Below are 1,097,570 nucleotides of genomic sequence, written 5' to 3' on the forward strand. Positions count from 1 at the left end.
GCAAAAACGGCACAGATGCGTCACGCATCTGTGCCGTAAAAGTAGCGCATTGCTGGAGTTGCGTTGCAAGCCCGATGCAGCTCCACCAATGCTCTGGGGGGCCTATTCTTTCAATGCTGCCTCAAGCCTTACGCCTGCTTCAAGCAGGTGCAGGGTTTTGACGCAGCATTGGCTAAAAGTGACTGAGTGAAATCTTGTAGATTTCACTCAGCCACTTTTAGGAGGCGTTCCCCCCCCCCTGCGCAGGAACGCCTCCTTATGGCGCAGGGCTTTACAACGTGACTCATCTCCCAGATGTGTCACGTTGTTAATACCCCGCACCATGGCGCATCTTTCGCACCGCCGCTGCGTCACAAAAGTGACGCAAGGGTGGCGCAAAAGAGGCGGGAGGGGCTTGTAAATCTGCCCCTGAAGGTTTTATTCTCTTTCCTTTCATGTGCATGATTATTTACTTGTGTATTTTATTGAAGGCCTGATCGTTATATTCCAAGTCATGATGCACATTTGGACGCATTTGGAATACCTCGGTCTACAATGCAGCCTGTTAAAGCTGCTGAGCTATGAAACTTCTGTTTCACTTGGAACTGCATGAGCACCAAGGTTTCCATTACCCAGTTAGGGTTGAAACTCCCACATAAATGTGTGATTGTGATGTTGAGCATTTATGGAAAAAAAGAGTAGGATTCAAAAATTCTAAACTCAATTATCGAAATCATTTGGTACTAGTGCTTGACTGCAAAAAGTTCGTCCTTCGTGAAATAGGTTCTGACCCTTCTAATCTTCCTGGATGTTTGCTTTTTGGACTACCCAGTTTTTGCATTCCTGCTGTGAGTCACTGCCTGTAAACTGTGCTAAACTGGATTTGGAGTGTAGCCACCAGTGTCTGCCTTTTAAGCTAAGTCCCTCTGCAGTGCGTCTGAGGTAAGAGGATATAGGCTTATGGGCTGCTTGCATGTGAAAGCGGGTGCATAGTTGAGTTCTTGCTGAGCAGCTTGGTCCTTAGTCTAACTCAATCCGGTAGTTGAGTTCTTGCTGAGCAGCTTGGTCCTTAGTCTAACTCAATCCGGTATCTTCTCCAGGTGGCCTGTTGCAGAGAGATTCCTTCATAGATTGGAGTTCACCTGTGCAGGCCTTATGATATGAGTGGGCATTCAGTTTTAGTATGTATGTCTGTTGTAATGTACTGAAAAATGTGTGTGCTGCATTGTACCTTATAGGTGACAACTGTGTCAGAGTACAGTTTCACCATAGTTTGAACTAGAGACGGGGGGCATATTATCAAGGACAGGCGATACATTATCGATGCTTTTATCGGCAGGAAACTGCTGATAAAGCGGTGATAAGGTCCTTGATAATATGCTCTATGAATTCCAATCGAAGCCCATGTTAGATGTGAAGACATGTAACATGGGCTTCGATTGGAATTCATAGAGCATATTATCAAGGCCATTATCGCCGCTTTATCAGCAGTTTCCTGCCGATAAAAGCGGCGATAATGCATCGCCTGTCCTTGCTAATATGCCCCACGGTTTCTGCACCAATCTTATAGTAAACAAGTATCCTATGCTCAAATGTAATGTTACCTTTGTTATACCTGCACTCCTTGGGGCACTTCAAGTTGTTCATAATTCTCTGAGGAAGCTCCTTATTGATATTTATGTTGATGCTGTGATGATGTGTCACCCTATGATAGGGCAGAGGGTCTGACCTTATGGAACTTTTCATCCCTACTTAAAAACATCTGCACAGTGGAGAGAAAGATAGAGAGAAGATGGATTTTGCAGGACTCTGAAGAAGACTAGAACCCTTTGTGGAGTGCTGGTTCTCTTTGGACTTATATTGATTGAGACTCAGTAGGTCTGCCTCTCTATGTCCATTGGTGCTACCCCCTTACACCTTCTTGGAGGCAGAAGAGGGATGGACCTGATAGGGCAGCCTGGAGGCAAAATGACACATTTTAAACAAATAAATGCAAAAAAAGGACAAAGCCCATGTTACATAAAGGCAGGCATTGTGGGTTGAAAAGCTGAGTGAGAGCTTGCCCACATAAAGCTTTTGGGTATCCCAGAAAATATGTATAATCAGTTTGTTGTGTTGCCAGAAAGGGAGGGTGGGGCACCGGCAACAGTTCCACCACAGGAACCTTTATTTGAAAACATGCCATGTAATTCTAAGTTTCCCAGGGATTTGTACTGGTGACTCTTGGATCTGGAATGTTTAGGGGGATTTGTGTTGGAGGGACTGTTGCTGTTGAGTTCTAAGTCTGTTGGCAGCTCTGTGAAAGTAAAACGACTTAGGTACACATAGTTTGGACTCATTGAATTTTTATTGGTAAAGATAATAGTGAATCAATGCATTTATTTATTGTAAGAAATTGGGTTATCAGATCTGCAGGGTGTGAGTCCTGCGCACGTAATAGGTCTGAAGTTGTCTCCCTCTTGGGAACCAAGAATTCCATTGTAGCACTTGACTCTCCCAAGGTAGCAAAGCAGAGCAATCCAAGGCCTACACAGGGCAGGTGGAGTGGGCTAGTAATCTCCATCAGCTGGCAAAGAACCACATCACCTTCTTAAATAGGAGCATAGGAGGAAAGAAAAAACCAGAACGCCCTCTACTCATAAACTTCAAAGACAAAGACCTGGTTAAATGCTAACACATATATATTCAATGGGCGTCACATCATACTTCTTTGGCAGAGCAACGCTGCTACCTAGTCATGCCCAGCAGCATGACTAGATAGCCAGTGTTACCCTGTTAAAGAATTACGATGTAACGCTCATTGAATATATATGTGTTATAACCAGAAAAAAGAACATCAGCACTCGGGGCGGAGCTTGCCGGCAACGATGGCCGATGCTTGAAGTGAGAGCTCCGTGCCGTCACTCCTAAATATCCTGAATTCATCCTGAACTAGCCGAGCCCCGTAGTCATCTGCGCTGCCTACTGGCCCCCGGAGGGTGCCCGACCGTAGTGGAGAAAGAGCGAGGAGATCCTGGACCGGCGCCGCAGCGACCTAGGCCGCTAAGCTGGGCACTGGCTTAGACACCACCCCGGAGTGCGTCACTCGGCGTGCGGCCACTGCAGCGCCCTGAGACGGGAGAGCCTGCGCCACTAGAACGGACCAGGAACTCACAGCGAGACACGGCAACGGCTGCAAACCTTCCTTTCTCCCCCCCATCGGAGAGTGTGACGGGGGACGGGGGCGATTACTAGCTCCTGCCTCATTGCACAGTCGAGTGGGAAGAGACGACCGTCAACAGAGGAGCGCCACTACGCTTTGGCAAACACTTGCACGGGAAGCATCGCCTACCAGTCCGGCTGTGAGGTGCGTGGCCATCTCGGCACGACAGTGAGTGTGGGCCCGCCTGGACCCTGTGTGAGGCCTGGTGAAAGCAGGGAACACTTGGAAAGGCCCGACACGTGGCAGTAGGCCTGACTCTGAGTTATTATTATTATTATTATTATTAAAACACTTATAAAGCGCGAACGAAGGCCCTAGGGCATCTCGGCGCTGAGCTTTCTGCAGTGTTTAACCAGCAAGGGAAACTAAGGTCTATTGATTAAAAAGCCAGGTCTTAAGTTGCTTGCGAAAAGACCAGAGGGAGGGACTTGTTTTGATAGCGAGTGGAAGGGTGTTCCAGAGTTTCGGTGCGGCTACAAGGAATCTTCTGTCACCCCAGGCGACAGATTTGGTGCGTGGAACCAGCAGTTCGTGTGAGCTGGATGAGCGTAACGTTCTCGAGGGATGGTAAGGAATGAGGTTTTGGGTGAAGAAGGCAGGTCCGACCTTATGAAGAGCTTTATATACTAAGCAGAGGGATTTGAATTTTATTATTTTCCTTACCGGCAACCAGTGCAGCTGTCTTATGGTTGCTGACACTGATTGGTGTTTTGGAATGCGCCCAAGTAGCCTGGCGGCTGCATTCTGGATAATTTGCATTTTTTGTAGCACCTTCATCTGGGCACCCAAAAACATACAATAGTCTAAAGTAGACAGGACCAGGGAACTAACCAAGGTTTTACCGGCGTTCTCAGGTAAGAAAGGCATGATTTTTTTTATGAGCCGTAGTTTGTGAAAGGCTGAGGAGGAGATCTGATTTGCGTGGGGTAGGAAGTTCAGGCGGTTGTCGAACATAACCCCTAAATTCCTCACCTTGTCAATCGGGTCTGGGGGCTGACCCATGGATGACGGCCACCAGAGGGGGGACCATTCCGGGTATAGGTTGCCGAAAATGACAACTTCTGATTTATCGGAGTTCAATTTCAGGCAATTGGAAGCCATCCAGGTCCCAATTGCCAACATGCCTTGATTGAAATTGCTGGCAATTTTAGGCCCGTCGTTCTTGACGGCGAGGACCAGTTGGGTGTCATCTGCGTAGGATGTAAGACTCATCCCATGTGCCTTGATGACTTTGGCAAGGTCCGACACATAAATATTAAATAGTGTCGGACTCAGGGATGAGCCTTGAGGAACTCCGCATGGCAGTGACAAGGGGGATGATTCAAAAGGTCCGATCGTGACAATCTGGGATCTGTTCGCCAGAAATGAGGCCAGAAGTTTCTTGGCGTTGTCCAAGATGCCCATGCTTTCGACACGATCGACCAAGGTGACATGGTCGACCGTGTCGAAGGCTGCCGATAGGTCCAGCAGGATCAAGACTGCTGTTCCTCCTGCATCCCGGATGGCTCTAATGTCGTCCGCCGCCTTAACCAGGGCGGTCTCTGTTCCGTGGAATTGGCGGAAGCTGAACTGAGACTCATCCAGTAGCTTATGTTCCTCGATAAAGGACGATAGTTGAAGGTTCATGATTTTTTCAGCTATCTTAGCCAAGAGTGGAAGGCTAGCAATTGGACGGTAACTTTTAAGTTCCTCCTTATCGAGGTTAGGTTTTTTAAGGAGAGGTTTTATGAGGGTCTTTTTTAAAATCTCTGGATAGACGCCGGTACAGAACATAGAGTTGCAGATAGCAGTTATAGCCGGGAGAACCGCTTCAATAATCGGGCGTAGGACTTTCACCGGGCATGGGTCTAAGGCAGAGCCCGATTTAATGGATGATATGATGTTCCGTACCTGAGGGTAAGCAGTGTCTATGAACTGCAGAAAGGTGGGGCCATGGTGGAAGGTGGGAGGTTTCGGCAAGTTGAGTGTATTGTTTGCGAAGACCCGATAGATGTCCTCAACTTTACTAAAGAAAAAGTTAGATAGGTCGTCGCATAGAGATTGGGAAGGGGGAGGAGTTAAATCGGTGGAAAAACCAGTTAGCTGTTTGGTGGTTTCATATAATGATTTGTTGGAATTTTTAGATAATTCTATTCTTTCACAATAGTATTTTTTCTTTGCCTCGCAGATTAAAGTTTTGTATTTAGCCAATGCTTCTTTATACTTGGATTTGGCTTCATCAGTATAGTCTTTCCGCCAGTGCCTCTCTTTGTTCCTACACTGCTGCTTATGGGTACGTAGCTCCTCTGAGTACCATGGGGCCAATGGGGCAGATCTATTACGGGACCGTTGTTTGACCTGGACTAGCTCTGTGGCCGCGGAACTTACCCAGTCGTAAAATTGGGAAGTGGCAGTATTGGGATCGGTAGCTAACAAAGGGGTGGAGTCGGTGAGGAGTGTTTCCAGCCTTGAAGTATCTATGTCGTCCCATGCTGGGTAGGGTTGACGGGGGTTGGGGCCTGATTTACCAACAGGAGAATCCTGCACTGACAAAGATGCCAGGATGAGATGGTGATCAGACCAGGTGAGGGGAAGAATTTGGGTGCCTTGCAAGCCCGCTACATTGGTGAAGATGCCGTCCAGAGTATGGCCTCCTTCATGCGTGGGGGAGTTAACCAGGGAGTGGAGACCAAAGGTGGTCATGTCTGCTAGGAAAATGGCAGTGTCAGGATTATCTGGTATGTCAAAGTGAAAGTTAAAATCACCCAAAATCGTGAGAGAATTATCAAGGGCGGATGCTTCCAGTATGGATCTAAGATCTAACATAAAATCATTCCTAGGCCCTGGGGGGCGGTAGAGGAGGATCCCTTTAAATGTGTAGGAAGGGGACAATTTTATGGAGAATTCTAGGGCTTCACACGAAGATCGAGTGATAGTTTTGGTCCTTACGGTGAAGGTATCACAAGCAATAATGGCGATGCCGCCACCTTTTTTCTTGATTTGTCTATCCAGTCTGTATGCAGCGAACCCGCTTGGTACAGCAATCACTAGATCTGGGTCGGACGCGTCGTCCATCCAAGTTTCCGTCATGAAGAGTAGATCTATTTTGTGATCAATGATCAGCTCGTGGATGTCCTGACGATGCTTGCCTAGCGAGCGGACATTGGTAAGAGCGATATTATAGGAAGTCACGGAGTTGTACTTATTACCGGGGGGCGGCTTATAGATAGAAGGTATAAAGGCTTTGCATCCCGAGCAGTGTGTGACTGGGCTAGTGAGCAGGGAATAGGGATTAGATATGAGGCAAGCCTGATGGGTCGGGGGGCATAGCTGATAGAGCTGCATGGCAGAGTAGTAGCCTCTGGGGGGCAAAGGATGGGAGCCAGGGGGGGTGGCCCTAGGCCCGGGCTAGGCGCGGACGGGTGCAGACAGGCTGCGCGGTCGGGCGGGTCTGTTGTTTATATTCATGATTAGTGGGGGCGGGAGGAGGGTGGGAGGGGCGCAGAGCTATCCGGCCAGCCTTCCCTGTCCAAGATGGTGCCTAAAGTTGTGCTGAAGGCTTCCCAGCGCCTGGTAACAGCGGCGTTGTGGGAGGCAGAGTGAATGAGCCTCCGCGAATTAATCTCGCCTTGAGGTGGGGGCGGGTGTTTAAAAGAGCACAGTTAAAATATAATACAAGTTTTTAAAACGCGATTATCACATCAATCACATTCCAATACAGAACAAAAGTGCAAGAGAGCGTAGAATACCTCCGGCTTCCGCCTCAGAGGGAAAACAACAGAACCTCGGGGGAGTGAAGGGCAACGCCCTTATATATCCTGGGAGGGCGGGAGGGGCGCAGAGCTATCCGGCCAGCCTTCCCTGTCCAAGATGGCGCCTAAAGTTGTGCTGAAGGCTTCCCAGCGCCTATGAACAGCGGCGTTGTGGGAGGCAGAGTGAATGAGCCTCGGCGAATTAATCTCGCCTTGAGGTGGGGGCGGGTGTTTAAAAGAGCACAGTTAAAATATAATACAAGTTTTTAAAACGCGATTATCACATCAATCACATTCCAATACAGAACAAAAGTGCAAGAGAGCGTAGAATACCTCCGGCTTCCGCCTCAGAGGGAAAACAACAGAACCTCGGGGGAGTGAAGGGCAACGCCCTTATATATCCTGGGAGGGCGGGAGGGGCGCAGAGCTATCCGGCCAGCCTTCCCTGTCCAAGATGGCGCCTAAAGTTGTGCTGAAGGCTTCCCAGCGCCTGGTAACAGCGGCGTTGTGGGAGGCAGAGTGAATGAGCCTCGGCGAATAATCTCGCCTTGAGGTGGGGGCGGGTGTTTAGAGGAGCACAGTTAAAATATAATACAAGTTTTTAAAACGCGATTATCACATCAATCACATTCCAATACAGAACAAAAGTGCAGGAGAGCGTAGAATTCCTCCGGCTTCCGCCTCAGAGGGAAAACAACAGAACCTCGGGGGAGTGAAGGGCAACGCCCTTATATATCCTGGGAAGGCGGGAGGGGCGCAGAGCTATCCGGCCAGCCTTCCCTGTCCAAGATGGAGCCTAAAGTTGTGCTGAAGGCTTCCCAGCGCCTGGTAACAGCGGCCTTGTGGGAGGCAGAGTGAATGAGCCTCGGCGAATTAATCTCGCCTTGAGGTGGGGGCGGGTGTTTAAAAGAGCACAGTTAAAATATAATACAAGTTTTTAAAACGCGATTATCACATCAATCACATTCCAATACAGAACAAAAGTGCAAGAGAGCGTAGAATACCTCCGGCTTCCGCCTCAGAGGGAAAACAACAGAACCTCGGGGGAGTGAAGGGCAACGCCCTTATATATCCTGGGAGGGCGGGAGGGGCGCAGAGCTATCTGGCCAGCCTTCCCTGTCCAAGATGGCGCCTAAAGTTGTGCTGAAGGCTTCCCAGCGCCTGGTAACAGCGGCGTTGTGGGAGGCAGAGTGAATGAGCCTCGGCGAATTAATCTCGCCTTGAGGTGGGGGCGGGTGTTTAAAAGAGCACAGTTAAAATATAATACAAGTTTTTAAAAAGCGATTATCACATCAATCACATTCCAATACAGAACAAAAGTGCAAGAGAGCGTAGAATACCTCCGGCTTCCGCCTCAGAGGGAAAACAACAGAACCTCGGGGGAGTGAAGGGCAACGCCCTTATATATCCTGGGAGGGCGGGAGGGGCGCAGAGCTATCCGGCCAGCCTTCCCTGTCCAAGATGGTGCCTAAAGTTGTGCTGAAGGCTTCCCAGCGCCTGGTAACAGCGGCGTTGTGGGAGGCAGAGTGAATGAGCCTCGGCGAATTAATCTCGCCTTGAGGTGGGGGCGGGTGTTTAAAAGAGCACAGTTAAAATATAATACAAGTTTTTAAAACGTGATTATCACATCAATCACATTCCAATACAGAACAAAAGTGCAAGAGAGCGTAGAATACCTCCGGCTTCCGCCTCTGAGGGAAAACAACAGAACCTCGGGGGAGTGAAGGGCAACGCCCTTATATATCCTGGGAGGGCGGGAGGGGCGCAGAGCTATCCGGCCAGCCTTCCCTGTCCAAGATGGCGCCTAAAGTTGTGCTGAAGGCTTCCCAGCGCCTGGTAACAGCGGCGTTGTGGGAGGCAGAGTGAATGAGCATCGGCGAATAATCTCGCCTTGAGGTGGGGGCGGGTGTTTAGAGGAGCACAGTTAAAATATAATACAAGTTTTTAAAACGCGATTATCACATCAATCACATTCCAATACAGAACAAAAGTGCAGGAGAGCGTAGAATACCTCCGGCTTCCGCCTCAGAGGGAAAACAACAGAACCTCGGGGGAGTGAAGGGCAACGCCCTTATATATCCTGGGAAGGCGGGAGGGGCGCAGAGCTATCCGGCCAGCCTTCTCTGTCCAAGATGGAGCCTAAAGTTGTGCTGAAGGCTTCCCAGCGCCTGGTAACAGCGGCGTTGTGGGAGGCAGAGTGAATGAGCCTCGGCGAATTAATCTCGCCTTGAGGTGGGGGCGGGTGTTTAACAGAGCACAGTTAAAATATAATACAAGTTTTTAAAACGCGATTATCACATCAATCACATTCCAATACAGAACAAAAGTGCAAGAGAGCGTAGAATACCTCCGGCTTCCGCCTCAGAGGGAAAACAACAGAACTTCGGGGGAGTGAAGGGCAACGCCCTTATATATCCGGGGAGGGCGGGAGGGGCGCAGAGCTATCCGGCCAGCCTTCCCTGTCCAAGATGGCGCCTAAAGTTGTGCTGAAGGCTTCCCAGCGCCTGGTAACAGCGGCGTTGTGGGAGGCAGAGTGAATGAGCCTCGGCGAAATAATCTCGCCTTGAGGTGGGGGCGGGTGTTTAAAAGAGCACAGTTAAAATATAATACAAGTTTTTAAAACGCGATTATCACATCAATCACATTCCAATACAGAACAAAAGTGCAAGAGAGCGTAGAATACCTCCGGCTTCCGCCTCAGAGGGAAAACAACAGAACCTCGGGGGAGTGAAGGGCAACGCCCTTATATATCCTGGGAGGGCGGGAGGGGCGCAGAGCTATCCGGCCAGCCTTCCCTGTCCAAGATGGCGCCTAAAGTTGTGCTGAAGGCTTCCCAGCGCCTGGTAACAGCGGCGTTGTGGGAGGCAGAGTGAATGAGCCTCGGCGAAATAATCTCGCCTTGAGGTGGGGGCGGGTGTTTAAAAGAGCACAGTTAAAATATAATACAAGTTTTTAAAACGCGATTATCACATCAATCACATTCCAATACAGAACAAAAGTGCAAGAGAGCGTAGAATACCTCCGGCTTCCGCCTCAGAGGGAAAACAACAGAACTTCGGGGGAGTGAAGGGCAACGCCCTTATATATCCGGGGAGGGCGGGAGGGGCGCAGAGCTATCCGGCCAGCCTTCCCTGTCCAAGATGGCGCCTAAAGTTGTGCTGAAGGCTTCCCAGCGCCTGGTAACAGCGGCGTTGTGGGAGGCAGAGTGAATGAGCCTCGGCGAAATAATCTCGCCTTGAGGTGGGGGCGGGTGTTTAAAAGAGCACAGTTAAAATATAATACAAGTTTTTAAAACGCGATTATCACATCAATCACATTCCAATACAGAACAAAAGTGCAAGAGAGCGTAGAATACCTCCGGCTTCCGCTTCAGAGGGAAAACAACAGAACCTCGGGGGAGTGAAGGGCAACGCCCTTATATATCCTGGGAGGGCGGGAGGGGCGCAGAGCTATCCGGCCAGCCTTCCCTGTCCAAGATGGCGCCTAAAGTTGTGCTGAAGGCTTCCCAGCGCCTGGTAACAGCGGCGTTGTGGGAGGCAGAGTGAATGAGCCTCGGCGAAATAATCTCGCCTTGAGGTGGGGGCGGGTGTTTAAAAGAGCACAGTTAAAATATAATACAAGTTTTTAAAACGCGATTATCACATCAATAACATTCCAATACAGAACAAAAGTGCAAGAGAGCGTAGAATACCTCCGGCTTCCGCCTCAGAGGGAAAACAACAGAACCTCGGGGGAGTGAAGGGCAATGCCCTTATATATCCTGGGAGGGCGGGAGGGGCGCAGAGCTATCCGGCCAGCCTTCCCTGCCCAAGATGGCGCCTAAAGTTGTGCTGAAGGCTTCCCAGCGCCTGGTAACAGCGGCGTTGTGGGAGGCAGAGTGAATGAGCCTCGGCGAATTAATCTCGCCTTGAGGTGGGGGCGGGTGTTTAAAAGAGCGCAGTTAAAATATAATACAAGTTTTTAAAACGCGATTATCACATCAATCACATTCCAATACAGAACAAAAGTGCAAGAGAGCGTAGAATACCTCCGGCTTCCGCCTCAGAGGGAAAACAACAGAACCTCGGGGGAGTGAAGGGCAACGCCCTTATATATCCTGGGAGGGGCGCAGAGCTATCCGGCCAGCCTTCCCTGTCCAAGATGGCGCCTAAGGTTGTGCTGAAGGCTTCCCAGCGCCTGGTAACAGCAGCGTTGTGGGAGGCAGAGTGAATGAGCCTCGGCGAAATAATCTCGCCTTGAGGTGGGGGCGGGTGTTTAAAAGAGCACAGTTAAAATATAATACAAGTTTTTAAAACGCGATTATCACATCAATCACATTCCAATACAGAACAAAAGTGCAAGAGAGCGTAGAATACCTCCGGCTTCCGCTTCAGAGGGAAAACAACAGAACCTCGGGGGAGTGAAGGGCAACGCCCTTATATATCCTGGGAGGGCGGGAGGGGCGCAGAGCTATCCGGCCAGCCTTCCCTGTCCAAGATGGCGCCTAAAGTTGTGCTGAAGGCTTCCCAGCGCCTGGTAACAGCGGCGTTGTGGGAGGCAGAGTGAATGAGCCTCGGCGAAATAATCTCGCCTTGAGGTGGGGGCGGGTGTTTAAAAGAGCACAGTTAAAATATAATACAAGTTTTTAAAACGCGATTATCACATCAATAACATTCCAATACAGAACAAAAGTGCAAGAGAGCGTAGAATACCTCCGGCTTCCGCCTCAGAGGGAAAACAACAGAACCTCGGGGGAGTGAAGGGCAATGCCCTTATATATCCTGGGAGGGCGGGAGGGGCGCAGAGCTATCCGGCCAGCCTTCCCTGCCCAAGATGGCGCCTAAAGTTGTGCTGAAGGCTTCCCAGCGCCTGGTAACAGCGGCGTTGTGGGAGGCAGAGTGAATGAGCCTCGGCGAATTAATCTCGCCTTGAGGTGGGGGCGGGTGTTTAAAAGAGCAGGCCAGGAACTACTCCAGACATTCAGAGGGCGAACCCACGGCGACAGGTGACCCTCCCGAGCTGCAACGAGCGACGGGTCAGCCCACGGTGGAGACCCGCTCGGCGATTACTAGCGGGGGCAACATAGGCAAGGGAGACCAAAAGCAGTCCAAACTGGAGTTCGAACAACGCAGAACGCGGCCCCCGGACACACAGGAATCATCGCCCGAACAACAGAGCAACAACCCGGTGAGCTCGTTTTACATGGACATCAAGGGCCTTCTCGTCACAACGGAGAAGAGCCTCCAAGATAGCATGACTGCGATAGGTACAAAACTTGATGCTCTCACCTATCGGATGGACCGAATGTCGGAGCGTGTGGACAAGCACGCGGAAAGACTGGATATGTCCGAAAGGCGCCTAACTGAGGTGGAGGAGGCCCAAATGGACCTGGACAAAGATCGCAATCAGATGGGGAAACTGTTGCAGGTCATACAGGATAAGTCGGAGGATTTGGAGGCCCGCTCCCGGCCATCGAACATCCAAATCACGGGTGTGGCGGAAACGACCCAGGTGGGGAAAATGGAATTGTTCGTCGAACGACTGCTCACCACGCTGTTAGGAAACAACGTATTTTCGTCCATGTTCATCGTGGAAAGGGCGCATCGATCGCTAGGCACGCGGCTGCAACCAGGCGCCCCACCGAGGCCAATTATTGCAAAATTACTGAACTATAGGGACAGAGAAACTGCTCTACGAATAGCCAGAGAAAAGGGGAAGTTGCAGTTCGAGGGATCGTCTATATCCTTATACCGGACTTTACGGCGAGGGTGCAGGAGCAACGTCGCCGCTTCGCCCCTTACAAGCAGCAGATTTCTTGGGTTGGACTACGCCATGTTGTACCCAGCAAAACTCTGCATAAACCGGCAAGGGCATTCCCACTTTTTCACTGACCCTAAAGTACTGCATAAAGCGTTAAAGACCTGGTCCAAGGACAGACGTAATAATTCTGAAGACCAGAACGACGATCAGGATCACGCCAGTGGCCTGGAGGATCAGGAATAGGCAACTGGGGGCCACCAGCTCTCCCTCATCGCCCCCTGATTTCTTAAGGGGGAGAGTCAGCAACTACGAGGACTTCGAGGACCCCCGGTGAGAACATTGCAATTTATGCTGGGGTTGGCTCCTCTGTACTTTCACCTTGGGCTGCTTGATCTTGGGACCACCTTTGATCTTGGGCAATGGACAGCCACACTGAGGTTATCCAGCGAGGTGGGGACCTGTATAGCTGCTGTTGGGATTCTGATGGGAGGCGGGGGGGGGCGCGCTCGATATGGGGTGTGAGTGCTGCAACAATAAGGGAGCGGAGGGGCTCAGCAGCTCTCGAGGTCGAGACGTGCTGAAGACATGCACCCTGCACTGATCTCGGCGACCTCTGCCCCAGGGCTGAGCGCACAACTGGACCCTACTTGGGACTCTTGGGGACATGGGGAAGGGAGGAGAGGGGATTGTTTTACCATGCTAGGCCAAGTTGGGGTTGGTCTACTGTGGGAGAAGGGAGGGGGAGCTATGAGACGAGGGGAAAGTTATGGTTGTTATGTTTTGTTCCGATGTGCCTTGCTTCGAAGTACACAAAGTGCTTGCTGCAACCGATTGATTGCCCGCCAGTTAGCCTGCCCTACACGTCTGACTATGGTATTAGAACCCGTGCAGCGTCCTCATGCCTGATGTAAATGGTGAGCGGGCTGACGAGAGGCCCATATCGATACACGCCCTCACATGGAATGTCAGGGGGTTTATTGATCACAGGAAACTTAGGAAGGTGTTATGCTATCTCAGGCGCCACAATATTGATATTGCACTCTTGCAAGAAATGCTACTCCCACTCACGAGCAATATGCTGCACACTAGAAGTTTGGCGGGGCATATAGCGGCGGCTGGGTTCACCACACACGCTCGGGGGGTCCTCACCTGGGTAAACCCAAAATCAGGCATTCAGATACAGACCTTGGGTGTCGACACGGAGGGACGGTATGTCATAGCGTCCTGTAAGGGGTGGGGGATGGACCTGTTGGTAGTCAACACCTATGGCCCTAATTACGACTCCCCTGATTTCTTTGATACCCTAGCCAGTGAGATAGCCAGACACGACAATCCACACATACTGTGGGGTGGGGACTTTAATTTGATGTTAAACCCAGACAAAGACAGGTCATCGGGACCCCTCCGTTGGCCCTCCGTAGCTGCACAGTCACTTACGGCGAAGATGGTAATGCTAGATATGATTGATGTGTGAAGGAGCAGAAATGATGGGCGGAGCGGTTTCACACACTATTCCGCATTTCACGACATACACACGAGAATAGACTACTGGTTTGTCACTGCGGGAATCAACCGATCAGTTAGGCAATGCAAGGTGCTCCAGCGCACTCTCTCAGATCACTCCCCCATTCTATTAACCTTGGATACCCCAGTGAAGGGATACGCACCGTTCATATGGCGCTTCCCGCCATACTCCCTGTTGGACCCGATCATCCGTGGTGAGTTGGCGGAGGCGATTGATGTGTTCTTCGAGAAAAATGTGAGGTTGGTGGAGGACTTCCAAACGATTTGGGAAGCGTTCAAAGTTTACATTAGAGGCATAGCGATGTCCAAGCACTCCAGTGTCCTGAAGGCTACCAGGGCCACCTTAGCAGATCTTGAGCTACGAATGCAGGCGCTCGAGGCAAGGAGTCGATCTAACCCGGATGACACCGTAGAGGGTGACAATAAGCACCTGCTGGTGGAATACCACGAGGCCGCGGACAGAGAGGTAAAACACTTAGGCAAGTATGCCACAGCCCGCACGTACGGCGAGGGAGAGAGACCAAGCTCAGTCTTGGCTAAGGTCATTAAAGGCCGAAGGGGAAAGGCGCTAATCTCAGAATTAAGGAACACGGGCGGAGATAGAGTGACGGATGAGGTGGAAATTGCAGCAGTCTTCAGAGACTATTACTCGGTGCTATATTCCTCCAAAAGTGGTGACATGTCGGCTGAAATTATGGATTATCTGGAACACATACAACTTCCGTTCCTCCCAAATTCCGACAGGGAGTTCCTGATGTGCCCTATACAGATGGACGAAATCAGAGACGCACTAGCCTCCATGAGATCGGGAAGTGCACCAGGCATTGACGGACTCTCAGTCGACTTCTATAAAGCATTTCAGGAACAGCTACTGCCGTTCATCCACACCCTCATGGAGGATATAAGCGTGCAAGGCACCATGCCCAGCTCCATGAGAGAGGCGATGATAGTCACCATTCTGAAGCTGGGTAAACCACACGACGACTGTAGCTCGTACCGCCCAATATCGCTGCTAAACATCGACACCAAACTATACGCCAAGGTGCTAGCGACTAGACTTGCACTTCTGGCCCCTGATTTAGTGGCCCCAGAACAGGCGGGATTCATCCCATCCAGAAACCTTACATACAATATAAGAACAGTGTTGGGTACCATCCAACATGTAAAGCAGGATGTACCAGCGGTGGCGCTCTTCTTGGATATGGAGAAGGCATTCCTTCTTCAGGTGTAATGCCGTATGGGACTTGGTGAACCCTTCATCCAAATGATAGGTGCACTATATGACGGCCCCTCGACTAGGGTCCGTGTGGGCAATGCGATCTCCCACCCTCTACTCATAGGCAGGGGCACCCGTCAGGGATGCCCTTTATCCCCTTTATTGTATGCGCTCGCTGCAGAGCCTCTCGCCTGTGCCCTGAGAGAGTACCATAGCCACGAGGGAGTGCAGTTCCCCACGTACAAAATAGTTGTATCTATGTATGCGGATGATACGTTGCTGTACGCCCATGACCCCGCTACCACGCTTCCCCCACTCCTGAGAGAGGTGGTTCGGTTCGGTGCACTGTCGGGGCTCAAAGTTAACTGGGCAAAATTGGTGGTGCTGCCCCTCACTCCGGTGACCACATGAGTGGAGACGGAGTACCCTGTCCAGTGGACGGAAGACCCGATTAGATACTTAGGGATCCAGATACACACGGATCCGGACCTGCTCGTCAGCCAAAACTACGGAAGAGCGATCAGTAAGCTGGAGGACGATATTGAGATCTGGTGCACACTGCCCCTCACGCTGCTGGGCCGCATAGCTATAATGAAGATGATAGTGCTACCGAGATTTTTGTTACTTTTTAGCGCCTTGCCAATTGTGCTCTCTAAGGCCTTTTTTCACCGCTTGACCAGCCTGATGATTAAACTGGCGTAGGCAGGGAAACAGCCGCGAGTCAAATGGACAATGCTCACTCTCCCGTACAACCTAGGGGGCTTGGCGGCGCCAAATCTTGATTTATACTACAGGGTGGCCCAAGCGTCACACCTACATACTTGGGTACATGGCGACAGCCAAATCCCACATGTCAGGATGGAACGTTTATTCGCCCATCCACTACCGCTCCCGGCAACGATCTGCCAACCACAGGATCGTCGGACGGGAATACTGGATTCCATCTCCTCTACCAATCACGCTTGGCACTCACTCCTGTTTTGTTAGGGAGGGGCGATGATTTATTCGCCGGAGATGCCGATAGAGTGGATGCGTTGGCTCCCGCCCGTGGTGGACAAAGCGGTCACACAGGAACTACCAAAATTGGGGCTGAGCAAGGCGGGTGACCTGTTCCAAGACGGCACCGCCAAAACCTGGGACCAAACTCGGGGAGATGGAGATGAACCACCGTTACTCCAAAGATTCCACTTCCATAGAACTCGGAGCGCCCTCTTTGAACTTCTGGGTCCGGATATGGCGGAGCCTCCGGAAGTCCCAGAACTATCATACGTGATTACACACAAAGAACCCAAGAAGCTCTTGACAAATCTCTACAGCATAGCTAGATCACATGGGGAACACCAGCTCATGAAAGCCCGGCTGGAGTGGCAGAGAGATTTAGGAGTGACGCTGGACGACGCAACAGGGCGCTACTGCTGTGAAAACACGAAACGTATTTCCCTAAATGGGAAACACCGGCTCATACATTTCAAATTCCTCCAAAGGGTGTATTACGGTATAAAGCAGGAATATCGACGGGATAATATCAACTAGCATAAATATCGAGGTAAGAATATCGATTTTCAAAAATATCGTAGTTGTAAATATCGTTGTTGTAAATATCGTTTTTTTAGAATGACCAAAATATCGTCAAAATAAAATATCGTTGTATAGAATATCGTTAAGGAAAATATCGTTGTATATAATATCGACAAAATAATAGAATGTGTTATATAAGTGTTTAAAAGTATGTTTTATGTATACATAATTAATAAAAAATGTATAATATTCTAATTATATTATTGAAAAAAGTAAAAAAATATAATAATAGTAAAAACTATAGGAGCGGGTTATTGGTATTATAGGGGATAAGGGTGGGTAGTAATTTAAAAAAGTAGTGTAAATAATTTGTATAGAATAGTAACAAAATTGAAATATTTAAAAAATTGTATTTAGAAATGCAAAATATATATATATTTTTTTTAATTAAAATTTCGTAATTTATTTTTATTTTTAAAAAATTTAGTAGCGGGTTGTTGTTGATATAGGGGATAAAGTGGCTAGTATATAATAATAATAAGTGATATGAAATGCAAATTTAAATGTAAATAAGATAAAATTAGAAAACGAAATTTTTAGTTTTCTTGGATTTCATTTTTATGTATTATGTAATAATTTTCTGATAAAGTGTGTGATTAATGTAATATCATGTTTCAAAAAAACAAAAGTTAGAAAAAAAATGAAATTCGAAATTTAAATATTTAAATTTAGAAAATTTAATTTTAAAATCGAAATTTATTCAATTAATAATATGTAAATAAGTGTTTGTTTATTATTTTAATGATCTGTTTTTGTTATAATATATGATAAGAATTATTTAAAAAATCTAAAACGTTGAAAAATAAATAAAGAATAAAAATTTAAGAAAAAAAATAATAATTTCGAAATTTCAACAAAAATTTTGTAAAAATGATTTGTTATTGTTATTATAGAAATAGAATATTGTATAGTTGGAATGTAATAGTTCATTTTGTAGTATCATAGATAATAGTTGTTAGTAATATATATTAAGTGTTCTTTTTATTAGAATAACATAAATGTGTTTGTGTACTGTCCAGCATTTTCCTGACTTATGTTTCATTGGAGTTAGAATAGTAAATTATTATGGTTTATTATCCAGCACTTTCCCTGAGTAATGTTATATTTGGAGTTAGAATAGTAAATTATTATGGTTTACTCTCCTGCACTTTCCCTGACTTATGTTGGATTGGAGTTAGAATAGTAAATTATTATGGTTTACTGTCCAGCACTTTCCCTGACTTATGTTGGATTGGAGTTAGAATAGTAAATTATTATGGTTTACTGTCCAGCACTTTCCCTGATTTATGTTGGATTGGAGTTAGAATAGTAAATTATTATGGTTTACTATCCAGCACTTTCCCTGACTTATGTTGGATTGGAGTTAGAATAGTAAATTATTATGGTTTATTATCCAGCACATTCCCTGAGTAATGTTATATTTGGAGTTAGAATAGTACATTATTATGGTTTACTATCCAGCTGTTTCCCTGACTTATGTTGGATTGGAGTTAGAATAGTAAATTATTATGGTTTATTATCCAGCACTTTCCCTGAGTAATGTTATATTTGGAGTTAGAATAGTAAATTATTATGGTTTACTGTCCAGCACTTTCCCTGACTTTTGTTGGATTGGAGTTAGAATAGTAAATTATTATGGTTTACTGTCCAGCACTTTCCCTGACTTCTGTTGGATTGGAGTTAGAATAGTAAATTATTATGGTTTACTATCCAGCACTTTCCCTGACTTATGTTGGATTGGAGTTAGAATAGTAAATTATTATGGTTTATTATCCAGCACTTTCCCTGACTAATGTTATATTTGGAGTTAGAATAGTAAATTATTATGGTTTACTATCCAGCTGTTTCCCTGACTTATGTTGGATTGGAGTTAGAATAGTAAATTATTATGGTTTATTATCCAGCACTTTCTCTGAGTAATGTTATATTTGGAGTTAGAATAGTAAATTATTATGGTTTACTCTCCAGCACTTTCCCTGACTTATGTTGGATTGGAGTTAGAATAGTAAATTCTTATGGTTTACTGTCCAGCACTTTCCCTGACTTATGTTGGATTGGAGTTAGAATAGTAAATTATTATGGTTTACTGTCCAGCTCTTTCTCTGACTTATGTTGGATTGGAGTTAGAATAGTAAATTATTATGGTTTACTATCCAGCACTTTCCCTGATTTATGTTGGATTGCAGTTAGAATAGTAAATTATTATGGTTTACTATCCAGCTGTTTCCCTGACTTATGTTGGATTGGAGTTAGAATAGTAAATTATTATGGTTTATTATCCAGCACTTTCCCTGAGTAATGTTATATTTGGAGTTAGAATAGTAAATTATTATGGTTTACTGTCCAGCACTTACCCTGACTTATGTTGGATTGGAGTTAGAATAGTAAATTATTATTATTATTATTCCGAGTTTTGTATAGCGCCTGGTTACCAATAGGCATCCCCGCGCTTATCAGAACATAACACAGCTACAAGAATGCAAGGATTAAACAGAGAACAAAAAAGTTTGTAAAAGTTTACGAAACCTGAAGAGACTGGCTTCGGAGCGCAGTTGTAGGGGCAGTGAGTTCCACAAGGAGGCCACATTTATTGAAAACCTTCTGCCCCCAGTTCTTGCCTTTTTCACCCTGCCAACCTGAAGGAGATGTTGGTGGTCAGAGCGGAGGGAACGAGAGGCCTTATAGGGCTGGACCATCTCCTCAAGAATAGGTGGACCCACCCCGTGCAGGACTTTGTGGGCGATGCAGAGTGACTTGAATTTCACCCGGTCCTTCACAGGGAGCCAGTGCAGTGCCCTCAACGCCGGGCGGGCAGATTGCCGCCTAGGGAGACCCGTCAAAAGCCTGGCAGCCGCGTTCTGCACTTGCTGCAGTCTGTTCAGGGTAGATTCGGGTGCGCCCAGGAAAAGCGCATTGCTGAAATCCAGCCGCGAGATGATAAGTCCCTGGATGAGAAGCCTTCGAGTGGCCACTGGGAGCAAGGGCAGAATCTTCTGGGCTGAACGGAGCAGGCCAAAGCACACGCCAGCAGTCTTTTTGGCATGGGTTTTAAATGATAGGTCCTGCTCCAGCCATACCCCCAAGCTCTTGATCTCCTGCTTGGGGGGGGGCATCGGTCCCAAACAGTCTGGCCAGCTGCTGGGGGGCAAAGATGGAGAGGAGTTCCCCAGCAGCATCAGTTCCGTTTTGGAGCCATTTAACTTTAGGGCTGAGCTGCACATCCACGTGTAGATCTTTTCAAGACACGTGTGCAGCCGGTCGGGATGGTACGCCGACTGGGAGAGGCCTACCACCAGCTGAGTATCATCAGCGTAACTGATGATTTTGATACCCAGCGGCCGTACCACATTCTCCAGGGGGGCCATGTAAACGTTGATTAGGGTAGGGCTCAATGAAGAGCCCTGTGGCACACCGCACTGGAGAGGGGTAGAAGATGATTTTTCCTGGCCTTCCCACACCTCAAATGTACGACCTTCCAGAAAGGAGGTGAACCATTTGAGGGCCAAACCCGTGACCCCCACCCCTGACAGCCGTTGGAGAAGCACCTGATGGTCCACGGTGTCAAAAGCAGCGCTGAGGTCCAGGAGGATCACTGCCACTGATCCCCCCGAATCCAGCATGCTCCTCGCATTCTCCACGACCGCCAGCAGGGCGGTGTCGGTCCCCTGACCGGGGCGAAAACCCGTTTGGGAGTCGCCCAGGAGGGAATTGGCTTCCAAGAAGTTGGAGAGGCGGCTATTCACCAGCTTCTCAGCCACCTTACTGATACCCGGTAGCAAAGAAATAGGCCGATAGTTGGCGAGATCGGCGGGATCGAGGTTAGGCTTTTTCAAAAGAGCCTTAACCACCGCCCCTTTCCAACTGGGGGGGGACCACCCCATGGGCGAGAGACAGGTTTATCAAGTCCGTAGCAGGGCCAACGATAGTAGATGACACCTGTTTAAGATATTTAATAGGTGCTGGGTCTTTCGGGGAGCCGCTCTTCATAGATCTCAGCACCGACAAGACTTCCTCCTTAGTAACTGGACCGAGGGAAGCCAACTCCGCCAATGGTGACTCAGGTTGGGAGCTGGGATTGTCCTCCAAAGAGGAGATCTCACCTAGCCGGGGAAGGGAAGCCAGTATGTTGTCGATTTTACTTTTAAAATACGAGGCCAGTTCTGTGCATTTTTTGCAAGGGTCCTCGTGGAAAACCTGAGGGTCGGGGGCATTGAGTAGCTCCTTAATGACCCTAAATGACTCTTTGGAAGAGTTGGCCGCAGAGCCAATGCGCTCTTCAAAGAATCCTGATTTTGCCACCCGAATAGCGGATTTGTACCTGCTCAGGGCCGCACGATATTCTTTACGATTCGCCTCACTCCAGTCTCTCCTCCAGGACCGCTCTAGCCTCTTACATCCTTTCCTCAGAGTTCTTAATTCTGATGAATACCAAGGTGCCGAGCCCACTCTCTTCCCCCTCGTAAGTTGTTTCTTTTTGGGTAGGAGAGTGTCTAGAGAATCCACGAGCCAGGTGTGGAAGTTCGCGTCAGCGACTATCGGGTTGGCTCCCTGAGAGGGCTGCGTGGCCTCCAAGTGTGCCGCCCAGGTGTCAACTGGGAGCCTCGACCAGGCTCTCTCCAGGGTGTGAACCCGTGGGACCACCGCAGCTCGGCTGTCGAATTGCCATAACGCGGACACCAAATAATGGTCTGTCCAAGGTAGGGCAAGAGCCGGAGATGGAGTAAGATGGTCCAGGTTAGAAAATAAGGGATCAAGCAGGTGGCCCTTCTCATGGGTCGCGCCCGAGTTGGCCAAATTGAGTCCAAAAGATCTGAGATCGTCGAGCAGATCGACTCCTGTGGCATTGGCTGGGTCCTCAAGATGGATATTAAAATCGCCGAGAACAACAATTATTATGGTTTACTGTCCAGCACTTTCCCTGACTTATGTTGGATTGGAGTTAGAATAGAAAATTATTATGGTTTACTGTCCAGCACTTTCCCTGACTTATGTTGGATTGGAGTTAAAATAGTGATTTATTGTTGATTACTCTGAAGCATTTTCAATGATTTATGTTTTGTATGTATTTTATTTTATATGATTTTATTAAAATGTATAAATATATTTATTTTAAAAAATTCATTTAAAGTTATAATCATAATATTTTATGTAATGTTGTAATATTATTTTAAAAAAAAAACAATTATTACTTTTTTAAATATTTTTACATACATATCACAAGTTTCAACATTTATTAAGTAAAATAGTTATTTAGTTTTGTACAATATTTTTTTATTCATAGTTTCATTTGTTGATGCAAACATTTATATAATTTGAATACATTTTTTTTCAATTATTTGTTTACAATTTACATTGCAATTTTTGCTATATATACATTTTTATATTACATTAATTAGTATATTAAATTTTAAATTTATTTATTAAAATGTAATATGTTAAATAATTTACATGTAATTGTATTTTCCAAAAATATGTACATAAAATAGTGCATCTTTTTGTACATTATAAAAAACAATTAACAATCAGAAACATATTGTAATATACAATAATTAATACATAATTATATTAAAAATTTTATTGTATATTTTACATTAATCATATGTTTTTTCAGAATAATAAGAAAATAATTAGTAAACATGGAAAAATAAAATGCTATTTCTCACAATTTTTTAATTTTAACATGGGTATTTAGTCCTATTTTTGTTTTTATTCTGCTGCCATTTTCTTTTTGGAACTTTACTTTTTAGTCTATCGACATCGTTGTTTGGGTCATTTCAGAAAACGGAACCTCGCGGTTGGGAGCTGCTTCGTGTTGGTGAAGGTAAGTTTATTTTACATTAATTATAACTACATTTTAAGGTATTTTAGAGCTAGTTGTAGTGTGTACGTGTCGATATGTGTTGTGAATTACAGTTTATGTGATAAGTACGTGTTATTTCAGGTCGTTATTCATAATGTACTTTGTTAGGTATAACTCATGAAACTAAGGTTTATGTATTGTATTAATGAATTACTTCAGGTGTTTTCCTATGTTTTATATGTAATGTTTAGGCTTTGTGTCTTTCGTATGTATTGTGGGTGGGTTTTGTTTGTATTTATTTACAGGTGTTCGTTTTGGTGAGCAGATGGATTTTATCTCATTATTTTTTTTAAATACAGGTAAATGTTTAATTACATTTCCTGATTTTTCGGGATTTTGTAAATTTTTTGTCATGATAATTTTTCGGGTTTTTAATGGTTCCATTCTTCAGAGGATTGCGACGTGGGACCCTTATAAAACAGTTGTATTTTTGCATTTTGTGGGGATTTTTTTAAACTATATGGATTGATTTTGGATCTATTCCTGTGGAAACAATCTTCTTGGAATATATTCTACAGCAGCAGAACCGTAAGTTATTATTATTTTTAATTTTGGGGTGGATTGTGCTATATTGTGCATTTTTGTTTAATGTTATTTTATTATGTCTTGTAATAATATATTACATTTATTTTTATATGACATAATTTAACTACCTTAAAAAAAAATGTTTGCTTTATTTATTATTTGCAACTTTTTTAGGTATTGCTTGTTAAAGGATGGATTTTGCTATTAGGTCTAAGTATTCTAGACCTTCGATACTTGGGTACATTCTGTTTTTTTGCTGTAAGTATTCGTACATATTTAATGTTTGTTTACTTAGTTTAGGGCCGATTTTAGATAAAGATTGCTCTATTCTGAGTTCTTGGTAGTTTTGTTCTTTTTTTATGCTTTGGATTAGTTTATGAAGTGTGGGTTGTGTTCTTCCTTAAGTGGCTTGAAAGGCATTATGCCATCCTTCGACTGCGTTGTTAGTTTTTGCTTTCTGTGCTATAGTACTAGCATACACATTCCACCATGGAATTTGAAATTTAGGTTGTCTGCGGTGGCCCGAATGATGTAATCTTCCCACCCAGGTATCTTCAAAATAGTCTAAGAAGGGAGTTAATTTTTTCTCATTGGTGCGGTAGAAAGGGCTGTCAAGTAGTAAATTGTAGTAGTTAGCAACTTCTGTTGTAGGCACATATGCCAATGCAATTAATTTTTTTATCTGATAAGCAAAGTTACTGTTTGTTGAATATTCTATGCTTAAAGTAGATTTTTGTAAGTGCCTCCATATACTTTGGTTGTAGTGATAATACCACCCTTGTATAGAGGTGTGGGGATATATTTTAAAGATAGCTTGAATCATGGCTATTTCAAAGTCAATTATGATTCTTTGGGGATAGTAATTATCTGTAAATTCTTTGATAGTTGTTAAAATTTCAACGTAGGTAGCATTTGTTTTATTTGGCAGCAGAGTATAAATTAAAGGGATATTTGTTTCTTGGTATTCACCATGGATGGTGTAAAGTTGATAGAAAGGTTTGGGACATACTTTAAAAGTTCCGTCCATCATCCAGGTTTCACATGATTTTAGTTTTTGCAAATTGCTATTTGTTGCAAAAAGTAAAATTCTTTTGTCATGACTGTGGTTATCATACATTAAAAATGTATCTTCATTGTGTGTAATCGTATATTCAGGATATATTTTTATGTCTTGAAAAGTTTCAGGGGCTGGTGGAGTTGGATCAGAAGCACGTTTTGTTTTAGCTATTAATCTTTTCAAGTTGGGGATTGAAGGTAACTGTCCTGTTACATGTTCTGGCACTTTGCTTAAAACATTTTTCAAAGTGCTTGTTTCTTGTGAGCCTGTACTAGCATCTCTCAATGTCTCTAGTGCTTCTCTTACTTCGACTTCTGTTACATTGGGTGGGTGGTTATGCTCACGTACATTTACAACATTGTTATCAACAGTAGTTGCTCTACCATAGCATGCACTTGAGTAATATTTACTACATTTCCAATGGGTCCTATTCCCTTTGATTCTTTCTTGGGTGTAGGCGTAACCCATGTAGCTCAGCATTATTTTCCCTTTTTGAGAAGTAATAAAAGTAGCTCCAGTTGCCATGTCTAAGGTAGATCTGTGGAGACATATATATGTATATTTATTCAAATGAAAAACATTTTTTGAGATGTGTATATGAGAAGGAAAAAGTGCAAAAACGTACTTACAATGTTGTTTTCCTGCTAATTATATTATTCTTGTTTTTCTTTCTTGAGTTTCTCTCTTTAATGTTCTGTAGTTGTGGTAAAGAATAATACAAAAAAATGATTTAGTGTTATAGTTGTTTGTTTTTAATTTCTGAATTTTAATAGATACAGTGAGTATACTTACTTAATGTAGTAGAAGATGTTGGTAGTGTAGTTGTAGATTGGTAGATTAAGTTTGTATAATCTGTAAAAAAAAAAATTATTTGTGTTATTTATTGTATTAGGATAATAGTAGTTAATAACATATGTAGTCTTTTGCAAGTTTAGTTTGCTAATTTTTGAAATATTTCAAAGCTTTCTGAGTAGACATGGATAAGGCAGTTTATAAATTCCTTTACTTATTAATTTGTGGTGGTGGTTGATAGGTTTTTGTAGTTATATTTTAACAGAAAAGAAGACCAGGTTTATACATTAGGGAGTTCAGGTAGTTTTTGACAGGTTTGAATGATAAATAAAATGGGATGTCACTTACTTGAATTGTAGTATGCAGTGTTGTAGTCGTAGTAGGTGTGTATTCTCTTCTCTTCAGCAAGGTAACCGTTTTTCTCCAAGTTTGGGCCAAAAAAGGTAAATTAAGTTAAGTTTGTAATTGTATTTATAGTAGTGAGTTAATTAATGGTAGCATTTGATTGGTTCAATTAAATATATTTTAAATTCATTGGTTGAGAACATTATTTTGAATTTAAAAGCTGATATTTTGTAAAGAGTTTGTTGCATCAATAATTGTTTGCGAATTTATATTGTGAAATGTTTTATATGTGTTTTATTTTAATGCAATGAAATTATTAAAATGCAAAAATTAGTGAAATGTGCTTTAAAGTTATCCAATAAGAGTGTCTGATAGTGTTTGTTAATGTATTTATTACTAAAGTATTTTTTAATTTTATATATAAATAAATTATAGGTTTTGTATATACATATATGTGAGAAAAGTATTTTTTTACATTAAATTATTATGATAATGTGAATAAAATAAAGTTATTGTGTATATTTGTTTAGAATGGGACGATATTATTTGTATATTTATATAAGTAGAGAGGTAGTCGATGTTTGTGTTGTCGATATTATTGTAGAAGGTAATGTTATTTTACAGAATGTCGATAATGTAGTAGTCGATATTTAAGTAGTCGATATAAGTGTTAACGATATTAGAGTAGTCGATAAAAAAATATCGATATTTGTGTCAATCCTTGTTTAAGTATAGGATGACGATATTTTTGTAGACGATATATTTGTGACGATATTTTTGTAGGACGATGTTTTTGTAATCGATATTTCATCATGGAACCGTGTATTACACCCCAGCGTGGCTTCACAGATATGGGCTGCGGCCGGAGGCTCACTGCGAGCGCTGCCGGGCGGCGGACGCTGACTTCCTGCACCTGTCATGGGGGTGCCCTGGTATACAGACGTTCTGGCACGAAATCTTTGCCGAGATGAGCAAAATACTGGAGGTCGACTTGGACATCGATCCGGGAATAGCACTCATAGGCAACTCAAGGGGGCTCCCGGGGGCGATACGCAGACTCACAGATATGGGGATGCTAATGGCCAGGAAAGTGGTGGCCCAGTGTTGGATGTGAGGCCCTCTGCCGACTAAGGCCAGATGGGCTCGAGACATGCTGTACTGTAGCACACAGACGGAGACGTACAGTGAACTGTTACCCCTAAAAAGCAGCCCGAAAAACTTCTGGGCCCTATACCAGACCTATTTGCAGGGACAGCAATCCGAAGATGCGAATTCCTCAGACAGCGTTTCCCAAGGGTTGGTGGCAGAACCCATGAACGACATGGCCCAGAACACTAGCGCCAACGTGGTGTGACGAGAGCAGGTCTAAGTGCGTTATCGGGGGTGGGAGCAATGAGTGTAGAGGGGGAGGATAGAGTGAGATGTACACCAGCGGGGGTTCACAAGGGGGAACACACACCACACGAAGGTACCTCTAGATGCTGCACTAACACCTAGAAAGATGGCCTGGACACCTTCAGGGCCCTTTTAAAATGGCCATACAGATACTATCGGATACGGGGTCGGGTGTGGGTCGGGCTACTATAGAAGCGGGTAACACGAAATAGAGCAGGGAACTTTTATGAGGCTAAGGGAAGGGTAGGGGGTGGGTAGTTTAATGATGAATTGATTGTACTACTTGTGATCCGGCGGGCCCGGAGGAGTTGTAGGCCAGAAGCTGTGTCAATTGAAATTTCCTTTTCTGTGCAATAAAAACCACAAACCCCCCCCCCCCCCAAAAAAAAGAACATCAGCACTCAAAACACTCTTTCTTTAAAAAAGGAACAGTGCATTTATTTCACACACACTAATAAATACTATGCATTCTGTTACAATTGAAAGATACCTTCTTCTAAGCAGGAGTCTAGTAGCCAGTTCACATAGGATAATAAGGAAGATGTATTGCAGACGGTGTAGCTTAGGTTAGAGGACAAAAGTTACAGATAAATACCCCACCAGGAGCAGCATCCTTACTGCTCAGCTCACTCTCTCTAACTGACACTCTTACAGGTACAGGCACTCATCAAAATTCCATGACATCACACACACTGATTGAGCAGCAGAAAACAGTGAAAATATGGAGAGGATGCATTATAACCAACTCCCCACAAGGAACCTTCATTCACTCCAGTCTGCCCTGGCCAGGACTAAACGTATTCATAAAGCAAGGACATGTGGCCGCTCATTCGCCCACTTAGCAGAAAAGAAGTGGAATGAGCTTCCCCCAGACCTAAGACACACCTCCAACTACATCCTGTTCCGAAAAAAACTAAAAACCCACCTCTTCCCCAATTCCTAAATGTTTTGTCAGTGTCTGTCCCCAGTAGCTTCTGCCCTGGTATAAGTGCCTTGATATCCCTTGGGATGAGTGCCGCGCTCTACAAATACCACAAAAAAATAAAAAAAACTCCATGTTACACTCCATTCATTTACAAATATTTACATAAGGGACATTGAAATACATTTGGTGACATTCTGGTGTCAGACTTGATGCCTAGTAGGTCATGACTTCGCAAACAAATGATGGACAGAATGCTGAATAAATCATACATTCACCCCAGTCAAGAGATCTGGGTTAAATCCATTGTTCTTTCGCTCACCATGCCATCCCAGTTTAGACCCAGCCATATGCAAGTCAGTCTTGACCCTGTGCCTCATGGGAACAGTCCAGACCGAATTGCCAAGCCAGGTCTGCCCTGGACTGGAAACAAGCATCCTGGGACCAGTTTCTGGGTATTACCGTTCATCAGCCAGGCTATCTTGAATCTAGTGGCACTGTGAGCAAGGGACCCATGTCTGGGCATACCCATCCCACTTAGGGTGAACAGTGCTAAGCAAAAACGATGGATTTTGGGCCCAGATCTCTGTACTGGGGTGAATGTATGACATTGTTCTGCATTCTGTCCATCAATTGTTGTTTTTGCATTTGTCATCCCGAGTGGGACTTGTATGTCCAGACGTGGGTCCCGGGCTCTCCATGCCACAGGACTCAAGCTATCCTGGCTGAAGAGGGGTGAAACCCTGATACCAGCACTAGGATGCTTATTTCCAGTCCAGGGAGGACCTGGCCTGAAGTTCGGGTCGGACTGTTCCCATTGGGCACAGGGTCAAGACTGATTTGCACATGGCTCGATTCAAACTGGAATGTCATGGTGAGCAAAAAAACGATGGATTTAAGCCCAGATCTCTGTACTGGGGTGAATGTATGACATTGTTCTGCATTCTGTCCATCAATTGTTATTTTTGCAGTAGGTCATGACACCATAATCACAATACCTCCCCCCACTTATACCAGATACCATATCACAATATAAGGGGGTGGGGGTCATTTGAAATAAAACAGGCCTATTGGCTATGTTAGGGGATTCACTACATCAATATATGAGGAAAGTCTATTGGCGTTGTCAAGTGATCACCACAAAAAAATATAAGGCAAGGCTATTGGTTTTGTCAAGTGGTCACCACATTTAATATAGGGCAATATTCACATAATAGGATTCACCACCATAAAATCCAATGGAGTCAGAAATCATGTTTACATGCCTTTATTATTAATAAGCATTGCAATGTTTATCAACAAAATGCTTTATAAAGCATTTTGTTTTTAAAACAACATTAAAAATGTGCTGGAATATTACTTTTATTTCAGTTAAAATATTAGGGCACCCCATAAAATTGAAGAATATTCAAATTAGTGTGCATGGGGCATCACGGGGCACACCAGACGAAAACAATGAATTTGTTATTAGTGGACTTTGCAACTTTGTTTCTTCCTTGCAGCTTCGGGTCACAGAGGTAAGACTCTAAAATTTCTTTTTCATATAATGGGTGCCTCTATTCACGTTGGAGGCCATGGAAAGGGGGGAGTCCGAATGCCCCCGCTAGCACCACCAGCCCCCTCGTGGCTAGCCCACTCCAGAGTCATGCGCGGTAGCTACTCACTACTACTTTGCCCACATGTAGTTCGATGCTGATGGGTTTTGAATCACTGGTGCACCAGCCCTTGCAGACACAGGCACAGGGGAGCAGAGAGGCACTAGTCACACTCCGATAAATGTGGCCTCTCTTTGGAGTCCTCAGTCATTGGTCCTACTGGAAGAGGTTCTGTGGGACAGCATAAGCTGCCCCGTGGACCCCATTCTCTGGGTCTGGGGCAGGTAATATTGTCCCAGGGGAGTACAGGGAGGGAGCTCTATGACCGCCATACTTCTTGGTCGGATTCATTTCTTAACCACGCACAGACTCCCAAGCACTGGCCCACTGCAGGGGGTTTAAAGGAGGTGCAGAGGAGCACCTTGAGCTTCATTTCTTTGGGTGGCATGTTAAAATGGGCTAATCCTTCCATGGTGTATAATTCAGGCGCCATTGGGCCAATTTACTTGACCCTGAGCTCATTTTACTCCTGATGGAGAGCTCAAGTCATTTTCAACAGGCCTTTTGGACGCAAAATGATGTATTTTGTGGAGAACTGGTTATACTGGCTCCCTGCACTTGTCTTCTCCTTTCCTGGCTCCTGGTTGCACTCCCCTGCTGGTGTGGAGGGGGCCTTTTCCAGCCCCTCTACCACTAGCCAGCAGAGTACCCTCCTGCACACACTCCCAAGCCCCAGAGCATCCTGGCTGTCTTGCAGGGCAATTGGAGTGGTATTGGAGTCCAGATATTCCCCCAACTAGCCCTCTGGGGACATAAGGGGGCTGTTTCACTGACCCTTTGGATACCAATCTAGTCCTGGGAGCCAGCTGGAAAGACCTTACTCCATCAGAGGCATCATGTGGCTTCTCCTTTTAGCTAATCGTTAACAAAAGAGGGAAGTAGAGGGAATAGTGGATTCTGTCTCCCCTAGCAATTATCATAAACAAAATGGAATCCACTAGGTGGAAGGCGGTTGTTACCACAATGGTGGGGAGCAACCAGTGTTGTTAAAATACCCCTCACACACCAACAGGCCCCTTGGTGTCATGCTTCATCATCGGGGTCTTCGCAAACCTCTACGGGATGCGGCGTGCTACGACTTCACGACTACGCAGGAGCACTTTACGAGTGAACTATGTGTTTGGTGTGTGTGAGTACAAGAATGTGAGTGGTGAGGTGAAAGTGAAGAATTAAAAAATACCTGGCACGTGAGTACCGAAAAAATAATCAAACTCTGTGAGCATGTTTCACCGCAGTTTAACACCTTGCTGGACAGTGTAGACCTACAGGGAGGTAAACTGTGCTTTAAGGCAGATTTCTCCACTGTATATAATGCAGTGAAACACTACAGATTTTCCCAGTACACCTTAATGACCTATATATAAATGCCCACTATTACTATAAGGGCCACTGCAGGTCAGCACCTACCCTGGCAAAGTTCCTTCTGCGCCATGCTTTGTGCAGTTACCAGGCTGTGCACAAGTTTAGTCTGACAAGCACAGCTCACACACTTGCGCACATGAGTTGTGCGCACATGTCCATGTGTAATCAGCACAGAGCCCCTTACCCTAGCTACGCTGCACTGGTCTTCTATTAAGAGGCAGACACTGGAGGTAAAAATGTTCAGTTCAACTACTGAAAATTACGTTGGGTAGAAAGACTCACCAACAGTAAAAGTCCAATAATTGAGTGATCAAAATCAAAAAATCTGGGTAGACAAAATTGGTGGGATCGAATTTTGCTCATTAATCCCTGTCATTACAAGATGAATATCATCCTGAGAGTTTTTAGTGGAAGGGGTTTTGTGGTTTAGGATTCAGGGTTTTCTGAGGTATGAATGGCTAGCCGGTGTAACCATGGGTATTTCCATCTGCCAGCTTGTATATATTTGTAAATTAATGCATAGTATTGAGTAGCATGTGTGTAATAAAGCACTTTTCCTTTTTATATACAAATCATTGGCTGGACAATGATTTTTTTGGAGTATTGCTACATGCCATACAACTGTGGTAAATACCCGCATCACCTACCATGAGAAGGCGTTGGTTACTTTGAGAGACTTATATGCAACAAAGGGGTAATTGGTTCTCAGTAGAGAAAAGTTTTGGTATTATTCCTTGTGAACGACTCAAATCCTTCGCAATAGTAAGTCTGTTTCTTACTGGTCTCTTTTAACGTAGTACAAAGGTGTGCTATACAGCATAGAAACGTGCCAATGAGAGACTTATTAATTTGTGTAGCAATTGAGGTACAAGCAAACTTATCTGCTTGGGAGAGAGTCTATATTGTGAAGGAACACATTTTTCTAAATTGAATTTAGTAGTTGGTTTGGATGAGAACATGGTGAAAGGCAAGTATCATCTATCTAAATAGACTCCCAATAAGAAAAAGACACAGCGTATCTTAAAGAAAAAAATATGGGTCATAAATAAAGCTTGCCTCAGTGGGAATATATTGGAGACTTCTTTGGTCATTTTATTGTATTCACGTGATCAGGAATTATAAGTAGAAGGGTGCTGAAAAATACAACACTATTAAGCAGAAATGAAGTACTCTGAACCAGTTAGGCTTTTTTGAACACCAATTATTCAGTAGTTAGCAATCATACGTACATGCTTCTTCTACAATACAGCACGGACAGCGTTTCCTCGTAACACCTGAAAGATTGCCTTCTAACGAACCATTACGTTGCCTCAGGGGCGGAAACAGAAAATATCTGTACTTACCGCGGAAGCGGACAACCCTTGGTCATTTACCGGTGGAGCTGTCCCATGCAGCTAAAGAGGAGTCTGGCCATGGTTCATCCTCTCAGCCGTCACCTACCAAGCCAGACATCAGACATTGTTTTTCCCAGTTCTCCTCAGCTTTATCGGTCTTCCTCTTGGACTGCTTCATTGCACTAATTCCCCTGAAGAACTTTCCCCTCTCCGGTCTTCCTGTCACTATCTCCATTCCTCTCCCCTATTTTTTCTTCCACCCCCCTACCTTCCTTCCCCATATGACGAGGGTCTTGTTTAGGCTACGCGCTAACAACTAATTTGATTGTGTAATCTCATGTTTTCCTCCTCTGATGATACGTGTAACTGCAACTGTAACTGATGTAACTTCATAACCTGTAACCTGCGGATAATCATGTAAAGCGCCCTGATACCTTCGGGTCTAGCCAGCGCTATATAACACTTTTCAAATAAATAAAGAATATGAAGAAAGTAGGATAACCAGGTACACAGATTGGAATGTGTGATTCCCTTGAAGATGAACTAAAATATTGATTGGAGCCTCTTACACTCCCTGGATAAAGCTCGGAACATGAGTTAGAGTTTCTGACACTCCAAAGGTTACACTCGCAACATGGATTGGAATTTCTGGCACTCCCAAGGCTTACACTCGAAACATGGGGAGAGGGTGTTGTGGGAATCCCAATGTTATATTGGAAACATGGGATTGAGTTTCTGCTACTCCCAAGATTACACCTCAAACATGGGTTTGACTTTTTGGCACTCCCAAAGTTACTGAAAAACAGGATGACAGGATGGTAGCACTCCCAAGGTGTACTAGGACCACAAATTGGAGTTATGACACTCCCAAGGTACAATAGGAACACAGGTTGGAGTATCACACTCCCAAGGTATAATGGGAACACAGGTTGGAGTATCACACTCCCAAGGTACACTAGGAATACAGGTTGGAGTTAATGACATTACCAAGGATAACTTACAACATTGATCTCAGTACAAGCATCACACATGAATCAAGCACTTTGAGGAGAATTCTCTTGACAGTACTATTCACCAGAGAAGCTCAGAACAAAGGGCCTGAGTAAGAATTTGGTGCAACGGCACCGGCTCCACACCGGTTCCGCTGCAACAAACCTGCACAAGAACCGCCAACCTTATAACGTGTTGAACTCGTGTTACACAAGTTCAACTCGTGATACAGCAAGTTTGCCTTTCCCATGGCTGTGCCTGGAAAACAGCCATGCTGGAACTTTATGGGAATACAGACAGAGGGTACATGTTGTTCCCCAGTGAATTTACCCCCATGGCTAGGGGCCATGAGACCCGATAGGGCCCCGTAGTCCCTCCACCACCAGCCTTTTCATGGTGGTGCTCCCACCAAGAAATGCTGGAGGTGGATGAACTTTTAATATGCTGAGCGGGACTGCGCCAGTCACCTCTCAGCATATTGTGTTGTGGTGCAGCTGCTCCAGTCGTTCACTGACACAGCCAGCGGTACACCTACTGCACAAGTCTGGCAGTTGCAAGACCACCAGACTCGCGATCAGGCCCAAAGTCTCTAGTCCTTGTATAAACACAGTTCAAAGGCAACGGTTGCAGGAAGGGTCCGGAGCAAGAACACTCTTTTTTTATTTTTATTTATCAAAAATGCTGCAGATAAGATCTATCTCAATTAAAAAATAACACTTCAGAATAGCAGTTCATCAATTTACAAACTTTGAATGTAATAGAAGTTAATAGTGGGACTATTAACAATAATTGTGAATGATGTTTCATATATAATACATTTGGCTTGCCAAGCCCACTAGACTCGCCAATCCTGACTCTCTCTCAGTTCCCCGAAATTTTGTTGAAGCACTTATTTGCACCAACTCTCTTTGGTTGCAAACTCTCGTGGCTTTTCACCTTACACATTTTATATTGCCATTGAGTCATAGTGGGTATAATTGTTGACTTTTAATTTGCTAGTATTAAGGACTTTGCCACTAGAGTGGCAATGAAACAGAGTTGATTCAGTTCGGTAAGAAGATTTTTTGAACCCGATGGAGTGCCAAAAGGGCCCACCAGTGGGTCAGGAACAATCATTCGTCCTTTGAGACTGCTATTTCCTTAAAAATATTGGTCCAAAATACACTCAATCTAGGGCAAGTGAAAATCATATGAGCCAATCCCCTGATTCCGGCCCACATACAGGTGCAGTTTTCATAGGTAAGAGAGGTGGGGCGGGGAGGGGGGTAGAGGGGTGGGCGTGATCCGGGAAGTCAACAGATGACGGGATAGGTAAAATTAAATATAAAACTAAATAAAACCACTTACCTAGCACTCGCTGCATCGCCGCGCAAGGTAAGTGGTCTTATGCCTTTTTTATTTAATTTTACTTATCCCATCGTCAGTTGACTTCCCCCTACCCCCTCCCACTGCTCTTACATGTGCCGGCCGTGCCTTCCCACCTCTAAAGCATCTGGTGTCGGCTCCACTATTCATCAAGTAGATGTTTTCTGGAGTATAGTCTAACATCCATTTACAATAAATAGCCATGCGCTTAAAATTAGCCACACATATGGCTTTCCTACTGACCTGCTTATAATAATTCCATAGTGTTATAGTACACAGCCTCTGGTAGACAATATTTTACTTATGTGGTCGGGTAACAATTTTGGTCCTAGATGCTGAAGTAGAACTTTATACCATTTTCCAGTCCCCGATAGGAGAGAAATAAAGAAGACCCAAGATATTTTCTCTGCTATTTTATTTATCCCTATCGGGTAGCTGAAGCATAAATGCTGTATTTTAGTGAAGCTAAGAAAAAGGGTTGGACTAGATGATGGATTCTCATGACTGAGTGTTCACCATGAAATGAATTGACTGTTATGGAAAAAAAAATCTAAACCCCTAAAAACCCATAGCTGCCCAACAAATAAGCGAGGGGAAGAGTGTGATGGGAGATGGTGTCGAAGGCTGGGGAGAGGTCTAGTAGGATGAGGGCCGCGGTGTGGCCCTGGTCGAGTAGCATGCGGATGTCGTGGGTGGCAGTGAGGAGGGTGGCCTCGGTGCTGTGGTTACTGGGGAATCCGGACTGGGAAGAGTCGAGGATGGTGTTCTCTTCGATAAAGGTGGTCAGCTGGGCCTTGGCGAATTCCTCTGTGACTTTTACAGTGAAGGGAAGGGGAGAGATGGCCCATTGGGTCAGAAGAGGCTTTCTTGAGGAGGGTCTTGACCTCTGCATGCTTCCAGATGTCGAGAAAAATGCCAGATTTGAAGGAGGCGTTGATGGTCTGGCATAGTTCTGGTGCTATGGCGGCGGCTGCCCTGTGGAAGATGTGTGGCGGGCAGGGGTCGGTAGGGTCTCCTGAGTGGATGCTCTTCATGGTCGTTGTGGTATCTTCAGTGGTAACCAGTATTCAGGTGGTGATGGTGGGCTGGCTGTCTTTGCTGAAGGGGAGGGTGGATTTTGAAGTCTGTTTGCTGAAGTTGTCGTAAATGGCCTTGATTTTCAGGTTGAAGTAGGTGCCGAGTTTGTTGCATATTCTTGCCAGACTTATAACGGGTTCTCTATGTAGTCTAGGAATCTGTAAGGAAGAGGTGGAATCAATTCCAGCCACTTTTAACATACTATTCAAATAGTCATTATCTTCACTGAATGCCTTTTTTGAGGCAAAGGTTAGCCAATTTAACTGAGCTGCTTGGTAATAGGTCGTAAAACATAAAAGAGCCTAACCCCTTTCCTCTTAAGAGTAGAGAGATGAATCCTTGGTTGTTTCCTATGCCTAATAAATGTGCGAATGTCTGCATCATTGTCCTCAAAGAATGATTTGGGAATTTTGATCAATACATTAGAAAAGGCAAACAGAAATAAAGGTAACAGATTAATTTTCATAAGCAAAATGCACCCTTTGATCGTTGTTTAATTAGTGTACAAGCTTTGACTAATGCGGAGGCATGATTTAGAGCATATAGATCTCCAAAATTTGAGGTGACCTTAACACTTAAATATCTAATAGGGCACCCTGTTTGGAGAGTCATAGACATAGTGGCTGGAAAAATCTTGGGAGAGCTATTGAACAATAAGGCTTCTGACTTTGTCTGATTCATGTTGTAACTGCTGATCGGTGTAAATTCAACTATTAGAAGCGGGCAGGATATTCATCTCATTTGTGGTTACATATAACACAATATCGTTAGCCAACAGTTTGAGCTTTGGATCTCCAACAATATGTGGATTGATAATTTGATCCTGATGAGTAGCACAACATAATTTCTATAAATAGCACAAATAAAAAAGAATACATTGAGCACCCTTGACGAGTTCCACATTTGATGACTATCCTCCCAGCCAGGGAGTTATTAATAATAATACAAGCTTTGGTTCCAGAATATAATGTTTTCAACAGGTGCTGAAAATTCATCAGGAAGGCAAATTTATGAAGTATTGCATATAGCACTTCCCATTCAACTAGATCGAATGCTTTTTCTGCGGCAAGCATTATAGCGGCGGTATTAATGTTCTGGTTGGAAAAAAGTATATCGCTTGCACAAGAACATTTTTATTTGAGGGGAAGAACCTCCAGGATAGAAACCTGTTTTGGTCCCTATGAATGATTTACAATGTTACTGATAATATCCTGTTTGCAATTATCTTAGTGAATACCTTGTTGTCACTATTGAGGAGGCTGGGTGATATGAATTTGAGAAGCTAACCACTACAGAATCAGTAAAGGAGCTGGGTATAGAACACCCCTGAAGAATCTGCTTTAAAAGGTGCTAATTACTGAGAGAATACCTTATATATTCCTTAAAGTCATCCATTTTTTCCGTTAGCTTTAGCATTAGGTAGTGACTTAATCGTCAGTTGTACTTTTTGTTACTGACGTTATTGAGTAAGCCCGTTTCAAAGGTCAGAGTCGGCACTTGGATACCTCCTAGCCATTCATTAATAAACTCAGAGGAGCTCCCAAGGTATACTTGGAACACAGGTTGGAGTAACACACTACTAAAGTATACTAGGAACAAGGGTTGGAGTCAATAACAAGCCCAAGGATAACTCGGAACATTGATCTTGGTACAAGGATCACACATGAATCAAGTGCTCTGAGGAGAATTTTCTTGGCACTACTGTTCATCAGAGAAACATAGAGCAAAGTATCTACTCCTTGCATAAACACAGTTCAAAGGCCAAGTTGCAAGAAGGGTCCAGAGGAGGAACACTCAAGGTGAACTGGAGGGAAGTCACAGAGAGGTTACTTGAAGACAAGTCTATAGTTTTAAAGATACTGCTAACTACTAATAGTGCACACTCACCTGCTATCAAGTATTCAGCCTAGTTGTTCAACCTGTCCTAAGTTCGATGAAGGTCTTAAGGTTTTGACTCAGTAGGTCACCAGGGAACTGGAATAGCTGGAGGCGTAGACAAAAGATATGTCAAGGGAGCTGGAGCCAAGGGAAACACCAGAGGAGCTTTTAACTGTAGTAGAGAAGAGCTCTGCCCAGGTCTGGGCGATTCTTCAGGTGAATGTGTAGGAAGGAAGCTTGTTCCACCATTAGCGTGGGTCAAGGAAGGTTCTCGGGTTAGTGAAACTTGTTTCTTTTTCTCAAAGTGACTACCATCCGGTTCCAGGATTTATTTTCTTCTTCACGTTCCACACCAGGATTTCAAGAAACTGCAATATGTATAAATGTCTTTATTGTAATGGGCAAAACATACTTGGAAGGCTTATCAGAGCCGTTCTTTTCACGAGCACAGTGTAGGATTGTTCTAATTTGTGACATCTTGTTTTCATGTATTTCAGTATCCACTGCTCTGTGCTATGCTGCCATCTAGTGACTATTTCTCATTTTTTAGGGGATGTATTATTTATATAACAGTTTACAGTGTTTCAGTCAATGCTTCACTGTTCAGCATGCTTGTGGCAATTTTGAATTTTCACATAGCTGCTTGTGTACATTTTACGGTGGTTGTGCACTTTTGCAATGCTTACTTATGTCTTCCTTGTCTACAGAGCCTGTTTACTGTCAGTTTAATATGTTCGCAAAGTTTGTTTACTTAGATTCTATCTAATGGAAATTTCATGTTCATAGCATTCATGTTTCAGCTTCCACATGTTATTCTCCCTTACGTAAGGGACGTTTTGGTAATGTTTCAGTGGTAGCTGTACTACGTTCTCCCTTACATAAGGGAAGGTCATTGGTTGGGTACGAGTCCCTTTCCCTAGTGCGCTTTACGCCTCCCTTACATGAGGGATAGTCATGGGTTTAGGTACATTCCGTTTTCCCATAAGGCATTATAAGCGGGCCCTACGCGGGTTTGGAACCCTTACATAGGGTATGTTTTCCCTTATATGAGGGATGGTCATGGTTTGGGTACTAGCCCCTTTCCATAGTGTGCTGCACGCAGATCCCAACACAGGGGTGGGTTCATGGGTATGATTCCCACTTTTAGTTCTTTGTTTTGGTTACCTTTACACAGGGTATGTTCATTGGGTTTCTGCCAATTTAGATTACATTAGGTTATGGGTCCTTTCCCATTACATTGTGCATAACTCCTACACAGGGTTGGTGTGCATTGGTTGGGTCCCATCTATGCTATACATGGTCATTCCCATACAGGATGTGCATACATGGGGGTTAGACCCATAGACAGTGGCGGGGTGTTTACCTTTTGCCTTACACAACAACAGTTTCTCCATTTTTTGGGGGGGAGAGGATGGGTTACTGTACTCAATTTTTCAGTTGTTGTATTGATGGAGCGGTAATTTCTTCTGGTAATTTCTCAATGCAAAACCCTCATGCTACCTCTAATTTACCGCTCAAAAGGTGTTGGGCCCTTCACACCATGTAATACCTTCAGGAGATTTTAAATAAAGATGAACAGTCAAAATACAATTATTATTGTAAGCCAATAAAGAGAGTTGTTGAGTATTTAAAGGGTTTTATTTTCTAGTCAAAAGTTAAGTTTTTCTCTGACCCTTTATTCATTAGTAAAATATCAATCAGGTTACAGAATTTGGAAAACAGAAAAAATAGCATTAATAAAGAACATTTTACAGTCTGCATATAATCATTACATATAGGATAGAAAATGTGGCGCAAAATGTCATTCAAAATTCTTAAGGAGTTTCTAAGAAAAAATAGTCTTGCAAGGCTAATCAAAAATCAAATAGTTTGCAAAAATCTCCCATAAAGAGAAATAAATGCATAAGACAAATAAATCATTTCAGACCTAATTAATTAGTAAAGCATAACTGAAAGTTTAGCATCTAATTCTATTTAATCAGCTGTTCTTCTGCATCTGTCTGTGTCTAAAGAGCAAGCAGGGAGGGAGACAGCCCGCCCTTCACGAGACCTCAAAGGAATGTGGCCAAGATATGACGTGGAAGCAAGAAACCTCCCCCTGATACTCCTCGGACGCAAACCCTCAGCAATCTCCCGGGACGTTTCTCGTACCTAACCCATAGAAGCCTAAGCCAAAATGAGCAAGAAGCCAGCTGAGCTGAGAAAGCCCGCCCCTGTCAGTTTTTATACACAAAATTTTGGCAGACTACACAAAATGTTGCATTTCAGGAAAACCTGTATGTTGATTGGTTAGTCATGGTGGCATGAGTTCTCATCACCCTGACGCATTCTAAAAAACCTGACCATGCCAGTTTTTAACAAATGAAGCATACATAATAAATACATTTTATAAGTTTGCAACAATTGCTAGGGAAAATTTTCAATAGTCTTCCTTCCTTCCTGCCAAAGCGCAGTCAGATGGACACTTTTAACTAACACTGATACATTTGGCAGAATCACAAGGATGTACAGTTCAAGGTGTTCTTGACTTCTTGGCATGAGGAAAGCTGCCACAGTCTGCGCATGCTCCCTTCTCATTCAAAGCAAGCCATAGCTTTTGATGGTTTCACAGGCAGCCATTTAATGGTAGGCCCCAAAAATAAAATAAACAAAAAGATAATATTAATGTCATGTATAAATGTTTACCTAGCCAAGCTACTAGTGTAAAGCAGCTTTTCTATTATTTATGACAACATGCAAAATAAAGGTGCAATGTACAACAAAGAAAAAGAGGTGTTATTAACTGAAAATATTTATCAAAATATGCAACAAGTCAAAGTCTTTTAAGACAGAAATAGTGAATGTAGATTGCATGGGATGAGCTGGGAAGAGAGAAACATATTCTATTAATCTTCAAAGCTAAAAAGGCCACTTTTCTCTACACTGCAAAAACACATGTTAATTCAGCAAAAGCATTTGAGACTGAATAGGCCTCACTCATGTTTTTTTATGTGCCATGTTTTTAACTTGCACCAAAATGTGCGTGGCAATTTAAATGCAGTCTGTCTGAAGCACAAAAAAATAAAACAATGCCTGACTGCAGAGGAAATCTGCTCCATCAATCCACCCTTCTGATAATTCAAATCATAATAAAATGATTTATAATTAATCACACATTTCATTTTCAAAAGTGACTTTTTTTTTTTTTTTTTAATTGCAAAAGCTGAGCATATAACAATTTTACATCTATTTCTAAGGCAAACACAAGTCTATCTGTAATCAGATCATATATAGCCAAGCTCAAATGTTTTAGTGCAGAGTTCTGTAAGTAGCTTCTTGGAACAGTTAGTCTTCTTTAAAATAAGTAACTAAAATAATAAAAAAGGAATTCAACAGGACAGTTTCAGCATTTCTTTTCTCTTTGTCATCAGCTTGCCATCAGAATGGCTCATTGGCATTCTGTACCTTTTTCAATGCAAATTAGACTACTTAGGTGCTGAGAAACTCTGACAGAGCACCATCAATCTCTTGCACTTTTTCAACCAATGCCTTTCACTCTTATTTTCACTTTGATCAGATTCAGATGATTCACCACTTCATCTCTCAGACCAAAGCCGTTGCACCATCCATTATGCAGATCTTGTGTAGCAGCTGCAATCTGGTGAGAAACTGCACACTGTACATCAACCTGACCTACACAGCCATGGCTAGTATTCTCCTCAGGGTTTTCCACAAGTGCATTTGCATATGCATTTTCAAGCCACTTTGGTGTTGGTGAGACACCGTCTTTGGCAAAAGGTAACTCAGTGCTGCCATTGTGTTGCTTTATTATGCTTGACACTTCAGGCAGATAGCTGCAATCCATTCCTTGTCCAATCTGTTGTTCTGCACTCCTTATCTTTGAGACCACATTATGATCTGATTTCAGAGAAACTGGCAATCTATACCTGGGCATCAGTCTTTGCAATAACACTTTTGCCACTATGCAGTTGTCACTTTTCTCAAAAACAGTTATGATACAACCCTGTAGTGCTGTTTCAAAAACATTTTCTTGAGCCTCTTTTAATTCACCTGTGAAGATTCCATAGAATGTACATGCTAACAGAACACAAATGTGTGCAACTGAATTAGCATTTCTCTCTCCCATGACAACAGTGACTCTCATTTGAGCAGATATACTGCATGTTATGGTAAGGGCAATCAATTTCGAATTTTGGGCTGGGGTAATTACTAAAAGCCATGAAGCTTTGACAACATAATGTATAAGGAGCACAGCATGTGCTGCTTTTAATGTGTCACCTTTCAAACATGGGCTATCTACAAAATGGACATTGTTGGGCTGACTCAGACGTTCATCATTAAAGTCTGAATTTGGCTTTATGCATATTTTCATGATATTTAGACACTCATATTCAGTTTCATCACAAATCAAATAATTTGCTGACATTTCTGTGAAGTTAGGGTCAAAGGTCATTGGGCAATACATCACAGACCTTTGAACACAGTCATCTTTTTGAATAGGCAATGAGAGAGTGCAGCCCTCCCTCTCACTGCAAATTGGTATATTTTCTTTTAAATAAACTTTCATTCCTAGTGCTGGGGCGCAACATTCTTTCTCTTTCAACTCTAGGAATGTTTTTGTGCAATTGTTGTCCGATGGAAGCGGATCAGACACATCCTCATGTGTCAGCCTCAGTACAGGCTTAGCCACTAGGGAAATGTTTAGTAACCACTCTCTACAGCAGCTAACCATTCCCAAAAATGTCCTGACTTCTTTCTGAATTTGAGGTGGATTTTTCTTGGAAAACATTTCCACCCTTTCTGGTGACACCTTTCTACCTCCCTTTCCAATTTTGTGTCCCATGTATTCATCTTCTTTTTGACAGTACTCCTGACTATTCTCATGCAATGGCACTGTGACATGAACTTGGCAAAAATCAATAAAAGTAAGCCATTCTTCAGCACATGGAATGTGAAAAAATATTTTGGCTGGATTCGGTACCACAGGACAACATGGAAAAAAATATGCTTTTAATCTCCTGCACTATTCTGTTCTTTTCATTTATTTTCTGTGAGCCTGTGATCAGAAAGTTATACAAACTTCCAATCAATTCCATCAAAAATCCTTTTATTGGTAAAATTTCTGCAACTGATGGTGTACCTGAATACATGTCATCTGGTTCTAATTTTAATAAGACATGTTCTGCACATGTTATTAATCTGACATCCTTCTCTGTGAACTCTCTTATTTCTGTGTTTATTGTTTTTTCAAAATCAGAAGGTAATTTTTCAACTGTCTTTTCTGAAAATAATGCTACAGTTGTTTCTTGTTGGGCCATTTTAAAATGTACATCCTTATCAGGAAAATGAACATTATCTGATATACAGTAATCTGTGCCGTTTAATTTGCAAAATAATTGTTTTTCTGCTAGGCCTGAATCACAGACAACAGTTTTGCAATCTTCCTCAAATGGGCCTAATTTTCTTGCACATTTTTCTAAAACTGGGTTTGTAATTTTTTTGTTTAAAACTCTTGAAATTAAGTCTAGACTTTCCACTGCCTCCACAATGCACTTGGTAAATTCTGAATTGTGATAGTTAAAACTCTCATTTTCAAACACAGCAACCTGTTGGACTGGGTTCTTATTTTGTCTCTGGAAATAATTCACTCTTGCTCTGGACACCTTATTTAAATTAATTTTAGCATTTTCCATAATTTGTGGGACCATCTTTGCTTGCAAAATTCCTGCCATAGGTACCTGTTTCTGAACTGACATTTGCATTTGCTTAGCTTGCATATTTTGCATCTGCATTTATCCATGTTTTTGTGCATCATGTTTAAATTTATTTTTCTTCTTCCAATGCTCAAATCTGTCATAAAGATGGCAAAAGGACATATTTTCCAGCAGTACAACATCCATACCTGAATTTGCACAAATCAAACCAACTTTACTTCCATCCTGTGTTCTTTTAATCTGTACCCAATCAACATCCTTTGCTGGCACTCCACCCTTCAGGAAAATAATCACTGCTATATTTTCCTCCATAACAACAGAAAATAATGGTGCATTCATGCAAACCCTTTTCACTGTCTCCTCACCTGGCCTTTGCAAAACTTTAGATTCAAACCACAATTCAGTCTGCATGTCAATGTAAAAGAACATTTCCAAAATATTGCACAGCTCTTTTAAAATTTCATCAAATCCATCAACTTGTGAGTACCACAGCATAATTCTGTCTCTCAAGTGTGGGAATGTGTTCAGAAATGCTGCAAGTTCACTTTTATTCTGTGGCATATGAAAATGCACTTCTCCCACTATTTCTCTCAATGAGTAAGCAAAAGCTTCTCCCTCGTTCTGCTTATTATTTTTCTCAACTAAATCTGGTGGTTTCTTTTCCTTATCCAGTTTCCTTGCAAGGTCTGGTGGTTTCTTTTTCTTCTCATGTTTTCTTGCCCATTTGTCTCCTAATTTCTCAAACCCATTGCATTTAAAAACATACTTTATTTCTGCAATGTGCAATTTCATTTCTGAAGAACATATTTTCTCATTTGCTTCATCATCCATATGTACCCTGACACTTTTCTGAAATGGGAAACTTCTTGAAATATCAAATTTATAATTTTGAGCCAAATCCGTCAGGCCATTATGGGTAGTTAATGCACATGCAACTGTTTCCTTACTCAGGGAAATTAATTCTTTTTCCTGACACTTGTTCACATTTTCATTATTTAAACAGCATGGACTGTTATTTTCTCCATGTTCAAGTGCTGAATTTAAAACACTACGCTGTCTCTCTTTTTCATGGTCTGTGTTAATATGTTCCCCCATGTTTTCAATATTTTTAATCACTGCTGCTTCCTCTAAGCAGGTTTGAAAAATAACATTTTCAATTACATTTATTTTATTTGGGGCTGCAAATGTTGTAAATACCATGTTTCCCTCACCTTTCAGTGCTTGGGGTAATTTCTGTTCAATAATCTGTGTATTCTGAGTTTCTGAAATAAACTCTGCCATAATCACTCCTTCTGCAGTTCTTTGAACCTTTTCAGTAGGGACCATATTAATTGGGACAGTCATAATTTTTCTATGCATTATCTGTGCATCTGCAGTTAGCAATTCTTGGACTGAATCAGGAACATTTGAAGCAGTAACACCTGGAGGTATCACTGTCAGTGCTGAATCAACAGGTAATGGGTCAATATAAAATGTTTGCACAGTTTTCTCAATCTGTGTTTTTCTCTGCTCAACAGAAGCAGTAGCCACTGTAGTGCTTACTAGTACACTATTTTCAGTATTTTTAATGGGAACCACATAAAGTGGTGGACACTCAGTTAACAATGCATCCATTATTTCATCCCCTGAATCATTATTTATTTGAAGCTCTTTATCATCATTAATTCTCTTCTCCTGCATTTGGTGCTTTACCTTTTTATCCTCATTTGCTTTCTCTCTTGCTATCTTTTCCCACAAGCTTAAGGCCTCAAATTGTGCAGCTTTAGATGGTGTCTTTATTTCACATAAGACTTCCCTTAATTTGTCAATAATTTGCAATTCAAAAGTACCATGTTTTGGAAACCTCAAAACACCCTCTTTTTCAGTAATCTTGCACCATTGGTGAACCCACATACATGTATTTTGTCCCAAATTGGTAGACATAAAATGCACAGGTGTTCCTTCAGGAGCATCATCAATAAAAAACGAATTTTTCACTTTACCTCCTAACAGCTTCTTTAAGCCTTCAAACAATTTCATTTTTGCAATAGTTCAATGCAATTTCTTTTCTCCAAAGCTGTCAGTCTCAATTTCAGTCAGTTTTACTCCTACCACTGACCCTCCACAAAACCTTACTGCAATATTTTTCTTAATCAATAACTCTGTTAGTAACAACATAAATACATTCGCTACTCTGTCTATTGTGCTAAATAAAGGATAGATTTATATTCACTGCGAGTAACACATTCCGCTTACCCTTCACAAAGTAAGACCTTCCGTTTACTCTTCAAACACTACAGGTAAATCCCTTCCGCTTACCTGTCACACAAGCTCAGAAGAACCTGCTACTCCTTTGGACTTATCCTTCAGGATATATCTTAGTCCAAAGTTTCACCAGCGAACCCTTTTGCTGTCACTCAAGCTCAGAAGAACCTGCTACTCCTTTGGTGTGACCCTTTCTAGGTGATATCAGACCAAAGTTTCACCAGCGAACTCTTTGCTACAATCACTCACACAGAAAATAGTCCCTAATTTAACACTGCCAGCCCTACCTAGCTTCTCAGTGCTATTCCAACAGACGAGTAACCTCAGTGCAGTGTGGCTTCCATTTACCACCCGCTATTCCTTCCCGGGATTCCACAGGTGTGCATACCTGCGTGTTCCAGACAACATAGAACAAGACACTAACTTAACATGAAGAGTTAAAACATGTAATCAATAACCAAAAATTATGTCCTATGAAATTACCAATATATTTCAATAACACCATCAATTCAAAATTAGCAAAATGTCACCAACAGTAAAAAAATCTATACTATTTTCAACACTTCAAAAATACATACATGCTAGCATATTAACAACATTTCACAACCCTATTTATACTCACACCACTTCTTGCATCACCTTTCAGTACTGCTTTGCCAGTCTTCAGGTTCCGAGCATTGGAGTCAGGAATCAGGACTTGGACATGTATCTAACTTGGGCAATTATTTTATTTTCTTTCTAAGGTCAATGATCCATTAGTTGAGTAGTTGATGGTGAAATCAATAATCATTAATCACCAAACTAATCAATAATAACCATCCTCTGATTACCAAAAACTGATGGAGCGGTAATTTCTTCTGGTAATTTCTCAATGCAAAACCCTCATGCTACCTCTAATTTACCGCTCAAAAAATGTTGGGCCCTTCACACCATGTAATACCTTCAGGAGATTTTAAATAAAGATGAACAGTCAAAATACAATTATTATTGTAAGCCAATAAAGAGAGTTGTTGAGTATTTAAAGGGTTTTATTTTCTAGTCAAAAGTTAAGTTTTTCTCTGACCCTTTATTCATTAGTAAAATATCAATCAGGTTACAGAATTTGGAAAACAGAAAAAATAGCATTAATAAAGAACATTTTACAGTCTGCATATAATCATTACATATAGGATAGAAAATGTGGCGCAAAATGTCATTCAAAATTCTTAAGGAGTTTCTAAGAAAAAATAGTCTTGCAAGGCTAATCAAAAATCAAATAGTTTGCAAAAATCTCCCATAAAGAGAAATAAATGCATAAGACAAATAAATCATTTCAGACCTAATTAATTAGTAAGGCATAACTGAAAGTTTAGCATCTAATTCTATTTAATCAGCTGTTCTTCTGCATCTGTCTGTGTCTAAAGAGCAAGCAGGGAGGGAGACAGCCCGCCCTTCACGAGACCTCAAAGGAATGTGGCCAAGATATGACGTGGAAGCAAGAAACCTCCCCCTGATACTCCTCGGACGCAAACCCTCAGCAATCTCCCGGGACGTTTCTCGTACCTAACCCATAGAAGCCTAAGCCAAAATGAGCAAGAAGCCAGCTGAGCTGAGAAAGCCCGCCCCTGTCAGTTTTTATACACAAAATTTTGGCAGACTACACAAAATGTTGCATTTCAGGAAAACCTGTATGTTGATTGGTTAGTCATGGTGGCATGAGTTCTCATCACCCTGACGCATTCTAAAAAACCTGACCATGCCAGTTTTTAACAAATGAAGCATACATAATAAATACATTTTATAAGTTTGCAACAATTGCTAGGGAAAATTTTCAATAGTCTTCCTTCCTTCCTGCCAAAGCGCAGTCAGATGGACACTTTTAACTAACACTGGTACATTTGGCAGAATCACAAGGATGTACAGTTCAAGGTGTTCTTGACTTCTTGGCATGAGGAAAGCTGCCACAGTCTGCGCATGCTCCCTTCTCATTCAAAGCAAGCCATAGCTTTTGATGGTTTCACAGGCAGCCATTTAATGGTAGGCCCCAAAAATAAAATAAACAAAAAGATAATATTAATGTCATGTATAAATGTTTACCTAGCCAAGCTACTAGTGTAAAGCAGCTTTTCTATTATTTATGACAACATGCAAAATAAAGGTGCAATGTACAACAAAGAAAAAGAGGTGTTATTAACTGAAAATATTTATCAAAATATGCAACAAGTCAAAGTCTTTTAAGACAGAAATAGTGAATGTAGATTGCATGGGATGAGCTGGGAAGAGAGAAACATATTCTATTAATCTTCAAAGCTAAAAAGGCCACTTTTCTCTACACTGCAAAAACACATGTTAATTCAGCAAAAGCATTTGAGACTGAATAGGCCTCACTCATGTTTTTTTATGTGCCATGTTTCTAACTTGCACCAAAATGTGCGTGGCAATTTAAATGCAGTCTGTCTGAAGCACAAAAAAATAAAACAATGCCTGACTGCAGAGGAAATCTGCTCCATCAGTATGTTATCCGTTCTTTCTACTTTTGATGGTTATTTACCTGATGTTCTCTTAATTGCACATCCCTGGTTTTGAACTTACTTACCATTCTGCTGTACAACTGGAATAAAGGCACTAAGAACTTTACTCGGCTTCCAGTGTATATCTCTACCACAGGGTACAACACAATTAATGTTTCATTTTGTCAAAACGTGCACAAGGGAAAACACTCCAAGACCCTAGTAACTGCAGGAGCAAGGTAAACCATTGGTTCACGTGTTCAGGGACTGTTTGAAAGCTCAGGCATAATGGAATCAGGGGGTTTGGGGGAAAGATTAGGCATGTCATCATGGTGTTTCATAGGGCGCTGCTGTCAGGACTGAGCAAGGCACCCCTATTTTTAATCCTCCAACACTTTCAATTGTTCACAAAATCCATCAGTCCCGACATTTTAAACCCACCTGGTCCATGTCCAAGTGATGGTCTTCGCTCTTGCAGAGAACTCTGCTGGGGCGGTGGCAGCGATTTTCCAAGATGGCCGTCCGATTTTGTGCAAGGTTGTCGGTCTAGTGTTTCTGATTACCGGCGCCCACAGCTGTGTTTGCGGTCTCGTTACCTCAGAACTGCGCACTTCAACTGACTTTTGACTCGAAGCGGTTGCCTTTCTCTTAGCGGTGCTTCATTATAGCGATTTTAGGTTTCGTGAGTTTATTATTCTCAGACGAAGAATACCGAATTATTCCCAGTAAAATGTGAGTTCATTTCTCCATATATAATTTCCTTTATGAGGCAATTCTTGTGACATTTTGAAGAGAGAATAAGGATTGAATTAGCCTCCGATATTTTGGTTATATTCATATGCACAGCAATTGGAGAACAATCCTGTGAATCCAGTTTCTGATTTAGAGGTTTAGTAGTTGTGCAGCATTTGGGTTAAGTAGTCTAAAGACTTTCCAGAGAAGTGAGGATACCTGAACTAAGCTTATCTCTGGTATATTCGATTGAGACCAGTAATTTAGAGACATTGGGAGAAGACATCCATTGAACCTTACTGCGAGGCACCTCACATGAGAGTTTTCTACAAGTATGTAGGTGTGTGTTATATATACATCGCAGAGATCCCGCCTCACCTGGGTTTGGACGTCACAGGCTTGTGCTGTTTTCAGCTCTACGATGTACCAGAGTAATTTGGATGGTCCTCTACCCGCCTCGGAACGCAGGAAGAAAACCGGCAGTGGCGAGGTTATTGTAACCTCGTTGTGGGCTGCAGGCACTGTCCTCGTCGCCCCTGCTTAATGGACACTTGCAATTCGAGGCTGAGGTGTACTAGGGGAGCAGAGGAGGCTCAGTTGTGGACAAGCACACTGCTAAACGGAGCATCACATTTTGTTTTGTTTACACGGAAACACTTTGCTCCACTCCCGCACTCACGCACAAGGATATTTACTTTCTTCTATCCCCCCAGCACCAATTTCCTTGGTCCACTTACACGGGACTCTGGGACCTGTAGTTTTCCCTACCATGCGGGATGCTACACAGGTGTGCTGACATCAACGCAATTGGGGGAGGTGCGGACTCGATACATCGAGTTCAAAAGAGAGGCGGAACTTGCAGCTCAGTGACATTTTCCAGTGGAGGCTATGGGCGCTGAAGAAGGCACAACACCAGCCAGAAATGCATCCGCCATTATCCGCAATAAAAGCCTCCAAAAGTTTCCCCTGGGTCTCTGCTTTCTCCTTTCCAGGAAGGAGTTCACGCCGCACATACCTACGCGTCAGCCTGAGACGCCATCGCAGAGATCCCGCCTCACCTGGGTTTGGACGTCACAGGCTTGTGCTGTTTTCAGCTCTACGATGTACCAGAGTAATTTGGATGGTCCTCTACCCGCCTCGGAACGCAGGAAGAAAACCGGCAGTGGCGAGGTTATTGTAACCTCGTTGTGGGCTGCAGGCACTGTCCTCGTCGCCCCTGCTTAATGGACACTTGCAATTCGAGGCTGAGGTGTACTAGGGGAGCAGAGGAGGCTCAGTTGTGGACAAGCACACTGCTAAACGGAGCATCACATTTTGTTTTGTTTACACGGAAACACTTTGCTCCACTCCCGCACTCACGCACAAGGATATTTACTTTCTTCTATCCCCCCAGCACCAATTTCCTTGGTCCACTTACACGGGACTCTGGGACCTGTAGTTTTCCCTACCATGCGGGATGCTACACAGGTGTGCTGACATCAACGCAATTGGGGGAGGTGCGGACTCGATACATCGAGTTCAAAAGAGAGGCGGAACTTGCAGCTCAGTGACATTTTCCAGTGGAGGCTATGGGCGCTGAAGAAGGCACAACACCAGCCAGAAATGCATCCGCCATTATCCGCAATAAAAGCCTCCAAAAGTTTCCCCTGGGTCTCTGCTTTCTCCTTTCCAGGAAGAAGTTCACGCCGCACATACCTACGCGTCAGCCTGAGACGCCATCGCAGAGATCCCGCCTCACCTGGGTTTGGACGTCACAGGCTTGTGCTGTTTTCAGCTCTACGATGTACCAGAGTAATTTGGATGGTCCTCTACCCGCCTCGGAACGCAGGAAGAAAACCGGCAGTGGCGAGGTTATTGTAACCTCGTTGTGGGCTGCAGGCACTGTCCTCGTCGCCCCTGCTTAATGGACACTTGCAATTCGAGGCTGAGGTGTACTAGGGGAGCAGAGGAGGCTCAGTTGTGGACAAGCACACTGCTAAACGGAGCATCACATTTTGTTTTGTTTACACGGAAACACTTTGCTCCACTCCCGCACTCACGCACAAGGATATTTACTTTCTTCTATCCCCCCAGCACCAATTTCCTTGGTCCACTTACACGGGACTCTGGGACCTGTAGTTTTCCCTACCATGCGGGATGCTACACAGGTGTGCTGACATCAACGCAATTGGGGGAGGTGCGGACTCGATACATCGAGTTCAAAAGAGAGGCGGAACTTGCAGCTCAGTGACATTTTCCAGTGGAGGCTATGGGCGCTGAAGAAGGCACAACACCAGCCAGAAATGCATCCGCCATTATCCGCAATAAAAGCCTCCAAAAGTTTCCCCTGGGTCTCTGCTTTCTCCTTTCCAGGAAGGAGTTCACGCCGCATATATATATATATATATATATATATATATATATATATATATATATATATATATATATATATAAATACTTACCAACTGTAAGAAGGAATTCATCTCGCCTCTCACAGCTGCCACGAGTTAACAGGGTCAGCTGCTCTCATACTTATGGGAGGGCCCACAAACTGTGAGGAGGGAGAAGGTTCAATCCGGTGGCGTAAGGCGTCTGAGGAAGGCTAATGTAGCTGAAATGCATCACGCAGCGCCACAGAGTGAAAATAAAGATTTCTGACGGATTCCCCTGGTGTCCTTGGTCTACTTTCATCAAAGTGGTCTTTATTTTCATTTTTACGTGCCTGCCAGGAGCACGTTACAAGGACCCGTCCAGCAAAGAGTCTCGGGTTTCAGCTGGCAACAAACTCTGCTTTATCAAGGAATTGATCACCCCGAGACCGCCACGAAAACAGGCCATGCAAGTGGCTGCTGTCAGGAGGCAGCCTGTGACTTCACTGGAGGGGAGTGCTCACTGCAGTTGCTCTCCACGGCCCGGCCTGAACTGTGATTGTGGCTTGGGCGTTGGGGGCCGGAGGAAATCTTTCACATGCATACTACGGACGGCACCCGCCACTACATGGCCCCCCCTCACAAGGCATTTCAAGCGCGCATTGAAGCGCATCACTCACCCTGTTACGAAGATACTTTCCTGCTGCATGCTGGTAACTGTGGTCCCATACTGGAACACAGCTGCCACGAGTTAACAGGGTCAGCTGCTCTCATACTTATGGGAGGGCCCACAAACTGTGAGGAGGGAGAAGGTTCAATCCGGTGGCGTAAGGCGTCTGAGGAAGGCTAATGTAGCTGAAATGCATCACGCAGCGCCACAGAGTGAAAATAAAGATTTCTGACGGATTCCCCTGGTGTCCTTGGTCTACTTTCATCAAAGTGGTCTTTATTTTCATTTTTACGTGCCTGCCAGGTGCACGTTACAAGGACCCGTCCAGCAAAGAGTCTCGGGTTTCAGCTGGCAACAAACTCTGCTTTATCAAGGAATTGATCAACCCGAGACCGCCACGAAAACAGGCCATGCAAGTGGCTGCTGTCAGGAGGCAGCCTGTGACTTCACTGGAGGGGAGTGCTCACTGCAGTTGCTCTCCACGGCCCGGCCTGAACTGAACTTCACGAGACCTCAAAGGAATGTGGCCAAGATATGACGTGGAAGCAAGAAACCTCCCCCTGATACTCCTCGGACGCAAACCCTCAGCAATCTCCCGGGACGTTTCTCGTACCTAACCCATAGAAGCCTAAGCCAAAATGAGCAAGAAGCCAGCTGAGCTGAGAAAGCCTGCCCCTGTCAGTTTTTATACACAAAATTTTGGCAGACTACACAAAATGTTGCATTTCAGGAAAACCTGTATGTTGATTGGTTAGTCATGGTGGCATGAGTTCTCATCACCCTGACGCATTCTAAAAAACCTGACCATGCCAGTTTTTAACAAATGAAGCATACATAATAAATACATTTTATAAGTTTGCAACAATTGCTAGGGAAAATTTTCAATAGTCTTCCTTCCTTCCTGCCAAAGCGCAGTCAGATGGACACTTTTAACTAACACTGGTACATTTGGCAGAATCACAAGGATGTACAGTTCAAGGTGTTCTTGACTTCTTGGCATGAGGAAAGCTGCCACAGTCTGCGCATGCTCCCTTCTCATTCAAAGCAAGCCATAGCTTTTGATGGTTTCACAGGCAGCCATTTAATGGTAGGCCCCAAAAATAAAATAAACAAAAAGATAATATTAATGTCATGTATAAATGTTTACCTAGCCAAGCTACTAGTGTAAAGCAGCTTTTCTATTATTTATGACAACATGCAAAATAAAGGTGCAATGTACAACAAAGAAAAAGAGGTGTTATTAACTGAAAATATTTATCAAAATATGCAACAAGTCAAAGTCTTTTAAGACAGAAATAGTGAATGTAGATTGCATGGGATGAGCTGGGAAGAGAGAAACATATTCTATTAATCTTCAAAGCTAAAAAGGCCACTTTTCTCTACACTGCAAAAACACATGTTAATTCAGCAAAAGCATTTGAGACAGGAAGGAGTTCACGCCGCATATATATATATATATATATATATATATATATATATATATATATATATATATAAAAATATATATATATATATATATATATATATATATATATATATATATATATATATATATATATATATAAATACTTACCAACTGTAAGAAGGAATTCATCTCGCCTCTCACAGCTGCCACGAGTTAACAGGGTCAGCTGCTCTCATACTTATGGGAGGGCCCACAAACTGTGAGGAGGGAGAAGGTTCAATCCGGTGGCGTAAGGCGTCTGAGGAAGGCTAATGTAGCTGAAATGCATCACGCAGCGCCACAGAGTGAAAATAAAGATTTCTGACGGATTCCCCTGGTGTCCTTGGTCTACTTTCATCAAAGTGGTCTTTATTTTAATTTTTACGTGCCTGCCAGGAGCACGTTACAAGGACCCGTCCAGCAAAGAGTCTCGGGTTTCAGCTGGCAACAAACTCTGCTTTATCAAGGAATTGATCACCCCGAGACCGCCACGAAAACAGGCCATGCAAGTGGCTGCTGTCAGGAGGCAGCCTGTGACTTCACTGGAGGGGAGTGCTCACTGCAGTTGCTCTCCACGGCCCGGCCTGAACTGTGATTGTGGCTTGGGCGTTGGGGGCCGGAGGAAATCTTTCACATGCATACTACGGACGGCACCCGCCACTACATGGCCCCCCCTCACAAGGCATTTCAAGCGCGCATTGAAGCGCATCACTCACCCTGTTACGAAGATACTTTCCTGCTGCATGCTGGTAACTGTGGTCCCATACTGGAACACAGCTGCCACGAGTTAACAGGGTCAGCTGCTCTCATACTTATGGGAGGGCCCACAAACTGTGAGGAGGGAGAAGGTTCAATCCGGTGGCGTAAGGCGTCTGAGGAAGGCTAATGTAGCTGAAATGCATCACGCAGCGCCACAGAGTGAAAATAAAGATTTCTGACGGATTCCCCTGGTGTCCTTGGTCTACTTTCATCAAAGTGGTCTTTATTTTTATTTTTACGTGCCTGCCAGGAGCACGTTACAAGGACCCGTCCAGCAAAGAGTCTCGGGTTTCAGCTGGCAACAAACTCTGCTTTATCAAGGAATTGATCACCCCGAGACCGCCACGAAAACAGGCCATGCAAGTGGCTGCTGTCAGGAGGCAGCCTGTGACTTCACTGGAGGGGAGTGCTCACTGCAGTTGCTCTCCACGGCCCGGCCTGAACTGTGATTGTGGCTTGGGCGTTGGGGGCCAGAGGAAATCTTTCACATGCATACTACGGACGGCACCCGCCACTACATGGCCCCCCCTCACAAGGCATTTCAAGCGCGCATTGAAGCGCATCACTCACCCTGTTACGAAGATACTTTCCTGCTGCATGCTGGTAACTGTGGTCCCATACTGGAACACAGCTGCCACGAGTTAACAGGGCCAGCTGCTCTCATACTTTTGGGAGGGCCCACAAACTGTGAGGAGGGAGAAGGTTCAATCCGGTGGCGTAAGGCGTCTGAGGAAGGCTAATGTAGCTGAAATGCATCACGCAGCGCCACAGAGTGAAAATAAAGATTTCTGACGGATTCCCCTGGTGTCCTTGGTCTACTTTCATCAAAGTGGTCTTTATTTTCATTTTTACGTGCCTGCCAGGAGCACGTTACAAGGACCCGTCCAGCAAAGAGTCTCGGGTTTCAGCTGGCAACAAACTCTGCTTTATCAAGGAATTGATCACCCCGAGACCGCCACGAAAACAGGCCATGCAAGTGGCTGCTGTCAGGAGGCAGCCTGTGACTTCACTGGAGGGGAGTGCTCACTGCAGTTGCTCTCCACGGCCCGGCCTGAACTGTGATTGTGGCTTGGGCGTTGGGGGCCGGAGGAAATCTTTCACATGCATACTACGGACGGCACCCGCCACTACATGGCCCCCCCTCACAAGGCATTTCAAGCGCGCATTGAAGCGCATCACTCACCCTGTTACGAAGATACTTTCCTGCTGCATGCTGGTAACTGTGGTCCCATACTGGAACACAGCTGCCACGAGTTAACAGGGTCAGCTGCTCTCATACTTATGGGAGGGCCCACAAACTGTGAGGAGGGAGAAGGTTCAATCCGGTGGCGTAAGGCGTCTGAGGAAGGCTAATGTAGCTGAAATGCATCACGCAGCGCCACAGAGTGAAAATAAAGATTTCTGACGGATTCCCCTGGTGTCCTTGGTCTACTTTCATCAAAGTGGTCTTTATTTTCATTTTTACGTGCCTGCCAGGAGCACGTTACAAGGACCCGTCCAGCAAAGAGTCTCGGGTTTCAGCTGGCAACAAACTCTGCTTTATCAAGGAATTGATCACCCCGAGACCGCCACGAAAACAGGCCATGCAAGTGGCTGCTGTCAGGAGGCAGCCTGTGACTTCACTGGAGGGGAGTGCTCACTGCAATTGCTCTCCACGGCCCGGCCTGAACTGTGATTGTGGCTTGGGCGTTGGGGGCCGGAGGAAATCTTTCACATGCATACTACGGACGGCACCCGCCACTATATGGCCCCCCCTCACAAGGCATTTCAAGCGCGCATTGAAGCGCATCACTCACCCTGTTACGAAGATACTTTCCTGCTGCATGCTGGTAACTGTGGTCCCATACTGGAACACAGCTGCCACGAGTTAACAGGGTCAGCTGCTCTCATACTTATGGGAGGGCCCACAAACTGTGAGGAGGGAGAAGGTTCAATCCGGTGGCGTAAGGCGTCTGAGGAAGGCTAATGTAGCTGAAATGCATCACGCAGCGCCACAGAGTGAAAATAAAGATTTCTGACGGATTCCCCTGGTGTCCTTGGTCTACTTTCATCAAAGTGGTCTTTATTTTTATATATATATATATATATATATATATATATATATATATATATATATATATATATTACCTACTGGCTATCGCCAGTAGGTATATATAGTTAGAATTTTTTCCCTATGGGACTTTTGAAAATTCTATGTCTAATAACTTTGGCGTTTGTGGACGGAATCGGCTGAAATTTTCAGGAAAATGGCACATTTTGTTTCTGAGCAGCCCCTGAAAATTTGGTGGGGTTTCGTCAAGGGGGGGCTGAGAAAAAAGGGGGGTCCCAAAACGCGTTTTTTGCATTGAGTTTTCCATAGGGCGGTTGGACTCACTTTTAGCTCGAACGGCTGAATGGATTTGCACGAAACTTGGCAAAATTGTAGGGACTGTTAGCCCGATGTGCCTTTGCTAGGTCTCAATATATGTGCTCCAGTAGTTTTTGAGAAATTAACGTTCAAACCAAGATATATATCTGTAACAGCGCTCTGGGCAGCGATCCGGTCCGCTTACTTTTCGCTTATCGGAACTTTGCGCGCAGAAAGCTGATTGGCTCTCCGGTGTCTGTCAACATTCTAAACAGTCCGGAGCGGACGCCATCTTGTCTCTCGGTAGGATCGAGAGAGAAGAAGAGGTGGAAAACGAAGGGGGAATTTAATGAAAGGGGGCAAGGTATCCCCCTCTTGACCCCCTAGGAATGTTGTTGGGGTTATTAAAGGGTCCCGTGGGGAAAATAAAAAAAAAATGATTTTTCACGGTAGAAGCGCGGCCGCGAACTGGTAGCGAAACGGGAATTCGCCATTTTGTGCTTCGTAAATTAAATTACTAGTTATAAGTGGGTGCGGGAGACGTATCCTAATCCCCTATGTTTCCTGAGGGTGGGTGAGGAGGCTGATATATGTTGATACATCTCTTCCAGCGGCTGTGCGTGAGCTTTTTTTTTTTTTTTGCTGCGTGACAGTCCGGAGCGGCCGCCATCTTGTCTCTCGGTAGGATCGAGAGAGGGAAGAAAAGGTGAAAAACTAAGGGGGAATTTAATGAAAGGGGGCAAGGTATCCCCCTCTTGACCCCCTAGGAATGTTGTTGGGGTTATTAAAGGGTTCCGTGGGGAAAATAAAAAAAAAATGATTTTTCACGGTAGAAGCGCTTCACGGGCCGCGAACTGGGCCGCAAACTGGTAGCGAAACGGGAATTCGCCATTTTGTGCTTCGTTAATTAAAGTACTAGGTATAAGGGGGTGCGGGAGACATATCCTAATCCCCTATGTTTCCTGAGGGTGGCTGAGGAGGCTGATATATGTTGATATATCTCTTCCAGCGGCTGCGCCATCTTGCCTTTTTTCGAATGCCACAATTTTGTCGTGCACGGCAGCCATTTTAGATGCCAGGCTGGTTCCAGGCTATCACCTAACCCTGCGGATGTAGTTTATGGCCCCAGCTGTAGAGAATTCAGACATGCCAATCCTCCTGATTCAGGCGTGTGAGTACTGATTTCAGTGCTAGTCTCCCGCCTCCCGATTTCTGCAAGCAAAAACCCGGGGGCATATTACGAACAACTAGCGATAATTTTTGTCTCTAACTTGTTTAGAGACAAAAATTATCGCCGCACATCGGCGATTTTTATCGCAGATAAACCTTGCTATTATCGCAGAAAAGTCAGCGATATTCATGTATTATCGACCTAATGCTCTTAGCCATGTTATCCACCTCCCATTGAAAACATGGCTAAGAACTGCTCAGGGCAGGTGTTAGATTTTGGAGATATTCGCGCTTAGCGCGAATATCTCCAAAAGTTGGTAATAGAAGGTAGCGATGTTAGGGACTGTTTCCAGTCGCTAACATCTTGGCACGCCACTTTGCATGTCATTAGTGATAAGTATCACTGACATGCAAAGCGGGGCCCAAGATGGTCGCTATCTCCTTTTAGCTGTCACTAACTGGTGTTAGCGACAGCTTGATAATAGGGAAATAATTTTATCTCCGCTTTCATGGTTTTTAAAGCCAAAAAAGCGGAGATAAACCCCCTTGATAATATGCCCCACGATTCCTTGGGGGTTTCAGCTGAAAGGGCTTGGTATTGTGTTACATGGTAATTTTTCCATGAAACGTAAGAGGGTCGATGCAGGGGTTCTAGAAGAGGTGATAAACCATTTAAGCCTCATGAACAAGCGCATGGTCTTTTAAAGATTTGTGAAGTACTCGGGGCGGCGGTGTGTGTGTGCCCTCTTTCAGGAGCGGGCGGGGGGGCACTGCCAGCAACTTGCCAGGTCAGGTAGTGTTCAACACGTGCATCACCCTTTCTCTGCCTGCTATTGCGCTCCATGCTTCGGAAAGGTAAGAAAAAGAACGTGCATTTGAGTTTGAAATGTCCGATCCTGCAGCAGCACACTTCCAAAGCCCACACATGACAATAACCCGATTCAAGGCCCCATTCACCCGTTTTTAAAAAAATAGATAACACTCCAACAAAGTAAGGTTATAAAACTTTATTAACTACTAACTTTAACAAACGGAACAAAAACTAAAAACATTTAAACATTTCTCAACACAAAAAGCAACAATGGTTAGAAGCTGTCTTTTGTGCGAATAGTCCCAAGGCAGCACAACGTGCAGAGTTCTGGACGGCACCCAGGTGATGTCGCCTGGGTGCCGCACTGGTTTAGGGATCCTACAATGCTGCTCCGAAAATTGGCGTGGGGCGTCCCGGGTGGGGCGGGGGGAGGCCTCGTCAGTAGCGGTCTGTTGTGCGAATAGTCCCAAGGCAGCACAACGTGCAGAGTTCTGGACGGCACCCAGGTGATGTCGCCTGGGTGCCGCACTGGTTTAGGGATCCTACAATGCAGCACAGAAAAACAGCGTGGGGCGTCCCGGGTGGTGCGGGGGGAGGCCTCGTCAGTAGCGGTCTGTGTCCAGTGTCACATGGCTGACACAACATGTACGACAGGCACCCAGGTGATGTCCAGTAAACTGCCGCACTGGTTTTGGTATCCTACAATGCTGCTCCGAAAATTGGCGTGCGGCGGCCCGGGGGGGGGGCGTGGGGGAGCCGGCGTGAACGGGCCTCCCCAGGTGGCGGCCATCTAGCTGAGTTGCGCTCGCTCTTGCGGCCACAGCGTCTCGCTCACCATGTTGTTGAGTTGCTCCCACTCTTGCAGTGCAGCGATAGGCGGCTGCCACATGGCTCTTAAAATGGCGGACGGCTCCTCGGTTTTGGGCCTGGTCCACTGAAATGGCCCTGGGACACTTTGGAACTCGGACGCTTGCCTGCTAGGGCTTGGGCTCCATTCTCGAAAAGCGTCCCCTCAGCCGTGAAGATTGTATAAAAGTCTTGGGGGCCCCCGACTCCCGCAGGCTTCCGGTGGGGAGCGGCTGCCATGATTGCTCGCGGAATGACCACGACGGAGCCACGAGATGGTGGTGCTCTCATGCTGACGCCAGCTTCAGTCTGAATGATCCAGAAACAAGGTGGGGCTTTCATCGTTTGGGAAAAAAAAATGTTCTAAACCAATGAAAAGTGTTATTTTTAGGTCATATGACCAAGCCTTCCATCTTTAGGAAGCCAAAAGTAAAATGAACCAATGAAAAGTTTTATAAACAAGTCACATGACCTGTTATGCGACATAGGGCTACAAAAAGCGTAGAAAATCCGTTGGCACGTGAGGCGGCGTCAGTAGCGGACCGATGTGCGAATAGGCCGAAGGCAGCACAACGCGCCGAGATCCGGATGGCACCGAGGTGGTGTCCAGCAAATTGCCGCACTGGTGTGGCCATCCTACAATGCTGCGCCGAAAGACGGCGTGTCCAGCTGAATTGCGGTCACTGTTGCGGTACAGTGACTCGAACGCGCCGAGATCCGGATGGCGCCGAGGTGGTGTCCAGCAAATTGCCGTACTGGTGTGGCCATCCTACAATGCTGCGCCGAAAGACGGCGTGTTCAGCTGAGTTCCGGTCACTCTTCCGGCACAGTGACTCGAACGCGCTGAGATCCGGATGGCACCGAGGTGGTGTCCAGCAAGTGTGGCTGCACTGGTGTGGCCATCCTACAATGCTGCGCCGAAAGTCGGCGTGGGGTGCCCCGTTGGCTTATGAGGTGATGTCAGTAGTGGACTGATGTGTGAATAGGTCGGAAGCAGCACAAGGCGCCAAGATCCGAATGGCAAGTCCTGGATGTTGAGTGCCTCAGTTGAGATTTCTGAGCAGTGCTTGTAGGACTGTCTGAAGCTTATTTGCACCTGCTGCAGCTTCACTAGGTCCGGCGGAACTTTTTGCCTTTTCCTTTCTGCTTCTTTTCCTACAATGCGTTTCATCTGAAGACACGACCAGGTCCCTGAATGTGTGCAGGGGGACGCTATTGATTGAATGAACGCGCCGAGATCTGGATGGCACCGAGGTGGTGTCCAGCAAATTGCCGCACTGGTGTGGCCATCCTACAATGCTGCGCCGAAAGTCGGCGTGGGGTGCCCCGTTGGTTTATGAGGTGATGTCAGTAGCGGACCGATGTGTGAATAGGTCGGAACCAGCACAAGGCGCCCTGCACTGTTGAGCCTTTTTCAATGTCTGTTTTTTGTTGTTTCCCCTCCATCAAAAACAAAACAAAAATACAAGGCGCCAAGATCCGAATGGCAAGTCCTGGATGTTGAGTGCCTCAGTTGAGAGTTCTGAGCAGTGCTTGTAAGACTGTCTGAAGCTTATTTGCACCTGCTGCAGCTTCACTAGGTCCGGCGGAACTTTTTCCTTTTCCTTTCTGCTTCTTTTCCTACAATGCGTTTCATCTGAAGACACGACCAGGTCCCTGAATGTGTGCAGGGGGACGCTATTGATTGAATGAAAATGGCGGCTTGACACAAAGCTGACTCAAGCGTTACTGTTGGTGCTATACAGACAAAAATTGGTTTTCAGTTTGTACATTCTTCAGGTTTTTTTTTTCCATCCAAGTCTGATTGAGAGTTTGTAGAAAAATGGCTTCAGATTTTCCACATACTACTCTTCAACATTCTTCCTAAATGTAACAATGTGAAACTCACTAGGAGAACGGCTGTTTCTGTTTCCTTTCAAAATGCTGCCACCAATATTTTCTGAATGGAAGACACCATCTTGTAGCATAAAGGGCCGAAAGGGGTTCTGGTCTGGCCGATGGTTGGTGGAGACATTTTGACTATATCTTGGACCTGCCCGGCCTCGCCCAAAATGGCGCCGGTATAAATGGGACTCGTAACTCTTTGCCCGCAAATGTATATCTAGAAAATGTTATTGTAAGTGGCCCTGTCGTATTTTAATTACAAAATGTACGTCCACCGATTCCGCAACTGTTAGACACCTTTGTTCTTGTCACCTAATGGCCCGCTCGTTACGTTCTTCTACAGTGTAAATGTCTCCTCATCATATACGATTTCAATTTGCTCCGTGGCCGGCCCACGTGGTTATAGGCCCGTATTTGTATACTGACATTTTCACAATAAAGGTTTTTAAAACAAAACACGGTAGTAGTATTTTCATTTGTAAAGTTTTTACTTTTAGTGACTGTTTTCGAATCAGTAAAAGGCAAGTGAAATAAAGCAGTCCAATTACATGACGGATAAAAGGTATAATATGTAGGAACGCAGTAAAGATAAATGGTCAAGGGCAGTTGTGTTTTTCATGTCTGCAACATAAAGTGATCGATAAGAATCTGATAATCAGGCGTATCGGCGACTAAGACAGCAGGCCGAATCTCTTTTACTAAACGGCTCCGTCATGGAAGGAAGAAACGCCCTTTTTCTCGAAAAAGGAATATATTTTACTTGCAAGACAGTTGTAAATTTTCCGGGAAAGTACATTAGCCTGGAATATTATAACATATGTTTGAAAAAAAAATATTGTTCGAAAATAATAAAAAGCGTAATTTTTAGGTCATATGACCAAGATTTTCATCATTACATTAACAAAAGTAAAATGAACCAATGAAAAGTTTTATTAACAAGTCACATGACCTGTTATGCTTACGTTACGCGCTGCGCGCCGCGCCTCGGATCACTTCCGGGTGCGCTAACGCGGCGTGTCATAAAACGCATTACGCGACAACGTAGGTCAAGAATATAGTCAAAATGTCTCCACCAACCAGCGTTCGGAACACAACCCCTTTCAGCAGTCCAAAAAGTTCTGTTAAATGACAACAGAGGGGACAGGCAACAAGCACCATCAGTCAAAGAGGGGAGGGCAAGTTCTTCTCTTCCGGGTCATGTTGGGGCGCTACCGGAACTGATCGAATTGGTAGTCTACAGTGTTATTGGATGTTTCAGACTAAAGCTGGCGTCAGCATGAGAGCACTACCATCTCGTAGCTCCGTCGTGGCCATTCCACGAGCAATCATGGCAGCCGCTCCCCACCAGAAGCCTGCGGGAGTCGGAGGCCCCCAAGACTTTTGTAGAATCTTCACGGCTGAGGGGACGCTTTTCGAGAATGGGACCCAAGCCCTAGCAGACAAGCGTCCGAGTTCCAAGGTGTCCCAGGGCCATTTTAGTGGACCAGGCCCAAAACCGAAGAGCCGGCCGCCATTTTGAGAGTCCTGTGGCAGCCGCCTATCGCTGCACCGCAAGAGCGGGCGCATCTCAACTACATGGTGAGCGAGACGCTGTAGTCGCAAGAGCGGGCGGAAAACAGCTGAATGGCGGAAGAGGCACAGTGTAGCAAACGCGGGCGGAATGGCAACTAAAACGATAAAGGGGCGCCCCACTACAGCTTGTCTTCAGGTCAAACGGATTGTGGGACAAGGTCCAGAATTGAAGAGTCATCAAAAGGCAAAAAGTTCCGCCGGACCCCGGGAGCCGGCCGCCTATGTCGGGGGCGATCTCAGGCTACACCAGTGCTATAAGACTTGGGGAGGGTGTCGGAGCCAAGCGTCTTCTCCGAGTCCATGGCCATCACACCGCCCCTCAGGGGCCTCCGTCAAGCTGTTTAGGAAGGTAACATATCACATTGTTTTCTAATGCAGTCAGGTCCACAAACGACACTCACTTACTTTGAGAATAGTGAAGCTGCAGTAGGTGGAAATAAGCTTCAGACAGTGTTACAAGCGCTGCTCAGAACTCTTAACTATGGCACCCAACATCCAGAACTTATGCTATTTGAGAATGGTAGTGACATCGAAGCATCTCAGGGACCAAAACCATTAACGTACTTTCACGTATGAAAATCTTACTTGGGGAGGGGGCAGGAACGAAGCGTCCCCTCCCAGTCAGCGCCACCACACCGTATGTTGAAAATCTGAAGCCATCGTTCTACAAAGTCAACCAAACTTGGATTGAAAAATCTAGAAAAATGTACAAACTGAAAACCAGTTTTGGTCTGCATAGCATCAGTAACAACGCTTGAGTCAGCTTTGTGTCAAGCCGCCATTTTGATTCAACAAAGCACAGGCATTGAAAAAGGCTGAAATTCAGAACTCTAAACTATGGCACCCAACATCCAGGAGCTTGCTATCCGGATCTTGGAGCCTTGTGCTGTTTTCGATCTATTCACACATCGGTCCACTACTGACATCATCTTATAAACCAACGTTATGTAAATAGTTTTTTAATAAAATGTTTTACCCTGTTTCTTTGCTGGTGTGTTGTCTATATTTTTAATATTTGCATAGGGTTTGTCGTTATTTTGTGCGGGATGGGTGATGGAGCCGAGCTGTCTTGCAGCCCTCATGGTGTGGAGCTCAGTTCATCTCACTATTTTCGTATTTCTCAAGAAGGGTTGTTCCTAATATTTCTATTTTAGCGAGGTCAAAAAGAGATCCAATTAGTGGCCTACTGATTTTGCTCGATTACTTTTATTTTTTTACACGATTTTTCACTATCTGCAAAGACTAAACAGAGTATTGCGACTTTGTGCTTGTTTGTAAATAGAGAATGATCCAAAGAGAACCAATTCTAAAACAGTAAATGCTTGGACAACAATCAATCAAATGGAGAGACAAGGAGGCACGACGGATTACAACGGGGGTAAAGGCCTGCGTTAACTACCCTTCAGTATCTGCAAAGAGAGAGTACTACTAAGGCAAAAGAGGGGAGGGGGGGGGGGCAGCGTTCAAAGCACATCAGCGTGCATAAATACGAAAATGTTTTTATCTATCACGTACTTGACATTTTAAAGCTTTTCATATTTGCTATTAAAAAACCAATGAAATTCACAGAAAAAACCATAGGTTATAGTGGATATATAGTTAGGAATTTGCATTTACAAAACCTTGAAAATTCAATGAAAAAACCATAGGTTATAGGCCATATATAGTTAGGAATTAGCATTTACAAAACCTTATTTTACTCGCATAAAACCATTGAAATTCCATATATAGTTAGCTAACTATAAGCGCTAACTATATATCGCGCACCCGCAATCCACTGCTGATGATGTCACATATTACATCATTCATGACATGGTCAGTGACATCACTGATGACATCACTGATGACATCTCAAATGACATCACTGATGACAACTCAAATGATATCAATGATGACATCTCAAATGACATCACTGATGACATCACTGATGACAACTCAAATGACATCACTGATGACATCTCATTTGTCATCACTGATCACATCACTCATGTGATAATACAATGAACCTCTTCAGACTCTAATATAACCTTACATACACTCAGTATAAACAGACACTCACAGACTGTCACTCATCCATGGAGTTACTCACACACCTAGTCAGTCATGCAAAGAATCAATCACACCTCCATTTCCTCAACTATACAGTTATACACATCTTACTTATTCAAACATATAATAACACATATTTACTCTCTTATATAATCCCTGATACAAGCTCACAGTGATCGATACAGCCACTCACACATTCACTGGCTCTTATGTTCAGTTATTTATATATCTCAACTCTCACATGTATTGTGTTTTACATACGTACTTACTTGCACATGTAGCAATGAGAAATCCATTCACTCACCAACACACCCATGCACAGTCAACCGCCCATATAGCTGTTTCCACATGCACTCTTGAACTCATACTCCTAGTGAATCAACTGCTTACACATCTATGCACAGAGTCACGCACCTCCCAGCCACCCACACACACACTCAGCCTCCCATTCAAATATTTGGGCAACCAATCAATAACCCATATGGCCACTCTTATAGCTACTGATCAACACATGCAGCAGCTTACACAACAACAAACATACTGATGCACGAATTAAGACAGTTTAGTCACTAACCCATGTACTCAGTGAGACACATTTAATCACTCACTCATACAGTCAGTCATGCACCTACTAAATTCTTCATCCAGACACTTATACATCCACTCATTCTTCAATATGTGAAACATATTTAAACTTTACAGACACATACAATCACTGGATGTTGTGATCAGTGATGTCATCAGTGATGTCACTGACCATGTCATGAATGATGTAATATGTGACATCATCAGCAGTGGATTGCGGGTGCGCGATATATAGTTAGCGCTTATAGTTAGCTAACTATATATGGAATTTCAATGGTTTTATGCGAGTAAAATAAGGTTTTGTAAATGCTAATTCCTAACTATATATGGCCTATAACCTATGGTTTTTTCATTGAATTTTCAAGGTTTTGTAAATGCAAATTCCTAACTATATATCCACTATAACCTATGGTTTTTTCTGTGAATATATATATATATATAAAAATACTTACCAACTGTAAGAAGGAATTCATCTCGCCTCTCCTTGGATTTCTGCAGTGGGTTCCACGACGTTTCTAAAGAGAAAGAAATATATATATATAAATTACTACAAGGTTCTAGTAAGGTAAAAAAAAGAAGACAAGAGAGAAATATTAGTTTTTTTCTATTAAAATAAGGACTTGATGAAGCGACTTGCTTGAATTCATGAACCTCGAAATAATATTAATTAACTAATCAACTTCTTTTGTCTTATTAATCTGCCCCTTTTCCGACATTCTGGGTGTCCGACAGACGCTTGCTTATGTGTCTATTAATATTAATACGCTTGCAACCTAAAATGGCCGCTGCTACGCGGGAATTTAGACTGCGCATGCGTCGGTCATACCCATGTGACGTGACGTATTCAATGTCTTGGTGGGAAGCTAGTTGCACTTGCGCAATAGAACTAAAATGGCTGCTCTCTGTTCTCACATGCTTTAAGCTTGCATTGCTGCTTTTGCAAAGCTGTTAGTTCAAATAATCCTAATGCTATAGTCTATTATAAAGAATGGGAGTAGTATGGTGATTCATGGTACACAGTGAAATCATTTATTCTGTGTTCTAAAACTGTTTCTTTTCCATTTCATGTACACTTCGAAACTTGGCCTATCATATCACGCTGTACTCCATCTTGAATGAAACCGCGTCTGCGTGAGATCTGCAAGTCTCCAGAGCAGTGACCTTTGAATCCCAGCCAAGGAGCTGATTGGCTGAAGAGATGCTCCTGGGAACCTGAACTGCGACCTAGCTAGAAGAAGCTGAACTGTACTAGGATTCGATACACTGTTATATTCACCATTGTTAACCGAAGGCATTTGTCATGAGAACCCAAATTCAGTGGGCGGGAACCTTAATTTAAAAAGGAGACGGCGACATTCTGAAATATTAGGTTGTGTGATGACCTGTCTTCCTCCTTTGTCCAATCAAAATTGGGGATCCTTACACTTGCAACATTGGGGGCTGGTACACTGACCAGGAAAACAGTATAACTAGCCTAGGTTTAGCTAGATAAATTGTCCGACTTGTCCGAATAGCTGACCTGTCACTAACCCAACGTACTTTATAGGTGACTAAAAACAGAGAGCTGCAGAGCACTCTGTTGGGAAGTTTGAGAAACCCAATCAGGGTTTTGGGAAGTGAAAGTGCTGGCGAAGCACTTTGCTGAAAGTTTCAAGAACCCAGTCGGGGTTTTGACAGATTCCTTGCAGAGAGGGAGTAGCGCAGGCGTTGCAACTGAAGCTGCAGGTGTTGGTCGTAACCTTTGGTGAACCCGGTCCTGATCCGATTTCTGGGGTTATCCGGTCCTGACTGTCCATGAGCTGCACCTGCTCGCCTACTGGCACTTAAGTCCTTGGGGATCTTCCTGTCTTTTCCAACTGACCCGTTGCCAGGGTTGGTCTTCACTCTATCCTAGGTAAATATAAGTCTGTGTGGGTAATTATAAAGTATTTTACATTTCCTTTTCTAAATTCTCGAATATTGCAAAGTTTACTTCATTGCATATGTTCCTTTTTTTTCCCCGTCCCTTGGTAAAAGAAAATTCCATGTACTATTGACTTTAGCCTGTTCTAATTTTTCCAACCTATAGTAAATGCTAAATCATTTCTATATAGTATATGTTCCTTATCTTACCCTCCCTTTCAGGAGATAAGCTGAATTTACTAGTATGTTCCAAAATCATACCTACCCTATAGTATTGAGCTAAATTTAAATCTTGAATTGAAATAAGTTCTTCATTAAACTGCCAATTTTAATTGCGAAAGTCTTTGGGTTTAGCATGCTCCCTTTCTTTACCTTCCTTTAATCAAAGTTGCGAAAGATTGTTATCTAAATATAGCATGTTCCTTGTTCTTACTTTCCCTTGCAGTTTAAAGTTCTTAAATGCTTATTATACTCTATCTTATTCATAGCTATACGCTGTTTATGATTTTGATTATAGATAGTCTTATTTGTTTTAACCTCATGCTCATGACATATGATGATGAAGATGATTAGATAAAACTTTGAACCTACCCAGAGTCTGTGGTTATTTCATATTTTACAAATGTTATAAAATGTTCTTGAGTACCTAACTTCAAACTCAACTCCTTGATCCAATGTGTTTAAAGTTCCTAGTATCTACATTGCTAGGTTATAGATATCGGAATTAGAAGTATATGAATCACAAAATATACTGATAGTAGTGCGTAAGTTACCTGAATTAATGTTAAGGAGTGTAGTTTGAAATTATGGGCCCAGGTGAGTATAAGTAAAATTTCCTCGCTGGGTAACTTGCGCGCTCTATCAGACTAACCTTTAGTTTTGTATATATTCCATAGAGATGCTTCATACACGAAATTAGTGGGCAGACACCTTGTAGACAAAGACACAAGAGAACAGTTAGCCTATCTGCTAAGACAGGTAAACCAGTAGATTCAGTGAATAGTATAGTTATCTTATATGTAAATCTGCCAATTACTCTGTATATGGAAAATGCATTAGTTGCTTGTTACAGGAGAAAAGACTTAAGAAAAGAGACGACCAGTCAAGCAGAAGAAGACCAGGCGTGTTTCTCTTTATTCCGAATCCCCTTTAGCCCTCTTAGCTGTCAAGCTCTAATAGACCTTGGCAACTTGGGTTGGGGTTAGAGGAAATTACATCTGCTCCTGCGGAAGACAGAGTTCTGGAGTACAGGTGCTTGACAGATTGAAGTGCCACCTAGAACTCTTCTGCCCGAGCAAGATGGCAGAGGGCATAGATTTTAAAACCTTGGCCACTGTGTTAGATGGAATTCAGACACAATTAAATGATGCAATGACAGAAAACAAAGCTCTTAGAGAGGTCATTAGGAGATCAAACCAGGAAACTGAGTTTTTGCGAAGAAGGTTAGATGAGTTATCGGCAACAAATTTAGTGGGAACCAAGGAAAATAAGTCCTCGAATTTTGCCGCAGCTCTTTCAGCTGCAGAGTTGACCACTCAGGTAATTCATGCTATGTCCCCAACTATTCCGTTAGCGACTCCCGAAAGATTCAGTGGGGACCCCCATAAGGGTCAAACATTTCTGACGCAGTGTTCTTTACATACCTGTGTAAGCCAATAATTTTCAAAGAAGATCAGTCCAAGGTGGCTTTCATGTTGTCTTACCTGAGCGGAGATGTGGCGACTTGGTCAATGCCTTCGGTTTCTAACAATGACGCCATATTATATGATTTTGAAGAGTTTAAGAAAGAGTTCCGGAGAATTTTTGATCGAAGGTCAGTCGCAAATGTACTGATAACGAATTGTTGGATTTAAGGCAAGGTAATCGTGATCTGGTTGCCTATTTGGCGCAATTTAACAAGCTCATTTTGGGGACCAATTGGCCTGAAGCAAAAAGAGCATCGATATTTTACCGAGGGCTAAAAGACGAATTAAAAGATGGTCTGGCGCAGATACCTAAGCTAAGCGATCACCTGTTTTGTACATGAGCCTCGGAGAAGGATTAATTTTTCAGCGAAGCCTGACATAAACTTAATAAATAAACGTAATTATAAAAAATAAAAAAAGAGGGGTAAGATCACTACTATTATTCAGGGAATCTCTATATATCTTGAGTATATTAATAAAAAATGTATTTTAAAAAGAAATGTCTGACTCTGATTCAGAGCAGGCTAGCGCCTCTTTTCCCAACTTTGATAAAGAAAGCTTTAGATTAATGCTCCAAAGGTATTCAAGGTCATGCATGTTAGAAACCCTTGGACAGGTCATTCCTCATAAAAGACCTCCCCCTTCTCAAGAATACAAAACTAATGAGGTGCCTGCTTACGATGATCATGATTTGAGGGGTAAACAAATTTAAAAAAGTAAAAATATTGAACCATCTACCCCTATGAGAACTGGAGGTCCCAGCACCTCTTCAGATATGGGAGGTCTTAGCACCTCAAATCTAATTGGAGATCCTCGCACTTAATCTCCAAGGGTTTCCCTAGCGCCGCAACATCTGTTGGTGTTCATCGCGGCACAAATAACTCAGGTGTCCGTAGTGGCACAATATCTCATAGTGCTCAACATAACATGGGAAATGAAGCCTCTAGCATCAAAGTTGAATTTTCTGATGTACCTGACAAGTACATCTTGGATCTAGAAGAAGAAGACGACGATCTCTTCAACACAGAGGATGAGCCCCCTACATCCCCCAAAGACAACATTATTGATCCCTTAGGGGAAGAAATGTGTTCTGCTTTAAACCTAAAGCACCCAAGATCTTCAGAATGGTTCCCACAGGACCACGTTTCAAAATGTATTAAAAAATGGCTTCCGAATCTCCTAGAAAGGGAAACTAGGAATATTCTTAGAGCAGAATGCTCAAGACCTTCTATTGAAGATAAGACCTGTCAGACTCCCAATCAAGACCCCAAGCTTATAAAATTTATTTTTAAGCTCAGTCGTGACCCTAGAAAAATGATAGAAAAATCACTTAAGGGTTGCCAGGACCATGTTCTAGATGTCCTTGGCCCCCTTGCAAGAATTCTCGACTCAGCTGAAGAGCGCCATATGCATGGCACACCTCTTAATACTGATCTTATCAGAGGTTGGAGCCAAAGAACCTGAATACTCTAGGGCAACGCTAACGCGAGCATTAATGCTGAAAGGCGAAGACTAATTCTCTACAAAATTTATCCCAAGGTCTCCAATATGGCTGACAAAGAGCCATCTTCAAATCCAAAAGGCCTTCTTTTCGGAGAGGAGCTCATTAAGTCCTTCGTGAAATATGTCTCAACATTTACAGCCCTAGACAAGGCTCAACAAAATATGAAAAGGGTCTTTAACAATAACCTTTTTGGAAGGGCCAGAAGAAGGGGCCTTTCTTCCGGCCGGTTTAACCAGAGGCCCTATCAAAGATCCTGTGGCTTTGGACGGGGATACCAGCAATTCAGCACTCCTACCTTCTACCCCCAGTGTGGGAGAGGAACTTGTTCAAGAGGATCTAGATCCTGTGGTTCATTCAACTCCAATCCACCAAGTAACTCCTCCTCTCTCTCCTTCCCCCTCCCCCTTCTATCCCCTTAAAGGTGGGAGGCAGACTAAAGCTTTTTTCCAGAATTGGAAGTTAATAACTCAAGATTCATGGGTCCTGAACACCGTCAAGGGATTTATGGTAGATTTTGTTCATGTTCCCTTTCAAACCTCCTTTCTAAGAGACATACCTCTCTCCTTGGAGAAACAAAACATAGTAGAAGAGGAGATATCCTCTATGCTCCAGAAAGGTGTAATAATAGAGGTTCCTTTGGATACTTTAGCATTCATAAGTACATTATTCCTCGTAGACAAAAAAAGGAAAGGTTGGAAACCTGTAATAAATTTGAAAAATCTCAACAAATTTCTAGTCTACAGGCATTTCAAGATGGAGGGTATCCAGCTCCTGAGAGAACTCCTCTTGAAAGAAGACAGGTTGGTCAATCTAGATTTAAAGGCCGCATATTTCACCATTCCTATTGCCGTAATCCACCAACCTTTCTTTCAATTTATGTGGAAAAATCGTCATCAGTTCCAGGCCCTTTCTTTCAGACTTTCATCTGCCCCATGGTGTTTTACCAAGGTCATGAGGACAGTTGCCTCTTTTCTGAGAGAAAGAGGTATTCGCCTTATCATTTATCTCGACAAAATTCTGATAATGTCTCAAGACTTCAACAAATTCTCCAAGACCTGGAAACCGTAATGAATCTTCTAGAAAGTCTAGGATTCATTATAAACAAAGAGATATCTATCCTGACTCCCTCAAAATCACTGGAGCTCCTCGGGTTCACCCTGGATACCTCCAAGTGTCTCCTTCTTCTACCTTCCACCAAAATAACAAAGATCAAGAAAGAGATAAGAACTGTTTTGAGACAACAAGATCTTCCTCTGAGGGAACTAGCCAGACTTTTTATGTCTTCTCTCTTCTTCTATTCAAGTGATTTTTCCAGGCCCTCTGAATTATCAGGCTTTACAAAGCATAAAAGGGAGAGCCCTAAGGATCGGTCTCTGTTACGAATATCGAATTACCCTGGATGAGGATGCCAAATCAGAACTAATCTGGTGGCTGGACAACCTAGAATCTGGGAATGGCAAAGCAACCTTTGGTTCAGAACCAGATTTTGTTTTGGAATCAGATGCTTCCCCTCACAGTTGGGGTGCATGCCTTTTGGACCAGAACACAGGAGGGATCTGGTCTCAAGAAGAATCATCTCACCACATACATTTTCTGGAACTTACAGCTAGCCTTTATGCTCTTATGAGCTTCAAACATTCCCTCCAGGGGAGGTCGGCCATTTTAAAGAAGGACAATATGTCTGCGGTTGCTTACATCGGTTGGGAGGTACCAAATCTGCCGATCTCTCCAATATAGCCAGGAGACTCTGGATGTTCTATCTAGAGCACAAAATTGCCCTCAAAGCGGAATACTTTCCAGGGAAGTCGAACATCTCTGCCGATTGGAATTCCAGATTCCTATTAGATCACAGCGACTGGAAGCTCAACGTCTTTGTTTTCAGTTCCCTGAACAAGATTTGAGGCTGTTATAAAATAGACCTTTTTGTGAGCCGTCTCACGTCTCAACTAGAGAATTATTTCAGCTGGATGCCGGACCCCAGTGCTCTAGCAGTGAATGCCTTTCTACAACCTTGGTCAGGGATCAACGCATATGCTTTTCCTCCCTTTGCCATGATCCAAAGAGTCTTACTGAAAGTGTGACAAGACCAGTGCTCCCTTGTCCTGATAACTCTGTTCTGGCGATCCCAGGCATGGTTCCCCACCACTCTGGAACTTGCATACCATCTTCCCTTCCTAATCCCTTTTCTAGAGAATCGCCTTATTTATATTTATTTATTTTATAGCATTTGTAAGGCGCGCAGCTACCCACAAAGGGTTTCCCGGCGCCTTACTGACGTAAACAGAGATTCCCATCTCCTAACCCAAACAGGGAGTTTGAACCTTTGTGCTTAGAAAGTGTCAGGTGATCCAACGAAATCTCAGGACTTTCGTCATTAGCTGCGACTCTCCTCAGAGAGTCTTGGGCACCAGGCACTCTCTACAGATACAATAACATTTGGAAATTCTGGGTTTGTTGGTGCCTGGAAAGGAAGTTGGATTCCCTACAGGCACCTATTGTTGATGTAGTGAACTTTCTGGTCGAACTATTTGATAAAGGTTTAAGCTATAGATCTATCATTTGCTATAGATCTGCCATCTCTGCTGGTCATATACTTGTCAATGGGAAAACAGTAGGTAAAAATGTCATTGTTTGCAGAGTGATGAAAAGCATTCGACTAAGGAGACCCCCAAGACCCAAATATGATACCCTCTGGGATGTAAACTTGAATCTAGATCTTTTCAACTCCTGGCCTGATAATTCCCTTCTGAATAGAAAGCTTCTCTCCATCAAGCTTGCAACTCTTCTTTGTCTTATCTCCTGTCGTAGAGTCTCTGACGGTAAAGCCCTGCAGATCTCTAATAGATCTTATAACATATTTGGTGTCAAATTCGAGATTTACAGAAGAACCAAAACCATGTCTGATTTGATCTTCTATCCACGTTTCGATCCTTGCCCAAAAATTTGTGTGGCTGAGTGCATGAGAGTATACGATCAGAGAATGTCTAGTCTACGTCCTGTTGATGAGAAACAATTTCTCATTTCCTTTGTTAAACCTCATAAAGCTATAACCCCTACTTCCATTGCTAGAGGGGTTAAGACCTCCATGAGCTTAACAGGTATTGATTTAACAAAATGTCAAGCTCATTCTGTTAGAGGTGCTATGGCCAGTAAATATCTATGGTCTGGAGGTAAGTTGGATGACATTCTTTAAGCGGCCGACAGGTCGCTAGTACCTTTGCTCGACATTATTGTAAACCTTTTGAACATATGTCTAATGTTGTGTTACAAAGCTACCAACATGCATAATGTAGCCTCCGTTCTTATAATGAAATTGCGATTCTCCTATTACCATGAATAGAGAATATGTATTTCATTAAAGACACGGGGGCTGACATTATCCCACCCATCCCATTCCCTAGTGTTTGGTGATTTCTTCAACAAAGATTATTTGTTTACATTTATACCTATGTAATGCTTTGAAATAACTCTTATTTCCTTTTTTATATTGTCTTTCATATGGTTTGCTTTGTTCTAGAGACATTCATTGCTGTCTTTCTTTTCAGGTAACCCTTCTTCATAACCTATGGTCCTTTTGGCTGAATCCTTGTTGGGTTACTTCTTTCTTCATGTCTCCATTTGGATCCTTTAGAAGCCTTCAAGTCTTCAACCCAATACCTTTGAACTTTCTTATTTTTCCTTGCTTCATTTAAAAGAGGCAGATTGTTGTCAGCTCATGCCATTTACTTTATTTCAATGTTCTTTTCTGGAACTATTGTATTATGACGTATGCGGCTGCTTGGAGACTGCATTAAAAGATTTTGCATAATGTCAGCCTCCGTGTCTTTAATGAAATCCAGATTCTCTAGTCATGGTAATAGGAGATTCGCAATTTTTAAGCATTTTTGAAGATTAAGGCATGATAGGTTGAATGTTAAATGTATTTGCCTGTAATTTGTAGTTTGTTTGAGTAGGCGTGCGCTGTGCTTTTATCTAGAACTCTGGTAGGCGTTCAGAGGTTGATCGATGGGTTTGCGGTTTTTATTAGTAAGAGGAAGCTGATGATTAACAAGGCGAAAACATTCACAATGGTATGTGGTCCGAAATACAAGAGTCTGAAACTGTTCTTTATTGAAGGCAACAAAGTGCAAAACTTGGATAATTTTTGTTATCTAGGTATATCCTTTTCTTGCGATGGGAAATGGAATCACGTATTGTCTAATGTTTGGGCCAAAATGAGCAAAAGTATATACAGTGTTTTTAAATTTGCATCTAATCTGGGGAAGTGTTGCACTAAAGACATGGTCAATATTTATAAAGCAAGATGTACCTCTGTTGCACTTTCTGGGGCTGAGGTATGGGGACTCCAACCTTTTTGTGATTTACAAACGGAAGAGAATTATTTTACAGAAAAGCTTTTATGCCTCCCAGTTTCAGCCTCCTCCGAACTCATTCACTGTGAAGTGGGTCTTAACTATCTGACGGATTTAATAACTTTGAGACCCCTTCTGCTATGGAGATCCATATGGTTAAAGGAGGAGACTATTTTTACCAAGTCTATTATTAATGACTGCCTGCGATTGGATAACTACCTTAAGATCCCTTGGCTTAATTATTTAGCTAATTCTATCGGGTCATATTCAATCGAACAATCTTGGAAAATCGAAATGAAGTATCAGGTTTGTCAAAACAGGAGTTAAAGAGTACCTTCCTGTGCCATAAGAACGAACGCAGGCTGAAAACAGTAGGGAAGCAAGTCACGTACCAGCTTTACCATCTGCATATGGATACGGTTGGCTTCCAAACTTACCTTTCACTTGTCACAAGACCTTCCCACTGCTATGTCCTAACTAGAATGAGGTTAGGCCTTGTACACCATTTAGTAGCGTTCCCTACGATGAAACAGCACCCTGTCTCCCCATGCCCATGTGACAGGAATACTAAGCAGAGCACCTTGCACTTTTTACTTTTATGTGATTTGTATCTGTCTTTTAGAACTGCTTACCTTAAATCATTGTTTAAAAAATATGATGCCAAAACCACTAATGCTACTATGACCCTACTTTTCACGCTAAGAGAACCTGAGATTTGTTTTTATACTGCAACATTTATTTTAAGTTCAATTAACGCTAGGAAGAGTATGTTGTTCTAATGTAATTAATCACCCCCCCTTAAGTTAGGGAATGGTTATACTAACTAAGCACTTTGCACTTTGCATTTTCAGAAGCCTACGTGTTTTGGATTTTGTCGCCAAAAAACCATGTAATGCTGCTATGAGTTTATTGTTTACATTATGAGAACTGAAGTTGTGCCATTTTATCTTACTGAAAAGTTGCAATGAGTCTACTGTTTACATTAAGAGAACTTAGCGGCAGTTTCCTGCCGATAAAAGAGGCGATAATGTATTGCCCATTCTTGATAATATGGCCCCAGGTTTATTGATGTTGATTCTTTTATTGATTGTCTCTCATGTATTTTGATTATGTATTGTGCCTTTATGGTTGATTTACATCAACCCAATAAAGCTTATTGAATTGAATTGAATTGAATTGAGTAGGCGTACTATTGTTGCTACCTTGAATGCCTCTAGATTACTACTATAGTGAAGCAAGAACTTAACGACTTCCACAATGTCTACTTGTAGGGAACACTCATGATCTTCATTCTAATACTTGCAGGTCAGACTTCCACAGATGAACCGGACTATTTGCTTTTTGGAACCAGTAAGATATTTGATAAACGTTAATGTTCATAAGTAAGCCTTCTTGGAGAAAAAGTGGAACTATTTTAAGAGAAGTATGTCTAACAGTTTTACTTATGAATATAAATCTAAGAAACCTTGTCTTGACAAGGGACAGTTGCAAGAGGAGAAATTCCAGAAAGTGCCATCAGGTAGCATTTCTTGTTCTTAAGAACCTTTTCACGCATTTTCGTTTCCCGACCTTTAGGACTATGGCCCACATGCATCAAGCACTTTTTCATTCGCAAACGGTGCGATTCCTTAAAATCGGCCGTTTGCGAATGCAAAAGTGCTTTTTCAGATGCATCATTATTTTTTAATGAAATTCGCTGATTTTGCGACTTTCCAGAATGCGATTGCATTTAAGGAATCGCAAATTTGCGATTCCTTAAATGCAATGCATCATTCTGAAATCAAATTGCGAGAACAAGGTTTGGAAGTGCAAATTACCACGAGGTTGAACCTCGTGGTAAATTGCGAAAAATGTGTAAAATGTACTAATTTACATTTTAAACAATGTCATGTTACAGACACACATGTCCTTAGGACATGTGTGTGTGAAACATCCATTTAAAAATACATTTCAGGGGTGCAGGGGGGGGTCCTTTGGACCCCCCCTGCACCCATGAAATTTTCTAAGTGCCACTCGCAATTTCCATTGATTCCTATGGGCCTTTTGGCCCATAGGAATCAATGGGAATAGCGAATTCGCAATTTTGAAGTCACATAATATTTGCGATTCGGTAAAAATTGCGATTTTTACCGAATCGGAAATATTTTGCACTTTCTATGATGCATCCCGTTTTGCGAATCCATATTTGCGATTCGGTAAAATTCGCAAATTGGGAAACGCAAAACGGGAGTTTGATGCATGTGGCAGTATGTCTTATTATACGCCCTTAGATTTTGGAATTCAATTATTAATGGTACGTCATGGGGCGCTCAAAGATCCCCGTCTTCCATGAATCGCTTTAAGATGAGAGCATTCTTTCTCGAAAGCCCTTCAAACGCAGAACCATCAGGAAGGGCAGAGGGCTGAGGCGAGGCGAGCATCTGTCGGCACAGCTTGAGTGAGAGAACTGCGAAGAGGACGCAGCACTTGAACCAGGCACATCAATGGGAGAGATTTCACCAAGAAGAGGGCGGGAAATGAAAGAGGTGAGCACCGGGAGGAGTCAGCGTGTGTGGCACGAGTTGTACTGCGTCACTTCCCTTTGTCCAAACAGGTGCATTCCATGCCAGCAGGCAACACAAAGGGGGATTAGGGGGACGGCATTCTTTGTAGACCAGGAATGTTAGCAATATTGGGCAGTAGCGTGTGTGAAAACAGAAGGGAATATTTTCACAGAATGTCCACACAATCTTACCCAGTATTCACTTTTTTGCCGCTGCAGGTTTGTATATATTTATAATTTCTTCACGTTTTGCAGAATTAACTGTCCATGTAAGCGCAATGAAATGGAGCATTGTAGCAAAAACACAAACGAAGCCAATATTTGAACAAGTGGCGCTGGTGCCATAATTAGAATGCATAAATTATTCGTTTAGTTTCCAAGTTTTAAAATGGAAGTAAGCGGTCCCGTGGAGCTAAGCAGAAAGATTTCAAAAGGCTTCTATTCACAGACTTTATGGACTGTGTGCCTTCTGGATTGTTGATCACGCTTTGCAGAGCAAGTAGAATCAGGTGCATACTAATTTTCCCTCACAGTGAGAGAAGCACGCAGAGTTCAACAGGCTAGTAGGCATGTGAGCCAAGTATCTAATTGCAGTGCAAAAACTGGCTTACTGTGTTTGGGTTTCAACGTTGCCCTTTTAAAAAATATGGGTTCTATCATGTATTTCTTTGTCTCATTTGTGCAAATGAACAAATGAGAGGACAGTTTATTTGTTAATTAGCATTTTGCAGTCGGATTTAAATACGTGAAATTAATTAAACACTTTATAACGAAATGTATAATAAGTTAATTAAATGACTTGGAGTGATACAGTGGTTGGTGAAACAAGGCATAATCAAGGGAAAACATGAGAATCGACAAGTAATCTATGAGTAGTTTCTCTGTGTCCCATCATTGAAAAAAACATAAAGAACATCAGTTTTACCCATTATCTTTATGACCCTTGTTCTCTATTTCCAGTTATTACTTTTGCAGTGTACTCCACCTCCGGCCAGGAGAGAAAAACAGGAAGTAGTGGGTTAACCCAACCCAGGGATAGTATATACATCCCCCTTACTTACCCACATCACATCCTGTTTTCATATCCTGCCCTAGTTGGGCGAGGACACAGGACTCGGGGCACCTGTCAATATTTAGTCTCCCTTGTGGAGACGGTAATGGAGCAGTGGGTAGATGGCGGAATTTGACCCTACCTCCCTTGGACTTATCCCATTGCAAAGATGAGGTTGCGGGCACACAGGACATGGGGTGGGTCATGTGAGTCATTACATTGTTCCTCTACGACCTCGCTTACCTCCTTCTAGGGCACACAGGTGATTTGTTATTTTTCCTTGAGTGGCTTTATTCTCCTTGAGGCTTTTTTCCTGGTTACTTGGTGTAATTAGGTGTGCATGCGTGTTGGAATTCTTCACGCATGTGCCCTGTGTTTGATGGCAGTTGGACTAATCAGATGCGGAGGTGCTCTAGCTATTTAGATGCCATCCTTAAGAGTTACTTTGTTTCTGTACAACTTTTGAGTACAGCCTTAGGAGAGTTGCCTTCAAGTTATACCCTACGCCCAGTGCCTGTAAGTTAAATGCTACTAGTGGGCTGCAGCACTGATTGTGCCACCCACAAAAGTAGCTTTTAAAACCTGGCGTCGGACTGCCACTGCAGTGCCTGTGTGTGCAATTTACTGCCACTTCGACTTGCCATTTAAAACTACTTGCCACTTAAGCTCCCCTTTATTACATATGCCACTACTAAGATATGCCCTAGGTAGCTCTAAGGGTAGGGAACTATGAAAGTGGTAGTGACAAACAGCCTAATTCGTTTTTCACTACTGTGAGGTCTACTCCTTTCATAGGTTAACATTGGGATTTCCTTGCATACACTTTTAAGCTGCAAATCCCGATCATAGAAGAGTAACTTTTTCACGTTTCATATGTTTGAAATGGTATTAATAAATCCTACATACTGGTGAAATCGGATTTAGCAAAACTATTTTAGAAATGCCTCTTTTGGAAAGTGGATATTTCCCTGCCAAATTACTGCTCTGTGTGCCTGACAGTGTGTCTCCAATACACTTATGGGGTGGGTGACAGCCACACTTCCCTCTAGACAGCCACAACACAGGAAGGATAGGTGTGTCTGAGTACCCATCTATATAAAACTGCATTCTGATTGCCTTGCCTGGGCATGCTGAAAAGGAGGGGCTAACAGTTCACTTGAATAGGTAGTATCCTGACCCTGCACAAAGGGCTGATTTACCCCCACGGATAGCCTGACACACAAGATTGGGCTAAAAGGGGAGCCTGTGCACTCCAGAGAACTGCTTTGAAGTCACCCCTCCATCAAAGACAATTTTGAGAAAAAGTGATGGGTCTTTGACCCTCTAAAATCAAACACTTGTGGATCTTGAACTGAACCTGTGTCAGAAGGACTTATCTTTGCACTGTACACTTGAAAGGCCTGCTTTTCTTTTTTGTTTCTCTGCTGCCTGCTACCCTCTGACTCAACTGAAGGAGAGCTGGACTCTGCCTTCACTCCAAGTGATCTCCAAGGGCTTGTTGGCTTGACTCCTGTTGCTTGGGACTCGGGAAAATCAAAGTATCTATTCCTGCTGCTGTGCTTGGCTTACTGGAAGTGACCCAGATACTTGCAACATAGATTCTGACACATCTCCTGTCTGCGTGTAACAGAACCAGTGCATCAACCAGGCTGCAGGAGTGAAATCAGTGCATTGCTTCGGAACCAGCTTTACCTCTCAAGATCAACGCATTAGACACTGTATCGTTGCCAGTGCAGCTTGGTGAGAAGACGCATCCCCTAGACTGTATGGCAGAATCCAGCATATCGCTCTATGCCTCTCGACCCCGGTACCTGCCTTTGGAACTGATACATCGCCTTTATTGTGTGGAACAGATGACCTACCCCACAACTACCTGTTTTTCTCTGCTGGCCTGAGGTGGAGTTCACCTAAAAAATAATGGGGCATATTCCCAAGGACTTATTGCTGAGTTATCAGCACTTCATCACAGCCAAAGTGGCAATAAAATTATCGCCCCATTCACAAGCTGGTGCTAACAGCCGATATCACCAGTTTACCTGCGATAGCAACCGCAAAAAACGTTGCCACAGATGACACCGGCAATTATCGCTAATGATATGCAGAGTAGGCGTTCCCGTGCAAAAAGCCGCGATACCACCACTACGCAACATTGTCAATGACCAGCCAAATCGGCGATAAGATCAGAAAACAGGCGATAAGGTGTGTTAGCAGCAGGGATTTAACACCTGCTCTTACCTGGTTTAAAGTCAGACGATAACCTTCACCAGAAAAGGTAGCCCAGCCCAGAGCCACACCTGAAGAACAACAGATGCCATGGAGCCACTGATCATGCAGCTCGGACACTCAAGAAGGCCACAACACCCACCGCAACCACCCCCAGAAACCCACCCCCCCACCAGTGGCCATACCCCGGGCATCCCCCCAGACAAAAATATGTTACATCAACTTTACAAAATCATGAGCAAAACAATTTGCCTGATGTTGCACAATTACAACACTTAACATTCATGTGTGGTCAGAAAAAGGAGAATCACTTGTTCAGCTTTGAATTACCAAACAAAACATTTTATTCAAATATACTCTAAACAACTATTTTGAAGAGTCATGGCATATCTTCTCAGAACAATCTGTAAGTCACAGCCTGCAAGACAAAATTCTAGATAAGAAGGTGTGTCATGCGCTCATCAAAGGAGAGAGAGAGAGAGCAAAAAAGAGAGAGAGAGAAAGGCAGTGAGAGAGAGAGAGAAAGAGATAAAGAGAGGGAGAGAGAGAGAAAGAGAAAGAGAGGGAGAGAAAGAAAGAAAGGGCAAGAGAGAGAGAGAGAAAGAGGTAAAGAGAGTGAGAGCGAGAGAGAAAGAGGGAAAGAGAGTGAGGGAGAGAGAGTGGGGGAGAGATAGAAAGAGAGAGAGAAAGAGAGGGAGGGAGGGAGAAAGAGAGACAGTGAAAGGAAGTGAGGAAGAGGAAGAGCCGACACTGCGGACCCAGACCTCATTGCTCACCTGCTGCCACCCGTGTGTCTCCAACCACATGCCGGTATGCACTGCAGTCCACCAGGTCGTTTATCTGAAACAGAGTCCAGATTCATGAATGGCATACATACAATTGCAAATGCCATCATCGCTTGCCCGTCCCTGCGCACACAGGTTGCTGCACCCAGCACCTCCCGCCACCCAGCGGTGACTGCCCATCCCTGCGCACCCAGGTCCCACTGCTCACCTTCTGCCATCGGGTTGTCTCTAAGAGGGCCCACCACATGCCGGTGCAAGCTCCAAGCCTGGGGCCCGCGACCTTGGCAGCCTCCACCTCATGCAGCCCCGCAACGTGGGCCACCAGGTCACACACTTGATTCTGGGTCTTGATTTCGCTATGGCAGAGATCATATCAGTGCACACGGCATCATCGCAGGTTGCACACCCACTCAGCCCTTTAGGTGGCACTAACTCTGACCTGTGAGACAATGCCACGTGGCGGTAGGCCCACACTGTTCGCTGGCTCAGGCCTACACTGCGGTCCAGCAGGGTATACACAAATCCTTACCAGTCCGGGCCACCCGGACGGCTCATCATCGCAGGCTGCACACCCGCTCAGCACTTAAGTTGCCCATACCCCAGTGCACCCAAAGTCACCGTCCAGTGGCGCTGTGCCTGTGCAGGGCCGGGGAGCGTCTCAGGTTCGTCGGGAACACGTTCTAAGTTTGGGCTGCGATGTAGGAGAAAGCTCTCCTGCCGGTTCTGTTTCTGCGGATGCGGGGTACCTCAGTCAGGTTGAGGTCTGCGGAGTGGATGTTCGTCTTGGGTACATGGAAGGATACTATCTTGTTGAATATTTAGGTCCGATAAGGTATTTGGGTCCAATAAGGTATTTGGGTCGGATGTTGTGGAGGGATTGGTAGGTGTGGGTTTGAAGGTGACCTTCTTCTCGACAAGGAGCCAGTGGAGGCCTCTTAGGTGTTGGCTCATGTGCTCCTGGCTCGGTGTCCCAAGGACGAGTTTGGCTGCGGCGTTCTGGAAGGTCTGGAGTCTGCAAAGGGGAGTTTTGTTGAATCTGGCATAGAGGGGGTTGCCGTAGTCCAGTCTGCTGGTAATGAGTGCATGGGTGACGGTCCTTCTGCAGTCGGGGAGGATCCACTTAAAAGTCTTACGGAGGATACAAAAGCAGTTGAAACTGGTGGAGGCGACAGTGTTGATTTGGCAGTTCATGGAGAGGGAGGAGTCAAGGATGATCCTGAGGTGCCGAGCGTTGCCTGTAGGGGTGGGTGGGCTCCCGAGGGCGCAGGGCCACCAGGTGTTGTCCCAGGCGGAGGTGCAGGGGCCAAGGACGAGGACCTCAGTCTTCTCTGAGTTTAGCTTCAGGCAGCTGTCTTTCATCCAGGCTGCCACGATTCTTCATACCTTCCTGGAAACAGAGTCTGGTGTCTTCGGGATTCTTCGTGAGCGAGAGGATGAGCTGGGTGTCGGCGGCATACGATACGATGCTGAGCCCATGCTGTCTAATGATGGAGGATAGGGGGCAATGTAAATGTTGAAGAGCAAGGGACTGAGTGGAAATGGCGTCCAGCACGTGCACCCGGGTCACATATCCTGTGACGTGTGTGCTGGATGGGTGTGGTGTGGGTGTACACCAGCCATGAGGGAGTGGCTGTGGCATTCTGACAACTAGACCTGTGATCAGAAGATCACTACAGAAAAAGACCTGGGGCATGTAGCGTTGTTGTCCTCCCCTGTGAGCGTAAGCAGAGTGGGCTCGCCTGGCGTATGCCAGTCCAGCGTAAGGGTGTGAACAATGACCCCGGGGCTCTGGGCGTGGTTCAGTCCTGGGTTGGACAAGGAAGTAACTAATGCATGTGTCTCTGTTGTAGTGTCAGCGCCACCAGGACCACAATCGGCAATGGGTCACCCTATGACCCAAGTCCCACAACATGAGTAACATCGATGTAGGGGGGAATCACTGACCCTACATTCATCCATACTTCCACACTTGAAAGATCATAGAAATGACTCCTCGTGTGAATATGAATGTTTAATGCACATTCAGTGGAGTGTTGTAGCTGGAGCAGTACAGGGCCTTGCAAACCCCACTTTACATTGTGGCCCGTGGAGGGCCAACCAGAGTCCTTTAGGGAATGACAAGTTCATCGGAAGAGGAAGAGTACAGTCCGCAGTCTGAATGCTGTGTCATTGTTGACCAAACAGAATATGGCAGCCCATGTCGAGGTCCAAGGTGAGTGTTGCAGAGTGTATCAGGGAATAGTGGAAGGTGATGATGCAGAGGGCAGAACCAAGCAGAAACCAGCCATATGGCAGAGATGAATGCTACTGATTCCTTACCACGAAGGCAGATTCATCCGCATCTTCGTCCTCTGCTGTGTCATGTGCCTCACATGTGCGTGCTGGTGTCCTGTCTCCAGTACTGTGTGGCAGTGATACCTCAGGGGCCGGAGGTGGAATGTCTGCCACACTGTGTGGCACTGACACTTCAGGGGGCGGAGATGTGGATGGAGTGGTAGCAGTCGCATGCATCAGTGCCAGGCCTTGTGGCAGCAATGGCATGAGGATGATCTTTAGGGAATTGAGGAACTCAGCTACCTCCTGCTGGTGTGCAGCTGTGACACCCGCTCTTTCTGCTTTCATCCGCTCCATGTTCTCTATGATCCTCCGCATGTGTCCCAACTCCCGGGTGACATCGCTGGAGCCACTCTGACTAGACAGTTATTCTTGTCTCTGAGTCAGGACTCCAGTGATGTCAGCCATGGATCGTTGGAGACTGTGGGTGTCTGTTAGGGACTGTGAGTGGTCCCTGTCAGGACTTAGACACCTACGTATGGCATCTAATTTAGCTGCCATGTGGTCAAACTCCACCGCACCTGTTCTGCCAGCTTCTCCTAGCACCACAAAACACGGCCTTGGAAGGCCATGTGTTGTTTGTGGGGGTCCTGGGAGGTACTGTGGGGGTGGGTGCTGCCTACTGTGTGTTCTGTGCTGGGGGTTGGGTCTCATCGATGCAGCTGGGCTGCCCTGCTCCTGGAGGTGGGTCGACATAGCTGTCAATGAACACATGGGAGCGTCAGTGTCGTAGGTGAGGTGGTCCTCTTCGTCATCAGAGAAGAGAGGTTTGGTCTGCTCTGCAGGAGGTGTTGGTGAAGGGGAGATGCAGTTTAACATTGTGTTCACATGTATGTTGATGCATTTTACATTTTTACATATAGACAGCATGACATGGTACATTGTGACTGTTTGGGAGGAGCTGCCTATTTGATGGGGGACAGTGGACATTTCGACGACATCACAGATGTGTGTTTGTACTTGTACATTGTCAACTCACATTTCCCTGCAATGCCAAATGTTATTGGCCAGTTTCTAAACACACGCGGCACCAGTTGTGTCCTCTATTCTGTTGTGGACGTGTTGTGGTTTGTGCCACATTGTTGTCAATGTTGATGTGCTCTGCATGTTAAGTATGTGTGCTGCATGTCGGGAGAGTCGCCCATGCAGCTCTGATTTTGCTGCCCCTTATTCCTTGCATGCGGTGTGCCTTTGGCCTCTATGCTTATACAGTGCTGAGATGTTGCATACTTGGGTACATTGGTCTCTTGGTGGGATTGGGGGTCTGTGGCATGGTTTGTCAGCAGATGTGCTATACTTAATTGTGCATGTGTGCCATTGTGCCCATCTCCCCCCGTACCCCCAGTCCCTGGTCTTTACTCACTGTGGTGCTGTTGTGTCAGGTCATGTTGAGCAGTGCCTGGTCCCCCAACTCCTGCCACCATCTCCCCACTGACGACTGTGGACACCATTTCCTCCATCTCGTCCAGCTCCTCCTGTGGCGCTGGACTCCCACCTCCAGTCTGCTTTGCTGCCTTCCGGTTGTGGGGGAGTTTCTGCTTGGATTTGCGCTTCACATCATTCCGGTGCCTCTTGATCTCTTCCATTGTCCTCTTCAGCACTCCAACTGCATTCACCCTGTCCATGATATACTGCCATATTCCATTTTTTTTTGCCACTAACACAGTGGAGGTGACAAACAGTTGTTGATGGTGTTTGACCACCTCCGTTATCAGGATCCTGTTTTCCTCTGGACTGAACCGCATATTCCTCTTTTTCTTGTCCTTGCCCTTCTCTGACCCTGAGGTCTCAGGCAGGTCTTCTTGGGGGCTTGTGGGGTTCTGGTTGTCCTCTGTACTTACTCTGGCTACCTCTCTTGTCCTTCTCTGTTGTTTTACTCTTGTTGGTTTTTTTCTCTCAATTTTTATAGTGATTTTTCCCACCTGACGTGTGTGAATTGAAGGCCTGGCACAGCTTAGCGCTGATTTTATTATCGCGGTTGGGCCCATCGCAACTTTTTTCACGTTGGGGTTTAAATTTTTATCGTCGTCCCAGTGACCTTATCACGGATATTTGCCGCGTCATCAGGAGACCGCCGTGTTGTGAATAGGACGTTAACACAGAGTTATTTTCATATGATAGTTGGCGATATGAAACATTGCGATACCCGATTTTGGCGATGATTATCGTTTGTTCTTGAGAATATCCCCAAATGACTGTGACGAGGACATTAAGGACTAAGAATAATGAAATTTGCCAGTAAGTAACTAGGCATTACCTCCCTGCCCCTCTTGTTTTGCTTAATTACATTACGAGACAGTTGTGCCACCCTAGACACACCCTCTGCTGATGTTTTTCCTCTGTATAAGATCCTCCCACCCTCCAGATGTTGTGTGCTTGTTTTTGCTGGAACATACCCGGGTCAATATGTTGCAGCAACTGCAGTGTGTTGTTTGAAATTTAGTTTGTTGTTTTTCAGCTTCCCAGATGAGGAGATTCTCCTGTCAGACATCCACGTCACAGAGTGAGTGGGTTCCTGGATGCATCATTTTCTGAGCCTTCAGTTTGAAATGCATTGCCCAGCTCAGGTTAGAGGTATGTGTTACTTACATAATTTGCAGTAGCTTAATTACGCTGAATTGCCACTAAATTACATGAGATTCTATGTAAATATGTAAGAAGAGTAATTCGGCATTTCGTGCTTAGTGCAAAAATGTCCCTCAAAACGTACCAGAGGATGCATATTGCACAAGAAATGGGGCCAAATGCAACTGAACACTCATAACAGCACAATTTTCCCCACAACGTATTTCCAGCATTTAGTGCTATTTTCATAGCACAAAATGCACCCAAGTATCCATTGCATTTTGAACTAAGAAAAAAGAGCTGAATGGAAAGCAACCCAAACAGCAGAACAAGAAGCTGTTCGTACCCACTAAATTTGTTGTTTCTGGGCTTATTTTTATCCCAAAATTGCTCTTAATTATTCTGGAGGGCATAATTGCTTTATTGTTGATTATTCTGCATCAACGAGGAATGCAGTATTACCAAAATTACTCTGCGTAATTAAAATTGCTCCCAGGCATACTTACAGGCAGCTACTATGACAAGGTCAAAGAGTCTGTGCTTTTGCAGTGGCCACTTGCAGATCAGGGGGAAAGCAAACTTTCTTGAGGCACTATGACTACATGTTTGGGCGTGACCTCACCTGAGATTACCCTAACTCTTTTTGTCTCTCCTGGCACATACTGATATGGGTACACCAACCTGTCAACCACCATGGTGTGTCACCCAAATATGTCGCTCAGGACAGTAGCAGGAACCTTATTCACCTCAAAGTGGTGGAAGTACCTACTCCCACCCTCAGGGATCACCAGCATACCATGTGGACGTGTCTCACAGCAAAATGCTAAGAGAGCCTCCTCATCTGAGGTGTCCTCCTCTATGGCTACACTGGACAGCGCAGTGCTAACTACATTTTTGGAACATGCAGGGTCACATCTGAAGGGACTTTGCTGCAGACAGTAAAAACACACCCTGTTCTCAAAGAACCTTTTAAACCTTGGGTCCCACAACCTTTGTTTGTCACTCGGAAAAGTGCCCAAACTGCTATGCCTGCCCAGCTGAGGTGTAACAAGGAGCGATATCTTTATTTCACCTTGTTTTTTCCTCTTTCCAGCGAGAGGGAAATCTCTCAGCAGATTATTTTTTTGCAGGAAGGTGCACAAAAACAATCTTGCTTTCAACGCAGGCACAATGGTGCAAGAGTGCCTGTGTTGGTGCTAAGCAGCACATTCTGCACCTACACTGGGAAAAGGAAGGAATGTGTTTTATTATGAAAATACGTCATATTTCTTCCCTTTCCCTGGCCTGCAGCACAGCGCAGTAAGGTGACTTGCTGAGCTGGGTGACAGTTTGGTAAATACGCCCCATATTCTGTAAGATGTAGAAATCAATGGCTATAAATAAATTAGTCTGCAAGAAGCAAAGATTAGCTCTACCAAAGGACTGCTTAGTTAATCAATTCATGGTTCTCTTATGGCAAATGCTACTGCTTGCTTTGTATGCAGACAGGCATCATAGCGCTCTATCTGGGCACTCAAGGTCATGTTGGCATCGTAGAGAAACCTTAGATTTTTAATACAGTGTTAGTGGCCGTATTGAAGGCGAGTTAGCTGCTCCTTCATCTCCACTAATACTTCTCTTAGTTTTGCTGCTATCGAGATGGAGGTAGCTATTTTATACAAAGAATTATGTGTCCCAATAGTGGTCGCACCTCCACAGTCGCTTCTGTGTCCTTCCAGAATTTAATGCACATCAATGTATCTGCTGCACATGACTGGGCTCTGAACTGCAAATTATTCAATAGGTCAAAACGAGACGCCAATTATATATTAAAAAGTGCTGTCATGCACAGTGAGGCCCGCAGAACCATATTGGAGTAAATGTTACTTGGGAAACATAGAGACCCATTTGAACTTTCCGAGAATGGTCCAATTAAAAGGAGGTAAATTATGTTCTCTTTCGGGTGGGTCATGCGAAACTTTGTAATTTGTCATTCACACAGCTAATCTCTGAAGGAGGGTTGGGTGGTTGTTGCAAAGTCATCCTGTGCCCTGTGCACCCCCCCCCCCGTTTTGCTGACTGGTACTGGTGGTAACTGACTCTGACTTACCCTGGGCTCTCCCTAACTAGGGCCTTATAGGGTAGGGCATGCCAACCACAGGGGTACCCCAATCCATAGTGTACCATAGTGTATGTAGGTGTTTTCACTGTAGACATTCTTGTCTATAAGCCCAGATCCAGCCTTCCAGTGGTCTGTCCTGATTGGTCAGAGTTAAGTGGATTAGCGAGGCTACTTTGAAGAGGTGATAAAGAGCCCCTGAGTTTAACCAGCTCTGCTGGGAGGGCAGTGTTCTGTTACACAGGAATGCCAGAGCAGGTGGAGTAGTCGTAAACAATGGACTTCAATGAAAGGAGAAGACACCAGTGACATTTACAACCCTACTCTTTGAAACCCAGCCAGATGCTAGGCTTAAGGAAGGAATGAGCAGATGCAAGGGGGAGAGACTATGGAGATTAGCCATCCTCAACCTGGCTAGCCAAGCAGGCGACCCTCAACCACGAGTCGGCCTGCCGTCCAGGTTTGTCCCCCTGAAAAGCTCTGTAGGTCCGACTTCCAGAGTTTTACCAGGAGTAGGTAAAATCTGAGGCTGGTGAACCCTCCCTGAATCCGGCCTGGTGAAGAGGGACCTCACAAGAAAAAGTTCTGTAAAAGTTTCTAAGTCCGAACGAAGAAAAGGTGACCTGGAGCAACCGCGAGAGCCAAGCCACCTGCCTTCAACTGCGAGCCCGCCTGGATCCTTGGTTCATCCCACTGGAATGCTCTGGAGGTCTGACTTCCATAAGTTTGACCGGGAGCACGTTGCAAGACAATCCGGCGAATCGTCACTGAATCCGGACTGGCTGAAAGGGTCCAGAGACCCCAGGAAGAAAAGCTCCAGAAAGTTTCTAGGTCATCAGGTAAAAACTTTGACCGAGACCTACCAGGAGGGGTAGCTGCACAGGGCTCCATCGCGGTTGGCCTGAAACTTTGACTTTCACCCTGTCTATTGGGACCAGGTGTCCCGATAAGGCACTATAGGTTACTATCAGCTATATAATAATATATCTTTAAAAATTCATATCTCCTGTTCCCTACATTGGATTTTTGTCATTTTAGTATCATTATAAAGATACAAATATTTCCTATTTGTATAAACCAGTGTGGGATTTTTATTGTGCATTGTGTCTTAATTATTTACTTAATTGGTGTTTCAAATGCTTTACATTTCTGTATTTGAAGTTAAGCCTGCCTGCTCGGAGACAAGCTACCAAGGGTTGAGTATGGTTATAATTTTCTAAGACCTATTCTGAGCCCTAGACTGTGTTAGTGGCCTTAGTGCCAGCAGCAGATATACATTTGCCCCTACTAATAATCCACTTTCCAACAATTAGTGCTCAGTGGTGTGTATGAGGACTCGTGTTTAAAAAGTAAACCTTTCAGTAAAGTTAATTAAAATTGAAAAATTCCTCTAATTTGCCTTAGAACAAAACTTTTGAGTTAGATTTTTGGAATGTGAACTAAACTCTTTTTAATCCATTGTTTTTGTTTTTCTAAATTGTTCTACGTCTGTTGTGCCTAGTTGTTGTGAGACAAAACTAGGGAACCATGGAGCTGGACCAGGCTAAATTGTCCCAGTTCAGGTTGGCTAATCTTAGGGTACAGTGTAGGCTGAGGGGGCTCCCCTACACAGGAACCACCACTGTCCGTTGCAGAGAGAAAGCTTAAGGCTCAAATAGCTTTGATAACTTTAGAGCAGATGAAACTGGAATTGACTATGAAGAGGTGGGAGAGTGAGGAGACGTTCAAATGGTGGCCGTGGGCTCCCCTATACAGGAACCACCACTGTCCCTTGCAGAGAGAAAGCTTAAGTCAAGTCAAGTCAAAATATATGTTTATTATGACCATAGTCTTTAAACAATACAGTGAACATAACGCAGAATGGAGTATGCACCATAAATTCATACACTTATTTTTTAAAAACTTGACCATTAAAAAGATCATACACACCGTTATCAAAAGTACAAAAGTCAGTAAAATTACAATTATCTTAAAACTTATTTTGTATATTAAAACCTATTCACATTCTTACCACTCCAAACACTTTCATTCCGCTAAGATCCATACAGTACTACATGTTATTTTTTGGCTCTCAATGCACTCAGGGCCACCTTTATAAATTTCCCGAGGGCAATTGCAATATCGATGTAGGGGATTTCTGTTAAGAGGCTGGCAGCCTGCGACCTTGTTTTTACATCATATTTTATAAAGACTGGGCGCAGCCAAAGTTTTCTATGTTCTAGGAGTGTCAGACAATCTAACAGGATATGCAGCAGGTCTCCCTTAGTTCCCAAATTACACCTGCAGCGACCTTCCTGATCTAATATTTTTGTTTTAAGGTCTCTGCTTATTAGCCATGGGTTGATCCCAATTCGAAGCCTCAGGATCTCTTGCCTGAATCCACGATTGGGTAATATATCAAGGTAGGGGAACCAGTTTTCATGGGACCAAGCATTTAGCATATGCGCCACTGATTTTTTTCTTTGTTAAATAGCCTATATCATGCAATTTGGAAACTTCTTTCCCCCTTTGATTCAGATCACCTTTGGTACTAGGGATTTGATATGTTCCCAGGTCCAAGTCGATCTCTAATGAATTACAGATTCCCTTCAATTTTTCCCTACTGGCCTTCACCCATTTTAGCTCGCTTTTCTGAATTTCTTTGCGACACCAGTATGCTACTTTTTTACTTTCAGGGTCTTCTAATCTCTTCCAGAATCTGATCACAGCCATCTGGGTTAGTATCACCCAGGACTTTGTGCCTATTTCTATTCTGATGGCTTGTATCATAGCAGATTGGGGAAGTGATAGGAGCCTTTTTATGCAATTCCCCTCTATCACGTCCCAAGATCCCTTACCGCTCAAATAAAGGATCTCTGCGCCATACAAAACTTGGGGGGGATCATTGCATCAAAAGCTCTGAGCATTGGTCGGTGTGACATCTCACCATAGTCCCCATTAAACCTTTTTAGGCCACATATGGAAGAGAGTGCCTTCGCTTTTTGAGTTTCCAAATGGGTATTCCAATTTAGAGTCCTATCGAACCATATACCCAAATATCGGTACTCATTGACTGTCTCCAATTTGAGATCACCTATGTACCAACTGAATCTGCTTAATTTTTTCCCAAAGCATAGGGTTTTAGTTTTATCCAGGTTGATATTTCGAAATTTGCTGGCACAATATGTATTGAAGGCATTAAGCTTCCTTTGGAGGCCCCTCTCAGTCTGATCTACTATTACCAGATCCTCCGCGTACAATAGGCAGGGTATCTTGTTTCCATCCATTTTAGGGCTGGCACTACCCTCCACCTCTAGATGTACCGGGAGATCTGACAGGAAGATCGAGAAAAGCTGGGGGGCCAACACACAGCCCTGTCTTAATCCATTAGCAATGGGTATTTTTGGGGTCAAGGAGCCCACCGTATCTTTAATTACTTGCCCCCAGTTTTCCCTGTGTAGTTCTTTTATTATAGTAAGGAGGTCTTTTGGAATATTTAACCTCTTTAGGGTCTCCCATAGGCAGGCCCGATCCACAGAATCAAAGGCTGCTTTGAAGTCGACGAAACAGCAGCATAACTTGCCATTTTGTTCCGTCGACTTCCTCGCCATCGCCCATAGAGCAAATCAGTGGTCTATTGTCGAGTGGCCCGCTCTAAATCCACCCTGTTCTGTGGGAATTATTTGGTGCTCGTCTACCCATGCATTCAGTTGTTTCAATACAATTTTAGAAAACACTTTCTCACCTATATCTAGGAGATTAATCAGCCGGTAATTTTTTGGCGCCTCTTTGCTCCCTTTCTTGTGGATCGGCCTAATTATGGCCCCCTTCCAGGTTGGAGGCATTACCCCTTCTTTTAGGACTACCTGGAACATCTTGGCAAGGAATCTTGCCCACCATTTGACCTCGGTCTTCAGAATTATTGCAGGAAGATTATCTGGGCCTGCTGCCCGAGTTAGCTTAAGTTCTTTTATTGTGAGCTCAACTTGTTCTTCATTAAATTTAAATAAAATGTCTTCTGAGATTTCTTGCCATGTTTTGATCTCCATCTCCTCTCTGGGCGTCCTTGCTTCGTACAATTCCCTTATGTACACTTCCCATGCTGCCTCACTCACCACACAAATTAGTTCACCATCTGTTGTTCCGGCTGCAGCCTTTACTAGTTGCCAAAATTGCCTTAGATGTTTGTTCTCTATGGCTTCTAATTATTCTGACCAGCATTTTTCTTTATATAACCTTTTTGCGGAGAGAACCATTTGCTTGAATTCTTTTTTCTGCTTAACTAGCTGTTCCTGTCTCTCTTGTGTAAAGTTCTTTTTTTGTTTCCTTTGTGCTGCTCTTATCTCCCTTTTCTTATTTTGGCACGCCACAGAGAACCCTTTACCACGGTTTGATTGTTTTACCCTCATGGGATTATCCCATTTTAATTTTATCTTTAGGCATTGAACAACTTCTTCTAATTTTCCAATAAACAATTCCAGTTTTTTATTCTCACAGTTTTCAGGTGCCATTTTTGTTTGCATGGCCTTCAGTTTTTCCATATATTCCTCAGTTAAACGTGTCGTCACGCGTTTGGGGTACTCAACCTCCTGGGTAATCACTGTTTCTCTCTGTAATTTCCTTCCCCCCGATATTACTATGTGTAGGAGTTTGTGATCACTCACCTCTTTTTGATCTAACTTAAAGTCCCTAATCTGGTGAAAATTCCAGGCCTGCAAGAATATATAGTCAATTGGGCAGTTCTGTTGCCCTTGGATAAACGTTTTTCCTGCCGGTGAGTCTGACTCTGTTCTCCCATTTACGCAGTGAAAACTCCTCCCTCCTAAGGTGTGTATTAATTCTAGGTCTTGTTTCGAAGATTCCTCTGCTGGGAACCTTGCCGGGTTTATTCCGTATACCTCTAACTGTTCCCTATTCCAAAGGTCAGTCTTTTTTGGGTTTAGTTTATGATTGAAATCACCCATTATCATTATTATGTCTGCGGGATAATTTTCTAGAGTACTGTCTACATCCTCTTTAAAACACCTCATTTCCCTTTCATACACCTCCCCATTGTCCCACTGCATGTATACATTCATTAAAATCAACATTTTATAATTTAGATCCACCGTCATGAGTTCAATTCTACTTGATTGTACCCATTTACATTTTGTATTCAACAGTTTTATTTCCCTCATTACTTTTGTTGATACCAATGTCAACAGCCCCCCCGAGGGCCTCCCACGATTTTTCTTTATGGCAGGCTGATGTATCTGGGCATAACCGTCAAGGGTTGGGGTGTCGTCGCATAACCAGGTCTCTTGCAGGCAGGCAATGTCCACTTTATTTATGGATTCCTTTATATATTCCCATTTTTGCTCATTGCCTAGCCCATTTACATTCCAGGTTAAGAGACCTAGTTCTTGCGAACCCCCTCCATCCTATTCAACGTCACTCAAACCACCTTCATCATCTGTATCCACTGTATTTCTTTCATTGCTTTCTCCCTCGAGATTGCTATGTAACGACCAGTTACCCCATGAGGAATCATTCCCTGTGTTGTCAATTACAATGTTCAGAGTGCTTCGATCACCTTTTGATTCTTTATAGAGAATCACTTGTCTCTTCTGTAGCCCGGCATGCTGTTTTAAGAAGTTGTTATCTTTAGAGGTTTTTATATCTCTCTCTGGGATAATCCTTATTCCCTGTTTTGTTATCTCATTTGAGGCTTTCAGGATTGCCCTTTTTACCAGGTCTGAATAAAGGGTGATTTTTGTTATTTCCTTTCCATGCCTTTAATGAGCTTAAGGCTCAATTAGCTTTGATAACTTTGGAGCAGATGAAACTGGAATTGGCTGTGAAGAGGTGGGAGAGTGAGGAGACGTTCAAATGGTGGCAGTGAAAATGATGAAGATTTTGAGATGTCCAGAAGTGGTGGATTGGATCACAAACTTCCCAAGGGTATAATACCCAAGTACACCGAGGGGGGTGACATTGATAATTGGCTAGCAGCCATGAGGAGGGCCCTTAGAATGACTAGGGTCCACTCTAAGTATTGGGGCGCACTCTTGTGGGAGTTGATTCTTGTAGCTGAGAGGGATAGGCACCTGACCCTGAGCGGGGAGGATGCAGAATCATACCAGCAAATGAAGGCATGCTTCGTCAAGAGATTTGGTCTGACTCCAGAGCAGTACAGGGCAAAGTTTAGGGTTCAAAGTCTTGGGTAGACTTTGTGGATGTTTCAGGGAAGGCACTCGAAGGCTGGATTGTTGATAACAAAGTTGAGACATTAGCGGGATTGTATAATTTGTTTTTGAAAGAACATATTTTGACTCATTATGCAGAAGAGAACTTACATCAGTATCTAGTGGACTCTATGCTGACAGACCAGAGATAGCTGGGAGAAGCAGCTGATGAGAGGGTGAGAACCCGGGTTTCCATTCAGCACCAGGAAGGTGATCAGAATAAAAGGAGGACAGGTCCCTCCCTGGAGTAAAGCCCAGAGGAAATAAGATAATAAACAGAAGGAGTCTTCCAAAGTCCCAGAAAACCTAAACAAGGAGGGGGGCCCAAGCCAACCCAAATTCAAAGGTAGGAGATATCAGGAAATGAATGGTAGGTTCCTTGATCCCTCAAAGGTGGGTAAGTGCTTTGACTGTAACCAGCCAGGGCACAAACAGGGAGATGTATCTGCACCAAGAAGCTCTCCCCTAAGGGGACATCCACAGGAATTGCCAGTGTAAGTGTGGGGGTGGAAAGTGGTGCACCAGAGATGGGTAGTCAGGTGGTGGAAGCAACCTTAGTGTCCCTGGGTAGGATGAATATTGCCACCCTTGCTGCCCTGCCCAAAAATATGGAGGCAGAGGCCTAAAGTGACTGGGACTGAGGTCAAGGCTATCAGAGACACAGGGGCTAGTCTAACTATGGCCCTTGATGACCTGGTGAGTTTCACTAGGCGACTTTTGCAGACAGGTCTACCAAACCCCATCATATGGCTCCAGTGGATCTGGAATGGGGAGGTGTGACAGGCCCTATGAAGGTAGCTGAGTCTAAGGTGCTACCAGTCCAATGTTTACTGGGCAATGATCGTGGAGCCTCTGCGTGGTCAGAGGTAGCGAGAGGACTCCATATGAAAATATTGGAGCTCCCTGAGTGGGTATGTGTTGTGACTAGGTTACAGAATAGCCATAAGGGAATAGCTGGACAGTTGGACTCTGGAACAAAGGGCCAAGCAACCATGCGCAAGGGTACTGGGCCTAATGAACCAGCCCAGGGAACTTCAAAGGTGCAGGAAGAATCTAACCCCGATCGGCCTCTGAGGGAGGGACTCCCTCCGTGCCAGAGCTGTCTGATTTGGCAGAACTGACAGGAGCAGGTAAGGCCTCCAGAGAGGAGTTAGGGAAGGGACAAAGAGGCTGTCCCACCCTTGAGAGCTTGAGGCAGAATGCCTCTAAACAAGAAGAGCGGATGACAGTGGGTTTCATGGAATCTACTGGGAAGATAGGCTGCTTTATACTGAGGCCAAATACCTCAAGGAGGGGGCCACCAGGAGGGTGGTGGTGCCCCAGAAGTGCAGAGAGTACATCCTGACTTTGGGTCATGATATCCCCTTGGCAGGACATTTTGGATAGACAAAGACATGGAACCAGTTTGTGAACCATTTCTACTGGTCCCGTATGTCTGAAAAGGTAAAGGTGTTTTGCAGCTCCTGTGTCACTTGTCAGGCTAGTGGCAAGGCCGGGGCAAGACAAAGGTTCCCCTAATACCACTGCCAGTGGTTGCGGTCCCTTTTGAAAGGGTGGGGATTAATAATGTTGGTCCCCTGGACCCACCTACTGCATCAGTGAATAGGTGTATCTTAGTGGTAGTGGACCGTGCCACCCGGTACCCAAAAGCAATCCCTCTTAGAACCATTGATGCTCCTGTAGGGGCTAAAGCACTGCTTGGTGTGTTCACCAGAGTGGGTTTTCCAAAATAGGTGGTGTCAGATAGGGGCACACATTTTCTGTCCAGCTGGCTGACTGTTATGTGGGATGAGTGTGGTGTCAACTAGAAGTTCACCACTCCCTATCACCAACAAGCAAATGGTCTCGTTGAGACAGTCAACAAAATCCTGAAGGGCTTGATAAATGGGTTATCAGAGAAACTCAGGAGGATATGGGATGTTCTTCTCCTATGCCCATTGTTTGCCTACAGGGAGGTGCTACAGAAAGGGTTTGTTTCAGTCCCTTTGAGTTGTTGTTTGGGCACCCTGTGAGTTGGCTATTGTGCCTGCTGAGAGAGTCTTTAGAGAATCCCCTTAAAGAAGCAAAGGACAATGTGTTTGACTATGTGTTAGGCCTGAGATCTAGAATGGCAGAGTCTATGTACAAAGCACTGCCATGATCAGAAGGCTATGATTCCTGAGTATACTCCAGGACAAGTGCTGTGGGTGTTGAAGCCTGTGACTCCCAGGGCCCTCCATGACAAGTGGAATGGGCACTATCCATTCTTATAAAAAAAGGGTGAGGTTACCTATTTGTTTGGCCTTAGCACCCCCAGGAACCCTCATAGGATCCTACATGTGAATAGATTGAAAGCCCACCATGACAGGGCAGATATGACCATGTTACTAGTCACTAGTGAGGGAGTGGAGGAGTAAACTGAGCATGTGCCTGACTTCCTCTCCACTAATCTGCAAGATGGGTCAGTGGAGAGGGTGGTACTCTCTCCCAAGTTGAAAGATCTCCGACAGAGACTATAAGCAAGTGCTGGGGCAGTTGTCTGGCCTGTTCTCCTTGACCCCAGGCATCACTGAGTGGTGTGTGCACCACATTGACACTAGTGACAGCTTACTAGTCAAAATTAAACTGTACAGGTTATATGACCATGCCAGAGCCAGCCTCAAAGCTGAGGTAGTTAAAATGCTGGAATTAGTTTGAACCGTCTGAAAGTCCATGGGCCAGTCCAGTGGTGCTGGTACCCAAACCTAATCCACAGGGAGACCCAAGGTAAGGTTCTGTGTGGATGTCTTTGTTGGTAGCAGGATCGTTGTGTTGCTTGGAGAAGTTGATGGCCTTGGGTTGGGGTTTGACGTTTCTGTATATGTTGCCAATATTGTCATGGAAGCTGAGGGGTTGGAGAATCCTTTCACGATGTAGAAAAGTTATTTTCTATTATTGGAGCTTGATTCAATGCATGAAGCTAAGGTATTTTTCTTCAATTCTCTCAACTGTTTGTGGTAGAGGTTGAGGGCTGTCTTCAAGGTAGTCTTGGTAGTCGTGTCCTTACTGGTGTACTATCTCCTTACCAGCGTTGTCAGGGATCTGCAGTGAGACACTTACCAGAACCTATACGAATAGAGAAATTTGGCTCGCCTTCAAATGCACGATGTTGGAACCACAATTCCCATAAAGCAATGGGTTATTGTGTAGTTCTTATGAAAGTTGTGTTGGTCTTCAAAAGTAGACGTCGCACACCGGTGAGAGTGCATAATACTATCCAATCCAAAATTTATTTATTTTGGTCGATAACCATAAAATACATTACTACGATAAACAATATATAAAACAGAACAAAAAGTGTTAAAATCATGATAACATTTACACACAAACATTTAAAAGGAATATCAATCAGCGTTTAGTTCATTACTGGTTTCTAAAAAGGCCTTGCACGTCCACCACATAGAGGGAAAAAAGCGAGAGACAGTGTATACAATTGGTAGATGTGTATTATACTTCAGGAGTCTAAAAGTATCTTTACATTGCCTTGTGCTCAGGTTCCTACCCAGTTGTACCAGCCATCTTTGTCAATTTTTTTTGTATCCTGAGCAGAAAAAAGTACATGGAGTTTGGTCTCCTCTACACCCCAGAGCAAGGCAAGTGGACCATTTATTGGAGAATGCTCGTAATGGGCATCTAGGCATGACTCCAGATTATAGGTATCCTTAACATTCAAAAATGTGGAAGTAAGGAAACCAATGGCGGGATTTTCATGATATTGGTCAAGTTTGCCTCCCTTTAGCTACTAAACTACTGTAACCGTGAGATTGCACTGCAGGCTACCTCCGGACTGTCCCAGAGACTGCCTTTTCCTAAGGTGTGGAAACCTTTTTTGATGTGCACAAACCAGGCCAATTTGCTGATACTCGGGAGAACCAGAATTTCTCGCAGCTCTGTCCTGTATTTGGTCAGTTCAGGGGTCACCCAAGTCGTCTCCAAATTAGTGTTAATAATAATAATAATATGACATTTATTTAGCGCCTGGTTACACAGAGCTGTGTGTCCCCGCGCTTACTGCAATACAGACTCATCCGGAGGATGATACAGATAGGTAACAGAAGTTAGTGTTTAGGGAAAAGGTGGGTTTTCAGTTTAGCTCTAAATCTCGATTCGGAGGACTCCATCCGTAGATGGATTGGTAGAGCGTTCCAGGACTTAGTGGCAAGGTAGCGGAAGGATTTTCCACCCATTTTGGCTTTAGAGATGCGAGGTATTTTGAAAAGCATCATGCCAGAGGATCTCAGATCTCTAATCGGCCGGTGAATGGTGATGAGGTCTTTAAGGTAGCTGGGGCCTTTATTATGGGCAATACGATGAGCATAGCAGAGAGATTTGAATATAATTCTTTCTCTGATTGGTAGCCAGTGAAGTTTGGCAAGGGCGTTTTTAATGGAAGTTTTCTTCGGGAGACCGAGCACTAGTCGGGCTGCAGAGTTCTGTATGCATTGTAGTTGGTGAAGTACCTTCTGATTGAGACCTAAAAGGAGGACATTTCCATAGTCCAAGTGAGGAGAAATCAAGGCGTGAACTATGGTTTTTCTCGCTTCAGTTGGCAGGAGATCTAGTATTTTGCGCAGAATTTTTAGGGTGCTGAAGCATTTGTTTGTCACTTTGTTTACGTGAGCTTTACCTGAGAGGTCGGCATCCAGCATGATGCCCAGGTTTTTAACTTTCTCCACTGGCATGGGAAGTTCTCCCAGTTCACTAGGCCACCAAGCCTGGGACCATAGCGATGTCGCTTTGCCTACTATTAATACTTCTGTTTTGTCTCCATTTAAACGGAGGCAGTTGTTGTCCATCCAGGTTGCTATCCCTAACATACAGTTGGAGAAGTTGTTAGCACGGTCACTGCTGTCTGGAGTTAATTTAAAAATCAACTGAGTGTCGTCAGCATAGCTGACGATGCCCACTCCAAAATTCTCCGCAATGCGTGCCAGGGGTTCCATGTAGATGTTAAATAAAGTAGGGCTCAGGCTAGAGCCCTGTGGAACCCCATGGCATACACTGTGTGACGAAGACTGGAAGGGTGGGCAATGGAGTTGGAATGTCCTGTCAGATAGGTAAGACTGGAGCCAGGTGAGGGCCAGGTCTCTAACTCCTATGTCTGATAGTTGAGACAGCAGCGTTGAGTGCAGCACGGTATCAAACGCTGCACTTAGGTCCAATAGGACCAACGCTGCTGTCTCTCCCTCGTCTACCAGCTTTCGAATCTGTTCGGTTGAGTACAGAACAGCAGATTCCGTTGAGTGGCCTGATCTAAACCCTGACTGAGAGGGATGGAGGAGGGATTCTTTTTCCAGGAACTCCATAAGTTGTAAGTTGGCCACCTTTTCTATAGTGTTATATATGTAATTTTAGATTCCGAATGAATTTTCCAGAATCATGCCCTTATATAGGTACAATTCGCGTTGCCCTCATATAGGCATAGAAATCCAGCCCTTATTTAGGCATAGCCCATGCTACCCAAATACAGGCACGGCTACTTCCATCCATTCATCTACGTCACAACGATTTCTTGGAAAACCAGACTCATAAGCCGTTAGGAACTTCCCCTTGCCTAGATCTTAATTTCTCCAAAAACTCATTATTATGCATGAACAACTATTCCTTAGGGATTCATCCATGACGTTCATATGCCTGACTTTATGTCAAAGCTGGCATTACTAAACACCTTCAAGTTATAAATATACCTTCACTTGCTATGGCAAAGCACGGTGTGGTGCGAGGCAGTTCGACTACCTACTTGCCCGACGCAGCTTGCTACAGCAAGTTCCTAAGGAAGCTGACTCTCCAGCTGACGCACTGATAAAGAAGCTGACATCCTCCTGCCGAGAATCCAGCTCCAGTGATTCTGACTCCCCTTGCGGGGTGTTGGGAAATTGAGTCCAGAGACAGAGATAGCAACCTCTTTTATTCTAAGGTATGGAGCTGATTAGAACCTACAGAAACCGTTGGCAATTCTTGGCAGAACTAAAACTTATGCTAAGCAGCACTTACTTCTTCCCTGGTACTGAACCTAGGTTAGGTACATTGGGGTAGGCGTATTTTAGAAGCACCAGTTGAGTATTTTAGCCTGTGTTATTTATGTATGTATTTTTATATATATCATAGCAGCAGACAATGCTATTACAGTATTATTTTATATTACTGTTCTCGCTGTACGCACTATACTTTGCATTCTGTCTAACGATTGTAGCAGTTCACCTCTCTTACATGAGAAAAAAGAATGTTCAATAAACCTTTTATTGAAAAAGCCTGTCTCACTATTTCTCTGCAACTCTGTTGGCGCTAAGAAAATTCTTCGAATTAATACCACTTCCGGCACGAAAAATGGTTGCAGTGGCGCTTATAACATCACGCCTAGACTACTGCAACAGTCTCTATGCAGGGACTAACAGGACGGTTTGCCATAAACTACAAATGGTACAACATGCAGCGGCAAAACTTGTGCTGGGATGGAACAGAAAGTCACCCGCCACGGGGGCAATAAACGTTCTACACTGGCTGCCGATACATAAAAGGGTCCTTTTTAAAATTCTCCTAATCACTTTCAGGGCCTACTTTGGAAGAGGACCTGGCTATATTCAGCGCATGTATAAACGCTACACCCCTTCACGAAACCTTAGATCGGTCAAAGCTAACCTTCTTACCATCCCCAATTACAAACTAAAAACCAGAGGAGGGAAAGCCCTGGAGGTCCTAGGCTCAAAGGCCTGGAATAAATTACCTCTGTATCTTCGTCAAACACCTGAGGAAATAGTATTCAGGAAAAATCGTAAAACATGGATATACGGTATATCCGACACCCTATGTAAAAGCCTGATATGACTTAACACACACCTACCTCCAGCTAACGCTAAGTGATCCCTGTCTTACTGTGCAAATCTTGTCAAAGCGCAAAGATGCTCCTTGGAGTGAAAGCCGCGCTATATAGGAACCACCTACATTACATTACATTACATTACAGAAACGAAGCATGCACGATTGACTGAGTGAAATAGTTATCTATTTGTTTCCACGACTCTGAAGATATTTGTTCCAGTCCTAGGGAAACAAAGTTGTCATGTTTATGCAGTTGTCAGAAACAAATCCCTTCTTGTTTATCCGAGAAAGTTTCTAGTGACCTTTGAGTTAGTCGGCACACACAATTAAGTGTAATATACTCGATAGAGACATACTGACCTCAGTCCAATGTCAAATCTATAGTGTATATTATTCCAATGCGCTGAGCCTATTGGGAATATAGGAAATACACTACATGGCGCCCAATGGTTTGGTAAGGCACTAATTTAACGCTAGATACTGAAGTAACTCAGTTGTGCTTTTCTCAGAGACCCATACTCATAATACTCCAATAGACGTCTGGAGTGGGTAAGGGATAATATACGCCATAGCTGAGTAGGATGAAATCCTATGGTTTGGCTTTTTGGTTTGTTCAACGTTGAAGGATACAGTGTTCCAAAAAATTGTTCACCTTATCTTTGTTTCCTTGAAACTTGCTCTGCAATCTCTCAGTCAACAAAATGTCGAATAACAGCAACAAAACCGAAGCCGGTGGAGCTGCGGCTGATCCAGCCGATGCAGCTTTTACCTTAACAGGTTTCCAAGAAACCAAAGCGGATGCTATAGCAATCCCTCTAAATTTAGGGAACGCCATCACTATAAAACATATTAGACATGGCCGAACATCGAGAGGTGGTAGGGCAGTTTTTGTGATGAGGCACATGAGTATCACCAGACAGAGGTATTCTATTCTTGGATAGTCTTCCCTGAAGCAAATCCAGTAACACATATGTTTCACTTCTACAAAGAAGATGAACCACCAGAGGAATACATTCCTTTTGAGAATATTGAAATTCTACTCACATACCAGGAGCATGAGCTCTGATTTAAAGGCGCCTAAAACATTTAAATCACATTACTAGGCTCAATCCACTAGGTAGACCAGGAGTCACATGGCCGGTTTTAGCTGGCTATACACCACATCCTGATATTAATAATATGACAGATGTGGCATTACTTGCTCAACTTAAAGAGTTAATCAAAATCTATAGACAATTGGTTCAATATGTCATGCAGACTCTTACAGTCCAACCTGCAATAGTGATTCTGCAACATACATCTCACCAGGGGAATACACAAAAAATGACACCACCGAATTTACACCTAGTCATTGGTAAGTTACCTGCAAAAAGGGAACAAATTCCATTCTGGATAGCTCAAAAAATTATGCGAATCGAAGCAATATTTCCTAATACTAACCCTCATGAGAAACAGAATTTTAACAATCTGTTTACCAATGGGGATCGCACCACATCTGGAGGACTACAACACTTGGGGTACAGTCTTCGCTGCTATCTACACTAAAACACATGGTGTGCCGTCTATGGCGCTAATACCTGATGTCCTGAAACAGATTCAAAATGAATAGGGGACAGAGCCTGCTTTAAATTTGGGTATGAAACTACTAAAAGATTTTAAACAGGTCTCAGCAATAATATTAGCTCATATTAAAGGCGAAGCAGCATCAGTGGCGATCTGCCAAAAATTAAGGGAATTTGATGTAATTGAGCAACCACAAGAACTGGCCAGAATAATTAAAAAATCCTATGAAGAATTAGGCAGAGACAGTCTGGGTGGGAAACCAGTCAAACCCCAACTGTCTGAAAGTCCTGAAAAGGTCTTTACTAAAAACACTCCTACATCTTCTAAAAAGAAGTGGGAAAATAGCAAACAAACTTCTAAAGAGAAATGTTCTCAGTCCAGAGGTAGGTTTCCTCAAAAGGAGCCCTCTGAAAGGAGGTATCAACCTCAGAAATAGGAATAAATTGTGAAAACCTGAAAAAAATCAAGATACTGATACAGGTTCCTCTTGTACCTTTCAGACTTCGTCACAGAAAGACGTGTGAAGTCCAAAGATGATCAACACGTTCAGAAAAGCAAGAAACCTCAATTCACCAAATAAAAGGTAGCAGGTCTAAAAATCTGACATGCTGAGGATCTTGAGGACACAACTCAAGAATGGAGAATGGGCTCAGACAATGTTGGACAGTGCAGCAGAATTCACGTCAGCTCGCCAGAACCTGAAGGATCATCTGGAGACAGTGGACTTGAATGAATTTATTCAAGTTGAAACTGCAGATACCAGGGTTAGTTCTCCACATGGGTTATATGAAATAACACTCCGAATGAAGGGAGATATTCCAAGAAAAATAAAAGCACTCTTTTGGGAGCGACTTTCTAAGGGTTATGACATTCTTCTGGCTGAAAAAGACTGGCCACCACAATTTGTCAGGGATTGCCCACATGGCTAAGACATCATTATGCCAGCCTTCTCTAATCATATTCCAATTCATTTAAAGTATATAAATGCCAGGAAATGGGCAGTCACCCAAGCTCCTGCATTATACAAAAATCATGTAGGATGGGATGAGGATTCGCCTCACCATAAAATCCAGTTGAAAGATCAACCAACTACACAAAGGCAGTACCCAGTTAAGCAAGAAGCTAAAAAACAGGTCAGGGAGATATTAGTTCAACTTGAATACCAAGGGGTTATTGAAACATGCACCTCGTCAATGAACAATTCTTTGTTTCCTGTACCCAAACCAGACAACACATATCGTCTAGTATTGGATTATAGACATCTAAATTCTTGGTGCAAAACTTTTGCTGTACAAAATGCACACAGTACAGCACTAATGAATAACATTTTACGTAAAAAATATAAAACCACATTAGATATTTCTAATGGTTTCTTCTGTCAAAACATTGCACCAGAAATTAGGTATTTGAACGCTTTCTTAATTATGGGGACACAGCGTCAATTCTGTTGTCTCCCTCAATGATTCAAGAACAGTCCTGGGTTATTCTCAGCAAGAGTAACAGAGTTACTACAAACTTATGATGATGAAGCATTATCATACGTAGATGACATCTATCTGACAGATGACGATTTGGATATCCCCTTGAACAGAGTGAACACCATAATACTTAGATTCGCATCTGAGGGTTAAAAATTCAATTTAAAAAAATCTACAATTGCCCACCTCAACATCCTATTTCTAGGATATGAGTTATCAAGTGAAGGCAAAAGCCTGGCAGCAAACTTTCTAGAGAAATGTGCGCTGCTCCAACCTCCAAAAATACTGTAAAACGTGCAGTCGATTCTAAGATTCTTAAATTTCAGAAGAACCTACATTCTGAACTACGCAGAAAGGGTTAAACCTGTCTACGAATGAATAAAGCCTGATTTTAAAACAGTAAATTGGACACAAAAACACACAGAAATTTTGCGTTGACTCCAAACATACATGTTAGCAAATAAACATTTGCAAACACACGTAAACGTACGCAACTTAGTGATTCGAATCATTCCAGAACAATGCGAATACATGTACTTAACTTATAACGAAGGTGAAAAAGTACCAATAGCATACAAATCACATTTGTATACACAAGCAGAAATTAAATTAACTTCAACTGAAAGAATTCTGATAGCTGTTCAGAATGCTGTAGCAAAAGAAAGAGCCCTAGCACAGGGGAAACCAATATGGTGGTAACTCCTGTATCTGCCTTAGAAGCAGTGACAAAAGCGAGCATTCCAAATGCTAAAGCTTTACATCCAAGATGGATACAATGGGATAATTCTCTTGCTACAACTGATGTTGAATACGGTTTTCATCCATATTTAAAAACACAAGCATTTTTACAATACGAACATGTATGTCCTCTGCCTACTGAAATTCTGCCTCTTGACCAGTATGAATGTATAATTTATACTGCCGGATCAGCTCAACCCGCTACGGGAGTAAACAAGCTTATAGTGCTGCATGCGCGATCGTTAAAGGTCGCTGGCAAATTTAGACCAATGGTCACTAAAACTCAATCCTTAGGAGATTGTACAGCTCAGCGAGCTGAACTACAAGCATTCAAGATGCCACTTAAAAACACGAATCGCGAATTCCCCACACTCAGTGTGCAATTCATATTATTGAGTTCAATCTTACAATGAATACTTGCAAAGCTGGATTCAAAATGGTTGCAAAGATGCAAAAGGTGGCACAAGCAAGCATAAACTGCTTTGGGAACAAGTAGTTCAGTTACGACAAGGACTACAAAACACTCACGTGATACATACGCTGAGTCATCAGCGTGATGGCATTCACGTTGAAGGGAATTCATTGGCTGATGAAGCCGCAAAGGCAGCTGTGCAAACGGCTTCCATAGCTGCAATCACTTGTTCAAAAACCAAAATAGATATCAAAATAATGCTAGCTGTCAATGCTTCAAGCAAAGACAGTGGTAAAACATTACCCAAAGGGCTTCCACTCAAATACTCATATATAAATGATGCGAACAATGTTCCGTTTGCTCGAATCCCTGGAGTGCGTGATAAGGTAATTCCAAACATGTAACATAGATTAGGACTAATCTCAGCAGCACATGAAGGGCTTGCCTCTGCACATGCAGGTGTTTCTGCCACAGTGTCATTTTTAAAACAGAGATAATGGTGGCCGCGCATGAGGAAACAAACCAAAAACTATGTTTTGGAATGTGAAATATGCCCAAAGATGAAAGTCTCTACTGTAAAACGTCCGGCGCAGACGCCCCTGTTAATTTCAGATAAACCATTAGCTTGCATTTACCTGGACCACTGCGGTCCCTTACTGAGGGATGGTAATTACAAATATATCACGGTCGCAGTGGATTCAGACTGAAGGTTCATTTGGGTGTGGCCTCAGTGCTTGGCTGACGCTCAAACTGTTATAAAAGATTTGCGAGTCTTTATCTGCACATACGCAGTCGGCATGCTACATTCTTACCAGGGTCCTGCGTTTAGCTCTCAAGCTTACAAGTAGACCATGGCCAAATTGGGCGGTGCATTGCGGTACTCTAGTCCATTCCATCCTGATGGGAATTCGGTTTTGGAGAGAAAAAACCCGGGACATAAAGCAATCTGTAACAGCTAGGGTATTAGGTTTGGGTGACGGGTGGGTCAAACATCTCATAAGTGTCCACCATAGTCTTAACAACTTGCCAAGATGTTCTCTGGGGGTATCACTCCATATGAGGTCCTTTTTGGGACTAGGATGCTGGTTGCGGACCTTGATTGTCATACATCAGTGGTGGACCAAAAAGATTTTGATATCAAAGATCGTTTGGCTGTTTTACAGGACTTAAAAGAAATAAGAACTAAACAAAGCAAAGTGCTCCTGAAGCTAACTGCCACTGAGGAAAAAACAGCTGTCACAGCAAGGTCTGTCTGGATCCCAAAGCTTGGTGATCTAGTCAGAGTAAAGATTGCGGGCAAGAAGGAATTTGGACCTTCTTACAGACAACCAGTACCTGTCCTAACAATCCATGTATCAAGAACAGTTTTACTGCCGCCTCTTGCTGGTAAAAAGGAGAACAAGTTTGTGTCCATCGACCTGGTCAAACCACATAATGTGAGTGATACTAAGCAGTAGGCTAAGTGGACTCTTCCACTGTATTAGATGCCCTAATATAGCTACTATCCAAGAGGTTCAAACAGAGACTCATCACCTTTGAAGAATCTGCAGTGCAAAATGAAGGACTAAACAACAAAGCTATGGAACTTGTACCTCTTTAAACCCAAATAACAGTTCGTCAAGAAACACCTGTCTACAATGAAGTAACAAGTGATCAAGTGGTTTCAGCAAATTTAACGAATCCTAATGCAATCCCAACAATTGACAGAACTGCCTCTGGCTATTTCATAAACTTTGATACGTTTTCTGAGGATCCCAGCGAACCTGAAACGACGCCAGCAAAAAGAACTTTCAAAGAACAAGCTACAGACCTTTTTCATCACATGGAGAAGACTTATCTGGTTTCACCATGGATTAAACTTTGGATTGTGTTGGGTGTACTTTTTCTTCTACTTTGGTTGACTCTGGTAATAACTTTGGCAATGCTGATAACTGGAAGATATGTCACAATGGACACAGCAAGTAGGAACGTTAACTTACTTCTCAAACCACACAAATCAACCCATTGTGAACAAAGAGACTTGTCATCAGTGAACATCACAGCCGTTCCTATACCTGGGGATATAGTTTGGGACAAAACTTATTATGACATTTTTGGGCCCGTCAGAGCTGTTGAAGATTCCACACCAGTTCAAGATTTCATTAAGTGACTTTGTTTCATTGAGTACCTTTTATGATGATTGGGACTTCAAGACTGTTAATAATATGATGTCAGACTTAGAAATGTTTGCAGTGTTCACTAATCATGAATATTTAGAAGGTTCATGAGACTATGAACAAATGTATTGTTATAATCATTATGGTCATCATTTCTTGCACAAATCTGCAAATCCTAGAAATGTATTAATGTATAACCAATGGGAACATTGTCCTACGCCACCAAAAGGTAGCTCAAAAACATTTGCTATGAAATTCCCATACTTTTCAGGGTTCAATTTATCAAATGCTGAATCATTTTACTTTAAGAATGTAAACAAAACAGGAATGAAAAGTATGTGGACCAATACAAAACAGACCTATTCTGCCGCCTTTTATGCCCAACTGTCTAAACTAGGTTTTGACTTTTGGAAAGACAACATTGAGACAAAAACTGTCTGGGGTACAAAAGATTGGCAGGTTCAGGGGGTAGAAGCTTTGTTTAGAGCCTGCATCATCCCTGAGCAAATTATGTTTTTGAATGACACTGTCCAACAGACGTCTTGCCTTGGGTTAGCTAAGATAAAACACCTGAACAATCTGTCCATACCTACACCTACACCTGATAGCAGTAAAACTTCAGAGGGGGAGGTCAACGTACATACTATTATTTTGCATCACACCAGAACAGAACCAGATTGGAAAAAATTGTTAAAAAATGGTTGATCTGGCCCACAGACACAAACAACTGTCAAGATAGATTCCTGAACAAAACACAGGGTTTCACATTTAATAGGCCAGACCCAAGATATGTTCAAAGACAGCCTCCTGGAATAGTAACAACATACAGTGTAGGGAAGCTCTGCCTTGATTGGCTACATAGATCTACACTTAAGGATTAGCAACACTTATCTTTACTTAAAGATAGCGCTGATCTTAGGGAATTCTTGCTAGGACCAAAATAACTGCGTCATAAACATTTTATACATGCCGGTATCTATGCTGCTTATAATGAAGCATGGAAGATTACGCAAGCAGAGACTGCAGAAAGAATACGAGAAATTGTTTGTATTAATTTAGTGAAAACTCTCTCTGTGGTTGACAATGGGTTAACAACTCTGTCATCCAGGATATATTAATTGGAGAGCATAGTGTTTTCTGCAATAGACATCATGGAACAGGACTTGGTCATGCTGCAACATGGTCAGTCACAATTACGTTCTATCATGCTATTAAGCTGGACGTTGCAAAACCTTCCTTCAGGCTATGTGCCTTGGGTTTAATCAATACTACGTCACTGTTTTCAGAATTCAATTTCACTAATAAACAGATCAAATTGGCACAGAGGGGAGCAGACTATACAGTGCTGAGCATTGAAAAACTGGAAAGATTGCCATTTACGGTAGCAGAGAAACCAGCTTATGAATGGATTACACAATGAACAATGATTCTGCCTGTTACAATTTTCCAGTTTCAATATTGCCTAAAACACATACCAGCAGGCACATATGAAAGGTTGGGTAAAGAATACATCAAGACATCCTGGGAATTACCGTACACACATAGATGTTGGAGCGGGGGACGTGAAGTGTTTCTTAGCTGTAAAAACTGAGAAAACGCACTTAGCGGTTCTCTCCTTTGTCAGCGATGGTTCTTCTAACATAACAACCTATCCTGCCACCTGCAAGGTTCACCAGCTGCAGTGATTGATCCATTATTTGGACAGCTCTCGAATGGGAATTAGCTCATGTTGCATGATCACGGCTGCTGTGGCATGTTGCCAGGCATACAATATCTAGTAACTATGTCAGCCAGGGTCACTTGCTGTATGCAAGTATTATTTCCTAAAACTAAGACAGACAATGAGTCGCCTTTATGGCCTTCACTGAACATCTCTTCTATACAAATTGATACTTTAAGCAGAATGAAAGCCATTCTTTTCCAGAAAACTGTGCCACTGACCTCGGCCAAAGAGACCTATGATCTGCAAGTCACAAGGACTTCTGCCAAGATACATGCCCTCTTAACTACAAACTGCCCTATATATTTCTCGGAAATGTTAAGTCGTATCTTAAACATTTCTGATACGAGCGGTATTGTACATCTATTTAAGAACGTATGTTCCAGACTGTTACACCTTTTCAAGCAGTCCTAGGAATATTTCCAAACTTCATGCACTCTGTGTTTGGCGGACTGCCTCTCCTTTTGGGACTCGGTGCAGGGATACTAGTTTTGCTCCTACTGCTACGATATGGCAAGCCAAATCACCAGCGCCACTCCAAGCACCATAGAGAGAGCTCTATTGTAGATGAAGTGTCATGAGCGCATTGTCCAAATTTTGGGTTTAACTTGTTTACGAGAATTAAATACCACATGGTTTCTGTCATTCAGACCAATCTGGCACGATTGCATCTTACCTGTTCTACGCTGCCTGCTATGCGGAGAAGAATGTGTGCTCGACATCTGTCTAACACTCCCATCAGTCATGCCAATGGATGTGGATACTTTGCTGGACCCGGTAACGGCTCATACGCAGTGTTGTCCCCAGCGGCTACCAATTCTGATGACGGCATTCAGTGAGATCTCACAGACGCAAAATACTGATGCTGAGGTACGAGAGGAAACTTCAGGTACACAGGTACCATCCAATTTGAACATTGCTAATGCGACCAATGCTGAAGGCGATGCTTCACATCTATATGTGGTAAATCTTCTGAACGAGGTAATCCAACTGTCACCTACAATGATAGACACTTTTTTTACAGACTTAGAAGATGCCATGTTTTCTCCAAGCACTAACACTGACTTTTGAATTTGGCACATAGTGTTCTGAGAGACTTTGAATTTTACCTTCATTTTAAAAAAACAAAGAACTTTTCCTATGATTTTTTTTTCAAAATTTGTATTTTCTTTTTTTGGCACAAAGTAATGTGCTTATAGTAGAATTATTCGTAGAGAACAAGAATTATTTGAATATTTCCAAGAGACAATATTTGACCTTGTCCACATACAAACAGATTTTTGTAATCTGATATGAAATAGTTTCAGGCTTTTTCTTCTGTATTCATGAGCCATTTCATAAATGTATATTTTTATGATTCATTCATTTAGCATTCGAAATGTAAATATATGCTTCGAATGAAACATTGCTTTAATGCATACAGCACCGATGCATCTTTTTATGTGTACAACCAGTTCAAATGCATTTTCATGTATTTCGGGTGGGTTTTTTTCACACTTCATGTGTAGCTATGTTTTAGATATGTGTAACATGTTTATAATTTACTAATGTCGCACATACCAAAGTGGAGTGGGTGGTGTGTATCGATTTAGATTCCGTATGCATTTTCCCGATTCATGCCCTTATATAGGTATAATTCATATTGCCCTTTATATAGGCATAGAAATGCAGTCCTTATTTAGGCATAGCCCATGCTTTCCAAATACAGGCATGGCTACTTCCCTCCATTCATCTACGTCACAACGATTTCTTGGAAAACCAGACTATTAAGCTCAAGGGACTTCCCCTGGATATTGATTTCTCCAAGAAACTAATTATTATGCTTGAACAACAATTCCTTAGGGGTTCATTCATGACGTTCGTATACCCGACTTTACGTCAAAGCGGGCATTCCTAAACACCTTCAAGGTATAAATATACCTTCACTTGCTATAGCAAAGCATGGTGTGGTTCGTTGTAGTTCGACTACCTACTTGCACGACGCAGCTTGCTACATCCAGTTCGAAGGAAGCCAACTCTCCAGCTGACGCACTGACCAGAAGCTGTCATCTCCTGCAGAGAATCCAGCTCCAGTGTTTCTGACTCCCCTTGCGGGGTGTTGGGAAATCGAGTCCGTGAAAGAGATACCAACCTCTCTCATTCTAAGGTATGGAACTGAGAAATCTTTAGCAATTCTTGGCAAAGCTTAACCTTTGCTAACAGAGAAACACCTACTTCTTCCCTGGTACTAGACCTAGATTAGGTACATTGGGGTAGGCGTATTTTAGAAGCACCAGTTGAGTATTTTAGCCTGTGTTATTTATGTATGTATTTTTACATGTCATAGCAACAGACAATGCTGATACAGAAATATTCTATATTACTGTTTACGCCGTGCACATTATACTTTGCATTCTGTCTAACGATTGTAGCAGTTCAAATCTCTTGCATGAGAAAGAAGACTGTTCAATAAACCTCTTTTATTGAAATGCCCGTCTTTCTATTTCTTTGCAACTCTGTGGAAACGAAGCATGCACGATTGACTAGGTAAAATAGTTATCTATTGTTTCCACGACTCTGAAGATATGTTTTCAATTCTTGAGGAATTTGTCATGTTTATGTGATTGTCAGGAACTAATCCCTTCTTGTGTATTTGAGAAAGTTTCTAGTGACCTCTGAACTAGCCGGTACTCACAAGTAAATTTAGTATACTCGATAGGGACATACTGACCTCAGTCCTATGTCAAATCTATAGTGTATATTATTCCAATGCGCAGAGCCTATTGGGAATATACGAACTACACTACAGGTCCAACAGATGCTGAGGAGGCATATTTACAGAGATGCGGAGAAGGATTTTATTGATGAGGTAAGGGGATTCGAAGTACATATGACAAAAAATTGCAGAAATGCCCTATAAAACTGTTTTTCTGAGTCAGGTGTTCAATTATCCCAACACTAAAAGTATCTGAGTTCCTAAATCAGATATTGTCAGTCATATTTATATCTAGTACTGTGTGGACAATAAGCTCAAACAGCGATGTATCTACTCTTAAAAAAGTTAAGGCTTCTATGTTACACACATGTCCTGACTCTACTTCCTTGTAAAAATGATTATTTGTAGATTAATCTGTTATGTGGTGGCTAAACAGCTGTTTTGCTGTCCCTAACCTCCCACGCCCTGCTAGCCCCTTTTTCATGTCCTCCTGCTAGCATACCTTACATCCCTCCCCTTCATTTCCACCCCTCCATTGTACAAGAGCTTTGTTGCTTTGTAGCTAGGTTTGATCTAAATGCACTCTTACATCTAACTTTCACAGAGATTTAACTACTTAGAGTTGACACATTGTGTTAACTCAGATGTTGAGTCATATGGGGTACTTTATACCCAAGTGTCATTTTGTATTCACCAAGCCTATGATGTGACTATGGTCACAGGATCAATTGTTGCCTCTCCTGGCTTTAAGGGGAACTTAATTTTGGGTGTCTCCAGAACACTACACTATGGGCCGCATTCGTTTTAACTGTGTTCACTGCCTTTTTAAAATTTGCACATTTATCATCTTTGGTGTCACAGTGGTAATTGGGGGGCCTACACTCACCTGGGGAAGCCTGTGCTCGATCTTACAGCCTGCCTGCCCCAGTCCGACTCGGTAACCAGTACCGTTGAGCGGAGGGCGGGACAGGAAGAGCCAGGGACTTCCGACCACACGAACGGTTAGCGCTCTAGCTACCCAACAGGAAGGGCTATTTAGACGGCGAGGAGCTGCGGGCGCAACGCGGTAGAGAGGACGGTGGCAGAGTCTCCCCGACCCGCTTTGCGTCAAGTGAGCAGTTGTTGAGCGCTAGCCAGTCTATTGATTGTTTGATACTTGTTGGAAACTCTGAGTCCTGATTAAATTTTTAAAAACGAAGTTCCTGATTTTTAATGATATTATTGCCGCATTCCTTTTAACTGTGTTCACTGCCTTTTTAAAATTTGCACATTTATCATCTTTGGTGTCACAGTGGTAATTGGGGGGCCTACACTCACCTGGGGAAGCCTGGGGTCGATCTTACAGCCTGCCCGCCCTGGTCCGACTCGGTAACCAGTACCGTTGAGCGGAGGGTGGGACAGGAAGAGCCAGGGACTTCCGACCACATGAGCGGGTAGCGCTCTAGCTACCCGACAGGAAGGGTTATTTAGCCCTCTCGTCGTAACGAGCACGCAGCGATCGCGTGCAGGGTAGTGTCTAAGGACGCGCCTCAGAGAAGCCAAAGAGAAGCCCGTCTGCGCGCGACAGGACGGGGCCAGGGCCCATGGCTCATACTTTTTCTCTAAACCAAGGCGGGCAATCTTTGAAACTGGTGAGTTACTCTTCCCGACTCCCGAGCACTTTAGATATGCAGGGAGTTCCTGTGGCTGGTTGTGTAAGGGAGGGGGGGTCTCCCCCAGAGGGGCCGTTCTCATGTCGCCACTGCCATTTCCAGGCACAGTATGACAATGATGATGTATGTCTCCACCAACAAACGCCACCAGGGGTAGTATCTCACATGCAACCAGGTTGGAGAAATTTACTTTGCAACATAAGATCATTGCCCAAGCACTACACTGAGGTTTTGGACCTCATTTCAACTTATCAACCTGATCTCTGTTTTTTTACGGAGACGTGGCTTAAACCCCATTCGGTTCCCACTATTACTCTTGGGATCCCTGAGAGATACAAAATACTCAGATTAGACCTCCCCATTAAGGGTATAGAGACAAAATATCGACTCCAAAATATCGACTGGACATAATATCGAGTTTAAAATATAGACTGGACAAAATATCGACTGGACATAATATCGACTACAAAAATATCGTTTTTCAGGTAAGTGAAGTAATATCGACTGTATAAAATATAGATAGCAAAAATATCGATTTTTTAATAATATATAATATTTTATAGTGTATTTTTATGTAATAATATGTGTGAATAGTGTGTATTAATGTTATTAAATATTTTATTACATGAATTTTGTTTTGATAATAATTGCGTAATGTAATTCTGTAGCGGGTTGTGGGTTTATAGGGGAATAGGGTGGGAAGTAATTTAATAATAATTAATTAATTAATATATGTTTGTTATTATTTTTAATTAATAATTAATTGATAATTAATTAATATTAATTAGTTAATTAATTAATATAATTTTGAATATATTTTGTATTAGTAAATAATTGTTAATTAATTAATTGTAATTAGTTAATTACATTAATTAGAGTACATTTTTTATATATATAATTTTGTGTTATTTTTAAGTAATTAATTTTGATAAAATAATATTAATTATTAAAATAATTACACCTAATGTTCTAATATATTTACTTTATTGTTATTGTTAATTAATAATTAATTGGTAATTAAATAATATTGATAAATTTTGGGTAAAGGAGCATTTTTAGGGTTCAGGGTCAGTTTTCAGGTCATGGGTAAAGGGGTATTTTTAGGGTTCAGGGTCAGTTTTCAGTTCATGGGTAAAGGGGTATTTTTAGGGTTCAGGGTCAGTTTTCAGGTCATGGGTAAAGGGGTATTTTTAGGGTTCAGGGTCAGTTTTCAGTTCATGGGTAAAGGGGTATTTTTAGGGTTCAGGGTCAGTTTTCAGGTCATGGGTAAAGGGGTATTTTTAGGGTTCAGGGTCAGTTTTCAGGTCATGGGTAAAGGGGTATTTTTAGGGTTCAGGGTCAGTTTTCAGGTCATGGGTAAAGGGGTATTTTTAGGGTTCAGGGTCAGTTTTCAGGTCATGGGTAAAGGGGTATTTTTAGGGTTCAGGGTCAGTTTTGGGTTTTTGGGTAAAGGGGTATTTTTAGGGTTCAGGGTCAGTTTTGGGTTTTTGGGTAAAGGGGTATTTTTAGGGTTCAGGGTCAACAAATAAGATTTAAAAAAATTATTTTTATTATTTTCATTTATTATTTTATTATTATAATTTAATTTAAGTCGTTTTAAGTATATTTTAGTAATTAAAATTTAATATTAATTTAATTTAACACTGTTTTTAATAAAGTCGATATTTTTTACATCTATATTTTTGTTAACGATATTTTGTACTCGATATTTTTGTACTTACCTGTTTGTAGATACAAACTCGATATTTTGACTGTCGATATTTTGTCCACGATATTTTGGCAAGTCGATATTTTGGCAGTCGATATTATTTCAGTGATCCCCCATTAAGGTAGGAGGTGGCATAGATATAGTACATAGGAATGGTATAGCTATTTCCATTTTAGATCAGTGCTGTACCACGGATTTAGAATTGATGATTTTTAAGATCAGCACTTCAGCCATTAATAGCTGGAAAGGGGCTTTAGTATATCGTCCCCCTGGCCCCTGTGCGAAATTCTCGATATCTCTGGTGGAAGCATTGGCCCCACATGTTAATACAGGCAGAGACTTTTTATTGTTAGGAGACTTCTATATCTATAGTGAGTTGAAGGATAGTGTGGAGGCCCAGTCTTTATTGACGGATCTCTCACTATTAGGTCTTACACAGCATAACATCGGACCCACCCATCAGGCGGGTCATACATTAGACCTAGTTCTCTCTAACTCTTCTGCAATCATGTGTCACCCGCCAAAACAGGTTGGCTGGACAGATCATTTTCTCTTAGAATTTACCATGCCCAATTCTGGCAAACCTCTCAGAGACAATGGCATAAAGTGTATCAAGAGGTCTTCCAGGAGACTTTTGTAGTGCCTAACATCGTGCCGACTGATAATATTGAGGTGGCCTTATCCAAATTTGAACGGGTCATCCATACAGCAGTGGAACTTATTGCCCCTATGAAATCCTATAAATCTCGGCCAGCTCAAAAGCAGGAAGTTTGGTTTTCAGACTATCTGCAGGTTCTCAAACGAGCCGCTAGGAAACTGGAGAAGGCCTGGAGATCCTCGCATCAGGAGGCTGATAGAATTTGCTAACAGAGGGCGTTGAGCTCCTATCATAAAGCTATTAGAGCAGCCTGCAAGAATCGCATTGCCTCTCAACTTTTGGCTGCAGGTGATGCTCCCAAAGTATTATATCAGATCCTCCAGACCTTAATAAAACCAGTTGCCTGTGAGAGCATGGATATATCGTCTCAACAACTATGTGACGATATCTCATGTTTTTTCACTGAGAAAATAGATAAGATCTATGAAAAAATCACGGATTCTAATCTATCTATTGGCCGGCCTATAGCATTATCCCATACTGTGGATGAAGCAAGTTCTGGTATGCTCTCTAAGTTTCCTGACATCTCTTTGAAGGAGGTGGAGGACCTGGTGAGCCAAATTAAAAGTGGATGTCCGTCAGACCAGATCCCAGCCAGAATCATGCCGGTGGTTGGCAAGGATTATGAGAGCCTTCGGTTTCATCCCAGTGTCCTATGCTGATGACACCCAGCTTCTTTTCCCGTTCAAAACTCTTACTTCGGAGGTCAAACAATCTTTCTCCGAAGGTATGAAGGCGGTCTCTCAATGGATGTCCTCGAACTGCCTTCAGTGCTATGTAGGCAAAACGGAGGTCATGCTGTTTGGGGAGGCCAAGCTACTATAGGCCCCAGATTGGTGGCTGTCAGATCTTGGCCCGGTTCCTGAACCAAAACAGGTGGTGAAGAACCTGGGGGTCCGTTTAGATCAGGAGCTATCTTTAAAGCAGCATGGAAATAGTATAGTAGGATCCTGTTTCCATGTGATAGGACTCCTCCGCAAAGTATTTCCGCTACTCCTTGACTTCACAAGAAAAACTTTGGTGCAGGCTCTGGTGCTTAGTCGGCTCGACTATTGTAATTGACTGTTGGCATCCGTTAATGATGAAGTACTGGGCAAACTTCAAGTGGTGCAAAACACCGCTGCTAGATTGGTCCTCAATGCACCTCCCAGATCTCCCTCAAAACCCCTCTTGGAAAAACTTCACTGGTTGTCAGTCCGCCAAAGGGTGAAGTTTAAGAGTTGTTGTGTGGCCACAAGGGTTTACATGGACTAGGACCCTCTTATCTGGCAGAGAAATTCATCCCGTATGTCCCTGCCCGCACCCTTAGGTCGAGTAATCAGCTGCTCCTGCGAGTGCCCAGGATCAGAAAGGCTAGGCAGGGCGGCAAAGCCCTCTCAGTGGTTGGCCCTGCACTGTGGAATAAGCTTCCTCTTCTGTTGAGGCAATGCTCGGACCATCTGACCTTCAGAAAAAGGTTGAAAACCTTCCTCTTTCAGGTTTAGCACGGCTTGAATTGTCTTACTAGAATCCTTTCTTTTGGATAGGCTGCTCTCCCTCCATTTGCCACTGGTGTTTCTCTTGGGCGCAGAGATACTCCTTCGGGAGTGGATTCAAGCGCGATTTAAACCCACAAATAAGTAAATAAATAAATGGGCAAAGGAAATATAGAGAAAATTGAACTTTTTGATCGATCCAATACTAGACTTGGCAGGCAGGCCAGAACTGAGATGCTATAGAGACCGCCATTTCCTGTAGGATGTTGTGGTGGGCCATGCACTGGTTCAGCCATGGAGACCGACCCACCAGGATGAAAGAGACTATATGTTCACCTCCTATGTCCATGAGAGGTATTGCCACATTGACATCACTCTTAGGCAGGGATTTCTTTCACACCACTCCTCTACTGCTCGTTTGAGTGTGCGATTGATCAGTCTGTGGCAGGTGAGGGATGTCAGGGATGAGAAACTGCGTGCAAATAGGCCTTTGGTTGTTATTGGGCCCTCTGTTTAAACACAACTGCAAGCGGGACAAGACGTAATTCATAAAATAAGATGGCTGTTCAAGGATCTTACAATTGTTGTAAACTGTGTGGCTTAAAGCATCTCCCTGTAAGGTGCTGCGAGGGAGCAGGCAGGCCTGACTTACTCGTTGTTATTTATGTAGGCCTTGGAACCCTTAGGTTCCTGTATCAGTAAAACAGGGATACTTGTGGGACTGACACTGCGGCACTTGAGGAAGTAATAACGCCCTATGCGGATAGTATCACAGCCACCTTTTCCAAAGCAGCGGGCTATAGTATACATTGGCAAAAGTGCAAGGCCTCACGCCCAGCAGGCCTGGAGAAGGGGGAACCAGGTCCTCTGAAAGGCCAACACAAGTCCCATTCACAAGTAGAAAACAATCCTTTGTTCTTTTACTTAATGAAAAAAGTACCCAGGACTGTAGCCTCGCTATCAAAGCCTAACTGTGCAGCTTTCATCTAAAATGCCAATGCCAATGCCAGGGGACAGGGACGCCGGCAGTTGGTATGGTGTGCAGCTCACACCCATACAAGTCCATTTAGCATGCCTAGATCCAGCTCTCAGACACCTGGAAGCCGCTGGACAACCCCATTTATCTTTATAGCCAGTCCATGCTTCTTCATGGCCCTCCCATATCCCAAATCCTGGAACCGGGCCAGAACCCCGAGCAGCCAAAACGCTGAGGGGCAATTTGCATGACGCACCGGTGGCACAGCCTGCTATGTGATATTTACAACACATGTAAAGCAAGCTTGCGGGGCTTTATGTGTGCTTGTAAATATTGCCCCTTTTCACGCAACACTTTGCATTTTAGGGTTTGCTGTTGCTGTGGGTGTTCGCACGCAACACCCATGTCCACTGATGTATTTTCACATTTATGAGCAATCGTAAACCTGGAAAATGCATGAGGGATGCTACGCAGATGCGCAATAAGGAGAAATGTTTTCATTTCTCCTAGTTGTTTTCCTCTTTTAATGCGTGCAGCATTGTGCAGCACACATTGGAAGAGGAAATCACCTCAATTTATTGTTTTTGTGCAGGTAGGTGACATTCAACAAAAGCAATCTCCCCTTGACGCAGGTATCCTTGCACCATAGTGCAAGGGTACCTGCGCCTGCTCATGGCAGCAGTTTGTGCACCAGTGCAGGCAAAAGCACAAAGATAAGACATATTTTTGTAAATATGTTGCTTCCTTGGGCTTCGAAACTAAAGCAGCACCGCGCCGCAAAATGGCTTCCAGCAACACGCTGTGTTAGTTTCTCTTAAATTGGGGCCCTTATGGGCTTATTTACAAGCTCCTTGCACCACCGGTACAACACTTTACCCCATGTTAAAAGTGATGCACTGGCGGCGCAAGGGGCATGTACCTAAGCCCCTGAGTATTTTGGAAAATCCAAAATCTGGCTTAAACTCGTTATTATGCCCTATTGCAGATTCCGAAGCAGGTGGTTGTTTTTCACTAACCCGTATTATTCCGAGCTCAAACATAAGTGTGAGGAGAAGAGGTGAGGAAGGGAATGACGACAAATGAGGCATTCTGACTCCTGGTAATACCGATTCTGCATGTAATCCCTCACACTGACCTGCTTAAGTTAGAATATGGTTGCAAAAACTCCCAATGTTGACCTTTTATTTTATATGGCTATTTGCGGTAATCACAACTCAAGCATAAGTATGCGCTCAGACTAAACTGGGATGGCCTGTTGTGCACTTCCCAGTTCTTTTCCCCTTGTTGACCACCAGAAAAATGAGATGAAACGTGTGTATAGAACTGTGCCATGCGTCGGAGATACACTTGTGTGGATCGGTGCACTGACACCGCTGTGATTCCCTATTACTGAGTGATAAACTCAGGATAACACTGGGAATATACACTATATGAATGAATCAAATAAAGTTATTTGAACGAACGACACTGGTAATCCCACGCCTCGAAATTGCTATAACCAATTTATGAACTGTTCTATCACCAGTTTGATGTCCCCCAAGTCTTGTAATTAGAACCATCATTTCTGCTAAAAATTTACTATTGGCCCAAATCTCGCCAAAAATGTCACTAAACCTTGACTCCTTGGATATAGTTCTATCACTTAATGTTTTCTGGAACTCCCTAGTGATATGGATGCCACTAACCATCATCTTGTCGCTTATCGATTGACAATTGCACATATTCATATCTTAAATGGACTGTCCGGTGGTCCAGTTTCCCAGCATGCATTGGCTGACTGCCTCGCTTATAAGCAACTCTGGGCAGCCTTCTGAAAGCTCTCAAGTTCTAGGTGTGACACATACAGAGCCTTCATCGTTAGCAACTTTGGTAACTCTGTGTAAAGTATATCATAAGGAAGTTAGATTAACAAAATCAGCATTCAACATACTATCTGCATCATAATGGATTATAGATGGATGTAGCAGCTTTCCTCATGCAACTCATATATTGTGCAATTTAGAAGCAGGAATAAAAATTAATCACCTCAACGCAATTGTTGTAGAAGAAGGTTTCAGACAGTGTAAACAACAAAACATGATTAAGAAAACCAAACCAAATTAATTTGTTTAGCCTGCATACTGTAAATAGGTTCAATCAACTTCATGTAAATTCATTATCTAAATTATCATTTCATAATTCACAGAGAATGGAATATATAAAACAGAATAATGTGTTAGCGGTGCCACCTGTAACCCAATTAGTGAAATGTATGAATATTCAAAAGTAATTAAATAATAGATCATTTCTTTCTTTCTTGCTTTTGATTTTTATTTTGTCCGAGATGCTGCAGTCTGGACTCTTCTGAGAGAATAAGCAGTGTTAGGTATGGGTAAACAGGGTAACTATATAGCAGATTACTATTAGCCAAATTAAAATTAAACACAATATGGAATCTACCCTCTACATGTAGGCCAAATGACAGGCAGTAGCACCGGCGATGGGTGAGTGCGGTCCACCACCCTGCAGGCAGCATCTCCTATTGCATATATACGTGTGAGCCCTGGCTGTGGCCCCAGCACCTGTATACTCCACTAGCAAGCACATCAGAATATTTCTCTCAACTTCGGTATATTCATTAACCCATTCAAATGAGAAACACCCTCTTTCACGATTATCGCTGTCACAGATTAAAAGCTTCGAATAAACCGGCAGAAAATCCCAATTCCTCCATGCTGCACCAACACAGAACATTCTACGCAAACCATAGACATACCCTTGAGGTGCCAAGCCAATTGGAGAGCCATGTCTGCGGCTCAACTGAAACTCTCGTGAGCCGACGCAGTGCTCCCAGCTGACTGGGGACTCAGGTACCTTCTGTCCTAGGGCATAAGCGGTGAGGACCCTGGAAGACTAAGTGGGAGGGAACCCAGCCTCATACACTCACAAGCCTTCTTCTCAGAATTGTGGGAGGCCGAGCATCAGTGGTTGGAGTGAGGCAGGGCCCACAAGGATCTCTGGGGAAATGACTTAGCCCTGTTGGTGAGCTCAGATCCACGTACACAAGACAAACGATTCGGTATTGTGAAAAATGTGGTTGTTGGTTGAGGGGGAGTGGGTAAGCCCTTCTCAAGCAAAGGCCACAATCCCTGTAAGGGTGAACCACAACAGTCACTAAGTTAACCTGGTGCTTAAACTTCTGGTAGCTTGGCACAAAAGCAGTCAGGTTTAACTTGCAGGCAATGTGTAAAGTGTGTATGCAGCTCCTAAACATTTATAAAGTGAAAACACAACACAATAACAATCCCACACAATTTAGACAAGTAGAGTAAAATGTAATAAATCATTTGATACGAAAATGACAAAAAATCCAATCAGTAGAACCGGAGATATGCAGATTCAAAGGCCTAAGGTAAGAATAGAGCCTAAAAGCACAAAGCACAACTTGCAGTTATGCGGTCATGCGACAATGGGTAAAAGTCATAAGTTCAGGCCAACTGCGATGGAGCGCCCACTGGATACAGAAACCAAGTTAGTCCCACTGAAAAAGCTACCTTCTCAAATCTGGCACAAAGAGTCCACTTTGTGGATGAGGAGTCTGTGATGAGCAGGGAGAGCAAAGCAGATGGTAGTCTTTGTGGCACGAATAGCAGGCCGGGTGTTGCAGATAGTTGGTACTATAGCGCAAAGATCCTGTTGGTCATCATGGATGGTTGGTGCTGGAGCTTCACGCTGGAATTAGGCAGGTCCAGTTGCATGTCCGGGCAGGTCCAGTGCAGCAGGTCAGCTGGGTAGTTGCAGAGAAGCCTCTGGGGCTTGTGATGTCCTTCTAGCTCAGAACAAGGGGTCCGCTAACTAGCCCTGAGTCACTTAGGTAGCCTGGGATAAAGAGGGTAGGTCCAGTCTTCCTTCTCAAGCAGCAGGGCAGGCTTCTAACAGCATGCCGTCCTCTGACAGTAGGCCAGTCCTTCTTCTGTAGTGTCCAGAGGTCCAGGAGTGTACTGAAGAGTGGGTCTGAGGGTCCTAGGTTTATTGCTGTTGCCAGCTTCGAAGTGGCATAAACATCTGGAGTTTTCCCCCCACAGAAGTGTCTGGATTTTCCTGCTTCCCTGCCCTGGTCTCAGGATGTCTAGGGACACAATAGGCTAGTGTGAAACTCTTTGTGTGTGTACTGTGTCAGTGTCTTTGAAGTGCAAGTGAGGCTGTGCACAGCCCCACCCTCCCATTCTACCAACATGTGGTCCCTCTACTGAGTAGGTGTCTGGGAGGAATGCAGAAAGGGCAACTGCTAATAACACCTAGTCATGTGTCATAGGAAACCGGCTGCAGGAATGAAATGGCTAGAACAAGAAAATGGCAATTTTCTAATAGGGGCATTTTCAGAAGTGTGACTAAAAATTCTGATTTTACCATTAAAGACAATTTTAGATTACAGTTCCTTAGACTTCAAACCTGATATTTCTATCTGCTCCCAAACAACAGTTATCAATTATTAAATGTAACAAGGAGACCCAATGTTGTCCTATTAGAGAGGTAGGCCTCACAGCAGTGAAAAACACATTTGTGAGTTTTTCATTACCAGGACATGTAAAACTTAAAAGTTCATGTCCAACTTTTTAAATATGATACACGCTGGCTTATGTGTTATTTAGGGCCTACCTTGGGGTGACATATGTATTAGAAAGGGATTTTAAACTTGACAAAAGTATTATTTTGTCAAGTTCAAAGGGCTGTTTAAAATTTCACACAGGCTGCAATGGCAGGCCTACGCATACTTAAAATGCCTCCTTAAGTGGTGCTGCAGGCCGACTAGTAGCCATCAATTTACAGGCCCTGGGTACATGTAGTACCATTTTACTAGGAGCGCCTTAGTCAATTAAATGTCCCAACTTTACCATGCTGTAGGGAGTGAATAAAAGCACTATAGCACTGGCTAGCAGTGGTAAATGAAACTGAGTCTTAACGCCGACAAAAATGAATTTAAAAAATAGGTGGAGTAAGGCAAAAAAAAGTTTGGGGGTTGTCCTTCTGAGCGGGCCAAGTCCAACATGTATATTGGCTGACTACATATTAAGGAGACCCATCCCTTGGGATTACAGGCAGACCAGCAGTGCAGCTGGTGGTGGTGGCTAGCTAGAGACCTACACCGGGTGAATCCCTGCATGACATAGCCAATGTTTGTCACACTTGAGGGGGGTGGTGAAAGCCCTGGTCCGCCAGGCACTTGTTCAGCATCAGGGTACAGACCCTGAGCTGAGTCACCAGTCTCAGGCTTCTACCTCTCAACTGGTGGGAAGAAGAGGGGAAGAAAGGTGCTAACACGCTTGGCTATTGCCCCCCACTCTGAGGAACCTCAGAGGTGACTGGATCCTCAATGGCCTGGGGAGGGATATGGACCCCTCTACTCTGGTCCCCCAAGGAACAACTTAAACACACCACAAGGAGTAAAGGGTGATAAAATATCTCTGAGGGCGGTGGCACGTGCAATGTGTCCAAATACTGCCCTCACTCACACAGTTGTGTGACATGCTTCATCATAGGGCTGCTTCAAAACACCCCTGCACAACCCAACGCCTGGGGTGGAGCAATAGGGTAGGGGAAGACAAGACAAACTAGCTTGCAGGAACAACTGGTTCTGGCACTACCGCACTTCAGGAAACGAGGTGAACTAGATTCTGGGACTGGTAAGGTCCTGATGAAGGCTGGCGTGACCCTGCACTATGGGCACAAGATAATGGCTCAAACAGGTCGAAAAATTGACAGTAAGGAGGGGTGTAAGGAGCTCATAATCTCTTCCAGTCACCACCATCCTTCACGTTTTTAATCCTGGGTGGAGTGTCCAGGAATACATTTTACGCATAGCGACACCTCTGAGCTACTTTTACTCACACTGCACTTCCACTTCCGGTGATCCCAGTCAATGTATATATTTTTCTCTTATGTGTTGTGTCCTGTCTTCCCCAACCCTATTGCTAAACCCTAGGCATTTGGTTGCGCAGGGGTGTTTTGAAGCAGCCCTATGATGAAGCATGTCACACAACTGTGTGAGTGAGGGCAGTATTTGGACACATAGCACGTGCCACCTCACTGAGAGATATTTTATCACCCCCTACTCCTTTTGGTGTGATTAAGTGACTCTTGATGCTGACAGATATCAGTGGCCTCTGTTGGTTGCTGTCCTTATTGGCAGAGTTTACTTAGGGTTGGGGACAGAAGTCTAATCCAATTGGCGGAATGGGCCACATCGCTTTGTTGGCCATGGCAACAAAGCGATGTTACTGTCTGCCTACTGGGATGCAACCATGAGCAAGGTAAAGTTAGGAACTTCACAGATTGGGTCCATAAGTGAGGATACGAGTTCCTCCAGGGTTAGACTAGTGGCTCAGGAGATTGTAGCCAGGTAAATCCAACTTTTCAGAGGGGCATAGAACTGCTAATAGCCACTGTATAAGAGGGCCTTCGTCCAATATCTATCGCCTGAACAGGGAAGCTCATCAAGGCATTGATTAGTTTACCCTGGCTTAAGGCTGGAGGGGGGGTCTTGTTGGACCTTGCCTTTTTCACAGGGGTTGCCCCCAAACATTTTGCCTTCATCCCTCCTGTTTTCCAAACTCATTTTTGTTGGCTTTTAGAACTTTGTGTACTTTACAACTGCTAAGCAGTACTAAAGTACTTGTGCTCTCGCCTTTAAACATGGTGAAACTGGCTTACACCCAATTCACATATTTAACTTACTTATAAGTCCCTATTCAAGTGATACTAATTACACCCAGGACCTGTAAGGTAAATGCTACTCGTGGGCATGCAGCACTCGTTCTGACACCCACTTAAGTAGCCCTTTAAACATGCCTCAGACTTGCAATTACAATCTGTGTGTGCAGTTTTAAATGCTAACAAAACAAACAGCAAGCCAGCCATATATAATGTCCCAAAAAGTATGAGATCGAGAAAGCTGAGTCAATCACTGAAGGGTAAGCTCCAAAAGTGAGTATTGCCAAAGCACACAAATACATCCATCAAAAAAACTCAAAACTCAAAAAGAGAGGCTGGTTCCTGCATCTCCCCGAAATCAATAGTGTTCTGTTTTAGGAAAATAAACCCACTTAAAAAGTTTTCCTTCCTGAAATATCCTATGGCTGCAATTTACGTTATACCAGAGGAAGTCCCTGGCCTACCCTGCCCCATTTCCCACAAAAACCAGATAAGGACATTAACCCTCACTCAGTATGTCCTTTGAAAGATAAGGTTCAGACAAGGGCACCTTGCATCAGTTCGTCACACCCAGGATGTTCCAGAAAGAGGCCGTCCTGTGGCAAACCCAGCAGGGAAAACCCAGAATGTTCTTACATCACTGACTTACTTAAGCTGCCTGCCTAGCAAGCTAACCAAAAGGCAACAAAAGTGTGCAAGGAAGGCATGGTGTAAACAACCACAATCAATGAAGATAGGCACTGAACGAAACAACTATATCCAAACAAGCGCTGCTCTGATAGGCAAGCTGAAATGAAGAAAGGAGTCAACAGGTACCCTGCCTAGACATGGAAAGAAGTCTGGAAACGCTACTTTAAACCAGGTCTCCAGCCTAACTACCTACCCCGCCCCCTCCCGTTTAACCGCCTGCCTTAGGGAGCTCACCATCCCATCTAAGAAATAATATGAATCACAGTAATTTAATCAAATCAAAAACACATAAAGTCAATCAGAGCTCAATATCTGTTAGTATAACGATCATGAACAAAACCAATTTTCCAAACAGGCCCCCAGCCAGCAGGGAAACCGGGTCTCCCCAAACCAAGACAAAAGGACAGCACCTCAGACCAACGACATACTTCAACCAATCTGGGAAGACAACTCCCAACATTCAATCCCACCTGTACAAAAACCAGCTTAAAAACCCCTTCCTGGAGGGCGTGGCCAAGATGGCGACGGAGTGAGACGTATCTTTGTGTCCCTCCGGCGCCACACGGAATTAAGCTTTGTCTAGCACTCTCTTGGGGCACGGACTGACCTCGTCCCGCACGGATTACACGCGGGAGGGTGCCTGGATCTCACTGGATCCCCTGACCACCAACTGGGCCCTCACGAAACGGCGATCGCCGGCGGCCTGCCTGGCTGTGTTGGTGGCTCCAGCCTGACCTGCCTTCTGAGACACCCGCGCGCCGGACGCTGCCCTGGAGCAGTGGAGGACGTAGTGCGAGTCTAGAGGGCTCGAGACACGCTGCTAGTAGACACCTGCCGGGAGCCCGATTGCTGTGAGGAGCTTGTCGGGAAGAGGCGAGGCTGCACCCAAACCGCCGGCACGGAGCCTGAGGGAAGTGCAGACCCCCGGGCCTTGCTGAGTTGACGCAGCCTCTGTTCAAATCCAGACCGGGGCTTTCTGGCCTGTACAGGCCCCGACCAGACACAGGCCTGTTGATTCACTTGCTGGTGGAGGGGGGACAGGAACCACTGCTGCACCTCTACGTCCCCCTCCAACACCGGAGTGACCACCGGGACATTGGAGAAACGCCCCCAACTCTGTGACCACTGGTAAGGGGTACTTGGACAGACATAACGGGGCACGAAGGCGAGAGCACAGCGACCCGAGAACTCCGGGCGGGCGAGGCCCTACCCCCCAGCAGAGGAGCGCAGACTTCCCCACTCTCCCCGCCGCTCTGGATTTCAGCTTCCTGGGGCCGCAGTTTGAAACCCTGCATTGTAGGAGGAACCTTGCCTAGGGTCCTGGGGCATGCGGGTCACGCTTGTGGAACGAGCGGCAGCCAGCACAGACATAGGCCTACCAGGGCCTCCACTGAAGCCAGGTGCAACCTAGAGTGCTGAACTTATACCAGTCAGAGCCGGATCTAGCACGCTGGGCCTCTACGCATCACCATCCAGTGCGGGTAACTGACGGCGCATTATCGACCTCCCACCCTGGGTGTTCGCCCCTGCAGGAACTATTGGGCTGGCTCAGTCAACTAGCCGTGGACTAGGATACAACCTAGTGGACTCTTGTTCTGTCTGCCTCAGTGGGGTGCTTTGAGGGGCGAGGCCCCGTGATCCATGGAGCAGACGCAGCAAATCCAAGGCACGAGAAGCGACCCGCCTGGAGGCCTTGGAAGGGGTTGACCCGCGAAAGCCAGATCTACAATCCGTGGGGCCGATCCGTAGGGGAGTAGTCTGAACTGTTGGATCAGCAAACCCGAGGGTCCCTGAGCCACAGACATGGTGGCCAGACTCCGTAAGGATAAACCTAGCAAAGAAGGTTTGGTCAAAGGAGCACCCCCTATGTCGTCGCCGGGGCCCAGCCAGTTGCCCCAGCGGAGTGACGATGAGGCGCCAGCTACTGAGGCCTTCATGGTCGAACTCTTTACAGCCATCAAGGAGGACATCTAGGAGCTCTGCTCCCAGTTAGCGTCAGATCTCCGCGAGGGGAGGAGAGATGTAGACAGTATTGGGGAGCGTGTGGCTACCTTGGAGGAGCACGACCTGGGATTGGCAGAATACGTACACCAGCTCCAACAGGACGTACTCCGGCTCACAGAACAGAACCTAGATCTTCAGGCTCATGCCGAGGACTTAGAGAACCGGTCCCACCGGAACAACATCAGAATCCGTGTGGTGCCTTGGGCGGGAGAAGGCAAAGACCTGAGAGAATATGTAGATGCCCTCTTTAGGTCTATCTTGGGTTAGGAGGACCTCCGGGAGATTCGCATGGACAGGGTCCATTGGGTTGGATTGCCACGGGGTTCAAAGGCACCACCCCCTGACATACTGGTGTGTGTCCACGACTTCCAATTGAAAGAACGGATACTAAGAAAAGCACAAGAGGTCCCTCCCCTGCAGTTTCGTGATCATCACCCACAGTTATTCCAGGACCTAGCTGCCTCAACGCTGCAAAAACGACAGGAATTTCGTCCTGTCACCAATTTTCTACGGGACCAGAAGGTAGCCTATTCTTGGGGCCACCCCTTCCGCCTTATCTTTCGCTGGCAGAACAAGCTTGTTCAGGTCAGATCCCTCACAGCGGCCATGGAGATCCTTTGCCTGGATGACTCTGCTGTGGCCCCCAAGAACGAGGGATCCACCTCGAGGAGATGGCAACGCTCCCTCGCATGGCAGAGAGTGGGCCGAGCTGTGGCAGTGGGGAGACCAGACACTTCTACCAGCCTCCAGGAGAGAGGGGCGGCCGTGGCTTCTGTGGCACTGGTGACAGACCCTATATTGCAGGACGGGCCTTCTACTGAGTGAGGCCCTGAGAGGCGACACCGCAAGCGTCGGAGGGACACCTCTACACCAGGTACCGAGAGTAACCTATGTCACCCCTGAAGAAACTACTCTATTACGGGTTCTGGTGGGACGTTGACCACTTTTACAACCCCCGACCCTTACGGTCACTTTCAGGAACCTTTTTTGCAGGCCCTTCTGCCATTTTATTTTGCTTTGTCTGGCTGGGCCTGAATTCTTTAGGTGTTGGGGACGGGAGTGGGGGTGGGGGAACTCCACATCAGTCCTTGGGAAGGGGTGAGGGCCTGAGTTCTTTGGGTGTTGGGGGGGAGTGTTGGGGGTGGGAGGGTGGGTGGGAGGGAGCAGTGGTGGTAGCTGGGGTGCATTTGCAAACGTTCCTTTGCAGCTGGGATATGACATGTGTGGAGAATCAGAGAAGCTGAATGAGGGGGTCAATGGCACGGGAGATGTTCAGGGCTCTGTGCTCTCCTGGGGTGCCCATACTGATGGGGCGGGTGAGAGTGTGATGAGTCACGGTTGGGTTGCGAAGGGCTGGGAGCCCTCTTATAAAGCATGGTCTGTCACCTCATTTATGATGCCACTTACTTTGGGGACGTGGAATGTGAAAGGGCTGAACTCCACCCAAAAGCGCCAGAAGATCTGGAAATATATACTCGACCATCAGTTAGATGTAGTTGGCCTACACGATACCCACTTGGCTAGGCCGGAAGAATCCCACCTTAAACACAAGCAATTCCCCCTTATTTATAGGTCCTCATCCCCCACGAAACATAGGGGAGTGGCCATCATGTTCCACTCGGCCTTGCATTTCCAACCCACGGGAATCCATAGCGATAAGGAGGGCCAAGCTATGCATTTTTTTGGCCCTATACGCCCCCAATGTGGGTCAGAATGGGTTCATACAGGGACTATTTAAGACAGTTCTGGACTTTATTGAGGGACCACTGATTGTAATGGGGGATTTTAATCTGGTTTGGCAAAGGGACTTGGCCAGTACTCATCCCCAGCGATCTGACACCGGCCTGTTTTCCGCTGAGACACAACAGATGATTGCAGATATGGGCCTTGTAGATGGGTGGTGCTCTCTCTACCCGCAATCCAGGGACTATACCTTTTTGTCTCATGTCCACCGCTCTTACTCTCGCCTGGACCATTTCTTCCTTAGCCAGTCTCTTCGGGGGGACCTACACGAAGCCAAGATCTTTGCTCTATCGGTCTCAGATCATAGTCTGTTTGCTATCTGCCTCCGCTGGGAAACAGTCGATACCACCCACCGCTAATGGTATTTTCTGGCTTCCCTGGTCCGAGATAAATCCTCCTGCGTTGCGTTACGGAAGGCTATTGATGAATTCTTTGACCTTAACGACACGGGCGACACATCGATTTTTAATACATGGGACGCCTTTAAGGCCTCTATACGCGGCAGCTGTCTGGCGCTGAATGCGGCCCTTAACAAGCTGAGGAGGACAGAAAGAGAAGTTAGAGGAGGAGCTCTCTGAGCTTGAACAAGCCCATAAGCAGACCCCCTCCAGGCGATCCACGCAGCAACTAACGGCGGTCAGGGGCAAACTCAGGGCCCACTACAATAACAGAGCGGAATACACACTGCTGAAGCTAAGACGCCTCTCTTACTCTCAGGGGAATAAAGTAGGGAAACATCTGGCCCGACAACTCAGGGATAAGAGAGAGAAGGAATATATTGGGGGTATACAGGACACAATGGGGGCCCTGACGCACCATGATGGCACCAAGGCTGGTCTCTTTGGCAACTTCTACGAGACGCTATACGCCAAAGAGGCCCTGGACGTCAGGACACAAAGAGAGTACTTGAAAACGCTCCCGCTACCCCAGGTATCGGTGGAATGGAATGACCTGCTCACCGCTCCCTTCACCATAGAAGAGGTTCTGGCTGCCATCAGGGCCCTGAAACCTCATAAGGCCCCGGGAGCGGATGGGTTTACAGCAATTTTTTATAAAACCTTCGCCTCTGAACTCGGCAGCTTTCTGGCGCAATTATTTAATACCATGGCGGAGGAGGGCGTGACCTCGGGTTCCATGGCGAAGGCGATAATCTCGATCATTCCCAAACCTGGGAAAGGCCCGTCTAAGTGCTCCTCGTACAGGCCAATTGCCCTACTTAACCTGGATGCTAAACTGTACTCATCCATCCCTGCTAGCAGGCTCAATGATTTAATGCAGGCACTTATTCATCCGGACCAGTCCGGTTTCATCAAGGGGCGTCAGACCCATGACAATACCAGGAGAGTGGTGCATCTGATCGAGAAGGCCAATAAGTTTAAGATCCCAGCTGTTTTAGCGGGCCTTGACGCCGAGAAGGCATTTGACAGGGTGGACTGGGTATTCCTGTTTCAGACCTTAACAGCATTCGGCTTCTCGGCCAAATTCTTAACGATGCTTAGAACCAACTTCAGCTCTCCCCGATCTAGAGTCGTAGTCAACGGGCACCTGTCGGCATTCTTTCCACACTCCCGGGGCACTCGACAGGGCTGCCCCCTCTCCTCCTTGCTTTTCGCTCTGAGCATAGAACCGCTAGCTTTGGCAGTAAGGGAGAACCTGGATATTTGAGGTCTTCCCTTTACTGGAGAATCGCATAAAATCACCTTGTTCGCAGATGATGTCCTGCTCTCCCTCTCGGACCCCGCCCACTCTCTCCCTCAGGTCCAAGAGGCCTTAATGCGCTTCGAAGGAGTAGCTGGGTTTAAGATTAACTACGAGAAATCCTTTGTCCTCAACCTCACTCTTCCGCCGGCTGACGCAGTCCGCCTCCGAACACTCACGCCTTTACCCTGGACCCTCTCCTCTATACAATACCTGGGGATTCACCTGATCCCCACGATTGAGAGGCTCTACTCTGCCAATTTCCCCCCACTACTTACGGAAATTCAGAGAACCTTGGCTCGATGGAAGCCGATGTTCATATCCTGGCTAGGGCGGATTCACGTGATCAAAATGTCCCTTCTCCCTAAGCTCCTCTACCTCTTTCAAGCTTTACCCATTACTCTCGACGGGGATTTCTTCCGGCGCATTAAAACTCTGATGCTTCGCTTCATCTGGCAGGGGTGTCGGGCTTGGTTCTCCTATGCCACTCTACGCCATCCGCGGAAGGGAGGGCGGGTGGGTCTACCCGATATGCACTTGTACTATAAGGCGGCACAACTCCGAGTGTTGGTGGAATGGACCCAGCAAGCGTCGGAAAAACATTGTTTACACATGGACAGACGTATAGCTGGGAGGATGATCTGGGACCTAGTGTGGAAGCCCAAATGCGATAGACCCAAGAACGCCTACATTAGTACCCCCACTAGCACTACCCTGAAAGTCTGGGATTCGGTCTCTGGTGATGAGCGGTGGACAACTTTCCCTTTCTCCCTTTACGCCTATACATTTTAACCCCGCCTTCCAGCTGGCAGGGTGAGGGTCCCTTTGATAACTGGAGGGAGGGGGGCTGCCTAGCACTCACACACTTATTCCACGACTTTGCACCTCTCACTTTTGACAACTGTATGCGGGACTATGGAGAGAGATACCACCATGCCCAGCTCCTTCATTGGGCGTTGTCCCCTCATGAGAGACGCAGCCACCAGACCACTAACGCCCTTTGAGGTTTTTCTATCTAAGACCTCTACCACACGGGGGTAATTTCCTTTATCTATAGTCTCCTCCTGTCTACAGTCATATCCCCTAGACCTCGTTATATGTCCCTGTGGGAGGGGCTGCTCGGCCGGGATATCTTTGAAGTAGAGTGGTCCCACCTGTGGTCCGATATAGCGAAGCACAACCATTTGGTGTAACTTCTAGAGGCACATCTCAAAACAATGATGGACTGGTACCTATATCCAGCCAAACTGCGGCACATTTTCCCTGACTCTTCAGATAGGTGCTGGAGGGGTTGTGGTCTACTGGGGGACTTTCCACACATTTGGTGGGACTGCCCCATCATCTGTCCATATTGGGAAGAGATTCTTTCCCACATTAAAGAGATGCTGGGTTGCCCAATCTCAGACTCGATGGCCCACATCTTGCTGGGCCTTCGGGACCCGGATCTTGAACACCAAACCAAGGCTGATAAGAAGATATTGTGGCTATGTGTAGGGGCAGCCAAACTCACCCTAGCGGCAGCTTGGAAGAAGAAGGAAGCCCCTGCGATTTCTCTGTGGCATGCGAGGTTGTGGAGGTTGTTGAGTTTGGAGAGAATGGCCGACATCTTCCGAGATGATATTAAGAACTTTGAATTTCGCTGGGGTCCCCTGGTTCAGTTTCTTTCCAAAGGACCATCTTCAGTCTGTCCACCCAACGTGCGAGCTCTCCACCTATTTCAGCTGTGATTGTTGTTTGCTCCAGGCCAGACCTAGCCTTCGAGGCTTTGCTACCACCACTGGGGAGGGGGGAGGGATGGGGGGTTTCTGGTTCTTGTGGCATCCTGTCACTTTGAAGTAGCGGAAATATTGCTTATAGGGGGTAAGATAGACCTTGGCCCACTGACTCATTGCTTGGCATTGTTCCCCGCCTTTGCATGTGACTTGACCTCTGTTACTTACCCTATTGGGGACAACCTGTGAGGAGCTACCATTGCTTCCCCCTCGCTCAAACTCTGCTTAGGCCTGGACTCAGGGTGCCACTCGGGGGTCATGGGCTTTGTGCTGCTTTGATTCCATATCTGCCCCCTGCGCGGGAAGTTGTGCGGGATTGTCGCATGTTTTTGTTCTAAAATGCCAATAAAAACTCTTTTGACAAAAAAAAACCTTCCTCACTGGAAACATCACTTAGAATTGAGGGTAGTCAAAACAAACTCTTCCTCCAGCCCGAATATTCTACCCAAGATAAAGAGGACATCCTCAACACACACAGGAAATATTTTAAAGGTATTCGATGAGATTCCAGAATTAAAAGTAACATATCCTCAAATCTACTAGCAGTAGAATTTCAGCTAGCTGATAATCAACTTCAAATCGAACCAACTTTAACCACCTGAAAGTCAAAGGAAATCGTAGACCTAATCTACTCTTTCATTTTGTCATTTGAAAGCTGGGAAATTACGTTAAAAAGGCATCGGCCCCCCCAGAAACATTATCCGTTGCCACAAAAAACCACCCACCCTCAGTCTCAGGTTCATTAGGGAAGACAGTCAAATCAGTTTTAAGGGTTGCAAGAAGCACCTCCCTTGACCCTTGACCCTTGACCTCCCAGAAGTTCATCTCCTTGATATACCTCACACAGCTCAAATCACACCCAGAAGCGACTGGCTTCCCTCAATTCTAAATGCCCCACTGTCAACATGAAAAGACCCAAGTACCTGAATCAGAAGTCCTAAACATCTTAGCATGAAACGTAGGAGGGGCAAAACAGTTGCTACAAGATGGATCTTCCCCCAAGTCTTGGGCAAATGTTGACATAATTGCCTTCCAAGAAACTTTGTCACAGACAGACCTCCCGATAGAAGGTTTTCTGTCCTACCAAATCTTGGCAGCGAAATAAAAAAAACGGGGAGACCAAATGGAGGCCTTGCTGTATATATATCGCTCCACTCAATACAGAAGAATTGCCCGTTGTAGATCTATATTTACAAGTTCTTAAATTGAGTAATTGGTCACCGTACCACAGACCCCTGGTCTTATTGCTTAACATTTATCAATATATATACATCCCAATATGGCTAAAAAGAAAGTTTTAACAAGGAAAATATTAGCCAAAATTTCCAGCTATAAACAAGACATCCCCACATGGGGCATAATAATGACCAACGATTTCAATTTAAACTTAATGTGCACCTTGAAGGATGATGACACACTTAACTTTGACAACATCTTCTGGAATGTCTCAACCCAGGTTGCACCAAAAATCAGGCGACAAGACCAAATAGATTAAAAGTTTGCCAGATCATTGGAGTTCCTCAGAATGAGGGTGGTAAATGGAAGATTCTTAGATGCTATCCCGCCAAACTACTCATGCCATGGCCCAACCTCGCAATCATTAATCGATTACACAATTGTCTCAGTACCCCTGAATCCACTGGTTAAACACTTCTCAGTAGAATACAGTAAACATACTGATCATTTATGCCAAGCCTTGCGGATAGGAATAGCCCCATGGATGCACAAACCAGCCAAGCAGAAGTTGGTCTGACTACCACTACAAATCTAAAACAGGTACACTGGAGAACAGAAACCATAGCTGACTTAGTGGAACAGGGAGAGAAACTCATGATCAAATGCACCAACACTTCAGAACATTGCATAGCCGCCTGATCAGCCTTTCAAGAAGTTCTTCTAAACGCAAATTCAACTGCCCCAGCACGGATGCCCCAGGCCAGAAAGTCAGGAAAAGATCACAAGTTCTGCGCTCAAAGCAGTACATACAGTTGTAAAGGGCCCAAAAGAAACTAGACGGTAACTGAAAACACACCCCTTCAATCGCCTATTCTTAGTTTGTTTAGAAGGTCTCAAGACAGCATATAAAAAAACAGCTATGGGAAGACAAACGGGCAGTGAGGGAGGAATTTTGGGTGAAAACAATGCATGCCGCCAAGCATCACAACCCAAGAAGTTTCAGGGAAATGAATGGCCTCAACTCAGTGGCAAGAAGCATAAGCAACGCCAATATCTCGGAATCAACATGGTTTCTTTCATTATTACCACCTTTTCACTAAATCAACAGCACCATAGCCATAGCCAAGAATCTCTCAGATATAATCTCCCAGAATTTCTTTCTTCATCCCATCTCTGACTCAATCTGTGCTCCCCTCTAGTTGTACTGCTTGCTTATGTGGCTGATATACCTTAGCCTGTGCATACACTGGTTGCTATTGGCAAACAGGCAAGTAGCAATGTGTTGGTGAAAAGGCCCCCATCCTAGGGTGGCTGACTAGATGAGGAATGCAACTTGGTGTCAATCAACTTCAGTAGGAATACAGTACACAGATTTGTTAGCATAACAAACCTACCGACATATAAGAACCATTCCAAGCCTAATGTAGGCAATACTATGGGGAATTAAGTGATAGAGGAAACTTGGACTCAGTGTAGTGATGCTGACACGTTACTAAACACCAAGGTGTACCTGAATAGCAAAATATCAGCCGAGTCATTGATACTGGCTGTATTTTGCATTTATATGAGTCAACACATTGTTGGATTTAGCCCTCTCTGCAAGGTCACCCCTAAATATTTTGTTTTCATGCCCCCTCCACCCCCTGTTTTCTTTAATGAAGTTTTGTTGGCATTAGGACTCTCGACACTTTACCACTGCTAACCAGCACAGAACTCTATGTGCTCTCTCCCCAAAACATGGTAACATTAGACTACACCCAATTGGTACATTTAATTAACTTGTAAGTACCTAGTAAACATGTACCCAATGCCTGTAAATTAAATGCTACTAGTGGGTCTGCAGCACTTATTAGCCACCCACAAAAGACGCCTTTTAAAACATATCTGAGGCCTGCCACCGTAGCGCAGTATTAAACTGCTATTTTAACCTGGCAAAATAAATCTTCCTTTTTAATACTTAGAAGTCACCCCTAAGATTGACCTTGAAGGCTTATAATGGAGGTGCATTATATTTAAATAAGTAGGACAATTGGGATTAGGTTTTACATGTCTTGGAAACCTCCTACATTTATTTTCAACTTTAAGGCCTACCTCTCCCATAGGATAACATTGCATCACCTTATTGCATTCAATAAGTTCTAATTGAATGTAATTGATTGGGAGCAGGTACAAATATTATATTTTGACTCAAATTAATTGTAATTTAAAATCCTCTTCAATGGTAAGGCCGGATTTCAAGTTACAATTCTGTAAGTTGGCGTTTTCTTCCCCTAAACATTTTGTGCCTGCTCCCAGTGTCCTGGGTCACATTACTGTGATTGGCTCTGCTGTTGTGGTTTGTGTATTCAAGCCAGAGAATGAGACAAAGGGGACTGGCTACAGGCAGGATGGCTGGGGACAGAGCTGTCCCTGTCTGGCATTTCAACAAGATTTGCTTTCAGCACACACAAAGGAACCTAACACTAGTCTTTTGTCATCACAGGCTTCTTAGAGTTTGGCAGTGGAAGGGAAGAACATTCTAGAACCAGACATGGGGGGGAAAGTATAGGGAATTCCCTGACTTCAATGGCTAGCACAAGGTATAAATATTGGTTCTCCAGAGGTGCTCTTCAGTACACTTCTGGGCCTTCGGACATTACAGAAGAAGCCTGTCTTGTTCCACAGATGACTGTCCTGCTGCTTGAGGACTGCTTGGCCTCCAGAGGACTGCCCTGCTCTCTGAGAAGGGAGACTGGACCTGCTCCCTTCATCCCAGGCTACCTGAGTGAATCTAAGGGTCATTTGTATGATCTCCTGCCTGAGGTACAAGGACACAGTAAGTTCCAGAGGTCTCCTTGCAATTGGCCATCTGACCTGCTGCACTGGATATGCCTGGATCTGCAGCTGGAACTGCCTGAGTCCTGATCGACTCTTCTTGAATAAGTTCCTAATCCCCAAGACTCTACAGCAATGACAGTCTGCTGTGACTGATAACACAATGTTCCAGCAATGACTGTGTGCAAACCCTGATTGGATCTTCGTGCTACAGCAACAACCGTAAGCAACCCTCTTCCTGCTCCTCGTGGCCTCCTCCACCGCAAAGTGGACTCTTTGCACTATGGTGCGTCAGCTCTAGGAGTGTTATGTCAAATTGTGTTGGACCTCCTTGTTCGCGCCCGCAACCCCCCTTGGGGATCTCAGAACAGCATGACAATGCTGGAGAAGAAGTTTGAAGAGAGCAGGGATTGGGACCCCCAATGCACCGGATATCCCATTGTCCTTGTGTAAGGTGTTGCTTCAGGGGACACCTGGGGAGGACTAGCACGCTGGAACGAGAATGGCTTGGCTAAAATAGGGGATTTATATGATGATGGCTCTATGATTCCCTTTAGCGATCTTCAGGAGAGGTATGACTTATTAGGGGGGGGGGGGACTTTCTCTTACATGCGGCAATATCTCTGGGATGTCAATAGTGACAGCAGCAGGAAACTTTAAAGCGGTTACTTGCCTATATAGACGATTCAGACATGAGATGCTGCTGCCGCTGACTACATTGCGAAGTAGATGAGAAGAAGATGTGGGAGTGGAGATCCCAGACAAGGCATGAGCTGAGATTCTGGTGAGGGCATGGAAAAGTACTAGGAACACTTGTTTCCAGTTAGTGCACTTTTACATTCTGCAAAGGGCGTACTTTACTCCAGTGAAACTTAACAAAAATTTTAACTTAGGTTTCGACACCTGTCCACACTGCCGTAGGGAGGGGGCAGATTTTTACCAAATGTTTTGGAGATGCACACACTTGAACGCATATTGGACTGAAGTGATGGCATTCCTAATACACACACTGACCGAGACTTGGAAACGGCTATGGAACTGTGCATATTACATTGGTTTCCACATACGGCAAAAAATAAAATCACTAGCAAGTTCATAGATTTCGGACTCCTGTTACCTAAGCGCAAGATCTCTCTACATTGGAAAGCGCAGAGGGGCCCCAACATAGATCACTGTAAGAAAGAGTTCATCAAATGGGCAGACTGTGAGAGTGTAGTTCGGATGCAAATGGCAAAGAGGGTGGGGAGCGAGAAGGCCCTAGAAGTGGCAAAGACATGGAAAACATTGGTAGTTCTTCTCAAAATCCCTGACGACGATAGCGAGGAAGGTCCTAGAATGCCTGCCCCTGTAGTAAGAGACCAGATAGATTCCACATGAATCTGACTCATTGTGATAATTCTAATGCAATGTTGTAAGTATTACTGCACCTGATGACCACGTTACTTGGATTTAATACTGTTAGTATGTTGAGAAGATACACTTTTAAACACACATACTACAAATTATATGTAGAAATGGCCGTGGCATGCCGGGGTGGGAAGCGGATATTACGGGGAGTTAGTTTAAAGTTAAATTTTGATAATGACAGGAGTGAATGTCGTGACTATGATGTTTTCTGTGTGGTTTATTTTCATGGTCTTCATTTCTGCTTGAGTTAGAGAGTGGGTGGGAGAAATGATGTTCAACATTGCACGCTTTAAATAAATGTAACTGGTACATTGGTTCCAACACTCTCTCTTATTATATGCACCTTGATAAGGAAATGTACATGATGTGTGTCTGTGTCAATTGAAAAATACAATAGAAATTTGTTGTAAAAAAAAAAAAAAAAGAAGTGGACTCTTTACACTGGACTTTGGGTAGGTAATTTTTTCAATTCGACTTACATGGTCCCTGTATCCGGGCCGCAGTCCATTGCGGTTGGCCGGAATTTGGGACTTTCCTCTGGTCTAGCATGACCAGATGACTGTAAGTGGCACTTTGTGCTTTTAGGTGCTATAACTACTTAAAAGTTGCAAATCTATGGTTCTACTGATTGGATGTTTGTCACTCTGGTATCATTTCATTTATTAAAATGTACTCTATCTGTTTCTTGTATTGTGTTTTATTACTGTTTGTGTGCTGCACAAATATGTTACATAGTGCCTCTATCTTAAGGCTGACTGCTTTTGTGCCAAGCTACCAGAGGGTTAAGCCCAGATTAGTTTAGTAACTTTTGTGGTTCACCATGACATGGATTGTGGGTGTTGCTTGAGTAGGCTTTTCACCCCTCTGGACCAAAAACCCAATTTCTAACAACACCTGACTGCCTTGATATGTATGTTGACCCCTTATAATTAATCCTCATGTGATAAGTGTATAGTTGTTCCCACTGTGTTTGTATTGTGATGTTGAGAAACAATGTCATTTTTCAAAAAAACCTCAAAAAACAAAGACTCTTATATTGTAAAGGGGTATACTTACAGATATTATTGATGTAACCTGAGCTGGAACAGTAACTTGGAAATATTTAGACTACGTTAAGCTAGCTAACTCTTGTAATTGAGACGATCATTAATAAGGAGGGCAGACACTTCAGTGTAGGAAGTGTGTGGTCGGGAAGTGTGTGGTCGGGTAGGGGAATTTGTGTGATTAGATAAACTAATAGCTACGTAGCTACACCAATTAAGAAATAGCTACATAGCTACACAATCAAGTCCAATCCAGCCACACTTTACGCATTTACATCACCCACCCTAATGCAGTCCACCAATCCAGGAACACATCAGATAATATCAAAGAATGCAAACAGCCTAAAAAATAAACTTAAAAGAGGTGCTGTACTGCAATACACCAAAAACACTCCCCAAAAATGTTACTCCTGCAAAAGGGGCACTAAATGCAGCCTTCTGGGCCATCATGTGTATTAACTTGGGAATCATGAAGGGAGTCACAGAGGTCCCTTTGATTCACAAGGGTAGATGCTGGAAAGTGTGTATGGGCAACCCATATTGGTTAACGACACCCTGCAAGCCTGTGCAAATGTAATAATTGGCTTCTCTCCAGGAATGATAGTAATAGTGGGAGACTTTAGTTCTGTGATGGACCCCCAATATAGGCACAACATGCCCTCATAGGGCACCATTGATAACATCATTGGGTCCCAGTGTCCCATGGAGGATTTGGAATTCGGGAATTGGGGAACATACATACTAAACAGACTCCCATTGCTCATTCTCACAGCTCAATTATTTCATTATTCCTGACAGTCAAATTATCCTAAATGTCTGGCTCACACATCCTTCCCAGATGTTTATTGGAACAATTTTCTATAGAAATTTGCCTTAGCCATCCCATCACAGGGCCTGGAGAGTGTGGCACATGATCTCCTGGTGAATAGGAAATGCCTTCCTAACTGTGAAAACACAAGACAAGGGGAGAGGGACTGCAGCTTTAGAGCAATCTGTTTTCACAGTAGGAAAAAACTGGCAACCCCATTTTTAGAAAAGTCTCTCCACCTACTAGAGGCAACCAAACAGCTCCTTAGTCAAAAGATGGTAGATTTACCCACACTAGCTTGGGCAGCCTCCCAATACAAGTTTTATGAAGCAGGCAAAAAATCTGGCAAGCTCCTCTACCGGCTTTCCAATGGAGAAATAAAAGCTAGGATAATTTTTAGTGTCCAAGAAATCAGTGAGACCGTGCCACAGACTCCCTTAAACTTGAAAGAACATTTGCCACCTACTATGAGCAGCAATACAAGCCATGGAATCCCCCAACTTCAGAAATGCCAAACTCCATAGCAAAACGCCTAATACTACCTATGCTAAATGAGCAAGACTGACTTACATTAGGTGTGCCATTCACGAGCTGTCCCACGTTGGATGTCAAGAGTTGAGGGGTCAGTATCTGTCAAGAGCATCAACCAGCCTTGGCAACTGCAATCAATGTGGAAAGTGCAGAAGGTGTAGTGTCGGACCAGCAAGGTCAAGGGGACTCACCACAAGCAGTGGAATCAGGGTCCCGAGCAATCAGGGGAGCTCAAAAGAAATTAAAAAGGACCCACGGGCCGGTGGGACTGGAGTTGTAAGAGGACCTCGATCAGCTCACCAAAAGATGCAGGTCACGGTGCAAATGATGTGGTGTGGATGAAGATTTTGGTCACTGGAGATGCCTGAGGTTGGGGCTACTTGGAACCCGTACATCTTGGTGGAAGGAAGTCAACAAGCCTTTGCAACAGCAAGTCGACGTGGTACACATGGGTTTGGTTCCTGAGCACAGATCAGGGAAACTGGCCTCAAACTTGGTGAGAGGGCAGGCCTCGAGAGATGAGAAGAACCACCCCCTGTGTTGCTGAGCCTTTGGGAGTCTGTGGGAGTTCAGGATCAGCAGGCCGGTCAGCTTAGTTGTGGTGCCTGCAGATGCACGGAAGTGACTCCTTCACTTCAAGGGCGATACCTTCAGGTGTCTTGGATGCCCACAGGCCTCGGAAGTTTCCTGTATGGTGTACAGGCACAGACAATGCAGCAGACAAGCAGGGAGATGAAGTCAATCCCAAATGAAGCCCAGCAAAATCCAGAGTGCCCCAATGGTAGAAGTTAAAGTGGTGTCTAAATCGAATTGTGTACCGCAACAAATCTAGGGATCTACACATGCTGTGCTGTCCAGGTCTAGAACACTGGCACCGGGAGCACTGAGAGCCTAACAGAGGGCCTTTACAGTGCTTGGAATCACACCCCACACTGTTTACGGTGTGGAGGTATGATTCCAACATGTTTGATACCATATATGATAGGATTCGTTGCAGTCAATTTTGAGATTGTCATTGCGTAATTACGGCGTGCGGTATATGGCTGTCTCATTTACTCCCTCAGGAGAATGGACTGTAGGGGTGTCCTGCTCATGCAGGTGCACCCTCACACTTAGAACCAAGCGCCCTGCCTTCATGATTGCAAAGGCCTGCTATATTGGTGACTTATATGTTTTTTAAGTGCAATGACCCTAGATATAGGAAACCTATATCTTTCGTAAGTGGTGCTAGTACCAGCTTACATTTGAGAAAAAAAGCTGTAGTAAACAAGTTTTATAGTATATGCCATCTCCTATGGGGTAGAGACTTAGAACTATATAGTGTACATCACAATGTAAAATGACAATAATAAATATCAGAGAATATCATTTGTATAAAAATATAGTCAGTTTTATTTCTATTTTTTATCCTTTTTAGTTTTTATCATATATATTTTTGCAATTATAATTGATTCAGATATTGCTAATATTTCATATACATGTAGTGAGCAATATTCACAAAAAAGACAAAATAGACACAAATTATTATCAAATGACAAGATGAATATTGGGGACTTTTGAAGTAGGCAAAGCGGTGGGTTCCAACCCCTTAATCGATTATAATTGCATATAAGTTGATTACCGTATATTCCAAGTGTTGCTTATGAATTATTGCTAGGCCCCCTCCCCTTTGCCCATTCCTATCTTGTCTGGCCAAGATGTATCCTTGTGGAAGTGCTTTCACAATATCTGAGTTAGAACACTCATTCAGCCATGTTTCTGTGACAAACAGGCAATCTAGATTCATCTTGTTTAGTAAGTGTTGAATATGTAATGCATTCTTGGCTACTGATCTTGCATTAATAAGACCCCAGTTTAATTGTTTGTGGTGGATTTTATGTTTTACATCGGAGACCTGCCCTAAACTTCTACTATGATTACCCAGGGTAGCTCTACACGTACAACAAGTTAGTGGACCCTTTATAGTATCTATGTGAAACTAGTCTTTGCAGTATCTGGCCTGTCTATTAATCTCCATTAGGTCATTTCTGGTATATTGCAATGCTGTGCGAAAACCGGCAGCATCTCTGGCCCTGGCCGCGTTCCGGGCACGGACGGTCACAGACGGGCTTGCCTTTGGCACACCAGCAGCGCGTCCGCTACAGGTCCGGTGTAGCATGTGTCTGAAGTACTATTCCGGAAACCAACCACTAGTGCCGTAACCCGCAGTGGCGTACCGGAAGTGAGTCATTATGTCTCGTTGGGACAGCATTTCTCCGCTCAAATGGCCAGAAATTGCAGAGGCACACCGGAAATGCTGTCCTTGATTAAAGTGCTATGTGCAATATGCAAAAAAGTATCCCAAAAAATGCTAAAAAGGCCTATTGGTCAATAAAACTAAAACCAAGTTCAGATTAAAATTGGGCCCAGCTCGCATGTGCTATCAGGACCTCTTGTCCGCTACTCGTCCGGGTGTAAAGAAGGTTAAGGTAAACAAGGTTTGTACAAGTACTGGTGGTTAGAAGTGGACCAGGAGAGTAAGCAGGAGAAGGAGTAGAAGGTGGTGGATGGCAGTGTGTCAGAAGAACAGAATGTGGATCCCAGTATGGCACTGGAAGAGGGCGCTTTGGAGTTGGAATTTGGTGAGGAAGACATGCAAGGATTATGTGAGGAGAGATCAGAGAACACAACGATTCACAGTTGCAAAACCTAGTAAATTTGGAAGAATTATTAGGAAACTGAAGATTTTTTTAAACTACGTATGTGCATAAAACATTTGTTTTTAGGAAAAAGAGAATAGTGTGTGTTCTTTAGGTGATAAGTTTCCTTTCATTTTGTTTTGTTTCAAGTAAAAGGGGTACATTTCCACTTGTGAAATTGTGATGTAGAATTCTGATGCGGTGTTGTTCTACCTTTGTAAAAAGTGGAATGGAATGTGTTCGGGGAAGATGGAGAGGGAGCTGGTCATGTCTTTGTGGGCTGTGATATTCTTGTAGGAGCGGACTTGAATAAAGCTGTTCTACACCTCAAATTCCGTCTGTGGTGTTAACTACAGTCTCCCATTCTTCTGATCCCTATAATCTGAAGGGGAAATTATTTTTTGCAGTTTTTTAATAGCACAAACCTTGCACAAAGGCGAGGCACTTTACAACAGAACCATACTACGTTACATATTTTGCTTTTCTTCTTTCAACTCTGGGCACCAGGCCCCATCTAGCGAGAAGTCGGCTACATCTCCGACACCTTCCTACCAGCAAAGTGACCTTAAAAGCTTTTTTTTATCTGACTTAAGGTTCCATGGCAAGTACAAGAGGTTGCAGAGGACAGCTCCTCTTACCTTTCTCACCAGAGCCTTACCTATAACGGACAGATCCATTTAAGGACTAATGGCTAAAAAATATGCCCTTCTCTTGTATCGTGAAAAGATAATTCCTTCTAAGCATTTTGATTGCTTTCCCCATATTCCAACAAGCATTTGCAATGCAATAGGTCTCGTATTTGCAAAAGTTGGAGCTATTGGCATTGTAAATGACAATGTTTTTTATTCTTTTGTTTTGGAAACCTACAAGCCATGCATAAACATGCACTTTGTACGTATAGTCCTTGCTGACAAGAAGCAAGGCTGTCAGTAAAAGAGACTGCCAGCTTTGCTTCTCATAAGCAAGACTACAATTACAAAGTGCTTGTTTACGCACAGCTTGCAGGTTTTCAAACGCTTTTAATAAAAGGCATTGCCATTTACAATGCCAATAGCTCAAACTCTCGCAAATGCAAGACCTAGTGCATTGCAAATGCTTGTTTTAATGAACTGTGCACCTACAGATTTGACTCTAGTGAGTCTCTGCCTGTGGCGGCGCAGAGTACTGTGAGCCACAGCATCCCAATGCTAGCCGTGCCAGGGGAAGGCCAGATTCCGACAGAGACGGGTATCCCTGAGACAACATAGAAGGAACAGTTCCACAGTGTCAGGAAGCCACCCGAGCCCTGTGAGCCACGGATTTCTCAAGTCACCAGAGCCTGTGGCCGGGCAGAGAAAAGCAGTGAGCCATGGTGGCACAGAGCTACCTTAGACCGTGGCAGGGCATCCTTTGAAGATGAAGTTTCGTGCAGCTCTGTCCTAAATGCACCAAAATGATTACAAACACAAAATTGTTTTTCCGCATTCACACTTATAAACATTTGCATAGCTCCCACGCGGTTGTCTCTTGAGAGGCGTTGTATCATCTGTGCGTTTTCCTGCAGACCCCGGCCAGTATGCACTAGCTGTAGTGCAGTGTGAGGGCAGCAGCAGCCCAGACCCCTCTGCGGAGGACGCCCCCTGACCAGCTGTGCGGGGCTAACAGAATGCGGGTGGGATATTAAGCCGGCCTTTGATTAGTAATTACAGTTATATGGGAATCCCAGCATATGACATGATAATCCACATTTGTAAAGTGGCACAATCACCCGTAAGGGTCTCTAGGCGCTGGGGGCCGTCGGGAAGATTAAGCAAGCTATTGCCCAGAGTCATGATGGTAATTTGGAAACTTTACTATTGATGCCAAGCCCATCCAGAGATCAGCCCCATCCCACTTTAAGAAGGTTGCAAAAGTCCCTCTGAAGCCCCCTCGAAGGGATTCCTCAGATTTCGCGGTTGTCGAAGTGCACATAAATCTGTAAGGCGCTGCATAAAATCATAGCTCCCCGCCCCTTCCTCCAGGAGAGCCCCCTCTCCTGACCATTCACCCACTCCCCGCCTCGTGTTCATTTCTAGGCAGATGCATTCAGGGGCCAGCGGCGCTCAATGGGGCTGTGTGGCAGCTGCCCCTAATTGGCGTTAAAGCACTCAGTACTTGGGAGCATATGCGGGGAGGGGGCTCCCAAGTCCCATCGAGCAGCACACCCACCTGCAGGACCCTCAACCCGGAGGGGAAAGGCAGAGCAGAAGCTATAAGTGTCAGGGTGTGAGGGAGCGGGAACTGGTACGGACCGAGGGACATTACCCCTTGCATTCCGCAGGTGTGGGAACAGGAAGGGGTTAATGGAGACCTGCCTTCTACAGGCAGAGAAATCTCGCTATAAGCCCCACAGGCCAGGCCACGAGGAAGGGCCAGTTGTTTACAAATGGGAAAGGGTTGGGGTGATGCACACCCCATGGGTGGCATCGATGGAAGGACATTACCCCTGCATTCCACAGACAGGGCCCAGTGAGGGGGGTTCATGCACAGGTGCCCTCTACAGGCAGAAACATTGCACTATAAGCCCCACAGTCCAGGCCAAGAGGAAGGGGCAGTGGCTCTGCACTCTACAGTACAAATAGGAATGGGGGGATGCGCACCCCATGGGGGTCCTCGATAGAGGGACAGTGGTTTGGCTCCCCTCAGGCAAAGAGCCCGGAGGGGATCTTGGCGAGCTGCACTGTACAGGCAGGGCCTAGGATGAGGGCTGCGGGCATCGGACTGAGCGCCACACAGGCAAAGCCCCAGAGAGGGTGCTTCAAGGCTTTGCGCCCGCATGCAGGGGCCCAATGGGGTGTGAGGGGGCTCAATACCTCAGAGAAGAGGTCTGCTTGAATCTCACAGGAAGGGCCATGAGAGGCTGGGAGAGAGTCCCAGAGGATAAAGGCAGTGGTTTCACCCGGCATAAAGAGGCCACTAAACAGGGTGCATCCAGCTCAGAGAGCCTGCAGTGAAGTCTGCCCAACAGGTGGATCCAAGGAAGACAGGATCTCGCACAGCTGAGGCAATCTTTTTTCCTCCTAAAACAGTCTATAAATAGTAACATTTGTCTAAGGCTATAAGAGTAAATACATTTGCCATTCAGATCAGAGTGAGCGTTTGAACTTCAGACTGAGGTGAGCTGGGGCAGAGCAGAAAGTGTGTCCCTCTCAAAGAAGAAACCTAGGTTGGGATCCTGGCTCCGCACTTCATCAACTTGTGTGATTCTGTGCCTATCGCGCCTCCTTGTATACAGAAACATTTGCAGCTCTTTAAAATGTAAATATTGTTATCTAGCTAATTGAAAGCTTAGAGCGCATCAAACAAAGTTGGTAGACACTACTGAGAAACACTGCAAGCAAATGCCTACCACAACAAGCAACGTACCTTTCTTGGATTGAGTGTTTCCGATCCCTCTGCACGGGCAAGACACAGGAAGCCAGGCTGGACGGCCCGGGACTGCCTGCTTGAGGGCGGGGCCACCAGCACAGACAGGAAGCGGATGGGAGCCTACCAAGCGCTCCTGTGAAGGGAAGGGAGCTAGCCGCCTACGAATCCCGTGCAGCGCCACTACCGCGGGACAGGACGAGAGGAGTATGAGAGACCTGGTGAGTGGGGGCGTCAGGGTACATTGACGGCTAGACTGATAGACAGAAGTCATTAGGCGCGGTTATTAGGCACGTTCGGCACGTTCACAACACCAGAGCTGCAGCGCCCCGGAGAGTCTGAACATGTGATGTGAGCCCGCCAGCTGAAGCGCGTCCTCGAGGTGAAATCGCCAAGGTTATGCACGTAACCACCCCCTCTCAGCCATTCCCAGGAAACCCACAACAATAGGTCTTTCGCTGGAGCAGCGCTATGCGCTGCTAACACCAGCGAGACCTAAAAAGGACCAATCACATTAGTTCACAACAGCTGAACGGAAGCGCACAGGAGAGTGTGCACAGGGCCAGCAGAAGCGGCCCACCCACCTTATACTCCCTGACTCCAGAAGCTTTGGTATATTTCATTAAATCTTTTACTAACTGAATTCTAGAGCTGTATGCTACATTTATTTAAATGTAAACATGCCTTTACTTTTTAAATTGAATAACTAAATTGTTATATTTAATCTGACTCTGCTGTTCTGATTCATTCATTCCTTATGAGTGAACATTAATTTTGGGTTATCAGTACTTGAAGATAAATGTGAGGAATTGATCTATATGATTTTGATTTGAATTGTAGTTACAGTTATCCTATTCCTGGTCCTCATTGGGTAATGTACATTCCCCGAATATCCTACCCCTTTCAGCACAGAGCAAGATCCATCAGAGGACCACACTGAATGTATGTGTAGTGGAAGAATAAGTAGATCCATCAGAGGGCTCCGTAAACGCTACAGCAGTAATTTCATGGTAGCGTGTCTGATGGTTTACTGTCTGACAGAGTAGGATATAATGGGGATGCATATTGAAGCTCATATAAAATTGAGTCAAAGCTCAAGTTCAGTAAAGGTGATCAGGTACCGGTCTTGAAGAAATACGATGAGACAATGAAAGAGTGGTGTGAGTATTACTTGGGTTTGCACGTTGCTGTTGCTTGAAGCATGGATTGTGAAAATTGTTTATGCAATAATTTAGTGCTTATGCTTGAGCAAAAGTCTTTCCTATTGCTAAGTTAAAGCTGTTATTGGGTCCGAATTGGCCTTAAGATCCCGGGATATACACATAAGGGTGTTCTCAGTTTTGCATACACTCAGTAGCATACCTACCTACCTACACCTTTGGCAGCCTTGGAGCTCCCTTCATTTGCCGCCCACAATGGCCACAGGTAAGAGCGGGGGTGATGGCTATCCCTCACGATGGGCGCAGGTAAGAGTGAGGGGGTGCCAGTGATCCCTGCCTTTGCCGTTAAGAGCAGGGGGGAGGCTTCTGCCCCAAAAATCAGGCCACCTGGGGTGGACGCCCTAGCCAACCCCCACTTGATATGCCACTGCATATGCTTAGTACGCCTGTCTGCTGTGGTTTGAAGGTGCATATCACCAGTGCCACCATAAAAGGGAACTCTTGAGGGGGTGAAAAATTATAATCGTTAAAGTTTTTCATAGTGCACGGAACATAATCTTAAGGATTTAAATAAAGTCGCACTGATGAGATTTTCCTTGGAATGTGTGATAAATGACAATACTTTTGGAGGTCTATAAATTTCTTTTAATGGAGCAGACAAGAGTTTAATTGAGAGCTTTTTCTTATACCACTGCTTTCTAACATCTGGTGGTAACATTCTGCCTCGATAACGCTTTATCGGGGGAAGTAGCACTGAATTGTAACAGAGGGACAACTGCTGCAGGGAGCTGAATGACATCATAGAGTATCATGCAGTGATTGGTTGGTTGTTGTGAAGCCTCACTGCGATAGGCTGACAACGTCATAGAATGTTGCACTAGTATTGGTTGTTGGAATGAAAACAAGGAAGTATTTCCTAGAAATGCTGAGAGAAGTATTTGTAAAAGACAATTCAATATTTGTTGAGGGAAAAATGTAAATGTTACAAAATATAAAAACATTAATACAGGGAGTTGTGTCCTAGAGAAGGGGTACCAATTCCACCTAAGGTTACACCAACATTTATATGACCCAAGAGAGAGGATATCATACATGTACATGGTTAGAGAATAGGATAAAATATACAGGAAAAGATGGACCTTTACCTTTCACACAATATGGAATTTTAACATTGGAATACTTGAAAATTTGAGGAAACAGCCATATGGTTTTAAACCACTCCCAAGACCTATGCAATTTGAAGCTCTTGGAGAAAGAGAACATGTTTCCCATCAGAAAGAAAAACAAAAATAGCAGGGAAGGTGCAAGAACACCATAAATTAGTATGTTGAGGCTAGATGGGATGCACAACAGAAAGCATGGAGGACTGACATTCCAGAGGGAACACAACTATATTCTGTATTAGTTGCAGACTAGTGTGAAGGAGAGAAATGTAAGGAGAAGAAAAAACATTTTGAGGACTCTCAAACATTGACACTAACTGTGAGACTGAAATACATGATAAATTCTTAAATGAGTTATTGTTAAATCATTCCCCACCATACAACGAAGATCAACCTGAAGGCATGCTGGATTCCTTCACTGGGATTGTACAAAATGATGCCCACTAATCCCAATCCAAATAATCCTTTCCTAGTAGAGACACTCAGAGGAGCAGAATCTAACAATTCCATGGTACTGAATGCTCCAGATACTGTTTCAGTTCCAGTGACAATAGGACTTATGGTTCCACTTTATCAATCTGGGGCTAGTGGACCGCAAGTACATTCCTTGACTATCCCTATGAGAGGAACAAATGCTGTCCTTAGGAGACAGAGAGTGGAACAATTAAATCTAATAGCGATGATTTTGAATTCTGATAATTCCATTGGAGGAATAGGATTAGAATCAAGTGCAAATTCAGTTCATCTAAACGTTTTAAATGACCAAATGAGACTGACCCCATTTCCAGATTTAACTGAAAGAAATATAAAAACCACTAGCAGAGGGGCTCGAGTTAGAGCAGGGAGAACTTTACCTTTAGATACCTGAGATTCTGAATTACCTACTACCCGTTGTTTGGAGGGAGCAAGTGGAAGATCGCAAAGAGATATTACAGAACGACAGATAGGCCACAAGAACTTGCTGATTGGATTAGAGCAATAGCTCCATCTATGCTTGACAAAAACACAGATTCTCAGGGAACTACTGTTCCAAGAAATCAAAAAGAGAAACCACTCAAAGTAGCCAAACTTAAAGTGGAATTGGAAGAAATGATTCTGGGTACTGTTAGTCCCTCTATAATTATTCACTATCAAGATTATGAATTGTTATTTACTCGATGAGCCAGAATTACCCTTGATAAATCAACTGAATTGCCACGCAAATATGGGGTAGACATACAAAAATCAAAGTCTCTACAAAAAAACCTACCAATTAGATTTTAGTGATATAGACCTCGAGAACATGAAACCTTCAGGGAAAAGATTGCAAATTACAGGATTGTTAACCGCTCTCAGAAAATGGGGTTAGTTGGAAAAATGTGAAGGTAGATGGACTAAAATGAAGGAAACAAAGAAGATGGTGATGCTGATGTATCCAGTGTTTAAAGAAGAGAAAGAAAGATCAGGAATAAAAAGGCGTCCTATGAGGGAGGTGCCTGGGTGAGGCTATATATATGTTCTATGGATAAGGCCAGACATAGTGTCTTTTACTAATGATTTTGTTTTAGGTTTGTTAAAGTTTTGAAGGTTTTATTGAAGAATGTGGATATACTATTAGATATTGTGGTCCCAAGTGACTTATGGACCAAAAGTAAAATTGCTATTGATTGGCCTGGAACTGAACCTGCTAGGCATCCACGAACGGGTGCCTCATCCCCTCGGGTAATGAAGAAATACCATCAAGCCATTACTTATTTGAAAGGTAAAATCTCTCTAAAGGAAATAGATGGGATAAAGATTGACAGAACAACACAGGAATTGAAGGAGACAGTACAAGCTTAATATGATTGATTTCTCCAAGCATTCAAACAGTACAGTGGAATGGAGAATGTGACTGGAAATGATATGGGACATTTTGTATATCGGCTTGTGTATGGACTAAGACCTGAAATAAGTACCATGATACAGCAACATTTGATTTGCTAGCAAAGCAAACCGAAAGATGAAATTCTCCGATATGCCAAATATTGTGGAGATGAATTGTAATCTAAGCATAAGAGATTGAAAGAGAAGTTGATGTTAGGTCAAATGAAGGCAGCAAAGAGAGGTTACATGGATGTTGCTGGGGATTGCACAAACGTAGTACAAGGAAATGGGAAATGGTCAAGCAAATTCGGGAATGCAAGGAGTAGGATCATTACTGCTGCATTTACGCCTGCATTAGGACGCTCTTGCGTTTTTAAATTTCCCGTTTTGTCGATTATTTTAAAATTCATTTGCCTACAGTTTTCCCCTGGTTTTATCCCCGGATGGCATTGCCACACGATAATTGTACCCTCACCGCTATTTTTGGCGGGCCGTTCCCTTGCTTTTCAGAATTAGTTGGGCGCCATCTTGGGTGGGTGTTGGGGAAGCGCTGCACTGTTCCGCGCTCTAGCAGTCAGGTGGACTGGCTAGAGGCTGCTCCGGGCTCACTATTTAAGGAAGGCAGGAGGTAGGATCTCTCTGCTTAGGCTCATTACTGCTGCATTTACGCCTGCATTAGGACGCTCTTGCATTTTTAAATTTCCCGTTTTGTCGATTATTTTAAAATTCATTTGCCTACAGTTTTCCCCTGGTTTTATCCCCGGATCGCATTGCCACACGATAATTGTACCCTCACCGCTATTTTTGGCGGGCCGGTCCCTTGCTTTTCAGAATTAGGTGGGCACCATCTTGGGTGGGTGTTGGGGAAGCGCTGCACTGATCTGCGCTCTAGCAGTCAGGTGGACTGGCTAGAGATTGCTCCGGGCTCACTATTTAAGGAAGGCAGGAGGTAGGATCTCTCTGCTTAGGCTCATTAATGCTGCATTTACGCCTGCATAAGGACGCTCTTGCGTTTTTAAATTTCCCGTTTTGTCGATTATTTTAAAACTAATTTGCCTACAGTTTTCCCCTGGTTATATCCCCGGATCGCATTGCCACACGATAATTGTACCCTCACCGCTATTTTTGGCGGGCCGGTCCCTTGCTTTTCAGAATTAGGTGGGCACCATCTTGGGTGGGTGTTGGGGAAGCGCTGCACTGATCCGCGCTCTAGCAGTCAGGTGGACTGGCTAGAGATTGCTCCGGGCTCACTATTTAAGGAAGGCAGGAGGTAGGATCTCTCTGCTTAGGCTCATTACTGCTGCATTTACGCCTGCATTAGGACGCTCTTGCGTTTTAAAATTTCCCGTTTTGTCGATTATTTTAAATTTCATTTGCCTACAGTTTTCCCCTGGTTTTATCCCCGGATCGCATTGCCACATGATAATTGTACCCTCACCGCTATTTTTGGCGGGCCGGTCCCTTGCTTTTCAGAATTAGGTGGGCGCCATCTTGGGTGGGTGTTGGGGAAGCGCTGCACTGATCCGCGCTCTAGCAGTCAGGTGGACTCGCTAGAGGCTGCTCCGGGGTCACTATTTAAGGAAGGCAGGACGTAGGATCTCTCTGCTTAGGCTCATTACTGCTGCATTTACGCCTGCATTAGGACGCTCTTGCGTTTTTAAATTTCCCGTTTTGTCGATTATTTTAAATTTCATTTGCCTACAGTTTTCCCCTGGTTTTATCCCCGCATCGCATTGCCACACGATAATTGTACCCTCACCGCTATTTTTGGCGGGCCGGTCCCTTGCTTTTCAGAATTAGGTGGGCGCCATCTTGGGTGGGTGTTGGGGAAGCGCTGCACTGATCTGCGCTCTAGCAGTCAGGTGGACTGGCTAGAGGCTGCTCCGGGCTCACTATTTAAGGAAGGCAGGAGGTAGGATCTCTCTGCTTAGGCTCATTACTGCTGCATTTACGCCTGCATTAGGACGCTCTTGCGTTTTTAAATTTCCAGTTTTGTCGATTATTTTAACATTCATTTGCCTACAGTTTTCCCCTGGTTTTATCCCCGGATCGCATTGCCACACGATAATTGTACCCTCACCGCTATTTTTGGCGGGCCGGTCCCTTGCCTTTCAGAATTAGGTGGGCGCCATCTTGGGTGGGTGTTGGGGAAGCGCTGCACTGATCCGCGCTCTAGCAGTCAGGTGGACTCGCTAGAGGCTGCTCCGGGCTCACTATTTAAGGAAGGCAGGAGGTAGGATCTCTCTGCTTAGGCTCATTACTGCTGCATTTACGCCTGCATTAGGACGCTCTTGCGTTTTTAAATTTCCCGTTTTGTCGATTATTTTAAAATTCATTTGCCTACAGTTTTCCCCTGGTTTTATCCCCGGATCGCATTGCCACACGATAATTGTACCCTCACCGCTATTTTTGGCGGGCCGGTCCCTTGCCTTTCAGAATTAGGTGGGCGCCATCTTGGGTGGGTGTTGGGGAAGCGCTGCACTGATCCGCGCTCTAGCAGTCAGGTGGACTCGCTAGAGGCTGCTCCGGGCTCACTATTTAAGGAAGGCAGGAGGTAGGATCTCTCTGCTTAGGCTCATTACTGCTGCATTTACGCCTGCATTAGGACGCTCTTGCGTTTTTAAATTTCCCGTTTTGTCGATTATTTTAAAATTCATTTGCCTACAGTTTTCCCCTGGTTTTATCCCCGGATCGCATTGCCACACGATAATTGTACCCTCACCGCTATTTTTGGCGGGCCGGTCCCTTGCTTTTCAGAATTAGGTGGGCGCCATCTTGGGTGGGTGTTGGGGAAGCGCTGCACTGATCCCCGCTCTAGCAGTCAGGTGGACTCGCTAGAGCCCTACTTAAACCGGCTATTATGGCGTGCAGCGTGTGCGCGCTTCGTGTGCGCCGCAGTGATGCCGGAGTCACGCCAGAGTCCAGCCCGTCTGCGCCCGTCCGCGCTGAGGACGGGCTGGACAGCTGAAGTTATGGCTTAGATACCCCTGACCCCCTGTATCTTAGATATTCCATTCAGACCTTGCTTGAGCTTAAACCTCCTAGGCTCACATGTTTTCATTCATGTTCGCCTGACGATTTTCTACGCCCTTTATCGTGTGGATGCCGGAAGTCAGATACGGTAAGCTCCACCTTCCCTCCATCCAGTTATATGCCTAAACAACCCACTTCCCCCAGAGTTAGGACTTTGAAGGAAGATTGCATTCTCCAAATTGCCCGCTCGCTTATTAAAAATAACATCATGTTTAGGGAATTCGTATCAGACAGGAAGCCTTCCCTGGTTTTTGTTACGGAAACTTGGGCAAAGGACTCTTCCGGTCCAGATCTTATTGAAGCAGTCCCAGAAGGATATTGCTTGGCTCGTCAAGATAGACTGGACCGGGTGGGAGGAGGGCTAGCAATTCTTTACAGGGATCACTTTCACTGCCACACTGCCTCTATCCCTGACCCCACGGACAGCTTTCAAGCCCTATTCTTTTCCATAAAAAGTGCCCATAGAACCCTCTTCAACGGAACCTTGGCATATCGCCCTCCTGGTCCACATACTGATTTTGGACAACGTCCTAGAACCCTACTTTGGTCGGAAAGATTTCACGGTTCTGGGAGACTTTGATTTCCATTTAGAGAGGCACGACATCAAGGATATCATCTCCTTGCTTGATGCCATGTCAGCCTGTGGATTTGCCCAATTGGTTAAAGGGGCTACTCATCGAGCAGGCCACACGCTCGACTGAATCTTTTCTAATGACGAGAGGCTGACGATTAAGGACTTTATCTCTCTGGCATGGTCCGATCACCTGGCCGTTCCATTTGAGCTAGCTTGCCCACTCATCCACACGTCCAAAAATATTCCGAGCAAAAAGGAACGTCGCAGGAACTTTAAGAACATTTCAAATAGCTCCTTTACCCCATGGGCATTCAATCTGTCCTCACCTCAAGGGGAAAGTGTCTCTACAGCAGTCCTACAGTTTGAAAGGACCGTGACTGAGGCACTGGATGAATTAGCCCCGATCCAACTATGCCACCGAGCCAGAAAAAGGCCCTCAGCCCCTTGGTTCTCGGAACATCTTAGACTCCTCAGACAAGAAGTAAGGAGGCGGGAGCGACTATGGCACTCTGGATGGGATCTAAAGATAAGGAAGCTCATAAGACTCTGCTGAGGAAATATAAGGCTGAAATCATAAAGGCCAAACAAGAGCATTTTATGGCCTTGACAACCTCACTGTCCTCTCCTAAAGAGCTCTTTAGGGTAGTGGACTCCCTTATAACCCTCCAAACCCCAGATCCCGTAGTAGCATCCCAAGAGCTCTGCAATAATATTGCCTCTTTTTTCCAGGCAAAAATATTAGACATCTACTCTGCCTTGGAGCTGCAAAGATCTCTCATCAGTGGGCCTCCTGCCCTGGGGGCTATGGACCATGCCCCTGCAGAAAAACGCCGTTTGGGAATTTTAGATTCTTTTCCCCCTCTTTCTCTAGAGGTTCTGGATAGCCTCCTCAATAAAACCAAATCTGGCTCCCCTCTGGACGTATGCCCTCTCAGGATTCTTAAACAGTGCAGGGATACTCTCCTGCCCCCTCTGGTTGATATTAAGAATAGAGCCATGAGGGATGGCCTCTTCCCCACCCAATGGAAAAACGCGGTGGTAAAACCTTTACTTAAAAAGGCCTCCCTGGATCCTGCGGTTCTAAAAAATTTCCGGCCCATATCACTGCTTCCAGCTCCAGCAAAGATGTTAGAAGCACATCTTAACAAGCATCTTGCTGCTTTTGTAGAGAGCTCGGCCTGTCTTGACTCTTCCCAACATGGCTTCAGGAGGGAACACAGTACCGAGTCGGCCCTCACCATAGTGTTGGACAATATCCGCACGCGTGTCGATGGGGGCCAGACCACCCTTCTGATCCTTCTGGATCTGACGGCGGCCTTCGATACCCTTTCTCCCTCAGTGTTAACAGCTCGGCTGAGGGAGGTTGGGGTTCAGGGGGCAGCTCTAGATCTACTCACTTCTTTCCTCAATCATCGAGTGAAAAGAGTGAAGTTGGGGGAGTACCTATCTCCATCCCTGCCTGTGCAATGTGGGGTCCCCCAGGGGTCGGCTCTTAGTCCGACCCTATTCAACATCTATGTGACCCCACTTGCCAGGCTCATCAGATCCTATGGGATGGAGATAGTATCCTATGCGGATGACACCCAGATCCTTGTCTCTCTCTCCCAGTCAGGCACCCCGACTGCCTCCAATTTTAGATCTCGTATGGGGGCAGTCGGTCAATAGATGATCCATAATTCATTGAAACTGAATGGAGAGAAGACAGAGGTGATGGTGTTTGGAGGGAAAGATGACGTATGGTCATCCTGTTGGTGGCCAGACTCATTAGGAGTTTGCCCCACCCCTACCTCCTCAGCAAAAAATCTTGGGGTCATGATTGATCCTGCCCTCAACTTGGGCAAACAGGTCAGTAGAACCATCTCTACCTGTTGGGGCATTATCCACATCCTGAGGAGGATCAGGCACTACTTATCACTGCAGGCAAGGAAACAGCTTGCAGTTGCCCTCATTGGCTCCCGGCTGGACTACTGCAACGCGCTGTATGCGGGAATGAATAAAAGCCTACTGCAGCGCTTGCAGGTAGTCCAGAACGCTGCTGCCAGGTTTGTCCTGGATCTCCCCAAACGTGCCTCAGCTACAGCAGCCAGAAAGCTGTTACACTGGCTTCCTGTTGAGAACCGTATCCACTTCAAGACCCTATGTATGACCTATAGGGCACTAGCTAAAAATAGTCCCACTGGTGTAGGATCTATATTGTCCCGCTATATTCCCTCTAGGGATCTGCGGTCCTCTAGTAGACTTCTTTTGTCAGCCCCTTGATTCAGGAGAGCTAAATGGGGTGGCAGGGCTTTTTCCACCTTGGCGCCCAAGTGGTGGAATGCCCTCCCACTGGAACTAAGATCCTTACCCACTCTTCAGGCATTCAGAAGTGCTTTGAAGACGCATCTCTTTCTGCAGGCTTATCTGTAATGGTGTTGCAAATAAAGGGGGGAAGGGCGGATCACGTCGGGATCCTAGGGCTCAGTTTACCATTCAGGGACTTCTGAATGGAAGGTCCAGCCGCAGTCGGAGCCCAAAGGGACAATGTAAGGCAAAGACAGACTCGGCTGTTCCTAACGGATAGAGAGTAATAGGAGGTAGAGATACGGTCACAAAAGGAGAAAAGGTAGTGCTCAGTGGAGTGCTACCCTGGGTAACCAATATGTTGGTATTAATGTCCTCACACACCCTTGCGAGTGTCATGCTTCATCATTGGCGGTTGCTCCTGGTCGGGCAGGCGGTGCAATGCCCCATGGGCTCACCTCAAAGAGGGGCTCTTTAACGGAGATCTTTTTACCAACTGCCTCGGGTGAAGTGCGGGTGAGGGGCCAGAAAGGAGCGGATAGTGTAGGTACGTGAGTTAAAATGTGACATGAGGTACCTGAGATCAATTTATTCTGGTGGTCCCCTGTCACAGTTAAAAACAGTGGGTCGCCTATGATCGCTGGAATTTAGGATTCCATGTGTCGATCCAGGACTACAGATTTTATCGTGAGGTCAACATGTTTCTCGCTTTGCCCTTTGGCTGCGATTCTTCAGGACCTAGTGGTTAACATCTATCCTAAAAAAACTTGACCTAGATAAGTGTCAGTTTAAAAGGTTGTACTACCTGTATTGGACAACTCTTGCCTAATAGTCAAAGTGTCTAGGTGTCAACAGTACCCGGTAGGTTTTACTTCAAGGGGAAAGAACCATAGGGGTTTAAGGTTCCTGCTGCCTTGGTCAGCACCATCTGCCTACCCGGCCTACCGGGTACTGTTGACACCTAGACACTTTGACTATTAGGCAAGAGTTGTCTCAATGCTGTGGTGTGTTTGGAAACCAGATTGGGAGGTGCTCAAAAGATTGGTGGTTTCAATGCTGTGGTGTGTTTGGAAACCAGATTGGGAGGTGCTCAAAAGATTGTTGTTCTCTAGGTGGTCCACAAGTTGGCAGTTGATGGCCTTTCTGAGTACTTTGCTGGTAAAGGGGAGCAGAGAGATAGGACTGTAATTCTTGAGTTTGTTGGGGTTGGCAGATGGTTTCTAGAGAAGCGGTTTGACCTGCTGGGGGAATATGTACAAGCCCCTATTTACACAGGAATGTTCCTGTGGCGATAGGGGCCTCGCCTTATTTACAAGGCTGCATTAAGCCACTTATTGTGGCTTAACACTACAATGTAAATAAGGCCTCCCTTTCATGCTATGCTTATCGTGAAAGGGGTGGGCTGTGGGAGTTGTGGTCAGTGTTCCACCGCAACACTCATTGATTTTGATGCAAGCCCCTATTTACAAGGGTGGGGTAAATAGGAGACGGCACCAAAATTAAGACCAGGGAAACCTGGCTTCAACTTGGCAAAACGAGGAGAAATGCTTTATTTCTCCATGTTTTTACTTTTTCCATGTGTGCTGCCTTGTGCAGCACACATGGAAAAAGTAAAACGCGTTGGATTGTTTATGTTCAGGAAGGTGACCCGTCCTGCACATAAACAATCTTTAATAAAAAATGACATTCTGTAACTTCCATGTGTGCTGCATTAAGCAGCACTCATAGAAGTGACAAAACAGCATTTAAAGATTCTTTATGTGCAGGAAGGGACACCTTCCCCTGCATGCAGACACCATTGCACTATGGTGCAAGGGTTTCTGCATTGTAGCGCCAGCGCAGGGGAATATGCAAGGCTGCACCGTATTCTTGTAAATAAGGTGCAGCCTTGCAGTTCTGAAGTGGCAGAATGAGGCGTTAAGCCATGATGGCTAATGCCTCACTCTGCGACTTCTTTGTACATATGCCCCTTTGTGTTTCCATTTTTCGGAGAAGGTGTCCAAGGTGATGGATTTGTTGAAGATGGCGAGCTCATTGCTGATCATCTTGCTCCAGAGGTTGAAGATGTGGTGGGGACAAGGGTCCATGGGAGACACTAAGTGAATGTAGTTCATGATGGTTGCGGTGTTCTGAGTGGTGAGGTGGTCCCAATTAGTGCGCAGGTGGTCAGAGTTTACATCTGTGGAAGCATGGAGGCTGAGGATGTCAGCGGCAGTGGATTGGATTTCGAAGTGTTTGTAGATGGTGGAGATCTTCTCATGGAAGAAGTCGTCCAGGGTGTTGCAGAGGTCCTGGGTAGAGGGAATGATGGTTTTGGTGGCTGGTGGGTTAGAGAACTCTCTGATGATGTGCAGAGTTATTTGCTGTGGTTAAAACTGGATTAGATGAGTTCAGCAAGGGCGCTCCTTTTTCTCTCTTTCAGGAATTGATAGTATCGGTTGAGAGATGCCTTAAATTTGTTCAGTCTGTGGGGTCCTTGCTCGTGGGCCATTCAATTTCAAGTCACTTGTAGTTTTGTTTTGTGGTTCTCAGTTCTGTGTTATTTCAACTGGGCTGTATAGACGGTATCTTGGGTTTGGTGGATTTGACGGGCGACTGCTGGTGCAATCGTTATCCACATTTTCTGGGTTCATTTCTGGATGAGCAACATCCTCAAAAGAATTAATTAAGACAGTCTGTGAAGCCTGCAGATTACCTGGCACGTTCTCTAAGTTCACATTTTTCACATATGAATCATCATAGCTGGTCAAAACAAACGGCTTCAGAGTCTGGTACATGTTTAATTCTGTTATCAAAAACTTGTTTTCAAACCGAACATCTGCCAACTCCAGTCTCAGCTCACTACATTCTTTTTGTAAATGTTCACATTTTTGATACATGCTAGACAATACATGTTCAAAAACTTCTAAAAAGATTTAAAAACATAAAAAGAAAAAAGGAAAATCTTGCAGGCCCTAGCTCTAAAAGTGTATGTTTGTTTATAGTCCAAACTACTAATAGCACTAGGAAGCCATTTATGCCCAATAAACGAAAAGGAATGTCAATTTTGTATCTCAGTTCCAAAATGAGCTTGTTGGTAAAAAAGGGTGAAGTTATTCAAGCACATGACGAGCTAAAAATGAGTCAATTGTTTATGTGTCTTGGCTGGTAGACGCAACATTTTTGTTGCTTGCTTCCGCAGTAGACGGAACCTCGCAGAGTACGTCAATTGAGCACAGATGATCTTCCACGCTGTCCGCAGCTGGTGCTGGGGCAACCTTTGCACTGTACAAAGCCTTGGTGCCAGTGGAGGAGCCGGTGTTGATACCAGCAGGTGCAGTTACAACCTGTGGTGGCTCAAGGAATGCCACCAACAACATAGGGATGCGCTGAGGACACTTCAGAACATGGGCCGTTATCGGGTCCAGTAGAGCATTCACGTACGGTTGCGCACATGATGGGAGTGTCAAACAAAGGTCTTACATGCATTCCTCTCCAGAAAACAGGCCTCAGAGGGCAGGTAAGAAGCAGTCTATGCAGACAGGATCCAAGACTGGACCAAGATGCACTTAGGGGCATATTATCAAGGGGGTTTATCTCCGCTTTTTTTTGGCTTTAAAAGCCAAGAAAGAGGAGATAAAATTATCTCCCTATTACCTAGCAGTCGCTAACTCCTGTTAGCGACAGCCAGTAGGAGATAGCGACCATCTTGGGCCCCACTTTGCATGTCAGTGATATTTATCACTAATGACATGCAAAGTGGGCGTGCCAAGATTGAAGACTGAAAACAGTTGCTAACATCGCTATCTCCTATTACCAACTTTTGGAGATATTCGCGCTAAGCGCGAATATCTCCAAAAGCTAACACCTGCTCTGAGCAGTTCTTAGCCATGTTATCCAATGGAAGGTGGATAACATGGCTAAGAGCATTAGCTCGGTAATGCATGAAAATTGCGGACTTTTCAGCGATATTCATGCATTGCGGCGATTTTTATCGCATTTGCGATAAACCTTGGTAATACCAAGGTTTATTTGCGGTAAAAATCGCAGCAGCTCAGCGGTAAATTTGTGTCTCTAACCAAGCAATAGGGATAATCATCGCTATTGCTTGGTAATATGCCCCTTAGTTCTCTCAGGCGAGGCGTGCCTAGATGTTGTATCCTTTGGTCACCGCATTGCTGCTCCAGGAGCACTTTTTCCATCTCCTTGGTGACTGGGACTTCCATTGCATAGCAGATAGAAGACAATCAGGATACCTGCTTTTAGAAACAGGATCTGCGGAAGACCTCAAAAGATGCTTCCGAGTACGGAGTGTATGAAGTTTGGTACAACTCCAAGTACCGTCTTAAAGGTGCTTAGAAGTCCAGAACCTATGGTCTTAAATAGGTGGACAATGCCACTGGTATCAGACATGTTAAAAATACGATTTACCATTTCTACAAAATGGAAAGGGCAGTTTGAATAATAAGCACCTGTATCTCAGCAGTAGACCTTGCGTCTCAAGTTCAAAAATCTCTCGAGCGGAGTCTAAGGGCACAGACTTCTGTGAAAGCATGGCTTTCATTCTGCCTAGAGTATCAAACCGTATTAAAGAAACATTCAGTGAAGGCCATAATGGTGCCTTCCTGACGGTATGTGTCGGGGGAACCAATACTTGCATACAACAGGTAACCCTGGAGTTCACGGTTACCGGATATGCGATGCAAGGGAGCATTCTGCAGCAGCCTTGACTGTTCAGCATCAAGTAACTCCCATTCAAAAGTAACCCAAATGCTGGAGTAATCACGGGAGCTGGTGCACCTATCAGATGACAGGACAAATTCGCCACAGAACCATTACAAGCCCTAGGCAGTAGAATGTCCTGACATATGAGCAATCCACTTAAAGCGTTCTCACAGTTTGTACCACTGAGAAACACTTCTCAATCCCCCCTCCAGCATTGAAATCTGTATGGTAATTCCCAAGCTTCCTTAATGTAGTCCTTACCAATTTTTTCATATTTGCCTGCCTGCTTTTGTTCAAGACAATATTGAAATTGAAAAGTAGTGACCAGTAGAGCTATGTGGCCATGGATTAGCCATTCTGTGTTCGGGGATTCTGCCACAGTGAATGGTAATCTATCAAGTTTTTCGATACACAGCGTGTATATTTTGCTCCCCTTTGTGCCATTTCGATCTGTTTATCTGTTAGATTGTATTAAGAAAACAGAGACCTACTGTTTATAAAATACCAAGGCACGTAGCCTGCACACAAAGAATTGCGTCGATCTCAATAACATGATAGAGCATAACTGAGATTGCCCGTGTTGTAATATGGCCAAATCTTTTCTGAGATGTCTATCGCAGTAGATACAATGTGGCCTATGGAATATATCCTGGAAGTCAATGGTGTTAACCCATTGTCTACCACTGCTAGAGCTTTCTCTAAGTTAATATGGTCTATTTCCCGTATTCTCTCTGCGACCTCTTGTTGGGATACTTTCCAAATTTCATTGTAGACAGAGTAAATGCCAGCATATATGAAACATTTCTGACGTTGTTTCCTGGGACCTAGTAAAAAATCCCTTAGATTCATGTCCTGTGTGAGTAAGGATAAGTGTTGTTTCACTTCTGTGAGCGTTGAGGTTTTTAGCCAATTAAGGCACAACTTTCCAACACTGTAGGATGTCACTACCCCTAGATGTTGTCTCTGTACATAGTGCCGATCGGGCCTATGGGTACTGAACCCTTCGGTCCTACCCAAGAATCTAGATTGACAGCTATTGGAGTCTGTGGGCCAAATCAACCATTTCCTCCAATCGGAGAATGATCTGTTGTATTTTTTTATGTCATCTAATGTAACCCCTTCTTGTGATGTTTTATTACCCTCGGCAACTGATGGTGTTGGCAGTCCTTGCTTTTGGCTAGGCCAAGGCAAGATGTCTGTTGCACTGTCTCATTCAAAAACATTATTTGTTGAGGGATAAGGAATGCTCTAAATAAAGCTTCAGTTCCCTTCACTGTAGTGAGGATAAGGGGTTAACTGCAGACACTGCTATGTTAGCATAAGTGAAATACATGCTTAGACTCAATTTTTCCGCTTTTGCACACAACACTACATGGCTCTGTTCTCGTAAATAAACTGTGTGAGCTTCTTCACATGAGAACTGTCTGTTTTTCACATATCTAGGCTTGCACTGTGCTTTCTGTCTGCACAGCATGTTAAAGGTCAAATAACAATGTATGCTAATTCATGTTGATTAGTCCCATGCACATAGACATAACAGGAGGCACAGCTGCCCAAACTCAAACTCAGGTGCTTTTAATATTGCATGTGCATGCATGAGGAGGCACTTGGAGACAACCTTTCCAACCTCGAGGAACTGTGTTTGTCCTGGGATGTGATTCATTTCACCTGATCTTGGAGGTATGGGGTCCCCCATCAAAGCCTAGAGGTCTTCTTCTATTATCACCTAAAACTAGCTCCAAGCACGGGGAGGGTGTTAACTGTGCTGCAATCCTGTTTCCACTGTCATTATAATATGATTTCCCCTTTTGTGTTTTATGGAATTGTAACCATGCTGATTGTATTATTTTTTTGCATCTTTTTGTTAGTATTGGCGAGAGTACTGCATCTTAGAGCACATTAGTTAAAATAAACATTTTAAACTATATAGTGTTAGAGCGAAAGAGTGTTCTTGATTCCCACTATTCCTGAGATTTTGGGTCTGGCATTGTTTCAGGTTCACTTTGATCCAAAGAAAACATATCAAAGTTTATGAATTATAGCCAGAAGCAGTTTGATCAATTGTTGGAATTGCATTAGGATTTATTGAAATCTATGCTTGCTCTTGTCGAGGCATGTTGACGTAGACGTCTGAATTTGGTCTAATTGCAACTTGAGTGTTATTTTGAGTTTCATTTTGAAGTTGAATTTCAGGTTCAAGGAGGACGAGTTCCAAAGCATTGTTGCATAGTCCTTCATTCTGTATATGTGACTCTTTGAACGTGATGAGTCTTTCAGTTTGTACTTCTTGAATAGTAGTGAGCGGAGAGCGTCTGCTACTTTGGAGTCCACACTGCCTACTGCTGAGTATCGGCCACATATTGTGGTTTGATTAGGTTTATTGCGACAAATCTTTTCTCCTTTTTTCCGGCAAGAGGCAGATGAAGTACAGTACTTCATAAGGGGCTGCAGTGGTTCAGATAAACGCACGCGAAAGGGCATGGATTTGTGCTGGACATTTTACGGTAGACTGTCTGTTTTGATGACAGATATCACACTTTAAGACAAAGTCTTTGGTCTGCTTAGTTAACCATGGCCACCAGTAGAGTTGTTTCCGAAGGGAAACAGTCTCTGAAACTCCAGCATGTGTAGAACCTATCCCCTCATGTGCTGCTAGGATTGAACCTAACCTACGGTCCATGTTTGGAATTACTCTATCCCCACTCCAGGAATCTGAGCAAATGGAATATAATTTGCATCTAACTTGTAGGAGTACTTGAGTGGAAATCTTTTTGGTACTGCACTGCTGTTTTTGCTTGAAGCAATAACAGCCACCATAATCTCACAGTCTATTCTCATTTTAGGACAAGTGATTGCAGCTACGGAACAAGTACGTACAGCCCCCTTTGTGGCTTCACCAACCAGTGAATTCCCTTCAACGTGAATGCCATCCCACTGATGACTCAGTGTATGTATCACATGAGTCCTTTGTAGTTCAGATTTCCACTCCACTACCTGTTCCCATAGCATTTTCATTCTTAATTTAGCCCCCTTTTGCGTCTCTGAACCCATGATTGCAAGTATTCATTATATGACTGCACACAGTAAAAGGAATCGTACACAATTAGTGTGGGAATTCTCGATCCATATTTACAAGTACCAGTATCAGTGCTTTTAATTCTGCCAACTGTGCCGTGAAGTCTCCTAAAGATTGCGTTTTAGTGCAACTTGGATAGAACTTTCCATTCTGCATGCGACCTTTAATGATTGCACATGCCGCGCTATATTGTTGCTTACTCCCTATGCCCGGTTGAGCAGATGCATCAGTGTAAATAATATATTTATACCGATCCAGAGGCAATATTTCCTTAGGTAGAGGATATTCTTGTTCGTATTGCAGGAATGCATGTGTCTTTAAATTAGGGTTAAATCTATATTCAACATCCGTTGCACTAAGAGAATTAGCCCACTGTATCCATCTTGGATGTAAGGCTTTGCATTAGGAAGGCTAACCTTCGTAACAGCCTCTAAGGCCGGTACTGGGGTCACGACAATTATGCGTCTCCCTGAGCTAGTACTGTTTCTGTTGCTACAGTGGGTTGTACTGCAGTTAAAATTTTCTCTGTTGATGTCAAATGAATCTCTGTGTTTGTGTACAGGTGTAATTTGTATGCTGTTGGTACTGTTTCACCTTCATTGTATGTGGAGATAGGTTTACCCAGATTGACCCGCAATTATACGGATCACAAGGTGGCCTATGTTTTTGCGTGTTTTAAGTGTTTGGAAGCTATCATGTCAGCTTGTAAGGAACGTAGAAAGGTTTTACTATTTACGCATAATCCAAAATGGATGTTCAACCAAAATTTAGGAATTCCAGTATTTTTTTTTTTCTTTTTTTCGAAAACCTTTATTCAGAAAAGTAAGGAGATACATGCGCAGGCCCACAACCATCATGGCCGGCAGCAAAGACAATCGAGAAACAGGAGAAACTTAGGCCAATCAGCAATCAATATATGTTAAGGTACATCAGACGTGGTTGTGAGGCTCGCAACGCAGGATATGAGGTTTTCATTTTTAAATTTTAGAAGAAGAGTAGGGGCTGCAACAACATGGACATCACACCCTGCATGAGAGATACACAAAAGAGACGAGGGCAACGTACCCCAATTACAGTCGAAGATAGGCTATGACTACAGCAACTATATAATCTAGGCAGCCGCGGCGGTAATACTGAACAATAGGCAATATTACAATAAACAACATTTCTAAATATCACCCCAGAGAGCCCACCCCCCAAGAACGGAGAAACAGAGGCTTGTTGAGATGCCGGAAAAAGAAAAAAGGTGCAAGACCAAGAGACAGCCAACCCTACTAAAGAGGAAAGAACCCTCCCAAAGTCGGAAAAGAGCGATAGGGACCATAGAATAAAACAAACTAAAATAACAAACCCCCCCGCACCCGCCACCCTGCACCCCTGTAATGGCTACGGCCTAACCCACTAACAGCGTGCCTGTCGCCCCGGAACTGCCCCACAGAAGGGAAAAAGTACAAGAAGTGGAGGAGGAGAGAAACAGACACACCCCCGGACACCCGGTACCCCCCGCCGGCAGTGACCCCCCCCAAGAACATTCATCATCAATCAAAGCAAACATTCGGCATTATCACGGGGAGGACAGTCACCAATAAAAAAAACCCCACCCCACCCCTGGCCCGGTGAGATACTCGGTGCAGTTCCGGCAAAAGGGAACTGAGCAATCCCAGGAAAGTAGAAGTCAAACCTGCAAGTTTCACGGGGAGATCTATCGCCAAAGTCATAACAAAATTAATCAAAGGGAGCGTCTCAGGTGGTCCGAAGCAATGGCGAGGAGCAAGAACAACTCAAAGTCAAAGTCAGCCCTGACCAGTGCGAATCCGTTCCAGAGCACATTCCGACCAAGCCATATCCGACCAGAGGCAGACAAAGCGTCCATGGCAGTCCGAGGCATTGAAGATGGAACAAAGACCGGACACAAAATGGCGGCCTCCGTTATACAGACGGACCGGGACGAAGAAAAATGACAGTCCCCTTCGACAGGACCACGAGACTCGGCGTTGACGAACAGGACCTCCAGCGACGATACACCATTGGATAGGAAACGTGAAGGGAAGACCAGGCACTGTAGCAGATGAAGGAAAAGTGAGGCTGACTCCCACAGGAGCAAAGTCGGGCTGCCGCTCGGGCACCTTAAGATGACGGGTCAAACCGCTCGACTGGACCACAAGATGCTGTTCAGGTGTTACAGCATCAGTGGCCGGTCGCGAGCAGACATCATCCAGCTTTGCCGCCAGGGAGACACATGCGACGGTGAATTGCGAGTGGAGCGCCCCAATCGCTGCCATTACAGAACTCAATGAATGTGCGCCATCCAGCCCCTCCATCCCGGGGTCCAAAGGACGGAGGGGAACACAATCTCCAGCCCACATCGCCGGGCTCCGGGCACACATTTAGCGATCTCAACAACAGGGGCGCCCCGAACTGGCACACTCAACACAGTCACCGGCCGTGGGTGCAGCCCGTCAGCCCCCGGACTGGGAAACGAGGGTCAGGCACACAGCCCCCAGCCACGGTGCAGGAGGATCGCAGCACGTCACAATGTCTCTTCTCCGGCACCATCCATCAACGAGGTCACAAGTCGAAAGCGGAAAGAACTATTCAAATCTGAAAGACCGGCCACAGTCGCGGTCCCACAGCCGATGTTAATCAGTTCCCGCTCGGATAGTTCAAAAATCGAGGTCCCGGCGGCAGCCCGGGTGTAGGCCGAAAATGGGACACGACATAACTCCGTCACTGAATAAGGTAGAAAGTCCGGGACAACACCGTTGGCATCAGGTAACCTTCATACACCCAGGCACAGGGCGTGGGTAGAGGATAAACAACAGGATAGACGAGCCGCCGCCGGAGGTCGGCGGAGCCGGGAGCTTATGCGGCCATCTTGGTTCGCGGCGTAGCTCCTCCCCCCAGGAATTCCAGTATTGATTGTAAATTTTTCAATGATTTTGGAGGTTGGAGCAGCACTCATTTTTCAAAAGAATTGGCTGCCAAACTTTTTCCTTTACTTGAAGCTTGTATCCGAAAAACATGACACTGAGGTGGGCTATTTCTGATTTTTTAAAGTTACATTTGTAGCCCACAGATGCAAATCCCAAAATATTGGTATGCACCCTTTTCAAGTGTTCATCTAGGTCATCATCCGCCAGATGAATATCATCCACATAGGTCAATGCCTCTTCATCTATTTTTTGAAGTAACTCTGTTACTCTGGCCGAAAACTACCCTGGGCTGTTCTTATACTCCTGAGGAAGTCACCAAAATTGCTGCTGGGACCCTAGTGCTGAGAATGCTGCTAAATACCTACTTTCAGGGGCTATATTTAGGCAGAAAATCCATTTGAGATATCTAGTGTTGTTTTGTATTTTTTTCTGCACAATGTTATTCATTATTGCGGCACTGTGTGCATTTTGAACTGTGTGAGAAAGTGCCCTCTTTCTTGCATGGTATGCCGCCACATTTTAATATCTTGAAAAGGATGACATAAAATGTTTCAATAAAAAGCACTCATCCACATCAAAGTCAAGCTTCTGATGATTTTTTGAATACTCTTACCAATAGCTAGTGAAGAAACCACAGCGTTTCATGTTAAAGGAGCGCGTCCTTTGTGGTAGCACTATCACACTATTACTTTACACATTCCAGTGTGCCATGCCAACAAAACACTTCCCTGAAATACAGTCACCCCTCTAGTTGGGTGCCCTTTACCAGTGTTGAGGGTACAGGTGTATGAGCCCTGTACCCCTACAGTACCCAGGTCCATTCCTGGGCACTGTAAGTGCAGTGCTGCCATTAAGAGCATATGGTGCTGGGAGTTTGTCATTACGAACTCCACAGCACCATATTGGCTACACTGAAGACTGAGAAGTTTAGTATCAAACTTCTCAGCACATTAAACCCACACTAATGCCAGGGTGGGATTTAATGTAAAATGAACAACAGAGATGCCGCCTGAAACTCGACCAACTCCCAGTGACCTGACTGAGTGGCTGCCTTGGCTGCCACCACCAGACATGTTTCTAGACCCCTGGGACGAGAGCTTGCTGCTCTCGGGGGCCTGAAGCAGTGCACATCCTGGGACGAGATGCCAAGCCTCCTCCCCCAGGATGGGCAGGGTTTTGTGAGCCTCTCCAGACCACTTACTGTACTCAGCAACTGATCCCTACTGCTTCTACCCCCACTTTGGGAGGGAGACCCGGCCTTAAAAACAAAGTGAGGAAGAGAGGTGTGCCTACCTCTGCCAACTCCACCCCTAAGGTGGAGGAGGCGAGGTGAAACACAACCTCGAGTCCCCGCCACCTTGAGGATGAAATTAAATGAAAAAAGCATTTAAATAGCACAATAGCTACCCTGAGGCATCCCAGTGCTGCGGTGGACGTGGGCAAAAGGAGAGTACAGATGTTTGGAGGAGGTTATTGAATAGTAGGGTTTTTAGCAGTTTGCGGAAGGGGAGGAGTTTGGGTTCCACCCGCATACCGCGGGGAGGGTGTTCCATAGCTTTGATGAATTATAGAAAAAGGAGCGACCGCCACATCTTGCTCTCTTTATTTTGGGGACTAGGGCGTGGACGGAGGACGCTATTCTGAGCTGTCTGTTAGGTTGGTAGGATGTGATCAGCAAATTGACTGACAGCCGGGCCACTCTTCCAGAGTGCCATGTGGGCAATGCACAGGGCCTGGAATTAGATTCTTCCCCTGACTGGTAGCCAGTGCAGGCTCCTTAGTCCGAGGTTGGCTGAGTATCGACGGGGGGTCTGGAGGAGTGTGCGGGCTGCGCAGTTTTGGATAATCTGAAGCTTGCGTATTGTGGATTGGGGGGGCCCTAGATATAGGGCGTTCCCATAGTCCAGGCATAACAGGATAAGGCCCTGGACCATGATTTTTCTTGCCTGGAATGGGAAAAGGGGGGTATTTTACATAGCAGCCTAAGTAATCCAAAGCAAGAGGCCAAGAGTTTTGTCACTTGATGGTTAAAATTAAGGGAGTGGTCCAGCCAGATGCCAACGTTTTTAATCAGGTTTTTAGGTACTGGGGCGGGCCCGAGGCAATCTGGCCAAAGTAATTCAGAGTTGAAGGAGGGAGTGTTTCCTAAGAGCATGAGCTTGGTTTTGTCCCCATTGAGTTTTAAACAGGATAGTGCTATCCAGTTGGAAACCTCCTCTAGGCAACTTCTTAGGTTGCTTGGTGTCTTGTCTGGCTGGTTTAGGGCCACCACAATCTGAGTATCACCGGCATAGGTGATGATTTTTATGCCGAATGGGCGAACGATCTCAGCTAGGGGGCTCATGTAAATCTTTAACAGTGTGGGGCTCGGGGAGGAGCCCTGAGGTACCCCACAATTTAGCGGCATGCTAGTAGAAACAACATAACCTTCAAAAACCTGGGAGGGGCGGTCGGCTAGAAATGATTTTAACCAGGTGATTGTGCTGCCTGACACTCCTAAGTTCATGAGTCTGTGGATCAATATGTCATGGTTTACAGTGTCAAATGTGGCACTTAGGTCGAGAAGGATAATTGCTGCAGAGCCTCCTTGATCGAGGATTTTCCTGGCCTCCTCGGTTACTGTGATGAGGTCCGTTTCAGTTCCATGTTGGGGATGGAAACCAGTTTGTGTGGTTAGTTTCTAAGAACTCTACCAGTGCTGAATTGACACGTTTTTCCAAGATCTTACTCAGCCACTGGAGAAGGGAGGTCGGCCAGTAGTTACTAAGGCTGTCTTGGTCAAGGTTGGGCTTATTTAAGAGAGCCTTGGCCATGGCACGTTTCCAGGGGGGGGGGCAATGCCAGAGGAGATGGAGGCATTAAGCAGGTTGAGGGTAGTAGGAAGGATATTTCCTATGACGGCAGCAAGGCTTGAGGAGACGCAGGGTCTATGGTGGAGCCAGATTTCACCCGGTGCATAATAGGATCTAAAGTGGTAAGGTCAAGAGGGGGGAGGGAATCCAGGGTGGTTGGAGATTCAGATCCTGAGCTGGTGAAGGTAACCAAGGCTGGTTCGGACTGGGTAGGGGAAAAGGTGGAGTATATTTTTAGTATTTTCTGGTGGATTGTCGCAGCGGGATTTGGCATTGGTCGAGTTAGGTTGTTTCTGTTAGGATGGGGGACCCAGCCAACCAGGGACAGGCTCCTGCCCCCTCCCACTGTAGAGTGGCAGAATAGGTGTTGTACCCACTGCAGGGAGGGACCCATTGGTCCCTGACCATGGCCTATCTGTAACACCCCTACATTTAGTATTTAGGGGCACCCTGACCCTCCCCTCCTCACATCCAGCAACAACAAGAAAAGAAGAAGGACGAGAAGCTGTGCAGAGCTAATAAGAGTATGACACCCACTGACTTGGCCCCAGCCCTACAGGCCTGTCTCCCCTTGAACCTGCTCCTGCAAAACCCCGGCATGACCAGTGGTCTGCAACCTCAAAAACCCCATAGGACTTGCCTGCATTCACTTTCCAAGCTGTTTCTCCCGTGAACACCAGACGTGTTTAACTGCAGCTTCTGGTGCCAGCCACAAACCGTGAATCTGGCACACTCTTCACCCGCGAAGCCCGACCTGTGTTTGAGTGTACAAACACCACAAGGAGGTCCCGCCAGCAATCCTGATCCGAGATCCGGCAACCCCTGACATGCCTTAAGCCTCCAGACAATGTCTGCAGCTTCTCGAGAGGACCCCCTTACCACGACCAGAGCGGGTAAGAAAATCTGACGTGCAAAGGCACCCCTGCACCCGACGCCCTTGTGTGCCCAACCCAGCGATGCCTAACCATCCCTCTACATCCCAACTTACACCTCGAAGTGGTGGTCACTCCTGGAAGATCTTCGTCCATGAGCCTGCAGTGGTTCTTTGTCCCGGAGAATCCCCATTGAAATCAACAGGGCACCAGACCTCAAAACTGAACCCGGCTAAGGGTGCCCCTTTTGTGCTAACTTGGTCCCCAACTTGCCCTGAACTTTATCCTAGGAGCTTTGCTCCCACAACCCTGTGGCCTGCTTGCCAGCCGCCACCAACCGGAGCTCCCCATCCTCCATGGCATTGGGTCTCAACACTCTGCACCTGGCCGCCCGAGTGCCACTGAGGGTGCATCAACAGTGCATCACTGACCCTGGGAGACCCCTGAGTCTAACCCCAGAACCCTAACTCAAAAGACCTATTTCTTACCTTTAAACTAATAACTCATTTTTCCTCATAGGATAACATTGACACTTTTTCTCCCAAAAAGTCTTTGTGTCGACTTTTGAAAACTACAAATATTCCTTAAAAATCAGCTGAATAACCAAAGCGCATTTTCTCAACTGTTTTCAGGAAATGTCCCAGTTCTGAAACCAGGATCCAGCATTGAGTCGGAAAAAGTATCGATAACCTAACTTACCTGCTAAGTGAATTTCCTCCCATAGGATAACATTGGTGATTCTATGTGAAAAAGTTTCTGTCAACTTTTGAACTGCAATACTATTCTTTAAAAATTGTACCTTTAACCAAAACGCATTTACTCACCTGTTTTCAGGAAACGTCCAAGGGCTGAATCTAGGATCCAGTCCTGTGTTAGCAAAAGTAATCGGAAAAGTAATTCTCTGCATTTTACTTAAAAAGCCATTCAATTGAATGTACTATACCTGAAATGTGTTGTAAACTGCTTACTTAAAACTGTAACCAAAACCAGTACAAGATACACTGCAATTTTGAACTGTGTTCATACACGTAATTTACTACTGAAAAGTATTTTTATGCTTACCTGTACCAGGCTTGCTAGGTTCTTGAAATAAAACAACAGTATATATTTTTTAAATATAAAACAATTGGCCTAGAGTGCAGTTCTTGAGTGTGTGGATTCATTTACTGACTGAGTGTGTACATCAGATGCTTTACACTGCCCTCTGATACTGCCCTACTGCTCGACCAAGCTATCACTTTAGAGAGTAAGGTTCTATCTAACTTTAACCTCTGTCAAACCTCTGGAGACCCTTGGACTCAATACACACTGTACCTAACTTTGGTGCAGTATATATAGAGCCAGTTTCTCACATTGGTGGCAGCGGTGGGATACAAACTTGCATTTGTGGGACTACTTGGTTACCATCTGATCACGCAACAGAACTCTTAAATTGCCTTTAGAATTCTGATTTTTTTAAATTCCATGTTTTTCCAAACAACTAAAAGTCTTGTTAGGGCCTTGCTTAAGTCCCTTTAGAATTTTAGGAAATAAAAAGTCACTATAGTCAAGGGTAGAGGGGTTAGAACTTTCTGTTAGAATGTCTCAAAAGAACCCATCTATTAGTGAAGATAACCATGATAACATACAGGACATGGTTGAGGAGCTCGACCTCACCCCTTACCATCACCAGTCTTTTCAGGAGTTAAGGCCCTTATGTAAAATTAAAAACATAGCTATGGGCCAGCATCCAAACAAACAAAGGACACATATGGCTGAGTATGTTAAGGCCCACCCTTCTGATAATGGTGATGACCAACCAGAAGGGGAAAGAGGTGAGAAGGATGGAGATAGGTACCTACCTCCAACACTTCCTAGGGTTGATAGGGTCCCTGTACCCTTGACTCCAAGCATCAACCCCTGGAGACCTGGAGGTCATGCAGGTGGCCCAGGCTCTGGTGAGGACATTGGGGATAACCCCAATGAGGAGGACAGCTTTTTAGCAAGGCTAGCCAAAAGATTGGAACTAGAGTCCAGACTCCTGGCTCTGGAAAAATAAAGGAAAGAGATGGGTTTAGCACCCATCAATGGTGGCAGCAATACAAATAATAAGGATAAAGAGCGATCTTATGATCCTAAAAAAGGATTGTCCCTACATTTTAGGAGGGTGATGACATCACCAAATGGTTCACAGCCTTTGAGAGGGCTTGTGACCTGAGAAAGGTGAAGAAACCTTTCTGGGGCACTCCTGTGGGAACGGTTCTCTGGTAACTGCAGAGACAGGCTTCTGACCCTCTCTGGGCCAGATGCAGGGTCCTATGACCTCATGAAGAGAACTCTTATTGAGGGATTTGGACTCACCACTGAGGAGAACATAATTAGATTCAGGCAGCTCACAAAACGCAGAACCAGTTCTGGGTTGATTTTGTAGACTACTCAGTAAAGACACTGGATGGTTGGTTAACTGGACACAATGTGCATGACTTTACTGGACTTTACAATTTGTTTATGAAGAAACATATATTAAGTAATTGCATGAATGAAAGGTTACATCAGCATTCGGTAGACCTAGGTCTAATTTCTCCCCAAGAATTAGGAAAGAAGGCAGACCACTGGGTCAAGACTAGGGTGACAAGGACAACCACTGGGGGTTACCAGAAGAAAGTGTTTACAAAACCTCCCCAGGGGAAAGGTGGTGAGAATCCCCAAGATAAAAAGTCTGAGTCTTCCATAGGGCCCCAAAAACCTGCACTGGGACGTGGGCCCCAAACTACTCCCTATGTGCTACAGCCCTTTAAGGGGAATAACTTTGATCCTTAAAGGCCTGGTGTAACAACTGTAAGAAGTTGGGACACTTCACTGTAGACAAGTCTTGCCCTCACAATAAGGCCCCTAGTTCAACAAGTACAGCTACTTCTGGGGTAGCAAGTCTACAGAGGGGATCAGCAGTGTGCCCAGAGCAAAGCAGCAGGCACACCGAAGGCACACTTAAGCAGTTCTAGTTTCAGAGGGGGAAGTTGAGTTTGCCACTGTAGCTGTGTGGCCACCCAACTTAAAGAAATACTTACAGTACCCCTGGATTAATGGAACTAGGCTAGAAGCTCTGAGGGATACAGGTGCCAGTGTAACTATCGTGAGAGACACACTGGTTTCCCCAGAGCAATATTTGATTGGGCGTACTTACCCAGTCACCAATGCTGGCAGTGTTACCACTAATCATGCAATGACATTAGACTGGGGGAGGGGGTTACTGCCCTGAAATGGGTAAGCTTCCAGCTGCATGTCTGCTTGGCAATGACCTGGAAACCTCAGCCTGGGCTAAGGTTGAATTAAAAACCAATGCAGCAATGCTGGATATCCCTGAATTGGTGTGTGTAAAATCAAGAGCACAGAGCAAAAGGCACAGTGAAAAAGTAGAGTTGGAGCCTGAAAGTATGTCCCAACCCATCAAGAGAAAAGGTACGAAGACTGGGTAACCAGCGTCTATAAAGCAAACAAATCAAGACCCCTCTCCTCAGGGAGAGGACTTGGACACCCCAGAGGAAACTGAGCCTATGGAGCTTGACCCTTACCAGGTTGGACCCTCTAGGGAAGAGCTGTGCCAGGATGAGATTACTGTACACTGAGGCAATGAACCGCAATCTTGGAACTACCAGGAGAGTGGTAGTGCCACGGAAGTACCTCCTAACTTTACCTCATGATATCCCCCTAACTGGACATCTGGGCCAAACCAAAACTTGGAAAAGGCTAGTTAGCCACTTTTACTGGCCCCAGATGCACAAAAGGTGAAGGAGTTTGTCAGCTCCTGTGTTACCTGTCAGGCCAGTGGCAAGACTGGTGGCCACCCAAAGGCCCCCCTGATACCACTGCTTCGGGTGAGGGTTCCCTTTGAAAGGGTAGGTGTGTACATAGTGGGTCCACTTGAACCTCCCACAGCCTCAGGTAACAAATTCATTCTAGTGGTAGTGCATCATGCAACTAGGTACCCTAAAGCAATTCCACTTAGGACTACTACAGTCCTGCAGCAGCCAAGGACCTCATTGGTGTCTTCACCAGGGCAAGGTTTCCTAAGGAGGTGGTTTCAGACAAAGGTTCTAACTTCATGTCTGCTTACCTGAAGCACGTGTGGAAGGAGTGTGGAGTGCAGTACAAGTTTACTACACCGTATCACCCACCACAACCAATGGCCTTGTTGAGAGATTCAAAAGACATTGAAAGGCATGATCATGGGACTCCCTGAAAAGCTCAAGAGGAGATGGGATGTCCTGTTGCCATGCTTGCTTTTTGCTTACAGAGAAGTGCAACAGAAGGGAGTAGGATGTTCCCACTTTGAACTTCTGTTAGGTCATCCTGTGAGGGGACCACTCTGTCTTGTGAAAGAGGGTTGGGAGAGGCCTCTACAAGAACCCAAGCAAGACATTGTGGACTATGTGCTTAGCCTAAGGTCCAGAATGGCTGAGTACATGGAAAAGGCATCCAAGAATCCAGCCAGGAGCTTCAGAAGCACTGGTATGTCCAAAAAGCTGCACTGGTTGAATTTTAACCAGGGCAACAAGTGTGGGTGTTGGAACCAGTGGCACCAAAAGCACTCCAAGACAGATGGAGTGGCCCCTACCCTATCCTAGAGAAAAATTGTGACCTGGGCTCAAGCATGATACCCAAAAGGGTTATCCATGTGAACCGCCTCAAGCTCTATAATGACAGGGCTGAAATCACCCTGCTGATGGTGACGGATGAGGAACAGGAAGCAGGGAGTGAACCTCTCCCTGATCTCCTCTCCTACGGCCAAAAGATAGGTCAGTAGATGGAGTTGTCTTTTCAGACACCCTCACTGCCCAACAGCAGACTGACTTGCAACAGTATGTTAGGTTATTTTTCCTGACCCCTGATCTGACAAACTGGTTCACCCATGATGTGAACACTGGTCACAGTGCACCTGTCAAAAACAAGATATACCGACAGTCAGACCAAGTCAAGGAAAGCATCAAAGCTGAAGTCAGCAAGATGCTGGAGTTAGGGGTTATTGAACCCTCTGAGAGCTCTTGGGCCAGCCCAGTGGTTCTGGTCCCCAAACCTCATCCACAGGGTGGAAAGAGAGACATGAGGTTGTGTGTGGACTATAGAGGGCTCAACTCTGTCACCAAGACAGATGCTCACCCTATCCCAAGAGCAGATTAATTGATAGACAAATTGGGACAGACGAATTTCTAAGTACCTTTGACTTAACTGCATGGTACTGGCAGATTGGCATGGCCCCAGGAGCAAAAGAAAAAACAGCATTCTCCACACCTTATGGGCACTATCGGTTCACTGTGATGCCCTTTGGTTTAAAGAATGCCCCTGCCACCTTCCAGAGGTTAGTGAATCAAGTCCTTGCTGGGTTTGAGCCCTTAAGTGCAGCTTATCTTGATGATATTTCTGTCTTTAGTTCCACCTGGCAGGATCCCCTGATCCACCTTGGGAAGGTTTTAAAAGCCCTGCAGACTTCAGGCATAACTATAAAGGCATCCAAATTCCAGATAGGGCAGGGCACAGTGGTGTACTTGGGCCACCTTGTTGGTGGAGGCCAGGTACAGCCCATACAGCCCAAGCAAAATTCAGGCCATCCTAGACTGGGCAGCTCCAACAACCCAGACCCAAGTCAAGGCATTCCTTGGCTTGACTGGGTACTACAGGAGGTTTATGAAGGGATATGGGTCCATTGTGACACCCCTCACAGAACTCACCTCCAGGAAAATGCCCAAGAAAATTAACTGGACAGTTAGTTGCCAAAAGTCTTTTGACACCCTGAAAGAAGCAATGTGCTCAGCACCAATTCTGAAGTCTCCAGATTATGCCAAGCAGTTCATAGTGCAGACTGATGCCTCTGCTCTAGGGATAGGAGCGGTCCTATCCCAGACCAATGATGAAGGCCAAGACCAACCTGTTGCTTTTATAAGCAGAAGGCTTCTCCCCAGGGAGCAGCGTTGGAGTGCCATTGAGAGGGCGGCCTTTGCTGTGCCTTGGTCCCTGAAGAAGTTGAGGCCATACTTGTTTGGTACTCACTTCCTGGTTCAAACTGACCAGAGACCTCTCAGATGGCTAATGCAAATTAAAGGAGAAAATCCTAAACTGTTGAGTTGGTCCATCTCCCTACAGAGAATGGACTTTGAAATGGAACACAGACCTGGGACTGCTCATGCCAATGTAGATAGACTTTCCAGGTTCTTCCACTTAAACAATGAAGACTCTCTTGGGCAAGATTAGTCTCATCATTTTTCGTTTGGGGGGTTGTTGTGAAAGTGCCCTCTTTGTTGCATGGTATGCCCATACTTCCCTAATCCTGCATTGAAGCCTAAACCCATTTGGCTTCTGGTAAATCCCTGGTAAATGGTACCATAGGTAGTAGTAGTAGTAGTAGAACAGCTTTATTCGATTTCACAAATATATAAAATCATAAAAGCAACAGTTCATTTGTTAAATCATATAATCCAATGAATTACTAGTAAGATCAATGAATACATCCATAAAAAGTTTTAAGAACAAATTAAACTTTTCCTTTTCCTCAAAATACTTCTTAAAAAGCCTGTCATTATACCAACACAGTATACATCATTTAAAAATTGTAAGAACAATAGAGACGGGCGAGATTGACGCCATAAACCCTGTTTTAAGAATGGTTTTATCCATCTAGCCCTTTCTGCTGAATAAAATTTACAAAACAATATTACGTGCAATGTAGATTGATCTGATAGATTGTCACACGGGCATTTACAGAGCGTTCTGGACCAATCATTTACTTTAGGGAAGGTAATTAGGCGGAAGAAATAGTCAAATCTGAATCTTGTCAGGATATACCTATCATTCCCCTCCTGACACCAGACCAAGTAGGTTTGAAATGAGGCTGAGACCAGGGTGAGTTGGTGTTGTAATATAGTTTTTTCATTTAATTCCACTCCTAGTCTTAGCGTTTCAAGGTGATACCAGCAGAGTGACTTTAAGTCTTTCCTCGTTATGTTATGTAGGGAGTCTGGCTTATAATAAAACTCTGGTCTCCCCAAGTCACTTGTAAAGTTGCGTATATAAATCAGCCATGGGATCTTGGCGGCCTGATCTGGTCCCAAAGAATCTTTGATTATTTCTCTGTTTAAGACTAAGTCAGGTGAGGTCCAGGCTCTATGCCATAGCAGTAAGGGTTGCATGCTTATCAGATCGCTAATGTAACGGATACCCAATTCGGAATGACAATTAAAAACAGAAGTACTTTGCGGAATGGCTAAAATAAATCTTAAAAAAGCATTTTCTACCTTTTGAATGGATGAAGTGTCGTAGGCTCCCCAAACGCCTGCTCCGTAAATAGCTGTACTTATACACTTAGCCTGATAAATTTTTAGAAAGATTTCAGGGGGCCTTTTCCCCTTTTTTTTACCGAATATCATTAATGCTGCCGTTGCCCTTTTAAACATTAATGTCCTACTTTTTATAGCTAGTCCCCAGGATCCTGATTCTTCTAAAACAATGCCTAAATAGGAAAAAGTTTTGGCGGGTGCAGTTTTCTCGTTCCCAGCAAACAGGGGACAGGATCTATTCTTGCCTCTCCCACAGGTCATAACGAAAGTTTTTTTAACGTTAAGTTTCAGGCCCCTGTTGTCCATAAAATTTATGTAAGTATCAAGTGCCTTCTGAAGACCAATTTGAGTTTTCGCCATTAAGACGGCATCAACGGCATATAGGAGCGATACAATCTGATTATGGTTAACCTGGGGTGAGTCTCGTACTGTAGCCACCAATTCCTTTTCCAAATCGTTAGTATATAAAGTAAAAAGAAAAGGGGCAAGGCCTTGTCTGACTCCTCTCCTTACATGAAAAGGCTTGGTGCATTCACCTTTTAAAACGAATCTCACCTTGGCTGTAGCACCCGCGTAGAGTTGTCTTAAAAATTATATAAGTGCCTCATCTACCTTTAAGTCTGATAAAATCTGCCATAACCGGCTGTGGATTACGCAGTCAAAAGCCGCGCTTAAGTCAACAAACGCTGCATATAATTTACCTCCCTTTGCCTGAAGACCGCCAAAAAGAAAGGAAGTGGAGGACTAGGTACCTACCACATGACAAAGCGATCTATTGCTTGGCCCGGAAGAACTACCAACAAATTATTTTAAAACAGAAAACTACTTATTTTTCAGAAAAACATTTAAACTCACAGAACAAATCAAAAGATGTATTCAATATAGTGAACGATCTTTGCAACAGCGACAGAACAACTCCCTCGGTCACTCCTACACAAGAGCTCTGCGATTCCTTAAACCTCTTTTTTATAGACAAAATTACTACTATAAAACAGAGTATACTTAATCTCCCTGTCCCTGTTCCTTTGGATGACAGCTATTACAACTCTACTACATTAGATACCTTCTCTCCCATTGATACAAAAACATTGTCTGATCTTCTTGCACGTGTTAAATCTGGATCACCTGACGACACCTGTCCCCCACACATATTTAGAGAGGTGTGGCTAGACATTCCTCAAGTAGTTACTGCGCTGCTAAATGAATCACTTATACAAGGCAAGGTTCCCAGCAGTTTTAAGAACGCCCTGCTCATCCCATTGATTAAAAAACCAGGAGCAGACCCATTTGATCCGATAAATTATAGGCCAATATCCCTTTTACCTTATGCGTCTAAAATTCTGGAAGCCCATGTCTCCTCTTACCTGTCCAAGTTTATCGAAAAATCTGAATACTTGGAACCAAATCAGGCTGGTTTCCGTCCCTGTCATTCGACGGAGGCCGTGATCCTGGCTGTCCAAAACACTTTAAGATCTAATGCTGATAGAGGCATACATCAGGCTCTTGTACTCCTTGACCTGTCGGCCGCGTTCGACACGGTTGATTATACCATTCTTGTCAACCGTGTCGAACAGGCCGGTCTCAGGGTACCTGCCTTAAACTGGATCACCTCTTTTATAACTGGACGGACACAATCAGTGAGACTTGGCACCTTCACAGCTCCCAGAACTCCTACTACATGTGGGTTCCTCAAGGATCCTCATTATCACCTTTATTATTTAACCTTTACCTTCGCCCATTACTACACTCCTTAAGGAACTCCAAAGTTACTATCTACAACTATGCGGATGATCTCCAACTTGTCTTCCCTCTTAATACTGCAGATTCTGTGACAGAATTTCAGAATAGCATGACACATATACAGAGGTGGATGCACCTTAACCATCTAAAACTTAACCCAGGCAAGACAGAGCTGATCTTGCCTGGGAAAAGTGAATTGAACTGGGGCCCACGTTTTTGGCCATCTGACATGGGAGCCCCACCCACAAAATCCCTCTCTGTTAAAAGTCTGGGGGTCACGCTGATCGCAGATCTTTCATTGAAAGGACAAGTTGGAACAGTAGTCTCTGCTAGTTTTTTCCAACTTAAGAAAATAAAGAAAATAGCCCAGTTCTTGACACAATCAGCTCTCATTCAGGTAACCATTGCCCTTGTTCTTTCCAGACTTGATTTTTCCAACAGTCTCTATTTGGGACTTCCAGCAGGCCAGCTGAAAAGACTTCAGCTTGTTCAAAATCAAGCAGCTAGGCTGATTTGCAGACAACCTAAATGGCAGCCTATTAGACCTGGCCTGGAAAGATTACATTGGCTACAAAGGGTTGCGTTCAAGACTGGATGTATTATTTATAAAGCTTTACAGGATACAGGCCCAAAATTCATCAATAAACTCATCTCTAGGTACAACCCCTCATTAAACCTTCGCTCTGCGCATAAATGTTTTTTGGTTGTCCCGACCTTTAAGAAAAAACGTTTGGGGGGCAATTGCTTTGACCATCTTGCAGCCACCTTTTGGAATTCTCTTCCCCTGCCATTAAGGCAGAGTCCTGATCTTCTTACCTTCAGACACTCTCTTAAGACTTTTGCCCAGATGCATCAACCTTTTTAGGAAGTGCAAACGGTGCGATTCGCATAAATCGGCCTTTTGCACTTCCTAAATTGGTTACTGGGATGCATCAAGCATTTTTTGGAAATCGCTTTTTTTGCGAGTTCCAAAAAATGCGATTGCTGTTAAGGAATCGCACATTTGCGATTCCTTAACAGCAATGCATCATCCCCAAAACATTTGCGATTTCCAAAATTGCAAATGCAAATTACCACGAAGTTGAACTTCGTGGTAATTTGCAAAAATGTTTAAAAACGCATGAAAATGCATTTTTTAAACGTGTACGTTACAGGCACACATGTCCTTAGGACATGTGTGTATGTAACTCACATGTAAATGTCCATTTCATGAGTGCAGGGGGGGGTCCTTTGGACCCCCCTCTCCACCCTTGAAAGGCTTTGATGCATTCCGAATTGAAATTGCGAATTCGCAATTCCCATTCATTCCTATGGGCATTTCAGCCCATAGGAATGAATGGGAATATCGGATTCGCTATTTGGAACTCGCAATTTTATTGGAATTCGGTAAAAATTGCGATTTTTACCGAATTCCAATAAAATTGCGAATTTAATGATGCATTGCCATTTGCGAATCCTTAATTGCGATTCCTTATTTTTCGCAATTAAGGAATCGCAAATGACAACGTTGATGCATCTAGGGGCATGTTCTTTAAACAGGCTTACTTTTGGAGTATTATTTTACTTTGTGTTATGTTCTCTTCCGATAGCGCCATGAAGCCTACGGGCGTACGTGCGCTTAATAACTAAATTTTAACATAACATAACATACCATAACATATATTTTCCATGTAAGATGGAAAAATTTAGCACCTGCTCTACAGTGCCCCGCCCCTCCCTGAACCCATATTGTACTGGACTTAATACATTAGTGTCTTCAACCCATTGTTGGAGGCGATTCAAAATAACCCTGCCTGTGACTTTCATAAATGAATCAAGCAGGGATATTGGATGATAACAAGAAGGGTCATCCAGGTCCCCTTTTTTGAATATAGGGATGATTACTGACTCAGACCAGGTTTAAATAAACCCCTTCTCGCAGCTAGCTTCAAGAACTCGGGTTAATAGTGGGGACCAAAGCTCGACCAAGTATTTAAATAGATCGATCGGGGTACCATCGGGGCCCGGCGCTTTGCCTCCCTTACTTTCTTTTATGGCTACAAATACTTCTTCGTTACTGATGTTAATTTTAATTTGTGCAAATTTATCTGATCCCTCCTGGGTTTCGAGCCCCATATCTGCTATTTTATCTGTCTCCCGGGGTTACATACTTCTGAGAAGAAGTCTATCCATAAATCTTCCGATATGGCCACCTCAATTCTTGCTCCGTCCCCCGAGCTAAAAAGCGGTGCATTGACACCTCCCCAAAAGAGTGAGCTGTCCCTCTTTTGCGAGGCTTCAAATAAATTGGTCCAGGCCTGATGTTTGATTTCCCGCTTGCCTCTGTTTCTTGCTAAATTATATTCCTTCCTGCACCTCCTGACTTCTTCAGTATCCCTCCTCGAACTTTGTAGGGCCTTTTTTAGTTGGGAGTGGGCCTTTGTACAATTAGAGTCAAACCAACCGTTTTTATTGGGTTTGAAATCTCTATTGGGGCGGTTCAGATTTTTTTGAATTATCCTTGTAATGTCAGCAAAGGAACCCAATATGTTAGTATTTGATGCATCTTCCTGCAAGCACTTTAAAATTGGAGTTATTGCCTGCGTCATTATTTTCTTATTAGTGACGTCAGGGTCGCTCTTGGCCCATCGAAGGGAATAACCATTTTGTCTATCCAGAATGCACCCTTGAGTCCAGGCTAGGCTCTCTACCAGCGAACTTGCCTTTTTATGGGGGAATAAGATGTTGATACTAAGCGGGAGATGATCACTAATCCCAACTATGTGAGTGACGAAATCCGCTACCCAGGTTGCGTAAGAACGATAAAATCAATCTGGGTACTGTGTCCTCTTCCTACAAATGTGGGACTGAAATCAACAGTGGGCGTACACAACAAGTTTGCGAAACCTAGGTTATGCGTTGCCATGTCTTCATTAAAACTGTAACCCCATTGGAGTGGGTGAAGTGGGGCTGGTGATCATTATCATCGACCTCCCAATCACCACATCCGCACAAGAACTGTTGGCAGAGGTTGTGATTAAAATCACCACCCCATATAAGGATGGAGTCCTTCCCTAAGTTATCGCTTACACTCTTGAGATCCTCATTGAGGTCATGTAGCATATCACAAACTAGGCCCTTATCCAAGTTGTTATACATGTTAATAATTATTAACTCAACCAGTGAGGACACTTTGATAACAACAATTAGGTAGTAACTACACGATTTCACAATTTTTATCCCTGCAGCCTCCAGGAGATTAGTAACATACACACAGATCCCCCTTTATTCATCCCATGGCTCGAGTGACCCGCTGGAACATGGAACGTTTTAAAACCATCAAGATGAATTTCTTCCAAAGACCATGTCTCCTGGAGGCATAGGATGTCGAAGTTTCTAATAAAATCTCCCCAAATGGGAATATTAATCTTGGATTGAAGCCCAGATATATTCCAGAATGCTACCCTCGCCCGTCCCTGTACAAACGACCCTTGGGCTCCATGAGTAACCACTCTCCCCATCCCATACTCCTCCCCACTTGTTTCTCTGGGGACCGAGATGTTACCTATGTCACTGCCAGGTGTTCTAGAGTCTAATTGCGGCTGTTCATTCGAAAGTATTTTTTGTGCCTGTTCTAATATAACCATACCTGTATTAACATCCACAGGAGGTAAGAAATGGGGAGCGGCAATATTTAGGACTTTGTCAGTAACATTCCTATCCTCATGAATAATTTCACCCTCTTTTCCCGAGTCGTCTAAAATTGGGGAGGCTGGGTAGCTGGGTAGGGTTCTACATTCCCGGGTAGCCCGGACTGGAGTAGGTCAATCCACTTCGTCTAGCGAGTATAGAGGGCCAAACCTATTTGTGACTTTCAGGTTATACCTCGGTGGATTATTAAGAGGGTGGCCAAAGGGGGGGATGTTGAGCTTATTGGTCATTTTGGGTTGGTAGAAGAAACCAAGTGGGAGCACATTTATACCCACCACCCGTCTTCTATTATCTCTAGCCTGGTTCAAAATTTCTTGGACTAAGGGTGGAGATGCAAGTGATAAAACTATACAATCCCCGTCAAAGGACTTTCTACTTGGACCAAGCCACCTTACTCGTCTCACCATTTTAAATGAATGAAAAATTTCTTGTGTTAAACCCGTTTTCTGTCCCAGGAAGTGTATTGCTTTGTTTCTCAGCGTTACCCAGTTTTCCCTATCACCGTCCTCCACTGTGGGAACGTTGGCCAAAACCTGCGTGTAAGGGACTGCCGCGGGGGGAGATTCAGGTTGGGCAGAATATTGCCGTAATCTTGGTAGGAAAGTTTTCTATTGACTGTTTTTCTAGGTCCATCTGCAGCTGGCAAGGAAGTACTTTGCCCACTGTTTATATGATTGGCAGATACAAGGAAGCGATCTTTGCGCGGTTTGCTGGGCTGACTAGGCTGGGTGTTACTAACCCTACCAGGAACATCCTGTTTACTACATTCATCTTTCGCTTTCCCTGTAAGAGTTGACAGACTGGACTCTATCTGTCCCAATCTATTCCCCATCAAGGCTATGGCTTCTTTTACAAACATAGTGAGATCAGCTATTGATTTCATAATCTCTCCATATTCCAGGTTATTTTGGCCTTTGCTTAAACATTGATCACTAGTGGGTTTGGGACACACTTTTTTTGTTCCTTGCTACCTTTTTTGCCTCTTTCCCAATCTGGAATTTACTTTTGGTCTTTAGATCTTTTGGGAATTTTGGAGCTTCATGGATCTGGGGCGGTAAAATAGTAAGGGCAGGTTTCTTAGACACGCATACTCTTTTTTGGGGGGGTAGATCTGAACCCTCTAGGTCAATTGAAGAAATCTCGTCACTACCCTGCTGCACACACCCATTATGAAGATCGAGGGGGGATGCGTTTACTGTGACAATGGCAGATACATCGTTCGGTTCATTTCGAGCAGGATCAGTAATAATAGTGGCGGTCAAGCCAGACGACCCTTTGTTGAGTTTTTCCTCTACGTTAGAAATGTGTTTCTCTATAGCTCCTACTACCCCCGTCAGATATTTCATTAGGGTCGTACTAGAATCTTTAACATTGGACGTTCTCGTGCCCGAAGGGCTAGTGTGTAGCTTTCTTTTCCCTATTTATTAGGAGGACGATAAGTTGCAGCTATACCCTGATCAGTTAATGGGACTATACCCTTTATCGTTACTTCACAGGAAAGTATGGTAAGTACTAATATGCAAATGCCCAGCATGCCCACCCAGTTTTCGTATGCAAGCTATACAGAGTGTGCAAAGAATTGATCTAAATACATGGGGGTTATCTTACAGGGAAGTTGATAATTGCCACAAGCTTTCTTTCACAGTCCCCTGTTGGCCCTCTGAATTGTTTAGCAGACCCAAAAAGTATAGAGAAATACTGGCCCCGAATCAGTTGAGGCTTTAAACAAGTGGCAAAGTTTGTACACAAATATGACAATTACCCGGGTTTCAAGTGTTCCTTCTGATCCACAGCGAATAGTGGAACCAAGAGACCAGCCCGGCCTATGACAGCCTATGATGGGTGAGGACGGGCCAGCCCTTGGCCCGGGGTTGGCCCGGGCAACGCCCGCGCGCGTCCCGTGCTGCGGGAGGCGCTGTGATTTTTTAAGCGCCTCCGGGCACTCTCAGGTGGTGTCGCGGTGATCTCGCGATGCTGGGGCACCTGGGAGTTGAAGTCCGAGCCAGGATCTCGCTCCCTGGTCCTCGCTCCCGTCCTCTCTCCTCTGCCCTTTGCCTTGCCTCGGTGTTTCGCCAGGTGCTGCCTGCCACACAGCCGACTTTCAAAGTTTATCCCGTGCTGCGGGAGGCGCTGTGATCTTTTAAGCGCCTCCGGGCGCTCTCAGGTGGTGTCGCGGTGATCTCGCGATGCTGGGCCACCTGGGAGTTGAAGTCCGAGCTGGGATCTCGCTCCCCGGTCCTCGCTCCCGTCATCTCTCCTCTGACTTTGCCTTGCCTCAGTGTTTTGCCAGGGGCTGCCTGCCACACAACCGACTTTTGAAGTTTATCCCCAGTACCCAGGGCACTGTGACCAGAGAAGGCCCCTAACGGTGGTACCTATTGTGCCACCCTTAGAGGCCCTGTGCCCTGACACACACACTGCCTTTGCAGGCTGTGTGTCTTGGTGCAGAACAAAACAAAGAGTCAACATGGCACACATCCCTGTGTGCCATGCCCACAAAACACTGCGATGGCATACATCAGTCACACCTCTAGCTGGAAGCCCTATGCCAGTGGTGAGGGTACAGGTGCATGGGCCCTGTACCCCTACAGCACCCAGGTCCATTCCTGGGCACTGTAAGTGCAGTGCTGACATTAAGAGTATATGGTACTGGGAGTTTGTCATTGCGAACTCCACAGCACCTTAATAGGTACACCGAAGACTGAGAAGTTTGGTATCAAACTTCTCAGCACATTAACCCCAGACTGATGCCAGTGTGGGATTTAATGTAAAATGCACGACAGAGGGATCTTAGAGAGGCCTCCTGAAACTCAAACCAACTCCCAGTAACCCCCAGGATGGGCAGGGTGAATGAAGGAGAAGCTTCAAAGGCATACTGCCTTTTTGAGCCTCTCCAGACCACTTGCTGTACCCAGCAACTGGTCCCTACTGGTTCTACTCCCCACTTTGGGTGGGATACCCGGCGGGAAAAACAAAGTGATGAAGAGAGGTATGCCCACCTCTGCCACCTTCACCCCAAAGGTGGGGGAGGCGAGGTGAAGCACAACCTCAAGTTCCCACCATCTTGAGGATGGGGGACCCAGCCAACCAGGGACAGGCTCCTGCCCCCCTCCCACTGCAGAGTGGCAGAATAGAGGGTATATTCACCCCACGGAAGTGGCGCATTGGTCCCTGACCTTTACCTACCTATAACGCCCCTAAATGTAGTATTTAGGGGCACCCTGAACCTTCCCTTCTCAGATCCAGCACCCACTAGAAAAGAAGTACGAGAAGCCGTGCAGAGCTAACAAGAGGACGACGCCCATTGACTTGGCCCCAGCCCTACAGGTCTGCCTCCCCTCAAACCTGCTCCTGCAAAACCCCGACATGCCCAGCGGACAGAAACCTTAAAAACCCTGGCTGGACATGCTTGCATTCACTTTCCAAGCTGTTTCTCCCGTGAACACTGGACGTGATTAAACTGCAGCTTCTGGTGCCAGCCAGAAACCGCAAATCCAGCACACTCTGCACCCGCCAAGCCCGGCCCGTGTTTGAGGTCCCCCTGGTGATCCTGACCCGAGATCTGGCAACCCCTGACCTGCCTCAAGCCTCCAGGTGACGCCTGTAGCCTCAATCCAGAGGACCCCCCTACCACGACAAGAGTGGGTAAGAAAAACCGACATCCAAAGGCACCCCTGCACCCTACACCCCACAGCCTTGTGTGCCAAACCCAGCAGTGCCGAACCATCCCTCTACATCCCAACTTACCCCTTGAAGTTGTGGTCACTCCTGGAAGATCCGTGTCCCGAAGCCTGCAGTGTTTCTTTGTCCCAGAGAGACCCCATTGAAATCAACAAGGCACACGACCTTAAAACAGCACCCAGCAGCAGCTGCCCTAGCACCCCTTTTGTGCTAACTTGGTCCCCAACGTGCTCTGATCTTAACCCTAGGAACTTTGCTCCCACAACCTTGTGGCCTGCTCGCCAGCCGCCACCAACCAGAGCCCCCCTATCCTTCTTAGGATAACATCGGCCGCCCGAGTGCCACTGAAGGTGCAACATCAGTGCATCCCTGACCCTGGGAGACCCCTGAGTCTAAACCCGGGATCCTAACTCAAATGACCGATTACTTACCTTGAAACTGATAACTCATTTTTCCTCATAGTATAACATTGCCACTTTTTTCTCCCAAAAAGTTTGTGTCGACTTTTGAAAACTACAAATATTCCTTAAAAATCAGCTGAATAACCAAAACGCATTTTCTTAAAGGTTTTCAGGAAATGTCCTAGTGCTGAATCCAGGATCCAGCATTGAGTAAGAAAAAGTATTGATAACCTAACTTACCTGCTAAGTGAATTTCTTTCCATAGAATAACATTGGTGATTCTATGTGAAAAAGTTTGTCAACCTTTGAAATGGAATAATATTCTTTAAAAATCGAACCTTTAACCAAAACGCATTTACTCACCTGTTTTCAGTAAATGTCCCAGGGCTGAATGTAGGATCCAGTCCTGTGTTAGCAAAAGTAATCTGAAAAGTAATTAACTGCATTTTATTTAAAAAGCCCATTCAATTGAATGTACTATACCTGCAACATGTTGTAAACTGCTTACTTAAAACTGTAACCAAAACCAGTACAAGTTACACTGCAATTTAGAACTGTGTTCATACAAGTCATTTCCTACTGAAAAGTATTTTTATGCTTACCTGTCCCAGGCTTGCTTGGTTCTAGAAATAAAACAACAGTATATTTTTTATATACAAAACAATTGGCCTTGAGTTTAGTTTGTGAGTGTGTGGATTCATTTGCTGACTGAGGGGCTTATTTACAAGCCCCTTGCGTCACTTTTGCGTCATTTTTAACATTGTAACAATGACCAAAAGTGGCGCAAGGGGCTTGTCAATAACCCCCTGAGTGGGTACATCAGATGCTTTACACTGTCCTCTGATACTGCCTTACTGCTAGACCAAGCTACCGCTTTAGAGAGTAAGGTTCTATCTAACTTTAACCTCTGCCAAACCTCTGGAGACCCTTGGACTCTTTACACACTGTACCTCACTTTGGTGCAGTATATATAGAGCCAGTTTCTTACAATCTGCAAATGTCTTAGTGCAAGTGTTTAAATGTCTGTAATCTAAAACTAGACGATATGTATTGTAGGTTTCATGACTGGAAACAAAGGATTGTTCATTTTGGGAGGTCCATGTTTCAATCACCCCTTGGTATTCAAGTTGATCTAAGATCTCTCTGACCTGTTTTTTAGCTTCTGGCTCTATTGTGCAGTAGGAGTGTTTTTATAGGAATTTTGTGGTGAGTTGAATCTTCATCCCATCAAACATGGTTTTTATATAATGCTGGAGCTTGGGCTACTGCCCACTCCCGTGCAAATGTGTATTGCAGGTGCCTGGGAATATGATCTGAGAATGCGGGCATAATTACAGTTTCTCCTCTAGGGCAATCCATGACGAATGCAGGCTGCCAATCTTGTTAAGCTAACAGAATGTCATAGCCAAATGTAAGGTTCTCCCAAAAAAAACTTCAAACTTTTCTACACTTGTCCCCCTCCATTTGGAGCGTTATTTCATACAATTTATGTGGGAGACTTACCCTAGTATCACGTGATATAATAATTCAAGTCCGCTGTCACCAGAAATTCCATCAGTTCTAGTGAGCTATTGTTACCTCTGCCGCACTGTCTAGCATTGTCACAGCCCATTCCCCGTTCAGTAGTTGCGTCCTCAGAATTCTAGGCATGTCTGATCTTTAGACCTGCAACCTTCTTTTTGAACTGTGGCTTTTTCTTTGGCCTCTCTTCTTTTTTGGAGGTGTAATCTTGAGCGTGCTGCTTGTCTCTGGACCTTGTACGCTCGTCTTGTCTTTCTGACCGTCCTTCCCTCTCTGAGTTCTTTGATAAACCCTGAAAGGAACGAGAGGGTTTATCGTTTAATATTAGGAAACCTGATACCTGTCAGGTTTCCTAATATTATCCCTATTCCTGAGGTTATACCTCTTATTGGAGGGTTCCTGTGGAGATCTACCTCGGGATTGAGATCTGTTTCCCTTAAATGTTTGATGTCTGCTTTGAAGTGTCCTTTTCAGGACTGCCCATTAGCTATGATTTTAATGCTCTCCCACCCAAACTGTCTCTGCCTAATTCTGCATAAGCAGTTTTAATTATTTTAGGTACTTTGTGTTCCTGTTCTAAAGGACTGAACTCCCTTAGACGTTGGCGGATAGCCACTTACCCTGCTTCCCCTTTTATATTAGCTAAAATTATGGCTGATACATGGGCATAGTTACCTAGTAACTTCATCCCTAAGTTCAGAGCAGGCTCTGCCCCCTACTCGTTCTGTATTTGTCTTAATACATTGGTTATCACTGCTAATGAAGGAATACCATGAGTTCTGGTATATATGGCAGAACAGACTGTACCCCAAGTCATACAATCCTCTACTTGTAGTGTTATCCTCATGGGCAAGCAGATTGTTAGCATTCTGTGTTTTTCATATGGAGTAGTATTTAGGAATACTGTCTCTAACTGTGTTATTTTCTGAGCTACCCAGAATGGCATTTGTTCACGTTTTGTGGTCATTTTGCCCATTACTGCATGTAATGTTTGTGGTGTGATTTTAGCTGCTGTGCCCTGTAAATGAGTACCATTTGTTGCAACTGTTGCTGGTTGGACGGTGAAAGTCCTCATGATGAATTGCGTCATGTTTCTGTTAATTTTTATTAAATCCATGTGTTGGATGCGTAAGTCTCATTGTGGCATTGTTTCAATGTCAGGATGTGGTGTGTAGGCCTCTGATATCGACCATGTTGCCCCTTCTTTTCCGAGCAGGCCTAATCTTACACTTCCTCTTGTATTGGGTAAGGCGCCTTTAAACCAGAATATGTGTTCCTGGTACGTGAGTGGAATCTCTATGTCCTCGAAAGGGACCATATTCCACTGGTGCATCTCCTTATAGTATTGTAATTTCTGTGTTCTCGCATCTGCTGCCTGGAATGTAACCCATGAATACAATACCTCGGTTTTGTTTGATTCATGTGTGCCTCCATCACGAAAACTACTAAGCCACCCCTGGCTGATAAACCATTCTCTAGCAGTCTCAGGGTGACTGTATTTCAGAATTTTGGTCCAATTTTTATTGCGTTTGCATCTTCTTCTCCGGATGAGACATGTAGATCTGCTACTGGGTTATCTCTGTCCTCAGTCATTTTTGTAAAGAAGAAGTTTGTTCAAGGGAACTAAGATAAGGTTTTTATGCACAATTTTAGGAACCCCGTGTCCTTCAAGCTTGATTAACCAACAGCTAATAGATAGGATTTATAGCCTACTCAGCTGTGGTGGAGTTAGTCCCCACCCACTCCAGACGTCTCTGGTGTTTTTTGAGTAGGGGTCTCTGAGAACAGAACAACTGTACTACTCAGATTCTACTGTTAAATAAGTACCCAACCAATGTTGGGCACCATGTCGTGAAGTTCTTATATATCCTATATACGATCTGCGTGTTCGGATAACATAAACTGTTGGTTTGGTGGCCGACTGGTTCCGAGCACCCCCACCAAATATGTTAGCCTATTTGCATAAGCTAGCTCACAGTGCCACTAGAATCTCCTCTTATCGGGGAGAGAATAGTCTCTGGCAACCTCAGAACATGACAACCCTGATCCCTCAGGGTCGTGGAAACAATCTGCTACTTTTCGCTCAGTCACTCGTGCTTACTTAGATTGTCACAGCGATACACGGAATAAACAGTCTAGGCATTTCAATAAGGTTTTATTGAACAGTTGTTATTCTAATGTAGAATATATTTGCTGTGACAACCATTAGACAGGAGCAAAGATATATGGTTAGCAGTACTACGAAAGTAAAGGGATGGTACAGTTCTACCACCTTGCACTAATCATGAATATATACAAGTACATAAAACACATGATTAGAAAGTGTGTACTCCTACGATGTCTCTCTAACTAGATATATCTAAATGTACCTAGCATTTGTGTAGGTGTTATGCGTTATGTGCTGTGCCAAGAATCCCTCTAGGATCTAGTCAACCCCATTACCTGAGTAAAGCGATAATATAGGACCCCGACCTGGTCTTGAGTTGGACACCCCGCAAGGGATGTTAGACCACTGCCTCCTGGAGCGTCTGTATGCAGGAACCTCAGCGTGTCTAGTCAGTGTGTCAGCTGGCAAGTCACGGTCTCCTCTTTCTGTTTAAGCAAGACATGATGTATATATACCCACAGGTCTCCCCAGGGGTCCTACCTTGCGGTGTTATTGTTTCGGCCTACAGGATAACGTCGGGTTTGCACTTTAAGAAAGATATTATACAGGAGATGTTCGTCCTGCTGTGTGTCCTGCTGTTCTTCCAAGAAGCCTCATGCATAATTTATGACTTTTGAATCAGGGAAAAACCCACGTTCTGAATGCAGTGTTGTATCTAGGTAAAAAGTCATTACCTATGAATCGTTATGTATGAAATGTAGCGAAGTATATAGGTGAAAGGTTACAGTGTTTACCTGCGCCTATAGAGGGGACCCATATAGAATATACCAATGCTTGCGGGGGTTCACCTTGTTTGGGCATAGTGAGATGCATTTTGTTGTCTTCATTATCCCAGGCTGAAGCCGTAGTGTTGCTATGGCTCCAGTTGTTCCTGCCATTTAGCTATCACTACTGATTCGACCAGACCAAAAATTCTTGACTTCCACCTTTAAATGATCAATTAGGCTGGACATTATTTCAGGCACAACTTTGAGTTTTTCAATTACCGGGCTGCATCAACAGGAGGACTCCTCGTGGCCAGAACTTGGAGCTCTCACAATTAGTTGATTTAGCCTATAAAGCTCAGTGTCAATTGAGATGATGTAAGTGACTTAAGTTTTGAAGTCAATGTGCCGACTTCCCTATTGATCAGAACTGGGAGTGCTGCTGGGTGACAACACTGCATCCTTTGACCAGATTTCCAAATGCAAGCTTTCTATCAATAAGGGCCTCCTCTAATCCATTGAGGGGGTCACACCCATGTGGTTAGTAATGTGCCTCCAATGGTAGGGTAATTTCTTGACAGTCTCTTTTGATTTACAATAATTTGTCGGGCATTGACACAAACTATATTCAGGGAGAATTCACACCCCTCAACTGTATTACAATAAAAGGGCTGAGGAGACCACCATGTGCCCAGTCACAGTTGCCAGCTTAAAACTTTTTTCCCTGAAACCGTGCTGCAGAGTCTAAGTAGATCATATAGGAGGATGGATGCTCAGTTTCAGAAATAAATGAATCACCGTGAGCCGCTTTATTTGTCTGTCCATCGTGTATGCTTATTGCATAACTTATGAGAGATCTAAGTCAGTTGACATTCTGTGTTTTCCTCGTGGGATTGGTAGGCCAGGTCTGTGTTGTTTAGCTGATCCTCAATGAGGTTTATTGTGCTATCGCTAAGCAATCTTGGAGGTAGACATCTTGAATGAAAGCTGGTAACCTCTCAGCCACTGATCGTAGACATGAAGTAATGACTAATCCCTTTTTTCTGTCAAAATTTCAGGTGAAAAGGGGTTACCTTGCATGGCCACATCACTTGGTTTGTCGCCTGACTGGCAGCTCAATAGTTTACTGTTTATTTTACTGTTTGCTCCACTTTCTTCAGGCTGGCTGGTGGCCTCCTGCTTCTACTCTGCTTGATTACAAATATTGTGTACCTACGTGTGAGCCTAGAGCATTAACAAAAGCAAAAGGAACAATTTAATGGACAGAATGCTGAACAATGCAACATTCACCCCCAATCACAAAGATCTCGGTTTAATCCGTCACTCTTTTGCTCACCACTCCACCCCTTTTGGACCCAGCCATATGCAAATCAGTCTTGACCCTGTTCCTCATGGGAACAGTCCAGTCTGAACTGCCAAACCAGGTCCTACCTGGACCGGAAACAAGCATCCTGGGACCGGTTTCAGGGCATCACCACTCATTAGTCAGGCTAGCTTGAATACAGTGGCGCAGTGAGTACGACACCAACGTCTGGGCATATCCTTTCCACAGGGCAACAAAAGCAAAAGGAACAATTGATAGACGGAATGCTGAACAATGCAAACATTCACCCTGAGTTACAAAGATCTGGGTTTAATGAGTCGTTCTTTTGCTCACCACGCCACACCAGTTTGGACCCAACCATATTCAAATCAGCCTTGACCTTGTTCCTCATGGGAATAGTCCAGACCAAACTGACAATCCAGGTCCTCCCTGGACCGGAAACAAGAATCCTGGGCCCTGTTTCAGAGTATCACCCCTCATCAGCAAGGCTAGCTTGAATCCAGTGGTGCAGTGTGCAATAGCCCCTAATCTGCCCCCCCCCCCCGGGAAGGGGGCCACTAGGCACCAGGTTTTTTTTATCATTGGTGGGGGCTGCCCAGAATTAGCATGACAATATCCCCACCCCAGAAGATATTGCAACAGTCTTTTTGCCACCCATGGAGGCAAATGGGGCAATAGCCCCTTATCTGCCCCCCCAGGGAGGCAGAAAGCCCACTGGGCACCAAGGATAATTTGTTTTCAAAGATCAGGGGTGGGGTCTGCCCAGAATGGGTATGTCAATGCCCCCAGCACCCCTCAAAAAATGCCAATCTTTTCTGCCCCCTCCAGGATACAGATGGGGCAATATTTTTTCATGCATAGGGGGAGAGGGGTCACTAGGCACCATGGATTTCTTTTTATACTCAGTGGTGGGGGCTGCCCAGAATAGGCATGCCAATGCCCCCACCCCAAAACAATGTGCCACAGTTTTTTTGCCTTCCCCCGGAGGCAGATGGGGCAATAGCTCCTGATCTGGCCCCTCCCCCACGTGGGGCAGAGAGCCCACTAGGCACCAAGGATTATGTTGGTTTTTATTATACATAGTGTTGGGGGCTGCCCAGAATTGGCATGCAAATGTCCCCACCCCCACCACCCCAATAAATGACCACTGTTTCTCTGCCCCACAAGGGGCATTTTGGGGAAATAGCCCCTGATCTGCCCGCAACTAGGGTGGGGGAAAGCCCACTAAGCATTGACTTATTTTTGGGCAATTTACCTAGCTATGGATTTTGGGCCCTAGCGCAGCCACCATTTAGAGAAACTTAGCAAACCTGTACATTTTTTTAAACTAGACACCCATGGGGATCCAGGATGGGGTGACGTGTGTGCCTCTAGGCCTAATCCATAGGAGAGGTACCATTTTTATCTAGAGACTTGGGGGAATGCTGATTCTAAAACTTTCCACCACAGAAATGTGAGGAAAATGTTTTTCTTTTTAAAAAAGTTTTAGGTTTGCAAGGGATTCTGGGTAACAGAACCTGGTGAGAGCCACACAGGTCACCTCATCCTGGCTTAGCCTGGGTGTATAGTTTTAAAAAATGTACAGGTTTACTAGATTTCCCTAGGTGCCAGCAGAGCTAGGCTCCAAAATCCACAACTAGGCACATTTATTTTATTTTATTTTATGTTCTTGTAAAGTGCCTGAATAGACCCCCAAATGGGTATCTCTGCGCTGTTGTTGCAAAGGGAGTGTACTGGATAGGTATGTTACGATGGTGGTACGCAGGCAAGAGAGGCATTAATTACTGGGAAACAGGTATGTTTTCAAGGTTTTCCGAAAGATCAGGTGACTGGTAAGTGATCTTAGTTCGGGGGGCAAAGAATTCCAGAGTACTGGTCCAGCATGGGCCAGCGCACGGCCACCTTGTCTGGTCTTCTTTACTCTAGGTACCTGCAGTAACTGCTGGTTACTGGAGCGTAGAGAACGCCCGGGGATATAGGGCTGGAAGATTTCAGTCAGATATTTAGGGCCTTCCCCTATCATACTCTTATGGATGGTGCATAGGGTTTTAAACTGGACTCGTTTCCTCACTGGGAGCCAGTGGAGTCTAATCAGCAGGGGACAGGAGGGAGTCCTCGATGGAGCGTTCAGGACAATCCTTGCTGCTGTATTTTGGATTACCTGTAGTTTGTTAAGTTGTCCCTCGTTTGCTCCGAGGAGCAAACCGTTACAGTAATCCACCCTGCTGATGACAAGAGCCTGCACAAGCGTTTTCCTGTGATGGTCTGGTAAGTAGGGGAAGACTCGTCTTAACATCCCAATAGCCCGAAAGCAGGTACCAGCAACTTGATTTACATGATCTTTAAATGTGAGTTGCTGATCAAGTAGCACTCCCAAGTTCCTAACCGTACTCTTGGGGATGGGCCACCAGTCAGATGACCAGTGTGTTGACGCTTGCCGAACAGCATGACCTCAGTTTTCCCTACGTTACACTGCAGACAATTTGATGACATCCATTCTGCAATGGCTCTCATGCCATCTGCAAAAGATCTTTTTATTGCAGGTGTAAGGTTTTTGAAGGGAAAAAGGAGTTGGGTGTCGTCAGCGTACGACACCGGGGTGAACCCGAAAGATCTTGCTAAGTTGGCTAGGGGGGCCACATACACGTTGAAAAGTGTGGGGCTTAAACAAGAGCCTTGTGGCACTCCCTTGTTGAGCTCCCTATGGATGGATTTATGGGAGCCCAGCCTAACTTCTTGGGATCGGCCAGATAGAAAGCTCTCCATCCACGCCAGAGCCCCTCCCTCCACGCCTACCTCCCTTAGGCGGTTGAGAAGCACCGCGTGAGACACCGTATCAAAAGCGGCGGAAAGATCCAGCAGCACCAGAATCATAGAGCTGCCATCATCCAGTGCCATTTTGATGTTATTGGTCACTGTTTGAAGGGCTGATTCTGTGCTGTGGTTTGGCCTGAACCCAGATTGTGAGTAGTCCAGGCCTTCCGTCGCTTCAAGATGCTGGGAAAGATGGGTGTTCACTTGCCTCTCCGCAACCTTGCCGATGTAGGGTAGGAGAGAGATAGGTCGTAAGTTAGAGAGGTCTGTCCATGGGGATGCCGCTTTTTTTCTTATCGGGTTCACCACCGCCTTTTTCCAGTCTGCTGGGACCTGGCCTTTGCGAAAAAGGGTCAGTTTTCACTAAAACATTTGATGTGTCCAAGTTGCATTTTGGGCTGTTTCCTCTCGCAGGTACCAGGTCTACCCACACAAATGAGGCACCATTTTTATTGAGAGACTTTGGGGCATTCTGGGTGACTGGAATTTTGTGGCTCTCCGCAGATTCCCAAACTTTCCATCACAGAAATGTTAAGTTTGAGGTTTGCAAGGGATTCTGGGTAGAAGCCACACAAGTCACCCCATCCTGGATTTCCCTGGGTGTCTAGTTTTAAAAAATGTGTAGGTTTGCTAGGTTTCCCTAGGTGCCGGCTGAGTTAGGGTCCAAAATCTACAGTTAAGCACATTATAAAAAAGGGTCAGTTTTCAATGGATAAATGTGATGTGTCCACGTTGCATGTTGGGCTGTTATGTGTCACCGGCACTAGGCCTTCCCACACAAGTGAGGTACCATTTTTATTGGGAGACTTAGGGAAACATATCATAGTAACATAACATAAGTGTTATTGCCAATTGACTAGCTTTGCATTTCTGCCTTCCAAATGTAAGACAATGTGTGAAAAAGAAGTTAGGTTGAAAAATATCCTCTAATTCACATGTTTGTATGGGTACCCAGGGTTTCGGAGATGTGCAAATAATGACTGCTTCTAAACTCTATATTTTGTTCCATTTCAGAAATATATAGGTTTCCTTGGTAACTATTTTTCATTCTTTATATTTTACCAAATTAATTGCTATATATGTGGTACACAATGAAAACCCATTGCAAGACTCAGCCCAGTTATTGGCTCTAGGAAACTCGGGTTCTCAATGAACCTACAAGTCCTATATAGCCCTGCAACCAGCAGACATAATGGCATATTGCTTTTAAAAAAACTGCCATTTTTATAGGAAGTTACAGGTGAAAACGTTGGCACAAATGTCTGTTTTTTCCAACTCAATTACAATATTTTTTTATTTCAATTGTTAGTTTCTATAGAAAATACTTCAAGGATCTACACAAATGACCCCTTGCCGAATTCAGACATGTGTCTACTTTTCAGAAATGTATTGTTTTCGGGGATCCATTATTGCTTTCTTACCCATTTCTAACACTAACTGGAAGGAGGTTGAAAGCACAAATACATTTAAAAAAAGGCTATGTTCCAGTAAAATGCCAAAACTGTGTAGACATTTTTGCTTTCTGACAAAAGTCTGCTTGTACCTGAAAGCTAGGAAGATGGTGATTTTGGTATTTAGATTGGGATTTAGATTTATGGTAGCCAGGCTGTTGTCTCATTTTGCGGCTGATGGACAACAAATGTCCCTTTGGTCGTCATTCCGTCTCCTCCACCTTTCTCCATGTCTTTTTCCCAAGCAATTATCTGTTCCATTACACCATCATTGGTCCCCCTAATCCGAGTCGTCACAATGTGACTCTGTCCCACCCACCACGTCCTTCACCACGTTTAAAAAACAAAAAAAAGTGCTATTTTTTTGGGCCCAGGTCTTATGGCTCCTCCCCTCAAGTCCCGGTCTGTGTTTCTTCCTGTAGACAGGTAAGTGCTACACTGAAATTTGTTTCTATCCAGACTGTTTACTTTTGAATTTATGTTTTTGTGTCCGCTGACAACTTACTTTGTCTCACTTAGTGATCGAAGGGGTTTCTGCACCACTGTGGTTGCTCTTCCTATTCATGTTCTTGGCTGGGGCAGGGACCTCTTTCAGCGCACCGCAGCAGGCCGCTTCAGAACCACCTAACCCCTGCGGTGTGCGCAAGTGTGCACATTTACAGGGAAGGCTGCAGGCCAGTTATTCAGCAACCGTATCTTGTGTTTGGTAAGATGTGATTGCCCGAAAACCGGTATAGATCGGTAGTGACGCATTGCACGCTTTTTGTTCCTGGGCAATGGAGTATGCTGATTCTGGGAAGAGGGCTGAGAAGCTCAACAGTATCGGTGCTATGGAGGAGGAGGACACCCTCCAGATTTCCATAGCTCACTTACAAAGGCTAATCAGGGAGACGGTTGATGAGGCTGTCAATGACCCTCATTTAAAACGTCAGCGTTTGGATACTGAGGATGATGTTGATATTTCTCCTAAGGGGAAATATGTTCAAGGGAAGGCACTCGCTGAAATGCTTTCTCACATCCGTGAGGTGCTGGGGTTTGAAAGGCATTCTGTTGATGAGGATGGCTGTTTAACTCAGTACAGTGGTTCCCTGGAGGAGAACTTGCCTTTCCATGCCGTTCTTCAGACATTGTTCTAAAGGAATGGAAAGAAGTGGACAAACAGAATATTCCCAGGTTCTTGAATAAAAGATACTTGTCGGATGATTTTGAGGAGAAGTTACCCTCAAGTTCCAAAGATTGATTCAATTTTGTCCTCTATGGCTTCTTCCTCTTCTTTGTCCCCAGATGATTTCACTTGGTCTACCACTTGTGACTATATGGCAGTAGGTGCCAGTTTGAGCCATTTACTTCCTCAATGGAGGGTTCGGGTAACGTATCAATGGGTGCTTTCAGTATTTCAGAGGGCTACAAGTTTCCTTTTAAAGACCTCCCTCCTCTTCCTCTGTTCCGTTCTATGCCTCTGCCCAACAACACTGTGAAAAGGGATGCTATGCTGTTAGGCGTAGAAAAGCTGCCCCTAAAGAACATTAATATTCCTGTCCCTCCTTGTTAGCTACGAGAGAGTTTCTACTCCACCCTTTTTCTGGGGCCAAAGCCCAATGGTTCTTTTTGGCCCATTCTCAGTCTGAGGCAATTAAATAAGTGGGTAGTGTTGGACCACTTCCAGATGATCTTCTTGCCATTGACCATTCCTTTGGATGAGATGGGAGATTATCTGATGACTATGGATTTAGAAGATTAATACTTCCATGTGCCCATTCACCCCACCAGCCAGCTTTTCTCCTGTTCTATTTAGCAGAGTCATCATTTCCAGTTTCAGGCAATGCATTTCAGATTATCAACTGCTCTGAGAACCTTCACAAAGGTATTGGCTCCGGTTGTCACTCTTTTGCAGCTTCTTGGATTTTCTGTCTTCGCCTACCTGTATGACTAGCTAGTCTGTGCTTCTTCTTTTTCAAAGGCTCAAGAGGCAGTCCTGCCATCCAGGGAGCTATTCCACACAATAGACTTGAATTATAATTACCAAAAGCCACAAATGGCCACAGTCCAAATCTTCTAGTTCATTAGGGCGATCTTCAATACTCAGAGAGGAACTGTGTTTTTCCCTCCAGAATGGATTCTGTCCCTACAATTGGATCTTCTGACACTTTTATCTCATCTGTCTGCATCTGCCAGGTCATGGTTGAGGGTACATGGCCTGATGGCCTAAACAACAGCAGTGGTGCCATGGTCCAGGTTCCACCTGAAGCCGTTGGTGAATCCCCTCCTAGGTCATTGGGATCCCGCATCTCTGAATTATGACACTGTTTCCAGTGACTCTGGAGGTGATTCAGTTCTTCAACTGGTGGAGAAGGGTGTCCCATTTTGGTTAACTCTTCCACGTCTGCTTACAACGGATGCAAGTCTCTGTTGTTGGGGGGCTGTCCTTCAGGATTGGGAGTGCAGGGGGCTGTGGTCAGAGGTGGACAGGGGTCGTTCCTCCAACTGGAGAGAACTGGCTGTGGTTTTGAAAGCAGTCCAATTTTTTCTTCCTCAGTTGGAGGGGACATGCCTCATTATCCAAACGGACAATCAAGTGGTTCGGTCCTACTTGAATCACATAGGGGGCACGAAGTGTTTGCATCTGAATCAACTGGCAATCAAAATGTGTTCGTCTATGGAAACTCATTTGTTGTCCCTAAAGGCAGTGTTTATTCAAGGGGCTCTGAATTTTCAGGCAGACTGCCTGTGTTGTAATCTTCCTTCTTCTGTCCTGTTTCACCTGCAAGATCCTCTGTTCCTTCAGATATGCAACCTCTTTGGCTTTCCCTGGATATACCTATTTGAGTCTCCTCTGAACTTCGTACTCCTGGTGTTTTGCATGGAGATGGTTTACCCACAAACCTGGGTGGTGGATGCCCTGATGGTTCCCTGTCCATGGGGTGGTCTATATGCTTTTCCACTGATTCCATTGCTTCCAAGGGTTCTTCAGAAGATTCATGGTGAGAGCGTACCAATGATCCTGGTGGCACCCTTTTGGCCCAGATAGCCTTGGTTTGCTTCTCTGATGTCTCTCTCCAGTAGCGATTTTTCAAGTTCCCGTCAGTCCTGTCTCCCTTGTAGTTTCCAGTGATGTCTCTGACTCAGTTGCTCCACCTCAGTACCCTAACCTGCTTGGAAATTGAGAAGTTGAGTTTGGTGTCCTTGTGCTATCTGCCCTGGTGGCAGAATAGATTCAGCACTCAAGGAAGGATTCTACCAGGGCTTCTTGTAGAAAGCATTGGGGTTTTTTTTCTCGTTCATGTTCCTCAAAATTCTTTGACCCTGTATCTGTGCATCCTATCCAGATTTTGGATATCCAGAGAGATGGTTTTCTGAAGAAACTGCCACCTTCAACACTCGCCGCACAGTGTGCTTCATTTACATCATTAAAGGGTTGTCACAAGTGATTTGTCTGCTCTTACTCCTATGATCTATCGTTTGTTGAAGAGATTTTGGTTGCAGACCCCTGTTCCCCCAATTAGGGTTCCCTCTTGGGATCTGCTTATTGTGTTGAGGGATTTGCAGTATGAGCCTTTTGATTCGGCCCTGTTGGTTTGGTTCTCTGCTAAATTGGTGTTTCTTTTAGACATCACTATGGCTAGTCGAGTTTGGGGAGTTGGGGGTTCTCTGGTCATTACTTCTCTGTTTCTGCACATTTTGCCTGATAGTTAAGACCTTGACCTTGGTCATAGGCCTACACTCTGCCCGGCAGCTCCCACGCTCCAACGACGCTGCTGAGCCCCCTGCCTGGGTGTTCGAGGCTACTGTCCTTGACTGGGTAAATTGTGTAGCGTGGCCTGTTATTTGTGGCCACTTGTGCCCTGTTTTTGGCTTAACTGTGCCCCAATTTCTGTCTTTCATTTGTGTCTCGTTTTCGTTGCTGTGATTGCAACCCGATTCCTGCTGTCTCAACTGTGCCCGGATTTCTGTCTTTCAATTGTGCCTCATTTTTGTTGCGTTGACTCTGCCCCGAGTCCTGCAGTCTCAACTGTGCCCCGATTTCTGTCTTTCAATTGTGCCTCGTTTTTGTTGCGTTGACTCTGCCCCGAGTCCTGCTGTTTTAACTGTTCCCTGATTTCTGTTGTTCAACTGTGCCCCGTTTTTGTTGCTGTGATTGTGCCCGGATTCATGTTGCTTATTTGTGGCCCGGTTTTCCTTGGTTAACTGTGCACTGTTTTTGTTACTGTCCCTGCCCCTCTCTCTTCCCCTTGCCATACCCGCCGCTGCTGACCTGCGCCCCTCCCCCTTGCCCTCGCCCGCTTCCTGCCTCCCAGCTTAGCGTCCCTCCCCTCCCCTACATAATGAGGACCGCTGCATGGTCGCGCATCAGGCGCGCCCAGCGGGCGCCGGTGCATGACAAAGGCAAGCCCGTCGACCACCCGACTGTGGCCAGCGCCAGGAACCCTGGATCCCCAAGGCCCCGCTGATATGACGCCACCACCCTCCTTGCCCTCAACCCCGGAAGACACCCTGACTGCCAGAGCACCTTCTTAAACACCACGCATGGACCTTTTTCCTGCAGACGCTGCCAATGCTCCTGCTCCACCTACAGCGCCCCCAAGTCCATCACAGGCTCTCAAGAGGCCTGCGCCACCAAAGCCCTGACATGCATCCTCTTCACGTGCTCTCCTTCCACAGACACGCCGTAGAGATTTGGGACCTGATCCACTCCCTTGCGCCTGATGTCGCCTTCTTCACGGAAACCTGGACTACCACCTCCACCGGCCCGACATCGCCACCGCAATCCTCAAAGGCTAAAAAAAACAGAGAATGTACCGCCCTGTGTGCCCAGGAAGAGGACTCGCTATCGCACACAAGACCTGCCTCTGACTCTCCACCTCCAGCACAAGCAGCCCCCACTCCAACACGGAACACCTCCATTTCTAGATCCAGACCTCCCCAGGACCACGCTACGTGGCACCCTCGTCTACAGACCCCCGGGACCCCGCTGCCCAGCAACAACAGCTATCACTGAACTCGTCGAGCCCCATGCCATCACTTCCACAGACTACATCCTACTCGGAGACCTTAATTTCCATCTTGACAACCACAGAGACCCAGACTCCACCACCCTCCTCGACAACCTATCCAACCTCAGACTGAAGCAGCTCGTCAACACCTCCACGCACAGAGCAGGACACACCCTCGACCCCATCTTCGCAGGAGGATCTAACATCCACTTCAGCCAAACCACGCAGCCTCCCTAGACCGACCACCACCACGTGCATTTCACCTTCAACATCACCACCGCACCCACACTATCCCCCGCCCGCCTCGAAGGAAGTGGAGCAAAATCACAGAAGAACTCCTCAACGCCACCCTCCTCCTAGACCCCCCTCATCACCGCGACCAATGCCAACACCGCAGCCACCAAACTCCACAGTTGGATCTCCAGATGCGCCGATAAGATCGTCCCCCCTCTGCCACCCGGCCAAACCAAGCCCCACGAAGGCCGCCTGGTTCACCACCAAACTCCAAGTCGCTAGGGGCACCTGGAGACGCCTCGAGAAGACCTGGCAAAGCCGGAAAACCCTAGTAGACCTCAACAACCACAGGAGCACCCTGAAGAAGTACCACCAGCTCATAAGGGACACCAAATGGACCTTCATCAAGAGCAAATTGACGCCAACCCAACCAACGCCAAGGAACTCTTCAACGTCATCCAGCAATTCACCAAACCCCCCAGTGAGGCCACAGACATCGCACCTTCCCAGGAACTCTGCAACAAGCTCCGCTCCTACTTCCATCAGATAATCAAGGCCATCTACAACCACTTCAGCGACCGGACAACGCTCACCAGCCCTACCCCCTCCGAGGACCACCAGTCCACCATCACCACCTGGTCTACCGCCACGGTCGAACTCATCACCACGACCGAGATGAAATCCCGGTCTGGAGCCTCAATGGACCCCTGCCCGCCGCACATGTACCAGAGGGCCACCACCGCCATCGCCCCCGAACTACAACTGACCGTCAATGCTTCCCTCCAATCCGGCATTTTCCCCGACACTTGGGCACTGGTGGAAGTAAAACCCTTCCTCAAGAAGCTCACGGCTGACCAAACGGACCTGAGGAACTATTGGTCCATCTCCCTGCTCCCTTTAGCCGCCAAAGTCATCAAAAGACTTGTGAATGCCCAGCTGACCACGTTCATCAAAGAAAACGCCATCCTAGACACCTCCCAGTCTGGATTCAGCTGCAACCACAGCACTGAGATAACCCTCCTCGCCGCCACCGACGACATCCGCATGCTACTCGACCAGGGACACACCACAGCCCTCATCCTACTGGACCTCTCTGCAGCATTAGACACCGTCTCACACTCCACCCTCGCAACCAGACTACACAACGCTGATATACAGGGCACCACCCTCAACTGGATCCGGTCCTTTCTCCTCAGCAGAACTCAGAGGATCAGACTTCCCCCCTTCATCTCCGAACCCACAGAGATCGACTTCGTAGTTCCACAGGGATCATCACTCAGCCCCAGACTGTTCAACATTGACATGGCCCCTCTCGCCGCCATCGTCAAACAGCACGGACTCAACATAGTATCTTATGCCGATGACACCCAGCTCATCCTCTCCCTCACGAAGGCTCCTGATGACACCAGGATGAGCTTCCAGGAAGGAATGAAGGACATTGCGGCCTTGATGAAGGACAGCTGCCTCGAGCTCAACACCGAGAAAACAGAGATCCTCATCCTGGGACCCTTGACCTCCACCTGGGGCAACTCATGGTGGCCCTCCGCCCTCGGGTACCCCCCCACCCCAACAGACCACGCGCAGAATATCAGCATCATCCTGGACCCTCCCTCTCCATGACCGGCCAGATCAACGCTGTCGCCTCCACTAGCTACAACTGCCTCTGCAGCCTCCGAAAGACCTTCAAATGGATCTCCCCCGAGCACAGAAAACATGTCACCCACGCACTCATAACCAGCAGACTGGAGTACGGAAATGCCCTCTATGCCGGCATCAACAAGCCCCTCCTACAGAAGCTCCAGACCATCCAGAACGCCGCTGCCAGACTCGTGCTCGGGACTCATCGGCACAAATAACATGACGCAACACATCCGCGACTTACACTGGCTCCCCGTTGAGAAGAGACTAACCTTCAACCTTCTCACCACACACACCTACAAATCCCTCCACAACATCAGACCCAAATACCTCCACGAAAGAGTCTGCTTCCATGTACCCTAAAGAAACCTCTAATTCGTTGACCTCGCCCTAGTAGAGTTCCCCGGCATATGCAGAAGCAGAGCAGGAGGAAGGGCTTTTACCTACATTGCAGGCAAGACCTGGAACAAGCTCCCAATCAGCACCAGACGCGCCCCGAACCTGCACGCCTTCAGGAAGAATATAAAGACCCTGCTCCTCGAATGACTAGGAGCTGCCCCCCCTCATAGCGCCTTGAGACCCTCACCGGTGAGTAGCATGTTCTACAAACCTCCTGATTGATTGATTGATTGATTTATTGATAGTCATTCTCCATTCTGATCCTCGTTTTATTCCTAAAATTAATTCTAAATTTTATTTTGATCAGGAATTGATTTTCCCTGTGTTACAGGGTGATGATCTGCAGCCGAATCTTTCCTCCCTTTATGTTAGACGTACACTACTGTGTTATTCAGATCTCACTAAGGGGTTCAGAGTTTCCAATTCCCTCTTTGTTGCTTTTGGTAGTGTTAGCAGAGGAAAACAGGTGTCTATTTCTAAATTGATTTGATGGATTTGACAAGCTAATTCTCAGAACTCCAAGGGCTTCCAGCGCAATACACTGGAGAAAATTCTTAATGGGACAGTTCACTTGTGCATATCACTTGATGACCCTATAAGCCCTGATGAAGTTCCCCTTGAGGGAATGAAAAAGCGTTGGATGAGCGTTGCTTATCCATATGAAATAACGAAATTTGAAAAAAAGGATTTTTTGAAGCTACTTACAGTCTACTGGACTTCATTGCCTGGCGAACCATCACTTTTAGTGATCTATTTGGATCTGGTGGACAGAGGCATCACGCAATGGCTGGCGCTGGGGAGTATTGCGCAGGACCAGGATTTGTTGGAACTAACATGAGGTGCAGAGCTAGGAGTCCGCCCTTGAGATTGTGGACATATTCGTTCCGCCAGGTCTGTCTTCTTTCCCTGGGCTGAGGTTGTTGGAGTGTCTATTCAGGAAATTTACTATGCTGCTACCTGGGCAACCCCTCACACATTTGTCAAACATTACAGCTTGGATGTGTTGGCGGACACATCTGATAATTTTGGATTGAATGTTGTGAAAACAGCAATGTGGTAATTGTTGTGCCTGCATTAAACTTTTTTTGTATGATCGTAAGTTGGTGCATTGTGTTTTGTTCATGGCTTGTGACATCTTCAGGTTGCGACGACTGGGACTAGGTGGACTAATGAGAGGGTAATGACTCCATTACTTACTGGTAACCTTCATTACCACAAATATAGTCCCCATTGTCCCAACCAGAGCCCCTCCATCCCTGGTGTGGGTTTTGCACCTCCTTTCTCTGGTGTCTTGTTACTAACAGAACAGAATGCGGGGGAGGAGTTTTAAGCCCATGTAGGTACAGGATCTGTTGTGAGCAGGGTTGCCTCACATTGTGATGACTGAGACGAGGGGGACCATAATCAGAGTAAGGAAGGTTACCGGTAAGTGATAGAGTCATTCCCTTTCTATACTTTCTTTCAATTCCTCCGTTACCATTCTACCTAGTGTAGCATTCACGTTTGTTCAAAATGTCAAAGTGCATCAATCTTCCTTCTCAACTTTCTGCAACATACATTCTCTGAATTCAACTCAAACCTGCAGTTAATCTGGAACTGCAATGCAGGATTCTTTCTGGTATGCCTGTGCCACGAGTAAAAATACACATTGCATTCCATTCCTTTCTTATTCATCATTCCTCATGCCAGGTCCCTTCCGGTGGGCTTGGCTGAGCCTCTTCCAGAGGTCTACATTCAGTGCAGGAGGTACCCATTTTGTTAGGCTGAAATGGCAGCTTGCACTCCTGTAACCTGTCACCAAAATGTACCACAAGTTAGTGCGGGGTTCGTGAACATTCTTTGCTTCAATTTCCACTGCCTGACACTCAACCCTCCACTAAGTACATAGCAACATTAGGATCATCAAAATCAACATTAGTACACCATATAGTACGGTCCTCATAACTACTAATTAATGTATAGACTTCTTTATCTCATATTATACAGTGCAAATTTCCATCAATCATTTCTCGATACCCTTACCAGGTCTCGACGACTGCACTCGTCTGTCCCATGGATAAGATCCAGCCGAGTCAGTCCGGTATCCCGGGGTACCGGCAGATTCCTTCAAACCGCCGCGGCGGGAACGGCAATCCCTCTGCAGGTACACAGGGTCCAGATTAGTCAGTTCTTCGTCGGGCCCCTTGACTGCATCTTTTATTTAGTTTAGAAAGCTTTATTGAATAAAGATATACAATGTAAAGCATCATTACAAAAGTAAATGATACTGAAGAAAAGTGAGACATCTGATAAACCATAATGATTCAACAGCAAACCCCAATGCAGGGGTAAATAACTATACCAATAAGCAAAGCTTTTGTGGGTATTTTTCATGGGGGGAAAGGGGAAAAAGAAAAAAGAGAAAAGGACTGCATCTTTTATATTACGTCTGGAATGGCTTGGCGGGTCCCAGGCAAGCCCCCAACATGGAAGCTGACGTACGTAAAATCTGGCAAAAAATGAACACTTAACAAGATGGTCAGTGGTTGTCATGACATCTCAACGCCCTGCAGGAGCAAAGTTCACAGAGGCTGAAGAACTCGAGAAGTCGAAAACAACTTTGTAAGACATAAGACTGAATGCAAAAAAGTGGAAGAACATTTGTTCACTTGTTATGTACAAAATATGCCTTCTCAGGAGGCAAATCATTTCTCCATTGATCCTCACATAATTCTCTGGGGCAGCTGCGCTGTCAAGTCAGACCATAAAAAAAACAACACAGACTGAGCAGGCCACCCTTTGCACATGGAAAGCCCACAAAAAAAGACCTGTCTGTCCCTAACCTGTTCATGTTATATGGGAGCTGACTAGACACTACATATTATTCTTATCTGTCCAAGATGGGCAAGTTTACAATATAAGTATACTCATCCCCTTCTTGTATCCTTGAATTTAAAGAAGCTAAGCCAGCATTATTATATTTGCAGTTTTTAAAGAATCGTAATGTATGTGTTTATATCACATGTTTCTTAGCAGGTGTATATCGTGCTAATTTATGATTCCTAAAGTGATATGAAATGTGTTTTTAATGAAACCTGTACTTTTTATGATTTGCTATGTCAAATCGAATAAAGTTAAATTGATGATGATGATGCGGATGACTCGTCTGTCATGATATTTAAAGTGTTTATTTGCGAATACTTTACAATGGTACTTAAAAACTCAAGTTGTTAAACGTGTTGGACCAGAAACCAAGGTCTTGGTAGGGAGGCTGGATCTGTTTCCTACTTACAAAGTGATGTGAAGAAAACTTGATTTTGCTCATGAAAATATATTCTCCCATTCGACTACCTCAAACATCTATTTTTGAATACAGTCTAAATAGGAGGTCTCTATGATTCTTTAATCTTTTTTATTGTATTAAATAGTATTCTAATTGAATTTTAAAAAGATATCAAAACCTGGAGCATGTGTAAACAAAAAACATAGGAAACAGAATTACAGACCATCCTTATTCATGAAGCATTTGGAGAAACTGACGTTCATTCGAGGTAATTTTCAATAAATATTAATCAATATCCGCGCTGATTTTATACACGATTGTGTTTTTGTCCCCGGAATCAAGTACTCAATTGCTGGTGTGCCGAAGTGTCAGATTGTGAAAAGATCAAATAGTTGAAGAGGAAAAAAAATACCATCTGGTGGTTGGCGTGCGACATGGTACCTTGTTAAGACTGAGTGAGAACCGTACTAAGGATCAAGGAAGGAAAGGTAAGGCTGACTAACGCAACATCTGAATTCAAGTGCAGCTTTTTTATGAATAAACATTTGAAAATATTGAGAGTGGATGAGCGCCCAAGGTAGTATGTGAGACAAACAGAAATGATATGTGATAGTATGAGTATGAAATAAGCTTTATTTTGATAAAAACATATCCTAAAAGCGTGAGGTAGTACTTTAACATCATAAAAAGATTGTATTTACATTAACATAATTGTTTAAATAACAAATACCAATATAAAAAAAGACATGAATTGCATCAACAAAGATGAAAAACAGAGTAAGAGAATAAAAAGTACTTGCAAGTAATGGTGCAAAACAAATTATTGGATGTCGCTAAGCCTTTTCGATCTAATGGACCATGCCCATCTCAAAAACTTTGAAAAGCCACATACAGAAATTATATGTGATAGGGATGTCGGTCCCAGAGTAGAACCTTAGTTATGAAATGAACTGAAGTCATTTTAAGTATTCGGTCCCCGTGCTTTGATAGGAGCGCATCATGCTTTAATATTCACGTATGTGATGGCGTGTTTATGTTGCAAACTGCGCCTGTCACAAACCTATGTGGGAGGCAGCGTCAGGGCTGTGGTATCGGTCTAGTGTTCAGGTGGCCGGAACCGGAAAGGGGTAAGCGGAAAGGGCAAGCGGCCGTTTTGTTCTAGCGCCAACAGCATAGAGTTAAGACGTGGTCTCGGTGCGCCAAAGAATAAACCAAGTTAACCTACCGCAGTCTCCTGTCTTTATTGTAGTAAGAGTATCCTTACAATGGCGACGAGGCAAGGGATCTGACAAGAGAGCCCATGGTGTGAAGACAACCAGACTGTGGGAGGTGAAAACAGTAGTTCGGAGCACGGCAGAGGACGAAGGACAGGCCCAAGAAGAAGCGATTACGCACTCACGACAACAGCATGGTCAAGCACACCATTAAGCGGAACCGCAAGCCGAGCCCTAGCAGCACGGCGGCAGCAAGAGAACGCGAACAGATCGGCGACTCACCGTCCAGGACGCGAGATACCCCACTCCACTGTAGCGTGACACCCCGCGCACCACGCTGGCGGCACTGCGAGGCAAAGGGGAAGGAACGAATGTTGTTGACGGTACGGTCCGAGACGACCCACAAACGCCACAGCACACGGACGGTGCGGTTGGAGGCGGCTCAGCCGGCAGCGAGCACAGCGAAGAAGACGTGGGCGAAAGACAAGCTCCAGGCAGTCCGCCGGGTAGACCAGTTCCGACACAAGCAGGCCTAAGAGGGAACGGCAAGATGGCGACGCAGTCCTCCTCCTTAACCTAATTGGTACCATTCCTCCCAAAAAGGGGAGAACCCACAATGCCGTGGGAAGACTGGAAATGGTACTTTCTCAATTACCTGGACACGTTAGAAGAAGAGACTGGAGCAGCGTACGCAGTCCCCAGAAGAAGAAAGATCTTGCTACATAACTTAGGCCCGGAGGGGCTCAGAGTATATGACACCATCGTCAAAAAGGCAAGAGATGCGAACGACACAGACGTGTTCAGTCACGCAGTTGAAGACATTGACGCACATTACAGACCCGTAGTGTGCGTAGCCATAGACAGGCACAACTTCTTTAAGAGAAAACAGGAGGGCGGAGAGACAATTGATGAGTACGTAGTGGCACTGCAGAAATTGGCGCTTACGTGTAAATTTGGCGCGCTACACGATGATCTTAGAAGGGACCAAATCATAATGCACACGTCCAGCACACACGTGCAGGAAAAACTGTGGGTGAACGGAGAGGCCCCCTTGAAGGAAGTTTGGGCTCTAGTGAAGAAAGCGGAAATGTCCAAGAGATGCGCCCAAGCTGCTCGGAAGGACACCGGAGCGACGCAAACGGTCTGTAGGATTGTGACGCAGAGAAAGAATGAGAAGGCCAAGCAGAGAGAACCTCAAAAAGGGCAGACAGAACACTTACCCAGGGAGCATGGCCAACAGGACAGGAAGAGGAGGACAGCCATGCTGCTACAGATGTGGAAGCACGTCGCACTTGGGGAACGACAAAGTGTGCCCAGCGTTCAGGGCAAAATGTGCGTACTGCCACGTCTTCGGACATTACGAAAAGGTATGTCGTAGGAGATCGAAAGGAGCCACGGTCAGGTACATAGATCAGGAAACCCAGGAAGAGGAAGAGAACCAGACAGGGGAGGAGGATTTAGAGGAAGTCCTCTACATCGATGCCCAGATCCTGGACGTGGGGTGCGCAGAATTGGACAAGCCCAGGCTCGACATGCAAATTGGAGGAGTACCCATTGAGATCATCGCCGACTCAGGAGCCCCGATCACAATTGTACAAAGACAGGTATGGGAAGAGAAGTTTGAGCCGACAATTAAGGAAGAGCTGCGTCCCATGGACCTAAGACCGGTCACGTACACGGGAGAGAAAATACCAATGTTAGGTTATTGCCCTCTACTCTTTGAGTTTAGAGGTCGCCAGGTGGTGTGCAAACTGTACGTCGCGGAGAAAGGACCGTCAGTACTCAGGTGGAAGGATCAAGGGGCGTTGGGAATACTACTGAACCCAGGAGGCGTGAAAAATGTGATGCTGATGAAAGTGGAGAGCAGGGATGAGACAGAGGCTTGGCGCAGGGAATACCCCAAGGTGTTCAACGGACTGATTGGTGAACTAACTAAGTACACACACTTAATCAAGCTAAAGGAAGGAGCCAAACCGGTCATCCACAAAGTAAGGAACATTCCCTTCCGGTGCAGGGAGGCGGTGCAATACGGAATTCGACAGACTGGAAAAAAGTGAAGTGAATCAGGCCATCGAGAGTGCAGAATGGCTCTTGCCGTTAGTGGTAGCCCAAAAGCCCAACGGGAAGGTGAGGCTGTGCGTCGACCTCAGGGAGCTAAACAAAAACATCCTGATTGACAAGTTTCCCCTTCCTCGCATCAATGAAATGTTGGCCAAGACCAGGGGCGTAAAATGGTTCTCGACGGTGGACCTGTCATCTGCCTACCACCAAATAAAACTTCACCCATCATGCAGCCACCTCACATCATTCATCACACCCTTCGGGTGCTACAAATTCGTCAGGATGCCCTTCGGGCTGGCATCAGCAGCTGCCGTTTTGCAAAAATTGGTGCACAGACTGTTTCGCAGGGTGGAAGGCGTTCAGTTCTTCCAGGACTACATCCTGGTCATGGGTGCGTCTAAACAAGAACACAACGAAAACCTACACGCAGTGCTACGCACACTGCAAGAGAATGGATTGACGGCAGAGTGGGCCAAGTGCAAATTCGGGGTACCGTCAGTCACTTATCTCGGCCATGAAGTCAGCGAACGGGGCATAGAACCCAAGAGATCGAACATGCAGGCTATATTAGACGCACAAGCCCCGGAGAGAAAGGAGGACGTCAGGTCATTCCTGGGAATGGCCGGATACTATAGTAAATTCATACCTCACTTTGCCACTAAGACACACTGTTTATGCCAATTACTCAAAGAAAGGAATGGTTTCAAATGGAACAAGAGGAGCAGGAGGAGTTTGTCAAATTGAAACAGGAAATGAGCGAAACGATACCCCTAAAGGGGTTTGACCCGGACACCGAATCCATCCTTACCACCGATGCAAGTGATCGAGGCCTCGGGCGGTGCTCATGCAGAGATCAGGCCAGGGAGAAGTGTCAACGATCAGCTTCACCTCGAGATCCCTAGCACCCAATGAGGAAAAATTCAGCGTCATAGAGAAGGAGATGCTGGCTGTCGTGTGGGCGATGGAAAGGTTCAGACAGTATCTGTGGGGCGCTAAGTTCCTAGTCAAAACCGACCACAAACCCCTGGTAAAGGTTTTGACATCAAACGGCCATGCACATGCAACACCAAGGATAGCAAAGATGACACTTTGATTGCTAGACTTTGTGTATGAGGTGGAACACAACCGGGCCCGCAGAACAAGGTAGCAGACTTCCTGAGCCGAGCGGCAGCAAAGGAGGATGCAGATAGACAAGAATACTCACAGTGGGACAGCTATGTGGTTGCCACGGTAGAAGATATGGAGAGAATGATCATAGCTCAGGAATGGGAAGAAGCTTACAAGTCAGACGAGGACCTGCAGACAATAAGAGGGTATGTGATCCACAGATGGCCCGAGAAGAGAAACCTGAAGGAGACTTTGAGGAGATATTGGGAAGTGAGGGACGAGTTGTCCCTAGGCGAAAATCCCTTGTTTCTGCTGAGGGGCGACAAAGTGATCCCTCCCCAAGGAGTCATTGAACACCTAATGACCTTGTTACATGAGGGACACCAGGGGATCACCAAGACGAAAGCATTGGCTCGACAAGCCTATTGGTGGCCAGCCATCGACTCACAAGTAGAACGATTCGTACGACAATGCGAGTCATGCGCTAAAGCGGACAAGTCCCAGTCCATGATGAGACCGCCTTTAGGAAGGTTCCCGATGCCCGAAGGGCCATGGGAGATGGTATCGATTGATATAATGGGACCAGTTCTGAACAGCGAGGGCATTCAAAAGTACGCCATAGTATTGATCGACAAATACTCCAAATGACCGGAGGTGGTCATAAAGGAAGCAGTAGACACAGAGACAGTTATAGCCTTCCTAAGGTTCTTATTTGTCAAAGAAGGAATTCCGAAAACCATCATATGTGACAACGGCCCACAGTTCACATCAGGGAAATGGGAAGCCTTTGTAGCCAGAAACGGTATAGAGGTCAAACATACCCCCATATATCACCCAGCCGGCAACGGACAAGTAGAACGTTTCAACAGGGTGATCATGGGCACCATACAGGCAGCCATAAATGACGGATTGGACTGGGAGAGGGAAGTGCCAAAGATGTTGTGGGCATACCGAATCACACCTGGAAGCACGGGGTACAGCCCCTTCAAGGTACTTAGAGGGAGAGAACCATTTACCAAAGACAATACAGTATGGAGGAAGATGATTGTGCAAAGTAAGTGGTCTCCAGCGGTGGTCAAGAGAAATCTAGAGAGAGCACAGGAAGTGTACACTGAACAATTCAACAAGAAACGAAACGTACAAGGAGTATGTTTAGAGAAAGGAGATTGGGTAAGAGTGAAGGTGGCCACCATGAAGAGGAAAGGGGAGAGCAAATTCACTCCACCCCTCCAAGTTCTTGAGCCGTATGCCAGGTCGGTGCTACTCAGCGATGGAAAGGTATGGTTGCAAGACAGAATGGCGAGATGGAGCAAAATCTTGGAGTGGGGAGCTGAGACTGATGAAGGGAAAGAGAATGTCAAGAGAGGCATGGAAGAAAGAGATAGAAGCATGGAGCAGGTAGACGACAGTACGCAGCAAGTAGAGGAGAGAGAAGTTGAGGAGGACGGAGAAGTCAGAGGAACCTGGACAGGACAGGAGCAAGACTAGATCGGTGAAGGAAAAGTCAGGAGGCACCCAGGAAGGAACAGAGACAAGTGAACCAGGGTCTAAGGAACAGGGAGAGGTGAGAAGAGAAGAAGCGATAAAAACGAGGGCAGGAAGAACAATAAGGATTCCGGCGAGATTCAAGGACTTTGAAATGGACTACAAGTAAGACTGTTCCAGTGTTAATTTTGTTAAAATATTGCAATGCATAAAGGGGGGAGATATGTGGTATCGGTCTAGTGTTCAGGTGGCCGGAACCGGAAAGGGGTAAGCGGAAAGGGCAAGCGGCCATTTTGTTCTAGCGCCAACAGCATAGAGGTAAGACATGGTGCCGGTGCTCCGAAGAATAAACCAAGTTAACCTACCGCAGTCTCCTGTCTTTATTGTAGTAAGAGTATCCTTACAAGGGCTTTCAAGATATGCATCAAAAAACACCCCAATGTTGTCGAATGCAGGAATTTAAACTGGGCAACTGCAAATGCTTTGCAAAAGTCCTGTGTAGTTAAAGCTGGTTTGCGTTTTTTGGCGAGTACACATTTCTAAATGCAGACAAGGGCAGAATCCAGCGATCAAACTGTGGCACATTAATCACAGTCAATATTAGCCCTGTGCACTTAGAACCGACAGGTTTGAATGTGGGAACAGGATTACATGCATTTTTATAAGATCCACAAACTTCCCTGCTAGCACACGCAATGTGGTATATAGGAATACAGCAAAAAAGGTAACCTATCCGTGGAGAAAAAAGGTTGGGAGGAGGAAACCGCACCTCTAGTCCTCCTCAGTTCAGCCCTCAGTTCAGAGATCTGCAGAGGTGTGAAAAGCACCTTCCAAAGACCTAAAGTTACTCAGGCCTGCACCAGAACATGCCTGGGAAGAAAGGAGGAGGGGAGAAATAAAAAATAAAATAAAAGGAATGTCAGCATATCCACCCGCTGCACCTGCGACACTTGACTAGGCGAGGATAGCCAAACAGGACGCCTCTTACTTACGCTGCCGCCCGTTCCAGGCCCTATTCGAAGGAGAAGAGGGGTGTGCCCTAGTATGGTTTACGTCAAAAGGTAAAACAAGGGGCCTTCCTAGGGAGAAAAGACTCATCTGAAACAAAAGATGGCGATATCTCTTTTTACAGAAAAGAGAGATGACTTAATAGTGTTACATTCTGTTGAGGGGCGTGCTTTTGCTGTTAATTTGACATGTCATTTTATTTTGTCGTGTGCTCTGTGTAACTCCAGTGAATAATATATATTTATTATAAAGCAACAAAACTTTTAATAGCAGAACATTATCATACTAACGAGTAAATATTGGCTCCAACCAATCCTTTCCAGGATTTTTTTGGCAGGGAAGAACTTCTAGCCCAGAAGATGTTCCTAATAATTAGGTTCATAATCATTTATTTTTTAGCACATTCTTGCACAGGGTTAAAAAAAACATTTTTGAAGTGTCCTATCAGGAGCATTGCAATATTTTAGGGTTGCAACCAATACAGTTAATAAGAACATAAAAATCGTATTTGTGCCTGTAAACCCAGGAAGAAAATCCATCCCTCACCCTAGTTTACATGGGGTTTCCCTGTGACTTTTATGCTAAACTAGCTTGTCTTTTTTTGTTTAAATTCCATTCAATATTTTTAATTTGTGAGTTTGTAATTTTCCCCATTTTGCATTTTCTTTACCTCTGACTATTTCTAATACAAACTGCTTCACTAAATGCAGTAACATTGGATTCCTTTTATTTGTACATCTATACTACTATTATAAAGTAAGAGCTGGGAACCTTTGAGGCGGATAAACTCGGGAACCACAGCGCCAATCCAAACACCCAATACATCATTGGAATTGGCAGGGTCTGCAGAGTGACATAGGCTATATACCCCCAAAGAATATACGTTCTTTAAAAAATATACCTTACAAAAAAAAGTAGTCCCTTGGAAGTAGCGCCGCCGTGTGCGCAAACGTGATGACATATCAGGATCGCAAGGAGTACAGCCGTGGGGAGGAAAAGTAAAGACGGCGCGGAACCGACATCCGGTTCACTGAAATGTGCGGAGCCATGGGGAGGAAAACTAATGCGGCGTTCGGCGGGAGGAGCACGGAAGACAGCGGCAGCGACAGTGGGGACGCAAGGTAAAGGGACCTCCTGGAGCGCGGAAAGGAGCAGACAATTTGTTAAGTTTAGATAATTCCTTACTTTGCACCTAGCGGCGGTGACAGTGGGGAAGCGAGGTAAGGGACTTCCTGGAGCACGGAAAGGAGCAGACAATTTGGTAAATTTAGATAATTCCTCACTTTGCACCTTAAACAAGTGTTTTTGCATAGAATGGTGATAAAAAATGCCAATGCCTCCGATACCCTCTTCGAGTGCAGTGCAACCGTTGCAACTCTTGAGTTGGGAGCGGTTTCCCTTGCTATGGGCCCCGATACAGAAAAAAGTCTACATAATAAAAGGACGGTCACTGAAGCCGTTCCTTTTTTTGCTGGTGTTCACTCATAGCAACGCGGCCTGGCAGCACATTCAAAGACGCAATGCCGTGTGAGCGTGGTGATTGTTTCCAGGCAGCAAATGGGCGACGCTGTAGTGTAGTTCCTAGTTTCCCACTAGGCCCTGCGCATTGGAATAACATAAACAGTAGTATCGACGTGGAACTGCGGATATTCCAGGCCTCCACTGACTATGCTAAACTTAATTGGGTGTGTTACCAACTAGCTCAGAGGTCACTGGAAACTTTCTTCTCTGCATGGGAAGTGATCAGCTTCCCTGGCACAGACAAGAAGGGATTCAGCTTTCCAACAACCGTGCAACATGACAACTTTGCTCCTCAGATCAAGAGTCAATCTCTAGGGTCGTGTTAAACAATAGACAGGTATTTCACTCAGTCAGTTTAGTGCAGTTTACTTTCACGAGATGTAGAGAATAGAGAGACGGGCGTTTGTCAATAAAGGGTTAACATTTATTGGACAGTCTTTCTTCTCGTACAAGAGAAATGTATTGCCACAATTGCAAGACTTGTTATTATAAAAAGTACGTACAGTAAGATAAGTATTGCGAAATAAAACTGTAAAAGCATTGATATGGTTTCTTAGCCATACAATGGTTTAAAAGTAATAAAACTTATATACAATCATATATACATTAGGCTAACATACTCAACTGGTGCTTCTAACTAAGCCTACCCCAGTGTGCCTGACCTAAGCCTAACACGTGGAAGGGGAGTAAGTAAGTAGCTTTAAGTTAAGTTGGTTTTGCCAAGGTTTGCTTCAAGAATTCTCGTCTAAGGGTTTAGTCAACACCATACCTCTGAATAGAATGATGGAGGTCTGGTATCTCCTTCAGGGGGCAATCTCGATATCCCAGTCACCCGCGAGGGCAGACCGGAAACGCCGGAGCTGGATTTCTCTGCAGGAGAAAGGCAGCGGCTCTTCTTCAGCGCGTCGGGAGGAGGAGGGGGGACAGCGTCCGCGGCAGCTGGAATCTGCTGGATGTCTTCGCAGAGGGACGGCTGTTCAGCTCCTAAGCGTACTGCACCATCGTTCGCGCTTTAGCAGCGATAATGGTATCAGTAGCTTCACCACCAAGGGACAGCAGCAGCGTACTGCCTGCAGCAGCAATGGGATGCACACAGGCTGCACAGCAGCTTACAACAGCACGACAGCTTTTGTTGGTCTCATTGCTTAAGGCAACGTTAGTAATATTTATACCTGACAGGTGCCGGGTTTGACGCAAGTTTGCTGGACATAAGACGTCAATTAAAGATGTCACTAGGAAGTGATAGCTATCAGTTGCTCATTAGAGTTCCATTACTAAGTATCGATCAGGAACCTAGATAAACACGCAACACCCACTCCACGTTTTCATGTCCATCAAATTACTAAACCTAGAGCAATTAGATGCATGTGTAACATTGCCTACCCCAAAATACATAAATGCATTCGAAATAGGCGTATTTGTAATACGTGAAATTTAGGTACTGTACGTTTTTGAAGCATAGAAATCATTCAAAAAATTATTGCATATGAAATCATTGAACGATTATGCAAAAAGAATTACACATGAAGTATCTCTGACAGAAGAAGGGCGAGATAAATCATCACATATAAATGCATTGTAATAACATGTGCTAGAGGCTGATGTAATGTTGTTATGTCTCTAGATGTGTTTTAGAAATAGAAGTGTGAAGCTTCTGTTCTCTAAGAATAGTTTTTACTTTAAGCAAAGAATTGTTCGTGCCAAAAATGGGTCAATATTAAAAATGTCCAATTCAAAAGAATTATTGCTTGAACGGGGAAAAAGAGTTCCAAAGCTTTTAGCAGTTTTTGTTGATCAAAACTGAAGGCCGAATTCAGAGTTCATGGGAACGCTGTGAGTCGGAAAGCTTCTCAAAAGTTATTGTTTCTGTACGGGTGAGAACATCGTATCAGACAGGCTCTCAAAGAATTGGTCTACAAAATCAGGTGACAGTTCAACCAAATTCGATAGTGCTGTAACTTGGCAGGTGTGAGAATGATTGCTGTCATCGTAGTCAGGAGCAGCAATGCTCACAGATGGTCGTACCTGGGTGATGCTGCTTTTGTCGCTTGCTCCACTGATACCACTTGGTTGTAGCACAGGAGTCTCCACGAATGCCGTCATCAGGATTGGTAGCCGCTGGGGACAACACAATGCGTGAGCCGTTATTGGACTGAGCAAAGTATCGACGTCCATTGGTACTGCTGATGGAAGTGAAAGACAGATGTCCAACACGCATTCATCGCCGCAAAGCATACACCGTAGTACCGGTAAGATACAGTTCTGCCATATAGGTCTGAATGAAAGGAACCAGGTCATGTTTAGATCTCTCAGCCTGGCCAATCCAAGGACGTTAGTTATCCTGTCCCGGTAGCGCATTGCTAGGATTGTCTCTTCCATTCCCATGGGAGCTATGTCTGAGTCTCGGCTTGCCATAACGAAGCAGGAGGGTCAAAAATAAAATCCCTGCTACAAGTCCCAAAAATAATGGTATTCCGCCAAAAACAGAGTGTACAAAATTAGGAACGATTCCCAAAATTGCCTGGAAGGGTGTTAGCAGTCCTGTAAAGACTGTCTTAAATATGCCTGGGATGCTTGTGGCACTAGACATGTTAAGAAGTTGGCTTAGCATTTGTACGAAATGCACGGGGCAATTTGTTGATAAAAGGTCATGAACTTCAGTAGCTGTCCTTGCAACTAGAAGATCATACGTCTCTTTTGATGACGTTATAGGCACTGTTGTCTGTAAAAGTACAGATTTCATTAAAGTATCAATTCGTATAGAATAGAGATTCAGACGAGGCCAGATGGGAGTCAATGTGTCTGCAGGCCCACTTGGAAACAATGCTTGCATACAGCATTTGACCATGGATGTTACGCTTACTAGATAACTTTTCCCTGGCACAAGGCCACAACATCTGTGATCCGTTCTAAGAATGTAACTCCCGTTTGCGAGTTGCATAAAGAAGGGCTCTATCTGAGTTGCAGGTGTGACTAGCTGGTGGCATGAAAGGTTGTTAGAATTTCCATCACATGCTCCGTGTAAATTAATACCCTGACACAAAAGTATACCGCTTAGTGAATGTTTACAGTTGTCACCACTAAGAAATAAATTTTTGTCGCTGTCACTATAGCAAGAATATGTGTATGGTAATTTCCATTCTGATTTTACATATCCTTTACCCAATTGTTCATACTGGCCAGCAGGTATGTACTCAAGGCACTTTTTAAATCGGAAAGTTGTTATCGGAATTGTGATAATTCCGTGTATTATCCATTCAATGACAGGACTCTCTGACATTGTCAATGGTAATCTCTCGAGTTTTTCGATGCTCAGGATTGTATAGTCTGCTCCTTTCTGTGCCAAACTGATCTGTTTATCAGTAAGGTTAAAAATGGAAAATAATGACGTTGTGTTGATTAAACGCCAAGGCACATAGCCTGAACGAAGATTTTGCAGCGTCCAGCCTAATTCTATAATAGAACGCAATTGCGACTGGCCATGTTGTAACATTAGCAAGTCTCTGTCTATCACATCAAAGGCAGAGGATACAATATTGTCCAACGAATATATTCTGGAAGACAGAGTCATTAACCCATTGTCTACTACAGAAAGTGATTTTTCCAAATTAATACGATCAATTTCTCGTATTTTTTCAGAAGTTTCAATTTGTTTGACTTTCCAAGCCTCGTTGTAAGCAGCATAGATACTGGTCGCTATGAAACGCTTTTGACGCTGTTTGCGTGGTCCAAGAATGAAATCGCGCAAATCAGCACCATCTTTTAGTAAAGACAAGTGTTGCTTAATTTCAGCCAGTGTGGATGTCGTTAGCCATTCAAGGCAGAGTTTCCCTACACTGTATGTTGTTATAATCCCTGGATGTTGTCTCTGGGAATATCTCGAGTCTAATCTGGTCATTTTTAAACCCTGTGTTTTATTCAGGAATCTATCTTGACAGCTGTTTGTGTCAGTAGGCCAGATTAACCACTTTTTCCAATCAGGATTTGTTCTGTTGAAATGTAAAATTTTTGATACGTCTAACTCAATATCTGTAGTTGCATTTTCAGGTATTGGCTTTGGTATAGACGGTGTTTTAAGGTCTTTGATCTTAGCTAGGCCAAGACAAGATGTTTGGTGTATTGTGTCATTTAAAAACAACATTTGTTCTGGTATCATGCAGGTTCTAAATAGTGCTTCAATGCCTTGCACCTGTCAATCTTTTGTACCCCAAATTGTTTTCGTTTCAATATTATTTTTCCAATAATCAAAACCAAATGTCATCATTTTGTCATAAAATGCTTCTGAATATATCAATTTAGAATTTGTCAGCATTGTTTTCATTCCTGTTTTATCCAACAGTTTGTAATAAAACGTTTCTGCATTACTGGTGTTAAACCCTGAGAAGTATTTGAATTTCTCAAAAAATGCTTTAGAACTGCTTTTAGGTGGTGTAGCACAATGTTCCCATTGATTATACATAAAAACATTTCTAGGCTGTGCAGATTTATGCAAGTAATGATCACCATAGTGTGTGTAACAGAATAACTGCTCATAACTAGATGAACCTTGTAAATAATCATGATCTGTGAATCTAGCTGACATTACTAAATCAGACATCATGTCATTAATACTGTTAAAGTCCCAATCATCAGAGAATGTACTAGGTTTTACAAAGTCACTTAAGGAAACCTTTAGTTGATGAGGATACTTCAGGATTTCGACCGGACCATATATCTCATAGTCAGTTTTCTCCCATACTACCCCACCAGGTATTGGAATTGCTGTGACATTCACTGTTGACAGTTCTCTTTTCTTCACGTGGGATGATCTGTGTGGTTTCAGGACTAGGTTGATGTTCTGACTTGCTGTGTCCATTGTAATATATTTTCCTTCAATGAATTTTCCCAAACACAGTACCATGATGAGCCAAAGCAGGAGGAAAAATACACCTAGACCGAACCAGAACTCTAGCCAAGGGGAAATAAGGTAGATTTCTTTTAGTTGATGAAAGAGTTCCGTTGCTTTTTCTTTAAAAGTCTTTTTTGTTTCTGGCATCACTTCGGGGTCGTTTTGATCTTCAGAGAAGTTTTTGAAGTTGATGAAATAACCAGAGGCAGTTCTGTCAATTGATGGGATTGTTCTTTCAATCTGTCTTTCGGTTGCATTTTCTGATGCCACATTAGTGTAGACTGGTGTTGGTTCTTGACGAACTGTTTCAATCTGTGTTTCAAAAGGCACGAGTTCCATGGCATTATTGCATAGTCCTTCATTGTGCACTGCAGGCTGATCGAATATGATTAGTCTTTCAGTTTGAACCTCTTGGATTGTTGCAAGTTTGGGTATTCTGTTGTTTCTTGGGAGTCCACTGGGCCTACTGTTGATTATAGGCCACATGCTTGTGGTTTTACCAGGTCGATGGACACGACTCTGTTCTCCTTTTTACCAGCAAGAAGCGGTAGCACAACTGATCTTGTTCCGGTGACTGCCAAGACAGGTACTGCTTTTCTGTAAGAAGGCCCAAATTCCTTCTTAACCGCGATCTTTTCTCTGACTAGATCCCCAATCTTTGGAATCCAGACAGGCCTTGCTGGGGCTGTTGCTGGTGGTGCCTCGTCAGTGGTACTTGGCTGTTGCTTTAACTTTATGTTGCTTAAGGATTTTCTTGTTTCATTCAGTTCCTGTAAAACAGCCAAACGATCTTTGATGTCAAAGTTTGTTGTTTTTTCTTGTACCACTGACATCTGACTATCAAGGTCCTGAATACGCATTCTAATTCCGAACAATAGTTCGTATGGGCTGAAACCTTTTAGAGAATTTCTTGGCATGTTGTTAAGACTAGTCTGGACACTTATTAAATGTTTGACCCACCCAGCGCCTGAACCTAATACCTTCGCTGTTATAGATTGCTTTATGTCACGGTTTTTTCTTTCTACCACACTATTCCCTTCGGGGTGCGACGGACAAGAATACCGCAACCCAATTCCCATGCTAGCCATGGCCTCCCTATAAGCTCGAGAGCTGAAAGCAGGACCCTGGTCAGAATGGAACGTGGTAATTGCGTATGTGCCGATAAAGACTCGCAAATCTTTTATAACCGTTCTAGCGTCAGCCGAGCGCGGGAGGCCTCATTCTTTAAGTATGCTTAGCCTTAACTGTTAATAGGCCGCAGGATGGGGTGTAGGCAGCGTTACGCTCTTTCTGACTGGTAGCCGGTAGCAGGGTTCGCTACTGCGATCCCTATTGCAGTTTTCACAGTTGTTTGCATATATTTGGTGTTCTACACTCATTCCCGGCCACCAGAATACTGATTGCAATTCAGTCAGTGATTCCTTGATCTCTCTGTGCCTAGGACCCAAACCCATATGTGCGTCTGCTATTAAAAATATTCTCCTGTTCGTGTTTGGAATTACTCTGTCCCCCACTCCAGGGATTCGAGCAAAAGGAACGGAGTTTGCATCGATTATGTATGCATAATTGAGTGGATAGTTCACGGGTAGCGCTGCACAGTCGCCTTTTACGGTCGTTTTTACTGCCAGCATGGTTTCCCCGTCTATGTATTTATCTGTACGCTTTTTTGTGGCTACGGAAGCCGGTTTAGTTGCTTCCGCTGTGGCTGTATTAACCAATGAATTCCCTGCAACGTGAACGCCATCACGTTGAAGACTCTGTGCGTGAATCACGTGAGTCTTTTGTAGTTCTTTGTGTAAAAGAGCTACCTGTTTCCAGAGCATTTTATGCTTTATTGTGGCACCTGTGTCATCTTTGTAGTCGTTTTCGATCCAACTCTGCAGCTTATTGTTGTAAGAGTTGACGCAAAAATGAGAATCGCACACAATAAGTGTCGGGAATTCACGTTCTGCATTTTCGAGCGCCATCTTTAAAGATCTGATTTCAGTTCTCTGAACCGAACAGTTTCTTACAGATTCAGTTTTTGTTACTTTCGGTCTGAATTTACCGCACAGCTAACGACCTTTAATAATCGCACATGCTGCATTGTAGGATTTTTTCTCTACGTTGAAATGCTGTACAAAGCTATCTGTATAGATTATACAGGCGTATTGTGGGAGAGGTAGAATTTCGATTGGCAGAGAATATTCTTCTTCATATTCTAAATCATTCAGTTCTTCGAATTGCGGGGCGAAATAGTATTTCACGTCTTCCGCTCCTAGAGAATCTATACACTGTATCCATTTCGGATCCAGTGACACTGTAGGCAGGTTTACTGGGCTGAATAGCGCTTCGAAGGCGGATTCCGCTGTAAGGATATTAATCTGTTTGCCGTGTGCTAGTTCTCGTTCATTTGCTAATGCGATTTGCACTGCTTTCACAGTTCTTTCTGTGGGACTGAATGTTTTTTTCTGCTTGTGTGTACAAGTGAGATTTAATTGAAATTGGTACCTTTTCTCCCTCATTAGAGGTCAGGTACGTGAATCCGCATCTTCCTGGGATGACTCGGATTACAAGATCGATCGTGTTGTCACGTGTATCTAATTTTGTTTTTGCTAACATGTCTGTTTGCAGTGATCTCAAAATTTCTGTATGTTTTTGAGTCCAATTGATTTATTTAAAATCAGTTTTTATTAGTTCGTAGAGAGGTTTAACCCTCTCTGCGCAATTTAGGATGTAAGTTCTTCCGAAATTCAGAAAACCTAGAATGGATTGTAAATTCTTCAGCGTTTTTGGAGCTTGGAGTACAGCGCACTCCTCTAAGAAGTTGTCCGCTAGGCATTTCCCTTCACTTGATAATTCGTACCCTAAGAATAGTACTGTCAGATGGGCAATTCGGGACTTTTTAAAGTTGAATTTGTAACCCTCTACTGCAAACCCAAGTATAATGGTGTTAACTCTTTTCAAGTGAGTATCCAAGTCGTCGTCTGTGAGATAGATATCATCTACGTAAGATAATGCCTCATCATCATAGATTTGTAGTAACTCTGTTACCCTAGCTGAGAATAGTCCTGGGCTGTTCTTGAACCCCTGTGGGAGTCGACAGAATTTTTTCTGCGACCCAAATGCAGAGAAAGCGGTCAAATATCTGCTTTCTGGTGCAATGTTTTGACAAAAGAAACCATTAGATATGTCTAATGTTGTTTTATATTTTTTCCTAACTATATTATTCATTAGGGCTGCACTATGCGAGTTTTGTACTGCAAAAGTTTTGCAACATGTATTAAGATGTCTGTAGTCCAAAACTAGACGATATGAATTGTCTGGCTTGGAGACAGGAAACAAAGGATTGTTCATTTGAGAGGTGCATGTTTCAATCACCCCCTGGTATTCAAGTTGATCTAAGATCTCCCTGACCTGTTTTTTAGCTTCTTGCTTTATGGGATACTGCCGTTGGGCAGTTGGTTCACTTTTTAGTTGGATTTTGTGAGGAGGTGAATCCTCATCCCATCCTACATGATTTTTATATAATGCAGGTGCCTGGGCTACAGCCCATTTCCTTGCATATGTATATTTTTTGTGAATCGGAATGTGATTCGAGAAGGCTGGCATAATCACTTCTTCGCCACGAGGGCACTCCCTGACAAACTCTGGGGGCCAATCTTTTTCAGCTAACAGAATATCATAGCCTTTTGAGAGCTTATCCCAAAATAGACCTCTTATTTTCCTAGTCTTATCACCCTCTATACGCAATGTTATTTCGTATATTTTATGGGGCTTGCTAAGTCTGGCGTCGGCAGTTTCAACCTGAATGAATTCATTCGTGTCCACTGTCTCCAGATGACTCATCAAGATCTTGCGCGCTATACTGATTTCTGCTGCACTGTCCAACATTGTCAATGCCCACTCCCCGTTTTTCAACTGTGTCCTCAGTATTCTCGGCATGGTTGATTACTCTAATACTGGCTACCTTCTTTTTCTGAAATTGAGATTTTTTACTCTGAGCAGGTTCCTTGTCTTTGGACTTGGTGTGCTCTCCTGGGTCTGACCGTCCTCTTCTTTCTGAATTCTGTGGAAAAGATCGAGAGGGACGTGTATCAATACTTTGATATCTATCAGGTTTTTTCAGATTATCCCTATTTCTAAGGTTATATCTTTTCTCAGAGGGCTCCCTCTGGGGAGACTGGCGTTCTCGAGTCGGAGTTCTTTCCCTCCGTCGAGGAGACCTTCCTCTGGACTGGAAAACTTTTTCCTTGGGAGTGGATTGTTTATTTCCATCCCAGCTCTTTTTGAGAGTGTTTAAATTATTTTTAATAAATAATTTTTCAGGATTTTCGAGCAGTTGGGGCTTTACTGGTTTCCCACCCAAGCTGTCTCTACCTAATTCTTCATAGCATTTTTCTATGATTTTTGCAAGCTCAACAGGATCTTCTATAACTGTTTCCTTCAACTTCTGGCGAATCGCCACAGATGCTGCTTCTCCTTTTATATTGGCTAGTAATATAGCCGAGACCTGCTTGAAGTCTTTCAGTAATTTCATACCTAGATTTAAAGCTGGCTCTGGACCGTATTCATTTTGAATCTGTTTTAGCACTTCTGGAATTACCGCCATAGACGGAACACCGTGTGTTTTTGTGTAAATGGAAGCAAAGACTGTACCCCAAGTGTCGCAGTCCTCCACGTGTGGTGCGATTCCCATAGGAAGGCAGATGGTCAAGATTCTGTGTTTCTCTATAGGGGTAGTATCAGGAAATACTGCCTCTATTTGAGTGATTTTCTGTGCTAACCAGAAAGGAATTTGTTCCCGTTTTACGGGTGTTTTACCAAGACATGACTGTATGTTCTGTGGTGTAATTTTATTTGTGTTCCCCTGATGAGGGGTCAGCTGTGGTACATTAACAGCTGGCTGGACTGTTGCAGTCCGCATTACATATTGGACTAATTGCCTATGTATTTTTATTAATGTGTTTAGCTGTACTAACAGCTCTTCTCTAGACATTTTCACAATGTCCGGATGTGGTGTGTAGCTGGCTAGAACCGGTCACGTTGCTCCTGGTCTACCTAGTGGACCGAGCCTGGTAATGTGATCATTGTGTTTTAGGGCGCCATTAAACCAGAGCAGGTGCTCTTGAAATTTAAGTGGAATTTTAATCTCCTCGAAAGGAGCGTACTCTTCCGGGGGTTTCTCTATTTTGTAATAGTGAAACTCTTTTGTTATAGCGTTTACCGCTGGAAAGTTTATCCATGAATAGAATACCTCTGTCTGCCGATACTCATGAGCCTCTATCACGAAAATTACTGTACCACCTTGTGGTGTCAGTCCATTCTCTATAAGTTTTAAAGTTATAGATCTTCTTAAATGTGCCTGGATGATTATTGCACCCGGTACCATATAGTCGGAATCCTGCTGAGTTGCATTTACTGCGGCCCCAGTGGTTCCGTTATTTTCTGGCATTGTAAAAATGCAAGGTTTGCAGAGTAGGTCTCCAAGGAGACAAAGATTAGGTGCACAATATTTTGGAACACTGTATCCTTCAACGTTGAATAAACCAGAGCTTTACATAGGAATCTCTTACTACTGAGGTCGGGCGGATTTTAACCTTTCACCCACTCCAGACGTCTATTGGAGTATTTACGGGAGAAAGGGGTGTGAAATATGCACGACTGAGTTACTCTAACGTCTTGCGTTAGTTTATCACCTTACCAAACGTTTGGGCGCCATGTAGTGTAGTTCCTAGTTTCCCACTAGGCCCTGCGCATTGGAATAACATAAACAGTAGTATCGACGTGGAACTGCGGATATTCCAGGCCTCCACTGACTATGCTAAACTTAATTGGGTGTGTTACCAACTAGCTCAGAGGTCACTGGAAACTTTCTTCTCTGCATGGGAAGTGATCAGCTTCCCTGGCACAGACAAGAAGGGATTCAGCTTTCCAACAACCGTGCAACATGACAACTTTGCTCCTCAGATCAAGAGTCAATCTCTAGGGTCGTGTGAAACAATAGACAGGTATTTCACTCAGTCAGTTTAGTGCAGTTTACTTTCACGAGATGTAGAGAATAGAGAGACGGGCGTTTGTCAATAAAGGGTTAACATTTATTGGACAGTCTTTCTTCTCGTACAAGAGAAATGTATTGCCACAATTGCAAGACTTGTTATTATAAAAAGTACGTACAGTAAGATAAGTATTGCGAAATAAAACTGTAAAAGCATTGATATGGTTTCTTAGCCGTACAATGGTTTAAAAGTAATAAAACTTATATACAGTCATATATACATTAGGCTAACATACTCAACTGGTGCTTCTAACTAAGCCTACCCCAGTGTGCCTGACCTAAGCCTAACACGTGGAAGGGGAGTAAGTAAGTAGCTTTAAGTTAAGTTGGTTTTGCCAAGGTTTGCTTCAAGAATTCTCGTCTAAGGGTTTAGTCAACACCATACCTCTGAATAGATTGATGGAGGTCTGGTATCTCCTTCAGGGGGCAATCTCGATATCCCAGTCACCCGCGAGGGCAGACCGGAAACGCCAGGGCTGGATTTCTCTGCAGGAGAAAGGCAGCGGCTCTTCTTCAGCGCGTCGGGAGGAGGAGGGGGGACAGCGTCCCCGGCAGCTGGAATCTGCTGGATGTCTTCGCAGAGGGACGGCTGTTCAGCTCCTAAGCGTACTGCACCATCGTTCGCGCTTTAGCAGCGATAATGGTATCAGTAGCTTCACCAATAAGGGACAGCAGCAGCGTACTGCCTCCAGCAGCAATGGGATGCACACAGGGTGCACAGCAGCTTACAACAGCACGACAGCTTTTGTTGGTCTCATTGCTTAAGGCAACGTTGGTAATATTTATACCTGACAGGTGCCGGGTTTGACGCAAGTTTGCTGGACATAAGACGTCAATTAAAGATGTCACTAGGAAGTGATAGCTATCAGTTGCTCATTAGAGTTCCATTACTAAGTATCGATCAGGAACCTAGATAAACACGCAACAACGCTGCGTTATTCAAGGTGGTCCTGTCCCCGTTGCTTAGTTTGTTATGGCATAATTTGGTGGCAGGCACAATTGCTGAACGAAATAAAAACTGTGACAGGTGTCAGTATTGCAGGGGGCCCTGAAGCAGCCTTAACGTCGGAGCGGGCGGGGGCCCAGAAGCAGCCTTTTGCTCCCGGACAACATTGGGATGGGCTGCTAGTCTATACTACTATTGTAAAGGAAGAACTTTGAACCTTTGAGGCGGGTAAACTCGGGAACCACAGCGCCAATCCACACACCGATACATCGTTGTAATCGTCAAGGTGTGCAGATGGACATAGGCTTATGTAAACTTAATAAATATACGTTATTTAAAAAATTTACCGAAAAAAAGGAGTCCTTTGGAAGAAGCGCCGGCTGCGACGTGCGCGCTGACGTGAGGAGCGCGGGGAGGAGCGGCGTCCTGGAGCGCCAGGGTGACCGGCGGACATGGCGCGGGGAGGAGCGGCGTACAGGCGGTGAGGAGCGGAGGACAGGCGGTGAGAAGCGGCGGACAGGCGGTGAGGAGCGGCAGACAGGCGGGGAGGAGCGGTGAGCGGCGGATGAGGTAGGTTATTTATTTATTTAGTTAGGAGCAGTGAGCGGCGGAAAAATGAGGCAAAAATGACAATCGTGAGCAAGAGGAAGCAAACGGAGCATTACAAAAGTGAGCCAAACGGTGCATTACAGGAGGAAAAAGTTACGTGTGCAGGTTATAAAAGCGTACATCGTGAGCAAGAGGTAGCAAACGGAGCATTACAAAAGTGAGCCAAACGGTGCATTACAGGAGGAAAAAGTTACGTGTGCAGGTTACAAAAGCGTAGAAAGTAAACATAGAGGTATAGGAGGAAAAAGTGACGTGTGCAGGTAGCAAGAGGAAGCAAACGGAGCATTACAAAAGTGAGCCAAACGGTGCATTACAGGAGGAAAAAGTTATGTGTGCAGGTTACAAAGCGTAGAAAGTAAACAGAGGTATAGGAGGAAAAAGTGACGTGAGCAGGTTACAAAAGCGTACAAATTAAACATAGAGGTATAATACTGCAATATATGGAGGAAGGCGACGGGGGACCCATGGACAAGGTCGGGGCGGGCAGGGGCCCTGAAGCCTAATTGCTCCCAGACAACGCCGGGACGGGCTGCTAGTAATATATAAAACACGAAAACAGTAACTACATGGGCCTGAACGTACATACCATATGATCCCCTAAATAACCCTTTCTAGAATCTTCCCTACTCTACCCCTCTTTGCATCATCTCATACCTCTTTTACTATTCCGATCACTCAAAACAAGCCTTTCTAAACCATTCCCCATGACTCTTCCCCCTCCACCTCCCTTTTACTCATCCAAAGCCGCCTCCTACAGCTATGACCTCCAAAACAAAAACCAAAAAGTTCTAAATTCTTCCCTCTTTAATCCCTCCACTATTCTATTCAATCCAAACACTAGCCTAACAGCCCACCACTCAAATTACTTTAATATTTCCTTATACTAATTCACCACTAATCCTTTAAGGGTTCAGGAGTAACATGCTGCTCACCGAAAAATCGCTTCAATGCCTAGTCAGGACAAGTAAGCACTATATAAATGCAATTATAATACAATACATATGGTAAATAACTGTACTTCCTTCATCATCTCTGAAAATACAGCTCAGACTAAAACATACAAAATACGTTCTTCGTGGCAAACATCAATAGCCTCGCTGGTATTTGTGGTGCTGCATTGCCATCTAGTGGCAATGCAAATGAAGTACTGGTGCTGCTTACAGTATCTAATTGAATGGGAGACATTTCAGCAGTATGGTTTTGAGCCCTAACTCTTTCAGAATTGCTAACACTTTTTCCGACATGTATTTGGCAGAAATGTTTCGCCTGGCTTCCTTATGTTGGTATTATCCTTTATTTGGGGTGGCGATGAAGCGGAATTTATGGAATATTTTCGCAGTTTGGATAGCAATTATTTCAACGACCCATCCACACATACATGCAATAAGCAGGGAGCAATGTTAATTTCAGGGTACTTTAATTCATGAGAAATATGCGACAATCGAAATAACAATATTCAGAAAAAATAACTTCTTGCTTTCATCGAAAATACCGTAAATGGAGCATAACATATGGTGATATTTTTAGAGCAAAAAAAAAAGTTCCTTCACCAGATGAGACGAAAAAAACGCAAACAGTAAAATAGAGATTTCACATGCGAGGCTATCCCAAAAATGTAATGGAAAACGCAAATAGCAGTGAGAAGAAAGCGCAAAGACAACAAATGATGACTCCTAAGTAGGAGAAAAATAAAAAAGGACAAAAGTTATGTAAAGGCGGATAATCAAAACATACAATAAAGAATCTGGTCCAATTCGTCGAATTTTTAAAAGCAAATTGGCCAATTATAAAAGACAGTCCTGGCATTAATCATCAACCTGGAGAACATTCACTCTTTACATATAGAGTAACTCCTTGCACTGGGAACATGATTGGAGACATGAATGATCAGTCATTTTAAACTCAAAAAACCTTCCGAGTGGTGTAGCTAGACCTACTGCCACCCATCACGGCCCCTTGTTCTGGGGATGGGGGTAGTGGCATAACAAAATTTGAGGGGGCCCCCCTGCAAAGTACATATAGGGGGACCCCCCCATGTATCGCTGCCAAGGTTCCAGGTTGCATATGTGTGACAGTTCTACGTCTGGAGGGTATTTATGTGTGACACTGAGTTACACTTTATCACATGTCGACCCTTGACCTTGCTGGTAGGACGCTCCACCACCACACAGCTCCGCCTGTGTGTCCTGACCCTGCCCCAGCTGCCGCAGCTGTAGAATTTGTGGCCCTCCTGCACCGGCAGGCTACCACCTGCGCCTCATCCCTGGTGGCCAGTGGTAGGCCTTAGGTTTGTATCACTGTCGCTGTCCGTCTGTCTTCCCTGTACTGCCCATACTGTCTTCTGGTGTCTGTGACCGCTGTTGCCCGTCTCCCCCCTGTGCCTGCATTCTTATCTGTGCCCATTCTCTTGCCTTCTACTCCCCTGATTGCACTCGTTTTTCTTGCCTTCTGCTCCCCTGATTGCACTCGTTTTTCTTGCCTTCTGCTCCCCCGATTGCACTTGTTTTTCTTGCCTCTGCTCCCCTGATTGTACCTGTTTTTCGTGCCTTCTGCTCCACTGATTGCACTCGTTTTTCTTGCGCTCTGCTCCCCTGATTGTACTCGTTTTTCTTGCCTCTACTCCCCTCTGTGCCTCTGTGCCACTCATTTTCACCCGTTTTTTGTCACCTTTCTGCCCTTTCTTGGGACCTTTGTGCCTCTGTGCCACTCGTTTACCCCTGTTTTTTGTCACCTTTCTGCCCTTTTTTGGGACCTTTGTGCCTCTGTGCCACTCGTTTACCCCCTTTTTTTGTGACCTTTCTGCCCTTTCTTTTGACCTTTCTGCCTCTGTGCCACTCGTTTCCCCCCGTTTTCTGTGACCCATTCTGCCTCTGTGCTACTCGTTTCCCACCATTTTGTTTTACCTTTTCCGCCCTTTCTTTTGACCTTTGTGCCTCTGTGCCACTCGTTTCCCCTGTTTTGTGTGACCTTTCTGCACTTTTTTGTGACTTTTGACTCTGCTTGCAGGCAGGTCGCCCCACGCAGCTGCTCGTCAAGTGACTGCCTGGTTCCTGCCTCCTTGCTGTCTCCTTTTTTCCTGGGTTTTTCCCTCCCCTCTGCCCTGTGCACCAGTTAACCCGCCCCCCGCTGCTCCCGATCCGACCCCTACCTGCCGCTGCATCCCAGTGGCCCGGCCCCCCCTGCACACCCATTTGCCTCCCCATTTCCCACCTCCCAGCTGCTCCTCCCTCCCAAGCCACCTCATATGCAGGCCGAGAAGTAGCCACGCAGCGGACGTGCGCAGAGGGCGTGCCGCACCCATCAGCGCCTGGACCGCGCCCAGCGCCATAACCTCTGGACCCCGTGAACGCCACGACACCAGAATCCACTACGACGCCAGCACCCTCCTTGCACTCAACGCCAGCCGAAACCACACCTGCTTCCAGGCCTCCCCGAAACAGACCCACGGACCATTCTCCTCCCACACTTCAGCTTCACCTGCGACAGAACCACCAAACCTCCAAGGACTGGACCCAATCACCTCCGCTGCATACTCCTCAACACCCGCTCCGTATGCAAACACGCCGTCGAGCTCTGGGATCTGCTCGACACCTCCACCCCAGACGTGGCCTTCCTGACCGAGACCTGGTGGAACGACTCCTTGGCGCCCTACATCGCCATAGCCATTCCGGACAGCTACAAGATCACCCGCAGGGATCGCGCCAACGGAATCAGAGGAGGAATAGCCATCGTCCACCCTCAAGGTCGCCACCCATGCAGACGACACCAGCAACACCGCCAAACACCTGCACTTCAAGATCCACACCGAACCCAACACCACCCTCTGAGGAACACTCATTTACAGACCCCCCAGACCCTGGGCTCAGTTAAGCGACTCCATCGCCAACCTCGCCAGCACCCACGCACTCGCCTCCATGGACTACAAACTCCTCGGTTACCTGAACTTCCACCTCAAGAACCACAACAACGCCAACTCCGCCACCCTGATCGACAACCTCGCCAACCTGGGCCTCAGACAACTCGTCACTGCACCCACCCATGCCGCCGGCCACATGCTGGATCCAGTCTTCTCCACAGGCTCCCACGTCGCCTTCGACCACACCACCAGACTCCATTGGACCGACCTCCGCTGCATCCATTTCACCTTCAAGAAACCAACCACGCACCACCGCACCCAACAGCTAACTCGCCGCTGCTGGAGCAAAGTCACCGAAGACCAGCTGATCACCTCCTTCGCCAAGAACCCACCCACCGACCCCACCAACCCAGACGCCGCAGCCCGAAACCTCAGACAGTGGATCGACGACTGCACCGACACCCTCGCCCCGCTCAAGAAACCCTCCAACAGCCACGCCAACAAGAGATTGACCTGGTTCACCGACGAGCTCCAGAACTCTAAACATGCATGCCGGAAACTGGAGAAGACATGGCTCCACGAACGCACACCAGACAACCACGCAGCCCACAAGGACGCCACCCGCAAACACCACCACCTCATAAGATTAGCCAAGAGATCCTCCTTCAAAGACCGCATGGATAACAACGCACATGACAGCAAATAGCTCTTCAGCATTGTAAAAGAACTCTCCAACCCCAGCGCCAACGCCAACGACATCCCGCCCTCACAAGAACTGTGCGACTCACTAGCCATCTTCTTCCACCGCAAGATCGCTGACATCCACGACAGCTTCAACACCACGACCGCCCCGACTACGCCAGTCTCCAACTCCCCTGTGAACACCACCAGCGCCAACTGTCAACGACGACGAGGCACACAAGATCATGAACTCCATCCACTCAGGATCTCCGTCTGACCCATGCCCACACCACGTATTCAACAAAGCAGACACAGCCATCGCACCCCAACTACGGATGGTCATCAACATCTCCTTTGAAACAGCGACATTCCCAGAAAGCTGGAAGCACGCCGAAATCAACGCCCTCCTCAAGAAGCCCAAAGCGGACCCCTAGGACCTCAAGAACTTCCGGCCCATCTCCCTGCTCCCATTCCCGGCAAAGGTCATTGAGAAAATCGTCAACATGCAACTGGCCTGCCACCTCGAAGACAACAACATCTTGGACCCGTCCCAGTCCGGATTCAGAAGAACCCACAGCACCAAGACAGCCCTCATCGCTGCCACAGACGACATCAGGCGCCAACTAGACAACGGCGAAACATCAGCCCTCATCCTCCTGGACCTGTCAGCCGCCTTCGACACGGTCTGCTATCACACTCTAAAGACACGCCTCCTAGAAGCCGGAATCCAAGAGAAGGCTCTTGACTGGACCACCTCCTTCATCTCCGGCAGAACCCTGAGCGTCCACCTCCCACCCTTCCGATCCGAAGCCACCGACATCACCTGCGGCGTCCCCCAGGGCTCATCCCTCAGCCCAACGCTGTTCAACGTCTACATGGCCCCCCTCGCACAAGTGGCCCATCATCACGACCTCAACATCATCTCCTACGCTGACGACACCCAGTTCATCCTCTCCCTCACCAGGACCCACACACCACCAATACCAACCTCCACGAGGGAATGAAGGCCGTTGCCGACTGGACGAGGAGCAGCCGTCTGAAGCTGAACTCGGACAAGACAGAGGTCCTCATTCTCGGACCCACCCCCTCAGCCTGGGATGACTCCTGGTGACCGACCACACTGGGAACAGCACCAACACCCATAGACCATGCACGCAATCTAGGATTCATCCTCGACTCCTCCCTCTCCATGTCTAAGCAGGTCAACGTCATCACCCGGAGAGAGAGGCTTCCACCGCCTCTGGGGGGAGACTTAATGGTAAGGTGTGTGTGGAGCAGGTGGGGCGCTGAGCAGGGTCTGTGGCAGGTGTGTGAATAGTAGGGTAGGCAGAAAAGGCTCTGTGGCAGGTGAGGGAATAGTAGGGTAGGCAGAACAGGGTCTGTGGCAGGTGTGTGAATAGTAGGGTGGGCACAACAGGATCTGTGGCAGGTGAGTGAATAGTAAGGTAGGCAGAACAGGGTCTGTGGCAGGTGTGTGAATACTAGGGAAGGCAGAACAGGGTCTGTGGCAGGTGTGTGAATAGTAGGCCAGGCAGAGCAGGGTCTGTGGCAGGTGTGTGAATAAGGTAGATGGCTCATTGTGCGAGGGCACATCCCACTCCAGGGTCTGCAGGGGGCATGGGCAGGGTAGGTAGGCCTGTAGTGCAGGATCTGCTGCAGGCAGGGACAGCCTCGGTGGGGCCATAGTTTGTAGACTAATTTCTGTTTCTAGGTCCAGCTGTTCTTGCATGTAAGTTTGGCACACACGTGCAGAAGGATTTACTCGAACACAACTTTTGGTGTGAGCAGAATTACTCACAGGTGTTGGAAAAAGGCACGAAGTAGTAGTTCCTGGGCTGGAATGCGGTGAATGTGGACCCCGCAAACTTAAATCTTTAACTTACAACACCCTGAAAAAAGTCAACAATGTATTTGTGATGAGTAGGATTAGAACCTTTTCTAAGATGAGAAAGGCACCCTTCATTCAAAAACAAGCATTTGCTATGCAATAGGTCTCGTGTTTACGCAACTTTGAGCTATTGACATTGCAAATGACAATGCCTTTTATTTTTGTTTTTAAAACATAAATAAAAGGCATCGTGATTTACAATGCCAATAGCTTAAACTTGCGTAAATGCGAGACAGACCTATTGCATTAGAAATGCTTGTTAGTTTAAACTACTACTTTCAAATAAATCTTTCCAGTTTGTGGGCAAAATGACGCCACTAAACGTTAATGAAAATGAGAACCTTCTAGAAGAGCACGTAGGCCAAAGATCGGAGACTTTCCTTATGTAATAAAAACATCTCCTGCTCTGTGTGCCTTATCAGAGATATCTGCGTATTCGGATATCAAATACTATGCATACAGGATAATGTAGTTTCAATCATAGGTTTACTTGAAGTTTTAGTGTCTGTTCTGCTGCCGATCTTCAGCAGAGCCCACTGTGAACATGCTCTGGGGGCTGCAAGGGCTGCCTGGTCTGGCTAGTTCCTGCTCTGCAATCTGGGTGTCCAGGGCTGCAGGCCAGGCTCGCACTATGTGTCCTCCGCTTAGAGTTCACCCGACCCTGGAAAAAGGGATGCCCAGAGCTCTGGGCGCTTACCTTCTCACTTAAAAGCTGGCTTTCAACATGCTGCTAAGAGGGCCGTCCGTGCATCTGGTACACCTGGTCGTCCGGGTGTGGCAATGACCCTGATGTTACGTTTCTGGGCTTGTAAGACACCGCCCATTACTGCCTGTAAAGAGAGCCTTAGCCAATCGCAGCAGCACGGGGTCCCAGGGTCCGTACGAAATTACGAAACAAAAGGAGTGCAAGACATAACATTGTAGCAATCGGGCCCAGAGGTGATTTCTATAGCAACCATTGCTACCTTGCCTCAGGGCCCGGGCTCGTACTTCCAGGATACATTGTTAAGAGTGAATAGACGAGGGCTGACTATGCCGAAATGACCCCAAAGAGCTTTGGTAAATGGAGAGGCAAAAAATATGGGTGATAATCTGTTTTTATTGTGGTGATGTTGGGACATGCCTTTAAATGCGCTAGGCCAACCTGTGATACTTGCACGGCTGGGACACTCTCCGGACCCAGGCAGGAGCCTGGCTGTGCACAGTGACCAGGGGCCCCCCTGGAGATCGGGGCCCCCGCACCGCGGGGGCTGCAGGGGTTATTGTTACGTCCATGGATGGGGTGGAGGGGTTATGGTGGTAGTCGACAGACACAACGTGCTCACCTTCGCTGCCGCAAACAGAAAACCGCCCCTCAGCTACGCCACCGAACACACCTAGTTGAATAAACTGTAGCAGGGATTCCGTTCTCTTACAGAACTGTGCATAGATATCAGGAACCTCAGTGAATTAGGGTGACCCAAAACTCACCTCAGTATCCAAAATCCCCTTACCGAGCTAGCTACAGTGTCTCATTGGTCGTAACAAACTCCCAATGACTTAGACAAACCAGAACATGAACTTAGGTTACCTCAGGCATCGTGGAACACATGAACACTCTTTCGCTCTATAATTATTTCAAACCAGAACGTGGAGTAAATGAGGACATGTGCACTTTTGAAATATTTATTATTCAATGCAAGGTTCTCAAACGCAGTATCTTATATAATACAAAAAGACATATTATAAGAATCAGAGCTATCAGCATAGTTACTAGTCCATAATAAGCAAACAGTGATAGCATATTATAATGCTAAAATCAATAGAAATTAATAACACCTATTTCTCGCACTCCCTAATTAGCATACTATATTATATCTAAGAAGGCCTCATTCGGGTTTTAGGAGGGCGGGCCCATACCTCTAAATGTCAGGAGGAGAGGATCACATCATCTGCTGCCTGCTCTCTCCATGCGAAGGGTCAGGGAACATAATCCCCATTTTTAACCTATCATCCAAATCATTAGACAATCAGAGCGAAGCCTTGCTATCCAAGGGCCTCTCATTTGTGCCACATACAAATGTAAATATATTTGAACTGTATAAAGATATCATTTCATTCTTTAGGAAGATTAGGCTTAAGAAATTCTTTAGCAATATGGAAGAATCAAACATTGAACAAACTGATCGAAGTGAACTAACATTACCCTCCACTTTCTGTCCAGGTTTGGACCAAGTAGGCCCAGAAGTTACAGCCTTTGAACTAGTGGTCCTCCAAAAACTTGATAGGTCCCTCCGGTTTGTCCCTAAACCTCTCTACAATTTGAACAAAGAAGAATCCCTTTCACTAAAAGAACTATCAGTAGATAGGAACCTGATAATCAAAAGTTGTGATAAGGGAGGAGGTATTGTGGTACTAGATTCGGATCAATATGCGAACAAAATGATGCAAATGTTAGATGACAGTTCTACCTACACTAAAATTAATTCTAATCCTATAAATAGCATCAAAAGAAAGATTCAACATCTTACTGATGAGGCCTTAACAAAAGGAGACATAAACAAGAAAGATTATGAGTATCTGAATACCAACAAGAACAAGACAGCATGTATCTATGGACTGCCCAAGATACACAAGAATATGCAGGACCCTCCCTACCGACCTATTGTGTCAACAATTGGTACCCCAACTGAACCCTTGTCGAAATTTATTGATCATCACCTGAGACCCCACATACCCAAAATTAAATCTTATGTTAGGGATACAGGACATATGATCAACATTGTAGAGGATTTAGATTTTGTACCCAGTAGAGATATTTTGGTGACGATGGATATTGAATCTCTATATAGTAACATACCTCTAGACGAGGCAATTGTGGCAACAGATTGGTTTATTGACAGGCACAACATAATCTGCCCGAAGACGTTTTTAATCGACTGTCTGTTTATTGTTTTAACAGAAAACACATTTGAGTTTGGAGATACCTTGTATCGCCAACAGAAGGGCGTCAGTATGGGCGCATCAGTTGCTCCCTCAATAGCGAACATTTATATGTCTTCTTTTGAAGATAAGTTCATCGACAACGAGGTAGCCCCATTCTTTGAATCCATTTCCCATTGGTCCAGATACATAGACGATATCTTTTTTATCTGGACCAATGGGGAAGATTCCCTTTTGGAATTCCTCGAATGGATTAACTTGGCCAACACCAATCTTAAATTTACAGCCCAATACAGTACCAGACAGGTTGAATTTTTGGACTTATTAATAAGAGAGAACAACAACAAACTAGAAGTTGATCTCTTTGTTAAGGAAACAGCACGCAATACACTGTTGCATTTTAGTAGCTTTCACCCCAAGAGTCAGCGTGAAAGCATTCCATTCTCTCAATTCCTGCGTGTCCGCAGGAATTGTTCTAATCTCTCTGATTATGGCAGACAAGCGGCCATTATGCGACAAAAGTTTCTGGAACGTGGTTATCCACATAGATTAGTCAGGAGCTCTTACAAGAGAGCTCGCTTCTATGACCGCGACCACCTCCTGAATCCTAAACAAGCCCCTACTAAAGATCAACTTGTCTGCGTAACCACGCACTCTACACTAAATGAGCGCGTAAGACAAATCATTAATGCCAACTGGCATATTCTCAACTGCAATCCCACCTCAAAAAATGTGCTTTTAAAGCCACTTTTTGCGCATAGAAGGAACAGAAATCTAAAGGACAGAATTGTCCACTCTAGATTTAAGAAAACCGATGTTGCATCTGGCCCTGCTCAGAGATCCTTGATAAATAACTTACCTGTAGGAGGAACGGTAAAGTGCTCCTCGTGTAAGTCTTCTAATAACATCATCGAGGGAGAAGAGTTTATACACAATGGCTTTGTCTCCAAAGCAAGAGACATGTGGAACTGTAAAACTACGAATGTAGTTTATTTCATCAAATGCGCATGTGGCCTTGGCTACGTAGGCGAAACGAGCAGGTCCATACAAGTGCGTCTTACAGAGCACAGATCGGCAATTAGGACAGGTAAAATAACAGCACCACTGGTTAAGCACTTCCTTGAAAATCAGCATAAACCGGAAAATTGTAGCTGGCGCATTCTAGAAAAAATACGTATTGCAGACAGTAAGGGCGGCTGTGCCATCAGAAAGAAAAAAGAAGTTTTCTGGATTTTCGTTTTTAATACTTTTAAAAAAGGTTTAAATAGCGAAATTCCGTGGGAGAATGCGATAATCTGAATTACTAAAATCTACCTAATATATCTGCCGGCTGGCGGTAATCTTAGGTTTCAGTATGTATACATGCGGTTACATTATACGTTAGAATACTTTCGGAATATGATTACTTCATCTAATAGAGTAGACCCATACATTTGAGTTGACGGAATGAGTGCCCTCCCACTCTGTAAAACGAGTTGATCCCCATTGGACATTTAACATCACGAGACGCAACGTATTTAAACACGGCATGTGGTCGTCACAGGTGATACACCTTTCTAACGGTCCCGCAGTGACGTCAGCAGCTATCACGCGCAGCGTCCGTGATTTCACGGTAAGAACCGGCTAAGGACTTTTGAGAACCGTGTTAGATTTCCCTGAACAGTGCTGTATACATTTTCGTATACATTTAACTAAGTACAGCTTGTATATCTTCTTATCTTCTCTCTCTTGGCTATTTTCATGTAAAAGAGAGCCCTGAAGGACAAGCCAGTGAACAAAAAACCGCCAAGAAGAGACGTAAAGCTCGGTACTTTTGTCGACGGCTCCGAGACGCTAGCAGTTTATTAACGCAGCGATCTTTTGAACATGGTGAGCGCAATCATTTCGAGATTTTAAACATTCTCTCATAACTGTTTGCTATAAGCTATCGCCCCCCGCAATAGCCTAGAGACGTTAGTAGTTTATAAACGCAGCAATATATTAAATAGAGTGAAAACGGGCAAGATAGGCTTTTTGGCATTTCTGCTAAACTTGGACGTTAAAAGCTTATCGTCCGAGATCGTCAAAGATACAAGTAGTTTTCTAATGCAGCAATCCCTTAAATAGAATGAAAGCCATCATAGGCTTTAAAGCACTCTTTTAGTTTGGCTTTTTAAAGGTTTATCGCCGTTCACATCTCGATAACTCAAACCCTGTCCTTTTCCATTTCTTCGCAGTAACTTGCTAAAAAGAACCTGTAAATATAAAGTGGGATCGTGCAACGATATTTTAAACACACGGTATTCATCAAAGGAATAATTTCTATACTTAACTACGGTAAGAAACTAGGAAGACAACTAATGAAGAGTAGTAATTCATAAAGTTTTAAGTATCATGAATGTTCATTTGTAGTTTTCTGACACTATCTAGAACTTCAAGGGAAAGTGAGAAGCCTTGAGAGAACTATATCCAGTAATTTCATTCACTGTAAAGCCGCCGCAACAAACAAACCAGAATAATCTGTATTCGGCTTTATCTTTTATGATGTAGAGGTAAGCCTGAATGTACTACCTATAGACAATAATGTGTGCAATACCCTATTTTTTTAAAAATTCTTTTGAGTATCTATTTGCCCTAAGTCATCATGCTAGAGAGCAGTAAATGGTATCGTTGGAAGTCTTTACTGTATCGATAACAGGCCATGTTGGCCTTTTTTTGGGGTTTCAATTTACGTAACACCTTTTAAGAATTTTAAGAAGACTGGTATAGGGTTTTTGCCACCGAATCATTATTAGACAGGTCATTCAAGTCAAAATCCGTATCCTTGGTTTTCCGATGAGTATTTCCATAGATAGGAAATGATATCAGTGGTAGATTAAGCCACTAGTAACCGAGAATGGTAAGATGTTTTTAATCTCACAATTGTGAGTCAACACTTGTTTCCTTAGTTTCTCCTTGAATAGAGTAGGGAGTTACTACAACTGCTCAGATACATGTAAATTAGTTTTGTAACTTGTTTTGCAAATGATACATTGCTAAAAACATGTAGGGAGGGTCTGTTGCAATAGAATGTCTATGTATGGAAGAAATTCTTGTATAGGATGTATAAATTTATTGTATATGTATAAATAGAAGTTAATGTTAATATATATATTTTTTTCTATGTTTTTGTTATTAGGTGTCTTTTTAGGTAAATCTTGTGGCTCCTGAAGAAGGCGTTTCTTTGAACGCCGAAACGCGCGTCGAATATTAATTGCCACTTGTTCTTTGAATTTTTAAATGACTGTATACTATATTGTTGGTTAAGAAATTTCCTTTTTTATGTGACGATTTTAATATGAGATGGTAATGTGTTTAAGTGTCATATGGATTTAATTCTTTGTATAATTTTGTTGATTTTAACTTGTTATACCAATTAAAAGCGATATATAATTTTTTTAATATATTTGTTTGAATTTCTTTCTTTTTTGCAACTACCCTCTTGTTGTTCTTCTTATTTTCTGCACATGTTTGGTCTTTTTCCCTGAAGTACAAACTATCATATTTAATCAGGGGGTCCTTGTTACTTACATTATATTTCCCACAGCTTGTCTGTGTAGGGCTGTTCTTGTTGAAAAGAATTTTCACAAATACATTGTTAAGTATCTGAGCAGTTGTCTATTAGAAATAGTTACCTTTTCAATACCTAATTGTATATCTCTTTTTAGCCATGGCCAATTTCCAAACATTTGGGTTTAGTGACGATGAATTCGCTACATTGGTTGGCACTTCAGTTCCTTCTAATAGTGCCACCCCCACCACCATAGGTAACGATGAAGGTAAAAAACTCGTGGAATTAAAAAAGAAACTTATTCGAATGGAGGCCCATGGTGAGTTTATGTTATCTTATTTAAAAACTGGTATTATCCCTAATGGGTTAAGGGTCCGGAATGTACCAGGACTCTTTGTACACCATAGACCCTTTCTAGAGAAGTGGAGCCGCATAGCGAATAGGTGCTCACGAGATTTAATGATTCTAATTGTAGGAACATCAAAAGAATTAGCAGCGGGCATCAAAACTGAAATAGAGGAGTTAGAAGAAAAACTGAAACAACTTAATGGGGTAGATGAAGCCATGAGAAAGATAGAGGAATATAATAAAGATCTAGAGTCTTTTGCCAACTATCTGAATAAACGAAAAACTGACAAATTGAATAAAGATAAGAGATTCTATAGTGAAGAGACAGCATATCCCTATCTATGTAAAGATTTTTACCAACAAAATCAATATGTAGACGAATCAAGAAATATACAACAAAGGGTTAATAATTTCACAGATAGCTCAGACTCAGAAGGTGAAGGCCCCAATGGTAACTATTATGAACCCAAAGGAGGTTTCAACGCATATTCTGGCTCTAGACCCCAACGTCGTCCTTTTTTATCCAACAGAGGGCCTCGCCGAGGCCGTCCCAGAGTAAGGTTTCAGGGACAAGGGCAACCCAGGGGGAATTTCCATGCAAATCAGCAACACCAGCAGATACATCAGCAGCAACAACATCAGCAGCAGCAACCTTATCACCAGCAACAACATCACCAGCAAGAACCTCAGTTCATAAGAGAAACCCGCAACAGACAATATTGGGGTCAGGGAACATAATCCCCATTTTTAACCTATCATCCAAATCATTAGACAGTCAGAGTGAAGCCTTGCTATCCAAGGGCCTCTCATTTGTGCCACATACAAATGTAAATATATTTGAACTGTATAAAGATATCATTTCATTCTTTAGGAAGATTAGGCTTAAGAAATTCTTTAGCAATATGGAAGAATCAAACATTGAACAAACTGATCGAAGTGAACTAACATTACCCTCCACTTTCTGTCCAGGTTTGGACCAAGTAGGCCCAGAAGTTACAGCCTTTGAACTAGTGGTCCTCCAAAAACTTGATAGGTCCCTCCGGTTTGTCCCTAAACCTCTCTACAATTTGAACAAAGAAGAATCCCTTTCACTAAAAGAACTATCAGTAGATAGGAACCTGATAATCAAAAGTTGTGATAAGGGAGGAGGTATTGTGGTACTAGATTTGGATAAATATGAGAACAAAATGATGCAAATGTTAGATGACAGTTCTACCTACACTAAAATTAATTCTAATCCTATAAATAGCATCAAAAGAAAGATTCAACATCTTACTGATGAGGCCTTAACAAAAGGAGACATAAACAAGAAAGATTATGAGTATCTGAATGCCAACAAGAACAAGACAGCATGTATCTATGGACTGCCCAAGATACACAAGAATATGCAGGACCCTCCCTACCGACCTATTGTGTCAACAATTGGTACCCCAACTGAACCCTTGTCGAAGTTTATTGATCATCACCTGAGACCCCACATACCCAAAATTAAATCTTATGTTAGGGATACAGGACATATGATCAACATTGTAGAGGATTTAGATTTTTTACCCAGTAGAGATATTTTGGTGACGATGGATATTGAATCTCTATATAGTAACATACCTCTAGACGAGGCAATTGTGGCAACAGATTGGTTTATTGACAGGCACAACATAATCTGCCCGAAGACGTTTTTAATCGACTGTCTGTTTATTGTTTTAACAGAAAACACATTTGAGTTTGGAGATACCATGTATCGCCAACAGAAGGGCGTCAGTATGGGCGCATCAGTTGCTCCCTCAATAGCGAACATTTATATGTCTTCCTTTGAAGATAAGTTCATCGACAACGAGGTAGCCCCATTCTTTGAATCCATTTCCCATTGGTCCAGATACATAGACGATATCTTTTTTATCTGGACCAATGGGGAAGATTCCCTTTTGGAATTCCTCAAATGGATTAACTTGGCCAACACCAATCTTAAATTTACAGCCCAATACAGTACCAGACAGGTTGAATTTTTGGACTTATTAATAAGAGAGAACAACAACAAACTAGAAGTTGATCTCTTTGTTAAGGAAACAGCACGCAATACACTGTTGCATTTTAGTAGCTTTCACCCCAAGAGTCAGCGTGAAAGCATTCCATTCTCTCAATTCCTGCGTGTCCGCAGGAATTGTACTAATCTCTCTGATTATGACAGACAAGCGGCCATTATGCGACAAAAGTTTCTGGAACGTGGTTATCCACATAGATTAGTCAGGAGCTCTTACAAGAGAGCGCGCTTCTATGACCGCGACCACCTCCTGAAACCTAAACAAGCCCCTACTAAAGATCAACTTGTCTGCATAACCACGCACTCTACACCAAATGAGCGCGTAAGACAAATCATTAATGCCAACTGGCATATTCTCAACTGCAATCCCACCTCAAAAAATGTGCTTTTAAAGCCACTTTTTGCGCATAGAAGGAACAGAAATCTAAAGGACAGAATTGTCCACTCTAGATTTAAGAAAACCGATGTTGCATCTGGCCCAGCTCAGAGATCCTTGATAAATAACTTACCTGTACGAGGAACGGTAAAGTGCTCCTCGAGTAAGTCTTGTAATAACATCATCGAGGGAGAAGAGTTTATACACAATGGCTTTGTCTCCAAAGCAAGAGGCATGTGGAACTGTAAAACTACGAATGTAGTTTATTTCATCAAATGCGCATGTGGCCTTGGCTACGTAGGCGAAACGAGCAGGTCCATACAAGTGCGTCTTACAGAGCACAGATCGGCAATTAGGACAGGTAAAATAACAGCACCACTAGTTAAGCACTTCCTTGAAAATCAGCATAAACCGGAAGATTTTAGCTGGCGCATTCTAGAAAAAATACGTATTGCAGACAGTAAGGGCGGCTGTGCCATCAGAAAGAAAAAAGAAGTTTTCTGGATTTTCGTTTTTAATACTTTAAAAAAAGGTTTAAATAGCAAAATTCCGTGGGAGAATTCGATAATCTGAATTACTAAAATCTACCTAATATATCTGCCGGCTGGCGGTAATCTTAGGTTTCAGTATGTATACATGTGGTTACATTATACGTTAGAATACTTTCGGAATATAAACACTTCATCTAATAGAGTAGACCCATGCATTTGAGTTGACGGAATGGGTGCCCTCCCACTCTGTAAAACGAGTTGATCCCCATTGGACATTTAACATCACGTGACGCAACGTATTTAAACACGGCATGTGGTCGTCACAGGTGATACACCTTTCTAACGGTCCCGCAGTGACGTCAGCAGCTATCACGCGCAGCGTCCGTGATTTCACGGTAAGAACCGGCTAAGGACTTTTGAGAACCGTGTTAGATTTCCCTGAACAGTGCTGTATACATTTTCGTATACATTTAACTAAGAACAGCTTGTATATCTTCTTATCTTCTCTCTCTTGGCTATTTTCATGTAAAAGAGAGCCCTGAAGGACAAGCCAGTGAACAAAAAACCGCCAAGAAGAGACGTAAAGCTCGGTACTTTTGTCGACGGCTCCGAGACGCTAGCAGTTTATTAACGCAGCGATCTTTTGAACATGGTGAGCGCAATCATTTCGAGATTTTAAACATTCTCGCATAACTGTTTGCTATAAGCTATCGCCCCCCGCAATAGCCTAGAGACGTTATTAGTTTATAAACGCAGCAATATATTAACCCCTTCCATGCTGCTGACGGAACGGTTCCGTCATGCACTACAGGTGAGCTGTGCGGATGACGGAACCGTTCCGTCATGACTCCGCCCGCGCAAGGCGGAGTCAGCATGGGCGGGGAATTCCGCCCGCACGGAAGGGGTTAAATAGAGTGAAAACGGGCAATATAGGCTTTTTGGCATTTCTGCTAAACTTGGATGTTAAAAGCTTATCGTCCGAGATCGTCAAAGATACAAGTAGTTTTCTAATGCAGCAATCCATTAAATAGAATGAAAGCCATCATAGGCTTTAAAGCACTCTTTTAGTTTGGCTTTTTAAAGGTTTATCGCCGTTCACATCTCGATAACTCAAACCCTGTCCTTTTCCATTTCTTCGCAGTAACTTGCTAAAAAGAACCTGTAAATATAAAGTGGGATCGTGCAACGATATTTTAAACACACAGTATTCATCAAAGGAATAATTTCTATACTTAACTACGGTAAGAAACTAGGAAGACAACTAATGAAGAGTAGTAATTCATAAAGGTTTAAGTATCATGAATGTTCATTTGTAGTTTTCTGACACTATCTAGAACTTCAAGGGAAAGTGAGAAGCCTTGAGAGAACTATATCCAGTAATTTCATTCGCTGTAAAGCCGCCGCAACAAACAAACCAGAATAATCTGTATTCGGCTTTATCTTTTATGATGTAGAGGTAAGCCTGAATGTACTACCTATAGACAATAATGTGTGCAATACCCTATTTTTTTAAAAATTCTTTTGAGTATCTATTTGCCCTAAGTCATCATGCTAGAGAGCAGTAAATGGTATCCTTGGAAGTCTTTACTGTATCGATAACAGGCCATGTTGGCCTTTTTTTGGGGTTTCAATTTACGTAACACCTTTTAAGAAGACTGGTATAGGGTTTTTGCCACCGACTCATTATTAGACAGGTCATTCAAGTCAAAAGCTGTATCCTTGGTTTTCCGATGAGTATTTCCATAGATAGAAAATGATATCAGTGGTAGATTAAGCCACTAGTAACCGAGAATGGTAAGATGTTTTTAATCTCACAATTGTGAGTCAACACTTGTTTCCTTAGTTTCTCCTTGAATAAAGTAGGGAGTTACTACAACTGCTCAGATACATGTAAATTAGTTTTGTAACTTGTTTTGCAAATGATACATTGCTAAAAACATGTAGGGAGGGTCTGTTGCAATAGAATGTCTATGTATGGAAGAAATTCTTGTATAGGATGTATAAATTTATTGTATATGTATAAATAGAAGTTAATGTTAATATATATATTTTTTTCTATGTTTTTGTTAATAGGTGTCTTTTTAGGTAAATCTTGTGGCTCCTGAAGAAGGCGTTTCTTTGAACGCCGAAACGCGCGTCGAATATTAATTGCCACTTGTTCTTTGAATTTTTAAATGACTGTATACTATATTGTTGGTTAAGAAATTTCCTTTTTTATGTGACGATTTTAATATGAGATGGTAATGTGTTTAAGTGTCATATGGATTTCATTCTTTGTATAATTTTGTTGATTTTAACTTGTTATACCAATTAAAAGCGATATATAATTTTTTTAATATATTTGTTTGAATTTCTTTCTTTTTTGCAACTACCCTCTTGTTGTTCTTCTTATTTTATGCACATGTTTGGTCTTTTTCCCTGAAGTACAAACTATCATATTTAATCAGGGGGTCCTTGTTACTTACATTATAACTCTCCATGCGAAGCATCATCAAGAGTGTTTTTGCATTCTCAGTAACTCTATCTTAAACCCGTTAGAGCCCAATGTTGGCAGCAACTGTATTTGTGTTATGTCTAATGTAGTGCGAGGATCAGGCCTCCCAGCAACCTTGTGTTAGGTTATTCTTAGAGGGTTCAGCACTCAGTGTGCAGACAGTGTACCAAGTGTACCAAGCACGACTGATATCAGAGCAATAACATACTATTCTCAAATAAATCACATCTTTCGTCTAGGTTGAAAGCTACAATAACAATTATGTGTCGTGTGCAAACTGAAGCCGAAAGAAAATATGTCGTTTAAACATTTAATATACTCATGCTAACTTAACACAGTATATAGAAAAGCAGTAACTATATGACACCCCCCCAATGATCCGAGGACAGTCAAAAAAATAAGCCAATACTAGAATAGAGGCATAACATGAAAGCAGAGTTCAACAATATTGAGCCAAGCTAAATGTATGTAAATGTATATATAAAAACTATATAAAAATATGTACGAATGCCTATAATGGCCAAACAAAATGCAATTAAAAGTCTTCAACTCAAGGCCAAGCATAAAATTATTGGCCTAGATAATATAAAGTCAAATGTTCGGCAGAAAAAGGGCACTTTTCAAAAATACCAAAAAGTCATGTGCCATAATAATGAAAGTCTCCAAGGCATCTCATGATTGGACAGAATATGCAAAATAGGCAGCAACAGCCTCCAACATGAAATCACTGTTATCATCCGAAAACAGTTCAGCCATCCAATTAAGCAATGGGAAAGAACATACGTGCTCCTCCAGCACCGGATCCTCTAGCAACATCAGAGGACAACTCGTGGGTTCTCAAGAACGCTATGTGCCAGAAACTCATGCGCCGCTGCGGGTATGTCCCACTGACCCATTAGTCCATGCATCGCTGCCAAGGCCATAATCCTTTCGCCAAAACAAACCAACTCGTGAGCAACTACGGGGCCCATCAGGTGATTAAAATCGACGTCCGGAGATATCGGCAAGCAGAGACACAAATCAATGGCCCAGTCGAAATCGCAGCTCAGGCAATGAAACACAGGCTGGACACATGTGAAATAGGAAAATCGAAACGATAATCCAAATGCCGTGCTTAAAGTCGCAAGCGGCAGGGTGCCATAGTAATCAAGCATCCAGTTACGAAACAGTGTCAGAAGGAGCTGAGCGGCTTCTTGCGCAGGATGGGCATCCATGTTTTAGAAAGCAAAATGATATCAAAATGCCTGCAGCCAAAGCCAGCAAAACAGGGAATCCGCCAAACAAACTTGAAAATATAGAATGGAAGAACGCAGGGATGACACCAAAAACTTTTTCAAAGGTAGTCACGAGACCACTGCTAACTAATTTAAAAAAATGAGCTAAGCCAGACGTGGAGGAGGCATTAAAGGTTTGATTAACTAATTCGCAGAAATGAAACGGCAAGTCAGTATTTAAAAGTGCCTGCACCTCTGTGCGTCTGTTGGAAAGGGGCGACCACTCGGTCCCCCCGAACGTATGGCGGAGTACCTCGATCCCCCCGGGAAGCCATTTTTGGGCGGGAGGCGCGTCTCGGCTGGTATGCCCGAAGCGGCGTAGCCGGGGCGCGCTTGTTCCCGCCCTGGAGTGGGCTGGCCTAGACACCGACGTAGCCAGCCACGCCCTCAGGGCAGGCAGGGGCGGGTTTACGCCCGCCCTGAAGACGGATAAAAAGGGACGCAAGACCAGAAGACGTCCTCTTGTTCTTGTGCTCCGAAGCTGCACCTCCTCGCTACGCGTGAGCTCGGGACAGAACGAAGAGCCAATTTTGAGCGTTTTGATCTTTTTCTTTGTCTTCTAGATACTTCGTCGGAGGAATGCCTAAGAAAGGCGCAAAGAGAATGACGACTGATCAGATGGTTCGGGCCCTTTTCAAGGAGATGTCCGACATAAAGAAACGGCTGGCGGAGCGAGACGGGGAGGAGGGTTCGGGCCCTGCTCCGGCCGGAAAGAGACCTAAGAGGCCGAGAAGGGTTCCAGCCGGGGGAGACGTCCCAGTTCCCTCTGCCCCGCTCGAGGCGCCGACCCCTGTACCGACGGAGGGGAATCCGATCCCCGTTGTCGTCACCCCGACATCCAAAGAGGATATGCCCCCTGAGCTGGCAGCACAGCTAGCAGCGTGGTTGGGGGATAGTAGTGAGGGCGCCACGGCTGCCGAGGCACAGGCGCTGATAAAAGGGCTGCGTGAGAAAAGAGATGCAGCCAAGGGGACCGCGCCGGTGGCGGGGATAGACAAGCCGCAAGTGGCGGAAGCAGCGTCCAGTTCAGGTAAGCGACCATTGCCGATTGCAAGGGATGAGTCAGCACCCTCTCGTAGAGAGAGATTGGGACAACATGTGCCTTTAGCAATAAAGGAAAAGATTTGGGCAGGGGAGTATGTGAATATTTTCTCCTTGCTTGTCGATCATTATGAGGTGGAGCATGTTAAGAGTCAGAAGGACCTAATGCATCCGAGTGTTTGGCGCGCAAAAATGGCCGCCTTTAAGGTAAATGAGAATATTGGCAACTGGGGCAATGCGTGGGGTATTTTTACATCGATTTTAGGGGAACGCAGGCCCGAGTTGCTGCCCGAGTTTCCCATTTATCAGTCACGAATTATGGGTTACTCGACAGCTTATCAGGGTAACCATTGGTTCTGTTATGACAACTTGTTTAGGAAAGAAAAGGAACATAACAAAAGTTTAACTTGGGATTGTTACGATTCTGTGACATGGGATAAAATGAAAGAGTCTGGAATGTTGAGAATGCCATTGGTAGGAAGCAATGTTGTTGATCACTCCCGCCAAAATGTGGGGACGCCCTTTCGGTCAGGTACGGGCACTGACGATTACCCAGAACCTCCCGGCAACACAGGAAAAAAGGGTTTCTGTTTTAATTTCAACAAAGGAAAATGTACCAGGCCTCCGGGATCATGTAAGTTCAAGCACGAATGTAGCAATTGTGGGTCGTCCCATCCTGAGTCCTTGTGTAGAGCCAGAACGAGTGAGAATGGGGGTAAAGGAGGCGCCAAACAAGCCTAATATAGGCCGAGGGGCGCCTTTACCAACCCCGATTGATACCTTGGCGATGACTCCTTGGCTCAACGAGTACCCGGATCGTACTTCTGCTGGGGTGCTGCGGAACGGTTTTTCATATGGTTTCCGCATCCCGGTGGGGGACTTTCAGGGTATCGGGACGTGCAGAAATCAACTTTCCGTCTTGCAGCATACATCTGTAGTGCAGGATAAGATCCAAAAAGAGGTTAGCAGGGGACGGGTCGCCGGGCCGTTTATTGTGCCCCCGGTACCGTATTTTGTCTGTTCTCCGTTAGGGGTGGTCCCCAAGAAGGACCCTGGTGAGTTCCGATTAATCCATAATCTGTCGGCCCCACGGGGCCTTTCGGTAAATGATGCAATTGATCCAGAGGTATGTTCGGTGCAGTATGCATCATTCGATGAGGCAGTAGCCATTTTAAATCGCCTGGGGCCCGGGACGTTGATGGCAAAATCAGATATCGAGTCAGCCTTCCGGTTGCTCCCGGTACACCCAGACGACCAGCGTCTTCTGGGATTCATGTTTCAGGGATCATATTACATGGATAGGTGTATGCCAATGGGATGCTCTATATCGTGTGCATATTTTGAGAAATTCAGCACTTTTTTGCAATGGGTGTTCACGAAGAAAACAGGTTTCCGAAATGTGATGCATTACCTTGAAAACTTTCTGTTTCTTGGTCCCGCCGGAAATCCCGAATGTGCCCAGGCCTTGGCTGAATTTTGTGTGTTGATGGGTAAATTTGGCGTGCCATTGGCACCAGGTAAAACCGTGGGTCCCACGACTTGCCTCGAGTTTTTGGGGATCGAGTTGGACTCTAGTGAGGGCTGTTTCCGTTTACCGGCTAGCAAAGTGTCGAAATTCAGGGCAGCCCTGCAAGTATGTTTAAACGCATCTAAGGTCACACTGCATCAGTTGCAACAATTGGTGGGGAAGTTGAACTTTGCCTTGAGGGTGATCCCAATGGCCCGCCCCTTTTCCCGTTCAATTGCACAAGCGATGGTTGGCCTAAGAGAGGGCCATCATCGCACGAGGTTATCGGCCGAGGTCCGCCAAGACATGCGTATTTGGTTAGCATTTTTGGCGGATTTCAATGGTCGAGTCGTCTGGAATAAACCAGCCGTGTCCTCTGAGGAGCTTGGTCTGTGGACGGATTCAGCGGGAGGCATAGGTTTTGGCGCCATCTTCGGCACAAAATGGACGGCACAAAGGTGGCCCCCATGGTGGCATGAGGAGGGGCTGACGACTAATATTGCTTTCCTTGAACTGTTTCCCATTCTGGTGGCCCTGAGAACCTGGCCCGAAGGGTTTAAAGATCATTATGTCGTGTTCTGGTCTGACAATATGACCGTGGTAGAATGCATCAACAGTCAGGCAGCCCGTTGTAAACTGATTTTGAGGCTGCTCAAAGAAATCGTCTTGTTGTGTATGCAACTGAACGTGATATTCAGAGCAAAGCATGTCCCAGAGGTGATGAATCAGGCTGCTGATGCACTGTCTCGTTTTCACATGCAGGCTTTCTCGGGTTTCCTTCCCTCAGCGGACCCAGAGCCGGCACCCTTCCCCGAAGCTCTCTGGTCTCTCGGTGCCCCGAACTACGTTACCTCGTGGGAGAGAGTCTAGCACCCAGGACGAGGAAGGCATATGAAGGGGCGTTTCGGGCCTATTTAGCCTTTTTGGGGACTGAGAGAGAGGGGCTTTGGGGTGAAGAGGAGTGGGTTGTACTTTTTCTGATGTCCTTACGTAAGGCAGGGAAGTCGGTGGCTACGGCCCAAAGGCATCGTGCCGCCATTTCCTTTGTTGCCAGGGCCCATAACATCCAGGACCCGACAGCGTCTTTTGTAGTACGGAAGGCGCTGCGTGGGTGGCAACGCATGGAGGGTCGCAGAATAGATGAGAGACGACCAATAGGTCTGGATAGGTTGTCCCAGTTGCTGGCCACACTCCCTACCACATGCTCGTCTCCTTTCGAGACGTGTTTGTTCCGGACTGCATTTACGCTGGCGTTTCACGGGGCTACGAGGATAAGTGAGCTGGTTGCAAGGAACAAACAGGATGTGGTGGGGGGATTGTGCCGGGAACACGTTCAGATCAGGGGTGATGCAATGATTGTCTCCTTTCTCAGGTCCAAGACCGACCAAGATGGGAGGGGGGACTGCACGATCATTCGCAGGATCCCCGGGTCCTCCATGTGTCCGGTTCAGTGTTTAGAAGATTACCTAGCACGAAGGGGGGCATCATGGGGGGGGACATTGTTGAGGCATGCAGACGCCACCCCACTGATGAGGTTTCAGTTTCAGCGGGTGCTTGCAATGGCCATTGCCGCAGCAGGCTTGGACCCGGGCGAATTCGGGACCCATTCCTTTCGTATAGGGGCTGCCACTGAAGCTACAGCCAGGGGTCTTAACGTAGAACAAGTGAAAAGAGTGGGGCGATGGTCCTCCAATTGTTATAAGAGATATGTGCGGTTGCACATGTTGTGAAGCTGTAATAATGTACTCACGCTTCTTGTCTTTTGTTTGTTTTCAGTTGCGCAAGCCTACGAGGCAGGGCGGACTATGCAGTCGACCCAACACCAGGCCAGCGGTCAGACATCACCGGCTGTGAGACAGGAGGTGTGGGTCGTGGGCCACTCATACGTGAGACGTGCCGCAGACGTATTCAAAGCAGGTGACTTGATTCACGTACCTGGGGAATACGGGTACAGAGTGTCCTTCTACGGAAGAGGCGGTCTCTGTATTGACCAGTTTCAAGCATTTTTTGAGGGTTTGTTAGGGCGGACAAGGTCACCGCCGTCTGTAGTCATAATACATTTAGGGGGCAATGATTTGGTCACCACCGGTAGACGACTTCTCCTAGAGGCAATGCTGTCCACGGTAAGTTGGTTAGCAAGGAAAGTTCCGGGGTGCATAATTGCGTGGTCTCATATGATTCCGCGAAAAGTGTGGCGGGGGGCTATCTCGATCCCTGCTTTGAATCATTCTGTTAGAAAACTTAATAACAAAGTAAGTAGGTTGTTTCGTTCCAAGACTTTGCATTCGATCTCACATAGTTGTATTAACGATGACAGTATGTATTCGGGGGATGGTGTGCATTTGTCGAGGTTGGGAAATGAATTACTCATTGGAGACTTCTTGGCTTGGTTAAAAACGTTAAAACATGACCTTTAGGTAGGAGTTTTGTGGGGGGTCCGGATAGCCGGTCAACTATCCGGACCTGTGGCGGTAAGGTCATGATCGGTGAGCACTAATTAGAAGATCCCTATGAGTGGGCGTCACCCAACACGGATGGGAGCGCTCGGGAGAGGTGGCCATTGGCCCCTCAATGGGGAGGCGGTCCCGTCTAAGGATGGGTCGCCGGAAGTAAAGGAAAGGCGGTCAAGGCCCCTTCCTTTGTAGGAGGGGTTACAGCCCCCTCCTGGTGAATTTCCCGGGGCCAGTGTCATCTGCGACGGCAGATGCTGTAAGTTGTGTGGGGTGGGGGGAGGTCCACGATACCTTCTAGATACCTCACACGAGTCTTCGAACGACCTTTAAATGGCGTCGAGTCTTAAGTGCCCCCGTCAAGTCAAGGGAAATTGTTAGTAGTTGCACTTGAGGTAAGCCTCTGTGCTGTCGCCCCTCCCAAGTGGGAGGGGTAAGTCTGGTTAGGGATCTTGACACCGGTTATGACCTTGCCGTTGGCCCTTAAACGTTAGGATGTACAATTTCAGTATTTCTAGAGAATGTTTTGTAGGATGCTAGTTCGGCTAGGAGAACCTCTGTATTAGAGACTATGTTAAGGTTAGCCAAACATCGCAATGTGGTAATGAAATTGTACATAACATGAAACGTTTAATGTTTTTTAATTTTGTTTTAATAAATACGGCCGGGAGGGTCACTCCCTCCCACTTCCAAAAACTTCAAGAACTGTTTCCGGTTTCCCTCCTTTTGGGGATTGTGTTGAGAGGGGGTGGCGGGTATCTCAGCCATATGGAAAGGGGCGACCACTCGGTCCCCCCGAACGTATGGCGGAGTACCTCGATCCCCCCGGGAAGCCATTTTTGGGCGGGAGGCGCGTCTCGGCTGGTATGCCCGAAGCGGCGTAGCCGGGGCGCGCTTGTTCCCGCCCTGGAGTGGGCTGGCCTAGACACCGACGTAGCCAGCCACGCCCTCAGGGCAGGCAGGGGCGGGTTTACGCCCGCCCTGAAGACGGATAAAAAGGGACGCAAGACCAGAAGACGTCCTCTTGTTCTTGTGCTCCGAAGCTGCACCTCCTCGCTACACGTGAGCTCGGGACAGAACGAAGAGCCAATTTTGACCCACCCACCAGCCCCTGAGGACAGCCAGTTGATCTATGATAAAGTGAATTTTAAGTATGTTTTTTCCGTTTCGTTTACAGGTTGTGATGGTATCATTTTTATGTTGATCATAATAAAGAATGGTGCATTTTGTGTAGGTTTTTCGATTAAAATGATTCGATATGGTGTTGCATTTTTGAGCATGCTCTGTCGGTCGTAGCGACCAATGTTTTCATAAATTTGAGTAGAATTGTCGTATTTATTTTTTGGTAGGCGGTAAGGTCATGATCGGTGAGCACTAATTAGAAGATCCCTATGAGTGGGCGTCACCCAACACGGATGGGAGCGTTCGGGAGAGGTGGCCATTGGCCCCTCAATGGGGAGGCGGTCCCGTCTAAGGATGGGTCGCCGGAAGTAAAGGAAAGGCGGTCAAGGCCCCTTCCTTTGTAGGAGGGGTTACAGCCCCCTCCTGGTGAATTTCCCGGGGCCAGTGTCATCTGCGACGGCAGATGCTGTAAGTTGTGTGGGGTGGGGGGAGGTCCACGATACCTTCTAGATACCTCACACGAGTCTTCGAACGACCTTTAAATGGCGTCGAGTCTTAAGTGCCCCCGTCAAGTCAAGGGAAATTGTTAGTAGTTGCACTTGAGGTAAGCCTCTGTGCTGTCGCCCCTCCCAAGTGGGAGGGGTAAGTCTGGTTAGGGATCTTGACACCGGTTATGACCTTGCCGTTGGCCCTTAAACGTTAGGATGTACAATTTCAGTATTTCTAGAGAATGTTTTGTAGGATGCTAGTTCGGCTAGGAGAACCTCTGTATTAGAGACTATGTTAAGGTTAGCCAAACATCGCAATGTGGTAATGAAATTGTACATAACATGAAACGTTTAATGTTTTTTAATTTTGTTTTAATAAATACGGCCGGGAGGGTCACTCCCTCCCACTTCCAAAAACTTCAAGAACTGTTTCCGGTTTCCCTCCTTTTGGGGATTGTGTTGAGAGGGGGTGGCGGGTATCTCAGCCATATAGCTATGTGAAGGACATAAGTTTCACGGGCCGAGCTCAGGGCCACTTCCTTTTGAGACAAAAGGGCTCTTATTCTTCTCATACCATTGAACTCCGCTTTCAAGGTTGGGATGCGCTGCCAGATGGAAACATCTGAATTCCCATGTGTGGGAGAATATAGTACATTTTTGCAACACACCACACGTTCTGATACAGTAACCACATAAGCGATACCGACCATTAACCCACAACACTCTTCGTTATTTAAAAGCAAATAACTACCATTTGTCAGTAATGTAAATGTGGGAACAATCGCTGGTACTGGTGTGCCTTTCAAAACACAGGCTAAATTAGGCCAGTCCTGATTACAAGAACCGTGTAACTGGATGTGTCTGCATATTAATGAACGGTCAGGCGACTGCGTGCATTCTTCACCATTAAGATTCACTTCCTTTCCATTCTTCAGACATCTGTATGTGTATGGTAGAGACCATGCCTCATGGAGGATTGCGCTGCCTAGTGGTTCATATCGCCCTATTGCAATATACTGCATACAATTAGTGAATTTGTACAAAGCAAATGGTAATGTAATTAATCCATGGATTAGCCATGTTGCAGCAGCGGCTTCAGCTACAGAAAAAGGTAAAGATTCTAACTTTTCAATATGTAACATAGAAAATGATGCATTCTGCATTGAAAGCATGCGCTGCTTGTCAGTCAAATTAAATGGGGCAAAGAGGGAGGACACGTTCATGTAACTCCAGGGCACACGGCCCGCTTTAAGAGTCTGTAGTGTCCATGCAAACTGCATTACATAACGCAATTGATTTTGACCATGGTATAATACAGACACCTCATCATTCACAATGTCAACTACAGAAGAAACAATATTATTCAACGTGTAAATTCAGGAAGAAAGCATGTTAATAATGTTATCGACAACTGCAAGCACTTTTTCCAAATTTACTTGGTCAATAGCCCTTAGGCGCTTAGCAGCCTCAATTTGTGAAAAATTTCCGAATTTCATTGTAAACCACATAAATCCACCGTTTAGATCTACCATTAGCCGGGCCTTTTATAAAATCATTTAAATCCACATTATCATTTAACTGAGATAGATGTAGTTTAACTGCAGCTAACGTGGAATGTTGTAACCAATTCTGACACAGTTTGCCCACAGAGTAAGTCGTGACAGTATGGTCAGTTTCAAAACGGGGATCAGGCCTGACTTGTGTAAACCCTTCAGTCAAACCCAGAAAACGACGTTGGCAAGAATCAGAGCTTCTATGCCACATCAGCCAACCCTTTGGATCCAAACTGGACACATTAAAGGATGAATTTTGCAATAGAGTTTGTAACTCACGAATGGATAATTCAGTATAATGACCCCAACCTGAATATTCTTCCAATTCGGGGATAGTTGGTGTATTTAATTTTTTAGAAGTAGCCAATCCAAAGCATGTTGTTTGGGAAACAGTAGAATTTAGAAACAACATGTGATTCGGGATGAGACATGCACGATGCAAAGCCTCAGTGCCTTGTACCTGCCAATCTTTGGTACCCCAAACCGATTTAAGGTCAATTGTTTCCTTCCATAGCTCATAGCCATCCACAGCTAACTTGTCTAGAAAGGACTTCGAATACAGCAATTTTGTATCGGTAAGTCTAACTTTGGACATGGACTTTTGTGTCATTTTGAAATAAAATGACTCAGGATTTGACTGATTAAAGTCTGTAAAATAAGTGTATTTTTTCAGAAATGTACTGGAGCTGCCTCTTAATGGAGCTGGGCAATGTTCCCACTGTGTGTAATTTACAGCACCCCTTCTGGAACTTGTTTTATGCAAAAAATGATTACCATAATGTTGAAAGCAAAATAAATCACCATAATTAACCGAATCTAAGTATAAATCCTCAGCATCAAAGGCAGCATAATATTTTAAATAGAGAATAATGCTTCCACGGCTTGAATATCCCAATCATCAGAACGTATATTTTGTTTTACCACATCCCCCATGTTTACTCTAAGCACATTCGGAACATTAATCACTTCAGTGGGGCCATGTATTTGAAACCTAACCGCATCCCACACAATCCCATCAAGAACAGGCCAAGCAGTGATGTTAACTGTATTCAAGTCTCTTTTAAGTCTGTGTGCTGAATGTGAAGAGGAAAGAGGGGCCAATGTTCCATTAAGGTACCGAATTCCTGTTCTTTCTTTGACATAGTGGCCATCGATCAGACGGAAAAAATAAAACACAAAACCAATCGACATAAAAAGATAAACTGAAAATAGAATCACCCAAATGTATGTCCAAGGGGGAATCAAAAAATGTTTTTTAAATAAAGTGGCATAAATTGCAATATTTGAGGGTTTCTTCGAATGTACTGAAACAGAGTCAAAAGAGAATCTGGATTGTGTGGCCAAACGAGTCTGCAAATCCGGCATTGATAAATCAGTTGGATAGGTGTAGTTCAGCTCATCAGTGTCATTAACATGAAAAGTATTTAATAAAGGACTGGAAATAACAGGCATCTCGAGGGACACCTCTGGCTCAGCACCAGAAGTAATGGCCAACACAGAATGCCTCACCATGGAAGGACAGGATACCGCCGGTGTCATGCTATGAAGAATCGGCCACCCTGTGTGTCTTGACATTGTCAATTGAGATAAATCTGTTTTCCTTACGACCTGGAAGTGGTGGTAATATGACTGTTCACGTGCCCTTCACTCCAAGAACTCGAACCGGTGCACGATATGAAGGGCCAAATTCTTTCTTGTTATCAATCTTCTCTCGAACCAGTTCTCCAACTTGGGGTAGCCAGCCAACTACCGGGATCTGCAACGCATCATCCGAGGTGGAGGGCAATTGTTCCTTAACTAGACTGTCTCTGGTCTTTTGTAGATCCTGTAAAACATTGCAATGCTCATCTACGTCAAAGGCCGCGGCCTGGGCCTTGCAGCCTAGACCGTCGAGGTCAGGTACATGCATCTTGATACCAAAGAGCATTTCGTTTGGGGTCCGCCCACCCAGAGACCTTCTAGGGAGATTAGTAAGCGCACGCTGCACGCCATTGAGGTGGGCCAACCAGTTTCTGCCAGTGCCTATAACTCGAGCTGTCAAAGATTGCTTTAAGTCACGGTTCATTCGTTCTACTACACTGTTACCCTCAGGTCTGTACGGAGACGAAAACTTGACGTGGACCCCTAATGAAACCATAGCATCCTTATACGCCTTAGAGGCGAAAGCCGGACCCTGATCAGAATGGAAGGTACCACAGGCAAAAATCCCTACAAAGACACGCAAATCCTTAATGACAGTCCGTGAATCAGCGCTGCGATGGGGCCATACCCACACAAAGCGTGTGCATAAATCAACTGCTACTAAGATGTACTTATACGCAGTATCAGAAGAAAAAGGACCACGGTGATCTAAATAAACACAACCTAGCGGTTTATTAGATATGTACAACTGTGTCTGAGGCGGACGCGCAGCAGTTGAAGGTTTAATCTGCTGGCAAATGTCACATTGAAGGACATATTCGCGCGTCTGTTTGTACAGTCCCCGCCACCAGAACCTCTGTTGTAGCTGAGTTACAGTGGCTGAGACGCCCGCATGCGCAGACGCCACACCTTCATGCGCCGCTGTAATCAAAGTATTTACAACAAGGGGTGGTGAGGGACAGAGTCTCTGAATTAAGCAGAAAGCTCTCACCCAGTCAAGAGATCAGGGCTAGATCCAACACCGTTTTTTAGCTCACTGCACCATCCCAGTTTCAGAACCTGGCTGTATGCAAATTAGTCTGTTCCTGTCCCAGTGCATGATGGGAACAGGGCAAACCAAACTACAAAAGCCAATTCTTACACTGGGAAGGAAACAAGCTCCCGGGGACCGGTTTCTGGCATTACAGCCGTCTTCGGCCCGGTTTGCTTGAATCCTGATGGTGCAATGAGCAAGGGTCTCACATCTGAGAATACCCTTCCACGCTTAGGGTGGACAAAAATATTTACAACAAGGGGTGGTGAGGAACAGAGTCTCTGAATTAAGCAGAAAGCTCTCACCCAGTCAAGAGATCAGGGCTAGATCCAACACCGTTTTTTAGCTCACTGCACCATCCCAGTTTCAGAACCTGGCTGTATGCAAATTAGTCTGTTCCTGTCCCAGTGCATGATGGGAACAGGGCAAACCAAACTACAAAAGCCAATTCTTACACTGGGAAGGAAACAAGCTCCCGGGGACCGGTTTCTGGCATTACAGCCGTCTTCGGCCCGGTTTGCTTGAATCCTGATGGTGCAATGAGCAAGGGTCTCACATCTGAGAATACCCTTCCACGCTTAGGGTGGACAAAAATATTTACAACAAGGGGTGGTGAGGGACAGAGTCTCTGAATTAAGCAGAAAGCGCTCACCCAGTCAAGAGATCAGGGCTAGATCCAACACCGTTTTTTAGCTCACTGCACCATCCCAGTTTCAGAACCTGGCTGTATGCAAATTAGTCTGTTCCTGTCCCAGTGCATGATGGGAACAGGGCAAACCAAACTACAAAAGCCAATTCTTACACTGGGAAGGAAACAAGCTCCCAGGGACCGGTTTCTGGCATTACAGCCGTCTTCGGCCCGGTTTGCTTGAATCCTGATGGTGCAATGAGCAAGGGTCTCCCATCTGAGAATACCCTTCCACGCTTAGGGTGGACAAAAATATTTACAACAAGGGGTGGTGAGGGACAGAGTCTCTGAATTAAGCAGAAAGCTCTCACCCAGTCAAGAGATCAGGGCTAGATCCAACACCGTTTTTTAGCTTACTGCACCATCCCAGTTTCAGAACCTGGCTGTATGCAAATTAGTCTGTTCCTGTCCCAGTGCATGATGGGAACAGGGCAAACCAAACTACAAAAGCCAATTCTTACACTGGGAAGGAAACAAGCTCCCAGGGACCGGTTTCTGGCATTACAGCCGTCTTCGGCCCGGTTTGCTTGAATCCTGATGGTGCAATGAGCAAGGGTCTCACATCTGAGAATACCCTTCCACGCTTAGGGTGGACAAAAATATTTACAACAAGGGGTGGTGAGGGACAGAGTCTCTGAATTAAGCAGAAAGCTCTCACCCAGTCAAGAGATCAGGGCTAGATCCAACACCGTTTTTTAGCTTACTGCACCATCCCAGTTTCAGAACCTGGCTGTATGCAGATTAGTCTGTTCCTGTCCCAGTGCATGATGGGAACAGGGCAAACCAAACTACAAAAGCCAATTCTTACACTGGGAAGGAAACAAGCTCCCGGGGACCGGTTTCTGGCATTACAGCCGTCTTCGGCCCGGTTTGCTTGAATCCTGATGGTGCAATGAGCAAGGGTCTCACATCTGAGAATACCCTTCCACGCTTAGGGTGGACAAAAATATTTACAACAAGGGGTGGTGAGGGACAGAGTCTCTGAATTAAGCAGAAAGCTCTCACCCAGTCAAGAGATCAGGGCTAGATCCAACACCGTTTTTTAGCTCACTGCACCATCCCAGTTTCAGAACCTGGCTGTATGCAAATTAGTCTGTTCCTGTCCCAGTGCATGATGGGAACAGAGCAAACCAAACTACAATAGCCAATTCTTACACTGGGAAGGAAACAAGCTCCCGGGGACCGGTTTCTGGCATTACAGCCGTCTTCGGCCCGGTTTGCAAGCCGGGCCGAAAAAGGCTGAAATGCCAGAAACCGGTCCCCGGTAGCTTGTCTCCTTTCTGGTGAAGAATTGGCTTGGTAGTTTAGTCTGCCCTGTTCCCATGATGCACTGGGCCAGGGACAGACTGATTTGCATATAGCCAGGTTCTGAGCTGGGATGGGGCAGTGAGATAAATAACGGTGATGGATCAAGCCCTGATCTTTGGACTGGGTAAGAGTGGTCTGCTTAACTCAGACACTCTGTTCATCACCACCCCCTTTTCTAAATCGTTTTTGGCCACTATAGGTGTGGCAGGGTATACTCAGACATGAGTCCCTTTCTCACTGCTCCATCAGGATTCAAGCAAGCCGGGCCGAAGAAGGCTGAAATGCCAGAAACCGGTCCCCGGTAGCTTGTCTCCTTTCTGGTGAAGAATTGGCTTGGTAGTTTAGTCTGCCCTGTTCCCATGATGCACTGGGCCAGGGACAGACTGATTTGCATATAGCCAGGTTCTGACCTGGGATGGGGCAGTGAGATAAATAACGGTGATGGATCAAGCCCTGATCTTTGGACTGGGTAAGAGTGGTCTGCTTAACTCAGACACTCTGTTCATCACCACCCCCTTTTCTAAATCGCTGTAATCAAAGTAGCTCTGCGATCCGAGTTGGGAATTAAACGTTCGCCAACTTCAGGAATTTTCACATAAGGAACCTTATCGGGACTTAAGTGGTATGTGTACTTCGAAGGGAACCCGCAGGATATTTACCTCCCTTCTCAGTGGCAGCAACAGCCGCCAAGATGTCACTTACGATTAAAGTCGTCACACAAGGATCTGCGTACTCCAATGCAAGCATCAGAGCACGAAGCTCAGCTAATTGTGAAGTGCAGTCCCCAAGTGTCTGCGTGTGCACGACACTGGACTTGAACTCATCGTTCACCAATGCACCGACCACAATGGCGCATGCGGAAACGTAGGCATGTTTAGAGCCATGCTCAACCTGCGCCGAACCATCAGTGTAAATGATGCAATGGAAATCCTCCAACGGCCGCATTGCTAAAGGAGCCGGATGAACGAATTCATACTGTAAGTACTCCTGCGACCGTAAAGTGGCGTCAAAAATAAACGTGACATCTTGGGATGTCAAGGAAGCAGCCCATTGTATCCACCGAGGGTGCAAAGCTTTGGAATTGGGTACACTGGCTTTCGTAACTGCCTCCAGGGCAGGACATGGGGTAACAACCAACATGCGTTTTCCCTGTGACAGGGTACGTTCCTTGAGAATCGCCATCTGCACAGCCGTTAAAACTTTCTCCACAGTGGAAAAACGCATTTCAGCTGAAGTGTACAAGTGTGACTTGTAAGCTATAAGTACTGTATCTCCTTCATTAAAAGTTAGGTACGTGAAACCTACCATCCCAGGGACAATTCTTATCACAAGGTTGGTCTGGTTATCACGAGTCTGTAAATATTCAGAAGCGAGCAAATCAGCTTGCAAAGATTGCAGAATAGCTGAATGCTCAGGCAGCCAGCATGATTTCGAAAAAGATGGTTGTATCAAAGCATACAAAGACTTGATACGCTGGGCATATTCCGGAATGTATGTTCTCCCGAAATTTAAGAAGCCCAGTAAAGACTGTAATTTTTTCAGTGTTGTCGGAGCACGCAACTGTGTGCATTTCTCCAGGAAGTGAGGAGCCAATCCTTTTCCTTCATTGTTTAGTTCATAGCCTAAAAACAACACTGTGAACTCTGCAATGTGCAATTTTGCAAAGTTAAACTTGTAACCCATGTCTGCAAAGTTACAAATAATACTGTTCACTCGACACAGATGCTCCCAAAGCTCGTCGACTGTGAGATAAATGTCATCCACATACGAACAAGCATCCGGGTCGATTCTCTCCAACAGAGAGACAATGCAGGTGGAAAAAACTCCAGGACTATTCTCATAGCCCATTGGGAGACGCCGGAACATTTTTTGGACACCGCCGCATGTGAATGAAGTCCATTGGGAACGTAGAAAGCTACAATAACAATTATGTGTCGTGTGCAAACTGAAGCCGAAAGAAAATACGTTGTTTAAACATTTAATAAACTCATGCTAACTTAACACAGTATATAGAAAAGCAGTAACTATATGCCGCAAAAAGAAAAACGCCCGTCAGCTACGCCACCGAACATACCTAGTTAAATATGCAACAAAAACGGATTTGGAAAAGTGGAAACTGTAAGGCACAGCTTTCCAAACTTTTCATTTTGGTGACACACCTTTTTGTAAAAAACAAATCGGGGACACGGTAACGCGAGGAAGCGCAGCGAGCGAGCCAGAACCACCTATGGTGGGTTCGGGCCCCACACACACCCACCCCTCCCCACACACAACCCCACACACCCACACACACCACCCCACAGACACACCACCCCACACACACACATCCCACACACACCCACAGACACACCACCCCCCACACACCCACAGACACCCCCCCACACAAACACCCCACACCACACACAACCCCACACACACCCCACACACCCACAGACACACCACCCCCCACACACACACCCCACACCACACACAACCCCACACACACCAACCCCCACACACACCACCCCCCCCACACACACACCCCACACACCCCAATTCCCCTCCACACACACACCCCACCCCACACACACACACCCCACACACCCCACCCCACTGATACACCACCCCACAGACACACCACCCCACAGACACCACCCCACAGACACCACCCCACACACCCCACAGACACACCACCCCACAGACACACCAACCCCACAGACACACCAACCCCAAACACACAACCCCCACACACCCCACACACCACCCCACAGACATTAAAAAAGCCTTCTGTAACCTTGGTAACCTTTGTTTATGTCATGTTCCCCGTGCTGCCTTCATGACAGGTTAGACCAGGGGTACCAAGGGCATGCCAGACTACCCTTGATGGACATCCATGATTCCCACCCTCGTGGGCCCTCATGGAGAAATGAGGATGAGGTCAAATGCTTTTTTCAGGGGGGGAGTGGTATGGGGGGGGCAATGAAATCAGTGTTGGGCCGGGAATGAGGTAAACATGCTTCCACTGGTTAACAGTTTCATGCAGAATTATCCGACTGGCACCGTGCATGTTTCGTGGTACCTAATAGACTACTGCGCTGTCAGCCTGCTGACATATTCGGCCCATCACAGGCTCTCTGATATTAGTGCCGAACGTCAGTAGGTGAACACTCTTCCTTTGCATAACAAACTGCAACAGTGTGGAACAACCACCCTATCCACGAAATGAAAATCACTGTTATTTGGGGGGGGGGGGGGGGTTGGGAATGCAGCATAACACTCTGCTCCCATAGCAGCGTCTTTTTCGGCTTGACGAGGCGTTCCAACAGCTTAGATAAAATTTTGGCACATCAGTGACAAATAACAGAACAAGTGAAAAGTGAGGAAAGACCGGCGATGTCATTGAAGTCTATGAGAGGCATCTGGCTTGCTTTAAGGGTAAAATCACACCACGAGAGAGATCTGAGAGCGCTGAAGGTTCTGGTATGTTATACCGTATTTATATATCGCACGTACATCAAAAAGGTTTCTTGGCGCTGGCGCAGGTTTCTGGACTTTGCTGTAGAATGAGAGACAATCTCCAAATCAGGAGGCTACTAAGACTGCAGAATGACCAGAGAAACTAAACATTTTTATAAAGTGTGCTGTTTAGGGATGAACGAGTTGAGAAAAGCCAATCAGACCAAGATTAGGCCTCACATTCACATTCAGAGGCACACAAAATTCATCAGAATGAGGTAATTTCAATGACTTATGGGAAGTAATGCATAGGCGTTTTAAATCTGCTACTTTATGTCCTGCATGATTGGAAAATCTGGAAACGTAATTTACATGTGATGTGTAAATCAACGTGCACCGCTCTGCAGTGAAGGCGCTATAAATCTGCTTCTTGGAGTTTAGGAGTGCGGCTCTCTGTATGGAACTGGGCTGAATTAGTGCGGGGATCATGTTCAGTGCGGGTGCTGCCATCAATGATACCTCACAGAGCACAAGTTGTAGAAAAAGATCCAGACCAGGGGATTTGTTTAAAATGAGAGCCCCCCCCCCGTCGTGTGTGGCATCCCGGGCCCGCTCACAGCCGCAACCGAGCATTTCACAGGTCGTTAAAGACCTTGTGCATGTTAATAGGGATTTGTTGTTGTTTCACCCCCTTCTAGAGCCCCTGCAGCTCGACTCTGCCGATTCCCGGCAGACTTCAGATCATCACATCGCGCGACACACCTACATATCGGGCGCGACACAGTAATGTATCGCGCCACACAGTTTGGAAAGCTGTGCTGTAAGGCATGTATCAACAGCAGAAATGTCCAGGAATTTGAATCAAACATGGGAATAGAAGTTATCATCAAAAAAGTAAAGTACTCTATTTAACCACAGATCCCTGCAAGCTTCGTTATGTGGAGAGTATATTAAGTTCATTATATAAACTGATTTTAGAGCATAGGGCAGGTAAACATAAAGAAACAGTTACCCATTTGCCTGCGGTTATGAATGTATACATAAGCGTGAGCCAGACAAAATTTAATATTTTGGCACTGATCTACACATGAATGAATGAGGGGGAGATGGCGTGGGGAAGCTCCGACAGATGGAATCTGTCAGAATACACCACCCTGGATTATGGAGTGTTGGAACGTGTATTATTAGTAGAGGTAAATAATTATCTTCTACTGGCAATACTGCAACTAACACAATATAGGGTTCAGAATTGGTCTTAAAGATGTGTTCCCATGCTCAATCCTTGGTAGATTGGCTGCGGGCAGGCAGGCCCAACTTCAAACGCAGGTTTGTAAAATATTTAAAAACACCAATTCATTAAATAATTAAGAAATAACACACAATAAAAATAGGGAATATTTTTTATCTTTGAAATTACACCAAAAGAAAAAGTATCCAATGTAGAGAATCGGATATATGAATTTTTAAAGATTTGGCACTATATAGCACATAGAAACCTATTGCGCCTATTGGGACATTTGGTCGTGCTAGACGGGGACAAAGTAAAAGCTTCAGGCCGACCGTAATGGAGCCCTGCATGGCTAACCCTCACGGTAAGTCTCAGTCATCAAAGTTTTTACCTTCTGACTTAGAAACTTTTCTGGAGCTTTTCTTCCCGAGGTCCCTTGGAGCTCTCAGCTAGTACAGTTTTGGTGAGGGTTTGCCGATTGCCTTGCAATGACCTCCCAGTCAAACTTATGTAAGCCCGACTTCTGGAGCTTTCCAGCGGGGCAAACCTAAGATCCAGGCAGGCTCGCTGTTGAAGGTGGGTGGCTTGACTCTTGTGGTTGGTCTTGGTCACCTCTTCTACTTTCTTCTTTTTTTTATTTTATTTGCAGCAAGCATATAACAACACAGAGAAATTCATACATACAAGCAAGGATAATTAATACATTAAAGTAACTTCAGCAAGGCGATACATAAATCAAAAAACAATAAGGACATGTAATAGAAAAAGAAGAGGAAACAAGTATCATAACATTATCAGTCCCCAAATTCTTTCCACTGTCATTTTAGTTTGAAGACCCCTCATTGTTGCTAAAGCATGTTCCATATTATATATGTCCTTTACAAGACTCCACCATTCCATAACCGTCGGTGGATTATGTTGAATCAAGACCCTAGCTATTATTAGTCTGGCACATGAGATTAGGATGTTCAACAGATCACATTGGAGACTGTTTCCCCCAGACGTGCCCACAAGCACATCCACTGATGTCAATATAATTGGACATGCCAATTTTGTCGACACAACTTTAGTTACTCCATTCCAAAATTCAGTTAATTGCGGACAAGTAAAAAACATGTGATTAATATCTGCTGCTCTTAGATCGCATTTTGGACATTTCGTACGTTCACTGGAGTTGTTGTTAGTTGACCATTTAAGAATCCTGTCTGGCGTTTACTAAAGTTGGCATATAGTTTTAAATAACTGCAGCTTGAGACTAGAAGAGTGAACAGAGCGGTTTAAGCTATTTAAGGAAGAAGTTATCAAGTTTGGGGCCACATCAGTTTCCAACTTCCTGCTCCACTTATTAGCTAACTTTGCAGAATCGTCAATTCTATATCCAGTAAAGATTTTATATCCAATACTAATCAATGCTTTATCCGCTTCTCTATAAATACAGTTCCATAAATCAGAATCTAGAATATTAGTAAATCCAAGTTTCTACACAAAATAATCCCTAATCTGATAATACTTAAACCGCTGTAAGATTATAACACACCTTCAACCCTTCAAATGTATAGAACCGCTTGTGGTCATATATATCTCCCAGTTTTTTAATACCAGATTCTGATAGCACTAAACCAGCTAAATCATGAAAAATTCCTGGTAAACCCGGATTACGCCACAGGGGGGTTCTATGATGAAAAAGAGAGAATTTACTCTTTACAACAATGGAGCGCCAAATATTAACAGTGTCCCGTGCCGTCTTAAACTTCACACGTTTAAAATAATTGGGGTCATTTAATCTATAAAAGAACATATTTGCATCCTCACTTAACATGAATTTATGAAAATACAAACATTTATCGGGGATCATCAAACTTCAAAAACGAGTCAAAAAAGCAGACCAATAATAAGATTTAATGTCTGGTAGATCCAATCCTCCTTGATTAAAAGGGAGTTTAAGTAGTGTAACAGCCCGACGAGCTTTCTTATACCCCCAAATAAAGCTACTAATAATACCGTCCAATCTATTAAAGTAAGAGTTATTTACCCGTAAAGGGATAGAGCGGAAAAAATATAAATATTTAGGCAGTATCTTCATTTTGACCAGATTTATTCAGCCAATAATGCTTAGAGGTAGCTTGTGCCATTTTTTGAATGAGGTAGTAGTTTCTTTTAATAGCGGCTCATAATTTAAGACAGATATTAAATTAATATTTGAGGACATTTTTACTCCGAAATAGGTAGCTACATCACATACCCCCGTCAATGAGCTTGATGGCTTGTAATTCATAATAATTTGGCTTTTACCAGTATTGAGCCTGTATCCAGAAACCAAACCAAATTTCTGTGCCTCTGTTACAATGCCCTTCATTGCTTCTGAAACCTTAGTGGAATAGACTGCAATGTCATCAGCATTCACAGTTATTTTAAGGGAGTTTGAGCCTTTTACAAAAGGAGAGATCTGGTCTTGACTCTGCAGTGCAATCAAGAATGGTTCCATTTTAAGGGCGAATAACAGAGGTGATAAGGGTCACCCCTGTCTCGTCCCACGTTTGATCGGAAAAGTAAACGAGCATTTTCCCATATAGCAAACTTTACCAATAGGCTTATCGTATAGGGATTGGATCCACTTCAAAAATTGACCTTTGATACCAAAAGCCTGCAATGTGGCCCACCGAAAGCCCCACCCCACTCGGTTAAATGCTTTCTCTGGATCTAGTAAAATCATACCGAGTGGGGTTGGCTCGATCCGTGCCACATCGAACGCCGTAATGGCCATGTTGATACGTGCCGTAGTGTCCCTCTTAGGGATAAACCCATGTTGCTGGGGTGACACCAGTTGTGACATTAATGGTGCCAGCCAAGTCGCTAATACCTTTGCAAATATTATAGCATCGCAGTTTATAAGTGATATGGGTCTGTAAGACCCTCTTTCATAGGCTGGTTTGCTTTTTTTTAAGAAAAAATAATTTCAGTCGAGTTCCAAGACTTTGGCGCTTGCTCCCCATTCCCAATAGCTTGAATAACCTTAGATAATAACGGTATCAATTCCTCTGTGCAGGTTTTAAATAATTCTAAAGGGATTGAATCTTCTCCTCTAGCTTTACCAGATGCCAGGGAATTGATAGCAATTCTAATTTCAGCCGGTGTAATATCCATCGCTAGTTGATCCGATTGTTCTTCTTACATAGTCTTGACTCTATTTATATTATCTTCAGTGACCTCGCTTTCCGGTGTATATAGATCTTGATAATACTGGGCGAATTGCTCTTAGATCGATTTAGGATCCTGGAATGTTTGATTATTGGCACCTTTTATTTCCTTAATTACCATTTGAGCTCGGTCTTCAGCCACTTTATACGCTAAAATGTTGCCAATCCTTTCACCACTTTCATACTCCCCTTACTGAATCCCCCGGGTCACTGTATTTGTCACATCACTAAGACAGTTTATTTCCCCTGGTGTAGCGCCTGCCTTGGTAGGGCTGTTTCCTGAAAGTCCAAGGGCCCGATGTAGGTGGCAAATATCGGTCGGAAACGGCCGAATTCGGCCGTTTCCGACCGGTATTTGGCATCTTGAGATGTAGGGGGCCAGATTTTACAAATTCTGTAAATTTACCGAATCGGAAAATTGACAGAATCTGTAAAATACCGAATCGGTATTTTTACCGATTCGGTAATTACAGAATCGGTATTGCCCATTGATTCCTAAGGGCTTTAAGGCCCATAGGAATCAATGGGCAATATCGATTCTGTATTTACAGATTCGGTAAATACCGAATCTTAACGATTCGGTATTTACAGAATCTGTAATACCTACATCTCCCCCCCTTCATATTTACCAACTCTTAAAAACCGAATCGGTAAAATTCGGTATTTATGAGTCGGTAAATAGAAGTTACCTACATCTAGCCCTTAGTGCCATAGATTTAACACCGCCTTTAGCCTGTACCCATTTCCTTATGGAGCTGTTCTCCGCTATCTCTTTTGCAGTAGTAGGCTTTGGTTTATTTATAATCTTCTTCACCTTGTTCTTGACCTTGCCTCTTCCTTTTTTTATACTATTGATTTTATCTTTAGCTGAGCACGAGGGTATGCTATTGCCAGTGTCAGGAAAGTCACTATATTCCTCGTCCGTTTCTGTCCTCTCCACATGTTCTGCCCCCTCAGTCTCCACTGTCCCCTCGGCTTCCCTGGTTTTCTCCTCTTCTACCCCCGATGACTTCTCAGCTTCCCTTATTATCTCTTCTCCTCCCGTCAATAATTTATCACAAGAATCTTCTGGTATTTCTGTTAATAATGCTGATGCTGATATAGATGACGTTGTAACAAAGGAAATGCCAATACTGATACTTAATTTCAACGAAACAAGTTGCAAAAATGTAGAGACAACAGTTCAATACATCTGAATGCTATTGAATAGCAATTTATTTTAGAAAAGTTTTTTAGACAAATTTTAAAGTAATACTGGGGTTCAAAAGACAACATCAAATATCAAAACATCAATCATGAAAAGGACACTGGAGTGGGATAAAAAACCTCATACAAACTCTCATTCATAATCTTCAGGCATCTCACATTGATACTACTCGCATTCAACCAATCAAAACATGTACTCAACACCTACTGGACGGGATTTATTGAAGGAAACCAGTGGGCGGAGTACTAGGTCTGCTGTGCTATTCGTGGGTTTTTCAACTAAATCACAACAATACACCTCAGAACAATTCTAGTAATCAAAGAATTTAAATTTTAGTTAATAAAGTTTGAGGGTAAAGAAAAAGCAGTCAGGATGCACAAAATCCATTAGGGCATCAAGACGTCAACAGCAGATCAAAGGCCTATGCGTTTCAAATCCTCGATGTTCACAGGATTCTCATCAGGGCCAGTAAGCTCTGTGAGAAAAAGGGGAGAAACATGTGTCTAGTTGCTAATTTAAAAACATCAAGAATCAAGGCGAGCACTTCAACATCAAAGTACCCAATCAGCTTACCACAGTCTTATAGCCGGGCAGACTCGAGATCAAGGTGCTGAGTTAATCACCTGAAATGGTGAAGAAAAGAAATAGTTCGGGGAAACAAATTAAATGAAAATGGGGGTCTTTCTGCAGTGAGCAGCAATAGTAATGAAGACATTGCAGTGAGGTGTCTTACCTACACATGCAGGGACTGGATGTAAATTTATTGGTGTGAGGTTAGGTCGTAAAATGAAGCGTGTCCAAGGGCCTGAAAAACCAGACGTTTATACTGTAAATACGAGTCTAACCAGTAAAGAGCACTAGTTAACTCACATTTTCCTTCTATCACCGCACTCCTTCAACCCTATTTCTGGTCACTACTCCTAAAACCAGCGGTCCAATCTCCACTGAAGAAAAGCATTTCATAATAAACCCCAATGAAGATGCTTTCACGTTTCTAGAGGCAGACAATCAAGATATACCTCGCTCCTGTACGTGACTGAGCATTTTAATATCGGTTACAACACCTGACCCTTGGATTACAGGTACAAGTGATCCATTCCCTCTTTGATTACTAACCTTTGGCAGGGCGCTGAATGGATCAGAGCTTCTACCTTCCTCCGTTGTTTATACAGTCCAAAAGAAAATAAACAAGAGTCAAAGTCTTCACAAATCTAGCAGCAAGGTCCTGGCTGCAGCAACAAAGTCTCTCAATTGTCTGGCAAGTATGTTATGACATATGAGGATATTTACTCAATAAATTGGAAACATCTTGGGCATTCAGACAATTCATGGGAACTATAGTTTGTGTTCAGATGCTGAAACCATAAGTGTCCTCCAAAGATGCGAACTTCAGTTGTTTTTTAAACAATGGTTCTTATCTCATTTCAAAACCTATAACATCACTATAACCTTTGCTTTTTCAGTTAATTTCAGTTGTTTTAATGTATGGTAAGATCTGATTACCAAGGCTAATTATAACATCACTTTAACCTTCAGATTTTCAATGATTATGGGTCTTTCTTTTTTATCATGTATATGTTGAGTATATGCCCAACACCCTAAGGTAACCTACAACAAATCCCAATGCTGTGCACAGCCTTTTAACTTGGGGTCCCCAACATATCTCTGGTAGTCAGGTTGAGCCCACCTTGCCCCCATATGTGGCTTTTAATTTTTTTTTCAAGAACTCTGTAAATGAGTTCACAAGTCCTGTGGTGGCAGTCACTACATCCACTTTGCAACCAGCCAATCTGATCATTCAATACCAGACCAGTATCGAAATGACTGGTGGAAGAAAAAGCTCCCTCAGCCAATTAGAATGGACTATTTTTTTTGTACCGGGGAAGTCCCACAGGACCAGCAGTCTAGATACACTTAACTGTTTCTGAGGAATAACCCTTTCATGGCGACCCCACTAATTTCTTGAAAATCGCTGAACAGAAGTAGTTACCAATTTCACCAATGATTTCATTTGAGATGTAATAAAGTATTTCATGAATGATGTCATACAACATGTCATGAATATGTATTATGTGAGGTCATACATGGTGAGGGGACAAATTATAGTAGGTATATCAGTTGTGAATTTCTGTTCTTTTTTTAAAGTTCAGAATGTTATGTTGGCAGTGACATACTCACCTAACTCTAATGTCATTAAACCTTTGTTTTTTTTGTGAATTTCTAAGGGTTTTTAGTTCTGTTAACAAAATCTGATCTTTTTGGATCACTGGCATAATATCAGAATCAACAATATTGTAAAACAGAAATATTGTCTCAAAAATATCACGTACAAAAATATCAATTTCCTTTTCTTAAAATGGTAAGTATTAAATATTAAAAGAAACTATATATATGTATATATAATCATCGAAAAAAACATAGGTTTCAGGGGCGTTATAGTTAGCTGGACATTTCACTCATACAAACCATTGAAATTCCCCTGTTATAGTTAGTTCAGCTAACTATAACTCACGCACCCGCAATGCACTGCTGATGACGTCACATTTCACATCACTCATGACATGGTCAGTGACATCACTCATGACATCACTGATGACATCTCAAATTACATCACTAATGACATCATCCAGTGAATGTGTGTTTTTCTGAAAATTAAATATGTTTTATATATGTATATCTCAATGTTGCTGGAAGAATAAATGCGTATATATGAGTCTAAATGGATGATTTTTTTATTCGTAAAATTGATTGTATAACGGACTGATTAATTGTATCTTAGTGAATACATGGGTTAGTGAGTAATGTTTAAATATGTAAATATCTGTATCAGTCTCTCACTTTGTGTATAAGCAACTGCATGGGTTGGTAAATAGCTACATGAGTGTCTATATGGGTTATTACATGGCTTTTCGAGTATCAGTATGTCTGAGTGTCTGTATGGTTCAGTGGGGGGTAATACTTAGTGCATAGATGCATGAACGAGTGAGTCCCTGTTTGTATGTGTTGAAGACAGTGTGTGTGCAGGACTGTATGGGTGGATGAGTGTGTGTATGGGTGTGTTAGTGAGTGAATGACTGTCTCAATAGTGTCTTTATAAGTAACGACATATATTTTAAACTAGTATATGTGAATATTGGTGTATATGAGTGAATATATGTGAGAGTGAGAGATTGGAAGAGTTCCTGTATGAATAAGTATGTGTTTCTATAAGTGATTGTCCAAAAGAGTAAGTATGTGTAAGTTTCTGTAGAAGTAAGTGTGGTGGTGTGTGTAGAACTGTATATGCAAGTAAATGGATGTTTGATTCTTTATTAGCATGAGTGACTATGTGTATGAGTAACTCTATGGATGAGTGGCGGTGTGTAACAGGATCTATAGGTGTATGAGTACATATAATGAGTGAGAACGTGTATGAGTGACTTTATAGGACTGTTGGTGAACGAATTGATGTGTATGTAGATCTTAGAATTACTGAATAGGTTTTTGTAACTGGTATTGGTATGTCCATTGATTTGATTTTTTTTTCTTCTATTTTTGTATGTGTGTATCAAAGGTTCTATTAGGGTGGGAGGAGGTCTGCCATTTTATCACAAGGATGATGTCATCAATGATGTCATCAGTGATGTCACTGACCATGTCATGAGTGATGTAATATGTGACATCATCAGCAGTGCATTACGAGCGGGCGAGTTATAGTTAGCTGAACTAACTATAACGGGGGAATTTCAATGGTTTCGTACGAGTGAAATGTCAAGCTGACTATAATGCCCCTGTAACCTATGTTTTTTTTCAGTGAATTTCTAAGTTTTTTAAATGCTAATTCCTAACTATAACGTATCTGAAACCTATGGTTTTTTCAGTGAATTTGAAAAGGTTTTTTAAATTATAATTTCTAGCTTTAACGTGATTAAAACCTATGGTTTTTGAAGTGAATTTCAAAGGTTTTTTAAATGCTAGTTTCTAACGATGCCTATAGACGTAGGACATGTGAAGAAAGAAGAAAAACGCACAGAAAGAAAAAAAAGAAATGCAGAAAGAAGCAACAGAAGTCCTCAAAGATGAAGAAAAGTGCAGGAAGAAGGAAAACGTGCAGAAAGAACAAACAGAGGAATAGAAAGAAGCCTTGTTGCAAAATCATCCTGTACCCTCAACTTTTTCAGACGGGTACTGGTGGTAACTGAGTCTGAGTAACCAGTCCTAGAGCCAGTGCTATGTTAAAAGACACTTGGAATACAGTGAAAACACCTACATACACTAGGAAACACTATGCGTTGGGGTCCCCTTGTGATTAGCATGACCTCCTCTGTAAGCCCCTAGTATATAATAGGGTAGGGGGATTAAAACTAACTCTTAAAACGTGCCATGGGGTGCGTTTGCACACTGGTGAAGGGAGGGTGGGCCTGAGATGACATGTGTGCAAACACAACCTGTGGGCGTTTTAAGTTAGGGGATAAGTCATCTTGAATCCTGAGGGTTCCTGGGGGCTAACTAACCCACCAGGTATGTCCATTAGACACCACAGAGCTGTTTTGCAGCAGTATAAAAAGGGGCACAGCCTGAACCACCTCTTTGCAACGCAGTGCAGTGGCGCTTACTGGAAGTACTTGGTAGGGTAGTAAGCCCCCACGGACCCTCAGTATAGAAGGGAAATTATTTCTCCAACTTAAAACGCGCCACAGGGCTTGTTTGCACACGTCACCTCAGGCCCCGTCCCCCCCCCTTCACCACTGTGTAAACACGCCCTGTGGCCACTTTAAGTTGGGAGATTAAGTCCCCTTGAATCCTGAGGGTCCCTAGGGTCCAAATAGCCCACTAGGTACCTCCAGTAAGTGCCACAGAGCTGCGTTGCAGAGAGGTGTCAAAAGGGGCAAGGCCTAGACCACCTTTCTGTAAAGCAGTTTGTTAAAGCAAGGCGGGAGCCGCGACACTGCAGGAGCCGGCCCTGGGGGTGGCAGTCCCAAGGGCTGCCACAGGCTCCAGGAGGGGGGCCCCGGGGGTGGTGGTCTCCGGGGTTTGGGGGTCCTTAACGGACCCCCAAATTGAAATACTTAGTGCCACACAGAGGTGGCAGTCCCCGGGACATATGGGGGGGCTCAAGCCCCCCCCACTGGTTTATTATTTTTAAGAAAGCCCCAGGGTGGCAGTCCCCGGAGCTGCGGGGTGGTCACGAGCCCCCACAAATATTTTCTCAAAGCCCCGGGGGTGGCAGTCCCCGGGGCTTGGGGGGCCTTTGAGCCCCCCACCCAATCAATTCAAAAGCCCCGGAGGTGGCGGTCCCTGGGGCTGGGATGGGCTGTGAGCCCCCCCACACATATATTTCAAAAGCCCCAGGGGTTGCGGTCCCCGGGGCTGGGGGGCCCAAGGGCCCCCCATTACAATAAAAGAGTGCCACCAGGATTTGCCCCACTCGGGGTTTAAATATTAACAAAGTGCAGGAGCCCGTGCTTCGTTTTTTTTCCGCGGCCGGATCTGTGCACCCTGCAGGGATTTTGACGATTTAATTTTTTTTTAAAACATTTTTTGGGGCCCTGAGGGTCCTTCTGGGACCCCCTAAGCAGGCCTAGGGGGTCAGGGTCTTTCTACCCTGCCCTCTTTTCTTGCGTTGCGCATTTGTTTAACTGTGTGGTCATTCATTTTAAACTCGACCGACTGTAATTAGTAGCTGTCGCTCCTCCCTGGTATCTCCTCTTGGTATCGTAGCGCTTTGCTCCCCACTGCTGCCAAAAACAATTCTGACCAGCCTGACTCATATTTAATTGTTGCCTGCTCAGTTTTGTAGCGCTTAATTGCCTACTCAGTTTTGTAGCGCTTAATTTTGCTCAAGCGCTCGCATTGCCTATAATAATATTTGTGCTTAATTGTGAATTGTGCCTGTGTACTATCATAGCGCTCCACTGCTCGCATTGCCCGCATAGCTTCCTTAGTTTAATTTGTGCTGGATTGTGCCCATAGCTGCATTTTCACATCGTGCCCCAGTCTCGTCCTGTTTGCCTTGTTGTCGCTGCCATTTGGTGGTTGTGCCTCCAGCCCGTCCCCCCACCTCGCTCCCGCCTCCGAGCTGCCCCTCCCTCCCTCCGCCCCCTCCAATATCCATTTATGACAGATGGACCTACGCGCAGCGTACACGCGCAGCGGACGCGCCCCATGCGCACCGAAGGCGCGCCAAAGGTAAGCCCGTCTACGCCCGTCCGCGCCTGGACCGCACCAAGCACCAGACTCCCTGGTCCTCGCAAAACCCACTCCACATAACGTTTGACGCCGCTACCCTCTTTGCCCTTAACCCCGGAAGCACACCACAATGCTGCGAAGCTGCCCCAGGACACACCCATGGTCCTTTCGCCTGCCACTCCTGCAAGTTCGCCTGCACCAGGACCCACACCAAATCCACTACCTCCAAACACAGCTCCAACTCCAACCACCTGAAGTGCATCCTTCTGAACACCCGCTCGGTCCACAGAGACGCCACTGAACTTTGGGACCTACTCGACACTGCATTGCCGGACGTCGCCTTCCTTACAGAAACCTGGATGAACGCTTCATCAGCGCCCGACATCGCCATAGCCATCCCGACGCTTACAAGATCATCCGAAAAGACCGCACCAACCAAACAGGAGGAGGCATCGCCATCGTCCATAAGAACACCATCCGAATCACGACCTGCTCCGACGATAAACTAGCGACCGCCGAACACCTTCATTTCCAGATCCACACCGACCCCAGGACCACACTTAGAGGCACCCTCATCTACAGACCACCAGGAACCCGCACACAATTCAAAGAAGACATCACCGACTTTCAGCCCACATGCCCTCACCTCCGAGAACTACATTCTACTGGGAGACCTCAACTTCCACCTGGAAAAGAAAAACGACAGCAACACCACCACCCTTCTGGACAACCTGGCCAATCTCGGACTCAAACAACTTGTTGACACCCCCACCCACCTTGCCGGACACACACTCGACCCTATATTCACCTCCAGCAAACACATCTCCTTCGATTACACCACAGCTCTCCATTGGACAGACCACAACTGCGTTCACTTCAGCTACAAAAAGACCACGACCCACAACCCCCCACAACCTATTCCTCGAAGAAACTGGAACAAAATCACCACTGACCAACTCTTCACATCGCTAAACCAAAACCCTCCTGCCATATCATCGGACCCAAACCAAGCTGCCACCAAACTCACACAATGGATCACCCACAGCGCTGACGTATTAGCACCCTTGAAAAACCATCAGATCAAACAAGGTAGCAAAAAGGCCCCCTGATTCAACGATGACCTTAAGAAATCCAAGAAGTTATGTCGTACCCTCGAGAAAACCTGGAGAAAAACCCCAACCTCTCACAACCTGACCACCTTCAAGTACACCACCCGCAAACACCACCAATTGATCCGATCCACCAAGAAATCAGCATTCAAGGATCGACTCGACAACAACGCCCACAACAGCAAGGAACTATTCAACATCGTCAAAGAATTTACCAACCCCACCGCTGCCACCAACGACATCACTGCCTCCCAAGACCTCTGCGACTCTTTATCCTCTTTCTTCCACAACAAAATCGCCGACATACATAACAGCTTTGAGAACCAGTCCGATGAAGAGCCCACTCCACCCACCTCCGAACCAAAACAGCACTCTCACAACCTTTTCGCCTGGAACCCAATCACCACTGAAGACACCATCTGACTGTTGAACTCCACTCACTCAGGATCGCCAACCGACCCATGTCCCCACCACATCTTCAACAAAGCTGAATCCATCATCGCACCCCATCTCCGCGATGTCATCAACTGTTCCTTCAACTCCGCTACCTTCCCGGAAAGCTGGAAACATGCCGAACTCAGCGCCCTTCTGAAGAAACCCACAGCAGACCCCTCTGAACTTAAGAACTACCGCCCCATCTCACTCCTCCCATTCCCTGCCAAAGTCATTGAGAAAGCCGTCAATAGTCAGCTCGCCGCCTTCCTTGAATCCAACAATTCCCTCGACCCTTCACAGTCCGGCTTCCGAGCCAAACACAGCACCGAAACCGCCCTCATCGCAGCTACAGACGACATCCGAACGCTACTGGACAACGGAGAAACAGTTGCCCTCATCCTACTCGACCTCTCTGCCGCCTTCGACAGAGTATGTCATAGCACACTCGTACAACGCCTCAACAACGTCGGAATACAAGGAAAAGCTTCGGATTGGATCATCTCGTTCCTCGCCGGAAGAACCCAGAGAGTCCACCTCCCCCCATTCAAATCAGAGGCCACCGAAGTCATCTGTGGTGTACCACAAGGATCTTCACTCAGCCCCACCCTCTTCAATGTATACATGAGTTCCCTCGCATCCATCGCGCCAACACAACCTCAACATCATCTCCTATGCAGACGACACCCAGCTGATCCTCTCCCTCACCAAAGACCCAAACACCGCCAAAACCAATCTACACGAAGGAATGAAAGAAGTAGCCGAATGGATGAAGAACAGCCGTTTAAAACTTAACTCGGACAAAACGGAAGTCCTCATCTTAGGATCATCCCCCTCTGCCTGGGACGACTCATGGTGGCCACCGGCCCTGGGTAGAGCACCCATACCTACAGATCACGCACGTAACCTGGGCTTCATCCTAGACTCCTCCCTCTCGATGACCAGACAAGTCAACGCCGTCTCATCTTCATGCTTCAACATCCTACGCATGCTCAAAAAAATCTTCCGCTGGATCCCCACCGAAACAAGAAAGACAGTCACCCACGCACTGGTCACCAGCCGATTGGATTATGGAAATACCCTTTACGCCGGAACCACAGCCAAACTACAGAAAAAACTCCAACGCATCCAAAACGCCTCAGCCAGACTCATACTGGACATTCCCCGTCATGCTCACATTTCCGGTCACTTGAAGGATCTCCACTGGCTCCCCGTCAACAAGAGAATAACGTTCAGTCTCCTCACCCACGCACACAAGGCCCTCTACGACCTAGGACCCGAAAGCCTCAACACACGACTGTCCTTCTACACACCCACCCGCCAACTACGATCATCCAATCAAGCCCTCGCCGCAGATCCACCATGGGAGGAAGATCCTTCTCCTACTTAGCGGCCAAAACCTGGAATTCTCTCCCCACTCACCTCCGACTTAAACAGAACCACCTCTCCTTCAGAAAGCAACTAAAAACCTGGCTATTCGATAAGTAATGCACCCACCCTCCCTCAAGCGCCTTGAGACCCTCTGGGTGAGTAGTGCGCTATACAAATTCCTGAACTTGAACTAGACACTCATCTGATGTCTACAGCAAATGAGGCTGTCTCTTCAAAGATAGAATCTAGCCCCTGGCAGTAGAACTGTCCCATCCAGTGTCGTCTTGTAAATCTAAATATTAATCATTATTTTATATTGGGGGCAATTCATCCCCATTATCACCACTGTCAGCAAAACCTGCTTCACCTTAGTCAGATTCTGATCAAAAAGTTGCTGGAGCACCGGTGGGTTCATCCTAGGCAAGAATATTGTTTTTATCAGAGTCAGAATGTGTTAGGGCCAGGCATGTTAGATGAAGTGTTATGGGGTGCAACTTTGACCGAGGTGGAGACAGATTTACTTCAAAGATCAACAGGACAATAGGATCAGCATCCTCCTCAAGGATCACCAGCATCAGGTTGGCAGGAACGATGTGGATTTTGGCACCAGACATGGATTGGCTCTGGAGTCAGAGCTGAATCTGAAGTGGGTTCAGGAGGCATAGACAGCAGCAAGGGAGGACCTGCTGGTGGTAACACAGCAGTTCCTCTCTTTGCTCATGGCCCACCTGGAGATTAGGTGCAGGTCCTGGCCAGATGCAAGACCTTGCGGACAACCCCCACCTTGCACAGTTGTAGGCTGTGCGTAGTGGGGGATTGCCTGCAAGGAAGTGGGTGCATGGTCTGGCCTAAGTCCAGTGTGCAGCGTGTGTTGTTCGCCCATAGGTAGTTGAGCACATGAAGTCCTACAGTAAAGTCCCTGCTGCGCCCAGCAAAAAGCCATGCATAATTCGGGGTGTCACCCGTGGCGTGGTGGAATGCCAGGCCTGGCTTAGCCAAGTGCATGGGTTGTGCCAGCCAGGTCTTATGCCCAACGTCCCAGCATGGCCAAGGCTTGAGTGCAGCAGGGGAATAGGGTGATGATCAAAAACCCAGAAATTCACAAAAGATTTTATCTTACATAATAGAATCGCTAGAATTTCACTGAAAAAACAAGCACTGGCGTTGCCAATAGATCTCGCAGTAGGAAAGTTGGAGCTATTACAATTGCAAATAGCAATGCCTTTTATTTTTGTTTTCATTTTAAAAACATAAAGGGCTTTGTCATTTACAAAACCAATAGCTCCAACTTTCCTACTGCGAGACCTATTGCGCACTGCACAGTGTGGGTTAAAGTGGCACTGCGTGGGTGTGAGTACCTTTGGGTGAGTGGCATTGCATGTGTGATTGTTGTTGCGTGGGTGAGTGGCGTTGCGTGGGTGAGTGGCGTTGCGTGGGTGAGTGGCGTTGCGTGGGTGAGTGGCGTTGCGTGTGTGAGTGGCATTGCATGGGTGAGTGGGGCGTTGCGTGTGTGAGAGTGGGCTTGCGTGGGTAAAAGTGGCACTACATGGGTGTGAGTGGCGCTGCGTGGGTGAGTGAGGTTGCGTGGGTGAGTGGCGTTGCATGTGTGAGTGGCGTTGCATGTGTGAGTGGCGTTGCGTGTGTGAGTGGCGTTGCGTGTGTGAGTGGCGTTGCATGTGTGAGTGGCGTTGCGTGTGTGAGTGGCGTTGCGTGTGTGAGTGGCGTTGCGTGGGTGAGTGGCATTGCATGGGTGAGTGGCGTTGCGTGGGTGAGTGGCGTTGCGTGGGTGAGTGGCGTTGCATGTGTGAGTGGTGTTGCGTGTGTGAGTGGTGTTGCGTGTGTGAGTGGCGTTGCGTTGGTGAGTGGTGTTGCGTGGGTGAGAGGCGTTGCATGGGTGAGTGGCGTTGCGTTGATGAGTGGGGTTGCGTGGATGAGTTGCGTTGTGTGTGTGAGTGGGGTTGCGTGGGTGAGTTGCGTTGCGTGTGTGAGTGGCGTTGCATGTGTGAGTGGCGTTTCATGTGTGAGTGGCGTTGCTAGTAAGCTTGTTGACCTTTCCTTTTTCTCATTTTTGACTGATGAGTCTGACCTCGGAGTTTAATGTCCCAGGACAAGAAGAAAAGATTGTTGCCTTCTCTCAAGAATCCCTTGATCAAAGCCGACCTGCAGAAGGATTGCCAAACGGGCTGTACAAACGCTTTCAAATGTGTTTTCCTACTGTTCCTCAGTGCTCTCGGCTTGTAAGCCAGCTGTGTTTACTGGCAACGAACTCAAGGAAAACAAGTAGCAGTACTCGAGGAACTGCTGAGACCCACATCCCGTCGCCACAAACAATGTGTGATCCTCCCACCTCCAAAATGATCACACTAGTTCAAGTATTGGAAAAAGGCTCTGCAAGTAAAAATAAATGCACGCACGGAGACAAAGTGAAAAAAAAATGAGTTCGAGTATTGGAAAAAGGCTCTGCAAGTAAAAATAAATGCACGCACGGAGACAAAGTGAAATAAAGAATGGCAGCCGAAGCAAATACAAACAAGAAGCAATTGGCCACGGCCTGCCTGCGAGGCTCAAAGTGTTAGAAGGCAGGTCTTGGGCAGAGGCAGAGTACTGACTTAGGAATGACTGTGAGGCGCATTGGTGTGAAGCACATCAAAGGGCTTCTCCTCCCCTAATTAGGTGAGGAGAAGCCCTTTGATGTGCTGGGCTGGCCCTGAATGCGCGTGCATGTTTAATCACGTGGTTCACGTGAACTGCATGAAAACCGCGGGGCTGAAAGCCCTTTGGTTTGACGATGTTTTCGCCACTTGAATTCTCGCTCCGATTGATGCGCTTGCGCACATCGATAGGTCGCGAGACCTAAAAAACAAAGGTTAAAGTGATGTTATTGTTAGCTTTTGCAATAGGAGAAGAACATTTAAAAAACAAAAATACATTGAAATTCACCAGTTATCGTTTTCTTAGCTAAATATAACTTGCACCTCACAATGCAAACTTTTGACCTTATATATTACATCACTCATGAAAAAACATCACTGATGCCAAATAACATCATTGATGATTACAAAGAGGGGTGGGGTCGCACACTACTCACACACCGGCGGAAGTTGTCCCTGAGGACTCTGGTCATTGTAGTAGAGTGTTCGCGATGCATCTTGCTATCTTCGCCATCCCTGGACACGTGTTTCGGGTTATCAACCCTCGTCAGCAGGGATAGGCAGTGTTCTGGGGTCACCGATGGCTGCCAATATCTGCCAGGTATAGTACCACTCCGGCGCGTAGGTGCGGGATCCCGGGCTCGTCAACCCGCTGCTCAAGGGAGCTTTAAGTTACAAAGAGGGGTGGGGTCGCACACTACTCACACACCGGCGGAAGTTGCCCCTGAGGACTCTGGTCATTGTAGTAGAGTGTTTGCGATGCATCTTGCTATCTTCGCTGTCTTTGCCATCCCTGGACACGTGTTTCGGGTTATCAACCCTCGTCAGCAGGGATAGGCAGTGTTCTGGGGTCACCGATGGCTGCCAATATCTGCCAGGTATAGTACCACTCCGGCGCCTAGGTGCGGGATCCCGGGCTCGTCAACCCACTGCTCAAGGGAGCTTTAAGTTACAAAGAGGGGTGGGGTCGCACACTACTCACACACCGGCGGAAGTTGCCCCTGAGGACTCTGGTCATTGTAGTAGAGTGTTCGCGATGCATCTTGCTATCTTCGCTGTCTTCGCCATCCCTGGACACGTGTTTCGGGTTATCAACCCTCGTCAGCAGGGATAGGCAGTGTTCTGGGGTCACCGATGGCTGCCAATATCTGCCAGGTATAGTACCACTCCGGCGCGTAGGTGCGGGATCCCGGGCTCGTCAACCCGCTGCTCAAGGGAGCTTTAAGTTACAAAGAGGGGTGGGGTCGCACACTACTCACACACCGGCGGAAGTTGCCCCTGAGGACTCTGGTCATTGTAGTAGAGTGTTCGCGATGCATCTTGCTATCTTCGCTGTCTTCGCCATCCCTAGACACGTGTTTCGGGTTATCAACCCTCGTCAGCAGGGATAGGCAGTGTTCTGGGGTCACCGATGGCTGCCAATATCTGCCAGGTATAGTACCACTCCGGCGGGTAGGTGCGGGATCCCGGGCTCGTCAACCCGCTGCTCAAGGGAGCTTTAAGTTACAAAGAGGGGTGGGGTCGCACACTACTCACACACCGGCGGAAGTTACCCCTGAGGACTCTGGTCATTGTAGAAGAGTGTTCGTGATGCATCTTGCTATCTTCGCTGTCTTCGCCATCCCTGGACACGTGTTTCGGGTTATCAACCCTCGTCAGCAGGGATAGGCAGTGTTCTGGGGTCACCGATGGCTGCCAATATCTGCCAGGTATAGTACCACTCCGGCGCGTAGGTGCAGGATCCCGGGCTTGTCAACCCGCTGCTCAAGGGAGCTTTAAGTTACAAAGAGAGGTGGGGTCGCACACTACTCACACACCGGCGGAAGTTGCCCCTGAGGACTCTGGTCATTGTAGTAGAGTGTTCGCGATGCATCTTGCTATCTTCGCTGTCTTCGCCATCCCTAGACACGTGTTTCGGGTTATCAACCCTCGTCAGCAGGGATAGGCAGTGTTCTGGGGTCACCGATGGCTGCCAATATCTGCCAGGTATAGTACCACTCCGGCGCGTAGGTGCGGGATCCCGGGCTCGTCAACCCACTGCTCAAGGGAGCTTTAAGTTACAAAGAGGGGTGGGGTCGCACACTACTCACACACCGGCGGAAGTTGCCCCTGAGGACTCTGGTCATTGTAGTAGAGTGTTCGCGATGCATCTTGCTATCTTCGCTGTCTTCGCCATCCCTGGACACGTGTTTCGGGTTATCAACCCTCGTCAGCAGGGATAGGCAGTGTTCTGGGGTCACCGATGGCTGCCAATATCTGCCAGGTATAGTACCACTCCGGCGCGTAGGTGCGGGATCCTGGGCTCGTGAACCCGCTGCTCAAGGGAGCTTTAAGTTACAAAGAGGGGTGGGGTCGCACACTACTCACACACCGGCGGAAGTTGCCCCTGAGGACTCTGGTCATTGTAGTAGAGTGTTCGCGATGCATCTTGCTATCTTCGCTGTCTTCGCCATCCCTCGACACGTGTTTCGGGTTATCAACCCTCGTCAGCAGGGATAGGCAGTGTTCTGGGGTCACCGATGGCTGCCAATATCTGCCAGGTATAGTACCACTCCGGCGGGTAGGTGCGGGATCCCGGGCTCGTCAACCCGCTGCTCAAGGGAGCTTTAAGTTACAAAGAGGGGTGGGGTCGCACACTACTCACACACCGGCGGAAGTTACCCCTGAGGACTCTGGTCATTGTAGAAGAGTGTTCGCGATGCATCTTGCTATCTTCGCTGTCTTCGCCATCCCTGGACACGTGTTTCGGGTTATCAACCCTCGTCAGCAGGGATAGGCAGTGTTCTGGGGTCACCGATGGCTGCCAATATCTGCCAGGTATAGTACCACTCCGGCGCGTAGGTGCAGGATCCCGGGCTTGTCAACCCGCTGCTCAAGGGAGCTTTAAGTTACAAAGAGGGGTGGGGTCGCACACTACTCACACACCGGCAGAAGTTGCCCCTGAGGACTCTGATCATTGAAGTAGAGTGTTCGCGATGCATCTTGCTATCTTCGCTGTCTTCGCCATCCCTGGACACGTGTTTCGGGTTATCAACCCTCGTCAGCAGGGATAGGCAGTGTTCTGGGGTCACCGATGGCTGCCAATATCTGCCAGGTATAGTACCACTCCGGGGCGTAGGTGCGGGATCCCGGGCTTGTCAACCCGCTGCTCAAGGGAGCTTTAAGTTACAAAGAGGGGTGGGGTCGCACACTACTCACACACCGGCGGAAGTTGCCCCTGAGGACTCTGGTCATTGTAGTAGAGTGTTCGCGATGCATCTTGCTATCTTCGCTGTCTTCGCCATCCCTGGACACGTGTTTCGGGTTATCAACCCTCATCAGCAGGGATAGGCAGTGTTCTGGGGTCACCGATGGCTGCCAATATCTGCCAGGCATAGTACCACTACGGCGCGTAGGTGCGGGATCCCGGGCTCGTCAACCCGCTGCTCAAGGGAGCTTTAAGTTACAAAGAGGGGTGGGGTCGCACACTACTCACACACCGGCGGAAGTTGCCCCTGAGGACTCTGGTCATTGTAGTAGAGTGTTCGCGATGCATCTTGCTATCTTCGCTGTCTTCGCCATCCCTGGACACGTTTTTCGGGTTATCAACCCTCGTCAGCAGGGATAGGCAGTGTTCTGGGGTCACCGATGGCTGCCAATATCTGCCAGGTATAGTACCACTCCGGCGCCTAGGTGCGGGATCCCGGGCTCGTCAACCCGCTGCTCAAGGGAGCTTTAAGTTACAAAGAGGGGTGGGGTCGCACACTACTCACACACCGGCGGAAGTTGCCCCTGAGGACTCTGGTCATTGTAGTAGAGTGTTCGCGATGCATCTTGCTATCTTCGCTGTCTTCGCCATCCCTGGACACGTGTTTCGGGTTATCAACCCTCGTCAGCAGGGATAGGCAGTGTTCTGGGGTCACCGATGGCTGCCAATATCTGCCAGGTATAGTACCACTCCGGCGCGTAGGTGCGGGATCCTGGGCTCGTCAACCCGCTGCTCAAGGGAGCTTTAAGTTACAAAGAGAGGTGGGGTCGCACACTACTCACACACCGGCGGAAGTTGCCCCTGAGGACTCTGGTCATTGTAGTAGAGTGTTCGCGATGCATCTTGCTATCTTCGCTGTCTTTGCCATCCCTGGACACGTGTTTCGGGTTATCAACCCTCGTCAGCAGGGATAGGCAGTGTTCTGGGGTCACCGATGGCTGCCAATATCTGCCAGGTATAGTACCACTCCGGCGCATAGGTGCAGGATCCCGGGCTCGTCAACCCGCTGCTCAAGGGAGCTTTAAGTTACAAAGAGGGGTGGGGTCGCACACTACTCACACACCGGCGGAAGTTGCCCCTGAGGACTCTGGTCATTGTAGTAGAGTGTTCGCAATGCATCTTGCTATCTTCGCTGTCTTCGCCATCCCTGGACACGTGTTTCGGGTTATCAACCCTCGTCAGCAGGGATAGGCAGTGTTCTGGGGTCACGATGGCTGCCAATATCTGCCAGGTATAGTACCACTCCGGCGCGTAGGTGCGGGATCCCGGGCTCGTCAACCCGTTGCTCAAGGGAGCTTTAAGTTACAAAGAGGGGTGGGGTCGCACACTACTCACACACCGGCGGAAGTTGCCCCTGAGGACTCTGGTCATTGTAATAGAGTGTTCGCGATGCATCTTGCTATCTTCGCTGTCTTCGCCATCCCTGGACACGTGTATCGGGTTATCAACCCTCGTCAGCAGCGATAGGCAGTGTTCTGGGGTCACCGATGGCTGCCAATATCTGCCAGGTATAGTACCACCCCGGTGCGTAGGTGCGGGATCCCGTGCTCGTCAACCCGCTGCTCAAGGGAGCTTTAAGTTACAAAGAGGGGTGGGGTCGCACACTACTCACACGCCGGCGGAAGTTGCCCCTGAGGACTCTGGTCATTGTAGTAAAGTGTTCGCGATGCATCTTGCTATCTTCGCTGTCTTCGCCATCCCTAGACACGTGTTTCAGGTTATCAACCCTCGTCAGCAGGGATAGGCAGTGTTCTGGGGTCACCGATGGCTGCCAATATCTGCCATGTATAGTACCACTCCGGCGCGTAGGTGCGGGATCCCGGGCTCGTCAACCCGCTGCTAAAGGGTGCTTTAAGTTACAAAGAGGGGTGGGGTCGCACACTACTCACACACCGGCGGAAGTTGCCCCTGAGGACTCTGGTCATTGTAGTAGAGTGTTCGCGATGCATCTTGCTATCTTCGATGTCTTCGCCATCTCTGGACACGTGTTTCGGGTTATCAACCCTCGTCAGCAGGGATAGGGAGTGTTCTGGGGTCACCGATGGCTGCCAATATCTGCCAGGTATAGTACCACTCCGGCGCGTAGGTGCGGGATCCCGGGCTCGTCAACCCGCTGCTCAAGGGAGCTTTAAGTTACAAAGATGGGTGGGGTCGCACACTACTCACACACCGGCAGAAGTTGCCCCTGAGGACTCTGGTCATTGTAGTAGAGTGTTCGCGATGCATCTTGCTATCTTCACTGTCTTCCCTATCCCTGGACACGTGTTTCGGGTTATCAACCCTCGTCAGCAGGGATAGGCAGTGTTCTGGGGTCACCGATGGCTGCCAATATCTGCCAGGTATAGTACCACTCCGGCGCGTAGGTGCGGGATCCCGGGCTCGTCAACCCGCTGCTCAAGGGAGCTTTAAGTTACAAGGAGGGGTGGGGTCGCACAGTACTCACACACCGGCGGAAGTTGCCCCTGAGGACTCTGGTCATTGTAGTAGAGTGTTCGCGATGCATCTTGCTAACTTCGCTGTCTTCGCCATCCCTGGACACGTGTTTCGGGTTATCAACCCTCGTCAGCAGGGATAGGCAGTGTTCTGGGGTCACCGATGGCTGCCAATATCTGCCAGGTATAGTACCACTCCGGCGCGTAGGTGCGGGATCGCGGGCTCGTCAACCCGCTGCTCAAGGGAGCTTTAAGTTACAAAGAGGGGTGGGGTCGCACACTACTCACACACCGGCGGAAGTTGCCCCTGAGGACTCTGGTCATTGTAGTAGAGTGTTCGCGATGCATCTTGCTATCTTCGCTGTCTTCGCCATCCCTGGACACGTGTTTCGGGTTATCAACCCTCGTCAGCAGGGATAGGCAGTGTTCTGGGGTCACCAATGGCTGCCAATATCTGTCAGGTATAGTACCACTCCGGCGCGTAGGTGCGGGATCCCGGGCTCGTCAACCCACTGCTCAAGGGAGCTTTAAGTTACAAAGAGGGGTGGGGTCGCACACTACTCACACACCGGCGGAAGTTGCCCCTGAGGACTCTGGTCATTGTAGTAGAGTGTTCGCGATGCATCTTGCTATCTTCGCTGTCTTCGCCATCCCTGGACACGTGTTTCGGGTTATCAACCCTCATCAGCAGGGATAAGCAGTGTTCTGGGGTCACCGATGGCTGCCAATATCTGCCAGGTATAGTACCACTCCGGCGCGTAGGTGCGGGATCCCGGGCTCATCAACCCGCTGCTCAAGGGAGCTTTAAGTTACAAAGAGGGGTGGGGTCGCACACTACTCACACACCGGCGGAAGTTGCCCCTGAGGACTCTCGTCAGAGTGTTCATGATGCATCTTGCTATCTTCGCTGTCTTCGCTATCCCTGGACACGTGTTTCGGGTTATCAACCCTCGTCAGCAGGGATAGGCAGTGTTCTGGGGTCACCGATGGTTGCCAATATCTGCCAGGTATAGTACCACTCCGGCACGTAGGTGCGGGATCCCGGGCTCGTCAACCCGCTGCTCAAGGGAGCTTTAAGTTACAAAGAGGGGTGGGGTCACACACTACTCACACACCGGCGGAAGTTGCCCCTGAGGACTCTGGTCATTGTAGTAGAGTGTTCGCGATGCATCTTGCTATCTTCGCTGTCTTTGCCATCCCTGGACACGTGTTTCGGGTTATCAACCCTCGTCAGCAGGGATAGGCAGTGTTCTGGGGTCACCGATAGCTGCCAATATCTGCCAGGTATAGTACCACTCCGGCGCGTAGGTGCAGGATCCCGGGCTCGTCAACCCGCTGCTCAAGGGAGCTTTAAGTTACAAAGAGGGGTGGGGTCGCACACTACTCACACACCGGCGGAAGTTGCCCCTGAGGACTCTGGTCATTGTAGTAGAGTGTTCGCAATGCATCTTGCTATCTTCGCTGTCTTCGCCATCCCTGGACACGTGTTTCGGGTTATCAACCCTCGTCAGCAGGGATAGGCAGTGTTCTGGGGTCACGATGGCTGCCAATATCTGCCAGGAATAGTACCACTCCGGCGCGTAGGTGCGGGATCCCGGGCTCGTCAACCCGTTGCTCAAGGGAGCTTTAAGTTACAAAGAGGGGTGGGGTCGCACACTACTCACACACCGGCGGAAGTTGCCCCTGAGGACTCTGGTCATTGTAATAGAGTGTTCGCGATGCATCTTGCTATCTTCGCTGTCTTCGCCATCCCTGGACACGTGTATCGGGTTATCAACCCTCGTCAGCAGGGATAGGCAGTGTTCTGGGGTCACCGATGGCTGCCAATATCTGCCAGGTATAGTACCACCCCGGTGCGTAGGTGCGGGATCCCGTGCTCGTCAACCCGCTGCTCAAGGGAGCTTTAAGTTACAAAGAGGGGTGGGGTCGCACACTACTCACACGCCGGCGGAAGTTGCCCCTGAGGACTCTGGTCATTGTAGTAGAGTGTTCGCGATGCATCTTGCTATCTTCGCTGTCTTCGCCATCCCGAGACAGGTGTTTCAGGTTATCAACCCTCATCATCAGGGATAAGCAGTGTTCTGGGGTCACCGATGGCTGCCAATATCTGCCAGGTATAGTACCACTCCGGCGCGTAGGTGCGGGATCCCGGGCTCATCAACCCGCTGCTCAAGGGAGCTTTAAGTTACAAAGAGGGGTGGGGTCGCACACTACTCACACACCGGCGGAAGTTGCCCCTGAGGACTCTGGTCAGAGTGTTCATGATGCATCTTGCTATCTTCGCTGTCTTCGCCATCCCTGGACACGTGTTTCGGGTTATCAACCCTCGTCAGCAGGGATAGGCAGTGTTCTGGGGTCACCGATGGTTGCCAATATCTGCCAGGTATAGTACCACTCCGGCACATAGGTGCGGGATCCCGGGCTCGTCAACCCGCTGCTCAAGGGAGCTTTAAGTTACAAAGAGGGGTGGGGTCACACACTACTCACACACCGGCGGAAGTTGCCCCTGAGGACTCTGGTCATTGTAGTAGAGTGTTCGCGATGCATCTTGCTATCTTCGCTGTCTTTGCCATCCCTGGACACGTGTTTCGGGTTATCAACCCTCGTCAGCAGGGATAGGCAGTGTTCTGGGGTCACCGATGGCTGCCAATACCTGCCAGGTATAGTACCACTCCGGCGCGTAGGTGCAGGATCCCGGGCTCGTCAACCCGCTGCTCAAGGGAGCTTTAAGTTACAAAGAGGGGTGGGGTCGCACACTACTCACACACCGGCGGAAGTTGCCCCTGAGGACTCTGGTCATTTTAGTAGAGTGTTCGCAATGCATCTTGCTATCTTCGCTGTCTTCGCCATCCCTGGACACGTGTTTCGGGTTATCAACCCTCGTCAGCAGGGATAGGCAGTGTTCTGGGGTCACGATGGCTGCCAATATCTGCCAGGTATAGTACCACTCCGGCGCGTAGGTGCGGGATCCCGGGCTCGTCAACCCGTTGCTCAAGGGAGCTTTAAGTTACAAAGAGGGGTGGGGTCGCACACTACTCACACACCGGCGGAAGTTGCCCCTGAGGACTCTGGTCATTGTAATAGAGTGTTCGCGATGCATCTTGCTATCTTCGCTGTCTTCGCCATCCCTGGACACGTGTATCGGGTTATCAACCCTCGTCAGCAGGGATAGGCAGTGTTCTGGGGTCACCGATGGCTGCCAATATCTGCCAGGTATAGTACCACCCCGGTGCGTAGGTGCGGGATCCCGTGCTCGTCAACCCGCTGGTCAAGGGAGCTTTAAGTTACAAAGAGGGGTGGGGTCGCACACTACTCACACGCCGGCGGAAGTTGCCCCTGAGGACTCTGGTCATTGTAGTAGAGTGTTCGCGATGCATCTTGCTATCTTCGCTGTCTTCGCCATCCCTAGACACGTGTTTCAGGTTATCAACCCTCGTCAGCAGGGATAGGCAGTGTTCTGGGGTCACCGATGGCTGCCAATATCTGCCATGTATAGTACCACTCCGGCGCGTAGGTGCGGGATCCCGGGCTCGTCAACCCGCTGCTAAAGGGTGCTTTAAGTTACAAAGAGGGGTGGGGTCGCACACTACTCACACACCGGCGGAAGTTGCCCCTGAGGACTCTGGTCATTGTAGTAGAGTGTTCGCGATGCATCTTGCTATCTTCGCTGTCTTCGCCATCTCTGGACACGTGTTTCGGGTTATCAACCCTCGTCAGCAGGGATAGGGAGTGTTCTGGGGTCACCGATGGCTGCCAATATCTGCCAGGTATAGTACCACTCCAGCGCGTAGGTGCGGGATCCCGGGCTCGTCAACCCGCTGCTCAAGGGAGCTTTAAGTTACAAAGATGGGTGGGGTCGCACACTACTCACACACCGGCAGAAGTTGCCCCTGAGGACTCTGGTCATTGTAGTAGAGTGTTTGCGATGCATCTTGCTATCTTCACTGTCTTCCCTATCCCTGGACACGTGTTTCGGGTTATCAACCCTCGTCAGCAGGGATAGGCAGTGTTCTGGGGTCACCGATGGCTGCCAATATCTGCCAGGTATAGTACCACTCCGGCGCGTAGGTGCGGGATCCCGGGCTCGTCAACCCGCTGCTCAAGGGAGCTTTAAGTTACAAGGAGGGGTGGGGTCGCACAGTACTCACACACCGGCGGAAGTTGCCCCTGAGGACTCTGGTCATTGTAGTAGAGTGTTCGCGATGCATCTTGCTAACTTCGCTGTCTTCGCCATCCCTGGACACGTGTTTCGGGTTATCAACCCTCGTCAGCAGGGATAGGCAGTGTTCTGGGGTCACCGATGGCTGCCAATATCTGCCAGGTATAGTACCACTCCGGCGCGTAGGTGCGGGATCGCGGGCTCGTCAACCCGCTGCTCAAGGGAGCTTTAAGTTACAAAGAGGGGTAGGGTCGCACACTACTCACACACCGGCGGAAGTTGCCCCTGAGGACTCTGGTCATTGTAGTAGAGTGTTCGCGATGCATCTTGCTATCTTCGCTGTCTTCGCCATCCCTGGACACGTGTTTCGGGTTATCAAACCTCGTCAGCAGGGATAGGCAGTGTTCTGGGGTCACCGATGGCTGCCAATATCTGTCAGGTATAGTACCACTCCGGCGCGAAGGTGCGGGATCCCGGGCTCGTCAACCCGCTGCTCAAGGGAGCTTTAAGTTACAAAGAGGGGTGGGGTCGCACACTACTCACACACCGGCGGAAGTTGCCCCTGAGGACTCTGGTCATTGTAGTAGAGTGTTCGCGATGCATGTTGCTATCTTCGCTGTCTTCGCCATCCCTGGACACGTGTTTCGGGTTATCAACCCTCATCAGCAGGGATAAGCAGTGTTCTGGGGTCACCGATGGCTGCCAATATCTGCCAGGTATAGTACTACTCCGGCGCGTAGGTGCGGGATCCCGGGCTCATCAACCCGCTGCTCAAGGGAGCTTTAAGTTACAAAGAGGGGTGGGGTCGCACACTACTCACACACCGGCGGAAGTTGCCCCTGAGGACTCTGGTCAGAGTGTTCATGATGCATCTTGCTATCTTCGCTGTCTTCGCCATCCCTGGACACGTGTTTCGGGTTATCAACCCTCGTCAGCAGGGATAGGCAGTGTTCTGGGGTCACCGATGGTTGCCAATATCTGCCAGGTATAGTACCACTCCGGCACGTAGGTGCGGGATCCCGGGCTCGTCAACCCGCTGCTCAAGGGAGCTTTAAGTTACAAAGAGGGGTGGGGTCACACACTACTCACACACCGGCGGAAGTTGCCCCTGAGGACTCTGGTTATTGTAGTAGTACTGCCGCTGGCAGTACCACGTGGGGTGTGAGGCCCCAGAGCAAGTGGATGACGGCGCGCCTTCCCAGCTGCCAGAAGGTCAGAGGGGTGCTCAGCCTTTGACACAGCCCCGAGGCGACTGGGCCCAAGAGGAGAATCCTGCACTGCGGCCCCACGCGCTCCCCGCGCCACCAGTGGTACAGGAGGAAGGAACAAGCACACCCATGAACTGCGTCCTGAGGGGGCCCTGTTAAAGACAGCCCAGCATCACGCTCCCTGCAAGAGTATCCCGGCGGCCCAGTCGGTGTGGAATATCAGCCCTGCAGCTACTTACCCTGTGTACCCGAGGCGGTGAGAGACAACTCTTTTCCCCATTATGGCGTCCATTCCGCCAATTGAACCCTTCATTGTCGACGGCGCGCCAGCGGCCCTTGCCCCAAGATGGAAGGACTGGGTTGAAAGGCTACAATTCTACTTCGAAGGCGCAGGCACGGCGAGGGAGAGACGCAGGGCACTCCTCCTACATCTTGGTGGGAAGGATATTTATCGGATCTACAAAACCCTGACGGAAGCCACTCCTCACACATATGTCACGCTCCTTAACGCGCTCAATGCCCATTTTGAGCCGATGCAAAGCAAGGATTACGAGCGATTCATATTCCGGCAAGCGCGACAGGAAGCGGAAGAATCCCTCAACGCTTTCCATGGCCGCCTGAAGGAGCTCGCGAGCACGTGCGGATTCCGCGACGAGCAAGAAGAAATTCACGGACAAATCATCCAGGGCTGTTACTTCTCCGACCTGAGGGTGAAGATCCTCCAAGAGGATGGCAAACCACTATTGGAGATCCTAAAGCTGGGCCGCTCTAAAGAATTATCTCAGGCAAGGGCGTCTCATATGGAAGCAGCACTCCACAGACCAATTAAAACAGAACAGGTGCACGTGGCGGAACACGTCAACGTGGTGCGGCCCAAACAATGCCCGGCGGGGAGAGGAAGGCCGCTAGAACGCCGCAAAGACTGTGGATACTGCTGTGGCGCGCCACACAGAGCACAGGACTTCCCAGCCCGAGGAAGGAAGTGTGGGTCATGCGGGCGTATGAATCACTTCGCATCTGTATGCAGGTCGTCGCAGCCCAGACCTGAAGCTGCTCATGCTATACGGGAAGACCCCGAGAGCGAAGACATGGATGACGACACCCACAGCTACCCGGTACACTATGTGTTTGCCATAGACCAGCCGCTGAGGAAAAAAACTGCGACTCCCGAAGTGCAGAATAACGATACAGAACCAAGAGGTGAGAGCGACCATCGACACAGGTGCATCCATCGAACTTATGGCGGCAAACGTTTATGCACAACTGCGAGACAAACCGAGTCTAAAACCAGCGAAGATCAGAGTCTTTGCTTACGGCCAAAAGACACCCATACCGCTAATCGGGTGCACCCAAACGGAAGTACAACACCAGGACAAGAGAGCACCATCTACCATCTACGTCACCAAAGAAGGCAGTGGAATGCTACTCAGTGGCCAAACAGCAGAAGAACTTCATCTAATATCCTTCGCAATGGCAGTACTGGAGGAGGAACTCGAAACGATCATTGAAGAATTCGAAGACGTCTTCAAAGGCATCAGATGTATCCGTGGAAAGGAAGTATCCTTGCACATAGACCGATCCATTCAGCCGGTGGCCCTGCGTCATCGACGGATAGCATTCCATCTAAGAAAGAAGGTGGAACAGGAGTTGGAGAACCTCGAAAAGCAAGGAATAATCGAGAAAGTCAGTGGACCCACCCCCTGGGTATCGCCAATCGTGGTGGCGCGAAAACCCAAGCAGCCAGGGCAGGTGCGCATCTGCGTCGACATGCGCCTGCCCAACGCCGCAGTCAAAAGAGAAAGACATCTGACGCCCACGATAGACGACATCCTGGGAGAGTTGAATGGAGCGAAGTGGTTTTCCAAAGTGGATCTGAGGTCAGGATATCACCAACTGCCCCTGCACCCGGACTCTAGATACATCACCACCATCTCCACTCACGTTGGACTCCAACGCTATCGGAGGCTCAACTTTGGGATATCAAGCGCAGCGGAAGAATTCCAAAACACAATTCGAGAGGTACTGAGAGGAATAACAGGAGTCCTCAATGTCAGCGACGACCTGCTGATATACGCCGACACCGTGGAAGAACACCACCGGAGGCTCAGGAGTGTGCTGCAAAGGATTAGAGACTCAGACCTTACTCTACACAGAGAGAAGTGTCAGTTCCTACAGAACACCATCAGCTTCTTCGGATACACCTTCTCCGACAAGGGAGTAGCGCCAGACCCTGAAAAGGTGAAAGACGTGCAAGCAGCCCCCGCCCCGACCAACACGTCAGAAGTGTGGAGTTTTCTCGGAATGGTGATTTTCTGCGGGCGGTTCATCCCGGACCTCTCCAACCTCACAAGACCACTAAGGGAACTCACAAAATCCACCACCCCATGGCAATGGGGAAAAGAGCAAGAGCTGGCGTTCCAGAACACCAAAGCCGCCCTGTCCGCCAACACCACTCTGTCGTACTTCGACCCCACAAAAACAACTAACATTGTGGTTGACGCCAGCCCGTATGGACTAGGGGTGGTACTGACACAGAGCCAAAATGGAGAGGACTGGGTGCCTATAGCCTATGCGAGCCGCTCCCTAACGGAGACCGAACAGCGATATTCTCAAATTGAAAGGGAGGCCATCGCAATCCACTGGGCCTGCAGGCACTTTCACGTGTACGTCTATGGACATCCTTTCACTGTATCCACCGATCATAAGCCTCTGCTTCCCCTATTCCGGGGATCAGTCTCCAAGCCTCCCCCTAGAATCGAAAAGTGGATCTTACAGCTCCAAGAGTATGACTACAGGCTGGAGTTCAAGCCTGGTGCAAACAACCCGGCCGACTACCTCTCCCGGCATCCCCGAGCGGCAACCACACAGGAAAGGGAAGATGCAGAAGAAGCGGAAGAGTATGTAAGGATCATCCTGGAGCGCTCACGACCCCTACCCATGAGTATCGACCTGATTGTGGAAGCGACCCGAAATGACGAGGTCCTCCAGCTGGCAATAGAGGCGTCCCGAAACAGCGACTGGAAATCACTCCAGACTTCCCTAGTTCAGAGAACTCCCGAGGCAAGGAAGGCCCTAGAGGCGATCCTCAGGGTGAAGGATGAACTGTCGGTGGATGCCCAAGGGTGCCTTCTCCGCGGACCCCGAATTGTAATGCCAGCGAGTCTAACACAACAGGCCTTCGAGCTGGCCCATCGCGGCCACCAAGGGATTGTGAAAACGAAAAGCAGGCTCAGAGCAAAGGTCTGGTTCCCGGAGATGGATGAGAAGGTCGAACAGCTGGTAAAAGGATGCCACTGGTGTCAAGCGGCAGGTCCACCCGAGCCTCCGGCCCCGGTAATCACTGAGGATGATCCGACGAAACCATGGGAACGAGTAAGCGCCGACTTCGGACACCTTCCGGACGGCCGCTACATGCTCGTCGTCATCGACGATCTGACGAGATATCCCGAAGTCGAAATAATAACATCTTTGACCGCCAGGGAGGTGACTGCCAAACTGGAAAATATAATCGACACACATGGCATCTTTGAACAAATGAAGACGGACAACGGGCCACCGTTCCAAAGCCAAGAGTTTGCCGACTACCTCCAGGAATGGGGGATTCAACACAGGAAGATCACCCCCAGATGGCCCCAAGCCAATGGCGAGGTGGAGCGGTTCATGAGGACCCTCAACAAAGTCATCAGGATCGCTCAGGCAGAAGGAACACCAGTCGAGGGGAGCTCTGTATACATTCCTGAGGGTATACAGGCTACCGCCTCACCGCACAACTACTACAGCCCCGGGACCCTCGGCAATGGGCAGAATTGTCAGAGACACCATCCCTCATCACCGCACCTGGACCCCGAATGAGGCAGACCCCCAGCAAACACTGCGGAACAGAAGACGCTCGAATGTGTACGCCAGTTTTAGGCGCCGGGCCAGACAACCACCCATAGAGGAAAGAGACTGGGTCTACGTGAGGGACCGTTTCCCCGGGAGCAAGTTCAGACTCCCATTTGAGCCCCGTCCATGGACAGTCACTCGGCGGTCGGGCACGATGGTGACTGCCCAGCGCGACGGCGAGAGCGTCACACGCAACGTATCATTCTTCAAGCGAGCGGCCATCCCGTTTGGAGAACAACAAAATCAAGACCAGGACAGTACCTCCTCAAGCCCCTCGATGTCCGGCATCGGCTCCCCAGGGAGTGCGCAAGAAAGCCCAGAGGAAAGAACTGTGGCGAACTCTCAGGATTCCGGGAGATCAGATGCAGATAGCCTCCACCCCTCCGTTGACGGGCTATCACCAACTCCAGCCTGACAAGACACCACTCGTAGGGTCTTGTTCCGAGGGGAAGCTGCTGGCTATGGGCTGAGAAGAAACCCCGCGCCCTCTTCGCAGCTGGCGGACTTTGCCGTGGGCTAAGACTGTGGTACCTGATCATCAGACTGGTAACAGGCCTGCCGGCCATTTTGATTTATCACCTGTCCCTGGTTAACCAAGTGACTTTTGAGACAGACTACTGTTGTGGTTGTTCCCCTTTTTCTTTTGATTTAATAAAGGTTGAAAGGAGTGTAATGTTTGAAGACCGCTGGTATGCGGTCTAGTGTTTGCGCACGTAGCCGTGCGCTAGCGCGACCGTGACGTATCACGGCCGCGCGTACTATAAATTAAGAAAGGCGTGGTCACGGAACTAGTCCGGACCACGCGGAGGCTAAGAGCGTGTCCTGGGGTCATTATTCATCGCGCTGCGACTGGGGCGCCGCACGAGGCCTACAAAACCCTGACAAAGCCCTAACCTTGCTGGACACGGAAGCCCCAGCCGGCCCAAGAAGACCAGAGGTGCTCAAGAGACCAGAGTGACCAGCTAAAGGATAAAACTTGAAGATTGCTGCTGTTCGGGAACACCCACTGTGCATGGCAAGCAAACTCCACTTCATATCACTTTCTATTTTTGAACAATTCACATTACTCCTTTAATCTCCTCTGTGCAATGTTTAGTACCTGGTCCAGCACCAAGTGGGCTTAACATCTAGCAAAATATACAGACTTATATGTGATATTCTCTACTCTGTGTGTAGTTGTAGTTGAAACTCAAGATGCAGCTCCAGGTCACTGAACTTTCTACGTATCAACAGAACCGACACACAAATGCTAAGACACTGACATCTTTCCTTGCAGGCACCCCTGATACCTTTCTTTCTCCCATATGTAAGGTCATATTAGACTGTCTAGAGACTCTATAAAATGTGCCTTCCACCTTACAATTCACTTAGTTTCGTGGGACTCGACGTTAAGACAACATCACCCGTCGTCCTCTTCAATGACTGCTTATCGATGTCAAATGCATCATTAAGATTACTTACAGAGTTTGAAATATCGTCCACACTAACAATAGTGCAAATTTTTGTTGAAAACCCAATTACCTTGGGGATGAGCGTTTACTCTGTAGTTTGAAAATACCGTCTGTAAAAACTGCAGGTTTTCAGAAACTGTGGATTCTCTCTACAATATTTTCAGCTTGTGTTTCTATGGTATGGTGTGTAATTCGCATTCCATATTTCTGTGCCACAGTCTCTCAAATAACTTTGAAGAAACAACTGGCACCACTTCTGTTCAGTCCTCACTTATTGACCCCAATATACACAAAGATTATATAGTTTGTGTTTCCTCCTCAATGCAAGTACATAGTTGTCTTTTATTTTCCCTTCTCTCCCTGACTTCTAATTACCTAGTACCTCACATCCATTTACAGTCCCTTCCTTTTCACGGTACACTGAATTAGGCTTTAAGTTTCCTCTATCTTTGATCTTAATTATTAGTTTCTGTTCAAAGTATAAGCAGATTGTATGTAATTTTCAAATCCTCAGACATATTTTGTTTCATCCAGGGCTCGAGTCGGGGTACCACATGGGTGGACGGCATCCCCCCACTTATATTACCGGGTAGATGCCGTCCCCCCTGCCAAACAGCTGGACTTCACTCTTTGGCCTCTCTGGGACGAGGAGCTTTAAGAAAATAGATACAGGTTGGCCAAGTGGCTGTGCACGTTTATTGGAACAAGCCCACTTCCTCCAGGGACACGCTAACCAGCATAACTAGGGTCTGAGCCAGGAGTTTCATACAGTCTAGAATTGTGGCCGCGGGACAAACATCTGGATGAAAACCTGAGGCCCTACTGTTGTAAATCAACGGCGATTAGGTTAAGCATTATCAGAAGACATGCTTCGTTTTGACCGTTATCGTAACAAATGTGCCGACTCCATTTTGTATTTGCAGCGGCCATTTTGTATGCCATACATTGCCATGTGCTCGTCATGTGCTTAGTCCTACCTTCTTGTTCACCGCGCCTGAAGTTTGCCCGGCAACAGGCTATTTTTAGTATTCCTAGCTTCCAGCATGTCCAGACATGCGCAGTAGGGTCAACGACCGTTACTAATTGATTCCAGATAGGAATGTGTTTACCAGTTACTGAAGACTGTTAACTCCGCCCACTCATCCATTGTGCCTTCCAATATGTCCTTGTATGGTCATGAAACTGCTCTTTTCTTTTGTACCGCCTTCTCTTGGGCCCCTTCATTGTGTAAAAAAGGGGCCATGTGCTTTAGTTCGGGGTGCTACTCGATACAATACCGAAGGGTGTTGTGTGGACTGTAGTACCACCTTTAAAGGTTTAATAAACTTTGCTTTTGTATTTTCCAGTTTCATTGCCAACTTCTTCCTAAGCAAACACAACAGGTGATGGACCGAATGTGGATCAATGTCACACACTCACCCCAGTCCAAAGATCTGGGCCCAAATCCATCGTTCAAGCTAGCCGGGCTGATGAGAGGTGTTACCTCGAAACCGGTCCGGTCCTCGGATGCTTGATTCCGTTCTGGGAAGGATATGGCTTTTGTAGTTCGGACTGGACTGTTCCCATGGGGCACAGGGTCAGAGCTGATCTGCATATCGCCATTGTCTAACCCAGGGTGGTGTGGAGTGCAAAAAAACGATGGATTTGTGCCCAGATCTTTGGACTGGGATGAATGTGTGACATTGATCCACATTCGGTCCATCACCTGTTTTGTTTGCAATTGCCGCCATAAGTGCGCTGGGGATGCTCAGACGTGGGTCCCAGGCACTCCACACCACTGGAGTCAAGCTAGCCAGGCTGATGAGAGGTGTTACCTCGAAACCAGTCCGGTCCTCAGATGCTTGATTCCGTTCTGGGAAGGATATGGCTTTTGTAGTTCGGACTGGACTGTTCCCATGGGGCACAGGGTCAGAGCTGATTTGCATATCGCCATTGTCTAACCCAGGGTGGTGTGGAGTGCAAAAAAACGATGGATTCGTGCCCAGATCTTTGGACTGGGATGAATGTGTGACATTGATCCACATTCGGTCCATCACCTGTTTTGTTTGCAATTGCCGCCATAAGTGTGCTGGGGATGCTCAGACGTGGGTCCCAGGCACTCCACACCACTGGAGTCAAGCTAGCCGGGCTGATGAGAGGTGTTACCTCGAAACCGGTCCGGTCCTCGGATGCTTGATTCCGTTCTGGGAGGGATATGGCTTTTGTAGTTCGGACTGGACTGTTCCCATGGGGCACAGGGTCAGAGCTGATTTGCATATTGCCATTGTCTAACCCAGGGTGGTGTGGAGTGCAAAAAAAACGATGGATTTGTGCCCAGATCTTTGGACTGGGATGAATGTGTGACATTGATCCACATTCGGTCCATCACCTGTTTTGTTTGAAATTGCCGCCATAAGTGCGCTGGGGATGCTCAGACGTGGGTCCCAGGCACTCCACACCACTGGAGTCAAGCTAGCCGGGCTGATGAGAGGTATTACCTCGAAACCGGTCCGGTCCTCAGATGCTTGATTCCGTTCTGGGAAGGATATGGCTTTTGTAGTTCGGACTGGACTGTTCCCATGGGGCACAGGGTCAGAGCTGATTTGCATATCGCCATTGTCTAACCCAGGGTGGTGTGGAGTGCAAAAAAACGATGGATTTGTGCCCAGTTCTTTGGACTGGGATGAATGTGTGACATTGATCCACATTCGGTCCATCACCTGTTTTGTTTGCAATTGCCGCCATAAGTGCGTTGGGGATGCTCAGACGTGGGTCCCAGGCACTCCACACCACTGGAGTCAAGCTAGCCGGGCTGATGAGAGGTGTTACCTCGAAACCGGTCCGGTCCTCGGATGCTTGATTCCGTTCTGGGAAGGATATGGCTTTTGTAGTTCGGACTGGACTGTTCCCATGGGGCACAGGGTCAGAGCTGATTTGCATATCGCCATTGTCTAACCCAGGGTGGTGTGGAGTGCAAAAAAACGATGGATTTGTGCCCAGATCTTTGGACTGGGATGAATGTGTGACATTGATCCAGATTCGGTCCATCACCTGTTTTGTTTGCAATTGCCGCCATAAGTGCGCTGGGGATGCTCAGACGTGGGTCCCAGGCACTCCACACCACTGGAGTCAAGCTAGCCGGGCTGATGAGAGGTGTTTCCTCGAAACCGGTCCGGTCCTCGGATGCTTGATTCCGTTCTGGGAAGGATATGGCTTTTGTAGTTTGGACTGGACTGTTCCCATGGGGCACATGGTCAGAGCTGATTTGCATATCGCCATTGTCTAACCCAGGGTGGTGTGGAGTGCAAAAAAACGATGGATTTGTGCCCAGATCTTTGGACTGGGATGAATGTGTGACATTGATCCACATTCGGTCCATCACCTGTTTTGTTTGCAATTGCCGCCATAAGTGCGCTGGGGATGCTCAGACGTGGGTCCCAGGCACTCCACACCACTGGAGTCAAGCTAGCCAGGCTGATGAGAGGTGTTACCTCGAAACCGGTCCGGTCCTCGGATGCTTGATTCCGTTCTGGGAAGGATATGGCTTTTGTAGTTCGGACTGGACTGTTCCCATGGGGCACAGGGTCAGAGCTGATTTGCATATCGCCATTGTCTAACCCAGGGTGGTGTGGAGTGCAAAAAAACGATGGATTTGTGCCCAGATCTTTGGACTGGGATGAATGTGTGACATTGATCCACATTCGGTCCATCACCTGTTTTGTTTGCAACTTCTTCCTAAGGTCTGAGGACTCTGTGCAGAGAAGGGCGAACCCTTGCAATAAGTAGGTCCATCTGAGGTTTGCTTACAACAAATTGGCGCCCAACACGTGGGGCTCATCAGCTACTCGGCTGCCCGAAGGAGTGGTCGTGACGAAGGATTGGAATCTCGCTGCGGACGCATACGCATGCCAGAGGAGACCAAAGTCTTGGCATTAAAAGGCGTTTTTTCCTTTCTTTCCGATCTGACCATCCAGGTGGTGCCAGTCCTCGACTGAGATCTCTTCTGTTGGCTTGCCGTGCAGTGGCTGTTTGGTCAAATTTAGAACTTGGCAGTTGGAATCTGGACACCCTGTGAGTGGTAAGAACCGTTGTACCGTTGTCAAGCTAGCCGGGCTGATGAGAGGTGTTACCTCGAAACCGGTCCGGTCCTCGGATGCTTGATTCCGTTCTGGGAAGGATATGGCTTTTGTAGTTCGGACTGGACTGTTCCCATGGGGCACAGGGTCAGAGCTGATTTGCATATCGCCATTGTCTAACCCAGGGTGGTGTGGAGTGCAAAAAAACGATGGATTTGTGCCCAGATCTTTGGACTGGGATGAATGTGTGACATTGATCCAGATTCGGTCCATCACCTGTTTTGTTTGCAATTGCCGCCATAAGTGCGCTGGGGATGCTCAGACGTGGGTCCCAGGCACTCCACACCACTGGAGTCAAGCTAGCCGGGCTGATGAGAGGTGTTTCCTCGAAACCGGTCCGGTCCTCGGATGCTTGATTCCGTTCTGGGAAGGATATGGCTTTTGTAGTTCGGACTGGACTGTTCCCATGGGGCACAGGGTCAGAGCTGATCTGCATATCGCCATTGTCTAACCCAGGGTGGTGTGGAGTGCAAAAAAACGATGGATTTGTGCCCAGATCTTTGGACTGGGATGAATGTGTAACATTGATCCACATTCGGTCCATCACCTGTTTTGTTTGCAATTGCCGCCATAAGTGCGCTGGGGATGCTCAGACGTGGGTCCCAGGCACTCCACACCACTGGAGTCAAGCTAGCCAGGCTGATGAGAGGTGTTACCTCGAAACCAGTCCGGACCTCAGATGCTTGATTCCGTTCTGGGAAGGATATGGCTTTTGTAGTTCGGACTGGACTGTTCCCATGGGGCACAGGGTCAGAGCTGATTTGCATATCGCCATTGTCTAACCCAGGGTGGTGTGGAGTGCAAAAAAACGATGGATTTGTGCCCAGATCTTTGGACTGGGATGAATGTGTGACATTGATCCACATTCGGTCCATCACCTGTTTTGTTTGCAATTGCCGCCATAAGTGTGCTGGGGATGCTCAGACGTGGGTCCCAGGCACTCCACACCACTGGAGTCAAGCTAGCCGGGCTGATGAGAGGTGTTACCTCGAAACCGGTCCGGTCCTCGGATGCTTGATTCCGTTCTGGGAGGGATATGGCTTTTGTAGTTCGGACTGGACTGTTCCCATGGGGCACAGGGTCAGAGCTGATTTGCATATTGCCATTGTCTAACCCAGGGTGGTGTGGAGTGCAAAAAAAACGATGGATTTGTGCCCAGATCTTTGGACTGGGATGAATGTGTGACATTGATCCACATTCGGTCCATCACCTGTTTTGTTTGAAATTGCCGCCATAAGTGCGCTGGGGATGCTCAGACGTGGGTCCCAGGCACTCCACACCACTGGAGTCAAGCTAGCCGGGCTGATGAGAGGTATTACCTCGAAACCGGTCCGGTCCTCAGATGCTTGATTCCGTTCTGGGAAGGATATGGCTTTTGTAGTTCGGACTGGACTGTTCCCATGGGGCACAGGGTCAGAGCTGATTTGCATATCGCCATTGTCTAACCCAGGGTGGTGTGGAGTGCAAAAAAACGATGGATTTGTGCCCAGATCTTTGGACTGGGATGAATGTGTGACATTGATCCACATTCGGTCCATCACCTGTTTTGTTTGCAATTGCCGCCATAAGTGCGTTGGGGATGCTCAGACGTGGGTCCCAGGCACTCCACACCACTGGAGTCAAGCTAGCCGGGCTGATGAGAGGTGTTACCTCGAAACCGGTCCGGTCCTCGGATGCTTGATTCCGTTCTGGGAAGGATATGGCTTTTGTAGTTCGGACTGGACTGTTCCCATGGGGCACAGGGTCAGAGCTGATTTGCATATCGCCATTGTCTAACCCAGGGTGGTGTGGAGTGCAAAAAAACGATGGATTTGTGCCCAGATCTTTGGACTGGGATGAATGTGTGACATTGATCCAGATTCGGTCCATCACCTGTTTTGTTTGCAATTGCCGCCATAAGTGCGCTGGGGATGCTCAGACGTGGGTCCCAGGCACTCCACACCACTGGAGTCAAGCTAGCCGGGCTGATGAGAGGTGTTTCCTCGAAACCGGTCCGGTCCTCGGATGCTTGATTCCGTTCTGGGAAGGATATGGCTTTTGTAGTTTGGACTGGACTGTTCCCATGGGGCACATGGTCAGAGCTGATTTGCATATCGCCATTGTCTAACCCAGGGTGGTGTGGAGTGCAAAAAAACGATGGATTTGTGCCCAGATCTTTGGACTGGGATGAATGTGTGACATTGATCCACATTCGGTCCATCACCTGTTTTGTTTGCAATTGCCGCCATAAGTGCGCTGGGGATGCTCAGACGTGGGTCCCAGGCACTCCACACCACTGGAGTCAAGCTAGCCAGGCTGATGAGAGGTGTTACCTCGAAACCGGTCCGGTCCTCGGATGCTTGATTCCGTTCTGGGAAGGATATGGCTTTTGTAGTTCGGACTGGACTGTTCCCATGGGGCACAGGGTCAGAGCTGATTTGCATATCGCCATTGTCTAACCCAGGGTGGTGTGGAGTGCAAAAAAACGATGGATTTGTGCCCAGATCTTTGGACTGGGATGAATGTGTGACATTGATCCACATTCGGTCCATCACCTGTTTTGTTTGCAACTTCTTCCTAAGGTCTGAGGACTCTGTGCAGAGAAGGGCGAACCCTTGCAATAAGTAGGTCCATCTGAGGTTTGCTTACAACAAATTGGCGCCCAACACGTGGGGCTCATCAGCTACTCGGCTGCCCGAAGGAGTGGTCGTGACGAAGGATTGGAATCTCGCTGCGGACGCATACGCATGCCAGAGGAGACCAAAGTCTTGGCATTAAAAGGCGTTTTTTCCTTTCTTTCCGATCTGACCATCCAGGTGGTGCCAGTCCTCGACTGAGATCTCTTCTGTTGGCTTGCCGTGCAGTGGCTGTTTGGTCAAATTTAGAACTTGGCAGTTGGAATCTGGACACCCTGTGAGTGGTAAGAACCGTTGTACCGTTGTCAAGCTAGCCGGGCTGATGAGAGGTGTTACCTCGAAACCGGTCCGGTCCTCGGATGCTTGATTCCGTTCTGGGAAGGATATGGCTTTTGTAGTTCGGACTGGACTGTTCCCATGGGGCACAGGGTCAGAGCTGATTTGCATATCGCCATTGTCTAACCCAGGGTGGTGTGGAGTGCAAAAAAACGATGGATTTGTGCCCAGATCTTTGGACTGGGATGAATGTGTGACATTGATCCAGATTCGGTCCATCACCTGTTTTGTTTGCAATTGCCGCCATAAGTGCGCTGGGGATGCTCAGACGTGGGTCCCAGGCACTCCACACCACTGGAGTCAAGCTAGCCGGGCTGATGAGAGGTGTTTCCTCGAAACCGGTCCGGTCCTCGGATGCTTGATTCCGTTCTGGGAAGGATATGGCTTTTGTAGTTTGGACTGGACTGTTCCCATGGGGCACATGGTCAGAGCTGATTTGCATATCGCCATTGTCTAACCCAGGGTGGTGTGGAGTGCAAAAAAACGATGGATTTGTGCCCAGATCTTTGGACTGGGATGAATGTGTGACATTGATCCACATTCGGTCCATCACCTGTTTTGTTTGCAATTGCCGCCATAAGTGCGCTGGGGATGCTCAGACGTGGGTCCCAGGCACTCCACACCACTGGAGTCAAGCTAGCCAGGCTGATGAGAGGTGTTACCTCGAAACCGGTCCGGTCCTCGGATGCTTGATTCCGTTCTGGGAAGGATATGACTTTTGTAGTTCGGACTGGACTGTTCCCATGGGCCACAGGGTCAGAGCTGATTTGCATATCGCCATTGTCTAACCCAGGGTGGTGTGGAGTGCAAAAAAACGATGGATTTGTGCCCAGATCTTTGGACTGGGATGAATGTGTGACATTGATCCACATTCGGTCCATCACCTGTTTTGTTTGCAACTTCTTCCTAAGGTCTGAGGACTCTGTGCAGAGAAGGGCGAACCCTTGCAATAAGTAGGTCCATCTGAGGTTTGCTTACAACAAATTGGCGCCCAACACGTGGGGCTCATCAGCTACTCGGCTGCCCGAAGGAGTGGTCGTGACGAAGGATTGGAATCTCGCTGCGGACGCATACGCATGCCAGAGGAGACCAGAGTCTTGGCATTAAAAGGCGTTTTTTCCTTTCTTTCCGATCTGACCATCCAGGTGGTGCCAGTCCTCGACTGAGATCTCTTCTGTTGGCTTGCCGTGCAGTGGCTGTTTGGTCAAATTTAGAACTTGGCAGTTGGAATCTGGACACCCTGTGAGTGGTAAGAACCGTTGTACGGTACTTGCTGTGGGTTTTGGAAGCCTGGGAGTGGCAAGGCAGTTTTAGGATACGCTTGCTGTGGCAATTTTGGAATGACTATTCAATGATGTGCATGTGTATGTGTAATATATGTGTTGCAACACATATAGGCAGGTAATGAGGAGATTTTTCTCCATAATACGATTTTGATTTGAACGGCACAACGTATTACAGATACCTTAAGTGCTACTTTGATTATAATACTGCATATTCTGCACTATTTTTGGCATGCCTGTTTTAGCGCACTTTGTAGGATGTGTGCTTTTTTGAAAATAACCGGTTAAGTCTTGAGGAATCGCAGCCGGCTCCCCCAGAGGGGACACCTCATAGAGAGATGTACGTTAAATATGGTCTTTCTTCTATAATGTACAGCACGTTGTGGAGGAAATACATGCGAAAGGATACTGAGTTATGTTGGCCGAAGTATGGGTCGTTTGATATGCGGAAAATTAAGTATGTGGAACAGTGTATGTTTAAGCGAAAATCTAGACAAGATATGTTTGAGAGTGTGCGAATGTGGGTGAAAGAAGTACATGAGCCTGAGAAACGTGAGCAAGCGCTGATTGAGAAAGAACAGCGGAAGAATGTGTATGAACTAAAAAAGAAGGTGGCGAAAGAGTTGGAAGAGAGACAGGAGAAGGAGAGCAGATTACAGATATCTGGCCAATATGCTGTTCGACAACCTCTTTATCCTGTCCTTAATAAACAGCAAGATGATTTTTCTTTGTTAGATCGTCCTCCGCCTCCGTATATCGTTCCGTCCGCTCCATCTGGCGAAGATGAGGATTCCGGTGCGGAACGAACGAAACCAGATACCCACTCCATGATTCCGGTCGATCGTGCGGCTGAACCTAGAAAAATGGCTCGGCAGTCACTGTTGCTGTTTCGGATATTTTCGAGACTTTTAAGGGATGGCAAGATAGAGAGCAAATATATTTTACTGAACATTTTGTAGAAGAATTTGTTGATATGTTTCGAAAAGTTTCTGATGTTCTCGAACCTGATGATGTGGCAATCGATTGTAAGCAATTACGTAAAGGTCCTTTTCCTCTTTCCCAGGTGACTGATACGATCAGGCGGCTGGTTAAACTTCGAAATGAGGCTCTTCGGCTACGGGAGGAGAAACGGAAAGCTAAAACAGATGAACGAGCGGGATTGGTCGACGGGAAACAATCATCTATTTTCGAAACAGAATCGACCGAGATAGTGCATGCAAAGCCTATGCGAGAGGCAGCGCCTTTATATGTTCCTCCTAAAGGAGCGGGTACCAGTGACGATAAATATTTTGTAGATGTAAAAGGGAATTTTATTTATAATTGGGTGTATACTCCCTGGAATAGAGCAGATGTTATGGCGCTTAAAGCTGCATTGCCTGATCCGCGTAAAAATCCTGCGCTTTTTATGAGGAAGTCGAGGGAGCTTTAAATTCTTGTACCATGATGCTGGCTGCTATTTTTGTTTTTTTTGTTTTTGTTTTTTGGTAATCCTCATATATCACTAATGGAACTCTTGATGGAAAGCTGGCACCTCCATGTACCATTGGTCGTTCTGTACCGGCCCTCGTTGTTTACGGCCAAAAGCAAAGTTGTATGCCTGCATCCTCAAGTCGCCACTACCTTCCCCTCCATACTCCTTTTTTTCGCCGATCTTTGGGCACCCATGCAACTTAGGAGTCCAGGGAACCAGCAGGGCTCCAGACAAATCATTGGAATACTAATCACCGAAGTTGCCATGCCACCAAGGCCTCCCAAACATTGGTCTCACTCATGTGGTCACATGCCATATCTGATTTACTTGTTATCATGATCTGCCGTAGGCAATTAGCAAAGGTAGGGGGAGTTGGGACCTTCCATGCCCTACAGATCTCTCGCCTTGCCAGCAAGATGATGTAAAAAACAAATTTCGTGGGGAGATCGTCTACCTGATAAGTCGTGATAAGCCCTGATATTATAGTAAACGTTAAAATTGATATGGGCATTGAAAGGACATCTTCCAAGAATTCCCTTATCTTACTCCAATATTCCTCTAATTTGGGACAGTCAGCGAACATATGTACATCATATGCTTTCAGATGACCACACCTCGGGCAGTGGTAATCTATGTTAGAGTATTTAGCCAGTTTCTTAAGTGTTATATAAACCCTATACATTGTAAACAGATGGTTTCTTTTCAGAGCTGCTGGCTTAATTACAGCGTTTAACACTCTTAAAGAGTCGTGCCAAAGCTACATAAAGGACCCACTAGCCGGATTTATAGCGTTGCTCCATACTTTGCTAATTTCAGCCTCTGTCACCTCCTCACCCTCTAACTGTGCTGAAGACCAAAAAGATATTTGACTCTTCCACTTGCCCCCTCTCGTTACTGCATCAAATTTGGGATTAGGGGGATTATTATCCGCGGGTTTTACGGGTCTCATTGCCCACCACCCTGATAGTTGATAATATTTAAACCTGGTCAAGGTCCCCCTTGTTAGATTGGAGAGCATGTCCCAGTTTAAGAGCTGTCCATCTTCCTGCAGATCACCCCAGCATTCCACCCCAGCCTGTTTTAATGGTTGCGATAAAAGGTCATTTAGGCATGCTGGAAGTCCGGGAGAATCCCATATCGGGGCCTGTGACGCATAATAAGGGATGTTCAGTTTATTCTTCACAAATACCCAATTTTTCAAAGCTGTCCCCAAAATCTTCAACCTTACTTTTTTGAAAAATGTTGGGTCCCTGAACTTATAAAGAAAGAAACTCGATCCCCGAGGGACATCTTTTAACAAGGCAGAAAATAGCAAACCCATCGATGATTGGTCCAATCGACCAGCCATGGTTCTAAAATGCTTGAAGTGGAAAGCTTGACAATACAAAAGTAAATCTGGAAAAGCAAGCCCTCTTTAATTTTTTCCAAGCTATTCGAGGGCCTTTGGCATTCCAAATAAATGATCCTAATTTTCCTTGTAGTTTTTTTATTAAAGCTAACGGAAAAGATAAAGGGATTGCATTAAATAAAAAAGTGATTTTTGGAAGGATTATCATTTTCAAGAGGTTCACTCTTCCATAAATATTTAAAGGGAGAGAGGACCAACGTTGTAGTAAAGCAGTTATGTCTTTAGTGACTCTATCTAAATTAATTTTTGGGATATCTTCTATCTTATTCACTAGATGGACTCCCAAATACCTCATGTTATCTTTTTTCCCTACCGAGTCTGTCTGCTGGTTCCATTCCATTATTTCTGTTGTTTCTACATTGATAGAATACCCAGAGATTTTACCAAAGCCTTCGGCGAGATCTAATAATCTGGGTATTGCTTCTTCTGGATTTGACGTATACATCAGCAGGTCATCTGCATACAATGCAAACTTCAATTCCATGTCAGCGATCTTAAAGGGTTTGATTAATGGTTCTGCTCTTAACATACAAACAAAAGGCTCGATATATAAATCAAACAAAAGGGTAGATAAGGGACAGCCCTGACGCGTGCCTCGGGTAATGCATATCTGCTCCGTCAGGGAGCCATTTACTAAGACTTTTGCTGTTGGGGCTGAATATAGTAGCTTTATGGCTGTTATAAAACTTTTAGGGAAGACAAATTTTTCCATCGTCATCCAGAGGTAGTCCCAGTCTACCTGGTCAAAGGCCTTGGTGGCGTCGACTGCCACAATGGTCAGGGGCAACTTCTTCTCTTGAGCGACATCTATCGCTGCAACTACTTGAAAGGTCAACTCGTTGAGTTGTCTATCCGGAATAAATCCCCTTTGGTCGCAATGTACCAACGTTTTTACTACCTTTGCTAGTCTAGTTGCCAACACCCCTGCGAATACCTTATAATCTACGTTTAATAAGGAGATAGACCTATAACACTCTATCCTTCTCGGATCCTTATTTGGCTTCAATAGTAGTGTAACTATAGCCTCAGCCCATGATCTTGGAGCCTGCCCCCCTTGAAGTAAAATTTTGTTAAACAATAAAGTCAAAACACCTATTACCTGCTCTTGTATGATCTTGTACAATTCCACTGGAAGCCCATCTGGACCTGCGGCCTTGCCCTTGACCATCTTTAACAACTGAGTCCTCATTTCTCCTTCTCCTATTTCTGAACTGAGAAAAGACCTGTCTGAATCTGCCAACTCAGGGATCTGTGCATTAACCAGCCATATTTCTGTCTGCTGCCTACTCAGAGAAGGGTTGGTGCCAACCCTTCTCTGAGTAGGCAGCAGACGCTGGCTGATATTGATTTTTTTTTCGGGCTCATATTGACGCCCGCCATGTGGAGATCTGTGCATAAAATAGATGATAGCACAGCGTATGGGGCATTGCGGAAGGAGATAGAGAGGGAAGATATGAACAGGGAACCAGCGAAAAAGGCATGTAAATTGATTTTAGAACTTCCCGGTGCAATATTAGCTAAATTGAAAACGATTATTCCCCCTAAAAAGATTGATTGGACTATTTTAGCATCTTGTAAACAATAGACAGATGAATCGGTTTCAGATTTCTTCACACGTTTTGAGGAATCTTTTCATGATTTTAATGGCCAGTCGCTAACGGACGATACGTGCCGTCACTTGTTTGTAGATAAGTATGTTACGAATCTATTACCAGGGGTGGCTAGCCGCTTGAATGCTAGCGAAAGCTCTTGGACCACCTCTTCTCTGGCATCTGTCCTGACAGTGGCTCAATATTACGAGCATCAGGAACTAGAAGCGAAGGGCAATGAGGATAAAAAATCTAAGGAATTAAAAACAAAAGTTATGTTATCTCAGGTTTATGGTCCACCTCTTCGAGGTAACGATAGAGGCGGACGAGGATTTTCTAATTCCTCTTCTACTCGTTTCTCTTTGGCTATTGATCAATGCGCGTATTGTAGGAAATTTGGTCATTGAGCTGAAGAGTGCCCATTGTTGCGCTCACAGCGCTATGTCCGTGGCCAAGGATCCATGCGGAACCGCTCGGGGAACTCAGGACCCAGAGGTGCTATGAATGATCCTGCTAGGTTTGATTCTAATGTTCAGGTACAAAATGGGTTCAATACTTTTGATAGGCGAAACCAATACCAAATGTCTGATTATGCGCAGCCTGAGTCGCATGATTCTGTGTAGGATGGGGTAAGGAATCAGTTGAAGTTCCAGTAGATCAGAGGGATCCTTATGTTACAGCACATGTTTTGGGTTCTACTGATCAGTTTCTGGTTGATACAGGAGCTACTCATAGCACTTTGTCTAAACAATTGGTTCCGAGGGTTCCCCTATCTGGCTTAACGATTACATCAATAGGGTTCGATGGAACACCTTCCCTTGTCACAACCACTTGCATTTCATGTTGACAAGTTTGCTGCTCCATGCCCGTTTTTGCTTTCCCCAAACACTCCAGATAATATTGTGGGTCTTGATATGCTCAAGTATTTCAGAGCTACAATAAGATGTTCCCCTGAAGGAGTGCGTGTCATTTTGAATGACAATTATCCAGTGACAGATAGAGTTTGTATTGTTCAAGAGGATATTGCATTAGCTTCCCTACCTAACACTCTGTGGGCTACTTCAGATACCAATGTGGTTCAGATGGTTATTCCACCAGTGCATATTAGTGTAAAGGAGGGAGCTGTGTTGCCACGCCTGCCTCAATATCGAATTTCACAGGAGGGTGAGGAAGCACATATACGAATTGTGCAGGATGTTATTGAAGTTGGAGTTGTTGAGGAAGTTCCCTTTAACATTTGTAACAGTCCGATCCTCCCAATTTTGAAGAAAGACACTGATACTAGGATCTACAGATTTATTATTGATTTACGGGAGGTCAATAAGATAGTGGTACCGCAATATCCAGTGGTTTCTGATATTACGACACTTCTTACCATAGTTTCACCCACTGCAACCACGTTCTGTTATAGACTTGAAGAACGCTTTCTTTTCGATCCCTATTCATCCTGATAGCCGATATTTGTTCGGTTTTACTTTGGATAATCGATCATATAGATTTTGCAGAGTTCCTCAAGGCTATACTGAGAGTCCGAGTATTTACAGCTAAGCATTGAAAAGACAGCTTGATTCCTTTGTTCTACCCGAGGGTGTGGTGCTCATTCCGTATGTTGATGATATTTTGTTAGCAGCCGATACCCCTGAACAATGTGAGAAATGCACGCTGTCTTTGCTTTCTTTTCTTGCCTCACATCACTATAAGGTATCAAGAAAGAAACTGCAGTATTGAAGACCAAAGGTAACCTACTTAGGTCACCTTTTATCTAAGGAGGGGCGAGCACTCACATCAGATCTTATTCAAGCAATTCTAGACACACCAGTACCTTCCACACAGAAAGAGGTTCGAGCATTTTTAGGTCTTACTTCTTTTTGTAGGAAATGGATATTAGGATTTTCATATATCGCTAAACCTTTGTTAGCATTTTTGACAAAAGATACTCCAATACCCCTCCCTTGGATAGATGAATGTGAGAATTTTTTTCGACAGTTACGACAAGTTCTTTGTTCAGCACCAGTGTTAGGTACTCCAGATTACACGAAGCTCTTTACATTGTACGTACACGAGAGGGATGGATGTGCATTGTCAGTTTTAGTACAGACACATGGTGATAAGCAACCCCCTTGTGCATATTTTTCAGCAGTGCTTGATCCTGTTGCTCGAGCGTTGCCTGGTTGTTTTCGCTCGGTTGCAGCAACAGCTGTGTCAATACGCCAGAGTGAAGGGATCACATAAGCTGTTGGTGCTGGTACCCCATGCTGTTGATGCTCTTTTGAATCAAAGATGCAGCATTTAACTAGTGCTCGTCCGACAGGATATGAGCTGACGCTATTAGCTCCTCATATTACATTGAAGAGATGTGCAACACTATACCCAGCCACGTTGTTGCCATTTCCAGCAACTCAGCCTGAGGTGCAGGAAACACACTATTGTATTTTTCTGACTGAGGAACAGACAAAGGGTCGTATTGATTTGCAAGATACGCCCCTTCCAGATGTGGATGGAGAACTGTGGGTTGATGGGTCTTGTCTGAAGTTACCGGATGGTACAACTTCAGCCGCATATGCAATTACTACGTTTCACACGATAGTAGAGACAGCTCGCATACCACAGAAATCAGCTCAAGCAGCAGAACTGATAGCTTTGACACGAACGTGTGAGCTTAGTACAGGTTTATGTGTGAATATTTATAAAGATAGCCGCTATGCTTTTGGAGTGGTGCATGATTTTGGCCTGCTCTGGAAGGAAAGAGGCTTTCTGACATCACACGGGATGCACATAATGCACGGAGAACTAGTGCATAATCTTTTGACTGCATTAACATATCCAAAGGAAATAGCTATAGTGAAATGTAGTGCGCAAAAGAAAGTGACTGATAAGGTGGGACAAGGAAATGCATTTGTAGATCGAGTGGCATGTGAGACTGCGATGCATCCTAACACTACTTCTATGTATGTAGTGAAATCACAAGCTGAGCGGTGGCATGGTGCCAGAAAGGAAGTACTAGAGATACAGAGGACCGCTTCTGACAAAGAACGGGAGCAATGGTCCAAGGATGGAGAGTTGGATGATTAAGGATATTGGCGAAATAAGCAGATGGATAGATGGAAGTTGCCTATAGCTTTTGTACAACCTATGGTTCAGATGACACATGGGCTAGCACATGTTGGAGCTTCAGCAATAGTGAAATTGCTTACACAAGTTTGGGAGCATCCAGAAATTGCTAGCACAGCTAAGAGAGTAGTACAGTCTTGTATGATTTGCCTACGATTTAATCCTGGAAAAGGGACACGAACTCCAGCAGGAGGATTTGCTACACCGACTGCACCTTTTGAAGTTTTGCAGATGGATTATATTCAGCTTGAACACTGTAATAATTTGAAGTATGTCTTGGTGGTAGTATGTGCCTTCAGTAAATGGATTGAGGCATACCCCACCAAAGACAATACTGCAATTACTACGGCAAAGGTGCTTTTGAAGTAATTCTTTCCTCGCTATGGTGTTTGCAGAATTTTGTGGAGCGATAACAGACCTCATTTTGTAGGGGACATTATAAAGTATGTCCTGAAAGGATTAGGGATTAAACAGAAGTTTCATGCAGTATTCCACTCACAATCAGCAGGTTTGGTAGAAAGATACAATGCTACTTTGAAACTGAAATTAGCTAAGATACAGGCTTCTACTTCCCTGAATCGGCCAGATGCGTTGCCACTGGCATTGTTGTTAATCAGATCAGTGCCTCATTCTCGAACAGGTCCTTCACCTTATGAGATTCTGTTCGGCAGGCCAATGAATATCTGGGGAATTCCTAAACCGAGTTCTGTGTATGATGTACCTTGTGTCTTAATGAATGACTATTTGGCACAATTAACTGATAACTTGGGTTCTATTCATTAACAGGTTCGAGTAGCACTTCCTGACAGATCCACAGGTGAGGGCCATAACCTCCGGCCTGGCGACTTCGTCCTTCTAAAATCCTTCGAGAGGTCGAGCAGTTAGGAGCCAAGGTGGCGTGGGCCAGAGCAAGTGCTCCTTGCTACAAGAACAGGAGTCCAAGTCACGAATCTGAAGAATTGGGTCCATGGTACCCATTGTCGCCGAGTTCTCCCAATTTTGGTGGAGCCTGCTGTGTTGACCCACCACAGAGAGGTTCTGACTGCAGAGAGAGGTCGTGCTGTGACGCCTGACGGATCTGAGGAGTTCTTCCCGGACCAAACAGTTTCTGGAGCAACAAGATATAATTTGAGACTGAGAGAGAAATCTGCAGTATTATGAAAGTTGTCTGAGCATTCCCTGGGCCAGTGAAATGGAGAGCCGATGTGGCAGGGGTGGGGGGGATCAGCCCTGCATTAGAGTAGTGATACCCGGCTACCCAGGGGTAAGAGCTCTGACACCTACTTTAGTTTCAGGAAGATTTGTTTTGTGTTGTGACTAAAATGGAAAAGAAGAAGAAGATTTTTTGTGCTGTAGGGTTTTTTGTTGCCTTGGTGATTGTGGCAACAATAACATGGTCTGTTGAGGAGACAACTCCTGCTCGTGAGTTGTTTGTTGTTACTACACCTACACCAGAGGAGCATTATTTCTTTACCCTCCCATATCAAGAATTGAAACATCGACAATCTCATCTTAATAATACCTTCATTCAGATGTTGCATCACACCCACATCACTACGAACTCTACAAACTGTTGGATCTGTGGGATGATGCCTGCACATCAAAAGAAAGGAGGTACACCGTTTATACCTTTCTTTTTTTCACATAATGGCTCTGTCGAGCCTGGTATACTTTGTTCTTTGCGACTAGGAAGCCTACAGTGGGCAGACTGCTTTTCCAGTTAAATAAAGAGTGCCATCAAGACAAAGATGGGTATCCCCAAGCAAATGGAACTAAATGGGAGTGGGAGGAATACCGACCGGACAATATTTCAACGCCATATATCTTCACCAACACGAGAGACTCATCTAATGCCGAACATTTTGTCATTTGTGTTACTCAAACGCAAGCAGAACTATGTGTACAGAGCATTGGACATATCCCTGTGGGGGGCTTTAGCTTCACTCAACACTTATTTTGTGTGTGGAAATCGTGGATATTATCGATTGTCAGCTGGTTGGACCGGCATTTGTTATGTATCATTTTTGTTGCCCCCTGTGTTTCTAGCAGCTCCATTGTATCACCGAGATCTTAAATTGTTCAACAATATTACTGTAAATAGATATGAAAGAACATTGACTACTGATAATGTTGATCAGACTGACACCAGCCTGCAATAATATATAGATTTTAATTTAGGATTGTTCTTTTTTGTAGGTGCTGCATTAAACAGCAGAAAAATGCGACGATTGACTAGAGTAGTAGAAGCTGTTACCGATCAAACAGCTGTAGCCTTAGGAAATATCACTGAAGAATTGCATATTGCTAGAATTGTGGCTTTGCAGAATAGGATGGTGTTAGATGTCATGCTAGCAGATAGAGGTTGCATATTGTGTTTTAGGTAGTAGCTGCTGCATGTTCATACCTGACCACACCCCATCAGTATATAAAGCGATTAATAAACTTCATAAAATCGCTGCAGACCTTCACACAGAAAATGGTACATGGACTTTTACAGGGTGGCTTTGGACTCTGATTTCCGCCTGGGGATGGAAAGTATTAACAGCCCTATGTATAATAATTGCAATAATATTTCACCTGCTGTGTATGTATTCAATGCAGCCCGATGATTTGTTCTATGTGTGTCACTGCTTGTATACCAACTAAAAGTAATATTGCAGAAATCAAAATGCAGAATGATCTGAAAAAGGAGATAGCTAATATGATGGCCATTGATGTAAGAGATGAGTATCTGGCTTTTCATGGAAGTCGAATGTCTTCAGCTAATGCTGAAAGGGTTGTCTATTGTAAATCAACGGCGATTAGGTTAAGCATTAGCAGAAGACATGCTTCGTTTTGACCGTTATCGTAACAAATGTGCCGACTCCATTTTGTATTTGCAGCGGCCATTTTGTATGCCATACATTGCCATGTGCTTAGTCCTACCTTCTTGTTTACTGCGCCTGAAGTTTGCCCGGCAACAGGCTTTTTTTTAGTAATCCCCACTTCCAGCATATCGAGACATGCGCAGTAGGGTCAACGACCGTTACTAATTGATTCCAGATAGGAATGTGTTTACCAGTTACTGAAGACTGTTAACTTTGTTAAGGACCTAGCGTGACTTCAACACTATTGTTGTGTCACACCTGGTCCTTCATAGTGTTGAAGTCACGCTAGGTCCTTTGGTAACAAGGGGCCGCGACAGAGGGTACTCCCAGACAACTAGGGACTTTTTTGTGTTTTAACATTATCCTACCCTGTCCCACATTGGCATATAGGGGATCTCCCTCTTTTTTCTTGTAGACTGTTAACTTTGCCCACTCTTCGATTGCGCCTTCCAATATGTCCTTATATGGTCATAAAACTGCTCTTGTCTTTTGTACCGCCTTCTCTTGGGCCCCTTCATTGTGTATAAAAGGGGCCATGTGCTTTAGTTCGGGGTGCTACTCGATATAATCCCGAAGGGTGTTGTGTGGACTGTAGTACCACCTTTAAAGGTTTAATAAACTTCGCTTTTGTATTTTCCTGTTTCATTGCCAACTTCTTCCTAAGGTCTGAGGTCTGTGCAGAGAAGGGCGAACCCTTGCACTAAGTAGACCTAGCTAAGGTTTGCTTACAACACTACCTCTGTGGATAATCCCACAGCTAGGCAGCTTCATGAGTATGTTCTCCTTTTAAATCTGTCCATGTCTGTTGTGTCATGATTGTCTCCTCCTCGGGATCAGGGTGATGCTGAAAGGGGTCCACCTCCTGATTTCCCCACACTCTGACTATTACAACAACACAGAGCGTAGAGGTAATCAAGCGAGGGAAAGGTAAGGAAAGGGACAGGAACGGAAGGGATAGCTGAAATGACAAAAAGAAAGTATTAAAACATGTATCCTAACTACTCTCGTTTCATTCTCGCGAATGAACCTTTACCTACCCCATGAATCAGGAGGTGAGCCCTTCCTCTCTGCTTCATTTTTTCTCTATATAGATTTGCTTCCTAAAGACAGACCAAAGATTAATATATGTTCACATGCACTCTGAATGGAAATATCGAGGACACATAAACAGGTAGTGTACCCTTATTTCCCTTCCCTTGAAATCTTAAAATGACTCTCTCCAGTAACCCAGAAGCCCTAACTCATCCAGAGAAAACCAATGTCAATTCGGGGCACTGGAGCAGAAAGATTCAGTATAGTCTTTATAACGATACCAGTTCAAAAAAAAAAAACGAAACACATAAGATAACAAGAAAGTATTCCTAGCTGGGCCCAACTAAACCGAACACACAAAAAAAGATATATCACGAACAAGTCCAACCTCTTCCGAGGCTTACCAGAATGCAGACTTAACTCCTAACCAGCGCAAACCTTTCTGGTTCTATGAAAGGTATAGTGTATGGAACTCCATTAATTCGCCAGTCATATTGCACCGCTTCCAGAAGTAAGGAAAAGGTTTCACAGTGAGGATCACTGCATCTTTGGACCTAAAATCTTCCACTACGTGATGCAAAAACAAAAACCCTTTCTTGCTGCAACCGCAAGCGAGAAGGGCGCGTTGGCGGAAATGTAGCTATAGCTTTCTCCTCTATACGGAGTCCATGCTCCTCTCGTGTCTCTGCCTGAGAACACGCAGCACTAAGCCCTTCCTCGCTGCCGCCGCAAGTGAGAAGGGTGATTGTAGATTAAATGTTTTCCACTTGTCTGATTCCCCGAGCGGAACGTCTCTCAGACGATAATGCACAACTCCTTTCCCTGTGCAGCCGCTAGCGGAAAGGAACGGAAACAAAGTTCTTTACGCTGGAAATCTTCCAACAAAAGTCACACTGGTAACAAGTACGAAAGAACACAGAAGTGCGTTCTCAAACTCCAGAATTCCAAATGAGCAGCTCCTCAGCACGGAACCATTACAAGGTTCAGAATTGTAATCACATACAGCGCGCCCTGGTGTTCCGCTGTGGTATATACCCTGTACTCCTCCCACTAGGTTTCCATTCTGGAAGTTGTAGTCAGGTAGGCGCCATGTAGCAGATCATGACATGTTGCTCTCTCTTCAGCCATATCTTGCCCCTTATTTCCCCAACCGATGGTGCAAGCCACCTGTCGTGACGTCACTTCCGGCGGCAGCATCCCCCCCCTTCTTTTTTTAGGACTTGTGCCCTGGTTTCATCAGTGTTTTGCTGCGTTAGTTCAGAGTGTACACTGATCTGATATCAAAAGGGGTGGTTCTTTCACACCTAACCAAACCATTAAATAAAGTGTTGCAGCATTACTAGGCCCATCACTCTGTTAGTTTATCGTATCTTTACCCTGCCAAAGAGGGCCTCAGAGGGGTAGGGGTGGCCTCCCGGAGCCCGTAGTGGAGAAACCTTTGAGTAGCTGGTGGCCAAAGATCAAATGGCAGAGACACTGGCCAGGAGGATGAGTCGCTCCGGCTGAGCTGAGGGAGCGGGAGTGCCGTGCTGGAAGCCGTGATCAGCTGCATTAATGTGGTACATTGACAATAAGAATGACTACCCCTTGTCAATTGATTATTATTGTATCTTGCTATTCCAATCGGACCACAGATACTAGTGACCACATTTAAACACCTGCTTGTGATCTGTGACCCCTGAGTTTTCACCAACCTGATCCATCATTATAACCCTGAACTCTTCATCAAAGCACTTTTTGATTTCCCTTTCAATCCCAAAAGTAGAGGTTGCTAGCACAGATGGGGTGAACTGGGGCACTGAATGTGTCAGAGGTGCCTTTGCCACTTCATGTTCCTCCGTCTCCCCAACGGGCCCAAAGACTCCAGGTTTAGGAGATTTTCCACATGGCAGCATGGCAGGTAACTGCATCGAGGCGGGGATGGCAGTCAACACTGGAGTCTGAGATGGAGGCCCTGCTGAAAAAAGGACAACATAGATAAAGCACCTACATTACTGAGAGGCCGAAAGATTGGGGACTTTCCATAGCGGTGAGAGACTTAAGGCTAAGAGACAAGACCGAGGTAATAACCTCCAAAATACAAGTGGAGGCACTGTTAGCAGTCTGGGGTGTGGGGTCTTCCCTTGCTTTCCCTACCTGCCATCCACATTTTTAGTATCAGTGGAGGGGAATCCCAAGGAGCAGTCATTGGTCTGTGATACTCATTACCCTACAGTTAGCACTGACTGTTGTGCTTTTGCCATAGTGCTCGAAATTGGTGGCCACACCCTCATACTCCCCCCGGTGTATTCTTGATGAGACCAACGGAGAGATACCAGGCCCCTCCCAGTGCAGCAGTGTTTTCTGATCCTCTAGAACCATGGCAAAAGATAAGGACACTAAGATCTCTTGCCAAAGCAAGATGGACTGCCATATCAGGGTCATAACCCCTGGTGTGGACCAGGAAGAAGGGGCCCAGCGCATGGCCAAAAACACTACACTACTTCAGGCAATTTAGTTGTTGAGAGAAGCGTTGGAGTGTAGGATTGGTGAAGTGTGTGTGGCGGTCCCATGGATATGCCAGGACCTGCGTAAAGTAGCAGAACGTGTAACAGAGGCCGAACCAGGCTTTCGGAGCTCATAGAGGCATTGTAGGATCTTCAGAAAGGGGTGAGGGAACTAAAATCTATGCACAGTGATATTGTGTGGCGCTTAGAAGATGCAGAAAACAGAGCATATAGAAACAATCTCCGCTTCGTAGGTTTCCCAGAAGAGGTGGAAGGTACAGACACCAATGTGTTCCTGAATAATTGGTTAAATTACACCCTCCCCACTGATCAGTTCTCTTTGTGCTGTGTGATAGAGAGGGTGCATAGATTCCTTTGGTGGCAGACCTCCTCCCAGAGCCCCACCTCGACCAATAAGAGCGAAATTCCTCAGCTACCTGGACCAGGACATGATCCTCTGAAAAACATGCCACAAAGGAGTACTTCAATGTGACAACTCCAAAATGATGATCCAACCACAGCATCACACTTTTCACTCTGTTAAGTCCAGATTGAGAGCACTCTAATCACTGTTATTCTCTCTCTACGAAGTTGACAGCCCTATCCCAGGGGTAGTCCCTATTCTTTCAAACACTGGAGGAGGCCTGGCATTGGCTAATGTAAAGACCCCAGCTTGCCCCAAATCGGAGACAGGACACTGACCAACATCCACGTCTGGATATGGGCATGATGCTCGAGGCAATTGGCAGGAGAGGGGTAGAGAGACTTGTGTATTAATAAAGCACAGCAAGGAGACACCATATCCAAAAAGGGGATCAGGCCAAGGAGGGAAACAGCCACTTAATATAGAGTACGGAAGCAGACATACACCGGGGAAAACAAAGGGATTTGAACAACTAAAGACTTCCTCACTTGGATCCAGAGAAGACAAACTTTCCTCAGACACAGAAGGCCTACACCTTTTCGCAGAGGCGATCATAGAGCTGGAGCAGGATGCTGCCTACGAGAAGCCACAGACTGATTTCATTTCTGGACCCACTAGGATCAGACCCTTTAAAAGGCCTAGCTAAGCGGGAACCTTGAGCCGTTGACACACATCTCTTGCTTGCGCTAGCCCTGAGAGAAACATTTGTAGCGTAGAGATACAGAAAGTGTGTGTGATTGTGTTTTCCCCTTTTTTCTCTCTTCTTATTTTTTTAACCTTACTCTTTCTGTTGATATAGTTTGGATTGACCAGCAAGCATTTTCAGTTGCTGATTGATAGGCTAAGAATTCGAGGGTAGTTGGGTGGGCGACAAATTTCTCTGGCCAGACCTGCAACACACTTGTCATGTTGATGTATGGGGAACAGAGCGGAGGGGACGGGAAGGGATGAGGAGGGTGAGCCATGTAGAAGGTGTTTCATGTGGGGTAGGGGGAGTTATCAGATTGATCACATGGAGTGGACTTAAGAAAGATGTAGGCACAGCCAGGGCGATGGTGACAGTGGGAATGGGCAATACTCACATTTGCGGCAGACTGAGACAAGGATGCAAGAAGGTAGCACTTACTCCATATTGACCTGGAATGTGAACGGGCTGTGTAATAAAAAAAAAGAGGGCTAGTGGTTGGCTACATAAAAAGGCTGAGGCCCGAACTGGTGGTACAGCAAGAGATGCACTTGCGAGGCTCACATTGTGGCATTCTGGGTAGGGAGCGTATATCACTCTGGCACACAACGTATTTACCTTTGACTCCCACAGGGTTGGCATTCTCATTAGTAAAACATCCCCTTTCCATGTAAAAAAAATCCTGGATAGTCCTGAACAGCACATATGTGTCCATTACCAGAAAATGGGGAGAAAGGTCTGTAACTCTTATCAGTCTCTATGCCTCGCCTCTCCCCCCTCCCCCCAAGAATGCCAAAACGTACCATGGAGAAGGTGGCTGGAATATTGTTGGAAACTGCCTTTTCTGTACATTTGACTGAGGGAGATTCCAACGACGTCTTTACTCAAACCTGGTCGGCTCAAGCCATACCCAGGCTACCATGAGGGAGATGCCCCTGGCAGGGTTTGTGTGATCCATGTGTCTGTCTGGCTCTGGCACTTCGCACACCAGGAAAACCAGCATTACTCCTATTTTTCGAGAACTTATGGGGTGTTTTCGAGACTAGACCACAATTTTGCTTTGGCAGGGGAGGTGGTCAAGATAGACAGTGCGGAATACCTGGCAAGAGGTCTGTCTGACCACTCGCCCCTGTGGATCACAATCGGCGTGCCACGCCGTAAAATCGAGGAAAGCTGGAGACTGGATTCCTGGGGATTAAGAGACAACACTGTCTCTCTGTAGCTTCTTGTAGATACTGAACTGGATTTCAATGAAAATAAGGGCTCAGTGCATTTGACGGTCACAATATGGGTGGCTTATAAAGTAGTGTTCAGAGACAGGGTGCACAAAGAAAATATTTGGAAGGTTCCCCTGGTTATGTACACAGGGAGGGGAGCGAATACAACAAAAAGTAGAGACCCTGTGATTTGTGTAAGCAGAAAAGTCAGAATGCTGACTAGAGAAAACGTGTGGGGGAGTTATGCTTAAGGAAAAAAATGTACTGGCCACGGGATGTTGAACACTTAACCCGCTGTGTGTCACACCTCTAGTAAATAGACAATGTAAACTAGGAAATAAGAACAATTTATACAATTTATTGTGGTACCTCCCTACAGGGTTACACTCTAAATTAAAAACATTGGTTAAAACCAATTATCATCATTTTAGAAAAAACACAACATAGATATTGATTAAAAAAGACAGTCAAAAGCAAGAGTCGACGCGGCGTTTCGGTGGCTTTACAATCGTTGCACCTTCATCAGGACATATGGCAATATTTGACTTGTACTCTCAAATCGAAGGCTTTGATAATCGAAGACTTCTAAATCGATTTGGGTCTTATACGAATATATTTCATCTGGTGGAAACAATACCTTTCTTCATAATTTTGTCTGTGCTTGTAAATCGGCACAGAGGAGCCACCGTAGTTTACTTTGCGGCCTTTGTCAATTAAAATTGTTGGATCCCTTCTAATCCATGACGATACAGACGCGGAGGAGCAGGGAGGCCAAATTTATTTAATCAGGCTGGCGAACCAGAGGAAGTGAATCAAACCCCTCATACCGGATAAATCCACCTCCGATCAAGTAAAAACGAGCACTCTAATTGTGATTCCAATGTGAAGAAGGGATCCGACAATTTTAATTGACAAAGCGATATTTGCAGCACAGTTTATAACCGTGATAGCCCCCCTGATTCACAACAATCAATTGGATTTCATGACCAAGAGGTCGACCAGACTTAATATTTGTAGACTATATAAGTGGCTAGAAGTGACACGGAAAAAGGATGACCCACATCTGCCCCTGCCATTGTATGCTGTGCAGGCATTTGATGCTGTTCGTTGGCGCTTTCTGATGCAAGTTCTACTATGGTTTGGATTCAGCCCCAAATCGCAGGTATGGACAGAACTATTATATAACAACTGTGTCGCCACTGTCAGGGTGACGTGGAGACATTGGCTGAGTTTTCCATAAGGAGGGGAATAAGACTGGAATTTCCCCTCTCCTCATTAATATTTTCCCTAGTGCGGAAGCCGCTGGCGTGAATGGTCTGGGTCCACCCAAATATCTCAGGTTTCCGATTCAGTGACGATGAGATAGGGGATGAAAGGATCTCCCTCTGTGCGCTTATCCTTCTCCACATCAAACACCTTCCTGAGGTTTTCGGGCAGTATGAGTCCCAGGCAGGTTGCAACATGAATTGGGTTAAATCCTATCTTTACCCCATAGCGAGAAACATAGAAGTAACAGCCCTCCCAAGTTACCTCCAGGTAGGCAGAGCAGGGTTCCAATACTTCGGTGTGTAAGTGACCCTACACAAAGAAATTAGTTTGAATCGGAACATATGGATGGTTTTGGTGGTTCTGCAAAGACGTGGGGCTAAGGAAGTCCCTCCCTTCTACGCTGCTAGGAAAAGCAGCCATGAATAAGATGATGACCCTGCTGAAGCTCCTGTATGTCCTTCAAAATACTTATGACACCATTCCAGTGGAGGTCTTCATTAAGGTAGACTAGGAAGTCCGTAACTTACTATAGAGTGGAGGACACCCGCTAGTGGCACTCAAAACACTGCAGCACAATCAATATAATGGGGATATTTCACTGTCAGACTTACAGGCATGCTATTGGGCATCACACCTTAAAGCAATTAATGACTGGTGGCATGCAACGGGTGACCACCACACGTGCGCTAGAGTACAAACAGTTCCAGACTAGATCTTACTTACACTACTTATATGGCGGAGGGGGGCTTAGAAAATTTCTACCTGCAGCCCAAATGAACATAGATGCATGGGCAAAGTTAGAAAACATATGAGATGGGAAGGAGGGGTCACCCGAGGGACTCCCTTGTGGATGGGGTCCTTTCTAAAGAAGATAAGTACCCTGCCAACTTAGGGCGAACAAAGCAAACACAAGATGATGGATGGAGGGCTGAAACTTTTAAGACACTCATCATATTATCAAGCAATTGGTCAGTGTGGATGAGTCCTCCTCCCTCTTCGCCCAGGTCTATACTATAATATTCCATCCATGCACCCAATATCTTTTGGAATTTCCGGGGCATCGTCTAACTCTGTAGATGTTTTCCGCAGCCATATACAAATCCATTCCTGTTTTTCATTCAACAAATTGTTGGTAACTCTGGCACCTCAGTACCTGGCCATGTCTCTCTTTGCCACAATGAGGCTTAGTTTAAAGAATAGGAACTTGGAGCCAGTTTACAGAATAGGAACTTAGAGCCACTTATACAACCAGTATATTAAATATTTGGGGAGTATTGGGATATTTGTTGCTACTATCCGATTCAGCTTCCTTAGGACAGCTTCCCAATATGATTGTATTTTGGTGAAGCCCCATAGGGTGTGAAGGAATGAGCCCCTTTCCGCCCCACATCTGAAGAAAGTAGGGGATACTGCTCTGTTCATATTTTGCAAACTGACCTTCTCATACTCAATGTAAAATCTTAAATTGGATCAATCTGAGCCTGGTTTTAATCGCAACTTCTCTCTGGTGCATCAAGGCCGCATCCCAGTATGTGCCGTCCATTTCACCAATCTGTTCCCTTCAGACCCTTAGTCTTGTTATATTTTCAGGTGTGTTGTTGTTGATAGTTTTGTAGTCCCAGGAGACTGCTTTAGCCTCTATTTGCCCTTGGGGCAGCCTCCTTTGTAGTGGGGAATACTCAGGGATTTCTGTTGTGTCTAACCTCTCTGCCCTCCGTGCATGATTAAGTTGTATGCATGTAAAGTATTGCGACTTGCTCAGCTGGTATTCATTTTTGCTGGGAGGCAAACAAAATCAAGGTCTCTCCCTCTATAATATCCCCAAATTTGGTAATCCCAATCATATCCCAGGCCGTGAAACCCTCCAATTTTCTTATGTCCAGATGTGGATCCCTTGCTCACTTTGCCACTATATTCAAGCTAGCCTGGCTGAAGAGGGGTGTTACCCTGAAACTGGCCCCAGGATGCTTATTTCCAGTTCAGGGAAGACATGGCTTGGCAGTTCAGGGTGGACTGTTCCCAAGAGGCACAGGGCCAAGACTGATTTGCATATAGCTGTGTCTGAACTGGGGTGGCGATGGGAGCTAAAGAATGATGATGGATTCAACCCAGATCTGTGACTGGGCGTGAGTGTCCGAAAACTTTCAGCGCTCCATCCATCATCTCCTTGTGCTTGCTTAATACGATTCGGAAGTCATGAAATACTGATTACGTAGTTGCTGTTCATGATTTGACTACATGCTGTACTCAGATGTGTTTAGCACAACTGTATTTTCACTCCAATGCAGAAATGTTCACAGGTACGATGTTGAGCACCTGGTGTGGTTTGTCTCAAAAGGTAATAATATTCTTTTCAAAGAACATAAACTATAATGTTTTTCTATTTATTTGCGATAATCTGTTTGGAGACACCTTTCCAGCTCTAGCCGAGGAAACTACAACGCACTGGTCAGCAGGAAGAGAGGAACTGCGCTACATAGCACAAGGAATGTTTTAAGGCATCTTTCCAGCTCTAGTGGTGAAGTAATCAGGGTTCCCAAGGCCTACATGCTCCGAAGATAACCCACTTACACTCAAGAACTGTTGGCACGGAAACTGTAAAAGGCAAAGAACAAGTTTATTAAGACCCCATGGGGTGGTGGTACACTCAAACAGCACCCTTCGGTAATGCAAGAGGTATCACACCGAACACCGGTGTGACCCCGATTTATATACAGTTTTGGGGCAATAAAAGATAGGCGGCACAAGTTAGAACACATTTTAAGGACATATATGGTCATGTTTTGGAATACTGCCAGCTCATTGGAGGGGGCACAACTCCGCTGGTCAGTTTGGCGCACATTCCTAAAGGCTTACTGGTCAGTTGGGACTGCGCATGTGCAGCTTGACCAGTACTAAAAATAGCCTGTTGCTGGGCAGACTGAAGTGGTCAGTGGAACGGACAACGGACTAAAGGGCACGCCGGCCACGAGGCCGCTTATGGTCTAAGATGGCCGCCGCAACATTCAAAATGGCGTTTTCATATATAGCCAAGTTAAAGGAGGACAACGTGTAGGTTCAGCTAATCGCTAACGCGGCCATGCCAATTACGACAGACGACCCTTTTAGCGTTCAGCTGAATCTACCTCATAGTGAACATAATCAGGATGCTCGTCCTCGATGTCTATTAACATGATTTGTGTTACTTCTTTATGAAGCATCATTTTGTCATGAGCAAGAGCTCGTCTTGATAGTATGCAAGCTGATAGGCACATAGAACATAAGGCTGGGCCACATTGAATACATAGGCATATAAAAAACATTGCTCCCACAATTGTACATAGAATCGTCAACAATTTCCAGCCCCAGGTAGCAAGCATGGACCAGAACCATCCTGAAAGTGTCCAAGTTCCATTGTCCGGGTGTATCTCAGCTGCAATCTTGTGCAGCTTGGATATGGCATCATAAACAGATGGAGAATTGTCCGGAATGTATACACAGCAGCTGCTTCCGATAATTCTACATGCCCCCCCACGATCAGCCAAAACTACGTCCAACACCATCCTGTTTTGGAGCGTAACAATTCTAGAAATCTGTAGTTCCTCATCGATGTTGTTTCCCAAGGCAATGGCAGTGTCATTCGTTACAGCCTCAACAACCCGTGTCAGTCGTCTTATTTTCCGGCTGTTCAGTGCAGCCCCCACGAAGGAGAATAGTCCCAAATTAAAGTCCACATATTGTTGCAAGGCAGTATCAGTCTGGTCGATGTCATCCAGAACAACAGTCCGCTTAACCCTATTCAGGACGAAATCATGATATAAAGTATAATCATTGTGATACATTGGTGGGGCAATGAATACAGGAGGTAGTACAAACGATACATAGCACGTGCCCAACCATCCCAATGGAAGCTGATGGTAACCCTTCGTTCCACAAATAAAATAAGTATTCCGTGATGCTACAAATGAGATGCCATTCGGGCTGTCAAAAGTGAGAGTAGTGTTACATTCGCTTTTCCCTACTGCAATCGAACCCTTATTTCTAATGCACAAATCGGCTTTAGTAGCAATAACATTAATAACATGTGCGCTGGATACATTAACATTTCTCTGGTTGCTGTACACACGTGGGGCAGACACATTATCAGGCCTGTACTCCTCCCATTCAAATCGAGTACCCTCAGCCCGCGGAAACCCATCCTTGTCATGGGTGCATACTTTGTTCAAACGGAAAAGCACCCCCCCTTTGGTTGGCCATCTCAAAGTAAAGAGGAGGGTGTACCAGGCGTTGCATGATCCATTGTGCGAAAACGGGAGTGGAATGAGTGGGGTGCCCCCTCTTTTCTGGTGCCCTGGCAACATCCCACACACCCAGCAATTTGAGGTATTGGTCATATTATGTGTGTTATGCAGAATCTGAATAAAACTGTTATTCAGATAAGTTTGCCGATGCCGTTCTTCGTGATAGGGTAAAGTAAAGTGAAAATGTTCAGAGGGAGCCGGGGTAGTCGGCAACAAATGTTCACGTACAGGCACCACAAGTTCAACTACCCAGGCTATTACAGCTATTACCACAATAGTCAGGACAAAGAGAAAGGCACCCAATACTTTTTTGTCTCGTGATGCCGTTGATGCCATAGTTCAGAAATGTTCGTGCAAAGTCTTAAATAACACAAATTGTTCACAGAGTCTCAGATACACGTGCGTGTATACTTAAAAAAGAAAAATGCGGTGCTGAACTCCGAGGTAGCCGTTGTTTTCTTCTCCGGGCCAAGACGGGTGTCGCTACACTGGCAGAACTGATCCCCCCCCCCCTTGGAATTCCCGGTTTCCGTTTCACAAACCTGGAGCGGTAACCAACCAGTCATTAAAAAAAAAGACAAACAAAAATCTTCTTATCGAGGACGAAGGTTGTAGCGCTCTCGTCCGGCAACAGCGTGGTCCGGGAAGGCTCCCGCAACTTCGGCCGACGTCACAGCTGGGCTCTTTTCTTTCTCCAAAATCTCCTTGTAGTCGGTCAGCACAGCAGGAGTCACCAGATCCGGAGAGACACGGCGGCAGTGTGTCGAATGCACCCACCGCTTCCTGTTGGTCACTCGTACAGCGGTTCGGGTTGCAAGGAGGACCTGTTCGGGGTCCTTCCATCTGGGCTCCAGACTGCTTGCTCTCTCAAACGACCGAATCAGGACGTGGTCCCCAGGACGGAGATCATGGCCCTCTCCAGTAGAGTTGTCAGGGAGCGCTTCTCGAACCTGTTGATGAATAGAGAGTAAATCATTTGTTAATCGTGCCAAATAGTCGTTCATCATAACACAAGGCACATCATGTATTAGTCGCGGCTTAGGCACCCCCCAGATGTTCATGGGGCGCCCAAACACCACCTCATAGGGTGTAAGGCCAGTTCGTAAATGGGGTACTGATCTAAGAGAGAGCAGTGCTAGCGGCAAAGCGTCTGGCCACTTCAACGATGTAGACGCCACAATTTTGGCCAGCTTAAGTTTCAACGTAGCATTGTACCGCTCAACCAGACCTGCCGACTGAGGGTGGAATACAGCGTGGAACTTTTGCTGAATCCCTAACCCCTTCAGTACATACTCCACAATCTTTCCAACAAAATGAGGCCCATTATCGCTCCACAGAAATTTGCAAACTCCAAAGCGAGGAAAGAATTCCTTAAGCAACACCTTAGCTGTTGTCAAAGCTGTATTGTCTTTCGTGAGGAAGGCTTCAACCCATTTGCTAAAGGCACATACCACCACTAGGACATACTTCAGGTTGTTGCAGCGCTCGAGTTGGATGTAATCCATTTGGAGTACCTCAAATGGTGCAGAAGGTGGAACGAACCCTCCTTTCGGAGTATGGGTCCCCTTTCCAGGATTGTGTTGTAAACAAACCAGGCAGGTCTGCACTACTCTCTTCGCAGTATTAGCAATCTCAGGATGTTCCCAAACTCGTGTTAACAGCCGAGTGATTGCAAGAGCTCCGACATGTGCCAGTCCATGTGTCATCTGGACCATCGTCTGCAAATAAGCCGCAGGTAATTTCCATTTTTCCATGTCTTTGCTTCTCCAACAACCCTCGCCATCTAGTACCCCATCTGCTGCCCATGCCGCAAGTTCAGATTCAGTAGCTGATTTTTGAATGTCCAATATTTCTGCTCTAGCATCACTCCATCGCTCAGCCTGCGATTGTACCACATACATGGGGGAGCTAGTTCGGGACATAGCCGTTTGTCTTGCTATACTGTCTGCAAAAGCATTTCCTTGGCCCACTTTATCCGTGATCTTTTTGTGAGCACTGCATTTTACTATCGCTACTTTCTTTGGGCCAAGCAACGCATTTAAGAGATCACGCACTAGCTCTCCGTGCATAATGTGTTCTCCGTGAGATGTCAAAAACCCACGCTCTCTCCAGAGTAGCCCGAAGTCATGTGCTACTCCGAAGGCGTATCGGCTGTCTGTGTATATGTTCACACATAGACCAACACTCAATTCGCAGGCTCTTGTTAAGGCTATCAGCTCTGCTGCCTGAGCCGATTTCTGTGGTATCCTAGCTGTTTCTACCACTGTCTTAAGTGTCGTGATCGCATAGGCTGCGGAAGTCGTACCATCTGGCAGCCTTACACACGATCCATCAACCCACAGTTCCCCATCCACATCTAGAAGTGGCACATCCTGTAAGTCGACACGACCCTTTGTCTGTTCCTCGGTCAGGAAAACACAATCGTGATGTTTTTCTTCCTGACCCTCCTCGGCCGGATAGGGCAATAAAGTGGCAGGGTTCAAAGTAGCGCATCTTTTCAGTGTAATATGTGGCGCCAAAAGTGTCAGCTCATATCCTGTTAGCCGTGCACTCGTGAGGTATTGGGTCTTTGTTTGGTTTAGCAGAGCATCTACTGCGTGAGGAACTAACACCAGCAGTTTGTGCGATAACACTATTCCCTCACTCTGTCGTATGGCAACTGCTGTTGCTGCTACCGCTCGAAAACACCCAGGCAATCCTCACGCTACAGGATCCAGAATGGCAGAGAAGTATGCACATGGTCTCTGCTTATCCCCGTGTAATTGCACTAACACTGACAACGCGCACCCATCATTCTCGTGCACGTACAATGTGAAGAGTTTCGTGTAGTCTGGTGTACCTAACACGGGTGCGGAACAAAGGGCCTGCCTCAACTGTTCAAAAGCCTTCTGACATTCATCTGTCCATTCTAGGGGCATTGGTGTAGCTTTGGACAATAACGCTAGCAAGGGTTTTATGATGTGTGAAAAACCCATGATCCACTGTCTACAAAAGGACGTCAACCCTATGAAGGCACGTACGTCTCTCTGCGTGCGGGGGACTGGTGTGTCTAAAATCGCTTGAATTCGATCAGATGTTAATGCACGCCCCTCCTTAGACAACAGATGACCGAGGTAGGTCACCTGAGGTCTACAGTATTGAAGCTTTTTCTTCGAAACCTTATGATTGTTCTGTGCCAAAAAGGAAAGCAACGCAAGTGTACTTTGTTCACATTGTGCATAAGAGTCAGCAGCAAGCAGAAGATCATCCACGTACTGGATGAGAGCAACGCCAGACTGCAACTGAAAGGAATCTAGCTGCCTTTTCAAAGCCTGGCTGTAGATGCTAGGGCTTTCAGTATAACCTTGGGGAACACGACAAAATCTATACGATTTATTATTTAGCGTAAAGCCAAACAGGTATCTGCTATCAGGATGAACAGGGATGGAAAAGAACGCATTCTTTAAATCAATTACACTAAACGTGGTGGCCGTGGGTGGGACCAATGTAAGCAAGGTCGTAATATCAGACACCACCGGGTATTGGGGAATGACAATTTTGTTGATCTCTCGCAAGTCAATAATAAAGCGATAGACTTTGTCGTCAGTATCTCTCTTAAGAATCGGAAGAATACGACTGTTGCAAACATTATAAGGGACCTCCTCCACAACCCCTGCAGAAATTAAATCCTGAACAATATGTGTCAATGCAATTTCACCTTCCCTCGAAATCTTATACTGTGGCACTCGTGGTAGAGGGGCCCCCTCCTTAACAGTAATGTGTATCGGTGGAATACGCATCTCTCCCACATCCGTATCTGAGGTTGCCCATAACGTGTGCGGTAGAGAGGCCAAAGCTGAAATATCTGAGATGGCGTAAAACTTGTCGGGATCAGGATAATTGTCATTCAGGATAACCCGCACTCCCTCAGGAGCGCAACGTATTGTAGCTCGAAAATATTTAAGCAAATCAACACCCAGGATATTATCCGGTGTATGGGGTGATAACAAAAATTGACCAAAACTAAAGTATTTGTCAAGACATAGTGCAAGGGGCTTGGACAATGGGCTGGGGGAGGGTGTGCCATAAAACCCTACACATGTAATCATTTCGCCAGACAGGGGAGCCCTCGGAACCAAGTTTTTCGACAAAGCGCTACGTGTAGCTCCTGTGTCAACTAGAAATTGATCAGTAGAACCTTCCTTACCCCATCCTACGCAGTCCTATGCATGCACATAATCCTGGTGTTCCACATTCTCTCCCTCCGAAATCTGATATTGATTCCGCCTATCAAACGTGTTTCGTTCATCCTGGCCACGGCCCCTCTCCTCAACCCTTCCACGATCACTTCCGCCACCTCTCGCTCCCGTATAACCTCCTCTCGCCCTTCCGCCTCCTCGACCACGCTGACTACGCTGCTCACGAAGTACCGGACAATTTTCGGCCCAATGCCCAAACTCCTTACAATAAGCACACTGATCCTCCAGTATGTCCGTACGACCATACGACGTATTTCCTCCACCTCGTCTACCTCTATCATTCCCTCTACCCTGTGTTCCCCGAACCTGCGCCAACATCACCTTCGTTTTCAATTCCTTCGCCTTTTTCTCTACACTTTCTTTAGCCTCCAATTCCTGCCGCTCATAGTACTGAGCCATAGTTAACAAAGACGCTGGGGTCGCCGTGGCCCAGGAACTTTCACTCGACTTCAATCGTTTTGCAATCTCCGGTAGGAGATAAGCCACATACTTATCTACAAACAGATGCCGACCCGTATCGTCTGTTAAAGATTGACCACTGTAATCATGGAATGCCTCCTCAAAACGTGTAAAGAAATCTGAGACTGTTTCATCGGGTTTCTGTTTGCACGACGTTAGCATAGTCCAATCGATCTTTTTAGAGGGAACAAGCGTCTTTAATTTAATCAAGATAGCTGCCGGAAGATCTAAAATTAACTGACAAGGCTTACATGCCGGTTCTCTATCTAAATCGGCAGCATTTATTTCTTTCCATGTGCCCCCCAGTATTGTTTCATCATTATTTTTACGAATCTGCCTCCACATATCAGGTGGTAAAATTAGCCCAAAGAACAAATCTATATCCACAAGAGTCATCACACAAGACGAAATAGCCCCTTCCACCCCTTCATAAAATGCCGCCGGATTTTTCCGAAGATCAGGTAGAGAATTTTTCAATGCCATAACATCTGCTCTATTCCAAGGCGTGTATACCCAGTTATATACAAAATACCCTTTCGCATCCTTTGACGATTTATCATCATCTGTACCTTCCCCTTTAGGTGGAACATACAAGGGTGCGGCTTCACGCATAGGCATAACATGCAATGCAAAACTCTTATCTGAACCCCGGAGAGAACACTCCTTAATCTGCCCATTATTCTCCGATTCGGACTCCTTTTGCCTCCTTTTCCGCTCCTCCCGCAATCTGGTTGTCTCGTCTCGCAGCTGGATCAGTTGCTTGAATAGGTCGTCAACATCTGCAAGATCAAATACACCTTTAACCAAATTCTCACGATACACTGACAACGATTTAGGTTCTAACGTGTCTGAAAGTTCGCGATATGCGGCAACAACTTCATCCGCCAAACTAGACAGAAAATACATTAATTCAAGATCCGACCACGCCCTCTTCTCCGCAAGCAACTCATCCTGAGAAACACATTTCTTATTCACTTTACGAGCCCAACTGCGTAAATGTGCGGACCTCTCCGCAGTAAACCTGAGAGCAGATACCCCCTTCTGTTCCGACTTATCCTGTCCATCATCCTCCGAATCTGCAGCTGGTGCCGTCGGCGAAACGTACGGAGGCGGTGACCGATCTTACAATGAAAAATCATCAATGTCATTATTAAGGACAGGATAAAGCGGTCGGCGAATAGGAAATTGACCAGTCGTTTGCAATTTACGTTCCCGTTCCTCCCTCTCTTTCTTCTCCTGAGCCTCCTTTTCCTCAAGCTGTAAAGCCTTATCCCGAGCAGCCTTGCGCTGCTCTTTGTCCGCCAAGGCAACCTCACGCTTCATACGCTCACGCACCGCTTTCTCCCACATTCGCACACAATCAAACATGTTTTGTCTAGACCTGTGTTGAAACAAACATTGCTCCACAAACTGTACTTTTCGTAAATCGAACGACCCATGTAGAGGCCATTGCAATTCAGGATCGGCCTTTGTATACTTATGCCATAATTTGCTGTACATAATAGGGGGAAGGCCAAGTTTGATGTACATCTCGCGATTTGGTGTTCCCTCTGGGGGAGCCGGCTGTGCTTCCGCTAACCTAATTGTGGTACCCTCTCCAAGACAGCACATCCCTCGGAGTGTGCTGAAAACAGGCATGTTCGAAAAGTATCACGAAAGCGTGACACTGTACAAAATGGCACTTACAGTACTTCACACAACTGTGCCGCTCAGAGGAAAAAAACAAAGTTAGAGAAACATCTCTACATGCCTGCCTATGTGAAGTGCACTACACATATAAGTTCAAAGATCACAAAGTCACAATGTTAGCTAACTCAAATCAAAACGTAGATCGTAGGACTTCGGCAAGCGTCCGAGGACTACCTTACCGATCACAGAATCATAGAACTTCAGTAAGCGTCCGAAGACTACCTTACCGAACACAAATCATAGAACTTCAGTAAGCGTCCGAAGACTACCTTACCGAACACAAATCTTACCCAAATTCTCAAATGTCCAGATTCCAACTGCCAAGGTCTTGTAAGCCAAATCAGCCAAACGGCACTTTCTCAGCAACGCAGACACTCGAAAACTCAGTCGGAGACCGGCGCCACCTGGAAGGTCAGATCGGAAGGAAAGGAAGAAACACCGTGGCAGCCAAGACTCGGGTCACTCGTGGCAGCGCGCGTCCATGGCGAGTTTCCAAGCCTTCGTCACGACCTCTCCTTCGGGCATCCGAGTCGCCGATAAGTCCCTTCGTGGTCGCCAATTTGAAGTAATCAGGGTTCCCAAGGCCTACATGCTCCGAAGATAACCCACTTACACTCAAGAACTGTTGGCACGGAAACTGTAAAAGGCAAAGAACAAGTTTATTAAGACCCCATGGGGTGGTGGTACACTCAAACAGCACCCTTCGGTAATGCAAGAGGTATCACACCGAACACCGGTGTGACCCCGATTTATATACAGTTTTGGGGCAATAAAAGATAGGCGGCACAAGTTAGAACACATTTTAAGGACATATATGGTCATGTTTTGGAATACTGCCAGCTCATTGGAGGGGGCACAACTCCGTTGGTCAGTTTGGCGCACATTCCTAAAGGCTTACTGGTCAGTTGGGACTGCGCATGTGCAGCTTGACCAGTACTAAAAATAGCCTGTTGCTGGGCAGACTGAAGTGGTCAGTGGAACGGACAACGGACTAAAGGGCACGCCGGCCACGAGGCCGCTTATGGTCTAAGATGGCCGCCGCAACATTCAAAATGGCGTTTTCATATATAGCCAAGTTAAAGGAGGACAACGTGTAGGTTCAGCTAATCGCTAACGCGGCCATGCCAATTACGACAGTGGGGACAGCTACAAGGCCTACAACTCCCTGTCCAGCAGAAGAAGTTGTGTTACCCTACATAGCACCATCAAGTTTACCGCACTGCAGGACGTGCCTGGGCCAAGACCAGACAAGTCTGCTCCAAATCAATCAGTGACTGGAACAGACTGGGCTATCCTGCTTTCACCCATACCACGATAAGACCAGTAAGCGTAAGAGGGGCGGTAAATCCAAAAGTGAATCAAAAGGTACATTTATCTGTGTACTGGAACGTGCAGTGAGCGTAGTACCAAAAGAAATTGAACTAGCAGAGAGGTGCTTTTGAATTGAGGCTTCTATCCAGTTTTCACAGCAGATGGCTCAGAAAACGACGCAAATCCATCGGAACCCAGTGATCTCAGTAGCAAAATGTCATGAACTGGTATCTGGTATTTCCCCTTTATCCATTCAAGGGCAGGTACAAAGCATAACGTGGACCTATTAAAACTCAAAATATTGCAGGAGGAAATAATAGCGCCTCTTTAAATTAAGTTAGGGACCTAACACCCGCAACCAGGACACCAACATGGTGCTGGGTCCAAAATAGGGGCTCTATAAATTAGCTCCTTGCCCCACCTTTGGTAGCTGACACAGAGCAATAAGGCTTAACTTAGGAGACAGGCATGTAGAACATTTAAAAATACAAATACAGTAAATAAGTAAGACACAACACACAATAAAAATCCCACACCAATTTATAAAAATAGGAAACATTTTTATCTTTAACCCCTCAGGTGCGCAGGATGGAATGGTTACGTCCTGCCTCACGGTGCTCGTGTGCCTAGGAAGAAACCATTCTACACGACGACCAAATCCCTCTGCTGTAAACAGATGAGGGATTTTCTTTTCTTTTTTTCTGAGCCTCTGGAGCTGGGGAAGAGCTTCCCCATCGTCTCAAGGCATTTTGTTTTTTTTAGTGTAATGACGATCAACTTCAATACAGAGAAATTGAAAGTGAAAGGAACCAATCGGCTCATTTCCCTTTCACTGCTTTGTTGCTCGCTGGGATATCTCAGGCCCCTGAGCACCCAAACATATGGGAGAGGTATCATTGGGAAGGGGAGAATCTCACCTTGGCAATGGTATCCTTCCCTAGTGGATCATATCAGGAGGGTGACCCCCAAGCAGGGATCCTTTACTAGACACCAGTGAAGGGGGGACCGGCCTCTTGGTCAAGGGCCTTTACTCCCCCCTAATATTTTTTGGGCATATTCAGTCACGAGTACACGTATGCACTGCTATGCTCTGTCGTCTCTACTTTCCTCCAAGTCACTGGAACCTTCCTCTTTATTAGCTGCTGTCTCTCTCTGTCTCCACTCACTCTGCGCTACTTCTCCTTCTCCTTCAATCTTTCTCAGAGAGTATCAGCTTCATGGTCTTTCTTGGACTTCAAGATGGTGACTGTCTGCCTGGAAATAATTAATGGCATTGATGCTAACGGCTAGCTGCCGCCTACAGACTGACTGACTCACAGCCTATCACTTTCGCTAATATGGAAGCTTGTCCTTTCATGGAAAATTACGGCCAGTAACCTGCCGCCCACCAAATTCTTGTACCTCCCGTTACCAAGGACACGTTCCCAGCTGGCCAGCCTGATGTTGTGTCTTCGGAATGGAGAAAAATACAGTCTTTCGATAGGGGCCAGCCTGAGCCGGTTCTCTCCAAGCGAACAACACTTTGAAACTAAAACATTACACTTGACCTAGAAGCATCTCAAGCTGCTGGGGCAGAAAGCAAGATGGAGTCTCTCCCGTTTGAGGCCTACAAGGCCCGAAATAAGCATAACTCCATAGAAGGTATACTAACACTCTTGCAAAAGGACGGATTATCACTAATACTAATGAATCTATCCCCTAACTTAAGTTTATAAGCCCTGATCTAAGGAAAAGGGTACAAAAATGCATCACTATGCCTTATAAATAGGCCCTGTTTATAGTTCTAATCCCTGTACTAGAAAAGTAATAGGCTGGAGTCACCTTCAATCATTCTCCCTCAAAGGAGGGCCGAAAAAGTCGCTCAGAACATTTCACCCTTGACTCCAGTCTATTAATCATACTCTATATGGAACTAACATCTGTGGAAGAATAATAGGAAACAAAACTAACTGATCTATTCCTCCTGCCAAATCTACAGTATTGGAGTAGAGAAGGAATGCACTGAATAAAGCAGCAAATAACTACTAAAATACAAATAGAAATCATAATACCCCCTAATATCTGTCGTAGGGAATGTAAGTCAGGTAACCAATTGAAGAGCCAGTCAAACCAGCCCTGATCAATATGTTTTCTAACCTCTGCAGTCAAATCATGGAGTTTGTCAATATGGGCCTGGATCGATTTTGTGTGATCCGACAAGTTAAAACAACAAAGACCTTCAAAGTCAGAACTGTCGTGTCCATGCTTTAGCAAGAGATAGTCGATAGCCGCACGGTTCTGCAGAATTGCTCTGCGTTCACCCTGGGCATCTAATAGCATATCAGATAAAATGGTAGAGGTTTGGTTAATTGATTTTACCATCCAACAGGCCATTTTTCCAATAGACTTCGCGTTGTAAACAGCCAACGCTGGGACACCAATAATTGAGATAGCTAAACTAAGGTATTCAGATTTGGAATAGAGATGTAAGGAAGAATCACAGTCCTCATGTAACATCATAGAATCACGGACTACACGGGAATAGGTATTGGGATGTGAGGAAAACATTAATAAACTCAGTCTAGTGATGGCACACGGGCCTCCGGAAATATTTGCAGGAATATAGGGCCAAGAGGAGTTGCCGCAGGAGAAGAGCCCACCAGAATGTAACAGCATTGTACGGTAATGACTAGGAGCAACTACTATACTTTTACAGGTCATGTTATTTTTAACAGAAACACATGATTTTGGAGGTCTTCGTGAGCACAGTAATCGTTCATGAGCCGAAAAAGAAGTGGCGGCTCTCAATTTTAACTTTACACACTCAGTAATTGCATTAGGATCACAAGTCAAGAAAAAACACAAGTCACCCTGCGTGATATTATACGTAGTAATCTGAGAATTAATCGGGGGAATAGAGTCTGAAAGAATAGTACATAAGGGACAAAATTCATGGGCCGCGAAATCGCCCAGAATAACATTGGGTCGGGCATTTGATATATTGAAAATATGTTTTAGAGTCTCTAATGAGGCAGGGACAGCAACCAAACAGGTCGCTAAAATGTCAGTTACTGAACGCATGGGTGTCAGGTAAAAATGCGGAGAATTAGTAACTCGTTTGGCCAGGGTTATCCAAAAGTTTGATGATGAATCCCACGCAGCGAAGGAATGCGGTACTCAGGTTCTCAAATCAACCAAAGTCTGTGGGTTCCCTCCTCTCCCAACGTAGCAGACCAAAAGGAGTCCAATGCCGGCACATCCTGCAGCAGCAGTCCAGAGAATGATCTGAAAGAAAATCAAATACAGGCATTATTCATTCTTGTGGGTAAGATTTGTCAGCCGGGACAGCTTCCCAGCTATCTTTCCCTGGTCTCATCACCAAAATGGTGTTGTCATGACCGGTTGCAATAATTTCAGCTTGTTCAGGGGGATGTTTAGGCGATTGCACCCATATTCTCACTCCAGGATTATCAGAGGAACCAAATCCTTTTTGGCCTCGCACAGTTAGTAAAGTTGGGGCAGTGCCTTTCTGAATCTCGCCACTGAAAACAGGCATGATTAGCAATTGAGCAACTCGGTCAGTCTTTTGAATCGATAAATCAACCTCACTGCTATTCAGCAGGAGGACCTTAATCTCTCCCTGATAATCACTCTCAATCACTCCTCCGAGTACTTGAACACCTTTTAAAGCAAGGCCCGATCTAGGGGCGATCAGACCAAAACTTCCAGCTGGTATACAGACACCAACGCCGGTCTCGACAATGATTCGGTCTTTACTCTTAAGTACAGTGTCATTCATAGCATGCAGGTTCAAGCCTGCGGAACCTGGGGTTGCTCTGCATGGAGCCAAAGCTACGGGGGAAATTTCCCAGTACATTACAGTATTGCCAATGGTGTTGGGTTTCGCATCAACCTTTGGGGGAAACAAACGCATTAAAGGAGATTCAGCATGTAACAAGGGACGATTATTCAGAATTAACAATGCTTGAAATAAATATTCCCGCCAATTTTTATATTTGTCGTCAGTTAACTTTCGCAACTGTTCTTTAAGCAAACCATTCATTCGTTCAATAAGGCCTGATGCCTGTGGATAATAAGGAATATGAAACACCCATTCTATATTGTTTTCCGCACAAAATTCCTGTACCAATCTTCCACGAAAGTGGGATGCATTGTCTGATTGAATTTGAAATGGAATACCATAATATAATATGATTAATTCCAATGTTTTAATGGTATTTACTTGGGTAGCTTGTTTGCAGGGAAAGGCCACCAAAAGGCCACTGTAAGTGTCGACAATCGTACAAACATATTGACAATTCTTGCTCATAGGGAACGGGCCAATATAATCAATCTGCCAAATTTGAGCGGGCAATTTTCCTCGATGTAAATGACCTTTAACAATTTGTGGTACTTTTCGTTGTCTGGAATGTTGACAGATGGGACAATGCAGAATAGCATCTTTAATGTAATGTAAAGGAATATAAATACCTCGATCGGCGGCCCACCTGCTAGTGGCTCTCTCTCCAAAATGTCCCGCTTTCTGGTGGGCCCATTTCGCCAATCCCGCCAAATCAGAATCTTGCATGTCCACCACTGCCTCAGCAATTTTAGATTTCTCATCTGCAATGTTATGAAAGAATTTGTCAAGGGAGTCTATCGGGGTATGAGCATCCACATGAAAGATTGTCACAGTACTCTGTGGGAGCATTTCCCAAATTTCTTGCCATAATTCTTTTCCCCACAATTCTTTTGAATGCAATTCCCAATTATGAGAATGCCAAGTTGGTAACCATACCGCTAGTCCATTAGCTGTGGACCAGGAATCAGTGAAAATATGACGTGTGCCTGGTAGTTCCTGTTTCAAAACTTGGTAAACTGCATATAATTCAGCATATTGGTTACTCTTTCCTTCACCAGTTGTACTCAGCAATTTCTGTTTGATAGGATTATAGGACACTGCCTTCCAATGCCGTTTCTCTCCAATGAACCTCGCTGAACCATCCGTAAACCACACATGTTTTCTGTCCTCTGCGGAGAAATCATCAAATGGCTTACCCCACTTGACAGGAGATTCCTGTACTACAGGTACGGAGCAATCACTCCCAGTCTCATTCGATGCCGCCTGCGCCACTTGCTCATGTAATGCTGCCACACCTTTCGGACCCACACGTGCCCTGTCCTGAATGTACCATTTCCACTTAATCACACTCGCCTCTAGAGCATGTCCAATTCGATGAGTTTTCGGCGAACTCAAAACCCACTGCATGATCGGAATTTCAGGTCTCAGAATCACATCATGACCTAAAGTCAATTGCTCGGTATCCACCAGAGCCCAATAATACGCAAGCAACTGTTTCTCAAAAGGTGTATAACGCTCACCAGCCTCAGGTAACTTTTTAGTCCAAAAACCTAACAGCACTTTTTGTCTGCCTTGCTTTTGCCACAGACTCCAATTTGCATGCAGACCTTGTACGGACACATTCAAATCCACATCACCCTCGCCCACAGGCCACAGATCCAAGGCATACTGAATCGCTTCTTTTGCCAAATTAAATGCATTCTGTTGTGGTTCACCCCATTCAAACGCATGCTTTTTGCGAGTGACTCGATATAAAGGAGCCAATATCTGACTCAAATGGGGAATATGTTGACGCCAAAAACCAAACAAGCCAATGAAGCTCTGAGCTTCTTTTCTATTCCTTGGAACTGCAAAATCTAAAATTTTTCGTTTAACCTGCGGGATCACCTCTCTGTGACCTTCATGCCAATTGATGCCTAAAAACTTAACATTTTGAGATGGACCTTGTAACTTATCAGGATTCATTTCCCAACCTTTTTCACGTAAGCAGTTAAGGGTTTGATCTAATTGAGTCTGAACTTGATCCTGTGTTTCACCTTGAATTAAAATGTTGTCAATATAATTGCACACTTGAATTTGCGGGTGTACAGTTACTTCGGACAAATGCTCCGCCACCAGCCGGTGACAGATCGTAGGACTATGTACATAACCTTGAGGAAGAATCCTAAACGTCATTTGACGCCCATTCCATGTAAAACTGAATTGTTCCTGACACTCGGGGGCAATCGGAATTGAAAAGAAAGCATTAGCAATATCAATGGAAGCATACCATGTACCTGGATGCTTTTGGATTCTTTCAATTAAAGTAACAATGTCTGGTACTGCAACAGTCAAAGGGGGTGTGTGTTTATTCAGTTCTCGATAATCAACGGTCATGCGCCAAGAATTATCGCTCTTGCGCACGGGCCAAACGGGATTATTCCAAGCAGAAGTAACCGGAGTTATAACTCCTGCGTCAACCAAATCCTGAATTGTGGCACTAATCTCTTCATGGCCACCTGGAATACGATATTGTTTCTGAGAAACCACTTTTGTAGCTTGGGGAATTTTTATGGGGGTCATTCGTACGGGTCTGGACGATATGTAGTGTTTAGTTCCAAATTGATAACAACCGTCATCCAAATGCAAAGTCATTCCTTTTAAAATATCAATTCCAATTATATACTCCAAGAGTGGTACAACTAACACAGAATATTCTCTTCGGGGAATTCTACCTATTCTCATCTCAAGTGTAGTTTGCACTGCGGGAGTCTCCTTTCCACCTAAACCAGTAATTGTGAAAAATTGGCCTTTGAATTTCTTTGATTTACCATGAATTAAAGTGGCCTCCGCTCCTGTATCTACCAATGCTCGGGCCCTTTGGATATTACGATGTTTCCAAAAAATTTCAATATCTACACAGGGTCTATTATCTTTGTGAGCCCACCTACGTACTGGAGCTTGACCTATTTCCTAGTCATTTTTACTGCGTTCTGTCAACCAAGACAAATCAGGGTAAATGCTCTCATGTTTCTTGGGTATCAAAATATCCTGTTCATATCCATCTCCATTACAAAATGGATTTTTGTCATTTTCATAGTACTGTGAATTACGATCAGAAAGCCTGTGACGATCCTCCCTTCTCCTCAACTCAGGGGACTGATCCCTTTCATCTCTATATCTGTTGTAGACACGATCATCTCTCCCCCTTTCTTTTTCCCCCTCTCTCCCCCTTACTTTTTCGCGACGAGGGGAATCATCACGCTCATAGCGCCGTTCTTCACGGCGATCAGAATCCACACGACGTCTGTCGTCACCACTATCATCAGAACAACCACGATCACAATCATTCTTTCGCACACGACGGGCACCCTCCTTTCGATCCAAACCACGCTTACGAAACATGTCCCATAAGCGATTATTAGGTTCACCGTCAATGTCTTCTCTTTTCACACCATCAGCCAACAGTGCAAGAAACATATCACGTCTAGAGAATTTATAATCTCCAGCAGTACGACCCTCCGGTCGAGATTGCCTCTCAGGTTTAAACCAGTCACCCAACTCGCCAAGCTGACGGACAGATTCAAGCACCATAGACAAAGGATTGCCAGTTTGATTAATTAACAAAGTCATCATAACCTGCTTATAAGCAACAGGAGAAGAACGGATAATGCGATTCCGCACAGAAGATGTCAATAAGCCATCCAACAACCTGCCAGCAGTTTTCATCACCTCCTCTTTCAAACGCTGCGACGCATCGCGCAAAGTATACCACGGCTTGCCATTGACAGGCCAATCAGATTCAGTAGGGTATTTGTGATTACAGCCATCAGTCGCTAGTTGGAGTAGACTAATTTGGCCAGCACCATTATAATTTCGAAAATGGTCTTGTACAGTAGAATCGGAACTCAAAGAGCAAAAACGTAAACAATCACCTGCAACTAACATGATACCTGCAGCACCTAATTCATAAAGGCGCACCATCCACGTAAGCAAAGCTTCACCAGACCGTTGTCGAAATCGTTGCAAAATGTCACTAACTTCCTGTTGAGTAAAATCTTCAATACTATCCAAATGAACACCATTCGGATTACCAGGAGCCTGTTGTAATTTACGTCGAAAAAGCGGATGCGCAGAAACCTCCGGACGAGCATCCGAAGAAGCCCGGTCCATAGATTTAGAGGAACAATCAAGATTAGGTACATCACCAGAACAGGAAGAGCGACCACGGTCGCTAGAACCATCGTCTTTGTCACAAGAAGCAGATTTACAGTCACGTCCAGAGCGAGAAGACTCGCGCTTATCACTCTCCTCAGCCGAGGAGCCAGAATCATTTGAATCCCAGATATTACCATCCCACTCGTCGGGGTTCCAATCCAGTCCGGCTTTCGCCACGACCAGACGCACCTTCCGTTTAGAAACACGACCGCGACGGTTTCTATATTTGTATTTAGCAATTCGAACAGCAGCCCTTTCGGCTATAGTCTGATAAGTCTCAAGTTTGTCGGCAAGCAATTTATTTTGACATCGTAAAAGAGTATGCGCATTCTGCACCTCAACAAACTTTTCTTCAATATCCACAAATCGCTTCTGTAATTTCACAAATTTCTCATGAAGCATTCTGTATGCAGTCAGCACAATCCAACCTCTGCGTCCCAAAATAGGAAGCTCATCACCCTTCACTACTGGAGCCTTTTGCAAGCAAGAAACCACATGAGCAGGCTCCGCCAGTTCCAAACAAGAAGTCCAATTCTCACTCAAACCAGTAGAATCGGCCTACTCACGGGCCAAGGCCTCGTAAGGCGTTGATTCCCAGCAGGGAATTTCAACAGGCAATTTAAAAGTAGATTTCGATTTTCGCGAAAACATTTCGACACACAAAAAATATATACACAATTATCAACAAAGAAAATACGTACGAGCCGAGCGCAAACCAACAAGATCAAGACAGTACAGCGCGCACACAGGCTTCGTAAACAGTTTGTGACGCCAGATGTAACGACCGGATTCTCGAACCAGATGGGATCAGCTCCTGAGAGCCCCTCCAACCCAGTCGGAACGTACTCACCTCCCTCCTTAGAACGTATTTACAATGAGTATATGTATATGTATGTACATCTCGTACCTAAGGATGGGGAAAATAGCAATACACATGCATAGGTTTTCTACAATATCCCATTCATACCAGCTAGTCTCACGGCCACTTAGACCCAGACTAATCTACCCTGGGGCAGTTCTAATTATGTACCATTACACACTGATCACCATCAGTGCTCACTCGACACGCAATCCGGCGTGCCATACACACTGAGCTGCAGCCCCAGTGCTCGCTCTCTCTATTTGGTCCACAATCCGGCGGACCTACACACTGGTTTCCCTCCCAGTGCTCGCTTACTTACAACCCGATCCGCAATCCGGCAGATCTACACACCAGTCTCCCACCTGGTGTTCTCATTAACGCCGCTTACCAACGACGATCACTCTCCTATGAATACCTTTGGAAGGAATCTCTCATTGGCTACTCGGGATGATACTACAATAACAGGAATTAGCACAGCTTGCCAAATTGAATTATGTACCTTCTGCTCTCAGCATCAAATGGTCCCTCTCTCCCTCATTATTCAGTCACCTCTTACCTGACCGGGATTTACATCCGTTCATGAAAACGATGTCTGACTATGAGACCAGGTTATCCTGATTGAACAAGAATACAAGGCACATGTTGGTTCACTAAGAACTGGGGTATTTTATTACAATGATTATAAACACAACACTATACTATAACATATATCCTGCAAAGAAAAGTGAAAGGTTAGAATATGCACATGATAGGACAGAGGTCACCTTGTGAGCACGAAGTCGGGGTTCAACAGTCATCTAAGTTCCCTTCTCGTCTGTGCCTTGGCTCGTCTCGGAATCACACCTCAGGAGTCACGACCACACGTCTGCACTGCTATGCTCTGTCGTCTCTACTTTCCTCCAAGTCACTGGAACCTTCCTCTTTATTAGCTGCTGTCTCTCTCTGTCTCCACTCGCTCTGCGCTACTTCTCCTTCTCCTTCAATCTTTCTCAGAGAGTATCCGCTTCATGGTCTTTCTCGGACTTCAAGATGGCGACTGTCTGCCTGGAAATAATTAATGGCATTGATGCTAACGGCTAGCTGCCGCCTACAGACTGACTGACTCACAGCCTAACACTTTTGCTAATATGGAAGCTTGTCCTTTCATGGAAAGTTACGGCCAGTAACCTGCCGCCCACCAAATTCTTGTACCTCCCCGTACCAAGGACACGTTCCCAGCTGGCCAGCCTGATGTTGTGTCTTCGGAATGGAGAAAAATACAGTCTTTCGATAAGGGCCAGCCTGAGCCGGTTCTCTCCAAGCGAACAACACTTCGAAACTAAAACATTACACTGACCTAGAAGCATCTCAAGCTGCCGGGGCAGAAAGCAAGATGGAGTCTCTCCCGTTTGAGGCCTACAAGGCCCGAAATAAGCATAACTCCATAGAAGGTATACTAACACTCTTGCAAAAGGACGGATTATCACTAATACTAATGAATCTATCCCCTAACTTAAGTTTATAAGCCCTGATCTAAGGAAAAGGGTACGAAAATGCATTACTATGCCTTATGAATAGGCCCTGTTTATAGTTCTAATCCCTGTACTAGAAGAGTAATAGGCTGGAGTCACCTTCAATCATTCTCCCTCAAAGGAGGGCCGAAAACGTCGGTCAGAACAGGGCCTAACATTGATAGCCCTGCCTTCATCGCAGACCCCTGGCAATGCATTGCAAATGCAGGGCCTGCTACGGGCTTGTGAGGAGGTGAATTTAAAGCATTGCTTGACCTTCACCTGGACTGATCATGCGACACGAGACAGGCGCACCATGGAGCGGCTGCTAAACTGGGTCTTACAATATAAGACACAGGTTTATTGACTTGTGGCGGCGCGCTCACTCCCAGGATAGGGGGGCACTTGAATAGGGGCCAAACAACACCTGGTCGAGAATTTACTTCTGACTAATGATTCCAGATGTAGTTCCCTGGCTGGGGTCCATTGAACATCTCCCAAGGACACACTTGGATCACACCCCTATTCTCCTTGAGCTCAGAATCCCTGATATGTTGAATCGTTCCTTCCCTTGGTGTCTCCCAACCAATGCTCTTCCCGACCAGACATTCTGAGACAATGTTAGACTGAGTATTGTAGAATATTATTCCCTCAATTCACAATCTGTGTCCTCTGCTTCCACACTCTGGGAGGCAATTTTAAGGCTTACAATCAGGGTGTATGCATTACTAAGCAGGCTGGGGTGCTGAGAGCGATTAGAACACAGCTCACTAAGCTTGGATCTGATATTTGAGCCTTCTGGCTTTCTTTCATCTCAGGGGATGTGGACATCCTCGCTATCAAGTGGAAACTTGGAAAATATGAGAAGGTGGTTCTGTGAAAGAAGCACCATCTTGGCAAAGAGCTGTGGCATGGCACTATGGGGAGGGGAAAACACAACAAAAGCTGCACCGAGTAAAGTGACCGGAACTTAGAAAGTACTTGTTAGATTTGGGGGTCTCTAGTTGGCAGAGGTAGGTACCTTTGACAAATAGGGACCCTTGCGTCTAGTCAGGGTAAGGGGGTACACTCCTAAAATAACCCCTGCTCACCCCCTTGGTAGCTTGGCACGAGTAGACAGGTTCATCTCTAGGGCAGTGTATAAAGCATTTGTGAACACATACAGTAACCCAGTGACTACAGTACAGATAGACACCACACAAATTGTAGTATAAAAATAAGTATTTTTATATAGACTTAAAACAAGACCATGAACGACAAAAATCCACAATACTGTACTTTAAAAATGGTAGAATTAGCTCAGTTCTCATAAGATGAAAACTGCGACATGTTGAGTTCAATTTACCTTAGGATGCGTTACGCTATACAACAAACGTGTTGTAGGGAAGGTGATGTTTCAGTTCCTTACACACAAGAATAGTGATGCGTCGGGTCCATACTGATGCGTAGGGGTTGCGTCGGTTCTTCTCTGCGAGGGGAAGTGATGCGCCGGTGCAATGAACTAAAAATGGCGTCTTCTCTTGGTTGCGACACGATGCATGCACGGACGTCGGCCGTGCGGTGACTCAACAATTCTTCTGAGCCGCGACAGGCCCTGCGACATGCTTCCGGGTGATGCGGCGGCATCTAATGTGAAGTCGATCCTCTTCTCCGGCGATGCGAGGCACTTCGGCGATGATGCGACAGTTGCAGCGGTGGCGACAAGCTTCTCCGTCGATGCGGCGGCGTCTGATGCGACGTCGATCCTCTTCTCCGGCCATGCGACGACAGCGGCAGCAGCGGCTACACGCTTCTTCGTGAATTGCGCTTCAGCTCCTTGCGACACATAGTACCTCAGAAAGCCCAACACAACTGCAGGCACTTTCAAAGAACTCATGGGGAGCTGGTGAGTGAAGTCTGGTCCCTGAGAATTCAGCAGGAGGCAAGCTCTATCCCATGCCCTTAGAGATCCTTCACAAGTTGATGAAAGTACACACAAATTTCCTCACTCCTTTCTTTGGCAGCCAGGCAACCACTACAGGCCAATCCCTCAAGCTTAGGGATAGTGTCTCCTCAGTCTCTTTGGTTCCTCTCCCCAGCAAAGGTTTCTTCTTGTTTCCCAAAAGTGATCTAAAGTTCTGGGTCCCCCTTTTTATACATATTTTCTCTTTGTTCTCTGAAGGCAGAGAGGCCTTTGCCTAGTCCAAACCAGTTCTGGTCAGTCCTAGAGCACTCTGTTTACATGACATAGGACATACGACGCACCACAGGGGGTGGAGTCAGCATTGTGGACACACTTTTACAGGCTGCGTCTGTGGTTGGCACAACCAGTGCTGCAAGCCCACCAGCAGCATTTGGTTTACAAGCCCTGGGCACACTCAGTCCATTGTACTAGGGTCTGACAAGTATACCAAAACAGCCAATCATGGAGTCACTAATCCATACATCATTGTACAATAGGGAGAGCATATGCACTTTAGCGCTGATGAGCAGTGGTAAAGTGCCCAGAGTCATAAAACTGGCAGGAAAAAGGAAAGTTATTCCACACGTAATCACCGTCATTCATGCAGTTACTAGATAAAGGTGCGTCTATCGCCATGATCTTAGATGAGTATGCTCTTCATCCCGAGGTAGAATGAGCAATGTGTAATTTAGGCTTTAAATAGTATGCTAAGCCAGAGGCCTTTGTCAATAGGATGCACGCGTGCCCCTAATTGGTACTAAAATTGTATCCAGTGTCTGAACCGTGCCCTTGAAACCCATCTGTTGCATGCCTGGTCTTCGCGTCAGCCGGCAAATGGAACAGCCTGCGCTGCGGCCGAGCACCTGGGAATTCCCAGTGTCACAGTGAAAGCAGCTTGCCTGCGCTTGGATCGCTTCTCAGACTGCAACATAGGTAGTGCCGCTTCCGAGTGCGCATGTGCGAGCACCATGCACAAACACCTGGAAATTCCCGTTGTCCCAGTGCAAGTGGCCTGACTGGCCTGGATCGCGCGTCAGATTTCAAGCGGTGGAGGTGCCGTGTAGGAGTGCACATTCGCTAGCACCACCACCCCGTGTTATTCTGCCTCTTCATAAATAGACAGGCTGGAATAAGTCAAACAAAGACCATGCGTCTATATTTATAAGCTCTGATTTGAGAGGAGGAGAACAAAGGTGGAGGTTTTTGATTATTTAATATGCCATATCTATTTGGAACAGAAACAATATGGAAAAGGTGGTATATATGGAAATCAGCATGACTGAAATTAAGCGGTTTTAATTAAAGCTTCCTTGTAAACAAATCACCAAATTTAATTCCATACGTGTAGTACATTTGGTGGTGGGGGAGCGCTGATTATTAACGGGCATGAGTGGGTTCTAGATCTCATTTACCAATCTGCAACCATGGTATTTTATCGTTCAGTACCGTGTCCCATGTATGTAGGCGAAAAACCGATTGTTGTTCTCTGATGTGTAGAATCTTCTGGAAGTCTAGGCTTGTTCTAATCACATCAAGTACTACCCATCTCAAATCTATATCTGTGGGATTGTTTTCCAGGTAGTGTCTGGTCAATTCTATGTTGTTTTGTTTGCTATGCATCCCCCACAGGGTTAGTGTCCTATCGGTCATTGGTTGACCCATAGTGCGGTTTGTTCTTGGGTCATAATGGTGGTGTCCTGGCATGGACCAGTTCATCCCTTATACTTATGTTCCATTTGAAAGCAAAGATGGACGGTGCCCAGTGCTTCTTTGCCCTTTTGAGGATGTGGCAATGTTTCCCTATGATGTTCTGTACTTTATTGGAGTGTATGTGGTGACACATACCATTCTCTTGTTTTCCTTCTTTTTTTGTATCTCAAGTAGAGCCTCTCGATTGTTGTTCCTGGCTCTTTTCTTTGCCCTTCAGACCATTCTCTTTGGGTAATGACATGCTAGCAGTTTGTTCTCCCATGCCTCTGCCTGTTCGTCATAAGTTTCAATGTTAAGGGGAGGGGGACATGGCGGGACAGATGCTGGCCAAACTGCTGATAGTGACTATATCACAGAGCTACTTAATGACCAGCAGATTTCCCACTCGGATCCGGAAGTCTTTAGGCAAACTCTGCTGATCTTTCACACTAATTTTTACACCTCCAAGAATGCACATGACCCAGCCCAATTAGATGAGTTAGTGGACTCTATGTAGCTTCTCTGGGTCAACCATGCTTGCTCTGCAATATCTCGATACTTTGTTCTTGGCAGGATTCAGAGAATGCCTGGGGATAAAACACGAGGACTGGATGGCCTGACTGGTGCCTTTTTTAAAGAATATATCAGATCCCCCATACCTCCTGGCAGTACATGATGAGGCTCTAAGGTTGGGACATTTGTGTGAGGAAGGGGTGTGGTGCTGCGGCCAGGGCAGCTGACTACAGACCACGGGGCTCACAGTTTGATCCCCAGCGCCAGGTTAGCCCAGCACTTTGTGACTTTGGGTAATAGCTCGCTTAATCTTCCCGACGGCCCCCAGCGCCGGGGCACTGTGCCTGAAGTAGGTGCGTGCTTTACAAATGCTGGTATTATTGTTGTCACCATTTTAAAACCCAGGACACATTTCAACTATTGTGATGCCCTCTCTAAATGATTACCGTGGATAATAAAATTCCCGTTAAATTACTCGAAACACGTGTGATACCACTGCTGCCTGACATTGTCAGTCTAGACCAATCAAGCTTTGCGCCTGGGTGAAACGTGTCTCATAACCTCTGCATACCACCTGCGCTCCTGCCCTCCATAAACCCACATGTCAAGGAGGTAGCCCTCTTGCTTGACAACACCAAGGTATTTGAGGCCGTGGGGTGGCCCTTTCTTTTCCAGCCATTGGGACACCAGGGCCACAGCCCCAGTTTCATCAACTGAACCAAACTACTCTACACGCTTGTGTGTGCCAGGCTGCGCATTAATGGCAAAATTATGGCCCCTTTCCTATCACCAGAGAACCAGACAAAGCTGCACCTTCACAAACGGAGGACAGAATCCCTCATGCAGGCCACTGTGACCGAACCCCTGTGCACCACGTCATCTTGTCATTGCCAAGGCTTGTTGGCTCTGCACTCCATTGATCTTCCTTCTATAAGAATCTCCAGCCTCTAGCAGCTCATCCCTCGAAGGTCAGTGTTCTCAATGAATCCCTTGCACCGTGGGCCTCCATTTTTGGTGAGCTGCATGAGGTCCTCTTGTGACTCTTATGCCTTTGGCCTGTGGGTCCTCTCAAGAGTCATCTTCTGCTTTGGGGTGCTCTGTTGCTTGCTCAGGGCCTGCTCTGACTCTACTGCACTTGGCGATTTCCTTGGACCTTGCTGGTCCCAACGATTCCACTCTTTTGTTTCCCACACCAGTTCTGGCTACCAAGGCTTGTTGGTGGTCCGGCCAGACACCGACCACCTAGACACCGACACCCAAAGTGGGACAGCTCATATACAGCTCCTGGTCTTCATCAGTGTCACCTGGTCCCCACAGCTGCGAGACAAGGTCCTCATCAAATCTCTTAAACTCCCTGCCAGGGTGGGCATTGTGCTTCCTTGCCTCCTGGCCACCTCCGAGTGGCATAGACTCAGTTCCCTCTGCTTGCAGGTTCTCCTCTTCAAGCATCTATCCTTGGATTTCTCCAGACTTCTTCAGAGACTTCTCCAGAGGCCTTTTCTCCAAATTCTTCCATTGTAATTTACAGCAGGTTCCGATGTCACTTCACCCTTATGCACCTGGCTTCCCTGGTGCAGGTAACATGGTTCCTGGGGCATCCATGGGTGGGGTGGTTCTCCAACCTTTCATCCTCCATAGAGTTTTGTTGGGGTCCTCTGGGAATGGTCCTTTTTCTTTAAAACTGCAACGGTGACATCTTCATAGACTTTCACTGGGCACGCTGCTGTGTTTCCACACAGCCTCGTGGGGTTCCTAGGTACTTACTTTGGGTGGTTCTTTGTTTTCCCAGCTTCTCTAAGTCTTCTGGTCCAAGTCAAGTTTTTCCTTGCAGTTCGCATTCCGCTTTCTTAGTATATTGTTTGTTCTCCTCCTGGAGACAAGTGTTTATTTGTGCTACCTACCTGACTTCTTTGAAGTATTTTCATGTGTACTGTTGATATCTCCAGCCAGGAGATATAGCAACATGCTAGTGACTGTGTTGTGTAAAAAATACACTTATTTTTATACAAACTGTGAGGTTCTTTCTCCTCTAATCTACACTGTCGAATACATGTGGTAAAACAAGCTGCTTTACCATCCTTCAACATAAGCCTGAAGGCTGCTCATCACAGCTACCACATTGAGAGCTTTCTATGGTTATCAAACACCACTAAAATCACCATTAAGGGTGGCCTGGATTAGTGCAAGGTTCATCACTCCTTTGAGTGTACACATATACTAAGCCATCCTCCTACATTGGTGTGAAGCAGTTGGGACCAACGTCTGCGCTGTTGTACCACTTAATCAAGTGAAGGTTACATGAACAACTATTGTTAGCTAGGTACATATAAAATACTTTATCATGTAAGTCTACTAAACTTTTTAGATTGGTTCTCAAGGGTCTTAGCACAACCCTTTCTCCAATATTTGGAAATTTAGGATCAATTGGGTAGGTAGGTGCACTATATCACACTACATCTAGTACCATGTCTCAGGTTGGTGAGTCCAGTGGGGCTCACTCCTCTAGATACAGTGCTCTTAAATTTCAGGAACATTGGACCCTTGCTGCAGCTAGAAAATGTAAGACTGGTAGCAACCTTACCAAAGAGCAGCTTTTAGAGATGCTCCTGCAGGATAACCTCTAAAATCCTGATAGGTCAGATGGGCAGGATACCTTAGGTATGTGTGGTGATGCTCCAGAAGAAGAACCAGGGTTGTCCAACACCCATGACTCTGCTTCCGAGAATGTATAGGAGGAATCTGAAGACCCCTTACTGCTTTAGAGAGGGCCTGTAAAGTTCAGAAGGTTCCTCAGGGGCAGTGGGGCAGCTATCCTGTGGCTCTCCTTTGCAAACATAGGTAGAGACAAACTCTTAACAGCGAGGGAAGACGATGCAGATAATTACAGGGACACAGGTGCCAGTGTCAATGTAGTGACAGAGAAACTTGTGTCTCATGAACAGATTCTACTTGGTCAGATTTACCAAATTACCAATGCTAACAGTTTTAGGAGAGATCATCCCATGGCAGGTTTAAATCTCAGCTGGGGCGGGGTTACTGGCTCCAAGAGTGTCAGGTTCGTACTCCGGGCCCCCCCCCGCCGTTACCCCATACCTGGTTCCGATGCCGAAACGCACGGCGCCGCAAGGAACATGCAGCGTCCCCGCCACCAAGAACTACAACACCCAAGAGGCAGTGCGGGCACATGCGTGACGCATGCGAATGCCGGTCACGGCATAAACGGCGGCCACCAGGAAGGAAATGCGTCGGATATTGCTGGACGCTAGCGGTGCCTAGCATTCCTCTGGAGAAGTGCGAGGCCATCGCTTGTCTCTCTTTCTTGTTCTGGACCCTTGAGACTATTCTCGGACCTTTGTTGCCTGCAACGTTCGCAGAGCCTTCCGCCCTGCTTAGTTACCTCAGAGCCTACCTGCCAGCTGTCACGGAGGTTGCAAAGAGCGACAAGGTCTTTCACCTGCCCTCCCACGCAGATACCCTTCAGAGACAGCTAAGGGGTTTCCATGCAGTGACCATAACCGTGGGTTCCCCGACCAGTAGCCTGACCGTTACCCTACCGCAGCAAGCGGGACTCGAGCGGCATTTTCGGCCGTTTCTTTGCACAGTGCCCTCTGTTGGTGAGCTACCTGGACGGGTGCTCTTGCGGAGGACGGTTGGTTCCTACGGTTCGCTCGGCATTGTCGGCCGAGGAGGGGTTCCGCCAGGTCTTGCTGACTGGTACAGGGTATCGTTAACTTTATGTTCATTCTGTGTACATCTATATTGCTGATATAAGTTCTTTATTGAATGTGACATTAAACATCCCATCTTTTCCTTACATTAAGGTTGTCTGTGTATTTGTACGTGTTACACGCATAGGTCAGATACGTTGCGAACTGAACCTGCGCTAATCTCTGTGAGGGTCCTCACCCGCATCAGGCCGACCCTGAAGACCCAGAGGTTCACAAAGAGTTGTGGTATCCTCAAATCTGTGGACTGTCTACTGGGCAACGATTTGGAAACTTCAGCTTGGTGTTTACGACCCATGCAGAAATGATGGGAATTTCAGCCAGTGTCTTTGCTGTCACTAGGGCTCAGGCCAAGAAGTTAGGCACTGAGGGAGCCCTGGATTCTACAAAAACTGACCACCAGCTCCCAAGAGAAAGAGTAAGAAAAGTAAAGACTTATCCTCTTCTCAGACTGTAGGAAAGTATCCCTTTTTACCTGGTTACGCCCCCTCCAACTTTCTGCCTGATGAACAAGTTACATGAATGAATAAATGGATTTTTATATAGCGCATGGCTACCCGGGGAATCCCAGCGCTGCAGCAGGGCTGATGAGGGAGGGAAATGTCAGTATGGGAAGTGCCAGGTCTTCAGTTGTTTACGGAAGGCCAGGTGGTTAGGTTCCCTAAGAATGGAGAGCGGTATGGAATGCCAAAGCTTGGATGAGTTATAAGAAAAGAGACGACCACCTTATCTGGACCTCAGCCAAATGGAGCTCGTCAGAACGGAGACTTCTAGGGGGCCTTATAAGGTCTGACTAGGGCCTTGGTGAGGGCTGGGCCATTCCTCTTCAAAGATTTATGAGTGATACATAGGGCCTTGAAGTGGATTCTGTCCTGAACCGGGAGCCAGTGGAGGGAGCGAAGGGCGGGTTTGGCTGAGGAGCGGTTGCTGGTTCCTGCGAGCAGCCTGTCTGCCAAATTCTGAACAACCTGCAACTTCGTGGTTACTGACTTCAGGGCACCCAGATAGAGATGCCACGATCTAATCTGGACAGCATCAGAGCCTGTTTCAGAAGCTTTCTAGATTGACCATGGAGCAGGGAAAGAACTTTCCGGATTGTTCTGAGAAGGCCATAGCACACGGCGGCAGTCTTTCTAGCTTGGGTCTTGAAAGAGAGTTCTTGGTCCAGTCAGATTCCTTGGCTCTTTATTTCAGGTTTTGGGATGGGAGCCGGGCCCATTCTGGCTGGCACAATGTGTTAGATTTGAAGCTAAGCTGTTTGCCAAGAACCATCAGCTCGGTTTTATCACCATTGAGCTTTAGGTGTGATAAGCTCATCCAGTTGGTGATTTCCTTAAGGCAGGCAGGAGTGGCGGTCTGTGGGTGACTGCTCGGCCCGGTTCAGTGCTACAACCAGCTGGGTGTCATCAGCATATGCAACTATATGGACACCGAAGGGGGATACAATATCCGCCAAAGGGGCCATATATACATTAAAAAGAGTGGGCCTCAGAGATGAGCCCTGAGGAGCTCCACACTGTAAAGGGAGGGATTTAAATGAGGTATCACCTTCGAATACCGAATACATGAAAGAGACAGTTTTCCAGGAATGATTGGAGCCATGAAAGGGCTATTCCTGACAGTCCCACCTTTTTGAGGAGGTGAACCAAGGTGCGATGGTTCACCGTGTCAAAGGCTGCGCTTAGGTCTAAGAGAATTATAGTGGACAACCCTCCCTGGTCAAGGATCTTTCATGAAGTTTCCACTACCGCTAGTAGGGCTGTTTCAGTGCTTTGGTGGGGCCGTAAGCCTATTTGTGACGGGTGGAGATGGCCATGGAGTTCAAGGAGAGCAGAGAATAGAATGTTAACATGTTTCTCCACTATTTTGCTAATGCCAATGAGAAGCGAGATGGGGAGGTAATTGCCGAGTTTGGCAGGATCAAAATGTGTTTTTTTCAAAAGTGCCGTGATCATTGCTTTTTTCCATTCAAGGGGGAACTAAGCCTGATGTTAAGGAGGCATAAATCAGGTTAATGAAGGGGGGAACGATAAAAAGGTACAGCCGCTGGAGGATGTTGAGTGGAGCCAGGTCTACTGGGGACCCGCCCTTGACAGAAGATAGAATGGGTAGGAGTGATTCCTGCGTAATGGGTGCAAAGGTGTCCAGCAGGGGCTTATTCTCGTGCTGTTCTGGATTCTCAAGTGTGGACGTGGTGTAGGGGAGGTGGGGGGGAATTATGCTTCAGGATGTTTTGAACTTTGGTGAAGAAATCTGCTAGTTCATTGCAGCGCAGTCCCGAGAGGTCAGGTGCCACCGGAGGATCGGGGAGTTTGAAAAGTTTTTTGATGATAAAAAAGGAAATCCTGGGCAAGTGAGCTGATGGGGAGATTTTTGGTAACATACCTTTGGTAACGGTAAGAAACATTAGTTAGTGATAGATTCCTTACCTTAGAATTACCCCTAGGCGCCAGACTGGATACAGAAAGTTTGTCAGCAGTACCCCTGCGCATCGGTAGGTGTCGTTGTGCGGCTCCACGTACTTCGTTGGCATCCTAGTCGCAGAGATGCCGTCGCTGGGAGCTTAGACGCTCCCACGCCAGCTGACGTTAGTTCTGTATACGACTTTCTGCGCGGGAACGCAGACCCATGCAAGATACTGACCACTGGTGCATTAAAACTAGGGCCCTGGAAAGGATGACCTTAACTCTAGAAATCAGTTCGTAGAACGGGAAGGATGGGTGGGGCGGTAAGGAATCTATCACTAACTAATGTTTCTTACAGATATATCGTTACCGAAGGTAAGTAACTTGTTCATCTGATAGAAACAAGTTAGTGAAATATTCCTTACCTAAGAATAGATACCCCAGCAATACCAACCCCAGTGGTGGGTCCATGAACTAAGATCACACCAGAAAGTCACAGAGAACAGAACTTCCAAAGAAGCCGTCTGTCCAGACTTGAGTATCAAGGCAATAATGCTTAGTAAAAGTGTGCAGCGAGGCCCACGTGGCTGTTTGACAGATGTCTTGCAGGGGGACACCATCTACCAATGCAGTAGTAGCTGCTGTCGCCCTGGTAGAATGGGTGCGCAACCCCACCGGAGGTTTGTTTTTAGCCAGAGAATAACAGGCCTTGATACACAAGACGACCCATCAGAGATAGTCCTCTTGTGTACAACCCGGCCTTTCTTGGTTCCTATGTAGACAACAAAGAGCTGGTCATCCACCCGGAACTGTTGTGTGCGATTTAGGTAGAATAGAAGCGCACATTTCAGGTCCAGACGGTGGAGACTCTCTTTCTCTCTGGAAGGGTGCGGAGGTGGAAAGAAAGTGGGCAAGGTGATAGTTTGCCCGATGTGGAAGGCAGTAACAACCTTTGGAAAGAAGGAAGGATGAGTGCAAAGCTCAACCTTGTCCGGATGAACAGACAGAAAGGGAGGCTTACAGAAAAAAGCGTGGCGTTCACTCACGCACCTAGTGGAGGTGATGGCAACCAGGAAAGCAGTCTTCAAAGTTAATAAACGAAGAGGACAGTTGTGAAGCGGCTCAAAAGGAGCGCACATCAGATAAGTAAGAACTAGATTCAAGTCCCACTGCAGCATTACAAACATAATAGGAGGGAAAAGGTGAGTAATGCCTTTAAGAAATCTATTTACAACAGGGGTCTTGAAAAGAGAGGGCTGATCAGGGAGTCTGAGAAAGGCCTAAATCGCAGAAAGGAAGCCCTTGATAGTGCCCATAGCAGAGCCCTGCTGGGCAAGAGAAAGAAGGAACAAAAGGACTTGTGAAAGAGGGGTAGAAAGGGAATCCACAGCCTTTGCTGGGCACCATACCACAAATTTGTTCCACTTGCAGGCGTATACCGATTTAGTGGAGGGACGCTTGGCTGCCAGTATGATATCACAGACTTCAGGAGGCATGTCAAATGGAATTAATTCTTGACGTTCAATCTCCATGCATGTAGGTGGACGCTGGACAGGTTCGGTGGAGGACCCTCCCCTGCTGCTGCGATAGAAGATCTTACCAAAGAGGCAGTCAGATCAGGGGATCCATGCTCATACTGAGTAGCTCGGGATACCAAACTCTTCAGGCCCAGTCCGGGGCCACAAGTATAACTTGGGCCCAGTTGCGCCTGGTCTTCTTCAGCACTCTGGGTAGAAGTAGTATAGGCAGAAAGGCGTACAATAGACCGCAGCTCCACTTGTGACAAAAAGCATCACTGAGCGAGTGGCGCCTTGGAAATTCCAACGCGCAGAAGAGAGGACATTGCGAGTTCTCTTCGGTGGCGAATGGATCTAACAAAGGCTCTCCTCACTGTTGAAAGAGACCTTGCGCCACCTCCAAGTGAAGACGCTATTCGTGATCCATCATGCACCTGCGGCTGAGTTCGTCCGCCCTGGCGGTCAAGGAACCTGCCAAGTGTTGAACCGTCAAGGAAATGCCTTGACGTTCCAGCCAGGTCCAGAGACACAGAGCCTCCTGACATAGGGTCCACGACCCCACACCATCCTGTTTGTTGCAGTACCACATGGCGGTGGTGTTGTCTGTGAACACCTACACTACTCTTCCCTTGACAGCGGGAAGGAATGACTTCAGTGCAAGTAGGATCGCCCGGAGCTCCATAAAGTTTATATGGAGCCTGGACTCCGCCAGAGACTAGAGGCCTCTGATCTCCGCCTCTCCCATATGGCTGCCGATCCCAGGAGGGACACATCCGTCACCAGTGTGTGATCCACTTGGGGAAGGGAGAGGGATCTGCAGCTGACCCAATGTTGGTTCGGGAGCCACCGCAGCAACTGCTGTGCAGTGTCCTCCGAGATCTGGACGTGCTCAGACAGGTCCCCTTGATGCTGTGCCCACTGGAACTTCAGATCCGCCTGCAAAGCCCGCATAGGCCGTCTCGCATGATTGGTCAGAAGAATGCAGGAGACCATGAGGCCCAGCAGCCTTAAGGTCATCTGGACCGAAACCCATGACAAGGGCCGAAAGATCAGAACCATAGCCCGAATGTCCCGGACTCACTGTTCGGGAGGATAAACCCTGAAACTGTACCGTGTCCAGAACATCTCCGATAAAGATGGACTTGATCTTTGCTGACGCTCAATCTGCAGCGGTCACCGACATCTTGTGCCAATGCTGGACGGACCATGCACTTGTGGCCTTTTCCCTTCATATAGGTGACTACTCCTCTGAGACTTCGGGGGTAGGAGTGGCAAAACTGGGCAGACCCTGGTCTCGACTACTCAATCGCTCTCCTTTGCCTTCCCTACTACTAGACAGTTTTCATCTGAGCGACTCAGTGGAGGAAAGTTACTCTACTCTCTGCCAGTCGATTACTAATACGCTGGACAAGGTGGCCCCATTTCGTAAGTCCCGTGGGAGAGTGAATCGGCCTTCCCTCTGGTATACGGAAGAGCTTCGACAGCTGAAGCTGAGCTGTAGACGTGCGGAGAGGGCTTGGAGGAAGCAATATTTACCATCAGCAAAGGCATCATTCAGGCTCTTACTGCAGGACTACAAAGCGCAGATTAAGCTCGCTAAGGCGACCTTTCTGGAATCTACCTTGAATCAGGCGCCTAACAAATCGCAAGCACTGTTTAAAATCGTCAGGGACATGTCCCACCCTATATGTGCTGCTAATACGGTCCCTGTATCGCAGGCCCTGTGCGACTCCCTGGCGGGGGCTTTTGAAGAAAAAATTGCTAAGATCTTAGAGGGCTTAAAACATCCCATTACTCTCGACCTGGGAGCTCCGGTTAGCCCGCTCAGCCGACCCCGGCCAGCTGGCTCTTGTCCTGGCTCGGGAGCTCCGAATGGGTTATCCAGTCGACCCCAGCCGACCAGACCGTGCCTTCCATCTGCAGTTCCTGTCCTGGGAACTCCAGGTGATTTGTCCAGTCGACCCCAGACAGATGCCTTTGGCTCTGGTCTGGGAGCTCCGGACAACTCAACCAGTCGACCCCAGTTGAGTACTCTTGTTTTTAGTTTGGGAGCTCCGGTTTCCCCTTCCCGTCGACCCCAACTAAAATCCTTTCCTCGTCCCTCTTTTGAGGAATTTTGCAGTTTTGCTAACACGGTATCCTCTGGCTCTCCGCGTGATCCACTGCCTCCCAAATTTTGGAAGGCGTTTCAGGCGGAACTTTTTCAACCGTTGCATTCCATCTGCCTCCAGTCTCTGGAGTGGGCATACGTCCCTGAGTGTTGGAAGTTAGCAGTAGTGTCACCTCTGCTTAAGAAGCCAACGCTGGACCCGACCTGTCTGTCCAACTATCGGCCAATTTCCTTGCTCCCCTTTCCTATTAAAATCATGGAAAAATGGGTGACCCGCTCGCTCTCAGGCTTCTTGGAAAACATCGGGTGGTTCGATGAGGCACAGTTTGGCTTCCGCCCCGGGCACGGGACGGAGTCTGCGCTCGTAACCGTATTGAACAATCTTCGTTCGCGCGTCGACAGTGGTCGGGCAGCCTTCTTAGTGCTGCTCGACATGTCGGCCGCGTTCGATACGGTGTGCCATCAAACCCTCATCAAAAGACTTGAAGAGTGTGGGGTCACAGAGGAGGCAAGAGACTGGCTCATATCTTACCTTGACAGTCGGCAACAGCTGGTATCGCTTCCTCCATTCTGCTATGAACCAAGGAAAGTAGGGCAGGGGGTGCCACAGGGCTCGGCCATCAGCCCAATACTTATTAACCTGTACCTCCGCCCCCTGGTCCAGCTTATTAAATCTTTTGGTGTCTCGGCTTTTAACTATGCCGATGATACCCAGCTGGTCTTTTCCTTGGAGGGCGATAAGGCGGTCTCGCTGGAGACATTCCATCGCTGCATGGCAGCCACAGCGGACTGGCTAGGGGCCAACTCCCTACAATTTAACAGTGCGAAGACTGAGGTTCTTTATTGTTCCACCGATCGGATCTCGCGGACATTGCCAGAGAACTTTTGGCCAGCCTCCTTCCCCGAGCCAGTCTCGGCTGCACCATCCGCTCGCAACTTGGGGGTGATCTTCGGCCCAAATCTGCAGCTCGACCTGCACGTTAATAAAACCACGACCACGTGCATGATGCTGTTACGCATGCTGCGTAAAGTTCTGCCCCTTCTCCCCGCCCACGCCAGGCCGGAAGTAGTTCGCGGTACTATTCTAAGTCGCTTAGATTATTGCAACGCGCTACTTCTGGAGGCCCCAAAAAATCTGGTGGGGAAGCTACAACGTGTGCAGAACATGGCCGCCAAGTTGGCCCTCTCATGGCCTAGGTCCAGTTCTTCTACCCTGGCTTTGAGAGAGTTACACTGGCTCCCGGTACACCTGAGGGTGCTGTACAAAGCCGCGTGTTTAGTGTTCAAAGCTGTACACCATCAGGGCCCGATACCTTTGCAGAATATGTTCTCTTGGTATTCTGCCTCGCGACCTCTCCGATCCTCTTCTGCGCAGCTGTTGGTAGTCCCGAGGTTTCAGAGAGTCAGGATGGGCGGCCGCTCATTCAGTGTGGCTGCTGCCAAGCTATGGAACTCCCTGCCTCTCTCTCTGAGAAGCCACAGCAACTATCTTCTGTTCCGGAAAGCCCTAAAAACGCACTTATTTCCAAAAAATGCTGTGTATGTGAATAGTATTGTTGCTTAAGCTCAAAGCGCCAGGATGCCCTCTGGGTGACAGGCTTGCGCTCTATAAATATACTAAATAAATAAATAAATGAATAAATAAATAAAGAGGAGCATCTGAGAGGGAAACTAGTTGCGACTTCGGCACGTTGATGGAGAACCCCAGCAAATGCAGTTCGGCCGTAGTCTGGAGGTGAGAGACGACTGCCTGGGGCGAGCCCACCTTCAACAGCCAGTCGTTAAGATAGGGGAAGACTGAAACCCCTGATCTGCTCAGATGAGCTGCGACCACTGCCTTCACTTTCGTGAACAACTGAGGGGCACTGGTAATACCAAAAGGGAGCATGGTAAACTGAAAGTGCTCATGGCCTACCATGAACCGCAGGTAATGCCGGTGGGCTGGCAAGACTGGGCTATAAAAATAAGCATCCTGCATGTCCAACACTACCATCCAGTCTTGTGGGTCTAGGGCAGACAAGACCAGAGCAAGTGTGAGCATCTTGAACTTCTCCTTTCAGAGGAAGCAATTGACGTTCCGAAGGTCTAAGATAGGATGCAGGCCCTTGTCCTTCTTTGGAACCAGAAAATAGTGGGAGTAACAACCACAACCTACTTCTGGCGTCGGAATGCGCTCGATGGGCCCCTTGGCCAAGGGTGCCGCAACTTCCTGTTGGAGATGTACCAAGTGATCCCCCAACAAGCGGTGGTACTGAGGTGTCATGGCTGGAGGGGTAGTCTTGAAGGAGAGGGAGTTGCCCCTTTGGACTATCTGTAAAACCCACCTGCCCGAAGTGATGTGCGCCAGTAGGGGAGGTGATGGCGAACTCTGCCACCCACTGGGGTTTGATGGGCCTGAAACATCGGACTAAAAAGGTTTGGAGGCAGTGGCGGCAGGGGAGGTGGTGGACTGACCTGCCTGCTGGCCTCGTGCCCCACCTCTGCGGGTCCCACGTCCGAGGCGGCACTGAGACTGTTGGTGCGCATGCCTGTGGCTCTGAAACGAACGTGTTTAGGCGAACCCTTCCTTGGCCACGAAAGGAGCGAAAAGCAGAAGCAAAAGGAGTGCTTGTGGCCTAAAGGCCTAAGGACTTGGCCATAGCCTGTGAGTTCTTAAAATGCTCCAACGCACTGTCTGCCTTGTCGCCAAAAAGGTGGGTGCCATCAAAGGGCATGTCCATCAGAGTGTTCTGAACATACCCAGAAAAGCCAGCTGTCCTCAGCCAGGCGTGGCGGCGTAGCGCCACTGTCCTGGAAATCACCCTGCCCAGCGAGTCGGCAATGTCAAGGCCACAATGAATTGTGAACTTAGCTGCATCTCTCCCCCCAGCAATAGCTTGGGAGAGCACCGTCCGGGCCTCCTCCGGACACTGAGGCAGCACCTGTGCAACCATGTCTAACACAGAATGGGAATAGCGGCCCAAGAGGCATGCGGTGTACACAGAGCGCAGCCCTGAATTGGCAGAAGTAAACAGTTTCTTCCCAAACTGTTCGAGTTTCTTGGATTCTCTGTCCGGAGGTACGTAAGGGAATGCGCTTGGGGTTGCAGAGGCTTGGACAACCAAGCTCTCAGGGGTTGGGTGTTGGGAGAGGAAAATGGGGTTGCCCGGGCAGGGTGATGGCGTTCGGCCACATTCTGATCCACAGAAGCCCCTGTGTTGGGCCTGGACCAGGTGCCCAAAAGAACGTCCAAAAGTGCGTCATTAAACGGCAGCAGCAGCTCCGTGGAGGAAGATGCTGGCCGGAGTACTTCTGTCAGGAGGTTAGTCCTGACGTCCACGGTAGGGAGCTCGAGGTGGAACGCCTCGGCTGCTCTACTCAACACCACAGAATATCTACCACCCTCCTCCATAGCCATGGTAGGAGGAGACAGTGTTCCAGGTTCTGGAGTAAAATCCATGTCACCTGCATCCTCCAATTCCTCTTCCCAGTCCGGGTCTAACTCGCACTGGGCTGCGAGAGGGTCCTCAGACCCCTCTGAGTCTTCCCCTTCCTCCCCACCTGCCGGGCAGGTAGAAAAGAGGGAGGCAGATGGAGAAAGGGATAGAAATTCCCCATTGGCACGAGTATCGCCATCGATCGACACTGGTCCGGCGCCAGCTCCATGTGGGGGTGGAAGTTGGGGACGGCGTCGGCCATGGAGCCGGCCGATGCCTGTGGAAGTCCCGTTGACGTCTATGTTGGTCATACGAGGCCACCTGACATCAGCTGGGATCCATGCATGGATCCATGGGGTCTTGCGGCGTCGAGACCGGAGTTGTCGAAGACGTGAGGCCGGAGCAAGCAACGAATAAGAGAGAGGACCCCCAGTCGGACCTGTGGGGCCCGAAGGTGTTCCGGCGGGGCCTGATGGGCTAAAATGGTGAGCCATGGCTGACATGTAGTCCTGTAGCCGGGCCGGAGTCGCCGACGGACCAGGGAAGGGTGGGTAGGCTGTAGGCAACTGCGCAGGCTCCGCCGGAGCCACAGGGTGGTACCACCTGCACCCTCAGCCATGTCATGCGACAGGATAGGGGAAGGCAAAGAGCGACGGCTCTTCTTCGACTTCTTGTGCTTCACTTTCCCCAACTCCAAGTGCGAACACTTTGATGAACGATGGTGGTGACGGCTCCGCGACCGGTCCCTCGACCTTCCACAGGACCGGGATCATGAACGGCACGGAGCCGAATCCCGGGCCTACAGCAAATTTCGGAACCGCTCCCGCAAAGTTTTCAGAGCCATGGACTGGCATTCGGGGCACAACTCTGAGTCATGCTTGCACCCCAGGCAGTAGAAACATGGTGCGGGTCCGACCGTGCAAGGACAAGACGCGCAAGACTTAAAACCGGGCATCCCTATACACCAGGAGTCAAAGACTCAAAAAACAAAAGTCCCAAAAATAGCACAGTCAAAGAGTGACTGGGGGCACGGCTCTCTCCGGATCTGCGCTTTCTGGCACGGAAAAAGAAAGAACAGAACTGATGTCAGCGCATGTGGAAGTAGCTCCAGCGACGTCATCTCAGCGACTACGACACCAACAACGGACCCAGAGCCGCACGACAACGCCTACCGACGCATAGGGGTACTGCTGACAAAAACTTATATAGTATACAATTGGCATGCATTCATTTATACAACAGAAAACATGATTCGTTATGATCTTTTTTTTGTCTTTAATTCGAAAACTCCAGCCAAAACGTGTTTCATCGATAGGGGAAACTCCATGACTTCTTCAGGGTTAAAACTGTGTAAAAGGTACCATGGTTACCAAGAGCACTGTGACCAGGGAATGCCTCTAAGGGCTGCAGCACCTATTGTGCCACCCTTAGAGACCGTGCACCTTAACACCCGAACACTGCCAGTGCAGACTGCATGTTTTATTGCAGAGAAAAGTGAAGAGTCGACATGGCACGCATCCCTGTGTGCCATGCCTGCAACCCACTGTCACCGCTCTACAGGGTGCACTAGACCACAGGTGAAGGTCCAGTTGCATAAACACTGTACATGTACACTGTCTAAGTCCATTCTAACACAATGTAAGTACAGCAAAGCCATAAAGAGTATACGGTCCTAGAGTTGGTCATTACGAACTCCACAGCTCTATAATGGCTTCACTGAAACCTGGGAAGATTGGTAGCAAACTTCTCAGCACATTAAACCCACACTGATGCCAGTACAGGGTTTAATGTCATATGCACTCAGAGGGCATCTTAAAGATGCCCCACGAAAAAACAACAAGCCCTGGTGTGGTTACTGAATGGTTTACCCCATTTGCCACAGATAGACAGGTTTCTCGACCCCTGGGTTGAGGGCCTCCGCTCTCAGGGTCCAGAAATAAAGCCAATCCTGGAAAGAGGTGTCATGCCTCTTCCCCCAGGATGTGCTTGGTCCATGAAGGGGAAGCTTCAAAGGCCTGCTGCCTTTGTTAGCTGACCCCGCCTTTTGCTGCCCCCAGCAATTAGCTCCTACCAGGTTTGACCTCCACTTTGGGAGGGAGAATCAGTGGGAAAACCAAATTAGGACTAGAGGTGTGCCAACCTTTGCCAACCTCAGCCCTCAGGTAGGGGAGACGAGGTGAAGCACACATCTCAGTCCCCTCCATCTTGAAGATGAAGGGACCCAGACAGTCAGAGAGAGCCTTATGCCCCCCTCCCACTGAAGGGGGGCATAATAGGGGTTGTACCCCAAGAAAGAGACCCATTGGTCCCAACCTGCACACTCCAGTAACGTTGCTAAATGTAGTATTTAGGGGTGACCCTGAACCTTGCCGCCTCAGATTCAAGAAGAAAGAAGGACCGAAGAGCCATGCTGAACAAGGAAGAAGAAGACATCACCTGCTTTGGCCCCAGCCCTACTCGCATTTCCCGTTTGCAACCTGCAGCAGGCAAAAACCTGGTGCGTCCCTCAGCCAGCCAGAACCAGAAATACCTGCCCTGCCTTCACCAAAAAGTCTGTCTCCCATGAGCACCAGATTTGCTCAACCAAAGATTACAACACAGACCCTGGACCCAGCCAGCTCCACGGTTCTGCACCACTCTGCATCCGACACCCATGGCCAGAGTTCCAGTGGCCCAACACCATGAGTAGGTCTCCTCAGTGATCCCCAACCTACCTCAATCATCTTCCCAACACCTGCAGACTCAATTTCAACCTGAGGGGCCCCCGACTGCAATAGGAGCTGGTGAGAAAGCCCAACAATTAAAGACTCCCCCCCGCAACCGAAGCCCCACAATCTTGGGTGGCTCAACTGACAGTGTCAAGGCATCCCCAATTAACTTACCTGTCCTGACAGTGGTCACCCTCAGGAAACCTCCTTGTGCGAACCAGAGACCTCCATTAGAATCAACAGGGCTCATGACGTCTCCTTGGCACCCTGCATCCGGACACCTCAGTGCTCCTGTTGGTGCAGCTCCAGTGCTGATTGTTAGCCACTGCAGTACTGATCTTAACCCCAGGAGCTTTGCTCCCACAACCGAGTGGCCTGCTCCTGAACAGCCCCTAACCGAAGGCCCGCTAGCCCCTTTGGCTAACATTGTGCCTCGGCACACTGCACCCAGCCACCCTAGTGCCTTTGGTGGTGCAACTCGAGTACCTCCTTGAACTCTGGGAAACCTTGGTTCTAACCCAAGACACACAGCCTTGTAAGTTGTTTACCTACCTGCAAATCGGTAACATTCTTTTTCTCCATAGGAACCTATTTTGTGTTTTTCCTCTGAAATAATCTGTTGGCCTGTTTTCTGTATGTAGCAAAAGTAACTGTGCTTTGAAACATAAATAGTCTTACCTCTGTATTGTCGGGCCCACAGTGTGCTATCTAGGCATATCACCCCGAGTAGTCGATGTAACTAAAAAGTAACGCAAAAGTAATTCAAAGTATTTTCAAAGTATTCGGAATGGTTTTGAAAGCAAATACAAACCTCTAACAATACAAATTTAATCTACAATTGCATTTCTGTGTATAATTTTGCATTTGAAGTATATTTTACCTGCCTGTGCCAAGTCGTGCTCGGTTCCAGAAATAAAACATAAGTATACCTTTTTTATACTTACCTAATTGGTCTGGATTCTGTCTTCAAGTGTGTGCCCTCAGTTCTGGCCTGAGTGAATCCAATAAAGGCTTAACACACCCTCTGATAAATGTAACTCCTCAAACACACTACCACAAATTGAGCTGTTAGTGATTATCTAATTTAGCCTCTACTAAACCTCTGGGGGTCAACTAAACTCTGTGCACACTATACCTTACTTTGGTATAGGATATACAAAGCAAGCTTCCTACACAGACTGCCAGTGAGAATCAGTCTTCTGAGGGAGGTGATCTCAGCACCTCTGCAGGAACTGTCCCAAAGCAGCCGGGACCTGAAAGGAGAGAGCTACTGGGTGCAGTGACCTTCCAGGGAAGACTTGAATTTGGAGCAGACGGCATGCCCCTCCCGACCAACTCAGACGGAAGGCTGCTGCTGAGGAAGCAGGAAATGTCAGATGATCTCATAGGACTTATTGGGAAGATGGGCTCCTGTATTCTGAGAGTAGAGGCCCCATGCATGGTGCGACCAGGAGGCTGGTGATACCTCAGAAGTACAGGGGATTCTTATTGAACCTTGAACACCACATTCTCCTTGCAGGACATCTTGAGCACCGTAAGACTTGGGACAGTAGTGTCCCTCACTTTCACTGGCCCCACTTGTCTTAAGACAGCAAGCAGGGAGCGTGGCCTGACGCAGCCGATGGAGTGAGTAGCACTGAGCTGAGCTCCTTGCAGCCAGCCCAATCTAGCACCATCCTGAACCCCGGGTAAAAATACCCAGGCAGTAATCATGAACCAGGCACTGCAGAGGTGACTCTGCCTAGCTGCAGGATGTCCTTGTTCCTATGCAGCTCCGGAATCCTGCAACTTTGGAGGCGGCTTGGCTGCGAGGCAGACCAAAATGCGGCAGCCAACTGGGGTGACCTTGACTGTGGAGCAGGAGAGCAGTGACTGGGACACCCTAGGTTGTGGGCGATTGGCTCCATGGTGCCTCCCTGCCCCCCCCCCAAAAAATAGCGACTGCGACCATAGAGCGGTGACTGGCAGAGTGCAGTTACACTGGTGCAAACACCTGCAGTGGGTATCTAGGCGGAGCCACGGACCCAGCACACTGAGTCTGGCGCCCACCCCAAGTAAAAGCTGCACAAGGAGCTGCTGCGGGCCTGATCCTGGACGAGAAAAGGCGCAGATTGACAAAGGCGAGTAGGGCATAGTGGACGGCGGCCTTCTGCGTGAAAGTGGGGGCGAGCCTGCGAGTCTCTTCCTGACTGCGCACCGGTGAGTGTAGGTGGGACAAAGGGACTCTGCGCCACCCCAATGAGAATGTAGAAAGGGGCGTGTCAGCCGTAGGCCTGGGGAAGGAGGGCCCGGTCAGAGGCTCCTGAAGCCGAGCAAGGTCGCCAGGGCAAAGCATGCTCGGGGAGCAACAAGAGCTCTGTGGATGCCACGACTTACCCAGCTGACGCTCCCTTGTCCCAATGTGCTGCGAGGCGGGGAGAAGAGAGTAGCCACCCGTCTGTTGCCTCTCGCCCCCAGAGAGACTTAGAGACTGAGTTGGATCAGTGCCCTGCCCCTAAACTCATCACTGCAGAGGCCCACTGCCGGCGAGCAACCCTGTGCCCTATGAGAACCCCCACCCCGATTAGTGCGGTATACGCCACCTGCCCATGAACAATAAGGAGTAACTGGTACAAACCAAAAACAGGCTGTGGTACACAACATGGTGAGCTGCTTTCTTTGACTTGCCTGGGAGGACCCTAGGAGGCCGGGCCACAATCTTTGGCACACAGAGGAGTCCAAGGCCCTAGCCTTTATAAGAAGCACATGAGGGCACGCACAACAGACCATGTATTGCTTAGTTAGGGCCCTACCAGGGCTGGACTCACAATGAAAATGGGAAAAGCCTCTAGGAGAAAAGAGCCTGCTCAGGAGAGGGAGAATACAGGCCCCACCTGAGTGATAATCTTCCCTGCCAGCAGCAGGACCTCCAGCAGACCTCACATTACAGGATATATTGCAGGCCATCACTGCATCTAGGGAGGCTCTAAAACTAAAAATTGACGTAATTGGCTCTAACCTCGACCTTCTCAAAGACCACAGCAAAATGGAAGAGAAGGTGACTAATAACATACGCTTGCTCAATCACTCAATCAAGAACTTGTAGAGCGCACTACTTACCCATGAGGGTCTCAAGGCGCTGAGGGAAAAAAAGGGGGGGGGGCTACTGGTCAAACAGCCAGGTCTTGAGTAGCCTCCTCAAGGTTAGCAGGTCTTGGGTCTGTCGTAGGCTCAGTGGGAGGGTGTTTCAGGTCTTGGCGGCGAGGTGGGAGAAGGATCTGCTGCCGGTGGTTGTTCTTCGGATGCGGGGGACGGTGGTGAGGGCGAGGTTGGCGGAACGGAGCTGGCGGTTGGGGATGTAGAAGAAGAGTCGTCTGTTGAGGTAGGCTGGGCCGGTCTTGTGGAGTGCCTTGTGTGCGTGGATGCGGAGCTTGAAGGAAATTCTCTTGTTGACGGGGAGCCAGTGCAGGTTTCTGAGGTGAGGGGTGATGTGGCTGTGGTGTGGTACGTCGAGGATCAGGCGTGCAGAGGTGTTTTGAATGCGTTGCAGTCGTTTGATGAGCTTAGCCGGGGCTACCGCGTAGAGGGCGTTTCCATAGCCGAGTCTGCTACTGACGAGGGCCTGGGTGACTGTTGTTCTTGTATGTGTCGGTATCCAACTGTAGATCTTGCGGAGCAGCGAGGGTGTTGAAGCAGGAGGAGGAGACTGCATTGACTTGCTTGGTCATGGAGAGTGTTGAGTCGAGAATGACTCCAAGGTAGCGTGCGTGGTCGGTTGGTGTCGGGGCTACTCTCAGTGCTGTAGGCCACCAGGAGTCGTTCTAGGCTGAAGGGTTGGAGCAGAGGATGAGGACCTCTGTCTTGTCCTTGTTCAGCTTCAGTCGGCTGATCTTCATCCAGTCGGCGACGGCCTTCATTCCTTTGTGGAGGTTGGATTTGGCGATGAGGGGGTCCTTAGTGAGGGGGCCATGTAGATGTTGAACAGTGATGGGCTGAGGGATGATCCCTGGGGTACGTCGCAGATGATCTTTGAGGCTGCGGATCGGATTGGGGGGAGGCGGACGCTCTGAGTTCTGCCGGAGAGGAAGGAGGTGGTCCATTCCAGGGCCTTGTCTCGGATCCCTGCGTTGTAGAGGCGGGTGCGTAGTGTGCAGTGGCAGATGGTGTCAAAAGGGGCGGAGAGGTCCAGGAGGATGATGGCCGCGGTCTCACCGTTGTCCAGCTCCCCGTTGACCCCGTTGACCATAGGGACAATGCAGAAGCACCTGTAGCTCATGGAATCCAAAGTGTGGACACTGGAGAACAGAGGGGAAGATGCAGAAAATCGCTTAAGCCACAACAACATGAGGGTGGTAGGCCTGACAGAAAAAATCAAAGGCACCGATACAGTGCAGTACATAGATAAACAAAAACACTCCTAACATCGGCTGACTAGCACGTCAATCTCTATCCGAAAACATTAGGAGTCCTGTGCATCCACTTCCGTAACCCGCCACCATTAAGCTCCTCTGGAATCCAGAAAAAGCCAATTCTTCGAAGAAGGAAGGTGCACCAGGAATGGAGTCAAAACCGTGTAAGTCAGTCCATCTATTTTCTTTAATAGACATAGCAGTAAAAAAATGGGCGTCAGCCAATGCGTGTCGTTTCTTTGAAGAATTGTGTAGTATTCAACACTTTCTGTTTATAGCTGAGATCAACAAGTGGCGACTCAGGAAAGTGTCCCACAATAAGGGTCAAATGTATCTGATCCAGCCTCGTAATCTCTAATGCAGACCTAGCTAATCCGTCCAACTTTAGCTCCAGCAGGAGGTTTGGGAAGATGATGCCTCTCTGTCCTGACTAACAATGTGGCAATGAGACCTTTGTGGCCGGGTGGTCTCATGTTTGGACATGTTGCTGCTTGACACACAAGATGATGGACGGAATGTTGCACAATGGCAAAACATTCACCCCCAGTCACAGATCTGGGTTTAATCCATCGTTGCTTTGCTCACCAAGCCACCTCAGTTCAGACACGGCCATATGCAAATCAGTCTTGACCCTGTGCCTCATGGGAACAGTCGAGCCCGAACTGCCAAGCCATGTCTTCCCTGGACCGGAATCAAGCATCCTAGGAACGGCTTCTGGCTATCAGTCGTCTCCAGCCAGGATAGCTCGACTTCAGTGGCTTAGTGAGCACGGGACCCACGTCTGGGCATACCCTTTCCACATAGGGTGAACAGCAAAACACACAAGATGATGGACGGAATGTTGCACAATGGCAAAACATTCACCCCCAGTCACAGATCTGGGTTTAATCCATTGGTATTTTGCTCACCAAGCCACCCCAGTTCAGACATGGCCATATGCAAATCAGTCTTGATCCTGTGCCTCATGGGAACAGTCCAGCCCGAACTGCCAAGCCATGTAAATGTACATGTATTTATATAGCGCAAATCACTGACCGAGGTCAGTATCTAAGCGCTTGCTTAGGGAACCCGTCCTGGTATTCCCCTGTGAGATAACCCCGGCAGGGTATCCACAAGGTGAAAGCCAGGCATCCCGCCGCGAGGGGCCATTGTGGAGATTAAGCAAGCTATTGCCCAGAGTCGCCGAGTGTGAACCCGTGAGTCGAGAAGGCACCGGAGCGAGAATTATCGAGTCCGTGGAATTTTTTAGCCCAAGACCCGCCGAGGCGGGGAATTGAACCCTGGTCCAGGGCCGATCTCAGCTTCCGGGTCTGCCACCTCTAACCCCTGAGCCACACTTCTCCACTGTCTTCCCTGGACCAGAATCAAGCATCCTAGGACCGGTTTCAGGCTATCAGCCGTCTTCAGCCAGAATAGCCTGACTCCAGTGGCTTAGTGAGCACGGGACCCACGTCTAGGCATACACTTCCCACATAGGGTAAACAGCAAAACACACAAGATGATAGACGGAATGTTGCACAATGGCAAAACATTCACCCCCAGTCACAGATCTGGGTTTAATCCATCGTTATTTTGCTCACCAAGCCACCCCAGTTCAGACATGGCCATATGCAAATCAGTCTTGACCTTGTGCCTCATGGGCTTGGAAAGTTGGGGTTGCTGGTTGTTATTGTTTAAAAGGGGACTTAATGAGTCACGCAAGTGGTATGGAAGCTTCTGCATGGAATACACTAGCGAGGGCACGAGATTCTATACGGAGGGGCGGGGACACCCTTCCATTGTACCAGGCACTCTCATGACCAACAGACTAGTTTACAAGTGCCCATCATGGAATATTAGGGGTATGCATAGCATGGCAAAGCAATAGAAGGTGTTTTCCTACCTACATAGACGAGGAGTGCACATAGCGCTCCTGCAGGAACCACACCTCACAGCTAAGGAGGGCCAAGCGCTAAGATGATGATCGGGAAGACAGGCATACTTTACCACATACTCAGCGTTCACCAGAGGGGTCCTTATATGGATAACAGTGGGGGTTCTGTTCCAACTCCTGGACACCATAGCGGATGCCGAGTGCTGGTATATAGTGGTCCGAGGAAGGCTGCACCATGGTAAATGTATTTGCCCGAACACTGACCAGGGAATTTTTTGGGGCCAATTTTAGTCGGGGGCAATACCCTGCTTGACAGACCCCCCCCCCCCATCTGAAACTCCTAAAAGACTTGCACGGCTAAAGTGTTGATGGAATAGCAGCGACAATGGGGTACGGTAGACTCCTGGGGGCGTTTGAACGCACAAGGCCAGGACTATTCCTTTTTTTCAAGCCTCCATGAGGTCCACGGTCGCCTAGACCTTTTCCTTTATAACCTTGATGTGCACAGCTTGATTGTCACAATAGAATACTTATGGCACACTATCTCAGATCACAGCCCAGTGCCGCACCAGCTGGGTTGGGTGCCCCCCAGCCCTAAATCCCACGTAGAGGCTTAAGCCTGAATCGCTAGACCAGGCCTTCCGCAAAACGATCTTGACTAAAATATCGCAATACTTTGCCGATAACACCAGGACTGCATCTACCCCCCAAATGGAATGGGATGCATTTAAGGAAGTGGCGCTGGGATACTGTATTGCCAAATCTAAAGGGGCCAGACAAACACTGACGAACAACCTAGGGAAAGCTGAAGATCGACAGACATGGAGACCGAATCAACCCGAGCATCAGCCCTAGCTACTAGTAGCCAGGGGGGAGGTCACGGCACAAACCGAGACTGCGAAGCTGCGATTACAAACGATACATGAAGAAGACATGCCGAGCGGCTTGTCTGGCGAGCCCGGACAAGAGGGGTGCACCCATCCTGGAGATTGATGATGGAGAGGGCACCCAGGTATACACACACGAGGGGATCACTCATGTTTTCTCAGGCCCTGTATGCTAGCACACCCATACGTGACCTCCAGGAGACAAGGGCATACCTGGCAGCACTCCAAATTTCACGAATCTAGGAGGAAGAGGCAGATATGTTGGTTGGGGACATAACACATGAAATAAATGCCACTAATAATCATCTGGCACGCAATAAGACCCCGGCTACGGATGGATTCTAAGCAGAGTTCTATGCAACATACTCCGCTGAAATAACACCTCAGCTAGCGAAGTTCTACAAGATGGCTGAAAAAATAGGCTCGCACCCAGACACTACCAGAGAGGCTGGGATAATCCCCATCCTGAAACCAAACAAGCCAGCTCACGATGAATCATTTTACAGCCCATGGCTGATGCCAGATTATGGCTACCTGCCTTCTGCCCCACATGACCACATGGTGCAGGGGCACCAAGCTGGGTTTATCCCATTACGCAGCACAGCGGGGAAAATCAGACAACTGCTTTCTGTCATAGAGGTGAATAAGGAAAACCAGGAGGATGCAGCGATTCTGGCGGTCGATATAGAAAAAGCCCTTGACAGCTTGGATTGGCCCTACCTCTATGAAAGTACTAGCGCGAATGGTTTTAGGGGAGGGCTTAATCAAATGAACTAAACTCCAATGCACTGGACCCAAAGCGAGAGAATGCACAAGAAATATATATCGGGGAGATGGCAGATGGGACGTGGAGCTCAACAGGTATGCCTGCCTCGCCCTCTCTCGTTTGTGCTTGCTATAGAACCACTTGTGATTGCGGCCAGGAAGGGGCAGTCTTATAGTGGACTAAACATTGGGCAACCAAGAATAAAATAGCGCTCTACTTGGATGACCTACTGCTCTTTCTCAAGAGGGGAGATGAGGACCTAAAGGCAGCCGATCACTGCTGGAGGGATTTGTCTTCCTTTCTGGCCTAAATGTACGAGTTGCTTACCTTCGGTAACGCTGTATTTGGTAGAGATATTGTCTAGCCGCAGATTCCTTAACGTAGAATATCCCCAGGCATCAGACTGGATCCGGAAATTTTTTGCAGCAGCACATCTGCGCGCTGGGGGATGGCGCCACACGACCCCGTCCTGACATCGTCCATGTAGGTGACGTCAGCGAGGTCATATAAGTCCCTCCTGGTGCGCTGACATTAGATTTCTTTGGTGAAACTTCTTCGTGGCACAACGCGGAGCCACCAACAAAAAACCTGTGAAAGTAAGGGAACGGTGTGCCAGGGATTGTGGTAAATAAAATTACCCAGACATAATTTCTATACATTAATAAAGAATAAGGGTAGCTCATAAAATGAGAGGCAGAGTCCGTGGTGTCCGAGGTACAAGGGCTTTATTCAATGGCTCGAGCCAGGAGGAGAATCGGGTTCCATCACCACTAAGGTTCAGGAAGGGATATCACATCTTTTATTAACATCACACATTATATATAGTAAAACCATACAATTGTAATGAATACAGTAGGCGGAACACTCCAGGCGGAGCAATGTGAAAAGAGAGAGATAAGAACACATGGGTGTAAAAGAAGGCGTGTAAGGAGGCGTACACGTAGGTGTGCACTTGATGAGTCATAGGTGTGTCATAGGTGGGTGGATGCATAGAGGAGGTCTGCAGAATCAGCAGAAACCTTTAACCTACATGTGCGCGCAACTGGTCATGACGTGGAATTGACGTGTAACTGGGGAGAGCTGGGGGCTGTGACTTTAGCACTAGTAGAGGAGTCTGGAGTCTGGGATGTCAGAACGACCTGCACCTTTGGCACATCCGATATCTTGTGTTTGGAGGATGTATTGTCTGAAGTAAAGGTCTCTCGAGTAAAGGCTGTTCATCACTAAATGCTAGTGTGCGTATATATTTCTCCGTGCATTACGTGGGGCCATGGGCCTACTATGGCAACGGGTTCAGTAAATCACTTACAGGGAGACAGGAAGGCTAGGCCCTATGCTCTGCAGGCGGAAAAGGTTTACCTCTTTCACTAGACTGGAATGTGTTTTTGCGGAGGCTGAGCAGATAACTGTAGGCAAAATACCATCTTGGCAGGCAGGCCAGGCCAGGCACCTCTCGGCTGAGCAGGGAGTAAGGAAGAGGTCAGGGATGCATACCTAAACTGCAGCTTTCAGAAACAGAAAAGGCTCGGAGCCTGAATTCAGGGCCTGGCTCGGCTGGGCCACAAAAACGTGTGCTTCTCGACATTTAAACATGTGCCATGTAAATGCATTAGCAACGTAGGCCACAGTGCAGAATTAACGTTTCATTCGTGGAAGGCCTAATAGCGGACATGCTAACATTAGACGGAAATGCAGGGGCATTATTATGACAGGCACGGGAAGGGAATTACATGATAACATGGACATACATGGGCATAGGTACATGGATAGGGTGCAAGTGGGGGGACACACTGACCACATAAAATTTCTGTTTCCTCATTCCCTCCTTGTCCCCTACTGCGCCCTCTAGGATACATCTATTTTCATGAGACCATCTATCTGTTCATAAAGCATCATTTGCTCGTCCTTTCTCATACGTGTACGGGAACGGGAACGTGGACGGGGAATACAGGCAGTGGCACACAAGCCGCAAATCGCTGGGCCACATTGCAGACAGAGACAACAACTGAATACTATGAGCAGTATTATTCCTAGGAAGGACAGTACTTTCCATCCCCAGGCTGATATCACACTCCAGAGCCAACCGGACCAAGTCCAGGTGCCAGGATTCTGGTGTATCTGGTGAGCTATCTTATGGAGCCTTGTTATTGCTGCATACACTGATGGTGCGTTATTAGGAATAAACACACAACAACTGGAGCCGATCACTCTACAAGCTCCGCCCCTATCGGCCAGGATGACGTCAAGAACAAGGCGGTTCTGAAAAACAACAAGTCTCATAGCAGACTGCTCTTCGGTCAGGTTACCTAAGGCAGAAGTAGTCTCATTCACTACTGCTTCCAGTGTTCTTGTTAATCTGCGTATTAATTTACTGTTTTGGACAGGGCTTACGAAGAAAAAGAATCCTTTATTGAAATCTGTATATTGCTCCCATGTTGTCTTAGTCTGATCGACAATTGGGGATTCGATCTCCCTCTTATGTCTTACATGTACGAGTTGGGAATCTCGGTGATAATGGGATGGAGCTAGGAAAACAGGTGGCAGTAGGAACGCAATATAACACGTTCCCCAGTCCAAGGGCAGACGCACATAAGCGGTCTGACCGCAAATGAAATAAGAATGGCGGGAAGCTTTGAAAGTAGACTTTCCTTTATCATTGAACTCGACCACAGTATTACAATCACTGTGTCCAAGGTGTACTGAACCATTCTTTCTAACGCATAATTCACCTTTCACTGGTCTCGGACTGGACGTTCAGAATCATAAAGTTAAGGGAAGCATTTCCTTGTTCATACACTTCGTTTTCTAGATCGGTTCCTTTCCTTTGGGGAAGACCGTCCTTGTCTGGAAAACATGCCTTATTCATAACTGTATTCAGGTCTCCCCATATCCAATCGCTCTGGGAAACGGTGGACTCACTGTCTAGTGATGACATTAAAGCAAACCATGCTCCGCACGAACCATTGTGCGAAAACGGATAAGGAAAAAGGGGCAGAACTCCCTTCATTTTCTGATAAGGTGGGAGTCGGCCACATACCCAGCAATTCGTTACATTGCTGGTCTGGTGAGTATGGTGCAACATACGAATAAAAGTGTTGTTGCGCAGTGCTAGTCGATATGACAATTCATGGGGTGGCAGGTCGCTGAATGTGTGTTCTACAGTGTCATTGAAAGAAGAATGTACATGTGAACCAAGAGGAGGAAAGAAAACATGTAGCGTCGAGCTTATACATATAATCGATATACTTAGAAAAAACATAATGATCAGGGTTACTATACATTTGCTGCGTAAGTTCTTGCAGTATTTCTCTTTCATATTTTTCTGTCTATCTCTCTGACTATTTGGGTCTACGATCTTATACATGTCAGGAACCTGTCTAACCGCTTCACCCGAGGGGGACTTAAACAATTAAACGCTGTCTGACTTACTAGACCGTAGCTTTTGTTTATAGGTTTGTTGCGGAGTCTTTTCTAGCAAAGGGAGTTTAGAGTCTATTGTCTCCGAACAGTTCTCAGAGTCTTTTACTGGACCAAGTCCATGGAAACGCTTCACGTGGTGGGCGTGGAGCCATCCTTTTCTGCCTTCGACCTTGACGGCAGTCCTCGTTGTAAGCAACACCAACTTGGGAGCACGCCAGCGGGGCTCTAGAGGGCTTGAACGGTCGAAGTTGCGGATATAGACGAGATCACCCGGAACAATCTCTTGCGTTTTCACCTGGGTGTTGTCCGGGAAGGCAGCTGCAACCTGTGAACGACAAGAAAGTAGTGCAGACATCAAGGAAGCCAGGTAATCTGTCAGCATGTTACTGTCAACATCGGTAATTTTGCGCGGCATAGGGGTACCCCACATATTCGGCGGTCTACCAAAAACCACCTCGTACGGAGATAGTCCGGTTCTGGAATGAGCTACCATACGCATGTAAAAGAGGGCAACCGGCAAGGCTACCATCCAATCCACGCCTTTTTCTGCACAGACCTTCGCTAGTTTGGTTTTGAGAGTCTGATTGTGTCTCTCTACGAGGCCTGCTGCCTCGGGGTGTCGTACGCAATGGAATTTCCACTGGTACCCTAACAGGAGAGATACTGGTTTCCTTAATTCAGAAGAGAATGGCTGTCCATTATCTGAGTACACGACACGGGTCAAGCCGTATCGCGGGAAAAATTCACGGACCAGCTGCTTGGCAGTGGTCACAGCAGTGTAATCTGGGACTGGATACGCTTCTGTCCATCTAGATAGGGCACATACAACTACGAGGACATACTTGAAACCTCGACATCTGTCCATCTGAATATAATCCATATGGAGGACTTCAAAAGGGTGGTCAGGAGGATGAAATCCACCTTGGTCCACGGGAATGCCTTTGCCTGGATTGAACTGACAACAGATCATGCAGGTACGCACTTTCTGTTTCGCTGCTGCGCGTAAGTGCTTGTTAAACCAGATGTTCTGTATACTGTCTAACATGGCTTTTTCTCCTAAGTGTGCTGGACTATGTGCTGTATTTATAATAGCTTGAACCATGGAATCGGGGAGAAACCATGTGGCTTTCCCCTTTGTCATCCATCCCTGATCTGTCTGGACCCCTCCTTGTTCCGTCCATTTCTTGATTTCGTCTGGAGTGGCATGTGTCTGTATGTCGAGTACATCTTGTGAGGGATCCCTGACTGTCATGCAATTTGTCAGTGATGGTACTTCAGTCTTTGTCGTGTCAACTGGAATGTCTGTTTGAGTCTGAGCTGTAAGTTTAGCTGTTCGATCTGCCAGGTCGTTACCCTGGGAAATAGTATCTGTGATTTTCGTATGTGCTTTGCACTTCATGATAGCTATGGCTGTAGGCAAATGTATTGCATCTAACAGAGCTTGAATGAGGGGACCGTGCTGTATTTTGGCTCCATGGGAGGTCAGAAAACTTCTCTCTTGCCAAAGGACTCCAAAGTCGTGAACGACTCCGAAGGCATACTGTGATTCTGTGTATATGTTTACTTTCAGGTTCTTGGCTCGTATGCAGGCTTGGGTCAGAGCAATGAGCTCTGCTGCCTGGGCTGACAAGGTGTCAATTTGTTGTGTTTCTATAACTTCAGTGTCAGTGGTCACTGCATATGCGGCCACTAACTCTCCTGTGCTTGTTCTCATGCATGAACCATCCACACAAAGTGTCAGGTCTGGGTCGGGTAATGCAATGTCTGTCAAGTCTTGTCTGGGCTTCGTCACTGTGTTAATTACCTCCACACAGTCATGTGGTGCAGGGTCTATTGTACTCGAGTGTAGAAGTGTAGCAGGGTTCAGGATATTGCAACGTCTGATTTTTATGTGTGGCTGGAACAATGTCAGTTCGTATCCTGTCAGTCTTGCTATAGTCAGGTGCTGTGTCTGGGTCCTGTTCAAGAGAACTTCCACTGAGTGTGGAACCTGTACTGTCAGGGGATGTCCTAACACTATGGAATCGCTTTGTCTGATTGCTAGGGCTGTTGCTGCAACTGATTTGAGGCACGCAGGCAGAGCCTGGGCTACTGGATCCAATGTACTAGAAAAGTAAGCACAAGGCTTGTGTTTTCCTGCCTGATCTTGTGTGAGAACAGATAATGCTGTGCCATCACGTTCAGTGACAAAAAGTGTAAAAGGTTTGCTGTAACATGGTGTCGCTAAAACTGGTGCTTGACATAGAGCTTTCTTCAATTCATCAAATGCAAGTGTATGTTCCTGAGTCCAAGGGAGGACAGTCGAAGTCGCTGCCTCCTGTGTTGTCAACTGTATGAGTGGTTTTGCTAGATATGCGTACTGAGGAATCCGTTGTCTGCAGTAAGAAGTGAGGCCAATGAAGGCCCGTACTTCCTTTTGCGTCTTGGGCTGTGGAAGATGTGCAATTAACTGAATATGGTCTGGTGTCAACTGTCTACCCCTCTTGGACAGCAAGTGTCCAAGGTATACCACTTTCTGGGCACAGAATTGTAGCTTTGAAGGGGACACTTTGTGTCCCTTTTCTGCCAGGAAGTAAAAGACTGTCAGTGATGCACGTTCACAGTCTCGTTCTGTCCGTGCTGTGATCAAAAGATCATCAACGTATTGGAGCGGTGCGGTGTCAGTAGGCATGTGAATACTGTCTAGTTGTCTCTTCAATGCTTGACTGTAGATACTAGGACTTTCTGTGAACCCTTGAGGAGCTCTCGTAAATTTGAAGCTTCGGCCATTTAAACAGAATCCGAAAAGATATTGGCTTTCTGGGTGGATCGGGACACTAAAGAAGGCGTTCTTGAGATCAATTACAGTAAAGAACGTCGCTTCGGAATCAATGGCAGTCAATAATGAAGAAATGTCTGGGACCACTGGGTACTGTGGTATTATGCATTTGTTCAATTCTCGAAGGTCAATCACTAGTTTGTAGACCGGTGGTGCATTCAAGTCAGTTCGTTTAAGAATCGGAATGATAGGAGAATTACATACATTGGAGTCAGTTTCCACAACCACTCCTTGTGCAATGAGTTTGTCAACAATTTTCAGTAATGCAACTACAGCATCAGGGGGTAACTTGTATTGTCGGATTCGTGGCAGTACAACTCCTTGCTTGAGTGTGACACGGTATGGTGTAATGTGCATGTAACCTACATCAGTCGGACCTTGTGCCCATAAATGCTGTGGTACATTTTGAAGTCTGGGGTCAACATCTCTCAACACATAATGTCCTTTAAAATCACGTAAAAACAATCTCACTCCTTCTGGAGAACAACAAATCACTGCTCCTAGTTCTTTCAATGTTTTTATACCAAGCAAGTTTTCTGGACATGATTTCATAAGCAATAAGTCTGTAGTACGGGACAATGGACCAACTCCTAGGGAAACTGGCTTTGACACTTCGTTAACAATAGGCTTTTCTGAAAATCCCAGGGAAATATTCTGTGAGCCTGAGAGGGGTGCCCCTGGAACCTCGTCATGACTGATGGTAGTTCTGCTCGCCCCTGTATCAATCAGAAATTTTCTGTCTTTCCCCAATACATGACTATGTACATAGGGACCCTCTTGATCTACAGGAACCTCAATAAGGGGCAAGCCAACCTCCCTCTCTAGGCTGTTTCATGAGTACTGTTGATAAGCAGGGTAGTCTGACTGTGCATACTGATACATTTGTTGTGTGACATGTTGTGTAGCAGCAATGGGTTGAGGCACAGCTACTGTCTGTGGCTGGTTCTGTGACGGTAGCGTATTTTGCGGAACGTTATCCTGTCTAGGAGGACGCGGTCTTTCTTTCGTCTTGCCTGTGGCTATATTGTGTTTCAGGACAGCACATTCATTTATATAGTGACCTGGCTGTTTACAGTAGTTACAGTTCCCTTTGACAGGTGCCGCGCCCTTTTTATGGCCATCGGCTGGAACTGATTGAGCGACTAGTACTTTCATTTTCGTATCTTTCATGCGTCTCTTTTCGTGTTCCTGTTCTTCTCTAATTCGGTTCTGGTGATACTGTAACATTTGTAACATTTGGGAAGGGCTATTTGCTTGCCAGGTACTCTCAACCTTCAGTACTCTATTTTTGATCTGGGGTGAGGAAATTTCTACTAATTTGGTTACAAAAAGATGTGGGTACGATTGACTACTTGTCTTTAGGCCACTATTAATAAGAAAACATTTTTCGAATCTGGAATAAAAATCACTAGTGTCTTCATCTTGTTTCTGTTTACAGGCCGAAATAGCGTCCCAATCTTCCTTTTTAGTAGTCAATAATCTCGGCAAGACCTGTATCAATAGCTCGGGTAATTCTTTAGCTTTTTCCGAAAGACCAATACCAGGTGCTCGTGTTTTATCTTCGTCTTCTAATTCTGTCCAGTTAATCTTTTTCTCTCCCACCTCCCATTCTTTTTCTTTAAGTTTTTCATAAATGCCTGCTGGTAATAGTACTTTCAACATTTTAATGATATCAGCGTATGTATACTCCCCCATATGGAGCATGTCTTTTAATTCACGGTGGAACCCTGCTGGATCTTTATTGTGACAGGGCAGTAATTTTTTCATTTCTAATAATTCCATTTTAGTCAATGGGGTGTAAACGAATACTCGTTGAAGCACACCCCCGTTAGTCTTGATGGGATGAACCTCTCGTAGGGGGTTCTGTCTGTCTATATAAAAGGTCTTTCTTTCACGATGTGGGGCAGTAACCAAGTGCGAGGTCAGAAAAGTCAAGTACTTATGTCGTTGATCTAGAATGACATTAATTAATTCGGTACCTAGGCCTCTCCATCTTTCCAGGAGTAAATCGTCCAGTATTTTATACAAGGGACCTGGATCAGACTGCTGACTCTCATACAAAGTGATGAGATGTTGAATCATGTAAATACCAGCTAAACGTTGTTCTTCCGGAGGAAGACTCAAAAATGTTTGCGCTACTATGTCATCTTTATATATGTTAGAATTACAAGCCCATTGAACTGCTGACTGGGCTAGTTCCTGTTCATGCATAGTACTAAGTTCACTATAACCTACTCGTTTTTTCAGTGCTTTCTCAGTAGATTGGAATAAGTGCTCAAGAGAATATCGTTCTGGTATTGGAGAGAGAGAACATTTATTGTAATCTAGGCGTATGGGCCTATCAAACGGTCTATCAAACGGTCTTGCCCTACCTACATAATGTATTTTATTCATTTCCCCTGTTACTATATCATCGTCCTCTGAGACTTCATCGTCTTCTTTCTCAGCTTCCTTTTCGGCTTGTTCTTTCTTGTGTATATCAAGAATTTCTTTACGAATTTTCCTGTACATACTTTCTACACAACTCTGTTTATCATGTTTACCCATAGCTATATTGTCACTCCAGTTCATCATACCTTTAGTTACTTCTTTATCTGGCTGGTCTCGTTCCCTGATCAAACAATTAACCAAAAACTGTAAGAGCATGCGTTGAAGCTCCACTTTTCTATGTGCCATGGCCTCTTGGATACTTTCTGGTCCCTCCCCCGTTCTAATGAAGTGGTAGATTTTGTCTAAGTGGTCTTTCATGTAGGGTAAAGTAACCAAATAGTCTGCAACACGTCTTAAACGTATTGAATATATCAGCATTGTGCCCTCACCTGGTACTGGATCATATATACAATCAGTGAGGGACTGTCTAAGAGTTGCTAATGTCGTTGGTTTTGGCGTATGTTGCAGTGCTAAATCTCGTAGTGTTCGTTTCGTTGGTGGTGGGGTGTGCGGTACACTAGAGGGCCCCCCTCCCGATGCTCCTAGACTTGAGTCGCCTTGACTTGAGTCGGCTTTTACTGCCAGCGCTGCCGCTGGTAATGCGGGTCGATCTTGTGTTAAGGGTGGTTGCGTTTGAAAAGGATTGGTAGGGACGATGGCAGGAGCATTAACCGGGTTGGGAGGAGGGTCTTCATTTACATATTCTGGAGCAGCGTCATCTAAATAGGAGGAAAGGAAAATGTCCACTGAGATCTGTTTATGACTACGGAGTTTAGTCGGGATCAGTGGTGGCGGCAAGTTACTGGGTACTTCCGGGGTCACTCTAGGTAGGTCGTCGGCGAGAAGGGGGTACATGCCTTTAATAAGGGCATTTCTTTGTCTTTCTAACTGTTCTGCCTTAACTCGTTCACCTTCTTCCTTGAGCTCTTTTTCTTTGGCTTTTTCTGATGCTTCTCTACTTCTCTCTGCTTTGTGCATTTCTTTCTCTGTTCTTCTATGCGCTTCTTTACGCCACAATTCTATGGCATCTTTCTTGGATTGTCTGGCTTTCTTTTTCCACAGTACTTCCTCTACTCTCATGATGCAATCAGCATCCCATGTTCCTGAGAAAGGCCATCTATATTTCTCTTCCAGATCCTTCGTGTAATCTACCCATAAGTCTAAGTACAATATAGCATCTAAGCCATGCTTGTGGTACATAAAATGACCAGGAGTGTCCCTAGGCGGGACGGGAACTGCCTCTTCGAGTATCCCTTTCCTGGTTCCTATCTGACGTAGTTTCGAGAACAACGGCATGTTTGAACTAGCTTGAACGAAAACACAATAAGCACAATAATAGACTGTAAACAATCATTCATACCACGACATTAAAACATTAAGAACAGATACTACCTAGTACATAGAGTAACACAATTCTAATAATCCCAAAAATAAAATACTATACTGGATGCACTGCTAGAACAGTACAGTCATACCGGTCTCATAAAGAGACACGTCATTACCGCATCCACCTAAATGGACACGTCTTTACAGGATCTGTGTACCCAGACCCGTCTTGACCGGACTCAAATAAATGAACCCGTCTATATGCGTTCCCAACAACGGTACTCACCGGGAAGCAAAACTGAAGGCCTCGGAAGCTCGATACTGGACTGGACTGCTACGGCTTCTTGCTGCGCATGCGCCTCGGAACAGGTGGGCCTCGGGATACCTCGGACCTTGCTCTCTCGACTTGGGCTCTGGTTGGGATGGTCCGCAATCCTCACCGCCTCCTCCGTGGGCCTGAGGGAGTTAGCAGGAAAACCCGCGGATGTGCACAGAATGGGCCCGTCGCGGCTGCAGAAGGGGTCAGGGGCTGCGCTTACATCGCCGGCGCGTGGGGAAGGGGACAGTCCCTATTCGGGCGCCAGATTTATGTGGTAAATAAAATTATCCAGACATAATTTCTATACATTAATAAAGAATAAGGGTAGCTCATAAAATGAGAGGCAGAGTCCGTGGTGTCCGAGGTACAAGGGCTTTATTCAATGGCTCGAGCCAGGGGGAGAATCGGGTTCCATCACCACTAAGGTTCAGGAAGGGATATCACATCTTTTATTAACATCACACATTATATATAGTAAAACCATACAATTGTAATGAATACAGTAGGCGGAACACTCCAGGCGGAGCAATGTGAAAAGAGAGAGATAAGAACACATGGGCGTAAAAGAAGGCGTGTAAGGAGGCGTACACGTAGGTGTGCACTTGATGAGTCATAGGTGTGTCATAGGTGGGTGGATGCATAGAGGAGGTCTGCAGGATCAGCAGAAACCTTTAACCTACATGTGCGCGCAACTGGTCATGACGTGGAATTGACGTGTAACTGGGGAGAGCTGGGGGCTGTGACTTTAGCACTAGTAGAGGAGTCTGGAGTCTGGGATGTGAGAACGACCTGCACCTTTGGCACATCCGGTATCTTGTGTTTGGAGGATGTATTGTCTGAAGTAAAGGACTTTCGAGTAAAGGCTGTTCATCACTAAATGCTAGTGTGCGTATATATTTCTTCGTGCATTACGTGGGGCCATGGGCCTACTATGGCAACGGGTTCAGTAAATCACTTACAGGGAGACAGGAAGGCTAGGCCCTATGCTCTGCAGGCAGAAAATGTTTACCTCTTTCACTAGACTGGAATGTGTTTTTGCGGAGGCTGAGCAGATAGCTGTAGGCAAAATACCATCTTGGCAGGCAGGCCAGGCCGGGCACCTCTCGGCTGAGCAGGGAGTAAGGAAGAGGTCAGGGATGCATACCTAAACTGCAGCTTTCAGAGACAGAAGAGGCTCGGAGCCTGAATTCAGGGCCTGGCTCGGCTGGGCCACAAAAACGTGTGCTTCTCGACATTTAAACGTGTGCCATGTAAATGCATTGGCAACGTAGGCCACAGTGCAGAATTAACGTTTCATTCGTGGAAGGCCTAATAGCTGACATGCTAACATTAGACGGAAATGCAGGGGCATTATTATGACAGGCACGGGAAGGGAATTACATGATAACATGGACATACATGGGCATAGGTACATGGATAGGGTGCAAGTGGGGGGACACACTGACCACATAAAATTTCTGTTTCCTCAGGATGAACATCCGTGAATAAAGATGGAAAATGGTGGAAGACACCATCGTAAAAGACAGAACTAGACACTGCCTGCACATGAGGAAGCTGTGAGAAAGAGCCCCGCAAGCTAAGTGAAGACCCTTCCCCGAGAGCAACAGGGAAGAACATCTCAACAGACAGAAATAGACTGATAGTGCCAAATAGAACTGTGCCGACAAGTAAGAACAGAACACAGAAAGAATAACAGTCCACTGTAGGAAGGGATGAAAAGACTGGCCTTTTCCCTGTAATGACGGAAACAGAGCACACCAGACCCTTAAAGAGGATGACCACGAGGAGACCAAGACCCTGAGTTAATAGAGAAGACGGAAGGAAGGGAAGGTAACTGGAGAGGAAAACGAATCTCTTTGTGAAACAAAAGGCACCATATCAGCGTAAAGAAGTCCCTCAGCAGAAGTTAACTGCTTATGGAAACATTCAGGGGAGTGCAACAATATGAACCCCCTTGAGAGATTACCCACTGGCAACTGAAGAGGCCAGTGGAGAACCCCACTAGACAAGGAACTCGCAGAACGGGGAGAATGGGTACGCATTAAGGAATCTGCGCTAGATAACGTCTCTACCAGATACACCATTACCGAAGGTAAGTAACTCGTCCATGTGATAGGGACATCTAGCCACAGATTCCTTAACTTAGAATAGATACCACAGCCATACCCCAAAAGGGAGGTGGGTCTGCGACAGAACAACAGAAAGCGCCAATCATCCGATCCGGCCACAGAGTGACGGATAAGGGGGGGAGCTGTGGCGCAACAGCCAAACAGCAACCCAAACAGCTCGAAAGAGCAGAAATAACAGGATAAAAGATATCCTAAAAATGTCAGATTGGCGCTATACCATACCCGTATAAAAAATGACAGGTAGAATGGCATGAGCCCTATACCAGAGCAAGAAAGAGAGGAAGACAGACCACTCACCGCTTAAAGGCGCACAAGGAGTACATTGACCCAAGCTTGAAATGAACTTGAAGAGATGCAGCCCGAGCCGAACAGATTAGCCTATAGAAGGAAGTCGAAGGAGCCGGTGTCAAAAGTCCAAGGGCAAGAGCTAGAACTTAAGAAATGCTTTGGTAATAGCCAGCGGTACAAGAAACACGCCAAGTGCACACCAAACCCCAAAAAAGGGAAATTAGGAACCATTAGCATCAATTCTGAACCGCTGAAGCAGGTAGAATACGCAGCCGGAAAATGGCCATAGAGACCTTAAAGTGGTCTATACAAGCAGCATAAGAGTGCCTAACCGGGCAGTATGAAACCAAAGTGAGAAACAACCCACAATATATACTTGCAGGCAGTAGCCAATGACCACTGCCACCAGAAGAACTGCCCCGCAGGCGTATCTTTAACAAGAGCAGGTGATAATTTGGAAAAAGGGTATAGCCGAAGTGGCCAAAAACACCATGTTAACGAATGGTGGAAAGAGTCTCAGAATCCGAGACTGACACTTCAGAAAGACGCATACAGCGTCGAACACCAAAAAAAGAGCCTATATCAATTTGGGAAATCCTCCCAATAAGCAGAAGCAATGAGGACCGTATGCGCAACTCGCAACCACTCAGAAAAGCTCCCCCACACATGGAGATATTGGTCCAGACTTCGCAGCCTCGACAAGAGGTGGCGACATAGGAAGAGGAATACCAAGGCCAAAGGCATGCATACAGAAAGGTATAAACATATAATATGTAGAGACAGCATTAGCCAGGAGCAGGAACATGTCCATACCGGATCATACCTAGTAGAGTAAGGGCAGGTAGGAGCCGTTTTTGAAAAGGAGACCATGAAACCTCCAAAGGTGGATGACCATAGCATAAGCAGATGGTACCAGGGAAAAACATAGAACTACAATTTGACCACCAAGCGACGCATGGAGCCCACAGGAACCCCAGTACCAGGTGAGATAAGCAAAGTTATATAATAGCGTACAAGTACCCCACATGGAGTATGCATACCCCAAACAACGGGGGAACACCTCTTAGGGCAATAAGCCAAGCCAAAAAGGCGCAGCAAGGAATAGAACTCGTGAACTTGAGTTCCAAGCCGTAAGACAATACAGAGCTGAGCCACCTACTCAGAAACACAGTCAGAGGACCAGACACAGCAACCTGTGGAACACGGCCACACCAGGCCAACAGGCGCTAAAAGTAAAACGCACCCAAGGGATGCCGATAAAAGGGTAATAACCCTTGATCACATAATAAGATGCCGTAAGGCTCACCGCCCATGGTAAACACAGAGCGTATCTGTTAAGGATGCAAAATGAAAAGGAACCACCTAAGTGGGAAGACGAAAGCCTGCAAGGAGCTGGTGAACCGCCGACTCGGCGTGAGCATCAAACAGCAAAACCCCATCAAAGGGTAAGCCAACCAGTCGCTCCTGGATATTTTCAGGGAAGACGCTGTCTTGCAACCAAGCGTGACACCTTAAGGCACAAGAGCCTGCCATAGCTCTGCCCAAAGAATTCGCAGCATCTAAGGTGGAGCGGATTGTGAACTCGGATAAGGAGGTGAAGGAGGTCGACACGAGGGCCTTCAGAGGTGGCAGAAAGCAAGGACTCTGCAGAGTCCCACAGGGCAGAGGTAGCCCGACCCAAAACACACACTACATTTGAGGACCGTAGGGCCGCACTAGTGCATGAAAAGATGTTCCTACCCCGTGACTCAAGCCATCTGGAGTCCCGAGAGGGAGGAAGTGTTCGTTGGGGCAGAGAAGGAACGGCAGTCTGCAACACAAACCCCTGCGCATCAGGGTGCACAAAAAGACAAACAGGATCATGAGGAGCTGGACGTGGCGGTGCAGAACCGAACGAGCCACCAGGTCACCTGAAGCAGGCTAGACCAAGGTACCCAAAAGGGCATCTTAGAGGCGAAGAGCCTGCCTGATCTGGGAGCTCCTGAGGAGGTTCCACAAATTCCAAGGGGGGCACTGGCAACAAAACCTCTGGCGACGCGGGGGGGAAGGGCAGCGCCAAACTCTCTCCAGAGGCCTCTAGAGAAGAGTCCACAACTCAGCGTCGTCAGCGCCAAAACGACGCGCGTCAGCGCCGATCATGCCTCGTCAGTCGCTGACTCGGCTGCATCCGGTGTTGAGTTGGTGCCAAAACTATGACAAGCTCCCCTTCCGAAGAAGGAGAAGGCACCGGAGCTGGTGAGGCAAGCCATTGGCGCCGCACCAGCGCCGACTCTACCTCATCCATGACAGGCTCCGACCCTGGAGAAAGAAGCGGAAGCGGAGCGGGGGAGGAGAGCCTTCGGCACCAGAACTGCGTCGACCCCGGCTCTGGACAGACAGCTGCCTGCCCAGACTCCCAGGGTGTGCTCAAGGCAGGGCTATGAGCACTGGCAACCAACCTGCGGCGCCACAGGAGCCCAGCGGAGCTATGCGGCGTGGCAGAGGCGCTGTGAGTTGTAGAGCGGGACCCGGGTGGGCCGTGCCCTAACAACTCCACGTGGACGGTAGAGGGGGACCCAACCGGGCCACGCCCTACCGATACCACATCTCCGACATTCCTGGGGGAAAAGACCCAATTGGCGCCGGGGGCGCACCCGCCGGCGAGTCTGTCAGGGACCCCACAAGAAGTGGAGACCCCGTGGACACCGGAGGAATGGGAGAGGACCCAAGGGAGGTCTGAAGAGCCGCGGCATATGCCTCCATCTGGGCCCGAGTCGCCCCAACACCTGGGAAGTGTAGATAGAGGATGACTGTCAGGAGCGCACGTCCGGACTGTTCTGGGAACCAGCACCCCTGACAACAGAAGGGGAGGTCAAGGACATCAGTGACAAGCGCCTCGACTTACCAAGCGGCGAACGACAGCCCCGGACCTCAGGGGGCGATCGACGGCGGAACCGGACAGTAGTGAAACCTGCCGTTGAAAAAGAGGCCGGGGGGCGAGACGACTCCGACCGTGACAGCCGTGCCGAGAGAAGCTTCATACGACGCTCCCGCTGAGACTTCGGCTTATGGAGCTGACAGGCTTCGCAGTCGGTGGAGTCATGGTGCTCGCCCAGACACCACATAGAAATAAGATGCAGGTCGGTCGTGGACATCTGCTGTGAACAAGAATTACAAGTTTTGAAGCCCAAAGGCATTGCACTGTTCCTGACGCAAAGCGTAAAAAAAGGAGGCCTGAAAACAGGCCAGAGAAACCGCTCACTCCGGATCCGCGTTGCACGCGGAAAAGAAAGAAACTGACGTCAGCGCGCCGCGAGGGACTTATATGACCTCGCTGACGTCACGTACGTGGACGACGTCAGGACGGGGTCTGGCGCTGTCCCCCGGCACACAGAAGTGCTGCTGCAAAATATTTCCGGATCCAGTCTGGCACCTGGGGATATTCTAGGTTAAGGATTCTAAGTTAAGGAATCTGCGGCTAGATGTCTCTTTCAGATGTGAGCTAGCGAAAGTCGTGAATCTTTCCGGTGGTGAGGGCAGGGCACCCCTGGGAGACCTAGCAGGCTTCCCATGGGAACCTAACTGCCTGCTGTACCTGGGGTCCATATATACCAATCTTGGCCGGACCTTTATGATATGAGGGCAACATAGAGCCTTCTGTAGGCTGAGAACATCCATTGCTTTCTGGCGAACACTGCCGCTCTCTGTGGCTGGCAAGATATCACTTCTTAAGATGGTAGCACCCCCACACGTATTGTATTATTTTAATGTGCTTCCATTCTGCATCCCTGCGGCCTTCTTCAAAGAGCAGAACTCACAGATCAGGTCCTTTGTGTGGGGCTCGGGACGATGTAGAGTCGCCCCGACGGCCAACAACTGCCGGAGGGCTATCCCCCCGGCTATGACTTACTACATAGCGGCCCAGCTGAAGTGGTTAGTAAGAGGCACCACCTACAGAAGAAAAAATTATGATGTTCCGCATATAATCACGCCACCTCTACTTGATCTCTTGCGAGTCCTTCTTAGAGTAAACAGGCCAATAGGACGAGATCCCCAGGAACTGAAAGCACAGGCCAAATGTTGGCACCGAGGCCTGCAGAGAATAGGAGTCAAGTTCCCATACACCATTGAACTGGCGTTAGATACGCAGAAGGCGCTCACACATGGGGGCAATTGGCAGGACTTAGAGGCTTGGATAGAAGCAGGGGCGACTAAGATAGGCAACCTCTATAAAGACGCAGAGTTGCTGCAGTTTGAAGTATTCCGCACAGACATTGGACTCCCTCGCGCACCCTTCCTATTACACAGGGCACTCACAGCAGCAATCCACAAGCACTGGCAGACTTGAACAGCAGAACCACCACCACCACAACAACAGAGCTGCTAATATATGGCCCTCCCAGTAGGTACTATTAAGGCGGTTTCCTGCCTATATAAAGCACTCCGCATAGATAAGCAACGACCGCTGGAGACACTACGTCTCCAATGGGAAGTAGATTTAGCTACCCCCACCCCAGCAAAGGAGTGGGACAACATACTGGTAGGCATCCCTAAGGTGCCCAGGAAAGTGCGCATCAAACTGATAAACTATTATGTCCTTCATAGGGCCAACGTCACTCCAGAATGCATTAGTAGATATTTCATATAGAAGACGCAGCCTGCCTCTGTTGCGGCACTCACTGCACACATCATCTACACATGTTTTGGGTTTGCCCAAAGTTGCACGAATACAAGGAGGAGTCCTACACATAGTGAGTGAAGCCATGGACAAGGAGCTCCCTTGCACCCCAGGCCACTGCCTGCTAGGTTGGTTTCCTCACATCTCAAAGTCCAAAGTTACCAGTAAATTTCAAGCCTTGGCATTTGTACTGGTTAAGCGTGAAATAACCAGGGACTGGAAGGCAACCAAGGGCACTAGGTTGACCACCTCGAAAAGGGAATTTCTGAAATGGGCGGAATGTGAAGGACAGATACTCTTAAGAGAAGCTAGCAGAGGACTGAGAAACAGAGGTAGCTAGAGCCTGGGAAGTCTTATTACACAAACTAACACACCCTGATTCTGAATCCGAAAAAGGAGCATCTGAGGGCCTAAATGAATGCTAATCACATGAAAGTGTGTAATCACCCCCACAATTAGGACCAAGAGGCTATGTCAATACCTTACTGGTCAGATGCCCTTTACCCACACCTAGCATAGCTAAGTCATACACTAGTCTGTGTAAGCACGATGAGCAATCAGGTGATGACTGCTGCAACCCAAAAGAAGATGCATTTTTGGTAATGTTGGTACTGAAAACAAAATCTGTTTAAAAAAAGAATTCTTGAGACACCAATGAGTTTTGTCGCTCCTGTGTCACCTACCAAGCCAGTGATACATCAGGTGGCACAACAAATGCCCCCTTAATCCCACTACCTGTGGCTAGGGTACTTTTTAGAGGGTAGGGATAGACATTGTAGGTCCCTTAAACCCTCCAACAGCATCTGGACATATTTTTATCCTAGTGGTGGTGGACCATGCCACTAGCTGCTCGGAGGCTATTCCCTTTAGGACAACTACAGCTCCTGTACTGGCCAGGGCCCTCCTGGGCTCCCTAATGAGGTCTTGTCAGATAGAGGTATTAACTTAATATCTAGCTACATCACAGCTATGTGGAAAGAGTGTGGTTTTAACTATACATTTCCACATTCTACCATCCACAGGGCAATGGGCTTGTTGAAAACAGAGAATAAAATGGTATGTCTTACTACCTTGCCTTCTCTTTGCCTACAGAGAGGCACCTCAGAAAGGGGTGGGCTACAGCCCATTTGAACTTCTGTTTGGACACCCAGTTAGGGGTCCATTATTTCTAGTTAAAAGATGGGCGCAACCTCTCAAGCCTCCGAAAAAGGACATCATAGACAATTTACTGGGCCTGCATTCTCACATGGCTGAGTACATGAAGAAGACCATCAAAAACTTTGAGGCCAGCCAGGAGCTCCAGAATGCTTGACATGACCAAAGGCTGTACTGACTGTTTGCCAGCCAAAACAGAAAGTGTGGGCGTTAGAGCCTGTGGCCCTGCAGACCTCCGGGACCAGTGGAGTGGCTCCCACACCGTACTTTAAAAGAAAGGTGAGGTCACTTACTTAGTTGACCTAGGCACTCCAAGAAGTACCCCCAGGGTACTTCATGTGAACTGCCTGAAACATTTTGTTGACAGGGCTGACATGAGCTTGCTCATGGCCACTGAAGAGGGACAGGAGAATGAGAGTGACCCTTTTCCTTATCTCCTCTCACCCAACCCTGTGATGGATCAGTTGAAGGGGTAGTCCTGGCAGACAGCCTCACTGAGCAACAGTAAGCTGATTGCAGACAAGTTCTCATCAGTTTCTTGGTCTCTTTTCCTTGACACCCAGTCAGACCACCTGGTGTACCCATGAAGTGGACACAGGTGACAACCTGCCTGTAAGGAGCAACATTGACAGACAGCGTGCCCTTGTCAAAGACTGTATCTAGACTGAGGTCCAAAGGATGCTGAAATTGGGGCAATTGAGCCTTCAGATAGAGAGTGTGTTGACTACTGAGACCTCAATGCAGTCCCTAGGACTGATGTCCATCCGATAACATGTGCAGATACATTTGATTGATACTCAGACCCTTGCGAAGTGTCTCAGTCCATTTGACCTGACAGCTGGCCAGTCGCGGTGCGTCCATTGGGGGCGTTCGGGCATTGCCTCACCAATGTTACGGGCCCACTGCCCCTTTTAGATTAGAAATCATTCTACTTCACTTCTGACGCTAATTCCAGCAATCAGGACTCCTGATTGGAATGGAATTAGCGGGGCGCTGAAGGGGGTGGGGCTGCGGCAGCACTCTGGGTTAGTGACAGTGCAATAGTGCGCATATTCGTTTTTGGGCAGCCCGAACATACGCACTAAGCCTTCCCCTTAGGTGAGCGAGGGTTGCTTCATTCGCAGCCCCCGGTCTCCTAATGGGCTGGGAGTGACCCAACTCCAGGCCAATCCTGGCGCTGCTGGACTCTGGAGCAGTGTCAGGATTGTCTAAGAGCCTGAGAGGGCTTGCCAGCTAGTAGCCACTCACGCAGAAGACGACGGTGAAGGCAACAAACGCGGACCCCAGCCCAGAACTGAAGCAGACAGCAGAGGCAGCGGATCGTCAGGTAAGTTTAAGCGCAGCTACCTACAGAACCACACTACTTAAAATAACATCAATCTGTGTAATAGTTATCAGCACCCGGCCAGATCTCAGTGACAATGTATTTGCATATCATTCAGGAAATGCCGTGGCTCACCATATGCCACTCATTGTGTCTCGACGGTTCCCTTTGTTGCTGATGTAAGATATTAGTGGTAGCACGGTTTCCTTTGTGTTCAAGACACATGTTGTTGTGACTAGTAACCCAAGTAGATGTGTCATTGTTCCGCTGAGAAGTGGATGTATGACCGGCGGTGGGCCTGCATAAGAGAGACACAAGGGCTGTAAATGACACAGACTGCACAGGTTTCAAAAAAGCGCGGGCAGTCGTTTCATGGGAATGTCTGCAACACTGAAATAGAACACACACTTCTGTTAATGTTCTTGAGTGACAGATGCATTGTTCCAAACTGTATCATCTTTATTATTTCTCTTCACTAAAAGACACTTTAGTATTCAGATCACGCGCGCGGTCATGCAAATCTCCATTATGAAGCCTTGTCTTTGAGATGAATTGGGATGGTAAATCCTTAATCTCTTACTAATGTTAAGTTCTTCGCACAGTACACGTTCAGGTCTAGTTTGAAACAAAATTGAGTTTATAGCTGTCCGGCGGTGGAGTCTTCTTCAGCCTCAGAGAGCACAACCAAGAGGGACGGACATTTTCATGGGTGAGAAAACCCCCTTTTAGGAGTGCTTTGATGCTGTGTCTTACTCTTGAATATTTTATTTCAATCAGGCGACTCGAGTAATCACCAGGCAACATGTGCGGGGGATGGGTAACATGAGTAATCCGCCAGTCTTGCTTGTCCCACTCTCTCGCAAGTCATCATTTCTAGGAAATTAAATAAAAAACAATAATACGTGTAAAAATGTAAATGAAAAGAGCGTGCAGCCTCACAAGTGGGATTTGTAACCTGAATGACACTATAAATGTAATCATTAAGATATCATCTCCGGTATAAGAGGTTGCGCTTTATGTAGCAAAAACGCCACAGTGAGCTTGTGTAAAATAAACTGCATCACTATGTAACAGTGATAAAATCTTTGTTAGCTAAGCTTCTTAAAACCAAGATTTGACCCTTATTGTTTTTGTTAAGGTAGTTCGGTGGGTTACTGTTCCTGTTGCTATGGTCTTTGTTTGGTCTCCAGAACTGTAATTATTAGGCTCACTCGCGTCATGGCATCCAAGAAAGGCATTTAAGCCCACCTCTTTAAAATGTCACCAGCCGCCACTGCCGCTGGCTATGGACAAATCAGACTGTCTGAGGATGCCAAGCCAAAACAAGCATTTGCAATGCAATAGGTCTCGCATTTATGTGAGGTGGAGCTATTGACATTGCAAATAACAATGCCTTTTATTTTTGTTTCCGTTTTTGAAACATAAATAAAAGGCATTGTCATTTACAATCTCGTAAATGCGAGACCTATTGCATTGCACATGCTTGTATTATACGTCTTCCCAATTGTACCTCACTGGAGGTCGGTGCCTTTTGCTGAACATTAGATAATCTATCAAAGACGCTCAGGCCCAATCACAGTAATACACTGGTTAGAACCAAGGTATTACTTTAGTCAGATTAGTTCTTGACCGTGAGACACTCTGCAGCTTCTACATAAGATGCATTTAAAAAATAAACAAGCATTGGCAAAGCAAATTGGTCTTGTCTTTGATTTTTTGGCTTTGTGAATGCCTTTGCAATGTTTAGTAGCATTTGTTTAGTAGAATTTGTATAAAAGCTAATGCTTTTTGCCAAAACTGTTCAGAATAAGCACAAAAAATATTGGAAAATATAACCAGTGCGACAATTAGCATACATCACGGCTCATTCGCATTTATGTGTAATGAAGCTACATTGGACAACTACATTGATAAATGTACCCTCATACTATATGACGGACGGCCGTCATTTTATTCATTATTGCTTGCTGTTCTAATCATGGAGCAATAAATTAGATTAAAAAAAATCAAATTGAAAGTACCTTAGAAAAAAAGAACTAGTTGCCTAGCAACTATCAGGGCCCTCCATTAAATGTAAAAATGATTTTCTTTTTTTTTTACATTGGTTTAAAATAATGATACAGGAGAACAGGAAAGCCAAGGAGTGGGCTGGTAATGGTTGACATTCTTTGTCAGTGAGATGCAAGTCATCACCAGACTAGAATGGCAACCATTACTCAGCCGTTTCTGTGAGTCATCTCTGGACACACTTTTTTTTTGAAGGCTTAGCAAGAGGAATAGCCTCCTAAAACAGGAAATAAATATTTTGTGAACCTTGAAAGAATATGATTCTTCCCTGTTTTCTTACTAAACGAAGATCATTATATCAATCTACCCTTAAACTATAGAAAGTGAAACCCTCCGGACCAAGTGGTGAATTGTACTTTAATAGTTTAACAGGCCTATAAATAGCTCTATGTATATGTAGACATAAATGAATAATTGGCAACGAGGCTGCCTATTTTTGGACGTACTGTTCTACTCAGAGTCCCAAATTAACACATGCAATGTGCATGGGGTAAATCTAAATACAAATCATATTTCTGCAGTTAATGGCGTTTTTTATTTAATTTCATTGCTTTTCTGAAGACCACATTGCTTGGAAGCATATTTGTACATCCCAATAACAAAGAGGATTTGTTTTACATCACCAACAACAATGGACTTGCTAATATACAGATGATGAAGGGAGACAGGGACTGGACTGTCAACCCAATGTAATTTTCCCATTCAACTGCTCTTGGTAATGCAACACATACCAGAAAACATGCGATAATGAAGCAACAGATTGCTCCCAACCATTGACGCTAAGAGGGAGGTCAATTTGAGAGGTTTGGGATAGACAAAGTTTGTGTCTGAAATTTTCTCCATCAGTCAGCATCACTTAATTTTATCTATAGGGGATCACATCATATGGTACCCGGAAGGAGAATGTGGGGGAATGCAGCACATGAATGCAGAAGTCTTTTTGCCCTAATCAGAGGTTGAAGGCAAAATCTATTGGCACCGTGCAGAGCATTCAGCTTGACTCAACTTTATACACAATCACCAACACAATGGGTTTCGGAATGGTTTAATCGAAGGCCATACAACTATGAAACCTGCAATATAAGACAGATAGGACAAACAGCCTTGACACTGTACAAATGTAAAATATGCACATTGTAAAACATCTGCAAAAATTACACTTTGCAGCTACACTGATCAGGTATTACCAACAGCCTTTTCACCAATGCCCAAGTGTCTATAACCGGTGAAATGAGGTCATCCTACAGGTGAGCGAGTGCTGCAGTAGGGAAGGCTGTAGCCTGTGGGTGGAAGGAGATCCAATTCAACGTATTACTGACTGTGTGAATATAAAAGGTACAGTAGAAGTCTGGCACCGGAGGTGGAATTCAAAAGCAACAGGTTTATCAGATATCAAATATGGTTTTACCAAACGTCATCCCTTGAAATAATTAAAATCCATATACTCTGCGCCCCGCCCCTACCCCAACGCACACACAAAATGGGATTATGTTACTTATTTTTGCTAAACACGGGTAAACAAAAGGATTGGTATTACACCAGTGAAACACTGAGACAGGAACAGATACTGAGCTATGCCTTATCTGACGCAAGGAATGAGTGCACGGGTTATTGTGCATCATTTTATATGGGTGTTAGAATGGCACACTGACACTATTTTACGCTTGTTTCCAGCACACGGACAACATAAATCTCATTAAAATGGACCGAGGGAGAGGGGCACCGACCTGAGTTTAAACAAACACACGCAAAAGAGACAGGTTTCCAATTCCACGTGGTACCGTCCACGCCATAAACAAAGGAGGTAGAGAGGTGTCAGAGTGATGGCAGGTAAACACTTGGAAACAGCAGAACAAATAAGTCATAACATCAGCGCACTGTACAAATACAGTTGAACATTCCAGATGCTCAACAGAACATTATGCACTTTTTCCGTGCCCACTGTTCGGTGCTAAAAGCAGAAATAATTAGTTCCTTGACCTAAATAGCAGGTCTGCTGCATATCAAAACAGACAAAATGTTCCTTTAGTTTGTTTTTCTACCAGCCAGTAGCTGAAGTAGAATGGCAAAAAAAACGAAATCAAAATATAATTACCAAATGCTCTGCTCTCTCTTAGCTTGCCGTTTGACTAAGCTTCTTGGTTTAATAGGAAGTGGTGGCTACCGGCTCAAACCTAGGTATACACAAAGGACTGAGGAAACAGACGCCTTCCTTCCTTCACAAGCAAATACAACGGCCATTTTTCCCAACAACACTGCATTGTTCGGTAGAACTTTCACCATACTCAATGTTCGCCTTGCATGTTTGCGGCTTGTGGGAGGCTTTCAGGGAACCAGGCAGTGATCACAGGAGGTCGGGCGTTAAGTGCCTCCAGGAGCAGGGCCGACATTGGAGCAAGAACTTGCATCTCTAAAACACAGGGACAGTTGTGATTGGAGCCTTATCGGACGCACTCTGCAAACGCAGTATGGGAAGGGGAGGGGCTGGATAAAAGGGCTGCTAGGAGTCTCCCGTTCCTCACCGCAGCGGTCTGCGCCTTAAACAATAACATATTTATTTATTTATTTTATTTTTGGAGTTTTCTATAGCGCTGGCCAGACCCGAGGGTATCCTCAGGCACCATGAGGACCTCATTATGTGTTTTAAATCTTTTTATGTTTACGTAATGGTATTAAATTGTATTGTTTCATATGAGTGTCACTTTTTCACAAAAGCTGACAGAGGAGTAGGGGAGGCAGGGGACAAATAAATGTACACGGAGGACACTGTTTCAGATTTATCTTGTGCGAGGGAGGTTTTTATTGTAATTAAAGTGCACAACAAAATAAATGACGGGTCTGTTATTGTTAAAGAAGCCGCTGCCTGCCAAACAAGAATGCACCTTGTAATTTTCAACAAAACAAGCATTGGTGAGTAACCATTAAAACAAAAGGAGGGGGGGGGGTGAAACAGTAAAAGACAACAAGCACAAAGTCGAGTGCGGCAGCAGTGGGGAGGAGGGGGGCCTGTGTGATTCACTTGTAGGAGCGATAATTGCTACCATATGGTGGCGCTCGCTCCCGCAAGTGAATCTCCACACACGCACGCGTTGCCATTGAAGGCAATAGAACGCGTGCACGGTTGTGGGTGAAAAAGGGGACCAATGGCTTAAGGTCTTCTCCTGAGCAGCGTTTATCCGCGCTCCGTAGGCGAGACCTAAACAGCATTTTCAACCCCCAGTGGGCATTATCAATTCATTGTAATGCCGTTTTAGTTTTAAAAATGCACCTATGACATTTCAGAGGCTGGTGAACAACATCCTAACAGGTCTGGAAGCCTATAGATGATATAACTGTCTTTAGCTCCACCTAGGAGGATCACCTGCTCCACCTCAGAAATGTACTTGAGGCCAAGAAGAAAGCAGACCTCACTATCAAAGCCATTAGGTGCCAGATAGGGCAGAGCAAGGTTGTGTACTTGGGCCATCTTGTAGGTGGAGGCCAAATTCAACCACTGGAGAGAAAAATTCAGACCACTATGGACTGGACTGCTCCCAATACATAGAGCTTTCATTACTCAGAGCTTTCTTGGGCCTGATTGATTACTACAGACGATTTGCTAAGGGGTATGTAACTATACATAGTGACACCCCTTAATGATCTCACCTCCAAGAAAATGCCTAAGAAGGTTCAGTGTACAGTTAGCTGTCAGAAGGCATTTGATGACCTAAAGCAAGCCATGTGCTCTGCACCAATTCTACAAAGTCCTAACTACTCCAAATCATTCACTGTCCAGACAGATGCGTCTGATAGGGATAGATGCAGTATTGTCAAAACTAAACACAGACGGCCAGGATCAACCCGTAGCTTTGATCAGCAGAAGGCTGACCCCCTGGGAGAACCCCAGGGAGAAGCATTGGTCAGCTATTGAGAGGGAGGCCTTTGCTGTGGTATGGGCTGGAAGAAGTTGAGGCCATACCTGTTTGGCACACTTCATTGTTAAGATAGACCATAAGCCCCTCTTATGACTTAAACTTTTCATGTACCCATAGAGCAGAGGTCTTCAAACTTTTTGATGCCGAGACCCCCTTGTAAAACCTTTTTAGGCGTAAGGACCCCCTTCCGACAAAAGTTTCTAGAAACTGGTACTCCTCATCATCAACTTTTGACAACCATAAATGCGCCTGTCAGACCTCATCACATCCCTCCATCATTCATCCACCCACACTTTCACACATCCATCCATCCACCCTTTCATCCTTTCATCCATACATCCATCCTTCATCCATCCACCCTTTCATCCTTCCATACATCCATCCTTTACCCATCCACCCTTCCTTCCATCCACCCATCATTCATCCACCCACCTTTTCACACATCCATCCATCATTCATCCATACAACCTTTTATCCATTCATACATCCATCCACCCTTTCATCTTCCCATCCTTCACCTATCCACCCTTTCATCCATCCATCCACCCACCATTTCATCCATCCATCTACCCATCATTCATCCCCCCACCTTTTCACACATCCACCCTTTCATCCATCCATCCTATGTCCACCCTTTCATTCTTCCATCCATACATCTATCCTTCACCAATCTATCCTTCATCTATCCACTCTTTCATCCTTCTATCCATACATCTATCATTCATCCATCCACCCTTTCATTCATCCATCAACTCATCATTCATCCACCCACCTTTTCACACATCCATCATCCATCCATTCACCCATCCTTTACCCATCCACCCTTCCTTCCATCCACCCATCATTCATCCACCCACCTTTTCACACATCCATCATTCATCCATGCAACCTTTTATACATTCATACATCCATCCACCCTTTCATCTTCCCATTCTTCATCCACCCACCCTTTCATCCTCCCACCCATATCCATCCATCCTTCACCTATCCACCCTTTCATCCATCCTTCACCTATCCAGCCTTTCATCCATCCATCCATCTACCCATCATTCATCCCCCCACCTTTTCACACATCCATCCATCCATCATTCATCCATCCATCCACCCGTTCATCCATCCAACCTTATCTGTCCACCCTTTCATTCTTCCATCCATACATCTATCCTTCACAAATCTATCCTTCATCCATCAGCCCTTTCATCCTTCCATCCATACATCTATCATTCATCCATCCACCCTTTCATTCATCCATCCACTCATCATTCATCCACCCACCTTTTCACACATCCGTCCATACATCTATCATCCATCCATTCACCCATCCACCCATCATTCATCCATCCATGCAACCTTTTATTCATTCATACATCCATCCACCCTTTCAACCTCCCATCCATACATCCATCCTTCATCCATCCCCCCATATTAATCCTCCCATCCATACATCCATCCTTCATCCATCCCCCGTTTCATCCTCCCATCCATACATCCATCCACCCTTTCATCCATACATCCATCCACCCACCCTTTCATCCATCCACCCATCATTCATCCCCCCACCTTTTCACACATCCATCCATGCATCATTCATCCATGCAGCCTTTTATCTATTCATACATCCATCCACCCTTTCATCCTCCCATGCATACATACATCCATCCTTCATCCATCCACCCACCCTTTCATCCTCCCATCCATCCATCCATCCTTCATCCATCCACCCTTTCATCCTCCCATCCATCCATCCATCATTTATCCATCCACCCTTTCATCCATCCTTCATCCATCCACCCTTTCATTCTTCCATCCATACATCTATCCTTCACCAATCTATCCTTCATCCATCCACCCTTTCATCCTTCCATCCATAAATCCATCATTCATCCATCCACCCTTTCATCCATCCATTCACCCTTCATTCATCCACCCATCTTTTTACACATCCATCTATCATTCATCCATCCATCCACCCTTTCATCCATCCATTCTTCTGTCCACCCTTTCATTCTTCTATCCATACATCTATCCTTCACCAATCTATCCTTCATCCATCTACCCTTTCATCCTTCCATCCATACATCCATCATTCACCAATCTATCCTTCATCCATCCACCCTTTTATTTATCCATCCACTCATTATTCATCCACCCACCTTTTCACACATCCATCCATCCTTCAGCCTTTCATCCATCCATTCACCCATCATTCATCCACCCACCTTTTCTGTGCCTATCTGGGGGGGGGGGGGGGGGGGGGGGGGGGAATCAGTATCTCTCTGCGTCGTCTTCATTCTTTTTTCCCACTCATGGGAGGGCATCTCTGTGCCTCCCTGCTGGGGGCGGGGGACGTGGGGACCCACAGCTCCAGGTGCGCAACATCCATTGAACTCAAAGGGCTACACTACAGCCACTCCCCCAGCCCCCACCCGCCAGCCCCCTTCCCCAGCTCGTGTATGTGAGCCCCGCTGTAACAGCTTCAGGGACACACACACAGTCACACCCAAGTACTTGACAGGTCTTTAAAAGACCTTTTACTTGTTAATGAGGCGTTGATGTTTTTCACACCTCGGTGTGAATTAGGCCTCCGCCGTGAGCACCCTCGATCAGCCAGGAACTGCACTCTGCGACCCCCTTCCCAGGACTCCACGACCCCCCTGGGGGTCGCGCCCCACAGATTGAAGACTGCTGCCATAGAGGGTGGACTTTTCAGTGGACCATAGACCTGGGAGTAACCATGCCAACGCAGATGGACTTTCCAGATATTTCCATTTAGAAAATGAAGACTCAAACGGGCAAGGTTAGTCTCATGTCCTTACGTTTGCGGGGGATGGTTGTATCACAAAATAGGATCTGCTTTAATGGTAACCCCACACTTTTTGACTGGTGTCAGTGTGTTTTGACTGTGAATGGGATCATGCTAATCAGGACCCTTACATCTGTGCTCTATCTTCCAAAATGGTTTTGTTAAAGTACTTTTGTACCTCCACAATTGGCTACTGGTGTACCCTTACAAGTCCCTAGTATATGGTACTAAGGTACCAAAGGTATAAGTACATCAGGGGTCTCCAATGGGCTGCAGCGTGTATTGTGCCACCCATGGGGGTCCACTTAAACTCTGACTACAGTCCTGCCATTGCAGCCTGTTTGAGATGGTATTTGCACAACTCACAACAGATATACGGTTCTTTAAATCTGAGGTCACTACATTTAAAACCTATAAATCACACCTGTGGTAGGCTCGTCAGTCTTGAAGGGCAGGGTGCTTGGTTGGAAGTGTGAGGTTGCCCCTGCATGAGCAGGACACCCCTACAAAGCCCGGAGTCAATTCTCCAGGCTTTGTAAGTGCAGTCAGCCATTTTAAGACATATAGAGGACATCAGTTATTACGAGATATCTAACTATATCTAACGGCTGTACCAAACCTAGGCATGTTTAGTATCAAACATGTTGCAATCATACCCCAACACTGATTCCGGTGTTGGAAGTATGATCCACTGGGGGGGGGGGCCTTAGAGGAGCACCCTGTATCCAAGTTACAGTCATTCAGGGTCTGCCAGCAAGCTAGTGCTGCTGCCAACCTCAGACACTGTTCTGCTATCCTGCCGCAGAGCTTGAGCAGGGGAAGGTAGAACAAAAGGTTTCCAGTCATAGGGAGGCGTGGCTAACTCCCAGACAGGACTTAGTGTATTAGGCCTGGGTGGGGCGCTTTCCAGGACCACCAAACAACATTGAAGGGCATATTTGGTGCCCTCCTTGCATACTCAGGTTTGAGCAGGTTCAGGAATCCTTGGTTCCCGCGCTGGTGTAAAACTGGACAAAGGACAGGGGAGTATTCTCCCCTCTGTCCGGTCCCTCCTCTGGGAGAGATCCCAGACTCGTTCAAACCCTTCCCTGGGGTATTTAAGGGCTCCCTCATGGGGGAGGCGGCTTAGATTAATCATGGAACAATACTCACCTCTGAAACCGAAACACTCTTTGACCGTCTGGACACTTGGACTTCGTCAGGAACCGAGACTGCATCAAGGAAGAGTTCTGCAGTTCCTGGTTTCGCTGAGTATTCGGTCTCGTCGCTGTCTGTGCTTCGCTCAGGTTCTCCAGAAGACCTGTGGGCATCAAGGACATACAAAAATCTCCCTTCGAGTGAAGGAGCCACTCTCTTGCATCTGCAGGCACAGCAATGAAGCTGACCGTTCTGCTGCTCCTGTCATCCTACAGACTCCCAGAGGCTCAGAATCACAGGTGGTGGTTTTGTCGCTCACCAGAGGTCTGAAATGTCTTCCTAGCAATTTGGAGGAAAGTATCCCTCATCGGGCCGCTGAGATCAAACCCTTGTGTTCAACTTACCGGTGCCAAGGCTTGTTGACTCTGCACTCCAGAGATCCTGGGGCTACCAGAAGCTCTAGCCCCCAGCACCTCATCCCTCAAAGATTAGCATCCTCACTGCATCCATTGCACTGAGGACCTCCATCTTTGGTGAGCTGCCTGGGGTCCTCTTAATAATAATAATAATAATAATAATAAAAATAATAATAATAAGGGAAATTTGTAAAGCGCCTGGTTACGCGCAACGGCGTGTCCCTGCGCTGTAGTGAGTGGAAACAGCAGTCTCACAACTGCCAGGTCGGCCCGGCTTACTGCGTGTAAAGGTAAGTCTTTAACTTCTTCCTGAAGCTGAGTTCAGAGGGCTCCAGGCGCAGGTTCAATGGTAGGGCATTCCAGCTTTTCGTGGCCAAGTATCTAAAAGACCTACCCCCCATGCGTGACTTTTTTTATCCTGGGGACCTTTAATAACCCTGTGTGGGAGGAACGCAGGGCGTGCGTAGGCGCGTACCAAGTAACCAGCCCCTGGAGGAGGGGCAGGTGCCTTACCGCACAAAATGCGGTGACAGGTGCTAAGAGCCTTAAACTCAACCCTGCTCCTTATTGGGAGCCAGTGAAGGGCCTTGAGGGCAGCTGTAGACGCTGATCTTTTAGAGAGCTTCAGGATCAGGTGGGCCGCTGCGTTTTGCAGCACCTGGAGTCGGTTGATGGCCTTTCCAGTGGCCCCCAGGTAGAGCAGATTGCCATAATCCAGGCGCGATGTGACGAGGGCATGCACCAGCGTCCTACGGGCTGTCGTAGGTAGGAGATTTAAAACTTTCCTCAAGCTTTTCAGAACGCTGAAGCAAATCCCCACCACGCGGCCTGAGGTCCAAAAGGAGAGATCCGCGTTGAGCCATACCCCCAGATTTTTTGCTTCCTGACAGGGTATGGGAACATCCCCCAAACATGGTGGCCACCAGGCCGATGACCAAACAGACGCCCCCCCCCCCCCTACCACGAGCACCTCAGTCTTGTTGCCGTTTAACTTCAGGCAATTGGTGGACATCCAGGTCGCCAGCTCCTGCATGCAGGCCTTGAAACTGTCCATCGCAAGACTGGGCGCGCGTGACAGGGAGATGACCAGCTGTGTGTCATCAGCATAGAACACTATGTGTAGGCCATGGCTTTCGACAATGGGCGCCACAGGGGAGACATATAGATTGAAAAGGGTTGGGCTCCAGGACGAGCCCTGAGGCACGCCTTGGCCCAGATCCAACTCCCTTGAATAACAGTCTCCCTGTCGAACCTGAAAGCCTCTCCCTGTCAGAAAAGACTGGATCCATTCAAGTGCAGCTCCTGATATCCCTCCATCATTCAGACACTGTAGCAAGGTGGTGTGTGCTACAGTGTCGAATGCTGCACTTAGATCCAGAAGGATGAGAGCCATAGTCTGGCCCTCATCCACCCCCTGGCGTAAGGTCTCCCCTGCCATCAGTAACATCGATTCAGTGGAGTGGCATGGACGGAAACCAAACTGGGTCTCGTGCTGGAGGGTAGCCTCTTCTCAGCCACCTTAGCCATATAGGGTAAAAGGGAAATTGGACGGAGGTTTTCCAGTTTTTCAAAGCTGATATTAGGCTTCTTTTGGAGAGGTAGCACCACCGCCTGTTTCCAGTCTCTGGGCACAGACCTAGTCCTGAAAGACATCCAAAAGATGTCGAACGTACGGCTCCAGAGCCGGCAGGCAGCCAACAAGTCGTTTTGGGGTTGTCGGGTCCAGTGGGGAGCCTGACTTTACTGACCCGCAGATCTGCATGAGAATCTCCGGGGATGGGGTGACAAAGTTCGTCAGCATGTGTTGGTCCCCCCTTTCCCTTGGAGACTCAACAAACTCAGACCCCATTATAGGATGGCTAAGGAAGGCCGAGTATATTTTTGCTACTTTTCGGCAAAGTAGTCCGCAATCCTATTACAGGACTCCACTGAGCAGTCGTCTGGTGCAGTGGGGGGCTTCCCACCCGAAAGCGTTTTGTATATCAGAAACAGTTCTTTTGTGGAGTTCCCAGCCTCCCCAATCCTGTTGGCATAATATGCTGCTTTGGCCTTCCTGATTAGCCCATGGTAGGCACGCCTCCACATTAAATATTGCTCTTTTGTATCCGTGGCAAATGCCTTTCAGCACGTTTAAGCACTGCTTTAGCTACTAGAAGGTCGTCACTGTACCATGGGGCCGTTTTTTTAATACGGCAACCCCTTTTTACAAGGGAGAGTGGGGCCGTACAGTCTAGCGCCTCGGTGATGCGCTTACTAAGGTTAGCGTTCGCTGTTTCAACATCATCACCCCCTGGACTCCCCCCTCTAATAAGTGCCGCGCTAAACTTAGCTTGGGAGAAAGTGGCCCATCTCCGCCTCGGGTGGTATTGGGGCGCTGGCTCAGGTAATCTGACCTCTGGGATGTGTATGGTAAAAGGTACCAAATGGTGGTCAGACCAGGGAATCGGAATAGGAGTCAGGGATTTTACTTCCCCCAGTTGGCAAATATGGGGTCCAGTAGGTGGCCTCGCTGGTGGGTGGGATCTTTCACTTTTTGATCCAGCTGAAGGGCACGTAATTCTTGGCAGAGGTCTATGGCGGCTTTATCTAAGGGGTCATCCAAATGTATGTTAAGATCCTCAAGCACCAGGAACTTATCCCTGCGCAGCGCTGCCTCTATGATGCCCTCTCCTAGGCTATCCCCAAACCTAGCCAGAGGGCCTGGGGGTCTGTAGATCAGAAGACCCTTAAAAGTGTAGCCGTCATTTACCCTAATGGTAAAACTACCTACCTCACTGTCCAGAATTGGGATGCGCTCCAAATGGCACCGCAAACGTTACTTGGCTACAATAGCTATCCCCCCTCCTCTGCCGGTGGGTCTGTCCTGCCTAATCATAGTATATACTTCTGGTAACGCCTCCGTGACATCCGGGGCTGGGTGCTCATCAAGCCAGGTCTCTGTGAGAAACACGAGATCCCACTGCTTCTCGGTGAGCAAGTCATATACATCCAGCTTATGTTTCCGCAGAGAGCGTACATTCAACTCCATTGCAACGCCTGTGCCTTAGGCTTGTGGGCCCTGCCGAGGAACTTCTGCTTTTTTGGGCTCCCCTGCTTGTTCTGGGCCTGCTCTGACTCTCCTGCACTTGGTGAGTCCCTTGGACCTTGCTGGTCCAACAATTTCATCTTTTCGTTCTCCACACCCGTTGCAGCTACCACGGCTTGTTGGTGCTCTCGCTAGACTCCAACATCTGATGTGGGATAGCTCGTGTATGGCTCGTGGTCTTCCTCAGCGTCGCCTGGTCCCCACAGCTGCAGCGACAATGTCCTCATCAACTCTCCTGAGCTCCCTGACAAGTGTGGGCATAGTGCTTCCGTGCCTCCTGTTCTCCTCCGAGTGGCATAGACTCTGTTGCCTCGGTTTCCTCTTCAAAAATCCATCCTTGGATTTCCCGGGACTTCTCCAGAGGCCTTTTCTTTAAAGTCTTTCATTGTCGACTACAGAAGGTTCTGAGGTCACTTCACTCCTAAACACCCGGCTTCCCTGGTGCAGGTAACCTGGTTACTCAGGAATTCACTGGTGACGTGACTCTCCAACCTTCTGTCCCCCAAACGGTTTCTTCTGGGTCCTCGGCGAAGGGTCCTTTTTCTTTAACTCTGCAAATGCAACTTCCCAATAGACTTCCATTGGGCATGCAGGTGTGTTTAAACTCTACACACAGCCTGCGTGGGGTTCCTAGGTACTTACCTTGGGTGGCTCCTTGTTCTCCCAACTCCCCTGAGTGTACTATTGATATCTCCGGTTAGCAGATATACCAGTATGTTAGTGATTGTGTTGTGTAACAGACTTATTTTTATAAATATTGTGTGGTTCTTTTTCATCTAATCCACACTGTTGATTAAATGTGGCAAAATAAGCTGATTAACACTCTTTCAAGATAAGCCTGAAGGCTGGTCTCCACAGCTACGACTTTGAGAGCTTTTGTTTGCTATCAAAGACCACTAAAATCACCACAAGGTGTGCCTGAATTAGTGCAAGGTGCATCTCTCCTTTGCGTGTACACCATATACTAAGCCAGCCTCCTACAGCCACTCATGGCCCACTTCTTCAAACAACTCTGCACGCAGCAACTAAGTCTCCTGGGAAACGCTAACTTTTCCCTTCGAGCAAGGCGAACTATGCACCCAAGTCATGCAACTATACTATTGAGGCACACAAGCGCAATATGCGCACTTTTGGATACTTCCACCTCCTTCCCACCCCCATCTGCTCATTGAAGCCTCCATCACGGTCCCCTGCTCACTAAATACAACACTCTACCTTCTGCACGGGACACCTGGATAGAAATAGGCACTGCTGCATGTTCGGCATGGGATAGAATGCAACGCCAGGCCGGTTTGATCATCTGCTACTTGCTTAACACTTAGCTCAGCGACCACCCACACCTCCCAAAGGCAGAGAATGAAGGGGTAGTCTGCCAGCTGGCTTGGCTAAGTCTCCTTGCGCTGGGTGATTAATGCCATGATGGATGATTTTGTCACAGTGTAGCACTCAACTGCACTCTTGCAGCACAAGCCACTTGACATTTCCAAGTACTTTAGATTAAGAGCTGCACTTCGAGCCCACCATGACATTCCCTGCTGCACCTCCTACATTCCATGCGCTGGATATGATCCTGACCAACCCCTCACTGTGGAAATTGATCATGTGCCTATACAGGGTCATACAAGATAAGGTGCCTATATGCATCCCCTCGGCATACTCCAACTGGGCAGCTGTGCTCGACCCCCTCTCACTGCTGCATGATGGGAATATTGCTGCAAGCTGACTAAAGTACACTCTCCCAACTAGCAACTGCATCAAATGTATCGCACCACCGCCCAGTTACAGCACATGGTGCTCTCAGATGATGCCCGCATCTTCAGGTGCGGACACAATGGCGCTTTCTTCCTCCATGAGGCCAGGGAGTGCCCTGCTTTGGAATGCTTCTGGTCGGCTTTTCTATTTTGCCGTTGCCTCAATCACTGACCGCATAATTTCTCCTTGGGTTGCTCTTTTGGGATTCTGGACATTTACGATGGGGTCCGACGTTTGACCACAGTGTTATAACTCCGGGCCTGGCGTTGAGTTGCAATACACTGGGGACGCCACCCTGTGCCCCAAGTAAATAACTCGTCATGTGATAAGACTTACTGCCAAGAGCAACTAACAGCATTCTGGAAATTACTGCCAGAGAGTTCCAGCCCAGTAGACATCTGGCCTTCTTTTTTCACTTATCATGCTTTCCGTGTGAGTCCATAGTAAACTCCTTTAATTCACCTGACACATGAGAGGGATGCCCACAAAAGTGTCAACATCCCTTCATGGGTAATCCTCTCTCCCCTGAGCTGACATATCGACTAGAGCAAGTCCCACCGATCTTGATGCCACATGGCTCATGGCCCTCAAAGCTCCTGTGTCTGTGAAATTATATAATGTGGATCCAATGAGATAGAATTGTTGATCAGTGGTAGGTCTGTGGTGCGGACACATGTTTTGTAAACGTTTGCACTGATATTGTGCTTTTGCTCTGCCGGTTTTCTCACGGTTGCCTATTTCAACTGTTCAAGGTATTTTGTATTTGTTGGGGTCTTGTGAAAACACACAAAATACATTTGAGGGAAAAAAAACTTGTAAAAGCTCTAACATTGGTGTTTTGAACAAGAAGGAAGTGCTAGTTAACAGATGATTTAACAAAACCAATAGATTTTTGTCCTTTTTCAACTCTGTGTGCAACCGTCTTTCCTTTGTGCTTATGTAAGATTCAGAAGCATTCTAAGATCAAATACCGAGCATTAGGATTCAACCTGGCATGAAAAGCATAGAATGCGCTCCTGCACATCTTCAACCGTCATTCCGTTCTTAAGCTGCGCTATCAACTACTTTTATGATCTCTTAAAAACCGTGAACCGTGGAAACTACAGACCTACTGTAACTGAGCTACAGCTTCAACATAAGTACATTACCAGGGTGCACGCTGATCTGCTAAAAGAATAATTATTTATTTGTACATGAGCAACAACGCTTAAATAGCAAGATTAGTCTTACTAATTGATCCCTCAGCTTTACCATCAACTGCCATTAGGATAATTAAAAGATTAAATGCTAGGTAAGAAAGATCTGCAGATGTTCATCAAATATGGTGCAAAAATTCTGTTACCTTCTATTACAACTCTGGAAATTCAAAGCATCATCTGATTCGGATGTCCTAAAGGGTTGGAACAAAAAATGGTGACCCTCTCATCCCACTTTCCTAGACATGATAGAAAGCCTAGCAAGATCTTTATGACAGTAAAATAACGAGCAAAAATCGTAGCATTTGGAGATGCTAAGCTGTAAGAGAGTTTAAAGGTAACAGGATTATTCATAATTTTAGATGGATAGGAATTTTACTTAAGGCTATCACTTATATATTTTAATAAGGATTTCTATGTTAGAATGTTTTCTCTAAAAGACAAATGAATTCTAACAGTGTACATCAGTCACATAGGATATGATAACCATGTGGCTTGTGTTGAACTAGAAGTATTTTAATTTATTTAATGTAGATTCTTGCACTCTTATTCCAGTGATCACTTTACAATTTTAATGTTAAAGTACTTTATTAACTGGTGAAGCAAACATGAACACCAGCTGTGTAAAGAATTTACTGCTGGTATCAAATGTAATGAATAAACATTTTTACTCCAAATGGTTTCAGGTTTCAATTAGAACTGTAATCATAGCACTTATACTGTATATTTGTATTACTGTAAAGCGCTATGGTTTAACATTCTATAGTAATTACAATAAATAACAGACTTTAACTGGCTGATGACCAGGTTACATAAGCAAAGAGCATACAATGATATATGGAAAAAGAATAAAGTTTGACTAAAATCCCAAATGCTACAGTTAGAATACAGAGTCAATAAAGTTCCTATTATAAACTCCAGAAAACAAATGGACACTATATCATTCCAAGTTTAAATTATTTCTGTACTCATATCACTTTACATTTCTACAAAAAGCTGAATACAGCTTTGGTATAACCCAGTAAAAGAATACCAATAAAGAACAGATACTTGACTTTATGGGTGAGCATATAATGTAAAGGTAAACGTCATATAATGGTATATGGTGGAGGAGCCAAGATTGTTGTTGAAGTTATGATGCTCCAGTTATGATACAAAATGAAAATACTTCATGCTTAAGTACAGTAGAAACTGTACTCATCCAAGCACCATGTTCGTAATTCTGAGCTTTAGGAATGCAAGTAAACACTTTATTTTTGTGAATCATACGTAGTTTTCCACCAGTAATTTTCTAAGATGTCAACAGCAGTTTGAACCTCACACACTATCCTTTCTTTAAAAAAAAAAAAAAAAGAAAGACTATGGTCAAAATTTAACATATTAAAAGAAGAGTTAGTAAATAATATATATATATATATATATATATATATATATATATATATATACACGGGAAATTTAAAGGCATGAACAGTAGAACACATGGTTAGAACTATATATATATATATATATATATATATATATATATATATATATATAGTTCTAACCATGTGTTCTACTGTTCATGCCTTTAAATTAAATATATATATATATATATATATATATATATATATATATATATATATACATATTTCCGAAGCATTCTCCTTCCTGGGAAGTATATATATATTTCTAACCATGTGTTCTACTGTTCATGTCTTTAAATTTCCTTGTCAATGATCCAGCTTTTATTTTAAGAGTGTACCATGGGTGACAATGTCAAACACGACTATCATTAAAACCCAGCACCCAATGTTCTATTTCATTTTTTGTTTGGCAGTTAACTCTTTACATTGTTTAGTGTAAGAAAAGAAGTCATGTTCAAAATAGTAAACAACTATCACGCTGTGAAAAAATAACTAAAAGCTGTAATACTTCTGTTCTTGGTACTCGGGACTATTTCTAGTATCCGTCACCTGTACAAACAATGTATTACTTCAATTCAGATTGCCTCAAGGTTCTTGGTTTGTTGGTTTAATGGCTATATTTGAAAGTCCATTTTTTTTAACCGTTTCACTGATATTTAGAAGTGTATATAACCACAAGTCATGAAATACCTGCAAGTCTATAAAAAATTGTAAAACCTGTCCATAGACTTTTGAATCTGTTATGTCTATCTTTCTCTTTTTATGTTTGGCTCATTTTTAGGTGTGAAGAGAAGTCTACTAATAGGAAGAATTGAGTTTGTAGTTCTTGTTCTAACATTTTATATATCAAATTTAGAAGTATATAAACATGTAGCTTCATCATAACAATTCTGTTCTCTATTTCCTAGTACATTAGCTCTATCTAAGAAAATACTTATCGAATGGCAATTAGCACAGAGTTCAGGGATCCATAAGGCATAAACTTCTACTGATTTACATACTGACACAAAATCTGTAGAGCTGCTTGTAACTATATTTGCATGAAAGTTTAAAGAGCAAGCTTTCCATTGGTGTATTTCAGGGGAACACGTCAAATCACATGCACGTCACTACGTTAATGGCCAGATTCCGTGTTGTATTTTGCATACGAGGATTGCTCCACAGAGGGTCCCAAATTAGAAATTGCTAAAACCTAAATTCATAAGATAAAGAGAAAACCTTGGACTTTAGCATAATTTGTTTCTAAACGATGCAGTATGATCAAAACTGAAGAAATTAATTTGCATCTACCTTTATTTAATGTCAGAATGGAATGCAGTTTGAGATGTGACCTATGGACAAATCGGCTGTACCACAAATTGGACCTTTGCATATGACCGCAAAACTGCCTACCTCATTAATATTAGACAAGTAAAGTTTGCACCCCCCTCTGATTGGCTGGAAATGAAGGGATGTAAGCCTGCAAGGAACAATAGACCGCCATCTCTGCATAAGAATCCCAAACCGGAATATTTTTAAAGCAACCTATGACCATTAAAGGAACCAGAGTTACAAGAAGCCTCTCATCTAGGACGACTTTGGGAGAAGGAGACTACTGTCTTCTTCCCTTAAACGTGCTGTCATGATACCCAAAGGAGAAGTTGCCCAATAGCGACAGCTTCCGGTTTGCGAATCAGACACCATGCAATTGCAGTAAAAAACCATTGATACATTCTCCTCTAAATCTACATATGAGGGGGGTGCCCTTTTTATGAAGCTACCCATTTGCCATCCAGCCAGTTGCAAAAGCAAGCGTCTGAAAGTCATAAAGGCATTTTCTGAATTGTAAAAGGGCTTTGTAACATAGTAAAAAGGTATAATGCAGTTACAAATTCCGAGATTTTGCGAATCACAGACTTTGTGGCTACAAAATACATGTGCATGCCTTAATTGGAAGGAAGTAACACTCTTGCTATTCCTTTAACGACAGAGCTGTGATCAACAGTGTAGAAACTGCAGATATATTTTTGTACACGGCAAATTAAATACATTTATATAGTTGTCTAGTTTATCCGCACAGTAACACAAAGGAAGCATAGTGCTACTTGATAAAATGCTAAATTAGAAAAAAAACACTGTGTCCAGCAGTACCCTACAAGTGTCCCAAAAAACTTCCTCATTTGACTGCACAATTGAATAACCCACACTTGTGCCTTCATACAGACAATATAAAAATATGAAATTATATTTTTGTGCACACAGAATGTGAAATGAGATACAGGTAGGCATAGTAGCACAAATCCATTGTCATCAGATACAGCTGAAGTGAGGAAAAATAATACACACAGTATAGAACATGTAAAAGTATTGAGAATGAAGAAAAGGCAAAATATTTGGAAACCAATAAAAATATAAGCATCTTCAATTAAGTGTCCAATGACAAACTTATTTACGAGTCTTGCGTGCTCACAAGCGGACAGGTGAACCAATAACAGAAGATCAAGACACAATAATGCCTCCAATTTATTTTCTTCTCCACAGTACAAAGTTTCACAAACCAAATATCTTTTTTTGCATTTATTCAAAGTCTGTAAACAAGTGCCCATATTTTCCCATTTTAAGCATGTGAATGTCTGAAGTCCTTAAGTTTCACTTTCATCACTTGCATAAGGAATCAAGAGCCTCCTCATCCTCCTCCTCGAGTTAAGTTACCTTTGCCGATTCATACAGCCTGCAATGCAGTAAAATCACAGTGAAAGCCCTGAAAAGAATCGCAATCTTTACAGCAGGACTCAAACCTTTAAAACAATAATAATAAATGCATCTAGAGAAGCGTCCCATAACAAAGCGCAAGTTTTCGTTTCTAGAATTCTCAATTAGAAATATTCTAGACTCTACTTAAAAACCCAATAAATCTAAAAGTGAAAACAATCCCATCCAGGCTCCGTCGGTTTAGAAATCCTACACAGTTCCACTTTCAGAGATACTTTTCCAGTCTGGAAAACAGTAGTGCAATTAGTTTTATTTCCTTTAAGTTTAGTCCAGTATGTAAAATTTCATAGCTATGTGGAAAGATAAGAAGATGCTCCAGTAAACGAGAAACTTTTGCAAGCCCGAGCAGGCTTATGAGTCCATTAAAGCTAGTTAGTCCAAAGTGGCTTTAAAAAACATAAAATGTAACTAAAAACTTAAAAGCAGAATAAATAAGCAAAAGTGACTGTAAACACAGGTCAACTTGTTAATGATGATTTTCAGTGATAGCTGGCATGATCTTTTACTTACGAGTCATTAAAATATTACACAGTTGAACTAAGGAGCATTGTACTATGGCATCCAGTCTGGAAAGCCCCAAAAGAGCTACATTCCAAAAGAAGAAACGAAAAGGAAAAATCAAGTCTACTGTTGCCACTGCTTAAGGTTTCAGTGAGCTTACTTAGAAATCTTCTTAAAAAGGCTCTTTATTTTGGATGACTTTCTGTTTTTCTCTCCATTCTGAGACAGGTCCTGATGGATGTTCTTTAACAATGGGTTGTCCAGACCTTCTTCATCTGGTTTGCTGTCACTAGGGGGAGAGGAAAAGGACGCCTGGGGAGGTTTTGTGGCACTTGAGATCTGGTGCATGCTGCAGGACTTCTCCAGAATGCCGTTATAGACCTTGATGGCGGGACTGAAAACCATGCTTTGGCTTTCTGTTAGACACAAGGCCTCTGGAGAGCTGGTTGAAATGTCTGCAGTTAAAGCAGAGTCCCCCGTCGATGGGTCTTCAAAGGAGCCCTCCTGCCTAGAGATCTTTCGAGGAGTGGCAATTTGGTGCAACTCAAGGCTCATCGGAGGAGACTGCCTTCTTCCAAAGGAAGAATTTAAAGAGTCACATTCTGAACCAGTGTCTTGAAGTTCCCTGAATACAAGAAACCAGAAAGGAATGCATTAGAACTTGGACTTTCATTTATTAGCTGGCACATTTCTACAAGTAAAAGAGAAATTACTTAACATTGCTAAATAAAATCATCTATTCCCTTCTTACACTTCTAGGCAATTCATAAATGCATTCATGCCATGAATACTGAGATCAGTGGAATAGCATCTACAAAGTACATTTTCTGGCAGTAGTGGCAGGATGCACAAATGCAGAACCTCAATATGGTAGCGCTCAGTGGAAACTAGAAGGGTAACAAACAATAGTTTGCAGGAGAAAACAGTTATAAGTCAATAATTGGTTGAAAGAAAGCGCTCAGCAACACAAGTGCTAATAGATGTAAAACTCCCTCAAGTGAGTTTTCAATTTAAACTCTGGGTTGCATCATATCCAACTACTATATTTATGTAACTGTATTGCTAGAAACCTATAACTTTTAATCAGCTAAAGCAATATGACATACTTGATACAGTTAAGCACAGGAGGTGGCTAAGCAGTAATCAATTCCAATGATGCACTAGTCTTTGTTGTACTGGATCCATTTTGCGGAGTCGACTCAATGGCCTCGAAGTTGCATAAAATGAACCAGAGTGAAGACCGCCAATGTGCCTCCTGTTAAGTGTAAAAACAACAAGTGATGGACTGAATGTGGATCAATGTCACACACTCCCCCAGTCAAAAGATCTGGGCCCAAATCCATCGTTTTTTTGTTAAGTGTGACTTGAGCTCCACCAACTTAGGAGATGCTGAACTGTCAAACGGTAAGTAGGTCTTACTTTTGGATCACAAGACACTCGCTACTGTTGCATACTTACGTCTGGTTACTTCTGTCATATGCATAGTTGTAACTATTTATACAGGCAATATGCTCCATACTTCACCCTACCCTCATTTCTGTAGGAAATGTCAATTGCAACATCTTCATTTTGACTTTCTGACATATGCTCCTTATAGGGGAGAAGAAAAAACATGACTGATTTTGCTGTGTTGGGTTTGAGAGTTCAGCTGTCACTTTCAGTCCTACTGGGAACTCCATGCAGCACTTCCTGGTTTGAATATCTATATAAGCAAGACTGCTAGAGCTGTGACAGAATGTTCTAAATATTTATACACACAATTGTACACTGTACAGTTATACTTTTTATATCAATGCACATGCCGAACTTAGATTATGAAGTAAAATGTAGCAGCTATGATTAGAAAGGGTGCTTAGATACTGGATGGAAACAGTTTCATACAAATAGGCGTGTACCTATTACAGTTCGACATGCAAAAAGCACAGCCTATAGCACGTTTATGCACACCTGTAAATAAAAGTAAATTAACAGTCAAACTGTGTTGCAAACTCAACTTTTCTACATGGTCAGATTTTGTCACCGTTCACTGGACCCTGTCATTGCTGGCTTTAGGACACTGTGCATTTTATCACTGCCAAGTAAAGCATCTGTGCTTTCACTTGAAAACATGTGCATTCACTTGAAAACATGTGTTGTTCATTGCAACTCCCTATCTGGCATGTTTAACTTCCTTGTAAGTCCAGTCTAAATGGTGCCAAAAATGCACCTATCAAATGTGATCTTAAACGTCATATATAGGCTGCAGTGTATATTTACAAATTCCACATATGTGACAAAAAAGTCTCTCAGCCTGGATTACTACTATGCTCTGGCTAGGCTGAAGTTTAAAATCACTGCTGTGACACACAGCAGTAAAAAGTGCCTTTGCCATGCAGTTAAACACTAAATATAAATGCACATCACCCCTAAAGTGTGCCTTGTTAGCCAACAGGGCAGAGTGTTATTATATAAAACTAGGGCCCACTACACAATGGTGTTGGTGTGCCCTAACAGTGAAATAAAAAACTACTTCATTTCACTATGTAGGATGGGTAATACGTTTCGCTTATAAACATAGAGGAGATTAAAATCTTTGACACCTCCACTGAGAAGGGGCCAGAAAAATGCTTCAAAGTAATTTCCTGCTCATTTTTAAAATCTGATTTAATTGTGGATCATATTTTGATAACTTAAGTAGAAAAGAAACTTTGTAAACATTTACTTTAGGCTACCTGAGCCAGAACTGGCATGAATCTAGTAAAGTGTTGCCACTTACCCAACCTCCACAGCTGTAATACACATCATTGGCTGGGAAAGTTAATGACTCTAGCTCAGAGGACAATGTGTGTTGACTGCTGGCCCCTTAGCACGGACTGGCTACCTGGGAGTGGACAGGAGCGGTTCTCAGACCGAAGGGCAGCTTTAACACTACCTCTTTTGACTTGAATATGCCAAGAAGGGTTTTACCTATTCATCCCGAATATGCCAAGAGGGTTTCATCTATTGATCCCCAGGAACCCAACAGGGTCCTGGAGATTAATAGGAGCCATATAGTTAGGCTCCAGACACAGTAGGGGGGGGGGGATAGTTTTGGTCATTTTAGGTATGGGAATAGCCAAGAAGATGAAGGTGGGTCTGTCTGGAGGTAGCTCAGTCCCGAAAACTAAAAAAGGGTCTCGAGGGTGATTTAACTGTAAGGCAAAGGAGAAGTGCTTAAAACTAGGTGGGGGTCTGTGAGAAAATTGTGAGTATTGGGCAGTAGAATGTGTCAAATTACTGACTAGTGCACAAGATAAATCTAGCACCCCACGACCAAGTCTTCGAAATATTCCTGGACCAGTGAAGATCCATTGGAAGAAGGCCCTGCTGGAAGATTCCAGACCTCTTACTCCTGTATCCTGCTGGCACTCATAGACTGGAACTGCTCTCCATGGGTCAAGTGTTTGGCCTCCTGTTTACATGATTCAAAGAGACAAAATGCAGGTCCAGTCGACTAAAGAGGACTTGACTGAAGAGAAGACTGCCATGTGGATCTAGCGGCTGCATAACTGATAAGAAGCTTTCTCAGGAGCTGGAGATTATGTCTGAAGGTAAAAACTTTGTCCAAACAACCCACTTGACATAGGTGACCTTCGCTCCATCACGGTGGGGCTTAAATTGCTCCTAGGTATTGGCCCACCGTGACCTGTTGTTTTTCCTTGACTTATTTGAAGCACTTTTTGCATTAAAACGTATAACAATTATATGTGCCCTAAACTAGGACCTTGGTGTCATTTTGTCAATTACATTTTTCTCTACTTCTCCAAATTGGTTTAAAAAACTTTTTCTGCTGTGTTTCATACTTCATAATTGTTGATACTTCTTTACACACACACACACTTTCCCAGGGGCTTACCAGCTGCTGGTGCCATAGTTACCAGGGTTTGAGAAGCAATTCTTCCAGAACTGGCCATAAAAGAGTGGTTTTGTTGATTTGACAAGGGTACACCGCTCTTAAATTAACCTCATGCGCGCTAGCGGAATTCCGCTCGCACGCTGAGATTTTTTAAATCGCATGTTACGTGACGAGCTGGGCTCGTCATCAGCGTGCGAGGAGGCTACGCCATGACGAGCCCAGCTCGTCATCACCGTGGAAGGGGTTAAGAAACTGATTTCTGATAAACTGCAACTTACTTTCACAGTTAAAACGTGCAACTATTATTTCACTTGAAGCACAAAAGGTACATGAATTTGCATAGGCTGTGAACGATTAATTGTATGCCATACCACTGCTTTTCAGCAATGAAGTATATTGCTTCTTCTTCTGCATCCGTGCGGTAAAGAGCGGGACAGCTTGCAACTGACAGGATGTCAGGATCGGGAGACTGCAAGATATGTTGGGCCTGGGGAGAAGTTTGGATGACGTTTCGTCGAGAGCGACATAAGCTGCTGCTTCTTGCTAATGTCCCATGAGTCTTTACAACTGACCCTAAGAAAGCAAATAAAAAATATAGAACAGACTGTAAACACAAAACAAGCTGTTTTATTATTATAGCTCGGGTACAAATCAAGAAATTCATTTAAAGAAAAATACCCAAATTAAAAAATATATATAATTTTGTTTTTCTTCAAAAGAAATGCACTTGTACATCAAATACCAATTAGAATTAATCTCAGCACATAGTAAATCAAATCTACCTTATTACTTTTCTAATTAATGTTGGCAAATATATCTTGAAGTATTGGCATGATGCCTTAGTTTTTGAAATTTTTAGACTCATACCGCCATGCATTCACTCTACGTATAGTATCATACTGAGTAAACTTATCTCAAGTAAATTACATACACATACGAGATACATGTATCGACATTTCCCAATGCCATTGGACACCGACAAAACATTACAACTGGCAAAATTGCAAGTTATCTCAGCTACATAATTTAAACACAATACATCATACAGACTATTATGGACATAAAACTGCAAAATATCAACTACACAAGCACAATTCACCATCATACCAAAAACAGGAATATATATTTGATCATTGGTGATGTCACACAGACAAACTACATCCACTATTATACCAAATTCATAAATAATTCCTAAACATATAGACAATCGCCTCATCTTGCCAACAGCAGGCTCAGGATCTTAAACGGCCAAGCCTTAAGTCCAGCCTCTCTAATAACGTATTAAACCAATGCCCGGCACCCCTTCATAACGGTTACTTTAAAAGTTTTTGAGGCTTTTTCAGACATCGGATTGGAATTCCATGCTAATACTTATAATCAGCTTTTTTATATCTATTCAAGTTATAACACTAACAGCCTTATCGGTGGACAACCTGTGATAATCTTTTGTCTTTTAACATTTGTTTACTACAATAACAATGCTTCTAGTACTAGATATTAGAAAATCGTCCGAATTGTAAGTACTTATTTAAAACTTGCTTTAATCTCAAATATTCTGCACTTTTTAATGTGGACACACTTGCACAATTTGAAAAAGGTTTTAATAATCATAGGCAATAAAGAATTATTAACCACCTTAAGTCCGCCATATAATCATCCGTTGGACATGGGCTCACAACAGCACACTTTCACAGGTCTCCCATTTAGCTGTCTGGTAGTATGTGTACACATCACAAACCTACAATCCTGCGGAGGGGGGGGGGGGGGGGGGGGCTTTGGGAATGTATCACATTTTTTCGCACTGGTGTTCAAATACATAAACACCACACATTTACGCAGATCTACTTTTACACACAACCCAATTCACAAATGTAAAAATACAATTTGACTGATGCTCTGATTAAGAAACTGAAAGAACTGCACACACAAGCATTAACATAGTTAATACTATAAAATATTAAGAACAAACTTTTATGTGATGCACATTTCCAAATATCCCTCATATCTGTACATATTATGGTGGTACCATATACAGGGAGCTCTTTACCAGGGATTATGAACACTATGTAATACAATTAAATTCTTGATCAACTTCTCCAAGATGTACAGAGCAAGGCAAAATGGCACTTTTGCAGCCTTATACACCATCCCCAAGCACTGCTTGATGGCGGGCTGCAGTCTGGGGCTTCCTGGCTTAGCATTAAAACTCTTAACCGCCTTTCTTAAGGATAATTCACAAACAACAATTGTGAGCCAATTCAGCTCTGAGTCAATCACTCTGCCATGTGGGGTTCCTTCCAGAGCCAAATCCTTTTTCATCTATGTCACCCCACTAGCTAAGCTGATATGGCCCTTTGGACCACAGGCAGAATCGTATGCCGACGACACACTAATAATTGTGGCTATTACCAAGGATTTGGCAGCAACTCCTGCAAACTTTAAAAAAAATGCATATAGGAAGTAGCCACCAGGATAGTTAGGAACTGCCTTAGACTCAATAGAGACAAGACAGAGGTTTTGATCTTTAGTAAGCAGCCATCCATTTTGAACAACTCCTGATGGCTAGAGATAGTAGCGGCACTGCCCACTCCGACAGACTCTGCTAAAAACCTGGGAGTGTTGACAGACACAAAGATGTTGTTTGACCATCAGGTCAACCCTACTCTATTAACCTGTTTCTGGATCATTAAGAAGGTGGTCCAATTGATCTCTTCTAGGCTCGACTATTGCAATGCATTTTATCTTGAGATCAATAAATCGGCAATAGCCAGGCTCCAGCTTGTACAGAATTTGGATGCAAGACTGCTACTGTTGCAGGGATTCTGCACATATACAGAACTATGAACAGTAAAACAGGACCTCAGTGAATAGGGGTGTACCAACCTACTACATTAGCACCCCGAATCCCAAACCGACTAGCTATAGTGTCTCATTTGTTCTCTGTCTACTAGCGAAGCTACCAATGATTAGACAACCCAGAACACGTTATTATCTCTTGGGAATCGCGGGAGTCCGATAACTCTTTCACTTACTCACTCATACTTATCCACAATGCAAATGATCAGAGACGCGGTATAGTTTACAATGTTTATTTTAACTAACGCGCTCTATGGTACAGTACACGTGCTGTTACTAGCACCAAAATGCATTAACACAATATAGTCAGCATTGTCACAATTCCATAGAATACAAATAGGGATATCCTTTTATAAAGACAGTGGAAAAAGGACTAAGAGACCTAACCACCCACCACATTGTAAGAAATAGTTTATTATAAAAAAGAAGTCCTCTGGGCTTTGTCAGCAGACCCCATACCTCAAGGCCCAGATGAAAGGTTCACATCACAGGACAAGCAAAGCTCTCCTCTCTGGAAAGGTGTCTCTTCAAGTGTGTCAAAACGTGTTTAGCTTGCCATATTAAAGCATATGATTTCCAGTAGTGCAGCTGTGTGTAGTGTTTTATGTCTAGGTGCGAGGGACTGACCAGAACAGAATAATAAGGGGCTTTGTTGATCGATCTTGTACATCGTGGGCAGACTAAACCTCCAGAGCACAGCACAGAACGCGAAAAGCAGACAGTTCTCATTTGAAAGGTGCACAGAGTCTTGCGAAATATATGCTTGCAGTGTCATGCGCAAAAGCAGCCTCATGGCAGCGACAGAGCGGCAGACCCTGATGCAGAGAGGCCCAGGACCAGGGTTCAATTCCCGCCTCGGTGGGTCTTGGGCCCAAAATTCCACGGGCCTGATAATTCTCGCCTCGGTGCCTATTTCAATCATGGAGTCCCACTCTGCAACTCTGGGCAATAGCTTGCTTAATCTCCACAACGACCCCCACAACGCTAAGGATGCCTGGCCTCCACCTTGGGGGTGCCCAGGAATGGAAGCCTCACAAGGAAAGCCAGGATGGGTTCCAAGGCGGTATTCGTACAAGTGCCTTGAGACCCTTGCGGGTGAGTAGTGTGCTATACAAGTATCAATTTACAATTTACAACTTAGCAAATGTCGACAATGGACCTAATAATTGAAATCCCTAAATATCAATCAGTCTCGGCAGGGATTTCCAAACTGCATCGGCTACCAATGAACAAATGCATCACCTTTAAAGCATTCTACCTTGTACCTAGGGCTTTGCAGAAAACTGGGCCTGTAGGATTGAGAACCATGTTCCAGTGGCACACCCCTTCTAGACTGCTCTGGTCTGCTAGTCACAAACTTGTAGCTGTTCCTAAAATCCGGAAGACCAGGTGAGGATGAAAGCCTTCTCTGTGGCTGCAATAAAACTATGGAATTCCCTTCCACATTATATCAGTAAACTGCAGGCCCAAGATGCTTTTGGAAAAGCTTGAATACCTGGCTTTTCACCCTTTATTCATCAGGCAGCTTGCTTCCTTTTCTGATCTCAGAACTCCTCATTATTGTGATCCTATTTTCCTTACTGATCTCTCCCTCGTTTGCACCTTGATGCCTTGTAATATTGTTGCGCTCTTTTGACATAATTGCATACATATAACAATTATTTGCTTAAATTAAAGTATGTAAAATCAGCACTGGTGCGCTAAAAATAAAAAATGTAAATGCATTCTTATAATTAAACTTACAAATCCAACTGTGTAGGTCTAATTTCCAAGAATGCTATTAAAGAAAAATCGGTTTGCTCACACAACCAGAACGTTATACACACGGAATGGTATATACACACAGAATGGTATATACACACACACACACTTTTAGGTAAAACACACATTCGCTTACATATGTAGTATGACAGAAGTGAAGAAATGGGCTCTGGGTGCAAGGATACATTTAGGCAAGTAAACAAACAATCAAAAGGGTAGGGAGGAGGAATTAATGTCCATTTATTTCCCCGGATAGATATAAGAGTAATCAAGTGGAGGAAATGGACACTTGTTACAATTCTAAACCATTGGATAGAATTACTATGGTATCCTCAAAAACTCAATGTGTGCTGGTAATGCGGTATATCTCTTTCATCCGCCCCTACATTGTAGTTTTGGCAGTTATCATAGGATACCATAGAATGTGCTGGGTGCCTGCCTCATCCAGAGGCTCCTCCGGTCTAGATTGCAGTGTCCAGAGATAAAAAATGTGCCCCCATTAGAAATAGGGTAAGTGCAAAAAGAAAAAGGTTAAAATAAGATCGACGCCAGAGAACTTTAATAAATTGGTGAAGATCTTTTGAATAAAAGTAATTGGGTACTTATACTAGATCGAGTAACTGGATCTAGAAGTGTGGCTTTCCAAAAAGTGTCGACATGTTTCAGCCCAACGCTATACCAGACCTTATGACATGTGTGACAACATTTTGTCCCTCTACCTATGAGGTTCAAAAACTGGTGAATAAAAACTGGAAAATCCTTAACACCGGGAAATTTGACTGGCCGAAACCTCGTTTTGCAAATAGGAGAACAAAGAATCTACGAGACACTTTGGTTCATACACGTCCCAGAAGCCTGCAAACCTAAGAGACAACCAGAAATATCACTATGTCACCAGTAAGTGGACATTACCCCTGTGGAAATTGCACAGCCTGCAAATACACTACTCACTCCAAACAGTTACAACTCTCAGAGACTCTCTTATGGACCCAGAAACAACATACTAACTGCAACTCCTCCCATGTTATATACATGGCAAGCTGTCCCTGTAAAAAACTATATATAGGGATGACCTGTAGGAAGGTCAAAACAAGAATAGGAGAACACAGAAGTAATATCAGGCTGAAAAAGACAACTACAAAACTTTGTGCACACTTCGTAGAGGCTGGACATTCCTGTGATGACATACGATGGACTGTGATTGAAATGCTCACCGAAAAAACTCAAAATGCCGAAAAAAAGCTTTACGAGAAAGAACAGAGATGGGTAGACCGTTTGAAAACCAACGTTGTGGGCCTGAACGATAATATCCCCTGGCATCAGTTTGCAGTCCACTAATCTGACTAAGTCACTTATATGAATCCCTAAACTGTATATCACAAGGACAACCTGACTGAGCTTAATAATAACTAGATTAAGCCACTCACATGAACTGTCTGTTTTTTCGCTTACAAATTTCATTTAAAATTCCAAACAATGCCATTCTTTTGCATTTCACGAAATTTTCACAATCTGACTTTCAGGACCACTCTCTTATGTCTGGGACTCGCTGTTAACAAAGTGATATTGATCCCATTGACTTCTATTTTAATCTGCATTCTCCCTCTCGCTTTCCGCCTTCATCCAAATGGAATTACGATTTTTTGTTTGTTCCTAACGCTGCTAATAAAGTTTCAGCTTCCAACACATAAAAACGCCCGTCTGACGTCTGCTCCGTATCCGGGGGCAGAGTCAGCCCAAGCGGTGAATTCACCCACACACGCGGGTAATGGCGGCGTCTGTTACACAGAGAGGTACTTTCATTGAATAGCGGTAAGGAGATTCTGATACTTTCTTCCCCCTTTACAGCTCTGTGGTCCCCTGACGAAAGCGTTATACCTGACGACTTGGGGTAAGATTCAGACAGTTTTTACATTACTCGTTTCTAACTCATAAACGACATGAGTTGGCTTATCTAAACTCCCTGCGCTCAGTTATTTTAAACTACACAGAGGTCTCGGCACCATTGCAATACGCTCCCTTTGACAACCCGTTGCTGCCACATTTGCCTAAGCAGCGTTTATTTATTTTTACGGGCCAAATATTTGCAATTTACTTTCCTGAATATATACACGTTTCTAAGCCTTGACTAGTGTACTCCTAGACTATACCATGTGTATACTAATTACCTAACACAGTTGTTGCTGCCCTGACACTGTTCACTTTTGCCGCTTTTTCCTCTGCCTTACTAGGTTTGCAGCCACCATGTTAATATACATGCCAAGCCTTGTTATCACACAATAACCCAGTAGATTAGACTACAGCTAACTCTGGTGCCTTCCCTCATTCCCCCCTCCACTGTGAGACACTAGGATAATAATCCGTGTGTAGAACGTTTATGCTTATTTCTTTTTCAGGTTTAAAGAAATTGAGTGGTCAGTGAATACCCTCTTATAATCAACCCAAATATCACTACACGAATTGTGTGAGTAATCATTCTGTGTTTTGTTTGTTTATATGTCCTGACGAAAGCCCCACAGACTCCGTTGAGCCATAGGGGGCTGAAACAGGTCGACACTTTTTGGAAAGCCACACTTCTAGATCCAGTTACTCGATCTAGTATAAGTACCCAATTACTTTTATTCAAAAGATCTTCACCAATTTATTAAAGTTCTCTGGCGTCGATCTTATTTTAACCTTTTTCTTTTTGCACTTACCTTATTTCTAATGGGGGCACATTTTTTATCTCTGGACACTGCAATCTAGACCAGAGGAGCCTCTGGATGAGGCAGGCACCAAGCACATTCTATGGTATCCTATGATAACTGCCAAAACTACAATGTAGGGGCGGATGAAAGATATACCGCATTACCAGCACACATTGAGTTTTTGAGGATACCATAGTAATTCTATCCAATGGTTTAGAATTGTAACAAGTGTCTATTTCCTCCACTTGATTACTCTTACATTTAGGCAAGTACCATAGGTGGCACCAACTATAAAAAGAATGAGTGTTTCGCAAGAAAAATTGAGACTCGATCTTTATTCTGGGGCAAGCAACTCCAGACCCAAAGCTCAAGTCAGAAAACTGCATGGTGCTCACAATCGAAAAAGAGTCACAACAGTGTGATAAATATCTCAAATTGTAAGCTCGTTCACATGCATGCATGCAGCTTCTAATGGTTTTAAGGGCATGGTAAACACATATATATTTAAAACTGTGGAGCAACTCCTCCCTGCATGCAAAGACAGGTTGTTGGTTTCAGCCTACCTTGTAAAAGGAAAACAAGTTGTAGGGTCACACACCTGCTATATATGACCTGCTACCTCTACCCCATATACCTCCCCAGAAATACCCAGGGTCAAGCCCGACCATATTTGGTTTTGTAGGGAATTGCTGTCAACTTCGGGAGCACTAGTCAAGTCAATTTCTTCTACCAAAAGATACATAATAATGATATAGAAATAGCAACTCCAGATGAATGGAGGAGCAACATTACTGACAACATACTTGATTGAATAGGGTTACTGGCGCACATTTTCATTGTAATCCAGATGTTCCTACATTCACAGCATTCCACCATATTCTGCAAACCAGGGTCCACATTACAGAGAGGGCGCACTGTCCCACTAACCGCCATGGAGCAGACCGGACAGTGCACACCGTTATAGTGAATGCACTGTCCAGGGGTGGTGTGAACTTCTGCCTACACTCTGAGCAGTAACCCACCTTTCAGTGCGGGTGCAGCCTGGCCTGCATTTCAAAGGGGGTACAGATCCCCCTTGCAGGGAGTGACTTCACCCATCTTCATGGGGGTTACCCAAGGGGTCCCTGGGACCTTCGTGCGCCCCTCTCAAGGGGAGTCTTCAGGTTCGGTAAGCCTCCTAGCCTCTTTGCCTATGCACAAGGGTCTGTATGATCCAAACGAGAGCATGCCCCTTGGGATCACACCAGCACACATTTGGCGTTGGAGCGACCCATACAACAGAAGGGGCTGCACAAGTGTCTACAGACCCTCATTATAACAAAGCACCCCAGAGACGCATAAAACTGGCACACAGAGTTACGCTCAGTAAAAAAGAAGGTTTCCCTTTTCCTGGTTATAGATGATAGATAAGACGAAATCATTGTTAATTAACTCCTATGTGTAATTTTGTTACTGTGTGGGGTGCCTCAGAACTGATCATACTCCTAGCTGTACCGTAAATTACGGTTGATAGTAGACTGCTTACCGCAGTCTTATCTATCATCTATGACCAGGAAAAGGGAAACCTTCTTTTTTACTGATCTTATACCCATTGCCTTTTCGCCAAAGGGTGTCTCCCTATTTTCTACATTGTTACACAGAGTTACGCCCCATAGCGCGTAAAATAATGCAGACCCTGATCTCACCTAGTATGTTGAATCTAAAAATTAGGCACGTTTATTTCACAGAGGCCAATCTCCCTCTTTGTTCCGCCCTTCAGTCTCACTCCTTCTAAAAAGAGACGCTGTATTAACACTGCATTAAATATATTACGTCACTCTTGAAAAGTGCCGGTACTCTCCCTCTCAAAATAAAAAAGTGCCTGTACTCTCACTGTCAAAATAAAAAAGTGCCGGCACTCAGTACAGGCCCATTTAAAGCACTGATCTCCGCTGTTATGTACACTATTGCTACGAACAGTATTCCAACATTGACAAAATAACCACATGGTGGCGCTGATTGTCCACTTTTAAACTCAAGCAAACGGTTTAAAAGAATCAATGCCAGCTCATCCAGTCGATTTCAACAGCTGTGGGTAAACAGGAATAATCCAAATGGTCACATTTATTGGGATTGGTGGTAAACTTGTAGCATTGTTCCTGGCAGAGACTTCCAGAAAAAAATATTGGACCCTGGCACTTACTTGGTTACTTTATATTTTCCTAACAAAATAAGCACTTCGAACTGTGCTCTGGAAAAGACTCCATATAAATAATTAAAGTATGTACGTAGAGAATGTCGGAAACCATGGATCTGAAATGGGGTAGTCAGTGGTAATAACTTCTATCCCTGGTTTGCCGTCTGGTAACTCGGCCATGATTTCGGCAGCATGAACAGGACGCACACTTCCCCAAGAGCTCTGCTTACTGTCAGTAGTTTTCAACTGCCCTTCTCCTACCCCTAAAGCAGGAAACAGGTTAACTGTTTAAGAAGCTAAGAATGGACCGATGGGTCAATCATGTTATGTCATTGGGGGGGGGGTCAAAAGAATTCCTGATGTCACATCCTCTACCCTGGCATTTTTGTGAGTCACTATTCATGAAGGAAACTGCTGTCCAATGATGGTTAGATGAAGTTATTGACATGTCACTAGGAAACATGGAAGGAACCTTAACGCTGTTGGCCAGAAAGGAAGCGGACAGGCAGTCATAGCTATGCCTACACGTTTGCATATGTGTGTGCCTGCTCGCAGACTCTGTTGGTGGACAGGTAGGTCAAATAGTTCAGGTTCAACAAAGGCTGCAATGAGGTATCAGGTAACCTATGAATCTCTGTGTAGGGTAACAAGTGCATTTGCTAAAAAGCAGTTCCAAATTACACAAAGATTTGATGAAGAAAGGTTCCTAAGTGCGTCATAGGACAGCCCATCACATACCGGGGAACGGGGAAATGATTGGAGGCGTGTCTTCGTCCAAGTCATCCACGCCGCCTGCGATAGGGTAGGGCGGGATGGAGACCCGAGGCATCACCACCCAGCTGTGCTCGGAATAGAGAGTCGACGTCAGGTTGGGTAAACCAGAGTTGTGCACGATCTGGAACCCGCACATCTTTTCAATCTGCTGCCATCGATACAGGCGCTCCCGCAAACACGAGGTCAGCTCCGACATGGCTTTCCTAGAAGAGAACCACAGTTCAGTAAACTTGCAAAGCAGAACAATCCCACCATGGTCAGCTAAAAGAACACTTGGCACATTGGAGCACAGCACGCCACCAGCAAAGACGCGGTTAAAGGACAAGAAAGGTGGAGAACACCCCCCTTGCCTCACATCTGAAACTAGTAGATATGATCTCAGTACTTACTGTGCTGCATTACGGGCATCTCGAGAATTCCAGCATCAAGTTAAAGTGCAGGATATACAGGTTAGAAGCGTGTTTGTGGTTGCAGTGTGAAATCCAGTGCTTGTTGACCAAAGAGGACTTTGCTCAAATCCTTCCTTGCTTTTCCAAGCTAAACTCGACTAAGACTACATGAATGTGAACAGAGGCCTGCAGGGTTGATGGGATACATTAGCCGGGGATTTCGACATTCAGCCATAGACTCCACAAGAATGACCCTGAGAAGGAGTGACTGAACCCTGGTTAAGTAACGCACTGAGTGAAAGGTGCTGTCTGGCAGGGTCGAGATGTTCTTTTAAATACCTTAAGCCAATTTGAATCAAGAAAATCCTTTTGCTACAAAGGAAACTTGGTAGTCTCTTTCTTGACTTCCATGTGGCAATGCAGTGGAATGAATCTTGCCTAAACTGAATGGTCTATTTCTGATGACATTTTGATCTTGTGTTCATCTGGAGTGAAACACGTAACAACTAGAGAGCTCCCTGATGTGTTCATGTAATTTCCTTTTGGTATGGGTTTTTTGCAGCTAAGAACTCTTGAGCGTCATGCACTGCAACACTTAAGTGCTGATGACGGAACCGCTCCGTGTTCAGCTGCGGTGGTTCTGTGCTGATGACGGAGCGGTTCCAACATGGTCCTCCCGCCGCTCATGCGCGGCGCGAATTCCGCGCCTGCGCTGAGCGTTCTATTGAGCGGGCGGGGCCATGACGGAACCGCTCCGTCATAAGCACAGCGCAACCAACGCTGGTGACGGAGCGGTTCCGTCACCAGCAGTGAAGGGGTTACGGATCTCTTCGTGAGTGCTATGTGTGTTCCGCCTAGCTAAAGCGGTTAGTTGGTTTGAGAATCTCACATCGGTGCTAATACAACCACCACACCAGCTAGCAGTTTTTGAGCCACAAACAAATACTTCAGCGAAAATCCTCCAGAAGGAACAAGTGATACAAGCTGTTTCCCAAACTTCATTTTTTCATGTGGTATTTAAGAATGAGCAAAAAAAACTGCAATGATTGTTAATGGTGCAGATCTATTTTCTTCCCGAAATCCCGATCGACATCAGACGCGCCCCAACCCTGAACATCTTCAGGAAAACACTCAAGACCTTGCTCTTCAACTAAATGGAGCTGAACCCCCCCCCCCCCCCGCTCCCCACCCCTGCGCGTTGAGACCCTCACAGGTGTGTAGCGAGCTTACAATTAGATTGATTGATTTTCTTACTTTGCTTCAAGAATCTTTTGGTCCACTTCATCCAGGGATGAGCTGTGGGCTACATGCAACGTTCCAAAGACTGTGCTTCTCTTCTTTTTGATTTTTTCAGCCTGGAAAAAAGGGGGTGGGGTGAAATTAAAATGACACCTTAAGAAAATATAATGCAATTGCGTCAATTTAAAATTTTTCATCCAAAGCATATGGAAGAATCTCTAAAACCACACTACACGTTATATGAAAAATAGCACTAGGTGTAAACAGACCCAGTTTTCATGCATTTGGCCGTTGCAGGGAATCATCTCAGGGGACTGAGGTTAAATTGGACTTGCCTGACATCACACACAGTGTCAGTGGAGATTCCACACTCGAACAAGGGAATTTGATACATTAAAACTACCTCCTAAGTGATGCTCCGGTAACCTGTCTGGTTCTGCCCATGCCTTGCAAATCTCTTTATGCTTCTGTAGCACCTCTGACCTGGAGAAACTTAGATGATGGAGGGATACCATCGATTTTATACATGGCATGTACATTAAAATTCCCTGAAAGGGAGAAACCGAGATCAGTAAGGAGAGCGATCAATGTTAGCTAAGGGCCTGCAACTTCTTGCCAAGCAGTGAGACAAACTCACAAAATCTCATCTTACACGATACTGCAAAGTGTAGATTTGCAAACCAACAACTGATGCTGCCAAAGAGCTAAAACGTCTATGACACACAAGATCACAATTGCGACCTAAGCAAATATAAAATGTGGACGTTGAATACCTAGACCAGGAAGTAAGCTAAAAAGTTGGTGCTTCTAAGTACCTTTTCCCTGCAGGATCATACGTAGGTGCAGCGCCAAAATATTACAAAAGCACAACCTGGTGTTCACAAGTCATCTACAACACCCATATGGCATGCATACCTTAACTTTATGCATAAGCCGGAAGTACCAGCTAACGCCCCCCTCCCTTATCTAACTGTACAAACCTAAACGCACTTTATTTCTATTTTTTTTTTTAAACTGTCCTAACCAATCGTATTTTATCATAATTGTTGTTATTGACTAGTTCGTTCTTTTAACCCAACTGTATTTTATTGTAATTTTACTGTAATTGTCGTTCAATAATGTGTATAGTTGTGTGAGTCATTGAGACGTGCTTTTAAGGAGTTCTTTTTTTTAATATCCAAATAAAAGATTATCATTATTATTACTACAACACCCATATAGGTCATATGAGTGTCACACACTTCCATGCAAAGCACTTCTACGAACAGCGCACGACCTCTCAACAAAAGTGATTCAGTTTCTCGTCTAGGGCAAGAGGGACTATATGAATCCAACTACAATGGAACACGAAAACAGTAAGCCGAGATGTGATAAGCGATCACAGCTTGCAAGAACAATGACACCTACATTTTAAGACAGTTTGATAAACTATTTGTACTATGTGACAAAATAAAGCGACCATCTAAGTCTGACATTCTGTTCAAAAGCCACTTGTAAGTCACAGCAGCTAACAGAAAAATATACATCTCAATCAATAGTTATATGCTCACAAATATTAAGAAACAATCAACATCTAAATCGGCTCTGGATATTTTGCTAAACTTCTACCCATCGTGGCCAACTATGAATATTTGCAAGTAGGTACTACAGAAGAAATGTTAATGCAAATAACTAGTAAAAATCAATCACGCCTTTATCACACACACTACCCCATAGGGGGCGCGCAGCGCAGTATGTTATGCATACAAACAATACAGCTATTCAACATTACAAAATGATCTTCATTAGATGTAACTGAGTAAATGTATGACAATACCTCTTCTTTAGCAATGGTCAACTGCATTTCCGCATTCTGCTTTTTTATATTGTAGTACTGAACTTCAACCTCATGAGTTAACTGGAGCCATTTCTGGAGTGTGTCTGGAACAGACCAATTGCTTCTTAGCTCAAACTCCTTTTCTGCCTTCTTTAGTGCCATACGGACCTACCAATCAAAATAAAGATCAGAATAAAAATGAAAACACCCATTTCATACGTCAACAAACGCCAACTTTGACAAAAATAAAATGAGGTTGCTAGTGCCTGCAGTGTAAAAGTTACAATATTTATAGATTCACTTTTGAAGCACTTCATGCACTATTCTAACAGAAAAATACACCTTCTCAGGGAGTGAGACAGGTATCTAGGTAGTTGCAGGGTAAAATCGTTTTGGTTACTAATGTGCCCAATACTATTGGGGGATTCTTTTAATTAATTATATGTATATTATGCTACACAGTGGCAGCTGCCACTGTTCAGTTATGGCCAAACTTCACTTTTTATTGAAACAGCATTTTCGATTTTGCAATAACTGACCGCCCATAAACGAACCTGCACTAAATTTGGCACTCGCTTAGCATAGTCAGCTAAGATTCGGTATGCCAAATTTCGTGCGGTTCTGTACAGGGTAAATAAAAGTTAACTTGGGGAAGCGGAGTTTGTAAAAAAAAAAATGTATTTACCTATCTTAACTCTCAAGGTAAATACAGCTTGCACCTACAGCCACAACAACCACGGTACAGCTTTACACCAAACGTGGCATGAATGTAAACCATTAATGAGGAAGCAAGCTTCATTGGCTTGGTATAAATCTGTTTAGTAGTTTATGAAATATTTGCGTTTGAAAAAGACCCCAGATGAGCTTCAAAAGGTTAATACATTTGTGAATCGTGTCTGCTGAAAAGCCATTCGTTGTTTTGATTATAACTTTTTCCAATGTCATCAATATGCACGAAACTTGGCAGACAGTATGTTGACATTTCTTTTGGCTGCTAAGCCTTTTCCTCCTTAAATGCTAGGGGGCAGATGTTTCAAAGATTTTTTTGTCGCAAATGCTGCGATTGGCAAAATAGCAGCGTTTGCGACACAAAAAAATCGGAAAATGCGATGTATTATTGAAATCTCATCGCAAAATTAAGGAATCGCAACATTTCGATTCCTTAACTTTGCGTTAGCATTTAAGGAATCGCAAATTGCGAACTCTCAATGAGTCAACCCAGGAGTCTTAGAGAAAGCCCACCAAACACAGCTGTGGCACACCTGGTGGTGTCTCTGCCCTCCTTACCAAGGGACAATATGAAACTTTCAAGCCTGTTGCTGGGTGCCTCTACCCCCCTCTTTCACACTTTCAATCAGAACCGATCTACATACGTGCCAGGGGAACCCTCTCTTTCAGGTCCCCAGAAAGCTCCCATCTAGTGTCCCCAAGAAGGGAGGAAGCCAGTGCTGGCCCTGGAGACAAGACTACGAAAGGACCCACGAAAATAAAAGTCAAGAGGTTCCTGCTGCTCTAGCAGGGGTTGATCCACCTGGGGCCTGTCATTTCTCTTATGCAATTCCCTCTTCTCAAGAGTTTCTCTCTTCTACAGGGTTTTAAAAGCAGAGGTGGAGAGTTCAAATGGTTGGAGTTTCTGCCCATTCCAGAGACATCCTATCAACCCTCCACCAAGACAGACACATTCTAGGAGTCGACTCCCTGCACAGCATGATGAGAATTTTCACGCTTTCGCTGTTAGGCCATACCCCCTCCCCAGTTCTAAGCCTTTTTTGACTATTTGGGAGTAGTTCGCACTGAGGCTTCCATAACCTTTAGTCCACATAAGCTATCCACGCCAAATCTGGGTCCTTTTTTCCTAACATCCTGGGGATTCTAAAGGTTCCCAGGGTTTGTGGGAGGGAACTGAAAACATAGGCAAAATATAGCTTAATTTTTAGATTTTTTTTAAGGGAAAATTGATTTATTTTCATAAAAACTGCACCAGTGAATGGTTTGATATGCAAAAGTCACCATCTTCCCAGCTTTCAGAAACGATCAGAGCTGAAACAAAAAATCTAATTTTTTACCACAGTTTTGGAATATTTCAAAGAGGTGTGCAAACTGGTATCAAACCCATGGGTAAGAAAAGCTATACAATTCTGAAATTAAACAAAATTCTGAATTCCGTAAGGGGGTCAAATCTGTAGATCAGCGGTCACATCTGTATAGCCACCGCTGAAATAAATATTGAAAACGAGTAGGAAAAAACAGCCATTTGTGACCATGTTTTCATCTGTAACTTTTTGTGATGATTGCCAATTTAAGAAAGCAATGTACCATTCCGTGTTCGCTAGACCTTTTTGGTTGTGGGGATATATAGGGTTTGTAGGTTCTCTAAGAACCAGAGCCAACAACTGAGCTTCACCGTACAATGGTTTCCCATTGTGTACTGACTAGAGACAAATTCATATGGTGAAATATGTAGAATGAAAAATAGGTATCAAGGTAACCTATGTATTTCTAAAATGGGCCAAGATTTGGAGTTCAGGAGCAGTGGTTATTCGTACATCTCTGAATTTGAGGGTACCCATACGGGCAATATGATTTGGAGGGTATTTTTCAAACTGTTCTCTTTCTTACACACTGGCTTACATTTGGAAAGCACAAATACAATGAAATCCAATTGGTAATGATGATAAATATACTCCTATTCTATGCTCCCATATGCCTTCTGATAAAAATGGTACCTCACGTGTGGGTAGGCCTAGTGCCTGAGACAGGAAAAGACCCAAAACACAACATGGATACATCACATTTTTCCACTCAAAACGGACCCGTTTTTGGCAGAGTGCGTATCTGGTGATTTTGGGCCCTAGCTCAGCTGGCACCTAAGGAAACCTATCAAACCTGTAGATTTTTGAAAATCAGACACCTAGAAGAATCCAGGATGGGGTGACTTGTGTGGCTCTCAATAGGGTGTTTTAGCCAGAATCCCTTACAAATCTCAAACTTTACCCCAAAAAACGAATTTTCCTCCCATTTCTGTGATCGAAATTACTGGAATATATGAGGAGCCACAAACGTCCTTCTACCCAGCTTTTCCCTACGTCTTCTGATAAAAATGGCACCTCACCTATATGGGTAGGCCTAGTGCCCGCAACAGAAAAGACAGCTGTTAGACCTAGCATCCTTGGTGTCGTTTCCCCAGTCTTTTTGCCTCTACCTCCTGTATTTTTTGACTGTGTGCTGCATTTCGATTTTGCTGGTCTAGCTTCTCTGGGAAATTTGCCACTGCTGATCAGTGCCAAAGTGCAAGTGCTCCCCGTGTAATTTGCGATTATGATTGGTTATCCCTGATTGGCATATTTGATTTAATGGTACTTCCCTAGTAAAGTGCACTATGTGTGCCCAGGGCCTGTAAATCAAATGCTACTTGTGGGCCTACAGCACTGATTGTGCCGCCCAAACAAGTAGCCTTTCAAATGCATCTCAGATGCCTTATCCAGACATGCACTGGTGTGTTTTACATGTTCTGATAGTAAAATACTGGCAATTTAATCTTTCACTATTGCAAGGACTAGCTCTCGCACAGGGCATCATGGGAGCTGGCTAGTAACATTCTACAAGTGTAACTTTCAACTGGGAACAGCCAGAGATTTAGAGTTTGGCTTCCTGAGCTCAGAATTATATAACATATTTTAGTAAAGGTCTTTTATAAATAGTGTGTTTGAAAATACCAGTTTTTAGAAAGTGGGTATTTTCTTGTTTAACCATCCTGTGCCTCTGTCTGCCTGTGGAATCAACGTCTGGTTTAGACTGACAGGGGCTAGTTTGTGCATTCACTCCAGGCACTCACACAGAGTGTTGAGGTGTGCCCAGCATATGCTGATGAGACTTCCTGGGCTAGAGTGGTGGCAGGAGCTGACACTAATATCTGAATAGGAAGTGGCTGCCTTTCACAATGCCGTCTCCAACCCCTGTTGTGTGGCTGGACCAGGGAGGACAGAACTGGTTTTACTGAACATGAGACTTTCTTACTTCAAAGGGAAAAAGGTGTGTAAGTATTATACCTAAAACTCTGCCGAGAAGAAGAGCTGAAGAGTGCTACCCCTTTGCTGAGCGTTGCTTTGTTGGATGGCTTGCAGTTGCTGCTTCTGTCTGTGGGCAGTGGAAAGGACTAAACTTTTGCCTTGCTGTGGTATCCTGCTTTGGAAGATTCTACAAGGGCTTAACGTAGAGCTTGCCTCCTGTTAAGAAATCACAGGGACACAAAGACTTCACCTGCAGCAAAAGGGCAATAGGGCTGACCCAAAATGCTACCGGACAATATCTTTGATTGACTGCACCTGCAAGATCATGGGCAGAGTAATCTTAGAAAGATTGGAGGCATGGGTAATAGAGAATGGCAAGCTCTCTGACATTCAATATGGATTTAGGCGAGGGCTGGGGATGGCCGAACCGTGCCTTAATCTGCACCTGGTCATCGGCAAATATACTTTAGCCAAGCCGGGTTCCCTTTATTTAGGGTTTATGGACCTAACATCTGCCCTTGACTGGGTGCAGAGAGGAATGCTCTGGGAGAAGATGTTGGGGATGGGCATAGAACCATCAATTGTGCATTTTATAGCTGCTATGCATTGGGAGGTCACTGGGAGGGTCCGATACAGATCAGGCGGGGAGCTTACTGCTCCAATTAAAATGAGTCGTGGAGTCCGCCAGGGCTGTGTGCTTGCCCCATTTTTATTTTGTTTGTATATAAATGATTTGGAAACTTCTATTACAAATGGGCACGTGGACGCACCCCAGATAGGTCGTAGTTTATTACCGGCTTCATTATATGCAGATGACTGTGTTTTAGTGTCTCGAACCGGGGTGGGGCTGAAACGGCTTTTTATTGGTTTTAACAATTTTATGAGTGACATTGGCCTCAAGACTAATGTGGCAAAATCTCAGATTATGGTGCTGGGTAAACATCCTACCATTGCAAAGACATTTTTTATAGGCAGTGAGAAATTGATTCAGGTGCCCTACTTAGGAGTCATTTTTGACTCAAAAAGCACATGGCTGCAGTTAATGGAGACAAGGATATGAGGTTTTAATCAAAGCCTGGAAGCTATTTTTAGATTAGGCTCACGTCCTGCAAATGCAATAATAGAGATTTATAAAGCACGCATATGTGCTGCCGCTTTATATGGTGCAGGAGTTTGGGGCTCCTGCAAAACTTTAGGTCTTCACCAACGGAAAACTTGTTTTAGAAACGCCTACTGACCCTTCCACGGAGCACCCCTGCTACCATGTGCCATAGCGAACTTGGTGTGATCCCCTTATTCTTTCGAATGCAACTAGCACCGCTCTTATTGTGGCACAATATCTGGGCAAAAGAAGAAACAGTCCTGAATCGTGCCATTATTGTAGATTGTTTAAAACTAGAGTGGGCAAGTAAAATCCCTTGGCTCTCCTATGTCAAAGCACAACTGAGGAACCTGGTTTTGTCAGATTGTTACGACAACCCAGCAAATACTGCTAAAATTCCAAGGGTCAAGCTAAAGAAAGACTACATGACGTATCTGTACTTGGGGGCGTGGCTTGGGCGCCGATGGCGATGGTCACCTGAGAGCTCGGCTCCGGGACTGAGCCCGGGATTATCCTGTTAATCGGAGGCCGCGGGGCACCCTAGCCCCCGCAAATCGCCGCTCGGCCCAACTGGACCCCACTGAGACGCCTGGCACGGCCTGGACGGGTGGTGTTCTGCCCGAAACATGAAGTTTGTGGTCCCGGGGAGAGCGACCCAATATGGCGCCCGGACCCCTTTGTCCCCTTGGACGGGGCCATGGACCTGGATGAACGTCGCTGGTCATAACGTGCCCTCCGCTCTTGTGTTTTCCTGGAGAGTAAGGAGCTGGACTTGGCCCTGCTGAGACCCTGGTATTGGTGAATGCACCCGGACGATCAGAAGCTCCTACCATAGTGAACCCCGGCACGCGGACGCCTGGAGGTCCCGGCGGTGGTGCCGACCCCCGACGCGGCGCTCGGCTGCATCCCCCGATCGACCCGATCCCATGGGAAGCACAACCCCCTGGCGCCACAAAGTCTCTGGTGGTGTGGGTGGCCCTCGCTCCGGATCCTCGTCAACCAGACGGGCCTGCCCGGCCTGGCGCCGAGTGTCTCCGCCTCCTCCTCAGCGCTCTCAGACGACACGGTGGTGGCGCGAGCCGAAACTGTGGAGATCCACCTGGCCCTGGAGAAGAGGATCACCGGCCTTCACCCCGAGGGCCTCCATTCGGGAGAGTTATAGTCGGCGCCCGCACTCGGTGGCACCTTTATCCGAACCCACACTGTGCGCTTCCCGCGACATGGGGAAGCCGAGAGGGGCCAAGGGGCCCACCCCGGCCGCCTCTGACTCGGAGACCCCAGACAAGGAAGGCAGTGGAAACCCGGGGGACGCTGGTGGCGCACCACTACAGCAACAGTTTGATCGCGTCCTGGAAGCGATTGCGACCACACGCTCGGCCCTTCAGCAGGACATCGCCCAGGTGGCGACGAGCCTGGGCCTCCTCAGGGCGGATCATGGCAAGCTGTCGGACAGGGCCAAAGAAGTAGAAGGCTCGGTGAAAACCTTGGAGCCGGCACAGCGAACCTTGGCCGCGGCAATGAAAGATGCCCTAACCCGGATTTCTGCCCTGGAACAGCGAGCGGAGGATGCGGAAGGCCGTAACAGGCGCAACAACATCCGAGTGGTAGGCCTGCCAGAGAAGATTGAGGATGGCGACATGGTGGCCTACTTGGAGGCCTGGCTCCGAGACACGGTGGCCCCGGAGGGCCTATCCTCTTTCTACACCCTTGAACGGGCTCATAGAGTCCCAGCAAGGCCACCGCAACTGGGCCGTGCGCCGCGTCCGGTGGTGGCGCGCCTCCTACATTTTCGCGACAGGGACCTCATCCTCAATGCCGCTAGACATAATGGCCCCTTCAAGGTGGAGAACAGCCAGGTGAACATCTTCCCGGACTACACCTATGAAACCCAACGCAGGCGGTTCTCATTCTTGGCGGTTAAGCGCGAGCTCCGGAGCGAGGGCATTCAATACTCGCTCCTATTTCCTGCAAGGCTCCGCGTCATTGTCGATGACAAGACTCAATTTTTTGATACCCCGGAGGATGCCTGTAACTGGCTTGAACTTTATAGAGCTGGGAAAGATGGCTTCGCCTCCACATCTCAGACAACGGCGGAGCCGGGACAGCGACGGCGATCCACGAGGGTACGGAGTCGCCGGGGCCGTTCAGGCGGCCCTACTACTGCAGAGACATCGACGGAGCGGAAAGGGGTATTGGAGGTGTTGTCTGCACTGTCTGGGGCACGAGAGGACGCCATCGCGGAAGAAGAGAACCCTGGTGACGAGGGGGCATCGACGGACTCGGAGAACTCGGTGACAGATAGCACCGGCACACCGGTGATTACACCAAAGTCGGTTGAGGACCTTCTTGATGGACAGGGTTGACGGGGTGAGCTGTATCCTTTTGGGTGGGGGCCCGTAGCGGGGGTGGCGGGAGCCGATGGTTCAGCATGATCACAGGAGAAGCGGGGGTGGGGTGCCTTGCCTTTGCCCCGAGGGTTTCCGTTACTGTTTGGGGCTTGCTTTAGTCCTGGTGGCCAGGGCATCGAGGGCCCACTGCCACCGCCCAGCCCGCACCTGGCCCTTAAGGCCTTCCTACGGTGGCGACCGTAGGTTTAGTTTGGGACGAGGGGTTTCCTGAGGGCATGGTTTGGATGGGAACTAGATGGAGTTATTTGGGTCCTGTTCTGGGGAGGGTGGGCAGGGGTTTGGGTAACGTACGATTTGTTAAGTTTTGGTTGGGGGAAATGGCCGCCATCAGTGTTGGGGGGATTGTTGTTTGCCTTTTGTTGAGACCCAGATGGGGAGACTTTGCACGGACAGTATGGGACAATGGCTGACGTTGCTAATGTGAAGTGTATTACTTGGAACGTGCGGGGGCTTCATACCATGTCTAGGCGGCACAAAGTCCACGCTTATTTAGTGCGTAGGGGAATACAAATGGCGCTACTGCAGGAGACCCATCTGAACAAGGCGGAGGGGGCGGCGCTACAGCGTAGATGGAGAGGACAGGTCTTCTACACGTCGTACTCAGCGTATGCCAGGGGGGCGCTAATCTGGATCCGGGCTGGGGTTCCCTTCCAGGTCACAAACTCAGTGGTAGATCCAGAGGGACGCTACGTGGCCATCTCTGGTACTCTGGGGGGGAGGGACCTGAACGTTTGCTGTGTTTACGCACCTAACAGGGACCAGATTGCCTTCCTTTCTAGGTTATCGGGCTCGCTAGCCCACTTTTTCACGGGGCCCCTCCTGCTCGGTGGGGACTTCAATTCAGTGGTGGATGTGGAGACCGATCGCTCGCACCCGCCCCTCCCTGATTCTCCGGTCCGCCGTGTGGCCAAGGGCCGTAGGGACTGGCAGACACGGTGGGGTTTGACGGATATTTGGAGAGCGCAACACCCCGACACTAGAGATTACTCCTACTTTTCGGGCCTTCACGAGTTGCACGTTCGGCTGGACGGGTTTCTTGGCTCGACTGAACTGGTTTCAGCGGCCATCCGTTCCGAATACTTGACTAGGACCATTTCGGACCATAACCCCCTCCTGCTGGCCCTTCGCTGGTTTCCGGGGGCGCCGGCGGTGCCCACCTGGAAGTTACACCCTGAGATCCTCGAGGACATTGTGTTCAGAGCGGACTTAGGTGATAAGATCGAGGAGTATTTCGCGTCCAACGGGGGCTCTGCGAGCTCAAGAGCACTGGAATGGGACGCTTTTAAGGTGGTGGTGAGGGGTTATTGTATCACCAAGAAGGTAGGTATAAGGCGGGTTATCCTCGATGACTTGGAAGTGGCCGATCGGAGGCTTCGGAAGTTGGAACTCCGCCGCCCCGGGCACCCTGAACTCCAGGGACGCACGGCGGAGGCGAAGGAGGCGGTAGCGGCTGAGGTCGAGCGGCTGCGCTGCTTCGACTACAAGGCCTATACGGTTCGGTCCCTTGCAGAAGGGGATAAATCGAGTGCATTGCTGGCATGGCTGGCTAACCCCACGCGCCAGACCTCACTGACGACATCCATGCGTATGGCGAACGGGACCATGGTGCACACTCAACCGGAGATTTTAGGCTGCTACCGGCACTACTACGACCAGTTGTATCGCAGTCGTGCTGCCAAAGACCCTGACCTTCTTGAGGACTATTTGAGACCCCTAGAGCTCCCGGTGGTGGAGCCTGACGTGGCGAAAGCCCTAGGTTCCGATATTGAACTGGGGGAGATCCGCAGCGCCATTAAAAGGATGGCGCGGAATAAGACCCCAGGGCTAGACGGTCTTCCTGTGGAATTTTATGCGACCTATGCCGACCTCCTGGCTCCGAGACTGGTGATTGTTTATAGAGAGGCGAAGAGGCTTGGCCGACTGCCTGGCTCGATGCGTGAGGCCCTGGTGGTTCCCCTCCTCAAGCCGGGGCGAGACTCAACCGATCCGGCGTCCTACCGTCCCTTATCGATGCTGACGGTCGATTATAAGATCCTGAGCAGCATCTTGGCCTCGAGACTGGTTGGCCACATGGCCTCCCTAGTGCATGAGGACCAGGCCGGGTTCATCCCCAAGCGCAATACAACAATGAACATCCGCAGGTTGTTCCGCTTGCTGGGTGAGCCGCTAATGGATGCTCCGTGCCCAGTGGTCCTGTCGGTGGACTTAGAGAAGGCGTTTGATAGCCTGGAATGGGACTACCTACACACGGTGTTGCGACGATTTGGCCTCGGAGAGGGCTTCATCAGATGGACCGCGGTCTTATACGCCTCCGTGTCGGCCAGGGTTTGGGCGGGCCCTTTAATTTCCTCGCAGTACCCGGTCGAAAGAGGCACGAGACAGGGCTGTTCGTTATCCCCACTTCTCTTCGCGCTGGCGGTGGAGCCCCTCGCAGTGCTACTCCGGTCGGGGGCACATTACAGTGGTTTCTGGACCCCTTCGGGCCCGCACCATGTTTCGTTATATGCCGACGACCTATTGCTCTTCCTTGAGGACCCAGTCGAGGCCCTACATGGAGCTGAGACGGCGCTCACGGCGTTTGGGGCGGTCTCGGGCCTACGAGTGAATTGGGCCAAGACATGCCTTTTCCCGGTTCGCAGAGGCACCCCTAGTCCAGTCCTCAATGGAGAACTTAGATGGGAACCTGACTGCTTCAGGTACCTGGGGGTGTACATTTACCATGATCCATCTGACCTCCTAGATGGAAACATCACCAGATGCAGTCGAGCTCTACGGGGGAACATGGACTTCTGGGCTACACTACCGCTTTCGTTGGCGGGGCGGGTCGCCCTCCTCAAAATGGTGGCTCTCCCCCGGCTGCTGTACTATTTCCGGGCGCTGCCAGTTTGGATCCCGCCAGCCACATTTAGGCTCCTACGGTCGATGATGACCGGATTCCTTTGGGGCTCGGGCCGCCATAGAGTGGCCCTTAAGACCCTGATGAGGCCAAAAGCTGAGGGTGGACTTGCGGTGCCGGATTTTGAGAAATACTATCTGGCGGCGCAGCTCCAGACCCTCACCCAGGAGATTGCCAGGGAATTCCGAGGCCCGGAGGACAGGAGAGGTACGGGGATGGCCAGGCATGTCTTATCCTTCATAGCTCTACGCCAACGTCTGACCTTACAGGACCTGACGTTGGAGGAAAAGACCATTCGCCTGTGTTGGAACCGGGCTCACGCCAGGGGCCAACTGCGGATACCGTATGCGCCGGAAATACCGTTGGGGATGCTGACGGCCTTGCCCCATGGCGGGGATTGGTCACGATTGGCAGACTGGGAGAACGCGGGGTTGCAGTTGGTGGGGGATCTTTATGAGGCTGGGGTACTCTTGCCCTGCCAGGAGCTCATTGACCGCTTCGAGATTCCCCCCGGAGACTTCCTGTTGCACTCTGCCCTGGTCCGTGCGATCCAGGCGCATTGGAAAGGCGGTCAGGAGGAACCTCCTACGTCTCCGGTGTGCCAATACGTCATGATGTCTGCGGGCACGGTGAAGGCGGTCACCTGCCTCTACGGTAGATTGATCAATGAAGGGCTGACCCCCCTTACGACCCTCAAGGTCCGGTGGGAGGCAGACATAGGCAAGGAAATCCCAGAAGCGACCTGGTCTCAGCTCGTGCGGCGAGCTTGGAAGGGGACGCGCCACGCCCGTTTTCAGTTGGTCCACTATTATGTACTCCATCGGGCATACCTGACCCCGGCGAAAATCCAACAATACTTCGCCACGGGCTCGGCAACCTGCCCCAGATGCCCGGCGCCAGAGGCAGACCTCCTCCATATGTTGTGGGCCTGCCCGGGTCTATCCTCCTATTGGGTGGAGGTGGAGAAGACCCTGACGGAGGTGACGGGGAGACCCCTATCGGTTGATGCGGCGGTGGGTCTGTTGCATTGGTTTCCACATACCCCCAAAAACAAAATTTCCAGTAAATTTATTGATTTAGGGCTTCTCTTGGCCAAACGAGAGGTGACCAGGAACTGGAAGGCACGAGCGGGTCCGACTGGGAGCAGGTGGCATAGCGAACTATTGAAGTGGGCGGCGGGGGAAAGCACGCTGAGATACCAACTGGCTGGGAGACAACGTAACGAAAAAGCACAGGAGGCAGCGCTGGAATGGGAGACACTAGTGCAGGCCCTCAGAGACTATTGCGCCCCCAGCGACTCTGATAGTGAGATAGCAGCGCGCCCTGAGTCCCGATAGGCACTGGTGTTTTCTGTTTCTGATACGCTCATCTTGGGTCCTCTCACGAATCCTATTGCGGCTGCTACCATACACGGATGGCGGGGTTGGGTGGGGGAGGGATTTCTTTACAAGTTAGTGTTTTGTGGGTGGGACCTTTTTTTTGGATTTGGGGGCTTGTTTAGAAAAGCAGATGACGGACAGTGGATTATCCGGACCAGCCTTTTGCTCCTGCTGAACCCCCACTGGATTTTATCGCCCGACTTTTGGACTGTGGGCTGAATGATCGTGTATAAAAACGGGCTGCGGGGGGTGGACGGGATGCAGTCGATTGATTTCAGTGTATTTTTGATGCTGGTCATATATGTAACAGTTTGCTGATTCCTGCAATAAAAATATATTCCAAAAAAAAAAAAAAAAAATGACGTATCTGTACTTGGAAAGAGATATGCAGGAGATGGGTAAAAGAAGGGTTTTTGACCAATCACTTTTGGTTTGCTCAACGGGGACCGAGCCTTACCTTTCTTTTTACTTTAGTCATGACAAATTATATTATCTTATAAGGTTTAGGTTTGGAAGCTCACATCTGTTGGTTTCATATCCACGAAATGCTTATACAGATGCTGGACTGGACGTCTGCCCAAATGATTCAAAATCGAAGCAAAGCATGTTGCACTTTATGTTCTTTTGCAATCTTTATATTACTCCAAGGTGCTCTTTTTTAATACCACTTTTAAAACATTTGGAAATAAGAAGATGCCAGACAGCCTTGCACTGTCTCCAGCTTTTAAATGATGAATGTATTTGTCTGATGGTTTATAGATCTATCTCCTCTTCAGTTCGACTTAGAAATATTGTTCGGAAATGAGCTTATATTGTATTTTATCATTGTACTATATACATACTGATGCTTTAAAAATGTTGCCATATGGAACCAGGAATGCAGATTCCTTTTTGTCTCAGTAGAATTATTGTTGTGTCTAGGGCGGTGATATGATTTGTTTCTTTTTTCTTTTTAACCCCTCCCATGCTCATGACGAGCTGAGCCCGTCATGAGCCACGGAGCTCCGGTGCTCATGACGAGCTCAGCTCGTCATGGCCCGTGGAACGCTCAGGTGCAGGGAGAATTCCCCGCTGTGCTGAACGTTCCATGAAGCCAATGCACCTGTGACGAGCTGAGCTCGTCATGAGCACAGGAGCACTGTAGCTCATGACAAGCTCAGCTCGTCATGAGCATGCGGGCGCTGTGCGCGCCTCCCTCCCCCCCAGCACAGCGGAGGAATAACCCCTGCAGGAAAGGGGTTAAGAAATATTGTTTATATTCTATTTTTCTAAATCCGAAATCCTTTGTTTTTATGCATTCTTTTATGGCTTGGAATATAGCCGAATAAAGATTTCCGAATGAATGACAAAGACTTCACCTGCAGCATCCTTGAACTCAACTGCTAGGAGCTCTGACCTGCCTTGTGCTGCAAAATCCAGTTCTGGGACCTTGGAGATTGTTCCTAATGCAAAGAACTACAAAGAACTTCAGAAGCCTACAAAATCAACGCTTCACCCTTCTTGGGGCTATATTTTCCAATGCAGCACCACTGTGAGGAAGAAAATCCTGATGCACAGCCCTTGCGGCTGAGGAAATCAACGCAGCGCCTGTCAGCAGTCCGAAGAACTGTCGCACACCGAGTTCAGTGCACCAGTCTCCAAAGTCCAAGACCACCACACCAACTGACGCAGGACCTGCTATGCAGCTAAAGGAAAGGACGCATCCTAGGTCCGGCGGCTGAAGAAATCGACGCAGAGCCTGTTTGTTGCCACATCGACCACCAGTGTGCACTGGATTTCCGCGCATCGCACCTGTGCGCCAAGTTTTTTCTAATGCAGCACCCACAGGCTTCAACAGTCTTGGAATCGATGCATCACTTCTCCTGCATGCAGACCAGTCACATCGCCTCCCCAAGGACACAGGAACTGACGCATCGCTGTGTTTTCATGTTACTATGTATTTTTAATTACAAAATGTCGTAAATAGTTAAAACTTACTATGCTCTTGTAACTAATGTAACTTCTAACGCAACAATCCTAAATGTAAAGCGCTCTGATACCCTTTTGGGTCAAGTTTGCGCTATTTAAAACTTTATAAATAAATAAATAAATAAATAAACTTATGTGGACTCTGCCGTGCCTTAATACTGGCATCCAGATGTACCAAATATCCACCAAACACATTACCCCTGAAAGATGAATAGACCGGAATGAGCTACCATTTGTTGTGCCTCCCTTTTCTGTCGATCTCAAGGGGGTCCATTACTGTGCCCGGGAACTCCTGGTGCGGCCACAGCCACATCTAGCAGGCACTTAGAATCCATAGGCCTGCTCTCCGAGACCATTGACCTGTCCTCACACTCACCTGGACCATAACAAATTTCAATTCACCCTTAGAGACTGGGTGAGCCCTCAGATAAGGCCAAAATATCCTCAAGGGAACGTAAACATGTCAGCTAGTCCTTACACTCCCCCCAGTCATTCCTAAAATACCCTCAGATCACCGCAGCAATCTCTTAAAAGATCCCGATTTGAGCTTTGGCCGAAACCCTTTCAATCCAAACCAGTTAGGCCAATATACAAATGCAGTGTTTGAACGGATATACTCCCCAGCACCCTTAATTTTTTTTTTAAGTTACTTATGGGTCGTTATTAATTGATGTTATACTTTAATTCAGATATATTTGGATACAAGGAGCAAAATCAATGGAGTCTTCATTTTCGTTCTTCATTGTAATTTCTTGTGACCGTGCATGATCCTGAAACTTGATCTTCGATACAGAGTTAATTTCTTTCACAATTTCTTGCTTGATCCGTCAATTACTACTAAAATGTTAGTTGATGTACCCTTTTGGAAAAGCCAGGATTTTTCGATATTTGCTAATTCCTTCACAAATCATTGAATTAACAGCATTTTTCCAGGAAAATCAACTAAAATGAAGGCGAATAAGGTGCATGCCAAATTATTTGCATACATTAGTATAAGCTTGTAGCTGTTCAAATAAACAAAAAAGAGGAAGAGCATGTTCTGATACAACAGCCGATAGAGTGAACTGTGCAGAGAAATAGGTCCAAAAAATGATGAGGAACAAAAAACACGTTGCAGAATCAACCTGAGTAAGAGCCAATAGAAATGGTACTTTTAACTAGAATAAAGGCAATGGGAGTAGTCTTTTTCATGCAGATAGAAGAACGGTATACTTACTATACACAGCAGGGCCCCAATAAGTATGGTTTAGACACCACAGCAATGTCCTAAGCAATTAGAGTTAGAAACATAAGGTTTTTGGAACTGATGTCCTAACCTGTTGCAATGCACGTCACATATTCCCATACCTGCACTAACTCCTCCTCCGCATACTTGAGTCTGCTGAGTTCACACTCTGCTCCTTCTCTCAGCTCTCTCAACCGATGGGCTTCACGTTTAGCATCACAAATTTCATCCATCATTTTGCGCTCCAAATTTTGTTTTTCGACTGCAACAGTCCTATTCTCCTCTTGTGCCTTTTCAAGTCTATAACATTCAGACAAATGTAACCAACAATTTCAGGTATCAGTTTGAGAAACTACTGTATCATTGCACAAAATATGCAGAATTTTGTTTTTTCTTTTGCATAGTTTTAAAATATACACATCGATTTAAGTCAGCAGGAATGTAAACTTGACACAAGATGTGTGCCTTTAAAATGTTTTACCTATTTGAGAAAGCATGGCGACCAGGATAAGTACAAATGTAATAATCTAAAACACAAAAAAACACACATTTTACAAGCTCCAAACAGGGTTCACTGGAAATCCTTTTAATTTACGACTACATATTAATTTGCCCCACTCTTGAACTTCAAAACAAAAATAAAACATACATACAAACATTTTGCTTTTCTTCATAGGGTTACACAATAGAGCCAGTAATTGGCAAATATATTTTGGAGAAAAGTTTGAATGCACGTTTCTGAAAAGAGACCAAACAAACTGATGATGTAAAATTGCATCCTCTTGGAAGGTACTGCATGCATCTTAACTCTACTGAAAAACAAGTCCGAAATCTTGAGGGCCATGAGGTGCAAGTACAGAATTGTATTTCTTGCTTGGGCTGAAATGAGTCTCGCAAATATGGTTGAACTTTCCCAGGAGTATATGACTCATCCAGGGCCAGTGTGAGAGGGTTGTACCAGAGTGAGGATCGATCCAGTTCAAACGAGATGGTCTGGACTTGGCGCATCACAGCTTTGGCCCAGGCAGAGTAAAGAATTTCGTGAAGGGGCATGCTCTTTGCCTCGAAAATGGGCACGTACAAACAACATCCTCTCCTGCCAGTTATGCAATTACCACAGAGAATCCTGGCTACATCTTTTATGCTGCTGCCTCAAAGCTGGCCAGCGATCGTCGTCGTTTGCTGTGCCCGGCCTTAAGGGACATGGGCCTCAGAACTTGCAGTGAGGCGCGGAATGGTGCTTTTCAGAAACCACAACTTGCTTACTTGCCAGAGTTTGCAAGCTTACCCATCAAATTAGAATTGCACTTGATTCCCATGAAAAGGCAGAAGATTTCAGGGTCCCTGTCATTCTGTAATACAAATCATCTGGTGTCCTAACCCTGTCAGTCGTCACCTAACCCAGGGGGTTTTCGCACGGACACTGGAATCATAAAGTGAACATAGGGCCCACTAGGGGGCACACTAAGAACTTTTATTAATGACAATTGACATCTTGGAGGGAATGACCCTGTTGGATTTTTATATAACCATTGATCCCTACAGGAGTAAAAGTGTGAAAGGGTTTTGACCCAATATTTTAACTCTTTGTTAAATTGAAGTTTTAAATGGACAAAAAGCATTAAATAAAGCCCATTTAGTACCCATGGTGCTATTTTAAAGCTGAATACCGGGTTGCTCCAGGGGGAATGGTGGTTGGGAGGGGGGAGTTGTTCATGTGTTTTATACTGTAAAGATTTTAAGTAATCGCACAGTTAATAAAAATAAATTCAAAATTGGAAAACAAATCACTTCATGAGAGGGCTGTGCCCTACATGCCGTAACAGAGGGAGCTGTACAAAACGGTATTGCACCGTTACATCGCAACTTTTACAACGGACTTCTATTACAACGCAACTTTTACAACGCTGGATCCATAACATCGCATGCCTTTACAACGAATGACATTACATAGCAGATGCTATTACAACGCATGCCATTACAACGTAAGTATAGGTAAGTATATCATTTGTTTTTATTTTATTTAATATTATTTAATTAATTTAATTAATATTAATTATAAATAAATATATTTATTTATGTTTTTTATATTATAAATTAAATATATTAATTTAAGTAATTTTAAAAATAAGTATGAGTATAGGAGTATATGTTTTGGGGTACTGAGGTATATGTTTTGGGATGTTTGGGTATTTTTAGGTTTCAGGGCTGGGTTTGGGTTTTGGGGTACAGGGGTATTTTTAGGTTTCAGGGCTGGGTTAGTGTTTTGGGGTAAAGGGGTATTTTTAGGTTTTAGGGCTGGGTTTGTGTTTTGGGGTACAGGGGTATTTTTAGGTTTTAGGGCTGGGTTTGGGAAAAGGGGTACAGGGGTATTTTTAGGTTTCAGGGCTGGGTTTGGGTTTTGGGGTACAGGGGTATTTTTAGGTTTTAGGGCTGGGTTTGGGTTTTGGGGTACAGGGGTATTTTTAGGTTTCAGGGCTGGGTTTGGGTTTTGGGGTACAGGGGTATTTTTAGGTTTCAGGGCTGGGTTTGGGTTTTGGGGTACAGGGGTATTTTTAGGTTTCAGGGCTGGGTTAGGGTTTTGGGGTACAGGGGTATTTTTAGGTTTTAGGGCTGGGTTTGGGTTTTGGGGTACAGGGGTATTTTTAGGTTTCAGGGCTGGGTTTGGGTTTTGGGGTACAGGGGTATTTTTAGGTTTTAGGGCTGGGTTTGGGTTTTGGGGTACAGGGGTATTTTTGGGGTTCAGTTTTTTAAAAAAACGACGTTAAATAAATTAAATAAATTAAATGAATTAAATACATTTAATTAAATTAAATTAATTAAATTATATTATTTACAATTTATAAATTAATTAAATTACATTAATTAAATTACATTAATTAAATTACATTAATTAAATTAAATTAATTACAATTTTAAAATAATTAAATTAAATTATTTAAATTAATTTAATTAAATTATGTCAATTCCTTTTTTTAATTCAATTAAATTAAATTAATAAAATTAATTAAATTACTTTAATTACAATTTTAAAATTAATTAAATTAATTAAATTAAATTAATTACAATTTTTAAATTAATTAAATAAATAGAATTAAATTTATTAAATTAAATAAATTACTATTTTAAAATTAATTAAATTAAATTAATTAAATTAATGACATGCGTTGTAAAGGCATGCATTGTAATGGATCCTGCGTTGTAAAAATTGAGATGTTACGGTCTGCGTTGAAAAATAATGCGTTGTAACGTCATACATCCGTACAAAACAACAGGTAGAGCAGCTGATACCTCAAAGAACTGTTAGCTCACAATACAGAAGGGTTTTCACAAGGCAGCTTTGGAGACTCCATGTTAAAACGAATGCTTTTCTCCCACAGAAAAAAATTAATGTACAAAGCCATCTCAAATTCTTCAGCCTTAAGGAGTGGCTAAGGGAAAATGTCACCAAGACCAGCCTTTTACTCCAAGAGAGCCTACATGTGTCCACTGACACAAAGAAAGACCTTAGCCTTTGAAGATCTAATGAGAAGCAATCCGTTTAAGTTCCCAGAAAAATAGAGCATGATTCAAATAGCTGATTCAATCTGCTCTCAAGTTTTCATAAGCATAAAAAAAGAATACTACTTTGATTGTGAATTATTATTCAAAACATTCTAGCAACCCCAAACGAAAGGATCAGGTTAGATTCATTAATGCTTTTCAGGAATAAAACTTATGTTGATTTTTGCATAAAATATCTAGCTATGGAGGAATGGAAATAAAATAAGTATTTGATAAATAGCTTACAGCCTAAATATTTAGTACATCAATATGCTCTAATGTGAAGAGGTGGGCAAACTTTGCAAACTCAAAAATTGCAGGGCCTTGGCGGCCCGCAAATACGCATTCTTTTGGTTAGAGAACAAAAAAATATATTTTTAAAGGAACGTTTTCAAATCCAACCCGGAGAGTGCTTGGAGAAGGGATAGACTGACTTTCAGCATCCTAGGCTGTAGCTCAACTTTAAGTGCATGTTCGATTGTTATGTATGACTTTCAATGAGTGCCATTATCATGAATACTAGATTCTTAACCTGTTTATTCACTGCTATAACAGAGCCACAATGAGAAACAAAACGTTTCTTCCCACTACGGCTACCTTTTATATTCAAAACACTGCACAGTTATGAGGCTAGCACCAAACAAAAGGCCAAAAAAAAGCTTGATTTTTTCTTTTCAAGTCATGGATGTTATGCTTATTAAATAGGCGTGAACAAGTTGAGATGTTTTCAGTGAGACGTATCCAGGGAGCCATACAGTATTGGTTTCTGAATAAATTCCATACTCCCTTAAACTCAACTTGCTTGAAATGCACCGGGGAAAGAGAAAAGAAAATAGTTCCTATAAAACATTAGAAAAGTGGATCTATAAAACTATATGTCCCTGATAAAGCAGCATTACTAAATCTGAGCTGTCAATATACCAAGAATTTGGTTTCACTTCAGAACTCTTCATTCAGTACAACAACTTGCCTCTAAAAGGTTCAAGCCATTAATTGCCCGTATCCCGGTGCCAGGCATCTGAACATTCAGCACGAGGGAGAAGTATGAACATTCAACCAATCACAGACTGATAATATACGCCTGTAGGCATCATACAACTCTTCACAACCAGTAACAATTATTACTCATTTACTGAATTTGAGGTGTGCTTCAGAATATAGGTGAACTGTGAACTGTGCAACATTCCCACAACGGGTACATCATTAAGAAATTCCAGGTTGCTCATATCAATGCAGTGTTGACTCTGCTCTGATGAGAGCAACCAACACAGATTAGGGAGGGGAGGAGGAAGGATGCACCATATATATGGTGCTGCCGGCAAGTGACAGGAGGCCAGGATTTGTTTTTATACAACAGGGAGATGATGAGGCCATGTTATGTATGGCTTCCCCTAAACTCTCTACTGCTGTGCGACAGTTGAATGTAAGGGCAGAATATTTTGGGGCCCATAAATAATATAATTAGCAGGGGGGTAACAAGTGAAAAACAAGGATTTGTTTGCACCACTGGGTTCAGAGTGACATTATGAGCACCTCAAGCTTCACTCTTCTCAATGTGATGACACAATACTATGGGTGAAAAATATCTCTGTAATTCACGGCAACCCACTTATTGATACATGTCTTATTCCAAGTGTGTTTTTTGAAGTATCTGTGTGCACAAATCCTTATGCACTCTAGAACAAAAATATGGCCATATTCAACTAGACTTTAAGTGAGACTCTTCCTTTGTGATCTTAAAAATTCGCTGTGGGGGTGGGGTCTCATACTCAAAATCAGTATCCAGATTGAAATATTCTCTAATATTTTACAGACTATATCATTCAATAGATTGCTCTCAGAAATGGCTGGATTGTGCCAATATTTAATTGGCAGCCTGAACCTAAACACGAATAACCTGGGTCTGGAGTTCCAGATAGGAGATAGCTTCAGTTTGCAACTAGAAATACGCACCAATTCCGTTAAGCCTCTCACAGAGTACAAGCAAAAAAGGAACGGAATGACAAACAATAAAAAAAGAGTCTTATCTATAGATATGAAGTCACAGATCCTGAATGGTAAGTACATATTAATCTTGCTAAACTTGAAAAACAGCAGCAATATTGATTTTTCCTCTGGTGCTTTAGATTTTAGGAAGGACCAGTAATGTAACGTACTTAAACCCAACAACATGGTGGGAAATCCACGGACGCATTTTTACTCGCATACCTTTCCTGTAGTTCAAGAAGGCTTTGTTCGGATTTCTGGAGACTTTCCAAATCTTTCATCATTTGAGAAATGTGTTCTTTTGAGGTTTTGCCCTGGGTGTATGCGAACCAGCAGCCTCCGACGCCGATCACTATGGAGATTGTAAGGATAAAATCCTTCACCCAGTTGTGAGGGGGGCCTGTTGTAATAACAAAATGAGGAGAAAGTAGCAAGTATTATACACTCGGTTAAGTTCATGTTTAAAATCAATCTGTGAGCAGAAATATAACACAGGGTTGAAGTATATCCCTAGGTGGCGTACATTTTTGGAGGTTCACACACAACTATTTGGGTACCCGAGGCTGAGGTTAAGGTTAAGGTTATCTACGGTCAATGACGCTGTATGCACCACACTCACTACAGGACATGGAAACTGAAAGTGCTCTTCGCAGATTTTCAGTTTTGCTCAACTTAACCTGAATTCGTTCACAGACGGAATTGGTGACATCCAGGACTGCTGTACAAACATTAACAACAAGCATTGAAAATGCAATAGGTCTCGCCTTTGATTAAGTTAAAGCCATTTGCTTTGCTAATGGTATTGTATTCTAGCTTTGCATTATTTAGTGTATATTTGTTATATGTTGTAGTTGTATGTAGTCAGAATTGTGTTAGCTGTGTAGTAGTTTAAAGCATAGCGTTAGTAGGAAAAAAGCAGTGTTTCAGTTTTGGGAGGTGAATGAATTGAATAGTAATGTGTGTCAATTTCGTAGAGTGAGGATTACAATAGAATGAGGCAGACGAAAGGCGCGAGGGGAGAGCAAATATATGCATGTATCAAAAATATCAGAACTAACTAGATATGCTACCTCGACAGAGTGAGAGGATAATGTATTTCATTATGCTACTGAATAAAAAGAAAATAATGTGCAAAACGCATCAATATTCGTAACGATAAATGTTAAACACGCTTAGTGCTTTAGCATTGGTTACATCATCTTATTTTCTACATCTATTTCCGAGCTGGACATTCAGTAACTGATCGGCAAAAGTGTATACTGTGTTTGCAGGGGCCCTGGTGTCATAAAGTAAAGTATCTAACAATAGGTCCAACCACAAGTTTAACGTTGTTACGCCCATGCAAGGTTAACAAGCCTCTCTAGAGGGACCACTTAGCAGGCCCCCTGGTGGTCAGGATGCAGATGACGGGTCTGGCAATGCACGCTGCGTGCGCCGCATAATTGCAGACACGTATTGGATGCTTGTCTGTCAGCAGTAACTGCTGTACAGCTCCGCCCGCCACTTTTTATTTGACGGCCCACCCTGGTATCGCCCAAATAAACACGCACATCAGGGCCTCTCCTGGCCAACCCCTTCTACTTGGTGTCGTCCTCGCGCAACAAACACTACAGCTCCCTGTCCAGACGGGCCCTGAACTAATGGTGGGTGGGTAACTCCACTTCGTCAACAGAGTTTTTAGCACTCAGTTTGGAGCGTGAAGTTTTGCAAGAAACTCTGGCACCCGCCGTGGAGCGTAGTTTACCGGCCCGTCCACAAAATATGCATTTTGCCTGACCCTATTATGGGATCTCCTCCTGACAGGCTCTTCCTGTGCGCATTTTGACACCAGCTGTTCTCTTCACTGGTCTTTCAACCCTTGCCTTTGTTCGCTGACTTCCAGAGTGAATCAGAGCGTGAGCAGACAGCAGAGGCTTCCTCTAAGCATCAGCGGCATGCAGCAGGATGGAAAAAGAGGCTAGAGTCTGGCTGGCTGCACCACCGTAGATAACCCCCGTGAAGTTAAGGTGACCAAACTGCTGGGATTGGGAGGGAATGCAATGCGTTAACTTGAGGGGCTTGGGGGAAGTGGTTTGCACTTGTTCTGAGGTGCGCACACTATTGGCACATAAGCAGCAGCTGCTTCTAGCTGCACTCGTATCCAGGCCCGGGGTTTCTCTAATGCAGAATTATGCTCGACTGTGTGCTACCACAACCGCCCTCCCATACACGAAGAATAGTGCTTGGCAACAGGCTATCCGTTCATGTCTATTTCTACTTTGCCTCTCGTTGGTGTACCAAAATATCTGTCTCCAAAAATGGTCTTCTTTAAGAATGGATTTCTAAATGTGAAGAGACATAGACTGGAATCATTAATCGTCCTCTGTATATTTCGTAGCTATTTAACCAAATGAATATTGTTTTATTTTACAGGTGACTGTGGGAAGTGCTTCTCTAACTCTAAAGGTGAAGGTGGTGATTAGAACGTTACTGTTCAAAAGTTACGTCTTGAATGTGCTATTCTGAAAACAGAGTGCAAAAATTGGGATAAGGGAGCAGGTGGATAAACAAAACTGAACACGGCCACACAGTACATAAGCAACACAAGGCCAGGTACATGACACACATTTTATATTATGCTTGCTACCACATTCAGTCAGTTCTGAATAGCTATGAATGACTGCAGGTATTCTACATGCTTCACATGTGCACTGCTCATTAACTAGGGGTAGGCGGGTGGAGCAACTCCGACCGCTTGCAGAATTCTGCGGAATTCCACTGAGATTTTATGCAACTCTGTGAGCTCCGCCCACCCCTACCCTCACCTAGACATTAGAAACAACTAAAACGGACTGTATTCCCTATAGGACACTGGTTCACCCATGGAAATGAACCATACACTACTCTTAGGGTCGGAGGAGGAGCTTGCTGGCATGGTCGGTGTGTAAATATTTTTACACTGGATATAGGCTATTTTGAGGTCGAGCCTGCAGGCTGTCGCGATGGTGACAATCTCTTATGTCTAAAAAAAAAGTTAAAAAAAGGGGATTTAATTCTACTCATTACTTACCATTCATTGGCATGCTTATCACTCTTCTTTGCCGTTTTCTAATTCAGCAGAATATGCAAGTCGTCACTTCCTTTTTTTGCAAGTGCATTGACCAAGTACAAGTTCATTAATGCTAATTAGTGTCCATCCGCTGCTCGCGCTGTGATTGAGGTACTATTTTTTCTTTTTTTTTGGCATTTTTTATCAGGGGAACGCGGCCCGAAGGTGTCAGCGCTTTACATGAGCACCAGCTACATTCCTATATTCTACAACTTCTCATTATTAATATATTTTATTTTTGCTTTTTAAATGAGTGGCAATTGCATTCCGTAAATTCATAAATCTTAATTTATTAGCTCTTTAAGTGAGCACCAATTATATTCCACATGTTCCCTTTTTTTTGCGCTTAACATGAGCAACAGTTATATTTCACAACTTCGCATTCATTATTCTTTTGAAGGAAAATGAGATTAAGTGATTTGCCCAGAATCACAGGCTGTTGAGCCTGCGCAGGGACTCAAGCCTGGCACTCCCAGTTCAGAGCACAGCATCTCTGCCTGTAGTGCCACATCATCCTTACCCCTCCACTCCAGTATCCTGCCTCCCTAATTGCATTCAGTCATGCTGCAGAGCTAAATAAACAACATTGACGAAGGGTAATGGCATCTATTGAGATGGTTTTTCCTTTGGAGATGATGAGGTCTAGAGTTTCACCCTTGTTATGGGTTGGACTTTCTCAATATTGTGCCAGCTCGTGCTCCAATAGGAAGGTTTTTAGGCAGTTTACAGCTTGATCATTTGGGTTAGACCAGTGAAGGTTGAAATCTCCCATTAATATTTGAGAGACTAGGGTGTCATCATTGGAGGAGATTATTTCCATTTATTGTTCAATGAAGGAAATATTGTCTCCAGGGGGTGTTGTAGAATGTGTGTAATTTGCATACTGGGCCGTGATTGCTAGAGATATTGATGCATAGGTAATCACTGGAGGTCAGATAGGAGGGATCAGAATGTGAGACCAAGAGTGTATGTCGATGTATGCAGGCTAAACCTACAACCTGTTTTATGGATCTGTCTAATCAAATTATGTCATGGCTAGGTGGGACTAGAAGGTCAAGGATAGGGGTGGAAGAGCCGTTTAGCCAAGTTTTCGTGAGAATGATGATATCAAGCCCGTTTTTATGGATGAGGTAAAGTTTACTCACTGATCTGCAACTGAGTTGCACGCATTTCAATTGGAGAGGTGTGAAAGGCGGTCGGAGTCTGCATGATGTTCAATCTTTTGAGGTTGTCATTGTTTATAACTCTGAGGTTGTGGGAAGGTTCCCTGTTCAGGTTGGCATTGATGGTTTGGATTAAGCTCATAGGGACCTTGCATGAATCCAGAGGTGTCTTGTCGGTGTTAAGTGGGAGGGCATAAGAGGGGAAAAGATCATCAATATCACTGTTTGACAGCTCAGGATTTATTCTTAACCACTTGGATGCTACTGGAATTAGGCTCATATAATGAGATTTCCATTGAAATGAATGGGCAGTGCATGACAAGTTACCCTTGTCATTAGCATTGAAGAGGTTAAGGGGCGGGAGGGGTAGAGTATTCGTGGTATGGTGAGAGGGATGTGACAGGGACTGCGCTCGTGCAGCTCAAGGGTGAGTTCCCTAGTGCGCACAGCCTTCTGAGCAGAGGGAGATGTTTGATAGAGAGGGCCTTCCGAGCAAAAAATTATCGATAAAGGCTCACACCGAAATGAGTCGTTTTTTTCCATTATAAATTCTGGAAGAAAATGCAAGCGGATATATATATATATATATATATATGAATGTCTGTATCACCTTGTCAGTTGGTGTCTAAGTGGCTGTATGGGTGTGCGAGTGGGTGTGCGAGTGGGTATGTGATTTTCTGTATGGGTGAGTGGTTGTCTGAGTACCTCTCTGGGTGTCCGAGTGTTTGTGTGGGTGGGTGATGAGTGAATGGGTGACGCAGTGGATTTATGGGTTAGTGATTAAGTGTGTGGGGGGCTGTATGGGTGAATGAGTGTGCGTATGGCTGTGTAGGTGAGTGAGTGCTTGTGTCAGTGGTATACGGGTGAGTAACTGGGTATGTAAAAGGCAGTATAGGTGAATGATGGGGTACATGAGTGACTGTATGGGTGAGTGAGTCAATGTAAGCGTGGCTGTATGGGTGAGTGTATAGGTTAGTGAGTACACGTTAGTATCTGTATGAGTGAGTGTGTGCAACTGTGTGTGAGTAAGTGTCTGTGTAATTGACTGGGTGAGTGAGTAGGTGTGCGAGTAGATCTATGGGTGACTGACTCAGTGTGTGAGTGGCTGTATGGGTGTGTACAATGTATGGGGGCACAGCAACTGCGAATTTGTGGTGGCACTTGGGCAGTACTTAGAGTGTATTCTCTATTACACCTTGTGGTGCCACATCTATACATTCTCTGACCATGTGTTCTTCTATCAGTTGTGCTTTCTCAGTGGAAACCGGTTAAGGCATCCTAGCAATATCTGTCAAAAATCAGGAGCTATTAGGTGTAATTTCCATCTTCTTTCTTCATATTATTCTCAATGGCTCTTCCGTCTTGCATCCAGACCCAAAGGCAGAAAAAAGGATCTGAAGAGGGCAACCACTGAGAGGAATTTTTGGGATGCATGTCTCATGTGTCCGGGGGACAGACATACCACCACTAAGGTTGACTATGATGACCACAAAACAAAAAAAGACAATCCTCATCCCAACCCCTAGATGGCGCAATTATGAATAGCATGAGATTCGAGAAAAGATTACTGCTGCAAACGTTAGGCATTCACAAAGTATATGTTAATAGATGCCTGGGCTTTTAAAGCAGGGACAGAGCCATCAGTGGTGCAGTAGTGCCAAGGCAGAGAGGTATTACATGTTTTTTAGAAGTTTATGGAACTCCAAGGTGACTTGCGATATTCTCATCATGTACAGCAAGGGGTTCTTTATTCCTTATAATAAATGGTCACACCATCACTTTTCCTACAAACCACTTAAATCCTTGGTGTGTAGATCTTTCATATGAAAGAGACTGCAAGTTTGAAAACGAAGAATAAAAATCCAATCTAGAGCAAAACTGATCAAAAGGATGTTAGATAGCTGTTGCAAAAATACTAATAGAAGTGGTTTAATACGCTAGTTAAATAAAGGCGCAGTAGAAACATGCAGAAAGATTTTAACTTTCCCACAATTACCCAAGAAGTGCATAAAAAATAAACATTTTGACATAAATATATTCTTACTACTGGTTAATGTACAGCTACAAAAAGAGAGCACATGAAAAGCGCAGTTTGTGTTTCATTCTTTAAACACCTGCTTTAATTATGCTATGTGATTGGGCCCGCCTTTCTCCCTCAGGTGCTGGCTGTGGCTTCAGGCATTGTGGCGCCATTGCTACTGGAAAGGGGCGACCACTCGGTCCCCCCGAACGTATGGCAGAGTACCACGATCCCCCCGGGAAGCCATCTTGGGCGGGAGGCGAGTCTCGGCTGGTATGCCCGAAGCGGCGTAGCCGGGGCGCGCCTTTTCCCGCCCTAGAGTGGGTTGGCCTAGACACTGACGCGGCTGGCCACGCCCTAGGGGCAGGCAGGGGCGGGTTTACGCCCGCCCTGAAGACGGATAAAAGGAGAAGCAAGATCCGAAGGCATCCTCTTGTTCCTGTGCTCTGAAGCTGCACCTCCTCGCTGCACGTGAGCTCGAGACGGAACGAAGAGCCAATTTTTGAACGTTGTAATCGTTCTTGTTTGTTTTGCAGATACTCTGTTGGAGAATGCCGAAGAAGGCGGGAAAGCGCATGACTACTGAACAGATGCTGCGCGTTCTCATGAAGGAGATGACCGAACTAAAGAGGCGAATGGATAAGAACGAGGAAGGGGGACCGAAACGTCCTTTGGCGGGAGCAGCCCCGGGAGGGAAAAACAAGAGGCCCAGGAGGGGAGCAGCGGGAGAAGACATCCCGGGTCCCAGTGCCCCGCTCGAGGCACCAACTCCCGTGCCGAAGGAAGGGAATCCGATTCCCGTTGTGGTCACCCCCGTGTCCGAGGAAGATATGCCGCCCGAGCTGGCAGCACAATTGGCAGCGTGGTTGGGAAAAGGTAGCGAGGGCGCCACGACTGTCGACGCGCAGGAGCTAATGAAGCAACTGCGTGAGTCACAGGAAGCAGCGAGGGTGTCCACGCCGGCTGCAGCAGTAGAGAAGCCACAGGGGACGGGTTCAGTAGCAGAGACAACGTCCGGTGCAGGTAAGCGGCCATTGCCGATTGCGAGGGATGAGTCGGCACCCTCTCGTAGAGAAAAATTGGGTCAGCATGTTCCTTTGGCTATTAAGGAAAGGATATGGGCAGGGGAGTACGTAAACATATTCTCGTTGCTTACTGATCACTATGAGATGGAGCATGTCAAGGGCCAGAAGGAGCTTATGCATCCGAGTGTTTGGCGCGCAAAAATGGCCGCCTTTAAGGTACATGAAAACATTGGCAATTGGGGCCAAGCGTGGGGGGTTTTTACATCGATCTTGGGGGAGCGAAGGCCCGATCTGTTACCCGAATTGCCGATTTATCAGTCACGAATCATGGGGTACTCGGTATCACACGAGGGTAATCATTGGTTCTGCTATGATAACCTGTTTAGAAAAGCTAAAGAACATGATAAAAACTTAACATGGGATTGTTATGATTCTGTGTCATGGTCCAAAATGAAGGAGACTGGTATGTTAAAATTGCCATTAGTGGGGAGTATCGTTGGCGAATCTTCCCGCCAGTATGCGGGGGCGCCCTTTCGGTCAGGTGCGGGTACAGACAATTACTCGAAGCCTGCCGGTAACACAGGAAAAAGGGGGGTTTGTTGGAACTTCAACAGGGGTAAATGTACTAGGCCCCAGGGATCGTGCAAATTTAGACACGAATGTAGTGGGTGTGGGCAATCATCCCATCCTGAGTCCACGTGCAGAGCCAAAACGGGTGATAACGGGGGTAGAGGAGGCGCCAAACAGGTCTAACATAGTCCGAGGGGCGCCTTTACCTACCCCGATTGATATCTTGGCAATGATTCCTTGGCTCAGTGAATACCCGGATCGTGCTTCTGCTGGGGTGCTGCGGAACGGGTTTTCTTATGGTTTCCGCATCCCAGTGGGGGACTTTCAAGGTGCAACGAAATGTAAAAATCAGCTATCGGTCTTTCAGCATACGACTGTGGTACAGGATAAGATCAGGAAGGAGGTTACTCGAGGTCGAGTCGCCGGTCCGTTTAGTGTACCACCGGTTCCTAATTTTGTTTGTTCCCCTTTAGGTGTGGTCCCAAAGAAGGACCCGGGTGAGTTTCGGCTGATCCATAATTTATCAGCCCCACGTGGTCTTTCCGTGAACGAAGCGATAGACCCGGAAGTGTGTTCGGTGCGGTACGCATCCTTCGATGAGGCCGTAGCCATTTTGAGTCGCCTGGGGCCCGGGGCGCTGATGGCAAAATCTGATATCGAGTCAGCGTTCCGGTTGCTCCCGGTACATCCAGACGATCAGCGTCTCTTAGGTTTCATGTTTCAGGGTCATTATTACATGGATAGGTGTATGCCGATGGGGTGCTCTATATCTTGTGTCTATTTCGAAAAAGTCAGTAGTTTTCTACAATGGGTCTTCACAAGGAAGACGGGTTTCCGAAATGTGATGCATTACCTTGATGATTTTTTGTTCCTGGGGCCAGCCGGGGACCCTGAATGTGGGCAAGCTTTGGCACAGTTTTGTGTCTTGATGAATCAGTTTGGCGTGCCATTGGCACCAGGTAAGACTGTGGGGCCTTCCACTTGCCTCGAGTTTCTGGGGATCGAGTTAGACTCCGCAGAAGGTTGTTTTCGTTTACCAGCTGACAAAGTGTCAAAGTTCAGGACATCTCTGCAGATGTGTATAAGGGGACCTAAGGTTAAGCTGCATCGATTACAGCAGTTAGTTGGCCAGTTGAATTTTGCCCTGAGGGTTATACCAATGGCCCGCCCCTTTTCCCGTTCGATCGCTCAAGCCATGGTCGGCCTGAAGGAGTGCCATCATCACACAAGGCTCTCGGCAGAGGTCCGCCAGGACATGCGCATTTGGTTGGCATTTCTGGCGGATTTCAATGGTCGAGTCGTCTGGAACAAACCAGCCGTGTCCTCTGAGGAGCTGGGGCTGTGGACAGATTCGGCAGGGAGCATAGGTTTCGGTGCCATATTCGGCACAAGATGGTCTGCACAAAAGTGGCCGGCATGGTGGCATGACAGTGGACTGACAAGTAACATTGCTTTCCTGGAACTTTTCCCCATTTTAGTGGCCCTGAGAACGTGGCCCGAAGGGTTCAAGGATCACTCGGTGGTATTTTGGTCTGACAATATGACCGTGGTCGAGTGTATCAATAGTCAGGCAGCACGATGCAAATGGATTTTGAGACTGCTCAAGGAAATTGTTTTACTTTGTATGCAATTGAACGTGCTTTTCAGAGCAAGACATGTCCCAGGGGTAATGAACCAGGCGGCTGATGCACTGTCTCGTTTTCGTATGCAGGCTTTCTGGGGTTTCCTTCCCACAGCGGACCCGGAGCCGGCACCCTTTCCCGAAGCTCTCTGGTCTCTCGGTGCCCCGAACTTCGTAACCTCGTGGGAGAGAGTTTAGCACCCAGGACGAGGAAGGCATATGAAGGGGCGTTCCGGTCCTATTTGGCCTTTTTGGGGACTGATAGAGAGGAGCTTTGGGGCCAGGAAGAGTGGGTGGTGGATTTTCTGATGTCCTTACATCGGGTCGGGAAATCGGTGGCCACGGCTCAGAGGCATCGGGCTGCCATTTCCTTTGTTGCTAGGGCTCACGGGATCCATGACCCGACAGCGTCTTTCGTTGTACAGAAAGCGCTGCGGGGGTGGCAACGCCTTGAGGGTCGCAGGGTAGATGAGAGGCGCCCGATAGGTTTGGATAGGCTGGCCCAGTTATTATCCAGACTCCCTGCTACGTGTTCATCTCAGTTTGAGTCAGTGTTATTCCGAGCCGCTTTTACGCTGGCATTCCATGGGGCTATGCGGGTAAGCGAATTAGTGGCGAGGAACAAGCAGGATGTGACAGGAGGATTGTGCCAGGAGCACGTCCAGATCAGAGGGGAGACGATGACGGTCTCGTTTGTCAGGTCCAAGACCGATCAAAGTGGGATGGGTGACTGCGTAATCATACGCAGGATTCCCGGGTCCTCCATGTGCCCGGTAAGGTGTCTAGAAGGTTATTTAGCACGAAGGGTGGCATCATGGGGGGGGACCTTGTTGAGACACGCTGACGCCACCCCACTGACAAGGTTTCAGTTTCAGCGGGTGCTTGCGATGTCGATTGCCGCTGCGGGCTTGAACCCGGGCGAGTTTGGGACCCATTCCTTTCGGATAGGGGCTGCTACAGAAGCTACAGCCAGGGGTCTGGATGTTGAACAAGTTAAACGGGTGGGGCGTTGGTCCTCCAATTGTTATAAAAGGTATGTGCGGTTGCACATGTTGTGAAGCTGTAGCAATGTACTCACGCTTCTTGTTTTTGTTTGGTTTTCAGTTGCGCAAGCCTACGAGGCGGGGCGGACTTTGCAGTCGACCCTACACCGGGCCAGCGGTCAGACATCACCGGCTGTGAAAAAGGAGGTGTGGGTTGTGGGCCACTCATACGTGAGACGTGCCGCAGACGTATTCAAGGCAGGTGATATGATTCACGTAGCTGGGGAATACGGGTACAGTGTGTCCTTCTACGGAAGAGGCGGTCTCTGTATTGACCAGTTTCAATCATTTTTTGAGGGTTTGCTAGGGCGGACGAGGTCACCGCCGTCTGTAGTGATAGTACATCTTGGGGGTAATGATTTGGTCACCACTGGTAGACGACTTCTTCTTGAGGCGATGCTGACCACTGTAAGTTGGTTAGCGAGGAGAGTTCCAGGGTGCACAATTGCGTGGTCCCATATGATCCCACGAAAAGTGTGGCGGGGGGCTATTTCGGTTCCTGCTTTAAATCATTCTGTTAGGAAGCTTAATAACAAAGTGAGTAGGTTGTTCCGTTCCAAGACACTGCATGCTATTTCACATGGGTGTATTAATGATGACAGTATGTATTTGGGGGATGGAGTGCATTTGTCTCGGGTGGGGAATGAGTTACTCATAGGAGACTTCTTAGCATGGCTAAAAACGTTACACCATGACCTTTAGGTAGGAGTGTTGTGGGGGGTCCGGATAGCCGGTCAACTATCCGGCCTGTGGCGGTAAGGTCATGATCGGTGAGCACTAATTGGAAGATCCCTATGAGTGGGCGTCACCCAGCACGGATGGGAGCGCTCGGGGGAGGTGGCCATTGGCCCCTCAACGGGGAGGCGGTCCCTTCTAAGGATGGGTCGCCGGAAGAAGAGGAAAGGCGGTCAAGGCCCCTTCCTGGGTAGGAGGGGTTACAGCCCCCTCCTGGGGAATTTCCCGGGGCCAGGACGTCTGCGACGGCAGATATGGTAAGTTGTGTGGGGTTTGGGGGGGGGTCTACGCTACCTTCTAGATACCTCACACGAGTCCTCGTACGACCTCTAAGTGGCATCGAGTTTTATTGGGGCCCCCGTCAAGTCAAGGGAAATTGGTAATTGCACTTGAGGTACGCCTCTGGGCCGCCCCTCACAAGTGAGGGCGATATTTCTGGGTTAGGGATCTTGACACCGGTTACGACCTTGCCGTTGGCCCTTAAACGTTAGGATGTACAATTTCAAAAGTTCAAGTAAATGTTTTGCAGGATGTTAGTTCGGCTAGGAGAACCTTTGTATTAGAGAATCTGTTAAGGTTAGCCAAACATCGCAATGTGGTAATGAAATTGTACATAATATGAAACTGTTTATTTAATGTTTTAATTTTTGTTTCATATTTTAATAAATACGGCCGGGGGGGGGTTACTCCCTCCCGTCTTCCAAAGACTTCAGAACTGTTTCCGGTTTCCCATCCTTGGGGATTGTGTTGAGAGGGGGTGGCGGGCATCTCAGCCATATGGAAAGGGGCGACCACTCGGTCCCCCCGAACGTATGGCAGAGTACCACGATCCCCCCGGGAAGCCATCTTGGGCGGGAGGCGAGTCTCGGCTGGTATGCCCGAAGCGGCGTAGATGGGGCGCGCCTTTTCCCGCCCTAGAGTGGGTTGGCCTAGACACTGACGCGGCTGGCCACGCCCTAGGGGCAGGCAGGGGCGGGTTTACGCCCGCCCTGAAGACGGATAAAAGGAGAAGCAAGATCCGAAGGCATCCTCTTGTTCCTGTGCTCTGAAGCTGCACCTCCTCGCTGCACGTGAGCTCGAGACGGAACGAAGAGCCAATTTTTTAACCCACCCACCAGCCCCTGATGACAGCAAGTGGTTTTGAATAAAGTTGATGGATAACTCTGATTTTCGTTTACAGGTTGTGGTATTATCGTGATGATTTTGAGTATGTAATAAAGAATGTCGATTTGTGTTACGTTTGCAAATAAAGAAATTCTGCTTTAGTGTTCATTGGTAAGCATGCTTTTAATAAAAGTATAGTTGCTACTGTATTTTTAGTTTAGTCATTTAGTTAGCATTGTCGTATTTATTTTGGTCGGGCGGTAAGGTCATGATCGGTGAGCACTAATTGGAAGATCCCTATGAGTGGGCGTCACCCAGCACGGATGGGAGCGCTCGGGGGAGGTGGCCATTGGCCCCTCAACGGGGAGGCGGTCCCTTCTAAGGATGGGTCGCCGGAAGAAGAGGAAAGGCGGTCAAGGCCCCTTCCTGGGTAGGAGGGGTTACAGCCCCCTCCTGGGGAATTTCCCGGGGCCAGGACGTCTGCGACGGCAGATATGGTAAGTTGTGTGGGGTTGGGGGTCTACGCTACCTTCTAGATACCTCACACGAGTCCTCGTACGACCTCTAAGTGGCGTCGAGTTTTATTGGGGCCCCCGTCAAGTCAAGGGAAATTGGTAATTGCACTTGAGGTACGCCTCTGGGCCGCCCCTCACAAGTGAGGGCGATATTTCTGGGTTAGGGATCTTGACACCGGTTACGACCTTGCCGTTGGCCCTTAAACGTTAGGATGTACAATTTCAAAAGTTCAAGTAAATGTTTTGCAGGATGTTAGTTCGGCTAGGAGAACCTTTGTATTAGAGAATCTGTTAAGGTTAGCCAAACATCGCAACGTGGTAATGAAATTGTACATAATATGAAACTGTTTATTTAATGTTTTAATTTTTGTTTCATATTTTAATAAATACGGCCGGGGGGGTTACTCCCTCCCGTCTTCCAAAGACTTCAGAACTGTTTCCGGTTTCCCATCCTTGGGGATTGTGTTGAGAGGGGGTGGCGGGCATCTCAGCCATATAGTCATTCATACTTGTTTGCGTTTGCTGTACTTGGGATTCTCCCATTAATCAAGCTAAAATACCAACCTAATGTTTAGCCCCAAATTTCAAACTGCTTTATATTTACACATCGTTTTAAAATTGTTAGGCTCACGTGTTGCTTTTTATGTATATATACTTTACACGGATCTGCTATTATCACTACATTTTCTAAACAGTTGAGGACCCTCTTGGTAGACCCCACGATGCGCAAGGGTATGCGAACCACAGCTTGACCACCACTACTCTAGCCGTTTTGTATTGCTTAAATTGATATCTGAATAACCATCTTCCTTTGTGTGGTCTTTAATTAGTTTTTATAGGATTTTTATTCTAGTCCCAGCACCAAATGTATTTGAACACTATGTTTGCAAGTGCCACAACATACACCTAGTTCTAGACATAACAGCGGGTAAAAGAATAAGATGCAGAGAGTATCAGGTAACACAAATTGTTCTGTCTGTAATGTGTTTTTACATTTGAAGTGGCACTGGAGTAGTTTGAAGAGATGTGACTCAAAAGCCTTTTAGCAAAGAGGGCAAGGCTGGTGAGTCATCGCTTTGCTGAGTGACCTAGCATTGTGTACTATATGCTCCAGAACTTCCATATAGCTTGGGATTTTTTTGAGAATCGTCTGTAAACAAAACTTAATCACTCAGAGCTTTTTCCAAAATCACCTCCAAAAAAACCCTTTCACTTTTTAAATCGGAGCATCATGTTTTCCACTGTCACAAATTCCAAGCTTAACTCGCAATCCATGTTAACGCTGACACACAGAATTAAAGTATTCAACAACCCGAAATTGAATCAAACACTTCATAACTTCAAGTACTCACGTGTTAAAGGCCCAAATAATACCACATCTAGAGCCTTCAGCGCAAGTTTCTGCCTGTGACTCCGATCGAGTATTTTCAACTGGGAGATCATGAATACTGGCTCATTAACAGCTATCCTGTAAACAACAAGCCACATATTAAACCCTGCAGCAGAGGTGTGAAAGGTGCAGAGAACAAAACTAAAAAAGGCAAAGCAAACGAAGAGCAGGCTAACGAAACGAAGAGAAAATACAACGCCATCTCTAACTTAACAATAGCAATTTCATATGGCAACCTGGACTCAATGTACTATATGCATTTCAATACGAGGAAATTGCAGGTCTCTATTAGGAGTATTTTATGTCCTATAATACATTGGAATATATTTCGCCAGCTATCTCTTAAATCTTTGGTTTCTCCTTCATATGAAAGAGTTTATAGTTCAAAATCTGTAAAACAAATGTGGAATCCGTATTACGAAAATAAAAAAAGAATATCTGTAGCCTGTACTTTATTGTAAAATGCAGTGTACACTGTTTAATACGTCAATCCAAACAGTAGCTCTAGCTCAGCATACATTATAACATGCAGATAGATTCAAATAACATAAATGTCTCCTTATCAGCCAACAACGGAATTTTCAGGGAAAAAAGGTTGAAAAAAAAATCTATTAAAAAAAAAGCATTGAGAAAGCCAAGAGGTTTTGCCTTTTGGCTGTGCTAATTCATGCAGACCTCTTGCCTTGGTCATTACATTATGCCAATTTTGTTCTGCATCAGCAAAAAGAAAAAAATGCTTATCTGCTGAAGCAAAAAAAAAAAGCTGCTACTGTGTATGTGTTCTGATATTAAGTTGGTGCAACAAACGTGTCACGCATGAGTCACGAAATAAGTGCACTCACATGGCACAACACAGCCACCATTGTTTGTTTGTCTTCCATCTACCTCCAAGATTCTTTCAAAAATGGTAAATAAAACAAACATTGACAAAGCCAATAGGTCTCATCTGCGAGGCAAGAGCTATTGGCTTTGTAAATGTGTGTGTTTTTTATTTTTATTCATGGTCGCCATGCAGCACTGTTGAAAGTTAAACAAGACAAAAAGAATGCCGTGGCCAGTGCTGGTGAAAAGTGAGGCTAGTGGTTGGCAAACACAGACAATGAAGGGTATGAGGAAATAAAAAAGCACTATCACATCGCCAGGGGTGGCTGCGTTCCAGAAGTTTTTTTGTGATTATTGAGGAGAGTAAGGCAATACAGAGGGAGGCAAGAAAAAGGGTGAGGGGTCAACACTAACAATGGAGGGTGAGAGGAAATAAACCACAATGACGTGGCCAGCAGTGTAAATATCAGAGTTTTTGTTGGGGTCGAGTCTGGGCAGCGTATGAGCAGCTGCGAGGCATGCGATACCAATGGGGATGATGGACGGGGTCGTTTGAGCAAATCAAAACACTCACCCCCAGTCAACTGATCTGGGTTTAATCCATCATCATTCATAGCTCACATGCATGCAGCAGTGGGATATGGCTTTGAAGCCCCGCCCACTCTCCGCCCATATTTTTAATTGGCTTGTGTCATTGTCCTTCATAAACGCTGGCTTCCGAGTCGTTAGTAGGCTTGTTAGTCCCTCCTTGGTACTGCCTTGTCTGCATTTATTATCTCTCATAATGACTGGACCTTCTACAGGTGTTGTTACATGGTCTGCAGTATAAGTTGGTGAGCACGATTTTCTTTAATGCTCTTACTCTATTTTACCCATGACATTGCAGCACGCCCCAGGATTTGACTACAGTATTTATTTAAATTATTATGCGGTCTGCTTTAACTATAGTGGCCGTGATTATTCAATTATTTTATTTACGGCGCCGCTCTCAGTTTAGCGGCTGAGCTTATTTAATTATTTCTTTTATAGGTGGCTGCTTTCATATTAGCGGTGGTGCTTATTTATAAATAGCGCAGGCTACTTTCACTTCAGCGGCTGCGCGGAACATTTCTAAATTATTTTATTTTTGCTTTGTGTGAAAGCGCACCATACGCGCTTTCACTTTAATATTGTCCATGCCCCTTTGTTTAGATGCTGCTCACAGTAACCTGAATACTGTGAGCAGCGTCTAAAGAAAGTGCTCTTGTATTTGCGAGAGTTTGAGCTACTAGAATTAAAAACAACAATCCCTTTTATATGTGTGTTGGATTAAAACACAAATAAAAGACATTGTCATTTACAATGCTAATCGCTTAAGCGCTCACTAAAGCGAGACCTATTGCATTGAAAATGCTTGTTTTGTTATGGCTGCTGGCGGTCAACACGGACAAGGGAGGGAAGGAGGGCAGATAGGTGAGAGAAGCAACACAGACAACAGATTGGGGGGATGGTGGAAGAATCATCATGGTAAACAGAGGGCGGGTAGGTGCACGGAAAAAGAACAGAGGGAGGGCGAACAGGTGGTGCGGGGAGGGAATGGGGGGGAACAAGCTCCAATGACAAATAAATGAGGGAGAGTGCAAAATCATTATATGGATTAACTGGCTCTTCAGTGTTTTTGAGGATAGAACAACCAGCTATGGGTCAAAAAAGCACCCCAAAAATCTGAATTGTATACCACAAAATTTGCAACTCCATGCCTCAATATTCTGGGGGGGGGGGGGGTCTGTTTATACCCTGTATTGCCAACCTCACTGACAATGACAAGCATCTCTAGCCCCCCCCCTCCATGAAACAAGTTACTTACCTGTAACTTTAGTTCTCCAGTATTGGTAACTTTCATAGATTCCCATTGCTTGTATCATTCCCCGTCGTCGGAATGGGAGCCTCGGTAATTATATATATATATATATATATATATATATATATATATATATATATATATATATATATATATATATATATATATATATATATATATATATATATATATATACACACCTAGGTAAATACACCCTAATAGGTGCAAAAAAGTAAAAAATTAGGCCTAGGGCTCATTATATTTTGTAGCCTATAGGTGTCCTTATGTAAAAAGACCCAAACTTACATTAGCAACCAATCAGATCAGCCTCACCCTGTGGAACCTTCCTGAGAAAGCTCAGAGCCTCAGATTTTCATAGCCGTTGCTTTGCCACATAATCACCTAGCCCAAAAGTGAGCTTTCCCAGGGGAGGCGGGTGGGCGCATGGGAATCTATGAAAGTTACCAATACTGGAGAACTAAAGTTACAGGTAAGTAACTTGTTTCTTACTCCAGTATTGGAACTTTCATAGATTCCCATTGCTTGTATCAGAGTAGATAGCAGTTAGCATACCTCAAACATTTCGTGCATAGTTACAGAACCATTATAAACCAATGATCTCACACATCATAACAACTATAAATCAGTAACCATAGCATAATAAACGAAATGTTTGAAAAAACAGGAGGAGGGAAGAGAGGAAAGCTCACCTCTTAATGGAAGAGATTTCTCAGGACTGATTGTCCAACAGGTGAATCCTCCTTTGCAGCCGCCTCCAGGCAGTAGTGCCTCGTGAATGAGTGAGTACTGCTCCAGGTGGCCGCTCTGCAAATATCCTTTATCGATACTCCAGCAAACAGCGCTCTTGACGCTGAGATTGATCTTGTGGAATGTGCCTTCACCTGTCCTTGCAAAGGCTTGCCTGCCGCCTGGTGGCAGAAACGGATCGCACTTGATATCCATCTAGAAATCATTTGCTGTGACAATGGAAATCCTTTCCTTGGGGCTCCGAAAGCCACAAACAGCTGGGGTGTCTTCCGAAATCCAGCTCTGCGTTGTAGATAGAATTTCAAACATCTCTGAACGTCCAGAGAATGAAGTGTCCTCTCAGCCCGAGTTGAAGGCCGAGGAAAAAAGAAATTCAGAACCACCGGTTCATTAAGATGAAAGTCTGTCGGTACCTTCGGAATGAACTTGGGGTTCATTCGTAGGATCAATGTATCATTCTTGAACTGCAAGAAAGGTTCTTTGATAGTTAAAGCCTGAAGTTCTCCTACTCTCCTTGCAGAGGTGAGTGCCAGAAGAAGCGCCACTTTCCATGATAGGAACTTCAGGTCTGCCCTATGTATTGGCTCAAATGGCGATCTCATCAGTTGAGCCAGGACCACATTCAAGTGCCACACCGGAGGTGGGGGCCGAACTGGCGGAAAAACTCTAAACAGTCCTTTCAGGAATTGTTTTATTACTCTTGCTGATAATAGAGAAGGGCCCGATCTTGTTCTTCTATACCTGGAAATAGCTGCCAAGTGGACCTTGATGGAAGCATGAGCCAGACCTGCCTGTGCCAAAGATAGAATGTATGGCAAGAGTTGATGCGGAGCTGATGAGAATGGATGCACTCCTTCTCTCTGGCACCATAAATAGAACCTCTTCCATTTCGCTCTATATGTTCTATTAGTGCTAGGAGCTCGTGCCTGTGCCAAGATGTTCCTGCATTCCTCTGAAATGTCTGAATCTTTAAACTCTCTGTATTCAGGAGCCAAGCTGTCAATTGAAGCGAGCTCGGGTTCGGGTGGAGAACCTGGCCGTTGTACATTGATAGAAGAGTCTGGTTGGGGTGCAGATGAATGGGCTGCTTCTCCGATAGAAGAAGCAACTCCGTGTACCAGAACTGGCGAGCCCAGGCGGGCGCTATCAGTATCATCCTGCACTTGTCCATCTTGAGCTTCTTGAGGACTCGAGGAATCAGGGGAAATGGCGGAAAGGCGTAAACAAATGCGCCGGACCAAGACATCGAAAGGGCATTCCCCAGTGACCCTCGATGGTGTTCCCTGCTTGCATAACACCGGCATTTCTTGTTCCTCGGTGTTGCAAACAGGTCGATCGCTGGGGTCCCCCAACGGGAGAAGATGTTCTTGACCACTGTGTTGTCCAATTCCCACTTGTGTGAGACTGCCCTCAGGCGGCTTAGCGTATCCGCCTTTGTGTTGCATACTCCTGGAAGGTGTTCTGCCACGAGCGTGATGTTCTGTGAGATCGCCCATTCCCACAGCAGCTGGGCTTCCTGAGAAAGCAGTGGCAATCTTGTGCATCCCTGCTTGTTGACATAATGCATTGCGGTGGTGTTGTCCGTCCGCACTAGGATGGCCGAATTTGAAATCCTTGGAAGGAAAGCCAACATTGCCAACCGAATAGCCCTTAGCTCCAGAACGTTGATATGTAAGCGACGTTCTCCTGGTGTCCAGTGACCACTGACTTGGAGATCTTGCATGACCGCTCCCCAACCCTGAAGGGAAGCGTCTGTGTTAATGACGCGAGGAGCCGGTGCGCTCTGAAACTGAGACCCACTGCGAGGTGAGATCTTTTCATCCACCATGAAAACGTCCGTTTCATCTGCTGGGTGACCGTTACTCTGTCGTCGAACGACCCTTCCACCTGTCTCCACTGAAGGTCCAGTTTCTCCTGCAAGGGGCGCATTCGCAGCCTGCAGTGCGGAATCAATTGAATACAGGATGAAATCGACCCTAGAAGAGATTTGTACATCCTGACTGTCATCCAACTTTTCTTCTGCAATCGAGCGGCTGAAGACATTTTCATCTGTCTCTCTTCCGATGGGAAGGCTTTGCACACCTGAGTATCGAGTATCGCTCCCAAGAACTTCACCGTACCTGCCGGTTGAAGAACCGATTTTTCTTTGTTGAGTTGCAAACCCAGATGAATGAAGAGGTTTAAGCATGTGTTCACTGCTTCTGTTGCCTCTTGGAAGCTTGGAGCCTTCAGCAGCCAGTCGTCTAAGTACGGGAATACTTCCAGCGACTGTCTTCTCAGAAATACTGCTACCGGGGCCAGCAACTTTGTGAATATCTGAGGAGCGGATTTTAATCCAAATGGGAGCACCATGAACTGGAAGTGACTCTTGCCTACTGTGAAGCGAAGGAAACGTCTGTGAGCTGGATGTATCGGGATATGAAAATAGGCATCTTCCAGGTCTAATGTAGCCATGAAGTCGCCTGGATTCAAGAGGCGCAATATGTCCTGGAGTGAAATCATCCGAAACGACAGCTTTACGAGATAGGTGTTCTGCTCCCTTAAGTCCAGGATCGGACGCCACTTTTGTTTCGTCTTGCGGATCAGAAAAAATCTTGAATAGAAACCTTCTCCTCTTTGTTATAGGGGAACACGTTGGATCGCCCCCTTCTGAAGCATTTGTTGGACTTCCAATTGCAGAAGGTTTAGATGTTTTGAAGTAGTGGCGTGGGGAGCTCTTGTAGGTGGAAATTCCTGGAATTCTAGTGTATGCCCATGTCGGATGATGTTCAATACCCACTGATCCGATGTTATTTCTTCCCAGCTGCTCAGATGTTGTGATATCCTGCCGCCCACTGGAGATCCCAGAAGCGGAGGAACAGTTGGCAGAGTCAGGAGGCCGCTATTGACGCTTGCCAGCGTCTTTGCCCTTACGCCCTTGACGTCCACGAGCGTTCTGACGAGAGAACGATTGAGATTGTGACTGTCGCTGATAATATTGATTGCCGTACTGAGGTCTGTACGACTGCGACTGCTGCGAGTACCGTTGCTGCTGATAACCACCTCTTGGTGAAGTGAAGCCTCTTCCTCTTTCTCCACGGAACGGTGTCTTTCTATATTGTAGGTTCCCAAGAGCCCTTGCTGTCTCTGTGTCCTTCTTTATTCCCTGTAGGGTCTCATCGACATGTTTTCCAAATAACATGTCCCCATCAAAGGGCAAGTCCAGAATCCTATTTTGGACCTCTGGTCGGAAGTAAGTCGCTCGTAGCCACCCCTGCCGTCGAAGAACAGCTGCGCTGCCTAGAGCACGGAAAGAAATGGTGGCGATGTCCATCGCGCAGTCAATCATTTCCGAAGAAGAACGTTGTCCCTCTTCTAGAAGTTTCTGTGCTTCGGCTTTAGGGTCATCCGCTAGAAGGTCCACATAGTGTGCCACATCACTCCACATCTGGCGGTCATATCTTGCTAGAATCGCCAAGGCATTGGCCGCTCTGACCAGCAAGCTAGCCATAGACGAAAACCGCTTCCCAGCGTTGTCTAACCTTCTACCCTCCTTGTCTGGTGGAGTTGTGAGGGTGGCCAAAGGATTCCGTGATTTCTTCTGCGCCGCCTGCGATATGACCGAGTCTGGTCTAGGTTGTCCAATCAAGCAGGCGGGACTGTCATCAGGAGCTTTATATTTTTTCTCCAAGCGCGGAAGAGTTGGAATGACCGTAGCTGGGGACTGCATCACCTTCTTTCCTTCCTCCCATATGTGCTCTACAATGGGAATCGAACGCACTGTCTTACGGTATGCCTCTTTAAAATCATACAAAAAACAATCCGTAGATGTTGCAGGCATGGTTAGCTTAAAGCGTGCCGTGGCACTTTCCATCAAACTGAAGAAACCTCCCACATCAGCCGAAGGTGAATCTACCGGGTCCGGCACCGGAGAAGCCGGATCCTGAGCTATATACTGGTTCCATTCGTTATCAGGATCCTGATCCTGGTTGTCACCTGTTTCATCCTCATCCGAGGTATCATCTTGGACTTGTGTCTGCCGAGGATATTCCCTCTCCTCTTCCCCCTGTGAAGGAGGTACAGACTGAACTGCCACCACTTGTGGCTGAACCTGCGCCTGACCTTCCACTGGTCGCGACCCTTGTCTGCTTCTATACTCCTCCAGCATTGCTCTTAAGTCTGTCAAAAGACTCATAGGCATTGTAACCGTGTCCTGCTGTGCCTGGGTTTCCTGGTATGCGACCTGTTTTTGTTGTCGCTGCTCCTGCCGATAATAATACTCATCATCTTGGTCAGAATCGTGGTATTTTAGATTCAACTGAGATGGACTGTATGCATCCCCATACATCTCATTCTCCTCCTCAGAGTAATCCTCTTAGTCCAACAACAGGGCTGGGGGTAATGATGGCACCTTTCTAGGTGATGTCATATCCGTAGTTATCATCCTCTTCCTGGTGCCCTCTCTAGCACCTGCCGTCGACGGCGTCATAAAAGAATCCACCATCTCCATAGTCTGAACCGTCGTCGACGGGACCGTCGACGAGATTTGACGTAGTCATCGTCGTCGACGCTGTCGTCGACCCAATCTTCGTCAACGGCATCGTCGTCGAAGTCCTCGACGACGCTTTCGTCGTCGTCGTCCTCGGCGTCGCTGGATGGCTCGTCGACGACTGAGGAGACAAAGTCACAACAGAGGCTTTAGAGCCTTTTTTGACCACTGTTGAGGCCTCTACAGTTCGTTTTCTGAAGGACTTGGAAACTTTCTCCTGATGTGAAGGCCCAGCCGAGCCCTCATCAAGTTTTGCCTTCTGCACCTGAGGTGCTTGCCTTTCCCTCTCCTTTACACTCTCGTGAGGAGATTCGCTAGGCCCGGGCTTGCCAGACCTATCAGAGGTCCCACGCATAGCCTTTGAGGGGGGTTCAGATGAAACCTCCACAGATGATCCACCCCTCTTCAAAGATGTCTTAGAAGATGATGACCTGGCATCGTCCTCGTCACTAGATACCACTACCTCCTTCCTTTCCAATTTCCTGAGCCAAATAAGTAACCTTCCTTCACGATCACGAAGTGTCTTGACAGACATCATCCTGCATATATTACAACCCTCTGCCTTGTGGTCGGGGAATAAACAGTATATACAGTCCTTGTGTTTATCCTCAGTATAAAGTTGTTTTTTGCCACAAGTGGCACAAGGCCTGAAAAGGCTCTTCTTTTCCTTATCAGCCATAGTAAAGTTCAAAGAAATCCTGTCAAAAAACTGCTTAAATAGTACCTCAAAGTAGAAGTTAGAGCAGAGCTCTGAGGAGACTCCCTGTCACCAACGATGCGGTAGAAAATCTGAGGCTCTGAGCTTTCTCAGGAAGGTTCCACAGGGTGAGGCTGATCTGATTGGTTGCTAATGTAAGTTTGGGTCTTTTTACATAAGGACACCTATAGGCTACAAAATATAATGAGGCCTAGGCCTAATTTTTTACTTTTTGCACCTATTAGGGGGTATTAACCTAGGTGTGTGTGTATATATATATATATATATATATATATATATATATATATATATATATATATATATATATATATATATATATATATATATATATATATATATATATATATATATATATATATATATATATATATATATAATTACCGAGGCTCCCATTCTGACGACGGGGAATGATACAAGCAATGGGAATCTATGAAAGTTCCAATACTGGAGTAATTAACGCCTTCCATAACTACTCCACTATCTCCTCTCCTTTTCTTTACAGTAACATACTCGCCTGCATGGCCCGTCCCAACTCCAGGTCAAATGTAACAATGCAGACACACTCAAGCCATGCTGAGAAGCGAGACCATGGCATCTTCAACAGTGATTGCATCAAGGTGTTCTGCTTATTTCGGCGTCCTGTCTGCATGTCCAAGGCACTAGACATGAGGTCCATTCTGTCATGCTCACTGTCCCTTAAATTCGAAGAGCCCCACCTTCCATAGTTATGTTGCAGCCGAGTTTCACACCATGAGTAGTGCACAAGCCCACCTTACTTTTAGCATCTTCTTCTTGCTGCCTATGATCTACTTGTGTCTAATGGATAGGAAAGCCTCCGTCAACTACCCATGCTGTACTACGGAAAGCTTTCCTACCTTTCCCCTAGCCAAGCCTTCCCTTTCTCACTAACTCCTATTACCCCTGGTCATTGATTATTTCTCCTTCCATGCGTGGATAGTCTGTCAAAGACACTGCACGTTAAGGGGTTACCCGACAGTCTTATTTCAAACCGAACTCAACTAGCTGTAATCAAGCCTCTTACTAATGTATTTTATCCATTAAATTATGTCCCAGATAAAGACACCCATCAATACATTTTGTGGAAAAATTATTTTAAAAGATGAAAACGGTTGTGACCTATGAATGGCTGAAGGAACTGTTGTCATGAGATTGGCTAGAGAAGCTCCTCTTAACTACTTAAAGGCTGTGTGGTCTCGGAAATTATGTTGCTGTTTAGGATTGGCTGAAAATCAGGTTGTTAGCTGTTCATTGCCCCCAAAAATATTCATCTTTACTGGCACAGTGTTTTGGTATTGCACATCCCCAGATTTGGGTCATTCGGAAGGTTCAAGGCATGTAGCGAAGATAAAAGCCGCTTATGCCCATCAGTCTCAGTCAGCCTGTAGTCACCACCTGGCACTGTCGGAAGACGCTGTGTGTGCCCTTAGTCACGGGATGGGTGCTGTTGAATAGCCAAAACTGTTGAAGGCGGGCTTAGTGTGAGTGGACTCCGCCCCTCAGCAGCTTCTGTACCTGATCTGCTGCCAAGGATCGGCCTGCTTATAATTGTATCACAAAGGCGCCACTACCAGCAGTCATTTACTGACCTCGATGCTCATGACCTTCTCAATTCCAATCAGAAATCAAACCAAGCGAGTAGTAGTGTTTCATGTCCCCCAGCAGCAGACTGCGCATGCATTCATCAGGGGAAAAGTGGGGCGCCAGGGGCGGGAGCGGCGTGTTAACAGTAGCCAGGTGAGCCTGTCGGAGGAAAGAAGGTTGAGACTGCACCATGCTAAAGGGGCTTAGAGAACAGAGGTATGGCTTTGAACTCATACAGCAGAGCTAAGACAACTGTGGTTTTGTGTGCATTAGTTCGCATGCAGACAAGGGAGCAAGTGAAAACATGAGCACCCGAAAGGCACTGTTAATCAAAGAAAAAAGTTGTCCCAAAAATATTTCCTTAATAGGACAAGTGTAAGCTACAAGCAATGGGGTGTTACTCCGTGGGATGGACCAACCATGGAAATGAAAGACAAATAGGAAAGATTAGCTACTTGGAAGCCAGGCTTTTTAAAGTTGTAAAGGCACTTGAACAAATGAATTGTAAAACAATGAACGGGCTGTAAACCCACAAAATATACACAGCATGTCTTGAAGGGAAAGCACAAGCGCTGCCTAGACTTGACCTAAAAATTAATAAAATGGCCACAACCATACCTGTTAAGCTACAAAACCCTCTAAAAACATCACCAAAAACAAATTTGCAGCAAACAATGCAATGTGTGAGGGGCAGGAGTTTTGCAGACATTTCACCAAAGGGCAAACACGGACTCACTCAACGCAGGTATTTGGTGCTTACTTTCTTGTCTTTTTTTCCTATGCCCCACTCCCCTTACCACCTTGCCGATGGGCATTTCGTCACTTTAACTGCAGATCTGTTTAATTAGGTGCTGCACTGCAGGTTGCAAAATGCCTTTCAGCAAGAATGGCACAGCTAAGTCTGCATACTGGGGCAGGGCCAGAGGAGCCACGCAGAAGCTAGTCTTTGCTGCTGAGCTGCAGAAGCAGAGGGGTGGGTTGACCGCAACAGAGCAATAGGGCTTGGGGTGAAAAAAAAACTGTTGAGGGAAGCAATGAAGACACTATTTTATTTATTTACTGTCGCCGCATTAGCCATACAATAACTATAAAGAAAATAAAGAGTACCACACCACCAATTACACACAAAAAAAACTCAAATAAATGTATGGTCCAATAAAATCTTACAATAAAACAAAATTAAAATCTTATAACTCAACATAATTATATAAAAAACAAATATCATAAATCAGGAGCTGTAGTGTTATTTTCTTTGGTACTCCATGTATCTTAAGTTTGCTTCCATAACAGAGACCACGTAGACCAAATATTAGAAGGGCAGAAAACTACCGGTTGATCTGTCTTGAAGCAAAATGCTAAAGTTTCCACATATGATTTGACACCATAAGTTGTAAATAGTGGCAGAAGTCTTTGGGCAAAAAAAATCTAAAAGTACATTATTGTCCTACCAACTGCACAATTGCAGTATTTATTCCCGTCTTCAAAGTCTACCCCACTTGGCTAGATACACTATGTTTGAGCACGTCCCCACTTTAAAGTTAACATATATAGTGCGGCACATTTCTTGATGGATCAAATCCAGACTAGGTTAGAAATCAACATCGATTCTGTGCTCAAAGTAACATGCTGCTAAATAGCCTGCAATGGTACTTAAGATTTTTCTCATTTAATCTGCAAGATCAATACCGTTAAAACTTGAATAGTACCAGAACCAACTGGAGCCATGGAATAGCTGTGGGGTTGTAGGTAGTAACATAGAGCAGGGTGGGGATTTCAGGAGGGTGGAACACAAGATGAAGAGAAAGAGAACAAGTGCACTCCCATGGGGTGCTAGAAGAAAAACAACAATTTAGTCAGTGAAAGCAAGTTTTGGAAGGACACAAGTCATCCAATCAAAAGGATGGTAAAGAAGCTATGCGGTAGGGATGGCCAAACACAAGAGGCGGGGAAAGCCTTTAAATAAGAAGCAAGCAAGTGTCAAGAGAGCCAACCAATGTTGAGCAATGGGCTAGCTCATCAATGGGATAGCCAATCTAAGTATCAGTAATGTCCACAACAGATCTTCAACTAACAGCGTTCTGTAGGTGAGACCTAAAAAGCTAGTTATTCACATACTAAAAGCTCCCAAGCAGTGATGCTTTGTGTTTTAGGGACCACAAGTCACCTTGGAAATAAGAAAGTGGCAGTAAAAACAAAAACCCTCAGAATGAAAATCTGAAAAAGAGGGTAAGAAGGATTCATAAATAGACGGAGAGAAAGGCAAGGTTAATGGTCCCGGTTCTGGCAAATAAACTTCTGAGGTAGTATAAATAATGGTGACATAAATGGCTTGACTGAAAGGAAACAATTAGACAACAGGCACCCATTGGGTACAGAAACACTAAATTATATGACTCTTGTCCGATGAAGTCTGTTCACATCACTTTCCCAGTGAAGTATCTGGAAGATATAATCTGAATCTTTTTGCAAAGAACAAGTTACTTACCTTCGGTAATGATGTATCTGTAAGAGATACATATTAGTATTAGATTCCGTACCTTAGAAATACCCCAGGAGTCAGACTAGATCCGGAGAATTTTCTCTAAGCAGTACCCCTACACGTCAGTAGGTGGCGTCGGTCGACTCCGGGCAAAGGAGCCGTCCCTTCAGACTTGACTATCGAGGCAGTAGTGTCTGGTAAACATGTGCATAGAAGCTCACGTGGCCGCCTGGCAGATGTCAATGATTGGGACTCCAAGAGACAAAGCAGTGGTTGCTGCTGTAGCTCTAGTGAAATGAGCTTGCAGCCCCACTGGAGGTTCCTTTTTAGCTAAAGCATAGCAAATCTTGATACAAAGGACGATCCACCGAGAGATGGTACGCTTTTGCACAGCCCTACCTTTCTTGGCACCCACAGAGCCAACGAAAAGTTCATCGTCCACCCAGAAAGCCTTGGTGCAATGAAGGTAAAAAGACAACTCATGTTTCAGGTCCAGACTGTGGAGTATATCCTCCTTCTTGGAAAAGTGAGGAGGCGGAAATAAGGTGGGCACAGCAATAGTTTGTCCGATGTGAAAAGGAGTGACAACTTTAGGTAGGAACAAGGGCTTCGTTCAAAGCACCACTTTGTCCAGATGGACCGAGAAGAAAGGGGACTTAGAAGAAAGAGCCAGAAGCTCACTCACTCTGCAAGCAGAGGTAATGGCGACAAGAAAGGCAGTCTTCAGAGTGATAAGCCTAAGAGGACAGTTGTGACGAGGCTCAAATGGGAGCACACATAAGATAAGACAAGGTTCAAGTCCCACTGAGGCATTATGAAAGAAGACGGAGGAAAGAGATTAATAATGCCCTTAAAGAACCTACTTACAATAGGGGACTTGAAAGTGTGCTGATCTGGCAGCAGAAGAAAAGCAGAAATGGCAGCCAGGTAGCCCTTAAAAGTGCCCAGAGCAGAGCCCTGCTGGGCCAAAGAGAGAAGGAACAAAAGTACCTCAGAAAGAGAGGCAGAAAAAGGATCCACAGCCTTTGCTGTGCAACATGCCCCAAACTTGTTCCATCGACAGGTGTATACAGTCTTAGTGGAGGGATGCCTGGCTGCCAAGATGACATTACCGACTTAAGGAGGAAGGTCAAAAGCTGTCAGCTGTCACTGCTCAATCTCCACGCAAGGTGGTGGAGGCCGGACAGGTTCAGGTGGAGGACCGTCCCCTGCTGCTGCGACAGAAGATCCTCCCGGCAGTCTAATCGGAGGATCTATAGGCATGCTCAGGAGCTTGTGGTGCCAGACTCTTCGTGCCCAGTCCAGTGCCACAAGAATGACTTGGGCCCACTCGCGCTTGATCTTCTTCAGCACTCTGGGCAGAAGTGGTACAGGTGAAAGACATACAGAAGGCCGCAACACCACTCCAGACGAAATGCGTCAGAGCGAGTGCCGTCGTGGAAACTCCTACGCGCAAAACTGCCGATATTGAGTGCGCTCTTGAGTGGCGAATAGATCTAACCAAGCCTCTCCCCACTAGTTAAAGAGACCTTGAACCACCTAGGGGTGAAGACGACATTTGTGATCCACCAGGCATCAATGGCTGAGTTTGTCCGCCCTTGCGTTCAGAGAACGTGCCAGGTGTTGTACCACCAGGGTCATGCCCTGATGTTCCAGCCATGTCCAAAGGGGAAATAGTCTCCTGACAAAGGGTCCAAGACTCCATCCCACTCTGTTTGTTGCAGTACCACAGGGCGGTGGTCTTGTCTTAACACCTGCACTGCCTTCTCCTTGAGGGAGTGAAGGAATGGCTTCAGTGGCAAGCGAATCGCCCGGAGCTCCAACAGGTTGATATGGTGCCCAGACTCCGCCAATCTCCATCTCTCCCAAGTGGCTGCCCCACCGCAGGAGTGATGCATCTGTCACCACTGTGAACTCTGGTTGGGGGAAGGGGAGGGAGAGGGATCTGCCGTTGACCCAATCCTGGTTCGTTAGCCCCCACTGCAGTTGTTGCACAGTTCCTTCCGAGATCTTGACATAGTTGGAAAGACTTCCCTGATGCTGTGCCCACTGGAACTTCAGGTCCCACTGCGGAGCCCGCATATGCCATTTGGCAGGATCCATCAGCAAGATGCAGGAGGACATGAGACCCAGCAGCCTCAGGGTCATTCTCATCCAAATCCGGGACAGAGGCTTTAACATCGGTATCATGGCCCGAATGTCACAGACTCCCTGCTCGGGAGGATAGGCCCGAAACTGCGCCGTGTCCAGAACCGCTCTGATGAAAAGGAGCTTCTGGGAGGAAATCAGGTGCGACTTTGGTACGTTGACTGTAAACCCCAGCGAATGCAGAAGGTCCGCCGTAGACTGGAGGTGGGAGACGACAGCCTGAGACGAGCCCGCCTTCAACAGCCAGTTGTCAATATAGAGGAAGTCTGCGTCCCCAGATCTACGCAGATGAGCTGTGACCACTGCCATCACTTTCGTGAACAACTAGAGGCACTGGTAATGCCAAATGAGAGCACAGTGAACTAAAAATGCCTGTGGCCTACCATGAACCTAGGGTAACCTCTGTGGGCTGGCAGTACGGGGATGTGGAAGTAAGTGTCCTGTAAGTCCAACGCCACTGCTACCATCCAGTCTCCAGGGTTGAGGGCAGATAGTACCTCAGTTAAGGTTAGCGTTTTGAACTTCTCCTTCCGGAGGAAGCGGTTGAGGGCCCTGAGGTTTAGTATAGGATGCAGGCCATTTTTCCCTTCTTGGGCACTAGAAAGTAGCAGGAATAGCAACCACAACCTACTTCTGGCGCAAGGACCCTCTTGATAGCTCCCTTGACCAAAAGAGATAAGACTTCCTGGTGGAGAAGCGCAAAATTATCCTCCGACATGCGATCTGAAGACAGTGGCATGGAGGGAGCTGTAGTCTTGAAGGGGATGGAGCAGCCCCTTCGGACTATCTGCAAAAACCACCTGTCTGACGTGATGGATTGCCAGTGGGGAAGGTGATGGTGAATCCTACCAACCACTGGCCGCTGATGGGCCTTAAAGGTCAGACTAGGAGGGCTTGGAAACTGCTGTGGGGGGAAAGGGTGGCCTGACCCGACCGCTGGTTCTCAGAACCGTGTCGCTGAGTTCCAGGGCCAAGCAGAGGTTGGGCAGCTTTCGTGGTCCGGTGGCTGGACTGGGTCAGATGTGGTGAGATGCCCCTACCGAAGCCACAAAAGGGGCGAAAGGCAGACTGCGGTGGACGGGAGGACACAACGAGGCCTAATGATTTGGTCGTAGCCAGAGAATCCTTAAAGCGCTCCAGCGCAGAGTCTGCCTTGTCACGAAAAAGGCGTCAGCCATCGAAGGACATGTCCAGCAGCTTTGACTGAACATCCACCGAAAAACCAGACGTCCTCAACGAGGTGTCCTCAACCAGGCATAGCACCGAATGGGCTACCGATGTGGCAATCGTTCTGCCCAGTGAGTCGGTGGGATCCAGTCTACCCCATCTGACACAGCTTGGCAGATGACGGCTCAGGCCTCCTCCGGGCACTGAGGCAGCACCTGTGCAATCGTATCCCAGAAGGCAAGGGAGTATCAGATCAAGAGGCATGCAGTATTCACAGACCGCAGTGCCAAGCTGGAGGAAAAGCACATGCGCTTCCCAAGATGAGCCAGCTTCTTGGATTTCCTGTCCGGGGGTGCAGAAGGGAATGCACCTTTCGAAGAAAAAGATTGGACCAGCAAGCTCTGGGGTGAAGGGTGTTGAGTGAGGAAATGGGATCGCCCTGATCAAGGCGGTGGAGGCGGGCAATCCTTCGTTCCACAGGAGCCCATGTGCTGGGCTTGCACTAAGTGCCCAGAAGGATGTCCGTGAGAGCTTAATTGAAGGGCAAGAGGGGTTCAGTGGAAGTTGCCACCCGCTAAAGCACCTCTGTCAGGAGGTTAGTCCTGACTGCTGCTGTAGGGAGCTCCAGGCCCATGGTCTCGGCTGCCCAACGCACCACAACTGCATAGGACGCTCCCTCCTCCGTAGCCACAGTAGGGGGAGAAAGAATGACAAGGTCTGGGGAGGGATCAGACACCTGGTGTCACCCAATAACTCTCGCCAGTCCGGATCTACCAGCTGGTCTGTTAAAAGGTCCAGTGGCCCCTTCCAGTCCTCACCACCACCCCTCAGGGCGATAAGGAACACCTGGGATGAACAAGGAAACAAAAGCATCCTCCGGCGTCGGATTAGACGCAGGACGGCCAAGGTTCATCTCTGACATGACGATGGGGACGGCGTCGGTTGGGGGAACAGCAGACGCCGGGTGCATTGTGGCCAGGATCGTCGCTGGTGAAGGTCAAGTGAGGTCAACCAGTGTCAATCCGTATCCATGCCTGGATCCAAAGGGGCCCTCCGGGGCTGGGGCCAGAGCTGCCAGCATTGAAGGTACAGGGCTCCCAACCTGCTCCGCTGGGCCCGAATGTGCACTGACGGAGTGGGGTTGCACAAACACATGGCGGAGGGCTTTGTAGAACATTTGAAGCTGGGCAGGGGACGCCTCTGTTTCCAGAAAGGGAGGTTAGCGCGGAGTTGTCCCTGAGTCAGGCGACAGAGACGGAGCCTTAGCGAGACGAAGCTTGGGGGCCTGCGTCGTGTCAGCCGACGATGGCAGGTAGGCGAAGAGCGACTGTGCTTATTCTTGTGCTTCGACTTACCCAAAGAGTGCGAAGACTTGGACGAGGTATGATGGCTCTGTGACAGGTCTCGAGACCTTCCCCTCGAGTGAGATCGGGAGCGACCCGGAGCTGATAGCCAGACCTCCAAAAGCTTTCGGGACCTCTCCGCAAAGACTTTGCATTCATGGCACAAACAGCCGGAGCACGACTTTGGGTCCTAGTCGTATTCCAGGCACTGCGGACAAGTGCACATTTAATGCACTTATGTGTGCAGGCAGTGGCCACAATTCCTTCAAGTATCACGCACCAGATTCTTTGAGTGCAGGAACATTAAACACAGTTACTTTAACATGAATGACGCTCACAGTTAGTTTATGTACGATGAGGCTGCGCGGAAGAATATCATTGTTGGACTTGGCCCTGCAGGGTCATCCCAAAACTTTTTGCCTTTCCCCTAGCCCTTTCGCTGTGATGGAATTGGTGGGTTCAGGATGTTGGACACTTTGGCGCTGGTTAGCAGTGCAAAGTGTGTGCGCTTTCTGCCTTATATAGGTATATTAGGAATCTTCTCCCCCCCTTTAGGGGACATCTCCCCCATGGTAGGAAATGTATATGCCATGTGTGGTGTGAGAGGAAAATAATAAATGCTGTGTAATGGTGTACGCACCTTTATTTTGACCATTGCAGAAATGTCACTTTTAAAATGGACGCCATTTCTGTTTGCTTGTGCCGCCTGCCTGAGGTGGGTTGGCAGTCTAGTGTTTGAAGTGACAAGGTGCTCTACACTTCCCCCAGTGACAGTGAGGCTGGAACTGCCAGGGACCTTCTAGAAGATTCCAGCTCTTTCTGGTAGGTGGGAGGAGGGGGGTATCTGTAGAGCAGTAGAGATGCCATGTGCTCAGACAGAGGGTGGACTGGAATGAGAGGGGGCTCTCTGCCCGGAGGTACCCCCGCATGGGCCTGTGTGCTGGCCCCTGAGCCCATCTGTACCCCTCTGCTGTCCACAGGGCCAGTGAGAGCCTTTGCTGGAGTGAAGACTGCTGTGTCAGGAGGAGTGCCACTTTATGGGAGATGACTGCTTCTAGGAGCTGCTGTCCTGTACTGATGAGTGCCCACTGTCTGCTGATCTTGCCCAGCCTGGCCTGCCTGCTCTGCTGCCCTAGCGCCTCGTGAGTGCTATACTTTGACTGCCTACACTCCAAGGAGGTGAGGAGCCTGGGCATAACTCCCACGGTTGGGACCCCGGGAACTGTGAGTCACCTAGTGCCTGGTGAGCGCCATATTTGAAGTGACTGTGCTGCTCTGCCTGCACTCTCCCACCTGGTGGGCACTGTTTTCCTGATCACCAGAAGAGGTACACTATCTTCTGTTCCTGAAGCTTCTAGTGGGACCTAGTGCCCCGCAAGCGCTATATTCAAGGTGCCAAGGGAAGAGGAGCTGACACCTGCAGCGCTTTGCTGTCAAAGCGCTATATTTCATTTCCCCTGTGTGTGTGCTGCGTTGGGGTGCTGCCAGAGTGCCATATTTGCCTTGACTGTGCTCTGCTTGCTGCCAAGGAGCTACAACTGTGCCCAGGAGAAGAGGAGCGGACGTCTGCAGCGCCGGGATACTAAAGCGCTACGAGAGGGTCCCGGCGTGTGGGATTTCCAGCCTGCCTGCTTGGTTGACAGTGGGCAGCTGCAACGTATTGGGGGGCATTCTACTCCTCAGGAGAAGAGAGAGAGGAGTGAGAGACACTCCTTCCCTGCCCCAGTGCTTTGCACACTTTGCTTTTGCTGTTTTTGCAGCCAGCCCTGACTTTGCAGGACATAGAGCATTTGAGCGCCGGAGAGAGGCCAGTTGGCCTGGGGCCACTTTCAGAGTGTTGTGCCTCCGATTGGGGCAAACTGTGTTTATGCTGTCGAGGCCTATTGCCCATATGATTTCTTGAAAAATATTGTTGCATAATGCATTTGTACCTAGGATGATACCGAATGCTTTTCCCTCTGGTTTGCAGTGCTGATTTTGGGCCATTGGTGATTTGAGAGCCCACGGGTAGGGGCTCCCCAGGCACAGTAGCTCCAGGAGCGAATCTGCAACTTTGGGGCAGCTATTCCAGATGTATTTGAATCAAGTGTCCTATTAACGTTGTTTTTGGCTCATGTTGCTGCCCCTACTTCAGGGCCAGGGTAGCTCATGCTTATTTGAGGCCTACAGGTTATGCCCCAGACTGTTGGACTTGCCAAAAGGTTTATGCCTAATGATAGTGCCCCTATGACTCAGGTTTAGGTCTAATGTTTTCCTGCCTAATGCTAATGTTATGATGCCTTACATGTATGCCAATGCTAACCGTTTTTCGTGCCTAATGTCAGGATATGATGCTTGGTTACAGGCCTTCATGCTGTTTTGACTATGCCCCCGTGTATGCTTATGCAGAATGTATTTTTAGGCTCAGGGTTATGCCTAATGCTTATCTGCTTACTTATAACGTTGCCTATTTTTATGCATAGTATGATGGTAGGCCTAAGGTTGCATTTTATGTCAACGCTAATATGTTTATACATTTTGCATTTTTACGCCTAACCTAATGTTTACATCCCAGGTCTATAGCAAGGGTGAGTGATGCCTGAGCCTAGAGTTGTAATTCTTTATGTTCCTGCCGGATACCATGTCGGGATGCTTCAGGTTCCTACCTTACGCCAAATGATAATGTTTTATGTCTAGGGCGGTGTTGCTAAGGCTAGGCATGATGGACTGTACATTTATTCTTATTTGACTCATGATGTTTTACTTGCAGATGGCCTGGCCTACCGCTCTATGTTCATGCTAATGTGCTGAGCTGAGTTCAGTTTGTTGCCAGTAGTTGCTGACTGTGATACATTTATTGACGGACTTTCCTTTACCCTGTGTCCTGTTACAATGGTTCTAGCAGCGGCCCGATTGGCCCTGCCCTGTAAATAGTCCCCCTCTATACATGACTACCGGGTGCCAGTTGGCACTGTGTTCACCCCTGTGATTACAACTTGCTGTCTTGCATAATACATATGCTGTTTTTTCACCTAAACTGGTGTGGCCTCTTTTTGGAGTGCGTCTTGTGTGTGCTGCGCGGATGCTTTACACATTTCCTCTGGAGTATGGCCTGCCCGCTCTGCACCACGCTACCAGTTTATAATAATCATCTGTAGCACTGAGCTTAAGAAATGTAGTGCATAGTCACATTTCCATGTTCGATGCTCACACGTAAATAAATGATGCGAATGAACAGAAGAAAATGCACTATAGTGTCACGTTTCTTCCTTGCTAAACAATGTCGCTCACGTACAGTAAATGAACAATGCAGCAGTGCAATGGAACTCAGGCTACCAAAGATTGGAAAACTACTGGCATAGGTAGTAGAATGCCCATGCTTAGAGCAGGATCACTTACATGTCCACACTCAGAAGAAGTTGGATCTTGAATTTCGTAGGAAAGTAACATCGTTCAATTGGGCACTGACAGCGTTGAACATTAAACATAATTCCACATGTAAACTTCCAGCTAGTTTTCCTTGCAACAAAAAGTAAAATAAACAGTTGTGTTCTGGTTGACTAAGAGTTAATCAGGAACTCCTCCTTATATATCACAGTACTGTACCGTATGTATCCCTCAGTGAACGAAAACCATCCTGATTGGAACTGAAGGTAAAAATTCTCCAGATTGTTGTGAGTGATGCCTCTCAAATAAAGTTGCAATGGTGATGGGGCACCACCAAAGATCCCACAGACTAAGCCACGTTCAAATCAGTCCTCAACAAATAGCACCAACGACTAAAAGTCACAAAAAACATGCCCTAGCAAACAGCATCGAATCCAGCTGCAACCACAGGAAGGAACTCTTCAACATTGCCAGAGTTCCTGCCCAGCTGCCACCGAGGACACGATTGCCCCATCTCAGGAACTCTGCAACACCCAGGCGGAATACTTCCACAAGATATCCACTATCTACAGTAACTTCAAACCCCAACCTAAAGACCTCCACAACCTCCTCACGCCAGCTAACGCCACCCACAACCCTCCGCTCACCGCATTAAATAAGCTCACCACAGAGCACCACGGCCATTATGAACACCATACAGTCTGGAACACCCATGGACACCCGCCCCCACCACTTCTTCAACCTCTGGAGCAAGAAAATCAGTAGTGATCCCACCTCCATTTCCAGCGCATCCATCACCAAGGCCACCTTCCGCAAACATGCAGAGGTCAGACCCCTCCTCAGGAAACCCTCCGCTGACCACAGCGATCTTAACTACTACCACCCCCATCTCTCTGCTCCCCTTCCCTGCCAAAGTCCTCAAGAAGGCCATCGACTGACAACTCACTAAATACCTGGAGTATAACAACCTGCTAGACATCTCCAAGATGGTCTCTGCGCCAACCACAGTACCAACACCACCCTGACCGCTGCCACCGACATTAGAACCATTTGATGAGATCGGGAAGATACAGTGGCCCTTATCCTCCTCTACCTCTCAGCTGCGTTCAACCTTGTATTCCACTACATCCTCATCAAGACACCATGCCACATTCGGATCAAGGGAGATGCCCTTAAATGGATTGAATCTTTCCTCACAAGAACCACAAAGAAAATTTGCCTACCACCCTTCACGTCCGAACCCAAAAGCATCTTCAGTGGCGTCCCACAAGGTCTATCCCTCAGCCCCATCCTGTTCAACACCTACATGATGCCCATGGCCAACATAATGAGAACCCTTGGCCTCCACATAATGTCCTACTCAGACGACTTGCAGATCATCCTCTCGCTGTCAGTAAACTCCTCCACCACCAGAATCAACTTTCACAACTGCATGCCTAGCGTCGCCAAATTGATAAAGACCAACTGCCTAAAGTTCAACACGAACAAGACCAAAGTGCCGATCTTTGGCAAAAACACTTCCCCATGGAATGACACTTGGTGGCCTCCTGAACTTGGAGCCACACTTGACAGACTACGCCCGCTACCTTGGCATCATTCTGGACAGAAAAGTCGCCATGAAACACCAGATCAATGCAATCGCTTCACTTGCTTCCACACTCTTCGCATGTACTGAAAGGTCTTCAGATGGCTCTCCGTCAACATCAGGAAAACGTCCCGCAAGCCCTAGTCACCAGCTGGCTCGAACACTGCAACGTGCTCTACACAGGAATCATCACACAACTCCTGAAGAGACTCCAGATTAGGTTAACGGAAGAGAGTTGAAGGTGGCACCATATCTATTGGCCCAAGCCACCGAAACGCGTTGATACCTTTTGTCATAGAAAGAATCCAAATAAAGCCTGGGAAACCATTGATACAAGGGAACTCCTGTACTGTGTTTCCTGTACAAGATATTGAGGGCTATTGGGTCGTAAGAAATATGAAATAGAGCATTAGCATTGCTTAAAGAATAGGGGAGAGAATAGTGGTCAGTATTAGGAGTGGGGAGTATTTTCTATTTTTCCCTTTGTCTTGGGAATAATATATTTTTGTGGTACAAGAATAGATGTGATGCATTTCTTTTCAATGTATTTCTTTACAAAGATATGAAATGATATGCAATACTGTAAAGGTATGTAAATAATTTTTAATGTCAATATATTTTTATGTATGTCCTTTCGGAAATATTACCGAAGTTTTAATTGTTAAAATCTTTTTATATAAATAAAAAATTTGCAAGCACTACAATTTAGTCTGACAATATACTTAGTACAAAAACTGCGGTGACATGACTGTGTGATAAAAGACTGAAAGAGTGGTGTAAGGAATTATATGGTCTGCTTCCAGGGATTTCCCTTCAGGCTTCTAGAGACTCCAGATTATACAGACTGCAGCTGACTGACTCCTCCTCAACCTCCCCAAAAGAACCTGCATCACCCCCCACCTTAGGAACCTCCACCAGTTCCCCATTCAGAAAAGATGCCAAATCAAGATACAGATACACACCTACAAGGCCTTCCACGACCAAGGACCACCATGCATCAACCACCACCTGAACTACTGCCAACCCTAAAGACACCTGTGCTCCGCCTTCCTTGCTCACACTCCCCGCATCTGTTGAAGCCACAGCGGAGAACGTTCATTCTCCTACCTCACCACCAAGGCTTGGAACGGCCTAGACCTCCCCCTCCGAATTGCATCCTCGCACAGAATTCTGAAAGGGACTCATGAGTTGGCTCTTTGACTGACTGCAGCAGGATTCTAGCGCCTAGATACGCTCACAGGTGAGTATATGTGCTCCACAAATCCAGACTGATTAATTGAAAGTTGGAAGCGGAGACAGCAAATATTTGATCAATTCTATGTACAAATAGCCCAAAAGAAAAATCTAGCCAGCAACCGGCAATCTAGTGACAATACAGTCCATCATCAAGAACTAATGGTCATTGCATTCCACATCAGCAGCCAGACGTTCATAAGCATTTTAAGAATCCCACGAGGCATAACGATAAAGAATTAACAATTAAACAAGTGCATTACAATAAATTTCTCTGTTAATCATTTTTAACAAATGCAGAACCCAATAGGTACAGCTGTCCATGAATCGTTGCAAATTTCAAAAGCAACCTCCTTCATTTTCTTTACATTTTACTTTCTAAAACCCATAACATTTTGAAAAGAAAAATAGTAGACAAAAATCTAATGCAAAACGGATCAAATGAACCAGACTCCACTTTTTATTAAAAGATAAAGAATGCACCCTTAAACACAAACATTGAGGAATAACCTGATTTGGTGATAAAATAAGTGGAATACTGGACATGGGGGACGGAGTAGTTCATATGGGTATTAATATTAGTTTCGTAATTATTTATAATTTATCAGCAACCCGACACTGATATTCTTAAGGCAGAATCTAAGGCTACCTTGCTGCAGAATTATGCATGGAAGAAGACATTTATTTTTTCACATCTGTACGTAAATGTTTGCCCAAATGACTAGTTCCTTCACATCCACGACCATATCTAATCTTTGCTGAAATAGAGGAAAATGCTCCTTGACTATAAACAAGTGGTGAAAAACTCACCTGGGAAGAGTAGTTCCTTTGACAGTATGTTCTCTAAAAGTATGTTCATATTGGGGGAGTTCCACAAATTCATGGAGCCATTGCTGTGTGTCGTCCAACGTCCAGTTATGAACTGCAAAAGACAAGTAAGATTTCTCTTTAGTTTACACGCGCTGATGAAACACAAGTTAACTTGCCTGCACCAATTGGCGGTCTTTTAAATAGAACGCCAAACTGAATATAGGTCCATTGGGGGAGTCCCAGAGTGATTACTTTCATTTATGGACGACAATTCGAGGTCACCAGTGGAAATCCGTGCTATACCCCTGCTTGTGCTTCAGTACCTCGATGTTACCCATGCTACCCCCGGACTAGGGGGTAATAGGGGCAGCAGCGGGAATAAAACATGAGCTAGGCTCTTAAAGTCATGTTTATGTTGTTTAAAACATCAGCACAGGTGCACCACACAATAATTACAAAAATTCAAATTTCAAAGTGATACAGCCACAGGCTGTGGCTGTATCACTTTGAAAAGTGATGTTTGTGACTACGTTTTTAAAGCAATAAGAAAATTGAAATAAAAGAAAAAATATGGAACAATATTTGTGTAGTATACAAATTATATATTTGGTCGCTGAGTTTTTGTAATTACTGTGTGGTGCACCTGTGCTGATGTTTTAAACTGTTTTGATCCTATGAGGATCTGCACTGTGATGGTGGGTGCGTCCCAGTGTGCACACATACCCCAAGAAATATAGGGGGGTTAGAATTGTAAAGGGATAGCAGTTTAGGTGCTGTGTTTTTTGGGTAAGGGCTCCACTGTCGAATTTGTTGCTCATGTTTATGTTGTGTACTTTCCACTCCATGCTCATGAACTCCACCAGCAGCAAACAGGCTGCAGGTGAGGAGCGAAGGATGGGACTCTGGTTAAACCCAGCGAGGTCATTCTGGGGTAATAGCTCCGTTACAACTTTCAAGACACAGGATTTTGGTGATACAAAATCAATGCTTTCGGTACAAGCACAGTAATGTATAAGTATCTATACCATTTCCAATCATTCGAACCAGGTGACAGGGATGGGAAGGGAAGAAGGCTGGAAGGATAGATTTCTGCATTTGTTTACCTCTAGTACATTAAACAACAGCAATTATCAAGGGAACACATGAACTTCTCTTCACTCACATTCCCTCGTTTGCAGCATACGACCTTTATTGTATCCAAGAGTGACAGGAGGGCCCCTGCCTCAAAGTACAATAACTTTACTTAGTAAACCTAATCTAACATATGTATCTTATACGTAAGATTAGTTTTTGTATGATCAACATGCAGTTTGACTCCTGTACCTGGACTCCAGTGAGATACTTTCATTTCTATATGCGATGTCGTGAACACTTAAGGAGCAATTCATAACAGTATTGTTAAGTACGTTAAGGTGGACTCCTGTCTAAGTGTATTTTAGATGTATGAAGAAGTGATTTAAAAATATAACTGGGTGATGGTTTCAGATTATGATTTTTTGTCGTGGTTGAATATAATTTCACACCCTCCTGTTCCATGTTTTACGTAGGGATGTCACAAGATATATTGATACTAGCAGCCCGTCCCGACGTTGTCTGGGTATGAATTGCTGCCGGCCAGTAGTATATTGTTTTGTAGGATTTCGTTTAGATAGCATTTCTTATCTGTGACAGGCCTGTGAAACGCTCTGATGCACTTAAGAGTGCGCGTTCAGTGGTGTGTGAACTCGAATTTCCCTACTTTATTTTTCCTTGCAATATTATATAGAAATTCGTTGTAAATGCATGAATGGTAAAAGCATGTTTTTTTAAAATGTTTGGATAAGGTAAGTATGGGTATAGGGGTATATGTTTTAGGGTACTGAGGTATATGTTTTGGGGTGTTTGGGTATTTTAAGGGTTCAGATATAGTTTTGGGTTATGGGGTACAGGGGTAGTTTTAGGGTTCAGGAATAGGTTTGGCTTTTGGGGTACAGGGGTATTTTTAGGTTTCAGGGCTGGTTTTGGGGTATAGAGGTATTTTTAGGGTTCAGGGGTAGGTTTGGGTTTTGGGGTACAGGGGTATTTTAAGGGTTCAGGGCAAGGTTTTAGGGGAAAAGGGGTATTTTTAGGGTTCAGGGGTAGGTTTGGTTTTTGTGGTGCAGGGTTATTTTTAGGGTTCAGGGCTAGGTTTGGGTTTTGGGATACAGAGGTATTTGTAGGGTTCAGGGGTAAGTTGGGTTTTTGGGGTACAGGGGTATTTTAAGGGTTCAGGGCTAGGTTTGGGTTTTGGGGTACAGGGGTATTTTAGGATTATGGGGTAGGTTTGGGTTTTGGGGTACAGTGGTATTTTTAGGGTTCTGGGCTAGGTTTGGGGTTTGGGGTATACAGGGGTATTTTTAGGGTTTAGGGATAGGTTTGAGTTTTGGGGTACAGGGTATATTTATAGGGATAATATGGGTTAGTGTTTAAGGGTGTTGGGGTATATTAAGGAGTAAGGGTGGGTCAGGACTATGGGGTGCAGGGGTATATAAAGGGAGCAGGGTGGGATTAGCACACAATATGAGACATGGCATGAACGGCGGAACGTACCACACGCCCCTAGCGTTGTCACGCCCCAGCACACGCCCACAGCACAAAGCAGACACGCCCACAAGGGACTACTTTTCTGGCACGGTTCTTTTACCTTTTAAATATATATGGTGGACGTCTGCATAGCCTATGTCCTTCTGCTGCAACTGCCCTTTCCAACGCTGTATTGGGTGTTGATTGGTGCTGTGGTTCCTGAGATTACACCCTCAAAGGTTTGGGCTCTCTCTTTATTATATTAGTATGGATTACAGTTGTAGTATTCACCAATAGCCACGTTTTGATGTTTATAGTAGTGTGGGTGGATTAATACAACCCTTGATTAGAGAAGCTTCTGCATGCGGTAGAAATAGTTGATGAACAATAACCCGCTACAGGTCCCCAGTACTATTGTTCATTCCTTTTCAACAATTGGCACCCCTTTAGTCCATAGTAAGTGGTACCCCTTGTACCTAGGGACGTGGAAATAAAGAGAGCCCATAAGGGTTACAGCACGAATTGTCCCACCCTAAGGGACCCCACACCTAGCTCATGTAATCTGCCACTGCAGCATGCATGTCTGTCGTGCAGAGAAAATCAAAGAGTCAACATGGCCCACATCTCTGTGTGCTATGCCAGCAAAAAGCTGCATGTGGTATATGTAAGTCTTCCCTACGGCAGGCCTTACAGCCTGAAGGCAGGATTTACTACACCCATTTGTGGGCATAACTGCCTAAGTGGATGTGTCTCTGTGATAGCTAAGTTCACCCTTAGATATTACAAATGCACAGGAAAGCCATGACGAGTAGATGGGCTGAACACTCGTGATTACGAGTTTCCCAGTTACATGATGGTTTCACTGTACCTGAAAGTATTGGATGAATCAGACAATGCACCCAAAAGGCACCTCAGAGGAACCCTTGAAAACTTACCGACTACTAGTGTGATGACTGACTAGTCTGGAACACACTTTTCGAATTCCTCCATATGGTTTTGGACAAAATTTGCATTCTAGGGTCAGGTTTATGCCCACTTCCAACAGAAAGTGCTAATATATAAGGTGTAGACACCCTAGATGTAAGTAGTCCATTGGCTACTACCTGTTGCTACCCTTAATGCCCCTAAATTGAGTATTTAGGTGGCACCCTTGAACCCCAAGAACTCAGATTTGACGGATCAAGAGAAGGACAAAGAAGAGTCACTGCCTAGCGAGAACTGGAGCGGAACTCGGCGCAAAACCATGCCCGTCCTCAGCCCTCTCTCGACAATCGCAACAGAGTGACTCGTTCTGTGAGCTAGAGAACTACAAACGTCTTGGGTAGCCTGCCAGCACCGAAGACAACCAGGAGAAAGTACTTGTGCTCTGGAAGGTCAGATCTGTCTCCCCACCAAGTGTGAAGACGCCAGGACCAACCAATGACATGCAGCACCAACTGCTGGGGTACCGGACACCAACACCAACAGTGAGAGTCCAGTCTGGATTCTCACTGCACCAAGACCAAGGAGCCATTAAGGGAGGTCAGCTTCACTGAGACAGATTTTGTGGGTGGCCCAACTGGTCTTGATTTCTCCTCTGCCAGCTGCTTTTCCCTGACCGCGAGGCGAATCTTTGGGCATCCAGCCCGGGTTCCGACGAACCGGCTGTGCCCTCATGATTTAAGACCCCTTGCGACCTAAGCCCCCGTTTGGGACCCTCTGACACGCCCGCAAGTCCCCCTGTGCAGCCTGTTTTTGGGTGGCCCCCTTCATCGTAGCGCACCAGCTACAAGCCTCGCCAGCACCATACTCCTGGTAGCACCCGGGGAGTTCTTGAAGAACTGCTGGTAGTACTTTGACTCTTGGCCCACTACAACTCTAAATCCTGAAGGTGAACCCCTGAAACAGACTGCATCTATCTTTATGCATCTTTGACTTTTCCTTCCATAGGATTGCATTGTGTTCAAAATCACACAAGTTTGAACACTTTACCTGTGAATATTTCTATTGAAAACAGTACTTACTTTTGATTGAAGTTCTTGGTTTTAAAAAACATTTAAAAAATAAGTATTATTTTTCTAATTTGGTCTCAGATTTATTCTTTGAGTGTGTGCCTCATTTATTGCCTTGATAAGTACAACAAATGCTTAGTACTACCCTCTCGCCCACACTACCAAAAAAGAGAGCATTAGTATTATCTACAGTTAGACTAAGCAGTTTCCTGCTGGCTGCAATACTTCGAAGCCAGTCAAAATCCACTGTTCCAGATAGGATGAGTATGATGCACGTGTCCGATAACCTGTGCTTACACTTGGTTAGCTCGGCACTGAGCAGTCATGCTTATCCTCGGGCCCCAAGTGTAAAGTATTGGCACACCCCCACCGCAGTAACACTGCGTACACCACAAAAAGACTCCACACTGTATGTATATAACACTTGTCTTTGGATTACACACGCAATCAAAATGAGATACACATTGTATAAACACCTTTCAATTATATGCAATTGACGAACTCCTCCATTAGCAGAATGGTCAAGCAGTCACAAGTCATTGACTATGCCTTGTGACCGATCCCCTCAGTCTCTCAACTTCACCAGCCAACGATACATCTTGCATCTGCTGGCACCCCATTGACTAGACAGTGGGAACTACCTAACAAAAATTAACTGTTACTTTTTTTCGTCCATCCGTATTAGATCTATAGGCGCCCGGTGGCATCTGCACAAGTTCAAGATCACTATTCACCCTCCCTCCCCCGCAGACAAAAAGTTGTGACCCAGGAAGGCAGTGTGCTTGCAAGTCTGGAGAAAGGTTTCCCCTCAGGCAGAGGTGCGAGCTGCCATCAGTCGTAACGGCCAGCCATAGGTCGCAACAAGGCATACCGAAATCCCTCTGGCCACGTCTCGATGTTCTCCACAACAAAGTACCTTGTGACGTAGGTTCAAGGAGAGGGAACCAGCAACCTTGGATGGAGGCCGTGATATCAGGTACTGACGACCTCCCGATCTGGAGGCTGAAGACAGTCTCTGCTCCCAGCTCAGGTCCCCCAACACCCCATGGACACTACACTCTCCGGATCGCAAGCTAGCACAAGACCCCTGGTGACAACCACAGGTCCCTCAAACTCTGCATCCCCCACACTCATTGAACTCCTCACATCCCGGCACCTCAGGTGGCTGCTGATCTTTAAGAGCACACCAGACTGTGAAGACAAAATCCCAGGAAAAAGACTAAATACAAAAATATGTGCTAGCTATATGTAAAAATAAAATGTAGCAAAAAAACAAGCATGCGTGTTGGTAACGTGTGTAAAGCAAAAGCAGCTTCCAAAGTGTATAATTAGGTTAATATAGAGAAAATGACAATGTCCATGTAGGAAACACACAACACCCTCCCTTAGGGAGGAATGGGAGTTGTTCTAACTTCTCCAAATGCAGCATTGCATAAGTTGTTGTTTGCCTGTCAAATTGAAAGGTAAAAAGAAGGTACTGGAATTCAGACGTCATTGTACTCGCCCAGTGTTTGAAGTGTCCAGCTAAACTGTATAATAGATCCAAGCTGACTTTGCTCATGAAACAATGTTGACATGTCACTTTGTATAGTATCAATAAAAGACGACACAATGTTATTTAAGATATAATTGCAAGAAAACCGCATTATAATACTATTACCTACAAAAGCAAGCACTTTATTCAAATAGTCTTTTTCAATTTGTCTTCCATTTGGGACACTTTCCAAATTTCGTTATACATAGCATCAATAAATGTTTTAGGACATGGAGATTTAGGACCTAATAAAAAATATCTGACAAGTCCATGTCTTTGGACAGCAGAGGAATATGTGGTTTCATTTCAGACAGTGTGGAATGTTCCAACAATTGTTGACACACTTTCCCCACTGAATAGGTGGTAACAATAGCTGAATGTTGTGAACTAGAATATCGGGTGTCTACTGGCCACACTAACCACCCATGAGGACCTGAAAGAGTAGAATTAAATGTGCACCATACTATTGAGCTGTTCTTCAGTAACATTTTCAAACGTTGCCAATTACTGAAGCGGACATTGGAGAATATTTTAAACATTATTTTCTTTAATTTTAGCCAGTCCCAGACATATAGTCTGTTGGACTGTCTCATTCAAAAAAATAATTTATGTTGGAATTAAACCGGCTTGAAACAAGGTTTCCGTTCCCTAAACTTGCCAAGGTTTGGATCCCCAAATCAATTTCAATTCAATAGTGTCCTTCCAATAATTATATCCTTTAAGGCCTAACTGGGTATAAACAAAGATGTACATATTAGCTTAGTCTGTGTAAGCATATTTTATTTTCAGTGGGGTAGGTACCAATTTCAAAAAGTATGACTTAAGATCTGAAGTGTCATACCCTGAAAGATATGTACATTTTCTGTGTATATTTCAAAACTCCCTTGTAGGGGGAATCAAACAATGTTCCCATTGTGTATAATTGAAAAGTGTATGTTGAATACTGGCCCTGTGTAGGAAATGATGGCCATAATGGTGGTAACAGAAAATATCAGCATAATTACCACAATTATGGTACAGGTTCTCCGACTCAAAAACAGTATAATACTTCAGATCCAAGAGCACAAAATTTACAGTTTCAACATCCCAATCATCCAAATGTGACCGAGGTACTATTATATCGCCCATAGAAACTTTAAAAACATATAGTATATGCTGGCTCTCTATAGGGCCTAATATGACAAACAGAACTTTATCCCAAACAATTCCATCAGTTACTGGAACAGCTGAAATATTCACAAGGGACAAATCTCTGTTTAGTCTGTAGGAAGAAGAATGGGGGGGCGTGGCAACCGCCTGTCAACCAGTTCCGTAGCAGAACGCTCCAGGAGGCAGTGGCCAATAATTGAGAGGAAAAAAATTGTCACTGATCCAATCCATTTGAAGAGAAAACCAAGTGAAGTGTAACCGAAAAATAGATCCAAGGCAGGACTAGATAAGTGTGTTTCAACCATGAAATAAAAACACAAATCTGTGCTGGAGGAATATTTTAAATAGAAGAACTGTCAGAAGAAAAATCTTCTCGCTCCACAAAATACCCAGAACCACTTAGTTAAAAAACAGGAGGCGCCGGTTTTGTAACAGGACTCGAAAAATCCAACAGTGGTGAATCCATTAACAATGGATCAGTATAAACGTCATCAGCCGCTGAAGAATTAGGTGCAAGAGCAGTACCCACTGGAGCCAAGTTTTCAGTTTCTGAATCAATTTCTCATTCACCCAGCCCGAGAGTAACATCATTAGTGGTGCCCACTAGCTGCAGCGGAACGTTGGGTTTAGTAGTAAGTGCACCCGTGGCCTACTATTTAGAATTGGCCACACGGTGTAATTTGACATGTTCAATGGAGTCACAGTATTTATCTTTAGAACCAGGAAACGGTGGCAGGATCAAAGTTATTGTGCCTTGTGCAGGCACCGGTGCTGGTTATGATGGGCAGAATTTCTTTTTATTTGCCATCTTTTCTCTAACGTGATCACACATTTTTGGAATCCAGCCGGAAAGTTCAGGTTCCACATCCATACTCAAAGAGGGAGACGCGTTCAAGTTTGTGCCTAACCTTATAATGATTCTAAACGTTTCCTTCTTCTAAGCAAGGAACTGCTCCAGGCAATAGGTTTACATCACCAACTCTCAGCCTTCAGAAGTAAGCCCTTACAACAGAAAAAGGAGGCACAACCCAACATCAAGAGAAAATTAGGAGACATCCTTCCCTCCTGTCAGTGAGGATTCAGGAACAGGATGATGGTCAGCTTCACTGAAGCACAAGCCTAGGTGATCCAGTACTTGTCAGCCAATACTCCTGTCTGGAGTCCTACAGGATACTGAAGCTGCTAAATACAGGTGGCTTTTCGAACATCATCTGTGTTTTTCCAGAGCTAAAAGTAAAAGAAAGACGGATTCTTGGAACCGGACGCCACTATACTTTGGTGAGCAGGACTTGAGAGCTGTTGTGAAGGGAGATGTCAGTAAGTCCCACCAGTTCAATGTGCTGGAATGTAGGAAATTGTGGTGGTTAGGGAAAATGAGCAGCTTCAGAGAGACACCACATTCACTGAGCAACAAGAAGCTTTTGGGAAGTGTATCTCCACTTAACCAATTGATCATGAGTAGAAAACAGTCTATATGTGCTCCTAGCTCCTCCAACTGAATACCGAAATAGTGAATTTTATGCGCAGGGACAAGTTAAACTTAAACACCTGAAGGGCAGTTTCAGAGACACATGCAATTATCTACCTTAACACCCAAAAGAATGAAGCATCTTAGTTAAGACTCAAAATGAAAGGTCTTAAACTTAAGACTTAAAGTTAAATGTTAAAGGGACACCTTGACAAACCTGCCTTGCTGTTTGGATTGCCCGTGGATTCCTTGCATCTCCACCAACGCCTCGCGGAACCCGCTGCGCGGGTCCCGCTTCGCAGAGGGGCGCTCTCCTTCGTGGGCTGTTAGCTGCTGCTGGGGTAAGACAGGGGCTGAGGGCTGCGAGCAAGAGGGCTGGGACTACATTTCCCAGGAGTCCCAGTAACCCCGCCCGTTCCACCTGGGCTGCTCTCCCTCCCCGCCCTGCCCCCAACGACCGGGTGATCACCGTAAGAGCTATAAATTAACGTGTGAATACCGCTGCGCGGGAGCTCGCCGGGAGAAGCCCGGGACAAGGGCGGGACCGTCTAAGGCCGTCCAAGGCCGATCAAGGTCGGGTCGGGGCTACTCCCTTTCATCAGTGATCACAGATCTCATATTTTAAACTGTTTGGTTGCGCTCAGGGAAGGGTAGACAGGTTACTGTAAAAACGAACAATGGGAAAGCCACTGGAACTTTAGATGATTTTATAAGTCGGGCAACTGTGATCTTAGAAAAAGAAATTGCCCTTACAGAAAAGCGTTTGTCCCTAGACTTAGTAACAGGAAAACGCTCATCCCCGGGAGATATTGCCTCTAAAATCACCCCCAATAAGCCACCTACTCTTGAGCAAAGTGCAGATAGTGCAGATAGTAACCTAGAGGCTAGCCCAAATTTAGTGGTAATTTCTGATTCACAGACAACTACGATAGTAGACCCAGGGGATTCTCAAGCTGAAGCACCTATACTCACTCCTATACCTATTCCATCAGGTATTACGGGAAAAATGCCTTAGATGGCAACTTGAGTAACTTGAGCAACAATGGGCCTATCCTTCCACAAGATCATGTAGTACTTTGTGAGCGGGAACCTAACAATCCAAATAAACGTAAAAGAGGGGGAAACCATAGAAAAGGAACTAGATCTAAGTCAGCGAAGCCAGCACCACCTAAAGCTTTGACAATTCCTCCCAAGCAAAAGGACACCCACCTAGTTGATGCGGGTCAGAAAACTTTCTCATTTAATATCAATAATAATGACCGACTTCTGGGAGAAATTGAGAAAACAGTGCAGATGCTCTTGCTGCCCGTCCTAGAGAAAATTCAAATTGTTAATTTAAAATTAGACCAATTGGAACATCTCATCTCTCTTAACACCAATTCCCTTGAAACTTTAGCACTGAAGAATAAATTACCTGAGGAGGGGGGCATTAATAACAACAATAAAAATGGTAACACCAACATTAGTAATCCAAAAAAAAGGGGGAGAGAATAAAAATGTGAGTAAAACTTTTAAAGCACTCACAACTGGTGACCCTAGGGCAGCACCGGTCCCCTTAGTACGCACAAAACCTGTACCATTAGCTCGTACTAAACCTGCAGTGGCGGTCACTGTGGGGCCCCCTAGTAAAAATATGGGTAGTGCAACACCAACACCAACACCAGAAGCTACTATCGCTAAACAGGGAACTACCCAAGGGCCCAAACAAACATGTTCACAGGGGCCTGCAGTAAGTAAGGACAACGAGAGAGCACACAAAAGGAAACTACCACCTGTAAACTTGCCCCCAGACTCAGCCCCTTTTATGGTAATACTCACTGGAGTACCCCCAGTTTTGCCCAATAAAACGGAATCAATTCAGGAACTAAAAAACAAAATAATATACTGGCTTAACATTAACAGACCACTCCCTCCTGATTCCAAAACAAAAATACTTAGTGTGCGCAGAGTCCCCTGGGTGGGCCCAAGCGAGAAGGACCTAGAGGGGGACTGTATCCTGATCAACTTCAGTGATACCTGGGTAAAAAATATTATCTGCTGTAAACCGAGATTTGCTAGAGTTGGGGATATTCAATGCATAGGTCTAGAATACTTCTACCCAAATTTGAATTTTGCTCCCCCGACTTTGCTTTACAAAAACACTGGGCAGGCATTCAACAGTGAAACACACCCTGGGTGGGCCCGGAGAAATAGGGCCGTATGGCCAAATCAAATCAACTGGGGACCTCCGCAACAGAGTGATGGCTTCCATTGGGGATCAATTTATAACAATAATAACCCCTCGCAAACTTGGCACTACGACCTAAGACCAAGATATCAGGGGGAAGATTACCTAGGATGGTTCCCAAGCAATATCCCCTTAAGAAACCGTTTTGATCCACTTGCAGGTATGGAAGAGATAGATTGACCATCACAAAATCCTCCCTGTATTACTAATACCTTAACAATAGGTGAGCCCAGCCAGAGGGAGAAGGGAGAAAGTTGTAACGATAACTCACGGGAGAATGTTTCCGTTGGTGACGATCGTACTTCTAACGCCCAAGCCCCTGAGGCAGACCTTACGAAAGAAAGTGAACCAAGTTCAATCATCTTAAGGTATAACCTGGAAGTATTACCTGAACCAGTCAGAAAGAACCAAAATGAACTAAGGATGCGTCTAATTTCTTGGAACATTGCTGGGCTCGCCTCAAGGTTGGAGGATGATGCATGGTTAGACTTTGTGGGTGACTCTGACATCTTGTGCCTTCAGGAAACATGGAGCCGATCCACCCAGAACATCGAGGGCTTCCAAGCCTTTAATACCCTAGCGATACCTTCACAAGTGGGTAGGGCAAAAGGTGGCCTAATGACAGCAACCTCCTTAAAACTATGTAAACTTGTAACTTCTATGATAGTTGACTCCCCATGGTTTCAAGTGTTGATGTTGGTTAATTTGTTTCCTGAACCATTGTTGCTGATTAACTGGTATTATAACATCTTTGACAACAATGAGACATTCGTAATGTCGAAATTGGAGGAGGCCATAGCCAGGGCACGCCAAGAGCAACCCCTATTATTTGTCATCTGGGTGGGAGATTTCAACTGTTCATTATGCACCTATGGGGACTCGAAGGTGTGTGGCTTGAGAGACTCCCATGATCAACCCCTGTTACACTTCAAACATACACCCCAGGGGGATGCCTTAAACAACAACATTATTCTAAATGATTTATGCATAGCGGAGCCCTGGGTTGGCCTAAATTCTACTCCAATACCGACGTTTCAGGGTACCAGAGGTACGATGAGTTTTATTGACTTTGTAATTGTCTCCAGTGGGCACTTTTACTATGTTGATAAGTTGGAAGTAATTGCTAATGCTGCCAGTGACCACAACCCTCTAATCCTATCCCTGCTTTGTCCTATTAAACCCACACACCCTGTTTGGGAGCAACCTGTAAAGTATAGCAGGAACCAAGGCATTATAAATGGGGTAAAATAGATGCGGTGGGTCTTGAGGCAGAGATCCTAAATGGATATAGCTCTGAATACGAGGCATGTCTAACACCTACAACTAACCCAGAAAAGGTCATAGGAAACTTTGAATCTTTATGTAGGCATGTAGCCGAACGCCTCACAAAACCAATTGGTAAAAACAAAAGGCTAGGCCCAAGATGGTTAGATGCTGCATGTTCGGCAACAAACAGATCTCTGAAAGCGGCATTAAAACAAAAACCTAGGGATATAGAACTGGTTAGAGCATCCAGATTGGCCTATAAAGAAGCCATAAAAACAAGAAAGTCGGATTTAAAAAATCAAGCCTGGGAAGATCTAGAAAAGGCCTCGGAACTGAAGGATAGCAGGCTTTTCTGGGAAGTCATCAATCGCCCCCTTTTTACAAATAATGGCAAAGACAATATTGTGATGCAGATTGCATGTGAAACATGGGAATCACATTTCGGGAACATTTTTAATCCCCATGGAACTTTACCCAACGAACTATCACCAGGAGATGCAAAGGAAACGGTGGTCTCTCAATCCTCCCTGTCCTTGAGCTCATCGCTCACCCTGCAAGAAGTGGAAGATGCTCTGTCGAAAGGCATACCATTAAAAGCGCCTGGCCCTGATCTAGTGCCTTTGGACTTTTTTAAGCACAATGTTAAGGCTTGGGCCCCCGTGCTGTTAAACGTTTTTAGAGCAGTTGTCATTAGCCGTATTCCGGCATCATGGAAGGAGGCAGTAGTGGTGCCAATTTTTAAAAAGGGCGATAGATCAGACCCCCGATGCTATCGCCCAATCTCATTAATTGATGCATCATATAAGATTCTGGGTAGGGTCATTTTAGCCAGACTAGAATCATGGGCAGACTCTGTGGGCCTTATTGTGAATTCCCAATATGGATTCAGAAAAGGCAAAGGTACTGTCGAACAGTGCCTGAACCTGGCCCTGATCATAGGGAAATACATGAAGGCAAGGAAATCTTCAATTCATCTTGCCTTCATGGACCTCTCAAGTGCATTCGACACTGTGTGTCGGAGCAAGCTGTGGCAAATGATGGAGGTCATGGGTTTCGAGGAACCCTTGGTCACTTTGCTCCGTAGACTCCATGAATCTACTACTGTAGCCATAAGGTTTGGGCCAGGGGGAGAGAAAACTAAGTCTATCCTCTCAACTGAGGGCGTCCGACAAGGATGCATATTAGCTCCTTTTTTGTTTCTTGTATACACCAATGGGCTAGAAAAATATCTGTTGGACCACTGTCATGATTTCCCAAAGGTCAACGGCAGGAGCATTCCAATGCTTTCTTACGCCGACGACACGGTACTCATGACACTCACAGCAAATAGTATGCAGCATTGTCTTGATGCCTTCCACAAATTTATGTTGGACCTAGACCTCAAGGTAAACTTTGCCAAATCCTTTGTTATGGTCTGTGGCCCAAAGGGCACCAAAAGTAGAAAGTTTGTAGTAAGTAACTCCATTATTGAAAAGGTTGAAAATTTTAATTATCTGGGAAACCTTTTCAACAACAAACTAAGCTGGGCCCCGTTAATGAAGACACGAGTTCAGAGTGCTAGTCGCTCAATAGAGGGTCTGTTTCGTTTCTGTGGCAAATTAGGCCAAAAACCTGTCATACATCTAAAAACCTTGTACAAAGCTAAATGTTTGTCGGTTGCTACCTATGGGGCAGGGGTTTGGGGGACCGATAGCCCTGACACGATACAGATTATGGAGAATAAATTTTAAAACATGTATTGGCTATTCCATCAGGCTCTTCAAACAGATTTGCCCATAACGAAATAGGTCTAACCTATGTGAGTGACATCATTCTATGGCTATCAGAGGACTTACAGCTTACCAGAGATATCCTCCGGGACTGCTTAGAACTGGCAAATATGAATCAGATCCCCTGGCTATCTTATGTAAAAGAAATGCTCCATAGAATAGGCTTGGGAGATATATTTGACAATCCCGAAAATATACAGGGAGATATCAAAACTGTAATTAAAACAAATTACTGGAAATCACCGCTTGTGAACTCCCTGGTTAACCCTTATGTTCCTAAGGCCACTTTGCAGCACCAGTTTTATCTAACCTTCACAAATCATGTGCAATGGCGATTTTATTTGACAAGGTTTAGGTTACACACCCTGCACTTCCTTTATGCGTTTCCTAAACAGGGGGGCTGGTGCGAGAAACTGCCCCCCTGTCCTTGTAATAACAAAGACAGCCAAAGCACGATGCATATTGTTCTTTTCTGTTCTCTATACAAGGACCCGAGAATCAGGTTTATTAAGCCGATCCTCAAGGAAAAACAACCATGCCATTACAAAGAGGGTTATGATAATTTATTATCTTTGTCATCATCTGGTGTTTGTTGTGCAATGTTAAACTTTATACAAGTGTCACTCTTGATTAGAAAACGGTATGGCTAAATATGGCCCCAAGAAGCTGACCCTTTGATCATGTATATCGTATACTGTTGCATTGTGATTTTCTATTACTTATCTTACCTGCCCTCTAATATATACCCCGGTACGAAGAATTCATGAACCATCTGAATTAATTGAAAGTAAAACTATGGGCTTTATTTGTGATTATATTAACTAATGAATTTTATAGTGTTATAACTGTAAGACTCTCTTTAAAAATGAATTTTAAATGATGTTTGTAAATGTAATTGTTCAACTTTTATGATTCTTTTGTTTTGAATCGAATAAAGTTTTTGAAACGAAACGTGTTAGCAAGTGTGCATAGCAAAATCATAAAAAAGACGACAATTCCAGGATTACAGGTCAACCCCTGCACAATTCTGCCACATACTTCAAGATAGGCTACTTGTAGAGTTAATCTTGTGCTGCATGTAGATGCAGCACAAGTTTAATCTACCCACATTTCTGAACAATCCATTCATCTCTTTTAGTGATCAAATGTAAGTTTTTTTTCTTCTTCTTTTTTTTTAAAAACATAGTGGTACATGAGAGGGTACCACTGTTTTATTGCCCTCTTTCACATTTCAGTGGTGGGATGAGAAGATTATCATAACACAGCTCTGAAGAAATAATACAAGTCACAAGACATACTTTGAAATGTTCTACTAGCTAAACAAAATAAATTAAGGCCATTTTGCAAGGGAAATGCTTAGAATGACCGAATACTACTACAATATCTGTCCCTCTACACTGGATGTCCCTCTACACTGTACAGCTGCAAAAACACATATTTGTGGGCTCAGCATGAAACTGTTTGCCTAGTAAAAAAGTGGGTGTAAATAACAAAAAAAAGCAATACAGAGATAAAGTGCATATTTGATAAATGGTAGCCAGAAGAAAAAGGTTCCTTGTGTGCATTGAAATAGTAAAAGAGTTCCAAAACTGTAGGGAGATTTGCTGCCCACAAATGTTCCTGTCAGGGAATACACTGTTAATGGGTTTAATGTTTTAGTACTGTCAGGGCTAAATGAACACCGCAATATTAGTATGAGACTAAATTAAGAGCGTACAACAATGTCCTGTCTACAGCAAATTAATAGACGTGATGAAGTGCTTAAACACTGTCACTGTAAATAGTTTGGTAGCTCTACTGGATGTCACACAATACACTGCAAGCTCAATTTGACAGCCCTACTACAGTATGCTTTTATCCTCCCCTCAATGTGATATTGGATCTCTGCAATGCAGCTGGCTGGTAATCTAAACTTTATTGCCTGTCATAAGACATAAATCATGCTAATGTGGCTATTGTGAATCACAGGTGACAGAAGCCAGGAAATAAACTCAGCAATGTCTGGTTAATCTTGCACTGAACCATAAAAAAAAGATTCAGCAACCAAAGCCACTGTTGGGAAATAAATACTTTTTGGAAAAACTATGTTGAACTATGAGATCTGCAGTGCGGGACATGTCAGAGATGTTTATTTAGAAACCTTCACATGGGAATGCTCATAATGCATATTTGCAGCTCTAACGTTCATTGAAGAAAAGCCTCAACCTGCCAGCCAGCAAGGTGTAAAAATGTTATCTAGACTGTGAACCTTCTGAGATGGTTTCGAAAATCCAATGCAACTGAAAAAGAAGCACATTCTATTTTAGATATATGTTGCTCTTTTCACTGATTGCTGTAGCATGTTGCCTGGCTTTCAAGTGTTACATCTCATGTATTTTGTAGCAGTGGTTCCCAACCTGTGGTCCAGGGAATGATTTGTAAATGAAACAAGCTTTGACAGTGGACCCTGTAGGGGCCTAGCACTTGATCTGCTATCCCTAGTTCATATACATATAGTGGGAGTCCCCCACCAAGTATGTGTACACACTGTTAATGCACCCATTGCCACAGTGCAATCCAATACAGGATTTTAACAATTTCAAAAAGTCGCAAAGGTGCAGCACTTAGCAAATCATGAGTGGCTTTAAAAACATTTTGAATAAAAGAAGATACTTGAAGAAAAATGCTGTGGGCACGGACCTGATCATTTGTTGTGTCTGTTATCTTTTTGCTAAGTGGTGCACCTCTGCTACTTTTTTAAAGTGCTAAAATCCTGTGCTCAGGGGTCCCTGGGGGTTACCGAAGCCTTGTCAGGGGGTCGGAGACTAAGAAAATTAAATAATATTAACAGATTAATAAAGTATATATAAATAAAGAAGCACACTGTACAACAGAAAATTTTAAAACGTACGGTAAATGGGAAAGAGATTGAAACTGGAGGATAAAAATGTAATTGGTATCCTCAGATTGATTTGTGGGAGCAGTGCAGGTGCATCAAACAGAATTTATTCTATAAGATGAGTGGCCTCAACTGAATTTAGAAAAGCTCCAACCTTCCGATTAAATTTACATTTTGATTTTCTTTTATTTGTATGTTTGCAAATTAAATAAAATGTGTCATCATTTGTGTATTTGTATGATGAATGTTTTTTTCTGTATTTTTTGTGAGTATTTTTTTGGTGTTCAAATCGTCGACAATGCCTATGTTGGGGTTACCAGCTTCCACTAGTGACTTGCGGGGGTCCCCGGATCCCAATAAGGATTCAGTAGGGGTCCCTGGGTTTCAGTAATGTTAAGTGTGGTGCCCTGAAGTCAAAAGATTGGGAGCCACTGCTTTATAGTATTATATAAACAGAGGCTGAGTGACATATATGGTACATGTATTCACCGGTGAACACTATCTGAGACTCCAGGCATCCACAAACTAGCAATGGAAGAGTCAGAACAACCAGCCCATTGGCTCGCCTATCTGATGCCTGCTCCTCTGTCGCACCCATGTCCTAGACAAATCTATACGTTGCTTAGCTCCAGCAGCTTGCCAATACACAACTCTATGTGCGTGCTTAAAGTATAATAAGCACTGTAGCTGCAGACTATTTATAGAGTCAATGACTAAGTCTATGAAGAATGGCTCCAGGTCCTCTGAAAAGGAAGGGAGGTATTGAAAAGGTCGAAAGGAAGTACACGAAGACACTGGTGGTAAGACCTCTCCAACTCATTAAGGTTCAAGCACTGAGAGCAGCTAAGCAGAGGGCACAGAACCAACTGCCAGCCAGTATATCCAAAAACACATTCTACATTCCATGTTACATTCTACTCCACTTAACCCCTTGCATGCTGATGACAGACCGGTTCCGTCATCAGCGACGGCTGAGCTGTGCTGATGACGGAACCGCTCCGTCATGACTCCGCCCGCGAAAGGCGGAGTCAGCATGGGCGGGGAATTCCCGCCGCACGCAAGGGGTTAAAGAACAAGACTCAACATATCTCCCTCTGAGAAACACAAAACCATTCCCACCTTAACAAAAGAAATTTAAAAAAATCCCCACTATTTTATCACTCTAAGTGTGAAATGGATCTAGAATCAACCATCACGTTAACCAAACCACTCAATACATCTAAAAGGGAACATGGTCTTTTCACAAAACATGACCCAATCTCAAAAACATTACCCTTTACACTATCTTATTCTACAACATCCACACTATAGCACCACACTGACCTCATCAGGTTTGATTTGTTACTTACAGTCATCTCAGCCAAGTTGACATTCCTTGATGATGATTTGCACCACTAGATTCACACATCTTTGCAGCATGACCGTTTTTTGTTTCACATTTGGCACACACTTTATCAAAAGCAGGACAACATGAAGAAGTCCCCAAATGATTTCTGCTACCACATCTGTAACACTTTAAATGTTTCAGTTTACCCTCACTTTTCTTTCCTTTGTGTTTCACAGCAGCCACACCCTGCAAATCATGTATCTGTGTACTCCGCGACATTTGCTTCATATAGGCAGAAGTGGATTCTATGTCACTTGTGACTCCAACAGCTTTTTCTAAGGTCAAAAGGTTTGTAGTTTACAATGTCTCTTGTATCTTTTTGTTATTAGTCTTTTCTACCACTTGATCTCTTATCATTTCATCTTCATATGACTTATACTCACGGGAAGCTGCTAAAAGTCTCAAAGCACCCACATAAATCACTCAATAGACTCCCCCCGGTAATTGATGTCTAACAAAAATGTGTGCCTTTCCATTATCACATTTTTATAAAAATATGTATCAAGGATTTTAATGGCAGCAGCAGTCTCATCCAAGCACATCCCATTCACCCACCCCATTTCACACTGGTAAGTGCTTTAAAATGTTCCTGCCCTCAGAACCTAAAAAAGTCTCATAATTGCATATTTCTTCTTTTGTGTGACTACTTCACTATCAATGGCCACTAAAGAGGGCACACACACTTCCTTCCATTATTACCAGTCAACCTACGGAAAGCCTGTGTAATTAAAAAGGCCAGAGAGGAATAGCATTTTGCTGCATAACTTTAACAATAAAATTAAATTGCACAGAGCAACAATATGGAATTATGGTGTGCAAATCACCACACAATCTGTACAACTCAGTCCAACAAATGACAAAATGCAGAAGATTCAAAACTGGAGGTGATGATGGACGGAGTGTTGAACATTGCAAGCACTCACCCCCAGTCAACTGATCTGGGTTTAATCCATCATCATTCTTCAGCTCACTCCACCACTCCAGTTCTGTGTGCTTTCTATGTTCAACACTCCGTCCATCATCCCCTTTGGTTTTGCTTTGTTCGCCCTGAATTGGCAGGGTATGCCCAGATGTGGGTCCCTTGCTCACTTCGCCACTGGATTAAAGCTAGCCTGGCTGATGACGGCTGATTAGCCAGAAACCGGTCCCAGGATGCTTCTTTCAGGTCCAGGGAAGACATGGCTTGGCAGTTCAGGCTGGACTGTTCCCATGAGGCACAGGGTCAGACTGATTTGCATATGGCCATGTCTGAACTGGGATGGCGGAGTGAGCTAAAGAATGATGGATTAAACCCAGATCAGTTGACTGGAGGTGAGTGCTTGCAATGTTCAACACTCAGTCCATCATCCCCTTTGGTTTTACAATGCAGTAGATTCCTACTGAAGCAAAATGATGCGCATAGCAGACATTGTTTGTGGTGTGCGAACCGTTGTGCCATTAACAGGTATACGTGACTAAAATGTAAAAGTGCGCCTATCAAAGTAAATAAGCTGACCAACAAAAACATGAATCTTGACAATTGAAGATCTATAGTAGCATACAAATCACTGTGCCTATTAAACACGAATAAGTGTGCGAATCCACATAGACAGATAGATCTGCACCGTCTTAAAGTACCTCAAAAGAATCTGCCCGTGAATCTGGTGTGCGCATTACCGATATAGAGCGCCTATTCCAAAATGCTTCTAAATTATACACTTGACACATGTGACACAGGCTGCACCAATGCAGAGATGAAGCAGCTGGCCATATCTAACATGGCATTGTGCACAAATGCAGGAACGTGCACGCATAAGCACAGGCATAATGACACAGGATGTATTTCAATGATAGCCAAACCAGATTAATCCAAAGTTGCATTGAACTCCATCCAACAAGTGTGCGTAAGCAAAGGTGTAAAGCCCACACTGTGGTACTAAAGCGGCCTCTTAACACGCTCTTACTCAGCAGAGCCAACTGGGTGAAACTGCCCTCCAAGGACAGCAACACATGGGGAGTGAGTGCCCTGGAAATTCACTGATGACTGAAGCACGCCAAGGCAGGGCTGCCCTAATGATAGGTAGAATGGTCACGAGATTCTGGAATGGGTGCACTCCACGATGAAAGCCCACTCCTAATCGCCACTGAAAAGGCAGAGACCACAGGCAAGAGCTTTATAAATGATTGAGGACCAAGCAATGAGATCGACCAAGCAGCAGGCAAAGAACCAACTCATCCAGAAACACATTCCACATTCTGCATTCCATGTTACATTCTACCCCACATAAAAAAAACAGACCCAAAATGTATGTATGCAGTTATCTGTATAATAGAAATCTTTCCAAATGGCACTGGGGCACTGTACAAGGTCAAAGGCTACGATACAGCCCACAAAAAGGCAAAAAATTTACCCAGGTTCTGAGAGAACTGTACTGTGACGTACTATTCCAGCAATGGCCTAAGCAAACCAAAATCCTTTCCTTACTCTTACAGGTCTGGTTCTCTCCCTGGTGAAGCTGCTGCTGCAGCCACTGTATGTAGGAAAGAAAAATTAGCGCTCTCCCAGGTGAATGCAATTGTTTAGACTGCTGTGCAGCCTTCAGAATTACATTCCCCATCAGTAAAGTACCAGTTGGAGCCTGCGTACTGTGAAGCGAGGTTAGATTCTTACTGACTTTGGCACCAGAAGAAAGAGACAGAGCTGAGCAGCGACACAGAGGACCCACTTTTCCTTCACCCTCAGTGTGCTGAATTCACTGCTCCTTCGTCAGTGAGTAAGAACTAAACTTATATTGGGAGTGCAAGAAACTAGATGCCTTGGTGGGACTGAGCTGACTGGCATCAACTCGATAGTTGCTAACCTCCCTGGGCGGGCCTCTACCAGGAGCTAAACAAGCATTTACAATGCAATAGGTCTCGCAGCATTAAAGTTTGAATTATTGGCATTGTGTATGACAATGCCAATAGTTATAACTATTGCAAATGTGACACCTATAGCATTTGTAATGCAATATGAGTTGTATTTACATGACTTAGATGTATTGATATTACAAATAACAATGGCTTTTCATTTTTTTAATAGTTAATACTTAAATAAAAGTTATTGTAATTGAGTCGGTGGAAGGGTGAAGTGGGTCGTGTCCCCGAGTGATGTGGTGGTGTCCCGAGTGATGTGATGGTGTCCCCGAGTGACGAGTGGTGCCCCTGAGTGATGTGGTTGTGACCCTGAGTGATGTGGTGGTGACCCCGAGTGATGTGGTGGTGACCCCGAGTGATGTGGTGGTGACCCCGAGTGATGTGGTGGTGACCCCGAGTGATGTGGTGGTGACCCCGAGTGATGTGGTGGTGACCCCGAGTGATGTGGTGGTGACCCCGAGTGATGTGGTGGTGACCCCGAGTGATGTGGTGGTGACCCCGAGTGAAGTGGTGGTGTCCCCGAGTGAAGTGGTGGTGTCCCCGAGTGAAGTGGTGGTGTCCCCGAGTGAAGTGGTGGTGTCCCCGAGTGAAGTGGTGGCGTCCCAGAGTGAAGTGGTGGCGTCCCCGAGTGAAGTGGTGGCGTCCCCGAGTGAAGTGGTGGCGTCCCCGAGTGATGTGGTGGCGTCCCCGAGTGATGTGGTGGCGTCCCCGAGAGATGTGGTGGCGTCCCCGAGAGATGTGGTGGCGTCCCCGAGAGATGTGGTGGCGTCCCCGAGAGATGTGGTGGCGTCCCCGAGAGATGTGGTGGCGTCCCCGAGTGATGTGGTGGCGTCCCCGAGTGATGTGGTGGCGTCCCCGAGTGATGTGGTGGCGTTCCCGAGTGAAGTCGTGGTGTCCCCGAGTGAAGTCGTGGTGTCCCGAGTGAAGTGGTGGTGTCCCCGAGTGAAGTGGTGGTGTCCCCGAGTGATGTGGTGGTGTCCCCGAGTGAAGTGGTGGCGTCCCCGAGTGAAGTGGTGGTGTCCCCGAGTGAAGTGGTGGTGTCCCCGAGTGAAGTGGTGGCGTCCCAGAGTGAAGTGGTGGCGTCCCCGAGTGATGTGGTGGCGTCCCCGAGTGATGTGGTGGCGTCCCCGAGTGATGTGGTGGCGTCCCCGAGAGATGTGGTGGCGTCCCCGAGAGATGTGGTGGCGTCCCCGAGAGATGTGGTGGCGTCCCCGAGAGATGTGGTGGCGTCCCCGAGTGATGTGGTGGCGTCCCCGAGTGATGTGGTGGCGTCCCGAGTGATGTGGTGGCGTTCCCGAGTGAAGTCGTGGTGTCCCCGAGTGAAGTCGTGGTGTCCCGAGTGAAGTGGTGGTGTCCCCGAGTGAAGTGGTGGTGTCCCCGAGTGATGTGGTGGCGTCCCCGAGTGAAGTGGCGGGTTCCCTGAGTGAAGTGGTGGTGTCCCCGAGTGAAGTGGTGGTGTCCCCGAGTGAAGTGGTGGCGTCCCCGAGTGATGTGGTGGCGTCCCCGAGAGATGTGGTGGCGTCCCCGAGAGATGTGGTGGCGTCCCCGAGTGATGTGGTGGCGTCCCCGAGTGATGTGGTGGCATCCCCGAGTGAAGTGGTGGTGTCCCCGAGTGAAGTGGTGGCGTCCCCGAGTGAAGTGGTGGCGTCCCCGAGTGATGTGGTGGCGTCCCCGAGAGATGTGGTGGCGTCCCCGAGAGATGTGGTGGCGTCTCCGAGTGATGTGGTGGCGTCCCCGAGTGATGTGGTGGCGTCCCCGAGTGATGTGGTGGCGTCCCCGAGTGATGTGGTGGCGTCCCCGAGTGAAGTGGTGGTGTCCCCAAGTGAAGTGGTGGTGTCCCCGAGTGAAGTGGTGGTGTCCCCGAGTGAAGTGGTGGTGTCCCCGAGTGAAGTGGTGGCGTCCCCGAGTGAAGTGGTGGCGTCCCCGAGTGAAGTGGTGGTGTCCCCGAGTGAAGTGGTGGTGTCCCCGAGTGAAGTGGTGGTGTCCCCGAGTGAAGTGGTGGTGTCCCCGAGTGATCTGGTGGTGTTCCCTAGTGATGTGGTGGTGTCCCCGAGTGATGTGGTGGTGTCCCCGAGTGATGTGGTGGTGTCCCCGAGTGATGTGGTGGTGTCCCCGAGTGATGTGGTGGTGTCCCCGAGTGAAGTGGTGGTGTCCCCGAGTGAAGTGGTGGTGTCCCCGAGTGAAGTGGTGGTGTCCCCGAGTGAAGTGGTGGCGTCCCCGAGTGAAGTGGTGGCGTCCCCGAGTGAAGTGGTGGTGTCCCCGAGTGAAGTGGTGGTGTCCCCGAGTGAAGTGGTGGTGTCCCCGAGTGAAGTGGTGGTGTCCCCGAGTGATCTGGTGGTGTTCCCTAGTGATGTGGTGGTGTTTCCTGAGTGATGTGGTGGTGTCCCGGAGAGATGTGGTGGTGTTCCTGAGTGATGTGGTGGTGTTCCTGAGTGATGCGGTGGTGCCCCCAGAGTGATGTGGCGATGTCCCTGAGTGATGTGGTGGTGTCCCTGAGTGATGTGGTGGTGTCCCCGAGTGAAGTGGTGGTGTCCCCGAGTGAAGTGGTGGTGTCCCCGAGTGAAGTGGTGGTGTCCCCGAGTGATCTGGTGGTGTCCCCGAGTGAAGTGGTGGTGTCCCCGAGTGAAGTGGTGGTGTCCCCGAGTGATGTGGTGGTGTCCCCGAGTGAAGTGGTGGTGTCCCCGAGTGAAGTGGTGGTGTCCCCGAGTGAAGTGGTGGTGTCCCTGAGTGATGTGGTGGTGTCCCGGAGAGATGTGGTGGTGTCCCGGAGAGATGTGGTGGTGTTCCTGAGTGATGTGGTGGTGTTCCTGAGTGATGCGGTGGTGCCCCCAGAGTGATGTGGCGATGTCCCTGAGTGATGTGGTGGCGTCCCCGAGTGAAGTGGTGGCGTCCCCGAGTGAAGTGGTGGTGTCCCCGAGTGAAGTGGTGGTGTCCCCGAGTGAAGTGGTGGTGTCCCCGAGTGATGTGGTGGTGTTTCCTGAGTGATGTGGTGGTGTCCCCGAGTGATGTGGTGGTGTCCCCGAGTGATGTGGTGGTGTCCCCGAGTGATGTGGTGGTGTCCCCGAGTGATGTGGTGGTGTCCCCGAGTGATGTGGTGGTGTCCCGGAGAGATGTGGTGGTGTCCCGGAGAGATGTGGTGGTGTTCCTGAGTGATGTGGTGGTGTTCCTGAGTGATGCGGTGGTGCCCCCAGAGTGATGCGGTGGTGCCCCCAGAGTGATGTGGTGGTGTCCCTGAGTGATGTGGTGGTGTCCCTGAGTGATGTGGTGGTGGAGAAATACAATACCTATGCTCAATAGGTGGGGAATACTAAGTGATAATTAAGGAATGTACAAAAACTCTCATAAATAGAAGATGTTTACTACTCTTAAGACAAGGATCTCCGACCAAAACATTTTTTAATTTGTGTTTTGCCAGTGCTGTATTGAATAATATGCTTTGAAATTTCATACGAATTCCAAGGTTTTACAGACAGTTCAAACAAACTAATATTGTCTTAAAGTCCCTTGTCTAGATTAAACGAGGCTTTATCAGAGGGGTAAACGAAATCCTGACCCTTGGTTACAACAGCAGTGAACAAATTTGGCACATTGCCTTTATCAAATGTGTTTCTAGTACTCCTGAGCCTGAGCATACTGCCTTGCACATAAGCTGACCCTCTTTCTGTACTGACTCTCAAAGCTTTTTTATCTGGCGATCATCATACACAGAAGTATTGTCAAACCAGACCTAGAAGAGGAGAGCTTCACAACACACACAGAGCGTTAGTAATTGTGAGAAGCCGGCAAGGGGTAAATGCGTGTTAATCACTCGCTTAGTTTGACCCTAGACGGTGTGAGTGAGGCTTCAGCAAAAAGAATGCTTACTGTTCATATGTTTTTCTGGTCTTTATATAAATGCGGATACTGCAACCATACGGAACTCTAGGGGAGGGGGGAGTATGTTGCTTTTCTACATATTCAGTTTGCCCAGCTGCTTCGATTACCTCTTGCACATTAATTATCAAGCTAGAACTTGTAAAGGAGAGTGCCTCTGCGAGTTAAGAGTATATATGATATTGCATGAAATGAAGCTGCGAGAAGGTACTATGTGTGTCTAGGAATGTCCTCGTAGCGATCTCTCTCTCTCTCTCATCAGGGGAAGACGGCCCAGGACAGCCTGGGACTGAAACAGGCCCCTGCTACGCTGCCCTCGTCTGCTCATCATAGCCATGACCTAGGATGCTGGGCAGTGATAGGCGGTGGGGGGGTGGAATAGAGGCCAGAGGCTCTCTTCTGCCCTGGACGGTGGCTGGCAGCAGGAATGCGGGACGGGAGACTGGACCTCCGAGTGGCTGCTTGCCAAGGACGCTCTGTTGCCGAGGGTCATCTGCGAGCGCTTGCGAGCTCACCTGGCACGGCGGGCGCGTGCCCTTTTAGAGTCGGCCGAGTTCTTTCAGTGTGTCCTTGTGGCCGAAAGAACCACAGGCCCCGCGCGGGGCAGGTTCTGTCCTCTCCTCAGGCAGACACAAATAAATGCAAGAGGAACCCTTTTATATTACCAGCATTTGACTCAGTAACGGAAGAATGCTGCAAAGTAGTTCATATTTGAAGTAAACAAAAAAAGACAGTATTTTATCAGGCGCTTCAAGTCACTTCACATAGTACCCAAAAGCAGTGCTTTTGCACGCACCCAATAATTGCATAGGTTGGCAGGGAAGAGTTTTCTACAGTATACGCCTAAGGACTGTATGCAACAAATATTTACAAGAATGTCCAATGTGCTAGCTCGACTCATATTATATTGTACCCAACCAATTGTAATTGAAGCACTTCAAAGGAGGGACAGTGATAAACCAAAGAGGCAACAGCATGTGCTGAGAGAGTAATACTCCTATAAGACCACGAAGATAGACTTAATAATTCTTAAATATACTGACAACAGCTAAAGCAGTCTGTATCCAGACTTAAGAAGAGGGTCATGAGAGGTTTCATAGAGACATTTAAACCACTTTCTTTAAAAAAAATAACATTTCACAGATTGGAACGTAGGAGGGACAGTCCATCCATAAACATACTGTGTATGACAAAATATCAAATCGGTTTTACCAGGTTGACGAATCATCTATGAAGACCTTGCTGAGATCACATACAACCTAACAGGCACAACTGCCATTTTCTTTTGTAAAATGCATAAAAATAAAATAAGCTAAAATGTCTATGGTACCCCCACTGTTTCCCTTATACTTGTTCTAAATGGATACCCTTAGCAAATGAAATGAAATGACACCCTTAGCAACGCAATAAGACTAACTAAATAAATCACCATCCACTCAATACCCAAAAAGGGCTGTAGGCAAGGCTGGCATTGCATCCACAAGTTATCCCAATAACATCACACGGAAGTGGTGACCCTCTTTAGTCAACAACAGCCACCAAGGCCTTAAAGAGTTTCACATATCGCAGGTAAGCATCCCCTATAGACGGACCAATTAGGCCAGTGTCACAAACCCAGGAGTTCTAACATCAGACGCAATGACGAGAAAATATTGATGGAATCGATGAGCCCTGGGGAGCACGGGATGGGTACGTCACAGCGTAGAATGAGGAGTAGCTTCAGAGCATTTCACAACACCAGCCCTCTGAAGAACAGATCATCTGCCAGAAGCAGCCTTCAATCCAAGTCATTGAAAAGGACTGGTGACCCAGCTACAAATTAAGCAGGCACATCAGCCCAAAAGGTTGAAAACTGTTCACTATCTATAGTAGAATTCGTTGTAATTATTAGTTGAAAATCCATAATGCTGTATAGCGGTCATCTCATCAACTCGATGGACCATCCTCCAAGTATTTTCCGCGAGTTCGTGTTAATACAACATCCAAACGGCACAGAGACTAAACTACTTAAAATCTATGAAGGCGGAGGAGCCAAGATGGTGACCTGAGCGGACGTGCAGCCTCTCGGCACCGCCGACCCTGGAACCCCGCACCTAAATCCTGCTTGCCATCCTGATATTTGTTTGGACCAAAATGTGCGGGAAGCGAAGCTGGCACTGATGGCGTTCCTCCGTCCTCTCCACCCGCCCTGAGACAGAAGTTATCGACCGGATCGCCTTGCCCGGGACCCCGCTCGCTCCACAGTGCTTGCCGGACCTTGCGTGCCCAGAGGTGGCTGTTCTGCTACGGAGGTTGTGCAACTGCGAGGAGTCGTTTAAATCTGCACACAGCCCGGCCGACGCCTGCTGCCAAGATTTACCGCGTGTACATTAAGTTGCACGGGGACAAGGGGGAGACGTGCTTTGCCTGCGGTTCCTTTGTCCGTGGCCGCCATGATGCTGGTCGGCTCTCATCGTTACTTTGCCCGGCATCGGTGAGCCCCTCCTTACTCTGCCTGATCTACCATGCTGCCGGCGTTTCCCTGACTACACCGCAGACCGAGGGGGACATAGTGTATTCCGGGGACTACAACTGCTGATCGGTCGTGTCCCCCTCCCTCCCCCCCCCCCGCACTCCAGTGGATTGAGGGCAAGATGGCGACGCCTGCTATTCTGCACTGTGGGGATGACTACCCGCCCTCATCATGGGACTGCGAGCACACCTTTGTGCAGGGGGCCGGAGCACACTTTTCCTCCGGGAGTGTAGAGAAACGGGAATTACAGCCTGAATGGACCTACAGGGATGTGCTAGCGGTCTTGGGTGAGCTGCGATCGGAGATGATGCACAACTACAATGCGCTGGGTGTGAAAATTGATGCATGTGCCTATGCTCTGTGTCGTGAACAGGGGGTCCATCCCCGACAGAGTCTGGATTTGGTTTTGCCACAGTCTATCAGCACACCACCGCCTCCGAGTGCTACTGTTGCGGTTATGGTAGCTACTGCAGCGGCTTGTAGCGACTCGTTGCCACCCATCAGGTCTGTTGCTGCAACATTGTCTCCCCTTTGTCCCGTGACTGACTGTCAGCCTCAATTAATAGCTTCGCTGCTTGGGTCACTAGCAGCCTGCCCTCATCCCTCTTCATCTGCTCCTTCCTTAGGGACTTTGATCTCCCTGCCTCGTGACTTTTGTCGCTTGGATGTTTCGGAAGAATTAGAGACTGGGGGAGACACTCTCTCTGGGGACAGGCGACGCTCCTTCTGTGTTTATGCACCTCCCCCTCCTCAAGGCGGCCATTTTCCTTCGTCAACCTGGACTGCACTGGACTACCGCGGTGGGTGGGTGAGAGGGTGAGCCCCAGATCGGGCCAGGGCTAGGCAGTCCCTTTGCTGAATTGATACACTGGCGGGTGGAGACTGGGAGGGACCCGAATTCGGTTTGTTTCATTGCGTAATGTGAGTTGACTCTCCCTACTTGTTAGACTTCTGGTGAATCTATTTGTTGCAGATATTGGGGTGGAGAATGTTTACTGGGCCGACGGTGTCCGTGCATATGTGTAACTGGCCCTCCTCCCGGCCTTTCTTTAGTGGGAGTTATAGGATGGAATTTCCTTTCTTGCTCCCTATATCACTGGTTTACGTTTTTCTTTGCTTTCTCTTTCTTTTTCTCCCTTTTTCTCTTTCTCTTGCTATATTTCGGGTTTATGGGGCGACAGACACTCTGCTGGGGGGGGGGTAGGCCATAGCCTCTGCATGTGTGTAGGGTGGGGGGTTATATTTCAGTTTCTGTTAGTTTCTATGGTGCCTATTTATGATCTTCTTCTATAATTTTCCCTTTTCGTCTTGGCCCGTGTTTAGGCATACTGGGGGATGGGTGGCGGCGGAGACACGAATGTGCTGTTGAGATTACTACCCTGTAGCGTGGATATCTAGCTGCCATCCTGCCTGGTGGGGACTTGATTTTCGAGATGTGAGATCGATTGGAATTGTAGCTACTGTCATGTCCCACCTGCATGGACCTTGCTCTTATTTTATTATTTTTCATGATTAAGGAACAACACGACCTGAACTCAATAGTCGCACAAAAAAATTTAAAATGACCCTTCATTGCTCCTGTGTCATGGTATTGCGGCACTTTCCAGTTTGCTTTCTAAATATTCGCTGATGGTATGACGTATTACTGTGTCGCCGTATTGCATGGTTGTTCATGGCCGGCCGGATGGTTGTGGGCCCGTATTTGTTCTTTGTTTCATGCACAATAAAGGTTTTCAAAAATTAAAAAAAAAAAAAAAAAAAATCTATGAAGGCCATCCCTTATCTTTTATGTCTTAAGCAAGAAATGCATGACACTCTTGTAATCACAATTCAAGGCAATGTTCTGGACCGGGTGGCACTAAATATACCGGCATGCAGTGTTTTTTTCAACATTATTTTAACAGCTCCTCCAGCTATAAAAGGGTAGTTCATCTTCTGAACTAATCTCCTTAAAAAAGTTTATTAAAAAAATGAAACTTTAACTTATTTAGCAACGGGCCAGCATTTCGAGGGGAAATCTTCCACTAAGTGGACACACAGACTATGTTCATTATTCCAACTTGCAAACTAATAGACAAATTGGCAAAATATTAATCTTCCAATTGCTTCTCTATGAGACAGACAACCAAGCAAAAAGTACAGGTTAGAGTTGCTACAGCAACAGCAGAAACATATGATGTTTCCAGGTAACTGGATAATTGAATTCTCAAAATATAATTTATGCTTCACATTTTAGTTAGATTTAAACATTCTTGGCTTATTCACAGCCAGACAATACTTTCCAAAACAGTTTCAGCTTGGTTTGCAATACATTCCCAAATGATTTGGAAATATTGCAGTTTGGTGTGGAGGGAGAAGAGACGTGCGTGTTTGCTAAAAGTAAACATTAAACTTTTATAGTCTCCCGTTGGTTCAAATTTAGCCAATTTCCAGATAGCATCTAAACGTAATCTTGTTAAATTCAGTACAAACGAAATTTCTGCCAAGAGAAGTTGGGCTTAATCTAACCCTGATTTATAAAATGCTTGTAATGGTGTCTGACTGTCTAGGTTTGTTACACTCTATGTTGGAGCCAAAAATAAAAGAAGTTGCCAATATTTCTGTAGCCTAGCTCTTAACATTAAGGAGCATTAGCATTTCTGGAGGCCTCTCTTTCAACGATCATAATCACGACATCTTTTAGAAAATGTGTTGGAGAATTAGGATTGCAACCTAGGAACTCAGTTTGCAGACTTGAAGAGGCTGGGTGTTTTGAAGACCAGTAAACTAGGTAAACTAGGTCTCTGTACCAGAGTTATCGGTATTTGGTGAAGGTAAACCAAATTTCTTATGTCACAAAAAACCAAGAATATCTCAAATTCTCCCTTTCATTTTTTCTGATACCTTATTTCCGTGATATATTTTCCACTCTTTTAAACGACCCCATCTCTCTTCCTGCCCAAAGCGCCTTTGAGCCGACTAACTGGTGTGGCACCGAGCACTATAAAAGACACAGACATGAGACAAAATCATGTTTATCCCACTACTCCTCAGTATCTCTTTGCCTCTCGCCGTCTCCTTCCAGAGCCGTCCATTCATTACCTTTTCCCTGCAGTGTTTTGAAGCAGCAACAATAAGCAATACACAAGACGTGCGCGCGCACTGACAAAATCGTAACGTATCGTAGGGCGGGACTTCCATCTTGTGAAGCCCGCGCCCACGGAGTGCCTGGCCAGAGGAGCAGTGGTGACGCGGGGCTCTCATGCCCGAGGGAGAGCCCCGCGGAGGCTGCAGATGTCCGGAGTGGCGGTAAGTGGGCCTTAGTTGTAGGGGGGGGTCTTGGTGCGCTTGTGTTTGTGCGCACGCGTGTGTGTATTTGTGCGACGGCAGGGGGGGTGTCTCTGTATGTGTGTGTGCGTGTATGTGCGCTCGTGTGTCTCTGTGTGTGCGCATGCGTGCAGGGGGAGGTGTGGCTGTGTGTGTGTTGGAGCTTCCCAGGAGATGGCCACAGCGTGCACGTTCTCGCGCGGCCCAATACGATCCGATTTTTGGATGCGCGTGGCCAGTTCTTGTCTCCTGGAAAGCGGAGTCGCTGACATTAGGTCTCTAACGAGACAGCGCTTCGCGCTGTAAACGCCACAAGACCTAAAAAGGAACCCCGAGCAAGAAAAAGAAAATTATTCACAAATATCAGTAAAGAAGATTTTTTGGGTCAAATCAATTGTTCATGTATATGCATTCAGTAATCATCAATTCTTTGTCTTTGATTTTCTTATTTACAGATGATCAAGAAAACTTGTAGATGCACATGTTGAGTCTTGATAACGCAGAACACAGCCAACAGCCAACACGTGTTTCGTCAAAGGGTATAACCCAAAGACTTCCTCAGGGCTGTAACAATAGATATTGGACTCATTACAATCTTTCAATAAATATATCAAGCCTAAATTATCAGTACCACCACCAAAGTAAAAGATAAAAACGAAAAGGATAAAGACACCCAAAAGTGCAAACCAAACTATGCACAAAAAACAAAAAATCTCAAAAAGGAAATCTCATAACTCATATCCATTTTATAGCAGTATGTTGCCTAACACCAAAACACTATTTCATCACATCCCACTGTGCTGTAACTACCAATGTGATTTAGGCACTGACTCAAAGCAAAAAGAAACTCACCCTGAACTGTTTTTCCACATATGAACAACACAGGGAGTCTTTTGTATATCGGTGCGTCCTTCGTGCTAGATCCAAAATGAGAGTATCCTTATTACAATTGTACCTCTTATTAAAACAGTAATTATATGACTATAAGGTACATCAGTGTCTTACCAAATCAGACTTCAGTATCTGAATACATTCATATATCGCCAGTTTTCAATTTCAGCACCGACTGTAGAACACCAAAAGTCAGAGTCTACTTCGTCTCAATTCATATTCTTGGTTTGGCACATATCTAAACATATGAGCATACATCATTATTTTATTTGCTAAGGACTACACCAAAAACATTTTAAACCAGAAACTCTACCAGGAGTTAGTACTCACAAAATTAATTATTTTGATTAGCCATCAGGCCCCAAACTTTCACTTTGGGTGCTAATTGCTTTTGAAGGCATTGCACTCCTAAAGTCCAGCATTTGTTCAATTTTTGTGATCGATTTAGAATATTTTTGCACTCACTTATTGCATGCTCTAAAATCCAATTTGCCTCGGGATATACAGGTCATTAAATGACCTCTTACATATTAAAGCCTGAAGAGATTCCATGAAAGTAAGGGTTTCATCCTCTGAGTTGGGCCTTTAATGTAATACTAACCCCGTCCCTCTTGGGTCAAAAGAATTCAAACAAGAGAACTCTGGGTCCATGTTGGCTCAATACTGCCGCAGAAGAGAAGTAAACAAGTGCCAACCCTGTGTGCGCATGTCAAATACTGGTCTTTTCCCTTTCTCTACCCGCACAAGAAATTGTTGCCGACAGTCTGCTGATCACTTACATGGGATCCTTTTAGGACTTAAAAAGAGGCATCTCCACAAAACAGGGAGGTGGAATGGCATAAAGGAATCTGCATTTAGACACTGTAAATGCTAAAGAGCATTACCAAAGGTAAGTAACTGATTCTTCAGATGTATTCTTCTAACCACAGATTCCCCACCTTAGAATAGATACTAAATCAGTACCTCCCCAAGGTGGAGGGTCTGTGGAGTGGACTCAGACCAAAAAGTCTTGCCGAACCGCCCGGCAAAGTGTTCTACCTGCAGGACTTGGCTATCAAGGCAGTAGTCTTTTGAAAAATGTATGCGAAACCCACTTCGCAGCCTCGTAGATGTCAAGGACAGGCACCCCTGAGGCAAATGCAGTGGTAGCCGCCTTCGTAGCATGGGCTCCCAGACCATCCGTGGACTGCTTCTTGGCCAGTATGTAGCAGATCTTAATGCAGAAGACAATCCATCTCAACAAGGTCATTTTTGGCAGAGCCTTCCCATTTCTGTGCTCCAGAGAATTCCTAAAAAAGTTGATAGTCCACTCGATCCTTGGTACGATTTATGTAAATGCCTAGAGCCCTCGTGATATACAACCTAGGGAGCATCTCGTCTTCTTTCGAGCGTTGATGGGTAGCAAAGAACGCTAGTAGAATGATGGATTGTACAATATGTAAGGGAGTCATGTTAGCCTTTTAACCCTTAGGTTAAAAGGCTGCCAGTGGCCTCAGTAACAATTTATCTTGGAAAAAGGTAGCGTAGAACAGTTGAATTAAGTGCTTCTGTAGTTCACTGATGCAACCAGCAGATAATATCATAATGAGGAAGACAGTCCTCAACGTCAGGGGAACAGCCATGACAACGCGGGGATTACCCCGCACTGCCATTACAACGCGGGGATTACAACGAAAGTCGTTACAAAGACTTTCGCTGGAGGGCGCTGTTGGATAGGGAATAGTTTAATTTTCTATCCAACACCTTCCCTACTGTCAACGTGGGCTGGAGTTGGAATAGAAAATTAAACTATTCCACTATCCAGCACCCTCCAGCGAAAGTCGTCGTAACGACTTTCGTTGTAATCCCTGCATTGTAATCCCTGCATTGTAATGGCACGCGTGGTAATACCACGTGTTGTCATGCCATACAACCGCTGCAGCGGGCAGATGTGCATCAGCTCAAAGAGCGTGCACATGAAGAATGTCAGGACAACGTTAGGTCCCACTGTGGCATCACAAACGGCTTGAGTAAAAACATATGTCAAACTTTTAATAAATCTTATTACAATAGATAATTTGAACAAGGATGGTTGGTCTGGCAAACGTAGAAAGGCCGAAAAGGTCTAAAATACCATGTTTCAATGCTCTATGCAAGACACTGCTTATCGGAGATCAAGCCCCGCTGGGCTACGTTCAAAACAAATAAAAGGATATATAACAGCTTTGCCTGTAAACTTTCTGTATTCCAGGCACCATACCATGTCACAAATTTGCAACAGCACCCTGCATCAATGGATTTCATGGAGGAGTGACTAGAATTGAGGATGACATCTACAGCCTCCATCAGCAAATCAAACTCAGTCAACTCCTACCGGTCAATCTCTATACATGGAGGTGTATTTGCGTAGATTCGGGTTGGGGGTCCTGACCTGTTCCTGAGTCAGGAGGTCCCCTGGAAGCAGCAGCCTGATTAGAGGGCCGATATTAATGTTTGTATTGTTCATGATCCAAGGTTTCTCTTTTTCCCCAAATGAGAAATTGAGCTACAAGGTTGAATTTGGTAGAAAGTGAATAATTCATCTTTTACTGATCCAACAGAACTAATTGTATTTTTTAATTGTATTAGGAGTGTATGGAGGATAATATACTCTTCTGCCCAAGTCCTAGAGCTGTGGAGGCCTTGTAAGGAAAACAGTCTTCACTCCATCTAGTGAATGGAGATTCCACTTGTATACACTGCTCGTTTTCCCCCTCATTTGCATCAGGGCCTGTACCTACCCCTAAAGCTCCATGCTCTTACAAAATGTTTTTAATTAAATGCAGCTCACTTCCTAAACATACATTAGAACGGTTTACTCTCCTGGAAGAGGAACAACTGGACACCATATTCTTATCGGACACTTGGCTGCACATGGAATCCGGCCTGATCTTGCTCAAACTCTCCCCCACTGGATACTATATCCAACGTAGAGATCGCGAAATCAAGAAGGGCGGAGGTATTACTATCATCCTGAAAGATACCTTCAGATGCATCACTAAACCTGACTTGATACCAGACTGTGAAATTATGACTTTCACAATCTCTTTTTCTCATACCAGCACTTTCTCAGGGATTTTAATATGCAGACCACCTGGAACCTGTGGTAAATGTTTGCAATCCCTTCCTGAAATTACTGCAAATCTGGCCAGTGTCAGCTCCAATTTCTCCCTTTGAGGGGATTTTAATTAACATTTTAATGAGCTTATCAACCCCCAAGTTTCTACCCTCTTTCAAGATTTAGCAGCCATTCAGCTCACAGAAAAGGTGGCAGGTCCCATCAATGATAAAGGGCATCTACTTGACTCCACTTTTTCAAACGATGAAAAGTTAAAAGTTCTGGACCCTAGTCAGGTACTCTGGTCAGATCATTTTCTGATCCCCGTCATTTGGGAAAATTAGGCTTTATCTTCCCATCTCAAAACTGTTAGCAGTAAAGAATGCATTTGGTCCAGACTGCCGCGGAACAATGGAAACAAATTCCTAGAGACTCTAAGCCTACCATGAACTCAAACTTAACTATAGCTCACGAAAGATTCACTCATTCGATTGAATCATCACTAGATCAGGTTATCCCCAAGAAAATTTGCACCACAAGAGCGAAAGAGAAAATCTTACCTTGGTTCACCCCTAACCTCTGCAAGTTGAAACAGAATTGTAAAGGAGCGGGAAGGAGATGGGGAAAGATTATGGGGATTTAAGTTAACAGAAATATAGAGACGTGATTAAAATCTATCATCCCGAAATAAAAGAAGAGCACAAGCACTTCATTTTGAAGAAATTAATCACACCACATATTCCCCACACAAAATCTTCTAAACTGCTAAAATTTGGCTCGAACCCCCTTCTCCAGGCACACTATTAGAAGCGAAAACCAGCACGATGAAATGAACTTGCCAGATTCCTTCCCAAAAATATCCAAGATATTTATGAGAGATTTCACCATCCCTCTTTTATTGGTAGTCCCGCATTTGGTGATAATTATTCACCCTATTCTGAGAACATGCTGGAGGAGTTTCCCATTATGAATTAAGACAAGCTCATAGAAATCCTATCTCAAGTAAATGCAGGCTGCCCAACCGATCCAGCCTCCACGTGCTTTTTAGTTAAAGTCGCAGATTTGTTGCTTCCAACCTTGCCGTGGAAACGAGCCATCGTTAAAGCTTTACTATAAAAACCCAATCTGGATTCCTTCATGTTAGGCAACTACTGTCCTATCTCCCTTCTCCAAGGGATAAGTAACATTCTCAAATGTTATGTCAACCTGACTTTGGTGGAATTTTTAGGAAATCCAAATTTACTTCACCCTACCCACGGAACGGCACGGAAACGGCCCTTCTTACAGTGGTTGAGGAATCAAAAATACTTCACGATCAAGTAGGATCAGCTGCCATCATTCTACTCGACAAGAGCTCCGCATTAGATGGCGGTTAATTATGACATCCTTATAAAAAGACTTGATGAATTATGGAATCACTGGAAGAGCGCTTACCTTGTTACTGTCCTTCCTGGAAGATAGGACTTTCTGGATCTTCGAAGGAGGCAGCAGGTTATCCAACAGCCTGCCGCTAAAAGGTGGAGTACCTCATGGCTCATAGTCGAGTCCAACTCTATTCAATATTTACAGGAGGCCACTCGCAGCTATTGTCCTACCTTTATGGGATTACATTAGTTACTTATGCTAATGACAAGCAACTGTTTTTTTCTTTGAACCAAAACCAAGATATTTCTTCATCCTCCTTTGATTTAGGTTTAGGAAAAGTAGCAAAATGGATGAAATATTCTTGTCTCAAGCTCAATGGTGACACAACTGAGCTGATGCTCCTGGGTAATCTTAACCTGGACCTGGGACCGGATTGGCCTGTCTTGGACCTATCCCCTCCCCTAAATCTACCATCAAAAGCCCCGGAATGGGGCTAGATAAATCCCTTAAATTTGACCATCAAGCAGTGAAGCGGATAGCTACATGCTATGGCATTCTTAGAATGCTTCGCAAAATGTTTCCTCTTCTACCATTTACTGCTAGGAGACTGATGGTCCAGGCTCATATTCTCTCTCTCACCTGTACTTTGGTAATTCAATCTAGGGCCCCCAAAAGTCCCTACAAGGAAACTGCAGGTAGTGCAAAACTATGCCACACGTTTGCTGCTCAACATTCCCAGAACTCAATTGGCCCTCCAAGATTTGAATACCTCACACTGGCTCCCTGTGGCTAAAAGAATTAAGTTCAAATCTCTATGCGTTGCTCACAAAACACTATGGGGCAAAGGACCTCTAGTGACCCGCTCTTTGATCTCATATTGCCACAGGAAAAGCTTGCGTTCCGCCAATTTATTCTTGGTCACACTACCTTGAATTTAAAGGGAAAGGTATGGAGGATGTTCCTTCTCATATAACGTTGCCAAGCCTTGGAACACCCTCCCACTGCTACTTCGTTCAGCTAATCAGCTACTCCCCTTCCGAAAAATGCTTAAACCCTGGTTGTTCCAGAACATCTCATTGTAACAAGAATCCATATCCCAATAAGACACTTTCAGCGCTGGGATGCCTCTGGATAGCCATGCGCTCTATAAGTGCTTCGTCATTCATTCATAACCAGGTTCTGAGAAACACAGGGTTACCTCATGGGTATTGAACCATGGATCATTCATCATAAATAATACATACTAAGGCCACATCATCTCCACCTGCACCACTTAGCAGTGCCGTCTTTAGAGCAATAGGAGACAGGACAGAGCAAGCTATCAGCTTTAAGATCGGAGAAGATCACCCATTATCAAAGATTGGATCAACGGGTACAACACCACCTCAGCAACTTGCCAATGCTTAGGACTAGTCTGTCCTCCAGGCTAAACCAGCGAAAGCAACCTCAGACATAGGACTAGAGGTGACAATGAAAAACTGGTCATGCAAATTGCATATTCTCTAATTATAGCTTCAAATCTATAGCACTGAAAAAAATCAAATCAAACTCATTAAGGTTTAGTTATGCAATAAAAATAAAAAAAACAAATCACTGAAATTGCTAAGTTATGGTTACCAACAAGGGGTGGTGAGGGACAGAGTCTCTGAATTAAGCAGAAAGCTCTCACCCAGTCAAGAGATCAGGGCTAGATCCAACACCGTTTTTTAGCTCACTGCACCATCCCAGTTTCAGAACCTGGCTGTATGCAAATTAGTCTGTTCCTGTCCCAGTGCATGATGGGAACAGGGCAAACCAAACTACAAAAGCCAATTCTTACACTGGGAAGGAAACAAGCTCCCGGGGACCGGTTTCTGGCATTACAGCCGTCTTCGGCCCGGTTTGCTTGAATCCTGATGGTGCAATGAGCAAGTGTCTCACATCTGAGAATACCCTTCCACACTTAGGGTGGACAAAAATATTTACAACAAGGGGTGGTGAGGGACAGAGTCTCTGAATTAAGCAGAAAGCTCTCACCCAGTCAAGAGATCAGGGCTAGTTCCAACACCGTTTTTTAGCTCACTGCACCATCCCAGTTTCAGAACCTGGCTGTATGCAAATTAGTCTGTTCCTGTCCCAGTGCATGATGGGAACAGGGCAAACCAAACTACAAAAGCCAATTCTTACACTGGGAAGGAAACAAGCTCCCGGGGACCGGTTTCTGGCATTACAGCCGTCTTCGGCCCGGTTTGCTTGAATCCTGATGGTGCAATGAGCAAGGGTCTCACATCTGAGAATACCCTTCCACGCTTAGGGTGGACAAAAATATTTACAACAAGGGGTGGTGAGGGACAGAGTCTCTGAATTAAGCAGAAAGCTCTCACCCAGTCAAGAGATCAGGGCTAGATCCAACACCGTTTTTTAGCTCACTGCACCATCCCAGTTTCAGAATCTGGCTGTATGCAAATTAGTCTGTTCCTGTCCCAGTGCATGATGGGAACAGGGCAAACCAAACTACAAAAGCCAATTCTTACACTGGGAAGGAAACAAGCTCCCGGGGACCGGTTTCTGGCATTACAGCCGTCTTCGGCCCGGTTTGCTTGAATCCTGATGGTGCAATGAGCAAGGGTCTCACATCTGAGAATACCCTTCCACGCTTAGGGTGGACAAAAATATTTACAACAAGGGGTGGTGAGGGACAGAGTCTCTGAATTAAGCAGAAAGCTCTCACCCAGTCAAGAGATCAGGGCTAGATCCAACACCGTTTTTTAACTCACTGCACCATCCCAGTTTCAGAACCTGGCTGTATGCAAATTAGTCTGTTCCTGTCCCAGTGCATGATGGGAACAGGACAAACCAAACTACAAAAGCCAATTCTTACACTGGGAAGGAAACAAGCTCCCGGGGACCGGTTTCTGGCATTACAGCCGTCTTCGGCCCGGTTTGCTTGAATCATGATGGTGCAATGAGCAAGGGTCTCACATCTGAGAATACCCTTCCACGCTTAGGGTGGACAAAAATATTTACAACAAGGGGTGGTGAGGGACAGAGTCTCTGAATTAAGCAGAAAGCTCTCACCCAGTCAAGAGATCAGGGCTAGATCCAACACCGTTTTTTAGCTCACTGCACCATCCCAGTTTCAGAACCAGGTGTGGCAGGGTATACTCAGACACGAGTCCCTTTCTCACTGCTCCATCAGGATTCAAGCAAGCCGGGCCGAAGAAGGCTGAAATGCCAGAAACCGGTCCCCGGTAGCTTGTCTCCTTTCTGGTGAAGAATTGGCTTGGTAGTTTAGTCTGCCCTGTTCCCATGATGCACTGGGCCAGGGACAGACTGATTTGCATATAGCCAGGTTCTGAACTGGGATGGGGCAGTGAGATAAATAACGGTGATGGATCAAGCCCTGATCTTTGGACTGGGTAAGAGTGGTCTGTTTAACTCAGACACTCTGTTCATCACCACCCCCTTTTTGTAAATCGTTTTTGGCCACTGTAGGTGTGGCAGGGTATACTCAGACATGAGTCCCTTTCTCACTGCTCCATCAGGATTCAAGCAAGCCGGGCCGAAGAAGGCTGAAATGCCAGAAACCGGTCCCCGGTAGCTTGTCTCCTTTCTGGTGAAGAATTGGCTTGGTAGTTTAGTCTGCCCTGTTCCCATGATGCACTGGGCCAGGGACAGACGGATTTGCATATAGCCAGGTTCTGAACTGGGATGGGGCAGTGAGATAAATAACGGTGATGGATCAAGCCCTGATCTTTGGACTGGGTAAGAGTGGTCTGTTTAACTCAGACACTCTGTTCATCACCACCCCCTTTTTGTAAATCGTAAGTTATGGTTACCAGCACGTCAGATCCTGGCTTCTTACTGTATAGTATACACCAGCCTTGTTATGGATCCTGTAGCTATCATGCCCATAGCTGGATGAATATTTTTGTTTTTGTACCATAGTTTTACTATTGTGCTTATTTAAGATGTGTTTGTTATATTTGTGTTTTATTATATTATTTAGCACTTCTTTAAATTAAATTTTTTCCCCTCACTTTGTTTTTTTTCTGTATTGTGATTTTTTTGTCAAAAACAGGTGATACTCTGCATTAATATTCAAAACCCACTTATTGACTCCCTAAACACTACAGTTTTTGGTTAACGAACCACAGCAAAGAAATGAATAACTATGAAAACCTACCGCTGAGTTTTATTTTTTATTTTTATTATTGGGGAGTGGGGCAGTGAGTTATACTATGTTATCCAATTTGTACAGTGCATGGCTGCCCTCAGCGACAGAGCGTCCCAGCGCTGGATCCACAAATAGATAGAAAGGAGGGACAAAGACAATAGGGAGCAATCAAGGGAAGAGCCAAGTCTTGACTGCCTTCCTGAACACCCTATGGTCTTATAGGTTCCTGATGGTGCTCGGAAGAGCATTCCAAAAGGATGCAGCAAGAGCCCGGAATGAACGGCCGCCCGCCTGGGCTCTTTTGACACAGGGGTACACACCAGTACATGGTGTGATGAGCGGAGGGCAAGTTCTGGTACACACGGAGTGAGAAGATTGGTTAGAATGGAAGGAGCCTGGGCATGAATAATTCTGTGGGCGATGCATAGAGATTTGAATTTAATTATTTTTTCCACCGGGAGGCAATATAATTTATGTATGTATATGGACGTAGAGCAACACCGCAGGAGGGCAAAGATGCAACGGGCAGCGGCGTTTTGCACCCTCTGTAATCTGGTAATGCCTCTCTTTTGGGCACCTAGATTCAGAGAGTTGCAATAGTCCAGTCTAGAAAAGACAGTGGACTGGATGATAACCTGACGAGTATGAAGGTCAAAGAACCCAAGCAGCGGCCTTAAGCCGTGTAAGAAGCCATAGCAGCTGCCTGCTACTTGTTTTGTCTGTGCCTGAAAGGTAATTGTGCTGTCCAGCCACGCACCCAGATTTTTTACGGTATCCTTATGAGTAGGAGGGATTCCCAAGGCCGTGGGCCACCATTGGTAATTCCAGAGGTGAGTGTCCCTGCCCACCAGTAGGATCTCAGATGTACTTGCATTAAGCTGCAAACAATTGGTCGTCATCCACTCCGCAATGGCCATCATGTTATCGCAGAAATTGGTGACATGTTGATCAGAGGTGTTGGATATCAAGATGACAAGCCGAGTGTCATCAGCATATGAGACTTTAAAAAAGCCTCTGCTTTTAGCCACTACTGCCAGGGTCTGGACATAGATATTAAATAATGCAAGACTCAGAGCTGACCCCATTTTGGACAGGATGCCTCTGGGAGCCACAGGGAGGGGATAAGACTTGAAAGGATCTGTCAGCTAAAAAAGACACAAACCAGTCGAGAGCAGAATCTTTATGAGCAGGATTTTATGAGATACTGAGTCAAAGCAGCACTAAGATCGAGGAGAATCAGAGCAGAGGTCAGGCCCTTGTCCAAAGTACACTGCAGTTGTTCAGTCACAGCCACAAAAGCAGATTCAATGCTGTGGCCATGCCTGAAACCATTCTGCGCCGGGTCTAGAATGTTGTTAGCCTCTATAAATTTAGTAAGGCTAGAGTTAATATAGGATTCTGTGATTTTGGCAGCAAAAGGAAGTAGAGAGAGCCGGCAAAAACTTTCAGGTTTGGAGGCGTCCAACGTAGGCTTCTTTAACAGAGGGTCGTATTTACATCTCCTGGCCCGTTCAAGAACTTTGCAGTCTTTTTTTATCTGGGATAATTTCTCATTGAACCAAGGATCGGTATGGGTTCTGCGCCGTGATATAAGTTTGGCAGGGATATGTTTATCAAGAGCTATTTGTGGACACATCTGTCAGCTGCCTTAACGTCATTAGGCAGTTGGGACGTTTGAGAATTTAAGGTGTCCGTGAGAAGATTAGCGTTAAGCCTTTGCCAAGGACGTTTTAGCTAAGGCTCAGGGTAAATGCGTGGTGGCTGATTCTCGTAGGGAAGTACTATAGAGATGAGAAAATTATCAGTCCATGCAATAGGAAGGGGGGCAGGGCTCTGATGGTAGGTATGTTAGAGAATACAGGATCAAGAAGATGCCCTACCAAGTGAGTAGAGCCGGATACAGGCTGTAATAATTGGCAGGCAGCAAGATCTGCTAGAAAATCAGCAGTCTCTCTGCTGTGGTGGTCCTCAAGATTAAGGATGAGATCCCCTATGATATTGAAATTAGCGGATTTAGCGGCCAGGATATAAATCAAGTTAATGAGAATCCCTAAAAATTCTAAAGGGTTCGGGAGGGCAAAAGATATGTAGTCCCATCAAGGTAAAGTTGTGATGTACAGAGATTTTGAAAAGATCACTTTCACTGTCCGTAATTAGCTCTTTTGTCAGACTGCAGATGTAAATGATTTGATAAATTATTGCTATCCCTCCTCCCCTGCCGTCCTCTCTGTTCAATGTTTTTATTACATACCCCTGTGGAAGTGCCACCTGTAGTTCAACCACACTGGTGGGCATGAGCCAAATCTCTGTGAGCAACAGGAGGTCTGGTTCTTCCGATTGGATCAAGTCCAATACGTCAGCGTAGTGTTTGACTAAAGAGCAGCAGTTAAGATTAAGGATTTTAAGAGTCTGAGAGGGGGGGTTTAGCGGCATGGCCAAGACTTATAACAGTGTACCGGCAATGATTACAGTGAGGCAGGCAATCAATAGGGCCCCGGGCCTGGTTGATGCCTGGGTTCCAGGTGGATCTTAGTTGGAGAAGTTCTTTAGAAGAATACACCAATATATTTGTCTCCAAACGGGCAGAGTGCCTGGCGCCTGGCGACGTCCAGGTGCGGATGGGTGCAGATGGGTGCAGATGGGTGCAGATGGGTGCAGATGGGTGCAGGTGGGCTTGCTTAGGCGCGTATGCTGCGCATCTGCGCAGCAACTGTCCTGAAAAGGCTGGGGGGCACAACTGGCTCCTCCCAGCCTCGCATCTGATTGGGCAAGGCCACCAAATCAGTGCAGACCGTGTCACAGGCGGAAAAAGGCCCACGTAAAGGAAGGTGAATGCGCTAGTCAAGTGGCAGGGTAACAGTGCAAAACAGAATATTTTAAAATCAATATATAGAGTAGTGTAGTGTCTTTTTGCTTAGGTGTTTTATCATCACCTTTTAGATAAACATGCAGTCATCTTCTGACCAGATATTAATGCGCTGCCTTTTATGTAAAATAAAAGTTAAGAACCAAAATATAGCAGCCGGAAATAAATAATATATCTTGAGTCTATCTTGAGCCAACCATATGCCTTGCGAGTTTTGACCTGTGTTTGCCAGTTTAAGACTTGCATAAAGCTCTTTCCCAAGCAAGCCCAGTATTTGGAAATGCAACACACAGGTTCTGGAACCTAATGGTCTATCTATCGTTGAAATGCATTGCAACAGTGTTTTGCTTATTTTTTTCTGCTTACATTTTCTTTTACGACTTAGGCACATCTTCTGCAGCAATTTAGTTTTCAATAAAATGTAGCTTATCAATTATTTCTAGATTTTCAACATATTAACTCTTGTATCTATGAAACCTTTGCATAAGACAAGAAACGCGGTAGAGAAGTAAAAGGAGTGGTTATCAAAAATGTATTTCTATCTAACACAACTGCTAGACACAAACCAGTCTCCTACCACACAAGATAGAGTGCCACGGATATTAACAGTTTACATGTCATCCAGCGATAACAGTCAGGCCTTAAGCCAGTCTCTTAATTCTATTAAAAACCGTTTACTTGGTTAAACATGATTGTCCACGAAGTTCTTAATATATTAATATCAAGTAGTTGTGTATGGATTACTTATGCAAAGGCATCTGGCTTGCTTGGATCCAGTGCCCATATTGGTCTGAGAAAAGCACGGTCGTTTTTAGGTCTCGCCTGTCGATGCGCATGCGCATCGAGCAAGCGAGACTATTGCGAGTTATCCACTCTTTATCCACACTGCAAGGAATCGTGGCGATTCCTTGCAGTGCACGATAAATTTAAGCTCAATGCGCATGCGCATTGAGCTTAAATGCGCGTGCACATGCCCCCAGCCGCCTACTCTCTCTCTCAGCCTTCCCACAACTCCGCCCCCTCACTACTTGATTGCACAGCCGCTAGGCCGTGCCTCCCCTACTCTCCTCCCCCCTCCTCCTCTCCTCCCCTGCCTGCCTGCCTGCCGCTAGGCCGTGCCTCCCCTACTCTCCTCCCCCCTCCTCCTCCTACTCTCCTCCCCTGCCTGCCTGCCGTGTCGCACCTCTCCCCTCTCCGCCCCCTCCCCTGCCCGCCGTGTTACGGTGAAAGGCTTGTTGAGCAATCTGGTTGTTTACAAGTGAGCTGTTTTGACTTGGTTAAAATGTTTTTTTAGCTTCTAAAGTTGTATTATTTAAAAAAAGATGTCTCTCCCGCTCTCCACAGTGCGGTGTTTGCACACACAGTATCCAAGCGCTTGCTCGTGCTCGGCATGTGAGTTGTGTTGTAATAACGGCCGCAGCTCGCGCTCTGCAGAGGAAAGGAGCCTCGCGCCGAGTTGTATTATTTAAAAAAAGATGTCTCTCCCGCTCTCCACAGTGCGGTGTTTGCACACACAGTATCCAAGCGCTTGCTCGTGCTCGGCATGTGAGTTGTGTTGTAATAACGGCCGCAGCTCGCGCTCTGCAGAGGAAAGGAGCCTCGCGCCGAGTTGTATTATTTAAAAAAAGATGTCTCTCCCGCTCTCCACAGTGCGGTGTTTGCACACACAGTATCCAAGCGCTTGCTCGTGCTCGGCATGTGAGTTGTGTTGTAATAACGGCCGCAGCTCGCGCTCTGCAGAGGAAAGGAGCCTCGCGCCGAGTTGTATTATTTAAAAAAAGATGTCTCTCCCGCTCTCCACAGTGCGGTGTTTGCACACACAGTATCCAAGCGCTTGCTCGTGCTCGGCATGTGAGTTGTGTTGTAATAACGGCCGCAGCTCGCGCTCTGCAGAGGAAAGGAGCCTCGCGCCGCATGCATGAAAAGCGGCCAGACTTCCCTTGAAGGGCCTGCTTTCTGTTTCAGGATTAGTCCTCTGCATCCGTGACTTCCCATTTGGACAGCATCAAATATTTATCCCGCCCTTCTCAGGGGTGTACTGGTTTGCATTTGTCTGCCGAATTTGCATTCCTGTCTCGTCTCTCCGGCGACACAAGTTGGCCCGTGACGAGGCTCGTTTTCAAAGTCTCGGGTCATCGGTCTACGGTTGAAGTTCGTCCTGGCCGCGCCTTCTGCAGTTTAAACTCTTCCCTCCCCGCAGGACTGCATAGCTCAGCCTTCCTTCTCAATCTTTGCTCCAATCGATTTTCCTACACTGTGGCTCCTACAGTGTTTTCAGTTGTTTCTCCCACAAACATTGTCTGACCAGTGGCCTGACACGAACTGGTGTTGCCCCCCTCGCTCCAAAATGTGATTAGGAGCCTCAGAGGCTCCGTGTCTCACAGATATTCATTAGCCTTGAGCTGAAACGGGGCTTCTGAAATATTGGAGATGGGGAGGGGAGGGGGGGGTGGCAGGGCTGAACTGTATGTCTTTAACGCATGTAAGCGTTTCACCTTAGGTACACTAGTTTATTTGAAAATTATTTATTAAAAGTGAGTTTTTAACTATGGACTGAGAAGCCTTCCTGTGCCCCGTCAGGTGACGTTGCGTACAAGTAACGAAGAGGCAAACCAGTTGTCACGTATACCTTAAATGTTGCCTAGATTCGTATTATAGGTGGAGCAAAGTTATAAGCTATTAAACACAAAAGAGGTTTTTGAACAGCTCACTTATTTAAAGGTACTCTCATATGAAGGGCCCTCAGTGAAATAAGGTATTTGCCTAAGATCACACAGTTTACTCCAGCAATAAAGGCTATATTAATTCCACATTCTTTTTTCTCACTGTGTAATTTAGCTGCTACCTGGTTTAATTCTTTCTTGTATCAAATGTTATTGCTTTGTCCTCAAATTTTGGAGGTTGAGACAAGAGGTGGGTGACTGGTAGAATCCACATTTAATGTTGGGCAGTTTTAAATAGTGCAAACCTTTCCCATGGACATAAGAGCGCTTCACAACAAAGACTAAGGCTAATTTTGTTATTTTTTCTATATAGGGTAATGGCACTCACTCACCCTGGCACTCACTCACCCTCACCCACACTCACCCTCACCCTCACTCACCCTCACCCTCACTCACCCTCAACCCCTCACTCACCCTCAACCCCTCACCTACCCTCACCCTCACTCACCCTCAACCCCTCACCCTCACCCACCCTCAACACCTCACCCTCACTCACCCTCAACACCTCACCCTCACTCACCCTCAACACCTCACCCTCACTCACCCCCACTCACCCTCAACCCCTCACCCTCAACCCCTCACCCTCACTCACCCTTAACCCCTCACCCACCCTCAACCCCTCACCCTCAATCCCTCACCCACACTCACCCACACTCACCCTCACCCACCCTCACTCACCTTCACCCTCACTCACCTTCACCCTCACTCACCTTCACCCTCACTCACCTTCACCCTCACTCACCTTCACCCTCACTCACCCTCAACCCCTCACCCTCACTCACCCCCACTCACCCTCAACCCCTCACCCTCAACCCCTCACCCTCCCTCACCCTCATTCACCCTCAACCCCTCACTCACCCTCAACCCCTCACCCTCACTCACCCTCAACCCCTCACCCTCACTCACCCTCAACCCCTCACCCTCAATCCCTCACCCTCACCCACACTCACCCACACTCACCCACACTCACCCCCACTCACCCTCACACTCACCCACCCTCACTCACCCTCACCCACCCTCACTCACCCTCACTCACCCTCACCCTCACTCACCCTCACTCACCCTCACTCACCCTCACCCTCACTCACCCTCACTCACCCTCAACCTCATGCTAAAGATTTACAAAAAAAACCATTAACAATTCTAAAAGCACTAACTCTAATGCTGCGAGACCTATTGCATTTCTAATGCTTGTTATTATTATTTTTTTTAACCATATTTCTACTTTTGCTTTCCTACCACCACCACCTCAACTTTCCCCATATTCCAAGGATCCATCATTACGGTTCTTGAACAATGACTTGTTGCTTCATTTGGCTGTCTAGATGGTACAGCTTTGTTCTTTTATACAGTCACAGATGGCCAAGATGAATATCAAGAAACTTCTGCTGCACTCCTCTATGATTCTAATCACTCTCAATCAGCAATAGATACTGGACTGTTGCACTGACCACCCTCTATGTATTCTTAACTCTTCATCTTGGTATCCATCAGCGATAAAACACCAATGGCTCTCGGTTGAAATGCATCTACATTGCGCAACTCAGCTGTTCTGTCCATATAGTCTTGTGTTGTCTCCAGATGGTTCAGCAGTGGCCACAATCTATCTTCTACTCTCCTACCCGAGGTTTCCATACTTCCATGTCTCGTCTCTACAACTGCCACATACTTGTGCCCAGTTTTTAGGGGCTGTCTGCTGTGGTGCTCCAATGATTTTTTGTGTCTATTCTAGTTCTTCTCAAGACAGGTTACTATCCTCTCCATCTCCACCTATTTAATGCGGCTGGCAGGGTCAGATCTTCAAAGTAGTTATCTTGCATGGACTTACTAGTCATGCTTTGAAGTTGTGACCAGAGCATAAGGTGGCAGCTGATCCTGACCCATGATTCAGAGTCATTTTTAAATCTCAAAAATGTAATCCTCAGAATGCAGCAAAGTAGGATCTCTGACCAGATCTTTTCCCCAGAATCTGGGACCAGGTTCAGCTCAGAACCCATACTTTGCTTGCATGTTCCATTTAAACAGCCATGCTCTATTCTCTTGAGAAAGATTCTTCAGGCTCTCTGCTATGACTGATCATTGTGAGCCATTCAGTCAATAAATGTTGCACACTCACCACAGCTTCTTGCATAATGTGGAAATAAAGGCAATGATATGAGACTAAGAAAGGACCTCCACAAGGATCCCAGTACACATTATGAGTGATTGTAGCACCATGGTGCACAAATTAACCCAAATAGTGATGTAAACAGACACAATAGAGTATGGTGCCTCCTTTTCAGATGACATTCTGAAGTTAGGAATCCACCTGCAAAAGTAAGTCCATAAAATCTTGTTAATAGAGGAATTCAACTTCTCGACTAACAGTTTCACGTATAGAAAGGTGTCAGATATAACACCAAGATTGGAACAATATACTTGGTCACAAACATGGCCTTTTTTTATAAGCCATTTAATAAGAAAGTAAGGTTTCACTCAGAAGAGATCACCTTAATGGAACTGTTCAAACTAAACCGCTGAATATCAAAGTGATATCAATAAGGCAGCCAAAGGAAATATTCAATGGTCTGAATTAGACTCCATATGAAAATTCATTTTTAAGACCGCAGCATACTGTAAAACCGGATCTGAATATTGGCTTTTACCAGACACTTCCCCTCAACTGTATGGATTTACTCCCAGGGAGATTTTTTAGGTAAGCTTCTGCCAAAAAGTTTCCTTCTCCGAAATCTCCAAAGTTCTGTTCTGCTTTTTACTACAAATGGTTCTTGTTGACCATGACAGCAAGGGACTCGCGCAGGTAAGTCTGCTCCTCTAAACGTGTTTGAAGGAGAAATCCCACAAACACAGTAGCATAAATAGGTAAGGTTGGTCTATTGAGACAAGTTGTCAGCCGCACAATTCGTAGAGTTTCAGCAAGTGACTAGTGCGATAGTCACCCTGCCAAACACGTGCAGCATTAAATACACTCTGAAATTTTAACATGAAATATAACAACATAACATACAATATTCTTCACCTTAAACCCCTTCGATGCTTGTGACGGAACCATTCCGTCATCCCTCACGGTTGGGCTGTGCGGATGACGGAATGGTTCCGTCACGACCACACCCGCAAATGGAATGTTCAGCACCGGGGAAGAATCGGCGCCGCAGGCAAGGTGTTAAAAGATAGAAAAGGTTGTGAAGCTTGCAAACAAAATCAAAGCCCTTAGCTACCTTACTTAAACAAAGGTCACGTTGTGCCTACAAATATTGCCACTTGCTTTCTCTCAGCAACACATTGTGGTTGTAAAACCATACGAGAAAATGTAGGCACTCCAAAAATTAATTTACCTTATACGGTCCTTCCACAAATTGAATTGTGCATCAAGTCCTCAAAAATGTAATTAGCAGATTAAAACACGTCAACTAAGTAATGGGGCCCACTCAATTATTGTGTTCTAGATCAACGAAAAGTTCAAGACTTTTAAAAAACGTAAATAAGCGAGAGAGAGTCAATGCTATGAAGGTTCTCAGATGCAAAGTTATACAAAGAGAATCCAAAACCAGAAAATTATTCGAAGTCCCAAATGAGCAGCAGAAATCATGGGAAAATTGCACAGCATCCTTAGCAGCAGCTTAGGAAAATCTCTGGCTCGCCTCCAAATTGAAGGATTTCTTATAAACAATGTGTGCATAGCAAACTAGAGAAATTGCATAATCATAATGGTCGGAGCAAAAGTATAATTCCTTTGCAAGACCAGAACACAAGAAAAATTCGTCATTACCTTACTAAACAAGCACCATCCCAAGTTTTGAGAAAAATCATTCGACACCCTCTATTCTAGTGTCACCCATGAAAATTTCTAACTAATATGACACATTGACAATAGAACTATCAGCTAATGAATAGATTACTGATCACAGCGGAAGAGACTTTGACAGATGTTACAAGTTATAGGGAGCTGGGAACTGTTCATCAAAAAAAATGTAATCATAACAGTGGAAATGTACAGAGAATGTGCGTAGGGGCGGAAACAAGAGTAAGGTACAAAGATGGCATCCATCTCGTCTAAAATAGTGCTTCATAGGAAAATGGGACATAATAAACACTTCTCTAAACATCATATAAAATTATTTCAACTACAGTTACGTCAATTTTGTCTCTGTATATATAGATATATTCACAGAAAAAAACAAAGGTTATAGTAACGTTACAGTTATGTGAATTTTTTAGTGACAATGTTCACTTTATAAACAACAAAAACACAGAAATTCAGCAGTTCTAGTTAGTAGCACTAACTATAACTTGCGCCCCGCCATGTCCTGCAAATTACCTCACATATTGCATTACTGATGACATGTTCTGTCATTTCATTTATGACATCACTCTTGACATCTCAAATGATGACATCGCCCTCATAGTTCTGTATAAAGTAATATGGCTTTACACGTAACATAGTCCACATGCACAATCAACTGCAGATATATGAGAAATATTCTGAGTATGGTGTTCAATTTGTATAGAACTATTGTTTTATTTTTTTTTAGCTACAATAACAATCATAACCTTTGTTTAATATTTATGGAAAAGATTTATAAAGAGAAATGTCAAACGTTATTGCTATGTACTCCATTGCCTTGCTTTCATAATGCTTTGCTTAGTTCTTCATTAAGTATCATAAATTCACGTTTTATGCAGAAAACTGCAGATTGCCGAATGCCTTTGACACAACTTGTGATGTTTACTGCTGTGTGCTTCTGGGGGTCCTTTCTCAAACGCCCCTTCATTAAGTTGTTCTTTGGCTGCCTTTGTTTTTGAAACGCAACTCACTAAAGAGTTTCAGCCTTATAACTACAAATGCTTTCACGAATGACTTCTAAAAACTTTTCGGTATTCAACTTCATACTTGTAAAGCATTTCCTTTTTTCTTTTATTTACATTGTTTCATTTCAATCCATAACATGAAAACAAAATGCAGTAAAAAATCATTGAAGAGGAGTATCAAAGTACACAAGATTTTAAAAGAAGCAATTCATCCACAAGATAAAAGCAGGGTAAATATATCAAGTGAGATGAGTGTATAAAACCTTATAACAGGATGTGTATATTCAATCTTTCATGTTAGTCATTGGGCCCCTGCCCAATTTCCATCTATGTGGCCCTTTAAGAGAGTAGAGGATGTGTTCAAGATTAAACAAAAGTAAAAAATCTAGCTCTCCAAATCTCAAAAGTAGTTACTTCCTTCTGTAGCCACATAGTACCTATACATAGCCGAGCCACAGCCGTGGCTAAAATGACCATAGAACGGAACTTGTGGGCCAACCGACCCTCACTCAGACCATCCCCAATCCCTAACAGCATTATAGACACCGTAATCTTTATTCCAACCCCTGTAATCTCAAGGAGAAATTTCTCAACATACCCCACAAGGTAAGTAAAATGCCCGCATGTATAAAAAATATGTAGGATATCTGCAGACTCTGCTCCACGGCGACTCTGCTCCACACCGGAAGCACTTCCCATCATTAGCACCGCCCCATTTAAACATTTTAGCGGGGTATGATAGAGGTTAAACAAGGTCTTGTAGTGCTGTGCCTTGAAATTAGCAGACATCAAAATCCTCCCCGCTATGTCAATTGATTTCTCCACACAGAGACCTTGACACCCCAATCTATTATCCCACTTAAGGTTATGGATGTCTAAATAATCCCTCTGTGTGTCCTGCAGGACATTATATAAAACACCAATCCGAGCTTTGCGTCTGATGGCCTCAACAAGCGGGTTCGGCCCTTTCTCCCTCTGCCTTTTACATAAAAAATCATGAATTTGTAAAAACTTAGAAAAATTCTGTTTTAGGCAGATGATGTTTATCAGCCAGTATGGCATAGGATAAAAGGCCCCCATCATTATAAAAATCACCTATTTGTGAGATCCCGTTACATCTCCATCTATCTACAAACCTATCCCAAAAAACAGCGGGTAAAAACGTCTATGTGGGTGTGTAATGCGAGACCCCTTCATTCTGGAAAACCTCCGTATGGCCTTCCAAACCTTAAAGGCAGTGACTAGAACCTTAAAAAGGGTCTTTTTATAATAACTAAAATCCAGCATCTTAAATAAACAATTCTTGGCCTCAGCACCCAACAGCATCTGATAGATGGGTGGGGTTTCATCAATATTGCTGACCTCCTCTCCCGTTAACAAAATCCGCATTTTTTGCAGTATACAGGCATAATAATATAGTGAAAAATCGGGGACTGCCCATCCGCCTTTCTCCCGTAGTAACGTCATAAAATGCATTGCTCTATGTGGTTTCCCTTGGGCCCATAAAAATCTGGCAAATATTGATTGGCCCCGGATAAGCTCTAGTGGAACTGATCTAAAGCAGTATAATATTTTAGGCAAAATATTCATATTAAGCACGTTATACCTTCTCACCAGCAACAAGTGCAAACACTAACATTTCTCTCATTGTTGTTTAACACTGGTGAAAACAGAGCCCCAAATAACCTCCACCAATTCCTTTAAGTAAGTCCTTAATTCTAATACCCAGATATGTCGCCTCCTTGGTCACCCTGAGATCACCGCTACAGCAGGAGTGTGGAATTTATTAAAATATCTATTTGTCCATGGGGCAGGTTGCTTCATGAATCTACTTGTCCTGTAACAAAATCTACTTGTCCCTTTGGTGCCATGTAGTACCAGCAACACATTCTGGCATCAATCTTATTATATAAGAGCTCTAATATAGCCTCTCTGATTATGCTGGGCTCATACCATAGTAGTGTTTGAATACTAGTAATCCCTTTATGTTGCCACTGTTTCCGCAAATCTACATACTGGGACTGAAGGTAGTGGCAAGCAATAGATCCAGGGTTGGAATGCCCTTTTGAGCCTATGCAAACCTACTACCTTTATGTTTTAGGGGTTTTCAACAACTCTTCTCTAATATTTGCCATACTGAGAAATGTTGGAAATTTACTCCTGACAGTTAATTAATTAATTAATTATGTGCTTATATAGCGCTGGAATCACTCCCGAAGGGGTACCTCCGCGCTTCGACCGCTGCAAAACCCTTCCTGGCTTCCCTGAGAGATGGTCCCTTAATGGGTATCTCCAGGGTGAGACCAGGCATCCCCGGCGGTCTGGTGGGGCCGTTAGTGAAGATGAGGCAAGCTAGTGCCCAGAGTTGCCGAGTGTGATCACTGATCAGAGTGGGCACCGAGGCGAGAGAATTATCGAGTCCGCTGACCCTGGTCCAGAAACCTGCCGCGTCGGGAATCGAACCCTGGTCCCGGGCCGTCCTCTGCTCTCGGGTCTGCCGCCTCTAACCAGTGAGCCACACTACTTCACAGTGGCAGAGGTAAACCTTCCAGAGTTGGGACAAAAGTGGTTGGAGGGAAAATGAATTTGCAAACACTCAGGTTTTCGCATTAGCAAATCTATACATGCATATTTGCTCATGCTAAAATGCAGTTCACAAATATTTTCTAGGAGTACAATTTCTTGCCCTACTTCTTGTGAATTCACAAAAGACCTATAGCTGCACTTAATGCAAGGGTGCACTTTTGAGACTTTATTTAATAATTGGGCCCATAATTTGGTCTGGCGTTAACCATGACCATTTGTGTTTATTACAATTCTCTCTCTGTATTGGCTGGCTTCACTGTGGTGACAGTATTCTGTCTTTTACAAGGAGCATATCGGTACACAGAGTAGTTTTGTTCAGTGCCAATAACTAATGTGGCAGTGTGTGTTTTTTGAAAACAAAAACTATTTTTTGCTTTTGCCAATGTTGGTTAGAATGGCGAGGCCCTGGAAGCTTCCACACCAATAAGGTTTTACAAAAACCATGCGAAAACAAGTCACACATTGACGAAACTAAAAAGCTGCCCACCAATTTAAGACCTACTAGCTTCGCCACTGCTTGTTTATTTTTGATTCACATAATCTTATTGAAACTGTTACACTGATTTTCCATTATGAATATTTTTGGGAAATACTAGCATGCATCAATACATTTTGCTAAATGATTCTGCAAAGAAAAGGTACCAGAAATTTTACAGTAGTTTTGCTAATGTTTTTTCCCCTGCTTTCATTTTTTTAGGAACATTTTATATTGAAAGCAAAGAGTCATTAATGTTGTTTCAAGCGTCTGCTAATATGTGCATCTAATCCGAGCATTCTGGGAGCATTATGCATAGCCTCATATTGCTAAACTTTGAAACCGTGTGTACACATTTTTATACTAGAACCACTGTCAGTAGTGCAGTCAGAACTTAAACATTTACTTAGAGCGCTCACCCTAATAAAGGCTTTCAATTAATGAACCATAAATACAAGTTTGAACAGCATTAACATATACACACAAACATGAACTTAACTGCAGGCAGTGCCCTTCCGTGACCCTTAATGTGGTACTGCAAACTGGTAGCCAAAGGGTTTGTGCTGCAAGGGGTTAGGTCTACTTGTCCCAAGGACAAAATACACATTAAAACTTGTTGCCCTAACCCCAAACAATATATCCTGTGCGTCAGGCTATAGGAATTCCACATCCCTGCTACAGGTTTGATTTATGCAGATGATCCAAGTTTTAGATACATTGAATTTATAGGCTGATGCAGACCCAAACCTGTGCGCAAGATGCTCTATCTCGGGCATGGCTATAGCAAGGCCAGATGTTATAACCGCTATGTCATCTGCATAGGCAAATACTTGAAATTGTTCTTGTCTACATATGACAGGCTTGATCTTAGAGCTCTGCTCCAACATAGTTAAAATCAGATTGATACATAACGCAAACAACAATGGAGAGCATGGGCATCCCTGCCTCGTATCTCTAGAGATGCGTACCGGTTCAGACTCTATGCCCATTATACAAATTTTAGTTGTGGGAGTCCGATACAAAACCAGAACAGCCTTGATAGAGCCGGGGCCAAACCCCACCCAACGTAGGACCGCCTAGTAAAAATCCCACACAACACACACAAACATGTAGCCTTGACCGTTGGCTGCATCCAACAGGGTTATAACCCTATTGATATGTTTGACCTTTCCCCTAGCGGGTATAAACCCATGTTGTCGTATTGACACTAATGAAGAGATAACTTTGGGCAACCGGGACGCCAACATTTTTGCGTAGATTTTCCAGTCACCATTTCACAGGGATATGGGTCGATAAGACACCGGGATCTCTAATGTCTTCTACTTTTTTTTAAGACGATAATGTTTGCCTCATCCCATGATGACAGTGAAGACCCTGGTTGTGCCTCTTGTAAGGTGGCCAACAAATCTTCCTTTAATTCTTGGAAAAAGGTTTTATATACCTCCAGTGGCAATTTATCGGGCCCAGCCGCCTTACCACTAGCTAACATATGGAGTAGTTTCTGTCCTGTAACTCCAGTTCTGTAGTAGGGGTATCTCTGTTATAGTCATAATCTAGTGAATAGTCCCGCCCATGTGCGTGGACCCCGAAGCAATCAAAAAATAATCTCTCTTAAGTCGTCAAAAAATGCAGACCTGCACAGACACTTGAGAGAATTTAAAGACAGATAAAGCAGCCTATATCCAAAGGCTACACTGTCCAGTACTTAAACTAGAAATCCCACCAAAAACCCACAAACAGCACAGCCTGTCCAGTGTTCTCCACAGAGAAAAACCTTCCCCTACCAGCAAAAGCCTCTGGAACGATAGAAAGAAAGTAGTGGACAGACCAGCCCCATAGGCTGCCATTATGTGGCTCAGAACAGGATACTGTGCCTTTAAGAGAACTTTCCAGAACTCTTAGTATCCCAGAATGCACAGCAGGTCCCTTTTACTTCCAGTTTTTTTTTAAGGCGTGACACGCCAGACCTGTAGCATTCCTTACATGAATATCTTTCTCCACCGGGGAGGAGGCCGGGCGCTTAGGACTATAACAGAGATACCCCTACTACAGAACTGGAGTTACAGGACAGAAACTATTCCTTCTGTAGTAGGGGATCTCTGTGTATAGTCATAATCTAGTGAATAGAATGGCAAGCCCATCCCCACACCAAGCCGCTGTGGAGAGAAGAGAAATAACACCACTATTGTGCGAACAGATTTCGCAGGGAAGCCTGCCCAACCTGAGAGTCTGTCCTGGCATCAGTGTCCAGACAGTAATGCTTAGCAAAGGTATGGACCGACTTCCAAGTGGCCGCCTTGCAGATTTCTGCAATTGGAACATTACGCAGCAAAGCAGTCGTGGCAGCTTTGCCCGTGGTGGAATGAGCGTTAGGTTTACCCCCAAAGGTCTTATTAGCCTTCTGGTAACACAATTGTATACAGGACACAATCCACCTCGAGATGGACTGTTTTGAGGTAGCAAGACCGGCCCTGACTGATCCATAATTGATAAACAATTGGTCTGACCTACGAAAATCTTTGGTTTTATCCAGATAAAACTTCAACACCCTCCTAATATCCAGGGAATGCAGAGACCTTTCAGCTGGAGACGAAGGATTCTGAAAAAACGTAGGTAAAATTATGGTCTGGTTAACATGGAAATCAGAGATAACCTTTGGAAGAAATTTTGGGTGAGAACGCATAACAACCTTAGCAGCATGAAATACAGTATAAGGTTCTTGGCAACACAACGCCTGAATTTCTCTCACCCTGCGGGCCGATGTGATGGCCACGAGGAACGCCGCCTTCCAGGACAGGTACTGCAACGCAGCCTTATGAATAGGTTCAAAAGGCTCCTTCATCAATCTGGACAGCACCCATTCCCATGAAGGCGAAGGAAGCCAGACAGGAGGGAACACTTTCCTCAAGTCCTTGATCACAGGGATCTGGAAGAAGGAGGTCTGTGAAGGGAATTTCCTGTAGGCAGTCAGCGCAGCGAGATGAACCTTAATGGAATGGAAATTAAGGCCAGACTGCGCCAAATGTAGAAGATACGAAAGGATGACATCCTCCTTACATGTCGTTGGATCATAGTTCTTGGACTTGCACCATATCCAGAATCTCTTCCACTTGTAAGCATAGGAAGTCCTAGTGGACGGTCGCTTAACCTCCTTCAGTATGTCCATACAATCTTCTGGTAGATACAAATGTCCATATTTCACTATCTCAGGAACCATGTCGCCAAACTCAAAGGCGAGAGGTTGGGGTGCACCATCTGCCCCCCCAACTTCGTGAGAAGGTCTGGCCGGCACGGCAGCCGTATGTGAGGAAGGAGAGACCGGTGAAGCAGGTCTGTGAAGCACCACTGCCTGGGCCATTCCGGGGCAATCAGGATCATCCGCGCATAATCCGCGCCCTGGACTGGGACAGCTTGATGAGCACCGCCGGAATCAGGGGAATGGGTGGAAAAGCATACAGAAAGCTGTTCGACCAGTTGATCCATAGCGCATTCCCCTGAGTCCCCTGCTGGTAGTACCTGGAGGCGAAGTCTCTGCATTTGCTGTTTTCGGCGGTGGCAAACAGATCTACGTCTGGAGTCCCCCACCTTGCGAAGACTTCTCCTAGTACTTCGTCGTTTATGACCCATTCGTGGTTTTCCTGAATCAGTCTGCTCAGTGCGTCCGCCTGAACATTCTGCACACCTGGTAGATGGGTAGCCGTTATCGTCAGTCCTCTGGCCAGAAGCCAGCGCCAGATCGCCTGCGCCTCCTGCGACAGAGTGCATGATCTCGAGCTCCCTGCTTGTTGAGGTAATACATCTTGGTCGTATTGTCCGTCTGTACAAGCAGAGAGTTGGTCTGGAAGGACGGATGAAAGGCCTTCAGTGCCAAGTGAACAGCTCTTAGCTCCAGGAAATTGATGTGATACGTGGACTCTGTCGGGGACCACGTTCCTTGTCTCTGTAAGTCTCCGGAGTGCGCCCCCCAGCCATGGAGAAACGCATCTGTCACGATAGTCTGTGTGGGAATGTCCTTGTGGAAGGGAACCCATTTGAGGAGATTCTCCGCTGAACACCACCACTTCAGAGACTGAAGAGCATGCAGAGACAGTCCTATCTTGTCGTCCCAAGACCCTTTCCTCTGATCCCACTGATCCTCCAAGCACTCCTGCAATGGTCTCATGTGCAGCCGTGCGTGTGGCGTGAGGAAGATACAAGAGTATGGTATATAAAGTGAGCAACCCAGTAAACCTTTGGGGGCTTGGGTAAAAGTATAATAGAAAGGGTAAAATTGCCTCCAAAGGAGTTGGTTTTCTAGATTAAATTGAATTAATTATGAAACTAAGTTAAGTGCAGGTAACTTAATTGTCCTGAATGAAATTGATTCCAGTGGGTTAAAAAACATTCATATACTTATGACTGATTAAACATAACAATACTTAACAACAAGACAAAAACAAATACAAATAGACATGTGTATAGGCAAAAAAGTGAATTTTATCAAAATTAGGTCATAAAGGGAAATATACAATGCAAAAGAAAATATGCAAAACAGGAATACAGGATAGGTATCTGAAAACAAATCAAGATCTCTGTAAAGCCTGTAAGCCGCCTATCCAAAATAAAGATTAACAGAAGTTTCTTTTGGATAAAGCTGAGAGTCGACGTTTCGGTCTTTATGGGCAACTCTTCAAGACCATTATCAGGACAGTGGGTAGTACATATTGTAAATCCCTCAAGTCGATAACTTGATTCCGTATGTTGGACAAAACGGTATATGAGTCAGAAACAACGTTGTATCTATTTAATGACGGAAAAATTCGTAATCCAAGTTTTTTTCAAATGACGGACCTCACACCCTTTTGAAAGGTCGTCGCAAAGGTAATTTCACGACGTCTAGATGGAATAATCTGTAGACGTATATAGAGGAGCAATTAAAGTTCTCCTAATTGTAGGTCGCTCCTCGCAATTTTGTCAAAGGGGGCCACAATGGATGGTATAATCGTCAGGTGAATGGACAATCTGTTCTAGTCAGCCGGGTTCGAGGAATAAATCCGCCGTCAATCTGCAAGCAGATTGACGGCGGATTTATTCCTCGAACCCGGCTGACGATTATACCATCCATTGTGGCCCCCTTTGACAAAATTGCGAGGAGCGACCTACAATTAGGAGAACTTTAATTGCTCCTCTATTTGCTGGAGGGACTCCAGGAGGGCTCGATCGTATCGCCCTAGCAAAGCCACGGCACTTGCCGCCTTCATTGCAGTAGACGCCGTCCCACAGACCTTCCTGTCTGCCGAGTCTATCCAGCGGCTCCCCTTATCAGGAGGCACTGTAGACGAGGGAGTGGTGGCATGCTGCTTCCTAGCCGCCGTCACTGTGACCGAGTCCGGTGTCGGATCCATCCTAAGAAAAGCCGGGTCAGAATCCGGAGCCCGGTACTTCTTGAGGAGCCTGGAGGGGGCCGCCGGAGTGAGAAACAACTCCTCGGCGGGCTCCACCAATCCTGGTACTAGAGGCAGCAACGGTCGAGACAGGTGATTTTTATGTAGCGTCTCGAAAATCACGGACGTCTTGGCCGTAGACACCGTCACAGTGATGCCCAACTTAGCCACACCCCTCAGCAGAACATCTTTGAATGAGACGAAGTCGTCTAAAGGCGACACCCTCGTCCCAGGGGAGTCCGACAAAGTCGGCGAGTAGTCCCTGACCCCAGAAGAGTCAGTGTGGGACCTTGATCTGCACCTCCTGTGGCGTCGCCTCGATCTCGTCGACGACCGGTGACTACCCCGCGATCTCCCCCTTTGGCCGGAGCAAGAGCGCGATCTCCTCGGCTTCGGAAGTTTCACAGGTCTCAAAGGAGTAGACGACTGTGGCCTGACCGGGGACCTCGGCTGAGGAGTCCACATAGGCGCGTCGGTTATCGTGGTAGTGAAGCCATCCTCGGAGGAACCGCAGGCCGTCCACAAGGCAGAAGCAGAGGATGTGAATGAGGAGGAGGCGGCGGTGGAAGCGGAGTGGGAGTCCGCGGCGGAGGTTCCTTGGGCAAGGGAGGGGGAGGCGACCTCGGCTTAGGAGGTGTATATACCTCAGAGTACACCGAGCCCGGTGACGACACCTTCTTCCTAGGCGGAGGCGATTGAGAGACAGAGTATACTATTGGCGAACGTCGCCGGCGCGCCCCAGTGGACCCAGAATGACTTTTGGGGCCAGAACTCCTTCTGAGCTTCTTTGGTGTCGAAGAACGACGCCTCGACGGCGACCGTCATTCTCTCGACGGCAAACGCCTCCTTCTCGACGGCGAACGCTTCCTTCTCGATGGTGAACGCCTCCTGGACGACGAGCATCTCCTTGAAGCCGAACGCCTGCGAGACCTCAACGTCCTCCTCGATGTCAAGGATCCCCTCGACGCCGACCTCCTCTTCTTCGCCAATGGTGAATGGCGGTGTCGCCTCGACGGTAAGCGCCGCCGCTGGGCCGCCTCTCTACGTCGATGGCTCGACGATAGCGACGCCCACAACGATGATGATACGATCAACGGCGATCTCGATGGCGGCCTAGTCAGTTCCCCCGACGCCGAATGTAGACTCCGCTTCGACCCAGAGCCCTGGGGAGACTGGAAACAGACTGCTATCATCCCTCTCGTCGTGGTCGTCGGTGCTATCGACGCCAGCGGAGAACAGGGACGTTTGCTGGTCTTCCTGCCCCAGGAAGCCCCCCAGAGGCCTCAGCATGGGCAGATGGAATATGCCCAGACCCACCTTGTGCCTTCAGTCTTCTATCTTCCAGGCCTAGGAGCCTGATCTTCATCTTCTCTCTCAGGGTCCTGCTGTAGAACGTTTGGCAAATGTCACACCCCTCCGGGACATGAGATGAGGGAAGGCAGATGATGCACACCTAGTGTGGGTCCGACTTGGTCTTCTTCCTCGAACACTCTGGGCATTTGTCAAACAAAGCAGGCATTGTGACAAATAAAAGAGTGCTCAAATACACACACAAGGAAGAAAGCACCAAAGTACTTCAAATGAAAGCACTCAAACACTTGAAATGTGAAACAAATTGTAAAGAAACCCTAGAAAGGGAGAGCTCAATGCTCCAGGGTCCTGCTTGCAGGAGCCGGAAAAAAGAACTGAAAGTAAAAGGGACCTGCTGTGCATTCTGGGATACTGAAAGAGTTCTGGAAAGTTCTCTTAAAAGGCACAGTATCCTGTTCTGAGACACATAATGGCAGCCTATGGGGCTTGTCTGTCCACTACTTTCTCTCTATCATTCCAGAGGCTTTTGCTGGTAGGGGAAGGTTTTTCTCTGTGGAGAACACTGGACAGGCTGTGCTGTTTGTGGGTTTTTGGTGGAATTTCTAGTTGAAGTACTGGACAGTGTAGCCTGTGGATATAGGCTGCATTATCCGTCTTTAAATTCTCTCTTAGGTGTCTGTGCAGGTCTGCATTTTTTGACGATTTAAGAGATTATTTTTGATTGCTCTGGGGTCAACGCATATGGGCGGGACTATTCACTAGATTATGACTATACACAGAGATCCCCTACTACAGAATTAAGGCTTCTACAAGTTCCTCCATGGTGATAGGGGGGTCCAGTATAGTTCCTTCATCCTGGCCCCACCTTTCGCTGCCTAGACCCTGCAGTAAGGTCTTGCTTACCAGCCTAACAGGGTTATCATCAGTATATAATCCCTCAAAAAGGTGTGAAAAATCTCTCAAAAAGGTATGAAAAACGATAAAGATCTCGAAAGGAGTGTCTACTCGATTACCCTGTCTATCAGTCATGACCTTGATTCTTTGTGCCACTTCCTTTGAGCGAAGCCTTTGCACAAGGCACCATCCAGTGGCTTTACCATACTCGTAGCTCTCTTCCTTATTAAGCTTATATTTAAGGGCAATTTCCCTACTCCAATTTAAGTTAACCGTAGCATTGCTTACGACAACCTCAGTTTGCAGCAAGGTGGTATCATCAGCACCTGCTTGTATTCCTCGCATAAGATTCTCTTAAGCGGTTTTGAGCTTTGCATAGAACTCTTGAAGCAACAATTTAGCTGCCTCTGTTTGTGTAGTTCAAAACTGAGAGCTTCCCTCCTAAACCCACACTTTAAGGCATCCCATAAATAACTACGAGGTCAAAAAACGATTGATTTCCAAAAATTGCCTAATCCAATTATTTATATAGTAGACAAATGCTACATCCAGCAAAAGTTTCCTGTCAACGAAAAAAGATCTCAAGATAGGAATTATACTAATTGCTTGGATATCGATCACCAATGGGCCATGATCGGCTGTGAAAACCTGAATTTAAGCTCCGACCAGTAGTGTAGTTGAAATAAAAAAAGAATCCAACCTCACTAACTTATTATATGAATTGGAATAAATGTAAATCCCGGGGCAGGGCCCCTTAGGGTAGCACATGTTTTATTCAAGTCATGATCAACCAGAAGGTGCTGTAACGCCTTAACCCCTTGCTGCGGGGCAAATTCCGCCGCGGTGCGAGAAGGGGTGGGGCAGGGCGTGGCGCTGCTATGCTCATGACGGCTCCAGGCCGTCGTAAATCAGGGTGGGCGTGTGCTCATGATGGCGGGGAGCCGTCCGAACTCCGTCCACTGATAAATTCTCTCGCACAGGCAGGGAATTAATACTGCGTGGGCGGAGCAGCAATGTTCGGATGGCTCCCGGCCGTCATGAGCACACGCCTTCTGTGACTAATGACGGCCATGAGCACTCAAAGAGTGAAACAATGAGTTTCCTATCCTAATAAATCTTTATGCCCGACAGAAAATCCCAACAACCCAGGTGTATATTAAAATCGGCACATCAGATTAGAAGGGTAGGGCATGATGCTAGTTCTAAATTAAGCCCCTCCAGTGCTGATACCTCATCAGCATTCGACCCATACACAGAGCACAAGGCAAACTGGACAGCCCCCACTATGCACCCAGTGATGACCCAGCGACCTTGCTTGTCCACCAGTGTTCTTCCCCATCCCTGGATCCCTGTTTAGCTAACACAGCTACCCCCTGGTTTGTCTTGGACTGCTGTGTACATGTCAATACCACCCGCAGTCCGTGCAGGTACAGCGGTGGGGCAGTGGAGCCGAGTGGGGAAATTTTGAAGGACGACGCAGAGGGAAAATTCATTATTTAATTTTCCCCTCTGCATCGTCCCTTGAAATCCCCCCCCCATCCCCCGGCCCCCCCAGCCCCACCATTGTTACCTGCACGGACCGAGGCTGGTCAATACTGAGTAGCCTAGTTCAGCTAAGATCATCCCTTTACCCTACAGAATGTGAGTTTTCTGTAGGCAAACCAAGTCGGATTGCATCACACATAGCTCAGCGGCCACCCGTTGTCTTTAACCATTATTATTTGCCCACACACATCATAAAAGCAGATACACAATCCTGAATTAGACATCCTACTCCCCTATCACTGCCTCCCTCTGGTCACTAACCCTGCTGTATAACTTAACACAACTGTAATCTTCTAACTTCCACATGTTAGGGATTGTTTTTGCTTTTTACCCACCACCCCTGTGCCCCCCCACCAACCCCACACCCCAACTTCTCCTTGCCCACACCATTTCCCCAGGCCCCATCACGGAGCATCCAGCGTAGCCTGGCTCCCCCCCACCCAGCAATGAGGTTTTAGGACCAATGGTTCCTAAGATGACAAGTTCTTGCTACCCGGACTGTCCCCTCCCCCACATGTTTCATAAATGTAGTTCAAAACAGCAAACCCCGTCACCTACACTAAAAAAGAAGAATACAGAAAGTACAAGTGGGAAAGCATAGAGATCCTAAACAGACAGTATGCCTGAAGCCGAAGACCCTATCTAAATAGATTGCAAATATTCTTTGGCCTGCAATTCTGAGGTGAAGAACAGAGCATGCTCATTGTGTACATCCTTCAATTTAACTAGGTTAAGCAACAAGGTTTGGGCCCCCTTGCCTAGGAATAAAGAAATGAGAGGACGCAACACGCCATCTTTTCTCCACCGTCTGGTAGCAAAAATCGGGTCCGACAAAAAATTCGAACCCCTTTTCAGCCCTCTTTCGGTCTGGACGTGCAAGTTCATACACTGCCTGGCGAGCCAAGAAGTTGCTAATTGATATTAAGATTGCTCTGGGTCTGAGAGTATTTTGTCCTGGTCTTGTGCGTTGTGTAAACGGGAATCGATTAGCTCTCTGAATCTCCTGATTCCAGTCCTATTGCGAGAGTTCAAGGAAGGCCTCAGAGAAGACAAACGATGAATTTACGAGCATCCTGTCCTTCTGCACCCACTGGGAACTCCAAAAACTCTCAGATTGTTTCACCAAAGGCGATTTTCAAGGTCCGTCAACTTCCACTGTTTGTCCTCTTTAACATTGACTGTTACCGCCTTCTGGGCTGCCAGCTCATCTTTCAGACTAGAAATCCAGGCTTCTGCCTCATTGAATCTTTCTGCGAATTCAGAACAAGATTTCACAATGTGAGCCGAATTCTGGAGTTTGACAGGCTCCTTAACTCTCCGTGCGCGTCTCCTCTCTATGGGCCATTATACTCTGGTAAATGACAGCCAGTGATATATCCTCCGATTTCTTTACTGTGGTTTCCCTTGAATGCTTGGATAAGGAACCCCCGTCTGCCCTGAATTCAGCTGAAAAAGAACAGTCACATAACATGGCATCGCTACCTCCAGCCTGCATATTGCTCTCTCCAGGTTAATGCCTCTTACATACTGTCCGCGAGCTGGTTTCTGATGTATGGTGCCCGAGACCTCGGGGTGAGTGCTGCTTGTCTCACTGTGACCAATATCCGGGGATCCTTCCCTAGAGCGAGACTGTAGAATTGACTCTGTCTCATCTTCAGATGAATCATAAGGATCAAACAGGGAGACAAAATTGTCCCCCCAGTCAATTTCCTTAGCCATAATCTGGGTGCTGCAGTCATCTTTTACCCCTAGGTTATTGATGTTTGAAGCGTTATCTGTGTGTCTCTCCCAGACTGTAGTTTTACCCCGAGCACCTTTAACAATGTCATTGAATCCTGTATGATTTTAAGAGGAGTCCACCGTTGCAGGGGTGGAGGTGCTGATGCCTTCACCGCCCTCAATCCCAGAATTAGACTTTTACTCCCTACTTTACTCAGGGTGTTGGGTTTACCAGGCAAGTCCATAGCCTGGTGAACCATAAGCCCCTCAGCATGTCCATGACGTACAGAGGGATTCAGAGGTTTTTACCAACCTTTTCTGCCTGTCCAGTAGCATTGTTCAGACCCCCCAGGATATAGCGGCATGGATTAGCAAATTTAGCGGCACAAAAATGGAAATTTAGCGGCACAAATATGGAAATTTAGCGGCAATTTTGCGGCATTTTATTTGGCCATTTTTCCTACAACAAATACAGATATCTTTGTTTTTTGAGTTAATTAACAACATGAAGCTATATATATTTGGTTTAATTACTATGTAGACACTTTAGGGCAGATTTACAAGCCCCTTGCGCCCCTTTTACACCACCGTTGCATCACTTTTGTGACGCAGCGGCAGCGCAAAAGATGCGCCATGGTGCGGGGTTCTTACAACGTGACGTATCTGGGCGATGCGTCACGTTGTAAAGCCCTGCGCCAGAAGGAGGCGTTCCTGCGCAGAAACGCCTCCTAAAAGTGGCTGAGTGAAATCTACATGATTTCACTCAGTCACTTTTGGGCCCATGCTGCGTCAAAACCCTGCCCCTGCTTGAAGCAGGCGTAAGGCGTTTGGCAAACAAGCCTTTCTATAGCCTTCCCTCTGACTCTTCCCCCTCCATCTCCCCTTTACTCGTCCCAAACCTCCTCCTACTGCTATAATCTCCAAAGAAACCCTTCCCTCTTCTATCCCTCCACAACTCTTTTCAATCCAAAAGACTCGCATGTACACTGCTCAAATAAATTTCGTATTTCCCCTGTAGTAATTCCCAACTAATCCTGTGTGCGTTCCGGAGTAGCGGCTACCTGCCGAAAAGTGCTTAGACACTTCATTAGGGGTAGCCAGCCCTATATACATGCAAACCCTTTCCTCCACTATCCTTATTCAAACCAAATAATAAACTCACATGTCCACCGCTCAAATTAATTTCATATCTCCCTATAGTATACTAATTCACGAATAATCCTTTTTGGGTTCCGGGGTAGCATGCTACTCGAGAAAAAAGGCTTTTTGACGCCTTCTCAGGAGTAGTAAGCGCTTTATAAATGCACTTGCAATAAACCAATTTATCCTGCTACTGTTGTAATGCGCTGGTGATTTAGCTACATAAAATTGCAGATGGTTTATCACAGTGAACCTTTAGGAAAAACTGTGATGGTGGCTCTACTCTCAATGCAACGGAAAGATGACAGTTCTACACGTATGATGAAATGTCATACAGAAAGACACATTACGTTGACTACCAGACGAGTGTCCCATAACAAATAGCATGGCTTAAGAACTTGCTTTGCTCACGCTGGTGATTGACCTGATTTTAAATATTTATGTAACATTACAATATAAAACGGCAAATACAAACTACAGCACGACTGTCCAGGAAACACAATTAAAACTTTCACTGCTTGACTGAAAGCGCCCCGTCACATCTCCTCCCATTCAAAGGTGGCCGCCTAAGCAGGCTCCTCATTTGCAGTCTTCTATTATGTCCATGAAGAAAGGGGCCCGTATCACGTAACGCAGGGAAGTAAACCTTAGAAGAAAACTATTAAAATGTGTATTAAAATAACAAACAGCGAAATGATTCTTCCACAGATGCACACTTTCCATGCTACATAAATCAGTTCTCCGGACGCGTGACGTGCTCCCCCATCGCCTGACAGTCATCTGGCTCGATTACACCACGTCCCTGGCCCTTCAAAAGACTCGCCCCGCCGCCTCATCCTCGTGATCACCTCAGCTGTAATGTAATTCCGGAACCTTGAATGAAGCCCGAGGGCGCACGCTCCGCTCAAAGACGCGCTGCGCCGGGAGGAGGCAGGAGCCGCGCGCACCGTTACTTCCAGCACAGTCTTTACAGATTATGACCCCCCAGGATATAGCGGCTTTTATAAAAATGCCGCGATTTCTACAAAAGGTGCCGATTTCGCGGGCACTTTTGTAAAAATCGCGGCATTTTTACAAAAGTGCCGATTTCGCGGCAAATCGCCAAATCGCGAAATCGCGAAATTCTGGAGGGTCTGATTGTTGTCTGGAGGAGAGTGTTGGAAGTTATGTTGTTTTTTCCCTTTCCCTGACAGAAAGGAATAGGGTACGGTGCTCTTACCCATGCTTTCTCCTAGCACGCAATCTCGTCTCTCTCCCGTGGCTTCTCCGGTGCTGCCGCTCTTGACGCCACGATGTTGAGTTGAGCAACTCCTTGCGACTCCAGCGGTATCAGTCGAAATGAGAGGTTTCCCTCACACGGACTTCGGAGGCATTGCGGCCAGGGCCACCGCCAGGTCAACTCCACGTCCAATCCGTGAGCAGCTCCCTGTCATCGCAGCAGCAGAACACAGATGCAGAGACCGCGGAGAAGGCCACACCAGTAAGAGGAGCCGCAGGGCACTCCAGAGCATACCGAACCAGGAGGTCGGTTGATCCATTTAGTCCGTGGGGTTTAGGGAACTCAGGTGCAGGGAGGGGGTTCCGGAAGCACCAGCTTTAGCGTCCAGCAAGGCGGGCGCCATCTTGCCTCAGTGATGTACAGCTAAATACAACTATTCAGAGAAAGGCAAAATAGTGTATGCCGATTTCAAAACAAATGCCCAACTATGGACAGGTGTTATCTGTATCAAACACACGACAAACACCAAACATACAATAAGAAATTAAGCAGATATCAGTAGAGAACTGAGTATTACAAACAGTGTTAACTCTATGAAGCGAATTCATCACACGGTTTGCAAACATTGAAACTCCCATTAGAAATACACCACAGAGTATTCAAAAGAATCTACTAACTACAGTGTATATTCTATGCACCAGTTGTCAAAAAGACAAATTTGGCTAAAAATAACCAACATCCGAAGGTGCTAAAGATCTTACTGCTGTTGTAAAATAGAAATTGGAGACCCAGTCGCTTTTTGTTTCTGCCACTTTTTTATTTTGAGCAGTGCTCAAAATAAAATAGGGGCAGAAACAAAAAGCGACTGGGTCTCCAATTTCTATTTTACAATTGTATGGTGTCCTACCCAGCGCTTAATAGGGCACAACCCCCCTTTATGTTCCCAAAGATCCTACTGCCGGTACCCTTCTAACTTTACAGATAGCCATTCTGAAGCAAAAGAAGCATGCGTACATATTTTATGTTGTTATGTTATTATGTTATGTTTTGTTATGTTATGCTATTATGTTATGTTGTTGTCAAGATATAGAGGGGGGCCCAAAAACAATGAACAAACTGCACCATCCAGTCTATCGGAAGGAAAACGAAAGAGGGACACTAAGTGTAGAACAGCCAAGTTTTCAGGGTTTTCCTGAAATGTAAATGATTTTAGATGTTCCTGATGGAGAGAAGCAGCGAATTCCATAGAGAAGGGGCCTTGGCACGAAAGAAAGGCCTCCCGCTCAAACTCTTCTGACTCAAGGAACAATAGTGGCCAAACTGAGGTCAGCTAAGCACAAGGGACTAGGGGGTTGGTAAGAATATACGATGGTGAGCAGGATGGGGGGGGGAAGGGGGCCTGGGAGTACAAGATCTTGTGGGCGCTGCACAAGGTCTTAAAGTAAATATGCTTGCCCACAGGGGGTCAGTTAGTACCCGAGGCGCACACACTTCCACGTAAAGTACACATTATCATGCTGAAACGATTCTTTCCATTAACTCAAGACTACTTACAAAAGTTTACATCTAACATGTAGAAGCTTCCTACAGTTGCAAACTTTTTCTGCATAACCAAAAACTTATGTGGAGCATAATGAATACAAGTCAACAGTCAATTTCACAGAGTTATTATTGAATGCACACATTTATAACATGTTTAATACTTCTACACATCTATGCTGCTTTAGGAGCACACTCGTTTTGTAAACAGCTGAACCCAAGCTGTACAAAACTACGCAGAATTATTACGGTAATTACTCGCCACTATGTAAACTGTAACAAACTTGCACGTTCATTAGCGGATATCATCATTAATGTCATTTGAAATATCATTGATGTCATAGAAAAGGTCATGAGGGATGTCCTATGGGAGTTTGTAAGCAGAGAATGGTGGGGGAGTAAGTTATAGTTAGTGCTACTAACTATACTAGCTGAATTTCTGTGCTTTTTTTTGTTTACAGTTTTTTAGTGACTTTGTCACTGAGAAATTCACCTAACTATAACGTTACTTTAACCTTTGCTTTTTCTGTTGATGGAGCGAGTTGTTGAATGAATTTTTGTTCATACTTGCGAAGTTTAAAAGCATTTATACCGCCAGGTTACGAGTGACATTGGGTGTTTGCTCTTTCATATGAGCATGGCGACTTCTTACCACACTAGTTCGCCTACTTTGAAAAGCATTTAGATAAGCATGCCTGTTATTTCGATGCACAAAAAATCTTAAACTAAGCGTTTCTGCACTGTAGACGTCTCGGCAGCTCCCTCTAGGGGTTGCTAAGCCTGCATAGGGAATTCTTATGTGACGACAATTCAGATTTGGAGCAAGTAATGAAGAATAATGCTCTTCCCATTTTCAAATAGTACTTTAACAATGTTAGACCATCTGGCAACGTGGACATCCATATTCCACAATATAATATATATATTAAATACATTACTCTCCTGTTTTCACAGTTCAAATTTGCCGTTCGTCGTTATACTTACAGAAATTGGGTTTCCCTTGTGAACATAACGTGCATCTATAAGTAAGTGTACTCCCTTACATTTCCTTCCCACATCCCTTTCGTGCCCTGGCTATTCAACATGAACAAAGACACATTTAAACTAATAAACATTCTCTTGTTCTTTTTATTTTTATTTTCTGATATAGATATTTTGAGTCTGTACATAACACAACTATTGGCTTCGCACGTGCTCATCTCTAACGATTTGCTGCTACATCTAAGGAGCTTTTTCATTTGATTTTTGGTAGGTTTCCACACATCTTTTATAACTACTATTGAATCCTAAATGCTCTGCCTGCAATCACGTCATGGCTCAGTATGCATTTCCTAGCTTAAATCTTCCCTTTACTCTTGCTTCTCTCATGACATGGTCTATATACTGTATACATGATTCCTTCGGATATGCGTTTATCGGATGCATCGAATTATTTTAAAAAACATGACAAATTCTTGATATGAACATTTTGGGACTGTCTTTCCAAATTCATATATATGTGCATTAAAATCCATTCCTGTACCCCTAAATACAGTGATATGATAACCCTGATGTGAGCACGCCAAATAGAGCTACATTGTATTTGTCAATTTACATGTACTAGACAATGCCCTGTGAATGATGGCAATAGTTAATGATATTCCTAGTCTGCACTTTTCACAAGGGGTTTGTGAAAGCTTTGACCATTGTTGAGGCCTGATGTCATATCTCTCCTACTTGATATAGAAGACATGATCTAGACAAAGGAACACAGACATTCGGATGTTTTTAGATTTTTAAATATGTAATTGTTTGTAACTCGGCTGAGTTGACAGATGATTCATAAGTTTAATGTTCTGTTTCTATGGTTTTTTTTTGGTTACAATACAGCCCTGAAAAAGTCCCGTATGGGACGAAACGCGTCGGCTGTGTCTCTTTGACTAATGAACCAATAAAGAAAAGACCCTTTTGATAAACACAGTTTTTTGGAATTGATTCTTGGTTTCTCTTGTATCAAACTTGTGACCTAGTTTGTACAATTCCTATATGTGGTGCACCTGTGCTTATAAATCTAACAAGGGACTAGGGGGTTGGTAAGAATATACAAGGGTGAGCAGGATGGGGTGAAGGGGGCCTGGGAGTACAATATCTTGTGGGCGCTGCACAAGGTCTTAAAGTAAATATGCTTGCCCACAGGGGGTCCGTTAGTACCCGAGGCGCACACACTTCCACGTAAAGTACACATTATCATGCTGACATGATTCTTTCCACTAACTCAAGACTACTTACAAAAGTTTACATCTAACATGTAGAAGCTTTCTACAGTTGCAAACTTTTTCTGCATAACCAAAAACTTATGTGGAGGATAATGAATACAAGTCAACAGTCACTTTCACAGAGTTATTATTGAATGCACACATTTATAACATGTTTAATACTTCTACACATCTATGGTGCATTAGGAGCACACTCGTTTTGTAAACAGCTGAACCCAAGCTGTACAAAACTACGCAGATTTATTATGGTAATTACTCGCCACTATGTAAACTGTAATAAACTTGCACGTTCATTAGCTGATATCATCATTAATGTCATTTGAAATATCAATGATGTCATAGAAAATGTCATGAGTGATGTCCTATGTGAGTTTGTAAGCAGAGAATGGTGGGGAAGTAAGATATAATTAGGGTTACTAACTATACTATCTGAATTTTTGTGCTTTTTTTTTTGTTTACATTTTTTAGTGACTTTGTCACTGAGAAATTCACCTAACTATAACGTTACTTTAACCTTTGCTTTTTCTGTTGATGGAGCGAGTTGTTGAATTAATTTTTGTTCATACTTGCGAAGGTAAACTTCCATAACAAATGTAATCGTATTAAAAAGTGTGTGTTGAATTTATTAAATCAACATTAGTTTTAAAAATGCATTTACACAGAAAAACATGTGGGACTAATTTGTAGGCTCTTTGTTGCAATCGCAAGTGTGTAAACTAACCTTGTCTATTGTCTTTGTCAGTATTAAATGCGGCTGTTTAATTAAATGGCATGTGGCTATTGATGTGCTTATGTTATGTTATGTCTTTTCTGTGGCAAAAGCTCGTGGAGAATCCTTATGGCCTAAAAGAAGAAGGTTAATATAAATGCTGCTATATGTGCTTCGGCTAGGTAACATAATTAACCCGGTTAATAATTAGAAGGGGGGCGGGTAACAGAATGGGTCTCAATTCTTTAATTAATTGATGTCTTGTGTTTGTTTAATAATAGATTCTAAAGTGAGGCCTAAAAAGTGGCTCGAGAAAAATATGGCTGACAGAAGCAGACGTGAAAGAAATCTTGTCCAGAGTGGAGCCTTGCATTGTGTAATGGAAATATTTGCTGAATAAAAGACTTTGCTTGAATAAAATGTGCTCTCGGAGTAAAGGCCCAAGGACAGGATCTGCGAATGTCTGCCTAGGTTAGGAACTGAAAAGACAGTACTCGAACGAGAAAGTATAATTTCTGAGGAAGCCAAATGTCATCGAAGAAAGAGACAATAGGGCTAATGTGAAGCCCGGACTTGGATAAAATGTAAGAATGACCTAATGGACTGACACGGCTTAGCCAATAGCAAGTTTGGATTTATGGTAAAGAAGGCAGAATTTAGTTACTTTAGCTAGTTAGAAAGGTATAAAACCTGGCCCATGGGGAGGAGGGAATCTCTCCTCACTTTCCGATTCCTGAAGGGTGTGACGTGCTGTTGGACACTTTGGCGCACGTAAGGACAGCAGTCTTTAATGAATATTCTTTTAGGTGAAGAGAGTTTTAGTCAGGGAGATAGAAATTAGGGAATGGAAACTTATCTTTTGCTTTAATTCATGCTAATTGATTTACCTTTAAAATGTCAGTCTAATAAGCCTTTCCTTGAATGATGCTTTCACTTTGTTAATAAAATAATGATTTTTGAATAAAAATGCTCTTTTCTTGAATAAAATAAAGCTATAAAATTAGATTTTTGAAATGACAAGCTGGTCTTGTTTATTCATGGTCTAGTTATCAGTATTAGATCCATTCGCCTTAGTGACTTAATTAAATGTCATATGATTAAAAACCATGGTAAGAAATGATAAACTGCAGTTGTATATAATTTTGTAAATAGTTTGTGAATAGATTAGTTTAATTAGGTCACATGATTCAGTCGCTCAAAAATTGTCTCTTTAGTTTATGGGCCTTAGTAGTGATTCATGATTAATGGTGAGTATTGTGGAGATGAGTAGCGTTTGTGAGACAGTTTTTCATTAGGAGCGCTGGATCACTGTGAATTTCCAAGTTTTGCTTTGTAACGAACACAGTTATTTTTATTACACCTACCTATAATGTTGCTTTAAACTATGTTTTTTTCAATTAATTTGTATGATTTGTTTTTAAAGAAAATTCATTCTTTTTGTGAGTAGATATGGCAGAATAACTTTATAATATATGTTTTGTTCAGACATTAATTAGTATTTTACTTTTATCATGTATGTTGTTTGCACGGTTACCAACTTTTTCCCATGCTTAAAAATCTCTAGAGACTCTTGCAAGCTCCGGAACGAGTACCAGAATCCATTCATATATTTCTGAGTCTTGCGGGACTCTCATGCGATCATACAACACCTGTTGGCAGGCCCAGTAAGTTCCCATGCGGCTCTAACGAGATGCTTAAGGGACCGGCCTCACGCAGCAAGTTTCACTCCCTTAAGCTTGCACACTACTCTTGCAAGACTCTTGTGGGATCGCACACAATTCCAAGTAAATTGTAGTATATGGAAGAGACTAGCCTGTCTACTGAGAATCCTCTCTTGGGTAATGGGTGTCCACACTACAGTGTGAGACGGGACTGCCCTCTCCTTTCAAATTAATTACTCAGATGACAGATATGAACGGTAGGGTGTGTGGCGGGACTGGCCTCTCGTTCTATACCACTCTCCGAAATGACGGATGTGCATAGTAGGGTGTGGGAAGGGACTGCCCTCTCTTTTGAGACCTCTAGCTCAGATGACCTGCGTGCATAGTAGAGTGTGTGGATAGACTGGTGTCTCCTTTTTCAGATCTCTCTCTCTCAAATGACGAGTGTGTGATAAAGCATGTGTGGAGGGCCAGTCCCTCCACACATGCTTTATCACACTCTCTGCTGACACCTCTCTCAGATGACATGTGTATGTAGTAGGATGTGTGGATGGACTGTCCTCTCTTTTGAGACCTCTCTCTCAGATAAGGATGTGTGTAGAAAGGGTAAGGTCATTTCATTTCTAACATTCCAACAGCCAGCCAATTCGAGCACTCTCTCTCGCGAGTCTCACAAGAACATCCCGCTCCTGAGAGAATGTGAATGCTCATGGGAAAACAGGCTTATCAGCCAATTACAAGCCTATATTATTTATACCACCCTCACAGGACTCTCGCGAGCCTAACTGGCAAATATACAATAATCTTTTACCTATCAATTTCTTATAAACTTCTGAACGGATTTACACCAAATCACAAACAGAACCTGAAGACCAAGATCTAGCTTCCTGCTGAATTTGGTGAATTCCATTCAGCAGTTTTTGCTAAAACTGGTCTTAAAGAAGTCTATGGAAAACAAGTCAGGATATTTCTTGTTTAGGGACCCTCCCCCTTTATCTCAGCGCCTGCTGTACAGATCATCCCTAAACTTTCCAGGGAGGAGCAGAAGTGGATGAACTTTCTTTTTGGAAAAGTTTGTGGAGATTCGTCAAACAAGGTCAAAGTTATTAGCAAACCAAAAAACGCTCAGTCTATGGAGAAGCAGATCTAACAATAACTACCTACTGGTAACTACCAGAAGATAATCTACGCCTACACATGTAAAATAAAATATTAATTGTTATTAGTGCATAACATAGAAACCCTGAAAAAAACTTTATCAACAGATGCCAAGAAACTGTACCTTCTCAAAGTCTCTGTGAACAATTCAGTCATCTAGCACTTTAACATATGAAAAACCTCACAGATGACCACAAAGGTACATGTTTACCACTATGCAGTTTTACACGATAAGAACTGTAGCAAAATACTTATCAAGCAAGTTCAGCAGCTTTGGAAACACTACAATGGTACATGACTGCGAGTCATTTCAGACTTGCTGAAAGAACATGCACTGCACTTATGAAAACAGATATCCCAAGACAAACATCAAGCAGCATTAATAATCACCAACCTCTGCAGGCTATGATACTGTTCATCACAACATTTTGCTTAAATATCTGAAAATTGATGCTACCCTGAAATAAATTAAGTAGTTTCTCCAAAATGTATGCCTAGTTTACAAATAATGCGTATTTTTGAAGACAAAGGTATCACAGACTCAAGTAACTGAATATCATTTTCTGCAATTCTAGAAATACTTTGAGAACACTACGCAAGGAATACAAGGTTAAGGGCTCAGGGGTGTTCTTTAGCCTTCCCTCATATATACAGCAAACCCATAGACAACATACATTTTTTAAAACTGCTTTGACATGTCTGACAAGTATGACATAAGAAGGATTGCAGCAACCAATTAATGCTAGGTGTCCTTTATAAGTAGGAACCTCCTCTATACAAGGCAACAGACAAAATTACACGTTATATCTCTACCTCAAGGTACCTGTCAAAAGCAAGAACCTCCACCTAATTACACATCCAATGCATAATCTCTGTAGTACACATGCTAGCTCGCCAATGTTCAACTTCCATGGATATTTGTAAGCATTCCAAAAGGCTAGATCTAACAATTTGACCACTAGAGGACCATTTTGGTGCTACATAATACACACAAAACAAATATTTCAGAAGTGCATGCCTAATAATCAATATAGCAAACACAGAGTGAATTACAGCTATCCATTTTTAGAATGTACAATGTTTTTTGGAAGAACCTCTCCTTGCCTGTAAGCGAATACTATGCATAAAGTTGGGTTTAAAGACTACATCAACGGCAACGAGTTAAAAGACGGCTTCCAAAAATAGATGTTAAGAAATGCACACACTGGCTTTAATTTAATTACTTGTGGCCAGGAAGCATGTTACCTTAGGGATGTAAATGTGTTGAAGCCAGGCAATGTCAATTGTCCAAGAAAACCCCGTTCTCGCCCTACCCTTCCTTATCTTAAAGTGCAGGAAAGGAGGTGACGGCGCACAAGAGAGGATTAATTGTCCAGTGCAAACTTCCACCGTCAGAAGCAGAAAAAAAATTGGGCCGCATACAGGTTACAAAACTTTATCTGTTGAAAGAAAATGAATAATCGCCAACTATGAATGCCATCATGGCAAACATGTTCAGTTTATTCCATTATTTAGAAAATGCAGAGAACAGTGGGGGTAGTTAAATAGGTCTAATTCGATTTAGAAGTTATCAAATAATGGCCTCCTGAAATTCCAACATAAAAATAGAAGCAACAGAACAACGTGTGCAAATTAAGTACAGTTGCTTTTTAAGGTAATGCTAAAATTACCTAAAAACATAGTTTCCACCTGACGTTATGAAATGTTTATAATCTGGAGCAGTTTCTCAACATATCTGTAATCTTTAATTCAAAGTTTGCTAATGCCAAACCTTTACAATGCATAATACCCATCTTTTCTGAAAACCAAAATAGATATAAGTTATAGGTCCTATAAACACACACATTAATAAATAATAGTATGTCGTGTAGTTCCTATAAACCTATATAGCATCTGATCATTTAGACTACAGACTGTGAGATTGGGGGTCCAGACTGATTCCAGACACCCCCACCGGGTATGTTTGCTTGCATACCAGCTAGCTCACTGTGCCACTAGAAACCCCTCTTACCAAGGAGAGAATAGTTATTGGCAACTATCGAACTTGACAGCTCTGTCCTATCAGGGATCGTGGAAACAGTGCGATTCCTTTCGCTCAGTCACTTGTGCTTACTTTGTCTCAGAGAGATGCACCGAATAACCAGTGGGGACGTTTTCAATAAGCATTTATTGAACCAGCGTCATCCTAGTGTAAAATAGGGTTGCTGAAACAACCATTAGACAGAAATAACTATAAATGATTATAAGCACCAACAGAGTAAAATGATGGTAGATTTCTATCATGGTGCTAAAACAAAGAATAGAGGCAGGTATAAAAATACATGACAGTAATAATGCGTACTCCTATGATGCAACTCTAACTAGATGTACCCAAGTATACCTAGCATGCACGTAGGAATAGAACCAAGAACCCCTCTAAAATAAAGTCAACCCTATTACCTGAAGTATGAGACACGAGGGATGTCAGACCACTGCGAGCTGGAGTGTCTGCATGCGGAAACCTCAGCGTCTTGAGTCAGTGTGGTGTCAGCATTTAAGTCCTTTTTCTCCTCTCTTTGCCTCAGCAAACATATGGTGTTTATATACCCAAAGTGGTACCCTCGGGGGATCTCCCTTCCTAGGTCATGTCGGACTTAGGATGACGGAAGGAATGACCCTCATACTTGGGTATTATGCAGGAGATGGTAGTCCTGCTAAGTTTCCAAGAATCCTTAAGCATAATGAATGAGGCTAGTTTTCAGGAAAACCCCACGTCCTGTTGGCAGTACAGTCACTAGGTAAAAGGTCAGTCCCAAGCACTGTTATGTAGTGTAATGGCAGGGGAAACATAGGGGAGAGGTTAGGTTGTTACCTAAATCTATATTGGGGTGCCTATATGGAACATAACAATTACTGTAAAACAATGACAATTTATAGATTTACTACCTGCAGCCACTATTATGAGTGTCTAGTTCATCAATGTGACAGTCTACAATAAGAGTTCAGTGTCTAGGAATCCTGGTGATGGTTAATCTCTGTTTCTCTGACCTTCTTCCAAGGATCAGCAATAAATGTAGCAGGTAGTAACCCAGCACTTCATTTGTATGCCTAAAATAGCACCACAGTGTAGTAAGAAATAAGGGCCGCAGAGGTGGACCATGGTGGTGAAAAAGACTTAACAGCACACTTGGCTATTTCTCACACAAAGACATACTCTCCATGGATAGGTCAGAGGCATATGCATGTATGGTCACGAAAACATGATTCTGAACAAGTGATAAGGTATTAGACACCGTGTCTCTAAACACACTAAAGAAGAAATCCACGAAATGAGACCTCAGCAGAAGCACCCACATTTGCCTTTGCATGTATTCTTAAACTCCAGCAAGAAAACTGAAAGGCCTGGGTTAAGAGGATCAACGGGTCAGAAACAACCTTCAACCCATACAGCACTTATGGCCTCACTGTTTATTTAATCCTTTACCATAAAAGAAAATGCTGAGTTGAGCCACTTTTGTGGACTAAAATGCTGATTGCTTGAAATACATTATTATGAGTTTGAGAGCAGCTTGTCCTTCACCTATCCCTTGAGTACACTTATGTGCTGGGTCCAAGAGTTGTGGAAGGAACTCCTACGCTGTTCTGTATCCGGTGAGGATTCCAGTCCACTTTTGGTGTTAGAGGCGAAGTGCGGGAGAGGCTTCTCGGGCGAAGGCTGTGGCGGCAGAGGACGCCGAGCGTTGGAGGCAGACGGACAACCACACGGAGGAGCCCGTGCCTGCGTTTGTTTGGGAACCCTCGTGCCGAAGCCGAAGCCGTGTAGCCGCCGGAGCCGCGGATGGTGGCCGCCGTGTGGAGCAGAGAGGAGCAGCACAACATTCGGAAGCCGGGTGAGTCCGAGCGCTGGATACGCGCTGCAATTCTCCCGAGCCGCCCAAGTCTAAGCCTGGCACCGGTTATCGCTCTGCTGACCCCCGGAGGCGTGCGGCCCCGCAGGTGCGTGGCTCCTCTGCGCCCCCGCTTCCAGCCTGCACGCCGCCTCAGCGGACACGGCTTCGTGGCCCCCACAGAGGGGTCGCTCCTTTTCCTTTTTCTTTTGAGGGGTGGTTGGCGCAACAGCAAGTGCAGCGGCCTCTAGCCGCTTACAGCATCAAGAGGGAGCTTAAGACAGGAATGTTACGGCCACGGAGTCCTGTATTGTGAGTCACGCCTGCCCATACCACCCCTATGTAGACCCGCCAGCCCCCCACCACTTTCACTCCCATCCCATTGCACTGGCCCAGGTGAGGAACAGGGAGCACCCGCCCATCTCCGCCATCCTTCCCAAGTACCACCCCAAAGGAAAATCGACAGACCCCTCTTCCTCCACAAAACAAGAGGGGAGAGAGCGGACAGAGCGGAGAGCCTGACAAGAAACAAACAGGCTACGGGGGACATCAGGGGCTGGGTCTCTGAGCAGCTGCCAGTTAGAGGGAAGCGAATCCCCAGAAGGACTCCTGTCACATGGGCCTCAAAAAGAAGGGACGATTGCTTATGACCCCGGAAAAAAGCCCCACGATGCATCCGCCGACCAACTCGCCATCAACCAGAGTCACGAGGAGCAAATTACTTACAGATAGCCTAAATGAAAAACCGCAAGAGGTCGACCAAAGGGGTTCGATCAGAAAATTTCTCAAGAAAATAGACCCCCTAAGCAGCAATCAAGATACTAACCGGGACGCCTCCCCTGAAGTTCTATGCCCAGCCCAAGAAAGCAGTACTAACAACCACAGCAGACCTTTGCCTCTCTCTTCCAGCAAATCTAAGGATGAGACTGCCACATGTGAAATACATAGGATTAACCAGGAAATGGCCAGCGATGTCCAAGAGCAGCTTTACCCAATGCAATCTGTAGGCCAACCTAGGGGTGGAACTCTACCTCTGCCCACAGACAACGGGCTGGACATTACAACCAGCAAAGCCATTGAAACAGCAACACCCATAGGAGGCCTTAGAGTAAGGACAACAGCCCAAATCCATCAGAACAATGACCTTGGCCCATACCTTCAGACTACGGTGAAAAGCGACCTCCAAGATGAATCCAAACACTCTAAATCAACGGCCCCCCAGCCTGACTGCCCGGCCCTAGCGGCAGGGGAGTCTACAATCTTACTCCTCCATAGTCTGGAACAAAAGACGAACGAACCCTGGACCTAACTCCAAACTTATCTTGGCCATTGACGTCCCCATGGGCACCTAATACTAAATCGTCTATCTCGCTTGCAACAGCAGCGCAGATGTGACTCCAGAGAAATCATTCCTGACTGAGACTAATAGTGGCACCAACAAAGCTCTTCTATGGCAATCAACAAAGATGGAAGTGCAAATAGATCTTCTACAAGCCATTGCTGGGCGCTTAGCAGATATAAGCTCCAAGGTGGAGGCCCTTGAAGATAAGATCTCCGAATTTGCGGACTTCAAACGGGGTGATTGCTCCTGTTGCTGTTCCACTCTCATCGAGAAATAGGCCTCCCTTTCCGAGGTCCTAGCAGATATAGTGGAAATAGCGAAACGGAGCATGGCGGTTCCGACTCCTAACAACGAAGAAGAACGGGAGAAGTACAATAGTTCCATCTCGAGGGAGACACAGTTACCTGCGGTTCCACTCGGACAGCAGAACACAGCTGAAGACGGCAAAAGCACAGAGCTCATGAACTGCAAATTAGACAGTAGCCCAAAAGCATCTAAAGACCCACAAAGCCCAAATCCTGGAGACAGCGATGATACTGGAACAGTCCAGCAGGAACATATCTCACGCGCAACGGATACGCAGGAATTGTCATTATCAAGGAGAGCAAAAAAGAAGCTAAAGAAACAACAGAAAAAAACAAAGCTAAAAGTGAGACAATCCCAGCTTTTGAAAATCAATCAACCGCCCTTAAAAGGGGGCACCAAAGCAACCCAGCTGTATCCAATATTTACAGACAAAAGCTGGGGTAACAGTGCCTCCCCGGTCTCCTTGACAATGGAAGCTCAACACAAACAAACAATATAACAATGGATCTCCAACGCGAAGGACCAAAAGTCACAGGTGAGACAAAATCACCTCACTGACATCCATTCAATGGTTGAAAAAAACGTACTTCCTATAGAATCGCCATCTCAGATAACTCTGGTAACAAAGAAGCAGCAAGGGGTTATTTTAAATCAATTAAACCCAAGTACGCAGATCCAGCCCGCCACTTGGATGAACAACGGCCAAAATAAAAGGTCTCAAGGAAGTTCTCCTCCAAGCCACCAAGGAAGTTCTAACAAAGAGCCAACCTCAGCAGTGTTTGCTACAGAAAAGGAAGAAAGAGTACAAACGCCGGCAGCATCAGAAGCTGTCCACGAGGTGGTCTTCACACCGAGATTCTCGAGCACGGGAAACCACGATATCCTCGACCGGAGTAACATCCTACGCCTGTTCAAACACCTGGACACCCTAGACAAGACAGGCACAGGGGACATAGAATGGGTGAAATTCCAGAGCATGAAGGGGGACACACATGGTGACTCTTCAGTAGTGGGACTGAAGAATAAAGCAACACAACAAGCCGTTGTGAACAACTTCACCCGATTTGCCGAATGGGGCATTGAAGTTCAGATATTGCCGATTCCAAAATATCCACATGTTCTGGCCCCGGAAAGAGGGAGAAAGGCTACTTGGTCGGTCCTGCACGGGATAAACAGTCCGGGCCCCCAAGATAGAAACCAGACGGGTAAAAGGGATCAAATGGGCATTAGAATTTCCTGCCTAAACAACCAACGGGTCATCCGCACCACCTCCCCCTTCCCTGACCAAAAGGGACTCGTAAGAAGGAGTATACAGCATCCCTAACCATGAGAAAAGCCAGCCTGCCAGAGGAGACACCGAGTCCGGTTCAACGTCAAAGCCGCAATTAACCATAATTTCATGGAACATTGCAGGGATCAGCAAAATCGGCAAAAATAAATACCAGAAGCAGCTCCTGGAAAGCGGAGACATAATTTGTTTCCAAGAAACGTGGGCCTTGTCCATCACTCCTTTGGCAGAGTACTACGAACATCAAATACCAGCTGTAAAAAGAAATATATTTGGCCGTCCAGCCGGTGGTCTATCAGTCTTTATAAAACATGAGTGTGCCCTCACAGTCACCTCTATCAACTTGAACTTCCCTGGTCTGCATGCTGTACAGATAAGAGGTTTGAGTCTCAATAAACACCCAACGAGTCTACTGGTAATAAACTGCTACATCAATCCCGCACAGACCTTAGTGAAAGACCAGCTGGAGGCACTGGTACAGAAACTAGAAGATCTGCTAAACAAGCACAAAACATTCCAGGTCATCCTTGCTGTACAAAACCGAAACATCTCCCTGGGGCTCAGGCAGGGCTGCTTCCCTGCACGACTTTCTCAACAATCACAAGCTGATATCCACCTACGCCCTGAAAAAAGCCTGCTCGGCCGGCTGGCAGCCTAAGCCCACTTTCCGGGATGTCTCAAGAATAGATTACGTCATGATTAGCGAAGAGCTGGTGGCAAGAATGGATGATTTTGAAGTTGAAGACAGGAAGGAAAGCGACCACAGGCCACTAAGAGCAGCATTTCAGCTGGACGTACCGCCTGCTACCATCTACCAATCCATTGGGAAGTCAAGTGGGGAGGAGAAGCATAGTGCCCTGCGGAGAATTAAATGGTCAGAAAAGACCAACAGCACACTTCAAATATGGCTGGACCAGGCACAGGAAGGCAGTTTATCGAGCGAGCTCCCACTCATAAATGGATGGGATAAAATAATAGAGGATCTACAATCTAAGCTTGGGAACCCCAAACTCCAAAACCCTAGAACAAACGGGCCATTTAGACTAAGGGAGTACCCTTCCACAGGATATACGCGACCATAAAAGACTGTTGCGCAAAGCTCTTGCAGACAAGAAAAGAGGACGCTCCCAAACAGAGGGAGCATCAATTGCCTCACTGAGGGCATCCCTCAGGAAGAAGGTCTGGGAACACAAAAAAGCTGACTTGGAAAGCAAGTGGCTCAAAGTCTTCTCCCTGCTTCAACAAAAGAACTCAGCACGACTCTGAAGATGCATAAAGTAACCGAGGCCCATCACGAGAAATGGGGTTGCAGAAAAGGACTGGACGCAACACGTGAAGCAGCTATATGTAACAGTCTCCACCGAGGAAGCCCCACCAAGTGACAAAGTGGAGCTTGCAGAGCCGGTGCAACTGAGTGGCACAAAGCCAGGAGCCTCAATTTTGAGCCCAGGCATGGCCCCCATGGAAAATAGATCCCCGGCCGTTGTAGATGATACTTTACCAACTTGGGTAAATACCCAACAGGTCATCAAAACCATCAAGAGCTTGAGGAATGATGGGGCCCCGGGGCCTAACGGGATTCCAGCACCGGTTTTTAAACAATTCAGAAAAGGGGGTGGTGATGGACAGAGTATCTGAATTAAACAGAACACTCATACCCAGTCAACAGATCAGGGCTTGATCCATCACCGTTTTTCAGCTCACTGCGCCATCCCAGCTCAGAACCTGGCTACATGCAAATTAGTGTGTCCCTGGCCCAGTGCATCATGGGAACAGGGCAGACCAAACTACCAAGCCAATTCTTATACTGGGAAGGAAACAAGCTTCCGGGGACCGGTTTCTGGCATTACAGCCGTCTTCGGTCTTGCTTGAATCCTGATGGTGCAATGAGCAAGGGACTCACATCTGAGTATACCCTTCCACGCTTATGGTGGACAAAACGAATCAGAAAAGGGGGTGGTGATGGACAGAGTATCTGAATTAAACAGAACACTCATACCCAGTCAACAGATCAGGGCTTGATCCATCACCGTTTTTTAGCTCACTGCACCATCCCAGCTCAGAACCTGGCTACATGCAAATTAGTCTGTCCCTGGCCCAGTGCATCATGGGAACAGGGCAGACCAAACTACCAAGCCAATTCTTATACTGGGAAGGAAACAGGGACAGACTGATTTGCATATAGCCAGGTTCTGAGCTGGGTTGGTGCAGTGAGATAAAAAACGGTGATGGATCAAGCTCTGATCTTTGGACTGGGTAAGAGTGGTCTGCTCAATTCAGACACTCTGTTCATCACCACCCCCTTTTCTGAATCGTTTTTGGCCACTATAGGTGTGGCAGGGTATACTCAGACATGAGTCCCTTTCTCACTGCACCATCAGGATTCAAGCAAGCCGGGCCGAAGAAGGCTGAAATGCCAGAAACCGGTCCCCGGTAGCTTGTCTCCTTTCTGGTGAAGAATTGGCTTGGTAGTTTAGTCTGCCCTGTTCCCATGATGCACTGGGCCAGGGACAGACTGATTTGCATATAGCCAGGTTCTGAGCTGGGATGGTGCAGTGAGATAAATAACGGTGATGGATCAAGCCCTGATCTTTGGACTGGGTAAGAGTGGTCTGCTCAATTCAGACACTCTGTTCATCACCACCCCCTTTTCTGAATCGTTTTTGGCCACTATAGGTGTGGCAGGGTATACTCAGACATGAGTCCCTTTCTCACTGCACCATCAGGATTCAAGCAAGCCGGGCCGAAGAAGGCTGAAATGCCAGAAACCGGTCCCCAGTAGCTTGTCTCCTTTCTGGTGAAGAATTGGCTTGGTAGTTTAGTCTACCCTGTTCCCATGATGCACTGGGCCAGGGACAGACTGATTTGCATATAGCCAGGTTCTGAGCTGGGATGGTGCAGTGAGATAAATAACGGTGATGGATCAAGCCCTGATATTTGGACTGGGTAAGAGTGGTCTGCTCAATTCAGACACTCTGTTCATCACCACCCCCCTTTTCTGAACCGGTTTTTAAACAGGCACCGGAGTTCTGGGCCGAACTCCTGACTCCGCTCTTCAACTACACCTTCTCGACAGCAACAACTCCTGAGTCCTGGAGGGGTTCCATACTTGTCCCAATCTTCAAAAAAGGAGATCGTCTAAAGCCGTCAAACTACTGGCTTATTGCCCTGTTAGATCTGGAAGCCAAGGCTTACGCTCGCCTATTATTGAACGATCTAGAAAAATGGGTAGAAGAGAGAAACAATACCCATGTACCAGACTGGCTTCAGGTCACAGGCATCAACAATGGACAATGTCTTGGCGCTAGCACACATCTCAGGCCAGGCAACCTTGAAGAACCACCCTCCACTCTTTTGCTGCTTTGAGGACTATAGCACTGCCTTCGACAAAGTAGTCAGAAAACGATTATGGTGGAAACTAGAAAAGTGGGACATCCCTCCAAATCTTTTGAAGGCAATAAGGTCATTACACAAGGACACCTGGGTGAGGGTCAAAACAAGTGCCCGCACAGTCTCCCCCAAAATAAGCACAGAGAACGGGCTGAAGCAAGGGTGCATGCTGGCCCCCACCCTCTTTAATTTATATACGGCGGACCTGGGAGAGGCATTAAAAGGAGCCAGCTTAATACCTCCAAGATTAGGAAGTGTGAGGCTTCCCGTTCTACAGTACGCCGACGATACAGTCATACTGGACCATACAAAGGTGGGACTACAAAGAGCATTAAATGCTCTAAATAGCTTTAACATCGCAAACAACTTGATTGCTAACCAAGGGAAAACCAAGGTCGTCATCTTTGGGTCCTACCAACGGAAAAAGAAAGCACAATGGCAACTGGGAAACGATCTAATTAACTCGTTGGCTTCATATAACTACTTAGGGGTCTGGTTCACGGAACGAGCCAAGGCGAATGCACATATAAATCAGCAGAGCTTTAAAGCCAACAAGGTCACCCACGCATTAAGACAACTAAGCCAGAACCTGATTAGCCCTTCCACCAGCCCTATCCTGATAGCTCTTAGAGCATAGCTCCTTCCAGCAATCAGCTACGGTCACCTAGCCTTCCCTAGGAAACTGGATTCTCTTCTTAATGTAGCCCAAGCCAAGGCATATAAGTCGGTGCTACATATACCAAGGTCGGCAAGAAAAACTAGACTAAGACTGGAGCTCGGCCTTGCAAGAGCAGACCTGATATGTCAGGGGGAGATCATAAAGCTATACTTATGAATATTAAGGGCTCCGGCTCACTCTTTAAAAAATCATTTGAGATCTATCTTCGAGTGGCCAGGCTCGGAATGGCACAATAGGCTGGGAAAGGCAATCAGAGTATTGAAGATCGAGGAAGAATGCATGCCATGGCAGGACATCCCCCTGAACGCATGGAAGAAAGCCATTAATAGACAAGTGTGCGAAATTTCCTTCGACCTTGACTTCAAAACTCTTCGCCGAAGCCCTCACCTGGACTCACTAAATAATTCATACACGGCAGGAACAGCACAACCCTATTTAAGTGAGTCCCTCACAACACAGACCCGAAGCAAAATTTTATATATGAGGCTGACCATGCTGGGGATAGCTGATTTCAATCCCGTTTGGGCGCGAAGAGGGGAATCCATAACTTGCAGATTGTGCACCTACAAGAAGGAATCCTGGTTGCACCTTCTCTGCTGCTGCCCGAACCTCAATTATGATCGCCGGCGACTGCTGCGCCCGATTTGCATCAGTAAGAACATAAAGTCCTGCAGCGAAGCATCAGCCTTATGTCTGTCCATCACCAGCACAATGATCTTGGCAAGACTGGCGAAATTAATCCACCAAATCAGGCTGGCCTTAAAAGCAGTGGGCCAAAGTGGACAGGATCCACCCACGTAGTAGCATTGACTGTGCCCCATTCGCATGCCCCCTTCCAAGAAAGAAAAATACCTAGTAAGAAACCTAATGTACCATTGAGATCAGCTCATGCGCTCACCAACAATAGACTAATTTCAAAGCACATAAGTTGGGGAATGGTTAATCATGCGGGACTCAGCCATCGGAGCAGAATATTTCATGCATGCAAATGAAGTAACCAATCATAGTCCTGATTTTAGCATTAGCTTTTAACTTTAGCCTTTTATGTATCTATTCTTTTTATATACAAGAATTGCTGCTTTGTCGCTTTTACTGTAATGATTTGAATTAATTATACAGTCAATAAAAAAATTGTCAAATTGCTGTTAACACACCAGAATGATCACCTGTTAATGGACAGCTGAAGAAACCTGTACCTTGAAGGTCACAAAGAACCACAAGCAGCCCTATCAACCTCAAACCAGTAGAACTATGAACATCATATTCGTTGATCATATTCAACATATCTCGTTCTCTACCTGGAAGGCATGTTTTTGAAGAAACAAATTGATACTACAAGACCATGAAGGTTAATCAGCTTGTGGCCATTCATAAAATAACCTGAAGTAACCACACTGTCCAATACTGATAACCAAGTTACTCACTGATGAATGATCTCTTCAGGAGTGCTTCGATTAATTTCAAGAAACCCAATCAAGGAGCCTTGAAGAAGTCTCATGTAAGAGACTAAACACGTTGGCGATTCTTTGGCTACTTTTGAAGAATTGGTTTTAGTATAAGAGAGAAAGATGTGAATAAAAGGAATATTTTAAAGAAAATTGAATAGGAGTCTGAGCTTTAGGTTCAAACCAAGGCCTCAGGTGGAATTTGGCAACACAGCTGAAGATATTGGTTATATATACACAACTTGGGGCGCGCTGATTGTTTGTTCTGAACCTTGAGAAATCTATTTACAATAGGCGGTTTAGATGAGGAGGGTTGGCCTGGCAGCCTCAAAAAGGCAGATGGAGACAAAAGGTACCCTTTGAGAGAGCCCTGAGCAGAGCCCTGCTGGGCAAGGGTGAAAATAAAAATAGGACGCGAGATAGGGAAGCAGAAAGTGGATCACTAGATCTATCAGTACAATACTTTACACATTTGTGCCACCAGAAGGCATACATGGTCTTGGTAGAGGGATGCCTGGCTGCCAAAATATTACAGACTTTGGGAGGAAGATCGAATCCTATCAACTGCCACTGCTCAATCTCCATGCAAGAAGGAATAGAGTTGATCACTTTGAGTGGGGGACCCTCCTCTGCTGCTGTGACAGAAGATCCTCCCAAAGAGGTAGCCTTACCGGAGGATCGATACTCAACTGGAAATGCTCGGAATACCAGACTCTCCGTGCCCAGTACAGAGCCACATGAATGACTTGGGCCCGGCGCTCCTGATCTTCTTGAGCACTGGGCAGGAGTGGTATGCACGGAAAGGCATATAGGAGGCCTGAGCTCCACTCGAGACAAAAGTGTCTCTGAGCAAAAGCCATCTTGGAAACTCCAATGGGCAAAACTGTTACCTACAGAGGAAAACAGTTCTAACCAAGGTTATCCCCACTGCTGAAAAAGACCTTGCCCCACCTCCGGATGGAGACACCATTCATGATCCGCTAGGTATCGACAGCTGAGTTTGTCTGCCCTGGCATTCAGAGAACCTGCCAGGTGTTGGACCACCAGGGATATGCCCTTCTCTTCAAGCCATGTCCAGAGACGCAGTGCCCAGTTTGTTGGAGTACCACATGGCGATGGTGTTGTCCATGATCACTTGAACCAGCTTTCGCTCGATTGAAGGAGGAAAGGCTTTCAACACCAAGCGAACTGCTCGGAGCTCCAGCAAGTTGGCGCAGAGTCAGATTCCGCTGGAGACCAGAGTCCTCTGATCTCCACCGCTCCCAGAAAGCCGCTCCATCCCATGAGTGATGCATCTGTAACTAGAGTGTGATCTGGTTGGGAAAGGGAGAGGGGTCTGCCTCTGACCCAATCGATGTTGGTCAGCCACCACTGCAGGTCATGTGCAGTTCCATCTAAGATCTGAACCATGTCAGAGTTATTATCCTGATGCTACGCCCACTGTTACTTAAAGTCCCACTGCAGAACCCACATATGCTTATCTGGCATATTTCACAAGCAGTATACAGGAGGCCATGAGGCCCAGCAGCCTCAGTCATTCTCACTAAAATCTAGGATAGAGGCATAAACATCTGTATCATAAACTGAACATCCTGGACTCGCAGCTCTGGAACATAGGCCTGAAACAACACTCTATCCAGAACAGCTCAGATGAAAGAGGGCGCTTGAGAGGGAGTCAGGTTTGACTTTCGCATGTTTTTAGACAACCCCAGCGACTGCAGGAGGTTTGCCTTAGACTGGAGGGTTAAGACATGATGTTTTGGAAGTGGTGGAGGTAATGGCTGATCCTGCCACCAACTGGCTGCCCATGATCTTGAAGGGCCAGGCTAGGAAAGTTTGGAGGCTGAGGGTGCGGACTTACTCGACCTCTGGTCGCCCCACCCAAAGAGTGGTGCTGTGCCCAGGGCCACACAGAGGTTGTTGAACTTGGGCGGCATTATGGCTGGGGTATGACAGGAACAGCCACTTCCGTAGCCACGAAAAAGGGCGAAAAGCAGACGGGACGTGTGACCACTGAGAGGCCCAAAGCCTTGACCATAGCCCGTGAGTCCTTTAAGCTTTCTTGGGCCATATCTGCTTTGTCTCAGAGTAGGCGGGTGCCATCAAAGGGCATGTTTATGAGGAAAGCCTGGATATCCGCAGAAAAGCCAGAAGTTCTCAGTCAGGTACGGCATCTAACAGCCACCGTAAAAAAAAACATCTGCCCTGCGAGTCGGTGGTGTGAAGACCACAATGAATGGTTAACATCTCTCCCATCTGATAATGCTTGGGAGAGTTTGGCCCGGCCTCCTCTGGTACCTGTGGCAGCACAGGAGTAGGAGTAACGGCCCATTAGGCATGCAGTGTTCACGGACAGCAATGCAAGGCTGAGGGAAGAAAAAATGCTCTTGCCCCAACTATCCAGCATCTTGGATTCCCTGTCCAGGGTTGCAGAAGTAACGCTCCTGTGATGTAGAAGCTTCGTCCACCAAGCTCTCAGAGGGCGGGTGGGTGGTGCGGAAATTTACATCACCATGGGGAGGGCAATGGCGGCGGGCGATTGTCCTATTAACAGGAGTCCCTGTGCTGGGCTTCAACCAGGTTCCCAGTAGGACATCAGTCAAGGCCTCTTTGAAAGGGGGTTCCAAGGAGGAGACACCCGGATGCAGGACCTCTGTCAAGATGTTCGTCTTGACTGCCACAGAAGGGAGCTGAAGGTCCAGGAGCTCGGCTGCCCTTTGCACCACCACAGTGTATGAAGCTCTGTCCTCTGTAGCCACGGCAGGGGAGAAAGCAGACCAGAATCTGGAGGTGTCCAGTCCACTGGGCTCACCCAATTCCTCATACCAGTACATTTCTTGCTCTGGCAAGTTTTGTAAAGGGTCCAGAACCCCTCCCAATCTCCCTAGCCCATCAGAATAATGCTGAGAAACTGACCTAGGATCAAAGGGTTTTGTCGGCACTGGAATCAGCGTTGAAACACGCCGGAATCTGCATTGGAAGGTGCTATTCTGGCTCATTGGGGATGAGAATGAGGCTGGCTGCGTCAGGAGTCTCGGTGTAAGAGCCAGCGCAGGGGAAAGTTGCAGTGGTAAGACCGTAGTTAGTCTGGATCCATTACCATATCTATTAGGGGGTGATCGGCGCCGAAGCCACTGGTGCAGAACACAATGTAGCCACCTCTGAGTCTTCAAGGCCCGAAGGCGCGTCAGAAGGGTCAGGCTGCCCAAATATGAGGCACATGGCGTCAGAATTCTTTGAGCTGGGCGGGGGTCGCTCTGGCTCACGGAAAGGTGGGGAAGCGCGGAGCCGACCCCGGCACATGTTCAGCCGAATGAGCTCTAGAACACCAAGAATTCTCCATTGTGTCAGCCGACTGACTGGGATAAGTTAAAGCGCGCTTCAACTTTTTGTGTTTTTTTATGCTTCTTACCTGACCGACACGAAGGCTTTGAGTGGGAGGATGAAGCCTTAGGGCTCCTGGAGCAGTGCCTGGAACTTCCTCACTAAGGGACCATGGAACGAGTCCTCTGGGGCGAAAAACTTGGCGCGAGGCCGGAAGTAGCTTTAGCGACCGCTCCCTCAAAGCTTCCGGAGCAATGGTCTGGCAATCGGAGCACAACTTCGATTCGTGGTCATGCTTCAGGCAGCAAAGACAAACCAGATGTGGATTTGTTACAGACATGGCGGCGCCACTCAACTTGAATACAGAAGTCTTCTTGGATATCCTACACACCAAAAAAAGTTCAACAAAACCGAAAAGAACCTGTCAAAAAGTGAGAGAGGGTAGCTCTCTTAAAGGATCTGAACTAACTAGAGCGGAAATAAAAGAACGGACGTCAAGGAACCGAGATGGAACCTATATAGGTGACTTGGACATCACAATGGCAAACACGAGACAGACGATGTCACGCAGAGATGACCGACATCATAAGCGCAAGGGATTTGCTCGCAGAAAAATCTTCCAGATCCAGTCGGACACCTAGGAAATTCAAAGGTAAGACATCTGCGGCTAGATGGTTCTATCAGATTGTACAGGATTTTACTCCATATTTTCCCAATGTAAATTTTAACAGGTTTGTGCAGCCAAAGTTCATCATGGCGTTAACTGCGGGTGATTAGTGTTTATCACCGTGCTCAGAACTGCGATCCTTTCACTAACAGGTTTCAAAAAGGATCAGAATTTACTGCCGCATTTGCGATCATGGTGTTATAGATCCCTTTTAGATATATTTACTTTCACTTTTAAAAAATACTTTGAAAAACGTCAACACACATCACTGAGCTCTTACCTTCTGACGTCTTCCAGCGCTTCCAAAGGTCCTCAATTGTGATGTGTTTGTCCTCCCTGTGAAGGTGGTTGTGTTTACTGGATGCATCTTTGTACTTCATATCTTCTCTAAGGAACTATACAAAGAGAAGTAATGGAATAGCTGCTATTTAGAAATAAGGCAATATAAACGAATCAAGGATACTGATATATTTGTTCTTGTTTCATTAATAAAGTGCCATTTGTTCATGATGGCCTTCTAAACCTTTGACGTGCATTTAGAATTAAAACTTTGTTTAAAACGTTTTTCAAAGTTGCAGCGATACACATTCAAGAAACTTGATGTCTCTTCTCGGGACACACTTCCTAAACCGTGACCTGCATTCACCACTGTCAGCGGAGTACTGATGAATCACACACAAGAGTAGTGCTGTCAAGAAAATAATATTACTGAGGTTTTGAGGCAACAACAACGTATTGCAAACGTTCAAGATGTATGTTTACAGGCGATAGCAAACGCTGCGACACATGGCATACAAAATATTCATACATTAAACTACATTACATTTCTGTATTCCAGCCACGGAGCTTGCTTTTCAAACATTCAGCAACAATCTCTTGTAGTCTGTATCCATGAGGTATGCTGGCAGGCATGCCGGAGGGACATATGCTCCTCTGTTTAGTTGCAGCCAAAAGTATGGTAAAGACAAATATACTACTACAGAGTATGGAATTATATTTGATTAGATAACAAGTTAGATTGGCAGTACTGCACGATTACTTGCTACACACATACACTGATTAGAAATAAAGATTACAGGCCTGATCTGGACAGAATGTTATAAGTTAACACTTTAATGCATACATCTATTGTGGCTCATATTTCCTCACTTTATATTGGTTTTCTAAAAAATCAAAGGGTGCTAAAATAAACAGGTGGAGAAAGTGCAGTGCTCAAGAAAAGTGCCTTTCCTGCGAAAAGGAGTGTGGTGACTTTTATTCCTGTGTCGCGTGCTTGATGCACAAAGACTAAGGCCAAGCTTGCAGTTTCGTTAACAGACCAAAATTCATCTCCTGGGACAACAACCATTTCTGCACAGATGCCTCCTTGCCCAGGTTAAGAATAAACGTATAGTCCTCACAAGACTAGGCGTAATCTTGAAGTAAAGTGAAGTATCTGATGCAATAAGTGCAACCCAATTCTGATCCCTAAGGCATTCATTTTTCGAAGGGAGAAAACTACCCGAGTGGTGTATTTTCTAACTTCATGTTTCACGACATTTGACATCCATGTCCAAGTGGGACAACAACTTGGGGCTTTAACCTTATGAGGAGACACTCTCACCTCTTGTATACGACTGCCTAGTGTGACATCCACATTGACGAGGGACGGTCTCATGGTGTGCTACGTGAACTAATAGGAAGTAGAGTGGGCCAAGGACACAACAGCAAAAGAATAAAAACATGTAAAAAAGTATTGAGCCGAAGGCGTTTGCATATAATTCCCCGGACTATAGAGAGATGAGCAAAAAAGAAACTGCCAAGAATGTGCAAACACACAGAGAAGGGGCGCAAAGTATTGGACTTAAACATGCATTTCCAGTGTTACCTCTGAATATCAAGGTACAAATATGTTTAAGATTGGACAGAGTCGGAACGCAAGAGTACTTATTAACAACACTTTGAAGTAGCAAAATTAGTGGTAGTAAGTGTTGTACAAAAAAGTAAATATTACCTTTTGTTCAATTTAGAGTGGTCACAAGATGAAAGATATGTGGCGCATACATATGCAAAGTATAAAACTTATGTAATTTGGCTCTTTATGTGAGATACGGAAACTTAAGTTGGCTCAACGACGTAGATGTGAAATTACTGAAGGCAGATCCAGACCTCAAAGAACCTCTTACAGTTTCCGATCTGCTGCCACACCGTAGACTCTTTAACCGCGATCCCTCTAAGCTCTCAAGAGTGTTCAAAACTTGAACTGCCTGCAATTATGCTCGTTACTTAAGCATAAGGTATTGAAAAGAAGAGTATGAGAATTGTTTTCTCAGCAGTACAAAACAGGATTGTTGGACTTGGCTTTGCTTGCAAGGTCATCCAGAACTTTTTTGCCTTCCCCCAAGCCTTTTTGCTGTTGTGGAATGAGTGGTTGTTGGATGTTGTACACTTTAGCGCTAGTTAGAAGTGCCAAGGGTGTGTGCTTTCTACCTTACATAAGCTTATATCGCCCCACTTTGTGGAACATCTCCCCCATGGTAGGAAATGTATATGCCATGTGTGGTGTGAGAGGAAAATAATAAATGCGGTGCAATGGTGTAAGCATCGTTATTTTCACCATTGCAGAAAGTTCGCAGAGTGGGCTAAAGAACGGTGATGGATTAAACCCAGATCTTTTGACTGGGTGTGAGTGTTTGATTGGTTCAGATGCTCCGTCCATTACCACCCCCTTTTGTACCGCTTTTGGCTGCCATAAGTGTGGCAGGGTATGCTCAGACGTGAGTCCCTTGCTCACTTTGCCACTGGATTCAAGCAAGCTGGGCTGAAGACGGCTGGAATGCCAGAAACCGGTCCTCGGAAGCTTGTTTCCAGTCCAGGGAAGGCATGGCTTGGCATTTCGGGCTGGACTGTTCCCATGAGGCACAGGGTCAGACTTATTTGCATATAGCCATGTCTGAACTGGGGTGGCAGAGTGGGCTAAAGAACGGTGAAGGATTAAACCCAGATCTTTTGACTGGGTGTGAGTGTTTGATTGGTTCAGATGCTCCGTCCATTACCACCCCCTTTTGTACCGCAGCCCAAGTAAGAGCACATCTTAAACGCACTTCAAAATCGCCGCATTGGTGTTATTTGAACAAGCGGGAGCCCACCCCGCGTATTGCCGCCCTTTTGCGGTTTAAAAATACAGCAGGAGCCCAACCCGCATTAGAGACCCATCTATATTTAGGCCAGAGCGGGAGCCTACCCCGCGGGAGTGCGCACGGTTGGTGGCCTGATGACTCGGGAGCCCACCCCGCTTGGATACTGCTTTGCGGCGGGTGCCCACCCCGCCTTTCAAAATCACCCCAAGAGCACTGCTGCGGCCCGGAGAGAAGAGGCGCGACCGACGCAGAAGCTTTGAAGCCCGCCTGGTGGTTGGCGGGGCCGCAAGACGCAAGCCACTGCCGGCCGGAGCCGGGAAGTGGGAGCGGATAGGAGGATTGGAGCCTCCACAAGTTGAACCAGAAGTCCCAGCCCCACGTGAGGTGGCCCGGGTGAAGAGAGCCCTGTGGTGCCGAAAAACTAGAGCGGGAGCCCACCCCTCCGGTCCGTGCCCCTGCGAGTTGAAGTAACAGCAGGGGCGAGTCAAGGGAGATCCCGAAAGAAGACCGGAGGTGACCGAACAGGTCCCGGTGAGTGAGGGGCTCCGTAGGGGACTGGTGGTGGCGGGGGGGGGGCAACAGGGCACATTATCGGTGTCCGCCCCTGGTAGTCCTTCTAAGAGGGCCAGAGTAGGTGGTGTTGGTCTTCCAAGATGCCCTGCTTGGCAGTGGGCAACTGCAAAAACACGGCACATTGGTCTTGAAGCCCCTGTGGGGGCCCCACCATGGGCTGGGCCACAGTGCCCCGGGGGCTACACAGCGATGTCGGAGTTGCGGGTCGCTGCAACGGGAGGCCTTTTTCCTGAGCCTCGTGTCCCAATAGGGGGCCCCCAACTGGCCGGCACTGTGTGGGCCATATAATTTTTGCATTCCTGAGTCCCAGAGTGGGGCTCCCCCAGGGCACTGGGGTGCCAGTACTCTCTTTTGGGCAGTTGTGCATTCGAGTCCAGAAGAGGGACTCCAACTTACATCGTGGGGCAAGTTCTCTCTCAGAGTCCAGGAACGGGGGCTCCCACGCGCGGCAGTGCCAAAAGGCATTGATGATATGTGCAGCTTTTTCTTAATGTCTGCATCGCTGATGTTATGCCTAACGTTAATGTGGTTATGCGGTTGGGATTTGGCCTAATGATTATGCTCCATGCTAATGAGGTTAGGCCCACAGGTTCATGCCTGAGGTACTAATACCAATGAGAACGTACTATGGACTTACATGCCTAATGGCCTGCAAGGATGATTGGATGATGCCAAATGCATATGTTTAGGCCGACTGATTCATGCTCATGTGTCTTGCCCCATCCCAATGCGGTTATGCATAATGTCTTGTTATCCTAATTATGTTTTCATGCTGATGAAGCCTCTGTACTCATTTTATACTTAATAATGGTTATTATGTTGGTGTGGTGTATACTGTATTTCCATGCCTAACCTGAGGTTCTCAGTCTATGCCTACTACAAAGGAGATTTAGGACTAAGGAGGATTTATGAATAATGTACCAATGTTAATGAGGATGCCCCGATGTTCACATGCTTATGCCTACTGGGACTTATGCTAACGTAACATTTCTAAGTTTACCAGTAACTACTGGCTGTTTTGCATTTATAGCTGGTGGGTTAACATTCACTATCTATCTGTACCTAGTGATGGTCCTGGCAGCGGCCTGATTGGCCCTGCCCTGTAAATAGTCCCCCTGTAAATGATTGCTGGGTGTCAGTGGGGACCGTGTTCATAACTGTGATGATATTCTAATGTATTTTGCATAATACATATGCAGTTTTCACCCAACCTGGAGAAGTGTGGCTCAGGGGTTAGAGGCGGCAGACCCGGAAGCTGAGATCGGCCCTGGACCAGGGTTCAATTCCCCGCCTCGGCGGGTCTTGGGCTAAAAAAAATTCCACGGACTCGATAATTCCCGCTCCGGTGCCTTCTCGACTCACAGGTTCACACTCTGCGACTCTGGGCAGTAGCTTGCTTAATCTCCACAACGGCCCCTCGCGGCGGGATGCCTGGCTTTCACCTTGTGGATACCCTGCCGGGGTTATCTCACAGGGGAATACCAGGAGGGGTTCCCTAAGCAAGCGCCGGGAAACCCACTGCGGGTAGCTGTGCGCTATACAAGTTCAAAACATTTACATTTACATTTTAGTCTCTTTTTAGTGAGCCTTGTGTTTTGTCTGTGCGTGTGTGCTGGACAGATGCTTTACAACACAATGCCTCAGAGTTTGGCCTATCCGCTCTGCACCACGCTACCCCGTTTCTAACAAGGATGCTATAAATAGTAAGAATAAATTAAGAAAATCACCATGCACAATCATGTAAGAAACAGTTTATGAGCTCTCTTTGCCAAGAGGAACAGGTACAGAGAAGACATTTCACTTGGGAGTATCTTTTCCTATTGAGGAGTTTTATGTTGTTTGAGACTTTTTACACCTGATGTCTCGGAACCTGACCTACTATGGATCCTGCTCAACTGGGCCAAGGACCCTTTTTGCACTTGTCTCTCAATGGTAGCTGTGGTTGAGTTGTCATGGCTCCCTCATGGAGGACGCAGATACAGGTTAGTGAACACAACTCAAAACTCAAAGTACAAACAGTACGAACAATAAGTCAATGTCCAGCCAATTAGTTGCTTTTATAAGAAAAGTAGTATTTGCTCAGGACATCATAGGACAAAGCGTTTTTTTTTTAAGGAGGCTGTGAGACCAAGTTTGGTTTGGTAACCACCTTGGTAAGATCAAACAAGTTAATCTTTCTGAGGGTGGGGAAAATCCTGTATGAATTACCATACCAGTGAAAATGATCTTCAGCTTCTTTCTCAGTGATAATACATTTATGGGTTTTAAACTTGCTTTCAAATACTTAAAAGTGTTATTTTACAAGAAGTGGTCCTTTAATGGCAATTTTCCTGTCATACAGGGTGAAATACACGTAATACCATAAAAAGGAGTATGTGAATTAATTTAGAAGTCTCTTTTTTTAAATTTCTTTATTAGTTTGTTCTTTCAATCTGCATATCACTTTCATATACAAATACAAGTACATAACACTTCTACCTCAGCCGAGGTAGTGAACCAGCCCAGCAATAAATTCAGTCCAATTTGCAGTCCTTTGGACGTTGTCCAAGTATTCACGGTTTACTTTGATGCTTGTGTATCGTGGCATATTATCTTAGCTGTACCCAACCTAACCACCCCCCCAACTAACTCGACCCAACCCCCTCCGCCGCGTCTGTCTAAGTAGAGGTCCATGTATCTCAATGCTCGTTTGGGTTCTCCACATTCCTCTCCTCTTGTCTGGGGGCTAGCCCCCCACTGGCAGTTGTACCCTCTTGTGACCCCTGTGTGGATTGTGAGGCCTGTCCAGCTACTTCCTGAATCATCACCCCCACGCCAGCAATACCTCAGGTAGTATATCATCCCTTCTAGTGGCACGCATATGCCCCTCCTCGGCCAGAGCTCACTCCCTTAAGTCTGTTTTCCATTTCGCCAGTAAGGGCCCCTGCTGGGTTAACCAGTGAATCCTGATGCGCCGTCTAGCTATAACACGTCCCAGAACCAGAAACCGCCTACTAGTCTTACGTTTAGGATCCCAGGGAATCAGACTCAAAAGACAAGGGCGCAGATCCATGTCGATCTGCCACCATGTAATTTTAGTCAAGTGCTCTAGGACCGCCCTCCAGTACGTCTGGATTATCGGACAGGTCCACACCATGTGCAGGAAATCCGCTGGGGCGTGGCGACATCTAGGGCAGTGGGGATCTCTGAAATTGTCAATGACATGAAGCCGCCTGGGTGAGAGATAGGTAATGTGTACCATGTTATACTGGATTTGTTTGAATCGATTACTTACCGACACCTTCCGCACACTCATGTATTTTTTCCCAGTCACGTGACGTGATCTCCTGCGGACACACCCGCTGCCATCACTCCTCTATCTTTAGGGGTTCATTCTTTTTTATCCTCCCTCAGCGCCCTATAACGGTGGGTGACAAACGTCTGCCCTCCGGCCATGGTGATCATGGTGACCAGGATATGCGTGCACCCCGGGGCTTCTGGGAACGAGGGCCACATCTGCAGCACTGTTGCCGCTATTTTTGCATACTGCAGAATTGCCCTGATCCCAACTCAAAAATAGCCACTGCCTCCTGATAGGTGATGAATTTGTTATCCGAATAGAGGTCTGACAGCATAAGGCATCCCCTCGCTTTCCATTTATCAGTTGTCATAACCCGCTCAATTTGAGCGAAGGCCGGCATAAGCCAGAAATCTGCCTCTGGGGCAAACGGTCTAGTCCAGATGAGTCTGTGGACTACGCGGTTCCATATCCCGGCTAATAGCCGCACCAATGGGGGACTGCGCTCCCGTCGCCCCCAGCCCGCCAGAGAAGAGTCCTCAACTGTTAATCCCCCATAGGAGTCTGCCACCAAGAACCTTTCCCAGGAGGGTCCGTATCCAGCCAGGCTATAGCATGCTGGAGTTGGGAGGCAAAGTAGTAGAGTTCCATATCTGGATTTTCAGCCAAGAAGTCTCTTTCGTGTGTAAATTACCTACCAATATGTCTCCGATCATAATGATCTTTATTTAATAAAACCTCCATTGCAATTTCCGATAGCCAATAATCAATCAGATCTGGTCACCTTATTTAGGTACAATGAACTCCTTTAGAGCCTTTAGCTAAACATTACTATTTGGGCCCACCCTTTTCCTACTATTCAAAGGGTTTATAACTAGCATGTGTCAAACGCTGAATTATTTTAATTTCCGTCTTTTCATGGATATTTCAGTTTACCATATCACTCAAACATTTAGACAGATCTTTAGGACATGTTTTTAAAATACACGCACTGTTAATTGTTCAAGATGACACCATACTCAATAATTGTTTAGGAAGCCCATTATCTAGCCTATCAAAAAATATCAAATATATAGGTGTCGTTACCTTTAAAAATCTAAATTGCACTCAATCAGTACTCGTCTGTTTTTAAACCTGATTTTATCAGCATGCTTTCACTGTGCAGATAGTCTTTGCTACCAAGTGATCAAATGTCTAAGTGTTACACGTTTATGAGATCCTGAAGATATAAACATCAGGATAGATTTTGGTATTTCTAGATTGCTTTTAACATGTTAAGAATGGACTTCAACACCCCACGCACCATATAAAGTGGCTGAAGAAGGTACACATGATGTTGGGCTGCTGGGCAGCTATAAATATTAGAACTAAGAAGTTCTTCTATGTGGACAGTGGTTGTTACATGATTTAACCGCTCTCACCACATTGTGACATCACGCTTCCTAAACCTGAAGTGACACATGACTTCATCCTGCAATAACTAGTCAAAGCATGAAATGTTTTCCATGTGTTTTGCTATGGACACTGACTTGTGAGCAAAGGATTATTGTGCACAACTATTTTAACAATAAGTTTCAACAGGCATACTAAATACAGTGACAAGCAACAATATTACTATGGAGTGTACCTTTCCATTAACCCCTCAACTGCTGACACACAGCGCCCCTTCCTCTGACCCCTGCCAAAGTGCTGAGCCCTTTTTGGTCTATTCAGGGTACTTCTTGCTTAGTGCTCCATAACTTTTTTCTACAAAAGTTATGCTAGCCAAATTTGTGGTACAAAAGGGGGTGGTGATGGACGGAGCATCTGAATCAATCAAACAATCACACCCAGTCAAAAGATCTGGGTTTAATCCATCACCGTTCTTTAGCCCACTCTGCCACCCCAGTTCAGACATGGCTGTATGCAAATCAGTCTGACCCTGTGCCTCATGGGAACAGTCCAGCCCGAACTGCCAAATTTGTGTCATTTTTAGGTCTCGGCTAGAAGCGAGCGAAGCTCGCTCTCGCCAGAGACCTTAATGTTAGCGACTCAGCTTCCCAGGAGGACAGTCCTGGCCGCGCGCAAGGCGATTTGCGCCGGCCACGCGCACGCGAACGCGCTGTCCTCCTCGGAAGCTAAGACGCTAGCTATACCTCTCTAGGATCATGCTTCGCTGGATTGATTGCAAAGGCAGCCTTTGTCCTAATACACTGCACACCCTCGCTTGTTGCGTGGGTGTCTAGATTCGGGATGTATTTCTTTTTTTCTTGTCTGTCTGGCTCGAGCTCAGCATCATGGTGAAGATTTCACGATCATGTCTAATATATTACATGTGCATGGCGAACGTCTGGTTAACGTTTACATTTACTTTTTTTCCGTGACCTACGTGATTTAGTTAAGCAGAAAAAAGACGTGTCATGATTGTAACTGGAAAAAAAATATTCCTTTGGCGGGTGAACGTTTTGTGGGCTGTGATGGAAAAGTGATCAGATAAACTCGGGGAAACCCAGCAATGCGCGAGAAGTACGATGACAGCTGCGCCGTTTGCACGTAGCTGAGATGAGTGGAATTGTTTAGCCTGTGTGTCACATCCGTTTTATATAGTGATTAGGCTAATCTCATTTATAGGTTTTTCATGTCAGTAATGTTGTACTTGTATTGTACTTCATATCAGCAGGCCATTTCCTTATCGATTAGTTCAACCTTAAAGCACTTGTGGTTTTCCCATCGTTAATTTAAGTCGTGTGATGTAAATGAATGCCAAATTCTAAATGACAGGACATTTTCCCCATTAGTCATCATGTGCAGCTCAATGTAGGCTTCGGTCTTAACTTCTTACATTTGTATACCCATCAGTTGTCTAAATTACTGATTTATGGCCAATTCCAATTAACCCTGCAAACTAGATCGGCCTGGGAGTACATCGAGTTAGTCTGTTGACAACATATTTATTAGTAGTGAGTAGTGAGTGCAGAGTAGTGAGTGCAGAGTGCAGAGTAGTGAGTGCAGAGTGCAGAGTAGTGAGTGCAGAGTGCAGAGTAGTGAGTAGTGAGTGCAGAGTAGTGAGTGCAGAGTAGTGAGTAGTGAGTGCAGAGTAGTGAGTGCAGAGTAGTGAGTGCAGAGTAGTGAGTGCAGAGTAGTGAGTGCAGAGTGCAGAGTAGTGAGTAGTAAGTGCAGAGTAGTGAGTAGTGAGTGCAGAGTAGTGAGTAGTGAGTGCAGAGCAGTGAGTGCAGAGCAGTGAGTGCAGAGCAGTGAGTGCAGAGTAGTGAGTGCAGAGTAGTGAGTGCAGAGTAGTGAGTGCAGAGTAGTGAGTGCAGAGTGCAGAGTAGTGAGTGCAGAGTGCAGAGTAGTGAGTGCAGAGTGCAGAGTAGTGAGTGCAGAGTAGTGAGTGCAGAGTAGTGAGTGCAGAGTAGTGAGTGCAGAGTAGTGAGTGCAGAGTAGTGAGTGCAGAGTAGTGAGTAGTGAGTGCAGAGTAGTGAGTGCAGAGTAGTGAGTAGTGAGTGCAGAGTAGTGAGTGCAGAGTAGTGAGTAGTGAGTGCAGAGTAGTGAGTGCAGAGTGCAGAGTAGTGAGTGCAGAGTAGTGAGTGCAGAGTAGTGAGTGCAGAGTAGTGAGTGCAGAGTAGTGAGTGCAGAGTAGTGAGTGCAGAGTAGTGAGTGCAGAGTAGTGAGTGCAGAGTAGTGAGTGCAGAGTAGTGAGTGCAGAGTAGTGAGTAGTGAGTAGTGAGTAGTGAGTAGTGAGTGCAGAGTAGTGAGTAGTGAGTGCAGAGTAGTGAGTAGTGAGTGCAGAGTAGTGAGTAGTGAGTGCAGAGTAGTGAGTGCAGAGTAGTGAGTGCAGAGTAGTGAGTGCAGAGTAGTGAGTGCAGAGTAGTGAGTGCAGAGTAGTGAGTGCAGAGTAGTGAGTAGTGAGTGCAGAGTAGTGAGTGCAGAGTAGTGAGTAGTGAGTGCAGAGTAGTGAGTGCAGAGTAGTGAGTGCAGAGTAGTGAGTAGTGAGTGCAGAGTAGTGAGTGCAGAGTAGTGAGTGCAGAGTAGTGAGTGCAGAGTAGTGAGTGCAGAGTAGTGAGTGCAGAGTAGTGAGTGCAGAGTAGTGAGTGCAGAGTAGTGAGTGCAGAGTAGTGAGTGCAGAGTAGTGAGTGCAGAGTAGTGCAGAGTAGTGAGTAGTGAGTGCAGAGTAGTGAGTAGTGAGTGCAGAGTAGTGAGTAGTGAGTGCAGAGTAGTGAGTAGTGAGTGCAGAGTAGTGAGTAGTGAGTGCAGAGTAGTGAGTGCAGAGTAGTGAGTAGTGAGTGCAGAGTAGTGAGTGCAGAGTAGTGAGTGCAGAGTAGTGAGTAGTGAGTGCAGAGTAGTGAGTGCAGAGTAGTGAGTGCAGAGTAGTGAGTGCAGAGTAGTGAGTGCAGAGTAGTGAGTGCAGAGTAGTGAGTAGTGAGTGCAGAGTAGTGAGTAGTGAGTGCAGAGTAGTGAGTAGTGAGTGCAGAGTAGTGAGTAGTGAGTGCAGAGTAGTGAGTAGTGAGTGCAGAGTAGTGAGTGCAGAGTAGTGAGTGCAGAGTAGTGAGTGCAGAGTAGTGAGTGCAGAGTAGTGAGTGCAGAGTAGTGAGTGCAGAGTAGTGAGTGCAGAGTAGTGAGTGCAGAGTAGTGAGTGCAGAGTAGTGAGTGCAGAGTAGTGAGTGCAGAGTAGTGAGTGCAGAGTAGTGAGTAGTGAGTGCAGAGTAGTGAGTAGTGAGTGCAGAGTAGTGAGTAGTGAGTGCAGAGTAGTGAGTAGTGAGTGCAGAGTAGTGAGTAGTGAGTGCAGAGTAGTGAGTGCGCAGAGTAGTGAGTGTGCAGAGTAGTGAGTGTGCAGAGTAGTGTGTGCAGAGTAGTGAGTGTGCAGAGTAGTGAGTGTGCAGAGTAGTGAGTGTGCAGAGTAGTGAGTGTGCAGAGTAGTGAGAGTGCAGAGCAGTGAGTGTGCAGAGTAGTGAGTGTGCAGAGTAGTGAGTGCAGAGCAGTGAGTGTGCAGAGCAGTGAGTGCAGGTGCAGAGTGGTGTGTGCTGTTGAGTGCAGAGTGCTGTGTATTGGCAATGTAAATGACAATGCCATTTATTTATGATTTAAAGAAAAAAAAGAAATGTCATGAGCAATGCCAATTGCTCTACCTTTAATGATGCCGAGACCATTGCATTGCAAATGCTTGTTCCCATCATGTTGGTGATTCTAAAAGTACCCAGGGTTTGTGGATACCCCTGAAGGGGGTGGACACAATAGCCAAAATATAGTTACATTTTGAGCTTTTGGGGAAAAATAGGAAAAAAGTGCTCTGGATAAAAGTGTCTTTCTAAAAAATTGTATCCACACAGTCATCATTCACACAGTCCTCATTCTCCATAGCTTTCAGAAACATGCAGAGGAGAAAAAAAAGCACAAACTAATTTTGTCCTCACACTTTCCCCTGTGATGGGATGTTTCTAGCCCACAGGAGAGCATAAAGTCTGTTTAGGTTTTAAGGGTGAGGGTGGGGCGTGATGTTAGGCTGAGAAAGACTCATCCCATTATTTTATTAAAAATATGTATTTCTGCCATACAGTGGGCTTTATGCACCCAGGGGAACAGAACAGGGGTAATTACCAACATCCCTTCCCGGGGGAGGAGGGAAAGCAGAAAGACTGTTACCCTATTTAGTCTTTGGTGGAGGTATGGCTATGTCAATGGTGGGTAGATCGGGGAAATTAACCACAAATACTCCCGGGGGAATTGGGGGGTGGGTGTGGTCAGAAAGACTGTTTCCTCCTTTACTTGGGGTGGGGGCATAGCTTTGTCCATACTGGGCAGGCCCCACTCTTATTTAAAAAAAACAAAAAAAACATTCCCTGGCTTCTAGTCAGCATTCTGCCCCCCTCCCCCACTGGGGAGTGGGGCAGATCGGATAATTACACACATCCACCCCCATCTCTTGTTGGGATGAGGGCATGGCTATGCGGTAAACAAAGTTTACCACAAAACTTTTTCCCCGCAGGGAATCACAACACGGTCGTTACAACGACCGCAATGTGATTCTGCTTACCAATACTCCGCAAGTCGTAACAACGACTTGCAGAGGGGTGGGGATGTGTTGGATTTAAAATCCAACACCTTCCCTAGTGTCCGCACAGACTGGAGTTGGAATAGTAAATTATACTATTCCAACATCCAGGGCCCCACCTCCGCATGTCGTTGTTCTGACTTGCGGAGTAAGGGTATGCAGAATCACAACGCGTCGTTGTGATTGCCTGCGGGAAAAAAGACTGTGGGATGGCTGCACATGTTCGGCTATGCCCATGATGGGCAGTCCGTAACCCTAGATTTAAAAAAATAAAAAAATCCCTGGTGTATAGTGGTCTTTCTTCCCACCTCCCAGGGGCAGACTGGGGGTAACTACCCTTATCTGCCTTCCAGGGGAAGCGGAAAGGCGGTCACTAAAGATTTTGGGGGTAGGACATCCTTTTTCAGGTTGGGGGATAGCTTTTCCCCTAACTGGCACCCCCCAAAGCCCTATAATTATCCTATCCTAACAAACATCTCTGGTGCCTAGAGGGTTTTGAGCCCACCCCCCAACCCCTGGGGTGGGCAGATCGGAGTTAAATCCCCACCTGATCTGCTATTTAAGTGTGGGGGGAAGGGAAGGGGTGCAAGCACTTCCCCAAGGGGCCACTCCCACAAAATAACTGGTGCTAATGGGTGGATCCCTGCTTGGGGATCGCTCTCCTATGGCGATCCCCAAGTAGGGATCCACTGAGGAGAGATATCATTGGAAAATCTCCCACCCCAATCAGTGCTCGAAGGGCTGATATATGCCGCCTCCCCCATCTCCCCACAGCACTGATTCAGTGAAAGTGAAACAAGCCCACTGGCTTGTTTTATTTTCACTTTAGTGTAATCACATCAACTCGCCCTGCGTGCAGATCGTCATTACACTAAAATAAAGATCAACTGTTTCTAATAAACGACTCCCTCTGTTGCTATGCACCAAAGCGGCCTTTAGGGGCCTCCCCAGTGGCAGACATCCGCACTGGGGAGGTAGTGTAGCCATTGGCAGATGATCACACATATAAAGTTGAATACGTGCCGAAAAATGGGTAAAAAAAATGTTGGTGATAAGATGGAGTTGAGGGACTGACTACTCGTACTAAGTGGCTCAGTACACAACTACAAATCTCATAGAAAGAAAGAAATGTGCTCATTTGGTGCACTGTAAAAAGATGAAGCTGTAATGATTATTTTAGATAGAAGAGAAACATGTTTCTAAGGGAAGGGAAAAATGATCTTGTGGGAAATGTTGCCGACTGCTTCTTTAAACTAATTGTGCGAAAGTGCTCAGGCACAGGCATAGGCACAGGATCGCCTATATATGCGAACAGAAACACTCTGTAATGGACAAAATAGGGAATCCAAGGACAACAAGGACCCACAAATGGCACACTAAGTTGAAGCTGACAGGAGAGTCCTCAAACTCTTTGTCTAGACGAATCAGAGATGCTTAAATGAAGAATTAAGTCCCTTTCTAACGTGGTTTCCATTGTGCATTTATGGTCAGGACGGAGTTACCATTTGAAGAGAATCTTTTAGTCTGCACGTCCCAAAACACAATCTCCCCATGCAATTTTCAATAGGAATATTGAACGGTGATACCACAAAATGGATAAAAGGAATGACACCAAATTTGCCAGAAAACTAGATCTTCTGCTTTTTTGTGATTTATTGTGAATCTGTTCTGTAGTTTTTGAGAAATTAGGGGTCATAAACTGTGTATCCGGACGGGTGGGTACACGGGACGTTTGTGAGAGTCCTGCAATCAAGCTACTTCAAATAACAGAGTGGTCTTCTTTGGCCGAAGGTTCTTTTTTTCCCTCTTGGCCACCTAGCTCCCTCAGACTCACCTGAAGAGCAATGTTGCAGCTGCCATTTCAAGGCATGGAAGCGCAGGGGGGTTTGTTATTTCCCACAACAATTTCAAAGCATTGGGGGAAGTTTTTTTTTTTTTTTTTTTTTAAAGACTTGGCCTTCCACGGTGTGTGGCGGAGGTTGGCCTTATATACAGTAATAACATCTTGCTTTACCTTTCATAAAAAACCTAGAACTTCACTGAAAAAAACAAAGGTTAAAGTGATGTTATAGTTCATGTAATAAACTAGGTTATTGGTCGAAAAGGTGGTAATCCCACTCAGGCAACAACCACAATCTTTGCCAGAGTGAACAAAAGTCACTAAATTAAGACGTGCTTAACCCTCTAATGGCTCGGCACAAAAGCAGTCAGTCTTAACTTCAAGGCAATGGGTTAAATATGCACTGCGCAAACAGCAATAAAGTGAAAACACAACACAAGAAAAATCTGAAACCAATTTAGAAAAACTGGGTAATTAGTAATAGAGTGACACCAAAACAAATGAAATTCAATCAGTAGAACCAGTGCTATCCATTTTTAATGTTTTTAGTGCAAAATAGCACCTAAAAGGTCAGGGCTAACCACGGGTATCTGGTCGTGCTAGATTAGGTGTAAAGTCAAAATTTAAGGCTGACCGCGATGGAACTGCAGTTTGATACACAAGGCGGATTGAGCCCAGTCTCGGCTACCTTTGGAATTAGAATTCTTTTTAAAGAAAATTTACTTAACATTCCTCAGAAGTTAGAGGTCATTGGGGCAAGGTAGCAGAGAGTGTCTGAGGAGGAGGAGGAGGCGCTGTCGTGGGAGAGTCGCTGGATGGTGTTGTGGTGAAGATTTTTAGGTAGAGCCTAGTGCAGCACGCATGCGCTGCTCTATAGGAGGCTTCTTGTGAGCACTCAAAACTTCTCCGTTTGGGTCCGACTCTTTCCACACATTGGATTGGCCTTAGCTTGTGACTTTCAATAACGAAAGCTCTCAAAAGGCCAAAGGCAGTTGCATGTCTCACCTCCTTTCCAATGTGTCACTCCCACAGCGTTTTGCTCTCGGAAGCTAGCAGCAGCGTGCAGGGTGGCAGCTGCATTCCTCGTTCTTCTTATCACTGACACCATTCTAGCCCCCTTGCACGTCTCCGCCCCTCCCCCTGTGCTCTCCCTCCCTGCTCCCAGGCCTGTACACCGGCCTCCCCCTTTTCACATCTCCTCCCCATGCCTGCTGTGTGTTTGTTCTAACAACAGAAACATTCCTGTTCAGGCTTTCATATTTGGCTGCTGGTGCCCGGCTCCTGTGGTGCTTGCTTGTGTCTCCTGTACCTTTTCTCCAGTTTGACCTGGTCTATCCCCTTCCCTTGCCTCACATTTCCCTGGTGGTTTCCTCCCACTATTGTTTGCCTTGTACCCGGCTCGTTGCTTTCCTTCACCCCGAACGTGGTCGAGCCATGACTTTCACCGAGGGCCATGGCTGGCGTGCGGGCTCCCCTGGCCGCCATGCTGATTGTGCTGGGCTGCTTGGCGCCCTGTCTGGGCCGCTCCCTGGAGTGGTACACGATGCTGGTGAACACGGCCTACACGGACCCCGTTAGTAACCGGACGGTGCTGGGGAGCACAGAAAGCAGCCACTACGGGGACAGCTCGCCCAAGGAGAGCGTGCAGGGCCTGGTAGGAGTTCCGAGGGCTGTGCTTGCCCCCGAAGTACCCCGTTGCCCTGGAGGGCTGTGCTGCAGACACAGAGTACTAAGTGCCAGAGGCCGCCACCTGGCCTCATCCCCCCGATGAAGGAGAGGAGGGCGTTGCCAGGTCGTGGATCGCACTGGTGGCCCGAAGGGGCTACACTTTTAAGAAAAAAAAGGGCTTCAACGCCGCCCGCAGGAACGCCGCAGCTGTGGTCATTTACAACAAGCCTAAGGTGGGCAATGCCACTGTGTCAATGTCTCACATAGGCAAGAGTCTTCTGTCGCCCTTCATTCACACAACTCCTGGAGTACACATGACCCACATCACTAGGAGCCCCTCACCACCCGTTCTATGTGTATAAGAGGCTCACTACAGACACAGGCAAGACATCTAAACTAGAGGCGCTGCCTCTCCCCCTTCTACAGACCACCTCCACAGCCCCAGGTACCACCCTATTCATCTAGTAGAGGCTCCCAACCAACGTAAGAATAGGAACCTCGAGAACTAGGCTGGCACCATAGTCTGCCTCCATACCACCTCCCCACACAGCCCCCCTAATACCGCTGTGTTGTACCTCTCTGTACAAGGCTTCCTTGTAAACATAGATACTTCGACAACTAGAAGTGCCCATCCCTGAAATCCTGTCTTCAGATCACCTCCACACACAGCTCTTGGTATCACCCAGAACCCCTCCACAAACTGCTCCTGATATCACTATGTTGTACCTCTGTAAGAGATTCCCACCCAACAGGAACACAGACATAGCTCTAACAGGGAGTGTGTTGTGTGTTATTATTCGAAGTTGACACGAGCGCATATGCACATGTGTCAACTAAGAATAATATTCTCGTGGTGTTGTCATTTGAAATACTACCGCGTGTGTTGTGTTGTGTTGGTGAAGAGTGTCGGATGTGAGGAGTTGAATGGTTTATGAGTACCGCGTGAGATGTTGATGTTTGAAGTTGAGTGGGGAAGATATATGCATGGAGAGTGGCGGTTTACCGGCATTCAGATGTATTACATGCGGAATAAAGGCTTGAACAAGGACCCGTTTGATTCTTCTTTCTCTTCATTATTTCTGGAAGTATAGTTCATAATACTAGCGACGATTGGGAACGCACCTGTGCGTAAGATAATCATCGCTGTTTATGCAGTTTTCGACGATTTCATTTGAGGATTGGTTTTACTTCGTGTGCACCTCATTGGATGACTGTTTGAACACTCAATTTTATTGGATGTACAATTTCTTTGAATAACCTCTTGTTTGCTCAGTTATAAAAATATTTCATTTTGATTGGTTATTGGCACGAACGATTCACAAGCGGTATACTGGGTGAACTTGTGGTAATTGACGACGCTGTCAGTACTTATTGAAATCCCGGTTTCAACGCGACGAACAGAGAACGTGCGATAACAATCAGACGAGTCAACTATTCTCTGTAAGTACTCACCTGTGGCACACACACCCACAAATTCAGCGTGTCATATATGGAATATGCTACTTACCAGTATGCATCTGTTCTTGGCATAGAGGGCTGCAGAGTGGTACATTATGAATAGATCGCCATCTAGTGTTGGGCTCGGATGATTGCACTTTGTTTTTCTCTTGGAGAGTCTTTTGTATCTTGGTGACTCCTCCCTTGGTTGGTAGTGCGCATGGGCATCGGCTCCATCCTTAGATTATTTTGCCATAGTAGGGTTAGATGGAGTAGTATGATAGAATACAGATAAGAGTGCTCATGTAGGTGTTATCTAAATAAGATAATGTTGGAACAGACACAGGTTTCCGGGGAGGCTGGGAGGGCATGTATCACTCTGCAGCCCTCTATGCCAAGAACAGATGCATACTGGTAAGTAGCATATTCCGTTCGAGGCATATGGGCTGCAGATGGTACATTATGAATAGACTATACAGCAGTTCTCTCCCTAGCGGTGGTTGCCCGTGTCTGTTGCAACTGTCTGAAAAAAAGTTTTTAATACTGCTTGTCCCACTCTAGCTTGCTGTGTTGTGTGCACATCTACACAATAGTGTTTTGTGAAGGTGTGCGGTGTAACCCAGGTAGCTGCTTTGCATATGTCATCTAGTGGAATGTTTCCCAAAAATGCCATAGATGCTCCTAGTTTACGTGTAGAGTGAGCTCTAGGAGGAACAGTTAATGTTCTCTTTGCTTTTAAGTAGCATATTTGAATGCATTTTACAATCCATCTGGCAATGCCCGCTTTAGAGATGGGATTGCCTTTATGTGTAGGAGAAAACGCAACAAATAGCTGTTTTGTCTTTCTGAAAGTTTGTGTTCTTTCTATGTAGTACAATATTGCCCTTCTAACATCCAATGTATGTAGGGCTCTTTCTGCTACTGTTTGTGGTTTTGGAAAGAAAACCGGTAATTCAACTGACTGATTGATGTGGAATGCTGAAATTACCTTTGGTAAGAATTTTGGGTTTGTTCTAAGAACCACTTTATTTTGGTGTAACTGCATGAATGGTTCTTGAATCGTAAAAGCCTGCAACTCACTTACTCTTCTAAGTGACGTGATAGCTATGAGGAATGCCACCTTCCATGTGAGGAATTGTATTTCACACCTATGCATAGGTTCAAAGGGTGGCCCCATTAGTCTGGTAAGTACTATGTTGAGATTCCAGACTGGGGAAGGTGGTCGTCTTGGTGGAATGACTCTTTTGAGTCCTTCCATGAAAGCTTTAATTGCTGGTACTTTAAACAGGGAAAGATGTTGCCTGTTTTGTAGGTACGCCGCTATGGCTGCGAGATGAACTCTGATAGAGGTATATGCTAAGTTACATTGCTGCAAGTGTAGTAAATAGCAAATGATTTGTTTAGTGGATGCGTCCAGAGGGTTGATATGCTTACTGTTACAGTGTATAGCAAACCTTTTCCATTTTGCTGCATAGCATGCTCTGGTGGTAGGACGTCTTGCTTGTTTAATGATTTCCATACATTCTGGTGGTAAATCTAAATATCCAAACTCTATGACCTCAGGAGCCAGATCGCTAGGTTCAGTTGTTTGGGATCTGGGTGCATTATTTCTCCATGGTTCTGTGTAAGATGCATGGGTAATAATCTTAGTTTTTGATGTGGCACTTGTGAGAGTTGTAGCGTGGTGAACCACGGCTGTCTTGCCCACGTGGGTGCCACTAGTATCATGGAGTGTTGCTGCAGTTTCCGAACCAGTAACGGAATTAGTGGGAGCGGAGGGAACGCGTAAGCAAATTTGTTGGACCAATTTATCCATAGTGCATTGCCCTGGGACCGTTGGTGTGGGTACCTGGATGCGAAGTTTTTGCATTTTGCGTTCTGATGATTGGCAAACAGATCTATCTCTGGTTGCCCCCATTTTTGGAAGAATGGCTGCAGTATTTGGTCGTGCAGCTCCCATTCGTGTACCTGTTCTGACTGTCTGCTTAGGATGTCTGCTATCTGATTTTGAACTCCTGGTAGGTGTTCTGCTAACAGATAGATCTTTTGAGGAATGGCCCATCTCCAAATGTCCTGTGCTAGTTTGGATAGTTGGAGAGAGTGTGTCCCCCCCTGTTTTTGAATGTAATACATTGCAGTCATGTTGTCTGTTCTGATCAGGACTGCCTTGCTTGTTATTTGCATTTGGAAAGCCTTTAGAGCTAGGAATACTGCTAATAGTTCCAGGTAGTTGATGTGCAGTTTCTTTTGCTGCACACTCCACTTCCCCTGTACTGTGTATTTGTCCATATGCGCTCCCCATCCGGAGAGCGATGCGTCCGCTGTTATTATCACTTGTGGAATTGGCTCTAGGAACGACCGTCCCTTGGAAATGTTTTCTGTGTTCCACCACTTCAGAGAGCGATGCGTCCGGTCGTTTACCAACACCAGATCTGTAATCTGACCTTGAGCCCGATTCCACTGTGTCGCTAGACACTCCTGTAGTGGACGCATTTGTAGCCTGGCATGTGGTATTAGCAGTATGCAGGAGGACATCATGCCTAACAGTTGCATAAACACTCGTGCTGGTAGTGAGTGTTGTGGTTGAAATCTTTGTATTAACCCGACCATTGTCTGTATCCTGATTGGGTTGGGGTATGCTATTGCCTTTTCTGTGTCTATCGTAGCCCCCAGGTATTGCTGAATCTGGTTTGGTTGCAGGTGTGACTTTTTGTAGTTCACCGTAAACCCTACGTGGTGCAGCAATTGAATTGTCCTCTGTGTGTTGTGAAGACATTCTTCTTGTGACTTGGCCTTTATTAGCCAATCGTCCAAGTATGGGAAGACATGTATTTGTTGTCTTCTTAGGTGTGCTGCCACCACAGCTAGGCATTTTGTGAAAACTCTCGGTGCTGTTGTGACACCGAAAGGAAGGACTTTGAACTGATAGTGTTGTCCTTCTACTACAAACCTTAAGTATTTTCTGTGGGCTTTGTGAATTGGGATATGAAAGTAAGCGTCTTTTAGATCCTGTGTAGAAAGAAAGTCCCCTTTCTTCAGTAAAGGGAGTACTTGTTGGAGCGTGACCATGTGGAAATGCTCCGAATTTATGTAAGCATTGAGAGGTCTGAGGTCCAATATTGGTCTTAGGGACCCGTCTTTTTTGGGGATTAGGAAGTATAGAGAGTATACTCCTGTCCCTTGTTGATTTTTTGGTACCTTCTCTATTGCATGCTTTTGTAGAAGTGCTAGTACTTCTTCTTTTAACAATGTCAGATGATCTTGACTCATTGGACGCTGTTTGGGGGGGATGTTTGGTGGGGTAGCTGTGAGTTCCAGGCAATAACCATGTTGGATAATCTGTCTCACCCACTTGTCTGATGTGATGTTTTCCCAGACAGGTAGGAACTGTGATAGACGTCCCCCGACCGGTGTTATGTGGTCTGGGGGGAGTTTTATGAAGTCACTGTTTTGGGGTTGAGGCGTTGCGGTTGTTATTATTTCCGCGGCCTCTACCTTTGTTGTTGTTACCCCTGTAATTTCCTCTTGAATTGCCTTTGGGTGATGTAGGTGTGAAAGAGCTGGATTGCTGATTTGTTCCTGTATTTTTTGAGCCCCCTCTATAGGTGGATCTACGAAAGGAACCTCTTTGTGTTGCCTGTTGCAATGCTCCCATTGACTTCGCCGTTTCTGTATCTTTCTTCATTTTTTCTAAGGTCTCATCTGTGCTTGAACCAAACAGTGTCTTTTGATCAAATGGTTGGTTCAGTAAGGACGTTTGTACTTCCTGTTTGAATCCTGAGATTCTAAGCCATGCATGTCTCCTTAACATGACACTGGTGTTGATGGATCTTGCTGCAGTGTCTGCTGCGTCTAGGGCGCACTTAATGGAAGTATTAGTAATTATTTTACCTTCCTGTATTAACTGATCTGCCTTTTTCTGATGTTCTTTGGGGAGATGTGTGATGAGTTTTTCTAATTCATCATAATGTGCCCTGTCATAACGTGCCAGTAGTGCCTGTGTATTGGCTATACGCCAGCTATTTGCAGCTTGTGATGCTACTCTCTTGCCTGATGCATCTATTAATTTTGACTCTTTATCAGGTGGAAGAGCCTCTCCTGTAGATAATGAGTTTGCTCTTTTACGAGCGTTTGAGACTACAAGCGAGTCCAGAGGTACATGCCCTTTGATAAATATTGGATCCTTTGGAGCCGCCTTATATTTTTTATCAATTCTTGGGTTTAACACCCTAGCCCTCACTGGGTCTTTGAATATTTCTTCTGTGTGACTGAGAAGACCCTTCAACATAGGGAGAGTACCTGATGTTCTTTGTGCATTAGGTAGCGTCTCTAACAGGAAATCCTCTATTTGAGGTTCTGTATGTATATCTACCTTATGGTATTTTGCTGCCCTATTAATGAGCTGTACAAACCCTGTGTTATCATCAGGTGGTGAAGGCTTTGAGGGATAAAACTCTGGGTCGTTGTCCTCATCTGACCCTACGTCATAATTTTCCCATGGGTCATCCTCATCTGGGATGGTTTCATCATCCCCTTGAGGTTCTCCCTCCCCTGGATCACTGTCTACATCAAACTGAGGTGTAGATGGTCTTGGTGTGGAAGGTGTAGGAATATTTGGCATAGTGTGAGGAATAGGAGAAGAGGGTGTGACTTTAGGTCGAGGAGAAGCAGGAGGAGTTGTACTTGTCCCCAGTGTTCTCTTTTTTGAAGGAAGAGATTTATCTTCTGTCTGTTCATTCTTTCTCTTCTTTGTCACTACTTTGCCAGTTTGTGGATCGATAAACAAAATCTTTTGTTTGGGATCTGTCTGTTGCTCCTGAATCGGTACCGAAGGCCCTGGTTCCGAAAGGTGCTTATGTTTTCGATCGTCAGTGTTCGGTGTTTTCGGCACCGAGTGTCTACTCGATTCCGACTTCCTGGGTATCGAGTGAGTCTTGGACGACGAAACATATTTCTGTTTCGACATGGAATGTTTCGATACCGAGCTTTCCTTCGTATGGAGCTTCGGTGTCGGTGTCGAAGTCGATGTCGATCTTTTCTCGGATCTGACATGGTGGGAGGCCGAGTGTTTCGGTTTCAGTTTTGGTTTCGTTGCCGGGCCCGAGGGCGGGGCGTCGGAAACTTTTTTCTGCGGTTTGACCGGGCTCGAAGGCGGGGTCGTTACCGCACGGGGTCGGTTTTTCGGTAAGGGGACGTCGTCACTCACGGTTTGTTGCATGTCGAGTTCTTCAACATCCGACTGGTCCCCTTCCGACCCCGACTGATCTTCTTCTTCCTCAATTTGCTCGTCTCCGAACAGCTCCGGGATCGCCTCCGACTGCATTCTGGAAACCTCGTGTCTTCGAGCTCGACGATTTCTGATCGTTAGCTTGGAGGAGAATGCTGCGCAGGCTTCGCAGTCCCTGGATTCGTGTTCAGGCGATAGACAGAGGTTGCACACCTCGTGTAGGTCCTTGTGTGGGAACTTAGCACCACACGTTGGACATTTTTTGAATGGAGTCCTTTCCATGGACTCCGGGCTTGACTGCGTCGAGAAAGGTCTCCTGTTCGTCGACGTAGATCAAAGTCTTTTCTTCGATTTTGAATTCGCAACGCGTCGGAATGGAAATAAAAAGCGTTCGATAACAATACCGTCGAATTGGAAAGGGAATACGCGCCGATAAATCACTTTTCTCTGAAGTTGATCTGGAGCGTCTCGATCCTCATCCGAACCCGATGGCGGAAAAAAACAATCTAAGGATGGAGCCGATGCCCATGCGCACTACCAACCAAGGGAGGAGTCACCAAGATACAAAAGACTCTCCAAGAGAAAAACAAAGTGCAATCATCCGAGCCCAACACCAGATGGCGATCTATTCATAATGTACCATCTCCAGCCCATATGCCTCGAACATATCATTTATTTGAATGAGGAAAAGGAAGTGAATTTACATTACTAGCAATTGGGATATGCACACAATCTAAGTTTCTATTATATGTACAATATTATCAAAGAGAATTCAATATGTCAGGAATCCAACCTCCACCATCATTTCTCTCAGTACCAGGTGATCCCCAGACTGAGTGGGATATATGGAAGGCGATGTTCCTTGCTTATGTGGATGTTCTTGAAGGAGAAGAATGTGAACCAGATAGGAAATTAGCCTTGCTTAAACATTGTCTTGGAGGTATAGCCCTTAAAGAATATAAAAGTTTACCTCCTTTGAGTGACATCTCTGATTTAAATGTGTATCAAATTGCTTCTAAACAACTGGCTATCAGATATGGGAGGAAAATAAATTTGGTCATGGAAAGATTCAACTTTTATTCTAGGAAACAAAAAAATGTTGAGTCTACGGACAATTATGTTTCTGCTTTAAGAGCATTGGCAGTTACATGCGATTTCGAACATATCAGCTATGACCAGGTTTTAAGGGATCAGATCCTCATGCGCACTAATAACAAAAAGATACAACAAAGACTGTGGACTACTTCAGACATGTCTCTCAATGCCGCTATTGAAATAGCAAAGTCAATTGAACATTCAGAGAAGTTTGTAAATGAGATTAGGTCAGGTGACAAATCTGATGTGCATATTGTTAATAAGGAGTATGACAAACAAAAACATTCAGACAAACAGAAAAAGTTTCTAAACCAGAAGAATGAAAACCATTATAGATCTGAAAATAGAAACAAATGGCAAAGACCGGATTCAAGGTGGAACAATACTTATTGTTTTAGATGTGGTAGTGGTTATCATTTTGGGAATTCTAAGTCATGTCCAGCGTTGGAGAAAGTGTGTGCGAGATGCAATAAAAAAAGGCCATTTTACCAGAGCATGTAGATCAGCTCCAAGGAGAGTCAGTTTTATCCAAGAAAAAGAACAAGACAATTTAAGTGACTATGAGTTTGATGTTAACACTATACTTTGTGTAACCAAAGAGTCAAATATTAAGAAATGTCCTTCCTGTGATGTCTTCATTAATGGTGTTCAACAAAGGTTTTAGTAGACTCTTGTTCGTGGTATACCATTTTGCCTTACACCATAGTCAAGTCTAATTGGCCCAATGTTGAGCTTATGCAACCTGACATTTCGCCAAGTAGTTATACTGGTCACAAATTACAGCTCAATGGATATTTCATAGCACAGCTGAATTTTAAAAATCGCAGCACACAAGGGAAGATTTATGTTACAAGAGCTGGAGAATCACTATTAGGTTGGCCACATAAGGAGCAACTAGGCATTAAGCTACACCCTAATGCTGATCCACCTGTTTATTCCATTGAGATGACTTCCGACAGCTCCGTTTTGTCTAAGAGTAATGAAGGTTCTTTAATTTCAAAGATCAAAGAAAATTACCCTAAATTGTTCTGTGATAACCTAGGCAAGTACAAAGGGTTTGAACATCGTATAAAAGTACGTTCCAATGCCTTGCCTGTTTCCCATAGAGTCAGGAATGTTCCCTTATCTTACAGAATTAAACTGAAGGATATGCTCAATGACATGTGTGATAAAAAAATAATTGAACCTATTGAGTCGTCTCTCTGGGTTTCACCAGTAGTGATTTCAGTCAAATCTGGAGGGGATCTTCGTTTGTGCATAGACTTGCGCAGTTTAAACAACGCTATTTGTGTGGATTCTCATCCTCTTCCAAATTTGCATGAGATGGAATCAACATTGGATAATGCGCAGGTATTTTCTTGCTTGGATCTTGCAAGTGCATACCGCCAAGTGGTTCTTCATGAGGAGTCAAGAGATCTGACTGCTTTTATAACGCCTGAAGGATTATATAGGTTTTGCAGGATGCCTTTTGGCTTGGCCAGTGCTGCAGCGGTTTTCCAAAGATTGATGAAGGAAACTCTAAATGGTCTTATAGAAGCAATAGCATTTCAAGATGACATTCTAGTTTTTGGTTAAGATGAAAATGAACATGATAAAAATGTGATGAGTGCTAGATGCATTATCAAACAAAGGATTGACACTTCGTGCTGACAAATGTAAATTTAAAAAAAGTGAAGTGGAATATTTGGGACATTGCATCAGTGGTAATGGGATCAAACCTAAAGCATCAAATTTGGAGAATATCAGCAGAGCACCCATTCCTGAGAAAAAGGAGCAATTAGTGGCTTTCTTGGGCCTGGTGGAATTCTATGCTAAGTTCATCCCAAACTATGCAACTGTAATTGAACCGTTCAGGTCCCTTCGAAAGAAAAATGCCAAATACAAGTGGACCGATTCTATGACAATAACCTTCAATACTGTAAAAGAAATGATTGTTAAGGTTCCTTGCCTTAAACCATTTGTTATTGGTAAACATTGTATTGTAATGGTGGATGCAAGCAATTGTGGTTTAGCTGCTGTTTTGATTCAAGAGGAATGGGGTATGGAATGGATCGTAGCCTATGCTTCAAGAACATTAAGGGAGTCTGAACGTCATTATTCTGTGATTGAGAGAGAGCTTTTAGCATGTGATTGGGGTGCTGAACATTTCAGACCATTTTTGTGGGGAACAAAATTCATCACTAAGTCTAATCATAAGCCCTTAGTGCACATACTATCACCTAGTGGGGGGCTAACGCTCTCATCAAGATTGGCTAGACTTTCTTCCAGATTACAAACTTTTCAGTACTCCGAGTATGTTCCTGGGAAATCTAATGTTCATGCTGATTGCATGTCAAGACTTCCTTTGTCATGTAAGGATTAAGACAGTGTTGATACGGATGAGTGTGAAGTAGCACATGTTATATGTGATGTGAATTTAGTATTTGGTGAAAATTCTGTGGTGCAGGAGCAAATGTGGAAGGAAGAAATGGATAAAGATTTAGAGCTTAAGGAAGTAATGAAATTTATATTAAATGGTTGGCCAGAAGAGAAAGTACTCATAGGAGGTTTAATGAGCTATCACAAAATTAAGGATGAGTTAGCCATAGAGAATGGTATTATTTTAAGGGGAGATAAATTCATTCCACCTTTCGGTCTTAGAGAGAAATTTGTTGATCTTGCTCATGTGGGGCATTTTGGTATTTCTTTTACCAGAAGGCGTTTGAAAGACAATTTTTGGTGGCCAGGTATTGATTCATATGTTGAACATCAGGTGCGTTTGTGCAAACTGTGTGCGAATAGTGATAAATCAGCCAAAGCTTTGCCAACTGTTCCGCAAACTGTAGATTTACCTGTTTCACCATGGAATAAACTAGGTATTGCCATTATTGGGCCATTTAGCATACTACCACAACAATATTCATTTGGAATAGTGCTTATGAATTATTTTTCGAAATGGCCAGAAATTAAGATGGTTAGGGAAGTTACTACTGATACTATCATACAGTTTTTGGATGAAATCTTTTGTAGAGAAGGCATTCCTCATGAGGTTGTTACGGACAATGGGCCTCAATTTGTTAGTAAGCAGATGGAAAACTATTTGTCAAGATGTGGCATTTTTCATAAAAGAATTGCGGTGTTTCAGATAGAGGCCAATGGTCAGATTGAGAGATTCAATAGGGTTGTTAAAGAGGCAATTCAGTTCGCTGTTAAGGGAGGATTGTGTTCGAGCAAGGCTCTCCAGTCCATGTTGTTGTCATATAGAACAGCTCCAAATGCAGATACATTACTGTCTCCTTTTGAGTTATTAAGGGGGCGTAAACCTAGCACGAAATTAGTACCTTGGTGGTTGAATAACAAGGATAAAAACCATACTGATTTTGCTGAAATTGATTTCACAGAGATTCGCAGGAAAGTTGATGCATATAAGATGAAAATGAAGAGTGATTTATTAAAGAACAAGATAGAGAGTAATGTTTCTGTTCAAGTTGGACACTTGGTACGATTGAAGAAAGGTATTTTTGTACACAAGGGATTATCAAAATGGTCCGATCCAATAGAAGTAATTGAAGTGCTCAGAAATGCTGTACGAGTGAAGGATGGAAGTGTTTTGGAATTTCAGTAGAGTACCTAAGTTTAACGATAATGAACAGTTCTCTGTTGATGATTCCTCAAATATATTTTTGAATGTTACAACTGAAGGTATGGACATTTCTAATCCTAATATACCTTCTAATGGATCTGGTAATCCTGTTTCTTCAGATTCAATGAGAAGTTCGAGGGTTCACAAGTTACCTGTTAGATTCAAGGATTTTGTTTTACTTTAAAAAAAAAAAAGAAAGGAGGGAGGTGTTATTATTCGAAGTTGACACAAGCGCATATGCGCTTAAGAATAATATTCTCGTGGTGTTGTCATTTGAAATAAAGCAGCGTGTGGTGTGTTGTGTTGATGAAGAGTGTCGCGTGTGAGGAGTTGAATGGTTTATGAGTACCGCGTGAGATGTTGATGTTTGAAGTTGAGTGGGGAAGATATATGCATGGAGGGTGGCGGTTTACCGGCATTCAGATGTTGGATCCTGCCTATACTACATGCGGAATAAAGGTTTGAACACGGACCTGTTTGATTCTTCTTCCTCCTCATTATTTCTGGAAGTTTAACTTCATGAGTGCCCTGAGCTTTACGCATTCTGTCAAGATCACCTCAACACACAGCCCTCCCCTAGAGTTCCTTCTCCACAGCTGCCAACTGACCCACTCATTCAACACACCATCTCCTTAGAGAGGCTAGTCCACATTATTGATGCCTGTCTGAGCACTGGAGTAGGCGCACACACAACCCTTCACACCAAGCTACCCAAAATGACCCACACAATATGAAGTCCATCTTCCCTAACTACCGCCCCTGTCAACACTGCTTATTGCTTTTGAGTAAAAGGCTCCAACACCAGCTCAGGCCCCTTTGTTTTTTTAATTTCCTACTGCAACACACTTGTGTTGTTACAACTGTAATCCCAGAAGGCGTTTAAGTCTCAAAGATCCATGTGTCGGTGAAAAAAAATAATGTAATGTTTTGTAATTCACAGTTTCTTGCTTTCTGTTTGCTGGCTTTATTTATTTTAGGCTTTCTGGCATCTCGCCGTCCCACCCATTGCACGTTGCCTGTTTATAATGTGCTGCATAACTAAACACTTATAAGGTCCCAAAGGCGAGACCTATTGGGTATGCCAATGCTAGTTACCCTTGGACTTTGCCATTTTATTGGAAGTTGCAATTCTCCAGCGGAAGAAAGCTGCAGGCTGTAGCCAACTAGCGCTCCACAAGGCCAACTACCTTAGCCGAGAGGTCACACCTAACAGGATTTGCTGTTGCAAAGAAGAACGTAGTGGGAGTTACCCCAGAGCCAAGCTGACAGGCGATGCACCTTGGACAGATCCCAGTATTCTGTCGATTCTTAGGGCACTTCTTGGTGAAAACTTTTCTAGGGCACATGTTTTAGGGTCAGGCAGGAGCCTTTAACACCACTTCTAGGAGTCCAGGACATTGGGAGAACCACGTGGGGGTTAGAACACACCAGCAGAAGCCAGGTGGAGGGTTCAAGGTCTCTGGAGCTAGTTATGTTTATGCAGCTCACACAGGAGGCCAGCCAACTAGCCCACTTAAGAGTCACCTCTGGTGGTTCAGAGTTCAAGGAGATGGTCCAGTTGTCCTTCACACAGCAAGGCAGACCTTTAAGCAGCGGGACTATCTTTTGGTAGCAGCAGGGCAGTCTCTTGGGGATCTATTTAGAAAATAGTCAGTATGATTTATGAGTTGTACAAGTGTAACACACTCAGTTGTATCCACAGGATAACAGTTTTAATACACAATCAAAATAAATTAATGGAAGGAAAAGAGAGAACACACAGAGAAAGAACTATATTTGGCAAATTTATATTTACTTCCAGGTTCGCCAGGATACGTAGAACGCTACTCAAGCTCTCGTTCCAAAACGACTGGGTTACATTACCAAATAAACCGAAACGCTACGTCGACAACTGCTTCTTGTTTTAGCTCATCACATAGACTTGATACTGTTTTTATTCCTGTTTTTTATTCTGTGTTTATGTTTCATACACATGCTAATTGTTTTTATGACAAATGTATAAATATATGTAATACATTTGTATGAAATTGTCTTACAATATTTTGTGACAGTCTTGTTGTCTACCATTGTTAAACATTTATTTTAAATGTATTACTTATATCATTGTGTTTTCTTTCTCTTATCATGGTCATTATGACTTGTCACAAAGAGAAGTTTTGTTAGGTGATTTAGTGGTTTCTAGAACACGTGGTCTGTGCTACATTTAGTAGTTTATCTTTTGTGATAAAACAGGGTCAAGACTGACTTGCATATGGATGGGTTCAAACTGAGGTGACATTGAGAGCAAAACAACAATGGATTGTGATGCAGCACAAGCAACACCTAGTGGCTTCATTTAATTCAAGCATTCCATCCATCCATCCATCCATCCATCTCTATTTTGTATACTTTAGTGTGACACCGTAAGTGGGGCGGCATGTCTAGACGCGAGTTCTGTGCACACTGGAACCACTGGGGATGACCCCATAATTAAGGCGAAACTGGTCCTGGGTTGCTAGGATCCATTTTGGGCAGGACCTGACTTGGCACTTCGGGTTGGACTGTTCCGACTGGAACAGGGTCAACAGTGATTTGCATATGGTGGGGTCAAACTGAGGTGACAGTGTGCAAAATAACTATGTATTGGGATGCAACCAGAGTATTTACCATCCCTGCAACAGTTCCAGTGCGTGACTGGGTGTGTGAGTGACTATAAGGGAGTGTGAGTGCTTACATCAGTGACTGTATGGGTGAGTGAGTGGATTTCTGTCTAGGTATGTAGGTGTGTCAGTGGTTGTATGGGTGGCTGTGCGATTTTTTATATGAGTGGTTTGTGGGTATGTGAGTGGCTGTATGGCTAGGTGTAAGAGTAGCTGCAAGGGTGTACAACTAGATATCTGAGTAGCACTGTGGTTGAGAGAGTGGGTCCGCTCCTTCCTCGCCAGCAGAACCCAAAGGATCAGACTACCACCCTTCTTCTCCGAACCCACAGATCAACTGGAGTACCCCAAGGATCATCGCTCAGTCTCATGCTCTTCAACATCTACTTGGCCTCCCTCGCCGCCATCGTCAGACAGCATGGACTCAGCATAGGATCCCACGCCGATGACACCCAGCTAATCCTCTCCATCACGAAGGAACATGACACCAGCCGACTCAGCTTCCAGGAAGGAATGAAAGACGTCACATCCTGAATGAGCAGCAGTTGTCTGAAGCTCCACTTTGAGAAGACTGAAGTCCTCGTCCTCGGACCCCCCCCCAACCCCCCCCAGATTGAGACAACACTTGGTGGCCCATCGCCCTAGGCAACCCCTCCACTCCAACGGAACACGCCATCATACCCGATTCCTCCCTCACCATGACCCGATAGATCAATGCGGTCCAGTCCACCTGCTTCAACACTCTCTGCATCCTTCGCAATACCTTCAAATTGAGCCCCCTCCCCGAATCCAGAAAGACGGTCACCCACGCACCCATAACAAGCTGACTGGACTAGGGAAACGCCCTCTATTCTGGAATCAACAAAACCCTGCATCGCAAACTCCAGACCATCCAGAACACCGCGGCCAGACTCGTCCGCGGAATCCCATGACATGATCACATCACCAAACACATGCAAGACCTACACTGGCTCTCCGCCAAGAAAGTAACCTTCAAGCTACTCACCCACGCCTACAAATCCCGCCACAACACCAGACCCAAATACCTTAATAAAAGAGTCTCCTTCCACGTACCCAAGAGAAACCTCCGCTTTGCCGACCTCGCCCAAGCAGAAACCCTGTGCATCCGCATAACAAGAGCGGGTGGAAGAGCCTTCTCCTGCGTTGAGGCAAAGGCCTGGAAGGAGCTCCCGGTCAACATCAGAAGCTCCACCACAATGCACACCTTCCGGAAGGGCATCAAGACCTGGCTCTTTGGCTGACTCTGAGCTGCCCCGCACCTCCCCCCCAGCGCCTTGAGACCCTCAGGGGCGAGTAGGGCACTTCACAATTCACTGATTGATTGATTGAGAGTAACTATGTTGCTTCGTGAGTGGGTGTGTCAGATACTGTATGGGTGAGTGAGTAGGTGTCTTAATAACTGTATGAGTGAGTTACTGGATGTGTAAGTGGCTGCATCAGTGAGTGACTGGCTGTGAGTTACTTGTTGGGTGAGTGAGTGGGTGAGTGAGTGGGTGGGTGGGTGGGTGTCTGAATGACTGTATGAGTGTGTGACTGGGTATTTAAGTGGCTGAATGGGTGAGTGGCTGTTTCAGTGAGTGTTTGGTTAAGTGAGTTAGTATGTAAATGGTGAATGCCTATAGCCCTTGGAGAGGGGATGCTCTGTAAGCTCCGCGGATCTAATTGAGCCTGATAATGACAGACTATCGGCTCAGCAGACAAAAATTAGCACCGAATTGAGCAAAGAAAAAAGAATAACCTGTTAACTATCGTCCCCTGAGGCCTTACACAAACTACACTTGTTTCACCAAGGTCCAAATGCTCCCTAATTTCTGAATTACACCTTATATCACACCCAGGGGTTGTGCATATCACTTTATAATGCCCAGCGATCCAAGTGTAGAGAGAAAAAGGAACATCTCTCACTTCTTTTAGGTGCTACCAGTGATGTTATCTCTAAATCACACCTAGAGCCTATGCGTACCGACTTGCCACCAAGCCCAGCAGTCCAAGCTTTCCCTTACTGACACCCAGGACCGAGTCAAACCCTGTTCACGCTCAAGGTCATGCTATCCTTTACTAACACCCAGGGACGAAGCGTACCTTGAGCTCTATGCTCAAGGTCAGTGTTAGATTGGGCGGTCCCTGGGGGGCAGAGGTGACTACATCTGTCCCAGCCGGGACCTGCCTCCTCTAGTTAGGCTAGGGGGCTATCCCCTTAGTAGTATCACCAAGCAGTCAGACTGAACCTCGAGGGCCAGTGTAAAGCATTTATGATCATATACAGGGGTATCTTGCCACACCACAAACGGACACCACACCGGGTTTCTATGAAAATATAGTATCCTTTATATATTGATTTATCACAAGGCCCAATGACAGTACACTTCCATAATAAGTCAGTTCGGGTGGGGTTCGAGTAGCTAGGGTGACTCGGTTACTCACAGTCCAAGGGTAGGGGTGCGATTCTCAAGGTTCGGGCCGCGACTAAGTCAGCAGGGCTCGGGATGGTGAAATGCTTCGTGTACAGGAGGTACGATTCTCAAGTTCCGAGCCGCGACACAGTCAGCAGGGCTCGGGATGGTGAAAGGCTTTAGGTACCGGAGGTACGAGTCTCAAGGTCCGAACCACGACACAGTCAGCAGGGCTCGGGATGGTGAAAGGCTTCAGGTACCGGAGGTACGAGTCTCAAGGTCCGAGCCGCAACCAAGTCAGCAGGGCTCGGGATGGTGAAATGCTTGGCGTACAGGCGGTACGATTCTCAAGGTCCGAGCCGCGACACAGTCAGCAAGGCTCGGGATGGTGAAAGGCTTTAGGTAACGGAGGTACGAGTCTCAAGGTCCAAGCCGCGACAAAGTCAGCAGGGCTCAGGATGGGGAGATGCTTCACAAGCATGAGGTACGATCTGTCAGCCGCGACGAGGTCAGCAGGGCTCTCTTGTGTCCAAAAGCGATCTGCCCTCCAGTTCAAGGGTTCCCTAGTTATATCCCAGAAAGTCTTTGATCAGGTAGGGTGTTCCCCTCCACCCTGGTTTCTGTTGTCGGTCTTTTCGGCCAGATGGCACCCTTGTACTTTGAAGGAGGGAGGTCGGGGTGTCAGACGCTCCGCGGGGAGTGGGGCCGGCATTGTTGTAAGCAGGACTCTTGCCAGAACTACCCGCCTCGCTTATCTGGCGGCAGCCAGCTACCCTCAGGCTGTGGGAGATAGCCCAGACATTTGACTACACATCTGGGGCCCACTGCGGGGTTAGGAATCTGGACATTTCTCTGCAAGGGTCATTTCTATGCTCCGGTTCTAACCTTAATTCCATGACAAGAATGCCTCACATATCCCTGATGTTAGGGACACTAACCTGGAGCTCCTACCATTTACTCCGGGTCAGCTACACTGTTCGTGGTTATACTTAGAAAGGGAGTACGCTGGCCCTGGTTAGCGGGGGTGCAGTACTCAGTGTGTTGTAATCCCGCAGAAAAAGAAAAGGGTCATACGTGAGAGGGCGAAAAAGTGGTTGGGGGACCCACGCCAAGGATGTCAGGTTTAACAGTCAGGTAGCTACCTTTGCATTCTTCTAGCATGCTGACTAGGAGAAAAGCAGAGCTAAAGTGGCCTACGCACTGGTCCTAGTTTCCCATACATCACATGTTGGGACTAAGGATCAGATTTAGTCTCTTACCATTTGACTACTGTCTCTGGACGGACCGCCACCCCGTAGATTCAGCAGAACTTATAATCAATTATGACGTCTGCTCACCGATCTTTTTCCGCAGATGAATCCATTCGGGAGGGGTCCTTCCTTCGACAGTAGTCAGGCTCGATGAACCAATCTCTCCTGACTGGCTCGCCAGAATGTTGCTCGGATAGGACTTTACCTTAAATCAATGAAAATACAAGAGGAGTTTGGCAAAACAGGAACAAGTTGGTTTAATTGAACGCTGCAGCCGGGAGAGCCTTGACAGGATGAGTCTGCTCAAAGTCTCTCGGTGTACAAAGTTTTGACCGCGGTTATACAGTTCATGAGGTACAATAAAGCAATTTTCCTCATTCTGAAAAAGCATCTCAGTCATACATCAACACATACAGGCATCTGAGAAGGACACAGATGACTCTCGACCTTGGAGAGAACAGTGGGTATGTGTCCAGATGTCCGGCATGCAGAGTGCGTGATCACTACGTGTGGTGTGCATGTCGTATCCTGATTGGTTAAGTGTTTCTATCTACATGTGGTATCTAGCTTTGTCGTATTGTGGGGAATGCCAGGCCTTGGCCAAACGTGTTTTTGAGGCCAATTTCCTCTGACCTGTTTGTGGTGCAACCATCTATCTATGGGATCAATCAGGGTTTTCCCTGGGCACCCATGAGGTCGAAAGCCATCAAATGCCTGCACTTGTTGATTTATGACTGAGATGCTTTTTCAGAACTTTTAGACACATCTGAGGACATCCGTGTTTCAGAGGATGAACCAACAATGACAACAAAGACACGGAAAAACCCTAAAAAGCTATTTTCACCATAGCCATGTTAGCTGTTCATTAGGAAACCATTGGGATACTGTATTATAGTTAATAAAGTTACCTCTGCCTAGGCATTTGATAAGAAGTTCATTCTTGGACGTTTTAAAAGATTTATTACATATCCAATTATTGGTAAAGTTGGATTTTTAACATTTTACTGAAGTTACTTTTAAAAAGCTACTTGTCGCATGCCTAAAGCCCCAAGTAACTCATTTGCCTGAACTTCCAACTGTTACCCAGGAGCTGAATATTTCTTTGATTAGATATGAACTGGCTCCCAGAGCTGATGCAAAGGGCTTGGGTGTTAATGTGTTCCTGTTCCTCTGACAGGCTGGCTATTTGGGCAGAGCCCAGGAACTATATGATCTCCAATGGGGCATGCACTATTAAAGGGGCATTTTGTTCACACCTGATCCTGCTCCCTATTGTCCTCCTACAAGGTTGTGGAATTTAATAAAACATCTACTTGTCCATGGGGCAAGTTACTTAATAAATCTACTTGTCCTGTAACGAAATCCACTTGTCCTTTTGGTGCCATGTAGTTCAGCAACTAATTATGGCAGCACTCTTAATATACAAGAGCTCTGATATAGCCTCTCTGATTATGCCAGGGCTCGTACCATAGTAATGTTTGAATACTTGCAATCCCCTTATGTTGCCACAGATCTAGATACTGGGTCTGACGGTAGCGATAAGCAATAGTTCCAGGGTTAGAATGCCCTTTTGAGTCTGTTCAAACCTACTAACTTGCATGTTTTAAGGGTCATCAACTCTTTTCTAATCTTTTCCCATTCTGAGAAATGTTGGAAATTTACTCTTGACAGTAGCAGATGTAAACCTTCCTCCAGAGTTGGAAAAAAGTGGTTGAAGGGAAAGTTAACTTGCAAACACTCAGATTTTCGCATGAGCAAATCTACTCATGCAAATTTGCTCATGCTAAAATGCAGTTCACAAATATTTTCTAGGATTACTATTTCTTGTCCTACTTCTGTAAATTATTGGGAATTCACGAAAGCCGTATACCCGCAGTTGATGCAAGGACATATACCATGGTGCACTTTTGAGACTTTCTTCAATAATTGGGCCCCAATTTTGTTTGGCGTGAACCATAACCTTTTGCGTTTATTAAAATTCTGTCTCTCTCTGTATTAGCGGGCTTCACTGCGAGTTTCACAAGGAGCCTATTGGCACACAAAGTAATTTTGTTCAGGGCCAGTAACTACTGTGGCAGTGTGTGCTTTTGGAGACCAAAAACTATTTTTCCTTTTGCCAATGTTTGCTATAACGGTGAGGGTCCAACAGTTCCCACACCAATAACGTTTTACAAAAACCATGCCAAAACAAGTCACACATTGACAAAACTAAAAAGCTGACCACCAATTTCAGACCTACTGGCTTTGCCAAGGCTTGTTTATTTTTGTTTCCCATAATCTTATTGAAACTAGTTACACTGATTTTCCATTATGAATATTTTTGGTAAATACGAGCATGCATTAACACATGTTACTACATGATGCTGCAAAAAAATGGTACCTTTATAGTAGTTTAGCGGAAAAAAAATTCCCCTGCTTTTATTTTTTATCATCATTTTCTTGTGAAAGCAAAGAATAATCCAATTTTGCTTTCAAGCTTCTGCAAACATTTGCATCAGATCAGAGAGCATTCTGGGAGCATTATACCATAGCCTCATATTGCTAACCTTTGAAAACCTGTGTACACATTTTTATTTTGAGACCACTATCCGTAGTATAGTCAGAGCTTACAACATTTACGTAGAACGCTTACTCTAATAATAAAGGCTTTCAATTAATGAACCATAAATACAGGTTGGAACAGCATTCTCATATGGATTAGGATGTTACCTTAACTGCAGACAGTGCCCTTACCTGATCCATAATGTGGTACTGCAAACTGGCAGCCAAAGGGTTTGTGCTGCAGGGGGTTGGGCCTACTTGTCCCAAGGGTAAAATACTCCTGAAAACTTATTGCCCTTGACCCCAAACAATATGACCTGGGCGTCGGGCTATAGGAATTCCACATCCCTGCTCCTAGCCAGCCAGGCACCAATCCCAGTGGGAGAGAAGCTGCCCTTAGAAACTCTGTTGACTCGCCACAGGGGAGGATTTGCTCATTTTCCTGACTACACATCCAGGGTGTGCACTAAAGCTATTGGAGGGATTTATTGTTCTGCCATTTATGACTGTCTGCAGTAGGACACACAGGAACTGCTGCAAATGGTGGGTGGGGTTACCCTGGGTACATTTTCCCTATTAGTAAGAGAGGGGCCAGGAGTCTTGACCCCCAACTGATGTTCCTGAGGTCCTGGAACCTGTGACTGGTGTGAGAGTGTCCTCCTCCTGCCTAAACCTAAAACCTGAAAATTAGAAACTTTTTCAAGGATTTTTGCCAGGAAAAACAACAGAAGACTGGGACCAACCTGCCAAGCTGGTCCACTGGGGGTGGATCGCCGGTGGGCCTGATGTTTGCCACAGCTCCGGCTACGTTCTTCTATGCAGCAGCAAATCGGATTCAGTGTGCCTTATGCTGACCGACATCCGATGATGTTGAACCCTCTCCTGATACAACCTTGCCACACAGAAGAAATCAGACTTTTAGAATAGAATCTAAGTCCAAAGGTAGAATTCTTCACCAGACCAAATGTCGAGCAGCATCCGACAGACATTGACGGCTTCCTGGGCACAAACTCTGTACTTTTCCTGCATTTGTTAACTACTTCACCAAGAGCTCGTCCTCTGGCAATCAGTTGTAGGTGACCCAGCCTTCAGATCCAGTTTGCTGCCAGCCTTAAAACTTATCTGTGAATGTCTAGCTCGACCAGCAACCCACGGCTGTCACTTTGTGTTTTTTGGCACCATTTATTTTTCACTATTTTTATTTAAAGATTTTTTAATTATTATCTCCAGTTCCCATTATTGCAAGTTTATTGTTTTGGTGTCATTTTCTTCATTAAACTATTCACTATGTTTATAAAGTGGAGTGGAATTTTATTGTGTTGTGTTTTCGACTTAACTGTTTTGTTACTTCTAAATGCTTTACACATTTCCTTAACTTAAGCAGGTCTGCTCTGTTCTATAGCTAGCAGGGGCTGAGATTAGGTTTGAATGACAAACTTGTACTCAACCCAAAAACTATAGTGACATTACATCCACCCCAACTAATAATACACTTTCTCACATCAATTAAAGAAATGACACAGAACTGCTTAACTCTTAGAACAGCATAACATCTAAGGGTCCTGCTTTTTAATCAGGCTCCAATGAGAGCAACCAAACTACAAGCGCAAATAAAAAACCTGGAGGAGACAAAGAATAAACAAGCAAGAGAATAAAGTAATCTGAAGTCAATCGAAGATCTTGTGATAAACACCTCATCCACTTTCACTTTTTCAGGTCTCGCTAGACGTAGGCAAAAGCAAAGCTTTTGCGTCTAGCGAGACAACTAATGTAATCACTTTCAGGGGAATGTAGACAGCAGACTGTCACGAGCGTCTCCTGACGGAGATTCTACCTCGTGAGCGCGCACGTCGCCGTGCCTCATTTTCCCATTCTCAAACAAAGCCACACTCATGTATGTGCACATACACACGCTGGATACACACACGCACCCCCCCCTTAAACAGACACACGCACGCACGCATCAGACACACTCAAACAGACACACGCGCGTACACCCCCACCCTCAACCCCACTCACCGGGCTCCTCTCCCCTTACGCATGGGAAGGCACTGTGCTAGAAGATGCGCTGTCTGAAATCACCGCCGCCTCCCACAGCGGCATTGTATGGAAATTAAAAGTTGCCTCCCCGTAAACACCGCCGCAGCCCGGGAACTTCGGTAGCCTCACAAATCCCGAGCGCAGCTCCTCTGACGTCAGACGAGGAGCCGCGCTAGGATTGGTGCCGGTGGGGCCGTTGCCTGGCAACGGAAGTGTCGTCGGAAGTGTCGTCGACGCCGGGCGGGAGGGGCTTCTTCGCTCCTCACCCGGGCAGCGCCTGCAAGGATGTAACACATCACATAATCTCCCCGTGCTTACAAGAAAATAAATATTTCCTTGTGTAATATAACTGTTGCTCACCGTTACCTTCGGGTCGAGGTTGCGGTATATAAAACTGCCCCCAAAAAACATAATACGCGATGGTGCAGGACAGGACAGGTGCATTGCGTGTGCACATGGCGCTCGGACAGCCCATGTGCGCACTCACGGCGTCTTTCAGACAGCCGATGTGCACCCGCAGCTTCTCTTCTCTTGCGATCTCGGCACTTTTGCGAGCTCCCCCACGCCTTCACTTTTGCGAGCGAGGCTCGCCTCTCTGCTAAGGCGTGTCACCCGTGCCAGCGCTCAGCGTGCCTGCTGCCTCCTCAGCGCAGCCTGCTCCTGTGCCTTCGTATACAGAGCCCCTCAGACGCAGCACTCGCTCCTTGCCTCCTCACTCGGTCCGGGGAGCATAAGCCCACGTGGCACTGAACTTCATCGCCGGGCAAGGGACCCCAAGCCTCAGGTCGCTGTGAACCATCCCGGCGCGCCGTGCTGCCGAGCCCCGTGATGGAGGAGACTGACCTGCTTTGGGAGCGGCTCGGGCCATCAAAGTAAGTGCTGCTCTGGCTTTCGCTTTCCCTCCCGTCTTTTCAGTTGTCGTCATGTGTTGACATCAGTTCTCGCCCTCCTCCCGATGTCCGCATTGCAAATGCTTGTTTTCATCGTATGAAGCTTGGCTCACTGTTAATGCTTTAAGCCTGGGGCCTTAACTCATAAATGCCTCTGAGGTCAAATGTCATGAAGGTTTGTGTTTTTTAATGAGTTACTATGGCCGTATTTGGCATCTTGTACAGCGCTTGATCCTGCCGTTTGGTCATTCTTAACCTTGTAAAAGAAAGCTGCTGTGACCGTCTCCAATCCTCACCTTTTCAAACTTAGCAGTCAGACAAAATGCAGCGACAGCCCTGAAGGATTCATATTGGTGACCTGCCCATGAACTCACAGATCTTTGCAGTCAGCGTGTTAACCCACTGAGCTATCTTACCAACTGATGAACAGAAAGCGTATCAAATAATTATTACAAACAAAATCATACCATTGTAGTGGCATACCTTGCACCAGAGGGCATTACGTTTATGTCTCTGATCTGACAATGGCACATGACTATATTTAGTTATACACATAGGAGTTTTGCTCTGCATGTGTCTTGTAAATATCACAGCGAGCTAGTCTATAGACCCTGACACGCAAGGTTGTACAAGGTACAAACTTTATGGCTCTACATTTCTGCTTCAGGTAACCCGGGAGTCTTTATGGCTGTACACAAAGACATTCAGGCATTTAATAGTTCTCCATCTAGGAGGCTGCCAGACAGATGAAAACGCACTGCTTGCACTTTTGTAGTGAAAAATAGCACAATAGAATCCCCACTTGTGTGCAACCAAATCTCCAGCGTAAGAGACCGTTTTAGGCACTAAAGGTGGTTAAAAATGAACACACCCCATCTCTGTGTGTGAAAATGGTTCACAAGACGTGTCACATTTAAATGTAATCTTATGTTGATGTCACACAGTTCAAGTGCACCAGGTTTTGTTTCGATGAAACACAACTTTCATACACACTAACACATCATTGTGGCTCACAACAAATGAAAAAGAGTCCAGTAACATCGTCTGAGGTTACGGCAACCTTGAAAATAGACATGTGAGAGGTGTGACCCAATGTAAAACGTAGATCCAGCACACGGAGAAACGGACTGTTGGAGGTTGTAGAACGAGCTTGCCATGCTGTAGTGGGAGTTGTGGTGGGTCTCCAGTACATGGTTAAGATTCAACCCCCTCCCCTTTCTATGAGTAGTAGTGATTGCACCATCAAGGCGGTGTCACTGCTCTATAGGCTCACTCAATAACCAGAAGTACAATACAACCTGTCCCACCCAGTCTTGCCATAGGTATATTGTATTGTATTGTAATTGCATTTATATAGCGCTTACTACCCCTGATGAGGCGTCAAAGCCCTTTTTCGGCGAGTAGCATGCTACTACGCACCCCTTGAAGGATTAGTGTTGAATTAGTATAGTGAAACATGCAAGTGCATTTTAAGTGGTGGATAGGTTAATCAGTTATTTGGATTTGAAATGGTAGCAGAAGGAAAGAGGAGGACAAAGGTTTGTATTTATATAGCGCTTGTTGACGCACGCTATTCAGGAAGCCTACAAAGGATTAGTGGTTTATTAATATGGTGAAATGTGAAGTAATTTCAGTGGTGGATATTAGTCAGTTACTTGGAGTGAGAAGGATAGCGGAGGGATAAAAAGGGAAGAAAGATTTGCATTCATATAGCACTTGTTACCCCTGTTGGATGTTGAATAGCTTTTCTGGTGAGTAGCACGCCACTCCAGAACCGTACCATTAACCATGCAAAACTCACACTAGTACAAATGCAATGCAATAGATTTCGCAATTACAACAAAGTGAGCTATTGCCATTTTGCATTACACCGTTTAATTAATGCTTCACGAAAGGAAAAAAAAAAACAATAACATTTACAATGCCAATAGCTCAAAACAATATAATTGCGAGACCTATTGCATTGTAAATGCTTGTTGTCTCTACAAATCACACTAGCAAACTTGAAATAAAAGAGGCTTTCTTTAAGTTCATGAGAAATTTGCAGGTGAAATTATGTTTCAATCATCAGATAAACTCAAAAACAACTTCAAACAACAGCGCCTACAAATAGTTCAAACCCAAAAATACCTTTATGGCACCCACATTGCATAAAAACTTTAGGCAATTTTGAGTTACTTGTAAATAACGACCTAAAATCACTTTTGGTGAACAAAAGAGTCAGTCACACCAACTCAAGTCATGCAGATAAAGGTACACTACAATCTTTTGCTGAAAACAAAAACATCACTCTACAAACGTCAGATAAAACAGGAGCCTTATTTTATAAAAATGTAAGCCGTAAACCCAGAGTAGTTTTCTTGGTGAGAATACGAAACTGGTTACAGGCAGGGTGGTTTTGTTAGAAACACAAGACACGACATAAAACAGCCTCTGCCAAGTGATGAATAACGTGAAAAGGTGTATAATGGTAGCTTATTTCACCGGTGACAACCTAAACAGCACGAAATGCAGCAAATGTCAGTACACTGGAGGTGCCAGAAAAGACATCCGAAGACTTCCCATCAACAAACGTGGCAGGTTTACAGTATGTCACTCTTACTAAAGTAACAGGAAATGTGCAAAATGTGGAGGAAGGTTCTGTTCCACATCACAATATGTGTTGCGCCGCCCTAGGAAGGAAACAATAACGTCCACACACATCCTGCATCCGCTACTGCTTCTGTGACGGGGAAGTACAGGGCAGCCGTCTGCTACGACTGAAATACTAAATGTTGATACATCCAGCCAAGTATCAACATTTGCATCCTAATATTAAAACAAGGTGTTAAGTGTCATAGTTACCTTTCACGCTCTTCCTATTTTACTAAGCATGCCACTACAAGTTAGCTCATGTATCTATTCCCTCCGTAAATAACCCAAAAGAGGAATCTGCAATAACTTTGTATAGATGCACCACACCAAAGACACTCAACTTAGCCATTGAGAACCCCTTCAATAGAAACCTCGTTGGTTTAAGAGGGAGAAAAAGTGCTTGGCAATCGTCACAAATTTTTTAAAAAAGCAAAACAAATTTTAGTGATTTAAATGGAAAAAAACATTGGCAGGTCATTCTCGTTTTGATGGCTCATTGCATGCACAATAAAACAAAGATATCCAATCTACTTCTGATCGGACAGAGAATGTGGACAGTTGCCCCGTGTCACCGGTGCTATTCGATCGGATTATTAAGCCTTTGGCGAACTGGATCAGAACTTTTGATAAAGTTAAGTGGAAGCAAAACTAATAGATACCATAAAGGATGGGAAGAATTCGCACCAGTAAATCACAAGAAGTTATATTTAAGTTTAAATGTTTTAGTACTTTTTATTAACTAAAGAAACAAAAAAACACAACTAAATAAACTTCTCCACGAAGTCATACGTCCGAGCTGAGAGCGTTCTCAAAGTGTCCATGATTTGCTCACAATAGTAACAAGCATTGGCATAGCCAATAGGTCTCGCCTTTGGGACCTTCTAAGTGTTTCGCCATGCAGCACATTATTCTTTACATTACATTAGCCATTTAATACATCAAAGTTTGTGGTAAACTACTGCTGCGGGGTACCCAATGAGGTATGAAGCTACCTTGGAAAAACGATGTGAGTATCAAACAGCAGTGTTACATGCAGGTAATGTTTGTTTTAAGATCAGGTTAATGAACTGTAAAAACCGGCAGAGCTTACTATACAATAGGCCCATAAAAAGCCCAATTAAAAAGTATGACACACTGACCTATTAGACCATCCCTTCGGGCACTGCCTTATTGTTCATTAGGCAGTGTGATGGTTGCGGAGTTTGAGACACATAATGGAATGAGGTGCTTGTAGCCCCTGGTGAGAGTGGTGGTATATTGAGACCACAAGGAAGGCCAGCAGAGGGCTTGTGACAAATTGGCAGATAGAAAGTTGGACTTGATGTACAGGGATAATATGTGGAGCTTGTTGCCCCAGGAAGTTTGGTTCCCAAGGACTGATAACATGATGGTAATTGGAGGACATGGATCAATAGCATGCAGTGGTTTGGGGAAAATGGCTAGCAGGCAAGTGAGTCGACGCTTCGGGTACGTCGACAGAGCACGGTTGCTAGAGGGAGAGAGGCGTGAAGTAGCGTTAAGAGCCATTGTAGACGTCTCCCTCCAGAGCAATCTGTAAATAAAACCAGGATTTGTAAAGCGCAGCAATTCACCCGGGAGGTACTGAAGGCGCAAAATTGTAGGCATGGGGAGATTAAGTGATTTTCCCGGAATCACAGGATGTTGACACTGAGACTCGAACCTGGCTCCTCCCGGCTCCGAAGTCAGCCGCGCAGGCCGTTACCCCACACCCTGACCTCTGTTTGCAGTGTAAGAACCAAAACATAAGAGGCTAGAAATATTGCTTTGTCTGTCCGCAACTATCAACTCACTCTTCGTTGCTACTCACCCCACCTGCCGTCTTAGCTTCCTACCACACAATACATGGCCCTCGCACGCTCAAACACAATGACGTGCTTTAGTTCAGTCGGCTTAATGTCAAAATTGATGTCAGCACTTTGAAGCAGCCCCGGCATGCAGAAGCACTATTCCAAGTAAGATATATAAATATTCACTGAAAAGAACACAGGTTTCAGGGGTGTTATAGTTAGTTAGACATTTCACTCTTACAAAACCATTGAAATTTCCCTGTTGTAGTTAGTTGTACTAACTATACCTCACGCGCACGCAATCCACTGCTGATGATGTCACATATTACATCATTCATGATATGGTCAGTGATATCACTGATGACATCACTGATGACATCTCAAATGACATCACTGATGACATCACTGATCACATCATCAAGTGAATGTGGTTTGCTTCGATATTTTAAATAAGTATTATATATATATAGGAATCTGCCTTGAACACTGAGTGGATGTATAAGTGTCTGAATGGAGGATTTAGTAGCAAAGTGATTGAGTGTCTAAGTGACGAATTTAAAGAGTTTCACTAAATATATGGGATAGTGTTTAAACTTTGTGAATACCTGTAATACTCTATCTCTTGTTGTGTAAAATACTACATAACTTGGTTACTAGGTATGTGAAAGTCTATATTAGTTATTAATTAGTTAGGTGAGTATTTATATGGGATAGTGAATGATTGAGTGTGTGACTGTCTAAAGATGTGTAAATAGTTGACGCAGTAGGTATACGAGGTTAAGACTGTATGTGGAAACAGTTGTTTGGGTGAGTGAATCTCTTTATGGGTGTGGTGATGAGTAAATATATTTCTCAATGATACATGTCCAATAAACTAAAAATATAAAAGGCAGAGTATGTGACAATTGTTGTTTATAAATAAGTATACATAAGACTCAGTGATTGTATGTGTGAGATATGGATCACTGATTAGTTGTAATAGTGATTTTATAACACACTTAGTATGAGTTACCATCTATATGAATAAATAAAGTGGTTTTTGTGTAAGTGAGTAGCTTAGTAAATATAAGTATGATCAATTATTTGCATAAGTGAGTAGGATGTCTGCATAAGTGAGTAGGATATGTGCTGGTGTGTAATGTTGATGTAGGTGTTTAGGTGTATTTAATAGTGTTCTATTGATCTTTGTTAGCATGTATGAGTGAATCTATAGGTAAGTGTTTAGATGCGTGTGTAGATCTAGGAATCACTGAGTGGGGTTTTAGAAACTTGGACTGGTGTGTCAATGGTTTCAAATATGGTACTTCATATTTTATAATGAGTGTTGAACGGTTATGCTACTGTATGATGAGGTGTATCAGTTTGTCACATGGATGATGTCAACAGTATTATTATTATTATTATTATTCCGAGTTTTGTATAGCGCCTGGTTACCAATAGGCATCCCCGCGCTTATCAGAACATAACACAGCTACAAGAATGCAAGGATTAAACAGAGAACAACAAAGTTTTTAAAAGTTTACGAAACCTGAAGAGACTGGCTTCGGAGCGCAGTTGTAGGGGCAGTGAGTTCCACAAGGATGCCATCAATGATGTCATTTGAGATGAAATCAGTGATGTCATCAGTGATGTCACTGACCATGTCATGAATGATGTAATATGTGACATCAGCAGTGGATTACGTGCGTGTGCGTTATAGTTAGTACAACTAACTATAACGGGGTAATTTCAATGGTTTTGTAAAAGTGAAATGTCCAACTAACTAGAACACCCCTGAAACCTGTGTTTTTTTCAGTGAATTTATGAAGTTTTTTAAATGCTAATTCCTAACTATAACATGTCTGAAACCTATGGTTTTTTCAGTGAATTTTAAATGTTTTGTAAATGACAATTTTTAAATATATTTATTCTTATATTTATTTTTTTGACACTGATTTACTAATTTTTTTTAAAACTATTTATTTTTAGATATTTTATTTTTTAAATTAATTTACATTGTGTGGCCCCCCTTCTTTTTATTTTTTTGGGGCCCTGGACCCCATCCCCTAGAGCCTGACCCGCAAATCTACATGTATTCATTTTTTTATAGGAATGGGATTCCTATGGAAGGAAGTACAAGTTACTTGTAAGTATGCTTGGAACTACTTTTCAGGGTCAGAGCTGGGCTAACAGATGCAGCACTGGTTAATCTTCTGATAGCAAATGAATACATCGTAATTCGTTCTTCGGATGACTCACAGTGAATATTTTATAGTTCAAAAACTGCACACTTAGAAGAATTTGCAACTGAAACCAGTCAATGTCAGCCTATGAAAGGAAATTCACTTAGCAGGTAAATAGTGGTATTCTTACTTTTTTTTATTCAGGGGTGGATCCTGAATCCAGCACTGCTGCATCACCTCTAAACTGTTGAAAGAATGCAAATTACCAAAGAGGCGCGGAAGCCCACGTCTTTCATCTTTTTTTTTTTTTTAATATCGCTAGAATGTACGGATCATACAAGCACCCCGCGATTTTACCCAAATATTTTAATAATTTGGGGCCAAGGGGGTCCTTGTGAAACCACCTGAGCAGACATAGAGGGTCAGGGTGTGTCTACCCTCCCCCTTTCCACGTTTTAAACTCACATTTCACATGCTTCTTCAGCCTCCCTTCTACCGAGGCATAAATGGCTGCCAACAGTTTCAAGTTTCGATTGTTGACAAGCACTTAACAGCCAATTAGCATTCAGCGATTGATTGGAAGGCTGCGCTTATGGTATGGTAACATGGTATGGTACGCTTATGGTGGCGCTTATGGTAGTGGAGTATCCATATTCAATTTTGTTTATGGGAATGGGGCCGCGGGGCCCCCCCTCCCGTGGTCAATTCCGGGCACCGAGGTTCCCACCCCTAGGGGCATGGCTAAATATATATTATTATTTTATGGAGGAGGGCTACATAGCCCCCATACTGAAGCCACTTCAAGGCCTCCGGGGACCGCATTCCACGGGCACGGCCTTTTTATTTTATTTGGCGACCGTGCAAGGGTCTTCAATTCCCTCACTGTCCCACCGGCTCCCCCCCTCCCACGGGAGCCGGTGTTCTATCGATACAAAGTCCATCTGTGTATGTACCACATAGGAGTTGCCTTCACTTTGCGCATGCACGTTTGTGGTAGTGCATCCGTGTTAATATCACATATGTGCAAAATACGTCCCACCGTCTGGCTATGTACCCCTAACGTATTTTATTTTATTTTATTTGCGCATGCTCAATGACAACATGTCCAATCACAGCTCTCACACCCACTGACATCAGGCTCAACCAATCATCCTTCTGCAAAGCATGTATGACCTGCCAACCTTCTCGAACTTTTCCTATTCCGCAGTCACAGCCATTGATAGTGTTCGTACACACTTCTTGTAGGTGAGCACTTTCTTTTAAGAATAATTAAATTAATTAATCTGAATGATCTTTAAATACTGCGTAAATGCACATTTTTGTTAGATTTGACAATGTTTTTAAGCATGCTTTCCTACTTTTTTACGCAAACCAACAGTGGTCCCATGCAAAAGAATTTCATCAAAACAATAAATACAGACACAGTCGGTTCGATATTACTTTTGTCATGTCCAGCCGGACAGGTCACAATTTTTACTTAATGAAGAACAATACAATAGAGGAATTAATTCCTTCAACAAATCAACGTAGTGGGGCACAATCCTGTACCCAAGCTCATACAGATTAATACTGTGAAGAGCCAGAGAGAAGAACAGGGCTTTTAGGCAAAAGCTACAGATTTTCTGTAATTTCAGATGAGACAGAAAATTCAAAAAGGCACCTTTAAACAAACATGGTAATTGATATACGTTCTGTATAGGGTGCATATAAAGGTCGACGACGTTTCGATCCCACTATTTAATCATAGGGATCATCATCAGGATATTTGATTGATGCCTAAAAATTATAAGCCTCTATTGCCTAAGAGAAGGGAAACAGAGCAATTACTTTACAGGAACATACAGATTAGAGTAATATTACATTCTCGTGGTGCATAGAAGAGCTGTGGTGTCCACGGAGTTTAAATGAAGTGAAGACGTGAGCTGCCTGGTCATGCATAACCGCAGTATTCAAGTAGCTCGAGATAGACGTTTAAGTGAATAGTTGTTAATGGCGCAGTGAAAAATAAAAATAATAAAACTGATGACTATAAGAATCGAAAGTGAGAGGGCGGTGCATAACCGGTTTGCTAGCCGGAGAATTAGACACCCTATAACGAGCGTAAATTCTTATGACTTGTACGGTAGATGGGATTGTAACCAGGGGTTGTGACTGTATTGGCAAAAGGCGCGTGTTGGGTTACCGGTGCCGTGCCTGAAGTTGCATGCCATTGAGATTCAATTGCGCGAGGTTCGAACAATATTAAAATTAGTGGGGGCAGTGAATCTGGAGAATCCAAGGACTGGTTCAGAGGGTTGTGAAAGTATTTGAGAGGTGGCGGGTGTCTGGTTGATTAAAAGTAGCTACCGGCGCCGGAGTTCAAATGAGGATTTAAAAGTGAGGGAGGCGCAGTAATTCAAGGGAGGCAGGGCTTACCTCAGGATAGTGACCTAGGCAAGCTCGTGGGTGCGTGCTCGAGGGAAGTAAGGTGAACGGGCTGCCCTGGAATAAAAAGGGGAATTTAGTAACAATATTCCACGGGCGTCAGGCGGTCGCTGTGAACCGTGATTAAAAAGCGGCTTACCAGAGTAGGGAGCCTTTAGATATACGCGTCAAGGGGTTCGATCGTGTAGGGAAGTAAGGTAAACGGACTGCCCTGGAATAAATCGGGAATTTAGTAACAATATTCCATGGGCGTGAAGCGGTCGCTGTGAGCCCCGGATGAACAACTGCTTACCAGAGTCGGGAGCCTTGGTAATACGCGTCAAAAGGATTTGTTCGCGTAAGGTTTGGGACGGAACCTAGAAGAAAGGATAACCGGTCTAAGTACTGTACTGTGGGAACGAATATCAACCAAAGTCTTACACATGATGATAGGGGATTTAATCTTTTTCACATCGTTATAGTTGACTTCGTAACTTTTATTTGAGCATATCACTTAATCCTGCCGCCTTCAATTTTGTAAGTAGTGCGCTACGTGCTGCTTCCTCCGCATGCAGTGCACATGTAATCGATTGGCCAATGTTGTATTTAGCACGCTCTCCATGTTTTTTGATAACGTTAAACTTGATTTATTATTCTTTGTTCTGTGCAAATCAGTTAATCCTGCCACGTTTCTTTCATTTGCCAAACGCCACGTGGCCGTTCCCGCAACAGTGAGCTACGTGCTGTTCAACTTAATGCAATGTAGTTTTTCTCGCGCAAGTAGTGCGTCACATGCCCCATGCATTACAAAAGTAATGTTTTCAGCAATAGTGTATTTTAGCACGGTTTCCAGCTCTTATACCTCCAATATCTTCCCATGGTAGGCGATGTTTCTAGGCAAATCAATTAATCCTGCCTCGTTTAATTTGTAAGTAGTGCGCCACGTGCTGCTTCCTTCCCATGCAGTTCACATGTAATCAAATGACCAATGTTGTATTTTACAACGCTCTCCAAGTTAGGTATTAGGATGGCATACAAAGCTCTCAACCTTCTTACTTTTTCTCTTAAAGGGTTCCAAATTGGGGACGAATATTAGGCTGTGCAGTAGAGGTTGACTGTGTTGCTCCACTGGTACTTGGGCCTTCTCATGAAGCAGAAGGAGCCTCTCTCAATATCCTTAACTCTTCCTTTCCCAAGTTGACCGGATTCTTAGTCTGCAAGTCCTTCCGCATACTTGTAGTTCCACACAAGTACTCTTTATTGGGGTCTCCTCTTGAAAGCAGTCTTGCATGTCCGGCAAGTAACAAACCAAAGCGGAGTTCAAGTTGTGAACTCTGTTGGCCACAGTGTTTACACAAGGTAAGCAGAGCGGCCTAGATATTCAATACTTCCAATTAAATGTATTAGAAATAAAAGCGCTTATTTACAAATTCCTTGCGCCACTTTTGCACCACTTTCAACACGAGAAAAGTAACACAAAAGTGGCACAAGAGTTTTGTAAATAAGCCCTAAAAATATTGTCCTGCATAATGACTTCATCTCTCACCTAATTCTGTCTCATCTGTGAATCATTTTAAAGACCTGTTCATCTGTAATATAAATATGACGCACTAGGCACTTTTATACAGACACTGTTTGAATGCAAGCCTATACCATAAGTGAAATCTATCAGGTACACTGCACACATTAAAAAAATAGAAAATATTGTGTTACTTTGACTTAAAATGTGTGACCTTATTTATCACATCACATCAATCTAATTTTAAACACTAAGTTTCTTTTTTGTTTTGCAGATTAACTACACTACTTCTATTGAAGTCCATGTTATATGTTGTTTTTTTTATATTGTTTTGTTTATTTATTGTATTGTTATCATTTAGTTATACTTCCAGTTATTTATTGTTTTAATAAAACTTAATAAAAAAAGTACATACATTTTTTTTGTGGGGGTAGCAGTCCAAAGTAGAAATTATATTTATAATTTGAAGTATAATTCTGAGGCTAGTTCTTCACCAGATCTTTACCAGAGTGTATAGCTACAACGTATGGTTCCAATTCAAAAGAATAAAAAGTACAACGCCATTATCAACATAGTGTGGTGAACTTATAACCTCTGTGCTCACGTAAGTGTTCCATGAACTGTTAATATAGTAACAGGCAGAAAGCCGTTTGAGGTTGGGGTTAAAAGTTACAGCCTGTACAGAAACAGTTATATTTACCCTGGATCCTCTACATAATAGAAAGGAAAGCAAAGTAAAACAGAACACTGTGTACCAGATTTACAACCCCCTTGCACCACTTTCGCATCCGACCCCCTCCCTACAAAATTACAAGTCTGTGAGCCTCAACAACCCCCCTCAAGGTCCGGGAATCACCACCCCGGGAATTTGTGTATTATGGGAGGAAGACAGCGTGGCCCTCCGCGTGGTGCCCTCGAGGGCCGTGGTAACTACTACGACCGGCTCCTGCAGTGTCCCGGGGTGCCTAACCCCGCTATACTACTGTTTGCTTTGACAGAGCCGGACTCTTACGACTCCCGCCCTCCCATAGAAAACATAGTTTGCATTTTGAAAGACTAAGCAGTGAAATCTATTCTCACTTTCAAAATCCAAAGCAGATTGAAATTCCATATACAATTTAGCATCTACCCATGCAAAAAAGCAATACTGGCTCCCGAATAACGCAAAAGTTAATCGCACAATGTTGCTAAAAAAACAGCAAGTGTGCTCGACTTCTCAATATACTACCTTATCCTACGTAATGTTATTATCAATCACGTTCTGATAACCAATAAGAATCATGCTTTGAAAAATCAAAAACATGCACCCTAGTTTTCTGAGTAGAATGTTGTCAAACAACCAATCATTTCTTTCTATTTTAATTTCACTTTTCCCCCAAACTCCGTTTGTCTATTCTAACATATACCAAAGGCAGCAATGGAACTACTCCAATCTATTCTGTCCACAGATTGAGAAATCTAGGAAAAAATGTTAACAAATCTGTGTCTACTTTTCTCAGAGACTATAGAATGGTGTCCATATACCACAAAAATCTGCGTTTCAATATGCATGGCATCTTTAGGAGAGATGGTGTACATTTTACAGATGAAGGGAACTTTAGACTCTGCATCGGTACTTACTTTAAGTACTAAAATCTCTCAATAAACACAAGGGCTCTTTTTAGAGCCACCCACATCTATACACATAAGCTTGATGTATATCTAAAAAATACCTGCTTTTTTTTTGGCGGCGAAATGCGCGGATCCTACGCGCATCCCGCGACTTTAAAAAAAAAGACAAATACCATCTTACTTTTTCGGCCCTACGGGTCCTTATGTGAACCCCCTGAGCAGGCCTAGGGTGTCAGGGTGTATCTACCCTGCCCCCTTTTCACACGTTCCACACATATTTCAATGACCTTCTCAGCCTCGCTTCTACTGAGGCACAAAATGGCTGCCAACAGTTCCTGATTTCGAAAGTTTACAACCGCTTGACAGTCAATTAGAATTGAGCGCGTGATCAGGACGGTGCGCTTATCCTACGAGGCCAATCCTCGCACAATACATACATACATACAAGGGGGAGTGGTGCAGGGGAGACAAGGAGGCGCTGCAGCTGCCACCCTGCGAGGAGGGGGGTGTACAGAATATGGACAAAGATGGATATCTGGCAAGGGGCGGTGTGCGCTCTGAGGGATGCGAGGCGCTTCAACAAAACTGCGACAAAATAAACCAGTAATGCGTTCCTAACCTGAGCCCGAAACTTCTTAAAGAGACCCACGAACTGACAGGCCCCCGCCAACATCTGGCGTATTCTTCTGACTCCCGGTTAATCACGCAGAGAAAAAAAAGCCACCGCAACAAAACCAGGTTAAGCCGAAAGTGCACAGAGCACACGCTTCCAATGTCAGGGAGGAGAGACGAGCTTACTTCACAGAAAGTGGGGAAATGGAAAACAATTGCGAAAGTAAAAGCATTTTGTTCGCACTTGGAGCAGATTATAGATATGCATCAAGGGAAAGAGCAGCAGGGGGCAAGCAAGAAACGGCGCAGGACGGCTGAATGCCAAAGAAAAACAAGCCATGCCAGAGAAATGAAAGGCACGTCAGCCATTCTTGAAGATAAACGCTATAATACAAGAAAAAAGTACTTACCGGCTAATTAAGAGACACTGTCTCCCTCCGCAAGTAAAAGATCCAGGTGGTCGTGGCCAAAAGAGGACAGTGTGGCTATCAGGAGATACTAAAAACCCTCTGGTACAATCAACAAACTATGTTTAGCATAATCACTGACGACAAACGTTGCACACCAATGAAAAGTACAGGTGGAGCTAAGACAGGTCTTCTGAAACTGTATTGATTCCAAGACGTTCTCGCAGAGCGAGCAGTGCATGCGCGCTACAGCACCAGGTGAGACCTAAAAATACTAAGTTCTTCTCTCATGCCTCCTCCCTCCTTTCCCTGTCCAGAGCACTAAAGAATTCTCCCTAAATAAGTTTTAGTTGGCTCCTCTCATTTGGGATACCTTTTTGGACTCAACTTTATCTTAGACAGGTAGGTTCTTGAGAGTCTTTAAAAACAGAAAAGAAATAGGAGTAATAAAAAAGCACGTTATGTTGAGTGGCATGAGTTAGCTGATTGAAACACTGCCCTCAACCATAAATTTGTGGCATGCTTCATCATAGGGCTTGCTAAACAACACCCCTGTGCAGACCAATGCCTGGGGTAGAGCAAAAGAGAGGTGGAAGACAATATAAACACAAAACTTTAGGGATCAAACTTAAAAATATAACTGTAGAATGTTGAATATAAAACTTGCTCGGGACTATCCACCTCAATATTTTATTCCCAGATTTCACGTCAGGATTAAAATGAAAAATATAGGATGGTGGCGAACTGGCCTATTAGACACCCTTCACCCCTCCTAAATGCACAACTGTTGACATGTTTTTAGCCGGTTTCGATGTAGCTCTTCACAAGTTTACAGGGCTTTCATCAGGACCAGAAGATTCCCTACAATATTACCCTCCTTTCCAACCTTTATTTTAGTAGGTTGAGGATAGACCCTTTCAGGTCTAATGTTGCTTAGTCACAAAACAGTAATACCTGTGGGTGAAATATAATCATCATAATCAGTTCAATATTACACTAATCAAGTTATCTAGTTAGTACAAACAGATAGCATGCATAAGTGATTTCATATTCATATGCACTCGTGCCACTCTTTCGCTCATTTGCTAATGTAATTATCCCCAGGTGTCTGGTAAACATATTTCCCTGGTTAACCTAAACACAGGTTCATATATTCACCTGTATCATATAGTGATTTTATATATGTGTCATACATTAAAGGTTTACCTTAGCATTATGAAGAGAGCACCACATCCATCATTGTTCGGCGATGGGACACTGTTCAGAAACCAAATCAAGTATCTTATTGAGTTTCACAGTTGTTAAAGCTCAAAAAAGCACAGGGGCGAGGGCGGCTCCCCGTAGACAAATACTGGTTACAATGGGAGATAACGCATATAGTTATACCCCATTGTCGTGCAGTCCCCATTGCTGTTTCTCTTTCCAAGGTTCTGTTTTTTTCTAAAAACCCTTAATCAACTAAGACCCATGAATAACCCGATTTTCCCAGGCTCGCTCCAAAATGTATTTTTATGCTGTACATTAGAGTACTTTGATGTTCATGCCCAGGGTGTCTTGTTTAGCTATATTACCCATATTTCAGGTGGATCCTTGCCTACCCTCTCCTTACTTCGTCATGGTGAGACCGCCTCCCGTAGTAATTCTCTCCATGTGCCGTGTAGGTACCGATCAACTCCCTCGGTAATCTACTGGACACGTCTCCTTCCCGTCACGTGACCAATGGTTGCAGTGAGCGGGGACCCTCCTGTGTTTACACGGGATGCAAACTCAGTTCTGTCCCTATTTTTCCTCCATCTTGGGCATATCCCACTAGTGTTTCTGCCATGGTATACAGATCGATGTTATGGATTTTTATAAAGAATGACAGATGTGTCTATCACGCCTCTGTGAGTTTTGCCAGGAGCAAACCATAGTATTAATATTTTTAATATAATAAAAAAAAGAAGGAACAATCCATTATGTATCTGCAAGATATTCTCCCTGTACTTGTTACCAGGTGAAATCCAAGCGGTGACATTTTATCGAAGTACATGGTTGTGCCTAACATATTGTCCTGGAGCTATATTTTGCGAGTATATTTTTCATAAGGGAAAATGTTAAGCAGTGACATAATAAAGAAATCAATTCTGTCTTGTTGATTATTATGGGGCTCTATTGTAGAAAGGTTTTTTTTATTCAGTATTAAAAGGTTTCCTGCTTATCAGAAGGCTCCTACATAGTCTATTCTCGTGACATATAATTTAATCAGGTAATTAGGAGTGTTGTGCGGGTGGATCTTTTAATATTCACGATCTACTAGTGAGTTCCAAGGAATTTCATCAATTAAACCATTCTCAATATTCTGGATCATATATCCATTTTTGTTCCCTCAGTAACAGAGTCATTTTGGTATTTCGCACTGTATCCGGGATGTTCTGTTATTGCAATTTATATAGTGCTCTTATACCCGTAGGTGTCTTGGAGATGGTATGTTTGTCCAGCACTATCCAGTGGATGTCGTCCATTGAGTATTTCTTCTCTAGATAAAATGTGGTAAATTTTGTCATGCTTTTCTAACACCTGATGTTACTCTTATGCTCCATAATCCGTTGGTTTCCATAAAAAGAAACATACTACCCCCAACTCAGAAAACGTGATTTACTTGATATAATGCTCATGAGGGATTACTGTACATAGGGATTGTTAGATCTGGCACCATTGGCGTGGGCCGCCCTTCCATTGTTTGCTGTTGCCTCTTATGTTTTTGCTGGTTTTAGAAGCTTTTGAACACTGTGCCACTGCTATTCAGTGCCACAGTGCAAGTGCTCCCTATGGTAAATTGATGTATGGACCTGTGACTCCATGATTGGCTTGTCTGGTTTACTTGTAAGACCATAGTATAGTGCACTGCGTGTGCACAGGGCTTGTAAATCAAAGGCTGCTGGTGGGCTTGCAGCACTGATTGTGCCACCGGAGTAGCTTGTAAAGTGCGTCTCAGACCTGCCATTGCAGAGCCTGTGTGCAGTCTGGAACTGCCATGTTGACTGGTCAAGTGCACCCACTTGCCAGTCCCTAAACCTTCCCTTTTATACATATTAGTCACCCCTAAAGTATGCCCAAGGGCAGAGTGCATTGTACGGAAAAGGTAGGATATGCCCTGGTGTGTGTGACATGCCCTGACAGTGAATTCCAGCCATTTTCGTTTTTCACTATTGCAAGGCTACTTGTTCCCCATAGGCCAGAATGGGCAGTTTGATTATGTTATGTTATGTTATGTTAGTGCTATTTGTATTGCGCACGGCTGCTCCAGCGAAGGAGCGTCCCGGCGCACCGACAAGGTGGCGAACACAACATATAACATCTTATAATCCTAACTGACTCAGGGAACTAGGTAGAAATTTGAGTTTAGTGTGCCTGAACTCACAATGATGAAATACATCTTTTGGTGAAGTTGGTTTTAACATTCTGTGTTTGAAAATACCACTTTTAGAAAGTAGGTATTTTCTTGCCAAACTGTCCAAACCTGCCTCTACTAGGTTGTGTATCCCTTGTCTGGTTTGTGAGTGACAGGGGCTGGGGGATTCCAGGAGACGGGGTGAATCAGCACAGGGCTGAATAGACCCATCTACATGTAGAGTGGTGTGCAAATTAATTTTAGGTGATCATCATCATGACCCTTCTACAACGCACGATAGACACACCTGCTCTAGGAAAAATTGAAGTTCCTGATAGATGAAAAGGACGAGATCCCAAATTAAGTAACGTAGGGCCCCACCACTTGCATGATAGGCAGGTGTCCCAGAGCTTCCAGAGTTCAGGATGTCATCTGAGCTTAATTGTGACACTACAAATACTGTCTGGGTTCGGATGTAGTTCTTTTTACCAGGAAACTGGTGTCTTTACAAAGGGCATGGACTGTAGGTTTGTTCAGACGAGCAAGAAAGGCAGTAGAGGCAAAAATAGCTCAAGTGCCGTAGATGTCAGACATCCCCAAGCTTTGTTTTATGGGCAGCTAATGTACACTAGGGTGACATAGTATATATAATGGGGGGGGGGGGGTTGCCAGGGGAGTCCGGCTGATTATACACATTGGCTGCATACTGGTAAGGTATAATGTAAGTAAAATCTGTGCTTGAGGCAAAATATGATTTTGGTGCGGGAGTACTCCAAATCTACAATTTCAAGCACTTTCGTCCATTTGGTGCCACCTGTTGACTGGCCCTTGCAGCTAGACCTCGCTTTAATCCGAGGTGGCTTTTTTCACAACGACATGTCCCTCCAAAACATATTTACATAGACAAAATCCTAGAATGTTTAGCTATGTTATTCCCTCACTGTTGACATCTGTATGTAACTGTTTGTAATGGAACTGAGCCTGCTAATGCAACGGCGGGCAAATAATAACTGGTTTTGACACTCGTGGAACAAAGGCAGATATCTGGAAATAAAGACTCCAGGAACACTACTGCCAATTCCACTGATATGACCCTGTGTTATCACTGATACCTGGTAGTTTTTTAAACTGCTGCTGGTAAGGCTTTGTTTTGCATTATATGTGTGCCCTAACTAGAACGGAAACAACGCAAGTACTGCTACATTACCTCATGAAGGTTTCTTTCAAATCGACCTTGTTTGCCTAAGGATTTGAGTGGTAAATAACAAAGATCTCATTCCAGAAAGAGATAAACCATACTCTATTGTGCAGCCTGTTTACCGCAGTGTTTTAATTCCTAAAATAGCCACAAGGTGGCAGCCTTGTATTACAAATCATCAAAGACTACTCGATGTACGTAAATAGAGCCAGCACAATTGGTTGACAAATGCTGGTATATATTAGATATTCATAAATACTAAAGTAAGAATAATGAGAATGACTGAAAAAAAATACCTTACACATTAATGATTACAGGTGAAGTTGCACATTCTAGGTTTTGTACGACAGTGAGAGCCCAGCCTCAGATTATTTTGCAAGTTTGAAGGATGCCTCGCTTCAGAGCTAAAGAACATGTGAACAAGCGTGAGGGAGCAAGGCGCAGCCCCGCGGCCGTGAAAGCGCAGGCAAATGCACTTGTGCTGGCATCCGCCTTGCAGGAGCGAGCTGTGGCGTGACGAGATCCATATGTTTTCAATTACCACGCACGCCGCTGCTCGCTCCCGCAAGGTGGATGCCAGCACAACACGAGTGAGGGGAAAAGAAGTAGACCAATGGCTAAAGGCCCTTCTAGAGCAGCGCTTGCGCACTGCCTAGGCGAGACCTAAAAAGGACTGATACCGTCTGCTGCACCGAGTCGTGAGCAATGCTCCGGCTTGCACCGTAGACCCGACACCAGCCGCCGTGCCACATCGATGCCAGCGAGCGACACCGTAATCTGCCCGAAGTCATTAGCGCTGCTCCGACTTATGCCGTGGTCCCGACGCCTGCTGCTGGTTCGCATCGACTCAGAAGCGGACATCGACATTGCGGAGCCGATCCTCGACGTGGGTGACCGAGAATCCATTGACAGCACAATATTGTAAGGAACCGTGGTTTCAGCGCCATCATGACGTCACCTCCCCTACGCCCTAAGGAACATTCATCTCACCTCCCCTGTGCTGCAGTAAGGAACCAAGTCTAAACCTCCCCTGGGGTCGTAAGGAACCGACACTGCGTCAATGAAGCCGCACCTCCCCGATGTCGTGAGCTGGCTTTCTTTTTCTTTGCTTATCCAAGGTACCTTCTTTGGAGGTCTGTTTGTCTCCGGGCCCGACTCCGCGCACCTCGCGGTCATCGCCGTACTTTTGCATTTCTCCTGTTACAACGTCGTGATAACTCACATTGGATTTATCTGTTTCAAGAGACTCATTTTAAGTGAACAACCTATTTTTTTAAGTATATCTTGAGTACAGTATTGTGGATTTTTGTTGTTTGCTCTTGTGTTAATTCTATATAAAAATACTTATTTTTATAATACAACCTGTGTGGTGTCCATCTGTAGTGTTGGCACTGTATAACTGTATGTGTTCGCAAATGCTTTACACACTGCCTCTGAGATAAGCCTGCCTGCTTCTGCCAAGCTACCAAGTGGGTGAGCAGGGATTATTTTAGGAGTGTAGCCCCTTACCCTGACTAGACGCAAGGGTCCCTATTTGGTCAAAGGTACCTACCTCTGCCAACTAGAGACCCCCACATCTAACAGGGATGAGGAAACGTAAAGTTAAGATACAGATACATACTAGTTATGATGCTCTTTACTTGAGGTGCTTTACATTATCATACAACATTCCTTTAAAGCCAGGTGCATTGTCATTGCCAATGCCTGCTTTTAAGATTGACATTGCTTCCTTTTTTGTATGGTACAGCATTTGCTATTTAAGAAAAATAAAAGTTGCAACAGCAAACCCAATCAATAAGTATTTTTTTTATTCTGCAGGTGTGTTATTTCTTTGAATTCCTACCTTCTGTTGAGAGCGTAATATGAGCTATCTTGGAAAATTATAATTGTACTCTCTTCATATAGTATCATGTCCACTTTTCTTGCGATTACAAATATTTATTTTTTAATCTGGAAGAAGTGAACCCTAGTCAGGCCATTAGGGATGAGGTTTCTTTTCTTTTCCTTTTACATTCCATGTAGACTATTTACTGCAGCGCGAAGTCAGAAATAGTTGGGAATATTCACCAACACATTGCGCAATTGCGCAATATGCACATATTTGTAAGTCGCCAACTCCTACTACTTAACGCATCCCCAGATGCTTTTGCACTAGTACCTGGATCCGTTATATTATACCTGCTCAGTGAGTTCCCTCAACAGCATGGAGTCACAACTTCAGGCTAATTATGAAACGTCCCCTTGATATCCATTGCACAAGAACAAAACGGCAGGCAGCACTTCCTTTATTACAAAAGGAGGTACACACAAAGGTCTGCAGCACCACAGATAATCCGGCCTAATATCTTAATTGTACCACCACAATTATCAAAAAGGGCAAGTGAAGCGTGTAACTTTATGTATATGGCTAGTGCTATTGCAAAATGCAATCACAAACAACTTGAAAAGTGTGCAACATCCCATTTTAAGTAGACAGTGGAAGGGAAAATGATCAGAAAATTGCAGGCTTAATGGCAATAGAGTAATGTAAAAGTGATCAAAGATTACATAGCAAGTTGCAGAAATCTGGTGAAACCTATCTAGAAGACCTGTTATCACCATCCTTAAAGTACAGAGTATAAAGAAAAATGCCAATAAAAGGCAAACGAGAACCTGGAAGCTGGACTATGGGAACACACACTATGCCATGATCAGAAATAAATCACCAGAAAGCTGCAGACCATTCAGAACTTGTATGCCAGAACACACTCAACCTCCCTCTCTTTATTTTTTATAATTTTGTTTTCTGAAAAAGTACAAATGTTATAGTCAGATGAAATATTCAGTTACGACGTAATATTTTAAACTCTAAAAACCACTGAAATTCACCAGTCATAGTTATCTCAAGTAACTATAACTCATGCTCTAAGGCAACTATAACTTGCGCTCCCCGCCATGCAGTTTTCTCAATACCTTTTCTGCAAATGTTTCAGTGGTACTATCAATGATGTGATAGAAGATGGCATGAGTGATGTAATATGTGGGGTAAGTAGCAGTGCATGGCAAGGGAGCATGTTATAGTTACTTTTCTAATAAATTTAGAAAAAAAGAAAAAGGCTCATACATGTCAATGCAAGCATCAGCAGAAAGGCACGTGCAGATGTACCTATTAAGAGAAATACAGGCCTTAGCTACAGAAAAGCAACATAACATGAATTCAGGTCCCGGAGGGGAGGGAGGCAGCCACAAGCTTCAGTAGAATCGAGAAATCTATTTAGAAATAGCAGAAATGAAAAATTACAAGCCTGCATTGCGAGACCATGACTTTGAGAAAACATACAGATAAGGCAGCGCAGAAGCACACGATAGGTGAGAGATTGGGACTGTAGACATGTAGGGAGTAGAGCATAGCTAGCCTTCAAAGAAAACACCAAGGACAACTGATAGTACAAGCAGTAGTGTAGACGCGTAACCAAATAACATGTGCACAAGTATCGTATTTCATAACCACGTGATTAGCTTTTTGGAGAAAGTATTACTTTCAATATAATGTTGTGCTTAAGTAGATGTGTTATCAAATATGCACAATAGAAGACGTATTTATGCTAAAAAGTGTATAAAAGAAGCTGGCTGCCCATTTTTTTTTTAACGAAGTTTTCTATAGCGCCAAGGAAGCGGTTGTCGTATCGTGACCAGGCCCTGCACAAACATAGAAGGAGACCACACATGTGTTATGGTAGTGGTCAGTCAAGTGCCTGCCACGCCCAGGGTCCTGGGCCTTTTATTAACTTAACAGCGTACTCTCCGTCCCCACGTCGGGCGGAGCCATTGAACACACGCTTAAGGGGGGTGATATGCACAGTAACTCTATTCGTGGGCCAGGGTGGTTGCGCCCACTCCCACAACACTACATTCCTCCTTTACCCTAAGGAAAGAAAACAAACAACAATATGGCTTCAGGTGTGAACTTCTGTATACAGTCTCTGAGGTCTTCAAAAATGCAAAAGGAACAGTCTTACTTCTCAGGTGGTTGCGGTGCAGCTCGAGACCTCTCATTGTCTGCAACAGGCCACGAAGTCGTGGTACTTCTGGGATGGCTTCGGGCAGGGGCGCAGATTGTACCTGCTCTGGCTGCGCTCGCCCGACTGGGTGGGGGTTAGTTCTTCAGAGTCTTTAGCTTCTCTAGTTTCCTGGTGGTTTTGTCTCACCTGTGGTTGACGTTCACTCCTGATTGGCATAGTTGGATCTGTTTGCGGAGTCTCTTCTTCGCTGGGAACATCCTCTCCTTCGGTTTCTCGTGGGCTTTGCGCTTTGGGTCACCCTTGGGTGGTGTTCGGCTGAGTCTGGAAGTTCATCATCCTCCTGGTGCAACAACCTTTTGAAGAATGACACGTTCCTGGTGACTGTCTCTCTCCCTTTTACTGCAGTGATCATGGTGCCATTTACACCGGTGACTGTCCAGGGGTGTAACTCAAATCGGAGGCGGAACTTCCCTTCCGGGTGGCGGTCTTTCACCAATACCCGGTCGCCAACCTGGATGGGACTGTCCGCAGCTCTTCTTCGCCTGGACGCTTCTTTGTTAGACTTGGATCGTTGTTCCATGGACCGGTTGTTCGGGGCCAGAGTTGAGGCCCACACGGGATGGTGAGGGAGAGTGTCCACCACTGCTCTGTTGAAACATAGGCGGCTTGGAGGGATTCCGGTGGTGCAGTGGGGGGTCAGCCTGTACTCTCGCAAGAACTGGAAGAGGGCTAATTCCAGGTTTTGGCCACCCGCCATAGCAATTTGGATAGTCTTATTCAGAGTTCTCATTAGTCTTTCAACTTCGCCGTTGGCTTGCGGCCACCTTGGGGTTATCTTCCTGTGCTTGATGCGGTGTGATTGTAGATACTCTGCCAGTTCACCGCCATTGAAAGGAGGTCCGTTGTCAGTGCGTAGCTCCCCAATGAGGCCATGGGTCGCCAGGATCTTCTCTAGCTTTGGGATCACTTTGGATGCTGCGGTGGAGGGTAGTATTTCAATTTCTGGATACCTTGAGTAGTCGTCTACCACCACAAACATATACTTCCCGCCTGGGAGGCTCCCGAAGTCTGCGCTTGCTCGGGTCCACGGGGCGGTCGGCCCTTCTTCCGTTACTGGTGCTGGGGGATTTGGCAGGCTGGTTGCTATGCACACTGGGCACCATTGGATGACATCTTCGACCTTTTTGTCGAGTCCTGGGAACCAGAGTTTGGTCCTGATGCGATTTTTCGATTTCACAATGCCCTGGTGAGCGCCATGGGTCAGGAGGACTGCTTGCTGGGTGAGGCTGTCGGGCAGAACAAGGCGGGGGCCTCTCAGGAGGCATCCTTCTGGCGAGATGGACAGCTCGCTCTGGACTTGGTAGAGCGCTTTGAGTGTGGCTTGGGCTTCGGGAGTGCGAAACGACGCCGGGCTCTGTAGTGGTTTACAGTTTCCTGATTGGAGGGCCTGAATGGCAATTTGCAGACAGTCATCGTCTTTGGTGGCTCGAGTCACATCTTCCAGGGAGATGGGCAGTGGCCTTGAACGCTCCACAATCATCCTCACATACTCTTCAGTGGCGTCGGCCTCCGCGGCCTCGGTCTCCGTGGCCGGGCGGGCATGCCGCGACAGATAGTCGGCGGGGTTTCTGGAGCCTGGTCGATACTCCACTGTGAACTGGTATTCTTGGAGCTGGAGTACCCATTTCTCGATGCGGGGGGGGAGGACGTGAGGAGGACCCTTGGAACAGTGGGAGAAGTGGTTTGTGGTCTGTGACCACCACAAATGGGTGTCCGTACAAGTAGATGTGGAAGTGACGGCACCCCCACAGGATAGCGATGGCCTCTCTTTCGATCTGTGAATATCTTTGTTCTGTTGCAGTGAGAGTTCTGCTTGCGTACGCGACAGGTGCCCACTCTCCGCATGGTTGCTGTTGGGCTAAGACTGCGCCAAGGCCGGTCGGACTGGCATCCACCACCAGTTGGGACTCATACCGAGGGTCGAAGTAGGCCAGGGTTGTGTTTGCTGAGAGTGCTGCTTTGGTCTTTTGGAAGGCTTCTTGTTGTTCTCTTCCCCACTCCCAGGTGGCTGTGGACTTTGTGAGGTCACGAAGAGGGCCGGTGAGATCAGACAGGTCTTTAATGAAGCGTCCGCAGTACGTTACCATCCCAAGGAAGCTGTGGACGGCTGTTACTGATGTAGGGGCGGGGGCTTCATGGATGTCTTTTACTTTATCCGGGTCCGGCCCTACGCCCTGGTCGGAGAATCTGTACCCGAAAAAGCTGATGTCCTTCCGGAGGAACTCACACTTCTCCCTCTGAAGGGTTAGACCTTTCTCCTGCAGCCTGGTGAAGACAGCCTGGAGGTGTCGGATGTGTTCATCTAGAGTCGCTGCGTGGACTAAAATGTCATCGCTCACGTTCAGTACGCCATCTAGGCCCTGTAGGATGTTTTGAATGATGTTTTGAAAAACTTCGGCAGCACTGGATATCCCGAAGTTGAGTCTGGTGTATCTCCACAGGCCTGCGTGGGTAGAGAAGGTCGTTATCGGGCAGGAGTCTGGGTGCAGAGGGATCTGGTGGTATCCGGACCTCAAGTCCATCTTCAAAAACCACTTCGAACCCGATAGCTCACCAATGATGTCGTCAATGGTTGGTGTCAGGTGGCGTTCTCTCTTGATCGCGAGGTTCGGAATGCGCATGTCCACGCAGATCCGCACGGCATCAGGTTGTTTCGGTTTCTTGGCCACTACGATGGGCGACACCCACGGAGTGGGCCCGCTGACTCTTTCTATGATCCCGGCTCTCTCGAGTACCCGTAGCTCTGCTTCCACTTTGGGCCGTAGGTGGAACGCTATGCGCCGGTGTCTGAGGGCTACTGGGGCGACTGAGCGGTCTATGTGAAGACGGACCGCGGGTCCTCTCAAGCAGCCGATCCCGTCAAACAGTGAGGTATGTTGTAACACCAGGTGGTCGAGGCTGTGGGCTTGGACCGTGAGGGCGAAGTGGATCAGCCTTAGGTCTTGGGCGGTCCGGCAGCCGAGCAGTAACCCGGACCCTTCTTGTGATACATAGATCTTGGTGTGTACGTGGTGGGAGTCGTGTGATACTGTTGTCCGGAACACTCCGCAGAGGCGGAGGGGTCGACTGGTGCCGTAGTCGTACACTTGTGCTCTTGTTGGATGGAGTTCCGGTGGTTCGCTTAATGTCCGGTATACACTGGCCGCCATTAGGTTGATCGTGGCCCCGGTGTCGATCAGTGCTGCGAGTGCTTGGTCTTGCACATTTACTGTGCACATAGGTTCTGCGGATGGGGTGGCGGCTAGCGTGTTGAGCATTTGCACCACGTGGACAGACGCTGCGTCCGCTTTGTTGTCGTCCATGTCACTGTTGGTGGCAGTATCCGGCATTGGTTCTATTTGTCGTACTCTTCGGGTGGGCCGTTGGGTTTCTTCCTTTGTGAGGATAGACACACACTTGCGAAGTGGTTAGCCTTCCCGCAGGCGCTGCAGATTTTTCCATGCGCTGGGCATGTTCCGCTGTGGGGGGTTGCTCCTCTGCACCACATGCAGGGGCGGTCGTGAGATGACTGAGCGGGGCTAGGCCGAGGTCTTCGGGGCTGTTTCGCGCGCGTGTCCGTGGTAGTCGTCTTGATGGCGCATACGGGTTCAACTTTTACTGCGACCGTTGGTTTTGGCTCCATATGTGCTGCTCGAGCTTTAGATAGTTCTTTAGACCGTCCAAGCGCCAGTATGTCGCGCATGGGCATGTTGTCTGTCTCTAGGACTCTTTCCCGCAATTTTGAGGAGGCGCAGCCTGTATAAATTGAGCGCGGATTTCGTCGTCCACATCTGGGAGGGTGCATGTGCTGGCCAGCTTCTTGAGTCTCGCGTAGAAGACATCGACGGACTCTTCTGGGAGTTGGCAGGCCTGGCGGAGTAAGAATCGTTCGTAATCCGCGCTGGCGAAAGGTTCAAAGTACTCGGTTATGGCGTCGCGTAGCGTGGTGTAGTTCCGGGGCGGGCCACCTTCTACCACGTCTTTCGAGATGTCGTGGATAGCTTCTTCTCCTAGGTGCAGAAGCATTGCACGCCTCCGCTCAACAGCGACATCAGCTGCCACAAAGTAGTTTTCTAGGCGTTCCACCCACTTTTTCCACCGGGCGGCCTGGGAGGGAGGTGTACCCGTGATAGTGAAAGGCTCCAGTGGAGGTACGGTAGCCATCGCCATCGGGGAAAGCGGGGGGCCTGACAGACACAAAGAGGTCCGGGCACTAGAGGGCTAGGAGTCCAGATACGCGCTGGTGGCAGCTGTGGGATGTTCCAGGCAGCAGAAGCAGGGCACGGCAGCGTTGCACGCGAAATGCGTGGGAAATGGCAGGCAGTCCTCAAACGAGATGCGTGGGAAATAGCAGGCGGGCCGCAGTGGTGCACGCAGGAAGCGTGAGGGACGGCTCGGGAGGCGCGCAGCAGGCCCGGCAGGCCGCGTGACGTCAGGCAGGAGGCAGGCGAGGTCCGGGACGCGGCAGAGCGGGGCTCACACCTGAGGCGGCGGGGAGGTCCACACTGGGGGCGCACAGGCAGGGAGCACGCACCTGAGGCCCAAGGCTGGTTCAGTCGGGTGACTGCTGGCTGGCAGGAGGACTGCAGCGCCGCACACTGGAAGCAGCAGCGAGGTAGACGGCTGGCGGCAGGGCGCCTGGATGTCAAAGCTGGGCCTCCGCACAGCAGGGCACGGAGCTGGGTGTGGGCGGGCCGGGAGGGCCTCGCAAGACGGCGGCTCCGGGAATTGTAGGGCGGGTTGCACCGCAGGGGCCACGCAGCAAGGTCAGCCCAGAGTGAAGGATGGCAGTGTACGGCACGCGGTGGGGTGGCGAGACTACCTCGTCGCCAATGTCGTATCGTGACCAGGCCCTGCACAAACATAGAAGGAGACCACACATGTGCTATGGTAGTGGTCAGTCAAGTGCCTGCCACGCCCAGGGTCCTGGGCCTTTTATTAACTTAACAGCGTGCTTTCCATCCCCACGTCGGGCGGAGCCATTGAACACACGCTTAAGGGGGGTGATATGCACAGTAACTCTATTCGTGGGCCAGGGTGGTTGCGCCCACTCCCACAACACTACAGTGGTGTCGTCTTTTTTTCTTTCATCTGGCAACAATTGGCAGAGTCAGCCAGGAGATCATTTCGACTGTCCCGGGCTGAAGCTGCGGGAAGGATTGCCTTCACTCGTTAAATATTAACTGGGCAAAAATCAGGTAAGCAGAAGCCAAGTGTTATACTGAAGTTTGCCTATTCAAAAGATAAGCAGGTAAGAGTCCCAGGTCGTCGTCAAAAATGAGGAGGGGGAAGCATGGGGGAGGGAGAATCAAACTTTGTACCTTAAAATTTTTAAAGTACATGGTTCTCTGGCCATTATAGTACGGAAATGCATGCATGCTGTTTCTCTTTTTCTTTTGCTGGGAAGTAATGAAATGAATGTAGTGATTCCCGGTTCACGCCGGACGATTAGCTTGTGTGAATTCCCCTTTCAAATAGAAGGATAGAGGAGCTCCTTTGGGAGTGATCTATAAGGCAGTAGTGCATTACCCAGGAGAATAGGTTCCTGGAAGAGATGCTACTTCGGCAGTGACCTAGAAGGTAATAGTGCATTAACCAGAAGGAAACTTCTGGAAGCGACATTCCTTCAGATGTGCCCAAAGGTATTTCAATTTGATTCAGAAGGCTAGTATGGAAATAGAGAACACGGACTGGTTAACAAGTGTGTGAAGTTTGAAGTGGTAAAGTGGTGGTCATTCGATCAGTGCTGGCAGGCTTTATCGGCTTAACCCCGGCGGTTCAGCGCAATGGGCGGGGTTGCGTCGGCCAACTGACGTGCGCAGCACTACGAAGGTAGTGCGCGCGATGGCGGTTGGCCGACGCCAGCAGCGAAGTAAGTCTCCCAAATTTGAGAAATGTGGACGACGTCTTTGAGGAAACGCGACGAGGCTGAGCATCAGTTAGTTGTAAACAAGTAAGTAGGTCAACAAATAATAGTGTTGCATGATCATAAGCAACCTGCGCTCTAGTAACCAGCTGTTACTGGAGATTCCCCGTTTCAGCAAGACCAGACAGGGAGGACGTGCCCTCTCTGTTATGGGTCCACGTCTATGGAACAGCCTTCCCTTCTCCCTTAGGCAGTGTACCAGCCACTCAATCTTCATGAAGAGTCTTAAGACCACTCTGTTTCAGTACTAGAGCCTCCCTCTCCTTGCACTCTCAGACAGCACTGGACGGAGATACACCTTCGGGTGTGATTCCGGCGCGTTACAAACCCATAAATAAATAAATAAATAAATAAATAAGGAACAAATAGTAGAAAAGCAGCAGGGTTCCCCGCCGGTTGCTGTACAGTCTGGTATAAGTGGGGAAGAAAGGCAGCAAGATCTTTGCAATAATTTTGGCATTTCAAAACAAACCCCTACGGTGTCCTAGGAGTGTGGAAATCCTGTCTCAGATAAAAACACGGGGAATCAAAATAAAACTCCCCAAGACAAGCCCAAAGATTATTAACCCCTCATGAGTAAAACTGCTAATCAACCGTGGCAAGTGACAGATGGGATTTCATTCAAATGGACCCATGGTGAACACCCACGCCCATGTAATACCCTTGGAATTCATATAATAACAAAGTCACCAATCATATTAGAGGCATTTTTTTGATGCATTCCTCATAGATATTTACGAGTCAAGAGTTTGAAACATGAATGGGACACCACACCCTCAAGGACAGCAAAGAATTGTTCATATTAACTTTATAAATAAATAAATAATGTCGGAACACGTATTGCAGCAGGGACAAATCCTCTGACACTCCCTATAAATGCACCCGATCCAGATATAACAATGGAAGAAGTGTTACATAGATTAGCAAGAAATGTGTTCTGTGTATATGTGAAGTCCGATACCACTGCATTAGCTCAATACGTGCCAAAAAGGGACACAAGATAGTGGGCATGCAAACAAGGAAGTAAAATTTACATTTTTACTAAAAAAACATAGGAAAAAAACAGGTCGTCAGGGGACAATGGAGACCACCTCTGGGACACATGATAAAAACTTTCCCTTGAGACAAGAAGAAAATACAGACTTTTGTAATACATGGTACAAAGGCACCAGAGGCCACACCCGAACATAGTCAAAGGAAGGGAATGAAATGAATGAAATGAAAGTGGGTTTTGTAAAGCGCATTACTACCAAAGGCCTCGTAGCGCTGTAAATGCATTTCTCTGAGGGTCTACTGAGTTACTTAAAAAAAAGGAAAGTTTTAAGAGTTTTACGGAATTTTAAAAGATTGGGTTCGTTACGGAGCGTGAGAGGTAGAGAGTTCCAAATCATGGCCGCATTCAGGGAGAAAGAGCGTCCACCCCATCTGGCCCGTTTGATCTTGCGTGTTGCTGCCAGAAAGGCCGTGCTGGAATGCAGTGATCTTTGGGGATGGTAAGGGGTAGCAAGGGAACAGATCATTTCAGGGGCGTTTTTCCACATGGCCTTATGCATTATGCACATGGCCTTGAATTTTACTCTGGCTTGGATGGGCAGCCAGTGTAAATTTCTCAGGGCAGCAGTGCCTGAGTGACTACGGGATAGGACTAGCAGTAGACGTGCTGCTGCGTTCTGAGTGACTTGCAGCTTTTTAATTGTGCTCGTCGGTGCACCCAGGTATAAGGCATTCCCGTAATCGAGGCGAGACAGGATGATGGCCTGAACCATTATCCTGCGGGACTGGTGAGGGAGAAGTGGTAGAATTTTCCGCAACATACGCATCAGCCCGAAGCAGGTGGCGGAGAGTATTGTGGCTTGCTGGTTAAAGCGGAGAGTACTATCCAGCCACATGCCCAAGCTTTTAATTTGCTTTTTTGGTTCGGGGGGGGGGCCCCATACAGGGTGGCTATTGTAGCGGTGGTTTGGGGCCAGCTGTGTTCCCCAGGAACATCAGTTCAGTTTTATCCCCGTTAAGTTTTAAATGGGAGGAGGCCATCCATTTTGTGACTGCCACTAGGCAGTTGTTCAAGTTAGACCGGGTTTGTCCTGGCTGATTCAGGGCCACCACAAGCTGTGTATCGTCAGCGTAGGTTACGATTTCAAAGCCAAAAGGGTGAACGACCTCCGCTAATGGTTGCATATGAACATTAAAAAGTGTGGGGCTCAGGGAGGAGCCCTGAGGCACACCTTGATTGAGAGGCCAGGTTTTGGAATGAATGTCACCCTCTACCACCTGGAAGGTTCGATTTTCCAAAAAAGACTGTAGCCATGAAATGGCGTTTCCCGTCACTCCAATCTGTTTTAATCGGGAGATAAGGATGTTGCTGTTCACGGTATCGAAGGCGGCACTCAAGTCCAACAGCATAATTGCTGTGGTGCCGCCTTGATCCATGTACTTGCGAGCTAGTTCTGTGACGGTCAATAATGCCGCCTCTGTCCCCAATTTGGGGCGGAAGCCAGCTTGAGAATCATGGAGCAGATGGTTGGCTTCCAGATAAAGCATGAGGCTGATGTTAATATGTTTCTCAAGTAGCTTACCTACCCAGGGAAGGAGTGAAATGGGACGGTAGTTAGTCATTTTTTCAGGGTCAAGGTTAGGTTTTTTTAACAGAGCCCTAACTTGTGCACTTTTCCAGATCTCGGGTACTCTCCCTGTGTTGATCTGTTTCGATATGTAAAATTGCTGGTCTAATGGTGTCCGCGACTTTCAGAAGATAGCGGGGGGAGCAGGATCTAGAGGGGAGCCTGTTGTGACTTTCAACATGAGAGTATTACGCGCATCTTCAAGCAGTGGGAATTCAGTTAGCTGGCAGGCCGTGGTTGGAGGAAAGGTGTCTGTTCCCACTGGGTGTTGACTAAACAGGTCAAATGATGAGGAGATGGCTTGGATTTTTTGATAAAAGTACTCTGCCTGATTGTCACAGCGAGTCTGGGCTTCACGGGGGTCCTGCAAAATTGTGGGGGTGCTGATCAGGGATTTCGCTATCCGGAATAATTCCCTCGGGGAATTAGCGGATGAGGTAATTTTTTCATCGTAAAATAAAGCTTGTGCCAGTGTAATTTCAACTTTGTATTTTTTAATCGCCTCTCGATGGCTACTTCTGTCTTGTTCCTTGAGAGTACGTGTCCAGGTTCTCTCAAGCTTTCGGCAATTTTGTTTTAGCTCTTTTAGCTCTGGGGTGAACCAAGGTGATTTTTTGGACTTGGTTTTCACTTTAAGGGGTTTCTGGGGCACGATTGTGTCTAAGGTGGTCTGTATCCAATTGGCATAATGGGTGTAGAGTGTGTCTACATCAGCCCCGGTCTGCCGAGGAGTAGTGGAGAGGGCATCTACCCACTGGTCTGTGGATAGTTTCGCCCAGTCCCTCCCTCTTAATGTGGATCGAGGGGGCGCAGAGAGGGGGCTGGGGATATGCCAGAAGAGTGGGACCAAAAAATGATCGGTCCATGGGAGGGGAACTGGGTTCCCAATCTTAAGTCTCTGATCATTACTAAGGACAGCATCTAGCAAGTGACCTTTATTGTGTGTAGGTTCAAAACCCTTCTGAACAATTTGTAGGGCTGCAAGACTGCTTAGAAAGGTGGTAGCCAGAGGATCCATAGGATCATCTAAGTGAATATTCATGTCACCTAGAACCGTAAAATGAGGCAGAGAGACGGCTGATTCAGCGACTTTGGATGGAAGAAGGTTCATGAATTCTCCCATTTGGCCGGGGGGCGGTAGATAAGTAGGCCAGAGAAAGTTAAGGTGGGGATAAATCAAGTGCAAAGTTCATACTTTTGCAGGAAGGAATTGTCGCAGAACTGGTTCTGCATTGGTAGCAGTCCTTAAAGAGTATGCCTATTCCTCCTTCTCTGCCCTCTATCCTGTTGACCCTTTGTAATCCGTATCCCTTCTGTAATATGGCGGTAATGTCTGGGTCATTTTCTTCCCTTAACCAGGTTTCTGTTAAAAATACAGCGTCAGGGTTGATATCCTCGAGGAGGATTGACATTTCCACCGCGTGTTTGGTTAAGGATCGACAGTTTAGAAGGAACATTTTAAAAGGGGGTCCGACAGTCTCAGAATGCTCCATTGTGGGACGAAATGTGTATTGACAGTGGGGGCACATTTTCACAGGCAAATCCAGATGTATGGAATGATGACATGAAGCCTCTAAATTGGGCCTAAGCTTGTTTAGTATGTCCGGAGCATACCTTATATGAGTGGGCAGATCCTCCATAGGTTGAGCAGGGGGGCTGGCCCCTGGGCGCTGCAGGGCGCGGACGGGCGCAGACGGTCTTGCCTTTGGCGCGCCTTCGGCGCGTCGCCGGCGTGCCCGCTGCGCCCGTCCGCTGCGCGGACGGGAGGGTCTGTTGTTTATATCCATAGTTGGGTGGGTGGGAGGAGGGTGGGAGGGACGATCAACTAGAGCGCCAGGACATGTGACAAAGACATACTTGAACATGTGACAAAGACATACTTGAACATACATTGAATTATATTTGCTCTAAATATAATAGTAGGAAAAAAGAGAAGCCACCCCGTCATTATGGCAGATGTTCAGTGATACCAAATCAAACGTGAAATCAACAGCACCCGAAGGGGCACAGACCCCAGAGATGCCCCCCGCCCAATGTCTTTACCCAACTCTGCCAGCTGCTGGGTACCAAGACCCCTGGTCACTGGGAGATGAGGCATCCTCGAACCCCACCCCTACGACTCGTCAGGCTGGTTTAGAACTCGACCGAAGAAACAGACTAATAAAGGAATTGCAGTACACGGTTGGACAGGCAGAGGCTCTAGAGCTCTGTTCCCCTTTGAGGGCAATGGACTACGGAACATGTAGTTCTTGGGCTGGGAGATACTTCTGAACGGAGTTTGAGAGAGAGGCAACTGAGGAATGGGTAAAAGAAGGATGATGGAAAAGGGGCAGAGACACCGCAGTATCATGACCCCTGAATGAGTTACAAGACATAGGATGTTAGGAGGGGCAAAGGAAGATAGAGAGTGGGAACACAGATCTGACAGGGACGTAAATGAACAGGACACTAACCGGAGACCATTTAATTTCCACTTAAGTCCTCCGCAGGGGTCCTTTATGACAGTAAGAGACACCTCAGAAACGTGGGAAAATAAGAGCAGGTCAGATCTTACACCCATAGAGGTAAAAAAAAGTATAAGGAAGGCAGTTACTATGGTCAGCTTCTCTCAGACGAATTGGCAAAATGGACTAAAAAGGAGAGAAAGACACAATGGTCACGACAATGGTCTTTTCAACCCACTGATGTATCAACTGCTGAACACTGTATACGACAGGGACAGGGCAACGCAGACCGGGACTACCCCTATATGCAAGGATGCCTCGCGGTTTGGGAAGCGTGTGCTATATACAAATTAAGTGATTTGAAGTAATAGTCCTGATCCAAAGTTGGGCCCATAGCCAGTAACTCCTCCACCAATAAATCAGCTACCCCTCATTTTCAAGGGTGGACAGCTGCCCACATATGTACCATGGCCACCGATGGATAAAGAGAATTTAAAGAGGGCACTACCCCTACTGTCCGAGGGAGTGGGTAAATGGATAGGATGGTTTGAGAAACACACTGCTGGAATGAAACTTGCCTTGGGCAATGTCAAATGCTTGTAAAGTTCTTCGGTGGGAGACTAAGTAAATACCAATTTTACCAGAGCAGGATTCCCTCAAATTGCATTGATATATACACAGTTTGAAGAGTCATCCTTCAATAATATCCAACAGCATTTCTGAGATGCACTCCTACAAACATACCCAGACAGGCCAGACATTCCACTAGTCCTGAGGCTTGAGCCGGGATTCTTTTTACTAGCTCTGCTGTTTTTCGCTCATTGCTGCTACTTGCCTATTTGTACAAAGTTCTCCTGGCGCAGTCTGCATTTTTAAAAGCTTTTTAAAACTGTTCTTAAACAATTTTAATCGATCACTGCATAGTTCCGTACATGCCTCCACTCACGCTGAATTTCTCCGGGGGAGCGGGGAATAGTGGTGGGTGTGTTTCACTGGAGGGCAGACAAATTAGGCTCTCCCGGAACTCATGTGGAGTCGGGACGCCATCTTGGTAGAAATCTAGGTCAGCGGACTAGTTCCCTGGACCTATAAAAATCAAACGCTGGCGCGACCGCACAGTTCCACTACTCCTGAGGCTTGAGCTGGGAGTCTTTTTACTTGGGCTGTTTTTCGCTCATTTCTGCTTCTTGCCTATTTGCACAAAGTTTTGCTGGCGCAGTCTGCGTTTTTAAAAGCTTTTTTAAACTGTTCTTAAACAATTTTAATCGATCACTGCATATTTTTTTACCTGCCTCCACTCACGCTGAATTTCTCCGGGGGACCGGGGAACAGTGGTGGGTGTGTTTCACTGGCAGGTGGACTAATTAGGCTCTCCTGGGACTCTTGTGGAGTCGGGACGCCATCTTGGTGGAAATGTAGGTCAGCGGACTAGTTTCCTCGACCTATAAAAATCATGCGCTGGCACGACCGTGCAGCAGGCGGGCCTAAGGCAAGCCCGTCTGCGCATTGCCCAAGCCCAGCGCCAGCACCCCTGCCCGTCGCAATCCTGCAGGGACAGATACCCGGGGATACATCAGATCCCAACTCATGAGACTGAAGCCAGTCAGTAAGATCTCTGGATGTCTTTGCCTGGATTTTGAATCAAGGCCAGGGTTCACCAGGGTCAACTGCTCCAACTGTAATACCTTTCTGCCAATACTTAGTTACCAACCCATTAAATCTATTAAAGCTAAAACCATCAAATCAAAGGCAGAGAACAACACCACTATGTTCAAATGCATACTGCTGAATGCAGGTCCTTGGTGAAGCACAGCATTGAATGTGCCTCACTTATAGAGGGAGAGGACATTCAAATTGCGTTTATTACCGAAACCTGGACAAATGACAGTTCAGGACCAGACATCGTGAAAGCTACTCCACCAAGGGATCTTTGCCATCACATCAATAGGCCATTTAAAAAAAGGGGGGGGGGTTAGCCATAATTTACAACAACTCACTGAAGGCTACCTTTCGCTCAGCCCCCAATCTGGCCTGTGAGGCGACTGCTTTCAGTCTTGGATTATCACATCATCACACTTTCAAGGGCATCTTAGTGTACAGACCCCCGGGACCTAGGTGTGTGGTCCATTCCTCCATTGAGAACCTACTGGAAGAGATGCTGTGTTCAGACTCCTTTACAATCCTGGGAGACTTCAATTACCATCTGGAATTAATGGAGCCTGACAGAATGGCCCTCTCAGACCAAATGAAGAGTGTGGACCTGACTCAGCAGACGACAAGCCCGACGCACCTGGCAGGACACACTCTAGATGGTATTTTCTCAAATCACCCAAACTTGTAGTTCACGGGCGCATTGCCTCTGACCTGGACTGACCATGTGGGAGTTCAATTTGAGATTCTCCTAGTTAGCCATAACAGGGCAGGCCTAAAATCCGGATTTGAAGCAGAGCCTGGAAAAGAATTAGGAGTACAGACCTACAGGCCATACTCATGGTTTCTGTTGGCCCATTACCATCTGATCCACAAGAGGTGGTTACTCAGTATACGTCTTGAGTGGAATCAGCCTGTAACACACTAGCTCCAGCCAAAACGCTATGCCCTAGAAGGATCCATCCCACAGCCCCTTAGTATTCAGAAGATTTGCGGAGACAAAAACTGTCCTGCAAACTTCTTGAGCGAAGCTGGAGGAAAGACTATAGGGAAGAGGAGAAAAAGAAGTATAGACAAAGTCGGGCTATTTAAAAACAACTTATATTTGAAGCAAAGAAAAACTTCTTCACAAAACAAATCAATTCTGCTAACAACTCTATGAAAGAGCTTTTTAAAACGCTCTCAAGCCTGGCCACCCCTACCATGACAAAAGTTGAGGCAAGCCAGGAACTTTGCGACAATATCACCAAGTTCTTTTTAAATGTAGAAGTCATCTTCTTGAATTTCAGTCACCCTAATTCAGAGACAAAGGGGTGCGGTTGGAGGACAGTCAGACAACCCCAGACTTCCCAACTGTCTTCAATAAATTCGGGCCGTTGTCCGCTTCAGACACTGAGAAGCTGCTCCTCTCCGCCCGATCAGGCTCCCCGTACGACCCCTGCCCTGTCTCAATATTTAAACAAGCACAGGTGCCGGTGGCCTTAGTCCTTACCCCACTTTTCAATACAATGTTTGAAGTCTGGCACTTCCCTAGTCCCTGGAAACTGGCCTCAATATTGCCTCTTATTGAAAAAGCCTAACCTGGACCCAAAGGAACCGAATAATTTCCGACCCATATCTCGCCTTCCATTACCTGCAAAGCTGGTTGAGAAAATCATGAGCTCACAGCTCAGCACCTTTCCAGCAGAAACCAACGCCCTGGACCCATCTCAGTTTGGGTTCAGAGAAGGGTACAGCACAAAATCCGCCCTCAAAAGTCTACTGAGGAGATAATGGAGGCGGTGGACAGGGGAGGTAAAGCAGCGCAGATTATGCTGGACCTGTTCGCAGCTTTCGATACGGTCCATCACAATGTTTTGATGGACCGTTTGTACGCCTGCGGTATTCAGGAAAAGGCTTACAATCGTCTTAGATCTTTCTTATCAGACAGATTGTAAACAGTGGTACTGCGTAATTTTAATTCTAAACCTTTCTCGCTGCCGTGTGGAGTACCTCAGGAGTCCTCCCTCAGCCCCACTCTTTTTAATGTCTATGTCTTGTTGCTGGCGATCCTGATAAGGTCATTTGGTTTCAGCCTGACTTTAAACGCTGATGACACGCAAATTGTGGTGGCTCTACGACCTGGTCTGACAACAGGAATGGAGGACAGGTTCCACGATTGTATGGCAGCAATCGGGAGCTGGATGTCCCAAAACTGCCTGAAATTGGATTCTGGTATGACCGAAGTTATCTTGTTCGGTAATGATCCCAACTTTTGGACCCCATGGAAGATATGGGGACACTTCCTACTCCTGTTAGGAAGGTAAAGAACCTTGGAGTCATCATTGACCAAAAACTTAACTTCAGTGACCAAATCAATGCAGTAACATCATCCGTCTACTTTTTAATCAGAATGATTAAGAAAATACTACCCACTACCTGTAAGCAAACTGTAGTCACCGATCTTATGTCCAGACTCTACTAGTGCAGCAGCCTGTATTTAAATCTACAGCAACGTTTTGTGAACAAATTACAGCTTCTGCAAAATGTAGCTGCAAAGCTGATTAAGGGCACTCCCAAATACGCCCCCATCTCTGAGGAACTGAGGAAACTACACTGGCTGCCAGTTAAGAACTGAGTGCTCTTCAAATCTCTCAATACTGTGTTTAAGGCACTCCACAGAATAGGTCCAGATTTCCTGAAACGGAAACTGCAGTGGTATATACCCTTCATAACCCTGCGCTCCGGAGGAGCCAAGCTGGTGACTGTGCCACCGGTCAAAAAATCAACATGAGGAGGGAAAAGTTTCATGGTTTGTGCAGCCAAAGCTTGGAACGAGCTCCCCCCTAGTTTGAGAAAGGCCCTGTACCTGCTCACCTTCCGGAGAGGACTGAAAACCTGGCTTTTCTCCCGCTAGTCCAGTCCCCTCTTACTGTACTCAGTGAATTAGTGGTTCAGCGCCAGGACACCTACGGGTAATTGCCGAACTTTATAAGTAAGGATAACATAACATTGAAAATCTTACAGCAGAGTATAAAATGGAATGAATACATGCTGAATTTATCACCAGAATGAAAGAACGATGGTTAAGGAAGAAGGATGTAATTTGGAAAACACGGGAGAAAATGTATGTTATATTATAATGTATTGAAATAAGGCCTGCCCACGGATATACAAGCAAACCTAGATGGAGGAGTGGAAATAGAGGCTAAACCATAGCCAGAAAAACAAGTTCATATAATACATTATTTTAAGCGAAAGAAAGAAAAGGACAAATCAGGCAGAGAGGGCCACAGATATGTTGCTGCAACAGAAGGTTAAAGAACCAAGTACAGATGGGGCACTTGTAGCAGCACCACAAACGGCTGTTACAACGCCAGTGCAAGGGCAGGCATCAGGAGGGCAAATTGTAAGTCATATGGGGAAACGACAAGGAGGTTTTTTAGAAAGCCATGAGTCAGTGCATGGAAAAAGACAAGGAGGATACAGGGCAGGACAGCAGTGCTATTATTGAGGCAATACGAGTCATTTTGCAAGGGAATGTAGAGCAAAGAAGAATGATGAGCAAGTGCAGGGATGGTTCACTCTACAGGCACAGATAGGGGTACAGCAGATGCAGTGGGCTCCTCAACAACCCCCACATGCCAGTGGAATGCAAAACAGGAGAAAATGCCACAAAATATACCTCAGGTTCTCAGAAACACTAAAGGATTGACAAGTTTGCCCTAACAGCCTCATGGAGTTTTTGTCTGATCACATAATATTTTATCAAGAATTAATATCATGCAATCATCAAAATATGTATTAAATGTGTTCTTCAGTAACAAAACCGGTGCTCATGTAAAGCGCTCTGATACCCGATGTCTCAGGTCTAGTTCGCACTATATAAAACTCCAAACTAAACAAAAAAAATTGTAAAAGCAAATTGATTGCCACTTTAGAATGATCATTTAAATGTGGTAGTCGACTTAATCCTTGTACAACTACGAAAATTGAATGCTTTTTTACTGTGAAGCGCTCGGACACCAACTTTTGGGTCATGTTTGTGCTATAGAAAACAAGGAATAAATTATTATCAAACGAAGAAATGTTTGAAGATAAAGTCAATTGAAACAGTGGTCTTTCAAATGGACATTCCCATTAGAGTACAGCTGCAATGCAGGACAGTGCCGAAACACGCATGAGACGGTACAATAAGAGAAAAACATTTGGCAAAAGTGCCAGAGAGTCTCTGGACAAAGGAACCACACGATTTAGGGTTGATTAAAGGAGTTACGCCTGTGAAAGTAACATTGAAGCCTGGAGCTATACTGTTAGGGGTACGTCAGAATCCCTTATCCAAGGAAGCAGAAGAAGGCATATTTCATACAAACAGGCATTACTCGAGCAGGATAGTGAAGTATTAGAGAACACCACCCTGTAATACACCAATATACCGGACTTAAAAAAAGCTAAAGGGGGAACTTGGAGGATGATTCAAGCATTCTGCCCCTGAACGATATAGCAATCCCAGAATTTCCTATGGTACCAGAACCATCAGTCCTATTAAACATTCCTACAGACGCCACCTAATTTTCAGTAATTCATTTGAAAAATGTGTTTTTCAGTATTCCACTGTACCCAGATAGTCAATATCTAACAGGGTTCATGTACAGACAAATTCAATATGGCTATAGAAGGCTCCCTCAGGACTATTGTGAATCCTCAAGTATTTTTAACAGGATAGTGAGAAAAGATTTAGCACACTAAGTGCAAAATTACCATTTCACAGGATGTGGATGACAATTTGGTGTGTAGCCCCACAAAAGACATTTGCAGGGAGGATACTATTGATCTCCTTTGCATGCTCACAGAAGAGAGATACCAAGTCAACACATAGAAATTACGTTATGTTCAGAAAGAAGTTCATTATTTGGGGCAGATGATATCCAAGTATGGGAGGAGGGTGACACCTGATAGAGCGGAGAGTATCAGAAATATGCCCAGGTCCACCACTACAAAACAAATGCAGTTGTTTCTAAGAGACTGCAATTATCTGAGATAGTGGGTATTTGATTATGCCACCTTGACTGCACTACTTTAGACTTCCCTAAAAGAATCCCATTGTAATGTGAACGAAATAAAATGGACTGAAGAAAGAGATACAGCATTTTGAGAGCTGAAGAATGCTATCTCACGTGCTCCAGTTTACAGTGATACCTTCTCAGTGATGATGAGCACCCCTACTGCTGTAAAGCTGCATGGCAGGAAGCCATGGGTTCATATGAAAGATGTGTCACTAGATCCTGCCTTGCGTCTGAGACTTCCACAAAGCGAAGGGAAACAAGAGGGGGGAAAGCGAGACACAAGAGTAGACGTTTTCTTTCAAAGCACAAGTAGAGTATTTTGTCGACTCTACTAGGGGACAGTTACGTATTGCAGATTTGCTTTTATTTCTGTGCCTCATTATGCTGGTGGCTACGTTTAAATGGTATTTTGCATTATGTATGGGATTATGCAATACTATCATACATTTGTGGAAATCAGTGAATGAACTAAAAAATCTTTCCCACAGTATTCATGCTAGTTTATTAGATAATATGTGGTATCAACACATGAAGGGGATAGGTATGCAGACTTCTAACTCTTCTTGTTTTCTCTTTGATTCCATGTGCCACCAATCAGATAGGTGACATTCGTCCAAGAAAGTACCTCCAAATATTACGATGTGTCTGTTACACCTTTTTCTTTGCAGAATTGGAACGCAGATGCAACCACTGCAAGCCAGGCAGGGAACATTCCTAGTAAACACCACGCAATATGAGGAAAAGGTAACATATGTAATGAATGTCCTAACAGACCGCAAAGTTAGTAGTTAAGCTAGATGCAATGGATACGATATGGATTATGAGATACAAAAAAAAAACTTGGAGAGCTAAAATATTGCAGCAGGGATCCAGTCTTACGCTTTTCTGCAGGAATTACTCCTCCACACCCTGGCCCCACAATTATCAGAAAACGCCGTATTTCTGGGTAAATGGGTCAGAATTGGCACATGGTCAGTGTCACCATGGCTCCACAATTGGGTGCAGGGGCCTTTCTTTATGGAAGGGGAACCAGACTAATAATAATATAGGCCAGAGGTGTCAAGCATTGTGGGATAAGAATATCTCTAGACTAACTAGGGTAGATACTCCTAAAACTCTTCAAGCAGGTAGAAACCCCATTCTTTTCTCTTTTTGTTTTAGTGGGAAATCGGGTGGTCCGGGTAGGGAAGAACATCAATTGCATTGTCACAATCTACAATGCAGATATGCAATGGGGCATCTCCAGCCTAATGTATGTCTTGTGGAGTTGTGGTGAGTGGCTAAATACACAACTTCCTTCAGGATGGCAAGAACTCTGCTCTTTGTTCACCGTGCACATTTCCTCTCTGGTGATTCCAGGTGTCGATATTTCAGAGCTGCATGATTATCACATAAGCTATCCAATGACCTTGCTGCACCATCATTGGAGGAAGAGAACAGCAGAATATTACAGTCCTACAGCCTGGGGAAATGTTCCACAAGAATACAGGCTGTTCAATGACGTGCAAATCTTCTTTGGAAGCATCCTATCCAATCAAAGGCAACAGCAGGCTGGCTGCAGTTAACTCCTTGGGAGTTGATGAAGGCGATAAATGCTCCTGAAGGCGGCTTCAATGCAGTCACGGAAGAACTGCAAGCAATGACAGTACTGATTATGCAGCATAGATGTGTGTTGGACTTAATGACGGCTATGCAAGGAGGAATATGTGCCAGGATTCATGTGGCTTGTTGTACGTATGTACCAGGCAATGACACTGACACCGGAACACTCAATGAGGCTATACAAGCTCTACATACATTGCAAAAGAAGATGGAGAACGAGGGAAGGAGCCAACTAATGGCTTGCTTAGTAGTTCACTAGCGTACCATCCTGGATGTATGGACTATTTAAGGCCTGGTTGCCTGTTCTTGTGCACATGATTTTGATTTTTTGTGTCCTCTAGATAGCGATAGGATGTTGTAAAAAGGGTTAGTCAGAAGGATATTAGGAAGGATGTTAACTAGTAGGTTGCTCAATAACATTCAGGATGTTGAGGAGAATGTATACACATTGATAACTAAGTGAAAGGGAAGGTGAATAAATAGTTTAAAATCAACTAAAGGGGGGAATGTTATAATAAATGTAGAAAATGAAGAAGTCACATACATGTCATACATACATACATACATACATACATGCGGCCACTCCACATATACAGCCAACCCCACCCTGTGGCCAAAACCCTCAAAGGCAGCCAACCCCACGCTGCACACTGCTTCTGTCCACAGGGCCTGGCTCTAGGGACCCCATCCCCCAGGGCCTTTTTTTTGTTTTAATAAATGGATGAGGGGCTGTGTGGCCCCTCACCCCAAACCTTATTAGGTTCTGGGGACTGCATCCCCCAGGGATGTTTTTTTATTTTAAAATTAATTTAAAGATGCATTAAAAATGCATTTCCTAACCAGTGGCGACCGGCACCCAACGTTGCTAATAATTTTGGACCTATTTGACAAGAAACTTTCTTAAAAAGTGCTATTTTTGCTAGTTTATGCATGGAAAGTTTTAGGGTGATGTGTCAAGTAGGGGCCGAGGAAAAAAAAGGGGGGGGGGCAAAATGCAAAAAACATTCATTTTCCTCAGTCTTCTTTATAAAGCGCTACCGCAAAAACTACTGAACGGAATTACACCAAATTTGGCAGGAAACAACATCTTGGTCCCCAGATAGTGCTTCTTGTGATTTGGTCTAAATCAGTTCAGTAGTTTGAGAAATTATGGTCTGTGCTCTAATTGGCTGCCTGCAACAAGAAACAAGCATTGGCATAGCCAATAGGTCTAGCTTTTGGGACCTTATAAATATTTAGTTATGCAGCACAATATCCTTGGCGCAACAACATTGTCTGTTGCATGGCTAAACACTTATAAGGTCCAAAAGGCGAGACACCTATTGGCTATGCCAATGGTTGTTATCTTATGTACAGCTCCTCCCAATTCATTTGCACTATTATCTTTATCTACTCTCATCTCATGCACCCACTTACACATATGTTCTATTCCTTCTACTGTGGATATAGATTCCTTTAAATCTGGATTTTTTGTGAGATATTTATCTCTGACCATGGAACCAGTAAATTGGCCAAAATTACAAGTACTGCTAAAGTTTTAATTGATCCTACATAACCGTCAAGTTTCACTAATTTCCCTTGCACCCTTGTGAAGAACTTGTGCCTCTCAAGAGCAATGTCAATTTGTGAACCAAAATGCTTCTCAAGCAACATATACAAATTATTCACTTCACCTTCACCTTGACCAATAAGAATGTTATCCAGACTCTCATAGACTCATGTGCATTTCTGCCGTCAATACCCAAATTATGTAGTAAAGTGGCCATTTTTCTTACAGTTGAACAGTCCTCCCCACCAATTGCAAGCAAATAAGAATCAGACAACTGCTTTCACCTCTTCCATGTAAAAACAGGTTCATCTTTGACGGATAAAAATTGTGGTGGCTGAGAGATATTTGCAGCAGCCATGCTCATCTAAAAACACCAGAAAAGAAAATAATGCTAACTGGAAAAGAAAATGGTTACTTAACCAGACGATATATTATAGTTCATTTAAATTCAGTTTCAGTATGGCTGGCACACTCTCTGTGTCTCACAATCGGAATACAGTGAGGACGTCAGGCGCAAAAACTTACTTGACTCCCAGATCCAATATGGCTAGCACACTCCATGTATGTCACACTCAGAATGGCGTATTCACGAAGTACAGCGTGACGTCACTGAGGCTGGAAACGAGGTGTATAAAACCTCTATTTCAATTTCCTACACCACGAACAGGCACCCATGATGGCCATGAAAGGGAGCCGCACGGGGTAACATGGAAGCAGCAGGGGCAGTGCTGAAGCAACACAGGGAAGGGTGCGGAGGTGGACGTGAGAGCAACATGGGGGAGCAAACTAGAACCAGCGTGCGCATCGCGCTGAAAGTAAAAAAAAAAATGAACCCGATAGTGAAAGTGACACGGCTGCGCGAAAGTGAAAGGAAAATAAAGCTGACGACGAGGGAGTGGGAGAAGGTAGGGGAGGGGATTCACACGCACGCTGAAAGCCAGATGGCAGCTGTGCATGTTGCACACTTGTGTGCATAATAGCAAGCTGGTGGCCGGCAAGGTAGCATTTCTAAAGCAGCTACTAAATGTCTCGCCAGAGCACCGCATGCGCTGGCTCAGGCGAGACCTAAAAATGTTGCCAATAGCCCTTACAGGACTTAGGGACTTAGTCCAGTGTCCTGAAGTTTAAAAAAAAAAAGATAAAAGATATAGGGTGGCAGGATAAGGATACCCTGCTACCCTAGGCCCGATGGGGGGGAGCCAGACAGACTACCCTTGGGGACATTTTTTGTTTCTGTTTTTCACACTTGCGATCCATGGGATCATGGCAAAAACAAAACAGATGGCATTTTATTATATATAATATATATTTCAGTGGAGACCGGAAACGCATTGGATTTATGTTTAGTTCCTAGTGAAAATCTTTGGTAATGGAATAAATTATCAAAGACTGTTGCAATCTAATCCAGAGTGCGACCCATTATTTTCTTCCAAGGATGGGAAGTGTTTGCGATATATAAATATATATTTATTAATAGTAACCACGAGACCGGAAGGAACATGGCTATTTATGTTTTCATTGTGAACACAATATACTTCTAAAGGCTAGTAATTTTTAGAAAACAAAATAGGAAATTAATATTAGCACTATGCTGCAAAATATTTACTTTTAATATAACGCCGAAAAGTCGGTCGGACATTTGGCACCAACTATGTAAAATAAAAAAAAACGTGTGCAGTGAAATCCTCCAGGCATAGTCGGTGAGAGGAAATCATAGGTTAAACATCTGACAGTTTAAGTGGCACCACATTTTGAGGAATACCAGGTACACCGTCCACACAGAAAAAAAACTTCAGATATTGAGCTTTCACTTAATCTTTACTGGAAACAAAAGCAACGTTTACTGAGTGGCTGCTTACGTCAAACTGTATGATCCAATCACTGAATACCTATGTTGTTGGTGCAGGCTTCGTTCTAAGTGGACAAAAGTACAAAGAGTTCCACAAGGATCTAAATTCCTTCGTGTTCGAAGTAAGTTTTAATTGCCCTGGGGAGTTTAAATATTGCAAATCCCTTTCATGGGACTCAAATAAGTTAGAACATAATAAAGGTGCACAATATCCTGATTAAAAGTTTAAACGCATTAAAGGTTACCTAACAAAAATGGCATCTGGCCCGTAGTCCGTCTTATCGGGGAAAATCTACGTATACATGGCAGAGCCAGGAGCTACTCGGATATTTTTTGCTGGAAAGAAAGAAGCAGTTAAGCGTAGTTAGTAAATCAAAACACCAAAATGCCGACAACAATGTTAAAAATCATAACAACAGTGTGTTTAATAAAGCACCCTACTCTACACCTCTATCATGTTAAACCCAGTTAATAACACAAGCTACTAATACTACATTTAATCGCACTCAATTTACCAGCCTGAGATGGATAGGATTTAAGCACGCACAGGATTCGAACTGGTGGCCTGAAGAACAATGCACTGGTCTCTGGGAGGCATACCACAGCGCCCTCCATGTTTTACTTACCTAGGCTCTTTGTGGGCCCACGCCAAGGGCTAAGGGGTAGGATGCGCTTGAATATCTGCTCGTGCCATGCTGTCAGTATTTTTTGCAGGCGCACAGCAGGGCTCTCTTGGGGGCGGAGCACTATCTGACTTTACCCCATATTTGGTTCCATGCTGTTAGCATTAGGGCTACTTTTTCGTGCACCAAGGGGAACTTTAGCGCCTACGCTTAAGAGGCCATGGAGCACACGCACAAAACAGACAGTACGGTTCTTCCATCTCTTTCTTTGCAAGCACAACCGAGCCAACTTTTGAGTGTTGCGGGTGGGGGCGGAAGGGGCATGGGGGATGCCTGTTGCTTGGTGTGTGGCCATACAAATAAGTTTCTGAAACCCTCGAATTTTTTCCTTGTGCCTCTATAACAATACTTTCGAACTTCTGTAGCACTATGCTCTCGGTATCTTTCCTGCCCTTGTTACCTTCTGTGCCTCTTTAACACTATGCTGTGATTCTCGTTTGTTTCTTGCCTCTGATGCCCCTTTGACAAACTGACTCCTGTTCTATAACACTATGCTCTCTAAACCTCCTTTGTATGTGGCCTCCTGTGTAACTTGGACAGTGGTCGAAGTAGGGGAAAAAAAGTAGGGGAACTGTGGGTGGAGACTCAGAGGGTGGGGATAACCTACGGATTGGATTGGTGGGCGGAGTCAGAGGTGTGGCCAGAATGTGCCAAACATCCCAATGTTTAGTATTTGTTTGGCATTTCACCGACCAGTTACAGCTTATTGTGTTATTGAATTCAACCAATGGATACACTTGATTATTTAAGGTTTAATAGGAGTTATTGGCATTTAAATACATTCAAAAAGTGGAATATATTTCCAATCATACAATATCTCAAATATGCTTAAATGTGGAATCACAAGCCATTTGTCTCCAAGCCATGCAGTTTCTCTCATTATCACTTCTCTGCCCTTCTTCCACAAGAGCAGTTCAAACATGAATGGCAACATATCACAGTTTGCAAATGTTTTCTATATAATTATGGCTCTGCCATATTTGTCACATAATACATCATCCACTGCATAATCTTGCAGTTTTAACTAATCATTTTTGTAGCTCAAACGGATAAAAAGCTACTAAAAACGTGACTTGAGTTGCTGCAAAGTGGACGACCCTTTGCAAAGGTTGACTGATCACCTTTCTCACTGCTGTATTTGCATGTTATACTGATACTAATGGGGCAGATTCTTTGCAGAGACTTAACATGTGTAAAAATGTCTGAATAATAAAGAATAAGAAAATATATTGCATTACGCTGCAACATTTTTTTCTGTTACATAATTTAGTCAACACTGCAGCATCATTTTGTCCCCCATTGCTGCATAATTCCAGTGGCTCCAGAGCAGGTAGCACATGTTAAAAGTGCTTGTGCATGAAGCAGAGAGTGTGAAGTTTGCAAACTTAGTTTGGTGTGTGTGCAAATCCTCCATTGCAGATCCTTGTTGAGTTGCAGCTACTACTGCTGAAACAAGGCCAATGGAGGTACCAATGGGTGAGGCAGACTGGCCTCGATGGCAGGGCCGGCGTTAGTGCTGGTGGCGCCCTCTGCAACAATGTTTGTTGGTGCCCCCAAAGGTCACCTACCCCTTGAACACTACACAGAGACAAACATGTATACGTGTGTAAATCACTGTGTAGGAAATGTTACAAAAGACAAAGGACTACAAGGTGTAGAAGCCACATGACAACCATACTAGTAGGCAGTATAGTTTAATATCTCACTGTTCTATGTTAGGATTTTCACTTATAAACTGCAAGTAACAAAAGGATCTCTCTGACACAAGCAGTAACCTACTAACCTAGTTAACATTATGTGCACGTTGTGACCTGCATGGTACATGTTCTTTGCAGTAGGCACATTAACCCTCTGTGCCACCTTTCCAGGAGTCAACCTTTCCACTAGACACAACTCTGATCTCTCTCTAGGAAGAACATTAATCAACAAAGTTTTCATGACATCTTTATTTTTGCTGAAAGTTACTGGAGGCCAGGAAGGAGGCAGCAAGTTTTTTTAAAAACCATAATATACTTGTAAACACTACGCACCCACCCAAAATAGGTACCTGTGACCTCAGTGACGGAGTCACAGTGACTGGATCACTGTTGCTCTCGGGTGTGCTGCTTCGTAGGCCTGCCCGCAAGGCTGGAGGTGAACTTCAGTATGGATTGTGGTGGTCAGGCCTTCAAGGTTATCCCACAATTGCCACTGCAAAGGTCCACCTGCTGGTGCTAAGACACCCGGGCTTCTAAGGTCTAGTGGGGCTTTCTAAGTTCTAGCATGGGAATATGCTCCCTCAGGAGAGTGGTATGGGGGACTGGTCATGAAGGCTGAACCCGGCTCCCCGGTTCCAAATTTGACAGCTCTGGCCATAGTGCCACATCCTCTCCCCCACTGAACACCATACTGCCCCACTGATAAAAACTCACACTACCTTCAGCTTCAACGCCCCGCTATAAACACCAGGATACGACAATTCAAATTATGCATTTGATAAGATTAATATGCTGCCTGAAAAAAAAATGTAAAAGCAAACACTCATAGGGAGTGCAAGATTAAGTAAAGCACGTGAAATGTAAGCAGAAACAACATGGTTACCTTAACGATCTCTCACACACTATTCAGAAATCAGCGAGTGGGGCTTTCTAAGGTCTAGCATGGGAATATGCTCCTGCAGGAAAGTGGTCTGGGGGACTGGTCATGAAGGCTGAACCCAGCTCCCCGGTTCCAAATTCGACAGCTCTGGCCATAGTGCCACATCCTCTCCCCCACTAAACACCATACTGCCCCACTGAGAAAAAGTCACACTGCCTTTAGCTACAACCCAATTGTGCCCTGCTATAAACACCAGGATTCGACTTATTTCAAATTATGCATTTGATAAGAGTAATATGCTGCCTGAAAAACAAAAGAGTAAAAGCAAACACTCATAGGGAGGGCAAGATTAAGTAAAACTTGAAATGTAAGCAGAAACCACATGGTTACCTTAACGATCTCTCACTCACTATTCAGAAATCAGTGAGTGGTTTTACCTAAAAAGTTAAGGATATGACTACAGGGCCCTGCAGGGAACCGTTTCAATGACCATTGCTTATATCCTTAATAAACGTAAATAGTATGGTTTAAAAAGACTACATCCATAAACACAGAGGTACACATTCTGTTTTCCAATCCACCCATCAACCAGGTACTGCAATACCTCTAGGAATGGTGCACTTTCCCACCTGGGGACAACAATGCTGTTCAAAGAAAGACGAGAAAACAAAAGTAGCGCTTCACTGCAAAGTCTGTAAAGTGAGGCTGATGTGTTTGGATGTGAATAAAACCAATCTGGCCACTTTGCAACCACTCTGTTTTGCTTTATTTAGTTATGTATTTATTTTTCATATTTAAAACCTTTTATTTCTCTCCATTCCGAGGCTGCACTTTGGAATAGAAAAATGTCAAAAAAAGGGCATTTCCCGTAAGAGTGTTTTTCTTTTTTTTTTTAATCCATCAGTGAAGTTTTACATTGGTTCTTAAACTGCCATGGTGCAGCTCAGAAATGAAAACATAGGTGATAACTATCTGAACTAGTGCCCCCAGTGAAATCTGTGTGTTTCAAGGATCGTTTTTCTGAATGAAACCTAAGCTTGGTCTTGAGCCAAGGTCAGCGGACTCGATAATGCCCGCCTCGGTGCATACTCTAACCATGGGTCCCACTCAGCAACTCTGGGCAATAGCTTGCTTAATCTCCAGTAACGGCCCAATCAGTGCCGGGGATGCTTGTCTTCACCTTGGAGATGCCCAGGAGGGACCATCTCACAGGGAAAGCCAGGATGGGTTCCCCAGCGGTATACAGCGCTGGGACGCCCCTTTGCTGGGGCAGCTGTGCGCTTTACAAGTATACGACATTTAACATTTATAAGACCTCCTCTATCTAAGCAATAGGTCTGCTGCCCAGAGTCTGAGATACATGTGTAGCACGTGGGCCAGCTATGCTATGCGAAACCCGAGCCTGTGTATCTTTGTACGCTGACTGGCAACTCCAACCCCTATCTAACATCTCTAGTTTGGGGATCGGTTTGCTGAGTCTATTAGAGATTTGTGACTGGAGGGATAGCTTTGCCACCCTTTGAGGTATGTGGCATTTGAAGGATTCATCTCTGTGAAAGCTTAGCCTGTGTGAAGTATGTACCCTAAAGGATAGACTTGCTATACAAAGTCTGGGATGTGTAGGCCACTTGGAATAGCTCGTCGCTACAGTAGGAGTCTCTACAATCTCTGTAGCACAATGGTAAGCTAGGATTTCTAAACCTGAACCATCCCTGTAACCTTAGGGATAGCTGCCATAGCCTGAAAAAAATACCATATGGAGTAACTTTGATGTCCCAAAAAGGGACGGGAATAGCTGTCTAATCCATTAGTTAGAACGCTGTCTGAGACTTTAGCCTCTACGATCTCTCCTTTAAGTGATAGGGATAGGTTTGTTCCCCAAAGCTTGAGACATATTTATAATGTTGGCTGGCTCTGCCATTTGAGGTTTGACTCTGAATATCTTCTCTTGTCCAGTTGGCAGTTCTGAAGCCTGAGCCTGTAACCTGAAGAATAATTGTGTGACTCTGTAAAACACGTATAACCCGAAGGCTAGCCTTGCTGCATGAAAGCTGAGCATCAGTTGGAATATCTGTTACCTAAGAGATCGCTGCTTAAAGCGCACATCTGTAAGATGTTTGGTACCTGGACAAGTGCGCGGCAACCTAAAGTCATAGCCAATGGCATCTGTGTGCTCTGAATTGTTGCAAACACTATGCGCAACTTCCACCTCACCGACACGTGGGAATTGGGGATGGGCATTATGCAGGACACTAATGCAGCTTGCACAGTTAAGGACTGCACAACTGTCTGTCCAACAACAAATGTTGTCAGTATATAAGCACATCTTCTATGTATTTATATGTGCATTAATGAACTGCAAACTCTGTCAATGCAACTTTACAATAAAAACACATCACTGTATCAAGATGGTGCTACAGCAATTGCGATTAGCCGGGCTCTATCTTAAAAGCGTTTATAGTACTCAGTATGTTTATATAATGTACAGTTAGCATAAAATGTACCTGACAGAGCAGAAGTACGTGCCAGATTTTGTTGAGATAAATTAAATTATATCCCAAAACTGAGACAAATTAAACCAAATGATATGCCTAAACAGCTGCCATTCTACCCTTTTCCTCAATCTATGTGGGTCAAGATGCGCTCTATCGTTTATAAGGCCGTGCGAAATCTTACAAACTCACCAAGTTTAAAAAGTAGCAGGGGGCTTCAGGGGCTCTACATGGTAATGGTAGACATTCCCATGGCCACAAGGAGTCGCTCAGGGTAACGGGTGAGATGCTGCCTGACCGCTGCCTCCCTCGCTTTGCCATGCACTCAGCTCCCTCCATCTGTCGCTTTTCTACCCCTCACCCATGTAGTTTTGCAGCTTGCCCTCAAGCCAGTCCCTGAATTGCGCCCCACTCCAACTCAGTGGCGTCTCTAGAAGTGATTTTTTTGGCGTGTCTCACACTCGGCCTCATAAAGGGCTGAGGAGTTCAGGGGGGGGGGGGGGGGCACCAAAGCATCCTGATGTGACCATTGTATCGGTCACAGTGGGGGCTGGCAGGTAGCCTCGGCAGTGATGAGTTGTAAATCACTGCACAGCAGGGCCATCGGAGGTGTGCTAACCCAAGACTGATGGCCCGTTCAGTGTTGCTTAGGAAGCCCCTGCTGTTACAGAGGGGAAGCGGGAGGAGGCCTTGCTCGAGGCACCTCACAGGGGACACGGCTGAATGCTACAGCTGTAATTTCAATTAGGAGCATTCCTGCCGTCCCGGAATGCTTTTTAAAAATAAAGAAGTAGGGGAACGGACTGTAATAATTTTTCAAAGAAGGGCACGCCGTGCCCTTCCGTCCCCGCCCACTTCTACCACTGAACTTGGAGGATACTGCCACTTCTGGAACATTGTCCTTTCGACATTTCCAGACTCCTGTGCCACTCACAACACGGACCATGTTTTACAACACTGTGCTCTCTGCAACACTTGTTCATTTTTTCACTGTTTCCCCTAAACAAATTCTTACGCTTTTCAACACCAACTGACACTTCACCTGCAAATCTTCTTCTGCCTAAACAGTTTCACGTTTTAGATCAGATAACTGCATGGACAAGGTAATGTAGCTTGAAAGGAGTTTGGTGTAAGTTGGTTAAGACGCATCTCTAAAGATTTTTAACTAATAAAGAAATAAGGCAAGCAATCACGAACCATGTCAGAGTCTAGGAGAAAAGGACAGAAGACAGCACATGTAAAGCGCAGGAGAGCTCAGATGCTTGATCAGAATAACTGGAGATTGGCACAAGAGCTGCGCGGGGAGATGCACGAGCAGTCGTGGGTGTGGAGCACATGGGGTACGACTAAGGGTGGGCGTAGTTCACGAAGTAGCTCTACGCGAAGCTACGCGAAGTGCACTTCGCGAACTTCACGTAGCACTACACGAGATGCGTAGTAGCATGTTCGCACTGTGGAAGATGCGTTTTCAAGGATTGCACAGTGTGGACAAGCATCCGGCACTGTGCAATCATTGAAAACGTCATCTTGCACAGTGTGAGCTGTAGTTTTCTGCTGCTCGAGTGGATTTTTATTCGAGTGGCAGCTTTCTCAACGCGAACTGGTAGCATGCGCAACCAATCGCAATGAGAAACCTGACATCCCCGCGTTGAGAATCTTGCCGGGATGTCATTTTGCTTGCTCGCGGTCGCGAACATGACGGTGAGGACCGCGAACAAGCAAAAAATGACCGCTGCACTATGCGTGTTCGCACTGTGCTACGTGCAGCTCGCGTAGTGCGAAGTTGGGCAAACTTCGCAAATTACGCTAGCGTAGCGTAGTGCTTCGCCCAGGGTTAGGTACGACTGAAAAGAGGCGTGGAGCCGGGAAGGAATTAGGAGGACACGTATAGGAACTGGGAGCAGGTACGGAACAGGACAGTAAGCAGCGCAGGGAAGCTATGAAAAGGAACCAGAAGCGGTCTAGAAAAACATGCGGAGGTGACGTTTGCTTGCAAGGTGCCACAAACAAATAAGCATTTGCAATGCAATAGGTCTAGCATTTGTGAGAGTTTGAACTATTGGCATTGTAAATGTCAATGCCTTTTACTTATGTGTTTTGAAAAACTGCAAGTGGTGCAGAAACACACGTGGTATAGATGTTAATACAATAACTGAGCAAGAAGAGCATACTTGCCCTGGCGTTGTGCTTCTAATATGCCACAAGTCTGTGCAGGCCGAGTCCCATCGTTTGTAAAATGACTTTAATTGTTTAAATTACTGTTTGTAGCGCCTACCTCTGCAGCACTGCAGTGCTGCAGCGCCAACTGGAGTGTCCGCCTCCTCAATGCAGGTTGGGGCGGTAGGCAGCGGATCCAGACAGCTTGCGCGGCTCCATACTGGCCCTGGAGCCACTTTCTTCATGTCGGAGGTAGGACTAGACTATATATATTTTTTTTATTCCGTGGCCGCCATGTTCAGCAGGTCCGAGGTACCGTCAAATCCGTTGCACCCTTCCTGGAACAGAGGACCTTTCTGGTATAAAGTTCAAGTACAGCCGCTAGTGGCGCAGCTCGCCAAAGTCTGATTTTTCAATATTGTAATCTTTTGATAAGCAGTGCTGCACATTGCCTGTGCAGCGCTGCTTACTAAAAGCTTACAATATTGAAAAAATAGACTTTGGCGAGCCCTGCCGAAGAATAGAAAGGCGCGGCTCGCCAAAGTCTATTTTTTCCATATTGTAATATTTTGGTAAGCAGCGCAGCACGCAGTCTGTGCTGCTACAAAGGTGAAAGTTCAGCAAGCCACAATTCCGTACAGTCACCATTAATAATATTACAAAAATATAAATGCAGGCGCCCTGCTAAAATCTACAGCACGGCACCCAGAGGCAGGAGGCTATTTAAGAAAATAGTGCTCACAAACTGTAAATGAAACATAGTGAGTAACACCACAAGTAAAAGGGCCATCCCTCATGGGAGTTTACAAAAGCATAAAAGGCGGTACTTAAGAGGGACTACTAAGCCCCTTCACGAATCAAAAGCTAACATTTAAAATGGACAGTAAACAGAGCCAATTGAAAATATGGGCAGAAAATGGGTGACGCTTCAAGTTAATACTTGAATATAGCATGTCTTGAAGAGCCAGCTCAAGTGCTGCTTAAGCAAGACCTAAAAACCGTGTGAGTAATAAGACTAAAGACACAACAGAGATGTGGTAGGATACCAATATAAAGGACAGGTCACACGCCTCTAGTCAGACACCGCTAATGCTCAGAACATCCACTAGAAGCAGCCAGCAACTACCACCTATACCACATAATATTCTCAAGTGCAGCTGTACATTTAGGAACGGAGACCAACCAGCATGTTTAGTACCTCTAAAATATGCTAAGTAATTCAGTGGTCCACACTTCTCCTCCTATATTTGAGATCTGGAAATAGCATTACATTAACATATATTTTGCTCTTGAATTTGTTGACGTTTAGGCATGCACTATTATCTAACTACAATTTACACTTGCCCTTCTTACCTATCATATTGGTCTCTTCACTCATCAAATTAGAACTATTCTTAACAGTACATTCACTAACCTATGAATGCCCAAGACTCCTCACGCTGCCGTCCTGTTTTACTGTGTGTCCATCAACCATGTTAACCATAACCGTTTCTATAAAACTCCCACTCAGGTTTAAATTTGCGAATGGCAATGCCTACAATTGGCATTAAATGCACCCTACAAATAATGTATAGAAATCCCTCACCCAGCTGGAAGTGGATTAAGGATTTGCAGCTCCCACATGATAATGCAGCTCTGCATATTTATTGGTTTCTCTGTCTCTAGATGTAGGAGTTCTGGTATCCTCTGCACAAGGTACACCCAGGCCCTTTTGACATTTCTAACTACCCCTTAAACATCTGGCAGTTATTGACAAGTTTATTCCCTCTTCTAATGCCACTGTCAATTTAAAATTGTTGTCAGTGTTCTGAAACTCGGTGGAGTGTGCACAATATAGGCCAATTAATACATAATAAAAAAGATAAGTATTTCCACAATACAATTAGCTAACCCTAGTCAAAGTACTATGCTACGCTCACGTAGTTTGCGAAGTTTGCGCTACTTCGCAGTACGGCTATCGCACGTAGCACAGTGCAAACACGCGGAGCATAGAGGTAACTGTTTGCTTGCGGTCCTCAACTTCAAGTTGGCGACCGTGAGCGAGCAAATTGACATCCCGGCGAGACTTTTTCCTCGTTCGCGATCAGCCACATCAAGTTGCCGATTGCGAGCGTGGAAAATAAACCTCCAGGCGAGATTCTCAACGCGGGGAGGTCAGGTTTCTCATTGCGAGAGGTCGTGTTTGCTTGTGACAAGAAACTACCAGTCCGCATTCAGAAAGCTGCTGCTCGAGTAGAAATCTACTGTAGCGGCAGAAAACTACCGCTTGCACTGTGCAAGATGCGGTTTGCACTGATTGCACAGTGCGGACAGGCATCCATCCGGCACTGTGCAATCAGAGGGAACAGCATTTTACACAGTGCACTACGCAGTTCCTGTAGCTGCGCATGGCGCGAAGTGCACTTCGCATAGCTAGGTGTAGCGCTGCTACGCTTACTACGTCCAGGGTTACAATTAGCCTGGCATGACTGTCCCTTTCCATCTGTACTGCTGCCAGACAAAAACACTAAGTTATCTAGTTATCTAAGATACTTTATTGGCATTACAATGTCTTGTGTATGCTTCTGAAAGTTCAAGGTCAACCAGCTGGATATATATACATAAATAAAATGATTACAGCTGTGTGGATGGCAAGCACTTTTTTGAGAGCACACAACTTCTACCCAATCAAAACCTGTACTCCTGGCTGCCAACAAATGGGTGGGGCAGAATCCTTTCCCCTGTTAATTCTCACACAGTAGTCTGGCAGCATCTGCACTGTCAAGTCAGACCATAAAAAGTTATTAATTGAAGGCAAGCATTGGAAGGACACAAGCCATCCAATCAAAAGATGTTAAAGAATGTATGGTCCAGGGAAGGGACAAACATAAGAAATGGGTAGTAAGCCAGAAAAAGCAATCAAGCAAATGAGACTGGCAAGAAAATCAACAAATGGTAGCAAGTAAGCTGACGCAAAACCCACGCAAAGCATTACAAATGTCCACAAAAGGTGTTCAGGAACAAACAGCGAAAAGCAGTCTTTAGGCAAGGACTTAAAACAATAGGGCAACTTTGCATTTTAAATGTATAGTCACCAGAAAACGAAGTTAGATCTCAACATATAAATGTACTACGTGATGTGCTTTCTGCCAATTTAACTACACCAACCTATGGAGAAACAATTATGTGCACAAAAGTTCCATAAACCCAGGGAGTGCAGATTAGCTTTCCTTTTAGGTTCCATTATTTATGACATGTATTCAAAAAACAAAAGGAACCCCCAATGATTAAGAACATCCAGTCCTTACCTCACTGCTTTCTTCTACTTCAATACCACCATCTTTGTCATCATCCATTTGCTTGTGGATCATTCGGAGAGCTTCCAAGCTATGTCGATCTTCTTCAGTAAGGCACGGTGGGATGAGTGATAAACACAATTCTGGAAAAGTAACAGAAACACATCGAAATCAGTGTGTTGACAACATAATGTCAGTGCCTTTGAAACATTCTTCAAGTGAAGACCATTAAAGAAGACTACCAATTCGAACTGTAACACTGGTACTGAATAGAACAATAATGGTTTACATATATTTTATACATGAGTTATATTTATAATGTAAGGGCAGTGAGAACCGAGCTGGAGGTAATTGTTATTGGTAATCTCAATGAGCCTATGGAACAAGAGTGTGCTTCTTTTATTACTCTAAAACAAATAGCTATATTATTGCGTTTATACTACAGATCAAAGAACCTATATCATCTTTTAAACATCCATTCTTGGTCAAACTCTTGTAGCTCATAATATTCGCTAATACGCCAGGATAAATTACTAGAAGATATTTTGGGAAGTTCATTCAATTAACTACATAGGAATGGAAGAATCAGGCGAAACTACGTATCCTCTCGCGAACTTCAATAATTGAATCACTATGAGTAAGGCAGAGACCGTTACCTCCATACATTAGCACTTAAGCACACGTATTGACTGTCTATTCCGAAATGGAGGTAAAAGGTACACATGTGCAAGGTTCATCCCTAATGTGGGGGTCCAAAGAGAGCATGAACCTACACACCAGAATATTTTTTAAACAACACAACTGTCTCAAATTTATAAGACAGTCCTTGCGGTACAGGGGTTCCCACATCTCCAGAACAACTCCATATCAGTTACCATAGGACTCAATGACAGGCGGATTACCACAGAGAAAAGCGAGAGAAAGACAAAACCCATAGAGCATCTTGCATAGTCTCATGTATTACCTTACTTATTTGTGCAGATCCCTCTATATTCGCCTGCTGGCAACTCATCCTGTTTCCCAGTACAGAGCGCCATTACCCTCTGGGGCTCAGGTAAGTCTTTATACATACAGAATTGCCAGCTCATATTGCACCATCATGTGCCGCACAATATTGGCTCTCTTCGCACGGTGTGTTGGTGAAGAGCTGAAATCACATAGAGGCACACAATGATCTGGAAATCCCTGCAGAGAGCGGGTTTTTAGCTCAGGTTTGGCAGCTCTGGGCAGCCGATATCCATCAGGGGGTTCTACAACCTCCTCAGAACAGTGCGGGCAGAATCAAAATCCTTTGTTCCTTAAATCTGGGTTCGACTATGGCAGTGTAGAGTTCTAAGCCCTGCCACCCCACTCCAAACCCCATTGCTTGAGTGCCCTGCCGCCATCCCACATTAAAATAATTTTCAACGCTGGCAGGTCTGTACACACCATCCCAATTACGAATATCGATTCCCCTTCTAGCACAAACACTAGGATGCCCTGGACAGTCCAAGTCATCAAGTGCTCTTAATTAGGGCCTGCATGTTTTCAAGGCTGACTGCAAAAGTTTAAACATGTTAAGTGCAAAATACCACAAACAGTTTCAGAGTACAAATAAGTGGAGTCTTAGGCTGTAGAAGATATTGCATACCTGAACAGAGAAATGTAATCGAAGAACAAGTCACTTACCTTCGGTAACTATGTATCTGTAAGAGACATAGGTTAGTTACAGAATTCTTACCTTAGAATTACCCCTAGGCGTCAGACTGGATCCAGAGAATATTTTCCTAGGAGTACCCCTGCGCATCAATAGGTGGTATCGGTCGACTCCCTATCCGTCGTCGGTGTCGTGGTTGCCTGGATGACGTCACGTTGCCTATTTGGAAGCTGCCTCTGCACGCGGATATCAGTTCTGACACACCTTTCCACGCCAGAAGCGCAGAGCCATGCAAGACACTGACCAATGGTGTGCTACAACTAGAGCCCTGTAAGGGAGTCCCTATCCCTAGAAGTCAGTTGCAGAGCTAGGAGGATGGTTGGGGCGGTAAGGAATCTATAACTAACCCATGTCTCTTACAGATACATCGTTACCAAAGGTAAGTAACTTGTTCATCCGAAAGAGACACTTAGTTATAAATTCCTTACCTTAGAAGAGATATTCCAGCAATACCAACCCCGGAGGAGGGTCAACAAACCAAATTCACACAAGAAAGTCCTGTAGGACACAACGGGTAAAATAGCAGTCCCTCCGGACTTGGCTGTCCAGGGAGTAATGTCTGATGAATGTATGCATAGATGCCCATGTTGCCGCCTGTCAGATGTCAAGGAGTGGGACTCCACGTGCCAATGCAGTAGTTGCTGCTGTAGCCCTAGTGGAATGAGCACGCAGCCCCACCAGAGGTTCCTTTATTGCTAAAGCATACTAGGTTTTTATACAAATGACAACCCACCAGGAGAGGGTACGCTTTTGGATAGCCCGACCTTTCTTGGCACCCACATAGCCAACGAGGAGTTAATCATCCAGCCGAAAATCTTTGGTGCGGTCAAAGTAGAAGGACAGCGCACGTGTAGGATCTAGACAGTGGAGTCTCTCCTCATCCTTTGAAGGCTGTGGAGGCGGGAAAGGGAAAAAGGTAGGCAAAGTGATAATTTGTCCTATGTGAAAAGGTGTAACCACTTTAGGAAGGAACAAGGGTCTCATCCTAAGCACCACTTTCTCTTGATGCACAAAGAAGAAAGGTGGCTTAGAAGAAAGAGCTTGAAGCTCACTCACCCTGCGAGGAGAGGTGATGGAAACAAGAAAAGCAGTTTTCAGGGTAAGGAGCCTGAGAGGAAAGCTGTGAAGAGAATCAAAGGGAGCACACAAGTTAAGTTAAAAGGCGATTCAAGTCCCACTGGGGCATTATGAAAGGAGATGGTGAAAAGAGATAAATAATGCCCTTAAGAATCTGTTTGCAATAGGGTACTTGAATAAAGAGGGCTGATCTGTTTATGCCAACTCCCTCTTCGATCCCTAGGACTTATAGCAAAGGTGACAAGGATTGGTAAGTCATGGTTTACAGAGAGAAGTCCTAAACGGACCACTAGGCACTGATAGGCGATCAAGTAGTAATTAGTTAGGCAGGACTGCTAGTTCAAGGTGAGAATGTTTTATGGGCCCAGGTGAGTCTGGTAAAAATTGAGCTAGTGGTCCCTGCCTGCTCTTTCAACAGCATCAACAGATTTTTGGGACAGGGAAAGAAAACTATCTGCGGAAGCTGCTTGGATATACTTGGATCGATCCTTCGATGCAGGAATGTGAAGTTGTGTGTCCAATTTAAGCTCAACTGCACAAAACACAGGCAAAATCATCAGCATTATGGAATCTTGATAACTATGAACCCACAACTGATGGATCTAACCAACCTGTCATGGTTTATGAGGATCTCTGAACACCAATCCATTAAAAGAAACTTAATATCTATCCACTACCTCGGCAAACCCTCCTGCTCCACGCAGCAACTAGACCCCTTGAACAGAGCGTAGAACTCACAATTCACACAGGGTTCCACCAAAAACAGATGTAACAGATCTCGGAGACGATGATATGCATCCTCGCATTGCCCAGAGACTAGTCATTCATCAACAAATGTAAACTCCTAGGCACTACAAAGTGGCCATTACTCCTTTGTGACTGCTTTACGTACTAAATACAAGTGCAATATTTATTCTCAAAAGCATGCGCTTAACAGGCGTGAAATGGTTTTAGAGGAATGTATATTTGACTTTATTTTTTAGAAAAAAAGCAATATAAATCCAAGTTAACAGATTCACTATAAGGGCGGATTAAAGTTTTGGTTTGTAAACTTTTGCACACTACTCACAGCTAACAAGTGAAACCCTTAACTTACTAGGATAGTCTTCACACTGTTTAACCATGTCCGATATATTATTTCCATAAGCAAATGTCTATTTAATCACCATTTGCTACTGACTCTGATAACGGTATTTAAAATAGGGAGTTTAGCAACCATAAATATTTGAACACTTAACATTAGAAACGATGCTAGCATTAACTTCAGACCGTAGGGCGTGTTTTCCGCACACAATCAAACTCAGTCAGTCATTGGAAAACTCCTGCCACTTCCAACGCAAGGCTTTGATACAAGCAAAGGAAGTTAACTGGAAGTACTTCAAAGGAAAGGTCTCTGCTGGTGGCAGTAAGGCCCCATATGTTATCAAATCAGATAATATTTATTATTGTAGAAAGAATGGTTAGCAGGGCACACATAGTATTTTTATTAAAAGGCCGACCATAATGTATTTGCCTTCTGATCTTCATTCATAAAAGCAAGGCATGCCTAATTTTCTTTCGTATCACGAAAGGCCATTGAAATAAAAAAGCTCACAGTTCTCTTACGTTGGCATCACATGTGTGGCAAATGTGAGTCTTAAGCGTATCGACAGATTTATAATGATGATCGGCACACATATCAGTATCAGCGATACATGAGCCTTTGACAATAGAGATAGTTAGGAGGTCAGGGGGTGTGGATTTATTAAAACCTAGCACCTAGTAGGATCAGTGGCGGCTGGTAATGGAAGGCGGTGGGGGGCGGGGCACGGTAGATGGAATGAAATATAACAAAAATACACACCTGTCTGCAGCTGCCGCCCGCCGTGGTGTCCGCCTCCTCCTCCTACTCCTCTCTGTCCTCTTCCACGCTTCCAGGGCAGGAAGCAGGATGCACCCGGCTCCCAGCCTCCCGATCGCCCATCACAACGCTGCAATACAGCTTTCTGATTGGTCGGAGAGCCACGAATCAGTGCTCAGCCAGAGAATAGAAGGCTGGGCATGTTCTTCATAGTTCTGTAATGCACACTGCATGGAGAACATTCATGCACACTTTAGGGATTGCAACCACTCCTCCCCTCCCCTGCTCTGTCAGCAGCAAACAACCGCGCCGCCCCGTCCCGCCCCGCCAGCAAAGCTGATGCAACAAGAAAAAATAAAATGATCATAACTTAGAGTTATGATCATTTTATTTTTCCTTTAGTGACGCTGCTTAAAAGCAGTGGGGAGACGCTCCACTGCCTTACATGAGAAGCCGCCACTGAGTACGATTATGGAATGTGGAATATGCATCTTAAAACTGAGCACAATTCTGTATGCAGCTCATCTCTTTGTGTATTTGCGTTTTTATTACTCACTGTGCTGCACTCTGACGTTCCATAAGGCACCTTCTTATACATACTGCCCATGTGCAAACTTTCAATAGGCAAAGTGGCACATCGAAAGTAAAAGGGTGGGGTTCTTTGAACACCGTAAGGACAGGTTGCTACAGTTATGAAAATGTAATAACAATTGTAAACATAAAAATGTAATCATAAAAATAAAAACATCTACGCAAAGGAATCGCCCGCACCTATGTACTTTCCTATGTACTTTCCCCCCCAAGTGATGGTGTCTTTGGTTTCAGTTCATGTCCCCTTGTCCGAGCTTTATTAAATAGCCAACATCTGGTCACATGTACAATATTAGCACTTGGGTCTATTGCTCATGAGCACATATTACCATAAACGACTTACAAGTACTAAATGGTACTGAAGGATTGCTATTTGATGTACTTTTCCATGCCTTTCCAATTTCCTAATAGTAAAAGGGCAAAGGGGGCACAGTCTACACCTGTGCAGGTGCTGAGGCATCTAAGGACTGGGCCTGGGTCGGGTGTGCAGACAGACATAGCATGCACCAAACTTCCCACTGCAGAGCAGCAAATATGTTGCTCACTGCAGCCCTGCAGCCCACCATAGTGAACATGCAGTAGTGCCACCCAAGATGCAAAGGACGATCAAGGACTTGAAAATGATATCCCAGTATTGCAGGGGTGGGGGTGAGAGGGTGAACACTGTAAGGAATTGGGGTTTTAGCTGAGAGGATAGGTGCCCACCTCAGGTAATAACCCCAATCTTTGTCAGATTAAACCACTAAAGCCACTAAATACACCTGGGCTCAACCTCCTGGTAGCTATGGCACAGAGCAAACAGGCTTAACTTAGAGGTGATGTCTTAATTTATGCAGTACTAAAACAATAATACAATTAAAATGCAAAATAATAAAAACATGCCCTGAACTAATTAGAAAAATAGAGCAAAATTTAATGAACACAATGAAATAAATCCAACAAGTGGAACCATACTTTTAATTAAAAATAGTGCCAAGAATTACAAAATGCCATTGTAAGTTAATGTTGCGGTATAACAGGATCTAGGTACAATTTGGAGTTAACTGTAATGGAGTGCAGGTCAAATTAACTAACCAGGTTCACCCTGGTCAAAGATTTTCCTGTCTGTCTTTAGTCCTTAAAGTCCCAATCCACCAAAGGACTACACTTCTAAAGCCCATAGGACCTTACGGAAGGCTTAAATACTCACATGATGGCAGGCAGAGGCCAGCAGGAGGGTCCAGTCAAGCCAAAAGTGCCACTGGCTTTTTACAGGAAAAGGTCTCTTGTAGCTTGTTGTATTCATTTACCTAGAACAGAAAGTCAGATTTATGACCCTTAAAGTCCACGGATTTGCCTTGGGTACAAGAGGGAGAGCAAGCCCGTCCTTTAGGGCTCTTCTCAGGTCTCAGAAAGTAGGTGCAGTTCACTTCTGATCTTTCACAGGACCAGGAATATTCTAAATTGGGTGCCTGCTGGTGTCGCGTTTCTGTCAGGCACAAGCCAGTGGGAGACAGTGACCCCTTGTGATGCACTAACCAATAAGAAAAAGGCTCCCGGGGCGCACGCTACACACACTGGGCTTTTTCTAAATTGAGCAACTCTTCAGCCAGACTAAACTTGGGCTCTGTGGGCAGGGGTGTGCATGGGCAGTGCCCAATGGTACACCTAGTGTCCGCCCACATCTAACACCAAAATCCAGGTTTAGATGGTCTCTGTAACCACAAAAACCTCAGCAACAGAAGTATGGTTTAACAAAGCTTGAGTTTTCAGCAACCAGGCATGGGAAATACTAGAATTGCTTTGGCCTCCGACCTTCACCCATTGAAGTCCCACTCAAAAGTTGTATGTAAACCCAACAGAATTGTCAAACAGGTTCTGACACTATAATGTCGAAAGAGGCACACAGTGATTGGGGTTGGATTAGCTCGGGAACACACAAAGGGACCCGGACAAGAGTCAGCTAACACTTGCCTTTGACAGGGGAGGCCTCTTTGAAGTGTGCTCCAAGTGTCATCTGAAGAACCCCAGCAGACCTGTCAAGCAGAATGTGGCATTCAAGCATAACTTTAATATCAAAGAGGATCCTCCGAGACATATTCTGTCGGGGTTCAGAGGCATATCTGCTCATTCGGGACAGCCTATTGTTTGCTCCTGGGAGCAAGTTCACACCTACTTAAATACAAGCAGTGGCCTGTTGGTGTTGTTATGCTCCACTAAAGTACAGAAGGACAGAGAATGAAAAGTAAAAGAACAAACACGAAAAGGAGCGTTGAGAGGGAGCTAGACAACCTCACATATACATCCTTACGAAGGGCTGCAAGTAGAAGAAAAAAAATAGGCTGAGTCAGAAAGGGGAAGCAGTGGAAGGACACTACCCCAAAACAAGCATTTACAATGCAATGGTTTTGCCTTTGTTAAAGTTAGAGCTATTGGCATTGCTCTTGACATTATTTTTATTTATGTTTTTTTAACATAAATAATGGCATTGTCATTTACAATGCCACTAGCTTTATCTCTCGCAAATGACACACACAAACACACACAGAGCCCCCCCCCACACACACACCCACACAGATCCCCCCACACACACAGCCACACAGAGCCCCCCACACACACAGCCACACAAAGTCCCCCACACACACAGCCACACAAAGCTTCCTACACACACAGCCACACAGAGCCCTCCACACACACCCACACAGCACAAGCAGGCAACAGGGGCACATGGAGGCACAAGCAGGCAACAGGGGCACACAGGGGCACACGGAGGCACAAGCAGGCAACAGGGGCACACGGAGGCACAAGCAGGCAACAGGGGCACACGGAGGCACAAGCAGGCAACAGGGGCACACGGAGGCACAAGCAGGCAACGGGGGCACACGGAGGCACAAGCAGGCAACGGGGGCACACGGAGGCACAAGCAGGCAACAGGCGCACACGGAGGCACAAGCAGGCAACAGGGGCACACGGAGGCACAAGCAGGCAACAGGGGCACGAAAACGGAGGCACAAGCAGGCAACAGGGGCACACGGAGGCACAAGCAGGCAACAGGGGCACACGGAGGCACAAGCAGGCAACAGGGGCACACAGAGGCACAAGCAGGCAACAGGGGCACACAGAGGCACAAGCAGGCAACAGGGGCACACAGAGGCACAAGCAGGCAACAGGGGCACACGGAGGCACAAGCAGGCAACAGGGGCACACGGAGGCACAAGCATGCAACAGGGGCACACAGAGGCACAAGCAGGCAACAGGGGCACGAAAACTGAGGCACAAGCAGGCGACAGGGGCACACGGAGGCACAAGCAGGCAACAGGGGCACACTGAGGCACAAGCAGGCAACAGGGGCACACGGAGGCACAAGCAGGCAACAGGGGCACACGGAGGCACAAGCAGGCAACAGGGTCATGAAAACAAGCACAAGCAGGCAAAAGGGTCACAAGCATGAATTGTAATTTAGACGGGGCTGAAGTGGAGAACGGTCAGTTTGGGAAGTAGTGCGGCTGGTGCAGTGGTACCAGGCCGAAAGGTGAGAGGGGCTGTCTGCACCCCAGTTTGGACAGTTTCCACTACCTAACAGGGATTGGTGGGAGGGGGGCGTACTTCTTGCTTGCTTTAGGGCTGTTACTTCGGGGACGCAGTGCACGCTGCTGCCTGCTGCCGCCGGGACACGACAACAGGCAGGGAGAGGACAGGCTAGGAGAGAGCAGGGAGGGGACAGGCTGGGAGAGGGCAGGGAGGGGACAGGCTGGGAGAGGGCAGGCTGGGAGAGGGCAGGGAGGGGACAGTCTGGGAGAGGGCAGGTTGGGAGAGGGCAGGTTGGGAGAGGGCAGGTTGGGAGAGGGCAGGCTGGAAGTTTAAAGGCTGGGAAAGGACAGGCTGGGAAAGGACAGGCTGGAAGTGGACAGGCTGGGAGAGGACAGGCTGGGAAAGGGCAGGGACCATAAAATACATAGATATAAAATCATTTAAGATCCCCCGTCTTGTAACCATGTAACAGACAGACATAGAAAGTAAAAAAATATAAAACATTTATTAATCTTCGTAGTCCCGCTCCTCTCAGAATTCATTATCTACAATAGAATAAAATACACTCCTTCGAGTAATACAGTAATTCATACGAAAATGAGCACACCACTAGGGTCCAGAACAAGGAAAATAACAACAAAAATGAGAATACAGCCTGCATGCCTCATCTTCCAACACACTGCTAGGCGCCGCATTCCATAACACGTTTTTTGAGGGGGCCGTTTTATATAGCACAAACTCCACCTGAGGGTATTCGAGGCTTTACACGAGCACCAGTTATGTTACACAAGGATACATTCATTTTTGTTAGGCACGGGGAGAATAAGTGATTTGCCCAGAATCACAGGATGTTGAGCCAGCGCTGAGACTCGAACCTGGTTCCCTGGCTCCAAAGTCAGCAGCTCTGGCAGTTATGCCACATCCTCTCCCACATTAACTGCAGCTCGGTGGTCTCCATACACAACATGGACATTGGAAACACTAACCACAGCGGATCACAACTGTTGTAAAGCAGCCTCTGAAATTTTAAATAAAGTAAATCAATCTTCATTATTTCAAGTCGATGCACCTCAGGAACGCATTGGGCCGAACCATGGGACGGACAAAAAGGGGAGGGGGGGGGGGGGGGGTCAATGAAGGAAGGAAGGAAAAGAGAAAATAAACAGGGTTAAAGGGGGCAAAGTTATGAGTTGGACAAAATCCTCCCAACCACACAACCTGCACCGTGTAGCATGCGACCCATGAGGGAAGCGTTTCAGCGCCCCATATAAGCGCTATATAAATGCTGCAATACAATATGAGTCAACCGCCTGACCTGAGTGTGAAACACAGCAGCCACTGCCCACGTGTGAACAGACACTAGTGACAACGCCGAGATAAGGAAAGCAGAGTCAACCACACGAACAAGACCGGCAAAACCCCGCAGTGAGCAGAGTGCAGTGACTGAACTTAACAGTGAGTGTCAGTGGAAAACACACGCAGCTTTGGGTGTGAACGAACAGCAGTGACAACCCTGAGTGTGAGGGGACCGTAGAGGCAGCCGGTGACAGCCCTGGGGTGGAAAGAAAGTAAAAAGATGTCATGGGTGTAAGTAGAAAGAAGGCAATTTCCATTGTGTGGGCAGAACAGTGACTGTGGTGAGAGCCGAGTCAGAGTAGACACCCTTGAAAGAACTGAGACGGCACCAAGCAGTGATGGCACCTGTGGGCAGACAAACAGCAGTGACGGCCCATGGGTGAGCACGTCAAGTACCAAGATTCAGCATAGAGAAAACACACAAGCTCTAGTGACAGCAGAGACTGGTGCCAGCTCAAGCAGTGACATCCCTGATTGACAGAGTTGTGACGACCCCTGTGATATGACCGTCAGGGAGACCACCTCACTCTACGTCATCACGGACACGGTTTCCAGTCATGAACTTTTCACCCTCAAATACCAGGCATCAGTTCTGAACAACTCATTTCTTCAATTGAAGCAAATCTGGACTGTAACTCCCAGAATACATTACGATGTCATGACAGCAGATGAATGTAAACAGTGACTGCCATGACATGGAATGAGGCGGACACCCTATGACAGTAGCGCCTACAGTGACTGAGCAAAGGAGCGACAGCCCCGGGGTTGGATAGGCAGAGGCGTAGATATTGATGGTGCAGCAGGTGCAGTGACACCAGGGCCAGAGTCGCGAGGGGCCACTGAACCCTGATTATTTATATTTTACTACCCAAACAGCAGGGTCTCCTGTTCCTTCCGGTGGGCATCCGGGCAGCAGAGACGATATTAAGTGAGCAGGGGGTCGCCAAACTGGCGTTGCTATCACTGAGAGCAGCAGGTGCAGTGACACCGAGGCCCATGGGCGTGACTGCCCCACTTAATCCCAATTAAAGTGTTTTTTATAACTACCAAACCAGAGGACGGGACCCCATCCCCCCTTACTTGCTTTAGGGTCCCTGGCACCCTAGGTGCGCCCCTGAATGAGTGCCCCCCCCCCTGGAGTGAGAGCACACAGTAGACAAACTCACGCTGTTGTTGGGCCAGGCACACGCAGAGGGCCAGCTGGAAGGCCAGGGCGCGCCCCAGGATGCACTTCATGGTGAGAGGTGCAAGTGCCAACACTTCTCTCTTTTCTTCCCTCTTCTCGCAGCTGTGTTACGGCCACTTCTCTTCCTCTGACGTCCCTGCTGTCAGGGATAGAAGAGGGAAAGGTTTGCATTTTATAACCCCATTACCCAGACCAATCCACGGCGGGTCGAAGTAACATAAGCAAGAAAGGCATCTTCTCCTCGGCTTAGCTGCAGCTCAGAAGGCAAATGCTTTGAAGGCTAAGCAACCCATACGTGAAACAGGCTCCAGTGACCAACGGTAACAAAGGCCAGCGGAGGTTTAGAAAAGTACTCTTAATCCATCTTTGATTCCACGACACTCGCATGCACTTATAAAGGAGCTTAAAGTAACACCGCGAGTAAAACTGTGCATCTAAAAAAAACATACGATTTTGTCAGCAATATGGCCCAGCCTATTGAAACAGGCAGCTGCACCAATTGTGGAATTGCTGTCCCCAAGTAAAGCAGGCTCGTACTACATCAGTTTTTAACGTGAAACCGAAACAAGTGCGCCCACTACCTCACGAGCTCTGCAGTAACTGTCATATTCCAGACACGCCCTGACGAAAGACAGGCCTCCAAAGTAGTAAAATGCCAAAGAATGCTAAGTAGCCGGTTGCGCGTATTAAGATTCAGACGTCGGTGGGGTACCCGCAAAAGGTATACTGCCGCCCCACTCTCCTGCACCCGGCAGTCAGACTAAATAGTCCAACTGCAAATAAACCTAAACAAAACGCCCACTTAACCTTCTAAAAAGGCCAGCATAGTTCCCATTAACAGAGACGAACCTAAGGGCCAAAAGACCAATCGCACTTGGGTGTTTTCATGCCGCCTGCAGCGCGTGATAACTCGTTCCACTAGCAACCAGGTCTGGTCAGAAGAGAAAAGGGGTAGAGCTGCAGGCATTGGTTTAAACTGCAGTTTTAGAGAATCATTTACATGCTGAGAATCTCACATTGGAGTGAAAAGATTGTAGGGCGTCAGATCTTGAAAGATCTTTGGCGTAGGTGTAGAGATGGTAAAACGCGAGGCCATGCATGTTAAAATAAACTTTGATTTAAAAACACTGCAGAATGTGAGGAGTGAACAACCCTGTCCCACTGCCATTGATCCACCCACCACCATTAAGACTACTACTACAGTAGTCACAAACCGTGTCACCCGACCGGGGCCCGCCTACCCATTTGTATCAATTTCAGTGGCCCCGGCAGGGACCCCGCACGCACCATTCATCATCCTCAGGTAGGCTGCAGTGCCAGTGGCTCAACAACACTTCAAGGACAAGAGGTAGAGAGCCGAGCCTCACGGGCGGCTGGCCCCGGCCGGGGCCCCGCACCATTCCTGCAAATAATCTATCCAGACCAGGCAGGCATCCAGTCTCACACTCTGGGCCCGGCTGGGGCCCCGCACCATTCGTGCTCAGACACTGACTGAGGCAGAGAGCAAAGCCCGCCCGCCGCTAAGCCTCTGCCAGCCTCACGTCAGGCCCCCCCCCCCCCCCCGCCCGCACCATTCATTTCCTGCAGCCAGTGAGTGCAGTGCTGCAGATGCTGCTGCCAGCCACGGCCCACCATTCCTGACCTCACCTGCAGTGCTGCCAGTCAGTGTCCGCCACTCACGGGCCCCGGCCGGGGCCCCGCACCATTCCTGCAGCAGTAGTGCTGCCAGTCAGTGGCAGTGCCAGCCAGCCTCACTCACGGGCCCCGGCCAGGGCCCTGCCCGCACCATTCCTACAGTGCTGTGCTCCAGCTGCTGCTGCCAGTGCCACCTGCCTCACTCACGGGCCCCGGCCGGGGCCCCTCAGTGTGCTAGCCACCCCACCACGCCCGGCCAGGGCCCCAGCCCGTACCATTCATTTCCTGCAGCCAGTGCAGTGCTGCAGCTGCTGCCAGCCTCCTGACCTGCAGTGCTGCCAGTCAGTGCACGCCACTCACGGGTCCCGCACCATTCCTGCATCAGTAACTAGTGCTGCCAGCACTCACGGGCCCCGGCCGGAGCCCCGCTCGCACCATTCCTGCAGCAGTAACTAGTGCTGCCAGCACTCACAAGCCCCGGCCGGGGCCCCGCCCGCACCATTCCTGCAGTGCTGTGCTGCAGCTGCTGCTGCCAGTGCCAGCCAGAGTCACTCACGGGCCCCGGCCGGGGCCCGCACCATTCTCAGTTCGCAGATTGTTCAACACAGTAGTGTTCGGGTCACGGGGTCAGGCCTATCCCATCTCATTATAGGTCTTCCCCATCGTGGGGGTTCTCCACAGGCCGGGTCTCCTCATAATTCCCGCCTCACACCCAGGCCTGGTCCGTCTCGAGAGAGAGACTCGGCCCCATCCCCGTCCCGGCATCTTCTCTCGGCCCGGCCCGGCCCCGCAGTGCTGCCAGCACTCACGAGCCCCGGCCGGGGCCCCGCCCGCACCATTCCTGCAGTGCTGTGCTGCAGCTGCTGCTGCCAGTGCCAGCCAGAGTCACTCACGGGCCCCGGCCGGGGCCCGCACCATTCTCAGTTCGCAGATTGTTCAACACAGTAGTGTTCGGGTCACGGGGTCAGGCCTATCCCATCTCATTATAGGTCTTCCCCATCGTGGGGGTTCTCCACAGGCCGGGTCTCCTCATAATTCCCGCCTCACACCCAGGCCTGGTCCGTCTCGAGAGAGAGACTCGGCCCCATCCTCGTCCCGGCATCTTCTCTCGGCCCGGCCCCGCTCCGGGCCCTTCTCCCGGGCCATGCTTGTCACTCAGCTGAACCGGGAGTGCCTCCTGCACGTGTTCTCCTTCCTGGACAAGGACAGCCGGCGGAGCCTGGCGCGCACCTGCCGGGACCTCCTGGACGTCTTCTCGAACCCTGCCCTGTGGCCGCTGCTGAATTTCAACTCCCCGGCGGAGCTGCAGAGGAACAATTTCGTGCTGGGGCCGGCTCTGAGGCACCTGAACATCCGCTGGCACTCGAGCCGGGTCAAGGTGTGCAACGTGGAGGACTGCATGAAGAGCGCCTTCCAGCGCAACATCTGCAGCCGGCACGAGCAGCTCGTCAACCGCTTCCTGGAGCGCGTGAGCCGCAGGTGAGCAGGCGTCACTGAGGGAATTCATGATATCTGCTAAATAATGGATAACTTCCTACATTTACCTTAAGCCCCATCTTGATGTATGTACCTCCCCCCTATTTCACGAGAACAGGAAATCCGCAATGCACGCTGGCATGCACGGCATTCATATAGGAACTATTTAATACAGGAGCCCGTTACTTAATCCATAACTTCCTACTCCGTGCACTGTCTGTCAGCTTCCTCTGCTGAGGGTCCCGGCCAGGCGAGCTCCGTGTACTCTTGCCGTCTTCCTTCTTCCCCCGGGCTGCGGGGGGCGGGCACTTCCGGCCGGCCGCGCTAGGATTGGCCGGCCGGCCAGTCACGGGGTTAGGAGAGACGCAGAAGTGCCGGCAATGCCGGACCAGACACGGGGGCGTTCCCGGCGTCCCGTGACGTCGGCAAAAGCCAAAGGATGTCGGGAACGCCCCCGTGTCTGGTCCGGCATTGACGGACAGGCCCCTCGTCCAATGGCAAGGCTCCGTTTACGGAGCCAGCCAATCAACGACGAGGGCCGAACCAAGCCACACTATTCTTCTCATCAGGTTTTCGCCTGCGCCGAAAAGATGCGCAGAGCGCATCTTCGGCGAGGCAAAATCTAACAAGCATTTACAATGCAATGGTTTTGCCTTTGTTAAAGTTAGAGCAATTAGCATTGCTCTTGACATTATTTTTATTTATGTTTTTTTTAACATAAATAAATGGCATTGTCATTTACAATGCCACTAGCTTTATCTCTCGCAAATGACACACACAAACACACACAGAGCCACCCCACACACACCCCCACACAGAGCCCCCCACACACAGCCACACAGAGCCCCCCACACACACAGCCACACAGAGCCCCCCACACACACAGCCACACAGAGCCGCCCACACACACGACTGAAAGTGTGGGAAAGAAAATCAACTTTGAAAAGGTTGGATTTAAAATCGCATTACCAAAATACAGAGTTTGAAGACATCAAATGCATTGTGTTCATTGCGTTTATGCGTGTGAAACCCTGCGTGTGTGCCGACTTATTCATGAAAGGTACTGCGCCTTCTCCGAGACGGTGTACGTTTCCATTCACAACGCCATTCATTCGGGACTCTGCTAAAATGATCAGTTAAATCACTCTCTTCACCCGCCAAGAGCTTTGTTTACCGGTGTGAAGAGTGGCATTATTTCAATATGTGCCACCTACAGCATGATAGTGTGTAGTTGTGCAGATCACACGTCAAATCCCTGCAGCTGTGGCGTTCTATGGAGGTGAGGATACTGGGCAGTATAGAATGAGACGCAGATTCCGACCAAGCTCACACCGTGAAAGAGCATTATTCTACTCAACCCGATTTGGGGAACTTTCATCCAAAAGTCACCGTCCTCTCGGCACCCGTCTGTTTGTATGTCGCGCGAGCCCCTCTCCTCTCATCAGAGCCTTCGGTACAAAAACACTTTTTATCAGGGGCGGTCTGTTAGACCTCTCTATCCAATACCACCCCACCACCCGGACTTAAAAGTGAAAAAAGTGGCTTTAACTCCAGCTGTCCCACTCACTCCTGAATAAAAAAAAATGCCTGGCAGGTGCGTCTGTATTCTCTCACTCGAAATAAAAAGCAAAGGTCTGAGGGTCGTCTCAGAGCAAGTAACTGGGAAACCTCCCCTTCACCCTACATCACTGCTCAGGGAGGGGCCCGTCCTGCAGTCGGCATTCAACCCCCTGCGGCCACCCCCCGCCTCCCTCTGTCACCGGTTCCGGCTGTTGTACAGGGGTCCCGTCCTGCCCTCGCGTTAAATGTCGCGAGAAGAAAGAAATAAAAGGCATCTGCCAGTGATCCCGCGGCGTTCAGGGCAGCGGGAACTCGAGGCATTCTGGCTGCGCAGGGGGAAAAGGGAGCAACCCATGCCCTCTGCCGTGCGTGGGTTTAGATGACGAAGGTGTGTATTATAGTGACAGTGTTCAATAGGAAAATGAACAAATAAATATCGCTCTAAAAAAACGCATCCAAGTTCCACGAGTGAGCAGCCTATAAATCTGCCGGTGTGCAACAAGTGAGATAAATAAGCCAGCTGTAGTGCCCTTTCCACGTACAGTCGCCCCGCAATTCCCCTACTCCCCAATACAGAAAGTGCCTGCTCTGACGTCATAATGTAAGAAGACGACAAGGGAATCCTCACCCCAAAATTCTGCGCACCCACAACGTAGCTATTCCAGCAGCGACTATCCGAGAGACTAATGCTCACCCAGCCGAAGGTGGCCGGAAGCACCCACAGCACTCGGACACGAACCTCCTGCCCCAGAACACATGAACCCAGAGACTCACAGCCGTGCCCCCCTCCTCGCCCCCGCACTACACCTAGCCACCGAGTACATACACCCAGGGATACCCTGAGGAGGCAAGAAATCTCCGGTGCCTCAGACTTGTCTGTTGTGGGACAACACACCCACACTCAGAGCACCCACCCATGCTGGCCGGTGAACACCCCGCAGACTCCCACCGTCGCGGCACAATCCGCATTCGCCTTCCGTCTCCTGATTTAACCTTCACCTGTCAGTTAAAGTCCGAGGACTCAGGCGCGTGTGGCGGTTGCTTATTTTTCTCAGAACTATAATATAGGTATAATCTGTTTAGAAAACGCTTATTTTCCACTCCACCAAGACGGAGACAGAGGCGACGGTCTTTATTGTGTTGCCTGTTTTCATGTTTCCTTAAGTGTGGGTGTATCTACTTCCGTGGAGTGTGTATCTGCTCTGCCGCAACCTTGGGACGTGTCGCGGCCCTTGTCACCGGCTGGACTCTCATCCGGGCGGGCCCCCGGCGACCCGTCGAGAGCTGCCGGTCGGTGGCTCCAAGTACGGGACCCTGACACGTGCTGCGCAAGAAGCAGTAGTTCCACGGGAGCTGTCTGTGGTGCTGCAAACTGTGACACTGCGTGAGCAGAGGAGCTCGAAACGACGGGCAGACACGGGCCTGACCTGCTAACACGTGTACATTACGGGAAGTGTGTGTGTGAACGCAGATAGTACCACGGACAAGCCTAATCTGTGAAATGTCAGAACCCAACCGAGTACGCGTTTCTACAACTACACCGTGCATGCCACGCCGGACCAAGCAAATAATCCCTGTGTCCGGAATCACCAAACTGCCAAGGTTTGGAAAAAAATATTAAACAGGAACCGCTTTGTGTGTGGTATATTATTTTACAAGTCGTATCCAATGAGAAAAGGCCCCAATCCCAGCTACAACAATGTTCTATTTAAGCAGCCATTTTAAGCAAACCTGGCCTTGACCCGAGGGCGCTCCTTCCGGGTCACTGATTACCGGGCTCCGTTTTCCGTGGTGAGCACAGTGGTGAGAGACCGAGTGCCCTCCCTGGCACCAAGGCACTGCTTAATGCTGGTGACTCACTGTGAGGGGGGCCCTCAAGTAAAGGCCTCTCTCGCGCCGCTCCCCTCCAGGGTGCACCTATCTAAGATGGCTGTATCCGAGGGACTGCCCCGCGCCCCACTTCCGGGCCTGCGGTGGGGACAGAGAGCGGGCGGCCGGTGCTCTGCGTGGCTGGGCGGGGGAAGGGGCGGGAACGGGGACGGGAGCAAGCAGCGACAGGCTGGGCAGCCCAGACAGAGCGGCAGGTTGGAGAGGCACTTCTCCGGTCTCCCCGCGGGCGCCGCCATAGTGCTTGCCGTCTTCCTCTCCTTCTTCCCCGGGCTGCAGGGGGCGGGCACTTCCGGCCGGCCGCGCTAGGATTGGCCGGCCGGCCAGTCACGGGGCAATGCAATCGGGGAGGAGGAGACTGGAGGCCGGCGACGGAGGAGAAGAGACGCAGTAGTGCCGGCAATGCCGGACCAGACACGGGGGCGTTCCCGGCGTCCCGTGACGTCGGCAAAAGCCAAAGAATGTCGGGAACGCCCCCGTGTCTGGTCCGGCATTGACGGACAGGCCCCTCGTCCAATGGCAAGGCTCCGTTTACGGAGCCAGCCAATCAAGGACGAGGGCCGAACAAAAGCCACACTACAGTTCTCAACAGGATTTCGCCTGCGCGGAAAAGCTGCGCAGAGCGCAGCTTCCGCTAGGCAAAACCTAAAAAGGAAGGAACACTTGGCCCATGCTCCACAGACGGCTGAAACACATGGAACAGAAAGTGAAGCCTGCACACGCTGACCAATCAGGAGCCACTAAATAAGACTGACAATGAAGCCAACAAAGGGTAACCGACAGTCAGGCTTTAAGCCACCTGTATGTAAACAAAATGTATTACAACTAACAGCCCGCCTGTATGTAAACAAATGTATCAAAAACAACACCGCAAGTGCTGTCTCAGACAAGGACTAAAACTAGATATAAACTTACTTTAAATACAAGATGTGTAGTGAATAGCTACCCCCAGGAGCAAATAGCAAGAGAGACCCCACACTAGAATAAATCTGTGTGAACAGCAATGTTCCCTAAGCCTCCAAGATGTAAGGAAAAGATACTGAATTTAGTATGCTTCTCTGGGTTGCCACGTGCTAAGATGCATTTCACGTTCATCTATCACAATGCAGATTTTGTTTTTTAATACATTTGCGCTTCCTGAAAAGAGGGGCAGCATATCAGGTATACATCACTAGCTCGAGGCACACATCAAGCTCACAACTAATTCATTTCCTACCATGAGATCAATGCAATGCAAGCTCTCAGCTCCCAAACAATGATTGCAAATAAAACCAACATCTCATATGAAGAGGAACCAGACAGCGAGTAAAAGCATCTCAACTTTTCCGCAATGACAGGCACTGTAGATTTTCATTGCAGTGTTATCACGCATTGAAACTGAAATCCCAAAACAGGTCATACTTGTTTGCAGCTCATAGACATATGTATTAGTGAGCATAATAACTATGTTCACTGAGTGAAGGATGCAGGGTGTTCGACTTCACAAAGGGCCTTAAATTCTAAATGAAACATGTAAGTAGATAGCTAGTAAAGACTTGGACAAATGTCCGTAACTGAAAGCGCGACTGGACAAACAAGAGCTTGTTTGCAGGAAGAGCATGTCATTTCCTGAAGGCACGGCATCTCAAAACATGCAAATATGGTTCTGTTTCCATCCGTGAGAGTGCGTGGGCGTCTGAGCACACAAGTGCCTCGTTAACAGTGCGTGTGTGAAGAATGTTAGGTTGCTCTCTCGCTTAGGAAACAGGGGTCGCGCCTTATATTGTACAGGGTGGTTGCCGTTGACTGCTTTAGAAAGGCGGGCCAGCACCACCCTTCTCTTGGCGGTCGAATGGTAAGGCGAATCTGCATTTTGAAAGAGGCCGCCGGCTTTAAATTCCAGATGCATGCCGTTTTATTTCTGGGTCGGGACTTACTTTTACTTTGGAAAACTAAATGTCACCGTCTTTGGTGTCTGCCTTTCGAGGAAAAGCTGCGCCCAGGTCAGTTAGATAGCAATTTGGGCACGGGGAAGAAAGGGTGACATTTAATATTTAGATACGGATTCCCTAGTGCCGCCTGAAATGGGGTGGGACGGTTAGGCAAGAGGTATTCTATATTAGGGGGATTTATTTTCGTGCTTAACATTTTTCTGAAGCTAAACAATATACCGCTACTGTTTTTCTATTAATGCAGTTTAGCATTCAGGTTTTTTTTATTATTACAGAAGCGTAATCTATTTCGAAAAATGTCCTGTCCGTAGTTCGCGTAGTTTTCACGTCCACACACCCTGGCCAGAAGTGTATCTATCAACAGTGCATCAGCAGGTGCGATCACACCAGCCCCATGGGTTTCAGGTGCCATCCGCACCCTAGGAATGGTTGTATTTCAGAACCCAACCTGTGTATGGGGAGGATATTGTGTGTGCTTGAATTAGAGGCCCTGCAAACCGTGATACGCCGGACACCCTTTAATGAATGGAGGTTAATGTGACAATCAACATGTCCTAGCAACCATGTCATTCAACAACACATACCTCTTCTTGGCACATAGCAACAGTTGTCCACTTTTTATCCACCATGGGATTGTGCAAACCCGGTTCTCCTTTCCACTGTGGCAGTATTTGATGGAGATCTGCTAAATTTTGATTGTAAAATGTGAGAAAAGTATTGAGACGCTACGGCGAATAATGCCTTGTGGATGAGTGGGCTAGAGCGGGTAAAGACACCTGTTCTCTCTAAAATGTACAGCTGGCACAAAGCTTAAGCGTACCGGTTCACCTGCGTGCCCTGAATTAGTTTCTGCTTGTTTTAAAAGAAGGCTACTATTAAGGGGTGCAACATATTTTACAGGCCCTGCAAATGCACATCATGTCTCTCTGTAGATGACACCCCTTACTCTTTAAGTTGGTCAACATGCATCAATTTTACACTCTCACACATATTCAAAACAAACAGTTGACGCATGCGCGTCACAAGTTAGCTCTTGATTTCAGATCGGATGACGGGTTACTGACAATCGATTGTTTCCACGCAATATGAGACCTTTGCAGATTTAAATCAGGTCACGCTCAGAAATACCACTTCTTCCCAGCAACGCGTCCGGTCAGCAACGTGTCATCGGACCCAAGCTTAATTTGGAACTAGCCACTCAAATTGTATCCATACGAAAACAAGAACAAACTCATTAAGGATTGCCAGATGCTTTCCCAGGGCTTTAAGTGGGGGAGGTCTGTGGGGGTCTGAGCACCCCCAGTTTTTTTGCGGGGGGGGCTTCGAAAGGGGTCTCTAAGGGGCTCTATTTTTGGTAGTAGTACCTCTGTTGCCCATAACCAAAATCAGTTTTACCAAAGTCTCTCAGTAAATATCAATAAATGATGTGCCCCGGATTCTGAGAAAGAACTTATAGCCAGGTTCAGTGTGCTAGATGCAGGCAACTTGCCTTCTGTTGATGAATGCATTCTTTATGGTGAAATAGATAACTAGAAACTATCTTCACATTTTCAGCTGCCAGCAAGAGATACTATCCACGTTTTTAGACTTTTCAAAGATTTTGGTGGGAAAAAAGCGTGAAGCATTAAAAAAGTTAGTAGTTTGCCTGGAAACCCTGTCAGCAAGTAATGCGGATATCGTGAGAGGTTTCAGAGCAATGAACTTAATTGCTTGTCCATCAAGGGCCTCTCTTCTTGTAGAGACCATTTTGTCATGCTTATGGGTAAAACTCAATGGTCCTCCATTTGAAACATTTGACGCAAAGCTGTATGTAAAGAGTTGGCTGGCAAAAGGTAGAAGGTCTGCTGAAGAAAATTGTTGTGAGAAACCCCAGCAAAATAGACACAGTGAATATCTTCAAGGGTTTTGGGAAATCCTGTAATCGATTTCTAACTAATGTAAATAATTTTTACATGTTTTTTAAAGTGTTTGGTATTTTATGGCTTATACTTAATAAATATACCTTTTGCCTATTTTACTATCCTTTGCTGGAAGCGACTTCATGATTTTCTTAAGCACAAAATGCTAGTTATCTTGATTCAGACCATGCCCCTACTCAGATAGGCCACACCCCTTTAAGAAATTTGCCACGCCCATTTTAGAGCACCCCCAGTTTTGTCCCCACTTAAAGCCCTGTGCTTTCCAATATACGCTAGAATTAACAGAGCCAAAGTAATAGAAATTTCCTGAGAATAAGGTATAAAACATTGTAAACTTCAATGAAGCCCTCACGAACTCCTGGAAATAACCCCAATTTGCATATCCACTAGAATTCTAATGCAAGTCGCCGATTATAGAGAGCCTTCAGAAAGCCCTGGGCCTGCGCACAATGACGGCTAATACACCTGTTGGTTGGAATATCAAATAACTTGAACAAATGTATTTAGAGTTTTGTCGATTAAACAGGGGTTTAATACCTCAATCTATTATTTGAAATTGCTTGTGTTATGTTTCAAATGCTTACAAAGATCACCTTAACCAAGATGAGACAATTCTCTGTTTAATGCTGTTCTGATGTGAGCATCTCAGCTTAAAAAAAGTTTACATTTTCTGCCTGTTCAGAGCATGCTGTAAATGTCAGTGAGTGATCTGGTTGGAGTTGGGGCAAGTCACCTGTTGGGGAGGAAGGTCAGGAATAGACAGGGCAGGACATGGGTTGCACTGTCTGCTCCCAAGTGTTTAGCTTTGGTGTAGTGAGGGGGGGGGGGGGGGGGGGGGGGGGTGGCCGGACTCTCCGCTCCAGGCTCTACGATTGACCAGAAGCTGCAATTCTCCAGAGAGAAATGAAGAGAAGGGTGAGACAGGATACAGGGCCTTTTTAAAGGGGGGGAGAGGGGGGAAGGATGGGTGTTTGTAAGCTCCTGCCATTGTACTATATGGCTAGATCAAGAGCTGGGCTGTGCTCCTGTTCTCAACCCAAGCAAAGATTTTTCCAGGTGCACACCAATACTCTATGAAACTGAACCGGATGTCTCCGGGCCTGGAAATATTTGGAGTTTATCTACCAGGGAATAACTGGCCCAGAGACACTAGGCCACTCAGAATGGTGAGTAGTGAAACTTCATCCAGAGTTACCACTCCAGGCGCAATAGGGCCACTCCGAACGAGAGCCTAAAACAAACGATCAAGTAAACTATTGCATGTCTCATAGCTTAATATGCTAAATTAGTACCTTCAACAGAGAGTCACCTTATTATTATTATTGTTATTTTTTATGAGTTTTATATAGCGCTAGCCAGACCCGAAGGTATCGGAGCACTTTACAACATAAATCACTCAAAGGATACATTACGCCAAATTGTTATATACAGAGTTCTGGGAAGCATCACATAATATCGACGTGGATAGCAAAATGTTACACGTAAACTAAGATATTTCAGTACATATGCATACATAAGCATATGACCATTATCACAGTAAAATGTACCGGGAACAAATGATGCCTTGCTTCAGTGGTCGTTGAGGATCCAGTGACTCCTGGAAGGGATCGACAGGTGAGGGGGGGGTGGGGGGGGGGGGGGGAGGAGGAGGTCATTTGCTTTACAGTAGTCACCTGCATACCTGAAGACTAATACTAGCAACCAAGAGACCTGTTGACTGCTATCTCGTTCAAAGCCTACTGAGTTTGGGGAGTGCTTTAAATATTGTGGACTGGGGCCCACCTACCTTATACAGGTAGTCACAGTGGGGCCTGTTGGAGTGGAGGAGTTGTGCCTATTAGAGTTAAATGCATGACCCAAACAATACTTCATCTGAAACCGCTTTAAGGTGGTTGTCTTTCTGTCTCTCCTTGTGGTGAATAAGGTTGTAAAATGACTCCCAAATAGTCAGTGAGTACTTAAAAAGGAGTGTATATCTTGAAAGATTTTCAAATGACTATGCATGTATGACTTTAGTTCGGTGGCTGTAGGCTTGAATGGTGGGCCCTGGATGACCCCAATTCCTTACATCACTCAATTAAATTACATAATTTCAAGATGTTTCATAAACCGGTTACATTTCTATTTTGTTTAGGCACTAGCAAGGTATGGGGTGAAGCAGTTTATCTTGCCTACTGATGTGAGAACCAAAACAATTTCTCGAAAGCTGAGGTATTTGGATTGTCAGTAGTCCTCAGGCATGAAAATCACTTCTCTTTCTTTAGACTCAAAGGCATTCTACAGCTCTCGAATCTGTTTAAATGACTATTAAACTACTTGTTTAAATCCAATGTAATCATAATGAACCAACAATATATTCAATTATTACAAAATTAAGAAAGCGATAAATAGAATTTACTTTTTTGTTCAGAATGTGCATTATAAAAAATATCCAGTGAAATACACGAACAAATTACGGAAGTTCAAACAATCCCTTTGACCTTCAAATGAAGCAGATTTAGGTTGTAAAGTATGTGAATATATGGTCTTCCAGTTGTCCTAAAACGTAAACACATTTCGAAATTACACACTATTCTAGAAAACGTCGGATTGCTTGGGTGTCATAAGACCAATCAACGAGCAAATGCTACAAAGATGTTATTAGCTTAGTAAAAAATAAATTGTAAACGTAAACAAAAATCAGTCTGAAAATGATGAATGTAAACAAAGGTAAAATAAAAACCAGAAAATTGATAATGCACCGACAACAGAATGAACATTACTAATTTTCCACACGTAAACCATTCTGACAATTTAGAGCGACAAACATTTTGGAACATGTTCAAAAGAATTAGTAGTACAACTGGGTAGATGAAAGTAAAATCTCAAACAGTCCTGGAAAGAAGAAAGTATGACTCATGCATATAATGCGAGTGGAACCCCGGCTATCTCTAACAGCAGCCAGCCTAGGTCATAAGGATATTTGCATTCTCTGATCCAATATTACCAAACATAAAACCGCTCTGCAGCAAAGCCATTTCCTCTTCCTGTAGTTTTAGTAGCCATCTCCTTGCCAACAGTCATGTGAACACAATTTATCTGTGGTGTCACGAAAAGGTAATTCTGCTATGCACAAATGTTTCTCGGAGATAAAATGTCGTGATTAAAAGCACAATAAACTAACAAATAATATTCAGTTAAGAAAGCACAGTATTATCTGGTGCAGTCTTTGCCCATTAAAAAATGCACCTTCCTTAGACTTGGAAATTTTAGGTGACATTTGAGGAACACGAACACTAAATGTATTTTTTAAATTGGAGAAGTAATCATAAACCTCCAGAAGTATCCCTAACACATTCTTTAAGATGCTCTTATTTTTCAAGCACTCTTTTAGTATCTACTGAATGACACAAATGCCGTCACACTAGCATCATATAGATAATTCACCAACTTTAACTCCATCATCACAGGAATAGAGGGCAGCTGCAGACTCCAAGGACCATAAGTAATCACTAAAGGGGACTGAATATAGTGCTTGCATGCAAACATTGAAGAGAAATTTCAACATAGCACTTTTTTCAACTTGAGCTGCTGAAGATTAACACTTGGCGGCCACCATCATTCTCTCTCCTTGCTTTTTTTTTTTAACACACTTGACGTCAGAAAGAGGCACACGTTACTTTTGCATCGTCATACCAATGTATATATAAAGTAACACTGATTATCTCCAAACGAAACTATTGCTGCAGTCACGGCTCCATTAAAGAAATATAAATTCTACAAAAATTGGTTATAAAATTAACCTCCAATTCTGGACAACAGGCAGCAGACAACACAAAAACGTGAAACTAGTGCTTAAGGTTCTCTGTGAAGGAGAGATGCCGATTCGGTGTCTAACTTTAAAGTCTACCACTAGTAGTCCCAATTGTTTTTTCAGGTTTTATTAATGTAATGTAACTTCGATGTCTCTACAATCGCCTATCACAAATTTGATCGCCCATCCTATAAACTTTCCACCATCGCCAACTAAAGATATGCAGTTTGAGGAGCAATTCATACAATTCCCTGACTTAGGAACCGATTCACAGAGTATGTACAACTAAATTATATTTACATATGCAAAATGGCCACTTTATGGCCAACTTGCCTGGGCGAGAGGAAGTAAAAGAGGGAGGGTGGGGTGGACCAGTCAGAACAAAGGCATCCTGCCCCGTCATTAACTGTTTAGCAATGACCGAAACACTAGGAAGCTATTATTGCCAAGAAATGATATACAAACTGCTGCTAAAAAACAGAACATTTAATAAACAATCTATATCTAGTTAGGGATTTTTAACACTAAAACGAAGGTAGCACAATGTTGTGCAACAAAATGTGCAAATGATTGTGGTACTATGTAGTATGCGGACATCACATCTTAACACATTTCTAGAATGAGGTTATTATTTTAAACTGGGTATACAGTTCATTCACACAGTTCTAGAATGAGGTTATGATTTTAAACTGGGTATACAGTTCATTCACAAGGCTTGCTGGCAGCTGGTCTACAAAGTGCTTTAGTACATTCACACACCTGTGTTAGTAGAAAGTGTTATTGTGCATCAGTTTCGCTGAATCAGTCATATCGGAGAAGAAACGGGTTCACAAAAATCTTTGAGGAACATAAAATTGCAATGGAACGGACTGTAGAATGCGGGTTTTTAATCTCACTCCTGGAAACCTCTGAAGGGTATTTTGGGGCATGATGGAATGCAGAAAAGAGGGGATTTTTCACAAGTAGAGTAAGCTGAACAGTATCTACTACTTTGGTCAATACAGGACAATACCATTTATTGAGACTGAAGATATTCACCTCTTTAGGACATATAGATGCATTGTCATTATCAGAAACTAACTCAGACCTCTGATGAGAGGTGAGCAAAGGTGGTGGATCTTATGCTTATACAGGTAGACTGCAGCTGATACCGAGTATCTATCGAGGATTCAATCAAAATGCAGATGCTTAGTGGTTCAGTCTAGGAACAAACTGATAAAACAGACTCTTGACCAGGAGAGACACCAGATGAAGCTTCCAAACATCATCTGCAAAGTGCCCCCTTGTCTCTGTGTCAATGATCTATGCTAGTAGTCAACTGGAGAGGAGTATGCTTTCTTGAGAAGAACATTCAAGAGAACGCAGGGCAGGAAAGGACTCAACAACTGGAGCTGCTTGAAGCTGTGGATCAACATTACTAGGAAACTGCAGCTAAGTAAAGGTTGGGGTCTGCTCTTACACAACAGTGACCTGGGTGAAGAAGGCAACTGTTCTGAATGTAAAAACTGGAAGGGTTGATTGCTTGTATCATAAATGGGGGCCATGCAGAAAAATAAATTCTGAACGTGTATTTATAAACGTTCTTGATGGTATAAACTTTGCAAGTTTCTCCAAGAACCTATATGATTCTGAAATAGTGAGTGTTTTCAGGTGAGTCCAGTACCACAGATTGCCAGTGGCCTATGTGTATGGACCGCCCTGTTCCCCGTTTGCAGTCAGTTAAGGAACTATTGTGCTTTGAGCAACATGATGGACAGGAAGACTTTGAGGGATCTGACTGATAGCTTGTAACGATGCAAGTTGTTTGGTATCAGGATATGTGAGCGGAGCTTAGGTCTGAATAACAAGATCACAGGGGATTCTGCTGACACCTAATATACCCAGAAACATCACAGATTTTTCCAAGGTAGTAAAGTCAAAACAGAGAATAAACAAAGTAGCTATACAGGAGTTTGTTCCCCCCAAAACGGAGACTGCATAAACCCGTAAATCTACTCATACAGTCCATTTATTCTACATACAAAATGGCAGATACTATTTCACCTAGCCTCAATTATGTATAGTGAGTAGGTTATGAAACGTCACTGTATGCGGTTAAGGGCACTCTGATAAGTAAAGTAGGTGTAACTCTGCATTTACAGCCAAACTGTGTCACTCCATTATGGACTGGCCCCAAGGGGGACCATCCCCTTTCTTATACAGATACACGTCTTTTATTATTGCTGTGCCACTGGATTCAAGTTATATTTAAACTAACAAGACGCCAATACTGTTTTTTCTATTTGAAAACACTCAGTGTCACCATGTCGAAGACTTCAACAACATGGGTCCAAGACTGCTACTTCTGTCCAAGTTAATCACTTTTTAATTTTTCTTATTTTGCAACAAAAACATTTTTCAAATGTTTACAATGCATTTACATTTTAACAATTACAACACAAATATCATATTAAAACATACACATATAAAAATTTCTCATTCATAATAACGAGCTCTTTCACTCGACTAACAACCACTCAAAGACGTTTTCACACAACTACCACAATCCTGCACTCCATTCTAAATTGTCACTTGCTATTTACAATATGGAAATAAAGTTTTGAATTGTTGGATATTCTCTTTAGAACAAAGCCATAGAACATTCAATAACAAAACATTTTTGTCATTTGTGCTTAATTCACGCTTAAATGTGACATTCTTACAGCCATAAGAATGTCACATTTAAGCATGAATTAAGCACAAATGAAACTAGGAGCAATGAACCTACAATATATGATGATGTTTCTGGCCATGTTAAAGGTGATCCATACCTCTTGTTCTCACTTCTTTGAGACCCCCGAATCAGCATGGAATAGGGCGGCTGAGCCTAAGAGTCTGTGCCTTGTTGTGGGATCCCCAGTCCGTGGGCGCAGAAAAGTAGCCCAACCTTCACTCAAAAACCCCATGCCAGAGAATGCGATCCAATAGGAAACAAGGCACCAATATTTACTTACCAGACTCCTCTGACTCCGGTGCTGGTCTACTGATCATGGCACCCTGTGGCCTCTCCTCTGCCAGCCCTGCCAAACAAGGCAATATGAAGGTGCCCATCACCAATCCCTAGGAGTATTGAAGTTTAGGATCCAGATCTCACCCGCCCCTTAAACTTCTCAGGACTGGCAGACTTGAGGAGCCTACACCATGCAGCGATCGACGCTCTGGAAGGATATCCTGCTTCGTGGAGTTTCTTACTCTCTGCAACCCCCAAATCATACACTGGCTGTCTTTGTTTAGTTCTAGGGGATTATTAGCCAACAGATGCTTCTAGGAGGGAAGTATGGGTAGGTGGAGCCAGGGGGGAGGGGGGGCAAGGGCAATGCATTACTTTGTTTTGTTTTACAGTTCTTGTTTGGTTCACATTCACCAACCACACACAATGTATCATGCTCTCACATATTATGAGAACTTCACCCGCCGCACCTCCAGACCAAGCCAAGCCACTCGCAGTTTGGCGCTAGGAACTCCCACAACTAACCATTATTTCTCCTGCTCACCATGCCTAACTTCACAATATTTACCTGGAAAGTTAAAGGCCTGCTGGACCGTATTAAGAGGGCTGCGGTCTTGCAGTATGCTAATCAAAGTTCCCTCGGTCCTCATGCTGAAAGAGACCTCTTCCTGGGCGCCTTTGGATACCATAAACCCGAGGTTTTCAAACTTTGTAGGTTGAGCCCCGCAGCTGAAGTTTTTTTAAATATCAGGCCACACACCACCCGACAGAAATTTCTGGAGTCTGGTACACTACATATTCGACTGCCAACCGCATACCCCGGGCCATATCCGGCAAATAATGTTCAACATAATAAGAGTGTTTAGTAAACTGCAGGTTTGTGAGTGGGTGTGGTTAAATGACAGAGGCTTTTTACACAGCTCAAAAACAATTTTCCAAGATAAAATGTGCACTAATTGTTTTGACTAGGATGCTTTATTTTACACAAGACATAGATGGATAATAACACCACCAACGTTAATGTGACAGTGTGCCTATTTTTCACCACAGAGACGGCCAATCTGTGGATGGATTTTTGCTACTGCCATCCTCAGGCTGTGCTCAACATCCTCTCATTTTACAGCGAATAAATCTGTGAAATCCTCCAATTTCTCATTTGTGAGGCCCGTTTTGATCTAAAAAAACGTTTTTATGGTTGTTGTGTGAAACAAACACTTCTCTGCAAATAGTAATAGACTCTCCCACATCAACCACATTCAAAAGAAATGAAAAAAAACAGTATTCACTAGAATCGGCTTGGGAATTATTCCAGGCCATCAGGGCAAAAACAACAGAGCTGTCTCCATCAAGGGACCCCCTGAAAGGCTGGATTGAGGTGCATGTAAATGTGTACTTTACTTTAGGACGAAAACTTGATGGGGCACAACATGCCCATACTTGTGCATAGGGGCGCAACAAGACCCAAACTTTGGGGGGGGGTCGGGCTAACACTCTCAGCCAGGGATGTCCATAGCGCTGGTAGCACACAGTGCAATAGTATTTTTGGCACCCCTCCCTCATTTCCTCCTTCTCTATGAATTCCCTCACTACCACTCAGCAACAGTGCACCTCATTCTCTATAGCACCTTTCTGACAAACATTTCATTTTGTTTATAGCACTACTCATAGTTTACTCAGACTCAGTTCTTTGATCTGCATGGTACACTTTCTTTGTAGCAGGCACATTATCCCTCTGCGCTGTGTGGGTGGCAGGAGTGCCCATGTGAGTGCACAGTGAGATGCATCAGTGTGAGAGTGAGGGGAGAGGAATGACTGCATGGTGAGTGAGGTGACCATATGAATTTGGGTGCGAATGTTAGTGCAAAGTGGGACGAATTAATGTATGGTTAGCGATAGGCTTGCTTGTGTGACATTGCAGATTGAAGGAAGCTGGTGGATGAGGAAGGAGTGGCTGCCATCATCCTTTTGGACCTCAGTTCCGCGTTCGACGCGGTCAATCATACCATCTTGACCCACCGACTCAAGAGTATTGGAGTGTCGGGCGCTGCACTGGCATGGTTCAAGACTTCCTCAGCAAACGCTGCTTTCAGGTTTTCGAGGGGGATGTGGTGTCCTCTATACTACCTCTGAGCTGTGGGGTGCCGTAGGGCTCCGCTCTGAGCCCGACTCTCTTTAATATCTACATGAGGCCTCTGGCAGGGGTTGTCCATCCATTTGGTATTAAGATAGACAGCTATGCAGACCACACCCAGCTAGTGGTGTCTTTACATCACACTGAGGGATCATCTAGCTCCCTGGGTCCTTGCCTAGAGGTAGTGGCTGGATGGATGGAGCTCTCCTACCTTCGACTCAATGGAGATAAAACAGAGATGATGCAGTTGGGTAATTCATCACCCACTGCTTATCTACTCCTGTGGCCGCCATGCTTGGGTCCCGCACCCCTCCACCCACCCCCACCCCCCACACTCCACCCCCCCCCCCCGAAGCCACAGATAGAGTGTCTCGGTATATGGCTCGACAGCTCCCTTAACTTTGCATACTAGGCAACCGCACTTTCAGCAATCTGCTACGGATTGATGAGAATGCTACACAAAATTATCCCCCTCCTTCCCTTCCAGGCGAGAAGGATAATGGTTCAAGCACTTATACTATCTCGCCTGGATTACGGGAATGCCTTATACCTTGGAGCTCCCGAAGCTACAATAAAAAAACTGCAAGTGACCCAGAACTGTGCGGCACGGATGCTTCTTCAGATCCCACAATGGCAATCAGCAAGACCGGCATTGAGACAGCTACACTGGCTCCTGATCTCAGCCGGATACAGTTTAAAGCTATGTGTCTGGCACATAATGCCATATGGAAAACCGGTCCACCGATCATGCATTCGCTAATAACTCCATATCTCCCGCATAGAACTTAACGCTCTAGCTCGCTATATCTGGCCACCACCAAGAAAATAACGAAGGTGAGATGGGGCGGACGCTCCTTCTCATTCACTGCTGCAAAGCTGTGGAATTCCCTTCCCCAGGCCGTGCGGGGAAACAACAATCTTTTGGTCTTCCATAAACTTTTAAAAATATATTTGTTTGGAATGCTTGTATAGCTCTGCGGTCTGATCTCACTCGGTTTTTCTTTTTCTTCAGCGCTACAAGGCCTCCGGGTAGCTAGGCACTATAGAAATACTCTTTCATTCATTCATTCATTGAGCTGTGAGGGGGACAGGTGAGTAAAGTGTCACACGAGTGCAGGTTGAGGGGTGTGACTGCAGGGTGAGGTACAGGGCAAACAGTGCAAGTGCATTGTGAGTGCAGAGTGATCACTGTGAATGCAGGTTGAGCTGGTGAATGATGTGAGTGCATGGGGATCAAAGTGAGGTCATTGTGATCGCCATTAGTGCAGGGTGAGCGTGAAAGTGAAGGGTGAGAATGAGGAGAGAGTTGTCTGAATGCAGGGTGCATTCCCAGACACTTGAGGTAACTCAGCATGTTATTTATAGCGGCGTAGGGTTTCAGATACAAGTTAAACTATTGCTATTATGGCATTAACCAGGAATTGAGGGTGGGGGAAATAAATAATATGCTGATCTTGCAACAAACTTTCAGTTTTATGAATAGGGTTGACAGCTCATTAGTTTGATGTCCCGGGTGTATTTTCAGTACTTATCTGTGCATACTTTGAACAGCAAATATATATAGAAAGCACTTTCTAGGGCTGCCTGAATGATCCTTGACTGATAATTAAAAGGGAACAAAGACAGAAAAGTCACATTACAAATGAATACAAACTTCTTTATTTATAACCTGTATTTAGTGTCAAGACAAGAAATTTGCAGGCTCTTTAAACCATACATGGCATTTTATTTTGGCAACTTGAAGGCATTTTGGCCCTGTGGACGTTGTGCTCCTGCCTGTGCAGTTTTAAAAGAAAGTGCTCTCCTTTCTGGGAAGAGGAGGAGGTTACATTCCTAGGGCTGAAATGATTCAGCTGCAGTGAGAGGCAAGGAGTCTCCTCTGCTAAGAAACCAAACACAAAGGAACAGACAGTCCACAGTGGATTGACCGACTGTTCCTTCACTTTCGGTTTTAGCAAAGGAGAGAGACTCCTTACCTCCCACTGCAGCTAAAGCATTTAGGAATTAACCAGCTTATTGGAAATGAGATTGTTCTGGCAGTTTGAGCAAGGGCTCTGTTCTGGAAGGGTATTTCTCCTTCTGTGACTGGTAGTTTTATCGGAATCAAGGTTTGCTGTGCTTAGAGAACCCTACAGCGGTACCTCTTGAAATTGTCTTTAAATTATTAATTTGTAAAATTCTTCCTGCATGCTGTCGACAAATTTTTCTGCTGTGCTCAGCTAATAATAAGTTGTTGCAGTTTTTATATGTTCTCCACAAAAAAAGATCTCTAAAGCTCCTGTCTCATTGCTGGTTACTATGCAAAGGCAATATACCGGACTGTAAATCATTTACACATATCTGGTGTTTGAAATTACTTAAGGGTGTACATTCAGTGCCGCGATTGCTTTGGTTGTGCCCCCATGTTCGGAAGATTTACTACTTTACTTTGCTAGTCTAAGTAATAAGATCTGGAAGATGATTGGACTGCTCTAGCACAATGTGCTCATTTAAAAAGAATGAGCACATTGTGCCCCATTAATTTCCCTCACCCCTCCAACCCTCAATTACTAACTCCCGGCCACTTCCTCCCCAACCCATCCCCCACCCTCCTTCCAAAAAGGCCTCTTATCTGTTGTAGATTTCATTTCAGCAAAGTCCTTCATATCCGGGCGAAGGAGTGGAATGCAGGAACTTTATGCATGCAAATTTCGCTGCACTTCCTGCAATCTCTGCTGCTGTACCATCATTGGTGGAACGTCAGTGGTGACGTTCCTATCTTCTGATTAGCTGCTGCTCCGGAGTTCTCATATAAAAAAAAAACCATTTGAAATGGGTCACGACTTGCGATCAAAGCACAGTACAAGATAAACAAAGGTAAGATTTTACAGTGCAGTGCGCGCCCCCTCTGTGATGGTGTTGCGCCCCCCCCCAGGGTGGCGCGCCCCACAGAGCGAAGAACTCTGCTACAAAGTATTCCATGCAGGCATGTTCAGAGGATCGAGGGGAGTTGCAATACTGCTACACAGAAACTTCCCCTTCATAGTCCCTCTTGGCAGAAACGTCAGACTGGGGGTGGGGGGGGGGGGGGGGGGGGGGAGACACTATAAGGAACTCACTGCCTATGGACCTAACAACCATAGTGGTCATACACAAAACCAGATTCCCCCCCTGACCTTTGCTCCTCCTACCCAGTACTTTCGCTGATGGATGAGAAACTTAAAACATTTGCTAAAGCCCTGGCTTGATGACTTATATGGGTAATCACCAACCTGATACACCCCAACCTATGCAGCTTTATACCGTGTCGTGATATCAGACACTGTATTAGGCTTCTGCACCATGATTCTGGTCGACTATGAAAAAGCTTTCAAATCCCACAAGTCACCCTTCCTAGAAGCAGTGCTAACTCAGATGGGTTTTGGGCACACATTCCGCAAATACAATAGCCTCCTGTATTCCTCCCTGGAAGCACAGCTACAGATCAACTGAACACTATCAAAGCCCTTACCAATCCATTGAGGCACAAGACAGGGCTGTCTACTATCTTGACTGCTTTTCGTCCTGGCTGTGGAATAGCTCGCCAACCTTTTTCACCGCGATGTCCAGTTGCAGGGCTAGAGGTCATCCCCAAGGGAGGTAGACCATTTCCTTATATGCGGACGGCATCCTCTTATATGTCAATAACCAAACTGAGTCGGGACCTAGGATAAAGGATCCTCTCCTTATATGAAGAGGAATCCGGTCCCTGCATGGAGTTCTGGACTTTTTGGTTCCGTCCAGAGGTGTCAGGGTACAACACCCAAAGACCCCGGAGTCCCACCTGCCTTGGTGCACAAATGAACAGAAACACGGGCTTCTCGATGGTGGCGTCAAAGACCAAAGGTTTATTACTGCAGGGACACAGAAGTCACAGAATCTACACACGGGCAGAATCTAGGAGACTGTTCGATTTGTACAAAGTGGGTTGCTCCTTATATACCAAAAATTGTGCTCTAGGCAAATATTTCACATGTCGGTACATTCCCAAACCTTTGTGTCTCTAAACAATAAATATTTGGCGTTACACAGGAACTGTCGATAATATCTGATACCAAACATCACGAAGAGGGGTTCCCACCAGTCCATCACAATCCCTTGTCAATATTGCATTCAAGACCCGGACCGCCTCATCGTAAAGTTCGTTACCTCCCCCTAATAAAGGCCCAGAAGGAAAGGAGCAGAGCCAGGTGCAGAAGATAGAAAAGCGGGATAAGAGATGTTTGTGGGTTGTAAATGGGCAAGGCTACCGGCTTCGGCCGCCTAATCATGATCAGGTACAATGGACAGGAAGACCAGTTTGGCAGGACTGGCCTCGGGCAGAGGAGGCAGCCTTTGTCGAGTCATGCAGCTACAGCGTGATCTGGTTTAAGGTGCACGTGTCATGTAAGAGGTGAATCTCCGGCTAAGGCTACGTGTCCTTAATCAAAGTGAAGTGAATGAAATGATCAGAGGCTATTGCATATGTGAGGGCAAGGAACCACAAAATGGCGGCCATGATCTAAGATGGATGCCGTGTGTATATCAGAAATGTGTCAGTGGAAGGAGTGCTCTTGCTCGTAGCGTAGCGAAAACACTAGGATATACTAAATGGATCATTTGCGGTTCGCTGATACCAATTTTATGTATTTCCGACAAACTTAAAAACACGGGTTCAAGTCGTCACGGAACCGTCACGGAACCTCAGACCCTCCTTTTGCCCTTACATAGGCAATTACTCAATCTATGTCTGAATCTAGTTCTATGCTCATCAGGTCAGTGACATGCTGTTGTATCATCATCCTTTCTCGTGTCTTTTCTCCAAATGCAGGTGGTTTCCTAAAACAGGTTGTAGCACAAAGACTACACAGAGCAGGACCACACTGGATAATCAGACAACATGAGAATAGTAATATTAAGATGACACCGATGACCATTAGAACCTTCCATCCCCACGCTGAGATCAGAGTCCAAACCCACTCCATAAAGGACCAGTTTCCCTCATCTACATGTATGGAGTCCGAAATCTTGTGCAACTTAGAGATCGCCTCGTAAACTGTTGGAGCATTATTAGGAATAAAGACACAGCAGCTCGATTGGATCATTCTGCATACCCCACCTCGATCTGCAAGTATAACATCTAGAACCATACGGTTCTGCAATGTCATGAGCCTATCCGCCTGAAGCTCAGCTGTCAGATTGCTAAGGGCACCAGCAGTTTCGGTAATAGTAGATTCAACTACCCGTGTTAGCTGACGTATGTTTCTACTATTGGCCATAGGCCCCCAGAACGGAAGGAAGCCTTTGAAGAAGTCTCCAGCTTCCTGACCAGCTGTATCTTCCTTGCTGAAGACACCTCTCGCTACTCTTGTTCTGTGGTAATCAGGTGAAGCAGTGTATGTCGGAGGCAATAATCGAGCAATATAACATGATCCTGAGAAGTCGGCAGGCAACCATGTATAAGCTCTGTCTCGACAAATGAAATAGGTACCCCTAGCAGTAAGAAAGGCAGGGGCAGAGTTAGCCGGAAACACATAAGTCTCTACGCACTCACTCCTCCCTAGCTGAGCTCTCGGATTTCTCCCATTACCTTGCAAACAGACCTGACCTCGGTGAGGTACGACCCAGATTGGAGTTGAGCTTTTACGCTTGCTTTCTCCTAAACTAAGGCGATACTCTGAAGTATTCCAACTTAAATATACTCGCAATTCGTCTCTAGGGTAAGATGGAGTATTATTGACGTCTTTGATCATGTCAATAATTCCCTGGACTAAAGCTTTGTTAGCAGAGTTATATTTAGTGGAACGTGGTGGACGTGGAGGATAGGTCTCAAGAGCATAAGCAAAGATGGTTTGAAGGGCCTGAAATGATCCATTGTAGCTGAAAGGCAAAACCAGATAGGGAATACCTTTATCCATAGTGTGAGGTATCAAGCCACACACCCAACAGTCTGTCGTGTTAACTACCAGTTGGTGTTGGTGCAAGAGCTGTACAAAAGTATTATTAATGAATTCTGAGCGTCGAGCTTGCTCATGTTCCGGAAACGAATGAAAAGAGTGTATAGAAGAAACAGTAGAAATAGCAGGATCAAGGGGAGGTACTGTAGATACTGGCACAAAAATCAAATTTATGCTAAAGACAATTCCACCCACCAATGTTGCTAAAACAATCAAAAATGTAATGGCACATTGCATCAAGAAACATTTGCTATGAAGAATTCTATTAAGTCTGTTTCTGCGAACGTAAATCACATTCTTTCGTTGCAGCGCAGGAAGCTCCATCTTCTACAATCCGCTCGCGACCACTGATGATGTGTACGTAGATGAAAATGCCTCTGTCAGCCCTGGGAGTTCCCAGAACCAACAGAAAGATCGACCTTGTGTCAGACCCCTGCAAATTCAAACTAGGCACACAGCCACGACCCTACGGCTACCCAGACGGCAAGGCAATTTATTAAAAACAATAAACACTAGCAAACTTCCTGGCTGAAAAGCAAAAAAGTCCAATGTATATAAATATCAAAATCACAATATGCAGTTGCCTGCTTTATTTGTCCTTTTTATGGCTTCTAAGGTGGTATCTTTTCTTCGCTGGTACTGTTTGATCGGAAAATAGTGTATCACTAGCAGCTGTTGCAGAGTTTACGTTCGCAGATGGCAAAGTTTCTTCTGATGCTGGAGACAAATTTTCAATGTTCAAAGCAGTCTTTTCAAGAGGAGAGTCACGTTTCAAAGTGTCAGAAATCAAATCGGCATCGCTGAAAGGGACAAATTTTGGAGTTATTTCAGATTCGGAGGCACCAATTCCCTTCTTCACCCAGTCGTTGTAGGGCAGCGGCAGTGGAACACGCTTTACGTGAGAAGCGTGGATCCAGTGCTTGCGACCAGCAACACGTACAGCTGTCCTCGTCGCCAGCAGGATTTGGAAGGGGCCGATGTAGCGAGGCTGAAGATTCTTTGTCCTCGCAAAATTTCTGACCACCACGTGGTCGCCGGGTTTCAGCTGATGCCCTGGACTCTCCGGAGGTTTTGGCAAAGCATCAAAGACCTGTTGATGAATAAGACTTAATTTAGCAGTCAAGTCGTAAAGATAGTCTATCAACATAGGATATTCAATGGAGCAGAATTGTTTAGGCCTTGGCACACCCCAGACATTTGCCGGGCGGCCAAATACAATCTCATATGGAGAAAGCCCTATTCTAGAATGCACTGTTGCTCTCGTTGATAACAAGGCCAAAGGAAGTGCGTCTGGCCAAGCCAAACCTGTGGATGCTTGAATTTTGGCTATTTTAAGCTTGAGGGTGCCATTGTAACCCTCAACTAAACCAGCAGACTGGGGATGGTTCGCACTATGAAATTTTTGTTTCAATCCTAGACCAGCACACACACTCTGCATAACTTTCCCTATAAACTCACTTCCGTTATCTGACCATACAATCCGTGGCATTCCAAACCTAGGGAAAAATTCTTTGAGAAGAATTTTGGCAGTTGATAAAGCAGTGTTGTCCTTTAGTGGGTATGCTTCTATCCACCTGGAAAAAGCACAAACCACCACCAGGACGTATTTTAAATTGTTGCAGCGTTCCATGTGAATGAAGTCTAACTGTATTACTTCAAAGGGGCAGGAAGGAGGAGCAAAATGACCAGCTGGAGTTGGAGTTCCCTTGCCAGGATTATGCATCAAGCACACCATACAATTTTTCACCACTCTCTCTGCACACTTACTGATTCCCTCATTCTTCCAAACCGGAGCTAACATCTTACATATCCCTTTAGAACTTATGTGCGCCACTCCATGCGCCATCGTCACTACTGCAAGCACATACGCATCAGGCAACATCCAACGCTGCTGTTCTGTCAAATCGATCCAACATCCATTCGAGTCCAATTTGCCCGTACTTTCTCTCCATACGCGTTTCTCTTCCTCAGTCGCTTCTTTCTGAATCTCTTTCACACTTTCCATTGTGTCCTCACACATTCCAGACTCAGCAATCCATCTTGCAGACGTAGCAACATACATTCTACTCATCATGTCTCTAGCTGTCTGTTTAGCGGTTTCATCAGCAAAGGCATTTCCCCGACCAACATCATCCGTGATTGCTTTATGAGCACTGCACTTCACAATCGCAACTTCAGTCGGCAAGGTTAGAGATTCTAACAAGTCGTTAACTAGCTGACCATGTTGAATCTTAGTCCCATGGGACGTAATGAAACCCCTTTCTCTCCACAACCGGCCAAAACTATGGGCCACGCCAAATGCGTACTGACTATCTGTAAACACATTCACTCTCTTTCCCTCAGCTAAAACACACGCTCTCGTAAGAGCTATTAACTCTGCAGCTTGGGCAGAATTCTGACTCACTCTTGCAGTCTCCACAATCGTCTTCAAAGTCGTTACCGCGTAGGCAGCAGTCACATCACCATTCTCCAATTTAAAACATGACCCGTCCACATACAGCGTACCATCCGGGTCGGATAGAGGAGTATCTCTCAAGTCGATACGACCTTTTGTCTCTTCCTCCGTTTTGAAATAACAGTCATGTGGCTCAGAATCACTCGACTCTTGATCAGTCGGCAACAATGTTGCTGGGTTCAATACATTGCATCTTTTGATCTGAATATGACTCGCTAATAACGTCAGCTCGTAACCAGATAATCTCGCACTAGTAAGGTGTTGTGTCTTCGTTCGGTTCATGAGTGTGTCCACTGCATGAGGAACCATGACCACTAGCATATTGTTCATCACCAAACCAGCAGATTGTCGAATGGAAGCTGCAGCTGCCGCTGTAGCCCTCAAACAACTAGGCAATGCTCTAGCTACCGGATCTAATGTTGATGAGAAATACGCACAAGGGCGTTGTTTATCACCAAACTTCTGTGTCAAGACACTCAACGCGCAACCTTCTCTTTCGTGAACGTAGAGCGTGAATGGCTTACTGTAATCAGGTGTGCCCAATACAGGAGCTGAACACAAAGCTTTTCGTAATTCAGCAAAACTCTCTTGACATTCATCAGACCATGGCACCGGACTCGGAACATTTTTCCCAGTCAAAGCTACCAACGGTTTTGCTAAAAGTGAAAAATTTGGTATCCATTGCCTACAGTAAGAGGTAATACCTAGAAAGGCACGTACTTCCCTCTGTGTGCGTGGAACACTCATTTGCATAATTGCTTTTATTCTTTCTGGGGTCAACTTCCTTCCCTCCTTTGACAAGAGATGACCTAAGTAGGTTACTTCTTGGCAGCAATATTGCATTTTGGAAGGTGACACCTTATGATTCAAATTAGACAAATGATGCAATAGTGAAATTGTAGCTGCTTTGCAAGTTTCCTTGTCATCGGCAGCCACTAAAAGATCGTCTACGTACTGTACTAGGGCAGAACCTGGAGGAAGGACAAAAGAATCTAGCTGACTTTTTAAAGCTTGACTGTAAATAGATGGACTTTCACAATAGCCTTGTGGAGCGCGTTTAAATCTGAAACTACGACCTCCTAAACAGAAGCCGAAAATATCCCTACTTTCCTCGGCTATCGGAATGCTGAAAAAGGCATTCTTCAAGTCGATGACTGAGAACCATGTAGCTGTAGCAGGAATCAATGTTAACAAAGCAGTAATGTCTGGCACTACAGGAAACTGCGGAATTACAATCTTATTAACTTCTCTAAGGTCTATGACAAACCTATAAACTGGAGGTTTTGTAGGATCTGTTCGTTTCAAAATCGGCAATACAGGACTATTACAAACATTTCCTCTAGTTTCTTCAACTACACCCTTCTTAATCAAGTCTTGCACAATCAGTAAAAGTGCACGTTCTCCTTCACTTGAGATTTTATACTGGGGAATTCTTGGAAATTTCACATTCGCTTTCAAAGTTACTACATACGGTGGAATCTCTAGTAGACCTACATCATTGGGACCAGTCGCCCAAAGAGAATCAGGGAGTGAACGTAGCTCCGGCGGGAGTTTGTCCATTGACAAGTACATCGGAGAGGTGAGTCTTTTACCCAAAGTAAGCTGTACTCCTTCCGGAGAACAGTACAATGTCGCATATAGTCGTTTTAACAAATCTAAACCAAGCAGATTTTCATTACAACCTGTCGTCAAAATTAAGGGTGCTTTCAATTGACACGGTCCAACAGAAATAGACAAAGGACCAGATATCGGGTTGTACACAGGGGCGCCTGAAAAACCTACGGAAACATTTGTTGAGCCAGACAAAGGTGCGCCAGGGAGTTTCGCATGCATGATAGAACTTTTTGCGGCACCAGTATCCAACAGAAACGGTTCGACTACACCTGATGTTGCTACTGCGACATAAGGCCCACTCTGATCCACTGGAACTGATACTACTCCCTCTCTCTGTCCATGGCTGTCCTAGTACCCATTTTGTTGAAATCCCTCTTCAACTTCACAATAATCCTCAACAAGATATTGCTGAGATCTATTCTGTTGAGCTGACTGTACATTTCGCTGATCAAAGTGATTAGAAGGACGATCATTAGTTTGTGGAGGCATAGCACCTCGTCCCCGACCTCTAGAATTCTGCGCATAACCACCACGACCTCTCTGAGCTGCTGCCGCATTATTTTGCGCTAAAATCTGACAATCATTTTTATAGTGACCCTCTTTCTTACAGTACGCACACTGATTCCACTGGTATTGAGGCCTGGTCGAATTATAATCTGTCTTTTGATACGAATTCTGTTGCATATTAGTCTGATTCGTGCGAGGCGGATACGCCTGCTGTAAAAGAACTTTAGTCTTTAAATCTTTCGTTTTCTTCTCTGATTTCTCCTTTTCCTCTTTATCCCTATTTTCATAGTACTGTGCAGTCGCAAGTATTTGCGCTGTCGTAGATACAGCCCACGCACTTTCTGAGTCTTTCAATTTATTGCATAATTCGGGTAACAAATTATGCACAAATTTATCGACAAACAATCTCTGTCCTCCTTCAGTGCTCATGTCCTGACCACTATGGTCTACAAAAGTCTCTTCGAACCTCGTGAAGAAGTCGGAGACACTTTCGTCTTTCTTCTGCTTGCATGCGGATAATTTATCCCAATTAACACGCAATGCTGGCATCAGAGTCTTCATTAAATCTATTATTCTACCAGGAAGATTAGCAATTAGGGGTTCGGGTTTCGCACCACCTATTTGTTGAGCATCTGCTGCAGTGATAGCTGCCCAATCACCACCTAAAGCAGCCTGATGATCCTCTCTACGAATTTTAGCCCACACTGGTTGTGGAACTACATTACCAAACAACATATCAATGTCGGCTAAGTTCATTATACAAGCCTCAACTGTCTGTGTCAATTCCTTGTAATATCCGGCTGGATTCTTACGTGGATCTGGCAAGGCCTGTTTCACTGCTAACACTTCTGCTCGCTTCCACGGAATATGTATCCATACTCTTTGGAACTGTGCTGGAGCAGCTGCAATACCCGCATTATCATCACGTTGTACTGCTTCGCGCCAAATTGGAGGAACTTCCCTCATAGGATATTGGCGACTTGGCTTCATTCTACCTTTCTCTAAATCTCTCGGCGAACGAAGAGATGGATCATTCCTAAAACTCAAAATGAGTTCCATCGCTTCCTTTATATTATCGCCCACTATCATTCCAGCAGCAAACTCTTTTTGAATCTTAATTAAATCTTCCAAATCTGATTCGACATCGTCTTCTTCTATTTCCTCACGCAACAACGAGCACATCTCGTCGAAGACGTATCGCTGTGTTGGCTCTCCCCATTGCATAAATGTCTCTAACACATCTTTCGTACTATATCTTCTAACTTTTGTAATCCATCTGAGAGCCGTGGAGTCTAAAACTCCCCGTTCCTCAGTACTTGGAAGCTGACTCCGTCTCTGAACAGAGTCAGGAGTAGGAGTCTTAATCAAGGTTTTATATATAGGCGACAGCATATTAGTAACAGAATCAGTAATTCTTCGACGAACAGAAAGTGGAGTTAGTACACTCGCAGACATAGAGAACGCAGTAGAGGTAGGAATAGATGACGAAACAGTAGGAGTATCGAGGAAAATAGTTTGAGGACCAATAGGTACAGTGGTAGGTATAGGAGCGGGCAGTGCAGGAAGAGGAGGAGCTGTAGGAACATTTACATTCACCACAGGAGGTATAGGAACTTGATTCTGAGGAACAGGAACACCAGGTTGTCCAGCAACCGGCAATTGAACATTCGGGATCAGTGGAGCCGTAGCACCTTGTGCATACGGTGGAGGCGACCGTAACAGATAAGATAGCAGAGGATCGTTTTCGGAATCCTCCAGTATCTTAGCCATTTTCGATGGCAAGGCAGGATAGCACTTGTCAATCGCTAAGTTACGCTCTCTAATGGCTACATCTATGGCTTTCTCACACTCGTCAGCCTGCAACTGCTTAGTCGCTTGCTCTAGAGTTAACTCTTCTAGTTCTTTTTGCTCTTTCTTCAACCTTTTCATTTCTCTCTGTTTGGATTCTTTCCGCCAATAACGAAAAGAGTCAAACATTGCCGGCCGGGCTTTCTTCCTAAACAATTTCGCTTCTAAATTGTCGAGAATCTCTTGTTCAAAACTACCATGCAGTGGCCAACTAAGGACACCATCCTTCTTACAATAGCGGACCCATATCTCATTATAAGTTATAGGACCCACACCATACTTACAATATAGGTCATATAGGGGAGTCCCAATCGGAGGAACCAGACAGGAATCCTCTAATTGTGAGTCACTGTTGCAACTAAAACAAGACAACATTTTCCGACTTACCATTTTCAGTCCGGAACACAAAACAAACAAACACGAAACAAATATGTGCACTTGAACCAAGAACTTAGGCCTACCAAAACGAACTGATGTATCGATACCCAAAACTGAACCAAATAGATTATCGTAACCAGAACAACTAGTGATAATCTTACAAAACCAAACCAAACCAAGAACCGATCAAGGATTTTTAACAATCCTCACAAAAGTAACCAGCTAGCTATCACTAAATACTTAACTGAGGCACTGAAGACGTCACCAAGGAGAAACCCGTCACGTTTCGCCGTACTAAGGACTGCACCACTTCGGGTCCAAGACAGGGCGACGGTCAAGGCAACGGCCCACTGCAGCCGTCCTGAACGGGAACCCTCGTGGAAGAGAACTTCAGGGCCACTTTTGCGATATGCCGGGATCGATGAAGTGGGGCGCCTCCCTCAGGAATCTTCACACGAAGCTTCTCGAACTCTTCAGGCTTTTGGACCGGTACCGAATGACGTCGCCCCACGTTGGGCGCCAATTGGAGTTCTGGACTTTTTGGTTCCGTCCAGAGGTGTCAGGGTACAACACCCAAAGACCCCGGAGTCCCACCTGCCTTGGTGCACAAATGAACAGAAACACGGGCTTCTCGATGGTGGCGTCAAAGACCAAAGGTTTATTACTGCAGGGACACAGAAGTCACAGAATCTACACACGGGCAGAATCTAGGAGACTGTTCGATTTGTACAAAGTGGGTTGCTCCTTATATACCAAAAATTGTGCTCTAGGCAAATATTTCACATGTCGGTACATTCCCAAACCTTTGTGTCTCTAAACAATAAATATTTGGCGTTACACAGGAACTGTCGATAATATCTGATACCAAACATCACGAAGAGGGGTTCCCACCAGTCCATCACAATCCCTTGTCAATATTGCATTCAAGACCCGGACCGCCTCATCGTAAAGTTCGTTACCTCCCCCTAATAAAGGCCCAGAAGGAAAGGAGCAGAGCCAGGTGCAGAAGATAGAAAAGCGGGATAAGAGATGTTTGTGGGTTGTAAATGGGCAAGGCTACCGGCTTCGGCCGCCTAATCATGATCAGGTACAATGGACAGGAAGACCAGTTTGGCAGGACTGGCCTCGGGCAGAGGAGGCAGCCTTTGTCGAGTCATGCAGCTACAGCGTGATCTGGTTTAAGGTGCACGTGTCATGTAAGAGGTGAATCTCCGGCTAAGGCTACGTGTCCTTAATCAAAGTGAAGTGAATGAAATGATCAGAGGCTATTGCATATGTGAGGGCAAGGAACCACAAAATGGCGGCCATGATCTAAGATGGATGCCGTGTGTATATCAGAAATGTGTCAGTGGAAGGAGTGCTCTTGCTCGTAGCGTAGCGAAAACACTAGGATATACTAAATGGATCATTTGCGGTTCGCTGATACCAATTTTATGTATTTCCGACAAACTTAAAAACACGGGTTCAAGTCGTCACGGAACCGTCACGGAACCTCATGCACCCACTGGACAAAGTCTATCCTGGTGCCCTTATCAGGGCTCCTAGACCCCAGTGCGTGGCAATATCAAATCCTGATTCGGCGACTCCGCTTCAAATATCTGGACATATACATTGCGACTCTACCAGAGCTCTCCTTAGCCCTCAACCTGGCAAATCTGGAAGCCCGTATGAAACAAAACTTTAAAACTTGGTCCTGACTTCCACGCTACATCTTAGACAAAGTAGCAGTGCTCAAAATGATGACCCTCCACTTCCAGTATATTCCTCAGAACTACCCATTTCCAATAACATGGTGGTTCCAAACCTTGAACTTCCCCATTCGCTCCATCCTCTGGGCAGGAAGACCCCACACACATAGCCTTCAGTGCATATGCCAAGCGCCATATGATGGAGGATGGGGCATGGCAGACGTATGACTTTATAACTGGGCATCCCAACTCCTGGTAATCAACAACTGGATCTTGGGAGGCTGGGTAGACTTCCCCTATAGATTTGCACTAACCCAAATGGATGTTGACAGCATCCCACACATATTATATGAAGGCACATTGCTCCGGACCACCCTGAGCCCACCCGGGTGGTGGTTCAGACATGGCGCATAGCCTTATGGATGATGGGCTGGAACAAACGACTCACGCAGCAGACCGCTCTATAATGTGGGTCCTTGCTAAGTCAGGTGTTGCGAATGGAGGACTTCAACAAGTTGAATGAGGTAGGCATCACGCTGCTTGGTGATGTCTGGCAGGGATCCACTATCAAAACTTTCCAGGAGCTACAGTCCTCATTCTTTCTTGCCCCCACCCAATTTCAGAAATACATACAATTATGACATGCACTAGCCTGCCACTGAGAGGGCATTTCAAACTTTCCGGAATTAAATCCCCTTGAAGCCAGTTTCCTTCAAGTCCTGTTGGAAAAGGGGGAATCTCCAAGTTTTACAAAATACTGATATACAACTCACCAACTAAGTTAGATGAACTGAAAAAAAATTGGGAACAGTGGGTTGGCACACTAGCCGATTCAAAAAGGCGAGGTGCCAGAATGGCTCCCCGTGTTACAGCCATCCCGGCCCGTCTTAGGCGCATTCAACTAAACTACCTACAAATCACCTACCTTACACCAAGGCAACTTTGGAGGGGGGGTAAACATACTGCACCAAAATGTCCCTGGTGCCACTCATCTGTCACCAATTCCTTCCACATGGTATGGGCCTGCCCCAGTATAATGTCATACTGGAGAGCCATTGCGGACACTTTGACAGACGTCTTGGAGAAGCCGGAGGAGCTTACCCAGAGAGTCACTCTGCTGGTCATATTGGAAGATCTGGGTTTCGCCGGAGCGGACCTTAGTTGGAATCATCACGATTCTAGTTAAAACAGACATAGCTCAAAGCTGGACCAAACCCACAGCATCTTTAACTGGAACTCTGCAATGGAGGTGAGAGCAAAAATAGAGGAGCCGATCTTCAGGGCCGGAGGATGCCCGCGAAAAGCAAAACAAAATCTTGGGACAATGCTGGAGTTTTTCTGGCATAACAAATGGTCACCAGTCTTGAGGTGGGCGGGATGGAAACGCTCCAGAAAAGCAGATCTGAGGCGAGTAGCATCCCAAACGTGAAGGAAGAGAACTGTACGAAGCGATTTATTGTCATGGTGTCAGGCTAAACTCAAAGTTAGTTAGGAGTAAAAAAAAAAAAAAGAAAATCGCACACGTGTAAGGTATTCTCCTTGCAAGCAAGAGATGTCGTTTCAAATGCTGCATAGCCTGAAAGGCTTCACTATATAGATGGCAACTCCCAAAGCACTTTCAAAGTCTCCCTGCAAAGCAAACACCTGCATAATCCTTTTCACAGCTTCTCACGCTTCGCACATTCTTCTTCTGCCGGCACCCTAACGAAAGTACAGACTTGAAGAGAACTGTCAACGAATAGCATCTGTTTTCAGATGACTTATACTTACGCCACATATACATTCAAGTCGTCACTTCGTTTTTTTTATACACGTATGGCAGTGGCCATATCTCAGAAAGCCATTTTATCCAAGTTTGTTTGTTGGTTGTGCGATAAAGAATGGTTCAGTCTTTTTGCTTTCGTCATTGTGCACAAAAATGATTGCACAAGGAAAAGAACGGATTGCTAAAACCTGAAAGCACATGCATTGATTGTACACAGTTAACAAATGTAATTAAATACTAGCCCCCAAAGATTATTTTTTATTTTAAATATAGCAATTGATTAAAAATGCATTTTGCCTAAAAAAAACAGCCCTGTCCATTCATATTTGTAAAGTGGAGACAATTAATTTTCCTAGTTTCTAAATATATTTTTTTTAAAAAGCAAAACTCGTGTGATAATAGATGTTTGCATGTTTAACCCACGTGTAATACGTTATTGTACAGTGAGCTTCGCCCGTCACATTCCTTCCTGTAAAAGCAGCAAGACTGGTGCACATGGATATGCCACGTTTTTCCACAAGTGCATTACTTTTTGTATTGCAGTCCATTGGGGATTCATTATTTAATATAAATCTGAGTTGTAATGCACGCGTTTGCAAAAATACTAAATGTCAAAGAGGAGAAGATTTACATAGACTTTTAAAACATACATTACAACATTAAGAAAAAGCTACTGCACAACTCCACTTGCTAAATCTGCCACACACCAGAACAACTACACAGGGGAGCTTAAGGTTTGCTACGTGTGAACGCCATGGTGCAGGGCAGCCTATATTTACGTAAACATGCTAGAAAAAAAACGAGTACAGACAGGCTGATGTACTTAAAGTCAAACTCTTTCGTTCATAGGCAACTGTTGGCGATATCAGGTAGTGTGACACTTGGCCGGTGATTGGCGGAGACTTAATTAAACAAGCAGATGGGAAGCCAACACCAACCATGCTGCACACACTGTGATGGCACAGGCAGCTGGAACACTGGGACTCCCTGTGAAAAAACAAAAAGTCTACTCTTATAAAAAACAGACATGAAGCATAAGACAGCAAAACTATTTGTACTAATCTTAGGGATCAGCATGTGGCACTGGAGTGGGTAGACATTCAACCAAACATATCAGCATTCGGTTAACTGTTTTTATTACTTCATAAAAACATGTGACAGGTGCGCTAATTGCCCTTACAATCACAAACCTTTTTTTGTTTAAATTATACTTTTAAAAATGTCTGTTTTAAACCGTCTATACTGTTTTAAATGCCGATAATGACGCCCTAGTTATAGCTATTTGTTTATGTATGCTATCCCACTTGCGATAATTGATGCAAGGGGTTGGGATCCTCTATATATTGATTCTTTTATTTTCTATGGGCCCGAAATGACAATTTGTATTTTTTTTAACCATTTAAACTAATGTGTTACGTTATGATGTTCACTTGAAAATGTTACATTATTTATGCTTTTATGGCCGTAATCGCCGAAATAAAGCTTTTGACTGACTGACTGGCAAACCATGCAATTCGCAAAATCACTGTGTTTGTGACCTCAAAATTAATTTGTAATGAAGAAAACCCACTAGTGCATTAAACCCGAACATATTGGCCTTCCAAAAGGGTATTTTAATGCTGTCTAATTTCCTAGTGTGTGAAAAGGTAGCCCCCGCCAACACGGTTTAGTTCTAGCACGCCCATAACCCCCCCAAGCCCGAAGTTAGGGTCTAACTGCGCACCTGTCACAAAACCCGCAGTTACAACTGATAGCTCCATAAGTAATGCGACGCAGATCCCAGTTAAACAAATCAGGGTCTTTGAACTGCATCTGCAGAGGATACATCTCTCGGCCTTTAGGAGAGAGCTAAAGGCAAAATTCATTTTTGAACCACCTCAAAAGTTTGAATTTGGTATATTGATATTGTATTGATACTCTGTGAGATAGACACAACTAAACAAGATTTGTTTACAAGCATGGTCACCATTTAGTTAATGAAGCTCATTTGAAAATATTCGACAGTTAAAAACTAGCTTTCTTTTGGCATAGAGTTTAGAGACTGTTCATATCAAGGGGGAGAATTGTTTCTAGGATCACATTTACAGAAACAAACCCCCTTCCCTTTCCCTCCTCTTGGTTTTCTTTTGTTGTAAACAAGAACACACTTTTCTTCATCTAAGAAGAAACTGATGGGACAATACCTGAGCTGACTGGTAACATAGCAACATGGCAGTCCATTTCTAATTGCAAATGGGAAAGAGGAGCCTGAAGTGGCATTTTGTTTTATCTAGCTGGTTCAGAGAATCAAATTCTATACTAATGCCACTGGGCCTCGATACTGGTCCACCAAAAGTACTTTGTCTCCTCAGAGGTATAAAGTGCTAGATAAATGGAAATCCAATCACTAAAATAATTTCAGAAACAGGAGCTCAACCTACTGAGTTATTCTACGGGCTAGTGCAGCGATTGGTTTGGATCCACACAATTTCTCCTGAAAGATTGAACAAGTCAATGTGAGGGCATCAAGTACATTTCACTGACCCTTCGTTCTTCTTTGTGAATTAAATATTATTATTGGCATCTTGGCACTTTTGTTAACCAACCCATTTGCTCTGAAAACGGAGAGAGAAATCCACAACCCGGTTTTCAGGCCTCTCCCCACTTGTGGATTTCATCCTGATGTTTTATCTAAGAGGAATTTTGTTCCAGAGAACAAAAGGCTGTACAGCAAATGAGCTCCATTTCAGTAAACTACATACCATTATGTGCTTCCTATTCCCATATTTTATCAACAAAGAGTTCTCCTTTACAAGTAGAACACTAATCACAGCATTTCAGTCTTTCAGCTGATCTAGTGTGACATTGCCCCGTTAAAGTCGGAAGACAACAGGGAGAGGAGTTGGCCTAACGGCTAGGGCGGTCAACCTCGAATCTAGGGAACCAGGTTCGAGTCTCGGCAATGACTCTCAACATCCTGTGATTCTGGGCAAATCACTTAATCTCCCCGGGCCTAATAAAAATGAATGTGTCCTCATATAACGCAACTGGTGCTATGTAAAGCGCTCTGATACCGGGTCAAGTTCGTGATATATAAATCTAAAAAAAAAACATTTAGAGAGCTCAGGCAATGACTGTTAGCAAAATTCAAACTTGATGCAACCAATTCTATTGCAACAGAGAATCGGGATGGAATGACAAATAAAGAAAATCCTCTTCTGTACCAGCAAATACAACCAACAAGTTTGGGTCTCTTTGTGATTCAGGACATAAATGTCTTCATCTGGAACATTCTTTTTTATACTGGGCATACTGGCAAGAGATTTCCATTGTTCCCAAACTTTTGCCTTGTTTCCCTATTGCAGGGGCGCACTACCCCAGTATTGGACCAGGTAAAGTATAGTTGAGGAAACTACATGAACCTTGTGTGCAATTTCTTGAGGGCAAATGACAAATGTGTCCTTATAAAGTTGTAAATCCACTGAATTAGCTTCTATTTGAAGCATAACATGTGCATTTTCAGCCAAGCCATACATGGGCAAGCCAAAGATGCATGTGATCTGTGGTAACAGTTAGAGTTGCATGTTAATTAATATACAAGACCGAGTTTTGATCCACTGAGGAACCTATAAAAGTAGGATGTAATGTAGATAGTGGCAATTCAGTCTCCCACATTGTATCCGATCGGAAGCTCTTGATCTATGTCAGGTCGTGATTAGTATGTGCTGTAGGAGGACTGCGCTCAAACAGTTGATCAATCCAGAAGTTTCTAATCCCGAACACAGGCACATGCGCAGTTCCCTTCTCCCCTTATCTAATATAGGCAGAAGCAAAGACTTCATGTGCCAGGTTCTGAAGCATGTTTTATTGCATCCAGCAGCCTGCATATGGCAGGTTTATCAACAGTCAGTAACAACATTAGATATACAGGTAAAAAAAAGTTTTGGGATGAAGGGAGTGATAATCTTTAGATTCAGTTTTACTGCCTGTGGATGTGAACCAAGACATTGGTTCATAATTCCTCAGATTTTAAGCAACAATACAAGAGCTTATGTTTAGATCGAGCTACTGGAACTAATGAATACCCAGATGTTTTACTGGTCCACACTAACCTCTGTAAGCATTCAAGACACAATGGCTCCGATATAAACATCTGGAGACTAGAACTGTCCATTGAGAAACGGAGGTCCTACAGAGTTCTATTATTAGTAAGGTCATCATTATGAACGACTAAACTGGCTTTAAATTACAATATTCAGTGAGTTACTTATTTTTCAATTAACCTTACAGAAAAAGAAAAACATTGGCAAAGACAATTAATCCCGCCTTTGTGAGCTATTGGCTTTGGCAATGTTTTTATTGTGTAACGTGGCTAAAACGAAAACAAAAAAAATATTTAAACAGTCACCCACGTTATTTTGTAGCAGTATGCACCACGCATGCAGGCACCTACACAATTACATAGCTGTTTATTCTTGTTGCTTTCATTTAACGATCTGAGTTGGATCCGTAGCTAACAAAACCTGCAGAAACTTTTCTTTATTTATTTTTTAACATTATTTGTAGAGGATGGGTGGAACCGAAGCATCGGACTGAAGCAGTGGGGGTGAAGCATTAGGGGGTTGGAAGCATCACACGGGAGGGTGGGAGGCATGGAAGCAACACAAGGAAAGGCACTGGACATCGAAGCATTATCGGAAAGGGCAAGGGGACATGGAAGCAATACGGAGGAAGGCAGGGGGGCATGGAACCAATCCGAGGAAGGCAGAGGGACATGGAAGCAATCCGAGGCATGCAGGGGGACATTGAAGCAATACAGAGGAGGGCAGGGGGACATGGAAGCAATACGGAGGAAGGCAGCAATCCGAGAAAGCAATCCGAGGAAGGTAGAGGGACATGGAAGCAATACGGAGGAAGGCAGGGTGGCATGGAAGCAATCCGAGAAGGTAGAGGGACATGGAAACAATCCGAGGAAGGCAGAGTGTCATGGAAGCAATCCGAGGAAGGCAGGGGGACATTGAAGCAAAACAGAGGAGGGCATGTGGACACAGAAGCAATGTGGGGAGGTCAAGGAACACGGAAGCAACACAGGGGAGGGTGGATAATGAATGCAACATGGAGAAGCAGACGGGTGAGCAGGGAGAAGCACATGGGGGAGAGGTTCTCGAGGGAGACAGCTTGAAAAAACATACACTCAGAGTGCTTAACCTCTTGAATGCTCCGGTGCTCATGACGAGCTCAGCTCGTCATGGCCCGTGGAACGCTCACACGTGGGGATAATTCCCTCACTGTGCTTAACGTTCCACAGAGCCAATGCACCTGTGACGAGCTGAGCTCGTCATGAGCACAGGAGCGCCATAGCTCATGACTAGCTCAGCTCGTAATGAGCATGCGGGCGCTGTGCGTGCCCCTCACCCCCCCCAGCACAGCGGGGGATTAACCCCCGCAGCGAAGGGGTTAAATAAAACTAAAGACACATTTCCCCAACTTCGAGCATAGACATCAAGCAAATAAACATCGGGTAAAGGTGCAATGCTCCACGGCAGGGACAAAAGCAAGGTTAAAAAGCTGTGACACGATTGAGAAGCGGCAAATGAGATTAACAAAGAAAGCCAACCAAGAGTAAGCAATGGACAGGATCCAAGCCCCTCTGTGTTCATCGTAGGCCACAATATGCCTCACACCAGACTGTGTGCTGTCTAGTAAGCTTGACCTAAACATCAGTTGCATTTACATAACCCTGAATATCTAACAAGAATACACCAGAACACCCATTTGTTTGGTGATGCCCAGTGTGGTTGGTGATCACCAGTTCACATTATTAGAAAAGCACACATTAATGCTTGTCTTTAGGGTTGAAGTTATCTGGTGAAGAGTATATTAACTTAATATACGTACTGTATTTTTGGTGCTTTTCCAAAAACATTACCAACAGGGCTAGCGGTGTATGAGGGCTGCAAATTCCAGAGATATATTGTGAAACTTTGCTACCTCCTTTCAGCCCCAGAGCTGGATAGTTAGTCATAATGTAAATAGGACAATGGGTCAATCTGTGTAGGAGGACCTGAGAGAGGACTGGCACAGCAAAGTCATGAAAATCATGTTCAACAGGTGTTGTGCGTTGGGTCCTACCATGGATTTAAATTTAGAGTCAATTTGGCCAGAAAAGTGTGGAGTACACTACACTGGCGTGAGCTGAGGCTGCAGATATAGTCTGTGCCATTTCTAGGATGGATCAAAAGGCTATCTATCCCGCACTCCGGTTTAATCTAGAAATTTGATAACACTTTGTGTAGCAAGGGTATACTTTTTGTGGGCGTGCAGAGAGGTATCGCCCTCTGAACCAGGGGCGTGAAAATGAGATAAACACTGTTGCACTTCCCCACTGGGAAGTGTCCCTAGAGTGCACTGCCTGTGCTTATGTAGACTGTTAAATCTGATTTACTTAAGCTTCACGTATGTGAGTTTCAATAAATGTTCTTTATTTTCATTAGTGGTGATTCCACAGTTTTTTGTTTTTTTTTTGTTGGAGGGGGGAATTGAAAATTGAATGTTGAACATTGCAAGCACTCACTCCACTAAAAACAGCTGTCTTCCACTTCAGGAGATAGAGAATGGCTTTTCTGGCGGAAATACATGATACTTTGCTTTCCAGGACACCATCAAAATAAACCAAGCCTTTACCGATAAAGCTGAAATGGATGTCAAATAGCAAAACAAGCCTAATTAGTGCGTGGTCTTCCTTTTGAGTGACAGGAGAAGTTAAATAGACCTAAACACTTTACCTCCTAAAACCGACTTGTTCTCTGACCCTACTTCACAGGATCTTCGTCCAAGATGATGTATTTCCTCCTCTATTAGTGCTACCAGTAGTAGCAGAAGTAAAGTTGTTTGTGCTGTACTGAGGAGGCTTCTACATATTGCAGCATGCCTAAGACTTTGGACTAATAATTCTTCATTATTTGAAAAACTAAATAAACAAAAATTAAACAAAATATTGTCATTTGGCTTTTCAAGTTAGCTTAATACTCCAAATTAGTTCCAGATAGGGAAAGTTTATTGGTAGGGTGGCGAAAAGCACTTAAGAAAAGAAGCAGCGTTGACGTTGCTGGAGACCTAAGAGTCCTAAGTGAGGTTATAACAACAGAGGAAGCTATTTCACATAAAGATCACTGCTCATTTCCTTATCCGTTATGTATTGTTTGCCTCTGCACACACAAGTGGTAATTTTACAAAACTCGTTGCTAAGCTTCCCACTTAACAACATTCTAACAGCAGTGATCAGTTCACCATTAATAATGTGCGTGCACAAACTGTAGGGGCTGTGACAACAGCTGTACTCGGGGTTCCTATCAACAACAATAGATATTCAATCATTATCCATTCATGGATGAAACGAGGTTTACACCGAAGAGCAACTGTTGCTGGTGCAATGGAGGAGCATTTGTATTAGAAGGTTTTTTTTTCTTCTTCGAATGAATGTGGTATTCACTGCATCAAAACCGTACACCACACCTTCACATTCTTATTCTCTTTTAAAAAGTAAAAAAAAACAACAAGAATGCAATAGAGTAAACAATCTCAACGAAGCTTCATCAAACAGATCTTGTCAGTCTCTTTAGGAAAGTCTACAATACGCCTCATGTAAAGCAAGTAAAGGTAAACATAGGTTATGTCCTTGTCATTGTATCAGCTTGTTAAGAAACTTGAGATGGCATCAGCTCAAGCAAAGGCAAGTCTAACATTGGAAAAAAATCAGCCATGTACGTCTGGAGGCTGTTGAGTACATTGGCATCCAAGACTAGGACAAGAGTCAAAACATACACTACCTCATGAACTACACAGAAAAAATATAATTGCCTTGAGGCCAAACAGCACAAAAAGTACAGAGAACTAGAGTAAAGAAAAGTATACATTAAATACCTTAGCATATACTAGAATGTAATTACCCCAAGCTAAGTACAGAATTGGCATGGGAATACCTCAGCCAATAATAACTCGATCAAATACCTAAGGTGGGCTGTCCAGTTTTTTTTTTCTTTTTAAAATCGCTGCTCCCAAATAAGAATCTGATCAATCTTGGCCTGCATATCACTCACTACGATCATCCGCGAAAATTCTGAGAGCCCACAAGGCCCAGCTTCAAAATCCTCAGCCTGACATTTTCTCGCTGTTCTCTCTTGGTGCCCACAACCTTCCCTCACCTCGGTCCTGATGAAGACCCCACCCCCAAGGCGCAAAATTGGGCTCTTTATATAGGGGTCAAAACGACGAAAATGTTTTGTTTTATTGTCAAACATAGTAGGCAGAGAGTGTATATCTACATCTACTCAATTATGCTATGATTTGTCATTTATGTATATGCCAGGCATCTGGCTGGGTAGGTTGCTATTGTTGATGTATATATGTGCACTACCGTCCCTCTTCACATCACTTTTCCCAAATCCCTCTCATGCACCTGTCACTTCACCCTGTGTGCACCTGCCTTTCAAAATATTTAAAACTGAAATACATTGTACATTATACATTATAAATTGATTCACCTCAATATTGCATTGAAATAAAATCACAACCATTGGTGGAATGAGTTAATGATGATGTCCGACTTTGATTAGATAACATAGACCATTTCTTGCTTTCTTTATGTATTGTGACTGTTCTCCACTGTAACATTATCTTTTGTACCTTAATTTACCCGGGTCCGGTGGCCTATCTGGTTGCCCCATTGCTACATAACTTTTAAAAATACTCGTAGCCTGTCCTGGTTGAAGACTGTAAAACACCAAGATCTTAGAAAAGCACATTCATTTATTTCATATGCAAATCAATACAGGTATAAAACTCAGTATCCTTAAACTGAGCAATCGCACCGTATTAGATCCACACCGCTAGCCCTCCAATGCTCACCTAAAAGAAAAGAGCGTTGCTTTAAGAATGTATTTCTCACTTTAACGGCAGTCAACAAAACATTCCCATAAATTAACATATCTTTGTTTTAACTTGAGACTTCCGCATAGCTCCACTGAAATAGAGTAAAAACTATCTAGAACTCAGACCTGCATCCACTTGAGAATCAGGAGTCCCTTTCCACAAATCCTGAACCAGCGGCATTCTTGCCCCATTTCTGGAACCTCTTAACAATTAATCTTTTTCAACGGGCATTCAACGCTCCTTTTATTCTGTATGACACGTGACTTTGCATTTCGGTTTTCTTTATGAGACACCTTCTTCAGGACCGATTCTAAAAGGTTATTTAGAAACGGATCAAAACACTATGACCCTAAGAAAATTTGCTGTCTGACTAATAATTAATTATGCCTTCTATCAAAATGATGTTTTTCATTAAAACTATATAACTGTACAAGTGCAGGGTGCCAAATAGTTAAATGTGTAGGAATAGTAACAAAGTTTTTAATCGTGGAAAATGTACAAATTAATAAACAGTGGGTAATTGTATGTTTCTAAATAATCTTTTATTATCGGTCCTGAAGAAGGTGTCTCATAAAGAAAACCGAAACGCCACGTCGACCTAAATCTTCGATTCTTGATGTTATGTACCCAAATTGTTTTTATTTATATGTATAATATTGTGTTCATTGATACTCATGTTTTTTACTACTGTTTTTAATATCACAATATGTTTTAATTTGTATCAAAAGAATACATTTGTATTTTTTCTACCAGAACTCAATTTGTATTTATATTAGTTTTTATTAGAATCACCCTGCAGTAAAAGTATTCTATGTTTTTGAATTAGTTTTTTAAATATGTTTTCCAAGGGTTTATGATTGCCTATGTACAAATAAGCATACCTAATAGCAACCGCATATCGCTGCCAAATCCAGACTAGACAACCCTAGACTCATACACACGCAGATTTGTCCTATTGGATAACAGGATCTGTGGATCCATAAACGTGGGACATCCTACATTTCTTACACTTATTCCCCCTAGTCCCAGACAACTACCTAAAGGGGGCCTCCTCAATAATTTTTCCGAGCCATCACAAGCTCCATCACCTTCTGGGGGATACACATTCAGGCTTCAGAAAGAACCACAACACAGAAACGACATTCGTTGCATCAACAGACGACATAAGAACCATCCCAGATCGAGGAGAAACTGCTGCCCTCCTCCTACCCAAACTCTCAGCAACAATGGATACAGTCTCCTACAAAATGCTCATCGGAAGACTCTACTTCGGCAGTGTAAACAGCATCACATCTTTCGGCTGGGATGCATGAATGCTATAAAAATGAACGTGCTCCCAAAGTCCCTGCATTTCTTCCAAACCTTGCCCACCTCGATTACACAAGACGACATACTGCGCTTGCAACGTGACATCCATTCCTTCACATGGAATGGGAAACAGACTAGTATTGCTAACGCTGAAGTTGCTGCCCGCGACAGGGCAGTATAGCATGTCCCAATCGTCTCTAACATAACTGGGCTGCTCACTTGCGCTGCATCTCCGAATGGGTAGTGCAGGAAAGTCTAGAAACACTAGTTCCACACGAAGAGGGCAGCAACTTGTCAGTCTCAGTGGGGTAGCAATGTTTGCAATGCATGATCAGGCAGTTTTGGGTAACCAGACGAGATCCCACGAAGGCGGTGCTCAACATATGGGATAGATTGGAGCTTAAAAGGGGGTATACTACATTTCCCTCCCCCAGCACACCAATTGCCCATAATCTGAACTTTGTTCCAGCACTGTCACTCCACTCCTTCAGTGGCAGGAGCGACAGTGAATGCAGAATGATCCAGGATCGACTTGTTGGGGATACCATGAAGGGCTATGACTAGCGCAGGGTGGACTGCCACCTCCCGGAGGTAGCGCGGCTCAAGTGCTACCCACTGCGACACTGGGAGCTGTACCCCTCTGTCTACCCTGAGGTTACCTGACCGTACACTCCTTTTGAGAAGCTAGTACGGGCATATAACGGCTCACAATGTCTAATATGAAACACATACCACACGCTTCAATACTCCACACCGACTCGCACCCACACCTACCAGTCTGCCAGGCACACCACCACCAAGCAGGACGGCATTCCTCCCAAACTATGGGAGACATTGTGGCGGGATATACCCAAAACCAATCACAGTCTATCTCTTAGGGAAACGTTTTACAAACGCATGTGTCAATGGTATTATAAACCAACCTGTCTCTCTCCCAACTATTGTGGTACTTCCCCACTTTGCTGGAGATGCAAGCTGGTAGCCAGAGGTTTTGCCTTATAAGTGGTCCTGCAGCCTCATCACCACTTACTAGGAGAAGTCCTGGGTCACATCAAAGTCACTGTGGTGTAACTGTTACCTTTATCCTAACTCTCGGTTATCCTTGGTATACGGCGTCAGAGGCGATGGCCCGTGCTGAGTTGAAGCGTAATAGCCACCCAGCAACTTGTAGCATTAGCATATAAGAAAACAACCTCTATTCTCTTACTTATGCACTGTGATGTACTGTACTATAAATGCTCGTGTGATGAGTTACTTGGCCACTATTTGTGTAGAATTCTGGTTGTCTTTGACTTGAGTGACTGGCCCCTGCACTGTGTATATCGTGATATTATGTCGCAACAGCATGCATTTGGTGGCTTTGCCACGTTTGTTTCAATGCCATGAAAATACAATAAAGAGACATTGAGGAAAAGAAGACTCTACGAGTTTGACATTCAAAAAGCAACGCTCAAATGGTCCTGCTCCTTCCCCATGCAAAGAACCCGAAGAGTAAGACTGCCACCTTTCACATCAAAGTCTACGAACATAACATGCAGAGTTCCCAAATTATCATCCCTCAGCCGCACCCTGTCCAATGTATACATGGCCCTGATAGCAAATGTCAATAGATCCCAAGGCTTTAACATCATCGTCTCTATAGATGACACCTAACTTATCTTATTTCCTGTCTGATCCTCTCCTTAACAGCTAAGACACAGACCACAAACAACCTCATCAACTGCATGACCTCAGTAACAGAATGGATGAGAACAAACTGCTTGAAACTCAATTCTGACAAAACAGAAGTACTGGTCTTCATAAACAGGAACTCTCCGTCGGATGCTAACTGGTGGCCAACAGAACTAGGACCAGCACAGACACCCACCAACCACGTTGGAAATCTGGGGATCATCCTGGATGACCCATCTTAGGTCAATGACCAAAGAGATGGGCAATGCACTGATATCTCCCCTTGAGCCCTGTGGCTCTTCATCGGGGTCTTCATAAGTATGGTGCTCTTGGAAAGAGTGAAAACGTTAGGCTAGAGGCTTCTGTCGAGCTGTGAAAGGATAATCCCCTTCCAAGTAACTGGAAGTGTCCTTGTCAGGATCGTCCTCGTCCTCTAAGTCCTGGTACTTTACTCTCAATTTTGAAGGACTGTAAGCAGGACCGAAAAGCCCTTTGTCTTCTGATTCTTTCTTCCGTGTCAAGAAGGTGGGCCGGAGGCAGCGGGGATACCTTGGTGGGTGACGTCAGGTCTGGCCTAAGCTGAGCAGAGACATTTTCAGCAAAAAAGTAAGCTTTTTTGTATCTCGCTGTCAGGCTCGTCGACGAAGTTGTTGACAAAGATCTTCTTTATAATAGTTATAGTCACTGGCACTGGTCTCGTCGTTGTTGACTTAAAAACTGTTATTGAAAGAATGATCGTCGACAGGATGGCCATCGACGTGGTCGAGTTAGTGGGCGTTGTCGCGCCCATTGTCGAAAAAGCTGTCGTCGTGACTGTCCTCACCGTTATAGGAGTAGAGTCAACGAAGTTCTCATCGACACTGGGTCCATCAACGGTCTCATTTACGTCAACGGGGCTTTTTTTCAGGAGTGTCAGGCACAGAAGAAAATTAAGTGAGCAATTTATTCTGTACAGAGCATGTAGAAGAGTTTTTAAGAGGTTGGTTTTCCAGATTTTGCTCATTTTTCAACAGCCTTCATTCTTTTAGGGTCTTTCACGGGTAAGGTAGAGCCCTCATTTTTGCGTTTTCGCTTAGGTGGAGAGCAACTTGTACCCTCCTCCGAGCCAGATTGTGATCTGGTCTTTTTCTTCTGGAGACATAGCAGTAGTATGGCTTACCTGTCTAAGAGTTTTTTTCAGAAATGATTCTGCAGGGTTTATATTACTTTGGCTTATGGTTAGGATGTAAACAGTATAGGCACTCGTTATGGGGATTTCTCAGAAAATAGTCTTGCCTTTCCACAAGACCTGAATGTCCTGAAAAGCTTTTTCTTAGATCCTCCCGGCATACTGAAGGTAAAACACAGTACCTGTAGCAGTCCAATGTAATCTTTCCTTGAGGAAGACAGTGTCAACAATATACCAAATGTAACAACTGAGCAGGTGGAAAATCTGAGGTATGGTAGCTCTGCAGAGAAGAAGTGGTTCAGGGTCTTATCTCTGATTAGTTGAAGTTTGGGTCTATTAAAACAAGGTGAATTGGTTAACAAGGTCACTTACTTTCTCCAAGTCTTTTAAGGTACCTAAATAGCACTGCTTATTTTAAATACTGTGGGGCTCCCACCTTAGCGATAGGGAAGATTCAAACATGTGAATCTATGAAAGATTAAATACTAGAGAACTGAACCTAATACCAGGATGGATTCTACAGATATCCTCCGTGAGATAATATAAATCTTATAGGTCTGTTTAACAATGTATACATTACATATGGTTAAAAAATATATATTATTTTCTGCCTAATAAGTACATAAGTATACATAGTTGACAATTATGTTATTTGAATATATGCTTATGGGTTTCAGTTTTTTTGTTTTTTTTCCATCACTATGTATCAATATGGTCATAACAGTTGTATCTATAAGTACTTCACTATGTAAGTATTGGAGAAAATAAATATAAATTAAAAAGAGAAAAATAAACAAACAAATGCTTAAATAAATCAGCTTTATGTACTTGAAAGTGAGTTTCTAATTAGTTATCCATACATGTACATATGGGACTTTATAAAATAAAACTTTATAGTTCTATTATTTTCTATACACAGGGTAACTAAAAAAAACCAACTCTCTCTAGTTCACTTCTCGGTGTCATCCTATACCCCTTATTATATCTTCTACCACCACTCTGAATGATCCCAAAAATCATTCTGCTACTATGAACTCCCTAATAACCCTTTCTAGACTTACATTCTTTATCCCTCCTTTGACTCATCCGAAACGTCTTTTTACTGGATATCTCACAAATCACACTTTCTAGACTCTTCCCCCACTTATGCCTTCTTTGACTCATCCCACACCTTATTTTACTAACAAGATCTCCCAAATAACACTTTCTAGACCCTTCCCACTTCAATCCATCCGTTATTCTATTCAGTCCAACTAAAAGACTAACCTGTCCACCGCTCAAACTAACACCTTTTGTTTCCCTATATCAATCCAACACTAATCAACTTTGGATTCCAGAGTAGCATGCTACTCATCTAAAAGCACTTCAATACCTCATCAGGAGTAGTAAGCGCCATATAAATACAATTGCAATTAAATGAAAAGAAACACAAAAGGGAAAGTCTTCTCAAAGATACTCAAATGAATTGAACTTTCGGCAAAAGAAACTTGGAATATGCTGGTAACTGAGGTAAACTCACAAAAAGTTAAGTGACCTCACAAAAAGCTAAGTGACCACACAAAAAGCTACGTGGCTACTGTTCAGGGGTATGTCAACGAAGTAAACATAAGGGTTTATCAACAAAGTGGGACCCAAATTTGTCTTAAACCTTGACAGTCTAAAAAAGTTCACAGCTGATTTATAGTAGATGCACTGGGTGCCTCTTTTTTGTGTGCATTAAGCCTTCCTTAGTATCTACAACTCTGTTCAACACACGGTGACCTAGGCAATCAACACAATCCAGAAACTTTACATTTCTCTTTCCTTAGCGTCATACCACTTTCTAGCAAGAATTTTTAGAGTTCAATATCACATCACCCACAAACACAATGGCACAGTCCTGAAAATATGCCACACCCCCAAGTCCTTAAACAAGATGGACATACATTTCCCTAAAAGACAGCAGATGCTGATGCCACGTTGTAAGGCACCTTCTAACATCGAATGTCAAATGGTGCGATTCTCCATTGAGTTCTATCTACTGATATGCTGAAGGCATACCCAGTGTTATGAACACTGTTGGACCCCCTGGAGGTCACCAGTTCTAAGAAACAGGTCCTTCATTCAAAGAAAAAGAATTACGTGTCTACAGGATTCCTTGCACTGATAGCAAAAATCCGCATATGGAATCTACACCACACAACATTCAAAAAAACGAATTCTATGGCTTTACAGGGAACATAGCGCAACACCTATCACAAAATAAACCCAACAGTGGTCTGCAGACACCGTAGTATGATCATTAGTATGGGTGTAAAATACGATAACACAGACATCCTAGGCTCACAGACTGGCTTCCCAGCTTAACTTTCTGAATTCTGTCTTACACTCAGTTATTCTGCTGCTCTGGATTCTTTCTGTCATTCCTGCTCTGAGGGTGCACTTAAACCAAATGACTCCCAAGTAGACCCTTACCTTTGCATTGAGAACTACCACTTCAATTAATTGAAAGGCAAACTGAAGCACTACACTAAAATTACGAGATTACAAATTAATAGCCCTGTTTTGTCAATAAATCACCAATACCAATCCACTGCATCATGGATGATACTTTCTATTAATCTATTTGAGTCTGCCCATTAATTGTTTTATCCACTCACAAACTGATTTAACTGAAAGATCCAATCAGATAGCAATATACTCTGACAAGCAGGCCAAATGTCAGGCAATGAAATTTGAAAAACCCATTTGTCAACTAATAAATGTCATCACAAAAGTCCTTGTCAAGCCTGCAAAAAGTGCGGCCAGAACAGAATGTGAACATTCAAGCAGTGATAGTCATCAGAAACTCAGTTTTTGGCAGATGGGCGAGCGGAATCACAACTCTATGTGTCAACTATAAGAATGTGGGCTATTAGTATCCACGGGTGTAGGTCCTTCACAAGTCTATATATTTTCATCCACTGTGAATCAAGTTCCCTGTTGCAGCCCTTGACTGTTCCAGGATAGCGAGGAACAGTCCTCGGGGGAAGTGGTGTGGGGTAGCCCATAGGCATTCAAAAACAACATCTAATTAATCAGGTCCAAACAGTGCTTTTACTTATACAAAGCAAACGTATAGTTTCTTACCTCTCAGTGTAGTTTTGAAGCTTGAAGAACATTCTGGATTCACATGCTGCGCATTATTCAGCCATCTAGTGGTTGGGTCCGGAGTTGTAGTACTTCTCTTTTTTGGTGTTGTTGGTGGGTGTCGACATACCTATATTTGGTGTCCCTCTGTGATGTATACGTGCTTCTTCCGGAAGCGCCCACCTTTGGTCGCTATCTTCGGAAACTTTTAAAAAAATTACTGTTCAATCTCCATATATTTTTCCTCCTGTCTCATCTTTCTGGCGAAGGAGGATGGGTTCGCTAGTGAATCCACAAAATTTTTCAAGCTGCAAAACTACATTGATCGGTAAGAAACTAAACGTTTTGCAGCGTGCATCTTTTCTGGATTCACATGCTGTGCATAGACTTTGTAGCGGTTTGCTATTCCTGTGGTGGTTGGGTGAAAGATGAGCACTGGTTTGTGAATATATGTTGTAAGACCCTTTGTCCTCCTTCTGCCTCCTTAGTCCTTTGAATATCCACGAAGTAATGTATTGTGATTGTGTGCACTGAAGACCATGTTGCTGCTTGGCAAATGTCTAGAATAGGAGTATTTGCTAGAAAAGCAACTCTTGCTCCTTTTTTTTTTGTCGAGTGAGCCTGTGGTGCTCCTTGCAATGGTTGACCTGCCTGTTTGTGGCATAACTGTATGGCTTGTTCAATCCATCTTGCAATTGTATTTTTAATCACTGATCGTCTGAGAAAACTGTTGGCAAATGATACAAAGTATTGCTTTGTCTTTCTGTATTATTTGCTTCTTTCTATGTAATACATGACAGACCATCTGGCGTCCAGGGTGTGTAGTGCCCTTTCTGCTTGTGATTTTGGCTTTTGAAAGAAGCTTGGTATTTGTATTGTTTGGTTTATGTGGAACTTTGATAGCACCTTTGACAAAGTGTGGATCTGTTCTCATGATGATTCTGTCATCATGTATTTGGAAGTAGGGCTCTTGTAGTATTAGCGCTTGCAATTCACTTACCCTACGTAGTGATGTAATTGCCACTAAAAACGCAGTCTTTAGTGTGAGCATTTGTAGCATTGCTTTGTGGAGTGGTTCAAATGGTTCTTTCAAATGCAGTACTATATGGAGAAGTGTGGCTCAGTGGTTAGAGGCGGCAGACCCGGAAGCTGGGATCGACCGTGGACCAGGGTTCGGTTCCCCGCCTCAGCGGGTCTCGGGCTCAAAATTCCACGGCCTCGACAATTCTCGCTCCGGTGCCTACTCGACTCACGGGGTCTCACTCTGCAACTCTGGGCAATAGCTTGCTTAATCTCCACGACGGCCCCTCGCGGCGGGATGCCTGGCTTTCACCCTGTGGACACCCTGCCGGGGCCTCTCACAGGGGAATACCAGGACGGGTTCCCTAGGCAAGCGCCAGGATGCCCTTTGGGTGACCGGTTGCGCTATATAAATACACCTACATTTACATTTACATTTACATATGGGAAGGTGAACAACCTCTTCTCGGAAGGCCTGCACTCTTCTTTCACATAAAACTCTAGGTTTTTCCTCTTATGTAAACAAATTTCAATCACATTATTAAATCCATGAGACTGGCGTCCAGTTGTAAATCACTGTTTTATTTTAATCATAATTCTTATGATTTTTCTTCATGAGAAGTACTTCATTCAACAATCTTCTCTTTTATCATATTGTCCAATGTATTTCGGGTCAGAACAAAGAGGTGACCCTTCGTCAGGGGCCGTACTCGTGGATCCAAGTTCGGTGAATCAACTGGAGACTTGAAAAGGATACATTTTTTAATTAATCAAAACAATTTTTGAGTGCAACAGGACAACATACTTTATCAAATGGTGCTTTCATCATTTGAGTGAGCACTACATTGCGCTTCCAGGCAGGTGGTGGCATCCTCTTTGGAGGTGCTATTCTCTTTGCTCCTTCTAGAAATCATTTTACCACATGGGATGTGAATAAACTTTTCCCTGTTTCGCCCCTTATGTACGCAACAATTGCTGCTAATTGTACCTTCATAGATGTGTTGCTTAGTTTATTCTGTAGTAAATATGTTAAGTATTTTAGCACTATTGATTCCTTTGTGATTTTCTTTGGAAGTTTTCCTTAAGTCACCATTGAGAGAATCTTTTCCATTTGGCTGTGTAACACTTCCTTGTTGTAGGTTTCCTTGCCTCTCGGAGCACTGCCATTGTGCTCTCTGGAAGATTGAGGTGAGCAAATTCTAAGCACTCAGGAGCCATGCTGCCAGGCGTTTTGCATTGTTAAGAGGTCCCTTTCTCTTTGGAAACTTGTGCATTGTTCCTTGAGTTATCTCCATTATCTGTGAGAACCAAGTCTGTCTGGCCCACTGAGGTGCTACGAGTATTAATGTCATGTGGCTGAGCTTGCATTTGTTGATCGCCCTGTGTAGCAGTGGTATTGGGGGAAAAGCGTAAGCAAATATCCCTGACCAGTCTATCCATAGCGTATTCCCTAGAGACTGTTTGCACGGTTGCCTGGATGCGAAGTGTTGCCATTTTGCATTGTGGGGAGTTGCAAATAGGTTGTTTTGCGGGGTTAACCATGTTCTAATATCTTTTGGATCTCTGATTGATTTAATTCCCACTCGTGGGATGCTGACATTTGTCTGCTCAGCCTGCCTGCTTCTACATTGTCCGTTCCTGGCAGATGTATTGCTAGTATGTCTATTCTCCTTGGGATCGCCCATCTCCATATTTGTTAGGCTAGGGTTGAGAGGGCTAAAAACTGTGTCCCTCCTTGTTTGTTTATGTAAAACATGGTGGTTGTATTGTCTGTTTGTATTAACACCCTTTTCCTGTAGAGCTCTTTCTGAAAGGCTTTTAAGGCTAGGAACACAGTTTTTAACTCCAGGAAATTGTTGTGCGCATCCTGTTGTATCCACTATCCCCTTATGTTCAGGTTGTTCTTGTGCGCTCCCCATCCTACCTGGGAAGAATCTGTTGTGATGGTCACTGTTGGAGTTCTTTGGGTGAAAAGTCTCCCATGTGCTATGATTTTTTCTGTTCCACCATGCCATCTCTTGATGAACTGTCTCTGTGACAACCACTAGATCCTCCCAACTCCCCGTTGCCTGTGACCATTGTTCTTGAAGCCATTCCTGGAATGGTCTCATGTGCAGTCGAATGTTTGGGACTAGGTGAATGCATCAAGCCATCATCCCTAGCAGTTTCCACACTGTCCTCACTGTCAGAGCTCAACCTTTGTGGTATAGATGTGTCTCCTTCAGTATTGTTAATGTTCTTTTCCTGCTTGGGAATACTTTCCCTAGTTTCTGTTGGATTTTTGCCACTAAGAACACATTTACTTGCTCTGGTTCTGGTGACTATTTGTTCCAGTGTATTCAGAAACCGAGCTGGACAAGTGTCTGTATGACTTGCAGTATATGTTGTTTGCAGAGATTGTAGAAGCTTGCTCTTACTAACCAGTCATCCAGGTACGGATAAACATGAATTCCTTGCCTTCTTAGGTGGCCCGCTACTGCAGCTAGGCATTTTGTGTAGACTCTTGGTGCTGATTTCTGTCCGAATGCTAGCACCCCGAATTGGTAGTGTGTTCTGTTGATCACAAATCTTAATAGACCCTTATGTCGTCTGTCCATGGGATGGGAATGTGCAAGTATGCGTCCTTTAAGTCTATAGTTGCCATGTATTCTCCTATTTGTATCTGAGGTATAACCGCTTGCAAAGTTTTTATTTTGAATTTTTGAGTCTTTATGAATTTGTTTAGGAACCTTAGGTCTAGTATTAGTCGTAAAGTTCAGGCTACCTTTGGAATGGGAAGTAAGTGGAGTGAACGCCCTTGCTCCTTTCCTTGTGTGGTACTTTCTCTATTGTCTCTTTGTTCAAAAGTTCTTGTGCTTCTTCAAGCAACTGAGATAGTTAATTTGCTGAATGCACCTTGTTGCTTGGTCTTTTGCTTGGAGGTTGTTTTGCAAGTTCTATGCAGTTACTGTATTGTATTACTAGCAGCCCGTCCCAACATTGTCTGGGTATGAATTGCTGCCGGGCAAGAGTATATTGTTTTGTAGGATTTCGTTTTGATAGCATTTCTTATCTGTGACAGGCCTGTGAAACGCTCCGATCCACAGTGCACTGCTGATGCACTTAAGAGTGCGCGTTCAGTAGTGTGTGAACTCGAGTTTCCCTACTTTATTTTTTCTTGCAATATCATATAGCGCGAACTCGACAACATGGCATGAGCACAATTTATATTACAGAAGAACACATTCATTTGTGGCAGGCACGGGGAGACAAAGCGATTTGCCTGGAATCACAGGATGTTGAGCTGATGCCGAGATTCGAAAGTAGCTCCCCAGCTCTAAAGTTCGCAATTCTAGAACTTGTGGCGGGAGGTGTGTCTAAAAGTGTATGTCGGTGCTGGCCATCAATGAGAGAGACCTGTGCATTTTTCAAATGGGTGGCGAAAAAATATGAGTATGTTGCTGGAGATGTGGGCCGCCGTGCCACCAATGTACTTACCGGGGGAGGGTAAACACCCATTATTCCACAACTTTCTTTCCCCATACCATCACTCCGCATACTTTCATTACGAAAGTACCATGACTCCGCAATGCCATTATAACGCATGGCATTACATTTTATATGCTTTTACCACGCATACATTTCCAACGAAATTCGTTGTAAATGCATGAATGGTAAAAGCATGTTTTTTTTAAATGTTTGGTTAAAGTAAGTATGGGTATAGGGGTATATGGTTTGGGGTACTGAGGTATATGTTTTGGGGTGTTTGGGTATTTTAAGGGTTCAGATATAATTTTGGATTAAGGGGTACAGGGGTAGTTTTAGGGTTTAGGGATAGGTATGGGTTTTGGGGTACAGGGGTATTCATAGGGTTCAGGGGTAGGTTTGGGTTTTGGGGTACAGGGGTATTTTAAGGGTTCAGGGCTAGGTTTGGGGGTACAGGGGTATTTTAAGGGTTCAGGGCTAGGTTTGGGTTTTGGGGTACAGGGGCATTTTAAGGGTTCAGGGCTAGGTTTGGGTTTTGGGGTACAGGGGTATTTTTAGGGTTCAGGGCTAGGTTTGGGTTTTGGGGTATAGGGGTATTTTTAGGATTCAGGGGTAGGTTTGGGTTTTGGGGTACAGGGGTATATTTATAGGATTAAGATGGGTTAGTGTTTAAGGGTGTTGGGGTATTTTAAGGAGTAAGGGTGGGTTATGATTATGGGGTGCAGGGGTATTTAAAGGTAGCCGGGTGGAATTAGCACACGATATGAGACATGGCATGAAGGGTGGAACTTACCACATGCCCCCAGCGTTTGTCAAGCCCCCAGCACACGCCCACAGCACAACGCAGACACGCCCACAAGGGACTACTTTGCTGGGACGGTTCTTTTACCTTTTAAATGTATATGGTGGGCGTCTGCATAGCCTATATCCTTCTGCTGCAACTGCTCTTCCCAACGCTGTATTGGGTGTTGTGATTGGTGCTGTGGTTCCGGAGATTACCCGCCTCAAAGGTTTGGGCTCTCTCTTTATTATATTAGTATGGATGTTTGAAATCAATTTGTCTGAGGTAATTTTCCTCCACTCCTGGAGGAAGTATTTTAAACTGCCTCCTACTGGTGTAACATGTTGGAGGAATTGTTTGCTAACAGGACCATGAATTTGTTTTGTGCTTGCCTCTTGTTGCACCCTCTCAGTTGTTGTTTGAGGGTACGCAATCCTTGGAGTGAAGTCACTTGGAAGTGGTTTGTGGTCCCCCTCTTTGCGCTTGGCCTCTTCCTCGAGAGCGCCCTCGAAAGGATTGCCTTCCATGTTGGTATTGCCAATTTCTTTGTTGTTGACCCTGCTGTTGTCCATGGCTTACTCCTTGGTAACCTTGTTGAAAGGTTTGGTGCGAGGTTACAGGTTGATGGCTACCCCTGCCTGTTAGTCTCCGTGAGGATGTGCCTCTACACATGTCTCTGAATTGTAGTGCCCCCATGGACTATGCTGTTTCATTGATTTTTTTTAATTGGTTTAATTTCTCGTCCAAAGCTGTTCCAAACAGCTGTTCACCATTGAACGGAGAGTTTAGTATGTTGTTTTTTACCTCTGGTTTGAAGCCAGGCGTGTCTTCTTTCAGTAACCCCGGTTATCATCGGTCTGCTAGATGTTTCTGCAGCATCTAGGGCTGATTTTAAACATGTGTTCACCATATTTTTACCCTCTTCCATTAAGTGGTTTGCCCTTCTTTGGAACTGTTCTGGTAGGTGTTTTAGTAGGTCTCCTACCTCCTCCCAATGTCGATATGCATGTCTGTTGAACAATGCATTTGAGTTTTGCGATGCACGACAGTTCTGGAGTTGTTGGCGGCTCTAGTTCCTCTACCTCCTTTTTGATGTCGGACAAAATTTTTGGCAGAATATTGAATTGCTTTATTTTCTCGTTGAAAATCTTTCTTGCGTTGCAAGAAACTCGCCATTTCGGCTTCAAGCCTCTTCTTTTTCTTTTCCACCTCAGATGCTTGTGTTTCGGTATTGAGATTTTCTTCCTTTCTTTTCGAGTTTGACAACGCCGTTGTCGAAGCTTGTTTAACCCACTCTTTTTTCGACTTTGAGGAGTCCTTTTCGTGGGTGTTGTTTGACAACTTTATTCTTTCTTGGGTTTTCGCCATCTAAGAGCCCTTGTCTAAGGAACCGACGGACTGTTTGTCTTTGGACGCACTTGCGGTAGTCTAGTGTTTCAACACAGAGGCTCCTTTCGTGGACATAGTTACTCTTTCCTGGGTCGCCTATCTTTTTCGGGGTCGATGGTTTTCTCATCTCCTCTGATCACTTTATTAAAAACAGGAATATGTCATACTAAAGCAAAGCAAGACCATTAAAATCACCAAGGATGGTACCTTCATACAATGGCATTAAGGCCTGTTAACAATGTGATTGTCAATAAAGCATTTTTTCAATGACCTTCAATAAAATGTAAAGATCCACCGTAAACTCAGTGTTTCACAATAAAGCTTTTTCAAGAATACCATTAAAATATATAAGTATTCATTGTAAACTTTGTCCATACCACACAAACTTTCACTAACATTGCCCACTCATAAGGCCTTCCACAGGTCAGCAGCACTTTCTGAAGGGGCCTTTCTGTGACAGTATACCCATGAGCAGATACGTGCTGAGTTAGACAGTAGTCTCACAAGCTGAGCCCTTACACATGTGCATGTACGTGTACATGTGCAACCTGCCCATATTCACTTGCTTTAGCTGCATAGCAATAGACCTTCTCTTAAAAGGCAGGCACTGGTGTTTATCACTCCCAAATCCATAATAACATTGAGTGAGAGCCAAGTACAGAGATTCACTGATGGCAGAAATACATAAACAAAGTAGTTTACAAAGCAAAAACTCCAGTGAGGTAAATGGGGGAAACCCATTTCTCACAGTAGCCATTAAAGTTAGATTAATTTCAGAACTCCTTATTGTGCTCTGCGTAGATGCTGAAGGAGCTTATTAGCCACAAACCTTGCATACACACACAGGAACTTGACAGATCACAAGTGAGTACGCGGGTATTCAGGCAGTCATAAACAATTAATAAAAAGCAAAAAAGGAGTAACCAGTACTCCTGAGGAAGACATTTGAGCACCATTCTGATATGTCCATGTTTACTCCATAACAAAATCACTTGGCAATGAAGAAAATCTACAATTAATCTGACAAATGTTTTATAGCTAGAAGTAGGGCTTAGATAAAAATCCACAGTAACTTTCCTCCGACACCCATTGGTAGAGGTGAGTAAAATTCACACACCCTGCAAGTTTGCATTCAAGGATTCATTCCCAGAAAGTGATCGAGCTTGGTTACAATTACGATTACACAATTGTGGCAACATGGCATTCCTTCAATAAAGCTTTATTTTTTTGTCTGATTGAACAAAATATGCAGATGCTCTCCAAAATTTTAGATTTGATTGCCAACAATTTGAATGGGAACACAAAGCAAATATATGTGCAAAACTCAATGTATCATAAAGCCAGTCTGCAAGTCAACAAAAGATTTGTTTAGTTGTAACCATATTATAGCGCGTGTACATTTCTACTCCCAAAAGGTACCGAAATCCTATTGTTTATCATTTATCAGTCTATTGAAACCCCACACCCCCCTTTCAGGAGTATGGGGAGAGAGGGTATATTTTAAAGCTTGGTGGAGTCAAAGGAATGGCATGCAAAAAAGAGAATTTAGCTGAGCATCCTCTCTCTTAACTAGGAATGTAAAACAGTAACTGTCTAGACAGTTAACTAAGTACAGGGTTAACGTTAATCTGCTACAGTTAGTATTCAAAATATATTGGTAAAAGCATATAGGGGACTACTCACAAAGGCATTCTGGCATACATCTAGTAGCACTCCTGTATGTATGAATATGGCATTTCTATAGCTCAAATATAGCCAAAAGGCAGAGCAGTGCTTAACTATGGAGCGAGCATTGGTGGCCCAAGACCTTGGGCTGCGCTCCCACCCCAAGTTGGCAGGAAAAAATCTTGGGGTTTGGCTGGACGCCACTCTCAGCTTTCAGGAGCACACCAAGAAATTAGCAGGCACCTGCTCTGGCCTACTCCGAGGATTGAGACCCTTGTTGGGGTTCTTTGATCCATCTACCCGCCACACGATAGTACAGGCGGCCATCCTGTCCATATTGGACTATACTAATTTGTTACTGTTAGGGCAAATAAGGCAGAAATTACTCGTCTGCAGCGTGTTCAGAACGCAGCAGCTCGAGTCCTGCTGAGGCTTCCTAGAACTTGTTCTGGACGGGTTGCGATTTGTCACCTTCATTGGTTGCCTTTGACTAAAAGGATCGAATTTAAAACCCTGTGCCTGACTTTTAAAATCTTAAAATGTTCTTCCCCTGAGATCCTGTCCAATTTACTGGTACCCTACGTACCTACGCGCCAGCTACGATTAGTTGGGCAACACCTGGCTATGGTCCCCCGAGTGAAGCATCTCCGAGCTGGTGGACGATCTTTTCGCTGTTTGGCGGCTAAATTATGGAATTTCCCTGCCTACGCAGATTCGTTGTCTGGATTGCTTGATGTCTTTCCATAAGGCCACCAAGACCTTTCTATTTCCTGTGGCTTAATCCTGTATTTCTTCATTGATACTGCTACTAGCACCGGGACTCCACTTCGCTGAGGCAGCTGTGCACTAGATAAAAAGATTTAACATAACTCTTTTGCGTACTCTTACTCTTCGTAGTAAATTGTTCTCAAAACATACAAAATGCTAATATTTGCATACAATTAGTACAAATGGAACGAACTGCACCGCCTTTGCATGGATGGTTTGGGGCAGATTCAAAAAGGCATGTATGAGCGCGTAACGGAATGTTTATAGTACTATTTCCTGTGCCCAAATGCTTTTGCGACTCTGCTCTATGGTGACATTGTAATTGTGAATGTTCATATTCCAGGTTCACCAAATTACTAGTAATTGGGTTGTCAGAATCACCTAACCGAAGATGCAGGTAATGGGAAAATTTCTTTAGTAACTTTACACACAGGTAGTTATAAATAAAGGCATGCAACAAAGACGATGAATACGTGAAATAGAATCTTGCTGTTTAGCATCTAATTTGCGATTAGTAAGGCAAAGTATTGACAAATATTTATTTTGTTTAATGAAAATTGATAAACTATTTACAGGGCCATACACAGACTGGCTAATACGGGCAAAAATGTATTCAAATACTTTGTTAAAACTATGCTGACAAATATTTGTTGTAGGTTCTACAGTTCTAATGCAAATATAAACGGGCAAAGGGCAAGACATGTACGCAGTTCGATTCGAGCCACAGACTTGCGTGCTGTAACGAGGTCAGCTCCACAGAAGGAAGCGAGGAGGGACCGCAGCAGTTCCGGGGCAGGTGTCAAGCACAAGGAATATTACAACAGTACACACCGTAATAGCTCTGATGGGGAGAGATGAGATATCGCCTGAATACATATTTTCTCTGAGGAAAATAGCTACTGCAGTGACATTAGCTTAAAACAAGTGTTTGCATAAGGCGAGTCACAAGTGTAAAACGAAGTCATACATGCAACAAAAAGTGTAAAGCAGAAACATAGAGCGAGTGCTTAGTTTGGTTCAAAAGTAGCCTTCCTCCGAGGTCAATTTTAGGACGATAGTGAAAAGAACGGCCTGCTTATTGCTGCGTTCTTATTTCAAAATTCCACGCTTGTTTTTTGACGCACTGCTAGAAAACGAAGGATTACTGGACGATTTGGCAGCAAGTTTGTTCACAAGACCTAACGCCAACCAACCTCGTTTAGGGAATGACGGCTTACAATCTGCATGCAGAACATTGAGAGCCAGCAGAAGGAACAGATGGAAGGAAAATTCTGACTGCCAGAAGGAGACACACACGACAAGTGAAGTAGAATTCAGGCACAGCGCTTTGCCTCATTAGGATTAGACGTTATCCCCATAGTGTATGTTTGTGAAGCCTTATTGTTTGTATGTAGGGCTCAATGGTTACTTTGCAACTCATGAGCTCCGATATAGATCTGCTATACATATTTTCACATACAATGTGTACATCTTGCAAAAATACTTTGTACATCTTGCAAAAATACTTTGCCAGATCTGAGTCTTCACAAATTGAAGGTTGTATTAAACACTACGAGTATATTAACTGCAGTTGTTGTAAGGATCATGTCTTCTAATGCAGAGGCTCCTTTCTCATTTCAGTTTGAACAGGTGTTATTGAACCAGGCATGTGCTTTTATTTTGTAAATGCATAATGAATATGACTGATAAGCAAGGTAAAAAACACATTCAGTGATAATTTAGTGATTGTTTAGTTTAGAAATTATTCCAGGAATTTTCTAAATATTCTGTTTCCCTCCATAATTTTAATAATGTATCTATTATAATCACTTGCTCTTAGGCTTCTTTTTGTTTTATGTCATTGAACACATAAATGAATAACACAAAAGAGCCTGTGAGGTCTATCAGCCAATTCTATCGGCCAACCTGACGTGTAGTAAACTATGTCAGTGGGTGCTACAGTCACCAACTATATGAAGAAAGAAGAGAGGGCATGAGTAACGTGTGAAAAGAATACAATCTCAGAAGAGTCAAGCTTGCTCAAAAACTGGTCAACCAAATCCAGAACAGCTGTTGGTGGATAACCATCAAACAAACCAAGTGATCCATCATATCATTTTTCCCTAGGACCCTTCTCTCCCTGTTTTGTGTTATTGAACACATAAAAGCAGACACCAAGACCGAGACTCCACTTTGTCATAGGACCGTTTAGCAAATTGTGTTTTTTTTTTTTTAACTGAGTGTTATATAGCGTAAACTAGACCCAAGACATCAGGTATCAGAGAACTTTACATGAGCACCAGTTTTGTTACATGAGGACGCATTCATTTTTTTTTGTCAGGTACGAGTAGGTTAAGTGATTTGCCCAGAATCACAGGATGTTGAGCATCGTTGCCGAGACTCGAACCCGGTTCCCCAGCTTCGAGGTCGATAGCTCTAGCCGTAATGCTATATCCTCTCCCCTAACTTAACTTAACTTACTAAGTCTAAAACGTGGTGGCCTTTATCTTCCTGAGGAACTGTATATATGTCATATGCTCCAGTCAATGAGATAAACAAAAAACACAGGTGCGACATATGCACCGAACAGGTACTTTTTTTCAAGGTCAAATAACAACCATAACCCAAATAATGTAGTCTCTACTGCCGTATTTTTACCTTATAAGCACATCCACTGATGTATACGATTATGTCAAGAAATTCAAAATTTAATGTTGGAATTTCTACCCGAGTTAAGACTCAGAATAAAAGGGCTGCCACTTGATCACTTGTCAGGGGAGAAACTTCACCCAGGTTACAGACCAATATCCAGAGAAGCTCAGCACCATATTCCATCTCGACTTAAGAAACCTCCACCAAGACTTTGAGGCTTTGCAAATCATTCCATGCTGCCTTCACTAACTAGTACCTGGATTGTGCTGACACGCAGGTGCAACGTTCCTAGCTCTTGGCCTTGTGCCTGAAATAGCTGACAAGATAGTGCAGATACCTGGACAACAAGATTTGTTGTCACTTTGCAATAAGTCCGAAACAAAGGCTTATTATTTATTAATCTGCTGTTACTAGCATAGCACTTACAGATACACAGTGAGGGTGCTATGGGCTTTTAATTGTGATGTTACGATTTCTTTCCCTGTTTTCACTGTTACTGAAAAGTTTAGCTGCTTTTTATCTTCGGTGATATTACCAATATTGTATGCAATAGATCATGGCATTTTAAAATAACTTTTCTTAAATAAATATGCTGAAATGTGTATTTCGTTTCTAGTGTTCTTGAGTATGTAAATCAATAATGAACAATTGTTTGGATTACCACTGCTCCCTGTTAGAAACCCAAAAGCAATAACAACACTTCAGTTATGTATTGGGTGGGGTTTTGTGGGGCTACAATAACCAGTGTTTCACATTCAGTGCAGGTGCACTGAACTAAGTTCACTTGTAGAGCAGAGGTAAAAACTCAGTTCACACAACACAATGTTGGCCATTCTTTCAATTTTTGACATTATATGCCAGTGTCCTCCGTTGATATAGCGATGTTCATCAAAGGGCTACGAATTATAGCATTTATGTAATGGTCTGGATGAAACTGGGATGTTGCAAGAATATCTAGGCTGAGGTCAATACAAGGAATCGCCATCAACTGGTCCCACATCACGAGGTTGACACAGACCAAGTGACATGTTTTTTTAAATAATCAATAGCGCAAATCAATCTAGCTCAACAGAGTCCTGCACAAGTTGATGAAAAGAAAAAAAGATTAGCAGCCTCTCCTTCGAGAGGCTGCAGATAGTTATTTCGAAGGTGGATAGCATGTTCTTTGTAGAGATGGACTTACCAATTTCAAGGAATTAAATGAAGAGACGTGAATGATGAGGACGGTTATTCACGATCTTGTGTGTGTAATTCGAGAAGGCTTATTTTTTCCTTTCTTGAACCTCCTGGTTTCCATTGTAGTGATCGAAAAACTGTATGTGCAGTGTCAACTATTAGTGATGTGGATTGTTTCAAAAACAGGACTTGGTTTTATGTTTGAGGTTACCGCCTTGCAGGCGATACAACAGGTTTTAGTGACAGACTTTAGTATGAAAGTCAGCCAGTGGAGTTTGCAAGTGCTATTTTAACATTATCCAACCTTCTCTAGTTTTGGGGGATAATTTTTTATCTCAGAGGTAGCTACTTTGAAGACATTTTCTTAATTGTGGTCAACCTAAATTTCCATGGGACAAACTACGGAAATTGATTTGGTCTTTCAGATCATGTTTGAAAGAACATTCATTCACTTAGCGTATTTCACTTGGGCCATTCTTAACCAGGTCGGACTTCAGGGAATAGTTCGAACCGTTTGATAAATTTTAGATGGGGATTGCCTGACATTTTTTTGGATGACTTAAATGGAGACGCGGCTAAGTTGAGGGCATAAGTGGGTACTCCCTGATCGACTCACCGAAGTGCTATGATGTCTCATGTCATACTAGCATTTACTATGAGCTCTAATAAAAAGTACAAAATTTAGGTCAAGCCTACTGTTTGTTGTGAGACATACTATGGTCTTACCAACAACATACAGGGGCTTGGAGCCGGCTCATTACTTGCCATTCGCGGCCTTTTCTCTCACACTCCTTTGCCTGCTTCCTATTCATCTTCTAGCTCATCAATCTTGTGCATGCTCGTCCCATGAAGCAAAGCCATTTTACTATCTATTTTAATTGGCTGGATTATATCGATTGCTTTTCAAGACTTTATTCTTCAAGCATTTGCTTTCCACCCATCCCATTCGTGTACTTCTCTCCCTCTGCATTCTGTGTTTGTTGGCCATCTATGTGCTTTTCACACCCCGTACATCTTGAATTCGCCCTTTTGCTTTCTCATCTGTGTGCTTCTTTCCACCAACTCCATGTTATTGTCTCTCCTGTTGCTTGTCCACTCCACTTCTGCCCGCAATGTTTCCTAACCTCACCTGCGCTCTTCCCTTTTGCTTGCTGCTTCTCTTCTCTTCCCTCCGTGTTGCTTCTCCACAACAAGCACCTTTCTTCTCTCTCGTCTATTACTTTTCTTCCCCACCCCTGTTTTGGTTCTCTCTCATCCACGCCTTCTAGTCTCTCATCCATTGTGTCTCCTCTGCACTTCAGCCCTCGGTGTAACTTCCTCCCAACTGCAACCTTCGTTCTACTTTCCACCAACCTGGCCCTCCATGTTGCCTCTCCTACACCCCACCATCTGTGTTGCTCCCCCCACCTATGCTTTAAAAAATGTTTTTGCATTCATTTTTTATTTACTCATCCAAATAGGTAAAATGTTCTTTAAAACCTTGCGCCATTTATCGGGTATGTTCTTACTTTTACTTTGCTTTTTCTTTTACTCATGCAATAAGGCATGAGGGATTCTATACAGAAAAGCTACAAATCATTGTCAAAGCCAAAAAGTCCCAAAGGAAACACCTACTGGCTTTGCCAAGGCTTGTTGTTTGCAGAAGAAACGCCACAGCCATCAGCTGAGCAATCATTTCATATTAAAAAGGATGTTCGACCTAAAAAAGTTATAATGAAGTGGGGTATGGATTTGTTCGTGTCATATACAAAGGATATGAAGTCAGTTTCGAATCTTCTTGGAGGAGAGGAAGGGGAAACAGTGAAATCCTGAGTCTCACAGAAGAGGAGGAAATGTTTGAATGGTCTGAAAAGGCAACATGATCTTTCACACGTACACAAAAACAATCAACCATAAATAGTAATAAAAAGGTGGCAAGTCTCGCAAAAATTATGAAGACCGAATAAAATCTGAAAAGCCATTACCCTTAATGCCTGTCAGAATAACTTTGAAAAAACGATTAACCTTAGGAGCTATGCAAGTATTTTTCTTATTTGAGAAATGGAGAGCATTTCAAGCAATTCAATTTTCTCGATATATGATCTGGCAAATCTTGAAAAGTAATTTTTATGCAGTGCGAAACTTTACAAGGTTCTGCTTAAAAGACAAACGCACTTGACATATGCGGTCTGGAGGAACGAAGTACGTGGAGCGAACAAACATAAATCACAACTCACTTGACAGTTGCCTTAGAACACTGAAGTCTATTTTGTGCAACCCAGCTGCACTATTAAGTAACAATTCAAATATCACTGGACACATATAGGAATTTTTCTATATATAAGAAAGGCAAAGTTAGAGAGTTTTTCAAATCACTGTAGATCTGAGCATGGAGGCATTAGGCAACATAATCTTCAATCCTTGTGATAACGTTCTTAATACTTTTCTGGTAAAGAAAATCATAATTGTAAGGCGCAGAGACTTTAGCAATTTATCCTAAAAAAACATAGCTATGGTGAACTCAAATATCGCCCCATGGACAAGTGAATACTGCAGAAGTGTCAGAGGAAAAGGCAACCAGACTGGCAGATTAGGCAGTCATTAGCAATCACAGATTGCATGAGCAGTCATATCACCAAACGTGTGACACAATAGTAGTAGATGGGCTCCCCAATGATAATGAAGAGTACCCAAGAGCAGAGTCCTTCCATGCCCGCCGTTGTAGGCCCACCTCCAGCCTGCACTTCCATCAGACCATTCAGCAGCCAAAGAGTTAGACTGCATGAGCGCGTGGGTCTGTTCGTGGTCTCTGCTTTGTGCCAGCAGTGCTTAGTATGCAGGTTACTAGCATAGCTAAGGATTGAGAAATTACTGCTGCTGCCCACATTAGAGATCGTCGAGTTTTGGGACAAATAAAGTGCCTTTGGCAAGAACAGCTAGTCGTAACTGGCATTTGTATGGGTACAGATAAAATTTAGGGCCATCAAGCCACTGTTTCTGTTTAGGTCACCAACTGTGATTGTGGTTTAAAATATCTCACTCATTTGGCATATCTGTACATCAGCAGGCAACAGGTTAACCCCATCTTTGAGAGGTTGCATGTCTTGATTACGTGGCACACTGATTACACATTTTAGGAGTAAATACATAGAGTGCTCTCTTACACCTCTGGAGAAGCTTGTGCTATGCAGCAGCTTAGAAGCAAGCAAAAAACCAACTGCCTACCACAAAATAGTATTGCATGAATGCTACAGGAAAGGTCCTAACATACACACAATCACAAGACAAATTTCCATACATCGAATACAGTGCAGCAATGCCATATAACCATTACCATGCTGACATCAATGTCTATTAATAAGAAGCAACTCCCCAAAAAATATTACAGATTAGAGAACTCCTAACAATCATCCAACACAATCCAGATACACCATACATTAATCAACACTGTACCAAACCGCATTTGCCCAAAAGACCAGGCATCAACTCCACCCGCTGGGCAACAGACATCTCTAACCATCTAAAAGATAACAACACATTCGGCAAAGGTCCTCAGACATGTACACTTAAATAGCAAAACTATACACCCACAGCTCAATGAATAAGTCATAAATAGACAGAGGGGTGCGGTATTTGATTTGTAAGTAGTAAAGGCAGATAAAAGGGCAGCTTACCAGAGGTACAGGTCATGTTAACAGCAGGCACTATTAAAAGTCTCTAAATTGTACTTCGCAAGGTGCTAACTATTCAATAATCATACGTTGATAGATAATGTAATCATGTAGGAAAACAAGTTCAGTCAAAGTCTTCCAGATATTTCTTTTATTGAAGCAGATACTACAAATGGTTTCGCCCTAGGCCACCCAACAGTAACTGACTTGGAACCTTAAACCTCAAAGTTCTGCGTAGTACAATACTCAACAATACTCAAAAATGGACTGCCCAAAAGACACATGGATGCTTGCCTAGAAGTTACAAAAAATCATGTGGAGTAGATAGAGTCTCTAGATTACTGATATTTATTTCCTTTCAGTGTGTGCTCAATCGCTACGAGTCAACATCACAAAATTGTAAATAAAACTTTAAAAGGAGTAACCACCTGAAAAATGTTTAGGCAACATTTAAAGTGGGGTTACTGTGTGTAAAAAATATTTGAAAACTATAAATACATTAAAAAGGTAAAATACGACACATTTTAATAACAGCCCGCTAAATGACCCACACCTTCCAAATTCAAGTTATTTTCCAATGGTAACTAAAGTGCAAAATATTAAGTGGTGTTTTTTCTTGTTGACTGTCAGAATGCAGAAGTTTGATGCTCTTTGGGCCAGCCTAAACTTGATAATTTGCTAAATAAAATAATGGTCTTGCCCCCTGCAGAAGCATCTCTCGAGTCTATGTAGTTTTTAGGTCGAGCCTAGGTGGAGCATACGATATGTCTCCAAGACCTGCCCATTGCCTTTTTATTCGTCCATTGGATTGTCGTTCAAAAATGCTTGCTTGCTAGAGGTTAATCCTTCCTCTTTGTCCTCCTTTTTGTGCTTGGTTTCCTCCCACAGAGCACAGCCCAATTACTGTTAAAATTATGCTTCTGTATTTGTGTGTTCATTTGGGGGACTACTTTTTTCATTGATTCCTGCTCATGTCACTGCCCGTATTCGGTGGTTCAGCTTCGGAGCCCATCACTTAATCTCCCATCCAGTTCAAATACAGAGATTAAATGTCAGACGTGTTTTTCAAGGGCTCCTCTTTGATTTTCAATGACTATAAAATGCGAGGATTTCTCCGAAAACCCCTCCCGCATCGCTGCTTGTTGCTTTAGAAAGCCTCTGTCACCTGACCTTCAGCAGCCCAACCTTGCAGCACAGTTAAGGAGAAGGTTTGGGCAACTCCCATCGCATTTTCTCTGGCACTAGTTTATATAATGTGACCTTGAGTGACCTGAAAGTGTTTGAACGCTTTACATGAGCGCTAGTTACATTACACTATGTGAGATTAATTTTAGGGGGCATTTTTATAGAGCGCAAACTCGACTGACCAACAGGTAATGAAGCGCTTTACAAAAACGACAGTTACGTTACATAAGGTTAGGTTTTTTGGGGGGGTTTTAGGTGCACTGAGATTAAGTAATGCCGACGCCGTCCCTGTTTATTCATTATTTCCCCTCTAACAGATGGGAGCATTTTGTTGTTGCTGTATCCAGCGCTCCTGTACCCAGGGAGCTGGGACAGAGGGCGGGGCAGGAGGCGTGCTGGTATATTTATTTATTTATTTATTTATGCATTTTTATATAGCGCGGACTTTACCCGAAGGCGTCAGAGCGCTTCACATTAGGAACAGAAATGAAACATAATGAGAAACATTACAAAAGAGCAGATTACTAAAACATACGTTACTTACATAAGGTAATAGTGACAATTGTGAGCAACCAAAAAACATGAGGTAGTAAAAATTGTGAGCAACCAAAAATACATGAGGTAGTAAAGGTAATAGTGACAATTGTGAGCAAACAAAATACTTGAGGTAGTAAAAATTGTGAGCAACCAAAAATACATGAGGTAGTAAAGGTAATAGTGACAATTGTGAGCAAACAAAATACTTGAGGTAGTAAAAATTGTGAACAACCAAAAATACATGAGGTAGTCAAAAGTGCACAAGAGGAAAAGTGACAAGTGTGCAGTTATAAGAGAAAACAGAGTATAATTTGAGGTAAAATACTGCAATAAGTGCTAGGCACAAGAACAGGCGTTACGTAGGCAAGGTGGTACTTGTGCAAGTATCAAAGGTAAAAACATGTGAGAGGTAGCAACCGTGTGTTACAAGGGCAAAGTGTTGTGTGCATGATACAAAAGGGCAACGAACACAAGTACATGGAGAATACTGCAAAAAAGGCAGACACTCCCACCACAGGAAAACACTGGGAAGGCACTCCCATGGTCATGGAAAGTAGAAAATATCAGTAGTGGGAAGTCTTCCTCCAAATAGCAAGAGGACGTGAATTACTTTTGGAGGTGTCTCTGGAGGAGGAGAACTTTGAGGTCCCTTTTGAAGGCCTGGGAGGAGGCGGTGGTCCGGAGCTCGGGCGGAAACGAGTTCCAGATTCTCACTGCGTTGCCTGAAAAGGATTGGGCCATTGTTCTTTCCTTCTTGAAAGTGGGAGGTTCAAGCAGTAGATTCTCGGCATTGCGTGAAGGTCTAGAGCCTCCAGAGAGTTTTAGTTTATTCGCCAGGTAGCGGGGAGAGGAGGAGTGCAAGGCTTTGTGGGTGATACAAGCGGTCTTGTAGATAGTTCTAGCCTCGAAGGGAAGCCAGCGGAGGGTGGATAACATCGGTGTGATGTGCTCGCTTCTTTTGGCCCCATAGATGAAACGAGCTGCTGAATGGAAGACAGACTTGAGTGGGGACAGGTGAGATTTGGGGAGGCCAGTAAGAAGAGAATTGCAGTAGTCTAGTCTGGAGAGGACCAGCGATTGCACCAGGGTTATAAGGTCCTGCTCCGGGAAGAAGCGACGGATTCCCCAAAGAAGGCGCAGTTGGTAGCGAGCAGATTTTGCAATCGAATTGATGTGGGGAGTTAGATTGAGTTTTTTGTCTAGAATGACACCAAGGGATTTTGCGCTGTCGACAATGATGGGTTTATTGTTTAGTAGATTCATCTGATCCATCCATGATTGAACCGGGGGAGGAGAGAGTGAGGAGGAAAAGAGGAGGAATTCAGTTTTGGAGGGATTCAGAATCAGTTGATGAGATGACATCCAGTTTTGAATGGAGTCAAGAGTAGATCTTAGGATGGAGAGATCATGAGTGGGGGCAACCTTGAGGTAGAGTTGAGTGTCATCTGCATAGAGATGATAGTGAATCCCGGATTTGCTTAGGAGGTTTCCCAGTGGTTCTAAGTAGAGATTGAACAATGTGGGTGCAAGTATAGAGCCTTGGGGAACACCTTGACCCACCGCCACAGGAGAAGAAAGACTGTTCGCTATTTTGATCATTTGAGATCTGTCAGAGAGGAAGGATGCAAACCATTTAAGCACAGTGCCCTCCATGCCCATTCTCTGTTGAAGAATGTTGAGGAGGGTGTTGTGATTAACAGTGTCGAAGGCTGCGGAGAGGTCAAGGAGAATTAGCAGACAGGACCCCCCTGAGTCGAGTATCCTCAGCGCATCATCAACCACTTGCAGTAGGGCTGTTTCAGTGCTGCAGTTTTGGATGAAGCCGGACTGACAATTGTCAAGAAGATCATTGTCCTTGATATGACGAGAGAGTTGTTTGGCTACACATCTTTCCGTGATCTTTGCAAGAAAGGGAAGGTTAGTGATGGGGCGGAAGTTGTTGAGGTCATTCGCATCGGCAGTGGGCTTTTTCAGCAGAGGGGTGACCTGCCCAGTTTTGAAGGAGACAGGAAGGGAGCCTTGCCAGAGGGAGAGGTTGATCAGAGTGGTCCAATAGGAGAGGGAATGGGTAAAGAAGTCAAAGGCAATGGCACTGGGGATAGGGTCAAGAGAGTGGTTGGAGGGCTTTGTTTCGCGTATGCACTTGAGAAGGGCATCTTCAGATATGGGGTCAAAGCTCTGCCAAATGGCTAAGGATTTGCGCTCCTCTGGAGGTGTAGGATGAGCAACCTGATCCACAAGTGATTTCACCTTTCCTTCGAAGAAAGTAGCGAAATCCGCTGCTCTCTTTGTAGAATCCTCCACCTTGGAGGTTGGGGGAGAGCAGCTCGGAGTCTTGATGAGATCGAATAGTTTTTTGGGTCTGTTTTTGGCGGAATCAAGGAGGGTTTTGAAGTGCGTCGCTTTCTCAAGGAAGATGTGCTTGTGGTATTTGGATCTTGCTGTGCGAAGCAAGGCTAAATTGTCAGTGGAAGGCAATTGCCTCCATTGCTTCTCCAGGAATCTTAGCTGCTTCCTTTCCTCATAAAGGGATTTGTTGAACCAAGGTGCTGAGGGAGTGGGCCTTATCCTTTTGCTTTTGAGTGGAGCGACGTTATTAATTTCAGCTGCAAGAACTGTGAGGCATTGGGAGGTGAGATCGTCAACAGCTATGTTCGGGTCTAGCCTTGGAAGTGAAAGCAAAGCTGATTCACAGAGGGGACCGACATCAATGTTTTTGGCATCACGGAACCAGGAGATGGCCCTCTTGGGTTGGCCAAGAGTTATAGAGTGTGAAAGTTGAAGAGAGAATGGGATGAGGAGGTGGTCAGACCAATCTACATGAATAGGGGTAGTAGTAGAAAGCATGCCTGCTTTAGAAATGACAAGGTCCAGGATTGCGCCCTTAGAGTGGGTTGGTTCAGTGCAGTGTTGGATAAGATCATTTGCCGAGAGGAAGGTGGCCAGTGAGTTCGCAGAGGAGTCTTGCGGTGCGCCCCAGTGGAGATTGAAGTCACCCACGATGGTCTGATTGTCACTTTGAGAGTATTGGTCGCTGATGAAGTCTTTGAGATCTTCTATAAACGAAGAGCTACTACTACGAGGTATAAAAGAAGGTGCAATCAATGTTTTGATAGAAAAAAACTTTGGAGAAGGGCGCCTGCTGAATAGAGGCCTGGGAAGGAACAATGCGACGTCTATGCCATTGGAAAGTACCTAACTGCTTTTTTCATAGGCTGTTCAATAAACTTGTGAAGTAGTTGCACACAGAATGTTATAGTGCTGCTGACCTGCATCAAGGCAATTGTTTATATATGCAGTTTTATATACCACAAAGGGTGATGAAGCACTTTATAAAAATAAAAAATTACAATTAAAGATAAGACATTCACAGCTCACAAAACTGGAGTGTAAAACAAAAAACGCATTCAAGCAAAGAGGAACAGGTGCAGTGAAACAAAACAGAAAAATACCTAGTGATAATACAGATAAGAAGAGTAGATACATTGTGAGCTGTTGAATGAAGGCTGCTGTTAAAAGGAATGAGGTCAGGCAAAGAAGAATAGCTGAGCTGGGGGCTTTGCCGCAGTCCCTTCTGATAGAGGTGATCACATTACTGCAAAACCCAGCAAGGATCCTGCAGTATGTTCTTATATAGGCCTTTATCATTGGTTAACATGGACAACAAGATACTTGCCAAGGTGAAAAGCTTCCAGGTGGTCAGTATTGATGGAGCCCTTGATTTCCCCAGCCCAATATTGCTTTGTGACCCACAGATGGACGGTTGTTCACCTCTGCATCAAAGGAACCCCAAGCTGGCGGCAGTACTTCTCGATGCCGAAAAGGTATAAGTTTTATTGAAATATCCATTCCTCATGGAGATGTTGCCCAGAGCTGGCATGCCACAGGGTTTCACCAAGCTAGTGCAGCTTCTGTACGCACAACTTGTGGCCAGAGTTCAGGTCAATGGCTTCACGTGTTATCCCTTCTCTATACACAGGGCCAACCAACAAAGCAGACATCTCTCACCTCTCCTATTTGTTCAGGCAATTAACCCACTGGTAAGGATTCTACTGGAGAGACACATACACCAAGGGCTTGCGTTCCTCTTGCCTCCTGCTTTTGATGTACGTGGCCAATATATTATTTGTCAAAAAACAGACAGAAAACGTCACCCCCATAGCCCCTGAAATCATTAGATTTGGAGGCTTCTCTGGTTTGACTAATAATTGGTCCAAGTCTGAATTATTTCGTCTTACAGATTCCACAACACAAGAGGACCTGGTGTTCCCTATTCGATGGAAGATAGACTCCGGGGGTCGTGTTCCATAAGGATAGGGAAACAACTATTTTCCTTAATTAAGGCCCAGCCATTGGGGCTTTTTGGGGCAGAAGCAAACATATTGCTGGTCATACTAGACTATCGCATAGACTTAAGCCCCCTTGCAGCCCTCTCAGACTACATCAGGTATACTACCGGGAGTGCGTTGACGGGCAGCCCTTGCAATCCTGCTATCTCAGAGACTAATTGCTATGCTATTGATTAACTGGCACAAGACTGGCTAAACGCATTAGCTTCTTGTAATACTAAATGTGTAATACTAAATGTGTAATATTTGCCGAACTGCAACCCTGGCATCCCCTTCCAGAGACATATGGGGTCCACTGTGCATGTACCTGGCTGGGCTGCGGGGGACACCTTAGTTGGAGACTCAGATTCCCTCCGCCCCCGACGTCAAATGGGACATTGGACCATGTTGACCAGACACCTGCACAAACAGCACCCATTGTGCAGTTAATTGGTCGAGTACCACAGATCTCCCACTGAGCCGCTCGGACAATTGCCAGGGCCCATTAAGGAATGCACTGCATCTAACTACGTACATGCAACACACGCATTGTCTGCAAACGACACACCGAGGCCAAGTGTATTTACTGCCTGCAATGCACTGCTACGTACAACGTCCTTAAGATACCTGTGGCTTTTACAATCTCTGTGTAGGACCTAAGATACATTATAAATTGGAATGTACAATGTAAGGTATGTAAAGTATGGGCAAACGTTTGAGACCTAATTAAAAAAAACTTTAGAATTTAAATGATTAAAAAAGTATAGCATAAAGTGAACCACGTTTTTTATTATAACAAAAGGCTCGAGGTAAAATACTTAATGTGGGATCGTACATTTGAGAGGTTAAGGAGACCATCTACGTGAAGCTCTATGGAGAAAATAGTGAACGAGCGGATAGAAAGAATTGAGGGCGAGCAGCATCTTTAGAAGAGGAGAAGTTTTGCGGCTTCCTGTAGCTCTGTCCGAAAAGGACTGTGCTATAGTGCATTATCTTTTGAAAGCAGCAGGTTTCAAGTGAAACGCTTCTTAACTGAATAGAAATCTGAGCCCACTGATATTTTTAGTTTTGATTCCAAGTACTGAGGAGTGAAGGTATGAACAACCTTGTAATGCAGGCCACTGTGTAGACTGCTCCAGTTCCAAGGCAAGCCAATAAAGTGCAAAAAAAAACAGAAGATATGCTCTCACATTGCCAAATTGAGCTGCTGCCTGAAAAGGAGGGCAGCGAGGTGTATTTCAGGAGATAAGTCAGTAAAAAGTTCCTTTTTTCTTTTCTTGACAGCATCAAAAACTAAACAAGAGTTTTGATGTCATACTATGGAATAGATTGGCAAATCACCCAGGGAAGCCTCAGTTAAAAGAGTGCTTTTGATCACTACATTAATTTGAAGATGGTGTATTTTTTGCATTTTTTATCCATGTATGTTAGAGATTTCACACTATCGACAATTGCTGATTTGCACCTCAAAGCACTACAGAAACAAAGTCAGGACTGGAAAAATAATGTCGAGTTGGAGGCGAGTTGAGAAGTAACATGAGATGAACCAGTATTGCACCTTTTTTGAAAGTTTTGGCCAAGTCTGTGAGATTATTCTATAAGAAATCATGAGATATTCCTGTGCATCAGCCACATACTGATGATACGGGGTTTCTCAGAGTTCCTGAGTAGGAGATGAAGAGGCTTTATGAATAGATTAAAAGAAAGTGACAATAAGTATAGAGCCTGGTTGCAGGGCAACCGAAATGGAAAATGAGTTGTTGATTTTGATCTGTTGCATATATGAGGACAGGGAGCTGTTCAAAGTCCATGTGGTTTTTGTGGCCTAATTAGCAAGGAGTGACTAAGTATCCAAGGTCGCTAAGAGATCTAGAAGGACAAGGAGCTAAGAGTTACCATAGTCAAGGATGTAAAAATAGTGGTTTGCTGCCTGACGCAGGGTGGTCTCTATGCTGCATCCAGGTCTAAACCTTACAAGAATTTGTGAAAAGGATCACTGTCAGAAATATGCTGTGTAGGTTGCTTACCACCACACCTCTCTAGAACTCCACTCCATATAGCAGTACACCCACAACCCCATTTCCCTCACGTTAGAAAATAGCTTTAAACAATACACATTTTTTACTTTAACACATTCTTTCCTCTTCTGACTTCTGGACAGTGAGAGGACTATTCGGAGATTCATTGGTGGGGCAGCTGTGCTATGTTTAGTGGTGTTGCAGATGATGGTGCCCTCGTGCAAAAGCTGGTTAAGGGACTGCCAAACCCAGCTTCTTTGCCTTACGTAGGTCACTATGAGCCCCTTTTAAGTTTTCTGCCTTGTACCTCCTAGACCTCTCCCAATGGAAGTATCAACTACTCAAACTTTGCGCCACCCACCCCACTCTCTACTACAGTTAACAATATTAGTTAAGGAACATCCACTCAAACCTGAAAGACAATAATAAGTAATGCACTCAGATGTCAATATGTAAGTTACAGAACAGTATGTTTCTTTACCTACAAAGAGGGCCCTGCCCTAAAGATGTGTTTGTCTCTGAAAATGTGTGTGTCCAAGTCAATAATGAAACTATTAACCCAATGCTAAACTGTTATTGTATAAGAATATGTTGATCATTCGGAATTTATAATTCCATCAAGGCTACTTAAAATTGTTAAGATAATAACAAAAGGAGGGTTCCTAAAACGTCACTGACTGCCAAAGGCCCTGGACCAAGCATGCTGCATGTGCGCACAAACATATACACCGTTTTCTATTGGTAGCTTACACCTTGGACCAATTTACAACAAATGCTCTTGGACCGTAATCTGACTGAACATGACCTTCAACCTGATCTGATCTTACCAGTGTGCGCAGTCCTTATATCCAATATATCTGTAAGAAAGCTATTTCAGTGATCATCGTTGCATCAGTAAGGCAATTTCCTACTCACTAGTTATTGTTACTTCGGAGTATTCCCTTGCGGCATATCTCATGTTTTTTCCTCCACTCCACCCCATTATCTGCACTTGTCTCTTCTCTGTCATTAGCTCATATCTGAATGGACTTTCCAGACGCCCTTAAATTCTTCCTGATAGTAGAGCCATTAATCCAGAGCTGCGGGTGGACATAAGCACTTGGACGGTGGAATTCTCTGCCCTGAACGGTTATATTATCATGCACCTGTATTTTGGACTTACTTTTTGGACGTAGTGTGCTGGCCAGGTTTATTGATATACCACTTATCAGGGTCTTGCTAGATCTCAACCCGAATTACAGCGGTCATGGAGAACATTTTACAAGAAGCCGAGTAAGAGCTTTGAAACTGGGCATCCTTTCAACTCCTTTCTTCATAAAGCATGGCCACGTGTGTCAAGCTGTCCAATGCACTAAATCTAACGTGTGAGGTTTACATCATGCTCATTACCTCAGTCAAACAATGTGAATGTTGTACACGTGCTTATTTCCATACGACTCCGCTGATTACTATCTGCCACTGCAGCAAAAGCACAAGATGCAGAGCAAATCTGGAAAACACTGAAAAAGTCAACAACAAGCTAAATAGGGGCTTTTACAATGCTAGCAGCTCCCTACGTCGTCAAAGCTCCAGGCTTCATTTTAGTGTACGTTTGTCTGTAAAGGAATTATAAATGACATATTCATCATACAAAATAAGAGAAAATACAATAACATAATTAATCTTGCGGAGGACATACAGAAATCTAATAGGCTGCTAAATGCAGTCTTTAAACCTAAAATGTGTTAATCTGGTTTATTTGCTGAGCCCAAATTTTCCCACATTCTCTGGACAACAAATGTCAGTGCACATATGATTAGATCAGCACCCCAGTGAGTTACTTTGTAGCATAAAGCCTTTGCTCCCCTTCTCGCGCATCCTCCTTGACTTAAAGGAAACGTTTTTTAAGGTGAATCCACTTACTTTTATAGACTAGGCTATTGCATAAGGGAGCTAAGGCAATTGCATAAGGTAGTATGCATATTTGCATGATGAGCAGGTGAAACAGATGCACAGTAAGAAAGAACCAGGAGGTATTATTTACTTTGTGCATTGTTGTATTATACAATAGTAGAAGTAAACATTTGTATTAGAGGGCTGGTAGCGCAGGGGGAAGAGGTTGAACAAATTCTGTACAGATTCAAGTCCATAATCTTGGAAGGAGGAAGTGGCTACTCATAATTTTAGGGTACTTTCCAAGTCTGCTCAAGACATGAAGATAGAGGTAAATAGTTTCAAATGCTAGAGACTTGAGAGAGCAGGGATCTACCGCCGGTTCGCATCTCCACAGAATTATCAAGATACGGTGTGTGGAGATCGAACATAGGCACCTGACCAACTGGCAATCAGCACACACATCTTAATAGCGCTTGTGACAGCAAGTTGGTGCCCGACCTTATTATACTCTGCATTCATTATTTCACTCCGCATAATTAAAGTTCTGCATTAGGAAAGTTACTGGTGACTTGTTTCACCTATAGGATGCTCCAGCAATAATCATTAGCTCTAATTTAAACCAAACGCCATCTCTTTCACCTTGCTGTTGTTACCTGGTCGTACAGATTGTATCTTGTATATGAATTATGTATACGGATACTATTTCTGTAGTACAATATGGACAATTTCAGAGAAATCCGGTTTGGGAGATCCCATGGTCTTCAGACGTTACCGGGCCCCAATTGTGTCAATTTGTCTTTCACCACTGTTGTGCTTAGCCAGCGTAATTCAGTCTCTCAAACTGGGGACCAAGTACCCACACTAGAACAGGATCTACCTGGTAAAGAGGCCTAGCAGGTCATATCGGACCCAGGAAGGTGCAGGCAGCTATAAACTAGGAGCTTAGCCATGCTCAATACATCAGTGTCAACTCGGTACTTTTTCTTTAAAAAGGAGAAGCACTTTCATGCACACACAACTTAATGCTATGCAGAAAATTACAAATATTTTCCAGTTCACAGGAGGAGTTACAAATTGGAATCTCATCAAAAGGCGCCTCATAGAATAACTACGGTGGAAATCAACTAACCCCTAAATCTGCTCTCATCCCATTAGCTGCAAGGTGCCATGTGGCAACGTGTTCAGAGATTGGCATTATCCGTAAAAAGAGCAATACCCCAGAACAAATCTATCACACAATGAGTGCATGAGTTTTCGCTTTTATGAAGGCATGCTTACTGGCTTTGTCACAGAATTCCAAATCAATATTTCTGGCCTGTAGCCTCTATAAACGTTTTGCCAATAAAAACCATAAACTTATATTGGCTTTGATACGAAATGAAAAATGAGAGTTTAAGCATTCATAAAATCATGCCTATTGGCTTTTTCATTATCTGCTCATCATATACAAGTAAGGCCTAAAGCCTTTAACATGAACATTTCACTTGGATTATACTGGTCGCATAGCAACCACTCTTTAACTCCATAAAGCTAGGGGTAAAATAACTCCGGGCCTTCCAACACTGGCTCCAGAGGCCTTGCTGACTGAGCAAGAACCAGCCTTGCTGACTGCCTAGCAAGGCCTTGCTGACTGCCTAGCGAGGCCTTGCTGACTTCCTAGCGAGGCCTTGCAGACTGCCTAGCGAGGCCTTGCAGACTGCCTAGCGAGGCCTTGCAGACTGCCTAGCGAGGCCTTGCAGACTGCCTAGCGAGGCCTTGCAGACTGCCTAGCGAGGCCTTGCAGACTGCCTAGCGAGGCCTTGCAGACTGAGCAAGAACCTGAAGAATGTTCTTCCCCCTACCTCGTCTTCGGATGAACTCAGTACTTTAGTCTGATCCGCTTTCCTCACCCTAAATTCCCATCCCCAAAAGCGCCTTGAAACCCTGACGGGGGCGCTTTACAAACCCTGACTGACTGATTGATTGATTGATTGATGGGTGCCTGCCCTCCTCTGTATTCAGTTGTTTCTCCTACGAGACTGGGGATGTAAACATTCATTTCTGCCTCGGACGCTCTGTAAGAGCATGCCACTATTTAGACCCGCCACCACTGCAAAGGTGATGCCATGCTCAGTCCATCAGGGCAACATCTTAAAAATAGTCAAGTTGAATTATCCTTGACTGAAGGGGCTAATAGGGTGCGCTTCGCTGCTTCAAGGCTGCCGCTCAATGCATTTCTTCTCACTTTTTCTTTATTTTTTGGTACAACCTAGTAGGCTTGCTATGCTAGGGCCAGCAGCAGCCCAACTGCAAATGGGTTTTGTAACCGTACTATTGCGCTTCAGAATATTTCTTACGTATCCATAAACGTAGCTATAGCAGACTGCGGATTCAGGTCTCCACAATAAGCAAGTCCCAAAGAGATCACAGTTGCAGTCTCCTGGTAAAGCCAATTAGCCTGAGATATCTTCGAGGAAGGGCTCACCTACAAAATCACAGCCTTAAGAAATGGAGGATTCTCCAATCAAGGAGTCATGTGAGCAAACTCTTGGCCGCTTCTTGAAACCTTTGTCTGACAAACAAGATGTCAAAAGCCATCCTGAGACTGATCTTATGAGGTTCTCCTGCTGCAAATATTGTACAGACATGCTTCGAAAAAATTACGAGGTTTGTGGACGCATGCCAGGTAATCATGTAAAGCACATCAGTACAGACCTTGCAGTTCAACTTTCCTGAATGAATTAATACACAAAATAAAAATAGTAAATCAGTCTCACAAATATGAGCAGCACCCTGTTCTTTACTTTGACATTCCCAGACACCACTGCAACTGCAAATCAGCAAATAGCGCAGTGATGTGCTGACAGCACGGCGAAGTACAAGACAACTGGGCTGCCAAAGTATGAGCCCCAATCACCCATCTGCTTCAAGAGTCGACTCTGTAGCTGAAGGAATGCCACAATACCCTGGAGATGACATTAGTGAAATAGTACAATGTCAAGGCTGTTGCCTATGTGGTTTCAACTGCGTGGGGCATTAATGTGCCATAGGAGTGCTAAAAGAAGAGAGTTGCAACCCAGGTAGAAATACAGACTATGTGGTGTAAAGTACCGTTAGACATGAGAAGAAGTAGGAAGATTACGGTACATGACTTTAATACTTCTCTCCAATCCTCTTTAAAATATTGTAGCAATGCATAAACTTAGACACAGCTAAACTGCATACCTTCTCCTCAGGCCAGTCCTCACTGGAGTGTCACCATAACAAATTAAACATACATGCTAGATTCACAAAACATTGCAAAAGCAGTATCCTACATACAAAGCAGAATGGATGTAGAACGCTGGAACAGGTTTGGAAATACTACTCTGTCACTGGAAATAGACCATGCCTCGTTGACCAACTGCCCATAACTTTGGTGAAACGTCTAGCAGGGAAAGTCACAAAAGCCAAAAGGGTCCTAAAGGAGACTTATGCGACCTGGGTTTTTTTATCCTACACATTTAATTCATTTCTTTGATTCACTAGGAAATAACAAACTCATGTTTATGATAGTGGACCTTTGACTTTCCAATATCAGGATTTCCACTAAAAACTGCAACCATAGTGGAATAAGAAGCCCTTTCAAATAGAGGCATAATCTACAAATGAACAAGCAACCACGAAACAAGCACGCAGCAAACGACTGACTAGGGAGAATCAATATGAGCTAAAGCACACAATCACAACTGAAGAACTCCAACAGAATGTTGTTGCACACAAGGGGCGACAATTAAACCTTAACTTCTGAAATGTAGCCTAACTCACCAAGGAGTAAGCGACAAGCCACTCTGGTTCTAAGAAGAGCTGATGGAAAGCCAACAGCACTAATAGGCAAAATTCACAAGACAGGTTGTCGTCACAGGTCCAACATGAGATAATACCAATGCAAATAAATGCATCACAACGTTTCAATACCTCCGGAGTACATTAGGCAAATTAGTATAATGATTAATCAGAGTGAAAATGAAAACAAATGCTTGCACAATCACGATATTTGAGCCCCTCATTGACTTTAGATGATAATTCTGAATTAGTCATCCAAGTTCTGGTCAAAGGACTAATTCAGTTTGGTGTTTGTCAAAATATCAGGTTCAGACACCATCAATAAACCTCTGAAAAAAGGATGGAGAAAAGTAGATATGGCATTCCGACACAGGGTCGCACTCTATGCTATGGTAGAAATGTTCTCTGAGAGCGACCCTCATTATTTTAAAGAAGTGGTAGGCGGCACTCACATGAATTGTAAACTCATATGCTAACTTTGCTATGGTGCACCGAAATATATCACGCCTGGCGCTTTTCAGCGAACTAAAGGTGTTGTAGCAGTTTAGTTGGTCTGTAGGTTTGAGCCAACGGCCATGGTGTCTCAATAACAGTGTCACTACGCCGTACTCTGTGCTGGCAGGCAACATGTTACAGAGAAATTCTACACAGTAGCATATTTCCCATGTGCTTCTGGTGCACTGGGCTGCATATATTTTGCTGCAGCAACCAAGTTCCACAGAGCATCTGATTCACTATTACTACCGAAGGGGCACACTATGCATATGTCTAAAAATGTATATGGTGCAACACAGGACAGCTTCACCTTTCTACAGTCAGATTTTGTTGCATAACTCCCAGCTTGGACGATGTGGTCCCACACCACTGTTAGTGGACTTCTGCCCAAATGCAACTGTACAAACATATGAATTGTGCAAGGCCCCACAGTAAGAAAGTGGATTATTGGTTGGGAAGGATGCAAGTCCTTTAAAAGTAATAAGTCTACAACTTTCCATCTACTTAGATCTACATACACTCTTGTAGCACTTGACTCTCACAGGGTAGCGAGGCGGGAGCTCTCAAAAGCCTACTATGGGGAGGTGCTTGGGCTAGTACCCCAGAGAGCAGTAACGCAACAAACATCACTCAATGCATTTTTGTCCAGACAGCTTTTTCCTTATAAAAGAAAAACGACTCAATTACGCACACACTACTCAATACTACAGATAAATTCACAAAATATGTAAATGATGGTGGAAATTTCAGTTGACACCCGCCTATAAGTAACCCTTAGAAAGTCTAGAACCCCAAAACTACAACAACACCATATATACTACACACAGTACAATGGGTATTTTTAGCCAATAGGCCTATTGGCGAAGTCAGGGGTCAGCACGTTGATAAAAGCAAAATGATGTTACAATAAACCAAAGCATCATCACCACTATAATCACTAAGGATGATACCATCTTACAATGACAATCATTAGTACATATGACGACTCACTGTTACTTTGTGGAGCACTTCATTGACCTTCATTATTACACAGAATTATGTATTGTTAACTTGTCATTATCAAGAAAGTATTTCAAATTTCAATAAACGGTGTGCAAGAGACTTTCTTCTACTGTCAACATATTGCTGAGCAGCCTTAGGACGCCCAGACTGAAGTCCCTACACCTAGGAACCCTTTGGCAGAAGCTCAAGCTACAGGAGCGGTTGTCAACTAAACAAACCTCCTGCTCGGTCACTAATTGGACACCACAGGAGACTTAAACACCTTCTAAAAATCTTTGTGGGTCACTGCTCTGGGAACTGCTGTGCTCCTGGCGGTTCTCACAACATATCACATGTTGGTTGTGAACCCGCACCCCTAGGGCACCACAGAAACAATTATGCTATTTTTGTAAGCACCTCAGAAATTTCTCGAGTGCTCCTTTAGACTGAGGTCATGCATACTTTATTCCATAATGCTTTCCTTTCAGTTTTTTTCTCCAATGTAGCCATGTCTAGTTCTTTTCTTTTAATAGTTTGATTGGGTACCCAGATGTGGCTACACTGAGGTCTGAGAGGGAGACCCCATCCTCCAGGGCCCTGTGGCATATGCTGTGGCATATGCTGGCTCCCCACGCCTGCACAACAGTTGATGAGCCAACATGGGAGCCGGCTTTCCTCTTCTCTAGCACCTGCAGAGACCGCAGGTGGGAACAGCTATTCTGATGAGCCTGCACCCCTTTGGACATAGGGGGGAACCCAGAGGGAGTACCCACCTTTGCTCCTAGGTTTCTGTGAGCCTCCCAACTCCCTTCTTTGGGACATTAGAAGTATTTAGTTATGCAGCACAATATCCTTACTGCAACAACATTAACTGTTGCATGGTTAAATACTTCAAAAGGTCCCAAAGGAGAGACCTAATGGCTACGCCAATGCTTGTTAATCTTGAAAGTGCCACTAATGGAGGTCACAGGCAATCACTTTCGAAAGCCATCAGCTGAGGTCACGGAGGAGCAGGCTGGGGTCTAGGGGAAGCTAAACAGAAGCAGTGATGTCACGGAGGAATTTATTTTATTTATTTATTTATTTTATGTAGTTTATAGAGCGCGCAGCTACCCCCGGAGGGGTGTCCCGGCGCTAAAAAATCCTGAGCCTCCAAGGGAAAGTAGGGAGTAAAGAGCAGGAGAAGCAGTAGAGTGACTCAAAGTCCGGAGAAGAGCCAGGTTTTGAGTTTGGCTCGGAAGATGGATTCAGAAGGACAGAATCTCAGCTCGATTGGTAGGGAGTTCTACAATTTGGCAGCAATGACACTGAACCCTCTGCCACCTGTTCTAGATAATCTAAAACGGGGCGAGATCAGGAGGCGAAGGTCATTGGATCTCAGGGATCTGGTGGAGCGGGATATCGAGACCCGTTTTTTCAGATAGTTAGGTCCGCGGTCGTTGACGGCTCGATAGGTGAGGGTGAGGACCTTGAACTGGATGCGGCTAGCCACTGGGAGCCAGTGGAGTTCCCTCCGGTAAGCAGAAACGGATTGGCGGTACGGGATGTTACCAATCAGTCTGGCTGCAGCATTCTGGACAATCTGCAGCCGGCCTACCAAGTACTGGGGGGCACCAGCATAGAGGCTGTTGGCATAGTCCAAGTGGGACGTGATGAGGGCTTGGGTGACTGTACGGCGGGAATCCAGGGGAGATAGGGGAGAATTTTTCTGATCATGCGCAACTTCAGGAAGCAGGCAGAGGTGACTTTATTGACCTGAGTTTTGCATGACAGGGAGTCGTCAAACTGGAATCCCAGATTCCGAGCCGAGTGAACGGGGGACGGGGCTGGATCAAGCGCCGTGGGCCACCACCAAGAGGAGGGGATGGAGGCTCTCTGATTGAACAACAGTACCTCCGTTTTGTCTGCATTCAGTCTGAGGTGATTCGCGGTCATCCAGATACTGATGTTGTTGAGGCATTGGCGAAAGTTGGCGAATGCGGAGTCCGAGTGGTCCCTGAAAGAAAACACCAACTGTGTGTCGTCAGCGTAAGAGACCACCCTGACTCCGTAGGACTCCACAACGTCGGCCAAGGGGGCAAGATATACGTTGAAGAACAGGGGGCTGAGGGCAGAGCCTTGTGGTACCCCGCATGACAGGGGTTTTTTCTCTGACTTGAAGGGACGCAACAGTACCCTCTGGCTTCTAGTCGAGAGGAAGGACTCGATCCAGCTGAAGGCAGTGCCACCAATGCCTATCTGCTTAAGTCGGTCAAGGAGGATAGGGTGGGAGACCGTATCGAAAGCTGCGGACAGGTCGAGGAGGACCAGCATGGCCTCCTCGCCCCTGTCCAGGCACTCGCGAATTGTTTCGGATACTTCCAGCAGGGCCGTCTCAGTGCTGAATCCAGCTCTGAATCCGGATTGTGATCCATGTAGCAGAGAGTGATTTTCTAGGTATTCCGTGAGTTGCAGCTGCACGGCTTTTTCCAGGACTTTAGCGGGTTTAGGGAGAAGGGAAATGGGGCGATAGTTAGCAAAAACAGTGGGATCTGCGTCCGCTTTTTTTAGGATGGGGATCACCAAGGCCTCCTTCCAGGTGGTAGGGAAGAAGCCATGGTGGAGGGAGGCATTCCAGATGGAGAGGAAGGGGCAGGCAAGTGAAGGCGCCAGTTCTCCCATGATTTTCGCGGGGACAGGATCGGAGGGGGCGCCGGATTTGCAGTGGGTGAGTAGCCTGATAGCATCATCCTGGTTAAGTTTGTTAAATGAGAGAAAGGACGGTGAATCTGGGGGACTAGTGGGGGAAGGCATGGGGGCAAGCCCTGTGGGGAAGGAGACACGAAGTTTATTAATCTTTTCGAGGAAGTAGTAGGAATGGGGGTCTCTAAGGGTAGCTAAAGGGAAGCAGTGAGGTCACGGAGGCAGCACATGGTGGGTGGGGCGCAATATAAAGGGACGTAGGGAGACTATGAAGGAGGGTGTGAGAAAGTCGCTCAGCGCAGATCAAAGGAAGCAGAGAAGATGGGGTGGGGTGGGCGAGGGTTGAAGGAGCTTCACAGATGCCACATTGTCTCTGTGCATGTCTGACATTTCTATAGTTGCTGTGTACCCACGTGCGGTGTTTGCACGGCTTGTGTGACATTTTAAGTCACATGTAATCGCAAGCAGAAAAACAGTGCAATGCCATGCCCCGGTTTCTTTATCTGCCAAAATCAGAAGCACTTAAAAATAGCTGGAAACCCTTACTTAAAAGAAAATAATAAACCTTTGAGACATTTATTTAGGAATTAGGGTTTTATACAGTGGTAAACATATGACTTGGAAGTAGCTTTAGGTTGAATATTTTACATTTGGATCTGGGGTCTCTCCTGCACAGGGATAGGCGTCTACGTGCAAAAAGGATAGAGAAGTGATGAGCGTGCCTGAAATAGCCGCTGCTTTGTGCCCTAACTCCTGCTTTGTGCGTCATCATTGCCACCTTGAGGCTGAGACAACAAAAATCTCCCTCCCACAAGTTCTTGGATCCAGGTGTCCCACACGCCACTCTCTGAATCACCTCAGGCCCCAATTCCCGTACACGCATTCATCCTCCCACAACAAACACAAACGACTAAGATGCGGTACCGGATGAAATTCCAACGCACGGGGGTAAATAAGTGCACAGACTCCGCACCAATGCAGATTCAGAATAAGTCATTAAGCGTGTTTGGCAGTTGTAGCTGATTACATTAAAGCTGCACCCCAGCATTTCCATCACCCTCACTAATATTCCTTTCTTTGTTCCAATTCAGGAAATTGTTGAAGACATGGTTGTTTGACCAGTAACTTCTCTGCCCCTTATCACTCCTGACAGCTGTTCCTTCTCCCCCGCTGAGACATAAACTGAAATCATAGCGCCAAGACGCCTACAGGCATTTGTGCGCTCTATAAATTGTAATAATAAATAAAATAAATAAATAATAATTCTCGCCAGCAGTCTCCTGTGACAGAGCCTGACCCTCTCCAGTCGGCCCTCGGGGGTAGCTCCTCGAATTGATGCCAGGGGCAATGAGAGTTGCATGCTGGGAGACTAACAGAAGCGCCCTCAGGGGAGCGTGGTAAAGTGTGTAAAATAAGGCTGGCTGCAACAGTATACACAGTGTGCTCATGTGCTGGCTTCTTACAGCTGCTGTCAGCACCAGGGCGGGTTTGGCAGAGGGGCAGAATCTACAATTTTTTTTAATGGGAACAGAGGCAGAAGACTGCCAGGGTTACTTGTGTAGTATATTAAGAGTTTGCTTTGTGTACGGGCTGCCTATAAAAGAGGGTTTCGGGGGGGTTCGTGCCGTGAACTGCAGCGGAAGACTGCTGTGGCTTCTTTGGAAAGGAGGAGTGGGTGAAAGTGTGCCAGAGGTTGCAATAGGGAGCGAGGATGGAAGTCTGCCAGGAGATGCTTTTATGGGAGAAGAGGGTGGGGGCTATCAGTGGCTGCTTCCAGAAGAGATGGAGAAAGTCAGCCTGGCTATCTTAGGGAGGTTTCCGCCAGAGCTTTGCAAATGTAGTTTATTTTTCTTGGGGCTACTTTGGGTAGACAGGAGCAAGTCTGCTCTGGAATACTAGATAGAAAGGAGAGAAAGTCGGTCCTGGAATACCTTCGGGTGAGGGGAGGAAAACAGGCGGGAGATGCTGGTTAAGTGTGTGGCGCGGAGAGAGGGGTGTGTGGTCTGCCATTGGCTGCCTAGAGGGTTGAGTATGGTAGGAGTCCTCCAGTGGCTGCTTTAGGCTGAAAAAGCAGCCTTTTTTTGTAACGAGTATGCTAAGCGAGGCCACAGCACTGTCTACTCAATAATATTTTTAATTTCCTCCGGGGATATTAACGGGTAGAACTGCAGCTCCGAGTCACGCAGATTCAGCGTAAGGCGCACCAAAAGAACCCTGTGGACAGACCATCTTCAGGGGGCATGTGCACATCGGAGAATTAATCATACGTAAAGTATAAGCAATAACACATCAGGCAGACAATACGTTATAAAACAAAGGGAGCACAAGGCACATTTCCGAACAGATAATACATGGCAGCATCACTCGTCACCCGTTCTCACGAGCAGGAACATGCACAACCGACAGAATGCTTTAAGATAGTCACCTCATTGTCGTGCCTTTGTGTGCAGAAGCATGGTTAACAAGCAAAGGGGGTCGGGAAGGCGACGGCGGCAACGGATGAGGAAAGCCTGCGAGCGGGGCGCACGTGCTTGGGAGAGCGAGCAGTCCATCTGTTTTCAATTATCGTGCCCGAGTCTGGGCACGATAATTGAAAACAGATGGCGCCTGTGCGTGTAACCACAAGCCTTATGCCGTGGGTGGTTAAAATGTCTGGGAAAGGCGGGACATGCGCCCGCCTTTACCCAATTGCGTGCTGTCTTTTTTTAAAGAGGCACGCAAAGGCCAATGAAAATAATGCTGAAAATCCACACAAGCTTGAGAAAAGTGGAGTTCAGCTGCAAGAGGCCGTATCCTTAGAGCAGCGCATGCGCGCTGCGCTAAGGCTCGACCTAAAAAGCGTTGAGGGAGCGAGAGAGAGAGCGAGCACGTGTCCAGGCAGAAGAAATCCAATTAAGAAAATAGTGTTCCCAGGCTCTAATTAAAGCATACCTGTAAAAACAGAAGTAAAAGGGCCAGTCCTCATGAAAGGTTACAAATGAAGACAAGGCGGTACTCAGGAGGGACTAACAAGCCTATTAACCAATCAGAAGCCTGCATTTACCAATGACAATGACACAAGAAAATGGCAAACGTGGGCAGGTCTACAAGTATATACTGTAATATAGCACGCCTAGCAGAGCAGTGCATGCGTGCTGACTCTAGACTCAACCTCAGAAAACACTATGACGCAATCAGTGCTAGCCGTGTCCTATCGCTTTTTTTCACATCGGCAATGTTTGAGTTTAATTGTACTATATCCCATTTAACATCATGTGGTTAGAGTGAAGGCAGCCCCCAATAGTCTAATTCTCAAAACTTCTAAATTCCCAAATAGAATGGCAGGCCATTCGATTTGGCAATCTACAGCAGAAGTGCTACTTCAAAACATGCAACTATGCAAGTTAAAATGCAGGCACAGTTTTGTTCGGACAAACATTTAAAGGAAACAATAACTGAATGGAAAAAAACTTTCTCCCTCACCAGCTGGACTTGTACACTCCACAAAGCAATATTAAGAACTCCTGGTCTCATACCCCTTGAATCCACCTGCACTCCTTTACCACTGCATGCTCTGCTGTCCATAAGGGACGCAAACCCACCAGTCCTGGCTGCAGGTTATCAAGATGCTGAACAAGAGTGTAAAAACATTTATCATACTCATGCCAAGCAAAATACTTTTTAGCTATAGGCCTCGATCAGGCAAGCTTCAGTATCATGGTCTAAAAACCTCAAGGTTAATTTACTGTGAACACTTGAACCGTGCCATAATGTTACTGTTTGGTATATTGCAGTCTTTATACAAACTATATGTTAATCTTTGAAGATAACGAATACAATGACCTAATTAGGCTTTACTTCACAGAGAGAGAGTGATACTATCGTGCGGTATAGAAATTATTACTAAGGTCGCTCCAATAGGGACGCTCTAGTCCGTTTTCCATTACGATTAAACGGTTCCGTGAATGGAACGCGGCTTATAAGCAGAAACGAGAACTACTGTTATGCAAATACTACAAATATGGCGGTGGTTTCTTTAGGAAGAAATGATAAGTTATATACCCAATCCGGAGGAACACGCCTTATTTGGTGTATGATTGGTGTAATTACATGTTAAATTACTGAGACATTGAACACACCAACCATAAAAAGGAACAATACTGTTCTGTGGTACTGAAAGTAACACGAATATGTGTTTAATATAGATGCCGTAGTCCGTCTTCGATTTACAAGATGCGGATCAACTACAATTAAAAACTACAATGACGGTGGATTTGAAGGAATAACGATCCCTCGATTGATTACACCTGTTGCCCACTAACTAAACTAATTGAAGGTTTGAGGGGTATAAAAACTATGTGGTTGAGCAGCATTTCATCTTACTGGGGAAACCAGGGAGACTGGGAAGGAGAACCGCTGCCTCATTCACAAAAGGTAAGGGAAGCGTGCTGGGCAACATGCGTCGTCAGGGAGGCGGGAGGTCTGCTTGTTAGTACGAGTATGTACTCGAAATCAAGGACCACCTGTCTTAGTTTTGCTCAAAATGTTTAGCGTAAAGATAATTTTATTTAAAGAATAAGTTGGACTTGATATCTATGTGTAATTTATTTATACATAAAAATCAGCGTAGACGTGTAATACAAGAAAGCGTCCACCCTTTAAAATAATGTGATTGAGTATTAGCCCCCGGTAACTGTCCATGTGAATATGGTGGGAATACTCGGCCTTCGGCTACCTTTGGTAAAGCGGAGTTAAGATATACGCACTACAAGTTATCGCGTAACTCTGACTGCCTAATAAAATATGAGTGGCTGAGCTAGCTAAAATACGGACAAGTTACCTAGTCTATTGATAAAGACAAGTGGGTGTTAATCCAGTTCACCTATAAATCTCGTGAGACCTCTGTAATCTAATAATAAAAAGGAGGATACACGAGCATGTCCCAAGCACAAGATATGTTAAGAGGGGTAATAGCAGCAAAATAACAAGGAAAGAATAATCTTTAACTGTAACCATAAGTAGGAGGTATAGCCTTGCTGCCATTATGTATTTCATGATCTAGGCCTACAGGATCCACTTAAAGCCAAAAGAGGGATTAACTTTGGATACGACAGAGGAGGAAAAATACCCCCCTGCCATCAAAGGCGAGAACTGATAAAGGCTGAGAATTGCAAGACCAGTGTAGTCTAAAGTAAAGCACGGCACACTATGCATCCAGTAAGTGTATAATGGGATCAATAGTTTTACATTTTAAATAAGAGAATGAAATTTATGATTAAAACTGCATATTATTCTCTATACTGATTCTCTGATGGAATAGAGAATTGAATTTGAGGTTTTTCATCTATTGTGACCCCAGGGATACTCATCTGGTACCCGAAAGTTTATAATTAACAAGAAGTGAGATCTGTTTATGACCATTCACCTAAATAGCCAGCTAGATTGAAAAAAAGTATGCAATGATGATAATATTAATTATATGTTTCTATTTTTAGAAAGATTTGATGTTTTTAAATCATACTGTCCTGAGGAAGGTGTTCTATAAAAAAGAAGCACCGAAACGCGTCGACATACAGACTTTTATATGTACAACAAATTATTTTTTAGAATGATGTGTATTGTGAAATATGTATTGATGTAATATAAACTGTATAAGAATTGAATATAATGTTATCACTGTGAATAATATATGTAACTGATTTTAATGTATTTTGAACAAATATGCATCTATTTTAAACCTAAACTTCTTTTAATAAAAATTACAAAGATACACACACGTTTATGTTGTGGTCAGAATGTTTATATAGGGCTATGTATAGTTTGAAATTGGTCTAAACAAATGGTTTTCTGTAATTAATTTGAACACAAGAGTTTAAACACACAGAAAGGAATTTCTGAAGTTCCTCCATGCTCCGCTTTTCACAAGAAACATCTTCTTGCAGATACGTTGCAGGTTACGTACACTTCAAGAGTAAAAAAGAAAGATGATGCCTCCACTCACACTCATCACCAGCAAACACATTTTTCAGACATGAGTAGCCAACTGGCTTACTCCAGTAACAACCTTATACGTGTGAGCCTTTCAACTGCATTCTTTTTAGGTCTGGCATCAATCAATACCTTTTGATTTTACTTAAATTATATGGAGAAAATATTTACTTCACACATTGACCTGTTTTGTCATTCAAATTTTCCTTTTGCCCAGTCCGGCATACAGAGTCGCCAATATATCAGGGCACTCAAGCCACTGGCTAACTTCACTAACACATTCTGACCTTTATGAAGGAGCACCTCCACACAAAGTAGTTCCCTTCAGTTCCAAGCTGTAACATCACAATGTGAACTTTTTGAAAGCAAATATAAACGTTTGATTTTTGCAGCTGTACCCGACAATAAAGCTACTCTACTCCATTACGCCCCTGTCTGCGCCATGCCACTAACTTTTAGTCATGCTGAATAGCAGCCTCTGAAAGACAATGACAACGCCAATGTGTCTTGCATAGGCGAGACCTATTTGCTTTCCCAAGGCTTGTTTAAATTTATTAGCTGGTACTATCTCTTTTCATCTTGGCCCCCTTTTTTGTGCATCCCTTAATTTAATCATGCCTCCCTCCCTCTTGTAACATATTCTCTTTCCCTCCTCCCATCTTGTACCCTTCTGGTCTGGCCTTAACCTCTTAGTTCTTCAGTGTTTTGATTTTATTTTTGTTTTAAAAGTCTGGAAAGGCCTCATTTAAGCCCCCAGTCCTCCTGTCTTTTCCTCAGCCTTTCAATTTTTATGGCAACATATCTTGCCCGTCCTATGGTGCTGGCATTGCAGTATTTTCTTATTTATAGCCCATATTCAACTATGTTATAGGAAATTAGGTTTTTTTTCCATAAACGTACCGGTATGATCCTTTTTTACATCATTTTAGCTATTAGCAGGGACCCTGGAATTATGAGATTAAGCAACTGAAGCATTTTCCACATTATAGATTTACCGTATTCGCCACATAATCAATCCATCATTTGGTGCCTAAGGCAGGCTAGGATAGAGGTGTCCTACAGCTACGACTTAGGTTCTTGCGAAGTTCTAAGTGATATAGAAAATGAAAATTAAATAAGGAAAAATGTATAGAGAAACTACCTGACGCTATATAAACGTGTAAGCAGTTAAATACCACAAATCAGACAACTTAAACTTACTAAAAAACAAGCATTTGGAATGCAATAGGTCTCGCATTAGGAAAGTTTGAGCTATTAGTATTGTAAATGACACTTTTTTAGGTTTCGCTGGGGGACGGAGCCGTTAGGCTCCGCCTCCAGAGAAATCTGTAGTTTCTAGTATGGGTGACTTGAACACGCCCCTCTGCTTCATTGGCTAGCTCCATAAATGGAGGCTAGCCATTGGAACAGAGAGGCGTCCGTCATGGCCGGACCAGACACGGGGGCGTTCCCGAGATTCTTTGGCTTTTGCCGACGTCACGCGACGCCGGGAACGCCCCCGAGTCTGTTCCGGCATTGCCGGCACCTCCCTTGCTGCTCGGGACGGGTCTCCTTATTATGCCCAGGTCTGCAGGTGAGTGACCTTCCCCCTCCCTCCCTTTCTCCCCCTCCCTCCCTCCCTTACTGCTCGATCCCCGCCCGGGGGTTTCTTCAGCCGGCCGGCCAATCCTAGCGCGGCCGGCCGGAAGTGCCCGCCCCCCCGCCGCCCGGGGGAAGAAGGAAGACGGCGGCCCACAAGAAGTATGGCGGCCCACGCGGGGCTCCCGTGGCCTGCCTGGAGGGAGCCCCGGAAGAAGCGGAGGACGTTGCCGGTCTCCCATGCTGAAGAGGGAGACCTGCGAAGTCAACAGATTGCCGCCGTCGCAAGGAGCCCCCCCGGCGGCGGGGGGGGGGGGCGGACCGGAGAGCGCGGTGAGAGCCGAGCCCGCAGCAGCAAGCTCACTCGGAGGACCTACTGCGCGAGTTCGAGCTGCGCCTACTGCACATGTTCGGCCTGAAGCGGCGGCCGAACCCCAGCGCGGGCGCCCCCATCCCGCCCTACATGCGGGACCTCTACCGGGGCCAGGGCCTGGACCTGCGGCAGGAGCGCTCCGCCAGCCGCGCTAACACCGTCCGCAGCTTCCACCACGAAGGTAAGAAAGAGTCCGAGGAGTTCTCTTTACAGTGGCCCTAGTAGTAGGCGCGATGCTGCCACGGGAGGGGGCACTGCTGCCTTGAGTCGCCCCGGGGGCAATTCCGTTCCCATTGTTACGCTTCTGGGGCATTTGGTCACTTTCTGTGCAAATCTCCTCCGCCCCTCCACTTCTATCCCCGCTGGGGTGCTTGCTGGTCTCTGCATCCAGGGCCATAGGTGCAGCCGCGGAATGACGCAGCGCGCAGTGTATGGGCAGATTGGAAACTCCCACGTACCAGTCTGTGGGGGGTGGGCTCGCTTGGGGCACTTTTAATGGCCACCCGCGCCGCCCCAAACTTGAGGGTCTATCCAGGGCCCTCAAGGTGAGTCTATCCCTGCCTGCGGCGGCCAGGCCCGGGGAAGGACGCCTCGTTTACAGTGGCTCTGGGGTCGTTGGGCCGGCCTCTAATCCGGGGCCTAATCCTCGTGAGATATCAATGGAACCATCAATTGCATTGTTTGTCACAATGACTTTCTTGTCTCTCCTGAAAAAGCCCGTGGCGGGGAGCTGCAGGGACAAGCTGCTAAGCGCCGGCCCTGCCCGTCTGCTCTACACCTGAAAGAGCCGCTGCAATCGGCGGCCATCTCGTCTACTGAATACATCTATGGAACTCGGGTAGCAAAATGCATATTTGGGGCGGAGTCGTATACGGTGTACACTAATCTAAATCGTAAGCGCTTTCCAGCAAACCAGAAGGAATACCACACATACCGCTCCAATAGAGTGTTCAGTTGTAGAGCTATGAAGTTATATCCCTTTGGAGTACTTCACATAGTCTTGTTTTCCTCTTGGAACTCTGGGACTTGTAGTTCCTGGTTTCACAGTACCGATAGCCAAATGAGTTCCTGCATTTTTTTAAAGGGAAGATGGACTGTAAAACAGCTAGGTAACTAGTGTGTACGTATAAATACTCCTTGGGGTCTCGATGCAACTTTAAATGCTCCCTTCGCTATATCGCCCCAGTCCTTCAATATGTTTCCCTAGTGAATAATTTCAATTTCCCTCACTGCGTTGTTGGGCGCACTTTCTCGCGGGATGTGGCGCCCGGCAGCAGCCTTTATGGTATGTCAGCAGCATGTCTAGTGTTATTTCGTGTTGCATGGAGCCTGCACCCTGTCTAGTGCACTCTCGGGGTACGAAGCCTAAAGTTCGAGTGTGACGTCCTCAAAGGTTCCTGTGAACTCCGACTTTCGCGCTATAGGCCTCCTTCAGTGCTGGGCAGGCCTGTAAAGCGGATAATGAAAATACCAGCTCCACATGCTGGGACACAGGCCGATGACGAGAGCATTTTTATTGGGATTTAATTAAATTGGCGTACAAAGGAAGTGGTCAGAGATCAATGGCCGCGACGTATAATGGGAAGCTTTATATTGAGGCGGGAGATTAATGGTGAAATGTAACCTTCCGCTGTGGTTTTGACTCCTGCCTGCGCCAGTGAAAGTAAGCCTCGCCGTGAGTGAGCGCATGATTCACGCGGCCCAGCTCGGCCTTGGAAGTGCGAAATTTACTGTGTAATCCCCGGGGACGCGTCTCCTACGTGCATCCCTTACTGGAGGGGTCCGAGGCGGGGCTGGCAGCAGGTTCAAACGGGGTACGCCAGCCCTCCTGGTACCTCTTTCCAGCCCTCCAGTGGATATTGTCATTTTCACAGCGCGCGGAAAGAAAATGGCTCGCAGTTTGTTTACCCTGGACTCTAAATAAAGTGCTTATTTAATACGAGGCGGGGCTCGCTCCTTCAGAGAAGCGCAGACTTTCAGGGGTTTGTTATGCAAAAGCCCTCCCTGGCAGCGAAGGTTGGGGCTTCGCTTTGATGGGAGAGGCACCCCCTTTATGTGGACTTCAGCGACGTGGGCTGGAATGACTGGATCGTGGCGCCACCTGCCTACCACGCCTTCTACTGCCACGGGGACTGTCCCTTCCCCCTGGCTGACCACCTGAATTCCACCAACCACGCCATTGTGCAGACTTTGGTCAATTCTGTGAATGCCAACATCCCCAAGGCGTGTTGTGTGCCCACTGAGCTCAGCGCCATCTCAATGCTCTACCTGGACGAGAATGAAAAGGTGGTGCTCAAGAACTACCAGGACATGGTGGTGGAGGGCTGTGGGTGCCATTAAAGACCAAGAGCTACCAGGTAATGGCGCAGGGCAGTGGGAGCCACCAGTGCACACAGACCGCCAGGAACTGGTGGCGGATGGTACCACATGTGCCCAGGAAGTGGTGGTGGAGGAGGGAGTATTAGTGCTGTAGTTGTTATCTCTTTCAACAAGAACAACTATTTTCCGAGTCGCTCCTGGGAAGAGTCCAGTTAATATTGCAGGCCTTTAGTCCTGAGGGGCCATATTTCCCGGGACAGTCTTCTATCACAGCTTGGCCTCACTACGCTGGCTGATGTGCTTGGAACGTTAAAATGGCATTTGCGAGAGATTAAGCTATTGCCATTGTAAATGACAATGCCATTTATTTATCTGTTTTCAAAACCAACACATAAATAAAAAGTTTGTCATTCACAATGCCAATAGCTCAAACTTTTCCAAGGGCGAAACCGTTGCATTGTAAATGCTTGTTTATTTATGTGTTGGTTTTGAAAATAGCGAAATTAATAGCTTTGTCATTTACAATGCCAATAGTTATAACTTTTGCAAATGTGACACCTATAGCCTTTCTAATGCAATATGTGTTGTATTTACGTGACTTAGATGTATTGATATTACAAATAACAATTAATTTTGGGTTTTTTGAATAATTAATACTTAAATAAAAGTTATTGTAATTTATAATGGCAATATATTAAACTTTTGTAAATAACTATTGTGAAGATTATGTTCAGTGTATTTTATTGTGACGAAAATCCAAGAACAGAAGTGAAATATTAACATTTTTTTGTGACATTTGTAATAAAGCTCGAAACACAGAGAACATATTTGAACCAGTTGTTGTTGAATGGTTGCACAGATTGATGCTGAGGTGGCGCTGAGTGAGGTTGTGGAGGCGCTGAGTGATGGTGTGGTGGCGACAAGTGATGCTGTAGTGGCGACAAGTGATGCTGTAGTGGCGACGAGTGATGCTGTGGTGACGAGTGATGCTGTGGTAACGAGTGATACTGTGGTAGCTACGAGTAATGCTGTGGTAGCGCATAGTGATGTTGTGGTGCCCCTGAGTGATGCTGTTGTGGTGCTGAGTGATGCTGTGGTGATGCGATAGATACATACATAAAAATGTTGTCATTTACAATGCCAATAGCTCTAACTTTGGCAAAGGCGAGACCGTTGCATTGTAAATGCTTGTTGCCGTTCCTACTGGTCACAGTTTCTTTCTTCTTTTTATATGTTCTGGATTTCATTCTTCTTTCTAGCCATCTCTCTCACACTCTCAGTATCGTAGCCAGTGTATTGTGGGCCACACTGTAAGGAAGTAAATGGGTCCCCCGGCTACTACTTGATTAAAGGGTTCAGTGCGCTGCTTAAGACTGAGTCTTGGTGACACTGCACCTGCTGCACTAATTAAAGCTACGCCACTGCACTCTTTCATTCTCTTTGTCTCATCATGTCTGCTTTTAGTCCTCCTTTACTGTTGACTTCCCACCCCTGACCTATGTTATTGTTTTCCCTTTCTTTTTATGAATGTTTTTTTTCTGCGGACAGAACAAACTCAAATAATTTTAAGTGTCAACACCACTCCCCCTTAAGCTGTGAAAGTGGTGAGTTCACGACGTCACTGATTCACACTATTGCACAACATCCCAATCTCGTCACACTATGCATCATAAGCACATCTGTCTCGCCATCTTAAGTTCATCACACTATGGCCACCTGTGTCGTAAGCAAATCTGCCCTGGTGCTCAGATGAGTCAAAAGCCTAGTGACAAGAAGAGGACGAAAAGAAACGGAAAAGAGGACGAAAAGAAACGGAAAAGAGGGCGAAAAGAAACGGAAAAGAGGACGAAAAGAAACGGAAAAGAGGACGAAAAGAAACGGAAAAGAGGGCGAAATGAAGCTGAAAAGAAACGGTAAAGAGGGGTGAAATTAATTTGCAGCCCCGGAACGCTTAAGTCCTGTAGTCGTCGCCTCTGGGGTGGGCTATGGTCTGTGAGAAGCGGCATTTGCGAGGAGACAGATCCGAAGCCCACTTGAGCTGCCTTGTAGCCGGTGCTGCCGCCGCCTCTCATCGCAAATGCAGGTTCAAGGCCGCCATGAACGCCCGGCTCGCTGAGCCCTCTACCGTCCCCCAAGGAGGAACTTACGGAGACAATGATCGTATTCAACAGCTGCAATTACATGGCAGGCTGCTTATTAGGAACCTATTAATTGTGAGCGCCATCATTCCTGCTGTATTTGGTTTCTCCCGCGGAGGGAACAGTGTCAGAGGGCGGGGACGGAGTGTGCTCTCGGGCCCAGCTTTCAGGTGGTCCAGTCACGGAGCGCCCCCCAGGAGTGCTGGAGACAATGTGCGCTGCTCTTTTCACAGGAGCGCGCGACGGAGCATGAAACGGTAAGGCAGGCACACGCGCACACACCAGTGAACTGGAGCCTGTTGTGCCACCTGTAGCCCCTGGCCTCCCTGCGCAGCTCCAGCGATAGGGAGAGAAAGGGGGTGGGGCAGAGGCACCGCCGGAGCAAGCACCCTTCCTGTCCTCGTCACCGAGGGCGACCTCTGCTGTAAGTCCGCCTGAGAACATTCGGTGCCCTCTCTTGCCTTCCGACACGGCTGCCAAGTATACCAAATTGTTGGTGGGCCCAGTTCATGCGAACAGTTATGGAGAGGTGACGAGTGTGCCCCGCAGGAAGCCTTTACTCATAAGCACCATGGTCCACGGAAAAAACCTCACTAGAATGAACTTGCTTTAACTTAAAAACACATAGCAATTTGTGTATTCATTTGGTGTAGCGCATGCCAAACCAGTGCTTTACGCCTAAACTTGCCATTCTTGGAACTCAAAAACCAGGGACAAAGAAAAACAGGTGGGGAATAATTGGTGTAGGTTCATCCTCTACAGTCATATGTGAGAAAAAAACATAGCAATGTGTAACATGCATGCCGTTAAACAGGGCTTTAAGTGCCGGGTCCTGTCAATGCTCAGCACTGGCATGTCTAAAACCAGGATGCCAAACTTCCGAGGCGTGGAACGCAGGCGAAAGGCGGGCTCTACTTCGATAGGCAGGAGCCTGCGAAGTTCCGGCAGATTCCCCGCCTCTGTAGCAGGGTAGCGGTGACTAAGCTCGTCCGGAGCACTGCACCTTGGAGGCAGAGGGAGCCCACAAGCAAACAGGGATTCCGGGAGAAGAAAGCAGGGATTCCGGGAGTGTTGCGGTTCTCGGTAGAGAGCAGGAAATGCATAACGGTGCGAGGAAGCAAGAAGAGCCCGGTGAGTGGGGGGGGGGGGAGGGGCGCGTGTGTGGGTGTAACTGTGCGTGTGTGCGCGTGTGTAGCTGTGTGTGTGTACGTATATGTGTGGCTGTGTGTCTGTTAGCTGTGCGTGTGTATATGTGTGTCTGTGTGCGTGTTTCCCGATGCATTGTGCCTGCGTGGGTGTATGTGTGTGTGTGTGCGCCTGCGTGGCTGTGTGTGATTGAGAGAGGCTGTGAATGTGAGACAGTAGATGTGCACGGCGCCAGGCTGGGCGTGCGCGCCCACGTGGAGAAATCTGAGAAATCTGAGAAATCTCCATGCGTGCCCATCTCCTGTCTCAGCTTCCCAGGAGATGGGCAACAATAGTTGTCGAGCTAGAGCTCGACATAAAAAAGGTTGGACATTTACATGCAAATAACCCAGGCCCAGAAAGGTTTCGGATGTCACGTCTGGGGAGCATGGATTCTGCACGCAACTGTAATTAGACATGAGCTGGGGAGAAATTAGGCTGATAACTCATAAAGGCACCCTTCATTGCTTCAGAAAAAGAACACACTTGACTTAGCAAAAGCTGACCTTCCCAGCTCTGGCAATGAAAACCCAGAAATGTAATCAAGTTGAATTTGGCAGACGTTGTCAACGGGCACCTCTTATTCTCATTTCATGTTTCGTGGAATTTTACCAAACAAGGCTTATTCAACAAAGCAGCTCTGATGCCTCATTATTGTCCTTTACGGAACAGGGAGTTACTTATAAGTAGCTAAAAGCCTAGGATATTTTGAGCAGACAACTTTCTGTATTTGCGTTGTTAAGTAGGGACAAGCTGGAATGCAGGGCCGGGGTCCCTACATTTGGACTATTTTTTTAAAAAAATGCTTCTTGCTGTACCAAAAATGTTTAAATAATTACTGGCAGCGTATTTCATTATGTTGTCGATTTTTAGTAAGGTAAAGAGATAAAAAATAACCTGTGTGCAACAGGTTAGAATATTTCAAACACTGATGATAAAATGATTCTTTAAGAAAATAGACATTTCGCACAAAAGTAGGCAGTTACTCAACTAAACTACCTAGACCACTTTGTGTATGTATGGGAACAATTATACTTAACTAAGGGGTCAGTAGGGCAATTTTAGCGACCTGGCCTGCCTTACAGGTCAGGTCACCAACCCTCCACCGCCTCTAATTCCTGAATTGTGGATGCACACACCAAGTTGTTTTCAACATCAATTGTCAAAATGCATTTAATTTATTTTAGTCAGCATCATATTCTGGTGAGGCACAAAAACAGTTCGAAAACAAACACGATAGCAATGATCATTTAATGCCATACATTATTAGTTTCCAAATGTTGATTTTCAGCCAAACGTTTTGCCCAGTATTACTCAGTGCTTAAAGTGTGCAAGGATGACTATTTAGGCACACGCTATGTTCTTTAGATTCAAATATATGAAAAGCAGGAGGGAGAGTAGGACAATAAGATGAGGATATACAAATCTCTCTCCTAAGCCGTAGGTTATTTTGCATATGAACGTGGGGATAGGAATTGAAAGTCTAAAGAAGTGCATTATTAAGTGATTGATGTGTTCGTATAATAACTATTATAAAAAGAACTGGGCTGTGACGGGTAGAAATGGAATGGACCAATATGATTTTACAGGCTCTCGAAGTTACCTGAAATCACTTTGTATGATTGGCTAAAAGATTTGCAGGGTAAATGGAGAAAAGGGTTGCAAGAAATGGGTGCGAAAAAGGGCACAAAAAACGTTAGGGCGATTTTGCTGTCAGAATAATAAATTGACAACTTTACCTGTAAAGGGTAGAAGAAGTAAAATAAATACGTAAAGTTATTTAAATATTTGAAGCAAAACTGTTGTGAACAGTATCAGTCAAGATTGTTTTGAGACAACAAAAAATAATGAGGTTTAAAAAAATGCAATTAATTAAGAGTTTAAGTTAAATGTACAGTATTACCTATAGTTTTATGAGACTTGTCCCTAAGCATCGAAAATATAAAAAGTTAATGAGAGCCGTCAGTGGTCCAAGTCAAGGTTCGTAAAGAATTAGTCAGGTCCGTTAGGATACATCTAATGAGGTCTAGTCAGGTTGGTTTTCCAAAGCATCATTAGTGGCAATAATTAAGTCTCCCTTGTGTAGGCAGTAAATGTGCATCTTGTTAGGGAGCAAACGGAGAGATTAGCCACCGTTCTGGATTGGTACGAGGGAAGAAGCTCAAATTTAGAGAAGAGAAAGATATATAGTGGTCTTAATCATAAAACATTGTATTCCACTAAAACAGAGTAAAGTAAATCAAATAATATGTGGTCTAGTGACTGTGTATTGAATCCTAGAATGTGGAATGTACGTAGACAAGAAGGAGGGAGTAAGAGTGATTCAGGTATTGCTCAGCTTCCAAAACATCTAAATCATTCAAAAACAGCAGGAGGGAACACCTACCATTTGTCAACCCATAAAACAGGATTAAATGATGACATACCATGGATGCCACTACATACACAGCATCCTGACTCACCCTTGCATATGAAGATTAGAGGTCATTCATGGGGACACAACATCCAAATAACAGATAATGTAAGAGTACAAGAGTGTCGCATAGGAGTAACCACTTCACAAGGTTTCTCTCTGTATTTATATTTTCAAATATTTTATTCCAAATTCCACCACACGAAAATTATAGCCTTTATAAATCTTGAGTGAGTACATAATAACATATGTACACATACAATACAAGAAAGTTAGAGACCCAGAGAGAACACCAGACTCTTATTTATATAAGGAATCATTTGAGAAGTTTGAGATATGGGCTTCTCTATACAGCACACTTAGAACATTTGGGTGTTTTTTCAATAGATAAAATGAATATGCTGGAAAATAGCCTCTTGCGATGGAGGGCAATTCGGCGAATTTCTAAACATACCGAGACAAATTGGCAGCAGAACAGCCTAAAGTGGCGCACGACCAATGACACAGCAGCATGTCATATGATGATGCATCCGGGTCACGTGATTGAAGGAGCACAAGGTATTTAAGGCCAGGAAAATATCCCCATACTAAGGTGCAGGTGAAGGAGAAACTAAATAGGTTCAGGGCCAGGAAGAGACCTTTGACTAAGTAACTGGGGCGTAAGTGGCTTTGATGGATCCTCTGACTAAGAGGACCTAGTGCATGACACTATTATGAATGTTCTTTTTACCTGTAACAGAGTTTGACTACAAGTACCACCTGCCTCCTCACTTACCTTCATGGAGCTCTAAATAGGAAGCTAAATCAGAAGAATAAGCAGAAATAAAAAATACATGATAAAAAAACAAATCAAATGTATATGCATGATGAGTGCAATACATTAAATATCTAGGTAATCTCAAGGATCATACTTTCACACTGTATACCGACCTAGAGCACGCAGAGTATGTGCACATTTTTTAGAGTAACTGTGATGGAGACTCACACTTTGTACTGCTGACACACTAGTCATGCTTGATATCACAGTGATCCCTAGGAGATGTGTAATGATACATACAGATGTATGTAAAGATGTTATGCTTGATTAATTATCTCTGTTTCTCTCATACCAACAGAGAAATGCGAACATAGGGACCAGATGGGCCGGTACGTATGACATGTTGGAGTATGGTGAACGGAAGTTTCACAACTGAATGCACACAAATAGGATACTAACAGGATCCTTGTGTGGTCCTGACAAAACCCAACTAGCCTGGTGAGGCATTGGGGTGATGGCTGAACATGTTCACTCAGAGATACAAAGGATACTAATTTCCTTAGTGCATCCCCCACTTGGTAGGTCGAGGACCGTAGGCTGCGCTTGCGCAGTTGTGTCCGAAGATTTAATGTTTTTAGGTTAGGGGGCTTGAACCCACCCCTCTTCTCCATCGGCTGGCCTCATAAATGCTGGCCAGCCATTGGAGGAGAGGGGCGTCACTCCCTTTAAGCCCCGTCTTTTTCGGATTCGGGGGCGTGTTTTTTAGGTTCTTTCTATCTGTGACGTCATCCGTCCCTCACCAAAAAACACGCCCCCGATTCCGAACATTTCGGAGATTTGCGGCAGCCATTTCTGCCTGACCGCGTCCGGCCCTTGCATCATCCGCTTGTTATTTTTATTATTAGATTACACTGGTGCGACAGTAAAGCTGTTGGTGTGCTACACGTAAAATATCCTGGGCTAGAGAACAATGTACTCTTTATACTCTTGCCCTACAACATACTAGAAAGCAAAACGTCACGTCACCTTTTGGATTATGTTAAGGCATGAGTTGTGAGATTTGAACAGATTTGAACAGCATCGGGCCACCAGTTCCTCAATATCACTCTCTCCCCCGGTTTGTTTACACCCGTGGTAGGCAGGAAACACAGGTCACCACCATTAATTAAAGGCCGAGAATAAGATGGTCCAGAGATAATTGCAGGGTTCCTTAAAGGGCCAAGGCTCATTGTTCACCGGGTGAAACTCTCCTGGACGAGCGGCATTCCTCCCCTCTGTAACCAGGGATCTCTCCTTTACACAGCGCACTTAGAGTATCAGGTTGAGAGAGGGTGCTGCTAAGCTAAAGCCATGTCAGGCGATTTTGTTTGCTTTCTGGGCCAGTTTCCATTACTGCAGCAGCTGGTTGTTATTGCGTCACTCCCTCTATCTCTCAATCTACGTGAATTTTGATGTACAACTGAATGCATTTTTTTCAAATCTCCCTAAAAAGCCTGTGCCAAGCGCGCGTGCCGGGGCTGTGAGCAGACCATGGGTGTCTCTAATCCGCTTTCATTGCACAGGGCGTTGCAGTCCAGCCCGGAATGCCCACGTGTTGCAATGACAGCTACTGAAATTCAACAAACCAGCATGCATGATAACGCTGGGGAACATTTGGGCAGACCTGAAGGTTAGGTGCCCTTTCATGGTCGCCCCCTACGATGCGTGAAGGGCACTGGATTGATGGGTTCGGAGGAGCCAGGCAGCTGCATGTCCGTGATGAACCCTTAAAGTTTGAGCACTAAGGATGGCTGCGCATGAAAGGACGGTTGGCTTTGTGTTCTCAGAGATAATTGCTGAGTTCCTTAAAGGGCCACAGCTCATTGTTCACCGGGTGAAACTCCCCTGGACTTGCGGCATTCCTCCCCTCTGTAACCAGGGGGCTCTCCTATAGAAGAGAAGAGAAGAAGAAGAAGAAGAGAAGCGCTCGCTGGCAGCCAGGAAGGAGAAGCAGACAGGAAGCGCGCCTCTCGGGCTCAATGCTACCAGAAACCAACCGGAAGCGGCCACTGAGAGCTGTCGGGCAAGGCCGCTGGGGGGGAGCAGCAGCCGCCCAGCGGGCAACAGAATCCTCCGTGAGTTGCAGGAGCCCCAGGGATCTGCAGAAGCTACCCCGGAGAAAGAAGCAGTAGTAACGGGAGGAAGATCCGGCCTCGGTGTGTACGGGACATGGACCCGTTAAAGATGCGACTGGCGTTACTCCTCCTATGCGCCTCCCCTCTGCTGCCTGTCCAGGCAGATGAACACGAGCACACGGTGAGTGGCACGGGACATAGAGGCCTGCCCTGGAGTAAATACAGAATGTGGTATTACGTTATAATGAAAGAGAGGGCTAGGGGATAGTGAAACCACAGCTTACATACCGGCCAAGGGTTGGGTTGATAACCGGGGGGGGGGGGGGTGTATACAAGTCTGTACTGTTACCACACTATTGAACAGTCATTTAAACAGTCATTTCGCCAGCAGAAACCCTTCCATCACCAGGGCTGGAGGGACGTCCGCTTGCTCGTTGTGCTTGCTTTCCGCCCCCCTCATTGTGCTTGCTTTCCGGTCCACCCCCCTCGTTAAGCTTGCTTTCCTGCCCCCTCCTCATTGTGCTTGCTTTCCTGCCCCCTCCTCATTGTGCTTGCTTTCCTGCACCCCCTCATTGTGCTGGCTTTCCTGCCCCCTCCTCATTGTGCTTGCTTTCCTGCCCCCCCGTTGTGCTTGCTTTCCTGCCCCAGCCTCGTTGTGCTTGCTTTCCACCCCCCCCGCCCGCCATCGTTGTGCTTGCTTTCCGCCCCCCTTCCCACCCCTATCAGTTGTGCTTGCTTTCCGGCCACCCCTTGGTTGTGCTTGCTCTCCTGCCCCCTGGTTGTGATTAGTCTCCTGCCCCCTGGTTGTGCTTAGTCTCCTGCCTCCTGGTTATGCTTAGTCTCCTGCCTCCTGGTTGTGCTTAGTCTCCTGCCCCCTGGTTGTGCTTGCTTTCTGCCCCCCCCCCCAGTTGTGCTTGCTTTCCGCCCCCCCCCAGTTGTGCTTGCTTTCCGCCCCCCCCCCCTGGTTGTGCTTGCTCTCCTGACCCCTGGTTGTGTGGGGGGGGGGGCTCTCTGCGTGTGGGGGGGCTCTGCGTGTGTGTGGCTCTGTGCGTATGTGTGGCTCTGTGCGTGGCTCTGTGTGTGTGTGCGTGGCTCTGTGTGTGTGTGTGCGTGGCTCTGTGTGTGTGTGTGGCTCTGTGCGTGTGTGTGTGGCTCTGTGCGTGTGTGTGTGGCTCTGTGCGTGTGTGTGGGGCTGCGTGTGTCTGGGGCTGTGTGTGTCTGGGGCTGTGTGTGTGTGTGGCTCTGTGTGTGTGTGGCTCTGTGTGTGTGTGGCTCTGTGTGTGTGTGTTGGGCTCTGTCGCTCTGTGTGTTGCTTTTTTGGTAGTATGTGTGACTATGTGTGGCTCTGTGTGTGTATGTGGCTGTGTGTGTGTGTGTGTGTGGCTTTGTGTGTGTGTGTGGCTGTGTGTGTGTGTGGCTGTGTGTGTGGCTCTGTGTGGGTTTGTGGCTGTGTGTGTGTGGCTGTGTGTGTGTGTGGCTCTGTGTGCTTGTGGCTCTCTGTGTGTGTGGCTCTCTGTGTGTGTGGCTCTCTGTGTGTGTGGCTCTCTGTGTGTGTGGCTCTCTGTGTGTGTGTGGCTCTGTGTGTGTGTGGCTCTGTGTGTGTGTGTGTTGGGCTCTATCGCTCTGTGTGTAGCTTTTTCGGTTGGTGGCTCTGTGTGGGTGGCTCTGTGTAGCTTTTTTGGTAGGTGGCTCTGTGTAAGGGTGGCTCTGTGTAAGGGTGGCTCTGTGTAAGGGTGGCTCTGTGTAAGGGTGGCTCTGTGTAAGGGTGGCTCTGTGTAAGGGTGGCTCTGTGTAAGGGTGGCCCTGTGTAAGGGTGGCTCTGTGTGGGGGTGGCTCTGTGTGGGGGTGGCTCTGTGGGGGTGGCTCTGTGGGGATGGCTGTGTGTGGGTGGCTGTGTGCGGGTGGCTCTGTGGGTGGCTGTGTGTGGGTGGCTCTGTGGGTGGCTGTGTGTGGGTGGCTCTGTGGGTGGCTCTGTATGTGTGTGTGGGTGGCTTTGTATGTGTGGCTCTGTGTGGGTGCAAATGCAATAGGTCTCGCATTTGCAAGCGATTAAGCGATTGGCATTGTAAATGACCATGCCATTTATTTCTGTTTTAAAAACAAAAACATAAATAAAAATAATGTCATGAGCAATGCCAATACTTAACTACTCACTCTTTCACTCTTTAATAGTCACTCTTTCACTTTTTACTACTCGCTCTCTAATACTATCTTTACTAATCACTCTCTCCTACTCACTATCAACTACTCACGCTACTACTCAACTACTTACTCTGTGTGTGGGTGCAAATGCAATAGGTCTCGCAGTTGCGAGCGATTAAGCTATCAGCATTATAAATGACAATGCTATTTATTTATGATTTAAAAACAAAACAAAAAATGTCATGAGTAATGCCAATAGCTCCACCTTTAATAATGCCGAGACCATTGCATTGTAAATGCTTGTTTTTAACTTTGTAAGGGCTGCTTTGAAATCAAAATTAAACCTCAGGGCACACTAGACTGTTTTAAATCTAGGATCCCACCCAATAACTAAAGAGCCCCCTTGACTACCAAGGTTGAGCCTGTTCAGATACACTAGGTATATGGATGAGGACTCTATGATGAAGCATGCTACTTGAAACTACAGTGGGTTATAGTCTTTTAATACCATAGGGTAATCCCCTTGGGCGGGTACAGAGAGATGGGCTAAGCACAGTAGGGGTTCCCCACAGTGGTTTCTGAACGTACGGAGGCAACATTTATTTACAGTGCTCTGGGGAAAATACAGTTTGGTTTTAATCCTCTGTGACAATGGTTTTGAGTGCATATAAGCATTTTTAGGTCTCACCTACACAGCGCATATACCGTCTCTTCGAGACATACTGATTTCCAACGGTGGCAGTCCATCACTTCGCATCAGTTGGCTTCATAGTCACTCATTTCCTTGCTTATAATTGGTCAACTACCATAGGTTTCCTTTCTCTTAGTGCGTGTGTTGGACAGGCCACATGAAGGGCCGCTCTCCCCCGGCCCAACCAGGCCCGAGTCCAGGCCCACAAGTACCACACACCACCATTGCACGTCCTCTGCCCCCTCAGAGACCCCTGCCCTCGAGCATGTCAACCTCGTGGGTCCAATCCACTGCCGGCCCTCGCGCCCATCCTGGGGCGCCATCTTGGACCATCCACCACGAGGCCGCCTGGCCCCCGATCGACCTCAACCCTGGGCCTGGCCCGACCTCAGACATCCCGGCACCACCATCCACCCAGGAGGTGAGCGGGCTACTTGGCAAGTCAATGGGAGAAAGAGGTGTCGATGGCTCTCCCCCGCCAAGTGCCGCTCGCCCATCGCCTCCCCGGGCGCCGGCTCCACCCCCCTGCTGGGTGTCTGGACTCCCTCATCCCGGACCTCCCGACCTCCAAGTGCGAGGGTCCGGACATCAAAGCACACCAGCCCTATAACTGGGGCAGCTCCAGAGCAGGAAGGCAGTTGTATCTTGGAGTCGAGAGACGCAAAGAAGAACTCATCCTTGACGGACTACCGGCGCTGCCGTGGCTCTGTCTTGTGCACCATCGTCTGGCCTGCTGGTGCTGCCGCAACCTTCGTAACCTTCATATCCTTCATCGTCGTCGGGACCTGCTGGCGTGGCCGCGGACCGTTTGTAACCATCATCTTCATCGGGACCTGCAGGCTCCGCCGCGGACCGTCGTTTCCTTCGTCCATCTCGGGACCTGCTGGCTCCGCCGCGGCCCGATCATCTAGAACGCCGAGCTCGAGGATTGAGAGCTATTTTCATCTTTATGGTAACAAGACTGTCCCGCTACCCTTTTCCCAAACCAGAGACTAGAATCGAGGGGACCCCTGAGTCCAGACCTCCTTGTACCATTCCATCGTAAACTTAAAGAATTGCCTATAAAGTCTCGTTGAACTTCAACCTTGTGTGGTGTCCGTCTGTGGGGGGGGGGAGTTACTTGTCTGTACGATCGCTGGAGACGGCTCTCCCCGGAGACCTCTCCCCTTATCCTCGGCCGACCCTCCCGGTCCGTCTAACAGCGTGACACCCCCCGCCCCCAGAAGCAAGGATGTAATTGTTTAATTGTTCCATTGCGCTTTTTTTAGGCACTTTATATTTGTGTTTAAGCACTCTGTCAGAGTGACTCTTTTTGAGCTGTATCCCTCATGTACTTGCCTTCCACCATCATCCATTGTCTGTCTGTTTGCCCCCAGTCCCTTCCACCCATGCTACGAAGTCAGCTTGTCCCCAAGTTCCTCCTTCTTACTCCATTGTAAATGACTTATCCCAGTCCCTGCCTCTCATCATGTGTTGCAGTCAGCTTACCCTCAGCACTTCACTTCCACCCGTCAACAGCTTGTCCCCAGCCCCCCACCCAGTGTGCCCTCTGCATCTTCCTTCGTTATCTGTGTTGCCTCCCCCTCTCTGCATTGCCTCCCAAATCCCCACCCAAAATTACCCAAAAAAGTGCTATAATGTGGCCTGTGCTGGCCGTGTTATAGCATTTTCCCCCTCTTTTAGTACTCTCGAACTGTTGATTTTACCTCCAATGAGCATAAGGGTGCTGCAAAAAATGTATCTCAACGCTCCTCACGGGGATACAGTTTGTTGTTGTTAATGTGGGAATATTTAGATGTGATGCAGGCCTCTGCACACAAGAGGGCACTTTCTGTACAATTTGAACCATAGAGGCGCACTGAAAGACGCGGTGACAGTGCTGCTTCGTTTGAATAATCGGAGTTACCACCACTTTGAGATCATCCGCCCGCTGCACTTGGAGAGTGACGCCCCAATAGGGGTCTGTACAGGCTGTTGCTCACAGCCAGACAGCAGTGTGGGCGCCCTTGTGTGTCAGCATATTTATTTAAGGGCTCTCTGCGGCAGTTAACCCCAGTGACACCCCTCTTGCCATCTGCACATGACAAGCAGGTCTCCCACCTGCCACACACCGTTAGGATATCCTAGGTGTGTTGCCTGCTGATATTTTCGGGTGCAACTGTCCTGGGGCCATTCTCCCTTTTACAGCTAATTACAAGCTATTCCACAGCACCATACTGCAGCCCCTTGCTGGCAGTAGAATTGTGCAGGAAACTTCCAGGGTCTTCCAGATGAACCAGATAGAGATATACTATATGGAGGAAGAGGGGAAAACCTCTTATCCTTCCTACTACCCATTTGACGAGAAGTTCTGTGACGCAGTGGATGCGTCTGTATACCAGGCAGTCGCCTCAACAATCGCTCCCTTAGGGCGCAAACTCCTCAAACTAGCCTCCTGCAAGTCCGAACTGCCTAATCTACTGGATACTACATCCACTGCATCATGCAGGTTTACCAGTCAGAGAACCCCCAAAATGTAGGGGCCAAAAACTAAGCATGTCCAAGGCGTCAAAAACCTCAAACATGACTTTCCGTCTCACTCACTCACCTCCGAGATCAGTCTCAATACCTCCTGACACTAGGGGGTACCCAAAGACGAGCTACACCTCAGTTCACCATGTTACATTCGTCCCCCCTGGAAGCGGATGACTCCAAGGCAGATGACTCCCACAGCGATTCTGACGGTGACGCAGGCCCTTCAAGGCCATGGCATCCCTCTCGGGAGCCCGAAGCTATTCCCACCTCCAAATCTAACTCAGATACATCAGATATGGTGGACCCTGATGATTTGATACATCCCCACTCCGCTGAAGAGATCGCTAATGGTGGAATGTCCTCGTTCGAATCCAAAGTAGCTGTATCTCCAGGCATAAATGCCAAAATGTCTACCTTCTTAGGGAAGTATACAAGAGATCCTAAAAAGGGCACGGGACGCTCCTGGCAGTCCTGCCAAGATAAATTACTTGATATTACAGGACCACTCACAAAGATCCCTGCCATGGGCAAAGAGACCAAGCAATTGGGTTCCCTCCTCTCCTGAGACGTTTTACCTGGTTGGGCTCAACGGACCGTCATCTTCTTAATCAACGTCAACTGCACTCTGTTTACTGAACGCAAGAGATCTTTCCTAATTAAGGTGGCTCCCAAGCTAGGAGACCGTGCATCTTCAGAAGCTGACAAGGTTGATCTAGGGGGGCTGTTAGGGGACCCGTTTGTTAAAGAGCTGGACACATTTGTTTCTACTTTTAATTCCTTGGATAAAGTGCAGGTATCCATGAAGCACACTTTTTAACTCGCAGGTTTCCTCAGGGGCCTGTCATAGTAGAGGTTGCTCGGCAGGTCGCACTCACACAATTACCTCCGCCAGGAGCCAAGGCTCTTGTCGTAGTCAGGGGCAAGACCAATCGAAGTTTGCGAAGTTCAATACCTCCAGAGGACCTCGCCACCAGGGCACAGAGGAGGATCGCAAGGAAACTTCCATCGCAATGGCTCTGTTAATTGGTCTACCTTCTTCTCAACTAACAGTGGGAGAGCGCTTGGCTCAGTTTGCAGCCAAAAGGGACAGAGGTCAACGTCAAGTAGTCAACCTACAGGGGTTCAACAAGTGACTAATTTACCACCACTTCAAAATGGAGGGAATCCATCTCCTAAGAGATATCCTATGTTTTCAGGACTGGTTAAGCAGTCTGGACTTGAAGGAGGCACATCTAACAATCCCCAACTTTCCACCTCAGCGGCGATTTTTTACAGTTTACAGGGGCAGTGAAACCATACAAATTATCCTGCCTACCATTTGGACTCGCCTCAACTTCTTGGTGTTTCACCAAGGTACTGAAGCCAGTTATGGAACACCTATAGGCTCAAGGAATACATCTGATACTCTATTTGGACCATATCCTGCTTCTGGCACTGCCTGAAACATTCCAAAGGGAGGGCTCAGTTGAGGCCACATCCGCACACAGTATGTACCTTTCTTTTCTCTGCCACCCATATCCTGCTCAGTCAGTGCCTGCAGCAGCACGTCCTATACAAGGATGGGGAGGGGACTCCACCCCCCCTCCCCCATCCAAAAACAAGGCAGGTACATCTCACTGAAAAGCACTGAACGTGCACAGCAGCAGCTCCAGGCAAGCCATCATGCCTAGAAAGAAAACAGTGGGCATCAGATGACAGCAGTGGCACTCGTGGCCCTGCAGCAACACTGTCTGGGTCTGTGGCGGCAGTGACGCAGCCAGGCCTGCTGATGGCTAGTGGTTCAGACTCTCAAAGTAACAGGCAGTAAAAGATCCAACATAAAAGATGTGGTAACTGTTCGAGTTTGAGCGCGCATGCAGTTAATTTGAACCCTTTTATTAGGTTATAGGTCTCTATACCGCCATTCTAGGGTGACAGCTATGCTTCATAAGACTTCAAGTCTTCATTTTCTAGGTTTGCCAGCTATGCTCTCTGGTCCCTTCCTTCCTCAGAAGTGTGAGGCCACCCTTTCCTATAAACCTCCTCCACTGAACCACAAGGTTTGCAGTTATGTTACCAAGTCCATTCCTAGTAAGTCCTTCTTTTGACCTAGCTAGTGGAAGGAGTGGGCAGCAGCAGAAGTGACATCAATTTCTTAAGAATATCTTTGGTCCTGTTGCCTTTATCATCATGATTTTTACAAATGAATCACTGCTTCTCCCTTTGGTGCCTAGAACCATTCTTCATCGTACATCACTGTGTGGTGGGTGTAACGCTAAAAGCCAAAACATAATAAGTATTGTCAAGGCCTACAAGTCTCGTCTTTTGGACTTATTTGCTTTATCAATGGTTCTAGCCATGTAGTACATTCTCCCTGATTATGTGCAGCACTCTTTTTTTTAATAGTTGAATGTTTTTATTGATTTCAGTGACAGTCATACATATAGAAATAAATAACAAATTTCCAAGTTATATATACCATTACTCATAATACTGGGGTAAGCATCACATATGTTACTAAATCCCTTCTCTGTCCATATTCCTACGCATTTCTAACTCCACCATCGGGGCTATACATATATCTCCACGATATGCATTCCATTTGGACCATATGCTGTCCCATTTTTTGGGGCAACCCCGGGCTATAAAGACTTCCGTTTCCACGATCATGCACCTATCTAATTCGTTCATCCATGCAGAGGTGGTGGGCGGAGTCGCCCCTCGCCATCTTCTCGCCAATTCCCGTTTAGCCAGTGTGTATCCCAATGTCACTAACTGCTGTTCGATGTCGGTGAGGTCGTTTGCGGCCCAGATGTTTAGTAACCTCAGCTGTGGTGTCAGGACCACCTGCTTCCCCAGTGCTGTCTGTATGTGTTGTGTGGCTCCTTTCCATAGAGGACGAATAGCTGGGCACTCCCAGATAATGTGATAAAAGGTGGCTTGTTGTCGGCAACCTCTCAAGCATAGATCATCGGGTCTGGCGCCCATTTTAGCCAATGTTGTCCCTGTTATGTACAAACGACAGAGGATCCTGAGCTGTATCAGTCTAAATCTGATCGTGATGGCAGCTTCTCTTGGGGACATAAAGGCCAGTCTTCATCATCAATCGGACCCAAGTCTCCCTGCTACTGCTCCCTAAGTTTACCAAAGGTATGAGGAAGAATATTGCAAAGTTTTTTTATAAGTTAAAGATATAGCTTTGGAATGTAGCCACCCATCTAACAAGCGGTCTTCTAATGGTGATGCGTCCGGTATGTCTGTAAAGTTTGGACAGTCCGCTGCATTGCATGCAGTATTGGCAGATATCTGAATATCTCCCCTTGAGTCATTTGGTGCAGTCTCTGGAGTTCCCCAAACGTAAGTATCGATCCCTTCTTAACCAGATCCTTCACTGTTGAAATTCCTATCATATCCCATTTATCGAACCAAAGTTGGTAACACAGCATGCCCAGTCTGTGGGTGTCAAACAAGAGTGTGGTAGGTGCACAGCAGAGTTCTATAAACAGTTAATGCCCAGGTTATTGCGCTTTAAGGGTGCTCTCACTGGGTGGTGTTGTCCGTCAGCACACCACTAGATACTACTAAGAGTTGTGTTTGCGGGAACCGCAGGTACATCCCCAATGAGGCACACCGAGAGTGATCACACAAGAGTGCTTCTAATGTTTCTTGATTTGGTTTTATTTTCTTCAAAGATATTGCATTTCAAAAATCTTGGTAATTCGCAGATATTTAAAGCATATCAATAGACAATTGCATGGTACATCCAAACTTTGATATCCTATGCATTTCGGGCTGTATGGCCCTTGGTCACGGATAAGTTTCGGATGAAAAACATAGCCGCGTGTAGACGCGTGCTCGTTCAAGTGGCAGGTTGTCACTTGAACGAGCACGCGTCTACACGCGGCTATGTTTTTCATCCGAAACTTATCCGTGACCAAGGGCCATACAGCCCGAAATGCATAGGATATCAAAGTTTGGATGTACCATGCAATTGTCTATTGATATGCTTTAAATATCTGCGAATTACCAAGATTTTTGAAATGCAATATCTTTGAAGAAAATAAAACCAAATCAAGAAACATTAGAAGCACTCTTGTGTGATCACTCACAGTCTGTGGGTGTACCACAGCAGTGTCGCCCGGGTGAGAGTGTCTGCCCACACCATGCGAGAGTTTGCTTTATGCCAGATTTCCAGTGTGTGCAAGGTGGGGCCAAAATATCTCTTTCTTCTATTGCGCGAGTACAGGGCCCCTAGATAGCCGGAGCGATCTGTTTGGTACCTATCCAGAGCATATGTCGGGTCAGTAGGGGTGTGGTATATCTAATGATTTACAGCTACTAGTTGTGCAGCCCAGTAGTAGAGCTGAAGGTCTGGTAATGCTACTCCTCCGTCGTACCAGGCTTTTGTCAGTTTATTTTCGCCACCCTGGAAGCCCCCCATCCCATAGTAGCGTTCGGACTTCATTCTCCACTTCTTTAAAATATGAATCTGGGATTTGAGTTGGGATGTTAGGTTATGTTAATAACTTTTTATAGATCGCGCGTACACAAAGAGGTTTCATGGCGCTGACTAGCAGAATCTCAGAAATGAGGTAGGGTTATGCCTGGGCCCAAATAAAAAGCCAAGTTTTAAGTTGATTCCTAAACATAAGGAGGTCAGTGCAAGAACGGATGTCCAGAGAGAGGGAATTCCAGAGTTTGGAAGCGAGAGTCGCAAACCTACGTCCTCCCTGACGCTTCAAATTGAAGGTGGGGGTGGCCAACAGATGGAGATTGGCAGACCGGAGGTTGTGAGAAGGGATGTACCTGGGCAGGAGGATGTGAATAAACTGGGGGCTGCTGGCATGGAGAGATTTAAAGATGGTACATGCAGTTTTAAATTCTACTCGTTGGGAAACGGGGAGCCAATGAAGTTGTTTTAGCAGTGGCCTGGACGATTGACAACGAGGTTGCTGGTGAATCAGCCTGGCTGCTTGGTTCTGCACCAGTTGGAGACGTCTACTAAGGTAGAGAGGAAGGCACAGATAGATGGATTGGCATAATCCAGGTGTGACAGAACCAATGCGATCACCACCTGGATCAAGGCCGACTGGGTTAGCATCCGGCTGATTTTCTTAATCTTGCGGAGCTGGTAGAAGCAGGAAGAAACCACCGTGCCCACTTGGGTTTTTAGAGACAGATCCCCATCTATGACTACTCCCAAGCTCTTTACAGAAGCGGAGGAGGTGGGTGGGGGGCCAAGTGGGGGGGGGGAGGGGGGCAATAGTGTGGGCCCCAGAGTGTTTGGCTTTTGCCATTGAGAACTAGCCCCGTCTTACCAGGATTCAGTTTTAGGTGATTGGAGTCCATCCAATGACGGATGTGCAGCATGGTGTCCTGGAACTCCCTGATGGATTCGGGAGAATTGTCTATTGTGAAAATAAGTTGAAGGTCGTCAGCATAATTGAATGTGACTGCCTTGAACGTTTTCAAGGACTTGATCTAGGGGGCAAGGTACAGGTTAAACAAGAAGGGAGACAATGAGGAGCCCTGGGGAACCCCGCAGGTGGTCTGAAGTTTCGGGGCAGTTAAGGGGGCAAGGCGGACCGCTTGATTGCAGTCACTAAGGAAGACCTAATCCAACTGTAGGCCGAGTTGCAGATACCAGCCTGTTCGACACGGGCCAATAAGATGGCATGGTCGACCGTGTCGATCGCGGCAGAGAGATCCAGTAGGACCAAGGCCTGAGGGATTCTATTGTCTGCGTTGTCACGGAGAGAGTCCATGACAGCGCTAATAACAGTCTCAGTGGATATACAAAAAGCGTGGAAGAGCTAGAATCTTGAAGAGGGCAGCACACCCCACCTGGGAGAGAGGCAGAGACCACCAATGTTTCACATCCGCTCTTAGCCTGTTGAGCGGGGGCGCCAAGTTCAGATTATGAAAAAGAATCGGGTCCGATGTGACAAAAACGCCTAAGTATTTGAAACCGTCCCTGGCCACTTCAATCGCACAGTTTGCCGTAAGTCGAGGTACCTCTCCCCAGAGCATAAACAGCACTGACCTGCTCCAGTTGATCGCATATCCAGAGTACTTCCCGAAATTCGTGAAGATGTTCAGTACTGCGTGTATGGATTTATATGGGGAAGCAAAATACAGTAGTATGTCATCGGCATACAAGGATATTTGATCTTCTAGGTCCGCCGCCCACCTCAGGCCCCAGACCATTACGTCTCGACGCACCAACGCCACCAGTGGCTCCAACACAAGGGAGAATATCAGTGAGGACAAAGGGCACCCCAGTCTAGTATCCCTTTTCAGTGAGAACGCATGAGACATGTAGTCATTAGCTCTCACCTGTCCCCGTATATCTGTGTATAATAGTTTTACCCAACCAATAAACTTGGGGCCCAGTCCCACCCTTCTAAGATCTTCAAAGAGATATAGCCATTCAATAGAATAGAATGCCATCAAAGCACCCAAGGACAACACCACAGCGTCCTCTTCCAGGAATTCCCTATGCGCCATCACATTATGGAGGCGGCAGATGTTAAGAGCCGTATTTCTCCCCGGCATGAAACCGGATTGATCCGGGAGTATCAGGGAAGGGATTACTGCCACAAGTCGATTGGCAAGAGCCTTCGCTAGAATTTTAGCTTAGACATTGATCAATGAGATAGGCCTGTACGAGCTGCAGCTATCTGCAGGTTTCCCGGGTTTATGGATAACAACTATAGTGGCCAAACGTTGATCTTCTAGCAGCTGTCCTTTCTCGTAGCTTTCCTCATACATAGCTCACAAATGTGGGACTATCTGAGGAACCATAACCTTTAGAAACTCAATGGGAGTGCCATTTGGCCCCATCGCTTTTCCAGACTTTATATGACCGATGGCCTTACGAATCTCCTTGTCGGTAAGGTCTGCATCTAGGGTGTCTCTGTCCAAGTCCGAAAGATTCAGCACATCACTATCTGGTAGGAGTTGGCGTGAGTCTTCTGTAATGTATGTGGTTGAAGGGGAGTGTATTTTCTCTAAGTGGTCTAAGAATGCCTCCGCTATGTCCCTGGGACGTGTGATTATCTCGCCTCCCGGCAATGTCAGGATTTCGCTCCCTGCTCCTGTCTCTCTAACCACGCAAGGGTTTTCCCAGCCCTGTCTCCCAATTCGTACATTCTATGTTGGGTGCCTCGGTGTTTGGCGAGCATGTATTCTCTAGTTTTAATTCGGTATTCGTCCTGTTTGAATGTCAATCTATGATGGGTGTCGTCTGTGGGATCATTTGCATGTTCCAATTCTAGTTTTTGGAGTTCCTTTTCCACTTGGACTAACAGTTGGCGCTTCTTTTTAATATACCCCGTTTTGAGGGACAACGTATGCCCCTTCAAAACCGCTTTATATGCCTCCCAAATGGTTTGCGCTGAGTCAACAGAGCCCAGATTTTACTTGAAATAGTTCCTAGTCTGAGTGCATAAGTCATCTTTTATGTTGGGTATGGTCAGGAGCCACGGATTAATGGCGATGGCCGTGCGTGTCTGTTGCTCCCAGTGTGTGAATTCTATCCGGACTGGAGAGTGATCTGATATACCCCTTGGCAAGACCTTTGGATGTCTAAAACTCCCCAGAAAGGCGTCATTTGTTAAAAAATAATCAATTCGGTATAAACTGTTGTGTACATTAGAAAAGTATGTGTATGATGTACCCACCGTTTGTAGCGCCCGCCCTACGTCAATCAGCCCCAATGCTGTGGTGAAGTCTGCCATGAGCCCGTTTGGCCTCAGTCCCGTCCGTGATGGGTAGCTGTCCTTGGTATCATCCTTAGTCATGTTGTAATCCCCGCCCATAATTAAGGAGCCTACCGGGAGCCCTGTCAATACATTATCTAGGTCTACCAGGGATGTTTTACCTAATGCTGGCGGCAGGTATACAGAAACTACGTTGAGCGCTCCCCCTCCTATTGGGCCTCCAACACTGCAAATCGTCCCCCCGGCTCTGCTCATGTCTTATGCATAATCAGGGGTGTATTTCTTGTCACCAGGATTCCCGTCCCTCTTGAGCCAGTGGTGTAGTCTGCATGCACTAGGAGTTTGGAGCCCCACCTAGTGAGGACCTTACTTTTCTGCCCAGTCAAGTGAGTTTCCTGCAGTAATACAAGGTCCGGAGAATGTCTTTTCAGATATTGTTGTACTATTCCTTTTTTATTTTGTAACCCATCCCGTTTAAGTGTGCAGTATGGTTTTTAAAGAAGAAAACAAACATACAAGGCTAGCTGCACAATTTTGTAGACATGCATTCTAAGCATGCGAGAACCCACAAAATGAACTGAGTACTTTTTTTCTGTTTGTCAAGTTGGATCAATAGTGAAAAAAGTAGCAAATGTAGGAAAGGTGGAAGGAAGCGAAATGGGGTAGACCGAAACAATGAGGAGGATGGAACACACATCGTGAAGGAAAGCAATGCAGGGTAAGAAACAGTAGGGGAAGGGCGAAACAATGCTGAGCTAAGGGAAGGCAGCAAGGGGGAAGAAGGGGAACTAAACATATGGAGGGTCATGGGTGGGGAAGGAACACAAAGGAAGCATGAAGGGTACACAGAGGGGTGCAAATGGAGAAGCAGGTATGTGGAGGGAGCAAACCAAGAAGAGTGCAACACAGAGGAGGAGGCGAATGCAGTCGAAAAAGCAGCATGGGGGTTGGATAAACACGTGAAGGCCAAGGGAAAGCACATGGGTAGCAAGAACAGCAAACGGAGGAGACATGTACAAAGGATGTGTACGAAGGAGACAACATAAGAAAAACAAGGACACAAGTAATGGGTCCATGCTGCAGGGAAGGGACAAACCTAAGAAGAACAAGCATTGGAAATGCAATAGGGCTCGCATTAGGAAAGTTTGAGCTATTGGTATTATACATGATTTTTTTTTATTTATGCGTTATTTTTTAAAATAGCGAAATTAATAGCTTTGTCATTTACAATGCCAATAGTTATAACTTTTGCAAATGTGACACCTATAGCATTTGTAATGCAACATGTTTTGTATTTACGTGAATTAGATGTATTGATATTACAAATAACAATGGCTTTTAATTTTTTTTAAATAATTAATACTTAAATAATGTATTTATTTTGTAATGGCAATAGCTTAAACTTTTGTAAATAACTTTTGTGAAGATTATGTTCAGTGTTTTTTATTGTGACGAAAATCCAAGAACAGAAGTGAAATATTAACATCTTTTTGTGATTTGTAATAAAGCTTGAAACATTGAGAGAACAGATTTGAACCAGTGATACGGTGGTGGTGCCGAGTGATGCTGAGGGGGTGAGAGGGTAAGTGGGGGTGTCTGAGGGTTAGTGGGGGGTGTCTGAGGGTACGTGGGGGGTGTCTGAGGGTACGTGGGGGGTGTCTGAGGGTAAGTGGGGGGTGTCTGAGGGTAAGTGGGGGGTGTCTGAGGGTAAGTGGGGGTGTCTGAGGGTAAGTGGGGGTGTCTGAGGGTAAGTGGGGGTGTCTGAGGGTAAGTGGGGGTGTCTGAGGGTAAGTGGGGGTGTCTGAGGGTAAGTGGGTGTGTCTGAGGGTAAGTGAGGGTGTCTGAGGGTAAGTGAGGGTATCTGAGGTTTTGCGACTAGTCTTCGAAATATAAAGGGGTTTGTCTGCCATCTATTAAGGTGCACTTTTCAGGCTAACTGCCCCACCCCGGGGGACAAGAATCACCCAAGATGTCCGGGATCAAGTGGGAGGAGGACGTTTACGGGGGTCGCTCTGAAGACTGGGTGACTTGACTTGACGGAGAACGCCTCTCATATTATGGGACAGAATATTCACATGTAAAAAATATTTACTACTTGCGGAAACACAGAAGCAAAACGTAAGTGTGCAAACGTACTTTTGCTATATATAGGCAAATGTTCCACTTAGTGAAAAAAAATCTACCTGTCGCCCTGCACTCCAAGGAGTACCCACTGGGATTGTTGTGAATCCATCAAAACTGACAAATCTACTTCCACCTTAAAACAAAACCCATATGTGTAGACTTCTTACTGTTTAGATGTGGGTTTGTAAATCGGGCCTGCGGTGAGGGAGGAGAAGGAAAGAGGCACTAAAAAGACAGACGATTCACTCACCATGAAGTAGATATTGGCAGAGATATGTAAAGTATCGCAGAATTGTGTTTTTGTCCGCACTATCCAGAGATAATGTGCAGTTTATCAAGCATTTGTTAGTCTCTAGAACTATGGGATTGCTGCGAGGCCATACTAATGGCAATACAGCATTATGTAACTCTCCGTTACAACATTTACTGTTAAAGGAAACTGTGTTGGCACAGATCTATAGAACGATATGTTGGAAAAAACACAAAACAATGCTAGGGGTCTAGATAGCTGGTACACTTTCTAAAACAGGGGTCCCCAAACCGGTCCTGGAGGGCCGGATCCATGCCAGATTTTTTGGATATCCCCATTGAAATACATGTAGTAATTTTTTTAATCTGGCATGGATGCAGCCCTCCAGGACCGGTTTGGAGACCCCTAGAAAGACTTCTGCTGATTAAACCCAAGGCGGTGACATAACTGGCTCTCCTGGTTCATTTGCTGGAAGAAAAACATAAGTTGTTAGAACTGCAGTGGGACTCATGGGAGAATTGGGTGTCGACTCTAGTGGGTTACTGTACACAGTTGGGAGTTTAGTAGAGGGCGCGGGGAGAAGCTGTGATCTCACTAAAAGACAAGCATTTGCAATGCAATAGGTCTCGCATTATTTAAATTTGAGCTATTAGCATTGTAAATGGCAATTGTTTTTTGCTTTGTGCTATAGTTATTTTTTTACATAAAAAGCTACATATAAAATATGTTTTATTAAAGTTATTTATGCAGTATCTAAATTTTGTTTGCATAAAAGAGTATAATAATATCTTAGTAAAAAAGTCAAATATTTTAATGGAAATTCACCAAATGTTCATTTATGTGTTGGTTTTGAAAATAGCTAAATTAATAGCTTTGTCATTTACAATGCCAATAGTTATAACTTTCGCAAATGTGACACCTATAGCATTTGTAATGCAACATTTGTATTTACGTGACTTAGATGTATTGATATTACAAATAACAATGGCTTTTAATTTTTTTTAATACTTAATAAAAGTGATTGTAATTTATAATGGCAATAGCTTAAACTTTTGTAAATAACTTTTGTGAAGATTATGTTCAGTGTATTTTATTGTAACGAAATCCAAGAACAGAAGTGAAATATTAACATCTTTTTGTGACATTTGTAATAAAGCTTGAAACATTGAGAGAACATATTTGTGCTGTGGTGGTGCTGAGTGATGATGTGGTGGTGCTGAATGGGGCTGTGGTGATGCTGAGTGATGCTGTGGTGGTGCTGAGTGATGCTGTGGTGGTGCTGTGGTGGTGCTGTGGTGGTGCTGAGTGATGTTGTGGTGGTGCTGAGTGGTGCTGTGGTGGTTCTGAGTGATGCTGTGGTGGTTCTGAGTGATAATGTGGTGGTGCTGAGTGACTGTACTCACTGTCACTCTGCACTCACTGTCACTCTGCACTCACTGTCACTCTGCACTCACTGTCACTCTGCACGGACTCTGCACTCACTGTCACTCTGCACGCACTCTGCACTCACTGTCACTCTGCACGCACTCTGCACTCACTGTCACTCTGCACTCACTGTCACTCTGCACTCACTGTCACTCTGCACTCACTGTCACTCTGCACGGACTCTGCACTCACTGTCACTCTGCACTCACTCTGCACTCACTGTCACTCTGCTGTCACTCTGCACTCACTCTGCTGTCACTCTGCACTCACTCTGCACTCACTCTGCACTCACTCTGCACTCACTCTGCACTCACTCTGCACTCACTCTGCACTCACTCTGCACGCACTGTCACTCTGCACGCACTGTCACTCTGCACGCACTGTCACTCTGCACGCACTGTCACTCTGCACGCACTGTCACTCTGCACGCACTGTCACTCTGCACGCACTGTCACTCTGCACGCACTGTCACTCTGCAAGCACTGTCACTCTGCACGCACTCTGCACTCACTGTCACTCTGCACTCACTGTCACTCTGCACTCACTGTCACTCTGCACTCACTGTCACTCTGCACTCACTGTCACTCTGCACTCACTGTCACTCTGCACTCACTGTCACTCTGCACTCACTGTCACTCTGCACTCACTGTCACTCTGCACTCACTGTCACTCTGCACTCACTGTCACTCTGCACTCACTGTCACTCTGCACTCACTGTCACTCTGCACTCACTCTGCACTCACTGTCGCTCTGCACTCACTGTCACTGTCGCTCTGCACTCACTGTCACTGTCGCTCTGCACTCACTGTCACTCTGCACTCACTGTCACTGTCACTCTGCACTGTCACTCTGCACTGTCACTCTGCACGCACTGTCACTCTGCACGCACTGTCACTCTGCACGCACTGTCACTCTGCACGCACTGTCACTCTGCACGCACTGTCACTCTGCACGCACTGTCACTCTGCACGCACTGTCACTCTGCACGCACTGTCACTCTGCACGCACTGTCACTCTGCACGCACTGTCACTCTGCACGCACTGTCACTCTGCACGCACTGTCACTCTGCACGCACTGTCACTCTGCACGCACTGTCACTCTGCACGCACTGTCACTCTGCACTCACTGTCACTCTGCACTCACTGTCACTCTGCACTCACTGTCACTCTGCACTCACTGTCACTCTGCACTCACTGTCACTCTGCACTCACTGTCACTCTGCACTCACTGTCACTCTGCACTCACTGTCACTCTGCACTCACTGTCACTCTGCACTCACTGTCACTCTGCACTCACTGTCACTCTGCACTCACATTTCTATTATGATATAATGCGATTTTAAGTGATATAGTGCCGGCTCATACTATTGATTCAGTATATTATAAAGCGATGAATACAACACTTTAGAATATTTCCGTTCCCCACGTGGCATGCCAAAAGCCTGGCATTTCTTGTCCACATCGATGCCGTTGCTGTCACAGCCTTCTGGGAAGCCGAACCTTTTGTTTCCCCGCCACAGAATGAGATCTGCATATTCAGTGGAATGCAGTCACATCACAGTTGCTGTTTTGGGGTGAGACGTGTTGCCAAACAGCTGCTGCTTTGTCTTGCTGTCCCAGAGGTCCCACGGGAGCGGGCCATTTTTCGGGTTGTGTTTTTTGGACACGCATGGGATACGCTGTGTAAAGGACGGATCTGAGGAGCGGCACGTACACACGCAAAAATAAACAACATGGAGTGTAGAGGGTTTGGGAGTAGAGTGAGGGTGCAGTGTGTGTATGGTTACGGTGTGTGAGAGTGCGGTGTGTGAGGGTGCGGTGTGTGCGGGTGCGGTGTGTGAGGGTGCGGTGTGTGAGGGTGCGGGGTGTGAGGGCGTGGGTTGTGAGGGTGCAGTGTGTGTGCGGGTGCAGTGTATGTGCGGGTGCAGTGTGTGTGCGGGTGCAGTGTGTGTGTGCGGGTGCAGTGTGTGTGTGCGGGTGCAGTGTGTGTGTGCGGGTGCAGTGTGTGTGTGCGGGTGCGGTGTGTGCGGGTGCAGTGTGTGTATGCGGGTGCGGTGTGTGAGGGTGCGGTGTGTGAGGGTGCGGGGTGTGAGGGTGTGGGTTGTGAGGGGGTAGTGTGTGTGTGGGTGCGGTGTGTGTGGGTGCGGTGTGTGTGGGTGCGGTGTGTGTGGGTGCGGTGTGTGTGTGCGGTGTGTGTGTGTGCGTGTGTGTGTGGGTGCGGTGTGTTGTGTGTGAGTGTGCAGTGTGTGAGGGTTCAGTGTGTGTGAGGGTGCGGTGTGTGAGGGTGCGGTATGTGAGGCTGCGGTGTGTGAAGGTGCAGTGTGTGTGTGAGGGTGCAGTGTGTGCGTGAGGGAACAGTGTGTGCGAGGATGCAGTGTGTGTGAGGGTGCAGTGTGTGTAAGGTTACGGTGTGTGAGGGTACGGTGTGTGAGGGTGCGGTGTGTGAGGGTGCAGTGTGGCTACAGACATGCCATCCCTAGAAACAATTTTGGGAGCACAAGTTTCATTTTAACGTAATTCGAGGAAAATGCGAAACCCACTTCTGAATAATCACACGGAAACTGGTGAGTGCTACTTAAGAAAGGGTTTCTCAATATCATGCCCACTGCAGCTGCTCTTTCTGCGCGCCGGACCACGCGCACTATCAAATAATGATAAAGAATCGGACCTGCTCTGAATATATGACGTGCTGCGCTAGGCACACTCGCTACCAGCAAGAGTGAAACAGTGAGAGGTATACACACATCTGCAAAACAAAGAGTCTGTCCAAGATCTGCGAAAGGCAACGTTGACAATTAACGAGGTAAAATAATGCAGCCATAAGCAGAGGGGAGGGAGGCCCCCCAGCAGCTCCCCTCGCTGGCTGCTGAATCCGCGGCTTTTGGGTATCAAGCACCGATCCCATAATTCAATCAGAGGCCTCTACGTGCAGGCAGCCTTAATGTGCACAGACACCACACCTGTGTCAGAGGCAGGCTCGCGCCTTTCATCACAGCCTCCCAGTTAGCCTCTGCTGCCTGCGGGCGCTGCCTGCTGCTGCACACCAGTCCGGGTGCCTGGCGCGGGACCCCGGTCATGTGAGCACTAGACCTTTCCGCGCTAACTTTGTTACAGGCAGGTTCATATGCATGCGCGTCTGCAGAGGGGGCTCTGCGTGTCGTGTCCGCTCCCTACCCCCAGGCCCGGCCGCCCCCATCCCCGCTTGTCAGTGGAGGGCATTCAATGCTAGTGCGCACAACACACCCGTAAAATGTGTACATGTTTGTTTGTGTGGGCCCAGTAGTGTAAGAGTCATACATGCGCCTGCCTTTAGATGTACGAATGCGTGTAGTGGTTATTCACCAGACATGCCGAAAACCGCACGCAGCAAAAGAATTAGATATAATGCATGTAGGAATATGTTGCGGCTATCATAGAGATAAAAGCATGTGCGGCCTTGTCCTACATGTAATGGGGTTAGTGTTTTATGAGATGATGTCTTTTTGGACATGAAATGGTTTATTTTGAATGAGGGCGCTCGATTCTTACAGCAGGCACAATGCCATGACTGCACCACCTTTCTGTGAAGCAGCTGTTCTTCAGGAGCGTCTTGTCTTCGGGGGAGGCCTTCTTTGGGTCATTGTTTTAAAAGTGCAGCAAGCACGTGATCTACAGTGATGTTGCGCAAATGACCGAGATGCGGTGGGGCAAAAAGTATGCTTCAACTCAGGCAGACACACATTTAAAAGCAGAAAGAACCTGACCCAGAGCGTTGAGGGATGTCGCAGAGGAAATAACACCACGTACAGTGAGCACCGACTATCACGATCGACGAAGACACGCCCCCCTGCAAGGAAACATCATTATTTTGACTTATGAAACCCAACACATTAAGAAGGCATCAGACCGAAGAGAAAACTGCGGTTTTGCCAAGAGACCTGGCTTAGATTTCGCTTCGCTCGCTGCACCTTCCGGTAATATAAAATATTGGCATTCGCCCCAGAGAACAGGACGTGCTGTGACAAACACAGGGAAACACCTGGCATGAGAGCAGGCTTCCGCAAAGTCAGATGGGATCTCATGAGTGCCAGTGTCAGGCCCGCGTTGCATCCTCAAATTAAAGGTCCGCAATGAGAAAATAAGCAAACTCACCGCCACAGCCCGGCTTCAACAGGAAGCCAGGCAACCTTTGTTGGGACGGGGGCGGGGCCGGACAAAAACAGGAAGCAGGCGCTCCTGTGCCCGCCAGAGGATTGCCGTGTTAGCTAGCGGGCTCCCGTGCTCGTGGAGAGCCCCGCGGCCCCCGCCTGTCAACCGGAATGACCCGCTGGCTGCCGAGGGACACGCAAGAAGAACCTGGTGAGTGGGGTGTGAGGGGGATGTGTGCGCGCGCGTGTGTCTCTGGTGAGGTGGGGGGGGGCGTGTATGTATGCAGTGTGTGCGTGCGCGCGTGTGTGTATGGGGGGGGCGGGGGGGATTGTCTGTGCGTGTACTCTCGTGTGTGAGCGGCAGCGGGGGGCTGGGGAGGTGTAGTGTGTGTCTGTATGTGTGCGCTCGTGTCTGCCTGCGTGTGCATGTGTTGTGAACAGCCTGCTCTCTGTGTGTGTGTTAGGGGCGGTGGCGGCGGGGGAGGGGGAGAGTAGGTATGGCTGTGATCTATTTATTTCGTGTTCGTGAGAATGCCCATAATAAAACCGAACAGTGGAAACAAACACGCGGCGGGGGGGGGGGGGGAGGAGGTGTGGCTGTGATCTATTCATTTCGTGTTCGTGAGAATGCCCATAGTAAAACCGAACAGTGGAAACAAACACGCGGCAGCGCCAGGGGGGGGGGGGGCCTTGGGGGGTGGAGGTGTGGCTGTGATCTATTTATTTCGTGTTCGTTAGAATGCCCATAGTAAAACCGAACAGTGGAAACAAACATGCGGCGGGGTCTAAGACAGGAAACGAAAGTGAAGGCATGCCCACACAAAGAAAGAAACATTGTAAAAGAAACTGAAGGCAAAAAGCTCGTGCACGCAGCTCAATCCAGCCAAGGATAAGCTCGTCACAGTTTATTGTCCTTCATTCCCCCGTGTCAGGCAGCTTTAAGTCTCCAGCCTGGACGCATCCTTCGGATGCGATTTCCAGGCGAGACCTAAAAATGAGAGTTCAGATAAACTTCTAATGTGTTCTGTATTTTAACTTTTTACCCGAATACAGAATATAAAGGAAAGGTAAAATCTTTAATATGGTTACAGGATATACATTAAAAGCAAGCAACAAAGCAGGGTGGCTTAAAATACTGTAAATGTTTAAAATGTAGCCGCATGGAGCGTTTCATCTTAGGAATTAATGATAGCTTCTCCAGCACAGACAATGTGGCCTCTTGTCAGAATCTTTAAAGACCTTTTGTCGCGATTAATCGAGTGTCTGAATGTGCCACAGCAGCAACAAAACGTACATACGTATTACGTGACAAAGCATGAGTGATCTTGAAACATGCTTTTTTAAAGCAACCCCACTGCATTAGTGTGGATGAGACAACGGCCGTGGGCTCCGAGGGCTCAACTATAATCTGGATAGACAGCTTCCCAGCGCAACTGCAGTTCAAAAACAACAACAAACCGCCAGTTGTACATGTGAATTCTCGCTTCTCCGCATGAATTTACACATTGTACTGTGAGCTTGGTTCCCAAAGCTGAAAGAGGGCTACAATGCAGGGGGTCCGATTCAGTAGCCCTCGTGGCCAGCCGCTGCTCCACGGATATCAGATACATTCTACAAAGCTATACACATGCATTCCTGGCTGGGTGGAAGCGCTACTTAATATGGCGCTGCTTTTAGGCACACACAATGATCTACAATGTAATGGAGATAACACTAGGCTAAGGAGTGACAGAAGAGCGGGGGTCTTGTCGCATGTCCACGACCTTTGTTTGAACAGGCCCTGGGAACCAAATCATTTTAGAACAGAGGCGTGAGATTGCTTCACCTTCCCTACGCACGGCGGGAGCCAGTGTGTGGGGACGCCGGCTGCCTCTTGGAATATCCATGCCGATCTGAAGGTTCTGCACCTGCGGCGCCTTCCTTACGCTGGGCAGTTAGTGTGTGGACGAGGCAACCAACTTTTCAGTCAAGTCTGGGCTACCCATATCTAGGCTGATCCACACTGCTTGCCAACCCGCACACAGACATTAGAAACGAGATTTATATTGCACCCCAGGCTCTAGCATTAGGCAAAGCTAACCGCGCCAGCTCAGCCCCTCCAAGCTGTCCACATGTGTTGTTTACAAACACAGCAGCAGCACGGTCTCTCCTTACCTGTCCCACACAGTACGGCACAGACATGCTGCCGGAGTACAGCGCAACCCAGCTCCACCACTGAAGTGGCTACGGAGCCTCCCTGAAGTGTAGCCCGAAGCGTGGCGCCTGTTTCATTAGCGCCCTGCTGATCAAAGCGAGCCGCAAAGCACAGAACAAAAGCAAGATCGGCCACTATATTTAAGGACTAAAACGCAGGGTGCAGTGATGAGAGCTGGGCAAGCCTGCAACTATTTTACGATGGCATGAAGAGTAGTTCGGGGAAGGCACAGGAGATAAAGTGAAGTGGATGGAAAGTGAAAGCAGGCATGGCGAGAAAAACACATTGTGCCTGCAGTAGGAACAAGCTGTCGCCACTGTGAAAAATATAGTGCATCCAGGCTAATGAAGGAGACAGTCTCACGGCGCGAGTAAAGCATCCAGTCCCGGTGGGCAGGGCTAAAAGCGGACAGAGGCAACAAGGAGGGATTACAAGCACTGGTGGAAGAGAGCACGGCTTGCGGCCGTGAATAAGTGACGCGGAGGGCGGGGCAGCGAAGCCTTTGATGTGCCAAATGCCGCTGGCAGAGGGAAGGATCGGGCAAGCTCGTCCACGAGCTCGTAAACTGTTGGGAATCCTCCTTGAGGACAGCCAATCAGCTGCCTGAAGAGAGCCTTTGGGGAAAGAAGCAGATCAGCGACATAAGGGCTCCCCGTGTTCTATTTCTGCGAAATAGAAAAAGGGACGAGCCCTAAAAAGTGAAGCTTACACGTGCTAACGAATTAAAAGCTAACTAATGTCAATGAAGTCAGCCAATGGAAATCATTGGTCTGCTCTAAGCCCACAATAAGTTAACAAAATGTCTCACAACTGACTGCACATGCACTATCTGAGGTGAGATCTAAGCTAAATTCACAAGCCTGTTAGTATGCAAAAGGCAAGCGGAGTGGGCGTCCTCCAGTAACAATAGGTGTATGGCAAGATTACCAGTCAAACAAACTGAAAATATTACATTCAGAAAATCTCAATCTCTCTTCACATTTAAGAAACAAAAGGTTACATATACAGGTACAATGATGAGCAAAAAAGAACACATTGAAATTAAATGTGACAAATTGTAATGTTTTCCCATGCAAGTTCAGTACAGGAAACGTGTTCATGTTAAAATATATACATTTATGGTTATGAGTGTTTATGAGTAAAATGACAAACTATCCTGTGCGTCAACCCATTGGAAGGTAAGGGCTCAGAGACAAGACCAATTGCACTTGCTCGATAAAGATTTTGTCTTGGGCTGCTGGAGACCACACTCAACACTCGGCTTTTGTTTTTCTTGGTAGTTTAGCAACGTTTTGGTCTCAGGCTCCCTAGTATCACCAGGAAAGGTAAGTTATATCAGTAGTATTTATTTGAGAAGTTTTATATACTACAGAATATACACACATTTTATTGCTTTGTAGTACTATCGTGTGAGTGAGGGTGTTCAATTTGAATAACTCCGTAGGTACCACTAGTGTACAGATTAAATACATCTCAGTAGGACCCCTAATAAACTGAGCACAATCAGCAGCAAGGTCCTTTCAGTCGATTTTCAACAAATATGGGCAAATGTTTGGACTCATTGGCAGATGGAGCACAGCTTCGACTCCGTACATTCCTCTGTGAACAGCAAGTTCCAAGTGACGCACACAGCATTCTTTCGGCCGGATTACATAAACTGTGCTGGCCCGCGCAATTTTCTACAGGTATAGGGACATTGTTCAACAATGCCTAGACCGCTGCTTGAAATATCGCACTAGTTTCTGGAAACTTTTCCCACAGTCAGTGCAAAATCAACACTGCACCGGCCACAATGATTGGCACCCGGCTCCTTAAATGTGTGATAGGACATTACACACCTAGACAAAGGCACTGGACCGACAGGCATCCGAAAAGGCCAAGTGTCATCCCTTGAAAGAGAGGTTCACAAAGGCGTTTCCTCGGGCAACAATAGCATGAAAAGGCAGAGTGCTTTCATTCCAAACTATAAAAAACAAAAATGCACAAAAAAAAAAAATCGTAAAGGACAAACATGTATAAAAGGGATGAGAGGAAAAGTTGTATCCAAAAGGCACAATATGGTGCGCATGGTATTCTTTCCATGGTTTAGTTGCAGTATTAAAATTTGTAATTAAGTTTAGAAATCTGTTTCGATGAAAACAGAGGGTAGAGCGTACTTCGTTGTGATTAAAGGTTTATTCACAGTTGTAGTACAAACAGGAGCCACCGTCGTACCCTCGCCTGGAGGTCCCCCAACTGACACCAGTCGAGCCCCCCCAAGCAAGAGCGTGGCTAGGGAACACATCTTAACATTCTAAGCGTCGGTTATTCCACAAACTCTTAGCACAGAACATACCATATCTCTTTTTTTTATAACCAAAACGATTTCAAATAATTTTTATTGGATATTTTCATAAGAAAGGCAACAACAAAAAACACCACAAATGCCTACATACTAAGAGTGTACCAAAATTCAACATTTAACAATACCACAGCTGGGAAAAAGCATTAAACTTATCAATACAACAAAGAGGACAAAGTGCCAGCTGATATCAAATATTGTACACTAATAGGTAAACATCGAATGCAACCAAAACAAACTGACAAATACCCCACCTCCTTAACATACTATAAATACCCACTAGAAAATCCTGGATCGTCGCAAAATAGATGATGCGATCAAAACGGAACGTAGACGGTACTTCGTTGTGATTAAAGGTTTATTCACACTTGTAGTACAAACAGGAGCCACCGTCGTACCCTCGCCTGGAGGTCCACCAACAGACACCAGTCAAACCCAAAAGCAAGGGTGCAGCTAGGCAACACATCATGACGTCCTAAGCGTCAGTGATTTTACCAAGTCTTAGCACAGAACATAACAAAATTCTGATGTAGACCTGGAAATGGAAAAACTTTACTCTAGGACCCCATAAATGCGGTTAAGACGTGGCAGCAGAAAAGGAGTGGATTTACAATAGGCGGAATCTAACAGGCACCCTAAAACTGTGAGACCCAAAGAAATAGACAACAAACAGCAATAGTTGGATCAATAGTGAAATAAGTAGCAAATGTAGGAAAGGTGGAGGGAAGCGAAATGGGTTAGGCGGAAACAATGAGGAGGATGGAACACACCGCGTGAAGGAAAGCAATGCAAGGGAAGAAACAGTAGGGAAAAGGCGAAGAAATGCTGAGGTAAGGGGAGGCAGCAAGGGTGAAGAAGGGGGACTAAACAGATGAAGGGTCATGGGTGGGGAAGGAAGGCAAACGAAGCATGAAAGGTACACAGAGGGGTGCAAATGGAGAAGCAGGTATGTGGAGGGAGCAAACCAACAAGAGTGCAACACAGAGGCGAATGCAGTCGAAAAAGTAGCGTGGGGGGGTTGGATAAACACGTGAAGGCGAAGGGAAAGCACATTGGTAGCAAGAACAGCAAACGGAGGAGACATGTACAAAGGACGTTGGTTCTAGGTTAATCAATTGTTAACAGTCTGCATTTTAAAATATCTGATGAGTGATCTCACCTGCTGCACAGATCTTAGTGTGCCCAACAAATTCTAGTGCAGGGTAGTTGTAAGATAACTCTGGTAGTTAATGCATTTGCTTGGATAAAGGTGCTCGGAGTCCCCGCATATAACGATTTAAAAGTACTCTTCATTGTTATGTCGCTACGCAGTGCTTGGAGGGCTCAAAGCTCGATGGAGCAGAAAGGGCGATGCAAGATGGGGTGAGAGTATAACATGCCACCTCCCTTCTCATGCAGACGTCAGGATTTGGAGGATACTGTGTTCCACTACATTAAGAGCAGGACGTGATCATGTATGGTAACCCACTCAGTCCGGTATGAAGGTAACATGCAGAAAAATACTCGTGATAACAGTATCAGTGCATTAAAACGATTTTGTATCATCACAAAGAGCCACTGGATAAAGCACCCCCAATGTTGTAAATTATAACAATACTGCAAGTCATCAAGGAGGCTAAAGTTGATTTGGTGTCACTCCTTACTGCAAGTTCACTTACTCCACCCTCTGCTTCTGAGCACATGTGCTGAGCTTCTCTTAAAAATGAAGTGTTTAGCAGATGCCGATGTTAAGGTTATGATGAATCTAGTTACACTACCCCTTTATATATCTAGCATAATCACTCAAACTGGCCTAACGCAATAGAACTGATTTTCAGGAAATGTAGTAAATGAATATTTAATTAATAAACTGAGTACTGAGAAAGCTAAACATACACCATCTACTTTCTTCTGGACTAACAAAAGACTGGTATTACTTCATGCCTAATCTGCATGAAGTAAGACTGATTTGCATGTGGCCATGTCCGAACAGGGGTGTCTTGGTGAGTAAAATAACGATGGATTAAACCCAGATCTGTGACTGGGGGTGAATGTTTTGCCATTGTGCAACATTCCGTCCATCATCTTGCGTGTTTTGTTGTTCACCCTATGTGGGAAGGGTATGCCCAGACGTGGGTCCCGTGCTCACTGGAATCAAGCTATCCTGGCTGAAGACTGCTGATAGCCAGAAACTGGCCCTAGGATGCTTGATTCCGGTCCAGGGGAGACATGGCTTGGCAGTTCGGGCTGGACTGTTCCCATGAGGCACAGGATCAAGACTGATTTGCATATGGCCATGTCTGAACTGGGGTGGCTTGGTGAGCAAAATAATGATGGATTAAACCCAGATCTGTGACTGGGGTGAATGTTTTGCCATTGTGCAACATTCCGTCCATCATCTTGTGTGTATTGCCTTCATACAAGGCACAATATAGACTGACACACTGGGGCGATATGTGGTGGTTAGTGGGACATGGTACGGGAAGAGACTGTCTGGGTTCAGTGCACTCCCCCCCCAGGACTTCAGACTGCCTTATTTGTGGGATTGGGTCCCCTGTTATTGCAACTACCTGAGCTACGTCTGGTCTTAGGAGGCAACATGAACCACATTGTGTCAGCAGAGTTGGATGTGGCTCGGAGTGGAACCCCAGAGACAAGCACAGGGAGGTCAGTGTGGGGGTTTCCTCGAAGCCATGGGCCTAGGAGACATATGGAGACACCAACATCCAACAAGGAAGCAATATAACCACTTGTCGGCAGTGACCGGAAGCCTCTCTAGGCTTGATTAACTCATCAAACAGGGCCCAGGGTTGGGATAATGTATGGAAGCCACACACAAAGCTTCGGGAGTGTCTGACCGTTCCCCGTTGGAAGTCAAGCTGTCAGGTCCTGGAAGGGACCACACATTGGACTCACGGGCAGACCCATGGTTCTTTAAGATGAGAAATTTAGAGAGCACATGCTGAAAGGAGCGTGGCATTCTGTGGGGATAATGTGAAATCAGATGACTCCAAGGTGACCCTCTGGGAGGACTTTAAAATACCTCAGTTAGAGTTGGAGATTAGGCGAAAAAGGGGCTACTAGAAAGGAGGGACACCTTAAATGCCTCACTCTTGAAAACAAAATAACAAACCTGGAAGCCAAGGCAACAGGGGTGACTCTCAAACAGTCGGAGATCGACAGTGCTTAAGTCTGCGCCAAAGGAATTACTGGACCTATTTAGAGGATAGTGCTAGGGCACAGGCACTTGCCACACAACATAAGCTCTATGACGTGGGGTGACAAGGCGAACAAGCGATTGGCATGGTTAGATAAGAGGAAGACAAATGGAGCATGGGTCCAAGGACTGGTAGAGGAGGAGCAGGGAAAATACAAAACAGGGGCAGAAGTGGCCGAGAAATTTGCCACGTATTATGAAGGGGTTTATACATACTGCTCAGCAAAAACAGAGAAGGACTGTAGCAACTTCTTGCAAGACATTACTTTGCCAAGACTCACAGGGGAAGATAGAGAGATGTTAGAGGGTGATCTGACAATTGAAGAAATAAAGGCAGCCTCCACAGCAATACAGTCGGGCAAGGCAGCAGGACCGAACTGCCTACCAGTAGAAATGTTCAAGTTCATGCTGAATGAAACAGCAGAGTATTTACTGTGTGTGCTGGAACAAGCAAAACAAGATGGTATACAGCCTTCGGACCAAAGGACCGCAGTAATAACGGTAATACCAAAAATAGGTAAACCACCAATGGAGTGCTGGTCATATAGACCAATTTCTCTGATCAACTGTGAGGTAAAGGTCCTGGCAAAATTCCTGTCCATGCATTTGGCTGGAGTGATTACCTCCCTTAGACACCCAGACCAATCAGGGTTTTTCCCCTACAGAGGAACTAGCCTAAATCTCAAGAGGGTGTTCAGAGTACTCCATTTAACCGAAGAAAGACCAGGAGAACAAGCATTTGCAATGCAATAGGTCTCACATTTGCAAAAGTTTAAGCTATTGTCATTGTAAATGACAAACCTTTTATCTATGTGTTGGTTTTGAAAACAGATAAATAAAGAGCACATAGATAGCAAGACCTGATGACCTTCAGGAGGCTACTCAAGACCTGGCTGTTCGATCAGTAGCGCCCCACCCCGCCAGTGCCTTGAGACCCTCACGGGTATGTAGTGCACTCTAGAAATTTAATTGATTGATTGTCATTTACAATGCTAATAGCTTAAACTCTCGCTTTGTAAATGACAATGCCTTTTATTCATGTTTTTAAAAAAGGAAACATAAATAAAATGCATAGTCATTTATAATACCAACAGCCTATGGGTTTGTGCCACAGTGGCTCAGTGGCAGACTGTCCTCTTTCACAGACCCATCCTGTGGTACTGCTCACTGTGGTACTGTTCACTGGATGCCAAGGGTATGTGCCGCAGTGAGTCAGTGGCAGACTGTCCGGATTGTTGCCGTGTCTTTCTTTTTATCTTCCTGTCTCTTCTGTCTGTGTGCCCCTGCTGTCGAGTCAGAATAATATTGTTTGTCTGCCTTTCTAGATTCCTGCCTCTTCTATGACACTGTGACCCTGCCCACCTATGTCACGGCGTCACACTGTTCTAGTGTGGTCAGTGTGTCCATGACTTCCTGATGCTGCCCGTCTCTGACTGTTGTTGTGTGTCTGCCTTTTCATCTTCCTGTCTTTTCTCTGGCTGTGACCCTGTCTGTCTCTGCCTGTCCCCGAGTCAGATTGTTTTTTTGTCTGCCTAAGAGTATCATGACTGCCTGATGTTTCTTGCCTCCGACTGTTGTAGTGTGTCTGATGTTCAAGCTTTCTGTCTGTTTTATGACTGTGCGTGCGTCTTTGGCACGGAGGCAGATTATTGTTGTGTCTGCCTTTCTGTCCCCCCCCCTCTTCTATGACACTGTGATCCTGCCTGCCTGCCTGCCTGTGTCACGGAGTCACATTTTTGTCATGTGGTCGGTGTGTCCATGACTGCCTGCTTTAACTGTTGTTGTGTGTCTTTCTTTCTATCTTCCGGTCTCTTCTCGGTTTGTTTGTCTGCCACTGCCTGTGTAGTTGAGTCAGATTGTTGTTGTGTGTCTGCCTTTCTGTCTTCCTGCCTCTTCTATGGCACTGTGACCCTGCCTGCGTCAGAGTCACATTGTTGTGTGGTCAGTAGGTCTGTGCCTCTGACTCGGATTGTTGGTGTCAGTCTGTCCATCTTCCTGTCTCCTCTCTGAATGTGTGACTGTGACTGCCTGTCACCGAGTCAGATTGTTGGTGTGTGGTCAGCGTGGCCCATGACAGCTGCTGACTGCCTCTGACAGTTGTTGTGTGCCTACCTTTCTATCTTCCTGCCTCTTCTATGGCACTGTCACCCTGCTTGCGTCACTGAGTCACATTGTTGATGTATGGTCAGTGTGTCCCATGACTGTTGCTGCCTGCCTCTGACTCGGATTGTTAGTGTCCGTCTGCCCATCTTCCTGTCTCCTCTCTGACTGAGTGACGCCTCTGTTACTCAGTTGGATAGCTTCTGTGTGCACCTGCCTGTGTCACTGGCACGGAGTGGGGTTCTTCGAGTGCCTCTACACACAGAGGGAGTGAGCAACGCCTGAAAACATGACCAAATAACGAGTGTCAATATAATGAATAGTTTCATAATGTGCCCTCTTCTGGTCCTAGCTACCAGGTTTCCTCACAATGTCTGGGGGCTGTGCCTTTCCTTCATACTGGGGATATGCTCAGGGCAGCGCCCCTTGTGCTGAGGCTGGCCTCCTGATGGTGGTACCTCAGACTCTGCTGAGGCATCTGCTGCTCCCCAGGCTGCAGTAAACAGTGGCTGAGCTAGGATATCTCCTGGTCCCCCAGGCTGTCCAGCTGCAGTGGGTGCTGTCTGGTGGGTGCTCAGACTACTTTACTAGAGCAGCGCACCGAGGGCCGCATGCCTGCCTGCTGGTGCTTGGGCTCTGCTACCTCTCAGGCCTGTGCTCGGGCCCTGGAGCTGCTGAGACAGGGGGATCTCGGGGCAGCACGTCCGCAGCACAGGCTCAATGGGAGTCGCAGGGGAGCTATGCAGCAGTCAGCAAGCCCTGATTATGGAATCACGGGCTCTCTGGGGCCTGTACATGCGCTGTTGTCCCGGCTCAGGCACTGGTGATGCCTCAGCTTCGTGCGCTGCTGCCGATTCGTGGGCTCTCCTGGAGGTGGGGGGCTCTGCTGACCTGCACGGAGGAATGTGGCAGCTGCAGGAGGATTCCCAAAAGGGCACCAGCCAACCCAGCCGCAGTGACAGGCGAGGGCCAAAGCCAAGGGGAGAGCCCGGCCGGGGTGGGTGGGGGGAGAGCTGCACTTCCCGTGCCCCCCTGTGCCTCTGCACTCCGTGCCTGCTTCACAGCTGTAGTGACGAATTTTCTTATCTGCTTGTTAAAATAAACAAGAAGATAAGAAAAGTCTTAACAGCAGCCGCAAAGCAGGCCATGGTGCCTGGAAGCGCTGTCCGAAAAATGGACAGGGAAGCACCCAAAAACACTCCTTTTCATTGAGAAGCCAGCGTTTAACATAAACGCTGACGCTACCCAATGGAAAGGAGGGGAGGGGCTTAGAGTCCCCTTTAGATTTTTTTTTAACAATATCTCCCGCAGAGGTGGAGCAGCTTCGCTGCCACGCCCACGCGAGACCTAAAAATGAGCTCTTCTGTCCCTAGATGCCAGAATGTAATTTGATAGTGTGGAATGAAAATACCTTTTCCACAAGTGGGGAATAGAGGTGTTCAATGAGCTGTTAAAAACACTGGTGATAAAGGTAAAACTAAAGAGCGACATTACATTTTATTAAATCGATCTGGGTCCCATCTGGGCCTGGTGCCGATCCACCTCCAGTCTATAGCCGCTTCCACTTCTGGTAAGAATACAGTCATGTGAGGAGGATTATTTAATTTACCTTATAAAAGACCAACCACCACCTCGAGATAGTATACAGCGGAGAAATTGGCCTCCCAGTCTGGACCGAAGACGTTACATTGCAACTGAGACTTATCTGGGGCATTTCGTGATCTAATTTTTTAAGGGTATCCCAGAACACTTTGCTGTTACAAACCGCAGCTGATTCCAGAGTTTCTCAGTCCAATTCATACAGAACGTCCTTTCTAGCTTTATGGGTAAGTTTATACACTTGGCGTGCTGACCGGACATTAGAGGGGATTTTCAGGGAAGCAGTCAAGGCTAGCCTTAAACATCAATTTGCAACTAAACAATGCTAGTCAAACCACCGGGATCACCCTTATCTGGTTGCATAGGTTTAGAGAGAACGTTTTTAACAGACTGAGTTAATGCAACATAATGAGCTAACATGGCACTCCCAGAGACTGCTGACAAACAGTTGAGAAACAGGTCCTGATGCAAAGCTACAATGGAACCCAGAGTATCTGATGGATCTTTAGGTCGCCATACGAGCCCAAGACCATCCGCAGAATGTTGTGTGGGTAAAACATTAGCAATCTGGCGTCAGAATGATACCGGTCAGGTGGGTCGTGGTTAAGGCGCTATAATTGTTTCGCTGATGTGAATGTATGTTGCTCTAAAGATTGTCAAGGCAATGCCATATAAGGGCAGTGAGGCAATTAACAGATCTATCCAATGGTTACACCTGGAGGAGAGCAGCTTGTGCATAAATCATTCAAAATTTTCCGGTAGCTCATCCTCGAAAATCCCGACTGGTCTAAGACTAAAAAGCAGATATAGGGGAGGGTTGTGGCACACACTACATCTATTTTATAGCGATTTTAAATGGTTCTGGACCATGTTAGTAAGGTTCAATTTAGTGGTTCAGCCAAGCAAGAAGCAATTGTTGGAGGCTGCTGTAACACATCACATGATTTACTCAAAATCTGTGAGCCGTCAAGAGGCATGCACCTAAAGACACTAAGTGGTGTAACTGTTTTGGCCAACTGGGACCCAATGGTCGGTGAAATACACAGCGTGCTCGGTGGCCACTCTCACCATCAATTCAAAGCGCGAACATCACAATGGAAAGTAACCAACCCCCACATCACTGCAAACAAATTGAGGCTACGTAGGCTCCACAAAACCTACCAAAGAGAATATAGATTCAAGTGGACAGCTCTTGTCCAAAATCTATATGCTGCAGCAAATGTACCAGATGTGGACTTGACTCCCTAATTCAGGGTATCATGAGTCATCTCTTTTAAGGCCTGCCATTTCCAGAACTCTGCAAATGATCAGAGCCACAGGAGCTCCCAGCCCAAATGGGATACACACAGCAGTCTTTAAAGGGGATCTCGAGATGTGGACCGCTATACCGCTTCCCGGTTTTCAACCCTGCAAATTGACCACATTGGTTCCAGAGAACTGGAGGGGATCTATTCTGAATCTCAATTAAAAAAAGTAGAACAGGCCAGACACGTCTAACTATCACCTGATCGCCCTCCTGGACATCGAAGCTAAGGCATATCCGTCTGTAGGAAAGTAGGATCTGCTTTCATGGTTACCCCCACTTTTTGCTGGTGTCAGTATGCTTTTTAGGTTTTGCCTAGCGGAAGCTGCGCTCTGCGCAGCTTTTCCGCGCAGGCGAAATCCTGTTGAGAACTGTAGTGTGGCTTTTGTTCGGCCCTCGTCCTTGATTGGCTGGCTCCGTAAACGGAGCCTTGCCATTGGACGAGGGGCCTGTCCGTCAATGCCGGACCAGACACGGGGGCGTTCCCGACATTCTTTGGCTTTTGCCGACGTCACGGGACGCCGGGAACGCCCCCGTGTCTGGTCCGGCATTGCCGGCACGCAGTATGTAGCTCACCTTTTTTGAGCCCTTGTGCGGCTGCTGACAGGCAGCTCGTGTACTTTCTCCTCCCCTCTGGGATTCTGGAAACGTAAATTGGCAGTGAGAGAAGCCCCGGCCTGAGAGTGAGCTCTCTGACTTGGTGCCTGCGGAGTGGAGGAGCCCGGAAACAGCTTGCGCCGGCCGGCTCTTGCAAAGCCTCGTCTCCACCGTGCTCAGCTTCATGCCTGGGATGTCGTCGTAGGGAAGCTTTCTGCCACGTGCCATTCTCTCTCGCGATCCCTGCGTGACGGAGCCGCCTCTTGCAGCCATGGTGGGCTGCTGCGCCGCCCCAGCGCCGGAAAGTACTGCAGGTATTTATGGGTTTATTAAACGATCTTTTCTGGACAGTCTTGTGTTTAACGTTTGTGGTGCATTGCATTTATAGCATTCAAGCCCCATAGTTCTGGTTGGAGTACTGAACGGCATTCTCTATGGACGTGAATGTTTCCTTTAACCTGAGTCTCCGCATTTCTACCGCAACTTCCCGCCACCATCTCAGCAGAGATTCGAAAGCGCACTGAAGCGTCCCCTCTCCGTTTCTCTTTCGGTGCATTGGAATCTCACCGCCCCGTTCTTCTGCCTATCGTCTTTACCTCTCGCCGCTTTCTGCCTTGTCAGGGCTTAAGGTGCTTCTAAATCGCCTCCGAGGCGCTGTATTAAACTATAACCCCCAGAGAGCCGCTTATTTCCAAGTTACGGTAAAACACACATTTCACTATCGCGTCTCTCCTAACCCCGTGACTGGCCGGCCGGCCAATCCTAGCGCGGCCGGCCGGAAGTGCCCGCCCCCCGCAGCCCGGGGGAAGAAGGAGAAGAAGACAGCAGCAGTATGGCGGCGCCCGCGGGGCTCCCGTGGCCTGGAGGGAACCCCGGGAGATGCGGAGGACGTTGCCTCAAAGGATCCCTGGAGGTAGTGTGTGGCTGCCTTCAATTGAAATCCCTGTTTCCTAAACCGGTTTTACCAGGAAAGCTGCCTGGTTAGCGGCAAACCAAAACAAATGAGGGATCCAGCAGGGCTGCGCAGTGTCACCATGCGAGTGTCCGGGCAGGGCGCTTTGCTGTCCACCGCCTCGCAGCATAGATGCGCCGGAGATTTCATGGAGAGTGGCAGAGCGCTGACTATGGCCTTCATCACCGCAGAAATGTGCTCACGGGCGCAAAACTCAAACAGTACCCAGCCTAAAGGAAAACAACTTGAGAGGTAAGGGGTTTGCAGAGGAATGGCCAAGGTGGACAAACTGTCCCTTTGGGAGAGAGGGGGCAGGTGCTTTCCTGTCCCAGAGCGTTTGTCCGCGGTTCGACTATTTGCAAGAATTCCTCCCATTACACTGGGTTTAAGCTGCCAATTTAACCACTGGAGCACGTCAAGATAAAATGCTGTTGAGTCTATTTCTTGACATTACAGATAAATGAACTGTGTTTCGGTGAGAATCGCCCCTCCTGCTACATCCTGCTGTTTCTCAGCTCTCACTGAAAAACTCGTGCTGTGCACTGCTTTGCACGTAAATTTCGTGCAGCGCTGCTCGCCGATTTATCTGAGGCGCCTCGCCTTATATAAATCGGTGTGCACAAGATCACACGCTTTCTCTTTGCCTTCTGGGGAAGCCGGGATAATTAACCGCAAGCCCACTTCTAAAATTAGGCTGGGCTTTTCGGGGTTGGTATGTGCGTGTGGGCCACCGATACTCAGCCCACTCGGCTTCGGGTGCTTTCACTTTCGCCGGTGCTAGCTGCGGCGCCTCCGAGGGGGCGGCATTTCCCGTCTGAGGCCGTGGGAAGAGGAGTCGGATCCCCGGGCGCGGGGACGGTGCCAGGACCCGGGATGGACGCGCGCGCGCTGACCGACGACCTGCCGGCGGTGGGCAGTCTGTCCAGCCGGGCAGCTCAGCTCAGGTGGTACTCGGAGTAGGAGGGCGCAGCGCAGAGACTGCCACCGGGTAAGCAGGGCGGGAAGGAGGGAGGTACCATGCCCCCTGCACTCACACTGAAGCCCCCACCCGGGCCTGGGGAGTTCTCCAAGCAATGGAACCACCTTTGCATTCTGGTGCTTGTGGGTTTAGTTTTCTTGAGGGGCGTCACAAGAAAAATGGATGCTCCCCACTTGGAACGGATCCGAAGAAACACTGAACCAGCGGGTGGGGTCGACACTAGCCCGGGGAGCAGGGTGTGGGACCGTCTTTCTTTAGTCCTTCCAGTTCTCGATTATTGTCTTTTTCCATCCTTCCTTCCATTTTTCTTTCTCTCATCTTTTTCTCAGTCCTCTTCCACCAATTCATCCTTCTTTCCTTCTATTATTTTGTGCCTGTCTTTTCCCCTCCTTCCTTCCATCCATAATTCATCCATCCTTCTTTTCTCCATCCGCCCGTCTCTCCACCCTTTCCTTCCCTCCATCATCTGACCTGCTCCCCTTCCTTCTCCATATCCACCCTTCTCTCAGGCATCCCTCACTTCTCCATTGATACATCTGTCCCTCTCTCCTCCCACCCAGCCATCCCTAGCTCCATCCACCCACTCATCTGTGTCTGTCCCTCTGTCCACCCTTCTCTCATCCACCCCTTCAATCTAAACTCTTTCCATTTGTCCCCTGTCCGTCGATCCATCCTTCTCTCCATCCACCTACCCCCCTCACCTCTTATCACCCTCTCCGTCCATGCTTCCCTCCATCCACCTACCTACCTCTCCTCTCTATCCATGCTTCCCTGCAGCCACCTACCCCTCTACCTCTCATCCTCCTCTCCGTCCATGCTTCCCTCCATCCACCTACCTACCCCTCTACCTCTTATCATCCTCTCCATCCATGCTTCCCTTCATCCACCTACCCCTCTGCTTCTCATCCTCCTCTTCGTCCATGCTTCCCTCCTCCACCTACCCCTCTACCTCTCATCATTCTCTCCGCCCATGCTTCCCTCTATCCACGTACCTCTCTACATCTCATCCTCCTCCCCGTTCATGCTTCCCTCTATCCACCTACCCTTCTATCTCTTAGCCTCCTCGTCGGCCATGCTTCCCTTCATCCACCTACCCCTCTGCTTCTCATCCTCTCTTCGTCCATGCTTCCCTCCTCCACCTACCCCTCTACCTCTCATCCTCCTCTCCATCCATGCTTCCCTCTATCCACCTACCCTTCTACCTCTCATCCTCCTCTCCGTTCATGCTTCCCTCTATCCACCTACCCCTCTACTCCTTATCATGATCTCCATCCATGCTTCCCTCCATCCACCTACCCCTCTACTCCTTATCATGATCTCCATCCATGCTTCCCTCCATCCACCTACCCTTCTACCTCTTATCATCCTCTCTATCCATGCTTCCCTCCATCCACCTACCCTTCTATCTCTTAGCCTCCTCTTCGGCCATGCTTCCCTTCATCTACCTACCCCTCTGCTTCTCATCCTCTTCTTCGTCCATGCTTCCCTCCATCCATCTACCCCTCTACCTCTCCTCCTCCTCTTCATCCATACTTCCCTCTATCCACCTACCCTTCTACCTCTCAGCCTCCTCTGTCTATGCTTCCCTCATTCACCTACCCTTCTATCTCTCATACTCCTCTCCGTCCATGCTTCCCTGCATCCACATACTCTTCTGTCTCTTATCCTCCTCCGTGTCCATGCTTCCCTTCATTTAACTGAGAATCCCTAAACCAGTTCACCTGCCAGTGCTCGAGCACAGCTTGCTACTTTGCGGCGACGCCTTTGACCCACCTCAGCGTGGACTTCCACTCTCATGTTAGATATCTATGTAAACTCTGTAAAGCAGGCAGATATCTGAATAAGCCTGCCCTTTATTCTTGGCCTCTGTTTTGCAGTTACCACCTTCCACATAATGAAGGCCTGAAGGTCACCACAAAGTCTAAATGTGAACAGATCAGCCGACTGCAAGGGCCCATTTATATTGTGGTTTCAGATGGGCTGAGAGGATCTGGAGTGCCTGGCGAGTATTTGGGTTAAGGATCTTCTTCGATAGTGTACTGAGCGCAGCCGTTAAACAGGTAAATCATATTTATGTATAGCTCAGGGTAAATGGCATTCAAATGGATGAAAATAATTTCAAATCAGAGCTCGAAAATTAAAATAGGAGTTGTACGTACCCATTGTGACTAATGGGTTATAAAGAGTCCAGCTCAACGTAAATTAAATTCAGCAATATCTAGTGGCATTTGACAGTCACTGGATGGCTATGAAGAAAGCCGATTTGGGTACAGGTTATTCTTGAAATGACAAGAGCATGTGGACAGGTCAGCTGACTGCGTCAATAGCTGTAATGTAAGTTGCTTCCAATATCTTCCCCAACTGGACTTTGAACACCTCATCCGCGCAGAGTTTTTTTCCCCATCTGGATGGCGGTAACAGTCTCACCGCCTGAATCAGTTCCTCTTCCGGGTATCTCGCGCTCTCCAGTGACGCCGAGATTGATGGATTGAATACAGACTGCGCAGAATGATAACTAATGCACACCAGAAGGGTCTGGTATCCTCTGTGGATGAGATCTAAAGCCCTGTGACTCGCATTAAATGTAGCATACTTCTGCTCTGTGTGGGGGGGGCTCTGTGTGGGTGTATGTGTGGAGGGCGCTGTGTGGTTGTGTGGGGGGGCGCTGTGTGTGTTTGTGGGGGGGCTCTCTGTGGGTGTTTGTGTGTGGCATTTGCGAGAGATTAAGCTATTGGCATTGTAAATGACAATGCCATTTATTTATGTTAAAAAAAACATAAATAAAAATAATGTCAAGAGCAATGCCAATAGCTCTAACTTTAACAAAGGCAAAACCATTGCATTGTAAATGCTTGTTAACAGTCTGACAGGGATCCTGCTTTTGAGGACCCCCAGTCACTGTGCTTCCTCCCTAAATTGGACTATGGTAAGTACTTTGGCACCTCCACAATTGGATACTGGTCTAACCCTATGACTCACTAGTATATGGTACTAAGGTACCCAGGACATAGGTACACCAAGGGTCGCTCATGGGCTGCAGCATGTATATGCCACCCATGAGAGACCACTCAATTGTGACTACAGGCCTGCCAATGCAGACTTTGTAAGCTGGTGCTAGCACCACTTGCAACAGAAAAACGTTTTCCTATATCTGAGGTCACTACACTTAAAACCAATAAGTCACCTCTAATAGTTTAAACATACAGAGCACTGGGGATATATCATCTGACAATGACGAAATATTGAAAGAAGTTAAAACTTACATGCAGAATTTGTATATGGGAAACGATGCACTGTCTATTGAAGACGCAGGGCAGTGGTTACAGAGATTATGTATCCCACATTTAACGGAGGCAGATAGCGTGTTTTTGGGCTCTATAATCCAAGAGGGAGAGATACACGATCAACTAAAAAGAATGGCTAGGGGAAAGGCGTCCGGCCCAGACGGGCTTCCAGTAGAAGTATATCAACTAGGATCTGTTATTCTAATTCCCATTCTTATGTCATTATTTAATAAAATTCATCAAGGTGGAGAGCCTATCCCTTCAACATGGCTGGAGGCTACGGTCACATTAGTTTTGAAACCTAATAAGGACCCCTTGAGGGTTGAGTCCTATAGGCCAATCTCGCTGCTTAATACAGACCATAAAATCTTTGCTGGTATTTTGGCGGCGAGGTTGGCCAAAGTAATTAAGTCCATCGTACACGAAGATCAGAGGGGTTTCATGCCTGGCAGGCAGCTAAATGAGTTAACCTTCCAGGCCATTGCTGCTATCGACTTTGCCACAGACAAAAAAATTCCACTAAGTATCGTAGCAATAGATGGCCCTAAGGCTTTTGATCAGGTTGGCTGGCTGTATTTGTGGGAAGTATTATCTAAATTTGGAATCCCGACCAACTTTATAACATCTGTAAAAGCTCTATATTTCCATCCAAAGGCTAGGTTCCTTGTCAACAACTCACTTACAGATTGGGTCCAAATAACACGGGGTACCAGACAGGGATGTCCCCTCTCCCCGTTATTGTTTAACCTATATATAGAGCCCCCTAGCTATTCTGTTGAGAGCTGATGCTTTAATTAAGCCTTTCCATATGAATGGTCTGGATGTAAAACTTGCTCTATACGCTGATGATCTGTTAATGTTCACTTCTAATCCAGAGATATCAATCCTTCGATTATTCCATCATGCGGAGGCCTTCGGAGAGGTCTCTGGATATAGAATTAACAAAGAAAAAACAGAGATCATGCAGTGGAATCAGGAGAACCTACTCCCTGAAACGAAAACAAGAATGAGATACTTGGGAATACATCTGGTGCAGAACATCTCCGACACATCTAAAGTAAATCTAGATAGGGTCCACAAAGATATCAGTGGACTCCTGCATCGATGGTCGGGACTGCCATTAAATATCTTTGGGGGGGTAAACTTAATAAAAATGGTTATTTTGCCAAAGATTACTTTTCTCTTTAATTCGATACCCCTGTCCTTCAACCCCAACGAGATTGCCAAATTACAGGGAAAAATAGGATCCTTTATATGGAACTCTAAATCGCCTAGAATTTCACTGAAAAAATTACGAAGAAAATTGAAAACAGGTGGCCTTGCTATGCCAGACATTTTCCATTACTGCCATTCTTTTCACTTCAAAAACTTTAGGACAATGGCTGATAAAGCTGATACATCTTGCATGGGTAGACTATTTCAGGCGTTACTACACGACATCCCCCTAGCCTATGAATCTTTTTTATTTAAATTTGGGGATCCAAAATTCTACAAAAAGGTCAGGCTAAAGATTCTTGGTACAGCTCTGAGAAACTGGGTTTTTGTCAGAAAAAGACTGGGTATCCCCTATTATACACCTCTTGCTCCTATATGGGATTCCCCGGGGACACCAGAATGCCTCACAGACCAACTATCTCTTCCCCTAAAAGCAGCTGGTATTATGCAGTGGCAGGATCTCCTTGATGGTTCAATGTTAATGGGGCGGGAAACACTCTATAGGTTGACAAATGGAACTCTTACAAGGTTTACATTTTATCAGTTATCCAGTTGGTGGGCTACTATACCTTGGAATATAACAACTAACCCGAAATTTGAATTGGTCAAGAAAAAACAGAGCTGGAGAAAAGAAATAGCATTCTGGTATGAGGCACTCAACGAGAAAGATGAATTATCAGATATAGAACTGAATAAACTGTGGGGAGATGTGGAATTTTCACAATGTGATAATATGTCTGCTCTATGGGGAGATTCTTTCAAATTGTTGAATACAGTGGTGAAATCTGCCCCCTTGAAACGAAACCATTTGTTTACCCTTTATAGAGTATATATATCCCCAAAAAAACTGGTAAAGATTACGAACCTTGAACATTGTTGTCCTCGCTGCAAAACTATTGCTGCAGATGACTTACATATGTTTGTCGAGTGTCCAAAATTGTCACTTTTTTGGTCTAAAGTTGAAGAGTTTATAACCGAAGTTTTTGATATCCATTTTACCATCACCCCTAAAATTATTCTCTTGGGCTAAGGGGGAAGAGTACCAGCTTAAAGATTTGAGAACTAAATTTATATTCTATATAATGATTCTTGCTAGGCGTGAAATCTGCATGGGTTGGAAGATGGAGAGTGGTCCTACTTTTGCTGACTGCCTTAAATATGTTATATATGTTAGTGAGTCTGACATAGCATGTGATAGTTCTAGTCTGACTAAGATCTGGGCGGCCCTCGAGGCTTGGCAGAATAGATGAGAACATTCCTATGATTTCACCTGGGTGCTGTCGGTGTTTGGTCTCCTACCCAACCATGGGCGTCCCAGTATAAAGGGTATGGAGCGGACCTAGCAAACAGCTAAATCTAGAGGGGTTTTTCTCACTCCCCACTTAATTTGGATTGCATCCTTTGGATGGAATCCTTGAGGTCGCTACATCGCTAAGGGGATGGAGGGACACCCTGTCTGGAATACCCATTATTGGTTTATGAGGAAATTTTTTTTTTTTTTTTTTTAAAGTCACCTCTAAGGCAGGCCTTTCAATCCTGAAGGCAGGGTGCTGCGTTATAAGTGTGAGGGTGCCCCTGCATGAGCAGGACACCCCTACAAACCCCAGAGTCGATTCTGCAGGCTTTGAAAGTGCAGTCAGACATTTTTATACAGATAGTGGCCATCCGCTTTACAGAATGGCTAAATATATAGTGCCTGTGATGAACCTGGGCATGTTTAGTATCAAACCTGTTGGAATCATACCTCCAAAACAATTACCGGTGTTGGAGGCATGAATCCATGCACTGTGAGCTCCTCCAGGAAGCCCCCAGTACTCCTAGTAACAGCCTTTCAGGGTCTGCCAGCAAGCTGCTGCTGCGTCTGACACCACACACGATTCTGCCCTCTTGCTGCTGAGCTGAGCTTGAGCAAGGGAAGGCAGAACACTAGGTATCCTATCACAGGAAGGTGTGACCACCTCCCAGATTGGACTAAATGTATTGGGCTGGGGTGTGGGCACTTGCCAGTGCCATGAGACTCCACTTGGAACCAGTTCTGGGAGCCCTTGGCCTCTGCTCTTGAGCGAAACTGGACAAAGGACATGGGAGTATCCTAACCTCTGTCCAGACCCTCCTCGGGGAGGGACGCCTGAGTCGTCCTAACCCCTTCATTACGGTATAAAAGGACTTACCTGGGGGTGGGTCCTCAGATTCGTCGTGGGACAAGACTTAAGCCAGAAACCACGTCACTCTTCTGCCGTCTGGTAACTTGGACTTCGCTGGGCTTTGCATGGATCCAAGACTGCATCAAGGAAGATTCCTGCCACTCCTGGTCTCGCTGTTCTGCAAGTCTTCGTCGTCTGTGTCTGTGTCTGTGCTTCTTCCAGGATCTTCAACAGACCTGTTGGCATCAAGTAAAATCTCCCTTGGAGTGAAGAAGTCACTCCCCTGCTGCTGCAGGCACCACAACAAAGCTGATCAGTCTGCTGCTCCTGAAGTCCCATGGACTTCAAAAGGCTCATCAACACAGGTGGTAGTTCTGAAACTCCCTTGAGGCCTGACCTGTCCTCTTTACCAGTATCACTCATCTGTAACGCTGGGACCGAACCCCTGTGCACCCAGTCGACTTGCCGTTGTCAAGGATTGTTGGCTCTGCACTCCATAAATCTTCGAGCTATAAGAAGCTCCAGCATCTATTTCTGCCAAGTACAACGTCTTCACTGCATACTATGAACTGGAGGCCTTCCATCTTGGTGAGATGCTTGAGGTCCTCTTGCGACTCCTGTGCCTTCGGACTGTGAGTCCTCTCGAGTGTCTTCTCCTGCTTCAGTGGGCTCCTCTTCTTGCTGGCGGCCTGCACTAATTCTCCTGCATGTGTTGAGTTCCTTGGACCTTGCTGGTCCCAATGTTGCTCATTTTTCACCTTCCACTCCTGTTGCAGCTGCCAAGGCTTGTTGGTGCTTCAGTCGGACACTGACCCCCTGGTTCTCGACTTCCGATGTGGAACAGCTCGTGTACGGCTCCTGGTCTTCCTCAGCATTGCCTGGTTCTCACGGCTGCAAAAAAAAACACGGTCACCGTCATCACTTCTGCATCCTCCAACATCGGTGGGCTTTGGTCTTCCGTGCCTCCTGGTCACCTCGAGGGGACACGGACTCTCCCTCCTCTGCTCGCAAGTTCTCCTCTTCAAGAATCCACCCTTGGATTCCACCAGACTCTCGTACAGTCTCCGCCAGCAGCATCTTTACTGAAGTCCTCCATTGTGGTCTACAGCGGTTTCTGACATCACTTCGCACCCATGCACCCAACTTCCTGGGTGTAGGTGTTCTGGTTCCTGGGGTATTCATGGTGGGGTGACTCTCCAACCTTCTGTCTTTCACTGGATTTCTTCAGTGTCCACTGGGAAAGGTCCTTCTTCAAAACTGCAACTTTCCTGCTGACTTTGTATTGAGTACGGGGCTGTGTTTCCACCCTGCACACAGCCTCGGTGGGGGGTACTTACCTTGGGTGGTTCCTTGGATCCCCAACTCTCTTGTTCCAAGTCTCAACTTCGATTGCAGTTCACATTCCACTTTTTTAGTATATGGTTTGGCCTCTCACTGGAGACCACTCTGTATTGTGCTTACTTACCTATTTATAATTGAAGTATGGTGTCTATTTGTATTTATATCCCTGGGTAGGAGATATACCAATGTGTTAGTGCGTGTTGTGTAATAAATAGACATTTTTATACAGACACTGTGTGGTTCTTTTTCGTTCAACCTACACTGCAAGATTAGATCTGATAAAAACAAGTTGCTTAACACTGCTCCTGGATAAGCCGGAAGGGTGCTCTCCACAGCTATCACTTAGAGAGCTTTCTAAGGTTGTCTAAGACCACTAAAATCACCATAACGGTTGCCTGGATTAGTGCAAGGTGCTTCACTTAAATAAGTGTGCACCATTTTTTAAGCCCCCTTCCTACAGCGTCCATCCTACTTAAAGAACTCGAAGGCTGGGCAGAAGTTAACAACTTAATCCCATTCACGCAATCAGGTTTTAGTGCAAACTCCTCAACATTGGATAGCATAGAGGCCCTTTCTGATCTGTCTCACACAACAAAGAGTAAGAAGCAACTCTTACTCTTTGCCTGTTTCATGGACTATGCAGCCTTCGACCTGTTAGACAGGAGCATCCCATTGAAAAAGCTACAAGGATGGGCATCCCAAACACCTACATCTCAATATAACTAACTCCACCTGGGTTAGAGTCAAATTAACATCTACAATCGTCTTGAGGAAGATCACGACTGACAAAGGTGTTAAGCAGGGCGGTGTGCTAGTGCCATTTTTATTAAGTCTTTGCACAGCAGACATGTGCACAGCACTGAAACATGCCAATCTTATCACTCCGATGATTCGGAGAACCAATATTCCTATAATGCGATATGCCAATGATATTGTCCTTCTCGACCACTCGAGAATTGGCTTACAGATATCGCTGAATGCATTACCCAACTACAACGTGGCTGACAAAATGGCAGCAAATGATTCTAAGACCAAAATACACACCTTTGTCCACCCACTCAAAAAAAGTCAACTCGCGGATAGAGCCTGGGGGAGCAAAAAATAGAAAATGCTGACTCCTACAACTACCTAGCTGTATGGTTTACCACTAAAGATGAACATCTTAAAAAAATGAGACATGCCATCACAAAAGTTGAAGCCATCATCATCAGTGTGAGTAAACTGAATACATCTCAGGAAAGCCCGTCCACTGGTCCAATTAGACGGGTCCTGGCAACCACTTTGCTCCTAACGACTACCTATGATTACGAGGCTTACCTAGGTCAGCTAGTTTGTATCCTGGACAAAAACCATGTTAAGGCTTACAAAAGAGTCTCTAGTCTTCCTCAGTATCTACGGAACTGCCTTGTAAGGCTGGAATTCGGTCTGGTGGCTTAATTGTGGAAGAGCATGGCCACCTTTTTAAGTTACTACCACAGGATAACCAAGGCGTTGGCTAATACAATGAAAGCAACCCTTTAGCCAATTTTCAGACAAAGTTGGAACCCTTGGCCCAAACACCTACAACTTACAATTGAAACCCTTCAAATTGACCACAAGGTGTTAAAATGTCCTGCAGCTCTCATGCGCCATGCTCAAACAAGCCTTGAAAATCGATCTTGAAGGCTATCCAAGTTAAGCGACATGAACAAGCTTAAAAACTCGAGCTTTGTTACCCATGCTGTGGTCGTATTCTAGAGCACAATCAGGATTTCCTCAGACCACAGCCCTTTCTGTCAAGGGTACTTTTTGCTAGGTTAACGAGCCTACAAATGAGGGAACTTAACCTAAGATGGCGATCTCTCAGGGTAATAGAAAACCGCGGACTTTCCCATAATAAAAACAAATCTTTCAACCACCTGCTTTGTTATTGCCCTGTACTTCTTACACCGTGCCACAGACTTAAAACCACAGCCGGTCTGGGAACAGTACTAGCCCAGGCAAACTACTCAACCAGTCCCGGTAGCGGGGATGGGCGGGTGATAGTGAGTAGCACCGCTCCCACTTTTGTTACAGGGGACCAATATTGCAGCACTGCTGTAAAACTGCCCCCCGGTAACAAAATCAGCCCCCACCCTTCCGGCCAACTGGGAAAACACCCAGTCCCTGCTATGGCCAGTCCGGCCCAGGTTAAAACCACTTTTTATCGCTTGCGGCACACGAATTTGCAACGAGGCAATAAACCTGGTGTTTGGCATGACGGAGCTGGTGAACTCTGTAAAATTCAGCAAATGCCTTGATATCATTAAACAGAGATTAGAGGACGCTCTCCACTAAAGATCGGGTCAGATCTCTTTGCCTGAGATACCTGCTCATCTTATACTGAACTTCTCTAAGGGGCCAGAAATCGGAAGATTCAAGATGTAAGCAGCTTGTTCTTTCTCAGTGTCACTTTTTTCACTTATTGATTTCTGCTAAACTTAGATGCTGCTAGTACACTTTGATCTTCGCTCTCCACCCAGTATTTTATACACGGACAGTTTTTCTCTTTTAATTTATTTTAGGAGTTTTGTGAATTTTAACCATTAATGTTTTTATCTATATTGTAAAGATTTGTATTAATCATCAATAAAGATTATACATTACATGATTATTTTGACAGAGTTGCTATTGAACTCATGAGCGTATATGGTCTACCTTTTTGCTTTTTGTGTTAAGTGGAACCCGAAAAATATGATGTTGACTGTGTACACGTTTGGAACTGATAGCATGCAATCGATCCAACACCTTCCCTGTAAATAAAAAAAACACGGGCTTACAGACATTAAATATGCATTTTTACGAGGTACGTTAATCAGACCGGATTAAAAACAGTTTACACACAAGATGTACCAAAATAATTTGTTTAGAGTGAGAGGTGGGAAAGGGAGGGTGCCATGGCCAGGCAAAATGCTTCAATGCCCACAAATTCATAGGTTTGACGTTATGCAAAACATTTTGCACGTTGTTTCCCACCATGGAAACTCCTCCAGAAGTGTTTTTTTTTTTTATTGTGTGGACCATCACAAAGTTATTGTATATAATATTGAGCTTCTCCATAAAAATGAAAAAAAACACTTATTTTTAACAGAGATGCATACATTGCCAAACCTTGCAGAGTCGGCCTAGAAGGCAGTAGGTAGGATTTAGCGGAGGAGTATGCTGGGAAATACAACATTTTGAATATATATTCTTGCACGAACTCGAAGACGCTTGCAAAGCCCATAAAGTTGTAAAAAGATATCGTGGAAAGAAATAAAGTGCAATAGACTTCCGACCTTTTACTAAACATTCGTGAATCGAGTAGAGGTCATTTAATAGGGCCTTTTACTAAATATTATTGAATCGAGTAGAGGTTATTTAATAGGGCCGCGATGTCAACGTGCTGTCAACGAGCACCGTAGTTTGAAAAGCCGAGCTGCTTTCGCCGCGATCCAAGCAACAAGCTGCAGCAAGTTATAAAGAGCGAGTTATAAATAGGCGATCTCCATGGCATGGTTTCGCTAAGATGCAAGATAAGATGTTGCACTTGTAAATATAGACGAGCAGAAAAGAGTGCATGGCTTTCTCTCAAAAAGTCCAATTTACAAAATGCCTGAGTTAATCATGAAAGTTTGCATTTTTTAAATATATATTTCAAGACAGCCCATACACCATTTTGAGAATATTCTTACACAATGCCTGACTGGCACAAACACGTATGAATACAAAATAGTTCTTCAACTGATGTGAACGTAACCACAATGTCACGTGTGGATAATCAAGCCAATGAAAAGGATTATACAGTTACTGGAGTTTCCAAAGTAGTCTGAATTACTAAAAATAAATTATCCTGATTTACTAATTACTGTACTGTTTATTAAGGGGCAAGGGGCAAGGGGCAAGAGGTAAGGGGTAATTTACAACGCGTAATACCGAAACCCCCAATACTGGAATGACCAAAGCGAAATAAGTATTATTCACTGAAAGAATTGCGAGAATGCCCGCGCACACCTGTTCCACATTCTCAGAATGTCGGCGGAGTAACACGTGCCGATGGCGGGAACGGTGCAGCAGAGACGTTCTTGTGTTACAGTGCGCAACGCCTCGCGCAGAGATAGATAGCAGAGAGCACGGCCCGTTTACACTTCAGTAAATCTACTCAGACACCGGAGTCTCAGACCACCCGTGCCAACGGGAAGCAGTTATGAATCCGCGGCGGGCACCCACCGGGTCAGAGCCTTTTTACGAGTGAAACAACTTAAGCACTTACGACATTGTGCAGCCAAAACGAGCATCAACCTACTTGGGAGAATGATGGAATCTAAAACACTATCAAAAGAGACACCTTTTATCCACTAAGTGGGAAAGATAACCACGACTTCAATATAAACTAGTAAAGGCCTCCATTAGTTAACAGCACTACGCACACGTTACTTCAAAAAGTACGTTCAAAGTTCCTTTATAACATAGGGTATCATTTCTTGTGTGAAGTACTTATCAAGGCAATTAAGGTTGATCTATTTTTTTAAAACAATTTTTATTGAAACAATTTGTAGAGCATTCCAATGACAACACGCTCTGCATGGCATGTAAATACATTACTTTAGTAGTCACATAATTTTCTTTACAGTTCGCAGAAACCATCACTCGTATACCCCCCCTTCGTGACCCTCCCCAACCCACGGGGACATATTTTAGGAGGTCGTTCAGCATATGTTGTTCAAATACGTGCTCTGAATCAGAGTCCTCAGGCGACCGGGGTAGGTGTTCCATCCCCCCCAGACCTTCTCCTACTTTTTCGGACAGCCTCGATGTATATAGACTGATCATTCTGCGACCATCGCCAGGTCCATATCCCTGCACCAGTGAGCGAGAGTGGGGCTAATCCTAGATCCCCAGCGTTGTGCAATGTTCCTTTCCGCTACCGTCATGCATAAAGTCACCCAGTCCTGGGCCGTCGTGTTTAAGTCTGTTGGGTCCCATATGTTAAGCAGGCAGCACCTCGGACTTGGCAACACAGTGATTCGCGTGTCATGGGAGAACGTCCTCATCACTGCCATCCGGTATCCCACAATCTTGGGGCAGCTCCAGATGGTATAGTAAAACGTGCCTGTCTCCCCGCATTCCCTGAGACAGCGAGGCGTATTCGCCCTCCCTATCATGTGTAGGAGTGTCCTAGTGTAGTATGTGCGATGGCGAATTTTTAGCTGCACTAGTCTGAGCCTTGATGGAATAGCAGCTTCTCTAGGGGAAGCTAGCGCCTCCCTCCATTCCGCCTCGTCGATGTCCCCCACCTCGCGCTCCCACTTAGCCTTCAGGGTCTCTGTGGGGTCTGGTCTATTATTTACTATTTTTTTATATACCAGCGAGATTGCCTTTTTTTGGAGGTGATCTGTCAGGAGTCTATCCTCCAGCGGAGAGGAGTCCTTCGGATTTGTGTCTGGCGGCAATAGGGACTGCAATGCATGTTTAACCGTTCTGTCTCAACCATATGCGGCTTGCAAATGAGCGAAGGTAACCACTCCCCCAATGAAGGTGTATTGACATTTTATAAGCACGTGCATCTCACCAGGAAGAACCCGGAATCCATTTAGGTATGTACACGTTAGGCATGAGCCATGAAAAAAAAAATCTCCTTTCACAAGCTGTACCCACCCACCCACTCATCCTAGAACCAATATTATACTATGTGATGCGGGGAGCTTTAGTTGTGGTCACAATCAGGCAAGGAGGTGAGATACCATATCTTTTAAACCACGTCCCTTGCCCACAAACCCCAAACTGCCGGTATTCACCCTGGTTCACAAACATATCCAACTATTTCTCTCTTTAAAATACAAAGCAGGGATAAACGTTAGGAATGCTCCCAAGGATTTATTTTATTTAATTGGTCAAAGTACTTAATATCTCTGCTGGCCAAAGGCTTAAATTCTGACAGGGCCAACTAAGCCTTTTTTTACACTTCAAAGGATGGACAGTGTTCGATATTGACACCTTTTGGGTTGCCCGATAGTTAGACTAATGTGGCATAGTAAGTAGCACCAGCGGCATACCACTAACCGTGATCACTATGCTATCCATTGCAACTTCTATAATGGTCTTTCATCTCTTCTTGGAAAACTGCAAATGTATCACACTAACTGTAGGTATATTGAGCCCAATTCCTTTGATCTCATCAGATGCTAAATGTGTGATATACAACATTTTGTAAAATCATTAGGTTAAAGAGCATCTGTTGCTCTTTCCTATGGTGCCCTTATGGAGTCAACCCTTATGTTCATTTCAATTCCTCTACACTTACGATTCTGGTAAAAATATAACTAGTGTTTTCAAGCTCGACAACATAAATGGCACTGAACTGGTTGTTAACTATTAAACACCTAGAGAAAATTCAGGTTTAAGCTGTGAACTGTATCACAAAGACGCACACACATATAATCCCATTCCTGAAATCTGTAAATTTGACACTACCATATCAGGTTATATTTCAGTGACATACAAGTAAGATTTCAGTGACATACACACACATACATACCTATATACATACACACATACACACACATATGCATACATAATCAACCCCTCTGAAACGCAAAGTAGGTAGCGCACACAGAAGATGAATTCTCAAATGAATTTGTTCCATCAAGGTTGACAAATGCATTTCGGCCAGAACAGCCTTTCTCAATGTCAATGTGCATCGATTAGTTTTAAAGTGCAAGTGCCTAACAATAAAAACGGACTCTCAAATGTCTCCTCATTCCATGTCAAATAGTCACGTTGACATTGAGAAAGGCCGTTCTGACAGAAACGAGTTTGTCAACACTGATGGAATTAATTAATTTGAGAATTTAACTTCTGTAAGCATCAATACTGGCGAGAAAAAAAATAATATATATATATATATATATATATATATATATATATATATCTATACACACACACACATATATTTTGCACACACTTCCCCAACAAGGAATAAATTAGGTCGCACTCCGTTTTTCTTTCTGTCGTGCAGATGTTTATTTAAACAAAATTTCCTTAACCCGTTGGCTGCTGCTGTTGGCCAATACCGACGGCAGCACTACCGCGTCCGTCTTTTAAAACGCCCGCACTGTAAAAAGGCGGAAGCAGCCAACGGGTTAAGCAAACAAACCACCAATGTTTCGGTCTCTACTCTACTAAAAACTTGCTCACGGTGACGCCCCCTTCCCACATCACAGATTTAAACTTTGCTTGACATCATTTCCTATTCTTTTGAGGAGGGCATTTTGGTAGTTGTAGTGTACATTGTTACCTTAAGTATTTACACTATATACATATTTTATTGTATTGTATTGTATTGGGAACTTATATAGCGCTCGGCTGCCCCAGCAAAGGGGCGTCCCGGCGCTGCGAGCGGAAATAAAAACTAAAAACTACATGATGTTAGTAATTCACACCTTATTCATGATTTTCTGTCCAATACATCATTTTTCTACTTATAGTTAATTTTTCAATCCAAAACCATACCATGCATATATATCATCCTCCAGTGGATTATCTAACATATGACTTATCAAAAATAACTTCCTCCAATGGAAAATTACTACTGGTCATGGTTAATTCATTATCATTGGGTTTTGTATCACATTGTAATAATTTTTTTATTAATTTTTGTTTTGTTTTTGGTGTACGAGTTGAAAAGTGTGACATTTCAGAAAAGTTCCTTTTGAATCCTTAAGAGAATTAAAATTTGTTTTAGTTCCAACCACTAAAACTAATTAAAGGGGGCTGCTAGTTTTTCTTGAACTCTTTTGTATCAGGATTTCACAAACAGTGTCCTTTATAAATGAATGTACAATTCCTCACTTTGATTCAGCCCATGGGGGGTCAGCGTACACATGTTTAGAATATGGCGTGATTCTTTTCGCCGTAATGTTCCTCTGTCCCCTCTCACATGTTTTTTTGCTGTGTCGATTCCGTAAAACTTTAATAGTTTCCATTCTCCATCATGGTGCGTTTCCATGTGTTTTGCAACCGCATTTCCACGATCTTTATGTTTGGTTGCTCTGACATGTTCTAAGATACGCTTTTTTAGTTCACATTTAGTGCTTCCTATGTATCTTAACAGACACGGACATTCTATTATGTATACAACGTATTGACTTTTACAAGTAATCAGCTCTTGAATGTTCCAAGTTCTGACATCTGCTATTTTTATTTCCTGCGTATTCTTAGCGATTTGGCAAACTTTGCAGTTATGAAATTTTTTGAAACCTTTGCTCTGTAGCCATTTTTTGTTTTTCTCCTGCTGAAAATGGCTTTGAGTTAAACGATCTTCTACATTTCTTGCTCTTCTGTACGTAATTTTTGGAACATTACCCATTAGTTTTCCAACTTTGTTATCCAATTGTAAAATTTTCCAGTTCCTTTTTAGTATCTCTGATTTTATTTGATTCTTTAGAGAAAGTTGTAATGAACCTGATTGGCTCTTGTTCTGAAATTCTTTGATCTTTTGCTTGTTTTGGTTTCAGTAGATCTAATCTCTTCATGTTGTTTGCCCTTTCCCAGCCTGATTCAATTTGTTTTTGGCATATCCTCTTTTTTCAAATCTCTTTGCTGTATGCATACTGCTTTTCATCCATTCCTCAGGTTCTGAGCATATGAGTCTCAGTCTCAGAAATTCCCCGTAAGGGATGTTTTGGAACAAACTGAAAGCTTTCCGCATGCAGAGTGGCGTTTGTGGCAGTAGACTTTCTGTGGAGAGTTGTATGAATTTCATTTCTGACAATGTAAATTTCTGTGTCAAGGAAAGTCACTCGTGATTTGCTTAGATCATAGGTGAATTTAAAATGAGCTGGTGTTTCATTGAGAATTTTAAAATATTCTTTAAATTCGTCTTTAGACCCATCCCAGATTATCAGCAAATCGTGTATATATATATATATATATATATATATATATATATATATATATATATATATATATATATATATATATATATATATATATATATATATATATATATATGTAAGGGAATCCCAGCCTGTCAGTGAATGACAGGCAGCAGCAGGGTGCAGACCTCGTAGTGCCACAGCAGACAGTCAAAAGAAAGGCTCATCAAGAAATCCAACTCGAGTGAGTAGCAGGTTTCAAAACATTTATTTAGAGGTAACGCGTTTCACTCCACTGGGGAGCTTGATCACACAAAAACTATATATATATATATATTAAACACCTCTTTCTAGCATTCTCGAGAATTCGGACATTGGACCGAATTACTTTTTGTCCCGACAATTGATTGAGACAGAAAAATACGATTATGAAAACTTTGAGCGCCAACTGTGTTAATTGTGGAGAATACCCATCTCTGCTTATCTTACAAAGTGATAGAAACCTGTTTTACAAATTATTGGGTTTTTCCTTTGAGCAAAAAATCATCATAAAGCACAAATACAGGATTACAAATAAAGCCTTGACGAAGTCTCATGGAGACTAAACGCGTCGGCTACAATCATGTATTTTGTTCTAATGATTGAATGAGAATCTCGTCTATCAAATAAAGAAAGAAGACAAAAATAATTTTGAATTAAACAAAGTCTCCAGCAAAGTTATTGGGTTCTGGGAGTTTACTTACTATGATTGAGATTGACAATTGAATACTTCTTGTAAATTTGATCACAACATTTACTAATTTTCTTGAAACATATTGGTATGTGCTGAGCATTCTGTGATATATATATATATCTCTCTCAACCAAATTCGCCCAGAGACGAAGCCGCACTCCGCTGCAGGAAAGTAACAACTTTATTGAGAATGAAACATACGGCTTTTCATCCCTATTGTAGTCTTGCGGCCTGACGCGTTTCAAAGCCTTTTCCACTTCTTCATCAGAGGCCACGTCTGGACCCAAATTCATGCTGCCACATCTTCCCTTTGCGTGTGCTGTGACATTTGTGGCTCGCGGGTGTGCCAAATTTAAATAATTCACCATTCCTCAAGCATGCTGGGACATGTAGTCCATTTGCAATTAAATAATTAAACTATTTGCACAAGTATATAAATGTATAAATACACAAATTTAAAAGGTTGCCTATATAAATAAATAGGATATATGCATACATAAAACCTTATTCTAAATATTATTCATTTGAGGTCTTCTTGCTTAATTCATCTGCATAAATGCTAAAATTTGTTCTGTGGCTCAAATGCCTTTACTTGCAATGTTGAAATCAACTGATATCACCTCAATAGATCAACCTTGTTGATATTGTCTTTCTCGCTTCTTTTATGTTATAGAGTATATCTGTATAAATACATCATACTGTTATCCTAATACTTATTCCCTGTTTATTTTAAAGTGCATGGGTGTTTAGCAGCAAAACTAAATGTGCAAACAAAGTGCTAATTCTTAAAGTGCCTAATAGTGTATGTGCAAAATTCTAGCATATTATCCATTTCAGTTAATACTATTTATAACATCTAAAAAGAATTTTAAAAATTGTGCTAAAACTGATCACATTACAAAATTAAGGTAGCGATTAAACACATAAAATCATTGCTTCATGATTAAATGGTCTCTGCCCATTGTATCCACATATATCTTAATTTCTTAGAACCTTTTTGAATAATTCATTTAATGAGCCTCCCTAATATAATTACTGTTGGACTTGGCCATTTTGGCAGGTTCACCCCTGAACATTTAGCCTTTTAATGTGACTTGATGGTAGTGATTTTAGGCTTCTGCGCACTTTAGCAATGTGGCCCAGTGTAAAGTGCGTGCACGAGTGCGTATGGTGAGATTGGCCTGCCATCCCATAGGAATGCATAGGGGATATGAGTGTCCATGGTAATTCCTGATGTAAGAGGAGTGCAGGGGCGAGTTTGGTATGTGCAAACTCGTGAGATTAAATGCTGTGCAAAGGTGTGCGCAGATTTATTGTGACTAGTGGAGAAGTGCCACTTTTAGAAGTTGGCATTTCTGTGTGCAGTGTCTTCCTGCCTGATGTGAATTGCATGTCTGGCTTGTGATTGACAGGGGCTGGCTGGTGTGCTTGGCTCCAGGAGCAAGTTTGGGTCTGCCCGGTGGTGAATAGGGAGATCTGCATGTAGATGGGAGGGAGGAGTTTACCTGGGACCTGAATAGGGCTGGGCCTCCCCTCCACAATGCTGGCTCCACCCCCTGCGGCGCGTCTGATGTCCCTGGCTTGTACTGTGAATAGAGGAGAGGAGCTGAGCAAAACAAAGTGCTCAAGTGCTCCTGAACCAGTTGTATCTGGCTCTCTCCTAGCCCTGTGCTGTGTCACAAAGGGATTTAGCTGTATAAATAAGGGGCTGTGACCCCAAGTAAATGTTCTTGTTCTTTGACTTTAAACTACCAGGGGCGTGCTGCTGCTGGGGCCCAGGGGAAGGCTTGCCTCCCTGAGCCCTGCCCCTGGATGCCTGGAGGATTTTCCTTGCTGGGAGCTGTTTTGCTCCATCTTTGATGCCCAGGACTTCTTAGACCTATTGCTTCCTTTTTGATTTTGCCAAGGTTTGCTACAGCCTTCCTGCGCCCTATTTTCAGACTGAGCGCGCTTTTTGATTTGCTTCCCCCAGCGAGGGAGAGCCTGGGAGCTGAGCAGCGCTGAGCTGATCCCCGGGCTGAGGGAATCCCCCTCGTAGGGATTCCCCCTCCTCTTGTGCCTTGCGAGTGCCCACCCCATTTATTTGGTTGATGTGTGGCGCAGGTGCCCACCCTGCGTCTTAGTTTTGGGTAGGTGATCGCTGCGGGTGCCCACCCCGCTTATGGGATTCCTAGCGGGTGCCCACCGCGCATACTACTTTTATTTTTACCAGGAGGGAGCCTACTCCTCACTTTCAGCCAGAGAACGCCACTGCAGCTGCCCAGCCATGGCCGCCCGGAAGTCAGGCAAACTTGCCTGCGGCTGGGCTGGGGAAAACGAGACGTAGCGAGAGCTTTCGTTGCGGGGCTCCCATTACCAGGAGGGGGCCCGGGAAAGGAGTTAACCGGGAACCTCGAAAGCTCCCTAACCTAAGTCTCTGAGAATGCAAATGCCCAAAATCATCTGCAAGCTCTGCCAATTTAATCCCGTCTTGTGAGTAGTATGCAAAAGACATCCCACCTTTTCCTGGTTCCCGTCAATTTTGGTGGTGCGTTCTTGATGCAGAGGAATACGAGGACATCTCCACCAAACAAAGAAGAACTTACTCCATAAAGTTAGGTGGAAGTACACTTGTTTGGTGGAGATTCCCCTCTTTGTAGTCTTGTTATCTTCTCTAGCAAGGATTCATGTTATCACAGATGTGTGGATCAAGACCTAAAGGAACAATCACATTTCCAAAATTACAAACACACTTGTGGTCCATTGCGCATCTACAGCGTAGATCATCCACTACAGGTGTACCCAACGACGTAGAGCTTCTTATTTAGTTGTAGTAGTAGTAGTACTCTACTTGGGTAGACATTTTGTGCAAACCTGTAGAGTCGTTTTGGATAAAGGGGCAGGTGAGTTTCCATTCCGGCCAAGTCACTCATACAGCTACTGTCACACCCACACAGCCACTCTAACATACATACACCCACACCCACTCACAGACACACACATCCACTCAGACCCCCACAAAACCACTCACAGACCCATAGAACAACTCACAAATCTACTCACAGAGCCATAGAACCACTCACACCAACAAAACTACTGACATACCCATTCAGACACTAACACACCCATTCACTCACAGACCTATACAGCTACTCATACAGCCACTGTGAAAGGTTACAGACTAAAGTTAGGTAATTAAATTTAAAAAATCTTCAAAATTCACTAAAAACAGAGGTTACATGGACGTTAGAGTTAGGAAATTGAATTAAGAAAAAAATATATTTACAAAAAAAAAGAAAGGCTGCAGGGACATTATAATTTGGCTCAGATTTTGCACATAAAATACCACAGAAGATTAGTAGTTATAGTTACCTGAGCTAACTATAACCTACACCCCTACAATGCGATGCTTATGATCTCAAATATTACATCACTCATGACGTGGTCAGTGACATCAGTCATGACATGACTGATGACATCAACCACACAGCCACTGACGTACCCGACAACACATCCATGCACCCAATCACAGACCCACGCACCCACTCACAAATCTACTCACAGAGCCATAGAACCACTCACACCAACAAAACTACTGACATACCCATTCAGCTACTCACACACCCATTCAGACACTAACACACCCATTCACTCACAGACCTATACAGCTACTCATACAGCCACTGTGAAAGGTTATAGACTAAAGTTAGGTAATTAAATTTAAAAAATCTTCAAAATTCACTAAAAAACAGAGGTTACATGGACGTTAGAGTTAGGAAATTGAATTAAGAAAAAAATATATTTACAAAAAAAAAGAAAGGCTGCAGGGACATTATAATTTGGCTCAGATTTTGCACGTAAAATACCACAGAAGATTAGCAGTTATAGTTACCTGAGCTAACTATAACCTACACCCCCACAATGCGATGCTTATGATCTCAAATATTACATCACTCATGACGTGGCCAGTGACATCAGTCATGACATGACTGATGACATCAACCACACAGCCACTGACGTACCTTCCAACACATCCATGCACCCAATCACAGACCCACGCACCCACTCACACACCGACGCACCCACTCACACACCGACACAACCACTCACACCCACTCACTGATCCATACAACCACAGAACCACTCACACATGCACTTACAGACCCATACACCCACTCACACAGCCGCAAAACCATTCAGACCCATAAAACCATTTACACACCCACACAACCACTCACCTACTCACACACTTATACAACTACTCACACACACTGATGAAGATATAATCACTTTCACCCTTCTACAATAAATAATTGGCTATATCAGCGAATCTTTATAATCCCTAGATCTCTGCATCTGTAACTCTAAAAACCCATTTAAATCGTTAACACTAGATACCCTTACCCACCCCTGAACCTTAAAAACACCTTTAAAACCCTTACCACCCTGAACGCTTAACAATACCTTAAACCTTAGATTGTTTTTTGGGTAAATTACATAATTATGACATTAAAAAATATTTACCAGCGTGGTAAAGTACCAGAAAATGCTCTGTGTAGCAGTTTTCTGCCTTGTAAAGTCCTGAAAACAGGTTAAGGACTGCAAATGTAGATTTACATAGTCCTCAACCACCTCCTTGCCACCAAAAAGATCAGACTCTTTAGAATCAACTACAGAGTGCCAGTCAGCACATGCTTCATTTACATAAACCTTAAGAACCTACCATGAAAAGGGCAATGGGGTTAAGAATATAAATACATTGAATATTGTAACAGAGTGTGGACAAGATTGTAGTTCTTTCCCGCTGGCATTGGAAATTTACATTTTGATCACTGATATTATACAAGAGATATAATACCCCCTTCTGTACATTATATTGATATTGCAAGTCGCAGAGGAGTTCCATAACCATTTGGAGCTATGAGGCCGAATTATGAGTTCCTTTATAAGGTTATGGAACTACGAGGTGGCCTACAATATCCTTATCATGTACGCCAGGGGGTACTTTATCCCATATAATACATGGTCAGGCCATCAAACAGATATCAGTAACAGTTCAATCCATGTCAGTTAAAAAAAACGAATTGCTGCATCTATAGTAGGCAGATGCAAAAATGTGAATGGCAGCTGAATTGAGGATGTAGAAAGCAGTCTCAAAGCCTGATTATGTAAAGTGTTAAGTTAGGCATGTCAAGGCCAAATAATAGTACTCCAAAGTCTCTTCCTTCGTTGGACATTACTTCACTGGCTTCCTATTCCCAGGCAAATCCAATTAAAGGCTCTCACCATGACTTTCAATGCAAAGGTTCTACGTATCTTCAGCAAAGACATTCCTCACATGTTCCATTAAACAATCATTCCTTGAGTCCACAGATGGTGTGGTAGTGGTAAGTCCCTTGTCACATCTAATCTCTGGAACTCATTACCTTTTGCATATTCGCTATGTGATTTCCAAATCTGCATTACATGAATATAAACTTTGGCTCTTTTCTCTAAAACTACGCTGCTCCTCTGTTCCCACCTAGTTATTTACTAATTTTAGCACCGGGGCGCTCAGTTTTTAGCAGTCATTACTCTTTAGAAATATACTACTTATTTATGACTGCTTCTGGAGAGGCAATCCCTGGAACGTAGTTAGCCCCCTAATTCCTGTTAAAAATTTTATTACATGAGGCTGCTTTAACAGCTTTAAAAATCATAGTAGGGTACTTTTAGTCATTAAAAATGCAGAGGGCCTAATATGGCTCCTGGGCTTCCTGACCTCTGGGTGTAGCAGACGTTGTGATGCAGGCATCTTCTAACAGTTTATTTTCATTGTTAGTAAAACCCTAATAAATCAGTAAAATTGTAAAGCAAATCTGAACCACTCCAGATCATGGTTTACCATCAACAAGTGACTGAAGGTACAGTATCAAATCAGACCAGTATATGGAATAAAAATAATGCAATGCTCTGAACTTGGATACACTGGAGGGACTCTTCAGGGTCACTATTACTATTCGCCCCACGGCTTAAAGGGAGCATTAAAGTATCCAGGGTAATAAGCCGCCCCTGTCGAGCCTTTTGGTCCTCTTGGCATTGTCCTCGTTACCCCTGATCTTAGGAGCCTGGAAGGAAACCACAAAACAGCTCTATTTACCTTAAGAAAAATGTAATTCCTTGTATTTTCTGTAGGACAGCTGTAGTAAATTAGGATATTGTGTTAGGGCCAATAATGGAGGTATAATCGTGTATGGTTATTAGGGGGTCAATGACTCAGTGGTGTTGTTTCTGCTACCCCTGTCATTTTGTTGAACAAACATAACGGACCACATTTGGGATTATCTAAAAGTTACATGCATTTCAGTCAGGTAAACAGTGTGTGCATGGGAAATCCAAGTAGACATGCATTTATAAATAAACCTTTCTAGTGTTACATGCGTTGTTTATTTCACTCCTGATAATCTAACCTAGGGAGGTAATCAGAAAATCTCTCAGGAATGGCTGGGTCTTCGATAACTCCAGATGCCAGCAAGGGTTGGGTGGCAGAGCCGGCATCGCTTCCACAGCCTAAATACATAAGTTCGGCATTTGTGTCCAGTGCTATTTAGGGTTAGTCTTCGATTTGGACAGACGGGTACTATATCTCAAACGTGACTGATAGCCCACCCACCTTATTACAAGTGCCATAGCCTATGACACTTGTAATATGGTGGCCTGGATAATCATCATGTCTGGGTCTGAGTACCGGTCCACAGGCCCGTAGTCAGCCATCATTATTATTCGGGTTTATTGATGTGATGTTAAGCTGCTGCTGTCAAACGTATTTCACTGTTTAACCACATCAATTTGCATTGAACTGGCGTGTTGGTTATTACTGCCTATCTTGAAAAGGAAAACACAGCTGTTTAATTCTCACAGTCATGCTGCTGAAGTTTGCACTTAACAGTTTCTCAGGTTAAAAAAAATAACTAACTGCGGTATGAATAGATGGACTGCGCACACTGCTCCACTGCCTTTTGCTTAGGTTCAATCTGCAGAAAAATAACATACCTACATAGGCAAATTCATAAAATCAAACATCAAGAGTTTCAACAAGCTCTGGCAATGCCAATAGGTCTATCTTATGAACAAAAATGGCTTTTATATCACTGATCAGCTTAGGCCCTCAATAAGTCATCATATGTGCACGGTCACTCCTCTTTGCACTCATGTATCCATCATCTATCCACCGACTCATTTTTCCATTCACCTTCCAACGCAACCACAATAAAAGACACACATATTCACCAACATATGCAATATAAATGAAAAGAATGCAAGCGGAAAAAAAGGAAACATGCTACTGCCTAAACACAGTGGGGATATGCTATGTTTAGGCACTAAAGTAAATATAGCAGTGGGCATCTCTTTTGCAGTGGTACTGTACATATAATACTGTTGATTTAACGGATAAAGAGTGGGAGAGGATCCTAGAGGGGCCGCAACACGTTCCCCGCAATTCGAGATTCAGAATCATACAGTTCTATATCATGCATAGGGCATACCTGTCCCCGGACAAGATTAACCGCTACTTTGGTTTGAATACCTCCAAATGCCCGCGATGCGCGCTCCTAGATGCGGATCTCCTGCATATGCTGTGGGCATGTCCCAAGCTCCGGACGTACTGGCATGATGTCAACACGCTGTTGACAAAAGGGACTGCGCTGGGCCTACGTCACGACTGGGACACCTGTGTGCTGGGCCTCCTCACCAGGACCAAGCATAACAAAGCACACATGAGGTTCTGGGATCTGGGGCTGATAACCGCCAAGAGGCTCATAACCCGCCACTGGAAAGCCACGGAACCGCCCCCGACGAAACATTGGAGCGCCTCCCTCATCTATTGGGCGACCGCAGAGGGCACGGTGCTACGTAGGGAAGAGACGGCGGGGCGGAGGGCCATACCGATAGCCCAGACATGGGAGGGCTTCCTGAGAGCATTCACCAGGGCCTGCCACGATAAAGGGATATTGTAAGGAGATGGCTCCTCCCCAGTGGACAGGGGGGGACAGGTCCGAACCACAGACTGAGTAGTGAGAAAGGGGAGCATCGGGAGCCACACATATATGGACATGAAATACCACCCCAGCAATCCACCGCTCGCCCCCATAACCTTCCCCCCCCCTTTTCCCTCTCCATCCCCCCTCCCCCCCAATTCCTCCGCCCATCCCGCCTTGCCCTGCCCCCCCCCCCCCGCCCCCCCACTAGTCAGCGGAGCCCACATGCACAGTCGGCCCCACCGATGCGCCCCCACCTGAGACCTAGAGCTACCACACACCACTAGTACCTCCTCCCCGAACACACTCAAGGCCAGCGCCCCGCGAGACTACTACACCCGAAACTGCCTAGGCAGAACCAACACTGCAGCACCCCCCCCCCCCCTTACTCCGAGATTGGATTCTTCACACCCTCACCTACTCTCCTGTTTTCCCCCAGTTTGAATTGGTGGCATTTACGGCAAAGGACACCCCCCAGTTGTCCACGCTGGATCTTCCTTTCCCACCCACACCTTTCCCTTTCGACACACGGCGACGAAACACAGGAGTGCAGCACACATGCAAGCCACTGCCGCAACCTTCTGCCTCACGGAGGCGTACCACTGAACCTCCTAGCCGACCACAGCACATATGCAGGTTGCCTGGAACTGGGCCCGGTTGGTTATTCACACTACTGAGGGACAACTTGCTACATCACTAACCAGTGGGTCGCGAATACCGGGGGTGCGGCTGGCCATCAGGCTACCCGCCCTGACGGGTGAGGTCTGGCACCATAGTAAGACAGGCAGAGCGCATTACACTGTACAGAAGCAATGAAGCGAATGATTTGGTGAATGCAGGGACCGCCCCAAGATAACGGATGGTACTTTTTAACAGTGAGTGCATTTATTGACTTTCTACCGTCGCCAACATTCGCATTGATGATGTACGAACTACTCCAATTGTTGTTTCCCCTTTGAATTATGCACACAAGAAATGTAATTGTATGCCACGTGTACCAATAAAACAGATTTAAAAAAAATAATAATAATATTGTTGATTTAAAATTCCAGCACTTTGTAATGGTAAAACAATGATACATTATGGACAATATAATTCCAAATGGGTGCCTAGTTTAGAGGAAGTCATTGAATGGGATAGGGCACACTGCAGAGGAATTGAGCAGCAAGCAAGCAGCTCGTTAGCACTGCCTGGGAAGCTTTAGTATGCTCTTAAGGGAAATTTACATAAAAAGAGAAGTAGCAATTAAACGAAAGAGGAACTGCAGGAAAATACCTTTTTTTGCATGATCATGTCAATTTGTCTTTTTGGACTGATGCTGCAGTTTTTTTAATCTGTGCACTGCAAATCGGATAACTAGGCCACTGTGCATGTGCCGGTCCTCGAAAGCTTGTTTCCGGTCCAGGGAAGACATGGCTTGGCAGTTCAGGCTGGACTGTTCCCATGAGGCACAGGGTCAGACTGATTTGCATATAGCCATGTCTGAACTGCGGTGGCAGAGTGGGCTAAATTACGGTGATGGATTAAACCCAGATCTTTTGACTGGGTGTGAGTGTTTGATTGATTCAGATGCTCCGTCCATCACCACCCCCTTTTGTACCGCTTTTGGCCGCCGTAAGTGTGGCAGGGTATGCTCAGACGTGAGTCCCTTGCTCACTTTGCCCATGGATTCAAGCAAGCCGGGCTGAAGACGGCTGGAATGCCAGAAACCGGTCCTCGGAAGCTTGTTTCCGGTCGAGGGAAGACATGGCTTGGCAGTTCGGGCTGGACTGTTCCTATGAGGCACAGGGTCAGACTGATTTGCATATAGCCATGTCTGAACTGGGGTGGCAGAGTGGGCTAAAGAACGGTGATGGATTAAACCCAGATCTTTTGACTGAGTGTGAGTGTTTGATTGATTCAGATGCTCCGTCCATCACCACCACCTTTTGTACCACTGTGCATGTGCTGCAACTTATAAAAAGTGTCAAAATAGGCTATACTACTATTTGGCAAATTAAAGTTACCTATAAGTCCCTAGTATATGGCACAAAGTGTACACAGGACATGCAAGTTAAATGTCACTAGTGGACTGCAGCCCCTATTGTACCACCCACCACAGTGACAGTGCAAACATGACTGCAGGCATACCATTGTACTGGACCGTGCAGTTTTAAAACTGATAATTCCATCTACCAAACTATCCCCTTTTGACAGACCTAAACTTTCCTTTTAAATATACCTTAGTCACCCCCAGAACAGGCCTTATTGATTATTAGGTAGGGTGCATTGCATTTGAAAGTAATACATTTAAATGTGTAATGGCCATACCCTTACAGCAAAAAAGTCCTAAATGCTTTTTTGACTGTGGTAGAGTTGGTTGTTCTATAGATAAGCAATGGGATACATTATTACATTTAATAATGTTATCTTTGCCTAGGAAATACCTACAATTGTACTTTATTACAAGCTCAATTCACTTGAGAAGTCAGATTTGTAACAACTGTTTTAGAAAAGGAAACTTTTTAGAAGGGTAACCTTTCCCGACCTAAAGCTTGTGAGGGCCCATTTGCATCAGTTCAGACTGTCACAGGCAGCTTAATAGCTGGTGTGAAAACTACTCCCAGAGCAGGGTGAAGGGCTTGAGTGTGGGGAGGTGCTCTGTTCCTCTGACAGGATGACCTTCTGATTTGATTAACTTCTAATAGGCCTGCCTTGCCACTTGCACATTTTAGCTGATACATGGGTAGGGCCCTTCTTTGTTCCCCCAGTCAGGTAGTCATCAATCCTAGTGGGAGAGAAGCTGCCCCCAGCACTAGTTTGAAATGAGCACAGAGAAGGAGTTAACAATTTCCCTGGCCACTTCTCTAGAGTGAGCACAAAGGCTCTGCACAAGGGAAGCAACCCTGGGCACCCTTTTCAGAACATTAACAGACATGTGGAAGATAGGAGGAGGACTGCACCAGCTATTAAGACCTGTGAGGAGACCTGAAAGGCTAGACCTGTGAGGAGACCTGAAAGGCTAGACCTGCTCCCACCTGAATCCAGAACAAAGAAGCAGCCCCCAAAGGTCAGTTGGCTGATGCCTATTAATCTACAGGGATACAGAAAGTGCAAAGTAGCCCTTTTCATGTAAAGCTCAGCTGACCAGTTCCAATCGAACCTGTCTGGACCAGTCTGGCGGCTTCTGCTGGAGGGAGACTTGACCCTCAAGTGATGTGCTTGAGATCCATAGACCCTTGGATGTGTCAATGTTTACTCCTCCTAACATCCTAAAAGGCCTGGGACTTGGACGCTTTGGCTCCAAAAGACCTACAAAGGGTCAGGACAGGTTAACTCGGTTGTTTCCTCCTGCTTCTTTTCCCTCAGAACCATTAGGAAGATCTCTCGCTTTTTCTCCCTACCTGCCCTAAAGATCATAGTGATGGCTATGGTGCTCTCGCGCCTTGATTATGGTAACCTCATTTACAACGGCGCTCCGGCCTACGCCATTCACCGTCTGCAGCTAGTGCAGAACCAGGCTGCCCGCCTGATCCACGGCCTGCCCAAATTCCACCGTGCCACTCCCCTACTGCAGGCACTACACTGGCTGCCGGTGAAAGAGCGAGCCTTGTTCAAGCTTGGCTGCACCACCTTTCAGGCCAAAATGGGCACCGCCCCGGAGTTCATTTGCTCAGTTATCAAGCCTTACACACCGGGCAGAGAGCTCCGTTCCACCCACCAGGCACTTCTAACCACCCACCGATTCAGAAAGAAAAAGGCGGGCGGAACAAAATTTGCAGTTCTTGCTCCTGTGTTTTGGAACTCCCTTCCTGCGGAACTCCGCACGACACCTTCTTACACTGAGTTCCGGAAAGGTCTTAAAACCCTGCTCTTCTCCCGAGCTTACAATGTCTAAACTCCCTCCGCTCCTGTTGTCTCCTCGCAATCCAAAAGCGACAAGAAACCGCGTGGTAGAAGCGCGCTATACAAATGTTTTTATATTCAATTATTTTTTTTAATTCAAATACAAACTTGCCAATCCAACAAAGGCGTGTTGTTGCTAAGCGAAAAATTCACGTTGCTCCCGGTCTGAGGTTTTACACAGCGGCACATCTGTTTCAACAGGACATTTGGGCGGGGGAGGGATAATGGGAATTTGGCCTGGTGGAGCCCTGTTAGGTTACACCTTTACCGCGCCGGAAGAATCGGAGCTCAAAAAAAGGGACTACGTCCAAACTGAGAAATTTTCACTTGGCAAAGGCGCCAAAAGTGTCTGGCTGGAGACAGACCTTACTTGGGTTTGAATTTAGAAATTCTCTCGTTCTGAGCTTCCTCACCCAAAGCCAACTGCTTCACCAGGACGACAGACAACAGTTATTCGGCTTCGTATAGCCCTTTGTGGCGTAGTAGAGCTCTTCTCAGCAACAATCTGCAGCCTCGCCCCACTATGGATTTTTGACTTCCATTTCAGGGATGATAAAACTTCTGACCAGGACAAACCGGATTTCTGTATTCGCACCGCGCTCCAGTCAAGCATAACCAGATGACCATGGTTAATGTTTTTTTGTTATTTTCATATAAACTCTACAAATTCATACCTCTGGTTCTTTATTATATTTCTGCTGTTTTGGTGTCATTTTGTTCATTAAATTATTCTGGATTTTTATAAACTGGAGTGTATTTTCAACGTATTCTGCATTTCTAAATGCTTTACATATTTTCTTAACTTTAGCCTGTCTGCTCGTTGCCAAAGCTACGAGAGGCTGAGCTCAGGTTAAAATTACCAAAACCTTTAATGGCCCTAACAAGAATAGAGGTATTGTCACTTGTGGGTGAACTATCTTCCAACACAAACTAATAATCCACTTTCTTACAGGACAGGCCCACCTCTGCTCGAAGAACATTGCAGAGGAGGGTTGTCCTTCTTCACAAACTACCCCAAACATACAGGCAACCTGCCAGTAGACATTATGAACTTAACAACTGGATCATCGCCTGTGCCAACACCCTGGTTCCTTGCAGACAAAGCCAAACAGCAAGAAGACAAATTCAGGCCTGGCTGTTACACAGAAGATCGCAGGGTGACCAAGTGGCACTGTAAGCAACTAGTACACCGGTAGAGATGGAGCTAAGAAGCCGCAGACCGACACCCTCAAAAACTTGGGGAGACTCTACCACCAGCAAATCCATAACACGAAGCAGAAGGCTCTAGCAGACCACATTACCAGCTTCAACTGCAGCAAAAATAAATCTTCTCCATTATCAAGGACTTCACCACGCCCACAGCCAGCAACATCAGCCAATCTCGCATACTTTTCAATGACCCCTCTGTCATTTTCAGCAACAGAATCGCAGCCATATATGAAAACTGCGACTGCCAACCTGATCCCAGCAACCCTGCAGCCAGCTTGCCAATCTCGGACAAAGAATACACCATGACAACATGGAACACAATCACCTCAGACAAAATGGACACAATCATGAAGTCCATCCACTCAGGGGCACTATGAGACCCTTGCCCCTCTATGCCTTCAACAAAGGACTAACCTCTATCAGCAAAACCCTTCCCCACATTTTCAACACCTCCCTCGACACAGCCATATTCCCAGTAGCAGGCAGCCGTGAATGCTCTACTAAAGAAGCCCTCAGCAGACCCAGAAAGGCGCTCTAACTACCCACCAATCTCCCTTCTACAATACGCAGCCAAGGTCCTGAAGAAAACCAAGACCCCTCACCGATCACCTTGTTAACCACCAGCTCCTCGACACCACTTAGTCTGGACTGAGACACAACCACAGCACAAAGGAAGCTCTCATCGCAGCAACTTAGGTCATCTGGATGATCCTAGACACAGGAGAAAATGAGGCCCTAATCCTACTGACAGCAGCATCTGACAGTCTCCTACCCCATCCTTATTAGACACAAGCACAGGGCCAGCTTTTAGGTGCCAGCTCTCAAATAGATCTGCGTATTCTAAATGAGCTCAGTCAGCGTGCAATTTTACAGCTCAGTGTGGATGGCACCGTGCTATTCCTATGCTTAAAGACTTTGCTGCAGAAATGATAAAATACTTTGACCCTTTCTAGCTCGTCTTTGATGGCACTGTACTAAATCATATGCCAAAATAACTTTGCTGTAAAAACAGACATATGAGGTGAACAGATTCAAAGTGTTGGTAGTGTTGTAGTATTCTCTTCACTGGAGCTGCTCTCCATCTAAACTTGGAAACTACCCAGAGTTATCAGCTTCTTTTTTGCATACTTTATGAGGCACTCTAACCATGAAAGGGCATTGTTTTGACTTATACTGGTTGCTCCCAATGTCTGGACAAAGCTAAACCTCTCTGAAGAGCTATAATGATAGCGCAAAATGTGTCAGGGGTTGCTTTTGATCATTCCCGGTTGGCTTGGATGGCATTATACCAATTCAAAGCTAAAATATTGTACCTGGAGTGGTAAATGGCTTTTGGCATTTAAGAGCTCAATGTGGATGGCACCATGCTAATCCTGTGCTTAAAGACTTTGCTGTAGAATGACAAAAGACGGTGTCCCTTTCTAGCCGGGCATAAATGGCACGGTGCTAATCCTATGCTTAAAAACTTCCCTAGAAAAACAGACATTTGCGGTGAGAATATTCAGTGTCTCGCTGATATTGTAGGGTGCTCTCAATCAATCAATCAAATGTATAAAGCGCGCTACTCACCCGCTAGGGTCTCAAGGCGCTGGGAGGGGTGAGGTCCGCTACTGCTCGAATAGCCAGGTCTTGAGTTGTTTCCTGAAGGAGAGATGGCCCTGGGTCAGCAGTAGGTGGATGGGGAGGGAGTTCTATGTCTTGGCCGCCAGGTAGGAGAAGGATCCTCCTCCGGCAGTAGCTCTGCAAATGCGTGGAACGGTGGCGAGGGCGAGGCTGGTCGAGCGGAGCTGGCGGGTAGGCGTGTAGAATGTGAGGCGGTTGTTGAGGTACTTGGGGCCCAAGTCGCGGCGAACCTTGTGTGCGTGGGTGAGGACTCTGAATGTGATCCACTTGCTTACGGGAAGCCAGTGCAGGTCTCTCAGGTGGGCAGAGATGTGGTTGTGGCGGGGGATGTCCAGGATGAGTCGTGCAGAGGCGTTCTGTATGCACTGGAGTCTTTTCTGTAGTTTGGCTGTGGTTCCATCGTAGAGGGTGTTCCCGTAGTCCAGTCGGCTGGTGACGAGGGCCTGGGTGACCGTCTTCCTGGTTTCGGTGGGGATCCACCGGAAGATCTTTCGGAGCATGCGCAGGGTGTTGAAACAGGATGACTAGACGGCGTTGACTTGTTTGGTCATCGTGAGGGAGGAGTCCAGGATGAAGCCTAGGTTGCGTGCGTGGTCCGTTGGCTTGGGGGCGGTGCCCAGGATTAGGGGGCCACCAGGAGTCATCCCAGGCAGAGGGGGATGACCCCAGGATGAGGACTTCCGTTTTGTCCGAGTTCCGTTTCAGGCGTCCGGTCTTCATCCACTCTGCGACGTCTTTCTTACCTTCCAGGAGGCTGGCTCTGGCGGTAGCGGGGTCGTTTGTGAGGAAGAGGATCAGCGGGGTGTCGTCGGCGTAGGAAATGATGTTAAGGTTGTGTTGGCGTGCGATGGCTGCGAGGGGGCTCATGTAGACGTTGAAGAGAGTGGGGCTGAGCAAGGATCTTTGCGGGACGCCGCAAATAACTTTGGTGGCCGCGGAATGGTGGGAGGCGGACTCTCTGGGTTCTTCCGGCGAGGAACGAGATTATCCACTCCAGTGCCTTCCCTTGGATTCCGGTGTTGCTGAGGCGCTGTATTAGTGTGCGGTGGCATACTGTGTCTATACAAGAGCTGCTCTTCACCTAAACTTGGGAACTACCGAGAGTTCTCTGCTTCTTTTGTGTGTGCGTATGTAGATAAGTAATTTGCCTTATTATTTTTTCCACCTAAAAACATTTAGAAAACAAGCATTTGCAATGCAATAGGTTTCGCATTAGGAAAGTTTGAGCTATTGGTATTGTAAATTACACATTTTTTATTTATGTGTTGGTTTTGAAAATAGCGAAAATAGCTTTGTCATTTACAATGCCAATAGTTTTAACTTTCGCAAATGTGACACCTATAGCATTTGTAATGCAACATGTGTTGTATTTACGTGACTTAGATGTATTGATATTACAAATAACAATGGCTTTTATTTTTTTTAAATAATTAATACTTAAGTTATTGTAATTTATAATGGCAATAGCTTAAACTTTTGTAAATAACTTTTGTGAAGATTATGTTCAGTGTATTTTATTCTGATGAAAATACAAGAACAGAAGTGCAATATTAACATATTTTTGTGACATTTGTAATAAAGCTTGAAACTGAGAGAACAGGTTTGAACCAGTTGCTGTTGAATGGTTGTACAGATTGATGCTGTGGTGGCGGTGAGTGATGTTGGGGTGGCGACACGCGATGCTGTGGCGTTCAGTGATGCTGTGGTAGAGCATAGTGATGTTGTGGTGCCCCTGAGTGATGTTGTGGTGGTGCGGAGTGATGCTGTGGTGATGCGATAGAATGAGGGCGAAAGAATGAGGGCGATAGATAGAGGGAGGGCGATAGAGGGAGGGAGGGCAATAGATAGAGTTATGGCGATAGAGTGAGGGCGATAGTTAGAAGAGTGCACTGACACCTGGTGGTGTGTGTGTGAATGGTAAAATTGTGCACTAACGGCTGGTGGTGTGCGTATGCCTGGTGAAAGCGTGCATTGACGGCTGGTAGTGTGTGTGTGCCTGGTGAAGGTGTGTACTATGTCTGCTGGTGTGTGCCTGGTGGAAGCGTGCACTGATGGCTGGTGGTGTTTGTGTGTGGTGAAAGCGTGTACTGATGAGTGATGGTGTCTGTGCACAGTGAATGTGTGCACTGACGGTTTGGTTTTCAGTGTAGTTGTGTGTGTGTTTGTTTTGTGTGTGCATGTGTTGTGTGTGTGGTGGTGTGTGTGTGTAGTGGTGTGTGTGTGTGGTGGTGTGTGTGTGTGGTGGTGGTGTGTGTGTGTGTGGTGGTGTGTGTGTGTGTGGTGGTGTGTGTGTGTGTGGTGGTGTGTGTGTGTGTGGTGGTGTGTTTGTGTGTGGTGGTGTGTGTGGTGGTGTGTGTGTGGTGGTGTGTGTGGTTGCACTGTAAGGCATTCGCAAGTGTGGCAGCACTAGAGTTAACACCTTTCAGTGAGAGGCTTTGGGGTAGAGGTGTGCCAGAAAATAACTCAAATGCCAGATTGCAGCATAATGTGTACTAAAATAGATCAGCCTAACAAAAGTGTGTAAAAGACAATACATAAAAAAATAATTGTCTAACAATTAGTTGGGTCGGATGGAGGTGTGTCTGCCTGCTAGAAGCGTGCACGGATGGCTGGTGGTGTGTATGCCTGGTGGAAGCGTGCATTGACAAACGGTGGTGTGTGTGCCTGGTGGAAGCATGCAAATATAGCTGGTGTGGTGTATGCCTGGTGAAAGTGTGCACTGACAGCTGGAGAAGTGTGCTTGTTAAAACGTGCACTGGCAGCTGGCGGTGTGTGTCTGCCTGGTGAAAGCGTGCACTGACGGCTGGTGGTGTGTGTCTGATGGAAGCGTGCACAGACAGCTAGTAGTGTGTGTGCTTGATGGAAGCATGCACTGACTGGTGATGATGCCATTTGGACCTTCTGAAGTATTAAGCCATGCAGCATATTTTCCTGGGTGCTACACCATCTACTGTTACTTCAGGTGCATTGGTTAACGACCACACACCCAAGGATGGGCTTCCGTGCTGTTGAATGACAATATGAAAAAGTTGTGTACGTGTGTCTTTTAAAAAAAACAGTGGAAGTGAGAGACAGGTAACAGGTAAAGGGATGTCGTTACCAGTGGTGGAGCGGGTGGCGCCAGGTCAACTGCAACCAAATTGCACATGAAAAACGATATTAGATGTTCGTGACCGGCCTCACGCTATATGTGGAGCACATGCAGCTTGATTGCCAAATGACTGTAGGTAAAAACTCACATGGACAAGGAATTAGTGCATCAGAAGTTCAATGTGATGAATCAAAAAGCTCCACAGCCAGAAGGGACAACATGCGTTAACTGTTTCTGTTGTATCTTTAGCCAAGAATAAAGAATATAGAAATTAGTCTTTGTGGACTTTATTGTGCATTGATTACATTGCAAGTTTGCTCTTCCTCGACCATGATTCAGAAATAAAGTTTTAATGTTTTTTACTTTAAAACTAGGGGATAGTTGGGCCGTTTTCCGTCCTTGCACATGTGCACATTACGGTGTCTGAAAGCCCTCAGTTCTCCGTATGGGATTGTCACATTCCCAGCTTCAGGTAGGAAAGCACCTGGGGTGATTCATTCTTTAGGGCTGGTGTCTGCTTCCGGAGCGCGCTGTAAAACGGCCACCTGCCCCTGCTGGGAGAAAGAGTGGACTGAAGAAGAGTTTGAGAAAGATGAGATAAAGAGTGTGTCTGAAGAGAGAAGCGAGCGGGAGAACGAAAAGGAGAGTATATACAAAGCGAGTGGAGAGGGAAAACAAAAAAAGAACGGGGTAGATGAAAAGAGCAGAGAAAAGGAAAAATAAACCGAGACAAGGAAGGTGTACATAGAGAGGACACAAGAAAAAGTAGAGTGAGGAACGTGCAAGTGAGTGAAAGTGTATCTAAATGGGAAAAGAAGAAAGATGAATAAAAACAAAGTATGGAGAGGTGAATACATGGAATGCAGGGAGTACATCCATACTCTTGAGGTGAGAGGGAAGACTGGATCCTAAGCTCAAGAGGAGAAGACAATAAAGGGAGAGAAGGGAAAGTACAGTGGTCTAGAGAGCACATGGGTTGGAAGATGGGAGAGCAGGTTGTGGAGGGTGGAAAGTCAAAGATTAGTCAGTGTGTCTGGAGAGAATCGGATTTGGGAGGGGGCAGAGGAAGATTCTCAGAGGTGAAAAATAGAATGGGAGAGAGCATAGCTGGGTAAAGTTCTGTGCAAGGAGGCATACGAGACTAAGTGCTCACAATTCAGGCAGACAAAAGAAAACAGGGTTCATTCAGCTGGGAAAGCGATTTGTCCAGGATCACCCGAGCGGCCTAGTGATGAAGCCAAGTTCTCCAGAGTCTACAATTAGGTTCTCTGAGAAAAGTATGTTGCCCAGATGAGGGGACAGGAAGGAAATATGTGATATAGCGGGGAATAGAGATATCAAAATGTAAAGAAAAGGCAAGGACTCGATGTGAGGTGGGGGGAGGTGACTGAGTGGGCTTACCAATTAGGAGAGGGGGTGTCTGTGGCACAGCAGTTTGGAGGAGAGTCGGAGGAGAAGGAAATGGGAGTCAGAACAGTGGAGCGTTATTGAAATGCGAGGGCAAATGGGCGGGGAGGATAGAGTCGCCCGGTTAAAGATGGAGGTGGGGAGAGAGGAGGGGAAGACAGCAGCGATTAGAAATCAACTAAGGGAAGTGGATGAGGCGCCGAGAGACTGGAAACAGAGAGAGCAGTGGCGTAAATAAAGGTGTACAGAGACAGTGGGTGATGGAGAAAGAGGAGGTAAAGGGGTGCGAATGTGGAAAGTGTGTTGGTAGTGGAAGAAAAATGAAGAGGCAAGTGGGAGAAACAAGGAGGGTGGACGCGGTAGTGCAAAGAGGACAGCACACAGAGAAATGGTAGGTGGGAGGAGAAATCAGGAACACCGGTTGCAAAAATCAGCTGCGTATGTTTGCCTCAGAAAGCCAACAAGCAGCATTCCAAGAACACGAGCCGAGGCAAAGAAAACGGTGCACAGAACGAACTGAAATGAACATTAGCAAAATGAGACATGTAACAGGGGACGTCTCCACGTGAGGTTCCAAAACACCAAAAGGAGGGGGTAATAAGCATAGTCACTAAACAAAAGAAGGTATTTATGAAGGGCAATAATAGGAACCAACGAAAACAAGCTCTCAGCATTGCTGTGGCGGGCGGGAGCTCATTCCTTTGAAGTCTGATGCCAAGGCACAGACAAATGTTGGTGTGCGAGCAGCTTCCTTTCAAGTCTGATGGGGGTTGGGGGAGCAAATGGTGAGCGCGCGCCCGCCGCACGTGCACTGGCCATAATCCGCATTCCAAAGCCCTCTCGACAGCCTTTCCTGGAGCCCCTACATAATTCCCGCTGAGTGTCTCAGTGGGTGCGTGAGTGAGTGTCTCAGTGGGTGCGTGAGAGTGGGTGCGTGAGAGTCTCAGTGGGTGCGTGAGAGTCTCAGTGGGTGCGTGAGAGTCTCAGTGGGTGCGTGAGTGTCTCAGTGGGTGCGCGAGTGTCTCAGTGGGTGCGCGAGTGTCTCAGTGGGTGCGCGAGTGTCTCAGTGGGTGCGCGAGTGTCTCAGTGGGTGCGCGAGTGTCTCAGTGGGTGCGCGAGTGTCTCAGTGGGTGCGCGAGTGTCTCAGTGGGTGCGCGAGTGTCTCAGTGGGTGCGCGAGTGTCTCAGTGGGTGCGCGAGTGTCTCAGTGGGTGCGCGAGTGTCTCAGTGGGTGCGCGAGTGTCTCAGTGGGTGCGCGAGTGTCTCAGTGGGTGCGCGAGTGTCTCAGTGGGTGCGCGAGTGTCTCAGTGGGTGCGCGAGTGTCTCAGTGGGTGCGCGAGTGTCTCAGTGGGTGCGCGAGTGTCTCAGTGGGTGCGCGAGTGTCTCAGTGGGTGCGCGAGTGTCTCAGTGGGTGCATGAGTGTCTCAGTGGGTGCATGAGTGTCTCAGTGGGTGCGCGAGTGTCTCAGTGGGTGCGCGAGTGTCTCAGTGGGTGCTCGAGTGTCTCAGTGGGTGCATGAGTGTCTCAGTGGGTGCATGAGTGTCTCAGTGGGTGCATGAGTTGGGTGTGTGAGTGAGTGTCTCAGTGGGTGTGTGAGTGAGTGTCTCAGTGGGTGCATGAGTGAGTGTCTCAGTGGGTGCATGAGTGAGTGTCTCAGTGGGTGCATGAGTGAGTGTCTCAGTGGGTGCATGAGTGAGTGTCTCAGTGGGTGCATGAGTGAGTGTCTCAGTGGGTGCATGAGTGACTGTCTCAGTGGGTGTATGAGTGACTGTCTCAGTGGGTGCATGAGTGACTGTCTCAGTGGGTGCGTGAGTGACTGTCTCAGTGGGTGCGTGAGTGACTGTCTCAGTGGGTGCGTGAGTGACTGTCTCAGTGGCTGCGTGAGTGACTGTCTCAGTGGGTGTGTGAGTGAGTGTCTCAGTGAGTGTGTGAGTGAGTGAGTGTCTCAGTGGGTGTGTGAGTGAGTGTCTCAGTGGGTGGGTGAGTGAGTGAGTGTCTCAGTGGGTGTGTGAGTGAGTGTCTAAGTGGGTGTGTGAGTGAGTGTCTCAGTGTGTGCCCGAGTGGGTGCCTGGGTGAAAGTCTGATTGAGTGTCTGACTGTCTAAGTGGGTTTGTGAGTGTCTCCAGGAGTATGGGAGTCAGTCTGCAAGTGAATGCATGTGTGTCTGGGTGGATTTGTAAGTGGGTGTACCTGTCCGAGTGCACGTGTGTGTGGGTTCATGAGTGTCTGAGCAGGTCTAGGAGTGTGTGCGAGTGTGAGCAGGTCTGTGAGTGGGCATTATTGAATCTGTCAGTAGGCATGAGTGGGTATGTGAGTGGGCATGACTGGATCTGTGAGTGGGCATGAGTGGGTCTGTCAGTGGGTGTGTGAGTGGGCCTGTCAGTGAGTGAGTGTGTGTGTGTGTGTGTGTGTACGAGTGGGTCTGTCACTGGGTGTGTGAATGCCCGAGCAGGCGTGAGTGGGTGTCAGTAGCTGTTTGAGTGGTTCGACCACAAAGGATCCGCACCTGCCTTTTTATCCTACAAGAGTCTACAGTTTTGCAAAAAAGTGGAGTACTTACTTCTGGTTAATTGTCCAGTACGTATTCTACACCACAGCTGTGTAATGGATAGAAATAAAATGTCACCACTGACATTGTTTGTGTTTTGGTAATGTGATTGTTCCTGGTGTGTCTTTATCCAGAAATATGTGATAACATGAATCCTCCTATAGAGAAGACAACGCGACTACAGAAAATATGAATACATCCAGAAATATCATATTGTTCTACTCCAATACGGAGTTGAAAATAACTTTTATTTGAAAGTTAAATACCTCAGTGCATCATTTCAAACCTCTGCGACCCACATGGGACATAAATCTGACAGAGCACAGCTCATTATCAAGCTCTGCTATCTGCAACCTGATAATAATACAAAATAAAATTGTCTTTCCCTAACTTTAAAAGGAGAGCGTAACACTTATTTATTGAAGTTTTCATTTAAAAATGAACTCAAGACTGGGAGCTACTCTGAAGGTTTCTGCGATCTACTGGTAGCTTGCGATCGACTGGTTGGAGACACCTAAGTTAGACACAATTGAGACGCTTACCTCCAATATTTACCAATTTGATCATATCCATTTCTACCTTACCTTCTCAATTTCTTCGTCCTTTTCCACGATCAAGCATGTGTTATTAAGAGTCTGGTAATTAGATGGAATTCCGCATGTTTGCACTAATAATTCTTGGATGGTTACTTACACTATATACTTTGGTCTCATGGCGTCATCAGATGTAGCTATGGTCCATTCTAGGTACTTCGCTGGTCTTGAATGACTACATAATGTCTCCCACAACACAACTATCTTGATGTTATGTTATGTTATGTTAGAACTGTATTTCTTGAGCGCACGGCTACCCAGATCGGGTGTCCCGGCGCTTTGGCAGAGAGTCCTGAACACAACCAAGAAAAACCCAGCGGCAGAAACACTGTAGGCCCACTGGTTAGGCGGAGAAAAGGAGCGTCTTGAGCTCCTTTCTAAAGGCCAGAAGATTATTAGCCTTGCGGAGTGATAGAGGGAGCTCATTCCACAACCTGGCCGCCATAAACTGGAAAGACCGGCCTCCCATCCGCACGCGTTTGATCACTGGTATCTCCACTTTAGCCAGGTCAGCAGATCTCAAACTCCTCCGGGGAACGTAGAGAACAATCCGCTTCCTGAGGTAAGCTGGGCCAATGCAGTGGAGGGCTTTAAACGCCAACGTGAGGACCTTGAAACTAATTCTGCTGGGGATAGACAGCCAATGCAGCCTGCCGCGCAGTAGAGAGGCACTGGCTCTCCGTGGAAGGCCAAAGATGGCTCTGGCCGCCGAGTTTTGGACCACTTGCAGTCTGGATACCAGATATTTAGGCAGACCAGAGAAAAGTGCGTTAGCGTAATCTAAACGCGAACCCACGAGTGCTTGCGCGATGTTCTTGCGATATTGAAGGGAAAGCAGTGGGAGAAATTTCCTCACCATCTTCAAGATACCGAAACATTTCCCCGCCAGGCCCGTGATGTGGGGACGAAAAGAAAGACTGTCGTCAAATACCACACCCAGATTTTTTACTTGGGCAGATGGTTTCTCAGGGGGGAACATGTCGGAAGGCCACCACGATTTCCAGCCAGGGTCCTCAGCGCAGCCAAAAAAGAGCAACTCGGACTTATCCGAGTTACATTTCAGGTTCTGGTGCTGAAACCATGCAAAAACAGCACTCAGACAGTCTCTGATTCTGTCGCCATTAAAAACCTCTCCCTTCCTGCAGGTGAACAGGAGCTGGGTGTCGTCAGCGTATGAAATGACCCGGGCTCCAAATGCCTCCGCGACCTTCGCCAAAGGGGCCACATAAATGTTAAATATGGTGGGGCTCAGGATGGATCCTTGAGGCACCCCCACCTCTAGCGAAGGCATTTCCGCGGAGAACGGAGGAGCCCAGATCACCTGCCGACGGTCGGTTAAGAAGGATTGAAACCAGTCCAACACCGTCCCCCGCAGACCTACCTCCCGGAGTCTTCGGAGGAGGCCGGCGTGTGTGACGGTGTCGAATGCCGCCGACAGGTCCAGCAAGACCAACATGGCCTTTCCCCCAAGATCAAGCGTTTCCCTGATGGCGTCGGTCACCTCCACAAGAGCTGTCTCCGTACTATAATTAGCACGGAAACCAGATTGGGAGTCATGCAGCAGTTTGTTCTTCTCTATAAAGGTGGTAAGAGTATGCTGAACATGTTTCTCCGCCACCTTCGCCAGAGCAGGGAGGAGGGAGATTGGTCTGTAGTTGGCCCACTGTAAAGGGTCGAGCAGAGGTTTCTTAATGAGCGGGAGAATAAGAGCATGCTTCCATTCTTTAGGGACCACTCCAGAACTCAGAGACATGTTGAGCAAGGGGTTCAGCAAGTTGTTAATAGCTGGTGCCACCGAGCTCAGGCATTTGGCCGGACACGCATCCAAGGGGGATCCAGATTTCAACCGGGAAAGCAGCTCCAGAGAGGACTCGCAGGATAACGGGGGGAACGTCGAAAGAGTGGGCGCCTGCTCGGCTGCAGCGGATGGAAGGACCTTCAGATCACTTTCCACAGCTGCAGCCACTTCCAGGGACTCCACCCGATCGAAAGAGTCCTGAATCCTACGGATCTTGTCCACAAAGAAGTCAGCAAGCTGCTTGATCCACTCCTCAGTATGGGAGTGAACCCTAGCGGCCGCCACCGGTTCTATGAATTCCTTCACAATTCGGAATAGTTCCCGGCTCGTGTTATCAGCCTGGTCTATTCTATGCTCGAAGTAGATCTTTTTAGCTTCGGCAATCTGTCTGTGGTAAGATTTTATCGCACCCCTGTACTTCAGTTTCTCCTCAGGCGCATATCTGCGCCGCCAGAGCCTTTCAGATCTTTTGCAGTCCTGGCGCGCTTTCCGCAGAGTAGCGGTAAACCAAGGAGCGGAATCCTGGCAGGGGGCTGTCCTGACCGGTTTCCGAGGGGCAAGCTCCTCGAATCTTGTCCGAAGCCAGTCCTGGACTAGCGGCAGGTCGACTTCTAAGTTCCCAGTCGTAATGCAAGGATGTGCATGGAGTGCATCAGCGAGCATATCAGCTGACACCAGGTGAAAGGCTCTCGCTTGACGAGACCCGTCCTTATAAGCTCTTTGACACGTCTGGAGCTCAGCTAACAACACGAAATTAATTAAATAATGGTCGGACCATAGAACCGGCAAAGGGGAGGACACCTTAATTGGCACAGTGGAAAAGATTAAATCCAATGTATGCCCTTTCACGTGCGTTGGACTATCGATGAAAGAGGTCAGTCCGAGCATCTCGGTAATGTCCCGTAATTTAGATGCATCGGCGTCAGTTGACAAGTCCATGTGCAGATTTAAGTCGCCCAGCAGTACACAGTGTGCCGAGCGCACACAGGGTACTGACAGGGCCACCTGTAAATCCTCAAAAAACGAGCCGAGGCCCTGGAGGTCTATAGATCAAAATTCCTGTGCAGGTATGTGAAGCCGACAACTGGAGACTAAAGCCCAGAGCTTCACAGCCAGCGATATTATCTACAGGATAAGAGGTGCAAACAAGGGACTTGTCGACAACTAAGGCCACCCCACCACCTCTGCCTCCAATTCTATCGCTCCTTAAGATGGTAAAGTTGGGGGGAAGGGCACTAGCAATGTCCGGTTCCGAGCCAGCCCCCAACCAAGTCTCTGTCAAAAAAAGACAGGAGAGTTTCGAAAGCGTAAGGAGGTCCCAAATTTCCATGGAATGACGCGCCAAGGATCTGGTATTTAACAAGGCACACTGACATTCCAAGGGGAGGGAGAGGGGAGCGCGAGATGGAGATGATATGGGACGCCAAAAGCATCCAGGGCACCCTTTAGCCAGGTGTCGACCACCAGGGAAGAGACAGGCATGTGGGTAGCACTTTACGTACCTCGACCACTGAACAATACGCTGATGTATGTACTTATTGAACTTATAGCCTTGAAAAAGTTGTCCAAAACAAAACATGTGCCAGCTGTTTACCGATGTAAAAATACAAGCGCAAGCAATACTGGATCATTGAATCTTCATCAATAAAATCAGACCTGCTCTAACAGCAGACCATCAAAAGACATTTGTAGTTCTCTCAGGTGTATTTATAAAATTATATTATATAGAGGAGGTACCTTTTCGTATATATCATACATTGTTAAGGTGACATTGTATCAAGCCTATTCAGCACACATGACGTAGAATCACCCCTATACACCCTGTTTATTTGGAGGTGCGGAATATTGTATACTAGTACTACCAAGTCTCTTGGCGACACTACAAAGAGGTAAATCTCCACCAAACAAAGATCTTTCCTCCTATGTATTTGAAGTAAATGCTTTTTTGTTTGGTCGAGATGTTCATACTTGAGCTAGCCTAAGGCAAACAAACTAGATAATACACTCCATATTTCACTGTGACTTTTCATTATACAGCGCGGAAAACTTGTAGTTTCAGGTCTCACTAGAACAAAAATGAAAGTGTGTCCAACAGAGAATGACGAACAATTTCACCTACCGTTCTGAAGAAAGTAAACACATTCAGGATTAAACCTAGATGTCCAAGGGAAAATCCCACATCATGTAACCTTGTCTGTTCTACGTGTAGATGATAGCTCTTGAGAATACCCATGTAGTATAATCTTGCTCAATGTATTTAGTCGAAATGTTTTTCTTTTGCTGTACTCCGATTGGTTTAGAGCCTGTGAACATATGTACTTGACAAAAGAAGGGCGAACGTGATAGCAGTTGTTGCTAACAAGCAGGGAAAGCCGATATGCCAAAAAAGAAGGCTACAATTTTCACAATTTTGAAAGCAATGCAGGACACAAGTAATTGCCTCAAAATAATATTGAAAAGGTAGGAATAGAAGTCAGCTTAATCAGATGAGCTCTACCACAAGTACCAGAGTTACTGCATCAGGAAAAGGTAGACAGAAGAAAGGGTCAGAACAGATCACTAAAGCATGTTCAAGGAAAAATAATGTGCATATAGTGGTACTACCTGAAAATGCTACAGGCCACACAGTGTGGAACTACTTCGGGAAGACTGGCAAAGGAACAGTTAAGAGTTTTTAAATATGTGTTTGCAGAAATGGCTCAAAGATCTCTGGTACCTATGCCATCATCAGGTGTGCTTTCCAGAGCGATAATATTGAACTTTCATGCTGTGAATGATATTTTGCAATTAACTGGAGAAAAAGGCCTAATGTTTTAGGTCAGATCTAAGGTATTTAATTTCCCGATAACCCTCAATAATCCCAGGGGGAGTAAAATCCTCTGCTGAGCAGGGCATGAGGAAGGTCAAGGGAGAGTTCTGCACTATGAAGATAAAATCTGTGCTCTTCTATTCCGAGAAGCTTGGAAGTGCTGGAGAATGATACCGGGTCCTTTTTAGGTCTCGCGACCTATCGATGTGCGCAAGCGCATCGAGCGGAGCGAGAATTCAAGTGGTGAAAACATTGTGAAACCAAAGGGCTTTCAGCCCCGCGGTTTTCAAGCAGTTCCTGTGTACATGCACGCGCATCGCCGGCATCAGGCTTCTCCTCCCCTAGCAGCACTCCTCCCACACCAGCAACTCCCCCCTCCCACACCAGCACCTCCCCTCTCTCTCCCCGCAAACACAGCCTTGCCCTAACAGCACTCCTCCCACACCAGCACCTCCCCCCTCCCACACCAGCACATCCCCTCAATTTGACGAGGGCTGAGACGTAAGCCTCTTGTTGTAATTCTGTACTGGTACACACTCGCCTTTGCACTTCAAGCGGGGTCCCAAGTCAGACAGTATTTGCCCATATGCATATTGCACATGTGGTATTTTCCCGTGTGCAAACTGCATCCCATGTGCAATTTACTCCGATTTTCAGTAGGTTTTTTCGTATTATTTCCAAACAATTCCAAAAACAGATCAAAAGACCAGCTGCCAATTGATCCAGTTAATTTTTGTACCGATGACGGCAGCAGAGAAGGCAGTGAAATGTGCACTGTGCTGAATGAAGAACATTAGAACAAGCTATGAAAGGTAATACTTTCATGACCTGCAGAGCTCTGGCTCAGCTTTTGCCCAGTATTTGACAAAAAGAGTAACACCTCACTACTTCTTCCATACTTGCATTGTCGTGAGGTAACTCTACCGATAGGCAATGGATTGTTTTACCGGCTGTTGCTGTATGCAGAGTCAACAGACGTGTTCTCTAATGCAGATTGTGGCTTTTGATTCTAGGCACAGCACTATACGATACAAGGGTCTCCACATTTCTAACAGCATACAGGCCTTCCTGGCTTCCATGAACTGACAAACTTCCAGCCCCAAAGCAAGCCTCCCGCCACTGGCAGTATCCTCCTCGTGCAGCCCTGGGCAGTGAAGGGTTAATGCTTATCTCTGGGACGCTGGCACAGCTCATCCACAGCAGTGACTCATCTGCCCATCACCGGCAAACCCCTCCAGGCCCACACTCCCCCACCCTCGGGCCATTCCGATTTCCAGAGTAGGTAGGCAGGGACACGGCCACATACGATTTCATGACACCTGCACCTGCCCGCACACCTACCAACCAGATAGAGGCCGGTATCTATGCATCAACCACACCAACCACCTCCTCACGCAGGCTGCACCCCCACCCAGAACTGCCACTCACCCACGCAACGCCACTCACCCACGCAACGCCACTCACCCACGCAACGCCACTCACCCACGCAACGCCACTCACCCACGCAACGCCACTCACCCACGCAACGCCACTCACACACGCAACGCCACTGACACACGCAACGCCACTGACACACGCTACGCCACTGACACACGCTACGCCATTGACACATGCAACGCCACTCACTCAAAGCAACACAACTCACTCACACAACGCCACTCACACACGCAACGCCACTCATCCACGCAACACAACTCACACATGCAACGCCACTCACACATGCAACGCCACTCACACAGGCAATGCCACTCACACAGGCAATGCCACTCACACACGCAACGCCAATCACACACGCAACGCCAATCACACACGCAACGCCACTCACACACGCAACGCCACTCACACACGCTACACCACTCACGTTGCCAATAGGTCTCGCAGTAGGAAAGTTGGAGCCATTACCATTGCAAATAACAATGCCTTTTCTTTTTTTTCATTTTAAAAACATAAAGGGCTTTGTCATTTACAAAACCAATAGCTCCAACTTTCCTACTGCGAGACCTATTGGCAACGCCAGTGCTTGTTTATTGGGTCATCTGAGACGCAAAGTAACTGGAATCAGGTGTGTTTGGGCTGGAGTGGAGGCACTGATATCAAAACATCTGCAAGCACATCATAAGAATATAGCAACAAAAAGGGAAGAGTTACAGTCCCCAAGGAAAGGCTAATGATTATAAAGGCTTTGAATATATAGTGTGGTCCACACAATGTGATCACCGATAGGGGAATATCCAATTGAGACCATTCTCGCAATAGTTGACAGAGCATTACTTCAATAATTAATAGATATACACAACATATAAGGTGGTAATATAAAAGTGTGTCATTTAATGTCTGTAAGCTAATTTCAGACCTAACCAGGCACGGTCTTTGAATAGGAGATACTCAGAGACAGAGCAATGTGCCGAATAACAAGATGTGTCAAATATTTTAACAGCTGTTTGTTCTGAAAGTTGATGAAGAATCATTAACAATTAAAGGACAACATAATGCTATGAAAAGGGTGGGTGCTGGGGGAGGGCAGGGGGACCTTAGATGCATGCTGGATATGGACAATTAATGCCTGGCATGGAGAATTAAGGGGCTACTAATGAAACATTAGGTGCACACGAGGCAAGACATGATACTTGCGGGTGAAAAAAACCAACTTGAAATTTGGCATCCAAAATGTTTAGGATACCAACTTGAAGGCTCAACGTAGAAACCTTCAACATACTGCACCTAATAGGAAAATAGGGGAAAAGAAAGTAAAATGTTGAAAGGAAATAAAGGGTGTACTAGAGTTACAGGTCTGAAGTGTCACTGATTCTTAATAGAGAATGCACAGACACTTTAGGTGAAGTAAGGACATCTTGAACTTAAAACCATAAGCTTTCCAGCCTCAACGATACTAACCAACTGAAGATGTAATGCCACAGGGCACGTAAAGTGAAGACTTGACTCTTAGAAAGTTAAACAACAAATTCTGCTGCATGACGTAGGCAGCTTAAACTATTGTGCACACCTAGCCATGCTGCAAGTAGTGGAACTTTTGGTATGGCTGGAAACGAGGGAGCCACTAAGAAAGAGATTACCTCCTTAGCTAAATCAGACATGGGTTTTTAGTACGAGCCTAGCGGCAGCGCGCATGCACTGCTCGCTCTGTGAGGCATCCTGTAATAGAGTATGCAGTGTAAGCCCTGCCCGCTCTACGCCCATATTTTTAATTGGCTTGTCATTGTCTTTCGTAAACGCTGGCCTACGATTCAATATGAAGATTGTTAGTCCCTCTTGGTACCACCTTGTCTCCATTTGTTACTGCCCATAAGGACTGGACCTTTTACTTTGCTCTTTACACGGTCCGATTTATCTAGTGGGGGAGCATTATTTTGTTTATTGACACTAATGGGACAAGGGCAGCTGCATTTTTTGTTGTAGGGTGATGGAAGTGTATGGCATGTTCTGGTGCATAAAAATATTTCCAGATGCCTGTTAGCAAAAATTACTCAATAGATTTATACCAAGCTCTGAATAAAATTCGTGCCTGTTCCTCTTATCATTCTTCTGTGGTTTTGGGCAAAATTGTGCAGTAGACTTTAATGTATAACCATTTAGAATCTAGAATATCGAAATGGTGACTGTAATTTTGACTCGGTTTCAGAGTCTACCGCATGTCATGAACGCTGAGATTACATTTTTTAAATTTTTTTAACTTGAATGCTATGCTCCTTTACCTAGAACATAAGTGACCCCTTCCGGCGCTTTCCAGGGTCCCTGATTATAGGGACGGTGCTCATGGCTCCGCTGCTTCGGTCTGTTCTTCTCGCGACAAAGCCAAGTTTCGCTTCTTCAAAGTGCAGACAGTAGGGTAGAGTTCCTAAGTTAACGCAAACCAGAGGAATAATATTTTCGGTAGGTGCCCGTCATATGCCGAGGAGTAGTCTGCTCTCGCAGTAGCATGGGAGCCCCCGTCATCAGCCAGAGCCAAGGAGCGCTCTACCAGTGTTAGGTAAGCGGTGTTGTGTTTATCAGCTGCATAAAGACACACATGCCAACATTTTAGAGAATGCATTGGTAGATTAAAACAAGCAATTTCAATGCAATCAGTCTCGCATTTGTGAGAGTTTAAGCTATTAGCATTGCAAATGACAATGCCTTTTATTTGTTTTAAAAGCCAAAACATAAATAAAAGACATTGTCATGTACAATGCCAATAGCTCTTACTCGCGTAAATGCGAGACCTATTGCATTGCAAACGCTTGTTGGACATGCAGTAAGTCAAATGTTTATGAAATAGTAGTGAACACACTATATATAAACCCACCAGTCCTTCGAAGGAAACAGACTAAGAAATTGGGAAGAACTTGAAGCTCCCTAGAGTTGTGAGAGGAATGCGTTAGAGAAGGAAATCCCATCGAGTGAAACAATACCATCATGGAGTCAAATTGAAAAGGGAACAAGCCGGAAACTGAAGAACTGCCAGTCAAAAACTATTTTTCATAGAGGGAACAATTACACCACAACTTACAATGTACTGGCTCATGGAAAGCAAAGGCATGGCATTAGCTGTCCTTGCACAAGCTGTAAGAACTTTGAAAACGAGTCCAAAATAGGAAGTTTCATGGTGTAACTTGCACAGGAAATTCACAACGTGAAACATAAATGCGAAAGTCCTCAGTAATATTGACGTTATTAGAATCTATACCAGAGGTCTTCAAACTGTGGAGCCTGCCAGAGGGGCACGAAGTAATCTGAAGGGGGACATGAGTCCATGCCCAGATCCCATACGAGTCCCACAACACTAAAATGTACCCGCGTATTTCAAGGATGCATTTTTTTATCCAACTGTTGTCATTTTGAGTTATTTTTAAAAGATAGTGGTGCTTGTTCTGCATTTGGCTCGCTCTCGAAGGCTTGTTGCAGAAAATCAATGGAAACTCAGCAGGGAAAGTGGGCAAGGAGGCTGAACCATTATGCTTCGAAATCACTTCCTAATACTTTTGAGGCTCTTCCACAGACTTATCAGTCTAATGTCCAGTTATTACACATGCACTGTGCCATTTTTGGGATTGTGCCACTGTGTTAATGTACTGACAGCTCCAGTCTGCATGACTTGAGGGAGAGGGTGGTGGGTATGGATGGTGTTTGAGGGGAATTATTCTTGTTTTGATAGGGGGTGGGGGGCTGGGCACAAAGTTTGAAGACCACTGATTTAAACAGTGCCCTTACCTTTTCTACATGGGAACACAGATAGGCTTGCAACAGGGAGAGGTACAACTAGCGATTTCAAAAGACTCTTCCATTTAATGAACAAGTTGTAGGATTTGGACACTGAATCTGCAGTGCCATCCTAGAACACTGAAGTGTCTTTAATCTATTGGCGTGGGAATACCTTTTGATACGCTGGAACGGGTGAAGGTTGGAAGGAGGTTATTAGGGTGTCCTATTCTACCAAATCAGTGTAAGAGACTGAATGGTGAGAGTTTTAACAGGTAACACAGAGGTGGAGATGGGCACCTGGCAGACACCCCGACAATGAGATGGTTTACTATAGGGACAGACCCGTTAGCATCCTTGCCATAGGAGCAATTTGGGGATGGGTTTTGGAGCATTCTCGTATCACGTATGCAAAATCTAACTTCGAAAAACACTACTGAGGTGATCCCCAACATGTCTGAAGATGTGGGGATGTCGTAACAGGACTCTTATGTTAGTAGTTATTTAGATAAATCATGTCACTTCCTCTTAGATGGGCTTAATCGATGATTACTTTGCTATGAAATTCCAAGCTGTGATAATGAAAGATTTGGTAACCCACAATATGTAATACAGTGCGAGCAAAGAAAAAGCCAGTGGAATTTTCGACGTGTTCTGAGCAATGGAAAGAGTGGCAAAATGGTTCTCTCACCAAGAAACCTAAATATTTAAGTTTAGCTGGCATCGCAGCGGAACGTCCTACCTCATGTGAGCAACAGGAAAAGAACCGAAAGAAGCAGTGGTAAAGAGGTGTTTTGGCCCCACCCACATGTTGATTTGATTAAAGAACAGCGTTTGAATGGATGGGTGGTGGGTTGTACCCTTACAATGAAAAATACTACTTGCTTTGTGAGAAAGCATATGCTCAATACGGCAGGAGTTGGTTATGGTGATAAGCCAATGATCAAGCTTATAGGACTAATCTATTTATTAGGAAAAGTTATGACAAACGCATTAGGCCTAATATATTTACTGTCACATTTGTATGTTAAATCCCAAGGACCTTTTAAGGTGGAGCTATTGTTAAACTATGGAAAAGGTTACCAAAATATATTTAATTACATGGAATTGTTCAAATTACTGTAGTTGCCAAGAATTTTAGTGCTGGTTACACCCTCTGGCAAATTTCGGGAGTTGAAGATTTGCACTTAGGTAATCTGCCCTTCGAATAGAGTTATATATTTTTTCAGTTGCAATTCTGTCCATATTTATAATTTTAGGGCTACATGTCTGATGTTTAGCTTCAGGCAATTTGTACTCGCAATACAGTAGGCAGGAGAGGCTTATGGTGACTAGCCACTGATGAGGGGGAGGGAGGAAGAGAAAGCGGGAGGGGGGGGGAGGGAGAAAGGGAGAGGGGGGCGGAGAGAGGGAGAAAATAGTTTTTAAATGCCATGTCGATCTGCCAAGTGCACCCACTTGCCTGGCTCAAACCAACCCTTTTAGTACATGTAAGGTAGACCCAAGACAGCACCCTGGCAGGGTGCAGTGAATTTAAATAGTAGGACATGTACTGCTGTGTTTCACATGTCCCGATAGTGAAATACTGCTAATTTTGTTTTTCACTATTGCAAGGACTATCTCTGCCATAGGATAACATGGGGATTGCCTTGAAATATCTGAGGTGTAATTTCTCATTGGGAGCAGATAGAGATTTGGAGTTTGGGGTTTCTGAACTCACAATTTAAAAATACATCTTCTGGTGAAGTTGGTTTTTAAATTGAGCATTCGAAAATGCCCCCTTTATAAAGTTGCCATTTTCTTGCTTAACCATTCTGCGCCTCTGCCTATCTGTAGAATACATGTCTGGGATGGCTGACAGTAGGGCTATTGTGCATTCACTCTGGACAGTCACAAAAAGGGAACCGTGCATATCCTGATGGGCCATCACCAGGTTTATGGGCATTCCTAACCTAGAATGGTGGGAGGAGTTGTCACTGACAACTGAACAGGGCTGTGCCTATCCTCACACAAAGGGAACTCTCCCCCCCCCCACCCCCCCACTCCCTACCCCTGTAGTGTCTGGAGCCAGGCCAGGTAAAGGCAGGGTCTTGTGCACTACAAAGACTTTCCTTTGAAGTTTGCCTACTTCAAAGACAGAAAGGGGTATAAATATTGGACACCTGATAATCCCAAAATCAAAACACTTCTGCACTGAGAACATTCTGAAGAGCTGGATGCTGTAGGAGGAAATGTCACTCTGCATGTTGCTTTCTTTTGCTGGCCTGCTGCTTGCTGCTTCTGTCCTGGGAGTGAAAGGACTGGACTTCACTTTCTGCATCCTGCTTCCAAGGTTCTCCATGGGCTTGTGCATGCTTGCCTCCCGTTAAGAACTCTCAGGGTCATCAAAGACTTTACTTGCCAGTGCCTGGGCTCTTCTGCTGAGAGTCCCGACTTGCCAAGTGGTGTCAAATCCAATTCCTGGTCCTTTGAAGTGTAACCTGGTGATCTTAAGGAGAAAGTCCAAGCAGCAACACCCAGTAGCTGTTTTCTTGAGGCACCGCTGCAAAAGATAAATGCATTGTCGCTGCCTGCATTGAAGCGTGGTTCCCGCTTGAAGAATCAACCACAGCGTTCACCTCAAGCCCCAGCTTGCCGTTGCAGCGGGTCAGAAGAATCGCCACAGCATGAGTCTCGAGCCCAGTGTCGCCAACGTACATGACTCCCGTTCCAACTCAGACGCAGCACTTGCTGAGCAGCTAAAGAATCGACACAGCACCTGCCCATTGTCCTTGGTGCTTGATCCCACTTACCATCAACTCCATTGTCCAAGTTGCGGAGACCCTTCCAAACCCCACCCTCCTGTTGTCCATGTTGCTTCTTACATCATCCAGCTCGCTACCATCCTGTTTGTGTTTCTCTCCCACCCTCCTGTTGTCTGTGTTGCCCCCCCACGCCATAACAAAACAAGCATTGGCAAGGTCACCATGGTCTGGCTTATAAATGTACTGTCAAGCAAGACCTAAAAATGTATGTACATTTAACTACCCGCCTCCCATCTGTGCTGTTACTAGAGACAATCACCATAAATTATCTAGTTATCCAAGACACTTTAATAGCACCGCAATGGTATGCGTTGCACCCCTAAATCTTCGAGCTCAGGCAGGTGTATAAATAAAAAAAATGACAACAGCTGTGTCAAGAGTAGGCACTTTTTTTGTGGAAGGACACAGCTTCTGATAAATCAAAACATTTACTCCTTGCTCAAAACATGTGGGTGGAGCCAAAATCCCTCCCCTGCTGATGGTCACATAATTGTCTAGCGAGAGCTGCGCAGTCAAGCCAAACCATCAAAAGTGCTATGATGGAGTTAGCACTGGCCACATCAGTGCCCTTCCCTTTTCTACATCACAGCACTTTTTTAAAACAACATTCAGCCATGCTGCACAACAGCCAAGCTGTTTAACAGAATGGCTAGAAGACATTTGCATAGCCAACAGCTCTCACATAGGCAAGACATATTTGTGTGCCAATGCTCGTTATTTTGAGCATGTGTCTAGATCATCCTGCAACTCATATGACAATGTTATGAGGCCATTTTCTATTCGCTCATCTCATTTGCAGTGTATCGCATCTACCCTGGCCACTGGTTCTATATACGCAGTCATTCTCGAATGGTATCATGCATAGGGTATCACGTTTTTACCACTTCAAGATGGCCAACAAGTGGAAGCAATGTTGGAACTGTAAAACAACAATACATTATGCACAATACTATCTCAAGACGGTCACTGTAAGGTTTAGTGCAATTTTTTATTTTAAGCACATGCCCGCAACCTTTGCGAGGAGGCATGTGTTCTTAATTTTAGTTCTAGTTTATCTTGTATATGTTTTTTGAGTTTGAGTGTGTGTTTTATTGTGGATGGGTAAGTGGGTGAATGCATAAATGAGACAATGAGTGAATGAAAGGATGCATGAGTGCAAGGATAAGTGACAGAGAGCACATATAATGATTTATTAAGTCCGTAAGCTCATTAGTGACTGCAGAGAGACTTTAAAAAATAAGCCAAACCTACTGCAATTGCCAATTTATTTTTGTATGTTACCACCTGTTTGGAAAATATCTTTTTTTACATATCGGTGTAGATTGTTATGATGTTTTGGCTGGAGCTGTATTGCTCTGGTCAATTGTAGAAAGTTTTTAAGAACCTGAAAGCCACTGGCTATTACGAAACAAAGTTATATCACTGGGCCTCCAATGGAGATTTACTGTACCCTGGCGTACTGAGATGAGCAATACTTATTTTTGATTCCTATCCATCGTATGAACTCTGAATCTAGTAACTTTGTATAGCTGCTTACACGTTCTGTTTGCTTTGTTGTTACAGCGTCTGTAATCTGCTTAATAAAAATGTACATTAAAATGGGCAAGAAAATCGTGCTGATTACTAGAGCTGCCCCAATTAATATTAAAGATTTCGTGATGACAGAGCTAAATTCAAATTTATATTTATTTATAAAGTTTTATATAGGGCGAACTTGACCCCGAAGGATATCAGAGCGCTTTACAACTTGAGGCAAAGGTAACAAATCAGAACATTAGTCTAACATTGGGAATCTAATGGGCATTGAATTAACTAGAACACACATAACAGCTCAATATAACCGGAGTACAAAAGAGTACCAAACACAGGTAGAAGGATAATACTGCAATAAATGGCAGAACGCACTAGGTTGTGTGGCTCTATCGATAACTTGCCCATCAGAATGTGCTACAAAGACGATGATGCAGGGCTGGTAAACAGGAGAGAGGGGAAGGGCAACCCATCTTCACTGCACCCATGCGCGCTACAACTACTGCGCTGATGGGGATCCATGGATGCTGGTACATGGGGGATGCGGGGCCTATATTACGTTCTATGCCTGGCCCCAGGATGCATGTGACTGGCATGTCCGGTATGCTACCCACCCTCGGAAACTCCTCTGACAGACTCACCTGAGGCTTGACCTGCAGTTTCATTCTCCGGCTCGAGTCAGCGGCAGAAGACTGGGCAAAGTTAGCCAGGGGCTAGCACTAATTAAATTATGGTCGCACGGTCTCTCTGAGCCATCGCACCTCACTCGCACTTTTAATTACGCAAAGCGCCATGCGCATGACAATGACCAGCTCCACCCTAAAGGTGAGGACTGCGCGGCCAGGTGGAGTTTGGGTCTTGCCACTGAGTTCAGGGGCATAACACAGGCCCTCGCAGTTACCACGTTGCGGTGGGGTCCCGCGCTACAGGCCCCCGCGTTCGCGTAGCTCTTAGTACTACACACATCCATCTGGGATGTGAGTTACATAACTTATGTTACGCTCGCTGTCGTTAAATAAATGATACCACGTCATCCACCGATGGTGGCTAACACAAATTAATGTGTATTTGCAAGCAGCAAAGCTATTTAGATTGAGCAGTTTGCACAAGCAGAAATAAAAATACATACACCATTGTAGCATTAACGAGGCAGTAAAATTATGTAACCCATATAAGTTCTTAAGAGTTCGATGTTTAAACAATAGATCCGCGGTTCTTAGCCTTTGGACGTCTGGGTACCCCTACTGAATCACTGCTGGAAGCGGGGACCCCAGCCTAAGCAGTTTCTCCGATTTGAACCTCAAACAATACACAAAGCAAATACAAACATTCGAAAGTATTTTAATTCACAAATAACAAATGAAAATACGGGAAGGTTGGACCTTTTCAAAATGTGTATTTATTTTTAAAAATCAAGCAACATTGCTAGACTATAGCTCTTTTTTGCTCTGAATGCGTGCTCTCTTTTAGTCCAACCACACCAGTGCTTCAAATAAGGTGACCAATTAACCATAATAGGTTCTGTTTAATGTACTGCTTCCAAAACTCATGCTAAGGTAACTTTCAGCCACCAATTTCAAAATCCTCCATATCTAAAGAACACTTTATTATTTTAAATGTTACATTTTTCATCTATATATACACTTTATTAATGTTTTCGTTGACCCCCTGAGCATGCACCATCAGACCCCTAAGGGTACCTTGACCACAGGTTAAGAATACAATAATTTCAAATGTTTGCAGGGACAATTTCCTACAATAGAGAAAGACTGGTGAAAATTAGAAGCTCTACTGTAACAAAAAAGAAATACTGACCCTTAACTTCTTAACGAAAATTAAGTGAATTATGAAAAAAAATTCCATTTACAGAGGACTGCTGAATGGCAAGGAGATAGACCAACTAAGGGACAGGGAGCGTGTGAAAAGAGCTCTGAAATTATAGATCCTAAATGGTGCAAGATATTAACCAAAACTAAAATTAATCCAACTCATCTCATAAGAAGGGTTGTGCATAAGAAAAATCCAGGAACAATCTAAGGAAGCCAGAAAAGTACACCTAACAAGGCTGAAATGATATACTTGTTGTAGTGGTGTGCAGCAGTTCAGATATTCTGGCTTTTGGCTATTAGAAATTATTACAGAACTGGTAAGAGGACAGAGCTGGATGTCTGCAGCAGTCCATAATACTGGTGGCTCTGACGATGCTGGCCGAGCTTGGAGCCTTGCTGATACTGGCTAAAACCCCACGATGAATGACTTGAGTGAATAAGAGAAGAGGTAGATTTTTGGGACAGCACAAGATTTGAAGGCATATGGCGTAAAAGTTTGTATGATTATAAAGGTGGTAATGTTTTTGTTTTTTTAATCAACATAGAAGGCTTATAGTACACTGCCTAAATGGAACTGCAGCACCCTCTCACTGCTGCCAGAGTTTGGTTTAAACTTCATAAAGAAACTACGAAAATATCTTTTGATTCAAGGAAATCTACACATTTGACATAAAATAACTTGGACATTACCAAAACCTACTCTTGGAAATCATTGGATTGTAAAGCAACATTGGAAGAATAACCACAGCGTTTATGGGGTGAAACGGCAGATTCGGTTAGGGTAGCCTGGATCAGCACGTCCCTGTGCAATAGAGGAGTCAGACAGGGAGTGGGAGACAACACCTGAAAGGAGTCTGGGCAAAGGCGAGTAGTGTTTTGCTCTGATACTAGAATTAGAACGCCCTAACGGCCCTCGGTTACAAAGGATAACTGTGTTCAACAAGACAAGCTGAACTGAAGCCAGCAGCCTGTATATGTACCTGCGGTGAAATCCATGAGGAATACCGAGATCTTGCAATGTAGGTGCGTACCCATCATTCACCATCGCAGGCACAACGGGATACGTCCAGATCATCTTTTCAATGATGACGGTATAAAAATATTTAAAAAAGATAAAATAAACTAGGCGCTCCTTTTTAACACCTTCGATGCTTATGACAGAACCAGGCCCAGCAGCCATGAGCCACGGGTGGCCTGTGCGCATGACGGGTGGGTTCCGTCACGACCACGCCCGCGGTTGGAATGTCCAGCACCGGGCTGAAATTCCTGCTGCAAGCAAGGTGTTAAAGGGCCTTCTTGTGTGTGTCCATAGGTCCGAAGTCAAACATACAGACTTCCAATATACATCTTTAATATTTTTAGCTAACCCTCTGTAGTAACTCTCTCCATACAACACCAGCATCTTTAGGCCTTCAATCTTAGCTCAGTGAAGCCACAATATGCTCGTCGCTATGTTTTTCAGTGGGCCGCAGGCTGAGGCATAGCACCCCCTCTGTGTGGATACGTGTCACTAAAGAAAGTTACAGCCCCCCAAAAAATACACCTAGTCATCTGTCCATCAGACTCACACAGGTCCAGCTCACCGTTACACTGCATATATCAGAAGGCAAGCCTTGCCTTGGGTATTAGACCACAAAATGGTTGATGCTTGTTCTTCTCCCTTCTGGTTTCCGATATCCTCAATACAGCAAAGGAGACCATCATGAGGAGCCCTATTCAAATGAGGTACACTCTTAAAAGCCGCCTTGACTCAGGATTCATGGAACTATACCACCACAAACCTGGCAGGTTGGACACACAAATAGGTTGCACAAATGTGGCACCATTATCACACCATTTTATTTCTACACAGAGTTGAATGGCGGAAGGTGACTAGGGCTTCTGAGAAGTCTGAATTCACAAGTCTGTGTTGCAGCAAAGACTAACCCACTTCTCCTTGGATTCCTCTTTCTGACATTGGTCAACTGGTAATCATTCCTAATCTTTTATGCTACTTAGGCCTAGACACTGGCACCCCATCAAGATGTAGCAAACTATGGTGCTCAGACAATTCACATTACTCCCACTTCCAAATGTAGTGACAAATCCACGCATTGTGCCTAAAATTGAAACAGAGCTTAGGGGCGAGCATCAGGCATTTGGCATTTCCTCGAAAACCTCAGGTTTGGTGTTGATATTTCCATTAGGTGGTCTAGATCCATAAAGTCTAGACGGTTTACTGAATGATGTAAAAAAGTGGTGGGTTGACTTGCTATGCCAATAATATTGCAACAGAGGGGTTCCTCTGTTTGGATTGTGTTAAAGTCAACGTAGTCCGAGTGTGTGTTGTGGGGAACAGGAAACTGTGTTACAAGGTCTTTGTGCTCTTGGGAGGGGAGGTAAGTTGAACATCTGGCAGGCAAAAGCAGAAAGCATTCGGGAACAAGGTGGGGAAAAAGTGGATAACAGTGAATTGTAAATACATTAGAACAGTAACACTGGTGAAAAGTGTGTAGGAGTCCAAGACTACTATTAGCCACGATGGGATGAAGGGCCTATACCCACAAAAACCACTCCTCCCCCACAAATTATATGTTCTGATGTATTTCTAGGCACATTAACAATAACAACATTGGCCAAAACTCAAAAGGTATAAAGGGAGGAGAGACATTTGCCTGTGGCTGCGTATTTAAGTTGCACATTTTCCTACAGGTGTCTCAGAAAGCAAAGATGACTCGTCACAAGAAAATTTGCAAATGACACCTGTGGCATGTGGTCCACTTCCTATTTTCTTTGCATGTGGCAGCAACTGGGTGAACGTATTAAATGAAAGCTGGTTTGAAAACATACTAAAACCTTGTTAGTAATGGGGTATTGTGCCCCTGTGCAAGCCCCAGCCCCCATGTTACGGCAATGGTTGGAGCATTTCTATGTTTTAGATGGGAACTGATAAAACCTAAGAAATATAGGCCAGCATTCCTCTCCCGCTCAAAACGTATTACCAGCATTCAGGTATAGAATGGTATGATAAACCAGTCATTTAACTCTTGATCTAGTTCATCAATGATCCTTTGGGGCCCAGTGGCGAAAGGGGGGGGGGGGGGAGAAAGCACCGACCCGGGACTCAATGTAAGTGTGATAAAGGCCGCTTTATTGGAAGCAGGTGCATTCTATACAATAACATCCTTGGCCTGCGCCGCACAATCTAAACCTCGTGAATATGTAATTTCCTACCTCACCCCCACCCCCTCCCATAACTGATTCCCACAAACCACAAACAGTACAATTAGCATAACGTCAATTTGCCTCTCCCCCTGGCTAAATCCTTTATTGTGCTTGACCTACCCCCCGATAATCCAAACAGTTCTCCTGCTCTTCCCCCCTATATTAGGAAGAACCGCCCCTACATACAGAATGCACCCCACACCTGCTCCAGCGACAAGTGAAAACCCCCCACCCAATCCATAACACCCCGTTTGCACCAGCCTCCAACAAACACTGCCCCACTTCCCTGTCACCCCCAAAAAACACCGCAAAGGGGGGCTCCCCCGTAAGTGGTGATGCCTGCCCTCGGGCCCCCCCCTCACCCCCCCAAACATGACCCAGGGAGGGTGGGAGGGAAAATTTTTTGTCCAAAACCACACCCCCCGCCCGGCGGCCGAGACACCTCACTTAAAATGGTGTCTCTGCCGAGGCCGGGCGGGACCCACAGCCCAGCCCGCCGGAAGCCCAACCAAGCCCCGCCCCCCAGCCCAAACGCTACTACTCAACCTGTCCCCCGGGCGGCGCCATCTCCCCCCCTTTTCCCCCCTTTCCCCGGCCCCCAAATTTCCCCGGGCGGGGAAGGCCTCCCTTCGGTCGGCCCCCCCCCCCAGGACCCCATTGGGGCCCAGTGGCGAAAGGGGGGGGGGGGGAGAAAGCACCGACCCGGGACTCAATGTAAGTGTGATAAAGGCCGCTTTATTGGAAGCAGGTGCATTCTATACAATAACATCCTTGGCCTGCGCCGCACAATCTAAACCTCATGAATATGTAATTTCCTACCTCACCCCCACCCCCTCCCATAACTGATTCCCACAAACCACAAACAGTACAATTAGCATAACGTCAATTTGCCTCTCCCCCTGGCTAAATCCTTTATTGTGCTTGACCTACCCCCCGATAATCCAAACAGTTCTCCTGCTCTTCCCCCCTATATTAGGAAGAACCGCCACTCGAGGGACGTGCTAACGGTCCTCGACCCCCCCCTAGGACTCCCCCTCCCTAAACCTGGGACATGCCACATGACCCAGTCGGCAGAACCACCCCCCCAACTATATGGTGTGCCGCGGACCCCCCCCAAGCCCTGTGCTGTCCGGTCCATGTCTTTGAACCGCCACCGGTCCTTCCCCTTAACCACAGGGCCATACCCTCCGTCCCAACGTATAGGGTCATGCTCTCCGTCCCCCCGCATCGGGCCATGCCCTCCGCCACCAAGTATAGGGCCATGCCCCCCGTCACCATCGTATAGGGCCATGCCCTCCGTCACCATCGTATAGGGCCATGCCCTCCGTCACTAAGGTCTAGGGCCATGCCCTCAGTCACCAAGGTCTAGGGCCATGCCCTCCATCACCAACGTACAGCGCCATGCCCTCCGTCACAGAGGTACAGGGCCATGCCCTCAGTCACCAAGGTATAGGGGCCATGCCCTCCGACACCACTGTATAGGGACCATGCCCTCCGTCACCAATGCCTAGGGCCATGCCCTTCGCCACCAATGTAGAGGGCCATGCCCTCCCTCACCACTGCACAGGGCCATGCCCTCCGTCACCCATGCTTAGGGCCATGCCCTCTGTCACTAACCGTATAGGGCCATGCCCTCAGTCGACGTCACCCCCGGGGGCGTGCTTCCTGGCCGCGGAATCGAGCTCCCAACAGGTATGCCGCACTAACGGGGCCGTGCCCCCTCTCTGGTGCCCAGGGCCCCCCCTGTCAACCAGCCCCGAGAAGCCGCCCGGCGCCTGCAGGCAGTCCGCCGAAGCCGGCCGTCCCACCAGAGAGGAGCCCTCCGGATGCGTGTCCCACACCTGCGCCCGTCCGCCCGGAAGAAACCCCTGCCGCAGTATCCAACCCCCCCCCCCCCCCGTCACCTACCCTATCCCGGCGCCACCGACATGGCCGCGGCACCGTTCGGCGTCAGACCCCACCGCGCGTTGCGACCCCCTGTCCTCTGGCGGGCGTGCTCCCTGACCACGGAGTCGAGCTCATTACGGAGAATGTCCACACCGACAAAGGACCGTGCTTCCTCTCTGGCGCCCAGAAAGAAGTCCACCAACAGTGTGTCACCCCCAGAGCCTATCCGCCAGGGAAAAGCCCACTGCAAAGAACGCACCTCTCACCTCCGCGCGACTTGAAGCGCCTGCGGCCCCTTGAAACGTCAAATTCGGTCGCCGTACCCTCCCGTGCGATTTCAGATATCTTGTAAAGTGTTGCACTCTAGGCTTCAACCGTGAAAATTGTCCCTTATATAAAGTTTAAGAGCCGGCCTCTTTGTTCCCCACTAATAAAGTGGAAGAACGTACCTCTTACCCACGTGCGACTCGCAACGCCCTCGCGTTAAGTGTTGTTTGCCGTATTGACAAGTGCCCTGCAGATATTTTGCAAGGACGGTCACCCCAGGACTTCCACAGTGAAAACCGCCCCTTTCCAAAAGTCGCACTTGCCTCCGTCTTTCATACCAATAAAATGGTGCTACAGAAGACATCAGCGCAGCACTCCACAATGCCCCTGCGCATAGAAAAGCTGGCTATGTAACTTTACAGAAAGCATGTACATAATTTAGAGCTAGGGATTCTAACACAAAGCGCAAGACTCGTAACCTGGGCCCCGATTTAACATATAGGGTCGCCCTGTCCAAATTACAGCACTCAGGAAATATTTAAAATGAGAATTGTGTACGCTGCAGCACATACCTATGTGCCCTCACGATCAAAGACCCCTCCAGAGTTTCTGTCAGAGGGTCGGCTACCTTGGCGATCAGTGGGTCTGGGGCACCTATGTAAGCTGTGGAAGGGTAGATACTCATGCGTGTCTCTAACGCGAAATCTCTGAGGCCAAACCCAAGACCAGTCTGGCTGGAAAGAACACAGCAACAAATCTCAACAGCTACAAGCTAAGAAACTCAAACTGTACTCCAGGCACATTGCAGCCGAAGAAGCAAGGTGACCGTCACTTTCTGTGAAGTAGAATTAAACAGCTCAAAGCCTTCCCTTCAAAGGCAGAAACAGAGAAGCGGGAACTTGTTTGCAAAGATGCGTCCCATTTCTTCTCACCATGACTGACATAGTAAACTGATATGCCCAATTCACATACAGTGGATTAGCAGCCGGTGGAGAAAGCCTAAGCAGTTAATATTTGTTGATGTTGCTTTTATCTAGCAGGTTCGTGACCCTGGGCTGTGGTTACCTTGGCAGTGCGGATATAACCATGTACTGAAGCTGTTAAAAACGCCAAGGAGATTCTCCCTTCCAAATTCCAGGGCCTGCGGGCTGCTTGTCATTTTGTATGCTGTCAAAATCTTTTATGTTCCCCAACTCTTGATGTCAGGCCATGAAAAATGCTCAGCTCAATTTAAGCCTCTCGCAAAAAAGGGGCTAACAACTGTAATTAAATCATCAAATTCTTGTCTACGCTTCACAGAGCACAGAGAAAATTAACTTCCCACCAACCTTATTTTCTACCTGAACATGAAACAATGCTTCTTTGCTCATATAAGTACAAAGCCAACATCCGATAGGGTCAGCATTCAGGGGGGAATATCACATACATGAGTATTAGACCCCGTTACCAGCTTGACTGCAAAATTATTACATCTTGTAATTGGCTGGTGAGATTTATATACAGATTGGCCGGGTGTCTGTAAGCTTGTAATTACAAGCTTCACTGGTTTGCTACTTATCGGAACTTCACAGAGAAAACAACTGGTAAATGAAATGAGCATTTCATTAACCTATCGCCTTATCATGGGAAAAACCTGTGTAACATTCATGTATGCCTTAACATAAAGAGGACCATTCATTCCTATGCCAGATAGTGGAGCGTGTGCATTTGCGCTGTGTGGGCGCGCGCAAGCGGAAGGATGGCATGTTGGGTGCACCCATCCTTGCACAGTTTATTTAACCTTCAAAATCCTGGTTGTAAATAAAGTAGTTATCTATTTTGCAAGGATGAGCACACTGTATCTCTTACTTAAAGACTAACTGGCTGTGAAAGTGCTCGTTTCAAGAGAGGCACAGCACCCGATTCTTTGGGCGCAGAGAGCTGGCTCGTTTGACGTTCTTTCAGTGTTAACAAAACCCCTGGCCTTGTTCCCTCCTCAGATACAACTGCGGCTGGAGATTGGACGCCCGCGGGAATAACCTCCTCGCAGGGCGACACACAGGATCGATCCGGGGTCTTGGTTTGATGGGCACTCGCACACAGAGAGAAGCGAGGGTGGGGGCGGGCCGGGGCAGCCGATCAAGAGACGGGCGGGGGAGGGGGAAAAATAAAATAGTTCAATTACCCAGCTAACACTACTTTTCTTTCTTTAACAAGAGATTCCACGGTGGGGTGATGTTCGGCAGGTCCAGCTGAGTGCCACTAATGTTAGCATTACGGCTGGCCAATCGGGAGCCTGCCCGTAATGGAGTTGTTATTGACCATCATTGTTTGGTTTAGGCTGTTCAGCTGGGATCAACGCTGCTTTGAAACGAGGTGCTAAGACTCCTGATCGAAATGTGAAACCACCCCTGCCAAAAGCAAACTCTGCGAAGAGCACGTGGATAATGCTTTGCGATTGACTTTTACAGCCCCCTCCCTTTCTATTCTTTCGCGCAATTTTGTGGTACGCATGAGTAGAACTGAAGAAGTTTGGTGCCACCACTTGCCCCCCCCCCGTGCGCAGCCCTAATACATACCAGCGCTGTGGTAACGCACCCGCCCGCAACCCTCCCCCACCCACTGTCAGGGACGGAAACCGCCTTTCCCGCCCTCAGAACACCAAAGAACGAACTGGCACCTTCACAAGTGCGCTCCCTGATCCGAAGAGCAGACAGCCCCCCTAAGCAGTCCACCCCCGGCGTACCCTCCCTAACATGTACCCCCCACTAAGAACATCCATAATACCCGAAGAACAATAACCACATTCCTCATACCACCACCATATCAGTACAACCATAACCACCTCGGCAAACTGCCAACAATCCCACGAAGGTTCTCTACTCCCCCCCTGCCCCCAAGCAGAGACCCGGCGGCCGTCCGGACCCTTCGGGTAGGGGCAGAAGGGACTCACCTAGTCCCACGTCGGAGCCTGACCGCCCGCACTAGCCAGAACAGGCCCATCCGCTCGGTCGTGTGGAGCCGCATGCTGCTCTCCCGAGCTCTTCCCACGTCCAGCGAAGTGTCCCGCGCCGAGAAGTCCTCGTGTCAAGCAAACTGTCCCCCGGGGAAGCCTGCAATGTCCCATTGTAGACACGCAACCGTGAAGTCCATTCAACTGCAGGCCGCGATGTGTCCCGCGCCGTGCAACTCTCCTTCAAGCCCGAAATGTCCCATCATACCGCCTGACACGTCCGATCGTATATTCCTTCAAAATGTTGTCCAAAACAATTAAAATGTTTTGTCCAAAACCACACCCCCCGCCCGGCGGCCGAGACACCTCACTTAAAATGGTGTCTCTGCCGAGGCCGGGCGGGACCCACAGCCCAGCCCGCCGGAAGCCCAACCAAGCCCCGCCCCCCAGCCCAAACGCTACTACTCAACCTGTCCCCCGAGCGGCGCCATCTCCCCCCCTTTTCCCCCCTTTCCCCGGCCCCCAAATTTCCCCGGGCGGGGAAGGCCTCCCTTCGGTCGGCCCCCCCCCCCAGGACCCCATTTTCCCATCCTGTAATATGTACATGTTTTACTGTACTACACATCTTTCGCGGCAGCATGCAGCACTATAAAAATTCGGCATGTATAGAAATAAGAGACTTCATTATTGCTGAAACTGAATTTCTTGAAATATAAGAACCACAGTCGGAAAATGAAGCATGTTGATGTATTTTACTTCAGAGACCCAAAAGGCCATGATGCTAAAGTTTTAATAAAACTGTTAATGATGTGGATATTTGCGTATATTTGCATGTCCGATTATCGGCAAAATGCAAAAAAAAACAAAAAACGATTGATGGACAGAAGGCTGAACAATCAGTCTTGACCAGGTTTCTCATGGTAACAGTCCAACCAAGCCCTACCTGGACCGGAAACAAGCACATTGGGACTGGTTTTGGGGCGTCCCAAGCTCACTGTGCCACTGGATGATGCCCCGAAACCAGTCCCAGGATGCTCGTTTTCTGTTCAGGGAGGACCTGGCTTGGCAGTTCGGGCTGGACTGTTCCCATGAGGCACAGAGTCTAGACTGATTTGCATATGACCAGGTCTAAACTGGGTTGGCATGGTGAGCAAAAGAACGATGGATTTAACCCAGATCTCTTGACTGGGAGTGAATGTTTGATTTGCCCTGCTTTTTCTCCTTCATCTGTGTGTCTTTCGATTATCGGACAAAACACACTTCAACATAAGCCCTATTAGTCCATCGGTGCAACAACTGTTCAAAACGGTGTTACAGCAACAGTACTACATGCAACAGGTGTCAGCCAACTAACTACATCCATCAGTAGTACATATAGTGTAACGGCAGCAGTACTGCATGCAGCAGGTGTTCAAAGAGAGGATGTCCGTCAACTAACTACATCCATCAGTAGTACATATAGTGTAACCGCAGCAGTACTGCATGCAGCAGGTGTTCAAAGACAGGATGTCCGTCAACTAACTACATCTACCATAGCGTTTAGCAGCAATACTGCATACACCAAGTGTATAAAAACAGCATGGCAGCAGATGCACTACATCCACTAGGTGTACATATAGTGTGATGGCAGCAGTACTGTATGCATGCTGTAGGTGTTATGAAAGAGGGTGTCAGCAGACTAACTGCATCCACCAAGGTTGCCTATAGCCTGACGCATCAGTACCGCATGCACCAGATGTATACAAGAAGTATGGCATAAGATGCAGTACTGCATGCATTAGGCTTACAGAAAGTGCAAATTAGCAATTGAACCTAGTGTGGAGATTACAGGATTGCACAATTAATGTATGCCCCAGGGATACAGAAAGGACAAGGCTGCAGCAGTACTTTGAGAGGCGTACCGAGCTCAGGCACACACTGAGGAGCTCCAATTGCAACGTATATGCCCAAACATGGATCCCGTAGCTCACTGTGCCAATAAGCATGCCTAGGTTCCTTATGTTATGGGACAGAGACTATCACTTCACGCTGGACTGCCCACACTAGGAGGGCCAGGCCAGATACCCAATTTCCATATGGATGGTTCCCATCTATCGTGGCACAGTGTGGTAGTAAATGTAATGCCTGCAGTAGGTGTAATACAAGAGTGTGCCGACAGCACAGAAACAGTGTGATAGCGAAAGTACGTTCTGCAAGAAGCAAAGATAAACTGACCTAGTCAGCAATGCATGCAAAAGGTGTACAGACAAAGCTACAACCTGTTGTTCTAACAACAAGATGCAGTGAAACTCTGCAACAACTGCACTAACCTATGCACCAGAAGTACAAATAGTGCAGGTCAAAAAGGAACTACCTGCACAAATAATCAAGAAAAAAGCAACTGGAGCAGTACTTCGTACCTGTACAGTATCAGCAACACTACAATAAAATAGAGACAGCAAAATTTCTGTCTGCACCAAGGGCCTTATTATGCATTGTGATTGCTTGCGCCCAGCATACCTATGAAAAGGTGCACCGGGCGCAAACAATCACAATGCGCCCTATTATGATGTATGCGCTGCCCCCAGGGCAGCTGCAAACTCGCGCTGGCCCCAGGGCAGCGCATTCATGTGAAAACACTAGCAGCCGCTCTGTGTTGTCACAGTGCTGGCGGCACCTGCCTGCAGTTTCAAAGGGGTCTAGAGATCCCCTTGCAGGGAGGTGCACTCAGTGACTGCACCCGTCTGCAAGGGGATGTCTTGGGGTCCATGGACCCACTTTACCCCCTGCAGAGGGCTGCTTTCAGAGGGCATCTGACAGTGCGCCAACTTTTAAATCGAGCACTGTCAGTGCGCCTCCTGGGGCTTCTTTGACTCTGTGCCCACGTCTTTAATATGGCGCCAGAGCAGAGTCAAAGGAATTCCCTCATTTTCCCTCATTTGCACACCCCAGGTGTGCAGCAATTATGAGAAAACAAGTGCGCCACTTTCACGAGTCACACATAAATAGCCAAGGTGACATTAGCTAGCATACTCCGGGCCTAAAAGGAAAACATTACTTTCAGGTCAACAGAACCCTTTTCAATTGTAATTATGATCATTTTCAAAGGCTTCCGCATTAGCACTGATGTATTGATCGTGCTTGGTATGTGATTCTCCATGTAACAAATACGATATTTAACTAAACGCACTGTATTCCTCACTTTTGAAAAGGATCTAATATTGATTTTATTTGTGGATTGAACATCTATTGGAGGACCAGACCTCGCAGGTTTGAGCAAAAAAGACCAACCAATCCAAGGACTCGAAAACGGAGGGAAAGTGAGTTCACAAAGGGTATAAATACCAATGTACCTGTTTATTGTATGTCAAAAATGACAGACTCCTGCAAATCAATCCAGCCACCTTCGTCTCTAGGCAAATAGCTACATGCAAACATATAGAAGTGGGAAGAAAATGGTACCAGCAAGTTCACAGTTACACAATTTACAATACTGGTTAGGTGAGAATTTCACTTGCAATGTAACCATTTTGTCAAGAGAAAATATAACGTTACTATGATAATTGGAGGCACTGAATTGGAGGTGTCGATCTAGGTTGCACTGGCAGATATACCGCACAAGACTAGGCGCTACAATGGTTAGAGCTCATTGTTCCCCTCACAAACTATAGGCTTGGAATTGTGCATCATCACTCCTTCATGTAAAATAAGTGGACCTAGTTCAAGCTCTTTCCAAACTATGGCACAATGGGAGAGGTTTTGCCGGAAACGGTTTAGACAGAACACTTATTATAACTTCTTCCTCCCTCCAATACATTTGTTATCCTTTTTTATCCTCCTCCCTATTGCTTCTCAATTCAATTAGTTTATTTGTTACGGAACTCCAACGGAGGTCCACAAAAATACACCAATACAATAAAAAAAGACATACCTTATAACAAATACAATTCTTAATAAATATCCAGGAATGTTTTAAAAAATTGAAATATTCTATAACAAGTCATTTCATTTGGAGGGGACAACACAAAAGATCGTGCCTCCTGAGCAGAACGAATATTACATTTAATAAATAAGGGTCTCAAAAACGTTCGCCTTGCCCTTAGAAGTTCTGGGCACTATTGCTTCTCCTTCTTTAACTATTTGAGGACTGCATCAGTGTTTTCTCTTGACACATGCAGTCAGTAACACCTTTTCTCACAACCAATTTCTCCTTCATTGGTTTTCTACATATATTGATGTCCTTTCTCTTCAGCTACAATCATGGCAGGAATCTGGGTATTATTGTGGATCCCCCTTAATTTTCATCCCACACTTATTATTCCATAATATCCTAAATGACAGCCCCCCCGGTGACTGGTACTACTCTTGAACTTGTGCATCTGTGATTATTGAGAAACGGTTTATTTGCCCCCCTCCTCTATTTATAACAAATCTTGCAGACATTCTCTCAATGTCATTGAACTAAGGACTCGCCACATCTCAATGAAAACCTAACCGCTTACTGCAGCCAGGAGCGGCCTCGTACTGCTGCGTTCTTTTCAAACATCACTGAATACTCTCTATACTGCAGCCAAAGTCACATAGAGCATGGCTGCCAAGACAAGGAATCACAACACAAACACTTAACAATAAACTATCAAATCAAACACATACATCTAAAACAAAACAATACTTAAAATCGAAATGAATCAAACTAAGACTAGAGCACATCACACTTCATTCTGATAGTCTGTTTAGGGAGGGTCCAATTTACTAAGATTTACCTATGACTGACTCGTGAAGTATTCCTGACTTACTCATACTCTGTGCTCCGAACTTACTCATACATTTAATATAAGCAGGAACGAGTCAGGAGTACTACTCAAGTAGGTCACATCTAGTCACAGAAAGATCTATGTAAATCAAGAGCAGACAGTTTTATAGTAATGTACCATTGTAGGTAATTCTAATTCAAGGCCTACAAACACCTTCCCAGCGGAGGAATGTGGGAGCCAAATATAACACTGATAAAGTAACATTTTCTTTGAGGGATATTTACTTAACAAAGCACTCAGACTTTAAGACAGATGGTCAGATTCACAACCTTTATTGTGGATCATAGTATAAGTTAGGTGGGAAAAACATTAACTATGCGAGGAGAAAGTGCAATTTTCCACAGAAAGTAGGAACTTTATATGCAGAGCAGATTTCAGAGGTATTGAACACATATGTGCATAGAGCCCAGAGGGAGCAGCAATAACTGATGTTTAAAAAATAAACAAAACAACTATGTTCAATGGCAGCACCAGGTATAGTATAGTAATTTTTGCTACACTTTCCCCATGTTCTGAGATTGCATGATGGAAAGGGCCAATACTGAGACTACCTTAATAAGATGAATCAGTAGCATTCATAATTGCTCTTTGACTTTGAAAGATTTACTATAACTCAATCATGGAACCTGTGAGCTAGAAGATTCACCCAAGAGTCAGCTGTATGATGCTTGTTGAGCTTCAACTGTAAATCAGTCACACAAAGGTGTGCATAAAGTCTAACCACTGCCAATCGATCAGAGTACCATTCTAAAGCAGTGTTTTTCATCCACTGAGCCTCTAAAGGTCGATTTTATACAAATATGCACTCACAGGAAGAGTCTATCCCAAACTTTCAGGCAAAGCCACCCACAGGAGGGAACACACGTAACCCCCAGATCAGTTTCGGCCTAGTTTGACCTCATCAGGCAGTTTTACCTTGGTTCCTAAGGCACAGGAGCAAGCTATCAACGGTGAGTTTGAATGCTACCCAGAGCGACTGCCAGTGGATAAACTACTTTCAAGCCTTCCTTCCATCACTTTTTGTGGGACTGATGTTATGCCCTAAATGGCCAAAGGTATGCCAGGACGGAGGTCCCTTGCTCGCTGTGCTATAGGATCCAGGCTGTGCCTCACTGACAAAGCCCAATAAGGCAGAAACCGGTCTGTGTTTGTTTGTCTTCCCTTCTGGAGCCCGGGGGGCCTCGCCTGAAAGTTTAGAATGGCCTGCTCCCATGAGGAGCCGGGCCAGTGCTGATTTGCATTAGAAGGGCCTTTGTCTGGAGTGGCAAAGTGAGTGAAAAACTGATGCGTACCTGAGAGATTGCCAGTGGTTAGACTATTTGCAAGCATTCCTCCCATCACCTTTTGTGTGACTCAACTGTACCACATTCGGGTCAGGGCTACACTGAAAAGAAGCCATTGAAATTCTTATGCCAATAGGGAGATAATTTCAAATAAAAAAAGTGTCGGCAAGTTAGGTGAAAAACGAAACTTTGCAAATACAGAGAAACACAGGACAACAAAACCATCACTGCCACTTAGAACAAACATAAAAGCAACTCAGTACAACAGCATGACCCTAGATACCTCTTCAAGATCCTAGCCCAGCATTTACAGTGGACGGAATGTGGCTCACACAATATGCAGAGAACCACAGATGTAGTGTCCTCGGATTCAGGCTTCAGACCTCTGCAAAGAATAAGAATGTTCCTTCTAAGGTGTTAAGTCGGAACCATAAAAGTTCAACACAAGTACAGGCTGTTCAGTGAGCAACCGGATATTCTTTGATTCACTACTTAAATGGCAAGCAGGTGCAGCAGCCACGTTTGCTCAATGAGCTTCAAGGAAACACACAGTATTCCATCCACTGAGGAACCTCAAGTGCTGTTTTGGAGTTAGTATTCAGAGGGATCAAATAAATCCTCACTGTAGGAAGGAAAATAACAGCTAGGTCCAGATTACGCAAAAAAAAAACTGTCAACACACTTGTTTGAAAGTTCATCTTAACACTCATTTACTGAAGGGGTTCCACGACAGAACGGAATCCAGGACTTGGTACACAAGGCCTAAGGGATCTAGCCATCCCTTAGTGCGTGTCAGACAAAGGAGTCAAATAAACTGGGAGAATCTCCAAAGGAACCTGACCCCAAGGCTAGGCTTGGCCTATTTAAATGACGTTCAATTCTACTTTCCTTCCGAGTTAACCACAGACGGTTTCGCTTCCTCCTCCTTTCAGCCACGCAGCAGCTTCCTTAATCGCTCACAACCTGCGCCCACGAGCAGCCATATGTGAAAACACGGCTTTGAACGTAAAATTCAACAAAAACTGAGCTGGTTTTCGAGGCTTCTTCTTACTATACAAATGTAGCCTTCATTAATAAGACAGTGATACTAAAATGCTTGCGAATTTGGAAAGTGTGAGCGCTCAGGAACATACATTAATTTGGTCTTTCAGACTCAAATTACGAGAAGGGGCGTATTCTGGCGGCTGCTGGGTTCTCTGGAGTTTGCTGCTAAACTCTAGTAAGACCCTTCTTTCTCACGGCCGTGTGTGCGTGCGTGCGTGCGTGTTTTCTTACGTAGCGCGAAACTATTCAGCTGATGAGAGGCACTGTACCAATTATTCTGTGTGGGGATAGGGGGGGTAAAATTAGTGTACAATGTACATCAAGTCGAGATTACACAAATGCAGTTTATATACAGTGCGATTATCCCAGAACCTCGCGATATTAAATCCAGGGCCGGCCGGGATTCGAACCTGGCGCACTAGGTTCCAAAGGCAGGTGCTCCAGCGATGAGGACACATCTTCTCCCTCCCACACCAATCCCAGGCTTTCTGAGCTTAGCTACCAAATGTATCTTCAGCGGTGTTTAATAGTAGACAGCACCAAGCAATCACTCCCCTCAACGTTAGGAGTGGTGTATTGTCGTATACTACAATCAACGAATACAGAGTGAGTCTAGCACAGAGAAACGCATCCACCCTGTCCTGCGTGTAAGATTTGCAGATTCTTTCTCTATTGTACCAGCAAGACACAAGAAATAGAAAGCTGTGGTTATGGCAGCGTTGGCGCCTCTTTCACTACTTTGAGATACCAGATATAACACACGCATCATCTACACCACCAGCAGGCAGCTTCACATACCACAACACTTTGCCACGCCCACTCTGCTGCCAATCTTCCTTATCGGTCTGCTACGTCTTATCTTTTTAAGTGCAGTGAATATAATTGTTTCAAACGCTTTATTGGAGCCACGGAAAATAAAACCCAACGTGGTACAATGTCACAACTGCATATGCATTTACGGAAATGAAACTGGTCAAGTGTGTGTGTGGGGGGGGGGGGGGGGGGGTGCGGGGGGGGGGGGTCAAAAGGCCACGACAAGTTGCTTTATGCCTGTAGTAGACCAACTACTCAATATCTCCAAGTGAACCGCATCTGGCTCCGGACTGCTTGTGGTAGCTAGCCAAGGCTCCTTGTGTGTTATGGAGCACGAATGATTTAAAAGGCCCTCCAGTTGATCTGTTTTGAGAGCAGCAGCTATGTCAACATGCAATACTGGCTTCGTCTGCCGAATTGTGTGTTAAATGGGTGTATGTGGGCAATCACAATACCATGTGTGCGTGGAGGGAGGTTTCAATAGCTTCATAAAGCTTGTAACACAATCTTCAGGCCTGGACTACCAAACAATAGTTGGATATACATTATAGTACTTTACTAAAGTACTATAATACTGATGCAACTTTTTTTCCCAAATGTTTACAACACAATGTAATTATCCAAACGCGGACTGACAACAATCATATTTGCCAAACACTTAGATATCTTTCACTTTTACTTAACTGTGCATAAGCTTGTAAAGTCCCAATGACTTCCCCTTATACGACGTGTATAGTATTAGAGTGTAAAATACTATTTATGACCATTGTTGATTGTGGCGGGAAGGACCATGACTCGCAAGAGATCAAGTCTCGGAGTGGGTCATGTTGTCCGTCCAGATCCGAGCAATGTACAAAAAAAGCATACAACTTTTTTTTAATCATGTGCAACAGTTGTACACAAAGGTGTTTTAACCTCAAATACAACTCAAGAAGGTAAATCAGTACATCATTAACTATGGTTTTGAGTATGGCCCCAGTTAGTTTCTTCACGAGTCCCTCTAGAATGGAATTTGTTTAGAATTAATCAGTGTTTTCTCAAATGAGCTGTGTGCACTATAGTAATAAATGTGTGGTTATGTGCTTATTGTTACACCTGTTCCAAATAAGGTGTTCGTTGTCCACATGTATTTTCAAAAGTATGGCATCAACTTTATACACAACGTACAAAAACAGATCAACATCATGATAAATAGGATTTCTTAGCCCTTGATAAAATGGATCAGATTCCCTGGCTTGCCTATATGAGGAAAGTATTTCATTTGTTGGGCACCCCAGGTCTTTTTTCGAACCAGACATGTTTATTCCAAAGTTGGAAAGAGAACGTTATCTATCGCTATTGCTCCAGGGTTCGGATGGAAAAAGCCCAGTCCATATTGACTGCAGACAATTTGTTTGTGACACTACAAGTGGAATGGAGATTTATTTGGGTCTAATACCCAACACCACACATAGACATTACTTTTCTCATCTACAACTCAGCACACTGCACTTCGTGATATCTTTTCTGTTACAGGGAATTTGGTTTGCGGACCTTAGTAAATGGCCATGTTACAATGCATCCACACAAACCACTACGCACTATATGCTCTTTTGCACTTTATATTTTTCCTGCTGGCCACTTTCTTGGTCCCAATCTTAAATAAAGCCAATAGTTATGATTAAGATGGTTATTTTTTTGATTTCACAGCATTTAGGATTGACCTGTATCAATTATGCTGTAATCAATTTTATCAGAAGTACCTTCAAGATTAGATGACGCTATGGAGACCTTTAAATGATAAATGTATTCAAATATAAGAGGAATTAATTATATTTTAATGTTTTTATGTCAATTTTTTAACCATTGTGGATACGTTTTAATGTTATTTGGCTGTTGACGTAATCTGCTGTGCATTTCGTACCGAAATTATGTGTTTACTTGTGCTTTTATGAACTGTATTGGAGCTGTAGTTTTAAAGTATATAAGCAACATAAAGATGAATCACTGAGTAATTCTGCACAATGGCACTGTGTTAAATTTTAACCATGCCTCTTTTCAGCGCATAAAGTATTAATCAAATAAAACAGGTGATCACGATATCGACACTACAAGGATAAAAGGCTGGGTAGTCCATACATGTTGTAAAACTTGATTGTAAACTAAGTTGGGCACCAAACGGATTTCAAGCAGAATGAGAGGTGGCTTCTTTCATGTAGCATATTGAAAATGAGCCCCAGCAGCTTAGATGTTTTTAAAATAGCAAAGTACACTGAATCCATATTAAAGGGAAATATTTTGTATGTTATAGTCCAAACAGGACACAAGTACGGTCTAATTACATACACAAAAACTATGAAGCCACTAATTGTGCACAGTTCCTCCTACAAGTCTTCTGTTATTAGCTAGTGATTTCATATACTATTTTACCTGTGTGCGATGTACTTTTTTCCACGACAGTCCATAAAAAAACGGATTCATGTCTACAAAAATGTGCATGGCCCACTACCACAATTCCAACAATATATACTACATTTTAGTCCGTCATTCAAACGTGGCGCAAACTACTACAAGAAATAAAAAATTGTATTCGTCTGCTGCCCTTTGGGTCCTATCGCCGGTCCCTTGTGCCTCCCTTGGTACCACGGCTACGGATGATAATCTACAGTGCCATGAGCCGACGTTTTCAAGCATCCAAATGAATTTGTCACTATACCCACATTTCTTAAGGCTAACTTCAAAATCTCAATATCTGGACCCTGGGCAGTGGGGGCACACAGTTGGCGGGTTGCAGAGGAATGCTTATTGACCGCCGTCACTTGGGATGGTTGTTGAAAAGACATACGGCCATTTGGGTGCCTTTGCATACCGTGCATTTGCAAGCAAATGAGTCACTGGCAAAACAGCATGTTGAACAATACATCGACTTGGCACATTTCACGAGTTTTGGATACCTTTGAATCCGTGTATGTTGTGGTGGCAGTCACAACCGTGCATGTTGCACACAACTCACGCATTCAGCAGAAGCTGTATTATTCCTAAGGGCAGTTAAAAATATGCAATTCACTGATCTATTGAAACGCGTTTGTGGTACACGCGTAAGCACAAAGGGGAGTCTAAATAATGCAAAACACGAGGAAATTAATTTTAATCTTTAAAACATATTATATTTCCTGCAACATAAGCCTTCAAATTAGGAAGCTCTGGATAATTATCTCGTGCGCTGTTGTAATGTCCCGTCTAGACTAACTAACTGCATGTAGGTAAACAGGTCGGTGTTATGTTTTGTGCATGTGCGTAGGAATGACAGACATGTCTGTGGGCAGGCGCTGCATTCAGAACGAAGGAAAGCAGCCGGAGCTCTGAGCAGGAGGCAGCACATGATTAATTGTTAGGACAGATGGCGAGTTACTGTACCTGCAGAGAGCTGCGCACACAGCCAAACCGGACACACACACCACATCCCGGGCATGCCGGGAAGAAGCTACTTTTCCCAATGCAATGGAGGGAAGGAGCACCCCTCACAGCAGCTTCAGGCCTCGGCGACATTCCTGAGTGCCTCACATCCGAGACTTAATTCGGGGGTACACACAGGGTGGTGTACTACAAAGAAAGGCCAGAGGACCAGTGGAAAGCGAAGCACTAAGAGGAGCCTGGGCCGAAAGAAGGCCAAGGCCTTCCGATTCCACAAGAAAGCTTGCTGCCCTGGGTTCTACAACGTGTGCCCCTGTGCAAGGACAACAATACGAAGTCCTGGTCTTCATCCCTTCACACACTGCGAACACTAACATGACATGGGGCAATCCTGACATTGCTCCGGGGTATAAAACGCAGAATATACCGTGGAATCCCCCACTCTCCCTCTCTGAGAAAGTCTATTACACTATTATTACCCAAGGCCAACCTACCCCAGCACCTTGGTTTAAACCCCACACTGCCTCCGTTGTGGAAGTAACAGCCTCGTATACTGTTCATAGGCACTGACCCAATGTACATTGGGGAAAACCCCAGGACATGCACAAAAACCCACACAATCTCTAAGGCCAGAAGCCCCGAGAGAGTATAATGGAACATACCCCACTATAACCAGATTTATGCCATCGCACTGTAATGGGAAGACCCTCTGCGCCATGTACCAAGTCTCAAACCTCCACAACTAAAGGTAGGCAACTCACTGCGACTGTCTTGGGAGGTGGGGGACACCCTCACGCTGTGACTGCGTCCATGAGGCGATTCCCACTTTATCTGTACTGCCCTTTCTCCCCACACTCGCACTGCACCTGGGCTTTTAGCCACCACTCTTCCCAAACACTGCCTCCTCGTATCTCTGGATCTACCCACAGCTCGCCCGTAGTGTTGTCATGTGTCCTTGGTTGTGTGTGATGCTGGCACCAGCGCTCACTTCTCCCCGCCTGCAGCTCTCACCTGCGGCCGTAGGTGCTGCGGCGGCCCCCGAGTCTTCTCTCCTCTCGGAGCTGCATGCCTCGGCTGTAGGGATATCGGGTTCGCATGCCTGGACTGCAGCTCGGGCTGTCCCTGCGGCGGCGGCGGCCAGGCACAGCATCATCAGCAGCGGCGCCCGGGCGGCCCAGCCCCGCTCTCCACGCCGGCTCCCGGACGCCGGGCTTCTGCCGCCCGGCCCGCTGCGGCTCATGGGCGCCGCGTCCTCCTCGCCTGGTCAGCAGCGACCCTGCAACCCCAGCGCCTCCCGCTCCGAGGCTCAGTGCATGCTTCGCCTCCGCTCAGCCCGGGCGCGCGGCTCGGCTCGGCTCTGCTCCAGCAGCTGCAACGTCACCGCGCACAGCCAGGCCGCGTCACTGCAGGCGGGCGCGCGGGGAGGAGGAGGCGAGGAAGCGGCCAGCGCAGGGGCTCCTGCGGCACCAGGGAGGGGAGACACGACCGGGCCTGTCGCCCGTGACTCATCCTGGCCGGGCGGTGACTCAACAATTAGGGGCATGCCCACCTGTGCCAGTCAGAGAGCGAACCGTCCTTCCAAGTACGGGAATAGCCATCACGGGCCCACCTGCGCAAACAGCCCCTGTAATCGTGGGAGCCACATAACCCATGCACACCTGTGCCAACCACTCATCTGCCGAGAATGCCTTACACTGTAAGCATACTTATATATGCACACACATCAGTGGTATCTCTCGATCTACACAGAATTATTATTACGTTTGACTTTTGCCAAAACCTTTTCCTTTGACTAAAATTTGGCGTATAATACCTGAAGGGGCTCTTGTGTTGGTGTACTTTCTAGCACTGTCGCGTGGCGAGGGAAGAACTTAAGCTCTCACACTTTGTTGGTAAATGCACTACTTTATTCCAGTAGTGAAGTTACAGACCCCACAATGACACCAAATCAAGGCTGTGTCCAACAGGATCTCCGTAACTGCCTCAAGCAGAACACCAAGATCAGAACACTGCCTCCTGAGAATCTAACCCTTCACATTCCATTGTGTAATGAATACACTTACCCATACTACCATCTTAAAAAAAAAACTCATGCTAAGAGGATAACAATTAACAATCTGGAATCGTCATCCATTCGTGGAAATACCCTTCAACGTTTTGAACTTAGTTAAGTGTTACAACAGGTGTAACATTATCACAAGATTCACTTTTGAAATTATTGCTAACATTCAATGCATACAGTGGTCTGTCTAAGTGTGGAAAAAAAGTAGGGAAACTGCACATAGACTCAGAGGGCGGGAATAGCTTGAGGATTTGGTCAGTTGGCGGATTCAGAGGCGTGGCCATAAAAGCAAAACATCCCAGTTTTTAGTATTTGTTTGGCATTTGACTGACCAGTTGATGCTTATTATGTTATTTAATTCAACCACTGGATACACATGTTTATTTCAGGTTTAATATGAGTTATTGACATTAAAATACATTCACAAATTGGGATATTTTTGCAATCACAGAATGTCCCAAATACCCTTAAAAGTGGAATCATAAGACATTTGTCTCTGAGCCATGCAGTTTCTGTCATCAGCACTTATGCTCCCTTTTTCCACAAGAGCAGTTCAAACATGAGTGTCAAACTATCCTAGTTTGCAAATGTTTTCCACATAATTATGGCTCTGCCATATTTGCCACATAATACACCATCTGTTGCATAATCTAACAATTTTAACAAAAAAAATGTAGCTCAAACAGATCAAATGTTACTAAAAAATGTGACTTGTGTAGCTGCGAACTGGAGGGCCCTTTGCAAAGGTTGACTGGTTATCTTGCTCACTGCTGTATTTGCAAATTATACTGGTATTAATGAGGAAAAATCTTTGCATAGACTGTTAGTATGTGTAAAAATGTCAAAATAAAGTATCAGAAAATGAGCTGCATTAACCAGCAGACTTTTTTTGCTGCATAATTTTGTCCTCCTTTGCTGCATAATTCCAGTGCCCTCAAAGCAGGCAGCACATGTTAAAAGTGCTTGTGCATGAAGCAAAGAGAGCGTGGACTTTGTGAACTTAATTAGGTGTGCATGCAAATCCTGCTTTGCAGTGACCCGTTTCAATGTCCATTGCTTATATAAACTAAAATAAGGAAAACAGCTGATAAGATCACATTAAACATTTTCCATGCCATGCATCAACCAACATAGCTGCCAAGGTTTCAGATTGCCATGTGTGACATCTTCATAATTCAAGGACTATGAGTGACACTTAGTTCTCGCAAGCAAAAATCATGCAACGAAGATGAGGTAAACATCTAAATATCAGATATTACAGCCATCTTGCAGAGTGAGTGTGTGTGTGTGTGTGTGTGTGTGTGTGTGTATGCTGTGTGATAACAAGGTACTGGTAACAACACTACAGTCAGTGGCAGGCTGCCTCAGCTGACCAATGAAAGTACTTACTTGTGAACGTCTAGTTCTTTCTATAGTCTCAGACAGTCCAGTCTGTGTCAGGCACTGTCTGCCTCAGTCAGAGTCTCTGAGCGCCGGTCCGGGGCCGTGGCAGTGAGCCTCACTGGTTCGCAGTCGGCCGCACAGGACTGCAGCATGCAGTCTTCCCGCACAGCACGCTGCACCCGATCATGCCTCTCATGCAGCGCGGTCACCATGATCATGATAAGTCTCAGAGAGTGAGTCAGGTGAGGTCAATGCTGTGCCGGCCCTCCCGTGGTCCAACACCAGGTGATAAATACGCACTCAGCAGTGCACTCTCTCATGCTGCGATGCGGACCGGGACGTCGACACAGCACATCACTCCAGTCGAGTCCCGCCGCTTCTGACTGATGACTTCCTTCCTGTTAACTGTTCCAGGACGTGAGGTGACCAGGTCACACCCCCCCCACGGTGCCACAGCCATTAACGCAACGACCTGCTCAGGTCAGGCCCCGCCCGGGGTTTCGGTATTGGGCAGTGAGTCAGTGGCTCACAGGCGCAAATTTCAACGCAGGCAGGCCCCAGGGCAGATTCAATTGTAACATTGTAGCACTCGATTCGCCCAGAGCTGAGCAGGATCTTTAACTGTTTGTGAGCCCCCTGCTGGCAACTTAAGTCTGCGGGGAGCACAGCAGCTGCAGAGCCGGCGCACACACAGGTGTCAGAGGCGCCAGCGTGCTCGCTAGCACCATGGCGTAGGCAGTTTCAGCACTGTCAGCAGAGTGCAGTCAGTGGCATTAAAATGCGTGACAATGCATTTCAGTGCGGTGATGCGGAACACCACCCTGAAATGCGCTAGTGTCACACCTGATGCGTGATGCTTGGCAGGACTGAACCAAGTATTCCAGTACTTTCAGGAATGGTGCACCTCCCCACCCAGGGAAAACAATGCTGTTCAAAGAAAGACGAGAAAACAAAAATAACGGTTCACTGGCAAATTCTGTAAAGTGGTGCTAATGTATTTTGGTGTGAATACAACCTATCTGGCCAATTTGTGACCACTCTGTCTTGCTTTATTTAGTTATTTTTCATAAACTGAACCTTTTTTCTCTCCGTCCGAGGCTTCTCTTTCGAATAGGAAAATGTCAGAAAAGGGGACATATGCAGCAAAAGTGTTTCTTGGATCCATTTCACAGGGGAACAAATGAAGGAAAGATACAGCATGGACATCTAATTCCTGATGCCTCCAAGCAATGGGAAGCGCTACGTGCTGGTTGTGATATGCAGTTTTAGCAATGGGTTGAGGCCTTTCCTTTGAAAGACAACACAGCTTTTAGCATGGCAAAGGAACTATTGAGGGAATATTTTCCAAGGTTCGGCTTGCCCCAGAGCATCTGAAGTGACAGTGAAATACATTTTTCAAATGAAATAATGGATTTGGTGTGTATAAGACAAAAATTCCATTCACCCAATGGCTGCAGCGTTAGTCGAACTGTGGAACGGAATACTAGTGAATTGAGTTGGGTGGATGCCTTGCCCTTAGCCTTTTTCTCCACAAGAACGACTGTAACGGCAAAAACGAGATAATTGTTTATGAATTAGTGATGGGTAGGCCGGCCAATGTCCATGGGTTTGCATCTCCATCAAGACTGCCTGATTTGCCACATCCTATATTGTTCGATTATTGTAAAGCACTAAGGGCCTGATGCATGAAGAAACCGTTTTGTGATTTCTAATTGCGAATCTTTGCAATTCGCAATTAGGAAATCGCAAAACAGAGTGCATGAAAGTGTGTGGAACACTTTTAGCGATTCCTAGGGATCGCAAATGAGCTACCTCATGAATATTAATGAGGTAGGTTGCAATTTGCGACCCCCTAGGAATCAAAAAAATCCCAGGGGTGGGGGCCTGCTGGGCTCAGCAGACCACCATGTCTGTGATTGCTTTTAAATAAAGCAATTTGAGGGCGCGTGGCCAATATGGCGACGTGAGCAGACGTGCTGATCTGAGGCTCCTGCCGACGGCCTGTAATAGCACCGGCTTTTGGGCCGTTTTCTGCTGCTGTCGGCCCAGCACCGAGGCTGGTGTGGTTCCGTTGCTGCTGCGGCGCCTGACCAGGACAGTGGGGAGACCTGGAGTGCACATTTCCTGTACAGGGCGGCGGGGTCTAGCGGACTGGTGCACCCGTGAGGTGAGGCCTGGTGATGGCTGGAGGAACTGCACACGGCCGGAGGGTCGGACCCAGTGGCCGGGAGAGAGCGGCAGCCGGCATTCAGGACTAATGCCCAAGGGGCACAGGGCCACGAGGAGCGGACGCCGGAGACGCATTGGCGAGCCCAGCGGGGCGCCGGCAACAGAAACCCTGTCCGCCATTTTGAGTATGGAACCCGCTGCCGCAAATCACGCAGATATGGTCGAGGGCCCAGCCGGGATCTTGGGGCCCTCCCGTTCCGGTGCGGGAGCGCACCCGACTAGCACTGGCTCCTCAGGACTCGGGTGAGACTCTACACTACGTCAGGTAGGATGAGAGCCGGGCTGCCTGTCTGCAGCACTGCAGACGGAGTTGCCTGAAGCCTGGGCCTGCCCCACGGGCCGGCGGGAAGAGGCACTGCATGCTGTGTGTGACGGGGGTGAAGGGACGCTGGAAAGAGGGCCCGCAGGTATCACGGCCCACAGAGGGACAGCCACCATTTTCTCGAACACGGGAGCAGACCGCGTTGGGCCAGATAAGTGGAAGCCTGGTCCTGGAGAGGGGTGAAAGGGAATGGGAGCCCACCAAGAGGCCCAGTGAGGTGGGCACCGCTGGGTGCTTGTAAGAGAGGATTGGTGAACCCCTCGGGTGGCCAGAGGCTGAGAGGGAGCTCCAGCTAGCAAGGAGCTGCGAGGCGGATAACTGCCACACTGCTGTTGCGCTTCACTGAAAGCGGCTGCTGCCCGCCGCAAGCCCAGGCCTACATTTTGGTGCACCGTGCAGGGGTGAGTCCGGTTTGACTGTGGCAGCGAGAGAGAGACCCGGCCTGCAGCACAACAGAAGGGGGAGAGGTGGTCGGCTGCAGTAGACTGTGCGAACTGCGGCTGGGTCCAGCCCTCTCGGCTAGTCGACCCTCTGTGGGAAGAGATAGAGGGATTCACCCGGCGCCATCCGCCACTGGGCCTGGCATCCCGACCCCCAGTGCATTGAGAGCCAGCAATTACCCACATCTGCTGAGGAGGCCCCACCCAGACATGCACAGATGAGCCGGCCGTGGGTGGGGAATCTCGGTGGCCTGGTGGCACTATTCAGCAGCGGAGATAAGTGACCTAGTTGGCCTGCGGACATGGCAGCGGCATCGGACTGGCACAGGCAAGTGCGGCGGTGGGGGTGCGCCCTGGAGGTGGGGAGGAGCAGCGAGGAGGTTAGCCAGGGAGGAAGGTGGGTCAGCACCCGCCCATAGGACCTGACAAAGAACCCACAGGCGTGGCGACCCCCGGGAGCAGCTGGCGGAAGTGAGGGTTGCACAACCCATTGCAGACCCCGTGTTCTCTTTGGCGCCCTCGCTCCTCTGTCTTCTGGTTGGGACACTGGTAGACACTAGACGCTGAGTGGGAGTCAAGCGCTGTGGCACAGAGGCCCTTCCACAGCGTCCTTGGGTCAGGTTAGGGCGAGCTATGTCCTCCTCCAAGGGACGCAAGGACAAGACCCTTAAAGACTTGTTTGTAAAGGCACAAGCTGGACATTTGGCTTCCAAGATGGCGGCGGGCGCATCTGGCCCGACATCAGAGCGGGACGATGGCGCAGAGCCCATCACCAAGACGTTTCTTGAGTCTTTGTTTCTTGCGCTGAGGGAAGACATCCACACATTCAAGCAGGAGTTCACATCGGAGATCAGGGAGTTCTGTCGAGACATGGACGGCATTGGAGAAAGGGTCGCTGACCTGGAAGGCAAGAGTGACGGGACGGACACGGAGATGGCGGCACTTCAGCAGGCGGTCCTCAGGATACATGATCAACAAGTCGACCTCCAAACCCACATTGAGGACCTAGAAAACCGACCCCGGCGCCATAATATTGAGATCAGGGGAGTGAAGATGGACGACGACTCAAAAGACTTTTCCACCTACTCAAAAAAGCTCTTCAATCACATTCAGGGCAGACCCCTGGAGACGGAACAGCGCCTGGACCGCACACAGAGTGGGTCCTTCACGGGCACTATCGGCTCCACTGTCGGACATATTAGTCTATGTCCAAGACTACCTCACCAAAGAAGCTATCCTCCAAAAAGCACGTCAAATGCCTCCCCTGAAGTTTCGCGACCAAACGCCGGTGCTGTATCAGGACTTATCGGCCCTCACCTTGCAAAAACAAAGAACCTTTACGCCTGTCACAATGCACCTCCAGCAACGCAATATTCCTTACAGCTGGGGCCATCCGCATGGATAACAAACTGTACCAATTACGCTCGTTGTCAGAGGCTTGCAGACTGCTGGGTGTGCAAACCCCAAAGGAAGAGAGTGGGGATGAGAGCCTTAAAGAAGAGGCTGACGACTCTAGGCCTCGTTGGCACCAGCAGGGCCGCAGACGCCGTCCTAGGAAGCCCCCTGCTGTGGAAATTACACAGGGCCAGAAGTCGGCTCTTGAGGCTGTCTCCGCTGAACTGTCCAACTCCCAGCCTGGCTGACTTTAGAAGCTATATCTCGCCGACTGGCTGCTTTATTAATGTCCAGGTCGTGGGCGGGAGGGGGGGGCTTTTCACTGATGGTAGATTTACCCAAATGCATTATTACCGATCACCGATGGTTGATGGACTATGTGTAACTATTCATTCCTTCCGATTGTTCTTCATTTAGGGTTTTATTGGGAATTTTACGGGGGTAGGGATCCGGTGTTCCACTTCCACTTCCCCTTTAGAGTTAGCGTAGCGCCACACACCCACGGGGCCCTAAGTCGTCTGACCACCCCGCGCTCTGGCTTCGCCATGTATGGATGGACGTCCTCCGGTCGGGATATAGTTATATGTATGTGCCAACACATATTTTTTTTTGACAAACATATCATAGCAGTTCCTGTGAAATGCCCTCATCTGCTAGAATACCCCCGCGTGCCCTTGTTTATACTTGTGGGAGGTGATAACGGTTACCAGTTATCGGTTAGTTTTTTCACACATTCCAAAATGGCCGCCATACTCTGTGGGAGATGCTCTGTGTCTGTGGTATCTATGTCGATGACTCAATCTGCACGCCCTCGAGTGACGAGCATATGCCGGGACTTATTTAAACGTCTCTGTCTCCACGTTTCTCCATCTCGTCCCGAGATTCCCGACTTGAGCGGTGGAAGGAATGACCCTTATGGACTGACCTGGAGCTGATATCTAGTAAGTAAGCTGGCTACCACGTCCCCCTTGATAAGTTAGATGTAAGGCCACTGTCTTTTGTTTGTTTATATTTTGTAACCGCTTCGGACTACCAAACTTTCTAGATCAGCTAAAGCCTAAGCCCTAGATGGTTGATCTAACTAATAGTTACCCTCTGACCCTTACCCAGGCGTGCTGATCCACCCGACCTCCCAAAACCCTCCCCTTCTCCTTCCTACCCTTCTTTTTCGTTTTTCTCCTCTGTTTTTTTCCCCCACTCCCCCCCTTTTCTTCTCCCCTTTCCCCCCCATTTTTTCCAGACCCTCCTATCTGTTCTTTCTTTCTTCTCTCTCCCCTCCCTCCTCCGTCCCAGACCTTTTCCCTCCCTGCCTGTATTGGCCGTCAGATCTGACCCGGGTTCGTGTTGTTCGTTTAAGCCTCTGTCGAAAATCCGAGTACCCGGTTGACACCAGGGTGTTCATCCTGGGATTTCCATTTAAAAAAGCCTTGTTTTTTAGAATTGATCGGGCAAGGGCTCCTAATATGCACAGATCTATATTGAGCATATGCATATATATTTTCTGCACTTTTTCTACCAATTGCCCATTTTTCCATTCTCTTTTTTGATTTTCTTTGATAGAAGATCATTGTTCCCCTTGGGAAATATATTTCTACATAGCCTATGGAATTCATCCGGCCTTATCCCCACTCTGCAAAGCCCTTGGCCTATGGTCCTTCATATCTGAGACAAGATTCTTGATTCTGCTTACTTTCTGATATCAATTTTGGTATGTATCTTGTTTTTCACATAATTGTATGTGATTCCTGTCTGGGCCTTCTGCCGTATTGTAGTCTCCCTGCCCTGCCTTGCATGTATATATATCATGGGGAATACATCTTTGACCTAGTGTCATATATATATATTTTACCTAAAGTCACGGTTTGGGATAGTGTCTCTAAACATCAAGTCTGTGGCTGTTCCGAGCCATAAAAAGTACTCACAGAGAACATTTTGCAGTCTCCGAGATATCTCTGGTTTTTGTGGAATCACCACTCTCTGGTTTTTGTGAAATCATCACTATGTGAACACTTCTGTATGTCAGCATGCTTCACCTGTACACACAGCTCTCTCTTCCTTACGTTTGTACACTACTCTGTCTGGCACACTGGGGATATTTGTTCATGATATTTTTTATTATGTGAATTATGTAATCGCCCCGGCTTTCGTTTTTAGACATTTTATATTTGTGTGGTATGTTGGTGCACCCTATTTCCTCTCTTTGCCATTCTGCGCTTCTTTGGAATTTAACCGTTGGTTTCATTGTTTCTAAATCTTGCACCTCTGAGCTTAACCCTGGTATTAATAGACATTGAATGTATTGAAAGTAAAGGGTTGTATATCTTTATGCATATTGGTTGCTAAACAATGCTTTATTTCTTTGATATTTTTAGGTGTGTATGTGTGTCCCCTGCAGTACGTATCCACTCCTTCCCTGATGAAGGTGCCGCCCCTGTAAGGGCGCTGCACCAAAACGCGAGTTGGCGTTTTTCCTGTCGTATTGTTGGATTCAGCTCCCCTATATCATCTGGAGGACACACAAGATTGTTCCATTCTGGCGCTAAATGGCAGCCTCACCACCAAGAGTGCTTTTTAGTTTTGTAGAAAATGTGTATGTGTTGAAGAATGAATGTGTATATTATTGAGAGTGAATGTAAGTATGATTGAGGTTCATGATTGTCTTATGTGTGGGGCAAATACATCTATGCATCCATAGATGATTTAGCATTTTGTATATTGTGTGTTATATCTATATTAATATATAAAGCATGTTTTTTTTAAAATAAAGAGAATATATTTTGTGTAAATAATGACGTTGTTGTGCCTATATGTGGGTCAGCCTTCAGTGCCTAAATACTAGGACCCTGTTTCTTGGGCCTTATATACATCTGTGTGGCAGGGTGATTTGTTGCTTCGGTGGTGTTTTGGCGCCATGTATGGCACCTTATCTACGCTTTCGGTCCTATTTGATACCGGTAATGCCTGCCACCATGCTTAAGATTTTAACCCCTAATGTGCGGGGTCTCAACAATCCTGTGAAGCGCAGAGCAGTCTTGTCATGCCTAGAAAACACCCAAGCAGATCTCTGCCTCCTACAAGAAACCCACCTCTTAGCAAGGGACTGCCACCGTCTCCAGTCCCGGAAACTTCCCACCCAATTCTTTTCCTTAGGTCCCACTAAAACAGCTGGGGTAGCGATCTTAGGGGCTCAGAGGTTTAAGGGGGAGGTTCTACATAAGGAAGCCGGGATTAAGGGGAGACTCCTGACATACAGATTCGCCCTAGGTAGCCTGACATTCACTATCATCTCCATGTACGCCACAAATGAGGGCCAGGAATGGTTCTTACACTCCGCTCTCACAGAAGCCACAGCCACGACAAACCGCAACGTCATCTTGGGGGGGGGGGGGGGCCGACCTGAACCTAGTTTTTGATAACAACAAAGACAGATCTAGCCAGCGCACTCATCAGACAGGTGCACTCTCTGCAGAGGGGCTTGCGCGACTACACGACCTGGGGTTATGCGACCTGTGGCGTAGCTTTCATCCTCATGATCGGGAGTACTCCTATTACTCTAATGCATACAAGACATATGTGAGACTGGACCATTTCTTAGTATCTACGTCAGTGCGTGCGCTCACGACTACTTTTGACATAGGAGTTACCTCCCTATCAGACCACACACCAGTAATCGCCACTCTCACCCTCCCACCCATATCACGGCCCGCCAGGGTATGGCGCCTTAGGGACACTCTCCTGCACCGTGAAGAAGTAGTTAAGCGCATACAGCGTTCCATCACTGATTACCTTTCACATAATGCCACTCGGACACAAACCTTGCAACGCAGCGGGCGGCGCTGAAGGCAGTCGTTAGGGGGTAGTTCATTGCCATTTCGGCTGCAGACAATGTGGGGCGCAGGCGCAAAAGGGAAGAACTCACGCAACAAACCAGGGAGCTGGAGCAGATGCACCAGAGGATGGGAGCCCCTTGGGTTTGGCGACAGCTTAAAGCAGTGCGTCACCAATTAGCAGCGCTTGACCAAGATAGGGTGGAATCCGCAGCGCTGCGATTGCGACACGCCTACTATACCGGGGGCACAGGTGCGGACGCCTCCTCGCCCATAGGTTGAGCAAGGTCCGCCAAAGGCAGGGGATCAGGGAGATCAACCGGGCGGATGGTAAATGCGTATCGGAAGACAATGCCATAGCTGAAGCATTTCAGGATTTTTTATGCCACCCTTTAAGCCGGTGCCCCGTTAGAAAGCTCTGATGGATCTGCCTTCCTAGACTCTGTCACCCTGCCAACTCTGACCAAAGCCCAGGCCGACCACCTCGACAGAAACATTCAAACGGGGGAGGTCGTCGCCGCCATTTCTCGTCTTAAGCTAGCAAAAGCCCCCGGGCAGGATGGCTTTTCAGCTATCTTTTACAAGAAGTTTTGTACCTTACTCGCCCGCTCCTCACCCAGCTGTTTAACTCCTTCGCCGACCCAGGAACGATTCTGAGTGATCTCTTAGAGGTCTCCATAGCGTTAATTCCCAAACCCGGGAAGAACAAATCTAAGTGCGGAGCATATCGCCCAATATCCGTCCTTAACATAGATCTTAAATTGTATACACAGGGATTCTAGCCGCTCGTCATGCCCCCCCATATGCCTGGTCTCATTGACCCGGACCAAGAGGGAATCATTCCTGAACGCCAAACATCAGATAATACCAAATGGGTTCTACATCTCATCGAGAAGGCTACACAGGTGACGGGGGAGTATATGATGCTACAACAAAAGGGGTTTGGTTCCTTTCTGTGGTTCCTAAAATTAAAGCACGAAGTGCTTACTAAGATTAGACACCAAAAACTTTTTTCCTCAATGACATGTACCCTAGTCTATCCCAAAATTATTATATAAACATGTTTTTCTTAAAATTCATATTTATTAAAAGCTTACAATAACAGTATGAAGTTAATAACAGTTTTACATATAAGCAGTATATAAAAACATAATCACATTACATTCGGGTTCAAAGCATAAAACAATCATTAAAAGTAGCAAGAGTGTCGACGCGTTTCGGTGTTTTAGGGTAGATGGTACACCTTCCTCAGGACTACAATGAATTCTTCATTCTAGAAAGTATATGGAACAGTCAGTTAGTGTACATTCAGAGAGGATTTTTTAATTTACAAAAAAGTTTTTTTCTCAGGGATTTGCAGTGTCTAAGGTAAATCAATTCTTACATAATTCGCAATATTCAATGTGCGGTAGCAGCATAAATCCTGGGGATAGAAAATTCTTATCCACTGTTCTCTTTCAATTTCTTCCTTTCAAATGACCTGTGACCTGTGTGTACACATTGATTTGTTTTACAGTTAGTTTGTTCATAATAAAAAACAAGTCATAGACAAACCCCTTACATAGCAAACAGACATGTAAGCTTACTTAGTTTTTAATGGTCGGGGCGTTGGTTATCCTTCTTTAGTTCAATTTCAGAAGGCTCAGAATATTCTTTAAGATGGGACGTCTTTTAGTTCCTCATCCTTGTTTTGCCTGATTCAGACGGAGAGCTTCTTTTTGTATTTTGAAGCTAATTCCTTTTTATCTAAATAGATAAGGCACATGGAGTACAGTTGTTATACATTGCTGTCTCCTAGGTTTTATATTATAGACCACTTTTTGTGACGATGTACTGAATTACACCAAGAGATTTTTATTTTAGGTGTAACTCAAAGTGCAGTAAGTTTTTATCAAACAGAGGAATGCAAGTTTGTTTAGTTTGGAACAAAAGCATATTGACATTGTTCCAAAAGTACTAAAGGTGCTTAGTATGTTTCTTTAAAACGCATTCATGTTGGTATTACTTAGAGGTAAAGCATGTTAGCATTACTTAAACATTTCTTGGGGATTGGTTAATCAGCCCACTCTTCTTAAAAACGCTATAGTCCACATTAGTTCTAATTCCCAGAGCAGTAAAGCCTCTAGTTAGGTTTTTGTTAAATAGATCGTAACCCCACGCATAAATGGGACGTTAGAGAGCAGCGCGCTCGTTCTGTCAAAATTCCTTACCTCCGCGCATCAAGCCACACGCCGCCTCCCTGGTAACCCGGTCTCCAGCGTCAGATGAAGAGCTGGGCGAAGCGGGTCTTTTTATATAGTGCAGTGGAGTAATTAAGTTAAGTAACTCGCTCCACCTGTGCCGAAAATACACAAGCGGGCGCATTTCGGCCGCCATTTTTGTAGTTTTACGCTTATGTGTGTAGCTTCCTATGGAAAAGGAAGGACTGTTTCATGAACCAGTGTGGATATATTTAGTATAATGTTAGTCTATGGCTGGTTAGGGCCTTGCCACACGGGGATATTTTATACAGCGTCTCGACCTGGAGTTTAACTTGCTTAATATCGGGGCATGTTATTAATCTGAGGTCCGGGAAAAGTTAGTAGTTTTTTGGGCATATTCTCGCACTTATAGCTTCCTACAATAGAGGAAGGACTGATCCGCAAGGGCTGGATATGTTTCAGGCGGAATTCGAATATGTTTAATGCGATGGTGTTTGAATCTGTGACTAATTGGGTGCTTGTCACAAGGGGATATTATGCATAGCGTCCCAACCTGGGATTTAAATTACACAATGTCGGGGCATATTGTTAGTCTAAAATCCTGGAAAGTGCTGCACCATTTTGGTAGTCTTTTGGGCATCTTTCTACACTTATGCAGTTTATGGGACATCTGTTTTCTTAACAGCTCAGTTATTGGCTAAATTTATATGCTAAGTTTATGAACGTACACATAAATACAACCAAAGATGATCGACATTAAATGCAGGTAATTATATCACATTTAAAGTATAATCAGACTTATTCTGGTACCTAAGGGTAGCCATCGTGTGAAACACAGAGCATCTATACCTTTTCATACAAGGATGTACGTTCTAGGTAGGGACGCTATGCATAATATCCCCTTGTGACAAGCACCCAATTAGTCACAGATTCAAACACCATCGCATTAAACATATTCGAATTCCGCCTGAAACATATCCAGCCCTTGCGGATCAGTCCTTCCTCTATTGTAGGAAGCTATAAGTGCGAGAATATGCCCAAAAAACTACTAACTTTTCCCGGACCTCAGATTAATAACATGCCCCGATATTAAGCAAGTTAAACTCCAGGTCGAGACGCTGTATAAAATATCCCCGTGTGGCAAGGCCCTAACCAGCCATAGACTAACATTATACTAAATATATCCACACTGGTTCATGAAACAGTCCTTCCTTTTCCGTAGGAAGCTACACACATAAGCGTAAAACTACAAAAATGGCGGCCGAAATGCGCCCGCTTGTGTATTTTCGGCACAGGTGGAGCGAGTTACTTAACTTAATTACTCCACTGCACTATATAAAAAGACCCGCTTCGCCCAGCTCTTCATCTGACGCTGGAGACCGGGTTACCAGGGAGGCGGCGTGTGGCTTGATGCGCGGAGGTAAGGAATTTTGACAGAACGAGCGCGCTGCTCTCTAACGTCCCATTTATGCGTGGGGTTACGATCTATTTAACAAAAACCTAACTAGAGGCTTTACTGCTCTGGGAATTAGAACTAATGTGGACTATAGCGTTTTTAAGAAGAGTGGGCTGATTAACCAATCCCCAAGAAATGTTTAAGTAATGCTAACATGCTTTACCTCTAAGTAATACCAACATGAATGCGTTTTAAAGAAACATACTAAGCACCTTTAGTACTTTTGGAACAATGTCAATATGCTTTTGTTCCAAACTAAACAAACTTGCATTCCTCTGTTTGATAAAAACTTACTGCACTTTGAGTTACCCCTAAAATAAAAATCTCTTGGTGTAATTCAGTACATCGTCACAAAAAGTGGTCTATAATATAAAACCTAGGAGACAGCAATGTATAACAACTGTACTCCATGTGCCTTATCTATTTAGATAAAAAGGAATTCGCTTCAAAATACAAAAAGAAGCTCTCCGTCTGAATCAGGCAAAACAAGGATGAGGAACTAAAAGACGTCCCATCTTAAAGAATATTCTGAGCCTTCTGAAATTGAACTAAAGAAGGATAACCAACGCCCCGACCATTAAAAACTAAGTAAGCTTACATGTCTGTTTGCTATGTAAGGGGTTTGTCTACGACTTGTTTTTTATTATGAACAAACTAACTGTAAAACAAATCAATGTGTACACACAGGTCACAGGTCATTTGAAAGGAAGAAATTGAAAGAGAACAGTGGATAAGAATTTTCTATCCCCAGGATTTATGCTGCTACCGCACATTGAATATTGCGAATTATGTAAGAATCGATTTACCTTAGACACTGCAAATCCCTGAGAAAAAAACTTTTTTGTAAATTAAAAAATCCTCTCTGAATGTACACTAACTGACTGTTCCATATACTTTCTAGAATGAAGAATTCATTGTAGTCCTGAGGAAGGTGTACCATCTACCCTAAAACACCGAAACGCGTCGACACTCTTGCTACTTTTAATGATTGTTTTATGCTTTGAACCCGAATGTAATGTGATTATGTTTTTATATACTGCTTATATGTAAAACTGTTATTAACTTCATACTGTTATTGTAAGCTTTTAATAAATATGAATTTTAAGAAAAACATGTTTATATAATAATTTTGGGATAGACTAGGGTACATGTCATTGAGGAAAAAAGTTTTTGGTGTCTAATCTTAGTAAGCACTTCGTGCTTTAATTTTAGGAACCACAGAAAGGAACCAAACCCCTTTTGTTGTGATATTTCCTAGTCCTTTCTGGGTTTGTTTGGGAAAACTCTCTCCTTTTTTCAGAGTATATGATGCTAGCCATCGGTGCCAAGAAGGCATTCAATCGAGTTCACTGGCCCTACCTGGAGCAGGTTTTAGAAAGAGTGGGGATAGGGGAAAGATTTTGCACATACATCCTCAATTGCTAAAAATTACCCACAGCTAGGGTCCGAGTGAACAGACACACCTCCTCCTGATTCCCTATTGAAAGGGGCACGAGACAGGGGTGTCCATTGTCGCTCCTTCTCTTTGCCCTCGATATGGAGCCTCTGGCTCGGAGAATGCAGCAGAACCCAACGATTACCGGGATCAAATTTGGCGGCTATGTCTATACGATTAGCCTATATGCTGACAACTTGTTAATATCACTTGCTACTCCGAGGAGTGCATTGCCGGCATGCCTATCGGACCTAGACACCTTCGCTCGGGCTAAGATTTAAGGTGAATACAGATAAATCGATGGCCCTAGACATGTCTCTGTCACGACCCACCCGGGAATATTTGCAAAACCTGCTTCCCATTCAATGGGCAGCGGATACGATTCCATATCTAGGGATTCAGCTGGATTCCTCCCTCCCTGCAGTGGTTACTCTGCGTAGGAAGATCTGCCGGGAACTTGGCCAATGGAAGCATTACCCTCTCTCATGGCTAAGCAAAATTGCGGCGGTCAAAATGACCATTCTTCCCCAGATCCTCTATCTCTTTTGCACCATTCCTCTCTGACCACCTGCAGGTTGGATACAGCAGATGCAATCTGATCTTGCTCAGTTCATCAGGAGTGGCTGGAAACCATGATTAAGGCGGACGCTGGTGACACTTGCTTCTGAGGAGGGAGTACTTGGAATTCCTGATCTCCAGCTCTACTTCCAAGTGGCTCAACTGCGGCACCTGGTTGAGTGTAGCCGATGGGAATTGGAGAAACAATGACTGTTTCAGGACCAGGCGGTATCGGCACTACCTTGCTAGAAATTCCCTTCTTGCGCAAGTCCCATAGGTCCCCTAATTTGTATACTTCGTATATTACACAGGTTCCCCTTGAGGTGTGGGACACCACTAATATCAAACACGAACTCACAACCTTCCCGTCTCCGCTTACCCCATTAATTGACAACCCTGATTTTACTCCTGGTATATTAAACATGAGCAATGGGACCCCCTCAAAAATATAAATTATGGCCCTGGAACCGAGGGGAACAAGAATATACCAAGCTAGAAGGGTGTTCCTACAGTGGCCGTATCATTCAATAGTGTGTTTACATCTCTAAATGATCAACAAAATAGTGACAGAAGGAGATAAGGTACAAACAAGGTTCATTCAAAAAATATAAATTTATTTATTTATTCTTTGTTATTTTTATATAAATACATATGAGTTTAATTCTTAATCAAGGAATCTTCTTTCTTTTAAATTCATAGGTAGTGCATGGATTATTTGAAAAAATGAGTAAAGAACACAAAACAGTTCTAAAATCAGTAACAAATTAGTAGTTCCACTGAAAAACAATCATACACAGCAGCTCGCTCACGTGCTAACAGTCATTCTACATTCACACCACATACAAAGATGAAAAAGGAACTGGATTCCAATTAGCAAGATGGCTACGCTAATGTGGTCCAAGGGCACCAAGGTGTAGTTGTTGGCCCTTGTTGCGGGTCTACGCGCGTTTCGGTGGGCAAGCCACCTTCATCAGGACCTTGTACATCAAATTGTGCAGATAGCAGGGGATCAGACAAAAAGGAAATTGGCAAGGTGATAGGTCAGCTATCATTAAAACGAGTTCTCTTTGAAGATTGAAAGGAAGGGTCACTTGAGTTGCACTGCATCCATAATGCCAAATCAGATGTGCTCGGTGACCCTCAAAACTTCATCTTGGTATCTTAGATATCAAATTCTATGTAGGAAGCTAAATGTACGAGTTGTTTTCGTTACGGTGTGGGTTCTGAGGAGATACTCCTATTTATAAAATCAAGCAGAGGGTCTCAGGATACTGTAGTCCGCGTCGAGAGTTAACTCCCGTGTTATTTCAGTCTGTCAATGGTGTTCATTTGTCGCAAAAAAAGGGGCATTCTGTGAAGTAGTTTAGTCCTGTTCAGACGGAGGGTTTCGGGAACGCGTGGATACCTGAACGCTGCGCGCCGGACTTACAGGGTCGCGATGGCTCAACAGGACTAAACTACTTCACAGAATGCCCCTTTTTTTGCGACAAATGAACACCATTGACAGACTGAAATAACACGGGAGTTAACTCTCGACGCGGACTACAGTATCCTGAGACCCTCTGCTTGATTTTATAAATAGGAGTATCTCCTCAGAACCCACACCGTAACGAAAACAACTCGTACATTTAGCTTCCTACATAGAATTTGATATCTAAGATACCAAGATGAAGTTTTGAGGGTCACCGAGCACATCTGATTTGGCATTATGGATGCAGTGCAACTCAAGTGACCCTTCCTTTCAATCTTCAAAGAGAACTCGTTTTAATGATAGCTGACCTATCACCTTGCCAATTTCCTTTTTGTCTGATCCCCTGCTATCTGCACAATTTGATGTACAAGGTCCTGATGAAGGTGGCTTGCCCACCGAAACGCGCGTAGACCCGCAACAAGGGCCAACAACTACACCTTGGTGCCCTTGGACCACATTAGCGTAGCCATCTTGCTAATTGGAATCCAGTTCCTTTTTCATCTTTGTATGTGGTGTGAATGTAGAATGACTGTTAGCACGTGAGCGAGCTGCTGTGTATGATTGTTTTTCAGGGGAACTACTAATTTGTTACTGATTTTAGAACTGTTTTGTGTTCTTTACTCATTTTTTCAAATAATCCATGCACTACCTATGAATTTAAAAGAAAGAAGATTCGTTGATTAAGAATTAAACTCATATGTATTTATATAAAAATAACAAAGAATAAATAAATAAATGTATATTTTTTGAATGAACCTTGTTTGTACCTTATCTCCTTCTGTCACTATTTTGTTGATCATTTAGAGATGTAAACACACTATTGAATGATACGGCCACTGTAGGAACACCCTTCTAGCTTGGTTTACTCCTGGTATAGACTTGGTTGCCTTTGCAGGTTGGAGGCCTGCTGGATGCCACTTTCTGTATCATATGTACGACGCCGAGGGGGTCATCCCGTTCTCCCAATTTAAGCAGGAATATGGGCTCCCGGAGACGGAGAGGCTTAGATATCTACAAGTAAGGCATTGGGCGCTTCAATTCCAGGTCAGATAGGCGCCTTTCCCCTTATGAAAGATGGCTCATTACACGTTCGTCAGATAAAAAGCTCATCTCTGATCTATACAAGATGCTACAGGTCAAGCACACGCACACGTACAATCCTAGCAAAGAGAGGTGGGAGAGTGAACTGGGCAGGACACTCAGCCACAAAGAGTGGGAAGGGATATACTACAGAGCCCGGCATTCTGCATATCACATGGGGCTTATGGAAATACTCATGAATGTCGTAAAATATTGGTATTATACTACGGAGCGTTCACATGCAAAGGACCGCACCCGGGAGGCGACATGTTGGCATGGCTGTGGCCAAGTAGGCACTTTAGTACATCTGTTATGGGAGTGTAAACATGTTCAACCCTACAGGACCCAGGTGCTGGATGAAGTGGGCAAGCATTTTGAGACCGAGATCCCACGCTTCCCAGCATATGTCCTGCTGGGTCTCCCCAATCCCCTGACTTAACCACTACGATCTCGCAGAAGCAGACAGATGGCCATTGCGCTGGGGTCAGCGACACAAAACATACTTACACACTGGCGCACTCCCAACACCTCAACTTTTACAGGCTGGCTGTACCGTCTGTGGCATGTACTTAGTATGGAGAAGCTGACACTTACCTTGGCGGGGGAGGGATCTAAATATGATGAATGAATGAATGAATGAATGAATGAATGAATGAATGAATGAATGAATGAATGAATGAATGAATGAATGAAAAGATTCTTATTGTGCGCAAACTTTGCCCAATGGGCGTCAAGGCGCCTACATCAAAATAACAGCTGTAGCATACATGTAGCATTCAATCATTGGTAGGCCCTCCTGAAGAACCAAGTTTTAAGTTCCTTTTTGAACAGATCAATTGAGGGTAACGTTTTTATCTCAATTGGGATGGAGTTCCAAAGCTGCGGGACAACAACTGAGAAGGCCCTGGCTCCCCATCTAGTCAGTCTAAAGCGGGGCACGACAAGTTGGAAGAGTCCAGCGGACCGGAGACCTCTAGTTGGAACATAACGAGTGAGTAAAGAGCTAATCGCATTCGTTGATCCCTCTGCCAGAGCTCTATAAGCCAAACAGAGAATTTTAAAAGAAATTCTGTGCTGTACCGGAAGCCCATGGAGGTCTTTCCTGGCCTTGGTGGCAGAAGATGACTTAGGAAGAGCCAAAACAAAGCGTGCCGCAGCATTCTGCACGATTTGCAGTCGGTGTATAAGGCTCTTATTGGCCTCCATGTACAGAGAGTTGCAATAATCTAACCTGGAGCCAACAAGAGCGACTGCAACTTGTTTGCGCGCCTGGGGGGATAGATAGCCACGGATTCTATTAAGAATCCTAATCACACCCCAGCATGTGGCCACGGTCCTGTTGACTTGTAGGGACAGAGAGAGTGAGGTGTTGAATATCACACCAAGATTTCTGGCTGATTGGGATGGAGTGGGGCAGGTGCCAAGAGAAGAAGGCCACCACTCGCTCGACCAAACATCCTGGTCTTTTCCAAAGACCAGTACCTCTGTCTTTTCGCCGTTAAGCTTGAGGGAATTGATAGTCATCCAGTCTGCCACATACTGCATGCATACCCTGAAGCTGGGGGCGGATGTCGTGACAGAGGAATGCGCCAAAGACACCATAATCTGGGTGTCATCGGCGTAGGACACCACCTCCATCCCCTGCGATCTTACTAGTCTAGCAAGGGGGGCCACGTAGATGTTAAACAGGGTCGGGCACAATGCCGACCCTTGTGGCACCCCACATTGCAAGGACTTGGCAGGGGAGAGGTAGTTCCCAAGCATTACTCTCTGCTCCCTTTCCAGAAGAAAGGAATTCAAAAGACTCCGGGCTGATCCAGTAACCCCTGCCTCCCTAAGCCGAGATGTTAAGATGGCGGGAGACAGGGTGTCGAATGCAGCCGTGAGATCCAGCAGGACCAGAACAGTGGTTTGGCCAGAGTCCACTTTGCGCCGGATGTTGTCGGCCACAAGGGTAAGAGCAGACTCTGTGCTGTGGTGTTTTCGGAATCCGTGTTGCGTATTGTCTAGATATTCCGACTCATCAAGAAAGGAGGACAGGTGGAGGTTAAGATGCGCCTCCAATATTTTTGCTGGAGCAGGGAGAAGGGAGATAGGCCTAAAGTTTTTAAGAAGGCCTGGGTCGAGTGACGGTTTTTAGAGGAGAGGCTTCACAATAGCCTTCTTCCATACCGTTGGAAAAGAGCCCTGGGCAATAGCTTTATTCATAGCCATGAGCATGGGAGGAAGGAGACTACTTCTACACTCTTTAAGCTTTTTAAGAGGTAGAGGATCCATGGGGGAAGCGGATTTGGTCCTGTCCAATAAAAGATTCAGTCCCTCCAGAGAAAGAGGAGGAAACTCCATAAGTGACTTGGGAGGGTCTTTACATAATGAGTCAAGATTAGATATGACAGGAAGGATATTCTGATCCAAAGAGTGGCAGTCGGCTTCCAGAGAGACATGGATATCAAGGATCTTCTTATGAAAAAGTCTGAGATATTATTGCATAGTTCCTGCGAGCTAACTACAGGATCTGGGAGTTGAAGGGAGCATAACGAGTCCGCGATTTTAAACAGCTCCCTGGAAGATGTAAGAGAGCTGGTAAGATTGGAAAAGTACTCCTGCTTCTCCATTACCACTCTCTGTTTATACTCCCGCAATGCAGACTTGTGAGCCTCTCGATCTTTAGAGTCCCAAGATTTCCTCCAGCTTCTCTCGGTGCTCCTGCATCCCTGCCTCAGAAGTCTCAGCTGGTCAGAGAACCAAGGTGCAGTAGGCTTCCGCCGGGCTACATATCGCAAAGAAGCGAGGGCAAGTTTATCCACAGCATTGGAAATAGAACCCATCAGATCTTGTGCTGCCTCAACTGCGTCTTTTCGGGAAAGAGATTCAGTAGAGGAGACAAGAGAGGCAAGAGCCTCATCCGTGATGTTCCTAAAGTTTCTCCTAAGAGTACGTGAAGAGGTAGCCTGGATGACAGAACAAGGGGCAGGAAGAACAAATTCCAAGCTGTGCTGAGCTGTGGCAACCCTTTCAGTCGCTCTTAGCTACCGAATTCCGAGAGGTCACATGCCCCCGATATCTCCGGCTGCTGCGCCTCACAGATTCACAGCGGGCAGACTGCTGAGGGAGGTCACGTGTGGTTTAGCATAGCTTAGGTAGTGGACGTGGAACACAGGGGAGGAGTTGGGTCGGATGGGTGGGGGGAGTGGGGTGCCCAAGGGGGTTTCTTTTTTCCTTTTATTAAATGTTATCCCATGTATGTGACACCGGATATGCGCTCACTGTTGAGTTTACACCTTTGATTCGCTTTGTCCAGTCGTATGTTCCACAGCACTGTTTGTCGATAGCTAAGCATACGCGGTTACGTTTGTGTGTTGAAAATTTAATAAAGAAATTTAAACCTAATTAAAGCAATTTTTCTTTTTTAAATGCAGCCCATTTTCCTTAAAGGAAAACAGGATGTGTTTCAAAAACAAAAATGAAAAGTTTTCTTTGAATTTTTTTAAGAGCAGGCAGCTAAAAAATGATTTTACAAACATTCACAAAGGGGAAGGGGTCCCTTTGGGAACCCTTCCCATTTGCGAATGGGTTACCACCTACTTGAAGTAGGTGGTAAAATGCAAATGTTTTGCAACCGCATTCATGTTCACAAAACATTCATGCATACGATTAGGATTAGCTATTTGAAAGAGACACCCTAAACACGCCCCTTCCAAATAGCGAATCACAAACCCATTTTGCCATTCGGTAACAGGTTAGTGAATCGTAAAATTTTGTTTGCTTTATCGGAAAAGCATTTTTTGCGATCGCAAATGGGCCAATACTGCAATTCGGCCCCTTTGCGAGGAGAAAAATTCTTGATGCATCTGGCCCTAACAGAATTCGCCAACAAGTCAGAGACAGCTGGTCCCCACTTCCGGAAGGACAAGTGCATTGCGTCAAGCTTGGGGACTAGGTGCTAACAAGGAACTACTTCCGAAAGAACGGTTTGCAACCACGGTGGAAAGGCCCCATCTAGGTCTTGCTCCCATCTAAGTCTTGCTAACAACCCAGACTGCAGTACGGCGCGATGGACATAAAAACTGGATTCATCTTTCTCATGTCAAAAGGGCACCACCATTCGGGCAAGAGCAGCTTTCGGAAGGAGGTGATTCAAGTCTAAAGAAAGTGCCCATTCATGAAATAACAGACAACACACCTACTGCACCCTGCTGCAATCTGTGGCCCAGGAGACTGACGGATTAGATAGGCATGTGCTGAGGACGGAACAAGCTTCAACTGCCAGGCGTTCAAGGGTGCCATCTTCAGGAGACTAACTTGTGCAGTAAAGTTAATAAAATAAGGACACTGTAAACTTTGTTTAACTTGGAGATGCATCCCTTTGGTCAACCTGTCACTGAGGCCGACTTGGAAAAAGAAAACATAACAGGAACTGTTGTGCATAGAAATATGAAGAAGAACAATACATTTATAATTGTTTTTTATAGGATTTATTAAATACATTTTGATATTTGCCTTGACCTGGTACCTTGGTGTTTACCACCTTGTACAAGTGAGAATGAATAAAGCCACTTCTGCACATACTAGCCCCCTGTTGGATCACCAACATCGTGTTGCAGAATGTCATAGCAATGTAATTGTTCAAATGAACAGCAATACACACAGAGGGTTGAGGCAACAGGCCTGCACCTATTACCTCTAATGACACAATAATATTGCGATGGTGCTCAAAAGCCTGGAAGTGCAACCCTCTTCACTTCCTATTGGGGAAAACTCAAATATAATCAAAAACACACAATGGAATTAGCACCCATGATTTGGAAAATAACATCATAGTTCTTTGAAGCATAACAAGTTCATGAAGAGTGATAGAAGAAGAAGGTCCAAAATTCACTTGTACTCAAAATGAATGGTCTTTATTATTATATTCAGACGTTTTGAAATCCAATTTTCAAAAACAGGTTCTTTTATCCAACGCGTTTCGTCTCTCTCGAGACTTCTTCAGGGCTCAAAATTCAATATTTGTGGTTCAGATGTATAACACTCAAACAAGAAACAGTTCACTGACACAAATAAATAAAGTGCCAATAATAGTCTAAATCCGATGCACAGAAAACAAAATAGCAAAGATAGGCAAGGTGGCCAGCAGCAATTCGGGACGTCTGTGCTTGGAAGTTCCACATTCGAGCAATCGCTCTGACCTTGGGTTTGCCAACTTACAATATTATCTTGGTCGTCACAAAAGGGATACCTCAAATATGTTTTTGATAGATCAAACAGATACTGCTGGACAGGAAGCGTATGACTTTGGATTAGGATTGCTACCCATACTAGGGCTAGCTATCCATGCCTGTTGTGTTAGGAGATTGGTATGTGTTGGACTTGGCCCTTTTTTCAGGGTCATCCCTGAACTTTTTGCCTTCCTCCTGTATTTTGTCTGACCTGTTTTTGTTGGTTTTATGACTCCGGGCACTTTACCACTGCTGATCAGTGCTAAAGTGCGTATGCTCTCCCTATTGTAAATTGATGTATGGATTAGTGACTCCATGATTGGCTTATTTGATTTACTGTCAGACCCTAGTGCAGTGCACTGCGGGTGACCAGGACTGGTAAATCAAATGCTGCTGGTGGTCTTGCAGCACTGATTGTGCCACCCACAGAAGCAGCCTGGTCTCAGGTCTGCCATTGCAGAGCCTGTGTGCCATCTGGTACTGCCACGTTGACTGGTGTAGGTGCACCCACTCACCAGTCAGTAAACCTTCTCTTTTCTGCAAATTAGTCACTCCTATGGTAGGCCCAAGGGCAGGGTGCATTGTAGGTAAAAGGGAAGACATGCCCTGGTGTGTGTGGCATGTCTTAGTAGAGAATTACAGCCATTTTCGTTTTTCACTAAATCAAGGCTTACTGTTCTCCATATGCCAGAATGGGCAGTTTGATTATAACATCTTATAATCCTAACTGATGTAGGGAACTAGGTAGAAATTCAAGTTTAGTATGCCTGAACTCAGAATGATAAAATACATCTTTTAGTGAAGTTGGTTTTAACATTCTGCGTTTGAAAATACCACTTTTAGAAAGTAGGTATTGTCTTGCCTAACTATCCGAGCCTGTCTCTGCTAGACTGTGTATTCCATGTCTGGAGTTTGAGTGAGAGGGGCTGGGGGATTCCAGGAGACAGGGTGAGTCAACACAGGGCTGAATAGAGCTATCTGTATGAATATGGGTGGGAGGAGTTGCACCTGGGACCTGAATAGAGCTGTGCCTGCCTTCCACAATGCTGGCTCCACCCCCTGTGGTGCGTCTGATGTCCCTGGCCCACTGTTGTGTGTCGATTTAGATATTGTATCTAGATTTCCCGATTCATGCCCTTATATAGATATAATTCACATTGCCCTTATTTAGGCATAGAAATCCAGTCCTTATTTAGGCATTGCTCATGCTAACCAAATACAGGCATGGTCAACTGCATCTGCTCCTCTTCGTCACAACAAGTTCTTGGAAAACCAGATTCTTAAGCCTTTAGGACTTCTCCTTGCTTAGATATTGATTTCTTCAAGAACTCATTTATTATGCATGAACATCTATTCCTTAGGGGTTCATTCATGACGTTCTTATGCCCAAGTGTTACGTCAATACTGGCATTCATAAACAACTTCAAGGTATAAATATACCTTCACCTGCTATGGCAAGGCATGGTGCGGTTCGACTACCTACTTGTACGACGCAGCTCGCCACAGCAAGTCTCGAAGGAAGTCAAGTTCCCAACTGACGCACTGATCAGACCCTGTCATCCTCCTCGCAGAGAATCCAGCTCCGATGCTTCTGACTCCCCTTGTGGGGTGTTAGAGATCGAGTCCCGGGAGAGAGATACCAACCTCTCTCATTCTAAGGTATAGAGCTGATTAGAACCTAGAGAAACTTTTGGCAACTCTTGGCATAACTAAACCAGACTAAGATAGCACCTACTTCTTCCCTCGTATTACACTTAGATTAGGTACACGGGGGTAGGATTATTTTAGAAGCACCAGCTGAGAATTTTGGCCTGTTTTATTTATGTTTGTATTTTAATAAATATATGTCATAGTTACAAGACATGCTATTACAGTATTATTTTATCTTACTACTAACGCTGTACATTTTATACTTCACATTCTGTCTTACGATTGGAGCAGTTCATATCTCTTGCATGAGAAATAAGACTGTTCAATAAACCCTTTTTATTGAAATGCCTGTCTCTCTATTTCTGTGCAACTCTGTAGAAACAAAGCATGCACGATTGACTGAGTGAAACGGTTATCTATAGTTTCCACGACTCTGAAGATACTGTTCAGATTCTAGGGGAAAAAAAGTTTTCATGTTTATGCGGTTGTCAGAAACTAATCCCTTGTTCATTCGAGAAAGTTTCTAGTGACCTCTGAGTTAGCTGGCTCACACAAGTAATTAAGCTTAATGTACTCGATAGAGACATACTGACCTCAGTCCTAAGTGAAAACTATATTATATATTATTCCAATGCGCAGCGCCTATTAGAGATATAGGAACTACACTACATGGCGCCCAATGGTTTGGTAAGGCACTAATTTAACACTAGATACTGAAGTAACTTAGTTGTGCTTTTCTCGGAGACCCCTACTCATAAGACGTTTGGAGTGGGTAGGGTTAATATCCGCCATAACTGAGTAGGACAAAAATCCTATGTATACCTGACGTCTGAAACAGATTCAAAACGAATACAGGCCAGAGCCTGCTCTGAATTTAGGTATGAAGTTACTGAAAAATTTCAACCAGGTTTCAACAATAATATTATCTAATATTAAAGGAGAAGCAGCATCAGTGGCAATCCGCCAGAAATTAAGGTAATTTGATGTAACAGACCAATCACAAGAACTAGCCTGAATAATTGAAAAATCCTATGAAGAATTAGGCAGAGACAGTTTGGGTGGGAAACCAGTTAAACCACAACTGTCTGAAAGTCCTGAAAAGGCCTTTACTAAAAACATTCCTACCTCTTTTAAAAAGAAGTGGGAAAATAACAAACATTCATAAGAGAAAGATTCTCAATCCTGAGGTAGGTCCCCTCGAAAGGAGCCCTCTGAAAGGAGGTATAACCTCAGGAGTAGCGATAATTCGAGAAAACCTGACAGGTATCAAGATACTGATACACGTTCCTCTCGTACCTTTCAGATATCGTCACAGACATCCGAAAGAAGAGGATGGTCAGATTAAAAAGAAGAACGCGTGAGGTCCAAAGACGATCAACACGTTCAGAACAACAAAACAAAACCTCAATTCTCCAAGAAGAAGGTAGCAGGTCTAAAGATCAGACATGCAGAGGATCTTGAAGCCACAATTCAAGAACTGAGAATGGGCTCGCCAATGTTGGACAGCGCAGTAGAAGTAACAATAGCTCGCCAGAACCTAAGGGACTTCTGGAGGCAGAGGACTTGAATGAGGATATTGAAGTTGAAACTGCAGATACCAGGGTTAGCACTCCACATAGGTTATATGAAATAACACTCCGAATGGAGGGAAACATACCAAGAAAAGTAAAAGCACTCTTTTGGGAGCGACTTTAAAAGGGCTATGATATTACTTCTAGCAGAACAGGACTGGCCACCAGAATTTGTCAGGGAGTGCCCACATGGCGAATACATCATTATACCAGCCATCTCGAACCATGTTCCAGTATATTTAAAATATACTTATGCCACAAAATGGGCAGTAGCCCAAGGCCCAGCATTATATAAAAATCATGTAGGATTGGAATGAGGACTCATCTCACCACAGAATCCAGTTAAAAAATCAACCAACTGCACAAAGGCAGTATCCAATTAAGCAACAAAGCTATGGAACTCGTTCCTCTTGAGACCCAAATAACAGTTTGTCCTGATACTTCTGTCTACAATAAAGTAACAAGTGATTAAGTGGTTCCAGCGATTTCAACGAATCCTGATGCAATTCCAACCATTGACAGAACTGCCTCTGGCTATTTCATTAACTTTGATACGTTTTCTGAGGATCCCAGCAAACCTGAAACCACGCCAGCACAAAAAACTTTCAAAGAACAAGCAACAGACTTTTTTCATTACCTGAAAAAGACTTATCTGGTTTCACCATGGATTGAACTATGGATTGTTTTGGGAATATTCTTCTTTCTACTTTGGTTAGCTCTGGTATTAACTCTGGGTATGCTGATAAATGGAAGATATATTCAAATGGACACAGCAAGCAAAAAAGTGAACTTCTCTCAGCCACATACATTATCCCATCGTGAACAAAGTGGCTTGTTAGCAGTGAACATCACAGCCGTTCCTGTACCGGATGGTATAGCGTGGGACAGAATTGAATATGACATTTTTGGCCTGTCGGAGCTGTTGAAGATTCCACACTTATTCAAGATTTAATTAAGTGACTTATTTACCTCTAGTACATTTTCTGATGATTGGGTTTTCGAGACTGTTAATAATATGATGTCAGATCTAGAAATGTCTGCAGTATTCACATATCATGAATATTTAGAGGGTTCATCAGACTATGAACAAATGTATTGTTATAACCATTATGGTCATCATTTCTTGCACAAATCTGCAATACCTAGAAATGTATATATGTATAACCAATGGGAACATTGTCCTACGCCTCCAAAGGGTAGCTCAAAAACTTTAGCAATGAAGTTTCCATATTTTTCAGGGTTCCATTTATCCAATGCTGAATCATTTTATTTTAAAAATGCGAACAAGACAGGAACGAAAAATATGTTAACAAATACAAAACAGAGCGAAACTGGCACCAAGCCTTATCAATATCGATCAGAAAGGGTTTATGATAGGGAGAATAATTCAGGAACAAACTCAATTACTGATTGGCAGTAAGGGCTTCGACCGGGTGTGTTGGAGGTACCTTTGGAGGGTCTTGGAGGCTATGGGTACGGGTCCTATTTTCGAGCAGACTTTAAAGAACTGCTATCTACGGGCATATGCGAAGATTCTTCTGAACGGTTCCCTGACTCAAAGTTTTGACATTCAGAGATGGACAAGACAGGGGTTTCCCCTATCCCCCCTTTTATTTAACATTTACATCGAGCCCTGAGCGCAAACTATTAGATTGGATAACACCATTAGCACTTTTAAATCACAAAATTATCAGTGTAAAAAAGCATTATATGAGGACAACCTAATAGTTTACACTAGTGACCCAGAGCTTTCCATTCCACAGCTCAAAAACAAGCGGAAGGAGTTCGGTTCGATCTCAGGGTACCTCGCCAATTCGGCCAAAACTGAAGTTATGTGCTGAAGTTATGCGCTGTAACACGGTGTATAGAGGCGGCCCAACCAGCAAATAATTCAGGTACCTAGTTGTTAAAAGTGTTAAGGACTTGAATAAAATCAATCTGGGGAAAATTGAAAAGGAAATTGATTACCTCTTCGCCAGAACCTCCCTTTGACGATCTCTGGGAGGGTCAAACCTGGTGAAGATGTGCGTCTTACCCATGCTGACGTACCTTTTTAACGCAGTTCCCCTAACTTTCCCCCATAAGAATATAAGTAAGATCCAGGGAAAATTGGGAGTTTTATATGGGGACATAAAAGCTCAAGGATGTCATGGAAAAAACTAAGAAGGAAAATCTTAAATAGTGGGTTGGCTCTTCCGGACATCAACTGGTGGTACCTAATAGCTTTTCAATTTAAGGGCATCAGGATGCTGTTGACTACCCCAGAGGCAACTATGTGAGGGGAGGTTATTGGGAGAAATGGCACTGGTAGAGGGAGGTAGTGGACAAGGAGGATTTCTATGCAAATTTGGGGCGCCTAGGTTTTTTAAGCGTGTTCGCTTTAAGGTTCTTAAGGCTGCCTTGATAACCTGGTATAAAGTGAGACGTATCTGGGGTATAGGTTACTTCTCTGATTTTGCCCCTATCTGGGATTCTCCAGGGAGCCCTTCTTGCATGTGTGACAGCATGGCGACCCCAATTAAAATAGCTGGTTTGGTGACGTGGTCAGATCTGGTGGATTCATATGGCGTTCCTCCATGGGAGATCTTACAAGGTAAGATTGGCCCGACATTTTCTAGATTTAAGTTCCTCCAATTAAGATTTAAAAAAAACTAAAAAAACAAATACAAAACAGATTTATTCTGCAGCCTTTATTGCCCAAATGTCTAGACATGGTTTAAACTTTTGGAAAGACACCTTTGAGACAAAAACTGTCTGGGGTACAAAAGATTGGCAAGTGCAGGGGGTAGAAGCTTTGTTTAGAGCCTGTATCATCTCTGAGCAAATTATGTTTTTGAATGACACTGTCCAACAAACGTCTTGCCTTGGGTTAGCCAAGATCAAAGACATGAACACACTGACTATACCTATACCTGCAAGTAATAGCACAACATGGGGGGGGAGGTTGACGTACATAATATTTTGCACCGCAACAGATCAGATCCAGATTGGAAAAAATGGTTGCTCTGGCCCACAGACACAAACAACTGTCAAGATCGATTCCTGAACAAAACACAGGGTTTCACTAGCAATAGGCCAGACCCAAGATATGTTCAAAGACAGCATCCTGGGATAGTAACAACATACAGAGTAGGCAAACTATGCCTTGATTGGCTACAGAAATCTACACTTGAAAATGTAAAACAACACTTATCTTTACTTAAAGATGGCGCAGATCTTAGGGAATTCTTGCTAGGACTAAGAAAACCGTGTCAAAAACGTTTTATATATGCCGGTATATATGCTGTATATAACGAATTATGGAAAATTACCCAAGCAGAAACTGCAGAACGAATACGAGAAATTGATAGTATTAATTTAGTGAAATCTCTCTCTGTAAAAGACAATGGGTTAACATCTCTTTCGTCCAGGATATATTCATTGGACAGAATCGTGTCTTCTGCCAAAGACATCATGGAACAAGACTTGGTCATGCTGCAACATGGTCAGTCTCAATTATGTTCTATCATGCTATTAGGCTGGATGCTATAAAACTTGCATGCAGGCTATGTGCCTTGGGGTTTAATGAATACTACGTCACTGTTTTCAGAATTCAATCTCACTGATAAACAGATCAAACTGGCACAGAGGGGAGCAGACTACACGGTGCTGAGCATTGCAAAACTCGAAAGATTACCATTCATGGTGGCAGAAAAGCCAGCCACTGAGTGGATCATACATGGTAAAATCACTCTGCCTGTTACAATTTTCCTTTTTCAGTATTGCCTAAAACACATACAAGCAGGCAAGTATGAAAGGTTGGGTAAAAAATACACATACAGATGTTGGAGTGGGGGACGTCAAGTGCTTCTTAGCGGTACAAACTGTGAAAACGCACTAAGCGGGTCTCTCCTTTGTCAGGGTATTAATTTACACGGGCCTGTGATGGTTCAACTACAAACATATCCTGGCACCTGCAAGGTTCACCAGCTGCAGTGATTAATCCAACTTTTGGACTACTGTCTAATGGAAGTTACATTATGTTGAACGATCAACGCTGCTGTGGCATGTTGCCAGGTATCCCATATCTAGTTACTGTGTCATCCAGGGTCACTTGCTGTATGCAAGTATTCAGTTCATAAACTTTATTCGGATAGATATTGTATCCATAAAAGTACAGCATAGTAAAAATGTAACTGACAAAAGAAGAGTAACAATAAATGCTTATAACATTTTGTTTTACAATGATGAAGCACAGTGTCACAAATTGTAGATAAAATGCAAAATCTGTTATCAATAAATAAATCACTAGAATATAGAGAAATCTATTCCTCCAACAATTAGTACTTGTCCATACGTTACTAAAAACGTAGGGTTGAGCATTGTCTTACGTGCCTGAGTGGCAAGTCTCAAAAATGTACTTAAGCGAAAAACCAGCTCTTCGTCTGTCATGGCAAGCATACTTAAATAGGCAGAGTCGAAATTAATCAGCCTGCTCCTATTAAAAAAGGGTAGAGGAGCCCCTTGGAGTATTTCACGTAATATTTGCAGAAGAACAAAAAATGTAAGGTTGATTGGCCACTCATCCCATCACAAGGACAGGGTACTAAGTCAAGTTTTGGGTGGTAGCCAAGGGGAAAACACAATGCAAATGTAACTGTCCCTGCTCTCAAGCGAATAGTAGACTCCTTTCTCAGTAACTCATAGGTAGGGTAAGATAATTTGGTAAGGGGTGGCAGTGCAGCTCAAGAGACATATAACTGGAAACATAGGGTTTCTTAGATTCCAGCGCAATTTTTTCTGCACTATAAAACAAATAAAGGGGGCTTTTAAGTTCTTTTTTGTGCAGGGTTTCAGCTTTGCTGGGATTTAAGAAAATGCAGCCTTTATTGACGCTGCATAAACTCTGATATACTCCAGAGAGCCAGGGAATATCCATCCCCTTGTCACACTTCAGACAATCAGTGATAATATCTCTGGTTAGATTCGCTGCCTGATTCTTTCAAATCGATAACCAGAAAAGGGCTGGAAGGGCACGTATAAAATCAGTTACATAGTTTGTTTAATTCTCTGTGGCAGATGTATTGTGGGGTTGAGATTGGGATACCCAGCAGTTTCCTACAGAACTGTTTTCTTCCTGCTGAATGCCGGAACTATTTGCTGTACACCAATTCGCGGCTCCATAAGTGGCCACTGGAACACGTTTGTAGTTTAAAAAAATTTTAAATAGCTAAAATGGCACCTGTATTCTTTGGATGGGGAAAACTAAAAATCGAGTTGATGGTCTGTGAGAACTTGCTCCTGGATTAAGTTAGATGCTCAGTCCAGGAGCCGTTTGCAGCAAAAACAACCCCAAGATAGGGGAATTTACAGGTGCTTATCAGTTTTTGACTGCCAACAACAATGGAGCTAAGCTGGCGTTTCCGAGGGCCACAGGACTTTAAAAATGAGTTGTTAAAATTAACACTTAGGTCCAAGCTATCCATATGTTTAACAAAGGACTGTACTAGAATGCGCAGAGAATTTGGGGTGCGGCATATAAGCACTGCATCATCTGTGTATAGTAGTACAGGGAGGGGTTTCCCATTAATCATAGGAACATCTTGAGACATGGATACTATTAATTTATTCAATCCATTGATATAAATGATAAAAAGAAGGGGTGCCAAGACACACACCTGCCTGACCTCCCTTCCAACCTTAATTGGTCCTGAAACCTCTCCACCTCTGCCAATCCTCACCTGAGCCTGAAGGTTCATCCAGTCCATAGACTAGCAGGATAGTTCACAGCTTTGACCTATTGACAAAGTCAAATGCTGAGGACAAATCCATAAAGGCCAGATAGATTGGAGAATTCCATGCGATGGTGTATTTCCCCGATTACAAGGCCAAGGTTAAGGCATTGTTCATTAGTGCCAACCTTATTGCGGAAGCCTAGCTGGCAGGGCTCTGAAATACTGCATTTCTCTGACCATTCCAGGATGTTATTGTATAAAACTCTGCCCAATATTTTAAGGGTGTTATAGATCAATGAAACAGGCCCATAATTACTGGGCTGCAACCGATCCACCTTTTTAAATATTGGGACAATAATACTCTTTGCCCAGGTATTAGGTAACGGAGCATGCGTTAAATTATTTTAAAAAGTTCAGGAGGAGCAGGCCCAAAAATCCAGTTTCCATTTAACCTCTTGGCTGCTAATGACAAGGGTAACTCGTCATGGACTTTCCATTGATTTCAATGGAAATTATATGAGATTAATAATAATGCCTTAGCAGTAAAGGGGTTAATAAGATCTATTGGTAGCCCATTGGTGCCTGGGGCCTTATTCCCAATGCTCTGGTAAATAGCTTCTTCTACTTCGGCAAGTGTTATCCGATACTGGTAAAAGGACCATGTTCATACTGGTCGGACTCCAATAGGGGAGTAGCATAGATTTTCAAAAAATTAGTTTCCCAGGATTGACTAGAAATAGTACAGCTAATGGGGGTTAATAGCTGTCACATAGATCGGAGTTCCCTTACAGCAGACCAAAATATTTTACCCTTTTTGTTAGTTGCAGTCTCTGATAGGGTTTCCCAACTATCATTTAAAAGTACTCCCTTACGGTTATTAACTGCTATTTTGACTTCTGCCTAGCCTGTTTCACATCTAAGGCACACCTAGGTTTAAATACCAATACCCTACGCAAATTCCTGTTAGCCAATGAACATTCAGCGTCAAACCATCTATGGCCCTGCTTACTCAGAGAAGCAGGCTTCGACAAAAGAGTTTTAATAGCCTCGCAGAGTTTAGAAAAATCATGGACTACCTCTAGGTGCCGGGTTTACAGTGACAGACAAGAATTGATCAAGTATTGTTTCCACAAACTAAGACAGTCAGGGAGTTGTCTCTATGGCCTTCACTGAACATCTCTTCTATACGAATTGATACTCTAAGCAGAATGCAAGCTATTCTTTTTCAAAAAACTGTGCCACTGACCTTAGCCAAAGAAACCTATGATCTACAAGTTGCCAGGACTTCTGCCGAGATACATGCCCTTTTGAATACAAACTGCCCTTTACATTTCTCAGAAATGTTGGAACGTATCTTAAACATGTCTGATACGAGCGGTATTGTACACCTATTTAAGAACATATGTTCAGGACTGTTAGCATCTTTTCAAGCAGTCCTCTGAATATTTCCCAACTTCGTGCACTCTGTGTTTGGCAGGCAGGGATCCTATTTTTTCTCCTACTGCTGCGATATGGCAAGCCAAATCACCAGCGCCACTCCAAGCACCATAGAGAGAGCTCTGTTGGAGATTAAGTGTTGTGAGCGCATCATTCAAATTTTAGGCTCAACTTGTCTACGAGAATTAAATACCACATGGTTTCTGTCAATTAGACTAACTGGCAAAATTGCATCTTACCTGTTCTACGCTGCCTGCTTTGCAGTGAAGAATGCAGGCTAGACATCTGTCTAACACTCCCATCAGTCATGCCTACAGATATCGATACTCTGCTGGACCCTGTAATGGCCCATGCTCTGTGTTGTCCCCAGCGGCTACCAATCCTGATGACGGCATTCATTGAGATCTCACAGACGCAAATTGCTACTGCTGAGGTACGAGAGGCAAACAACAGGCATGCAGGTAACATACAATAAGAACATTGCTGATGCGACCAATGCTGAAGTTGATGCCTCAAATCTATGTGCGGATAATCTTCTAAACGAGGTAATCCAACTTTCACCTACAATAGTAGATTACTTTTTGTCTACTACGATTAGAAGATTTCATGTTTTCTCCAAGCCCTAACACTGACTTTTGATTTTGGCTCACAGTGTTCTGAGAGACTTTGGATTTGACCTTCATTTTTTACAAGACAAAGAACTTTTTCCTATGATTCATTTTTTTCTCCAAATTTTTATTTTTTAGCACAAGTAATCTGCTTATAGTAGAACTATTCATAGAAAACAGAATTCTTTGAAATACTTTCAGAGACAAAATGATTATGTAATCTGAAATGAAATGGTTTCGGCCCTTTTTCTTCTGTATTTAGGAGCCATTTCATAATGTATATATGTTTTTGATTCATTCATGTAGCATTCAACCATCTACATATGCTTAAAATGAAACATTGCTTTAATATGTACAGTACAATTGCATTTTTTTTTGCATCGCAACAGTTTTAAATGCATTTTTTAAATGTATTTTTAGACGTGTTTTTAACCATCCATATGTAGCTATGTTTTAGATATGTTTAACATGTTTAGGATATAGGAATGTTGTACATAGAAAAGTGGAGTGGGTGGCATTCCTAAACACCTTCAAGGTATAAATATGCCTTCACTTGCTATGGCAAGGCACGGTGCGGTTTGACTACCTACTTGTACGACACGGCTCGCCACAGCAAGTCTCAAAGGGAGTTAAGTCCCCAAATGACGCACTGACCAGACGCTGTCATCCTCCTCGCTGAGAATCCAGCTACAGTGCTTCTGACTCCCCTTGCGGGGTGTTAGAGATCGAGTCCCGGGAAAGAGATACCAACCTCTCTCATTCTAAGGTATGGAGATGATTAGAACCTAGAGAAACTTTTAGAAACTCTTGGCATAACTAAACCAGACTAAGACAGCACCTACTTCTTCCCTCGTACTACACTTAGGTAATTTACACCGGAATATGATTGTTTTAGAAGCACCCGTTGAGTATTTTAGCCTGTTTTATTTATGTATGTATTTTAATGAATAGATGTCATAGTCAAAAGATATACTATTACAGTATTATTTTATCTTACTGCTAAAGCTGTGCATTTTATACCTTGCATTCTGTCTTACAATTGTAGCAGTTCATATCTCTTGCATGAGAAATAAGACTGTTTAATAAACCCTTTTTATTGAAACGCCCGTCTCTCTATTTGTGTGCAACTCTGTAGAAACGAAGCATGCACGATTGACTGAGTGAAACAGTTATCTACTGTTGCCACGACTCTGAAGATACTGTTCCGATTCTAGGGGAAACAAAGTTGTCATGTTTATGGAGTTTTCAGAAACGAATCCCTTCTTGTTCATTCGAGAAAGTTTATAGTGACCTCTAAATTAGCTGGCACACACAAGAAATTAAGTTTAATGTACTCGATGGAGACATACTGACCTATGTCAAAACTATAGTCTATATTATTCCAATGCACAGAGCCTATTAGGGATATAGGAACTACACTACAGAATGATAAAATACATCTTTTAGTGAAGTTGGTTTTACCATTCTCTGTTTGAAAATACCACTTTTAGAAAGTAGGTATTGTCTTGCCTAACTATCCAAACCTGCCTCTGCTAGGGTGTGTATTCCTTGTCTGGAGTTTGAGTGACAGGGGCTGGGGGATTCCAGGAGACAGAGTGAGTCAGCACAGGGCTGAATAGAGCTATCTGCATGTAGATGGGTGGAAGGAGTTGCACCTGGGACCTGAATAGGGCTGTGCCTGCCTTCCACAATGCTGGCTACACTCCCGTGCTGCGTCTGATGTCCCTGGCCCACACTGTCAAAGGAAAGAAGGAGTCTTGTCAACAAAGTACTCCAGGACTGCACAGAACTGGTTTGGGCTAGGCACAGACACTCTTTGCCTTCAGAGACAAACGATTTGCTAGTACAAATATTGGGACCTAGACCCAAGAACTTTAGATCACTTTTGGGAAATAAGAAAACCTTTGCTGAGGAGAGGAACCAGAGAAACTGAGGAGGAGACTATCCTTAAGCTGAGGGTTCTTTGGGGGATTGGTCTGCAGTGGTTGCCTGACTGCCAAAGAAAGGAGAAAGGACTTTGTGCTACTTTCAAATCAACTTGTAAAGGATCTCCAAGGGCTTGAGATAGAGCTTACCTCCTGCTGAAGTCTCAGGGACAACAGACTTCACCAAGCAGCTCCCCTACCTTCCCTTGCTAGGAATAGAAGTGCCTGTTGTTTAGCTGGGCCTTCTGAAAAACTGTGTGTCGCCGGGAGACAAGACAGAGAAGCGTGCCGCCGCTGCAGCCGCTGTCGTCGCATCACTGTAGAAGAGTGTCGCAGTCGCATCACTGGAGAAGCGTGCCGCTGCCGCCATTGCATCACCCGAAGCGCATCGCATCACCGGAGAAGAGTGTCGCAGTCGCAGCAGATGCCGTCGCATCACCAGAGAAGCATGTCGCAGGGCCTGTCGCGGCTCAGAATAATCATTGAGTCACCGCACGGCCGCCGGGCGTGCACGCATCGTTGTTGCATCAAGAAGAAGACGCCATTTTGTTTCATTGCACCCAATCTTCATCGCATCACGTCGTTGCTGGTCACATCGCCACAGAAGCGCAGTAAGAAACCGACGCATCACCTACGCACGCGGCCAAGAACCGATGCATCCCCTTCGCAGCAGTAGGGACCCGACGCATCACCTTTCTTGCGTGTAAGGAACCGACTCATCACCTTCCCTGCAACACTGTCGTTGAATAGCGTTACGCATCCAAAGATACATTGAACTGAAAGTCGAATTTTACATCTAAAGAGAACTAAGCTATTTTTAAAGTACAGTATTTGTCATTTGTGGTCTTGTGTTAAGTCTATATAAAAATACCTATTTTTATACCACAACTTGTGTGGTGTCCATCTGTAGTGTTGTCACTGGGTTACTGAATGTGTTCACAAATGCTTTACACACTGCCTCTGAGATAAGCCTGTCTGCTCATGCCAAGCTACCAAGGGGGTGAGCAGTGGTAATTTTAGGAGTGTACCCCCTTACCCAGACTAGACGCAAGGGTCCCTATTTGGTTAAAGGCACCTACCTCTGCCAACTAGAGACCCCCAAATCTAACAGGATGGTTATTGGAGGCTACAATAAATGAAACAACATCAGCAATATATAATATATGTAAATTGTAAATTGATACTTGTATAGCGCACTACTCACCCGCAAGGGTCTCAAGGCGCTTGTACGAATACCGCTGTGGAACCCCTCCTGGCTTTCCCTGTGAGGCATCCACTCCTGGGCACCCCCAAGGTGGAGGCCAGGCATCCTTAGCATTATAGGGGCCGTTGTGGAGATTAAGCAAGCTATTGCCCAGAGTTGCAGATTGGGACTCCATGATTGGAATAGGCACCGAGGCAAGAATTATCAAGTCCGTGGAATTTTGAGCCCAAGACCCGCCGAGGCGGGGAATTGAACCCTGGTCCCGGGCTAGACCTCTGCATCAGGGTCTGCCGCTCTAAGCATTGAGCCCCACTTCTCCATGGGCGAATTTTGCGAATCTGGCGTTCGCAAATTTTGCGAATTTGCGAACTCGCAATCCGCAAAATCCGCGAATTCTCGCAATTTTTTTTTGTGTGTTCACTAGGGTTTCTGCCAGTTCGCAAGGGTTTGGTACTAGTTCGCAATTGCGAACTTACTTGTCGGCTCGCAACGGTCGTGACTATGTTGTTTCTACGTCTGGTTCATCATCACAGCCTCCCAGCACCCTCTGTTTCACCACTGCCACCCTCTGTATCACCCATGCCACCCTCTGTTACATCAATGCCACCCTCTGGTTCATCATCACTGTAGATTATGGGGGGGAAAAGCAAGCACACCTGCCCTGCTTCAAATGACATTAATTAATTTGGGGTTAGTTTATTAATGTGTCACTGTTTTAAAATTCCAGGTCTGGCACCTGCTTCCTTATCAGTAATTTGCTTTCTGTTGCAGTGCAATTTTTTTTCCAGGACCTTTGTGGCCTACTTCTAGCTATTCTATGAGTCTGCTGTGAGGGTCAGAGCAGGGTCATACAATTGTTGCAACTAGCAACTGAACTCTGGAGGGGCCCCAGTCAGGAGGCACTACAGGGAATGGTTACTAATGATGAGTTTGAACTCTTGCACCTGCCGAGTGCTTTCAGTTTTGCAAAAGTCGTTTTTCTGCACTTTCGCGGGATTCGCGGGGCGCGAACACGCGCGAGATCGGATTCGGAAGCCGCGAATTCGTGCGATTATGCGATTTCTTTTTTTGCGGCGTGTTATTTCTCAAGGTTTTGTGCGTTTTCGCGAGCCGCTTGTAGCGCAAGGCGCAAAGTTACCCTCGCGTTTGCATGACGTATTTCCATTTCCGGGCGCGACGTGTAATCTCGCAAAGTGTGCGGCTCGCCAGTACAATTTTGCGACTGTTCGCAAAGAACATCTCGCGCGAACTTACCCGCGCGGTCGTGAACGGGCGCGGCCATCTTGTTTCTCATTCATTGCTATGGTTCAGGGCATGCTTTTTGTATCTTCTCTAAATCTCTGCCATCCGTTGCTTGTTTGAAGTTTTTTTTTAATCTATTTTACTTATTATCTATCCCTCTATTTTTCTAGCCCTATATTTTTGTGTTTACTGCTACTTTTGGTTAATTTTAAACTACTTTTTTAAACTCTTTTCTTTTCTTCTCTTCACCATTCTATTTTCTTTATTCCTTTCCGCCCAGACCATGGTGAAGGGAGCCGGGAAGCATCCCGAGAAGGGGAAGGGTCCCGCACCCCGTGCCCGGCTCCCGTGCGGGCGTTTGAGGGGGGTAGCAGGTCGTACCCAGGGAGATCTTTAGCCCGGAGGAGGTGGGCGCACTCATTTTTTATGTTCAGCACCGCCTCCCCAGGACCATCATGGCAGGCGGCAGAATGGGTGTCGGGTACGGGATCCGGGAGCGCCGGAAGCGGTGGGATAAGGTGTGCCGGGCCATGTACCACCACTCTCGGGTCTGGCGCACCTACAACCAGGCCACCCACCGCTGGACGGATGTCCTGACCCGTGAACGAGATCTGCTCGACCTGCTTGGCCTTGAGATCCCCGGGCTTGGTGAGTAGTAGTAGCTATTTCTTTACTACTCTGTTTTCTCCTGCTGTGTTATTATATTGCAAATTTTTGTTTTTTACCAAGAGCAATAATGCTGCTCATTACATTGTAGGTAAATTATATTTCAAAATCTTCTGTGCATTTCAGGTGCACTGCTCTCCTTCTCAGTAGTGTTGCTACTATGCTTATTTGTTTTCGATTTTGTGTTCATTTCATTGGCATGTGAAATTATGTATGAGTGTAGTTTAAAGAACTGCGTAATGCTACACACTAAGGTTCAGATTTTTAATTACCGGCGCATCCCTGCAAAGTAGCAGGGATGCGCCAGTAATTGTGCGCCACGCCACCATCACCCATGGTGCGCCGTATTTACAATGCGGCGCACCATGGGCCCAAAACGTCACCAAAGTGTTACGCATCTGTGCCGTAAAGGCGACACATTGCTGGAGTTGCGTCGCAACGATGGCGCAGCTCCATCAATGCTCTGGGGTGCCCTATCTCCCCAATGCTGCGTCAAGCCGTACGTCTGCTTCAAGCAGGCGCAGGGTTTGAGTCACACATCATTGTCGTTAAAGTGCGTGATTGAAATCTTGTAGATTTCCCTCAGCCACTTTTAGGATGCGTTCCTGCGCAGGAACGCCCTCCCTTGCGCCGGAACGCCCCCTGATGGCGCAGGTCTTTACAACGTGATGCATCTCCCATATGCATCACGTTGTTAATATACGCCGCACCATTGCGCCTCTTTTGTGCTGCCGCTGCGTCACAAAAGTCACGCAACACTGGAGCAAAAGAGCCGCAAGGGGCTTCTAAATCAGCCCCTACAGACTCAAGTCCAGTCCTTCCTTTGTACACATGGCGATAAGAAGAAATAGTGGTGGTGGATTGATAGTTAGAGTATTTTAATGACTGGTTAATGTAGTAGGAAACTTTAGTGTTGTCGCTGATCTACAATCGCGATGGACTTTGGCTGTCACTTCGCGTGCTGCGGACTGCTGCCTGCCAATCCTAGGCAAACCTTTTTAGTACTTTGTGTAGTGAGTTACATAAGAAGTTTCCAATTCGACGGTCCGCAAATCAAGCAATACTAATAACGTAGTAGACCACATGAGATTGGTCAATAATATATCCAGTGGAATAGTTGTCTATTTGCTATTTCGCCAAAATATTTTGTTAGTTCTTTTGAAATGTTTGATTTGGTTGACAAATATCATCCATGTTTTCTGTTTTTCTTTCTTTCATGTTGTACATCAGCTTCCCCCAGGGGCAAGAGGAGGACACAGGAGGAGGAGGAGGAGGAGGAGGGTGCTGTTGAGGATGCAGGCCAGGATCGGGCAGGGGAGGGCTCCTTTGCTGGCCCCAGTAAGTTTTAATTTTAATATAGAGTACTTATTTTTTCCCAGCGTTCCTCATTCGATTTTTTCTAAATCGTCTTTGATATTCTTGTACACTGGATCTAAATTCTTATCCTGCCTCGACTATGACTCCGTGTGGTATTACTAGATTATTCTTATTAGTCTGTCTGTGTAGCTAACTAAAATTGCACATTTGGCAATTCCATTGGACTCCCATTGTAGTCAGCAATAGCTATATGCACAGAGTGCAGTCCTCTGGGATTGTCCATAATGTCTTTTCAAGTCTTCTAAATGTTTATGCTTTGACAATTGCCAACAATAAAAAGGTAAATGACCACCAAGAAAGAATAAGATACTACTTTACTTTTGGTTTGGATAGGAGGACAATCCATTCTACTACTGTTGCAGGGACAAATCTGCACAAACAGAACTATGGACACTAAAAAATGCATTGCTTAGCTTATCAATTATAATAGGTGCTGTTAGACTTTCCACATACCTCAGTGATAACAGACTTTGTAGTTGAACCCCCATTCTCCTTACTGACTAGATAGTGTGGCAGAATCATTTAGCTCCCAAAGTCACCGATGATTATGATTATTCCCCAATGATGTTAGAGGCACGGACTCATGCTTGCAAAAATTGCAAAACCTTTATGTAGGAAGGGGGAGGCTCTAGTTGGCGCAGTGCAACACTAGCGACAAGCAGGGACTCTCTCTTCCTCGTCAGGGCTGAGGGTTACCTTCCAGACAACCTCTGCTTACCCTCTAGGTAGTGTGGCTTAAGCAGTCGTAGGCTAATCTTTGGGGCACATTGGGTTAAACACTTGCAACAGTACACCTTTACAACCAACCCACCACACAACGAGACCAGACTGTATTCTTGTAAAAATATATATCTTTATATAGATTTTAAGCAGGCTTGTGAATACAGTCAATAACTTTGTGAAGACGGTTGCAAGTTACGTAATTCGGGTTACCACAGTTCTTATGGAAGTTCTCTTGAGGTCCGTAGACCGGTGTTATTCAAAGTTCTTGTGGAGCCGGCGGCTTCCAAGGGATCTGTCCCACGTCGCGTTGCCTTCCCGGGGTCGCTGATCGTTGCGGCTCTTCGGCCGAGCAGGTCACTGGTCGTCCGGGGCAGCGGTGTTCTGTGGCGGCAGGGTCCTTTCCTCGTCGTCCGCTCCGACCCTGGAGGTGGCGGCTGTGCGGTTGTGACAAGTGGCAGTACGGTCCCCAAGTGCAGGACGTACCCAGCCAAATGTCGGTGCAGCTGTGGGCTCACAGCTGGGCTGTCGGGCAGGCTTACCGACCTTGCGGATTCTCGTAGGGCAACTGTCCGTCCTTGCAGGTGAGTGACTGCTCGCTATGCAGTCACCTCGATAGCTCGGACCGGACGGGTCCTCCTTTGCTTTGCTCTCGGGCTCCCAGTGCAGTTGCGGTCACGGTGTTCGGGCCAGCGGCGGCTGGTCCTCACTTTGCTTCTGCTGTTGCTTTGGGCCCCGGTCACGGTGGTCGGGAGGATGTTTGATGCCTTAGAGGAGATTCCTCCGTCAGTGCTGCGGCGATGGTCAGCACCCGCAGTCGCTTCCCAAGGGGTAGCGTCCACTGGTCCTGGGACGCTGGTCAGGGGGCAAGTTCAGTTGCAAGCCCTTGGAGATCTCTTTGCAGAGTTTGGCACAAGTAGCACAATAGTCTTTTCGTAGTCTTATTGTCTTCCTCTCCTTCAGCAGCAAGGCACCAGACACAGGCAAGAGTCAGCACCCTTCCTTGTCTCTCACGGTCCTTCTCGTAGGGCAGAGTCTTTCTGTGGCCCAAACCGGATCTAATTTTCAAGGAGCAGGGCTCCGTCTTTTATAGGCCAATTCTTTTGTTCTCGCAGGCCAGGGGGGCCTTTGCATAGCCACTTTCAGTTCTGGAGTACCCCCGCGGGTGTACTCCGGCTTCTGCTTTCAGTGTGAGGGGCAGGCGCATCAGACGCCCCACGGGAGGTGGAGCCAGCATTGTCCGGACAGGAGTGGCCAGAGTATCTTGTTGATGGGGGCTTCGCCCTTCCTGGGCCAGGTGCCGGCAGAGTCATCCGCCGCTCCCCAGGAGGGTGGAGCCAGCATTGTGGAGGTCGAGCACAGTGACAGCTCGAGTCAAGAGGCACTCCTACCTCCCACTAAGGTGTAATCTGCGCATTTACCACCTGTCATCCCTCCAGCCCTGTCACTCACACATCCCAGACAGTCAGATACACACCAGCAGAGGCGGCTGAAATGGTTAAGCAAGCAAATGCTAACTTTCTAAAAGTAGCATTTGCAAACCCAGGATACTGAAATAAACTTGACTACAAGAAATATCTCCTTATCCTGAGTTCAGGCATACTAAACATGACTCACTACCATGCTCCTTGAGCCTGCGGGGGTTATAGGGTGTAATAACCCTCGCAGCTCAGTCTGGCCTAATGGAGCAGGTAGCCTTCAGTAGTGAAATACGGTCTTCGTTGTAAGTCACTACCAGGACATGCCACGCACATCAGGGCTTGTCCTACCTTGCACCTACAACGCACCCGGCCCGTAGGCCTACCATAGGGGTGACTAATATGTAGTCAAGGGAAGGGTCGGTGCTGGCAAGTGGGGACACTTGCCCAGCTAGCGTGACAGTACGAGACCGCACGCGGGTTCTGCGGTCGCAGTTCCCAGACACATCTTTACGGCTGCTTCGGTGGGTGGCGCAACCAGCGCTGCAGGCCCACCAGCAGTATTGGCATCTACAAGCCCCGGCACTCTCTCGTGCGCTTTACTAGGGACTAACAGTAAATCCAATGCACCAATCATGGATACCAATCGTATGTACAATTTACAGTAGGGAGCACTTGCACTGCGGCACGGATAAGCCGTGGCGCAGTGCCCTGAGTATCGGAAAACCAGCAAAACATCGGAGGCACATCAGCAAAAAGTGGAAGGGAGACTCACGCCAAGGTGCCGGGTCTAACATGTGTCCCCTCCAGCTGAAATGTGGGGGGAACTACCCTTCCCCAGGGAGTTCCACATCACTAAGGCGGAAAAATCTGGACAGACCGTCAGCGTTGGCGTGATCGGTGCCAGGGCGGTGTTCCACCGTAAAGTCCATACTCTGTAGAGAAATGGACCACCTCAACAGTTTCGGGTTCTCACCCCTCATTTGCATCAACCATCTGAGGGGCTTGTGGTCCGTCTGAACTCGGAAGTGAGACCCAAACAAGTAGGGTCTTAGCTTCTTCAGCGCCCAGACCACAGCAAATGCTTCACGCTCTATTGCACTCCACCTACTTTCCCGTGGAAGTAACCTCCGACTTATGAAGGCTACGGGTTGGTCAAAGCCCTCCTCAGTCATCTGTGAAAGAACAGCCCCTACACCATGCTCTGAAGCGTCTGTTTGCACAATGAACTCCTTGGAGAAATCTGGGGCCAGGAGCACGGGCGCCGTGCACATGGCAGTCTTCAGGGTGTCGAAAGCTTTCTGACAGGTGTCAGTCCAAATCACATTCCTGGGCTGCTTTTTCGAAGTCAGCTCTGTCAAGGGGGTCACGATCGTGCCATAGCCCTTGACAAACCTCCTGTAATACCCAGTGAGCCCCAGGAAGGCTCTCACTGCAGTCTGGGTCTTGGGGGGTTCCCAAGCCAGGATGGTTTCGATTTTGGGCTGCAAGGGGGCTACCTTGCCACTCCCAACTTGGTGTCCCAAGTACACCACTGAACCCTGCCCAATCTGGCACTTGCTTGCCTTGATTGTGAGGCCTGCTCTGCGCAGGGCCATCAACACTTCCCAGAGGTGTCGCAGGTGTTCGGGCCAGGTGCCGCTGAACACCGCGATGTCATCCAGGTAGGCGGCACTGAACTCGTCCAGTCCAGCCAACACCTGGTTGACCAATCTCTGAAAGGTGGCAGGGGCATTCTTCATTCCAAATGGCATAACCCGGAACTGGAAATGCCCATCTGGTGTAGAGAATGCCGACCTCTCCTTTGCCCCATCGGTCAAGGCGATCTGCCAGTACCCAGACGTCAAATCAAACGTGCTGAGAAACCGGGCAGCCCCTAGCCGATCAATGAGCTCGTCAGCTCTGGGGATGGGGTGCGCGTCAGTCTTCGTGACTGAATTGAGTCCTCTGTAGTCCACACAGAACTGGAGTTCGGGTGTGGCTCCCGGCGCAGCAGCCTTCGGAACCAAGACCACGGGGCTGGACCAAGGACTGCTGGAAGACTCAACCACCCCGAGGGCAAGCATCTTGGAGACCTCCTCCTTGATGCAGGCCCGTACCCTGTCAGTTACCCTGTAAGCCTTATGCTTCACCGGTAAGCTGTCTCCAGTGTCCACATCATGGACGCACCAATCTGTGACACTCGGAACCAGGGAGAACAGGTCTGGAAACTGTCCCAGCAACTGGCGGCAGTCCTCCTGTTGTTCGGCGGTCAGGGAGGGTGAGAGGTTAACTCCATCCACTGATCCATCCTTCTCACAGGCCACCAAGAGGTCAGGAAGAGGCTCCGACTCCTCCTCCATCCCGTCATCGGTTGCCAACAACATGCCCACTTCGGACCTTCGCAAGTGGGGCTTGAGGCGGTTGACATGTAGGACCCGTAAAGGGTTCCTAGGCGTCTTCATGTCCACCAAGTATGTCACGGGGCTCTTGCGCTCCACAACCTCAAATGGTCCTGTCCACTTATCTTGAAGGGCACAGGGCTCCACTGGGGCCAAGACATACACCTCCTGTCCAGGCTGAAGCTCGACCAGAGTGGCATTCTGATCGTACCACCGCTTCATTTCTTCCTGGCTCGCTTCCAGATTTGCCTCGGCAAGTTGTCTGAAGCGTCTGGTCTGGTTTCTGAAGGCCAGCATGTAGCTATATACATTCTGGGGAGGTTTCCTGGGAGATTGCTCCCAGCCTTCCTTTACCAAACTCAGTGGTCCTCCCACGGGGTGACCGTACAGCAGTTCAAAGGGGCTGAACCCTAGGGACTTCTGTGGTACCTCGCGATATGCAAACAGCAGGCATGGCAGGAGGACGTCCCACTTACGCCTCATCGGACCTTCCAGGCCCATTATCATGCCTTTGAGGGTTCGGTTGAATCTTTCAACCAACCCGTTACCTTGGGGATGGTAGGGTGTGGTGAACTTGTATGTTACGCCACACTCCTGCCAAAGGGACTTCATATATTTCGATATGAAATTGGTCCCCCTGTCGCTCACCACCTCTAGAGGGAATCCTACTCGTGAGAAAATTCCCATCAGTGCACGCCCCACCACGGGAGCCGTCACTGTCCTCAGAGGGATGGCTTCAGGGTACCGGGTGGCATGGTCCACCAAGACCAGGATGAACCTGTTGCCCATGGCTGTCTTGGGGTCCAGAGGCCCAACGATGTCAATACCCACTCGCTGGAATGGCGTACCGACCACAGGGAAGGGTTGGAGGGGAGCCTTGTTCTTCCCTCCCGTCTTCCCACTTGCCTGGCAAGTCGGACAGGTTCTGCAATGAGCGTCTGAGCTTTTATGCATTTGGGGCCAGTAGAAGTGGGTGACAAGCCTGTCATAGGTCTTGTCCATCCCTAGATGTCCTGCTAAAGGCACATCGTGAGCCAGACCCAGTAGGAAGGCTCTGAACTTCTGGGGTACCACCAGCACACGGGCTGACCCAGGTTCAGCAGCCTTAGGCTCCGAATACAGGAGGTCGTTCTCCCAGTACACGTAATGTGTTTTGGCCTGAACACCATTGGCCTGGTCTGCAGCCTGTTGCCGCATACCCACGAGAGAAGGGCATTCTTTCTGCTCCCTGCAGAATTCCTCCCTGGAGGGTCCTCCTTCTTGCTGCCAATGGGTCAGCTCAGGCAGGTCCCCCAGTTCGGCGATCTGTTCCCCTGTAGGCTCCAGGGCATCCCCCTCAAGGTCTGCCTCCTCCTGGACCGTAGGAACTTCAGGGGCCGGTTTCCCGCGCCCCCTGCGCCTTCTCCCTAAAGCCGGTTCCTGGGCCTCTCCATCAGGCCCCAGGACCTCTCGATCACCCTTACTGGCTGCCATCGACCGGGTGGTCACGCACGCCCAGTCAGGCAGACCCACCATCCGCAGGTGAGTTGCTTTCTCCACCTTTTCCCAAGGGGAGTGCTCCAAGTCGTTCCCTAGCAAACAGTCAACAGGCATGGTTTTTCTTACACAGACCTGCAGAGTACCAGAGACCCCCCCCCACTCGAAGGGAACTTGAGCCATCGGACACTGGCTCTCAGAATTATCAGCATTGATAACCCTACAGTAGGCATGGGGTAAAACCTGCTCTTGAGACACCAGGTGCTGCCTCACTGCAGTCACACTGGCTCCTGTGTCTCTAAGAGCCTCAGCTTCCTTGCCATTGATGATCACCACCTGCCCATATTTCTTAGTGTTAGAGGGCAGGTAGTTCGTAGGGATCATCTCGCTGTCTCCTAACGAGACCAGGGTCATGTGAACGGGATCTCCACCCCCCGGGACCATCATTTCTTCTCCCAGGTGAACGCTAGTCACTTGTCGGGGCGGAGCACCAGTGGGTGCAGGTTTTCCAAATAGGCGACACTTGGGGTCACTGGATATGTGCCCAGGCTCGCCACATTTGAAACAATTGAAGGGCCCCTTTGGAACAGGTTTACCTGTCGGGGCCCCATTCTGCTTCGGGGGTGGGGGAGGCTGAGAACCCTGCTGCGGATTCCCTTGGGAACTACTTTGGGGGCCTTTTTGGAACCCTTTCTGTTTTCCCCCTTTGTCCCCCCCACTCTTCTGCTGGGGACCCTGCCCACTCTTGGCGGAATCTCCCACGGGACCCTTGTGGACCCTGGTGCTGAGCCAGCGGTCCGCCTCCTCAGCAAGCTTCCTCGGGTTGGACAGCTTGCTATCGATCAGGTGTTGGCGTAACTCAGGAAAACAGCGATCAGCCAAGTGCTCCCATGCAATTAAATCAAAGAGACCTTGAAAATCATTAACTTTGTTACCTTTCACCCAACCATCCAGTGCTCTGCAAAAGTAAGTCACATACTCCACATACGTATTCCCAGGCCGCTTAGTACATCCCCTAAACTTCTGTCTATACATTTCAGGGGTAAGCCCGTACCTGTTTAATAAAGCTTCTTTCATGTGGGCATAGGATCTCTGATTCTCAACGGGCAAATCTAGCAAGGTATCTCTCCCTTCGCTAAGGAACCTTCCCCACAACCCCGCTCCCCAATCCTTGTCAGGGACCCGGTGGGAGGACATGGCTACCTCGTATGCCCTAAACCACTGTCCTATGTCATCCCCCTTAAAGAACTCCTTAACTACGTCCTTCGGGATGTGCACTCTTGACTCTACCTGCACTGGCGATGTGCTGCCACCAGAGGGAGGCCGATCCAAGTCTCTCTCCTTGAGACTTATCTCCCTCATCTTGATTTCATAATCCATCTGGTGCTTTCGCTCTTCCAGCGCCATTCTTTTGGTTTCCAGCTCCAGCTGGATTTTCAAATCTGCCAACTTTCTTTCGTGATTCCGGGTTTCCTTCCTGTCCGCCAGCTCCTCTGGCGACAGGCCTTTACCAAAGCTGTGCTCGCTGTCTTGCGTCTCGAGATCGATCAGATCCCCAGGTGCATTCTGCTCCGGCGTTGCATTCTGCTCGGCGAGGACGTCTTGCTCCTCCGGGGTCTTTCTGGACTCCACCCAGGCTTTCAGGGCCTTGTAGAGCTCCGGCTTGTTTTTGCAGCCAGCGTGCGGAACTTTGAGTTTCCTACAGAAAAACTTCAGTTCAACTCTGGTGTACTTATTCAGCTTTGCGGCGTCCCACTTCACCTCCAACACCTCAGAGGTCGTGGACTCCGCTCCATCCAGGCTCTTTGTGCCCGGCATGGTTTCGGCACGCGGAATCTTCTTTCAAAAAGCAAAGTCTGTGGTTTAGTAACTGCACCGTAATCCTTGTGTAGTGGTCAGAAGCTCAGGTATAACTATCGCAAGTGTAAATTCGAAATCCTCACCGCTGCGTCCAATGTAGGAAGGGGGAGGCTCTAGTTGGCGCAGTGCAACACTAGCGACAAGCAGGGACTCTCTCTTCCTCGTCAGGGCTGAGGGTTACCTTCCAGACAACCTCTGCTTACCCTCTAGGTAGTGTGGCTTAAGCAGTCGTAGGCTAATCTTTGGGGCACATTGGGTTAAACACTTGCAACAGTACACCTTTACAACCAACCCACCACACAACGAGACCAGACTGTATTCTTGTAAAAATATATATCTTTATATAGATTTTAAGCAGGCTTGTGAATACAGTCAATAACTTTGTGAAGACGGTTGCAAGTTACGTAATTCGGGTTACCACAGTTCTTATGGAAGTTCTCTTGAGGTCCGTAGACCGGTGTTATTCAAAGTTCTTGTGGAGCCGGCGGCTTCCAAGGGATCTGTCCCACGTCGCGTTGCCTTCCCGGGGTCGCTGATTGTTGCGGCTCTTCGGCCGAGCAGGTCACTGGTCGTCCGGGGCAGCGGTGTTCTGTGGCGGCAGGGTCCTTTCCTCGTCGTCCGCTCCGACCCTGGAGGTGGCGGCTGTGCGGTTGTGACAAGTGGCAGTACGGTCCCCAAGTGCAGGACGTACCCAGCCAAATGTCGGTGCAGCTGTGGGCTCACAGCTGGGCTGTCGGGCAGGCTTACCGACCTTGCGGATTCTCGTAGGGCAACTGTCCGTCCTTGCAGGTGAGTGACTGCTCGCTATGCAGTCACCTCGATAGCTCGGACCGGACGGGTCCTCCTTTGCTTTGCTCTCGGGCTCCCAGTGCAGTTGCGGTCACGGTGTTCGGGCCAGCGGCGGCTGGTCCTCACTTTGCTTCTGCTGTTGCTTTGGGCCCCGGTCACGGTGGTCGGGAGGATGTTTGATGCCTTAGAGGAGATTCCTCCGTCAGTGCTGCGGCGATGGTCAGCACCCGCAGTCGCTTCCCAAGGGGGTAGCGTCCACTGGTCCTGGGACGCTGGTCAGGGGGCAAGTTCAGTTGCAAGCCCTTGGAGATCTCTTTGCAGAGTTTGGCACAAGTAGCACAATAGTCTTTTCGTAGTCTTATTGTCTTCCTCTCCTTCAGCAGCAAGGCACCAGACACAGGCAAGAGTCAGCACCCTTCCTTGTCTCTCACGGTCCTTCTCGTAGGGCAGAGTCTTTCTGTGGCCCAAACCGGATCTAATTTTCAAGGAGCAGGGCTCCGTCTTTTATAGGCCAATTCTTTTGTTCTCGCAGGCCAGGGGGGCCTTTGCATAGCCACTTTCAGTTCTGGAGTACCCCCGCGGGTGTACTCCGGCTTCTGCTTTCAGTGTGAGGGGCAGGCGCATCAGACGCCCCACGGGAGGTGGACCAGCATTGTCCGGACAGGAGTGGCCAGAGTATCTTGTTGATGGGGGCTTCGCCCTTCCTGGGCCAGGTGCCGGCAGAGTCATCCGCCGCTCCCCAGGAGGGTGGAGCCAGCATTGTGGAGGTCGAGCACAGTGACAGCTCGAGTCAAGAGGCACTCCTACCTCCCACTAAGGTGTAATCTGCGCATTCACCACCTGTCATCCCTCCAGCCCTGTCACTCACACATCCCAGACAGTCAGATACACACCAGCAGAGGCGGCTGAAATGGTTAAGCAAGCAAATGCTAACTTTCTAAAAGTAGCATTTGCAAACCCAGGATACTGAAATAAACTTGACTACAAGAAATATCTCCTTATCCTGAGTTCAGGCATACTAAACATGACTCACTACCATGCTCCTTGAGCCTGCGGGGGTTATAGGGTGTAATAACCCTCGCAGCTCAGTCTGGCCTAATGGAGCAGGTAGCCTTCAGTAGTGAAATACGGTCTTCGTTGTAAGTCACTACCAGGACATGCCACGCACATCAGGGCTTGTCCTACCTTGCACCTACAACGCACCCGGCCCGTAGGCCTACCATAGGGGTGACTAATATGTAGTCAAGGGAAGGGTCGGTGCTGGCAAGTGGGGACACTTGCCCAGCTAGCGTGACAGTACGAGACCGCACGCGGGTTCTGCGGTCGCAGTTCCCAGACACATCTTTACGGCTGCTTCGGTGGGTGGCGCAACCAGCGCTGCAGGCCCACCAGCAGTATTGGCATCTACAAGCCCCGGCACTCTCTCGTGCGCTTTACTAGGGACTAACAGTAAATCCAATGCACCAATCATGGATACCAATCGTATGTACAATTTACAGTAGGGAGCACTTGCACTGCGGCACGGATCAGCCGTGGCGCAGTGCCCTGAGTATCGGAAAACCAGCAAAACATCGGAGGCACATCAGCAAAAAGTGGAAGGGAGACTCACGCCAAGGTGCCAGGTCTAACACTTTAGCTCATCCACTCTAGTCTGGAGGACCAAAAACCACAGAGTCTATTTAAGTTTAAAAGCTTTATTAAAAGTAAACACATTGTTAGACCTGACATCATTGGCTTGAGTCTCTTTTTTCTGTTTGCTCCACTGTTTTACGATGTTTTTGCTGGTATACTGCTTTGGGCACTGTGCCACTGCTGATCAGTGCCACAGTGCAAGTGCTCCCTATGTAAAATTGCTGTATTGATTGAATTCCATGTTTGGCTTATTTGGTTTACTGTCAGTCCCTAGTCTAGTGCACCAGGAGTGCCAGGGCTTGTAAATACAAATGCTGCTCGTGGGCTTGCAGCACATGTTGTGCCACCCACAAGAGCGGCCTCGTAAAAGTATGTCTGAGGGTCTGCCATTGCCAGACCCACGTGCAGTCTAGTACTGTCACGCTGACTGCGCAAGTACACCTACTTGATAGTCCCTAAACCTTCCCTTAACTTCATGTTAGTCACCCCTATGGTAGGCCCACGGGCAGGGTGCATTGGAAGTATGAGGTTGGACAAGCCTGACCAAGTTGGCATGTCCTAATAGTGAATTACAGCCATATTTGTTTCTCACTATTGCGAGGTAACCGGCTCTCCATTAGTTAGAATGGGCCGCCAGGATTATTAATGCTATGATCCTAGCTGGCTCGGGGAGCATGGTGCAATGTCGAGTTTGGTATCCCTGAACTCGGGGTTTAATTACGCATCCGGTTGTGTGGATAGTTTTTGGACTCTGGGTTTGAAAATAGCACTTTTAGAAAGTGGCTATTTTCTTGTCTAACTATTTCTGGTTTCTGCTGGTTTGGTGTGTGTGTGACAGGAGCTGGGTGGCTCCAGAGATCTGAATGAGTCAGTGTGGGATGAGTGGGACATTTGCGTTGAGAGTAGGGGGAGAGTAGTTGCTGATAGCCTGCCCTGCCTGATACAATGCTGGCTCCACCTCCTGCCAGGCGACTGATGGCTCCGTGCCTGCCATGGACGATCCTAGCCCCACCTCCTACCAGGAGGCCGATAGCTCTGCTCCTGCCCGTGACAATGCTGGCTCCACCTCCTGCTGGGCGTCTGAGGACCCAGCCCTGCTCAGTGAGTAGGCCAGGTGCCTCTGCCTGGCTCCACCCACAACAGACCCAGGATGTTGGGAAATTCCCCTGCATGGACAAAGGGATCAAAGCCAAAAAGGGGTATAAGAGAAGGACCCCTGAACCAAGAATTTAGATCACTTCTGACAAGGAACCCTGAAACCAAGGACAAGAAGCCTGCTGATCCAAGGACTTGCCTACCCCTTCTGCCAGTGTGCTGTTTGCTGGGGGGAATCCTGCATTGCTTCTTTATTTTTGCCAAGGAACCAGGAGAGAGGAACTGTGTGTGTACTCTCAAACTTTGCTAAGAAAATCTCCAAGGGCTGGAAGAGTGCCAGCCGCCTGTTGAAGTCACAGGGCTAAAGGACTGTATCTGCTTAAAGTGTTTGCTGGAACCTGTGAATCCAGCACCTCTGAAAGAATCCAGCAATCTCGACGCCGATGGACGTCGCCGAATCCAGCTCGATATCGGGAGTACAGCTCCAGTGTCCCGCTTCCTCGACGCCGGCCGCCGGGCCCGATCGACGCCAGCAGCAACGCCAGTGAGTAGTGAGTTCGGCTCCAGCTCCAAGGGACCTCGTGTCTGCACCTGCACCTGCAAGAAGGGCATGGAGTTCGACGGGGAGAGCATCCGTGGTTGCCTTGGGGCTGTCTTCGACTGGTTTCAGCGAAGCAGCCTCAAGTGCAACCCTGATAAATCTGAGGTGCTCTTCTTTGGCTGTCAGGCAGACCCGCCTTGGCAGGAATGGTGGCCGGTGTGCATGTCACCCCCTTCCTCTTCCTCCGTGGTTGCTAAAAACCTGGGGATCAAAATCGACAATACCCTTTCGTTGAAAACACAGATCACAGGTCTCACCAGCACCTGTTTTGGTCTGCTAAAAATGCTGCGCAAATTCCTTCCTCTGCTTCCTTTAGTCCACAGGAAGTTGACAGTACAGGCTCTGATCTGTTCCAGGATTGACTATTCAAATGTTCTCTACCTGGGTTTACCGGATTACCTCCTTCATAAACTTCAGGTAGTACAAAACTCCGCGGCAAGGGCTAGTTTCGGCCTACCTCTGCAAGCTAGGTCATCTGAGTTGCTTTCCTCCCTTCATTGGCTCCCTGTCAAGAAGCGTATTACTTTCAAAGCTCTCACATTAGCCCATAAGGCACTCCATCTGGTTGGGGCCTCGTACATTCAGAAACGGCTCCTTTTCTATAAACCCACCAGATCTCTCCGATCTGAATGTCTAGGCCTGGCAACGGTTCCTCCCATTAGGAAGGTCAGGATAGGTGGACGTTCCTTTAAACATCTCGCCCCCAAACTATGGAACTCCCTTCCTGTTGATCTTCGCCGTACCTCTAATCTGCTTGCCTTTAGAAAGGCTTTGAAAACTTGGCTTTACAATCAGTAATTTGTTATGTTTCTGTTCTTTCCATCTTTCTTTCTCAGATACGGGTCAGAAAGCGCCGGGACACTCCTTGGAGTAGCCGTGCGCTATATAGGTTACCCCATTAACATTAACCGCTGCTGATCGCATCGACTTCATGCCCTCTCGACGCCGTGAGCGCTGCTCACTCTTGCAAACATCATCATCGACATCGACGCCGGAGACGCGACGCCGGACATCTCGACGCCACTGATCATCGTGTGCTTCGCTTTTCCAAGGTACTGTGTTGTGGGAGTCTACTCGACTCCGGGCTCGACGTAGCGCTCCACGCGGTCGACGCCGAACCCTTTGGATTAACTTTGCCTCGACGTCGTGTGACTCCCGTGTGGGTTACATTGTTGCCAAGAACTGTGTTTTCAAGAAGAAGAGTTGCTTTTGATACTACAGACTTTGTGCTAAGAAGAACCTACATTTGAACTATTATTTTTCCTTCCAAAAGTATTTATTAAGATTGTGGTATATTTTTGTCATTATTTGGTCTTGTGCTAAGCCTTATATAAAAATCCTTATTTTTATAATACTACTGTGTCGTGTCCATTTGTAGTGTATTCACTTTATTCCTGTATGTGGTCATAAATGCTTAACACACAGCCTCTGAGATAAGCCTGTCTGCTCTGCCAAGCTACCAAGGGGGTGAGCAGGGGTTATGAAAGGGTGTGATCCCCTTGCCCTGACTAGAAAAGGTGTGTCCCTATTTGTCAGAAGTGTATACCTCTGCCAACTAGAGACAGCCGGTTCTAACATTGGACGCAGCGGTGAGGATTTGAACCTTGCATTTATGACCCATGTGCAGTGATTAGTGTGCGCTACATAGTGAAAGCAGACCACAGCGCAGCCACAATCTAATTTGGAAGGATTCTATTTTTGTTCTCCGCTTTTCTGAAGCTTGATTTTTTGAACACTGCCAGTTTTGACCATGAGTGACACCGGAGTCACTCCCCTTGTTGTTGTTGTGGAGGAATTTGATAGGAAGAAGATAAAGAAATACAGGAAGAAACAGCTGCAACACGTTTGCGAGCAGTTTAAAGTTCCTACCACCGGCCTAGAAATTAAAGAGGATTTTCGCAAAGCTTTGGAGGCCTGGTTAGAGTCCAGAGATCCCTCTGATGCGGTGGTGGTACCACCAGGGGAAGGGGATGAGGAGGCGCCAGTGAATGGGCCTGTGTCCTCCCCCGGTAGCAGTGTTTCCTCCAAAGGTCTTTCCCCTGAAGAAAGAGAAGAAAGGGCGAAAGAGCGAGAATACAACATGGAAATGGCAAGGCTTAAGATAAATGGGCAGTTGGAGTTAGAAAATGCAAAAGGCAGAAGAGAAGCTGATCTGGAGACCAAAAGGTTGGAGTTTGAGAGAGAAAAGGTAGCTTTGGAGCGTGATACCAGGTTGAGGGAGCTGGAGATCCAAGCAAAGAAGTTAGAATTGAATCCCTCTGGTGGCAGCATCCCATCTGTGCCTGCAGAAAGTAGGCTTTATTTCCCTAAAGAGGTGATAAAAGATTATCATAAGAATGAAGATATTGGTCAATGGTTTAAAGCATACGAGTTAGCATTGTTGGCCCACCGGGTCCCTGAGAAGGATTGGGGAGCGGGGTTGTGGGGTCGCTTTGTGAATGAGGGGAGAGATACCCTGTTAGACATGCCTGTTGAGGATAGGATGTCTTATGCTCATATGAAAGATGTTTTAATGTTAAGGTATGGCCTAACCCCAGAAAAGTACAGACAAGCTTTTAGAGAATGTAAGAAGTTGCCTGGTACGACGTGGGTTGAATATGTGTCTTTTTTTTGCCGAGCCATGGATGGTTGGGTAAAGGGCAGCAAAGTGGAAAGTTATGAAGCTCTTTATGATTTGTTTGCTTGGGAGCATTTGTCTAATAACTGTTTTCCAGAGCTGCACCAGCACCTTATTGATAGCAAGATATCTAACCCTAGAAAACTTGCTGAGGAGGCGGACCGCTGGGTCAGTACCAGGGTCCACAAGGGTCCAGTGGGAGACTCAGCCAAAGGTGGGCAGGGTCCCCAGCAGAAGAGTGGGGGGGACAAGGGCAAACAGAAGGAGTCCCAGAAAGGGCCCCAAAGTAATCCCCAAGGGAACCAAGGGAAGGGTTCCCAGCCTCCCCCTGAGAAGAAGTCAGGGGCCCCGACAGGTAAACCCGTTCATAAGGGCGCACTGACCTGCTACGTTTGTGGGCAGGTGGGACACCGGTATTATGACCCCCAGTGTCCCATGAAGAATTCGAATGCACCGCCGCGTGCACCCCCCGTCAGTTGGCGAGTGTAGCCCTGGGAGGGGAGGAGATGGTTGTCCCTGGTGGGAGGGGTCCCGCAGAAATGTCCCTGGTCTTGCTAGGAGACATGGAAATGGTCCCTCCACTGCCTAGTAACATTAAGAAATATAGGCAGTGGGTGACCATTAATGGCCATAGAGTGGAAGCTCTCAGAGACACCAGAGCGAGTGTGACAGATGTCAAGTGTCACTTGGTGTCCAGAGAGCAGGTGGTTCCCCACGCATTCTACCCCGTGATAGCTGCTGACAACTCCCAGAAAGAGTGTGAGGTAGCTCAAGTTTCCTTTGAATGGGGGGGAGTTTCAGGTACTCTTCAGGTTGCTGTGAGGCCCGCCATGCCTGTTGATTGTCTCCTGGGCAATGATTTAGAAGACTCCCCTTGGGCTAAGGTGGAGAGGGAGACACATTTGAAAATGTTGGGTGTGCCAGAGTGGGTGTGTGCAACCACTCGATCCATGACAGCAAGTAAGGGTGTTGATGGGGTCCCGGAGCCTGAAAATATGGCCCAGGACCCAGCTGTGAAGAGAAGAGGCAGGAGGCGCGGGAAACCGGCCCCCGTAGTTCCCGTGGTCCAGGAGGAGGTAGACCCTGAGGGGGATGCCCTGGAGCCCACAGGGGAACATATTGCTGAACTGGGAGACCTGCCCGAGCTGACCCATTGGCAGCAGGATGGTGGTCCCTCCAGGGAAGAATTTTGTGCCGAACAGAACGTGTGCCCTTCTCTTGTGGGTATGAGGCAGCAGGCCTCCGCCCAAACCTCAGGTGATCAGTCAGGGTCACATTTTGTGTACTGGGAGAACGGCCTCCTGTATAGCGAACCTAAGGCTGCTGAGCCTGGGTCAGCCTGTGTGCTGGTGGTACCCCAGCGCTTCAGAGCCTTCCTACTGGGTTTGGCTCATGACGTTCCTTTAGCTGGACATCTGGGGCAGGACAAGACCTATGACAGGCTTGTCACCCATTTTTATTGGCCTCAGATGCGCAGGGATGTAGACATCCATTGTAAGACTTGTCACACTTGCCAGGCAAGTGGGAAAAGCGGAAGGAAGCAGAAGGCTCCCCTCCAACCTTTTCCAGTGGTCAGTACCCCCTTTGACCGGGTGGGGATTGACATTGTTGGGCCCCTGGACCCCAAGACAGCCCTGGGCAACAGGTTTATCCTGGTCTTGGTGGACCATGCCACACGGTACCCGGAAGCCATCCCTCTCCGAACAGTGACGGTCCCCGTGGTGGGACGGGCACTGATGGGTGTTTTCTCCCGCATGGGGTTCCCCAGAGAGGTGGTGTCCGACCGGGGCACCAACTTAATTTCCAATTACATGAAGTCTCTGTGGAAGGAGTGTGGGGTAACCTACAAGTTCACCACTCCTTACCACCCTCAAGGTAATGGGCTGGTTGAGAGATTCAACCGGACCCTTAAAGGCATGATCATGGGTCTTGAAGAACCAATGAGGCAGAAATGGGACGTCCTCTTGCCATGCCTGTTGTTTGCTTACCGTGAGGTGCCACAGAAGTCTCTAGGGTTCAGCCCCTTTGAGCTTTTGTATGGTCACCCGGTAAGAGGACCTTTGAGTCTGGTCAAAGAAGGCTGGGAGCAATCTCCCAGGAAACCTCCCCAGGATGTATACAGTTACATGCTGGCCTTTAGGAACCAGACTCGGCGCTTCAGAGACCTTGCTCAGGCAAATCTGGAGGCCAGCCAGGAGGAGATGAAGCGTTGGTACGACCGGAATGCCACTCTGGTAGAGCTTCAGCCTGGTCAGGAAGTTTGGGTCATGTCCCCTGTGGAACCTTGTGCGCTCAAGGACAGGTGGACTGGACCGTTTAAGGTTGTGGAGAAGAAGAGCGACGTCACCTACTTGGTGGACTTGAAATCTCCCAGGAACCCCTTGAGGGTCCTGCATGTCAACCGTTTGAAGCCCCACTTAGAAAGGTCCGAAGTGGGCATGCTCCTAGCTACAGATGCTGGAATGGAGGAGGAGAGTGAGCCTCTTCCTGACCTCCTGTGCGCTAAAGACCAGGATGGGTCAGTGGATGGTGTGGTCCTCTCTGACACACTGACCCTTGAGCAGAAGCAGGTTTGTCGCCGACTGTTGGGGCAATTCCCTGATCTGTTTTCCTTGGTTCCGGGTGTCACTCATTGGTGTGTCCATGATGTTGACACCGGAGACAGCCCTCCTGTGAAGCACAAGGCTTACAGGGTGACTGACAAGGTCAGAGCATACATTAAGGAGGAGGTCTCCAAAATGTTTGCCTTAGGGGGGGTTGAGTCCTCTACAGTCCTTGGGCCAGCCCAGTGGTCTTGGTCCCGAAGGCTGCAGCGCCTGGTGCTTCACCAGAACTTCGGTTCTGTGTGGATTACCGAGGACTCAATTCAGTCACCAAGACTGACGCGCATCCCATCCCCAGAGCTGATGAGCTCATAGATCGATTGGGGGCTGCCCGGTACCTTAGCACGTTTGATCTAACGTCGGGGTACTGGCAGATCGCCTTAACTGATGGGGCAAAGGAGAGGTCCGCATTCTCCACACCAGATGGGCTCTACCAGTTCCGGGTGATGCCCTTTGGGATGAAGAATGCCCCTGCCACCTTCCAGAGGTTGGCCAACCAGGTCTTGGCTGGACTGGAGGATTTCAGTGCCGCCTACCTGGACGACATCGCAGTGTTCAGCGCCAGCTGGGAGGAACACTTGCGCCACCTCCAGGAAGTGTTGTTGGCCCTGCGCAGAGCAGGCCTCACAATCAAAGCCAGTAAGTGCCAGATTGGGCAGGGTTCTGTGGTGTACTTGGGGCACCAAGTAGGGAGCGGCAAGGTGGCCCCCCTGCAACCCAAGATTGATACCATCCTGGCTTGGGCACCGCCCAAAACCCAAACTCAGGTGAGAGCCTTCTTAGGTCTCACGGGTTACTACAGGAGGTTTGTCAAGGATTATGGTAACATTGTGCACCCCTTGACTTCGCTGACTTCCAGGAAGCAGCCACGAAACGTGATCTGGACTGATGCCTGTCAAACGGCCTTTGACACCCTGAAGACTGCAATGTGCACAGCACCTATACTCCAGGCACCCGACTTTTCTAAGGAATTTATTGTCCAGACGGATGCTTCAGAGCATGGCGTGGGGGCTGGTCTAGCTCAGGTGAATGAAGAGGGCCGAGACTTGCCTGTAGCCTTCATCAGCCGGAGGTTACTTCCCAGAGAAACGAGGTGGAGTGCGATAGAGCGAGAAGCATTTGCTGTGGTCTGGGCGCTGAAGAAGCTAAGACCCTACCTGTTTGGGACTCACTTCTGGGTTCAGATCGACCACAGGCCCCTCAGATGGTTGATGCAGATGAGGGGCGAGAATCCAAAACTGTTGAGGTGGTCCATTTCCCTACAGGGGATGGACTTTACGGTGGAACACCGCCCTGGTACAGATCACGCCAATGCTGATGGTCTGTCCAGATTTTTCCGCCTTAGTGATGAGGACTCCCTAGGTCAAGGGTAGTTCTCCCCACATTTCAGCTGGAGGGGACACGTGTTAGACCTGACATCATTGGCTTGAGTCTCTCCTCCATTTTTTTCTGTTTGCCTCCACTGTTTTACGATGTTTTTGCTGGTATACTGCTTTGGGGACTGTGCCACTGCTGATCAGTGCCACAGTGCAAGTGCTCCCTATGTAAAATTGCTGTATTGATTGAATTCCATGTTTGGCTTATTTGGTTCACTGTCAGTCCCTAGTCTAGTGCACCAGGAGTGCCAGGGCTTGTAAATACAAATGCTGCTCGTGGGCTTGCAGCACATATTGTGCCACCCACAAGAGCGGCCTCGTAAAAGTATGTCTGAGGGTCTGCCATTGCCAGACCCACGTGCAGTCTAGTACTGTCACGCTGACTGCGCAAGTACACCTACTTGCCAGTCCCTAAACCTTCCCTTAACTTCATGTTAGTCACCCCTATGGTAGGCCCACAGGCAGGGTGCATTGGAAGTATGAGGTAGGACAAGCCTGACCAAGTTGGCATGTCCTAATAGTGAATTACAGCCATATTCGTTTCTCACTATTGCGAGGTAACCGGCTCTCCATTAGTTAGAATGGGCCGCCAGGATTATTAATGCTATGACCCTAGCTGGCTCGGGGAGCATGGTACAATGTCGAGTTTGGTATCCCTGAACTCGGGGTTTAATTGCGCATCCGGTTGTGTGGATGGTTTTTGGACTCTGGGTTTGAAAATAGCACTTTTAGAAAGTGGCTATTTTCTTGTCTAACTATTTCTGGTTTCTGCTGGTTTGGTGTGTGTGTGACAGGAGCTGGGTGGCTCCAGAGGTCTGAATGAGTCAGTGTGGGATGAGTGGGACATTTGCGTTGAGAGTAGGGGGAGAGTAGTTGCTGATAGCCTGCCCTGCCTGATACAATGCTGGCTCCACCTCCTGCCAGGCGACTGATGGCTCCGTGCCTGCCATGGACGATCCTAGCCCCACCTCCTACCAGGAGGCCGATAGCTCTGCTCCTGCCCATGACAATGCTGGCTCCACCTCCTGCTGGGCGTCTGAGGACCCAGCCCTGCTCAGTGAGTAGGCCAGGTGCCTCTGCCTGGCTTCACCCACAACAGGATGTTGGGAAATTCCCCTGCATGGACAAAGGGATCAAAGCCAAAAAGGGGTATAAGAGAAGGACCCCTGAACTAAGAATTTAGATCACTTCTGACAAGGAACCCTGAAACCAAGGACAAGAAGCCTGCTGATCCAAGGACTTGCCTACCCCTTCTGCCAGTGTGCTGTTTGCTGGGGGGAATCCTGCATTGCTTCTTTATTTTTGCCAAGGAACCAGGAGAGAGGAACTGTGTGTGTACTCTCAAACTTTGCTAAGAAAATCTCCAAGGGCTGGAAGAGTGCCAGCCTCCTGTTGAAGTCACAGGGCTAAAGGACTTCATCTGCCTAAAGTGTTTGCTGGAACCTGTAAATCCAGCACCTCTGAAAGAATCCAGCAATCTCGACGCCGACGGACGTCGCCGAATCCAGTTCGACATCGTGAGTACGGCTCCAGTGTCCCGCTTCCACGACGCCGGCCGCCGGGCCCGATCGACGCCAGCAGCAACGCCAGTGAGTAGTGAGTTCGGCTCCAGCTCCAAGGGACCTCGTGTCTGCACCGCTGCTGATCGCATCGACTTCGTGCCCTCTCGACGCCGTGAGCGCTGCTCACTCTTGCAAACATCATCATCGACATCGACGCCGGAGACGCCATGCTGGACATCTCGACGTCGCTGATCATCGTGTGCTTCGCTTTTCCAAGGTACTGTGTTGTGGGAGTCTACTCGACTCCGGGCTCGACGTAGCGCTCCTCGCGGTCGACGCCGAACCCTTTGGATTAACTTTGCCTCGACGTCGTGTGACTCCCGTGTGGGTTACATTGTTGCCAAGAACTGTGTTTTCAAGAAGAAGAGTTGCTTTTGATACTACAGACTTTGTGCTAAGAAGAACCTACATTTGAACTATTATTTTTCCTTCCAAAAGTATTTATTAAGATTGTGGTATATTTTTGTCGTTATTTTGTCTTGTGCTAAGCCTTATATAAAAATCCTTATTTTTATAATACTACTGTGTCGTCTCCATTTGTAGTGTATTCACTTTATTACTGTATGTGGTCATAAATGCTTAACACACAGCCTCTGAGATAAGCCTGTCTGCTCTGCCAAGCTACCAAGGGGGTGAGCAGGGGTTATCAAAGGGTGTGATCCCCTTGCCCTGACTAGAAAAGGTGTGTCCCTATTTGTCAGAAGTGTATACCTCTGCCAACTAGAGACAGCCGGTTCTAACACACATTTATTAAAATCAAGTTTGTCATAAAAGTAAACATGTAACTGAAAATGGAAAAGTGCTTAGTGCTGACGATTAATTGGACACATTTCTTGTGGTCGAGCCGAGCTCTCACCTGGTTTGAACTTGATCCTGCTCGTGTTCTTAGAAGTCAAGCTTCTGTCTGTTAGGAGAAAAAGTGGTGCGTGTTAAAAATAAAAAGCAAGCATTCATCAGTTGTGCCAAAAAGTGCAGCAAGACAACAGCCTTCCCTGGAAAAAGGGACATTTTTACTTTAGAGTAGACAGTCACAAATTATTAAATTGTATACTGTTTTTTTCACATTTCTTTCTTCCTCCTAGACCAAATATTATATAGTAGTGAGTGGTGTATTCTAACATTATTAAATGTACTTTGTAGGTGGAACATCTGGAGGCGGGGCCAGCGCGGAGGTGGTGGCGGCATTGGACGAGGAGGACAACTCTGGGGAGGAGGCGGTGCAAGTGCCGGACAAGGACATGCCTGTGAGGGATAACACGGTGGTGGCGGGCAGAGGTAAGCTATATATTCCTTACTCATTGAGATTGAAGACTGCAGAGTGTGCTTTCTGCATGGGTGTATTATAAATAAACCAGATAGTAGCCTCCTCTAAATGTACTTCGACTTAGCTGTGAAGTTTTTGGCGAGAAGAATCCCAATCAGATCTGAGATGAACTTGATGGATGGGATGAACGAAAAGCGAAAGAAGGGTGTAAGTAAGTGTGGAAGGACGAGAAATGTAATGATGACTGGCACAGAAGAATGATATGTGTTTGCTTGGTCCCCGAGGTGGCTGGGAAGGAAAGAATATGGTATGGTGCATGGCTGGGTGAATGATGAAGCAAGGATGGGTGGAAGGAGAACAGCCTGGGTGGGTGAAACAGAAACTGTATGTGTGCATATACTTTGAATGGATGGATGCCTGGATCATGGTACTATCTGACTCTTAGATAGGATATGTGTATCTAGAGAGAGTAGACGGTCACTGGATGAACTAAGTGTTACTTTGAAGAGCACGTAACACCGCACCCGCACGTCCGTTCCAGTGTAGGAAAGGCAAGGAAAAGAAGTTGTAATTTTGTCCAAATACTACCATGAATAGTAGCAGTAGTTTGTATTGCAACTGCAAGCACAGCATATATCCGGTTATTACGGTGGACACTCCCTACCTCTCTTAATAACTTTAGTTTAGTAGTAGTACGTCATTCATGTGTGGGTGTATCACTGTTCACTCAATAATAAGCAAAGCACCTAAAGTCATCCCATATGTCATCAAATACATCCCATGTGAAGTGATAGATAATCAGATTATTTAGCTTCTTCATTTTCCTTTTCTAATACTCAGTTGCACTGTAGGGTGAAAGCTAAATTAATTAAGCAGTAGCCCTTTTAACAGAGTATTCTCAGTGCCACACGTAATAGAAAAGTAAGAGCTTCACCACCTGCATGTACTGGACCGGTACAGTAACGCAAGTCTGTCTCACTCACCATGGTGTGCGTCTGTTTTTCTCGGGTGCAAGTTCACTGCGCTGGCATTATGCCGGCTTGCATAAGATAACGTACCAATTTTCCTAAACAAGAGAGAAGAAGAATAAGACTGGTGTACTGTCATAGTCGACTGTAATGGAAGTCCATAGTGCTCGTAGAATTTGTTCCTTAAACTCCCACTAATGTTACAGCAAGGATGAAGAAGTCGGAGGTTACATAGATACTGTCCTCAATAGTTATGTACTGTGCTTTCAATTTGCTACTTGTACTGTGACAACTTTCTGCTCAATCATTTTGTGTTAATCTTAAGGAGCATTGGTTACAGACTATGTCTTTCTTTCTTCATATAGTTGCTCCTTCCAAATCCAAGAGACCATCAAGGAGGAAGGAGCTGGCTCGAATGGCCGGGCAACGGAGGCTGGATGCCACTGTCGCTGAATATCGGCGGCTGGTGGCCCTGGAGGAGGAGGAGACGCAGTCTGGTACTACAACAACGTCCACTGGGACAGCTGCATCCTTCTCCGTGCGGGCTGCCAGCCAGCGCAGTGCTCCAGCGGTACAGAGCCGGGCTACCAGCACCGCCGAGCAGCAAAGACAGCAGCTGCCCCCCACAGGATTTGCAAGGCACGCCGGCGCCGCTTATCCCTCAGACTGTCCTACCTGGAGCAGGAGGTCCTGAACTATAAGAACTTAGTGGAGGGCCTCCGCTTCGAACATGCCACCCTCCGCAAGGAGCAGGATGCCCTGGCTGCTAAAGTCAACAGCACCCTGCCATAGTGTCCCTTGCCCCTTTTTTAGAGACTTTTGGGGGGTGGGAATTGGGAGTTGGGTTTTTTGGGGACTTTTGAAGGACAATCGTTGGGGTTAGGGAGGGTCTTGCGGGAGATTATTTTGTTAGGGCTATAAAAATATACTTTTTGAAACTTTATCTGACCATACCTGTTTTTTACTGCTTTTGAGTCTGGTGGGTGGGGGTTTAACAGTAAGTTTGTTTTCCTGAATAGACTACCGTCAATCTGTCGTCTCTCCTAATACTCCATTATACTACCTCCAACCAAACGCTTATCTTACCTGTAATTTCTGTTTGAAAGTAGGGCTAGGCCCAGGGCTGGCTCCACGGGAAATGGCGATTAAGGTTGCAATCCAGGGCGGCTGAAATTTCCTCCTCATTGCGGTGGTACTAGTGGTGTGACACAGTGGCAGTTGCATGGCTATGGAAAAAAAGAAAATGAAACCTGGTTTGTCCTTACTGTAGCATTACAACGGTACGATAGAGAATATAGCAGGTGACAGTACACTAGACTACAACAGTGCCACAATGTAGCCTAACAAATGGTAAAGTATTGATAGTATAACTTGTACTTGTGTAGGATTTCTATGACATTGGCTACTACAACAAGAAATAGTACTGAAGCTGAGTAAGTCTAGAATATATCCTCGGATTCCTTCACCAGCCTGCTGCTATGACCTTATCCTCCCCAGCAAGTGTGTGGAATTATTGATGTCATTTAGTCACACATCAAGCAAAACCACACAGCCCGGGGGAAGAGGGTTAGGGTTTGTAAAATGGATAGGAATGGGGGTTTCTTTTTGGGTAGGTTTTGTTGAGAGAAAAAAAAAGCACAGCATGGACAAACAATAATTGAACATAAAGAAATTTTTGGGTACAAGGCTAACCATAAATCTTTTACGTGACATAAAGGAAGTGCATGCACTACTGAATGCATTGTTACAGAAAAGTAAGTAGTACTTTCGACAACCGTGAATGACAGAATGCGACAGTACAGGGCTACATTAAATTAGGTTTAAAAATAGCCGAAGTAAAACCTATAGAATGGCTGTAGGGATCAATTTAGAAGCAGAGAGAGATCCAAGAAATGCAGTCACACACACTCATTGAATAAAAGAATGGATACTGTATCTGTATTGTTGTAGTTGTCCTGTTGAATTTGGTAAGTAAGTTGCATGCAGCAAACAATTCCTCTTATTAGCGGCACTCCTCCATTCCAGCTGACGCTTCGTCCATCAATGTTGGTGACCAGAAGACACCCTGTCCACTGCCTGCCTGGCGGATGCTGAATTGCGGCTCGCTAATGTGAAGCCTGACTGCATCCTTTTTTCCCCATTGCAGACTGAAACCCGGCCTGTAATTATTGAACGAAAAACAACACTGATAAATAAATATAAGGTATGTACGCTGTGTAGTGCAAAAAGTCACACTTTGATTTTCCTAATAGACAGTACAACATTTTTGAAAGTGCGTACTCTGTCTGAGTCACCTTTTCAAGGATAAATAAGTATGGGCAAATTAATTTAGCGGATCTTTCCCCTCAAGCTAGGTGTACTGTAAACTGTGTTTTAGAACAAAATTAGACCTTCCCAGCAGTGCTTCCACCCAGACCCTTACTAAAGCCAGTTGCAAAAATGTAGAAGACCCCCAATCAGATCTCAAAAAACGAGGCCTAGCAGAAAATTGGTGACAAAAGGTACTTCGAAAGTAAAAGTAGGCCCAAATACCCCCTTACCCACCGTGGATTGTATTCAAACCACTTGCAAGCAAGCAAAAGTATCCATAGCCAGCATCGCTCCAAGACTCGAAACCCCCCCCCACCCAAACACATGCAATAGAAATACTGCTAACCCTAATGAGCCCTAAGTTAAGAATAGTGGCAGAGGCTTTCTTTAACTATGCCAAATCCCCCCTTTCCCACCATGGATTTTCTTCAAATGACCTGCAACCAAAATTAAAAATTCTCACAAGTGCTCTAAGACCCCAGAACTCAGTTGCAAAAATCTAGAACACCCCAAAACACATGCAATCCTGCTGTTAGGGCTAACCCTAACGAACCCTAAGTTACAAAAAGTGCCAAAAGGCTTTTCCTTATAGATTTTGTCCCAACCACTTCTATCCGGTATTAGACCTTTCCAGGAATGCCTCAAGACCCGCCAACCCACCCGCCAAAAAGCACAACACCCCCAAACGGCCCAAAAGCAAAATGTCATACTTACAATATTTCTCGGCCTTCGGTCCAAACGCGCTGTGCAGCTAGGCCATAACTCCAGTTTTCCACCACGGATTTCCTGAAAAGCAAATGCAATCAAGATTAGACTGTCCCAGCAGTGCTCCCAGACCCCAAAACTCACCCACAAACAGCCGGAACCCCCCCAAAGAGCACCTCAAAGGCAAGCAAGTCAGCAAAAACACAAACAATTTCCGCCTCCGATTTGGTCCAAACCACTTTTATCCGGTATTAGAGCTTCCCAGCAATGGCCCCAGAGCCGCCAACCCAGGAGAAAATGAGTAGAAGACCCCCAAACAGCCAAAGAGCAAAAGTACAAAAATGGGGACGTAGTCATTTTTTGCCAATTTCCCAAATCACTCCGCGCGCGCTCTGCAGCTAGGCCCTAACTCCCCTCTGCCACCATGAATTTGCTTCAAACCTCTTGCAAACTAAAGTATCCATAGCCAGCATTGCTCCCAGACCCTGAAACCCACCCACAAACACCAGGAAGCCCCCCAAACAGGCCCCCGCAAACGCTACATTGAGCAACATGTCAGAAATAGCAAAAATAAAATCAGCGTGGATTTTGTCCTAACCACTTCTATCCGGTATTAGACCTTCCCAGGAATGCCCCAAGACCCGCCAACCCACCCGCCAAAAAGCGCAACACCCCCAAACGGCCCAAAAGCAAAATCTCATACAATATTTCTCGGCCTTCGGTCCAAACGCGCTGTGCAGCTAGGCCATAACTCCAGTTTTCCACCATGGATTTCCTGAAAAGCAAATGCAATCAAGATAAGAGTGTCCCAGCAGTGCTCCCAGACCCCAAAACCCACCCACAAACAGCCGGACCCCCCCCCAAAGAGCTCCTCAAAGGCAAGCAAGTCAGCAAAAACACAAAAAAATTTCCGCCTCCGATTTGGTCCAAACCACTTTTATCCGGTATTGGAGCTTCCCAGCAATGGCCCCAGAGCCGTCAACTCACCCGCAAAGAAGTAGAACACCCCCACAAGTGCTGAGTCTTTCTTCATTGGGGCGTAATCCAGCCCTCTGCTTTGATGGAAATAGGAGTCTGGAGGAGGAGGATAGAGGAGCATGTTCTTCTGAACTTGTGAACCTGAGGAATGCAGACTGCGGCACCTTCAAATCAATAAGCAAACAAGTGAAGACAGTTCTGCTGATGGGCTTGTTTTTGTGATTAGGTGATTAAAGTTTGAATTATGTTAACTGTGCACAACAAAGAAAGACAGACACACAGGAAGTGAATAAGGACGAAAAAGAAAGTTATTGATTCATTGTCTCATTTTCAGGGCTCGGTGTCAAGGTCCAGGAATAAGAATAAGGCGTCATCATCATACTCTGCGAATTCAGGCAGGGTGAGCTCAGTGTCACCTGACAGAGTAGAAATTCCCTCATCTACGTTGCTGTCCACCTCGTCTTCATCCGGCGCGCTTTCTCGTACTCTGTAATCTGGTGGTATGAGTTGCTGATTCATCTTGATCATTGTTAACCTCTCCACATTTTTGGGCGAGAGGCGGCTCCATTTGGGAGTTACAATGGCACCAGCAGCACTGAAAACACGTTCAGAAGACACGCTTGCGAGTGGGCAAAACAAGTAGTTTAAAGCCAGGTTGGAGAGCTGTGGCCACAATTCTTTTTTCCCATGCCAATACGCCAATGGGTCAGCATTAACATAGACCTCTGTTGAGTCATTCAGATAGTCCTTCACCATCGACTCAAGGTCCTCCTCCAAGGTTCCTCCACATTGCTTAGCTGTTGCTGTGACCTTTTGAGAACCAAACCCAAGCCGAGCTAGCCAATCCTCTTCAGCCTCCAATGTTTCTGTTGTGTCTGGTGCAGATGATCCGGTTGCCGGTGTCTTTAACGGCTGAGAGCTCACTTGTGCCACAGCCACAGGTGCAGAAGTGGATTGTTTTGACTGGGGATGGCCTGCTGATGCTGATGTACTGCCTTTTCCTTCAATTTTCTGCCATTCTCTTTCAAACCTCTTGGCTGACAAGGCTAGCCAACGTTTGTACTGTGAAAGCGGTTGCTCCCACCACACTCCCTGGCCTCAAGAGCTGACTGATAATCACTGTTGTATCGTAGGCTGACATTCATCATAGCGCATTATAGCACCGAACCTCGCATTACGATTTTAATCTGCTTCGAAGCGCAACTTTAGCTTAATTGAATCTGCTGCCGCCTTTAGCATTGTGCATTGTGTGCTGCTTTGAACATTGATTTATTGAAGCTACCACCGCCATTAGCATTTTACATTTGTGCTGCATTGTATGCTTTGCTGTTAATTGCATCTTCCTCAGCCCCAGTTTCACTTTCCCAGGATCCATTTTGTTGTGTTTGTTTTGCCTTCCTTTGGCCCGCCTACCCTCCCCGATACCGCCTGCCAGCTGACCCGCCCACCCACGAACACTAAGCGCTCCCCCTCCTCCCTGCAGCTGTGACCGTCTGGACCTCTGTGAAAGCGGTTGCTCCCACCACGCTCCCTGGCCTCAAGAGCTGACTGATAATCACTGTGGTATCGTAGGCTGACATTCATCATAGCGCATTATAGCGCCGAACCTCGCATTACGATTTTAATCCGCTTCGAAGCGCAACTTTAGCTTAATTGAATCTGCTGCTGCCTTTAGCATTGTGCATTGTGTGCTGCTTTGAACATTGATTTATTGAAGCTACCGCCGCCATTAGCATTTTACATTCGTGCTGCATTGTATGCTTTGCTGTTAATTGCATCTTCCTCAGCCCCAGTTTCACTTTCCCAGGATCCATTTTGTTGTGCTTGTTTTGCCTTCCTTTGGCCCGCCTACCCTCCCCGATACCGCCTCCCAGCTGACCCGCCCACCCACGAACACTAAGCGCTCCCCCTCCTCCCTGCAGCTGTGACCGTCTGGACCTCTGTGAAAGCGGTTGCTCCCACCACGCTCCCTGGCCTCAAGAGCTGACTGATAATCACTGTGGTATCGTAGGCTGACATTCATCATAGCGCATTATAGCACCGAACCTCGCATTATGATTTTAATCTGCTTCGAAGCGCAACTTTAGCTTAATTGAATCTGCTGCCGCCTTTAGCATTGTGCATTGTGTGCTGCTTTGAACATTGATTTATTGAAGCTACCGCCAGGCCCGGACTGGCCGTTGAGGGCACCGGGCAATTCCCCGGTGGGCCGCATGGTTGGGGGCCGGTTTTGGGCCCCTGGGGCCGTTTTTGTTACAGGGCCGTTATGCTGCAAAAACGGCCCTGTAACAAAAACGGCCGAAAACCGGCCCTGTCACAGAGCGCGGTCACACCTCTTCCCCCTCCCCTCTCCTCCCGAGGGGGAGAGGGGGGCTGGCCGAGCACTTTGCCAGGGCCGGTTCTGGTTCCCATTCCGGCCCTGGCTACCACCGCCATTAGCATTTTACATTCGTGCTGCATTGTATGCTTTGCTGTTAATTGCATCTTCCTCAGCCCCAGTTTCACTTTCCCAGGATCCATTTTGTTGTGTTTGTTTTGCCTTCCTTTGGCCCGCCTACCCTCCCCGATACCGCCTCCCAGCTGACCTGCCCACGCTCCGCCCCCCCACTCGCCATTTATGTCAGATGTCCCAACGCGCAGCGTCCACGCGCTACGGCCGCGCCGAAGGTGCGCCAAAGGTAAGCCCGTCTACGCCCGTCCGCGCCTGGACCGCGCCCAGCGCCAGACCCCCTGGCCCCCGTACCACCCACCCCTCCCGCATTACTTACGATGCCACCACCCTCCTAGCCCTTAACCCCGGCCGTCCCCCCAACTGCGTCCAAGACACACCCATGGACCCTTCTCTTGCAACTCCTGCAAGTTCGACGGCACCAAGAACAACTCCTCGTCAACGAACACACAACAGATATCCGACACCAACCACCTAAAATGCATCCTGCTCAACACCCGCTCGGTCCACAGGCACACCATCGACCTCTGGAATCTACTAGACACCATCTCCCCGGATGTCGCCTTCCTAACAGAAACATGGATGAACGCCTCATCAGCCCCCGACATCACCATTGCCATCCCGGAAGGCTACAAGATCATCCGTAAGGACCGCACCGACCAAACAGGAGGAGGCATCGCTATCGTCCATAAGAACTCCATCCGCATCTCAACCAGCTCAGACGTCAACCTTGCCAGCGCCGAACACCCTCACTTCCAGATCCACATCGACCCCAAGACCACACTCAGAGGCACCCTCCTCTACCGGCCTCCAGGACCCCGTGCACAATTCAGTGACGACATCACTGACTTTATCACCCCACACGCACTCCCCTCTGAGGAATACATCCTATTGGGAGACCTCAACTTTCACCTGGAAAAGAGCAACGACAGCAGCGCCACCACCCTTTTGGACAATCTCGCCAACCTCGGACTCAAACAACTTGTCACTACCCCCACCCACATTGCAGGTCACACACTCTACCCTATCTTCACCTCCAGCAAACATGTCTCATTCAGTCACACCACAGCTCTTCATTGGACGGACCACAGCTGCGTTCACTTTATCTACAATAAGACCACAATCCACAACCATCCTCAACCCACTCTGCGAAGAAACTGGAACAAAATCACCATCGACCAGATCTCCTCATCGCTTCTTCTAAACCCCCCCGCCCATTCCTCAAACACCGACCAAGCAGCCATTAACCTCACCCAATGGCTATCCAACAGCGCTGACATCCTAGCACCGTTGAAAAAACGTCAAACCAAACTAGGCAGCAAAAATGCCTCCTGGTTCAACGATGATCTTAAGAAATCCAAGAAACTCTGTCGCTCCCTCGAGAAGGCCTGGAAAAAAGACCCAAACACCAGCACCAGGGACGCCTTCAAAAACGCCACCCGCATACACCACCAACTAATCCGATCTGCCAAGAAAGCCGCATTCAAAGACCGACTAGATAACAACGCCCACAACAGCAAGGAATTATTCAACATCGTCAAAGAATTTACCAACCCTTCAACCAACTCCTACGACATCACCCCCTCTCAATGTTATGTTATGTTATGTTATGTTAAAAATAAACTTATATAGCGCACGGCTACTCTAAAAGAGTGTCCCGGCGCTTTCCACAGGCGGCTCCGTGTGTAATAACATAACAAGAAAAAACTAATACAGAAAAGAAAGAAAAAACCCAGCAAAGAGAACAGTTAAACATTAAAAAGCCAAGTCTTCAGGCTCTTCCTGAATTGAAGCAGATTAGAGGTACTGCGTAGCGCCAGTGGCAGAGAATTCCACAACTGGGGTGCCTTAAAGCTGAAGGAACGGCCCCCAGTCCGCGCCTTCCGCACACGTGGAACCACGGCGGTGAAAAGAGATTCGGACCGCAGTGAGCGGGCTGGACGATAGAAGGCCAATCTACGCCGTAGATACCCAGCCCCTGAGCCAAACAGGGCTTTATGCATCAACGTAAGGGATTTGAACATAATCCGCTTATGGATAGGCAGCCAATGAAGCTTCTGCAGCAACCCAGAGGCTCGTGACCGCCTATGCAGGCCAAAGATGGCACGGGCAGCAGAGTTTTGTGCCACCTGAAGGCGTTGGACCAGGTAATCCGGGAGGCCAAGAAAGAGGGCATTGGCATAGTCGAGCCGGGACCCGATAAGCGCCTGCACTGTAATCCGCCTATGCTCCGCAGAAAGCAGTGGAAGAAACTTGCGGAGCATCTTCAGAATGCCAAAGCAGGTTCCGGCCAGACCCAGGATGTGCGCTCTCAGTGACAACTTATTATCAAGTTTGACGCCAAGATTTTTAGCAACCGCAGATGATTGTACGGGAGGGCTCATTTCAGATGGCCACCATTGCCGCCACTCAGGGTCGGTGACACAGCCAAAGAATAGGACCTCCGACTTACTGGAGTTGGCCTTCAGGTTGTTGTGCTGGAACCAGTCGAATACCCTGCCCAAACAACCCCGGATACTCTCTCCATCAAATGGTTGATCTTTACCACAAGTGAAGAGGAGTTGCGTGTCGTCGGCGTAGGACACGATCTGGGCCCCGTAAGCCTCCACTGCCGCCGCCAGGGGGGACATAAAGATGTTGAACAGCGATGGGCTCAACACAGAGCCCTGTGGAACCCCAACCCCCAAAGGCGGCATCTCGGCGGAGCTCTGGGAGACCCAGATCGTCTGGCGGCGGCCTTCCAGGAAAGATGTAAACCATTTGAGCACCGTCCCCCTAATGCCGATGTCATGGAGCCTGGCGAGGAGCGCCGCGTGGGGGACGGTATCAAAGGCCGCCGACAGGTCCAACATGACTAACATAGCCTTGCCACCAACATCCAAGGTCTCCCTGATGATCTCGGAGACCTCCAGCAATGCCATTTCCGTGCTGAAGTTGGGACGGAAACCGGATTGGGAAGGATGGAGCAGATGGTTGGTCTCAAGAAAGCTCGACAAGACGCCATGAACATGTTTCTCGGTAATCTTGGCCAGAGCCGGGAGAAGTGAAATTGGCCTATAATTGGCCAAGACCTCGGCATCAAGGCCTGGCTTTTTCAAAAGGGGGATCACCATCGCCCTCTTCCAGGTGCTAGGGACCCTTCCCTCCCTCAAGGAGGCATTGAGGATGGGGTTAACCAGGGGATTCACCACCGCCGCCATCCCGGCCAAAAATTTGGCAGGGCATGGGTCAAGTGGTGAGCCAGATTTAAGGCTGGTAAGCAGCGCCCGCGACGCCTCGCAAGTGACAGCTGGAAAATCTGTCAACACTGCGGTAGGCATGGGCGATAGCTCACGTTCCGCTCCGGGGCCACATCCACCATCCTCAACGCTCTCCGAGAAGGAGGCCTGAATCGCCTTGATCTTATTAGTGAAAAAGCTGTCGAGATTACACGCCCACGCCTCCGATGGCACTGGTGGGGCTGAGTAGGAACTGGGGGTCGTGAACTCCTTCACCACCGTGAAGATCTCCTTGCAGGAGTTCGCCGCCACCTCAATCCTCTTAGCAAGGTATTCTTTTTTGGCATCTAAGATGTCCCGATGATAGGCCTTTATAGCCGCCCTGTAGGGGAGTTTGGCCACCTCATTATACTGAAGGCGCCAGGCCCGCTCAGCAACCTTGCATTGGCTTCGGGCCACCCGCAGCGCCTCAGTGAACCACGGCGCAGATTGCCGTACGGCCGTGGACCGAGGGGCTGCCAGTGGGGCAAGATCGTCCAGCCTTTCAGTCAGCCACGACTGCAGAGCCTCCGTGTCTCTTTCCAGATCACCCGAGAGATAACAGGGATGTTCCGCGAGCGCCTGCTCTAACATATCAGGTGTCACTCTATGGAGCGCTCTCGAGGCCGATCTAGGTAGCATGGGGGCGATGTTATCCGGCCGCCCATTCTCACACACAGAGAACCTGATCAGCCTATGATCCGTCCAGAGCACAGGCAGAGTCTCTACATCAGCGAGCGGAGTTGATGAAAACACTTGATCGAGGGTATGCCCTCTCTCATGCGTAGGACCTGACACGAACGGTAAAAGGCCCAGAGGAGATGTGATGTCCAACAGTTTGATAGTTTCCGGGTCGCCTGTGACATCTAGATGGAAGTTGAAATCGCCCGCCACTACACAGTGCTGTGTAGTAAGCGCCAGTTCGGAAATCGCTATCTGCAAATCCTCCAAAAAGGAGCCCATCGGGCCTGGCGACCTATAGACCAACAGCCCCTTAAATGCTTGGACCGAGGACAGTCTGAGTGTAAAAGCAATGGACTCCGAGCTCTCAAGCCCTCTGCGACTCCCTAGCTTCATTCTTCCACAACAAAATCGCAGACATCCACAACAGCTTCGACAACCGTCCCGGAGACCAACCCACCCAACCTTCTGCAGGTCCTTCACCCCCCTTGAACATCCTTAATGACTGGACCCCTATCTCCACTGAGGACACCATCCGCCTGATGAACTCCATCCACTCAGGATCCCCAACTGACCCATGCCCTCACCACATCTTCAACAAAGCAGACTCCATCATAGCACCACACCTCCGAGATGTCATCAACTGCTCCCTCAACTCCGCCACCTTCCTGGAAAGCTGGAAACACGCAGAACTCAGCGCCCTTCTGAAAAAACCCACAGCTGACCCCACCGAACTCAAAAACTACCGCCCCATCTCGCTTCTTCCATTCCCGGCCAAAGTCATCGAGAAAAGGGTCAACAACCAGCTCGTCACCTTCCTCGAAACCAACAAATCCCTCGACTCCTCACAGTCCGGCCTCCGAGCCAAACACAGCACTCAAACCGCCCTCATCGCAGCAACAGACGACATTCGAACCCTACTGGACAATGGAGACACAGTCGCCCTCATCCTCCTCGACCTCTCCGCGGCCTTCGACACAGTCTGTCATAGCACCCTTTTACAGCGCCTCAGAAACGTCGGAATCCAAGGAAAAGCACTGGAATGGATCACCTCGTTCCTCACCGGAAGAACCCAGAGAGTCCGCCTCCCTCCATTCAAGTCAGAGGCCACTGATGTCATCTGCGGCGTGCCACAAGGATCGTCACTCAGCCCCACCCTCTTCAACGTATACATGAGCCCCCTTGCGGCCATCGCTCGCCAACACAACCTCAACATCATCTCCTACGCTGATGACACTCAACTGATCCTCTCACTCACCAAAGACCCTAACACCGCCAAAACCAACTTACACGAAGGAATGAAAGAAGTAGCCGAGTGGATGAAGCACAGCCGTCTGAAACTGAACTCAGACAAAACAGAAGTCCTCATCTTAGGCACCTCCCCCTCCGCCTGGGATGACTCTTAGTGGCCAGAGGCCCTTGGAAAAGCACCCATCCCGACGGACCACGCACGGAACCTGGGCGTCATCCTGGACTCCTCACTCTCGATGACCAGACAAGTCAACGCCGTTTCATCTTCTTGCTTCAACATTCTTCGCATGCTCAAAAAACATTTCACTGGATCCCACCGAAACTAGAAAAATGGTCACCCACGCACTGGTCACGAGCCGCCTGGACTACGGAAACACCCTATACGCCGGTACCACCGCAAAACTCCAGAAAAAACTCCAACGCATCCAGAACGCTTAAGCCAGGCTCATACTAGACATCCCGCGTAAAGAACACATCTCTGGTCACCTGAAAAACCTCCACTGGCTCCCCGTAAATAAGAGGATTACTTTCCGCCTCCTAACCCACGCACACAAAGCACTTTACGAACTTGGACCCGAATGCCTCAACACACGACTGTCCTTCTACACCCCCTCCCGCCAGTTATGATCCTCCAACCAAGCCCTTGCCACTGTACCTCGCATCAACAAAACCACCATGGGAGGTAGATCCTTCTCCTACCTGGCAGCTAAAACCTGGAACTCACTTCCCACTCACCTTCGCCTTACACAGAACCACCTAGCATTCAGAAAGCAACTTAAAACTTGGATATTCGACAAGTAATTCCCCACCCTTCTTCAAGCGCCTTGAGACCCTATGGGTATGTAGCGCGCTATATAAATCTCTTGACTTGACTTGACTTGACTTGACATGTTCATCATCAAAAGGAAAGAATGCTCGGCCTGCCAGCGCCTTTTTGTAGCGTGGATCCAGAATAGTAGCACAAATGTAATGCTGGTTTGAGTGGATCATTTTAAGACGTTCATCACCTTGTAGGCGCTCTAATAATTTCTCCGCCAAAACAAAAGGGTCTTTGTTTTTTTCATCTTTATGAAACACAGAAGACACCTCCTCAGTTGGTGCTCCAGCATGTACAACAATGGGATAGCTTTTCCCAAATTACAGTCCTCCTTGCTGACTGCACGCGTGAAGACCTCAAAAGGACGAAGCATGCGTGTCAGGCTTTTAACTATGTCCCATTGCGCCGCACCCATCCTCAGGTCCTTCTGAGCTGTACCCTGTTTTAAGAAATAGTGATCGAGTACCGTATACTGCTCATACAGACGCTCAAGCATGTAGAAGGTTGAGTTCCAACGTGTTGCCACCTCCTGGATGAGTGCTTTCACTGGCATTCGACGTTCATGTAGCAGGCTCCTCAGATGCTTCCGGGCCTTAAAAGAATGCCTGAAATGGTTGCACATTTTTCGGCAGGTCTCCACTACCTCGTACGCTGGACTGTCTTTATCTCTCAAGAATTTTTTGACAACCAGGTTTATACAGTGCGCCAAACACGGCACTCTGAAATACTGACCCAGCTCCATGGCCTTAACTACATTGGCGCCATTATCCGTGGAAACATAACCAATCTGGCGTTTTTTTGGGGACAGCCAGTCAAGGACCTTTGTGTTAAACTCATCCAAAATGTTTTGTGCTGTGTGACATTTCTCCAAACCAAACATGGCTAGTGTTGCATGTTTCCGAGCAGCTTTAAAAACTTGGTCCGGGTCAACACCTGCGTTTAGCTTTGCTTTAACCCCTGAAAAAGAGACCCAGTGTGCAGTGATGCACATGTAATCAGCACCTGCGCCGCTGGTCCACATGTCTGTTGTCAGATGTATAGTGTGAACAGCACTCTTCTGCAAAGCTGCCCCAATCACCTCCAGCACATCTTCATGTAGTGCTGGAACCGCAACTCTGGCAAAATAGAACCGGCTAGGAACCTTCCATTTAGGGCAGAGCGCTGCCACTAATTCTAGAAAACCAACCCCTTCTACAAAAGAAAAAGGGAGAAGGTCCAGAGCTAGCATTTTAGCCAGCTTAGTGTTATACAGACGCGTCAGTGGGTGGTTGCGTTCATATTGCGCTTCTGTAAACAACATCTTTTTAATGTTGCCCTGGACCAAGCATTTACGGGATGATGATGATATCTTCGACCCAGTTACGCTCGCTGATGAACCTTTTTCGCATTGGTGTTTCACTCTCTCCCACACTCTTAGTGTGGCTCACATGGGGTGTGCTGCTGACAGGGGTACTGGGTGTAAGAGAAGTGTTTGACACGTCTTCTTCCTCCTCGTCATCATCAGATTAAAAATCAACGTTTTCATTACGTGCAATTAGGGCTTCCTTGATCGCCTGTAGGTGCCCAAACCATTGGACAGGGTGCTGTCTCTTAAGATGACCTCTCTGGCCTCCGGTACCATAGTTGGTACCAAACTTACCACGACTAACTGCAACCTTACAAATGCTACAAATGGTGAAGTTTTCCCTTTTTGGCAAACACTAAAGAAGTCCCAAGCTGGGGACTTGAATTGTCTGTGGGGGCCGGAGGAGGCGGCGATACTGGTGGCGGTGGTCTTGCTGCTAATGCCAGATGAAGTGGCGGATGTGGATTGCCGAACTTTAGTATGTTGTGCACTTTCACCACCACTAATTGAGGTTGAGGTGGATGGAGGTCCCTTCTTGCGAGGAAGAAATATGGAAGTGGTAGGTGTTGGTGTACTAGTTAACTCCAATGATTGTTGTGTTTCCACTGCCTCCTCGTCGACATCATCATCACGCTCAGCAGCTTCTCGGGCTAGGGTCAAAATGTCTCTTTGCTGCATGCCCGCTGGGGCTGCAGTGACCTTTATGATGACTGGCTCGTCGTCGTGAGAGGCTTCATCAGCAGCAGTATCCGCCACTTCTTGTTGAGCCTCATCACACTCCATAACTATGAGTTTTTCGACGACCTTCCTTTAACGCTTAAGTACCTTTGTCAGATCATGGTGTGCCTCACTCTCAGACGGCCGTGATGGTTCCCAATCTTCATCCAGATCATCAGAAGGAGGTGGGTTGAAGAATATGTAGACACCCCCTTGATCTTTTCCTTGCTAGGGATGTGGAAGACAATGAATGATCATCAGGAGGAGTGGCTTCCTCAAATGATACCTCGGTTTGATTGTCGATTTCCTGATGTGCCCCTACTTCGGGAGGAACAGCTATTGTGGGCACTTGTGACCCTCCATGCACCTCTGCTTGCGCATCTCCTTGCGCTGCCTCTCCTTCCACATGTACTTCGGCTTGTACTTGCACATGTGGTTGTTGTTGCGGCTGTGGTTGTTCAACACTTGTCAGATGAGTTACAACAACCTGTGTTGATTCAGGGACATTGCTGCTACTTTCTTGCAATGAGCCAACATCACTGGTCGATGGTGATTGAAGAAGTACACTGACTGCCTCTGCAGCACTCAAGGGCTTGGACTTAAGTTGGCGTGGTGGTGGTGGTGGCGGCACTGAGCCCAATGGAGCGGGGGTGCTGCTCCCAGCTTGGTCCCCAGCAGATCCCGCTGCTGCTGCAGGCGTACTTTTTTATTTACTCCCAAAAAACGTGGCGGCCGGCACACCAGCCTCCTTGGTAACTTGCTTCTTCTGCTCCTTACTGGCAACTTTCTTGCTAGAGGAGCTACGGGGAACTCTTTTTGGGGCCATCTTCTTCAGAGCAGGTCAGAACAGCAGGCCGCAGTTGCACGAGTTGCAGAGTTGTCTGTGGCCAGACGTGACGTCGCGTGACATTATGCTGCACACACACACCGCTGCAGGACTTCTTCCTGGCACTGGAGGTTCTCTTGAGTCTTGTGCACCTAAAAGCAATGGAAGACAGAGGAACATCAGTTCAGTTATACACCCCAAAAAAATCGAAAAAACACAGAAAAATCAGCACAATCCCATGCCCTCCATGATGTTTAAATTCAAGACACCCCACAGAAAGACTAGGCACATGCAACACTCACTACCCCTGGGCATAAAGGTTGAAAAGTAGGCACAATGGTTGCAGTGTGGTAAATAAAGATTTACCTATGCGGAATTTCTATGCGGTAAAGTTCAATAAAAATAGCTCAATCAAATGAGAGGCAGAGTCCGTGGCATCTGAGTTTATAAGGGTTTTATTCCATAAAATGGAATTGGTTCGAACCAGGTATCATGTTCCATCACCACGAAGGTTCAGGAAGGGATAGACAATGCTTTATTAACAGAGTACAATATATATAGTAAATGCATACAATGGTGATGGATACAGAAGGCGTAACAGCTGAGAGAAAAGAGATAAGAACACATGTACGTAACAGAAGGCGTGCACGAGGGCGTACACGGAGGTGTGTGCTAGAAAACGTCACATGAGAGTGTCACAGGTGGGTGGATCCATAGAGGAATCCTGCAGTGTCAGCAGAAATATATGGCAGAGATGCGCGCGCAGCAGCATGACGTGTGATTGACGTGGAACTGGAGGGTGAAGGGGACTTGACATTTAGCACTATACGTGGAGACAGAAGTCTGGCATGTCAGAACAACCTAAACCCAAATCATATCTAATATCTTGTGTTTGAGGAACTGTATTATCTAGAAGGAAAGATCTCTCGGGCAGAGGCTATTCTATACTGACTGCTAGTGCATGCATATGTGACTACGTGTCTACGTGTAATGCGAGGGGCCATGGGCCTACCATGGTAACGGGAGCAATGAATTACTTGCACAGAGACAGAAAAGCCGGGCCCTTTGCTCTGCAGCTGGGGAGATGTTTTCCTAAATCACTAGACAGGAATGTATTTTTGAGGAGCGGAGCAGATAACTTGAAGGCAAAATACAGTCTTGGCAGGCAAGCAGGCCGAGCTGGGCACCGCTCGCCGCACAGGGAGTAGGGTAAGGGTCATGGATGCAGATCCAGGCTGCAGCTTTCAGAGGCAGAAGGCAGAAAGGGCTCGATGGCAGAAATCAGGGCCTAGCTCGCCAGAGCCAGGAAAACGTGAAAGTGCACCATGTAAAGACGGTGGCACGGCATACTTAGGAACTGAATTTTCGACCCTTTCATGGTGGATCTGAAAGAGGACATGTTAACGTTGGACGCAAATGTATTTGCGTCTTCATAGCTGGTTGTGGAGGGAACATACATGTACTTGAAGCACGTACATGGAGCCGTTGGGGTCTACGTTAGGGGACACAATTGACCATAAAAATTCATATTACCTCATTCCCTCTTTGTCCCCTATGGACCCTTCATGATTTATCAATCTTCATTAGTCCATCAATTTGTTCATATAACATCATTTGCTCTTCCTTTTTCTGGCGGGATTTAGAACGTGAACTTGGATGGGAAATACATGATGTGGCGCACAAACCGCAAATCGCTGGCCCACACTGCAGACATAGACAACAACTGAACACTATGAGAAGGGCTATTCCGAGGAAGGATAGGACTTTCCATCCCCAGGCTGATAACACGCTCCAGAACCAACCGGACCAAATCCAGGTGCCTGGATTCTGGTGTATCTGACTTGCAATCTTGTGGAGACGGGTTATGGCTCTATATACTGATGGTGCGTTTTCTGGAATGAAAACACAGCAACTCGATCCGATGACTCTACAAGCTCCGCCCCTATCGGCCAGGATGACGTCAAGAACAAGACGATTCTGAAGAACAACAATCCGCATAGCAGACTGCTCCTCTGTTAAGTTACCTAGGGCGGAAGTAGTTTCATTCACTACTGCTTCGAGGGTTCTGGTTAATTTACGTATCAGTTTACTATTAAAGACAGCACCTAAATAGGGAAAGAAACCTTTATTGAAGTCTGTATACTGCTCCCATGCTGTTTCAGTATAGTCGACAATCGGGAGATCTCTCTTGGGTCTATTGTGTACTAGATGGGAGTCCCTATGATAATCAGGAGGGGCTAGGAAAACAGGTGGCAGAAGGAATGCAATGTAACAAGTACCATCCCAATCTAGAGGTAAGCGTATATATGCTGTATGACCACAAATGAAATAGGAATGACGGGAAGCTTTGAATGTAGACTTGCCTTTATCACTGAATTCGATCACAGTAGTACATTTACTATGATCTAGGTGTACTGAACCATTCTTTCTGACACATAATTCACCTTTGACTGGCAATACTGACATAGCGGGCAAGACTGGTTCGGCTTCGGACTGGACATTCAGAATCATGAGGTTAAGTGTAAAATTACCTAATCCATATACTTCGTTTTCTAGATCGGTCCCTGTCCTTTGGGGAAGACCCTCCTTGTCAGGGAAACATACTTTATGCAAAACTGTGTTCAGATTTCCCCATACCCAATTGCCCTGGTAAACTACGGAATCAGAATCTAAAGAATTCATTAAACTTAACCATGCACCACAGGAACCATTATGTGTGAACGAGTACGGAAAGAGGGGCAGAACTCCCTTGTACTTCTGATAGGGAGGGAGTCGGCCACATATCCAACAATTGGTAGCATTGCTGGTCTGATGGGAATGATGTAACATACTGATGAATGTATTGTTGTGCAGCGCAAGTCGGTAAGATAACTCGTGCAGGGGCAATTCACTGAAAGTATGCTCGGCAGTGTCATTTGAAGAAGAATGTGCACGTGTGAAAATAGGAAAGTACATGTGTAATAATATGCTTGCAGCAATAATCGTAAGACTCAGAAAAAACATAATCAATAATGTCACAATGCAGTGACTGCGGAGAGATTTACAATATTCATGTTTCTTGATCTGTTTCTGTCTATCTCTCTCTCTATTGGGGTCTAACTGGTACATGTCAGGAACTTGTCTAACCGATTCACCTAGGGGAGGACTTAAACAATTAAACTGTCTGACTTGCTAGACCTCAACTTCATACGAAATTCTTGAGAAGGAGTTTTCTCTACCAGGGGGAGTTTAGTATCAGTCTCTGGAAGGGGGCAGGGCTGGGAGTCTGGTTTTGGCAGCAGTCCATAGTGTCTTTTTACATGACTCGAGTGGAGCCAGCCCTTGCGGCCCTCCACCTTCACTGCTGTCCTTGTTGTTAATAACACAAGCTTCGGCTCCTGCCAACGGGGCTCCAGCGGACTCCTCCTGACGAAATTCCGGACAAGCACCAGATCCCCAGGGACGATCTCGTGTGGCTTCACCTCGGTGTGGTCGGGAAAAGCTGCTGCTACCTGTGAACGACATGATTGTAGTGCAGACATCAAGGAGGCAAGGTAATCTGTCAGCATATTACAGTCAACATCTGTGATCTTACGAGGCAGAGGCGTCCCCCACATATTCGGTGGCCTACCAAAGACCACCTCGTACGGGGATAGCCCTGTTCTTGAATGTGCTACCATTCTCATGTAAAAGAGTGCAACTGGTAAAGCTACTATCCAGTCGACGCCTTTCTCTCTACATATCTTGCCAAGACGTGTTTTCAGGGTCTGATTATGTCTCTCTATGAGACCTGCTGCCTCGGGATGTCGGACACAGTGGAACTTCCACTGATAACCTAGCAGGAGTGATACCTGCTTCATGAGCTCGGACGAGAATGGCTGACCATTATCTGAGTACACGATACGGGGCAAACCATACCTGGGGAAAAATTCACGTACCAGCTGCTTGGCAGTGGTCGGAGCAGTGTAATCTGGGACTGGATATGCTTCTGTCCAACGGGAAAGTGCACATACAACTACGGAATCCTCGACAACGTTCCATCTGGATATAATCCATCTGGAGGACTTCAAAAGGGTGATCGGGAGGATGAAATCCACCTTGCTCTACGGGAATGCCTTTACCTGGGTTGAACTGACAACAGATCATGCAAGTACGCACTTTCTGTTTTGCTGCTGCTCGTAAATGCTTATTGAACCAAAGGTTTTGAATACTGTCTAACATGGCTTTTTCTCCTAAATGTGCAGGACTATGTACTGTGTTAATGATAACTTGAACCATCGAGTCGGGGAGAAACCATGTGGCTTTCCCCTTCGTCATCCATCCCTGTTCTGTCTGGACCCCTCCTAGTTCAATCCATTTCTTGATTTCGTCTGGGGTAGCATGTGTCTGTATATCGATTACATCTAGGGCGGGATCCCTAACTGTCATGCAATGTGTCGGTGTCGGGACTACTGTCTTTGTCAGGTCAGTTGCGTGAGTCTGAGTCTGAGCTGTATGCTTGGCTGTTCGATCTGCCAGGTCGTTACCCTGGGAAATGGTATCTGTAACTTTCGTATGTGCTTTGCACTTCATGATGGATATCGCTGTAGGCAAATGTATTGCTTTTAACAAAGCTTGAATGAGGGGACCGTGCTGGATCTTGGCTCCGTGAGAGGTCAAGAAACCTCTCTCTCGCCAGAGTACACCGAAGTCGTGTACGACTCCGAAGGCATAACGGGAATCTGTGTATATGTTAACTTTCTTATTCTTTGCTTGTATACAGGCTTGAGTCAGAGCGATGAGCTCTGCTGCTTGGGCTGACAGGGTGTCAATACGATTCGTTTCTATGACTTCAGTTTCTGTCGTTACTGCATATGCGGCCACTAACTCTCCTGTACTTGTTCTCATACATGAACCATCCACATAAAGTGTCAGGTCTGGATCTGGTAATGCAATGTCTGTCAAGTCTTGTCTGGGTTTCGTCGTAATGGTAATGACTTCAACACAATCATGTGCCAAAGGGTCTGTCTCACTTAATGGCAAAAGTGTAGCTGGATTCAATGTATTGCAACGTCTGATTTCTATGTGTGGCTGAAACAATGTCAATTCATAACCTGTCAGTCGTGCTATAGTCAAGTGTTGAGTCTGTGTCCTGTTTAAAAGAACTTCCACGGAATGTGGAACTTGTACTGTCAATTGGTGTCCTAACACTATGGAATCACTTTGTCTGATTGCTAGAGCTGTTGCTGCCACAGATTACAAGCACGCAGGCAGAGCCTGGGCTACTGGATCTAATGTACTAGAAAAATAAGCACACGGTTTGTGTGAACCTGCTTGATCCTGGGTGAGTACTGACAATGCAGTACCTTCACGTTCTGTGACAAAAAGTGTAAAAGGTTTACTGTAACATGGTGTCGCTAAAACAGGTGCTTGACATAGGGCTTTCTTCAGATCGTCAAAAGCATGTGTATGTTCCTGAGTCCAAGGGAGGACAGTCGATGTCGCTGCCTCCTGGGTTGTCAACTGTATGAGTGGCTTGGCTAGAAATGCATACTGAGGGATCCATTGTCTACAGTAAAAAGTGAGGCCTATAAAGGCCCGTACCTCCTTTTGTGTCTTGGGTTGTGACATATTTACAATTAACTGAATACGGTCAGGTGTTAGCTGTCTCCCCCCTTTGGACAGCAAGTGCCCAAGGTATACCACTTGCTGAACGCAGAATTGCAGCTTCGAAGGAGACACCTTGTGTCCCTTGTCAGCCAGGAAATACAAAACTGTCAGTGATGCTTGTTCACATTCTGGTTCACTACGGGCGGTGATCAATAGATCATCGACGTACTGAAGTAGGGCAGTGTTGTCAGGCATGTGAATACTGTCAAGTTGTCTTTTCAATGCTTGGCTATAGATGCTGGGGCTTTCTGTGAATCCTTGAGGTGCGCGTGCAAATTTGAAGCTTCGGCCATTTAAACAGAATCCGAAAAGATATTGGCTTTCCGGATCAATTGGGACACTAAAGAAGGCGTTCTTCAGATCAATTACAGTAAAGAACGTTGCCTCTGAATCAATAGCTGTCAATAATGAAGAGATGTCTGGAACCACAGGGTACTGTGGTACAATGCATTTATTCAATTCTCGTAAATCGATCACTAATCGATAAACTGGAGGCGCATTCGGATCAGTGTGTTTAAGAATCGGAATGATAGGGGAATTACATAGATTCGAGTCGGTTTCTACAACCACTCCTTGTGCAATGAGCTCGTCAATGATTTTCAGTAAAGCCACTACAGCATCTGGGGGTAACTTGTATTGTCGGATTTGTGGTAAAACAACACCTTGTTTCAGTGTAACTCGGTATGGTGTAATGTGCATACAACCTACATCAGTGGGGCCTTGTGCCCATAAATGTGCAGGAACATTCTGTAATCTGGAATCAGTATCTCTCAACACATAGTGACCCTTAAAGTCACGCAGAAACAATCTCACTCCTTCCGGAGAACAACAAATTACAGCTCCTAGAGCTTTCAGTGTCTTGATACCTAATAAGTTTTCTGGACATGATTTCGTGAGCAATAAATCTGTAGTGCGAGACAACGGACCAACTGAAAGGGGAACTGGTTTCGATACTTCATTTACAATAGGCTTTCCTGAAAATCCAAGGGAAACATTCTGTGAGCCTGAGAGGGGTGCCCCTGGAACCTCGTTGTGACTGATTGTTGTCCTGCTTGCCCCTGTGTCAATCAAAAACTTTCTATCCTTTCCTAATACCTGACTATGTACATAAGGACCCTCTTGATCTACAGGAACCTCAATAAGAGGCAAGCCAACCTCCCTCTCTAGGCTGTTTCATGTGTATCGCTGGTAATCGGGATAATCAGTTTGAGCATATTGGTACATCTGCTGTGTTGCATGTTGGGTTGCGGCAATCGGTTGTGGCTGTGGTACCGCTACGGTCTGTACTGTCTGTTGTGGAGCATGCATAGGCTGTACATTCTGTGTAACGTGTTGTTGGGCCTGGTCCTGTCTAGGAGGACGCGGTCTCTCTTTAGTTTTACCTGTAGATATATTGTGTTTCAAAACTGCACAATCGTTTACATAGTGACCTGGCTGTTTACAATAGTTGCATGTCCCTTTAACAGGAGCTGCCGAATTATTGGACTGTGTCATGCCCTTTTTCTGACCGTCAGCTGGAACTGACTGAGCAACGAGCATTTTCATTTTCGTGTCTTTCATACGTCTTTGTTCGTGATCATGTTCTTCCCTTATTCTGTTCTGGTGATACTGCAACATCTGTAACATTTGGGAAGGCGTGTTTGCTTGCCATGTGCTCTCGACTTTCAATACACGATTCTTAACTTGGGGCAGAGAATTCTCGACTAATTTGGATACAAAAAGGTGTGGGTATGACTCGCTACTTGCTTTCAGGCCACTATTAATAATGAAACATTTCTCAAATCGGGAATAAAAATCACTAGTGTCTTCATCGGGTTTCTGTTTGCAGGCTGAGATTGCATCCCAATCCTCCTTTTTAGTTGCCAACAAACTTGGCAATACTTGCACTAATAATCCTGGTAGTGCTTTAGAATGGTCCCCAAGACCTAAACCTGGGGTTCGGCCAGTTTCTTCTGTTTCTAGTAAAGCCCAATTAATCTTTTTGTCTCCCACCTCCCATTCTTTTTCTTTGAGTTTCTCGTAAATACCGGCAGGCAATAGTACTTTCAATAGTACTTTCAATATTTTCATAATGTCGGGATAGGTATAATCTCCCATGAGTAGCAAGTCCTTTAGTTCACGATGGAAACCTGCTGGGTCTTTATCATGACTAGGCACTATTTTCTTCATTTCTAACAATTCCATTTTAGTTAAGGGTGTGTATACAAATACACGTTCTAGTGAATCATCTGGCTTCCTGATCGGGTGTACTTCTCGCAAGGGATTCTGTCTGTCTATGTAGAACATTTTTCTTTCTGGGGGTGGAGCTGAAACAAACTGTGGATTCAGGAAGGCACTATATCTGTGTCGATGTTCTAAAATTACTTTAATTAAATCAGTACCTAGGCCTCTCCATTTATTCATGAGTAACTCTACTAGTACATCAGGTAGGGGACCTGGATCAGAATGTTGGTTCTTATACAACGTAAGGAGGTGTTGTATCATGTACATACCAGCTAGTCGCTGTTCGTCTGGAGAAAGATTCAAAAATGTTTGCGCTAATGCGTCATCATTATATCTATCGGAATTGTCAGCCCATTGTACTGCTGACCTGGCTAATTCTTGTTCATCCATGGAATTGAGTACATGGTACCCCATTCGTTCTTGAAGTACTTTATCAGTAGCCTGAAATAGATGTTCAGGAGTCTTCGGATTTGACATAGCAGAGTGAAAAAGTCTCTTGCTTTCTAGACGTATTGTTTTATTAAAAGGTCTACCCTTTCCTACATATGCTATCGTACCTGTGTCTTCTTCTGGCTCATCCTCCTCTGAGGATTTATTCTTGTCATTATCTGCTTCACTTTCAGCTTTCTCTCTTTCATGAAATACTGTTATTTCTTTACGGATTTTTCTGTACATGGCCTCTATACATTTCTGTCTATCATGTTTTCCGTCTGCAATATTCTGACCCCATGTAGTTAGTACCTCCATCTCTTCTTTCTTCCGGTCTCGTTCTCTTATGAAACAGTTTATGAGGAATCTTAAAATCATACTTTGAATGTCTACTTTCTGATGTGTCATGGCCTCGTGAATACATTCCTGACCCTCCCCAGTCTGAACAAAACGATATATCCTGTCTAGATAATCTGGCATTCCTGGAAATAGAACTAAAAAGTTTGCAGCCCGTCTTATACGTATTGAGGCTAATATCATGCAACCGTCTTTGCCTGGTACTGGATCATATCTACAGTCTGTAAGATACTCTTTAAGCTTTTCAATTGTGACTGGTTTCGGAGTACGTTGCATTGCTAGTTCTCTAATAGTTAATCGCTGTACTGGTGGCGGGGTACGGTAACCTCCTGATGCACCTCCTGAGGCGGAGGCTTGAGCATTACCTGTCTGTAGGGTCAGTGCTTGCTGTAACTGGGTTGGAACCTGGACCGTGCCAGACCCAAAAGGATTAAGCGGATTAATAGGGGGTGCAGGAAGTGGTGCAGGAGGGGTCTGCGGTTGCGGACCTGGGGGCAGACGATCAGCGGGTGGTACAGGTGCAGGTGGGACATTGGTATATTCGGGAGCCACGTCGTCTAAATAGGAAGAAAGGAAGATATCTGCTGCGGTCTTGTGACGTAATTTAGTCGGAACCAATGGAGGGGGCAGATCTTTCGGTATTTCCGGGGTCGCCTTAGGCAGGCCCTCGGCCAGGACTGGATACAATCCTGTCATAATGGCATTACTCCGTCTATCGTGTTGTTCCATTCTAACTCGTTCTCCTTCTTCTAGTAGTTCTTTTTCTTTGGCTTTTTCAGAATCCTCTCTACTTTTCTCTGCTTTTCTGAGTGCTTTCTCTGTCCGTCTATGTGATTCTTTACACCATAGTTCAATGGCATCTTTCTGTGACTGTCTGGCTTTCTTTTTCCATAATGCTTCCTCTACTCTCATGATGCACTCGGCATCCCATGTCCCTGTAACGGGCCATTTCTGATTCTCCGATAAGTCCTTAGTGTAATCCACCCACAAGTCGAGATATAATACAGCGTCTAAGCCGTGCTTGTGGTACATAAAATAACCGGGAGTGTCCCTGGGTGGGATGGGAACAGCTTCCTCGAGTATCCCTTTTCTGGTTCCTATCTGTCTCAGTTTAGAGAACAGAGGCATCCTGTAACTCGATACTTGATACTTGATACTTACTCGAACTTGGACACAACTAATACAATAAACACAGTAATGAAGATCAAACAATCACTCATACCACGACATTAAAACACATTAAAATACTAGATAACTTGATAACTGGATACTGGATATACTGCTAAACAGTACAGATACACTGCTAAAACAGTGCAGACCGGGTCTGTGTACCCAAACCCGTCTTGACCGGACACAAATTAATGCACCCGTCTAGATGCGTCCCCAGCAACGGTACTCACCGGGAAGCACGGAACGGAAGGCCTCGGAAACTCGACACTGGACTGGATCGGACTGGACTGGACTCGACTCGTGACATAGGTACTTCGGAACTGGTGGGCCTCTGAACACCTCGGACCTTGCTCTCTCGGCTGGGCTCTGGTCGGGATCCTCCGCACTCCTCACCGCCTCGTCTGGGTGTCGATCGCAGTCTCAGTCACCTCCGTTGGCCTGAGGGAGATACAGGAAATCCTGCGGGTACGCGTAGTTGTCCGTCACGGCTGTGGCAGGGGGCTAGGCCTGCAACGCACCGCCGGCGCGTAAGGTGGGGGAGGGGTCCCTATTCGGGCGCCAAATTATGTGGTAAATAAAGATTTACCTATGCGGAATTTCTATGCGGTAAAGTTCAATAAAAAAAGCTCAATCAAATGAGAGGCAGAGTCCGTGGCATCTGAGTTTATAAGGGTTTTATTCCATAAAATGGAATTGGTTCGAACCAGGTATCATGTTCCATCACCACGAAGGTTCAGGAAGGGATAGACAATGCTTTATTAACAGAGTACAATATATATAGTAAATGCATACAATGGTGATGGATACAGAAGGCGTAACAGCTGAGAGAAAAGAGATAAGAACACATGTACGTAACAGAAGGCGTGCACGAGGGCGTACACGGAGGTGTGTGCTAGAAAACGTCACATGAGAGTGTCACAGGTGGGTGGATCCATAGAGGAATCCTGCAGTGTCAGCAGAAATATATGGCAGAGATGCGCGCGCAGCAGCATGACGTGTGATTGACGTGGAACTGGAGGGTGAAGGGGACTTGACATTTAGCACTATACGTGGAGACAGAAGTCTGGCATGTCAGAACAACCTAAACCCAAATCATATCTAATATCTTGTGTTTGAGGAACTGTATTATCTAGAAGGAAAGGTCTCTCGGGCAGAGGCTATTCTATACTGACTGCTAGTGCATGCATATGTGACTACGTGTCTACGTGTAATGCGAGGGGCCATGGGCCTACCATGGTAACGGGAGCAATGAACTACTTGCACAGAGACAGAAAAGCCGGGCCCTTTGCTCTGCAGCTGGGGAGATGTTTTCCGAAATCACTAGACAGGAATGTATTTTCGAGGAGCGGAGCAGATAACTTGAAGGCAAAATACAGTCTTGGCAGGCAAGCAGGCCGAGCCGGGCACCGCTCGCCGCACAGGGAGTAGGGTAAGGTTCATGGATGCAGATCCAGGCTGCAGCTTTCAGAGGCAGAAGGCAGAAAGGGCTCGATGGCAGAAATCAGGGCCTAGGTCGCCAGAGCCAGGAAAACGTGAAAGTGCACCATGTAAAGACGGTGGCACGGCATACTTAGGAACTGAATTTTCGACCCTTTCATGGTGGATCTGAAAGAGGACATGTTAACGTTGGACGCAAATGTATTTGCGTCTTCATAGCTGGTTGTGGAGGGAACATACATGTACTTGAAGCACGTACATGGAGCCGTTGGGGTCTACGTTAGGGGACACAATTGACCATAAAAATTCATATTACCTCAGCAGGCCTAACAACACTGACTGCATTCAAAATGGCCACTTGCCTCCCAGCACATGGCCTGCCTGTACCAGCACTCAAAATGGCCCCCACCCACATGGCCTGTCCCCATGAACACCCCAAAAAATCGAAAAACACAGAAAAATCAGCACAATCCCAAGCCATCCAGGCCCTCCATGAAGTTTAAATTCAAGACACCCCACAGAAAGACTAGGTACATGCAACACTCACTATCCCTGGCCATAAAGGTTTAAAAGTAGGCAAAATGGTTGCAGGCCTAACAACACTGACTGCATTCAAAATGGCCACTTGCCTCCCAGCACATGGCCTGCCTGTACCAGCACTCAAAATGGCCCCCACCCACATGGCCTGTCCCCATGAACACCCAAAAAAATCGAAAAACACAGAAAAATCAGCACAATCCCAAGCCATATAGGCCCTCCATGATGTTTAAATTCAAGACACCCCACAGAAAGACTAGGCCCATGTAACACTCACTACCCCTGGTGAAAAGGCCACAACAACAGGCCAAAAAAACAAAAATCACAGAAAAATCAGCACAATCCCAAACCATCCAGGCCCTCCATGATGTTTAAATTCAAGACACCCCACAGAAAGACTAGGCCCATGCAACACTCACTACCCCTGGTGAAAAGGCCACAAAAACAGGCCAAAAAAACGAATATCACAGAAAAATCAACACAATTCCAAACCATACAGGCCCTCCATGATGTTTAAATTCAAGACACCCCACAGAAAGACTAGGCCCATGCAACACTCACTACCCCTGGTGAAAAGGCCACAACAACAGGCCAAAAAACGAAAACCACAGAAAAATCAGCACAATCACAAACAATCCAGGCCCTCCATGATGTTTAAATTCAAGACACCCCACAGAAAGACTAGGCACATGCAACACTCACTATCCCTGGGCATAAAGGTGGAAAAGTAGGCAAAATGGTTGCAGGCCTAACAACACTGACTGCATTCAAAATGGCCACTTGCCTCCCAGCACATGGCCTGCCTGTACCAGCACTCAAAATGGCCCCCACCCACATGGCCTGTCCCCATGAACACCCCAAAAAATCGAAAAACACAGAAAAATCAGCACAATCCCAAGCCATCCAGGCCCTCCATGATGTTTAAATTCAAGACACCCCACAGAAAGACTAGGTACATGCAACACTCACTACCCCTGGGCATAACGGTTGAAAAGTAGGCAAAATGGTTGCAGGCCTAACAACACTGACTGCATTCAAAATGGCCACTTGCCTCCCAGCACATGGCCTGCGTGTACCAGCACTCAAAATGGCCCCCACCCACATGGCCTGTCCCCAGGAACAGCCCAAAAAATCGAAAAATACAGAAAAATCAGCACAATCCCAAGCCATCTAGGCCCTCCATGATGTTTAAATTCAAGACACCCCACAGAAAGACTAGGCACATGCAACACTCACTACCCCTGGGCATAAAGGTTGAAAAGTAGGCAAAATGGTTGCAGGCCTAACAACACTGACTGCATTCAAAATGGCCACTTGCCTCCCAGAACATGGCCTGCCTGTACCAGCACTCAAAATGGCCCCCACCCACATGGCCTATCCCCATGAACACCCCAAAAAAATCGAAAAACACAGAAAAATCAGCACAATCCCAAACCATCCAGGCCCTCCATGATGTTTAAATTCAAGACACCCCACAGAAAGACTAGGCCCATGCAACACTCACTACCCCTGGTGAAAAGGCCACAACAACAGGCCAAAAAAACGAAAATCACAGAAAAATCAGCACAATCCCAAACCATCCAGGCCCTCCATGATGTTTAAATTCAAGACACCCCACAGAAAGACTAGGCCCATGCAACACTCACTACCTCTGGTGAAAAGGCCACAACAACAGGCCAAAAAAACCGAAAATCACAGAAAAATCAGCCCAATTCCAAGCCATCCAGCCCCTCCATGATGTTTAAATTCAAAACACCCCACAGAAAGACTAGGCACATGCAACACTCACTACCCCTGGGCAAAAGGCCCCAAAACAGCCCAAAAATCGAAAATTCCAAAATTGTAGTTGCAGCAACTGTAATGCCCCAAACAAACTTACTTGTGAAATTTCTAATCCAAAAGTGATCCAAAGAAAGTCAAAAAGGCCTCAAATCCAAATATCCAGCAGCATCCACAAAAAGTAATCCTTCCAGCTCCAGATCCAAATGAAAAGTGACCAGGAGATGGGCAAAGCACTGGGAGGAGCCTGCTGGACAGGAACAGGAAGTTGAAGACTGTGGGGCACTTCCTTCCTCCCACCCCCCCTCCCCAAAATGGACTGCTCGCAAAAAAAGTGCAGGCAAATGTCAACCTGAGGAGTTATTCAGAATAAAATCATCATTTCCAGAAGGTTTATGCTGCTTGCTGGTGGATTTCTTGTGCAGAATTGCAAATTTTGTTTTTTCGCGAGTGCGAGATTGTTGCTGCTCGCCGCATCTACAAGCTCGCAATTGCGAAGTCCCGCGATACGTGATCACGGCGTACTCGGGTTGACAAACTCTTGCTGTGCAAGTTGGCAAGCCGCGATTACGTAATTGCGCTCGCCAAATTTCCGCGAGATCCCGCAGCAAGATCCAAAATGGCGCAACACTCGCAAAATATCAAGAAAAACCACTCTGCAAACGCTGAATGACGGTAAGTAAACGCCGTGCGCCGCAAAATCGTATCACCCAAAAAAAAAATCTGCTGCGTGCGAATTTGCGGATTTTCGGTAAATTCGCGAGCGTTCGCGGATTGCGAATTTACCGAAAATCCGCAAAATCCGCGAGCGTAACGGATTTTGCGCCCATGCTTAATAATATACCAGTAGAGATGACTGCTATGCGTCCTGTGGTTTTAAAATACCACATGGTTCTTGATATGCTATTGCAGAACGCAATATGAATGTCTTTTAATGTCAATAACTCATATAAACCCCTTCGCTGCTAGGCCTTTTCCCTCCCTGTGCTAAGCCTTTTTTTGGGTAGTTCGCGCTTAGGCCCCTGTAACATTTTGACCACATAAAGTATCCACACCAAATTTGCGTCCTTTTCTTCTAACATCCTGGGGATTCTAAAGGTATGCAGGGTTTGTGGATTCCCCTGGAGGGGACCCAGAAATTAGCCAAAATACAGCTAAATTTTGTTTTTGGGGGACAAAATGGGGAAAAAGTGCTGAAAATGAAAGCGTCTGGGTTTTTCCCTACAAATGGTATCAAAAAAGGGTTTGTGTGGCTGAAATCATCATTTCCCAGCTTTTAGGGAATGACAGACTTTTGTCAGAAAACCAAAATGTTTTATACAGTTTTGGCATTTTTCTGGGACATAGCCTATTTTTGCTATTTTTTGTGCTTTCAACCTCCTTTCAGTTAATGGTAGACATGGGTATGAAAGCAATAATGGATCCTGGAAAGCTATACATTGTTGAAAAGAAGACAAAATTCTAAATTTAGCATGGTGTCATTGTGTAGATCCTTTAAGGTTTCTTTATAGAAACTAACAGTTAAATATAGGAACAATTGAAAATTAGTTTAAAAAAACACCCTTTTGTGTCAATGTTTTCACCTGTAACTTCTTTTATTTATGACAGCTCTTTGAAGGCAATATACAGTTACATCCGCTGGACCTTATTGGTTGTGGGGATATATAGTACTTGTAGGTTCACCAAGAACCCGACGAACCCAGAGCCAAAAACTGAGCAGCGACTTGCAATGGTTTTTTATTATGTACCGGGTATATATCAATTATTCTGGGGAAATGTAAACATGGAAAAATAGGTATGAAAGACACCTATGAATTTCTGAATTGGGAACAAACAGCCAGATTCATCATTGTCCCGTTTTGCGAGCCCTTAATAGCGATTATTAAGGAATCGCTATTAAGGACTTGCAAAACGGGATTCATGTAGGAATCGCGAAATAAATTGCGATTCCTACAGCTTCCTTATTTGCGATTAGCAATTTGCTAATCGCAAATAAGGATGCAATTTCAAGGGTGCCAGGGGTGTCCAAAGGACACCCTGTAGCACCCCTGAAATGAAAATGTAGACTGATGTTGCGCACACACATGTCCAAAGGACATGTGTGTGTGTAACATACAACTTAGAAAAATGCACTAAAGTGCATTTTTCTAAGTTTTCGCTATTTACCACGAAGTCAGACTTCGCGATAAATAGCGGCCAAAAATTGTGAATTCGCAAATAAAAAATGGTTAATGAATTGCATTTAAGGAATCTCAAATAGAGATTCCTTAAATGCAATTCCTCGCAATTTAGCGATTTTGCTATTAGCCATTATTGCATTTGGGATGATGAATCCCAAATGCAAATATTGCGCTCGCAAAGGGCCAGATTCTCAGAATCTGGCCCTTTGCGAGCGCAATTTTCAATGATGAATCTGGCTGAAAATATAGAGTTTAGAAACAGTAGATATTTGCACATACTGATACTATTATGAGTATTTTCAAAATGACTTCTTTTTTACACAGTGTCTTTCATTTGGAAGGCAGAAATGCATCGCAAGTCAATAGGTAATAACATTTACTTTGCAAATCTGAATTACCCTAAGTCTCCCAATAAAAATGGTACCTCACTTGTGTGGGTAGGCATAGTGCCCACGACAGGAAACGGCTCAAAACGCAACATGAACTCACCACAATTTCACAATGAAAAAATAACCCTATTTTTGCAAAGTGGCCTAGCTGTAGTTTTTGAACCCTAGCTCTGCCGGCACCTAGGGAAACCTAGGAAACCTATACATTATTGAAAACTATACACCCAGAGGAATCCAGGATAGGGTGACTAGACTGGCTCTTACCAGGTTCTGTTACCCAGAATCCCTTGCAAATCTAAACAATTGTCCCAAAAAAACATTTTCCTCATATTCCTGTGGTGGAAAGTTCTGGAATCTGCGTGGATCCACAAACTTCCACCCACCCCGCATTCCCCAAAATCTTCCAATAAAAAATGGTACCTCACTTGTTTGGGTAGGCCTAGTGCTCGCAACAGGAAACAGCGCAAAACGCAACGAGGACACACCACAATTTCACAATGAAAAATTACCCTATTTTTGGCTAAGTGCCTTGCTGTAGTTTTTTGTTCAAATCTGTTTTTATTGTGAACACAGCGATAAGCCTACAACCCCGTTTCGGGGCCGGCCGCGCAGAGAAAAGCCAGTAGGTAGAACTAACCAGGGGAGGTGGAACCATTAACACAGCGCCCTGCCTACAACCCCCGGAGGGGGCCGGCCGCGTGGCTTAGGGGAGAGTATAGCAAGAGGCGGCCATATGCTGGCAATGTGTCGTTGTGCGGGGGAGGCGCGTATGTGAGGGAGAGCAATGGTGTCACATTTTCAAAGGCCCAACAGGGACCAAACTGCCCCAAAGAGGGGCGGAAGCCAGAGTGGCAAGTAGGAAAGAAGAAAAAGTCGGAAGAGGAGTGAGCAGTGGCGAGGTGGAGAGGGGTCTGGGGGGTGCGTCTGCGGTCGCCAATAGGAGATGGAAAACGCAAATCGGCACTGGGGGAAGCGACTAAGAGCCTAGTCTGCTCGGGTCAGCAGGGATGAGGGCGTCCTCGAACAATTGCAGAGCGCGAAGCCTGGGAGGCATGTGGCGGGCATAGCTGATGGAGCACAGGTGACGCACGAGAGGTTCCCACACTGCCTTGAAGCGTACCCCCCTTGATTGTATCCGCGCCGTGAGCAGCTCCATAGTCAGGACCTGCCAGAGGCGCACGAACCAGGATGCTATCGGCGGTGCCTCAGCCCGCTTCCAGTACAGAGCAATGAGTTGCCTGGCAGCACCTAACATGTGAAGGGTGAGGATCCAGTCGCTGCGCGTGAGGGCCCTAAGTGTGGGGGGTCGAATGCCCAGCAGGAGTGTGCAAACCTCTTCAGGGAGGGGAAAACCCAACACCTTCTTAATGTGACTAAGGACCTCCTTCCAAAAGACAGCTAGGGTAGGGCACGACCACCAGATGTGTACGAAGTCACCAGTCGCAGTGCCACACCTCCAGCACAGCGGCGAGGAAGTGGGGAACATTTTGCTGAGTCTCAGGGGGGTGTAGTACCATTGCGTTAGCATCTTGTACGCGTTTTCCCTCTGCGGGATGTGTAGTGTAGTTCCTAGTTTCCCACTAGGCCCTGCGCATTGGAATAACATAAACAGTAGTATCGACGTGGAACTGCGGATATTCCAGGCCTCCACTGACTATGTTAAACTTAATTGGGTTGTGTTACCAACTAGCTCAGAGGTCACTGGAAACTTTCTTCTCTGCATAGGAAGTGATCAGCTTCCTTAGCACAGACAAGAAGGGATTCAGCTTTCCAACAACCGTGCAACATGACAACTTTGCTCCTCAGATCAAGAGTCGATCTCTAGGGTCGTGTGAAACAATAGACATAGATTTCACTCAGTCAGTCTAGTGCAGTTTACTTTCACAGTATGTAGAGAATAGAGAGACGGGCGTGTATCAATAAAGGGTTAACATTTATTGAACAGTCTTTCTTCTCGTACAAGAGAAATGTATTGCCACAATTGCAATAACTGTTATTATAAAAAGTACGTACAGTAAGATAAGAATAGCGAAATAGAACTGTAAAAGCATTGATATGGTTTCTTAGCCATACAATGGTTTAAAAGTAATAAAACATATATACAGTCATATATACATTAGGCTAACATACTCAACTGGTGCTTCTAACTAAGCCTACCCCAGTGTGCCTGACCTAAGCCTAACACGTGAGAAGGGGAGTAAGTAAGTAGCTTAAGTTAAGTTGGTTTTGCCAAGGTTTGTTTCAAGAATTCTCGTCTAAGGGTTTAGTCAACACCATACCTCTGAATAGAATGATGGAGGATTGGTATCTCCTTCAGGGGTCTCTCTCGATATCCCAGTCACCTGCTAGGGTAAACTGGAAGCGCCGGGACTGGATTTCTCTGCACGAGAAAGGCAGCGGCTTCTCTCAGCGCGTCGAGGAAGGAGGGGTGACAGCGTCCGCGGGCAGCTGGGCTGGATGTCTTCGCAGAGGACGGCTGCACGGCTCCTCAAGCGTACTGCACCATAGGTCGCGCTGTAGCGGCGATAATGGTAATCAGTAGCTTCACCACCACAGGATAGCAGGCTGCAGCGACAGAGTGCTAGTTTTTACCAACACGGGGTCATGCAGGCAGCTGGCATCAGCAACATGTTCGCTCATTGCTTAAGGCAACGTTGGTAATATTTATACCTGACAGGTGCCGGGTTTGACGCAAGTTTGCTGGACATAAGACGTCAATTAAAGATGTCACTAGGAAGTGATAGTTATCAGTTGCTCATTAGAGTTCCATTACTAATCAAAACATAGCAAGCTGGGATTTCCAGGTTTGCTAAGTTTTTATCTTGTTGAAGAACTCGGAGTGTTATCTAGGAATATCAGATAGTGACTGCTGCTCTGTCATTGCACTAATTGGTCGCAAAGGAAGTAGCAGAGAGTCATGCTGGAATGTGGCTCTGTGGCTCTGCTCGTGTGAGGCCAGAGATGACTTTACAGAAAATCGCACTTGAACGGTTATGCCAATATAGGGAATAAATGGATTTATAGCCGAATAGGGGCATAAGGTCACAGTATCGATCAGGAACCTAGATAAGCACATGACACCCACTCCACGAATTCATGTCCATCAAAATTACTAAAACTAAGCAATTAGATGCATGTGTAACATTGTGTAACATAGCCCACCCCAAAATACATAAATGCATTCGAAATAGGCGTACTTGTAATACATGGAATTTAGGTACTGTACGTTTTTTTTTTTAAGCATAGTAATCATTCAAAAATTATTGCATATGAAATCAATGAACGATTATGCATAAAGAATTACACATGAAGTATCTCTGACAGAAGAAATGCGAGATAAATCATCACATACAAATGCATTGTAATATTATGTGTGCTAGAGGCTGGTGTTATGTTGTTATGTCTCTAGATGTGTTTTTTAGAAATAGAAGTGTGAAGCTTCTGTTCTCTAAGAATAGTTTTTACGTTAAGCAAAGAATTGTTTCGTGCCAAAAGGAAAGGGTCAATATTAAAAAGATTGTCCAATTCAAAGAAAAAATCAGTTTACCAAAGCTCCTGGCAGTTTTATGTTGATCAAAACTGAAGGCCGAATTCAGAGTTCATGGGAACGCCGTGTGTCGGAAAGCTTCTCAAAAGTTATTGTTTCTCTGTGGGTGAGAACATCGTATCAGACAGGCTCGCAAAGAATTGGTCTACAAAATCAGGTGATAGTTCAACCAAATTAGATAGCGCTGTAACTTGGCAGGTGTGAGAATGATTGCTGTCATCGAAGACAGGACCAGCTCTGCTCACAGAACGTTGTACCTGGGTGATGTTGCTTTTGTCACTCGCTCCACTGTTACCACTTGGCTGTAGCACAGGAGTCTCCACGAATGCCGTCATCAGGATTGGTAGCCGCTGGGGACAACACAATGCGTGAGCCGTTATTGGACTTAGCAAAGTATCGACGTCCATTGGTACTGCTGATGGAAGTGAAAGACAGATGTCCAACACGCATTCATCGCCGCAAAGCATACACCGTAGCACAGGTAAAATGCAATTTTGCCATATTGGTCTGAATGAAAGGAACCAGGTCATGTTTAGATCTCTCAGCCTGGCCAATCCGAGGACGTTAGTTATCCTGTCCCTGTAGCGCATTGCTAGGATTGTCTCTTCCATTCCCATGGGAGCTATGTCTGAGCCGAGGTTTGCCATAACGTAGCAGAAGGGTCAAAAATAGAATCCCTGCGATGAGTCCAAAAAATAGTGGAATACCACCAAAGATGGAGTGCACAAAATTAGGAAAGATTCCCAAAATTGCCTGGAAGGGTGTTAGCAGTCCCGTAAAGACTGACTTAAATATGCCTGGGATGCTTGTAGCACTAGACATGTTAAGGAGTTGGTCGAGCATTTGTACGAAATGCACGGGGCAATTTGTTGATAAAAGGTCATGGACCTCAGTAGCCGTCCTTGCGACTAGAAGATCATACGTCTCTTTAGATGACGTTATAGGCACTGTTGTCTGTAAAAGCACAGATTTCATTTTGCTTAATGTATCAATTCGTATAGAATAGAGATTCAGACGAGGCCAGAGGGGAGTCACTATGTCTGGAGGCCCGCTCGGGAACAATGCTTGCATGCAACATTTGACCATGGACGTTACTTGTACTAGATAACTTTTTCCGGGCGCGGGGCCACAGCACCTGTGATCCGTTCTTAGAATGTAACTCCCGTTTGCGAGTTGCATAAAGAAGGGCTCTATCTGAGTTGCAGGTGTGACTAGCTGGTGGCATGAAAGGTTGTTTGAATTGCCATCACATGCTCCGTGTAAATTAATACCCTGACACAAAAGTATACCGCTTAGTGAGTGTTTACAGTTGTCACCACTAAGAAATACATTTTTGTCGCTGTCACTATAGCAAGAATGAGTGTATGGTAATTTCCATTCGGATTTTACATATCCCTTACCCAATTGTTCATATTGGCCAGCAGGTATGTATTCAAGGCACTTTTTAAAGCGGAAAGTTGTTATCGGAATTGTGATAATTCCGTGTATTATCCATTCAATGACAGGACTCTCTGACATTGTCAATGATAATCTCTCGAGTTTCTCGATGCTCAAGATTGTATAGTCTGCTCCTTTCTGTGCCAAACTGATCTGTTTATCAGTAAGGTTAAAAATGGAAAATAATGACGTTGTGTTTATCAGACGCCAAGGCACATAGCCTGAACGAAGATTTTGCAGCGTCCAGCCTAGTTCTATAATAGAGCGTAATTGAGACTGGCCATGTTGTAACATTAGCAAATCTCTGTCTATCACATCAAAGGCAGAGGATACAATATTGTCCAAAGAATATATTCTGGAAGACAGAGTCATTAACCCATTGTCTACCACAGAAAGTGATTTTTCCAAATTAATACGATCAATTTCTCGTATCTTTTCAGCAGTTTCAATTTGCTTTACTTTCCAAGCCTCGTTGTAAGCTGCATAGATACTGGTCGCTATGAAACGCTTTTGACGCTGTTTGCGTGGTCCAAGAATGAAATCGCGCAAATCAGCACCATCTTTTAGTAAAGACAAGTGTTGCTTAATTTCAGCCAGTGTGGATGTAGTTAGCCATTCAAGGCAGAGTTTCCCTACACTGTATGTGGTTATAATTCCTGGATGTTGTCTCTGGGAATATCTAGGGTCTAATCTGGTCATTTTTAAACCCTGTGTTTTATTCAGGAATCTATCTTGACAGCTATTTGTGTCTGTAGGCCAGATTAACCACTTTTTCCAATCAGGATTTGTTCTGTTGAAATGTAAAATGTGTGACACGTCTAACTCATTATCAGCTGTTGCATTTTCAGGTATTGGCTTTGGTATAGACGGTGTTTTCATTTCTTTGTTCTTGGCTAGGCCAAGACAAGATGTTTGGTGTACAGTGTCATTTAAAAATAACATTTGTTCTGGTATCATGCAGGTTCTAAACAGTGCTTCTATGCCTTGCACCTGCCAATCTTTTGTACCCCAAATTGATTTCGTTTCAATATTATTTTTCCAATAATAAAAACCAAATGTCATCATTTTGTCATAAAATGCTTCTGAATATATCAATTTAGAATTTGTCAGCATTGTTTTCATTCCTGTTTTATCTAACAGTTTATAATAAAACGTTTCTGCATCACTGGTGTTAAACCCTGAGAAGTATTTGAATTTCTCAAAAAATGCTTTAGAACTGCTTTTAGGTGGTGTAGAACAAGGTTCCCATTGATTATACATAAAAACATTTCTAGGCTGTGCAGATTTATGCAAGTAATGATCCCCATAGTGGGTGTAACAGAATAACTGCTCATAACTAGATGAACCTTGTAAATAATCATGATCTGTGAATCTAGCTGACATTACTAAATCAGACATCATGTCATTAATACTGTTAAAGTCCCAATCATCAGAGAATGTACTAGGTGTCACAAAGTCACTTAAGGAAACCTTTAGTTGATGAGGATACTTCAGGATTTCGACCGGACCATATATCTCATAGTCTGTTTTCTCCCATACTACCCCACCAGGTATTGGAATTGCTGTGACATTTACTGTTGACAGTTCTCTTTTCTTCACGTGGGATGATCTGTGTGGTTTCAGGACTAGGTTGATGTTCTGACTTGCTGTGTCCATTCTAATATATTTTCCTTCAATGAATTTTCCCAAACACAGTACCATGATGAGCCAAAGCAGGAGGAAAAATACACCTAGACCAAACCAGAACTCTAGCCAAGGGGAAACAAGGTAGATTTCCTTCAGTTGATGAAAGAGTTCCGTTGCTTTTTCTTTAAAATACTTTTTTGTTTCTGGCATCACTTCCGGGTCATTTAAATCTTCAGAGAAGTTGTCGAAGTTGATGAAATAACCAGAGGCAGTTCTGTCAATTGATGGGATTGTTCTTTCAATCTGTCTCTCGTAGGCACTTTCTGATGCCACATCATTGTAGACTGGTGTTGTTTCTTGATGAACTGTTTCAATCTGTGTTTCAAGAGGCACGAGTTCCATGGCATTATTGCATAGTCCTTCATTGTGCACTGCAGGCTGATCGAATGTGATGAGTCTTTCAGTTTGAACCTCTTGGATTGTTGCAAGTTTGGGTATTCTGTTGTTTCTTGGGAGTCCACTGGGCCTACTGTTGATTATAGGCCACATGCTTGTGGTTTTACCAGGTCGATGGACACGACTCTGTTCTCCTTTTTACCAGCAAGGGGCGGTAGCACAACTGATCTTGTTCCGGTGACTGCCAAGACAGGTACTGCTTTTCTGTAAGAAGGCCCAAATTCCTTCTTAACCGCGATCTTTTCTCTGACTAGATCCCCAATCTTTGGAATCCAGACAGGCCTTGCTGGGGCTGTTGCGGGTGGTGCCTCGTCAGTGGTACTTGGCTGTTGCTTTAACTTTATGTTGCTTAATGATTTTCTTGTTTCATTCAGTTCCTGTAAAACAGCCAAACGGTCTTTTACTTCAAACTGCTTTGTTTCTGCTTGTACCACTGACATCTGACTATCGAGGTCCTGAACGTTCATTCTTATTCCGAACAATAGTTCGTATGGGCTGAAACCTTTTAGAGAATTTCTTGGCATGTTGTTAAGACTAGTCTGGACACTTATTAAATGTTTGACCCACCCAGCGCCTGAACCTAATACCTTCGCTGTTATAGATTGCTTTATGTCCCGGTTTTTTCTTTCTACCACACTATTCCCTTCGGGATGCGACGGACAAGAATACCGCAACCCAATTCCCATGCTGGCCATGGCCTCCTTATAGGCTCGAGAGCTGAAAGCAGGACCCTGGTCAGAATGGAACGTGGTAATTGCGTATGTGCCGATAAAGACTCGCAAATCTTTTATAACCGTTCTAGCGTCAGCCGAGCGCTGGGGCCACATCCATATGAACCTCGTACAGGAATCCACTGCTACCATGATATATCTATAGTTACCGTCCCTTTGTAGGGGACCACAGTGGTCCAGGTAAACACATGCAAATGGTTTATCCGAGATGAGAAGGGGTGTCTGCGCTGGTCGTTTCACTGTTGATACTTTTATCCTTTGGCATATGTCGCATTCTAATACATACTTTTTAGTTTGTATTCTCAAGCGAGGCCACCAATATCTCTGTTTTAATAGTGATACTGTTGCGGAAACGCCAGCGTGTGCAGAAGCAAGCCCTTCGTGTGCCGCTTTTATTAGTCCTAGTCTGTGTTCCTTGTTTGGAATTACTCTATCCCCCACTCCAGGGATTCGAGCAAAAGGAACATTATTTGTATCCGTTAAGTACAAGTACTTTTCAGGAAAGCCTTTTGGGAGTGTTTTCTTATCATTTTTTACTGACGCACTGACAGCTTGTAGAACATCGCTGTCTATTTTTGTTTGTGACCGAGTTATCGCAGCTACGGAAGCCGTTTGCACAGCTGCCTTCGCGGCTTCATCAGCCAATGAATTCCCTGCAACGTGAACGCCATCACGTTGATGACCCAGTGTATGTATCACGTGAGTCTTTTGTAGTTCTTTTTGTAAAAGAACTACCTGTTCCCAAAGCATTTTATGCTTTATTGTGCCACCTTTTGCATCTTTGAAACCATTTTCCACCCAATTCTGCAAGTATTCATTATAAGATTGTACGCAATAAAAAGAATCGCACACTATTAGTGTGGGGAATTCGCGATCAGTATTTTCTAGCGCCATCTTAAATGCTACTAATTCAGCTCGTTGAGCCGAGCAATCTCCTAGAGATTGTGTTTTAGTGACCAATGGTCTAAATTTTCCTTTGTGCCAGCGACCTTTAACAATCGCGCACGCAGCACTGTAAGCTTGCTTACCCCCAACTGCGGGTTGTGCTGATCCGTCAGTATATATAATACTTCCGTATTCTTCGAGAGGCAGGATTTCAATTGGCAGAGGACATTCATATTCATATTGTAAAAATTCCTGTGTTTTTAAGTTAGGATCAAATTCGTAAACTACGTCTGTTGCAGCAAGAGAATTAACCCACTGAATCCATCTCGGATGCAAAGCTTTAGCATTAGGAATGCTTGCTTTAGTTACCGCTTCTAAAGCCGGTATAGGAGTTACGATTATTATTCGTTTACCTTGTGCTAGGGGCCTTTCTTTCGCTACAGCAGTCTGAACCGCAGTTAGAATTTTCTCCGTTGAACTGAATTTTATTTCAGCCCTTGTGTACAAATGTGATTTGTAAGCTATTGGTACCTTTTCTCCCTCATTAGAGGTCAGGTACGTGAATCCGCATCTTCCTGGGATGACTCGGATTACAAGATCACGTGTGTTGTCACGTGTATCTAATTTTGTTTTTGCTAACATGTCTGTTTGCAGTGATCTCAAAATTTCTGTGTGTTTTTGAGTCCAATAGATTTGTTTTAAATCAGGTTTTATTAGTTCGTAGAGAGGTTTAACCCTCTCTGCGTAATTTAGGATGTAAGTTCTTCCGAAATTCAGAAAACCTAGTATTGATTGTAAATTCTTCAGCGTTTTTGGAGCTTGGAGTACAGCGCACTTCTCTAAGAAGTTGTCCGCTAGGCTTTTTCCTTCACTTGATAATTCGTACCCTAAAAACAGTACTGTCAGATGGGCAATTCGAGACTTTTTAAAGTTGAATTTGTAACCCTCTGCTGCGAACCCAAGTATAATGGTGTTCACTCTTTTCAAGTGAGTATCCAAGTCGTCGTCTGTGAGATAAATATCATCTACGTAAGATAATGCTTCATCATCATAGATTTGTAGTAACTCTGTTACCCTAGCTGAGAATAGTCCTGGGCTGTTCTTGAACCCCTGTGGGAGTCGACAGAATTTTTTCTGTGACCCAAATGCGGAGAAAGCGGTCAAGTATCTGCTTTCTGGTGCAATGTTTTGACAAACCATTAGAAATGTCTAATGTCGTTTTATATTTTTTCCTAACTATATTATTCATTAGGGCTGCACTATGCGAGTTTTGTACTGCAAAAGTTTTGCAACATGAATTAAGGTGTCTGTAGTCCAAAACTAGACGATATGAATTGTCTGGCTTGGAGACAGGAAACAAAGGATTGTTCATTTGAGAGGTGCATGTTTCAATCACCCCCTGGTACTCAAGTTGATCTAAGATCTCCCTGACTTGTTTTTTAGCTTCTTGCTTTATGGGATACTGCCGTTGGGCAGTTGGTTCACTTTTTAATTGGATTTTGTGAGGCGGTGAATCCTCATCCCATCCTACATGATTTTTATATAATGCAGGTGCCTGGGCTACTGCCCATTTCCTTGCATATGTGTATTTTTTATGAATCGGAATGTGATTCGAGAAGGCAGGCATAATCACTTCTTCGCCACGAGGGCACTCCCTGACAAACTCTGGGGGCCAATCTTTTTCAGCTAACAGAATATCATAGCCTTTTGAGAGCTTATCCCAAAATAGACCCTTAATTTTCCTAGTCTTATCACCCTCTATACGCAATGTTATTTCGTATATTTTATGGGGCTCGCTAAGTCTGGTGTCGGCAGTTTCAACCTGAATGTATTCATTCGTGTCCACTGTCTCCAGATGACTCATCAAGATCTTGCGCGCTATACTGATTTCTGCTGCACTGTCCAACATTGTCAATGCCCACTCCCTGTTTTTCAACTGTGTCCTCAGTATTCTCGGCATGGTTGATTACTCTAATACTGGCTACCTTCTTTTTCTGAAATTGAGATTTCTTATTTTGAGCAGGTTCCTTGTCTTTGGACTTGGTGTGCTCTCCTGGGTCTGACCGTCCTCTTCTTTCCGAATTCTGTGGAAAAGATCGAGAGGGACGTGTATCAATACTTCGATATCTATCAGGTTTTTTCAGATTATCCCTATTTCTAAGGTTATATCTTTTCTCAGAGGGCTCCCGTTGGGGAGACTGGCGTTCTCGAGTCGGAGTTCTCTCCCTCCGTCGAGGAGACCTTCCTCTGGACTGGAAAACTTTTTCCTTGGGAGTGGATTGTTTATTTCCATCCCAGCTCTTTTTAGGAGTGTTTGAATTATTTTTAATAAATAATTTTTCAGGATTTTCGAGCAGTTGGGGCTTAACTGGTTTCCCACCCAAGCTGTCTCTACCTAATTCTTCATAGCATTTTTCTATGATTTTTGCAAGCTCAACAGGATCTTTTATATCTGTTTCCCTCAACTTCTGGCGAATCGCCACAGATGCTGCTTCTCCCTTTACGTTGGCTAATAATATAGCCGTGACCTGCTTGAAGTCTTTCAGTAATTTCATACCTAGATTTAAAGCTGGTTCTGGACCGAATTCATTTTGAATCTGTTTTAGCACGTCTGGTATTACCACCATAGACGGAACACCGTGTGTTTTTGTGTAAATGGAAGCAAAGACTGTACCCCAAGTGTCGCAGTCCTCCACGTGTGGTGCGATTCCCATAGGAAGGCAGATGGTCAAGATTCTGTGTTTCTCAATAGGGGTAGTATCAGGAAATACTGCCTCTATTTGAGTGATTTTCTGGGCTGACCAGAAAGGAATGTGTTCCCGTTTTACGGGTGTTTTACCAAGACATGACTGTATGTTCTGTGGTGTAATTTTATTTGTGTTCCCCTGATGAGGGGTCAGCTGTGGTGTATTAACAGCTGGCTGGACTGTTGCAGTCCGTATTACATATTGGACTAATTGCCTATGTATTTTTATTAATGTGTTTAGCTGTGCTAACAGCTCTTCTCTAGACATTTTTGCAATGTCAGGATGTGGTGTGTAGCTGGCTAGAACCGGCCACGTGGCTCCTGGTCTACCTAGTGGACCGAGCCTAGTTATGTGATCATTGTGTTTTAGGGCGCCATTAAACCAGAGCAGGTGCTCTTGAAATTTAAGTGGGATTTCAACCTCCTCGAAAGGAGCGTACTCTCCCGGAGGTTCCTCTATTTTGTAATAGTGAAACTCTTGTGTTATAGCGTTTACCGCTGGAAAGTTTATCCATGAATAGAATACCTCTGTCTGCCGATACTCGTGAGCCTCTATCACGAAAATTACTGTACCACCTTGAGGTGACAGTCCGTTTTCTATAAGTTTTAAAGTTATAGATCTTCTTAACTGGACCGGGATGATAATAGCACCCGGGTCTGTGTATTCGGGACCTTGCTGAGTCGCATCAGTGGTGCCGTTGTTTTCTACTGACATTGTATAAATGCAGTTTTTGCAGAGTAGGTCTCCAAGGAGACAAAGATTAGATGCACAATATTTTGGAACACTGTATCCTTCAACGTTGAATAAACCAGAGCTTTACATAGGAATCTCTTCCTACTAAGGTCGGGCGGATTTTAACCTTTCACCCACTCCAGACGTCTATTGGAGTATTTACGGGAGAAAGGGGTGTGAAATATGCACGACTGAGTTACTCTACAAGTCTTACGTTAGTTTATCGCCTTACCAAACGTTAGGGCGCCATGTAGTGTAGTTCCTAGTTTCCCACTAGGCCCTGCGCATTGGAATAACATAAACAGTAGTATCGACGTGGAACTGCGGATATTCCAGGCCTCCACTGACTATGTTAAACTTAATTGGGTTGTGTTACCAACTAGCTCAGAGGTCACTGGAAACTTTCTTCTCTGCATAGGAAGTGATCAGCTTCCTTAGCACAGACAAGAAGGGATTCAGCTTTCCAACAACCGTACAACATGACAACTTTGCTCCTCAGATCAAGAGTCGATCTCTAGGGTCGTGTGAAACAATAGACATAGATTTCACTCAGTCAGTCTAGTGCAGTTTACTTTCACAGTATGTAGAGAATAGAGAGACGGGCGTGTATCAATAAAGGGTTAACATTTATTGAACAGTCTTTCTTCTCGTACAAGAGAAATGTATTGCCACAATTGCAATAACTGTTATTATAAAAAGTACGTACAGTAAGATAAGAATAGCGAAATAGAACTGTAAAAGCATTGATATGGTTTCTTAGCCATACAATGGTTTAAAAGTAATAAAACATATATACAGTCATATATACATTAGGCTAACATACTCAACTGGTGCTTCTAACTAAGCCTACCCCAGTGTGCCTGACCTAAGCCTAACACGTGAGAAGGGGAGTAAGTAAGTAGCTTAAGTTAAGTTGGTTTTGCCAAGGTTTGTTTCAAGAATTCTCGTCTAAGGGTTTAGTCAACACCATACCTCTGAATAGAATGATGGAGGATTGGTATCTCCTTCAGGGGTCTCTCTCGATATCCCAGTCACCTGCTAGGGTAAACTGGAAGCGCCGGGACTGGATTTCTCTGCACGAGAAAGGCAGCGGCTTCTCTCAGCGCGTCGAGGAAGGAGGGGTGACAGCGTCCGCGGGCAGCTGGGCTGGATGTCTTCGCAGAGGACGGCTGCACGGCTCCTCAAGCGTACTGCACCATAGGTCGCGCTGTAGCGGCGATAATGGTAATCAGTAGCTTCACCACCACAGGATAGCAGGCTGCAGCGACAGAGTGCTAGTTTTTACCAACACGGGGTCATGCAGGCAGCTGGCATCAGCAACATGTTCGCTCATTGCTTAAGGCAACGTTGGTAATATTTATACCTGACAGGTGCCGGGTTTGACGCAAGTTTGCTGGACATAAGACGTCAATTAAAGATGTCACTAGGAAGTGATAGTTATCAGTTGCTCATTAGAGTTCCATTACTAATCAAAACATAGCAAGCGGGGATTTCCAGGTTTGCTAAGTTTTTATCTTGTTGAAGAACTCGGAGTGTTATCTAGGAATATCAGATAGTGACTGCTGCTCTGTCATTGCACTAATTGGTCGCAAAGGAAGTAGCAGAGAGTCATGCTGGAATGTGGCTCTGTGGCTCTGCTCGTGTGAGGCCAGAGATGACTTTACAGAAAATCGCACTTGAACGGTTATGCCAATATAGGGAATAAATGGATTTATAGCCGAATAGGGGCATAAGGTCACAGTATCGATCAGGAACCTAGATAAGCACATGACAGATGCTGCGGTAGGTTTTGGGGATGTCGTTCCAGAGCTGAGTCCATTGAGATGGCGTGATATCAGCGCCAGTCGCCGACTGCCACTGCCTCTGGTAGGGATGCGCGGGCGGAGCGATGGGGTGTTGCAAGATGTTGTAGATCTGGGAGATGAGCCGTTTCAGTCCCCCGAGGGAGCGTGCCAGCTTCTCAAATGGGGTATATGCCCTGGTAGCAGCCTGATACATGTCGCCTCCCGAGATCCAGTGGCGCAGCTGCGCATACTGTAAGCTGGCGGTTAAAGGGAGGCTAAATTCTTCCCTGCAGTCCAGCCATGATTTAGGCGACCCACCAAGAAAAAGATCTCCTGCAACCCTGCAGTCACCTTGTGTCCAGCTCTCGAAAGCTCGGGTCTGGGCAGCAGGGGGAAAGTGCGGGTTACCTGCAATGGGGGTGTGTGGAGAGGGGAACGTGGTTAGACCCTTGGACACTGCCACTCTGTCCCATACTTCAAGAACCGTCCTCGTGGGGACCGCCATATATGCACTTCTGGGGCGCGCCACACGCGGTAACCAAGGCAGGTCCCATATGGTGCGCCCCGTGACCACTCGGTCCATGTGGAACCAGTGCTTGTCGCTTTCGCGTGCACCCCATTCTATCACGAACCGGAGATGCGCCGCCCAATAGTAGTGGAGGAGATTCGGGCAGGCAAGGCCACCCCTGTCTCTCGGTTCCATGAGGACTTTCTGCGAGAACCGGGGCCGTTCGCCCCCCCATATGAAGGACGTGAGGTCGCGTTGGAGGTTTCTGATGCAGTGAATCGGGATCGGGGTGGGGAGGCACTGGAAAACATACAGAATGCGGGGGAGGACCGACATCTTGACAGCGTTGAGCCGCCCCAGCCAGGAAATCATCAAGGGTTTCCATTTCCGCAGGTCTGCCAGAACTTCCTTGCGGCAAGAGGCCCAGTTCCTCGAGGACCACGAGTCAAGGTGGGGTGTGAGGTCCAGACCCAGGTATTTAATGTGGTCATCCGCCCAACGGTAGGGCGTGACCCCTTTCAGGAAGGAGACCTCCTCATCGGGGATGGTGAGGTTAAGCGCCCAAGATTTGGTGTGGTTAATTTTAAGGCCGGACGCCTGCTCAAACAGTGAGAGGGCTTTGTGCACCGCTGGGAGGGAGACCCGAGGGTTCGTAAGAGTAAGAATCAGATCGTCCGCAAACAGCGCTACCTTGTTAGTGCGCCCCCCGTGGGGGATACCATGAATGTCAGGAGCGCGCCTAATCAGCTCCGCCAGCGGCTCGACCGCAAGAGCGAACAGGAGCGGCGAAAGCGGGCATCCCTGCCTCGTGCCCCTGTGAATTGAGATCGGCGATGTCAGTTGGCCGTTGACCCGTATTCTGGCCTGCGGCCCAAGGTAAGGGGCCATGCACCTGGAGATCATGGTAGGGCCAAGACCTAGTTTCTTGAGGACCGCCCGCAGGAAGGTCCAGTCGACCCGGTCGAAGGCCTTTTCTGCGTCCAGCGAGAGGAGGCAGGCCGGGATTTTCCAATGGTGCACCTTTCCCACTAAGTGCGCCAGCCTGCGAACATTGTCGGCTCCCTGGCGGTCCCGTATAAATCCCACCTGGTCCGGGTTCACCAATCCCGGCATGTGCGGGTCCAGCCGTTTGGCCAGGATCTTAGTGTAGATCTTGAGATCGGTGTTAAGGAGGGCGATGGGGCGGTAGGAGGCACATAGGTCGGGATCCTTCCCAGGCTTGGGGATCAGGGCAATTTCCGCCAGGCCCATATCAGGGGACGGGCCAACGGTGTCAGAGAAGGAGCTGTAGAGCCGCAGTAGATGCGGGCGGAGCTGGGTCAGGAACAGGCGATAGAAGGCCAACGGCAGGCCGTCCGGCCCCGGGGTTTTCCCCACGGGGAGGTCTTTGACAGCTTCCGTTATTTCCTCCTCCTGCAAGGGGCCCTCTAGCGTGGCTGCACACGCCGGGGACAGTGGAGACCCCTCGAAATCCGCGAGGACGGCCTCTCGTGCCTCCGCAGAGGTGGGCTCCTCAGCATACAGGGAGGAGTAGTAAGCGACAAATGCGGCCTGCTTGGCCCTCTCAGAGGTGGCACAGGTGCCATCCTGCCGCTTGACATTGGCAATGTGGGCCCTAGCGGCACGTGCCCGCACCCTGCCGGCCAGTAGACGACCAACCTTGTCCCCTCCCTCCTAATACCGTTGCTTGAGCGCTAGTAGGGAGTGTTCCGCCTTGTTGGTGCGCAGGGTGCGGAGTTGCCCCCTGAGATTGGCGAGAGTTCTCTTTGACGCCCGTGAAGGGGAGTCCCGGTCCCGGGCCTCCGCCAGTTTGATCTCGCTAGCCAGGTCGGTTTCCATCTTGAACGCTTCCTTCCTCCGCGCCGCCGCCAGGGAGGTGATGTGGCCCCGAATGGTGGCCTTGAAGGCATCCCAGACCGTGTGAAAGGGCAGGTCAGGGGTGTCGTTAACGGCGAAATACGAGTCTATGGCGTCACGGATGCTGGCGACGTCATCCGGGTCCCGGAGGACCCTCGGCGGGAGCGCCCATCTGCGTTCACGAGTGGTATGGGCCAGGGGGTCCTGCAGCAAAAGCTCCACGTGAGAGTGGTCCGACAGGGAAATGTCGGAGATAGCGGCAGCTAAGGAGTCTCGGGCCAATTCAAGGGAGGTGAAGAGATAGTCGATTCGGGAGTATGTCCGATGGGAATGTGAATAGAAGGAGTAGTCTCGGGCCCCCGGGTTGTGGTAGCGCCACACGTCCACGAGTCCCAGGTCTGTAAGCTGCGTTCTAAGGGTAGAGGACATTGCTCCCGCGCCGTTAAAGGGGGCTCCCGCACGATCTAGCTCGGGGTCCCAAACAAGATTGAAGTCGCCGCCCAGGATCACATTAGTGTCGCCCGATGGGAACTGATCCCGCAGAAGTGCCTGGAGGTATTTGTCCTGCGACTGGTTGGGTGCATATACACACCCTAGAGTGAACTGTGCATAGCCCATCTGTACCGTGGCTCGGAGGAAACGCCCGTCAGCGCTTTTGAAGGGTTTCACGGATCCCCGCCTAATGCCAGCCCTGCAGAGGATTGCCACCCCCGCTGTCTTGGTGTCAGAGGATGCCCAGAACTGTGTAGGGTATCTAGGGTGCGCCATGCATTTGATGTCTCCCCTGAGAAGGTGTGTCTCCTGGAGGAGGATAATGTCAGGGGAGTGGTGTAGGAGGTAGCGCCATATCTGCTTCCACTTGTTGGGGGAGTTGAGCCCTTTGACGTTGAGGGAGAGGACCTTCAAGGGTGTAGGGATGGTCGCTGTCATAGCACTAAGGAGGAGTGGAGTCGCGCAAGACCCAGCATAGCAGACCCTCCCGCAGACAGGACAGCGGCAGCCTCATCTCGCCTCCAGCGCGCCAACCCCCGCAGGACCCACCCTGCCACCCCTTCGCAGGCGCGGGGAGAGAATAATAAGAGAGGGCAGTGTAAGAGGAAAGTAGGAAGAGGAGAGAGAGAAAAAAGAGAAAAGGCGCAGAGAAGAAACAGAACCAAAACAGGCCAACAGGGCCAGTGTACATTGTCCCAGGTACCGGACATCCTCTACCCGAGGGTTTGGATGAACTCAGGAATGTCACTTCCTACGGGACAAAGGGAGGGAGCGGAGATCTGGGTAAGTGAAATAGAATCAAGTTGTTTCAGAGCCCATCCACCCCGCTGCCTCAAGGTAGTCCGGGGGTGCGTCGGGCCGTGGGGTCCACATGGCCCGTTCAGGCGCCAATGGGGCGCTGGGGCTCCGTGATGCGGTACATGGCCTGGAGGAGGCAAAGGGTGTCGTCCATTCCTTCTGACCCCCGCGGGTGGGGGGGGGGGAGAGCCACGGATGTGGCCCGCCAGTGAGAGGGGGGAGCCCCTCCCCCAAGAACAGTGGGGTTAGGTCACCATGGCGCATGAGGACACATCAAAGTGCCCAGTGGGCGAGCGTGTGCTCAGGGCAGCTGGAGGCACAGTAGCAATGGTCAGCAGCCTTCCGGAGTCGAGGGGCGATCCCCACCCTCAGATCCAGAAGCGATGGGCAGGGAGGCCTGTTCCTCGCGGTCGCCCTCAAGGGAGCGGATGTGTGCGCTGATGTCCTGCTTGGTCTGTGAGGCAGAGAGTGCGTCCACCGGAGGGGGCCGTCGACGTTTGCGCACAGTGGACCATTCAGAGCGTGGAGGGGCCTTCTCCGAGTGGGGAGGGCGGGTTGGACTGTGATCCGGGGACTCCGGCATGCCTAGCAGTTGTGCCGCTTCTCGGTAGGACCTGAGTGCCCTGCGCTTGCCCTCCCACCTGAAGATGAGCGCAAAGGGATGGCCCCACTGATAAAAGATGTTGAGGGTCCGGAGCCTCTCTGTGATCGGGCGGAAGACCTTTCGTCTATGGAGTGTGGTGGGGGCCAAGTCCTGGAAGATCTGGATCTTGTGGCCTTCGTACCGCAGGTCCGGGTTGTCCCTAGCCGCCTTCAAAATGGCCTCCTTCTCAGTGAAATAATGAAGCCTGGTGACGATGTCGGGCAGGAGACTCGCTTTTCCTCCCGCTCCAAAGACTCGGTGTGCGCGGTCGAGGCGCGGCGGGGGGGCATCTTCCTCGCCCCACACCGCTTGCAGGAGTAGGGCCACATAGGCCATGGTATCAGTCCCCTCTTCTCCAAGTGGCACACCCCGTATGCGGAGGTTGTTGCGGCGTCCCCTGTTTTCCAGGTCTTCCTGCTTGATCTGGAGCTGGATATGTTGTTCTTCAAGGGTCGCCACTCTCTGCCAGATCTGCTCTAGGTCTTCGGTGCGGGAATCGACCGTTTTTTCCAGGCCGTCGACCCGGTCGCCGAGGTCGGTGACTTCCTTGCGTAGTTCTTTGACGCATGTATGGACCTCCGTCCTGAGGGACCCAATCTCAGTCTTTAGATCAGCCATGAAGGAGGACATGAAGGCCTGTGTCACCGGTGGAGAGTCGGCTGGCGGTGGGGGTTTCCCCCCTGATGATGATGGAGGGCCCCCGGAGGATGATGGCGAGCCCGCCTTGCCCCACATGGAAGCCACTGATGCTCCTCTGGTCGTCGTGGGCGGGGGGTCCGGCTTGTTCCCCTTGCCGCGGGTCATGGTCCACTCAGGGCGGCAAAGGGCAGTGGGGGGCAGGGTCAGTTACTGCGCACGACCCCTGGTCTGTGGTGGGGGATATTCTGTGGGAGGCCGCGCTGGCGCCTCTGTGATCCAGCTGCCCGGGTCCCACGATCAGGGGCTCAAGACCACGAGGCAGGAGATGGCGGTGCACGCCGTGGCCCTCACGAGTCCGAAGCCGGATCGGCCCGCTAACAGAACGCGGGACACACTCAAGCAGGAGAAGTCCAGGATGTGAAGGGGCCGCTGGAGCGGGGGTAGATGGCGCAGCCGGGGAGGCAAGGTAGCGTGTAGGTAGAGGAGGCGCCAGGGAGGCGATGGCAGCAGGTGTTCCACGGCAGGCAGGGCCTGGGGCCTTTAGGCGGAGGGCCTCCGATGGCTCGTGGCGTGGCGCAGCCTCCCGGTCCCGCCTGGGTCAGGGCCTACCCCCAGCGCGGCGCCCAGCCGGCCCCGCAGCAGCAGCCGAGGAGTGTCCAGGAGGGCCCTCCCTGGCGTCCCAGCGTCTCAGTAGCAAGAGGCCCAGGGTCAGGGGGTAGAAGATGGCGGAGGCCCCCGGGGTCCCTGTATGCTCGCGGCAGGGTCGTCCAGTCTGCAGCCCACCAGGCTCGGCAGGGCTGGGTTGTAGCGGAGAGGCGGCCAGGGGATGCGTCCTGTTGAGCTGGGGCCCACCGAGGCTCCGGTCTCGCCAACACGCAGCGTCTGGTCCGCTCCCCAGATCGCTGCCTATGTGCCCAGGGCAGCAGGGAGCACTCAAGTAGGGGTCGTCTGCACGTGGGAGTCTGTCCTCCACCGAGGGGGGAAGATGGCGGGCAGACCAGCGGTCGGGCCCCGCTATCGCCGGGCCCCTCCGGGAGATGGAAGGGGGGGGGGCGGCGCGCTGCAGCTCACCAGATGGATCCAACGACGGGCGATAGAGCCGTGGCCAGGGCTCGTGGGCAGGGGGCCTCCGGCGACCCCTCCGGTCTGGGCCTGCTGTTCCCGCCAAAGCCGGGGGCTCTCGTAGATGCGGCGTCCAGGCCGCTGCTGTGTGCCCCGCCGGTGGCAGCCCGGCTCCGGCAACTTCGGCGCGTCTCAGCTGGCGCCAGGCTGGTTCCGCTGGTGGATTGGAGCCGCAGGCGGGATCAGGGGTGCTCCGGAGCCTCACCCGGGTCGCAGTGCCGGTCCCCTCCTTGGGAGCCAGTCCAGACGTCTCGGCAGCGGACCCCGCGGCAAGATGGCGGCCAGCGGCCGATCTCGGGGACCCCGGAGCTTTGTGCTGCGACCGCGTGAGTTCTCACAGCCGCGGTTCGCCGCCAGGAAGGATCACCAGCAGGGTCGGCAGTGCACAGGGGGTCCCAAGGAGTGGATGGCCCCCGAAACTACGCTGAAACAGGCTTAATAGAGCAGCGGGGCGACGGAGCTCGCTCGAGACACGTCTGCTCACATCGCTGTCTCGGCCACGCCCCCTCCTTGCTGTAGTTTTTTAACCCTAGCTCTATCGGCACCTAGGAAAACCTAGCAAACCTATACATTTCTGAAAACTATATACCCAGGGGAATCCAGGATGGGGTGACTTGACTGGCTAGCACCAGGTTCTGGTACCCAGAATCCCTTGCAAACCTAAAAAGCTGATTAAAAAAAAACACATTTCCTCACATTCCTGTGGTGGAAAGTTCTGGAATCTGCGTGGATCCACAAATTTCCACCCTCCCCGGTTACCCCAAAAGTCTTCCCGAGAAAAATTGTACCTTACTTGTGTGGTTAGGCCTAGTGCCCGCGACCGGAAACAGCGCAAAACGCAACGTCGACACACCACAATTTCACAGTGAAAAATTACCTTTTTTTGGCAAAGTGATTAGCTGTAGTTTTTTAACCCTAGCTATACATTTTGAAAACTAGACACCCAGGGGAATCCAGGATGGGGTGACTTGACTGGTTCCCATCAGGTTCTGTTACCCAGAATCCCTTGCAAACCAAAAAATTGTCCAAAAAACACATTTTCCTCACATTTCTATGGTGGAAAGTTATGGAATCTGCATGGATCCACAAATTTCCACCCACCCGAGTTCCCCAAAGCCTCTCGAGAAAAATGGTACCTTACTTGCATGGGTGGGTCAAGTACCGTCGACAGGCAAGGGTCCAAAGCCTATGAGGCGTCATCAAAATTACCTATCACAAACCAACCTGGTTTTACAAGGGGGGCCCCATGACTTTTTGGCCCGGAGCTTGGCGGCCACTGAGGGAAACCTACAAAACCCGTACATTTCTGAAAACTAGACACCCAGGGGATTTCATGGAGGTATGGCCTGCGTGGATCCCCCAACGTTTTCTTACCCAGAATCCCCAGGAAACCAGACATTTAGCTGAAAAAAATCACTTTTTTCAAACATTTTTGTGCGGGAAAGTTGTGGCATCACCGGGCTGAGACAAATTTCCAACCCCCCAGCGTTCCCCCAGGTCTCCCGATAAAAATGGTGCCTCACTCATGTGGGGGGCCCAAGTAACCGCGACAGGCAAGGGCCTAAAACGTATTGATGCGACATCAAAATTGCCTACTTCCCGCTTCCCACTTGTGTGGGAAGCCCAATTACCTGCGACAGGCAAGGGCCCAAAACGTATTGAGGCAACATCAAAATTGCCAATCACAAAACAACCTAGTTTTGCAAGGGGGGTCCCATGACTTTTTAGCCGGGGGCTCGGCGACCACCTAGGGAAAGCTATCAAACCCACACATCTGAAAACTAGACACCCGGGGAGCTATGGCTTGCATGGATCCCCTAACATTTTCTTACCTAGAATCCGCTGCAAACCTGCAATTTAGCTGAAAAAAATCATTTTTTTCACACATTTTGGTGTGGGAAAGTTATGGCATAACCGGGCTGACACAAATGTCCTACCACCCAGCCTTCCCCCAAGTCTCTCCATAAAAATGGTTACTTCCTAGTGTGGGAGGTCCAAGTACACGCGACAGGCAAGGGCCAAAAACTCATTGAGGTGGCATCAAAATTGCCTATCACAAAACGACCTGGTTTTACAAGGGGGGTTCCATGACTTTTTGGCCTGGGGCTCGGCGGCCACCTTGGGAAACCTACCAAACCCACACTTCTCTGAAAACTAGATACCAGGGGGATTCCAGGGAGGTATGGCTTGCATGGATCCCTGAACGTTTTCTTACCCAGAATCCCCTGCAAACCTGAAAATTTGCTGAAAAAAATAACTTTTTTCACACATTTTTGTGTGAGAAAGTTGTGGCATCACTGGGCTGACTCAAATGTCCTACCACCCAGTGTTCCCCCAGGTCTCCCAATACAAATGGTGCCTCACTTGTGTGGGAGGCCCAAGTACCCGCGACAAGCAAGGGCCCAAAACATATTTAGGCAACATCAAAAAAGTCTATCAACAAACAACCTGGTTTTGCAAGGGGGGTTACCTGGATATTTGGACCTGTGCTCGGCGGCCACCTAGGGAAACCTACCAAACCCACACATTTCTGAAAATTAGACACCCGGCGGATTACATGGCAAGCATGGCTCCCCCAACGTTTTCTTCCCCAAAATCCCCTGCAAACCCGAAATTTCGCTGAAAAAATCTCTTTTTTCAGACATTTCCGTGTGGGAAAGTTATGGCATCATAGGGCTGACACAAATTTCCTACCACCCAGTGTTCCCTCAGGTCTCCCGATAAAAATGGTGCCTCACTCGTGTGGGAAGCCCAAGAACCGGCAACAGGCAAGGGCCTAAAACGTATTGAGGCGACATCAAAATTGCCTATCACAAAACAGCCTGGTTTTGCAAGGGGGTTCTCATGACTTTTTGGCCCGGGCTAGGCGGCCACCTAGGAAAACCATACACACCCACACATCTATGCAAACTAGACACCTGGGGGATTACAGGGAGGTATGGCTTGCGTGGATCCCTCAATGATTTTTACCTAGAATCTCCAGCAAACCTGAAATTTAGCTGAACAAAAATCACCTTTTTCCACAAATTTTTTGTGTGGAAAAGTTGTGGCATCACCGGGCTGAAGCAAATTTCATACCACCCAGCGTTCCCCCCGGCCTCCCGATAAAAATGATGCCTCACCTGTGTGAGAGGCCCAAGTACCAGCGACAGGCAAGGGCCCTAAACGTATTGGGGGGCATTAAGCCTAATAGACGCCAGGAATTTTTTGGGCAAATTTGAATTAGGGTACTGTCTGCCCAAAACTGGCATGCCAATGCCCCCACCCTAATTAAAATTTGCCCCCAAAATATCCCTGGCGTCTAGTGGGCTTTTTGCCACCCTGGGGGGCAGATTGGGGGCTACTGCCCCATATGCTTCCCAGGGGGGGGGGGCAGGAAGGGTGTCATTTTTGCAGGTAAGGGGGTGTTTTTGGCAGCCCCCAGCCTAATTCAAATTTGCCCCAAAAAATCCCTGGCGTCTAGTGGGCTTTTTGCCGCCGCGGTGGGGCAGATTGGAGGCTAATAGCCCCCTTCTGTACCCCAAGGGGGGCATAAAGTCCACTAGACGCCAGGGATTTTTTGGGCAAATTTTAATTATGATGAGGGCTGCCCAAAAAGGGCATGCCAATGCCCCTACCGTAATTAAAACTTGCCCAAAATAATCCCTGGCGTCTACTGGGCTCCCCCACCCCGGGGGGCAAATTGGGATCTAATGCCCCCATCTGCCCCCGGGGGGCAGAAAGGCTGTAATTTTTTTGGGGGAGGGATGGCATTGACATGCCCATTTTTGGCAGCCCCCACCCTAATTCAGATTTGCCCAAAAGAATCCCTGGCGTCTAGTGGGCTTTTTGCCCCCGGGGGGGGGGGGCAGATTGGGGGCTACCACCCCATATGCCCTCCAAGGGGGCAGAAAGGCTGTCATTTTTGCAGGGTGGCGGCATGAGCATGCCCATATTGGGCAGCCCCCACCACTAATTATAATTTTTTTAAAAATCCCTGCTTTCTAATGGGCGGGGCAGGGGCAGATTGGGGGCTACTGCCCCACCGGGGGGGGGGGGAGAAAGACTGTAATTTTTGCAGCCGGGGGTGGGGGCATCGGCATGCCCATTTTGTGCAGCCCCCACCCTAATTTATATTAGCAATAAAAAATCCCTGGCGTATGGTGGGCTTTTTGCTCCCCCGGGGGGCAGATTGGGGGCTACTTCCCCCATCTGGGGTGGCAAAAAGGCTGTCAATTTTGCAGGGTGGGGGCATGGACATGCCCTTTATGGGCAGCCCCCACTCTAATATATGCGCATAAAAAAATTCTGTGCTGTCTAGTGGGCTTTTTGCCCCCCGGGGTGGGGCAGATTGGGGGCTCCTGCCCCCATCTACCCCCCAGGGGGGGGCAAACCAACTAAATTATATATATGGGGGGAGCAAAGGCCCTTGACCAAGGGGCTGCGCCCCCTCCATAGTGTCTAGTGGGTGGATCCCTGCTTGGGGATCGCCCTCCTGGGGCAATCCCCAAGCAGGGATCCACTGAGGAGGGGTACCATTGGAAAGGGGAGATTCTCCAAATTCCAATGATACCTCTCCTGCCTTTCTACATGCCAGGGGGCTGAGATAGCCCCCTGAGCACATAGAAATTGAAACTGAAAAGAGTCTAAAGGGTCGTTTCAGTTTCAGTTTTTGTGCAATGACGACAGTGCGAGGTGTGCGCTGATCGCCATTGTAGGGTTTTACCGATGCGCCTACCTAAATATTAGATCAAAAACTACATTTCACATGGGCTTTGGGGGTTTAACTACAACTCCCATGATCCTTTGCTGCCCAACCGGATATAGCGCGGCATGCCCGTGAGGAAGGTGTACTTGATTCTGATGATGTGAGCGGGAGCGAATGCTCTCGACCATTTTTGGACTATTCGTGTGATTCGTTTCGGGAGGAAGATCGGCGCCAGGAGTGGAGGCGTTTGCTCTGGTACTGTAACCGCGTCTGTGTTGTATAGAGCGGGTAGCTCTTAAAACAGTCGCAGGTCTTTCTTGATTTTTCCTTGTTTTGATTTGGCATCTAACTTAAGTGCTCACCCGGCTTGTGAGTGTCTCAGTTGCTTCTGTTCTTTGTTTTGGGAACATTCTAATCTGGCGCCAGTGGCGGAGTGTAGGGGGAATAATCTCCGCATTACCGTCATGAAGAAATGACATATTAACACATGCTTGGTGGAATATAAGTACCGAAGCGGACGGCAGTGGTATAGGAACCACGCCTACCATGTTTGGGTTACGTAATTGTGCTGATCAGGATTGCTACTCATGAACCTTTTGTGTAGAACAAGTGTTTTGCTTGTTTTATTTCTTGATACTGGAAGACTGACTGCTGCAAAGATTTAATTGGCACCAGGGAATATTTGATAACGGATTTCATTGAGCTTTTTGGGGGTATGTATTTCGTATTCACTCTGCATACGTATAGGCAATGTTACAGCTGAATGCTTTGGGTAGTAGCGGATGTCCTTGTATTAAAGGATGTCCTTGTATTATTTAGGGATAGAAGGCGCTCTGTTAGATACCACTGCATGGATGAAGATAATGCTAAGACAGCACAGGTGACCTCTTATCCCTTAGCGAGAATATTATGAGAGTAGGATTTAAGAATTGTATTAACCTGCTGTGCATTTTATCTTACAGCTTCCTTTTCCCTGCAGCCCCCTTCCTTTCCTTTCCCGGTTTTTTCCCCTTTGGGGTTTTTTCCCTCACCGTATCGCTTGAACACCCTGTGTTTATATATTCAGGGTGTTCGGGAGGTCCGGAGGTGGAGCTTTGTTACTGCGGACGGATCCTGCAGAGTGGAAACCTGACAGCCATTGCACACAAACCAGGGGGGCCTTGAGAGCTGGGGAAGCTCCCGAGGCTTCGGGGGAGAGAGAAATTCCTCTGATGTCTGCAGCAGAGGGATTTCGTGCCCCTGCCCTCATGACGGAATGGTTCCGTCATGAGCACAGGAGCACCGATGCTCATGACAGAACCATTCGGTCATAAGCATCGAAGGGGTTAACCCTTAAATAAACATGTGTATCCATTGGTTGAGTTGAATACTGTAATAAGCTTTAACTGGTCAATGAAATGCCAAACAAATACCAAAAATGGGATGTTTTGCTCTTTCTGGCCACACCTTTGACTCCGCCCAGTGACCCAATCTTCAGGTTATTTCCACCCTCTGATTCTCCGCCCACAGTTCCCCTACCTATTTTTCCCCTCTTCAACCACTGGTGTGAATAAAACCAATCTAGACACTTTGCGACCACTCTGTCCTGCTTTATTTAGTAATTTTTCATATTTGTAACCTTTTTTTATCCCTGTCCCGAGGCTGCACTTTGGAATAAAAAAAATTCAGAAAAAGAAGACATTTTCAGCAAAAGTGTTCCTTTCTTTTTTTAACCTATTTCACAGGGGAACGAATGATGGAAGGGAGAGAAAAGAAAGCATATGAGACATTTCTTGAAGTCACGGTTTTCATTCAGCAATTGAGGAGGAGCGAGACAGAGACAGAAGGAGAGAGAGGGCGAGCAGCTGACAACCGAAGAGCAGGAGAAGTGGAAACTGTCCTTGTATTCTCTGGGCAAGAAGTAAAAGCCAGAGTCCTTTTCCTTCTCTGCCCACCCCGCCCATCCCCGAACGGCCATGAACGGCTGAGTGTTATCTATAGGCCAGGGCTATTTCTGCCGTCATGGGACACATTATTTAAATAAAAAAGTTGGGGAACATATTCTATTAAATCGAAAGAGTAGGAGTAAGCCGTGCCCTACCGACCCCGTCATTTCGGCCACAGAAGACTCAACAAACTCACAAACACCCTCGGATAAAGACAAAGAATCAGCTGAAGAAGAACCAACATTTATGTAATCTGAAGTTAAAACATTTCATTCATCAGCTTCTTGCACTCTTTTCTTCTGCACAATCCTCAGGACAGTAATCAAAACCCAGGGCATATGCCCAAAATGAGTGACTAGCGATTACCAAAAGGAAATCCTTACAAAACTCGATTTGGTATTTGTTAAACAGTATGTATGTAATAAGTCGCTAAAAACTAAGCGAGTCGTTATTTAATAAGTTTGGTATTTTGGAAATTGCATTTGCTGATTTCCTAATAGCGAACGGAGTCGCAAATAACAAACAGTGATTACACCAGCAGCGGGACGTAAGCCTCAGTTTAAAGCTGGAGAGAATTGGTGCTGCAGCTCACTAGGATAATCTATTTTGGATCTCAGTGTGTGGTTGTCATCCAACCTTTTTTCACATCAATATGTCACATAAGGACATGTAGTAAGATGCTGGTAGCAAGAAGAGGAAGTTAAAGTTCTAATAAAAGGAACTCCAAATTCTCACAGATTAATGTGTTGGGCACCATGACCAACTGTTTGATAAGTCATCTTTGATAGAGCCTGTGGCCCAGAAGAAACAGATCTGGAAGGGGATGCAGGAGAAGATCAATGCAGTTGGAGTGACCCAGATATCACTTGAGGAGATCAGAAATATGTGGTACAATCTCAGATCTCGTACCAAGGAGGAGGTGGCAAGCCATCTACATGAGGCAAAAGGAAAAGCAGGAGACCCCACCACCAACTGCCATAGATGAATTTGTTCAAAGCAGCGTGGAGCTAAAAGCTATCCGTGGCTTGGATGCAATTGACACATCAGACCTTCCTGGAACCTCACCAGGTAGGTCAAATACAGAACTGTAATACTAAAAAATGTATCTGAAGAGTGTCAGACAAGTAAACACATTGTTAACCCAAAGTTATGTAGTGAATTCAAAAACATAAAGTCCAAATCACCCCTTATACAATAGTAGTAGTCCATGCACTTTCAAAGTGCTTATGGGACATATAATATAATAAACATGCACCAACAAATAGAAGGACAAAAAAATGTCGCAAATGTAGTCAAAGTACATCTAAGTACAAATCATTAAAATACTCTCCATCAATTTTTACACAGAAAATTGACCCCAAGACAGTGACCACTCAGAAGGGGAATGTCCTATAGACTGAGATATGCATGCAGCTGGATCCAATGATGGTGGCTGTCAGGCCAGTCCAAAACATGCTGCAAATCTGGTGAAGAAAGGAGTAAGGAAATGGAGGATGTGGAACTGGATGGCAGCATTGATGAATCCCAGGGAGGATGCAATATTACACATATTCGGTGGTCTACCAAAAACCACCTCGTACGGGGATAGCCCTGATCTCGAATGGGTAACCATTCTCATATAGAATAGTGCCACTGGCAGGGCGACTATCCAGTCGACCCCTTTCTCTTTACATATTTTAGCAAGTCGTGTTTTTAATGTCTGATTATGCCTCTCTACAAGGCCTGCGGCTTCGGGGTGTCGGACACAATGGAATTTCCACTGGTATCCTAGCAATAAAGAAACTTCTTTCATTAATGCGGATGAGAATGGCTGACCGTTATCTGAGTACACGACACGAGGCAAGCCGTACCGTGGGAAGAATTCACGAACCAACTGCCTGGCAGTGGTCGGAGCAGTGTAATCTGGGACTGGGTATGCTTCGGTCCAGCGGGACAGAGCACAAACAACTACGAGAACATATTTAAATCCTCGACAACAGTCCATCTGGATATAATCCATCTGGAGGACTTCAAAAGGGTGATCGGGAGGATGAAATCCACCTTGCTCTACAGGGACGCTTTTACCTGGATTGAACTGACAACAGATCATGCAAGTACGCACTTTCTGTTTCGCTGCTGCTCGTAAGTGTTTATTGTTCCAAAGATTTTGTAAACTGTCTAACATCGCTTTCTCTCCTAGATGTGCTGGACTATGTGCTGTATTAATCATGACTTGAACCATAGAGTCAGGGAGAAACCATGTATATTTTCCCTTCGTCATCCAACCATGATCTGTCTGGATCCCTCCTAGTTCAGTCCATTTCTTTATTTCATCTGGAGTAGCATGTGCCTGAATATCGAGTACATCTAGTGTGGGATCCCTGACTGTCATGCAATTTGTCGGTCCTATCGTCTTTGTCACATCCGTTGTCTGAGTGTGAGTCAGTGCTGTATGTTTTGCTGTCTGGTCTGCCAGGTCGTTACCCTGGGAAACAGAATCTGTAACTTTAGTATGTGCTTTACACTTCATGACGGATATGCCTGAAGGCAGATGTATTGCTTCTAACAGTGCTTGAATGAGGGGACCGTGTTGGATCTTGGCACCATGAGAGGTCAAAAAACCTCGTTCTTGCCATAACATGCCGAAGTCGTGTACAACTCCGAACGCATAACGGGAATCAGTGTATATGTTGACATTTCTGTTCTTGGCTAGAATACAGGCTCGGGTCAGAGCAATAAGCTCTGCCGCTTGAGCGGACAGTGTGTCAATACGATGTGTTTCTTTAACTTCGGTTTCAGTGGTCACGGCATACGCGGCCACTAATTCTCCTGTACTTGTTCTCATACATGAACCATCCACATAAAGTGTCAGTTCTGGATTTGTCAATGGAACATCTGTTAAGTCTCGTCGGGGCTTTGTTACTGCATTAATGATCTCTATACAATCATGCGGGGCTGGATCTGTCATAATTGTAGGTAGCAGTGTTGCGGGGTTCAGAATGCTGCAGCGTCTGATTTCTATGTGTGGCTGGAATAGTGTTAATTCGTAACCTGTCAGTCGTGCTATGGTCAAGTGCTGAGTCTGGGTTCTATTTAAAAGAACCTCTACAGAGTGTGGAACTTGTACTGTTAACTGATGGCCTAAAACAATTGAATCGCTCTGTCTTATTGCTAACGCTGTTGCTGCTACTGACTTTAAGCACGCAGGGAGTGCCTGGGCTACTGAATCCAATGTACTTGAAAAATAAGCGCAAGGCTTATGTGAACCTGCTTGATCTTGAGTGAGGACAGACAATGCTGTACCATCACGTTCTGTAACAAAAAGTGTAAACGGTTTACTGTAACATGGTGTCGCTAAAACTGGTGCTTGGCATAATGCTTTCTTTAATTCCTCAAAGGCTTGTGTATGTTCCTGAGTCCAAGGGAGGGCAGTCGAAGTTGCTGCCTCCTGCGTCGTTAACTGGATGAGTGGTTTAGCTAGAAATGCATATTGAGGAATCCATTGTCTGCAGTACGAGGTGAGGCCTATGAAGGCCCGCACTTCCTTTTGTGTCTGGGGTCGTGGCATATTTACAATTAACTGAATGCGATCGGGAGTGAGCTGTCTCCCCACTTTGGACAGCAAGTGACCCAAGTACACAACTTGCTGAACACAGAATTGCAGCTTCGAAGGAGACACCTTGTGTCCCTTGTCTGCCAGAAAATGTAGAACTGTCAGTGATGCTTGTTCACATTCGGGCTCACTTCGTGCGGTGATCAACAGATCATCGACGTATTGCAGTAAAGCTGTGTTAACTGGCATTTGAATACAATCTAGTTGTCTTTTCAGTGCTTGACTATAGATGCTGGGGCTTTCTGTGAATCCTTGAGGTGCGCGGGAAAATTTGAAACTTCGTCCATTTAAACTGAATCCGAAGAGATATTGGCTCTCCGGATCAATAGGTACACTGAAGAAAGCGTTCTTGAGATCAATTACAGTAAAGAACGTTGCTTCTGAATCAATAGCAGTCAATAGGGAAGAGATATCGGGGACCACAGGGTACTGTGGTACAATACATTTGTTCAGTTCTCGAAGATCAATCACCAGCCGATATACTGGCGGTGCATTGGGGTTAGTACGTTTAAGAATTGGGATGATAGGTGAGTTACAGATATTGGAGTCAGTCTCGACGACCACTCCTTGTGCTATAAGCTCTTCAATGATTTCCAGTAAAGCCACTACAGCATCGGGTGGTAACTTGTATTGTCTGATTCGTGGTAGAACAACTCCTGTCTTGAGTGTAACACGGTATGGTGTGATATGCATACAACCTACATCAGTTGGGCCTTTTTGCCCACAGGTGATCTGGTACATTTTTCAATCTGACATCGAATTCTCGCAACACATAATGACCCTTGAAATCCCGTAGAAAGAGTCTAACTCCCTCCGGGGAACAGCAAATTATGGCTCCTAAAGCCTTCAATGTCTTAATTCCTAACAGATTTTCTGGACATGATTACGTAAGTAACAAGTCTGTAACTCGTGATAATGGACCCACAGCCAAGGGTACTGGTTCCGATACTTCATTCACAATAGGCTGTCCTGAAAAACCAAGGGAAACATTCTGTGAGCCTGAGAGGGGTGCCCCTGGGACTTCATTATGGCTGATTGTGGTGCGGCTTGCCCCTGTGTCAATTAAAAACTTTCTGTCTTTTCCCAATACTTGACTGTGTACATAAGGACCTTCTTGATCTACAGGAATTTCAATAAGAGGCAAGCCAAATTCCCTCTCTAGGCTGTTTCATGTGTATCGTTGATACTCAGGGTAAGCAGATTGGGCATACTGGTACATCTGTTGGGAAACTTGCTGAGTTGCGGCAAGAGGCTGTGGCTGTGATACCGCTACTGTCTGTGCTGTATGGGATGAAGCATGCATAGGCTGTGTGTTCTGCATAGGCTGTACATTCTGTGAGGTCTGTTGCTGAACCTGATCTTGTCTAGGTGGATGCGGTCTCTCTTTAGTTTTACCTGTTGCTATGTTATGTTTCAGGACTGGACATTCATGTACGTAGTGACCTGGCTGCTTGCAATAATTGCACGTCCCTTTAACGGGAGCTGTAGTGTGACTTGTCTGGGTCCCACCCTTTCTTTGACCGTCGGCTGGGACCGTCTGAGCTACTAACATTTTCATCTTTGTGTCCTTCATGCGCTTCTGTTCTTGATCCTGTTCTTCTCTAATTCTATTCTGATGGTATTGTAACATTTGTAACATCTGGGATGGCGTATTTGCCTGCCAAGTACTTTCCACTTTGTACACTCGGTTTTTAACTAATGGTAGGGCGTTCTCGACTAGTTTTGATACAAAAAGGTGTGGGTATGACTCGCTACTTGGTTTTAGGCCACTGTTAATAATGAAACATTTCTCGAATCTTGAATAGAAGTCACTAGTATCTTCATCATGTTTCTGTTTACAGGACGAGATGGCGTCCCAATCTTCCTTTCTAGTTGTCAATAATCTTGGCAGGACCTGTACTATCAAACCGGGTAATGCTTTAGTCTTATCCCCAAGGCCTACCCCTGGGACACGTTTGCTTTCTTCGTCTTCTATTTCTGCCCATGCAATCTTTTTGTCCCCCACCTCCCATTCTTTTTCCTTTAATTTCTCGTAGATGCCCGTGGGCAACAGCACCTTCAACATTTTCATGATATCCTCATACGTGTAATCCCCCATCAGTAACATGTCTTTAAGCTCTCTGTGAAAACCTGCAGGGTCTTTATCATGACACGGGACTAGTTTCTTCATTTCTAACAGTTCTAACTTAGTCAGTGGCGTGTGTACATATACACGTTTCAAGAGGTGATCCGCACCCATAACTGGGTGTACTTCTCGTAAGGGGTTCTGGCTTTCAATGCCACTCCTGCATTGCATGTGGTACATTTTCCTTTCTGGAGGCGGGGCGGGAACATATTCAGAGCTTACGAAAGTGTTATATTTATGTCGTTGTTCTAGAATTATTTGTATTAACTTGGTACTGAAACCTCTCCATCTATCCATGAGTAGTTCTTCTAATATTTCAGGTAAAGGACCTGGATCAGAATGTTTATTTCTATATTTCGTGAGGAGGTGCTGAATCATGTATACACCTGCTAATTTCTGTTAGTCTGGGGAGAGGTTCAGAAATGTCTGCGCTAATGTATCATCATTATACATATCTGGATTTTCAGCCCATAATATGGCTGACCGAGCTAGTTCTTGTTCATCCATCGAATTGAGTACATGGTATCCCATTCTCTCTCGGAGTCTTTTGTCAGTCTCCTGGAACTGATGTTCAGAAGAATTCGGGTTTGTTAAAGCAGAGAGAAAAACTCTCTTGCTTTCTGGACGGATGCCCTTCCTAAGGTAAGTTCCCTTACCTACATACGCTATAGTATCTGTAGTCCTTTCTGGTTCTTCAAGTTCTTCTTCCTCCTCGGAGGAAGCTTTTTCTTTCTCTTTTTGGTGTACTGCTATCACTGCTTTTCTAATTTTCTTGTACATACTGGCTATGCAAGTCCCCTTGTCATGTTTTCCTTCAGCTATATTTTGACCCCACTTGTTCAGTGCATCTAATTCACTCTGATCTGTTCCAGGCCTGTCTCGTTCTCTTATTAGACAATTTATGAAAAATCGTAGTATCTGTGCTTGAACGTCAACTTTCTGTTTCTCCATGGCATCCTTGATACTGTCAGGGTCTTTCCCTGTCTGAACAAACTCATATATTCTATCTAGACGGTCCTTCATTCCTACATAGCATAGCAAGATATCAGTAGCAGATCTTAACCGTAGTGATGCCAATATCATTATATCGTCTTTACCGGGTACTGGATCATATCTGCAAACTGAAATGTTTTCTTTGAATGCGTCAAGGCGGGGTGATTTGAACGTAAAAGGACTCCGCACGTCCCTGGGCTGTAACCTGCGTGTCAATGGCGGGGTGTGTAGACCCCCGGTCGCACCCCCTGAGGCGGATGCTTGGGTATCATCTCTCGGCGGAGTCTGTATCTGAACTTGAACTTGTCTTTTAGTAGGATCAGGTAGAAGTGGTTTCGGTAGATCAAATTTAAGTGCGGGAAGTGGTGGAGGTGGTGGAACAGGAACTTTCTGTTGTGGTACTGGCGGAATTTGATCTTGGGGCGGGTTACCGCCCCCGTCCCTGTCATTAGGCAGGGCTCGGACAGGCAGATTGGTGTAAGCGGGTGCTACATCCTCTAGATAGGAATTCAGGAATATGTCTTTAGTAGTCTTATGCATTACTTTAGTTGGAACTAATGGGGGCGGTAGGTTTTTCGGTATTTCAGAAATGGCCTCAGGCGAACCCTCAGCCGCGAGATACATACCGTTCACGAGGTTATTTCGTGCGCGGTCTACTTGCTCTGTTTTTACTCGGATCCCTTCGGTAACTAATTCGTTTTCTTGGGCTTTTTCTGATTCTTTAAGTCTGTCTTCTCTACGGAGTGCTTTCTCAGCACGCTTATGTGATTCCTTGCGCCAAAACTCTATGGCGTCTTTCTGAGATTGTCTGGCTTTCTTTTTCCATAGTACTTCCTCCACCTTCATGATGCACTCAGCATCCCATGTTCCGGTAACAGGCCATCTGTGTCTTTCGTCTAGATGCTTGGTATAGTCAGCCCATAACTCTAGATACAATATGGCATCTATGCCATGTTTGTGATACATAAAGTTACCTGGAGTGTCCCTAGGGGGAATAGGAATTTCTTCCTCTAGTATCCCTTTCCTAGTTCCTATCTGCTTTAACTTGTTGAAAAACGGCATCTTGTTTACTTATTACTGAATACTCAATCCTTACTACTTAATACTGGATACAGCTAGTTTATACAAGAAACACAATAATGCACATTAAAACGGTCACATTCATACCACAACATTAATCACATGAAAAGACATTTGAGACATAGATGACTACCCCCTATACTGGATGTACTGCTAAACAGTACAGATACACTGGTGTAACAGTGCAGAAATTCAGAAATTCAGAATGCTAGATATACTGCTAAACAGTACAGATACACTGCCTAAAAACAGTGCAGACCGGACTTGTGTACCCAAACCCGTCTAGATACGTCCCAGCAATGGTACTCACCGGGAAGCACGGAAACAGAAGGCCTCGGAAAACTCGACTGGACTGGACTGGACTCGGCTCGACTTCGGAAAACTTCGGAAAACTGGTGGGCCTCTTGACACCTCGGACCTTGCTTCTTTCGGCTAGGCTCTGGTCGGGATCCTCCGCACTCCTCACCGCCTCGTCTGGGCACTGATCGCAGTCTTCGTCACCTCCGTGGGTCAGAGGGAGATGCAGGAAATCCTGCCGGTACGCGTAGTTTCCATCTAACTGATGGCAGGGGACAGAGCTTGCAACGCACCAACCGGCGCGTGAGGTGGGGGAGGGGTCCCTATTCGGGCGCCAAAATGACGTAAATATATATAATTTACTCTCTTAATTTCTATGCAGGTAAGTACTTAATCAATAATAACTCAAATCGGAAAGAAAGAACCAGAGTCCGTGGTGTTAGAGTTCTTAGGGATTTTATTCCTCAAAAAGGAATGGTCAGGACCATAATATCATGTTCTTCCCACCGCAGGGGTGGAAGAAGGGATAGAGCGCTACATTTTATTGACAGTACATAGCTTATATACTTAATTCATGTCATAGGAAACAGTATAGTAGGCGTAACAGCTGAGAGAAGACAAGATAACAGTATACACGTGTTACTAGTACGTAATCAGAAGGCGTGGACTAGGCGTGAACTGGAGGTGTGTGCTAGAAACGTCACAGATGGGTGTCACAAAGGGGTGGCATTAACAGAAATGTTGCAATGTCAGCAGAAATCGGAAGCTTGGATGCGCGCGCAGCTGCATGACGTGTGATAGACGTGAAACTGGAGGGGTGCAGGGGACTTGACATTTACACTGACGGAAAGAGACAGAAGTCTGGCATGTCAGATCAACTTGTACTTCTATCATATCTGATACCTGATGTTTAGGAACCATATTATCTGGACGGAAAGGTCTCTAGGGCAGAAGCTATTCTATACTAACTGTGGATGCGTGTATAAGCGCCTAAGTGTCTGCATGAGAAGCGTGGGGGCACGGGGCCTTCCATGGAAGCATGGTAACAGAAGCTATGAATTACTTGCACTGAGACAGGTCGGCCCTTTGGCTCTGCAGCTGGGGAGGATGTTTACTGAAGCTAGTAGGCAGGAATGCATTTTCGAAGAACGGAACAGATAACTCGAAGGTTGTAGTCAGTCTTGGCAGGCAGCAGGCTGAGCTGAGCGCGATGGGCCGCGCTGGAAGTAAGTCAGAGTTCACGGATACAGAGGCAGCCTGGGCTGAGGCTGTCAGAGTCAGAAGCCAGAAAAGAGGCTCGATGGCAGAAATTCAGGGCCTACTTTGCCAGAGCAGGAAAACATGTAAAGTACACTACAAAAAGACGTTGGCATAGCATACTTAGGAACGGGTTATTTAATCCATTCAGGGTGGATCTGAAAGAGGACATGTTAACGTTGGACGCAAATGTATTTGCGTCTTCATAGCTGGCACAGGAGGGAAATTACATGCACTTTAAGCTGGTACATGGAGACGGTGGGGTACGCGCTAGGGAACACAACTTGACCATAAAATTTATATTTCCTCAGGGGGACACCGTGAGGGACCGGGGAGAAGACCGATTGGAAAGGGGGAGGGAAACAGCCTGTTTTCTGTCGCTGAGGTATGAGTGAAACCAAATCAGGGCCGTGCCGTCGATCCATGCCGCTCTCAACCGCTGGAGCAGGACCCTATGATTGACAGTATCGAATGCGGCAGACAAGTCAAATAAAATGAGGGCCACAGCTTGGCCCCTGTCTGCGCGCATTCGAAGCTCTTCCATGGCCGTGAGCACCGCGGTTTCAGTGCCATGGGCTGGGCGAAACCCAAATTGGAATTCGTCCAAAAAGTGGTGCTGCTCGAGGTGGGTTGAGAGGCATTTACTGACCCAGCGTTCGAGCACCTTCACTGGGAAAGGCAGGAGTGATATGGGGCGGAAGTTGGACAGACAATCTGGGTTTAGCGTGGGTTTCTTTAGCAGCGGGGTTATAAGCGCTTGCTTCCAGGAGCGGGGAACGACGCCGCAGCTCAGGGATTGATTACAAATCAACCGGACGGTGTGAAATAGTTGGTGCCCGCAGGTTTTCCATATTTTCGGTGGCAGAGGGTCAAGGGGGGATCCGGAAGTGATGCCCTGTGCGACTATTTCAAATTCTGCTTGAGAAATAAGAGGGAAAGCCAGCAATTTATTCGTGGGAGGGCAGGTTGGCCTCAGATATTCAGGGTTAGTGGGGTTGATTTCGGGGAGGGTGGAGAGAGTGGAAGACGGGGGCGTTGCCAGGTTATTAATGATAGTCTCAATTTTATCAGTAAAAAACTGAGCGAGGCTATCACAAAGGGACTCTCTCGTCCTGTGGTTCCTCACCCTCAGGTGGAACTTGGTCTTGCTGTGTTCTCACTCTTTCTTCGTTGGTCCATTTCACAATTTTATTGCATTTGGACATGCGGTCTTGAGACCAGACATTTCCGTCGCTGACCAAGGCTGCTCTGTTGTACACTTCCTTTACTTGCAAGGGCTGGCTGTATTTACTGTCCCCTTTCCTTCGTAGCACGGCCAGTTTGACCTTGACCCACTCCCCCTTTTCCAGGGATGCCTCTTTCACGTTCTGTCTCCTGTTGTAATGTTCTGTGTATAACCTTTGGGCATTCTCCAAGTTGTGCTGTACTACTGCTGGAGCCCATTTACTCATAACAGTTTTCTCCTTCCACGCTAGGGTATCTCTAGTGAAGGGGTCACGTCCTCTCAGGATCCGGAATAGGTTGTAACATGTGCTGGTAGGCATTATACGATAAGCCCACAACATGCTCTGTACTTCTTTTTCCCAGTCCTTGCCCATCGAGATGGCTGCTTGCACGGATCCCATTATGACCCTGTTAAACCTCTCCACTAGACCGTTGCCGGCGGGGTGGTATATTGACGTGTGTTTAGTCTTTATCCCATTGCGCTCCATATACTTGTACCATTTTTCAGAGGTGAATTGTGGCCCATTTTCGCTCAGGATGGTTCAGGGAATGCCTTCCCTGAGGAATGTGGCCGTGAGAAATTGAAGAACTGTTTCTGTGTCCATTTCCTCCTGTATGTGCACCTCAGGCCACTTATAATATCTGTCGATCAGGACACATACGTATTTTAGAGTGCCCAGGTTGTCTAATATAGGTCCAAGAATGTCTATCGATACTTCTTCCCATGGATTCATCGGATTGGTACAACTCCCCAAGGCTGGTCTCAGGGGAGTTAGCATTTTGTACGCTCTTTGGCACTGGTCACATTCTCTTACATGTCTCTCCACTTGGATGTCCATCCCTGGCCACCAATACATGTTTCATTCTCATCTTCGTCTTCACGATTCCCAGGTGCCCCTCGTGTAGTACAGAAAGCAGGTGAGGTATCAAGGCCGTCTGCGGGAATTCCTTGTCCTTTCTGTACACAAATATCCCCATATCTCCTATGGACAGTTCATTGCGCACTTCGTAAAATTTTCTTAGTGCCGCACTGAGATGCTTTTTTTCTGGCCATCACTGTATCAGGCATTCCTTGATGTCTTTTAGGTCGCTATCTTCTCCATAGGCTTTTGTCCATTCTTGGCCGCTTATCACCCTCTCCGGATCCTCTGTGAAGGCCACCAGGGTTTCACTTTCGTCTGTCCCGCTGGGAGCATCCTCCATGGCTGAAGCCCTACTGAGATAGTCAGCTATCTTGTTCCTTGCTCCTGGGATGTACTCCACATCGTACCTGTAGTCTAGCAGTTTCAATTTCATCTTAGCGATGCGGGGGGTTGCGCTGGCATGACCACTCGACGTGAGTACCTTCACAAGGAGTTTGTGGTCCGTCTTGAGTTTGAACCTCGTGCCCCACAAGAATTTGTGGAACTTCCCCATGGCCCACACTGTCGTTAGCATCTCCTTTTCTATGACACTGAATTTCTGTTCAGTGGGGGATAGGGACCTGGACGCGAAGCTGAGCGTGGCCATTTCTCCGTCCTTCCTTTCCTGCATAAGGACTGCTCCTAGCCCTTTTTCACTGGCATCTGTCATCAGTACTGACTACCCCTGAGGGTCATATCCTTGGAGAGGTACAGCTTTGTTGATGTCTTCCTTTATTGTGTCGAAGTCCTTTTGTGCCTCTTCAGTCCATGCAAAGGACGTTTTGTCCCTTATGAGCTGCCTCAGGTGGTGCCTCTTGGTGGCAAAGTGTTGCACAAATTGGCTGTAGTATTCAGCCATCCCCAAGAAGGAACTCACTTCTTCTTTGTTCTTTGGTGCTGGAGCTTCACATATGGCCTTAACATTGGCTTGTTTGGGTGTGATGCCTTGTTCTCCTATCTCGTGACCCAGATAGGTGACAGATGTCATCCCAAAGCGGCATTTTTCCCATTCCACCGTGAGGCTATTTCCTTCTAGGATCCGGAGCACCTTGTTCAACTTCCTGTCGTGATCTTGTTGATCTTTGCCCATCACCAGTATGTCGTCTTGGAAGTACTGCACTCCCTCTATCTCTTTAAACAACCTATGCATCAGTTTCTGGAATACCGCTGCTGCTGAGGCTAGTCCGAAAGGCATGCGTCGGAATTGATAGCATCCAAAGGGTGTTATAAACGACGCCAACTTCCGGCTCGTGGAATGCAGTGCTATCTGGTGATATGCGGAGGTGAGATCAATAGTGGAGAGCCACTTTATCCCTTTTGTTCTCGCAAGCATCTCTTCTAAACGTGGCAGCGGGAATCTCTCCACGGCGAGGCATTAGTTCAATTTGCGTAGATCAACACAGAGACGGACTTTGCCGTTGGGTTTCATGGCCACCACTAAGGGCGCCAGCCACTCAGAGCAATTTATTGGTTCGATGATTCCATTCTCTTCCAACCTTTGCAACTCTTGTTGCACTGCCTCCATGACCGCAATGGGTATGTTCCTGACTTTGTGGGAGACCGGCGTAGTGTTCTCCTTGAGGTCAATCCGATATGTGAACTTCACAAGTTTGCCTATCTTCCCTCCGAACACCTTGGGGAACTCCTCTCTTTTCATCCTCTCGAAGTTGGGAGTGTTTTCTGAGCTTGTCATTAGCACTTGCGTGTCTACTACAGGGTCCAATTGTATTCCCAAGTCTCCTTGGTCCATCTACCCAAGGACCGACGGTCCCTTCTCTGCCACATACAGCTTGCACTCAGCACTTCAGCCTTTGAACTCAAACTTGACAGCTCTGTACCCAACCATTGGAATTGGTTCCCCTGTATAGGTGACTGGCCTTATGTCCGGAGGTTCTAGTCGCGATCCTATACTGGGTTTGAAACTTTTGTTCCACACCGTCCTTTGGACAATGGTGTATGGGGAGCCCGAGTCGGCTACCATTTTGATCGGTACCCCTCCAATTACCATGTCGCAATGTGGTTTCCTGGAGCGTTTGCAGTCAATGCCTAGTACTTGGTCCACAATGATTCAGAAAAGGGGGTGGTGATGAACAGAGTGTCTGAATTAAGCAGACCACTCTTACCCAGTCCAAAGATCAGGGCTTGATCCATCACCGTTTTTTAGCTCACTGCACCATCCCAGCTCAGAACCTGGCTACATGCAAATTAGTCTGTTCCTGTCCCAGTGCATGATGGGAACAGGGCAAACCAAACTACCAAGCCAATTCTTATACTGGGAAGGAAACAAGCTTCCGGGGACCGGTTTCTGGCATTTCAGCCGTCTTCGGCCCGGCTTGCTTGAATCCTGATGGTGCAATGAGCAAGGGACTCACATCTGAGTATACGCTTCCACACTTATGGTGGACAAAATGATTCAGAAAAGGGGGTGGTGATGAACAGAGTGTCTGAATTAAGCAGACCACTCTTACCCAGTCCAAAGATCAGGGCTTGATCCATCACCGTTTTTTAGCTCACTGCACCATCCCAGCTCAGAACCTGGCTACATGCAAATTAGTCTGTTCCTGTCCCAGTGCATGATGGGAACAGGGCAAACCAAACTACCAAGCCAATTCTTATACTGGGAAGGAAACAAGCTTCCGGGGACCGGTTTCTGGCATTTCAGCCGTCTTCGGCCCGGCTTGCTTGAATCCTGATGGTGCAATGAGCAAGGGACTCACATCTGAGTATACCCTTCCACACTTATGGTGGACAAAATGATTCAGAAAAGGGGGTGGTGATGAACAGAGTGTCTGAATTAAGCAGACCACTCTTACCCAGTCCAAAGATCAGGGCTTGATCCATCACCGTTTTTTAGCTCATTGCACCATCCCAGCTCAGAAACTGGCTACATGCAAATTAGTCTGTTCATGTCCCAGTGCATGATGGGAACAGGGCAAACCAAACTACCAAGCCAATTCTTATACTGGGAAGGAAACAAGCTTCCGGGGACCGGTTTCTGGCATTTCAGCCGTCTTCGGCCCGGCTTGCTTGAATCCTGATGGTGCAATGAGCAAGGGACTCACATCTGAGTATACCCTTCCACACTTATGGTGGACAAAATGATTCAGAAAAGGGGGTGGTGATGAACAGAGTGTCTGAATTAAGCAGACCACTCTTACCCAGTCCAAAGATCAGGGCTTGATCCATCACCGTTTTTTAGCTCACTGCACCATCCCAGCTCAGAACCTGGCTACATGCAAATTAGTCTGTTCCTGTCCCAGTGCATGATGGGAACAGGGCAAACCAAACTACCAAGCCAATTCTTATACTGGGAAGGAAACAAGCTTACGGGGACCGGTTTCTGGCATTTCAGCCATCTTCGGCCCGGCTTGCTTGAATCCTGATGGTGTAATGAGCAAGGGACTCACATCTGAGTCTACCCTTCCACGCTTATGGTGGACAAAATGATTCAGAAAAGGGGGTGGTGATGAACAGAGTGTCTGAATTAAGCAGACCACTCTTACCCAGTCCAAAGATCAGGGCTTGATCCATCACCGTTTTTTAGCTCACTGCACCATCCCAGCTCAGAACCTGGCTACATGCAAATTATTCTGTTCCTGTCCAAGTGCATGATGGGAACAGGGCAAACCAAATTACCAAGCCAATTCTTATACTGAGAAGGAAACAAGCTTCCGGGGACCGGTTTCTGGCATTTCAGCCGTCTTCGGCCCGGCTTGCTTGAATCCTGATGGTGCAATGAGCAAGGGACTCACATCTGAGTATACCCTTCCACGCTTATGGTGGACAAAATGATTCAGAAAAGGGGGTGGTGATGAACAGAGTGTCTGACTTAAGCAGACCACTCTTACCCAGTCCAAAGATCAGGGCTTGATCCATCACCGTTTTTTAGCTCACTGCACCATCCCAGCTCAGAACCTGGCTACATGCAAATTAGTCTGTTCCTGTCCCAGTGCATGATGGGAACAGGGCAAACCAAAATACCAAGCCAATTCTTATACTGGGAAGGAAACAAGCTTCCGGGGACCGGTTTCTGGCATTTCAGTCGTCTTCGGCCCGGCTTGCTTGAATCCTGATGGTGCAATGAGCAAGGGACTCACATCTGAGTATACCCTTCCACGCTTATGGTGGACAAAATGATTCAGAAAAGGGGGTGGTGATGAACAGAGTGTCTGAATTAAGCAGACCACTCTTACCCAGTCCAAAGATCAGGGCTTGATCCATCACCGTTTTTTAGCTCACTGCACCATCCCAGCTCAGAACCTCGATACATGCAAATTAGTCTGTTCCTGTCCCAGTGCATGATGGGAACAGGGCAAATCAAACTACCAAGCCAATTCTTATACTGGGAAGGAAACAAGCTTCCGGGGACCGGTTTCTGGCATTTCAGCCGTCTTCGGCCCGGCTTGCTTGAATCCTGATGGTGCAATGAGCAAGGGACTCACATCTGAGTATACCCTTCCACGCTTATGGTGGACAAAATGATTCAGAAAAGGGGGTGGTGATGAACAGAGTGTCTGAATTAAGCAGACCACTCTTACCCAGTCCAAAGATCAGGGCTTGATCCATCACCGTTTTTTAGCTCACTGCACCATCCCAGTTCAGAACCTGGCTACATGCACATTAGTCTGTTCCTGTCCCAGTGCATGATGAGAACAGGGCAAACCAAACTACCAAGCCAATTCTTATACTGGAAAGGAAACAAGTTTCCGGGGACCGGTTTCTGGCATTTCAGCCGTCTTCGGCCCGGCTTGCTTGAATCCTGATGGTGCAATGAGCAAGGGACTCACATCTGAGTATACCCTTCCACGCTTATGGTGGACAAAATGATTCAGAAAAGGGGATGGTGATGAACAGAGTGTCTGAATTAAGCAGACCACATTTACCCAGTCCAAAGATCAGGGCTTGATCCATCACCGTTTTTTAGCTCACTGCACCATCCCAGCTCAGAACCTGGCTACATGCAAATTAGTCTGTTCCTGTCACAGTGCATGATGGGAACAGGGCAAACCAAACTACCAAGCGAATTCTTATACTGGGAAGGAAACAAGCTTCCGGGGACCGGTTTCTGGCATTTCAACCGTCTTCGGCCCGGCTTGCTTGAATCCTGATCTGTTGACTAGGTAGGAGTGTTCTGCTTAATTCAGACACTCTGTCCATCACCACCCCCTTTTTGAATCGTTTTTGGCCACCACAAGTGTGGCAGGGTATACTCAGACATGAGTCCCTTGCTCACTGCACCACCAGGATTCAAGCAAGCCGGGCCGACGACGGCTGAAATGCCAGAAACCAGTCCCCGGAAGCTTGTCTCCTTTCCGGTGAAGAATTGGCTTGGTAGTTTGGTCTGCCCTGTTCCCATGAGGCACTGGGTCAGACTAATTTGCATATAGCCAGGTTCTGAACTGGGGTGATGCAGTGAGCTAAATAACGGTGATGGATCAAGCCCTGATCTCTTGACTGGGTAAGAGTGGTCTGCTTAATTCAGACACACTGTTCATCACCACCCCCTTTTTGAATCGTTTTTGGCCACCACAAGTGTGGCAGGGTATACTCAGACATGAGTCCCTTGCTCACTGCACCACCAGGATTCAAGCAAGCCGGGCTGACGACGGCTGAAATGCCAGAAACCGGTCCCCGGAAGCTTGTCTCCTTTCCGGTGAAGAATTGGCTTGGTAGTTTGGTCTGCCATGTTCCCATGAGGCACTGGGTCAGACTAATTTGCATATAGCCAGGTTCTGAACTGGGGTGATGCAGTGAGCTAAATAACGGTGATGGATCAAGCCCTGATCTCTTGACTGGGTAAGAGTGGTCTGCTTAATTCAGACACTCTGTTCATCACCACCCCCTTTTTGAATCGTTTTTGGCCACCACAAGTGTGGCAGGGTATACTCAGACATGAGTCCCTTGCTCACTGCACCACCAGGATTCAAGCAAGCCGGGCCGACGACGGCTGAAATGCCAGAAATCGGTCCCCGGAAGCTTGTCTCCTTTCCGGTGAAGAATTGGCTTGGTAGTTTGGTCTGCCCTGTTCCCATGAGGCACTGGGTCAGACTAATGTGGATATAGCCAGGTTCTGAACTGGGGTGATGCAGTGAGCTAAATAACGGTGATGGATCAAGCCCTGATCTCCTCTGCTTCCCTCCAAGTCACTGGAACCTCTCTCGTTATTAGCTGCTGTCTCTCTCTGTCTCTGATAGCTCTGCGCTACCTCTCCTTCTCCTTCAGTCTTTCTCAGAGAGTCTCAGTTTCAGGATATTTCTTGGACTTCAAAATGGCGACTGACTGCCCGGAAATAATTAATGGCATAGATGCTAACGGCTAGCTGCCGCCTACGGACTGACTGACTCACTGCCTAACACTTTCGCTAATATGGAAGCTTGTCCTTTCATGGAAAGTTACGGCCAGTAACCTGCCGCCCACCAAATTCTTGTACCTCCCCGTACCAAGGACACGTTCCCAGCCGGCCAGCCTGAAGTTGTGTCTTCGGAGTGGAGAAAAATACAGTCTTTCGATAAGGGCCAGCCTGAGCCGGTTCTCTCCAAGCGAACAACACTTCGAAACTAAAACATTACACTTGACCTAAAAAGCCTCTCAAGCTGCCGGGCAAAAAGTAAGATGGAGTTTCTCCCGTTTGAGGCCTACAAGGCCCGAAATAAGCACAACTCCATAGAAGATATACTAACACTCTTGCAAAAGGATGGATCATCACTAATACTAATGAATCTATCCCCTAACTTAAATTTATAAGCCCTGACCTAAGGAAAAGGGTACGAAAATGCACTGCTGTGCCTTATGAATAGGTCCTGTTTATAGTTCTAATCCCTGTACTAAAAGGGTAATAGGCTGGAGTCATCTTCCATCATTCTCCCTCCAAAGAGGGCTGAAAAAGTCGGTCATTACAGTACCCTAACTGCCAATCAGATGGCAATTTTTGACAATTTTGCCAATCTCACTGATGCCAACAAGACCTTATGTAAGGAATTGCATCATGAATGCATCCAGCAAAGGTGTAAGGAGCGGCATACATCATCTCGCATTGAAGCATTAACTCATGCCATCAATCACCTAGCACAAGCCACAACCACCATATTTCACTGCACAATTAGTTTGCAGGTGGAAATGGCACATTACAGTGCAGTTGTCGCAAGAGGATGAATACAGGTGACCAATGCAGTAGAGACAAAGCAAACAACTAGCATTGCAAGTGGCACACAGGTTGGAGTGGGAAAAACTGAGGACCAATGAAGTGTCAGCGGCATCTCAGCTACAGAGAGTTTGAATCTGTGGCAAAGCACGAGTTGCAGAAGTGCTGTTGAAAGTGCTGGAACAAAAACATCAGCTTACAATAAACACAAGCCTTAGACAGGACAAACTGGTACATCATAACATTCCATAAAAATGGCCTATGATTTTGTTTGCAAAAACAACAGTTGATGGACAGAATGCAAAACAATGTCATACATTCACCCCAGTACAGAGATCTGGGTCTAAATCCATCGTTTTTTTGCACTCCACACCACCCCAGTTCAGACATGGCCATAGGCAAATCAGCCTTGACCCTGTGCCTCATGGGAACAGTCCAGCCAAACTGCCAAGCCATGACTTTCCAGGACCGGAATCAAGCATCCTAGGACTGGTTTCTGGCTATCAGCCGTCTTCAGCCAGGATAGCTTTACTCCAGTGGTGTGGAGAGCATGGGACTCATGTCTGAGCATACCCATCCCATCGGGGGTGATCAATGCAAAAACAACAGTTGATGGACAGAATGCAGAACAATGTCATACATTCACCCCAGTACAGAGATCTGGGCCTAAATCCATAGTTTTTTTGCACTCAACACCACCCCAGTTCAGACATGGCCATATGCAAATCAGCCTTGACCCTTTGCCTCATGGGAACAGTCCAGCCGAACTGCCAAGCCATGTCTTTCCTGGACCGGAATCCAGCATCCTAGGACTGGTTTCTGGCTATCAGCCGTCTTCAGCCAGGATAGCTTGACTCCAGTGGTGTGGAGAGCATGGGACTCACATCTGAGCATACCCATCCCACTCGGGGTGACCAATGCAAAAATAACAGTTGATGGACAGAATGCAGAACAATGTCATACATTCACCCCAGTAGAGAGATCTGGGCCTAAATCCATCGTTTTTTTGCACTCCACACCCCTCCAGTTCAGACATGGCCATATGCAAATCCGCCTTGACCCTGTGCCTCATGGGAACAGTCCAGCCAGAACTGCCAAGCCATGTCTTTCCTGGACCGGAATCAATCATCCTTGGAACGGTTTCTGGCTATCAGCCGTCTTCAGCCAGGATAGCTTGACTCCAGTGGTGTGGTGAGCATGGGATTCACGCCTGCGCATACCCATCCCACTCAGGGTGACCAATGCAAAAACAGAAGTTGATGGAGAGAATGCAGAACAATGTCATACATTCACCCCAGTACAGAGATCTGGGCCTAAATCCATAGTTTTTTTTGCACTCCACACCACCCCAGTTCAGACATGGCCATATGCAAATCAGCCTTGACCCTGTGCCTCATGGGAACAGTCCAGCAGAACTGCCAAGCCATGTCTTTCCTGGACCGAATCAAGCATCCTAGGACTGGTTTCTGGCTATCAGCCGTCTTCAGCCAGGATAGCTTGAATCCAGTGGAGTGGAGAGCATGGGACTCACATCTGAGCATACCCATTCCACTCGGGGTGACCAATGCAAAAATAACAGTTGATGGAAAGAATGCAGAACAATGTCATACATTCACCCCAGTACAGAGATCTGGGCCTAAATCCATCGTTTTTTGCACTCCACACCACCCCAGTTCAGACATGGCCATATGCAAATCCGCCTTGACCCTGTGCCTCATTGGAACAGTCCAGCCCGAACTGCCAAGCCATGTCTTTCCTGGACCAGAATCAGGCATCCTAGGACCGGTTTCTGGCTATCAGCTGTCTTCAGCCAGGATAGCTTGACTCCAGTGGTGTGGAGAGCATGGGACTCACGTCTGCGCATACCCATCCCACTCGGGGGGACCAATGCAAAAACAGCAGTTGATGGACAGAATGCAGAACAATGTCATACATTCACCCCAGTACAGAGATCTGGGCCTAAATCCATCGTTTTTTTGCACTCCACACCACCCCAGTTCAGTCATGGCCATATGCAGATCCACCTTGACCCAGTGCCTCATGGGAACAGTCCAGCCCGAACTGACAAGCGATGTCTTTCCTGGACCGGAATCAAGCATCCTAGGACCGGTTACGGGCTAACAGCCGTCGTCAGCCAGGATAGCTTGACTCCAGTGGTGTGGAGAGCATAGGGCTCACGTCTGAGCATACCCATCCCACTCGGGGTGACCAATGCAAAAACAGCAGTTGATGGACAGAATGAAGAACAATGTCATACATTCACCCCAGTACAGATATCTGGGCCTAAATCCATCGTTTTTTTGCACTCCACACCACCCCAGTTCAGACATGGCCATATGCAAATCAGCCTTGACCCAGTTCCTCATGGGAACAGTCCAGCCCGAACATCCCCTTTTGTATCGCTATAATTTTGTTTCTCAAAACAATCACCTGGAAAGTGAAGCATCTTTTCAGATATACGCTACATTACCTGAAAATGAAGGTATATTTAGTTATACAACCTTCAATGGCTCTTTCTAATTCTTTATGTAATATTGAATACATTTACCTACTTACCATGAAAAATATTGATTGGTTATATTATCATGTCTCAAACGCCCTTCTGCAGCTTTAGTCTCTTCATTTGTGGGACCTGGTGGGATTGGTTCTTCTGCCTCATTTGAGTCAGATTCTGACACAGTAACAAATTATTCATTTATTTGTTCCAATATTGTGCAGTTTTACACATGTTGCTACAATTTTGCAACTTATATCTGAAGAGTATTGCAGGGCACCCCCACTCTTATGCAGACATCTAAATCAACATTTAAGTATTCCAAAAGTACATTCTATGACACCTTTGCTGCTACGATGAACCATATTGTAAAGACCTTCTTTGGGAGTTGTGGGGAACAGATATGGTGTCATTATACTTGACCAGGAACACACTTACTATCACCTATAAACAAACAAAATATATTTTGCTATGGGATGAACTTGACATTCAAGTCCTATGTATTATAGTTATATGTGTTTTGAGTCAATACATTTTCATCATCAAAATTTCCTATATGTAGTCTTTGATACACTCCACTATGTCAGAATATGAAAGAATTCTGAGTGCTCCCTGGAAATCAGGCACCAATATCTCTTATGACATGTTTAGCATTACACACCACTTGACTGTTCAGGTAGTGAGTATTTTTGCAATTCCTGAATAAATACTCAATGTCAGATGGAGGGCATATAGGCACATGAGGCCCATCTATACATCCAATGGCATGAGGAAAGTTGGCAATCCCATTCAAAGCTATTATGGGGGTGTGTGATTCCTGTGCATTTCTGAGCAAATATTTTTCTGAATGCTCATTAACATGGCATCTACAAATGCACGAAAAAACGAGAAGGGGAACTCTGTAACACACCACCAGCTGCTGCAATCATACCTACTAGAGGTTTAGAGATGCAAATTATGTAACACCTGAACATGGGTGGGGATGAACTTACTGCACATGGTGTGTCTCTCAAACTGAGGCTTTAAATCGGCTATGAGCTCCAGGATAACAGTGCTACTTACCCTGTACTTGGCAAACATTTCTTCCTCAGTTTGTTCAATTAGTGTAATCCTCAGTCTGAAGATTTTTACCTGTCTACTCCTTCGTCTCTTCAAACCAGCCAGACTACGGATTTATTTTGCTATCACATAAAGAGCATCCATTTTTAAAAAACACTGATGCATTCGGTTACGCCGAGACCCCCACACCGCCAAAACCAACCTCCATGAAGGAATGAAGGCCGTCGCAGAATGGATGAGGAACAGCCAACTGAAGCTGAACTCGGACAAGACGGAGGTCCTCATCCTCGGATCCACCCCTTTGGCCTGGGATGACTCCTGGTGGCTCCTCCTGGGAACAGCTCCTACACCCACCGACCATGCACGCAACCTAGGGTTCATCCTCAACTCCACCCTCTCCATGACTAAGCAGGTCAACGCCGTCTCTTCCTCCTGCTTCAACACCCTCCGCATGCTCCGCAAGATCTACAAGTGGATCCCCACCAAAATGAGAAAAACGGTCACCCAGGCCCTCGTCAGCAGCAGGTTGGACTACGGAAATGTCCTCTATGCAGGAGCCTCGGCCAAACTCCTGAAGCGGCTTCAATGCATCCAGAACCCTTCTGCACACCTGATCCTCGACATCCCTCGCTGCAACCACATCACATCCCACCTGAGAGACCTGCACTGGCTCCCCGTCAACAAGAGGATAACCTTCAAGCTCCTCCCCCACGCACACAAGGCACTCCACAACACTGGACCCGCGTACCTCAACAGTCTACTCAGCTTCTACACCCCCATCCGCCAGCTCCGCTATGATGACCTCGCCCTCGCCACAGTCCCCCACCTCTGAAGAGCGACCTCCTGCGGTAGAACGTTCTCCCACCTCGCTGCCAAGACCTGGAACACCCTCCCCATCTACCTACGACAGACCCAAGACCTGCTGACCTTTAAAAGATTCCTCAAGCAGATTTCGAGCAGTAGCAGCATTCCCCACCCCCCCCCAGCGCCTTGAGACCCTCACGGGTAAGTAGTGGGCTTTACAAATGCTATTATTGATTGATTGATTGATTTACCATTCTAGGTATGCATTTGGCTTTGGCACCCTGCAGCTCAGTAGAACAAACAGTGCTTCTTCAGTAACATGTGGTGTAAGAATTGCTTTAGGTGCGCTTTCAACAGGAGACACCATAGACAAAAAAAACCTACATTTCCTGTACTAGCCTCTCCAACCTGTTAGAAACTTAGCTACTTAGAATAATAATCAATTAACATTATCAAAATATTAAATGAGCTTGCGAGACATTAAATGGCCCACTTGACGAGAACCTTATCCCATGGAGGTTCTGGAAACACTGTTGGATGTAGAAGATTTTCTCTAATCTTGTAATGTTTATTAGAAGACATTCAAGAGATTTGTTTACCCAGCCACACACATGCTTGTGTAAAGAGGCCACCAATAAAATTGTCTGCTTCTTACAGGTAGTTGTAAATCCCTAAATTAAGTTCATGGACAATTTTAATCAATGGGTCTTGTTAGACCTGGCATCCTTGGCGTGGGTCTCCCTTTCCATTTTCACCATGCCTCCAACATGTATGACCTATTTTTGTGCTGGACAAGATGCTCTGAGCACTGTGCCACTGCTGATCAGTGCCACAGTGCAAGTGCTCCTTCTGATAAATATGACATCTTATATTCATTTCTGACCCAGGGAAAATGGTAGAGATTCCACACGAGTGTCCCTGAACTCAGGAGTTCGTAATGCAGTCTTTTAGGGGAATGATTTTTAGACTCTGAGCTTGGAAATAGCACTTTTAGAAAGAGACTATTTTCTTACCCAAACCTTGCTGTGTGCTGCTGAAGATGTGTAGTCAGAAGTCTGAGAAAAGTGACAGGGTCTGGGCCGCATCCAGAGCCTGGTGTTAGCTGGCTGCATTTAGATGAGAGGGGTGGAGTAATTTCTGTTGAGTGTCCTGCCTTCCAGAGTGCCGGCCCCACTTCCCGCTTAGCGTCTGACAAACCTGCCTCCCTCCTTCAAAAGAAGGAGGAGTCATCTGGCAGGAAACACCCACAACAAAGACCTGGGTACCGGGGAACCCCCTGCCGATCAAACAACTTCAAAGACCCCTTTTGCCCTATAACTAGGGACCTTTTTGGCTGTAGTTTTTTTTAGATTGCTTTGGACTAAGAAGATCCTTGCTGACCTCGTGGCGGCTCACATCTTTAACACTGTACCACCTGTACGTCTCGCATCCTCCTGACAAGCCCTGCTGACTTTGTCGTGGCTCACACCCTACGAACCGTACCTCCTGTATGCATTGCATCGCGTCTGACGAGCCCTGCTGACTTCGTTGCGGCTCACACCCTACGCACCGTACCTCCTGTACGCATCGCATTGCACCTCTACAGCACAGCAGTATTTCAGCGCGGCTCGTACGCCTCGAGCCGAACATCAAGTACGCCTCGTACCAACATCTACAGCCCAGCAGTATTTCAGCGCGGCTCGTAGGGCTCAAGCCGAACATCAAGTTCACCTCGTACCGACATCTATAACCCAGCAGTATTTTAGCGCGGCTCGTACGCCTCGAGCCGAACATCAGTTATGCCTCGTACCACCTACTACAGTCCAGCAGCTTCTCATCGTGGTTCCCCCGAACCGACTCGTACTATCAAACGCATTGTACCAGCTGATTCCACATCACCCCCCTGTCGACTGTGAGTATCCGAGTTGCACCAGCCACTATAAACCGAACTGAACTGAGTCTCGTTGCAACGCACTTACAATCATCTTTTTCTTTTAACTTATTGTGGATTCTTTTTTACCGTTATTGGCCTGATGATAAAGATTATATAAAGAACACTATATTTTCACATACAACTGGTGTGGTGTCCATTTGTAGAGTGTCAAGATATTACTGTACATGGTCATAAATGCGTTATACCTGTCTTCGAAGATAAGTCTAATCGCCCGGCAATGCTACTAAGGGGGTAACCTTCTACCCTACCTAGAGGAGGTGGGTCCCTGCTTGGTCAGAAGTAACTACCACTGCCAAACAGGGACAGCCAAATTTAACAGGTCTCTTAAACAAACAGGTCGAAAAAAAAGCTCCTGCCTCATAAGCATGTTGTTAACCCCATTCAACCCTTAAGGTACACATGAATACAATTTCTGAATGATAATAGAGATCTTTCTTTAGGCCACACTATTTTTTAATGAAATGTATGACATTTTTCAAAGTTTCATCTTCTTCATAAGCCTTCCGTAATTCGTTCTCATTTATACTCCCACTACATTCTTGGATAGCATCAAGGGTAGCGACTGTAAACTCCAAATCTTCCCAAAAAATTCTCAGTGTCAATTACTGGAAAACTCATTCTTGACAAACAATCCACCTTGTAATTCTTTTCACTATGTATATTTTTTACTTCAAAATCATATTCTTCTAAACTAGACAGTAGTCTAATCAACCTAGTAGAACTTTTACATAAACCATTGCCATTGAGTAAAAAGACTAATAATATGTGATCTTTAAATAATTCAAATCTGTACCCCCAGATATCATTTTTGAACTTCTCTACAGGCAATTAGCAAGCCAAAGCCTCTTGTTTATTTGTTCTGTGCAATTGGCTTCGGAATGACTCAATGATCTAGATGCAAATTCAATAGTACGATCCTCACTATCAATCACTTGCTTTAACACTGCGCAAATGCCTAACATACTGGTGTCTACTGTTTTTACACATTTTTGGCCTGAAACAAAGGTATTTAAAGAAGGCGCTTCAAAAAATATTCGTATGGTTATGTCATATGCTTCTTGTGCTTCTTTAGACCAAATTAATTTAACACATTTGTTTTTACAAAGGATCCTAATGGCTAGACTACATAAGCCTAATCATGCACAAAAGGTGCACAGTATTCACTAAGTCCTAGAAAACTTATGAATGCATCTTTGTTTGGAGGAACTTTAACATCAATGAGTGCCTAAATAAGATACCATTTTGGCTCAATACCTTCATAAAAATATTGTATCCCACATAATCAACTTCTTTAACAAGAAATGTACATTCATTCCTCTATCTCCTTGAACTCCTAATGCCTTTCTTTAGGATGACACTGTGTTCCCACACAGATTTTGCAAAAATGAATGTCATCTTGGAAGGCATAGACACCAAGCCCATTCATGAATAAATATTCCACACGCTTTTGAAACACACTAGCTGCGGACACCAGTCCGAAAGGCTGGTGCAAGTAATTAAAAACTCCAAAAGGATTAACAAATGTGGGTAATTCCTAAGAATCTTTGACTAGTTGAACCCGATGCTAAACCGATCTATGATAAAAAAAAGTATACAACCCCCACAGATGCTAGCCTGCAAATCTTGTATTTTAGGCAAAGGATGGCAATCAGCCAATATTGAGTGTGCGCAAATCGGCACAAAGCCGAATCTCACCTGATTTCTTGCGTGTTATGACAACAGGGGAAACACACTCTGCAGAATCTGCAGGTCCTATTATGTTCTTTGGACATTATGTGTTTGTACAGATAGTGGGGAGCTCGCACTGCTGAGGTAAACCAAGTAGAAGAGTTGTAATGAATTATCGTGTGCTGCTGGGGAAAACACTGTCTGGCCAGGCAGTGTGAAGTGAACAGACTCGGAAGTAGCTCTCCCGCCTAGGGAGAGAACACCCCTGCGCACAACTTAAAGAGGGACCAAGAGGTCTAGTTCAATGAATAGATATTGGCAACGAAAATGTTCATCTTTCCGGGTTTATTTTAAGTATCTTGATTGTGCATCATGGTATGCAGTAAATATCAACAGTTGTAATCCAGGATTAGATACACGAATTAAGGCGTGTTCATTATCACACAACCCAATGCATTTCGGGCGAAGCCCATCGTCAGGGGATTACTCTACAACAAAAAACAAAGGATTCAGGCTATAATCACAGTGTTAAATGGTGACAAAATGTATTACAGATACAGTGTATATGCAGCGTTGGTCTAAACAGTGAAGGATAAAAGAGATGTGACGTTGAGAAAAACGGAACGAGAAAAAATGATGGTGCCCAAGTGCTCCTATAAATCAACTGATAAACGTGGATCCCGAAAAATCATGATGGAATAAGTCCGTGTGAAAGGTGAAAAGTTACAACCATGGAACATGCGAGTGAGAATAACGATAGAGCGAGAAAGGCGGTGCTTGCCGAAACTTTAAGAACATAACCGCGATGGTGAAACAGATAGAAAGGTCCCGAACATGGGTACTTACGAGTGCGATAACTACGCGTGGACTCCGCGGAGTTCCGTGTGCGTTAACAACCCGGGAAAGGAGAGTGAAGATAGAAATACTAGGGGTGAAACAGAGAAAGGACTGAAAATGATGAAGATTTAGTCAGAGAAAAAGGACTACAAAGCCCTAGAGGTCAAACATAGAAAAGTGTGAGCGCCATGATATAAGGTGCAAAAAAGACATGGTTTATAAGAAACTGATAGAGCGGCTGAGTTGAGTAAAACAAAATCATGTGAACAAAAAAATGGAGAGTGAAGAGGCTGCATATGAGAACCAAATTATAAGTAACAAAGGAATTCCATGCGATCATTGAGCCCCAAGGGGACCACCGTGCATAAATAACGGATCCAAAAGTTCTCCCGTTTGAGTAGATTGTTCTTATTGTTCAAGGTAATTGGAACTTGTTCCAATATTTGATATTTTAGTTGAGCCACTGAGTGTCTGTTTTCCAAGAAATGGGTTGCCACAGTAGATTTTGAGTTCTCAGTGCGAATGTTACTCTTATGTTCTAAGATCCTGGTGCGGATCTTCCTCTCCGTATGGCCAACATAACATTTACCAAATGGGCATTTTAAAACATATATAACGTTCTTGCTGTTGCATGTGGCGTTGACTTTCAATTTAATGGGATTGCCCTTCATGGGATGGTTGATCGAGTTACCCAGAATTATTGTATTACACTGTATCTGTAATACATTTTGTCACCATTTAACACTGTGATTATAGCCTGAATCCTTTGTTTTTTGTTGTAGAGTAATCCCCTGACGATGGGCTTCGCCCGAAATGCATTGGGTTGTGTGATAATGAACACGCCTTAATTCGTGTATCCAATCCTGGATTACAACTGTTGATATTTACTGCATACCATGATGCACAATCAAGATACTTAAAATAAACCCGGAAAGATGAACATTTTCGTTGCCAATATCTATTCATTGAACTAGACCTCTTGGTCCCTCTTTAAGTTGTGCGCAGGGGTGTTCTCTACCGAGACATTATGTGTTTAACATCACTTTCAAATCATCTCTCACTTTCAATAGAACAGGTCTAACTTCGTGAACTACTAGTTTTGCATTTTTTTAAAGCTTTATAAAATGCTAGAGCCCAAAAATATTTCCTACAGAGTCCTTAAGAACCTCTGGAAATGTATCTAACACACTTTCAATCCCCGGTTTACCTTGTTTTTTCTCCTTGGCATGTTCACAAACAATGTTAGACAAAGGTAAGACTGCCAACACAATGGGAACATCAGCTTCAGAAGAAACACTTGAAGAGTTAGAGTGCTGTGTAAACCACGCTTGAGAGCATGGCACCAACTGTTGAAGGGCCATTAATGCCAATACTGCAGGGCCTTGAAGATTAACTCAAACGAAGACACAGCATGCATTTTTTTCTGGGATGATTGAAGGATACATGATGGGGTATATTTACAAGAACTAGTGCACCGTTGTTTTGCTGCGGCGGTGTGCCAGAAAAATTACCGCCACAGTACAATAGTTCCTAACGCCATGTTAGCATTGTACCTACAATACGGCGATCCATGGCGTTAGGGATAGGCTGGCGTCATAAAAACTGATGCTTTTGTGCGTGCCCTGTCGTTAACAAATCTGACGCTACTGTTGCAAAAGTGATGTTCTGACGATTAGCATCTAGAAAATAGACGCTAGCAGCACTAGCATCACATTTGTGCACTTAGCTGGAAATAACAACAGAAAAACGCTCCTATGTGCAGAAAAAAGTTACACTCACCTGAAAGCAGCAATGGAGCAGCCAGGACTGAACACAGCTCTGGAGAACAACCCCAGCAACCTCGCTACTAGCCAGGATGACCAGTCAGAGTCCCAGGAAAGAGGAAGTGCAAGTTTAGTGTGGAGGAGATTCAGCTCTTGATCACAGAGGTTTCGGAGCACCAACACCATCTCTTCGTCAGCTCCAAAATGTCATTGGGGGACAGAAAATGCCATATGGCGACCATCATAGACAAGGTGAACAGCATTTCAGAAATCAAGTGGACAGTGAGTGACTATAAAAAGCACTAGCAAGATTGCAAGCGGAAGACGAAGGAGAAACTGGCAAACAATTTCAAGGCAGCATTGCAGACCAGATGTAGTTGTCCAGCGTCCCAGGAGGAGAAGGATTTCCTTGAAGGAGCAGCTATTCGCCGTCATCTCTGAAGAGTCGGTGGTTGGAGTTACGGGACATGACAGTGCTGGCTATGACAAACTACAACAGCAGGAGGGTACGTGTTAACAAGGGGCAATGTGGGTAACTATGTCAGGTTGTGCAGTGCACACAGCTATGTCGCAGTGCTCTGCAGCACTGTCTGCAGGAAAAAGGGTAGGATGCTGGGCCATCTATAGTTAAACAGAACATTAATGGAGGGGTCATGAGCATTTTGATAATATGTTGGCGTAGAGCAGCACCGCAAGCCTTCTAGCTGTGCTACCCTATGTCACAAGAAAAGGGCAGGAATGCGCCATATCTAAAAGATACAGCGCATTCCTGTCCTTTCAGTTAGCGCCAACACACAAACAGCAGACGTCCTCCAAAGGAAGCACCCTTGCACCAGGTCAAGCTACCCCTCTCAGATCAGGAATTTCCACTGAAGCACACATCAGGGAATCCCCAATGCATCCCTATGAGAGAGCAACCTCAGAGCAGTGAGAAACCAAATAGGCTGTTTGTCACTACCAGGACATGCCACACAGTTAAGGCACATGCGCTACCTTTTAAAGGGTAGATATGGCTTGGCAGTTCGTGCTAGACTGTTCCCATGAGGCACAGGGTCAGACTGATTGCATATGGCCATGTTTGAACTGGGGTGGCGGAGTGAGCTAAATAATGGTGAAGGATTAAACCCAGATAAGTTGACTGGGGGTGAGTGTTTGATTTGGTCATAGACTCCGTCCCTCGTCCCCTTTTGTATCGCTTTGTTCGCCATAAGTTGGCAGGGTATGCTCAGACGTGAGTCCCTTGCTCACTTTGCCACTGGATTCAAGATAGCTGGCTAATGAGGATTATGAATCCGAAACCGGTACCAGGATGCTTGTTTCCGGTCCAGGGTAGATATGGCTTGGCAGTTCGGCTGGACTGTTCCCATGAGGCACAGGGTCAGACTGATTTGCATATGGCCATGTTTGAACTGGGGTGGCGGAGTGAGCTAAAGAATGGTGATGGATTAACCCAGACCAGTTGACTGGGGGAAAGTGTTTGATTTGCTCAAACGCTCCGTCCATCATCTCCTTTTGTATCACCTTTAAAATATACTGAACCCTCCCCATAGGGCTAGCTAGGGCATACCTTAGGGGTGACTGATATGTAGTTGTGGCAGACACACCTGCTTGGGATGGTATCTTCCCTACCAACCCCCACAAAAAATGTCTGAATCCAGTAAAGTTGTATGAGGGTAATTTTCTTTATTACTTTACTTTATAGGCTCAGATAGTGCCCTTAGTCTTTCAGGGTATATCTTTCCCTAAGACCAGTCCCAGTAAGTTATGCGGATTGTTCAGTCAAGCAAACAATACAATTTGTTTTAAATGTGTAATTATGAGCTAGTGATAGGAGGCTCTTCGGCTTCTGTGTCCCCAGGTCCGGCTTCCTCTCCGGTGAAGGCTCGGTTCTTTTCCTCGAGGTGGTACCGGTAAAAGGTAAGAGAACAAAAGCATCAAAAACTGCAGCTTTGCGGTATAGTTGGGGATAGGGAAAAGTGCCAGCATCACACGTGCTACTCTCGTGATTGTGTCTATGTGGGAGGGGTCAAGGTGTCTCACAGTGAGGAGCCCCACATTCCCGCCAACCAGCCCCTAAAAGAAAAGAATCCTGGCACTTGCCTGCACCCATGACCCTCCTGGGTCACGGGGAGGGGAAGACACGGCCACCGCCTCCCTTGCTGGAGTACCAGACTTATAGGTGTTGCTCCACAAGCTATTTTTCTCGGCGTGGCCCTTTTCCTCCCGGTGCAGGCTTCTCGACGATGGCAGTTCCCTGTCTCCTCAACACAGCATGGTTGCCTCATCCTCAGCTTCCCGCTGTCCAGTACTGTGAATCTCACTTGAACGGCTAGACCGCATACCCCACCTCTACTCGTAGTGTTATCGGCCGCCATGTTGGAGCGGTCAGGATACTCTACAATGGGGGAGAATCTACCACACTGCCTCCCCTCCAGGAATGGACGAGTGGGCGATTCGGATGCACTTTTGTCTGTAATTTCCCCGGGACATGCCAAGTATGAAAGGGAAAGGTTTATAAGTCAAGAAACCAGCGTAGCACTTTTGGATTTGAGTCTTTGAGTAGTGATAGCCAGGTCAATGGGGCATGATCTGTGAGGAGAAGCAACTGCCGTCCTAGGAGGTACTATTGTAGGGCCTCTACTGCCCACTTGATGGTCAATTATTATTTTTCTATGGTGGCGCATTTCATCTCTTTGGGGAATAATTTTCTACTTAAATAGAGGACAGGGCGTAGGTCGCCCCCTTCGTCGGGCTGGGAGAGGACAGCTCCAAGACCCCTACCGGAGGCGTCTGTCTGGAGTACAAAGGTTTTTGTGTGATTAGGACAGGTCAGAATAGGAGTGTTACTTAGACTCTTTTAGTAAGGAGAAGCTGTGTTCCGGATGTGGGCCCCAGGGGAGGGGTTTCCCTGAATTTGTTTTACTTAGAAGGTCGATGAGAGGGCCAGCAAGGTCTGAGAAGTGAGGGATGAACCTCCGGTAATACCCTACTAAGCCGAAGAAAGAACAAACATCCTTCCTAGTGGTAGGGCCGGGAATGTTTGTGATGGCTTCTAGTTTGTTCACCTGGGGTCTGATCTGTCCTGCTTGTATGTCATAGTCTAGGTATTCTATATGAGCAGTATCGAACATGGTTTTTTGGGGGGTTGACTGTGAGACCTGCTCTCTTGAGGGTGTCCTGTACTGCCTTCAGATGTGTGAGGTGTGTTTCCCAGTCTGGGTTATGGATGACTATGTCGTCCAGGTACGCGACGGCATATGTATGGTGTTCCAGCAGTAGAACATCCATCAGACGTTGGAATGTGGCTGGGGCGCCGTGAAGGGCAAAAGGGAGGATTTTAAACTGAAATATGCCTGAAGGGGTAGAGAAGGTGTTTTTTCTCTGGCCTCCCGGGTGAGAGGGATTTGCCAATAGCCTTTCGTAAGTCGATGGTGGACATTACGCAGGCGTCTTCCAATCGCTCTATTAGCTCATCAACGCGAGGCATAGAACTTAGACACAGCATTAAGCTGACGGAGGTCGAAACAGAACCTGATGCTTCCATCAGTTTTTTGTTTTAAAAAAAATCTTTTTGTTATTTTAAAACCAGAAAAAGGGAATAGACATATCCGGTGCCATACGTACATACATAATAATAGGGCAGACAGGTAAAATGACAGGATAGACGTGAAGCGACAGAAGAATCGCTGAGACGCCTGCGCTAGTAGGTACGAAGCAGGATTGGTAGCATTACAATCGATAAACAATTTAAGTGCAGGCTTCGGAGCCCACCCACCCATAAAATCAGAATAGTAGAAAAAGCATGGCAACCAGACACTGGAATTTAAACAAAATCAGGATATTTCGCCAATATTACTAATAAGGGAAAGACTAAAGAGAAGATTGAAGAATGAGAACAAAAATAAAACAATAAACCCATCCCCCCACCCTGGACCCCTGCATATGGCTACCGCCTAACCCCAACTAGCAGTGTGCCTGTCGCCCAAACTAACTAAGGGGCATATTATCAAGGACAGGCGATACATTATCGTCGCTTTTATCGGCAGGAAACTGCCGATAAAGCGGCGATAATGGCCTTGATAATATGCTCTATGAATTCCAATCGAAGCCCATGTTAGATGTGTACACATCTAGCATGGGCTTCGATTGGAATTCATAGAGCATATTATCAAGGCCATTATCGCCACTTTATCGGCAGTTTCCTGCCGATAAAAGCGGCGATAATGTATCGCCTGTCCTTGATAATATGCCCCTAAGTTCTAAAGATAGAAAAGAGAAAACATGGGGGTGGGCATTTCCGTATGGGCTCCCGGTCTCCTTCCCCCCTGCCAGAGACAGGCACCCCCTATGACGAATATACAATTTTATCAGAGATCACAGAAAAAGTAAATTAGGGGGAGCCATGATACACCGCCCAACCTCCCGTTAGACCAACAGTTATGAATCCCACATTTATTAAGGCCATAGTACTAACCCTGGTCAATCGATCTCAGCCTTGGCCCTTCCGAACCATCATGCGAACCCCTCCCGATAGGACCACTACTTCTACAGGAGAATCAAAGTGCAGAAAGAGTTCGAAAAAATTCAGTCCAAAACAAATCAAAGTCAGTAATTCCTCAAGAACTCCATCAGCACAGAAACGCTCCCTCATGGACGGATAGTCCCAATGTTGTTTTCTCCACGATCGTACAGTCACCAAAGAGGGAAAGGATGGAACAGAAGTCCAAGAACAATCACCAACATGAATCTCCGGGAAGGGAACGCCAATCGATTCTCCCAAAGTCAGTAATGATGGTAGGGGTAGTAATACGTTCGAAACACCGGGTTCAGGATTCTCCAGAGTACCGACCGAGGGATTCGGCGCCTCTTGTTGCAAGGGGTCCTTGTCCAGAATCAAAAAGGTTGTTGTGTAAATCGTAGCCGGCTGCAGTACCTGCAGTGGAGCAGGGTCCAGTTCCACACACTCCTTCTCAGATAGGCCCGTAATAATTTTGTAATTTAGGGCATGCATATGTGAATGAAATGCCCCGATGGCTGCCAATACTGTCTTCAGCAACGGCTCACGCTCCGTTCGGTCCATTTCTCCTCGCTCAGTACCGATCATATTCACTTCCCCCAGAGAGCCCGGTTTCTCCGGGGGAACAGACAGGAGCGGAACAGACGGCATCGGAGGGTGACTGATCGGTTTCTGCGGCAGCAATATGCACTCCGCTGCCGCGAGCGAAGACCCCGACTCACCGAACCCCAGCGGTGGCAAACCGGGTCCGCGGGACAGGGACCTCCACCCACAGCCACTGTCGTGCCACGTCACTCTTCCCTCGGTGCTAGTCAATCAGAATGACCGCCATCAAAATCGGGCAAAAAAGACCTCCACTGCGGTAGACCGGACCCTGCTTGATTCTCACGGCCGATGTTGTTCAACTGCAACCCGGCTGGGTCAAAACTCGAGGCCCCGGCTCTCCTGCTGGACTAGGCCGCGAACTTCAATCGACACAACTCCGCCAATAAAGCCAATTACGTTTTCGGGATTGCACCATCGGAGCGTGGATCGGTTCATCTACACGGAGGTCGGGCGTAAAAACAGGATTATCGACAGGATCATCTGGCAGGATACGGAGGTCGGCGGAGCCAGGAGCCTAAGCAGCCATCTTATTTGCTAGCGTGACACACAAGTCGCTTCCATCAGGTTTAGGAACGAGGACCACCGGGGAGGACCAGGCGCTGTGTGAGGGCTTGATAACGTCTGCCTCCAACATAGCTTTCACCTCCTGATCCACTGCTGTCTACGTGTAAAGGGTATCCGATAGGGTCTTGGTTTTATTGGTTTTGCCCCTGCTGTGTCTATCGTGTGTTTGACTAAGGTCATCCGTCCCGGTGTTCCCACCAGTATGTCAGAGTATTCTTGACATATGGTGTGCATTTGGAGTGCTTGTGTATGTGACAGTTGTTTTCCTAGGAGAGCAGCCTCCTTTCCTATGGAGGAGGGAACAGCTAAAGGGATATCAAGGGGTTTGTTAAGGGATACATGAAGTACTGGTTTGTCTTTACGTGTGGGTGCTGGTAAGGGGCCTTCCCAGGCTTTTAAGAGGTTCACATGATAGGTTTGGCCTGTCTGTGTTTTGTGGGGAACGGCTAAACGGTACAAGACGGGGTGATTCTATCCAGTACCTTATAGGGCCCTGCCATGTGGCCAACAATTTTTATTCAGTGGTGGGAAGGAGGATCAGGACATAGTCACCTGCTTTGAACTCTCTAAGTGTGGTGCTCTTGTCGTACTGCTTATGTTGTGTGGCTTGTGCTTTCTCCATGTTTGTATGGACCTCTTCCCAAAGAGATGCCAGAGTGTCTCTTAGATCCTTGCTATACTGCAACAAGGGCGTTCTTTCGTCCTCTTCTTCCACCCATTGTTCTACTGCCATGTTAAGGAATGTGCTGGGGTTTCTCCCGAACAGTAGTTCGTAGGGGGAGAACCGCGTGGACTTCTGTGTGTCTGTTCAGATGGCGAATAACACCAGGGGTATTTTTCGGTCCCAGTCTCTCCCTGCTTTGTTAATGGATTTTCTAAGTATGGTTTTAATAATTCTATTGTTCCTTTCAACAAGGATGTCTGCCTGAGGATGGTACACGGTAGTGCGTATCTGGTTAATCCCCAAGAGGTCACAGGTTTGTTTCATGAGCCGAGATACAAATGGGGGACCCTGGTGGGTCAACAACTCGTTGGGAAAACCCACTTGAGAAAAGAAGGAGACCATTGCTTGAGTTACTGTTGTGGTGGTGTTACTGGTCAAGGGTATTGTTTCCGGATAGCGGGTGGCATCGTCCACCAGCACAAGCAGATATTGGCGCCCATGGGTGGAGTGTATAAGGGGACCCACGAGATCCATCCCAACCCTCTGAAAAGGTAACGTCTATTACCACCTTCGCTGCTACAGGAATTTTCCTGCTGTGCTGCCCTTTTCTGAACAGGGTGTGGTCGTGACGGAACCATTCCGTCATCAGCACAGCTCAACCGTGGCTGATGACGGAATGGTTCCGTCACCAGCATCGAAGGGGTTATTGGGAGTGGGTGTAGTGGGGCCCTGGGTAGGGAAAGGTTGTTGACCAGTTGACTCCTAGCACAGGAGGAGCAATATCTTGCCACTTCATGATAAACCCCAGGACAGAAAAACCTGTCTAAAAGGTATTTTAACGTGTGCTCTTTCCCATAATTAATCCCTCCTGTTTGATTGGGGGCGAGGTCTAACACTTGATCTCGGAACAGCTTTGGGACTAATAACTGTTCCTTATGGTGTCCCCCCTCCCGAGTTACTCTATATAGCAAACCCCTTTTGATACAGAATAGAGGGCGTAGCTGCTCGGGATGGTCCTCTTGGACTTGTCCCCAGGCGTGTTGCAAGGTGCCATCCTCCCTCTGAGCAGCACAGAAGTTCTGGCCTGGAGTCTGGGACGATCTAAGGAATAAACGACAGGAAATAGTATGGCACAGCAGCTTTTGAGGTATAAAGCCTATTCTTGTCTCCTTTCCCTATGGGTGTTTGTTCTTTTGGGTATGGGTTCTTTTATCCCCTCTTTGGAGAAAGGGGCTGGGGCCAACCACCCTAATATGGGGGATGAAGGGGTGAGGGATGAAAGGTACTCCTGGAACCTGGGCATGTCAGTCCCTAGAAGGATGGATTCAGGGAGGAAGGGCATGACTCCCACTTTTCGTAACTGGGGTACCCCGTCTATCTCCAGTACAAATTAAGCAAGGGGGTACATTTTCTTCTTCCCATGCATGCATGTGACTTGTATGCAATAGTTCCCAAGTTTCTGGGACGCGTGTACGAGTCCTTCGCTAACTACAGTGTGGTGACATCCTGTGTCCAAGAGAGCCACTACTGGCTTCCCGTTTACATATATTTTTTTTGAAGAGTTGAGTGGCTTCTCTGGCGACTAGGACACGGCCACAGGTGTACCCCACTTCCATGGTTTCTTTGGGAGGATTGTGCGCAGGGCATTGTCGGGCTTTGTGCCCCCACTCAGCACAGTGGAAACATTGGGGACCCTGCAGTGCTGGTATGCCCTGAGTGAGCCGGGGTGTGTGTCTCCCTGGGGTTGGGACTCGGTTTTCCGTTGCGTTCTTCACCTGAGGTCTAGGTATGCTTACGGGATACCTCTGGGGCGGGGCCTTGAACTCGGGGGACCTGTGAAAAGCACATCAAGTCTACTGCCATGGTTACAGTTAAGTGGGGATGCTGTTTAACCCAAGTCCGAGTGCTAAGGGGAAGGGCCTCGGGGTATTGCTCTAGGTAAATTCTTTCCGATAAATCTTCTATGGCTGAGGAGGTGGGCTGTAGCCAACGGTTCCCAAGGTCATGTATCTTGTAATATAGGGCTAGGGGTTATCCCCTGTTGTCCACTTCTCCTTGTGGAAATGACTACGATAATACTCGTGATCACAGCCCAGCCTCTCTAGGATGGCCCTCTTTATTTCACCGTAGGGAGTGGCTCCGACCGGATTGGCGGCTTGAAAAGCAGCCTGAAGTTCCCCTGACAATAAGGGAGCAATGTATTATCCCCATTTCTCTTGGGGTCATGCTGCGGTGGAGGCGACCCGCTCGAAATTTACAAAAAAGAAGTCAGGGTTCTCTCCCTCCTGGAACTTCTGAAGTACAGTGCCTGATACATTCGGGTGAACCCTCGTGCTAGATATGGCATCTGTCAAATGCATGATGGCTGTATCCTGCACCTGTTAGTTAGATGCCATGAGAGATGCCTGATCCTTCAAGGCAGCGTGTAGGGCTGTTCCTGCTGAGGTAGCTTGGTTTGCTGTTCAAAGACAAGCAGCAGGTGGCATTGATCCTCTTCTACTTCGGAAACCATGGATTCCATGGTGAGGGGTTGTGTCATGATAGGCTAGACACAATCCCACTTCTGACACCACTGTGGCAGACACACCTGCTTGAGATGGTATCTTCCCTCCCAGCACACACAAAAAATGTCTGCATCCAGTAAAGTTGCATGAGGGTAATGTTCTTTATTACTTTTTTTTAGAGGCTTAGATAGTGCCCTTAGTCTTTCAGGGTATATCTTTCCCTAAGACCAGTCCCAGTAAGGTCTGCATATTGTTCAGTCAAACGAACAATAAATAAAAAAACTTGTAATTTTGAGCTAGTGATAGGAGGCTCTTCGGCTTCTGTGCACCCAGATCTGGCTTCCTCTCCGGTGAAGGCTCGGTTCCTCTCCTCCTCGAGTTGGTACAGGCAAAAGGAAAGAGAAAGAAAGCATCAAAAACGCTGTCTTTGCGGTATAGATGGGGAAAGGGAAAAGTGCCACAGTCACCCGTGCTGCTCTCGTGATTGCGTCTACGTGGGAGGGGTCAAGGTGTCTAACGGTGAGGTGCCCCGCATTCCCGCCCACCAGCCTCTAAAAGAAAAGAATCCCAGCACTTGCCAGCACCCACAATCCTCCTGGGTTGCGGGGATGGGAGTCACGGCCTCCGCTTCCCTTGCTGGAGTACCAGACTCGTGGGCGTTGCTGCGCCCCGTGGAACTTCAGGTAACATTGCGGAGTCTGCATATGCCATCTGGAATGATATATCAACAGTAGGCAGGAGGCCATGAGGCCCAGCAGCTTCAGAGTCATTCTCACCGAAATCCAGGATACAGGCTGAAACATCGGAAAGGGATCATCTGAGAAGCATCCGGGTGTAACTTCAGCACCCTTATAATGAACCCCAGCAAATGTAGAAGGGCTGCTGTAGTCTGGAGGTGGGAAACAACAGTCTGGGGCGAGGTAGGGAAATACTGAGACCCCCAAAATGCTCAGATGAGCTGTCAACCAGTCACGGCCGGTATGACTCGTGGGTGAGGGTGTGGGGGGTGGGAGGGTGCACGGGCGGTTTAGTAAAAAAAAAAAAATACGTTAACTTACCTTTGTTGGCCCGTCCTGCATCATCAGTCTGCATCGTCCTTTCTACAACAGGAAGCAGCAGCAGGCAGCCTCCCTCCCCTCCTCTACGCCAATCACAACGCTGCAATGGCAGCATTGTGATTGGCTGCCGACTCTACAGGCATCTATGGGGAGGCCTTTTTCTCTATCTAGGCTGCATGCAGCCTACATAGAGAAAATGCAAAGTGCGTATGACGTGTTTGGTCGACCCTGGGGACGACCAAACTGTCAGCCCCCACAACAGTGGGCAAGCCAGACCGCCCCTGCACTCGAGCAGAACCGACCACCCACCCACCCCCAACCAAACCGTGCCTTCTGCTTCCTCACAGTGCGAGAAGCAGAATCATAAAAATCGTATTTAAAATACCATTTTATGTTTCTCCTTCTCGCACTGCGAGAAAGCAATGGGGCGATGCTCCTCTGTCCACATGGACGAGCAGCCCCTGCTGCCACCACCGCCATCACCTTGCTGTACACCCGAGGGGCACTGGAAAGGCCAAAATGGTGCACTGTGAACTAAAATTGCTCACGGCCTACCTTGAACCGCAGGTAACACCTGTGGGCTGGCATGATGGGAATATAAAAATATGCATCCTGAAAGTCCAACACTTTCAGCCAGTCTTCTTGTTCTAGGGCAGACAAGACGTAAGGCGAAGTAAGCATCTTGAATTTCTCCTTTCTGAGGAAAAGATTGATGGTTTGGAGGTCTAGCTTAGGACAAAGACCATTGTTCTTTTTGGGTATCAGAAAGTAGCGGGAATGCCAACCACTGCCTACTTCTGATATTGGAACCCTTTCTATAGCCTACTTGGCCAGGAGAGCTGTAACTCCCCTTGGACAAAGATAGGATGATCCTCTGCCAGCCATTTGTGTGATGGCGGTAAAGGGGGAAGAAAAGATTAGAAAAGGAGGGCGTAATCTCTACAAATGATCTGAAAGACCCATTTGACTGATATTAAAGACTACCAATGGAGGAGTTGATGTTGGATTCTCCCTCCAACTAGACTCCCATGGTCTTTCAGAACAAAATAGGAAGGTTTTGAGGCTGCAGCTGCCAAAGATTTGGTGGCAGATAACTTCTGGCTACCATTCCCACGTGATCAGAATGCATCGCGTCCACAGCCTCGCGCAACTTGGTAAGCCTGCGCAAGATGGTGGCTAGGGTATGGCAGATGCGGTTGAAAGCCCCTTTCATAGTCACGAAAAGGGGGAAAGGAAGTCTGGGTGCGTGGAGTCTCTAAGAGGTCCAAGGACTTGGCTGTAGCCCACACGTCCTTGAAGTGCTCCAGCATTGAGTCTGCCTTCTCTCTGAATAGATAAGTCCCATCGAAGAGCATGTCCATGAGGTTGTCCTGGACATTCCCTGAAAAGCTAGATGTTCTCAGTCAGGTGTGACCCTGCATGGCTACTACCCAGCGAGTCAGTTGTATCCAGACCAAACCTAATAACAAACTTTGCGGCATCTCTTCTGTCTTTTACTGCTCAGCAGAGGATGGCCCGGGCCTCCTCTGGGACCTATGGCAGTACTTGCGCAACCGTCTCCCATAGGGTATGAGAGAAATGGCCCAAAAAGGCATGCTGTGTTCACCTACCACAATGGTAGGCTGGTAAAACGAAATTTCTTCCTCCTAAGTGTGTCCAGCCTCTTGGATTCCCTGTCTGGGAGAGCGGCAGGAAATGCACCATGGGATGTTGAGGTTTGGACCACCACGCACTCAGGAATGAGGTGTTGGCGGAGAAAACTAGAATCACTCGGGGCAGAGTGATGGCGCCATGTTAGTGTCCTATTCACAGGAGCCCCTAGGCTCCTGTGCTAGGCTTGGACCAAGTGCCTAGAAGGACCTTTGTCAGCGCTTCATTGAAGGACAAAAGGGGTCTGTATGAGGAAGACCCAGGCTGAAGCATTTTGGTCCAGAGGTTAGTCTTGACCTGCACTGAGGACAGGTCCAGGCCCAGGACTTCTGCTGCCCTCTTCACCACCATTGCATAAAACAATCTCATCGCCGTAGCCACGGTAGGTGGGCAGAGCATACCAGTATCTGGATGGGTGCCCAGTCCACCGGCTTTGCTTGCTCCAGTCCAAATTCTCACCAGGGGTGTTAACTGGTGTTCTAAAGGGTCCAGTGACCTCTCCCACTCCTCCCCTATGCCTGTTTGTTCTTCAAAATGCTCAGGCAATGACCTACACTAGGCTCGATGGGGGTGCTGCAATGGGCGTCAATTGATGTCATTCTGACTCCGAGTTGTCAAGGTTAATAATGGAGCTGGAGCCGGGACCTTCAACATAAGGACCGGCACTGGAGAAGATTGCATTGGCACTACGGGCACCGATCTGGATCGGATCCATGAGACCCCATCGGAGCCGAGGCCAGATCCATTGGCGCTTAACGTGATGGGGTCTCCTCACACCCTGCGGGGCCTAAAGGCTTCGCTGAGAAGTCAGTCCACTTGAATACCCAGTGCATGGCCTAGTAAAACTCTTTTATTTGAGCGGCAGTCGCTCCGGCCCCTGGAAATGAGGGGAAGCACGGAGTTAGACCTGCCAACGGCTTTACAGAACTGTGCCTGGAACGTCAATGTTCCTCACTCATCTCATCAATCGTCGGTGGATGAGGTGACGTCAAAGTATGTCTAAACTTCTTCATCTTTTTGTGCTGCTTCCCCGAGTGTTCAGAGATCCTCAAGTGTGAAAAAGAAGACTTGGGGCTCCTGAAACAGTTCCACGACCTTCTCCTTGATCGCGACCAAGACCTCCTAGGAGTCACACTACATGGCGTCAACTGCCTGGCCGCAAACATCTTTAAGGACCGCTCCCTAAAAGCCTTCGGTGCCTTGGCCTGGCAGTCCTAGCACAACTTTGTATTGTTCTCATGCTCTAGACACCTTAAGCACACTAGGTGTGGATTGGTAACCAACATGGCATGGTGACAGGAGCCACATGGCTTGAACAGTACCTTTCTAGAGGACATTCCCATACACAAAAAAACCTTTTAAAAATCATCAAAATAAAAAATCTGTAAAAAAAAGGGACAGACGTAACTGTTCTCTGGATCAGAGCAAACTGGTGTGGAAAGAAAAGAACTGACGTCTGCGAACCTGGATGGCACCTATATAGGTGACCCTCACATCACATCCAGCGCCAACGATGCTGACGGCACCACGCATAGCCAAATGGAGATACCTGATGGTGCGCAGGGGTATTGGTAACGCAAACGTTTCTGGATCCAGTCTGACGCCTGGGGAATTCATAGGTAAGAAATCTTCGGCTAGATGTCTCTATCAGAACACTGTAGCAATACAACACATGAGGAATATATGACGTTACAATGCAAACAATTACAACGCATGCTTTTACAACGTGGTTTTTACATAGCAACTACCATTGCATCGCATGATTTTGCAACTCATGCCATTACAATGCATTTTTGTAAACTACCATTACGAGGCCTACCATTACAACGCATACAATTACAACCCATAATACTTTTAAGGCAACAGTAGGGTAAGTGTTGGATAGTGTAGGGGTATAAATTACTATTCCCACTCCAGTGAGTGCAACAGTAGGGTAAGTTTTGGATAGTTAAGACCAAGTCCTGGGCACACGTTCAAGGATAATGTTTTTTAGAATGTCAGTGTACAAATATAGTATTTGATTGATGAAATATTACAATGGTCAACACCAGTCGTTTTATGTGATAGGTAATATTTATGCATCACTTGGAGTTTGTCAAATGAATACACCAGCCGACACGGGATTCCTCACCTGGGTAGTAACCCGTGACTCTTCAGGGCTGTCTGTCGCGCTATAAATGCATGATCGAAGGACCGGTAATAATTCCAACCAGGTCGAGGCGGGTATCGATTAAACCACAAGGTTTTGTAGTTCACGATGGGGAGGGTCAGTATTGATATTAGCTAAAGCAAAACAAACGGGCGGGTGCATCGGTGTTCTTAGGAGATTCCGTCTCGCATTCAAGAAGCAAGACAGACTCTACCTACATCCTGCTTTCTTCAGGAACCTACAAACACAGACTCACCCGCCCGTTTGTTTTGCTATATCTAATATCAATGCTGACCCTCCCCATTGTGTACTACAGAACCTTGTGTTTAATCGAAACCCGCCTTGACCGGGTTGGAATTATCGCCGGTCCTTCGATCATGCATTTATAGCGAGACAGACAGCCCTGAAGAGTCACGGGTTACTTCCCAGGTGACGAAACACGTGTCAGCTGGTGTATTCATTTGACAAACTCCAAGTGTTGCATAAATATTACCTATCACATTAAACTACTGGTGTCGACCGTTGTAATATTTCATCAATCAAATACTATACTTGTGCATTGACATTCTAAAAAACATAATCCTTGTGCACAGGACTTGCAGGTACATGCATCAAAGGATTTTGCGATCGCAAACGGTGCGAATCGCAAAAATCGGCCGTTTGCGATCGCAAAATTCTCTTTTGGAATGCATGAAGGTTCAAGGCCCTCGCAATGTAAGAATTCGCAAATATTTGCGATTTCGCAAATTGCGATTGCATTTAAGGAATCGCATTTTGCGATTCCTTAAATGCAATGCAAGAAACATTAAAAAATTGCGATTTCGCAATTAAGGGGAGCAAATTACCATGAGGTTGGACCTCATGGTAATTTGCGAAAAATCTTAAAAATGCTATTTTGTGCATTTTTCTAACTGTCATCGTGTGCACAGATTGATTTCAGGGGTGCAACAGGGTGTCCTTTGGACACCCCTGCAGCCTTGAAATCGCAATCTCAATTTGCGATTAGCTAATTGCGAATCGCAAATTGAGATTGTCTTCAAATTCATTCCTATGGGCCTTTTGGCCCATAGGAATCAATGGGAAGGGATTCCTTAATTGCGATTCGCAAATTGTGAATCACAATTAAGGAATAATAAGGAATCGCTAAATTAATTGCGATTTTTTAATGCATTGCCGTTTGCGATTCCTTAATTGCGATTCCTTAATTTTCGCAATTAAGGAATCGCAAACGGCCACAATGATGCATGTACCTGTTGGTCTTAATTTGTAATGTGGGTCTTTTACTCACATATTATGTCGCGGTTATCCGGGTTTTCCCCTGACTTGGCAGCACAGTAACTACTTGTTTTGCCTTCACACACTCCACCGTAACAAGCCTGAGCGCCATTCTTCCTGCCTATCCAAAACCCATCGCAGAATATGTAAGTGTTGGATAGTGTAGGGGTAAACATTACTAATCCTACTCCAGTGAGTGCATCAGTAGGGAAAATGTTGGATAGTGTAGGGGTAAAAATTACTATTCCCATCTACCCCAAAACCCATACCCACCCTAAAAGCAAAAAATCTCTATTACTTACCTTATAATGCATTGTAATGGCATGCTTTGTAATGGTAAGCGTTGAATTGGTCTGCATTGTAGTGACATGCGCTCCAATTGCATGTGTTGTAATCACATGCAATGTAAAGGCAGTTGCGTTGTAACAGCTGCGTTGTAAAAGCAGTGCGATGTAATAACTGCGTTGTAAGGGATGTTTCCCGACATGAGATAAGAGGTTGTGGTGCCAGGAGGACCTGGACATATTTTGTCACTCTCTCTCTCTAAATCCTCATTCTCCTTTACCCCAGCAAGTAGTTCTGCCTGGAACTTTCTCTTTGGTTTGAAACTTCCTACATTTTGGGGAATGGGAGGATTGCCATCAGAACCGGTCAAATATCACTTGGAAGTTGTGACACAACACTTAACCCTCTGGCAAAGTGCAGGCTAAGCCAATTTACCAACCCAAGCCAGGGAATCTGGCAGATTACGAATCATGCACAGGCTATCATTACTTGAGGATGGTTTATACACAGCAACGATCAGTTCTATGAGACTAATGGATTATCTGTTGTATTAGTGAGTTTCAAATGTTTTTACCATGGACGGACGCACACTAGAAATCCACTGAAGTTATTTAAAATATTGTATTAAAAATGAATGCCCTAATCTAGCGCAAATTATATGAACAGATGCATCTATAAAAATAAACAGAAAAGTGGTAATGAATGTGATCAATAAACAAAATATGACAGAAAAATGGAAATTTGATGATTGTATTCAATACATCATTGCATCATTCGATGAAATTAGACTTTGGTAACCATCCCCACCCTTCTAGCCCCTAGATAAATGCTCTCAGCATCAAAGTGCTTGTTTGAGTTTCTTACGTGGCCTCCAGCCTGAATAATATATTTGTTTTCCGTTAGCCTCTATTCTTTGAGGAGGTCATGCTCTGTCTCTGTTGTGGCATTTCCCGAGTCAAGAAATGTGCAGGTAAGGGTCTGTGGAGCCAATGACCTTCACTGAAGATGTGTGCAGCCTACAGTTGACTTAAATCTCTTAAGGAAAATTGAAGCTATATGCCTACAAACACTGGGGCATATTACCAACGAGTAGCGATATTTATCGTTAACTAGGCTTTGCAACGATTTTTTTATCGCTAAGCATCGCCGGAAATTATCGCTGAGATAACTTGCTATTAGCAAAGTTTATCTCAGAAGTGATAAAAATCCTCACGCTAACTGCCAAATGAGACATTATCGCTGGAAAACCAACGATAATCTCTCGAAGTTGGGCGCTAGCTTGATAATAGGGGCTCACAAACTTAGCCATGATATCCACCTTCTTACCAGGTGTAAAAAAAGCAGCGCTAACGGCAGTTAGCGCTGCTTTTTTTTTATCACTAACAGGGTTAGCAATATCCTTGATAATAGGAGAAATGTTGCTTAACAACATTTCTCCTATTATTTTTCTCTGGAACGCCCCCTTTGCATCTCATTAGAGATGCAAGGGGAAGCGTAGAGAAAAAGGGTGCTAACATGCGAATTTGCGTGTTAGCACCCTGTTGCTGATAGGGAGATAATTTTATCACCGCTTTCTTGACTTTTAAAGCCAAAAAAGCAGAGCTAAATCCCACTATGTTTAAATACCTACTATACTTAAATACCCTTTCTGATTATTATGAAAAGATCAGACCTGTGATAAATGATATAACATGCAAGAATTAGCATATTAATCCTGTTGCATATTTAGTAAAATACACAACACATTATAAGACACATTAATACATTTGAACAACTCATGCACTATCATCCTATGATAAAGTAAAACAATTTAAGGGAGATTGGAGAAACAGGCATTGGGGGACCATTAGGAGGCCAGGATGGTTTTCTGAAGATGTCCTTTTCTGTCTCCCCCAGACAAGTGCAGGAGGGGTGTTTATAATTCCATTCGGTGTTGTGGGAGATGGGAAAAACAGGTAGGGAAACCCATAACGTGTCTAGGATAATGTGTTGAAGATGTCCCTTTGCTCTCTTCCACAGGGTCCAGATTTTACCCTTATCTGGACTAAGAGTAACTCTTATAAAAGACGGCACCCGGAGTCTAAAAGAAATTGGCAAGTACATTGAACTGAGAAGTAGAATCAAAAAGTAGTTAAAAATAAAAGGGTTAAGCAAACAGAGCTCTCTAGCAATTTATTAGGTTTCGCCAGGCGTTAGCAGGGTGCATGCGCTGCTCTTGCCATGCGAGGGCTTCTTGGAATCAATACGATTCCAGAAGTTGTGGGTCCGCTCCGCCTGCAATTGTCAGTGGCATGCATCGGTTTTCGTCACTAATTATGCTGAACATCTTCGTTGATTGCACAGGAGGGTTTTTAGTCCCTCCTGGTTTCCACCCTGTCCGCTATAGGCCACACCCACCGGGATTGGATGTTTTACTGGCGGCGTGAGAAGGCGGCTTTAATCTTTACTCGTGGCACTTTTTTTTTACTATGTTGCAGAGTGCATGTGTAGACTGCTCGTGTTGCACTATCTGCAGTCGCCCATACATCCCCCACTCAGTTTGTTCCACCCCCTCCCTGGCTTCTCTCCCGCCATGCTTTCACGCCTGCTCTATTTATTCCAACCCCTCCCTGGCCTCTCTCCTGCCGGATTTCACATGGGCTGCATTCAGTTACTTGCAACATTGTGTTCTACGCTATCTTGTTTAACACCATGCGCGCTAGCGGAATTCCGCTCGCACGCTGGGATTTGCGAAAACGCACTTTACGTGACGAGCTGGGCTCGTCATCAGCGTGCGAGGAGGCTACGCCATGACGAGCCCAGCTCGGCATCAGCGTGGAAGGGGTTAATCATACTCCCCTTCCTTCCTTGGAATCTGCTGGTGGAGGAAGGGCTGGAGCGCCTGTTACTTGCAACATTGTGTTCTATGCTATTTTGTTTAATCATGCTCCTCTTCCTTCCTTGGAATCAGCTGGTGGTGGAAGGGCTGGAGTGCCGCACTGATCGCAGCGCTTTAAGAGGCTTGAGCAAACCCCAGCAAGCTGGAAGCACTTCCTCTCAGGTTGCACGCGAACGTAGGAGAGGTGGGAGCTTTGTGGGCACAGCTTCAATCTCCGCCTGTGTTACATGAGCCATGCAATGAGGGTGAACTCCATCACACCGATGCATGTGTGCTGGGTTTCCTGGCCATTGTGTCAACTGTAGTCGACGTAGGAGTATGTTTCGCCACAAGTATGTTGTATGCAGTTAGGGTTATTATCCGCTGTACCTCTGGCTTGTGATTGAACTGCCCATGCTGTAGCACCGACCCCGGATGATGTGGCTTTCCACGCAGATGTCCCCACCGCTTCTTTTAGCTGCAACGCCATGTCCGAGGGGCGCTTTAGCTTAGAGTGCTGATGAATTACCATTGCATTCATTGAAATCTTTAACTACGCCGCTGTTGTCTTCCTCCATATTTGTTAGTCATAAAATTAGTTTTAATATTAACAAGCATTAAAAAAAATGCAATAGGTCTGGGCTTTCATTAAGTTAAAGCCATTTCCTTTGCTATACAATATCATTAGCAAAGCAAATGGCTTTAACTTAATAAAAGGTGAGACATATTGTATTTTCAATGCTTGTCTTGAGAGCATTGGCAGCTAACTTGTCTCTGCCTTGATAACTTTATTACCCACCTGTTAGTTGTACAAAGACACAATACAAAACATATCTCTCCTCTTGTGCGCTGGTGTGCTGTGCCATACCAGCTAATCGTGGCCTTACAGCAAAAACAAGTCATCCTTTCTCTGGCAGTGCCTGTCTTTATAATAAATAGTACTGTGTCCAATCCCATATCAGCAGCAATAAATATGAGCATGTAAACAAGGAATTATGCATTTTTCATCTTCCAGGTAGTATAATATGTATTAAACCGTCTTTATCACAGGCCACTTTAATTGACTAGTGATCTTAAAAGGTAGTGGAGGATTGATTGTCCTACCTCCTGTACTTTGCGAGAAACTACTGGAAGCGCAAAGTGTGTTTTGCTTGGGTGCTTAGGACTCAGGTAAGTGCAATTTCACAGGGCCTAATATTGCTCGTGCAATGCGTTGGGCCTAATATTGCTCGTGCAATGCGTTGAACAGGTCAGTCTCTAAACAAAAATGTAAAAGCCTACAAGACACTTCCCATCCTTTTTTCAGATCAAAGTGATGCTATATTAATTTCTTCCAACGTGTAATTTAAGTCACACCCTTAATACATGGTGGCCTATACTTAACCATTGGTCCTATCACATTAGTCCTACAATATCTCTAGAGCCAGCTAATCGGCAAAGCAATTACGATGACAAAACAATCCACAAATAAACCTTCGAGCCATTTGTTCAGAAACAATCTCCGAGAGCATAAACAATCCATGAGAAATACGGTTTGTCAACCCTAATGTCACCGCATATGCTAACGTGACCTGTACAAAGAAAATCGCTCACGTCTAGAAGACTTTTTATATAAGACATTTTCCGGAAATTAGGGCCCGATTAACTTAAGACAAAATCCTACGCTTTTTTTTGTAAATAGATTTTATTGTTATTTGCAAACAAGAGGAGCATCATATACAATAACACATCAGGTCGGTTGGCCGACATATCACATAGCATTAAATGATACTCTGAACCCGCAAAAACAAACCTAAGCCCCCCCCCCCTCCTCCCGTACCCCCCATCCCCTGTCAGTACGCCTGCGAATAATACATAAGAAACTCAGAATATATGGGTACCTTCCTTAAAATCGTAAATTCTCCATAATAGTTGATGCAAAGGGGACTTTTCCTCAAGACAAGCTCATTGTGAAAACCTCCGCCCCTCTGTCCTGCTCTAGGTTTGGGTTCGGTTGTCTATGTAACCCTAATCCGCATCCTTCTCTCCCTCACTTAAACCTTCTGCAGGGGTCTGGAGCGCTGTCACCAATGCCTCCCAAGCTCTAGCTTCTGCTAGGGATCTATCATTATCTAATCGCCTAGCCTGCTGTAGTCGGAGCGTTCCCTCAGCTTGCGCCCAGCGCAGTAGATTTGCCTTCCACCTCAGATAGCTAGGGCCTATGTTCGATTTCCAGTGCATAGTGAGTTCTCTCTTGGCCAGTATCAAACCCAGGTCGTAAAATCTACTAGTAACCTTCGTCCGGGGGGGTATGTGGGAACCATAACAATAGGCAGGTTCCCATGTCCGCCTCTATTTGACGGCCTGTTACAGCATTCAAACAGGCTACCACTGCTGTCCAGTAGTTTGTTAGGCTTGCACACGACCAAAAAACATGTGGGAGAAATCAGCACCATCAACTCTACATCTTGGGCACTGTGATGTGGCGCCATTAAAATATTGCGAGATCTTTACCGGAGTTAAGTACGCCCGATGTACGTTAAAAACGGAACTAATTGAAATCTAACGTTCCGGGTACCCTTCCAGGCGCGTCAAATCAACTGGGGCCATGTCGTCTCAGGAATGGGTTTTCCGATATCTGCTTCCCATTTACTTCGCAAACCCTCCAGAGGCAACAAAGCTTCTGTCGATAGCCTCCTGTAGAGGCATGTCACCTCTTTGTAAGTACCAGCTGCCATAACCACGTATTGGCAGCCCAGAGAAGTCGGAGGTTCCGAGAGCCCCATACTCCAATGTCTCCGGATGCCAGCTACCAACGCGGCATCAAGCAAATAATCTCCTCTTGGGAGTCCGTAAGCAGTCTGCAACTCCTGAAAAGTCAGCAGGACCTCATCTTTATATAAATCTCCAATCATATGCAGCCCGAGATCTTCCCAAGCTGCCAACGCCGACCAATTGTCGCCGTGTGGGAGAGCCGTACTCATTCCCAGAGGAATCTCCGGGGCATATGGGTGAGTGGTACCTGATCGTTTGTGACTCCGGTTCCAGCAGAGACGAATGGTTCGTTCTTCAAGAGTGAGGTGATCTAATTCTATTTGCTGGCGCAATACTATAAAAGATAGTAAATGTTTGGGAATTAGTCTGCCCTGTGGGCCCTCTGGCCCCCTGAACTCCCGAGATACTGCCTGCGTAAGCCATTGCAATTGCGCTGCCAGGTAATGCCATTCGAAATCAGGGACCGCTAGTCCTCCCTCGGCCCTGGGATGCACCAGATGACTTGTCGCCTGCCCGACCCCCCGATGAATCCCGTAGTCAAGGAGCGGAGTTTCCGAAAGATCGACGCTGGAATCCACACCGGCAATGTGCCAAAAAAATACAATAGGCGAGGAAGCGCCACCATTTTCAGCAGGGCCACTCTCACCGCCACTGAGAGAGGCAGGGTACGCCAAAACCCCATGTTACTCTGTAGGTTCCTGATCGCCCTATGCAAATTGCCTTCCAGCAAGTCTAATTGAGAGTGATAAATAGGAGTGCCCAAATATGGGAGACACTGATGCTCCCACCGCAGGTTCCCAGTGATCTGGGGCGTATGCTCTCTAGGGGTCATTGGGAAAAGGCAGGTCTTCCCATAGTTGACCTTCAGCCCCCAGAGTTGGCCAAAACTGTGAAGTAGGAGCTAGGCTCCATGCAGCGAGTCGTTTATATCCGCCAAGAACATCAGCAGGTCGTCTGCGTACAGAGAGATATATTGGGTCTCGCTCCAAACCCTCGTATGCCTGTCCTATTCGAGCATGGGACGCTATGGGTTCGATGGCCAGCGCAAACAAGAGGGGGGATAGCGAACACCCTTGGCGCGTCCCACGCCCCACCCGATACGCGGCCGATATCGTGGCACCCGTTTTCACTCTAGCCGTAGCTGCATTATGGAAAAATGCAGTCCATTTCACAAATCAGTCACCCAATCAAAATGCCTTCAAAACTCAGAACAGGTAGGGCCATTCAACACTGTCGAAGGCCTTTTCAATGTCGATTGAAAGCACCGCAGCCTCTGGGAGCCCCTCGAAATCTTCCCCCATGATCAAGGGGTTTTACGGCGAGCCATATGTTTGATCGCTGCACAAATCTCACCCTCCATTATCTCTCCTCCTAAGCTATCTGCCAGTTCCGGATCCAGGCGCAGCAGTTGGGCAGCAGTTAGGAAATCATCAAGGTCTCCAGGTATGTCTGGCATCACGCTCTTATAGAGGTGTTCATAGTAAGCAAAGAATTGGTCATTAATTTCTTTCTGGGAGTATACCAGTTGGCCCTCCACAGTAGACAGGGACAGAATCGGGGTACGGCGGGTGGGAGGATTAGCCAACCAGGCCAGCAGGGATCCCACCTTATCTCGCTCAGCATGATCCCGAATGAGGTACTACTTATGGTCAAAACAGCGGAGTCTCTCCATGTGTGCTGCGACCTCTTCGCGTGCATCCGAAACTGCGTCGTGAGACACTGAATCTGCATGGCTGGCCCGCTCTGCATGACGTAACCGATCTTCGCTCTTTGCAAGATCCTGCAGCAGAGTCTTGCGAGCCCCTGCTGTGGAGGAGATACAAACTCCCCGAATCACCGCCTTGAAGGCATCCCATTCAAGGGCCCTGCTCAATGCCGTCCCCTCATTTTCGGCAAAGTAGCACTCCATACCTTCCTGCACTCGTGATTTAAAAACTGAGTCCTCCAATGCCAACGGGTTCAAACTCCAGGTGTGAATCGCCTGCCGCTGCGTAGTCCATTGGACAACCACCAAACAAGGATTATGATCAGAGATCGTTCTCGCCAGGTACTCGCTATGGCGAGCCAAACCCTGAACATCTGGGGAGCATAAAACACTGTCTAGCTGGACATGTAGGTCATGTGGAGTAGAATAGAATAAATAGTCTCTCTCAGTAGGATCGTGCCAGCCAAGACCATTGCCAGTTTACCAGACAAGCTTGCAAAGAAGGCAGTCTGCTCTATATTCGGGGCGTAAACACTACATAGCGTCAAGTCCCTCCATCTATTCGGCCCTGCACTGCCACAAACCTCCCCTCAACCTACCATTGTAGTCAGGGGTTGGAAGGGAACTCCCGCTCTCACCCATATCAGAACCCCCCGTGCAAAGGCAGAAAAGGTAGTATAAAACAATTGACCCCGCCATCAGCAATGTAAGGCCTTCCCCTCAGTCTGGTCAAGATGCGTTTCCTCCACAAAAGCCACCTGGATCCCCCTGCGCATCAGATAGGCATGCACTTTGTGGCGCTTCATCATGGACTTTAGTCCCCTCACATTCCAGGTGGTGATACATTTCAGTTCAGGTAGGGTCCCCATTCAGAATTATACATGTGAATCGTCTCTTCTCTAAATCCCCGGGCGCACTGACAGTCCCATGAATCCCCAAAACAGCCCAACAAACCCCCTTCCCACCCACCCCCAGAACGGGCACTAAACCACAGTAACCCATCCAAAGTCCAAATCCCCAATATAAAGAAAGCCTCTGGTAGCCACCAGAGTCTCACAGCTAGTGTGAGAGCGAGGGGGTTCGGCAACACAACTTCGTGGACAATGAATCTCTCGTGATCAGGTAACCCAACCGCCCAGATAACTCCTCTGCTGTCCCATAACCCCAGGCAGCCAGAATAAAGCCTTTCCAAGCAATTATTTCCATCAGCACATTAAACACCCAACCTCATAAACCACACCTTTCTCCCCCCCGCTCCAGATCTGTAATCACATTCTCGTACTATACCACAATGGGAGGGGTACAGGGGTCACTCGTCCAAAAGGCCATCCGCAGTCCTCTGTTTGACATGAGGTAGTGCTTGGTCACCGCCCCCTGAACCCTCCGATGTCGCATCACTCGATCCCCTTCGGGACCCGGAATCCACTGCAGAAGTAGAGGTCACCACCCTGGAGATAGTGGAAACCGCCCTGAGGGCCTCCTTGCGTTCAGGTTCAGTCTGTGATTCAGAGGGCATCTGTGCCGGTTGTCTCCTGTTCTGTCGGCTCCGCCTAGGTTTCGGTGCAGCATTCTGCAGCTCTTCATTTGCCATGTGAGCATCCGTCCCGACCTTGTAAGACTCCAACCAGTTCCACACTTCCTCAGGAGTATTATAGAAGGAGGATTTGCCATCTAACATTATCCGTAGGGGGGCTGGAAACAAGAGAGAGTATTGGATACCCTAAGAGCCTTCTTTACTGCTAAATATGAGGAGCGGTGGCGCTGAACCTCAAAAGAATAGTTGGGGTAGATGGAAACGCGTGCATTGTCCACTTGGTAGGGCCCCATCGCTTTCGCTCGCTGCAGGATCAGGTCTCTATCCTTGTAGTGTAGAAGGAGCTCCACAACTGGTCGAGGAGGACGGGCCGGGAACCGGTGAGCCCGTTCTAACGTATAAAATTGAGTTAGCCCCTCAGGAGCAACCACCTCACGCAGCCAGGTTTCCAGGTAGTTCACCATATCAATCCCCTCAACTTTTTCTGGCAAACCTACCACGAGTATGTTGTTACGCCGATTGCGGCCTTCCGCGTCCTCGGCCCTTTTTTCCAGGAGCTGTACTCTCCTCTGCAGGTTCCCAGGGTGGCATCTGTCGCCTTTTGAGCTGGTGCCAGCGAATCCAGCGTAGCTTCGGCTTGCGTGACACGGTCTATCAACTTCCCGTAGTCTGTCCGCAAGAGTCCCAATCCTGTGGACACCTGAGCGATGTCATGGTGTAAGTCCTCCCTCGTGTCCGCGATGGCCTTCAGGATCTGCTCCATCTGGCGCTGCTGTAGTCACGTTGCGGGGTCTCCAGACAGGCCCAGGTCTCGGTCTCCGGGTAGGTCTGCTGCAGGGTCAGGGGGCATCGCGCCCGGTTTCGGGCGCAGTTTCCCCATTGTGCCGGAGCTCATTCAATGTGCTGCCCCTGTGCTTGCGAAGGTCCCCCCAAGATAGGTTCGTCAGGAGCACCCTCAATAGCAGCAGCTTGTACCTCAGAGCCCGGAAGCGATAGGGCCTCTCCTATCAGCAGGTTCCCCGCTGCCGCGCCGGATGACCTTCAGGGCTCCAAGGTGTCCATATGTGGCCCTGCTCGTCGGGCGTCTCAGGAAAGCTCAGGACCACTCCAGGCTCCAGAGGACCTGTAGAGCCCCCAGAAGCGGAATCAGAGGCGACCAAGCTGTGTCGGCGGCAGTGCCAATCTTAGTCCCTCATCTGTGCCACAATTCAGATGTGAACGTGAGCTACAGCCAATCCTCCAGCTGCGCAGGTGGGCCCGCTCTATCTCGTTGGGGTCCCAGATCTCACAGCACCAATATCTGCCTAGTCGTAGAGTTCCAGAGCTCTCCTCCCGTTGATAGTGCCCCCGGCAAAAGAGGCGGAGCTCCGCCAGCACTCCCGGGTCCCCCGCCGCTAGTATGCGGTCCGTCGAGGGCTGCCAACAAATCGCCCAACTCTTCAACCGGAGTCACAGGGGGCAGTACTTGGGCAGTGGGGTGAAATGTGTGATTCTCGCACCCGGTGCCCACCGGCACCCCGGTTCAGCAGGCAGGGCCGCCTCCAACCGGGCAGTTAATCAGCTTCGCCAGGTAGACCCCGCGATTGCCCAGTCAGGGCCTAGGCCAAATGCTCCAGCTTTTGTAAGTACTCAGTGCCGCCCCACAAAGGCAGCAGCAGGGGCCCTCTGCGGCGCAGCCGGTCCTCTCCACTACTCCGCTCGCACAGGGCATATAGCTGGACAGGCTGCTGGAGGTCTCCGCAACCGCCGGGGCCCAGCAGGCCAGACCGTCAGCCTCACCTCAAGGTCCGAGCGTCATGGGGATGCAGTGCCCCTTCTGCCCACCGAGGCCACAGCAGGGCACCACTGGAATCTCTGGTCACCCCAAGACCTCCCGCATCGCCGGTATCTTTATTTCATGTAGTCCGCCGGTACACTGGCTCCAGCCGTTGGTTGTGGCCGGCCTGCACGCGCTCCAGCCCGGATAGCTCCGCACTTGAGGCCGGGGATTAGCCCGGTTGTGTAGGCCGCAAAAGATGGCCCGCGCCGGACTAGCGAACTCCACAGAAGTGCAGCGTTGTTCAGCTGCAGGTACGCACTCGCCACGCCGGGCGGTTCAGCAGGGCCCACGCAGTGTGAGGTAGTTATGCCCGACTCTTTAGGGACAGCAGGGCAAAGGTGTGCAGGATAAATCTGGAGGTGAGCACAGAGCTTCGTGCTCACACGTCCATTCCTGTTGGTGGCCAAGCCACGCCCCGACAAAATCCTAAACTTACTACCATTTTGGTATTCACAGAAGGCACTTACTCATTTTGGTATTTACAGAAGACACTTACTCATTGATGAGTAAGTGCCTTCTGTGAATACCAAAATGAGTAAATGTCTTCTGTAAATACCAAAATGAGTAAGTGCCTTCTGTGAATACCAAAAGGAGTACATGCCTTCCGTGAATACCAAAATGACTAAGTGCCTTCTGTGAATACCAAAATGAGTAAATGGTAGTAAGTTTAGGATTTTGTCTTAAGTTAGTTCTGTGAACCGGGCCCATAGTTCTGTGCACAGTAATAGAAGCACCGTTCCTACATCGTTCCCAGGGTATTACGGTCGTAAAGAGACCCTCCCATTTCAAGAAGGGTCGAATCCTCGTTGACAACATCCAAGGATGGTCTAATAAAGAAAGCACCAGAGAACAGTCTGGTTGATCTTTTGTGGACTAAGAAATATAATACTCAGACATCCTTGTACACACCAATAACTCTTTCCCCATTTTAAATCACTGCAATGTCATGAACAAAATTATGTGTTTGGTTATGGTCACTTCAGTTAGGGTTCATATATTACTTTTCTTTCTAAAAAAGAAACACTTACTGAATTTATGCCGTCGTAATTGAAAAATTGTAAAGAAATTGAAATACATGTTATATTAACTAAATGAATTAGCGAATAAATATAGTACTCATTTTGGCTGAATTTAGTATAATGTAATGTAACCAGTGGGCTACTTTATATAAAAAATATTGGTGTTGTTAAAATTAAATTGCGGCAGACATACCCTTCTATATTGTTATCTTTTCTTCTCTTCCTAGCTAAACCAACACAGAATAATAATTTGTGATAAAATAAGATTGTTTTCAAAGTAAATTCCATGTGAACGCTTGTTGCAAGCTAACATTTGTAAGATGGTCTGGGTTCATTAATATTGCCACTTTGTGGCAAGCCACTGGTACATGAGCCTGAACGCTATTCCACACCCATTTATATATGTGTTTCAATCTTTTTAAGATAGGAATGCAAGCAAAACAGCTTACATATACAAAGCAGTGTACGAAAGAAACACGTCAACCCAAACCAACTACAGTGAGGTGGAGCATCGTTTGGGGACACAACACACTCACCAGGATCATGGGGGGCAGAAAAGCATACAGGAAATACCCAAAACAACAAAGAGAGGGGAACCTGTGGATATGAAAATCACAGGCGAGCCTTAGAGAGCTCAGGGGATGAGGAGCCAGCCCTGTGGTGGTTGGAAGAAATCAGGAACAAGGCCTTTCCAGGGGACAAAGAGAAACACACCCTGGGCAGTGACGCGCGTAGCAAGGAAACAGCAATAAGGGAGGAAGGGTGGATAAGGAAACAGTGACTGGATTACAGAGCCCTCAATAGGCAGGGCCTCTTTCCCTCCTCCACTCTCTGTCTACTTCCCCTGCTCCTAACCCCCACTCCCTGGAATATCTCCCCTTGCCTGCTTTCACCACCTAGCCCCCTGTTCTTTTGTGCCTTTTTTACTAAGCACTCCTTCTCCCTTTTTGGGGAAAGATCCAAGTTATATATGCTGGAGTCTCAGCATACCCGCTGAGAGAGTCGACAGCGCCAAGGGAGCCCTCACATTTGAGGTATGGTATGGCACCGCTTGCCAAATCACTCCCTCTCTCCTTTTTGGGGAAGGATCGAGTAAATAAGCCTTGGGGTCTCAGAGACCTCTCTGAGAGAGTCCACTGCGCTTAGGGAGCCTCTCGCAACAGAGATGGGGAAATGATACCACTCCCACTGGGATCACAGCTTCTGGACTTGGGGCGCAGTTTTGACTCGTCTACTGATTTGTGTCCCTGTCACCCTACCCTTCCTAGTGCCATGCCGTGTTTCTAACCCTCCCCTACTCTTTTCCTCCTCCACTATCTTTCTACTTCACCTGCTCTCACCCCCCACTCCCCTGAATATCTCCCCTTGCCAGCTTTTTCCCCTACCTATATGTTCCCTTTTGTTTGTCTCAACCTTACTTGTAACTAAAATTGCCATGCTCTAATAACCTTTGTAAAGCTGTAACCTGCAATTTATTGTCTGATACCCATGTAAAGCGCTCTGATACCTCCGTGTCTAGCCAGCGCTATATAAAACCTTTTTAAATCAAAAAATAAGAGAGCAGTCAACGGGACGCGGGGGCAGGTAGGACGGTGTTCATGCAAACCGCCACCGAAACCCAAAAGGACAAACACAAGGGGGATAAAAATAATGATGAAAAGCCACCCAATAGTCTGGGGTCGGAGTGTACAACAGCCCATCTTGGTGCCTCGCAGAGGACGGGGCCCCACATGTCCGTAAACAAATGCTCCTGGTCATTTGGTTGGTAAAGCAGCTGTTCATATGCTGACGTGGTTGCCACACTTTCGAACCAGTCCTCCTGGGTGGGAACAGTCGCAGTGGACCACTGGCAGAGGATGTACAGTTTAGCTGCAGTCAGTAGGGAGGCCATCTAATGAACTTTGTGGGAAGTAAGTATTGGGATGCACTGTGTGTCATGGATGATCACCAGGGGGGCATGGAGAGTGCTGGCGTGACCGAGCATATCACACAGGAGGCAATCAATCCTGGCCCAAAAGGGCTTGGGAACCATGCAGAACCAAAATATGTGGGAAAAGTTGCAATTCAGGGCCTGACAGTGCCAGCAGGATAACATAGGCATCAGCCATGCCCTGTGCAGCCTCGCCGGTGACCAGTGGCAGCTTGCAAGTTTGTGAAGTAGCAAAACCTCATTTTAGCCTTCCGGACCCCCCTACTGTCAGAGAGCAGGAGGAGTGACCACCCTTCTGGTCCCTTCTGGACAATATTCAAGGTGGAAGCAGTCCTGCCATCAAATACGTATCAGACATTCCAGCGATGTAGACGCCAACAGACCATAAAGTCCAAAGGCCAGTTTTTTTGTCGGAGTCCCATTGCAACACATAAGTGTGGCAAGAGGAGGAGGGGGAGTCAGGTAACTTCGCGCAATTGTGAGTAAAGGCAATGTTGAAGCTGAAGGTAACGCCAGAAGAAAGGATCTTGGAATATGGTAATTTGCAACAAGGCTCTTTAAATGATCGAAGGGTGGTGTTGACCAGGAAGTGATAGCTCTCCAAAATGTATGCGCAGGACTCTATAATGGTAGGCGGCCGTCCATGATTGATCTATTGTGCCACAGCATTGCTTTCAGGTGCAAGAAGCTGTCTTCCTTTAGGTGAGCGTGAGTTGATTTCCAGACTACATTAATTTCTAACAGCATGGGGTTACATGGATCCTGTTATGCCTTGTGACATTGTGAAGGCTGTGCTCAATCTAGACCCACAAAGGAAATTTGCTGTGCCGACGAAGGTGATATGCTATCTGAGACAGATGGTGGGCCCTAAAGTAGTACCAAAAATGTGTATGTCTGAGCGTTCCGGAAAATGTGGCAGCATAGATGTTTTGCAGGAGCAAGTTTCTGGGACAGAGAGCCCAGACATGTTCAAGGACCAGAGAGTCAATTAGCAGGTGGAGTCTAGCTGGTATTGAGAATAACAGCATGCCAAACAAATAATTGAACCTTGGTCCATCACCATTTTGACTGTCTGTGCCCCAGGGGGTTAGGTGAAGGGACGACCATTTGGCAAAATCTCATTTTGTCGAGTCCAAGAGCTGGTGAAGATTATCCTGCACTATGGTGCGAAAGTCCCTGTGTAGGAAGATGCCCAGGTAACGGAGACCGTTCAGGAGCCAAGAAATTGACAATTGACTCAGAGAGCATATCGTGGTGTGGGAGGTCAAAGGTATTGACTCTGTCCTGTTCCAAGTAATGTTATAGCCGTGAAAATAAGCAAAGGTCAACTGGACTAAATGTATCCCTCACACACTTCCATACCTATGTATACTGCCCTTCAGTCTAGGTGCCACGCGCGATCAATAATCTACCTGTATTTCGAATTGCCGCTTGCGGAAATGACTTATACCATTTTGAAATGTCTTGTGCCAACGTTTTGTTTGCTCTTTAAAACCAATAAAATAGATTATTAAAAATAAATAAATAAGCAAAGTAGTCCACAAGATCCATGAGAACTGGAATTGACACTCCCGGGTTGGTCAATGATAAGAGGATATCAACCGCATAGAGTGTTGTGTAGTTTCCATTCTACAGTAGGAATTGCATGTTTGTGCACAGCATAAACGTTGGGAGGGTGCCAGACTGATTCCGAGCACCCCCTAAGGATATGTTGTCCTATAGACCAGCTAGCTCACAGCGCCACCATAAGCCCCCTAAACCTAAACAGGTAACATATGGTTCTGGCAACCACTGAACATGACAACCCTGATCCCTCAAGAATCATGGTAACAGATCTAGAACCCTTTTTGACAGTGGTAGCTGGCATCTAATAGGCGTGGGAGAGACAAACACAATTTTTAAAAAGATAAAGCTTACCCGATCGCGACAACAATATCCTCTCACACCGACCTCTTCTGCTGGGACTGCAATGCAGGCCCCAACAAACTCCCTTGACCAATCAAGGTCTGCTCACATGCTGTTCACCAGCATGTGAGCAGTGCCCTGTTTAGTGAGAGCGCCCTCTATCGGCATTCCCGAGGGCACTGAATGCCTGTACTTGCTCTTAAACCTAGCTATCTTAAGACAGCTGGGTTGAGAGGTTTAAAGTGTGCATTTCAGTCTAGCCATCGCAGACAGCAGGCCAAAGGGACATGTGCACTTTAAATAGTGCAAAGGCAGCCTTCTGCCCACCACTCCTCCCTGCTGTCACTCAGCAGGCCCCGCCCCGTACCGACGCTTGGTTCAGGACAGGACGATGAAAAATAAAATGGTAATTAACTACCATTTTATTTTTCATCTCTGGGGCTTTGGGGGGGGGGGCACTTAAGTGGTGCGACTCTCCTCCGCTACAGTGGAGGAGCCACCCCTCCTTTTTGCTCAGTTACTCGTGCTCTTGTTTGCTCAGAGAAACATACAAGGAATACACAGCGGGCTGTTTTCAATGTTTATTGAACCCATGTGATTCTTGTATAAAATATATGCGCTGTGGTGATCAATAGACAGAAGCAGATGAAAGTTATTGGAGTATCAGCACAGTGAACAAAATAAAAAGTTCCACCATCGTGCAGAGACAATATATATGCAGGCATATAAACAATGTGACAATTTTGCTCACTCTTACAATGCATTTCCTAACCTAAGCAATTAGGGTGTATGTGTGTGTTCTGCTAAAAATCCCCATACTGGATGATCCAACCCCATTACCTGATGGGAATGAATGTAGGACCCCGTCTTGGTCACAAGCTGGACACCCCTCGCGGAGATGTCAACAAACTGCTCGGCCAAAGCATCAGCGTATAGGGACATTGCAACAACAGCAGAAGTGCTCCTCAGCCAACACCTGGAAACGGTTGTTTATTTTTAACAAAAGGCATCCTTGTCTTTGGTCGAGATCTCAATCAGGCTGCTATTGTTAGTTTGGTATAGATAGCTGTGTCACCATATGTACACAAACAATAAGCACATTTGCACAATGTATGTTTAAACCTTGTACATGGTGTACATGTGGCATATTTGTGTTTTTGCTAAGTTGTTTCTGTAAAAAAGTATAGTTTACCAGGAAAACAAGTTCAGGCTGTCATAAATGCACATGTGTGTCAAAAGTCATTGTGTGAAAGTGAAGGCAACTTTAGGAAGAAACCTGTGTTATGTAGAAATGGCAGTGTTTCCCTCTAGGCATAACTGGGACACATGTCAATAGCAGACACTTATGTTCTTGTCTGGATACCCGAAACATGTGCTGAGTATCTAATAGCCCCTGCCAGGGGCCCAAGTACCAGGAGCAATTTGAGGGTTGACAGGGGGCATCCCTGCCTTGTGCCCCGGGTGATGGAGACTCGGTCGGGAAGAATGTTGTGACAGTTGATCAAAACTACAGGGGATTGGTATAGGCAGCAGTCCATATGGTTAAACTTGGGGTCAATTGCGGACCTAGCCATGGTGTGGAAGAGATAAAGAATTTCAAACCAGTCAAAGGCCTTCTTTGCGCCTGGGGAGAGAAGCAGATGCTCATCCTGTAACGACTTGGTAGACCAGATGACATGCTCCAATGTATGCAAGTGATTGCAGGATCAGCGGTAGGGGGCGAAACCCACCTGGTTCTCATGTATCGGCGACCTGATCACTCAACCCAATCAAATGGCCAAAACTTTGGCGAGTATTTGTTCGTTGCAGTTCAGCAGTGAAATGGGACAGCACTTAGCACAGTGGAAGTGGCCTTTCCTTGGTTGTGGAATGAGGAAGATTTGTGCCCTATGAAATTCAGGACGTAGAGGGACCCATGGAAGTCACCCTGGCAGCATCTGCACTGCTGGAGGAAAGAAGGCCAGGAAGAACAAGGTTCGAGAAGAGGTTCCATGAGGCCTGGAGGAAAGTGTCAAATAGACTGCCCTGGGGTTGTGGTACACCACAGAGGCAGGCCAGAGTCCAAGAGCCACCAAAGCAGGGCTGGAGGAGGAGGCAGAGAGCCGTCAGGAAAGGCTGAGGAGCGGCAGCTTGCCGGCTGTAGTAACCAGCAGCACCAGCAACGCACCGATGGTAAGGAGGCGGTGGGCAAGCACGCCGGGTGGCGGCTTGCCAGAAGTAGGCCACCATCAGCACCACTCATGACATTAGGCAGGAGAAGGCCCTGTTGACAAGGCGCAGCCCACAGGCGTAAGGGAGCACGGTATGGCCCAGGCCATGATGAGTCATCTGCCGCGCACACCAGCTGCCTGGTTTCACATTGGGTCATCAGTGGTCAGGAAAATGGCTGGACAATTCGGGGTGGACACCAAGCCGAAAGACATCCCTGCCCTGAGATAAGCTACCATAAGGAATGGGAGGCTCTGGAGCATCATTCAGGAGCCACCCTTTTAGCTTGCGGCCTATGTCCACCCCTCTCGCAATATGAATTTCTTGCAAACATTATAATTACAATAATGCAAAATAGCCATGAAAGTCTGTGATATCCATTTGTTATTCAGATAATCCACATTAAGTACAAACCTCTCACAAATTTCTCTACCATTAATAACTAGCATAATGAATTTACCCAAGAGGATTGTCCTTGAGAACACCTCTCTTGACCCAACGGCATCTTCTTTTGTTATTCTGCTGATCATATTTTTCCCTTGACACTCCAAGTGGGAATTGGGCATGCCCCATTAGTGGCTGAAAATGTGTATTTTCTTATTTCATGTTTTTTGCTAAATGTTAAGAATAAGCTTGCTTCCTTTTACTTTTAAATTCATCCTGCACCCTTTTTTCCTCTTTCCTCTTCCACCTTGTTTCATATGACAGAACTTTTCCAGTTTTCAGGATAGTCACCAGTCCCTCTATAGCCTCATATTCGAACCCCATTTCTTCACAGATCCATCCATCCATGAGCCCTTACATTTTGCAGCTTAATTAACGCTAGGCTTTACATCTTTTTAAGAAGGTTTCTACTTCTTTGAAGGTTTGTAGGGTTGTAAACTGCCCATTGCATGAAGCTGAGACGCTGGATGTTTGCACTATATGTGCTCTTATCTCAGTGATGGGTTTTTCCACATCTTCTGGGATATGTGAGATGCACCATATCAGAAAACACTGTAAGAAACAGTGTTTGTATACTTTATTGGAGAAAATAAATCTTGAATCTCACCCTTTTGTTGTTTTTTGCTTGGAAATCTTGGGGAAAAGTTAAAGTTTTATGAGGATAGGCTCCCACTGTGGTTTTGTGTATGGCATGATTATTTATGTAGGAAACTGTGGGGCATATTACCAAGCCCGCGATAAATGCGCTAGCGTCTTTTTAAAGTTGCTAACGCTTTTTTTCCCGCACTATTCCCAATACGTCTCTAACCAGAGTTAGAGACGCATTCTTGACGTTATCTATCGCCCCGCGCTGGGGGTGATAGATAACGCTAATGGGATCCAGGGTGGGCGTTCCACGTCCAACCACATGTAAAATGTGGTTGGAGGTGTTAACACCCTATTATCAAGGCAGGCGTTGGGAGAAGGAGACCTGCGATAAACTCGTTTATCGGAGGTCTCCCAACGCCTGCTTTGATCAGGTGTTAGGCATTGATAACATGGGGGTGTGGATCATAAAGCTGAATCCACCCCCCCCCCCCATATTATCAAGGCACACATTAGCTCATGAAAACAACGCTTGTTTTCATGCGCTAATGTTCCCTATTGCCGACTATCGCCAGATTTAATTTCGCCTACGTGTTGCGCGTTGATAATTACCCGCTATCACAGCGATTAATTCCGGCGATAGCCGGCGATATGGAAATGTGCGATGTGCTTTTATTATCGCACATCTTGTTAATATGCTCCTGTGTTTTTGGCTGAGGGGGTGAGAATCTTTCTCAAGCAGAAACCACAATTCATGTCAGGATGAATCACAAAAGTCACTAAATTATCCTGTGCTTAATCCTGTGGTAGCTTGGCACTAAAGCAGTCAAGCTTACCTTACCTTTTCGATAGAAACGCCACAGGATGTAATTGTCCGGTTCCTCTGTCTCTCTGTGAGAGAATCGCTCCCACTGCTGTATCCGAAGCGTCTGCCTCCACCACGAATGGAACATCCATCTGTGGATGTCTTAGGATGGGAGCAGTACTAAAGGATTTCTTCAGGAGTTCAAAAGCCTCCCCGGCTTCGGGGGTCCACTCGAATGATACTCCTTTCCTCAATAATCGAGTGATCGGGGATGCTACCAAAGAGAATTGAGAAATGAACCTCCTGTAATAGTTGGAAAAGCCCAGGAAGCACTGCACCTCTTTGACGCTCCTAGGAACGGGCCACTGTCGAACTGCCTCCACTTTCCTGTCTGCCATACGAAACCAGTGAGGATTTAGAATGACCCCCAGGAATTCTACCTCTGCCACCCCAAACTCACACTTACTGAGTTTGCAATAAAGACAGTTCTCCAATAACCTTTTCAGGACTAGGATGACATGGCTGGCATGTTGGGGTATTGAAACTGAATAGACCAGAATGTCATCGATGTAAACTACGACAAACCGGTCTATATAGTCTTTGAGGACATCATTTAGGAAGTATTGGAAAGCCGCCGGGGCATTACACAGCCCGAACGGCATTACCAAATACCCGAAAAGTCTGTATCTGGTTTTAAAAGCCGTCTTCCACTCATCCCCCTCTTGGATTCTCACAAGATAATATGCTCCTCGGAGATCCAACCGAGTGTATATGATGGCCTCCCTTACTTGATCCAAAAGGACCGGGATGAGTGGAAGTGGATACCGGTTCCTCACTGTTTGTCTATTCAACAGGCAGTAGTCTATGCAAGTTTGGAGTTCACCATTGGCTTTCGCAGTGAAAAACAAAGGAGAAGCTGCCGGGGACCTAGATGGACGGATAAACCCCATGGCACAGAATTGTTTCAGATACTCCTGCAGGTGCTTGGTCTCAGGCTCCGAAAGGGCATACACCCTACAAGAAGGTATCACTGCGCCGTCAATAAGATCAATGCGACAATCATACTCGCGGTGGGGAGGTAATGTCGCCGCCTTGATCTCACTGAACACCTCCCTATACCTCTCGTATACTGCTGGTAACTCCACTTCTTTTTCTGCAGCTGTGGCCACCTGAGAAAACCTGAGCCAACGCGACCAAATGTTGATCTGCCTCCCTCAAACAAGACATCTTACACTCCTCCGAAAGGAACCTGATGGTCTTCAGTTTCCAATCCATAGTGGGATTATGGAGCCCTAGCCAGGGCATATCCAATATAACCTCGTATTGAGGGGCCTCAATTATATTCAGGACGATATTCTCCACATGGTCTAAGGGATTCCCTGGAAACTGTAACCCTACCATTTCCGTATGTTCTGTGATCGGACCAGACTTCAACGGAGTCCCATCCACCACCAATACCTTCTCCGGTTTATGAATGGGCACCCGTTTCAATCCCAGCCGACGCACCAAACCATCGTCAATAAAGTTACGGGTGGCTCCGGAGTCAAGCATACTATGCACCGGATGTTGTTGGCCTTTCACCAGCAGTATCATAGAAAGGACTATGTGTGATTCGGTGTTCATTGAATAGGCCCCCGCTGGAGACGGCAACTGCCATCCTACGTCATCTGGGACTCTGCCTAATTCCTGAGTATCTTCCTGGGTACTACTTTGTATCGCAGGAAGAGCTAGATTTTTTCCAATCCCAAAAGAGCGTGGCCTCTTGGGCTTAACAGTACAATCCTTCACATAATGCCCTTTTTTGCCACAATACATGCAGAGGCCCAGGGTCCGTCGACTTTCCCTCTCTGCTCTGGATAACGGTGTCCTTACAGCTCCCACTTCCATGGGTTCCGATGGACTTCCCTTCTCTGCCGATGTGGTCGACTCAACCCTTCCCACCCCCCAGGGTTCCGGTGTCCCCTTCTCCTGTCTCCTGTACGCTCGGCCAGGCGATGGTCTAGTCTCAATGTCAAATTGACCAAACCCGTACAGGTAGTGGGCTGAGGGTCTATTTGGGCCAGTACATCCTTCAGCTCCTCGGAAAGGCCCTGATAATACAGAGCCATCCTCTTTTCTTCGGGCCAAGCCGTTTTGGCAACCAATCAGTTAAACGTAGTCATATATGTTACCAAATCCTTCCTACCCTGTTTTAACTCAAGCAATTATCGATCTGCACTAAGGGTAGTGGCTCTCCTGTAAAATACTCGTTCGAACTCTCTTCTAAATGCGGTCCAGTCGGAAAGAAGGGGATCATCATTCCGTACTAGTGGTCCAGCCCAATTGGCAGCATCTCCTGTTAAATACGAAACGGCAAACGCCACCCTTGATAGATTTGTCGGGAACGATGCTGGTCTACAAGAAAAATGCAAAGATATCTGCGTCAGAAAAGCCTGTATGGTGTGAGGGTCTCCCGAATACCTCTCAGGGCTTGCCAATGGAATGGGGGGCGGGGCGGTTACTTGAATTTGTTGAGCACCTGCCGAAGCATTGAAAGGGTTTCTGGCCTGCCTGTCTACCTGTTCCTTCAAGGCAGCGGACTCTGCCCGAGAGGCAACCAACTCTTGCTGCACTAGAACCAGAGCAGCCAATACATCATCCAGAGTAGTCATGACTCAGAACCTGATCCCCCCGATCAGTAGGAGATATTGTCGTGGGCACGTGATTCTGTCACGGTCCAACGGCTCCTCAGGATCAGGGCGATGCTTAAAAGGGTTCCACCTCCAACTTTCCCCGTTCTCTGATTACAGTGGCTAACAGAGTACGGTAGTAAGTAGGCGAGGGATAAAGCCGGGGCGAGGACTGTTGTGGAAGGGATGCCTGTAACAACAAGAACCACACAATAATCCTGGCTCTACGCTGACTAGAGAAACAATGCTACAGATGAATACAGTCCCTACCGGATAATTCTCAGGCGTGGTCTCCCTTCCTGTGAATTTTGAATAATGAGATAAATCTCTCATTAATGGGACGGTATCCCTGAAAAAGACAAACCCCTCGTTATTCTGATCTCTGATCTGTACCTCCCTCTAGGAAACACCCATGACTACTGTGCATACCTACCATTTGTTCTCACCCCTTTTGAACTTTTGAAGACATCCAGCACCAAAGAAACGATTCTCAATAGACCCAGAAGATGGCGCTGTTGCTCCGTTTTGCCTGAAGTTATCAGGTCGAAAATACCTGTTGATTCACTCCGTTCGGCAAATGAAACTGATGTATCCCAACTAATGTTCCAATTAGCTAACCAATACTATACATGAAAATTCCCA

The 1,097,570-nt window shown here is 45.9% G+C and overlaps 1 protein-coding gene across 1 annotated transcript; it reads right to left on the reverse strand.

Moving 5' to 3' along the window:
* Positions 1-415,880: 415,880 nt before the first annotated feature.
* On the reverse strand, positions 415,881-909,022 carry STIM2 (stromal interaction molecule 2). The gene is made up of 12 exons (XM_086964004.1): positions 908,354-909,022; positions 679,353-679,483; positions 584,324-584,438; positions 493,421-493,532; positions 468,974-469,089; positions 454,960-455,137; positions 449,331-449,508; positions 434,221-434,388; positions 432,420-432,520; positions 430,741-430,979; positions 420,894-421,095; positions 415,881-417,273 (listed from the first exon to the last, which is right to left on the reverse strand). The coding sequence occupies exons 1-12, from the start codon at positions 908,580-908,582 to the stop codon at positions 416,805-416,807; spliced, it is 2,238 nt and encodes a 745-aa protein (XP_086820130.1). The 5' UTR covers positions 908,583-909,022; the 3' UTR covers positions 415,881-416,804.
* Between the last annotated feature and the right edge of the window lie 188,548 nt (positions 909,023-1,097,570).

Source organism: Lissotriton vulgaris, chromosome 3_2, assembly GCF_964263255.1.
Source record: "Lissotriton vulgaris chromosome 3_2, aLisVul1.2, whole genome shotgun sequence".
In the NCBI taxonomy this organism is placed as follows: domain Eukaryota; kingdom Metazoa; phylum Chordata; class Amphibia; order Caudata; family Salamandridae; genus Lissotriton; species Lissotriton vulgaris.

Bases quoted from the DNA above. Each gene is read 5' to 3' on its own strand.
- STIM2 (XM_086964004.1), bottom strand. From the start codon at position 908,582: ATGAGCCGCAGCGGGCCGGGCGGCAGAAGCCCGGCGTCCGGGAGCCGG. The intron at 584,439-679,352 runs GTAAGGACTGGA...CTCTTTGTATAG, and splicing joins AAGTAGAAGAAAGCAGTGAG to TTCCTTAGAGAAGATATGAA. The intron at 417,274-420,893 runs GTATGGCATACA...TCTTGTATTCAG, and splicing joins TTCATTGCTGAAAAGCAGTG to GGAACTTCAAGACACTGGTT.